Source organism: Micrasema longulum, unplaced genomic scaffold, assembly GCF_059751315.1.
Source record: "Micrasema longulum isolate JH-2025_06_02 unplaced genomic scaffold, ASM5975131v1 h1tg000281l, whole genome shotgun sequence".
NCBI classification, from domain to species: Eukaryota; Metazoa; Arthropoda; class Insecta; order Trichoptera; family Brachycentridae; genus Micrasema; species Micrasema longulum.
Window position 1 is genome coordinate 732,652 of NW_028277485.1, and position 917,933 is coordinate 1,650,584.

The 917,933-nt window shown below is 32.7% G+C and overlaps 4 protein-coding genes, 1 long non-coding RNA gene and 1 pseudogene across 20 annotated transcripts; 4 read left to right on the forward strand and 2 right to left on the reverse strand.

The window, feature by feature from the left end:
- Positions 1-4,305: 4,305 nt before the first annotated feature.
- On the reverse strand, positions 4,306-89,672 carry whd (carnitine O-palmitoyltransferase whd). Of its 2 annotated transcripts, none has more exons than XM_088224387.1 (16): positions 89,396-89,672; positions 74,276-74,428; positions 57,123-57,259; positions 30,377-30,653; positions 25,453-25,574; positions 23,864-24,065; positions 21,805-22,004; positions 21,213-21,391; positions 18,070-18,203; positions 15,475-15,500; positions 13,820-13,882; positions 12,213-12,394; positions 11,405-11,610; positions 9,918-10,116; positions 8,750-8,910; positions 4,306-7,004 (listed from the first exon to the last, which is right to left on the reverse strand). In XM_088224387.1, the coding sequence occupies exons 2-16, from the start codon at positions 74,414-74,416 to the stop codon at positions 6,900-6,902; spliced, it is 2,334 nt and encodes a 777-aa protein (XP_088080513.1). In that variant the 5' UTR covers positions 74,417-74,428; positions 89,396-89,672; the 3' UTR covers positions 4,306-6,899. The 2 variants fall into 2 exon arrangements, with proteins under 2 accessions (XP_088080513.1, XP_088080512.1); XM_088224386.1 differs by lacking the exon at positions 13,820-13,882 and adding an exon at positions 14,534-14,599 and having other exon boundaries at positions 6,300-7,004.
- Positions 89,673-156,930: 67,258 nt separating this feature from the next.
- MEP-1 (zinc finger protein MEP-1) lies at positions 156,931-236,841 on the forward strand. Of its 7 annotated transcripts, none has more exons than XM_088224391.1 (9): positions 156,931-157,062; positions 201,371-202,503; positions 202,933-203,953; positions 204,153-204,910; positions 227,750-227,989; positions 231,345-231,652; positions 233,271-233,391; positions 234,710-235,025; positions 235,691-236,841. In XM_088224391.1, exons 2-8 carry the CDS (start codon positions 201,409-201,411, stop codon positions 235,022-235,024), a joined length of 3,858 nt encoding a protein of 1,285 aa, XP_088080517.1. In that variant the 5' UTR covers positions 156,931-157,062; positions 201,371-201,408; the 3' UTR covers position 235,025; positions 235,691-236,841. The 7 variants fall into 7 exon arrangements, with proteins under 7 accessions (XP_088080517.1, XP_088080521.1, XP_088080518.1 ...); XM_088224395.1 differs by lacking the exon at positions 156,931-157,062 and adding an exon at positions 199,811-200,150 and having other exon boundaries at positions 201,371-201,600; XM_088224392.1 differs by lacking the exon at positions 156,931-157,062 and adding an exon at positions 200,001-200,150.
- A 76,535-nt stretch (positions 236,842-313,376) lies between these two features.
- Positions 313,377-403,375, forward strand: LOC148282875 (proton-coupled amino acid transporter-like protein acs). The gene is made up of 8 exons (XM_088224396.1): positions 313,377-313,571; positions 387,769-387,833; positions 389,773-389,910; positions 393,265-393,537; positions 394,905-395,265; positions 396,528-396,709; positions 398,127-398,302; positions 402,075-403,375. Exons 1-8 carry the CDS (start codon positions 313,524-313,526, stop codon positions 402,320-402,322), a joined length of 1,491 nt encoding a protein of 496 aa, XP_088080522.1. The 5' UTR covers positions 313,377-313,523; the 3' UTR covers positions 402,323-403,375.
- Positions 403,376-409,666: 6,291 nt separating this feature from the next.
- trio (trio Rho guanine nucleotide exchange factor) lies at positions 409,667-902,339 on the reverse strand. 9 transcript variants are annotated; one of them, XM_088224398.1, is made up of 43 exons: positions 902,132-902,339; positions 899,382-899,495; positions 897,915-898,095; positions 895,449-895,669; positions 894,350-894,605; positions 891,656-891,849; positions 889,294-889,467; positions 887,855-887,935; positions 885,425-885,613; positions 885,111-885,233; positions 846,650-846,841; positions 846,138-846,328; positions 770,741-770,903; positions 766,990-767,121; positions 765,546-765,732; positions 764,488-764,716; positions 761,857-762,082; positions 760,222-760,425; positions 758,157-758,503; positions 756,864-757,106; positions 755,044-755,401; positions 754,841-754,954; positions 752,945-753,211; positions 751,751-751,998; positions 751,563-751,662; positions 631,215-631,461; positions 457,926-458,001; positions 432,930-433,032; positions 432,045-432,224; positions 430,489-430,563; positions 429,532-429,618; positions 427,019-427,347; positions 424,162-424,354; positions 423,215-423,412; positions 422,508-422,705; positions 421,909-422,126; positions 419,469-419,652; positions 414,940-415,478; positions 414,344-414,580; positions 414,096-414,234; positions 412,968-413,195; positions 412,062-412,253; positions 409,667-410,043 (listed from the first exon to the last, which is right to left on the reverse strand). In XM_088224398.1, exons 1-43 carry the CDS (start codon positions 902,300-902,302, stop codon positions 409,963-409,965), a joined length of 8,409 nt encoding a protein of 2,802 aa, XP_088080524.1. In that variant the 5' UTR covers positions 902,303-902,339; the 3' UTR covers positions 409,667-409,962. The 9 variants fall into 9 exon arrangements, with proteins under 9 accessions (XP_088080524.1, XP_088080523.1, XP_088080528.1 ...); XM_088224397.1 differs by having other exon boundaries at positions 419,469-419,655; XM_088224402.1 differs by lacking the exon at positions 889,294-889,467 and having other exon boundaries at positions 419,469-419,655.
- LOC148282877 (uncharacterized) lies at positions 632,137-688,902 on the forward strand (annotated as a pseudogene).
- LOC148282878 (uncharacterized) lies at positions 725,372-728,171 on the forward strand. The gene is made up of 2 exons (XR_015822003.1): positions 725,372-726,168; positions 726,320-728,171. It is a non-coding gene; the product is annotated as an uncharacterized LOC148282878 (long non-coding RNA).
- Positions 902,340-917,933: the final 15,594 nt, after the last annotated feature.

Sequence of the window (917,933 nt, forward strand, 5' to 3'; positions counted from 1 at the left end):
TAATGCTAGTCAAAGCATAAAATTATTTATTAATTTGTTTATTAAATTACATATTCTATCATATAGATGTGTTACAATTATTATTTCATTGAATTATTTTTACTATCAAAATTAATTACCGAATTAATTTATAAAATTACTATTAATTATTAATTACATAATATTGCAATGTATTATTAAATAACTTATCCGCATTGTATTTCTTGACATATATAAATTTTTACTACGGATATTTTTGTTATTATTTTGTATACTGTTTTGGTTATTTTGTATATTTATAAAAATTATAATTGTGCTTTGATAAAATTGTGTATTGGGTAAAAAAAAACAAAAAATGTAGATCTTAATTACTCTACGAGGAGGAAATCCAGCATGTCTACAAACATTTAGGCATACTCAAAACACTATTAAAGTGTAAATTATTCATGAGACTGAAAAGAGAGTTAAAAATAAATTATGTTGCTTGTTTTTGTTACATATAGTTAATAATATGTTAAAACAAATACTGCTATGAAAATTGTTGGTATTAATTGAAAATTACTGCCCGCCTCTTTTATCAGCCCCTGGGCCACAGGCGTTCCGGAAAGCCATTGGAAACTATTCACCATAGAGGTGGTAAAAAAAAGTTATTTACCTGAAACATCTGAAACAGTTTCTCAAAAAATTGAACTTTGAAAAACAGTAAAGAAAACCTAGTCATGATATTATTAATTCACAAATTAAACTTACCCCAGATAAGACATTGTTCCAATTCATTAGCGGGCTACTTCAACGGAATGTATATTTCGATCCAATTAAAATATTATTTGCATTCAAAAAACATTTTTTATTTTAATATCTGTACTTTATTGGACTTTTCTTTAAAAACATTATCGAAAAATAATAAAACATAAAAAGGCATTAAAAACACAGTGATCGGACACTTGTATTCATTTATGGGCCAGTTAAAATTACAGTGATTGGCCACTGGCTGAGCATTGTTTTTATTTGACCAAATAGCTAAATAACAGTATTTAAAAATCAAAAACAACAACAAACATGATTTTATCACTATAACGATATTAAAGTTTATATTTGTTTATTAATAGATACACAAATAATTGGAAAACTACAAAAATAACGATACTTGTGAACGTTCTATGGATTCTGTTGCACGTTATTAAAAATTTAATCTACCTCCTTGTCAAACGAATAATCTATTTCCTCGTTATCAATGCATTCAAATGAATCATTACTTGGGTCGTTTTCATGGCAAGTTTTTAGATCATCTTCTGAGATGAAGCACTTGTGACAAAGGAAAAGATAAATTATTTTACCTGGAATACGTTTTTTCATGACTGCTGGAATACAATTTGCGTGTGAATATGTATTTCATTGAGAACATTGTAATTTTGGAATTTTTGTAGATAAAACACAAACAGTTGTCTTTACTTTTTCCATCTTCGCCTTATCTTTCGATTCTAATTTGACATCTTCAGTCTTTCTTTTTAAATTATTTTTTCTTCACATATTGCCCTGTATTTTGCACAGCGCATGTGGTAGCAAACAGTGTGTTCAATAATAAAATCTCATGTAGATTGCTCGATGGCCCATGAGTATTTTCAACAACTGTCTGACAGACCTGGTTCATTCAATTGGTCAGTTGTGGATATTTCTACATTATTTGATATAAGGTTGTCAGTCACATGATTTTCTTCATCGTTAGTAAACTTTCCTCAGAATTTATAGAAAACCAAAAGATTTCTAGATTTTTAAATTGCTTTTCTCTAATAACCCCACTCGAACCCCACTCTACCGCAACTTAATTCCCATTTTCTAAAAGTGAGTTATTTACAACTCATTAAAAATGGCCCCAAAATCGAAATATTTGGGTAAATAATAAGAACTTTTTATTTTTAATGAAAAAAACATTTTTATTTACAACAAAAAACTAGCGATGATTTTTGAAAACTCTTTTTGTTACAGTCCGTTCTTTTGATAAAACAGTTTCATGAAACTCCATTACATTGGTGTTATGAATGTTTTTACCTAGACATTTCAAGTAGTATTTGCGTCAAATGAATCCATACCACAGCATTTATAAAGAAATACACACAATAATCACATTGAATAGTTTGATTACATCATTGACTGGTTGTATTTGAAAAATTGATACAGGGAAATAGAAAAAAAAAAGTTTTTATATTCCAAACAAAGTGAATTCCTTAACAAAAACACGGTTATTTTACTAACACAAGAGCATGTGTTAATACTTGTTTGGCCAATTTAAATATAATTTTTAGTGGTGCCAAGTATGTCATATGTTGATGTTTTAAATCATTTATACTTTTATCACTAGACATTTCTTGAGTAAATATGTAAATATGAGTTCATAATTCCTTATTTTTCTCATTAAACTTAAAAGTATCCGATCACTGGAGGGGGCCCTTCACTATATCCTTTACCCTAACAGTAATTAATTTTTGTGAACCTATTTCAGCATTTATTAGGATATCTTTCTTTATCTTGAAAACCATAGTGTTCAAACAGTGCTTTATTTATTAATTTTTTTATTGTTTACTTTTTAGCATGAACACTTGACCAATTTACTATTCTGCTCAATGTTTATTTTTAGTAAATTTTTAACTAAACATTTTTTTTTGCAAATGGGGTCTAGAATTACCACCGACCATGCGCTCAATAGCTGCACGACTTGTAATCTAACTCCTATTTTTATAAATGTTTTTTTTGCTGTCAAATTTAAAAAAAGTAAATAAGTCAATTTCTTACCGTCCATGCACTCTATGGCTGCAAGACGTGTTGGGATATTTACTTATTATACAGCACTCTTGAAGTGATTTTCACAAAAATTGCGCTGTATAAATTATCCAACTATAACAATAATACAAATTTTATATTTGAAGCACTAACTTTGTGGTTATTCGTTATAATAAAATAAATAAAACAACTTTGTTCTTAACCACTAATTTTTATTTAGTGAACATGATAAAAATAAAAAAGGAATAAATTCATTAGTTACGTAAACCTTGATGAAGAAGCTTGTTTGCTTTGAAACCGGTGGGTGGAAAATAAAAATTATTGGTTAAAAACAAAGTTGTTTTGTTTATTTTATTATAATAATAATAGTTGCACAGTTAGGTTTTTTTGGTTATCGTTTACTCTTTTCTGACATTTCGGATCGCACTACAGCGTCCATCATCAGAGTTGATGTGATTTGTGTGGGTATTTATGTTACCTTATGTATCGTATTGCAGCCATCGCTATATACGCTTGTTTGTTTGAAATCTGTGTCATTTCAGCCTATGTTCGTTTATTTACATTGTAGGGACGTATGCAAATCTTGATCGCTTCTTCTCGTTCAACCAAAGCCAGGTAACCAAGCCTAAATTGCACTCACACGCTCCTTTACTATCGTATTTTTTCTGGTGTCTGTCCAATGTACACCTTAGAAGTCTAAATGAGGATTTACACCTCAGAAGTCTAAATGAGGATTTACACGATGTGCATGTAGTGATTAGTCACAGGGACTTGTCAAGAGAGGTATCATTATACATGACAGATTTAGTGAAGGCAATAAAAGGTATCAATGATAGCAGGACACCAAATGCCGAACACTGTTCAGGTGGATCGGAAGATCTGTTGACGAATAACAACGGTCCGCCTTCTTCTGACGAGTTTTCTGTCCTTACCTCTTGAAACAGGTCACAGCCGAAACATCTTACTGATCCTTTCATAAAATAACGAAATAAAGTTTTTCATTAAAGTAAATATTTTTAAGTAAACAAATTAATAACTATCGCTTTGAAGTATATATTAACCTTGTACATTACAAGCAAGGTATTGAATAATGCAACTACATATAAAAAAAAAAATTAAAAAATGTACACCTTAGGACAGTTTTTACAATTCGACTTGTAAATACCGTCTGTTTTGAGTCCCGGGTCCCGGTACTTAGCTGTTTTAGTATTATCGCTAGTACTGTCTTCTATTATATTCCTATTCAATATAGAAACTATTATATTAAATATATCTTTAATTTTAAGGCCGTGTCTAGAGGTGCTGTTTATTTTTAAAATTCCTTTTCTAAATTACTTCCGTCACAAATACGAACGGCCCTTCTGGCAGGAAGAATTTTTATGAGAACCAGTTTTTGAGATGAATAGTGGTGTGAAGCAACATGATGATGAATATTGTCTTTGTTATCATTTCCTTAATGTGTTGTGTACTGTTTTTAAGGACATTTCCACGTCGAAATTACCTCAAATATTTAGTGAAGCTACAGAAATTAGAATAAAACATAACACACTATTTAAATAAGATATATTTGGAAATCAGAGTATATAACAACATTGAACTAAGAAGTTACGTCCACGGCATATTATTTCTAAAGACATAGTATATTTTCAAATACACATTTTTAAGCTAAGGTTTAAATTAAAGAAAAACAGTTCTTAAAGATTTATATAGCTGCTAAATAATGATATGAAAATTTGAGCATGTTAGAATTAACATTAGTATAAAGTTCTATTACATGTATGCATATTGCAAAGTTCTCAAATAAAATTCTGAAATATTGTTTGTCTTAAAATACTCAATTTTGAGAAACAACACCAGATTTATGAATATGTTTTTTTGTAACGTTATTTTAACATTTTTAATCTGAGGTTATTTAGTGTTAAGACAGAATGAAAATTCTTATAAAAAAATATATTCAATTACATATTATTTAAAATCAATAATTTTTTGTCCAGATTTTTATAGTGCATTTATTTACATAAAAGAATAATAGATACGTAATTTTTTTTTTAAAACATAAAAAATATTACTGAAGAGCTTGACTTGAATTATTTAACAAAGTATAACTCAAGTCGTTTTAAATTTCATTCATAAACAAATAGGATCAGAACATATTCATAAAACAAAAATTTACTTTTAATAATAATAAAATCAATTGTATTCAATAGCAAAATAAACCACTGTCAAAGATAAAAATTCAAAATAGTCTAACATACTTCAAACAATAATTATTCATCAAGAACACTTTAATTCCACTCATTTTTATATTGTTTTCAACACAAAGTCATTTACAAATAGGAAATGTTTTTTAAAAATATTATTTTTATTATGTATGTATGTAAACACATAGTTTTATTTTGAAAACTTAATTACAAAAACGAAAAAATCTCCATTACCAATCAACATGAAGTAATTTATTTTATGGCCCACAGCGTATTCCAACAACCTGTGAGTCCATAAAAAAGAATAAATGAGCATAGTATCTTCACAGAAGTACCACATTTACGTATTAAAGTAAAGTCAAGTATATTATTGGTTTCCTATTCATAAACTAGCTTTGGTGAAGCACTGTTTGTGAGTAATACATATTATTGTTGCGCATTGAAGTATTGCCTTCTAACCAAAAAAATACCTAACTTATATTCTAATAACATTAACTTTTTACATTAAAAAAATAATAAAAATACTCTCAGCTTCGACTGTTAATTGATTACTTTTATAATATTCAATAAACTCTAAACAATATGATGTACGTTGCATACATATACCTTTAACCATTACCGTTTAGTGAGACATTAGTAGTCAATCATGATTAAAATTTATCAGTATAAAAGCGATCACTCGTAAAATTTAAAAAGCAGGTCATACATAATAAATAATACATATAATGCAAGCTAACATTTGAGCAAAACGCATTAAACGCCATATTGAGTCAAATAATAAAAAACAATTAAATAGTTATTATTTTTATTAAATTATACAAACCCATTTTGAGGTTGAATGTTGAAAACATACAACAAAAATTATTTTAAAAATAATTCACTGTAAATCTGGAGTATGTAAAAAAAGGTTCGGAATGAGGTATTGCTATAATTGGTAACTACTAAAATGTGTTCTTAAAGTATCAACCAAAAATTAATGGTTTTCATATTTTTTATCTAGACGCGTAAGACACTCAATTGATATAACTCGGAGAAATATTTATATTACAAGAAAAATATAAGTTAACTACTTTATGTGATAATTAAATTATTGCATTTCTGTTGAATAATGTAATTACGTGGGTACTAAAATACTCATAAAAATAAACATAATATGTTATGTACCTATTTTAAAAATGAATGTTTTCTATTGTGGCATGGCAAAGACCTTCTTCAAGGGGAAGTTTTGTTAGTTATTAACGTAATTCATCAAAACATCAAACATAAACAAATATCTAAATGAATATGTAAATGTAATTTGAATGGATAAATGAGAAAATTATTACATGTAGGCGATGCTTATAAATTTTTCTTATTCATAACTTAAACTCTGGCGCAACATTTCTTAGAATATAATTTCTTACTTCAAAATCAAAAATATATTCGCATTCTGAAAAATCTTCAATTATTCTATGTCCATTCAAGAAATACATGATGTAGAAAATAGAAATGTTTGACAGAAGCGACTGTCGACCATGTTAAAATACGGTAATGACGGTACTTTCATAACTAGATAGGTACTTAGTTTCTTCACATAAACTTGTAGGTATTTCGACGGATATTATTATATTTTGGTAATTGACCTGAATAAAAATAAAATAATTCTTAACTCCAACTAGGCTTAAATTTATGAGTAATTTATTAAAGTTGTAAATGTTATGCCAGGTTATAAGTACAACCAATAATTGTGATAGTCTATTACTTAGACACAGAAAACATCATTCATAATTGTAATTTTATATTGTTTCACAGAGTTATATTTTTAATAAAATTACGTAATTTTATTGAACAGACTTAAATTTCAGGTAATGTATATTTATCAATAGCAAGACATCAATGGAGCTACCATATCCGTATAATATTATCACCAAACAGTATTTTAGTTCTTAATCACAATTATGACTAATGTTTAGCGCCATTAGTTTCATTCGCCTTCTTGTATTGGTCAAACATTGATTTAATATCTCCCAGAGCTTCCTCGATCTGCTTGGCAAACTTGGAGGAGTTCTGAAAAGAAAATATACAAATTTAATTTACAATGTCAGATCATCAAATTGGAAAAATAACCACGCTGGTTTAATTTAAATAAAAAATTTACTGTACTTGGTACATTTATCATAGAAAAATATTATTATAAAGATCAAAATTTACTTTAATTTCATTGGACTTTTGTCTATACAAACGTATTCCCATAATTCCTCCCTGGATTATGGCACTAGAGCGAATTCTTTTTTACATACCAAATACAGATATCCGTCATTGACGCAACATTATGTTTTATATGATTTTTTTTCTTATTGGAGCAAGATCCCTCCAAAAGGCCTTAAAAATGTCTAGTTGGTAATTTAGTAGCATAACATTATTTATTGTTTCAGCATTTACTCTGTGAAAAAACATTTTGAATTTATTTCAAATGAAACACTTAGTAATATTTACCACATAAGAGTTTAATATATTATAACAAAACTAGTTTCAGGTATTCTGAATTACCCATCATCAGGTGTAAATATAAACTAAACTAAAATATATACACAGATTAGTACTTGGGTACTGATAGGGTCGGGTGGAAGGGGCAAGGCAATGTGCGGTGGAGGGGGTGGGGTTTTCCTAATTATGGGAAATATTGATAGCAGGGGTGATCAATTTTGGAAATATAATATTATTGATTAAAGTTTTATCTGATTTTTTTTTTGTATTTCAATATTTACTATGTTATTCATTATAATGCTTTATTTGTGACAGAATGTAACAAAATAATTTTATGGGAATGAAAAGAATGGTTTGTATCCATAATATGGTTTGCAAATTCAGAAAAACTAGTGCTAGAAAGTCTTTTGATTTTTCGGTGTTCGTTAACTATAATTTTTTTATTTCGCACAGTTTGGCCGATATATTTACTCTCACAATCCCCACACGTAATTTCATACACACCGCTTTTTTCTAAAAGTTCTATTTTCAATTTGGTTCGATTAGTTATCAAGTATTTTCCCTAAATTGTTGTTTGTATAGAACAGTACAAAATTACAAAGTGTTTCATTTTAAATAAACTAGTGGCATAATGTTCTGCTGGCGTATGTCAAGATAGACACATGCGGCATTTCGATAGTAGTAGCATTAGATAGTAGACCATGTCAGATGTCATCAGGTGATTTCCGACATCCCTTTTATTCAACTGGTAGGATAACTAACAATTTGACAAATCCAGAATGCTAAAGCGAATGAGACGCCTAACATCTCCACTTATGTCTAGTGAGCAGCTGGCTAGGTTGTGGTTACCGAGCCTTTGCTGGAACACCACACTGAATTTTCTTATCTCGTCTTTTACTAGAGACACACGTACACTTTGGTGTTTCTGGCAACCCATTGAAATATTTAAATATTGGAGTGACTCGCTGTGCCCCATGATTTTATTCCGTATTTCCACACTGGTTTACTTTGTACACTAGATTTTTTTTTCCTAGTGAAAGATTGGAGTGTCTTCATGAGCTATGCATTTGACTGAATCGAAAATTCATATCATTTCTCTTTGGAAAATCCAAAAATGGCGTAACAAGGCAAGCGCTAGAAAAACAAATCATATTACCTTCACTCTCAGAAGAGATGACTTCCCGGAAGGACACTTAAATAATGAGGTTCTTCCACAAAAGAACACCATTAAATACCTGGGAATGTATTTCGACAGAAGACTTACGTGGTAGAACCACATCAAAGCCAAGAAAGCAGTAGTAATATGAGTATTAAAATTTTCTTACAGTTATTGGGCAGCTCTTCTTTGAAGAGATATGGAAGAACACCAGGTTTTCTCCTGCGATGATGTAAGATACTCCATACCCGTCGTCAGCTACTGGTCCAAATCCACCACCAGCACTGATACATTTTGGGTATTTTTTCAAGTCCAACTTATTTGTTTGTCCTGCAAAATTTTTAATATTTTTGATTTGTTTGTGAATAAATAGATTAATCATGTTATAGTTACTGCGGATCAGTGTATGGTTATATTGACTCGGGATTGAAGAGATAAATTCAGATTATGTTTTAAAGCATTTATTATAAAGAAGATACACTAATCACATCACCACAAATTATCAGAAGTACTTTACAAATTTAACACTGAGACGAAAGTGTTTGAATAAGTGGGTCAAGTCGTGGAAAAAGCAGCGAGCTGTCAGAGCGCACGCCTTACGTATCTGAAGTTTAGTTCAGACTTTCAGGTTGGTAGTACTGACCTCCGAGTGCTTCCAGTGTCGCCAACGTATTAGAGAGCACTGGGTCACGTTCGGGAACCTCTACAACGTATTGTAAATATTATTTTGTATCCCAGCCTATTTTGCATAGAATGTACAAGAATTTTTCTACAAAATAAAACTGTAGTTTACATGTTATGTTTTAATTTAGTTTTTATTTTATTTTATTCAATTTAAAATGGCTGAACAGAATAATACTACGGAGCAAATTAAAAACTTACTAGAACTTGATTCGGATTTCGAAATAGAAAGTGACAATGACAGGTGTTGAATCGGATTCAGATAAAATCAACATAATTTAAGGAACTTCTCTCAGGAGGATATTGAAGAAGTTATTCCAGAAACTTCTTTGTCGGAAGAAATGACAATGGTTTCCAGATCATAGACAACTGACAACACATCATACTTTCACCGTTAAATATGGATATGCATACCGTGTCGAATTCATGATCTATGTCTCCAATGGTTACAAAGATACGACATCTATCAATTGTGCAAATTTGCTATTTAAGTGGATCTTACACATAGTAAATTTACAAGAGAGATTTTTCAAAACTGATTACACAAAATAAAAATACGTTTTTTTAACTTTTATGTAAAGTTGACTTTTAACAGATTCGCAACATTCACATAGACTGAACAATTATAACATAGATGGATTTTTTTTAATATTTACCATGAGGTGTTTGACTGGTAGAGAGTCTCCATGGTTCACTTAGGACTTCCTGCAAGAAGGGGGAGTCCAACTCCAAGTATTTAGATACAATATAGAGGCAGAACAGGTGACGATCTATTCCCTTCCCACACATGGCATCCTGGTAGCCAAGTTGATGGCGAGCTGATGCATCTATGAAAAGTTTCATTTTCTCGTCCAGCTTAAAAAAAAGAAAAAAGCATTAGATGATAAATGAAAAAAAAATACAACAGTAAATTTATATATATTTGAAAGCAAAACAAGCTATTTAGTCTTTTTGGAACCACGATAGGTCAGGAGATTCGATTACAATGGTGAAATACAGCACAGGCTTGAGTAAAATAATATTCAACAATGTTTGAGTATGTCCAAATGCTTGCAGACTGGCTGGATTTTCTCCCTAAGGAGTAATTCATATTAAAATTTATTGCAACAGAGAGGGAAAACATTATTGACATTATTATTGTTGAATTAACTACCTGGTAAAATAAGAAGTATAAAAATTGGAAAATTGTTTTCAGGCGTTGCCGAGTAGGTGATTTGGTTCAGCCAGATGAATCTCACCCACATAATAAAAGTTTCAGCTCCTTTACTTCACAAAAGTCAACAGATGGAAGAGTTGAGGAAATGTGGATGTTTAAACATGGGCAGAATGGTGAATGTTACACAATGTGTAAAGTGGCCACTTAAACCAGCCAATGACAGGTCATAAGCCCTGTAAATGCCTAGACTTTCATATACCCTTCTCAATAATGTTTTTCCTCTCTGTTGCAATAAATTTAAAAATAATATTGTTTTTTTTGTGATCTCACTGGGAATCGTACCATGAGGCATCTGAAAATTTTTCAATACACTGAAAGTCTTTATCAAAAATCTTGTTGGTTTCATATTTTTTTATGAAAAAGCCATAAAAACAATGCTTTTCTAAAAAGTGCTTTCTATAAAAAAAATTATTGAATTATCGTCTGGTATGAGTAAAAATGCTAGCACTATGAATTTCAGGCTACCATGTGGATGTTTACGAGTTTATTACAATTATTTTAAGAATAATATAAATTTAAAAGAATAAAACAATTGCTTGTAAACATCCACATAGCAGTTCAAGGGCGTTTGACTTTTTGCTGTAATTTCAAGGCTCACATGCTGTTAGTCAAATGTGATACCTAGTTTTTTTAATTTCGATATTTATTAACCAACTATTCCAATTTTTTACACGCCATTTTTCAAGAATTTGTTGAATTTTATTATTATCATCTTTTGTGTCTATCAACATTTGTATAGTTATTTTAGCTATTATTTTGATGTATGCTCACTCTCCGAACCATTGCTTTACCTTTACTATTGAGGAGCACGGCCTAGTGAGCTCGATGTCACTGCAACCTGTGAAGGTCTATTGTAATTGCAGTACCCTTTTCATAATTTTTACAATAATTCTCAAATAATACTTTAAATAAAAACTAAATATTTACCGTAGAGTTTTTACTCTCCATAGCCTTTACCCAAGCAGCACTCTCTATAGTGCATGGCCTGACAGTTTCAGTACGTCCTTCTCGGAATAGACGTGTCATAGATGCCTCGTACGTCAAACTGAAGCGACCTGCGTTTCTGTAGTACGCTAGCTGCAGAGCCATTTGGATAAACGCATCAGGAGACGTTCTGCACTTCTTCATAAATCCTATAAACATCATAACTATAAGATTTACATCTTAGACAAATAAAATTGAGATTGCATAACTCCATTAAGATTTACCCAAATTGTTTCATGAAGGTAAGATTGTCAGTCTTACGCTACAGGTGCCAGTCCAGGGACTACATTACTAAAATATGATAGTGTAAAAATACCTTTTTAAATAAATATTTCACGTCAACCACGTTGGGAATCCAACCCGAGATATCTTGCATGGTAGGCTAACGCGACACAACAAAATGATAACTCTTATGTAAAAATTCTAAAAAAGGAAATAGAGTAAAGATAAGTCCACCTCGTAGTGTATTGGTTGGCAAGTTCGCTACCGTGCTTAAAGTCTGGTTTGATTCTTGGCAGGGTGGATGAGAAATATTGGTAAAGGTGGTATTACTGATCACCTTACTTTTCATGTAACAAAAATGATCTAGATACTCTGCAATTCGAGTACCAATGCATAACCCTATGCACTACTGGGTTGTGATGAAAAATTGTATTATATTTACATTTAAGCGTAAGACGGATCAATAAGTGAAATATGAGGAAGTTCAGTGGTTTTTAAATTTTTTAATTCACAAATTATTTTATTCAACCTTTGCCATATCCAGAGTACATGAAGATTCTCAAGTCTAGATCGTTGACGAGCTTTTCGGCAATCTGGTAGGCCTGGGTTATGGCACCCTTATACTCCTGGCAGGTCAGGTCCCACTGTAGTCTGGTGGGCGGAGGAGGCTTCACTATCACTTCACCCTTAGAATTTCCATTCTCATCATATCTAATGGTAACAGGCATTTATTAATACAAAACAAACAAAATATGAGAAGCCAAAATCAATGCAAAACTTTTTTTGAAAGGCAAGTCAGCCAGCAGAAGTTATTTTTTATGGCGAATACTATTTTGTGAAAAAATTCTTATATGTCAACTTAAGTCAATTTAAATGGAACCATAACTTATTTTGGTATCAGTACAGAGTCTTTAGTTGTGTCCATAGCTTATGGAATGAATTACAGATTGTTGAAAAAGATTTTTTTAAAACTGATTAAATCTGAAATATATACAAATTAGAGAGGGGGGTTTGTAAAAAACAATTTAATTTAAATTTGATTTGAATCACTTATTTTCCAATTTTTTATATGCAATTTACTTTGACAAATTTCTAACTAAAAATTACACGTTTAATTAATGTTGAAACAATATTTGGATAACTTTTTTGTAAATTAATGTAAAATTCTCAGTTTCAATAAATATTAACGAATACTTATACATGCATTTGCACAAATTTTAAGCTTTATTCATGACCATTCAATAGCTGTGTAAGCAATTACTATTCTAATAACATAATAGTCATTTTCAAGAGCTTTGTGCAATTCAGCTGTATTTTATATGACAAATTAACAAAGCAGGACAAGTAGCACGACAAAATATGTAAAATTATTAAAAGATGAGATGTATCTAAAAATGAAAAAAATCTGAAAAACTAAATTACTGAAAATTTTGAATATTTATTGAGATTTAATATAAATTATTCTCAATATTGGTTTTCATTCCCAACTTTTAACACAGATCTGTTAGTTAATATGCTCGGTTAGTTAAATATGAAATAAATTAAATAATCGGTTAGTAAATACTAAAACATTAAAAAAATTATGACTTAACTTTTTTACTAATATGTAATAATTTGTAAGAAAAAAATGGTAAAAACAAGTGTTCAAGTAAACACTTCATATTTATATAATTATTTAATGTCATTTTAAGGACAAATGTTGATTATGTTTCCTAAGTTATTGCGTGCTTTTGCAGTACATACTTTTACAAGCACTGATGTGATGGATAGCAATGTAAGATATGAAAGCAGAATACAATAATAGCTTGGGTGTATTATATTTATAGGATAAAAAAAAAAACCTTTAAAAAGCCTTTGGTAAATTCAAGGTTTTGTGATTTTTTCTACTCTAAATATTATACAGTAAATATTATGTGCATAATGTTAGGTAAAGGATGTTATCTAGTTAGGTATAATTACTGATACCGTTTTGTGCACTTAATTGAAAAAAGGCTTGAACTGACATATTACTTAATTATTATTTAACAAAATAAATTATAAAAAATATTAATAAATAATATTTTTATTTTAAATAAAGAGCACAAATTGACATCAGTTATGCTAAAATAAGGAGAAAGTAATATGTTTTCAGATTACCCGATATCCATTTCGGACCATATGACGTATTCCCAAAGGTGCCCCATCACAGGAGCATCAGCCCTATAACAATTAGTGGCCATTTCAAATGAATAATTGTTATCCAATATAGAATGTTAAGGTTGGAAGTTTTACCTCTTCTAGACCAGAGTCAGTGGATTATAAAAGGAGACAGGTCAAGAATATGGGTTTACTGAACATTACATACATAGGTTACAATGTTCGATTAAACACAAACCGATAACTGATACTTTAGCCTTTTGAGTATTTTGGAGTTTATAAGCGATGTTTTATGTACATGTTTAGCCTATGGACCGTATGAAAGTCTTTTTCGAGGCTAGAACAAAGCAATCAAACCAAAAAGGCTAGAAGCTAAATAAAGTTGTTTTTCACAGTATGTATTTTATTATGTGATTTATATTTAATAGAACGATTGAACCAGGAGTCAGGCACATATAAAGCAACATATACAATATAAGCTCCTTTACAATTACACAGATAGATCACAGTACAGTAGATAAATAATGTTATCAAGCTTAAAAATACATAAATACATAAGAATACTAAATTCCAAATCCCGCATTCCATAAGACACTGAAATATAAAATATGGAAAGTGTTGTGCTATCATCCAAGACCCGTAAGAATGTATCGTGATAATATGTAAATAAATAGGTAACAAAGCAATGTTTTTTCTTGTTGCATTAATACCCACAGGTCGGATGAGGCTTCCTCCATGATCACTATTTCCCAAAGGTGAGACATCACTCCGGCATCACCCCTAAGATTAAATATAACAAAACTTAAATGATTATATGCATTAAGTGTATCCTCTATTCATGGTCTTCTTCGCACTGTTGTAGAGAATGTGAGAACATACCTACAGTGCTATCTCTTCTGTTGAATCGGCATGATCGAGTCCATTTACATAATAATTATTATTAGTTACTTTAACACTCAACTTTTGACTTTTACACAGAAGAACAAACCATGATTAAAAATGATCAAATGGAGATGATAATAATCCATGTAATAAATACCTAGTCCATATGTACATCTGTAGTTATAAACACTCAAAACACAAAGAAGAAGAAGAAAAATAAGAAAACAACATAAAATGTCCCAAGTTAGGTACAAAATTTCTTTGACGATTAGAGAAATGTGTTAAATATACTATGTATGAATATTATTTATTTCATTTATTTGCAAAATCATTGGCTCCAAAAAGGTAACAAATTATTTATATTTTTATAGATAGATATATTTTATGATGTATTTTCAAAGTTTTTTAGACAATAATTTGACATTTAAGCACTAAGAATTGAAGTAGTAACCCAGACTTTCATCATTCTCAAGAGCTTCGAGTCAGGTTTTAAGATCAGGGTTCAATTCACCTTGGAGATCTGACAAATTAACATGTGCTTAAATAATGTTAAAAATTATATACTAAATTTATGTAAGTATATAAAGCAACATTATTTATAAATTAAACATATTTTTTTACTGAAATACCACAGAATTGTAAATAAGTAAAATATGTACATATGTTTAAATACAAAAAACGGAAAATGTAACCTATATTAAAGTAAAGATAAAATAAAAATAATGTATTTTTTAAATTAATTAATTTAAAATATTGATAAATGAATAAGTTACCATGTGTGTTCTGCATTGAATCCAACCTGCAAAAAACAATTACATTTTTTATCCAATTAATACATTTAAGACATTAGCAATACATGCGCTATAAAATCTTTTTTTTTTGCATACAAGTACATAAGTCCAAATACAATTACACAATTTTGCGTTTGTCAAAATCTTTTACTGATTTGGAATATTTCATATTAAATAGTAATATGTACATAAGTCATCAATTTTCTATAACCGCAATATCCACTAACTAAAAATCAACTTATTTTAATGTCTTAGTCAGAGTATTCTCAATGTGAGAAATTATGCCGTACATATATTATGCAATACAATCGGAAGTCCAAAATTGTAGAAAATTTATTTCAGCATTCAATTATTTTTATTTAAAAATCGTAATTCTTAAAATTGTTGCAAATAATATGGAGGTGGCGGGTATTTATATCAGCGGCGGCTTTCCCTCATGTCCATTGGATCAATGAGCCCCCAAAATTTGCTATGACTTAAAAAAAATATGTACTTAATCTACATTATAAAAAAATTATATATTTATTTAATATAATGTAATTAGGTTTTATAATATTTTTTTAAAAAATCATTCATTCAAATATATAATTACCTATTAATCTTTATATCTTTATATACGTTATCTAGAATATTATTAAGAAAATTCACCGCACTTGCGCTGTCAAATTCGCCTTATCAATTTTACGTCGAATGCACGGGTCATTTCTGTAACTGTCCCAAAGCTAATGTCGTATCTCTAGATTTTCACATGAGAAAGAAAGAGATGAAACGTATCGTACATACATGAATACCGAAACATTTCGCCCAAAATTAGTTGGAACGCGGGGCGGGCATTGTCCCGGTAGAGATAACAGTATGAAACAAGAAAGATATAATAAGTTCGATAATAATAATATTATAATATTGGCATTGGTCTGGACTGGAAGAGATTTGATGATAAATGAATTCCTATATATATTTTACATACCTACGCTAAAGAAGGACGAATTCTTAATGGAAAGGATTAAAGTAGGACAGCTTATATTTCCCATCCCTTTTTACAAGATTTAAATGAGCTTTGTGAATCAACATTATTGTATTACATATCGGTAATCAGATGGCAGAAGGGACCATCTGTATTTTTGTCTATGTTTAAGTTTTCAAAAGTTTTAATTAATATTTCAGTAAATACACGCAGAAAAAAAAAAGAAATCAGAGTCATTTAGAATGGTAATTTTTTATTGAAAAGCAACACTAAAATATTTTAGTTTGTGGATTAAAGTCTTGAAATTGAGACGTATTTCAGCTTTCCTGAACATTTTTGAAAATTACAGATGGTCCCTTCTGCCATCTGACTACCGATATATTGTTGCTTGCAAGTGTACTAGTCTTTGTTAGCTCCCTGTTTCATATGCACTTAAATTATATTAACTCATAAAATTCAAATCCTGTACATTTTTAGTAGTTTCTTTGTGTTTTAAAAGTGAAATGTACTAGTAATTTTTATTTGTGGAATTAAGATGACGACAGCAGTTCAAGAGTGAAAAATGTTTTTCGATGCTAAAGCAAATTAAGACCTATTTAAGAAATTCTCTGAACCTAGATAGACTAAGTGCACTCACTATGTTAGGTAAGGAAAAAAAAAACTAATTTTCTCTCTCGTGTTTCAATGAAAATAAAAATATGTCTGATGTACAATTTTTTTTTTTTTAATTTTGTTTTATATTCAATAAGTATCTAATATAAATAGATAGTTATTGAGTATTAAGACCAAAAAATATTTAAATCATTAAATGGTATTTTGTGAATCTGTGTATCATATTGGAAACATGTATGTAGACGTAGGTAAGTATATTCATGTATTGTACAAAAAAAATTAGTGTGAAAATTATAGTACAATGCATATGTACCTATTTAGTAAAAAAAATGACCCCCCCGTTTTAACCCTTTCAGCCGCCACTGATATATATAGTCATATATTTTAAATATTACTCAATCCTTTGAGATCGTATGTTTGTTGAAACGAACACTAACTTTGGGATTTTATTTTTCCCATAATAAATAAAATATTAATGTCAGGTTTTGTTGTTTTCTAATTACTGTCTAATCTCCTCTATTGGGTCTATTTTTGCCCGCTAGATTACAATCTGTAATCCCGGCTAAAATTGCATTCACATTTTGACAATTCGCCTCTTGTTAGATCATCTGATTCCTTCCATTATTATTTGCATGATTATTTAAGGTCAAATTCCAACTGTCATGTGACCTTATACATTTACATTGATGTATTTCAAGAAACGTTTTCATTTTAATTGTTATTTTTTATGTAATAAAACACCCTTTGAAACCTAACGTATGTTCAAACTAACATATATAAGACCTCTAAATTGTAAGGAAAAAAATACACAACCAAAATTTTCAAATAATTCTCTTATATCAAATATTTTTACAACTGCCAGAGTTAATTGAGTTTTCAAAGGGTTAATAACAACATTATCTGCAATAACAAAAAAAAGTTTTAAGACAGATTTTCACACTGTAGAATTTAGATTTATTTTTATTGCAATTTTTTTGGTATACATAAAATTTGATCCATACCCTGCCATTCGATCCAAAGCACAGTGTGAAAGATTTATCAAACCATCTGTCATAACCCTTTCCGTGCAGAAGGATACGACCATATCTGTCCAACTTGCTAGGATCACTCTCATCAAACTCATAAGGAATATCATCTGTAAGAAAACAAAGAGTTATTTTCAGTTTAACTAAAAAAGTAAGTGAAAAATTGCAAGTAAATTTATTTTAAACAATGAAACAAAAATAAAACAAGGAAATAGGTTATAAAATAAACAATAAATCAAATATAACAATCTTGCTTAAAAAAAAATCAGGTTCTTGAGTTTGGTAAGTGGTTTCACATAAACATAAATGTTCTAGAGATACCAATAGCAGTGAGTATGAAAGAGCAATGAGGTGAAAGAACGCAAAAGGCGACTGATTGAAAAGGAAGGTATAAGAATGTCTGCCCATTTTCATGAAAATATAAAACTTTTTTGGAAAGAGGTGAAAAAAACAAAGAATCCTATGAAAGTGGAAGCATAAAAGTGATTAAATCAAGAAATAGTCAAATGATAACGAACAATGAAGAGCCGAGTTTCTCCAGGGTGTGCTCGGCTACAACAGTTAGTTTAAACTAGAAGGAATGTATATTTTTTTTATTTAAATCTTAAAATAGGGCACACATATCATACATTATGTTATGTGTGTTCTAATAATAACATTGCAAATATATTTAATTTATAAATTGTTTATCACATATGTCTTGACCATTATTTTAAATTTTGATATGTTTTTTTCTTCATAAATATTTTTTTCCATTTCGTAATACTTTTTAATTGCTTTAAATAAAATTGAATTTTGTGACTTTGCCTTTTTCCTAAATGGAAGTCTAATTTTGTTCTTTTCTCTAGTATTGTGATTGTGTTCATGCTGGTTCGGATCAATTTTTTTCCAAAATTCTGTTTTTTTATTAGAGTACACATTTTTAGATTGTCGCACGGTATGGTCGATAATCCTGAGATTATGCTGAGCATTGGTTTGTATGTTCGTAAGACATATTCCATATAAGACAACGTCAGCATAGATGGTTTCATATTCCAATATACAGGAACAACTTGCCGATGGCTATGCTGTTGAAAGGGCTACCGCTATGCTGAACAACATCACTCTATGGAATGAAATGCTCTCTCACCAGAAGGACAAAACTGTGGGAGTGAAGTGATGTTTCGGAAAAAAACTTAAAAGCCGCCTGCTCTCTAAATCGTTTGAATAAATCCGTAGCACGTGATGACAAAATATTTTTTTTAACTTTTAAATTTGAAGTCATGTTGAAATCAGTATTTATATAATCACTTTGTAAACCGCTCGAGGTATTATACAAAAAAAAATGGCTATGTATAAGTTATCCATAATAATAATAGCAATTTGCTGTGAATTACTTGTTTTATAAGTGTAAAAATAAGTTTTAAAACAATAATAATTATTTAATGGACAATCTGCATAAAACAAAATGGTGAAGACATAAAATATTTATTACTTAATCATAAAGCAATAAGGAAATAATATTAAGATTGTCATAAAATATTTTAACTATTCATATAAAATGTGATTAATTTAACAGAAATCTATTCTCAAAAATCAATCTTTGTTCCAAGTGCATATTCTATTTCATATAAGTAATCATTTGAACTGATAATAATAGATAGTGTGTACCAAATAAATTGTCTGGTATGGAGTAATAAATTACAAAGTAGATAATTAATAACTCTTATGTACTTTAACCTCTGCTCATAAATTGAATATATGATTATATTGTTTTGATTTAGCTTACAAATATGTAATGACATTTGGACTATTCAGATTGATAAAATGGAGCTTATCAAAATGAGGTAAAATAATAAATATTTTTTCCCACCTAAATATACACTAGGACAAACCCAAATAAACAGCTTTTAAAAATGAAAGTTTGTAAACATTTCAATAACTATTATCGGATTAGGTATATCAAAGTCTTAATAGAACAACCGATGGCTTAAAACATGATCAATAAAAATATTGACTTTCTTAAAAAAAAATACATTCATCGAGTATGCTGGCACGATAGATCTTTTCAACGAAACAAAATATTGTTTTAAAAAACATATCAAAATTGCGATGGAGACGTCACAAGAGCAAAGTTTTTAGTTGCTATTATTCATTTTATTTATTAGTTTTCTTTCTTTTATAATTAATTATTTATATGTGCGCGTATGTATGAGTATTTGTGTATGCATATATGTATGTTTATGTGTGCATATGTAATTTAAATTATAGTATTTTTATAAACCTCACTTTTAATTTAGGAAACTGTTTTTTTTTTTACATATCACATTTTAGGATATAATAGGGTATATCCCCACAATTAACTGTTAACATTTGACCTGATCTGAGTACTTGATTGATCTAGCAAAATAGTTATTTTACTATTTTTAGTATGAGTACTTGATTGATCTAGCAAAATAGTTATTTTACTATTTTTAGTAACAATCAAGTAATCGGCAAATGCAGTGAATAAAATGTTAACAGATCTCAGCACGCTCCAATTAAAACATGTAAGTGCTCAAGATAAACGGATAGTAATTACATAAAATAATATTATTTAAGTATTTTGATATCGCAACAGTATGGGAATTTTATCAGCATTAACAAAACTTTGACACAATAGCAATATTTTTAATGTGGACAGTCACAAGGAAGAAATTACAAAAATCATGTTTTGAAAAAGCAAAGATCTGGCATCCGATAAATCAATTTATTAGTTGCACAAAGCTGAAACTCATACAATATCTGACTTACAGTATAACTCATTACTGTTGAGAATCTCTCATCATTTTTATGTTTTAAAAGAATATATTTCTCTGGTATCAGTTTAATACCAAATTCAAAACCATGATTTATGTAACTTTGCCTTTATAACCGTTCCTGATTTCAAAAGTATAATTGCATTTTACATAATAATAATTGTCAATTTTTAAAGCGCCAGTTTTACGCAATACATGTTATAATTTTAAACATAAAATGTCATACAAGAATGATTAAAATAAATAAATAATCAGAGCATCACGTTTAATAATGTTTATCAAATTTTGATTTCACTGAACCAAATACAAAAGAGTTAGGATTTATTGATAGGTTATACTGACCCAGAGAAACTGTGAACACAGCAGTCTCGATCATATGTAGCGATGTGCGGTTGAAGCCCTTATTGAAAACAGTCTGGCGAATGTGCGCCCAGTGGGAACGCTCTCCGGCAGTAAGGCAAGCCAACTTTTCCTCTCCTTCCAATGGCTCAGAAGTATCATCTAGGATTGCTTGGATTTGGCTAAAGAAATAAACAAATTAGGGAGGACAGAGAGAAATTTGTTAAACGATGTCAGATACATTTAAGAAACAATTTTTAATTTTTAAGGTGCATTAAGTCACACATTTATTCATTGTTTTAATGTCGACATGAATAGTAAATTCTTTCCAGTCCCAAATTCCAAGCAATTTTTCAAAGGGACAATCTATAATAGTGTATAAATTTGGTGTTTCTCTGTGGTTAGGTTCCAAGTGCATTAGGTGCATATTTAGGTTTTGTAAATAAAATTTATATACATAAATATTATTACTTCCGAGTTTCCGAAATAAAGATGCTCGGTAAAGCTAATAAAGCCCCATAACTAGTGTTTTACGAGTATGAATGTTTCTAAAGTCTGTCAATGTGGATATGCACCTGGATCGATAGCAACTTACACTTGAATTTCAGCAGGTTTAAGCAGACGTCCTCGGTGGTAAATCAAAACTTTGAAGTAACGACCCTTGTGGTAGACCACAATATGGTTGCTATCTTGATAATGCACTATCTTGTCACTCTCCACTCCTGGAACGCGAACTGTGTTGAATATGCGTTCATATTGCCATGAACACAAAGGCACCATACCTTGCACCATGATCTGAAAACAATATTACAGAAATAATTATTTATTAGCTTTTGTAATAATATATAATATTCGCCATATCATTTATAAGAAATCTAATTAAATAACTAATAAATTATTCCTGTCAAAAATAAATAAGAACAGATATTGATAAATTAAATATCTAATGTAATTTTATCAGTGATCTTCGTAATGTTAATAAAGATAAAAATATTTATTTATTTGTGTGCCCTACTAAAACAAAGGCTGTAAATTATATAATATGGTGTAAAGTGTAAAAAAAATTACATGAGTCGAATTTTAAACAAAGAATACCTTCTTAACTAGTTTAAGACTAGCATATACAAAGAATCTCACTATTCCACAGCACAATTTAAGCCTAAATAATATTTTATATTTCCGTATATGTTATATTAGTAAAACTATAAATCACACAAATAAGTTATAATGTAAAATAACATGATTTAATTTTATATTCTTTAAAAAATGTGTGACATAGTAAAAGACATTAAGGTATACTCAATATAATCATCATTTGTACATATCACAGAAGGTCATTGCATACTCGTACATGTAAAACGATTAGGTTAAGTACGTAAATTAATAGATATTAACAAATAGGCTCATTAGAATAAAAATAATTTATGAATCAAGATCTATAGACGATTTTCTAATTACAATAATGAATCTTTCAAGTTTGTTAGTGAAAATTCTTGGTAGAAGTTCATTGTAATTTATTACAAAAATAAAAATATATAAACCCATTCCATATTCATATTGCTCCTAAAGGGGAAACATTAGATAAATTTGAAACCCTTTAAATCAGTGAATAAAAAAATAAACCCAGCGTAAAATGACTTAATAAACAGCTAACACATATTTGTTCTCTATTGCTGTGCCCATTATAATGAATTTACTAATGATTTTTTAATACATTACTTTTCAGGCATCCAAATTGACAATCATTAGGTTCACCGGGGTGGGATAGTAAAGAACTTGATAAAAGAGCCACAATAATATTGATTTATTTTGGATAATTTTCATAGCGCTATTTTTGTGGAAAATCACCTCAACGGCGCTGTACAATAAACATCCCAACACATCCTGCAGCTACAGAACGCATGCCTATGCGTTCTGTAGCTGGTTAGGGTTTTAGTTCCCCTTTTCCAGTAGATTATTTTTAATAAAAAAAATACATAGGAGCTACATAAAAACAGGTCTTGTAGCTACAGAGCGATATATGTTTTTAAACTCATTATATAAACTCATGTTTCAATTATAACAAAATGGTACTTCGGGCAAAAAAAAAATCAATGCATAATTTAGCTTTGTTTTGCTTAAATTACACATTTAAAAAATTAAAATTAAATTTATTTCTTTATATAATCACTTTGCAAAGCGTCCTTGAAGTATTATATTACGAAAATGGCGCTATATAAGTTATCTATAAAAATAATTAATTTTAGTATTTGCATGTCGGTGTAGTGAGTATCCTGACAAAGAGACGGTACGTCTCGAAACCGGTATATATAAAAAAGTCAGTGAGTGGTTATATACTAATATTTACTAACAAATTCAAAATAATTAAATTCAATTACCATTACATAATTTTGAATTTATTATTCTTGTTATTTTGCATAAATAGATACCATTTTATTATAAAGACACCAGTCTCGAAGGTGTCACAAAAGCGATGAAACCGGTCACTGGTTATTCCAAATTTCTGAATTTAAGTATCTCTCATCTGTTATTTATATAATAAATTATAGAAAAAACAGAATTAAAACAGTTGGATATATTCTGTAATATTTCAGAATATTCTCGTATGAAAGATTTACATTTCAGAAAAAATAAATTAACAAATGTGTCCTCACCGGCTCAAGTTCCTGTCTGTCAATATGCCTCCTGAATACGAGACACAAGTAGATGATGTTGGCTGCGCGAGCAGCCTGGACAGTGGTCAATTGCATGAGCAGGCCATCGATACCATAGAAATTCGAGTTAACCATTAAAGGAGACCTTCCCCTGAGGTAGACATACTCCTCCCACCAATCCGACACATAATTGCTCGACCACCTATTAATAAAATATTCAAAATTATTAACGGCATTTAGAATTACTTCGCAATATCAACAGTCCTTAAATAACTTACTCATACCCCGCTTGCTTATGATTTTCCAAAGCAGAAGTGTCATAAAAAAGAATGTATGATTCAAAGGACGGTGAAAAGATATTATATTACAGTCATAACAACAAAAAAATAGTTTGTAGGCCCCTTCCCTCAATAATTGCACAACAGATTGTAAATAAAGTTTGTATTTTAACAATGAATAAATAATCATAATTAATAATCTCTGTGAAATTGTGTTTATTGTTGTTATCATTATTAGATATGCGTAGCATTATATAAAAGCTCCACTTTTCTGTAAATGTAAAACTTAAGGATAAAAACATATTATCTTTAATTAACAAAAAAATTACATTTATTTATGCATCCTTTATGTAAATGTACATAATAAGTGTTTTCAGGCGTTGCCTAGTAGGTGGAATAATTCAGGATAATGAATCTCACCCACATCGATAAAGGTTTCAGCTCTTTTACTTCACAAAAGTCAGCATATGGAAGAATTGAGGAAATCTGAATTTTTAAACATAAGTAGAATGGAGAATGTTACAATGTATAAAGTGGCCACTTTGACCAGTCAATGACAGGTCTTAAACACTGTAAATGCCAAGACTTCCATATTCTTTAGATATAACTTGTTTTTAAAATTTTAACGATTTGTCCGGCTTAGTATGTACCCTTGTAAACAGGGCAAAGTTTCAAAATTGTAAAAATAATAAAATGTATTTAATTTTTTTTATACATTATTATAAAATCTTCCTTTATGTCAATATTATGGAATAATTAAACAGACGTCAGAACTATAAAATTTTCTTTAATGTGTACTAACTGACAAGGTCGAAACAAATATTTCAAATAAATCTAATGTATGCATATGTTTATATATGAATTTTGAGATTTGCGCAGAATTAAAAACTGAGAAAAGCATTATTGACAAAGTTATGAAAGGAGTGCTGCAATGGTTTGGACACGTGGAGCAAATGGAAAGCAAAATAATAGCTAAAAAAGATTAATGGTGTGAATGTATATTTATATTAAGAAAGACATGGCATGACCAAACTCAACTTGAACATGTCAAATGTTGTAATAATTGGCATGCATATATGATAATATGTATGAATAAAGAGAAAGCTAGGTCTGTAAGTGAAGATCAAGTGGTGTGGTGTTATATCCTCTCTGCATAACCCTACGGAGAAACAGTGTAACGGTTTGATTTTGTGTATGAATCTCTTAATGTTTTAAAAGAACAAGAAAGGGTCTGAAGAAATGCCAGTCGATAACTTCTGATCGCAGATATTTTTTGGTACAGTAATCAAATGAAAATGTTTAAAAACTTACCATGATTTAAGAACAAGATATTTCTGCAACTTCTTAGCAATGCCTTTCTGAAACTGGTCAGCGAGGTTGACCATACGATTGTAGTTTTCATCATCCAACAATGGCCGAACACTTCTTAGATACTGAAAATTGTTTTAAAAATATTTATTTAACAATTGTAGTCAGCATTACATAACCGGTTATTTAACACATTACATTATGTACACTGTGAATATCAGATAGAATAACATAACGAATGACAAGTTAATTAATAGAAAGCAGATAGCTGCTAAACTGATTATATGTACAGAAAAATATGTCCGTATTATGACACCGTTAATGGGTGAATTTTGACTTACATTTTTGGGGATTCTGAGTGCATAAAAAAATCATGAAATCACATTCTGATAAAGTTATTGGGGACATACAAACTGATCTTTTGCAATATTTATTATTTGAAATCAGATTATAAAAATGTTTCCTATATGCCGACAAGAGACGAGAGAAATAGTAAAATAGGAATGAATTTTTTAGATATCTATTTAAGAATTAGGTGAGGTTTAAAATGCATAGCACTTAAAGTTAATATGTATGTATATTGTCAATTAAATTGATTGGTGTTGTAGGGGGCAACATAAGCTTGTGAGTCCAATTATCTTATATATTGAATGGATCTGAACATGAATTCATTTACTGTGCAGCCAATGTAATGTAAAGTGGAATGCCTTGAGATTCAAATACATACTTTGTAATAATAAAGAAGAGTAAGAAACAAAACATATTAATATGCCCCTGTAAGATTGAGAAGTTTCCGTATAATATTTATTATTGGTAAGGTATCCAAAATAAAAATATATTAATGGATTTAATTCTGCTTTTATTTTTAAAATATACAAGAGTATACAATGTGATGAGTTTCGGCTTGTTAGGACATTATCAAACTAATCTAAATATTTAAAAAGTTTCCTAATATACTAACAATGAAACGTGAACAACATCAGAATACATGCATAAGGTACATTTTTAGTCTTAGGAAATATGACCACATTTCTGATTTTTGTAGGCAACTGAAATGGCTCAAAATTAGACAGCGGAGAGACTATCACTCCCTCTAACTTCTGTTTAATGTACTTCATAGTCCTATCGCTCCTATATACCTGCGTGAAAAATTTCAACGCTTATCAATTCATGGTTTACCTCTTCGTTCTAATTCTCAAGGCACTCTCTTAATACCCATCCACAATTTCTCTTACTTATCTAACTCATATACTGTCCATGCGGCTTGACTGTGGAATCATCTCCCATTCACCATCAAAGATGTTACTACATTATCTCTGTTTAAATCACGTCTGAAGAAACATCTCCTTTCTCTTCCTTAATCTCTCCTCCTTTCCTCTTTCCTCTTTTTTCCCATAGAGTAATAGTTTTGATTTAAGGTAATTTATAACCAAATACATTTAACATATTACAACAGAGATGAAGAACATTTAAGAGAAGGTAATATAGAAGTCCAGGCATCTACAGGGCTTACGACCTGTCAATGGCTGGTTTAAGTGGCCACTTTACACACTGTGTAACATTCACCATTCTGCCTATATTTGAACATCTATATTCCTTCAATTCTTTCCTCTGTTGATGTTTGTGAAGTTAAAGAGCTGAAACCTTTATTTATGCGGGTGAGATTCATCTAATTGAAATATTTCACCTACATACTAGGCAACGCCTGAAGATATTATTTTTTCAATTTCTATACTTCTTCATGGGCCAGGTAATTTATCAACAATATATTGAGTTTGTCCAAATTTTAGTTTTGTCCAAAAGAATATGTTCTTCATCTCTGTTGTAATATGTTAATATAAACAGCTCCCCAGGGAGTTAAATCCAGTCCTTGTCTACAAAAATTTGGACAAACTCAAAATATTGCAAATACATTTATTTATATTTTTATACATCTTTAGCTTTTTAATCTTTAATTTCTATTGAATATGTTATGTAACTTGAATTATAAAAATAAACAATAATTTTATTGGTTGGTTGGAAGAAATTGCCATTTGGCAATAAGCCAATGTACAAATAACATTATATACAAAAAGTTTAATAAATAAAACAACAATTACTGTCTAATAATAAAGGTGCATAATGGTAATCATAGTTTATGGGGGTATTTTAACAAGTAATGAGAATTTCTTTATAAACCTAGATTAGGACAGTAATTAAAAATCCACTGAGTAAATTCTATTAAGTACATTATAGGTATATTGGATAAACTTTCGTCGAAAAGCATCACATTATAAATATACTCTTGTGTATTTCAATTTTGTAGGTTTGTCAGGCTCATGGTGTAATGGTCAGCGCGTTTTCTTACCATGCAAGACGTGTAGGGGTTCGATTCCTGACAAGGTTGATATGAAATATTTATTTAAAAGGGTGTTTTCACACTAGAACATTTCATAGTCCCTGGACTGGAACTTGAAGCGTAAGACTGATCATCTTACCTTTATGTAACAAAAATGATCCAGATACGCTGCAATTGGTGTTCCGATGCAGTGCCGTATGTACCATTAGGTGCGAAAAGTGAATGATAGTAATGATGATGTATATTTTAAAAATAAATGTAGAATTGAATTGATACCTTACCAATAATTAAAAAGGAATTCTACCAACCGACTCCATTCACAATAAATTATATTCATTGTTTCTGTAGATCGACTAACTTTTTCCTAATTTTGTAATTTCATTAAAACTCTGTGATTTCAACAAGCATATTAAAAAAAATTTAAGACAATGGCGAAACCAATATTTTATCAAATAATAAACAAATACAATATAAGCTACTATTTTATTTAAGTTAGATATAAGCATTTTATAGAAGACAATATTTCTGAAAAGCTTAGACCGACCGACTTATGGGGTTTTTCAATTGACTGATTTAATTATGTGGTTTGACTATATTCTTCAGGCTTAAAAGGATAATAAACCATTTGTAATTCTCAGAACCAGAAGACTATGGTTGTAATTTCTACAATAGAAAAGTTTCATATTAAAACTTATTTATATTTTCCGTGATAGCAAATAACATGCAAAAATAACACTGATATATTGTTTAAAATCTGATAAGTTTATCAATCAATAACAAAGTTCAATGATAATATAAATAAAATCGTTTTGCAGACATTCAATAAGATATTAGATGAACTTGATTCGTAAAAATAATGAACTTTCTGTGGGCATAAATGATAATACCAAGTGGGTCAGGAACAGATTGTGATATCTTGATCAAATGATAAGAGTTTATAATGTTATAAAGCGGTAAATGTAATCTTAACAGTAGACAGGCATATATTTGGCTTCTGAGATAGTGCAAACTACGTCACAAAAAAGATAGTCAGAGAGAAAAAATATTTGTCTGTACTTTAAAGATGTCTAAAATAATATCTTCAATTGTTTTGATATAATCACAAGCAAGATTATACAACATCATCATAATCCACAGAGCATCTGATGGAGCATAGGGCACTACATTGAAACACCAAATGCAGCGTACTTCGATCATCTGTTTCACAAAAAAAAAAGGATGCGTAGGTTTTCTGAGTTATGTATGCGACCACCAATCACCTGGAAAAAGTGAACACCCAAATGAACGTCCCTCCTCCTCCATAATGACTGATAGCCTAGCATCCCCAGTAAAAAGTCGGTAGGGAAGAGCCAAGGATAATATCCACACTCTTTTAGGTACAGATAGCGCAGAAATTTTTTCTGCACTCTCTCCATCATTAAAGAGTATCGAGCCTCATGTGGCGACCAAATAATGTAACTAAACTCCAAACGACTTCTTACCAAGGAATTATACAATGTCCTCATAATCTGAGTGTTAGAAAAGATCTTGGCATTTCTAAGAACAAAACCAAACATTTTAAGGGAGTCATTACATAGATTAACTATATGAAGATTTAAAGATAACTGAGCATCAAACAACACCCTGAGATCTCTGGACGTTGAAGCCCTTTCAAGACTCACTCAAATATAGGCAGAATGGTGAAAGTTACACAGTGTCTAAAGTGGCCACTTAAACCAGCCAATGACAGATCATAAGCCCTGTGGATGCCTAGACTTATATATCCCTTCTCTAAAAAGTTCTTCATCTTTGTTGTAATATGTTTATAGGTAATTGAAGATAACTCTGTTTACTTCCCATTAAATAAAACCACCGAACTTCCTCATTGAATATCTGTAAAGGTAGAAGAAGCTAAGATTGTATGAAAGATTAACAACAAAATAGTATTACTTTATACTATAAACTGCGGACCCGACAGATGTTCTGCGTTCTACGTCCAGCCCGAATGTTAGCTTACCTGCTATTAGCTTGGAAAAAGACTTTTTATTGATAAGTAGGTACCTAGGTACTTATTTATGGTTGAATTACAAAACATAAAATAATTCATTTTCAAAAAAAGAATTCTTTTTGCAAAGGTCAAATTTGGCTCTTCTCACCAACAGGGGTGCACTTTATACATGAATGCGATTTTCAAAATGTATTCAACGTCAGTTAATATTATTTTAGTATTACCAAAAATCCAGTAAAAAGAAATAAATTATAAGGAATGTAAGGAAAGAATCTGATTGAGATCTATAAAAAGCGAATTTTGTTTGTAAACATTCAAAAACAACATTTTTAAAACACAAAAAAACAACATCCTTCCATTTTTTTGTACATGCATTTTCGTCGAATGCAACCCTGGTAGGTCGATGAAAAAAAAGATTTTTGCTTATAACTTTTTTTTTACAAATTCGATTGAAATTTTTAATATCTAGGAACATGCGCAGGACAAAGATCCACATTTCGCTGAAAACCGCACGTAAATCGGTTTAGCCGTTTAGGAGGAGTTCAGTGACAACACACGTACAGAAGAATTATGTATATATAAAGATTATAAAACTTTCTTACTCTGTTCATGGTGTCGTCAACAGATGGCAGCGGTAATCTAGGCAAAGAACCTTGGAAGCTGTACAGCCTCGGCGGGTTCCACCCTGACAGCAGCTTCACAGCTCCTATCCATAGCTTGGTTGCCAGAGAAACTTTCATCCCCGGCCCTCTAGATTCGTACATCCATCCTTTGTATATGAATAGCAGCTTCAGGGTGTAACGGATGGCAAATATCACGGCCAGCCACATAGCCAGGGCTGCTAACGCACATGCCACCACTTCATAAAATAACGACGACCTAATTGGAAGAAAAAACGCCAGTAAAATTTTGAGATTTGCTACTTTAAATATGATGGTTTTACTTTTATATCTAAAGCGCATGAGATTAAACAATCCATTAAAAAAAAGAACATGTATAGATTGAAGTAAATCGCACAAAAAAATACATACAACGCTTACAAGCATAAACAAAATATTGTAATAAAATATTGAACACTTCGCATGTGAGTGATAATAATGGCACATGTCCAAAATTGTTATTTTTGAGATGCAGAAATGTTCCTGAATACAATTCCTACCCGCACAGTTGACGGTATAATTCTTAAAAATATTAATGTATGAGTCCTTAAAACCCTTAAGCCTTTTTTTGAAAAATATGAAATAATAATGACAACATGATCATTATGCCGTGAATGTTAGTTAATGATGTTTTGAGTATGTCAATTTTTTTGTATACAGGCTGAATTTCACGCCTTAGGGTGATTAAGACTATCAAAATCTAAATTTATTGCAACAGAGAAGGAAAATATTTTTGAAAGGTGAATAAGGAAGTCTCGGCACTGAGTGGTATAAGAATCACACCCACATCAATAAAGGTTTCGGCTCATTTATTTCACATTAGTCAACGGATGGAAGAGCTGAGGAAATGTGGATGTTTAAACATGAGCGGAATGGTAAATGTTACACAGTGTGTAAAGCGGCACTTAAACCAGCCAATAACAGGTCATAAGCCCTGTTAATGCCTAGTCTTCCATATTCCCTTTTCAAAAATATCTTTCTTCTTTTTTGCGATAAATTTAGAATGTTAGTTTACAAGCGTAGTTCTCCTGTAAAAATGAGTTTTTTGAGTTGTGCCACTATTATTCCGGATGTATGACATAACCATCTCAGTTAAATAAAACATAACAGACGACTAAAAAATATTTCATGTATTAAAAGGCAATCAAATTAACATGCATCTTGAGAGTAAAAAAGACATTGAAAATTTTGAGAAAAACTTGTTTCTTTTTTCATAGGATTTTAGTATCCTATAAGCTGATAAAACCACAAAAAAGTGTATTCTGAGATAAGTGGTACTTTTCAACAATGACGGCATTAATAAAAACATTTATCAATTATAATCGGCTTGTGGTCCCGTGTGTAGTGTTGCGGACTCACGGATCAGAGGTCCGAGGTTCGAAGTCCACTCTACCCCGATTTGACTGCCATTTTTTTTCTAATTGTGAGTTATTTACAACTTGTGATAAATCCGAAGAATGCAATTATTTTTTTTTTTTAATAAACATTAAAAAAATTGATTCCGTCCGTTATGGATTTAAAGGATAAATTAATATCAGAACAAATGTGCACCAGAACCCCTTTTTACAATTTCAAATTAACATCCAATGTAAAAAAAATCTATTTACTACCTACCCTGGCAGAGTTTAAATTGGCTAGGATTTTTTTTTTAAATGAGTTGTAAATAACTCCTTTTTAGGACATGGGAATAATAATAGGGAGAAAAGTATTATTGACAAAATCAAGAAAAGAGCTCTGCATTGGTTTGGACATGTAGAGCGAATGGACAGCGAAAGAACGGCTAAAAATGTATATATATATATATATATATTTTTTTTATTTTATTAATGACAAATAAAAATACAATATTACAACCAAATACATTTTTTTACATTAATCAAATACATATATTTACATTAACGTTTCCCATTACGTAAAAGAAATAAACAATTCTTGTGTACATAATGGGGAGTGACGTCTTACAATAGTTTATTTTAATTTAATTAATAATGTTTTTAGGATAACATAAATAAATTACAAAAAAGATATAAACGATGTTTTCAATCAGTGTTACATAAAGAAGAATTATAGATGTAATTTTTCACTTCTTGCTTAAATATATTGTATTTACCATGCAAATGTTGATGGATGAAGAAATAGAGGAAGACCGAGAAAGACATGACCAAATCCAACAAATACTTGAAGATGGACATGTTAAAAGTCGGAATAATCGGCGCGCGTGCATGAGAAGATGTATGAATGTAGAAGAAGGGAGATCTGTATGCAAAGATAGAGTGATAGTTTGTTTGTTTGTGTTTAGGAAAAGGGAATAGGGTTGGGGTAGAGTGGGGTTCGCTTTTAAATCTCATTCCTGTATAATTTTCACTTTATCATTTCCTTCGATAGTGGTGGCTATATTTATTTGATTTTACGAACATGATTAAAACTGGAAAACGAAACTACGCTGTTGGTTCACTGTATAATTTAAATAACATATCGCGTGAGTAGTTAGTAATTGTAACACGCCACTGGCTAGTCGCCCATACGGAGAAAAACCATTTTATGATTATTAACTACGAAATCAGCTACATATTACAGCAATACAACGGGCCGTAGGTACTCGAGTCGAGAATTGCAAGCGAAAACCGAAACAGTCCGTTACACGATTGTTGTTAAACTAAATACCAAACCGAAAATTTGAAACGCTTTTGTTCTATGCGATAGGGCTTCTCTGGGGTGCTATTCTGAACCGCTCTCGCGACCGAGAAAACAGATTTTCTCGTGTATTTTGTATGTAAATACAAGAGATAATACGGTCGCGAGAGCGTTTGGAATACCACCCCTGGTGAATTATTACTCTTCACTACCCGTGCACTCGTAAATCGATAACATATCACGGTCTACAATGCGAATTCGTACGCTTTCAACTAGCGATATACATATAGGTATATCGTAATAATTTTACCCTACCTGTAAAAGCTACATTGGAATAGATCGACAGGTTAAATTTTCGAATATATCGTCTGTGGTTAAATTTCAAATAAAATTTTACCGACGAGGTTTACTAAATATTTTCGTACGAAAATCTAATTTCCTTCTGCAGTTACAATCGGTACGTTGGCTAAATGCAGATAAAACATTTTGTGAACCTTTTACGAATGAGTCAAATTTTAGATATCATATTTTTATTTAAATCTCAATAGAGACCGGAACGTCGACACATAAATCAAATTACAACAATAACAAACAATTAAAAAATAATCGTTTCCCCAACTGATGCTCAGATTGATAAATAGTGCGACGCGCGGCGTTATCATTATTTGAATAAAATATTTAAAAAATCACGACAAACAACGATAGGCGTAAAAATAATCAAGATAATACACGAAGGATTAAACTTTGGACCGCTGAAATTCCAGCTGAACAAATGCACAATATTTCAGGGTCATACCGCGAAACTTCGGAGGAACATTTTTTATGATTTGATTTTAAAAATATCCTATAATTTTTTGAAAATCATTCTTAATATAAAAAATAATATATAAAAAATGTATTTGACCAACGAAGCGATACGCACCGGACGCGAATTAGGGAGTGCTGCATAGGTTTGTGGAAGGGATGCTAATACGAGAAATAAAGGATTGTCTCAGTTTTCAAAATATAAATCATTTTTTTCCTTCTTTCTCAATACTCGTTTTTTTTGTTTCATTAAAACCAAATCCTTATGATTTTTGTAACTCACATGCTGTGGAAAGATCAAGCGACTAAGTTTGTATTGTATGTGTTTATCTCTTTGCGAGTGTTAGTATTGAGTGCTAAAAAGCATTGTAAAACGGAAAATATGGTCAAAAAATTAGGTTACGGAAATAGTTATACCAATCCCAAAGCGCCCAGTTTTTCAATAACTGTGTGTTGTGCAATTAGATCGTTAAAAACACAGTAAAAAAATTTTAAAAAATAATAATGGAAACCTTAAGACTTATTTACCAATCATAAGCGGAATTAATTATTAGGTATGGTAATTAATTATTAGGTATGGAAAGTAGACTAAATGCTGTTGAAATGCGATCCCTCAGGCGAATGTGCGGAAAAACAATGTATGATAGGTGCCCTAATGTCGAAATAAGAGCAGAATGCAAGGCTGAGTTAAGCATTATCGACAAAATTAAGAAAGGTCTTTTGCGATGGTTCGGTCATGTGGAGCGAATGAATGATGAAAGAACGGCTAAAAAGATTTATGATGCGAATGTGTCTGGTTGTAGAAGTCGAGGAAGGCCGAGAAAGACATGGCATGATCAAGTACAACAAATTCTTGAAAGTGGTCATGTGAAAAGTCGGAATAATCGACGTGCGTGCATGAGAAGATGTATGAATGTGAAGGAAGCAAAGGAAGTGTGCCAGGACAGAGTGGTGTGGCGTTCTATCCTCTCTGCCTACCCCTCTGGGGAAATGGCGTGATGGTTAGTTAGTTAGTTAGTATGGTATTACAAGTTGGGGCCTTTCTTGTATAAAACCAACATTTTAAAAATTCAATCATTACAAAACTCGGCTCTAAAATTAATTAACAGATCAGCTAGAATTGATAAGGAAGAGGTACCCGAACTTTTTAAAAAGCAAGTGTGCCTGTCCGTAAATGCTATTCTATGGCTCGAATTTGTTACTAGATATCGATTTGATAGTAAATACCAGAAAGATAGTAAATACCATAATACAAGGCTGGCGCAACATGAAGGCTCGTCAGTACCGAGGTTTGTAAACAAGTATGGCCAAAGAACACTTCACTATACAATTCCTAAAATTTTCAATAAGATTCCTAAGCAGATCTTAAAAGAAAATGTAGACAAAACTTTTAAGAAAAAAATAATTCAATGGCTAATATGATTATAATTTTATGTTAACATCTATTTAAATGTTTGTAAATAAATTTTGTGTAGAAAAATAAGTATGCTTTTAGTTCTTAATGATGTTTATATTATAAGTTAAAGTATGGAGTTCTACAAATCAATCAATACAATTTTTATATTACTTTTTAAATTTATATAATTTCTCTAACTTTTTTCTTTGTTAAGGAAAAATAAGAACAATGTTTGAGTATGTCCAAATGCTTGCAGACTGGCTGGATTTCCTCCCTAGGGAGTTATTCATATTTAAATTTATTTCAACAGAGAGGAAAAACATTATTGAGAAGGGATATGGAAGTCTAGGCATTAACAGGGCTTATGACCTGTCATTGGCTGGTTTAAGTGACCACTTTACACACTGTGTAACATTCACCATTCTGCCCATATTTGAACATCTATATTTCTTCAATTCTTTCATCTGTTGATGTTTGTGAAGTTAAAGTGCTGAATCCTTTGAAGTAACTTCACAAAAGTCAATATATGGAAGAGTTGAGGAAATGTGGATGTTCAAACATAGGCAGAATGGTGAATGTTACACAGTGTGTAAAGTGACCACTTAAACGAACCAATGACAGGTCATAAGCACTGTAAATGCCTAGACTTCCATATTCCCTTCTCAAAAATGTTTTTCCTCTCTGTTGAAATAAATTATAAAAAGAAAAATAAGAAACCTACTGACAAGCCGGTTTCGTGGTTTAGTGGGTTCCATTATTTTTTCTTTTATATTTTTCTGTTCATGTTAACCTTCTTAAATAAAAATAAATAGCTCTGATTTTATATAAATGGAATATAATGATTAAAAATCAGTTACTCGATTACTTGAGTTTGATTGAATTCAAAATTAACTAAGAAATTGTTGTACAACAACTATGATAAAAACCACTACCAGGGGTGATATTCTGAACCACTCTCGCGGCAGGAGAAAACCGTTTTTCTCGTGTATTTTGTATGTAAATACACGAGATAAGACGGCCGCGAGAGCGTTTAGACTACTACCCTAGAGTCGTCTAGTTCTGAGAAATACAAATTATTTATTCTGCCCTGCTAGGCCAAAAACTCGTAACGGAAAAAAATCGTTTTGAGTTTGATTTTTATTAATAGATATTCGATAGCCTGACATATTGACTTAGCCAACAAGTCATTTCTGCTTCTCAACTATGACATATTCTCTTGTACAAAAAAAACAGTTTGGCAAAGCATAAAACAGTAATGTCGTGTAAATTTTTTAATTTAGCAGATACGACTTTAAGCTTACAAGGGCAGTACGAGTATTGTCCTTTTATGCCTGAAGAATATAGTAAAAGTAGACGAGTTCTAGGAAGATTTGTAATTAGTAAAGGATTGACAGCCGCTAGTTTTGCTGAAACCCACTATATTAGTGAGTGGAATACATAGTCGGCTGGCATAGCGCCCGTCAGAACAAGTGGTAAACCAATCAAAATATATTATATCATTGACATAGAACTGGTGGCGAACAGAGAACTGCCGTCTATACTCCTCTCTGGACTTTGCACCGACCAGAAATAATAAAGTAAACAAAATATCTAACTAACAAACACGTAATACTTTCGAAAAAAATAAATATCCTTATCCAAGATTTGTATACAAACCGCAATCGCTTTTCATACAAACAAACCAACGGTGAAATATTTTTTACAGTTTCAAAACATTTAATTACACCGTCTACTTAAGTCAAGGTTTTTTTTCGTAATTATAATTTAACACCCATTACACATGCGAATACAAGAATGTAAATTAAAGATGCGGTACAATAAAAGTTTAGTAATTTAGATTACCGTCGATTAGTGAAGCGCGCAAATTTTGGTAGGGTCACGGTGGTGCATATTTTGACGGAAAATGTGTACAGATAAAATGCCGTGTAATGCCGCAGTTGCATTCCATCAAGAACACTACCAATAGTCCTACTCCCTGGAGTCCGCGAGTGGTCGCTTAGGCCCCGCGAGCCCTGGGCAATGTGGCCACTGGCATTAACATCGGTGCCTCAGTAGATAGGGAGAGGATGAATGGGAGTGTCTGGCGCCATAAAACGGGACCACACCAGCTAATGATAGGTAACCCTGAAATAAAATTCCACTGAAGAAGGCAACGGGAAACCACTTCCGTCAACAATCCCCCAGGATATCACCGGTGAGGTGGCCGTCAACGTCAGGGGGACCTAACATGACACGTGAAGTGAAGTTTTTCATAATTTCTTTTTGAATTCGTTTTAAAGTAGCGATTATTGTGAATCGTTCGATTTTTATGGTAACATATATATTTTTTTGAAATAATTGACAGTATTTTTTTTTACTTTCGTTAAAAAACATTGTATTAATCATCAATAATTCGAGATGACATCACACGACCGTAATTATCATACCCATATCAGTGTTAAGAAAAAAGTCGGACAACAAAGAAGCTTTGTGATTACAAATTACGTTTAGTCATGGTTATTGGTTTGTTTTTTTATCAGTTACCGATAACACGTTAAATACACTAAAATAACAATAAAAATAATCACAAAAACATATTACAACAGCGACAAAGAACATTTTAAAGAAAATAATATGAAAGAGAGCACGCCCCCCATCGACGGGTGATATAAAACTCTCGGAGGAGTGCTCTCCCGAAACTATAGTGGTGTTCTTGTAAAATAATAAAAATTGTGTAGCACTAATAACAAAGTTTTATTTTCATAATAATTTATAAGTTCTTACTGGTTTCCCAAATAATGTTCATTTTTCTATATCAATCCTCACTAATTTTCCGCTCGAAAATTCTGAATCCCGACTTGTTCAGTAAAAACAGTAAACAGTCAATCATACAATGTACTTTTTTATTTATGAAAATTTTCAGCATAATTAATTTCAAAATACGGCTATCTATGTGAGTTCTTTTTATCCATTATTAATGGCATTTTATTTTCTAAAATACAATATAAAATATTTTTACATTTTGATAAAACGAATTTGCAATCTTTCATTACTCGACAATAATTTTAAAAATAAAACACTTCTCATGATGACAATTTTTTGTGATTATCAACAATATTTTGATTGGTCCAAATATTTGTAGATAAGGACTGGATTCAACTCCTCGGGGAGCTGTTAATATTAACATATTACGACAGAGATAAAGAACCTTTAAGAGAAGATAATATGAAAGTCTAGGCATTCACAGGGCTTATGACCTGTCGTTGGCTGGTTTAAGCGGCCACTTTACACACTGTGTGACATTCACCATTCTGCCTATGTTTAAGCATCCTCATTTCCTCAACTCTTCCATCTGTTGATGTTTGTGAAGTTAAAGAGCTGACATGTGGGCAGTATAGTGAATGTTACAGTGTTTAAAGTGGCCACTTAAACCGGCCAATGACAGATCATAAGCCCCGTAGATGCCTAGACTTCCATATTATCTTCTCTTAAAGGTTCTTTATCTCTGTTGTAATATGTTAATATTAACAGCTCGCCGAGGAGTTGAATCCAGTCCTTATCTACAAATATTTGGACCAATCAAAATATTGTTGATAATCACAAAAAATTGTCATCATGAGAAGTGTTTTATTTTTTTAATTATTGTCGAGTAATGAAAGATTGCAAATTCGTTTTATCAAAATGTAAAAATATTTTATATTGTATTTTAGAAAATAAAATGCCATTAATAATGGATAAAAAGAACTCACATAGATAGCCGTATTTTGAAATTAATTATGCTGAAAATTTTCATAAATAAAAAAGTACATTGTATGATTAATTGTTTACTTACTAAACAAGTCGGGATTCAGAATTTTCGAGCGGAAGATTAGTGAGGATTGATATAGAAAAATGAACATTATTTAGGAAACCAGTAAGAACTTATAAATTATTATGAAAATAAAACTTTGTTATTAGTGCTACACAATTTTTATTATTTTACAAGAACACCACTATAGTTTCGGGAGAGCACTCCTCCGAGAGTTTTATATCACCCGTCGATGGGGGCGTGCTCTCCCAAAACTGTAGTAGTGTTCTTGTAAAAGAATAAAAATTGTGTAACACTAATAACAAAGTTTTATTTTCATAATAATTTATAATGAATTGTTACGAAGTGAATGCCGATTCAATTAAAAATACAGTAAGAACTTGTTTGGCAAATATCAAGAACACGATTTAGTCAAGTATTCATTTAGACGTTTGAAGATTTTGTATGATTTAATTTGAAAAACGCCATTTACGTGAAAATCACCACAAGGATGTGTTTCATCCCACAGCCTTTTTGGCGTAGAATGTGGGAAAAATCCAAAAAAAAATTCATTAGCTTGCATTTTATTTTTTATCTCAGTCAATAGGGGAAGGCGGGGCTAGTTGTTACGGGGGCAAGTTGTTACATTATAAATAACTCCCCGTACGTGTCGCACAGCATGTCTAGGTGTCGTGTCCGCAATGCTCGACGGAACGGCACTCTTGCCGATCGTGCGTTATTCAAATAAAATCGATTATAGTGTATTTCGTATCTAAAAGTAAATTTTGTTGATTGATTTCGAATATTAATTGTTCACTAACTATAAGAGGTAAGTTGATTCAAAGTAAATTGGTAAAACTCTACATGTCTCTGCTTACATTCAGCTAATATATCGAAATAATAACACCTTCCGTGTTAATGCTATAACAATTTATTTTTATTTTGGGTCAGAGGGGCTAGTTGTTACAACAATGGGGGGGCAAGTTGTTACTGTAACAACTAGCTCCACAACGTTTCCCTTTCACTTCAAATGGCATATTTATATAAACTTATTAAACCATTTAATATTATTGTTCGAGATTTTATATAACAATGATACGGCCATATAAAAAAACAATAGACGTGAAATTTCCGAGGAGACCTACAAAAGAGGAGCTAAAGAAGTAACAGAAAAAAAATATCTATTCAAAGAGCTGCCGAAGCATATAAAGTAAATTTTATGACATTACAAACGTCAAGAGAATGGTCCAACCACATCTAACATAGTAAGTTACAACAAACCTCGGCAAATATTTTCTGTTGATCAGGAAAAGGAGCTTACAGCATACATAAGCGTATGCTATTATATGATTACATGTTATTAGATATATTCTACGTACTAATGTTAACAATTACATGCATGTTTGATTTTTGTTTTAGTTCGTAACAACATGCCCCCACCTAGTAACAACTTGCCCCTGTGTGGGGCATATTGTTACTTGCCCCTGTGTGGGGCATATTGTTACTTGCCCCTGTGTGGGGCATATTGTTACAGTTTTAATATATTTTTTGAAATGCTGTAATTCATTTTGTGAACGTTGTATGAACACATGTAAATTGTTTTATTATATTTTAATATATGTACGTTAAGATATAATCAATATGATGTGTCTCAAAATAAACAGTTGTCAGATATTCAACTTTTCTTTTTTTTGTAACAACTAGCCCCTCTTCCCCTACCCGTTTATTTTCGGTGAATTGGGTTAGTTTAGCAAGTTTGCTGAACATCACTGAACATTGAACGTTGACTTGAAATTGTCCCGAAATTCTCAGTTGTCAAAACAACAATTCAACGTAAGAGGCTTGTATAAAACTTCCGAGGGTTATACTTGGCCCCGAGGATTTTATCGCATACACCGTTGGGTCCGAAGATCAGCCCCGTGGGATAAAGGGGATAAACATCCTAAAAATACGTCATGCAGCAAGAGCGCACGAGCGCGAGCAGTTGGAATTCTAACCCCTATTAACAGGTATAATTATTTGTTTATATTTCATTTAAATTGTTAATTTAATTAACAGATTAGCAAAAGTCGTTAAATAAAACGATAAATACACATTTTATGAACGAGTCTGAACAGAGTTCAATTTTTATTGGTATTGTTCAAGTCATATTATTTTTATTTCTTCAATGTCAATACGCTTAAAAATTCTTTAAATGATTTATTATTATAAACTGTTATTTGAACTCCGTGCAACAGTTTTTCAAAGCGTAAAAAATAGTAGCGATGAATAACAAAGAGCTAATTCTTACCTAGTATAGTCTCGTCTCGAAACGAAATTGCTCCTAACGGTTCTGTCGCTACCCACATATCTAAATTAGCGTGATTTTAAGCTGGCTTTATATTATGGAGGTTACGAGGTACGAGTAACGAAAGTAAAACGTTGTAACAAGGCCCCGATTACAATGGGAAGTTAACAGAGTTATCTTCGATTGTCTTCTATAAAGAAAAACCGATATTTCTGTACGAAAATTAGTATATTTGCATGAACATTTAAAGTATCTTCGTCGGTAACCTATAATTTAGCATGTTTAAAAGAAAAATAATGTATGCATATTCTGCTTTTCATACAGAAAACTTAATTTTACTTTGTAAATAAAATTGAAGATAAACGTTAACTTCCCATTTTGATCGGGGCCCAGGAGATCGCATAAAATTAAAAACGAATACATATTTGTGAATTGAAGAGTTTTTTACAAAAACTGCATAACTGAACTAAATTTGTTTTTTACAAAAACTGCATAACTGAACTAAATTTGTTGCAACAGAGAGGGAAAATATTTTTGAGAAGGAAATATGGAAGTCTAGGCATTCACAGGGCTTATGACCTGTCGTAGGCTGGTTTAAGCGGCCACTTTACACACAGTGTAACATTCACTATTCTGCCTATGTTTAAACATCCTCATTTTCTCAACTCCGAAGCGATTTGGCCTTGGTGTTGAAGGACCGGCTTCACCAGGTGACAACAACGATTTTCTCAGCTTCGATTTTTCAAAATAAATCCATTTTTCGGTACAGATATTATTTTCTTTCGTGGCGTTGAAGCAGCTTTTTACAAGTGACTGCGATTTTCCATTTGATGTTCATTCAAATCGTGTGGGACTCATTTACCGAGTTCATTGATCTTCCCCATTGCTCGTAAACGTCTGTTGATTGTGTCTTGTGACACATTTAATGCTTTTGCCAATTGCTGTTGAGTTTGAGTCGGGTCATCATCCAGTGACGCCTGCGATTGCTCGTCTTCGCACTTTTGTGGTCTACCAGAGCGCGAATTGTCATTCACATTAAAATCGTGCATATTGCCGGTGACGACATATGGACTAGAAACCATGTCTGTGACACAGAAAAGTAACCAGAAACTAAAATGCACGCAACGATCCATGGAAAGACAGATGTTCGGTGCATGTCTAAGAGACCGAACAAAAAATGAAGAAATAAAGCGCCGAACCGGAGTCGTGGATATCACAAGACGTGCAGCAAAATTAAAATGGCAGTGGGTAGGACACTCGACGAGGCAAAATGATAGCAGGTGGACACCCAGAATAACAAAGTGGAGACCATGGGCAAACCAAAATAAGTGCTGAAGGACCACAAAAAAGATGGGTCGATGATATTGCTTCGATGGCTGGTAAAACATGGATGATAAAAGCGGGTGATAAGACAGGATCAGAGACGTTTGGAGGAGGCCTTTATCTGGCAGTGGAGAGAACAAGCCTGAAGAAGAATAAGCAAGTAACGCTAACGCCTACAGATATATGTTAGGAAGTTTGGCCTCTCCGGCCGAAATCACACAGCCCTACGGGCCTCATCTGATGGACGACTTTTAGTTTTTTACACCTTTTTTTAATTTTTTTGTCATGTAAATAAATTTTGCACTTACTACTTGAGATAAACATTTTCAAAAGCAAGCATAAATTCTATGCATTTTCTATTATTTTATTGTATCAGTGATCCCAAAGACTTCAAAGATGAAGACACTGTTGGCGTGAAGACCGCCAGATTAAGAGAGATATGTGAGGCTGAGGGCGTCGTACGATGGAGTAGACAGCGGAGGGGCTGGCACGGTCATGTCCAAAGAATGGACACCACCAGACTACCTTATGTTGCACCGCATTATCAGTCTCACGGGACTCGTCCTCGGTGAATCCACCTCACAGGAGGAGCAACACTCTGGAGAACGGACCACGTAGGTCTATGGCAAGGAAGAAGAAGAAGTCATCTCGTTATTCGGTGAATAAAAACATTGTTTTGATAGCGCTACATTAAAACGATCAATGACCTCCGTATTAAAAAAAGTGTTTCGATAAATAATTACATTATCCATTAGTGGTACAACATCTCAAGCTCATCAAGTTTTTATAATAATATATAAAAATATTATTGTATTGCAAAACGGATTTAGTTACTTCTACTTGTTTAATCGACTTAATAGGGATGCTGATTTGTATACAGTATTTAATTAGGTTCAAATTCCATTTGGTGTACGTGCACTTCAATTCTAGAAAATACTCGTAAGTATGATTCTTAAACACACATTTTTTGCTTTGAGTAAATTATAATATAATCAGAAACTCTATAAATTCTAAAGTTTAAGAATCTAACAGGAAAAAAAACTTTTTTAGGAGAACAGTATATCAAAGTAGGTATACAGTGGGTGCCAAATAAAAGGGACACCAATGAAAATGTGTTTTTGTCACTTCTTGTCAATTCAACGATAATTTATGTGGTTTTATGAATACAAAAAACAAATTACCTGCATACACACGAAAATAATATGTTTTTTGCTAAGATTATAAATATGTAATTTATTATAAAATATATTAATTGTTGTTTTCATTACAAAATTTGTCCAAAAATTATTTTTTTTCTTTTTAAATTTTGTGTGCTTTTGTTTTGTTTACCTACCAGTTAGCGAATACAAAAAGAAAATGTATTTATTTATTTAAACACCCATTGGGCTATTCGCCTTTATAAAATATAAAAATTACATGAGTGTTAAAAAACACAAAAAAAACAACAATATTTTGAGTTTGTCCAAATTTTTGTAGACAAGGACTGAATTCAACTCCCTGGGGAGCTGTTTATATTAACATATTACAGCAGAGATGAAGAACATTTAAGAGAAGGTAATATAGAAGTCTAGGCATCTACAGGGCTTATGACCTGTCAATGGCTGATTTAAATGGCCACTTTACACACTGTGTAACATTCACCATTCTGCCCATAAATGAACATCTATTTTCCTTCAATTCTTTCATCTGTTGATGTTTGTGAAGTTAAAGAGCTGTAACCTTAATTTATGCGGGTGAGATTCATCTAATTGAAACCAGCCATTGACAGGTCATAAGCCCTGTAGATGCCTAGACTTCTATATTACCTTCTTTTAAATGTTCTTCATCTCTGTTGTAATATGTTAACAAAAAATAAAGTTGAAATTATTTTTAAAAAGTAAAGAAAAAATTGTGTGATTGACAAACAATTTTTTAAACGCAAAATAAACATGGGTGAAAAAGCATACCAAAAATAAAGTAAAGAAAAATTATTGTGCATAGGTTAAAACATGAATGATAAACAAAAAAACAGTCAATCAAAAGTAAAACATAAATATATAAAATAAATAAATCAACTGTCATTTAGCAAAACATGTATACAAATCTCGGTGAAGTAGAAAAAAGGGTCGTTATTTTAGTTTCTAAAATCTTAAAAATTCTGCATTTTTTAGTTGTGAAATGAGCCAACGCATGAATTTATATATTTTTACTTCGCACCCCATGAATAATAGTGGTACAATACAAAAAAAAACATTTTTAAGGGATAGCAGTTAGGTACACATCCGCGCTATCAGTAGCACATGTTCATTCGCAAAAACAAAACATCAACTTAAGGCTGTAGTCTGGTAAAACGCACGCAAAATAAGGAAATCATACGATTTTGCCATTTTAAAACTAATGTTTTTTTTAATCGCGCAACGATAAAAAAAAAAAAAACATAAATTAGATAAAAACAATTTTTTTTTAAAGTTTTATGTAACTAAAGTATAATTACTTTTAGACCGGCAGATAACGCCATTTCAAATTTAGACTAAACTTAGGTATCTGGGATCTCAATAAAGACTAAGTATTGAACTAAAATTTGTTACAATAATTTGAAAATAATAAATTGAACATGAAAGTGGCCGAAGCTAAATTTTATTTTTTTGTTTTTAAAAAGAAATACAAGCATTTTAAATCACATACATTTTTGTGACTTTTTCCTTTATTTCTACGTAAAATTATGCCTTCGGTAAAACTTTAAAAAAAAAAAAAAATGTAATATTTTAGTTGAAACTTTTTTTTATAGAATTGTATTCCTTTTTTTCTAAAGCAGATAATTCTGGTAGTAATATTTAATTTAAAACAACATCTTTTTTACATTTTTATGACCTTCATACCTGCCTTTACCGAAAACGATAGTTCGGTAAGGGCAGGTTAGAGTCTTTATTGAGATCCCTAAGTTTAGTCTAAATTTGAAATGGCGTAATCTGCCGGTCTAAAAGTAATTATATTTTAGTTACATAAAACTTTTAAGTACATTTTTTAACAAAAATACCTTAAAAAATATTGTTTTTATCTAATGTATGTTTTTTTATTTTTCTATTGTTGCGCGATTAAAAAAAAAACATTCTTTTTAAAATGGCAAAATCGTACTAATTTTGCGAGCGTTTTACCAGAATACAGCCTTAAGAGTTCACTCACCTGTGCCATCTAGTTTTAAATGTTTGTAATAATGGTAATTATGTCAATATTATTTATCGTTTGAGTATCGAGTTTGAGTGAAAAATTTCAGTTACATTGTCATTTTTGTTTATAAGGCCACATTAATGTTTTAAAAGAATTATAGGGGGTAATAATTGTGAGGACAAAAAAAATATTTTGGAACATTTTTACATACCGTATTTTTCGTACCATAAGACGCACTTTTAAATCTGAAAATTCAAACAAAAAATGGGTTGCGTCCTATCGTCAAAAAAAAATTCTTTCTGTATAGAATGATGAATAAATTTTGGGGCGAGTCTCATGGTCCGGTGCTATCGTCCGCACAATACGGTACTTAACTCAAAAACGTCAATTTTAGACTTGTGTTGTTATTATCGCTGTACCAATCTAGTGCCCTATGCACCATTAGGTGCGGAAAGGGAATGATGATGATGAAATTTAAATAACATTTAAATAATATACACTGGTATAATAAATATTATCATAATATGTGCGACTGTATTTATGTACATAATATTATTATGATGGAAAATTTAAATGATAGAATGCATAAAAGGTCAATAAATAACATTTCTGATTGAAGTAAATGATTTGTTTTATGTATTTAAATTGCATCAATTATAGATAAGACAACAATGCTTAATAAATTATTTTCAGATTCTCAGATACTTCAATGTTGAACTTAGTCTTTGAAATATTATTGCGTTTCTTATGCATGTACTCGTATATACATATTTTTTGTCTCTTAATTAATCGGATCGGAACGAGCGAGAAACATCAGTAACTTAATAATTTTGTTTTGACGTCAAAGTTTATAAGGAAAAAGCCTGCATAATAACTACTTACACTTTTTTACTGATTAATCCATCACTGTATTAAAATTTGAAAAAAAACAAAAACATGGAAATACATACACATCGATGGCTCAGTTCCATAGAACGGCAAGTCAAAAGTTTGAAGTTTTGCGTTATATTACCCATTAAATTAAAAAAGCACACCTTTTCAATTCTACAAAGATATAACTCATAAAAATATTTGTTTTGGTCTGTTAGACATACCTAATGATAAAAAATAAACGGGAATTTGGCAAAAAAACGCAATTTATTAATTTTCAATATTTTTTTTATTATTCCCTTAAAAATACTTGCCATTTGCGACGATACATTGATGCCAACACTTAATCCAATTGTCCATGCACTTTTCATATGCCGTCAAGGGTGCGAATTCTCTTTTATGGCATCAATCGTCTCAAAGCGAGTTCCTCTTAATAGCAATTATAGTCTTGGAAAAAAATAAATTAAGACGGGGCCGGGTCTGGAGAATACGGTACTTGGCTGATGGGATTAGTCGAATTTTTGGCCAAAAACTCCGAAACAATCACCGCTGTATGAGACGGCGTTTTATCGTGGTGAAAAATTTTGGGACCAAAGGGGACCGACGCGTCACTACACGTTTCATACCCAAAACATCTCAATGATGAGATGCTCAATAAGACAACAAGCTCTAGGATTGGTACACATCGATTTTTCCACACGATTTGCTTTGGCGATTTGATGTTTTCTTTGGTACTTGACGTTGCTGGACGTCCAGTATGTTTATCATCATCTAAGCATTCACGAACGTCTTTAAACCTCTTATACCATTCGTATGCCCGTGTTTTCGACATACACGATTCTCCAAAGGCTTTATTCAAAATTTTCAATAATTCGGCACACGAAATTTCATTAGCAACACAAAATTCGGGGCACGTTCGTTGTGCCATTTTTTTATCCATTGTAAAAATCACCACACAGCAATTTTTCTACTCACTGAAACAGACGCTGACAGAATACTGAGCACCCGATCGCCGTCAAACTTTCACAGATTGTCAAAAACAGTGCTGTCAACGTGGCTACAAAAATACGGATTGATGAGACGCAAGTGTTTTATACTAGAAATTCCCGTTTATTTTTAAACTTATAGTATATAGGGAAATAAAAGAACTTTGAACGATGATATTTGTATATATTATTAATTGAAAAAAAAACAAAGAAATTTGGAAAAAAAATATCTGAGCCAACACGAACATGATCACAATATCTGAGAAAAATCAGAATCCTATTTAGAAAAAAGGTGAGGTCACGAAATTCTATTTTATTTTATATCGACGGAAATAAGGCGAAATGACTGATGCTCCTTAATGTGAATTTTACAGGAGAGCCAATCAATTTTTTTAAAAGAAAAAGTAAGCGTAACTTTTTTCGTTTTAAATTTATTCAAAATAATAATTAGTATTTATATTATCAAAATAATTATTATTAATTAATAATTATTATTATTTTGATAATATGAATACGTTAAGTAAAAAAAAAAATGTTCAAAAACATATATTTTTTATATATTAAGCCAATTTTCTAAGTATACTGGCTGGATTTTGAGGCAATTATCCTTAAAAATATTGAATATACCATTTGGCTTAAACTAATTATATTCAAATTGTATAAATCACTGTTATTAATTGAACTTTTTTGCTTCACACATCGTAACAACAACCATGGTGCTTAAGAAATTTTCATCACATTGAGAAAAAAATGTTAGTGGCGTATCAGAAATTGATCCATATAATATTTTAAGGTCGATTTGCTGAATCACCGGTAGCTTTGAAACTTAAGTATTTACAAGTTATCTATATATTATTGAACAAATAGGAAAAAAAAAACTTTTATCCTACGTAGTATTAACTCCTACTCGTATGGGTATATTATCGAGATTGCTTTAAAATAAAATAAATAATATATACTTTACTAAAGGCGATATAAATCATTCATTGTTACAAATCAATTTACGTAGATGAGTCAAAACTTTGGTCAGCCATTTCTCAAAACTAGTGATTTCTAGTTGTAGCTTTATTGAACTGAGCCATCGACATAATAAAATTGAAGTATATTTCACAATACATGAAAAGCGCTAACCACTATACAATTTGTGTCCTTAATTGTAAACGAGCGTATTTTTCAGTATTTTATAGTTAACCTTCGTAAATAATATTATGTATCATACATATTTATACATAATTTCTATAAGATTGTTATGTACAAAAATCAATTTGACGTGATTAAACACTGTATACTAATCAATTCCCCACGAGTCGGTTTCATAAACAGGCTGGGACAAAATCTGTTTTTTTAATATTTTTAATTATTGCAAAAACGTTTCGAGTTGGGTGTGAAGAGGTATTATTATTAGTATCATACTTGATAGTGGCTATTTGTAAGTTCATGTTAAATATATGATTGAATGTATTTAATGGATTTAACCTCAAAAAAAAATAAAATAATTTAAGTTACTTACAATTTTTGGTTTATTACACACGAAAATACAAAGATAACACAAAGAATATTTTGGAGTGAATTTGAATACTGGTGAAGACAGAGAAAGGCAAGTGACGTGTTACGCGCCCTTATATAGGTCCATTGGGAACTGCGGCCATAGACAACAACACATCCTCGTCTCTCACTCTCTGGTCCCCACCACAGATGAAGATTTGTTACCGTGTAGTTAACCATTAGAATATATTATATTGGAGGTCACCGGTTTAAACGTAACCAAGAGCTTCTATTTACAAAATAACGAAATTAATAACACCTTAAAATAGTATTACATCGAATTTAAAAACGCTCGGAGAAAAACTGGTAAACAAAAAATTGGTGTCATAAGCAGTAAGTACAAAATTTACTAAAATGGCAAAAAAATAAAATAATCATTTTAATATGAAAAAACAAGTGATCCGTCAGATGAAGCCCGCAGGGCCATGCGATTTAGGCCAGAAGAGCTGATAAACTGAGACAGAATTTTCTAGCATACAACAGTCGACGATAGCCGAGTGTTACTGCTTGTCTTGGGTATTTTAAAATCTTTACATTTTAATATGTTAAAATTGTAGCTAGAAGACATCTTACAGATTAAAGAATCCAAAAAATATAATTATTAGTTTATTCGTAGTATTTTATACGGTTTATTATAGTTTACATTTACATTTTAAGGTCAATTTCAAGCGACATTTAAACAATAAAGAAATTAAAATTTATTTATGACAATATTACCATTGTATTCACTATTGCTACCAAATATTTCCCTGGGAACCAGGTTAATGAAATACAAACACAATATTTTGCTCACAGAAAAATTAGAGGTTCAAGAAAACGTGAATAGCATTTTGTACACTATTGTATAATTAAAGAGTACATTACCAAATAAATTAATAATTCAATCAACACCTGTCCTTGATCTAGAAAAGGCGCACATAAATATTCCATGGGAAATTAATAGTAACTGCATTGGGAATTGACGTATTTAGAAATAAAATAAATTTTGTTTTTAACCACTATTTTTTTTTCCACCGACCGGTTTCAAAGCTAAACAAGCTTCTTTCTCAAGGTTTACTTGACTAATAAATTATTTCCTATTCTATTTTATGTTATCAGTATGCTGCCAATGAAACAAATAAATCTGGTATAACTTTTTCTTTAAGACAACACTGATAAAAATAACGCCTCAAAGAAAAAGTCTCGATCTACTCAGTTTTCTGATCCACATAATACAAATTTTAGTCAAATACTCGTAGTATAAATTAAACACAACTTCCTGATCAGCGGCCTCCGTGGTGGAGTAGTTAAGACGCTTGCCTCAAACGCACGGGAGTTCCGGGTTCAATTCCCGGTGAATGAATATATTTAGAGTACAATGTGATTTTTCTCAAGCCTGGGTATCCCAGTGCTTTGATTCACCATTGTAATTAGTCGTCTTGGCGCTTTGTGATGCAAATATTTTTTTAAAAAAAGAAACGCAATTTCTCAAATTTGACTGCCTATGCGGTGCATATATTTGTAATTGGAATATTCACATTTCCAAATAAACTGTTAATATTATGCGGTACGTAAAATTTAGTAAAAAGTCAAATATGATGTTCGAAGTTGCAATAATCGGCGCGCGTGTATGATAAGATTCATGAATGTAGAAGAGCGAGATCTGTACGCAAAGACTTAGTCATATGGCGTTCTATCTTCTCTGCCTACTATTGCGGAAAACGGCTTAATGGTTTGTTATTTTTTTGTTTGTAAAAATATTTCATTGTGTAACAAAAAGCGTTTGTAAACAAGGCAACTTCTGGCAGATCAGGTAGATATTTTTTTGCAGTAGGTATATTATTTATCTGTTCATGCGCAACGAATTTTGCCTATAAGGTTACAATATACTCGCAAAACTAGTGTGTAAATGTTATAATTTGAATATTACTGTCTCGATTAAATTTACGTAAACAGTTTTAATTCAAACGGAATCAGGTCGAAACTAACAATCTCACAAATTCAACACAACAACCATTTAAAAAATAGATTATTAAGCAGTACACATATGTGTTTTTAAATTTAAATAAGTATTTCTAAATATCTCGTTTTCTACTCAATGTAACACGACGTTACAGTGCCGTTTGCAAAGGGATTTTTTAGCTCAGTCTTTTATGAGTTAAGATATTGTTAATGTTGTATAATTTCTCAAAAATATGGTTAAAGAGTGAATAATAATTTTATAATTATGATTTTTTGATATTTTTTTTAATAGCCGTCATTAATATCCGTAAAAATCATCTTAAAGACCACTTATGATGCTAGTTCCATATTATGCAAAACAAAAATTATCTATAGAGTACATATTTACGATTGGGTACATTTTATAACAAGACAAGCTAGATTATTTTGACGAGTTGTATATAACTCGCTCAACTCTCTATCAGAAAATGGAAATCGAGTTGGGGTAGAGTGGGGTTTGAACCTAGGACCTCTGATCCGTGAGGCCGCAACACTAGCCACGGGACAACCCGAATTAAAGATGCACTCGAACGACTATTCTTAGTTCTATGACTCGATTATCAACTACAATAACTGAAGCGTTGAAAAAACAAATTAAAAATAATAAATAAATTAAGATTCAAAAGTCAAACTCATTTTATCATATCTGTTTTATTTTTAAATTACTCATTTGATATAAAAATGAAAACCTGTTAAATCGCACGAAGAGTTCCCGGTTCGTTCCCGGAAATATCACATTAAAAAAATCTAAAGCTGCCTTTAATTATAAATGTAATGTGTTTAAAAGTATTTTATTACGATTACACGTGCCTTATTCTCCCAACGTTTTTTCTTATAACTCGTAAATTTAAAAAAAAAATAACACAGACAAATATGATTTAAATTTCAACATTCTTTATTTCTCTTTTTAAAAAATGTCCTTAAAAAATTACAAATAATGTTATAATTTTAATTTTTGTATTATTATTAAATATGCTTCTACTTTCGATTGTATTGTATCCCAACTCTACACGAGGCTTTGAGTCTCACGGAGTTGGGAATATGTTACTCTTACTGTGTAATGAACGCATAAATAAACTTTTTAAATGTACTTACGAAAACAAATATTATCCCATGAATCTAAAAATTTTAATTAAAAAATATCTACATGTCATGTAGATTCATATAAATTCTTGAATATTTTTTATGAAATATAAAAAAAATACGCTGGAATCCTTCAAACATTTTGTAATTATAAAGTATGTGAACACTGGCGTGTCAATTAACCAAACATGGGTGACACAACAATCCGTACTGCCGATGCTACGCGTACTTGGGAGTTACGACATTACAGCGAGTCCACAAGTGAAATTGCGAGACGTGTAATAACTACACCTACCTGTGTGATTAATAAATGTTTTCAAATTAATACACCTTCGATGTATTTCATTATAGATAGTTTCGATTTTAAAGGAACGTAGCAATAAGAAGACGGATGAAGTTCAGGTGACAAGGTGAATATTTAAGCCCGGTCATATCAAAATTAATTAACATGCTTATAAAGTTAGGAATCTACCCGAAAGAAGTCAAAACTGCAAGAATAACTCCTGTATATAAAGGTGGAGATCGAACAAAGCCTAATAACTAAGACCTATAGCAAATTTAACTGTATTTAATAAAATCTTCGAAAAATATATTCATATTCATAATGGGTCATATAAAAAATCTCAACATAATATGCTTAAACCAACATGGTTTTCAAGAAGAAAAAAAGAACCGGAACCGCCCAAGTAAATTTAATAAATTACATTCAAACAAACATGTCCGCTAGAATTCCAATCACAGGAGATAAGATTTTTATAAAGCCTTTGACACGGTACATGGTGAGACCATGATAAAAAATTTAAATGATATTGGAGTAAAATCTCAAGAATGTTAACTACTAAAATCATACTTAACAAATCGGAAGCAGTATACCTTTGTAAATGAAAAAAAAAGTTAAATTCAAACAGTAAATTTTGGAGTACCACAAGGATCTATTTTGGGTCCAATATTATATATTTTATATAATAACGACTTATCACTGTACAATTTTAAAAGAAAAAAATACAAGTATTATGCATGCCGACGACATTGGACTATTCTATAAAAATCAAACAGACGTATTAACAAACAATGACATAAACGAAGACCTAACTATGTTGACTAAATGGACAAACACAAACTTACTTACAAATGAAAAAAAAAGCAATATTATCCATTTATAATCTAGAAAAAAATGTCATAAAGTAGATGCTTACACAAATAATGAACGACTAACTGAAAAAGAACATGTTAAATACTTAGGACTAACAATAGACAGACAATTGACATGGACAATTCATATCAACAATTTAATAAGCAAAGTGGCGACATTATCGAGTCTTTTTTTTTAATCAAAAACTTTGTTCCAAAACCGGAAAACATTCTAACGTACGAAGCCTATGTAAAAAATAAATTATGTTATATGCAACTACTATGGGGAACAGGATATCAAAATGACATAAACAGACTACAAAGAGAGCAAAATAAAATATTACAGTTAATATATGACCTATCCTATCTTACGGCAACTAAAGAACTTTTTAAACAAACTAAGCAATTAAATGTAACTGATCTCTTTAAACTAGAACCCTTAAATTTATTCAATTTTTTTTTTAATGTAGTAAACATGGACACAATACGAGAATATCAGAAAAATATCATATTCAACCTTCTAAAACGAGACAAGGACAGTCGAGACTAATAAACCATGGACTGAAATTATACAATAAACTACCAGACAAAACAAAAGACTCAGACAACCTTTACAAAAGATGTTAAAAATATTATCATTAACAGTAGAGTATGAATGTTAAAAGTAAAAATATTTTGTTAAATGTATGTAACCCGTAAGGGGTTTATCAATGCAAATTTAAAATAAAAAAGTGTCATCAAGCGGAGGCGATTCGGTTGATTGGGCCACATAATGCGGATGACTCCCGAATCACCTACTTGACTGGACGCCCTTGCTGACAGTTCGTCGGCAGTTCGTGATTGAGGACATACAGCGGTTGACTGTCAGGGAGCGGGCATGGAATAAATGTATTTTTTAGATAAAAACATGCGAATCAACATCTAAATGTGATCTTCCGAAACAGCACCTAAGTACATTATAAATTAATGTACCTACTGTAAATTTGTTCGTACGATCGTCGCAAAATGTGCTGAAAAATACAGACAGGATCGCCGACTATGAATTACAACTCAGCGGTTTGAGAGAGGATTGCATAAATATAATAGTTAATAAATTGTTTGTATGACAGGTCCTGTCATCTGTTTTTCCGACATGGATATCTTAAAACGAAACATATTATTGATTCAGAAGATATTTTGTCGCTAAGGTGAGAATTGAGAGAATACTAATCGCAATTTTGCGGGACCACTTTTCCCCGTCCAAACTGTCCACTGTCCCCGACGCACTGTGAGGACGCGCGACGCGACGCGACGGTCAACCGACTGAGATGCGTTAGGAAATATTCCTCCACTGCTTTCCACCTTTCCTTCTGAGATTTTGCAGCAAAAAGTGATTTAATAGTTTAAAAAAATATCGCAAAAATCTAGATTATTAATATACTGCAGTAATAGACTGCATACTCATTATTCTCATACTCATATAATCATTTTGTTAGTTTTCTTTTTTGCTTCTAACTGACATAAAATATAGTCAGTAATTTCCTATATTTTATTGAGAGCCCAATTGGATATTTTTTGCACGACTGTATTATAATTGATTTTTATGCATTTTAATAGGTTCACATACTGTGTTACGGTGATTGGCTCGCGTGGCATAAATTATGGTTTCATAAACACGTGACACATGAGAAATTTATGGTAGAAGGCCTCGACACATCCGTTTGATTAAACAGATTTTTGTTGTAATTTTTTATTTATTTTTTATATTTGAAGAAATAACTTAGTGGTTAATCGTTAAAATAAAAATATATAAAAAAACAACTTTGTTTTTAGCCACTTATTTTTAAAATATCAAATAAGTGGTTAAAAAAAAAGTTTTTTTTATTTAGAGTTTTGTTGGTTTACTTTTAAAATTTGGGTATTTTTGCTTGATGGCAATTTGAAGACGAATTTTACAATCTTATAAGTGGGACGGTTAATTATTTTTGATAAATGAGCCAAGAGTCCCATTAATATGCTACTGATCTTGTGCAATTTAACGACCACTGAACCGAAACTGGATAAAATGTTGCACGCTGCATTCCATATATGTATTTCAAAAACAGTATAAGGGCAAGACAGCTAGATGCATAATGTACCTTAACATTTGACCTTATACGAGTAATACTGCACATCGTGCATTCCTAGATTGATAATAAACTAACGATTAAGGATTTTTTTATAATCCTAAGTGCATATGAAAAAATATTAACTGTATACGCCTAAAGTGGATTACAAATAAAATCCGTTGATATGATATATTAATAAAAATGAAGATAATAAATGAATTTATGCTAGGTTAAACCAATCTGTTTTGAGTTTTTTTGGGAAAAGGGGAAAACTGAGTGCCAAGAAGGTCGACATTTACAAAAATAATAAATTACGTGAAATGCCTTCTTCTCTAATTAGACATTCACAAATAATGGCGAGATAATTATTCCAAAACTTTGTTATTGCTGAATTTTAATTTTATGCGAAGGGACACAAACCATGAGTGTCACGGTGCCCGGACACGCAGATTCTGGCAATGGGGAAATATCACGTTCTACGAATACCGATAAAAATATATGAAATGGATTTAGAATAATATTTAGAGTATTTTCAAAACCAATATGGATATTGTGGAGAAATGTTTTCATACGTAAATGTAAAAAAGAAATTTAATAAAAATCCGTTGCTAGAAAAACGCGACGTGTTTGGCCTTGAATGTTGTGACGTCAAGATTCGTGGTAATGTTCTAAAAAAAATTAAATGGCCAGGAACGAAAAACATGAATCGTGACGTATTAGGGGCGTGGCCAATGGAATGACCGTTTTTGCGGGATTCAAAATTACTAATTTAAAAATGTTTAAAAAAAGTTATATTACCCTATTCGAGGCATATAAAATTTTGCATATATATTTGTACAACCTGATTTAAAATAAGTAATACGTTTTTCCAACTATGTATGTACTTGTCTCTATAAAAATAATTATTTCGTGTTGTGATTCAAACAGTATTCATTTAAATAATAAATATTATCTCAATTATTTAAAATGTTGAAAAAAGTCTATAACCAAAGGAAAAAAACACGTAAATATTTTTCCAAGTAAACATTTTACACGATTGTTTTTTACGATATATTAAATGCACCGAATACGTTTTTTAGTTTTAATCTTAAGTTTTGCTTTTAGTTTCGGTTTTTAGTATTGTTTTTATAGGTAGGTATGTAATAAAATCAACTATTTAACAAATAATATCCGCAGTTTTCAAATGGTATTAAAAAATACATCATTTACATATCTCCCAACAATTAAAAATAAATAAATGGCGCATTAAATAAAGGACTTCGTATCAAACAACACTATTAAAAAATTATCTAATCTTTCACGTGTTATTTATGAATAAACACATTTTTTTTATATCATCATGAGAAGCAAAATTATGCACAATGTGCAATCTATTATTTTTTAAATATGCATTGCTGAGGTTTAAGTAAATAATATGCGGATTTTTTGGCTCACTTGTAAAATTATATTTTTATAGAACCTGGAGGCAATTTTTGTACGCTCTATACTCCATATTCGGAGCGGACATTGGATGAGAAAGGAGATAATGTGTGTTTGAAACTAAGCCTTTGAGAAAATTATTAAAATCACAACGCTGGGTTAGTGCTTATTAAATCAATTAGATCGCAACAGCAGGCGTACGAATGGAAAGGATAATGCAGAGGTAGTCACCTGTCCATGTAATCCAATATGCGGTTCACGAGGTTGAATGGCGGGGAGAAGCCCCCGAAGTGCACCGCGGCCAGCACTCCGCACACGGCCCACAGCGAGTGCAGGTGAGCCGGATACACCCCGTTGTGGACGCTATTCTGGAAAACGAAAAAGCCAAACGGTCAACAAGAGATCACCAAGTTTCGCTCGATGTCCGGCGCTTCGTCCCTCTTCACTGTGGACCGACATAAACCATCGCAAAAGGGAAACACCAAAAACGGCTATTTATTTATTTATTTTATTTAGTATGTACTTCACATAAATATATAACAAAATTGAATTTACAATGTATTCCTCACTGAGAAACCCCGTGCCGAGAAAGAAATTTTACAATTTTGTTTTAGTGTGATATCCATATTTTTTACTAAATGAATCGTTTTAGATTTTTTACATAGATAAACAGAAAATAATTTGATTCAAATACAAACACATTGTTACAAGTATCAACTAAGCTTAGCTTGGATTATCAGAATTATAGGGTGATTATAGTTTCCAGGTTGATACCATTTCTGTCCATTAACATAATTTTTATTTTTCTCTTTGCATTTCGAATATGTTGATGTGTCGCGAACAGTTTTTGGCAGACTGTTGAAGGATTCGGGTCCAAGATATAAGTGGGAACATTGACCATAAGATATTCTCATTCTTGGCACCGGCTGCAGTTCTTCAATGGCTTCCCGGGTTCCTATGTTTTTGGCTTTGGTATTGGTCTTGTGATTGAACCAATAACAAAGTAAAACCCTATTGAAAATTTTCATAACATTGCATTGGCCACGCCCCATACGTCACGATTCATGTTCATTTTTAGCTGTGTTCCAAATCATTAAAGTTTTTTTTAAATATTGTCACGAATCTTGACTTCACAACTACCAATGCCAAACATGTCGCGTTTTTCTAGTGACACACATATATATGTATATATTTTTTTATTATTATATATACGGCCTAAGCCAATTACAACTATTAACAAAAAAACTAAAACTACTTAATTATAAATGCATACCTAACAAATGTAAAAATTTAAGAATCATTATATAAATATAAAGTACATAATATATGTCAGGCGCGTGCGGTGAATATTATCATTAGAGATGCTGACAAAAAATAATCATTTTCTTACTTTTAGAAGGTGTAATAGTAGATACAGGTAGATATCTACTTATATATTTTTTTAATACAGTGTTAATCAGTTATCTGTTTGTATATTTACAGCGGCGAAGCTGTAAACATTAGGCGAGACAAATTGCAATAATAAGTTATTTAAAATTTTATGCTTTTTGTTATAAAAGTAGTTTTTTCTTTGCATTACACAAGTTGAATGCTCTTATGTCTACGGGCCTCGTAGAACAATACGACAACGTTATGAACATTTACATGTGTCTGCGCGCAAATTCAAACATTTACTATCGTATTGGACTCAACATTTAAAGTACCTAGTATCCAGATTCCAGAGTATCCAACATGTACTAAGGTTTTTTTCAATATTTATTTTTATTTATTAAGGAAAAACAAAAGTTGTTATATAAGAATACAAAATATAAAAAATAGTACATACATCCAGTTAAAGTTTTTCACAAATGCTTAGAGTATATACTCTAAGGACAAATGTTTTAGTTTGCAGTGTTTCAAAAAGTTGTTTTTGTGAAGTCACAAAATTTTGTATTATTATTTTGTATTAGAAATATCTAAATGGGGACAAAGTTAATTAAATTTGGAGCAGCTACGATAAATAAACGAGTTTTGAACATATTTTTTTTTGGGCAATAAATTATTTAAAAAAATAACTTGTCGTGTTGACTTTACGGGACAATTGATTGAAATACACTCAAAGAGATATGTACTATCGATAAAATTGTTTAAAATTTTGAATAAGAAAGACAGATCAGCAATGCTTCAACGTTTAGCAAGGGAAGTTAAACTATGAAAGGAAGAAGAGTCTTCATACGAGTCAAAATATGTTAGAGATTTACGATCCAGAAGTTTAAGGAATCTATTCTGTATTTTATCTAGTTGTGATATATAAATTGTATACTGAGGATTCCAAACAACAGATGCAAACTCAAGATGGCTGCGAACGTATGCATTATATAAGATTTTGAGGGATGCGGTTGTTTTGAATGGTCGAGTGGTGCGTATAATAAAGCCCAGATTTCTGTAAGCCTTATTTATAGACGCCTGAATATGGGAATCAAATAAGAGTTTTTCATCCATAATCACACCTAAATCTCTCAGCTCGTTTTTCCGGACAAGACAATTACCGTTAATTTCATAATTGAAAATAATTTTATTTATGTTTCTAGTGAACGAAATAACGAAACATTTATCAGTGTGTAAGAATAGCTGGTTATGGTAACAGTAATCCGCTATTATACCAAGGTATTTTTATACTTGATATTCGGTACGTTGATATAGGCAATAGGCATACATAGGTAGGTAGGTAAACTGTCAATATTGTTTGAATTTGTAAATCGTATGCGTTCGAACATTTTCTGCGATAATTTTATGAATATTTGTAATTTTTTATCGTTTTTATAATTTTGAATAGTAAAATGAATATAATTTTTTAATTTTCAAGGGATGCGCGGCATCCACAGTATGTATGGGCGGAACGCGCCTGATATATGTATGTGCTAAGAATACATAATGTTACTTAAACACAAATAATATAGTAAAATATATAAGAAAAAACAAATATAAAGTAACACAATCGAGATCCTTAAGTAAAAGGCAACTCACAAAACATAATAAATATCATGGGGTAATTGCTACAATATGGTAAATTTAAAATCAGCATTTTTGAGTTGCCACTAAAAACACATTTTTGTATCCTCCTCCATAAATGCTACAAATAAACAAGTCGTGCATCCAAATCATCATATATTATTTAAATGCATCACGACTTGTCTATTTGAAGCATTTAAGAAAAATATATGAATATGTGTTTTCTGTTTTTGTCTCTATTATTACTCTAAGGTTTAAGTGGTAAACTCAATAATCTTGATTCTGAAGTAACCTAGCTGTAGTAAATACCCCACAGTATGATTGATATGATATGAATTGAGTACCAAGACGAAAAAATCTAACCTTTTACCATTGTCAATTAATAAAAATATTGTTTTTGAAGATTTTGATTTTAGTTACATTAAAACTTTCCTTAAATATAATTTATAAGGATGACAGGAATTCGCTTCAAAACAAATAAACAAACCAGCCAGAACGTGTCTAACTAAAAACGGTCAATTTTCCGTGTAATTCCGACTACCAACATAAGAACAAAAAAAAAATAGACGAACTTAGGGATATCGATTATTTCGGTTGGTACGGAAAAAAACTCAAAATTCGCGTATACATATTATATTTGAATGAACACCCGGCTGAAAAGGTTAAGATTAAAAGCATAATCGTCTATTCAATTATATACTATCCTAAACGCCCAATCATACAATGCACAGAAGAACAATTTTTCGACTTCACAAACGGTACGTTCAAGAGTATTGTAAACGCCATGTTATTGTAAAATTGTAAGAAGCGAGAAAATACTGAGGGATTCAAAGTATAATTGCCTTAAAGGTAAAATAAACATATGCACGTAGAAAGCAAAGTGTGAATCTATAAAACTTGTGTCCGGCCGATAGTGACATACGGAATTTATTAGAATTGATAGAAACTGCAAACATGAAGATATTGCGCACTATTCTGGGAAAGTCGGGATCAGAAATACTGCAAGGCTTGCAACATATAAGATATCGTGAGATGGGGCAAGAAAGGACGACGATTCTGGTGTAACCACGTGGAGAGAATGGATCCCACGCGTGGTAGCGAACAACGCGCCAAAGGGTAGCCGCCAACCTGGAAGACTTTCGAAGAGGTGGTGAGACAGTCGGAGTTCGGTGTCCCGGAGATTTCTTAGCAATAAGCGGATCCCCAGATCTACTACAAGACGAAGAAGAAAACTGCCTCTCAAGAATGTCCTAGGGGTTTAGAATAGTTTAAATCGGCGTTTCCCAAACAAAAAGATCAATCAATAAAGATACTAAAAACCAATCAGCAGTGTTAAAAAAACATAATATTTTACAGTATAATATCTATTTATATGGTCTTAGCGCAGTGTGAAAAATGCACTTACAGATTAATATGGGTATTTATTTATTTTAAAGAAACAAACAGTCGACAATGATGTAACAACTTTTTTTTTTTAAATACAGTAAAGACAGACCAGCAAAGTTTCTAAATAAAAATCATACATATTATTAAATTGTGTTATAAGTATCCTCATTATTCCCTTTCCGCGCCTAATGGTGCATAGGAAACTGCATTGATATACCAATCGCAGCGTATCTTGATCATTTTCGTCACATGAAGGTAAGATGGTCAGTCTTACGTTGCAGTTCAAAAAACCTTTGAAATCAATATTTCATGTCCAACCTGCCAGAATCGAACCAAAAACTTAGGAATAGTAGGCGAACACCACTACACAACTAGGCGGAATTATCTCCACTCGATTTCCTTGGACTGGATTTTTAGCAGCCATCGAGTCAAAGGCACTTGTCCAGGGTTCTGGTTCTACTTCGCACAGAGGACAAAGAGAAAATAATAGAAAGCAAATATTCATCTTTAAAAAGTTCACTAAAGTTGTACATGACACTGAGTGGGTAAGTTATTGTACATGACAATGAGTGGGTAAGTTATCTTACAAAATCACAATGTAATCTAAATATCAACTTTATTAATTTGTAACACGAGTACAATACAAAATACTCATTTTACTGTTAGTATTTATTTCCGGTAACTGATTACTGACAAATACTCAAGTAGGTTTGATCAAATCTAAACTTGTTTTACCGTAAGAAAAATCATAATGCCATAAACGAATATCTAGCACATGAAAAAAATATTGATCAACAGTCATCCATCATGAAGACAACTGGTTCTTACCCATTTGCACATTTATAGCCGGAATTAGTGTCACGAAATCCAAAAAGTTAATGCATCTAATATGTTTTGTTTTTGTCGGCCTCGTGGTATAGTGGTCAGCGCGTTTGCTTACCACGCAAGAGGTCTCGGTTTCGGTTCCCATATTTCTTAGTCCCCTGGACTAGAACCTGAAGCGTAAGACTGATCATCTTACATTCGTGTAACAAAAATTATCAAGAAACGCTGCGATTGGTGTACCAATGCAATGCAAATTTATTTATTTTATATATTTATTGCATAAAATAAGTACACATATTTAGTAACAGGGAATCTATATAAAACTAGTGAATAGAAAATGAAACGGAAAGTTCCAGCATCATAAGTTGCGAAAATACAATGGTTGAAATAATAATAATAATGGTTTATTAACAATAATTACAAATTCTTTATCTACTACATACATACTTATGTAATAGATTTCTCTGGATTATGTCTAGTCTGCCTAACCAGGTACAACCTGTTTTAAGGCAGACATTTTTATGCAAAAATAAACAATAACATGACTACCTACTAGTTAATTTATTAAAAAGTTATGATGAATATGTTTTGAAAATTTCGTTTATCTCTTACCGTAACTAAATTTAAATACCGGGAGTCTAAAAGCCGCCTGTCCTGGCAGAGCATCGCACCTTACACTTAATAATATATTATAATACACAACAAGCGTCTTTGCACAACGACTAACTTATTCAATGTGATATCGTATTGAAATTCTATTTATTTTATTGTTTTTTCATATTTCAATCACAATTTTACATATTGTACTTTGGACGTTGCCTAGCTCCCCCTGAAAAAAAAACCTCTCAACCTATTAAACGCTTACGGCAAAATACTGATTCACCGTACGGATATATTATGTATTATTTTACCATTTTCCAAATAAATTTACCTTTTATACTTGATGTATTCTCCGAAAACACACTGTCAATAATATTATGTTGGTTTTGAGATCATAATTAAAGGCGTAAGAAGGCACACAAAACTATACTCAAATGTAAATTTAACGTAGTTATGCAAAAAGCAGCCAGCCATAGAAAAGTGAAACTGAGATAAGAGCACATTTATGAAAAGAGCGAAATAATCAAACCTACACAAGAGTTGGAATGTTTTTACTTTAAAACATTTAAGTTCGTTTGTAAAAATTCTTGATGGAAGTTCATTGTAATTTATTATAGAAATAAAAGACGAGTGATGCTTGTTTTTACTTTGACAATTGATAAATAATGTATACATTCGTTTTTTTTAGTAAAAAAAAAAAAAATATGTATTTGACCAGTTTTAATGATGTTTGAAGTCTGGCTGACCACACAATCTAAGATGTGCATTTTGAAGAAAACAGTCTGCCTCCATCCCGTCTCTTCGAGTTCTAACCCACCCATTCAAATCTCCCGCAAGTATAACTCTCTCATTATCTTTTTTTCCATTCATCACTTATCCTTCTCAGATTCGCAGTCGGAATTCACAGGAGCATGTTTACAGCATTCAAATAATATACTTTTTCAAAAGAATTTTTAATCTAAAAACTAACAATGGAAAACGAAACATATCAAATTCTCCATACTCGTTTCCGAGCCGGTATTAGTCCGACGATTGGAGAATTTACAAAATAATTATGTTTACCTCATAGAATTAAGAATAGTCCAGAAGACCGTGGAATCATATTTGAATACATCAGACTGTGTCCTAAAATCGCCCCACTTTCGCCGCGCGCATTCGTGAAGTCGCCGCGTAATGTTGCCAGATGGGAAAAAATATAATCAAAAAGCAAATGTAATGTTAAAAAAAAGCTATTTCTCTAAAATTTTATTGGGCACGCGGAAACATTGAATTACACAACAGAGTACATAAGTAAAGGATCATTTAATAAGAGTAATTGAATTAATGAACTTTGAACTTAAAATAAAAAACAAATTTCATGTTTCATAAAACGGATATTTGTGTATCATGTTAAATAATATTTGATGTTTTAAAGTTAATGTCGGTCAAATGAATTTCCACCACGGCGTTGTTTAATCCGAGATCCAATTTTTATTAGTGCTCTCATTAGACGAGCAAAGTAGGGTAATAAAAATTCTACCCTGACAACACTAACGAAATGTTCATTTTGTTTTCTTTGACAATCTGACAGATGGAAAAAAAACATTTTTAAGTAATGCATTTGCTAGTGCATTTGCTAATTACACATGAAATGTGATCCCATCCTGTTTCTTAAAGATCCCAGCAGTATTTTTACACTTTAAAACGACACAACACGGCATAGTTGAATTCAAATCGGGAGTTGCGTACTGAGCAACGTCTATAAAGAAACTAATGGGTCAAAACGTAAAACTACTTACGTAATTACTGAAATGCCCATTAGATGGTGAAAGCGCTAATTGGTCAAAATAAATTAGTGGAAGTGTACCAAGTATTTTTTAATTAATAACTTATATGTAAATATAAGTTATTACATCATTAAAACTACTCTTTTAATTTCTGAATATTGGTAACAATTATGTAATAATTAAACAAACGTACAAAATTTCTAGTAGTAGAAAAAAAAGTAGTAAAATTTCTAGAGTAGTTTAGTCGCCTTCTGTTTGATGCACGTATGCGGTTTCTGGACTATTCTTAATTCTATGGTCTAACTATTATGTAATAATTAAACAAACGTACAAAATTTCTGAAGTTATTGTTAGACATTTCGGCTCAATAAACAAACGTCATATGCATGATGTCACCGTGACTAGAGTTTTAGCGGAAAAAAATTTGGAAATTTTCTTTTTTTTTTTAATTCTGTGGCTTGGATCTAGAAGGGCCAATGTCAGATTTCATGTTTTTCTTGCCACCATTTTCGATATCAAATAAAAAAAATAAAATTATTTAACTATTCCATATACATATAACATGTGTTGCAATGTGTTTTATTAGTATTTATTATCGAGGACATCAAACAGATCATTGTAAAGCCATAAAATGCCTAAATAATAAAGAAATTACACTTTTTTTACGTTTTATAGTCAAAAGAGTCTATAAAAAATATTTTCCAGTAAACAAAATACATTTTTGCTACTTATTAGCATAAAAAATATTTTTAATTTGTAATTTTTAATTCCGTGCAAAAACTGTCATTGCGTTGGCCACGCCCCTAATACGCCACGATTCGTGTTAATTTTTAGCTTTTATTCCAAACCATTCAAAATTTTTTAGAACACCATCTTGACGTCACAACTATGAATGCCAAACATGTCGCGTTTTTCTAAGGCTATTTTTTTTCAAAGTTATATATGAAAACATTTCTCCACAATATCCACATTGATTTTGAAAATACAATTAATTATTCTAAATCCATTTCATATATTTTTATCGGTATTCACAGTACGTGATATTACTCTCCAGTAAAATTACGATTTACGACATAAGGCCTTATAGATCCAACCGGAGAATTATTGACTGATTTAAAAACAATTTTACACTCTCATGATTTTTTGTTCATATTTATTAGTTAAAACGTGATAACACCCTATTAATATAATATATATTTATACGTTTTTTTTTATGCTAAGACAGATGAAAAAACAATGCACAAGATTAGTTTTTTTTTAAATGTGATATTAATCTAAATATGTATCCACACTAAAACAGTAGGTATATTCCAGGACAGTTGATGACAGTATACAGTAGAGGCTGTCTCAACTTCCTTTGACGATAATCCTGAGATTCCTAAGACCACAAACAAAGGAACCATCTCAAAACCTAACAGTTTATAAAATGTTTGCATGCATACTATAAACGTGTTTATTTAGTAATTTTAAACATATTTAGTTTAACTTTTTATATAAAGATTATTAATTAAAAAATCTGATGGATCAAATCACTTGATACGAATGTAAGGGCTATCTGTTAAGTATTTTTCAAACAAGGACTTTATACCTATAGATGCGTGCTGATTAGATGCAAAAGATATTTTATTCTAAGTATTTTTAAAATAAAAAATAATATAGAACCAAAATAAACGTGGGTAATTAGCTTATCAAAGAATTCTATTCATTGATGTGCTTTATTATTTGTTGTAAAATAAATACTGTATTAAAATTCCAGTACATTCGTTACGAGGGAATTATGCCATGCGCAGTTTTATGTACAAAACAAGTTTTTTTTCGAAATGCACTGGAGAAAGTTTTGCAGAAGACGCAGAAGCGGTTTGTCGAGGCTGACCTTTAACATGAATTAAGGAGGCTACACGGACTACGCACAACTTGACTGAAAAATTTCGAATAATATTTGTTTGAAAAAATATTTTAATAATATGGACAAGTAGGTACTGGTTCTGAGGAGGACAGTGTTCATTTTATATTTGTTCACAAGTCAGTACATCAAATGCGTATTTTTCAAATGTGAATTTAACATAGATAGTACCTACACAATTAGGAACAAATAATTAATTAATTTTAAACTACATATTCCAGCTACTGTATTTAATTATAATCAATTGTTATCTTCCGCAAATCTGTTAAAACTTTTCGACAGAAGAATTCTAACATACCTAATCTAATGACCTTTATAAAGTAATCAATTCATTCATTGACTGTCCAGATTTGCTGGAGTTGGTGTGTTTCCGTGTACCTGGTCGACATACCCGCCACAGGTCTCCTTTTTGTTCTGCAAGTTCTAGGACCGACTGTCACACGCAATCGCCTATCCCTAGGCTCCACAAATACGGTAATCAGTATGAGGATAAGGATGGTATATTTGGTTCTGAACTTGGCAGTTATAAGACGAGTCTGATTTCTTTTTTTCTCTCGCAATATAATGATTAAACTTTTCTCTATGTTTAAAAATGTTTTTATTATTTTACGTTTTATATTTATGCATGTATTAAGTTAATATTTTTGGTTGCTTATGTGTATTTACTAGTTACTATTGTTATAGTTGTGCCACTTTATCATTTTTATTTTGAAAAATAGTTATAGTTCACAAACAATAATGAATATATACGACATTGGTATAATAATCACAATTTGTTATGTATAAATATTGTTCATCAATTATGTGAATACAACATGCACAAATAAGCATATAAAAAAGGTTTATTTTTATTTTTTTGTTCAAATTGACAAGCTTCAGTATATTATTTTAATATTATGAAAGTGTTTTTACCTAAATAGAGTATTCGATTTTATAAATTGCTTTACAGTTTTCCTATAATTATTTAATGTATCGTTAAAGATATCAATATCAGCATTAATGTCTACATAATTATATAATCTTAACATACGTGATGATTCATCAAAGTCCGCCATATTATTATTGAAGGTTGGAAGATAAAATTTAGTGTACGATCACAATCGCCGACTGGGGACATTCAGGGATATATTCTCTAAACAAGATACATCAAGTCTTAAATCTCCTAAATTCCAACTTATCTAGAACAAAATGTTCTAGGCGCTGATCATAAGACTGAAGGGTTTTTCCCAGGTTACATTTGAATGTTAGGTTACGAGCTATGTAATGAGCTATGTAATGTGGTGACCAGACTACAGATCCAAATTCCAAACTACTTCAAACAAATGAATTCTATAAACAAATCATCTATGATACATATTAAAAAAGTTTACATATTCTGTATATGAATCCTAACATCTTTAGGACTTTTTCTTTGATATTATTCAAATGAGTGGAAAATGTGAATCGAGAGTCAAAAGTTATTCCTAGATCTCAAATCTCGTTTACTGAAATAATTCTCATATTACTAATACTGTAAATGATATATTTTGCTATTCTTTTCCTTGTAAATGTAATCTTGTTAATTTTTTGTACATTTAGGTGCATATCATTCAGATCACACCAAGTACTCAAACTATCGAGATCTATTTGGAGCATTTGTTGGTCAGTTGATGTTTCAATTCCACGGAATATCTTTAAATCGTCAGCATACAGGAGAAACTCACATTTTAAGAGAGGGCAAAGATAATTTTAAAAACTAAAAATAAAACCGGCCCAAGATTTGATCCTCGTGGCACACCAGATGTCACAGGTATCGGTGATGATTCAAATCCATTTATGCAAACAATCTGAATGCTATTTTATAAATACGATTTCACCCAACGCAAGAGATTTCCATGTAAGCCGAATGCTTCCATTTTAGAATATGATGGTTGACTTAAAGGCTTTTTGGAAGTCAGTATACACGGCATCCACCTGACTTCTTTCATTCATTGTCGAGCAAATATAATCACAAAATTCTAGTGGGTTGGATACAATAGACCTCTTCGGAACAAATCCATGTTGCTGAGGACAAATGGTAAACTAAAATTACTGCATAGACCATCGACTCAAAAACATTAGCAAAACATGATAGAATACAAATGGGCCTATAATTTTTAACGGATGATTAGTCTCCAGATTTATGTAGGTATTGGAATTACATTTGCAATCTTCCACAAGTCAGAAAATATACATTAATTTAGAGATTTGTTTAAAATAATGTGCAGTGGTATACATAACCCAGTACTATAATTTCGTATAAAAACACTTAGTATTTGATCGCGTCCTGCACCTTTTTTAATATCTAATTTTTCAAGGCAAGATTTTGTGGTTTCAACAGATATATTAATGTTAGAGATATTAAATTGATTAAATTTACTTTAATTTTGTCTTCGATAGGCGTACTTGAAACATATTGAGTAGTATTTTAGTTAAAGACAGTTGCAAAGTATTTAGAGAAAAATTTGGCTATTTTTTTTCCATTTCTTGCACATTCATCATCAGAATTCATTAACTTAGGTAAACTGTTTGTGGCGCGTAATGTTTTAGAGTATGACCAAAAGACTTTTATAATGTCTTCCGAGTTTTCTCAACATTTTTAATATACCAGGCCTTTTACAAAACTTTTGATATTTTTCTTAAAACAGAGAACGATTCATAATCTAACGGGTTATATAATATTTTTGCCTTCATTCTCATTTTATTTTTTTCTTTTAAAACCTTAATTAGAGGCATACTAAACCATTTTTGTTGCTGTAAATGGGAACATCAGTTATAACTTGCCATAGAGTATTATATATTTTTTTATTTTTTTTGTTTATATTTATATTCAATGTATATGTTAAATGCAATTTATTTATTTTGTTAATTAACACCCGAGGGGAATTTACAAAAAATAATTAAATACATGCTAACATACTTAAAAATAGAACACAAAATATACAGAAAAAATATGTGAAATCAGAAAGGTTAGAAATTTAAAAAAAAATTGAAAAGAGAAAATGCCGTTCATGTAAAAATAAATAAATATAAGTTGTCTCTCTCTTCCTTTTGCTTGCCTCGCTCCCGAGGAACGAAACGTATCTTTGGTAGTTCTAGAGCCATGAGTCTCTCAAAAAAAAGATCTACGAAGAATCTACGTTTTTAACTTAATACAGTCCTACGGCCAACGATCCCGAAGAATAAGGGAGTCTTTTCTTGCAGTGCCATATGCACCGTTAGTTGCGGATAGCGGAATAATGATATTACTAAATAAAAACAACTAAATCAAACAAAACTTATAAACGCAAACATGTTGATCGTATACATGTACATACTTAGGTCGTATTTATGCATTGTAGAAACAATATTAATATATAAACAATATTGCGTCACTTGTAGCCTCGTCGGTATGCATTTTGTATGCTTAAAAATAAGATATACATAAAAATAACCGGGTGGATTATTACGGGATGACCAACCAAATTTTGAAACAATATTTTATCCAACAATGTTTGTCAAAATGTTTGCAGACAGGCTGGATTTCCTCCTTTGGGAGTTTTTAAGTACTGAATTTGTTCCAACAGAGAGGGAAAACATTTCGAGAAGGGAATATGGAAGTCTAGGCATTTACAGGGCTTATGATCTGTCATTGGACAAAAGTCAACAGATGGGAGAATTAAGGAAATTTAGATGTTTAAACATAGGCAGAATGGTCAATGTTACACAATGTGTAAAGTGGCCACTTAAACCAACCAATGATAAGTCATAAGTCCTGTAAATGCTTCCATATTTCCTTCTCGAAATGTTTTGCTCCTCTGTTGCAACAAATTTAGTTCAAATATTTTATTAAGAAATGATATTAACAAAGATGACGACGGAAAAATAATAAGTAAGTGGCACAATGGCACAATTTGATATATTCGTTTATTGTAAAGACATCCTCCCAATTTAGAGAAAATAATTCTCAGCATGTGATGGCAAAACTTGTTATATCGTCATACAATCTGATTTTTAACAGTTTAATAAAGTTAATAATTTTGTATTTCCTATAAACTCAAGTGCCTGTGTAAACTGACATATCAGCTTGAGCCATAACGCCACGTAGATATTTAATAACAGAAAATTATAAATAAAAAGGGTATATCTTATAATGGATAATATCATCATTCCAGCCTCCAGGTCTCTGTCGGCTGCCAACGTGCCAACCCCTGAGCGTCAGGTCAGGACTAGAGAACCTGGGCCGCGATTATGAACGGCTATCTTAATCGTTATATAATAAGACGGTAAAAACTAATAGAGGCGTAAGACTGATCATTATACCAGATGATCGACACACTCCGCACTTGGTGTAGGAATGTAGTGTCCTATGCAACGCTGGGTGCGAAAAGGCAAATGACGATGATGATAATTATTGACTGTGCCCATATATCTGTTTTACCATGCTTTCATCATCATTTCATTCCACATGAAGGCCGCGATGCGAACGAGAGACGTGACAAGACGACACCAGTCTTGAAGATGCCTTCTTAGGCGAAAGCGCTTGTTGGTCAGAATAATAAAAAAGTAAAACTAAACCGAGAAGTTTCATTGATAATTTTATTTATAATTTTATCAAAATCATTAATAGTGTAATCCATCCCGTAAAAAAGTTAACAAAATTATTTATAATCAGTTGTATAAATAATTGGTGGCCTTTGTAGTGTAGTGGTTGAGATGTTTGACTCACACACGAAAGGTTCCGGGTCGATTCCCGGTGAGAACACAAAAAAAAACTAAATGTGATTTTTCTTAAGCCTGGAAGTTCTGTGATGTACCTAATTCAATTGGGCCTCTTGGCCTCTTTTGGTGCAAAAAAGAAAAAAAATACTTACGCTAGGACTACAAAAAAATGCCAAATAACTATATGCAGCTCTATGATCTCAAAACAAGTTTTTTTTTTGAGAACTTAAGATTCGTTCCGGTCCAAACTTTAATGATTATTATTATTGGCACCAGGAACAGCTTAAATTATTTATTGACTAGCCAGCTAACATTAGTCCAATTTCAGATTTGACAAAAAAGGTTGGTCATCTCTACTGCATACAATCGAATTACAGAGTCCAGTAGTGTTTGTCCCTAAATATTGTAATTCCAACCGAACAAAGAAAGGTTATTACGTTTAATATTTATTTAGATCGTTGGGAGTCGGTGACCTCCTAGATTTTCCTTGAAAACATGCATAATAGTTGGATAAAATTCAAAAATAATGTGTCATGCGGTAGTGGGATGGCAAAGGGGTATATTTGACATTTTCTCAACTGTACAGGACAAGCAAACATTTTATTCCTTCTATACATATATGTATATTATATATATATGATATATGAAAGAGCATAAAATTTTAGCATGTTTCTTTAAAATGTCTGTTTTGGAAAAAGTGACAAATATGTATACGCTCTTACCACCACATTACCGACTACCGATATGCTATACCACAATGTAAACAATGTTAAAAATCCGCGTTTGTATAGTCATGAAATAATCCAGAAAACTCAATGAATTTAGATTTATGAAATCTCTGTTTTCGTCTTTACTTGTGACGTCACTAATTCTTACGAATTATTCAACGAAATCTGTGGATTTTTTCTACTAAAGGCAAACGGGCAATTATGATTCGCGAATTAATTATGAATGACAACAAAATACGAGTTGGAAGGTAGCAGTTGAGAGCGGTGATTTTTTAAATAGGTAATCTGAAAAAATAATCATTCATTTGTAGCTACATATAGGTACATATAAGTAAATGGATATTTTTCAGTGGTTCTGTGAACATCATCTCTCTGCTTAAGCTGTTGACAACAGAAGATTATTACCAATAATCTATCAAATCAAACAGCATTATTAGTAACGTATATGAAGGTATGTCGCTATATTCTAAACTATTTTAATTAAAAATACCATAATGACATTCAGTGTGTATTTTATCAATTATGATTGATTAACAAATTACAACAGGGATGGAGAATACCTTAAATAAGGGAATACGGAAGTCTAGGCATTTACAGGGCTTATGACCTGTCATTGGCTGGTTTAAGTGGCCACTTTACACACCGTGTAACATTCACCATTTTGCCTATGTTTGAACATCAATATTTCTTCAATTCTTCCATTTGTTGATTTTAGTGAAGTTAAAGAGCTGAAACCTTTATTGTTGTGAAGAGATTCATCTGACTGAATTATTTCACATACTAGGCAACGCCTGAAAACAATTTTCCAATTTTTAAACTTCTTTACGGGCCAGTTGGTTTCATTACAATATTTAAGTTTGTCCATATTCCCTTATTTAAGGTATTCTCCATCCCTGATGTAATTTGTTAATCTTAATGACTCCCGAGGGGGTGAAATCCAGTCTTTTGTCTACGAACATTTGGACAAACTCAAATATTGTAATTATGATTGAAGTGTCAACACGAAGCACCGCACCGATTCCTTCTACATATTCTACTAAAGAATTATGCCAAGGCCCACATCGAGCGCCATATGTCCATTGTCAAATGTCAACGGTATAATATTAAAGAAAAATAGGCCTTAGGAAATCTTGTTCGAAATACTATTTTTTAAACATGCAATCTTCAAATAATATCTGTAATCTGCAAGCTTACTCGAGAAGGAAAAACACCAACTGGGTTTTAAGAATTTAAATACAGTAACATATTTGTATGCCGAAAAAGGCTGATGAAATCTGCAAGTTTCTTCGTTCTTTGGGAACGGGATAAGCGCAGGGCGGCGATATTTGTATCTATTTTTGGAAGAATATATAAACAGTGACGATAATTTATAATACATAACATTTAATTTCCCATAAATATAACAACTATAAAATATTATTATCGATAGTCAAATATAATGGTTAGCATGACATTTGACAATTCCTAAGACGGTATGCTTAGCTTTTCGTCTTTTTCTTTTTACGTTGGTATTACAAAGCCGGCTCTATTGATGTGTTGATACGTGCTTTCAAATAGATTTGGGAAAATATGATATAATAATTATATTTGTTTTTCATACTGGCAATATTGTTTCCAAATATCAAAGGTTACATGGTCTTACGCATGCGCTATAATTTCCCCGATTTATTAAAACTTTATCGCTAAATAGTGCTGTATTAACTATCGATATTTAATGACATGTTTTAATTGACTTATTTCTCTTTCGTATTATAGGCTTTCAAAAAAAAATGTCCATCTTCAAGTATTTTATGGACTTGATCGTGCCATGTCTTTCTCGGGCTTCCTCGTTTTCTGCATCTATCAACATTCGCATCGTAGATCTTTTTAGCGGTTCTTTCGCTGTCCATTCGCTCTACATGTCCAAACCAACGCAGCACCCCTTTCCTGATTCCGTCGATAATGCATATCTCAGCCTTACACAGTTCACGGATCTCAACATTTGTGCACCTATCATACATCGCATTTCGACAGCATTTAACCTAATTTTATCATTATTTTTCCAATTCTATACTTCACTCCCATGCATTAGAGTTGGCACTAGAACTCCATTGTGAACTGCTTGTTTAGCCTCCTCGGTCTTTCCATCCCTAGTAAACATACTTCCCAGATACACAAATTCTTCTACCTGATTCAGAATATCTCCGTTCACACTGATCTCACATTTAGTTATATTTTCACCCCTTTTAAAAACCATCAATTTCGATTTATCAACATTCATAAGCAAATCGCTTTTCTTGCATACATCGTAGACTTTTATTGCCAAGAATTTTCAGGTTTTCTTTGCTGCTAGCAAGAGGCACGGCATCATCCGCATACAGAAGACAGTTAACAGTTATACCACTCATTTTTGCGCTTAATCTGAATTTTTTTAGTTCTTTAATACAGTAATAAAATTTCATTAAATAAAAAAAGAGATCCACTTACCCAGAACCGGGCAACCCTCTTCTTCCAGGATCTGACTCCAGATTCCCACACCAACCACAGGACTTCCCGGTCGAAGTTCACATCCCATCCCTCGTGGGTGATGGCGAACGAGAAGGCGACGGCGGAGTGCGCTTCCGCCATTGTGCGCCCTTACTGCAAATAAACAACGAAAAACTTTACAAAAGGCACTGATATTTTGATTAATTTTTCTTTACACACTGCGTAACATTAACCAATCTGCCAATGTTTGAAAATCCATATTTCTTCAATTGTTCCAACTGTTGATTGTTTTAAATTAAAGAGCTGAAACATTTATTAATGCGGGTAAATACATACTGGGCAAAGCGTGATATTTTTATTTTTTTATACTTCTTGGAACAGTTGGTTGTATCCAACTTAATAACTCTCTAGAGCAGTGGTTCCCAATTAGTTTGTTCTGCGCACCACTTCAAGAAAAACCTCAAACATAACAATAAATTTAGATTGCCCTTAACTGCTTGAGAAAATTAAAATTCGTATTCTTCAACGTACAACTCGTCTGCAACAATTATTTCATGTTGGTATTTCAAGCTCGAATAATAACAAGAATGCATCTTTGCCCAGAATTTTAAATATTTATAACACGTTTTTTGCTGAAATAGATATATAGTTCCTCACTTTGAACAAATTTAAATAAAATGCTAGAACCCTAATTAAACATAATAGTTATAATTTAATCTGAATGTACCTACCTAATATTTTATTTTTTTGTACACTTTAATATTGTAATTATTTTCTCTTGTTTGAAAGAAGAAAGAATATAAGACTGATAGGTCCGTATGGATCCGCCGGCGAAAAAAATTTTAAGTCCTAGTAACCAAAAAACTTTTTATTTTATTATTTCATTATTACTGTAATATTTTACTTATTTTTTACGTGTGGAATGATGCGGAGTGGCTATTTCAATGTACGCTTTTTTTCTTATTTTTTTGACATTGTATTTAGTAATGTATAGAAAACTATAATTGGCCTATAATTTTGGTTTATTTGTAAATATTGTTTTTTTGTTGTTGTGATGGCTGTTGTTTTCTTTTAATAAATAAATAAATAATTGACAAAATGTTCAGACAGTTCTAAACACTTCGTATTTATGTATATAATTAATTTATGTACACCTACAGGATGTTCATTAAACCCTGTCACATCCAAAACCACGATGATCAGTATGAGCAAGAAGACATATTGGCACATTCAAATAATTTTTTAGAACGAATATTTAAAAAAAATATATATCAAAAGAAGCAAATGATTGCTAACGTCTGCAGGGGAGAAACAAGGAGGGAGAGGGGGGAACCTGATACCGCGCCGCGCTCCCCTCACTTCTCCCCTACAGAAGTTAGCAACCATTTGTTTTTTTTAATATTTAAAAAAAAACTTTGTTCTAAATATTCTTTTAAATATGCTTAGATGTCATCTTGCCTATACTCATCATTGTGGTTTCGGATGTGACACGGTTTAAAGAACACCCTGTATATTATTTATATTATAAAACGTACAATGCAAGAACATAAACATAAAATAAGCCATACCTTTGTGGAGCAGTTGATTCAATATTGGTTTGGGCGAATGAGACATCCATTTTACTTCTACCTAGCTCCCATTTTAATAGCCTTTTTGAACAGCCAGGTTCATAGTACGAATAAATATATTTATGCAGAAAAATTATTGATAGTGGATTTCTGATTCATGCGAGCCAAAGCCATAGTTTATTTAGGTACAAGCAACAGCACGTCATTATTTCTCAGAAATGTAAGACTTATAATATATAATGTAGGTACATAATAACTTTCAATTTGTGGTGCTAACGCTGCTAACTAGGCACTTGGGTATCCCGCGCAGCATACAACTCATCTTTCGTTGTCACAACATAGGTATTATGTACAGATACATATTACGTAATCATATAAAGATTTTATTAATTGAAGCAGCAGACTAGCAGACACGCTGTATGGAAAAATACAATATTGGCTAATTATTTAAAGTTTTTCCACAATTATTTTCAATAATAAATTGTATTAATAAAAACCCGCCTCGTGGTATAGTGGTTAGCGCTTTTAATTACCGTGGATGAGGTTCCGGATTTTCTTTTCAACAAGGTCGACATAAATATTTATCTAAAAAGTGTTATTTCACTTTAACGTTAAAGTATTTTGTCATGTACTGAGTAGCACTTCATGTTTTGATGCCCAAAATCCGCTGACTCTGAAAAACCAAGTCATCGAAAGGGTCAAGAGTTTCAAATACCTGGGAGTATATGTTACGGAAAATGTTAAAAAGAACTGGGAGTGCGGCTAGGAATAGCAGGCGCCACATTCAATAGTATGAAGGCTGTCTGGGGATCGGATATTTACTCAGTGAAAACCAAATGCCGCCTATATAACGCGTGTATATATAACGCATAACACCTATTCTCCTCTACGGATGCGAATCGTGGCACCTCACTAGGGCCCAAAGTAGCAAAATTCCGAGTTTTGAGAATAGGTGTCTCGGAAGAATCTTGGGTGTGCGGTGGTTTGACTTTGTGAGGAATGAAGTAATAAGAGAACGGACGCAGCGAACTCCGGTGAACACTATCATCAGGCGGAGGCGATACGGTTGGCATGGCCATGTGCTGCGGATGCCTCCTGAGAGCCTTAACAACGCTTGCCTACTTAAAAAGGCATCAGATTCTCGACGTCCACTGCTGACTGTTCGTCGGCAGTTCGTGTCAGAACTACAGGACGCTAACCTGGCTTGGGAGGATGCACAGGAGCTAGCAGCTGACAGATGCTTTGAGGATCTTTGTGGAAACCATATGCTCCAAATAGGGAGCGGACATGGCATAATAAAATGAATGAATTTGTCATATGTTTATTTATAGGTATTTAATATGTATATGTCCCAAGTCTCAACTCAACGTTAGACGATAATCCAATGGATTTGGAACGATTCAACTCTTGCGCGTGCTCGCAATCTATAAAGACGCAGACTCGCGAATCAGAGGCTCAAAGATCAAATCCTGCCCTTCCACAACTTGAGACCCAATTTAGTGCGCGACGACCTGAGAGTTACCGGAGAAAAACAATTCCATGATTATTAACCACCTAATTAGCTACAGTTACCAGAAATACTAGAACCGGCAAGGCACTAGAAGAAGAAGAACAGAAATACAACGGGCCGTAGGTACTCGGGTCGAGAATTGCAAGCGCAAACCGAAACCTTCCGTTACACGTTTGTTGTTAAACTAAAAACCAATTCGAAAATTTGGAACGCTTTTGTTCTATGCAATAGAGCTCCAGTGAATTAATATTCAGAGCGACAGTTTGAAAATCGTACCTAAATCGATTTTTTAGATAAATCTTATCAAGGCAAATACGAGTATTGTATAAAAAAAACATAAAAACAAAAACCAAAAGACTAAACCATGCTCAACGGTAGGCCTAACGTGTTTTTATTTTTTTTTATTTTGTTTATTAAGAAAAACAACAGCAATACAAAGAAATATACACAACATTATAAAAAAAACATAAAATAAAGCCAAATCAGTTTTCCACATAAATACAATTATAAAAATCCAGTTCAGTTAAATATAATTTACAGAAGTGCATGTGTGCGAGTTTTTTTTTGTGTGTGAGGATGCGTGTGTAAAAAAAGTGGAGTGTGGTTTTGGTAGGTATGTGAATATGTGTGTGATTGTATATGGGTGTGAGGGTAGGTTTAAGGACAGGGTAAGTGTGTATTTGATATGAGTATGTGTTATTGTATATTTTATTTTAATTAATATAATAAATAAATGTAATATTTCCAAGCGATTAACTGTTGCGTTTTAGTATGTGGGTGTTTATTTAATGACCGTAAGAAGCAATAAACAACATATGTATGACATGTGACTAAACACTAAACCTTGACAGTAAAAACACAAAATGTGACCTCCAAATTGTAAGGTATTCGGGTCGCTGACCTTAATACATCAAAAACAAACCTTAAATAGCGTTGACGTTTAAAACAAAACCTTCGCTTTAATAACATGTTTTTTTCTAATAAAAACATTATTTTTTATGTTTCATTAACGCCATAAATTACCCTTTACCCAGTCTCGGTTGCCCGGATATGGGATATATAATTGCATCAGTTGTTGGTCCAACGAAGGCTCCCGTCCTAGATCAAATCAATGACCAGAATTAAAGAATGTCTGGAAGTATGCCAAGCGAGATGCTTGCCTCGTTTGGGCCCTGCATGTCGCGTGGATATTTTCCAAGTTCGTGGAAAGAGGGCCTCCTTAGGATTATACCTAAAGGAAATGATAAAAATGCCTGTGTCCCAAAAATTTAAAGGCCAATTTACTCTCCTTCCGATTATTGAAAAGGAATTTTAAAAAAACATAAGAAATAAATTGTACATTTGCCTGTCGTCTCCGTAGAAAGACAATTTGGTTTTACAAGTCACGATGGACATTTGATGTTATTCGATTTGCCAACAATCGGAGTTATTCGACAATAGTGTATTTTCATGTTTTTTTGTTCTTAAATGAGCAAAAAATTACGATGATAACGATATTAATATTTTTTTCGTGCGACGTCGAATAAATTTTCTCTAAAAATCTAAAAGAACGGTTTGAATTATGCATATTTTGAATTACCCAAAAACGAGACGTTTCACGCCCTGTACGACAAACGGCACGTGTGACGTTTTGACGCCCAACTTGTACGATGCGTTTATTAGAAGCGCAGTCAGCAGTCATAACGCGTGACGTCAAAATGACGTGATGCCAACTGCGGGCCGTTTTAGATGTGCATATTTTTAAAACCGAAATTTTTTAATAAAAACTTGTTTTGGACACATTGATATATATCATTAGAATCGTAAAAATCCACTATAAATATGTATTATATTTTTAATGTTTTCTCTTCTTTAAGTATGTCCAAATGTTTACAGATAGGCTGGATTCATATCTAAATGTGTTGCAACAGAGGAGGAAAACACTATTGAGAAGGGAATATGGAAGTCTAGGCATTTAAAGAGCTTATGACTTGTTGTTGTATGGTGAGTGGCCACTTTACACACTGTGTAACATTTACCATTCTGCTTATGTTTAAACATCCACATTTCCCCATCTCTTCCATCGGTTGACTTTTGTGAAGTAAAAGAGCTGAAACCTTTACCATGTGGGTGAGATTCATCCGGATGAACCAGTCACTTATTAGGCAACGCCTGAAAACAATTTTCCAATTTCGATACTTCTTTTACCAGTTAGTTAATTCAACAATTATTTAAGTAGGACATACTCAGACTAGATGTGTAGACATGTATGTCTACATATCTAGTCTGAGTATGTGAAAGCGCACGGTGGCCTATGTTATTGGTAGGAAACACTTAAAACTAGAGGGTGCCCGAGAGTTGGTCAGGGTAATTTCTAGTTACATATTTTTAAATCAAAGAACAATCTCCGTGGTTTTTGAACCGTTCGACCATCTCACAGTAGCGTAGCCGTTCGCGTAAAACTCATAACTAGATTTTCCGAATTGATAAGTGATTAATGTAAATATTCAAAGTACTATTCCCAAAATAGTTTGGATTGATCTTTACACACTGATGAGTGACCGATATCGAAAGGTAGATAAAGCTAGGGTTTCCTAGGACAGCGGTGCCCGTATTTTAACGGCCGTAGTGAACGGTGATGCAGTGGACAGCCGTCGTAACGGTGACTAGAGTGTGGTTTTCTAGGAAAACGGTGTTATCAACACCATTTAACACTGTTTTCCTAGGAAACCACTCTCCAGTAGACGTTACGACGGCTGTCTACTGCATCACCGTTCACTACGGCCGTTAAAATACGGGCACCGCTGTCCTAGGAAGCCCTAGCTTAATTAAGAAAGTAAATTTGCAATGACAAATTACTCGTAGTTGTAATTTTACTACCGTTCGAAGATCACGCCTGTTTAGATTGTAATTATTTATTGTACAAGCTTAAATTGGCCAGCATTTTATCGAAAATTTTCGAAAGATGGGCAGCTGTCGGGAGGTCCAAGGAGCGCTTCTTGGCAAAAAACAAAAGTTGGTTAGACGCTGTGGACACACCGGTAACTTGAAATAAGCACTACTTAACTACAATCACACACACCGTCTAGAGTGGATATTGCTTCGAAAATACACCAAAAAACGTTCAAAGATTCCTCTTTTAAAACAAAAAAAATCGTCAAATTGATGAACTCATCTACATGCGTTGTCTGTGTGAATTAATGACCGCTGCAGAAGTAGTACGTTTGTCAAGTAAAAAAAATCGTACACTTTAAGAGACATTAGTGAAAGTTCATAAAATAGTCATTTGTGTTGCAGACACTTAAAAAAACCTAGCAACGAAGCGTATTATATACGGTCAGCACGTTTGTCTACCATGCAAGACGGTGATGCAGTGGACAGCCGTCGTAAAGGTGACTAGAGTGTGGTTTTCTAGGAAAACGGTGTTATCAACACCATTTAACACCGTTTTCCTAGGAAAACACTCTCTAATCACCTTTACGATGGCTATCCACTGCATCACCGTTCACTACGGCCGTTAAAATACGGGCACCGCTGTCCTAGGAAACCCTAGCTTAACCGTGTTAGATAAAGCTGTCGAGCGTTTAATACAGGTACCACGCGATGTTGAATAGTGTACTTCCCTAGTTCATCATTCATACTTATAAGTAAATGGTATGTTTAATTCTGGCAATAGTAAACAGAGTTTGAAAATACCAATGAGTTTCCGTTGGTATTATAATTGTTTCCAATTAAAGTACTTGACAAGTTCAACATTATTTGGCAAAGCCAATGGCCATCGTCTACGAAGTACTCTCAGCTGATCAAATCAGTTGTTTAAGAAACAAATAAATTTACAAAATCTACAGCTTTGATGATTCTAAAATTACTGTTGCACATGAATTTCTACTGACTATGACTGACTGAAAGGGGTGCAACGCCGTGATCGAATATCGCTCGACTTACACTGGTACGAGTATATATCACGAAGTGTTAGGTTATAAATTCACAAAAAAATATATACTTTAACGTATTTTCCAATACTGTGTACGTGTCTTTATTTTCTAATATTTTTTTTTAAATCAGTCAAACAAATTCCCCTCAAAAGTTAGAAAACACATGCGCGGGGATGTAACATTGTGTTACCTCAAGCGAAAGTAAGAATATTCTAAATTTCAGACATTTTAAAAAAGAACATATACATTATTTTTAATAATTCCTTTTTCATAATTTATAAAAATAATAATATAATTTAGCCCTGTCAAAATAAATTAAAAATCATAAATACACCGGTCATCTTATAATAAATAATAATAAATTAACTATTAGGTAGTATTGTTATTGTTTATTTTGCATAAACATGTCTGCCTTAAAACAGGTTGTACCTAGTTAGGCAGACTAGACATGATCCAGGGAAATCTATCACCTAATTGTGTATGCAGTAGATAAAGAAATTGTAATTTTTGTTAATAAACCATGATTATTATTATTATCTTAAATGGGTGTACCCACGCTCACTATCAATAATCGACTGAATCTTTTTCACACAAACACCGGACACAGAACAGCGTCTCTGTCTTCCTTGTTATGAGTTCTATCTTCGCGCTCTCTCTTATATGTGCAGATTTATTGCTGTATTGGCGTCACATTCATTCTCCACATTGCAAGAATACATAATTTTTTTATTAAAATCCTGCATATTTTTACAAACTTCACTTTCCAAATCCGGTGTGAAAATGTCAATTTGACGATTACAAAAATTACTTCATATTTTTTTTTAAAAAGATACATTAAATCTTGTATCGTATGTAGACTAGGGTGACATAACAGCCACACAAGAGTTAAGGACAAACCTATCAATCTTAAACACACGATATTAGGGACACCTCAAATTGGCATTACACAACATAGTTGAGGCCGTGATATCCTAAAATACCGAAAAATATTTTTGTCCACTTAGCTTGTTCCACTTAAAACACTGTGCGTCTGTGACGATTCAAAACACGATGGCTTGTCTCTGGGACACTTTAGGTGCTAATAAATGCATCACAAAAAGTTTCACCTTTATATAGGTATAGATAAAACATATTATTTACATAATATGTTCAAATGACATTTGATAATCGTAATATGTCAGCCCCTGTGGTGTTATGTGTAACAGACTACACTAACCTATAAAAAATAACTAAATATCGATGGTCTAGAGTCTAGACTAGAAGACAAACGTGCTAAGTACAAAAAATATATTTAGAAATTTCAAATTCAAATGTATTGAATGAGGATTTCGTACCACTCACTAGAACCCAAATTGAACGTATGCAGAAAGCAGCTAGTCCACAATTTTGAAAAAATGAGATACTGGTGTTTTCCGGGCGCAGTAAGGTCAATTCTATGTTCTGCTTAAAACAGCCAGGCCGCTTTCATCCAAAAAATCGTAATAATCACGTTCTGAAAATAGTGTCCATCACAATAACGGCATTTTTCAATTTGCAGAAGACCCCCACAACACTAGGAAAATCGTACGGTACTTTAAAAATTATTAAAACTTGGTTAAAATTGGTTAAATACATAATTAAATTCTTGTTTTCAATATAAAAAAAAAACTAATGTATTCATTGTTTACCATTTGTCAAAGTCAAGACATTTCAACTGTTGTGTAGATTTGATTAATTACTCGTTTCATAAAAGTGCTATTATTTCTGTTTCACTTCTCCCTGGCTGGCTGCTTCTGCATAACTACGTTCAATTGTTCATCTCATACTAAACCATAGTAGCATATTATTAATAATACTCGTAAGTCACATGGAAACGAAGACAAAAAAGCAACTTGTCAAACTTTAAACTACTCTCCTGAAAAAATTGAATTCTGTAATTGGCACTTTGTCTTCTAGACCAGACCATCGATATAATAATTATTAGAGAAAAATACAATAAAGATATTCGTGAATATTTGTTCTTTCATACTACAACAGGTCAGTCAATTACAGTGGTTAATTACAGCACAGAACACTCGGGCTTAAAGAAAACATGTTTATGTTTTTGTGATCTCACCGGAAATCGAACCCGGGGACAAGCATCTTACCCACTACACCACGAGGGCCTTTGTAAATAATATTAATTAAACTATCGACCTTTTCGGGAATCGTACATGAGATCTCATACATGGTAATTAAAGATCTTGTAAATAATTTCGTTTCATATCTAGATTACTGTAAAGGAATCACGCAAATCTTCCAAAATACCATATGGAGTAAGTACATAAAGGTTTTAATGTGTACTTTTAATTTTTATTTTTTCTGTAGATATGATTGAAATTTGCGATTTACTTAGTTTTATGTTTTATCTTGTTTCGATTACATTTGCACACACTATTTATGTGTGTTTATATTTTTTCCTATATTTAAAGTATATTCAGGTAAATTGCTATTCTTTAATTTTAATTGTATTATTTTACTCTATTTTCTTACTTTAAAAAAAAAAATTCTTTAAACTATTTTTATCTGGTTTTGTTGAGCTTTTTTCTTCTTAATAATATTTTCAAATCATTAAAAACAAAATTATATATGTTCATTATTTTTTATACGTATACAGTATTATGTCTGTACTCTTTTTATTTGATTATTATTTAAAACTAATGTCTGAGCACCCGATGACAAAGTATCATTGAAAGTTTATCGGGACAAAATATATTTTATTGCTTTGTTTTCTTTATAATGTATTAATATTGTAATAATGTGTATATTTTATTGAATAAAGACTATGAAAAAAAAATTTAGTCTTTCTTCAGCGTAGAATTAATATATTATAATTCTATGATCTTCAGCTAAGCTAGTTTAACGAGGCGAATCTGTTTATCAGTAATCAGTAGGTATGTTTATCAGGAGTTAAGACCCGTTTCAGAGGGTCGATAAAATCCACATGCCACGATAAAATTGCGTGATTTTCGCTGTATTAAATATATATTTTTTAATGATTTATTTAGTGGCAAGCAAACGCACTGACCAGCACACTATGAAGTCGACTAATCTAAAGTTGATTTCCTTTTGCGGGATTTTTACCTGAGAGTAGCCACTGAATAAATAATAAAATAAAAACCAATCCAACCTAATTTTACCGTGTTGTGTGTGTGAAATCGGCTAGCGATCAATAGTAGATCTACCCAGTATAAGTACGTTTTTATTGTCTTTGATTTTTGTTAAAATTATAATGTGTTGTCCAGAATGTAGAACATTAGTTATTTTTCATTTAAATAATAATATGTAAGTACTTGTAATTAATTACATAAATAAATCGTTAATCACTACGTTTTAAAAAATATATATTTGTTCTTGTCATGACGTGTTATCAATCAACAAATGTGAATTATTATCATAATTATTAGAGATATAACAGTGATAAATATTGGATCGATTTTATTTATTGAATACTGACGTAAAGGTATTTTTATTTTTTGGATAATTATCATATTATCGTAATTAGGTAACCATCAAATTCATTAATTTTTAAACCATGGTCAAACAGTTGATTAATTTACATCACTTAAAAAAATATAAAAATATATCGACCGACGTTATTGAAATCTTTGTATCGTTCATATATTTTGGAATAATGAATTTTCACACATAAATTCGAGTAAGTTATTAATGTGTGTCCTGAAAATGGGATAGTTAACACGAAACCCGCCATTAAAACTAATTAATTAAGTGGTGTAAACAAGTATTAACAATTAAACCATTATTTTTAAATGAATACTGAGTGAGTATGTATATGTTCTACTTCAATATTAATAATCTACAAAATATCAAATAAGCTGTTCAAAAATACCTAAATACGCAAGCATATTAAATTAAAAAATAAATAAATTAATAGGTTATAGCAAAAATATATAAGTATTTCAAATTTTAAAATGCGAATCGTTGAAATAAAGCTTTAAATTAAGGTTTAAAAAAATTACAAAAATAACAGAAGCCGAAATTCAGTATCGGTGAAAATCTTGTTTCGGTCGGTCGCTAATAATTATCAATATTGTTCAATGTGTTTTTTTCTCCGTTTGTACATAATGTTTCTCTATACACATTACTTTCGTGCATGCACACTGTAATAATTCATTGACTTAAACCGTAAATAAAGAAAATTGAAATCCTGTTATGTTTTTCTTTAAAATGAGATATAGAGCAAGTATGAATGTAACCAGCGAAGTTATAAATATACTCGGACATAATAAGCACTGCGGACGCCGGACAAAGTTCATTATGGGCCGGTTTCAAGTGTGCCAGAGCCAGCGTGCGCCTCCCACAAAAATCCATCACGTAAAAAACGGAAAACACTAAAATAGAAACACTGAGTAAAAATATCCAAGTTGTTGAATGATGCCCACTTCGTGAAGGCGAAATGAAACGCCGTTTTTAGCGTGGGGTGTGCGCAGTTAAGATAACGCCTGTAATATTATTATGTATGTAGGTTGATCGTAATGGTCCACAAACAACGATGGGACAGTTGGCAATCTCAGAATCGTCGCAAAAAGGTGAATGACATTAACTCAGTACCGCGAGACGGTGTTATATATAAAATACACATTTTTGTGTATCTGTTTTACTTCTTTGGCAGAAGGTTGACCTAGCAAAAAGTGGGATTTACAAAGAACATTTTAATATCCTGCTCTGTAGGAAGTAAATCAATAATTTATTCTAGACACTAATAAATAATTTATTAATTAAGGTTATATGTTATGTAAATTTCAAAGTAAATAAAACAAAAAAAAACAAAAAAAACATTTGATTTAATTGAATTTATAATTATTCCCATATCCGCACCTAATTAAGCATAGGGCACTGTATTGGTTCTTTAATCGCAGTGTTTAAGCCATAACTTATAAATTATAATATGATAATGCATTTAAGTAAAATGATCAGTCTCACGCTTTATCGATCAGACTAACATTACAGCGAAAAGCCACCTACTTATTAAATAAATATTTCACATTGATCGCTCAGGAAACCAAATCCAGAACCTCGGGCGAGTGTATTAACCAATACACCAAGAGGTGGTTCTTACTTTTATTATAATATTATTGAAAATAAATTATTTCTAGAAGATTTTTATTCATAATTATGTATAATTTGATTACAAACACGTAAGTACCTATTACGCACAATAAATTACATGATGCTATTCAAATGAAATAAAATATTCAGATTATTTGTTAATATGCAGATATAACTTTGTAAAGTAAGGCCCCTTGGAGCATTCATTTGCCTATTTGAGACCCAACTTTAATACCAAAGTAAAATATTTAAGCAGGTACTTAAATAAATAATGAGTAAATATGACAGCAAATCAATTTATTGCGATATTTTATGTATTGTTTTATAGGTAAAGATGAAACAACATATTGAGTAGGTTCAAATGATGTCACAATAGATTTTACACAGTTCGCAATGACGCCAGGGGCTTATAAAGCACTTCCCCTAATCCCCCTTAGAGTCCTTAATGCCCGAATGTTTGTAGACTAATACTGGATTTTAATGCCCTTAGGATTTCATCTAAAGAGCGTAATATCTCAATAGGGAAAATCCAACAGGTAAATATAGTAAGAACTCAGTTGTGGTCCCACAATAGTGTTGCAGACATATGGATTCAGAGTCCGAGGTTTGAAACTCGCTCAATTACAACTTGCTTTCCACGTTTTGACACTGTTATTTACTATCAAGTTTAAAATAGACAAGTTATTCAATATAATAATAGAAATTTTAATAATGATTATGATTTTGATGACTGCTTCAAGAGCTATATTATGTTGTTGTGTTGATCTAACATACATTGAGGTTCTGGGTGTTATTCTGTACAATATTTAAATTAAGTAAGTACTCAAGTTTGACAGATATTTAAACCGAGATGAAGAACATTTTTGAGAAATGAATATGGAAGTCTAGACATTAGCTTATCTGGCTTATGAGCTCTCATTGGCTGGTCTAAATGATAACTTTTGTATACTGTGTTTATTATTTCACAAGGACATTAAATTTAACTGCTCTCTAGAGTGACATCTGCAGCATAAAATGACTCGTAGCATGTAATCAACTATCAATAATTGCAGTATACATGCACTATAGAGTGATGAAAAAATAGAGAACTGGTATCGTAAGAATGTGGTATTAGAAATTAAAACTGACCAACAAAATATCAGTAGATAAGTATTTCAAGAGATGTGGAGAACTTTTTTTTACAGAAAGCTAGGCATTTCCAGGGCCTATGAAATTGATGTCAGCTTCGTTAAATATTGTGTGTTGTAAAAATGTAAATGTATAAAACTATACTTCCTAAACTTGATTTGTACTGTATGACATTAGAAAGGTCTATAATCAAACATTTAAAATGACTTTAATAGCGGGAGGAAAAATAGATATTTAAAAATATATAGTTCAAGTGATCACTTTACACAGTTATATATCTCTTTAGGTGAAGAATTCAGTAGAATCTCATGTACATCAGTAAATAAAGGTTTCCACTCTTACAATAAACAAAAATCAACAGAGGGAACAATAAATTTAAGATATGTATGGGGAATAAAAATTGAACTGTCTACATGTTCCCTGTAGATCAAATACAGCAGGAAAAAAAAAATCATCCCCTTCATTTTATAATAATTCCTAAATTATGTTGTGTTCACAAATAAGTGCACAATAGTGATAAATAGTGTAAAAATAAATATAAATGCAAATATTATCTAGACTATGATAAATCATAGAACTAAATGTAAAATCACTCGACTTAAGTATACGTATTTTTTACATATGACTACATAACTTAAACACTTATAAAGTAATTTATTGTCATAGACATTAACAGATTTAGAGCACTTTGCTGTATCATACATAATATTACACTGTTTATAAAACTCCATACCTATAAATGCAAATGAATTTTAGTATTTATTTATTTAAATGTACAATACAGCACTACTGCCAATTACAATGTACATAAATTATATTATTAGTCACAAAAACAAAGTAAAAAACATGACAAAAAAGCCAAAAAAGAGAAAAAAGCACAATAGATTATTAAGGTCCAACATAGTCCATAAAAACAATAGTAAACAAAGACGAATAAGTCACTAATACACATTTAAAAAGATCCACTTCTCTCGGCAGGCTATTCAACAGACCAATAATCCTCCCCACAGGCATCATTAACAGTAAATTTGCCCTGCATTCAGCAAGAACAAATGGTCTGTGTTGTCTAGCTCTTAAATAGTTGCTCGGTACATATAATTTTATGCACTCCAAAATGTCGGGGTTGTAAATGAACCCGTTTAAAGACCGTTGTAAGCAAGTTAATGCTCCTTCCGGCATACAAACTTGTGATACCAAGCATACCTAAAAGGAACAATGATAGGTACTGCAATTGGTAGTATCCATACTGTCTCATGTACAGGTAATGAAGAAACTTCTTTTGTGTTATCTCAACCATTAGTGAGTGAGTGGCTTCTTCAGGCCCCAACACCACCGAACCACTCTCCAGAGCGCTACACACTAAAGTTGCATACAAAAGTTTGATGGTATTCAATATCTCTTATTCCTTATAACTTTATAACACTAGCATTATATATTGTAATAAAAATAAGAATTTGTGGTCATTTATTTTTAATGCTATTGCAGTATTGCACTGGCTTATTAGTCGGAGTTTGATGTACAGGATATTCTCAATCTGACAATGATTTAAGATAGTATCGAAGATGAGAAGAATGGTCAAAATAAGTACATATGTGTTATAAATATTTCAATTATGCAGTAAGTACAACAAAAAGCATTCCTTAAAATGATTGTGACTATACTTTATATACTATATAAACAGCTTTATAAAAATGTCCAAATTAACAACGTTAGAACATTGACAAAATTAACAACTCAGTCAATAACTGGTTGAATGGTTGCTGGTATTTTAAACATTTTTTTTAAAATGCTTAATAGTTTTTAAAAGTTTTGATACAGATTTTTACATACCATTTCATATTTCATACACGTGTCAAATAAAGAACAAGGACAATACAAACAAGTTTATTTTAAAGAAAATAAGTATGCTTACCAGAACGGATAAAGTCGAAAACACCTGTATTGGATAATCGCGCTCGGAATTACGATTTCTAAATAAACCTTTACCGTAGAATTTACGGTGCAACTGAATTTTTGATCAACAATTTAAAATTACTATGAACTCGTGTACTCAGAGTTAAAAATAAAACTCAGCCACGCTTGAAACAACACAATTCAACCCAAGTATTAGAACCACAGTAAAACTTTTGACAGGAACACAATTACCTATTGCGAAGACAAGCACAGCGAGCGAAACATTCGACCTTACTGAAGTAGGCACAGAATTCAGAGACCAACTTCACAAAATATACGACTAGAGCGAGACATCATGGCTACCAACAAAAAACTAAGAAGTTGTATAACAGCACAGATTTTTTTTCAATTTTCCAGTAGGTACTGAATCGATAAGATTTTTTATAATTATTAAGAACTTTTTTTCCAAATTATTAGGGCCAAAACATGATAACATCGCTCGAAAACAAGATAAAAGGATTCACAAATCTGCAACTAATAATGGGCACTATCGAGTTTTTGAGGGGTTTATCTGATATTACCGATTTCAATTTGTGTTATAATTTTACTAGTTAAGTTAATTATTACATATATATATTTTTATGTTATTCTTGTACATTTATTTTTGTTGTCCATTTAGGCCTTCGACTAACATCCTTTCTAGAGGGGAAGTTGCTTCAACAAAGCCATTGTTATATCGGCTGAAACAATTTACATACTTATGAATTAAAATGAGTACATATAACATAATGCTCATTTCTTTTTTTTTTCATGAATTTATTTCAATGTAGAAAATACGAGAATACATTAATATGAAGAAAAGTCAGGCTGCTTTTCTTTTTATAGTTCTTAATGCTTCTAATCTATTGCTATTTGATTGCATGTGAAATTTAGTTTTTTTTTAAAGAAGTTTTTTAAGTAGTGCAAAAAAATATATTTTCATTGTATTCTGTGTTACTGTATGGTCTTGAGTCATTATTTCTGTACTTTTTTTGTGTTAATTGTTTGTATTTTTTTGTACATATTTTCTTTTTGAATAAAGAAAAAAGGGGACTTCGGGGGATCCTGAGAGGGGGGGCCTCTGTTCATACATACTCCTCCCCCCTCATTAATCTGCATAGAGTTTGTATTACTTGAGAATATTTTGGCTAACTTTCCTCTATGCGCAGCTGAAAGAGAGTCCCCCAGGGCTCTTTCGCGGGTGGATGATGAGCCTTAAGATCCTCTCAATGAGTCAAGTTGTAATTCCAAATTAATCTAACGATTTTATGCTAAATTGTCGTGTCATTGCGTCGATAATTTCTTTTTAGTAATATTAATATGTCAATCTTGTGATCTAATGCGTTTGCCTACCATGGAAGAGGTTTCAGATTCAATAACCGTCATTTCATTGTCATTCAATAACCGTCATTTCACCAATATTTCATTGTTTGGGGATTAGCAAGTTAAGCGCAAGACCGGTCACCTTATACCTTCATCTAACAAAAATGAATAACATACACTACGGTTGCAGTGGCATATACTTCATTAGGTGCCGAAAGGTATATAATTGAGATTACAAATTTAGATTATTTTCAACAAAATAATGAATGTAAACAATTCTTTGCAACATAATGTAATCGATTAGATTAATAAAATCGATTAGATTTATTGCAATTTATATATTGGTCAAACTACATGACGAAGTGCTTTTACGACATTGTTATTATAGGTACACACCAAAATTATAGCAATTTATATATTCTTAGCAACTGGGTGATTTATTATTTTTAAAGTGTTTTTTATTAAATATTTTGTGAACGTTACAGCAATGTATGCAAAAAAAAGCGATGCAAAAAAAAGCATAACATCACTCAAATTTTAGTAGTTTTTTCACAACCTTTAAAAAATTGATACTTTATGAATTTTTCCCAAATCACATTAAACCGAATTTAAACATTTCCCAATTTAAATATTTTATTGATAAGTTTTCCTGGCTTCATGAACATTATAATTTATTATCATAAGTTAAGTACAAAAGATGCATTGTCTATGTCTTCGGATTTCAGCACTCTATGGCTCTTTTCTGGTCTATGATCCGTTTATATTTTGTTTATGAATAATCCGTTAGCCGTCACTAGTTGTTAGTGACGCGCACAATATATGAATAAATATAATCGAATACCATGTGACCTGCTTTACAAAATTGTAAATAATAATTTGACTCCCCAAAACTAATTAATCTACTTGCTTACCCTCCAGACTAACTAGACTGTCTGATATTTTCTATCTTCCTAACTAATCATAGGAAACATTCTACCATCCCTCGTATATGTAAAACATTTAACAAGAATTTTAATAGTATTGGTATATTTAATACTATATAATTGATAGGTACAGAAGAAAACTAATAGGCTTGATTCCGAACAACGACATATTTTTTTCCAGTGTGTTATTTATTGTCATTGCGGTTGTGGCGACTACATTACTCTAGGCTCGGTCTAAATAGTATTATCAATTTAGGTATAACTTACATAAGTTATCATCGTGTTGGAAAAGAAAATCCGAATTTGCAATATTGTACTGCTGGTCAGTTTAAACAGCTATTTTTTTGGCTTAAATCATTGCTGGCATTATAAAATTGATAAAAAAAGTTAAAGAAGGAAATATCAACGTGGGTATAGAAAGCACGATATAATTTTATGCAAACCAGTTACTAAAGTTCTAATTCTCAAAACCACATAAAAGAAGTGACTAGTATGTGCCAGACGTTTTACATTGTAGGAGAAAAGTTTCGACTAAAATGAATACCTAGCTAGGAGGTTGTCAAAACAGAGAAGAAAACAAAAGATTTTAAACTTTAAATGACAATACTAAAAATATATGGTGGAATTGTAAAATTTTGTAACCTAAATTTTATTTCAAAAGGCTAATTTCTCTATCTAAAATCAAAGCTATCATGTGACATGAATTATCATTTCTTTATTACACACATCATTTGAAAATGGTATTTTTTTCAGGTAAAAAGAACATTTTGTTTTTTTTTTTATTCAAACAGCAAAATTTATTCAGATAACCAAAAACACAATATGACAACTAAATACATTTTTTTAAACTTTATATTAAATACATATATTTACATTAATGTTTCCCATTACGTTAAAGAAATAAACAATTATTGTATACATAATGGGGAGTGACGTCTTACAATTGTTCGTTTTATTTTAATTGTAAATATTTTGAGGATAACATATACAAATTACAAAAACAATTATAAACGTTATTTTTAATCAGCGTTAAATGAAGAAGAATTATAAATATAATTTTTCACTTCTTTCTTAAATATATTTTATTCTGGTCTGTACTTTTTATTATCTTTGTTCATTTCATTAAATAAAAATATTCCTCAGTAAGTATGTTTACGGCAGCTGGTGCTATGGATGTAAAATTACGTAATTTTACCAAAAGTCGCGGTAAAATACCGTAACATACGGTAGTTTACCGCAACGCGATCCAAACCTGGTTTTTGCAGTCATGTAAAGTGTCCTAAAACAAAGCTACTCGTATTTGTAATCTCTTCGAAAAATTAAAATTAGTACGTCAAATTCGTTTCTTACCGAAAAATACCGTATTTTACAAAAATCTGGTAAAATTCCCGTAAAATACCGCGGTAATTTTACCGCCTTGCATCTCTAGCTGGTGCAGGGTTCTTGCTTCAACGTTCTCGCCAATTTCGGGTGACATGCGAATGAGGAAAAGGACACAGTTTCTTCAAAATACTATTTACTATCCAAATTCCGCAATGACACACAAATCAATTCAAATAAAACCACAGGGCAATCACACCCTCACATCCATAACTCGTAACACTCAGATTCTTTAAATGATTACGTAGGTAAACACGTTTACCTAATACACGTAACACTCAAGAATGCATACACTTATCGCTTGCTACGGTCTGACTTTCCGCCAGCAACTCTACAAAAGCACTTACAGACTCCAAGAAGAAGACTAAAGGTTGTTACTCTCTCACAAGCTTTCCAAAACCTATTTCGATTGCATTCTATAAAAAATATTACTGACATTTAAGTGCCAAACAAAATATTTCTGAGACCCTTTCAAACAATTACAAGATTTCTCTTCCTCAATAAATTAAATAATACGTGACATCCTTGGACAAAAAACAATAAACTAAACTAGGATCTTAATACTTAAGTATAGGACAAATGCCCGGTTCTTTGAAATATGACATAAAAAATATGAGGATCCAAAGTATACACAGTAAAATAAATATCTCAACTTAAGTAGAAAACATTTAAAAGGGCATAAAACAATTATTAACGATATACGATACTTTTGAAAGAAATGAACATGTTGCAAAACAGAACAACAACATCCGAAATCGCTAGTCGGTATACAAAATTAACGAATAAAATGTTCTTTGTAAAGCATTATTTTAACCCGCCAAATCTTCGGAACCAAGTTGTTAGTGATTTAAATGCGTTCTTTACAAAATATATTATTTGATAAACTAAATATTTATCAATTTGGTTTTGGCCCTAACAAAGTATAATGATGTTCTGTAGTTGTTTTTGATTTTGGAATTAAGATTTTACCACCTGTTCTAGGTCGCGTACTTAAGTTTTGTGACCTAAAAATAGTACTATTTATTTTGTCTTCGTGTATTCGAAGCAAACGATTCTTTTTAAATAACAATTTTATATCTAAAACCTTATTTTTAAATAATCGAAGAGTGGGAAAAGTAGACGGTTTTCTCAAAATAACTTTTAAAATTAATTTTTGTATTTTTTCAACTAGTAAAATATTTGTTTTAAAAGCACCACCCCGTCCGATTATTTCGTACTGTAATATGGATTAGGGTAATGCAAAGTAATTGATTTTAATTTTTCGATGGTTAATATATTCCTTAATGTAATGAATACATTTATAAGTTTTCTCATTCTGTATATAACATTATTTATTTGCTCCTTCAATTTTATATTTTTATCAATTATAATGCCTAAATATTTTATGCTATTTTTTTCAGTGATTTGAAGGTAACTATCATTATGAAACTGATATCGTTCATTGCATTTAGTTGTGTGGATTGTATTGAATAATAGAAACAGTTATTATTAAGATTACTTTTTTAAAAATAAATTATTTCAAACACATTTAGAACTTATTTCTGCTCAGTATAATATGTATTTTATTTTTTTTAACCTTTGATTTTTTGTGTAGATATTTTTTGATGTAACTCCATAATTGATGATTTTGATAAAAATACCAATTAAATTATATGTTAAAGTTTAATTACGTATGTATTTTATTTTATTTAACCACCTTTGTTCATCACAATAATTGGGTTTATTTACTAACCTAATACTATTTATTTGTATTTTAGTAGGTTGGTGACCATATATCATCAGATGGGCTAACTTGAACAGAATCGAACTTTCAGCTTCCACCTCGTTTTCAAGTTCGTTTTCAATTATATAAAATGGTGCATTTATCCAATCTTGACGTTTCCTCTTTTTCTTCCTTCTACCAAAACATGATAACATCGGCCAAAAACTTGTAACATTAATTTACAATAAACATAAGAACAACACAAATAGAAAGAAATAATAATATAGATATAAACGATTGACTATAGAATAACATAAAATAATAATTGTAATAATAAAAGTGTAACTATACTAAAAAAATCAACATAAATTGAAATAGGCACTTACAGAAAAAACCACCAAAACCTATTTAACCGATTTTATTTAAGAGAACCTTAAATAAAATATTAGAATGAAGATAGAACTTACTAATAATAGGTAATAACCATAAAAATTACATCAAAATAATCAAAATATTGACAAACATAATCTTATACTTATCAATGATAAATTTAAACTATTAAAATAAAAATTAAAAAATAAACGCCAGGGAGTAATAACGAAGTAAAAATATTTTACATAAACCTAGAAATGTAAGATAAATTTGTTGTAAAAAAATAAAGAATTAACTTTAACATAATTATTTCAATGAAACTAATATTACAAATCATAATAGGAAACAGTTTGAATATAAAAAAAATATACACAGAATTGATCAATAAACAATTTGTAAAAAAATATTTGAGATAAATGAATTGAAAAGGTTATAAAAAACATAAGTCAAATATCAAATAATTTTTGCCTCCCAGTCATTAAAGGACATGTAAATCAAATGTGATTAAGATCTCCAATGCCTCCTCGTTCGCAGGCATTGGAGTTTAAAATTTTAATTTTAAACAGATGGGATGGAGTGCAACAGTGGCCAGACCTAATATCGGAGGGAATATCAGGCTGGATATTACAACAAAAATTCCCTTTGACAATTTAGAAGAATTTCACTCCACTTTTCGTGAATCAAAATTAACTACTCTAATCAAATTAGAAATATCTGAGAAACCCTCCCGGTCGTATTTAAAATACCAACTCTAGATCTCTACCTTGCAAAAGAATCCTTTTCAGGCATATTTTATTGCAGTATTTGATCGGGACTATCTTTTTTGACACCCTTAACATAGACATCCTCAAAAGCCGGATACTTTACTCAATTATTATTTTGTATAAGTCTCATATATGGGTAATTTCCCACCACTTTTGTTTTTTGTAGATCCACGCAAACTATGTAAAATATGAAAATACAATAAAATATGAATATAAAACCATTTAAAAAATTCAATTCAAATTGATAATTTGAGACATATGTGACATGTCTCTGGTTACACGGAAACACTAACTTTTCTGACTTTTAAAAAAATCCTGTATTGGCACTCCAAATTTAACAAAAATAAATTCACGTTCGATCCAGGGGGTAAACAAAGAGTTGGAAGACCTATACTGAGGTGGAAGGATGAAGTTAAATAAGATGCAGCACAGCTTCTACAAGTTGCAAATTGGAAAATGGCTGCTTAGAGTGGCGGAGTTGGAGGCAAAAGTTAAAGGAAGCCAAGGCTAGATTTGGGCTGTACTGTTGCCTGACTTGTTATATATATATATATATATATATATATGTATACATATAAATCTATGACGTTGTAATTTGCAATATATACACAATGTTATTAGAACACACATGAGAATATTTTTGTGTAAAAATTCAAAATAAAAATATTTAAATTTTAACAGTAAACGTCTCAAGTTAGACCCTTATCTCAAATTATCCCATCTGACGGTACCTATGTTCATTGTCAAAATGCTCATTTTTTACTAATTAAAATAATTAAGGTAATCGAATATCTGAATCAATCATGCACGTCACTACTAACTATTTGATTTTTGATGTATTATTTGACGACGCCATCTAGGTGCCACCACTTGCCACTTGTATCTATGCATTATAGTTCTACATTATCTCTGCAGTAAACCATAGTAAACTTCAACTACCAACCTACGAACCAACTCTTTAAGCAGCTGTCAATTATCAACGGTCATCGTTGCCAACTGCTAGTAGTGTCGGCCGGTGAACGTCAAACGTCAGTTTTAAAAGTAGCATAGTAATTTACGTATTTAGTTGACGGTGCCAATAATATATAACTCTATACCTTCCGATAATTACAACCAAAACATTAACAAAAACACGTGATCCAGTACTCGAAAACTTTTGCGGCTTACACTTATAAAATATATAAATAATTACAATTTGTCACTCACTCGTCGGAATGATTCGTGCACTTTGTAAGCGATAACACGTTTGTTTATAAAACCGACTTTTTAATACTATATCTACTGTTTATATTTTGTGCGTGATCAACTGTATTTTAGCGTGTTCAGTGCATTGTATTATCAACGTCATTTTTAAATTTAAACATTAAATGTGTGTCATTTGCCATGTCTAAAAGAAATATCGCCTATATTAAACCAGATGAACCAAATTTTATAAAAAGATTGAAGCAAGAAATTGGGTACAAAGAGGAGGTGTCAATAGAATCTAAGGTGAGTTTTTCAACTTTTTAAAGCATTTTTCTTAATTTCGGTTTTGACAGATTTATAGGTTATAATGTCATTTTGCTTTTCTATGTAGTTGACAGTATCTACATTTCACCGTCGATTGTTAATATAGCATCTTTTTTGTATACTGATAACTGCAGAATTCATTACCAGTGATTTTACATGAAACTTTTCAGTTTTGTTATGATAATATTACTCGTGAATATGTAATAGCTGAAGTTTGTAAATATTGTACCGTGCCGGTCTCTGGTGTAAACATTCGCAAGTAGTGCATCGTGCATCTCAATTTTTCGGTACTAAAAGAACAACGCCGCGATTAAAATTTTCAGTGAAATGACAAGTAAATATACATTTTAACAGCTGAAATAAATATTTTTTGTTTAAATTCAGTATTGTTTAGTTGTTCAGTGTTTTTGAAAGTCTCAATAATACCGGTATCTTAATGTGAGTGCATTGTAAACAGTATATCATCATAGTATTGGTAAGTACCTATAGTATTCCGTATCGATTAAATCCCCTCCGGTGTCATTTTCGTAAACTAACGTGAAAATTATTTTCGTTTTTGATGTTTTTCTTCCTTATTTTAAGACAGAACTTCGAAATGTGTGTTTTACTACATAGTTTGGCACTTGGTTTTCGTTTTCAAGTGACTTAAATTTTTAAAAAATACGGTAAAACGGTGATAAACGAACCCAGACATTTGAAAATTTAAATACCCCCACCTACCGCATGGCAGCGCAACAGTTGTTTTTAGCGGGAAGTCTGGATGCTAGTTTTTCTTTCGAAGGCAATATCGTGCAGTTGATCTTGCGATGAAAATTTTTTTGAAAATGTGTTTTTGAGGTGTAAAACTAAATTTCCGTACTAATTTTCGGTGTAATCGCTGCTGTAGCAAAACGCGGTAAGTTATGTGAAATATTTTCGACGTAATATTGTAGATTTAGTCTGTAATCATCGATAATCAAAAAACCATTCGCTCAAAAATTTTTTTCACTTTTCTTTTGGTTAAAAGTTCTTTTTTTCACCCGGGATCAGTCGTTAGCACCAACTTAGGGGCTAGTTGTAACTTAACCACTTTTTTTCTTAACATTTTAACAGATAAATGGTTATTTTGGGAAAAAAAAAATGCTCTAAGTACTCAACATCCTTTGTTCGTATACCAACCTAAATTTTTTCTCAGTACATTGTTATTTTTTCTTTTGATTGTCTCTTGATTTCTTTATCCCTTTTTAAAAAAATTGTTAGCATTTTTTGTTTTTTTCATTTCTCTTTCCGCAGTACAATCGATATTTTTTAAAGACAAAGGGAGCCTATGGAACTATGCAAAAATATATATCGGGATTTACTCTAAGTTGAATTAATCATTTCTACTGGCATTGTATTCTCAAATGATAGTTTAAAATCATCAATCATCAAAAATATAACACATGTCAATAAAAAATAACGATTTACACGAGATGACCATTTCCAACACGCATACTCTAAATTTAACCGGGAGGTAGGTACTCCGTTGCTGTCATATACAGGATGGCCAGAGACGTGACGTCCAAAGAAAATATGTAGGTGTCTCGTGTTTAGGGGTATTCGAATCACCCCCATGTATGTTCCGCGATATTGCGTAGTTTTCGAGTTATGATTTTTTAAATTGGCTTTTGAAAATTTTCTACCGGATCAGTTTTAATTATTTTTCTTGTGATTTGTGGAAGGTTTTTATGAAATATTTTTTTTGCATCTTATTTAATTTAAATTGTGCTTTTACTCATAAAATAATCAGCTTCATAACAATTATGAAACCTCAAAAAGTTTTGACCTAAAATTGAGAATTTATATTTAAGCGAGTCGGGCTTGAATTTTCAACTTTAAATTAAAAATCTAAAAAGGCAATTTCATTGTTTTCGGATAACTTTGAAAACTGCTCTAGATAAGATACTGGGGCGGAAAATTCCTAAGATAGACATTTGATTAAAAAAATAAATTATTGTATTTTTTATCATTCCCAAGGCTTATTATGAAAGAAAGTGTGTAAAGTAAAAAAATGTAAGAAAGCTAAGATCTGGATATTTTAAGTTTAATCATGAATGTTTTCGGACATTGGGTTGTCCGTTAATCCTTTTTACCTAGAATAACAATGGATCAGGTAATGAATATTACTGTCTCTCTCACTCTCTGTGGCTAGATCTGGGGTAAACGAGAGGGATAACAAGCAAACGGAGTCGACGCAAACAAGAATCATCTCACTTCAGTCGTTTTCACCTTGTGTTTACTGCTACTCGTGACGCCATTTTATCTCTACCACTACGCTTTGCTTTGCCCACGGACCCCGCCGCCTACTTACCTGACTACTTTGCTCGTTTATTGGACTCTGTTTTACATAATGATTTGGATTTTTTTTATTTGAAAGTGTTAGAGATGAGATGCACGTTAAGTGAATATGCAGAAATGCATTATTTATATGGAGTTGCTTGAGTTTATATGCGTAGTATCCTTCCTCGTGAAGTATGTCTTGAATGGATGATCTTGGGATGTTCAGAGTACGAGCTATATATTGATCTCGTACTCTCTCGTACTCATTGATGAATTCCTACGAACTTCTTCCAGCTCTATTTCTCTGCGATCCGGATTTACTTTAAAGGGCTCCTTTACGATGGCCTACTCGACCAGGAATGCGGCCTGCCATTAATGTGTTGTGCTTGTTTCTGAAAACATGATGATTGGGACATCGATCAGGTTGTGGTCCACGTCGGCGTCGAAGTTGATCCCGATACAGTCGTGCTGCTTCATGACCGTTGGCCTTGTGCAACTCCAAAAAAATAGTGCATTTCTGCATATTCACTTAACGCGCAGCTCATCTCTAAAGCTAGGGTTTCCTAAGACAGCGGTGCCCGTATCTTAACGGCCGTAGTGAACGGTGATGCGGTAGGCAGCCGTCGTAGCGGTGACTAGAGAGTGATTTTATTTTTTAACGGTGTTAAGCTAGGGTTTCCTAGGACAGCGGTGCCCGTATCTTAGCGGCCGTAGTGAACGGTGATACGGTGGACAGCCGTCGTAACAGTGACTAGAGAGTGTTTTTATTTTTTAACGATGTTATCAACATCGTTTTCCTAGGAAACTACTGTCTAGTCACCGTTACGACGGCTGTCCACCGCATCACCGTTCACTACGGCCGTTAAAATACGGGCGCCGCTGTCCTAGGAAACCCTAGCTTTATCAACACTATTTTTATAGGAAACCACTTTCTAGTCACCGTTACGACGGCTGTCAACCGCATCACTGTTCACTACGGCCGTTAAAATACGGGCACCGCTGTCCTAGGAAACCTTAACACTTTCAAGTAAAAAATCCAAATCGTTATGTAAAACAGAGTCCAATAAACGAGCAAAGTAGTCAGGTAAGTAGGCAACGGGGTCCGTGGGCAAAGCAAAGCGTAGTGGTAGAGATAAAATGGCGTCACGAGTAGCAGTAAACACAAGGTTAGAACGACTGAAGTGAGATGATTCTTGTTTGCGTCGACTCCGTTTGCTTGTTATCCCTCTCGTTTACCCCACATCTAGCCACAGAGAGTGAGTAATATTCATTACCTGATCCATTGTTATTCTAGGTAAAAAGGATTAACGGACAACCCAATGTCCGAAAACATTCCGCAGAAAACATTCATGATTAAACTTAAAATATCCAGATCTTAGCTTTCTTATATTTTTTTTTTACTTTACACACTTTCTATCATAATAAGCCTTGGGAATAATAAAAAATGCAATAATTTATTTTTTTAATCAAATGACTATCTTATGAATTTTCCGCCTCAGTATCTTTGAAGGCTAATTTAAGTGAATAATAGCCTTTTAGGTTATACTTTTTTTGTATTATTATGAAAGCTGAGAGTCTAGAGCAGTTTTTAAAGTTATCCGAAAACGATGAAATTGCCTTTTTAGATTTTTAATTTAAAGTTGAAAATTCAAGTCTGACTCGCTCAAACATAAATTCTCAATTTTAGGTCAAAACTTTTTGAGGTTTCATTAATGTTACGAAGCTGATTATTTTATGCGTAAAAGCGCAATTTAAATTAAATAAGATACTAAACAAATATTTCAGAAAAACCTTCGACAAATTACAAAAAAAACAATTAAAACCGATCCAGTGGAAAATTTTGAAAAACCTGTTTAAAAAATCGTAACTCGAAAACTATGCAATATCGCGGAACATAAATGGAGATGAATCGAATACTCCTCAACACGAGGCACCTACATTTTTCCTTTGGACGTCACTTCTCCGGCCTTCCTGTATTATGACGCCTCGTCAGTAGCGGATTTGCAGTCCCGGCCGCCCTAGGCTGTATAGTACCAACCGCCCTTTTCTCTGCTCTCATCATTTATGTACCAGGGACAACTATTACTAATATTATATATAGATTTAAAATAAGGAAACTATGTCTTATTTTATTCAGTTCAGGTTTATTTTTATACAAGGCAATAAACGTGTTATACATGTTACAAAACGCGTCTACATTTAAGTGTAGCAAAACATTATATATCATCATCTATATCTTCGCAATCCAATTTCCCTACACAATCCGCTTCTATGTTGAGTAAAGCTGGATCATTTAACCTTTTCCCTGTCATTGTTGTGCGTTAATAGTTTTTAACTCGTCGCAAATAAGAAAATGATCTTTCTCCAAAACAGACTGGCAGGAGTAACACACATACGGAGAGCAATATCCACGTTTGGACCAATAGTTTGAAGACCTTCAGCTCGTAGCCATTCCAACAAACTGACAGGACTCTGTTTATCCTCAGTTTTATACTTCAGTGAGCACGAAAATAGAGACATTCTTTTGGAAAATTCTCTTCTAAGGCATTAGAATAAATCGTTTGTAATGTTTTGGCCTTTTTCTCGACTTCTGACGTGCTTAGTTTCGTCAGGTTAGTAATAAAATAAAATTTATTATAAAGTTCTTTATAAGCGTCCCGTCGTTTTTAGAGTTCTTCTGTCAATGTATCAATTGAACGTAGTTATTCAGAAAGCAGCCAGCCATAGAAAATTGAAACGGAGATAATAACACTTTTGTGAAAAGACTGAATAATCAAGTCTACACAACAGTTAAAATGATTTTGACTTTTACAAATGATAAACAATGAAAACATTTTTTTTAAATATTACAAACAAGAATCCAATTATGTATTTGACCAGTTTCAATGATTTAAAAAAGAACTGCAAGATTTTTCTAGTAATTTAGGTCTGGGTGTTTTCTGCAAATTCAAAAATTCTGTTTTTGTAATCGACTCTATTTTCAGAAGGTGATTAATACAGTTTTTTGTATGAAAGCGGTCTGGATGTTTTTAGCAGTAATAACATTAATTATCCCAATATTTAATTTATTTCAAAATTGTAGACCGGCTGCTTTCTGCACAACTACGTTTAATTTTCACAAAAAAAGGGATTCTGAGGTTTTCCGACCATCCTTTTGATGCATGTCTTCACCTGTATTGCGCACGCCCGTATTATATATATATATATATATATATATATATATATATATATTGCCACGAAGATGTATGAATGTGAAGGAAGCAAAGGAAGTGTGCCAGGACAGAGTGGTGTGGCGTTCTATCCTCTCTGCCTACCCCTCTGGGGAAATGGCGTGATGGTTAGTTAGTTAGTTAGTTAGTTATTGCCACGATTGGCCGCCCTAGGCTTGGGCCTACTGGGCTTTAGGGCAAATCTTAATAATGTATCACTGTGGCTAAAAATTAATAAATTAAAATTAAATGTTAACAAAACTAAATATATGAATATAGGAAACAAAAGAATAGAAATTACACCATCAATTGTAATAGAAAATGAAAAACTTAATAAAGTCACTGAAATTAAATATTTAGGTGTAATGTTGGATTCAAAACTTACATTTCACCAAAACGCTAAGATGGTAATAAATAAGATTGCAAAAAAAATATCAATTTTGGGAAGGATCAGAAGATTTATTGATAAGGACTGCTGCAAAACTATTTACAAAGCAATTATTGAACCACACGTTAACTACTGTAGTAGCATTTTATTTTTATCAAACAAAGAAAACATAGATAAACCAACTGTATTACAAAATAAAGCCTTTAGAATCATTTTGAAAAAAAAACAGATACACGAGGGTAAAGTCGATGGTAAATGAAATGAAATTATTAACATATAAACAAAGAATATTTTACAATACAATGATATTTGTTCATAAAATTATAAACTATAATAAAAAAACAGAATTTTGGAAAAAATTGATCGGAACCAGCATGAACACGATCACAATACTAGAGAAAAGAACAAAATTAGACTTCCATTTAGGAAAAAGGCAAAGTCACACAATTCAATTTTATTTAAAGCAATTAAAAAGTATTACGAAATGGAAAAACATATTTATGAAGAAAAAAACATATCAAAATTTAAAATAATGGTCAAGACATATGTGATAAACAATTTATAAATTAAATATATTTGCAATGTTATTATTAGAACACACATAACAATATGTATGATATGTGTGCCCTACTTTAAGATTTAAATAAAATAAAATAAAATCCGCCACTGCGCCTCGTACTCGTACCTCGCGTTACTAGGCAACTGTGATTCTAGGAGGGGAATACTCCTCCTCACCTGTCTGACCACCCAAACCGTTACAGGTACATATGAGGTTCAATCTACTGCCATTGTTTGCAATTTCCATCCATCAAAAATAGTATTGTATTTCCATCATCATTATCACATCGGCGGCTTCCATGGCGTAGTGGCCAAGACGCTGGACTCACACACGGAAGATTCCGGGTTCGATTCCTGGTGAGAACACAAAAATTAAAAAGAGATTTTTCTCAAGCCTGATGTAATTCATCACTGTAATGAGGAAGTTCAATGGTTTTTTTAATTTTTTTATATTTTGTAATAGACTATTAAACTAAGATTTTTTTTAATTTTTGTGTATCGTATTATCAGCGCTACGATTTTTTTTTAGTTTTGTATTTCTAAAATAACTCCGCGTGTAACGTCAGAGGTTCATTCCCGCTTATTCTCATTCAGTTCTTCCCATTGGTCCAGAAGCGACAAGCAGACCGGAAATCTTCCATAGCTCTCAGATCATAGGTTGATTCACATGAACCAGTGACATCATTCAAAGTAGTTCGTTTTCATTAAAATATTTTTTGTTATTTCTTCCGTAAATTTTCAAGAAACTTTGCGTTGCAATTTAATGCTCTAATTTTTACCCCGCGCAAGAAAAACATTTTTGTATCTCATTTCCCGTAGGGCTGAAGTTCATCACTGTGGAAGTTATTAAGTTCCTGGCCTGTTGTGGTGCAAAAAAATAAACTATTTGCCGCTGATAATACAAAATTAAATTCATTATCATCTCTTCCGCAAATAATGGTGTATAGGATACGTAATGAATGCAGAATGCAGCATAATTATCTCAGCAATAGGACTCCTGGCTGTAATGTTATGGATGTAATGACTACGGAATTGAACTTCCAAAAGCACTTCAAGGCGCTCATACCTTATAGGGAACAACGGCTGCCCGATAGCCTTCTGCCCTGCGGGGAAGGAGACATCGTGTGGTACATCGATGGTTCCAAGAAAGATGGACAAGCAGGTGCTGGGATGCATGTGGTTAGACTTGCTAAAACGTTTTCCGTTAGCCTAGGGCTCTATCTCATCTTCGTCTTCCGAACGATGCGCAGGCACAGGTGGCGTAGAGTTCCGAAACACGTCCACAAAACAATGAGGAAGTTCAGTGTCTTTTTTTTTTATTTGTTAAAAGACTATTAAACTAAGCCAAAAAAATAATATTTTTTTTCGTATCGTATCAGCGCTATGATTTTTTAAAGTTTTGTATTTCTGAAATAACTCCGCGTGACGTGAGAGGTTGTTCTCTGTTAGTTCTTCCCATTGGTTTGTTTACGGTAAGCCAACTGGATATATCTCACAGCTCTCACATTATTGGTTGGTTCATATGAACCAGTGACGTCAATCAAAGTAGTGCGTTTTTATTAAAATATTTTTTATATTTATTATCATACATTTTCAATAAGCTTTGCCTTACAATTTAATGCTCTAATTTTTACCGCGCGCAAGAAATCACCTTTTGTATCCAATTTCCCGTAGGGCTGAAGTTCCTCATTTTCATTCTCTCAGACAGTCAGGCTGCTCATAGAGCACTGAGCTCGGTCGAGATCAATCCTAATTTAACCTTAGAATGCCTACAGCCGCTTATTGAGGATCTTCAGCCCTACGGGAAATTGGATACAAAAAAGGTTTTCTTGGGCGCGGTAAAAATTAGAACATTAAATTCTACTGCAAAGTTTCTTAAAAATTTACGAAAAAAATCAAAATATTCAAAGAAAAACGACCTATTTGGAGTGACGTCACCAGTTCATATGAATCAACCAATGATAAGAGAGCTGTGAAAGATATCCCGTTTACTTACCGTGAACGGACCAATAGGCAGAACAGACCGAGAATAAGCGGAAGAGAACCTCTGACGTCACACGCGGAGTAATTATAGAAATACAAAACTTTAAAAATCATAGCGCTGATAATACGATATAAAAAAATTTTGACTTAGTTTTAATAGTCTCAAATATTTTATTTTTATTGAAACACTGAACTTCCTCATTGTGTCGGTGAGTGGAACAGTATAACCCGGCCCCGATTACAATGGGAAGTTAAGACTTCAGAAGTTAAGATCTTAAATTTTATCTACAAAGTAAAATTCAGTTTTCTGTATGAAAAGCAGAATATGCATACATTTTTTTCTTCTAAACATGTTCAATTATAGGTTATTATACTCATTTTCGTATGCAATTACCGGTTTTTCTTTATAGGCAATCGAAGATAACTCTGTTAACTACCCATTGTAATCGGGGCCCTGGACGCCCAAACATGGATGCTCATGAATTGGCAAGCTGAGACAGCCTCGATAGGCCCTGAGCTCCACTGTGCGTTGCCCAAATGTCCTCCGCGCAACGAGCTTAGGTGATGAGCCAGGAAGCAGAGCATAATGCTTTGGCAAAAAGTACCTGGTTAGTACCATGCGAAGGAACTGATAAAAGGGTACCGCAAAGGTTCGCGTTTGACCTAATACAGCTCAGCCGAAATCAAGTGAGAGTTATCACTATAGCCTTTACTGGGCTCTGCAGATTGATTAAACACCTTGCTTGAATATGAACCTTTCTGAAACTTATAGATGTAGGTTCTGCAGGGCAGATGAGAAAACACCTATATATAAACTTTTTTTGGGATTTATGACCTGTTGAACCAACTGGTCCAAGAAGAAGATTTAAAAAAAAAAAGTATTTTCAGGCTTTGCTTAGTAGACAAATCTCGCCGACATCAATAAAGGTAGAGCTAAAACCTCAGCAGATTAATTGACTAAAGAAATAACAGAAGTGTAACAAGAGTTAAATTAGCCAATCACAGCTCATCAGCCCTGTAAATGACTAGACTTCCAGATTCCTTTCTAAAAAATGTACTCCATCTCTGTTTCAATTTATTTAATTTATTTATTTATTTACATACATAAGGTTATTGTACATTATTTGATACAATAAGTCCCAATTCCATGGGACTAAAAGTCCTGTGTTGAGATGGGACGAGCAATTATATGACACAGACACATGAGTATATAACCACAAATATAGGATTAGAAACATAAAAAATATATTGTCAATATTTGTCAAGTTATACTTTTGCTTACTTAAATTTACTTTAAGAATACAGTTCTGTGTGTAATATAACCAGAACCCTGGACGAGCGTTTTCGACTCGATGGCTGCTCTCGGGTAAAAATCCTAAATAATAAAATCAGGCGGAGAAAGTCGACCGTGTTGTATAGTGGTTTCCGCGTTCGCCTACCACTTTTGAAGTCCCGGGTTCGATTCTTGTCAGGGCGACCGTGTAGTCTTGATTCTAAAGGTCGTTCAAATTGAAATATTTCGTTGTTCCTGGACTGGCAGCTGAAGTGTAGGACTAATCACCTTACCTCCGTGTAATTGATGATCGAAATACGCTGCTTTTGGTTTAATGCAAGCCTTTTGCACCACTGGGGTGGAAAGTGAAACGATGGTGAAATTTACTTTTAAAGAAAAACTGTAGTTTTAATTATCAATGTTTGCGTATCGGATGGGATGTTTCGTCCTGTTTTTAGAACGTTTTCGCATTTTCATTAATGACGAAATCACAGAAAATTCACCGGAAGAAGGCGTACTCTCCCCTCAGCCTACTGTTTGCTAAAAATGGTGTGCAGGGTAGTTAGCTATCTGATAATAGTTCTCTGTTCCTAATGTCCATTGTTTTTACAATGTATTGTACTACGTAAGTTTTATAGTTTATTATTAATACATTGTAATGATAATTTTATGATTTTCTTTTTAAGTACCTACATTAAAATGTTCGAGGCATAAGCTAACTTGGGTATAATTTTATAGCTGTATTTCATTTAATAATTATTCATGTTTAACTGTTAATACAACCAATGTGTAAAAGTTAACGAACTCTGAAATTCAAAATAAAGCATTGCATCTGTTGTTTTAAATTAAAAACACAAAGTAAAATTGTCGGTTCATTTTGATGACGCTTCTTCGCTCGTTAGTTCGTTTGCCTACCGTGCATTAGCACTCGGGTTTTATTCCTGTCAAGGTTCTTATGAAATATAAAATGTGTTTTTACAGAGCAATATTTAATAGTCCCTTGACTTTCCTTCGTATAGATATATCGAGAATAATACCCTGCGATTGGAGAATGAATATAGTGCCCTATGCATCACCAAGTGCGATGATGGTGGCATAACGGAATTTACAGTTCAAGTCAAGATTATACTCGAAACTGAGTTCGCTTTGCAATGCCATATGCTCTACGATTGGCTGAAAATAATTAAAGTAGCTTTTAAGTAATTCACATGTCAGATAATTATGATATTAATAACAAACAAAATTAAATATTATAAATTTAAATGATATTTTTACGTACAAATAAACCACCATCTTTATTATTTCGCTCTGCGCATAAAAATGACTGCCTTAAAACGGGTTGTATCTATCATCATCATTTCCTTTCCGCACCTAATGGTGCACCAATCGCAGCGAATCTTGATAATGATAATGATAAACAAAAAGGTAAGATAATCAGTCTTACGCTTTAGGTGCCAGTCCAGGGACTATGAAATATTCTAGTGTGAAAACACCCTTTTAAATTAATATTTCATATCAACCATGTCGGGAATCGAACCCGAGACCTCTTGCATGGTAGGCAAACGCGCTGACCACGAGGCCGACATATATCATGTATCTATTCCACAGGCAATTTAAGAAGAGACTTTTGACGTTTACACGCTCATGAAGTTCTGTAAATATGGACAGTTGTAGGAATTAAATTTTTATTGTAGTCACCGCAATAGTGACGCACCGCCGGAGAACTTCACGACCGATCGAAAATATCGACTTCATATTAAATATCGAATTATATTGTGCTTGTTTATTTAAAAGAGTTCAAAATACATTTAATTAAATTTAATCGACGATAATTTTGACGTCGACCTTATTTATGCGCCAGTAAAAAATAAAAAATAATATTATGCGTGATTGTCCTTAAAACAAGGCGTGTTCACGAATTACCCATCCACACCACCACCCCCACCCCCAAAATACGGTCAATAATCACTATTTCACTCGCGATTATTATTATGTGATCCATATGTTATTCAGTTTGTTAAAAGATAACCCTCGCGAATTAATCTAAATAAAACAATTATAACTTTAAAAATAATTTAGTATATAGCTATTTCTGTCACTATCTTTGTCGTCCAATAATTATTGTGGGAGGCATATTATAACTTTTTCTCTTGTATTATTTTGTTTTTCCTTGATTTATGTATTCTGTTTTTTTTTTACTTTAAAGATTTTATACTTAGTTAGTATTAAGATATTTCGTCTTAAATATGACAACCCGTTTCGGTTCACTCCATCTGACGGAAAATTATTCAATATAAAAAAAATCGACTTCGAACATCGAAAGAAAAATGACGTGTCACAACACTATTGTAATCTGTCAAAAGTATCTTCTTATATTGCCTGAACTATAGTTGGTCAGATTACACAAGGAAGTTCAGTGTTTTCTTTTTCATTTGTTGATAGACTATTAAACTAAGCTAATTTTTTTTTCATATCTGAAATAAGTCTGCGTGTAACGTCAGAGGTTCTCTTCCGTTTATTCTTGATCAGTTCTGCCCATTGGTCCATTTACGGCAAGCAAATCGGAAATCTTCCATAACTCTCTCATCATTGTTTGATTCATATGAACCAGTGACGTCGTTCAAAGTATGTAGTTGGTTTTTTTAAAATGTTTTTTTTATTATTTTTTCGTTTTGATTTTTTTCGTACATTTTCATGAAACTTTGCCTTACATTTTAATGCTCCAATTTTTACCGCGCGAAAATATTTAAGAAAAAGTTATTGTATCCAATTTCCTGTAGGTCTGAAGTTCCTTATTGCATTGCATTGAAATCTATTACCAAAAATATGTAGCAGATAAAGGAATTGTCATGTTTGTTAATAAACCATTATCCTTTTGGCACCGTTTCAGGCACAAAGTACCTATTGAACGCCACACCATCCTGTGGTGGTATTCTGGATCTTCTTTACCCCCTAGAGAGTGATTAATTCGAAGATTTTAATTTTTTGATGTGACAACACTTTGCCTCTTATAATGGCCACACTGATGATTAAACGTCAAATGGTGTTTAAAACTGCTTCAAAAACAGAAATAAAACTACTACGGTTTGGTCAATTCAACCTAATTAAGTGTTTTAGGTAATGCTTAAGGTCGCAATAATGTTCTAAATGAAAATCATCATGTTTGATTTCAAGTGTTCATATTTTTTACGTTTAATCATTAGTGTGGCCATATATGAAGCAAAAATTAGTCGCATGGAAAAAATAAATATCCCCAAATTAACCACTCTCTAGGGGATAGAGAAGATTCATAATTGCACCCCTGGTTTTGCATACAAACCTTGATTTCTGTACCTTACATTATCTGCTCGTGCACGCACGCCGATTATTCCGACTTTTGACATGTCCGTCTTTGAGTATTCTGTGTCCGGGTGATAAAGAACACAGTTCTGAGCATTAAAAAGAATCAGAACTATTTTATTAAATTTCTTTTTTACATTTATGTATGAAAACATTTCTCCACAATATCCATCTTGATTTTTAAAATACAATTAATTATTCCGAATCCATTTCATGTATTTTTATCGGTATTCGTAGTATGTGATATTTCCCTATTGCAAGCGCAAACTGAAACCTTCCGTTATACGTTTGTTGTTAAACTCAAAACCAAATCAAAAATTTGGAACGCTTTGTTCTATACAAAAGAGCTAAAGGGTTTCTCTAGTGAATTATTTATTAGTCTGAGAATTTAATCATAATTTGACTGCTTAAAGCAAGAAATATTTAAATTGGATTCTCGTGTTCTCTTGTTATGTAATACACATGTTTGTATTTCTCTTGCGTATGGTTTATCATTCTACAAGTTTTAAATAAAATTAGAATTTATAACTGCCTGCTTTTGAATTGCGGTAGTCTTTCGTCGGTCTACATAATAACTGCTAATTCAATATGCCGAAGTACACTCACTGCAGTTTCACGTTCTTTAAAAAGAAAATAAATTTTATTCTACGTAAATGCAATATTAGTATCTACCATATCTTGTATAATTTTTACTTTCAATAACGTTTTTTAGAAAGGCATTACCGTTGGATTTTTACTATCGCTTTTTTGGTTCATTAAAATATATCATAAATATGTATACAATCATATTCCAAAGTTCTTTAAAATACTCGTTTTTTCAACCGAACAATTTAGAATTAACAGGTAAAAAGTATTTAGAAAATTAACCGATTATTCACTTCGTCTTCAAAAATCTCGAGGCCGACTAATCTTTTTGTGGGATTTTTACCTGAGAGTAGCCGCTGAATAAATTTAGAATAAATACAAAATAATATGATAAATGTCAATCCACCATTTTTTTACCGTGTCGTGTTATATTGGACGATACTGGTGAAATGGGCCAAGGAGGTCAAATATCAGCGGTGCATTGCATTATTTCGGTGCAGTTATGCTCGACAAAAATCACGTTTGATAATTTTATGTTCTTATCAAGAATCGAACTTGAATCACGTGCGAGAAGCATGTATCTTTATCATTGCACCACAGGTTCTGCCTCTTTTCATTCCGTTTTGTGTGCATATATTTATATTTGTATGTAGATAATTCTGTTTCTTAAATTAACAAATCACAACAGGGATAGAGAATACCTTGAAGAAGGGAACATGGAAGTCTAGGCATTTACAGGGCTTATGAATGACCTGGCTGGTTTAAGCGACCACTTTACACACTGTGTAACATTGACTATTTTGCCTGTGTTTGAACATCGATATTTCGTCAACTCTTTCATTTGTTAATTTTACTGAAATTAAAGAGCTGAAACCTTTATTGTTGTAAAGAGATTCATCTGACTGAATTATTTATCATACTAGGCAACGCCTGAAAACAATTTTCCAATTTTTGAATTTCTTATTGGTCAGTTGGTTTTTATTCCCTTCTTTAAGGTATTCTCTATACCCATTGTAATTTGTTAATCTTAATGACTACCGAGGGGGTGAAATCCAGTATTTTGTCTACAAACATTTGGACAAACTCAAATATTGTAGATGTTAATTGTGTTTTTTTTAATTTTTACAGCGTGAAACTCTCGCGAGAGGTCCGCAAGACGTTCCCGAACTTGAAGATAGTGAACTCCCTCAAGTGGTGGTCGTGTCTCCGGGTGACCTGACGCAGCAGGAAGCTGAGGACGAGAAGGCGCAAATCCTGAAAGGTCAGTATTACCACGTGACTCTCCTTCCGTCTGAAAAGGTCCTTAGCTGCTCCGTAGACATTTGGCACCCACCAATTAATTGGTCTGAACAGTCTTCGACCAAGCCCTCACATCTCATCATGTTTGAGGATTGTGATCATGCTTGACTTCAGGCATGGCTAGTCTGGCGATAGATGCTCTTGATTTAAAACAGTCCTGTGCTGCTCTATACTCTATAGTCATTCGGCAACAATCATCGATTGGCATTCATCTTTTTATATCTCAGAATAATGATCATCCCTGACTTCAGTAATAGCTCGCCTCACCAGGGGTGATATTCCAAACGCTCCCGCAGCCGTATAAAACACTTTTATCTTGCGTATTTTGTAAATAAATACACGAGCAAAAAGTGTTTTCTACGGCCGCGTGTGTTTGGAATATCACCCCTGGGGTGCAATTATAAATCTTCTCTATCCCCTAGAGAGTGGTTAATTTGCGGATATTTATTTTTTACATGTGTCTAATTTTTGCTTCATACGAGTATGGCCACACTGGTGATTACACGTCAACAAATATGAACTCGTGAATCAAACATGATGATTTTCATTTAAAACATTATTGCGACTTTAAGCATAACCCAAAACACTTAATTAGGTTGAATTGACCAAACCATATTAGTTTTATTTCCGTTTTTGAAGCAGTTTTAAACACCATTTGACGATTAATCATCAGTGTGGCCATTGTATGAGGCAAAGTGTCATCGCATTAAAAAAAATATCCTAGAATTAGGGGTAGAGAAGATCCAGAATATCACCACTAAAACTGTCCTGTGCTGCTCTGCGGGCATTTGGCTCCTATAGGTCAAAACTTTTTGTGACCAAATAACTTCTTATCATGAATGAGGATGACGATCACGTCAGTTCCAGGATTGGACATTACATATTATAAAATATTTTACCAACTACAAAATACAAACTAATTCATGTCTAGGTATATTCGAGCACATTTATATAGACTACAATATCGTGTCTTTTGTGAGATCTCAAGCAGTTTATGACCGAATTCCTTAGATTTACATATCTTTTACGATCCCAATAATTTCGTCAATTTTGAAACCTTGAAATTTAATTGCAGTGTCCATTGTGACGGTTCGGCACCCAACTTAATTAAAACACAAGTCAGTGTTAATATATTACGAATATAAAAAAAATAATCACTTGGTTTTTTAGACCACTCACGACCTTTTTCAACACAACTAGTTTTAGATATACACTACTGACTATATGCATCATTAGCCATCCATCGATGCATTCTCATATTAAATGTTAGTTTTACAGAGAGAATTCATTACTAAAACATCTGAAAATAAATTGTGCAAGAAGGCCACATATTTCATTACAATTTGGAACCGGTTTAGTACATTTTGAAAAGTTTTCTAAAACCCGTTAAACTTTAAAAAATCTCTATATCTGAAAATGAAGTTTTTACTAGTTCTTGATTTTACCAATGACCCATCGATGTACATAACATAAAAATAACTTATTATTTTCTTTACGAAAAAAAATATTTTATAAAATTATAAGTATTTAAGAATAAAAATAATTTAGTGTCTACCTATTATTGGAGGAATCATTAGGATTAGCATTGTAAATTTGTGATGCAATATGCATCAACAGGTGTTAATTTAAGTTATTAAATTTAATCAGATGCTAATTATTTTCTCTAACAAACTCGAATATTTTTTATTCTAATGAATTTAAATGCAGGTGTAACGGGAATTGTTTTAATACTACAATAACAGTTAGTGGATAGCATTCTCTTGGTAGTCTGTACCTCATGACTGAGGATCGTGATTCGTGATCATCACGTTGTATTCTCGAGGCTGTTGTCTTCTACTTGTGTCTGTTGGAATTTTGAAGGACTCGTCTAGGCATGTGGTCGAGAGTCGTTCCGTCAGCTACGGTTCCAGAATAATGGAGGCGTTGATGCGTCTGGCTATCGAGGGCATTCTTAGCATACGCCTTCAGCACCACATCTCAAAGGCATCTATAATCTTGCGTTCTTTTGGCCTTATGGTCCATGTTTCCTCCACATATAAAATAATGAATAGACTAAAGTTCTGACCGGTCTCATCTTTGTCGCTTTCCATATGCCTCTGTCCTTCCAAATCTTTTCCGAGCTTGCCATCGGGCTTTTTGCCATCCCACTCTTCTTTTGATTTCAGGCTCACAGCTGCAATTGTCCGTTATCCAAGAAGAGAATTAATCAGTAAGAAATGAGCACATAGCAGTTAGCATTTAGCAATTAGGAAGATCGTTGCATTTATACAGAAAATTTCTTCATGGGGTCGATTATTTGGGATAGTTGCTGAATGTGCATCTTGAGTGGTTTATGCTATGTATATGTGCCGCATGTAATGTATATGTTTGATATGTGCGTTCATGTGTGTGCGTGGATGGCTCGGAGTGTACATTCGCTATTTTTATTTATTTTAATTTATTACCTCCATGGAAAACGCAAATGTCAACAATTATTCTTTTCTCACTTAAAATTCTTATTTATTTTTTTGTCACATTTAATGTTTTTATCTTTTTAATTTATAAAAACTTAATTGGTCTTTTTATGTTAAAAAATTGTTGTTTTTAATACTTATTTTGTATGACTGTATGTTTTCTGAATAAAATAAAATAAATAAATCTGTAAGGACTAAGGAATCTCCAAATATTATCAACATTAGCGACTAACAATATTAAGGTAATTCCAAACGAAAATATAAAACGAATTATTCATAGATGGCGCTTTTATATTTTTTAATTGAAAAATGCCATTTATACGTTTATTTTCTATTGAAATTTTACAAAACTTTTTTTGCGGAAACTTTACACTTTATTGATTGTAACAAATACCATAGCAATATAATTTAGATCCTTTTCACAAAATGGTGTACAAAACAATAAATAACTTATCTTATTTTTTGTTTTGTACACTATTTTGTGATAAAACCTACACTATATTGTTATCGTATTTGTTACAATGAATTAAAGTTTCCGCAAACCAAGCTTTGTAAAATTTCCATTGAAAATAAAGGTAAAAATTGCATTTTTTGATAAAAAATAATATGTATCTGCGCCATATATGAATAAACAGATTCGTATTTTCGTTTTGCACCACCTTAACATACTGTATTAGCACAATGACGAAATGAAAAAAATCCATAGCTTTTGTAACATCACTCGATAAGTTTGTAGGATGACATATAGGCAGTTGGCACCGCTTTTAACAAATCCTTATGGAGCTTAAGAATAATCATCGTCTTTCTTTTCATGCAAAAATGATCCAGGTACACTTAATTAAATTTTCATTGATAAATATTTACTTTTTGTGATTGACCTAAATATTTCCATTTTGGTGCCATTTTAACTAGTCGTTAATAAAAATAATACAACGAATAGGAAAAATGGACTTCTAGGATCTAGAATGGTGAATGCTACACAGTTTGTAAAGCGACCACTTAAACTTACCAATAACATCTAAAAGCAAAGACACACACAGGACAGTCAAAAATACTACATAATGGACTTAAACACTACAACGACCTACCTTACTACTTGAAAACTTTTACTGGAGACAAATTTAAAATCAATCTGAAAAAGCACATGATGACTGAACTAACTAGACTAGAAGAGACATAAAATGACTAGACAATATTAAATTTCTAATGTAACCCTAACGGGTTTTTTAAAATTGTAAATAAATAAAAATAAAAATAAATTGTTGCTACGGAGAGGGAAAACATTTTAGAGAAGGCAATATGGAAGTCTAGGCACTGACAGGGCACCTTCTTCACAAAAATGACAGATAGGAGAGTTAAGGAAATGTGGACGTTTAAACGTAGGCAGAATGGTGAATGTTACAGTGTGTAAAGCGGCCATTTAAACCAGACAGTGTCAGGCCATAAGATCTGTAAATGCCTTGACTTCCACATTCCCTATTAAAAAAAATCCCTTTCTATTGCAACAAATTGTCAGGTGGATAACTCCCCAGAGAGGAAATCATGCCTGTCTTAAAAAAAATTGGGCATACTCAAAACATTGTTAACCAATGACTCTGCTTCAAGATTATGGCGTTGTAAACTGAAAAATGGGTACTGAAATAACAGATGTTCGATACTCTGTGAAGAAATATCATCGCATGGACAATAGTCATCATTCCTTAATTTAAACCTATATAGGTAACTTCTCATAGCTCCGTGTCCGGTAAAAATTTGGGTCATTTCGAAAGTACTTTGGTGATGACGACGAAATTTTGCTGCATCAGCCAGCGTTGGGAAAAAACATTTGAGTGATTTTACCTGTAGAAGAAGCGCGGTAATGATCCTACCTACGCTGTTGCGTATTTTGTTTTAAACAGCTTTAGCAAAGCTAAGGGACCCGTTCATCCGCTCTCTCATTTTCTACGATACCAGCATGTTCTCTTATCCAGCATATTTGAATAATCATCCCTCTGATTTTTAGATGCTTAATTTTACTCTGAATATCTACAATTAATGGATTTACCGACCGAGTATCAGTTATAACTTGAACGGCCGAACGACAATCTGATAATATTTTTGCAATAACCCACCTCTGGTGGTTTTTTCAATAACCATTCGAGAGCTTCTCGCATTGTGAGTAGTTCAGCTTGAAAAACTGAGCAGAAATTGTCGAATTTAAATGTTTTGTCTGGTGATTCTTTATTACTCTCAAAAGGAACGAATGCCGCACCCACTTTGCCGTCGAGCAGGCTACCATCCGTAAAGATTCTTATTTCATTGGGAGCATAAGGAGGTATACCTTTATCTAGTAAGAGAATACTTTCGCACGCCATGTAAATGCGTAGACCTCCGTATCTCTGTTGCAATATGTTAATCATAATAACTCTTTAGGGGACAAAATCCAGTCTTCATCTGACAAAATCAAAATATTGTTGATTCGTAAAGTAAATGACTCACTGTGCAATAGCAACTACAGTGCAGTGCTTTATACACCACTGGGTGTGAATAGGGAAATGCTGATGATGAATACCTAGTCAAACAAACAAACCATCACGCCGTTTCCCCGTAGGGGTAGGCAGAGAGGATAGAACGCCATAACACTCTATCTTGGCATACAGACCCCGCTTTTTCTACATTCATACATCTTCTCATGCACGCACGCCGATTATTCCTACTTTTGACATGTCCATCTTCAAGTATTTTATGGACTTGATCGTGCCATGTCTTTCTCGGTCTTCCTCGTTTTCTGCATCCATCAACATTTGCATCGTGGATCCTTTTAGCCGTTCTTTCACTGTCCATTCGCTCTACATGTCCAAACCAACGCAGCACCCCTTTCTTGATTCTGTCAATAATGCGTGTCTCAGCCTTACACACTTCACGGATCTCGACATTTGTGCACCTATCATACATCGTTTTACCACACATTCGCCTGAGGGATTGCATTTCGACAGCATTCAACCTACTTTCATCATCATTTTTCTGGTCAATACCTAGTCAATTAAATAAAATGCAGCACGCGCCGTTAGTGTCGGTTGCTTGATTAAAATTGACAATATTAATTAGAAAAAGGACGAGCGTGTCTGGTTTCTAGTCTAGCCTAGACAGACAAATCAATAAATGTCTGGTTGTATTGGACAGAAATGTTCCGCACCTCTGTCGGACAGGAATCGTAAAAGGTTCATTTCACACGTGTCGTCCCAATCCACCGGCGCGCTAAAATTAGGATGGGCGGATACTTGTTTAAATATTTTTTTTTGCGTTTTATTTATTTGATTTCTACTCGCATAAAAATATTTTGCAAAAAATAATCAAGTGGAGATTAGATGGCCTCATGGTGTATCGGTTAGGGCGGTTAGTGCGTTTACCTTTCATGAAATACATAAATAAATAATAAATTTAATACAACGGAGAGTGGCCACTTTACACACTATGTAACACTCATTATTCTGCCTATGTTTAACCATCCGCATTTCCTCAACTCTTCCATTTGTTGGCTTTTGTAGAGTAAAGGAGCTAAAACATTTATTTATGTGGGTGAGATTAATACAGTTGAATTATTTCACCTACTAGGCAACGCCTGAAAATAAATAATTATGCTTTATTTTGTACCAGGTTTATTAAAACTAGTAAATTTTATTGAAACTTTGCAAAATTCAATGATTAAATTGCTACTTCATAAAAATGTACTTGTTTACTGCTGGAGATACAATATTTCAATATCATTAATGTATAAATATGTAAATAAATTATCCGTTTGGGCTCTACTTTGGAACAACTTAATTTGTGAGCATGCGTCGCACTCCGAGTATAAAACACAGATTGGTACATGATGAAAACCTGGGACTCGATTTAAATGGGAAGTTAACATTTATCGTCAATTTTTTAGTATAATTCAGTTGTCTGTATGAAAAGCAGAATATGCATACATTCAAAACATGTTGAATTATAGGTTACCGACGAAGATACTGTAAATGTTCATGCAAATATACTCATTTTCGTATGAAAGTGTCGATTTTTCTTTATAGACGACTATAGTAATCGGGGCCCAGCGCTGCTATTCCGAATGCTTTCGCGACCATGAAAAACAAATTTATCTCGCGTATTCTGTGTGTAAACACGCGAGATAAAATATATTTCTACGGCCGAGAGCGTTTGGAATAGCAACCCAGGTTTTCTAGTATGGAAGGTTCAGCTGTTCCTAGATATTGCAATAAATATGGCAAAAGAACACTACAATACAGTATACCTAAAATATTTAAAATGTTACCAAACAAGATTAAGAATAGTGAGTTAAATACAGGAATGAGACGTATGCTCAAATCATGGTTAATGGATAAGAGTTTAAAAGTTTTTAAAAATGATAGTTTTAATATGTAATAATATAGTAAGATATAAAATATGGTATAATATGTAATGTTTTTTAAATAAAATTATTATGAATGTAGGTTAAGTATGAAACAATCGAAGCAATGTAAAAAGACCTGCTGACGAGTTGTATGCTGACAATCCAGCAGGACTTTAATTTTAAGATTATTGTGTAAATATAAAAAAAACAAGAAAACCGAATTTAAACAAAAATGTAATTAAATTAACAATAAAATCCAACCTGCCAACAAACACTTTGCCACACTCGAAACATTGTAAAAAATAAATGTAATGCTCGTGCGATAAAAGTCAACCCACCCTATGATATTTTGTCGTGCCGGGTAGATTTTTTACTGATGTGTAAAAACGGCCAATCTGGAACAGCAGTATGGAAACGTTTCCAAAAATATTAAATTTATCCGCGCTTGCGCGTCGGGTTGGTACCCGCCTTCCCAGAGTTTGGGAAGGCATTTTGGTGCGTATGTAAAGGTACACGTTATAACGAGTGTTTCTATGTAGTTATTATTATCGATTAGGGGAGGATGAAAATTCACCCTAAAACCAGACAGCAAAATAATTACTTAACCACGGTTTTAGCGCTAATGAACTATTAAAAATAATATAAACAATATTCAATGTTTTTAGAATATTCAAATGTTTGCAGACTGGCTGGATTTCCTCCCTGGGGAATTATTTTGATCTAAAGTTGTTGCAACAGAGAGAGAAAACATTTTTGAGAAGGGAATATAGAAGTCTAGGCATTTACAAGGCTTATGACTTGTCATTGGCTGGTTTGCCATATTCCCTTCTCAAAAATGTTTTCCCTCTCTTTTGCAACAAATTTAAATGTAAATGACTCCCTAGGGAGGAAATCCAGCCAGTCTGCAAACATTTGGACATACTCAAAACATTGTTGAATTAACTAACTGGTAAAAGAAGATGTATACAACTGGAAAATTGTTTCCAGGAGATGCCTAGTAGGTGAATAGGTTCAGCCGGATGAATCTCACCCACATGATAAATGTTTCAGCTCTTTTACTTCACAAAAGTCAACAGATGGAAGAGTTGAGGTTAAAACGGGCAGAATGGTGAAGGTTACACAGTGTGTTAAGTAGCTACTTAAACCAGCCAATGACAGGTCATACGCCCTGTAAATGCCTAAACGTTTATATTCCCTCTTTTAAAATGTTTATCCTCTCTGTTGCAACAAATTTAGATCTAAAAATTATTCATTTATTTATTTATTCATGAACGGTTCAAAGAACCTTTGTCAAAAAATAGTTTTCAGAAAAAATCACAGCAGCGAACAATTTATAATGAAATACATGATATGAAGTATAATATAATAGTTAAAACTAGAAAAACTAGTTAAAATAAAATATAAAAAAACGACAAAAAAGAAACATAACATCTGTAAAAATAAAAGTAAGCAATCAACTGGAAAAAATAAAAAATAAAAATGATAAAATGAATACCAGTGTATCTACATGGAGTTTTTGCTTATGGATCTCTAGATAAAGTGTGTTTTTATAAGTATTAAAAATTAACAGAAAGTTAGAGAACATGTTTTTACAGAACACTTTAAAAACGCAAAAAGATTTAAAGAATGTTACTTTCAAATATATGTAAATCTATAGTTTTTTTTTTAAATGTAAAATTATCAATAGAATATAAATTTTATTTTGAAATTTTGAGTAGATTTAAAAAAATAAATTATCGCTTAATGTTCTAAACCACACGTTAAAAATATCTCGGGATTTACCAAAAGAGCATTAAATTATTAAATTGTAAGTTTTTAGAAAATGAAAAAAATATTTTTTAAAAACCGAACTACTTTGAACGACGTCATTATATGAAACAAACAATAATAAGAAAATTGTTAAAGATTTCCGGTTGACGGTAAGTCAACGGACCAACCGGCAGAACTGACAGAGAAGAAGCGAAAGAGAACTTGAAATACAAATCTTAAAAAAATCATAGCGCTGATAATACGATTCATAAAAAATAAATATTGTCTTAGTTTAAGTCTATTAACAAATAAATAAAAAAATTAAACACCTCTAAACTCCATCATTCTGTCAAAGGAAGCGTCTTTTGCGGGGTTAAGACATATTTGCAATATTATTATCATGTTAGCCACATATTGATCTTAATTTGCAACAATACGTTAAGCACCTTTAAAGCAGTGTTGCATTGTCTTTAGACCAGTTGCATGTGTGTTTGTTTAATATATACAGGTATTACAGAGAATTTCTAAGTTTAAACTCATCAAACCATTTTTTCAAAGTAAGAATATCGCTTTTGGATCATGATTCTGACACTAACTCATTATTTAGATTCTGTCGCTTGACATATTTTTGCATAACACCATCCAAATAGTATCTTTCTGAAATTCCAATCCATACGTGGGAAGCAAGTGTTTCAGTCTGTCAAAAATGATCTGATTACCAAATTTAATTTTAGTCTTACTAATAGTTTATTAACAAATAAAAAATTGAAAAAAAAACCGCTGAACGTCATCATTGACGGATGCATTGAGAAAATAGGAAACTGGATGGCTGAAAATAGATTAACACTTAACCCATCTAAAACAGAACAACTATGGATTGCTTCAGCCAGACGACAGAATTCGATTCAGGATATGTCTTTACCCGATGCAAGGAGTACCGCTTTAGCCACCGTTAAACTACTGGAAGTCTTCCTTCATTCTGACCTCTCTCTTGATGCTCAAATTAGTAGGAGGGTATGTTCATGCTTCTACCAGCTGAGACAAATTAAGCGCATACGCAAAAAATTGACAGTTGATGCCGCCCGTCGATGAATAAATGCGTTTGTAGTGTCTAGAGTCGATTTAATGGGCAGGTCTACCAATGAATAAAATTACTCGCCTACAATCTACACAATATATAAAATGCCGCAGCGAGATATATTTTTGGAATCTCTAAGTTCAGTCATATCACTTCGATACTTCTGGAATTACACTGACTACGTTTTCCACAGACGATGGAATACAAACTCTGTTGGCTTATGTATAAGTCCTGCACAACTCTTCTCCGGAATATCTGAGAAAACTACGCTTTCCAGATGAACAAGTTGAGATACGCCTTACGCTTAGATCAGCTACGTCTACGGCGGGAGGAAAATATATTATACATCTACGCAACCAGCGCTCTAAATTCGGTAAACGCGCATTTGCGGTCGCAGGACTTATGGCATAGAATGCTCTCACAGCAGAAGTGCGAAACTGTGAGAGTTAAGTGATGTTTTGGAAGAAACTTAAAACCCACTTGTTCTCTAAATCATTCGAATAGATCCGTAGCATGTGATAACAAAGTAAATTATTTTACTTAAATAACAAATTTTAAGTTGATTATTAAACTTATTTATTTATCGAATTACTTTGTAAAGCAGCTTAAGGTATTCTATTACGAAATTGGCACTTAATAAGTTATCCATAGTAATAATAGGCATTTTCAGGACTAGACGTGACATTGCCTGGTTTGAATGACCACTTCATCCACTGTGTAATAATTGCCGTTTGACATTTATTGGGAACAATTTTTTTTCGTTTTCGCCCTCAGGGAGTGGAATACAGCCAGGATGTTTACAAACATTTGGCTGTACACAAAATATTATCAGTTGCCATTTGGCCTCTGTTTGAACATTGAAGAGATAATTATTGAGACCTCGGGACCCGTATTCTTAACGCTAGCGCGTGGAGAGAACGCTTTCTTAACGCGTATTTACGTACTAAATACACGCTAAAAAAGCGTTATCTACGCGCGATATAGCGTTCAGAATACCAGCCCTAGGGGATATTTCATCAGAGATGAAAAACTTTCAGAAGGGTACAATAATTTCTAGGCGGTTACAGGGCTTATGATCTATCGACTGGTTTGACTTATAACTTTACTCACTTTCTAACATTCATCATTCTGGCTATGTAGACCGAATTGGTAGAATAGTAAATGCGTAAAATGTTAAATGATGAACAATGTTTTGAGTGTGTCCTAATATTTGTAGACAGGCTGGATTCCCTTCCTAGGCGGTTATGAAGATCTGCATTTGTCGAAACGGTGAGGGAAAACATTTTGAGAAGGGAATATGAAAGTCCTAGGTATTTACAGGGCTTATGACCAGTAATTGGCTGGTTTAAGTGGCCACTTTACACACTGTGTTACATTCACCATTCTGCCTATGTTTGAACATCCACAATTTCTGAACTCTTTTCCATCTGTCGACTTTTATAAAGTAAAAGAGCTGAAACCTTTAACATGTGGGTGAGGTTCATCCGACTGAACCAATATTTACCTACTATGCAACGCCTGAAAACAATTTTCCACTTAAACCAGCCAATGACAGGTCATAAGTCCTGTAAATGCCTAGAACTCCATATTCCCCTTTTAAAAATTTTTCCCCCTCTGTTGCAATAAATTTAGATGTTAAATGACCACTTAAACCAGACAATGACAGGGCATAAGCTTTGTCAATACATACACGATCTTATTATTTTCTCTAAGATGTTTTTACCTTTCGATTAAAAAATTTATTGAGTAATTTAACCAAAACACGACTGTGTAACAAAGCTAATTATTTAAATATTATTTTTTTGTTATTTATTTCAAACCATTCATACAGTTTTAAAATAATACAGATTGGCATTATTTATATGAAAAGATAAAATGCGAATCAAGAAATAATACAATGAATCAATGATTCGAATATAAGGCGTGGAAATACTCTGAAACGACTCATGCCTGTGTACTTGCTCCGGCTCATTACAAAATCCGCGTTATAAATATATTTTTAGAAAAAAAACAATCAAATAGACATATTTTTTTGTTATTTTATTCATACAAAAACATATATCACATAAAAAAATAGCGTACCCCTACTAACTCTATGAGGCTAAGGGCCTCAAATAGCCCCGCCACACTATGCTCCTTGCGCTGCTCCTCACTTTGCTCCTCGCGCTGCCGCCCTCTCGCCCGGTGTTGCCCTCTTCGCCCACACACTGCTCTACTCGCGCAATCAATCGCACTTGTCATTTGTCTTGCTATAAACTGGACGGTGAAACTGTGACAGCGTGCGCGCTATGCATTTTTAGTATAGCTAATTATATCAATGTCATACAAAGAATTATACATAATTTAAAAATGACGCGTGCGTCTTGTGTGAGCGTTCGATGCGTACTGCGACCGCGTGATTATGAGGCCAGCTACTCGCGCTCATGTTGCCGGTCCTTTGACTCGTGCTCAAAAACCGACAAAATAGGGAGCGGTGCGCACGACGAAGAGCATGACGTGCAGCATGACGAGTAATGTTGCTTTCCTCGCTTCTTCCCATGCCACTCGTCGAGTGTGTGGCAGGCCCAATAGAGTTAGGGATACGCTATATACGGTATATTATCGAACAATAGCAAAAAAAATAAAAAAATACGTAAACACATGTTTTAATAAACATTTGGACAACACGCTTAATAGGATATAAATAAGGATATAAATCCATGCAATATCTCGCAGCAGTCTCCTGCAATGGTATCTTTCTTCCCTTAGACAAAATCCTAACATGTACACTTCTCCTGAAAATGGCTTTCGTTTTGGAGAACTTAATATGTTCATCCAGGACAACACTCTCGGGGCCACAAAAGATAAATTTCTTTGAGCAAAAGTCGTGCGTGTTTTTAGTATTATTTAATTAATATTACAAGGAAAACCTCGTACGAGCATTCTGCTAGGATCTCCTCTTGGAACCGCATGACCATGAACCATTGGTACTGCGACGTAGAAGGCAACTATTTTTAAGTATTCCTCGTTCACTAAACAAAACATAAATTGCCTTTTTAGAATCCTTTCATTGATTATTGTATCACTTTAATATTCACGAAACGATGTAAATTATACTTTATGTAATTCTTTACATATATTTACTCTTAACACTTTTTACTATATTAATTTACTAATAACGTTAAAATCATAACTCAAACATTATTTTTAATTATTGTGTTTGCAGATAATAAGTAGAATTTCATTATGAAATTTTGTAAGGTATCCAAAATAAAACACTTTTATTGGATTTAATTATACTTAACGACATTATCAAACTGTCTGAAATATTTACAAAGTATCCTTATATACTAACAATAATTGCTGTTTAATGAAATAGGTATATATTAGTGTTAATAGTTTATGGAACATAAAAAATTACTTTCGATGACAAAAAATATGGTAAGCTACAAATAATCGGTTATTAGGAAAATTCGCCCCTGATATGTATGTGTATGTGTGTATGTATGTGCATGCATGTTCATGAATGCATTGCAAGTGCCCCGACTCAACACGGATTTTCAAGCGAGTCGGGGCAAGTTCACAAGCATTGGTTGTTCCTGGTTGTGTCACTATCAACTGTGTCTCAGTAATCAACTTATGTATGTATAATGTTTTAAATAAATAAAAAAATAAATAGATAAACAATTTAAATAAAAATAAATAAACAAAACAATAAACAGATCATGTAACTATCGAAGTCCATTGAATATTTCATACAATTTTAGGATACATGTAACATTTGATTTGTCCATATCGACAAACATCGATAAAACATTTATCGCCCCTTTATAATCAATGACCAGATATCGCAATAGTTATTTATTACAGCATTAAATCAGGACTAATTGAGATCACAGTCAATGGTCGCGTGTTCAAAACAAACCATCAATTTATTTAATATAGACGTATATTTCAACAAAGACGTAGAAATTATTGATGTTCCGTCGAACTGTCATTTCGAACTATCTCCTCAACCATGCTTGAGGTCCTGGGTTCGATTCCCGAGAAGGTTGGCTTAAACTATTTGTTTTTAAATGTCGTTTTACACTGAAATGTTTTAGTATCCTTGGACTGGCACCTGAAGCGTAAGACCTATCACCTTGCATTAATGTAACAGATGATTAATATACGATCATTTGTTGTACCAATGCAGTACTCTATGTAGCACTGGGTGTGGAAAGGGATATGATGATATATTTAAAACCTTACGTCGCGTTGCTGATTGCGCCGTTTTAAGATATGTTTAAAAATCAATACTGCTATTATCTATTGATATGCGCGTGTTATTAAATTCTTCCTTCAACAGTTTTTTTTAGTTTGTCTAAATGTTAGTAGACAATGACTGGATTTCATCCCCTATGGAGTTATTAAGAATAACATCGTACAACAGAGATTGAGAATATTATATAGAATAAATATGGAAGTCTAGGAATTCACAGAGCTTATTACATGTCATCGGCTGGTTTTTGTGGCCACTTAAACCAGCCAATGACATGTCATAAGCCCTGTAAGTGCCTACTCCTTTCGATTTACATTTGCAGTATTTTTACCCGAAAGTAGCCGGTGAAAATTTTTTAATAAACGAATATAATAAATGTCAATCCACCCTAATTTTCCCGTATATGCAAATATGCGATCCGAAACGTCGGAAAAGAGTACGAACAAATCTTTGTTTTTAATTTTGTATAAAATCACAAGATTAAATATTTCCATGTACTTGTAATTTTCTCAAACGGTTTTTTGGGTAGGCAGGAAGAAATTGCCTTGAGGTAATATGTCCTCCCTTACATGTATGTACGAGGGGGGACCCAAAAAACGGGAATTTCGTCATAACTTCTTTATTTTTTAATATTTTTACACCAAATTTTGATCACCTTCAAAGTATTCTCCCTTACCTCAGAAACTTCCTCACAAAATTCCCGTTTTTGGGTCCCCCCTCGTATATTGTATATATATATGTATATATATAAATGTAAAGTGTTAAATAAATAAATAAAACGACACACGGCACAATAGCCCAGATAAAAAATCTAAATTTATTGCAACAGAAACGTAAAACATTTTTGAGAAGGTAATCTGGGGTATTTTTTTAGGTACAGGCTTATGAACTGCCGTTGGCTTGTTTAAGTAGCCAAATATGGACATACGAATACTCAAATCAAAAAAAAATATATCTTAAAATAATGACAATGTTCCCAAATACAAGACTTATTGCGTGTTTAATGTATAAAACACGTTTTATTTGATCTCATCCCCACGTCACGTTGTTTCCGTCTGAATTGATTCTTACCAAGCGACCCCTTTATTCGCCTAACCTAGCGCCCACCTGTTGTCTATATGCGAGAGTAGTTGTAGGTAGTTGCTGGTAGTGTTCTTGAACTAACTTTCAGAATAAATCACCCTTACATTGTCGTCTGGGGTCTTTTTATTTTGACGCCGTCTTACAATTCATGTAGATTTCATCTGAAAAACTTCAGCCCTACGGGAAATTGGATACAAAACATGTTTTCTTACGCGCGGTAAAAATGAGAGTATTAAATTATACGGCAAAGTTCCTTGAAAATGTTCGAAAAAAATATTCAAAAATATTTCAATAAAAACGAACTGCTAGGAACGACACGCGACGTCACTATTTCGTATGAATCAACCGATGATAAGAGAGTTGCGGAAGATTTCCGGTTTACTCTAAGTAAACAGACTAATCGGCAGAACTGACTGAGAAGAATCGGAAGAGAATTTGAGACGTCACACGCGGAGTAATTTCATTTTTGAAAAAAATTTTTTTAGACTAATCTTAAGAGTCTTTTAATTTTTTTTATTTTAAACCACTGAATTTCCTCATTTAATAAGGAACATATATATATTTTTAAAAAAAACTCTAATTAGTAAAACTACAGCTTGCCCACCGCATCCTGCACACTATCCGCATCTAGTCTCCTTGGCAGTGCCCACATACACGGAAAAGTTGCTCATTGCCGAACGAGAAAAGCTGCCCGAAGAAGCTTACTCTTTTTATTTATGTAATTATGACCTTTTGCCAAACTTTGTTGAGCGAAACTTAGACACATGAAGATTCCTTGAATAACGCGATTTGTAATTATGAATATTATGACCAAATGTGTGTTTTAAATTTGAATGAGCAGAAAAGTTGATGATATTTAAAATAGTATTGGTTATGTAATGCACTGGCATTACCTTGAAAGGAAGTATCTTTGTTTGTCGGTAGATATCCTTGACATGGGAATCCCGTTTAAGTCCAAGAATATTTCTTAGAGCTCTGTTCTGAAGAACTTGTATTTCCGAGATCTGGACATGATCAATTCGCTGAAATGATTACAAAACTTTTTAAAAGCCTTTAAATTTATTTTGGAAGGCATAAGATAAGATCTGTATATCCGACAGCACCTATAACAGGGCCACGGATAGTAGCGAGTATTAGTAAAACTACAGTAAAAAATCTAAACGTTTTTTAAATTATCTAAATAATCTCTTGGCATGTAGGTAATGACAATTTTTCAATTTTTAATTCAAATCAAATTCTCAAAACTAAATACATAAAATCACTTCTGCGAAGAGTAAAAATCGAATCTTAATAATAAGTTTAGTTTCGTTCAGTGTTTTTTAAGCCTGCAAGCCTTGGGAGTCGCGGTAAAATGCAAGTTTTCGGGTTTCATAAAGGTTTCAGCTTTTTAACTTTACTAAAATTAATAGATGGAAGAATTAAAGAAGTATGGATGTTTAAACATTGGCAAAATGGTGAATGTTACACCGTGTGTAAAGTGGCCACCTAAACAAGCCAGTGACAGGTCGTAAGCCATATAAATGCCTAGACCTCCACATTCCCTTCTCTAAAATGTTCTACATCCCTGATGTAATTTGTTAATCTTAATGACTCTCTAGGGGGTGAAATCATCCAGTCTTTTGTCTACAACATTTGGACAAACTCAAAATGCATATTGTAAATAAACAAATACATTCTGCGAATTCCGTAATATAAACCTCAAGAACTCTTTACAGAAGTTTTTTCACGAAGTCTTAAAATTTAAGGATGAAAGGGAAAGGGTGTGTTTTTAATTTTTTTCCCGCGCATCACTTCACGCTTGCAGTTTCGCACTTCTGCTGGGAAAGCATTCCATGCCATAGGACCTGCGACCGCAAGTCCGCGTTCACCGAATTTAGTGCGTGGTTGCGTATATGTATGACTTGTCCCACGCTGTAGTTATTGCATTATTTATATTAGGTATATGCTCGCTTATTTTACCACGACGTTCGAAATTCGGACCTCTGATCCGTCTACACGTCTACACTTTTGCGGGACCACAATCTGGTTTACGAGGCATCTCTATTTTTTTATCTTTCTTTTACGCCTTTCTCGTTATTCGGGGGTGGGCAGTGAGCATAGAACGCCTTAATATAACTCTCTTTAAACACGTTTAATTCACACCATTACCTCTTCTTATGCGTGCATGTAATAATCAAGGTGTCATTATTAAATTAATCTCCTCAGTGGTGTCAAGTTTTCGTAGCACGTTTTTTAAAACAGATTTTTTTTTCTACACTTTACACAAAATTCGTTTTGTTTCTTTACACAAAAATAATTAAAATGACAATATGAATTTAATTATGTAGATTTAATGATTTTCAAAGTCTGAATGACTACACAAACCTATGTTGTGCATTTTGCAGAAAACAAATACGTATTATATATTACAAAAAAAAACGCATCCTAAACTCTATGAGGCCAAGAGCCCTGTGTTGAGTTGGGGTACAGCATAATGGAAAGTGGAAGCATGCACATTATTAAATAATTGCGAAAATAAAAATATTACATAAACATATATTTCAATAAACATCTGAACATCATTCTTAATAGTATATAAATCTATGCAATATCTTGCACCAGTCTCCTGCAATGGTCTCTTCGCTTAGACAAAATCCAAACTTGTAAACTTTTTCTGATAATGGCTTTCGTTTTGGTGATCTTATTTGATTGTTTTTTTGTACATAATTTTAATTATACTTTGACGGGCTTAATGCCAAATGGCAATTTTTTTCCAACCAGCCAATAAAATAAAAGTTTTTTTTTTATAGTTCAAGTTGAAACATATTCAATAGAAAATAATGATTAAAAAATGCTAAACAAATAAATGTATTTGTATATAAATTACCTTAAATCAATACTATTACTCAATGGGAAAAAGAAAAAAAAGTGGAAAGAGGAAAGGAAGATAGATTAAAGAAGAGAAAGAAGATGTTTCTTCACATATGATTTAAACAGAGATTCTGTAGTAACATCTTTGATGGTGGATGGGAGGTGATTCCACAGTCGAGCGGCATGGACACTATATGAGTTAGAGAAGAAAGAGGAATTGTGCATGGGTATTAAGAGAGTGGCTTGAGAATTAGAACGAAGAGGTAAACCATGAACTGATAAGCGTCGAATTTTTTCACGCAGGTATATAGGAGCGTTATGTCTATTAAGTACATTAACAGAAGTGAGAGGGTGAGTGAATATGTTCATCCAGGACATAGAACACTCTTAGAGCCATAAAAGAGAAATTCCTCTGAGCAAAAGTCGTACGTCATTCATGCTTTTTTGTAAGCATTGGTCCATACCACGTCTATCACGGTCGTTTTCATTTTCTGAATCCGTCAACATTCGCAATGGAATTCTTTTTTAGTGATTTTAATGTTTTTGTTTTGTGGATGTGAAGAACGAGTTGATTCACGTTTTATGTACGCAGTGATACACAGTGAGTTGTGGTGTAAATACAATCAACGTAGCTTTAGGGATATGAAAGTGTGCTATAACAATGGATTTAGAGCCCTATACAAGCTTCCCCGACATTGCAGCGCGAGTGGATAGACTTCCTCGCTTGGATGGACTGCCAAAGCAGGCGTCAGAGAACGACTGGGGAAAAGCCCTAATATCGTAATCAGCCAATTGGTGGAACAATGATGGGAATCGAGGTTGTACCGGTATTGGTGCAGGATGCTTAACTGCCGTTTTTCTTAGGCTACCAGATTACAGAGAGCTCCTTCGACAGCTTTTCTCGTTTGACAACGAGCAACTTTTCCGTGTATGTGGACACCGCCAAGGAGACTTATGTCCTAGGTGCGGTGTGCGGTATGTGGTGGGCAAGCGGAGCTGCCGTTTTTCTTTATTTGGCTACCTATTGCTCTTCCATATTCTTATTCTTAGAGGGGGGGTTAGTGCTATGCAAGCTCTTGACGTCACTGCGAACTGTGAAGATCTATTGTGACGGGTTTCCGTAAATAATACACGCCCTCCAAGCCCAGGTCTATTAAGAGCCTGGCTACAGGGTGGAAGGCGAGAGTTCGTACCTATTGTAATCATTTTTTTTTTGTTTTTTTTTTGTTTCTCTCTCTTTTTATTTCTATTATCTTTAAATCCTTTTTGGTTTTCTCCTTAATATTTTATTTGTTTTATATTGTTTATATCTGTTCAACTATCATGTGAATTATGATATTCGTTATATTGTTTTTCTGATTATTTAAACTTTGTAATGGCTGGGTCGCGATTATGATGGGAAGCTATTGACGGAAGACTGGAGACTAGATCTCGAGTGCAGAAATGAACATATCCACTTGCGACACGTGTAGTCTCGGCGACCAGTAATGCCCTGTCTCCGAGAGTGCTCTCAGGCCCATATACACTTGTGAGTCTGGTCTCGAGACTGCTCTCGAGACTATTTTGCCTCAAGTGGACACTTACCCTAAGGAGGTCATACCTTCACCATGACGGTATAGTTGAAGATAAATTTTCTCGAGCGATTACGAAGATACATTACCGACCCCCACCTTCAGTACAGAAGTTAAGTGTACCGCCTCGATATGTACAGATGAAGATAGCGTTCGCGAGTAATCGCGACACTGGTAGGGTATTGCACTACCCGTCCAATCCAGCTGGAATAAAAAATATTATAACTATTTAGCCTTTCTTTGTCTTTTCGCTCTACATGTCCAAATCATTTAAGCACCCATTTCTTAATTTTGTCGATGATGCTTGACTCAGCCTTTTTTTTTTACGGCAGCACATTAGTTTAGGAGATTTGGTCGTTTTGACAGCATTTGGTCTACCGTACATTTACGGAGACTGGACCTCTCTGCAGGTTCAATCCACGACCCAACTGCGTGATATCGCATGATTGGCCCATTTCAATCCACGACCATTAAAATATAAAACGGTGGATCGACATTTATTGTTTTACAATTATTTATTTATTTAATGCCTGGTAAACGCAATAAACAGTATAAGACCGACAAACGCCATAAGACCGACTAATCTCCAGTCGATTTCCTTTTGCAGGATTTTTACCTAAGATTACTCAATTTAAATAAAGATTTTGATAAAATTATCATAAAAATCTCATTTGTTAAGTTTTATTATATTATTTAAATCGGGTTGTGGTCCCGTGGTTAGTGTTGCCGACTCACGGATCAGAGGTCCGAGGTTCGAACTCCGCTCTACCCTAACTTGATTTCTATTTTCTAATAGTGAGTTATTTACAACTCTTTGAAAATGGTCACCGAAATTGAAATATTTGGGCAAATTATAAGAACGCTAGTATTTAAAAAAATTATATGTATTAACCGAGGCGCTTTTATTGATATTTTATTAAAAGCATTAACTATGGGGTTTTATTAAAAAACGAACAATACTAATATTATCAAATTTAAATAGGTACTAACTAATCTAATAAATGTCAATCCAATATAATTTTACCGTGCCGATTATAATAAGATGATATGTGTGAAATAGGCTATCCTCCGTCGGGTATCACGCAGTTGGTTTGTTTATTTGGATATTCTTGTAATAATGAACAGACTTTACGTTGTTTTTCCAATTTCACATTATATTTTTATTTGAGTCGGTACCAGGACTCCACTATGTGTGATATTTTGTTGATAATAAGTGGGATGATTTATCAGGAACTCAATTTTACATGTGATTTTCCTGTACCCAGGCGGATAAAGAATACAGTCCAGTGTGTGAAATAGAACCATAACCAGAACCCAAGACAAATAAAAAACCTGAAAAACCCCGAAAAAGTTAAACGAGTAGAGAGATGTCCGCCTCGTAGACTAGTGTTTAACCCTCTTGTCTGCCATCTCGAGATCCGGGATTCGATTCCTGTGAGAGTCGACGTAAAATATTTGTTTTAAAGGTGGTGAAACACTACAATATTTCACTGTTCTTGGACTGGTGCCTGAAGCGTAAAACTGATCTCATCATCCATGCAACAAAATGATCCAGATTTAATGTGGTAGAGTGAGGATCAGTCGGTTCGGACAATAGCTTGTTAAGAAATGCCGCCAACCAGATACGCTGTAATTTGAATACCAACGCAGTGCCCTATGCACCATTGGGTACGGATAGAGAAATGTTGTTGTTGATTTTGCATGCAGACTCTTTGAATACGGTTTATCATAAAAGTTGTCTCATAGTTTTATGTTTTATGTCGACTTGACCATCATTTCACCGTTTTATCTATTAAAAAATCTAATCACTGTGGTTACGCGATAAATATTACTGTAAATATTTTTGTAAATAACACTTGTACACTTGCTTATTTTATGAACACCGGTGCCTACTTCTTAAAAATAAACTTAAAAATAAAAAAATAAAATAAAAATAAACATAATGTTAACGGCCCGGCCAATTACGACAGTGAGTAAGTACAGTGGTTTTTTTTAATATTTTTATTGTTAGCAGACTATCAAACTAAGTGAACAATAGTTGATTTATTATATTTTTATGCATCGTATCATTTGCGCGATGATTTTTTAAGTTTTGTAATTACTCCGCCCTTGACCTCACAAGTTCTTGTAAGTGAATTTTGCTGATTGGTGAGTTAGCCTCCTGAAAAACGGTAATCTGTAACTACATTATATCATTGGTTGATTTGGAAGAACTTACGATGAATTAATGAAATGATACTTAATGTGAAAAAAATAATACATACATTGTGAAAGAATAAATAAATAAATTGACAAAACCGTATTCGTTTCTTAAAGAGTTTTATAATGTCGAACTATGAAATGTCATTTTCAAAACTGTTTTTTTCCGTTCTTTTAAGTTTAATCATCAGTGTGACCATATATATAGCAAAGTGTAGTCGCATGAAAAAAAAAAAATCCCTAAGTAGAAATCTTCTCTACCCCCGCGGATAGATTCAGAATAGCGCCTTTGGATTCCAGACATAATCCAATCGCGGCTGCGTATCTAGATCATTTGTTGTATCCATGAATACAAAATAATCAGTCTTACGGTTCAGGTGTCCCCGGATAGGATGGGCAAACGCGCCAGCCACTCCACTACAAGTCGGACTTTACTCTAATTACTTTTCTAGGATTTATGCCTGAGAGTTGCCGTCTAGTCGAAACGTTCAGGGTTCTAGTTCTATTTCATCCACAGAACTGTATTCTGGATTCTGGTTCTATTTCGCATACACAGAAATGTATTCTTTATCCTGCCGGACATATACTAATTTAAAGTTCGAATGTTTAATTACCCTATGATTTTAATGTATCAGTGCCTGTCGGTGAACCAAGTGAACATAGCAATTTGCTTTGTTAGTAAGCACACTGCAATATATTATTCGAAAAAGTACTGTCATTAACACAAGCAATGTTTTATTAAATATTTTAATGCAATGTACATTTTTATCACAGTGGAATGCATTTTTGGAGTCCGTTTACAAATAGATATGAAGAAATGTGTTAAGCCACACCAAACTCGGACTGAGATAATTAATGTTTAACATTAGACGCGTTTTAAAATAATTTCGATTAATAATTTATCTCGGCTGTTAGTTTTTAATATATAAAATGTACTTAATAGAACAAAAAAGGTGATAAAATTTGTATTTTAATTATTTTTAAATGTAAAAATTTAACAAAAAACTGAGATGATGTATTTTTTCGAAACACCTTAGTGCAAAAATGTTTCAAACAATTTAACTTCTCAAAAAAAGTTATATTTGTACCTATATATATATATATATATACATCAATCTATAATTCTTTTTTTTGTAAAGAATTACCAATAAAATATATTTTAATTTGATGAAAAATTTTGTGCAAAAAAATAATTGAAATAGTTATAAGCTTAATGTTCTAAATCAGACGTTAAAAATATTTTGGATATTTATTTTATTTATTTATTTATTAAACGCCTTGTAGGGTTTTACATGTTTTACATACATATATACTATATACGTATTAAATGAGACATCTGTTTTACACAGAAGCAGCGAAAAATAATCTTTACATATTAGTACAAAATATATGTGTATGTACATATATTAAAGTGGAAAGAACAGAAGTGCATTTTTAAATATAAAGACATACATGTATTTTAGACAAAAGTAGCAAATAATTAAAATGAATTAAGAAGAGTAAGAAAAACAGAAAAATAATAATCTTTACATATTATTTAAAAAATATGTGGGTATACATAATAATACATACATATATTGCAGTAGCTACAGAAGTGCATTTTTTCGTTTAAGTTATATAAAAAGAATCTTAAAGTTAGAAGAAGTTAGAAATATAACAATTTAGAATACAGATATGTCAATAAACGGTACACAATTTAAATCAATATAGTATTATTTAAGTATTTCAATTAGAAGATAGTTAATTGATACACTGCTTTTTAAAATTCAATAGTATTAAATATATCTATATCATTTGCGTATACATTTGCATAATGATATACCATAAATATGAATCCCCAATTAAAAAAAAGTTAGCTGCCGTATGTAATAAAACAAAACTTGTCGGCAATGAGGACGTTCAGCCCTACGGGAAATTTGATATAAAAATGATTTTTACGCGCGGTAAAAAATAGAGCATTAAATTGTACTGCAAAGTTTCTTGAAAAATATAATAAAAAACATTTTAAATATAAACAAACTACTTTGAACGACGTCAGTAGTTAATATGAATCAAACAGCAATAAGATAATTGTTAAAGATTTCTGGTTTACGGTAAGTCAACGGACCAATCACCAGAATTGACCGAGAAGAATCGGAAGAGAACTTGAGACGTCACACGCGGAGTAATTTCATAAATACAAAACTTAAAAAAAAATTCTTAGTTTAATAGTCTATTAATAAATAAAAACCACTGAACTTCATCATTCTGGCAAAAAAAGTGTCAATTGTGGGTAAACACATTTTTGAAATATAATTATCATATTAGCCACTTATTGATATCAATTTGCAACAATACGTTAAGCATCTTAAAGCAGTGTTGCATTGCTTTTAGTCCATTTGCATGGTTTTTGGTTAACACATATAGGTATTGCAGAGAATTTGTAAGTTTTAACTCATCAAACATTTTTTTCAAATAAAGAATATTGCTTTTGGATCATGATTCTGAGACTTGCTGATTTTTTAGATTTTGTGGCTTGACACATTTTTGCGTAACACTATCCAAACAATAACTTGCTGAAATTCCTATGCATACGTGGGAAGCAAGTGATTCAGTCTGTCAACGATGATCCAATTACAATATTTAATTCCTTTTAAATAGAGCAAAATATTTTTGTTTTGTCATAGCCAACTCTTTGGGGGATATTACAAAGGCTATCTTCATTGGTACGTACCGAGACGGTATACTTGATTCTTACATTATCTCTACCTACCTCGGTATGTTTTGCCGATTTGTCATCTCAACGTCGTATGATCGAATCCAACTAATGAATGACGCCGTAAATTTACTCCACGTTCCTTCTTCTTCATTTCTTTCGTTCGGTTGCTGCTTGTAGCCAATTTTTGCCATCTTTTTTTAGGTCTTCCGACGCCTCTCTTATTCTCCTAAGATCTCCATCTTAACATTTGTGTTCACGTTTCTTACTTAATTTAAATTTAAATAGTTCATATTCATATTTTAAAGTCTTCAATAATAAGAAGTAGCCACTTCGAAGCGTTAAAAACTCAAATTAATTCCAATGGAAGCAAAAAAAAATTGCTTGAATACGATTTTTAGATGACTTTTGACAATACACTTCTACACCTACTCTTATACAAATACACAAAAACACACCCTTTCTTGTACCACAATTGAATACCTATGTATGATTTTTATTTAGGAACTTTGCTGGTCTGTCTTTCAACCGTATCATTATTATGTTATTATATCACTGTTGACTGTTTCTGTAAAAATAAATAAATAAATAACTGAGACGGTATCCTTACCTTTTGTCTGTACTTAAAAGCCGGCTCTTTTGACATCTTGATGCGTACTCAGGAAGAACAGGTAAAAAATGTGAAAAAATATAAAAACAAAATTTATAGTTTATGGTGGCAACATTTTTAATGGTCTTATTTTGTGTTAATAGGGTAGCATCTAGCCACTGCATCTAGCCGTTTGGATTAAAAACTGCCAGTTATGGCAGAATTCAATTTACTACAAAGTTTACTTATCGGGTTGCGGTCCCATGGCTAGTGTTGCGGACTCACGGATCAGAGGTCTGAGGTTCGAATCCTACTGTACCCCAACTCCTTTTGGGTGAATTATAAGAACGCTAATATTTTTTTATTATTTTTCTTTAAATAAAAAAAAAGTCTTTCTCGTATTTTAATTAGGCTTTTAAGAAAAAAACTACCCACCTTAGAACGATTAAAAATAAAATAAATTGTAATCAAAGCAAAAATTGCTCGCCAGAACAAAATTTTTGACATTTTCAATGTGTACCGTGGGGTATGAGACACGTCGGTACATACCGATGAACCTACCTCAAAACTTGAAGATAGACCGTCGGTAGTGTATCTTCGTAATCGCACGGGAGAATTTATCTTCAGCTATACCGTCATGGTAAAGGTATGACTTCCTAAACTTCCCATTGCAATGCGGTCTTCGGTCGATTTCTTCCTTATCGAAATACATAATATGTATAGTTAGTCGTGACATCTAAATCTGGCATTTTCTAAGATGTTCTACTAAGTCTTAAGTCTCGGCTTAGAATATTTTTATTTTACTTTTTTTTAAAAATAACGTATAAGAATAGAGATAGACAACATTTAAAAGAAGGAAATATGAAAGGTCTTGAGGATTGGACGGGGGCTGGAGAAATACCTTGTCCCGGAGGAGGAACATTTTGCTAGTGGACTGTATTGTTGAAGGAAAGGTTACGCAACCTGGTGTTGTGTTGAGGCGCCACACGGTGCCGGAACCTTCTGGTGAAGCTGGCGGTCGTGTAACGCTGGCATAGCTTGTGTATGGAGATGGCGGTCAAGGTAGACGCTGGCACAGCTCGGTTGTTGATATTGTGTTGGGAGCACTTCACCTATTTGATGTTCGTTTAGTACCGAAGACACTACACGTGCATTATTGTTGCCAGGAGCTGCGCTAGGAAATGGGAAGTGTGACGGATATGGACAGGTAGATGTTAATTTGTCGTTGAGAGTTGATTCGAAGGGAAGTCTAGGGACTTACAGGGATTATGTCTTGTCATTGGCTGGTTTAAGTGGCTACTTTACGCACTTGTGTAACATTAATTATGTTTCCCTGTACGGGTTTTTTTAATTCGATGGCTACTCTCTAAAAAGGAAACCTGCGCCTGCGGTGCTATTCTGAACCGGTCTCGCGGCCTTAGAGAACATTTTCATTTTGCGTACATACAAAATATGCGCGATAAAAGTGTTTTCTACGGCCGCGAGAGCGTTTGGAATATCACCCCTGGGCCGCGATTATGAACGACTATTTTCATCGGTATATACTTAGACGGTATAAACTAATATAGGCATTTGTGTAGGAAAGTGTGTATATTTGTATGAAAATTTAAAGTATCTTCGTCGGTAAGCGACAATTAAACATTTTTAGAAAAAAAAAATCTAAAAATATTATATTTGTCATACAGAAAACTTAATTTTACTTTGTAGATAAAATTGAAGATAAATTTTATCTTTCCATCAGAATACGTACCCTGGTTGAGATTAGTCCGCCTAATGGTGTACTGGTTTGTACATTTGCCTACCATTCCCGAGGTCTCGGGCTAGAATCCCAGAAATTTCTTGGTAAAATATTTATTTAGTTCACTCTTTTTTTAACCCCCTGGACTGGTGGCAATCCAGTATCATGTTTTAAATGTATAAATAGTACATAAAATAAATTATTCCTAATGCCCCTGAATGAGTTTAAGAGGATACGTGGTCTGTCTTTTCTTCGTACAAACGTATTCCCGTATTTTTTCTTTGGATTACGGCCCAAGAGCAGTAATTTTTTTAACACTATAGATATTTACCATTAGCGTGTCTATTGTTTTGCTTTTTCATAAATTGCTTCTTATGGGAGTTAGAACCATAAAATAAAAGCGTCTAGATTTATCTGCTATCTTCGGACGTACGGTGTGGTGTACAAATATGATACAAAATTTTGGAAAACGGAAAAGGTGCCGACAGAGAAAATTTCATTCTGATACTCCTTTAAAAAAAAGTCGGTTCAGTTATGGGTTGTGGAAAACGGCACCGCGAAACGTCGATTTTAGTTAGGCAAAATCAGTCCGACGTGCAGTGCTGTTGTCGGGGAGGCATCTGCGAGAGTGACGGAAAAACATGTCTTTTTTTACAATCATTCCTTATTGCAAGTGAATAAATAAATACCTTTTCATAAATTAATATCTTAAATGTCTTAGAAACATCGGTAAGTTCTGTAGTATTATAATAAGACAGACACCGCGCCATTGCGCAGTGGTTAGACGGCCAACTTTGAAACTGGCGTCGCGGGTTCGATTCCTGCCAGTTGCAAAAAAAAATTGAATAAAGATTTTTGTTCTCAATTATCTCAATACTCGAATTTCTGGGCGTTGTGGAGTATTTTTCATAACTTCCTTTTATATCCGATCTGCTGACAAGCCTCAAAAAATAGAAGCTCAATGGGTTTTTCCTTTTTAAAATAAACATTTTTTTTTCAAAAAGCACGCGTTTTAAAATAATGTGGATTTGTTTTTATTTATTATGGCAATTATTGTTTTTCTTAATGATTCTCATTTTTTATTAATTCGTATTATTATGCATTTATTTTATTTACGATCATCAACTCGTAACCATATAAAACATCTTACAAAATAAAATAATGCCGGTTTTATTTAGTGATTCAAAAATAACGTTCCGCAACACATGCAAAATATTAATTAAAAATAACAATGTATGTATATTTAAAAATAAAATAAAAATGTAATTATAATTCTACCGTGAGATATAAGAAGAGTAGATAAGCAGAACAATATTTGCCAAGAGAAATGAATTTATATATAGATAAATGAAAATAATTTAGAATTTGGTCAAGGCATTGATTTCGTTGGCAAAAAATGCGAAGTCGGGTTAGTAAATCAACTAACGATATTGTTTGATTCTATCTAGTCCGGTTGTCAGGATGTCAGGTATGGCGTATGGCAGCAACCCGCTGCTGGTGATGTGGTGATGTATCGGATCCGGTGGACAGCACGTGCAAGATGCGCTCCCAGTCGGCATGACATTTCCTCAAGCGGTGACGTAAGAGGTTTCCCGCCATTTTAGAGTTCGTGGGCCATTTTTTTTTCAGCTGGCCCCATTGCCAACGGCGCCGAACTTTGCCTATAGTATGTATGCATAGCGGTTCGTACGCCCCCCCGCCAGTACAAAATGGAACGGCCCAACATTCGCGGCAACCTTACACCGGAGTCGCTGCGACTCCCGCCCGCCTTATGCCCATGGCCGTAAAGACCGACTTTTTTCTCGCGGCGCTTACGCCCTCTTGCCGCGGCGCGGCCGGCCACATGGTCTTCGGAGGCGCTTGCGACCTTTCGCTTCCCGCGCGCTCTTATCAGTCTACTTACCTAATTCGCCGTTCACATATTTTTATACATTTATATCTCCGTTCTCGCTTCAATACACTTGTAGATAAACGTAAAAATCTCGCATTTAGGTATCTGTATCTATCTATCTATCTACGTTGCCAATTTTCTACAATTTCGTCATCAGCATGATGTCGAACTCGTGGAACCCCCCCCCCCCTCGCTTCCCCTCAACCTTCCCAGCGAGATGCACGCGGCACGCGGCGCGCTTGCACTAGATATGGCGATGATAATAATTTATTGTTATTGCTATTTTATTTTATTTTATTGGAATGTTAAATTTATTAACATAGCACCTGAAATACTGAAGCGCCATTATTCCACAGTATCGTGAATTTTTTTATATTTTTTATTACAAAAGTGTACCCACCTATTTTATCCGTGTGCAGATCTGTAAAACTTTGTTTAGTATTGAAATATTATTATCGCGTTTTTAGCGCATCCCAGCAGCTGTGAAATATTGCAGTTTTAACATCCTTTGAAATCGATATTTTATATCCGCCCTACCAGGAGTCGAACTCAGGACCTCGAGAATGGTAGGCGAATGCGCTAAACATTTCACAACGGGGCGGAATTATCTCCACTCGATTACCTTAATTAGGAAACTGCCATCGAGTCGAAAACACTCGTCCACGTTTCTGATTTAATTTCACACACAGAACTGCATCCTTCATCTGCCTAAACACAGAGAAAAAAAATATTTTTACGTGATTCCAGGAGACATCTTATTTATATTTGCGATTTTTTTAGATCTCAGATTTGTGCTATTTAAAATCGCTACTTACAATTATAGTTTATTGTCTTTTTAAAATTTATTTATTCATGCATAGGTTGTTTATTATACTTTATTTGAGACATAGTCCCAACTCCATGGGACTAGGAGTCCTGTGTTGAATTGGGTCGAGCAATTAGTTGACGTTGACACATACAATGCACAATACAGCACAGCTGCCAATTACACTGTAAATATATGATTAGTATTTTGATACATGTTTAAAATTAAGTTTACAATATATTAATTAGGTACAATAATTCATTAGTCCATAAAAAACTATGGCAAACAAAGATAACTGTAACATTTAACTGAATTAAAACAGTAACAAAGTGAAGAAATAAAATATCTACTAACATATTCGTTCGAGACTAGTGAAAAATTACTGATTTGCTTAACTTCCATTATTTTATTAGCTTATTTTATCTGGATATTTTAATGATTTATTTTTGTATTTATTTAATACGGTACTTATTTTTATTTACTCATTTTATTTATTACTGTAATTTATTACTCTATAAACCGTATTTTAATAATTTCAATTATGTTTTTCTATTGTTTACTATTGATTTCAATAATTATATTATTTTGTATATTTGATAATGTATGTAACTAAATTTGTATAATTTATATTTTAATATTTATATCTGATTAATTTTAATTGTAATCTTCTTTGAAATGTTATTATTTTTCTTGATTGTTATTCTATTGCACCACATGTTATTATACGTTAATTTATCTTCCTGCGTATTTTTTATTCTTGTTAATTATTATGGCTTAAAAAGCTCTAATAAGTTCACGAATATGTAAACGAGTGTAATTTTGAATTAACAAATAAATGAACAAATGAAATGAATATTTACAAAGAAATCAGTAATTTAAATTACCATGCCAACTTAGAAAGGAAGAGTCTAAAACTTGTAATCCCAGCATAGAAAAGATCTATTTAAATATGTACATGTACAGTGATCGAAATTTGTTGTAACAGAGGGAAAACATTTTTGAGAAGGAAATATGGAAGTCTAGGCATTTACAGGGCTTATGACCTGCTATTGGCTGGTTTAAGTGGCCACTTTACACACTGTGTGACATTCACCATTCTGCCTATGTTTAAACATCCGCATTTTCTCAACTCTTCCTTTAGTTGACTTTTGTGAAGTAAAAGAGCTGAAACCTTTATCATGTGCGTGAGATTCATCCGGCTGAACCTATTCACCCACTAGGCAACGCCTGAAAACCAATTTTCCAATTTTTATACTTCTTCCTTTACCAGTTGATTCAACAATGTTTTGAGTGTGTCCAAATGTTTGCCTAGACTTCCATATTCCCTTCTCAAAAATGTTTTCCCTCTGTTACAACAAATTTGAATCTGAATAACTCCCTAGGGAGGAAATGTCTGCAAACATTTGGACATACTGAAAACATTGTTGAATCAACCAACTGGTAAAAGAAGAATAATAAACAATAAAATTAAATTTGGTGAACGCGCATTTGCGGTCGCAGGCCCTATGGCATGGAATGCTCTCCCAGCAGACGTGCGAGGCTGTGAAAGTGAAGTGATGTTTCGGAAAAAACTTAAAACCCACTTGTTCTCTAAATCATTTGAATAAATCCGTAGCACGTGACAACAAAATAAATTATTTTAATATAATTACAAATTTAAAAGCTTCAATTAAATTAACTTAACAATAGAATCACCATGTAAAGCGCCCTTGAGGTATTTTATTACGAAAATGGCGCTATATAAGTTATCCATAATTAATTAATTAATTTAAAAAAGCAAATAGTGAATTCTGTTGGGTATTCACTATTCACTAATATTATTGTATTAATGTATTATCGTTTTTATTATTATCTAGTTGAATACTAACAACTTTATTCTTATGTAAAAATTTTCTCAACTTTACTTTGTCATGCATATGTATATTTAAAACATAAAATATTCTTATATTAATTGTTATATTTTATTTAGAGATGTTATGTTTCTTTTTTACTGAGTGTCGTTTTTTTCATATTTTATTTTCATTAAATTGTCGAGTTTTAGTTATTCTAGTATATTTTATATTATGTATTACATAATGAATTGTTCACTGCTGTGTTTCTTTAATTTTTTTTTGTAAAAGGTTCTTTGAACCGTTGGTGTATAAATAAATAAAAAATTCACAATGAAATAGGTACACCTTCCTTACATACATAGGTTAGGGACGCCAGATCTTGCTCTTACAGCCTTGCATCCATTGTTAGTACTTCCTATTATACACGCCGTACACACCCGGCAGCGGATACCGACCCCTCGATGATTTCACCCTCCCCGTACCTACCTACTCATGTTTTTATTCATTCAATTAATAATATAAATGTGAGGTTAACGCTGTACGGACTATCTTCCAATTTAAATTCACATCAAATAAATTATAAATTCCAAAGCATTTGATCAAATAATAGTAATTTACTGTTAATCCCTTATCAGATTCCCAAATAAAAATAGGTAAGTAATAATTGACATGATGTTAGCCATCCTCCACTGGGAAATGGTACCCGCAAAGATAACTAAATCTTAAAAAAAATAAAAAATATTTACCGTCGATTATTCTTGATGGAATTCCATTGTAATAACTTCAATAAAAGAATGGTCTTGGTAAATATGACCACATTTCTGATTATCGTAGGCAACTGAAATGGCTCGAAATTAGACAGCGGAGAGGCTATCACTCTGTTTACACTTCATAGTCCTAAAGCTCCTGCATACCTCAGTGAAAAATTTCAACGGTTATCAACGTTAACCTCTTCGTTCTAATTTTCAAAGCACCCTCTTAATACCAATCCAAAATTCCTCTTTCTACTCTAACTCATATAGTGTTTATGCGGCTCGACTGTGGAATCATCTCCCATCCACTATAAGAGATGTTGCCACAGAATCTCTGTTTGAATCACGTCTCAAGAAACATCTCCTTTCTCTTCCTTAATGTCTCCTTTCTTTTTTCCTTTTGATTTCTTTTTCCTATTGAGCCATTTCCAATTATTTATATTTTTGTACATCTTTAGCTTTTTTATTTTTATTTTATATTGAATATGTGTTGCGACTTGAATTACAGAAATGAAACTTTTATTTTATTGGTTGGTTGGATGAAATTGCCATTTGGCTATAAGCCCGCCAATGTACTTTTGACATCATGTACAAAAAGTTAAATGAAATAAAAAACGGTGATTGTTTTCCAGTTAACCAATTTCACTGTGTTTCTTATGATCCACTTTTTATTAATTTTTTTATTTTTTTATATGGGAGTTGCTTTATTATTTACCTTGCTTATAATATACAAGGTTTATATATAAAAAGGTGGATTTTTCTGCAATTAAATTTCTTTAAATTTATCTAAACTGTTAGGATCAGGAGGGATACACTTATGTGGACCAATCGGGAATTTCTCAGCATTTGCTCATGTGGAGAGGAAACCACTTAAAACTCTTCAGGAGAAGCCGGCCTGTTGGCAGTAGTCAACAGGCCTTCCGTTCCACTAGAGGAGTGTTCGGCATTTTCTTCCCTACTTTGGTTTATTTTACCAATTGCCTGCACTATATTGACCATGTATGATACTACCTCTCGTGTGAGTTCTTTTATGTTCTCTTATGATCCACTTATAAATACTATAAAAAATAATTAAAAATAGTATACTAAAGAGATGAAGAACATTTTACAGAAGGTAATGCAAAAGTCCAGGCATTAACAGGGCTTATAACCTGTTTTACGTGGCCACTCTACACACGGTGTAACATTCACCATTCTGCCTATGTTTAAACATCTACATTTCTTTAATTTTTCCATCTGATAATAAGATTTCAGCTCAACAGATGGAAGAATTGAAGGAATATATGTGTACAAATATAGGCAGAATGGTGAATGGTACACATTGTGTAAAAAAAAATGTGTTAAAAAATCTTCATCTCTGTTGTAATGATAACTCTCAAGAGGGTTGAATCTAATTCTTCTACATAATTTTGGAGAGACTCAAAATATTGTTAATATATTTATATTTAAAATTCAACTCCGTAGTTCATAATTTTACTTAAGAAAACCCTTAATCTTTTCTTATCAATCACCAATAGTAGTTAATCAATAAAATATCTCTTTCGTTATTTTAATAACCACAATGATTTTTTTATATAATACATATTTTCTACAAAAGCATGATTTTTTGCCTATGTATGTTTATTACAATGTAATTTATTTACATACGAAAATAAAAGTCAATTTCAAACTTGCAGTAATTCATCGATAAATGATTTTTTATCAAATTTAATATAATTATTAATTTATTTACGCATTTTCAAGCGTTACCTAATAGCTGAAATAATTCAGCCAGATGATCTCACCCACATCAATAAAAATTTCAGCTCTCTTCACAAAAGTGTATGTGTTATGTATATACATAGGAAGAATGGTAAATGTTACACGGTAGTAAAGTGGCCACTTAAACCAGCATATTCCCACCCCAAAAATCCGTTTCCTCTCTGTTGCAATAAAATGTATTATTTATAAGCCTCCGCACTTTCGGTGGTGTAATGCTAAGCGATTTGACTCATGCACGGAAGGTTCCGGGTTAGATTCCCGGTGAGAACACAAATATTAAATCTGATTTGTCTCATGCCTGGGTTTTTGTGCTGTAATTCACCACTGTTTATTGGGCTCCCGGTCTGTAGTGGTGTGAAAAAAATTAGGTTAACAAATCATTATACTTTATCCTAGCAGGTACAAAATGGTCAATATGTCAGAGGTTTTACAAAAATAATAAATTAGAACAAGGTTCTTTCCGGCGAAAGCTTTAAATAATATGTACTTTTGTTATTGACCCCTTATTTAAAGGAAATCCTCGAAGTATTAAATAATATTCATATTAAATACTCGTACATATGGGAGTAAGTATGTGTGACTAGATTTTTGAAGCTTTATTTTTAAACTGGTTTTTTTACATTTTTATTATTACTTTGTTTAAATTCGCACAAGACCGTTTGTTTTATACCTAGCACCTTCAATATACATTGCAACATTACCAACAAATTAAGAATTTATGATTTTTGTCATTTCTAATTTACCGCGTTATCTTTTTTTATTTTTTTATTTTTTTTATTTTTTTTATTTGGGAAATCAACAGTTCTACATACATATTTTTAGTAAACAAACAGATATAGTGTATAAACTCATAACTAATAACAGATTTCCACATAGTATACGAAGTTAGTAAAGAAAAAATATTACATATCAAATAAATACATACAATTTATGCAAATAAAAATGTTATTTTCATGTACTCAATAATCAAAGATTTTTTAAATATTTATTTTAAGAACATTAAGTTACTGTAAATTGGGCGGAATAAGGACAAAAATGCTTGAAGAGAGGATAAGGAGGGGAGGGGAGATGTACATATTTATTATTATAATGTCTACTAAGTTACATAATACATTTTTAGTGTAAATTTTAAATCTGACAGAGTGATGTTTGTGTAATCTATATTTTTAAATTTTGTATTGTACACTGAAAAAGTCCTACGAAATAAAGCATTTATTTTTATTTATTTATCTTAGTATGTTAAGTATTATAATATAGTACGAGATGTTAATATCATTTTAAAAACTGTGTAATATGTATAATTAAATTGTTTTTGTATTATTTTATAGTTTTGTTTAATGTATACGAGGTGATTATGTTTATTATTAAAGGTATTTGTGCCGTGTACACTAATAAAATAAATAAATAAAATATTTATGTATGATTCAATGATTTTTTTATTTTTTAAAATTTTTTAATGATAAGTTATTCTGACTTATATGGTTTACTATGGCGTGATTATTCAACCCACGATCAGTAATTTCATAAGACGCGCACTAACGAACCGTAAAAAAAGAGAAAAGAGTTAAGTTTATTGGGGTGAATATTGTTTGATATGTACATTTTTTCAATTTCTGTAAATAATCTTATATTCATATGTGTATTTTCTTAAAATAAAGACTCTTTTTAATAAATCAATCAAATATTTGTTATTCTTACAGATACGCTGACATAACAGATTAAAATACGGCTATCCCAAATTTTCGGATTTAAGGACACTTGTCTTTCTATTATAAATTTCAATGAACTTCCACAAATCACAAAATAACTTTTTATTTAAAATTTATTTATTAACCCTTGCGGGTTCATTTTTACGGATTTCATTCATTTTACAAAAATAAATATCTTTTTTATCCATACTCTGTTGTTTGATGCTAAAACACATTTTATATTAATTTATATAATATATTAAAAATGCTATTTTTTAATAAATATACCAACTGTTAGATATAACGTTATGTATGTACTGTATGTTTCCTAAATAAAAGAATATAAATAAATAAAAAAACAAATAAGTATATACATCTGGATATAACTGAAATTCGAAATATTTTTTTTCAAAATAGATATCTACTTCAATGATAATTTTTTTTTTATTAATAAAAAAGGAATATACTACGCAATAATTATAATATTCTATTTTTTCAAATTGCAGGATGTAACAATTTTTAAACATATTTGTGTATACTTTTATCAAATAATCATCATTCCCTTTTCGCACCTAACGGTGCATAGGTCACAGGATTGGTACACCAACCGCAATTTTTTTTTTACATGACGGTAAGATGATCAGTCTCACGCTTCAGGTACCAGTCCTGGGACCATCAAATATTCTAGTGTAAAAACACCTTTTTAAATAAATATTCCATGGCAACCATGTCGGGAACGTTACGTTAAATAATATTGTATGTAAACGTAGCAGGTAAAAGTTCAATTTGACTCAGGAAAAACATTCGACCATTTCGATTCTAAGGATTGTATAAGTCATTAAGCCTTAGAATAGGGAAATATATTTTTTTTGCACCCTCAAAGTAATTAAGGTCTACGAAATACTGTCCACTAAAAATTTTTTTTTTGTTAATTATTAGTAGCATAAAAAATACTGATAAATTTGTAATTTTTTAATTCCCACAAAACCGGTGATTCCATCGGCCACGTCCCTAAAATACGTCACGATTTATGTTTATTTAATTAATATCTCGACGTCACAACAACCAAGGCCAAACACGTCGCGTTTTTCAGGAACGTATTTTTATTGAATTTCTTTTTACATTTATGTGTGAAAACATTTCTCCGCAATATCCATATTGATTTTGAAAATACAATTAATTATTTTAAATCCATTTCACATATTTTTATCGGTATTTGTAGTATGTGATATTTCCCTATTGTGGTACTGGCTACACTATTTTTATAGCGCCCTTCTCGCTTCTAATGACGATGCTTCATTATCTTTTTTTTTTTATTTGACTTTTTTAATTGGCATACACGTGATCTATTTTTTTCTCATGAACTAAAACACGAATGGAATAGCATTTAGTTAAAACTGCTTTACCGTATTTTTAATTCCTAACTGCATTGTCACAATTAATATTAAACTTTGATTAAATAAAAAAAAACATTTTTGTTTGCGATTATAAAGCCTTTTCAAACATTAAATGTTTAAACACTAGTTTTTTCGTTCTCCCAAGATAAGGGTTAATTACTGTAATATTCTATTTAGGTTTTATGGCTTCCTTCACACCTTAGCAGTAGTATGACTTCATTTAGGCCCGACGAACTTTCATAAAGTACGAAAGTATAATTTATTCAAACATGAGCAATTAAATGAATGCATATTTCGTCATAATAATTTTGTTATTCGAACCTAAAAGTGCAAAAGGAACGGATTGCGGCTTATAATTTGTTAGATAAAAGCTGGCCTATAATCGGTCATTCATTCGATTCAGCTGCCGGACTCGAGGACTTCGAATTAGTGCAGTGAAACAAAAACACCTGTTCAATAAATATCTAAACCGTTGCAACCTCATTGGGAATCGAACCAGGGCCCCGATTACAATGGGAAGTTAACAGAGTTATCTTCGACTGCCTAAAAAGTAAAATCGAAATTTATGTACGAAAATGTGCATTTCGTATGAAAATTTTCAGTATCTTCATCGGTAACCTGTAATTAATCATGTTTAGAGAAAAAAAAATGTATTCGTATTCTATTTTTCATACGGAAAACTTAAATTTAAGAAAACTGTTGCAGGTAAATTAACTTTGATTGAGGCCACGCGTACATAGTCATTTGCCATATCTATATACATTCCGAAGGTTACTAGTGTGTGTTTACTGAACACGTAGGCCCAATTAACACGAATCGTCCAAATCCAAACGACACGGTTAAACTAGGGTGGATTGACATTTATTATATTATTTTGTATTTATTTATTTATCTATTCATATTTTTTGCTTACAAACTGTAATTAATAATAAAAATAATGTGACCTCACTGGGGTTTCCCGTGCCGAGGACACTTAACAATATATTTTTTTTAAATTACATTTGTGAATAAACAAAGAAGACTAACTTAAAATAACGAAGATAATTTACAAATATTCAGACAGTTTTAAAAACAAGGTATTTATGTACATCTATATTATTTATATTACAAAACACACAATGAACATAACTAAAACCTAACATAAGCTATACACTTGTGGGGCAGTTGATTCAATATTGGTGTGGGCGAATGAGACAATCCATTTTACTTCTACCTAGCTCCACTATCCATTTTTTTATAGCCTTTTTAAAAATTTTCTTGTTACTAATTGTTTTAATATATAGTGGAAGTAGGTTATAGATTTTAATTGAATAATACTCAAAATCCTTTTGTTCGAAAGTGGTTTTAGTTTGTATCTATAATGTATCCAGGAGCTACTCTTAGGTGAAAATCCTCCTAAAGGAAATAAAGTGGAGATTAGTCACCTTATTGCGCCTGCCTGGCATGAAATAAATAAATGTAATTAAAAATAATAATTGGAAAACTATAAATATCAACCCACCTTAGGTTATATTATTGTGCCGTGTAGGTTTTTACCGCTGTGTCAAATGGGCCTTATTTCTAGGTATGATTTATAACATTATTAGAGTGTCCCTTACGTAAGTATAGGATGATGTTTTAATTTATTATAAAATGTATTTTTTTCATGTTTTTATCGTTTCATTTACTGAGAGATACAATGACATTATATTTATTTTTTTAAAATAGCGAACAGTTATGCTCCAGAAGCAATTCCAGTGAATTCGAGTAAATCTAGTTTAATCCCGACTGTTTCTTTGTCAACAATATATTAAGTATTTCAATGTATGCATTGAAAATATGGTATCATAAATATAAAACTTTGATTAAAAAGACAAAATAATAATTACAGCTAAATGTTATTGCCATTATGATTTTTATGTACGTAGATATTTATTTATGCATCGGACGTCTCGCAATCGTCACGCGTTTATCGGAAAGTTTAAGTGCTTTCGTTCACCATTTTAAGACAAGATATAATAAAAATACCGTTTTAAGTTTTATTCCTATTTTATATATAAATGCGTTATTTTTTTATAAATGTGTCTTTAAATATTCTTCTTCTTCTCTGTCGTTCCTCAGTTCTGAGGGTCGTGATCATTGGTACTCTCTCCAGCCATTCCATTGACAAAGCGTCTGCACTCTTTACGGCTCCGTGCCCTCTCCACAGCTCCATATAGGGTCGCCCGTGTCGTCGTTTTCACCTGGTCGATCCACCGAGCTGCAGCTCTGCCTCTGCTTCTTCGTCCTGGCACACTGCCCGTGATTATTTTCTCCAGATTTTCTGGGTCGCGTCTAGCTATGTGTCCGAAGAACTACAGAATACGTTGGCAGCAATATGGCCGATAAACGAACTTTTACGTTGAGTTTCTCCAGTATAGAGACAGTTTTTTCTTCTGGCTGTCCATGGTATTCTCAGCATTCGACGCTAACATCACATCTCGAAGGCATCTATTCTCTCCTGCTCACGTGTTTTAATTGTCCACGTTTCTGCGCCATATAAGAATATTGGGAACACAAGCGTACGCACTATGATCATTTTAGTTTCCTTCGAGATGCCCTTATCTTGCCAAATTTTGGTCAGTCGAGTCATGGCATTTTTGCGATTAGAATGCGTCTTTTAATTTCTGATGTGAATGCACCGCCCGCAGAGATGGATGAGCCTAAATAAACAGAATCTTGCAATTTTTCAAGGTCTTGGAGTCTACGTGATGGTTGTAGCCTATTTGCTTTGTCAACGATAATGAGCTTCGTTTTTGTTATGTTTATTTCCAACCCGAATTTGCTACTTTCTGCTGCTACCCAAGCCAATATATCTGCCATTTCCAGCTCGTCTTTAGCAAGAAATGTGGTATCATCTTCAAATCTGAGGTTGATTAGGCAACCACCAACTTTTAATCCTCCTTTCCAGCCTTCCAGTGCTCTTGTTATGTGCTCCCCATACAAGTTGAATAAATATGGAGGTAGAATGCATCCTTGGCGGGACTACATTTTCTGTGCTAAAACTTGTCGACAAGGAGTTGTTCACTTTCACTTTAGCTGTTTTGTTCACATATAAACTATCAATCAGCGATATTAAGTGAATTGGTACCCATATCTCTGAGGGTTTCCCATAAGCACTTCCACCACACACAGTCAAAGGCCTTTTTTTTTAGATATTCTGTAAATAATAAAATATTATTCTTCTATTAAATATAATTTCTGTTTAATTTTATTTTTACTCGTTTACCCGGTTTACCACAAAAAAATATAAGGCCACCGAGCAAATAGTAAAATCAATAAGTAATCGAATGCACTAAAAAATTTCAACCGAAAATATTATTATATTTCAAATTTACAAAACTTGCATTTAGACCCGGGCTGGTATTCCAAACGCTCTCGCGGCCGTATTATCTCGTGTATTTCGTATGTAAATACTCGAGAAAAACTGTTTTCTCGTGCCGCGAGAGTTGTTCAGAATAGCACCCCTGACAGGAAAAGGAATGAAAAACAACAACAACAAACCATCACGCCGTTTCCCCGTAGGGGTAGGCAGAGAGGATAGAACGCCATAACACTCTATCTTGGCATACAGACCTCGCTTCCTCTACATTCATACATCTTCTTATGCACGCACGCCGATTATTCCTACTTTTGACATGTCCATCTTCAAGTATTTGATGGACTTGATCGTGCCATGTCTTTCTCGGTCTTCCTCGTTTTCTGCATCCATCAACATTTGCATCGTAGATCCTTTTAGTCGTTCTTTCGCTGTCCATTCGCTCTATATGTCCAAACCAACGCAGCACCCCTTTCTTAATTCTGTCAATAATGCATGTCTCAGCCTTACACACTTCACGGATCTCGACATTTGTGCACCTATCATACATCGTTTTACCACACGGAATGAAAAACAATTGATTAAATGACTTATTTGTTAAAAAACAATTAAGTTGGCTTGTAGTATTTTATGTATACATTTCTGCGAACATACAACTATTTTAAATAATAAAATATTTTAGAAAGTACCTTCATATTAACCCTGTAATTTCCACTTGCTAGGAATTGCTTTGTAAATGTTCTGACCAAATTCTAAGAAAATACTTTTGTCAAATAAATATTTTCTGCCATCGAAATAAGTTACAGATAATTTTATAGTTGCAATTAGTATTTATTGTATTAATGTATTTAATGAGCACGAAAACGATGAAACGTTTAAAGCATGAAAAATAGTAACTAGCATTTTTGTATTATATTTACTATGACGCGGCACTAGAAAAATCCGCATTACTATGAACCGTCCAGGTCTTAGGAATATCTGAATTTTATAATATTTTTCACATAAAAAAAAACAAGTTATTTAAAATACAGTATATTGTTCATAGGATAAAATATCCTATATACACGAAACATTACTGTGAAAAATCACTTTGAATAAATATTCCACGTTAACCTCATGCACGGCAATCAAACGCACTTACCAATATATCACAAGTTAGACATAAAATACGTTAAAAACAAAAAAAATGAATCTATTAAAATATAATGTATACAGAAAAGTAACATTCTGTATACAAGCTTTATATCTGTGCGAGTTCTGTGATGACCTAAACATAGGCTGCGTTACCTATTTACCGCGTTACGTTACCTATAACTTCCCATTGTAATACGGGGCCTGAAACCTCGAACGTGTTAGTAGCTCCATAAACTCGAGCGTGTTAGTAGCTACATAATCTTTAACCAAATCGTTAAAAAAATTACCTCATTATGTAAAATAATTGTCAGAGAAATAAGAGAATAAACCGTAAACCCGATGTTTTTGTTTAGTCAGCACTCATTTTTAAAAGAATTTTATGAAGTTTGTTAAAATAAACATAATTCCTATCCAATACATCATGTTAAATGTTTTTTATGCATGTATTTATTTATGGCTATACAACTATTTTCATAAGCTTTTTTTTAAACTATTTAAATTTATAATTGCTCAGTACCAACTACAATAAAAAATTGATTCTGATTGTTAATCGAAACATATTTAAAGGTGGATTTAGGGGGTTTCTATTTATAGTAAAATACTTTTATTTCTTGCGTTGATAAAGGTAAAAGTAATTAATCACGATGTCAATTTTAATGAATCCCCTCCTATAAAATACAATTACATACAAGCTTGAAAAATTGTTGTTATTACTTTTCGCTTTTCTTAATAATTACACTGGTCTGCTTGGAAATCGGCCCTGACCCCATTCCTGCTAATTCTTATGTAAAATGATATCTGGAATCCGAATATGATCCCCGTTTTCCCCCATCACCCACCGTTTTCGGTTGCGGTTCCCCCCCATCCCCTACAGTGAGCCACCACAGCCTGGACCGTAAAATGATACGTCCACCGACGATGAAGAGTGTTCAGCTGATTCAGCTCATGGACTACTTCCCCTCAATTATTATTTACAGCTAAAATAAACATTTTTACACCACCAAATCAAATTCATTACATTAAATTATCATCGAAAAGTGATAAAAATAGAATGAGCTCCCCCGAAAATGGCGGGTGATGGGGAAAACGGGGGTTATATTCGGATTCAGGAAAATATTTTACATAAGAATCGGCAGGAATGGTGTCAGGGCTCGAAAAAATATATATTTTTTATGCAGATCAGTGTTATTGATTAGATTATGAATTCTATGGATGATAAATCATCCTGCGTAATTTACAAATATAGCTGGTAGAAATTTAGCTCTTGATATTTCATTTGAATCCCAAATGCCTGATTGTGCGTGAAAGCGTGTAAAAACTGTTTGGATAAAAGGAAAAAAGATGGTGTAGTTTTTTGTTGATAAGTAGGAACATAGGTGATTGAACATCATGATTGAATCCCAATTCTAAAAATAATAAATATTGAATTTAAGAAGGTACCTAAGTACTTGCTTATGTCTGAATTCCAAAACATAAAATAATTCATTTTTAAATATAGAATTCTTTTTGCAAATGTCAAACTCTGCTCTTCTATCAACAGGGGTGTACTTTATGTAGGAATGCGATTTTAGAAAATATATTAAATGTCCGTTAATAATATTTATAATAACGGACTTTTAATACATTTTTGAAACATCTGTTCATATCGAGACGGTATACATAACTTCTGCACTATCGGTATCTACCTCAGTATGTTCTATCTATTTGTCATCTCGACATCTTTCTCTCTCTCAGGTGGCGCTACAGCCCATATCGAGCTTTGTCCTCCTGCAACTGTCTCCTCCAACTCTGTCTGCCCTCAGCCGCCGTCTTCCGATTTGCCACCTGGAGAAACCGCATCCTTTCTCACTTCATACCCATCTCAGCCGGGTCTTCCCTCTAATCTTTATTCCACCCGGGGTCATTGACTTGTCTTATATGTCTATATTACACTCGTTTAAGTTATGTAATAGCCAGAGTAATAACAAACATCCTTTATAAATATTGAAGGATGTATATTAGATATTATGTAACTGTACCGGCTGGTAGCGTGAGTCCAAATTATTCGGAAAAGCCAATATAATGAATTAAGAGCGATGGCAATAATACGGTTCATGTTAACAATTTTGATCAAATATGTCAATCAATCTTCCTGGTTTAGTTCAAATTGTTTCTATCAATACGTAAATAAGAAAAACCAATATAAACAAGTCCTTGATATTTAATATGTAATTATGATACAAAGTATAACCAAGAAATTTGATTGATATTTTACATAAAAATTATCGTAGTTTGTTTTATTTAAGTTTATTTTCCAAAATACCACAGGTCAATCATTTTTCAGCAAAAGTAAACACCAAGTATAAAAACATTTCTTAATATTTTTCTTTATTTACTATTTTTTTTTCTCATGTATCTCTATAATAATGTATAAACTTATATGTGTGTATATGTATGCGTGTATGTTTTCATTTGTAAATTTTTTAAATATTTTTCTATTCTCTATATACCTATGTTGGTACATTTCCTGATTTTTACTTATTATTGTATCTTTTAGCTTTTCTTATGTTATCTTTAATTTTAACTAAATTTACATACTCATGTTTCACTGCTGCACTTAAATGTAACTTATAAAATATGTAAAAGCCCATAGGGCGTGTAAATTAATAAATATAATAAATAAATAATAAATAACTCGTAATTTTGGGAAAATGACCAAAAAGACACCTGATCGCCTGTGCAGCGGGCATTTCATTTTATATTTAAATGAAAATACATAACCTAATATAGGACAGTAAAAATACACAAGCAACAATAGTATTATAAAAAACTAACAAAATGTACACATTTGGTTTATTGCTAAAAAAGAAACACCTGCATAAATATATTCCAGTAGTCTAGCAAATCTAGAGAGAATAAATTATCAATAAATATCAAAAAAAAATATTAATATGGTATTTTGCAATCGGTTTATTCAATTTTTTTGCGTATACGTAGATTCATCTATATTTTCGTATCTGCACTTAGTGGTGCATAGGACACTGCATTGGTACTACAGTTGTGATCCTGTTGGAAAACGAACACGCGACCCAGGCATGGTAGGCAAAAGCCCCTTTCAAAATAAAAATGTAGCTCAAAAACAAAACAAAAAAGTAATAAAATTATATAAATAATAATAACAATGAAAAAAAAAACTTAAAATACCTAGAATATGTACGTCATAAAAAGTCCACGTGCTTAAATTGTGGTTTACAGTTTACGAAGATTTGCTCAAAATGTTATTGTAATAGTATTTTTTTTTCCTTTAAATGATTTAATATTGAATTCTAATTTTCATTTGTTTATTCTTTATTTACAGAAGAAGCAGAGAAACCCGCGGACCTCACCCGTCGCGTGATCTTTAAGGCTCGCGCGAAAGCCTCGTCGGGCGCCGACAGTAAGGACGGAAGCGGAGACGTTCGTGTAAAGACAAATAAAAAAGTTGCGAAGGCGAAACCGGTCGTGTCGTTCAATAGTGATAGTGAGTGTGAGGATTGCTGATTTCATCAAAGTGTAAGTATAAATATTTTTTGATTATCAATTAGAAACACGTTTACTATGAATCGTAAAGAATTAAAATCGACTTTGATTCATCAATAATTAAATTTTTTTTTATTTGCCCCACAACAGCCAAAGAGTCTCAACATGTTTGAGAAAAGTAGTTTTTTAAAATTATTATTATTTCCAAATACAAATATGTAGAAGTTAAAGATTTATAGTTATCTATAATTAAACCAAAAATGGACAAATCTCGGAGACTTTTGTTAGCTTACAAAAGTCAAGGGTTATCGAGAAATAGTTTTTAGAAATTATTTTTTAATTTATATGATTATTATTTGTAGACTTAAAAGAAATTTATTTAAAGTTAATAGGCATATTGAGTAGAAGCAATGTAAAGGAGTGACTAAATCCGAATTTAGACGAGTGTACAGGGGGTAAATGGATACAGTTACGAGATCGTGTACGATGGTTATGTACATCTCTGTTGAATTTAAGTGTTCAATTAGAGTTTAATTTATTTTGCAATATTTGTAAACAAAGTGTTTGTTATTTCATATATAAGTAAAATACTGACTGGGATTATATTTGTAGTAGAATGTGTTTCTTTTACATTGGAATTTATCTATTGGAAAACGAAATACATTTCTTATTGCTCTATTTTGTATAGCCTGTATTTCCGCAATCCTCTTTTTCGTCGCAAATCCCCAGACACAAGTAAGGTAGAATGAGAGAATGAGATGTTCTGAAGCCTATACAGAATTACAGCATTCGGTGCAATTTTAGATTTGACTCGATCAAACTGATAATTCCAGATTAGTTTAGAGTCTATGGTTAGGCCTAAATATTTTGTAAAATATTTGTTTTTCTGTCAATCTAAACCGATAGCAAAATTTAAGATTATATTAAGTTTATTTCTAAATAATTAATAGTAAGGTTTTTTGCATTTAAAGTTAGTTTATTGATTCTTAACCATGTCGTAAGTTAGAAAACATTCTGTTCCATTTGATTTTGTAAATCCACAAGGTTTGGACTGTTAAAATAAATAATCGTGTCATCAGCATAGAGTTGTATTGTTCTTGTGAATTTTAAGCTCGGTAGGTTATTTATATGGATCAGAAAGAGTAGTGGGCCAAGAATAGAACCTTGTGGGACACCACATGTAATATCCCCCACATTTTTATGACAGTCAACTTTGTAGATTGGTTCCTATTATTTTCGCAATCTTTCATTTATCTTGGAAAATACCCCATGACAATGATTGATTACTAATTACCACAAGATGGTCAATAAATCCGTCTTTACATATTTAAATAAAGATGCTGTAAGAGTATCTGGTCCAGGAGCTGCTTTAGATTTGAGGAGAGAAATTAGTTTTGCGATATCGTTTTTTTTTAGTGGCATATAAAGTGATTGATTGGCTTTCTGTTGTACGTAAATGGTATTTTGGTTGACCGATGTAGAATTGATTGTTTTCCAAGTTTTACGTTTATTGTAAATGTTTTCCTGAAATTTTAGCGTACAAAAATTAACTTTGCTAATCCTTCGGTAGTTAGTGACATAATTTCTAGCTCTGTTTTTAAAATGCAAAGGATTAGTATTACAAGGATCAAGTTTCCATTGTCGGTGTAGAATATTCCTTTGTTTTATTAACAGGCTCAGTTTTTGGTCAAACCATGGAGTGTTGCCTAGATATCTATCTCCATTTCTAGATCGAGTTGAGCTTTTGCTGTGGAAATAGCTTACTTTATATGTTTGTCAAAATTATAATAGTTTTCGTTGATATTATTTATATGATCAAAACTATGGCTTTGAAAATAGGTTTTAAGTTTTTGGTAGTGGAACTTTGTATCTTCATGAAGTTTATATATTCTATTATTTGGGCGGATTTTAATGTTGTTTTTATAATCATATATGAGCAAGTTTTGTTCGCTGAGAAGATCATCAATATTTGAGATAACGCCGGATATGTTTTTTGTTTTTGATATAATTTAATCAATCAAAGAGAAGCAGTCTTGTGGAAAATGTCATGTTGCAAATACGAAAATCGTACAATTGCAATATGTTAATATATCGACTCGTATGTTCGTTGTTTTTAAGAATATCCGAGTTAAATCCCCAATAATAAATGTGTCTTGTTTGCTTTTTGTAAGATATATTCAAAGCAGGTAAAGAAGTCTGTTATGTTGCCAGACGGCTTACGATAGAAAGCATAAAGTTTAAAGGGTATGAAATTTCTACCAGTTACATTGATTCCTAGGAAGGTATTATTAGAGTTACCCTTTTCTATTAAACTATGGTTTTATGTTGTATAAACATATATAGCGACCGCTCCTCCGCGTTCATCATTCCTCGATGAATGGATGCCCGTGTATTCAGTAAAGTTGAAGAAAACTTTATCTCCTTCTGCCAGCCAGGTTTCGGTTTACACTAAGATATGTATGAAACTATTGTCAGCTTTCACAGTTTCTTCGATTTCATTCATTTTGTTACGTATGCTTCTTGCGTTCATATACATTATACGTAGAGAGGTCTCAACAGTAACATACTCCTGAATTAAGGAATATTTTTTGTTTTAATTTTGTTAAGCTAATTTCATCATTTCCTGTTACTTGTTCTTGAACCATTATCTGGTCTACGTCAGAGACATTCATTTGGTTGTTCTATATCAGTTACATAAGTTGATCTTTGTGAATTATGTTTTTTTCTGTTTTAATTCTTTGCGATTGATACCGAGCGAATTTTGATATTGTGAGCATGCTTATAATTGTATTATGTGTTAACATAAGTTGTGTCAAAGTTGTGTTTACAAATGAGCTCTAAAAGTTAAACAATACGATAAAGGTTATACGTCATTCGAAATATTTTTTTTGATTTACAAGCTATTGTATTTGCCTTTACGTTACATATATTATCTTATTTGATTACAAGTCTTCAAAATGGAATATCACGTAGACAAAGTGAGCATTTTCGCAACCTTCTTCTGTTAGCGTTCAATCGGGGGAATAAAGGAGAGAACATAAAAGGAGAATACATTGACTAATTTGTAGTAATTAGTCCTTTTGCTCTCTTAATTTGAAAAAAAACGGACACAACTTACGTTAACACTCAATAGTAGAAAATATAATTTACTATTAAATACCTACTTATTTTACATCACTGGTTTATTACGGGACCACAAGTCGGTTTAAAATAATTCACACTCATACATATTATAAATATGTGTATGTATAAAACATACTGTTTATTTAAATACATATATATGCATAAAATAAATAATTAAATAATAAAAATATATTTGTGGCATAAACTATATTCTGGCTGACTACCCCTCTTTACTAATTTTATTCCTGCCTGGAATTTGATAAAAAAATAATAGGTCATTTGAAAAACCCCAAAAGTCAGGTTTTGGAAGATCTGACTTTAACTTGAAACGCACTTCATCTCGTTAATAAACCAATGTTGTCTAAAAAAATGAAGGTTAATAATAGCAAAACACGATTTTAAATAAATCATTTTTCTGAAAAGTTTACACTGACAGACTAAAAGGGTTTTTCAAATGACCGATTCGATTATGTAGTTTGACTATGTTCTCAGGCTTAAAAGGACAATAAATCATTTGCGATTATCAGAACCAGACGACTCTGGTCGTGAATCCTACTATTCGTAATTTAAATGGAAATGATACTTGCGTTGTTGTTTCTTTTTTAAATATCTAAAATGCGATGCAAAATCATATTTCATATTTCTTTATGGCATTTTGACAACATTTTAAATAGCTTGCAACCCATAAAATTATTTTATTGTATTATGTTCTTTGTGTGGCGGTTCTTTTGTTTTTGCACCACAACAGACCTTTAGGCCCAATTTCAGTGGTGAACAACAACACAGTATACCCAGGCTTGAGGTGGTGGTTAAGACACTTGATTCGATTCCCGGTAAGAATTAAAAAAAATAAATGTATTTTTTCTCAAGCCTTGTTTTTTTTGTGTTGTAATTCACCACTGGAATTGGGTCTCCTGCGCTGCTGTGGTGCAAAGAAAAACATTTTAAATTTTTGTGTTCTCACTAGGATTCGAACCCCGAACCTTCCGTGTGTGAGTCAAGTGTCTTAACCACTACACCACGGAGGCCGCATCATATGTATTAGACATCATCATAATCATTTTCCTATCCGCGTCTAATGGTGTATTGGTATTGGAACACCAACCGCGGTGTTTCAGAAAATTAGTTGTTTTCCTGAGATGATGAGGTCCGACTGTTTCTCCGTCTCTTGGGCGGTCTTCCAAGTGGACGTTGTCCAGATGGAATTTCATTGGCTGCGGTGTACACAAGTCTGTCGCTGCTCATTCTGTCCACACGGCCCCTCCAGTATCTTCGTCAGGATCTGCTAAATCGCACGATTTCCTCCATTTCACACGCACCTCTTATTGTGTATTACGGATTCGGTCTCAGAGCGTTTTTCTAGTAATAGACCTAAATACCTTAATTTCTGTAGTTCATCTAATTAATATGATGTTTAATCAAATAAATAAAACAACTTTGTTTTTAACCACTTTTTTAATATTTTTTTCCACCGACCGGTTTTAAAGCTCAACAAGCTTCTTTCTCAAGATATACTTAACTTAGGTTGTTTTATTTAAATTATTATAATGAATAACCACAAAGAAAGTGCTTCAAATATAAAATTTTTAATATGATTTTTATTTGATACATGAAATACCTACTTAAATGCTACTTTCATTATTGCCTCTTATTTGCATCAACGCGCAATGGTGTGATGGTTTGTTTTTTTGTATGTCACCATCATCGGTTCCATGTCTGTCGGCTGCCAGCTCCTGTGCATCATCCTAAGTCAGGTTCGCGTCTAGTAGTTCTGACATGAACTGCTGACGAACAGTCAGCAGTGGACGTCCAGGACGTCGAGAACCTGATGCTTAAAGTAGGCAAGCGTGGTTAAGGCTCACAGGAGGCATCCGCAGTACATAGTCAAGCCAACCGTATAGCCTCCGCTCGATGGCAGTTGTCATCGGAGTTTGCTGCGTCCGTTCTCTTATTACTTCATTCCGCACAAAGTCAAACCAGCGCACACCCAAGATTCTTCTGAGACATCTATTCTCAAAACTCAGATTTTTGCTATTTTGGGCCCTATTGAGGTGCCACGATTCGCATCCGTAGAGGAGAATAGGTGTTATGCAGGCGTTATATAGGCGGCATTCGCTTTTCAATGAGTAAATATCCGCCCTGAAGACAGACTTTATACTGTTAAATGTGGCGCCTGCTATTTCTAACTGCACTCCCAGTTATTTTTGAAAGCTGCAATTTTCCGTAACATAAATATACACAGTACATTGGTTTTTGCAATTTTGATTTTTGTTTGTTATTTTATTATTTCTATATACTCTTCGTACTCAGTGCAGTTCTTAATAGCCCAGGAATATTAGACCAAAAATAGCCATAAACACAAAATGTTTCATAACCAGCTGATTTTTTGCACATGTGTTCTAGATGTGGTACTTAATTATTACTCAAAACTCCTCACCCCTCCCCCGCTTGAGTCTTGAGATATTTCTTTATAAAGGATTCCAGTAATATATTATATACTTAAAACCGTTATAACTTTTAAACGCAAGCAGCTAGAATAATTTGGAGTATGGCGTTTTATTCACAAAATTACGCTTCTGTTTACTATGTAATGAAAGATTGGTTGAAAGAGCGACGTTGTTTCGCTATTGAGGCGTAAAGGCGGTGCCCGTATCTTAACGGCCGTAGTGAACGGTGATGCAGTGGACAGCCGTCGTAACGGTGACTAGAGAGTGGTTTCATAGGAAATCGGTGTTAATAAATGCTATCAAAACAGTTTTCCTAGGAAACCACTCTCTAGTCACTGTTACAACGGCTGTCTACCGCATCACCGTTCACTACGGCCGTTAAGATACGGGCACCGCTGTCCTAGGAAACCCTAGCTTAACCAAAACTCTATTTTTGCTTACTGCGACGGCGGCGCTACGCAAATTTTGTTATAGTTACAATGTTTGCGGAATAAGTTACGTGCCTTGAATAAAATAAATGCGAAATCGAGGTGACAGATAAAAGGCTTTAGAAGCAGCAGTAAACAGTCATCGCCAAAGTCAAGCTTCGTCTGTATCGTCTGCGAAAGCCAAATACCATTTTTTTGTCTTTTTTAAATAATTTTCTCTGCAAATATTATGATTTATTTATAAGCAAACGCCACGTTTATAATAATACAAATCATGTAAAAAAAATCAGATGATGTTTATTTTTTTAACTTTATATATTTATTTAACTTTTTGTACATAATGTTATTTGTACATTGGCGGGCTTATTGCAAAATGGCAATTTCTTTCAACCAGAAATTAAATAAAAAAATCAACTCAAATACAAAAGAAAATAAAAGGAGAATTCATAAAATAATTTTGAAAAATTGCATTATAAACTATTTTTCAATAGTATCTATGTCACAATAATAATTTATTTCATATTTTTAATTTCAATTTTTTATCTACTGAAGTTCTTTTTTATCCTTCTCCTCTTTTCCCTACCCCTCCACATCCGTCCACGACCCTCTTTCCATCCTCTTTTGTGCAACAACCTACGCGCAGTTCGTCAGGTCACAAGACACAGAACAGTAGGTCCACGAGATCTATCCAATCTCCGATCTATCTGTGGCGGTTATCTTACACCTGTCCCTTCATTTTGGTTTTATAAACATTTCGTATTTTGGAAAGTTTCACTTTTTTGTGCCATAACCTCGAATGCTTACTTCGATGAAATTCATCAATATGTCTTCTTAAAAAAAGATACGAGACTCGTTACAAAATTCCTCTTTTTAAATTGAAGTTCAGAAGAAATTAAGAGTTGATCTTTACTAACTAATGAAGATGTCTTCAGACACTACTAATGGGTGAGACATCAAATGTAAAATTCTTCGTTGCAAGAGCCACCGGCGTCAGAAATTTATTTAAGAGTTACCATAAAAATAATTAAAATATATAAAAAAGTCTCAATTTCCGTGGTTTCAAGTGTGAGAATCAAACTTTTTTTTAAATTTTTTAATTTACCAAAATTTATTTTTAAATTATAATACATTGAATTAAAGCTTTAGGTATTTATAAAACAAAGTACAGCGTTTTCCTTTTAAAAAATCAAAAGCTCTTTGATTTTGCGCCGTGTAAATGCACATTTTTTTCTGTTTATACATGCAAGTAAGATAGGCAGATGCAGTAGTACTAGTAGAACGGTTTTTTTCCCGAAGACTAAAGGACTTCTCGAAAAATTATAATTGGTGGTATTAATAAACTCATCACAACTCTTATCCGCAAGAGAAGTGAGAGGAAAAAAAACAAAATCAAATAATTGATTAAACTCTTTAGTTTATTTGCATCTTTCTGATAGTTCTACAGATAACAGGGGGAAAGTATAAATAATAAATGAAGATTACATTTCGTCAACTTGCACTCCTGTATATGGTAAAAATTAAACCCGAAATCAAAACCTAATTAATTTCGATAGACTTTCTCAGATTAGTTATAGTTACACAGTTTCGTAGAGAGTAGCAGCTGCGTTTGCAACCGCTACCCTACAACCTGTAAACTCTGTTTTAAGAACTAAAATTTCTTTTATATTAGACTATAACAAGCTGAGAAGAGAAAGAATAAGAGCCAGAGACATAAAAAAAAACCTAATTATCTCAACATTAAAAGATTGATTTTCAACGGACGGAAAGATATCTTTGCTTTGTTTTAAAAAAAAGTAAAAATATTATTGACGAAGAAAGGTTGAAGAGGAGCACATAACTCTCATGCAGGGACCTGGATCAGTTTATCTTGGCCATGTTTCTCCTTCAGAAGGCACAACTAGAATCTTCGAGAGGGTATATTTTCATTTTTTAAATATGTATAAAAATCATGAACTCGATGAATTAGTTGCGATTAGTTGCTGTTGCAATTTTGTCCATCCTGAGAATCTTTTACTATAAATGATAACAGATAACGACTGTACAATAAAAGAACTTTGCTAAAAAAGAATCATGCGATCTCATCCTCTTTATTTCTTCGGGATGAATAAGAGCATTTTTCACTCCCAACTTAAATTTTAAAAGCGTAAATAAAGATTTTAAATGAAGTTAGCTTGTTAATTTTTTTTGCATCTTCTACCCTTTTACACGTATAAAATCTTTATTTTTTATTCTATTTCCCATTAATAAGCTTTAAAAAGTCTAATAACTGCCCTAAAAACGCATGTAAAATTTCGTATTTTTGTGTCCAATATGCTATATTTGGTATTTTTTATGGTCGTTTAATCTGCAATAATTTATTTTTTGAGTTTTTATTTAGTAAACCAATCCATAACATTATATATTTTGAAAAGAAAAATATGGAAACTTCGTTTTTTTCATATTTGTTTTTTCTTTCAGAGCAATTATTTTCTTATTATTCGAATTTCCAATCCATTTTAAGGAGCCAAAGATTTTTTTTGCTTTTCTTATTGCCATAAGCCTAAAAAAACTTTTGAGACCTATTAAACCAACAACAAAAATAGATCATTTTTTGTATGGAGCAGTGACACACCCTAGTGTACATGTGTACTTATTCAAATTATTTTAATATTTTAATTTTCGCTAAAACACGCCCATTTAGGTATTTTTGCTTAATAGTTCAAGGTTTTTACGATCAGCGCTTTTATAAAAATGATAATTGTAAGTCAAGATTAAAGATTATAAATGAGTTTTTGAATAATATAATAGTAAAGGTCAACAATGTTTTGAGTATGTCCAAATGTTTGCAGACCGGCTAGTCCTTTGAGAGTTATTTATATCTAAACTTGTTGCAACGGAGAGGAAAAACATTTTTGAGAAGGGAATATTTTATTTTATTTTATTTTATGGAAGTCTAGGCATTTACGGGGTTCATGAATTGTCATTGGCTGATTTAAGTCGCCACTTTACACATTGTGTAACATTCACCGTTCTGCCTATGTTTAAACATCCACATTTCCTCAACTCTTTATTTTTTTGACTTTCGTTAAGTAAGAGAGCTGAAACCTTTATCATGCGGGTGAGATTCATCCGGCTGAATCAATGATAAAGGTTTCAGCTCTTGCACTCACAAAAGTCAACAGATGGAAGAGTGGAGAAAATGTGGATGTTTAAACATAGGCAGAATGGTGAATCTTACACAGTGTGTAAAGTGGCCACTTAAACCAGCCAATGACAGGTTATAAGCCCTGTTAATGCCTATACTTCCATATTCCCTTCTCAAGACTGTTTTCCCTCTCGGTTGCAACAAGTTTAAATAGTAAAGGTTTTTTTGTCGTGCTAGAACTTTCGATTGGTAATACTGTTTCTAGTTAAACTAATAACAGTTTTTTACGCTTGTGTTCCGTAACAATACACAAATAAAATTAAATAGAACCCTTTAATTTCGAACAACGTTTACGAATTGGTGGAAAATTACTTTAAAAATCAGTGTTTAGTTCGCTGAACGTCTGGGGCTCTTCGTGAAAATATGAAAAACTGGGTGTGCAAGTTTTGCGACAAAATTGTTTTCAGAACTTGTCCAGGTCATTGGCCTCCACGATGCTGTGATTTGACGCCATTAGATTATTACCCATGGGGCTGCGTTGAAACCATGGTATTTTGAAATAAATCAACGACTCTTGATTAAGCCAATATAACACGGATCATTTCGGAAATAACGTCGGATTTGATGGAAAAAGTGGCTGAAAATTGGACCGACAGAATGCGCTACGTAACTGCTTGTCGCGAAGACATTTTGTCGTCCATCTTTCAAAAAGGCGTATTTCGATTTTGTTATCTTTTGAGACGACTTTTTAAGAATTTGTTTGAAAAATTTTCGCCTTTAAAAATAATCTTACTGTATTTTGCCGAGTTTAAAAAAAATTCATTTTATACTTGTATGATGCCCATTTATTCCGTAAATACAATTTAATTTTGATTAAAATATTCATTACTCAATTTCGATGAAAAACGAGGTACGTCTTTTTGAAAGATGGACGACGATTTGCCGGATATCACATTTTAAACACAATAAAAACAATCTCATTCCGGCAAAATTTTGTTTTTTTAATTTCAATTTAAAGTTGTGCACCACTCTTAAAAACGCCCGAAATCAATAAAAAAATACAGTTCAATGCGACTTTTTTAAGAATCGTTTATTCTTAGAATGATTCATGCAAATGTAAATAAGAGAAAATAATTTCTCAGAGTTCAGATAAACTTAATTTCAATTCATGCACTATCGAAGTGCATTCTTGAATGATAAGGACGCGATTGGGTGCAGTAAGGATTGTATGTGTGGCGTTCATTCAATCGTCTGGCTATCCGTACGGGAAATGGTGTGGTACGAGTATTAATATGTATTTTTTATTTTTTGAATCATTATATTTTTAATATTTGTCACTCTCCTGACATCAAACTAAATCATGCTTGCGTAATGGAAAAAAAACGAACATGTGTAAAGTAGTACAAAAAAATGTATGTTTCTTGTCCGTGTACGTTTTCATAATATCTTATACAGATTATATTACAATACAACCAGAATCCTGGACGAGTGTTTTCGACTCGATGACTGTTTTCCAGTAAATATATGATTTCGAATGGGGATAAGTCCACCTCGTCGTGTAGTGATTAGCGCGTTCGACTACCATTCTCGAGGTCCTGTGTTTGTTAAATATTTATTTTAACATTTGTTTAAACTGCAATATTTTACTGTTCCTGGACTGGCACCTGAAGCTTAGGACTGATCACCTTACCTTCATGTAACAGTTAATCGAAATACGCTGCATTTGGCTTACAAATTCTGCGCCTTATGTATCACTGAGTGCGAAAAAAAGGATGATGATGAAATTTATTATATGCTTTATTTTTTATTTATTTATTTAGTGACCACTCGAGGGTAAAAATCCTGCAAAAGTTAATCTAGTGGAGATTTTCCAGCCTTATGGTATGCTGGTTTGCGCGTGTGCGCTCATTAAAAATGTTTTTTCCAGAAGTACTTTGAATAAATAATATTAGTTTATCTTGAACATATAACTTTTAATATTTTACCGTTTTTGCTTGTATATGTAATTTTTAATACTATTGAAATGTTATTTGTGTTTTTTTATACTTTTTTTTAGCTTGTATACGTAATTTTAATACGTCTTTGATAAAAAAAATTAACCTGTATTGGGTGTGCGCATATTTTGTTAATTAAAAAAAATAATTTTATTTTGTACTAGTTCAGTTTGTATATATACGTACATGTAATTTTTTAAACTTTTTATATTTTTTACATTTTCTTTCCCAGATTGCGTAATGTAAACATCATTTTGAATTTATTTCCATGCCTTGTATTATGTTTATTTTGTTATTTTTAAGTATTTTTATTCATACCCTTTTTAATTTGTAGTATATCATAATTTAAATTTTTCTGCTTTTGTAAATAATATTATAGTTTAAAATATTAAAACGTCTTTAAATAAATTTGTTATCTGTATGTCCCTAAATGAGTTTTTTTTAAAAAACTCCTTGGGAATATTGTAAATAATTATGTATAGTATGTTTTCAATTTAATAAAAAAATATGTGCATCGTTCAATAAATAGTATCAATATATGTTATTTTATCGTGGCGTGTGGATTTTTATAATTAATTGTATGAAATGTACCATAGGAACACACTCAAGTAAATCTATAGACTTATTTCCCTTTATTAAAAAAAACCGTTAAAATATTATTTATGCTTTATTTAGTTAGTTCATAACATCTTAAGAACTAATGTAAACTTTTGAAAACATAAATTTTTTTATCAAAATTTCTCAATAGCATATTTTTTCAAATTAATTTGAAATATTTCGATATTTTCTAACTCCTTTATTTCTTCGGGTAAATCATTGTACAGCTTCAATCCCTTGTACAATGAATTTTGAGATTTTGTTTGATTATGTATCCATACACAAAAATATGTCTTCAAGCCTATGAAGAAAATTATTTGTTGATCGGCTTTGAATATCGATTTTTCTCATAAAAGATTTACCGTGAGTCTAATATAAAATGAGGAATATTTTATTAAGGGTTGAATAAACTACGAAAAAAGTTCTGGACATTATGACCATCGAAATTTACGATACTATTTAAAATTAAATTTTCGTGTCACTACGCCGCCGCCGCCCCGTTTTTATTTCTGTCAGGTAATTTTAAGTGGACGTGAAATATTGATGTTAAAGGTTTATTGGACTGCAGTACTTTATTGTTCCTGGACTGGCACCTGAACCGTAAGACTGATCAGCGTAGCTTTATAAAACAAATGATCGAACTATGATGCATTTGGTTTACCAATGCAGTGCCCTATGCACCGCTGGGTGGGGAAAGGGGATGATGGGAATATTAAAATAATAAAAATACTGTATTTATTTTTATTTGACTGTTTATTTACGATTTGTTTAGTCACCCAACAGTCTTACTTACTTCACTACGAAACCGGGTCACTGGTAAAAATTATTAATAAAAGTAAATTTAAAGTAAATATTGTATTATTATTATTATTAAAATGGAGTTCCATTTAGAAATGTTTATAGATAAACACAGTATATCAATTTCCGGGAGGGTTAATGGGTGTTTTTAAACTAGAATATTTTATAGTCCCCGATATAATACCTGGGTCCCGATTACAATGGGAAGTTAATATTTATCTTCAATTTTATCTACAAAGTAAAATTAAGTTTTCTGTATAAAGAGCAGAATACGTATACAATTTTTTCGTCTATTAACACAATGTGATGTAATAATGAACAAATAACGCGTGTCGCGATATGATCTACTCGCAAATTAAACAAATACGTCCGCCCCGTCACCCTCGCACGCACCGCAATAAGACAAGTCGTAACCTGTCTCACGCGAAATGCACACATCTTTTGCCCAACATTCGACCGCCGAATCTTCGGCGCTCCGGCCGAGAGCGTTGGCGAATATTCGGTATTCGGCCAAATCACTATTCGTGGCATCCCTAGTATCGGTGCAGTTAATGCACCACTGGGTGCGGACGGGAAATGATGATTTTACTTTCAGCACAATTTTGTTTGTGCATTGCGAACTTACTGCCGAGTGGCCATTTTTTCCAACCAATCAGTAAAATAAATAGTGTTTAACAATATATTTCAATACTTTTGTAACAACTGAATATCCCACTGAATGCGGAACCTGCAGGGCCCCGATTACAATGGGAAGTTAACATTTATCTTCAATTTTATCTACAAAGTAAAATATTTTTTTTTGTATGAAAAGCCTAATATGCTTTTTTTTTCTTCTAAACATGTCAATTATAGGTAACCGACGAAGATACTTTAAATGTTTATGCAAATATACTCATTTTCGTATACAAATATCGGTTTTCTTTATAGAAAGTCGAAAATAACTCTGTTAACTTTCTATTGTAATCGGGGCCCTGCAAATAGAAGGACATTTTATACATTTTTAAAAACATTTTTAGGGATTACCATATTCACAGACATGGGTCGTTCTGGTTGGCACTTTAAACCTTTTTCTGCATTAATTTAAATAATGCGTGCACTATACTGTTATTAAATAAAATAAAATTTTAGGGCCTTTGTCCGTGTTAAGCCTTAATTCGTTACTAATGAAATTATGTTAACTGGTAACAAATAAACGAAATATTTTACTATTTATTTATAGTTTTTTGCTGTGCATACGGTGCTATGTTGGTTTAATATATAAAAGTGATTATAAAAAATAAAACATAAACCTAACACCGCACCAATGAGGAAGATCAGTGCTATGGGAAATTGGATATGATTTTTTTTTCTTACACGCCTTAAAAATAAGAGTATGGCGAAGTTTATCGATAATGTATGAAAAAATAATAAAAACGATTTTGGACGTGTCAGACTAATCCACCAAAGAGAAACCCCTCTGAAAAATCTAGAGAGCAAAAAATCTGCTCAGAACGGCAGAGATGAAAGTACTAGTTGCAATAGCAGGAAAAACCTCAAGAAAGAGAATCCGGAATCAAGAAATTTGACGGACTCGCGACATCCGAGACACAGTACGGTGGAGCAGAACAAACGAAAGATTCTGTTAAGATGACGTCGCGCGTCGGTAGAATGTACAGCTCCAGAATCCTTTATACCGTGGCCTATGAAATCCCAGCTGGTCGCCGTCTGCCTGGAAGACCACCGGAGAGATGGACAGCGGGATTCCAGCGTCTCAGGAATCACCCTCTAGCCGATAACAGATCAACCGATCTAAACAGAGAAAAAGAAGATTTCGATAAAAATGAACTGCTTTCAACTACGTCATATGTTCACTCCAGTGATAGATTTCCGGTTTCTGGGAAGCCAACTCACCAATCAGCAAGACTCCGACTAGAACTTGCGACGTTACGTGCGGAGTAATTTCAAAATTACGAAATCATAGAGCTGATAATACGATACATTAAAAAAATAAATATTTTTAAATTGGCCTTGTTTGATAATCTATCAACAAATAATAAAAACTAAATAATCCACTTTATTTTATACCATCATTACGTACACAACACAATAAACATTACAAATTTCAAACAATGACAAGATTTAATAAGAATAGGTACAGATGGATTATTATTTGTGATATCCCGCGTTTGTAGTACTAATGCAGTACCCTACGCATCACCAGGTGCGGATATGGGAATTATGAATGTGATATTAAGTTAGATTATTTTACGAACGATTTCATAAGATCTATAAACATGTCCTGAGTTATTAAATTTTTACTAATTTACTCCCAAGGACGATTACAATGGACAGTGAAAGGAAGTACAACTTTTTGTGTTATTTTTTTGTATGTATTCATAATAGTTATGATGGATGATTTTTATGACGTATTTTTTTTACAAATCACCTCAAGGGCGCTTCGCATAATAACATTAACCCTCTAAAAAATAAAAACAAATGAAAAAATAACACAGTTCCTTTTTCGGAATATAAAATTACAGTAAAACTTCAATTATCCGGATTAATGACTGCCAGATTTTATTACTTTTGAAATAATACAGCGAATTGGAATAGCATTAAAAACTTACTTAAGCATATCTAGCAAAGTTAATTGCGCAATTAAATTAAATTTAAAAACTTCTCCTTTATTTTTTTATTTCCTAATAACGATCTGTATATTTGACAATTGGGATCACTGGAGTTCGGATAAACGGAGTTCTACCATATAAAAATTTAATGTTAGAGCAAATAATTTTCCTTAAATGTCCAGTTCATTCTTACAAAAAAAAATCAACCTAATACAGGCTGGATTCATGTTCTCGCGAAACCATTAGGCTCGTCGTGCGATGCAACATCTACATAATTTGCTGAACCCGGCGATGCTTACTAATTGCTAGATTAAAATACATACTCGCAAATATATATATTTATTTATTATAAATACGGTTTAAGCCAATTACAACAGTTACACGAAGAATCATAAATACAAGAAAATGAACAAAAATAACATAAAACCATGTAGCAAAGACAAACAAGAGCAATACAATAATTATATAAAATATATTCATAAAACGAAAGACATAAGACTTCGAGCTAAACCATGCCAATCCAACTTCATCCCACTTTGTTTTAGTCGCGAAGAGATCTACGAAAAGCCGGAAGATCTATCCCAAAGAATTCCAAGTCGTGTGACTAATATTCACATTCTGGACATTGGGGCATAAAAATAAAAGTTGCTCTTAGAAGATTTAATAATCGAAAGTTTGATATCAATTATTGTATTTAGTTCAAATTAGATATGCACATGATTATTTTTGTGTTTCGGATTACATAAATTGTGAGGATATGCGGTGACAGGGAATTTCGATAAATAAGTATTTGAAAATTGTTTTCCTGTCACTCTTGAAGTTGCCTGCCCGATGCTATGCGAAAAAGACAACTGCATTTCGGACCTGTGATGCCTAACTAAAATTGACAAAATCGACGTTTCGCTGTCCCATTTTCCGGACCGTATTAGAATGAGATTTTCTGTACTGGTGCGTTTTGTGTATTTCTAAAATAGTTATTATATTTGTAAACCGTGCGCTCGAAGACCGCAAATAAAACTGGACGTTTTTATGGGATTTTGGATGGTTCTATTTCCCATAATTAACTATTTATTAATAGAGCAAAACTATTGAAACACGCCGGTGTTAAATATTAATAGTGCTAAAATCCAGGGTAAAAATATGGGAACACGTTTGTATGAAGAAAAGTCAGACCGCGTTTCCTCTCAAGATAAAACATTATTAAGTATACCTTTAAAGTTTGTTTCATAATGTTTTTACGTAACCAAAGAAACGAGTTCGGTTTTCTTAAATAAAACTATTGGCCTATTAGTACACATAGACGCACCCTGAGCCCTCTAAAATTATGACATTTCACTCATGCCCGAACGCTCTTTTTTTAACCGCCAGCCGGTTTTGACGTGAGCTTGATATTTTATTTGTAACCCAAATGCCTGATTGTGCGTGAAAGCGTGTAAAAACTGTTCGGATAAAAGGAAAAAAAGATGGTCGAACATTTTTTTTGATAACTAGGAACCTAGGTACTTGTTTATGATTGAATTCCAAATCTAAAACTAATGAATATTCAAATATTGAATTTAAGTAGGTATCTCAGTACTTGTTTATGTTTGAATTCCAAAACAAAAAATAATTCGTTTCCAAATATAGAATTATTTTTACAAATGTCAAACTGTCTTCTACCTGCAGGGGTGTACTTTATGAAGGAATGCGATTTTTAATATTGAACATCCATTCAAAAGAAATTAATGGGTAGAAATTATAAGGAAGGAATCTGATTGGGATCCATAAAAGCGAATGTAGTTTGTAAACATTCAAAAACAGACTTTTTTTATATACTAAAAAACATCATCCTTCCATTTTTTTGTACATGCATTCTCCTCGAATTCCGCTCTGGTTAACGATAAATAAAAAAAATACGCTCCTTATTTTTTTCTTAACAGATTAAAGATTTTAAAAGCTATAAATATACCAATGGCAAAGCTCATCATTTTGCTAGAAACCGCTCGTAAATCGGTCTAGTAGTTATTAAGTTTATCGAGGACTTACATACGAACATTTCCTTTTACACGTATAGATAATTTTAGACATATTTTTCAGCATTGTGAAGTACCATCAAAACATTTCTATAATTTTAATGTTAGCTTATCAAAACCGATTATAAATTGATTAGGTATCAAAAAAAAAATTTTGCTTAGCGTAGTGTGATGATGTTCATGTTCGGAATCGAAAATTAATTGTGATTTTTCTTAATCCTTAGCCCCCGGCCTGTTACGTCAAATTGTGTTGTCATGTTTTAAATGCAAAACTAAACTGTAAAATGCGCCACTCCTTTATAAAAATAAAGCAGCATTAACTCTTACCCATGATTCATATATTACAACAGAGATGAAGAACATTTTAGAAAAGGGAGATCAAATTCTAGGCATTTACAGAGCTTATGACCTATCATTGGCCGTTTTGTGTGCCCATTTTCCATACTGCGTAACATTTACTATTCTGTCTATGTTTAAACATCCATATTTCTTAGTTGAAATGGACCATACTCAACTAATAAATGTTTACGAACTGCAGTTTCAAATAATGAAATCAGTTTTCTGGAGCCAGTCCAGAGACTATGAAATAATATAGTCTAAAAACATCCATATTTCTTCTTTGAAATGGACCATACTCACGTAATATTTTTTTCACGAACCACGGTTTTAAATAATGAAATCAGTTTTCTGGTGCCAGTCCAGAGACTATGAAATAATCTAGTCTAAAAACACTTTTTGAAATAAATATTTCTTGTCGACCATGTCGGGAACTGAACCCGAGGCATCTTCTTGCATGGTAGGCAAACGCGCTGACCACTTTCGCACGAGTCAGACAGATTTGTATTATTATAATCATCATCATTTCCCTATCCACACCCTGTGGAGATTAGCATTTGAGAAACCAAATCCAGCGTTTCTCGATCATTTGTTACGTGAGGGTAAGGTGATTAGTCTAACAGTTCAGGCACCAGTCAACTTTGATACTGCGCACCTTCCACCGCGCAGCCGCATCGGGCGATGTTGTAATAAAATGTATGTATTTGACCTTGATACTTCTGAAGCAACAACCCGTAGTTTCGTCTGTCTATCTGCTTTTGTTTGCTTTCAAGGGTTGGTTGTAGAGGACAGTATCGAGTAGTTGTGCCACGATCATAGGTGACATCAAAATCGAGCAGCGAATTAACCTGCTGGAATTCCTCGTAAGTTAAGAGTAAAATCGCCAACGAAATACTTACAAATGTGGAAGAAGGTGTTTGGTGATAATGTTATGTCACGTGTGCGAATTTTTTTTTATTAAATCATACAAAATTTTATTTTCTGTACTTCCCAGAGTTACAAAAAACTCATTTTGGGACAGAAAAATATTTACATTAAGTTATGGTAATAATAAAGTAATAAGTAATAATATGTACATAAACCTGAAATAACATAGCAAGTTAAGTATATAATACAAATAAATTAAAACAAAACGTAATAAACATTTACATATAGTAAGAAATACCTGAGGTAAAACAAAAACTTAAAACTAAATTTCACCTACCCACGTACCTTCTCAAGTAGTAATTTTTAAAATTCGTAATGTAATTTTTTGATATTCTGTAGGACTCCGGTAGCCTGTTGTACTCACTACAAGCAAGGTAGATCAGAGACCTTAGATCATACCTTATCGTGCATGATCCAGGTACGTGAATATTATACTGGCTGACGTCACGATTGAAGGTATAGCCAATATTAGCGAGAGAGTTTTTATTTACGATTTAAAGCACCGTTTTTGCGCACTCAATACGGTATGGCCAAAAATGGGAGAGTATAAGTAAGTTTTTAAATGTCTTTGACATGCGTTTCCATTGGTATACCGTAAATATTTCTTATATAACTTTTTTGTATAACTTGTATTTCTGATACAGTTTTTTGAGGCAAATCCCTAGATGCACGATAAGTATACCAAATGAGAGTGTATCATTGAATAGTACACTGCACGGCGTAGTGAGATCGGAAAAGCTCCCCTAAACCTATGCATTATACCGGTGATCGAAGAGATTTTATATTTAACATAATCAAACTGGTGCATCCATGAGAGCTGTGAATCTATGTAGTTTTTCCAAATATTTTGTCCCGTCAGTCTTTACAAGATAATTATTTTCAAGAGCTATATTGAGATTAATATTTAGGTTTTTTACCAAATATAATGTATTTAGATTTTTTGATGTTGAGACTGAGCTTGTTGATACGGAGCCAAATCGCAAGATTGTAACATCTTGTTGCATTTCATTTTCAAGATCTTTAACATTTCGATTGTGATTGTAAATAATTGTGTCATCTGCATTCAGTTGAAGTGTACGTTTTATGCCTCAGTGTGTAATATAATTTATATAAATTAAGAGAGTAGTGGCCCGACAACGGAACCTTGTGGTACACCATACGCGATCTACCTGAAGTCACTTGATTGTTCTCCAATCTGAACTAAGCAACTTCGATAATTAGGTAAGTTTGAAACAGCTGAAGGGAAGTCCCAATAATGCCTAAATGTCCTTATTTTTCTAATAGTATATTCTAGTTGACCGTGTCGAACGCTTTCTTGAGATCTATAAATATACCAGCTGTATATTCATCCTGGTCTATATGCTGATGAAGTGTTGTATCAATATCAAAAACTGCACTTTTCGTATTAGATAATATCCGTATAGATCCGTATTGTTGTGATGACAGAAGAATATTGGATGAAATATGTATTATAAATCTGTCTTTTATGACTTGTTCAAAAATCTTATAAAATACAGAAATGACTGAAATCGGTCGATAATTAGAGATGTTTTTATGGCAGTCACTTTTATATACGGGGACAATTTTAGTTCGTTTTAATTTATCAGTATCACTCGCCAGTGCATCGTTAATAAGGGAAACAATATGCCCTGCTAGTTCTACAGTAGATGTGTATTTTAGCTGTTACTCCATCCAGACCGGGAGCTGCTTTTAATTTTATTTTGAGATAAAACTAAGAATTTATTTTGTATTCGTTTTTGCCATATACATGGATTTTGGTGCATTGTGATGTCTATACATTGTATTACAATCATTCGAATGGATTTTTGAATGGCACAAACGGTTTTCTGAAGGTCCGGAAGAGGTCAAAGAAGCGCGAATGAGCATTGAGCAAGTCGAAATTGAAGGCAATGCTGATCGTTTTACCAATATCAAGGGTATTATCATGACTGACTGGGTGCCTGAGAGTCAAATAATTAATCAGAAATACTACAAAATGGTCCTAATCAAGCCAAGGAAAAGAGTAAGAAAGAAAATATCAGATTTGTGGTAGAATGAGTCATGGATTCTGCACCAGGACAACGCGCCAGCTCAATGCACTATATGTGAAGCCATTTAGAGTTTTTAGCGGATAAGCTAAATTCTGCGCTTATTGATCCTTAGTATTCGTATGATGTCGCACTGTGTGACTTCTATTTGTTCCCTTGTTTTGTTGAACATTTAAAAGCAAAAACGGTAGAGTTGTTGAAGAGGCTGTCAACTGATGAACAATGGAAGACACATATGCAGCGATGTGTAGATAGGCGAGGAGAGTATTTTGAAGTGGATAAAAATTAAATATAAGTTCATTTGCTATAAACCACATATCTCATACCAGTCTATTTAATAGGGAAATAACATGTTTTTTTTAAAACAATATTTAATTAATGAGGGTCTATGAAATATTGTCGAATAAAATAAAGTTTTTTGTACTTATTAGTAGCATAAAAAAATATTTAATTTATAGTTTTAAAATTTCCACGAAAACGGTTCATTGCATTAGCCACGCCCCTTTTTTTTATTAAGGCAATCCATCCTAAGAAGGATGATTTCCAATACGTCACGATTCGGTCAAAGTTCGAACTTTGTGACCGTTTAAATTTAAATAGAACATCGTCCCGAATGTTGACGTCACAATTGTGAAGGCCAAACATGTCACGTTTTTGTAAAGACATATTTATTAACATTTTTATTTTTTAAATTATGCACAAAATGACTCACCACAAAATCCATATTGACTTTGAAAATGCAGTTGATTTTTGAAAATCCGTTTCACATGTTTTTATCGGTATTCGTAGTATGTGAAATTTCCCTATTGCAACCCTGCGCACATCACATGTATGATATGGTACCTATGTACCATTAACAACATTTAAGTTTATGATCCAAATTGATACGAATAGATAGAATACAGAGGTAAATAAAAAAATCTCACTTTTAAGTAAGTCCAAATCATCGTTGAGAAGCATTGGTATAAACCCACTTGGAAGTCAATAAACATAGACTTTTATTTACTCTATACCACCAGATGAAAAAAATATGAAGGGATAAATAATATGAATACTTAAAATTGTTACACGTGATCCCCTATATTAGCCAATGATAGGTCATGAACCCTATGAATACCCCGACTTTTATATTCCCCCACTCTGTTAAAAAACTATAAAAAAACACTCAACTCCAGACTGGTAAAAAGCACAAAAAGTCTTTAAAAGAACTTGCTTTAATTAATTTATGTAATTTGTAATTACTAGGTAGAACAATTATTTTCTTATACTACAAGGCAGAAGTTCAGACTTCGGATCTTTGTCAGTTTTAAATACTGAGGAAAATTAAGTTATGCAACTTTTGTAAAATATTGTATTTATTTGTTTATTTATTTATTCATATTTTTTGCTCACAAACTATAATTAATAATAAAAATAATGTGACCTCACTGGGGTTTCCCGTACCGAGGACACTTAACAATATACTTATTTTAATTACATTTGAGAATACACAAAGAAGACTAACTATACTGACTATAATCTGTATGTTTTACTACCAGAGTTATCTAAGAGGATACGCGGTCTGTCTTTTCTTCGTACAAACGTATTCGCGTATTTTCTCCCTGGATTATGGCACTAGAGCGATGACTTTTTTTATATACACAATAGATATATCCACCATTGGCGTGTTGCTATCGTTTTTTTGTTGCTGATACATTGTCTTTTATAGGAGTTAGGATTATCCAAAGGCAACTAGTTTCATCTGCCGTCTATCGACGTACGGTATACAAATATGATATAATAACAATTAAAAAAAAAAGGAAAACGGGCCGACATTAAATTTCTTTCTTGTACTCTTTCTTTAAAAAATATCAAAATCGGTTCAGTTTTAGGGTCCGGAAGACGTGATTACGAGGTCTCGACTTTGTCAACTTTAGTTAGGCATAATCAGTCCGACGTAGAGTTGTCTTTTTCACACAGTATTCTGGGAGGCTTTCGCGAGAGAGCGACAAAAAACCTATATTCAAATACATGTTCATCAAACCGCTCGACCGGCGCATATCGTCTTGAGGGTTATTTTAAAAAACTTAATTAAATAAACAAACCATCATTAATATCAATTTCAGATAGTGCTCTTAAATTATATCCGATGTTTTTTTAAGCGTGATACAACATTTAATTGAAATTAAAGAAGCAAATAATATATGTTTTTTTATTTAGGAAACATACACTACAATTTCATAGTATTAGAGTATACTAAATTAGGCTTTATTCTAATGGACCAGTGAAGTTGTTGGAATAAGTTTGTTTTTTTTATGCTTTATGAAATGAAAATACGCATTTATTATTTGAATATGATGTCCGTTAAGTGTCTTCAGTGACTAGCAGTTTTTTTTAATTTATTGTAATCTGCAGTCATATACACAATATTACAGTTATAACGTAATAGATACTTAATATTAGACTAAAAGTGATGGAGATAGTTTGAAACAGGTCGAAGAATTTGTATATCTGGGTAGTATGTTTACTAGAGATGGAAATATGGACAAGGATATTGAAAGGAGGGTTAGTGCCGGTAACAGAGTTAATGGTGCCTTAAAGTCTGTCGTAGCAAATAAGTGTCTATCGCATGAGGCTAAATTAGCAGTTCATAATGGAGTTCTGGTACGAAGCATGGAGTTGGAAAAAAAGGGACGAAAGTAGACTGAATGCTGTTGAAATGCGATCCCTCAGGCGAATGTGCGGAAAAACAATGTATGATAGGTGCCCTAATGTCGAAATTCGAGCAGAATGCAAGGCTGAGTTAAGCATTATCGACAAAATTAAGAAAGGTCTTTTGCGATGGTTCGGTCATGTGGAGCGAATGAATGATGAAAGAACGGCTAAAAAGATTTATGATGCGAATGTGTCTGGTTGTAGAAGTCGAGGAAGGCCGAGAAAGACATGGCATGATCAAGTACAACAAATTCTTGAAAGTGGTCATGTGAAAAGTCGGAATAATCGACGTGCGTGCATGAAAAGATGTATGAATGTGAAGGAAGCAAAGGAAGTGTGCCAGGACAGAGTGGTGTGGCGTTCTATCCTCTCTGCCTACCCCTCCGGGGAAATGGCGTGATGATTAGTTAGTTAGTTAGTTAGTTAGTTAGTCATAAGTTATATTATACAAGAATCGAATTTGAAAATATCTTATGTAGCCCATTCTGTCGGTCTATGTAAACTACCACTACTAGCATTCAAATCCCCAAGAGAAGAAAAAAGAGGTCGATGCAACCATCGAATAATACGCCATCGACTAATAATCCTACCAATCATCCTCAAAAACTATCTCTGAAATCAGATACGACGTTTTAAGACATAATTTACCCCCGGAAAATTTAAGGCAAGCATCCATTTCGGTGCCATGATCTTCTTGCGGTGCCTTATCAGGTTCTCCCAACGCTGGCGATCACTACAGCGAAAGCATCTCGCTCCTGCGGTACTCTCATATTCCGCAGCCAGGACAACTGATTACTGTATGCACTCGCCGTAGTGGTTCCTGGAAAAAGATGACCAGAGTTGTTTCCCGTTGCCTTCTCTGGTGGATATTTCTGTTGGGGTTACCTTCCCGTAGCTGGTTGATTCTGGTTTGGAGGCGCCAGAAACTCGCGTTTCATCCTCTCGTTATCTGCCGTAATCACACCGTTCTGAGTGTGATCCCATTGCCCAGGGTTTGCGACGTGGACGCTAACGAATTGGACTAGTCAGTAGTGCTGTCGGTGGAATGCAACTGGGCGTTCGAGGATTTTATAGAATCACACCCTCCAGCAAGGTGTGACTCAGTGCGACCCTACTGACAGTTCGAACCCTACGCGTAATAAGGTAATCAGATACGTCTGCAAAAAATTCAATGGGCGTATAAAAGTAACCGATTAGTTAGCAAGTTTTTAAATTGAGGTTAAGATGACATTTTCTGAAAATAATAATGTAGTCGCCAAATTTGACAACCGGTAAATTCATGGTTTTACGAAGAGCCCTACCCTACGATTGGCAAACTGAACACTGATTTTCAATGTAAATTTCCACAACTTGCAAGCGTCGTTCGAGTGTAAGGCCCATTTTAAACGTATCGTATAAATCCACATAGCACCATACAACTATGGTGGATCGACGTCAATTTTTATATTTAAAAAAATATATACACAGGGTGTTCTTTAAACCCTGTCACATCCGAAACCACGATGATCAGTATGGGCAAGAAGACATATTAGCATATTTAAAATGAAGAAAATTTAAAAAAAACAAATGGTTGCCGACTTCTGCAGGGGAGAAGCGAGGGGGGCGTGACCGCACAGTTGACAGTGTATCAGCCTCCCCCTTCCCCCCCCCCTCGTTTATCCCCTGCAGAAGTAAGCAACGAGTTGTTTTTTGATATTTTATTTTTGTAAATTTTATTCGTTCTAAAAAAATATTTTAATGTGCCAATATGTCTTCTTGGTCATACTGATCATCGTGGTTTCGGATGTGACAGGGTTTAATGAACACCCTGTATATTATTGGAAATGTTTTATAAACAGATACAATTTAAAAATATAAATAATACATATCGATGCTGAAAGGAAAAAGTTACCAAGCGACATGTAGCAACTTAAAGAAGAGAAGAGCCAATTAAAGTTTTTTTTAAATAAAATAATAAGGAATCTCGTATTTTAAATTTCTATTTAAATTTAGTAGGAATCACGCCAAAATAATACGTTTACGTGATATTTTTTCACCACTTAAAAAAAACATATAAACTTTAATTGGCTCTTCTGTATAGTCGCTACTTGTCGCTTGGCAACTTTTTGCTTTCCAGCATCGATATTAGGTGAAAAGTAAAAATGAAAAAAAAACGAAACGAAATACCTCACCAAAAAAGAGATAATTTATTATGTTTTTTATTTATATACTCAGCGTCTACTCTAAGGTAAAAATCCTGCAAAATAAAATCGAGTGGAGATTAATCAGTCTCATGGTGTACTGGTAAGTGCGTTTGCCTGCCATCAAATAAATTAAAATATATTACAATACAATAAAAATTAATCCACCCTATGTTACTTAACATTGTTCAAAGCTCACCACGACAGAAAAAACGCTCGTTGTCATGAACAAATTCGATGCTTAAAAAATGTAATCAATTGATTGAATGATAAAAAGATGAATACAAAAGAACTAATTTCGCACGACCTAGGTGACCGTTTAAAAAGTAAATATTTCATCTTGCCGGGTATCGAACCCGCGACCGATGCATCTCGCTAACCATTATATCAATAGGCGGACAAGGTTGTATGCATTACGAGTGTTATACAATAGTTTCACTTGTTACCACGCTCATACAAACAACAGTTAATATGAGTTCAATGTAAGTCAACCAAGTGAGTTCCTTCAACTCCTTTCAGTTCTCGATCGTCTTCCACGATTGAAGATGAAAATTGGCAGTATTTGAATACTTTTTACTTTTTTTTATTTTTTTTTAAATCATTAAAAAAATCTCTATTTTAATTTTAAACGTAAATTTAATTAAATGTCATGAATTTTTCAATTTATTTTTATACCACATAAGGACTCCAGTGGTGAATTACAGCATAGAACACCAGGCTTGAGATTTTTAAAAACATTTTTGTGTTCTTACCGGGAATCGAACCCGGAAACTTCCGTATAAGAGTTTTACACCACAGAGGCCGCAATGGTGATTAATAATTTATAAAAAATAAATGAAAATTTTATTTATTGACAGACTAATACTCTAAAATTATTTGTGGAAGTTCATTCTTATTCACGCTATATACTCGTACGACTCTCTTGACCTTCTAAATTTTATTAATTTTAGAGTACCCTCAAAGAACACCAGATACACATATTTTTTTCATATCCCTACCGCGACATTCAATTATCACAAATATTCCACTATACCAAGAATACACAATCTAAGAAACACGCGAGACAGCAGATATTTTGTCGAATTCTTTGAACTCGTATAAGTTGGCCCTATGTAATCAATTTCTGGCATCATGGTTGGATGATATTTTCTACTCCACTTGGATACTACTCTGTATTCATAGTTATTTTTTTTGTATTCATTTTATGTGCTTTATTGAAATGTTTTACAATACTTAGGTATATTATGTAATCTTTTACAAAAGTCTGTAATACGCATTCTTATTTATATACATTTTATTTATACACGTTTTATCTTTTTCTATTGTTTGCTATGTGTTTCAAGTTAAAATTTATTTTGCTAATTTCTTATAAATACATAAATCTTTATGTATAAGTTTTTGTTAGTTCTTTTTTACAGTAAGTTTAGTTTTATTTATAATTTTCTTTTCTACTCGCTTACAACTGTGTACTTATAGCAACACAAAAAAAGTTTTTCTTACTGGGTATATTGATTTTTTAAAAATGTTTTATAAGATTGATTTATTTAAATGTTTTACTATATTTATGTGTATCATGACATGTCATCTTTTTATATATATACATATGTATGTGTTTTTAAATTATGTTTTCTTAATAGTTATATGTAGGAATATGTATTTAAATGTACTAATCGCTATATTTTATTTCTTACTTTATTATATTATATTTTATACATGTTCCATACTTGTAAAAGCCCTACGGGCGTTTATGTGAATTAAATAAATAAAAGAATGATGACATTTAAATTAGAGATGAAACGGATATCCGGCAACAATCCGGTATCCGGCCTATGCAGCCTAATTTTACTTTCCGGACGGATACCGGATAGTATATCAATATCCGGCCTGATATTGCATAGTAGCTTAATATCCGTCGGATACATTAAACTTCGAGAGTTTTATAAAATCAACGCCTTAATATTAGTTAAAAAAAATCATCTTTGGTTTCACGTGTTTATATTTGTTTGACGTTTAATCATCAGCAAAAAATAAAAATTCACAAATAAACCACCTAAAGGATAGAGAAGATTCAGAATAGTACCCCTACGAGTATAACTGTATGCGAGAGGTAAGCGACAGTATCTCCAAAAACCCTAGTTTTTAGGAGAGACAAATTAGTGATTTTTCATCCTTTAAACATATTGCATTTTTCAATGAGAGGCCTTGAAGTAAATTTTTTTTTTTTAAATATAGTGATACACTTTAAACTTCTGTAGATCGGATAATTACTTGGTGAAAACCAAATGCCGCCTATAAAACGCCTGCCTAACTCTACTTCATCAAGCGGAGGCGATACGTTTGGCTGGGCCATACACTGCGGATGCCTCTTGAGAGCCTTAACCACGCTTGCCTGCTTTACAAGGCATTAGGTTCTCGTCGCCCTGGACGTTCGCTGCTGACTGTTCATCGGCAGTTTGTCAAAAATACGGGACGCGAACCTGAGTTAGAACGCACAGGAACTGGCAACCGATAGAGATGGATGGAGGCTCTTTGTGGACACCATATGCTCCAACTAGGGAGCGAACATAAAATGATGATGATGATTACAAAAATACACATTTAAAAAATCTTTAGGAGTACTGTATGCTTTTTTACTGTCCTTTATCTCTAATTTGGTGTTCAGTTACAATACAAAATAAATCAATTACCTTTGTTATTTAAAAAAAATAGGAGTTCATGCTATTTATCATGTAATTCAGTGGTGGCCAGCATTTTGTATACCATGCGCCAATTTTTTCACATACAAGGTCAGATGCGCCATGCAACTCGAACATTTTTTACCTTCTTACATTCACGTTTGGGGTTGTATAGAGATAGGAATATGAACTGCTTCGCTTATGAGAGGAAAATGAATACCTCAATCACGGAAATAAATTGATTAATTTACGTCATGGCGCCTATTTTAAAATAATGGCGACAAGAATGCAATGCGCCACCTGTGATCGTTCAATGCGCCACGTTTGGCGCATGCGCCACGGTTTGGCCACCACTGATGTAATTAGTTAAGGCAACCCATCCCAACAAGGATGATTTGTGAATGAATTAATTATCATGTAATAATGGACAAAAATTTGATTTCGGGATAGTATTAACTCAGTTTCGTCATATTTGGAGTTACCGTAGTTTACCTCTCGCATACAGTTTGAGTATAGCGCGTCAAATGACTTCTACTTAATGTAATTTCTTATACTAAGCACTTCTTATGGTCAATTATGCAAGGATTAAGTGCTTAGCGTTTATAGTAAAAATATTAAATTAAAAACGATATAAAAATCACCATCGCTTCTTGCAATTTTTTTTTATTTATTTATTTAAATATATTTTTTAAACGCCCTCGGCGGTTTTTATGTAAAAAAATATACGTATATACAGTTGGTTTAAATATTTGTAAACTGCGAAGTGACCATACGAAAATGCAAAAAAATACAAATATATAACATTATCATTCGTTTTCACCTAATGGTGCATAGGGCACTGCATTGGTAAACCAATCACAGCGTTACTTAATATATTTTTGTTACATGAAGGTAAGATGATCAGTAAGATAATCCAGGGACGATGAATTATTCTAGTGTAAAAACATTTTTTCATATTTTTTCAAATGTTATTTATTTTATGTCAACCAGGTCGCGAATCGAACCCTACACCTCTTGCATGGCAAATGCGCTGACCACTACACCACAAAGCCGTGTTATGTATTTTATATAGATAAATCAAACCATTGAAACAATAATCGGACTCGAACACAAAATGGCTGAATGACCCAATAAATTATTCTACCGTTAATAAAAGCCTTTCTTTAAATTGTAATATTTTACAACAAAAGATATCAATAAAGCTAAATTCATTGCCAAGTTTTTGTAGTTTCTGAATAGACGATTGAATATAATAATTAGTACTAATAGATCTGTTAATATAAAATTGCTTTGCCTATGTTTGTTACGTACGAGTTTTAAGTAGCGTTCACGCGATCAAAACACAATATTGTCCTGTCTGTCCCTACATTGGACCTATTGTCTTCGTAGGAACAAATATTTGGAGGACAGGACAATGGACCTAGACATTTTTTAATTTTTTATTTATTTTTATTTAAGAAGGTAAAAATGAACAGAAAAATATAAAAGGAAAAATGTTAAAGAAATTATATAAATTTAAAAAGTAATATAAACATTTTTAAGAACTAAAAGCTTACGTATTTTTTACGCAAAATATATTTACAAAGATTTAAATAGTTCACTGTTAACATCATATAAAAATCAATATAAAGCCTTGTTACATAATAGCCATTGATTTTTTTTTTTCTTAAAAGTTTTGTTAACATTTTCTTTTAAGATCTGCTTAGGAATCTTATTGAAAATTTTAAGAATTGTATAATGAAGTGTTCTTTGGCCTTACCCGCTTAAAAACCTCGTTACTTAGTCCCAGATATAGACGGGCAGGCTATCTCCGCGGGACAATGGATTACTCCCACAACCACAATGCACGCGGTAGCATTGTCCTCGCGTGAACACGCACGGACATGACAGTTGGACAATTGGCACTTCCCCAGTGCGTACGTGTCACCCCCGCGCCTTTTTTCTTCCGAAAATGTCTACAAAAAAATATTCCTTTTATTATTAAGTTCGTCCTCCGACAATTCCAATACATTTTGGTAAAATAAATAATCTTTTCATATAATAAACACATATTTCTATACAATCAAACCGCGGAAATAACAAAACAAAGGAAATTTAAAAACATTCATTGTACCTCTCACTGCAGTATTGTCAATTTGTGATCAATCAAATACACATGGTCAGCACAATCACCATCACCTTTTTCTTATTCCCCATGTGTAATGTGTAGAACAAACAATTGTCCCGAAACATCGCTACCGAGATCGACGGACAGGCTATCTCCGCGAAACGATAATTACCCCCCCCCCCACCGCGGCCGCCTGCGGACATATTGGCCTCGTGTGAACACACACGGGGCCTTACTCATAAACTTGGCATAAAGTTACGCCTAGGTACAGCGGTAGAATACGGATGGGAATACCATCTTAATTCGACCACTATGCCCAGTTGTAACTTTATGCCAGGTTTATAAGTAAGGCCAGCAAACTTGTGACAATAGCAATTTGCTTGATGTGAACGTATCGTTCCCAAAAAAAATTCCTGCCGAAAATGGCGGCAAGAAAAAACCCTTTTTATTATTGAGTTTGTCCTTTAACAATTCCAATACATCTTGGTATACAATGAATATAATTTTTCGTGAATTCGCTTATAACAAACCTGCGCGGTCGAGGCTGTCGAGGTCGTAGATGGAACAAGACAGTATTGTCATATCTATTGTATTGTCCTTTAGGAACGTTAAAAGTTACGTGATTCGTTAACTCCATAACGGCTAACCAGTTGTTATTTTTTTAAATATAAAATCTTCAAATGTCTGATTTTCCTACCAGAGAATGTTTTAAAATTAACATATTACAACAGAGATCACGAACTTTTTAGAGAAGGGAATATAGAAGTCTAGGCATCCATAGGGCTTATTTCAATTTCAATTTATTTATTTTAAAAACGTTTATGTACATAACAAAAAAATTCAATGCATACATAAAACGAAAAAATGAACACTAAAATTTAAATATACAAAAATGGTAAAATAAAAAATACCCAGCAATTATAGAGAAAGAATGCAATCCTCTCTGAACTTTTTTTCACTAATATGAAAGATGTCAATATCCGAAGAAATACGGTTGAGTAAAGACATTGCTCTTCCTACTGGCATACTGGCTGGTTTAAGTGGCCACTTTACACACTGTGTAACATTCACCATTCTAACACTATATTCCTTCGATTATTCCATCTGCTGACGTTTGTGAAGTTAAAGAGCCTGTATTGTTGTAATATGTTAATATTAACAGCTCCCTAGGGGATTCAATACAGTCCTTTGAAAAATTCGGACTAACTCAAAACATTGTTGTTTTAAAATTAAGTTTGAATTGATTTATGCAATGGTAATCGACAGTTTAACTTGATTGATGGTGTAAGAAGTCATAAGCATGACAGATATTCATTAATTACTTGGTTAATTTTTGGCTAGAGATTTCATTATTTGATAGACCAAGGAATCGGGGGCTGTTGTATTTTTTGTAAATTAATTTTATTTCTTTATTTAATTACTTTTTTAAAACCATTCACACTCACATTTATTTCGTGAATCGTTAAATTTATGGATCATTGAAGCTCTATGAGTATGGTATAATATATTTTCTTTTTAAACATTTTTTTGATGAAGTTATTGTGTATTATCGTTTGCCTTGTGTTTTTTTTATCACACTCGTATTTGTTTTTATTTCGGGGAATCCCTCTTTGGATTCAAAACCCAGAATAAAGATACAAATGTTAATTTTAGGCCTCGCCGAGAGACTACATTACCTAGTCCCCGAAGTATTATAATGTAGTACCTAGTGGAATAATTACCATGGACATCTTCAAATCATAACTAATTTACGATAGCATAAGCGATTATTAATTTAACGTACGCTATTTTGATTAGCATGCCGATGAAAAAATAGTATGAATTAATGAAGATTTTATTTTAAATAACAATGATTTTCATGACATGTTACCAGTTGAGGTTTGCGGTTTGAAGCGGCCGGGCTGACTAACGATCCCTTACAAATTTGAAATAAAATAAATGTACCATTGTTATGATACCTTTGAAGTTATTATTGCACAATACGAGAAAACTGTCTTCTAATACAATGCATACATAATTTAAAGTTATCCGTTCTTGGAAAAACAATTGTTTTGCACTACTTTAGACCATGTGACCCAATTGAAGTGGCGGTTTAAAGCACAGAACATCCATAGTTTACAAACATGATGTCTTGGTTATTTTACGTTGAAGTTAGTCTGATAAAAGTAAGGAAATCATACGATTTTGCGATTCTGAAATGCCGTGCTTTTAAAATCGCGCTTTAAAAAAAGTAAATAATGATATAAGAACTACAATATTCTAAGATATTTAAAAAAAAAAAAAAAAATTCAAAGTTTTATATGACTAAGATATAATTACTTTTCGACCGGCAGATTACGCCTCTTGAAATTTAGACTACGCTTAGGTACATTGGTACCCATATCGTAATATAAAAAACTATTATATTTACATTTGTTCTGATGATTTGGATATAAATAATTGACGTGGAAAGTAATCAATGATAAAAAAAAAATATATTAAAATTAAACGGAAGCCTTTTAAATCACACTAATTTTGTAGTAATTTTCTTAAATTGTATGTTTAATAAAGTTATGCCTTCAATAATCATTTAAAAAAATGAAAACAGTTTAGTTCAAACCATTTTTTAGGGATTTAGATTTTTTTTGGATTGAATATATTGATAGTAAATAATGAATTTGTAAATTGTATTTTAAGCAAAATTGTAATATTATTATCTGCCGTTCGACGGCATTCGTTAGTAATAAATGATTGAACATGTTAAACATACAAATTTTCAACATGTTAAACATAAAAAAATAGATTTAAAAAAAATAAACAATTAAAGATGACTGTTTACTTCCCGTTTTAATCGTGACCATGGTCATAATTCGTCAGTAGCTAGGAAAGACATTTTTAAAAAGTAACTAGTTTATTTGCAAAAAACGTTTTTTGGTATAAGCGAAACCGATAAGAAGACCCTCGGTCTTTAAAAAACGCCTTTCGGGTATGTGGAGAAGTGTTTTCACTGTTTTCTTTTGTGAAGTAAAAGAGCTGATACCTTTATTGATTTGGTTGAGATTAATTTGGTTGAATTATTTCACCTATTAGCTTAACGCCTGAAAATATTTACTGTTCATTTCCATACTATCTTTTTATCGTATATACCAACAGATGAGATTATTCCTAATTATTCTGTCGCCTCTATTAGTGCCACAATAGTAGTTTACAATAGAGGATAATTTATAAAACGCTATTTTTATGGAAAATCATCACGGGAGCCTTTAATTTTATTAAGGATTACTACTACTACTACTACCATCACGCCATTTCCCCGTAGGGAGAGAAAATGGACCGCCACACACGTCTATCCTGGCATACAATCCTAGCCTCTTCCACATTTATACATCTTGTCATACATGCCCTTCGGTTCTGTCCGCTTTTGACATGACCAGACTTAAGATTTTGGTTTATCTGATCATGCCACGTCTTCCTTGGTCGTCCTCGTCTAACGTTGCCGTTCATTTTTGCCATATATACTTGTTTTACCATTCTCTCGTCGTCCATTCGTTCTACGTGATCAAACCATCTCAGAGACCCTTTCTTAATCTTATCAATTATACTTGTCTCAGATTTACACTCTCGCCTGATTTCATCATTCGTAACCCTGTCATACATTGATTATAGGGATAAAACTCATTTGGCTGAGTGGTCAAGACTTAAGAAATGCGAATCGGTAGGTACGGGTGCATTTTTTTTCTGTCTTAAAACAGTGTTATTTCATATGTATATATATCTGTGCCTCCTGTGATAAGTGATACAAGTAAAAAATCAACACTTTACAGAACAAAAACGAGATTTTAAAAATTCTAGCTCGTGAACTAAGTGGGCTAAGCTACCCATAAGTTCCTTCTTTTGTAGATAAAAACATTCACTTTCACTGTGCATTTTAATTTTTATGGTAAATATTTTAGTTTGAAAGTAATTCATGAAAAACCTTTAATTGTGCCTTTTTTATTTCCAATATGTGTTAAAATTACGTGATTAATGATACAAGTACAGTTTTATTATCTTGCACCTATAAGTTGTCTTTGTGTAAACTGATATACAAAAAGTTTTAAAAATCTAATAACTTATTAGAATATATTCCTAACACAATGTTGCTCAAACAAATGATAAAAATACCACACCAAAGAATAGATTGTTTTACTTATAATAGGGGTATTTTCATAATTTACCTAAAATTCTAATCTTTTGAAATATATGTTAAATGATACAAGTCAAGTAATACCCCTCATTAAAATACATATTTATTGTGTAAATAAACACAAGTTCAGAAAAATAATTAACGTTTATTAAACTTCTTCAAAATCATTATTTCACTTACAAAAAAGGCACAGTTTTATCAAAATTCGTAAGAAAGGTAAATTGAGATCTTTTTAAAGGCAAGTAGTTTTAAACTTATATACTGAAAAATGGCACAGATCAACCTTACGCGGGTATCGAAATAAGATATACCTCCTTATGCTCCCAATGAAATAAGAATCTTTACGGATGGTACACTGCTCGACGGCAAAGTGGGAGCGGCATTCGTGCCTTTTGAGAGTGATAAAGAATTACGAGTACCAGACAGAACATTTAAATTAGACAATTTCTGCTCAGTTTTTCAGGCTGACTACTCTCTACTGACTAATACGAGAAGCTCTCGAATGGTTATAAAAAACCACCAGAGAGAGAGAGATGGGTTATTGCAAAAATATTATTGTCGTTCGGGCGTTCAAGCTATAACTGATACTCGGTCGGTAAATCCATTAATTGTAGATATTCAGAGTAAAATTAAGCATCTAAAAATAAGAGGGATGATCATTCAAATATGCTGGATAAGAGAACATGCTATCGTAGGAAATGAGAGAGCGGATGAACGAGTAAGAGCGATTTTTCTCAGAATTTCCCCTTAGCTTTGCTAAACCCCGTATAAAACAAAATACGCAGCAGCGTTGGCAGGATCATTACCGCGCTTCTTCTACAGGTAAAATCACTAAAATGCTTTTCCCAACGCTGGCTGATGCAGCAAACTTCTGTCGTCATCACCAAAGTACATCGAAACGACCCAATTTTTTACCGGACCCGGAGCTATGAGAAGTTATCTATATAGGTTTAAATTAAGGAATGATGACTATTGTCCATGCGATGATATTTCTTCACAGAGTATCGAACATCTGTTATTTCAGTGCCCATTTTTCAGTTTACAACGCCATAATCTTGAAGAAGAATGCAGGAAAGATGGAATATCCTTAACAGATATCCACACTGTAGTTAAAAGTAGTTATCACGCGCCATTGTTCTTGAACTTTGCAACAATGGTGATTGGACTCATAAAGGTAATAAACCAAAATCAGTGATCGAACATCCCATTTCCAAGACAAACAAAAACGATTTTTGCCGAGTACCTTATACCCGTATGCCTCGACAAACCTTAAGGTGAGGAAAGTACATTCTATTGTCTTCACCTTCGGGTTATTCTCTGCATTTGAAATTAGAATGTACTTCCCTCACCTTAAGTTTTGTCTCTTCATACGGGTATTAGCCTTGTACATGACACGTAAGGCTAATACAGGGGTCCAAATATATATTGAAAAAAAATAATCATAATAAGCAATGTGAACCTACTCAGTACAAAACATAAAATCACAACCATTGTCTGATTCTTAACAAAATTGCTAACACGTTAAAACTTACACGGCACAGTTAACAGCTGAACAGCTGTCAACCTATACTATAGGCAGTAACTCCACTCTATGAGATGGGCAGTTCGTCCTAAATGAATAAAGATAACAAAAAAGTACGTAGGTATTTAAATATAAATAAAACCTTTAAAAAATATACCGACCAGTTAGGTAGGCGAACGTTATGTGTTATAATATAGTTAAAACAAAGAAATAAAAATCCTTACAAGTCTTAGGAGTTAGATGAACCTAGAAATGACTCATCATCAGAATCATCATCATTATCTGGAGTGTCTTTAACATCATTCTTGCCGCTCAGACTTTTGTAAAAGTCATGAGCGCTCTCATGAATAAAGCACAGCAAATTTAATAGATCCTTCTTCTTTTCGGTTGAAATAGTAATCTTGTACCGTATTTATTGTCATCATATCGTAAGCTTTACCCCGTTTAGAACAATCCATGGCCATGTACTCAACATTCTTGAATTCTTTTTTGTAAGAATAACGGAATATGTTTTCTTTGGTATACAAAACAGATCGAACGTCGCACCACAGAAATTTTTCATTTTCTATATTGGTATTTCTAATAGTAAGAAATTGATTTGAAAAAATGTTGAAATCATAAAACATATCAAGAGTCATCTCGATAACAGTAACATTTGCTGTTTTGTTTGAAGCACTAGCTGGTACCGATCGCTTGGCAAGTGAATATCCATACTCGTGTGCTTCTTCTTACGCTCAATCAACGCGCGGTCGGTATCAGCCTCCGTGTGTGAGTATGACTGGGTACAAGAAATTTATGTTCAATATATTGTAATTGTGGGAATAGTTTAGCAACCAGCATCAACATTGTTGTAATCATTTGAATAAATTATTAGCATATGATGACAAAGTATATTGCTTTTCTTAAATTACAAATTAAAAAAGTTAAAATTATATTTATTTCTTGATATAATCACTTTGTAAAGAGCCCTTGAGGTATTATGTTACGAAAATGGCGCTATATAAGTTATTCATAATAATAATATCAGTCTTCAATTTATACAAATTATAAAGAACTTGTAAGTTGAGCTCAGAATTCAAAAACTTCTTAATCGTTTTGTTGCGGCCGTAGTGGCTTTCTGTGCAAGGGAAACAGGCAATATAAGCTGTAACTTCCTCTAGTTTATGATCAGGAATCGACTTACCAACTCGACGTTTACGTGGCGGAAGGTGACCACCATTATTCCATCGTTTTTCGCAAACCGTTTGAAGATATTTGTGACTTTCGTCGAAAGTCTTCAAAAAACATCCTTTGCGAATTAGATGTTTTGTATGATCAGAACTATGAACGAAGTATCTAAATATGACGTTGCGTTTTTTCTTTGGTTTTCTTTCTGCAAACTTTAATACATTTCGCCATATATCCGGTACCCCCGCTACCCTCATCATGTGCACACTTGTATCATTTAGCACATCTTGTTCTTCATACATTTTTTTTATTTGGTTTGAGTTTTAGATACGATTCAATTTACATTCGTTTACACATAAAAATCGATTTGTGTAGAATGATGGTAAGTTGATAAGTATTAGTTATCACAAATTAGGCATAAATTTAGATTCGGATTTGTAGGTAAATGTTGAATTGTACCCTAATCATTATTGTGAATAATTGGTTCAATGTGATATAACTCTAAATATATCAATATTCACGTTAAATATACAGAAAAATACAATGTGAAAATTTATGTAACCGCTCTTATACCACGAAGCACAAAAAACAATGTGTAGAGCAATTAATTACAACTCGACATTTACGAGTATCTAAATTCACGATTTTTTGGCCAAAATTCTGGCAGTTATATCACTTTGCACCAAACTATATCTGAAACTATTGCAGATAAAAGAACGTTAGTCAGACCAAAAAATCGTGTTTTTTTTCTGATAATATCTATGACAAAAAGGGTTCAACTCGACTTAAATCACTTATCACAGGAGGCACAGAGAGAGATATATATATATAAATATAAAAATAAAGGTATTATATTCCGTTATCAAAACTGATTTTTTAAATTAAATATTAGACATTTATGTTACTGTAAGATTTTAATTTAGAAATTCCTGCAAAAAAATTGCGTTCGAATTAATTGTATGTCTCCCTCTCTTCAATCTGTGCCTCATGTCTGAGGATGGTGATCACGCCTGACTCTAGGCATGGCTCATCTGTAGACAGTCTCCCTCCACCTGGAACGGTCTTGTGCTCTTCTGTAGGCATTCGTCAGTGATAATTCTGATAATTCAGTGACTAAGCCGACACCCATGCGATCTTGTCCTCTCGATACTTCCCAGGAGCTTAGTTTTCTCCAAACTATCAGAGTTCCCCTTGGAAATATGTCCAATGAACTGCAGGATTCTTTTCTCGAACATGGATGTAAGTCTTTCTTCTATGTCCAGTTCCTGGAGTATAGATACATTCGTACGTCTGGTCGTTCACGGAATCCGCAGCATTCGCCGCCAACACCACATTTTGAAATCTTCGATTTCGTTCTTTCCGGATTCTCCCACTGTCCGAAACTCCACAGCGTACATGAACACTTAGAAAACCGAGACCTTCACCAGTCTCTTTTTGGTGTTAATTGTTATACTGCGATTCTTCCAAATCTTCACTAAATCTTAAAATGCATGTAAGTGCATAAAATTGAGAATGTGAAAAAATTTCAATATAAAAAAATTCTAACTGAGGAGTTATTAGGTGTAGTGGTTAGCGCGTTAGTATCTAGAGGGGCTTTTTCACTGCAATTTAACATTCCAGGGTACGTATTCTGATGGGAAGTTAAAATTTATCTTCAATTGTATCTACAAAGCAAAATTAAGTTTTCTGTATGAAAAATATAATACGTTTACATTTTTTTTAAACATGTTAAATTACCGGTTATCGACGATGATACTTTAAATTTTCATACAAATATACACACTTTCGTACATAAATATCGATATTAGTTTATACCGTCTCAGTATATACCGATGAAGATAGCCGTTAATAATCGCGGCCTTGATGTGGAATGAAATGATAATGAAAGCACGGTAAAATAGATATATGGGCAGAGTTAATAAATATCATCATCATCATTTGCCTTTCCGCACCCAGTGTTGCATGGGACACTACATTCGTACACCACGTGCGGAGTGTGTCGATCATCAGGTATGGTGATCAGTCTTACGCCTCAAGAGCCAGTCCAGGGACAGTGAAATTGTGCAGTGAATCCCCTGCAAAATAAATATTTCACCTTCACCTCAAGCATTGTCAGCGAATGCACCAATCACTACACAACGAGGTGGACTTATCTCCACTCGATTTCCTTTTAAGGTTTAGATTAGATTAAACTTATTTTTCATTTTTCAATAGCGAGTTATGCTCGTTGAAAATGCCTCTAAATTTAAAATATTCGGGTAAATCATAAGAACGTGAACCGTTAGATTTTTTAAGTATTAACTTTTGCCTTGCTCGTGACTGCGAACCCCCCCCCCTCTCCCCTTCTTACGCAATGCAAAAGAGTTAGTCCTGGGGTTTACCAGACATTTTTGGTATCTTTAATCGATATCGCTATCCCGAATCTTATTGCTTTAGTTTTTCGTTAACAGGTTTAATTGTTTCAGCTGTTTCGGAAGAATAACATTTTTTTAAATAGCTGTTTTGGATATTTGTAGCCCTAACTTTGCGGTTCATTGTTATATTTTAGAGGTATATATAAAAAAAACCTTGTTTTATTAACCATTTTTTTATTCACTCAACCGACTAGTTATATCACCCTGAAGAGGGCTACGTTTTGTTGCCGAAACTAGTCGGTTGTTTGAATAAAAAGTGGTTCATAAAACAGCTTGCCCACCACATACCGCCCACCGCGTCTTAGGACATAAGTCTCCTTGGCGGTGCCCACATACATGGAAAAGTTGCTCGTTGCCAAACGAGAAAAGCTGCCCGAAGAATAATCTGGTAGCCTTAGCATCTTTGTGCAGAAAGAAGGTAATCCAGAAGTGCATAATATGCACTTCATCGGATTGAGAAAAGAGGGAAGGGAATTCTTCACAGACTGGGATTAAATTGATTACACATGATCAATTCGCTGAAATGATTACAAAACTTTTTAAAAGCCTTGAAATTCCTTTTGGAAGCCACCAGATCTGTGTAACAGGGCTATAAAAACAAAGTTTTTTTTATTTATTCATTTAAAACCAATAATTTAAAGTAGCTGTTTCATTCCTTGGACGTCCGCTGCTGACTATTCATCCGCAGTTCATGTCAGAACGACGCGACGCGAATCTGAGTTGGGAGAATGTACAGGTGCTGGCAGCCGACAGAGATGTCACGAGGATCTTTGTGGACACCATATGATCCAACTAGGCATCTGACATGGAATGATGATGATGATGCAGCTTTTACAGGGCTTATGACCTATTATCGGCGGTGTAACATTTACCATGAAAATATTTTCTAGATTGTTTTATTAAATTATTTTTTTTAGTTTATAATTTCTCCACCCTTCAGTTTCGTGTTCGGGCGAATGAAGAATTGAGTGCATGAAATATAACTTGAAAACTGACGAATGTTGATGGCTACTCTCAGGTTGATATCCTGAATAAGGAAATCAAGTGGAAATAAATCCGCCTCGTAGTGTAGCGGTTGACAAGTTCGCTTACCATGCTCGAAGTCCCGGTTTCGATTCCTGACAGGGTTGACACTGAATATGTTTTTTTTAATAGATATATTTGCGTTCGTATGATTTACCCAAATATTCCAATTTCGGGGGCGTTTTATTTTAGTCATGTACAACCGTGTTCAAGAATGGATCTAGAACCCGCGACCTGCCCACGGAACCACAACCCGTCTTGAAACCTCATCTTCGTGTAACAGGTGATCGAGATACGCTTTTTTGGTTTGACCCTGCTGTGCCCTGTGCACCATCGGGTTCTGATATACGATTAAGGTTTGTTGATAACGTCGCTAATCACGTAACTGATCGAAGACCTAACCTTTCCGAATAACTTCGTTTGAATCATAATGCGTAGGTACTTCGTTTTATCGAGTTTTTTTTAATGCAGACGATGAAGACAAGTACATCTTTCTTTTTATCTATGTAGGTAGTTTTATTTTAGGCTGCGTGGTTAAGACGCTTTTACATGTGCGGTTGTTAAACTTACCAGGCATATACAGTCATATCATACGTGTATATATGCACATGTACAACAATATTTTGGGTTTTTACAAATGTTTGTAGACGAGGGCTGGATTTTGCCCGCCAGAGAGTTATTGAGATTACACAAGTGAGATGGAGAACATTTTAGAAAATGGAATACGGAAGTCCAGGAGCTTACAGGGCTTACGACTTGTCTTTTTCTGATTTATCTCACTCGCATCAATAAAGGTTAACAGACGGAAGAATAAAGGAATACGGATGTTCAATTATAGACGGAATGGTTTATGTTACATTTTGTGTGAAGTGGCCACATAAATCAGCCAATGACAGGTCATAAGCCGTGCAAATGCCTAGACTTCCATATTTCCTTCTCCAAAATGTTTTCCATCTCTGTTGTAATATGTTATTACATGTACGAAGTTTCAAAATAATACTTTGTGCATGTATACACAATTAATTTTTTTGCTCAGTGTCTTTCTGTACCTAAATTCAAAAAATAAAATGTGTTGTAAAGTGTTCTCTCGACACGGTTTACCGCAGTGTGTAGATGGCCACGTCATCATCCCCTTTCCGCACCAAGTGGTGCATAGGGCACTGCATTGGTTAACCAAAAGCAGCGTATTTTGATCATGTGTTATATGAAGGCAAGGTGATCAGTCTTACGCTTGGTGCCTACACATATTTTTCAACTACTACTACAATCAGTCATTTCCCCTTAGGGGTAGGCAGAGAGGATGGACACACGTCTATCCTTATATACATTCCTAGCTTCTTCCGCATTCATACATCTTGTCATACATGCCCTTCGGTCTTGTCTGCTTTTGACATGACCAGACTTAAGATTTTGGTTTATCTAATCATGGCACGTCTTTCTTGATCGTCCTCGTCCTATGTTACTATTCGTTCTCGCCGTATACATCTGCTTTACCATTTGTTCGTCATCCGTTCGTTCTAGGCGACCAAACCGTCTCAGTGATCCTTTCTTAATCTTATCAATCATACCTTTCTCAGATTTGCACTCTCGCCTTATTTCATCATTCGCGACCCTGTCACACATTGATCTCTCGCACACTCGCCTAAGAGATCGTATTTCGACCGCGTTCACCCCGCTTTCATCCTTCCTCTGCCGGCTCCATGTTTCACTTCCATACATATATGTACGTAAGTGTTGGGATTTAATCTCCGCTTTGTTTATTGTTTAAAAAATACATTTAATATCGACAAGCAAGCCTTCGTTCGACGTGGGATGGATACTTTGACGAAAATGATTTACGCTTTAATTTTTTCATTGCTTTAGATTTTTTTCATTCGTTGTTAAAAAGATATTATACTAAAAAAAACTTTAGTGAAATATTTTAGTCTATTAGCATTTAGTGTATACTATTCTTTAGTAAGTTATTTAAAGTTTTAGTAGTTATTTAAAAATAAGAAATGGTCGCAATTTTAAAAACGCAGTATAATTCGAAATGTAAATATTCTCTTCAAGTGGGTGTCAGATTCGACTCTTGTCTCATATATTTTTAAATAATTTTTTTTACGCGAAGCCGGAACGGAATGGGGTCAAAAATAACTTATTTGATTTATCATAAATTCTCAATTAAATATTGTTTAATTATGTATTTTTGTTTTACATGCATACGTTATCATAATTTAGCACATAATGGGCCACATTATATGGAGGCCGCGGGAAAATGTATTATCCCGACAAATATTTTTTTTTTAGATAACACGCTATTATTATTATTAATGAAGGTAGGTTCAAAATAAACGAAGTATCTTCCGGTCTGCGTATGTGGAGATTTTCGTCTTCGGGTTATCGGACCGTTCTGTCCTGGAAGGTGTGGAGTGGAAAGCGGAGCCGAGGCTGGGCAGGCCGGAGCCCTCCAGGCCAGGGCTCCGGCAGCCCGCGGAGCCGGCCCGCCACCAGCACTCGCTCTGCCGGTGCGCCGTTCAAACGTTGCGGAGAACGGCGACGCCGAGCGAACGTTGGGTAAAATCCAGCCGCTGCGAGTGAGACTACGTCGGGCAACGAGGCTTGGGCGAGTCCATTACGGCGAGAGGGGTGTGTGCTACCAGGACCCCTCTCGGAGCCACGGTGGACTCTTGATAGAGGCCATCTGCCTCGTGGCACTCACTCCGTCTTACTTACTGTTTGATTGACTACCTAGGTAATTATTACGCGCGCCTATTGACTGCTGACATAAGCCACAATCTATGACGTCCACGATTGTTTGTTTTCTAATACAATACAAGAAAATGAATCGATCAAGGCGGTAAAATAACAGATATTTTTTTGCTTTAAAAATATTTTTTTTCGGTTATTTTCCGATTTTTTAATTTTTATAAATTAATTTATTTTGTAGATAAAATAAATATTTTAAAACGTCTGTGAATATTGTAATATATAAAGCGTGTGCACCTATACGTTTTTTTCTTAAAAATTAATTTGTAAAAAGTTTGTATGTTGGCGCGCATAAATTCACGAATCGGTTGTAACCGGAGCCGCAGGCCGCGGGCCCCCTTGCGCGCGGTACAAGCAGCGCCGCCAGCCGCCACTCGCCGCTCGCCAGTCCGCCACTTCCCCCCGAGTCGGGTGGCCGCGTGCATTTCTGTTCTGCCCGGCTATTATGCCGTACCACGTACGTATTCTGTGCAGGTGATTCTCGGCATCTCATTCAGCTGCCAGCATTATTTACGTCTCCCAGTTGGGAAATTTACAGTTATCAGTGCGCGAGTTCAGACAGAAGCAGCTGTTTTATGCTAGTGTCGGAGGAGAAATCCAATACCGGCTACCGAAGCCTGAACTTCCCGAATACCGTTACCACCGGACTATGAAAGCCTTCGACGTTTTAGCAGCCGACGGAGTTGTCGCCATGTCCCTAAGCGGGCGTCTGTCTCGTCACAAATCCTTTAAAGTTTGTTTGTAGATGCGCTTGAATTTCACCCCGGATGATAATATTAAAACAGTTGTTGATTTTTATGTTTTAGCAGCGTGCAACCTAAAACCTAACCTAATCGCTAAACGCCATTTTGAATTATGAAATATGTATAAGCCCTTAATATTTAATGCCCGGATTTAACTTTTTTTTAAAAAATTGAGTTTTAAATGGTCATTTGCTGTCCCCGCCGCTAGACGTCAGATTTCGCTTTTCATTGTATTCTCTAAATTCAGTCCAGAGTTTCGTTCTCTTATAGCCTTTTGATTAATTGTCAAGAGTTAAACAATAAATTTTCTGTACATTTAAATGAAGTCCCAGTTAGAACTCGCGTGAGTTTAGTTATTATCGATTTAAAACATAGTTTCTTAATAAACTAGTTCTGTCACCAATTTGCATGTGTTGTGTTTAGTGTACCTGCATTTCTCACAGCGAGTTTTGTTTGTTTTCAGGTTACTAATTACCCTGTGAATACAAGATACTTGGAACGATGAACGGAGATATGAACAGTTCTTTAGAAGAGAGTATGGATGCTTCGTCACAAGAGTCGTACGCCAATTCTGAAAATGCTCCAGCAGAAGGAATGATGTCACTCAATCATCACTCGGACAGTAGTAACCAGGGTGAAGACAGCAACCAAGCTAATAGCAGCAACCACGGTGATGACAGTAACCATGGAGAGGTGAGCAATCCTGACAGCAACAGCCAGGGAGACAGTAAAATCCTGGCTATCGACACTGTGGCTGTGACTTGTGGTCAAGTTGAGAATGCCAGTGCCAGAAGGTCCACCCCTCAGAATTCGGAAATCCCAGAATCTGGGCGATCCGACACCCTTTCCGACAGGAATTCTCAAGGCGGTAGTTTGAGCGATAGTGTAGGCATCGATATTAACATTGTAATAACTGTTAAACCGGGCGAATCGAGGCGTAATCGTAGTGCCAGTTGTAACGGGAAGGAAATTCCTGATCAACCCCATTGCAGTACTTCTGCAGAGGCGGCTAGAAAAGATTCAGGATCAGATTCATCTGGAGCCATCATGTTTCGAACCTTACAGAGGGAAATAGGTATTCTCGTTAATTCAAAACCTGAATGCAGCAAAGCCAACTCCTCAGGAGGAAGTGGATCGAAGCGATGCATCGCTGATGGAATCAACAGTGGCATTCCTTCTAAAAAGGCTAATGTTTCTGGAAATAAATCCAGCAAGGTATTACAAAGTAATCCTACCGATAGCCGACGAGTTGCCAAGATGGCAGTGGACGATACAACGGTGGATGTGGCAGATGAAAGTAGTGACAGTAATCACAGTAGTACTAGTAGCAGCAGCAGCAGTAGCAGCAGCAGTAGCAGCAAAAATAGTCACGAAACTAATAATACTAATAACAGTAACCAGAGTGACGCTGGAGTTCACCAACCTGACACCAACAATTATAACGGCAATGGCTCCCCGGCCAGCCCTGACATAGAGCAGAATGGAGTTGCTTGCAGCGAGGAAGAGTCTGAAAGAGAGGAGCCACAAGACAATGTACACGAAATACAGTCAGATTCAGAAGATGACATTGTAGTGCGCGTGCCTGCTAAGAATGGGGTATATTATATTATCTCAAAAATCGATTATTCTTTATTTTATTTTTGGGTTTTATTGTGATTTCTGATTTATTTGCTTATTTTTTAGTATTCCTTTACAATTTTATTCCCAGCTAAACCTGTTTTGATTATAAAGTTTGGTTTGCATTCCCCTTCATTATTTTTTTCATGTTTCGTTATACAAATTTGTGTTATTCTTTACAAAGATATTGTGAATTATGAAATTATCGCTATTATAATTTATGGTATTCGCAAAACAAATCTTTACAAGTTTTCTCTATCCAGAGAAAGTAAGCAATGAAATGTGGATATTAATTTTAAACATTTGTTTTGCTGTACTTAATATTTTCGTTATAATATAATGCAACCTGAATTGTTAAGTGTTTTTAAATTTTTTTGTATTTTGTCACTAATTAAATACATTTTACAGGACTCTGATGATATGGACTCCGAAGAAGATACATCTGAAGAAGAAGAAGAAGAGGAGGATTCCGAAGGATCAGATGGAGAGATTCCTAATGATGAACATGTCAGTATTAACTCTGACTCTGAGCCGGAGGCAATAGACGATGATTCTTCGAAGGATAGCCAAACAAATGGCCTTGGGCAAAATTCCGGGGAAGTATTGCTGGTCGATGATGCTTCAAATCAAGGTCCAAATCCGAAACTAAATGCAGTAGTAGATCCAGATGTGCAAGAAATTGGTAGTGATACCGATGATGGTATAACGGCATCAGACTCTAGTATTCCACCCGAAACCAGAGCGAACAATGACATGTACCCTGGGATAAGAGACAAATTAATGGATGAGACAAAGCAGATAGTAACAAGTGTAACAAAATCACAGAAAAGTGCTCAGGAGAAAAGTGCTATTATAGTGAATGACACAAAAGAGTTAGTTGATTTGGCAAACAAGTCTGGAGAAAAAGATTCAGGAGAAAAAGAGCCTACTGTGGTAATCATAGATACAGAATCAAACAATAAGAGTTCATCTTCAAAGCACTCATTTGGGATGTTACAAATTGATAGCTCTGCCCAGTCCTTGTATCAGAGCATTGCTGCTAGAGGAACCACTGTTACTCCGGTGCCTGTAAAGCCCAATTCCAATGCAAGCACGAGTGGAAGCCAAGTCACAGCCCCTCCCATACTACCATCTCTTACGGATGATATGTTTGTTGTGGAGGCTCCCTCTTTCATTGTGCCGTATGTTTATGAAAAACCTTCAATCAAACCATTCAAGGAATTTGTTGAAGTTCTGGCGAGAGAACTTGAAGAGAAACGCCAGAAATATGAAAAAGAGAGGGCAGAAAAGGATAAGCAAAAATCTGAGGTTCAGAAAGAGCCCGAATCTGTTAATTCTGTTAGTACACAATGTGATAATAAACCAGAAAATAATGTCCCAAAGCCTGATGCTGACGAATCGCCAAAAAAGAGAAGATCAGACAAGAAAAGTAAGTTCTAAAAAATTTTTTGTATCATTTTCTTTTTTTTAAAATTGATTTTTTATTTATTATTTTATCTGGAGGAAGTGCTTTATTTTAAAAGGAAATAATAGTGCTCTCATCTGTCTACACCTGCTGGGAATGGTTAGTTAGTTAGTTTGTTAGTTTTCTTAAGAAACAACCGTCAACCGTATGCTTTTTTTTACAGCTAAACGTAATATTGATGATGATGATGCATCATGGGATGGAAGTTCATCTTCTGATTCAGATGATGATGTAATCAGTGACGATGACACCCCCAAAACTATAATAATAAAGGAAAAAGAAGATGATTCCCTGGAAAGCTTGAAGGATCCAACAACCAGTACTGACCTAACAAGTGAAATTAAAAACAGCATAAAATCTGACAACTATTTCGATAACTCGCTGGGAAAGTTTTTTATTAACATTGGTGTTAATTTAGTTCAAGAATATGTACAGGCTGATCTCCTCAAGCAGCAAAAGCGAAAATTGTACAAAGAGAATCGCTCTGGAAGTGGAAATGTCAAAGCTACAGAGATTGCCATTGCTTCACTAACCAAAAATCTGGAATTTAGTAGAGACACTAATGCATCATACAAGTTTCGACCCAAGAAATGTGAATTTTGTAGTTTTAAAACGGAATCATCCCTTGCCATGGCTCATCATATGGAAACTCCACACATGAAAAATAATGTTTACAAATGTAACTTCTGCGTATTCGAAATCCGCAGTCCACATGACATTTTACATCATATGGAAATGGTTCACAATACTCGCGGGCGCCTCGAACGAGCTCCTTCTTATCACCAGTGTGCCAACTGTCCTTTCGAGGACAATGGAAAGGGCAAGCTGGCTCGCCATCTCGTCGCCTGTGCCAAGAAGTTCAAGCCTGACCACAACCTCGGCCCTCCCGTGGAATGGGAGCCCCCTGCCAAGATACCCAAGGTAAGTCTTATATTGCCACCAAGGTTACATTGATGTGCCCTACTAAAAATAAATATGATTGCTTTGACTTTGGTTAGATTTAAGTACATACATACTCATACTTTACCATACTTTAAATGAACAGTTGTTGAATTTAGTCCAAATTAGATATGTACGTATACATTATTAATTTTGTGTCTCGGTTTACATAAATTGTAAGGACATAGAATTTTGATAAATAGGTATTTTAAATAAATAGGTTTTCCTGTTGCTATCTTGCAAATGCCTCCCCGATATTGTGCGAAAAAGACTGCATGTCAGACCTTTTGTTAGAGTAGACAAAGAAGTTTTTTGTAGAATCATATTTGAATACATAGGAATGTGTCCTATAATTCCCCCCACTATGCCTCACTTTTGCCGCGCACATTCGTGATGTCGCCGCGTAATGTTGCATGATGGGGAAAAAATATAATTATAACACAAATGTAAGGTTAAAAAAAGCAATCTGTTAATTTCTCAAAATTTTATTGTGCACGCAGAAATATTGATCATAAATATTTTATATTGATAATATTAAAAGGACACAACACGGCATAGTTGAATTCAAATCAGGCCTACTGAGCGACGTTTACAAATAAACTAATGGGTCAAAACGTAAACCTACTAATTTATGAGTAGTTTAGTCACCTTCTGTTTGATGTTCGTATGCGGTTTCTGGACTATTCTTAATTCTATGATGTCAGTATTACCAAATATACAGTAAAAACAAGGAAATGGGTAGAAATTATAAGGAGTTAAAAAAATTATTTGATTGGGATCCATAAAAAACGAATGTTGTTTGTAAACATTCAAAAACAATTTTTTTTAATACACAACCAAATAGCATCTATTAGTATATGCATTATTGGCAAATGCAGTCCTGGCGAACGATCAGAAAAACATTTACGCTCCAAGCTTTTTTACATAATAAATAGAAGATTTAAGATCTATAAATATGCTCACGGCAAAGATCTACACTTTGCTGAAAACCGCATGTAAATCAGTCCAGTAGTTAATTAGTCCATCCAGGACACGCGTACCAATATTGCCTTTTATAAGTATAGAAAAAAATATTTCTCTTAATTTTAATATTATTTAAATAAACAACACTCAGTGCCTTTTACATGAAATGTGAAAAATACACTATTAATATACATATAAGAAAGTTAAGTTGTAAGTCAAATATAGCATTTAAATATAAATCAATCAACAACTATAGACAAATATTTAGAAAGTGTGAAAAGGTAAATAGTTTAAAAATAAATGAATAAATTTAACACATTTAAAAATAAAAAAAATACCATGGAAAATATTTTGTAGGTGTGTAAGAAAATATAATAAATTTAAAAATAATAAAAATAAAAAGACCTTTTTATCTAGAAAGTACTTGTCTTCTCTCACCCATGAAATATAAGAGAACGGCCGCCTTGTTCATTTGATATGAATCACCAATGTCTTTGTTTTTTATTGCCCAGAGTATGAAGTCTGGCGGCTGCATTTTTACTGTATGAAGTCCAAGTTGTTGCCACAGGGTTCGTGGGTTTGGCGAGTTATTCTATTCGGTATATTAAAATTAATTAATTAAAATTTAATCAATCGGTTATAAATCTTCTATTCAAAATATTCAGCAACAAATTCTAAAAAATCTGTTCTAACTTATTTAAAATTATAAATCTCCAAAACTTATTTTAGACTTTCTCATTACAATGTTGGTGCCCCGAATAATGAGGAGGTGTACTCTAAAATGTTTCTAACAATTGATAACTACTACTACTACCACTACCATCACGCCATTTCACTTAGGGGTAGGCAGAGAGAAGGGACCTCCACACACGTCTATCCTGGCATACATTCTTAGGCCTCTTCCACATTCATACATCTTGTCATACATGCCCTTCGGTTCTGTCTGCTTTTGACATGACCAGACTTAACATTTTGGTTTATCTGATCATGCCACGTCTTCCTTGGTCGTCCTCGTCTAACGTTGCCGTTCATTTTTGCCATATATACTTGTTTTACCATTCTCTCGTCGTCCATTCGTTCTACGTGACCAAACCATCTCAGAGACCCTTTTTTAATCTTATCAATTATACTTGACTCAGATTTACACTCTCATCTGATTTCATCATTCGTAATACTGTCATACATTGATTTCCCACACATTCGTCTAAGAGATCGCATTTCAACTGCGTTCACTCGGCTTTCATCCTTCCTCTGCCAGTTCCATGTTTCACTTCCATACATAAGTGTTCGAACTAAAACTCAGAACAATAACAGAACTGCACCATCAGCATACAACAAGCAGCTTACTGAAAAATGATCCATTTTGCTCCAATACCCATACATTCTATCTCTTTCATACAGTTGTCCATGTATAGATTAAACAACCATGGTGACATTACACATCCCTGTTTTACGTGTTTTGAGATCGCAAAGCAAGACGTAAATCCCCCATTAATTCTTACACACGCTGAACTCTCCTCATAGAGAGACGATACTGCACAGCACAGCAGTTTATTGTTTACTCCGTACTTTTCCAACACGCCCCACAATTTCATTCTATCTACCTTATCATACGCTTTTTGGAAATCAACAAATGCGCAGAATAGTTTCTGACTTTTTGCCAAAAACTTCTCCGTTAGCATTCGCAGCGCAAAAAAATTATCCGTACATCCACGTCCACTCATAAAGGCTCCTTACACGTCCCACACTTTATCTTTCGTTGCCTTTCTTACTTTCTCGATTATAATTTTCCCATACAGTTTACCGACGAAGACTGATTGCCCTATAATTTACACGTTCCGCACGAGATCTCTTTCCCTTATATAAAGGCATGACAACTGCCCTCCTCCAATCCTGGTTTATTAACAAATATAACAATTTTTCTATCTACTACGTACACACTTGGGTAATAGATTCTCTGGATCATGTCTAGTTTGCCTAGCTAGGTACAACCGGTTTTAAGGCAGACATTACCCTCTAGTTAATTATTTTGAGTAAGTTTTCCGATTTTTCTCGACCTAAACCCAGTTACCAATATTTTTAAAATTTATTTAATTTAATCCGGGTTATGGTTTTGCAATGTTCGGGTAACATATTGAATATTTTGGGGCCCAGAAACCTGAAATTTCTTTGCCCGAATTCAGAGTTTGTGGTAGACCCATCATCTAGTTTGAATTCTGGTAGTGTGGGAGTGTTCCTTTTGGGATTTGGTAGAATAATTTGCTTTCACAAACATTATTATTCTAAAAATATATAATTGCCTTATATCTTAGATCTCAAATTCTTTGAATAAGTTGACGCTGGGGTACCTGAAGGGCTTTTTAAAAATTATTTTAATTATTGATTTTTGAACACATTCAAGAGGTTTTAATATTGATTTATTAGTGCCTCCCCATCCTATTATGCCATAGGTTATAATTGAGTTACATAAAATATAATATAGTTGTTGAGTTTAATTAGGGATAAGATGTTACTTATCGACTTGAAGATATGCGAAAGTTTTCTGATTTTTTGTGTTCTGTCCATTTAAAATAGTCCATTTAAATAGTCAATAACTATTCGGCTATCGCCGACTGTACATGCTAGGAGATTTGACCCTTCAAGCCTCACTTTATCGGACCTCTGGACCTCAGTTGATTAATTAGAATCTCGGGCACTGAAATTTTACCCTTTTGAGTCTTACAATTTTTTTTTTCTGTTAGGAGCAATCTAAATATAATAATGAACTGGGGTTGCTAGTGTCGCGGACCCAGGGATCAGAGGTCCAAACCTCGCACCCCACACCACAAATTGATTCTCATTTTCTAATAAATAGTTTGGGTTAATCACAAGAGCACAAATATTTATTAAAATAAATAAATAAAAAAAAGAATAATCTGTCACTCAAAATAATGCTTTCGAAACTACAGTTATAATATATTAAATATCCCGGCGGCCTCCGTAGTGTAGTGGTGAAGATGCTTGACTCACTGGTGAAGATGCTTGACTGGTGAAAACACAAAAATTAAATGTGATTTTTCTTAAAAAAACGAATAATCGGTGGGTGCCAACCTGATTCTCCCAAAATCTGCCGATTTTTGGTGAAATCTACCGATCATAAATGAATAAACCAAATACTCCCGTTTTTGTTTTTTCAGCAAGCTATTGTTTCTGCCTGTCTGTTTTTTATATTTTTTAATTACACCACAACAGGCCAGAAGGCCCAATTACAGTGGAGAATTGTAGCGCAGAATAGTCAGGTTTGAGAAAAAACACATTTTGAATTTTTGTATTCTCACTAGGAATCGAATCCGGAACCTTCCGGTCGTGAGTCAAGCGTCTTAACAACTAAACCACCGGCCGCCTATTGTGTTATATTTATTACGCCTTTATATAGTACCTTAAAGCTGAAACGCTAGAAAACATTTTTTGCAAAATTGAGTTATGAATGTCATTTTGATCATATATTCAGATTCTATTAATGCTTAAAACATTGGAATCCTCCGATATACCACTACTAAAATAGCTAGTTCTAAAACACCGGCAGTCCAGTAATACTTTCGAGCTGAATACCCTGAACCCCATTTACATGCTTTCTAGACTGTGAATTTGTAATGTTTTTTTTTGCTGTCAATTGAGTTTTAAAAGTTCAACATTGAGAAAAATTGGCCGTTTGTGTTTTTACTTCGAGATATACATTTGAAACTATTTTATAACTTCAAACCACTCCTGATTAAAATTTAACATGTTTAACATGACGGCGAGAGAGAGACAGTGCCTTACAAAACAATTAAGGATGGACGTGTATTCCTTTCCAAATGAAGTATGTCTTCTGCTACTGCTGACATGCTGAATATTGTCCAGCACAACGAAAGAGCTTTGGGTGGATTCATTAAACATTATTTTTTAATTATTTCATTTATCAATAGGCAGGTAAAAAACTTGAATCAGTACACCATGATGTCAACTAATCTCCACTCGATTTCTTGTAGCAAAATTTTCACCCGCGAGTAGAAACTAATTAAATGAAACCAAAAAGGAAAATAATAAATATGTGTCACCCACCCTAATTTTACTGGATCAAGTGAATTTGCGCGATACGTGTAAACGGGCCCGTACATTACAGACTCAATCAATCATTTTAAGACTATTAATATCAATAATTATTCCCAAATATTTTATATGGTGTACTGGTTCAAGTATTTCAGAGCATACTTTTAATTTAAGGTTTGGTTTAGGCTGTCCCACTGTGGTTTTATTAAAAGTTATATATTTTGTTTTGTCAATATTTAAAGTGTGCAAGGAGAGTGATTTGCTAATGAATGTGCAAAAGTCAAACGTCATGGTCTTTGAAAGAAATGTAACTATGACTGAATGTAAGATTGTAGTAAATGGAGATAGTTTGAAACAGGTCGAAGAATTTGTATATCTGGGTAGTATGTTTACTAGAGATGGAAATATGGACAAGGATATTGAAAGGAGGGTTAGTGCCGGTAACAGAGTTAATGGTGCCTTAAAGTCTGTCGTAGCAAATAAGTGTCTATCGCAAGAGGCTAAATTAGCAGTTCATAATGGAGTTCTGGTACCAACCCTAATGTATGGAAGCGAAGCATGGAGTTGGAAAAAAAGGGACGAAAGTAGACTGAATGCTGTTGAAATGCGATCCCTCAGGTGAATGTGCGGAAAAACAATGTATGATAGGTGCCCTAATGTCGAAATTAGAGCAGAATGCAAGGCTGAGTTAAGCATTATCGTCAAAATTAAGAAAGGTCTTTTGCGATGGTTCGGTCATGTGGATCGAATGAATGATGAAAGAACGGTTAAAAAGATTTATGATGCGAATGTGTGTCTGGTTGTAGAAGTCGAGGAAGGCCGAGAAAGACATGGCATGATCAAGTACAACAAATTCTTGAAAGTGGTCATGTGAAAAGTCGGAATAATCGATGTGCGTGCATGAGAAGATGTATGAATGTGAAGGAAGCAAAGGAAGTGTGCCAGGACAGAGTGGTGTGGCGTTCTATCCTCTGCCTACCCCTCCGGGAAATGGCGTGATGGTTAGTTAGTTAATATTTAAAGTTAAGGGATTGTTATCCAGTCTCATTTTTATTTTATTGACACCGTTTTGAGCCCCAGAATAAGTTTCATCCCATCTGTCACTAGTAAAAATTAGAGCTGCATCATCTGCAAATGCAATTATGTCACAATTTTTTATGTGTGTCAGACATAAATCATATACAAAATGAAGAAAATCAGTCTCAAAATACCTTGTGGTACACCAAAATCAATAGGTTTATCTTCGCTAGTAATAATATCTATTTTTACTTGTTGTGTTCTACCACATAAATAGCTTTTAAACCAGTCTAGTAAATTACCTTGTAAACCTATATTTGACAGATGTTTTATCATGATTTTATGTGATATTGTGTCGAAAGCTTTTGCTTAGCCTAGAAAAATTGAAAGACATTTCTTGCCGGAGTCTACATATTTAGAAATAAGATCTGTTATACCAGAGATTGGCTTATCTGTACCTATTTGCTTTTTTAAATCGCTTTTTGAAATCCATACTGATAGAATATTATTAATGTCTATGTATTCTAAAATTCTTTTTTAATTTTTTTTTTTACTATTTTTCTGTAATTTTAGAGATAGTGTTAAGTAATGATATTGGTCGATAGTTGGCAATAACTACTCTGTCTCCTTTTTATGAATAAGAATTACAATAGCTTTTTTAAGGATTATGGGAATGTGCCAAAACTAAAGCTTAGGTTAAGAGAGAGGCTGTGCAATAGTTGATTTTAAATGCTTAATCAGAACAGAACCAATACTATCAGGACCTGATGAATTCGATGCTTTTAGTAGACTAATAGTTTCAATGATTTCATTTGGGCAAATAGTTATGTTAGATGAGCTAAATGTATTGTTTTATGTTTTCTGCCAACAATAATTCAGTTTCTTTTCTGTTTTGGAGAATATGTGTAGCCAATTTAGCGCCTATCATTGAGAAATAGTAATTACCGTGCTTTGCAATTTTTTACAATCCGTAAACATTAAAGAATCCCTATCTTTCAATTGCCTTATGGGTGAGTCTTTTTTCACAAAAATATTGTATGTTTTTTTTTATAACTTCAAAGACTTAGAGGTGCAATCTAGTGAGTCGATTATTATTTATATCACTACAGAGATGGGTAGAATTTTTGTTTCAAGATTATGGATATTCGAGCGTTTACAGGGCTTATGACCTGTCATAGGTTGGGTTCAAGTGGCCACTTTTATGTAGAATTCTACAACATTCCCCATTCCGCTTATTAGCGAATATTCTGGGTTTTTTGTAAACGCTCAAATATCCATAATCTTGAAACAAAAATTCTACCCATCTCTGTAGTGATATAAATAATAATATACCTACTCCCCCTTGGGATAAAAAAACCCAGAATTGTGTGTGTATAAATATGTAAATATATATACATACCAAAATAATATAGTGAGTCGATGTTTTTAAAGTAATTTACTTTTGCACAGTTTATGATGCATACATTATTTTAATTGTATTAATATCTTTGAAATCTTAAATTAATCCCGTATTTCAGATACGAAGACAATAGAACGATAAAACATTTTTGGATTCTGAAGTTCTGCGAAATCTCATGATTTGACATTTAATTACATTTAGTTGATGTTTATTTGTTAAACCCCACTGAAATAGTTTATTTAGGTTATGTTGAATAGAAATACTGTCATCAATAGCATGAATAACTCAGAAAATCTTCATGTCAGCAAATAACAAAATTTTGACACTGTTAAATGTCAACAATGTATTTATGCAGTAAAACATTGACATAGATAATATAACAATAATAATACTAATAGGAAAACTTGTAAAATGTTTATTTATCTAACACAAATTATAATACTACAAGGTTAACTTATAAAGTGCCGGTTCATCATTAACATAAATAATAAAAGGATAATTTATAAATCACATTTTTACTATAACCATGAATAATATTATTTTATTTTTATTTATTACAAAAGTATTAGGCGTACAACCGAGTAATACGCCGAGCTGGTCCCCCTAAATACAGAGCATAACCTTAGAGCCGTGAATATTCGCTTTGGCGGTCAACACAGACGTGCGGCTGAGAAATTCTGATGATTATCTGCGCTTGGGGTTATCGGATGGAACTATTTTACATTCCTAGTCACAATGCAATGCGGAAATCCCTCTCGTCTGTTCCTTTCTAGCAACTGTTCACAAGCAAACTAACGGCATTCAATATCTCTCGATTCCAACGCGTATGGCACCCAATTTGCTTTCTTCTGAATCAATCCCGTGGTTTTGAGACATTTTTAGATTTCTTGTAGAGTCAATCCCAATGGCTACCAATTCTTCTTGACTTTGACACGAGTCCTTCAATTCTGCATCCTTGAAAATCCTCTATCTTGCACCGCTATGGCTGTATTTGAAGTGATAATCACCATTCTTGAAGCTTTGAAACCACTCGCAGATTTTTCCCACTAATAGCGGCCTCACCCATTTTTGATTTGAGATCATTTGATGAGCCTCAGCCGCAGATTTCTTCATTCAGATTCAATTTAGCTCATAAAATAACATTTAATCAAGAATAATTTTATGATGCAGACATAAATTGACTAATGTTTCTATGAGGTTATGTTGACAGATGCCCAAGTTTATTGCATGACTCGTCTATTTATTTCGACCACTATTTACGGCTAAAGCCATCTACGGGAAAACGCTGGAAGCAAAGTTGTACATGTAATACATATTTTCAAATTATGGTTGTAATAAATAATAAAATAATAAATAAATAAAAGCGCCCTTTGATCTGTGTTGAAAAGGACACAACAGACAGATCACATGTCAGCGTATGTGCCAGCACGTATGCTAGCTCTGCCAGCAACAAATAGTCCCCTCAAGATGTCAGCAAATGCGTTGGCTAATACACATTGACCAATAAGTATTAGTCAGCGTGTAGAGGCGATTTTACCATATGCAGGGTATGGATCATGTTAGTAAAAGCTTTTAATTTTTAAAAAATAAAAATTTTAAAACACGAAACATTGTTTAAGCAAATTTATTGATTTAAATTATGAAGTTTATCAATTTTCACATTGATTTGTTGAGCCGCGAAGATTTGAATCTGCCGATGGTTATATTTTCTGTCATCTTTAAAACATTGATTGACTTATTTATTTCTGTGACGTGAAAGATCGGCCACGTTTATTGATGTTCGTGTGATTCATATGAATCAATTCACTTGCTAGGCAATGCATCAAAATACTTTTTAATTTTTATATTTCTTGGACCGGTTTGTTTATTCAGCAATATTTTTAATATGTTCAAATGCTTGTAGACAAGTATTGGATTTTGCATCTGAAGAGTTTATAAAAATTGATAAATATATTTCAATACCCTAATTCAACAGGGAACTAATTCAAAGTACCGCATTTCGGGAAAACTGCATTTGAAAATATCACAAATACCTCGCTCCAATGTAAAGGTATTTTAAAACCCTATCACTTAATATTATTTATTTATATATCAACGGTTCAAAGAACCTTTTACAATAAAAAGCTTAACAGAAATAATTACAGCAGTTAACAATTCATTATGTAATAAATAATAAGAAATATAACTATATATTTAAACTGAATAATTAAAACTAAACAAATTTGTTAAAATATATATATTTTTTTTTAAACTGCAATAAAGTTAAAAAGAAACATAACGTGTCTAAGATGACAAATTAAAGATTAATATAAATATAACAAAGTTAAACTGAGAATAATTTAACATAAACATAAAGTGGCTAGTATTTAGCTAGGTAATAATGAAAAAGAAAAATAATGCTACAACAATACTTAATAAATAATACGTTTTTTGTATCAATATGAAAGCTTAAATAACATTAATAACACCTTTATTTTATCAGTTAGTTGGAATTTGGCCATAAATCCACAAATGAATAATTTAAATATAAAGAAATAAACACAAATACGTATTCAAGAAAACAAAGTTAAATTTAATAATATGTTTTTAAATAAATTTATTCCCTTTCTTCACGAGTGAGATTACATTTTAATGCATTAACAGAGTTTCTATTGAAAATATCAAATATTTTTTTAAACTTATTTCCATACCTATGTATTCTGGATATAGGTGAATGCATTTCGAAGTTGGTACGAAAATTGTTACAATAAAATAATTCTCCACTTCTAGTACACCTACCAGGTATTCGAATTTGAATTAGTTCAAGTAAAGCAGGGCTGTCAACTATTGATTTCATTATTTTAAATAAGAATAACAAATCAGCTATAACTCTTCGGTCTGACAATTCAAGTCATCTCATTTCACTTCTAAGAAAATCATAATTTAAGGCTTCAACAGGTATTTTTAATTTATAGTTTATAAAGCGCAAGAATTTATTTTGTACCCTTTCAATAGCATGAGAATGAATTTCACAATAGGGGGACCAAACTGAAGAATTGTATTCAAGTCTACTCCTTACTAAAGTGCATTACAATTGTTTAACAGTAAATACATTTTTGAAATTTGACACTACTTTCAAAACAAATCCAAGCATCTTCATTCCATCATTAGGGATCTGATTAATATGAAAGGTAAACTGTAGTTTCTTATCAAGCAAAATACCTAGATCTTTTATTTGAGACACTCTTATCAAATCTATACTCTTTAACAAATAAGCAAATTTAATAGGGTTTTTACATGTACAGAAGGCTATATTTTAACATTTACATATATTTAACTAAAGTTTGATTAACTACACCAATGGTACAATCTATTTACACTCTCCCGAAGAGTATAACAATCAATTTCATTTTTTATAATCCTATATATTTTTAAGTCATCAGCAAACAGTAGAATATTAACATCTACGAAAAATTTAACTACGTCATTTACAAAAATACTAAACAAAATGGGTCCTAAGTGGGATCCTTGAGGAACCTCACTTGTCGCCAAAAACGGCTGTGACATAAAATTATTAACTTTTACTATCATATTTCTACCAGTTAAATAACTTTGAAACCAATTCAGCATATTCCCTCTAACTCCTAAAAAATCTAACTTCTTTACCAAAATTTTATGACAAACCTTGTCAAATTCTTTACTAAAATCGGTGTAAATCGAATCTACTTGACATTTTTGATTTAAAGCATTAATTATATAAATTCGTCAGAGTTGATTAGCCGAGAGTAAAACCACGTTGAACTGGTGATATTGCATGTCTTATTTGTGAAATTATTTTATCAAGTATAAGGCTTTCGAATAGTTTTGGAATAGTTGATTGAATGCAAATAGGTCTATAATTTTTTATGTTGTTTTTGTTACCCTTTTTAAATATTGGCGACAATTAACTCATTTTCCAAAGATTCGGACAATGACAAATTAAACATAAAGGAAAACTCGATTCATGTACACAATTATATAAAAAAGTAGGAGGAATCTTATCCAGACCAGCTGTTTTACGAATATCTAATGATTTTATTTTACTAATTATATTTGAAAAAGAAATATTACAGTCCGTTATGTCTAGACATTCTTCCAGAAAAAAGTATGGTAAATTATTGTCTTGAGCTTCAACATTAACTTCACCAAAAAAACGTGCAAACAAATTAACAGTGTCTCGCATATTGTTCGTATATTGTGAATTATATGACATGAACATCCGTACATTTGAATCATGATTCTTTAAGGATTTAACATAATTCCAAAAAAATTGTTATTTGACTGTATTGAACCAATAATACGAGTATGAACAAATATATTTGTTATAACATTCAACTGATAGTTTAGTACACTTTTTTCTAATATTTTGAAATTTAGTATATTCAGCAGTATGATGCATTTGTTTATATTTTTTTATTATAATTCAAATCATGAGAATTAAAAAACAACCAATCGGTACTTTTAAGCTTGTCACGAATTTGAGCATAGTCAGCTTTAGAAAAACCAAGTTCTGAAGATTTAATTTCGGAACCAAGCCATGTTTCAGTGAGAATGTAGATATCATGCTGTAGTATAGAAGCAGACGGTGTAAGTTCTTGAAGCTAGACCCAAGGTGTAATTAATTTATTAGCCTATCATACCTACACAATCGTTCATAACACTTGGGAATCTTATTTCTATGTCTTGTTTTTGATCAATTCCTTTTACCGGTCGCATCTATAGAAACCGATCTACCGAATGCTTTTGAAATTGGACCGATTTTTAAACATATCTTTGTAGAATATGATATAGGAATGGTTTTGTATATGAAATTTTGAACATTAGAGGTTGGCAATGCTAAAAGAAAAAATAACCCAAGAATATTTTTGAAGCATGGTGATATTATTCGATGCCGTGAGTTTGTATTGAGGCAAATCTCTCAAAGAATACCAAAATTTCATTACCCTAAAGAAAATAGTAATCATTCATTGAATATAACATAAACTTTTAAAATTGCAAAAATGACATTATTAAATTTTGTAAAAAGGTTTCTTCCTCAACTTAAGATGTTTTAACAACCTCAAAAAAGGTCTCTTCAGGGGTGCTATTCTAAATCATTCTCGTGGCACGAGAAAACAGCTTTTCTCGTGTATTTTGTATGTAAATACACGAGATAATACGGCCATGAGAGCGTTTGGAATACCAGCCCAGAAAATATTCTAGAAGAAGACAAGGAAAAGACATTTTAAAGAATCAGATTTCTCAAGCAATCAAAGATAATGTTAAAAAACATATCAATTCGTTTTCTCAACGAACTACTAATACAATCAATCCTGAAGTTTGATATGTTTCTATAGAATTCCTTAAGGTTTAAGTGTAGAGTAAGAGATTGAAGTGTTCAATAGAGAAACATGTTAAATGTTTTCCCATTGAACTAACAATGTGGTGATTTAGATTTTAGACCAATAATAAGGCAAACTTTACTTGCTTCTTTACCATCCACTAGCATCATTAACCCGAAACCTGAACATTGAGTTATTTCTCTATAGAATTAGGGAATCCCAGCCATAAGGGACATTATTTTTTTGAAAATCTAAGATGCATACCCTCCATTGTTTTTTTATTTGGCCTCAATAACATAAATAAAAAGTATTATTGCAATAAGGTAACGATAACCCGTGCCGACTTGAGATCAAAGTTGAATCTGAGAAATTGTACTGGGAATAGTTTGGAATGATTTTTAAATGTAAGTTTCTTTTGTAAATAAGTCACCAATTTATTCAATGTAGATATAAGATGTTATTATTAATGGAAAAGCGCAAAGTTTTGATAATGTTGCTACAGTTTATAAAGGCGCGTGGTGAAATAATTTTTGTATGGCTGCACAAGCTTTTTAACCAATATTTATAGGAAGAACACACTCCTCCAGATTGGAGAAGGGCTGTTGTTATGCCTGTATACAAGGGAATAGGTTCAAGGGTGGAATGCGGAAATTATAGAGCAATCAGCCTTTTGCGCGCTGTTGGCAAAATGTGTGGAAGAATACTGATTGATAATACTAAGGATAGAGTGTGGGATATACAGAGCAGTTTTATGAATGAAAGAGGATGTATGGATCAAATATTTGATTTACGAAATATGACATAAAAATTTCTTGCTAAAAACCAAAAGCTTTTCTGCACATTTGTCGATCTGCAAAATTTTGGAAGGTATTATCGGAGTATGGAGTGAGCGGAAATCTTACACGGGCTATCGCTTCCCTGTATAAATTTATATAGCACAGCATTTGTTAGGGTAAATATATCATACACATCGTGGTTTCATCATGGAAAATATCAGCCCCATGCTTTGTAAAATAATAAATCTATACCTAGAAAAGGGGATTTATCCTGATTGTCCAAAAATATCTATAATAAGGCCTATTTACTTTGCAAACAATATAAACCAAGCGTTAAATAACAAGAAAACACCTGATTGTTATATTTGTCGATTATGCTAAAGCCTTCGACACCTTAGATCGCTCTAGCCTTGTAGAATATTTGGACGATGCTGGGATCAGAGGAAAGTATAAAGAACTACTCGCTAATTATCTCAACAATCTAAATATAATTGTGAAAATAAAAGACATATTCAGCAATAAAGTACAAATAAAAACGGGAGTGGCCCAGAAGTCAGTAAATTGGTCCCCTAGAATACCTGATTACTGTAACTCTATGGCAAATGTCCTACGACACTCACTGTGCTATCAGTTTGCAGATGATACTGCAATTGTTGCTAATGGAGACACACAAATACGCGCAGCAAATACTGCAATCGGATTTTAATCAAGACTATAAATGCACAAAATAGATCCTGTATCAAAATATAAGTATTTAGGTATTATCATAGATTCCACTTTTAATTGTACAGGTAAAAACAGTTTGCAATAAGCTAAGAGTATGCCTGCTTAACATGTACCACTTAAAACCATACCTACCATACCCAGTGCTGAGACTAGTTTACTTGGGGCTAGTTGACCCAATAATTCAATATGGATTAAGAATATGGGGCCTAAGTTTCAAATCAAATAAAAACTATCGTACCTGTAAAAATAAAGATTGAGGCGTAAGACAATAAATAAAATATTATTTGAACGTTTTGCCTATTAACAAACAGTGTCAGTATAAGATAATGACAGATCGTTTCCTCGATTGCACTTTTAAATCCAAAGTAACCCACCAGATTGTAACCCGACAAGTATCGGCACAGCAGCTGACGGTGCCACGACAAAAGAACTACTATAGAGATAGAACAATGGGGAGTGTAGTACTAAAACTATTTAATTTAATACCTGTTGAAAATCGTGTAGAAAAAAACCTAAATACATTTAAAAAATAGTTGAAAATCAATTAAAAACAGCAAGACAAACTTAAGTGTGCACATACACATATTATATTCTTCATATATTATTAAACTATGTACTTACCTTTATAAATTTTAAAAAAAAAATAGGCTTTGCGGGAACACAAATACAATTATGTATGTTATTTTATTTGTTAAAATAAATAATACTGTATGTTTACTAGGGATGGGATTATTGAGAAAGATATTGAAAGGAGGGTGAGTGCCGGAAACAAAGTGAATTGTGCACTTAAATCAACCTTGGCAAATAAATGTTTGTCGCAAGAGGCAAAATTAGCAGTTCACAATGGAGTCCTGGTCCCGACTCTGATGATGAAACGTTGCTTCGGTCCAAGGTAGCTTTACCATATGCCACAGTCAACATTCGGAATGCGTCCGCGGACCTAATTTTGTTTTTCACACAAAATTTGATACAGATTCTTTGATCCTTTTTTTGGAATAAGCAAAAATCGAAGACGAGCCAAAACAGCTAATGTCAAAAATTAACTGAACATTTAAAATGGCCGAACTTGTCGGCATAAGTTAGAGACATGAGTGCCAACATAATGCCACAAAAAAACGAAAATCGAATTTATGTAACACGCGGAAATTCAAAATTTGCGATACTTTTTGAGATTCAAAAAATTTGAAGGTAATTTTTTTTTAAAGGATTAGAGCGATGGAAAACGGCATAAAAATGACTTTTAATGTTACCTTACATTTTAGTTTTTCCGGGTTTATGGGTCCCCATCTCCAGTGGGTATTAGTTTATCAGCGTTCAACATATCGACACTGGAAAGGCTATTTACTTTAAGTGACATTTTTTCTGAAAATTAGTTTTTATAAGAGTTTGACCAAATTTATTTTTATGCGTCGATTGCACCGGGTTTGAAGATGATCGGAGCACTTTTGATGTCGGTTCAGCAGTGGCGAGCGGTGAGTTTTTAAATTGGTAAGCTACGAAAATTCTGATATAATGTCCATAGCGGTAGTATTAGTATGGCATATAAAAAACAATTCTATTTTATATTTGATAAATAATAATTATATATTTGATAAATGATGAAAGAAAATAGTTTCAGTAAAAATATTTTCTTGATTTATTTATTGATTTGGTGTTTATTTTGTAGAACTCCATATTTAAACTTAAAATATTAGAAATCAAACACTGATTTGAGTCTACTGAACACAGTGTTCAGTAGACTCAAATCAGTGTTTGATTTATAATATTATAAGTTAAAAAATATTTTCTAATGGAACATAAACATTTGATTTAAAGAATACAATTTAAAAAAACATAATTGCAAAAAAAATTTGAACCCCGTAAGGATTCGAACCCCCGCCTTCGTCATTAGAAAGTAACGACCCATCTGCGCAGCTATCACGTGTTTTGGGTCGGGTGCCGAAAAAGTCATTAATAAAACTGGATGATTTATTAGCGTACCGGTGCATCTTTGATTAAGTCTGACTATTATAACTTGTCTCGAAATAAAACACTATTACCGAGTACGATAGTTCACCAAACAAAACATAAATTACGTTTTAAGAATCATTGTTTCATCGACTTTTATTATCACATTATTATTCACAAAACGACATAAGTTATGCATTTTATAATTCTTCATATATATTTATTTTTAACACTATACACTAGTAACGTTTTTATCATAACTCTAACTGAATTTTTAAAGTTTAAATGGATACTGAAGAATAACCTACAATATTGACTAACTAACTGTCATCATATGGACAAAAACGAATTACAATTCAAAAACAATTAGCAAATCTTTGGTTTTTAAAACCCACTAAAGGATTTATACTATATTATGGATTAAAATATCAATTCGTTTCGATTAAAATATCAAAATATTAATTTATTTTAAAGCAAATTTACTTTCAAACCACCGAAACATAAGTAGATTAATTACTTACTTATTATTGTAACTTCCGTGTTAAGACATACAAAATATATTCGCTATCTCTTTCTCACACATAACGAGTGCGTATATTGTCACCTCCCTTAGACTGTCGTAAGTCAAATTGATGTATTTCAAAGAATACTAGCCCTTATGACAAAGTATTGAAAGACTAAATTGCATTAATGAAAGCTGCAAGATTTTACTGTAATCGCAAGTGTAATTTTTCGAACAAGATTGTAAAATTTTAGGTTTAAAGACATATTTGAATTAGTGTAATTAAGTCAGCCGAGTAATCTCGTGTAATCCAGTAGTAATAATTTTGGCCAATAGAGCCGCAACTGGTCACTGTATGAAATAAAGGAATATGGTATAAATTTACTTACCCAAGTAATATATTTTTTTGGTGATGTGTTTTTTCTTAATAATACTGTAACATAGAACATTACTTTCGATGTCAAAAATATAGTAAGCTGCATGTAATCTATTATAAGGAGCATTCGCCCCGGCGGTTCAGTAATTTGAAACTAAAACCAAAACTGAATCTGAAACCAATTCAGCGGCCTCTGAGTCCTAACAAATTCAATTTCTTTATTAAAATTTGATGACAAAGCTTTACAATTACACTTTCAAAGGAATCAACTTGACATTTTATTTATGCAATGCATTAATTGTATCATTTTGATAACTAATAAAATTTGCAAAGAGTTGATTTCATTGAACTAGTGATATTTAATTTAATTTATTTATTCATTCAAAATTACAACTTATTAAGGCTTTTTAGGCTGTGCCCGTGTCAAGCCATAATAATTAACAATAAAATATACATAGTTAAATTGATCAAATTAAATTATAATGACATGTGATGCAATAGAATAACAATCCAGAAAAACAAAGTATAAATAATTAAATTCCAAAGAAGACAATGAAAAAAAAGAGGTATAAACATTAAAAAACAGATTTAGATTTATACATAATCAATTATACAAAATAATAGTATCATTGAAATCAAAAGAAAAAAAAAAAAAATGTAATTGAGATATGGTTTCCAGAAACTCACTTTATACTGTAGTAAGAAATGAGAGCAATAAATAATATGCAACATAACAGTGAGAACTAAATTCAATAATACAAAAATACATAATGAAAAAACATAAAAAATATCAAGAAATAAAGAAAACAAATAAAAGTACGGAAGATATTGCCTGTCTTTGAGAAATTATTTTGCCAAGTATAAGGCTTTTAAATAGTTTTGGAGTGGTAGATTGAATGCAAATGGGTTTATAATTATTTTAGTTACCCCTTATGAATCTTCTTTCTTTCTTTTTCTTCTACAGCCTTATTCTCTCCACTGCTGGATAAAGGCCTCTTCCAAACGTCTCCATTCCTTCCTATCATCCGCTTTCATCATCCACGTTTTACCGGCAATAGAGGCAATGTCGTCGACCCATCTTTTCTATGGCCTTCCAACACTTCTTTTGTTTGCCCACGGTCTCCACTTTATTATTCTGGGAGTCCACCTGCCATCATTTTGCCTCGCCAAGTGTCCTGCCCACTGCCATTTCAATTTCGCAGCACGATCCATGATATCCACGACTCCGGTTCGGTGCCTTATTTCTTCATTTCTTATTTTGTCTTTTAGACATGCACCGAGCATCTGTCTTTCCATGGATCGTTGCGTGCATTTTAATTTCTGGCTACTTTTTTGTGTTATAGACATGGTTTCTAGTCCGTATGTTGTCACCGGCAATATGCACGATTCATATACTTGTCTTTTCAAGCATATAGGGACTTGTTTATTTTCAAAAATATAATTAAGTTTGCCGAAAGCAGCCCAACTTATCCCTATTCTTCTTGGTAACTCCGCTATCTGGTTATCTTTACCAAGTTTGACTTTGTGTCCTAGATAAATATATTCATCAACCACTTCGATTTTATTATCGTTAATGAAAATGTCTCGTCCTGTTGAACTCATAATCTTTGTTTTATGAATGTTCATTTCCAAACCAATCTTATGAATATTGGAGTCAAATAACCAATTTTCCATAGGTCGGGATATATACCTGTATAGACAAATTAAACAAATATTTTAATGGAAAACTCGATTCATGTATACAGTTAGGTAAAAAGAAACAGAAGGCATCTTATCCAGACCAGTTTTACAAATATCAAGTGATTTTATTTGGCTAATTATATTTAAAAGAGAGATATGAATAATCATCTGCATCGTTCTATCCCCCCTCTACTACCATTCCCGCATAAAATATGTTAGTAAATATTTCAACAGAGACAAGAAACATTTAAAAAAAAGGGAGTATGGAAGTCTGGGGATTTGGAATCTGGTTGGTTAAAGTAATGCAATAGTAAAGTGATAACTAATGTTACACAATATGTAATCCCTTCTTTTAGTATCAATCTTGATATTATCTTTAGGGGGTTTACACAATCTCAGAAAAAGATTAAATAGAATAAAGTTAACAAAAGAGTCTACAAAAAAATATTTTTTTAGCTAAAAAACTAAAAAAAAAAGAGACTTTAAAAAGATTGTTGATTTTGTAACTTCAGTTTGCCCCTATGTGGCCCCAAACATGTACGACAATAAAAAAGTCTAATAATATAAAGTACCTTGGTATTTATCCTAGATAGTAATATGAAATGGAAATAAATGCTATGGTAAAAACTTATTTACATATTAAGGAGGAGTGAGCATTATTTTTATTATTAATAGTTTATATTATCATTTAGAAGGGAAAAAAAAATAATTAATAAATTTTGGTTATACTAAGAAACATTCTCTCCCAAAAATATAAAAACTTTTAACATTCTATTCTGCAGTATGGAATCATAGTCTGGAGAATTTTTGAGGGATAGCGCCCTTGAGGTATTAAGCGCCCTTGAGGTATTTTATTACGAAAATGGCGCTATATAAGTTATCCATAATTATTATTATTATAGAATCAAAGTCATAGTCATTAATTCATTAATTATGGATAACTTATATAGCGCCATTTTCGTAATAAAATACCTCAAGGGCGCTTTACATGGTGATTCTATTATTAAGTTAATTTAATTGAAGCTTTTAAATTTGTAATTTAATTAAAATAATTTATTTTGTTGTCACGTGCTACGGATTTATTCAAATGATTTAGAGAACAAGTGGGTTTTAAGTTTTTTCCGAAACATCACTTCACTTTCGTACCTTACAAGACAAATTTACACCCACTTTTGATTGCTTAAAAAAAAAAAAAAAACTAAAAATATACTAAAAATGCCTAGAACTTACCCTTCAAATTTATTTTTTAAAGAACTACCAATTGACAATTTATGATATCTTTAAAAAAGCATATACTAATTTTCAAAGAAAAAAAACCCACTGATTTACAAAATTTTCAAAACCCTAGATTTCCAAATAATTTAACTTTACACATATGCTGTGGTAGCTTTCCCTTATGTCCATTGGGTCAATGACCCCCCAAAATTTGCCACCAATTAAACTAATTTACTTAAAATACATTATAAAGAAAGTATATAATATAATGCAATTAGGTTTTACAATATTTAAAAAAAAAAAAAAAACATTCACTAAAATATATAAGGACCTATTTATCTTTATGTTTTTATAGATGTTATCGAGAATACTATTAACATAAAAAAATACACTTTGAAGACAGACCAGCAAAGTTTCTAAATAAGAATCATACATATTATCAAATTGTGTTACAGCAAAATGGTGTGTTTATGTGTATTTGTATGAAAGTAAGTGTAGATGTGTGTTTATGTGTATTAGTGTAGGAGTAAGTGTTCAGGTCTGTGTAAGTGTGAGCATCATTAAATAGTAAGTGGGATCATATCGCGAATGCGCGGGTCATTCCTGTAACTGTGCCAAAGCTAATGTCTTATCTCTAGATTTTCTTATGAGAAAGAAATAGATGAAAGGTCCCGTGCGTACATGAACATCGGAACATTTCGCCCAAAAATAATTCGAACGCTTGCATTGTCCCGGAGAGATAACAATATGAAACGAGGAAGATAAGAATAAGATTGATAGTAATAATATCATACTGGCATTGGTCTAGACTGGAATAGATACGATGATTAATGAATTCCCATGTATTTTACATGCCCATTCTTAAAAAGGACGAATTCTTAATGGAAAGGATTAACATAAGTTTGTATTGAACAATGTTTGAGTATGTCCAAATGCTTGCAGACTGGTTGGATTTCCTCCCTCGGGAGTTGTTCATATTTAAATTTATTGTAACAGAGAGGGAAAACATTTCTGAGAAGGGAATATGGGGGTCTAGGCATTTACAGGGCTTATGACCTGTCATTAACTGGTTTAAGTTGTGTGAATGTTACGCAGTGTGTAAAGTGGCCACTTAAACCAGTCAATGACAGGTCATAAGCGCTGTAAATGCCTAGACTCCCATATTCCCTTCTCAAAAATGTTTTCCCTTTCTGTTGCAACAAATTCAAACAAGTTTATATTTTCTCGTCCCTTTTTACAAGATTGAAATGAGCTTTGTGAATAATTTATTATTATAATCTATTGCTTCTTGCATGTGTCCAATTACCTAGTGTTTCGTATGCGCTAAATTCATATTGACTCATAAAATTGAAATCCTATACGTTTTTAGTAATTTGATATGTGGTTTAAAAGTTAAATGTAGGTACTAGTAATTTTTATCTGTGAAATTACGATGGTGATAGTTGAGAATGAAATATATTTTTGACACCAAAGAGAATTAAGATTTTTTAAGAAATTCTCTGAGCAAAGATAAAGTGCACTCGCTCTGTTAGGTATTTTGTAAATTTGTGTAAGATATTCCAAAAATCTATGTAGACATAGATATATTTATGTTTTGTTAAAAAAAAAAAATTGCATTAAAATTCACATGTATTTTATTTGACACTTTATATACATATACAATAAATATACATATAAGGGCGGGTATATTGCCTTAAGGAAATTTCTTCCTACCTACCCAAACCGTTCAGTTTGAGAAAATTATAAATACACGGACATATTGAATCTTACAATTTTATACAAAAATTAAAAGCAAAGATTAACATAAATAAATATATGTATAAAAAAAATAACACTTTACTATGAAGAGAGGAGAGGGGATGGGAAGGAAAGAAGAAGGATAAAGGAACAATTAAAATATTTAGATAGTGACATTTTAATCTTGACTTAAATGTAAATAAAGAAGGGGCGTCTCTAACATTAGTGGGTAGATTATTCCACAATCGAGCGGCTACTACTGTGAAAGAGGAGGCAAAAAAATCAGAGCGATGACAGGGTATTAAAAGGGTTCTCTCGTTACTAGAACGAAGAGATAGTCCGTGTTGTGAAAGAGGTTGGATGAGCTCTCTCAGATAAACAGGCGAAGTGGGATTATTTAAAATATTGTGAAGAAGTGATAGAATGTGAATGTTTCTTCTATGCCTGATACTGAGCCAGTGTAGTTGCGTGCGATACTCGGTTATATGGTCAAATTTGGGAAGATTATGTATATATATTACATGTACCTATTTAGTAAAAAAATGACCCCCTTATTTTTAACCCCTTCAGCCACCATTGCACATATGTAATACAACTGCAGCTTTAAATCATTATTCATGTGTTAGGGAAAAAAACTTTAATAATCTTCCAGAAATCTTGAAAGAATCTGTTTAATAATCTGTAAAAATTAAATGCAAATAGAATAATACTAATTATATATATATGCAAATAAAAATGAATGTAGAACAAACTTCCTCTCTTAACGAAAGTTTTCCCTCTATTAGAGGTAGAAACGTTATTATTAATTATGTGTGTACAAAACATTTATAACATTATACTAATTTTGTCAACAATTAAAAAAAAAGTTTATCTGCACACGCAATAGTTTTAATAATCACCTTTATTACCACGTATATTTGATGTCAGATACTTGAGTTTCATACCCTTTTAAAGGTTTGAAAATCGGATTTTACTAAAATAATATACAAAAATTATTTACTGGAGTTCTACTAACAAAAGAGTAGAACCTATCTCTCTGTATTGTAATATATTATGTTGGATAATTTCCCCAGATGACAAGGGCCCGCCACAGTATGATGAGCACGTACCAGGCTGCCCTGGCCAAGAGCACTCCCTCGCAGTCCGCTGGACTGGCAGCATTGTACCGGGGTCGGGGGCGCCCTGCCGCTCCCAGCCCCGCCCCCGTTCCTCTAGGCCCGCGCCCCATCGCTGGGGCACCACTAGTCAGAGGGGGTTTGGTGTACCGCCCCAACCAGCAGCTAGTGCTGCCCACCAACTTCCAACTCCTGCCGGTATGTACTTGACTTGACTTCTTACCGCTTTACCAACTTTTTTATACTATCTTAAATTATTAAATTTCAATCGAGTTTGCATAGAATGTGCAAAAAATCTCAAGCAATTTCTTAACTAAAAAAACTTTTTAAAACTATATCCTTAGCAGCTATATAACTTTCTTATGTTAAAAACATAAACTCTTCAGGATAGTCGATCAAAGCTACTTTTGTAAATCATTGATTGCACCTACATTTTGATTTTCCATGTTCAAACTGAAACAAGATGCTCGACTTCTGGGCCACAGTCTCGGGCTGGAGAAAACTAGATTCAACCTAAAATCACGGAAGCATTACCTAAGCAATAGGGTTATAGATGGTTGGAATAAGTTGCCACAAGAGCTAGTCTTAACATGACGTCTCAATAACCATAAATGGGCTCGATTTGATTTGGAAAAGTTTAAGTACTCTAGCAACTTTAGTTAAAATATATTTAATCAGCTTTAAGCTGCTCGCAAATAATGATAAATAAAAATGTACTGATTTATTCAATATGGAAAATCAAAAAGTTAGCCCTTTAAAGATTAATTTAACGTTTTTTAATTGAGGGGGATTGCCTCTGGACTGGCACCACGCATTAGACACCTTTCATGTAATATAATTGATCCAGATATGCTGCAATTGTAGTAGAAAATCAGTGCCCTGTGCACCACCGGGAGTGGATAGAAAAATTATTATGAAATTGTGTTCATCAATCTGCCACCCCAAAAACTAGACAAATGTCCAGTTTGTAAAAAGGGAGTGAGTTTCTGTGCACAAAACTATCTGGGGAGCATGTTTTTTCTATATTATTTTTTTACTTTTAACAATTTTTTTTACTTTTAACAATTTTTTTTATATGATTTTAGTCAATGCAACATATTTTCTTGAATAATTATTTACACCAGTTAACGTGTTTTCTATCAAAATTACCAATGTTTTGTCAAAACTATTCACTCAAACTTACACAAAATAATTTATATTATAAAAAAAGATGCACTTAATTTTTTTTAAATATTCATTTAAATGCAAAAACATACAAATATGTTAGAAAAACTGGATGAAATTGTAAAGAGGCAATGCGCTAGCGGTAAAAATGTTTACAACTAACTTTTTTGACAGCGTCATTACGATGATGTCACACAAACTTTGTAGTAAAATGTCGTGGGTAGAACGGAAAATTAATCTGAAGTATGGTTTTGCGGGTTCAAACACAACCATAGATGGCACTGTAAGTGCTATTTTATAAATAAATGTCACCCGGCTTAAGTTATAAGCGCAGACGTACATGTACACCCATACTCCTATGAGGAAAGTTTTGTTTGGGCCTTTATGTACGGCCATACTTCCGGACAGGTTAAGTGGGCAAATACAGTAACGAGCTTAGAACCCCACTCCGCTGTAACTTTATTACCATTTTCTTGCATTTCAAATTAGTTAAAAATATGAAGTCCCTCTGCCTTTAAAACTGTTTTTGTGTGTGGAGGGAGTGCTTTCATTAGTAAAATATTATGTTAACTTGCATTTTGCTAGCCCATAGCAACAGTGAGATATCCCTGAAAAACATATTCCGATATGACTAGAATTTGAGGTTTGTAAAGGGTCTGACTGTATTATATTATTCAAAGTAGATTATAAATGCTGTATTTTTCAATTGTTTAATCTTTAATACATTATTATTTATTTAATTTATTATGCTATCTGCATATTTATCTCAAAATTGGAAATTTCAGGTTTATCTCACTGTTGTTTTGTGCTAGCGATATATATTTTAAAGTATGACTGCGATTGAGATACACCTGCATGATTATACTGCATTTCTTGATGGACGTAGCAAATAAATAAAATTAGCTTCAATCTACTTTATTTAATTTAAATCCTCGCCCTCCGCTGATGCAATTGTAAGTAATACCACTGCAAGTCTAATTTGTGTTAAATCTTGAGATTTAAACCCAGATTTATCACATGAAATTATTTCTATTGAAACTAATTTTAACTTTGACATGTAGCTTACACTTTCAAGAACTTTGCGGATTGAAAATTTGATTGAATATTTGTGAGTGATTACAATTCCTGAGATAGTTAATTTCAGAATACGCTTTGCTTTTCTATGATACAGACAGTCCTTGATTTTATTTGTAAAAATTATTTAATTGGCTCTTGAAAATGCGTATGTATGTGCAGAAGTAGAGATGTAAACCAAAAATATCAATTAGTTCTCTTATAAATATCTATCAATTTATTAATGTGTAAAACTAGGCGTACAGCAATTAAGTTTTTTAAAATATTTTTATAAATTTGTCAAGAAATGTTAATTACAACAATGTTTTCCCCTTTTATTCATAATACAAACAAGCAAATCATCACGCTGTTTCTCTGTAGGCAGAAAGGATAGAATGCCATATCACTCTGTCTTTGCATACAGACCTTACTTTTTCTACCTACATCCATACATTTTCTCAAGCACGTATGCCAATTATTTTGACTTTTGAAAAGCCTATCTTTAAGTATTTTTGTCGCATTTTGTCATGTCATGTCTTTCTTGGTTTTCCACCAACAAAACAACACCACCAATGTTGTAAATCTTTTAAGCTATTTATTTTTTCATAATGATGTGATTAACAATTATGAAAAGTCTAATTTTTTTTTTAAAGTTGTAGAAAATACAAATGTTTGAATAAATATGGTGAAAAAGATTTTTTTTTTCGTACATTTTCAAGAAATTTTGCCATATAATTTAATGCTCTAATTTTTACCGCGCGCAAGAAAACATTTTTTGTATCCAACTTCCCGTAGGGCTGAACTAAAAATATGGTGAAAAAGATTTTTTTTTTCGTACATTTTCAAGAAATTTTGCCATATAATTTAATGCTCTAATTTTTACCGCGCGCAAGAAAACATTTTTTGTATCCAACTTCCCGTAGGGCTGAACTAAAAATATGGTGAAAAAGATTTTTTTTTTCGTACATTTTCAAGAAATTTTGCCATATAATTTAATGCTCTAATTTTTACCGCGCGCAAGAAAACATTTTTTGTATCCAACTTCCCGTAGGGCTGAACTAAAAATATGGTGAAAAAGATTTTTTTTTTCGTACATTTTCAAGAAATTTTGCCATATAATTTAATGCTCTAATTTTTACCGCGCGCAAGAAAACATTTTTTGTATCCAACTTCCCGTAGGGCTGAACTAAAAATATGGTGAAAAAGATTTTTTTTTTCGTACATTTTCAAGAAATTTTGCCATATAATTTAATGCTCTAATTTTTACCGCGCGCAAGAAAACATTTTTTGTATCCAACTTCCCGTAGGGCTGAAGTTCCTCATTGTATTTTTCTAGGGAGGGCAGACAACAATCAAAGCCAATCCGTTAGGTCAGGTGACAAAATCGTTGCAACACCAACCGTCCATTTCCATAACCCCCCTGCCCCGCGCACCTCCCGCCGCGCCTCCGCCGCTGGCGCCGCTGCCTGCCGGCGCTGGGGGGCCCACCACCAAGGCCACCTTTGTCATCTGTGAGATCTGCGACGGCTACATCAAGGACCTCGACCAACTCCGGAACCACATGCAGTGGATACACAAGGTTAAAATACACCCCAAGATGATATACAACCGACCTCCTCTAAACTGTCAAAAGTGCCAGTTCAGGTAAGACTTGTTCACACTCCTCTTTTTAATTTCCTATTTTTAATTACCTAAATAGTTTGACAAAATTATTGTTTATTTATTATTAAGTTCTCAGGACTGGATTTTCTTGATGATTTTTCAATTATTTGAGTTGGTCGTTACATATTGTAAATAAAATATTTGATTTTGTTTGATGTGCTATTTGTTATTTTTGATTGATGTTCTTGTTAAACTGTACTTTAGTATATCGTCATCTTAATTTGAATACAATATAAGTAATTTTTTTTCTGTATCTGAGATTGTATTGAATATTTTTCACCTTACAAAATACCATCTATCTCTGTCATTTGAATGAAGAAATTGTTGACAGAAAGGAGATAAAACACACTTTTTGAATAACGCGTATTTCAAAGATGTATATTCCTTGCAGTTAGCAGGTGGTTGGTAGTACACTGTCCGTCATAAGCAGAAAGGTGGGTTTTTGAAAAAAATCACAAAATTTGTTGAATATAGGGTAATGTTCTACAAGAAATTTTAAACCATTTGATAATATATAGCAATGAGCAGTAAAAAAAAACTCCGTACTAAAAATGATAATATTTTTTAAGCAATAACACAATATCTAGAGAGAAAAATATAAAGAATAAGCAAAAACTCAGTGTAGATATGATACACATAGGATTTATGCTTTAGAAAAAATTCTATGGGCGGGGGGAACAACCACATAAGTCAAAATGCCTTATTTTCAGGAGACAGCTTTTTGTGTCTCAAACATTGCAGGAATCAAATGTAACATTGAAAAAATATCCCTTTTTCTCCATACTATTATTTATTATTATTATTATTATTGCTAATAATCAGGAATACGTAGTCATGTGATAACTCTTAAATGTAACGTCGTTTAAGGCGTAAAGTTAGAAAAGGTTCTTCTCCGAGAAAACTTTTAGCTGATAACTAATAAATTTATTTTGTGTGATAAATTACATTGATAATACTATCCTTAATAACGTTATTTGACTTCTGTGTTTTGGAACACGTGCATACTATATGCATACTACAAAAAATAATAAGTTGACTTATGTGATTGTTCCCCCCCGCCCATAGAATTGACATACTGTGTTTTTTACTTTTGATAATTTACAGTTTTAATTTGCATCAAGTTGATAAATACTAAAAAGTGTCATTTCTCAAAATACGGCTTCCGTAAATAACTGCCATTTTGCATATGACGGCAGTACAATACTTTACTTTTGTTTGGATGTATACTTTAAAAACAAAATATTTATTTTTAAAAACCACTTAAGTTTTATACAAAATGACTGATTCACAATGTTTTTATTGTCTCCTGTAAAAGTTATCATTTTGTGATTTGACTCATTCAAATTAAGGTGAAAATATTCTATACAATTTAACACAGGACTTATGTCTTAATAAATGTATGTATGCAAAATAGTAATTAAGGTACAATGAATATACAAAATGATTTTTATGCAAGGAATAATTTTAAAAAAATTTAGTCCACCTTTGTTCTTATTTTAGTTTTATTTATCTTTTTTTATATGGTACTGTGTGGAACGTATCCCCCTTGCAAAAAGAGGTTTCAGTGTAAATATTTTAAAACTAATTTTCTATTTTATAGGTTCTTTACTGATCAGGGGTTAGAACGCCATTTGCTGGGTTCACATGGTTTAGTGACAAGCTCTATGCAGGAAGCTGCCAACAGGGGTAAAGATGCTGGTCGCTGTCCTGCTTGTGGCAGAGTAAGTTTAAGCAAAATTTTGACATTCCTATATCAATATTAATAATTATTAGGTATTTAAAAAATATTATTTTTATTTTGATATGAGTTGTTCAATAAAATACTTATCTGCACTTCCACTTATTTATGTGCCCAATTAATTTTCACACTCGGTCTTTTATTTTCTGACTCTAAAGATACCCGCTTGCGGTGATAGTGCTAATTATTAAAACATGGTGTGTCCGGAAAGTAATATCAGTGGTTTTTTTTGGAGCGCGCACAGACCAGTTGAGAATGGTAGTGGGGAAGTCAGCTAACGAACGCTGGGTCGCTGTCTTCTCCGGCCATCCGGAGAGTAAGGACAAGCGTTTCCAGCGAAGTTGTTTTGGGACGGTACAAATGAAAAATGCAGCGCTCGGTACAGGAAAGGATGGCGATCAAGTTTTGCATTGAACTTAGCAAGATTGTGGTGGGAACTGTTCAAATGATCAAGATGCTCTATCGGATCGGCAAAAGGTCAAAGTTCAATCGCCCCAAGAAGGCCAGGATAAGCAGATCCAAAATCAAGACGATGCTCATTGCATTTTTCGATACCAAAGGAGTGGTCCATCACGAGTTTGTACCACCTGGTACAACTGTGAATGCGAAATTTGTAGAAGTGCTAAAAAGACTGGAACACAGGATTCAATGCGTCCAGCTGGACATCTACGTTCTAATGATTTCCCAGCCCCCCTACAGTCCGGACTTGGCTACTCCTGACCTGTTTTTGTTTCCACGCCTGAAAGGACACACGAAAAGAAAGCATTTCGAGATCAGGGGGGGGATCCAAGCAGCTTGTACCGCAGCCTTAAGGAGCATTCTGGAGGAAGCCTACCGTGGCGCATTCGATGCCTGGAAAAATCGCTGGAGCCAATGCATCAGTGCACGAGGAGCCTGTTTTGAAGAATTTTGATGTGTTGTAACAAAAAGTTCAATTAATTCTTTGTAATCAACATATTGACTAATTTCCGGACACACCATGTATATTTATTTATTCAAAACATACACGCATTAGTTGATTAGTCAAATAAGTAAGTGAAAGTTTACCATGGATTAAACTTATGAAAATATAAGTTACTATATAATTACAGTGGAATTCAAACAAAAATTGCCAATAAACAACATAAATCTAACTATAACTTTAATTTATCCATTAATTTTTTTTTCTTAACTCATTATTTTTCTTATTATATTACAAATTGATTATTCAAAAAATATATATGCTGAGAGCTTAGAGTTAAGAATTTATGATAGATATGAAAGAAAATAATATTCTACAATGTGTAATGCGTGTCTTTCAGGTATATCAGTGGAAGCTCCTAAACCACGTGGCCCGCGACCACAACATGACCCTGAAGCCAGCGCACCTGTCCTACAAGTGTACGGTGTGCACGGCTACCTTCGGTATGTACAAGCAGTTTGAGAACCACGTGTACTCGGCACACAGCGTGGTGGCCAAGCGTGTCACGGAGAAGAGCAAGTCCCTGACCAACAACCACTCCGCTGGAACTTCCAAGAACAACGTGTCGGATTCCCTGCTGAAGCCGCTGAAAATTAATGATGAAATCACTATTATACCTCAACCAGCTAAGCTGAATAAGAATTCTGATAAATAAGGTAACATTCTACACTGATTATCTGTTACAAGTGAAATTGATGCGATTGAATCATCATCATCTTCATATGTTTTTTTTAATATTTTGCGATTTTATTTGCGTTATATGTAATTTGTGATGGAAAATATGAATTTGATAAAAACAAATGTTTGATAGCTAAATTTTTCTATGTACACCTAATTTTTAGCATATGTAATTTTGACCTTAAAAACAGTTTTCTTTTTGCTTCTGTAATGAATTTGTAACATTTTAAATCCCAGCACCAATTGTATTTGGTTTATTGTTGGGCATTATTTTCTTAGTAATTTTGTTTTTTTTTTAAAATATTTGCAGTTCTTCTGATTGAGAATATACTAATAATCATTTAACATAGATATTTTGTGTCTAAGTATCCTACTCCTTTTAATAGTTTTAAGTCATTTAGTGTTAGATGTTAAATGTATTAATGGATACTCGTTCGGATCGACTTCGATACAGCTAGGGCGATTTTATCAAATATCTGTTGTCAATCTAAGTAATACAATGCGTGACTCAATGATAGTAAAGACTTTGTATGCATACATTGAATATTGCGAAACAAATATTGCGTCATGCGATACTGTTATATGATTTGCGAATTTGCTGCACATTTCCCACTGGAAAATAAGTATTTTCTTTCCTTTACAGCTACGGGGATGCTTGTATATTCCATTTGAATGCAGAGTTAAGAAGACATTGTAAATAGTCACCGATCATTTAGTTTCTCGCAAATAAATATATTTACCTAATTGTTTTGCACCAAAGACCTTCCACATTAACTGGTTGTTTGTTATTTTGTTTTTAGTTACAACCAGTTACCCATTGTACCTGTTAATCAATTTAATGATTTTTCTGTATACAAATTCCAATATTTCACATCCTTAATACATGTTTTTGTGCAGTGCACTTTTTTGATATTGCTCCTCTGAAAATTGTCAACTCAAGTTGGTGTTTTAATATCGACGATAAGTGCCGGTAAATGTAGACACAATGGTGTCATGATAATTGATTTCATTCGAGTAAATTTACTAATTTGCAATATTTTTTTTAAAAAACAATAATTTCGCTTGCATTATTAGTAATTTATTGGCATAATCATATTGAGTTTATCAGATTTTGACAAATTAAATATTGATATTTAGATAGTCATTATTTTGAATTCAAAAGAAAATGTATAAATCCTATTTACTATCATAATTTATTTTCGTGTATTTTGGAATCGACTTTTTGGTGATTTCTTTGGCATTAAAAAATTTTTATATATACTTTTTGGCTATCGATATTTTGTTGGTCCAGTTTTATATACAAACAGAAATTAAACAGCCATTGTAGGTTTTGTATTGTAAATATTTATGGTATTTCTATAGTCATCTCTTGTGACTGCCTAACTTACGAATTATATGGGATGAAGTTATTCAATTTTTGCATCCTTGAGTTCTTTTGTAAACTTACATTTATTTAGGCTTGAAGATAAATTATTATTCTTTTTTTTTTTTTATAAGTTTGGTTAAGATTAGTTAAGGTTTACAATTATTTGAAAGAAAATTTAATTGTAAGTACTTTTTTATTATTATTATTTAAATGTCAATTAACTTGATGAATTAGAGATTTAAAATATGAAGTTAATGGACATAAGTTCTGGACACTTTAAATTTTTTATTGGGCAATTGACTTTTTTTATACTGCAATATTTTGAAGCGTGAATTTAGGATTTTATTTTACCTAATTGTTCTCAAAAGTTGATATACAATAAATCAAAACCATATTTGTAACTTCTGTGAAAAAATAAAAAGAATAAATGGTCTAGTACTTTTATCAGAATTATAAATAAGTATACCATCGAAGTTCTCAGGAAGATTAAAAATTAATTGCGTAACAATGCTTATCCTCAAAGAAATTGATTTGAGTTATTATTAGCAGAGTCAAATCATGAACCCATTTCTACTTTTGTCTACGATTCATAATACATAACTGCGATGTTTGCATTCCATGATTTTGTGAAAAGGATTGTCAAATATGTGATATTCTATAAATACGATTTTGAATAAATATGTTTTATTGTAATACGGAATTAAATAGTTTAAGACTTCTTCGATCAGTTGTGTTTCTTATATTAATCAATCAAACAAGTTGCATAATATATTATGTAGTGATGTTGAACCTCTGCACCTTAAAATCATCGTGATTCAATTTTTTATTAAAATGTGCAAAGAGTCGCTGTGGAGCAAAACGTTATTGTTTCCATCAGAGGGAATGAATAGTCTCATTTTCACTACAGCATGACATATATTTAGCCCCTACATATGTAATGTTAATGCATTAATTAATTTTATTATTAGCTTTGATGTTCAACAAACTACATACATAATGTACTATGATTTTCAAGCTCGATTATTTATTAAGTAATATGAATGATCAATATCAACTTTTAGACCGCAATGTGATCATGTAACATTCTTGTAGAAGTTGGCTGAGAATTGCAGAAAACACAGTTGGGTGCCAGATTTTTATTTGAAAGATTCATCCCTTTAACAGCAAAGTTATATATATAACAGAGATGTTTCTTTGTTTTAGAACTTCGACTTCTTCATTTTTTATTTTGAACAAATGTTTCAAGGGTGTTAATCAGTGTGCTGTAAATGTATGCAATATGGATTTTACATTTGTCAGATCACCTGAACTTGAATATGTACGAGACTCGGGATTAATTTCAATGAATAGAACACATTACATCCAAATTGGAGTTAGTAAGGTATCCGAAGTATTGAATCATGATTGAAATAAAATGAAAGTATTTTATAATGAATTCTAAACTGTTCATATGTTATTATGTAGCTTGAAAGCGATGAATCTGAAATAATTCCATTTTGTTTTCGGCATTTCTCATCCTGCATCAATGAAAAAGTCATGGCGGTTTAAAAATTGGATTTGGTTTGAAACAGCATCTATTAATGGAAATCATATTGTAACATGTAAGGCATAAATAATCCACTCCTGATATAGTAACTTTTTTAGTATTCGATGTCTATTAAAGATAATGGTCCTAATTTAAATAATTTTTGTTTTTCCTCCGGATGTTCATGTTATAGTTTATGATTCTGTATGCAATATTTATCAATTAATGATATAGTAATAGGCGAGCTGCCAGTGCAACAACGACCCTATCCAAAGAACAATATTGCTAGGTAACATGCTTTTTGATGACTACATTTGATGTTTACTCCTTCAAAGCATTAAGGCAAATAAAATATCTATATATGATCTTAAAATTGTTTTAATGAATTTATATAATAAATTTGACCAAAAGATTGCCTGGGTCGTTGCTGTAAACCAGTTCAGTTTACAAACTGCTAATGTAAATAAAATTAAAACAAGTGTTACATTTATTATAAACTACCATACCAATAATATCTTTGTTTTTTTATTTGAAATATCCCTACCTTTTCCTTTACTCCATGTAAACTGCCGTGTAAAATATGTATGGATTATAAAAGAATAAAAGAAAAAAGAATCCAAGCAATATAAGTGAACTAAAGTTTGTCATAACGTTAACTTTAATTTTTCATAAGAAAATTGGAATGTTTATAATGTGTATATTATATTTCAATTTTCTTTGCGACAAGTTTGACGTCCGCCTCCCGGTCTAGTGGCTAACAAGTTTCCCTACCATTCACGAGGTCTCAGATTGAAATACCGGCGAGTTTAACATGTCATTTTTTTAAAATAAAAAAATAAATATTTGTGTTCTTATGATTTACCCAAATGTTTAATTTTGAGGGCCATTTTCAACGAGTTGTAAATAAATCACCATTAGAAAATGGGAATCAAGTTGGAATTTGGAGTTGGAAACCACGGACCTTTGAGCTGCGAGTAACTACGCCACGGGACCACAACCTGATTCAACATTGACCTAAGGTGTTCTGATACTGAAATATTTCACATTTCAGTATCCACCATTTTTCCTTTTAGGTATGCTTGGTATCAAAAGTTTGCAGGCCAGATGGAGCATTGCCTTGCGTATTATGATGGCCTTAAAACTTCTGAACAGGTTAATTTATAATCCCATCATTTTTGAGTGTGTAAAATTACATACACCGGGCAACTACTTAAATCATTTGACACTGTCGGGGCACGTTGACAGTTACATGCCCGGGACACGCCTGGTGTGTTGTGCACCTCATGCTATTTGAATTTAGCTACAATTGATGCTTTCTGTGGTTTTGAGTTGGTTTCTAGACTCAGCGTACGATCTTTAGTTTGAATAGATCTGTCGTTTATAAGTTCTGTGTATTTTTGTTGTTTCTTTGCATACAGCAGTGTTCACACTAAACCAGTCTTTACTAATGTGGTGTATATTCACCGCCAGGGTGTCTATGGCAGTGAAAAATAAAATTTGGGGTCCATGAGATGTAAATGGGGGTTTATGGTAGTGGATCCCATTTAGGCAGGTTGTCACCAAAATTTTACCATAAATGTAATGTTAGTATCATTGAAGGTACTTATGTAATACTTTCTCATAAAAGTTATTTGTATAATCCTAATTATATGTATATTTAATATAATTGTTTAGTAGGCTATTCGCTTTGTGGCCGCAGAATGTGTAACTTGTAAAATCTTGCACATTTGATACCAGCAGCAACGAGTTGGATATAATAAAAGCTGCTACAGCAGTGGTGATTTTACAATTGAAAGTGAGACTTCGCCTCACTAAAAAAATCAAACTCCACACGTACACAATGCAGCACGTTGAATAAAAAGCTTTAATATAAAAGTACGTTAACCTAAAAACAACTCTATTATTCCCTTGTCAAAAATACAGTTTTTTGCAACGCACGGGCAATGCTCATGACATCTTAAGTCGTTAGATGCATCGAATAGATACATTTTAATAAAAGTAAAAAGAAATCTTTAAACAGCAAAATCGGCTCGTCAACTTGTTTGAGACTGTTTTAAAGTTTTTGCTTAATAAAAGTGTAATTTTAAAAGAAAAATAAATCAAATGGTATCAATACATAGCTTATTCAACAGATTTGTTTACTAAATTTGATATAAACAAAGTCCATCATTGCAACTTTACTTGCATGAATAAAACTTATGAAGCCAAATATCGGTCGGCATGAATTTTTCCAGTTTCCGAATTCGGCACAGACAAACTGCCAGGATGATGATATTTTAGCCTACGTTCAATGTGAATGTCCTTTACCCAGACTTTGAAACTCGGTTTGATGATGTATCGACTATGGAAATATCAGTCACATTTCTCCTGACTGATGGCAAAACGATGCAACTCGAAAAAGCTCAAATTGAGATAATCGCGTTTAAAAGTTTTTATGGAATTCAAGTCATATCTTCTTTGCAAAAAGACTTAGAAAGATAAACCTTTGACAAAAATATCTCTTGATGCTAGTTTTTTTCTTATTGTCAACAAAAAAAATATGTTTATCTGCAGGATGACTTTAAAAATGCGGAAATCTATTTTGGCGGAACAAAAGACAACATTATGATACATTTGAACATGGCAATCCACTGCGAGTTTAATTGCATCAATTTGCCGTCATTAGCTGTCAACCGTATTTGCATTGTTTTACCTTGACAATCGGCTTTAAATCAATATAACTTAATCGCTTCATCCTAATAGTTTGAATAAAACAACTTTTTCGTGTATTATTTAGTTACCATGTTTATTAACACAAAAAGTAAATTTATAAACTCTACTAATTTTACAACATCCCACAAAATCGTCCCATATACCTACTATAATACTACATAACATGCCATTTTGTACGAATGATTTTTTAAATTATAATAAAATAAAATTTTGGTTTTGCCAAATATGTGAATAATGAACTAAATAATAGGAAACATACTTTTGCTTTTTAAAGTTTAGCTAAGTATGTTCATAATGAACTAAATAATAGAAAACTAATTGATTTTTCTATGGCTTTTGATACTATATATCATTGTAAATTATTAAAATGTTTAAATATAATCGGAATAAGAGGACCAATTACTTGACCTCTTCAAAAACTACCTAACTAACAGAACAGTATGTAAGTATCGATAGTGCACAAAGCAGTAATAAAAATATATATTTCGCTGCACGATCCATGATATGATATCGACGACTCCGGTTAGGCGGCTTATTTCTTCATTTCTTACTCTGTCTCTTAGTGAAATTGAAATGGCAGTGGGCAGGACACTTGGCGAGACAAAATGATGGCAGGTGGACACCCAGAATATTAAAGTGGAGACCATGGGCAAAAAAAAGAAGTGTTGGAAGGCCACAGAAAAGATGGGTCGACGACATTGCCTCTATTGCCGGTAAAACGTGGATGATGAAAGCGGGTGATAGGAAGGAATGGAGATGTTTGGAAGAGGCCGCCATCCAGCAGTGGAGAGAACAAGGCTGAAGAAGAAGAAGAAGAAGATTGTATATAATATATGTTTCATTGATTAAAAATATCTTTTTACATGTTAAACACTTTGTATATGCAGACAATACTGCTCTAGTTGTTTCGCATAGTGATATTACAAATGTACTAAAATGTTGCAGCATGACTTTAATATCTTTCAAATTTGGTGCCATGATGCGGGCCTTTTAGCAAATGCTAAAAAAGACAATGCATGTTAGATCGCTACATGCCAAAATAAATAAACAAGTTACCTATTGTAAAAACTCATAATTTTAAATGCCTTCATAACTCTACCTTTGATAGAGTTTGCTTGTGCGATAAATTAGACAATGTGGACGAATATGTTTATTTAGGTATAACTATTAATTGCTTTTTTACGTGGAATATTCATGTTATGAAAACATGCAAACGGTTAAGATCCGTAGTTAGTCAACTGCACAAATTAAAGTTTTTAGTTCCTCTCTCCACACTTAGATTAGTATATTTGCCTCTGGGAGAATCCATAATAAGATACGGGATCACCGCTTTATTTATTTACTATGGATAACTTATATAGCGTCATTTTCGTAATAAAATACCTCAAGGGCGCTTTACATGGTGATTTTATTGTTAAGTTAATTTAATTGAAGCTTTTAAATTTGTAATTTAATTAAAATAATTTATTTTGTTGTCACGTGCTACGGATTTATTCAAATGATTTAGAGAACAAGTGGGTTTTAAGTTTTTTCCGAAACATCATTTCACTTTCACAGCCTCGCACCTCTGCTGGGAGGGCATTCCATGCCATAGGGCTTGGGGACATTCTTGTGCAACAAACATTAAATGTGTACAAAATGTTCAAAATGCACTTGTCAAATTGATTGCACCCAATTATGTATACGATTAGAGACATAATACTCCATTCATGTATAATAAATTAAATGTTTTACCAGTTAAGGGTATTTTATGGAGCAAAATTATTATCCAACAGATGTTCAGCTCGATATATAAAAATAAATTAGAATACAGCTATCTAACAAGATTTACATCTGTTGATGGCCTAGTTGTACCAAAATTTAAAAATAAATATGGACAACGTACTTTGGATTACATTGTTCCAAAAATATTTAGTCGTTTTGCGATCTAACGTATTTTATTTTTATTTATTAAGGAAAAATAACAGTTGCTATATAAGAATACAAAATATAAAAAATAGTACATACATCCAGTTAAAGTTTTTCACAAATATAATGAGAGAACATGTTACACAGTAAAGAGAAAAATAATATATTATATAAGACATGAGAAAAAAAAAAGAGCTCTTAGGAAGGTTAAGGGACGAGGAAATAGAGTGGAGGAGAGGGATTTTCATAATATAGTTGACCAATTCAAAATTATAATAAAATAAACATAATTAAAGGAACATAAACTTATTACAAACATTCTGCAATCGTTCTAACTTATCAAGTAATTCAGAGTTAGCATTTGGATAACATACATCCGCATAGTCAAGGAGTGGAAAAAGTAAGCTCTGGACTAATGTTGCTTAACATTAATTGGCATAAAAATTCTATAATCTTTTAAGTGAGTGCAAACTGCTATAAAGTTTACGACTAACTTCGTTAACCTATAGGCAATCACTTATAAATGAATAAACCAAATAATAACTTTTTTCTCTTTGCTCGGAAAGTTACTTTTTCTGCCATCTGTTTATTATTATCAATACTACTTATCCTTCGGTCGTATATAATACATACGTTGGTTATTTTAGTATTGGTAAATAGTGATTCCCGGTTATTTTCAAGGTTGGTAAATTGAAATTATGCCATTTCTCTTCATGATTTTATAGTTTCTATTTTATTAAATGGATCGTCAGCAGATCACTTAATAATAATGAAACGTTTTCGTCACCTGTAACTATTTTCTGCTCAAATTTAGTAACCTATTTCAGCGATTAATAGTTATCATTTTCATTAAGTTTGAAATTAAGATAACCGTAAAATAATGCGTAAATTATTGTGATCTCAGACCTCACTGAAAATCGAATCCGGAAGTCTCCATGTGTAAGGCAAGCATCAGCCGCTAGTCCAAGGGGGGCGCCATTTGGTTTGATTTAAAAAGTCCACATTAACTACGGAAAATTTTAATACACCCCTCCAGCTTCCCCACACCAAAATCGGTATTAAAGGCGACCTCTTGAAGTGGTTTTCATCTTATATAGACAACAGGTCACAAGCAATGGTGGTTAATAATTTGATTTCTATTTGGGTACGGGTTCCTAGCGGGGTTCCTCGAGGGTCTCTCTCTTCTGGGACCTTTGCTTTTCATATTTTTTGTTAATGAAATTGATGCATATTTTTGCTTTTCGTGGTTGTTTTGTTTTGCCAACGACGTGAATTTTTTTTTCAATAATCAAGACCCCAGAAGATGTTTCTGATCTGCAGCCAGATCTCGACCGTCTGGAGGATTACTGCAACTCCAACTGCTTAGGCCTTTATCCTTCTAAGTGTTCAGTTGTTACATTAAGTCGCAAACTAATTTTTTTACCGACTATACGCTTAAGGGTCAAAACCTCTAACGCTCATTATTTGTAAGGGTTCTAGGTGTCTACCATGATAGTAAATTATTACTTTTCTACACCCATGTTGAACAGCATCTTAAAAAAGGCCTCACGTGCGCTTGGCTTTGTGATGCGTAGATCTACGTCGTTCATCGTGGCAAAGATACTCAAAATCCTTTACTGTACATTGGTGTGAAGCAACTTGGAATATGCATCACAAATATGGAATCCTATTTACATTGTGTAGATATCACGCATTGAAAATATACAAAATAAATTTTTCAAGTACATGTGTTTCCGGTTGAAACGTGACTTTAAATACGATCAATATATTCAAATACGTAAAAAACATCACTTATACATCTCAAAAACGTCGCGAAATAGATGAAATAATTTATTTATTGAACTACTTGAATCCACTGGTTCAATGAGGAACTTCAGCCCTACTGGAAATCAGGTACAAAAAAATGTTTTCTTGCGGGCGGTAAAAAGTAGAGCATTAAATTATACCGCAAAGTTTCTTGAAAATGTACGAAAAAATAATAAAAAATATTTCAATAAAAACGCACTACTTTGATTGACGTCACTGGTTCATATGAACCAACCGATGATGTGAGAGCTGTGGAGGATATCCGGTTGGCTTACCGTAAACGAACCAATGGGAAGAACTAACAGAGAACAACCTCTGACGTCACACGCGGAGTTATTTCAGAAATACAAAACTAAAAAAATCATAGCGCTGATAATACAACATGTATTTTTTTTTTTTTTACTTAGTTTAATAGTCTATTAACAATCAAAAAAAGACGCTGAACTTCCTCATTGACTGCTCTGAATTATTATCCAAACTCTTTATTAATGTTTCTCCAAAAGTTCTTAGGAATAACCTTATTCTTTATATTCCTCTTGTTTCATCTAATTATGGGCAAAATTCATATTTATGGCGAACGTTCAATAATTTTAATGTAGTGACAAAATCATTAAACATAGATTTATTTGCGAATAATCATAATGACGTGCGGCGTTTGGTATTTTTTCTTTTGGATTTAGTTTTCTGTTTATTTTATGTTTGAGAAAATATTTTAACTTACTGTAGTGCTACTTGTGAAAACCTAAAATTGGCTTACATGTCCTTTTTTTTCTTCATAAATGTAGCTTTTGGTTATCCAAATAAATAATTAAAAAAGGAAAAAAAAAACACGGATAATCACAAAGTCAGTGTTTCAAATATTATTTTTTTTTATTTTCAATTCGTTCCGAATCAATGGTATTAAATATTTTATGAGTAAATTGATTTACTTGGTCTGCCTCTGCAAGAAGTTTTCATGAACCAAGTTGATATGTACGTATTTATCTGAATAAACATATTTCCACTTTTCCATAATAAGATCATTTATTTATTTATTTAACTTTTTGTACATAATGTTATTTGTACCTTGGCGGGCTTATTGTCAAATGACAATTTCTTAATTTCCCCATCAGCACTAGGATGGGTCTAAGCAGTGAGTTTTCGATTATCGAATTCCAACGGCTCAAAACTTGTATTTTGGTTTTCTTATGAAAGTAGCCATTTAATAAATAAGAATAATAAGATAAATTCAATCCACTCTTACCGTGTCGTGTGCACGACTTGTGTAAAATCGGCCATAGCCTATTCAAATTCTACTCTGTGTTTTACTTTTAAACTTATAGATTCTCGATGCGAGCGGTTGTCGCGTCGGTCGGTGAAAAAAGGTCATCAATAGTTAAGAAACACAATTTTTTACACACCGCTAGGTTAAAGAAAATTTGTATTGTTTCCTTCGGAGTCAGAGATATTGAATATTTTATGAGTAAATTTATTCACCACGCCCTTGCAAAAACTTTTCTATGTACAAAGTTGACACATTTAGTTTTCCGAACAATATTAATAATTAAATAAATTAATAATATATCATTTCGTTGAACGCTGGTATTTAGTATGTGCAGTCTTTAAAACATAAATAAAAATATTAAATACTTATTTTCTGTTTCAAATACGAGTACAATATTTTCGTCTCGGTTTTCTAAACTTTTCTTTTTATCCCCTTTCTTAAATGGGAAAAGTCAGAGCGTCATACTGGCAAACAAGGCATTTTAATTTAATAACTTTAGCACGAAGGTTCCTCAAGGTAGTGTACTGTCTCCACTTCTATTCTCTATCTTCATAAATTCAATATCTTCACTTTTAGACAGTTCGTTTCATCTCTATGCCTATGATCTTCAGATGTAATTGCATACTGAAATAGAAAACATTAGTAATGATATTAAAACGCTTTACTCTGATCTAAATTCGATTTCCTGTTGGTCCAAAGATGACTGACGGCTTACTGATCAATCTGAAAAAATCCCAGGCGGTTATAATTGGTAGCCATTGACAAATATCCTTTCTAAATTTCTCAACCTTTTCTACCTTAGTAATCGACCAAAATATGATTCCTTTCACAAAAACAGTAGAAAAATTTGGCATTATGGCAACACTTTACGTGGCAAGAACAGATTACTGAGGTTGGGAATAAGTTTTATCGCATCCTCCATTCACTGAAAAGACTTTAGATTTTTTATCTAACCACAACCAAAAAAAATCTGTCCCATTCTATTCTATTGTCGTCTCTGTGCTATGCTAATATTTGCTATCTTGACGCCAATACGAAACTCATAGATCATCTGGAGCGTTTGCAGAATTAAAACATCCGCTTTATTTTCAATCTCATAAAGTATGACCATGTATCACCCTTTCGCTCCGAACGCCAGTGACTTTGTTTTTATCAGCGCATAAATCTCTCTCACTTTTTTATAATATTCTTAACAACCCTTGCGCTCCAAAATATCTTGCTGAGAATTTAATTTACCTTTCTGATCATGGTCTTTTGCTTCTCTCTTCTCAGGAGAGAACACTTTCTATTCCTTGACATCATTTTTCAGCTATTCCTTTTCTGTTCAAGGTGCTAGACTTTGGAATGAGCTACCCCTTCTTATAAAAAATGCACCTTCTCTAGTCAAACTTTTTAATAATTAAAAAAGGAATGGCCTACGCTCAGACGTTGAAGTCTTTGTGGGCATTTTTCCCAAATTATGTTATAGCTTAATTTTAGAATGTATTTTTTTAAAGTGTGTTTTTGGAATTATATTTCTATGTAAATAATATATGTATTGAAAAATAAACAAATTAAAAAAAATAAAAAAAGAATTTACTTCAAAATTCATTATATCTAGTGTAAACTAATTTTCTAAGAGGGGTGTGTGTCCAAGCGTTCCAGTCAGCGGTCTTTATCTAACCACGTCAATCCTACGTTCCTAAGTTCCATCAAATACAGCCGAAAAACTGCCATCGATGGCCTTCAGAACAGCGGGAAACCGGAAGAAGAGGCAAGTTGGGTTAAGCCTCTCCTGAGGCATTTACTTTTTTAACACTCTATATACACATACAGTTTAAATACATACAAGGGCGGGCATATTGCCTTAAGGCAATTTCTTCCTTCCTACCCAAACCGTTCAGTTTGAGAAAATTACAAGTACATGGACATATTGAATCTTACAACTTTATACAAAAATTAAAAACAAAGATTAAGAAAATAAAAATACATAAAAATTAACACTATACTATGAAGAGAGGAGAGGGGATAGGAAGGAAAGAAGAAGGATTAAGGAACAACTTAAATATTTAGACAGTGACACTCTTGACTTAAATGTAAATGAAGAAGGGGCTCTAACATTAGTGGGTAGATTATTTCACAATCGAGCAGCTACTACTGTGAAAGAGGAGGCAAGAAAATCAGAGCGATGAAAGGGTATTAAAAGGGTTCTCTCGTTACTAGAACGAAGAGATAGTCCGTGTTGTGATAAAGGTTGGAAGAACTCTCTCAGATAAACTGGCAATGTGGGATTATTTAAAATATTGTGAAGAAGTGATATAATGTGAATGTTTCTTCTATGCCTGATACTGAGCCAGCGTAGTTGCGTGCGATATTTTGTTATGTGCTCGAATTTGCGAAGATCAAAAATATAACGTATACAAACATTCTGCAATCATTCTAACTTATCAAGTAATTCAGAGTTAGTATCTGGATAACATACATCCATGGCATCTGCGGCACGTGACCACGCTAGGTCCACCGCCGCACTCTCAAGACGCTCGTTATCATCATTATCACACCGTGATCGGCACCTAGTAGTGCACAGGGCACTGCATTTGCAGCGTATCTCGGTCATGAATTACAGAAAGGTAAGGGATCAGTCTTACACGTCAGGTGTACGCCAATCCAGGGACGGTGAAATATTGCAGTGTAAATCAACTTTATAAACGAATTCTTCATATTGACCCTCTAAGGAATCGAACCCAGGATCTTAAGAGTGGTAAGCGAATCCGTTAACCACAGCACTACAAGACGGACTTTTCCACTTGATTTCCTTTTCCAGGTTTTTTCCCTGAGAATCGCCGTCGAGTCGAAAATAGTCGTCCAGGGTCCTGGTCCCTTTCACACATAGAACTGTATTATGCATACGAACGTATACAGACCAAATCGGCTTATTAATTGTTATAATAATTAAAATTTATTAATAAATATATCAGGCGCTTTGTGTTATAATTATGGAAGGTTAGTAGAAGTCAGTACGCCACCCAAAAGTTGAGTATGTAAGTATTGTAGGTATTAACATATTACAACAGAGATGAAGAACATTTAAGAGAAGGTAATATAGAAGTCCAGGCATCTACAGGGCTTATGACCTGTCAATGGCTGGTTTAAGTGGCCACTTTACACACTGTGTAACATTCACCATTCTGCCTATATTTGAACCTCTATATTCCTTCAATGCTTTCGTTTATTAGATGAATCTCACCCGCATAAATAAAGGTTTCAGCTCTTTAACTTCACAAACATCAACAGATGAAAGAATTGAAGGAATATAGATGTTCAAATATAGACAGAATGGTGAATGTTACACAGTGTGTAAAGTGGCCACTTAAACCAGCCATTGATAGGTCATAAGCCCTGTAGATGCCTGGACTTCTATATTACCTTCTCTTAAATGTTCTTCATCTCTGTTGTAATATGTTAATATAAACAGCTCCCCAGGGAGTTGAATCCAGTCCTTGTTTACAAAAATTTGGACAAACTCAAAATATTATTGTAGGTATATTTATTTTTCTGAAATAACAATATTTGAATATTTTTATAAGACATAGGTCATAAGTACAAACATATTATAAGACATAAGTATAAGCAGATTAAAGGACATAAGTATAAGAAATAAGTTTATAGTACAGTAGGTACGTCAGCACAGGCGGGATCGTGCGCGCCGCGCCGGTTGTACTGCGCAAAGCTCCCGCTAATTTAGTGTAAATAATGAATAAACTAAGTATGTCATTTTACGTGTAAACTTACAAAAATATATTGTGTGGTAAATTGTGATAAAATTTAATGAAAAAAGTGGATCGATGAGAAAACAATACTAGTCGTGATTAAGAGTTTAGTGAATTGGCAGCGCATCTCATCGTAGGAGCCTCGTAGGGACAGTACTGTGCGTAGTGCAGTAGACAGAGTGCAAATGTAGAACCAGACAATTGGTTTATGTAAGATAAGATGTTTTATCTTAAAATGGAAAGATCCGGAAGATAGAACTGAGCTAGAACCGAGAAGGGTTCCAAATATCGGCGTGCCGCATCAGCAGCGACCGTAGTTCACAGAAGCCGGACACGCCGCGCCACATGCAAACGGGTGCCGGGCGACAATCCAATGTCGATGTCACAACATCTGGAGTACACGCGGTAACGACCAGATCATCACCCATCGAGGAAAGAGAGCCGGTGGGGAGGTAGAGCGGAAGGATACCACCGACGAACTTCGAAGAGGCTCGCGACTCGCGACCCATCAAGTCGCTCCTCCTGAGGGGGCGCACAGAGGAGGAAAACGCAAGTATGTAGGATTGGGACACGGAATGTAAGGGACGCACGGATGGAAAAAATCAATGAATTTTGTGGTGTGATGAAGAGTAAATTTTCAGATATAATGTGGGTTATTGAAAGTTAGAGAAAAGGAAGCGGTTCGTGGAGCTCGGTGACGCCCTGGTTCTCTGGTCTGGGGTCTCAGATACGGACAGAGCCTGCCAGAGGGTTGCCGCGTCTTTGTCGACCAAAATGATAAAATGTTTGAAAGAATATGTTTTTATAAGTCCGAGACAAATGTTTGTCAGATTTAAGGTCGGATAGACAAGAATGATATTAATAATAGGATGTGCTCCTGATACTTCGGACTGCGAATCTGAAAAGGATATGATTAATGATTGTGGTCCCGTTGTTAGTAAGTGTCTCGGACTCGCGGATCAGAGTTCGGACCCCACTACATCACAACTTGATTCCCATTTTCTAATAGTAAGTTATTTACTGAAAGTAATAATGTACGATCCGTTTATAGACATGCCATTTTTCTCCTAGAATGGTTTTTGTCCCTATGGACTGCTCTGTAAGCGGTAGAGCGTTATTACTCCGAGGTTATTTAGAACTCAATGAAAATAGTCCCGAAATTTGAAATATTAGGGTTAATCATAAGAAATAAAATATTTCTAAAAAAATGTAAAAAAGGTGTGATGACGACGGTATGGTGTCAGCCCTAGTTATATTTGGTTGCTTAAAATATGCCTGAAATGGAATCCTATATTCTTTAGTTATAAGAAAATTCACCAGTATACGTGGGAGAAAGGCAATGAAAGGTCCATTATTGACTATGTAGTCGTTGACTCTAGACTGAAACCTGTGACAGCTGATACGCGTGTGTTCAGAGGAGTCGAGACGGAAGCCGACCACTTCTTGATGGGATCAAAAGTAATCTCGTTCCAAGGATGGCGGTCCAAAACTCGCGTACAGGCGCCTTCGGGAGTCAAAGATGAAAAACCTTAAAAATGATGGCATAAAAGATCATTTTGAAAGGGCAGTAAATCGTAGACTGGAAGAAGAATGAGTAGAAAGTTAGAACATTGATAATATGTTGGAATGTTTGAAAAATAGTATGTGTATCAGCAACGGAAGTATACGGTGTGGCAAAACAAGGAAGAAGGGAGATGCATGGTGGGACGATGAAATAAAAAAAACTCGAGCAAGGAAAGAAGGAAGCATGGGTAAACTTGCTGGAGGTGAGTAAAATAGATGCCAGTAAGTGTGCTGCAATAAAAAGTATTCATATAAATGTAAGAAGAGAGTGAAACAGGGTGCGTGTGAATGAAAAAATGCTGAAGGAATGGAGGGAATAAAAATGACAAAAAGCTTCCAAGAAAACATTAAAATGCTCTGGAAATTGGTGCCTGGCGGTGAAAGAGCGAGATATGGAATGAAAAAACAAGGATTAAAGTAGGCTGAATGCTGTTGAAATGCGATCTCTCAGGCGAATGCGTGGTAAAACTATGTTTAGTGTATGTACAAATGTCAAGATTCGTGCATTATGAGTTAAGTCACTAATTGCTGAGTCAAGCATTATAGGCAAAATGATATGGCGTTCTATAACGGGGGAACGGCGTGATGATTCGTTTGTTAATAAATGTGTAAATTCTCGAATTTCCTATTTTTATCCATCAGGTGGCTTCATCCATGAACTGTTTTATAATGGCAAAGTATGATCCCGATGTTCTTAAAACCTAAAAACATAAAATAGTATTTATTCATAGAATATGTTGATTGCATTGTACTTCCACTTATTTTATTTGATATTCCAAAGATGGAATGAGCACATTATACAAATTCGTATGCGAGAGGTAAACTACGGCAACGCAAAATATGACGAAATTGATTTATTTATTCATTCATGAATTTTTTTTCACATTATAAACAATAAAATAACAAAAATTGAGTATTCTTCTTCTTTTCCACATCCACTCCTAAGTGGAGCATGTGGACATCATTAGTTGCCTCCATCACCATTCAGCATTTTTGCCCCTCCACGTCAATCCAGCGCTCCTTAGTTCCGCCGAATAAAATCGAAAGATCGTCATCGATGGCCTTTCAGGACGGTGTGAGCCTGCAGAAGAGGTAACTTGGGTTTAGGTTCTCCTGAGGCATGCGCAGCACGTGTCCAAGCCAGGTCTACCGCTGCATCCTCAAGACGTTCGTTATATGAGGCTGCTGCGTCCGTTCTCGGACTTGAATGTTAATTATAAAATCGAATCACCGTATATCTAATATTTTTCTCAAGCACTTACTCTCAAAACTCAGAAGTTTGGTGTTCTGAGCTTTGGTAAGGTGCCAAGATTCGCACCCATATAGAAGTACTGGCTATTGATTGTTACTTGATTGTTAATAATTGAGTATTACAATATTTGAGTTTGTTCAAATGTTCGTAGACAACTGGTTCAAGAAGAAGTTTAAAAATAAAAAAAATGTTTTCATGCGTTGTCTAGTATGTGAAATAATTCAGTCAGATGAATCTCTTCACAACAATAAAGGTTTCAGCTCTTTAACTTCACTAAAATCAACAAATGGAAGAATTGAAGAAATATGGATGTTCAAACATAGGCAGAATGGTGAATGTTACACAGTGTGTAAAGTGGCAGCTTAAACTAGCCAATGATAGTTCATAAGCCCTGTAAATGACCTCCATATTCCCTTATTTAAGGTATTCTCCATCCCTGTTGTAATTTGTTAATTGAGTATTACTTTGTCGAAATCAAATTTTAACAAAGTCCTTTATCACATGGTAAATAGCATTAACTTTGAATTTCTTTGATAACGAAGATATTTTATTATTATAAACTTATCATTAATTCCACGCCAAATTAGAGGTCAAGGGCAGTAAGAAAACATACAGTACCTACTCCCAAAAAAAAAATGAAATGTGTATTTTTGTAATGTGTACCGATCGATTAAAAAAATGCTTGAAAAATACAAGACGTATAAAGCATGAACAATCACTATCTCGTCTCTCCTGAAAAGTTGGGTTTTTGGAGATAATGTAGTTTGCCTCTCGCATACATAAATTAATGAATATACTAGAATGTGTAATATCATGTATTTAGATTATTAATCGGCATCATAAATCCAGCAATAGTCAAAATACCATCGTTCGCATTGGATTTCATTTCACTCACGGACATGTTTACTATTTCTACTAATGTTGTATTCTTCCGTATCAACATATTTGAATGTCTTATTTCTCCAATGCCAAGACACTACCGATTGCGTAGTAAGTTAACAGGTGGGATAGAGGGGATTCGGGAGGAGGTAATGACCAATTAAGAAAAAAAAGTTTTTTTTTTTGCAACTGGCGGGAATCGAACCCGCGACGCCAGTTTCGCAACTGCGCCACGGCGCCTGTCTTGTTAAGTGGTTATTTTTAACTATGGTAGAATAACGGAGTTTTTTTTTAAATCTTTAGTTGTATTTTATTTTAATTTTACCTAATGGCCACTTTCCATTAAAGGAGCTCGAACTTTAAATTGAAAAAATAAAACAAGTTGTGTATGAGATATGTATTTAAAAAAAAAATTGATCAAGAGTATTTGATCACATTATAAATATAATATGATATCGGCCAAATGGCCTTCGCAACTTCGCCGGACGGCGCTCGTCTTAAGCTAGGGTTTCCTAGGACAGCGGTGCCCGTATCTTAACGGCCGTAGTGAACGGTGATGCGGTGGACAGCCGTCGGAAAGGTGACTAGAGAGTGGTTTCCTAGGAAATTGGTGTTAATAAATGCTATAAAAACCGTTTTCCTAGGTTTTCTGGATAAGGCCGGAACTCTCCATGGTTATGACATAAGAAATGATATTGGTGATTGAAGGAAAAGTCCAAGTACTAAGCAACTCACTTTTGAAAAGCTTTCCACCCCTAAGCTGAAGAATTTGTATCCTGTAAGTTGCAGTGGCTCCTGGGAACGTTGGACTATCATGACTATATACATATGGAACTTTCTGTTCATTTCCACCCAGTTTAAATTGTATGCAGCATTTCCTACAAGATCGCTCTGAAAAAAAAGAAGAGTTTTACCACTCGAAATAACAAGAAACTTATGACAAATTCAATGCTATAACCGCAGTTCGATTAAAATAGAATCATAACTTTAAAAAACTGATTTTCTGTTAAATATACAGAATAATTGATAAAAAAATTCTCACATGCAAATTACGATTTAACTACTTAATATCTTCACTTACAGTAAAACTTATTTGAACGCGGCCATTCTCAAATAGTGTCATATTTCAACAATTTCCTCTATGAAAACCGAGATTTCCCTAATAAAGGAAATCTTTTATAAAATGTAATAGCATTTCGTTAGAAAAATCTTAATATGTCTGAGGGTATTAGAAGCAAACTTGGAAATCTCCATCAAAAACCGAAAATTAGTTATTGATGCCAAAATAAACCATATATAAAAACCTACCTACCTAAATAATAGCGTAATTCAAACCGTCTCTAAACCTTGCAAAAACAGATTTCAACTAAACTGCTTGACACCGCAAACTTAGCATTCTCCATTGAGTTGGTAAAGCATAATTATTATAAATCTCACAATTCTTTTTTCAAAGTTTTTCGTAAATATCTCAGCAACTCCTTCAATGGAGATTTCTAAGTTCGCTTCTAATATCCCCCATATAACTTGTCGGCATTGCTTTCAACATAAAAAAGTGAAAAGAAAAGAAAAAACTAAATAGAGAAATCATGGTTTTAAGTCAACATGTTATTTCAAATCGAATAGAATTTAGTTTTTAGGCTCTTCTGGTACTTCTGCTTTTTTTGTCGGATGTGCAAAACGAATGAATAAGGAATTTTCACATTTTTTTCATTACTATTTTTAAATAAACAACAAGTTACGATGGGAGCAGTATAATGATTTTTTTCCGTCAAAAGACCGTCATCATTATCATTCCTTTATCCAAACAAGAAGGTGTTTAGAGCCCTGCATTGGTACTCTTGTCGTTGTATTTCAGCAATCATTTGTAACATACATGAAGGCAATATGATCAGTCACATGCTCCAAGGAGCATGGGTTTAAGGATCTTTGAAATATTGTAGTAAAAACCACCTATCAAATTGATATTTCGTTTCGTATAAATTATGTATTTAAAAAAAAAATATCTAATAAAAATATTAATTTCCGAAGATACTCACGTGATTTATAAGCTCTTGGCCGGCACAACACATTACAAAAAGTTGTCCAAATGAAGTAAAAAAAAAGAGAGAATCTTTAAAGAGCTCCATGGGTCCTTGGTATACCTTTAGGTAAAAATTGAAAACAAAATACATAGTTTAATTTTTTAAAAACCTTTATAATTGTTTTATTTAGGAATAACAACCGTTATACATTCATAGACATAGAAAACAAAACATTAATGCACCAGTAAAACTCGAGTTTCCTAAGAAAGTGGTGCCGTTTTCTAGCGGCTGTGATCACCTAATTTTATTAACTTATTCTTATAAAACTGATGAGTAGAGAAACGTGGGAAGGAATGCGCTAAGAGGAAGATAGAATTATTGACCATATATCATATAACCGTGAAATACGATTCGAAATTTGTCGAATACTTTTGCTTGACTAGTATAGTACATTCAGTTGTCTCCAGGATGCGCTGACAGTGTCATCCACGCTTAATGATGCTTAAGTAAAAAATACGTAAAGTGTTTGACTCTTTGCTGATTAGTTCTTCTTTTTCTCTTCAGAAAATGCAAGAACTACCCAAAATACTGTGAAAAATGCATGGAGTTGAATAAAGACAAGAAAAAATCGGCAAAAATATACAGTTACATATCTGTCGTTACGGGCAGAAGGTACATACTTGATTCTGGATAGCATATTTATTCTATCCACTACCTGGTTCAATCCTACCTGTACACGGGTAGGAGTGAGCCAGAAGGTATCCTGGTATAATTACTAAAATAACTTTGTACAAAATTAAATACCTTTTAATATTTTCACAAATGCAATATACTTAGCTAACATAAGCAATTTACCATAGTGATTTTCGTTCTCTTTCCCAGGAAAACTATTTAAAAAAGTGGTTCACGCCTTAAATAGGTTCCCGGGTCAATAACTAAAATGATATCACCTAAAAATTTGGAAATTGGAAAGAAGATATTTACAGCAAACCGGAGTTACATTCGTATTCATTTAATGGATTTTAAAAGTATACTACACGTCACATCGCTCAAATACGTATTTTGACATTAACGAACTGTAAAATAATTTTAAAATCATGTTTCTAGTGAAACTTAATTTGATAAGAGATTGAAAATAAGTACAGTTATTTTGTTGCACATTATTTTTTGATTCACCAACATCATAACATTTATTAGTGATGTCGATTTTAAATTAAAATACAAAAAAAAATTATCATCATTCAAACATGAAAAGCGAGCGTTTTACAAAAATAAAGTTTGACAGCGGACGATGTCGCATTCGATTGTCGATGTCGAGTGCTTCGGGCACTTAGGATAAAGTCGACTGGTTTTCAATCGACTTCATTCGTATGAGTCGTTCAAGATTTCTGTCACTCGTCAAATTACGGTTACGATTCTGAAGACGAATGAGATCAGCATAAGGCCCCTGGACGAACGCGGGTATGCGACATATTTCGAATCGGATTTGAGTCATATGGTCAAAGATTCCCTCCTCCCCATGGCTCACTCCTACCTATGTACCCGTATTTTTTATTTGCTTACTAAGAGAACGCTTAGATTATTTATTCCATATTGTTTCCTGTATTACTGCTATGCTTACAATAAATCGCCGAACATTTACATTGCTACTTCAAAAATGATTAAACTTATTTATGAACTAATTTGGTGTTTTCAATTGTGTATGTGACAAGGTATTAATGACCCACATCCTATATAAATAATGAAATGACCACAGAAAATTCACCATAAACCAACTGAAGCTAGATGACACTACACTTACAGGTAATAATATTATACATATACATACAGATAATCTTTTGTAATATTTTATCAGATGTACCGTTACAACTTACAACATCAGGTGAGCCTACCCACAATTTATTAAATTCCATTTTTAAAATTAATAGCAATCATGTAGGTCATAATTGGCTTTATTTTCAAAGGATTGTAACTGTTTGCCGTATCAGGTCTGGCCACTGTTGCACTCCATGACTCCATCCCATATATTATAAATTAAAATTTTAGACTCCAATGCCTGCGAATGTGGAGGTATTGGAAATCTTAATCACATTTTTTTTAATGACTGGGAGGCAAAAATTATTTAATATTTTACTTATGTTTTTTATAACCTTTCCAATTCATTTATCTCAAATTCTTTCTAGTACAAATTGTTTATTGATCAATTCCGTTAATATTTTTTTATGTTCAAACTGTTCCTTATTATGATTGGTAATATTTGTTTCATTGAAATAAATATGTTTAAATTAACTGTTCATTTTTTTACAATAAATTTATCTTACATTTCTAAGTTTATGTAAAATATTTTAACTTCATTATTACTCCCTGGCGTTTATTTTTAAATTTTAAAAGTTAAAATTTATCATTATTATAAGACTATGTTTGTAAATATTTTGATTATTTTGTTGTAATTTTTCTAGTTATTAAGTTCTATCTTCCTTCTAATATTTTACTGTTAGTTTATCTTTTTTGTTTAATAGGCGCTATAAGGTTTTAGTGGGTTTTTTCTGTTAGTGCCTATTTAAAATTATGTTGAAATTTTATTAGTTTAGTTATATGTTTATTTTTACAATTATTATTTTATGTTATTATTGTACATATATTTTTGTTGTCAATATTTTTGTATGTATATTGTTGTTTCTTTCTGTTTGTGTTGTTCTTATACTTATTGTAAATTAATGTAACCTGTTTTTAGCCGATGTTATCATGTTTTAATAGAAGGTCCAAATAAAGGAAAATATTCATAGTCTTAATAACTATTTGATTTCCAAATAAAAATAATAAAATAGTAAAATAATAATAAATAAAATAGTATACGCACAAACATTAATTTGATTCCAGTGATGCAGATAAGAAGTGAAGTCACCATAAACTGTAGAAATATATTTGGACTAAATAAGTCCTCAACTTCGTCTACAAACCTTAAAAAGTAAAACGTAAATTATAATAGTTACATTCCCGACAGAGATATTACTAGTGTCCTTTTAAAATGACATAAAAAAGAAATGTTTGTCACAAGACGCAAAATTAGCAGTTCACAATGGAGTCATGGTCTTGACCCTGATGTATGGGAGCGAAGTATGGACTTGGAAAAACAGGGATGAAAGTAGGCTGAATGCTGTCGAAATGCGATGTCTGGTAAAACTATGTACGATAGATGCACAAATGTAGAGATCCGTACATTATGTAAGGCTGAGATGAGAATTAACGACAAAATCAAGTAAGGAGCTCTGCTCTGCTCTGCGACATGTACAGCGAATGGACAGCGAAAGAACGGCTAAGAATATTTACAATGTGAATGTTGATGAATGCATAAATAGATGAAGACCGAAAAAGACATGACATGACCAAATCCAACAAATATTTGAAAATGGACATGTTTTTTTTCATAGTGATAGAGGACCGGCAATCGATACAAGCTCTATCCCAAAAAAAAATATTATTTCATCGGGAAAATTCTTATTGATAATGTACAAAACAAACTAATTTCTCTCTAATATTATGCGAGCAAAGCTTCGGATAAATGCTAGTAAATATATAAAACAAATAAACATACCGGATAATATGGGTATGTTCCTCAACAGCTTCGGATAAACATTTTGCGATCTTCGTATCTTCAGTTTCTTCCCCAGTAACCAAATTTTCAATGTCAGTAATAGTATCATGAAGTTTTGTCAGTCTGACAGTGATATTCAACAAAACGTAAATAAGAAAAGCGTCATGGGAAGTCACAAGACTCACGGTGTAAAATCCAGCTTGGTAAAGAATGAAATACATGATAGGGTAAGTAAAGGGAGTTTTGTAAGGGAAAGAAAAGTAAACAGGAAAAGGAAATGTCTTGTCTTCCCATGGCACGCCTTTCGAAGTAGGAATTGTAAGCAAATAGCAACAAATGCACGTCCCGTAAAGCGTAATAGTTACCCAATTACTTTTTAACATGGCTTCTTCTGTTTTGTTGAACCAATCTGCGTCTTCTTCTTCCGATATCCATACGGTATTGAAAAATTTCTTGATGAATTCGGCCAACACTTTGCGTCTCCATATAAAATGGTAGAACAAAAATATTCCTCTGATCGCTGTTATGAACAGGCTCAAGACTACGCACATTGTACCGATATCTCCCCACACTTCTATGAAGAACTGAAATTCGCCTATACTGGCGATGACTATATTTGAAGAACTATATAAAGCATAAATGACTTTCAATGGAGAAGGTTCTAATGGCCATATTCCCGTTGTGAACAATCCTAAAAGGGACAGCGGAAATGTAACTGTACGCAACCCCCCATGTTCGGGAAGAATTAGTCTCCTGGTTGGATTTTTTAACCATCGTCTGACAAGATCGTACGTTTTCCACATATTTTTGGCTTTTGCATGAGTACTGTGAGGAAAAGTGTTTGTTTAATTCTACTGTCTCCTTTTATACGACATATTTAACAGAATTAATAATTCATTATTCAAAGCTTGCAGTGGGAATACGTGTTCAGTTTGTTCAGAGTTCAGTGGTATGACAGAATTTTTCAAAAAAATATGAAATAAAAGTATAAATGAGAACAAATGACAAGAAAGGTTAATAACATTATAAAAATAACAAGAGGCTATTGCGCTGTATGCAAATATGTGTAATATAACAGCACACTACTGTATTTTAACAAACACATCCTTCACGCACACACGCCGACATCTTGACATTTGACATGCCCGTTTCCAAATTAAATGTGATCCTGCCTCGTCTTTCTCGGTCTCCCTCATTTTTTGAATCCATAAAAATTCGCATTGCAAAAGTATTTAGTCGTCTTTCTGTATTTATTTTGTAAATAATACTTGTCTCTGCTTCAATACTGAAGTTTGTAAACCTAACGCACTTAATTTTATTATATACGAGCTGAACCCAGCAATGCTTTGCTATGGCTAGATTTGAGAACTTGCTAAATAGATTAAATAAACACAATTGAAAGTTTGATATCAATTATTGTATTTAGTCCAAATTAGATGTGTACGTGAACGTATACATTATTATTTTTGTGTTTCGGTTTACATAAATAGTGAGGACAGAGAATTTTAATAAATAAGAGTTCGAACATTGTTTTCCTGTCACTCTTGCAGATGCCTCCCTGATAATGTGCAAAAAAGAGAACTGATGGTCAGACCTTTTTGTTAGAATAGACAAAATCGACGTTTCGCTGTACCGGTTTCCGCGCTTTAAAACTACACCGATTTTGTTATTTTTTTAGACAGAGCATCAGAAAAAAAATTACTGTATTCGTATGTTTTGCGTATTTCAAAAATAGTTATATTTGTATACCGTGCGCCGTGCGCCCGAAGACAGCAGATATAACTGTGCTTTTTACGGGATTAGATGGTTCTAGTTCTTATAATAAACAATTTTTTGAAACGAAACAATATGGGAACACGCCAATAGTAAATATTTATAATGTGTAAAAAAGAGCTCTGCGCTGGTTTGGACATGTAGAGCGAATGGACAACGAAAGAACGGCTAAACATATTTACAATGCGAATGTTCATAGATGTAGATATAGAGGAAGACCGAGAAAGACATGACATGACCAAATCCAACAAAAACTTGAAGATGGACATGGTAAAAGTCGGAATAATCGGCGCGCGTGCATGAGAAGATCTATGAATGCAGAGGAAGCGAATTCTGAATGCAAATATAGAGTGATGAGGCGTTCTATCCTCTCTGCCTACCCTTATGGGGAAACGGCGTGATAGTTTGTTGTTGTTGTTATTGTAAAAAAACATTTTTCTAGTGCCATTCAGAGAGAAAATACGTGAATACGTTTGTATGAAGAAAAGTCGGACCGCGTTTGCTCTTAAGATTAAACATAATTAAGTATACTTACAAAATGTTTAATAAAAACCGTTCGGATAAACGTGAAAAAGATGTTGTAACTTTTCATTGGTAAGTAGGTACCCGGGTACTTGTTTATGATTGAATTCCAGACCTTTAATAATTAATTTTCAAATACTGAATTTAAGTAGGTACCCAAGTACTTGTTTATGTTTGAATTCCAAAACATAAAATAATTAATTATTTTCAAATAAAGAATTCTTTTGGCAAATGTCGAACTCTGCTCAGGGATGCACTTTAGTCAGGAATGAGATTTGCAAAAATGTATCGAATGTCAGTTGATATTATTTTAGTACTACCAAAAATCCAGTAAAAATAAATAAATGCATATAAATTATAAGGAATTTAAGGAAATGAACTGATTCTGATCAATAAAAAATCAATATTGTTTGTAAACATAAAAAAAACAGATTTTTTTTATACACAAAAAATAACTTCCATCCATTTTTTTTGTATCCGCATTCTCGGAGAATGCAACCCTGGTGATGGATAAAAAAAAATTACGCTCCTAATTTTTTTCTACCTAAGAAATTTTATAAGCTATTAACCTTCTCGTGGCAAAGATGTACATTTATCTGAAAACCGCTCGTAAATCGGTCCGGTAGTTATCGAGCCCATCGAGGAAAACCATTTGAACATTGCCTTTTATATATATAGATTTTCTCAAAAGTATTGAGGTTATTTTCATTCCTATTTTACTCTCCTCACTTGAATACTTTGGCTCAGAACAAGAAGTCTATCTTGAACAATTAATTGCCTTTTGTGACAAACTAACACTAGTATATCACATACATTTTTTCTTTTGAAAATCCCATGGCATTCGATAGCATATCTCATAAAAAAACTAATTGAAAAATTAGCAAAATAGCAACATTATCGAGTCTTTATTCGAAAATCAAAAATTTTATTCCGAAAACGGATTTTTTTAATGTGTGAAGCATAGAATTAAGAATAGTCCAGAAGGAGCGTTGAATCATATTTGAATACATCGGACTGTGTCCAATAACTCCCCCACTCCGCCTTACTTTCGCCGCTTGCATTCGTGAAGTCGCCGGGTAATGTTGCTTGATGGGGAAAAAAAATAATCATAACACAAATGTACGGTAAAAAAAAAACAATTTGTTAATTTCTCTAAAATTTTATTGTACACGCGGAAACATTGATTGACACAACAGATTAGATAAATAAAGGGTCATTTAATAAGAGTAATTGAATTAATGAACTTTGAACTTAAAATATAAAACAAATTTTATTTGACACAAAACGTATGTTTTTATATCATGCTAAATAATATTTGATGTTTTAAAGATAATGTCGTTCAAATTTCCCCCACGGCGTTGTTTAATCCGAGGTCTAATTTTCATTAGTTTTTTTATTAAATGAGCAAAGTAGGGTAAAAATTTCTACCCTGGCAACACTAACGAAATTTCCATTTTGTTTCTTCGAAAATCTGTAATTCATTTGCTACTCAAACATTCGTTTGTTAATTACACATGAAATGTGATGCCATCCTGTCTCTTTAAGATCCTAGCAGTATTTCTACACTTTCAATTTATTTTATTTCTACGAATTCAAATCAGGAGTTGCGTAGTGAGCGACGTCTACAAAGAAACTAATGAGGCAAAACGTAAACCTACCCATTTATGAGTAGTTGAGTCGCCTTCTGTTTGATGTGCGTATGCGGTTACTGGACTATTCTTAATTCTATGGTATGAAGCCTATGTCAAATCTAAAATATGTTATATGCAACAACTATGTGGAACGGGAAACCAAAATGATATAAATAGACTACAACAACAGTAAAATAAAATGTTGAAGCTAGTATATGACCTCCCTTATCTAACACCAACTAAAGAACATTAAACAAAACTGAACAATTAAATGTGAATAAACTTTTTCAACTAAAATCATTAAAATTTGTTCAGAAGTTAGCAACTTATATTATTGTAGACAAAGAATTAAAACTGGAAAAAATTGTAATAAACATGGGCTTAATACAATAATATCAGAACAATACCACATACAACATTCCAAAACAAGACAACGACAATCGAGACTAATAAATCACTGACTGAAATTATACAATAAACTACCAGACAAAACTAAACAAAAGACTCAAACAAACTTGTCAGAAGGCGTTAAAAATATAATTATCAACGACAGAATATAAATAAAAAATTTAATATTATTTTTGTAAAATGAATGTAATAATCCGTAAGGGTTAATAAATAAATTTCAAATAAAAAAAATATGTTTAGGTTTAGAAGGCAGTATTATTGTGGAGTATTATTATTATTATATATTATTAATATCGTGTTAAATAATATTTGCACTTATCAATTGTTTATCTCGATTTTTTGGTTTTATTTTGTCGTTTTATTTTATGTTAAAATAAATCAATTTAAAAAAAAAACGAGCCGCCTTACCTTAAGGAAAAACTTTAGAAAGCGCACAATCTTTTGATCACAGTTTAGCTCTAGAAGGTCAATAGATAAATGGTGTCATGTTTTTCTACATTACAGTTATTGAATATTTAAACTGACACAACACCTTTGCAAAAAACTTCGAGGCGAAATTTCCATAAACAAATAGTTTTGAATGCAAAATATTTATTTATAAAGGCTTCATATAGTTTTAGCAAATAACCTCCAGGTTTCTCTGTCGACTGCCAGCTCCTGTTCGTCTTCCCGCGTCAAGTTTGCGTCCCGTAGAAAACTACCAACAAAAAACATGAATAAAGAACTGTCGGCAGTGGACGTCCTGTACCTTGAAAGCACGAATTAGCATCCTGGGGGGCCTTCAACATCCCATGATACGGTGGCACTTATTTTATTTATTATGGTTCACAAACAATAAACAATATTGGTATAAAAATCACAATTTGTTACGTTTACTAATCTCGCGTCGTCGGCGTCGCCGCGTTTCCGCGTCGCCGTCGCGCCGCCGCGCCGCCATTACCGGCGCGTCAAGGGTCTTATTCTATAACCAATTAGTTTCGTAAATTCATTTGTATCGTATGAGCGGGAACGAGAGCGAAATACGATTTTGATTGTGTTGGAGTGAAATGAATAAATGAGAAACGAACGAACTTGCAAAACGAAATTGTGACAGAATACGGGCTCAAGTAAAAGTTTAACTACGATACACGCGCTGGTTAACGATAAGCCTAAATAATGTTAAACCTAAAATGACTACTCGTTCGGTGGGAAAATTAAAGTCTACAACTACATTGTTTGCGGAAGGAAGGATAGCAGCGTGCCGGAGCAAGCTAAGAAGATAGTAACCGTGGTCACCCTAATCCCCTAATCGTCAGCTGTTCCTTTACACTGCCTACCAACATCCCTGCCGCTGCCACTGTTCCTGCTAATGCCTTAGTAATACCACCATCGGCATCAACCTCATCTTCAGCCCCCAATGCCGCCGAGTGGACAACAGTGTAAAACAAAAAACGCGTCTTAATTTTTTCTCAAGGACACTACGATTGACATGTTACCTACTGTACTATAATTTTTTTGTAAGTACCGCTTCATTTAATATTGGAAAAATTGAAACACGGAGTGTAAATTACTCGTAAAATCAATATTCCAAAAATAATATCAAACATTTAAAACCGGAAAACTGGCCTCGCAATTTTTTTGTCTAAGTGTGGAAAGACAGCAAGATACTCCGTGAATTCAAAATATGAAATGACTCTTTCATGAAGCATTAAATGAAAATATGCATTTTCACATTCAGAATAGTCGCGATGACGATGAAGAGTGGCGAGTTCCACCACAATATCACAGCTGTCGACTACGTCATCGCATTCACCGAAACATAGTTGCCATTTGTATTTTTTTATTTATTTACATAAGATGATTTCAATATCTTGTCAACGTCAATGGCTTAAAACTGCCTAATACAATTTAACAATCAGTAATTAACACTTTGTATACCGGAGCAGTGTAAACACGTGATTATATAACCACGCGTTGTGTCCCGGTCCTGTGTTTTCACGTTATTTACCAGTTGTTAAAAAAAGTGCATTTTAATGACATCTAGTGACTTTTATTAGTACTTTTTCGCTGCTGGTAAACTACGTGAAAACACGGACCAAGAGACAACGCGTAGACTTATAATCACGTGTTTACACGGCTCTGGGATACAAAGCGCATAAAAAAGAAGTGAGACGCTGTAGGTATATGTGCGAACATTGCAATGCGCAATGTGGCTCTCCATAAAGGCCAATGTTGGCAAAACTATCATACAAAAATGACTTCTTAAATTGTTTCGAATAAATATGAGATATAAGAATTGATTAAACCTTGTGTTTTCATAATTATGACACGTTTGAGAAATACTTCACAAAGCATGTATTCGGCCGGTGCTCAAAGTGTTAATACATTTTGAAATGAAATATACAACACAAATCATTAAATTAAACAAAATACGAAACCACGAATCTACTACCAATCTATCCAAATAAATAGTTGGTTAAATGGTACCGTCTTCATTTATTTTTTATTTGGGAAAAAAACAACAGTTTTTACACATATTGTATAAAAAAAATAAGAAAACATATGAATGAAAATTGTGAAACAGTCAATAAAAAATTTCCACAGTTGTGTAAGATATCGATTGAGTACATTATCAGTATCAAAATAAAAGTAATCAACAATTGTTAGGCACTTAGAAACCTGCAAATAAAATAAAAAATACATATACTTATTTACAGTTATAAAAATAAAGTTAATAGAAACAAGATAAATTTAAATTTAAAGAATAAGAAAAGAAAAGAGTTATGTAAAAATAATGTAAAAGGTACAAAAATATAATAATGACTCTGTCAGATTTAAAATTTACACTAAAAATGTATTATGTAACTTAGTAGACATTATAATAATAAATATGTACATCTCCCCCCCCCTCCTTATCCTCTCTTCAAGCATTTTTGTCCTTATCCCGCCCAATTTACAGTAACTTAATGTTCTTAAAATTAATATTTTAAAAATCTTTGATTATTGAGTACTTGAAAATAACATTTTTATATGTATAAATTGTATGTATTTATTTGATATGTAATATATGTATATATTCTTTACTAACTTTGTATACTATGTGGAAATCTGTTATTAGTTCTGAGTTTATACACTATATCTTATAAAACTTAAAATTAGAAGAAGTTAGAAGTACAATAATTAATGTGTTGAGTTTTTCTACTGACATTTCTTGGTGGAACTTTGTTTAGTCTCCCACCAGTCTGACGATGTCTGGTATAAATTTATGAACAAAAGTGCAATAAAACTGAATACGTATTTTTATTATTATAAATTGAAAAAACGTAATAATAAACACCAGCGTTGATCTACCTGTCAGGGGAAATCTCGTCGCATCAGGTGGGCGGGTAGAGGAGTTATTCAATGACTTCCTTGTTAGTGTAATAACCGCAAGATGTAGGTAATGGTCCGCAATGCGAATTGGTAATATAAGGACGCACCGGTGCCGTGGCTCAAAATCACAACGGAAAAACTGCAAACATTTATTCATTTTATTTAGGAGACTTGGTATTTCTGTGAAGTATGTGTTCAAGCGATGGAAAAATAGTTAAAAATTGTCTAAGGGAAGATACCATTGCAGGAGACTACTGCGAGACATTTTATAGAATTATACAGGGTGTTCTTTAAACCCTGTCACATCCGAAACCACGATGATCAGTATGGGCAAGAAGACATATTGGCATATTTAAAAAATATTTAGAACAAAGAAAATTTGTAAAAATAAAATATTCAAAAGAACAAATGGTTGCTTACTTCTGCAGGGGAGAAGCGAGGGAGGCGCGGTTAACGGTGTTTCAGACTCCCCCCTCCACCCTCCTCGTTTCTCTCCTGCAGAAGTTAGCAACCATTTGTTTTTTTAAATATTTTATTTTTAAAATTTTATTCGTTCTAAAAATTTATTTAATTGTGCCAATATGTCTTCTTGCTCATACTGATCATCGTGGTTTCGGATGTGACAGGGTTTAATGAATACCCTGTATACAAATATTAAAAAAACATTTAGTGAAGTGATACTAATAAAAATATGTCAACGAAGTTTTAGTCCTTAAACTTATGTATGTGTGTGAAGGAAGTGAGAAATGGAATTGGTAGAGAAAGGATAAAAACAGGATAACTTCGGTTGAAATGCGAAAGTGTGGGAAATCGACGCATGGCAGGATTACGAACGATGTATTCTGACGAGAGTGCGAATCTGGGACTTGCATAACAATTGATAAGATTAAGAAAGTGTAAGTAAGATTTTTGGTCATCAGAGTACGTATTCTGATAGGAAGTTAAAATTTATCTTCAATTTTATCTACAAAGTAAAATTAATTCTCTGTATGATATGTTTACGATTTTTTTTCTTAACATATTTAATGTTCAATTACCGGTTACCGATGAAAATACTTGGAATTTTCAAACAAATAAACTCACATTCGTACATAAATATCGATATTAGTTTATAACGTCTCAGTATATACTGATGAAGATAGCCGTTCATAATCGCGGCCCTGGGCCTCAATTATGATGGGAGGATAAAGACGCCATACCTTCACCTTGACGGTATAGTTAAATATACATTCTCTCTAGCGATTACAAAGATATACTACCGACCCCCCATTTTCAAGTTTAGAGTAGGTACATCGATATGAAATAAGGGGAAGCGTACGTCACGGTACACATATCTACGCTCTAAAATGAGAAATATTCAGTATGACGTCAAAGTTAAATATAAAATTCTCCCGACCGACTACAAAGATATACTACCCACCCCCCAACATCAAGTTTTTAGTAATTTTTTTATCATTACGTATATTTTATTGTTGTTTAGCGAATCTTTGTTTTTAAAAACACACTTAAGTATTCGTACTGATACTAAGGATTACTACTACTACTACTACTACCATCACGCCATTTCCCCGTAGGGGTAGGCAGAGAGAATGGACCGCCACACACGTCTATCCTGGCATACACTCCTAGCCTCTTCCACATTCATACATCTTGTCATACATGCCCTTCGGTTCTGTCTGCTTTTGACATGACCAGACTTAAGATTTTGGTTTATCTGATCATGCCACGTCTTCCTTGGTCGTCCTCGTCTAACGTTGCCGTTCATTTTTGCCATATATACTTGTTTTACCATTCTCTCGTCGTCCATTCGTTCTACGTGACCAAACCATCTCAGAGACCCTCTCTTAATCTTATCAATTATACTTGTCTCAGATTTACACTCTCGCCTGATTTCATCATTCGTAACCCTGTCATACATTGATTTCCCACACATTCGTCTAAGAGATCGCATTTCAACCGCGTTCACTCGGCTTTCATCCTTCCTCTGCCAGTTCCATGTTTCACTTCCATACATAAGTGTTGGGACTAAAACTCCGTTGTGCTGTTCCGTAAAGTAAATAATATTTCAATGTTAATTTGAAATATTATTTACTTTACGGAAGATATATGGGCAGAGTCAATGGTATCAGTTCAGAATTTATATGTTTTAAAATTCGTATTATTAAGTTTCTCCGTTGTGATCCCAAGCCGTGGACATTTCAACCTTGGTAATGATAAGCCACAGACTCTGATAAATTATGTCGACGCTGTATTATCACGCAACAAAAATTATTTTTCTCTTGTCACTTATTATTAGTCGTACATAGAACGGGTAAAATGCATGATATGCACGAGTACGTACGCAATAATGTCAAAAATGTCTTACTTTTTGATAATAATATATACTGCCGAAACAGCAAATTATCATTTTTCATGAAACTCTTTCAACGTTTGCGAATAATCTCTTAGGAATAAATCTTAGTTAACACGTTCGACATATTTTTCATTGCATTTTATTATTTTTATTTAAATCTTAAAGTAGGGCACGCATATCATACATATTGTTATGTGTGTTCTAATAATAACATTGCAAACATATTTAATTTATAAATTGTTTATCACATATGTCTTGACCATTATTTTGAATTTTGATATGTTTTTTTCTTCATAAATATTTTTTTCCATTTCGTAATACTTTTTAATTGCTTTAAATAAAATTGAATTTTGTGACTTTGCCTTTTTCCTAAATGGAAGTCTAATTTTGTTCTTTTCTCTAGTATTGTGATCGTGTTCATGCTGGTTCCGATCAATTTTTTTCCAAAATTCTGTTTTTTTCTTAGAGTTTATAATTTTATGAACAAATATCATTGTATTGTAAAATATTCTTTGTTTATATGTTAATAATTTCATTTCATTTACCATCGACTTTACCCTCGTATATCTGTTTTTTTTCAAAATGATTCTAAAGGCTTTATTTTGTAATACAGTTAGTTTATCTATGTTTTCTTTGTTTGATAAAAATAAAATGCTACTACAGTAGTTAACGCGTGGTTCAATAATTGCTTGGTAAATAGTTTTGCAAGAGTCCTTATTAATAAATCTTCTGATCCTTCCCAAAATTGATATTTTTTTTGCAATCTTATTTATTACCATTTTAGCGTTTTGGTGAAATGTAAGTTTTGAATCCAACATTACACCTAAATATTAAATTTCAGTGACTTCATTAAGTTTTTCATTTTCTATTACAATTGATAGTGTAATTTCTATTCTTTTGTTTCCTATATTCATATATTTAGTTTTGTTAACATTTAATTTTAATTTATTAATTTTTAGCCACAGTGATACACTATTAAGATCATGATTTAGTCTGTCCATAATTGTTTTATAATTTTCTCCCGATATATATATTAAGGCATCGTCTGCAAAGAGTCTTATTTTTGAATATTTTAATGTTTCGACAATATCATTTATGTATATAATAAACAAAACCGGTCCGAGAACCGATCCTTGTGGTACTTCCAATGAAATTTTGAGGGGCTCGGAAATTTCATCATTCACCTTCGTTATTTGGTATCTATCGCCAAGGTACTCTTCAAACCATTTTATAGTTTTTCCTTTTATTCCTATTTTTTTCAATTTTTTAATATTTTTTTCTCGGTCTATTGTTTCGAAGGCTCTTTTAAAATCCAAAAAAACTGCAATTACGAACATGTTCTTATCGGTTTCCTCTTTCCAATCTTCTAAAACCAAGTTAATAGCCATTTCACAAGATTGATTGGTTCGAAATCCACATTGTTCTTTGCATAATACTTACCATTGTTCCAAAAAATTAACTAACTCATTATTTACAATATATTCTAATAATTGTTCATATTTTGGAAGGGTGTTTATGGGCCTGTATTCTTCACACTTCACTTCATTTTATACAACTAATACTACTACTACTACTACCATCACGCCATTTCCCCGTAGGGGTAGGCATAGAGAATGGACCGCCACACACGTCTATCCTGGCATATATTCCTAGCTTCTTCCAGATTCATACATCTTGTCATACATGACCTTCAGTTCTGTATGCTTTTGACATGACCAGACTTAAGATTTTGGTTTTTTTACATGACCAAACTATCTCAGAGACCCTTTCTTAATCTTATTAGTTATACTCTACACTCTCGCCTGATTTCATCATTCGTAACCCTGTCATACATTGATTTCCCACACATTCGTTGAAGAGATCGCATTTTAACCTCGTTCACTCGGTTTTCATCCTTCCTCTGCCAGTTCCTTGTTTTAATTCCATACATAAGTGTTGGGACTAAAACTCGTTGTGCACTGCCAGTTAAGCTTTGATTGACATATTTTTATTAGCAATTGCTATGCATGCAAGAGGTTGGTTAAGAGTGAAAGAAACGAAGAGGAAGGAAAAAAATGTCCACTCATTTTCATTGTATAAGAAATTAAAAAAAATACTTAAAAATAACAACAAATGTAACTCCGTCTATTTTGTGTAATTAAATAATTGAAGATATATACGCATGTGAAATTGTATATGCGAATAACTTTAATTTGTATCAACAATATTTTGAGTTTGTCCAAATTTTTGTAGACAAGGACTAGATTCAACTCACTGGGGAGCTGTTTATATTAACTTCACAAACATCAACAGATGAAAGAATTGAAGGAATATAGATGTTCAAATATAGGCAGAATGGTGAATGTTACACAGTGTGTAAAGTGGCCACTTAAACCAGCCATTGACAGGTCATAAGCCCTGTAGATGCCTAGACTTCCATATTACCTTCTCGATTTGTATGTTATGTTATTCATATATTTTCTAGTATGCATCTTTGTTGAATTACCTTATAAAATAAAATGTAGTTTTAAATATTTGAAACGGCAGAATTAAAAGCTGTCATTATATTATTAACGAACTAGGGAGTTTTCCATTATTGTTAAATCTAAGAATCTAGAGAAATAAGAAATGTATTGGTGGAAAAATCATCAAAAAACAAAAGGCATCAAATAAATCAGTAATTTAAATATTAGACAATGTCTCCCTAGTCCTTAAAATAACATACATAGGCGCAGACCACAACAGTTCCAGATTGATATTATTGAAGCCGCGGTAAGAGGACGTACTCGTAAATCTTCATTACCACAGTATACCTATCCATACGTCATCTACAGTTAAGTTGGTGCAGAGAAAATTGGACAAACGGTAATTGAAGACATGAATTTTTCTTGACGGTTTCTTTTTAATCGCAGATTTTTTCAAGTTAACTTAAAAGAAAACACTTCGTCTTACTTTTATTCATACAAATGTAGTCCCATATTTTCTCTTTGGACTATAGCACTAGAGCGATGATTTTTTTATACACTATGGACATTTACCATTGGCGTGTCTGTATCGTTTTGCTTTTTTGATAAATGGTTTCCAATGGGAGCTAGGACCATCCAAAATCTCATAAAAGCACTAGTTTTATATGCCGTGTTCGGATGTCATCAGCATTCCTTGTCCACAAAGATCCTACATGCATCTCTGTCAGCTGCCAGCTTCTGTGCACCCTCCCAAGTCAGATTCGCGTCCCGTAGTTCTGACGCGAACTGCCGACGGAGTCAGCAGTGGACGTCCAAGACGTCGAGAACTTACTGCCTTGTAAAGTAGGCAAGCGTGGTTAAGGCTCTCGGGAGGCATCCGCAGCATATGGCTAAGCCAAGCGTATCGCCTCCGCTTGATGACAGTTGTCGCCGGAGTTTGCTTTGTTCGTTTTCTTATTTCTTCATTCTTTACAAAGTCAAACCACCGCACACCCGAGATTCTTCTGAGACACCTATTCTCAAAACTCAGTATTTTGCTTTTTTGGGCCCTATTGAGGTGGCACGATTCGAGGATAGGTGTCATTTGGTTTTCACTAGGTAAATATCCGATCTTCAGACAGCCTTCATACTGTTGAATGTGGGCGCCCGTTATTCCTAGCCGCACTCGCAGTTCTTTTTGAAAGCAGTCTTTTTTCGTAACATATACTCCCAGGTATTTGAAACACTAGGCCCTGAGAGTCAGGGGATTTCGGGCATCAAGGCATGAAGTGTTTAACAGAACATGGGTTTTTGCAATATTGATTTTTTAACCCGTGCATCCGGAGTACCTATTTCGGCTATCTGAAGTGGCCTTAAGACCCCTGACTGAAGCGTCAATTATAACCGCACCATCGGCACACTTTAGGTCGCAGAGTTTTCGGAAGGAGGAGATGGATATTCCTCGGTCTAGTGAAATTAACTTCCTTAAGATGAAGTGCACGAGGATTATAAAAAGGAGCGGTGCAAGGACGCAACCTTGACGAACTCCGGTGGTGACCTCAAACCAATCTATGACAACATCATCGTCTTCGGATGTGCGCTACACAAATATGATAAATAATTTTGAAAGCGGAAAAGGTACCGACACAAAATTTTGTTTTTGTACTGTTCCTTAAAAAAAACATCAAAATCGATTTAGTTTTAAGGTGCGGAAAATTGGACAGTGTCAGTCAGTAAAATTCGCCAATATTCAGTCAAAGACGACCCGATTTCAATTTTATTTCTTTTGAAAGAAGCAAAATATATTTTTTCGTCATAAACAACTCTTGGGATCGGCTTGATGATTCAGATTTCTTCCTTTTATAAGTATGTATTATGTAGGTGTTACGGCAAAATTTCGCATTTTCTAAAATGTTCACTCAAGTCTCTACTTAGAATATTTTTATTCATCATCATCATAATAATTATCTATCCGCACCTAATGGTGCATAGGGTACTGCATTAGTACACGAATAGCAGCGTATCTTGATCAGCTAACGCTTCAGGTACCAGTCCAGGGATTATGAAATATTTTAGTGTGAAAACACCCTATTAAATGAATATTTCAAATTAACCCCGTCGGGAATCGAACCCGAGATCTCTTGCATGGCTGGCAGATGCGCTGACCATATTATTATTAAATACTTTAAAAATGTATTACAACAGAGATGGAGAACATTTAAGAAATAAATAGAGGTTCAGGCATTTACAGGGCTTATGACCTGTTATTGTTTGGTTTATGTGGCCATTTTACACACTGTATTATTCCCCGTTCCTCCTTTACTAAAAGGTGCACACTTCCTCAACTCTTCGATTTGTTGACTCTTGTAAAATAAAAGAGCTGAACCCTTTTTGATGAGGGTGAGATTCATCTGGCTGTAAGATTTAAATTTCAACCTTAATAACTCTCCGGAGTTAAAGCTTTGCCTGCAAACATTCCGACATACTCAAAATATTGTTGACTAACTCGAAATTTCAAAAAAGTGATAAAAGGGCATGGATGACAAAATATATGGAAGTGGATGAAGCTAGGATCGTGTGCCAAGATGTCGTCTTATCTGCCGACGAAAAGTAAAGTGTTAACATCTGAGTAAAGTGTTTTTGACGAAAGCAATTACATCTGATCCCTATACGGTTGTAGCTCAATGCAATTTCTGTTAATGAAACTAATCGCGTCAATTGAATCAATTCAGTATCCCGGGACACCTTCTGCATACAACATTAGGTAGGATGCGAGTATAATCTCGCGCCGGTCATGTAACAAATCCGATCCAATTGAGGACTGCCGACGCTGGTACGATTGCCAAACTTAATTCCACTCTATCAGCGTTTTGTACACTGATACGGGTTTGTAACGCCAATAGACGCGCTGCCTCGAGTTTTCCATATCACAATCATTTCACACATTTCCACGCAGTATCGTGTTAATAAATATATTACAAAAATCAATGGTTGATCGGTTTCCTCGCACGAAAACCGGTATTTATTGTACCTTAATTTTATTAAAAATATAACATGATTACAAAATACTTTTAAAAAATCCTAACAATGATTATTCACTATCATCTTATAATAATATTATATTAATGCCCAGTTAGTAAAAAAGCGATGTAGAAATTTCCCAAAATTAATAAACATATTAAACTTTTTTTTATTAATTAATATAGTTACATAAAATGATACACGTTTATTTCACGATTAAAATGTAATTTGATATATTAAAGTAACTGTAAAAAAAAACAGCTCTTGTGCTTAAAGAGTGACTTACACTGTTATAGTTATTTAGTAATTTGAAGCAATATAATTTCGAATATACTAAAAAAAAAAAAAATCTTCGAAATAAAGATAAAAAATATTAAAAAATCAGTACGAGTAATACCAATTAAAATAGAATGCTATTTTACATGATTTAAATAAATTATTTACATTTAATTTGAATTTATTTAGTTATACATTTGTAAACTTAAATAGTTTTTAGTTAATTGGGGAAACTATTATAATTTTTTAATCTTTTGAGAACAAAACTATTTTGACCATGGCTTATGTGAAATTTAGGAATTTTGATATTGTTTTGATACCTGATTGACTTATTCATATCAAATTCGTTTATTTTTTCTTCTTTGTAAATTTGTATACAATATTTTTTTGTAAATAGTGTTTACTGTGTGAACTTTAAATAATTTGTATGGATTTTTCGTATTGCATGTTGAGGATTTCTTCAGAACTACTTCGATAATTAATATTTGAACTATTTTAAGATGTTTTAATATATTGTCATATGCACCAGTCCATTCAACAATACCATATTGTAAATAAAGATTGCACAATTGAGTAATAAGCTATTTTTAAATAATTGATTCTTAAAATATTCCTGTTATTGTTATGAATGTGTGCTTTTTATAAAAAAAAAGTAAATATTATTTAAGTCCTGAATTTAGTTATGGTGACTCCTGAGAATGTAATTCATATGAATTTAATATATATTACTTTGTATTATAATATAAATTACTTTATATCATATGGTTTAAAAAATTAATAAAAAAATGTGTTATTTCAATTATATTACATAACGCATTGGTAAAATAAAGATACCAAAAAAAAAAATACCGTAAAATACTTTTATCATATGATTTAAAAATTTTTTTTAAAAAAAATGTAATTTTAATTATATTACCATAACGCATTGGTAAATTAATGTTAAAAGAAATAATTAAATTTAATGTTTGTAAAATACTTTTATCATATGATTTTAAAAAATAAAAAAATAGTTTAATTTCAATTATATTACCATAACGCATTGGTAAATTAATGTTAAAAGAAACAATTAAATTTAATGTTTGTACTGTGTCATTTCGTGTAAAAAGAGGTTATGCGCTGGTATTCCGAACGCAATTATAGCGCGAGATTGCGCGTTTTTACGTACTAAATACACGTTATAGCGCCCTGTAAATGCGTTCGGAATACCAGCCCTGAGCTGGCTTGTTCCTTATTTTGTTATTATTATAATTCATTTTATTCATTTACACATTACAAATAAATTTACATTAATGTTATGAAATTATTATGAATTTTTAGGCTGTATCCGTGTTAAGCTATAATAATAGTCAACAGGAAAAAAAATAGTTAATTTATTTATTTGTTTATTCATACGACAAAAAAAGAATGTAGCAAACAATATGACATTAGGGATTGTATAAAATAATATAAATTATTACGTTTTGCTGATGATGCTAAATTATTTTAAAAAACAACGTCTCCGCAAGATGATTTAGATTTACAAAAAAATCAAGAATCTTTCAGTAGATACTGTGATGAGAATCAACTGTTTCTCGTAGATTCGTTCTTGTTCATTTTTATTTATTAATTGTTGTTTGAATTTACTGATTGTTAAATTTGATTACATACTTTTAAGTCATTGACGTTTACAAGAGATTGAAGGAATCCTATATAAATAAATAAAAATAATTACAAAAATTATAAATTACGTAACATCTATTCTTTTCTACGGACGCTGATCGTGGCAACTCACAGCCCAAAACACCGAACTATCAAGTTTTCAGAATAGGTGCTTTAGAAGAATACTGGGTGGTTAAGTAACAAAGGTTTGACTTCGGAAGGAATGTCGAAACAATATTACGAATGCCAGATCCTTAACCGCGTTTGCCTTCTTTACGAGGCATCAGGTTCTCGCGGTCCTGATGTGGTCTTCTGGATCTTTTCTACCCCCTAGAGAGTGATTAATTTGAAAATTTGTTTTTTTTTTAATGCGACTAATTTTTGCTTCATATATGGCAACACTGATGATTAAACGTCAAAAAATATTAGCACGTGAAATCAAACATGATGATTTACATTTAGAGCATTATTACGACCTTAAGAATTATGCAAAACACTTAATTAGGTTGAATTGACCAAACCGTATTAGTTTTATTTCCGATTTTGAAGCAGTTTTATACAATATTTGACGTTCAATTTTTCGATGAGTAGAGTAGAGAAGATCCAGAATACCACCCCTGAGTTGATATTCCAAACCCTCTCGCGGTCATAGAAAACACTTATTTTTCATACAAAATACGCGAGATAAAAGTGTTTTCTACGGCCGCGAGAGCAGTTTAGAATAGCACCGCTGGACGTCGCGTCGGCGCGTCGGCTGACAGTCCGGCGGCGGCGGCATGGCAGTCCGCGTCTGAGCTACAGGACGCGGACTTGACTTCGGAAGACTCGGGAGTTGGCCGACATAGAGGCCGGGAGAGACTTCGTGGATACCTGCCACACGCTCCGCTCCACCTAGGGAGTGGACGTGAAAAATGTCTGAAGCTATCACTATAAATTGAACAATTTATATTACAATCCCAAAAATATTTTTGATTAAACGAACTGGTCCAAGAAGAAAAATATTTTCAGGATTTGCCTGTAAATGCCTGGATATCCACGATCCTTCTTTAAGGGATTTTTTGTATTTATTTTCCTAAACAATATCTTAGAACTAGCACAGATAAAGTATTTTTGTTCCCGCCAAGCCAAGGCAAGGCATGCCTTAAATGAAACACAGCATACACTAGAGCACCAACTGTCTTTTAAGATATTAATATTGTAAAAATGTATATATATTTTCCATTTTTATTGTAATAATTCGGCAGTAAATAAGTTTTTTGTAACTATTGTTCATCTATTTTACGATTGACTTCATTTTGGTAATATATGCTCCAGTTCACAAACCTGTAGCTGTCGCTGCCTATTCACAATATATCGCAGCCCCAGAAGTACACTATCATAAGTCTAAATTTAACTGTTTTGAGTTGTGAGTGCAGTTTTTATTTTAGTTTCAATTTTATTTATCTTTCTTAGGAGAGCACTTAAGAGTCTCTATGATTTTTTTGAGCGACATTTACCACAAATTTCAGTATTACGTAAAATGAATTAAGTAAAATATCATGTTGAATACTAGAGTAATTCTGATGCTACAGTGTTCTTATCATATTTTAACAGTCAAATGTTTATCTCAGAAGTGTGTACTTTGCTGTTTCAATCCACTGCAATCTATGGAGTACCTGGCTGGGAGGGTTGTGCGACATCCATCTTAAAGCCTCACATAATTTCACAGAAATTATTATTGAGAAAAATATTCCAGCGCCCTCCAATATACCCGTCAGAACAGTTGTTCCAATACACGAAGGTGCTGGATATGAGACAACTGTACCTAAAAGAAGCATTTACACACTTTTGGTCGAACAATAAGAAGATGTCTCAGCAAAATATCCGTACGAGGTTTTCCCAGAGCACGAATTATGTCATCCCCAAAGCTCGCACGACTTTGCTCAGAGACATCTCTCATTAATCGCTCCGAGAGTGTTCAATATTTTTAAGCTCTCAAGGACAAAAACTATTTTCAAGAAAGGAGTTAAGGACTGGATTTTCCTTAGTGGGAGGGATTTGAGTAGGAAACTCCTTGGTGATTTTCCGAATTTTTGAGTTTACTGTTTGCCATATTGGTGTGCCATATACTCGTTTATTTTAAAAAAAAAAATTTTATGTTTCTGATCCTATAATTGTGGAGATATACTCATGTGTCTGTGTCAACTAATTGCTCGTCCCATCTCAACACAGGACTTTTATTCCCATGGAGTTGGGACTTATTTCTCAAATAATTAGTACGGTAAATTTATGTACCTATGTAAATAAATAAATACATTAATAGTAGGTATATGCGGTGCCTGACAATTTTGATGAATAGGTATTTGAACATTGTTTTTCTGTCACTCTCTCGCAAATGCCTCTCCGATACTTTGCAAAAAAGACAACTGCACGTCAGACTGAATATGCCTAACTAAAATCGACATCTTGTTTTCCCGTTTTCCGCAACCCAAAACTTAACTGATTTGGTTGTTTTTATAGGAGTACCAGAATGAAATTTTCTGTGCTGGTATTGTTTCCATTTTTCAAAATTATTTATCATTTATTTATTATACGGCACAAGTGCCTTTAACAATATAAACTAAAACAATATAATAAGTTCAGTTATACAAAATAAAAAACAATATTAAAACATGGATATTTAAAATGAAACAAGAAAATATATATACCTGACATATAACAACAGAGATGAAGAACATTTAAGAGAAGGTGATATTATATATCTAGGCATCTACAGGGCTTATGACCTGTCATTGGCTGGTTTAAGTGGCCACTTTACACACTGTAACATTCACCATTCTGCCCGTATTTGAACATCTATATTCCTTCAATTCTTTCATCTGTTGATGTTTGTACATACTAGGCAACGCCTGAAAATGCATTTTTTTTCAATTTCTGTACTTTTCCATGGACCAAGTGGATTTATCAACAATATTTTGAGTTTGTCCAAATTAACCATTGACTAAACCAGCCAATGACAGGTCATAAGCCCTGTAGAGGCCTAGACTTCTATATCACCTTCCCTTAAATGTTCTTCATCTCTGTTGTTAGATGTTAATGTTAACAGCTCCCCAGGGAGTTGAATCCAGTCCTTGTCTGCAAAAATTGGGACGAATTCAAAATATTGTTGATATATACCTAATGTATGTTAGCGTACAAAAGATATAAAAAAGTCGGTATAATATGAACATAATCATTATCATAAGTAGCTTTTGCAAATTAATCGTTAATTGTTACTATAGAACATCATAAAATATTTATAAAGATATGATTTGATCATATTTGTATACCGTACGCCCGAAGACGGCAGATAAAACCAGGCGTTTTTATAGGATTTTGGATGGTCTTAGCTCAAATAAGAAACAATTTTTCGAAACAACAAAAAGATAGAGACACGCCAATCGTAAATATCTGTAGTGTGTAAAAAAATCATTGCTCTAGTGCCATAACCCAGGGAGGAGTTACGGGGAGACGTTTGTGTGAAGAAAGTCCGACCGCGTTTCCTCTCACGTTACGAGCATTAGTAAATTATATATTTTTTTGCTCTCCCGAAAAGTGGCCGAGTCAGACACACGCCAGTGTACTTCTGGGGGTGCGATACTACATACGCATTTACGTAGGTACTGCGGTTGAATATACCTCGTGCCCAGTCATGTCAAATGGTCATCATTGAATAATGGGACCACCGAATTGATTGTCTGGGATTCGGTCGTGGTTTATCAGGGCGACCACGCGACTGGTAGCCTACTGGGCATGTGCCCTATGATTTGCTCTAAATTGAGTTACTAAGAGCTACCTAATAAAGAGGACAAGGTCGTTTGGATTTCAAGCCAGGCTTAGAAAAATGTCTTAGCTCGCAATCTTAACTGAACTATACAAAACAATAAAGTTATTCTGCATATTTTAACAGTAATTAATATTAATTATAAAATATTTGTGACATAATTTAAATTTATAGAAATGTTTGTAGACAAATGACTAAATTTTACCTCCTCGGGAGTCATTAAAATTAACAAACTACAAGGATGAAACAAACAAATAAACAAATAAATCATCACGCCGTTTCCCCGTAGGGGTAGGCAGATAGGATAGAACGCCATAACACTCTATCTTGGCATACAGACCTCGCTTCCTCTACATTCATACATCTTCTCATGCACGCACGTCGATTATTGCTACTTTTGACATGTCCATCTTCAAGTACTTGATGGACTTGATCGTGCCATGTCTTTCTCGGTCTTCCTCGTTTTCTGCATCCATCAACATTTGCATCGTAGATCCTTTTAGCCGTGCTTTCGCTGTCCATTCGCTCTACATGTCCAAACCAACGCAGCACCCCTTTCTTGATTCTGTCAATAATGCATGTCTCAGCTTAACACACTTTACGGATGTCGACATTTGTTCACCTATCATACATCGTTTTACCACACATACGCCTGAAGGATCGCATTTCGACAGCATTCAACCTACTTTCATCATCTTTTTTCCAATTCCATACTTCGCTCCCATACATTAGAGTTGGAACTAGAACTCCGTTGTGAACTGCTAGTTTAGCCTCCTGCGATAAACATTTGTTTGCCAAAGTAGATTTTAGTGCACCGTTCACCGTGTTCCCGGCACTCACCCTCCTTTCAATATCTTTCTCAGCCTTTCCGTCCCTAGTAAACATACTTCCCATGTACACAAATTCTTCTACCTGATTCAGAATATCTCCCTTCACGCTGATATCACATTTAGTTATATTTTCATCCCTTTAAAAACCATCACTTTCGATTTATCAACATTCATAAGCAAATCGCTTTTCTTGCATACATCGTCGACTTTTGTTACCAAGAATTGAAGGTCTTCTTTGCTGCTAGCAAGAAGCACGGCATCATCCGCATACAGAAGACAGTTAACAGTTGTGCCACTCATTTTTGCTCCCATTCTTAAATCTTTCAGTTCTTTCGTACAGTTATCGATGTTTTTGTTGAACAACCATGGTGACATTACACATCCCTGTTTGACTCCTTTCGGAATATTAAACCACGATGTGAATGACCCATTCACCTTCACACATGCTGTGCTGTCCTTATACAGTGACGCAATAGCCCTTGTCAGGTTACCATTTACTCCATGCTCCGATAAAACCTTCCACAATTTCTCTCTGTCAACTCTATCAAATGCCTTTTGCAGATCGACAAATGCGTAGAAAAGTTTCTGGTGTTTAGCTAGAAACTTTTCTGTCATATTTCGCAGAGCAAATATTTGATCCATACACCCTCTTCCATTCATAAATCCACTTTGTATATCCCAAACTCTATCTTTAGTCACTTTTCTTACTCTCTCAATCAGTATTCTGCCATAAATCTTTCCAACAGCGCTCAAATGGCTGATAGCTCTATAGTTTACGCAGTCCACCCTAGAGCGTTTCCCCTTGTATATAGGCATAACAACAGCTCTCCTCTAATCAGGGGGAGTGTATTTCTCCTCTAAACATAGGTTAAAGAGCTTATGTAGCCATACAAAAATTATTTCTCCACCCGCCTTTATAAACTCTGTGGCAATGTTATCATAACCTTGCGCTTTCCCATCCTGCATATACTTAGCAGCATTTTTAATTTCTTCCATACTTATCTCTTTCGCATCGTCATCTGCGTTTATGTTTACTTGAGAAGGTGGTGCGCTGGCTATATTTCCTGTGTGCGTTTCGTACACCTCCTCAAAATATTCCTTCCATCTCGTTTTAATTCCACTATCATTCGTCACGATTTTTCCATCGTTTCCTATTACTGCTGTCATACATCCACTATCCTTACTTTTTTGGGAATTTTTAACTGCTTTCCAGAATATTTTTATATTTTCTTGGAAATTTTTTGTCATTTTTATTCCCTCACTTTCTTTCAGTAATTTTTTTCTTTCACACATACCTTGTTTTACTCTTTTCTTACATTCAATATATACACTTTTTAATGCGGCATACTTACTGGTATCTGTTTGACTGACTGTTAACAAGTTTAACCATGCTTTCTTCTTTTCTTGAACGAGCTTTTTATTTCATCATCCCACCATGCATCACCTTTCTTTCTTCCTTGTTTTGCCACACCGAATACTTCCGTTGCTGATTCACACATACTTTTTATCAAACAATCCCACATATCATCAATGTTCATACTTTCTCCACACTCCCCTATCAATCTACGATTAACCGCGCTTTCAAATTTATCTTTCATGTCATCATTTTGAAGTTTTTCAACTTTTACTTTAGAAGGCGCCTGTATTTTACGGGTTTTGGATCGCCATCCTTGGAACAGTATTACTCTTGATACTACCAAGAAGTGATCGGTTTCCATTTCGGCTCCTCTGTATACACGCGTATCAACTGTTACAGGTTTCAATCTAGAGTCGATGACTACATAATCGATAATAGACCTTTCGTTGTCTCTTTCCCACGTATACTGATGGATTTCCTTATGATCAAAGAACGTATTTGATACAAAAAGTTCCATTCCAGACATACTTCTAGCAGCCTTCTTCCATTATCATTTTGCCTTCCATCCCCGAACATACCACCCACCCATTTAAATCTCCCGCAAGTATCATTCCCTCACGATCTTTTTTTCCATTCATTACATTCATCACACTTGTCCAAAACTTATCTTTCTCAGATTCGCAGTCAGAATTCACAGGCACATACCCTATTATTAAAATAATTCCTGTCAATCCAATCTTGAATCTGACAAACACAAGTCTAGAACTTATAAAGACATACTCTTTCATACACTCTATCATTCTGGGAGACAGAAACGCGGCAACACCCTGGCAGGCTCTGTCTGTATCTGGGACCCCAGACAAGAGAACCAACGCGTCACCGTGTTCCATCGAACCGCTTCCCTTTTTCCAACTTTCCGTAACACATAATATATCTAAACATTTATTCCTCGTCACATCACACAATTAGTTCATTTTTTCACCCATGCGTCCCCTTAAATTCCATGTCACAACTCTGCATTCTTGCGTTTTCCTCCTCTGTGCGCCCCCACGGAAGAAGCGACTTGACGGGTTGCGAGCCTCGTCGAAGTTCGTCAAAGGCATCCTCCCGTTCTTCCAGTCCCACTTAATATTAATTATTATACCCCCTCATACTATGCTACCTAAATGCTTAACTATAATAAACGAAAACAATGACTTAAATAGATTATTCCTAAGACTTACAGTATAAGTATTCACAGAAGTATCTAACACTAAAATCCACAAAATACCGTCATTTACACAACAATAGCAGTCATTTAAAACTAATGGTGTCTCTATAGTGTACCGATCGTGTACATTTCTGCTGGAAGCTCAAGCCGCGCGCCGGTGCCACGTGAGTCCCAGATGTTCCAGCTGTTGATTGTCGCTCGCTCAGTACTGCACCCGTCCGCATAGGCTTTCAAGGAAGGTAAAACTTCCCGCGCCTTACCTCGCCTCGGTCCGCGGTTTGGGAATCGCACTTTTTCAGGTGTCAAACAATACCCCAACTAAGTAGCCCCCTTTTCACTTATTGTTTATTTGCTAATCCACATATTATTGCCTCAAAAATATAAATATAAACTCATTCAAATTACACTGGCAACGTTTAATGCCAGTGTATGGCAACGTTTTATCTCCGAGGGTGGAATACAAACTCTGTTGGCTAAAGAACTCACACGAGAGGTAGTATCATACATGATAAATATAGCGCAGGAAATTGGTAAAATAAACCAAAGTAGGGAACAAAATGCCGAACACTCCTCTAGTGGAACGGAAGGCCTGTTGACTACTGCCAACAGGCCGGCTTCTCCTGAAGAGTTTTAAGTGGTTTCCTCTCCACGTGAGCAAATGCTGAGAAGTTCCTGATTAGCCCACACTAATATATCCCTCCTGATCCCAATAGTTTAGATAAATTTTAAGATATTTAATTGCAGAAAAATCCACTTTTTTAAATATAAACCTTGTATATTATAAGCAAGGTAAATAATAAAGCAACTCCCATATGAAAACATATAAAAAAACTGTGTTGGCTTATGTATAAATCACTGCACAACTCTGCTCCGGAATATCTAAGGGTATATATGCATTCCAGATGAACTAGCTGACAAGCGTCAAATCAGCTACGTCTAAGGCGAGAAAAACAGTTATTAAACCTCTATGCAAACAGCGCACTAAATTCAGTGAACGCGCATTTGCGGTCGCAGACCCTATGACATGAAATGCTCTCCCAGTAGAGGTGCGAGGCTGCGAGAGCGAAGTGATGTTCCGGGAAGAACTTAAAAACTCACTTGTTTTTTAGATCATTTGAATAAATCCGTAGCATGTGATAACAAAATAAATTGTTTTAATTAAATTACAAATTTAAAAGATTCAATTGAATTTAAGCACTTTGTAAAGCGTCCTCGAGGTATATTCCGAAAATGGCGCTGTATAAGTTATCCATAATAATAATAGTAACTCAATGTCTTTAACTTCAATGCGTTATATTTGTGCATTCCGAAAGCATTAGCGATGCTGTAATCGTAACACGTGGCAACTTCTTCAAGCAGTTCCAGGAATTTCACACACACAGAAAAAAAACAGTCTTAACGCTGTGCAACACTTTGAATATTGTAATGTAATAATGTAATGTTACTGTAACTGTTTTTTTTTTACACATATTTAGTATCCAACTTAAGTTAACCTCAATATTTGATAAAATCTCATACTTTATCAAAAATTGAAGGGTAAATTTTTAAAATGTCCAGAGGAAACAATTTAATTTCCGGAGTAACTTCACAAACGCACCCGGTCGCCACCAAGCGCCGAGGCTTTAAGGTACTCTTCATCCACAAGGATGAAGAGTACCTTAAAGAAGGGAATACGAAAGTCTAGGCGTTTGTAAGGCTTATGACCTGTCATTGGCTGGTTTAAGTGGCCACTTTACACATTGTGTAACATAAATTTGACCATTTCCCTCTGTTCTTCTGCTGAGGACCCCCCAGTTGCGGCAGCCTACCCCCCTATTCTAAAAGTCCATCCGACATAATAGGGTCTTGGGCTCTATGGGAGCTTTCTTAATCCATGTAATCCTTATGATTTGTTTAGGGAGATTACCCTCAACAAATACGAGAGAAGCATTTTCCCAGGGCCTGAGACCCGGAACTCATTCAGCCAACTACGATTTTGACCAGTCATCTCCACAGGATAGTATTATGTGACCCACCATGTGGAAACAACTAAGAAATATAGGGCCGCGCCGTCTCCCTTCCTGCCGTGCTTCAGCATCCAGAATTTTCTTGATGGATGCTTCCACATGTGAGGCGTCGTCCACCATCAGCGGGCGCTACGTATCACGAATCCAACCTTGACGGAGCCAGCCATCTTACTGTAGTTCGGGATACCGACGCCTTTCCCAGTTCTTTGGAGTTTTTGAGGATGCTCCTGGGGAGATGCCTTCTCCGAGCTGACCCACCTCTCCAGTCTCGGAGGAGCTTCTCGGCTTTGACCGGAGACATTGCTCTTCTGCATGGAGTGCGACCGGTGTCCTGCATAAAACAGAAGCTCGCTCAGCACCAATGCCCCTCTCAATACCCTCACTGGGCTCTTGATTGTTCCGACTCTATATCCCTAGTGATCATTAAGTTAGGAGGGCTGTTTGAAGCTTCTTCTAACGTGGTCGTTACATCTTCTACAGTGACATAAGGAGGACAATTACTGTCACTTCCTATCAACTCATCGGTAATTTTGTTTAGGTTTATATCCACAAAATTCCCACGAGTATGTCAGTGACACCAACCTAAAATAATGGAAAATATACGTACATATTTCGAGAAGTTGTTAATTGGTGGGTTATTGGTAATAATTATTTGAATTCAAAATAAGTAGGTATTCCGTCTTCTGTTGTCAGCAGGTGAAGTGGAGAGGTGATGATTTATTCACGTAAAACCATAGAAAAATAAATTATGCCTTTATTACGGATATGTATGTATGTACATTAAGGGGGTTTGATTTCTTATTTTTTGGAAATTCAAAACGGCCCTATGCGGAAAAAATAAGGGAAAAATAAACAAAAATGCATTTTTAAGATAATATTTGCCGCGAGGCTGTTGATGTTTAGGTTTTTTAACATTTTCATGGTAGTATTAAAAAATATTTTTGTAGAGTAATTTTTTAAAATACATTTTTTTAGTATAATTATAAATGTAAAACATGAGGAAAGCGGATCCATTAAAAAAATAAAATGTGTATTTATTGAGCAGTTTCAGAATATTATATTTTTTATGCCATAAAACACATCAAAATTACAATTGATGGTTATTACTGGTGACGGGCATTAATTTTCTTGATTTTTAGCGTTTTTTCATAAACCTGTTTCCCTTTTTGGTTTCTGCAGACAGAAACTAACGCTTTCTTAACTATTTTTTCTAATTTGTGTGGCTTGACTGTGACAGGAAAACCCTTTGATGGAAGATAGTATTGCTTCCTGAATAATTAATATGTCTCCAATTGCTTCTGAAATCATCTTACTCGTATATGTAAATTGTTCAGTCATTCGAGGCTCTGCCAGATTATCTCAGTTAATCAAATCCACATAATCTGTTGCACAAATATCACATTCTGATAATTATAATGTTGGGATACTTGTTGCGATTGCAGTCCGTTTTATTTTGCAGGCTCTCGGAATTCTCCTGAAAAACATTTTCTCTTACGTGTCTTCTCTCGTCAGCTAGCACTGATAAAAGAACATTCTTAGGAAACGAAGTCAGTTTTTTTTAAATAACTGGGTCATAATAATTACTCACTTCATTTTACTGGACGAACAACGAGATAAAGCGATTACTTATACAAATGCTGCACACCAAACGATTCATGACTTTGTTGGACCACATAGGTGCATGATCTTTAATAATGTAAGTCATCAATGTAACTAAAGTCTCGGATGGATTATTTTGAGATACATCCAATTTATGTACTCTGTTTGCGGTTGAAGGCCACCTCTAGTGCAAAATTTTTCTAGGGGTTCTCATTGACCGACTTTAATTGGAATGTCCAAAGTTGATGGCTTCACACTGTCCATTAAGTATAGCTGATCAGTGTTTAAGTCTTTTTTACTAACGAATTCAGGTAGCTTACATAATATTGAGGTTAATAAAATAATAGGCAGCTTCAACAGTTTTACTATTTCTCTCGTGAAGCTTCTGAGCCCAATTGTAGTTCCATCTAAATTTGCAAACATATGACGATGTGGAACCTTATTGGCATGTAACTGGCACACAAACCACCGTTCCGTCGAATCCAATTGCAACCAGCCTTATAAGATCAATATCAGACCTTATTATGTGTTTAGAAATTTTCCTAACTCTTCCGACATTAACACATACATTACCGATATGCTCTGGCTCAAGTTCTTTTGACAGACTTATATTTTTCGTTTTGATTTTTCTACCGCTTTTTTTTAAATGTTATGGTCTTGTCTTTACATCGTCAAAATATAAATTAATCTAATCAGAATACTAGTTCAAGTTCATACTCATAAAATTTACACAATATAATAGTAATTTATTTAGCGGGAACAGCGGTCGCCCATGCTATTCTGACGGCCGCTCGCTCAGTTTGATGCAGTTTTACGAACTGATTCGAGAAGATGCGGGAAGGGGTCAGTTAACAAAGCCATCGTAATCTATGATTTAATTTATAAGCAAAATAAAAAAAATATTTAAAAAAAAACTTTTGGCTCATCTGTAAAATTGCAACATGTCGCTTGGTAACTTTTTCTTAGCGTCGATATATTTCTGTAAGAACATTCTCAAATTATTGTTTTTAAAATTGAATCGGGTTGTGATCCCGTGGCTAGTGTTGCGGACTCACGGATCAAAGGTCCGAGGTTCGAACTCCATTCTACCCCAAGTTGATTTCCACTTTCTAATAGTCAGTTATTTTCAACTGGTTGAAATGGCCACCAAAAATTGAAATATTTGAGTAAATTAGAAGATCACTAAAATGTATTTTTTATCAAAAAATAATACATATATGTTTGTATTTATTATAAGGATAAAACTTGTGATTAAATGAGATGTAAATGAATATAGGTATGCGTTGCGCGAATTAAATGGCCTTTTAATTTGTGGGTTATTGTGCCTTTATTCTATAAAGGACCTTCACCGCGATCAGACGTGACGCTACAGTCATAATTCCTACGCGTTGGCGTCGTGTCAGTTTTCGCTTCTGACCTACGCGCAGAAATGATTGTATAATTTGAGAGGTTTCCTTAATCCTTCTCCAGATTGCTGGCAAAACAAAATATTTATGGTAGTAATTTGTTCAGACGTACACACAAACGCTGACACTCCCAGACGTACATCTATTGTCAAAACTCAATAGTATGTGTGTGCTTTGACGACTAAAATAAAAAAAACCTTAATTATTCACAAATAAAGAACTATCTACGCATTTATCAAACAGATGGAAAAATAATTCATTACCAAAAAAATGATCATTTTTAAAATGGCGTAATAACAACACCAACAACACCAACAACACCAACAACACCAACAACAACAACAACAACAACAACAACAACAACAACAACAAATCAACACGCCGTGATGATAGAACGCCATTTCTCTCTGTCTTTACGAACATGCTTTTTTTTTTGCTCCACAACAGGCCAGGAGACCCAATTACAGTGGTGAATTACATCACAGAACACTCAGGCATGAGGAAAATCACATTTAATTTTTGTGTTCTCACCGGGAATCGAACCCAGAACCTTCCGAGTGTGAGTCAAGCATCTTGACCACTACACCACGGAGGCCGCCTCGCTTCCTCTACATTCGTACATCTTCTCATGCACGCACGCCGATTATCATGTAATCATGGGTCTTCTTTCCGCCCTTTGATTATGTCCCTTTTTAACATAAAAATCGTACGATTTTGCCATTATAAACGACGTTGTTTCAAAATTGCGCCGTCAAAAAAATAAAGTTAAAAAACATTATATGGAAACAATTAATATTTCTAGGGTACGTCTGATAAAAAAAATACTTAAAACTTTTATAATATAATTACAATTCGACCGGCAGATTACGCCTCTTAAATTTTAGGTACACTGGTACTCAAATAAAGACAATGTATTTAAGTAAATTCGATCTTAAGTTTAAAAACAATAAATTGAACAAGAAAGTTATTAAATAAAAACTCAAATTTTGTAGATTTTTTCCACAAATTCTTGATTAAAGGAATAATCGAACTTGAATAATCGTAAAAAACTAAAATTGTTAAAATATTTTAGTTCTGACCATTTTTTATGGAATTTACTAATATTTTGTATTTTCTTTTGGTTGAATCTTTTTGTTCTCTTCGTTTGGAAAAAAAACGGTCAAAACTTGAGTAAACACCAACAAATGAGTGAATGATGTATTCTCCTTCATTATTTTACAACAAACTAGTCGATAATTCATAGCATCTTCACAGTAAACTGCGCAAATACAGCGAGCAGATTTGACAGTGTTTTTTATTTTATTTATTTAACTTTTTGTACATAATGTTATTTGTACATTGGCGGGCTTACTGCTAAATGGCAATTTCTTCCAACCAACCAATAAACTAAAAGTTTTAATTTTATAATTCAAGTTACATAACATATTCAATAGAAAATAAAGATTAAAAAGCTAAAGATATATAAAAATAGAAATAAACGTATTTGTTTATAATTATCTTAAATTAGACTAGATTAAGGAAGAGAAAGGAGATGTTTCTTCAGACGTGATTTAAACAGAGATAATGTAGTAACATCTTTGATGGTGGATGGGAGATGATTCCACAGTCGAGCCGCTTGGACACTGTATGAGTTAGAGAAGAAAGAGGAATTGTGGATGGGTATTAAGAGAGTACCTTGAGAAATAGAACGAAGAGGTGAACCATGAACTGATAAGCGTTGAAATTTTTCACGCAGGTATATAGGAGCGTAAGGACTATGAAGTACATTGAACAGAAGTGAGAGGAGATAGTCTCTCCGCTGTCTAATTTTGAGCCATTTCAGTTGCTTACGATAATCAGAAATGTGGTCATATTTCCCAAGACCAAAAATGTACCTTATGCATGTATTCTAAAGTCGTTCAAATTTATCGAGTTGCTCACAGCTTAAATCAGTCATGGAAACATCAGCGTAATCTAGAATGGGTAGTAGTAATGCTTGTACAAGGGTTTTTCCCTCGGTTGAACAGAAGGTGTAGAAAATGCTTTCTTTAGTCTACTTAACATTCCATTTTAAAGTCCTGTAATCACATAAAATAACGTATGTAACGTAAAAGCAAACACAACGTCTGGGAGAGCAGATTTTTTTTGATTGACGTATAAACAGAAACATAAATAAAATGAGGCTGCCTTTTCGCAAGAAGACGAGGACGCAGAACTTGTTGAGCTGTGCGAGTCAATTTATATTTTAAGAAAATACCATTAAAAATGAGAACAAAACGTAAATATGAGTTTCAAAAATATGCGTGTAGCAAGTATATTGGGTATTAAAACTTTCAGAGCTAGCTTAACTTTACTCTTGTGTATCTGTTTTCCTTTTCTCAGGATTATTTTTATAGCTTTGTTTTGTAATATAGTTAATTTGTTTAAATATTCTTGGTATGATAAGATAATATACTGCTGCGGTGGTTGGTGTAGAGTTCAGTGTTGTTTTGCATGAATCAACAAATCTTCTAGTTCTTTCCAAAATTGAAATCAATATTTTTCGTTACCATATTAGTGTTTTGATGAAGTGTAAATTTGAAATGTGTATAGTTTATAAATATTGATAATTACAATATTTTGATAATAATAAACATAATCAAATTGATATGAGGACTTAATGTTATTAAATATTCGTTTACAACCACTTACCGACTTTTCTATGTCTACCGGTTTTGAGACATACCCTTCTCTTCGTCGGGACAGCAATGAAACCGACATGCAAAACCCACTAAACACCTTCACCATAGTTGCCGCACAAATATATAAAACCAACACGACATGCATTTTAATAAGTAACCTTTCATGTACTGATTACATTAAGAAAATGTTTTTTTGTTGTGGGAGAAATAGTTGAAAAAAGAGGGAAGGGATCGAGGGAGGGGCGTGAGTTTAATGGGTAAAGGGTGACTATTACAATGAAACATTGTATAATGGGCTTTTTGAAAGGTTGTTTTATTATTGATCAAAGGAAAATTATTTTTTTAAACTTTCCCAATAAGACATGTTTACATATTTATTAAAAAAAAAAAAAAATTTAAAGCACTAACTTTGTGGTTATTCATTATAATACAATAAATAAACAACTTTGTTTTTAACTACTAATTTAAGGTGCTTAAATAACAATAATTTTTTGGAATTCGCAAACCATCTGATAGAAAATAATCATAACTTCAGTAAAGACACTTGATTAAAAGTACTTCATGCTGAAAATAAAATATTAAAATTGGGCATAATAAGAAAAAAATAATTAAAAACCAAATTTACAATATTTCTTTTAGTCCTCTTCTATCTAGCTTCGAAAATATTGATATCTAATTACGACCCTTGTAAGAAAAAAATACTTGATTTATTGGGTCCACGTGTAGTATTTAGTTAACATGATAAAAATAAAAAATAAATCAATTCATTAGTTACGTAAACCTTGACGAAGAAGCTTGTTTGCTCTGAGACCGGTCGGTGGAATAAAAAATGGTGGTTAAAAACAAAGTTGTTTTATTTATTTTATTGACATATTATTTACTTTTAACCCTTTATTATTTGTATGTAAGATCTTACTCCTGTATCGATTTTAAAGTGAATATTTAAATTGATTAAGTGATTTGCGTATTTGAAGAAATTGTTATCGTGAAGACACCTCATATGTTTTTTAACACGAATATCATAATTGCTTGAAGTTCTTCCAACGTAAACTAAAGGACAAAATGAAATGTTTTTACTTTTTTAAGATTAAGTAATTTAATAACATTTACCGTTTTGGAGCTCATTTTGGAATTTGGTAAAAACAAACACAAGTTTGGTTAACACCAATATATTATTAATTAATTGATATCACTCGAGGGGAGGTGATTACTTCAGATTCCCAAAACAAAGAATAAGGGTAACTCAGGATAACCTGTACCATAAAGACTAACAAGTTTTAATAAGTTTAAGGTATGAGGGATTTGGGTCTATCTCATCGTTTCGTGGTGTGGCGACAGAAAGTAAACCCCCATATAGGTAGCTAAAGTGTCATCAGAAAGAGTGAATTAGTAACTTTTTTTTTGCAATAATTAATTATTAATATTTTTTTCTCATCCGTAACCTTCTTACAATGCTCTTCTTATTTAAAATTTTACGTTTTCTTCTTTATTTTGTAATATTTTCTATCGCTATATTTGTGAAAAATTTTAAGCGGATGTTTGTACTATTTTTAACATTTTATTATTTTTTATACATCTGTTGTTTTTCCTAGTAAAATAATAGTGTAGTCAAATTAAGGCGAATTTTTTTTTCATATTGACTCTCCGAGGAATCGAACCCGGGACCTCAAGCATGGTAGGCGAACGTGCGGAATTGTCTCCACTCGAATACATTATTCAGGATTTTTACCCGAGAGCAGCCATCGCGCTGAAAGTACTTGTCTAGGATTCTGGTTCTATTTCACACACAGAACTGTATTCTTGATCTGCCCGGACATATGTACAAGTATTAGTTAAGCAGTTATGACTAGTTGTTCTTTTTTTTTCAGCTATCTGAATAAATACTCTCCCGAAACAATAGTTCTGTTCTTTTAAGAATAAACACGTGTAACACTAATAATAACGTTTTTTTTTATAGAGATTCATCAGGAAGTGTTACGAAGTGAATGTCGATTCAATAAATAACATAATATTATACAAATTTTATTTATATTATGTTTTCCTTGAGTTTTTTACGTTGATCTATATATTTATATTTTGTTGACTGGCCAATATACATCTTTTTATCATTTCAACCCGTTAATTGACCAAATAAATAAGCACCATAAATGAATAACTCGTAGTTAAAATTAAACATTAAAGATTCGTGTCTGGGAACTAAGATAAGCTGTGAACATCCTTATCACAGCCTATTACAACCACATTTTCCTATTAAAGTTTCATGGTCAGTTTTTCAGGCAAAAATGTTAACTCATCTCTATTACATACACGGTTATTCTGATCTCAATAATTCTTCGCTCGCGTGATCTATTTCACGAATGGAAAATTATTACATATTCATAAATTAGTCTTGAAAATGGCTTTAAAGCCTGTTCTTTGCTCGAATTACAAAAAAAAAAAAATTATTCCACGGTTTTGAGCAACAGGTCAAAAGGACTGATTACAGAAGGGATCACCCAGGATTAAGAAAAACAAATTGAATTATTAAGATAGCAATAGGAACCGAACCCGAATTCTGTTCTTTTGACAAGCATCAAAGCCATTTATTTACTATTTATAAATTCATTCATTTATTACAAAAGTTAATGTTGACGAAAAGCGGACTGTATAATGTAAACATGAAATATCATTCAATTTTATAATCAGAATCGGGTTGTAGTGTCGTAGCTAGTGTCTCGGAATCATGGCTCAAAGGTCCGTGGTTCAAATCCCACTCTACCCCAACAGAAATATTAGCGTTCTTAAAATCTACACAAATATTTCAATTTAGGTGGCCATTTTAAACGAGTTGTAAATAACTCACTATTAGGAAATGGAAATCAAGTTGGGGTAGAGTGGGGTTCGAACCTCGGACCTCTGATCCGTGAGTCCGCAACACTAGCCACGGTACCACAACCTGATTCAACTTGATTCCCATTTTCTAATAGTGAGTTATTTACAAGTCGTTGAAAATGGCCCTCAAAATAAAATATTTGGGTAAATCATAAGAATGCGAATATTTCTTTAAAAAAAAAAAAATAATTGTACAAAGTTGGAGTATTTAAATAAAGTTTGAATAATATTTTGATAAGGGAAATTTATGATTCGATTTCTGCACCGTCTTAAGACAAAAGTGAGTCAGATGACAGTGGGCGCTCGTTTCTATCCAGCATTGCTCTTTTTTAGTTAACATTTTTAAAACGGTACAATGTGGAACGTGTCCTTCAAAAAAGGTTCCAGTGTATGTTTTTATTTATTTATACTTTTACATTGTTTGTATTCTTTTTTGTCTACAGGATAATGTGTGGGTGTCCCGTGCAGAGGGAAACATTTTACAAAATGTGAAACATGCCTTAAATTAGCTATTTAACAAAGTTAACATAATAATAATAATAAAAAACGTAATTAATCTAATTCACCTAATTATCATTAACACAATAAACAATATAGACTAAATATATAATTTACTGAATCTATATAAGTAACAATATAATAAATTTAATTTTTATAAAATAGATTTAAACGATACAAAAGGACAAAAGGACCGGACGACAAGAAATCGCTCCAAAGTAAGAAAAACAGCCAGAAGTTGGTTACCAAATTAAAAAACGAACTTTTCTCTGTATTGCCGACTATCAACATGAGCAGAAAAAAATAGAGACATACAAAGATATACCAGTAATCATAAAACAAATTCGTCTCTTTTTAACTTCGGTAGGTTCGTGAGTAAAAAAATCCGGTCTGAGAGAGTTCAGTAAGTGGGTTTTTCACATCACATAAATATCCAAGATTTTAAACAGTCGATTTTAAATAAATCAACGCTACTTATCTACGTAATCTTTTAATTACGTATTTTAAATTGACATTTTGTATTCCATAGATCAGATTGTGTTAGATTTTCCTCTTACAACCGGTTTAAGGCGCGATTGCTTTTCAGGGTCTGACAATTTATTATATTAACAGGAAAATACCTTGATTTCCCAACACTCGTTGAATTTCCACCTTCCTTGATTATTTAATAAGGTCGGTAATAAATACAAGCAAAGCTGAGCCTGCTAGCAGCTTGCAGTGCGATCACCGCCGTTTTCAATTGTAAAATACTACTTCAATTGTATATGGAGGTTCAGCCCCCACATAAAAAAATATTCTTAACCTGCATTAAAAATATAGGATTTTTTTCAATTGAATGTTTATTTATATATTTTATTTACGTAACTTTGCCCAGCTGTATGAAACAGTACTTATGATTTTCTTGTTGTATTACAGTAGAATGTTTTATTATTTAAACGTTCTACTGTATAATTTTTAGGTTATTTTTTTTAATATACATTTTTCATAATTTTTAGGTTTATTTTTTTTTATAAATCATGGGTACAAGGAAATTTATGTTTAAAAAAAAATTCAAGCCAAATTATTATAAATGTTTGTAAAAAGCAGATTTGCCGTTTGTTAATAAAATAAAATAAATATACATATAAGGGCGGGCATATTGCCTTAAGGAAATTTTTTCCTACCTACCCAAACCGTTCAGTTTGAGAAAATTACAAATACATGGACATGTTGAATCTTACAATTTTATGCAAAAATTAAAAACAAAGATTAACAAAATAAAAATATCTAAAAAAAATAATTTTACACTATGAAGAGAGGAGAGGGGATGGGAAGGAAAGAAGAAGGATAAAGGAACAATTTAAATATTAAGATAGTGTCATTTTGATCTTGACTTAAATGTAAATAAAGTAGGGCGTCTCTAACATTAGTGGGTAGATTATTCCACAATCGAGCGGCTACTACTGTGAAAGAGGAGGCAAGAAAATTAGAGCGGTGACAGGGTATCAAAAGGGTTCTCTCGTTACTAGAACGAAGAGATAGTCCGTGTTGTGAAAGAGGTTGGAAGATTTCTTTTAGATAAACAGGCGAAGTGGGATTATTTAAGATATTGTGAAGAAGTGATAGAATGTGAATGTTTCTTCTATGCCTGATATTGAGCCAGTGTAGTTGCGTGCGATAGTGTTACATGTCCTCGATGAATATATACAGTTCTCCAAAACGAAAGCCATTTTCAAGTATACGAGACCATTGCAGGAGACTGCTGCTAGACATTGCATATATTTATATACTATTAGTCGTGTTGTTGTGACGTTGATTAGAATTGATGTTTATGTGATAATAGATTTATTATTTTTTTGTATTCTTCATTTTTTCGTCTTCTTATATTTTTGTATTCTTCAATAATATGCATGCTTCCACTTTCCATTATGTTTTTTTTTTTTTTGCACCACAACAGGCCAGGAGGCCTAATTACAGTGGTGAATTACATCACAGAGCACCCAGGCTTGAGAAAAATCACATTTTTAATTTTTGTGTTCTCACCGGGAATCGAACCCGGAACCTTCCGTGCGTGAGTCAAGCGTCTTGACCACTACACCACGGAGGCGGCCGCTGTTGTCTCCCAACTCAACACAGGGCTCTTGGCTTCACGAAATTAGGGATACGTTACTACTTGTTTGTAATATGTTCCTTTTTATAAATAAATAATATCATTATGAACACAATCTATCTTTCGCTTCTTCTGTTTTCAGTAAATATCTATTTCCAACGATTGATGAAAGAATTGAAGGAATATAGGTGTTCAAATATGGGCAGAATGGTGAATGTTACACAGTGTGTAAAGTGGCCACTTAAACCAGCCAATGACAGGCCATAGTAGATGCCTATATTTCCATATTACCTTCTCTAAAATGTTCTTCATCTTTGTTGTAATGTGTAAATATTTAATGTCTGCTATGCTGGGAATCAAATATCTGCAACGCAATATTTGATTGAATAAGCAAAAGTAGTATTACCACAAGACACAATAATAGATTATACGCCCTGTGAATGTCTAGCATTCCATTTTAAATCACATTTATTTATTTATTAAAATTATCCAGGCAAAATGGATTGCTCTGCATTGTTAAGTTTCGTAAATCTTCGTATCCCACATAGACCAAGAAGACTTTTTTTGTTTGTCAGTGATTTATGTTAATAGGTTCAGTGGTTTTGTTGTACTTTTTATTTCTAAGTAGACTATCAAACTAAGCCAAAATTTTTAATGTTTTATAATTTTGAAATTACTCCGCCTTTGACGTCACAAGTTACAGTCGGACAGTACTGCTGATTGGTGAGTTAGCTTCCCGGAAATCGAAAATCTATCACAATACTCTGTCATTGATTGATTTTTAAGAACTTGTGACTTAGTTTCAAGTACTTAGTTCATTTTTAATAGAATCATTTTTACTCATTTTTTGTATGTTTTCGAGAATATTCGCCTTACAATAGGGAAAAATCACATGCTACTAATACCAATAAAAAGTACAAAGTACCACAAATACCAAGAAAAAATCATTGTATTTTCCAAATCATTATGGATTTTGTGGAGAAATGTTTTCATATATAACTTTTAAAATCAAATTGTTAAGAAATATGTTTTTTATCAAAACGCAACATGTTTGGCCTTGACAATTGTGACTTTAAGATTCGTGACGATGTTCTATTTAAATTTAAACAATCGCAAAATTCAATTTTTAATTTTTATTTTTGTAAAGTCTTGTGTGTAAACTTCTTGCTCAAACGAAAGACATAACCCCAACAATACAAAAAATACAAATAATATCTGTACCTAAGAGGCAGACGGATGCAAATCCAAACGTCAAATGTTCAAAAAGAGTCTAAATAATCTACTTTCATATATAGCATTAATTTGTATTTTCAATATCTTAATACATTGTTTCTTTCATTATAAGACTTATATTTCTTTAAAATCAATGGACGTAAACTGGATATGAAAATCGAAATGTCATTTCATCAAATTCTGGATTTGCATCCGTCTGCCTCTGAGGTAAAGATATAATCAATGTGACAGGCGCCGTGGCGCAGTTGCTTAGACTGCCAACTGCGTAACTGGCGTCTCGGTTTTGATCTTGCTAACTAGCAGAAAGGGTTGACGAGACGAGTTGAAGAGAGAACTGCTAGAAGACAATTCAAGAAACATTTTATCTCAATTGGCCTGGGTGTTGTGGTGCATTTTTCATTACTTCCTGCTGACAAGCCTCAAAATAGAGGCTTAGCGGGTTAATCCCTTTAAAAAATATATATATAAAAAACTAGGTCCTCAACACAAAAACGACTTAAACAAATACAAACCCTTACCACTTTCGGACAAAGGGATTAGTTGTGAGTATTATTCAATTCAAATCTGTAACCTACTTCCACTGTCCATTAAAACAATTAGTAATGAGAAAATGTTTAAAAAGGCTATAAATGAATGGGTAATGGAGCTAGGTAGAAGTAAAATGGATTGTCTCTTTCGCCCAAACCAATATTGAATCACCTGTTCCATAAATGTATAGTTTATGTTTTATTATTGTTCATTGTTGTGCGTTTTATAATATAGATAATATAGGTATGCAGAAATTGAATATTACCATAAATACGTAGTGTTAAAAACATTTTGTTATTTCTCCCGGTATAAGTATTCTTCTTCTTTGTATATTCTTATATGTAAAAATATAAAAGTATCTTGTAAAGTGTCCCCCAAGGGAGGTCACATTATTTTTATTATTAAATGTTGTTTATAAAGTAAAAAAAAAACCGTGATCTGAAAGCCGTAAGGAGGTTCATTAATTAATAAACCAAATATTAACAAAGTTATAATTTTGGATTTAGCCCACGAACAGTAGAGTTTAGAGCGTTATTTATTTTACGAGTGTATTTAAGTTTACTCTCACACCAATTACAATGTAATTTTAGTTTGACAATATAATTTTAAAAATAAATAGGGACAAATACATTTAATTAAAAACAAAGGTACATTATACATTATACATACACATAAACTATTTTTAAACTAATGTATTTTTACTAAAAATAATATGTACATGTGATGCGATTCTCAATGATAACCTTTTTGATATTTACAAGTCGTTTATTGCGGTTACCGTTGTATGTAAAAAACTTATCAGTTTCTTGCTTATTTGAAAGCTTTCATCGCAAACGTTTCTCTATTTGCTCTTGGCAAAGTTTACATTTCAAAATACTATTCAAGCGAATCGAAACGCATGCTAACTATAAAAATAACACATTGTATTCACAACCCAAGATTTTTAACCCCAATAGGTTCCAAATAAATGCATAAGTAACTTTTTAGTACGTCTAAATCTTTTAAGATATTTTTTGTTTTCTGGGAAAATATTGATGATAAAAATAAAGATTTTTAACAACATTATAGAATTGTCATTAATTCTTAAAAGGTTGAGCTAAAAAAAATATTTTTGTGCTGTAGACTCTCAGTAATAATTAAAAAAAAAAATTGCTTGTATAATATTTCAATCTGATTCATTTCAATGCATTCACTCATTTATAAAATGTTTGTAAAATATAAAATGCGAGAAATGGAAAAAACAAAGATAAAAAAATCAGATATTATTTGCAAAAAATATGTTCAAACCTGATTATCTCAAAACCATTAAAATATCACATGGTGAGCACCTTCAAACCAACCGCCGAAGACAGCTGCATTGGGAAAAATCCATCTTGAAATGAAAGGTTAAGGGAGTCAACCCTGGCCGAAAATCCGGAAGGAAGTACCGAAAGGCAGTTTGAGAAACAAATGATGCTCTTTTTCTGGCAGCTTTTGAAACTTAACTCACTGCGGACGTAACAGCTCCCGCTGTTCCTTCGGAAACCAGTAAAGGAGGTCGAGAGGGTGGCTTAGATGCTGGACAAGTCTAAATCTCTATAAACCCGCCCAGGCGATGTATGCACCCACGGAGAAGGAAAACTTCATCAATGCCTTTCCCACAAAGAAAATATGGAGAGTGACAGCTACGAGTGATAAATCTGGCTAAATAGGCGTGCTCCAGACGACGGAAGGGATCATCGAATTCCATTTATCAGTTACTGATCTGATACTGATTCGCCTCAGCCTGTTTCTCCATAGAATGCGAGAGGTAAAACGTAGTGCTTTAAATTGAAGTACTCGAGAGCAAAAAACAAATACCAAAATTTCGTAGGGATTCTTGGAATGTAATAAATATGTGTCTACGTCTTAGTCCAAATACTAACTTATTTGTATATAAAACAGCTATTAAAGATGGTGAACTACAAAAACTACATCGTTTCATTACAAGAGACTAAGCTAGCGGACAGCGGCTCGATTAAAGGATTTTGTTTTACATTATTTTGGCATGAAAAACGGAAAGGCGGAAAATAAAGAGGCGTGAATACGGGGTTGGCATTGTTGTTAAAAACTCATTTTTGGCATGTTTAGATTTACCAGTGGGTATTTCTGAACGATTAATGAAAATGAGAATCAAAACACGCACGTTTCTAATAAGTGCGTATGCTCCAACGTTAAACGCTGACCCCGGTGTAAAAGATGCATTTTACGACTCATTATTAAATGTCACGAAAGAAGAAAATAAAAAAGGTAAAATAAACATACTGGGTGACTTTCACACAAGAGTTGCTGCTGACTATAGAGGTAGTATGGCCTTCAGTTCTTGGTCAGCACGGAGTAGGAAAAATTACGGAAATGGACAACGGCTTCTTGAATGACATGAACAATTTTGCGTCACAAACAGATGATTTGCTACTGTTCAGAGTCAAATGTACGCCCGCAATAACAAAAAAATCATTGCAATCGACTGCGGGCGCAAAAAGAATCAAAACAATTGGTGCAAAAGAAGAGATGCGATCTAGTTTTCTAACAGAAATGAGTCAATTAAGTGATTCTGACATTTTGAATAATTTACCTGAGTCAATTCATAAGGCATATTTTGGTACTGCAAAGAACCCAAATGAATATTGGTACGCAGATTGTGCCTTAGAATTGAACCCAGTGATTGAAGCAAAAAGAGATGCCACATATAATTTTAAAGCTTTTTCTTCTGATCAAAAATGAAAAATGCAAAGGCAAAGAGAGAAAAGGCGGTGTACAAATAAATATTGGAATACGCTGTGTAGCAATATCCAAAATGCAGAAATTCTTTTGCCATGTATGAAGGCATTAAAAGAGCAATTGGACAAGTCAAAAAAACTGCGCCTTTGGAGGCGATACAAACGATACAGGGAGATATTCTATTGGACCAAAGTAAACAATTGGATCGTTGGATGGAACATTATTCTTCCCTCTATTCTTTGCCAATTGCAATATTGTCATCTGATTTGTATTATGTTGATGCGTTAGAAATTATAGATAAGCTGGATGTGAATCCTTCACTTGCAGAACTCAAACAGGCTATTTAATTATGAGTATTAAACAGCGGAAAGCTCTTGGCGGGGATGGTATACCTGCTGAGAAACCAATCTCTGTTACTCCTACTTCACACCGTCTTCTCGAAGCTTGTTAGAACGAAGGTTGTGGTCCACAAGACACGAGAGAAGCAAAAATTGTTACATTATACACAAACAAGGAGACAGAGGTGACTGTAGTAATTATAAAGGTGTCTCGTTGCTGATTAGAAACGACATACCCCGAATGTCAGTGTGGTTTCAGACGGGGTAGGTCAGCTACGCTTATGATATTTGCTGTTTGGCAATTTCAGAAAAAGTGCCGTGAACAGCACAAATCGGTGTTTATCTCCCCTGCTGACCCGACCAAAGCCTTTGATACCGTGAGCAAGAAGGGTCTTTTTAAGGCCTTGGAACACGTGGGATGTCCTTTAAAACTTCTTAAAATATTACTTTCATTCCACGGAAATACAAATTGTAGTGTCAATAAAATATTTGTGTGTAACGTTAGACTGTCAACGTAAATGGACTAATTATATATATATTTTTTTTTTAACAAATTGAGATATTCGGCCTATGTTTTCAAACGTTTAACTAGTTATGTTCATCTGAAATTCAACTTTTTCCTCCAACCAATGATTTCAGTAAGCTGAATTTTTGAAGTTAAGATAAATATATGGCTAGCCGTGTCTAAAATATGTTTTAATGCGCCAACATTTATTTCTTATAAACATTAACAGATCTAGTCAAAGATTGAAAAGTTTACTTGAAATCCCTTTCTGCAAATCCAGACACGCACAAAAACATACATTTTTCATAGCTCCGTTTTTTTGTTTAATAAGCACAACACGAGAGAGATTAATTATTTGAATTTATTTCGAAAAAATTGTTTGTTAAAATTATGGATAAATAAAAAACAGATTGACATAACTTTAAAAAAAAATGAATAGCGTAAACTTTATTATTATTTTCTCATTGTTATTGGCAAAAAAAAGTGTTCTTATAATAGGGCTTATTTTATATTTTTTAATATCTATCGTATTCTTTCAGTAGCCTTTATTAAAATAAAAAATAAAATGAATGCCCCCACCTATATGGCCTATGCCATATCTTTATGGTTTTTTTTTACGTTTATGTAGTAGTGTATATTATATTTGTGACTTATGCATACATATTGTAAAATGCAACGAAAAAATACAGTAAATATTTAAAAAAAGTTGTAAAAGTTCTGTGATTTGTTGAACGGTGAACAACTCCCACAGTACCATTCACATTATTAAATGAATATATCTGTGAGGTCTGTTCAAAAAGTATCGCAAATTTTGTATGTACGCGGGTTATCTATATTCGATTTTTGATTTTTTATGGCGTTATGTTGGCACTTATGTTTTTAACTTATGGACTTATTATACTGTCGGACGCCCGAGCACGTAAACAACAGACGAAAAAATTGATGAAGTGAAGAAAATAGTATTGGCCAATCGTTAAATCACCATTAGTAAAGTTGTTGAGGATCTAAACACATCATTCGATTTTTAACAATGATTTGGGCATGAGACGGGTCGCCGCAAAATTCGTACCAAAATTGCTCAATTTGGACCAAAACAGCATTGTAAAAACTTTGCTCAGGAGCTGTTGGACTCTGTCAGTGACGACTCGAATTTGCTCCAGAGGGTCATTACTGGTAACGAATTATGAGTTTATGGTTACCACGTGGAAACCAAAGCTCAATCATCCCAATGGAAGCTGCCGCACGAGCTAAGACCGAAAAAAGCACGCCAAGTTTGGTCGAATGTGAAGGTATTGCTTATAGTTTTCTTCGATTGCGGGGGCGTGGTGCATCATGAGTTCTTTTCGCAGGGTAGAACGGCCAATAAAGAATGTTACCTGCAAGTTATGCGCAATTCATGCAAAGCAATCCGCCAGAAACTCCCGGATTTGTGGAAGAACAAAAATTGGCTTTTGCACTATGATAACGTCCCTATTCACACATTGTTGCTTGTGGGCAAATTTTTGGCCAAAAACAACACAGTAATCATGCCGCAGCCACCGTATTCCCTAGATCTGGCTCCCTGTGATTTTTTCTTGTTCCCGAAACTGAGGAGGCCCATGAAAGGACGACGCTACGCTACGATTGAGGAGATAAAGACGGCGTCGAAGGAGGAGCTGAACAAGATAACAAAAAATGTTTTTTTGGAGTGCTTCGAGAATTGAAAAAAACGTTGGCACAAGTGTATACTATCTGGTGGGGATTGTTTTGAAGGAGATGTAATAGATATTCATGAATAAATAAATAATTTTGAAAAAACTATTGATTTGCGATACTTTTTGAACAGACTACGTATGTACTTTCATTACAATTTTGAATAGTTTCATTTCGAAACCGTGTAAAAGGAGGATCCATTGTATAATTTAAACCAGTGTTACGAGTAATATGATACACAAAATAGTGTTTCACTAGCAAATTTTAACAATGTAAAATTGCAAGGAAGTTTTCCTAGCTACTTAGGTACACAACTACCTATTTTGAAGCTATTAATATAATATTATATTATCTCATACAATAGTGGGCATGCCGGGCGGGCGGCTGCCAGGGGTGAAACCCCCAGGGGGGGCACTTTGCAGATCCGAAGCCTTCTTTTCTCTTCCTCTTCCTAGAAAATAAGTCTTGGAGGGCGCAAAATTCAAATCTTGCCGGGGGCGCTCGTGACCCGAGCTTCGACGCTGGCAATAATAATTCTGTGTCGGCGGATGAAGATACACTTCTGCGAGAGAAACAGAACCAGATAAACTCGGGTAAAAATCCTGAATAAGGAAATCGAGTTGAGATAAGTCCGCTGCGTTGTGTAGTGGCGCACTCTCCTACCATTCTTGAGGTCATGGGTTTGATTCCTGGCAAGGTTGGTTACGTTGCAATATTTCATTTTTCTTGGTCTGCGCCAGAAGCGTAATTCTGATCATCTTATTTTCATGTAATGGATGATTAAAATAGCCTGTGCCCCGGTGGGTGTAGATTGGGGAAATATTAAGAGAGTGATATTAACAACGATATTTAGGTCCTGGATTCCAGTCCTGGCAGGGTGAACGTGAAATATTGATTCAAAAGGTTGAATAGAGCGCAATATTTCAGTTTTCTTGCACTGGCACCTGAAGCGTAGGACTTTCAGTATCACTCTCAGTATCACATTAGCTCCATGTAACAGACGATCGAAATACGCTGCATCAGGTTTACCAATGCAGTGTCCTATGTACCACTGGGTTCGGAAAGAGGAATTAGATGATGATGATAATAATTAATAAAATTAAAATCAAGCTTGTATAGATAAGCATCTAAACAAATTACTATCTAAATTCATAAAATGTTTTTAATACGGAAAACCGGAGAATTTTTTGTTTACTTTTCTGTGATACACAGCTGACAAAACACCTGAATCAGAGAGTTCAGAGAATGGCTAAGAACGCATTATGAATCGTCAGACCATATGACTTGACTCGCTAATAGAACGTTAATTAGACTACTTTATTTACTACGACGACAATAATATTATTGAGAAGACAAATAATAAAGATACACAATTCTCCAAACCCCATTGATACTTATTATTCACGTTTTCTAATGTAATTTAGCACTTCATTATAATGTTTTTAGAAAATTTATTGCTCATAATATTATCAGTATGACCATTTATGTAATCGTAGACAAAGAACTTAAAATGGAAAAAAATAGTAAAAGACGCGCACACAATACGATAATATCGGAACAATCTCAAACACAACATTTTAAAACAAGACGGACAGTCGAGACTTGGATTATATAAACCATGGATTGAAATTATACAATAAACTACCAGACCAAATAAACGAAATACTCTAAGTGAAAAATATTATCATTAACAATAGAGTATAAATTCAAAATATAAAATATTTTGTTAAATGAATGTAATAATCTTCTTCATCCTGAGCCGTCCACGCCTGAACGTAGGCCTTCTCCTGCCAAACGTTATTGGATTATTTGTATCCAAGACGTTTTCGAATGCTTTACATCATCTCTTCAGCGGAGCTGGGTCTCCCGTGGTTTCTGGAAGTAGTCCGAGGGCGCCAGCAGAGGAGGCGTTTCGTCCATCCATCGTCAGCGCTGCACTCTTTTAATAATGTCCAGCTCTCCTATTTTGGTTCTAGCGATTTAACTTCTTATTGTACCTCTGTGACTGATCCCCAGCATCGCTCGCTCCATCTCCATGGCTCTCTGTGTGACCCTTAGTTTATATGAACTTTTATTGGATAGTGTGATGGTCTCAAATTCATATGCGAGTACTGGCATAAAAAGGAATCTTGTGATATTATTATATTATAAATATTGAGGAATGGAAGGTAAGATCGAGAAAATCAGTGACAACTATTTAATTTCATCAAATATATACTTAAATGCATATTTGAGGGTATTAGAAGCAAATTTAGAAATATCCACCAAAAACGGAACTAGTTATTGATGCCAAAATAAGCTATACGTAAAAACCTACCTACCTAAATAATAGCGCAATTCAAAACCGTCTCTAAATGTCGCAAAAACAGATTAAAATTATACTACTTGACACCAAAGCGTAGCATTTTCCACTGAGTTAGTGAAGCATAATTATTAGAAATCTCACAGTTCTTTTTTCAAAGTTTTTCGCAAATATCTCAGTAACTCCTTCAATGGAGATTTCTTAGTTTACTTTCCCTTACTCATTTTCCCTGTATGTGAAATAGTGCTAGTACCCCGAACAAGTATTTTTCGCTACCCTCAGTAGCCGAAAGCACTTGTTTAAAAATCCTGAAAAAGGAAATTGAGTGGTTTGTTTGCCTGTTATTCCCGAGGTCATGGGTTCAATTCTCATCAGGTTTACCAGGAAATATTTTCATTTTCATGCAGTATTTCATATTCCCTAGACTGAATCTGAAACGCAACTGATCATCTCTATTTCACGATTCGAATGATCAAAATTCACTGCAATTCGAACACGAAAATGAAAATGGTGACATGTATTTCTTTTTTACTACACCAAGAGGTAGTTCAATCACTCCTCGATTTCTTTTTTTAGGATTTTTATCAGAAAGTAGCCATTGAGTCGAAAACTACAGTTGAGTCCTGGTGCTACTACACAGTTTACTAACCTACCGAAGGGAAAGCGAATGACACATATCTCCATAGTCCTCAGTCGTCATGGTGACCACAGTCCACCGAAATGCTCTTGAAGAAACTCAACTCAGAGCCGGGCTTGGCGAAGTGTACTGCACTTGAGATTAAGTTTAACATTACGCTTGAAACATTTGCCTCGTGAACTTCACAAGAATCCTCGGTATTTATTCATTAACTAATTTTTTTCACATTATAAACAATAATAAATAATAATAATAATTTATTCTTAATGGGTATACCCGGATTGGTTCATGTTAGCTCGTAAAAGAACGTACATAAATATACAGGTTTTTTATAAAGTTTATATTTGAAGCACTAACTTTGTGGTTATTCATTATAATAAAATAAATAGAAGAACTTTGTTTTTAACCACTTATTTTTATTTTTCACCGACCACCCTTTTTAGTTACGTAAACCTTGACAAAGAAGCTTGTTTGCTTTGAAACCGGTCGGTGAAAAATAAAAATGAGTGGTTTACTATACAGGTTTTTATTTATTTTTTTAGTTTATTTCTTTTTTATTACTATGAAAAAAAATAAACATGGAAAATATGTGCAAGCTACAAAATTAAAAACAAAAATGGTCCAAATAATAAAATAAAACAAAATACAAAAAACGCAATTTATAAAATCACGCTCCAAACAGATCCTGAGAAAACGTCTCTCTCTTGAGATGATGATAAATTTGATGTGTGGTGTAGTCTAATGTTGTTTTTTCGAGTTAATTAAAGAATTTTGGGGAAACTAGCCCAATACACTATTTTATTCTACACATAAAAAAAAAAAAAACTTTGATAAAAAAAAAAAACAGTTCCATTCTAGCACATTTTCCAATTTTATGCTTATACGTATACCTATATGTGTACTTTACATCTATGAAACACTAATTTTGACATTAGCAAAAAAAATTTTGAGAGTTTTTCTATTTGAGACAAAAAACATTTAAAAAATGAATAAAAAACTTTTTTAATAGTTATGCTTTAAACACTTGAGGAAGATTTTATCGGAGTCTGAAGTGAATGGTAATCTGACAAGGGCTATTGCGTCACTGTACAAGAACAGCACAGCATGTGTAAGGGTAAACGGGTCATTTACATAGTGGTTTAACAGTCCTTAAGGAGTCAAACAGGAATGGGTAGTGTCACCATGGTTGTTCAACATGTACATCGATAACTGTGTGAAAAAACTGAAGGATTTAAGAATGGGAGCAAAAATGAGTGATATAACACTTTCTGTCTTCTGTATGCTGATGATGCTATGCTTCTTGCTAGCAGCAAAGAAGACCTGCAATTCTTGGTAACAAAAGTCTGCGATGTATGCAAGAAAAGCAATTTGCTAACAATTGTATCGGAAGTAATGGTTTTTGAAAGTGATGAAAATATAACTAAATGTGAGATCAGTGTGAACGTAGATATTCTGAATCCAGATAGAAGAATATGTACCTTGGAAATATGTTTACTATGGATGGAAAGACTGAGAAAGATATTGAAAGGAGGGTGAGTGCACTGAAATCTACTTTGGCAAACAAATGTTTATCGAAGGAGGCTAAACTAAGAGTTCACAACGGAGTTCTAGTGCCAACTCTAATGTATGGGAGCGAAGTATTGAATTGAAAAAATGATGAAGAAAGTAGGTTGAATGCTGTTGAAATACGATCTCTCAGGCGAATGTGTGGTGAAACGATGTATGATAGGTCCATAAGTATCGAGATCCGTAAACTATGTAAGGTTGAGACAGGCATTATCGACAGAATAAAAAAAGGCGTGCTGCGTTGGTTTGGACATGTAGGTCAAATGGATAGACACTGAAAGAACGGCTAAAAGGTTAATGGATGCCGAAAACGAGGAAGACCGAGAAAAACACGGCACGATCAAGTCCATCAAATACTTGAAGATGGACATGTCAAAAGAAGGAATAATCAGCGTGCGTGCATAAGAAAATGTATGAATGGAGAGGAGGTGAGGTCTTTATGCGAAGACAGAGCGATGTGGCGTTCTATCCTCTCTGCCTACATCTACTGAGAAACGGCGTGATGGTTTGCTTGTTTTTTTTTTTTTTAATTACTTCCATTTGATTATTGATTAAACGTAAACATAATCAGTGTGCGAAAATTGATATTTTGATTGACATCATATTATGTCTATGAGACAATTTTTATCAATATAATTTAAAACTGGAATATTTAAAATATCTCTAACGTTGTACTCAGGTTCATATTTTTTTCAAAGGTTTTTCTCTTTTAAAACATTCATGATTTATAACTCCGAGTGCATATCTCAATGGGTAGGTAGGTACCCCGCTGAAATTAAATCATATTTTTATTGTCGGATAGACTGCTGTTTCACTGAATACATTTTCCATTTGAATTCTTGCGCTTTCTGATCGCGATGAAATCCCAATATATATTAAATATCGTCGGGGTTCTGGCACAAGTTGGTAACTACAAATTTTAAAAAATGTGATGTCTTCATAAATGGCATCAAGTAATCTTTGTTTAAAAAAAGTTTTTTTTTTAGATCATTTAATGTGCTTTAAACTTTTAATGTCTAGTATCTAACATCTTGTTAAATGTAGTTATCAACTTGTTCTAAAAACCAGAAAATATAATAAAATCCAAATAAATATTAAATAATCTAACTCTACCTATTTCACATATTTAATTTTTTCTATACTTTCATATTATATTTAGTTTCTCGTGTTTGAATGAAAAAAGTAAGGAAGGCTGATCTGGAGTTATTCCGTGTAAATCCGCTAGCGAAAATATTTTTTATGACTGAGTAAACAAAAAACATTTTCTTTTCATTATTTATCATTATTATAGTTCCCTTTCCGCACTTAATGGTGCATAGGGCACTGCATTGGTACACCAATCGCAGCGTATCTTGAGTATTTTTGTCGTCGGTCATTTTGATGACATGACATTTTGGTCTGTCGGTCTAAACAATATCACACCAGGATGTTGCCACTACATAAAATATGTTGAAAAATATTAGTAGGATTCAAACTACACCTTATGACAGTAAAATACAAAAGCTATTTAAAACAATATCAGCCCGAAGTAGAGATAGCTAAAAAGGTCAGACTCTTTCTATTTAATAATCTGAACACGACTTTAGGTGTTACGGCAAAATTTCGCACTTTCTGAAATGTTCCCACATTTTTTTACATCATTTATGCATCATCATCATTATTACCTATCCGCACCTAATGGTGCATAGGGCACTGCATTGGCACACCAATCGCAGCATTTTGATCATTTTTGTTAGATTAAGGTAAGATGATCAGTCTTACGCTTTATCTACCAGTCCAGGAACTATGAAATATTCTGGTATGAAAACACCCTTTTAAATAAATATATCATATCAACCATGTCGGGAATCGAACCCGAGGCCTCTTGCATGATAGGCAAATGCGCTGATGATTATACCGCGAGACCGACTTTCAATATTAGTGTTATACATTTTTTTTACAAGTGGAATGATACGGAGTGGCTTTACACAGGTACGCATTTTTTCTTATTTTTTGGCATTTTATTAAGTTATGCATAGATAACTATAATTACTGGCCTATAATTTTGGATTATATGCAAACATTGTAGTATTTTTCTTTTGATATAATGCTTGTTGTTTTCTCGTATCAAATAAATAAATATAAAATTATTGTTGGACGTACATCCACGTACGTTGGAAAAGATAATTTAATATTGAATTGTAGGTTTACTCTTTTATTTATTTTTGTATTTTACAAATATTCTTCCTTGAAAGAGTGCTGGCAAACAGCTCACAGGACATGATAAAGCTAAGCTCAATTTCCTTTTTCTGTATTTTTTCTAGAAAGTAGCCATTGAAACGGAAATAATCGTCCCGGGTTCTGGTTCAATTTTACACACAAACCTGTGTGTTTCGTCCGTCCAGAGACGTACTAAATTATCGCATCCGCTTCCACACTTGAGGTCCTGGGTTCGATTGCCGGCAGGGGGATGTGAAATATTGATTTAAAGGTAGTTTTAAATTACATAATGCCATAGAGATTAATAATGTATTTGAATTTGTTTCGATATAAATTTTTGTTGAAATTATGGATAAAAAAGCAGAATTAATAATCTTCTTTTTATAATAAATAGAATATGCTTAAATTTTCTCTTTTTTAGCGACAAAAAAAAATGTGTTCTAATATGTGCACAAATTTTTTTAACGTATTCTTTCAGTACCATTTATTTCAATTAAAAATAAAATGTATACTCACACACAGGCCATACATTCGTGGGATTTTTTGGTGTTAATGTAATAGTTTTTTTGTCGGCCTTGTAGTGTAATGGTCAGCGCATTAGCCTACCATGCAAGAGGTCTCGGTTTCGATTCCTGACTGGGTTAATATAGATTATTTATTTAATCTCCCCAATAAACTAAACTCGCCTGTCATCCTCTCGTTATCTGCTGTGATCACGTCGTTGTGAGGTGACCCCATGTGATCGTTTCTGGCGTCTCCAAACCAGAGCCAACCAGCTAAGGAAATGTAACCCCGACAGAAAAGTCCACCATAGAAGACAACGGGAAACCACTTTGGTCATATTTTCTCAGGAATCACTACAGCGAGTGCATCAGCAAGCAATCGTCCTGGCTGCGGAATTTAAAAGTAGCGTGGTACTAAAATACTTTCACTGCAGTGACCCGACAAAGCACCGGAGGAGGAATGAACTAAAAACGATTAAAACTAATATTTCAATAAATAAATTCAAAGTAAATTTAATTTTTTTTTTGAACCTGTGTAAAAACTGCATTCTATTTTAATTAGTATTAATGTATGAATATTATTATTTTCTGTTTTTTTTTTTGAATCCTATGTTTTTTTTCTCATGTGATCTTATGTTCAAAATGATATAAATTCAAGAACTTAAATAAAAATGACTAAAACAGTGTAAGTCACACTCCAAGCACCAGAGTTGGTCTCTTTTTTTGGAGAGTTACAGTTATAACATTTACTAGATGTATAAAAGTAGATTTGTATTAGAATAAACAAACATATACCATTTATGAAAATATATTGATCAATAAAAGAGAAAAGAAAAAAAATTGGGCGTTTTTACACTCAAATATTTCATAGTCCCTGGACTGGTACTTGAAGCGTAAGACTGATTATCTTAAATTCATGTCACACAAAAAATATCAAGATACGCTGCGATCGGTGTGCCAATGCAGTGCCCTGTGCACCATTAGATGTGGATGGGGAATAATGATGATGAATAATGAAAGTATCCACCCCTTTCTTGAAACTGTTCACTAAGACTTGAGTCTTTCTTCAGTTTCGCATATCAATATATATATATTTTAAACTAATTAAGTGAAAATTTAATATTTCTTTACAATCAAACCGCAGAAATAACAAAACAAAGAAACTTTAAAAGCATTTATTGTACCCCTCACTGCAGTATTGTCAATTTGTGATCAATCAAATACACGTGGTCAGCACAATCACCTTTTTCTAATTTCCCAGTATTACAGTGAAGGAATACATTGTTAGTTCCAAATTGAGACCGCGGCCACACGCTCCAGATCCCGCCTCGGAAAGGAAGAAGAACGTAGTAATACAAACAAATCAAACAACGACGCAAAACCCAAATACATATAGAAAGCATTAGGATAATTTGCCCAATACAACATGCACTCAAGCAACAGAAGAAAAACAATACGTATCCATACTAAATCACAGAGGAATATCAAATTATCAAGACACTACCGGCAAACTCCTAACACAGATCCTAACATGATCCCCATCGAACTCAGACGAAATTACTTCTCGTCATAATACTGAATTCCTAAAAAAAAAACCATAATCCTAATACCAAAAGTAGAAACAATCCTACGCAAAGACCATAATCGTCCTAAGAATCTCTTCGACCTTAGAGCAGACGAAACGGGTCCTAAGAGCATAGTCGGCGCCGATGATGAATAGTTTTTTTTGTATTTGTAATTTATATACCTTTTGTAAAATACGAAAAAAAATACATAATAAATAAATTGAAAAATTGCCCACTGGCCTCGATTACAATGGAGGGCAAACCATTAACTACTCTCTAAAAAATAAAATTAAATAAAGTTTTCTGAACGAAGACATGAAAAAAAAATGTATGTATGTTTATAAATATAAACAAATAAACTATATGAATAAAATATATTATTTTGAAGTATCTTTGTCAGTTGCTTGTAGTGTAAGATTTTAGAACAAAAAAAATAAAAGATGTTTTGATCAAACAACTATATTGTATATTTAAATTTTCATACAGAAAATTTACCCCTGGTAGGGAGGGGGGGGGGGATCGCCAGTTATTTTTCTACCCTAAAGGGGGTGGCGTATTAAAAACACACCGTTTCAGACTATTGAAGAAAACTTTGCTGACTTCCCATTGTAATCGGGACCCTGGACTGGCACCTTGTGATCACCTTACCTACCATCCAACAAAATTGATCCAGATATAGATCAATTTTGTTGGATGGTAGAATATAAATTCAGTGCCCTATGCATCACTGTGAATGGATAAAGAAGTGGTGATGATGATGATTTATTTTTCTCAATGTCAAGTTGGAATCACAATACATAATTTTAATTCAATTCACTTAAATCAGCAAATGACATGTCATTAGTCCCGTGAACGCATTAACTTTAAAATTTCCTTCTGAAAAAGGTTTTCCGTGTTTGTGGTAATTTATAAAAGGAGTTGTTGAAAAATAATTGTAAGTTAATTAAAAAAATTTGATTGATGTTCCATAAATCAACATATATATACATGTATATTATTTATACTGTTAATAAATTATTATTGTAAGTACCTACTCCTTAACATAAATTCCGATCTAGTAAATTAGCATCGCAATAGCATTCCGTGTAATACGTGAGTAAATTTCGCACGCTAATGAAATAAAATTAATTGCCTTTAGTACAACTACAAACAACTGTCAGTCTTTCAAAGATCCCCGATTGGAGAGGTCGCGAACAGCCGGCAACGGAAAATCGCTTTTCCAATACTGAACTTTTGCGTTTGTAGTGATTTGTTAATTGGAAAGATATTTAAAAAAAGTTTAAAGTGACTGAAGAAGAAAGAAAAATGGAGAAATCCCATTTGACAAAATCCACCGATAAAGGAATCGAAGAGGTATTTTAAAATCTTTATTTTTTATAGTGGAGCGATTTATCAATTTCTGCGTTTTGATATTATTATTTATGCATTTGTGTTATTTGTTTTTTCCATAATTTTAGATTTATAATAATGTCAAATGGTTATTTACAGGTTTTCTAATTTTCACGTGTTTCAATTTGAAGATTTAAAAAAAATTGGCGATAAGAAACGATTAATTTATGTATTTCTCTAGTAGGAGCATAATATGGTGTCTACAAAAAAAATCCAGGTTTTTCAGCTTGCTCCTATCTCCTTTGCGTCCTGGCTAATTCGAACTGCGACATTGAGGGAACATCCCCCCACCCGCGGCTGTTTTAGAGTCCTGGGAGACTCTCTGTTAGCTACGCCATTTAAACAATTTTACTTTATTATTATTTTAAAAAATAGTTTTTTAATCAGGGTTAAGGGCAAGAAGAGGGTGTAATCAACGGAAAAACATACTATCCCAACCACAGTCACCATCAACGCCTTTCTGCCTCACTGCTGGTTTTTTTAAAATTATAATTATTTATTTGTTGGAAACAAAAAATTTTTTTTTTTTTTTACATTATGCAGTGCACATTATAAAATGCGAAAATAAATAACAAATTAACATACAATAAAGGTATAGAACTGCGGCAAATGCCTAGTAAACTAGGCAATAATGTTAACAAATTACAACAGGGATGGAGAATACCTGAAATAAGAGAATATGGAAGTCTAGGCATTTACATAAAGTCAACAAATGGAAGAATTGAAGCAATGTGGATGTTTAAACATAGGCAAAATTGTGAATGTTACACAGTGTGTAAAGTGGCCACTTAAACCAGCCAACGACAGGTTATAAGCCCTGTAAATGCCTAGACTTCTATATTATTTTATTTAAGGTATTCTCCATCCCTGTTGTAATTTGTCAATCTTAATGACTCCCGAAGGGGTAAAATCCAGTCTTTTGTCTACGAACATTTGGACAAACACAAATATTGTAGGCAATAATGGTTTGAGTTCTCGGGAGACATACGCAGTTTGCGGCCCAGCCAACCGAATTTCCTCCGTGCGGCGACGGCATCCATCGAAGGTTTCCGCGTTTGTTGTCTTATTTCTGCGCGAGTCACAAAGTCGCACCTCCGCAAACCCTGAATTATTTTGAATTTTATTACAAAACGCGATAGTTTGCTTATTTGGACCCTGGCGAGGGGCACGCTTCGCACCTGTAGCGGGGTATAGTCTACAGTGCGCAATACACACAAGAAGTAGACAAAGTACGGGGAAGTATTGTGCAGGCGTGACGTGATTTGGTATAGTCCACAAATAGGTTTGATCTCTGGAGAGCGTTCATAATTTTGAAAACGGTATTTTGATATATTTGTGTTGTATTTTAATTTTTAATATGATTTGCTCCATGGATGCGTTTTATAAGATTTATGTGATTTTGCGATATTATTATATTTGTAACACCAGTTGATATGTACAAACAAACATTTTAGTTTTTTTTGAGAAAGCCAATATATTTATTCGTTCATTTCAACGTCAAATACAAAATACATGCACTTTGACGGGCTTATTGCTAAAAGCAATATTTTCCAGCCAACCAAAAATCCAATAATTTCTTTTGAATCTAAATTTCCACATTCCTTTCTCAAAGAGCTTCACCATTTCTGTCGAATTATCTATCATATTTCGTTAAAACGTCTCTAGTGAGTTGAATCCAGTACTTGTCTACAAATAAAGTGACGTACTCAAAATATTGTTGGTTAAATTAAAGGGTTAAACTTGTGAAAAATGTATTAATTTTGAGCCGTTTACCATTAGGCGTAAAAATTCGTTAGAATTTCACCCACATCAATTAAGGTATCAGCTTTATTTCTGCACAAAACAACATATAGGAAAAACGGTAAAAGTCAAACGGTATTTTTTTAGTCTGTTCAAATATTAAGATGAATACATTACAACAAAGATGAAGAAGATTTTAGAGAAGGAATATGGAAGTTTAGACATTTACGGGGCTTATTATTGATTTTAGGGTTGTGATAATCTTAATGTCGTACAGTGCCTAATATGATCAACTCAATCAGCCAATAATATCGGCTTCTTGGTCTTGGTTAGCGCGTTTGCCTACCATGCAAGAGGTCTCGGGTTCGATTCTCGAGATGCTTGATGTGAAATATTTAAAAAAAAGGGTGTTTTCACACTAGAATATTTCATATTCCCCGGACTGGTACCTGAAGCGTAAGACTGATTACTTTACTTGCGATTGGTGTACCAGTACAGTGCCCTATGCTCCCTTAGGTGCGGAAAAGGAATGACGATGATGATGAATCAGCCAATGATAGTTCGTAAGTTCCGTAAATGTCTAGATTTCCACATTTCTTTCCCAAAAAATTGTATATTTCCGTTCAAAATAAATTTATTATATGAAACGCTTTTTATGAAACAACTTGGCTTTATAATTTTTTTTTTATAATACAGCTTATTTTCATCTCCTGCTAATATTAAACACTTTTTTGCGCGTCTTTGACTAGTTGAATAAAATTTAATCATGTTTTTCGACAATGATGCACATTCAGTTCATAAAACAACCAGTTGTAATACACTACTTTTAGACCTGCTTCCACCCCCCATCGAGACAGTATTTATTTGATGTTATGAATTGATTTCATAAATAAGTATACATATTCAATACCAGTGAATCCATATGGAACTAGTGAGTCAGAAAATGAATACGGAGCATGTAAGGGAACATTTTTCGAAAACACAAAAAAAAACGTAGGAGAGAACAACTTTGATTTATCTACTACATTATTTAAATTTATTTTTGACATTGTTTTAACAAACATCACTCTGATTCGTAGGCCGAGAGGATAGAACGCCATATCACTCTGTATTTGCGTACAGTCCTCGCCTCCTGTATAGGAACAATCATATATCTTCTGATTTTGGACATGTATGTCCATTGTTCATTATTGGATTTGGCATTATTGCCATGTGTTTTTTGGTCTTCCTCGTTTCCTGTATCCATCAACATTTGCACCGAAGCCGTTCTTTAGCCTTCCATTCGTTCAACGTGTCCAAACTAAGGCAACACTCTTTTATTCAATGTTTATAGTATTATATACAGCATTTAATTAAGGACATTAATTAATTTTCTTTGTACCAATATGAATATTGCTTGAAAAAAAATATTTTTGTCCGGGATTGTTTTTTTAATGAATGTAAAATTCTATATATTATATGCTCTCTCTCTAAAATATATGAAAAATGTAAAATGTGTCCTCTGCATAGGAAATCTTACGTTTTTTTACGAAAATTTATAAATAAATGTTTGCAAATCATATATCGTAGAAAATCCGACTTGCAAAAAATATTGAATAAAGGCTTTATATTCCAGGTTTAAAAAAAATGTATACAATTTACCAGAGTTTCAAAGAATATATATATATTTATATTTAAATAAAAATATTAACGTTCTTATAATTTATCAAAATACTTCAGTTTTGGTGGCCATTTTTAACGAGTTGTAAATAGCTCACTATTAGAAAATTAAAATCAAATTGTGGTATAGTGGAGTTCGAACCTTGGACCTCTGATCCGTGAGTCCGTGATTTGTGACTTAAAGCGTCTAAAATAATATGAAAAATATTTAAAGCATTAACTTTGTGGTTAAACATTATACTAAATGTCATTAAATATTTGTATTTAACCTCTTACCCACATTTCTATGTCTACCGGTTTCGAGAGGTACCCGTCTCTTCGTCAGGACGCCAATTAAACCAATCAATTTTAATCTCGGTTTTAATAAAGATACAGGAGTTAAAATCATACACACAAATAATAAGCTGTTAAAAGTAAATATTTCTCCCACAAAATAAAATGTTTTCATGGCCAAATCAGTGCGTGTAAGGGTTACTTATTAAAATGCAATGTTAATTTATAGCGTTGTAGTAGAGATTTGAGTGGGAAACCCTTAATGATTTTCCAAATGTTTGAGTTTACTGTTTACCATATTGATGTACCATATACTTGTTTTTTTAATGTTATTATTAATGTTGTGTTTCTGATTCTATAAAATATTTGTGATGATATACTCATGTGTCTGTGTCAGTTAATTTCTAGTCCCAACTCAACACAGGACTTTTAGTCCCACAGAGTAGGGACTTATGTCTACAATAATATGTTGTAAACTGTCTTTGAGTAAATAAATAATAATAAAAAAAAAATGTTTGTGCAACAGCTATGATGAAGTGTTTGAGTTTGTCTTAATGTTTGTAGACAAAAGACTGGATTTCACTCCATCGGGAGTCATTAAGATTAACAAATTTTAACAGGGATGGAGAATACCTTACAGAAGGGAATGTGGAAGTCCAGGCATTCACAGGGCTTATGAGCTGTCATTGGCTGGTTTAAGTATATTCTCCATTCCTGTTGTAATTTATTAATCTTAATGACTGAAATCCAGTCTTTTATCTACAATTGTTTGGACAAACTCAAATATTCCAATAAAACCAACTGGTCCAAGAAGAAGTTTGAAAATTAAAAAAATGTTTTCAGGCGTTGCCTAGTATGTGAAAAAGTTCAGTCAGATGAATCTCTTCGCAACAGTAAAGATTTCACTTTGACTTCACTAAAATCAACAAATAGAAGAATTAAAGAAATATGGATGTACAAACATAGGCAAATGATAAATGTTACACAGTGTGATAAGTGGCCACTTTAACCAGCCAATGACTGGTCATAAGCCCTGTAAATTCCTGAACTTCTATATTCCCTTCTTTAAGGTATTCTCCATCCTTGTTGTAATTTGTTATTATGATGAAGTGGTTTTTGCATATTGGATTAATTATTGTCCTGACGAAGAGACGGGCACGTCTCGAATCTGGTAGACGTAGAAATTTGATAAGTGGTTACATACAAATATTTCATAACATTTAGTTGTCAAAACTAAATTTAAAATGCTCTCATGTAAAGTTGAAGAAAATCGCATGCGTCGTTGTTGCACGATCGTGACAATGTGTTTTAGTGGGTTAAGATTTAAACAGGAGCGCACTCTTGCAAATGCAACGGTTAAGAAATGTATCTAATTACTATGGACACACTTTGGATGCCGTGATACGCCTATGGGCATAGCAATTATCTGATTCTTTAAATTTCGGTGCCTCCGAGGGGTAGTTAGCCCGCAAAAAGTGGTTTAGTAGCTGAAATTAAAAGCTCGCAGGTATGTGAAGAAACGATGCAGATAAACGACTTCGTGGGGACGAAAGGGTGGCGACAAACATAAATGATCATCATCTCTCCTTTATCCTCACGTAATGGTGCATAGGGTACTGCATTTTTATACCAAAAGCAGTATATCTGGATCGAAATTTGTTGCAACAGAGAGGGAAAACATTTTAAGAAAGGAATATGGAAGTCTATGCATTTACAGGGCTGTAACTCCCTAGGGAGAAAATCCAGCCTGTCTACAAATATTTGGACATACTCAAAACATTATTGATTAAATTAACCGGTATAAGAAGTAAAAAATTGGAAAATAGTTTTTAAGCGTTGCCTATTAGGTGAACTGGTTCAGCCGGATGAATCTCACCCACTTGATAAAGGTTTCAGCTCTTTTTTGAAAAAAAAAAAACTTTTTGTACAAAGTGTTAATTGTGCATTGGCGGGCTTATAACTAAATAGCAATTTCTTCCAACCAACCAATAAAATAAATAATTTTTTTTATAATTCAAGTTACAAAACATATTCGATAGAAAATAATAAAAAAGCTTAAGATATGTAAAAATAGAAATAACAGTATTTGTTTATAAATTACCTCTAATTAATAATATTACTCAATGGGAAAAAGATAAAAAACAGGAAAAAAGAAAGTCAATAGGATAGAAGAGTTGAAGAAATGAGGATGTTTAAACATAGGCAGATTGGTGAATGTTCTTCTTCTCTGTCGTTCCTCAGTTCTAAGAGTCGTGATCATTGGAACTCTCACCAGCCATTCCATTGACAAAGCGTCTCCACTCTTCACGGCTCTGCGCCCTCTCCACGGCTCCATATAGGGTCGCCCGTGAGGTTGTTTTCTCCTGGTCGATCCATCGAGCTGCAGCTCTGCCTCTGCTTCTTCGTTCTGGCACACTGCCCGTTATTATTATTTTCTCCTGATTTTCTGGGTCACGTCTAGCTATGTGACCGAAGAACTGCAGCATACGTTGGCAGCATATGGCCGATAGGCGAACTTTTATGTTCAGTTTTTCCAGTATAGAGACATTTGTTCTTCTGGCTGTCCATGGTATTCTCAGCATTCGACGCCACATCTCAAAAGGCATCTATTCTCTCCTGCTCACGTGCTTTAATTGTCCACGTTTCTGCGCCATGCAAGAATATTGGAAACACAAGCGCACGCACTATTAATATTTTAGTTTTTTTCGAGATGCCCCGATCAATGTCATACAGTTTGTAAAGTGGCAACTTAAACCAGCCAATGACTGGTCATAAGCCCTGTAAATGCCTAGACTTCCACAAACCTTCTCAAAATGTTTTCTCTTTCTGTTGCAACAAATTCAGATCTGAGTGACTCCCTGGGGAGAAAATCCAGCATTTCTACAAACATTTGGACAAACTCAAAACAATTTTGTTTTTCTAGATCTTTGGGAAACAATATTTGTTTCGAGTGAACACTTTTATGGGCGCACGCACCGGGTAAAAACTTTTTGCTGGGCAGTGCATGAGTCTGAGCCGTCACTCTTAGAGGTAAACGTTAATTCGGGCAGCCGAGTTTAGCCGAGCGAGTGAGAAACATATCAGTGTGCGTCGCAGCTGAACTCTGATGTCTTTAGTTTAGTCAATTAATGTTTTTAGCATTTCTATTTGTGTATGTGAGCAGCAAGAGCAATTTTACAGCTCCAGTGGTGCATTAGTTAAGCCGCGTACCTCGCTTACTTCACGTTCGAGCTTGTTTCCCAGCATGATCACAACAATTCAAATGTGTATTTCTCAAGCCAGGGTGTTCTGTGCAAGAATCAGAATTTACCAGTAGGCTTCGGATCCAAGAAATTATGATAATTCATGTAGAGTTATTATTATTATTATTCATTTATTCAGTCCATTCAACAATCGTAGACACATTTCCTTATAAAACATAGAAATAAAATACAACAAAAAAATATTTAAAGTAGGACAAAAAATTTTATAATAATTACTACCTCAAGATAAGATCTGGACTATCTTAGTGATTTTTTAAATCTAGAAAGACTTGCACAAAAAAGTCTAGATTTTGTCTCGAGTTCACAATGCGACACAATCGGGGCATCAGTGCATGGGAGCCATGGTTTGTGCTGTGATCTAGGAACAGCACATTATTATTTCACAATCGGCGGATCGGAACATTGAATGCCACTTGTTCCAGTAACGACGGTACATCAATTAAGCCATTCAGTAAATTATACCTAAATATGGATTCAATGTTATTTCTTCGTTTTTGCATACTTGCGATTTTTAACATTGAGTCCATTTCTCTGTAAGTGTAGAGCAGTAGAGTAGTTGTTTTTTTTTGTAAAAATCGAGCTTTAAATAATCAAATACTGACTTACCGGTAACCACTACAACGCTTAACATGTTAATTTTTTTAAAGTGTAATTATTATTAAGGTATGTATCGCCATATCAATTCGCCACCATCAAATCTAACTGTCGGTAAAAAATAATTAAATTCTCCATGACCTTAGTTTCTTGGCCTTCAAAGTGTATTTAAGTACGTTGGTTCATGTAGCTAAGAGGTTAGCTAGTTGAATGACCAGTATGAAGTCCGGAAATCGATGTTCGACTGCTCGGGTCGACTTAAGAGTTTTTTTCTCATTATGTATTGCGCGTAGTTTAGAGGTTAAAAGATATACAAGAGAATTATATCGAGGCTATACTGACAGCAAAATTAAGTCAACAGTCTTTATTATTTTAAACTTTTGAACATTAAATTTTTAGTATAGGTGCAAGATATTGATTTCAAATTTTATTATATTTCTAGAATAAACATAACTCTTTCAAATGTTTTTTAAAAAAAAGAAAATTGTGGGAGAAATAATACGCCGAAAGAATAAAAAAGCTTTAAATGCGATTATCTCGGAACTGGCTTTAATGACTTAATGTATTCTGTCAGTAAAGCCTCGATACGTTGTACATTGTGTTTCAAAGGCCGTTTACTCGCGGAAAACACAATACCGTTCTGTCCCAGGACTCGACCACTGTCCACGTGTAAACAGCAATTTGTAGGACAGGACATCGATCCGAGGCATTGTCACGGCAGTAGACTGGCAGGCTATCTCCGCTGAACAATGATCACCCCCACTTTTGGCTGCGGCCGCGTTGTCCTCGTGTGAACGCGCACCGACAGGACCTTATGGTAATAGCGATCGACGCGTGTGCGTCGCTCCCGCGTAATTTATCTACTGAAAACGGAGAGAGAAAAAAATCGTACGTTTTATTCAGTTCGTTCTTTAAAACTTCCATTATATGTATTGTATGGGTATAAAATAAATAATATTCTTCGTGAATTCGCTCGTAATAAACGCCATGGTGTACATGACCTGCTGCCGAATTTTCGTATTGTCCCAGCGTTCTATCCTGCGTGGTCAAGGCTGTTCACGGAGCTGGGACAAGACAATATTGTCCTATCTATTGTATTGACACCTTGTTCAAATAGTATTATTTAATCATTTTTATCATTTTCCTTGTCCGCATAGGGCTCTACATAAGACAGGTTATAAGTTATGTCAATCTGTTTCGATCAAATCCTAACTCGTCTTTTTTCCTTTAATAAATAAAAAAAAAAATCCTAAGGGGGTTGAATTCAAGTCCCAGTCTAAAAAAAAGATGGACGTAATGTATATAAAGTTCCCTGACGATGAAATTATGAAAAATTAGATCGGCGTCATTTGCATCATTTTTCTAAAACTGAAAAAAAATCCCAATTGAGTTGAACAATTATTCCAGTATTACAGTAATTATTAGTTTTAAAAAAATAAGAAGTTCAGTAGTTTTATTTATTAATATTATATTTATTTATTTGTCAATAGGCTATCGTATTATCAGCGCTATGATTCTTTGAAATTGTCTAATTTTGAAATTACTTCGTGTGCGACGTCGCAATTTCTCTTGGGTGAGTTCTGCTGATAGGTAAAAAATTGGCTTCCAGTAAACCAGAAATCGATCACATTTGTCATTGGTTGATTCTAAAGAACTAGTGACGTCGTTCAAAGTAGTTCATTTTTATTAAAATATTTTTTTTTCATACATTTTCAAGAAACTTCGCACTACAATTTAGTCCTCCAATTTTTACCGCACGCAAGAAAACACTTTTGTATCCGATTTCCCGTAGCACTGAACTTCCTTATTGGACATGCACAATACATTTAACATTAAACCGGTTATTTTCAACGACGAAATCAGATTGGCGATTGCATCATTATTTTTTAAACGATTTTTCGTATTACTGTTCTTAAAAAATGCAAAAAGTGGCATCTTGTGTACAAATATTTTACTTTACGTCCAAACTTCGTTCAAACCATCAAAACAATGTCAAATTAAAACCTGTTTTCTTTAATTACTTGTTGAAAATATCTTCAGCAAAGCGGAGGGCATGCTCGACCGACATAGTGGGTGCTACCTTCTACACGAATAACATATTTTTTGACGATGGTGTTTTTATATTTGTTCATAAGTAAAATTAAATTATTTATTGAAAAGGTAAATTATCATTGTTATTAATTTGATTAAATTAAACACTTTAAGAATGGTAGGCGAGCGCGCCAACTACTACACAACGAGGCGGACTTATCTCCACTCGAGCAGTCATCTAGTCAAAAGCACTCGCCAAGGGTCCTGTTCTATTTCACACGTTGAACTGTATTCTTTCACCCTGGCACAGAATAATATATTTTTTTTTAAAACGTACCCAGTGCTCACTATAATAACATTGACACGACTCACTTACGTCTTCCAAATATTATTAAATAGTAGATACAATAACATGTTTTTATTTTAAAAAATGCTCTTTTAATAATTTTACTTTATTTTATTTTATTTCATTTTATTTTATTTTATTTCACTATATAACATTTTATTTTATTTAGATTTATTTATTTTATTAGCATATGCGGCAAAACTGCCTTTTCATCATCATCATTCCCTTTCCGCACCTATTGGTGTATAGGGCACTACGTCGGTACACCAATCGCAGCCTATCTTAATCATTTTTGTTACATGAAGGTAAGATGATCAGTCTTACGCTTCAGGTACCAGTCCAGGGACTATGAAATATCTTGTGTGAAAACACCCTCTTGCGTAGCAGGCTAACGCGCTGACCATTACACCACGAGGCCGACAAATTGCCTTTTACAAAACTTATAATACAAATATATTTGGTTTAATTTTATTTATTTTTACACAAGATTCAGAAACAACAATTTTTTTTTAAAATTATATGACTCATTCAGTAGAAGATTAAAAGAGTTTTAAAATAAATTTAAAAATTAAAATTAAATTATAAAATATTTTAAATTATAAGTAATATAACAAGAAAATCTAAAAGTCACTGTTTCATATAATAATTATACTAATGGTATAATTATTATGATATAAATTATTTATAATTATTGTTTTGGTAGATTATTACAGTATGCCTATACTTTTACTTTAATTATATTTGATTTTGTGACTATTATTATTTTCTGATTTGGTAAACTATCTGAAATTTGTCAATGATTCAAAAGTATGTTTATTATTTAGCTGCTTACGTACAAAAAACCCTTCTTTTAAGTATTTAAATCCAATGTGTTTGAACTGTTAATATAAATATTGATAAATGATTATGTATTAAAATCTTGACGACAGCGCGTTTGTCTACCATGCTTCCGGTCCCTGGTTCAATTTTTGCCAAGGTCGAAATGAAACGTTAATTCATAAGATGCAGCAATATTCCAATATAGTAAAAAAATAGTACAATAACTTATATTTAAAGTTCTTTTATTTCTAAATGTACGATTCCTGATTTAACACGATAATTTGCTGGTTAGTAAAGCTTATACTTGAAATGTCGATGTTTTAATTTAGCACTACTAATACTATCACGCATTTCATTAAAGGTAGGTAGGTAGGTGCTATCATTTATATTTAATTGCGTTCCTTTATATTTATGTTAACATCAGTTTTATTTTTTCCAAAGGAAGAGAACAAAAAATTACAGCGATTAGTCAATAATGAATTCTCTTTCATTATTTTACAACAAAATAGCATCAACAATGTTTTAGTACGTCCAAATGCTTGCAGAGTCAAGTCAACTAATGGAAGAGTTTAGGAAATGTGGATGTTCAAATATAGGCAGAATGGTGAATGTTACACAGTGTGTAAAATGGCCACTTAAACCAGCCAGTGACAGGTCATAAGCCCTGTAAATGCCATGCCAATGAACAGAAAGAGGTGTCAAAAATGCTCACTTTCCTCTACTCTACATTCCATTTTAAAGGCTTGTAATAAAAATAAATAAATATTTATGTTACTTAAAAGCATTATCTTTCAAATGACGACCTTAAACATTTTGTGGTTATTTTTAAATTTGGAAAAAAAGCGAACAAAACTTATTTTAACACCCAATATATATTTTCCTACGTGCCCTTTGACTTCTAGGTACTTTTTAAATAACCAGATTTAAGGTTTTGTTTTAATTGATCGTGCTAAGTCTTTTTTAACCCTTTAAAGTAAGACTTTGGGGAACTTTAAAATGCTTTTTAAAATAGTTATTTGCGTTCACATATCATTATATTTAACGGCATAGATTTAAAAACATATAACCAAAGACTATTAAAGGGTTATCACTCGTCGTTACCATTTATTATTACTCTTATTTTGAAGAATGGGGGTCAGTGCCATTTAAGCTGCTGAGGTCAATGCGACCTGTGCAGATTTTTTGCGACGGGTCCCCGCAAATTAGTTCTCGCCCTCCAAGCCCAGCATATGATTTATTTTAATATTTGTTTGTAGTTGAATGAAATAAAAAATACAATTGGTGTTTTATTTGAACACGGATTTGCAAAATATAAATCACTCTGTGTTTGCAATAGTATTCTATACTTGACCTCGGCGGCAGATTTAACCAAATGGAACCAAACTTGTTTGAAAAGGTGTTTGTTTCTATTTTTAAACACCCTATGTCAGGGTGCTGGCTTAAATGAAATATTTATATAGTTTGTATCATGTTTGTTATGACGAAAGACATTACTTTACTATGGGTTTGATCTAGCGAATTCGTACAGCGGTTGGTCGTTGTTGTATCTTTGTAGTACCTAACCTATTAGAGATTATGGAATCATGCATTTAGCCATGATGTGCATATTCTTATCTAGATACATATTATGATTTTAAATGGAGCCCTGGGCCTACCCTTATGTTTAGAATTTAAAGAATAATAATGAAAGTAGGCTATATGTCGAAATCTCTCGGGTGAATGCGTGGTAGTATAATAATAATAATAATGATGGATAACTTATATAGCGCCATTTTCGTAATATAATACGCTTTACAAAGTGATTATATAAAGACATAAATTCAATTTTAACTTGAACTTTTTAATTTAAGAAAAATAATGTACTTTTTCATACTACTTTTCCACCACATGCTAAGAATTTATTCAAATGATTTAGAGAACAAGTGGGTTTTAAGTTTCTTCCGAAACATCACTTCACTCTCACAGTTTCAGATTTCTGATGGGAGAGCATTCCATGCCGTAGGGCCTGCGACCGCAAATGCACGTTCGCCGAATTTAGTGCGCTGTTTGCGTAGAGGTATAATAACTTTTCCTTTCGACGTAGATGTAGGTGATCTAAGCGTAAGACGTCTGTCAGCTAGTTCATCTGGAATGCAGAGTTCCCTTAGATATTCTGGAGCAGAGTTGTGCAGTGACTTATACATAAGCCAACAGAGTTTGTATTCCACCTTCCGTGGAAAACGTAGCCAGTGCAATTCCCAAAGTAGTGGAGTGATATGACTGAATTTAGAGATTCCAAAAATAAGTCTCGCTGCGGCATTTAATACAGCCTGTAGGTGAGTCATTTTATTCATCGGTAGACCTGCGTAGATACCATTACAATAATCGACTCTAGACACTACAAGCGCATTTATTAATTGACGGGCGGCATCAACTGGCAAATTTTTGCGTATGCATTTAATCTGTCTCAGCTGGTAAAAGCATAAACTAATCGTTCTACTAATTTGAGCGTCAAGAGAAAGGTCAGAATTAAGGATGACTCCCAGTAGTTTAACAATGTACAAAAGGTGCACAAACGTCTAGATCCGTGCATTATGTAAGGCTGAGATAAGCGATATCGACAAAATCAAGAAAGTTCAAGGAGTTTTGCGTTGGTTTGGGCATGAAGAGCGAATGGAGTGGTTGATGGATGCAGAAAACGAGAATAGCCGAGAAAGGTATGGCAACACATCCAACAAATGCTCGAAGATGGACATGTCAAATGTTTGAATAATATGTATGAGGAATCGAGGTATGCATGTACATGACAGAGCGATATGGCGGTCTATCCTCTGCTTACCCCTACAGAAAACAGCGAGAAGGTTGTTTTGTTTGTTAATTTCTGTCTGTCACAAAAAACTAATTTTACAAAAATAACGAATTTGCAATATTCGCATGGATCTGACAATGTTAATAACATCACGTTGCTAAATATTCAAACCTATTTCAGAAAAGTGTAAAAATCCACACGGCTATAAAACATTTTCATTGTATTACAATTATTTCATTTTTATTTATTTGATGTCAGGCAATCGCACCAACCAGTACATCACGAGACCGTCTAATTTCCAGTCGATTTCCTTTCGCAGGTTTTTTTTACCTAAGAGTAGCTGCTAAATAAATAAATATATTGATTAAGTAGCCACTAAATAAAAAAATTAAAAAACACACGAGACCCACCTTATCCCGAACTTTTTACAGTAGATAATTGTGTATCTTTTAGAATAAAATATTAAATTTTAAGGAATCTATTTTGGATACTAAAAATTTAATGTTAACAAAATGTACATATAAATGAAAAAAAAATCAACCCATAAAAAAATGCAATAAATATCAATCCACCCTAATCTCACTGTGTCTTGTGGATTTGTAAGATCCGTATGAAATGGGTCCGAGGCCTCGCGAGTATAATAGTGTCTCTTAATTCTTTACCAATACATAATCAAAATACCATAACACCACATTACTACGTTGTGAACTTGACCGGTAATTCGATTATAAGTTAAATCTAAAAGTCTAAGATATCAATTATTTGTAACTTCATAGTTATTCAAACTATTCAGGAAACAAAATAATGTGATCAAGTGTATTTATAATTATAGTTTAATCGACCTTAATAGGGTTTTAAAAGATTTCTGAAGCAGCGCTGGCGGAGCGAGCAAGACATCAAGCCAAATATGTTATAATACAATTTCATAAGTGCAAGATTGTCAGTATTCGAAGTTGTAATAAGAACTATGCATTGGCAAAAGAGGGCTAGCAAGTTTTTGACAAGCGGTACAAAAAACAGATTCGCGTTGGATAAGTAAGTCACGGAATCCCTCGAAGTTATTTTATTTTAAGTAATATTTAACATAACATTTTTTGCCTAAATTTTCAATCTAAGATGTATAATTAACACTGTTTAAAAAAAATATGACTATTATGGAGACAAAACGAATGATGACGATAATTTGGCAGTGGTGAACTGTGTTTTTTTTTAAATATGTAAACTAGAAAAAAACGTTCATAAATTTCTACATATAGATGGAATCTACATACGTTTAAGACGCACGGAAAGAATGCAGAAATGCAATTTGACGCTGCCCAGTTTAGTTTCTAAAAATTGGCGAAACATCATCTCTCTGCTTCAGCTGATTATTAACAATATCTTTCAAATATGTATGTTGAACTGTTGGTTTCCCAAATAAAATAAAATTAAATCTACTCAAACAATAATTATAATTATAATAATTAACGATTTTTTATTATGTACTCGTATCATCATTTTTCTACTGCTGTTAACAACAGAAGATTATTATCAATAATCTAACAAATCAACTTAAACAACATATGATTTATTTCGCAATATAGGTATGTTGCTTTATATGATTATACTTCAATAAGACAAACATTCATAAAAAATACCACAATGAGATTCAGTAGGTATATTTCTATTATTATTAAAATGTCAACACCGAAAATTGCTCGATTCCTAGAAATGAATAATGCCAAAAATGTCCACGTCGAGTGCCACGTGTTCTATGTCATATCGTCAGCCTAACTGTAATACTCTTAAAGTCCCAAACTTACTTTTGTTCAGGGACAAACAGTGCTTACTTCAATAGCGAATGGTAGCGAAGACTTTTTAAAAGTTATGAAGCACTGTACGAATATACAAGTTTTACACACACACATATAGATAATAGAATGAATTTTAAAATACAAGTATCTAAATAGAGGATCTACAAATAATATTTGAAATTTACAAGATTGTTTTAGTACAAAAATACTGAAACTGGGTTTAAGATGAAAATATTAGCGTCTCAGAGTAATAATTATGTAGACGCCCTATTGCTTTCTATTGCAGAGAACAAAAGCGTTGTAATATGTAGCTAACTTCGTGGTCAATAATAATATGATGTTTTTCTCCGTATAGGCGACTCTATTAGGTTATTACTCTAATTATAGCGTACTTTTTTGTACATAGAAACAAGCTGGAATAATCGGCTAGTTTCTTCGTTCACTGGGAACGGGCTGGTTTAATCATTTTTTTTTTTTTAGAGGAGCGGTGATTAATAGTAAATAACAATTATTTCATGTAAAGTTTATATTTGAAGCACTAACTTTGTGGTTATTTATTATAATATAATAAATAAAACAACTTTGTTTTTAAACACTAATTTTTATTGTTCACCGACCGGTTTCAAAGCAAACAAGCTTCTTTGTCAAGGTTTATGTAACTAATGAATTGATTCCTTTTTATTTTATTTCTATCATGTTCACTAAATACTACACGTGGATCCAATAAATCATGTGTTTTTTTTCTTACACGGGTGGTAATCTGATATCATTATTTTCGAAGTAAGCCAGGAGAGGACTTAAAGAAATATTATTTATTTGGTTATTAATTATTGTTTTCTTATTATGAATCGTTTTTTTAATTTCTAAGATTTCTAAGTTGTCTAATTTTAAAATTTTATTTTCAACATGAAGTACTTTTAATCCAGTGTCTTTATTGAAGTTATGATTATTTTCTATCAGATGATTTGCGAATTCAGAAAAATTATTATTACTTAAGCATCTAAAGTGTTCTTTTACTCTAATATTAAAGTTTCTTTTAGTTTTTCCAATGTAGATAGAATCGCAATAATTACAATTTAATTGGTATATTCCAGATTTATTATATTTATGGACTTTGTGATTTTTTAACAATGTTCCTATATTGTTAGTTGTGTAGAAAGCCGGTTTAATGTTTGATGGTAGGGAATTTTATAATTGTTTTGAAAAAATGTCATTTATAAAAAGAATAACAATTATTTCACTTATTTTTCCATAAATATAGTTACTATAAAACAGTATTATCAGTAGTCAAAATTAATGGTTAGCTACGCATAATTGCTTATATAGAGGATTCGCTTCTGGTCATATGTATGTATGTCACCTGTATCATATCAAAGGAAAATTGAGATCATGGAAATTACGTACAAACTAATTATTATGTACCATAATTTAATATGTATGATATTTATTTAGAAACATCGCTGGTCTATCTTTAAACCTTATCTTTATTATTTAATTTACTCATTGTTGACTGTATGATTTTGTAAAATAAATAAACAAATAAATAATGTTCGAAAAACAATTTTCCAAATAAAGAATCTGCAAATAATATATGTAATCTGCGAGCATACTTAAGGAGGAAATAAAAGCATTTGAGTATTAAGATGTTCAATACACTATATTATTACATTTTTGTGTGGAAAAATAAGCTTGAATAAACTACTAGTTTCATCTTTCACTGAGAACAGGCTGGCGCTGGCGCTGGGTGCGCTTTGTCAACTTTTATATTTATTTCTGGGGTTTCGTATCTTATATATCGTGGTTATACAAGTAAATGTGACCAGTTGCAAAAATAACGAAATTGAGATTATTGACTTTTTGACATAATGCTTGACTGATAAAAATGCCAAGTCGATCCGACACTCCCAAAAAAATTTAGTTTTTAAAATATGTGACCATTTGATAGAAGCTCACAGATTTTTGACAAGTAAAACTGACCAGCACACATAGTCACTTTTATTAGTAAATTTAAGATCCAAAGAATCGACCAAGTAACAGTTAGTCAATTTTATTTGTAGGTAGATGTCACCAGTAAAGAGTTAGTCAGAGTAACTATTCAGTAGTTAGTAAGTTAGTATACGTTTCGTATTTGACAGATACGATTTTTTTTCATAAAAAGTAAATTAATAAAATTTATTCTTTAGATTATTATGTATCACTTCTTAATTATTTGTTCTCTTTATTTTTTTGTATTTCTGTGTTCATTTAACCTTTATATTTATTGAAAAATGGATGATTGAAACGAAAAATTCCAAACACATAATTTATAGTTTAAGAAAAAAAAATACCACCTCCCTCAATGAACGAAACAAACTGATTATTTGCAAAATTTCATGAAAAATTTTACAGGTAAAATTGACGAAGTTTTTTTTTTATAAAAGTGGTATTTTTTTTACTACGTTTATACTTTACAACAAAGCTAAAAATACTGTAAATATAATGTAAAATTACCAACCCCCTACTTGAAAAATCTGATCTTTAAGAAGCAATTGAACTCTAGAAAAACACTAAAATGGCTCCCCTGAACATTATTGATTTTTTTACTTTTTTCAATTTTTCTTGTATGACCACGATATATTATATAAACGGTGGCGGTTATAAATGATAAATAATAATTTATAATTATTTTATTGATTCTCCATTAATATATTTACTAAAAAGCCTCCGGGCGGAATAATAAATACAATTATCTTTATGAAATAGAAACTGAACCCTGAATAATGGTTTCTTTATAACTCCGCCTCGTGGTGTAACGAGAAGCGCATTTGTAAACTGAGGCTTAGGTTTGATTTCCAACAACATCTACATTAAATTATTTAAAAAATGTTATTTTTATCATTATTTAGATATGAGGTCTACTCATCTCGTTTTCGTGTATCAATTTACCTAGATACGGTGCAGTTTAAGTACTAATGCGGTGCTCTATGCACCACTGGGAGCGGACAGGGAAATTCCAGTGCGAGCATTTCCACCTCATATCTGAAAATCGTTTTGAAGACCAAGGGTCATTTAATCGGTTTCGCTAATACTAAAAAACATTTTTTTGTCAATAAACGAGTTATTCCTTAAAATTTCTTTAAAAATATTTTTTTCAATACGTTTCCGAGATACTTCCCCGTAGATAAAACCATCCAATTTCCCGTAGCGCTGAACTTCCTCATTACACGAATGGTAGCGCGAACGGTGTTAACTTGTATTAAATTCTGTTCATTTTCACCATGAGCAAGGAAATTGCAATAATGATCATGATACCGACAAGATCTGCGCATCAGACCAATCAGATACCTGATCGTGTTTCGCCGATCGTCCTTAGCATCATGCAGCTGAAAATACGCAAATATGAAGTTATAATATCTAGAAACTTTTAATTTGATATACTTGCCGTCAAGTATCAAAAGGCTGCTCTCGGAATGGGAAATTATAAATCCGTATTATTTATTCAGAATAATATGATATATTATGTACACAGAGTCGGCCTTGTGGTGTAGTGGTCAGCGTATTTGCCTGCCATAAAAGAGGTCTCGGGTTCGATTCCCGACATGGTTGATGAAAAATATTTATTTAAAACGGTGTTTTAACACTAGAATATTTTATAGTCCCTGGAGCGTAAGACTGACCATCTTTCCTTCATCTAACAAAAATGATCGAGATTCACGGCGATTAATGTACCAATGCAGTGTCCTATGCACCATTAGGTGCGAATAGGGAATAAAGGTGAAGATGTACACAAAACAAATTTTGATATAAGCAATGTACACATACTTATGTATATACACATACATATATTCACATACATATATTAACATACATATATATAAACCCATATTAAAGACAAATTAATTGAACTCCAAAATTTGAAAAAAAACATTATCATTTCCTTTCCACACCTAATGGTGCATAGGGCACAACATTGGAATCACAGCGTATCTTGATCATCTCTGTTACATGAAGGTAAGATAATTAGTCTTATGCTTCTGGTACCAGTCCAGGGACCTTGAAATATTTTAGTGTAAAAACACCCCTTTAAATGATATTTCTTATCGACCATGTCAGGAATCGAACCCGAAACCACTTGCACGGTAGGCAAACACGCTAACCATTACACCACGAGGCCAACAAATTAAAATAAATAAAGAAGTTGCCAGCGGAACCTTTTTTTAGGTTATATTATCAATGCGAAAATTTGATTACACAGCGTAACTTCTTTTAAATGTACGAAAAAATAATTAAATACAGCTTTTTAAAAAATTACATGCATCCACATCAATTATCATTAAACCGGAATCCGCACAGGGCGCTGCATTGGAAAAGTACTGGTCGATTATATATAGCTGGCACGTTTGCAAAACTTGCACAAACGCATTGTGTAGTATTTGTGAATAAGCGTATGGTATGACATCGCACGGCTTACGCATTTCTCAAATAATCTCTGTCTCTCGCGCTCAGGCGCACTTATGAGCGTGACATAGACTAATATTGCTTTGTTAGTTGCTAATTATATGGTAATAAAATATACACAGGATGCTTCTGCGTTCATCGGAATTTTGCTGCGATTCTTAATGGTAAAAATATATATTCAATGTAGGTTAAAAACACTGGTTTACAAATTATTATTTTATTTTCATTTAATTTAATCGTGTATGGGTCGATTATCTAGTGCTAGTGCGTTCGGAAAACTTACACAAACACTTTGAATGTACAGAATATTAATTTAAATAAACTTAATATTCAATTTTAGTCAAATGTGCTATGTGTTTTGAAATCCCTTTTGTATTACAGCAAAAACAAAAACAATCAGTTTAAAAAAATCACATATTTATTTATTTATTTATTTAAATCTTAAAGTAGGGCACACATATCATAAAAAAAAATTCTGCCTAAAATGGTAGCAGAAAACCAGCCGTTTTATTATTTAGTTCATAAAAAATGATGAAGACAAAATATTATTATCAATAAAAAATATACTTGTGTAAAAATAAGTTAATAAATTAAATTTTCTTAACTCATTGTATTTTTTTCATATACACAATCCTCTTATCCAACACGGGTTAGGATAAAAAGCTAGCACATTTGTTTTAAATTAAATACAATCTTTTTTTAAATTAACATACCGTAGATTTAAAATGCGTTTTTGTAGGTTTTGCGAACGCACTAGTTCTAATTAATCGACCAGTACATGCTGTGTTACAGGATGGTAATGTTATCCGTCTAACGCTTCAGGTGTCAAACCAACGAAAGCGAAATATTGCATTCAGGGAATGTGTGTAAAACCTCCCCCCAATAAGCAAACACTTTCTGTTGAACCTATCTAACCTACTACCCGAGGCAGAATTTTTACCTAATAGTAGTCATATTGTCAAAAACACTCGTTCAGGATTTCGGTTCTATTTCACACACAAAACTGTATTTTTTATTTCCTCGGGCACAGAAAAAAAAACACTAAAAATATGTCGTCATTATTCTTAATTTTAGTTCGCCACTTGAAAAAAAAGACTACGAGTGACGTCAAGCAATAATTTAAAAATCATAGTGGGGGCAAATCAACTTTTTAGTAATAAGCATATTTAATGTTTTTTTTTCTATTAATTGCGTCACAAAACTTGTTGGCGGTTTATCCATTACATATAGACAAGATCGTAGTGTTACGCTTCAGTGCTTTTCAATGGCATATACTTTTTTTGATGATATATTTGCGTTTTTACGATTTACTTAAACATTTCAATTTTGGGCCCATTTTCAATACGAATTGTAAATAACTTACAATTCGGAAATGCGAATCAAGTTTCGGACAGATGATCCACAGGTTTGATGAGATTTGTCGATTACATAATAAATACGAGTACATAAATACAAATCTAAAATCATGTCACATATGTACATATTCTTTGGTTGAGGTAGGTTGCTGTTAATCATTAAATAGTGCATATTTGGGATCCTTTGTTAAATAACTCTGTACCTTAGTGGATAAAACACGCGAGTCCACTTTTTGTCGGTTTTAAATTAAATATGCTGAAATTATCGCAATAAGCTTTTTCATACCTTAATAAAACACCAAAGTCCCCTTTGGCTTTTTAAGTTGAATTAAAATCTTAAGTTCACTTTATTTTAATGCAAAAAACATCAATAGTCCAGATACGCTATTTCAGTAGGCAGTAATATTATCAACATTATAATGATTGTTTATTGAAAGATTTTTATAGATTGAATCATTTGGTTAAAAAGTTATAATGATTTGAAAATCGCAAAGTCAATAACAAAGTTTTGTTCCCTGAATATTGAGTTCAATGTGACTACCGTGGTTTATCCTATAAGGTACATAAATCGTTATCAATTTATTAAAACAAAATATAAACATGTACAGTTCACAAATTTATTTAATAAACATTTGTTTATGTGTGCGTGGCGGGATGTTTACAAATATAATATTCTAGTAAGCCTAATAACATAAACGAGGTATGCGTTTACTTGGTTGGCCGACAGACACAAATATAAGCTTAAAATATTTAAATTGTAGGCTTAAAACATTCGAACGCACTGTGCCTATATTGAATATTATATTTTATTAACCGTTGCCGGTAGTCTCTTCATTACGAATAACTTCCCTGAATGCGTTTTTCCAATACAGATATTATAAGCCCCTATTTAATAACGGTAAAAATCACTCAGCATGATAAAATTATAAAATTACAAAACCGTTTTTAATCTACCCAGATTGGTATTTATTGCATTGTAATTATTTTGTAGCGGAGGTTTTTCGAGTTAAAATATGTTTCGGATATGATGAGTGTTCAATCAATATTTACAAGGAATTTTTGTAATAAGGGTTGCGTATTAATTTTAATGAAAATATTCACTAACATATAAAATTTTAATTCATTACAAACTAAAATCTTGTATTAAAATAAAAGTTTGATGTATATCGTCGTCCCACTTCTATCTTGTCGTAAGGACGAAACTCCTGTTTTGAGATAAACGCATTCAAAGTTTAAAATTGATTTTATAATTTTCATGAACTATATAATTGTTGTCCAGGTATTTTTAATAAACGTAGGTTTTATATTGTTTTTATCCAAGAATATTTTTTGCCTGTTTATTATTGTTATTTGGGACTATTTTTATTTTAATATTAGTTCTCGAAAATACCCGCGTACTTTACAACTCCTCGGTGCGAAGTAGACTCAAGAGTGGCTCGATGATTTGGGGGCCACAAAAAATTAAGTACTCTCTTATGATAAAGATAATCCAAAAGAAGTTTCTGAGACATGTCTACATGAGAGAGTGCGAGTATTATCCTTGTGTTTAGAGACTAGAAGGAATGTGTATTTGACCACACATTTTTATCGGTTGTTGCGAGGTATGGTCGATAATTCTGAGATTAATGATGAACAATGGTTTGTATGTTCCTGATAATTACCTAAGACAGCGTCAGTATAGAGTGTTTCATATTCCGATATACAGGAACAACCTGCCGATGGTTTTGCCAGTTGGAAGGGCTACCGCTATGCTGAACAACATCGTTCTAGATGTTGATCTGTTTCACGTATCAGAGGGGGTTTTCCGGAGCAGAATTCTCCTACTATTTTGACACTAGTCTCTTTATGTTATTTTTGTCTTTTTATAATATGTTGGTCTGGAATTTTAGTTTGAAATATGTATGTTATTTAAAAAAATGAATTGAATTGAATTGAAATACATACAAAAATATTTTTTTTAAAAACATTAAAACAATCTGAATTTCACAGAACCCGTGAAACATTTTATTAATGAAGTATTAGAATTATAATATTTAAAAAAAATATCCGCTGGCGCTGGTGAAACTTTAAATAAAATAAAACAAAAATAAATAATCAAAATTGGAATAAAATGAATCGGGTTGTAGTCCTGTGGCTAGTTTCGCGGGCTTATGGATCAGAGGTTCGAGGTTCAAACTCCGCTTTACCATAACTTGATTCCAATTTTTAAATAGTGACTTATATAAAACTCGTCAATGGCCATGTAATTTTTAATATTTGGTTAAGTCATTAGAACGCAAAACATTTTTTTTTGTCAAAAAAGGAATATCATTTGTTAGAGTGGGCAGCCTGGAGTTGTTCAACTCCGTTGTTTGCGGTCAGATAGCCCATAATTATATTATTATTTTTATTAATTAAATGGAAGGTAAACGCACTGACCTGTACACCATAAGGTCGAGTAATATCCACTCGATTTTCTTTGGCAAGGTTTTTATAATAATCATGTATAAATTCAATAAATAAATAAACACTATTTTAAAAAAATCAATCCAACTTAATGCTATCATGTAGTGTGGATTTGGCCGATACGTGTTGAATAGGCTAATGAATAAAACATCTTAATAACTTTCCACTCACCTACTTTTAGCTATTTTTAAAAAAACCGCGGCAGCTGCCAATAATACATTATTTGAAAGTGGCACTATTTATTTTGCAAATTATCAATTAATTATATTTTTTTTAAATTTTAGTTTTTGAATTTTCGATGCACAATTTAGAACAACTTGCTTATGCAATACTTGCATATGGGGAAAGAAAGTACATTTGGCTATTTTCAGTTTTTATTTATTAATTTGAAACATATAAACATTTTTTGAGTGCTGTTTTGTAACTTTATTTATGGAAAGATGAATAAAACTGTATTGTTCATCCGCCTGGACATGGCGAAAAATATATTTGTGTCGGTTTACTTAACTAATATATTAAAATTTTATGGTCGTTTGCTTTGAGTCGTCAATAATCGAGTTAGAAGACGGAAGACAAATAGTGATACAGTTGGATTTGTAAGTCGGACCTGATCTAGAGTCCTCGCGCTACCACGGAACTACAACCCGTCTCAGTCTTGTTTGTTAGGATAAACCTAGGTTAATTTACAATAGGGAAATATCAGTTTTTTTAAATACATTTTTAAGTAATAAAGGTCTATAAAGGTCAGCGCGTTTGCCTACCATGATATGAAATATATATTTAAAAGGGTGCTTTCACACTAGAATATTTTATAGTTCCTGGACCTGAAGCGTAAGACTGATCAACTTAACTTAATGTAACAAAAATGATCAAGATACGCTGCGATTGGTGTACCAGTGCAGTGCCCTATGGACCATTAGGTGCGGAAAGAGAATGATGATGACGATGAAATAGTGTCTAGTAAAAAAAAAAAGCTAATTATTATTGTCGATATGGCAAGTAGGTAGAACATACTGAGGTACGATATAGACCGTCCAGAATTTAAGTATACCGTCTCGATATATACAGATGATATGAAATATTGATTTGGAGGGTTTTTTCAACTGAAATATTTGATTGTTCGTGGACTGGCATCAGAAGCATAAGTTGATCATATCAGTTGATCGAACTGCTTTGCATTTGTTTTACTAATGCATTGCCCTATGCAGCACTGGGTGCGTAAAGTAGCCCAATTTCAAATAATAATTTATTTCTGCAAACAAACTTGTATAATTTTTCTCCTACGCTTCCCTAAACTGTAATGCAGAAACCGTTTAATAAAACAATTAAATTTGTGAAACATCAACTGTTTCTGCTACTCCTATTATTCCTACAATACCCAATGTAGACGATCTGCTGTATACCGATAATCGGTCTATAAAAGTGATTTAAAATATATTTATCACTCTGCAATTAGTTTATTATATTGTATACATACTATCCATTATAATTTATATTTAAAAATCTCCACCAGGGTAAAGTTAATAGATAAAATTTGAAACAAAAAAACAGTTGCACGTATTCTGTCAAAAACGTAATTTTTTCTGTGATTTCTTTGTTTTTTTTTTTTAAAGATTCGAAGTTATAATTTTTTCCGCAACTTTAATTACTATGCGTTTTTACGTTTATGATTCATATCACTAATTGTAGTGCGCTTTTACACTTAAAGATTACGCAGACAGGGCATTATATAAAAAGATGTTCATAAGAATCGTTATTTCTTGTGTTCCTTACATTCTTGTATTTTTTAACATTTTATTGCTCAATGTAGCATATTATTAAAACAAACTATAATATAAAAATTAAAACTGAAAAAAAACTTTTTTGTTCATTATTTTCCCAGTATTTGTATAAAAAAACATACATAAATTGGGCATTGAAGGGTTAAATAACCGAACAAAACGTCCATCTTCAGTGTAGACCCAATTTGCTCCAACTAGAGAGCGGATGTAGAATGTGTACAGATAATGTTTTTACTTGTTTTATTTTTCCCGCGAATTTTCCTTTAATTAAATTAATAACATATTAAGGTGACTTCTTTATAATCAGTATTATGTTTCTTTGCATACATTATTATGCGTTGAAAAGAATCAACATAAATTAAATAATACATAGGACGTTGACGGTATATGCTTGTGGTTGTTTACCTCGCACTTAAATACTTACAAAACACATAATATGCTAATTTGGTTTTATTTTCCAAAACATAAAACGAAGTAGTATAGTTTTTTGCTATTTTTTTCCTGTTCCGTTTATCTTGTCTATTTTCAACACGTACGATCAAGACACTGGTCCGATATGAACTTCAATTGTATCGTGTAAAACATAATATTGGATGATAAATATAATAATTAGCCATACAAATATACTACTTGTAAACTGAGATGCACTCAATTGCAGTGACGATGAAAGAAAGAGATAAATGTAAAAAAAGTAATTTTCCGTACATAATATTTGTTTTTGCAATATTGTACACATCTAAAAACAGGACAAGATATCTTTAACGGATCCGGGTGTGCGGAGAAGATTTTCAATAGTAAAACAGTGTTTTGAATTTATTTCAACAGAGAGGGAAAAAATTTCTGAGAAGGGAATATGGAAGTCTAGGCATTTACAGGGCTTATGACCTGTCATTGGCTGGTTTAAGTGGCCACTTTACACACTGTGTAACATTCACCATTCTGCCCATGTTTGAACATCCACATTTCCTAAACTCTTCCATCTGTTGACTTTTGTGAAGTAAAAGAGCTGAAACCTTTATCACGTGGGTGAGATTCAGCATCATCATTCATTCCCTCCTCAGAAGATTTTTCCCTCTCTGTTGAAATAAATTCAAATATGAACAACTCCCTAGGGAGGAAATCCAGCCAGTCTGCAAGCATTTGGACATGATCAAACATTGTTAAACAGTGTTTTGTTGACAAGTGAATTTCATGACAGTATTAAATAGACTAAAAACACATTTTTTTTCAATTTTTAATTAATAACGGTCTACGAAGTACTGTCGAGTATTTCATAGAATTAAAAAAGTTTTTTTAGATATATATTGTTGAATTCCTCCGAAAACGGTCCATTGCATTGGCCGCGGCCCTAATACGTCACGGCTCGGGTAAAATTTGAACTTTGTTTGTGACCGTTTAAATTTAAATAGAACGTCGAGATGAATCTTGACGTCACAATTATCAAGGTCGAACATGTCGCGTTTTTGAGGTAACATATTTTTTAACAATTTAATTTTTAAAGTTATGCATGAAAACATTTCTGCAAAATATCCATGTTGATTTTGGAAAAAACTATTATTTTTTTCTAAATCTGTTTCACATGTTTTTATCTATTGTTGAGTTTTCAAACGATTACAAAAGGTAATATTTAAATGAAGAGAATGCTCATTTCAATATTCACAGTTTGTGATAATATCGTATAGCGGTATAGTAACATTTTAAAACTCTATACACAAGTATGTACGCGAAAGTAGGTGCCTATATAAAATCGAAATCGCAAATAAAGTTTCTCATAATGTTAGTCTAAATGTTGATTTTTCCAAAACCTGTTGGCTATTATTAAATATAACATATTCGTTATTTGACCCATTTTAGACGATCGTAAAAAGCCATACGGCTCGATAAAATTACATAGGGTGGATTGATTTTCATTGTTGTTTTATTTGTTTAAAAATATTTTTATTCATGTGATGGCATGCAAACGTACTAACCAGTAAACCATGAAGTCGACTAACCTTCGCTCGGTTTCGAGAGAACTTTTACTCAAGAGTAGCCAGCAAATAAAAAAAAAATATATACAAAAAAATCAATCCACCCTAATGTTATCGCGTAGTGTGGATTCAGAATGATAAATTTTAAAACTTTCTACTCACGTACTTACCATATAATTAAGTTTCTTTTATACCATGTACGGCTGCTAATATAATAGTGATTGAAATTGCGCTATTTATTTTTCAAATCATTTTTATTTTATTTTATTTGGTAAAAAATATACGGTGTATACCTATATAGTAAAATAAGAATGAATTTTAAAAGAAAGGTTAAATCCTTACGGTACGATTTTTCTAAGAACGGTAAAAAATTATTGATAAAAAAACAGTGTTATTGAAATAAATCCACCCTAATTTTACCGTATCTTGTGGATTTATATGACCGGTGTGAAATCAGCCTCTATGTTAAATCTTAAGAGATATCGGCTGTTAATAAAAACAATAACAAAAAAAGGGAAAACCCGCTTGATATTTGAATGACAGGTAAATTACTAGAGGCCATTATGAACGCTATAGACAGGGTCATCAAAAACGTTTATTTAATTACAGACAATTTTTTTCTCAAATAAAAAAGATATTGAAATATGTTACAACAGACATGAAGGACATTTTTGAAATGGGAATAAGTAAGTCTATAGATTTACAGGGTTTTTTTTACGAAAGGGTTGTTATTATTTTTCTTTTTTACATCTATACATTTTATAATTATACAACTGAAATTTATTACAACTGAAAGGAAAAATATTTTGGAGACGGGAATGTGGATGTATTGGATGTGTTATAATTGTGGAGGCTTGTCGTTGGCTGGTTTAAGTGCCACTTAACAGACTGTGTATTTTTTCCATGTTTAAATATCGACAATTCATCAACTTTTTTATCTATTTATTTTTTTGATGTAAAAGAACATAACCTTTATTGATACGGGTGAGATTCATCTAGCTGAATTATATTGGCCTCATAGAGTAAGGGATAAGTTATTAATTGTTTGTAATGTATATCTCTGTACTAAGTACTAGGCAACGCCTGAACATACAAATAAATTTACTATTGATTGAATTGGCATTCACTTCATAAGAAATCTTTTATAATTTATAGAAAAATTGTTTTCAGGCGTTGCCTAGTACATATTTATTTATTTATTTATTTATTTACGGACAAAGTCCATTATAAACATTACAATTAAAAGAAATTTTTACAAAGGAATAAAAAAATATAAGGAACAGAAATAAGCAGCAAAGACAGATGATAGATTTTTTAGATTAAGTAAAAAGCATAGGCTAACTATACAGATTCTTTAGCTGATTTGTAAAGAAAGACATCCTTACACCATAATAATCAAGATCTTGATGATCGTTCACCCGCCTGATCATTCTGGGCAAAGGCGACTGTGCACCATAATTGGTCCTGTAGTGACCGAGGAAAAGCATTTCATTATTTCTTAGTATTTCTTAGTTAGGTGGGAACGTTAAAAAGAATCTTTTGCAAAATTTCAGGGGCATCAATGAGACAGTTCATAATTTTATACATGCAGATTATATCTGCAATGCATCTGCGTTTTTCAAGACTTGATATGCTTAAAAACCTCTCCATATCAGAATATGAATAGTCTCCTCTTTCCAATCCCATCTTCCATGCAATTTTTCTTATAAAACGAAGTTGAACTGATTCAAGGCGCTTGATATGAACAGCATAATGAGGGGACCAGATTACAATATGTCAATTGATTCACCTGGATATGGAAGAATCTCGCCCAAATGAATTTTATTTCTTAAAAGTCGACAGATGGAAGAGTTGAGGAAATGTGGATGTTTAAACATAGGCAGAATGGTGAACGTTTTTCAGAAGTGGCCACATAAATAGACAATTGACTTCACTCTCTAGGCAATAGGTACCAGGACATTGGTGACTCATTTTACATGAAATTTAGTACATATAGAACGGCTCTTCTTCTTTATTTCATTGGTAATAGTTCTAGGTAACTATTTGTTACTATTGTTAAAAATTTGTTTTAAACTTCTTTATTAGTGTTTTTTTTTCTTTTTTCGTTTCTTTTCTTGAATTAATTTATAAGTAAAAAATATTTCTCTTTATAATTTTTTTACATCATTATATATTTTTATCCATAAACATATACTATTTACCTAAATATTAGTTTTCAATAATAATACAAATATATATATACATTTTAAATGTTATTCAAAATAGTTTTCTTAGTTTTTTTTTCACTGGTTCAAAGTATTTCAAATACCAAATTATCTTTTTTTATCGATAATTCTATAACTGGTAATATTTTATTCTTTTATATAGTTTATATTTCTTAGACTTTCTTGATTAATAATATTGTTTTAAATGCTCTGTATTACTTATGCTTACATGTATGTTTATTTAATTGTATTTGTAACTAATATGTAAAAGGCACTAAGTGCCGTTTATTTCAATAAAATAAAATAAAATAAACCATTCAAAAGGTCATAAGCCCTGTAAATGCTTAGACTTCCGTACTCCCTTCTCAAAATATTTTCCATTTCTGTTGCAACAAATTTAGATCTTTTGTGAAGGTTTTTTTGAGTCTTTTTAAAAAATTTATCTGGTAGTTAATTGTATACTTTCCGTCCCTGGTTTATTGGTCTCAACTGTCCTTGCCTCGTTTTAGAATGTTGTATGTGATATTGTTCCAATATTCTCGTACTGCGTTCGTCTTCATTATATTTTTATCAAGTTTTTGTTCTTTGTCTACAATGAAATCAGTGGCAAATTTATTTATAAATTAGAATTATTCGGAATAAACGGATTCTAGTTGAAAAGAACAAGTTCAGTTACATCAAATAATTTGGTTTGTTGAAAAAGTTCTTTAGTTGCTGTTGGCAGCAACTAAAAAACTCTTTCAATCTAAATAAGGATAATTTTTTAACTAAATAAGGGAGGTCATATACTAACTTTAATATTTTATTTGAAGTCTGTTTTTGTCATTTTAGTTTCCTGTTCCCCGTTTTTTAATGTTTTTTTTTGTTGTTATATTCATATATTGAATAGCCTCACATATTTACTAAGCCCATAGGTCATTTTTTCTGCTCAAATATGTCATTTAAAAAAGGCATCAGATCAGCAAAGGATAAAAAAGTCATCTCCTGTATAAATAAAATATTTTTAATTTAAATATTTAAGAACGAATACGTAGATTTGTTAGTTCAATTATAAGTAGGTACTTATAAATTATTTGAAAAAACAAAACCGTGAATAAAAATCAATAAGTTCATTTTGCCAAAAAAAAAAATCTATATAATTAATTCTTAATGAATATAAACATATTTAAATATCAATAATAATTTAAAGGAAATAATAATAATTATTAAAAATAAATATCTGTAATTATTCCAAACAAAATAAAACTATACAATAATAGTTATTTTATTTTAATATTTCTTTATTTAACTTTTTATACATAATGTTATTTGTACATTGGCGGACTTATTGCCAAATGTCAATTTCTTCCAACCAACCAATAAAATAATATTTTAAATACATATTTTAGAGGATAGACAGTGTCTATGATGGTGTTTATTTGAACATTGTTATACTGTCACACTGTCACTGCACGTCGGACCAATTTTGCATGGCTGAAATCGACAAAATCGACTTTTCGCGTTCTCGTTTTCCACACGCCAAAACTGAACAGAATTGGTTGTTTTTTTAAAGAAAGTGTGTCAGAATGAAATTTTCTGTGTCGGTATTTTTTTAGTTTTTCCAAATTATTTATCATAATTAATTACCGTACGTCCGAAGACGGCAGATAAAACTAGGCGATTTTTCGTGGTTTTTGGATGGTTCTAGTTCAAATAAAAAACAATAAAACAACAAAGCAAAACCATGGAAACACGCCTATGGTAGATATCTATTTTAAAATGACTGTAGTGCCTTGATCCAGGGAGAAAATGCGGGAATATGTTTGTATGAGAAAAGTCAGATTGCCCTACCTCGTAACGCAGATTACAATATTCCATTGTAAATTTCCATATAGGTAATTTCGGGAGTAATTTTGTAACTTTTGGAAAATTTTGATAACTCAATTCAAAGGTTTTTTGTAATAGCATGCATTTTTAATGTACCAATTAAACAAGTATCAAAAGCCTTTAGGTACGGACTTTTTGTCAAAATGAAACTCTATACATCAAGTTGCAGCATACTGTACTGGATAATTAGTAAAAATAAAAACTCCACTTTTTATTTATCGACTTACCTACCGATTCCGATACGAAACTTCACCTTATCGAGGTATAATTAAGGTTTTTTTTGTTATAAATATTATAATAAGTAGAAGATTGCGTAGCTTCGTAACTAATCGGTAATTAAATAAATAATAATTGGTTAACAACAAAATGCTTTAATTATAATAATAAAAATACGTATATAGTTTTATTCCACTTTTATTTATAATTTTTTACCAGTGACCGGGTTTTGTCGTGACCGACATCGTAATACTGGTGGGGAGACTAAACAAAATTCTATGTTATATACAAATCCAAGCAGGGGTTGTAAATCATGACCACCGCCAACCAATCATGACCCACCAGTCTGACGATGTCAGTCCCGACGAAACCTAGTCACTGGTAAAAATTTATAAATAAAAGGGGAAAAAAACTATATACGTATTTTTATTATTATAATTAACATGCAGTTCCACCAAGAAATGTCAGTAGAAAAATTTAATATATTAAAATGTTTTAATTTTAATTTTGATTACAAAATGAATAACCACAAAGTTAGTACTTCAAATATTTGAACCTTAAAGGATAAACCCAGGAGATGAATTTTTTTATATTTATTTTTTTAATCATACAAATACATATATATATATATATATATAACAAAATAATAATAATAGCGTATTCCTAACCTAACTCTATGAGACCTGTGTTGAGTTGGGATACAACACAATTGGCGATGCGTGAGCTGGTTCTCGGCAGTAGGTATATACATGCAAATGTCACAGCGCAAATGGATGCAAGGAAATGGAGTGAATGGACTGACCTTTTTAGTTGATTTTCTTGTTTTCTCCAAACTTAGCTGAGGCGGCGATAAGGCGGAGCGAGCGGCAAAACTTCAAACCGAACATGCACTTCGATCGCGGTCAAATCGGACACTGACCCCAGGTGGCAAAATCATCAACTCAATAGTTATTAGAACTATAAAGGTGCAAAAGGGACAGGATTCAAGTGGGCGAGAGAAAAGGAGACAGGCATAGGAATTTATTTACGCTGTGACACATTTTCAATCGGCCTAACCAACAATAGAAAGTGGAAGCATGCATATTATCAAAAAATACTACAAATGAAAATAATGACATAAACATACATATATTTCAATAAACATCTAGACAACACACTTAGTAGTATATAAATATGAAATATCTCGCAGCAGTCTCCTGCAATGGTCTCTTCCCTTCAAACTTGTACACCTCTCCCGAAAGTGGTCTTTGTTTTGGATAACTATAAAATAACTTAATGAGTTCATCCAGGACATTAAACACTCTTGGAACAACAAAAGAGAAATTTCTCTTAGCAAAAGTCGTAAGTATTTGTGGTATTATATCATTCAAATCACAGGAAAACCTCGTAACCTCTTGTAACCGCATGACCAGAAATGTGTCGATGACTCTTTAAAAAAATCATACGTCTGGAACTTTTATGAGTTGAAACAATGTCTGAAATGAGAAAGTAAAAGAACATCGACGCATCACTCTGAGTTTCCATTTTTGATAATCTATTAGGGGATTCATGATAGACGCAGTGCAACCTCCCCAGCTTACTATAGCGTAGGTTGCCACTGATTGAAAAATAGCAAAATACACAGCTCTGAGAGTGCCAATGTCCAAGGGCTACGGAAAAATGGATATAAAAATATTGCTCGGTAAAAATTAGCCCTTTAAATTGTACCACGATTTTTTAAAAAATTAATAAGAAAAATGGTTGGAATAAAAACGTGCGACTTTGAACGACGTGACTAGTTCTTCCGATTTAACCACGATATAGTGTTGTGATAGATTTCTAGTTTGCGGAAAGCCAATTCACCAATCAGCAGAACTCACTGACGAGAACTTGTGACGTCACACACATAGTAATTTCAAAATTACAAAACTATAAAAAATAATAGCGCTGATGATACGATACATAAAAAAATTGCTTATAGTAGGGCCAATTTAATAGGTCACATATGACATTTGTCGGTTTTAGCTTCATAGTGAGGTAACCTGCTTAAAAACATCGATTAAAGTGAATGAATCGATTCGGACTTCAAACATAATATATGAGAATTGAATTCAGGTGCTATGAAAAAGTACTTATAGGTACTGTAATTTTATTTTTAAAATCATAAGTCGAATCCCTGTCCCATTATTATTTTCTATCGTAAATTTAAGGAACAAAATAAGATAAGTACATAATTTAACAAAACTATCAACATTCGATTTTTCTGGGTAACATCCCTAGTGTTTAAAAAGAAAAAGGGTTCACTGATGCAACATTGTAACGACGTTTAGAACAGAAAAAGTTTATTATGTTTAGAATGGTTTATTAGTGAAAGTAAATCTTTTGTCATTATTACATTAAATATGTAATCGTTATTGAAAAAAGTTAAGCAATTGAGCAGTTCTAAATTCGAAAAAATAAATAATATTATATTACCGCCCTTACAAGGTTATGTTGCTTAATTTTGAAGTGTCAAATGTGACTTATTAAATTGGCCCTACTATAGTTAAATAGTATTTTTACAAATAAAAAAATGCACTGAAAATCCTCATTTCTTTTTGGGTTTTCTGGTCCATGTAATACAGAAATAAAAAATCTAAATACGAGAACAGTTTCTGAAATTGCACCGAGCGATAGTTTATCTGTACTATTTCAACTTTCAATAGAATCAGGACACAATATTTTTTTATTTTTTTTGCACCACAAGAAGCCAAGAGGCCTAATTACAGTGGTGAATTACATTACAGAACAGCCAGGCCTGAGAAAAATCACATTTTAATTTTTGTGTTCTTCCGTGCGTGAGTCAAGCGTCTTGACCACTACACCATGGAGGCCGTCAATCTTATATTACTCATATATTATATTGCAAGAGGGTATAATAAAGTTAGAAAATAGGTGTGATGGAATGGTTACGGCTGAGTAAAATGTATCACTCTTACAAGTCATTGATCACTTGTTCATCCTCTTCTATAAGGAACTTCCGTGGTCTGGTCTCACTTCTAAGTAGGCCAGATAAATTATATCGAATCGGTGCGACATCGTCTGCTAAGAAAAGAAGCATTAATAATTGAAATTATATATTACAACCGAGATGAAGAACATTTAAGAGAAGGTAATCTAGAAGTCCAGGCATCTACAGGGCTTATGCCCTGTCAATGGCTGGTTGAAGTTGCCACTTTACACACTGTGTAACATTCACCATTCTGCCCATATTTGAACATCTTTATTCCTTCAATTCTTTCATCTGTTGATGTTTGTGAAGTTAAAGAGCTAAACCTTTATTTATGCGGGTGAGATTCGTGTAATTGAATTATTTCATCTACCTACTAGGCAACGCCTGAAAATGTTATTTTTTCAATTTCTATACTTCTTCATGGACCAGGTGGATTTATCAACAATATTTTGAGTTTGTCCAAATTTTTGTAGACAAGGACTGGATTCAACTCCCTGGGGAGCTGTTTATATTAACATATCACAACAGAGATGAAAAACATTTAATAGAAGGTAATATAGAAGTCCAGGTGTCTACAAGGCCTAAGTGGCCACTTGAACCAGCCATTGACATGTCATAAGCCCTGTAGATGCCTGGACTTCTATATTACCTTCTCTTAAATGTTTTTCATCTCTGTTGTGAAATGTTAATATAAACAGCTCCCCAGGGAGTTGAATCTAGTCCTTGTCTACAAAAAATTGGACAAACTCAAAATATTGTCATTAATAATTGGCCTTGAGAGGGGAGACTATAGGGGAAATGTAAAAATCTTAAGTCTCCGAAAACGTAGAAATGCAATTGACTCCATATTCATGTTTAATTGGATTTATTTAGGATATCATGAACGTTACATAGCCTTTAATGGACAGATTGATACTATGGTTAATAATTTCTCAAAACTCTCAGGTTTTGTTAGCAGAACATCCAGTGACTTTACAAATACTCGTATGTTCACACTTAAAGCACTATATTGTTCACCTCTTCGTCCTCTTATAGAATCCGCCTCCGTGATCTGGTCTCCCATCCATGTAGGCCGGATAAATCATATCGAATCGGTGCAACATTGTCTGCTAAGAAAAGTAGCATGGATGATTGGCCTCGAGAGCGGAGACTACACTTACGGAGAAATAGAGTCATGTGAAAAATCTCAAGTCTACAAAAACGTAGAAATAACATTGACTCCATATTTACGGTTAATTGACTAAATGGATTAATTGATGTACCATCGTTACTGGATCAAGTGGCATTCAATGTTCCGATCCGCCGGTTGCAAAATAATAATGTGTTGTTTCTTGATCAGGACAGCAAAAAATATGGCTTGCATGCACTGATATCCCGATAGTGTCGCATTGTAAACTCGAGACAAGATTTGGAATTTCTTGGTCTTTCTAGATTTAAACAATCTCTAAGATAGATCAGATCTTGTCTCGAGGTAGAAATTTTATTTATTTTTTCTTCCAGCTTTAATTTTCTTAAATGATATTTTATTTTAATCGTACCTTTATGTATTATAAAGAAATGTATTTAACATTGTTGAATGGATTAAAAAAGTTCGTAAATAAATAAATAATACATCAAATATTAATAGTGCCCACAAAGAAAAAAACATAAAATAAAAGATATATCACAGACAGTCTAAAGGATAAAGGTATTTGAGGATTTGGTTGGAGTTCCTACCCCAGTTAGAGATTGACAGAGAAGACACGAAGTTGGTGTTTAATGCGTATTTATTACATGGTGTATAAGATACAGCACTTGGTTATGTAGCACGAGCGTAGCGGAGATGATGGGTTGAAGTAACTGCACATGAACTTAATGCTGGAACTGTGTGATGTAGTCGAGCTGGTCTGACGTGAACTAAACTGACTGACTGATGTTGGCTGCGTCCTGTGGTCTCTTTATAGACCATATTTCTTTGTAGTTCATTTCTTTATGGTAGGGATGATGTGAATGTACTGCAGGGCGACGATCCCGTCTTTATGTGCAATATTTGTTTATTTATTTATATATCGACGGTTCAAAGAACCTTTTACAATAAAAAGTTTTACAGAAATAATCACAGCAGTGTTCATTATATAATATACAATATGAAATATAAGTATTTAATTCAACAAAATAATTCAACTAAATAATTCAAACTAAACAAATAAGTAAACTTTTTAAATTTTTTTAAACCGCAAAAAAGTAAAAAAGAAACATACAAATATAAGATGACAAATAAAATATAACAAATTGAAGTGAGAAAACCTTATGTTCTAAATATAAATATGGCAAATTAAAATTAAGAATAATTTAACATTAACATAAAGTGACTAGTATTTAGCTAGGTTATAATGAAAAAGAAAAATAATGCTACGAAAAATAGAAAATGATGACATTGCATCGTCGGTCATTAGTCTACTCTAGTGAACTAATTTAATACGTGTGTGTTATCGACTATGGACTATGGACCCTACAAGTTTGTCAAAAAACATAAAATACACAAATATTTATCCCAATCTTTCTGAGCTACTAGTGGTGTTCCTCGGGGTTCCCATCTGGGCCCAATACTGTTCATCATCTTTGTTAATAATATAATGGATGTATTTGATGATGTGGAAATATTGCTGTTTGCCGATGACATGAACATTTTTTAAGTTATTAATTCCGTAAATGATTGTGTGACTCTGCAACGTAATTTGAATAAAATGTTCCAGTAGTGCTCCACCAATAAACTTCAATTAAATATTAAAAAATGCCAAATAATGAGATTTTTTAGAATAAAAAACCCAAATTAATTTGATTATTTGATGGGTAATATGCATTAGGCTCAACTTCTGAGGTGCGCGACCTGGGTATCGTTTTGATAAAAAATTATCCTTTATTAGGCACAAAAATAATATTACGAGTAAATCTCTAAAAATGTTAGGCTTCATGTTACGTGTGACTAAGGAATTCAAAAACATAGGCACTTTGAAGTTGATGTATACTTCATTAGTGAGAAGCCAGTTAGAGTATAACTCCACAATATGGACTCCTTACTACAACTGTCACCAAAATTCTCTTGAAAGAGTCCAAAAAAAATTCTTACGGTATATACATTTTAAACTTAGAATCAGTCATGAATTTTTATATTACGATTTTTTACTAAAAACATTAAATTTTTAAAAAATTAACGATAGAAGAAAAATTATAGACCTTTTAAATTTATTCAAAATTGTAAATTCAATATGGGATTGCCCTGAACTGTTATCTCTCATTAACTTCAGGGTGCCTGGAAGAATGACTAGATAGGTGCCACCGCTTTGTAGCAACAATTCACGGACAGTGTATACTTGTAATGCAGTATTAAATAGACTTCATGAACTCGGCAATAGTTATTCCCACGTATCTGCTATATTTAGCGTAGGGTATTGTTCCTATAGAACAAACCTTTTGAACGTTTTCAAAGATGGTGAATGGTAATTATATTTATTTATTCATGCATTTCATATACAATTTTTAGTTCACTTTGCCTAGCTGCGTGAAACAGTACTTATGATTTTCTTGTTGTTTTACTGTAGAATGTTTTATTATTTAAACTTTCTACTGAATATGCTGTATAATTTTTAGGTTATTTTAAAAAATATAAATCTTGTATAACTTTTGGAGTGTTTTTTAAATATTTTTTATAAATCTTGTTTTTAATATTCACGTTTTTGAAAAAAAAAAATATGAAGCCAAATATGTTAATATTATAAATATTTGTAAAAGGCAGATTTGCCGTTTATGTTAATAAAATAAAATAAATATTGTCAAAAAACCGCAAATGTTGCACCATTTTATTTAATATTTAAATACATTTACAAAATTTGTAAATTTTTCACTTTCTATGCAGTGCAATAAAAACCACAAAGGTTCAAATATTGTCTAAAACAGCAAATGTCACTTAAGTTTTTTATTTAATTTTTAAATATACATACACAATTTATATTATTTCAATTTCTTTACAGAGCAGTTAAAGTATACAAATGATTTTATTGGTATACTTGAACTTTTTATAGAAAAATTAAAAACGTGGTATTTAGTTTAAAAACTCCTATTTTTTTTTATATTTAGGACATTTAAGGTTTTAAAACAAGGTCTTCAGTTGTCTTCGTGTTGGCGACAAATATTATATTTGATTTAAAAAATATTTGATCACGTGTTAAATTCTGATATGAGTTGAAAATATAACAAACTACGGACGTAATAACTACTACAACTACCATCAGCCATTTGCAGGGTAGTGAGAGAGGATGGACCGCTACCCACGCCTCTCTCTTTCCGATGGCGCTACAGCCCATATCGAGCTTTGGCCTCCTGCAACTTTCGCCTCCAACTCTGTCTGTTCTGAGCCGCCGTCTTCCAATTTGCCACCCGGAGAAACTGCACTGCATCCTTTCTTACTTCGTCCTCCCATCTCAGCCTGGGTCTTCCCACTGATCTCCTTCCACCCGGGTGTCCGCTCGTTAATATTTTATGGACGCGTGAATCAGGCATTCGCTGTATATTTCCGGTCCATCTTCATCTAAGCAACTTCATATAAGCCGAGATGCTCGGGGCCTGGTATATACTGTACAGTTTTTCGTTACTACTGATTATTCTCTCCCAGTGTTAGCGCCTCACATTCTATATATATACAGTCCGTATAATTGTTTTGTATATGGTAATTTTGGTTTTTCTGTGGACGTTACGTGATTTGAACACTAGCAGCAAAGCAAAGTATGTTTTGTTGGTTATATATATATATATTTATTTGGATAATTTAAATAGCGCCATTTTTGTGAAAATCACCTCAAGGGCGCGGTTGCTGTGATTCTTTTTCTAATTTCTGCTGGATCCTCATTGTTCTCTGTTAAACTGGAGCCCAGGTAGGTGAATTTCTCGACCGCTTCGAAGGAGTAATATTCTTTGTATTGGACACAGCCTCTTACTCTGTGCGATGGGTTTCTGCACTGTGTCATCATTTTTGTTTGCTACCCCCGCCTATCCGGACTTAAATTTTCACCTTCTTCCACATCCATACAACTCCTTCAGTTATGCCTGCTTTGGACATGACCAGACTTAAGATTTTGGTTTACCTATCTGATCATACCACGTCTTTCTCGGTCGTCCTCGCAATACTTTACAATTCATTCTCGCCATATACACATACCTGTTGTCATTCATTCGTTCTACAGGACCAAACCATCTCATAGACCCTTTATTAAACTTATCAATAATACATATTTCAGAGTAAAGTTGCTCTCGCCTGATTTCACCATTCGTAACCCTGTCATACATTGATTTCCCAGACATTCGTCCGAGAGATCGGATTTCGACTGCGTTCACTGTGCTAAGTAATACATATGTTTATAAATACAAATATTTGCGTTCTACGATTGACCAAGGTATTCTCAGCTATTTTAAATTAGTCGTGAATGAGTGAGCTAGAAATCAGGAATCAAGTTGTATTAGGGTGAGGTTTGAACCACAAAGCGTTTAAATTATAAACGGACCACGATAATCCATATATTTATACGTATATAATTATCAACAATGTCGTCATCCTTGTCGTATACAGTTTTTAAAAAAGCACTCCAACAATAACAAATCTTATACATTAACGTGCTTTAGCCATAATGACATAATATTAATATTATGTAATGTTTTTTTTACTATGTTTTCATTACATTTTTTACTATGTTTTCACTACATTTATTACTTTGTTTTGGCTTATTTTTTTACTTTGTTTTTACTTCATTTTTAATGTGTTTTTACTACATTTTTAGCCATGTTTTTTTACTACATTTTTTACTCGGTTTTTCACTTTCTCCACAATCTTTATAAATGTTTTTATATATTTTTTTACTGTCTTAAAACGGGGTAAATGAGTATGACTGCCTAACTGGGACAGTTAGGCAGTCAAAGCAACTTTGGATAAATTAAAATTTTTTGTATGTAACATAATATGATAATAAATAAAAATAAATAATAAATAAATCCTAATTTCTCATTTTAATTTATTTAATTTTTCTATTTTACTTATTTAATTCACACAGTACACAATTTTACTTCAGAACAATTATTAGTTAGAAAATTCCGTGTTAAGTCTGGACTCTTCTCTATTAAAATCAATACATTTATTGATACATTAAAATACAAAATACATAAAAAATTATACGATTTTTTTGTTTTAATATTATTTCCATTTGTATTTATGGTAACAAAATAAGCATAAAACTCATTTTTTTAATAAATACATAATTAATAATAACGTTTCTACCTCTCTTATAGAGCGTACGCCAGCAAGCTTCGGACCGTTGCAACTCGTCAACGCGTTGACGAGCTCGAGGCAAACGTTCGTGCCAAAATCATCGCCATACCGCCCGAGATGCTCGAAAACGGGATGAAAAACGCAGTAAAAATGCACATTTTGCTTTGGCCAAAAAGGCCGGCACTTGATTGACGAAGTATTAAAAAACTAGTTCAAATAAATTGATAAGAGCTAAATAAAATAGAAATACCTCATATTTAGAAATCGGTTGTTTTTTTAAAGTTTTTTAATATTCACACACCGACATAAAATATGGCGCATCTGTATAAAAGTTATAATTACTATATCTAATAAAATTTCATATTTACTTTCTAAATCAGATTTCTGAAAGTTAAATGAGAAAAGTTTTTTTTTCTCAACACATGAATAATGATTTAAAGCTACAGTTGTATTGCATTGTGTAAAGTCAAATTATATGGAAATCGATTAAGAAATATAATACATATAAACAATATTTTGAGTTTGTCCCAATTTTTGTAGACAAGGACTGGATTAAACTCCCCGGGGAGCTGTTTGAACACGTAAGAGAAGATAATATTGAAGTCTAGGCATCTATAGGGCTTATGACATGTCATTGGCTGATTTAAGTGGCTACTCTACACACTGTGTAACATTCACCATTTCGCCCATATTTTAACATGTATATTCCTTTAATTCTTTCGTCTGTTGATGTTTGTGAAGTTAAAGAGCTTAAATCTTTATTTATGCAGGTGAGATTCATTTCATTGAATTATTTCACCCACATACTAGGCAACGCCTGTAAATGTTATTTTTTTCAATTTCTATACATCTTCAGGGACCAGGTGAATTCATTAACAATATTTTCAAAATTATTAATTACAGACGAAAGAATTGAAGGAATATAGATATTCAAATATGGGCAGAATGGTGAATGTAACGCAGTGTGTAAAGTGGCCACTTAAACCAGCCAATGACATGTCACTAGCCCTGTAGATGCCTAGACCTTTATATTACCTTCTCTAAAATGTTCTTCACCTCAGTTGTAATATGTTAATACATATAAGTTACATGGTGTAGCAAAGTAAAGATGACTTATTTAAAAAAAATATTGAATTCTTTAATAATTTCAAAATTCAATTAAGTAATAAATTTTGATGGTAAAAATAAAAATAAAAATCAAAGTCCAATTATATGATAAAATTCATAATTGAGTAAACAGATAAATAAATATTTTGAATAAGAACGCGTTAGTAAAAGAAAAAGAAAAGGACCCGCTAAACCAAGAAACCGGCTTGTCAGCATGTGTCTAATAAACGTACTTAAAGAACTTGTTACACAAAAAAAATTCCTAAGTAAATTTCTGGAGCGGAATATTAAATTAGTTTAATGTAGAAAAAAATATATAAACAAAATTAGCGCGATTGATTTTTTTTGCCCGTCAAGCGTCTTACATTACACCACGGAGGCCACCAAATTGCAAAACAAAGTTTTGAAAAAAAAGATTCATTAATTTCATCCCCATCTTAAATGAATAACAAATACTAACATGTAAACAAAGAATATTTTATAACGTCCCTTGACGTTTGTGTACAAAATTTTAAATTTTGGTAACAAAATAATGAAAATCAACATAAACGTTGTAATAATATAAAAGAACTGTAAATCAGATGCTCGTATTAAAATCAGACTCAGAAAATACTATCTTATTCATGGTAAAAAATTACGAAAAAAAAAAGTATAATATATACTTTATATTTGTACGAGGTTTTCCCATGAAATGAATTATGTTAAACCTAAACCCCGGACGACTTTTGCTCGAAGACACCTCTCCTTTATCGCACTGAGAGTGTTCAATATTTTGGAAGAGCGTATTCAGCTCTTAAAGACAAAATTTATTTTAAAAAAGAGTTTCAGGACTGTATCTTTCTCAGGAGGACGGATTAGAGCGAGAAACTCCTTGATGGTTTTTCAAATATTTGAGTTAGTTTATTTCAATTAGTTAACATACTACAACAGAGATGAAGAACATTTAAGAGAAGGCAATATGGAAGTCTAGGCATCTACAGGGCTTATGACCTGTCAATGGCTGGTTTAAGTGGCCACTTTACACACTGTGTAACATTCACCATTCTGCCTATATTTGAACATCTATATTCTTTCAATTCTTTCATCTGTTGATGTTTGTGAAGTTAAAAAGCTGAAACCTTTATTTATGCGGGTGAGATTCATCTAATCGAATTATTTCACCTACATAAAATTTATTTCAACAGAGAGGGAAAAATTTTCTGAGAAGGGAATATGGAAGTATAGGCATTTACAGGGCTTATGACCTGTCATTGGCTGGTTTAAGTGGCCACTTTACACACTGTGTAACATTCACCATTCTGCCCATTTTTGAACGGACATAATCAAACATTGTTGAATTACTACCTGATAAAAGAAGAAGTATAAAAATTGGAAAATTGTTTTCAGGCGTTGCCTAGTAGGTGATTAGGTTCAGCCGGATGAATCTCACCCACGTGATAAAGGTTTCAGCTCTTTTACTTCACAAAAGTCAACAGATGGAAGAGTTTAGGAAATGTGGATGTTAAAAAATGGGCAGAATGTTACACAGTGTTACACAGTGTGTAAAGTGGCCACTTAAACGAGCCAATGATAGGTCATAAGCCCTGTAAATGCCTAGACTTCCACATTCCCTTCTCAGAAATTTTTTCCCTCTCTGTTGAAATAAATTTAAATTGTTTATTTCAATTAGATTTTTTCATGTACTCGTACTTCCAAATGTATTTTCATTGTGTTATTTTATATGTTGATATGCCATGTATTTCTTAAGGATGTTTTTGTTCTGTATAGTATATGTATAATGAATTTGGGATTTGTGTCTCAATAAATGTTAAATAAATATAGAAAATATAAAAAAAATACGAAAAAAAATTAACAGAAGGTTTAAGCATATATGTATGTGTTAAGGCTAAGCTATGAGTATGTCTTTTATTTGAACACATACATACATATACCGGTGTTTCAGAGTCAAACCGCAAAACTTCGGAGGAACACTCCTCAAGGTGAACTTTATCAAAAATCCCATATTTAAAAAAAATAAAATATTCACAGACAATCCTTATTTTCTCGAACTAGTATTCCTTCCACAAATTAATGGTATTTTAATAATATGAATGATGGATTGTACATTATATTACAAACTGATTTAGATGAATTGAATGTGAGTGTGTGTGAGTGAAATTTGGTGAATGTACGTATAAAGTGGTGAGGGTGAGTATGTTAGAGGGTAAGAATACGAGTGTGTAAGTGTGTGAAAGAGTGTAATGTAAATGTGTGACTGTGTATACGAATGAACGTTTCTGACTGGGTGTGTATGAATGTAAATATGTGAGTTATGATAAAAGAAACAATACATTTGAACGCAGTTATGCAGAAAGCAGCCAGCTATAGAAAAGTGAAACTGAGATAATTGCACTTAAAAAAAAAAGAATAATCAAATCTACCCAGCAGTTGGAATGTATTTGATTTTGACCAATGATAACCAATGAATACATTAGTTTTTTTTATTACAAACAAGAATCTCAGTATATATTTGACCTCTTTTATTGATTTTTAAAGTAAAGTAAGATTTTCCTAGTGTTGTGGGGTTATCTGCAAATTGAGAAATGCCGTTTTTGTGATCGACACTATTTTCAAAAGGTTTTCATTACCGTTTTTTGTATAAAAGCAGTCTGGCTGTTTTTAGCAAAACATAGTATAGACCTTACTGCACCCGATAACACCAATATCTTATTTTTTAAATTGTGGACTGGCTGCTTTCTGCATAACTATGTTTATTTATAATTGGCGGCCTCCGTGGTGTATTGGTCAAGACGCTTGACTCACGCTCGGAAGGTTCCGGGTTCGATTCCCGGTGAGAACACAAAAATTAAAAATGTGATTTTTCTCAAGCCTGGGTGTTCTGTGATGTAATTCACCACTGTAATTGGGCCTCCTGGCCTGTTGTGGTGCAAAAATAAAAATAAAAAATAAAATAAAATAATTTATTTTTATTAAAAAAAATTGTTTGCTCCAGTATTTTTTGTCCAAACCGACGAAGAGCTCCTTTCTTGATTTTGTCAGTAATGCTTATCTCAACCTTACATAATGAACATAAATCAAAATTTGTGCATCTATTGTACACAGCTTTACCTGAAATTCGCCTGGAAATTATGACGAAAGAAGACTGATAGAGGTACGCCTGGAATGGAACCTTTTTGTGTCAAATAAGTTCTTTGACTATAAGGAAATCCACCTGTATACGTGGGAGAGAGGCAATGAAAAATCTATTATCGACTATATATATATATATATTTGGAAAATTTATACAGCGCCATTTTTGTGAAAATCACCTCAAGGGCGCTGTACAATAAATAAATATCCCACCACGTCTTGCAGCTACAGAGCGCATGGACGGTTGGGATTCTTGTTCCTCGTCTCCAATTATGATATACAGGAGATATATTACAGCACATCTTGTAGCTACAGAGCGCATAGACAATAAGAAATCTAGCCCTTATTTACATTTTTTATTTCACAATAAAGTTTAGAGATTTAGTGATATTTAAAAAAAATATATAAAAAACAAATTTATAAAAATAAAAGTTAGATAACAACAAGTCTTGCAGCTACTGAGCGCATGGACGGTTGGAATTCTAGACCTCATTTACTAAGTTTGGATATTTGATAACATTTACCTATTGAAGCTAGATTACTAATCGTCTTGCAGCTACAATGTAGTCATTGACTCTAAATTGAAGCTTGTGGCAGTTGATACGCGGGTGTGCAGAGGAGCCGAAATGGAAACAGTGGCCTTATGCTGTAACTAATTCGTTTCGTTAATCTATTCGTATCGTATAGAGAGGGAACGAGAGCGAAATATGGTTTTGATTGCGATAGAATGAAATCGATATATGACGAACGAACGAATTTACGAAACGAAATTGTGACAGAATTTATTTATTCATTCAAACTTACACACGATTAAATATTAATATGCTTATAATTAGAAATCAAACACTGATTTGAGTCTACTGAACACTTTATTTTATTTTTACAAATATAAACATATAAAAATAAAAACTTCGTGACAATTGTTTCGCCTTATTGGGGAATTTTCAAACGAATGTCTTAATAAGGCGAAACAATTGTCACGAAGTTTTTATTTTTATATGTTTATATTTGTAAAAATAAAACAAAGTGTTCAGTAGACTCAAATCAGTGTTTGATTTCTAATTATAAGTTTAAATATGGAGTTCTACAAAATAAACACCTAATCAATCAATTAATGAACTTATTAAGTCTTTTTAGGCTGTGCTCGTGGCAAGCCATAATAATTAACAATAAAAATTCATGGTAAAATGAATTAAATTTAATTATAATGACATGTGATGCTTTGTAATAACAATTCAGAAAAAACAAAGTATAACTAGAAAAATTCCAAATAAGACAATGTAAAAAAAATAAAAAATATGTAAATTATAGAAATTTAGATTCATACATAATCAAATATACAAAAAAATAGTATCATTGAAATCAAGAGAGAAAAAAAACATAATTGAGATATGGTTTCTAGAAACTCACGATAAGAGTAATGAAATAATATGCCAAATAACAGTGTGTACCAAATTAAATAAAAATATAATGATATTTAAAAAGCTAATAAGAGTACGGAAGGAAAGTAGATTAGTCAATTTCCGCTAATCTCGAACTTAATAAAAAATAATGAAGAGAATAAGCCTTATGATCATTTGTTGGTAGTATAAAGAGTAAAATTGTTTCAAGGATGGCGATCCAAGACCCGCAAAGCTCAGGCGCCTTCTAGAGTCAAAGTTGAAAAACTCCAAAATGTATCATAAGAAATAATTTTGAAAGAGACTTAAATATTTTTTTCGAGAATTTTTGAAAAACGGTATGCGTGAATCAGCAATGAAAGTATGTTGAAGTTGATTTTATTATCCAAATAAATCGCTAGGAAATGTAAATGTATATTTTTTGTCAATTAACATGTCGAAGTTAACAGGTATTTAAATAAGTGTACACATAATATTTCAGTTACGTGTAGTATTTAACCTTGATAAGCTATTTCAAATCATTATAAGAGTATTTCTAGCGACTAGGCGCATTGAGAAACCTATGTAATATTAGATAATTTCGGTATAAAGTCATTGTCAACGAACGTATTTATTATCATTGGCAACAAGTAGATTTTCTTTGAATTTTTTTTTTTTATTTTTATGTCAGCACATTTTTTTCACTTGGTTGCTTAAATATCTCGCAGAGAGAATTTGATTAATTGGTATAATTATTTTTTCGGGTAATAACAAAATAATAAAGATACGTACGTATTTGGTAGAGACGAAGGAAGATCGCCTAAAAAGAATTACTATGCGAATTTTGATGGATGCAGAAAACGAGAAAATTGGAGAAAAAACCAGCATGTCCAAATTCAATGTCGAAAGCGGGAAAGCGAGGTCTGTATGCAAACACAGTGATGTGGCGTTCTATCTTCTCTGATTATCCCACAGGTAAATTGTACGATGGTTTGTTGTATGATAATTAATTTGAAAACGTTATATTTAGTAGTTTTTATTTTAATATAGTATATTGGTCTCTGGATAAGCCCGACCTCCAGCCGATCTTTCTCAAAAGTCGATGTTGAACTGATTCAATATTCTTGATGCAAACATCATAATATGGAGACCAGATAACAGAGGAATACTCAAGGTGCGGGCGAACTAGGGAACAGAAGAGAATTTTAAGAGTATTGATAATTTTGAAGTCAGTTGTGCTTCTGTTAATAAAACCAAGGAGTTTTAAGGATTTATTGATAACATATCCCCTCTATCCCACCTGCTGACAAGCGTCTTAATAGAGGCTTGGCGAGTTATTCCTTTATGATTTTTTAAAAATTTAAATTGTATATTTACGCTCAACCACTTGCAATAATTGAAGTCTTAAATTCATCATAATATATTATATTATGGGCACTTGTTTTAACATTAAGTTTGTATTTAAAATATAAATCGATGTACAACTAAACTTATAACAATCGTTGTTTAATAATCAACTTATAAACGTCTTGTAATAAAATTAATCTTTAAACTATTATTTAAACAATGAATCAATATTGCGTCTTCGTAAAGTTTTATTTTTAAATTTCGCGACAAGAAACATTTTGTCTCTGAATACAATTTATACAATACTACTTCTACTACTCTCATCAAGCCATTTCTCTGTAGGGGTCGACAGAGAGAATGGACAGCTACACACGTCTATCCTGGCATTCAATCCTAGCTTTTTCCACATTTATACATCTTGTCATACGTGCCCTTCGGTTAAGCCGGCTTTTGACGTAACTTGACTTGGTTGATCTGATATTTTGGTTTGGCTGATCATGCCACGTCTTCCTTGGTCGTCTTCATCCCACGTTACCCTTTATTCTGGCTATATATACCTGTTTTATCATTCTTTTGTCATCCATTCGTTCTTTTTGACCAAACCATCTCAAAAAACCCATTCTTACTCTTAAAAATTATACCTGAATAACTACTATTATCAATTATTCGTAACCCTGTCATACGTTTACACAGAATAAGAATAATTAAATAAAAAAATAAAAATACGCAGGTACTCGTATATTAGGCAAAATATAAAAATAGTGAGCCTTATTATTACAACAATGTATGAGTATGTCCAAACGCTTGCAGACTGGCTGAATTTATTTATTTAATATTTAAATTTATTGTAACAGAGAGGGAAAACATTATTGAGAAGGGAGTATAGAAGTCAAGGCATTTACAGGGCTTATGACCTGTCATAAGCCCTGTATTCCCTTCTAAAAGAAGAAAAATTGTTTTCAGGCGTTGCCTAGTAAGTGATCTGGTTCAGCCGGATGAATCTCACCCGCATGATAAAGGTTTCAGCTCCTTTACTTCACAAAAGTCAACAGATGGAAGAGTTGAGGAAATGTGGATGTTTAAACATGGGCGAAATGGAAAATTTTACACAGTGTGTAAAGTGGCCACTTAAACCAGCAAATGACAGGTCATAAGCCCTGTAAATGCTTAGCCTTTTTTTCCTTTCTCAATAACTTTTTCCCTCTCTGTTGCAATAAATTTAAACAAAATAGCATTTTCAACGAATACTGAGCAAATTGAATGCGAACAGAAAGAGGTGTCAAAAATTCTCAATTTCCTCTACTCCACATTCTATTTTGAAGGCTTATAATAAAAATAAATAAATATTTATGTTACTTAAAAGCATTATCTTTCAAATGACGACCTTAAACATTTTGTGGTTACTTTTAAATTTGGAAAAAAAGCGAACAATACTTATTTTAACACCTAATACCGTCGAATGGGGTGATTAGAAACTCAGTGGTGAATAGAAACAAATTAAAGATATAACTTTACATGCATCCAATTTATTTTCTATCTCTAAAAATATGTTTTTTTATATTTTTAATAACTTGGTGAAATAATATTTTTTAATGTGTTTCTAATGACCTGTTTTTTGTTTCTATTCACCCCACTGTGATTGTGAATGGAAACATCACAGTTTTATTGAAGTTTTTCAAAGAGAATGCATATTTTACAACGTAGGTGAGTAGGAACAGAAATATTAACCAGAGAAACATATTTTGAAAGCATTTCAATATTATTTAAGACTTAAGTTTTTGAACTATTAGATCGAAAATATGCTAAACTGTTTCTAACCACCCCATTCTACGGTATATCTTTTCCTACATGCCCTTTGATTTTGTCTAGGTACTTTTTAAATTACCAGATTTAAGGTTTTATTTCAATTGATAGTACAAAGTCTTTTTTCACCCTTTAAAGGAACAACTTTTAAACTTTGGGGAACCTTAAAATGCTTTTTTGAAATAGTTATATGCGTTCACATATCATTATGTTCAACGGCATAGATTTAAAAACATATAAGCCTTATTATTATATTCTTTGTTGATGTTATTTTGATTTCAAAATTCTATGTCCGTTTCTGAGTTTGTGTGCATGGCGCCGACTAATAGTTTCTTCAGCAGGCCTTTCTGCGGCTGCCAGCTCCTGTGCGTCCTACCAACTCACTTGAGCATTTTGTAGTTCTGACATGAACTGCCGACGATCTATCGGCAGTAAACGTCCAGGACTAGAGAACCGGATGCCATGTTAAGTAGCGTAACGTGGTTAAGATTCTCAAGACATCGGTAGTATGTACGAGTAAACGATCGCTTCTGTTCAAACAAAGTGGTCGCCTAAGGTCACTGCGTCCACTGTCTTATTTCAGCATTCCTTAAAAGTCATTTACACGTGGACATTGAGGGGAGATCCTTAAGCCCACCATCCACCCGCAGCTGTTATAGAGTCCTGGGGGACTCTCTGTCAGCTGCGCATAGAGGAAAGTTAATATAAATATTCCTAAGGAATACAAACTCTTTGCAGATTAAGGAGGGGGGGCAATACAATATTGTTTTGTCCCAGGACTTGACCATTGTCCATGTGTAAACAGTAATTTGTAGGACATAAAATTGTCCCGGACGGGCAGGTTGTTTCCGCAAAACAATCACTACACCCACTGGTGGCCGCATTCTCCTCGTATAAACGCGCACGGACAGGAGAAGGGAAAAAAATATTTGTATTATTTTGTTCGTTCTTAGCAATTCCAATACGTATAAGTATAAAATAAAATTTGTTTTTCGTGAACTCGCTCGTAATAAACGCCGTCGTGTATTCATTTTTACAGCGTTCACGTGTGAACCGCCGCCAAATTTTCGTATTGTCCCAGCGTTCTGCCCCGCGCAGTCAAAGCTCGAGAGTCGAGACAAGACAATATTTTAGTATCATTTTTTTTTCTTTTTCTTTTTATTCCAGTAAAATGGCTGCATAGTGCAGAGCCAATTCTACCATATAAACATAAACATAAAACAAAATTTTATAAATGAAGCACTTATGGTGGTCGTACCATATCCCGCCATCGCTCGAACAAGGGCGAATGGACCACCCTGCAGTGGCTTGGAGAAGCGCGTTATTAGAGCTTTTCAGGCGTTCCCATAGGCTCCAGGCTATTTGGCGAAGTAGGGCAGCGAAGATGTTTACCCGCCCAGCTGTAAACATTTCAGAGGCACTGCAGTGCCTAGGCAGTCCGAATAATTACCTATATGAATTATTATACGTGATCCTTAATTTATTCCATGCTGCTGGCGTACAATTGTTCCATAGCTCCGCTGTTTACATGGACGTCAAATACGACGTAAACATGATTTTCTTCACTTCGTCACTGCACTGAAAGAAGCGTCTTGCTAGCATAGAGGCCCTGACATTATTGCCTGTATTGTCTACATGTAAATTAATGGCCTATACTAAGACAAACCATGGAACGCCTAAAATTCTTCCTTTAGAGCTCTTAGAACTCAATATGATGTCGGGAATCGGATGCATATGTATCGGAAACTGAAATTTCAAAGAGTGGTGAGAGTGCGGCTAGAAATGGTGGGCACCGCATTCAACAGTATGACGGCTATCTGAAAACTAAATCCATACTTAGTAAAAACCAATTGCCGCCTTTCCAACGCCTGCATAGTAATTTACGGATGCGAATCGAGGCACTTCACTACAGACAATTTTAACATATTGCACCAAAAATGGAGAACATTTTAGAGAAGGTAATATAGAAGTCGAGGTTTTTATGTCCTCTCTATGGCTGGTTCAAGTGGGCACTTTGCATATAGTAACATTCACTATGTTGCCTGTGTTGGAACAATTTTACAAATTCCTCGACCTGATCATTTTTGTGAAGTTAAATATCTGAAACCTTTAATGAATGCCACGCGGTGTGTAAAATAGTCACCAAAACCAGCCAATGACAAGTCGTAAGCCCTGTAAATGCCATGGCATTCATATTCCCTTCTCTAAAATGTTGGATTTATTTATTTAATTAATTAATATAGTTACATAAACGATACATGTTTTTTTTCTATTACAATCCACATTTAAAAACATTTTCTATTTACATATCCATTATAAGTTGAATTTTTCTACTGACATTTTTCGTGGAACTGCATTTTAATTATAATAATAAAAATAAGTATGTAGTTTTATTCCACTTTTATTTATAACTTTTTCGTCGTGACCGACATCCTCAGACTAGTGGGAGACCATACAAAGTTGTCATATACAATTAGAACTCTTTTATTCCCATAAATATATAAAATCATGATTTACAACCCCTGCTTGCACTTGTATATAACATAGACATTTGTTTAGTCTCCCACCAGTCTTACGATGTCAGTCACGACGAAACCGGGTCACTGGTAAAAATTATAAATAAAAGTGGCGTAAAACCATAAAGTATTTTTATTATTATTACATAGCATTATATTTATTAAAACCAAAAAAAATACTCAGTCATGGCCTGTACGTGGGTTTACTAAATCTAGAATATATTATGAAATCAAGCGTGTAGATGTATAATCTTAATAATTTCAACATAATAACAACAAAATAGATTTCTATTAACAACCACTAAGGATGTAATGGATACAATCTCTTCTCTAAAAGATATTAGTTGCTCGGGAAAAGGTAGAATTACCACCAAAATTATTAAACTCTCGAAATCATTTGTAAGTAAACCACTATAAACAGTTATAAAACTGGGTGCCTCCCTTCTTGTTTGGAGAAGCTGCAATAGTTCTTCATTACGAATCCGGGAGAAAGACATCAATTTCCAACTATTGTCCTATATCCCTATTAAGTGTCGTCGTCGGCGTCAGCGTCATTTTGAAAATTATAGAAAAAAAGGTTAGGTCCAGACTTCTGCATTTTATTGAGAGTGAAGATCATCCATCGGAGAACCAATATTGTTTCAGAGGTGGCAGAAGCACTGCGGATGCTATAGCTGCCGTTACTGAAAATATCACTCAAAGCCTTGACAGTGGTAATAAGCTTATTGCTGTCTTTTTGGACCTAGCCAAGGCATTTTGTATGGTATCTTATGCAATACTTTAAAAAAAACTCACACATGTCGATATCACAGATACTGCTTTTGGGCGCCTAGAGGATTTCCTTACATTAAGAACACAAACAACAGTACTACGTACATCACAAGGAGAAGTACACAGTGGAGATTCTTGCACTCACTTGCGAGGTTCCGCAGGGAAACGTTCTGGGACCAGTTCTTTTCCATGTCAATATCAACTTGTTTCATCTAAGTAACAATGAATAAACTATATCGTTTGCCGATGACATGGTTTTATTGTTTGAAAATAGGCATTAGAACTATGAATTCCAAAAAGCAAATTGTGGCATAAGCGCGGTTAAAAGCTGGCTAGACAATAATCTACTTAACCTAAATGTGAATATAATCAAATATATGACGGTTCAGCATAGGTAAGAAGTCTTCACCTGGATTCCATCTTAATCTGGAAATAAAATCTGATTGCTTGAGCCAGCTGTTAAAACCAGTTGTATACATTAAATATCTGGGAATAATTATTGACAGAAATTTACGATGGGAGGTATAGGTCCAATCGTTAGTCCAATCATATCTCGTATATTCTGCTCACTTAGACATTGGAACTCTCAAAACTGTGTATATCGCTATTTTTCAGTCAGAGGCTACATATAGTAAAGTGGGCTGGGGAGGTTGCACGGCGCTATCGTAAACCCCCTAATCAATGTACAAAAATGAATACTTAGAGCGATGCTTTAATGTCCCTTAGCGTTCCCATCTGAGAGATTATTTAAATTTATACTGGCTTTGGACATAAGACATCATTTTTATTCTGGTCATGCGGTTACAAAAGGAGATCCTAGCAGAATACTCTTACAAGGTTTTCCTATCATTTGAAAAAATGTAATATGTATATTTGTATGAATAAATAAATAAAATATTTTAAAAAAAAACTTCTAGGGGGTGTCCTTGTCGACAAAAATTTGAACTAACTCAAAACATTGTTGATAGAGACAATTTTACTTTGGATCAACCCGAGGTCTTTAAATTAGTTTCGAAAATTGTGTTGTTAATTTTTAAAACTGAAAAAAAGCTACACAAATGTACATATGTATTATACCTATACCTAAAAGAACAAAAAAAAGAAGCAAAAGTTAAGTTACAAAGAAAGCATCCACCCCTTTCCCGAAACTGTTCATAAAAACTGGAGTCTTTCTTCAGTTTCGCATATCAATATTAATTTTTTTTAAAACTAATTAAGCGAAAATTTAATATTTCTTTACAATCAAACTGCGAAAATAACAAAACAAATAAACTTTAAAAACTTTCATTGTACCCCTCACTGCAGTATTGTCAAGTTAAGTTAGGCAAAAGTTAAGTTAGTTCGGTCCCCCTAATACATACTGTGGAATGTATTAGGGGGACCGAAAAGAAATATTTTTATTTAATTTATTTTCACATTTAACGGCGTCTCAACACAAATTGACTGTAAAATTGTTTAGTTACTATTTACTTTTACAGTCAGTAAATTAAGACTGTTGTAAAATTATGTGTTTTATTTATCTATATTTTTAAAAATAAGCAATATCGAGACCAACATTGATCAAGAATTTTCGCGTCATTGTATGGTATTTTTGTAAGATCAATAAATGAAGGCCATTCAGAGACCCTTTTTAACGAAAAATCTGAGGAATTCTACAAATCCGGTATTGAAAAATGACACGAGAGGATATTCAACTATGAGCTTTATTTTGTAAATTCGTTTTAGGGATTTAAAAAAATAAACTAAATGAGGAAGTTTGATGGTTTTAAAAAAAAACATAATATGCTAATGCCAACTTTTATATATTTTTTATGTATTCTTAAGTTTCCTAGTTTTGAAATTACTCCACTCGTGACGACACTAATTTTCGTCGGCGAGTTCTCCTGACATTTAAAAAGTGAACCCCGTACGTATGAAAAAACGTTTAACACGGCTTCCTAGAAACTGGAAATATATCAAAACACATTATTTATCTATTCTAAACAGCTGTTCACTAAAACTTCTGAATACTTGGAATTTCTTTAATATTTTCAAAAATTTTCGAGAAACTTCGCAATTATTAAACGCTCTAATTTTTACTGCGTGTAAGAAAATATTTTATACATCAAATTTCCTCTAGCACTGAAATCTCTCATTCTTGTAATTTAATTATATTGAAATTTCTATTCAGTTCTCCTATTTTAAAAATAAAATACGGATTTTATAATAGCTGAATGATTAATCACACAATTCGACAAGATGGTACTTCAGTTTATAGTTAAGAGTCCATAATGTCTAATAGTTAGAGGTTAATTCATATATAATGGACTGACTGCCCTCAAATTATTCAATAAATTGTTCGTTCTTCATAGACTAGATCTATCTCAAGGTAAGATATTGTAAATACATTGTTTCATTTGAAATATTTACATTTATAAGGTAAGCGTTAGGTACCTACATCCTACCTCATTTTTTGTTGATTATCAATGAACAATATTTTGAATGTGTCCACATTTTTAAAGGAGTGGTTCTGACCCACAGGGGAGTTATTGAGATTAACATATTTCAGCAGAGATGGAGAACATTTTAGAAAAAGGATATGAAAGTCTAGTCATAAATGCAAAGGTGTTTTTGTTTGTTTGTGTGTATTTCCTTCACGTCTTAACGGAGCGACCGATTGACCTAATTGTTTGCATAGGAATAGCCGAAGAGCTGAGAAGTAAAACAGGATACTTATTTATCATCTAGAATTGAAAAAAAATGCAATGAAAAAAAGATTTTATACTTTAACAACGAGCAACATTATTTGAAAATGAGTAGGCGGTAAGGTGGGATGTCAAAAAGAATCAGTTTGAAATTAATTCTTGAAATTTCTATAATTGAATTGCTTGATCTATGGTTTTTTATTTTAGTTTTGCAGTAGGATTTTGGGTTTGTGAACAGAATAACGATGCTACGTCACTAAAGACTAATGCACCATCGTATTTCTTTCATAGCGATAGTTAGAAGACCAAGCTACAATCTCGATAAAAACTCACTATTAGAAAATGGAATCAAGTTAGGGTTGAGTGGGATTTGAACCACAGACTTTCGGTCCGTGAGTCCGAGACACTAGCCACAGGACCACAACCCGATTTTATTACAGATGAACAATAACTTTTATTGAAAAACGATAGAACTAATTAATGCTAACTGATTAATTAGGCCATGCCTTTGTGGGATTTTTTGTTTACTATTTTTACTTTTAATATGTATTTCATTAATATGTATTACATTGCTATGTAATTATCCTTTATTTTTTTGAATACTTTCTTTTACTTCTTGTGTGTATTGTAAAAAAAAAAAAAAATACAAAAAAAAAATAATATCTAAATACTTTCTTCTTAATACCACGTGAGCGAAGCCGTGGGTAAAAACTAGTATATAATAGGTATAACTACAGTCCATGCTAAGTTTGCGGTAATGCTAAGATTCGGAGACGGTTTTGAATTACGCTATTGTTAGGGCAGGTAGGTTTTTATGTATAGTTTGTTTTGGGATCAAAAACTAATCTTCAACTTTTCGATTTCTAAGTTTATTTCTAACACCCTCATATATAGGCTATAAACACTTTCAGTCCAGGAATTCATTCCGATATAGACATTATTTTAAGATTCGTTTATTCTCGTAGGTACGGTAGAACCGAAATTAAAAAGCGGCGAGTTTATTTTTCACTTACTGGAACCGATAAGTACGTCTGTAATAAACACCAAATAAACACCAAATCAATCAATCAATAATCATAGGTCATTTGCCCTGTAAATGCAGCCTGTCTACAAACATTTGACCATGCTCAAAACATTGTTGAGTATCCAAATATTGTTAATTGGATTATAATAATATAACCTGTGTATGTGGACAGTCAACACAAATTGTACTTGATGATATTCGCATATTGAATATCATTACATACAATTTGTATAGTCCTTACCATACATGGGTATTCACTACAAATTGCTCGTACATTTATTTTAATAAACCAACGACACTGTCAACAAAAAACACACTCCAAGGTAACCGAACATCGCTAAATCGCCGATGCATGTCCAAGGATTTGAAAACGTGTCATAATTTATTATGTAGCATCCAAGTATTGTGAAATTATTTATTTCATGAGATAATAAGCGCCTCTTAGTTAGTAATTTTATTTCATTAGTGTACACCGCACAAATGTTATTTTAACATAAATACATTAAACATTACAACAACGTATTTTGCAACAAAAAACCGAAACCAATTGATGCAGGAACCGAATAATACAAAAACAAAATATGCTTTATTAAAATTGATTGAACGGGGTTGTGGTCCCGTGGTGTTATTGTGGACTCACGGGCCAAAGGTCCGAGGTTCAAATCCCACTTTACCTCAACTCGATTTCCATTTTTCCAGCACAAGTTATTTACGACTTTTAGAAAACGGTATGAAAATTTAAACGTTCGAGTAAATTCATGTAATTCTTTTTCTTCTAAAAAAAAAACTGTCAATTTTAAACCGTCGATAAAGAAGTTATCTTTTTTTGTTTGAATTCTTAAGATTATTTAAAAAATTAACGTTTTGTTCAATAATATTTGAACATTGACGGGATTATTGCGAAAATAAAATTGATGCTAAAATAGAACCATCAATATATGTAGGTACATATATAACAAAATTGATATCGGTACATATATATCTGAATTGATAGATAACTAAATTGATATCTTCAATGGGAAAAAAGGAATAAAAAGAAAAAATACTGGATTATGAAACGGGTTGTGGTCCCGTGACTAGTGTCCCGTGTCACGGAATCATGGAATCACGGATCAGAGGTCCAAGGTTCAAACCCTACCCTACCACAACTTGATTCCCATTTTTTTAATAGTCAGTTATTTACAACTTATTGAAAATGGCCCCCACAATAGAAATATTTGGGTAAATCATCAGAATTATTTATTGTGTATATTAGTTGGTAGAATTCCATATAAAATTTGGTAATGTATCCAAAATAAAACACGCTTATTGGATTTTAATTCTATCTTATTTTTAAAAATAAAAACTTAAAATTTTTGAAAATGTCCCAACAAGACGAAACGCGTCACAATATACGCTGTTGTATATTTTGAAAAATAAAGTAGAATTATAATTCAATAAACGTGTTTTATTTTGGATACACTAACAAATTTAAATCATAAAAACGCAAATATTTCATTTTCTTCTTCAAAAGAAATGCTTCTATCGAAACATATTTTATAGTGGATGAGATATGATTGATAAGCCTAAGCCCATCAATTTTCACGATAATGGCGTTATAAAAATCAATGATAATGATAATTTAATTAACTGGTAAAAGAAGAAGTATAAAAATTGAAAAATGGTTTTCAGGCATTGCCTATTAGGTGAACTGGTTCAGCCGGATGAATATCACCCACATGATACAGGTTTCAGCTCTTTTACTTCACGAAAGTCAACAGATGGAAGAGTTGAGGAAATGTGGATGTTTAAACACAGGCCGAATGGTGAATGTTACACATTGTGTAAAATGGCCGATTAAACCGGCCAATGACAGGTCATAAGCCCTGTAAATTCCTAGACTTCCATATTCTATTTTCAAAAATGTTTCCCTCTCCGTTGCAGCAAATTTAGATAGTAATTCAATTTAATCTCAGGACAAAGAAATTACCACTTTAGTCGTGAATTATTTAGTTTTACCAGAACGTCAATGTTCCGATAAATGCATTATTGAGTATTATAAGCTTATTACAGCTAAAGAAAGAGAAAATAGACTTAAGACACTTGAGGGATAATTAAATAGAGATGACGCTTCACATAAAGCGAATTTGAAATAGTGTTCTAAAAATTGAACAACGTTGCCGTGCAAAGCGCGTAGAGCTCGTAAAAAGGACTAAAGTTCATGCCGCTTACTCAAGCTGTACGTCGCGCCCTTTCGCACTGCTTCACGTTTGCTTAGCGTACTCAAGAAAAACCACTGTTTCCCACCAAATACAAGATGAACTTCGGAACCTGTTGTACCGAACACAAGTCGGGAGCTAAGTGCCACGTCTAGTGTATACAAATAATATATCAATGATTTTACAGCAGATTTATAATACAAGTATCATATTTTTGCGGAAATCACTGATAATAAAAAATAAGTTACAGAGATAATAAGTACCATATTCATATTTATTTAGGTGTTTGTTGCGTTCTATGTACATAAATATATTCTTCAGAATATTTAAAGAAATAATGAATTTTTTGCTTTTGTTTAATATTACTGTGTAAATATTGATATAAGGTACACAACAGTGTTCTAAGCTAAAGGTTTAATACGCACTATGGTAAAAATCCACACGTCACTGTAAAACATATTTTTAGAGTATCTTAATTTATTTAATAGCAGGCAAATGCACTAACCAGTACGCCAAGAGGCCGACTAATCTCGACTCAATTTTCTATGTGGATTTTTTAAACAGATAGTACCTACTAAATAAATTCAAAAAATAAAATAACTTAGTTCTGTAGCTTGGATCTAAGAAAGGGCAATGTCAGATTTTATATTTTTCTTGCCACGATTTTGTAGACGGTCGATGTCAAGAAAAAAACTTGTAATTTTAACTTTTTCATGCACCCATACATATGTGGTAATGTTGTTTATTAATATTTGTTATCAATGAAATCGCAGAGTTTAACGCCACAAAACGGCTGAATAATTACTCTCCTGTAATGTAACGATTTACATATTAGTCCTCATAGTTTCAATCCATATAATGAATGTCGATTCCCCCTGATTTTACCGTGCCGCGCCGTGTGTATTCAGACGACAGGTTTGAAATGGTCATTTGGCATATTTTAAAGGATCGTAGTATGCTGCCTATTGTTTTTGAATCAAAATACAAAAAGTTTATTTTTAACCGCTTTTTTTTCACCTACCGGTTTCGAAGCTACGCAAGCATTCTTTTCAAGGTGTACTTTACTAACAAATATTATCCTATTTTATTTTTAACAGTGTTATTACTACGGCATATGAAACCTAACCATATGGAGGTAATAAGTCAAGTCTTTTTATCATGTAGTGTTTTGTTTTTGTAAAGGTAGGAGATGCGGGGTGAGGAGGATACAATCTTTATTAGTAATACAAGACAGAAGTGGACTTGTTAAAATATTGATTATTCGATTATTTCTTTGTTATTATTTATCGCTTTTTTAAATTCAAAGTTCTTAAATTGTCTTATTTAAACGGTTTATTTTCAACATGTAGAACCTTTAACCCAGTGTCCTTATAAAAATTGAAAAAACTGATGGTTTTGCGAATAAAGAGAAATGATTTTTATTTGGAAATCTTTTGTGTTGTTTTGTTTTAATATTAAAGTTATTTTTTATGTTTCCAATGTAGATTGAATAGCATTCTGATGATTGTAATTAATGACATTCAATTTATTATGTAAATAATAATAATAATAATAATCAAAGTTTATTAACAAAAATAACAATAACTTTATCTACTACATAAACACTTAGGTAATAGATTTCTCTGGATCATGTCTAGTCTGCCTAACTAGGTACAACCTGTTTTAAGACAGACATTTTTATGAAAAAATAAACAATAACATTACTGCCTACTTGTTAATATACTAAACAGTTATACAATATTAATTAATTAGGAATTTATTTTTAGTCAATTTTCCGATTTTTTTCCACCTAAAACCAGTAACTATTTTATTACAAATTTGTTAAATTGAATCCGGGTCATGGTTTTGCAATCTTTGGGTAGCATATTGAATATTTTGGGGGCCAGAAACCTGAAATTTCTTTGCCCGAATAGATCATCTTTGTGATTTTTATGTATGAGTACCAACATATTTAATAGTTGTGTAGAATGTAGGTTTAATGTTTGATGATTAAGTATTTTTTGGGTAGATTTTGTTACATGATTTTTTGAAAAATTTATCTGATCAAAAAAGTTTATCTCTCTTTTTTTAAAAACATTTTCATCTTTTAATGCATACTACATATAGTATTACATACAATTTTATATTAAACATTTCTACCTCTCTAATGGACCAAGATGCTCGTGTTTAGAGAGGGAGTTTGTTTTACAATTACATACTCTTTTGTAATATTTATGTAAAAACATTTTCAAAAATATTTTACACAATCTTTCAGATTTTGTGCTGCGCTAGTGCACGTGCACACAATTAAACCGATTGTAATTTTATGTTTTACCCCAAATTATCATGTCACGCCTCTTATTATACTTTTTTTTACTCGTTTTAAAAAAATATTGATTCAACTATGCATTTTTATTTACCCAATATAGTATGAATCTTGATAAATCTGATTTCGGGCAATAATTTGCAGGGCTTGAGCGTGCTTCAAAATGACGGGTATCAGGTTATTTTTTTCACTGTCGGTAAAGTGATTATCTTCTTCTTCTTCTTTGTGTTCTTGTTGATCTGACGATCTGATGATATGTTCTACTTAGACTACCGTGATGAGGCCCAACTACCCTTCCATCGCTTAAAGGGTCTTCCAGGTGGGCGCCGTCCGCAAGGCAATTCTTCTGCTGCTATGGACACCGGTCTATCGCTGCTCATTCCGTTTATGTGGTCTCTCCAGAATCTTATACAGGGTCTGCTCCAGTGCTTAAATTTATTTATCTTCGATTTCGCACGTTTCCTGTATAAAGTCATTTCTGACCCGGTCCGGCAGAGTTTCCGGTAATCGGATTCCAGATTCTTCATTCTTGTGGTATCCGCTCGTGTTTCTACGGAATATGTCAATATGGGCCTCACACGTCTCTTATATATTCTAACTTTGCTGTCAATGATATGCTTTGCTGTTAATTTAATTCAAGGTGACTATCTATTATCTGTTATTGCTAGTATTACAATTTAACTAACCGAATTTTCAAACCACTCAAATTACGTACAATACATTGTTTAACGTTACAATGCCACGCTACCGCATGGAATAGTCCTGACCACGTATGCGCCGAACTGTATTGGAATTGCAGATCAGGATAAGGTTTGGCCACACGTATCTGCTGTTACCATGTGTTGAGAGATTTCACCAAGATATCAGCCATAATGAATCGCCCTACAAGGGAAAATGGAATGAAAACATGCTTGCGAACTACTTATTATTACATTAAAAGAGACAAGCCAGTAATAGTTATTGCAAAATTGAATAAAAATATGCTTCGTAAATAATTCGTGTTATATCTACATTAATCAATCCTTAAAAAATCGTATTCTAGAACAAATTGGAAAGCAGATTAGGAATTAGCAGGAAAGATTCTATAAAAATCACCTTGTTTAGTTCTTGAAAAAGTTTAATTTTGTCAATCAGTGCTATCGTCAAACGCCGTTTCTTTTGTAATTAATAATTCTAGCTTAGATTATAAATTAATTAAAAAGTTTTAAGTAACTTTTGACAGTCTGAATTTTTTTAATAAAATAACTAATTATTTTATTAAATAAAGCGAAAAAAAATATGTTTTTCAGAATAGAAATAGCCTTGCTTGTGGTGGAAAAAATAGCGAAATTGATTTTGATCTTCTGAAGTTTAAGAGCTGAAACCTGATGCGGGTGAGATAAATCTGACGGAATTATTACAGATATTGGGTAACGCCTGAAAATATTTTTGAACTTCTTTTTGAACCAGTTACGGGTTAAATCGTTGTCTACAAATATTTGAATAAACTTAAATTATTGTTAATTAGTCAAACTAGTTCCAAAAGTAGTAATAAATATTATTATTTTTAGGCGTTGTCGAGCACGTGCAATAATTCATCAAGATGAATCCCATCCACAGTATCAGCTGTGCAACTTTACGACAAATTGACAGATCGAAGAATTTAAAAAAAAAATGGATGTTTAAACATATGTAGAACGGTGCATGTTACACAGGGTGTAATGTGGCCATTAAAACCAGCGAATAACAGGTCAAAATCACTGTAAATGCATAGACTTCTGTATTACCAATCTCTGTTGTAATAGGTCGATAAAACAGGTACCTAAATACGATTTAGCTTCTTGTGAAATAATTATTTAAATAAACTCAAGGTTAACAAATCGTTTAAATTTGACACTATTTTAAAAATGTCAAGAGAGTTAATTACCATAATTGTACAAAACATAATGTTGCATTTTGAATGCATAGAATAATTATGGAGAAGATTGGACATACATAAAATTATACAATTTATTTAAACAGAGAGGGAAAACATTTTTGAGAGAGGAACATGGAAATTTGGGCGCTTACAGACCTTTTGACCTGTTATTGGCTGCTTCGAGGGGCCATTTTCCATGGCCAATGTTTGAATTATTTTTTATATAAATAACTCTAATAAAGAGAGTGAAATCCATCGTGTCTACAAACATTTGGTCATACTCAAAACGTTTTTGTTGTTGTTGTCATGATCGAATAAAGCCGGTTTTTACACGTTGAGTAAATTGATTAATTAAACCATACAATGTGTTGATTAGGTTTACATGTTACCGATTCTTAGTGTTTCTTTGTCTCTGTTAAGATATCTTTTTCGATCAAATTAAAATAAAAACTCATTTTGGGGAGTACCCAGGGTAGCATAGGACACTGCATTGGTACTGTTTCATTAATTTATTTTCAATCTTAATTTTTATTACGTACGCCGATCAGTCTTACGCTTCAGGTGCTATAAAAAAATTGCAGTATAGAACCACCTTTAATATCAATATATTATACTTACAGGAATTAAACTTACGGACTTAAAAATAGTACATCAACTCACCCAACACTAAACTACGAGATGGACTTATCTCAACTCGATTCCCATTTCTAGGATTTTAACCGAGAGTAGCCATCGAGTCGAAAGAACTCGTCCTGGGTTCGGTTTCTATTTTACCACTCGAAACTGTATTATTACTGTCATTTTGAATACACATATATATTTTATTTTATTTAATCTTTTATATTTTATTTTTATTTTATTTTATTTTATTCGGGAAACCAACAGCTCTACATACATATTCAAAGTTAACAAACAGATATAGTGTAAACTCAGAACCAATAACAGATTTCCACTAACTATACAAAGTTAGTAAAGAAAATAAAATACATATTATATAAATACATATAAGTTTTTATTTTTTAATAATCAAAGAAAATACTTTGAAAAAAGAACAGTTAACATATATATGTATATATTTAAATACATTTTTCCATAAATACAAATACAATAAAAATAAATATTTATAAAATGGTTTCCTTCGTGATGTAGTGGTTAAGACACTTAATATACGCATGGAAGGTTCCGGGTTCGATTCCCGTTGAGAGAACAGAAATACCTACATGCTCCAGCCTTGATGTTCTGTAGAGTAATGAAGAACTTCAACCCTATGGGATATTGGATAAAAAAATGTTTTCTTGCGCGCGGTAAAAATTAAAGCATTAAATGATGCTGCAAAGTTCCTTGAAACAGCACGAAAATATAAAAAATATTTTAATGAAAACGAACTACTTTGAACGACGTCACTGGTTCCTATGAATCAACCAACGATAAGAGAGATGTGAAAGATATCGTTTACCGTAAACGGACAAATCGGCAGAACCGACAGGGAATAAGCGGAAGAGAACCTCTGACGTCACACGCGGAGTTATTTCAGAAATAAAAAACTGTAAAAAATCCTTGCGATAATTCAACAGTCTATTAACAAATAAAATTTGTAAAAGAACCTCTAAACTTCCTCATTCACCAATGGATTGACCTCCTGGCCTGTAGAAAAAAAAACATTTAGCAGCTTTTTGCTTCGTATTTATTTACTTGTTGATATTTACTGTCTGAATTGCGTTATGGATTAAACAACGCGTCAAATAATGGTGACGACAAATCGTTCATGAAATTAATATGTACATTTGTACCTTAAAGCATGGGTAGGCAACCTTTTGTCGTAAAAGGGCAAAATATTTTATTTTACGCGGGGGTTGGCGCAGTAAATCCAGTAACCATTTTATTACAAATTTGTTCAATAGAATTCGGGACATGGTTTTGTAATGTTCGGGTAGCATATTGAATATTTTTTTAGAATTTATACATTTTTTGCGACATTTATAGTAGCTGATAAAATCAATTAGCAATATTGTTGATAGGAAAAATTTATTTTAAAGGGTGCTAGAATATTTTATAGTCCCTTGATTGGTACCTGATGCGTAAGACTGATCATCTTACCTTAATGTAACAAAATTTATCAAGATATATTCTCTTATTTTATTATTTTTTTCTTTGATGTATTTTGTTGCCCTTTAAGGAATAGGAATATTTTAATGTTTTTCTTTTATTTTTTATTGCTTTTTTTAATTACTATAAAATATTAAAAAAATACCTTTTAATCTTTTAAAAAATATTTTCTTTTCTCATTCTCATACAGAACAAAAATATTATACCTGTCTATTTATTATGTTCTAAAAGAAAACCATCCAGTTTGGTTTCACAGATTCGTATTTGTCGCCCTCGTCGTGTAGTGGTCAGCGCGTTTGCTTACCATGCAAGCGGTCTTTGATTGAATTTTCGACATAATTAATTAATATGTAATGTTTATTTGAAAAAAATGGTTTATAGTTTATAGTCCCTGGACTGGTGCCTGAAGCGTAAGACTGGTAATCTAACCTTCATGAAAAAAAAGATCAAAATACGCTGCGATTGGTGTACCAATGCAGTGCCCTGTGCATCATTGGATGCGAAAAGAGAATGATGATTTTGATGATAAAATTAATGGGATTTTTTGGCTCCATTAATTTGCAGCTTTTTTAAATATTCACTTGATAGCCGAAAACACTTAAAGCAAGCGTTTTAATCACTTCACCGCGGAGACAGCTGTTTGAGCATTTTGAACTCGTTTGTGCAAGACTTTTCTTGTAGTTTTTGAAAACCAAACACTAATATAAATCCACCAAGTTTAAATTATTGATATTTAATACGAAGGGTTTTCATCCAACCGGTTTTCTAACTCAATTTGATGCTTCATGAATGCACTTTTCATTTAAATATTTTGCCCAAGAAAATTCACCCCAGCTTCCACTACTTTTTTCCAATTCAGAAAGTGATCTAGTTTTTTTTGTCATCGTTAGGTATCCAACTCCGTTGTGTATGATATCGTCCGTTACGTGCGACGAAAATTTTGCGGGCCGCACGGAGATGTCTCGCGGGCCGCATGCGGCCCGCGGGCTACTGGTTACCGACCGCTGCCTTAAACGATTAACCACGGCAGTAACATGAAACACAATGTTCGAGAAACGAGATTTCGTTATTGTGCGTTTTCCAAAACATTATAACTTTTAAACAAAATTAGATCATTTCAGTATACAGGGTGTTCATTAAACCCACGGTGATCAGTATGAGCAAGAAGACATATTGGCACTTTAAAATATTTTTTTAGAACGAATAAAATTTTAAAAAAATAAATGGCAAAAAAGCAAATGGTTGCTTACCACTGCCGCGCTCCCCCACTTCTCCCCTGCAGAAGTGAGAAACCATTTGTTTTTTTAAATATTTTATTTTTGAAAATTTTCTTTGTTCTAAATATATTTTTAAATATGTATGTCTTCTTGCCCATACTGATCATTGTAGTTTCGGATGTGACAGGGTTTAAATAACACCCCGTATAAAGAACAATGTAAAATCATGCTTATTTGGATAACAAAAAAGTACATATTAAAATAGCGTATCTGGGACTTCTGATGTTTAAGCACTAAAATAAAGTTCACATTTTTATTTCAATTAAAAAAACATTTTTATGACGAATGTGGACTTGTGTGGTATTTTATTCATGTATTGCGATAATTTTAAAAATTTTAACTTCATAACGGAAAAAAGTCCACTCCTGTGTTTTGTGAAATGTTTGTTTCTTATGAAAAAATTACAATTTACAATTGAATATAACTTTGTTAACTTCCCATTTAATAAGCGGCCATCTTTAAATGCTTTGCTTAGACTTAAAAAACGTAAGTTATTTTTGATATTAACATGTCAAAGAGATTGGAAGTAAGTATGACAGATAATATTTTTATAAGGAAATAAAACACATTGCATAATAGCGGCATTTGGAGTTCGGAATACTAATTTACAATGACCCCCATAGTACCGATAGCAATGATTTGCCCCTGAAATGAGCTGCATACAAACGCTGCCAATTACACAATCCGGTCTGTTGAATATACATGCATTTTGTGTACAGTCCGCATCCGCGTAATTGATCCTAAGTCAAAATCATTCGCTACGTTATGCATAAGGCACTGTATTCGTACACCAATGAAGAAGTTCAGTGGTTTATTTATTTATTTTTTATTATTTGTTAATAGACTGTCAAACTAAGAAAAATATAAAAAAAATCTTGTGTATTGTATAATCAACGCTTTGACATTTTAAATATTTTTCATTTTTAATGCACCGTATTTTTTGGACAATAAGACGCACTTTACAACAGGAATGGAGAACATTTTAAAGAAGGGATATGGAAGTCTAGGCATTTACAGGGCTTATGACCCGTTATTGGCTGGTTTAAGTGGCCACTTTAAACACTGTGTAACATCCACCATTTCGCCTACGTTTGAACATCAATTTTCTTCGATTCTTCCATCTGTTGATTTTAGTGAAGTAAAAGAGGTGAAACCTTTATTGTTGTGAAGAGATTCATTTGATTGAATTATTTCACAGTAATCGTTCACATTTCCGCTTTCCACGGAGGTAATAAATAAAAATACCGAATGCACACTCTGAGACATCCATGCACACATATATATAAACGCATATATAAAACATACACAAACATATGTGTTTTTTATTTTACTTTACAAACAGCTCATAATTTAGCAACTATCCCAAATAATAATAATAATTATAAATCTTTATTAACCATAATATACAATGTCATACATACAAACATAATAACAAGGGTACACACAGTTAAATGGCGAACTTATTTCTACTTGCAATTTCTTACAGTCTAACCAAAACTAAATGAAAAATAAAATAAAAAAATATTTTCAAAAATAAAAAAAAAAGTAACTAAAACAAAAATCACATAAATGAAAAAGTTTAGAAAACACAAACAGTAAAAACATTATACAATATTATAGTGTATATTGCATACATTAATTATATTTCATACATTTTAATTTATTCTTGAACATTTCTCAAATATTCATTTACAGTATAAAAACATTTATTGATTAGAAATATGTTTAACACACCTGCAATTTTTTAACACAATTTATTTCCTTAATTTTATTGGGGAGCTTATTTTATATATTTTTACTGCCACGCGAACGGGCCCTCTTTGTATAGATGATTGTTTCGTTAATGGAATTTTTCATTTGCTTTTACTCCTGGTGTTGTAAAAGTGTTTTCTTTCCTGTGTACCAAAATATTAGGTCTTGATTTGACAAAACGACAAAGTTCCATTTTATAAATATATAATGTAATATCCGTCACTGTTAATAAATTTAATCTAATAAAATTTGGCCTACACGTATCCAGGTAATCAGCATTTACTATTTTCCAAACACATCTTTTTGAATTTTAAAAACATACTGTACTTAGTAGAGTTTCCCCAAAAAATACCACATATTTCAAAATTGAATAAACATGTGCATAACAAGTGGACATAAAACATTCATTTGTTTTTTTATTTTTTATTTAATTTAACTTATTCAAATACATTTTACATTACATTTACATTTACATTTTTTTTTTTGCACCACAACAGGCCAGGAGGCCTAATTACAGTGGTGAATTACATCACAGAGCACCCAGGCTTGAGAAAAATCACATTTTAATTTTTGTGTTCTCACCGGGAATCGAACCCGGAACCTTCCGTGCGTGAGTCAAGCGTCTTGACCACTACACCACGGAGGCCGCCATACATAACTGCTTGTCACAGACTTCACGTGTTCTTTCCAGTTTAAGTGAGTGAGAAATTTTCTGTATAAATGCAACGTGCAGTTTAAAATAAGTGCAGTACGCTTAAACATATAATTTACAATGCGTTTGTTGTAAGTTTCAATCTAACCTCGAAGCTGTCGATTGCTTATGTAATTATTCACTTAACAAAGATTTACGCTTGGTTTTTTTCTAAATTATAATTAATAAAACAACTCTATAGAGTTGTTTTATTAATAAAGCAGCATGGACAACATAAAATGTTTTGCAATTTCAAATGCACTCACTTAAAAAAATAGTCTTGAATCATAATAACTAAATTTAATGGAAATATTAATTTAATATAGTGTAACTAAGAAATTAATAAATGATTAGTGAGAGAAAAAATAATTATTTGCAAACGTAAATGAAGGCGTAATTTAAATCTTTAATTTAATTTATAGAAAAAAACAACAAATTAACACTCGAGAAAACAAACTAAAGAATTTGAAAAAAACGTAATTATTATTTATCAGATTTTTTATTTATTTATTCCTTTTCTTTCCTGGTTCCTCTTCATATCTCCTCCCAAACCCATTACCCGACTCCACATTCCTCTTCCTTTAATACGTATGACAAAATGTACTTTTACTTAAGTTTATATGTGCAAGCCTTATCTCCCCATTGAAATAACAGATGTTATTTATAATTAAATAGCTTTTTATGCGTGTATCTGTGTATTTATGAATATTTTTTTTTTTTGTACAAATTTTTGACCAACTCCTCTTTTGACCAGTCCGTTTTTTTTGTTGGCTGGAAGATTTAAGCAATAAGTTCACCAAAGCACTTGTTATTTGTACTTAAAGATTTTTATAAATAAAGTATGTATACGTACCACATAAAAAATTAAGAACGGTAAACCGTTAAATTAACCGATGTAAACATCGCCGTACAAAATTTTGCATTCTTTATCAAATCTTAAATTTATAAGTTTACTTGACCGATGTCTAAAGTGGAGCATAGGAAACTGCATTGTTGTACTAGGCGAAGCTTATTTTGATCATCAGTTACATGACGGTAAGGTAATCAATCTTACGCTTAGGTACTAGTCCTGAGATAGTGAAAAATTGCGGTGAATCTTTAAAATAAGTATTTCACTTTAACCCTTCCAGGAATCTAACTTGGGACCTCGTGCATACACTGCAAAGCGGACGTATACCTACATCTCCACTCCATTTCCTTTTCAGCATTTTTATCTAAGGGTTGCTGTCAAAATAAAAACACTCGTCCAGGGGTGGTATTTTGAATTTTCTCTATCACCTAGAAAGTGATTATTTAAGGGTTGTTTATTACATGCACCTAAACTTTTCTTCATTTGTGGCCACACAGATGATTAAACGTCAAATAAATACAGACACGTGAAACCATATTAGAAGATTTTTATTTAGAACATTATTGCGATCTAAAACATTACCCAAAATTAGGTTGAATTGACCAAACCGTCTTTGTTTTTTTCCGTTTTTTAAACGTTTTTATCTATCATTTGACATATGTAAAGGTAAGTGTCATCGCATTAAAAAAATAAAAATACCCAAATTAACCACTCTAGAGGAGATTCAGAAGACCACTCATGGATTCTGGTTCTATTTCATACACTTAGGTCTATTCTGTTTCCGCCGGAACCAGGACATTCTCAACAGAAGAGGGCCTACGTTTTCGAGCGTTTTTATTATTTTAAATGCCGTTTTGCGGAATATTTCATAAAGGGGAATCCGTTTTAATAAAGCTTAGACAATAATTTAAACAGTACACAATGATACAGTATTTTAACGATAGGCAATCAATTGCTGATACCGCACCTATTAGTTTGATGCCAAATCGTTATGTCATGACGAACTCTATACTCGTACTATGGGCACTTACCCAAGCGGGAAGCGGAAAAGATGACACAATTTGGTACTGACGTCATATTTATAAAAAAATACGCAATCATTGATACGTACTGAATTGTAATTTTTTTATATTTGAATTTTATAGATCCTACCTATATCCTTCCTTATTCAAATTGTTGCTGTCCTACCGTTCAGTGAGCAAATCACACTGAGAACAGTGTTACTTTGATCCTTATCATTTATACCTGGTTGTGGCCTCTTAGTGTAATGGTCAGAGCATTTGCCCACCATGCAAGAGGTCTCGGGTTCGATTCCCGACATGGTTGATACGAAAAATTTATTTAAAAGGGTGCTAGAATATTTCATAGTCCCTGGACTGGTACCTGATGCGTAAGACTGATCATCTTACCTTCATGTAACAAAATTGATCAAGATATATGCTCTAATATTAACTCTTTTTTTCTTTGATGTATTTTGTTGCCCTTTAATAAAAAGGAATATTTTAATGTTTATCTTATATTTTTTATTTCCTTTTTTTATTTACTATAAAATAAAAAAAATATCTTCTAATCTTTTACAGAATATTTTCTTTTCTCATTCTCACACTATACAAAAATATTATACCTGTCGATTTATTATAGAAGCAAAAAATTCCTAAACATTTCTGGTATACCCACGAACAGGCCATGTCTTTGTGAGATTATTTTGTATACTATTCTTACTGTTAATATGTATTTCATTGGTATGTAATTGACTTTTTTTTCAGTACTCTGTTTTACCATTTATGTATATTCTAAAAAAACTAAAAATTATAATAATTAATAAATTTAAAAAAATCTGCAATGAGTGTACCAATGCAGTGACCTATGCACCATTGGATGCGGAAAGGGAATGATGATGATGATGATTTATATCTGAATGTTGCAGTGTGTAAAGTGGCCACTCAAACCAGCCAATGACGGGTCATAAACCCTGTAAATGTCTAGACTTCCATACTCCCTTTTTAAAAGTGTTTTCTCTCTCTGTAGCAACAGTTTGGAATCTAATACATGTACCATGCTCTGGCAAATTCTGTATTGACATATAGTCTCATTGGTTGGGGAGCTTGCACAAAAACCACTCTTGAACCGGTAATAATTGCACAGAAATCACTAATCAGAATCATTTAAAAAACCGTTTCGCCATCCAGGTGACTTGTTTTTCAAAGAATTCAGGGTACTTGATATTATTCAATAGTACATATTGAACGAAAGTGGTCACACACTTAAATAGAAACAGATACCAAGCTGTCAACCACAACCATAATACAAGATACGCCAATAGGGATATGATACTAAGAGAAAAGAATCAAGCCAACGCTACGCTGATGAAAAGGTTCATAACCTTTAACCGGAACGATGGAAAAGCGGGAGTGTCGTCGGGTTGAGGAATATGTTGACTTGGCTCTTTCATGACATTGGCCGTAGGGAGTCAGCAGTGGCGAACCGTGTATAGAAGCGATTATGCGCAGCTTACCATTATATTATTTGACTAACCATAATAATGTTTTACTGTAATTTAATATACTGAAAAACAAATGAAAAATTACTATTTATTTTTTCCACCGTTTGTATCTTTATCCTAATATATATTAATATTAATAAAGCGCGCCCAGCGCCTGCGGTGAGCCAAGAAACCAGCCGATTATTCCAGCTTATTTTTTCATACAAATAAGTATACTATATTTTGAATGTCTTAACCCCCAGTTTTTCTCCTAGATTAAACTTGCAGATTACACAAATTATTTGAAGATTCTTGATTTAGAAATCAGTATTTCTTAAGGGCTATTTTTCTTTAAGATAGTACTTTTGACATAAAACCATTAACTTTCATGCGTCATATTGCAGGACATATGGCGCTCGACGCGGCGATTTTTAGCACTATTAATTTCTAGAACAATTCGGCCAGTTGACATTTCAATTTAATATTTAATATCGACTGAATTCGTAGTGCTATTTTTAAATTATTTTTTAATGAGTTATGCATTAAAGTATTGGATAATATATCTAAGTAATGTAATATATCACGAAGTGACGTCTTTTGAGTTGATTTCATGGATAAGAGTTGCTGTATCACACAGAACCACAAAAAAATATCAATTTATAGTATATACGTACATTATATTATGTACCTTCTACGTAGAAACAAATATATGATATTTTTTTATCGATTATCTGTAAATAAAACCACCATTCGCCACTGGGTGTCAGAGAGGTTGATGCATGCCGTGGATTGGAAATTCTTACAGGATAGTGAAAATAAAACATAGAGAAACCAAAAAAACAAATAATAATCAAAAAATTTCGCCCACATTGGGTAAAAAAAATGTGTATTCTTTATGTTAGTATGTGTATGTATTGTAGCAACTTTGTTTTGTATATATTTCTTCTTTCTTTAAAATTTATTAACTTTTAAACGATAATATACCAAAATGTAGAAAAAAATGCCTAGCTATTTATATTTTATCGGTATTTGTAGTATGTGATATTTCACTTTAATCAATTTTTCTAAGTCTATCGGTTTCGAGACAAAAAGCCGGTTAGTGGTTTTACAAATATTTACTAACGTTTATTAAAACGTTTCACCACGAATGTAATACTTTAGATATAAATAATAAATAGCATTTTACAGTTTATCAAATGCGTCTTATAAAAAGTGTTTATTTCTGTGTTTTACCTTGTGCTATTGTACATTTTATCGATAAATATGTTCTATGAGACATACGATCAAAGGAATGAAACTGCTAGTGAGTATAATATTGCTAGATGTATAATTTCGCATTAGCGTAAAATACGGGTGACAGCGGAGCGAGCGAAGATGCAAGAATTTGCATCTAAACTTTCAATTAAATGGATTTTTTTGTGTATGCAACTTGATCGCACCACTTGCCCGTTAGCAGATGCACGCTTGAAAATTGCTGATTCGCGGGATGCGTTATTTTTTGTTCACTTTGCTACAGAACCCTAAATACAATGATTGCAATTCCTACCATATTCCTGGTTCTGGCACCTTTTTTGTCTGGTACTTCTTTCGCGGCAGTCTGGATCAGATCTGATCTTGATGTCAGGAAGGAGGGGCACTTGACGAATTACACACACAGTGGATATAATACTTATTGATCGCTAAATATATTTTTGCGATCGCGGTGAGAATATGAGAAATCACATGTACACACGATCGGTTCAGTTGTTGTTCTGGCGCCGGAACAATATAGGTACCCACGGTAGGAAATATGCAACATCTTAACCAGGGTACCGTAGGTAGTAAACGAATCCGAACGCCCCATCCTAGCAAATGTGCTAGATATATAATATATATCAATGTGTGCACATGTGGCGTAACCACAACTCGTTTTGTAATATTACATTTTACTATGCGAAACTTACTCTAACTTAAAAATCTAAATTGTGTAAGAAAATATGTGTTTATTTTAATTTTAGGGTAACGCAGTTGGGAACGAAACGATCAATCGAGGTTTTGAAGGAGACAGTATCTCCACAATTGAGTGAGTATCTTAAGATTATTATTTTATTTATTTATTTATTTACATCTAGTTACTTTTTTTTCATAAATATTAACATATTATATTTGGTGTTAACATAAGTTGTGTCCGTTTTGTTCGAATTTGAGAATGAGCATCAAATGTAAAACAAAATGGCGAAGGTTAATAAAATCATGCTTTTACGTTACATGTACAAGCTATCGAAATGGAATATGAAGTAGATGAAATTGAGTATTTTAGACACCTCCTTCTGTTCGCGTTCAATCGAGGAAAGAAAGGAGTAAACAAATCAGGACCATATATTGACTAATTTGTTGTAAAATAATGAAGCAGAATTACCGAGGTCGGTAGAACGCCTTTCTCAAAAACAGCTATGAAAGATTCCTTATAAATAATTCATTTTAAGTATGGGTGTTAACATAAGTTGTGTTCGGTTTTTCTGAATTAAGAGAACAAGAAGACAAATTAAATCAAATAAGTCAATAATGTATTCTCCTTTATTTCCTCGATTGAACGCGAACAGGTGTCGAGAAAGTTCAATTTCGTCTACTTGACATTCCATTTTGAAGGCATTGTCGGCCTCGTAGCGTAGTGGTCAGCGCGTTTGCCTGCCATGCAAGAGGTCTCGGGTTCGATTCCCAACATGGTTGATATGAAATATTTATTTAATAAGGGTTTTTGTACGTTTGAATATTTCATAATCCCTGGACTGGCTCCTGAAGCGTACGACTGATTGTCTTACCTTCACGTTATTAAGGTAATTAGTAGAATGAGCAATAAAAATTAACATTTACACAAAAGGCAAGTAAAAAAAATATTTTTAAAAAAACCATCTACGTAATATCGTCGCCGTTCAGACAAAAGTCACTAACCATAAAAAATACAGTTTTAAGTAGAATATGCTGTTTAAAGCGTAAAATTATGTTCTTTAAGAGACAAAAGATATCGAGGTTACTTGGTTAGAAAAAAGTTGCGTAAATCGAAATAATTATTTTGTTCTTAGTAAAAAAAAAGTGGTGTGACTTTCGATAAAATTTGAAAAAAAAAAGTATAAATTTCCAAAGGCAGATAAAATTTGACAGTTTAGGCAGATTTTTTTTAGTTTTTAATTGTAATTATCTTTTTCATAAAAACTTCATTTGTATAATAAAAAATAAAACAATAAACATACTAAAAAATATTTCGTTAAATAAAATATATTTTCAAATGACAATTTGGGAAAAAAATAATGTGTAAAATAATCACAAAATTAAAAAAATATGTGTACCATTTCTTTCCGGTAACTAACTCTTTTGGTTACATTATCCACAAGGAAAACGTGAGTAGTGATAAAAAAAAAATGCCATCTTGTCACATTAAAAAACCTTCCAGATATATGAAAATAAATCGTTAAAAAAACACCAACAGACTTTATTAAAAAGACATGAAAAAATAATTTTAAATACATAAAACATCCAAAACACATAAATCTGATTTTTCCTAGTTCTTCAAATATTCAAATTGCGATTTCTCAAATCGGTATGTTTTAAGTAAATGACTTTTGCCTGAACGCCGAAAATATCAAAAGAATAAGGTAATTTTATAAATGTTTAGGAATGGGTATTTTTAATATTTATTTCGATAGTATAATTTGTACTCGTATGCAGAGACAAAACTTAAGGTGAGGAAAGTACATTCTAATCTCAAATGCGGAGAATAACCCGAAGGTGAAGACAATAGAATGTACTTTCCTCACCTAAAGTTTTGTCTCTGCATACGGCTATAAGATAACGAACAGTCGATAAGAACTACTACATTACACATTTATTTAAATTTATCTGCAAATTTATATAAAAGTTACTACGTTACTGGTTTGATTTTTTCATGGAATTATATCCAATATATTAAAATAGGTAAACTGATAAATTTAAAAACTGATGTACATGTTGTGAATTTATTTTAGTTTTTCGCCAATTTCGGACACCAAAAATGGCGGAGAAAATGGATCCCCGATTCATATGATCGAAATGCAAGAGAATGGTGCGATTTCTTCTGACGATTTTGATCCGTACGCGCACCGTGAAGTAAAACACCCTACAACGTAAGTAATGTATTTTTTTAATGACATGTCAAAAGAAAGATTTCACATTTGTTAATTGCAATCTTAAAGGCCGATCGTAGTTTACAATTTTAAAAAATGTGAAACGAAGGCGAGTATGTCATTCCTAAAACAGGAATTTCTAATTCTGATCCAAAATATATATTTAAAGGTACTATTTGCTGAAAACCTGGCGATATCCGCCTTTCTTTATTTTGAGCTAATCATAAAAAAACTGATACAATAATTCAATTTTTTTTTCAAAAAGTTATTATTTTATTTTATGTTGGTGATGAAATAATCGTGATTTTGTCAAGAAACAATAGTGAGATAATTCATTCAATTTTGGAGATTGTCTACTTTGTAATACTCAAGTAGAGGTAGCTATGTTTGCATCAATCTCAATAATTTTAAAGTCAGATTCTCATCAATGAAGGCATTTTTTAAACTAACAATCTAAAAATATTTGTGAAAAATTGTATTGTGAATAAGTTTTAATTCATACCTCATTTTTGATTGTGGGTTTTGCCGGGTTTGCAAGTAATCTGAAAAAAAAAACAGAATAATGGACTGTGTTGTACAAAATGGTTATAAAATAAAAACGGTTATTTATAAATGGGAAAAAAGTTCTTCTTTGCGTCCTCTCAACTCAGGTTCTCATCCCGAAGTTCTGACATAAACTGCCGAAGAACAGTCAGCAGTGGACGTCCAGGACGTTGAAAACTTGATGCCTTCTAAAGTAGGCAAACGTGGTTAAGGCTCTCAGGAGGCATCCGCAGTATATGGCCTAGCCAACTGTATCGCCTCCGCTGACGACAGTTGTCACCAAAGTTTGCTGTGTCTGTTTTCTTATTACTTCATTCCTTACAAAATCAAACCACCGCGCACACCTAAGATTCTTCCGAGACACCAATTCTCAAAACTCAGAATTTTGCTGTTTTTGGCCTTAGTGAGGTTTCACGATTCGCATCCGTAGAGGAGAATAAGTGTTATGCAGGCGTTATATAGGTGGCATTTGTTTTTCGCGAGTAAATATCCAATCTCCAGGCAGCTTTCATACTGTTGAATGTGGCTCCTGCTACTTCAAGCCGCACTCTTAGTTCTTTTTGAATGGTGCCATTTTCTGTAACATATACTCCCAGGTATTTGAAACTCTCGACCCTTTCGATTAATTGGTTGGACAGAGTCAGGGGATTTTGAGCATCAAGGCACGAAGTATTACACAGTACATGGGTTTTAGCAATATTGATTTTTAAACCCATGCATGCGAAGTACCTATTTAGCTTATCTACAGTGACCTGAAGACCTTCGACTGAATCGTCAATTATAACCGCATCATCGGCATACTCTAGGTCACAGAGTTTTTAGGAAAGGGAGATAAACACTCCTCGATCTGGTAGAGTTGACTTTTTAAGAATGAAGTCCATAAGGATAATAAAAAGGAACGGGGTAAGGACGCAAATTTGGCGAACTCCGGTGGTGACCTCAAACCAATCTGTGACAACATCGTTACTTCTGATTCGGCATTTGCTACTTGTCAACCATGTCGGGAATCGAAACTAAGACCTCTTGCATGGTAGGCAAACACGCTGACCATTACACCACGAGGCCGACTGTTTTATTGGCATCCCCCATATGCTGCCAGTATTTTCCAGATTGTAGGTCTATGCGGACTATCAAACGCTTTTCCGTAATCAGATAAAATACTGTAATCAACAATATTTTTAAACCTACTGTCCAACCCGTAGAAAGGTTATCAACATTGGCAGTTGACACATACTTTAAAAGTTAAGGAATTCTGAGGAAGGAACCAAACAGCTTTGTGAATACACTGGCTTCCATTATTCATTATTTATTTCTGTTGGAATATTTATAAATGATAACAGTAGTTTAGTATCAATTGCATATGTGTATATTATACACTGTGGTGTGGAAATTCTGGGGGGCGAAGCACCCACCTGAATCCCATACACCGACCAGATGAGCCGAGCAAAGCATGAGACCATTAAAACCTTCTATCAAAGCAAATCTCATCCATCCCATACATACATACATATAGTAACATGCTTGGATTTGGTCTATTAGAAGTATCAAAATTGAAAAGCGTTCTACATGTAATAGAGAAATATCACCTTTATTAAAAAACATTTTTAAAGTAAGGTCTATGAAATAATGAAGAGTAAAAAAATTTTTTTGCTGCTCATAAATAAATAGCATAAATATTTTTTAATTTGTAATTTTGAATTCTCACAAAAATGGTAATTGCATTGGCCACTACGCCACGATTCATGTAAATGTTTAACTTAGTTCCTAACCGTTTAAATTTTTATAGAAAATTGTCACGAATCTTGACGTCACAATTATCAATGCCAAACATGTCGCGTTTTTCTAGTGACAATTTTTTTATAGGTTTAAAAAAAACATTTTAATACATTTCTCTACAATATCTATATTGATTTGGAAAATACATCAAAATCGGTATTCGTAGTACGTGATATTTTCCTTTGCTGAAAATAATTTGGTAGAATCTTACGCAAATCGATAAAGGTTTTTTTTACAAAAATTAACATATGTAAGAATTGAAGAAATATTGGTATTTAAACGTAGGAAGAATGACGAATGTTACACATTGTGTGTTTGATTAATCACAAATTGAGTATGCTACAGTGAGGGGTGCAATTAAAGTTTTGAAAGTTTCTGAATTTAGTTATTTTCGAGGTTTTGAGATTTTCGCTACATAAAAAAATGAACATGAATGTGCGACGCCGAAAAAAGATACCCAGTTTAAAAAAAGGCGGGCGCTTTAATTGCTGATTTTTAGTGAAGTAAAAAAATTGAAACTTAGGGTTTCATTGATGGGGGTGAGATTCATTCAAACTAATTCATCTACAAGGACACGCCCTAAAACATTTTCAAAATTTTGTACTCAACCTTGATAAGCTCCTTACCAGGTAAAATCCAGTAGGGTAGGGTGCTCTACGAGTGCGCATTTTTTGGGTTTCGTCTTGCGTAAAATGTGCGTAACTTGATCATTTTTGTTACATGAAGGAAAGATGATTAATCTTACGCTTCAGGTGCAGTTCTGAATGCAGCACGTGCACTCGCTAGGACTGTCAAAACAGTACCAAAACGTTCCGCTAAGACTATTAGTTTCTCCAGAAAGATCGATGCGTTCTCTTGTGAAGCGCGTACTCTTGGAGCACCTAACGCTACTCGTTCATGACATTTGGACATACTCAAAATATTGTTAGCTAAAAATATTTTTGAAAGGAATATTGTTGACCAAATACTGTTGGCTTAGTATGTCGTTGACTGAATGTATTGTTGAAGTAATGTTTTTTAAATTTTATTTTACAGAAATACAGAAACGCTTCTGCATCTTCTTAAAGGCAGCCTGGGAACTGGCATTTTGGCGATGCCAAATGCGTTTTCGCACTCTGGATACATCGTCGGATCCGTTGGCACCATCATCATAGGAATACTATGCACTTACTGCATTCATATCTTGATTAAGTCGGAGTACGAACTTTGCAAGAGGCGCCGAGTGGGGAGTATGTCTTATACTCAAGTGGCCGAAGAAGCGCTCAAGGAAGGACCCAACTGGATGTGTTGTGTCTCCAAATATGCAGGGTAAGAAACGTATCACTAGTAATTTATCCTAAAATTTTAGCGTCAATACAAATACACTTTCAAATCATTAATTATCAAACCTAAAATTACTATATTTAACTATAAAATTTATATATAAAAAACCATTTGAAGCGGTTTTAATATTATTTTAGCTGCATTGAATATAAATAAGTTCACCATAATTTTGAGGTGTTTTTTAGGTTATGTATTTTCTAAACTGGCCCCGATTGCAATGGGAGTTATCTTTAATTTATTTTTTCACAAATGTACAAATAAAATTACTTTCTTTTTACTGTCACAACCAACTAGTTTCGGCAACTACACGTTGCCCTCGTCAGGGTTATATAATAACTAAATATTCGTATGTAAAAGAAAAAATGAACAGTGCGTGTCGATAAGAATGGAGGAGGGGGTAGTTGTGCTTTTGGTGGAACGGGAGTAGGGGAGAGGGTAATTGTGTTAGACTTTAAAGTAAAGGGTTTTGATTAGTTTAATTGATTATTTATAATATTTAAATTTTGATTGACGTCTTTTTTTATTTCGAAACAATTGAGTTGTGATACTTAAAAAAGTGGTTCACAAAAAAAACTAATTTTATTTATACTTTTAAAATATAACGATGAACCATAAAGTTAGTGCTACAAACATCCTAAATATTATCTTTAATTGTTTATAAGCACACAGGACTTCAAAAATATTAATACCATCAAAACTCTTTATTGCTCACTAGTTCGACCCCATCTAGAATATGCTTCTCCAATTTGGTCTCTATTCTATAGGACTCATATTGACCATATCGAGTCTATCCAACACCATTTTCTAAGAAAAGTGGCTTGGTTACTCGGATTGCAAAGGGGTAATTATTCCTATTTTGAAATAGAGCAATCTCTTAATCTGTCTTCATTGGTGAGACGTAGAACTGAGATGGACCTTATATGCATTTTCAAAATACTGAATGCTATAAGTGATGTCCCATCTCTGTTGCAATCAAATTCTTTTCGTGTTCCCAACCATGTCACCAGAAGTCAAAATCTGCTATTTATTGAATCTTCTAAGAGCAACTTTTGTTTCTATGCCCCAATGTCCAGAATGTGTAGATTAGTTAATTCGTCGTACAACTTGGTTTTATTTTCTTTTTGTTTAGTTTTTTTCTACATGTTTCTTCATGTAACTGTTGTAATTGGCTTAGGCCGTATACATAATAAATAAATAAAGTAAAATCTAATTTTCTGTACAAGAATGTGTATATTTTAATGAAATTTAAACGAATCTTCGTAATCTATAAGTGAAAATGTTTTTTACAAAGTTTGTTAGTTTTTTTTTAGCTATGTCGTATTTTATTTTCTCGTGTTTTATTTTAATTGCAGATTGGTGGTGAATTCCTTTTTGCTGGTTTACCAAATTGGAACATGCTGCGTCTACGTCGTTTTTGTCTCCGAAAACTTAAAATCGGTTGTGAACCACTACATGGGGTCGGAGACCGACGTTAAAGTGTACATGTGTATGATCGTTGTTCCACTAATCCTGGTGAACTGGGTGCGCAACCTCAAGTACCTCGCTCCTTTGTCCACACTGGCCAACTGCATCACCGTGGTCTCCTTCGCGATCATCATGTACTACATCTTCAGAGATCCAATCTCCCTGGAAGGGAGACACTCCGTGGGAAATGTGCTGAATTTTCCGCTATTCTTTGGAACGGTTCTTTTTGCTCTGGAAGCTATCGGTGTGGTAAGTGATTAAGTCTACATTTCTCCAAAAATGTTCATTTCATTGCAGTCAAAATTAGAAGCAGTAACACGGTGATTTCAAATGGAAAATCACGGAAATTACAACTACCCCTTTTCCATACTTCTTTTCCCGATTATCACGATTTTTGTATTTTTTTAATGCGTAAACAAACCATAATATGCCATATCCATTATTTGTGTCAATATTACCACTGACTGTTTATCCTGACCTGTTTATGTTTATTGTTATTTTGGTTGTTCAGCTATGCTTGTCGTTATTTTGGCTGGTCTGAAAAGTCGGTAAATGGTTATATACAAATATCTAATAACATTAAGTAAAATGTTTAAATTTATTTCAACAGAGAACATTCAACACATTCTTGAGAAAGGAATAAGGAAGTCTAGGCATTTACAGGGCTTATGACCTGACATTGGCTGGTTTAAGTGGCCACTTTACACACTGAGTAACATTCACCATTCTGCCCATGTTTAAACATCCACATTTCCTCAACTCTTCCATCTGTTGACTTTTGTGAAGTAAAAGAGCTGAAACCTTTATCACGTGGGTGAGATTCATCCGGCTGAACAAAATCACCTACTAGGCAACGCCTGAAAACAATTTTCCATTTTTTATACTTCTTCTTTTACCAGGTAGTAATTCAACAATGTTTGATTATGTCCAATTGCTTGCAGACTGGCTGGATTTCCTCCCTAGGGAGTTGTTCATATTTAAATTTATTTCAACAGAGAGGGAGAACATTTTTGAGAAGGAAACCAGCCAATGATAGGTTCCCTTCTCAAAAATGTTTTCCCTCTCTGTTGAAATAAATTTAAATATGAACAACTCCCTAGGGAGGAAATCCAGCCAGTCTGCAAGCATTTGGACATAATCAAACATTGTTACAAAATTAGTGCTTTAAATATAAATAATTTGAAAATATCGCATTTGGTTTAAAAGTTATCATGTTTTGGAAATCGCACAATTTCAAAATCTCGTTTCCTGAACGTGACTCCCGTGGATTATCATTTACAGAAAAGTTCAGGTACATAGTTAGTTATGTACGCAAACGAAAGAAAAGAAAAACAATACGAGTTTATTGAAAAAACATTAATGCATCTAGTTTTAAACAAAAAAAATGCAGGTTTGAATTGCCCATTAAAAGTCAGGCTTTTGTGTCTGGCAAATAAAAAAAGGAATTTGTAAATGTGATCAATAATTTACCCCCTGTAACTCCCTTATTTAAAAATCCGTATTTTTTATAGATCTTGCCTTTGGAAAATGAAATGAAAACTCCCAAATCATTCGGTGGAACATTCGGAGTATTGAACAAAGGAATGGTGACAATTGTCATCTTGTACGTGGCCATGGGACTATTTGGCTACCTTCGCTATGGAGAGGAATCTGCAGGAAGCATAACTTTGAACTTACCTAGCAACACTGAAATGTAAGTCTGAATAAAATTCAAAAGTGGTATTACCTAATAGGGAAATTTCTCTTTTGTTTTACATTTTCAAAGTACCTAATAAAGGTCTATGAAATATTGTGCATTACAAAAAAAAAAAAATTTGTAATATCAAATTCCCGCAAAAACGGTGATTCCATTGGCCACACCCTTAATACGTCACGATTCATGTTTATTTATTCGTGGCCATTGAAATTTGTCTAGAAGAATATCACGAATCTTGACGTCACAACAGCCAAGGCCAAACACGTCGCGTTTTTCTACGAACGTATTTTTAATCTTAATCAAAATGCATTTCATATGTTTTTATCGGCATTCGTAGTATATGATATTTCCCTATGGCGCATAGGGGACTGATTTCGTACAGCAATTGCAGCGTGTCTCGTTCGAATGTTTCAAGAAGACAAGATGATGGGGAGAACGCTAAAAAAGCTACGATACTGCCATAGTTTTTACGTTACCACCACCTGATTGTGTTGTTGGCCTCGTGTAGCGGTCAGCGCGTTTGCTTGCGTTTGATTCTCGATATGGTTGATATGAAATATTCATTTAAAAGGGTGTTTTTACACTTAACTATTTCATGGTCCCCGGACTGCTACCTGAAGCGTAAGACTGATCATGTCACCTTCATGAAACAAAACTGATCAAGATACGCTGCGATTGGTGTACCAATACAGAGCCCTATGCACCATTAGGTGCGGAAAGGGAATGCTGACGCTGACAATGATGAATTTTGTATCGGGTGAACTAAATTGCATCGTATCTATTAACAAATGACTGAGAACTTTTTTGAAGTCTAAGCATTTAGTTATTGCCAGATCACTGAGCATTCACCACTTTGCGTATGTTTTAAAATTCACATTTTTTCAATCTCTCTTTTTTCTCTTCGGTTCCATCCCAAGGTGGGATTTGGTCTTCTTCACACTTTTTTTTATTGGCTCCTGTTCTCCAGTTTTGGACTTGGTCTGCATCTGAGCCGCTTCTATTCGGTTACTCGGAACTTAACCCTCTCGCTACATAGTCAAAACTTTTCGTGCCCTATCGGTCATTACTTTTACGCCCACATCAGTCTTTGCGAAAAAGAAGAGAAAATCGCTTCGCCATGTGCTGTTTCAATAATAAAAAAAATAAAAAAATAATAAATCAAAATAAAAAGATACACATTTTTATGTAATTAAAAAATACATCTTTTGCATATATTTTTTTTGTGGCTCTACCCACCAGCCAGCCCACAGGGACGTTTCAGTTTTTACATAAGCGTACTCTGGAACCAATTACAATTTTATTTTATTATATTATATAATATTCAAAAGCAATTTAAAAAATGAACAGACTTTCAATGCATATGATTATATTCGGACGTATGAGACATTTTGATGCGATTATTTTAATATTTCAGTTTGGCGCAAGTGGTTCAATTGACTCTGGCTGTAGCGATCTTCATCACCCACGCTTTGGCTTGTTATGTGGCTATCGATATCGTCTGGAATGAGTACTTGGTCCCCAAGGTGGCGTCTGTACCTGGACTCATTTACTGGGAGTACCTGTGCCGTACCTGCATCGTTACTGTGACATGTAAGATAACAATTAATGTATTGAGACAAAATAAAAATGGTTCAGTCTTAAGGCGAATGTTCTTAGGTCAAGTTTTGTCCAAATATAGAACAGTACTTAAGATATAATGAATAACTGTCAGTTTTGTATATTTTATTTGAGTGAAGCGATTTAAGCGAACGATGAGTGAGAAAATAATTCAAATTTCATTTCATCATTATAAAACGTAAAATAACTTGTCTTTTTTATATTTTTTTATATTTATATGGGCGGCTATATTAACTTAAGGCAATTTCTTTTTACTGGTGAATTTTTTAATGCTGGCGCGTTCGCAAAACTTACACAAACGCATTGTGTAGTATCTGTGAATAAGCTTATGGTATGGAATCGCACGGTATACACATTATGAAAATAATATCTGTCTCTCTCATGCTCAAACGCGCTTATTATGTGCGTGACATAAACAACAATTGCTTAGTTAGTTGCTAATGATGTAGTAATAAAATATACACAGGATGCTTCTGCATTTGTCCGAATTTCATTGCGATTCTTAATAGTAAAAATATAATAATATATATTCGATGTATGTGTATGGATCAAAAACACTGGTTTATAAATACAAATTTCCATTTAATCAAATCATGTAAAGGTCAAATTTTTAATGCTGGCGCTTTTGCAAAACTTATACAAAAACATTTTTAATGTACAGAATATTGATTTTAAAAATCTTGATATTACATTAAATGTTTTTAAAAATCTCTTTTGGATTAGAGCGAAAAAAACAATCACTTGATAAACGGTCATATATTTTTAACGAAAATGCCCAGTATATATTATTTTGAAAAAACAAGTACACACAAAAAATATGATAAACAATAAAGATAGCACATTTGGTTGAAATTTAATTTAGCTTTTTTTAAAATCAACATCCTGTAGATTTTAAATGCGTTTGTGTGAGTTTTGCAAACGCGCTAGCTTTAGTTAAACAACCAGTACCTACCAAAATCGTTTGATTTGAGGAATCATAAAAAATGATCAAAAACAAAATATGGTTTAAAAAATATTTTGGAAGAAACGTAAATTAATTTAATATAAAATCTACACAATACAATGGGAAAAATAGAGCATTAAAGCATTGATACTCAAACCTATTACAGCGTTTCAAGAAGAAAGCAATATGATTAGCTTACCCTTCAAGTGTCAGTCCAGGGACTGTGAAATTAATATTGCAGTGTAAAAACAGCATTTACATAAATATTTTTTAGGAATCCAAATCCATGTCTCGGAAGACATGGTAGATAAACGCTCTAACCAGATGAATACGAAGCAGACTCATTGCTGTCAAGATGTTTACATGAGAGTAGCCACTAAAACGAAAAAAATCGAATAAGATTTTAGTTCTAATTCACACACGTAACTTACATAAATCGTTTCGTAGTTTTTGTGATAATTATTATTAAAATGTTTTGGGTTTCCTCCTTGCCCTTTCATAGTGTTTTTGCTTCGGCTGAAATACCTGAAAAATACAAATACTCCCTCTATTGGCAGAACGTATTTTTTAATTAAAAACAACGCCTCATTCAGACTCGCAAACCTTAAAAAAACCTTACAGAATACATGAAATATTATACAAATTGAAATGAGAGTCTTCACTGGGGTATTCTTGTCGGATTGTTTTATTTATTTGTTTTGTTTACCCCTGCCTAAAGACCATTTTTACCATGTCTTATAATTAAAATGAATTAAGCTTTAGTTACATGTAACACAATATTCATTTCCATGTCCTAATTGCTGGAAAAATGCGTGTAATACGGGGACATACAAATATTACGAAATTTAATAATGTTTTGAATATGTCCAAATGCTTGCAGACTGAATGGATTTCCTCTCTAGAGAGTTATTCATATTTGAATTTGTTGCGACAGAGACAGAAAACACTTTTGAGAAGAGAATAAGCTTATGACCTGTCATTACATACTCTAAACATCGTGGAATTAACTACCCGCAAAATACAAAGTATTAAAATTGGAAAATTGTTTTCAGGCGTTGCCTAGAAGGCGAATTGGTTGAGCCAGATGAATCTCACCCACATGATAAATGTTTCAGCTCTTTTAATTCACAAAAGTCAACAGATGGAAGGGTTGAGGCTATGTGGATGTTCAAACATAGGCAGAATGAATAATGTTACACAGTGTGTAAAGTGGCCACTTAAACCAGCCAATGACAGATCATAAGCCCTGTAAATGCCTAGACTTCCTAATTCCCTTCTCAAATGTGTTTTTTCTTTCTGTTTCAACAAATTTTAATACGAATTTTATATCACTCATTGGTTTGAGAAATGTCTCAGAATATTTACTGTTTGTATTCTTTTGTATTTATGTATTTACTCAGTGAAAACCAAACGCCGCGTATATAACGCCTGCATAACACCTATTCTCTTCTACGGATGCACCTAACTAGGGCTTAAAACCACAAAATTCTGAGTTTTGAGAACAAGTGTCTCAAAAGAATCTCGGGTGTGCGGCGGTTTGACTTTGTGGCAACGAAGTAATAAAAGAACGGACGCAGCAAACTCCGGTGACAACTGTCACCAAGCGGAGGTGATACGGTTGACTGGGCTGTATACTGTGTATGCCTCCTGAGAGCCTTAACTAAGCTTGCCTACTTTACCTGGCATCGGGTTCTCAACGTCCTGGACGCCCACTGCTGACTGTTCGTCGGCAGTTCATTTCAGAACTACGGGACGCGAACCTGACTTGGAAGGATGCACAGGAGCTGGCAGCTGACAGAGATGCCTGGAAGGTCTTAGTGAATATCATATGCTCCAACTAGGGAGCGGACATGGAATGTTGAATGAGTTAAAATAAATTCGAATTAGAATGCTATCAAAATCAGATATCTGATACAATATATGCAGTAATTCATTTAAATAGTTCTTCTTGCGGTGCTTTGTCAGGTCCCCCCGACGTGACGTTGGCGATCACTACAGCGAAAGCATCTCGGTCCTGCGCCACCCTTATATTCCGCAGCCAGGATAACTGCTTATTGGATGTACTCGCCATAGTGATTCCTGGGAAAAGATGACCAGAGTGGTTTCCCGTTGCCTTCTCTGGTGGATTTTTCTGTCGGGGTTACCTTCCCTTAGCTGGTTGGTTTTGGTTTTGAGGCGCCAGAAACTCGCCTTTCATCATCTCGTTATCTGCTGTGATCACACCGTTATGAGTGTGATCCCATTGCCCGGAAATCGCGACGTGGACGCTAACGAGTTGGACTAGTCAGTAGTGTTGCCGGTGGAATGCAACTGGGCGTTCGCAGTATTTTATAGAATCAAGATGTGACTCACTGCAACCCCACTGACAGTTCGAACCCTTTTAAATAGTTAGGAAAAATAATAAAGAACGTAATTAAACTTTGAAGAAATAATTAATCGTATTTCTTTTATTTTTTAACGGAATAATAAAATGATAAAATAACATATTCAAAGAAATACATGATCAATAAATTACTTAATAATGTTGATTATAATAATAAAAATACGTATATAGTTTTATTCCACTTTTATTTATAATTTTTTACCAGTGACCGGGTTTCGTCGTGACCGACAAAATTATAAATAAAGGTGCAATAAAATTATATATATTTTATATAACGTATTTTAATTATTATAATTAAAATGCAGTTTCACCAAGAAATATCAGTAGAATAGCTCAATATATGAATAATGTTGAGCTTAAAGATATGGCCATTTTGAAACTCTTTTAAAGTATAAAATATAGTTAATTGTTGTTTTTAGTCCTCCTTGCCGTGGCAGTACCCGCCCTGGACCTGTTCATCTCGCTCTTCGGTGCCCTGTGCCTCTCCGCCCTAGGCCTGGCCTTCCCCGCCATCATCGAGTCCTGCGTGTGGTGGAAGCGCATCTCCAAGAAGCAGCGCATAATCATGACCACTAAGAACTTCTTCTTGGTCGTGTTCGGATTCTTCGGCTTGATCGTCGGCACCTACACCAGTCTCGCGGCCATCGTCAAAGAGTTCTCCCACTAAGCACGTTATCCGCAACTGATGGATGGATCAGAAAACTAGTCAGAAAATGCATCAGATTTTTACCCTGGAAAATATTGCGTCTAGTAATGCACAAATTGGTTGATATTTCAAGCGCAAAACTGAATTTTTTTAGAATTTAAAACATATCCTAATTTTTACCGAGTTTCTGCGCGCGCATTCACATCTGTATAAAATGCGAAAATATGGCGTTATTATATTTTTATCGATCGATTTTCTAACTCAAGAATTAATTCATGTTTTGTTTAGAGTAGCCCGTCCGCCCGTATTGTGCGCATAACGCGCAATTAACGCACAGGCCAGCAGACTAATTATTTAAAATCATAAAATGCACCATCCTCCTCCGGTTTTTAGAAGATCAGTTTCCTGATTTGTGTAATATTGATAAGATTAAGGATTTTTGGGTAAATATTAAAAATATACTTATTATATAAAAAAGGCACCTAAATAATTTAGGAATAGTAACAAACTGAGATTTTGACAATCTCTCTGTCTTTCTCAACCTTTCTCAACCTTTCTGTCTCAATGAGGTATTGACCGCATAAAGTACTCAAATTGCAGCGTTATTTCAACCATTTGCCACATTAAAACAGGTGCAATCTTACGGATAATACGTCATGTTATTGTAGAATATTTTTTTAATCAATATTTCATGTTGAACTTCTTGGGAATCGCGCGCGGGACTTGACGCATGTTATCCAGATGCGCTAACCCCTCGCCACAAGGCGGATAACGTTGTGAAATAGTTAACATCGAATCTATAACATGTATTTGAATGGGTGGCCGAGAAAGTTATTTTACATCATTTTTTGTATCGGTTACATATTTTATTATTTTTAATGAGAATATTTGTAACACGTTGACGACGGTCATTGAGTGTATAGGTAACAATCTATATTTTATCTAAAAATATCTTTAGTAGATATGCCCAAATGTTGTAGACATCGACTGGGTTACAACGCCTGCTAGGTTGACTGGTATTAAAACAGAGAACGAATTATTGTTTCAACCAACTGGTCAAGAAAAACATAAAAATTGAAAACTATTTCAGACATTGCTTAGTAGGTGAAATATTCCAGTCAGATGAATCTCACTCGCATCGATTTTACATCGGAAAATAATAAAAGTAAATGTTTGACAGGTTATCAGCACTGCAAATGCTGAGCCTGCCATTTTCCATTTCCACATAATTCTGTATCTTTGCCACCGCCACCCATTGAAATACAATGCATTCTAATTGAAATTTCCCTTACGCTTTAAAGAGGAAAATGTATGTATATTAATGAGCTCAACCTATTTACTTTACTTTAATTTCTGTTTTAATTTTAATTTTTGGAATGCACAAGGCCACATAAAAACTCAGCGATTTGTGGGTAGTTGGTATTTTTAATATTAATCGTTACCAAAGTATTATATTATATTTTATAGTCGATTGCATAAAAAGCGGTTAGGTTTTTGAAATGTCGTAACGAACAAGTTACCATACTATTTATTATCTTCTAGTCCATGATTATGCTAGATAGACGAAAATTGAAAAACACAGTAATCCGTATTATTTTACCAGCATAAGTATTGAAGATAACTTCGAGTGAGATCTCTAATCAAAATATATAATTTGGTGCTAACATTCCACTTGCGTAACATATGATGTTAAAGTACCTATTATTAAGAATAATTTAAATAGGTAACTATGATTATAAATTATATTACCTATTATTAAGTATAATTTAAAAATGTACTATTGAGTAGTTATTCTAATGATTTTTTAATACTCTTTTTTTTTTTTAATTTTCCAAGGCAAGGCTAAAAAAATGTTATTTTATAGTAATGTAGGTTTAAAAAATATGCTGTTTAATTTATTATTACTGCGATAAAAGACATAAAATTTTGTTTTGAAATCACAATATAATACATTTGATTAAAACAAATATTGCATATCAGATGAAATACGTTATAACTACAAAATCAGCTTGCCGCCGCATACCGCACATCGCATCTGAGGACTTAAGTCTCAAATTACCAAAAAAAAAACTTAGAAAAGTGGCAAATATTATATGATGATATAAGATTTTGTGAAAATAGAAAAAAAACACTTTTAAATATTTATATTCTTATTGCTATAGTTACCTACTCGTAATATTTCGCTGCCATATTGAATATAGTTATAAAATGAGATTGAATGAATATAAAAAAAAACACAGTTTCTACGTTAAATAAATATAAGATTTTTCATCCAAGTTTATCCATATACCTAGTTCTTTTTACAAAGTTGCATAATTATTCTTCATACGTTATTTACTTATTTATTTACTAATTTTATTTACTTTTAATTGATTTGTTTTTATAATGAACATATAATTCATTTTTATGATAAATATATGATGTTCTCTAAAAAAATCAAATCATTAGAATTGAAAATAGGATTTAAACACTTTTATTTACACTTTATTTTATGAATCCAGATGAGAAAGATTTATGCCGCTTATGTGTTGTAAATTTAATTCTACAATTATTGTTATATTTTCTGAAGAAAAAGACAGAAATTGACAAACTACTAATAAAGTTAACTGAAGTCAAAGTTATTATTATAATAAAATAAACCTACAAATGGACTGCTTCAGAAAACAAAATTTTATTAAATTATCCCTATGAGGTCATCGATTTATATTTAAATTAAAGTTGTTTTTTTATAGTACAACGAATTTTCGTGTTGTGTTTAATTTATCAAATAAAGATTTAAGAGTATTTGGATTTTAGGAATAATGACATATTTCAGATAAAAAATAAAACCGCAATTTTCCTAAAGTGTCTCCACCTTCGGGTTGATCTGCAACAGTTTTATTGCTTTCATTTTTGTTTATTTGCCGTTTTTTTGCAGTGGTTCCTTTGTGATCGTTTAAAAGTGAAATTTCTGCATCACATTTTGAAATATATGGTAGAATTCATTCTTGAACTATCCTTCTCCAAGAGTTAAAGCAACTCCTGGACGATTAAATGAAGTTAACTTTTTGATTAACTAACCTGGATTATTTTTTAGACAATGTTCTGAAATTTGTGAAACAAATCGTAAAAATATCAAAATAATCGTAGATATGATTGAATTGAGTGTATATATCTCGCTCGTATGTGAGAAATGGAATTGTGTTAACATGTTTAGATTTTTAAGTCAAAATATTATAATATTTCAATTTAGTATTCAATACATTTTATGAAGATGAGTCGGTTAATTTGAAACCAGTAGACATTAATAATGAATTAAGTATTGTTAATCATGTAGGTAATTTATAAATTAGTAGTTTTACTCTCATCATTCCAGAATGCATTCCTTCAAAATACACAATTTTATACTGATATGTGACGTAAATAAATCAATTTTATCAGAACAAACTTTTTTTGTATTCTTTGAAACAGAATATTTCAATTAAAAAAATAAATAAACATAATTTATAGCGTGAAGTGACTTCATAAACACCTGATATTAAATAATAGGGAAATTTAAAGCAAATTTTCTGAATAAAACTATATACGCCAATGAGTCATTCAGTCATAAGAAAAATTTCCTCGAACAAATATTTATTATTGTATATTTTATTTATTATTTATTTTAAGTTTAAGATATTTTTTGTCAAATGATAATATATGGCTAAAAAAGTATTTGGATATACATGTCACCGTTGAATAGTCCAATCAACCACTCAATTGGGCGGCTAGGCTGTTCATTAAATGCCAGCATTAAGTTGAATGGCTAGGCCGTTCGTTGAATGGATTAAGATAGCTCACGGTTCAACTTGTCTTCATTTCATTTCATTTATTTATTTTTATTTACATTGAGAACGTTACAGAGAATCCAATTCATTCTCAAAATATAGCAAAATATACATAAAAGATCGATTAAATAGGAAAGAAAAAAAAACATACATATTACATCGCAAATTGCCATCCTAAGATAAATCCTACTGTTACGGAATATATAGACATTCTTGGCAATCGCAATCTAACTAAATTGAATAACACGATTGCTCTACCTGCCAATAACAATAATTATCAGGGTTCAAATATACCAAATTCGTTCAGAATATCGGAATTATGTATGCGCCCACCAATCCCTTCTCCTCAACAATGATTGGTAGCCCAGCGTTCCTAGTAAGAAGTCAGTCGGGAGAAGCCAGGGGTAATATCCGCACTCCCTGAGATACAGATATCGCAAAAAAACTGCACCCTCTCTGGTTCTTCGTTGGTTAAAAGCTAACCCTTTGGAATTTCGGAAACGACCGAACCAAAAGCCGACGGGTCAGTTTAGGATAGGTCGGGTTTAGTTTGATAATAATGAAAAAGTTTTCTTACTTAACTCATTTCTTTTATTATTAATCTTAACCCAACCTGTCCTAACCTAACCTAACTTCACATAAAAAAATAAATTGAAAAATTAAACAATTATTATTGTTGTGTTAAAATTAAAGAGGCTAAGCGGCGTTCAGCCCTTTCGTTAAACGTTACTTTCAACATTTTGGCTAAGCGTCCGTTTGCCATTCAATTGAATGATGGCAATCAATGTACAGCTTAGCCGCCTATATATATATACTTGTTTGGACGCACTATTTTACACGTGTTGGCCGGAATTATATATATTCTTGAGAACATGCTCCTATAGGAAGCGATAGCACCTTATACGTAGGGGAGAGCTGTGTAACTTTGGACAATCATTGTATCTAAATTGTGGATAAAAAATTTCCAAAAATTAGTGAGTCTTAACTTTTGTCAGCAGTGGTCTATCATGTCATTGTTAAATACTTAAAATGGATAAAAAAGGAAACAATCTACTTTTGCTGAAAACATTCTTAATTTCCACAGGCACAAGTTTCTGACCAGAGGCACAATCTATTATGTCGAAACAAATACGAAAAAAAAATCATCCAAAAGTTACCATTAATCTGCCATACTAATCAGATTCGATTCTATTTGCCATAAACATAACGCCATGCTTATAGAATTTTGCCCGTTTACATTGAACTTTCATATCATAATATATGTATAATATATAAAAGTGTAAACATTATATTATAATAACAGTAAATATAAATAAGCTCATGGCTAAACGAGCTGTCTCTTTACCGCTATTCCTTGACAGATCCTGCTAGGTCTATTCGGTAATTTTAATTTACATATTTGTAATAAATGAATAAACAGACAAAAATTATAAATATTTGCCATACGTATTACGATAATCAGTTTAAATTTAAAAGATTTTGCAAAATAATATACCATATTTATAATGATAAGAAGATACTTTAATCCCCATATTTCACTGCAGTTACATGCATATTTTCATGTCTTCGTCTTCTCACTCGTATCTTTACCTATTGGTGCATAAGGCAATGGCAGGACAATTGCAGCGTGCCTATTACCTATATCCACTTGTCACATAATTGCCAAAAGATCTACTCTTAAGTAAAAAAATCAAAGCTGATTGGATTAAGATTTTAAAGCTACATGTTAATATATTATAGGTATAATCTTAAAGTATATTCTTATATAGATTATAATACAATTTTTTTTGGTAAAACTTGAGAAACCTATCCACTTATTAGGAAATCTAATTGTCATTTTATGAACATTATAAATTAGAATCTATTAAATACATGTCAATATTTCATAAAAATATGTAACCGTAAAAAAAATGTAATCTAATAAGAATATGAAAATAAATAATAAAATACATAATTTGTTTTTTATTTCAATTTTGATCTTATACTCACAGGTAAAAACAACATTGCTTTATTTATAAACTAAATTTCGAGGCTTTACTGATAGAATGCATTTTGTCATTTAAACAAGTTCCAAGATAATCGCATCTAAAGCTTTTTTGTTCTTTCAATGCAATGCATTATTTCTCCCACAATTTTCTTTTACTTGATTTTTTTAAAGTCTTAAGATTGATCTTTCAAAGGAGTAATCTTTATTCTAGGCATAGCACAAAATTCGAAATCAACATCTTGTATGTATATTGAAAAATATTTGAAATAAATAAAGACCGTTGACTTAATGCATTTTGACAGTATAGTCTCGATTTAATCATGAGCATAATTCCTTTGTATAACAAGCATACACTCCTTTTTCATACCGTCTACAATTTTTTTTAAACATTAAACTCTGTTTTGGCCCATTCTTCAAATATGTATTTTTTTTCCAGTGTTGATGTTGTAATTTTTAGACTGAAACTTTTTTTAAATATTGATTATAAATGATCAATTAGATTTAGGTCAGATGACTGTGGAGGCCAATTAATGAGGTTCATTAATTTTAAGACTTGATATCATATAATTTAATGATTGAGGGTTCTAAAACATCACCCTGTACGGTAGTATAGGTGACGGAATTCATTTATTCCTTGCTCGCAAATAGTTCAAAGTAGATGCTATGCACCCCCAAATCAAACATCACCCTGTACGATAGTATAGGTGACGTTCTAAAACATCACCCTGTACGATAGTATAGGTGACGGAATTAATTTATTCCTTGCTCGCAAATAGTAAAAAGTAGATGCTATGCACCCCCAAATCATAATGCTTCTTTCACCATATTTTACTGAAGGCATCACTTCATCTAGGTTGTATTCTTTACCTTCTCGGTAGCATTTATTGTTGGCGATCGTGACCTCATTGGCCCCCCGATTGCGAACAATAAATGAGGCCCACAGTATCAAAGATGACTAAACGATTCCATACATATCTTTGAGAAAATTTCGAAAATCTGTGATAGCACTTTTTAATTGAAATATTTAGAAAAAATTTATTTATTTGATAAAATTTGGTGCCATGAACACTCTTAACAATTGAACTAAAGGTTAACATAACAAGAAACGCTATTTTTATAAAGTATCAAATATGCAATGAGTAGTGTCATAGTGTTTGGCTATCTTTGATACTGAGGGCCTCAAATGCTTCCAAGGCTCCAACAGTCATATACAGAACCAGGAGTCCTAAAAGTCTATAAATAAAGAAAAAAAAAAAACATCGCTCCCCTCATTTTATTTTTTAATAACTATATATGATATATTTTTATGTTGATGCTTTTGTTCCAATATATAAACTATGATATTCTTTTCATCGCACTAAATAATTTTGGCCCAGTCATCGGCATAGGAGACTGCTGCATTTGTTTTCGGATTTATAATCACTGAGATATTATTTTTCATTGTTAAAAAAATGAAAACATACACAGGTACTTTGAATAAAATAACTGAATTATGAATTAAATTTGACCAGTTTCTGAGCAATAAAAATAAGGTATTACAACAGTATGAACAGTGTGCAGAATAAAAAACAATTTATTTAATAGATGTTTATTATAAAAAGAACAGCTCTTCTTATTGTGAAGGATGTTTAACATTAAATTGATTTTATATAAACAAAAAAATCTTACGAATATTTGATCACAATAGTTTAGTATAAAAGAATCATTTACAAAATCCATGGTGCCTATGTAGAGGCATATTATTTGCGGTTCATAATAATAATATTTATGTTACCTTGACTCATTTTAGAATGATAATAATTAACATTGTAATATTTTTAACTTGACGCTTTATTTGGAATAACTACATACGTATCATAGTAATATTATCACGGCGGTGGAGAAGGAGGGAGTCTGCGCTGTTGGAAGCTTTGTAAGGCAGTTGTAGAGCGAACTGGTAATGAAGGGGCCTGTAAATATAAAAATAAGATAAAACAGTGTCTCGACTTAGTATACATTGAACATTTTATAAGGGAAAGGAAGTACGAACTAGTCCTAATCATTGTTTGAGGAAAAGTTGATGAAAATCGCAATGAAAGAAGGAAAAAATAATCATCCAATGAAATTTTTAAGCAAATGTTTATGATTATGATAAAATTATAAATAAACTTATCAATGAAACTTCTTGGTTTAGTTTTACTTTTTATTATTTTGACCAATGTGCGCTTTCTCCTAAGTAGGCATCTTCAAGACTGGTGAATTGTTTACGTTTACAGTTTTTATACTATTCTTAACATATTTTGGAGGTAAGATCAAATAAGTATTTTAACAAGGAACAGAAACATAAATATTTACAACTAGCTTGCTAAATAGTTCAGTTTTGGGAGTTTTTGGACCGAAATTGGGATTGGGGTTGGGGTTCCTTTCCCACCCTTTAAATAATAAAAGCTTAATCCCAATTTCGGTCCAAAAACTCCCAAAAATGAACTGTTTAGCAAACTAGTTATAAATATTTATGTTTCTGTTCCCCGTTTAAAATACTTATTTGATCTTATCTCCAAAATATGTTAAGAACGGTATAAAAACTGTAAATGTTGTAAACAGTTCACCAGTCTTGAAGATGCCTACTTAGGCAAAAGCGCTCGTTGGTCAAAATAATAAAAAGTAAAACTAAACCAAGAAGTTTCATTGATAAGTTTATTTATAATTTTATCATAATCATTAACTATGGAGTTTTATCAAGAAATATCAACAAAAAACATCAATATATGCAAATAATTTATTATTAAAAAATACATTTTAGAGCAGCATGCAAAATTAAACGTAGAAATCTATGAAATAAATACTGGAATTAACAGACAACGTATTTAAACAAGATGAATTCTTATCTGGATTTTTTTTTCAGACAAGCACTTTTTAATATGCTTTATCACGCAATTGACGCAAAACCATAATTAGGTGGGGTTCACATTGTTCCGACTGCCCCCTCCAAACAAGTGATATAAGTAGAAATGGCATATTTATGGTTTACCATGTCAGGTGTTAGTTCTTCAACCTTCTGAAATGCTCTTATTTTCTTTCAGTGCATTCTCAACAATTTAATAATCTAAAATTTATATTTGAAGCACTTAACACTTTGTTATTACTCATTATAATAAAATAAATAAAAAACAACATTGTTATTAGCCACTTATTTTTCTATTGACTGGTTAATTAATGATTACCTCATTAACCTGTCCGGGAGTGAGTTTCTGCCGACAAAACTGTATCTGGGGAGTGAGTTTTTTTTCATGTTTTTTTTTTACTTTTTATAATTTTATATCATTGTCAATGCTATAAGCAACATATTTTCTTGAATAAAAATAATAAATTATACCAGTAAATATGATTTATATCAAAATTATCGATGTTTTATTTCATGGGTTGTCAACCATCGGTTTTACAAGCCCAAATAATATTTCTGAAAATAATCGGACGTACATGTACGCCCATACTCCATTGATGAAAATTTTGTTTGGACGACCATGTACGGCCATACTCCCGGACAGGTTAAAGAAGCTTGGGTAGCTTTGAAACCGGTTAGTAGAAAAAAAAGTGGTAAAATTATATTTATTTCATTAATTTAATAACCAGTCATTATCTCAGAACTTTTCTCCATGCCGTTTCTGGTGACCCATGCTTGAACTTCATTGTTTATATCGTTAAATATATTCAGTGTTCGGAAATGAAGCAGCATCCAAAGCTTTTGAAAGCAGCTTTAGTTTTCTCATTCTCTCTCTCTCGAGTTCGGGTTACAGATACTATACTGCAAACGGTAAATAACTGAAAACATTATCTTCACATTTCTAAAATACTAAAATAGCAAATGGAAAAGAATCAGTAATTTAGATTCCAAAAATTCCTATTATCCTAAAATAGGGTAAAAAGCATTTTAATTAAATTATTTTTAAAACCGTATTAAAAAAGGTAAAAACTTATATCATCTTACATTGGAGAACCAGGAATGATGTAATACAGTTTTCATTGTTGGACGATTTTCAGGTTTAGCAGAGAGCAGTTCACTTATCAGATCTTGTATCAGTTGACCGACTCCTTGAAAGTGTTGTGTCGGGAAGCAGAAATCACACTTCACAATATTAGTTGTAGTTTCCTCAACAGAATCATCAAGGAATGGAGACACCTGAAATAAAATCAGTTGTTTAAAATCATTGAAAGCGAAAAATATTAATGTACACTAAGTCCATGGTGACATACAAAGTTCTGTATTATTTTAATAAAAAATAACGTATTAGAGATTCTATTATGCCTATGCAACATAACAACATAATTTTTTTATTTTATGATTAATATAGGTAGTCTAATATAATTTTTACAACACAATATATTTGAGCTTATCATTTACAGAAATCTCTACACACGGTTATTTTGATATGCAACATGATAAATGTGAAAAAACTGAATTTGTGTGTATTTAAAAAAATTTACTGATTTTCAGCTGTTGTCACTCTTTAGAAAGGGGTAGAAATTATCAACTCGCATTTATAAATATTTGTATACGGCAAAAGAAACAAAGCATTACATCATAAACTATTAAATATAATATATTGAAAACACTACAAGCAAAATACAATCCATCATGCTGTTTCTCCGTAGTCGTAGGCTGAGAGGATCGAACGCCATATCACTCTTGCATACATACCTAGTTTTCTCTACATTCATACATGCACGCCCGCTGATTATTTGAAGTGACATGTCCATCTTCAAGTACTTGTTAAATTTGGTCATACCATGTATTTTTCAGTCTTCCTAGATTTCTGCATCCATCAACATTTGTATTTGAAATCTTTTTAGCCATTTTTTGATAAATTAAAACTTAAGTTTTATTGATTCTTACCCCACTGAGAAAAACATAAATCAGGACACCGAGTCCCCAAGCATCGGTGTATGGTCCTCTTGGTCGTCCTAATACAGCCTCAGGAGCTGAGAACTCCAGTTGGGCAGGTGCTGGTGGAAGAACTTCCCCTTCACCGGTAATCAAACCGGCTAAAGCGGCACAACCAAAGTCTATCAACTTCAACTGGACAGACCCTGAAGGTGCAATGTCTACCATAATGTTTTCAGGCTGAAATAAGTCACGAAAATTTATATTACTCACCAAAAATAATATTTTGGGCCATTTACATTTTTTTTTAATACTGGAAAAAGATCTGTCAATTCCATTTTTAACTTTGAGGTACTAAATTAATACAAATATTGTAGTTTTTCATCACCATTTAATAATGTTAATGCAATTACGTGATTAAAAATAAGAAGAAAAGAAAAACAGAAAAGATCTTATTAAATATATGACTTATATTGGTAAAATTAACCTCCATAAATATAAGATAATTTGGTTTAAGTCATATTGAGGAAATTTTCTAATATTTTATTTTATGTTTCATCTGTATTAAGATTTCATTGTAAAATCCCTTGGGTTTAATAAAATGATACTTATCACATTTATCAATTAAAAAGAACAACTGTGTTCCTCAGCAAAGCATAGGATCTTTTAAACTTTATAGTGTTTGATTGACTTTGTTTGAAAAACTGACCATTGAAGATTTTCCCTCAGTAAGAGCAGTGACCCTTATTTGTAAATGAAAAAGTTGCAAAAGAGCTTGAGAAAATAGATAGTAAGTAGCATGAAATTTTACCTTAGATTTATAAAAAATGCATATTGAAAACAAATATTAACATGCTTTCTGATTCTTATAATATAAAGTCTTTGATGTAATAAATTACAATAAAATATAACTGATAAAATGTTAATAGACAGATGACATTACGCTGGTAATATCTATTATTTAACAGTTTTTTACGCAAACATATCTTTTTAACATACTACAATAGAGATGGAGAAAGTTTTAGAGAAGGGAACATGGATATCTAGGTATTTACGGAGCTTATAACTTGTGGGCCACTTTACACACTGTGTAACATTTACTGTTCTGCCTATATTTGACAAATGAAATAAATGACTTACTTTGATATCAAGATGGGATATTTTGTTTTCGTGGAGCCACTCAAGCGCCGAAACTAGCTGTTTGGCGTAACTTGCTACCATTGCTTCAGTATACTCTTCCTTTTCAATCACATGGTTGAAAAGATGTGGGCCTCGAATTCTGTAATAAAAAAAAAGGTTCCATCAAATATTTCAAGGAAAGAAACAATGAATTGTTTGAATTTACCCACGACGGTGAAACCAATTTCGATGGATTCTTGTGTACTTACAGGTCCATAACGATAGTATCAGTCAAAGGGGCAGGAGCATTTCTGAAGATCGCCAATGCTCTGGGAAGTGCAGCATGCTGTGTTGATGCGAGCAGTCTGTATTCTCTCAACGCAGCCTCACTAGTACTTTGTTTCAGCAATACTTGTTTTAGGGCTACTCTTTGACCTGTGCCGCGGTCTTTAGCCAAGCGTACAACACATGATCTGCCCCTCCCTAACTCCTCCAATTCTTCATATCTGTAAAAAATGGTCGATTAATTGAATAGGAAAATTATTAAAATTAAATACCCAATAAAAAAATATGGGTCAGATTGCTATTTTGTCCTCTGACCGGAAGAATATTAATTATTACTTAAGAAATACAAAAAAGGTCTGCACCAAAACCAATTGTATTTTGGCATATGTACAAGCTGCTACATACATCATCCTAAGAAAGTGGTGGAGTATCCGTGTGCTAATATTTTGTGACATTTATATTTTTATACTTAATTGACTACTCGGCCACAATTTAACTGATATCATCTCTTTTCATTCAATAGTCTGGCAAGTTTAAAATACAAAATGAAAATATTATTCTATAGGCTAATTATTTTTACCTTCTTAGAAATTGTTGTCGCTCCCACAGGCGGGTGTCTTCAGGTACTAAGCCAGGTGGTCCAGACAGATCCGGTTTCGCATTGGTTTCAGGTATTTTTGCGATTCCATTTTCGGCAGATTCTATTCGAAGCTCACAAGAACTCTGCACTGAACCCAGATCATTAGAAATGGAGCATGTATACACCCCAGTATCTGATGTGTTACAATCACCGATGACAAGTCTCGCTACACCATCTTTTGATAAAGTGATGGAGTGTTTACCAGCATGTCTCAGTACTCTCGTTTCAGGGTAAGTTTTTCTCCAGAGGGCACTTGTGTGGCGCATCCCTCTTCGAAGGGAACATTGCAATACTGCGGTACCTCCAACGGGAATAGAGCAGTCAGTGAGTCTTTCATTTAGTTCCGGTGCACAAACTTCATTGATTCCACCATCTCCAGGGGAAACATCATTTGCTTTTTTGACAGCGAAACTCGATTTTCTGAAACGAAATCCCCATGGACGACGCGATCCTGCAGCACCATGTTCTTGGTCACTATGCTAAATAAAAAAACCTAAGTTTTATAAACCGCCCTTTAATTTATGCACTTTATTGAAATATTAGCATCTCCTTTTTTGAAAGGTTTGGAATGGTTTGCCATCACCTATCTACAAAACATGCATATGAAAATGTTCAATATAACTTCCGCTGGAAGGATTCAATGACTTTAATAAATAATTTGTCATGAGATAAAATGTTTTTTATTTATAATAATAATAAATAATCTTTGTAGCATTGTATTTTTATTGACAATTAAAAACATAACTTAACTAAGAGGTAAACTAAATTTAAGATTACGAAGCATGCATTTTAGATATATGTAGTGTTTTATTTTAAGTAAAATAATAAAGATAGTATTATAAATTCTATATACCAATAGCAATGATTAAAGGTTGAAATAATAAATACGCCGGTCATCTTACATGCGTTTACCCCCGCACACTGCCTATAATCAACGGAATCTCTTTCACACAAGCACCGGCTACAGAACAGCGTCTCTGTCTTCCTTGTTATGAGTTCTATCTTCGTGCTCTCTCTTATACAGATATATTGCTGTATTGGCGCCACATTCATTCTTCGCATTGCAAGGATAAATATTTTGTGTATTTAAAATCCTGTATATTTATACAAATTTTACTTTTTAAATCCAGTGTGAAAATGTCTATTTCAAGATTACAAAAAATACAACTTCTTCATTTAAAAAAAAAGATATATCAAGTCTCGTATCGTATGTAGACTAGTGTGACATCATACCCACACAGGGGTTAAGAAAGTTACTGCATTTTTTACATGAAAATTTGATCAGGCAGGAGGCTCCCACCAAAGTAGTTCTAAGGGATAAAAGGCATCACGTTTCAAACTTCCTGAACAAACCACTCATGGCAGTAGTATATTACAATGTCCCCTATACTCCCATAACCACACATCACAGTATATCTCTATAGTTTGTTATATGAAGGCAAGGAGTTGCACTTCCTAGTAAGACAAATTTCAGTGTTGAAACATCCGTTTTAAGTCAACCTTGTCAGGATAGAACCTGAAAACTCTAGCACGGTAGGCAGATGTGCTAACACCAGACTACGAGGCAGAAAATTAAAAATATTTCAACATTCAAATATGCTTACTATAAGAAAGTAGTGAGTTTAGGTTTGTTTTTAGATCCTGAGAAGAGGTTTTTTTTTTCACTTTTTGTAATGATAAAATTAGCAAGGCCACAGTCGACTATCCTGCCAGATCCTCACACAACAGTTAGAGCAGTCAGAAAGAATATACCTATTTCAGTAAACATTATCCTTATCCACAGTAAAAAGGCAAAAAATTAGCAACTGGCATTTAAAAAAAAAAACATAAATATATTTCTTTAAGGTTTCACAACTAGAAAAACAGTTTTTTTTTTAAATATTTTGTTTTTAAACCATAACAGCCAAGCGGGTCCAATTATAGTGGTGAATTACAGCACAGAACACCCAGGTTTGTGAAAAAATCACAATTCGTTTTTTGTGATCTAACCGGGAACCGAATCCAGAACCCTCCGTGCGTGAGGCAAGCGTCTTATCAATTACACGATGAAGGCCGTAAGAGTAGACCTACACTGCAATATTTCATTGTTATTGGACTAGTACCTAAAGCGTAAGACTGATCATCTTACTTTTATGTATTAAATTATTAAGACACGCTGCATTGTAGTACCAGTGCAGTGCCGAATGACAATGACAAATCTAATGTTTTTTACATTAAACATCAGTTTTATGATTATGAGTAAAATAGTTGATGTGTAAAGTGACCACGTAAGCCGAACCTCATAAGCCCTGTAAATGAATAGACCTCTATATTTATTTCTTGAAAAAGTTCTCCATGTCAAGCAGGAGCAATATTCAAGGTAGACTATGATTTTTATCCTGAGATGGCTCTTGCAACGGCAGCCAAAATGTCGGAATGAACTGACTTCACACAGTATTACCCAAAAAAGACGATACATTGCTGTCCATGACCACTGTACTTTCAATAAAATAGTTGTTTGAGATTAACTACACTATTTATATTTTGTTAGCAACTGTACAAATTCAGTAACAAATAACCATCTGCCCTTCTTTGTCAGCAGAAATCATATTAATATTCATGGAATTCAGAGAGCAAATAAAAATGATATCCAGGTCTTTATGTTAATAACTACAAATATATACCAATTATTTTAAACATATTTATATGGAGCTTTAGACTGATCACCTTACCTTCTTGTAATAGACGATCGAGATACAATGCATTTTGTTTAACAATGCAAACCCCTATGCATCACCGTGTGAAGCTAAGGGTTTGATGATAATGATGTATGTATAAAATTATATGAAAAGATGAAATAATTATTGAACTGTTTTTGATATATTATATTATTATTTTAGTTGGATAATTTTTAAAGCGGCATTTTTGTGAAAATCACCTCTAGGGCGCTATACAATAAATAAATATCCCAGCACGTTTAGCAGCTACAGAGCGCATAGACGATTGGGATTCTAGTTCCCGGTTTCCAATTAAGATCTATCTCAATTATAACATGTTGGAACTTGATTACAGCAAATCTTTCAGCCACAGAGCACACAGATGGTACGAAATCTAGCCCCCATTTACAATTTTTTTAATTGACAATGAAGTTTAGTGTAAAAGTGAAATTTCAAAAAGTAAATTTCAAAACAATAAATAATAATATCAGTGTTCGGGAATCTAGTAAAATTATCAAGTATAAAATACAAGTATATGTTACCGACTCCATAATCATATATAATATTTGACTACGAACTATGTAAAAGACAGGGGGAGATATAAAGTTTTTCTTTATGTTCTGTCAAAATTAAGAATGTAAATCTATAGGTTAAATATAACTGGAAATGTGGATTAGTGAGCCTCGAGGTCTACCGATTGGCATACTATGCCAGAAGCTCTCCGGTTTGATTCCCGGCAAAGTCATGATTATGCGTTCATGTATATTAAATATGACTGCTGATTTGCTGCGATTGAGGTTTTAATGCACCACTATATGTTCCTATACATCACTGTATGCGGATAGGGGAAAAATAATGAAGAAGATATAAAAAGTATTTTAGCCGTGAAAAGAAAAAAATCATACGAAGAAAGAACTATGGTGGAAAACCAGATGCAATAAATGTACCTGCATATTAATTAGCTGTTTTTATGTAAAAATTGATGAATTCCAAATGACAGTTTGAGCCAAAACCATTTCCACATGCATTTTCCATTAGAATGTCTGAATTGTTTTTAATTTGCTAAATACGTTAGCAACTCAAAAAAAGTTAGGGTTCATGTCATTTAGCATTGATTTTCACAGTACATTATAAATAAGACTTAATGAGGAAGTTTAGTGCTAAGGGAATTTCGATACAAAAAAGGTTTTCTTAAGCATTATAAAAATTAGAGCATTAAATTGTGCTGTGAAGTTTCTTGAAAATGTATGTAAAACAATGTTTTCAAATTAAAACTATTTTGAACGACGTCACTAGTTCTTCTGAATCAACCAATATTGTGATAGATTTTCGGTTTACGGGAAGCCAATTCACCAATGAGCAGAACTCACCGAGGAGAACTTATAACATCACACGCGGGGTAATTTCAAAATTACAAAACTTTAAAAGATCATAGCGCTGATAATACGATAAATACTTTCTTTATTTTTGGGCTTAGTTTGACAGTCTACTGACAAATAAAAAGAAACCACTGAACTTCCTCATTATGTATCGGGATGGTACCTAGTATTTTGCTAAAGTTTATTTTCACCAAACAATGCAATTTTGTTATTCAATAAACATTTTAAAATGATGTAATATGGATAACCATTTCTTAAAAACATGTGTTAATTATAAGGAAAAGTTAACGGTTGATTAGTCCGTTCCTCATGCAGTGTTAGATAGATCCAGGCCAGAGTGAGAAGAGAAGAACGCGTCACCAAATGACACCCACTTGTGCGTGTATTCACTTACCAAAACCTCACTATTTGTTTCAGACCATCGACGCTGCGAAGAGCTTTCAATATCTTGGTTCTTAGCGAGAGTCGGAGACGTTGGAGAAGGAATGTTAATAGTATTGGCCTTCGTATGGGGCCGGGTCACTCGAGGGACAGCGGACTCACCGTCCACTTTACTATCTCGAGCCTCCTCTTTCCATCTGCTTAATCAGGTCATAACAAAATAAATAAATAATTAAAAACCAAATAACACAGGATGGGGTTAAACTGAAAAAGCATTTCCATTGTTCACTTTATTTCAATGTAAGTAACATCATATTTATAACACATTCCCAATTACTTGCATACTCTTCCATCATTAATAATATACATGTATGTGTTAATACATTGGTACATTGATACAATCCTCAATAAATAAACTTAAAAAAGAAACATTAATAGTAAAACCATGGCTGTTTGTATATAACAGCTCTGTTAAAATATAAAAACTAAGAGTATTATCCAACACAAATTTTAACATTGAAAAATAATCCATCATTCCAAAACCGACACAGGTATTCCACACAAATGGAAAATCTGTCGCACATTTGGAAGCTAATTCTTATTAAATTAAATATCTATTTAGCATTTAATACACGGGACATGGATCGGATTACATTTTAAGTTTATCGAAAGCTAAAAAAACAAAGTGAAATTAATTTACAATTGATGGAAGTATTTCCTATTCCGTTTATCCAAAACCGCTGTGCAATTTCACTAGGAATTTATTAAAAGACATCGCATAAAGCAATGAGTGCTCTTATTTACAGAATTGAATAATCCTAGCACGCAAATGTTGGTAGAATTTCATTTAATTTTCTGTAAAATCAATTTACAAAGTTAAATATCAAATAAGAAGGGTTAATTATTTTATAAAACAAGGAAATTACTTTGGTATAATCTTATAATACTTCAAATGGAATAAATACCTTGTCATTGGTCCATAATGTACAATTTATATTTAAAACATGATTTGGTATAATATTAAGAAACATAATGAAAAGAGGCTCGAAAGTTAATAAATACGAATCATTAAAAAATGTACTCATCTCCCTTTATTGAAATTCAAGGACTAATCAACACATAATATTACAGAGATATCAATCAATAATATTATTACATTCTGACATATAATTATCAAAGTAAATATTCAATAGGAAGAGAGTTAAACAAAAGAAAACCAACACCATTCTCCACAAAAATTATTATTAAATATATCATACAAATATTATGAGAAATAAATAAATTAAAAACTGTTAATAATAATTGTGCATGACAAAAGTATTAGTAATAATGATTCAAGATAATTTATTAAACAACAGAAAAACGTATTAAATGTAAACATTAAGCTTCCAAATATTATGATCCTGTTGGAAACCTTTGTCTATTTCATATAAATATGCTGCCGTCCGATAAAATTAACATACGGCAAGTATAAACTAATGTGTTTAAAGTTAAATTGTGAAAATGCAAAGTATATGAAGTAGGTATACAATAAAAAGAACTTTAATTATAAAACTAATATTTATAAGTAGTAAAATATCAAATCTTTTAGCTCAGTCAAGTCAAATCATCATCGCATAGCGCCTTTTTATTACACACAATATATGTTTTAATTCTAACAGTTACAATCTACTCACTAAGATTAATGTTACCGTAAAATGGAGTATATAATATACATTGAGTGGTAAACTGTTAATGGACAAACACTAATCTTTATTTAATTAACAGTGAACAGTTAACACAAAAAGCAAAGTGCGATCCCATGTCGGGAAACCCCTCAAGGATCAAGAAATCTAGATATTATTAGATTTTTCATCTACGTTAAATATATATGCTATGAAATTCTGTTCTGAATGGATAATCTTTAGCTGAGACCGAAGCATGTGTTAAGGAGAAGAGTCGATAGGGTACATTTATAATCTACGTTTACATCAATATAGTATGTATAGTATACACAGAGTTAATACATGCAGTCAAAGAAGTTAATGAACTAAATTTACACACATTACGATTATTAGCAATTATAGAGATATTCAAGGATAGTAAGTAGCAAGAGTGGTAAATAATAGTGATGCTCAAATTTAACTAGACCACAAACGCACTGGATAGACAATGGAGCAAACTGCGAAAATATTAAAGGTTTTTACAGATCGAGAAAATCTCCGTGGTCCACATTTACTGTTCCAAATAGAATATTGATAGATGTCATCGGCTTTCGTCCAAAATGCCAATGTTAGAGTTAAGTGAAAAAATAATTTATTTTTTTATTTTAGGGATTACTTTTAATGTACAATCAGTTCATGCAGTCCTGTTGGGTCTGTGACTTCCCTGAAGAAAACCTTGCCATAATAGTGGGAGAAAAGAGAGGGTTATGCGATGATACAGATTAGTAAAGGTTATGTCTGCAGACTCACGCGGAGGCGTCGCGGGTCAGCTCCTTCTGGTAGGCAATCGGACTCTGGATTGCCTTCAGAAACTCCCTTTGGCTCTTGAGAATGGATTTCAGAGTAATCAGCCACTCCTTGAGCGTGTCCATGGAAGCGATGATGTGGATTCCCAGAGGCGGGGCACAAGCATCCACGGAGCGAAGCACGATCCCGAAATCATCTTCCACCAGGCTCATATTGTTAACCTATCATCAAAACAATATATTGACTTTGCTTTCGGTCATTAAAGAAAATATTAAAATCATTTACACTAATACAATACAACTCATACATATTAGCCAATAAATAAAAATAGTTTCTTTTTGGAATACCTGATCTACAAAAATGTAATAAATCGCGTATCAGAAAAATACAAACATATTTTCCCAATTATTCTTCCAATAACATTATGCGCTTGTTACACTACTGTTATATTTTAAAAAATCACAGTAATAAAAATGTAAAAAACATAATCGCCAAAAGCATACTAACAAGGAAACAATGCGCATATAATTTTAAATCGCAACATGTGTAGTTTTTATTCAAACGCTTTTTCACTAAAACATGAAAGTAAAACAGATATTTACCGGCAGATGAATCTTGTAGTTGTAAGACGGGCTTGTAAATTGGGTTTTCTTCCCAAAAGCTTCAGAGAAGATGACACTGTGTTCAAACAAAAACACATGCAGCTCACGCGGCTTACTCGGGGGAACCTCAGGAAGCGAAACGTCAGTGCAGATCAGCGGGCCGTGCAGAAGCAGCTTGCCCTGAGCGGTTATTTTACCCTGGAAAAAAAATGCACAGTGAAACTTAAAAATTGTATAAAATTAATATCAACTTAAAAATCAGTCCACATCAAGTGTAGAAGAAAGTATGATCTAAACAAGACAAGATATCTTTAGTTAAATTATTACTTAGAAAAATATAAATATTTAAAAACAACATTTAATTAATGTGATCTCAACAGGAATTGAGCCCAGAATTTTAAGAGGTAATCACCATTAATGTCAAATTATTAATATATTTGGAGTAAATCATGAGCAGGTAATTTTAGAATTATGGGAAGTTAATATAGTCGGTTGACAGGTAAAACTCACTAAGATTTATCACCAAGTTCTATATTCTTCGACAATCTCTTGCATGAAAAAATCACAAAGTCAATTATGCGATCCAAAACAGCTGTTTATCATTGTAGAATTTCACTCACTACAGTTTTGCAAGAGATATTACCATAAATCTGTACTTAATGAGTTTTACCTGTCAATTGATGATATTATTAATAAATTGAACTAACATCAAAACCCTGCAGACGACCAACATCCATCATGTCGTTAGCTTCCTTAGGCACGCGAGACATGATAGCCACAGCTTGGCGGAGAGCGTGCAGATCAGCGGCGTTGCATCCGGCCCTCTCCGAGTGGCGCAGGACATCTCGCACCAGAAGATGGTACTTCTGGATGCGTTGAACCGGTTTTATTAACAGGTCGCTCAGCTAAAATTGTGTAAAATAACTGTTAAGATAGTTAGATAAAACAAACAAACCATTACACCGTTTCCACATAGGGGTAGGCAGAGAGGATAGAGTGCCAGATCACTGTCTTTGCGAACAGACCTCGCTTTTTTAACATTCATAAATCTTCACATACACGCGCACCGATAATTCCGACATTTGATACATGCATCTTCAAATATTCATTTCTTTGAATTCAAACAGTCTCATTGTTCTAAATTGCAATTCTTCTTTATTGTTTTCTTCCTTATATTTATATATCTTTAACTTTTTTTTAAAAAGTTTAATAATTTTTTTATATTTTAATTTATATGTTGAGAAAAAACCTTATAGGCAAATATAAAATGGATGTCATGTGTACAGATGCGATATCCAAACAAAGTTCAGACTGCCATGTGCATGCTCATTCTAATATTTTATTACATTTCTTATAATTTTACTTTATTGAAATTTTAATTACTAAATATAATAGATTTCGTTGCATTCATAGATCCTACAATAATAGATGCTACTAATTTCTCAAATAAAAAAAAAAGATAAATAATATCACAATACTGATATATACGTTTTCATTTTAATATATTTTATAAATAGGATATGATGTTTGGAGGCTGATCGTAGTGGATTTGACAGGTAAATTTGGCCAATGATTCCTCTCTGCTGGAAAGGTATTGAGTTGACATTCGGGACATTAAAGCATGCTTGGTCAAAAATGAGTTTTCAATAATTACCAGAAGCTTGTGATCAATCACTTGACGAAGAAATTCGAAGTAACCTCCGATGTATTCAGACACAATGCAGTCTGATACGGGCTTGTTTTGGCAGTACACAATGTACATGTGCAACTTGCGTTCGCTCCGACGGAACAGAGGTCCCAGAGCTTCTGGCTGCGACAGGCAGTGACGCAGTTCTCCCAACAGGACACTTGAATAAAGGAAATAAAATCACGTTAATCAACCTACTTCTCGACTGTGTTTTGAAAAAGGAAGGAAGCGTTGAGGATCATCGATCGTCCCAACATATTTTAGAAGAACATATATGCGGTAAGTTAACCAATTAAGACCTAAAAATCAAGGAAATATCACACATTAAATACGCAGAATACATTAGGTTAACAAATTTGCAATATTCTTTCAACAAAACACAGTCGATTACTAAAATTTTATGATTCAATGTACTTAGAATTACAGAAGCCTCCTAATAAAACATGAATAGTGAAAAGATTCCGGAGAGATTTACTTAGTAGTTTTATTTTTTTAAATACCCAGATAGTAATTTTAAGAACTCCTTCATATATGTCAAAATTATTTATATCCTGAAAATATTCATTTGCCATCACTGTCGGGAATGCTTTTAATTTCATGTTCTAAACAGAATTCAAAAATAAAATACACATAGATATTGAAACCTTATTCCATTGGTGACAATTTAAAAAAAAAAAAAATATATGTGTAGTCTCATATTTGAAATCATTTCAGGGAATACTTGCTGAAAAATAGAAAAAAATATATATTACCTCAAATCATTGCTTGAAAATTAAGTTTTTTGTTTAATACCATATTTTATTAAGTTATTGAATCACAATTACATATTAAACATCGCATTACATAATTCGCAAATATGAATTTCAGAAATCAGTCAACATTTTACATAAATTTCGTATTTATTTGATTTCAAGCAGATAGATAGCAAAATATGCCAATTTGGCCATTCATAAAAAGGAGGAAGTGAATAAAATATCTGTTTATATAATGCTTATGGGTTATAAAAGTAAGGCTGAAAGAAATGTATCGCACAAAGTAAAACATCAATGCAACATTGGTAAAATAAAGGGTAAGACAATAAGAGGCGCATGATATTTTTCAATAAAGCTCAAATAGTTTGGATATTTCCAAGTTTATAGGCATCAATATAAAGTATAGACATAGGAATAATGTGTGGAACACAATATCGCTCAAATGCTCTACTCGGCTTCTCTGGCATGACACCATCCTTTTTTTCAAATTTTCTTAGAAAATTTGACATAATTGAGGTTCATTCTCACCAATATGCCAGATTATCTCGTTTTTTGACCTGGAATTGTTACAGGCTTATTGGTATAGACATTTGATTCCAAAAAGGCTCAAAGAAAAAAGTTCAGCGGTGTCAGATCGCAGATCTTGGCGGCCAATTGATGTCTCCATTTCAAGAGATAACCTGACCTCCGTACTTAGATTGCAGTAGCGCCGTTGTTTCATTCACCATGTGGCAGGAGGCACTGTCTTGTTAAAACCAAATGGTTGGCATCTAAATGCAATTTAGGCATTAATCGCTTAATCGCTAAGCCAGCCCCATTTTTAAAAAAAGATCTGTTGAATGCGTGACTATTTGTGAATGTAAAGGTTAATCGATAATCTCTGTTGGATTTTCAGCTGCTTAAGTGCGACAGTTCTCCTTATTAAGTAATCAATTGAGGTGGAAATGTGCCTCATCGCTGAAGATTATTTTCTTTGAAAAATCAGCATTAACTTTTGAGATCCTCCAGCAACCAATTGGTGAGTGCACAGTGCTGTTTATCTCTCATTTTTTAATTTTTTTTATGTATCTAGATATAATTTGTCAAACACAATGTTTCATAATTTGACAGACAAAAAATGGAGCACAATTAAAATCGTACACCTCTTATGAGACACCCTATATATTCACATTATTTATAAATATCTAAAAAAACACGTTTCTCATTCGAAAATACTAACTTGGGACACTGTAGTGCTTAATAAATACAAAAAGATAAGACGCTTTCTGAAATACAAGTATGATTTTTTTTTGATAAGATAGTCAGACAAGAATGTTTGTGAAAGAGTGACCATACCAGGAAATGAGTTCATAATTACAGGATTTGGTAAAGGACATTGAACTAAAGACTCAAAACCACCTTATTGATCTGTAGGTAGTTTGTATTCCAAAGGAATATTTTAGTTTTAAAATTTCTAGCGCAACAGACAGAGAATCCACAAGGACTTGTAAACATAATGTTCACACAACATTTGCAGATGGTTGGCTTTTGATCACCCTCAATGCTCATCTTTTAAATTCTAATTAATAATTTAAATAAAGTGATGAAATCCCCGATTCAACCCTGATGGCGGATGCTGAAAAGTGATTTAAAATGACAGACAAGAGTGTAAACGAAACACAGCACCCTGAAAAACTTATTGTGCATATGAATGGCCTTAAAAATCTAAGAAATTCATAGGGCACTGCGTTAGTAAACCAAATGCAGGGTATTTTGATAATCTGTAACATGAAGGTAAAGTAATCAGTCTTACACTTCATGTCAGTCCAGAAACATTGAAATATTGCAGTTTAAACTACCTTTAAAATCACTATTCCACCTCCCCCTGCCAGGAATAGAACCCAGGACCTCACAAATGGTAGGTGAACGCGCCAACTACTATTCAACGAGGCGGACTTATCTCTACCTACCTTACCTGAGAGCAGCCACCGAGTCGAAAATACTCGTCCAGGATTCTGGTTCTATTTCATAGACACAGAGATATACAAAATATAAGTTAAGTAATTATAAATATTTATTTAATGAATACTAACTTCTTATGCCACTCGTATATGGCCTCGATGTTAGAGAACACCATCTTGTCCTTTCCAGAACGCAGCGCTTCGGGCATCGCAATGGGGCAATTCGGGTCCCTCATCAAGCGAAGATATCCCTCGCAGACCAGCCTCAGATCAGCCACGTACTTTTCCTCTGTATCCACCAGCTCACGCATCACATAGTCTCTCTTGCGACGAGCGCTCTCGGCAGAGTCCACTCCATCGTCCATTAAAACAGTTCCCTCTTCGGGCATAGTAGAGGAGCAACCGACTTCAGCAAGGGCCATCCTGGCAGACTCCGAGCCACTGTTGTTATTGTGAAGCTCCTGTAACATTATCAACAGCAACTTTAAAAAAAAAAGTATAACAGTAAGTCGAGCATGAAATCAGTAATGCGTAATGCGACCTAAGATTAAAAAAACCAGCGCAATCAATAAATAACACATTTTTAACAATTTACATAAATGAATTATTAATTAAATCCTTTATTGTTGCTTATCAAACATGACATGTACCTGGAAATAAAATTAAAATATCTCTGATACAATTTGAATGTTAAAAAGTGATGTAATAATGATGATACTTTTTATTTTAATAAAAGTTAATTTAATGATTGATAATTTATTATGTTAGCCCAAAACAACTCAATAATAAATAAAAAAGGGGATGGAAAAGAAAGAAAGCTGATAAATAGAAGAATAATTGTAAATTAAAAAAATCATTACTAACTGGAATCACGTAAATCAATAGCAACAGTGGGTAGGTTCCCCTTTATTACAAAATTTAGGAGTATTTTTTTTCATTCTAAAAATTATAACCTGTAACCATGCAAGATTTTGTATATATAAAATACTAATTACTGAATTACGATGTAATATCATTAAAATATATACATATATAACTAGCTTTAAAAAAAATAAATATTCAACGCTACAAAAACAAAAATAATCTAAAAGGGTTAAACATGCAATAAATTTATTAAAAGAAAAAACAGACTAGTAAGGAAAGTAAATAAATGAACAGTTTTATAGAAAAATATAATGAGTGAGAAAATTTCACTCGTAAAATTTTTGCAAATGTACACCACTTGGTCCTAAAAAATATTGTGTAAGTTATGCCTATTGGTGATAATTATTGTGTAATTACCAAAATATTACTTCTACCGTAAGTAATCATTTGTCAAAGTATAATAAATAATATTAAGATACTTACATACTCGTATTTAAGCAGTTAATAAAAGTCAAATATTATAATGATTATCAAAATCTATCACCAGCACCTGAGTGTAATCATGCATAAAAAATACCAGTGTTATGAAGCTGTAGAAGCTTACATAGCCTTGTATATATACGTGAAATATGCACACCTTGTAATTCTAAGAAAAAAAAGAAATATATTTTTTTCAACTATAAAAAAATATTACACCATTAAATGAAGTAATAAACATCTTGATTGTTTAGTTCATTATTCATCTACAAATTTCAAGTTTACAGAAAGTGATGTATTCAAATGTCACCAAAAACCGAATATTGTTGAGTTGTGACTGAAATTGATCCATTTTATCAACACCTAGATGCCCAGTGGTTAAAGTGTCTGCTTTAGTAGTACCACATTTAGACAAGATAACCCACTCAATATAATTTTTTTTTGGCATTCAAATTTTTTGGTAGCATTTAAGAATTTATATAACTGCATTTTCGGACTTGTCAGGCTAATTAACTAGAGCAAGCGTGTCAAACTCACGGCCCTTGACGATTAATTGTACGGGACGCCACGGTGGACCCAGCCAATATACAGTCAAAAATCACAACTGAGCCTTATTTCCTTTCAAGCCGCGTGGCATGAAAGAAAATAAGTCTCCCGTCGGATCCAGAATTACTGACATTCCCGCTGGGTCAATTTCAAAAGTAATCACTGCAAACTAAATTTCTCCAAAGCAGGAAAGATAGAAGCAGAGAAAAGATATCAAGTGTAAAGCTAGGGTTTCCTAGGACAGCGGTGCCCGTATTTTAACGGCCGTAGTGAACAGTGATGCGGTTGACAGCCGTCGTAACGGTGACTAGAAAGTGGTTTCCTATAAAAATAGTGTTGATAACACCGTTAAAAAATAAAACCACTCTCTAGTCACCACTACGACGGCTGCCTACCGCATCACCGTTCATTACGGCTGTTAAGATACGGGCACCGCTGTCCTAGGAAACCCTAGCTTAAGTAAAAATATAATAATACTTTTCATGTTCTGGTTTATTATACTACCTACATATCTATAGTTTTCAAAATAAACCGATGTATCTATAAAATTGTAGAAGTTTTGCTCATCATTTTTGCAGCTCGCATAAACTAAAACCTTCAACATTTGGCCCATATCAGCCTTCGAATTTGACACACCTTAACTAGAGGATCGATATCTCAAGCCTTACCGAATGACAAGGAATACATATTTCATACGTTTTGTCGATTAGTAAGTTAGGCTAATGTACACAAAGCAAGCTATAAACTATGAGTCGAACCATTTTCTCTTTGACAAATTGTTCAATCTCAGCCAAGTAAGCTGAAGAATTTCCGCTGTCCACAGATTTGAGGGAGAGTGCTGAAGTCTGAAAGGCCCGCGTATAACAACATCAGAAGAATTCCTTAAACACTAGTTTACTATAGTTACCAAAGTCAGAAATGTTAATATTGAAAAAAAAAAATGAAGATTAGTGAGTATGTTAATCACCGATCCGACCCATTAGAACTTAACGACCACTGTACTTTGAGTCATTCTCTGTAACTCATGATGCTGTAATGAGGAAGTCTAGTTTTTTTTTAATATTTAAAAATATGTACCATTTAACCAAGCAAAACATGGTTTTCTTTTTGTTGTGATAATTTGAAAGAGTTTCAGGTTTTTCAAATATTTTTATTTTTAAAATCCCCGGTGAAAGTTGGTGATGTCATACAATACAGAATACTGGTAAATTTAATGTAATCTACGGATGTGCTGCTAATTAAATGAGAATCAGTAAACGGAACTGACAAAAACAGATCACAACATACATATACGTTCAACTATCACTTCATTGGGTAATAAAATTTGATTGACGAAGTTAAGAATGTCGAATACTATTACATTGCATTCTGTGGCTATTACAGTCCATTATGATTGGCCAAATAATAGGAGGAAAGTTATGACAATATGAAATGTGCATTTGAACGTTTTTTGTATTATCATGTCCGAGAAAACATGTTTAAAATGGTATATGGGTAGAATAAAACTTCCTCATTATAATGAATCAACTAGTGTCACAGATAACAGAAAATGCTTCAGAATATACAAGTTCCCCATTGAAAATGTAATCAAGATAATGCATATTTTAATTTTCGATAAAGATGAAGGAAAGATTTAAATGTTTAAGTGAGATTTGAAAACCAGGAATTTAGTAAAAATGTAAAATTATAAAAACATATTGAAGGAAATAGTGTACCCTGTTGGCTTGCGAAGTCATGACTGGCATGTTCAACGTAGATGTTACCGGCACAGGCTGGAGTAGTGGAGGGTCCTTGGAATCCAAAGTAAACACAACATTGATGATGATGACGAATGATGATAAGTTATCATTGATAACATAAAACATTTACAAATTACAATCCTTTCCATAAACACTACATAATCAGAACTTCCAAAGTGGTTTTATGTATCGGGAACTATTACACTACCAATATAATCTCATGATCCACCACTATCCTGGCCATATTGAAGTCAGAATCTGTGTTGACATACTAGAACCACAATCAATATTGATGGTGTAATAATCCCTCGATAGATTTATCAACTGTTTTTTGTTAGAATTGCTTTAAAATGACTTTGAACTTTTGAGTTTTTGAATTAATTTAAAAAAAAGGAATATTTGCCTTCTTATGATTAACCCAAATATTTCAATTTTGGGGGCCATTTTCAACGAGTTGTAAATAAGTCACTATTAGAAAAAGCGAGCCAAGTTGTGGTAGAGCGGGGTGTGAACCTCGGACCTCCGATCCGAGAGTCCGCGACACTAGCCACGGGACCGCAATCCAGTTTAGATATTTTAATTTTATTTTGACAAGCGACCGAGTTTCATTTAATCCTAACCGACATCATCAGACTGCCACAGCGTACTTTCATAAATTTCAGTAGCCATTTTCTCTCTCAATCCAAACATAAATTACCATGAAAATTCTGATGACAAATATCAAATACATGAACATTCATATTAAATGAAACATAAATTTCTTTATAGTGAGACATGAAGGATGTTTTTATGATAATAATAATAATAACTACAATATATTATTAACATGTCATTAATAAACTGTGTTTAATAAGTCGCTCCTCTACAAAAAATATTTTACAATACACAAAAGATGTGTATTTTATTCAATACAATGCATTGTTAAACTGGTTTTCAATGAAACATATATTTAAACAGCTGAGCTGTGCGATAATGAGTTCTTACTCATGGTTTATAAATGAATTTGACATTAAAAATACATTTGAAAACAAAGCAAATTTGTAAACAGGTCAAAATTAAGACATAAATACATCATCTTGTGTGCATCAAATTTTGGCCAAGTGAAGCAATGACTTAGACATTGGTTTCTCGCATGGGGGGTTTCAGGTTTGATTTGCAGTTTTTTTTATTTTTAAAAACATGGATTATTGTTATGAAGCCTGGGTGTTGTTTGCCGGGGCTGTAATCCTGTCAAACCTTTAGTTTTTCCGTTAGATGGTCAAAGACAAGTTTTTTTTTTAGTTATCTGACCACACTGTTTAGTTGAAATATAAATGAATTAGTTAATACAATCAGAGGTTATTTTGTGGCTAACAAGATCCAACTAGATCAAAACTGCTCTTGAAAAAATTAAACCAGTTTCATTAGAATAAATATTGGAAGCTTTGAATTTGGATTAAATATCAAATATAGACATTGTAAAATAATTTTTGATTTCAATATGAGAGCGACTTTTCATACACTTCACTCTGAAGTAAAGAATTCTGTTTTACCTGGATGGGCTTCATCGGTGGTGGGATTTCTACTGGAGCCTCGTCTTCCTGCTCCTCAGGACCGGCTCCGGGAGTGGCAAGGCCACGTCGTGCAGACCCTGCGGCCAGGATCTCCTCCAGGTCGGAAACGTGCTCCTCGGCTTCGGTCACACTAGAGCGTCCAGCTTCAGTAAGCGGCAACTAGGAAGTGTATTCATCATTAGGAAGTGCAAGTGATTATCTGCCTCTAAAGAAAAATGAAGCCTATGATTTCATGTACGCGCGGCGATTATCCGACTTTTGACATGTCCATCTTGAAGTGTTTGTTGGATTTGGTCATGCCACGTCATTCTCGGTCTACCTTTTTGCGATTTCTGCGTCCATCATCATTTGCCATGACAACATAAATCATTTACAAAAGACAATCCTTTCCATAAGCACTGCATAATCAGAAGTTTCAAAGTGTTTTTACTCGTATGTGTTAAGAACTTTTATACTATAAATATAATCACATAATCGTGCAAAGGGTGCTGCATTTGTACACCGATCGCAGCGTATCTTGATTAATACATGAAGATAAGGTGATCAGTCTTACGCTTCAGGTAGCAGTCCGGGGACAGTGACATACTGCAGTGTAAAACCACCTTATAAATAAATGTTTCATTGACCCGGAATCGAATTCAGGACTTCAAGCGTGGTAGGCGAGTGCGCCAAGCACTACACAACGTAGCGGATTTATCCACTCGCTCTATTTTATCGGCAGTTTTACCTGAGAGCAGCCATCGCATCGGGTCGAAAGCACTCGTCTAAGATTCCGGTTCCATTTCACAGACATAACCGTATTTTTCATCTGCTCAGACAGACAAAATAAAATAAACAAATAAATAAAATATGACTTGGACATACCTTGAATCGCTTATCAGACGCGGTCTTCTTCAGCGGCGGCGGAGTCACCTTATCCACCTTCCCCTGAGACAGCTTCCTTAGGGGTGGGGGCAGCCACTTGCGGCTAGAACAAAGAAGTATAATAATTAACGAGAAAGTTCAGTGCTATGGGAAATTGGACATAAAAACTGTTTTCTTACACGCGGTAAGAATTGGAGCATTTAGGTGTGCGGCAAAGTTTCTATAAAACTAATGAAAAAAAAATGAACTACTTTAAATGACGTCAGAAGTTCTTCATCAACCAACGATAGAGTTTTGTGATAGATTTTCGGTTTCCGGGAAGCCAATTCACCATTCAGGACAATTTAACGAAGAGAACCGGTGACGTTACGCGCGGAGGTAATTAAACAATTACAAAACTTTCAAAAAATCGTAGCGATGATAATACGGTATATAAAAATAAAAAATAATGCTTTTGGGCCAGTTTAATAGTCTATTAACAAATAAAAACTCCAGAACTTCCTTAATTGCATGATAAAGAATGTTTGTTTCTTGTATCAAGGGCGTCAAAGTAATTTATTAAATTGATATAGGTTACAATACTGGAAATTATCGCCCTCGTGGCGTACTGGTCAGCGCGTTTGCCTACCATGCAAGAGGTCTTGTGTTTGATTTCCAACATGGTTTACATGAAATAGGTGTTTTCACACTCGAGTAGGGGAGATCGAAGAGGGTTGTAACAGAGGAGAGTTGTAACAATGGCGATTTCAAGAAATCTATGATCGATAGAGAATTGGCAACATCGCGCACTTATTGCTTTTTTGATGCGCCACATGATGGAGCTGGCAATAGCAGTCTACAGGGAGTGGTTGGGTGTATACGACATCTGGACGAAAAAAAAACAAAAATAACCTTTTGGCTAGTACTTTGAAGGCCTGTTATTCTTTATGTGTTACGTAAACGCTGAAGTGATATTATTTCCAATATGCACTCACTATTCAAGTTTCAAAGCGAGATATTTTTTTTTTATAGCTCGCCTCTAGTTTTGATGTTAATAGTCATTATGCTAAGCCTGGCGTGATTTTTTGGGCCTAGGAGAGTTGAAACAGTTTGTTTCAACTCACCTCTTTAATCTATTTTCTCAACTATAATGTTTTGTGGTGTGAATTTGAACACTAAATTGTTTATTGTTCTTGTTCCAGAATGCCCAGTCAATATGTAAAAAAGACAGATAGAGGCATAGCTAGCATAGAAATCGATAAACTAGCCTATGAAGAGATGATTTCAAAAAGTTTTTTGTTTACTCGATCTTAAAAATCTTTTCGCCAGCGGATCCATACGGAGTAACCCAAGATCGGCCTTCTCTTCTTTTAAAAAAGAGAAAATAATAACAATACGAAAGTATTATTGCTATAACATATTTATATTTTTAATGATAAACATAATATATCAACGGTTGATTACAGCAGTTAAATTTATGTTAGGTGAATTATTCTAAATAAACTTTGTTTTATTCAACAATAATATAGTTTTTATTTTTAAAAAAATATAATCCTCAAACACCAGACTGTTACAACTTATCTTGACCTCTGTTTCAACTTACCTAGGTGCTAGGAGAGATGTAACGCAGGGAGTTGTTTCAGTTTTAGACGATTTTTTCATTGACCCTGATAATTGCTACCTATTTTTTATTAATATTACATAGTGTATAAAATTGTCTACGTCAACGTGTCAAGTTCATAAAGGTACGGCTATTTTTGGCCGAGATATACTAGGTAATGAAAAAACTGTTTCAAACTTCCCCGGTCTCCCCTATTTCATAGTCCCTGGAATTGGAACCTGAAGCGTAAGACTGATCATCTTACATTCATGTTACAAAATGATTACGTTACACTGCGATTGATGTACCAACTCAGTGCTATATGCACCATTAGGTGCAGAATGGGAATGGTGGGGATCGGTTTTGCGTATAGCTGTCACATATTTGGTTGTGTAAAATTATAACTCGTTTACAAGCTTTAATATTATAATTGTGATTGCAGGTAAGTTGTTTTTTTTTTTGCAATACTTTTGTTTGCTTTGTTGGTTTTTCATTAATTTATGAGAATATATCGTATTGAAAAAAAAACTAATTTTTATATTGGAATTCCCTGATGGTATAAATTTGTACCACGAATTTTATTTATTGACTGGACTGGCACCTGAAGCGTAATAATGATCACCTACCTTCATGTAACAAAAATGATCAATATACGCTACGGTTGATGTACTAATTCAGTACCCTATGCACCATTAGGTGCGGTAAGGGGAATGACGATGATTTTTTTAATATATGGAGTTTTAAAAAAAAGATAATACGTATTTGTTTTCAGGCTATAAATACCATAATTCAAAATGAAAAAAATCCTAAGTTTATGTTCAGGTATCAAAGAGTTAACCCATATAATTGCAGCGTCGTGATATTACTTATACTCAATCCTTAAAAAGAACAATGATGTCTGCGTAAGTTAGATTCCTAAAATAAGTTTATTTTAATTGAATCGCATCAAATCGTAGTGGCTAGATACGTGTGATTATTTTAATATACCAATATTTGTGAAAACTAAAAAAAATAATTATATCGCCGAATACAAAGTTATGTAAAAATACATAATTGTACTCGTATTAATTTTAATAAAAAGTATTTTTATGGCACAATAATTGTGTTCAGAAAGTTAATGTTATTTATTTTCGGTACCGAACTATTTAACTCTTAGATCTTTGAGTCTTGCTGAGGCGCTGGACTAAACCAGATTAAAGATAATAGCAATAATGAAAATGAAACTAGGGGCATCTTTATTCAACCCCCTGAAGGTATTTTTAGACAATAGAAAGAATTTCACTGATAATAAATTTCTCCAATGTCCAGAATGTGTAGATTAGTCGATTCATCGCACAAATTGAAATTCTTTGGGTTGGATCTTCACGCTTTTCGTAGATCTCTTAGCATCGTTAGCATCGTACGCCCGTCTGTGATGGCAAAACCATTTTTATATCAGTGGCGAGCAGTGTTTTTTTTTAGATGGGTAATCTGCATTTTTTTTTTATTAATTTGTACCTACATATAGGTACATATAAATAATACGTAAATGGTTATTTTTCTGTGGTTCTGTGAACATCATCTCTCTGCTTAAGCTGCAGACAACAGGAGATTATAACCAATAATCTATCAAATCAACTCAAACAGCATTATTAGTAACTTCGCGATATATATATGTAGCTACATTCTACACTACTTTATTGTAACATATGTACAAAAGTTCATTAAAATACCACAATGGCATCCAGTAGGTATTATTTTCTTTATGATTGAAATGTCAACACGAAGCACCGCACCGATTCCTTCTACTTATTCTACTCATAAATAGTGCCAAAAAGGACCGAGTCAAGCGCCACATGCTCTGTCATGTGTGAATTGTATTATATTAAAGAAAAATAGGCCTTAGGAAATCATGTCCGAAATACTATTTTTCAAATACACAATATTCAAATAATATCCGCAATCTGCAAGTTTACTCAAGAAGGAAAAACACTAACTATGTGAAATTTATAAACATCATCATTTATCATTCCCTTTCCGCACCTGATGGTGCATAGGGCACTGCATTGGTAAACGAATCGCAGCGTATCTTGATCTTTTTTTTTACACGCAGGTAAGATGATTAGTCTTACGCTTCAGGTGCCAGTCCAGGGACTATGAAATATTCTAGCGTAAAAACGCCTTTCTAAACAAATATTTCATGTCAACCATGTCGGGAATCGAACCCGAGACAACTTGCATGGTAAGCAAATGCGCTGACCACTACACCACGAGGCCGACTTTATAAACGGTAGCGGTAATTTTAAATGAATGACTTATTTGATTTATTTTTCCATTCAAAAACATAGGCACTTTGAAGTTGATGTATACTTCATTAGTGAGAAGCCAGTTAGAGTATAACTCTACAATATGGTCTCCTTACTACAACTGTCACCAAAATTCTCTTGAAAGAGTCCAAATAAAATTCTTATGGTATTTAAATTTTAAACTTAGAATCAGTCATGAATTTTTCAATTACGATTTTTTACTAAAAACATTGAATTTATTGAAACTTAACGATAGAAGGAAAATTATAGACCTTTTAAATTTATTTAAAACTGTAAATTCAATATGGGATTGCCCTGAACTGTTATCTCTCATCAACTTCAGGGTGCCTGGAAGAATGACTAGACAGGTGCCACCGTTTTTTAGCAACAATTCACGGACAGTGTATACTTGTAATGCAGTATTAAATAGACTTCATGAACTCGGCAATAGTTATTCCCACATATCTGATATATTTAGTGTAGGGTATTGTTCCTATAGAACAAACCTTTTGAATTTTTTCAAAGATGGTGAATGGTAATTATATTTATTTATTCATGCATTTCATATACAGTTTTTTGTTCACTTTGCCTAGCTGTGTGAAACAGTACTTATGATTTTCTTGTTGTTTTACTGTAGAATGTTTTATTATTTAAACTTTCTACTGAATATGCTGTATAATTTTTAGGTTATTTTTTTAAATATAAATCTTGTATAATTTTTGGTTTGATTTTTTTTTTTTTAAATCTTGTTTTTAAAATTCATGTTTTTAAAAAAAGGAAAAAAATATTAAGCCATATATGTTAATATTATAAATGTTTGTAAAAGGCAGATTTGCCGTTTATGATAATAAAATAAAATAAAATAAAAATATAACCACTATAAAATATTATTATCGATGTGTAAATATAATGGGAGGCTGCGCGTAATCGCATACACTGACGATTCGCCCCTGGCATCTATAGATGGAATATGGCTCAAAATATTCTCCTCTCTGAGATCTGTCACATGGTATTTAAGGTTATGTTTTATTAGGCTTCCTAGCCAATGAGGAAATTAAGTGGTTTATTTATTAAAAATTTTATGTATCGTATTATCAGGGCCACGATTTTCTTAAATTTTCCTTTTTTGAAATTACTCCGCGTGTGACTTCTCAAGTTCTCTTCCGCTTTTTCTCGGTCAGTTCTGCCGATTGGTCCGTTGACGGTAAGTAAACCGGAAATCTTCTGCAACTATAATTGGTTGATTCATATAAACGAGAGACGTCGTTCAAAGTAGTTCGTTCGTTTTCATGAAAATATTTTTAAATATAGTTTTCGTACCCTTTCAAGAAACTTTGCCGTATAATTCAATGCTCTAATTTTTACCACGCGTAAGAAAATATTTCTTGTATTCAATTTACCGTAGGGCTGTAGTTCCTCATTGGCAACTTGGTGTCACTACAGAAATGTTCTGATTTAAGTTCCATTAAACATTTCAAAGACGATTATCTCAGTTCGAGCTTTTTGATACAAGTACATCGTCTTGCCATCAGACGGGCGAGTATGGAATGAGAAAAAATTAGCATAGCTTAGCTCGAAGTCTTGTGTGTTGATCGTGTTCTTAAATGTATTGCTTTATACCATTATTTATAGTAAAATAAGCATTTCTAAATTCAGAAGAACATGTGTTAGTAAAAACATTTTAGTATGGGTAAATATGCTATGAAAATCATGACTAACAAAAAAAAAATGTAGACAAGAAGACACACACATTATATTGTATTACTTTTTTACTAAGAGCTCAAACCGTGGAGTGATAAGACTTTCTCGCATACCTAATCGTACAACACAAGTAAAAATACATATTGACTAAAACCATGAGTCAACTTCCCTCATTCACAAAAGATTTTCCTCCAAATCACAGTATTTAAAACAATAATTATAATTATATTTTTAGAATTTAAAGCATTAACTTTGTGGTCACAGATTTCATTAAAAATTAGCAATTTTATTTATTTTAACTTTATTTTGATTTATTAAGGAAAAACAACAGGTGTTATAAAAGAATACAAAATATAAAAAATAGTACATACATCCATCCAGTTAAAGTTTTTCACAAATATAATGAGAGAACATGTTACAGAGAAAGAGAAAATGAATATATATTATATAAGACATGAGAAAAAAAAAGAGCTCGTAAGAAGGTTAAGGGATGAGGAAATAGAGTGGAGGAGTGCAGGAGAGGAAATTCATAATATAGTTGACCAATTCAAAATTTTGATATCATAATAAAATAAACATATTTAAATGAGCATAAACTTATTACACACTGAAAAATGTTTCAATTTACTGTGTTTCAAAAAGTTTTTGAAGTCACAAAATTTTGTATTAAAAATATCTAAATGGGGACAAAGTAAATTAAATTTGGAGCAACTACGATAAATAAACGAGTTTTGAACATGATATTTTTTGGGCAATGAATTATAAAAAGAATGAACTTGTGTTGACTTTACGGGACAATTGATTAAAATACGCTCCAAGACATATGGACTTTCGATAAAATTGTTTAAAATTTTAAAGAGGAAAGACAGATCAGAAATGTTTCTACGGTTAGTAAGGGAAGTTAAATTATGAAAAGAAGAAGAGTCTTCATACGATATATATCCAGTTACCGACTTTTTGGGATTAGGATTTGCGCGTTAGTGTAATTAGTGTCCTGGCGAAGAGACGGATTTGTCACGAAAATATACATATACGACATAGAAAAGTCGGTAAGTGATCATATACAAATATTTACTAACATTTATTGAAGGATTATATTTCTTACTAGCGGACCCGACAAACGATGTCCTGCCCAAATGTTGGTTTGCCTGCTATTATCTTGGAATTAGACTTTTCATTGATATGTATGTGCCTAGGTACTTGTTAATGATTGAATTCCAAAACATAAAATAATTCATTTTCAAATATAGAAGTCTTTTTGCAAAAGTCAAACTCAGCTCTTCTCACCAACAGGGGTGCACTTTATTCATGAATGCGACTTTCAAAAATGTATTGGATGTCACTTAGTAATATTTTAGTATTATCAAAAATCCAGTAAAAATAAATGAATGGGAAGAAATTATAAGAAATGTAAGGAAAGAATCTGATTGGGATCCATTAAAAGCGAATTTTGTTTGTAAACATTCAAAAACAAACTTTTTTGAACACATAAAACAGCATCCTTCCATTTTTTTGTATTTGTATTGTCGTTGAATGCAACCCTGGTAGGCCGATGAAAGAAGATTTATGCTTCTAACTTTTTTTTTACAGATTTAATTGAAAATTTTAATATCCACGAGCACGCACAGCACAAAAATCTACATTTCGCTAAAAACTGGACGTAAATCGGCAAAGCCGTGTAGGAGAAGTTCAGTGACATCACACGTACATAAGAATTATATATATATATAAAGATAACCATAACACAACAGATAAATAAAATTAAAAAAAATATATCTTTAAAGTAAGGTTACCAATCGTCTTGCAGCTACAAAGCGCATGGGCGAGTGAAATTCAAACAATTTAAAATTATTTTAAAAATAAATATTGAGCAGAGTACATAATTTGTCAAGTGTTCGTGCTAAGAAGTAAACAATACAGAAATAAATAAATAAAGCACTGTTCCAACATTACGGGTAACTAAATAAAGAAGTAACAAAATATTATCAAACATCAGTCAATAATCTTTAATTACAAAATTTGAGTTTGTCTGTCTGAAATTTTTGTATACAAAATACTAGATTTCACCCGCTCGGGAGTCATTAAGATTAACAAATACAACAGGGATGGAGAATATAATATAATACTTCCACATTCCTTTCTTTAAGGTATTCTCCATCCCTGTGGTAATTTGTTAATCTTAATGACTTCCGAGGGGGTAAAATGTAGACTGTTGTCTCCAAACATTTGGACAAACTCAAATATTTTAATAAAACCAACTGGTCCAAGAAGAAGTTTAAAAATTGGAAAATTGTTTTCGTATGTGGAATAATTCAGTCAGATGAATCTCTTCACAACAATAATTGTTTCAGCTCTTTTACTTCACTAAAATCATCAAATGGAAGAATTCACGAAATACGGATGTTCAAACAAAGGCAAAATAGTGAATGTTACACAGTCTGTAAAGTGGCCGAGTAAAACAGCCAATGACAGGTCATGAGCCCTGCAAATGCCTAGACTTTCATATTCCCTTCTTTAAGGTATTCTCCATCCTGGTTGTAATTCAATAACCTTTAATTACCCTCTCATTGTAATACGAAGTACGGATTCTAATATTGAAAAATAAATGATATTCAGTTTGTAACACCTTTAAAATGGCCTACATACCTGATATCTACGGAGACACTTTGTTATCCGCCAGCTTTTATTTAGCGATATTTTCTATTGAATACAGCGATAAACACTGAATGAAACACAAATTTTAGTTAAATTACGGTTAATTAAAGTTATACTGGATTCACAAGGAATAAATTATTAGAATTTAATGATCCTAAAAATAAAACTAAACCTCCGTTCCTCAACGTTATCGAGACTTGACTAATTTGAATTAAAACTCAAATTTCTAGAATACTGTGTCAAAGATAAGATAAGTTTTCCACAGAAAGGACAAATGACACATGGTTGTTATTACGAGTAAAATACAGACGATATTTCCCCTGCAATCAAATGAAATTACCAATTAATTGGTAATATTAATCACCAAAGAACATGTAATATAAGATAAGATACTGTCTTGCCATTCTTGAAATATAAAACAAAACTGATAATGCGTTTGAATAAAACTATGTACTTCCCCACTGACTTTGCTGTACTTCGAAATTCAATAATAGTAATTGAATTAACTAAAAACAATATTAATGAAATAACTTCAGAGTAATAATGCGTGAACCTATAGAGAAGCCGTATTACTATGTTTCATAGAACGCAAGCGATGTTGGTTTTTAGGTTAGCACCCAATTGGTGGCCATTTTGTTTTATTTGACAACATAAACATAACGGTTCGATCGGATGCTTTTGTAGCTGTGCTTGGCTTTGTTTGTAAATAACTTGGATATTTACGTTATAATAAATAAAAATCGACTGTGGTCAAATGCAGTATGTTTGGTTACATCAGTAGGAGCGAAATAACAATATTTGAGTTTGTTCAAATGTTTGCAGACAAAAGACTGGATTTCACCTCCTCGGGAGTCAGCTCTTTAACTTCACTAAAATTATCAAGAATGGAAGAAATATGGATACTCAAACATAAGCAAAATGGTAAATGCTACACAGTATGTAAAGTGGCCGCTTAAATCAGCCATTGACAGATCACAAGCCCTGTAAATGCCTAGACTTTCATATTCCCTTCTTTAAGGTATTGTCCATCCCTGTTGTAATTTGTTACTTAAATGAGTTAAGTCACTTTGAAACGCCAAAAATTAGGCGCTTTTATGGTTAAACTTTACGAGTTCATTTAAATAAGAGTTAAATTTATTTATGTATTTAAACAGTTTATATTATGCATATACAGTTTACATCGGCGGGCATATTGCCTTAAGGCAATTTCTTCCTACATACCTAAACCGTTCAATTTGAGAAAATCAGTGGTATATAAACATATTGTTGGTATATTAATTTCATTATGGAACAAAATATTGATAAACAGATGTATATTTTTAAGAAATAAAAATTTACTAAATATCTACACTATGCTATGAAAGAAATATGAAAGTAAAAAGGGTAGGAAAGAGAGAGGAGAAAGGAAAAATTAAAATATTCAGGAAGTGACATTTCATACGTGATTTGAATGTAAATAAAGAAGGTCTGTGACATTAGTGGTTTGATTATTCCATAATCGAGCAGCTACTACTGTGAAAGAGGAGAAAAAAAATCGAGCGGATAATAGGTATTGAAAGGGTTCTTTCGTCACTAGAACGAAGAGTTTTATTTTTTATAAAATGTGTATTTTATTTATTTTAATAAACAACGAAAGAAAAGGCATACATTTAAAGTGACAACCGACAACACCCACCGTTCACGCGCAACGAGCCATAAGATGCACCCGACTACAGCCGAACGTAATCCGACTCATCCCGACAAAAGGTTCGGCCAATTTTTGGCCGAAACAAGTTTCATTGGTTGAAACTAGCCGAAACCGAAACATCGGTCGGTGACTATTTATTTTGCATTTATATTACTCAAGGGAAATAAACGTTAAAAATACAGCTTTATTAGGTAGGTAGTTAATATACAACACGTAAAATGAAAATAACAAAGGATAAAACCAAAATCAATCTCTAAACTATTGGAATATCATCATACGTCGAGGATTTTTCATAAGTATTTATGACTAATACTTCCTAAACTCAATTCAAATTAGTATGTCTGGCTTTAGGGTGCTGGTTAAAAAAATTAAAGAGGAATACCAGTTTCGCGACATGTTCATTGCCCAGCCTATCTCTAAGTTTGGACTGTACGAAATCAAAGGATGAAAATCTCTCTGTCGTAAATATTTAAATCATCTCTAAACATTACTAAGACTAAAACACTGTATTTTATAAAAATAAATAAATGTTGCCTACCTCAAAACAGGTATTAACTATACCCAGTGAGGATAGACATTATCTAATATGTTTGCTTATAATTTAATGTACTGTATTACACCTAATTTTTCTTAATGAGGAAGTTCAGTGGTTTTTTAAATTTTTACATATCGTATTATCGGCGCTACGATTTTTTAAAGTTTTGTATTTCTGAAATAACTCCGCGTGTGACGTCAGAGGTTCATTTCCGCTTATTCTCATTCAGTTCTTCCTATTGGTCCAGAAGCGACAAGCAGACCGGAAATCTTCCATAGCTCTCAGATCATAGGTTGATTCACATGAACCAGTGACGTCATTTAAAGTAGTGCGTTTTTATCAAAATATTTTTTATTATTTTTTCTGTACATTTTCAAGAAACTTTGCAGTACAATTTAATGCACTAATTTTTACCCCGCGTAAGAAAACATTTTTTGTATCCAATTTCCCGTAGGGCTGAAGTTCCTCATTGTAGTCCTTTTTACTGTTTGGCAAACAGAACACATTGTATTATTTACTATAAAGAACGCCGGTTTTTTCGCACTGAACTGAACTGAAATTGAACTAAACTGCATATTATTTTCCTTGCTCCGGGTAAATCCCCGTTCCTATGCAAACGCGACTTTATGGTGCCCGTGGAATCTCAATAAAGCTAAACACGGAGAAATGCGAGAATGCCTCGTAAAAACAAAGACATCTAGTAAATTAAAAGTATTAGAAATATCACGATATATGTCGTGATATATACTCGTATAATAGTATATCAATGATATACTAATATATCCTTTGGAAACACGAAAAAAAATACATTCGAAAATTGTTGAATACGCCTTTCCACTTAAAATTAATTTCGTTCATCATCATCATTCCCTTTCCGCACCTGATGGTGCATAGGGCACTGCGTTGGTACACAAATCTGAGTGTATCTTGATCATTTTTGTTACATGAAGGGAAGATGACCAGTCTTACATTATCATATAAAATATATATAATTCCATTACCCCAACTGAATGTATTACTTTTACCTTTCTAAAATAATACGAACCTTCAGCCACGCGTCGCAAGAGCGATGAAACCGGTCAACAAACAACAAAACTAAAGCATTTATTATAAAAATTGCAACGAAGTTTCATTCACCAAGAAATTTCACTAATTTGAACCTTAAAACGCAATTTTTGGATACAAACAGTTACGAAATTATCATGAAACAGTTACTGATAAAAACGAGTGTCAAAGAGTAGCTAAATATATATATATATATATTGACACGTAAATCCAATCAACATCAAGGTGGCATTATTTAAAATGGTTGAATGTATGATAAAAACCTTGATTCAATAGATACTGGCTTTAATTATAATTATAGACCGCAAAGCAACAGTGTACCACTGAACTTCATTTGCCGGGACAAGTGTTACTAGAACGAATGCCAAAAATTCAATACCACTCGTATCAAGCATTCATTTAGAACAGGGATGCCCAACTGAAACCACTCGAGAGCGAAATAAAATAATTCATGTTTTCGGTGGGTCACACATAAAGTTTTCATTTCGAAATGAAGGCGTGCCGGTTCGGTGTGCCTAGAATGCTTGTCTAAGGTAAAATGCAGTAAAAAAATAACAAATATTTTCACTTATAATATAAGAAATCAAACACTGGTTTGAGTCTACTGAACACTTGATTTTATTTTTACAAATAAAAAAAATTAATTTCGTGACAATTCTTTCGCCTTGTTGGGACATTTTCAAACGAAGGCATAAAACTATAAAACTTCATTAATTATCTCACAATACATACATGTATGTCAATAAATACTTACTTTGTTATAATTTTTTCCGAAATTCAAATATATAAATACCTAAATTCCCCATTATTAAACACTTGGCCTTGCGTTTTCCCACAATTATGATAAATGTACATGCTATAGTTTGTAAGATTATTATTTTCTTGAATTATATAACTATATACGGACATTCAATCCATTTAATCTTCACATTCGTTTGAAAATGCCCTAATAAGGCGAAACAATTGTCACGAAATTTTTGTTTTTATATTTTAAAAAATAAAATAAAGTGTTCAGTAGACTCAAATCAGTGATTGATTTCTTTTATTATAAGTTTAAATATGGAGTTCTACAAAAAAAAAACAATTATTAACACAAATAAACAAATATTTTCATTAAAATTTTATTTCAGTACTATTTATTTTAAAACTTCAAGAAGAATATCTTCCAGCCAACCAAAAAACAGACTGGTCAAAAGAAAAGCTTAAAAATTTGTACTAAAAAACGAACATATAAACATAAAAAAACGTAATTAATTAAAAATGACAGCGGTTTTCTTGATTGGGAGATAAGGCTTGCACATATTAACTTTTAAAAAGTACATTATGTTATACATGTTGAAGGATGATGAATGCGGAATCAGATACTGTATGGAAGAAGAGAGAAGGAGGAACCAAGGAAAGAAAAGAGACAAAAAAACATATTTAAAAAAACATTAAAATACAGGGAGTTCAGGATTGTGAGGATATAAAGAAATGTTTCAGGCGTTTCTTGAAGGTGGATAGAGAAGGTGCATTTATTATTTGAAGAGGTAGCTCATTCCAAAGTCTAGCAGCTTGAACGGAAAAGGAATAGCTGAAAAATTATGTACTACGTCTAGGAATACAATGTGTTCTCTTCCCAGAAGAGCGAAGCGAAAAACCACGGTCAGAAAGGTAAATGAAATTCCCAGCAAGATATTTTTATAAGAAGTGCGAGAGATTGAACGTTTATGCGCTGATAAACACGAAGCCACTCGAGTTGGGAGCGAAAGGGTGATACATGGTCACACTTTTTGAGATTGAAAATAAAGTGGATGCTTTGATTCGCTCGAGACGATCTATGAGTTCCGTATTGGCGTCAAGATAGAAAATATAAGCATAACACAAAAAGACAATATAATACATCGGGAAAGATTTTTTTTTGGTTGTGGTTGAAGAACATTCTGAAGTCTTTTCAGTAAACGAAGGGTGCGGTAAAATTTCTTCCCAACCTCAGTTCTTGCCAAGTGAAGTGTTGGTCCATAATAATGCTAAGATTTAAAACTGTTTTTGTGAAAGGAATCCCATTTTGGTCAATTACTAAGGTAAGAAAGATAGAGAAATTTAGAAAGGAGATTTGTCTATGGCTACCAATTGTAATTGCATGGGATTTATATATATTTGGGATTTATATGTATACAGCGCGTATAAACAAAAGTATGCGATTACTGCGCGTAAACTGACATATTTTTCAGATGATAGTTTTTTTTCATGTCAGCGTCGTGGTGTAGCAGTCAGCGAGTTTGCCTACCATGCAAGAGGTTTCAGGTTCGATTTCCGACATGCTAAACAGGAAATATTTATATAAAGAAGTGTTTTTACACTAGAATATTTCATAGTCCCTAGACACCTGACACCTATCACCTTACCTTTATGTGACAAAAATGATAAAGATACACTGCGATTTGTGTACTAATGCGGTGCCATATGCACCATTAGGTGCAAAAAAGGAAAGACGATGAGATTGTTTTCAACAAAGCTTTTTTTTTCAGTAAAAGTAAAAATATTTACAGGAAATTTCAAAATATTCTTTTGTTACAAATATCGCCTAAATGAAAAAAATCCTGTTACAGAGAAATGCAAATAAACCTTAAAATGCCTGTCAAACGCAGCCAACGCCTGTCATATGGTCCCTAGTAATACATATTACAACAGGTCCAAGACACAAATTAGCAGACAGTCGATGCAAGGTATTTTAATAACTTACACATTCGACTTTAATTTTTAAACATTTTACAATTCGTATCGACGGGCGTCTAGCTCAAAGTTTGTTTCCAAACTCACAAATAAAAAGTGTATTGCTAAAATTATTTTTAAGCGCCACAGCGGGCTGTGAGTCAAAAACTGGCAATATCAATTTTTATGGAGACTGGCGGCTCGAAATATTCCCGAAGGCAGATTGAATTACAGAGAAAATTTAATGACTTGAAAGTGATTTTAATGCATTTAGAGTATTTTAAAACTTATTTTATCTGAAAGGGATTATGAAAGATTTTTTTTAATGTCTGTAATAGGCGCACGGAGTATGACAGAAAATGTATTTTCGCGTGTTTTTACGGAAGTTCCTGCATTTATTCCTCATGGGATTTTGAAAATATAAATTTGGAATTTCAATCATATATTGTAGATAATTATCTAACTATTAGTTTATTATTCGAATTGATAGTTCAGTCTTTAGTAAGATTGCTTTTGTTGGAATGATGCAAAATGGTATACTAAAAAAAAAACGGAATACCAAAATTGCATTAAATATTAAGGTTTTAAAATTTATGACGAGATGACTGAATGTATGAAGAATGAAAAGAATTTGAATGAATTTAAAAAGACATGTTAAGTTTAGTGTAAATGATGATGATGTTAATAGATATGTAATTAAAGTAAGTCCAAATATTATTTTATGTACTAATAATTGTAATAGAAGCTAACTTGAGAAATATATATTTTTTTAATAAAATAAAAAAATATCCAACCCCCAACATTAATACGATTTTTTTTATATTAAAAATTAACTAACATCTCAAAATTGATATAAGTATTTTAGTATTTAAAAAAACAAAAACATTTTTGTTTTGTTTGATAATTTTTAAAATGTCAACCGGTAATTTGGGCGTCGGGCATCGGAGTAGATTTATTAAAATTTTATCAACCAACTTGCTTAAACCCTTCAATTTTAGGATATTTCAATTTCAGAAAATTGATTTGCCGTTGCCTTAATTTTGGAAATTCATCTTCAAGGATATATTTTTGATAAAATTCTTGTATTTCTTGTACCTTTGAACGCGGTTTTCATAACAATATTTTGATTGAATGTTTATAAATATAAAGATTTACAAATAGTGCATAAATATGCACTATTTGTAAATCTGAAAGTGCCGTATTAACCTTTACATCAAAAAGGGCGTCGACACGTGGCGAATTCAGAATGTCGATATAGATGTAGTAGGGATTTCCGAATTCCACATTGATCGATGCATATTTAAAAAAAAAATATTTACACTTTTAAAAAACCCGTTAGGGTTACATTAGAAATTTAATATTGTCTAGTCATTTTATTTCTCGTCTAGTCTAGTTAGTTCAGTCATCATGTGCTTTTTCAGATTGATTTTAAATTTGTCTCCAGTAAAAGTTTTCAAGTAGTAAGGTAGGTCGTTGTAGTGTTTAAGTCCATTATGTAGTATTTTTGACTGTGCTGTGTGTGTCTTTGCTTTTTCAATATGATAGTGTTGTTGTTGTCTGGTGTTATATTTGTGTATGTCAGCATTTTTGACTAATATTATGTCGTCGTCTTGTATGTTTCCCAGTGTTATTTTGTGCACAATTTTAAAGGTCTCAATTTTAGTCAAGTAGTTTATGTCAAGCTGGTGTGTTTTTTTGTACAGTTCAGTCGTAGAGGTCAGGTAGGGTAGGTTGTATGTTAGTTTAAGAATTTTATTTTGTTGTCTTTGTATTCTTGTTATGTCTGTCTTGTTACCAGTTCCCTAGAAGGCGATCATGTAACTCAATTTACTTTTGACATAGGCTTCGTACATTATAATTTTTTCCTTTCTCGGTATAAAATCTTTAATTTTGTAGAAGAGGCTATGTAGTGATGCCATTACTTTAGTGAGTCCGTCTATGTGTTTTGTCCTTTTAATTGTCTGTTAAAAATTGTTAATTAAATTGGTTAATTTCACCAATAACAAAATGCAAAACGTAGAGAAAGTTGAAAACCTCCAAAGGGTCCAACGAAATCTTATCGATTGGCTACATGCGGCCCGCGAGCCAAGGTTTGAGCACGCCTGATTAGAACTGTTCTGTGGATGCGCAGAACCTAAATTTAGTGAATAGTGGATGGTAATAACAAGCATGCGGATAAGATAATATATATTATGTTTAGTAAGATTAATGTTTACGTACAAAGATAACGTTACTATTTGTAGGGAAAATGTTTCACTGTGACATGACGTAAATATATTTCGATTGAAATTTATTGCAACAGAGAGGGAAAACATTTTTCAGAAATGAATATGGAAGTCACACTGAAAAAAATTTTCACTGGCTGCTTTAATAAATCACTTTATTTATTGTGCAACATTCACCTATATATCAATTTTAAAACGTTCTTAAATGCACTGTTTGAAACAAATTATAAATGTCGTAATAAAACTGTATTTTTCATACAATTCTTGCTCTGTTTTTGATGTGTATTTTTATTATCTTATCTCTTTCTGATATTAATTTATCAAATATTTTTGTGTACCGTATATTATAGTATTTTCACATATATACTTACTGTTAACTAATTTTCATTATTTGTTTTTAACAATAATTTGTTGATACCATTTTTTTATACTTATAAGTATATGAAAATGTATTTATTTTTTTGTTTGAATTCTTTACAAGTTATTTACAATTTGCTTTTTAATTCAATTACTTTTCTTATATCCATTTATTTTTTTTTCTTTTTTACTATGTAAAGTTTCACTTTTTATTTTGCATGGCAGTATGCTTCTTGTTGTTTCTAAATGTATACAAAAAAGCATTGTTTATCTTTTAAATTTTTACGCACTATGTTTGTACTTACCTGTATATTTTTTGTAAATGCCCCTTGGGCGTATTGTAAAATTAAATAAATAAATAAATATCTATAGAAGATTTCCCTCACCTCAGTTTAACTCACGTGGTATTAGGGAGAATTTCATCATCCCATCTTGATCATTTTTGTTACATTAAGGTAAGATGATTAGTCTTACGATTTAGGTACCAGTCCAGGAACACCCCTTTAAATAAATGCTCAATTTCAACCATGTCGGGAATCGAACCCGAGAACTTCTTGCATGGCAGGCAAACGCTCTGACCATTACACTAAGAGGCCGACAAAAATTTATTAAGATAATTAATAAGTTGAGTCGTTTGTCAATAAGAGTTCTCGTTAATCAATAAAAAAAAATCCCGATAGAATGATATATTTTATCGAGATCGAAAATAGCTTGGTTTTCCAACTATCGCTATGAAAGAAATACGATGATACGTTAGTCCATGGTGACGTAGCATCGTTATTTTGTTCACAAATAAAAAATGCTACTGCAAAACTAAAACGCAAAGCAAACAAAACAAACCATAGATAAAGCAAGTCAATTATAAAATTTTAAGAATTAATTTATTATTTTTGACATCCTTACCGCCCACTTATTTTCAAACGATGTTGCTCTTTGTTGATATACTACATATTTTTATAATTTTACTTTTTAAAATGTATTTATTTGCTTAAAGGCAGTTTATTACAGATTATTTGAAACGTAAGTCCCAACTCTATGGAACATAAATTCCTGTGTTGAGGTGGGACGAGCAATTAGTTGACACAGACACATGAGTTGAGAATATCATCAGAAATATCACATGGGATCAGAAACACAACAATAATAATAACAATCATGGTAGAGGAATTTGTGTATCCGGGAAGTATGTTCACTAGGGATGGAATGACTGAGAAAGATATTGAAAGGAGGGTGAGTGCCGGGAACAGAGTAAACGGTGCACTTAAATCGACCTTGGCAAATAAATGTTTGTCACAAGAGGCAAAATTGGCAGTTCACAACGGAGTCCTGGTCCCGTCCCCGATGTATGGGAGCGAAGTATGGACTTGGAAAAACAGGGATGAAAGTAGGCTGAATGCTGTCGAAATGCGATCTCTCAGGCGAGTGAGTGGTAAAACTATGTACGATAGATGCACAAATGTTGCATTATCGACAAAATCAAGAAAGGAGCTCTGCGCTGGTTTGGACATGTAGAACGAATGGGCAGCGAAAGAACGGCTAAGAATATTTACAATGCGAATGTTGATGGATGCAGAAATAGAGGAAGATCGAGAAAGACATGGCATGACCAAATCCAACAAATACTTAAAGATGGACATGTCAAAAGTCGGAATGATCGGCGCGCGTGCATGAGAAGATGTATGAATGTAGAGGAAGCGAGATCTGTATGTCAAGATAGAGTGTTGTGGCGTTCTATCCTCTCTGCCTACCCTTACGGTGAAACGGCGTAATGGTTTGTTTGTTTTGTAATAATAATAATAATAATAATAATAAAAAACAAATATATGGCACATCAATTTGGTAAACAGTTTCCTGTGGGATTTTACACGAGAACCTGATGTATTGGTAAGATATTCTTTATTTCAATTCTTAATTTTTAATTACAAACTTTCTTCATCTTTAATATTATTTCCATTTGTAAATACTCACTACAAACTACAAACTTTAAAATATCTTTTTTTCACTTAAATTTTAATTTTTAAACAACTTTCATTTATGTTTTTCTTTTTCCTTCTATTTTTTATACTTTCATAATTAACCTTACATATAATTGCTTTATAATATGGAAACTTCACTGGTCCATTAGAATTAAGTCTAATTGTGTAAAATATTAAACCTTGTAACCGAACAACTGTATGTTTCCTGAATAAAAGAAAATGAAAAATAAAAATAATAAAAAAAAAAAGTAAAGGAGGTACAAAATTACCTTTTTTTAATTTGAAAAAAAATTATATAAATTAAACATTAAAACATACATAAAGAAATAAAAAAATAATTTGAAAAATGTTATACATGTATTTTACGGCTTTAACGCAATATTAAAAAATAAAAAACGAGAGAAAATTATGACTTTAATAACTTATTACACAATAAACCTGAAAATATCGGTAGCAAAATACCACCCAAACACATCATGATATTTAAGTAGTTATAAATTAATATAAACTGATCAGAATCAATGAGCAGTGCACTTTGAAATGCATCTTCGTCCAATTAAAACGATAATTATATTGGTGATTATATCGGCAGTAAACAACAATATTTTAATAGCGCCATATTTTATTAATTCTATATTTTAACCACTCTATATTTTAATTAAACTTTACATACAAGGGAAGTATGATGAATGGAGGGCATTCTGCATACATAGACAGGACCATTAACATACGCAAAATCATCAAATCAACATGAAATTTATTTTATCTGTCACTTAATTTAATTTAAATGTCAATGTTGAAAAAATCGGCGTTTATTTCAGCTGAAATTGTTTTTATTATAATTCATTATAAAAAAAATACAAAACGCATAGACAAACTGTCTTATGAAAGGTTACCTGAGATAGACAATTCTCTCAACAGAGACGAAGAAATTATAAAGCAATAATATGTAAGTCTAGATAGGCTTGTGAGATGTCATTGGACGGTATAAGTGCTCACTTTACAGACTGTATAAAAAAAACTTGCTGATTCTGAAATTATTGTAGATTCAAAAATACTTTGAAATTCGCAAAGAAGGTATGAAAAAAAATGTAGAAAAAGCAAATAATTATAATGCAAATTGATCAACCGCGTTTTAATATAATATAATACATAAAAACGGCATATTTCTGCTTATAACGGTGATACATAAAAAATATATTGTGCTACAAATTACTGAACATTTTATTAGTTAAAAATAAAGAATTACGTACCTACAAATATAGTATAAAAATGTTAATAATAATACTAGTATTTGGTGACTTACAAAGCGCTGTTTTTGTGAATCACGTCAAGAGCGCTTTATAATTGTATGCTTAAACTTAAATTCAAGCTAATAATTAAACTTTCTGATTCTAAATTTGAGCGAATGACAAACGAAAGAAGTGGAATTTCAGTTGACACCTGGGCCCCGATTACAATGGGAAGTTAAAATTTATCTTCAATTTTATCTACCAAGTAAAATTAAGTTTTCTGTATGAAAAGAAGAATATGCATAGATTTTTTCTTCTAAACATGTTCATGTTCAATTATAGGTTACCAATCAAGATACTTTAAATGTTCATGCAAATATACTCATTTTCGTACACAAATGTCGATTTTTCTTAATAGACAGTCAAAGATAACTGTTTAAGTTTCTAAGCAAAAATTGTTGATGGAAGTTTATTGTAATTTATTTTAGAATGTATGTATAAATACATTACTACTACTACTACTATTATCACGCCATTTCCCCGTAGGAGTAGGCAGAGAGAATGGACCGCCACACACGTCTATCCTGGCATACATTCCTAGCTTCTTCCACATTCATACATCTTGTCATAGATGCCCTTCGGTTCATTCTGCTTTTGACATGACCAGATTTAAGATTTTGGTTTATCTGATCATGCCCCGTCTTCCTTGGTCGTCCTCGTCTCACGTTGCCGTTCATTATCGCCATATATACTTATTTTACCATTCTTTCGTCGTCCATTCGTTCAGCATGACCAAACCATCTCAGAGACCCTTTCTTAATCTTATCAATTATACTTGACTCAGATTTACACTCTCGCCTGATTTTATCATTCGTAACCCTGTCATACATTGATTTCCCACACATTCGTCTAAGAGATCGCATTTCAACTGCGTTTTATTTATTTATTTATTGTGGATAACTTATATAGCGCCATTTTCGTAATAAAATACCTCAAGGGCGCTTTACATGGTGATTCTATTGTTAAGTTAATTTAATTGAAGCTTTTAAATTTGTAATTTAATTAAAATAATTTATTTTGTTGTCACGTGCTACGGATTTATTCAAATGATTTAGAGAACAAGTGGGTTTTAAGTTTTTTCCGAAACATCACTTCACTTTCACAGCCTCGCACCTCTGCTGGGAGAGCATTCCATGCCATAGGGCCTGCGACAGCAAATGCGCGCTCACCAAATTTAGTGCGCTGTTTGCGTAGAGGTATAATAACTTTTCCTCTCGCCGTAGACGTAGCTGATCTAAGCGTGAGACGCCTGTCAGCTAGTTCATCTGGAATGCATAGTTCCCTTAGATATTCCGGAGCCGAGTTGTGCAGTGACTTATACATAAGCCAACAGAGTTTGTATTCGACCCTCTGTGGAAAACGTAGCCAGTGTAGTTCCCGAAGTAGTGGAGTGATATGACTGAACTTAGAGATTCCGAAAATAAGTCTCGCTGCGGCATTCAATACAGATTGTAGGCGAGTCATTTTGTTCATTGGTAGACCTGCATAGATACCATTACAATAATCGACTCTAGATACTACAAACGCATTTATTAATTGACGGGCGGCATCAACCGGCAAATGTTTGCGTATGCATTTAATTTGTCTCAGCTGGTAGAAGCACGAACTTATCGTTCTACTAATTTGAGCGTCAAGAGATAGGTCAGAATTGAGTAAAACTCCCAGTAGTTTAACGGTGGGTAAAACGGCACTCCCTACATTGGGTAGAGCCGTATCCTGGATCAAATTCTGTCGTCTGGCTGAAGCCACCCACAGTTGTTCAGTTTTTGATGGGTTTAGTCTGTTTTCAGCCATCCAGTTTCCTATTTTCTTGATGCATCCATCAATTAAATTGACAAGCACACTTCTCTCGCCTGGTTTGCAATAAAAATAAATCTGCGTATCATCTGCATAGCAGTGCGACCACAATCCACATTCTTTGATAATGTTCTCTATATCTTTAGTGTAAAGGAGATAGAGAAGTGGTCCGAGTACTGACCCTTGAGGCACTCCTGTAGACACCCGAAAGTTGGTTGAGCTTTTACCCTGGAACACGACCGCATATTCTCTTTTATTAAGATATGAACTGAACCACATATGTGCCTGATCACGGATACCATAAGTTTTCTCCAGACATTCAAGCAAAATATTATGGTCTACAGTATCAAATGCAGCACTCATGTCCAGAAGAGCCATCAACACCAGATTACCAGAGTCCACCGACGTTATAATGTCAGACAGTACTCTTATCACTCCCGTCTCCGTGGAATGAAAACGTCGGTATGCCGATTGCCTTACCGAAAATAAAGAATTCCGCTCGATATAGTTAACGAGCCTGTGAGAAACTATTTTTTCTAGTATTTTTGATACGATGGGAAGATTTGAAATAGGGCGAAAACTGGAAAGATCTTCCACATCTAGTTGTGAATTTTTTAAAAGTGGAGTTACATTTGCTTTTTTTATGGCTCTCGGAACAATGCTGCGCTCCATGGATGTATTAAATAAATCTGTTAAAAATGGAGCTAATACGTTAATGCATTTTTTCAAAAGCCATGTTGGCATCGGATCTAATATACATTGTTTGTTGGGTAATGCCGCAACAATTTTTTTAACCTCATTTATAGACGTTGGTTCAAATTTACTGAATTTTTGAAGGGCATTATCTAAAATTACAGGTTTTTTCGCTGAACTACACGCCAGTCTGATTTTTTCGACTTTATTTGTAAAAAAGTCGGCAAAATCAGTGGCAGTAGCGCTTGTGTTAGATGTCTCTGCTATACAGTCACCACGAACAGATTGAAGGCTTCGCCAGAGTTGTTTTGGAGACTTTTTCTGTTCAGTGATTTTTGTACACCAGAAACTAGATTTTATTTCTTTTATAAATGTCCTATAAGAGGCTTGCATATCTAACCATATTGATCGTTCACTGCGTTCACTTGGCTTTCATCCTTCCTCTGCCAGTTCCATGTTTCACTTCCATACATAAGTGTTGGGACTAAATCTCCGTTGCGCACTGCCAGTTTAGCTTCGATTGACATATTTTTATTAGAAATTACTGTGCTTAGTGCTCCGTTTATTTTGTTGCCCGCATTCACTCTTCTTTCAACATCTTTTTCTACTCTTCCATCTCTTGAAAACATGCTTCCCAGATACACAAATTCTTCTACTTGCTCGAGACATTTGTTGTTTACATTTATTATGCAGTCAGTAACCTCACTATCCCTTTCAAATACCAAAACTTTTGACTTACTTTCGTTCATCGCCAATTCGCTCTCCAGGCATACATCATACACTCTAGAGACTATTTATATATATATATATAAATACATTGAACTCCTTAATAAAGATACCAGTCTCGAAGATGTCGCGAAAGCGATGAAACCGGTCACTGGATATTCCAAATTTGTGGATTAAAGTATCACTCGTCTTTTATTTCTATAATAAAAAAAGAAGATAACTGTGTTAAATTCCCACTGTAATCGGGGCCCTGAACTAACCGGGAATGTCGATAATTCGTAAGTGTGATGGCAATTGGTTCCAGATGAGGGGCCAGCTACGGCAAAAGTACTATCTCCGAACCGTATTTTACCTAATACAGAGGTCCTGTTTCCTGAAGCATGTTGGAATGAATATTGGTCACGCGTGGATTTTTCGGCAATTTATTTATTTATTAGTAGTCGGCTTTGCTGTAACAAGTAGGGACCCGAGCAACTAAGACAACATCACAACAACATTTCATAAGTTATTAAACATTTTCGAAATTCGCGATCGAGTGATCTCTACTCGACAATAATGTTGAAGTGCAAATTATTCATGCGAATTCTCTATTCGGTTTGACCCTCATTTACAAAGATTTCCCCAATTCAAAGAAAGTACGCTAATGCCCGTATTCAGATAAGAACAAAATGTGAGGTGACTACATTCTGATATCATATTATGCAGAGAATAACTTAAAAGAGAGGACACAAAAATATATTTTTTCCCCATGTCTCTAAATACGAGTATACGTTTATTTGACAGAATAAGGGGATCAATTTGAACAGGTGAGTCGATATCCATATTATATTGAAGTGACAGTAAACGTCCTTAATAGCGTGTGCGTTGGGTGACCTTATTGGATCATCTCGGAGGTTCTGCGCTTTCGGCTATCGGAAATCGTACTTAGCGCATCTTTCGCGATATTAAGTATAGGATATTATGTTAGGTAGTTATTGTAGTATATAAAATACTATCTCACCCAACAGACGTTGTCCTGCCCAAACGTCGGCTTTTCTTGGAAAAAGACTTTTCATTGATAAGTAGGTACCTAGGTACTTGTTTGTGATTAAATTCCAAAACTAAAAATTGTTAATATTCAAATATTGAATTTAAGTGGGTACTTGTTTATGGTTAAATTTCAAAACATGAGAAATAAATATTTTTTCAAATATGGCATTATTTTTGCAAACGTCAAACTCCGATCTTCTCACCAATAGAGGGGTGTACTTATGTAGGAATACGATTTTTAAAAATGTATTGAATTTAATATTATTTTAGTATTACCAAAAATCCAGTAAAAATAAATAAATGTGTAAAAATTATAAGGAATTTAAGGAAATAATCTGATTGAGATCCACAGAAAACAAATGCTGTATGTAAACATTAAAAAACAAACTTTTTTATAAACAAAAAACAACATCTTTTCATTTTTTTGTAAATGCATTCTTCTCGAATGCAACCCTGGTAGATCGACAAATAAAACATTTATGCTCCTTACTTCTTTTTTACATATTAAATTGAAAATATTAATGTCTACGAACACGCACAGCGCAAAGATCTATATTTTTCTGAAAACCGTACGTAAATCGGTTAAGCCGTTTAGGAGTTCAGTGACATCACACGTACATAGAAATTATATTTATAAAGATAAGTCTATGAAGTATCAATGAAGTAATTCATTATATATATTTATGATATAAATGCTTACCTGCTGAATCCACGCCTCTTGTTGACTGGGCTCGAGGTTGAAGTAGATGCACCTTCACCACTCCCAGAAGTGACATCTGCAAAATTATAAATATATTAGTAAACTATAAAAAAATATTTTTTACATTGGGATTGTTAGATTTGTAGTAGAACGCAGAGCAAATCTATGCGAGTGTTGCGTATCTATTACTTTCTCACAATGGGTCCGTTATGAAAAACAATGCAACATAGTAAAGAACTTATGCATATGTAATAATATGTATAATACATGTTACAAAGATTAATGACATGTATATGTACATGTATTGTGCGAATCTCTAACAAGGCGGATTTGTACTTGAATTTTGATCACACTTCTGTGCAGTCCGTAATATTGATAATGCGTAGATGTGCAACCTTCGAATGGTCCTTAAAACATTTTTGTAATTTTAAATAATAATTATTAACATCGGTCACACTCTGGATAATTTCAGTTTCAGGGCGAGAAAATGAAATCGATAAAATATAATCTAGATACATAGAATTTAGAATGGTCCAGAAGCCGACTAAACTACTCTTACGTGTTGGCCCATTAGTTTTTTTGTAGACGTCATTCAGTACGCAACTCCCGATTTGAATTTAACTATGCCGTGTTATGTCGTTTAAAAGTGTAGAAATGCTGCTGGGATTAAAAAGAAACAGGATGGGATCACATTTTATGTGTAAGTATCAAATGCATGTATACGTAGCCAATGCATTACTCAAAAAATTTACTATTTTACACCTGTCAGATTGTAATACAAATCAAAATGGACATTTTGTAAGAGTTGTCAGGGTAGTAAATTTTTTTACGCTACTTTTTATTAATAAGAACAATGGTTTCAATTGATTTAGTAGAATTTTAGCTTATTTTTTGCTCATCTAATAAAAAAACGAACAAAAATTGAACCTCTCGGATTAAACAACGCCGTGGTGGACATTTGACCGACATTATTACTAAAGCATTAAATATTATTTAACATGATATAAAAATATTTGTTTTATGTAAAATAGAGAGTCATCTAAATGTAAATCTCCAACTCAAAGGTAGCAATATTGAGAGTGTGAAACAGTTTAAGTACTTAGGCAGTATCATCACAGAAAATCTAGACAATTTTTAAAATCGGGACATTGAGATAAAATGCAGAATAGAAGCAGCCCGAACAGGATTTAACAAAATGAAAAATCTTCTTTGTGACGATAATATAAACCTTAAGCTGAGACAACGAATGGTCAAATGTTATATATGGCCTGTCTTACTGTACGGCGTAGAGGCGTGGACTTTAAACGTTAATATTATAAACCGCCTTAAAGCATTTGAAATGTGGATCCACCGTAGAATGTTAAGAATATCTTGAAACGATATGATAACCAACAATGAAGAATTACGTAGAGCCAATACTAATAGAGAACTATTCACCACTGTTAAGCTACGTAAGATTTCATATTTTGGGCATGTGTTAAGAGGTGATAAATATGCCATACTTCAGCTTGTCACGAAGGGGAAGATCGAGGAACGTAGAGGGGTCGGAAGAAAACAGCTTTCCTGGCTTCGAAACATCCGAGCATGGACCAGGATTAGAACTGTGGAGGAGCTGTTTTGCACTGCTCAGGATAGGGAAGCTTTCTCCCAAGTGATCGCCAACGTCGGGGGGACCCGACATGACACGTGAAGAAGAAGAATGTAAAATAAAATTTGTTTAATTTTTTAAGTTTAAAGTTCATTAATTCAATAACTCTTATTAAATGACCCATTACTTATCTACTCTGTTTTCTCAATCAATGTTTTCGCGTGTACAATACAATTTTAGAGAATTAGTTTTTTTTTTAAATTTGCAATATGGTTATATTTTTCGCGATCTGGCAACATTACGCGACGACTTCACGCATGTGCGCGGCGAAAATGAGGCAAAGTGGGGCTATTTTTTGACACAGTCCGATGTATTCAAATATGAGTCTACGCTCCTTCTGGATTTATTAATTTCTTAATTCTATGCCTAGATAGTAGGTATCATAAGAACAATAAATTAGAAGTAACCGCTGCTCCGATAGTTTGAACGTTTCCATTTCATTTTGAGATAACTTTTTCCTTTTTAATTTTTATGAAGAAGCAGAGTTGTAAAACATAATTAGAAACTGGTGATTATATGAACTGAATATGGGTCCGACGATTTAAATCCGTTAGAAAGTTCAATAATTATAAACAAAGCTTATATTTTTTAATTAATAAGTACTTCTTGAATGGATAACCGATAATTAATATTAATTGGTGAACGAACTTATGACCACATGATTTGTAGCTAGGGTATTTAATTCCGATTTCGCAACTACCAGAATATCTGTAATGATTAGTATATTTATAGGGTTAAAAATTATCAAGTACTAAAAATCAACGTATTTGCAGTTCATTAGTGTGTAACAATAACATAAATATGTACATGTGTGAATAAATTAGTATTGTTTTAAAAGCAATAACTTCTTGTTATTATTCCGGTATACTATAAAATAGGCTATTTCATTTTTTTTTTTTTCATTTCATTTTTTTTTTTTTTCATTTCATTTTTTTTGCACCACAACAGGCCAGGAGGCCCAATTACAGTGGTGAATTACATTACAGAAAAACCAGGCTTGAGAAAAATCATATTTTTAATTTTTGTGTTCTCACCGGGAATCGAACCCGGAACCTTCCGTGCGTGAGTCAAGCCTCTTGACCACTACACCACGGAGGCCGCCGTACTACTAAACTACGTAACTACTAAATAACACCAGTTTCAACCACTAATCGGTCAAATCAATGAAGAACTTAATATTATCTTAGTATATATTGTCTACATATTTGTCATATCGCGTCTTCACATAAGCAAGATATATTGTTTTTCTAGGTTTATTGATGATTTTAGATGATCAAAAAAATCCGCAAGCATATCGAAGACACAGTAAGGATACGAAATTTCTTTAAATATGGGTAGTAAAGCAATGAATGAATATACGATTGAATAATTTATACATTAAGTAATGTTTAAATAAATTATGGATTTTCAACTTTAAAAAAATGAAATCATTTTCAGCGTTTTAGTAAGTATTCTAAATACTATGATAAATTCGAGCTTAAAAGATTTTAAAAGTATGTGCATTATTAGAAAATCTAACAAGTTTTCAATTTTCCCTCAACTCCTGCGTGGCTATGTCATACGAGTCTAAATATAAAGCAAGACTTGATATATCCCTTATTTTTTAAAATAATGAAGTCGTATTTTGCTACAATAGGCCCAAATTTTTATGTTTTTATAAAATGTGGAAAACATATTATTGAACGGTACAAATATACGATTTTAATTTTATTTTTAAATACCTGTATATCAGAATATCTCGTGTTTTTATTGATATAACACGACGTTACTCACCGTTTGCAGAATATTTTGTAGCATAGGCTTTTGAGAGCTAAACGTGACCATAATATCGGAAAACATTTTCTAGGGAACACGTCATTAGAAATTTCACTAATTAATTTAACATTCTAAAATGAATTCTAAAAATATAATTTGTTAAATTCCTAGAAACTTAACATATTACAAAAGAGATGAAGAACATTTTAGAGAAGGTAATATAGAAGTCTAGGCATCTACAGGGCTTATGACCTGTCAGTGGCTGGTTTAAGTAGCCATTTTACACACTGTGTAACATTCACCATTCGGCCCATATTTGAACATCTATATTCCTTCAATTCTTTCGTCTGTTGATGTTTGCAAAGTTAGAGAGCTGAAACCTGGAAACTTCATTCAAAACAGGATGACGAAAACAGATTAATATGTATTTGAAGATAATCCGTGTACAGAGAATTATTTAGATTTAGGTCAAAACCATAGCATATCAATTATGGCATAGTACCAACCCAAATAAAATAAAAAACACGTAGGTGGTGCATTGTTCATATAAAATAGAGCATGTAAGATTAATAATAAAGAAGGCGGTAAATGATTTTTTATTTCGACGTGAAATACAAAATATATGAACTATTGTTTCAAAAGAAAATGAAAAAATTCAGTGTGTTTTTTTTAACATATAATACAAAAGGAAATAAAAATTTTCAAGGAAAGACTAGGCGTTTACTTTGTAATAGTTATTTTTTATAAATCAAATAAATAATAGAATGCTTACTTGGATATTCTGTATTTTGTCTTCAATAATACATATCCAAAATGTATAACTCGATAAAATTACGTATTCTCGAAACTAGACATGTTAGTGAGGGAATTAAAAAATATATTTACACAAAGAATGTATTTCATGAAGCTTTCAAAAAATGTTCTTAAATAATAATTGGCATAAATGAGAGGAAGCAAGGAACGAGTAAGTTCAATGGAATAAATTATACACACAGTATTTATATTCTCCATATTATCGATCTTGAAAACAAATTGTTATAAACGGTCTTATGTGCGTTAAAATATAAACAGAATCGCGTATTAAAAAAAAAACATATTAGAAATAAAGAAGGGTTTCATATAATTTATCTCAGATTTATTTTGCAGTGTATTGAATTAAAATAAAAATTTAAAGTAATAGCTTGTTGGCTATAGCAATAAACGATTTGCAAATAATCTCGCAAATACGAGTAGATAAAAAATATTTTATATTTATACTTGAATATTTTATTTGCCCATAATCGAATTTAATTCATTGAATTATAGATGCAAACGAATATTAGTTATATATATTATTATTTAGAAGAGTTTTAAAAAATCTTTGAAATTTCCTAAGAAAAATGTTTAATACAAGGATGAAAACGTATATTTACTATCATTTCAGCTCGTGTTGTTCGAGGTACGTCTCGGATAGAAAACCATCTTCAGTGACGAGACCCATTTATGGATGAATGGCTATCAGTTGCGAATGTATCCATAAAAAGTCACTGTTCGGTGTGGATTTTCGTCCGGCGGGGTCTTCGGTCATTGGTCAGATTGAAATGTCACTATTTAAAAAGTTAAGTTCTTCCTTTCTCCTTCTCACCTTCCCATCTCCTCTCCTATTTTCATAGTATGGTGTAAATATTTTGTTAATTTTTGTTTTAAATTTTGTATAAGATTCTGTATAATTACCTAGAATATGTCCATGTACTTGTAATTTTCTCAAGCTGAAAGGTTTGAGTAGGTAGGAAGAAATTGCCTTAAGGCAATATGCCGGCTCATATGTATATAAATTGTATATGTATATAAAGTGTTAAAAAAAATAAAAATTGGCCAGTACTTCTTCCCAAATGAGCGAGCACCGCCATAACTGTCAACAGCGAGAGGTACAGGTCAATGATTACCAATTTTTGGTAGTCTGAATTAGAAGATATGGATCTCAACGATACGTGGCTCCAACAAGACGGCGCAACGTGCCATACAGCACATGTAACAACACGACAAATTCGAGGTTAGGTTATCTCGCGTTTCGGCGACATCAACTGGCCACCGAGATCGTGTGTTTTAAGGCCATTAAACTTTTTCTTGTGAGGCTACGTTAAATCACTGGTCTATGCGAATAAGCCGCAGACGTTTGATGCCTTAAAAGTCAATAAAACAATGCCAGGAATGATATCGAGCCCGATTCAAGGGGTCGAGTCATCGGGAATCGGACTTCTAGGATACGCACCGTCCAGCTAAGCGGCGGCGGCCATTTTGGCGATATCATGTTTCATTCATAAAAAAATAATGATGTTTCATACAAAACTTTATTTGAGTTTAAAGTTCGAGCGCCCTTTACGGAAAACCCTATAGATATCGAAATAATTCTAGATTTTTTGTACTCGATGAAAACCAGTCGACGAATTTGATATTGCACCGCAATTTATATTGTATTTTTGACAGTAAAACCAACACACAACACAAATACAAGTGGAATCCAATATTATACTGAAACCCCAATGACGAACATAAATATAATTAAACAATAGATTTGCTTGGCAACGTGAAAAATCTACCCTGGTTTTCACAAATTAATATTTGTTGAAAATAATACTGCATGACTTTATTGTGCGTCAAATATATTGTAACAATCATGCACTTGGCAGTCGAATATTATCATAGAGAAAAAAATACTTCCATCGATTCATTAAAAAAGCGAACCTCTGTAAAACGCAATAAAAAGCGTAATAGACACGAGTAGAAATACGACTGAATGCACTCGTAGCTTTCAGCTATTTTGCAGCTTATAATCATTACGAGGAGAGTTTTATAATTAAAGATAAATATTGTAATACTACTGTATATTTCGTTATGCCAAAATATATTTTTTGGAAACATAAGTTTTAATAGAATGTGTATGAAGAGAGTAAGCGTTTTATTTTAGGAAAAGGTGCTACAACTATTTATCAATACCAATTTTTCGATATGAAAAAATATGAATGTCGTTTTTTGTGTGATAATTTAAAAAAATAAATTCAGAAAAATACACATTTAAAAAGTTAAGTTAAAAAGAAAAAAGCACATTAAGTTTTTTTAAAACAAAAATTATTAGAAAGGCTTCATTGCACTTAATTAAAATGTTGAAAGCTGATAAGTATGCTTAATTTTGTTCATTGAAATTATTCAGTTACATTTAAAATGAATTAATCATGGCAGACAAAAGGTGATTGCCGCTTCAGTTCGACCGAAAGAAATAATTAAATTCGTTTTGCTACGTCCCTACCGACGGAAGAAATTATTATTTCAAAACACAAGGCAAGCGGATATACCTATTTCCTGTCCACTTTCAATTGAAAGGTCTCCCCAATAATATTTATTTCAACGTGCTTTATTAGACGAAAATCAATATTTTCCAGTAAGTATAGGTGATTTTATGTTCGAGTATGCCGAGCAAAACACGAATAGGAAATATGCATACATAATCATATGATACCGGGCAAAAACTGGTCGAAACATTGTTTTTAACCAGTGAAGAAGATAAAATAAAATAGAAAGAACAATTCTGACGTTGGAATCAGCCAATAATCAATTTACTTTTTTTATTTGTATTTATTAATAACATTGTACACACATGTATTAGCGACAGAGACAACGTTTATAGAGGCACAATCAGGAACGACCCATGCCTGTAAACTTGCCCCAACTCGCTAGAAAATCCGTGTGGAGTCAGGGCACTTGTAATGCATTCATAAACATACATACACACATATATATCCGCATAAACATATTCATATTATGTTTTATACAAACATATTAAGTTTATTAATACCATGAATACTTTATACATCATACCACTTATTACATTTTACATTTATACATACGAATTGGTCGTACAGCAGTTATTCCACATTCTGTCGCAGTGATCCATTCCTGTTCGAGAAAACCAATTAATTAAATCAGATTTAAATTTTGAAAACGATTCAAACTCCTTTGTCACCTGAGCCAGTAAATTAAAGATCCTTGGACCTACCACAGAGAAATGCCTCTTAGCCGAATTTGTTTGACTTTTCAGTAGGTAGTATAATATCTTGTTATTATTTTTGGTTGAGTTCTTTTTTTTACTAGTGGTCCAAAAGTTGATCAGACATGACTTAAAGTAAATTTGTCTAATTAAAATGACTTTGGCCTCTCTAAACAATAAATCAGATGAAAAGGTAGAAGGATATTTACATATTATTTTTGGTATTATTTTTCGAGTTATCATGATTGCCTGAAGACAATTATCCCATCCGATAATACCATATAATAGTGTTGAAAAAATGAGAAAACAATTGAACTGGATAGGAATAAAGAAAAGACTATTGTATAATGTATTTGTATTTATATATAAAGTGTTTAATAATCTCATGCCAAAGTATTTTATAAGTGAAATTATATTAAATAGAAATGTACATAAATATAGGACAAGAAATAGAAATAGGATAAGACTACCACTTAAGAAAAAAACAAAATCACAAAATAGCTTTATGTATAAAGGGTTAAAACTGTATGATGAGTTGCCTGAAAGTATGAAGAATGAAAGAAAACTTACGGATTTAAAAAAAAATGTTATGTTTATTGTAATAATGTAGTTATGTAAGAAATATTTAATAAGTATTTGTTATAATTGTAAATATATTAGTTAATATACAATGTAATATTAACTAACTTAAGTAAATAAATAAATAAAATAAAAATATGTTGCTAGTGATTGGAAGAGTGCAATACACCGAACGAAGAGTTCTGTGGTCTAACACATTTCTTAAATTGTAGAATACATTTATTAGTTTTCTTAATCTACCAGTTGTTGTGTCTATATGAGATTTCTAGCGAAGATGTTAGTCAATGACTTTATTCGATTGTGTTCATTTAATATATATGCGAGTATGTACTCAAATCTAGCAAATGCAAAGCATTGCCGGGTTCAGCACGTAATACATAAAGTACACCAAGTAATTAAAATAGCGATGTAGGGCATTCCAATAACGAATAGCATAATTATATTACTACGCATTTTTAAGTTAATATTCGATTTAAAAAATAAATAAATTTTTAGACGGTGTATTCGTATAAAACGAGGTTCCAGTATATTTATTAAATAATGAAAATTGAATAAAATAAATAAGTTTGAAATACTCGTATTCATTACGATTTAATGACGCCTTATAGTGTCATACCGTTAGTAGGGTGAACTAGAGTTGTCTCCTGCACTAATTTGGCAAAAAAATATTTATAGAGATTGTAAAATAGATTAAAATATATCATTTTTACTTATTTACCAAGTCTAGCCCTTTATGATAAGGTTCAAATAACAATTTCGTTTGATCTTACGAGGAACAAGTCAGTAAAAAGTGTCCATAATAAAAAAAAACCTACCAGATTTGTATTTGTACAATCCTTTAATACACCACGTAAAGAGAAACATTATATTCTTCCAAATCTTGTTGAATGAAGAATCCATTAAATTTAATAAAAAGCCTTTGAGTTTTTGGAAACAATCCTCGTCGACCAAAGTATTTTTAAAAACATATCGAGAGCGTATTTTCGTAAAAATAAAACGATTCAACCTAATGCACTCAAAATGCCTATGAAATGATTGATTTATAAGGATATAACACAAGTAAACGACATGTATTGACCCAAGCTCGAGAAATTGAGAATACAGAATTGAAATGATTAAACATCGGAGGCGATGATGACGATGGTGACTGTTCCACAGCCGCCTGTTGACTGTGGTTTGGTCGACTCTCGGGTAAAGGTTAACCGAGGCTCTAGGCGAGGGTTGCTCAGGCGGAAAATCCTTTCGCGAGGCACTGTTTTGTTTACTTCGAACCCCTTATTTAGACTACGAAAATACACGCAAACAGCCCTTAATTACTAGGCTACTGAAGTACTGCTTAATATTCGGACAAATGAACATCTTTGGAACCAGTCTACCTAAATGAGTGTTTGCTGTTATTTTTAACATTGCCTTCATCGTAAAATATCAATTTGAACGATACCTTTACATACATAAAAAAAAATAAAAAAATACCATATCATATCGTCAGTCCCAAGCAAAAAAAACTCACTATCTGACAAAACTGCACATTTGTACACTGTTTTTCAATTATTAAACCGGGTTGTGGTCCCGTGGTTAGTTTCGCGGGCTCACGGATCAGAGGTTCGAGGTTCGAACTCCACTTTACCCACAGTACAAATCCATTTTCTAATAGAGTTATTTACAACTCATTGAAAATGCTCCCTGAAATTGAAATACCCATATTTGAATAAATTAAAAGAACGCAACTATTTATTTGACCTAATAACTCAAAATTGAATATTAATGATGACACTAATTTTTGTAAGAAAGATTCTAATTCGTTGATGGAATTTTCTCGGTGAAGGTAAATTGTAATTAATAAAACACAAATAGTAAAAATTAACAGGTTGACACTTTAATCCATTTAGTTTGATGGACCAATAACCAGTTTTATCGCTTTTGCGACATCGTCAGTCTGGTATAGTTTTTAAGAGGTATACACTATATATAGGCTGTGGAATTATTTGGTAAAAGTAGTTAAAGGTGTTTTTATAGGTGTATTATAAAGAAATAAATATATTAATATTAAACGACGGACAAATAACAGGTACCCATTGCTCTTGCGACATCGTCAGACCGGTATGATTGGATACATTTGGTATAAAAACATCAAACTGGTTATGATTCGAAACGATTTTTTTTCTCTTATTGCAATTTTTCCACTACCCATTTGTTGCTTAGTTGAGTTTTACTCTCATTATGTCGATTATGTAAATATACCCATAAATACTCAGGTTGTTAAGTTCTCGGGACGGATATTTATTTCCACAATTACTTCGACACATTTTTCTCAGCTTCATTGTTTATGGTTTAAAGTATTATAAATACCGACAGGTTAAAATAGAAGCCGGTAGCGCGTATGTTTTTGCGAAAAACGGAAATATACTAATGATAAACGATACATGGAAGCGTGGGGAGATTAAGTAATACGCCAGCAGAGATAAACAATAAGATGCCCAAGGCAGTGCCAAAGCTATTTCCTCTCACCGCAGAATTCACGTGCTATTTTTATTCGTCTTAGATTAGGTCGCTAAAAATATCAGTTAACGGAACTATTCTTAGTAAACGCATCGCACGCAGTTTACATCTCCTATTAAATGTTTGTAAAACATTTCACTAAAACAGACAGGGAATCTACCTACTAAATCATAAAAATCTGCAATAACAACAGTTCTTTGATACTGTCTACAAACTGACTTCATTCAAAGCTAACGACTATAACATTTAACGCAACAACATATTAAGATATTGATACATTTGTATTAATAATAATATTTTATTAAAAGATATGTTAGCCGGATGGATGTCCTTTTCACAAGACCTTTTCGAGAAGGAAATATGAATATCTCTAGATAGGCATTATTACATGGAAGAGTGGATGTTATTTTCACACCGCAATATTTGACTGACCGGGACGGCCTGGACTGGAATCTGAAGTCAAAAGATTAACCATCTTTCCGTTCATATGACAAAAATGATGCAGATACGCTGCAAAGCACAGGTTATTAGGTAGGGGGCGAGCGTTCCAACATCCACAGGATTAACCGGTGGTTCCCCGAGGATGCGGCTTCTTTTGTGATATAAAGCATCACATTCACATAGAATGCGTACAGGGGTTCAATCATCTGCACTGCAGAACCTACATATAGACGTTTTAGAAAGGTTCATTCATTTAATCTGCAGTGCTCTATAAGGGTTCTAGTGATAACCCTCATTTGGTTTGAAGTTTCGTTAGGTCAAAAGCAAACCTTTGCGAGTATCCCTTTATTAGTTCCTTTTGTCAGAGCATTATGCTCAACTTCCGGACCCATTACGAGTTCATTACGAGGAGAACATTTAGGCAACCCACATTAAGGCCTCGGCATATTGCGGCTGTTTCGGCTCCCAGCCTCGCCAATTCATCAGCTGCCGCATAACCGTCAATATTTTAGTGTGCAGGTACCCAAATTAACATCCCGCTGCATGTACGAGGTGTGTTTAGAAAATAACGAGAATTTTCAAATTTCGCAGGTTTAGAGAGTCCGATTGTCATTTAAAAAAAAAAATATGTTGGTATACGAGTACATGTCTCGAAAGTATGCTAACATGTTTAGCTGTATTCATTGAGTTATTAGTCTGTGGCAACCGCTAAGATAAGACGTGTTTTTATGAGCTCGGCGATTTTCGTTTGTTAAAAAAATGGATCAAAGAATTTGTACCAAATTTTACGTAAAAAATGAAATAAAGTGTAACAAAGTAAGTGAAATGTTAACAAAGGTCTAGGGTGAGTCTGCTATGAGTAGAACAATAGTTTGCAAGTGATATAAGGGTTTTAAAGATGGCCGTGATGACGCTGAAGATGACGAACGGCCCGGACGCCCCAGCACATCAACAACCGATAAAAACGTGGAAAAAGTTAATAAAACGGTTATAAACGATCGCCGAATCACAATCAGATAAGTCGCTGATGATGTTGGCATATTGATTGGCTCATGCCATGAAATTTTTTCGAATGTTTGGGTATGAAACGCGTGGCAGTAAAATTTGTTCCAATTTTTTTTAATTTCGAAAAAAAACAGCGATAAATGGAAGTTGCTCAGGTGTTACTAAATGAGTCAACGACGATGCAGAATTACTGAAACGCATTATAACAGGTGACGAAACATGGATTTACGGATATGACGTCGAAACAAAAGCTTTATCGTCCCAGTGGAGGCATTCAGGATCGCTAAGACGAAAATCGCCGAGCGCGGCGAACACGTCTAACCGTAGCGGCTGCCACAGACAAAGCAAACAATAAATACAGCTGAAAATTTTAGCGTACTTAAGAGGCATGTATACCAACATAATAAAAAAAGACAATCGGTCTCTCCAAACTTATATAAAATTATACAATGTCTCATCCCCTTGACAAAATTAAATTTTGAATATTCCTCTTAAAGATGGCTTTTGCTTTGGAGAACTTAATAAATATAGCACTGGATACATAAAAAAAATATTGATATACAACAGTGTATTTTCATAAATCGGGAACAACGTTGAAAATACGTTTAACATTAAGAACGGCTTTTTACGATTTAATGATATAAATATAAACGCGTAAAAACTAGTTTTCTTTTATAATTTTCGGGTTTGAAAACGAGCACAAATAATAGGGCTCGCAGTTAACGCCGCGTTATTTTGACGTTAGACGTCATGCCGGCCGAGTGCGCTTTTAACAAACATTGTGTACAAGTTTGACGCGGTAACGTAATACGTGTTGCTTGTCCCATAGGGCCCAAAACCCGAAACATTTTAATTAAGTTTGATTGATTTATATTTTCATCATCATCATCATCATTCCCTTTCCGCACCTAATGGTGCATAGGGCACTCTATTGGTACACCAATTGTAGCGTATCATGATATTTTTTTTGTTTTGTGAAGGTAAGATCTACGCTAAAGTCCTACGCTTTAGGTACCAGTCCAGGGACAATGAAATATTTTAGTGTAAAAACACCCTAATAATAAAATTTTTCATTTCAACCATGTCGGAAATCGAACATGATACCTCTCGCATGGTAGGCAAACGTGCTGACCATTCACTACGATGCCGACATATTTATTTATTACGTAGAGAATAGTTTTCGAATATACTTTTTACATAAATATACCACAAATAATATATTTTAAATAAATATATTACAAATTACAACATAGTGTAAGTAGCTTATACTATTTCATTTATTGGGGAACAGTAACAGATAACTGGACATGCAAACTTAGATAACATACAAGATATATATATTTTTTCACTTTTATTTTTAAAAAAAATATATTATTGCTAGACCCGTTACCATTCATAATTGTTCACAGTATGCAATGTGTTACAAAAAAATAAAATTATAAAAGTAATAGTAAAGTATAAAAGCTAAAGAAACGTGTATTTAAGAAAATAAACATTAAAAAAAAACATTTTAAAAGATAAAAATTCAAGTTACAGTAAAAATCTTAATTAAAAACTAGGAAAATGAATAAAAATACATAAAAGTAAGAGTAGAAAAAATTACATTATGGTTACTTGTTAAAAAAACATAATAGATAATAATTACACGGTGACCATAGTTTATAGGTTGATTGCATTTTCGTCTATAAATATATTTTTTTATTTTCCTGCTTGTATTTCGAGTATCTTTACATGTCCATCCTATTTTTACTCGGCGAAAATAATAATACCGCTACTAGAGTAACTTTTTGTTTATTTAAAAAATATATCATGAACCATGAAAAGACCCTATAATATATGCGCAATTTCATAAGTATGTAATAACCGTGCAGTAGAGACAATTTGGTGGCATGTAAGAAAATGCAATTAAATATTTGCTTTGACTGATTGAAATAATCTTATTCAGAGGAATGTTCAAAGGGTAACATAATTTGTATCATAGTTAAGCTGGTATATTGCTATGTATCAAACTGATACATGTTAAGTAATTAAGGGTACATGTTAATGAAGTGAAATCATATATTATAAGCATTTGATGATTAATTAACATAGGCAGATAAGAACAGAGACGATTAAATTACTTCAATCGATATCTCAAAAGAGATTAATGAATTATTAGTTAATATAAAAGTCAAGGCATTAAAGGCTTGTTTATTTATGATTTATTACGTCCATTCCCTTTCGGCACCTAATTCAAATTCAAATTAGAATTATTTATTCACAAAGTAATATAAAAAAATAACAAAGGATTTAAGACGTTGAATTGGAAGTTTATATCAAACCAAGAACCCTTGAGCAATGGTTCGACATTATTGAGGGATAATACTCTCTAATAGCAAGAGTATTTGCCTCTTAAACATAGTTTCACTAATGTGAAAGATGTCGATCTCCAAAGTGATAATGTTCAGCTGCTTGACTGCTCTTCCAATGGTGCATAGGACACTGCATTGGTATACCAATCGCAGCGTAGCTGGATCATTTTTTTGTTTCATGAAGGTAAGATGTTAGTCTTACGTCTCAAGTGCCAGTCCAGGGACTATGAAATAAAAATAGCTTTTTAAATAAATGTTTCATCAACCCATGTCGAAAATCGAACTTGAGACCTCTTGCGTGGTAGGCAAACGCGTTGACCACTACACCACGGCGCCGACAAATAATTTATTACGTTAGTTCACAAGATCTTAAGAATTAATATAAATATTTGTTTTCATTACATTTAACAACAAAATTTATCAAGAACGTATTATTTATATAAATATCCCTCGTAAATTTGAAATATTTTGATAATTATTTTATTCTTGTAATGATTACCATTCTGTCGTTGGAACTTTTAACATCTTTACAATTTTCAAAAGTGGTATCTTTAAGACGATAAATTTGGGTGATATTAGTGCGATGTTTAAATTAAGTTAAAATGTACAAATACTTAGGGGTACTCAAAATATTGTAAATGATCACAGATAAGCAGACCAGTGTAAATCATCGTGAAATAATATTTATTCTTACAGGAAAAATAAATACTTATGGAATAAAAAGAAATAAGTAGAAGATACTTATATTTTCCCAAATATTTCAATTAAATTAACCATTTTCAACGACTTGTAAACAACCCATTAATAATTAGCGGGTACTTATATGAACGTTAAATTAAAACTATTTAAATGTTTTTTTTACAGTAAAATGGTATTTACGAAATCAAAACAGAGTTGATTCAATATAAAAATAAATTAATTTACGATGCTGAATTAAAACATCACACACTATCACAAAAAACATGTTTCCTCCATTGTTAAAATAACAAATTTTCATTTTTGTCAATACATTGAAAGTAAAATCACTATTATATTAGCGAATAAATAATTACGCGATAATGACCAAAGTAAGTAAACTTACTAAATAAGAGTAATGATTTTATGCTAATTTATTTTTAATAGGAAAATAATGTAACGAAATGTTTCTAACCTTCGCAACAAGACCCAAGGTAATAAATTATGCAGTCTAATATTTCCAATGCGCTTGTAAAGTACCTGGGCGGTATAGAATTAGAGTGAGCAGTCTCGGGTATGTCTTGTAAAGCAAATATGATATTGTAAGGGAAACAAGAGATACTGATAAATATCCCACAACTGTGGTTATCCAGGGACAAAAATAAGTAAAATAATACTTCTCAGAGACCTAGAATTCCACGCTACAGAGATTATCATACAATATTTAATTTGATGCAACAGAGCAAGAAAACATCTTTAAGGAGGGAATACGGAAGTCCATGCATCTATCGACAGGGCTCATGATCTGTCATTGGCTGGTTTAAGTGGCCAGGTTACACACTGCGTAACATTCACGATTCTGCCTATGTTTAGACATCAACATGTCCTCAACTCTTCCATCTGTTGACTTTTGTAGAGTAAAAGAGCTGAAAAATTTATTGATGTGGGTCAGATTCACCTGGCTGAATTATTTCATCCACTAAGCAACGCCTGAAAAGACTTTTCAATTTTCATACAAGTTTTACATCAGTTAGTTGAATATTACACAATGTGTAAAACAAGCCCTGTAAATGCCTAGGCTTCCATATACTAGTGGCAAACAGTGATTTTAATTGCAGGTAAGCGATAAAAAAAATTACATTTATTTGTACCTACATAGTAGGTACAAAATATAATGTAAGTGATAAATACAGTAAATAGCTATTTTTTCTGTGGTTCTGTGTGGTACAACAACTCTCATCTATGAAATCAACTCAAACGACGTAAATTCGTGATATATTTTATTGTGTGACTATATTATCCATTAATTTAACACATAACTTATACAAAAGTATAAAAAAAATAGCGCAATGAATTCAGCCAGCATTAGGTATTCTCATTACGATTGAAATGTCAACTGGCCGATTTGTTCTAGAAATGAAAAATGCCAAAAACGGCCTTGTCACGCGCCACATGTCTTGCGAGTTATATGTCAAAGAAAAATAGTCCTTAAGAAATAATGTTTGAAATACTGTTTTCCAAATCAAGAATTTTCTAAGAATTTGTGTAATATGCGAGTTTACTTTAGGAGAAAAATCCCACCACTGGGTTTAAGATGTTCAAAATATAGTATAACATAATGGTAAGTTGCGCATAACTATTTATATACACGGTTTGTCGCTGCCATATACCCTTCCCAAATATGTTTTCCCTCTCCATTGCAATAAATTTCTATCTTGATAACTCACTATGGAGTGAAATCCTGCCCTGTCTGATAAAATTTGGACATGCTCAAAATATTAAAATTTAATTTGTTGCACTTAATTTCGCACAACAATTTGCCAAGAGGGATTTATAAACAAATTTAAATTAATGCATGCCCCAAATAATTCACCAGAGTGAGATCTCACATAGTCATATACTGTTCTAGCCCGGGGGCTGCACGGATGCAAGTAAGGTAATTCATTCATTAACAGTGCGGAGATAATTACAACAGCTCGGTGTACGTTGTGCCAATGTGTCAATATTTCATTTAATTCAAATAATCATTCGAAAATTAGCGTGGCATGCCTTTGTTTCGCAAGCATCAATCGTATATTAAACAACCATCGATTCATCAGATCTAATTATTTGTTTTCGGGCGTAGCCTAGTATGTGAAGTAATTCGATCAGACGATCTCTTCACAACAATAAAGGTTTCAGCTCTTTAAATTCACTGTAATAAACTGATGGAAGGATTAAAGAAATATGGATGTTAAAACGTAGGCATGATGAATGTTACACAGTGTGCAAGGTGGCCATTTAAACAAGCCAGTGACAGGTCATAAGCCCTGTAAATGCCAAAACTTCTGAATTTTCTTCTCTTAAATGTTCTCCATCCCTGTTGTAATTTGTTAACCTTAATGACTCCCAAGGGGGTGAAATCCAGTTTTTTTTCTACAAACATTTGTACAAACTAAAAAGATTGTACCTATTATTAGATTATGTTATTGAATTATTGGATAAAATCAGTTTTCTCAACTTTTTAAGAGACACCTCTATCCGTGGTGTTTCCCTGTTTCATCTTTTGCGTCATAACGTCTTCCATCTTTAAAAAGGCGAATCTCGTTTTCTGACGAAATTAAGCTATACTTGATTAACATACAGTTATATTTATGGAATAAATGGACATAATGTATTATACTGTCCTAAAATTATTTTTATAAAAACCCAGAAAAATACAGTAAGATTATTTTTTCATTATTTTTAAAGGCGAAAATTTTCCAAACAAATTTGAGATACGCCTTTTTGAAAGATGGACGACGATAATTGGATCTCGCCCCATACCAAAACTTGCCTCGGGCCGGCACTATAGTATACGCGCATTATCTTTCTTTTGATGAGAGCAATTCGCTTGTTCTATGCGTCTTTTAATCAAAATTTAGAAATATTTTTCTATACATATGTATGTATCATGTACGTATATAAAATAAAGCGGCTGTTTCATTTCTTCTGTCTCGGGAGATTGTGATAATGGAATACCTTATCATTAGCTGCACCGGTTTTACACTATCCCATCTAATCGAATGTTACAAAAAACCTCGGACCTCTAAGCAGAAATCTAAAATTTCTGACGAATATAGGTAATAATATTGTAAAACAGTTTTGATTAAGCCGCGGGAGTAAAGTAGTTATAGATTTCAAATTGTAATTAAGTCTAACCACGGCTCCGAAATTGCAAATCATATTATGCAGGGCCGACCGACATGTCATGTAACCTTATTAATAAGCCGCTGGATATGATTTAAAATTTGATTTGAAATCAGTCATCTAAAATTGCTAATTTGTTTGACATTTTAAATCTAATTTAGCGCCATAGTAAAATAGCTGTTCAATAACAGCATTAAATAACATCCAACGTCATCATCATTTTTAATGCGTACCTAACGGTGCATATGGCACTACATTGGTTAACTAAATGCAGCGTATCTCAGTCAGTTGTCAATAGAAGGTTAGCTGGTCTGCTTAACTATAATTTGTTTAAAATTAGATGTAAATAGATTATTTGAATTTATTGATTGAATTGAATACTAACGATTTTTTTATTTGGTAATAACCTGCCACCCTACCTCGCTAAGTGAACCTGTATGGAGGTAGGTATTTATTATCAGCTTGTTAGCGTTTATTGTATCACTTGATAGGTCGTGTCTTCTGCTAATTGGATCGATAGGCTAGCAATTAATTTCGTTATGCCATTTTTTTTTCTTCTCAAGTTTTTGACGCAGGAAGCTAATTATGAAAATGAGGCTGCATTGTAAACTGTTAAAAAATAAGTTAATAATTTGATGACTTTGTATTTGTTTCTAAGTTAATTTAATATTTTCTTTTAGTTTCTCGAATGAGTGACCATAATCAGCAAGTATTAGTTCATTCACAAACTAAACTCTGGGGCAATAATTAACTCATAAGTCATTCGCTTATTAAAAAAATAAAACAATCGAAATAATTCAATATTTTTTATAGTTAAATACGCTACACTACACCCTAACTAGTACCAAATTCTGCTTATATAACGATGAAATCAAAATGGAATTGACAATATTACGAATTTTAACTCTTTATGGATATACACAGTCTGAAAATAAATACATAAACCAGCCAATTAAAGGACAAGATGACAATAATTATCTTTATATATATATATATATAATTTCTTTGTATGTGTGATGTCACTGAACTTCTCCTAAACGACTTAACCGATTTACGTGCGGTTTTTAGCGAAATGAAGATCTTTGCGCTGCGCGTGTTCGTAGATATATTTTTTTTAATGGAATCTGTAAAAAAAAGTTAGAAGCATAAATCTTTTTTTCGTCGGCCTAACAGGATTGCATTCGACGAGAATGCATATGATACAAAAAATGCAAGGATGTTTTTTTTGTGTTTAAAAAATGTTTGTTTTCGAATGTTTACAAACAACTTTCTCTTTTTATAAATCACGATCAGATTATTTCCTTACTTTCCTTATAAATTCTTTTTACTGGATTTTTCGGAAAAACTAAAATAATACTAACTGATATTAAATAAGTTTTTGAAAACCATATTCATGAATAAAATGCACCCCTGTTGGTGAAAAAAACCGAGTTCGACATTTGCGAAAAGAATTCTATACTTGAAAATGAATTATTTTATGTTTTGGAATTCAACCATAAACAAGTACCTAGGTACCTACTTGTCAATGAAAAGTATTTTTTCAAGGTAATAGCGCGCAAGCCAACGTTCGGACAGGATAACGTCTGTCGAGTCCGCTAGTATATTATATAATTAAGAGCAAAGGTACTCTAGTTAATAATAATAATAATGTTTGGATAATTTATATAGCGCCATTTTTGTGAAAATCACCTCAAGGGCGCTGTACAATTAATAAATATCCCAGTACGTCTTGCAGCTACAGAGCGGAGCATGGACAGTTGGGATTGATAACATATTAGAAAATAGGATTCTTGATATTAATAACATTGTCATGTTGAATACTGATTTTTTGATTTGAACAAATAGTGATTTTTCCTAGTATTTTATGGTTCTAGAATAGCTCTGTGTCAACGCCATGGAAAATTATTACTGTGTTGCAAATCACGCGATGTTTTGGTATTTGCGTGTGTGTAAAGAGTGTGCATAATTTAGTAAAAAATACACGTTATTACGCTTTACGTTACGCTTGTGTCCCAAGCTAACCCTACCACTAGGCATCAAATATGTTATTCAATAGTCAGTAGTAATTAGTCAATATAAGGGAATAATAAAGCAAACAAGGGCAGTTTCTCCGAGTAATAATACTCTAGAGAAGCCTTTTAAGCTCTATTGCATAGAACATTTTTATTATTTCAACTACATTTTACATTTTTTACATTTTTTTTTTTTGCACCACAACAGGCCAGGAGGCCTAATTACAGTGGTGAATTACATCACAGAGCACCCAGGCTTGAGAAAAACCACATTTTAATTTTTGTGTTCTCACCGGGAATCGAACCCGGAACCTTCCGTGCGTGAGTCAAGCGTCTTGACCACTACACCACGGAGGCCGCACAACAAAAGCGTTGTAAATTTTTGGTTCGGTTTTTAGTTTACCAACAACATTTAACGGACGGTTTCGGTTTGCGCTTGCAATTCTCCACTCGAGTACCTACCTAGCCTGTCGTATTGTTGTAATCTGTAGCTAACTTCGTGATCAATAATTATAGAATGGTTTTTCTCCGTGTGAGCGACTTTATTAGATTATTGATCTAAGGGTAGTTTCCGTAACTAATTTATTCATTTTATTTTATTAAGTAATCCAACAAAAATACAACTTAAAATAACATACAATTTGTAGTAGTCGTTGATAAAATTCCACATGAATAAGTACACATATTTAATTACAGAATTACACCAAATAGATAGGTACGAAGGTTTTCACAGTCACTGTTATCAATTTGTTTCTTTTTTGGGTGATACCGTGTGTGTTGGATTTGTTCCGACGTTTCGGCTGCTTTTTAGGGTAAACTGAATGTTTTGAAGAACAAAAGTATGTGTTTAAGTACTAGTAATTTGTACCGTGTCGCAGTCGGCAGTAGGCACATTTCTATTCATTTTTGTAGTATGTAGTGCTGGGAACCACGTTGAGTTTAATTTCACGGTACAAATTACTAGTACTTAAACACATACTTTTTTTCTACAAAATACTCAGTTCACCCTGAAGATGGTTCCTGCAATGGTAGCCGAAAAGTCGGAACAAATCCAACACACACGGTATCACCCAAAAAAGAAACAAATTATTTACACTTAATATATTTGTTTATTATGCACGATAATTTATATATTTCCAGTACAAAATAAGTTGTATCTAAACGTATTCATTTTTATTTATTTTATATGTTCTTTTACAATTTATGTACGAATTTTTTTAGATAAAAGATTTTGTTTTCTCACTGAAGTATCCCGAGCCAAGGGAGACATTTTATGTAATTTTGAAACATGCCTTATACTTATTTATTCCAAAAAGATTATTTGCAAAAGTTGAGAAAGGAATATAAGATGTGTCGATTTAGCCATGTCACAATAAATGTTGTTTTCAACCGAGAAATATTACATGTTACGTCTCAAATATTACGTCTTAATACCACTGACGAACTAAAAAGTCATAACATTAAGTTAATTGCATTTCGAAATCATATTTATTGATGAATTAAGTTGTGGTAAATATTCTACCGAAATTATTGTCCATAATGTTCGGGAATATTGTACGACTCATATTATTTTATTTAGATCACAGTAGCCAACTAACTCTTAATGTCCGTTTACATGTAGACAATACAATAGATATGGCAATCATATATTATTTTCTTGTCCCAGCTCTGTGAACAGCCTCGACCGCAGGACAAAACGCTCGGACAATACGAAAATTCGGCCGCAGGCGCAGTTCACACGTGAGCAATGCGAAAATGAATACACGATGGCATTGTTCACGAAAAATACTGTATATTAAGATGTATTGGATTTATTAAGGACGAACTAAAAAATAAAATGTGCGGGAGCGACACGTTCACGTCGAGCAAATCGCTGTTGTCACAAGGTCTCGTCCATGCGCGTCCGCACGACGACAATGCGGACGCTGGCTGCCGCGCGCGGTGTGGGGATAATCGTTGTTCCGCGGAAGTAGTCTGTCTGTCTATCTCGGTGGCAATGTATCGGAACAATTGTTTGTGCTACAAATTGCTGTTAACATATGGACAATGCTCGAGTCCAGGAGCAAAATAATATTGTATTGTCCAAGTGTAAACGATATTTTAAAATTAATAATAATGCTGTTTTGCAAATTGCAAACAAGAATCTATTGTTATCTAACTGTAAATCACGAATAATGATTTATTCACTGTGGGCCTGTGTGCGTGTGCGTGTGCATGTCCATACGCTGAAATCAATTATTTATTTGCAAAAAGGTAACATAAGTGAGTAGTAAATAAATCGCAGGTTTCGACTGAGAGAGTAAATTGACATCGCGTCAACTTTTAGTTCATTGTTTAGAGTAGTAATGACAAAAAAATATAGTTTTATATTTTTTTCACTAAACCAATTGAATTAAACGTAAAATAAAATATTTTTTAAAACTAAGCTGCAACAAATAAAAAGTAAACATAGCAGGTATGTATACCTTAATAAGACTTCATTTAGTTAGTTAAGTAGAGTATAAACAGCGCACGAAACAGGCGTTTACGAAACACATTAAGTGTGTCGACCAATTCTACGCCTAAATGAAAGTAACGACAGGGTTGAAGTGGAAAACGGAAGCGGGAGCGTACAGAAGGGATTCACAGAAGGCAGTGTTATTGTCCGTCACTAGATCCGGTAACTAGGTTCGTGACAGGTCCGGTAGTGAGAAAGGTCACGCCAATGTTCATAGTCACGGATGATCGGACTCTCTCCGGACCGATATTTCCGTAAATATTTACGCGTATTATTTTCAGCCGAGAGCCTCTATACACGGTTTTTCAGGGCCAGACCGCGAAACTTCAGAGGAACATTCCTCATGGTAAGCATTTTAAAAAATCCAATCGTTTTTTTTCCAAAAACTCTTTTTTGTTTAAAATCTCAAAATGGAGTAAATCTTTAATTTCTTGGACAAGCAGTCCTTCCGCAAACCCCTATCCCTTCACTATATTTATTTTTAGGTAAAATCGTATTCGACTTACGAAGCAATACGCACCTGACGCGGACAAAGAAAGCGACTGCTAGTTCGAGAAATTAAGGATTTCCTCCATTTTGAGAATATGAAAATAAAAAAAATATATTATCTAAAAATTTATTTTTGGAAAAAAATAATTAGGATTTTTTTAAAAGCTTACCACGAGGAATGTCCCTCCGAAGTTTCGCGGTCTGGCCCTGAAAAACCGTGTATAAATGACGCAGGTCAGAATTCTGACGCGTCCTCGCGAACAGGCCGAATCTGCTTAATTTCGCAATGGGGTATTATTTTCGGAATGGAATGTGCTCCTATTAGCCCAGCATGACGGTGAACATGGAAGGGCTTGATAAAATTGATGTTTGACAAATAAGACACATCTTTCTCAAAATATCAAATTAATCAACACGACTCTCAAGTACTGCATTAAATACGCACATCCCTGGAGTGGTTAATACTGATAATTGAATTCTGCCTCGACGCAGGTGCTAGGTGCTTCTAGTGAGGTACGTAAATATATCTGCTAAGAAAAGTGTTCATAAGATGTATCGCTAGTTCGCGGGATCGATACTATACTTCAAGTTATTTAAATTGAATATATGTATAAAAAATATTACGGGAACATTTTTTACTGGTGTGTGTGTAATTAATTTGTCAAACGCACTTTACATGCACTAATTTTATTATCTTTTGTGCATAGTACCGCTGCTGTTTGCTGCCAAATATTTTAGTACCGCAAAGCGGTAGTAAAATCCGTCAAATTGATTAAAAATTCGATGAACATTTTAGTAAATTCATCGGAAATTGGTCAAAGAACCTCGTGCCAGCAGCGAGTGATTGGACTATTGGAACTCGGGGGCGCCATGTCGTTTAGTTAAGTATGTTATGTTGCTTGCTTTAAGCGCCTCTAGGCAAATTGGAATATTCTTGGAGACAGTTAAAAATGCTTGTGCTTAAAAAAATACATTTCGCTCTCAGCTGTGGTAACACCTGAGTAATTAAACACTAATGCGAATATTTTCAACCTAACACCTACGTACACGATTTTTTCCATTGAATACATATAATTAGTAAGCCGTTTATCACAATTTAGATGATATCTATGTAAAACAGTTACAATTTCGTAGTGACCGAACAAACAAGGTTTTCCGCCGAAACTAAAACTGAAACCGAATTCCGACTTCTGTTACTTCATGTCATTTCAAATGTCACTTATATTCCCAAAATTGGGCGTTTTAACTGTTAAACCTTATAGGTTCATAAAAATAAGTTTTGAATAAAATACGCATTGAAATATATCGTGGGTATACTGGCAAAAAAAAAAACTCGAAAATATGCGGATTTGACTTAATGATGCAGTTTTGTGAAGTTTTTAACGCCCTACAAACTGGCAAAATCCACTAAGTCATATTAAATTTCATAAATCTGTAATTTTAAAAATAAATTTAAGGTTAAGTCTTGGTATTTTATTCAGGCTAAAAATTTAAATACCTTAATATTTACTTAATACAAAATTAAGAAACCGAAAAAATTAAAAACATGGTCTTAAATGAGCACTTAACATCATACAATATTTAAATAAGACATGAAAAAGTAAAATTGGAACAAAACTTAAATGCTTGATTTCTCGAAACAGGGATTTGAGAGTTAAAGCTTTTTGCCAGTATACCCCCGATATTTAATGAGTGAATGAGTTTATTTTAATGGCTTTTTGGTTCGTTGTTATGTTATGGATATATCTTATATGTTACAGTTCTCCGATGTACGCTACAGGAACATAAACTTATTGACTAAAGGAATTAGAAAAATATATAAATGAAAATGTTGAAATGCGATCCCTCAGGCGAATGTGTGGTAAAACTATGGACTGTAGATGCACAAATGTTGAAATCCGTACATTATGTAAGGCTGAGATAAGCACTATCGACAAAATTGAGAAAGGAGCTCAGCGTTGGTTTGGACATGAAGAGCGATGAAAATATTTAAAATGCGAATGCTGATAGATGCAGAAATAAAGGAAGACCGAAAAAGACATTAAATTTTGGCTGAATTTGTATATAAAAAAGGATAGTAGATAAGCGAAACTTGAGAAATACTATACTGTTTAAACAGTTTAGTAAAAAAGGGCGCTCTTGAGTTAGTTTTGAGGTGGCATTTTGAAATTTTCTGAGCTGTGAATCTGAAAGAGAAGATTTTTTTTAAATCTCGTTTATTTTTACTTGTCTTACTAATAAACTAGACGATCGATGTATGCAATTTTGAGGTAGTCTGTCTAGTCTCACGCCACACATAACTCGAACAACTTGAATCATACGCCCATACATTCCAGAGACATGTCTCGGGAATTGCAATAAAATAATATTCGTATACATAAATTCTATGCCTACACAGCTTAACTCTTTTTAAAAAAAATATTTTTTTAAATTTGATAAACGACTTAGATTTTTTTACAGTCTTCGTAGCTGAAAAGACGTTAAAGATAAAACATCCACATCAAACAACCAGCGGTCAAAACACAGGTTACGATAAACAAAAATTGTATCGTACAGTTAATCCAAGAAATGAGAGAATTCTAGCTTATATGCACCTAATGGCATCACAGATTGTATGAATATTTTTCTTGAAGAGACGTTACAATATTCAGGAACACGAAAAGCTTTTAAAGGCTTCATTAGAGACTCAGAAGGTGATATAGAAAGGATTTATAAGTTTAAAAAAGCTCGAGATCAACATCCATGTTTCTATACCTTTTTATTTAATTATCGTAAACCATAAAAACTTTTTTTAAATACAGCAATATTATCTTCTCCTACAAAGAAAAATACTCAAAATCCTGAAATTTTACGAGAAACATTGTAAGATAATTGTATATGAACAATTCGATGTTGTAATATCTTCAAACAAATAAGATACGTATATGTCGCAATATAATTATTGCTGAAAGGCGGGAAGCCAGTTAATATCTTCTTTTTTTTCCCTTTTAAAAGACAGTCTTGCTTTTAATACAACATTACATATAATATTAATAATAATTTTAATTAAAATTATCAATCAAACTCCTTAGTTTAGTTTAATTTATATTTATTGACTGTATAACGCTTTCGGCTAACCTCATTGTATGGATTAATTATTCATCATTCTGCTTTTAATACGTCCGTCTGCTGATTTTTTTATAAATTGAAAGTGCTGAAACCGTCATTGATAAGAAGGAGCATGCCTATTTTGAAAAAGGCATTCGAGGACTATAATTAAAATTAAAACACAAATAAGTAGTTTTTTTGATACTTCGAATCAAAATGATTATCTTCGAATCAAAATGATTATTTACTAATCATGAAGAAATATCAACGCGGAAACGTGATTTATCCAAACGTCAAATTTTGTTACAATATGTTGCGTTGTCCGAATGTTCGTAGACAAAATACTGGATTTCACCCCCCAGGAAGTCATTACGATTAACAAATAGTAATAGAGAAGGAGAACATTAAAAAAAATACATGGAAGTCTAGGCATTTACAAGGCTTATGACATGTCATTAACTGTTTTATCGGGATCGGAATATTGGATGGTGATCCAAAACTTAAAAATAATGAAAAAATGTTTTCAGGCGTTGTCTAGTATGCGAAATAATAAATAGATAAATCTCTTCACAAAAATAAAGGTTCCAGCTCTTTAACTGTACAAAAATCAACAGATGGAAGAATTTAAGAAGTATGGATGTCCAAACTTAGGCAAAATGGTGAATGTAATACAGTGTGTAAAGTGGATGCAGACAAAGATTAATGAAATATATACATACGCAGCGCTAAAGCTATTGTAAAATTTTGTAAATTTCTCTCACATCTATATTTATTTATTTGTTAACGGACATTGTCCATGTATACAATTTATAAGGTTGAAATATTACAAAAAAAGAATAGTTTAATTTATTGATAAATTCTATTATTTGCTAAATTCTATTAGTTAATAAATTCACCTGGTCCATGAAGAAGTATAGAATTAATAAAAAAAAACATTTTGAGACGTTGCCTAGTATGTAGGTAAAATAATTTAATTAAACGAATCTCACCCGCATAAATAAATGTTTCAGCTCTTTAACTTCACAAGCATTAACAAATGAAAGAATTGAAGGAATATAGATGTTCAAATATGAGCAGAATGGTGAATGTTACACAGTGTGTAAAGTGGCCACTTAAAACAGCCATTGACAGGTCATAAGCCTTGTAGATGCCTGGACTTCTATATTACCTTCTCTTAAATGTTCTTTATCTCTGTTGTAATACGTTAATGTTATCAGCTCCCCGGGGAGTTGAATCCAGTCCTTGTCTACAAAAATTTGGACAAACTCAAAATATTGTTGATAAAATAATGTTGTTATTAAAACAAATGTAATTTTTTAATAAAGACTCCTAAAAACAAAAAAAAACTATTGAACAATAATTAAAAGTTTTAGTTTAAAAGTTCATATCATTGTTATTTAGTTGCATAATGTTATTCATTGAGTAATATTATAATATGTTAATATAAACAGCTCCCCAGGGAGTTGAATCCAGTCCTTGTAAACAAAAATTTGGACTAACTAAAAAAAATGTTGAAAGAATGGTTAGTTAATGTTAGTGGAAGTAAAAATATATCCATATAACCTGGAGGAGAAAGATATCGGTGCACCCTATCGCACATGGACCTGATATTAGTCACACTCATCCTCCTGGACGGGGAAGGACTGGGGGGCGCGGGCGGCGTGGCCGACTGCATTATCCTTGTCTTCTAATCAGTTCTCGTCACAAACTCACAGCATTTGGATAATGTTATATAACTTCGATCACTGACCCAAATTCATTTATCGGCGCACTCATACACTACGCGGAGATATCTGATTTAATGTATCTGGAAATGATTACACATACGATTGTACTTAATTAAAAAAATTGTACTTAGTTCAAACGGTTGTTGACGATGGCTGGATTTTACCCCCGGGAGTTATTAATATTATTATCGCGGATGTATAGCGCCGATTTAGTGAAAATCACCTTAAGGGCGCTGTACAATAAATGTCCCAACACATCTTGCTTTAATGTTTACGTAATATATTTAAACTCAAATTTTGGATTTTATTTAATAATGTACATGCCTTCACATTCCATTATGTTGTATTCCAACTCAACACGGGGTTCTTGGCCTCATAGAGTTAGGGATAGATTTTTTTTTGTAATATAAATGTATTTGTATGGATAAAAAATCAGTGAAAAAATATATGTACATATATTGATTCGCATGTTTGAACACATAAAAAACACTAGGAATTAATACACATGTATGTACGTAATATGGATTTAGATTTTCATATATAAATGTATTTTTTAATTAATTTTATTAGAGGGGAAAAACAGCATTGAAAAAAAACGTCATTTTGTTTAAACTTACATGTTTTTAAATTGCTCAAATATTGCAAACAATATTATTAATGAATTTTGCAGATACTCATTTTTTGATAAAGCTCCATAGTTTATTAGTCAAGACTGATAAATTTAATGGGTAAGTTCCAGTGCTATTATTCTTACTAGCGGTAAAAATATAAAGCATTTAATTGTACGGCCAAGTTTTTGCAAAATGTATTGAGAAATAATTTATTATATAAAGATCATAATATAATGAGAAAGTTCGGTGCTACGGGAAATAAAATAAACACAATATTTTCTAAGCAAATAGAGCATTTAATTGTAGAGCGAAGTTTCTCTAAACGGAATGAAAATTTTAATAAAAATGAACGAAATTAAATAACGTCATCTCTTTAATCCGTGCCTTATATCTGAGGACGGTGATTATGCCTGGCTCCAGGCATGGCTCGTCTATGGACAGTCTCCCTCCATCTGGAACGGTCTTGTGCTCTTCTATAGGCATTCATTCGTCAGTGATGATTATAATAATTCAGCGACTGTGCCGCTCCATGTTGTCGGTTGACGTCCACGCGACCTTGTCCCTTCGCCACTTCCCAGAAGAATAGTTTTCTCCAAACTATCAGAGTTCCCTCTGGAAATATGTCCAAAGAACTGCAGGATTCTTTTCTCGCACATAGATATTAGTCTTTCTCCTGTGTCCAGTTCCTGGAGTATAGATGCATTCGTACACGGAATCCGCAGCATTCGCCGCCAACACCACATTTCGAAAGCTTCGATTTTTTTCTTTTTAGATTCCCTCAGTGTCCAACACTCCACACCGTACATGAACACTGAGAAAACCGAGGCCTTCACCAGTCTCGTTTTGGTGTTAATGGTTATACTGCGATTCTTCCAAATCTTCACCAGCCGACTCATAGCACTTTTGGTAATAATAATATAACGTTATAAGTTCTTCTAAATCAATCAGTGATATAGTATTTTGATAGACTTCCGATTTCCGGGAAGCTAACTCATCAATCAGAACAACAGAGCATTTTTAAAAATTAAAAACCACAACACTTCCTCGTTATTGATCAACGAGCGCTTTCGTCCATGTAGGCATCTTCAAGACCGGTACGTGAACGATTTTTATACGTTGGTCAATAAATAAAATAACAAAACAAAAATGAGAAATTTCATTGGTATTTTCAATCCAGATAATTGTTTCGAATAAATTTATTACGTGTTTATTCTCAATTCAATACGTTTGATTTAAACGGGTTATTTATCAAAACGTCGCAACTCGCGACTGACGATACTCTGAAAAACAACATTTTCAAACTTATGAATATTTTCATTATTCTTACAGAAACGAAGTATTTACACGATTCAATAATATTTTTGTTCGCACTTTGGAAAAGAAATGTTCGCTGTATCTGGGGAATTTGATAAGCAAGACGAGAGAATATAAATATAACAATCCCGTTTATCCGAGTTCACCGGAGTATAAGCGGGACTCGGGAATATAAATAGCGAACCGGTAATGCGATGAATCCATCTTGTTGATAGATATTAGTGATAAAACAAGCAGTGATTTGAGAATCTAAATAAAATCTTTGTTCTTAAAATTAGTAGCTAAAGTAGAGACGAATTCATGATTTTAGTACGGACAAAATGAGTAATTTATGTATTTTTTAAACTAGAAATATCAGTTCCAGTGCAAAAATACGCCGTGCATTGGGAAAAATAAATGATACATATAATTTACTTGCAATAAAAAAACCTTTAAAAAATAAGTACATGTAGTGTAAAGAAGGTAGTTAACAAAAACAATTTGATGTAAAAAATACAAGGAAATATTTATAGCAGCTTGATTAGGCACAAAAAATATCTGTTTCTAAGCTACAAATGTATAATAATAAGAACATAATAGTAAAAAATAAAAAAATATCATCATCATCATTCCTTTTCCGCACATAATGATGCATAGAGCACTGCATTGGTACACCAATCGCAGTGTATCTGGATCATTTTTGTTACATGATGGTAAGATGACCAGTTTTATGCTTCAGGTACCAGTCCAGGGACTATTAAATATTCTAGTGAAAAACACCTTTTTAAATAGAGACCTCTTGCATGGTGGGCAAACGCGCTGACCAATACACCATGGGGCCGAAATTATAAACATTACAAACAAAAATATCGTAAATAAGTGTGGGTTCTTGGCACATAATAGGGAAATATCACATACTTCAAATACCGATACAAATATATGAAATGGATTTAGAAAAATTAATAGTATTTAAATAATATGGATATTGTGGAGAAATGTTTTCATATACATTTTTTTTTTTTTTTTAATACGTGACTAGAAAAACGCGAAATGTTTGGCCTTAAAGTTGTGACGACAAGATTCGTGACAATGTTCTAAACAAATTCGAATGGTCAGGTGTCAGTAACAAATAAACATGAATCGTGACGTATAAGGGGCGCGGCCAATAAAATGACCGTTTTAGCGGGAATTCAAAATCACAATTTAATTATTTTTTTATTAAAAAAAAGAAGAAAAAAATACTGGACAGTATTTTATGGACCTTTATTACTTTTAAAAGTTATATTTCCCATTATTGTAGTTCTATCTCATTGTGAAAAATTACCTGTTTTTAGATCAAAATTACCCCTTTATTGTTGTGATTTTTATACATTTTTAATGTAAGGAACAAACTAATTGAATAAATTATAATATGCTATCATTTTACTGAGCTTGTCTTTACTTCATAATTCAAATTTTCGAGAAAACATGAACTTAAACCGTTAAAATAAATATTGATCTAAGCAAAAACCAGCGATCGGCTAAATGACTGATTTATAAAAAAAAAGTGTGAGAGAAAATCTTTGTCTACAGAAGAAAAGAACATTTATCTTTAAGCTATCGTTTCATGATATTAATTAAGCGTGTCTGTGACTCAATATTAGGAACATTTAGGAGTACACGAATTTAGTGATTTAGATAAATATTAATAAAATTCCTTAGTCAAGTTTTACTTTTAACTATTATGAAAATAAAACTTTGTTATTCGTGTTACACAATTTTTAATCTTTTACAAGAACACTACTACAGTTTCGGGAGAGCACTCCTATCGACGGGTGATTTAAATTCTAAAATCTTTTTTATATCACCCGTCGATGGGAGGAGTAGTAGTGTTCTCGTAAAATAATAAAAATTGTGTAACACTAATAACAAAGTTTCATTTTCATAATAATTTATTATGAAGTGTTTCGAAGTGAATGCCGATTCAATTAACAAGTTTTACTTTCTTTATTTTGATCAGCGAGCGATTTCGTCTGAGTAGGCATCTTCAGGATTGGTGCGAAAAAGTAAAACTGAACTAAGGAATTTTATTTCTTAAGGACTAACAATTTATTTTATTTAATTGTTTACTTATTTACGTACATTAATTTATTGCATATTATTTAAGACATAAGTCCATGGGACCAAAAGTCCTGTGTTGAGATGGGACGAGCAATTAGTTGACACAGACATATGAGTATACTACCGCAAATATAGGATCAAAAACACAAAAAAATATAGTAAAGAGTAAACTCAAACATTCGGAAAATCATCAACGAGTTTCCTACACAAATCCCTCCCACTAAAGAAAATCCAGTCCTTAACTCCTTTCTTGAGAATAGTTTTTGTCTTTGAGAGCTTAATACGCTCTTCCAAAATATTGAACACTCTTGGTGCGAAAAATGAGAGATGTCTGAGCAAAAGTCGTGCCGGTTTTAGGTATGAGATAATTCGTGCTCTGGGAAAACTATTGTTCGACCAGACAATGAACATGGACAATTCATTTCAACAATTTAATTAGCAAAGTGGCGACATTATCGAGTCTTTTGTTAAATCAAAAACTTTGTTCCAAATACGGCAAAAATCTATTGTATGAAGCCTAGGTAAAAACTAAACTAATATGAAAAAAATGACTACAAAGACAGTAAAATAAAATATTAAAGCTATTATATGACCTAAACCTTAACTAAACAATTAAATATAACGGAACTATTTCAACTAGAATCCTTTAAAATTTATTCGTAAATTAGCCACTGATGTAATTGCAGACGAAGAATTAAAACTTGAAAAAAAGTGTAGTAAACATGGACTCGATACGATAATATCAGAACAATATCATATACAGCTTTCTAAACAAGACAAAAGGAGAGTCGAGACTAATACCCGTATGCAGAGACAAAACTCAAGGTGAGGAAAGTACATTCTATTGTCTTCACCTTCGGGTTATTCTCCGCATTTGAGATTAGAATGTACTTTCCTTACCCTAAGTTTTGTCTCTGCATACGGGTATAAGGAACCTGTATGACCGAACGAAACCGATTGGTTGCTTACTTCTACAGAAGCATGTTTTTTATTATGCCATTATGTCATCTCGCTCATACCGATTATTGTGGTTTCGGAAGTGACAGGGTTTACCATACACGCTGTATATCCAGAAGTCGCCCATACACACTAATAACATGACGTTTTAAAGCGATTATAATCAAATAATGTAATGATGCGTGCAAACCATTTGCCATATAAACGACCATTCTGAATAAAATCGAAAGCAAGACTTTACTAACTTCGATACTTATTATATGTCATAGGGACCGTATTTGTTTAAGACGCATTGGACCATAAGGCGCATCCCAATTTTCGTTTGAATTTTCAGAGTAAAAAAGTGCGTCTTATGGTCCGAAAAATACAGTAAGTAGAAGTAGTTGGCGAGTAGAATATTAGGACGTGTTCAATTCGCATATAGAGATACTTGTTTAAAGTGCTTAGTACGTTACACGTAATACACGGGTTTTTAGAGCCATACTGCGAAATTTTAGAGAAACATTTTTTATGATGTATTTTTAAAAACTCCCAATGAATTTTTTGGAAAAATCGCATTTTTTATAATAAAACAAATAAGATAAAAACGCATTTGACTAAAGAGGCGAGATGCACCAGACGCGGACCATGGAAGCGATTGGGTGGGGGTTTGTGAAAGGAATGTCAGTCTAAGACATTAAGTATTGTCTCCATTTTGAAATTTTGAGAAAAATTGTAACGAATTATCATTCGTTAAATTTTTTTTACGTTTCCCATTAGGAATGTTCCTCTAAAGTTTCGCGATCTGGCCTGGAAATACATGTATATAAGTATTTTTTTCATTATTAATTGCAGCCCCGTGGAACATGCATGCCGCATGCACGGATACTTCGCTTACGATGTCTAATATATATATATATATAACAATATTTTGAGTTTGTCCAAATTTTTGTAGACAAGGACTGGATTCAACTCCCTGCGGAGCTGTTTATATTAACATATTACAACAGAGATGAAGAACTTAAACCAGCCATTGACAGGTCATAAGCCCTGTAGATGCCTGGACTTCTATATTACCTTCTCTTAAATGTTCTTCATCTCTGTTGTAATATGTGTATATATATATTTTAAATCTTAGTATAATCATCGTAATTTCACACTTTAGTTAGTTTTGCTAAAAAACATATTTCATTTATCAGCTGATAGTGGTTTGTATGTCACGGCATTATTACAGCGTATCTAGATAATCAATTGGATGAAAACAAGACGACCATCAGTATTACGCTCCGGATTATTAGTTTACAAAAAACTATAATAGCAAAAAACTATAATAGCAAAAAATGTTTTTTAAATAAATATTTTGTGTGAATCTTATTAAAAAGACAACCCGGGAAATTATTATTTATCATAATAGGTATCACGTATTAAATTAAGTACAATAATATTTATTATTTGGTTCCATTAAAATGAATGCATGTATGAGGAAGTTCAGTGGTTTTTTTCAATTTTTTTTATTTGTTAATAGACTGTTAAACTAAGTCAAAATTTTTTTTTTTTAATTTTTCCATATCGTATTATCGTCGCTACGATTTTTTAAAGTTTTGTATTTCTGAAATAACTCCGCGTGTGACGTCAGAGGTTCATTTCCGCTTATTTTCATTCAGTTCTTCCTATTGGTCCAGAAGCGACAAGCAGACCGGAAATCTTCCATAGCTCTCAGATCATAGGTTGATTCACATGAACCAGTGACGTCATTTAAAGTAGTGCGTTTTTATCAAAATATTTTTTATTATTTTTTCTGTACATATTCAAGAAACTTTGCAGTACAATTTAATGCTTTAATTTTTACCCCGCGTAAGAAAACATTTTTTGTATCCAATTTCCCGTAGGTCTGAAGTTCCCCATTGAAACGATTGACACAGCGGTACAAGTTTTGATTTTTTTTTTCGAATGTTTTTTTATTTTGGAATAAATTATCCCAAATAGGCAAATGAGTGCCCATATAGGGACCTCGCTCTAATAATATAAATGCGTATATTACTAACGAACGCCAGAGTGTTGAATAATAAATGTTAAATGTACGAGTGTAATCACTAATTACTATCATGAAACCTCTTAAGCGTATAATGGCTGAACGCGCAATCTAGGTTGCAAAAAAATGTAATGATGTTTAAAAATGAGTATTTGCGATTTGCAACAAATAAAATCACGTTTGTAACAAAAAGACGCGCGACGGTGCGATCCGATAGCAAAGACCATGGATTAATATTGGAAGAGGGCGGATGTCAGAACCGGATATGTGTCATTCAAGAATAACTTGGCAAGGGAGATATTACCACGTATTGGACAGTGTCCATACTGAAGTGTAGCATTGCACTGAGTAATGCGATCTTCACACGTGTGCAATAATAAATTGTCAATTCTGATAACAGCTAAACATTTAAAATTAGGTTACCTTAATCTGAAAATAGAGATCACGTGGTCAGGTTAATGAGAATGTTCAAATCTACCGTTTTTAACGAGTTATTTTGTTGAGCGGATATGCGCGGGGAGAGCGGTTTGATAAATAGATAATGTAAAATAGTTTTATCTGTCTATCGCTCCGGATGCCTCCAGATGACCAGATGCCTTCTTCCTCGAACTGTAAGTCGGACTGATTTGCCTGACTAAATTCGAAAAAAAATCAAAGTTTCGTATTTCCTATTTCGTCACCCCCAAACCGAACCGATTTTTTTAGAAGACAGAAAGAAATTTTACGTGTCGGTACGTTTTAAAAAAAAAAAATATATATATATATATGTATCGTATTTGTAAACACAAAATACACCTTTTAGGGTTTTTGGATGGTCCTAGCTCCTATAAGACAATTAATTAATAAAGAAAAAACGATAGGATCACGCCAATAGTCGATGGATAACGACAGTGTATAAAAAAAATCATCGCTTTAGTCGGAGAGAAAATATGGGAATATGTTTGTATGAAGAAGTCTAATGATTCAACCATTTAATGTGTTCTGGTGAAATATTGAATAAGTCAAACAATAGATGCTATATTTCAGTAACAATTACAAGGGAAAACAAATCTTAATTATATAGGAATATACATTGAGAATAAAATTTTGTATTGAATATTTATTTATGTTATTGATATCAATAAAATAAATATTTGAAACGCAATTCGGTTCTCAAAGTACATTCCTTTAAAATTAAGAAAAAAAGTCTTCGGTAAAACAATTTTTGTACGTACAATAATGTCTTTCTTAAAATACAGTCATGCATATCTGTTAAAGCATTCAAAATTTAACTGGCCCTACATAATTATCACGAAAACATACCGAAGAAGCAAGACGGTGACATTATCAGCTTAAAACATCCCCACTTTTTAGTAATGACGATTAACTAATGTTCAAAATGACACATGATGATAAAAGTAACATGTAAGTACTTTAACAAATCATAAATTTTATAGTTTTTTTCAATGACTGAATATTAACATGATACAACAGAGATGAAGAACACCTAAGAGAAGGAAATAAGGAAGTCCGGGCATTTACAGGGCTTATGACTTATCATTGGCTGGTTTAAGTTGCTGTGGTTAATACGGTTTAGTTTTTTAAAATAATAATTGAGTTTCTAGTACCTAAATTTGTTTTATATAAACGTATATATTTTTTTTTTCAAATTGTATTTTTACATATGTAAATGGTTTATAACCTTTGTATATGTAAAAGCCCTTTGGGCGTTAATAAATAAACATCCTTATTCCTTTAATTGTTCCATTTGTTCAGCTCTCTCTTGTGTGTGATCATCATTATTTCATGTCTACCCCGGAGCATATGGTGTCCACAAAGAGCCTCCGCGCATCTCTATCGGCTGCCATCTCCTGTGCGTCCTCCCAAGTCAAGTTCGCATCCCGTAGTTTTGATATAAACTACCGACAAACAGTCAGCAGCGGACGTCCAGGACGTCGAGAACCCGATGCTTTGTAAAGTAGGCAAGCGTGGCTAAGGCTCTCAGGAGGCATCCGCAGTATATGGTTTAGTCAACCGTATCACCTCCGCTTGATGACAGTTGTCACCGGAGTTTGATGCGAGACACCTATTCTCAAAACTCAGTATTTTCCTAGTGAGGTGCCATGATTCACATCCGTAGAGGAGAATAGGGGTTATGCAGGCGTTATATAGGCATTTTTTGGTATTAACTCAGTGAAAGCCAAATGCCGCCTCGTGTGAAAAGTGGCAATTTGAACTAACCAACGACAGGTCATAAAGTCATGTGCATGCGTGGACTTCCATATTTCCTCCTTTAAAGCGTTATTCTCTGAGGTAACATATATGCTAATCTTAATTACTACTATTACGAGCGTTTTCCTGTGAACGCTTATACTACGGATCACGTGGTACTAACTATCGCGGCGGCAGTCCCCCTAGCAGCGGAAAGGAAAACAACTGGTCACGTGGTAGACGGACTAGCCGACCGCTTGGTGATTATAAGGATTGCACAAGATTACAATTACCCCGTTAAAGCGCTGATGGTTTCTAATATAATTAAATACTCAAATATTACTCTAACACTACATAGGGGATGAAATCCGCTAATTGTCTGCAAAAATGTGGACAATCTATAAATATTGACTCGCTGCAAGATTTCGGAGATCACTAAATAACAAATTAAATATTTTGCACTATCTTAGCACGTGACAACAAAATAAATTATTTTAATCAAATTACAAATTTAAAGCTTCAATTAAATTAACTTAACAGTAGAATCACCATGTAAAGCGCCCTTGAGGTATTTTATTACGAAAATGGCGCTATATAAGTTATCCACAATAAATAAATAAATAAATAAATATCTCACTGTACTTTTTATCGATTTTTCAAAAACTTTTGACTTTTTATGGAATCCAAAATTAAAATGTTTATTAGAGTCAATTCACTTATTATAATACACTCGTAAGGTATAAAAATAAAAACGCCCCATTTTAGGTATTTTGAAGTGACTTTAAACTTATTTAAATATGTATCGGTTTCGGTTGGGAAATTAAAAATTAGAGCATTTATTTGTACAAGAAAGTTTATCAAAAATGAATGAAAAACATACATTCATACATAAAAAGTATTAAAAACAACGATTTTCTATCATAAAAAGATCACCAATCCTAAGCGAAAGAAGTCGATCGTGCGCCGCTTGTTGTTATTGTTTGATAGCAATTCGAGATGTGCTCAGGTTCTGGGATAAGATTAAATCCTTATGTGGTTCAAAATACAATTTCTGATGTGGTCGACTTTTGGTTTGACAGCTGGTCTCTGGCTAGTTTGGTAATTTTGGATAGAATTTCCGCCATTCATTAATTAAGGGGAAATTTATTAACTTTTTTTAAAATTATTTAAGGGGGAGGAAAATGAGCATAAAAATGAAAAATACGTCCAGCGTGGGAATGTTTATCGGAGTTCCTCAAGGATCCGTTCTGGGTCCGAAACTGTGTATAAATTATGAGTCAATGATTTGTAATGTTTTCAATGAAGTAAGGAGATCCATATTCGCAGATGACACCGCGCTAGTCATTTCTACTAAAAACCCTTTAGAATCTCAAGATATACTGCAAAATGTTTTAGAAAATAAACTAAATGCATGTACATAAAATCTCCACATGCAAAAAAACAGGTTTTGCCTAACATTATTGTCCATTGCCTAAATTGCTTACATGATGGTATCTCTAGCCCGTGTAATTGCGAACTTATAGCCTTTGTAGAGGAGTACAAGTATTTAGGTATTTTTATAGATCATCGTTTTAAACGGGATTGTCAAACATTTAAACTTTGTGATCGATTGCGGACTCTTGTGAGTACTTTTTATAAATTATCTTTTTTTTGCCTAAAATCAATCGCTCTAATCAATTGCTCTAAAAAATATTTATTTTTCTTCGGTAGAATCAATAATAAGATATGGTATAAAGTCGTGGGGACAATCGACTAAAACTAATATTAAAATGATCCAGGGTCTACAGTACTCTATAGTTAAGAGAATTGTGCCAGCAGAGATTGACAGACAAAGAAATGAAAAGCTCTCCTGTACAAAACACTTACAGCTCTGCCAGTTCCAGGATTACTGTGGCTTTGCATAATTTTAGAACAATTTAATAATAATTATTTCAAAATTGCTCTCAAACATAACCACAATACACGCTTCACGTATAATAATGGTTCAGTACTACCAAAAATATGTAATTAGTATTGTAATAGAATTCTTAATCATTTATTACCAAGCATTTTTTATTTATTGCCGAAAAAACTCTAACTTAACAGAAAATAATACTCGTATAAGAGCAAAATAATAGAGTGGCTACTCGATCAAAATTTTATATAATATGAATAGTTCTTAAACTAGCTTATGTGTAAATATTTTGTTTTTAATTTTTTATACATTTTATTTCTAGTATATGAAAAAAAAACAGTTTATTTGTTACTATCTAACTGATCTTCTGTAATCTGTACATTCATTGTTTTTATAAATTTAGATAATATGAGTTAGTATTAGTTTAAATCTCAACCAACAAGCCACAGGCAGTGCCTTGGTGGGATTTTAGTTACAGTAAAAATATTTTATTTTTCAATTATTGAAATGTGAAAAGTGTAAAAATGTATATTAATGTAAACAAATGCTGACTATACTATATGTACTTTAAAGGATAAAACATACTCGTAGAAGTCAATTTTTTTCCATTTTGAAGACAATGCAGAAATTATCGCAATCTGCTATTTTATAAAAAAATCATTAATATCATCATTCCCTTTCCGCACCTAATGGTGCATAGGGTTTCGGATTGGTACACCAATCGCAGCATATCTCGACCAATTTTGTAACATGAAGGTAAGGTTATCAGTCTTACGTTTCAGGTACTAGTCCAGGGACTATACAATATTCTAGTGATAAAACATCCTTTTAAATAAATATTTCATATCAACCATGTCGGGAATCGAACCCGAGACCTCTTGCATGGAAGGCAAACGCGCAGACCATTACACCACGAGGCCGACATAAAAATCAGTAGAATAAAAAGGTCCACTTTAATACGTAGGATTATTATAAAAATGATTTATGATCGTAATTTATAAAAAAATTCTTTATGGATGTAAATTATATTAATTGGTTCAAAAGTTACGATGTTTTGAAAATAGCGGCCTCCGTGGTGCAGTGGTCAAGACGCTTGACTCACACACGAAAGGTTCCGGGTTCGATTCCCGGAGAGAACTCAAAATTAAATGTGATTTTTCTCAAGCCTGGGTGTTCTGTGATGTAATTCACCACTGTAATTGGGCCTCCTGGCCTGTTGTGGTGCAAAAAAAAAATAAGAAAAAAAAAACGCATTAGAATACAAGACGCACCCCAATTTTTTGTTGAATTTTCAGGGTAAATAAGTGCGTCTTATCGTTCGAAAAATACGGTTATCATAAAATCTTGTTTGATGAACATCTCGTTCAATGTGTCTCCCGTGATTTATCCTTTAAGGTGCAGATATTAGATGAACCTAGATGAAACCAACTCAGAGATTAATATATTAATTGTCTACAACGATTTATACCTGCAAGAAATTGCAAATCTATTAGTCAATTAAAAAAGTGACATATGTACATGTATTTTATGTATGTATAACGGTTACACTTTCCAGCTTTAGGTTAATGGATACGTAATTGTCTATTCCATTTCACAAGTCAATAAATGGATTTATTAAAGGACCCACTTCATGCACTTCTGTGTAATTATGAGTTATCGGTGTGTAAAAATAGATGTGGTGTAGCGGTTACTAGTTGTTTAATCAAATGAGTAATTCAGTCGAGATTGTATAACAACATTCAAGGCACGATCATTATCATTCCCCATAGAATTAAGAATAGTCCAGAAGAAGCGTAGAATCATATTTGAATACATCGGACTGTGTCCGAAAATTCCCTTCACTATGCCCCACTTTCACCGCGCGCATTCTCAAAGTCGTCGCGTAATGTTGCACGATGGGAAAAATATAATCATAACACAAATGTAAGGTAAAAAAAGCAATCTGTTAATTTCTCTAAAATTTTACTGTGCGCGCGGAAACATTGATTGACACAACATATTAGATAAGTAAAGAGTCATTTAATAAGAGTAATTTAATTAATGAATTTAGAACTTAAAATATAAATTAAATTTTATTTTGCATAAAACGGATATTATTATATCATGTTAAATAATATTTGATGTTTTAAAGATAATGCCGGTCAAACGACTGAAACGGCATTGTTTAATCCGAGGTCCAATTTTCATTAGTTCTCTCATTAGATGAGGGTAAAAAAATTTACTACCCTATCAACACTAACGAAGTGTCCATTTTGTTTTCTTCGACAATCTGACAGATGGAAAAATAATTAAATTTTCAAGTAATGCATTTGCTACTTACACATACATTTGCTAATTACACATAGAATGTGATCCCAACCTGTTTCTTTAAGATCCCAGCAGTATTTATACACTTTAAAACGACACAACACGGTATAGTTGAATTCAAATCAGTTGCGTACTGAGCGACGTCTACAAATAAACTATTGGGTCGAAACGTAAAACTACTCTTTGAAGAGTGGTTTAGTCACTTTCTGTTTGATGCGCGTATGCGGTTTCTGGACTATTCTTAATTCGATGTCATTCCCCTTTCCGCAATAATTTAATATTGCAATTCAAAAATCTTTAAAATCAATATTACACTTCCACCCTGCTAGCAATCGAACCCTGCACTTCAATAATGTTAGACGAACGAGCCAACTAATTTAATTTAAATCTAGAGGTGATTTTCATAAAAAACGGCGTTATATAAATAATCCAACTATAATAATAATAGATGAAAAATAAGTAGGGTCTTTTTTTATTTGAATAATGAATAATATTAAATATTATTTTTCATTGTTTGTAAACCAAATAAAAAATATTTTATAAATAATTAAGCTAATGAATAAATCAAGCCATAATTAAGTCAATAATAGATCGTGTTACTCTTACTCTGGTTTATATTCATGATACCTATTTAAAACACATTAAAGACAATCGTAAAAAACACGGGAGTACGTGGAAGATGTTTATTTTAAAATCTCTTTATAAAAACAATTTTATAAAGCTTTTAGTAACGGTACTGGAGTGAAATGATTCACTTGTAATATTCTACGAACACTTACTGTATATAATGCTTTACGTACTCGATTCCCTGATCCAATATACTCGCACCATGCACAGACCTTTATATTATTTAATTGATTACTAAGAAAATATTATTCAATGCAAAGGAGAGGAAAAATATTTTTGAGTGGGGAATCTGGAAGTCAAGGCATTAACAGGGGTTATGACCTGTCATTGGCTGGTCCAAGTGACCACCGTACACAATGTGTAACATTCACCATTCTGCCTATTTATTTATTTTACAGAAACAAATAGTCAACCATTTTGAAATTACATAAAAAAGATAAGGTTGAAAGATAGACCGGGGATGTTTCTAAATAATGGTAAATTTTTATGTGTACGTGCATATATATATATATTCTCACACGAATACACACAATATATATATATATATTGTGTGTATTTGTGTGAGAATAAGTTTAAATGTCCACATTTGCTCAAATCTGCCATCTTTTATGAAGTAAAAGAGCTGGAACCTTTATAGACGTGGGTGGATGAGATTCATCTAGCTGAATTATTTCACCTACTTGGATCGGCGGAAAAATGACAGTCTATAAGCCCTGTAAATGTCGAGACTTTCAAGTTCCAGTCTCAAAAATGTTTTTCCTCTCTGTTACAATTAATTTAGATCTTAACAACTCCGTAGAGAGTGAAATCCCGCCTGTCTACGGACATTTCCACATCATTGTGACTAGGAAAATATATTTATGATAGTTTCATTGCTCTATGCATCATCAGGTGTGGACAGGGGTATGATGATGATGATGATGATGCTTTGATATTAGATACGTAGATACTACAAACTGCGATAAAATAATATGAAACATACATTTGTTTCATCTGGAGTAAAAAAGAGAGTAAAAATAATCCAGAAACCCCAAAAAAAAGTTTTTTAATATTTTCATAAACGTTAAAAAATAAGTATTTCTACTACTAAGGAATATTTTAGGACATTTAAAAAAAAAATTGTGTTCAAAAAAATATAAAAAATTTAGAGGCAATTTCCAATGAGATTTATTTACTCTTTGTAAAAAAAATGGGAACCAAGTTGTGGTAGGGTGGGTTTATTCAATCTTAACAATGAGTTATCTGTGATTGATCCTTTTTTCAGTTGGTTTTGTTCGAATCTCTGTTCGAGTCTGCAAAACTAGCCGCAGGACTACAACCCAGTTCTCTCAGATAAATAGAATATATGTTTTTTAATAAATTCATTTTTTATTTTTAAGAAGAGAAAAATACATAATATAAATTTGGATCAAAGTTTTCAATTTATTTTCTGATTAAATCCACTTGGTTTTTTGAAAAAACAAGCTTGTTTTAGATTAAGCTTGTTTTAGAACAGTAAAGAATACGCGCAGATGAAAGGTTCCACAGAAAACATTAATAATAATTAAAAGTGAATCGTGCTGGGATCGCATGGCTCGATATAGCTGATAAGAAACAAAGAGGTTAAGGTGCTGGGATCGCGTAGCAGCTGTAGCTGATAAGCCGAGGTATCGACAAGGGAAATAGTGCTCGATACAACTCTAAAAAATACCTTTGCGGTGTGTCAGCCACTTCCGAAAACGTTGTTTGTTTAGAGCGATTTTCTAACAAAAACCATTGCGTCAGTAAAACCCGATAAACGTTTTGTAATTTCTTGTTAGCTGTACAAATTTATCGAGAATTCCGATAATACTTCCGGCATGTTTGACATTGGGCGTGAAAAATAATCGCATCTTTTTTAAATACATTACATTAGATATTGAAATAAAAATATAAACACCTTGTTTTTGACCACTTTTTTTTCTAGCGACCGGTTTCAAAGCTACACGAGCTTCTTTATCGAGGTAAACTTAACTAAGGAATTCTATCCTATTTTATTTTTACATAATAGAGAATATTACATCAATATATAAAGCTAATAAGTTAGACAATTATATTCGTCATTTTGCTCTTGTAAAGTGAGATGGATACGATCTTTAAAACTAAACAGGAGTAGAGTAAATGAAATATTGTTTATTTGTTTTTTTTCTTCTTATTATTGCATTTTATTTTATTTGATTTTATTGTGAATCGCTTTTTCAATTTCTAAGATTTCCAAGTTGTCTTATGTTAATATATTATTTTTAAGATGAAGAATGTTTAATCCAGTGCCTTTATTCAAATTATGATTGTTTTTTTATTAGACGGTTTGCGAATTCAGAAAATTGATAATTATTTAGGCACCTTAATTGTTCCTTTACTTTCATTTTAAGTTTCTCTAATAAATAAAAAACGTAGTTAACACAAAGTTGTTTTATATTCATTTTATTAAAATGAACAACCACAAAGTTAGCACTTTAAATATAAATTAACATGATATATTATTTAGCTATTTATGAAACACACGGTCCTCGTTTTTCATTTAGCGCAAACGTAATGGCGCATATACATAATATATATTTTTCTTCGTTTGTTTCCTTTTCAAAGAATATTGCTTACAAGAACAGCCCCTACCCTGTCGGCCTTTTTCCTGACAGTTATCTCGTGGCTCGCCCGAGCAATAAAATTCCATTAATAAATTACATTGAGACAACCAACAAGTGTGAGACATTTATTTTATCAAATGATAAATACCTCGACTAAGGCATTCTTGATTGTGGGATTATCTTAGATACGATGGAACAGACGATTGGTGATTTTCTGCTTCTAGCCGAATTTCGAATCATCGACTTTTGAACATGATGCATCTAATACAATCACGAAATATTAGAGCTGTTTGAATTTGATAGTTAGCATTTGATTTAAATTTAAATAAATACGAATGTAGATGGATTTTTAATGCCAAAAGATTTTGAACATACGTAGCATAAAAAACTAATTTTATTTAAAATGTTTTTATTTTCAAAACCAAAATCTTTTTACTATGCATGTATTAAAACATAGGATTCATAAAAAATACGAAAGAATAAAAAATATGGCAAATAAAAATAAATTCAATCATCAACGAATTCGGTACGGAGTATTAGAGCAGATACCGTTTTTTTTCAAATGAGCGATACAGTTGAAACGTACATTAATTTGTCATTGACAAGGAATTCAAGATATTAATATAAAAGCAAACTAAGTAAAATAAACAATTGTTTTTTTTAAAATACAAGCGGAGAGAAATGTATTTAAAAAATCACCAGTCACTGTCTTCAAAGTCCTAAATTGCACTGAGGAACATTTTCTCAAAATCATCGTGTCTTTATTAAAAATATGCTCTTCAATTGAAGCGACTAAAGACTTGGTAATTAATGAGATGTGTGTTCTCCGGCAGCACTTTTTTTCAAAACACTATTAGCGAAGAAAACGGGAGAAAACGAAGTGAAGCGAGGGAAGAAATAACAACAACAACAAAAAACTAAGAAAGAGCGGAGATTAAAAAAAGAACCGAACAGAATAAAACGAGAACGCGTAGAGAAAAACTACTGAGGCCAAAAATAAATGTAAATATAAGCGAGCGCGCGGACGCGGGTCGACTGAACACTGAAGACATTGTAAGATAGTTTGTCAGTATGAATGTGATTATCCCCACACAGTTCCAACACGTTGATAAATGTTTGACAGGTACATGAGACAGTGCAGTAGGAACTTAGCAAATGGATTTTAATTCAACAGAACAACCAATATAGACGAGCTGCTTACTTTTAATATTATTCGTTTGATCAGGTTTCAAAATTTGTAACATCGTAAAATTTGACCGAGCTTAAACACTTAAAGATTTTTATTTTCTTAGTTCATTTTTACTCTAACCATATAATAATGAATATTATTGACTAAATATTATTAAATCATCATCATCATAAGTTCGACAGCCCTGGGTGGGCCTTGGCTGAATCCAGGAGTCTCTTCCACTCTTGTCGGTCTGTTGCCCTTCCTCTGCAGTTTCTCACATCCAACATTGTCATATCTGCGCTGATGCAGTCCACTCATCGCATTTTGGGCCTTCCTGGTCTTCGTCGACCTTGGGGCACAGAGAGAGTTAGGCGTTTTATGAGGTTTTCGTCGTCCATTCTAATTAAATGGCCAGCCCCCCTCGAGCGTCCCACCTTGATGGAGCTGATTACATCGGGCGCTCGGTATATACGACGACGCCAATGGTTGTTGTCTCTCACAGGGCCATAAATAACTCAGAGGATTCTTCTTTTGAATGCTGCAATGGTTCTTTCAATATTCTTTGTCATAACCCAGGTTTCGGATGCAAATGTCAGGATTGGTTTGATCAAAGTATCGTTCCGTATTATTTTTATACTTTTTCGTATTAGTTTGGACCGTAATTATTTTTAAAGAGCGTAGTACCAACGGTTGGCAGCCATTTTGCAGCCAAATGTTATTAAATATTTGTATATAACCACTTACCGAATTTTCTATGTATACCGGTTTCGAGATTTGCCCGGCTCTTCGTCGGGACACCAATTAGATGAATAAATTTCGCATGTTGGTTTAATTGGTGTCCTGACGTAGAGGAGGGTACGTCTCGAAATTGGTAGAAGTAGAAAAGTGGTTATATACAAATATTTAATAACATTTAATCAAATGTTTGACCACAAAGTTAATGTTCTGAATATAAAGCATATTATTTACATTATAAATAATGCTCGAAGTACCTAATCACGTAGACGGAAGGATAGGTAATTAAAAAAAATATTTTTAATACTTGTACCTTTGATTAAATTTAAATAAAATATTGATTCTTCATTTGATAAATCTTATACGGTATTTATCACATGTTAGGTTCGAGTTTTATATTTTGGAACCAGATACTGAATTAATAAAATCAAAATTTAGAAATGAACAACTCGAATTTTATTTTATATAAAATATTCATAGATCTTACTGCCGACTCGACGGCATGCTAAAAATAAAATTTCATCATTCCCTTCACCCAATGGTGCATAAGGCACTGCATTGGTATACCGATTGCAGCGTAATTTGATCATTTTTGTTACATGAAAGTAAGATGATCAGTCTTGCGCTTCAGGTATCAGTCCGCGACTGCGAAATATTCTAGCATAAAAACAACATTTTAAATAAATATGTCATATCAGCCATGTCGGGAATCGAACGCGCGACCTTTTGCATGGTAAGTAAACGCGCTGACCATAACACCACGAGGCCGACCAAAAATAAATTTATTTCGCATTAAATTGACGTCTTACGGACGAAGTGAAAAGAAAAATACCCGTAGCTGGCAAGGGGAGCTTTTTGCTATATAACCATCTGCCATATCCTACCTATGTGAACTAGCGTCAATTTTAATGGTGGGGATAAAAAACTAAACAAAAAAACTGTAATAAGAAAATAATTTGGTTATTTGTTTCTTAAAAATAGACCCAAGATTCGAAAAATTGTTAAAATATTATTAAGCATAGCCTTCTCACTGAAATTATTGCAGTGTGACCTAAACCTCTGGCTTTTTATATTTACCTTGCTTGCGACCGCGACCCCCCGAGCAAGGCTTTGCGTCGCCCCGGGGTCGCGACCCACAGGTTAAAAAACACTGGTGTAAGGTATCATTTTTCACGCGCAAATATTATGAAAAATAATGATTACAGAAATTCATTTCTTCAAATTGCCTACTTTAAACGGAATAAAAATATAGGTACCCAAAAGATTATTATCATATTTATGGATTGTAAAATTACTGGTTAATTACAGCTTAAAAAATTAAATAACGCGTTCTGCGAAGAATTCATACCCCTTTTTATTTTAGATTTCATCATTATCATCATCATTCCCTTTCCGCACCTAATGGTGTATAGGGCACTGAATTGATGCACCAATCGCAGTGTAAATTGATCATTTTTGTTACATAAAGGTAAGATGATCAGTCTTATGCTTCAGGTACCAGTCCAGGCACTATGAAATATTCTAGTGTAAAAACACCATTTTAAATATATATTTCATGTCGGGAATCCAAGACGAGACCTCTTGCATGGTAGGCATACGCGCTGACCACTGCACCACGAGGCCGACGATTTTTTGATATACCTTTTTAGGTTGATTTATTTTTCATTAATATTTTACAAAAACAAACAAACCTGAAGTTCCTTATTACACCACAATACACCGAGGCTTGAGAGAAATCACATGACTTTTTTTGTGAATCGAACCCAGAACCTTCCGTGCGTGCAACCATTACACCACAGAACCCGCCAATAAATGTTCATACATATATCCCTATCTGTCTAGAATAGGTATACTTTAAGTTTATATTTTTTACAGTATAAATATAAAGGGGTGGCGGTGTTTACTGTCGTACTATAAAATCTTAGGATCGTGGAAAGCTTCCCGTGTGCATAAACAAACTGGATATTACAAGCAAAAGGTTTATGGAAAGCTTTCAGCTCCAAAGGATCGACTATAACATCAATTTAATTGGACGCAATAGAAGCAGAAATAAACATCATAATATTATCCAGATTAAATTAGTACAAGATAGGACGCAGCAGAAGTACAAATACTCTAGCGAACCGACATTAATATTTCCTAAAAGTCTTTAAAAAATTGTGCTGGAAAAATAGAAATCGAGTTGTGGAAGAGTGGGATTTGAACCGGGGACCTTTGGTCCGCGAGTTCACAATACTAGCCACGGGACCACAACATGGTTTACACAATATTGTTGCACATTGGCGTGCTTATTTTAAAATGACAATTTCTTCTAACCAACCAATATTATTACGTATGTGAAAAAAGATAAATAAATAGCTATTAAAAATAATACTAACGATAATACGTATGTTTAAATTAATATAGATACTAGTAATCACAGGGGAATAAAAAAGAGAGAAAAAAATATTTTTGATTGATTATTTTACATTTTTGCCGTATAAAAAATAAAATTTTCACATCAATCAATGAAATATTTGTTTAAAATAATAAAGTCCAATGTTATTGTTTTAAATTTATTACTGTAGGTAAAATTTAAATAAACTAAAATTAACTCAATTAAATTTTAATTTAATTAAGTTAACACAGGATTTTTTTTACATTAAAGGCGTGTTATTTTGGCGGCAATATGTTTTTATTCTAAAGATTTAGATTTTTAAACTCTCTCTTTATTTTTTCTTGTGATTCTTGCTTTTAGATAAATAGTTAACTTTTACTATGGTGGGACGGGCGTTTATGATTAGCGAATTAGATTGTGAATTATTGTAACGGCATAAGTAATCGGGTTGTGCTCCCGTGGCTAGTGTTGCGGACTCACGGATCAGAGGTCCGAGGTTCGAACCCCTCTCTACCCCAACTTGATTTCCATTTTCTAACAGTGAGTAATTTACAACTCGTTGGCCCCAAAATCCAAATATTTGGGTAAATAATAAGAGCGCAAATATTTCCTTTTTTTTTTAAAAAGTAGAAATAAAATTTTAAACATCTTTTGATTCCCACATTTAACTTATTAAAATTATAAATAACTTATTGTGCTAACTTTATATGTTAAAATGTGTATTTTCCACTCCGTTGTATTTCGCCATGTGTTCTTTTCCCACATTTTAAATAATATATGCTTAATCCCAGTTTTGGTCCAAAAACTCCCAAAAATGAACTGTTTAGCAAACTATTTGTAAATATTTATGTTTTCTGTCCCCTGTATTTGAATACTTATTTGATCTTATCTCCAAAATATGTTAACAATTGTATAAAAGCTGTAAACGTTGTAAACAATTCACCAGTCTTGAAGATGCCTACTTAGGCGAAAGCGCCGTTGGTCAAAATGATAAAAAGTAAAACTTAACCAAGAAGTTTTATTGGTAAGTTTATAATTTTATCAAAATCATTAATTAATTTTCTGATTTTGATATTTTGAAAAGAAAAAAAAAAGTTTAAAACATCTCTCTGTTACGTAAGAGGAAATGATTTCTTCATGTTCTATTCGCGTGAATTATAAACGTGTTATATTTAAAAGCGAAAAAAATTAAATCATATTTATTGATTCTATCGGCAAACGGATTCGGAACCCACCTAGGTATAATACGGATTTTATTGAAATAATAATGCGAATTTTTCATCTCTCTTATTATTTTTACATGCTTAACTTAATACCATCAATAGACGTTAGCAATAGCTCTCGAAAATATTACGTAAGTCGTGAATAACCCATCTTGTAGTTTACCTTTGAGGATTAAGTTGTAAAATCCATATTATGTATTATTCTTTAGTCCAACTAGTATAACACAAAAATACCGTATTTTATACCCATGAATGGAATACCAAATACGAAACCATAATACGAGTATAATAACACAATTCCTAACCTTTTGATTTTCCCTCAAAAAATAGTATTCAAAATTTGTATAAAATCCTTCACAATAATGTCTGTTGTCGACCTGATTCGTTTCTTTGTTAAAGTGTAAAATAAAGTAAGCGAAATCACTCAATTAATTGAACGTGATAATACTGATAATGTTTTTCTGGGGTATTTTGTAGTGTGTTCTTTGTCCTCTTTGCCTACGATTCGGACAGCGTTGTAATGTTTTGCAATTCAAGAGTGATTTTTTTTTGAGTCCCAAGTCAAAATTTAAGGAATTTCAAAGTCAGAATATTATTGTAATTACTAATAAAGCTGCATAACCAACCAGAAAATTTGTTCGCTGTCACGAAATCTTATGCTTTATAGCATTTTGGCTTAAAAATTAAAAAAATTGACATAGTTCCTCAAAATGTCCCAAGCGAGGAATCGAACCCAGGGCCACGATTATGATGGGAAGCTAAGGAGGTCATACCTTCACCATGACGGTATAGTTGAAGATACATTCTCCCGAGCGATTATGAAGATACACTACCGACCCCCCTCAAGTTTTGGGTATGTACATCGATATGTAACAAGGGGAAGCGTATACCACGGTACACATATCTACGCACTAAAGTGACATAATGCAGATTATGACGTCAAAGTAAATTATCCAGAGCGATTACGAAGATACACTGCCGACCCCCCACCTTCAAGTTTTGAGGTAAGTACATCAATATGTACCGACGGGTCTAGTACCTACCTCCCGGTACACGTATCACTCATTAAAAGTGTCAAAAATTTTGTTCCGCCGAGCAGGTTTTGCTTTGATTACAATTTTAATCGTTCTGAAGTATGCACTTTTATCTTTAAAGCCCATTAAAAATATGATAGAGAAATAAGTCAATTTTGAAGTCGAATTGAATGACATTATTGTCAGTTTTAAAAACAAAAGACTAGATGCACGGATAATGTGGCTAGATTCTGACCTATTAATATAAAAGAGCATCCAGGCGTACAAATAATGCCACAATAAAAAAAAACTTTGGTTTTTATATTTTTTCCACCTGTTTTACAATATCATATAAACGATAACTATTCATTTTAATCAAGTGAGGAATTTTCGGTATCATTCTTTGGATTCAATCATATGATGTCAATATGACAAGTCGGTTTTTCAACAAATAGTCTCTAGAGTGTATGATGTATGCCTGGAGAGCGAATTGGTGATGAACAAAAGTAAGTCAAAACTGATGGTATTTGAAAGGGGACGTGAGGTTACCTACTGATTGCATGATTAATGTAAATAACAAATGTCTCGAACAAGCAGAAGAATTTGTATATCGGGGAAACATGTGTTCAAGACATGGAAGAGTAGAAAAAGATGTTAAAAGGAGAGTGATTGGGGACAGCAAAAAGAACGGCGCACTAAGCACAGTAATTTTCAATAAAAATACGTTAATCGAAGCTGAACTGGCAGTGCACAACGGATTTTTAGTCCCAACACTTATGTATGCATTTTTTATTTATATCCCTACAGAGATGAGGTAGAATTTTTTTTTTTTTTCTTTTTTTCAAATTCAGGATTATGGATATTTGAGCGTTTACAGGGCTTATGACCTGTCATTGGCTGGGTTAAGTACTTATGTATGCAATTAAAACATGGAACTGGCAGAGAAAGGATAAAAGCCGAGTGAACAGGGTCAAAACGCGATCTCTAAGACGAATATGTGGGAAATCAATGTATGACAGGGTTACGAATGATAAAATCAGGAGGGAGTGTAAACCTGAGTCAGGTATAATTGATACGATTAAGAAAGGGTCTCCGAGATGGTTTGGTCGTTTAGAAGAAATGGATGACGAAGAAATGGTAAAACAGGTATATTTGGCGAGAATGAACGGTAACGTGGGATGGGGAAGACCAAGGAAGGTGTGGCATGATCAGATAAACTAAAATCTTAAGTCTAGTCATTTCAAAAGCAGGCAGAACCGAAGGGCATGTATGACTAGATGTATAAATATGGAAGAAGCTAAAATGTATGCCCGGATAGACGTGTGTGGCGGTCCATTATCTCTGCCTACCCCTACGGGGAAATGGCATGATGGTAGTAGTAGTAGTTTGTATTCTCTATGTATTCTACTTTCATTATTTTACAGCAAATTAGTCAATTATTCATAGCATCTTCACCGTACACTGCGCAAATATCGCGAGCAGCTTATTTAGATAGTTGATTGCCTCGATTGAACGCGAACAGGAGGAGGTGTCAAAAATGCTTACTGTTGTCTACTTTGCATTCCATTTTAAAGGCTTGTAAACCAATAAAATCATATATTATATACAACGTAAAAGGAATATCTTGTCGAGCAGATAATTTTCATTCGAATAATGTATAACATTCACCATTTTGTTTTACTTTTGGTGCTCGTTTATAACTCAAGTTAACGCCTAATATAATATGTTCTAATAAAAAAATATATATTGTCATATAATAGCGCATTATTTTTATTTAAGAGAATTGTGCAAAGTACTAAGCGGGTTTATTGTTATATATGATGTAAATTTCATCCAATCTAATTTTACTAATTAAATAGTTTATAGAAAAAATGAGAACTCAGAATAGTGGAAAACGCGGAAACTTATAATTAGTTTTCTTTGAACAAGTTATAGGAAAATCGGAATTTACTACTCATAATTTCTAAAAGGCGCATTAACTTGTAAAAATCAAGGTATTAAAACAAAGGCAGAATGGTAAAAATTAATAGTGTAAACTGACCACTTGAACCAACACCACACTTATAACAATACACTTCCCATGTCCGCCTAGATTATGCCATAATTAAACCTGTGTAAATTTAAATAGACTTTAAGATTGTTTAGATTAGGTGTTATTATATAATATATAGTCAATAATGCCAATCTGTTAAAGTTTTCATACGCCTATTGATTGGTTTAAAAAAAATAATAAAAAAAACACTACTTGTTCGTAGCTTGCTTGAATTTAATTCTATAAAATGGTATCCTAATTATAATATTCTTATTATGCGGATTTAACATATTCAACGTCAATTTTTAACATCGTTAATATTTAGAAATGGATTAAATACCCTTATTAACTATTATGATCGTCTAGAATACTTTCACTTTTTTAGTTTATAGTTCAGAAGGGTTTTGGCTGGTTTAATATTCTTGCACAAAATAATATCTAACTATATAGATGCCCATGATATCCTTGCTTAGATTAATCTTAATGCACCTTACAGTAACTTGCGTACCAATATTGTCTTTGCTCTAAATAAAAAATAAAAATAAACTATTTTTTACTGTAATTTTAGAATTCATAAAAACATGCATTTAAAAATAAATTATTCATAAATATTCCCTTTTCCACATCCAATAAAGCGTAGGATACTGCATTTGCACACTAAATAGAGCGTATTTTGATCAACTGTTATTTGAGCACAAATCGGCGAGTTAGCGAATACTGGATATTTTAAATTAATTTATTCCACATCCGACTGGACACCGGACATTAATTCATTACTTTGTGAATGGTAGATATTGGAGTACCGTAATTTCACGCAATTATGGTTCTAAGGCACAACTATGGTCCAAACACCCGCGCGCTTGAAAAACCCGATAACTAAAATATGAGTGACTTCTAGTGAGAAGTTGAGCTACTTAATAAAAGAGCATAAATATAATATAATAAGATTGCAAAAAAAATATCAATTTTGGGAAAGATCAGAAGATTTATTGATAAGGACTCTAGCACAACTATTTACAAAGCAATTATTGAACCACACGTTAACTACTGTAGTAGCATTTTATTTTTATCAAACAAAGAAAACATAGATAAACTAACTGTATTACAAAATAAAGCCTTTAGAATAATTTTGAAAAAAAAACAGATACACGAGGGTAAAGTCGATGGTAAATGAAATGAAATTATTTACATATAAACAAAGAATATTTTACAATACAATAATATTTGTTCATAAAATTATAAACTCTAATAAAAAAACAGAATTTTGGAAAGAAATTGATCGGAACCAGCATGAACACGATCACAATACTAGAGAAAAGAACAAAATTAGACTTCCATTTAGGAAAAAGGCAAAGTCACAAAATTCAATTTTATTTAAAGCAATTAAAAAGTATTACGAAATGGAGAAAAATATTTATGAAGAAAAAAACATATCAAAATTTAAAATAATGGTCAAGACATATGTGATAAACAATTTATAAATTAAATATACTTGCAATGTTTTAATTAGAACACACATAACAATATGTATGATATGTGTGCCCTACTTTAAGATTTAAATAAAATAATATTACTTTTGTGACGTAGGAATACGTTTTTCGTGCCGTTTTCGTTGGTTATCAACTAACAGTGTAAGGTTAAGTGTTGCACCTAATTTCATAAGCTCCAAACTTTCTTGGCCACCTTTTATCGTGACAAGCCGTTCTGTTTTTCCACTGGTGTAGGTTACAGGTAATTAATTGTTTTCATACATTTATTAAATAAAACTAGATTTTAAAAATCAAACGTCAAGTTCAACTATGCTCCAAATATTTACTTCAAATTCTGGCGAAGGTGACAAGAATAGGGGACATTCCTTGTTAGTAAGGAATTCGTGGAGAATATTGGCTTGGGCAAGTTACGAAGGTGGCGGACAATGGGGCTTATATAAATGTATGGCGAGATCTGGCAAATTATGGAAGTGACCAAATAAAGAAGATTTCATTTTGTATTTTAAAAAGGTTATTTTACCAGCCATAAGTGAGTCAAAAGCACCAACAGAGAGCTTTTCCAATTGCCTAAGCTCGAGGGCATGTATATAGTAAACTAAGTAAAGCAAGATTTATCCGAGATAAATAATATAATATAATTAATAGTCTTTTATTTTGATTGAATTTTTAGGTAGAATTCATTGAATTTAAATAGTGTTAATTTCTTATAGTGTAATTGGAGTAAAAATGACAAAATAAATATTTTTTATGAGAGACTTCATCATATTTATAGTTTTATTTGGAAGATTATTGACTTCCTTATAATAATATATACAAGCATGGTTGCGAAACAGTTGTCCTTTAGAGATTTAGAAAAGAAAATATAATATGGACTATTATAGTTGTGTTTCATAATACAACTATGGTCCAAATTAAAAAAAATAAAAATACGTATATAAGTTACATAGAAATTAACAAAACTCTTTAATACCTTGTTTTCATGCATGTAAAATTAGCCAAAAAATTATTTTTAATAGCTTTATTTTGAACGCTGTAACAAAATTTCTAAAAGCAGAGTACTTTTGCACCATAGTTGTGTAAAATACCGGTATTTATAATAATATTTTTATTTTTGGCACTACTTAATTGAAATTATTTATGTGTCTGGGGGGATAAAGAATGCAGTTGTGTGTGAAATAGAACCAAATTAGAAAGAGATGATTCCGCATCGTAGTGAAGTAGTTGGCGCGTTTGCCTACCACGCTAAAGGTCCCGGGTTCGGTTCCTTGCGGGCTGGTCATTTATAAAAGACGCTTCATTTTACTACACAATGCTGATGTCCGCATTCGGGGACGAAGATTAAGGCGAGGAAAGTACATCCTATTAAAATAAAATTAATTTAAGTGAATTCATTCAGAGTTTTGTCTTTGAACACGGGCATCAGTACCGCTAGCAGAAAATTATATTAAAATTTAAATATCAAGTATGAAAATAAGAAACTTGCTGTAAAAGTAAAATGAATAATAGATTATTTATGTGACTTCACTGCTACTGCAAAACTAATATTGAACAAAGAAGATAATTAATATTCTTTCTAAGTTTGTGAAATAAGAATTACGAAGATATCCATCTCCCTATCGATATGTCAATTTCCCCTTTTAGGATTTTTACCCGATTGAGTTGTCATCCGCCCAATAACATAATTATTCCTTTGCACCACAACAGGCCAGGAGGCTCAATTACAGTGGTTAATTAGTAAAATTACATTTATTTTTTTGTGTTCTCACCGGGAGATTCAAGCGTCTTAACCTCTAAACCATTTATTACCACCGTTTGGTGTGCATGAAATTTTAATGTCAATTTTATTTTTTCAAACTCCCGTCGTATTTTCATGGAAACATCCTGTGTATAAAAATAAATCGAAATACGCTTCGATTTAGGTACGGAAAAAAAATGATGATGATTAATTATGAAAAACGAGTGCAAATGATCAAATTCCAACCCCCCTCACCCCTCACTCCATACCTCATAGAATGTAAACACTATTTGACATAAAGACTGCATTTATTACCTCCATATACATGTTAGATTTATGAAGACACTGTAAAAATTATAAAAAAGGAGTACATACTCGTATTATATTGATTTCTAAATTACACTCTAACTAGGGAGCGTGTAGAAGTTTGGAAACCGAGTGGTAATTTAATAAATAATTGGTTAAAACGCAAATAACTTTAAAAAAATATATTATGAAAATAAAATTTTGTTACCAGTGTTACACAATTTTATTCTTTTACAAGAAAACTACTTTAGTTTTGAGTGAGCACTCCTCCCATCGACGAGTGATATAAAACGCAATCGATGGGATGGAAGAAGTGCTCTCCCGAAACTGTAGTAGCGTTCTTGTAAAATAATAAAATTGTGTAACACTGATAAGAAAGTTTTATTTTTAATAATAATTTATAATGAAGTGTTGCGGAGTAAATGCCGATCAATCAATAATATTCTATTATTATTCTTGCGAATGTTTCGTTCTCAATATTTATGTTAATTTAATTTCCTTTTTGCTTCATTTAAAAAAATCATTATGATTTTGTAACTCGCACGCTGTGAATAGTCATAAAGTCTTGCTAACCCAGTTGCACTTTGCTTCGTACGTGTCACTAATAAATTAATTATTCAAATCTTCAAAAAAGAAAAAATACTTTGGCGGACTTATTGCTAAAAGCAATATCTTCCAGCTAACCAAAAAACAGACTGGTCAAAAGAAGAGTTGGTCAAAAATTGTACTAAAAATGAAAATATAGATACATGGGAAAAAACTAATTAATTAAAAATAACAGATGTTTTTAATGGGGAGATAGGGCTTGCACTTAAATAAAAGTACATTACGTTATGCATGTAAAAGGATATTTGCGCTCAAACCAACAGTGGTACGTGAAAACCAGCACAGACAGAACTTTCAAATGAGGGGGTCGCCTTTGTCCACGGCATCGGTCGTTTACGTAAATGTCCTATGGAAAAAAGAGCCAACTATATCTCAGGTTGCATTCCGCCTCTAGTTCATTTCAGCTCTGACTTTGTCGACGACAACCCGTGTTTAGGACCCCGGTCAGATTTCACAAAGTTTATATGATCCCCTTGGTCCATATGACTACATAAAAAACATTTGTCAGCAAAACAATGTTTAGTGGTGTTGTTACCACCTTTATGTAGGCACCTAGTTGGTGGCCTAATTTTGTGATGTACAAAGTTATGTGGGTGCACAGAATGAGAGCAAGTAAAACAGGGTACTTACGTTTTACACAAAGATTTATTCACGAAATTAAACTACTGAAGCTAACACCTTGAAAGAAGGATTCTAATAACTATATTAGGCAAAATAAAATGAAGTTGGTAAATCTAAATTGGCGGTAATTTTGTGCCTCGAAGACGCGTGCGGTGAGGTCGGAATCCGGTAGTTTTTTCCTAGCCGGTTTGGCCCGTTCGTACGCTCTACGTCGGCGTTCGGCAATGTTCGGCTCGTGCCGTCGTTGTCGACCCGCCACACAGCCCCCTTCCAAGTTTTGAAATCTGTTTTTCAAAACTGACGCTGTATCACCCTCCTGCCGCTACGCGTTGTGTATGCCGGTTGTTCTGTTGGTGTTTCCGTTTCTGCTGGACTGGCTCGTTCTTCCGCTGTCTGGAACGCCGGCTTGCACCTGTCCAGCGAAACCTTTTTATGTTCGCCATCCACGTCCAGTGTTACCGTCTTTTCCGCCCTGGTGATGACCTTGTAGGGCCCCTTGTAGTTCGGCATCAGGGGTTTGTACACTCTGTCGTCCCTCAGAAACAAGTGTGTGGCTCTCTTTAGTTCCGGGTGGATGAAAACGTTGCCTTTATTGTGGTGCTCGACTGGCCTTGGTTTGACGTTTTGCATGAAATTTACCAGTTGCCTAGTGTAGGAGTCCGGGTCAATGTAGTCGTTCGTCTGCTCCAGGATGTCTGCTGGTAACTTTAGTTTGCACCCATACAGCATCTCTGCTACTGAGTGCTCTGCATTCGTGCGCAGTGTGGCCCTCAGTCCGAGTAGTATGGTGCTGATCGATTTTGTCCACGGAACAGGGTGGTGAGCTTTAATGGCCGTCTTCAGCGTTCTATGAAATCGCTCGATCATGCCATTACTTTGTGGATGGTAAGGCGTCGTGTTGGAGTGTGCTATGCCTGATCTGGAACAAAACAAGTTAAAGTCCGTAGACATGAATTGCCTACCCTGATCAGTTATAATTTTCTCCGGTACGCCGTATCTCGCAATCCAGTTGTCCCAGATGGCTCTGATGATTGTGTGGGTCTGGATATCTGCGATAGGGATTACTTCCGCCCATCGAGTGTATCGGTCGATACATGTGAGGCAGTACCTCAGTCCCTCTGATGGTGGAAAAGGTCCGATGAGGTCGACATGGACCACGCAGAATTTCTGTCTCGGCATGTCGATCTTGATGATCGGTGTCCTCGTGTGTTTGTTGACTTTGCTCTTCTGACAGGGTATGCAGGCCTTCGTCCAAGCTGCGCAGTCTGCTTTCATATTTTTCCAGACGCCTCTTTGACTGATGGTCTTGGTCGTGGCGTCGGCTCCTGCATGGTTGAGGTTATGCACTTGGTTGAAGAAAGATCTCTGTAGCGTTTTTGGGATGTACGGTCGCATGTTGCCTTTGTTGAGATCGAAGACGATTTCTTGTCCCTGCATGTTGGTTTTGATCAGGTTCAGAGCAGTGTTCTTGTCGTCCAAGAGTGCGAGTAGTTCGTTGTCCTGCCTTTGTTCTTTATGGATCTTTTCGAACGATATGTTTGCCTCTTGTTCGATCATGTCGATTCTTGATAAGGTATCGGCGACGACGTTGTCTTCTCCTTTTATGTATTTGATGTCCGTGCTGAACTGTGAGATGTAGTCTAGATATCTGAGTTGTCTGGGGCTTTCTTTGTCGTGACTTTTCCTTCTAAACACGAATTGTAGTGGTTTATGGTCCGTGTATATACAGAATTCTCTGCCCTCCAGATAATGTTGAAAGTACCTTACAGTCTCAAAAATGGCTAGTAGTTCCCTGTCGTACGTACTATATGAACACTGAGCCTTGTTCAACTTTTTTGAGAAGAAACTTATAGGTTTGTAGTTGATGCCGTCTGTGGTTTGTTGTAGCACGCCCCCGATTGCGTAATCTGAGGCGTCTGTCCCCACTGACATCTTGCTGCTTTCCTCTGGGTAGCTAAGCTTAGTGGCGTTGATCAGCGAGTTCTTGACCTCTTCGAAATCGTGTGTAGTGACTTCGTTCCACTCTACTTTTCTGTTGTCATTCTTTTTTGCTCCCTTGAGGTAATCGTGTAGTCGTATCAATTTGTGTGCTGCTCGTGGTATGAATCTTCGGTAGAAGTTTCCCATGGCCAAGAATCTTCTCAACTGCTTAATGGTTTCTGGCTTGTTGAGGTTCGTGATGGCTTCCACTTTTGTTGGCGAGGGTCCGATGCCTTCAGCCGAAATTTCATAACCAAGAAATAACAGTGTTTTCTTGGCAAACTCGCATTTAGATGGGTTTACCACCATTCCATGATCTTGAAGTCGCTGGAACAAAGCTTTTAAGTGTTCCACATGTGTTTCTTCGTCTGGTGAAGCGATCAATATATCGTCGATATATGCGTGTACTCCTTCTAGACCTCTTGTGACTTCGTTGATGTGACGTTGGAATGTTTGTGCAGCGCATGATAGTCCGAATGGCATTCTTACAAATTCAAATAACCCGAATGGTGTGGTTATAGCTGTCTTTTTAATGTCAGTTTCATTAATTGGAATTTGGTGATATGCTCGTTGTAAGTCAATTTTGGAAAAAAATTTACAGTTAAATAAGTCATTGCATATATCGTGGATATGTGGCAAGGAATAACGATCAGGTACCGTCTGTGCGTTTAAGCTACGGTAATCGCCACAAGGGCGATAAGTACCATCGCTCTTCTTCACCATATGCAATGGAGAGGCCCACTCACTCTTGGAGGGTCTACAAATACCTTGAGCCACCATGTGATCGAACTCTTGCTTCGCCTGCCTCAGTAGTTCTGGGGACAGCCGACGAGTCTTACACATAACGGGTTTGCCACGGGTATCTATATGGTGGATTGTGTTGTGTTTATCCAGCCCTGCGTATGGTTTATTGATATCTACTAGTTGTGGATACTTCAATATGAGTGAGTGGTAAATGTTGGTTTTGTCTGTTAATGATATGGAACATGTTATGTTGTTGTTTGTGGAGATGTCAAATGCTCTGATTATCTTGCCGTTTGTTCCTAACATCTACTAACAGGTGGAAGTTGTGGAGAAAATCTGCTCCTATAATAGGGCGTGTCGTATCCGCTATTATAAACTTCCATGTAAACATTTGTTTACATCCCAGATTCAGTGTTACCGTGGTAACTCCGAAATTCTGGATCGTAGTCCCGTTCGCTGCATAGAGAATTAGCTTAGACTTTTCTCCATGGCGTTTGTGTAAAGATCTAGGAATTAATGATATTTCCGATCCGGAGTCAACGAGGTATGACACACCGGTATCACGATCTTTAACAAAGAGACGTGTTGTGTTGGTTGAATCAGCCGCCTCCGCTATGATTCGACCATCTAGTTTTTTGAAGCTAGATGCGGTTTAAATTCACATGGTGTGACGCATTTCTTAGCTTGATCGCCAAATTTTGTGTGGAAGTAACAAAGAATAGTTTTCTTGTTATTTCCGTTGGCCCTATAGCTTGTTTTGTTGAAATTGTTGTTGTATTTGTTGTTATTGAAATTGTTACTGCTGTTACTTGTTGTGTGTTTGAATCTATTGTTATTGTTGTTGTGACTATGCTGTTTGTTGATTGTGTGAAATAAACTCTCTACCTTATGGGTTAGAGCTTGTACGGACTGTTCTAAACTACAAATGTTATTTTTATTGTTGGTACCTACTACCGCTACATTATCCTGTGTGTACACCTGTATTAGGCGATCTGCTATCGTCGCTTGCCTATCCCAGTCATCTTCGCTTATGGCTAAATGCGCTTGGATCGTCTTGGGCAGTTGTTGTATCCACAAGTATTGCAACGTCGTTTCGTCTATTTGTAAACCTATTGCTAGCGTCCGCATCTCTCTAAGTAGGCTGGATGGGTTTCGATCCCCAAGCTGTAAGGAAGAAAACAGTTTTTCTCTCCTTCTGTCCTGTGGACAGCCCATGCGTTGGATTATAGCTTCCTTCAGCCTCGTATATTTTGCTCGGTTCGGTTCCATGAGTAAAATATCTGAAACTTGTTCTATGTGCGTTTGTTCAAGTTTTGACACTAAGTGACTATAACGTGCGTCTTCTGAAACTATGTTTGCCAACTCGAATTGTGCTTCTATCTGTTTAAACCAAAGTTCGATGTTGTTCACCCATAGCTGTGGTAGTTTAACGCTAATCCTATCCTAATCCTATCCGGATCACGTCGGGGTCACCACTTTAGTGGTGTTGTTACCACCTTTATGTAGGCACCTAGTTGGTGGCCTAATTTTGTGATGTACAAAGTTATGTGGGTGCACAGAATGAGAGCAAGTAAAACAGGGTACTGGAAGGGGGCTGTGTGGCGGGTCGACAACGACGGCACGAGCCGAACATTGCCGAACGCCGACGTAGAGCGTACGAACGGGCCAAACCGGCTAGGAAAAAACTACCGGATTCCGACCTCACCGCACGCGTCTTCGAGGCACAAAATTACCGCCAATTTAGATTTACCAACTTCATTTTATTTTGCCTAATATAGTTATTAGAATCCTTCTTTCAAGGTGTTAGCTTCAGTAGTTTAGTTTCGTGAATAAATCTTTGTGTAAAACGTAAGTACCCTGTTTTACTTGCTCTCATTCTGTGCACCCACATAACTTTGTACATCACAAAATTAGGCCACCAACTAGGTGCCTACATAAAGGTGGTAACAACACCACTAAAGCGGTATACCCCGACGTTTGAACACGAAAACACAACATTAAACAATCAATCACGGTGACCCCATTCAAATTCCATAAAAATTGCGCAAAATTTCAGACAGAAATATCTTCGCTTGACAAAATTGTACAACAATTACTTTTTTTCGGTCGGTACATGAAAAATTTAAAATTTCATTTTTAATTTGATTGCACTTTTAATTTATTTGTAATTAATCAAGGTTAATCTATTTCAAGGTTAACTTATTGTAAGGTTAATTAATTTAGTATAATAGAATTATATTATAATAATTATAATATATAATAGAATTAGATTTTTCAAAGACCGAGCGAATCGAGTGAATTTTTCTGTCGGTAACAATCTTCAATGTAAATGTAACTAATGTAAATGTAATTAATGTAACTAGTGAATTGATTAAACTGTGATTAATTTCTTAACAATATTACTCGGCCGGGATTAATTCAAACAGGTGATTCATAATTTAACTAAAATTATTATAAACAAACATAATATAATACGTTCGAGCGACTCGCTCACCAAAAATCGCACGCCGAGTAATACATTCCTACAACACATATAAATTTTATTTTTTTTATTTTTCTTGAGTCGAACACACAAACAATTCACACGAACATTTACATAGGGTGCCAGATTGAGTAGAGGTACTTACAGGGTACCGGAAAATAATTGTTATTTATAGTTCTTAAATTTTGTTTTTTTTTTTTTTTTTTTTCAAAAATCCGGTACATAATTATTTTTGACAAATATTATATGGCGAGACAAGCGTGACGTAGGCATCCGAAAGTTTTCTCCTTGTGAACGCACTGCGGGAGTAAGTTTTTTTTTACCAGCGAAATCTATCGGAAATATTTTTCAGCTGGCGCAGTCGTTCACAATACTTGCAATTTGTAAAATTTTATTTTTGTAAACAACTTGAAACTATCAAACAAACAGATATTCGGGCGGCTAAGCCGACGAATGTTTAACTTAGTACGTGGACATTAGTATCCATACTTTTTTTCTATATACATTATATTGTGTGACTGTACTATATATGTTTATATTTTTAACCTAGGCTATGCATGTTATTATGTGTTACAGATTTGAAGTTTTACCATAAACATTTTTAAACTTGATATATTGTACAACGGACAATCAAAAGGAATATTAATATTGAGGGGACCACTCAGGCTTGGAGAATACAAATACCTAATAGTTGGAAAATGTGTTCCGCCGTATGGTAAAATAATTATTTAAATTTTCTGTTTTTAATTTTCTTTTCTATAACTTGCACTGTACATACATAACAAATAGTGACTCTGACATTTAAAAAATAAATATTTTTGTTTGAAATTTAAATTTAAATTTAAATTTAAATCTAATAATTTAAACTTAACTTTTTAATACAACTACACTCATTATTGAATACTTTTATTTCAATATTTTAACTTATACTGTAATCATTATTACATACATTTTTCTGAATTTTTTTTTAAAAACGAATATTTTTAAACTGTAAACAATGGCTAACAAGGACAACACTGACTTGACAAATATCAACACAGCAAACAACATGTTCCACACGGATAGGATTAGCGTTAAACTACCACAGCTATGGGTGAACAACATCGAACTTTGGTTTAAACAGATAGAAGCACAATTCGAGTTGGCAAACATAGTTTCAGAAGACGCACGTTATAGTCACTTAGTGTCAAAACTTGAACAAACGCACATAGAACAAGTTTCAGATATTTTACTCATGGAACCGAACCGAGCAAAATATACGAGGCTGAAGGAAGCTATAATCCAACGCATGGGCTGTCCACAGGACAGAAGGAGAGAAAAACTGTTTTCTTCCTTACAGCTTGGGGATCGAAACCCATCCAGCCTACTTAGAGAGATGCGGACGCTAGCAATAGGTTTACAAATAGACGAAACGACGTTGCAATACTTGTGGATACAACAACTGCCCAAGACGATCCAAGCGCATTTAGCCATAAGCGAAGATGACTGGGATAGGCAAGCGACGATAGCAGATCGCCTAATACAGGTGTACACACAGGATAATGTAGCGGTAGTAGGTACCAACAATAAAAATAACATTTGTAGTTTAGAACAGTCCGTACAAGCTCTAACCCATAAGGTAGAGAGTTTATTTCACACAATCAACAAACAGCATAGTCACAACAACAATAACAATAGATTCAAACACACAACAAGTAACAGCAGTAACAATTTCAATAACAACAAATACAACAACAATTTCAACAAAACAAGCTATAGGGCCAACGGAAATAACAAGAAAACTATTCTTTGTTACTTCCACACAAAATTTGGCGATCAAGCTAAGAAATGCGTCACACCATGTGAATTTAAACCGCATCTAGCTTCAAAAAACTAGATGGTCGAATCATAGCGGAGGCGGCTGATTCAACCAACACAACACGTCTCTTTGTTAAAGATCGTGATACCGGTGTGTCATACCTCGTTGACTCCGGATCGGAAATATCATTAATTCCTAGATCTTTACACAAACGCCATGGAGAAAAGTCTAAGCTAATTCTCTATGCAGCGAACGGGACTACGATCCAGAATTTCGGAGTTACCACGGTAACACTGAATCTGGGATGTAAACAAATGTTTACATGGAAGTTTATAATAGCGGATACGACACGCCCTATTATAGGAGCAGATTTTCTCCACAACTTCCACCTGTTAGTAGATGTTAGGAACAAACGGTTAGTAGACAATACAAACGGCAAGATAATCAGAGCATTTGACATCTCCACAAACAACAACATAACATGTTCCATATCATTAACAGACAAAACCAACATTTACCACTCACTCATATTGAAGTATCCACAACTAGTAGATATCAATAAACCATACGCAGGGCTGGATAAACACAACACAATCCACCATATAGATACCCGTGGCAAACCCGTTATGTGTAAGACTCGTCGGCTGTCCCCAGAACTACTGAGGCAGGCGAAGCAAGAGTTCGATCACATGGTGGCTCAAGGTATTTGTAGACCCTCCAAGAGTGAGTGGGCCTCTACATTGCATATGGTGAAGAAGAGCGATGGTACTTATCGCCCTTGTGGCGATTACCGTAGCTTAAACGCACAGACGGTACCTGATCGTTATTCCTTGCCACATATCCACGATATATGCAATGACTTATTTAACTGTAAAATTTTTTCCAAAATTGACTTACAACGAGCATATCACCAAATTCCAATTAATGAAACTGACATTAAAAAGACAGCTATAACCACACCATTCGGGTTATTTGAATTTGTAAGAATGCCATTCGGACTATCATGCGCTGCACAAACATTCCAACGTCACATCAACGAAGTCACAAGAGGTCTAGAAGGAGTACACGCATATATCGACGATATATTGATCGCTTCACCAGACGAAGAAACACATGTGGAACACTTAAAAGCTTTGTTCCAGCGACTTCAAGATCATGGAATGGTGGTAAACCCATCTAAATGCGAGTTTGTGACTCCAGATCAGAAGGTTGCGTGTTCAGATCACGTCGGGGTCACCACTTTAGTGGTGTTGTTACCACCTTTATGTAGGCACCTAGTTGGTGGCCTAATTTTGTGATGTACAAAGTTATGTGGGTGCACAGAATGAGAGCAAGTAAAACAGGGTACTTACGTTTTACACAAAGATTTATTCACGAAATTAAACTACTGAAGCTAACACCTTGAAAGAAGGATTCTAATAACTATATTAGGCAAAATAAAATGAAGTTGGTAAATCTAAATTGGCGGTAATTTTGTGCCTCGAAGACGCGTGCGGTGAGGTCGGAATCCGGTAGTTTTTTCCTAGCCGGTTTGGCCCGTTCGTACGCTCTACGTCGGCGTTCGGCAATGTTCGGCTCGTGCCGTCGTTGTCGACCCGCCACAAATGTAACCTACTACAATATGTTTGATGAATTTATTTACTAGGTTTCTAAAAATCGACCTTACTGTTTTCGCGTTACGTAAAGCTAATTTTGTAACTTACAAGGGATGAGGAATGTGGAATCAGAAGAGTTTGAAGAAAACAGAAAGAAGGACCAAAGAAAGAAAAGGAATAAAAGGTATACTAAAAAAAAATCAATAAAATACAGGGAGGCCAGAACTCCAAGGATATACAGTAAGGTTTCGGGCGTTTCTTGAAGGTGGCTAGAGAAGGTGCATTTTTGTATAAGTAACTCATTCCAAAGTCTAGCACCTTGAAAAGAAAAGGAATAGCTGAAAAATGATGTGCTTTGTCGAGGAATGAAAACTGTTCTCTCCTGAGAAGAAGCTATAGAATAAATTGTTATTGTTAAAAATAAATCAATCAAATATCAAAAGTAACAAGTAAACATTGCAGAACAATTGAATAATAAAGAGTAAGTTACATGGCATGTATGTAAAAACGTTCTTCTTTGTCTTCGCTAATCATTTGCCGACAATACCAAAAAACGAAATCAATAATTAGAGAGTTTAATCAAACACATGTCATACCTATAAAGGGTGGAAATTAATTGTACTAATAACGTCATAACAATAAATTAATAAAATATCAGTTCATTTTATTAAAATGTCAACAATTCTTTACAATGTGCAGTGAAATACAACAATAAAAAACTATGTACATCAAAAGACACGGAAAACACATATTTTATAGACAACTTTAAAAATACAGGAACACGAAACATTAAGGACATTAAACACATTAGAACTCGAATGCTAAACAAGCAACCCCATTTAACACATGTCATGCAGGAAGGACCACAAAATATTCATTTTGATACGAAGATATTAATCAAACACCTTGCTTTAGTTTTACTCTTTTTGATCAACAAGCGCTTTGCATGCATCATCAAAAATGGCCAATAATATGTAGTTTGTAACCGATGTACTTAAAAACAAATTTTATGGGTTGAGGAAAGTTAGAAAATAAGGTAAATAATTAAAATGATGGGCTGACACTTAGATAAAATCGTTAATACCTAAGTCATTTCATTCTCGAAGATGCCTGCTTAGACAAAAGCGCTCGATGGTCATTAAAGAAAGCAAAATAAAACCAAAATACTTACTTTTCTAAAATTATATTTATGCAATATGTACAAACAATGACGTATAACAAATAGACACGTTATCCCCCTACAAACGCATTTTGTATTGAGAAAATATGGCATTGTTATCAACAGTTCAAAATAGATAGCAGATAATATAAATGTTATTGTTTATATGCTTAAAAATTATAAAAAATGTACTAAAATTCTCATCATACGCGACGGAATAATTTTGCATAGCGTCACGTCTAAACTAAAAAATTAGAATAAAAATATAAAATAATTAATAAAAAATAATATTATAATGATAAAAAAGGATAGGAAAGCAATTATCCACCAGTTGAAATGGCACCAATAACGCGCTTGTAAAGTGTGCATTTTATTAAACGTCATTGATCGCATATAAATAAGAATACGTAAAAACAAAAGTGTTTAGTGAAAAAACATATAGATTTAATTAAAAAACCTGGAGGGCTACGCTATCTCCATCGGTACATATCGAGGGGGTCAAGTCAAATCGATATTTACAGCCGAACCTGGATATAAGAGACCTGGACATGACAGAATTCTCTTTAAAAGAGAGCTGGCTAAAGGTATCGTCATTTTACCCCCGAAAATCTCTGTTAAAGAGAGCGGGCAAACTCTGTATAAGCTAGTCGTTCTATCTGAACTGACTTCTATATAAGAGAGCCGAAACCGTGACCTCTATAAAAGAGCGTTTAGTTTGCAGATGTAGCCACAGTGTCACTGCTCGTGTACGAGCTGACATGTTGTTATGTACATGCACCTGAGCACAGAACCTCAGTACACTTAGTATGATGTATGGATGTGTATTGCCTATTATTTGTCTAATATATGCATATGTCATATGCTTTTTTTTGTACCTCGTATAGATAAAAAAGTAGTACATGTACAATAGGAACAGCGCCCTTGATGTGATTTTCACAAAAACGGCGCTATAGAAATTATCCATATATATATATAAATATATATATTATAGGAAGCCTGGTTATGTTTGTAGAGCTGTGTAAAAGAAAGCATGGATAAAGGAGAGACCTCGTTATAAGAGTAAAATGTCCCAGTACTTGTATGAAAATTTAAAGTATCTTCGTCGGTGTTAATGATGTACGGTGTATTTTTTATATGGAAAACTTAATTTAACTTTGTAGATAAAATAATTACTTCTCATTGTGACACGTGCGCTGGATGGAACAGTATAAAAAGGTCACAGATCCCTGTCGATGGTTAGGTAAACTGTATTAACTAAGGCAACCCATCATAAGAAGGACGGCGCTAACTTCCTTACGGAAACAATTCAGGGCATATTGTCGTTAGAAATGTCAAAGGAGTAGCAAATATGCTTTGTTAAAGGAAATTTCAATTAAATGCATCAATATCAAAGTAAACTGCGACTTGCCTTCATTTTCTGCTGTGATACGAGTATTACAGAGTATTTAAGAATCTTTGTATATCACGTCAAAGGATAAACGGGAAATACCAATAGGGTACAATTATGAGGGAAAATCTAACGAGGATTATACTTCCTTTTATGAGGTACAAAATGTCACGGTCAAGGTTAAGAGGGCATGAGGCTGCAGACAGAGCGGTTTGATGCGTAGGAATTTGAATATAGGTTTCTTGTCACCCCCTTGCAGATGCCTCCGAAAATACTGTGCGAAAAAGACAACTACACGTCGAATGGATTATGCCCAACTAAAATAGACAAAATCTAGGTTTCGTTGTCCGGATTTCCATACCCCAAAACTGAATCGATTTATAATATATTTTTAGAAATAAATTTTTGGCAGATAAAACTAGCCGCATTTAATTAAGGCTTTTAGGATATTTCTAGCTTCTGTTAGATAAAATGTATCAACAACAACAGATCTATGGTGAGTTAAAAATCATCCCTCTAGTTCCATAATCCAGGGAGAAAATACGAGAATACTGTAATTTGTGGTATGATTATAATGTTGGTTTTTATTTATTTAGGTGAATATATCATATTGGAAAAATTACAATTTTTTTATATTGCCATTTCCTGATAGTACAAATTTGTAAAACATTTTTTTTATATACTCGTATATGTTATATGGAACTTTAAAAAAATGAGCAAAATAAGTAATTGTTTTTTACCTATAAATAACATACTTCAAAAAAAAAAGTTCATAAACTCTACTAAATCTGTGTTCAACGGGTATGTATAGAATATATATATTACACATTTTTTATTGGTGTTTCCACATTGAAATGTTTCATAGATTCTGGACTGGCAACTGTATTGTTCGATTGATTATCTTAAAATATCAAAGTACACGGGCTGAGCTCCTGTGGGTAGTGTCAAGGACTCCGGATCAGGAGGTCCGTAGTTTATCTACGACTAAAATAAATTGGCTCCGGTAAATCTTAAGAAAGCAAATATTTATTTTATCTAAATAAAAAAAACCTACATATTGATAGTGGATGGGTTATAAACTGTTTTTGTATGTAAAGACTCGGGCGTACTCAAAATATTGGCAATAAACGTTTTTTTTTCTCCATTAATGGTCTTATTTATCATTTTATTAAGGTTACTTGGTATCTTTTACATTGTAAAAACTACGTATATATTTTTTTCCTATGCAATTATTTTTTAATAAATGAAGACGTAAGTGGATAAAGGTGTTATGTCGCAAAAACAAAAAGCAGAAATATCTGGGGCTAAAGTTTTGAACACCAGTACAATTACTGATAATAAAACACTTTCATTCGCTCTCAAAATCGGTTTTCTGCTACTTTTTGATGATGAAGTTGGATTTATATGAAATATCTGGACATAAAATCGTCATTTACATAAAAAAAGCATATTTAAAAAAAATGCTACATAACGCCTTTATCCACTCATGTCTTCAAATATAGCAGGGAACATCAAAGTGATGACAGTAAATATTGATATTTAAAAAAGCGTAAACGTACTTATTTAAATAATTTTAATATCTTTGTATATGTATCAAAATGTGTATACAAGTAAGTTTATATTGTATTTGTCTGTGCTCTCTATTAATTTGTTAAATATGATCATATATAAGAATGTAATTGTCTAGCTTGGAACGGGGTATGTACCCTTGTTAGCTGGGCAAAGTGAACGTAAAATTGTATTTTTGATAAAAGGTGTAAATAAATATAAAAAGATAACAAAAAATGTAAATAACGAGAGGTGAAATAATTAAACTTTTAAATCATCACTATTCCCTTTCCACACCTAACGGTGCATAGGGCACTGCATCGGTACACGAATCGCAGCGTATCTTCATCATTTTTGCTACATGAAGGTAAGATGATTAGTCTTACGCTTCAGGTAACTATGAAGTATTCTTGAGTGAAAACACAATTTTAAATAAATATTTCATATCGACCATGTCGGGAATTGAACCCGAGACCTCTTGCGTGGTAGACAAACGGGCTGATCATTAATTACACCACGAGGCCGAAAATTTTCAATAAAATATGTCGCTGCTTAAATTCAAAAGGACAAGTTGAAATTTGACTTTTTTAGTAGCCAATCAAAGTTTTTAACATAAATATTTGCTTTTTTCAAATAAAATTACTATTCATATTTATGTTTTTACTATCATAAGTTGCGTTTTTCGAAAGCTGTATCTATATATAATTGTAGAGTTTGGTGCTAACTATCACCCTTAAGGCTGTAAAACTAGATAAAATGTGGTGAAACGCTCAAAAAATGAGGAAATCATACGATTTTGCTATTTTAAAACCAATAATTTTTAAACGTATTTCTGTTAAAAATTTACATTAAAGTTTTATGTAACTAAAATATAATTAGTTTAAGACCGGCAGATTACGCCATTTCAAATTTAGACTAAAATAAGGTATCTGAGATCTCAATAAAGATTAAGTTATGAACTAAAATTTATTAAATAATTAATTAATTTGAAGATAATAAGTTGATAATGAAAGTGGCTAAAGCTAAATTTAATTTTTTTGTTTTTAAAAAGAAATACAAGCATTTTAAATCACATACATTTTTGTGACATTTTTCTTTATTTCTACGTAAAATTATACCTTCGGTAATACTTAAAAAAATAAAATATTTACCGGTACCGATAAGAGCAGGTATGAAAGTCATAGAAACGTTAATACGGTATTGTTATAAATTGAATGCTACAACCAGAATTATCTAATTTTTTTTTAAAAAAAGGATACAATTCTATAAAAAAAGGTTTCAAAAAAATATAAACGATATAAAGCTCATTTTTACAAAAAATAAACTTTCCGGGTTTTCGATTTGTGGCGCTTTTGAATTTAAGCAGCGATGTGTATGTTGCAAATATTTTTTATTTAAGAAAATGTCAAATTTCATACACGTGAATAAATATTAAAAATCAAACACATTAATAAACAGTACAGTGTAATTTATTATCATTTCCCTACCCCCATCCAATGGTGTTTAGGTCACTCCATTAGTATACCAAAGGGAGCGTATCTCAATTAGCCGTTACATGAAGGTTAGGACAGTAATACTTATTTTGCTATGTAAAAACACCCTTTTAACTAATATTTTAAATCGATCTTCCAGTAATCGAACCTGAAACTTAATGCATGGTAGCTAGCTTAACGCACCAAATACTACACTACAAGACGGACTTATCCCTATTCGATTACCCTTTTAAAGATTTTTTCCTGAGAGTCACGAGCTAGCCACGAGTCAAATATAATCGCCGAGGGTTTTGGTTCTATTTCACAGATAGAATTGTATTCTTCGTCCGCATGGATACAGATAAAATTATCGTAAAGTGCAAACGAGAAACTGTCAGTTTACCATGTGGCTAGCAAACGTCTATAATGTGGGAAAACAAACGTGTTTCTATCAATTCATTCGAACTGAGTGAAGTTTGCAATAACCTAATAACGTGGACATGTTATTTCAAACCAGATGTTGCCGTCGGCGAATCGAAATGATGCATATTACGAAGCATAAATATTTTCTATTTAGGTACATGTTTTCCAATAAAAAAAAAATAGTGATTACTGATTATTAAATAGCAGTATTTTATGTAATAAGGTAATGAAGTTATACATATTTATCTAGAGTGATGAATTTATTACCAATATTTTGAGTGTGTACGAGTACTTGAAATACGTTTGCAGACAATTTTATACTGGATTTTACATTTGAGGCAGTTTATTTGAGTTAAGTTGATATTGTTACAGATACGAAGAATATTTTGAAGACGGAAGTATAAAAATCTATGCATTTACATTTTTTTGGTCAATAATACCCCTTTTTGCCAGGGATAAATGATCACTTGACACGCCGGCGCCGTGTAACATTCCCCGTTATACCAAAGATTTTTTATATTTTTTTTTCTATTCTTCTATCTTTTTGGACATTCCAAATTCTCGGCATAATTTAACGATGCAATTTTAATGAACCAATAACAGGTAATAAGCTCTGTATAAACACATAATTTTATATGGCCTTCGCTAAAAAAAATCCACTGTACAGTTGATATTGGTCATGTTTATTAGATCAAAATATTGATTAATTTTTTTATAATGTAAAGGTTAAAAGGTTTAATATTGCCTACAAACATTTGGACATTCATTTTTCTTTACATATGGTATAACAAATAATCAAGACATATCGAAATTGATGTACCAATGTTTTTTTTTTTTTTAATGGAGAAAAACTTAAGTAATACAAATCAAAATAAATAGGTCTTACAAGTTTCTTCTCTACAAATTTCGTCTCTGTTGTATTTTTGTCAATATTAAGTTAAGTAACACACTGAAAAAATGGCCGGCATATGTGAATATTAAATTGAATCTAAGCCCAATATTGTCAGAAGAAATTCTAACAGCTGAAAGAATTGTAGCCAAGTCTGAAATGTAAATAGAAGCTAAAATACTAAGGTCGACAAGCAAACTTAACTGCTTCGGTACAAACGTGTGAATTTATAAGAAAGTAGGAGTCTAAGATATGGGAGTCTAACTGCTGGTCGCTAGCAGTGCGCAACAGGTGGGCCAGTTTAGAGGAAAGAAAATGATCTTACGATGCGTAGGTCACTGATCTTATTACTGAAAGGCGAAGTATTAGGCATACGCTACAGGCTCCAGTATAGATTGGGAAAAGTTATATAAAAGTTTCCATACCAACAAAGCGTCTAATGTTTTTTTTATCCTTTATAAAAGTTACGGCTATTTAACTTAGCAAAAAAAACACAAAGTATTTATTTTATTTAATATGCAGGCAGAATGGTGATTTTTACAATGTGTGTTAAGTTAATTATATAAATCAAACCAGCAATGATAGGTCATAAGCGACATTCACATTTTCAAAAACGTCCTATCTTGTAAATATATTTTATTTTAAGGTAAAAAAGTGTTCAAAAAACAATTCATGTAACCCCGCCGGGAATCGAACCCATAATTTAACATATAGTACCTCTACGCAAACAGCGCACTAAATTTGGTGAACGCGCATTTGCGGTCGCAGGCCCTATGGCATGGAATGCTCTCCCAGCAGAGGTGCGAGGCTGTGAAAGTGAAGTGATGTTTCGGAAAAAACTTAAAACCCACTTGTTCTCTAAATCATTTGAATAAAACCGTAGCACATGACAACAAAATAAATTATTTTAATTAAATTACAAATTTAAAAGCTTCAATTAAATTAACTTAACAATAGAATCACCATGTAAAGCGCCCTTGAGGTATTTTATTATGAAAATGGCGCTATATAAGTTATCCATAATAAATAAATAAATAAATATAGTAGCTCAACGCACTAACTACTAAACGCGATGGGGAATGATTAAGGTCGATTGATTAATCCGTTTTTGTAAAATCAATAGTACGAAGATTGCCGAGTATCTGGAACATTGAACAGACACTCACATATTGTAGTAAAAAACCTGAAAATATATATTTCTAGTCTGCCTTGTCTGAAATCGAACCCGGAACCTGGTGCATGGTAACCCAACGCACCGACAAACTACATAACGCGGAAAACAAAATACTCAGTATGGTTTTGAACTTTTCCAATCCAGGAAAATAAAAAAAAAACATTTTAAGTGGAAAAACTTGAGAGTTAAATCCGGCACTTTATGCACTGAACAAAAAAGCGGGCAAATAAGACACGCATGGCATCTAGGTGTAAAAAGTTACGAAAGAAATGATCATCTAGGAAAACAGGTCAAATATTTGACATAGTTCTGAAATTTCTGAAATTTTCAGTAATTATAGGAATTTTGTTATTTTGTTTATGAAGGATGGAAAAATAAATAAGTAAACAAAAAAAAACTAAGAGAGCTTGAAATATCACGTTAGTTACTCCAAGAAATGAAAAAACAGTCATCAAAATAGCAAAAGAAGAACAAATTATGACAAAGGGCCCTTATGGGTCAACAGACGGTTCGGTGTAATATACGTTACAAGAGAAAAATACGAAAAAATACATAAACGGTAATTTACGAAACCACAAATAAGTCCCTTTGTCAATAGGAAAATAAGATATACCCGCAATGGCAAAATTAATACGTAACATTGATTTTTTTGGATCGTGACTACGCAAAAATTGTGAAATTACCTCAATTACGCAAGAAAATTTTCACGAATTCTAGAACGCATTTATTTACATGTAAAAATACTTAAAAAAACACAATTTTACAAAAAAAACACTCAACTCGCAGTAAATACGATAAAAGAAGACCCCAGGTAAAACATGTTAATTTAATATCCGTATAAATATAAATAACTAATAATTCGGTGCACAATACATACATTATAAAATAAAACAATACATTTACAACAACAAAATTTCCCAAAAGTACAAGCGACATCAATAGAAGGCAAATAAAATTATGCAATAAGAAAAACAACATGCAATTTGTATCATTTTCAATAGTTTTGACCAAAATAATATTTTTCATAATAAATCAGTATGTAATTATTAATAATACACTACATCAGATTTTTAAATTATTGTTAAAATCAAAATGAATAAGACAAAATAAATTAAAATTTAATTAAATTAATCGGAATTCAATTTAATAAAACAATTTTGGAACTAAGTAAAATTAATACTGGTAATAATTACCTGAGAGCGAAAACTATAAAATCTATTGAATGCTAATTTATATTAAAAATATATTTTGTAACAATATACCTTACTTCTTCTTTCCGGACTTGAAAAAAAAGGACCATTTTTGAATAGCAATATTTATTCTTGCAGGAGATGTTGAAAGTGTACAGCAAAATATTCTTTTGAACGCATTAGCAATGAAGTATTATTCAAGTACTCGGAATTCATATACGTTATTTGAATATACATGCTGTAGTATTTAAAATAAAGGAAATAAAAATTAATACAAATATGACGGTAAAACAGAAGACATTTAACACGTATTTAAATAAAAAGCTACAGAAAAAACAACAATAATTATTAAACATCAAACATTTATTTTGGTAAATTTGACGTGCTGGGAAAACGACATTTAAAATATCATCTTATCTTACCGCGCTTCTTGGTAAAAAGTTTAAAAAAGCAAAACATTTTAAAAAGATTTTCTGAAATTCGCGACGAAAAGTTAAAGAGAACTTGTATCAGCGGAGCGCTCAGGACTGGTAGGAAGAGAAGTGTTCTGCTGGTCAAATCACGGCGATGACTGATAGCTGCTGATACTCCGTCGGGATGAAATATTATTTCCACCCCTCTTTCCGCCATCGTACAGAGCGCAATACGCAAGTGCATCCGATATTACCCGAACGCATCCGAAGCGATCGGCCGTTCATTGCGTCCTACCTGCACTAGGAAATGGAATCCTCCCGCAGGAAATACGGCTGTGCGAGAAAACTTTGTCGGGGGTTAAGCTCGCAACCCACTTTCAAAGTGAAAAAAATTATCAACTAACTTATATGCCTGGTTTAAATAAATAATAAAGGTATCAAAAAGATGTTTTGTAACACCAAAAAAGTTTTCGCCGCTGGGCGCAAAAAATCTTACGATTTTAATGCTGATATTGGCTTCCATCCCTTAGTTAACTCTCCGGATTTCAAAATATATTTAGAGTTTAAAAAACACTATTTTTTTTCACTCAACTGAATTTGTCATATTGGTTTTTTGTGCCCGGCGACATTATGCAGAAACAATCGCTACATAATCCAGACAATTATTTTTTTTCAAATGATGAAATAAAATGTTAAATATTTTTTTTAATTTAACGGAAATCACCAACTTCCGTTAAATTTTATGGGCGATGTTATTTATATTGTATTTCAATAATAAACGAAAAAACGTTTTTTTCCAAAATCAACATGTATTCTAATTTACTTGATTTTCAGTTATAACTAGCATTTTTACCTCCCGAAGGACATAAGTATTTTTTCTAATAATTTACTTAAAATTAATACAAGAGAAACGAGTACATCAAATAGCTACTTTACTATAAAACTTGTCAGATCTTAGCAAGGGAATTTTTTATTTATAAATTATACAAAGTACGAGTGGGCATGATAATTTATGTTAACAATTTTATTTGGTTAAAAAGACAGTACGTATTTTTTTTTTAATTTCACAATTGTATATTTTTGACTCGTTTTGTAGAAATATTATCGAATAAAAATCTAATCAAATCTAATAAAAATCAGAATCTAAGTTAAGCGTGTTATTGCAAAAATCAATAAATATTACATTTAACTGAAACAGAACTGTAAAAACATTTATAATTGAAAATGCTCCAATGAAAAAATTTAATTCGTATTTAAATAAGTAGGTACTAAAAATAAAAATTCAATAATTTTTCATAATTTTATTTTCAAATTGAAATTGAATTTTTTTTTAGTAATTATTACTTTAAGTTACATACGTACTATAACTAAAATTATTACGTTAATTTAATTATTAAATTACTTTAATTAAAAGACATATTAATTTATATTTGTGAGCAATTTCGCGTTGTAATTGTCATTGACAAACTGCAGTCAAATGGAAACATAATGGCTTTACATGGAAACCGACTTGATAATTCAATTTTTCCTCAAATACAGCATCACAATTCAATTAATCCTCAATTTCTCATATGTAGACGGTATATTAAGTTACACACAGAGAAAGATTAATATCTTCGAAAACTATTTAAGCATTTAAGGGAGAATCTTTCACAATTATCGCCATAGATACTATTTTTTTTTTGCATAAATTGCCTTTTTTATGATCCTTGTAATAGCGGACAGTTATAAAAGATTACTGTCGTGGTTTATTGTGTATGTGAATATCAATGTATTACTGGTAATATGTTATTGGTCCTAAATGAATTTATCATTGTATGTATGCATATAATAAGGAGCATTTATAGATAAAAAATAAATAAAAAACAAATCATTTACCTACATGTATTTAAAAAAAAAACATTTATGGTGTTTGATATTGTACAAATACTTCGGTTAAAGTAAGAATACGTTATTCAATCAGAGAATTTGAATTCTAAATAACCATTAAAGCAGGTTATTCTAAGAACTGATTTTAATCAAAAACATGAACTCAGAATTACAAAATACAGAAAATACAACGTAAATTACTCGGCAATTATTTATACTGTTAGGTAGGTACTAAAATATCTTCGATCTTTAGAATGCAATACTGTCAAATTCTTTTTCTAGAATGCGCTTTTTGAGTTAAGTTTTTTTAGCATTCTTTAGTTAGATACGCAGTTTAAACTTAGGCATCAGGAATGGGCATTCATTTGCATATTTGGAACTCGACTGATATTCTAGAGTAAATAGAATTTCTCTAAATGAAAAATTAGTCCGAGTTACTGTCAGATCCACATAGTGTCCGGTGGCAGAATTAGGTTTTACATTTTCTATATCTCTCAAACAGCTAGGCGGAGGAGCGGGAAGGGAGCCGCGTTAGCTTCGTCATTCGTGCGGGTTATTTAGGCACCATGTCGCAGTGGACGGGAGAACAACGTGCGTTCGCAATCGTAGCGTATTCCAAATCTAATGATTCGTGTGTAACTAACTGCTCGTCGAAGATTCTGTTCGCATTACAATATTCGTCGTTTATGTGACGCTCCAAGTGAAGATTTAATTCAGTTATGGGTGCGAAGGTTTTGAGCAACAAGCTCAGCAACAAACAACCCACAGCCGGGGCCCAGCTGGAACAATTTAAAACATTAAACTCGTTGCGAACAGTTTGCACGATAATCCGCGTCAGTTCGTGCGCAAGAGAGCGGCTGCCCTAGGGTTTCCAAAAACTATTGTGCACGAAATATTGAAGAAGGATCTTGGATTTCATCCTTTTAAGATTCAAATTGTGCAAGCGCTTAAACGCAATGATTACAATTTGCGTAAAAATTTATGAGATACAATGCTAGAGCGGTTTCGTACGGTAAACACTATCTTTTGGAGTAATGAAGCCCATTTTAATTTAAATTGAAATGTAAATAAGCAAAATTGCCGCTATTGGTCACTTGAAGGACAGAACCCACGTTTAAAACATCAACAGCCACTTCACAGTCCCAAAGTGACGGTTTGGTGTGCATTGTCAAGCAGTGGAATAATCGGACCCTATTTTTTCGAAAATCATCGAAGACAAGGCATTACTGTGGACGGTGTTTCTTATCGGCGCATGCTTAATGATTATTTCCTGACAAAAATGAGAGAACATCCTGCTTTCAGTTCACACACATGGTTCCAGCAAGATGGCGTCACGCCTCACACTGCTAGAGAGACGATGGAGCTTCTTTGTGATTTCTTCCCTAGCAAATTGATGAGCCGTTTCGGTGACATCCCCTGGCCACCCTGGTCGTCAGATCTCACACTCATGGATTTTTTTCTGTGGAGGTACCTCAAAAGCAAAGTCTACGAAACAGACTCCGCGACCATCTTAGCACTAAAAGAAAATATCGTTCGCGAGGTTGATGGCATCTCGACCTCACTTCTTCAACGAGTGGCACGGAATACTGAGGCCAGATTCCAAGAATGTGTCCGACGTGACGGTCAACATTTGGACGAAATAATTTTTGAGAAATAAAACCCGCACTTCTCTTCTTGGTAATAGTTATTAAAATATTTTTTTATCTTTTGTAGTTTTTTTTCAAGTGTTTAAACCTAATTCTGCCACCGGACACCCTTTATAAGGCTACAGATTCCATTTCCGACATCTTAGCAATAAAGGTGTAATTAATAATTTATTCCACTACAGAGTTATTTCTCTGCTCTGCGTATTAAACACAACGTGGGTTGATTTTTCATGACCATTCGCGGTCCTTCAGAAACTAATGGGGTCTTTAATGTGTTTTTTTTGTTACTTTATTTCCGATACATAATTTTACTTAAAATTTGACATAAACTAAACTGACAAATCTAAATCTAAAAACATAGAATACGTCCAGATGACGGATTCCGCAACGCTGTCTCGATCGCCCGCAAAAAAGAGGCGCAGTAGCAAAAAAAACCGGTAAAATTTATTCGGATAATTGAGGGTATTAGAAGAAAAATCTCCACCAAAAACGGAAAATTAGTTATTGATGCCAACATAAACTATACATAAAAACCCACCTACCTAAGTAATAGAGTAATTTAAAAATGTCTGCAAATTTAGCATTCTTCATTGAGTTAGTGAAGCATAATTAGAAATGTCACAATTCTTTTTCAAAGAGTTTTGCTAATATCTCAGTAACTCCTTCATGGAAATGTCTAATTTCTTATAGTATAATATAATTCGGAATAACGCGCAGCGTTATTATATGATGTCGAATCATGAAAAATAATCGTTGGCCTTTGTCGACGGTTCTCACACACGGAAGGTTTCGGGTTCGATTCCCGGTAAGAATACAAAAATTAAATGTGATTTTTGTCAAGCTGGGTGTTCTGTGTTGTAATTCACCACTGTAATTCGGCCTTCTGGCCTATTGTGGTGCAAAAAAATCGTTATTGTCCTAAACAAAGACTTACGTAATTATAACACCTCAAACAATACCAACACTATATGCATATTGAAAAATTCATTTTGAGAATAATAACCTCAATCATAAGATTTGATCTGTTCTTCTTAATATCGCAATCACACGAAAGCAAATCAGTCACGAAAGTAAAATAAAAAAAATAAAAAGCGAGAAAAAAAAAAAAAATCAGACTCAATTTATAACTAGCGAGTCCAGAAACAAAAATATCTAGCCTTATCGCCGTGCAAAACAAAAGGAGATCTATGGCGGGTGTGTCGATCACGTACACGGAGGCTCACTAACTCCAACACTTCTGGTCAGTCAATCAATGAGTTAATTACTTAGAAATAACAGATCATTAATAATTCCTCTTTTAGAAAGTGTGAAAATATTTATCATGGATAATAAGTATTTTTTACTTCATAAAACTGTGGGAATATTAAGTTATTACATAAAATAACAAAAAAACATTATTCATGATACAATTTTTACATTTTACACGCATTTCAAATGGCAAAATGACTGGCTTCACCCAAAAATATTTTATTTTGGTTTATAAACATTGATTTTGTAGGCAATAAGAGAATATAAAAAAATACATATTATTCTGAAATTAAATTTCAACACAGGGTTTTCATTCACTGATCAATATTTTATTTTAATAATACAATGGATTCCATTTCAAATTTTAAAAATGACTTACTGTTGCTAAATAAATATTCTATCCATACAATAATTTAAGGGTTTTATTGAACAACTATGCATAGAGCAATTTTTAAATATTTAGTAAAACAAAATGTTTTATTAACTTAGTTCGAAATTCATTGAACAAAATATTCTTCTTGCATTGATTAATCCTTATTTGGAATGCTGTTTCATGGTTATATTATAATCTTGGTTTATTTATTGAGTGCCTCGAGTACATAATATTATTTTGTCTAACATTGGGCCATATATTATTATAGAAGTGATGAAAAATAATAATATAAACATTTTCGTTTAACGAATGTAGCAAACAAATAATTATTATACATAATAATAAAAGCAAACGAAACCTTTAAACGAGTTTTTTGATGAGAATTAATGAATTTCATTGGTTAGAAGTTCGAACCAATTTTATTCTCATTTTCTGATAGTGAGTTATCTACAACTCGTTAAACCTGTCCCTAAAAATTGACATATATCTACCGACAGACAAAAACACTTCCTTTCAATGTGATGCCACTGCATGACATAACCAATACTATTTTGTACATCATAAACTTTTCTGCTCACACAAATTTGAAATACACATTTGGTCATGATATTCTCAATTACAATACGCTTTACTCGGGGAATCTTCAAGTGTCTAAGTTTCGCTCAACGAAGTTCGGCAGAAGGTCTCTGGAAAATATTAGCCATTCCGAATATAATAAACTGCCCGATGAGCAAAAACATGAAAAGTCGAATAGATAATCCAAAAGTGTCGCAATTAAAAAATATTACTTAAATCTTTTTGATATAATGTAATTTATATAGATGGTGTAAAGTACTGTATTTTATGTTTCTTATATGATGTTTTCTTACTATTTCAGATGAATTAACTATGTACGATATTTTAATAACTCCTGGGAGTGTAATATGTTCTATGTGTTTTATATGTTTTATCAATAATAAAAAAACAAGAGAATGCAAATATTATTTTTTTTAAAAGGAAAATAAATCACGAAAAGATCTAATTAGAGATGCATTTCAAAAATTGTAATAAAGTCGTGATTTCATTTATTCATAAGTGTATTTTGTCTGAGTATACACTACAAACTAGAATGTACGTACATTAAAATCGAGCAAACAGAGTACTTTCTATCGTTGGCTTTAACCCTTCCCTAAGCATACTAAAAAAAATCGCGCGTTACGTTGGGGTGCAGTCATTACAAATGCAAACAATGAGAGATTTTAAATCGGAAAAATGTAACATTCATAGGGAATTGCTTTAATTATTTATAGATAAAGTCAATAGAGATAATACATTTAATCTAATCGGTTAAAAAAATAACATAATTATCAGCTCATGCTCGCAGCACAGGTAAAACAACCACCTACGACGAAAAAAGGCAAGCTACTATTGGGCGTCTGGGATAAGTACAAAAAAACTTTGCTGTCCGCGAGTGTGACGCGTCAAATTGTCTCTTTCGCTCTAGAATATACCTGAATCATCAAAAGTGAGACGCAAAGAGTGTGTGCGACAATTATATATTAGGATAATTCTTTTACTACGTACGCAATATGCGACACATTTGTAAATTTTCTATTGGATTGGTGATTTTTCTCCAATTTTCGATAAAATGCATTTTCAGTTCCCAGTAAGCATGAATTATTAATAAAAAAAATATTCAACCGATACGCAAACGTATAACGGAGGGTTACGAAAAAATTTGATCCAAAATTTGTTATATGTATGGATATATTGAAGTTATTAGATGCAATGTGCACTAGAGTTAAGACACAACATAACCCAAAAATCTCTTCTTAGCACAAGGCAAAATAATATCACTTAAAATCATCGTCATCATAAGAATACTCTCGCGTACTCAAATATATCTCAGAGCTAGAAGTCGTCGGTATAGTAACCAACAACATAATATGAATACAATAACCTGCCTTTTAGCGTGACCTGTAATATAATGTTAAATGTTCAAGACCGTAGCTTGTCCAACCAAAAAAATCGTACTGCCATATTTGGGCAGCAAAATGACCTTAACCAAGTTAATACTACACAGCCGATAGTTATTCATTCGAGTTGCGATATTTTAATCCCATTCAAACGTTTATATGTATGTGTATTTTACAGATGTATGCCTGATCTTATCATAATAAAATTAGTTTTAATAGCGACCTCGAAGGATTAAGGTAACGCCATTAAAAAAAATGTGTAACAAAAAATGTCGATGAAAATGAAATAAAAAACGCAGAGCAATAGTAAAAAATACATAGATACACTTAAATAGTAAGTCAGTTAAATACGTAAGAAAGAGAAAAAATAACATATTCGTAAACAGGAAGTATACTAACGAATATGAGATTTTTAAAATCAAATTCATCTAAAAAAGCTTGTTAAATTCATTGTATAATAATGCATTTTATCACTTAAACCTTCATATTGTTGCTAATAATATTTTCTCAAACAAGTTAAAACCTGTAAATACACATATTTAATTACGTGGAAAACATTATATGCGGTAATTATTTACGAGTACGTATATATTTATATTTAAAGACATTTGTGCCATGTGCTTCAATAAAATAAAATAAGGTAATTAAAACAAATGTTTAAAATATCTCTGGTTTAGTTTGATGATGAGTATATTATGCAAGTGTCTAAGAATCACACCATATTCAAACCTGATTTTTTACATTATTTGATATGATAATCACAGCTCAATTAAAATTGTAACGGTTTCGTGATGCGTGTAATACCGAATTCATTACAGGTTGATTTGTCAAGATAGTACAGAAGTACAGTCTTGTGATCGTGAACGCCTGTCGTGATAGAAGAGTACGTTGTAATAATGAACAATCTACGATACATGAGCTAAGATGTTTCTTCAATCCATTCAAGTGTAAATATAATGAATAGTGATTATAAGATAATTTAAATTGTATATTTGTATTACTAACTGTAACTTATTTCGCATCTCGGAAGCACATTAATGTCTATACATCACAGAAATAAACTGAGCTCTCATTAAACCGTCCATCTTGTTAAAATTAAAACGCATACATAATTATTATTATCTCGAATGACACTGTCGTATAGGTTTGTCCCTATACAAGAGGTTGGACACAGGATTCGATTTCTTTATTCAAAAAGGAGCAAACATGACCAAAACATTTTTTGAAACTGGACATATAGTTTCATTAATGTACGAAAAGCAACATGTAAATATTAATATCTCGTGATTTTGGCAAATGCTGCTACTTTTTTTCACATCAAAGCACATAAAGAATGAAAAATTGGGTCTAAGTGAATATTTGAAGATCGCATACTATGTTTTTTTAAATTTAATAAAAAACAAAAAGTACCTATGTTTTTAAAATGTTTTTATTTTATTTTTATTTATTAACAATTTTAAAAAACCCGTTAGGGTTACATTAGAATTTTTATATAGTCTAGTCATTTTATGTCTCGTCTAGTCTAGTTAGTTCAGTCATCATGTGCTTTTTCAGATTGATTTTAGATTTGTCTCCTGTAAAAGTTTTCAAGTAGTAAGGTAGGTCGTTGTAGTGTTTAAGTTCATTATGTAGTATTTTTGACTGTCCTGTGTTTGTCTTTGCTTTTTCAATATGATAGTGTTGTTGTTGTCTGGTGTTATATTTGTGTATGTCAGCATTTTTGGCTAATATTATGTCGTCGTCTTGTATGTTTCCCAGTGTTATTTTGTGCACAATTTTCAAGGTCTCAATTTTAGTCAAGTAGTTTATGTCAAACTGGTGTGTTTTTTTGTACAGTTCAGTCGTAGAGGTCAGGTAGGGTAGGTTGTATGTTAGTTTAAGCATTTTATTTTGTAGTCTTTGTATTCTTGTTATGTCTGTCTTGTTACCAGTTCCCCAGAAGGCGATCATGTAACTCAATTTACTTTTGACATAGGCTTAGTACATCATATTTTTTTCCTTTCTTGGTATTAAATAAAAACCTACGTGATCACTAAGCGGGTAATTGAATAGATGCACGCGTTTGATGCCTGCGTATATTGATTAAGATCACTTGCATTTTTTATTAATAATTCGCTAATCGTTAGGTGCTAAGATCCTTTAAAAAAAACCTTTCAAATATTTCGTACTAAGTACGTGGAAAAATATTAAATTGCGATAATTTTTCAAAGCATGTATATTCATGTTTGATGCAATAAGATCTAACTTAGATTCATATATGAGTATTAATTATATAGTGATTAAATTGATAAATACCAAAACGTAATCCAAGAAAAACAGACTACTTTATTATAAGCCGATGGTACAACAATGTTTGAGTATGTCTAAATGCTTGCAGACTGGCTGGATTTCCTCCTTAGGAGTTATTCAGATTAAAATTTATTTCAACAGAGAGGGAAAACATTTTTGAGAAGGGAAAATGAAAGTCTAGACATTTACAGGGCTTATGACCTGTCATTGGCTGGTTTAAGTGGCCACTTTACACACTGTGTAACATTCACCATTCCCTTCTCAGAAATGTTTTCCCTCTCTTTTGAAATAAATTTAAAGCCGATGGTAGCCGAGCAAAAAACTTAGGACTCGAGTCGTTAAAAGATCGTTGCAACAACATCTGTTTTAGAATGTTCCAGTTTGCGAGACCATTATTCAATTGAGGTGTCCATGCCCGTCCAAATGATATAATATATTATCAATTGGCCAATCGGCTGAGATTATACCCTTAAATGTAAAATACGTAAGCAGACGCTCACTCTGTCGCTATTGGTAACATTATTGTAATTGACTCTCATCATGACACCCCATAAGTGACATTATTATAATATAAGTAAATTATTCATACAATTAACGGAATGGACATCAGATCTAAGAATTATGTTTCTAATATACTTTGACCAGGTCATCAAGAGTGAATCAATAAAGGAATATTTTATGTGTTAACTAAAATACGTTTTTTTACGATAGCACAATAAATTTATTTAATTTTTGAGTCGGGCTATAGCCAAATCAAAACACCATTGTGAAATATATAAATATTACGACTTATGTAAATAATGTAAATTACAAATTTTTATTTTATTCAATTGTTTGGCAATTAGCGTGGTAATTAGTTTCACATTGAAAAATTAATTACGAAATTGAATACAGGTACTGATTTAATATTTGAACTTTTGTCGTGTAATTAATTTAAAATATTTTGCCATAAAAAAATTAACCCGTTGTTACACAAATAAATGTACTTAATAAAAATCGATTCATTTTGAAATATTAAACATACAATATTCAGGCAATATGAGCCATACAAATTGATATTTTAAAATACGAAAAAAAAAAATTAAAGAATACCGCACAAGGTGTTTTGATAAATAAAAAAATAGAAAGTTGAAAATCTTAACAAAGAAAATACGTAAGAAACAAAAGTTATCATTTTAGACTATTTTGGTATTACTCATATCATAAAAACAGATATACATGGGTTATAAATTAAATTGAAGGAAAAAACTAACTACACTTAACAAAATACTCTTCGAACAAGAAGAATGAATTCTTCAGCACATAAGATTGTTTCATTAATCTTTGAAATTCAAATAGATGATCCTGTGACCGGGTTCTCAAAAGAACACGTAACCATATCCCAATGAATAGATAATCAAAAGCAGATAGACGTTATGTAATTTCAAGAGCATAAGTCGATCAGTCCTCAACCAAACGTCGAATGCATAATGTACGGGAGGTTGAATCAAGCGTCAAGCAATACTATTCCCGTATGCATCTGCGATAATAACATGATACAAATATAACGGGGGACAACAATCACGTTCATTTATTATCAAAATATTTTCTGCTTTTTTGTGATTTGTCGTTTATTTTTGTGATCAAATTATGATTTTAATTTTAGTATATAATGCATATTCGCGTGACACAAAATAAATATGTGTTCCATCGGCCAGTCTGTAGCACTTACGATGCACAACACTCTTTTCTCTATCGTTCTTGTTCAAATTACATGTTTTTTTTTATTAAAAAAATATTTAAAAATAAATAACGACTTATTCCATCTGTCTGCGATACAGTAACACTCGCTTTCTAATGATGCACACGCTTACACACACCCGAACACTTACTCTTATACAAATACACACCAACACACCCACTTACATATACGAGTATTTATTGTTAATTATTATTTAGAAACTTTGCTGGTCTGTCTTTCTATCTTTAATATTTAATTTAATCATTGCTGACCGTGTATTTCTATAAAATAAATAAAAAATAAATAAATACGAGTATGCCAATGTAACAACTTATAACAGGACAAGTCTCGTGGAATCGGAAATAGATAATTTAATTAAAAATGAATAATAAATATTGATACTTATTTTTAAACCACACGGTTTGTTTTATTTTATTCTACTACTACTACTACTACCATCACGCCATTTCCCCGTAGGGATAGGCAGAGAGAATGGACCGCCACACACGTCTATCCTGGCATGCAATCCTAGCCTCTTCCACATTCATACATCTTGTCATACATGCTCTTCGGTTCTGTCTGCTTTTTACATGACCAGACTTAAGATTTTGGTTTATCTGATCATGCCACGTCTTCCTTGGTCATCCTCGTCTAACGTTGCCGTTCATTTTCGCCATATATACTTGTTTTACCATTCTTTCGTCGTCCATTCGTTCTACGTGACCAAACCATCTCAGAGACCCTTTCTTAATCTTATCGATTATACTTGTCTCAGATTTACACTCTCGCCTGATTTCATCATTCGTAACCCTGTCATACATTGATTTCCCACACATTCGTCTAAGAGATCGCATTTCAACCGCGTTCACTCGGCTTTCATCCTTCCTCTGCCAGTTCCATGTTTCACTTGCATACATAAGTGTTGGGACTAAAACTCCGTTGTGCACTGCCAGTTTAGCTTCGATTGGCATATTTTTATTAGAAATTACTGTGCTTAGTGCTCCATATTTTATTCAGGAAGTATATTATAATAAAACTTTAATAATTTAAAAATATACTAAATAAAACTTGATTATAATGGACTAGCTTTAGTTTGACTATTGTTTCATAACAATTTTCGCACAGCTATGCCAAAAAATGGAATAGACTTTTTTAATTTTTTCAATACAAAAAATGTGATATCAATCTATCGAGTTTTACAATATCACTCTAAATCATAAATAACAACAACATGATGTAACGGAGAAGATATAGGTCACAGTTCACTGTGATCTGACTTTCCTTTGGCGAGACTATGGTGGCCCTATCACACGGATCCTAAAAGCGGGTGTCTTATATAATACCATACTACCTTTGTGTATTATTGGGAGGTCAGGATTATATTTCATTCACGATAAAATTAAAAGAATAAAATATTCATTTGTCGAGATATCTATCGAAGACATGGACTTTTTTTGAGAAGAAAAAATGGAAAGGAATAGGACATACGAATTGTTATATTAGCTAATAATTGACAACCTACAAAGATTTGGACCAACTCAAAAACATGCTTATAATTGAAGATATGAATCGATGAATGGCGTTATGTCGCAAATTTGTAAAAATGTGTAATTTTTAATGACCGACCGAAGTTTCGGTTTCAACCAATTTCGGCCAATAAACCGAGTTATGGAAAAAAAATGGCCGAAGGCTTATCGGCTGTCAGGATATGTCGGATTACGCCTGGCTGTATTGGTTGGAAAATTAGCAAAATTAGAGATATTGGATAGTTGTCCATTCAAATAATTAGTTATTGTATTGCCATTGTCTAATTTTTAAATTAGTCACTCCTTTGCTACTAAATTATTATAGTGATGAAATAACTTTTCTATATTTGTTTGTATAAATATGTGTATATGCTTTTGATTGATTTTTTTTTCTATTTTTACTCTTTCAGATATATTAAATTACGCGTCGTAACAAGTAAATTACGAACTTTTGAATTACTTGTATTATAACTACTTAAACATGTTTTTATCAACTTATTTTTTTAACCTCTGTACTCGTATAACTGCTACCAATATTTTTTTTAAAGTTTATTATGTATTATGTTTTATATAAGCAAATTTGTATTGTCAAAACCCTAAGGGCGTTTGATGTATAAGAAAAAAAAACGAGACTGATTTTGTGATTTGTTGACTATTATTTTGTAATTTGAAAGTCTTACATTTTTGTATAACCTTTCAAGTTAATGAGTTAAAGTTTTTATGGCGTACATTGAAGAACACTTACATATTAGTTATATGTACAACAAAACGACGAACCAAAAAAACGCTAAAAATAAACGAATTTACTATTTATGTTATTTATGTATTTTATTTAATTGTGTATTTTATTTAACACTTATTTTAATAAACTCGTAAAATTTAACAATACAAATGCCTAATTTTGGCCATTTTGAAGTGACTTTTGACTTATTTAAGTATGTTTCGGTTTCGGTCGAAACTAGAATAGAAGCCAAAATTAGGTTTCGATTTTCGGTCGGTCACTTTTTTTTATACATAATTTTTATTATTTTTTATTTATTAATAACACACCGGTGTTCAAAACATTAACCCTAGCTATCCCGGTTTTAAAACTTATGTCTTCAATTATTCCACTACTGTAATGAATTCGTGCAAATTACATGTAACATTTTTTAAGGTATATTATTGATTTGAATTATTGATCTGTGAAGTCACGTAGAACAAAGCATCATGACTAATTTAATTCAACATTGGAAGTAATCACACTGTGGTGCATCAGTATAATTGAATAAACGTGGAACTATTTTGACAGGCGATTTTAATTAATAGAATTTCTCTACTGGTTTTGAAGCAACCATTCTGGTTTAGACTTTATTTAACCGTATACGCGAATGTCAAAGTTTCGGCCAATGTACGCACCGACATAAGCGGTATAAAATGATATCAATTTTAATATTACATAATAAAACCTGATATTCATTTTACTTTTTTATTGACTATCAAGCGCTTCCAAACATCAATGAACAAATGGAAAACCAAACTGAGGAGTTCGATTGATAATTACTGTTATAGTTGAATACCGGAGAAAATACTAAGTAGTCCTACGTATTGATTTAAAACAACGATTTTTTAAAAAAGACATGCAAAAAAAAAACAAGCATCTACGCATTTAATAATGAATGAGGAAGTTCAATGGTTTTTTTTTTTTTTTAATTTGTTAATATACTATTAAACTAAGCCAAAAAATTGTTTTTCCTGATTTTGTATATCGTATAATCAGCGCTACGATTTTTTAAAGTTTCGTATTTCTGAAATAACTCCGCGTGTGACGTCACAGGTTTATTTCCGCTTATTCTCATTCAGTTCTTCCCATTGGTCCAGAAACGACAAGCAGACCGGCAAATCTTCCATAGCTCTCAGATCATAGGTTGATTCATATGAACCAGTGACGTCATTCAAAGTAGTGCGTTTTTATTATTTTTTCCGAACATTTTCAAGAAACTTTGCACCGCAATTTAATGCTCTAATTTTTACCCCGCACAAGAAAACATTGTTGTATCCAATTTCCCGTAGGGCTGAAGTTCCATTATTGATCTTTATTTATTGTTCAATAGCGTAAAAGGATGGAAAACAGTATTTTTCATAAATTAAGACCTTTGCGTTAGGAAATCCCAAAATTAAAAAAAATATATTTATTATAATATACGTACATAAAATTATTACATTTTAATAAAGTTACTTTGACTGTCTAACTAGGGTTAGTAACCCCGTTCTAAGATAGTAAAAAAATATACAAATCATATTTTGAAATGTGGATTCAAACAAGAAAGTCAGTCATCTATCGGCTATCGTCAACCTCTTAGATTCTCAGCGACCAATTTTACGAAAGAAAGCAGTCGGAAACTATTAACCTAAGGCTCTTTCAGCATTTCAAGGGTTCTAACTATCTGTCGAGAAATCAGTACTAAGAATCTCACATTCTATTTACAAAATTTCAATAGACGGCGAACGGTTTGCACCTGTATTACAAGCCGTTTCACAGAAAGCTTAATATATCGACGGTGCAGTCGTACATTCACCCAGAAATGCATTTCCAAACACTCTGTCTCTGGTGACAATTTTCGCATTTTCAATTTAACGAGTTCGTTAACACGTTTTTATAAACTTAATACACGGGAATCTGTCAAACGCAATACATTGCTAGGGCAAAAAATTAACTGGACGGCAATACAATGGAGTTCTAAAAATTCCCCCAAGGCTTCAAACAACACGGAGAGAGTGTGAATTCGCAGATGTCTGGAAAATACACACGAGCCGGGGATTAATATAAGTCGCATTAGCATTGTGCATTTTTAAAGGACTTTCCAGATACGGAAACACCAACAAAAATATGTTGCAAAATAAGATAAGAACGATGAGATTAAAACTCACGTAGTTATTTCATATTTCATATCCAGAGAAACAATTTATTAAGCACTATTTCCAGAGATTATTTATTTATTTACCAACTTATTCAGCCCATATAAGACAATACAAAGTACCTACATTTGAAATTACGAGAATGGTTCGCAACGAGGAGAAAAAAAATAATAGTATTATTTTTTTTTATTTTTTTTTTATTAAAACAGAAATACTCGAGTTCTTATTATTTATTTAAATATTTAAAGTTTTGGACCATTTTCTAAAATTCGTAAATAACTTGTGCTGGAAAAATTAAAATCGAGTTGTGGTATAGTGGGATTTAAACCTCGGACCTTTGGCCCGTGAGTCCACAATACTACCACTTTATTTTCAATAATTCGCGTAAATTTTTATTTCGGTAAAATTTGCTTATGGGGGTACAATATTTGCAAGATAAATAGCGCAGGTGTACAAATTGTAAATATAACATGATTAATTGAATCGGCATTCATTTCGTAACACTTAATTATAAATTATCATGAAAATTAAACTTTGTTTTTAGTGTAACACAATTTTAATATTTTACAAAAAACACTAGTTTAGTTTCGAGAAGAGATTTATAAAACTGTTTTGCAAAATGAAATTATGCGAATAATAAAATTGTGTAATACTAAAATAAAAAAGTTTAATTTTCATAAAAAAATGTAAATATAACATTTAAAATGCATTTCCTGGTGTTTCCATTTCAATAAACGTTTTGGCTGTTTAAAAATTAACAGACAGAAAAAAAGAAGATATACGGATGTTCAATTATAGGCTGAATGGAAAATGTTACATAGTGTATACAACACTTAAACAACCCAATGACAAGCCGAAAGCACCATCAATGCCCAGACTTGCAAATTCTCATTATATTTTGAAAGGTTGTCGATCTCCGTTGACACACCTGCCATTGCAAAATAGGAGTTATAATTTACACTTTGATACGGGAGCTGAACTGTATAAAATTAAAACGATGCCTCCATAGAGGGTTGTAAACAATATTAAATAATCCCCCACATTCCACCCTCATTTCATCTATTGTACTAGCGAAATCACAAACACCAGTGTTCAATTTTCGTCCAAAATTGTAAAATACTAGACTCAAAATGCCCGGTAGAAATTTGCACCATCCAATGCACACTATTCAAACCAGACACGAGGAATTCGATCAAAAGGCCTTTAATTACAACATTAATAATATCAATCTAGGAAGAGTTACACAAATAAAGGATTTGGGGATAGTTTTTGACGAAAAATTGACATTTATTCCTCACATTGATACCATCACTAATAAGGCAATGAAATGTCTTGGATATTTGCAGCGAACTGTAAAGGATTTTAATTCCATCACTACCCTCAAAGTGCTATTTACTGCCTTGGTTTAAAGTAATTTAGAATTCAATTCAACAATTTGGTCACCTTATTACAATGTTCATATTTTAAAGTTAGAAAGAGTACAACGTAAATTCCTTAGATTCGTCAATTACAAACTTAATATACCCACTGAAAATATTGATTATGATAATGTATTATCTACACTAAATATGTCAACTCTATGTAAAAGAAGAATTATAAATGACTTATTAAATTTATATAAAATAGCAAATGGCGTATTGGACGTCCCGGAATTAACTAGTGTTATCAGCTTGAAAGTACCTCTTCGAAATACTCGGCAGCTAACGTTATTTTTTTAATCTCCTGGCAGTCACAATTATTATTACAATTCACCAATACCTAGACTACACCGGCTAGGTAACAAGTATGGTGAAGTTGATATATTTTGTCTGTCTTTATATAAATATAGGTTAAGTATTCAAAAGGTTATAAATTAATTAGTGTAAAATTTCTTAATATTTTTCTTTATTTACTTTTTTTTTTTCCTCATATATCTCTATAATAATGTATAAACTTATATGTATGCGTGTATGTTTTCATATGCAATTTTTTAAAATATTTTTCTATGTACCATATACCTATGTTGGTACATTTCCTGATTTTTACTTATTATTGTATCTTTTAGCTTTTCTTATGTTATCTTTAATTTTAACTAAATTTACATACTCATGTTTCACTGCTGCACTTAAATGTAATTTCTAAAATATGTAAAAGCCCATAGGGCGTGTAAATTAATAAATAAATAAATTAAGTTTTTAAAAAATCCAAAAGTTTGTTGCTTAGTAAAATATACGGAAGTACTTTTATTTCGTTTAGTAAGATTACTATTAGCTAATTTTTTTAGTGTAGAAAGTTTTAGGGGGCACTGTATTAGAGTTTTCAAATTTCGAAATGTTGGAAACTTCAAATATTATTGATTGATTTGGTGTTTATTTTGTAGAACTCCATATTTAAACTTATAACATTGGAAATCAAACAGTGATTTGAGTCTACTGAACACTTTATTTTATTTTTACAAATATAAAAAATGTAAAAACAATAATTTCGTGACAATTGTTTCGCCTTGTTAAAAAAAATTGTCAAACGAATGTGAAGATTAGATGGATTTAATGTTCTTTATAGTTATATAAAAGTAATCTTATGAACTATAGCATGTACGTTAATCATAATTGAGGGAAAAACCAATGGTTAAGGGCGAGGCTAAGGGTTTAATAGGCAATGGGGAATTTAGGTATTTATATTTGAACTTCAGAAAAAAATAACAAAGTAAGTATTGATTGACATACATGTATGTATTGTGAGATAATTAATTAAGCTTTACAGTTTTATAACTTTAGATAATTGTTGTCGAAAGTATATCAATAATTTTATAATAGGTTTATCGGTTTATTGTGTCGCATAAATTGAAGCATTTTGATTTTGGATTTGAGAATATCATTCTCGTGCTGCAGCTTTTGTAAATTGTTAAAGACTTTATTGACGGAATTGAGCATGTCCAGAGAGCAAGTGTCATTTATTCCCCACATAAAGCCGAGGGCGAGAGTAATGGCCGTCACTACCGTACCGAGGAGGACGACGTTGAGGAAATTGCTGACTTTGTTATTCCTCCCGTGAACGTAAGATTTGTTTTTGTCTTCCGTCAGGTAAAAATCTTCCGGTAATTCCTCTTCGCTTTCTCTTATAGTGGTTGTAGAGCTGGTTTCCGCATCCCAATGGTGGTTCCGCGGAGCAAACACGTCCGCAGCGTCCGTGTCGCTCAGCAGAGGAGGAGGTACTGTGGATGAAACTTCGTCATCCTCGCTGATTACCGCAACACCGTCTGTATCCATTTCTTCCAAGTCGCATGATCCGATATTCTGAGCATTCTGTTCACGGTTGCTGTTCTTTTTAATTTTAAAACATGATTGAAATATTATGAAGAAATTTATATAAACAAACAATTGTCCCGAAATTTTTGTTTTTATATGTTTTACATTTGTAAAAATAAAACAAAGTGTTCAGTAGACTCAAATCTCTGTTTGATTTCTGATATTATAAACTTCAAATATTATTGATGCACCCGCCTACCAATATGGCACGTTGATTTACGAGTAATTGATAGAAATACAATTTCCACAGCAAAATGTACAACCAACATTGATTTTTTTAGAGGAATATCGCGCATCGTCTAAAGAAGCCTTCGAGATGTGGTCCTGCAGAAAAATTGTAAGCCACAGACGGAGAGATCACATAGCAAATGATGTGCAAGTACTAAGTTACAAACAAAACTGGTAAAGATCGGAGATTGTGGAGGTAGATCTCTGGGAAAAAAACTTCGTATAACAATTTACATAAATGTACTAAATACGTAAGTAAGGTTGATTTTATGGGAAATAAATGCGAGATAAAGGATGAAACAAACGAGTTGAAAGCAGAAAGTTAAGGGTATAAAATCAGTTCTTGGCGAAGTTGAAATAAACAAACAAAATTAATTTATGTGCACTCACTTAAATATGTCGTAGAACCGATAAAAAGAGTCGTAACTCAAAAAAGCGGAATTTATCGGAGAGCCAAAAAACTAAAATGTTCTCTCAAAATCATTTATTCTTTATTCAGTTTTTTTTACCCTTTAAAGCAATCCCGATGAGTCACATATTTAGATTCGTCTTATAAAATACTTTTACATTTTTGAGAAAGATTTCGACCGCCATAAAGAAAATACTTAAAATACGACACTGTTTGAGAATAGCAGCGTTAAAAAAAGTGTTAATCTTATAGTAAAAACCTAACGGAGTCGCCTATACGGAGAAAAATTATTCTATGATTATTGACCACGAAGTTAGCTATATAATACAGCAATACAAAAAACCTAAACTAAAAACCGAACTAAAACTAAACCAAAAATTAGGAACGGTTTTGTTCTGTACAATAGAGAATTATTACTCTGATGTGTTAATTAAATGTGTCACATAGACATTAACTAGTTGAATCGTAAAGCTAATGTTATGCTAATTTTATAAGATACAAGATTTAAAAAAAATAACTATTATGTATATTTAGCAGAAAATCAGTTGAAAAAAATTATTACGACTATTTTACCGCGATGTAAAAGAATATGCTATGAATTCGTTATGGTAGAAATGTTATTTTGTTATTTGATTCAACGTGAGTTCGCTAGATGGCAGTCTGATAATTGAAAGAGCCGTTATGTGTAGAAAAAATTGAATGAATAAAAAACGATGCATAATAATTATATATTTTTAATATAAACCTTTTTTTATTAAATGTTGAACATGTTTTTTAGTCAAAAATACGATTTACTCAGAGTATTCGCAGTGCCTTTCTAATGAAAATAACACTCTCGTACTTGTAAGGGGACAATAAGATTCTAATTCTAGCATGTTGACGTCGCAGGTTTGATTGGTGGCAAAATAGACCCGAAATATTTATTCAAAAATTAGTTTTATGCAGCATTATTTTTTTTTGGTGCCTGAAGCGTGAGACACGTTGCATTTAATGAGCGAATGCAGTGTTATATGCACAACCGTGAGTGATAATTATGTTATTAAGGATCACGGAAAAGTTCGTTTTCGATGGCAAAATAAAAAGTAACAACGAGTTTATACAAACGTGTAGAAGTACTAACATCTAGTTTGAACTTTTGTGATGGCAAAGTTATTAACGAACGAACTTTTAAACAACCTCCGCATATGATGCATACAATAATATTGTATTACAAAAAGTTTGATTGATGGAATTTAAATCATGACAAAGTTTTGGCGATTAAAAAAACTACGAGCAAGCAAACCAACACGCCATTTCCCTGTATGGGTAGGTGAAAAGGATAGAACGCTGTATCATTTTGTTTTTATAATAATATTAATTTTGAAGATGTTTTTTAAATTGACCCAAATTTACTGTCTTATATTTCACTTAAAGATTCTTCTCATCGTTTCTTTGAATCCCTTAAAATAAATATGTGTATATTTATGTTTTTCCTTTTTTTTAAAAAATGTTATTACTATTTTATTTTATTTTTACATCTGAGCATGTTTTTCATTCTTTATTTCAATTCTTAATTTTTAATTACTCTTAGAAATTTTCTTAATTTTTAATATTATTTCCATTTGTAAATACTCACTACAAACTTTAAAATATCTTTTTTTCACTTAAATTTTAATTTTCAACAACTTTCATTTATCAATATAATGTATCTTTTTTGGGTGATACCGTGTATGTTAGATTTGATCCGACGTTTCGGCTACCATTGCAGGAACCATCTGCGACACAGTACAAATTACTAGTACATAAACATAATTATTCTTTCCTACAAAACTGGAAATGTGCCTACTGCTGACTGTGACACGGTACAAATTACTAGTACATAAACACATACATTTCTTTATATAACACACAGTTTTCCCTGAAGATGGTTCCTGCAATGGTAGCCGAAACGTCGGATCAAATCCAACATACACGGTATCACCCAAAAAAGATACATTATATTAATAACAGTGACCGTGAAAACCTTCGCACCTATTTAACTTTCATTTATGTTTTTCTTTTTCCTTCTCTTTTTTATACTTTCATAATTAACCTTACATATAATTGCTTTATAATATGGAAACTTCACTGGCCCATTAGAATTAAGTCTAATTGTGTAAAATATTAAACTTTGTAACTGTACTGTTTGTTTCCTGAATAAAAGAAAATAAAATAAATAAATAATATGTACAGACGTAGCATCTCACATCTTCTTCAAGCATGCCCGTCGATTACACTGATTGAAAAAAATAAACATTTTAAATGTTGCACGAACTAAAGAAGGCGATTCTAATAGAATTTATGGAAGAGTTGAGGAAATGTGGATGTTCAAACTTGGGCAGAATGGTGAATGTTACACAGTGTGTAAAGTGGCCACTTAAACCAGCCAATGACAGGTCATAAGCCCTGTAAATGCCTAGACTTCCATATTCCCTTTTAAAAATTTTTCCCTCTCTGTTGAAATAAATTTGAATTTATTCCTGCTTATTGCGAGCAGGTTTTTGAAAAAACTGCTTTTCAATTTTAGAAATTTTAAGGAATGACGTATGTACTCGTACATAACATAAAATGATTTATTTACGAAACATATTTTTATTTGATTTTGGCTGTATTTTGTTGCTGGCTTGCCTGTTTTAAATAAAGTCCCAACAGAAGTTCGCTGACATCTTTTCGTTCTATTATTTATTTATTTTTACATAAACGGCATAAATTGCCTTTAACATACAAATTGAACATAAATATTTTTAAAAAATACATATGTACGCAAACATATTATATAAATACATTACGAAAAATGATACAATTACATAACTATGACAATAATAACAAATAGGTCAATACACATAATTAACCAAAAATATTAACGAAATATACATTTGAAAAAGCCAAAAAAAATACATTTTTAAATATAAAAAAAAGTTTAATAAAACATAATTCTTAAACGTTAAATAAAGTTTGAGAATTATATTGCGAGAGAAAAAAAAGAAATCAGACTCGTGTTAAACTACCAAGTCCAGAACCAAATATATCAGCCTTATCCTCAAACTAATTACCATATCTGTGGAGCCTAAGTATAGGCGAGTGCGTGTAATAGTCGGTCATAGAACTTACAGAACAAAAATGAGATCTGTGGCGGGTATGTCGACCAGGTACACGGAAACACACCAACTCCAGCAAATCTGGACAGTCAATAAATGAATTGATCACTTTATAAAGTAATATTAGGTCTGTTAGGATTCTTCTATCGGAAAGTTTTAAAAGATTTTTTAAAGATAACAATTGATTATAATTAAATAAAGCAGCTGGAATACGTAGTTTAAAATTGATATATTTTAGAAATGCATTCTGGACGCGCTCAAGTGAATCAGAATGTACACTACAATGAGGCGACCAGACTGGAGAAATATATTCAAAACGACTTATCCCTTGTAAGGCGATTCAATCCGATATATTGGGGAAATTTCTCAATACATGGAAAATAGCTGATACGTGAGGCCCAAACCTTATCCTGACCTTCAACTATACATCAGAAGTACAGTTAATGTATATTTTTTTAATTGTGAGCTTATATGTCTTTTTTGAGGCTTGAAAGTCACTTCACTACACACGTCACTAATGTTGTAGGGACTAAATTTTTTGCAATAGATAAGGAAAACATTTTTAAGAAGGGAATATGGAAGTCTAGGCATTTACAGGGCTTATGACCTGTTGTTGGCTAGTTTAGGTGGCCACTTTACACACTGTGTAACATTTACCATTCCGCCCATGTTTAAACATCCACAGTTCCTCAAAGTTACAGTGTGTAAAGTGGCCACTTAAATCAGCCAACAACAGGTCATAAGCTTTGCAAATGTCTAGATTTCCATAATTCCTTCTCGAAAATGTTTTCCCCCTCTGATGCAATAAATAAACATCGGATTAACTCCCTAGGGAGGATCCAGCCTGTCTGCCAATATTTGGACATACTCAAAACATTGTTGTAGGGACTACTTAAACGGTTGCGTGGTACTGTGACGTTAAATTTGGTTAGTTAAAGAGTGATACTTATTCTTGTTTTTAGAGATGACGGTCAGTTCTATGCTTTAAGCTATGCTACGTCACAGCGACAGGTGAAGATCTATTGCAACGGGTCCCCGTGAATAGTTCTCGCCCTCCAAGCCCGGGTCTATAAAGAGCCTAGCTAATGTATGAAAGAGTAGTTCTCCCATTTTTCTAAATATCCCCCTCCAAGTTCAGATCTGTAAAGTATCAGGCTATTGGGTAGGGGGCGAGCTCTTTAATATACTCAGGTTTAACCAGTGGTCCCCGAGGATGAGGTTTCTCATATGATGTAAAGCATCACATTCACATAGAATGTATATAGGTGTTTCCTCATCTGCACTGCTGAACCTACATCTAAAAGTTTCGGAACGGTTCATTCTAGCAAGGTGTTTGTTCAATCTGCAGTGCCCTGGGCGGGCTCTTGTGATAACCCTCACTTGATGAGGCCGAGCTTTATTAGGTCGAAGGCAAACCTTTGCGAGTACCCTTTAAAGAGTGATACAAGTAATGTTTTAATAAGTGAGTATAGATATTCACTTTACTAACATTAAAAAGTATAACATAATACGCGTCATTCCCAAGCATACTTAAACCTTGCAATAACTCATGTCGAACTTCAGTCATCTAATTACTGCCCAAAATCAAATTTATCCAGACTAATACACTTTTGGATAAATAAAAATGCATGTTTAGAGGAATATTTTTTAAAGCGGCTAAAAAAAATTAAAATTCTAAAAATTAAATACCAGAGGCGAGATTTGTTTTTTTGGGAGTAAAACATATAATTACAAAAAAACAAATGGAGATACATAATTTCTATAAAAAAATTACTATGATAAGAAATGTCGAATCAAGAAATGAATTTGCAAGGTATTTTAATGAGACAATCATTTTTTATAAGACTTGTCTTGAGGGATATTGCGTGAGGGTATTTGTAAAAATACACAAAGTAAAACATGTGTTTGACCAACTGATGGGTTTCGTCGTAACCGATATCTTCAGACTGGGCAAAGTTAAAAACACGTTAAGTCATTTAATACAAAATTCGTATTACATTCCTAGAAGTTACACATGTCTTACGTAACAGTATGTAATAATACACTTGGGTGACTAAAATGCAATTCAACCAAGCAATGTCAGTAGATAGCCTCAATGTCCTCAATCTATTGATTGTGTCATCATTTCGAACCTTCATATAGTTAATCAAAATTCACCTGAACTATATCACATAGGGTCCAATCGAGGGAAACGAAATATGTCATGAACAGGGCAGTACTTTGGAATAACATTTTGCATTTGACCTAAGATAAATAGCTTTTGCTATTGAAACGGAAACTTCTTTGATCGATTACCATACACAATTATCGCAATATCGGAATTTTCGTATAATGGTGGAAATATCTGAAGGAAACAAAAATACAGAAAAAACTTCACTAAAATTTACTATATACGTTATAATTCATAAAATAATTTTTTTGTAAATTCAAACTCATAACTTATACAGACAGAATACTTTTTTAAAATCATTTTTTTAAATCATTTTTCGTTACCACTAGATCAAAAGGCCAGTTTTAAGAAGTGAATTACAGCGCCGAGCACCAAGCCTTCGAAATAGGTTATCACCTTTGATCTCTGAACATAGATTTAGTAAAGAATTTGAATAATGTTAAGTACCGTCAGGAAATTACAATATAAAATATCAGTTATTTTTTCAATACGATGTATTTATAAAAATAAATGAAAAACCATTATTATCAAACAACAACAATATTGCAAAAAAATTACCCGCTATCATAATTATAATATTGAATTTTGTAAGGGCGTAGAAATTTTGCACAGCCAAACGGGTGACAGCTCTGAAACTGGTCCCCTGTAGTAATTTTTTGGAACTAATTATTTCAAAATGGCCGAAACTAGTAAAAAGCGTCAAAATATGTACCGAGAGTGATTAGCTACATCAAATCGAAAACAAACGGCAGCCTCCGTGGTGTAATGGTTAAGGCACTCACGCACGGAACGTTCCGGGTTCGATTCCCGGTGAAAACACAAACATTAAATGTGTTTTTTTTTCAAGACTAGGTGTTATGTGTTGTGATTCACTACTGCAATTGGGCCTCTTGGCCTGTTGTGGCGCAAAATGAAAAAAAAATGCATAAACGAGTTATTTTACACCGTGACGAATTTGTACCGGTAAAGGGTTGATATAATCATTGTGATCTCACGGGGATCAAATTCAATTTATTTTTTCATATGAATACGTATGTAAAGTATATAAACATACAATCAATCGATAAAATTTAAATTAAGTAAATACATACAATTTTGTCCGAGACCGAATTACAAAGAGATGACCAGAGATTCGGATGTTCACTACAAAATTGTTTAATATTTTTATTCAATTTTGTCGGTAAAATGATTGATTCAATGTAACCCACGAAGATAATTGAAAAATTTACAAAAACAATATTCTAATTTCAGGAAGGAAAATTGGTGTTGAATTTAGACAATATTTTATCAAAACCCATTTCCTTATAATGGTAACGAAGAGCCAGGAGTCGGGGTATTTAAATATTGATATTTATGTCTAGTCTGTAATAATAATTAACACTAAATTCGGCGAACGTGCATTTGCGGTCGCAGGCCCTACGGCATGGAATGCTCTCCCAGCAGAAATCCGAAACTGTGAGAGTGAAGTGATGTTTCGGAAGAAACTTAAAACCCACTTGTTCTCTAAATCATTTAAATAAATTCTTAGCATGTGATGGAAAAGTAGTAGGTAAAAGTACATTATTTTTCTTAAATTAAACAGTTAAAATTAAATTCATATCTTTATATAATCACTTTGTAAAGCGCCCTTGAGGTATTATATTACGAAAATGGCGCTACATAAATTATCCATAATTATTATTATTATAATAATCTTATTAGCATATGGTTGCTTATATTTTAACATGGCGAATCTAAAAAAAATAATTATTATTCCCTTTCTGCACCTAATGGTGCATAGGACACTGCGTTAGTAGACCAACCGCAGCGTATCTTGATCATTATTTGTTACATGAAGGTAAGATGATCATTTTAACATTAAGGTGCTAGTCAAGGGACTATGAAATATAACAGAGTAAAAACAATGTCGGCCTTGTGGTGCAATAGTCAGCGCGTTTGCCTACCGTGCAAGAGGTCTCGGGTTCAATTATTGGCATGGTTGATTTGAAATAATTATTTGATAGGGTATTTTAACACTCTAAATATTTCATAGTCCCTGAACTGGTACCTGAAAGGTGAGACTGATCATCTTACGTTCGGGTAACAAAAAAATGATCAAGATACGCTGGAATTGGTGTGCCCTATGTACGGATTGATGATGATGATTAAAAAAATATGTTGACTATGTCCGGAATCAGTCCCACGACCACTTGCATTGTAGGCAAACGACAACGAGGCAGGCAAAATCTAAAAAATATTTTGGTTAAAACAACGCGTGCGCTATCGCATGATTGAAATAATATTTTAGCTTCGCAACATTAAAAAAAATCATTTTAAATTATTAAACTATAATACTTTTTATTTTTCGTTGTGTGGTGGTTGGCGGGTTTGCCTATTGCCCTTGAGGTCATGGGTTCGATTCCTGACGAGGTGAACGCGAAATATTGATTTTAAAGCTTGTTTAAACTGCAATATTTCATTGTTCCTGTAAGGCACCTGAGGTGTAGGACTGATCACCTTAACTGCATGTATCATTTAATCAAAATACACTGCATTTTGTTTACAGATCCATTCCCCTTTGCACCGTTGAGTGCGAAGATGGGAATGATAATAATGATTTTATTTCATTATTCCTAAAAAACCTTTCTAAATTGAGATACGCGACACAATAATCTAAGCGATGATATTTGCAGTCTAGACGAGTGTAACGTTAAGTAAGAAAGTGTAAGAAAGTAAGAAGTGGTAAAAAGGCAAAATGACTGGCGCTTTATAATAATTCGCTCCCGCTTATAAAGATGACGTTTCACTCTATTGCATAGAACCACGGCGTTCCAAATTTTTGTTTAGGTTTTTGGTTTAACAACAAACGTGTAACAGACGGTACCGGTTTGCGCTTCCGATTCTCGACTTGAGTGCCAATGGCCCGTTGCATTGCTGTGAACTGTAGCTAACGTCGTGATTGATAATCGTAAAACGATTTTTGTCTGTATGGCGTATTATTGCTCTGAAGATGCACCAATATACAGTCATTATATACTATATTACAGTTTCGGCGTTTGCATAAAAAAGTCTTGGACGACGCCGACGTTTATAAAATCGTCGGATTTCTATCTCACAAAATTGGACTTTATAAGTCGTCGTTTAATTTTATATTAAAATCAGTTTTTGTTATTGATCATTAATAACCCTAATAGTATTTTATAAATTATTTTGGAATTTCATCGAAATAAAAAGGTTATACTCGTTTAAAAAAAAGTTAATTAACTCTCTTATAAAATTAACTTTACAGACTGACAGCCAGACTTTTAAACTGTTTTACCGCGGTGTAATAGCTAAGACGCTCGACTCACACATGAAAGGTTTCGCGTTCGATTCTCGGTGAAAACGCAAAGAAAATAAATGTGATTCACCACTTTAATTTAACATTCTGGCCTCTTGTGTAGTAAAAAGATATGTTGTAGGTATTTTTTCCGCATTTCCTCAACTCTTCCATCTGATGACTTTTGTAAAGTCAAAGCGCTAGAACCTTTATCATGTGAGGGAGATTCGTCCGGCTGAACCAATTCACCTACTAAGTAATGCCTGAAAACTTTTCGAATTGTATATTTTTTCTTATACCAATTATTAGTTTAATTGACAATGTTTTGAGTGTATGCAAATGTTCGTTGAAAAGCTGGATTTCCTCCCTAGGCAGTTATTTATATTTAAATTTATTATGACAGAAAGGTAAAACATTTTTGAAAAGGAAATATGGAAGTCTAGGCATTTACAGGCCTAATGACCTGTCATTGGCAGGTTTAAGTGCCCTTGGTTCGATTGGTAGTAAAAGAAGAAGTAATAAAAAATTTACTAAAAATAAATTTCTAATAAATTAATATTGTTTAACTGGTTAGTATATTAACAAGTAGGTAGTGATTGTTTATTTTTGCATAAAAATGTCTGCCTTAAAACAGGTTGTACCTAGTTAGGCAGACTAGACATGATCCAGAGAAATCTATTACCTAAGTGTTTATGTAATAGATAAAGTTATTGTTATTTTTGTTAATAAACTTTGATTATTATTATTTTTATTATTAATAAAATTGAAAAAATGTTTTCAGGCGTTGCCTAGTAAGTCAATTGGTTCAGCCGGATGAATCTCACCCACATAATAAACTTTTCAGCTCTTTTCTTCACAAGAGTAAACAAACGGAATAGTTAAGAAAATATTAATGTTTAAACATAAGCAGAAAGTGACTACTTAAACCAGTCAATGACAGGTCGTAGGCCCTGTAAATGCCTAGACTTCCATATTCCCTTCTCAATAATGTTTTCTCTCTCTGTTGCAATAAATTTAAACGAGTAGATACTTTAAATGCATATACAAGCTACAAGCATGGAAAAACAGAAAGTAAGTGCTTTAAATATCTATTTATACTTTAAAACTCACCAACTGCAACAGAAATCCCAAAACGAAAATGGCTTGTGAACTCACCTGAAACAAAAATAAAACAATATTAGATTATAATTAATAGTATTAGATGTTAACATAAGTTGTGTCCGTTTTATCCAAATTGAAAAATGAGCATTAAAAGTAAAACAAAATGGTTAAGACATATATCGTTCGAAAGAAAATTTTCTACTTTAAAAAATACTGTATTTTTTCTAGATAATATTAATTTTTATTGTTTTTGAACACTATTCTCCTATTACAATTAGTAATACGAAAATGAAAATGATATAACGGAAAGCATTATATTGCATGTCATGCCCAAATATTTGCAGGTACCTACTGGAATTTATCTCCTGGAAGATATACATAAAACGCTGACTGATTTTTAAAATTAATTTTATCGATCATTGCCGTCAGTCATAATATACCTAATATATAACGATAGTGTTTAGCACGGGCAGGGTACCATAGGACGTCAGTGATTCGATTTAAAAAATCAATATAAAATAGATCAACAATATTTTATGATAGATAGAGTATGTCCAAATGTTTGAAGACACGGCCGGTTTTCGCGGAGTAGGGAGTTATTAAGATTGAGATTTATTACGGCAGGGAAGGAAAATATTTTTTAAAAGGGAACATGAAAGTCTAAGAATTTACTAGGAATTTGATCGATTTATTCTTTATGAAATTAGTACATAACATCTAAAGAACAATATTAAAATTTCTCAAGAATATATTTTTTCAAATTAATTTGAAATATTTTAAAGCTATCCATTTCTTTTATTTCTTCAGATAACTCATTGTACAATGAGTTCTGATACTGTTTTTTTCCTAATTAAAAATCTTATCATTTTTTTATTACTAGTTTCGTATGTATGACATTGTTGGATAAATTTGATTATATTTTTATAATATTTGTTCCCTTAATTATTTAATGTATAAAAATTACCAGATTATGTCCTATTATTATAAAAACTTATTATCTATAACTTGTCAAAGGAGAAGTGCCGAATTCTTCTCTAAAATTAGGTAAGCATCAGTTCAAGAGTAATCTACTGATTTTATTGTCAAAAACTTACGTAAAAAGTTACCAAGAAGCCTCAGTGAGACTGTGATAGTACATAGTAAAGCCGTTTTGTAAAGCCGTATTCCTGTAAAAACGTATTATGAATATTTTCGGGATAAATCTTTGTACTGATGACAACATATATACCAAAAGCTATTAAAAAAACCTAAATTATAGAAATTTATTAGTGTATTAATTAAAGACGAGAAAAATATTAAGAACGTATTATTTAATCTAAAAAAAAAAAAAATAATAATGAAAAAATCCACTCGGACAGCTAAAAGATGTAGTCGTATATAAACGAAGAAAAAACTAACTACGTAATTTAAATTTTTATTTTGGAATTAATAAATAGTCTGTAATGAAAAAAGTACAAATATACTAGGTATAAAATAAAAATTTCAATTCGAAAAGATGACGGGACACACATTATAAAAATAAGGCACTTCGAGACAAAATAATGATTTAAATATGCAAACTTTTTATGCAAACTTACAACCACACTCAAAATCAAAATGACCTATACAAGTTATAAAGAAAGTATCATTACTACGATTAATGAATTAACTATCATATTTATAAATCAGGTATTAAAATCTTTTATTAAAATATAAGAAGCATTTAATATAAGCACTTAATATTTTATAATGCGTCATCAAATAAATTTTAATTTTGATGTATTCGTTTTCGACGATCTAAACGCAGAATAAAAAGGAAACCTAAACAAAATATATAAGCAACTAAAACGTACTAAGTTTCATACAACAAATAATCACCATCAAAATTATGAGAGTGGTCATTTATATGAAAATAAAGAAAAGGGAGATTGTTTTTGAAGTAAACCGACATAAAAAAAGATTGGAAAAGATATTGAAATTTTTGGAATATACAGATCTCCATCAACAAGAGATATCTCTCAGTTGTTACTCACTTTAGACGCTTAACTTCCCCAACCCCAATCTGAAATGTCAGGAATGTGTACCTTATAGGTGACATCAATATTTTAAGTAGCAGCAATATCCATAGGCGGATGACTACTAACTTCTTCTTTCAAATGGTTTACAAAATGTTATCAATCAGCCTACTTGAGTTGAACGAAGACCGAACTTCACAAACCAAATGGCTACCTGCATAGATCACATAATAATAAAGACAAATGAACAATTCCATTCCATTATCCATCAATCTATCATAATAGAACTACGCTTATACTTAACATTTATCTAAACAATAACTAAACTGTAGTCCTATACTCATAAAAAAATAAATCATATGAATCTAAAAACTTTTGTAAAATCTGAACACTTGAATAATTTGTATAATATTAACAATATTGTAGATTGTTGGAAATATTTTGTATGTTTCATGCAATCACAAGTATCCAACTTAATATAATCAATTACAGTAAAAATACAACACAAAGTTAGTAAAAAAACTTTGGATTGCTCAAGGTATTTAAAAGTATCAAAGGGACAAATTACATTTTCAATTAAGGAATAATTATGACTTGAATCAAATTAAACTTCATAAACGTTACAGAAACTTATGCTATAAAATAATTAAACTGTCTAAAGAAAAGTACATTAAAAAATAAATTGAAGAAGCCAATAATGATCCCTAACGGTTCTGGTAATTAATAAGAGAAATAACTTATGCTAGAAATAAAAATTCATTACAAATAGCACACCAAACAAAACAATTAACATTGATGACAATTCTAAGGAATTTCTTAATTACATTAAAAATATTTTTTTTAATGTTTGTGTAAAACTAGCGTATAAAAATAATCAAACGCCGTTATATCCTCAGCACGACCCTAATGTAATATTGAAATTAATATTTTAAAAAATAGAAACAATATTAAACTCCATAAAATCAACAAGTTCATCTGGTCCCGATGGACTCTATTTGTTTTAAAACATGTTTTACAGAAATAAAGTTTCGAGATAATTAAAAAATAGGATAAGTAAAATCAGTATTCAAGGCGGGTAATAAAACAGAAATAAAGAATTATAGGCCAATAACCGCATTAACAATAAATATTATAGAAAAGCACTAATTACATAAATATCATGAAAAAAAAATCAATGTTGTGTTCTAAACAATTTGGTTTTAGAGAAAATGGAGGAACAACTTATGCAATAACCGAAATAACTAAATTGGTATATGATAATCTTGACTTAAGTATTTTGACTCGCAAAGCTTTCGATAACATTAAATACGACATACTAATCAAACATTTATTCATTGTTTGTGAATTATAAAAATGTCAATCAGTTTTGGAATATGGTATAATTGGATGGGGATGTGGACACATTACTCAAACAACTAACCATTGCACAAAGAGCTTTAATAGTTAAAATTCTCTAAGTCCCCGTTAGAACTAGCTCCGTCGACATATACGAAAAACTCAATGTTATGACTATAAAACAAATTTATGCAATAGTTTTACTTATGCATGCATACAACAATTATTCAATACCTCCCATGACACCAAACACAATTACTAAAGTTACCAGACATTCCACCCTGATGCTACAAAAGCAATCGAAAATAAACACAACGTTCGGTCAAAGAGGATGAGTCTACGTGTACAACCTACTTTAAATTAGTCAATACTATCATCATAAAATCGCTATTAAGACATGGATAATGAAGGTGAGATGCGCACGGATTGACTAGTGATCAGTTGATCAGGCCGAATAGGAAGAAAAATGAGTGTGTTTTATTATGTTTTATATGTGTTTAAAATTATAATTATATTATGTTTACATAAGGCATGTTTCAAAATTATGTAAAAAAATATTTCCCTCGGCACGGGACACCCCCAGAGATTACATATAATGTAAAAAAAGTCGTACATAAATTGTAAAAGAACAAATAAAAATAAAATTATTGCTTTACTGTGGGCAAGCCAAATTTTTACCATATCATAATATACAACTCATTTATGCTGCAATTGTGGCATAACACTGCTGTATATTTTATTTCAAAGCACTTATTTTGAATTGTTGTGTTAGAGTAGTAAGCATAAATTTGATGAAAACTTCACCGCACTTCCCGATACATCTGTAAATGCCTAGACTTCCGTATTCCCTTCTAAAAATGCTTTCCTTTTGCTTCTCCGTTAAAAAAAATGCACTATTTTACCACTACAATATTTCTTAGTCCTTCTTGTATATTGATCACTTTTCCTTTATGTGGCAAAAATTGTTGAAACGCATAGCAATAAGAGTAAAAATAAAATACCGTGCCAATTCGCCAAATTCGCTATACTACATAAAGGGCATTTATTTATTTAAATTTTAAAAAATAATTTAAAAAATGTTATAATATAATACAATACTCGTTAAAGCGTATTTTTATGTAAATTGATTAAATTTTAATTAAGAAAGGCGAAAATATTATTTCAGATACCAAAATGGAAACTCAAACACTTATCTTAGAGAACGTCGCCGTTCAGACAAAAGTCACTAACCCTAAAAAAGTTAGATTTGAGTTGAATATGGCATTTAAAACGTAAAATTAGGTTCTTTAAGAGGAAAAAGTCACCAAGAGTAATAAGGAAAAAGTTGCGTCTATCGAAATTCTTTGTTGTTAGAGAAAAACAGCGGTGTGACTTTCAATAAAATTTCATCAAGCATAAATCACTAAAGGCAGATATAATTTATTGATAGTTTACGCAGATTCTTATAATTTTTTATTTAAACAGTTTTCTTCCTAAAAACAAAATTTTCTTTGCCTTTAGGTTTTTGTATAATAAAACGTAAAACAATAAACATGTTTAAAATTACTTTTGTATATGAAACATATTTTTAACCACGAAATTAAATAATTACTTGTAATATTTACATCTTGTCATTAACTCTTTTGGGTTGCATTTTCAGATTATAAACAAGCATAAGTCATTAAATCAATCAATTTTAGCCCCCTTGCTACACCATAAACCTTCCAGACATATGAAAATGAAATCTGGAAATATAATGTATCACTTAGGTTTAGTTAGAATGTAAGTTTAGATATACAATTGTAAAGCGCCCTTGAGGTGATTTTTTACAAAAATGGCGCTATATAAATCAGCCAAATATTATTATTATTAAAAGAAAAAGATACAAATGGAATTTATAAAATGAATTGTGCTGTATACATAAAACTTCTAAAACACAAAAATCTGATTTTTCCTAGTTCTCCAACTTTTTGGGTTAGTGACTTTTGCCTGAACGGCCGCGAGGGATAATGGAAAAATATTGAGCTGTCTTCTTATTAACAAATTAATCTTGATCCATTCATGCCGATTAAAAGCTTTTGACATTTTATCCGATTACCGGAGCTTTCACGGCTTGTCTCTTTCGGTTCTAGCATCAATTAATTGATCCAGCATTAAAAAAAATAGTGGTAGGCAATATTTCATTATTAATAAAATCAGCTGGTCTTCGGCTTAGTATGTAGGTGAAATAATCCGGTTAGAATCTTACCCACATCGATAAAAGTTTCAGCTCTTTAACTTCACAAAGATCAACATATACACCGCAAGACAAATAAATTTACGAGTTCTCAAAAAAAACTAAAATTGACATATAATGAATTATTCTTGATATTTAATTAGTTTTTTTTATATTGTTTGACATATGTGATGACTACTCGTTATTTCAAGGTTAAAATAAAAAATCTTACTCATGAATTGTACTTAGAAATTGCCATTATATATCAGGTATCAGATTACCCGAACCTTAGAGACCCATAACGGTTCATTTATGGTCGAGTGTTTGTGATGGAATAATAAAAGACATGTTATTTTTTAATTCATATTTAAGAAGTAGGTTCTTATCGCTTTATTTTAAATTAAAGTATTTTACATTTAAACATATTTATAACATTTAAAAATATTTAGTACTTAGTGAATTCACCTTTATTTTTTATAACATGTAAAATTCTATTATTTAGAGAAGCGTAAAGCGAATCTAAAATTTCTGATGTTATTTCTTCTTCCCAAACTTGAATTAAGTTTTTTTTTAATTCCTCAATGTTTTTTGATTTTTTTTTCCCGACTTTTTTTTTCATAATCGCCCATAAATTTTCTATCGGGTTCAAATCAGGGCTATTCCCGGGCCACGTCAACGATTTTAAGCCAATTTTCTCCTTGAATTCATTGATCTATAAAAAAACAATAAATTATTTATCATGTGGTCACAAAATGCATTTAAAAATATATATATTTGTACTCACAGTGCGGGCTCTATGGCACGGCGCAGAATCGTCCTGAAAAATTGGGTCCGCGGTATACTGCGTAATGTCCTCGATTGTTGGAATAATATGTTTTTTTAACACTTTTTTGTACTGAATGGCATTCATCGTACCCTGTACAAAATTTAGAGGTCCTAAACCGTATGCTGTCATGCACCCCCAAATCATCACGTAGGGTGAATGTTTAACGGTTCGAGTGACGCACGACGGATGATATCTTTCCCCACGTTTTCGTCGAACTATCTTTCTGCCGTCTGGACCAAAAAGGTTGAATTTTGATTCATCAGAGAAAACAACATTTTGCCAATCCTCCAAGGTCCAATTCTGGTGCTCTTTCGCCCAATCCAGTCTAGCCTTCTTCATTTTGTCCGTGATTAATGGTTTCTTTGCGGGACTCCGTGCTTGGAAACCATGCTCCAACAGCCGCCTGGACATTGTTTTTACTGAAAATGTTGATGTGCTGGTAGACTGCACCTCTGCGTGTATTTCAGGTGCCGTTAAAAATCGATCGCGCATAACATTTTTTTTTATTAAGCGATCATCTCGGGCAGATGTCACGCGCCCCCGTCCGCTTCCTTTTTTCCGTTCTATGGATCCAGTTTCTTGGATTTTTTTTAATAAAAACCTCACTGCACCTTCTGAATACCCAACTCGACGAGATATTTCACAATTAGATATGTTTTCTTGCGACAATGTGATTATTTTGGATTTTATCGCAATCGACATTTGCTTTGCACTTTCCATGATTGTTGTGTTATGTTCACTCAAACGCGGGTAAAACAAGACTGTTGAGACATTTTAAAATGTAAATATTGTAGAAAGGTGACACATAGTGTCCTTAATTTATTAAACAAAAGAAAGAGGTATCGATAAAGGATTTCTTAGAAAAAGGGTTCAGTAAAGTCAAGGGGCGCGGTAGCAGGTAAACTCGTAATTTTTTTTGTCTTGCGGTGTAGAAGGATTGAAGGAATGTATGTGTTCAAACATAGGCAGAATGGTAAGTGAAGAAATGCCTAGTCTTCTATATTCCTTTTGTACAAAGAGAGTTATGCAAAATATAAATAATTAGCTCACTTTTCGAAAAATGAAATTTACCAACAGGGTAATGGTTTGACTCTCTGAGATAATAATTATTTATTTGTATATTTTGTAGTTTGCAATATTAAAAAAAAAATCTGCACTGATATATACATATACATATATACATTCATTTACACTAGTAAAATATTTGAAAAAAAAAATTGAAATGTTCCTACGGTACAGGTAACAGAGTAAACATAAATATGTACATTTTGTACTTACTACTTATTATAACCGTTATTAAAAAAGAAAATTATCATAATTTTCCTATCCGCACAAAGTGGTGCATAAGGCACTCCTTGGTATCACTATCAGCGTATGATGGTCATTTTATTTTATTACGCTTCAGATACAGTCCAGGGACGATAAAGTATTACAGTGAAAAAAATAATTAAAAATTTATTTCAGATCGAACACGCTGCTAATCGAACTTGGGGTTTTAGGCATGGCAGCCAAATGATATTAAAATTCCTACTTTAAACCCGAATATTTAAAAAGCATTGATAGCAATGGGTCATGAGTTCTGGTGCTTCAGATGCAAATCCAAGGACAACGCAATATTAAAGTGCAAAAACACATTTGTAAATATTATACATACGTCTGCCTTGCCAGAAATCGAATCCGGGATGGCATGGCAGGTAGACAAACATGGTGAGCACTACACAAAGAGGCAGACAGTTTTAATTTGTTTTAAATGTTAATTCAGAGAAAACTAATGTGAGTCGCGGACAGGATAAAACCGTGCTTTTATATAATTCGATTCCCATTTTCTTGCATCGTATAGGCTGAGAATGGCCACAGAGTGAAATATTTGTGTAAATCATAGTAATGTAATAAAACATCGATTGCTAAAAATGAGTAAAGTAAAAAAATAGCAAAAAATATAACAAAGAAAGGCGCAAGTAATATGGTAAACCTACGTATACTTGAAATAGAAGTTAAAATGATAGTTCGGTAATTTTTCTAGTCTCAAATATTCCTCCGAGATGTGAACTGTTTCTGTCGTACAAGGGAAGGCGCGCGCTGACTGGAGTGTCAAATTACTAGGTGAGGGGTATGACGTAAGATGGTCCAGAAAATGTTGTGTTCAACGTACGAAATGTGTTTCTACATGGTCTTCATGTATGCGGTTTTGATATAACACCACTCAATATAATTATGCAAATTAAGTAATTAAAATAATTTACATAATTTTCACAATAATACAAGATTTATTTCCCAGCTTCCCTAAACTGGATCCAAATACATTATTATTTATTTTATTAATATTTCGAGTTTATCCAAATGCTCATGGTTGCTTTAAATTAGCTGAATGTGTCCAAGGACTAAATCTCACCCCCCAGCGAGTTATTAAGATTAACATATTACAACAGACATGTAGAACATTTTAGAGAAGGGAATAGTCTCAGCATTTACAGGGTTTATGAACTGTCTACATTGACTGGTTTGATAATAATTACATAGTAATATTCACCTTTCTGCCTATGTTTGAACATTCCATTATTTTATCTGTGGGTCTATCATTTCTTTAAATTCACAAAAAATAACAGATGAAAGAATTGAATAACAGATGGTAAAATTGTGAATGTTACACAATCAGCCAATGAAGACAGGTCATAAACCTAGATTACGCCTAGATTTTATGTAAAATGTTCTCTGACCGTTGTATCGTGCTAATATTTTTTTTTAATGATTGTGTACTTATTTTTAGTAGGTATGTTCTAATTTAAATATTATGGTCCGGAAAGGTTAAATATGAATGCATTTAAGATTCATAAAAAAATATCTACAGAAATCTTTAACGTTACCTGAAATTATAGTTTCCATAAAATGGCCTATCCAAAATTGCCAATCCCATGGATCACACAGGAAAAATATAATCGCTCACCCAACCGCCAACTTGGAAATATTTTTCTCTTAAACGATCACAACGTTGAATAGGTCTCAAGTTAAAATGAGATTTAACGACACATATTTTTAACTCTGTCAAACAAAATCTCAGCGATCTTAACGAGCGTTTGTATATTTTGTGAATTTAGTACTAAAATTTAAAGGTGAAATATTCAGATGTTTTTATATAAAACTGACGATGGAGGTAAATAAATTAAAACTTAAGTTGTGTTTCTATAAACATAATAATAAAGATGTGTTTAATTTATTTGATATCTGGAAGTGGTTTTATACAATGGTACATGAATACACAACTTAAATAATTTTATGAATGTATTGACTATTTTAACAAAGTATTTTGTGGTATGTATTCGCCATATAAAGATTTTCGAGTTGAGTGTACAAAAAATAATGGACATAAATTATACAATCTAAGTAAAACTAATAAGGATAAAACAGTTTATTATAATACCCACAGTTTGAAGTTTACTAGGCATTGTTAAAGAAGATTAAACGGTAAAAACAAGGCGGTAAAGTTTTGATAAGGGGTTCTAGGTTCACCGTTATAGCGAGCAAAAAGAGGGACAGATTTCATACAAAGAATAGGGCATTTTAAAGTAGTCCCTAAAATTTATGAGCAAAAACCCAGAGATTTGAGTGAGAAGATCGATGTAACCACGTTGTACGACTCGCAGTGGAGCACGCTAGTTAGGCGAGCTTGCGCTTGAGTCTTCAATACCATTCCGGAATGAAAGATACTAAATTTCGTTTTCAATTGGATTCATTTTATTTTTTTATTATATTGAAATAAACGACTCTAAGAGTATTTTACATATTACTTGCAAATACAATAATAAACATACATGTTAGTAGAATTACAGGTAAAAGATTGCATTTAAAACAAATCAATACGCAACAGTTAATTACAAATTAAGAGGTCTGAAAAGATAAACAGTATCAAAATTAAATAACAGTTATTATAAAAAAATGATAAAAAGGGTATTGGTAAGGGTAAAATTGGTACAACAATTATTTAGAACTTGTAAAAAAAAAACATAAAAAAAAACATAAAAAAATACATACAAAAAATATACACATATTATTATTTAAAACAACAGCTTAGGTAAATAGAATATATATTATAAAATATACATGTGCGCATGATGAAAAAAAATTAACAAGAGAAATAATTTGTACCAACAAATAAAATCAAAAGAGAAAAAAAAATGTTTCCTATCTAGACCTATAAGGTACTAGCTTCTCCTGCCCATGAAATAAAGGAGAAAAGCCGATCTGTATGTACTAACTTCACATGGAATCAATCATACTTATTGCCTAGAGTATGAAGTCTATTGATGACTGCGATTTGACCGTTTGAAGTCCAAATACCGTTGCCACAGTATTTGAAAGTTTGCAGAGTTGTCCTTTGTGGTACATTAAAAATAATTGCAGGGGTGTCAAATACGGAATGAATTATTTTACATAAATTTGGTTTATTTGTTATCATTCTCCTATCACTTAATCTTGATATATTCAAAATAAACGGTAACAAATTATGATCTGAAAATTTGATTGCAACGACTAATTTAAAATTGATAAATTGCAAAAAGTTATTCTAGACCTTTTCAATACAATATTGGTGCCTAGAATAAAGAAAAGCTCAGATTGTAGAGTCGTACTCGAAAATGCTTCTAACAAGTGTGGTAAACATTATTTTAAGTGTATTAATATCTTTGAAATTTTTTGTGGTTCTGATTATAAAATCTTACATTTTCAAAGATCTAATACTATTGATATGACTAATAAAGGATATTTTGGTATCGAAAATAACACCAAAGTCATGTATTTCGGAAACGGAGACAAGTTCAGAATTGCAAATAAAATAATTAAGCATTATTGGATATTGAGTCCTGTGAAATCATATGATTTGGCGTTTCTTTACATTGAATTGGAGTTTATTTGTTGAGCACCACGAACATAGTTTAAAGTTATGTTGAATAGTAATAAGATCATCAACAGTATGAATAACTCAGAAAATCTTCATGTTGTCAGCAAACAACAAAACTTTGACTCAATTAAATTGTCAACAATATCGTTGATAAATATATTTAAAAGTATCGGACTCAAATGGGATCTTTGCGGTCTCCACTAGTCGCCCCAAAGGTAAGGTACTAAATGTGGTGTCACATTTTTTTACTGCCAATGATCTATGTTAAGTAGCTCTGGAAACATATCGACAAAAACCCGATATGGATAACATATCGATCATGATTCAATTCCGAATACCTGTTAGGACTACTAGACATGATGTCCCATTTCATACAGATATTGTTGCTACTAATTATGCTATGAATTCACCTTTTCCAAGATTGCACAGTCTAGGGAACCAGATCAGTTGTGTTGACATTTTTCACATCAGCCAAATGTAGTTTAAACTTGATATTAAAGAAATAGTTTAGGATTCTGACTGCTGTTTAAGTATTTATGTTAATTTGTAAAAAGAGAAAAATAAATGTAAATAAATACACGTCAAATATATTTAGAAAACGAATGACGAGATATTTTTTTTTTTTTAAGTTTTTAATTTTTTTTTTTTTTTTAATGTTTAATTTTTTAAAAGGGTTTATTATTTTGTTGCTTTTTATATTTTATTTTTAAAACGGTTGAGAACCCCTGATCTAGGAGACGGTTAGTATTATACCCAGGGCATTCAATATACATTGTAACAATACCAACAAATCAATGATTTATGATTTTTGCTATTTCGTATATACCGCGTTACCTATCTTTATTTTTTTATTTTTTTTATTATTTTTCTACCTAAGTATGTTAAGTATTAAACTCCCAAAGTTATTATACAGAACATTGAATAAAACAACTGTGTAATATGTATAGATATATTGTTATTATATTATTTCATAATTTTGTAATAGAACAATGTTATGTTAAATGTATTTATGTGCCGTGTACTCATAAATAAATGATTATTTGGTTCACTTTACCAGATTTAGAGAAACTTGTATACACTGAATCTACTTGTTTACGCAAATTAAAATAGTTCAAATGAACACTTTAATATATAATAAGATTGGTCAGTGTAAAAATACTTTATATTTATTATGTGTTTTTATTACAAGGACTGACATACTACAGGTAATCCTTCTATAACACGGTTTCGCTCTAACACCATGAAAATTTTACGGTAACCCTCCCACAACTCGGCCTTTTTCAACACGGTTGAGTACATTATGTATTCGGCAATCGAAATCTATCGGAGGCGACGGTTTTGACGATATGAGCATAATCATTATACAATACTAATGTTGCCGTTGGCGTCATTTGGTACAGAACAAACAAATCTGCATGTTAGTGTAGGGCGGAGTTTTTCAACCCGAGGGTCAGTACCTCAGGGGGACCGGGAAGCGTTTCTAGGGGGGTCGCGGGCACAAGCAAGGTAAAAGCAAAAAGTAAGTTGGAGGGTTTCGCTTTGCATTGCAGCGACCTCCCGAACTAAACAAGAAAAAAGTTGGTCCTGGGCGGGAGGTCGTTATAACCAGCTGTTTTTCTACTCGTAAGGGGTCACGTTTTTAAAAGTTTGAAAGACACTGCTGTGGCGTATCCCAATCATTTGCATCAAAATTAATCATAAGATCTAGCCCAATAAGTATTTATGTTGACAAAGTAGCAAAACAGCTCGGATTTAATTGTATGACTTTGTAGTAATTTGAATAATTTGATAATAAATGATTTAAAGTGGATAATCAGTTTGCGATATAAATATTGAATGCGATATTTTCGATTCATATCGCTTCTTTTAACGGTATAAATACAATTTTGAACAAATTAAGTTGAGTGTTTACGTGTAAGATAAGGAAAACCCCGGGTGGGGTGGCCATTGGCCATTATCGTGTTCCGTTATCAGATCCCCGTAACCTGATTGGCCAAGGCGGCCGGTGGTGGGGGCTGAGGTTTGGCGGTTATTCAGTAACACGAAACGGCGAGATTAAACACCCGAGTGGCCGCAGGTCTCGAGTCACCGAGTCGAGAGTGCTACAAGAAGATCACTAGACCCTTCGCGAACAAGCGTGAAGGATGCCGCTTTTTATCAAGTGGATACTTGTTACTTGTTTAATTAAGCGTCAAAGTGCGTCGTAAAATTGTAGCAGCAACAAGATGTTTAAAAAATGTAAATGTAAACATGAAGATTTTAAATATTTTTTGGGTGCTAATTTACTGTTTTTCCGTGCTTCATAAAATAAATAAAAACAACGTTATTGAACGCAGTTACGTTTACCGAAAAACATAAGTTTAATATAAGTATAAATTTGGATGTCAGCGTCGTGGCGTAATGGTCAGCGCATTTGCCTACCATGCAAGAGGTCTCGGGTTCGATTCCCGACATGGCTGATGTGAAATATTAATTTAAAATGGTGTTTTTGTAATAGAATATTTTATAGTCTGGACTGGTGCTTGAAGCTAAAGACTGATCATCTTATCTAAATGTAATTAACTTATCAAGATACTAGATAAAACGTTTAAGTATTTCTACGGTATTTTTAGCGACCTACAACGAACTACAAACTTCAGTATTCTTTGAAATCAATCGAGTAAAATATCAAGAGTACACTGCAGTAAAGTTAAGGGTTTTTTTATATGTTAAAAGACTATTGAACTTAGCCAATTAAAAAAATGTGTATCGTATTATCAGCGCTATGATTTTGTAAGGTTTTGTATTTCTGAAATTACTCCGCTTCGTTCTCTTCCGCTTCTTCTCAGCCAGTTTTGCCGAGGTCCGTTGACTTACCGTAAAACGGGAATCGTTCATAACTCTCTTATCATAGGTTGATTTATATGAACTAGTGACGTCATTTAAGACAATTTGTTTCCGAATGGTGGGACATCAATTGTCTTCAACTTAACATTGACGAATGTAAAATAATATGTTTCTAGCGACGAAAAAATCCTATCCAATTCAACTACAAACTAAAAAATATTTCCATTTCAATGGTTTCATCAATAAAGGATCTTTGCATTAAGTAAACTAAAGTAAAAGTATCCTATCGTGAATATTGTAAACAAATCTCTCAAGCTTCTCGGTTTTATCAATAGAATGACGACGGACTTCAAAAATATTAATACCATCAAAACTCCTTATTGCTCACTAGTTCGACCCCATCTAGAATACGCTTCTCCTATTTGGTCTCCATTCTACAGGACTCATATTGACCATATCGAGTCTGTCCAACACCGTTTTCTAAGAAAAGTGGCATGGTTGCTCGGATTACAAAGGGGTAATTATTCCTATTTTGAAAAAGAGCAATCTCTTAATATGTCTTCAATGGAGAAACGAAGAACTGAGATGGACCTTGTGTGTATTTTCAAAATACTTAATGCTATAAGTGATGTCCCATTACTGTTGCAATCAATTTCTTTTCATGTTCCCAACCATGTCGCCAAAACTCACAATCTGCTATTTATTAAATCTTCTAAGAGCAACCTTTATTTATATGCCCTAATGTCTAGATTGTGTAGATTAGTCAATTTGTCACACGACTTGGAATTCTTTGGGATAGATCTTCCGGCTTTTCGTAGATCTCTTCGCGACTAAAACAGTGTGGGATAAAGTTTGATTGACATGGTTTAACTCGAAGTCTTATGCCTTTCATTTTTATGAATATATTGTATACCATTATTGTATTGTCCTTGTTTGTCTTTTCTACATAGTTTTATGTTCTTTTTGTTCAGTTTCTTGTATTTATGTTTCTTCATGTAACTGCTGTAATTGGCTTAAGCCGAATGTATAATAAATAAAAAAACATTTTTTTTCATACATTGTCAAGAAACTTTGCAGTACAATTTAATGCTCTTATTTTTACTGCGCGTAAGAAGACATTTTATATATTTTATTTTCCTAAGGGTTGAACTTCCTCAATACGATGCTACAGTGTTCTGCTCATATTTTGGCAGTCAGATGGGCAAATACCTAAACAAAACAGAACACAATAACGTCAATATACATTAAGCTACGAGCATCAATAAATTTAAAAAAGTTTGTATTTGCTCTCCCCCAAAATAGCATATTCAGACATATTACAGAGTACTTCTGAGTAGTGCGATATAATTATACGAATAATAAAAATATTTAATGCGAACTTTCACAACACTGGAAAAACATAGAAGTTAATATTTTTTTCTAACTGCTTTGTAAATGACAAATCTTCGACAATACACGTCTCTTGTGTTCACAAGGCAGAATTCTCAGCTGGAAAGCCGTACCGTACCCACTTCCAAACATATAAATAATTAAGTTAGCAAAAGACGAAGAAAATACTTTCCTTTTGATACTGAAAAGTTTTGCAAGTTACGTCCACATTCTACTTTGAATTCTCTAAGGTTATCAATGTATTACATCCACATTTTTACACCGGGAAACTTACTGGCAGAAACATTCGACACGTCGTTTACGGATACTTCACCTCCAGACTCACGTGCTATAATACTTATGTAAATAATATACTTTTCCATGTAAACATACGAAGAAAACAACATTCAAATTTTATGTGAGTATGTGAGGGGGAGGACATTATGTAATTTTTAAATTTCACAGCCTATATCTAGAGTTACAACTTCTTAACGTTGGTCTGACGCGATGCAAAGTAAGGAAATCATAAGCTTTTACCATTTTATAAGGCCGTTCTTTTATAATCGCGCATTCGAAAAAATAAAGTAACTAAATATCAGATAAAAACATTTTTTTTGATAAAAAATATATTAAAAAGTCTTACATAACTAAAATATAATTTCTTTTCGACAGGCGGATAATGCCGCTTGAAATTTAGACTGGAGTAAAATACATTGGTACTCATAATAAAAAAAAGAATTTAAGGAAAAATTGTTTTATCGTGGTTCTAACCATTTTCAGAAAATATAAAAAATAAAAATCAATGTTCAAAATTAAATCACAAAAGTCAACGGATGGAAGAGTTGAGGAAATGTGGGTGTTCAAACATGGGCAGAATGGTGAATGTTACACAGTGTGTAAAGTGGCCACTTAAACCAGCCAATGGAGGTCATAAGCCCTGTAAATGCCTAGAATTCCATATTCCCTTCTCAAATATGTTTTCCCTCTCTGTTGAAATAAATTTAAATATGCATAACTCCCTAGGGAGGAAATCCAGCCAGTGTGAAAGCATTTGGACATACTCAAACATTGTTAAAATCAATGTCCTTAATGTTTGTTTTTCAAAATATTTTTTTATTTTAAATCACACAAATTTTGGGGTAGTTTTCTTGAATTCAACGCAACAACACACCATCAGGTCGCGGCCTTACTCAAAATTAAATTTTGCACCAATGCAGTCCCCTATGCATCATAAGTGCGAAAAGGGAATGAAAATTATGAAATATTAGCAGCTTGCAAAAGTTAGAAATGAAGTAGAAAGCGAAACAGGAACATGCAAAATATCAGCATTTACATTTATTTTTTTTAACATTATTTATTTATTACTGCAAATACTTGCATATAAATATAACAACAAAAAAAACGTATCCCTAGCTCTATGAGGCCATGAGCCCTGTGTAGAGTTGGGTTACAACAACATAATGGAAAGTGGAACCATGTGTACATTATTAAACAATAGCAAAAATTAGAAATGATTACATATGCATGTACATTTCAATACATTCTGGACAACACGCTTAGTAGTATATAAATCTATGCAAAATCTCGCAGCAGTCTCCCGTAATTAGCATTAGCACAGGCATATTACATGCTAATCAATATTGCCTCGTATGCTAGCACATTTTATAAAATGTACGGCATATATAATAATGAATGATTCACTATTAATATCAGAATAAGAAAACCACAAGAGATGATAAGGTAATATAAAACCTTAATTGCTACCGAAGGCGATCACAGGTATGCAATACGAGCAAGTGATTAACAGAAATTAGTTAAGTTTAAGTTACGTGTATTCTTGGTACATAAATATAATTTATATTTGCATAATAACGATTTTGAATTTCCTTCATTTGATCAGCTAGGTATTTATAATTAAGAATTTTAGTTTTTCTTTTTTATGTTATTGTTTTGTTAGTATAGGACTACTTATGCTCTAAAGATATACAATCTCCATCTTAAAACAGGCTGTGCCATGTTAGATGGAGACTATAATAAACAGAGAACACTCCGTTTTCATTTTACATTAATTGGTTTATATAGATTCCCTGTTATTAAGAATGTTTTTTTGTTATTCTGCAATAAATTTATTTAAAAAAAAATTATATACACCGCAAGACAAAAAAAATTACGAGTTTACCTGCTACCGCGCCCCTTGACTTTACTGAACCCTTTTTCTAAGAAATCCTTTATTGATACCTCTTTCTTTTGTTTAATAAATTAAGGACACTATGTGTCACCTTTCTACAATATTTACATTTTAAAATGTCTCAACAGTCTTGTTTTACCCGCGTTTGAGTGAACATAACACAACAATCATGGAAAGTGCAAAGCAAATGTCGATTGCGATAAAATCCAAAATAATCACATTGTCGCAAGAAAACATATCTAATTGTGAAATATCTCGTCGAGTTGGGTATTCAGAAGGTGCAGTGAGGTTTTTATTTAAAAAAATCCAAGAAACTGGATCCATAGAACGGAAAAAAGGAAGCGGACGGGGGCGCGTGACATCTGCCCGAGATGATCGCTTAATAAAAAAAATTGTTATGCGCGATCGATTTTTAACGGCACCTGAAATACACGCAGAGGTGCAGTCTACCAGCACATCAACATTTTCAGTAAAAACAGTGTCCAGGCGGCTGTTGGAGCATGGTTTCCAAGCACGGAGTCCCGCAAAGAAACCATTACTCACGGACAAAATGAAGAAGGCTAGACTGGATTGGGCGAAAGAGCACCAGAATTGGACCTTGGAGGATTGGCAAAATGTTGTTTTCTCTGATGAATCAAAATTCAACCTTTTTGGTCCAGACGGCAGAAAGATAGTTCGACGAAAACGTGGGGAAAGATATCATCCGTCGTGCGTCACTCGAACCGTTAAACATTCACCCTACGTGATGATTTGGGGGTGCATGACAGCATACGGTTTAGGACCTCTAAATTTTGTACAGGGTACGATGAATGCCATTCAGTACAAAAAAGTGTTAAAAAAACATATTATTCCAACAATCGAGGACATTACGCAGTATACCGCGGACCCAATTTTTCAGGACGATTCTGCGCCGTGCCATAGAGCCCGCACTGTGAGTACAAATATATATATTTTTAAATGCATTTTGTGACCACATGATAAATAATTTATTGTTTTTTTATAGATCAATGAATTCAAGGAGAAAATTGGCTTAAAATCGTTGACGTGGCCCGGGAATAGCCCTGATTTGAACCCGATAGAAAATTTATGGGCGATTATGAAAAAAAAAGTCGGGAAAAAAAAATCAAAAAACATTGAGGAATTAAAAAAAAACTTAATTCAAGTTTGGGAAGAAGAAATAACATCAGAAATTTTAGATTCGCTTTACGCTTCTCTAAATAATAGAATTTTACATGTTATAAAAAATAAAGGTGAATTCACTAAGTACTAAATATTTTTAAATGTTATAAATATGTTTAAATGTAAAATACTTTAATTTAAAATAAAGCGATAAGAACCTACTTCTTAAATATGAATTAAAAAATAACATGTCTTTTATTATTCCATCACAAACACTCGACCATAAATGAACCGTTATGGGTCTCTAAGGTTCGGGTAATCTGATACCTGATATATAATGGCAATTTCTAAGTACAATTCATGAGTAAGATTTTTTATTTTAACCTTGAAATAACGAGTAGTCATCACATATGTCAAACAATATAAAAAAAACTAATTAAATATCAAGAATAATTCATTATATGTCAATTTTAGTTTTTTTTGAGAACTCGTAAATTTATTTGTCTTGCGGTGTATATTTATTTATTTATGCTTTATTAAGAAAGCTCATAGCACCTTAGGAACTAAAACGATTTTTTATAAAACTATAATTTTATATCAACATTTCACAAGAACATACTTTTTCAAATTAATTTGAATATATTTCAAGGCTTTCAATTTCTTAAGAAACTCATTGTTCAGTTTTAATCTCTTGTACAATGAGTTTTGGGGCTCAGTTTTTTTTCTTATTGGTACCTATCTTTTTTTAATTCCAGTTTCGTCTGTACGACATTGTTGGTAAAATTTGAATATGTTTTTTATTTTATTTATCCCCTCAATCATTTTATGTATGAAAATTGCTAAATTATATTTTATTTGTTGCTTTACTGTGAGCAAGTCAATTTCCTTGTGCATTATTTCAACATTAGAATACATATTTTTTAAGTATAATCCTCATCGCCTTATATCGAAGAATTTGTTTATTTTTAATTGCCTTTTCATTACAAAAAAATAATCGAAGAACAATAGTAAATGTGTTGTTATATAAATAGATAAGAACACTACTCTTTTTATGATTCGGTACGTTCATTTTTACGAAAAAGATTTAAAAAAAATTAAAGTTTCTGTCGCACTTATAATATTAGTATGAATTCAAGGTACAAACGAGTCCGGAATACGATTTCTCGCGCGGAATGAAGATGTGATTAGAACCACAACTTTGGACGAGCGTTCGAAAACGCTCGTCCAAAGCTCGTCAATGGCTACTCTTAGGAAAAATCCTGGAGATAGGAATCGAGTGGAGATTGATCCGCCTCGTGGTCTACTGTACTAGTAATTACGTTTGCCTACTAGACACAAGGTCCCAGGTTCGATTTCCAGCAAGGCGGCGCCTGGATTAGGGGCCTGAAGCTTACGACTTTTATTTCCAACCATGGCCTTTCCTCCACGTCTGACCACACTTGATGGGTCCGAGGATTCTGCGGAGGATTTCCCTTTCGAAGCAGTCAAATTTCATATTGTCATGTTTGGTAAGTGACAAGTTCTTCGAGGCATACGTTATAACTAGTCTGATCGGTGCTTTGTATAACATGGCCTTTTTTTATAGATAGTAGACGCGACTTTTATTGTTAAAGTATTTAAACTGGCTTTGTTTTCAAGTAATACGTTTATGATTCATATCATTAATTGAAGTGCTTTCATACATAAAAATTACGCAGACAGAGTATAGTTTAAGTTTATGACTTATTTATAAGCTTGTAATGCTACATACCACACACCTACGACCCACATGTGTCGGGAATATAATATATGCTGCCGAAATAACAAAATTGTAATTTTTCATGATACTCTCACAACTTTTGAGAATAATCTCTTTGAAATTAATCTTAGTTAAGTACACACGAACAATTTATTTTTTATTGTAAAGAGTACAAGAAATTTTAAAAAAATATTTAAAAAATGTAATTCTATCTATTTTGTATAATTGTATTGACGAATACCTTCAAATTGTATGTTTTTCAATATGTATTATTGTTGAATTAATATGTTCATTTTTTGGGTGATACTATGTGTGTTGGATTCGTTCCGACGTTTCGGCTGCCATTGCAGGAGTCATCTTCAGGGTAAACTCGGAACAAATCTAACACACACGGTATCACCCAAAAAAGAAACATATTGATAACTGTAACCGTGAAAACCTTCGCACCTATTTGTTCAATTACTATATAAAATAAAATAAAAGGTACCTACTACCTACATCTTTTTATATGCAACACTATTTTAATTTCTATCATCTGGTTTGTAACCTCTTTTTTTGTATGTATACACTAAATAAAAATTCACAAAATTAGGTAATTAGAAAATCTGCAGCTGTACAGTCGGTAGTCTACTTCTTTAAACTGTTTTATTTGATATTAAACCATAATGATATTTGAGCACCTCATTCATTGTTTTTAATAAATATTTTATTAGTACCACAGCAGATCAGGAGGCCAATTTACAAGAATAAATTACAGCACAGAATACAAACTGAATTGAAAAAACACAATTAACTTAACTCGTAATAAACTGATTACATAGCATTTTATCCTGCTCTTTTTTATATCTTAAAACAACACTAATGTTGTTTTCTATATTTTCATCGAATGTTTTTTTTTCAATACTGCATCAAAGAAATTAAACTCAAGAAGACATTTTTTTTTTTTTTGTCGGTTTTTTAATACTGTTTTTTTAAAGCATCTAAAACAAAATAATATGAGTTCATTATTTTATACGTGTACAAAATTACGTCTGCACTCTTTTACTTTTATTTTAATCTTAATTAAAACTAATGTCTGAGCACCCGGTCACAAACTATAATTTAATAATGATTAAGATAAAATTATAGTTATAGTAATTATCTTAGTTTAGTTTCAATTTTATTTTATTCGTTGGTCGAAAACAAAATAAAAGTGAAACTATACCAAGAAGTTTAATTGATAATTTTATTTTTAATTTTAACTAAATCAATAAGTTTGGAGTTTTATCAATAAATATCTACAAAAAACATCAATATTATTAAATAGTTTATCGGAACAAAATTTATGTTTCAATACTTTATGTTTTTATTTTTATAATTTATTAAAATTGTAATAATATGTGTATTTTATTAAATTAAGACTATATTATTTATTATTGTTTTAGTTCCTGCTGGTTCATTCGAATTGGTTGTAAAATTACCCATTAAAAATAAGGCGGTGATTCCGTTCGGTGTAATTTGCGTGTAATTTCCCAATCCTTGCAGGGCTCAAGGTCTACAGGAATCGGGCCATTTTCCATAGTAATTTGAGGGTCAACGTCGAGGAAAGTGTTTGCTTAAGCCCTTAACATGAGATGGTTACTTGCGGAATATTCATAGACACGGACGGGACTCGTTTGCTTAGTTGAAACGTTTGTAATTCTATCTACGAAAAATCTTATCTATCCTAAATCTGGGATATCGAATTTACATTCTTACATATCTAGGGCGTGATTATGTAAGGGTTGATTTAATTCCGTGTTTTTATTCGTTCACCTCGTTGTATTGTGGTTGGCGTATTCGCCTACCATTTTGAAAGTCTGTGGTTCGACTCCTGGCAGGGTAGACAGAAATATTGTAGTAGTAAATGTTATTTGAACAGCAATATTTCGTTTCTAAAATACCTATAATAATTTCAATAACGAAAATAATCGGCGTGCGTGCATAAGAAGATGTATGAATGTAGAGGAAGCGAGGTCTGTATGCCAAGATAGAGTGTTATGGCGTTCTATCCTCTCTGCCTACCCCTACGGGGAAACGGCGTGATGGTTTGTTGTTGTTGTTGTTGTAATGTTTGCACAAGAGATCAATTGATTTAAGATGTATTGTAATTATTATGCCGACATACATAATATTATAATATATTTAAAATTAAAAAACTAGACGAAATACTTTAAAAAGTAAACTCATCGTTTATATTATGAACAATTATAAAGCTGAATTAAAAATACTTCAGTGTTTGTGAAAATCACGAATTTTCCAGGTGTAAATTTTGAGTTTTGTGTAAAATACTAGGTATAACACGTCTGGTTATATTTCAAAGATATTTATTGATTCAGTTAATACTTTACATACAGTACAAGCACTAGGAAATTAACTTAATACAATATCGTTGGTTACACGGGTTGACAAGCACTGATTTTACAGATTGAGAGGCAGCGGAATTGTTGTTCACAACAGGGAGTGATCTCGGGTTCCGGGTGGCCAAAACACGTGTGTGCCTCGGACAACCGAACTAGCTCTTCCTAGTAATATGATGTCTCGCACCGTATTCAGAAGTTAGCGAAAGGGCCGAACAGCCAGCATTCGTACTTCACTGAGTAGGTACTCGGAATCAATTACTAGAATCTCGATTAATCAAATTATATGTCTGACCAAAGAACCCGGAGGTGCCAAACAAGGCAAGCAACTAGATTAGCAAGGGTTGACAGTATAATATGACTGTACGGGATGAGAGCCAGGGTGTATCCTAGTACCAAAGAGTTCCAGAAAAGGAAAGCAAGCTGGTTCGCTAGGAGAGCCCTGAGTGGGTGTCCTTACCAAAAAGTACCAAGAAGTTAGGTAAGCAGAAAGGTTAGAGGACGACCCGGAATACTCTGACTTCTGAGGCTAGAAATCCGCCTTATAAAGGCCAAAATCTAGGGGGGATGAGAAATTTAGGGGTCTCGTGGGGCCTGAGGTAAGCGCGGGTTGCTGGAGGGCATCGCATTGGAATGCGGCCGAATATGCAAACCTATACCATATGATAGAGGAGTTGTTACGTAACTATCTCATAAAAAACGGATAACAATATGCGAAAAAATGTATAGGGAAAAAGCGGGTGCTATATTGGTTAATTTTATCATTTTGATAAAATTATAAATAAAATTATCAAAATCATTTACTATGGAGTTTTATCAAGAAATACTCGTATCAACAAAAAACATCAATCTTGTTAATTTTATCGTTTAAATAATACTTTTAAGTCTTAAAGACAGCATTTAATTAAAATACTATAGTTACCGCATGAGAAATTAGAGTTGATAATGTCGATATATAGGAGACGGAAAGAAAATTTACGTTCAATGAACGTTACATTGCGGTTCGAGGTTCTGATTTAAACATATTTAATTAATGCCTGTCTTTGGAAAGGTAAAACGCCCGTTTTTAACATTATGGAGTAATTGATTTATCTATGGGGGGAGGGGTACCTTTAAAGTCCTTCAAAGGGAGTCCAAAATAATTATCACGAACATATTAATCGCACGGTTGTAGTTATTCTAGATGAATTAATTAGATAATTAGCCTAGAGGTTTCGTCTTCGGAGAAATATGGAAGACAGACATTAATACAAAATAAGACGAAATTATACACCCGCATATATTACGCATACATGGACCCCTGTATACGTCGCGCGTCGACGCCGGTTTAGCAGAAATTTCATCACTGTGAGATAAGTGAAAATTGCTTTACAGTCAATTTAATATATTTCAATGCTAATCTTTGAAACTGACTTGATTAATGAAATATTATGTAATGATAGAATAAGTGTGAATTAATATATATACTAATAAATACATAAGTCATGAAGATTTAATGATAAATACCAGGCGTAACTTAGAGTCTAAATTTGTTGCAACAAAAGGGGAAAACACTTTCGAGAAGGGATTTAAAAAAATAAAATATTTATTTATTTTAGATTGTTTACAATATATTTGTTTCAACATTTATTGAAATACAAGTCCCAACTCCATGGAACCAAAGTCCTGTGTTGAGTTAGGACGAATATATATATAAAACTTTTACAGTCAATATTTCCATATTTACTGCATACTCGTATAACAAAAACACATGACAAATCAAATATAAAAAGAAACATGCTAAAAAAAAAACATTAAAAATATACGAAAGAATAAAAAAATATAATTAAAATAAAAACAAACTCAAATATTTGAAAAACCATCAAGGAGTTTCTCACTAAAATCCCTCCCCTAAGTCACTAAAATCCAGTCCTGAAACCCCTTTTTTGAAAATACGTTTTGTCCTTGAGAGCTTTACACGCTCTTCCAAAACACTAAACACTCTCGGTGCGATAAAGGAGAGGTGTCTCTGAGCTAAAGTCGTATGAGTTTTGGGTTCAACATAATTCATTCCTTGGGAAAACTTCGTACAAACGTTTTTCTGAGACTTCTCCTTATCATTCGACCAGAAATGTGTCAGTGCCTCTTTTAGGTAAAGTTGCCTAACATCCAGTACCCTCATGCACTAGAACAACTGCTTTGATGGATATGCTGGAGGACGCCGGAATATGATTCTGAGCAATAATTTCTGCGAAATGATTAGAGACTTTGAAATGGATGCCGCACAACCTCCCCAGCCAGCTATTCCATAAGTCACAGTGGATTGAAACAAAGCAAAGTACACACTTTTGAGAGTGGCAATATCCAGAATGTCTCTAAGAGAGCAGAAAATTTGGCACAGCTTTCTTAACCTAGAAGTCAGTGACTGGACCTGAGCCTCTCATCGTAGATTCATATCAATGATAATACCAAGATATTTTATAGAATCTACCCTTTTCAAAAGTTGGAATGCGAGTAAATTTTCAGTTTAGGCGCACTTCTTGGTTTAATACTTTTATTATGAACTATTAAAAAACACTTTTGAATATGGAAGTCTAGGCATTAACATAGCTTATGACCTGTCATCGGCTGGTTTAAGTGGTGTAAAATTTAAAAACCAGCCAATGACAGGTCATAAGCTATGTTAATGCCTAGACTTCCATATTCAAAAGTGTTTTTCAATAGTTCATAATAAAAGTATTAAACCAAGAAGTGCGCCTAAACTGAAAATTTACTCGCATTCCAACTTTTGACCACTTAAACCAGCCGATGACAGGTCATATGCCCTGTAAATGCCTAGACATCAATATTCCCTTACAAAAATGTTTTCCCGATATGTTGCAATATATTTAGGTTTAACTAGTTGTTCAAATTTATATTTTTTGTAATCTAAAATAAATACTATATTACTAAATACATTTTAAAAATTAAAACCATAAGCTTTTTGTGCAAAAAAAGCACTTGCATTAAAGCGATTTGAACATTTTTCACATATTTTTCTTTCACTCAATACAATATTATGTAATATATTAAAATGAAAAAAGTTCATTTTTTTATATCTGCCGCTTCATTTTTTATAATTTAATAACCAACTAGTTTAAGCAAAATACTATGCCTTTTTCAGGGTTAATTACAAACTTACATGAAATAAAATGTACACAATGACGGTAGAGTGGGTGTGGCTATGGGGGAAGAAAGGGGATATCAACTGGGCGTTTATGTGTGGATTTGGGGAGAGGGAACATATTCAAATCAATTAGAATATGTTTTCCTTTTTTTCTTTCCCCTTTTCCCCCTTTCCCCTCTCTACTCCCTTAGCCACACCTACTCTTCACTCACTGTGTAAAGTTCATAATGTTAGTTTGGTTTCATGAGTATGTATCATGTCCAAAATACTTAGATTTTTTTTGTTAAATCAAACATTCAAAATGATTTTTCTCAGTTAAGTCAATATTGTAATTCGAAGGTATTACTGTTTTACCGATGATATAATATTAGGTATATTTATTGTAACCCTTAGCGTTAGGTACTATTTATTTAACCCTGAATTATTATTAAATCAACAATAATTATTTTCGAATCACGGAAGGTTCACGTTTCAGTCAATAGGAACTTCCAGGCAAACTTCGGACTTCAAACGTCTCATTTATTATTTCAGGCTCCGAAAACTTAGAATAAATACACGGGAAATATTATCGATACACTTTGACGAGTTACTGAAAAATTCACGGCATAAACAATATCCCTGACATTATTTATCAAAGTTAAGATTTAGAGCGACACGAAAAGAGTCGAATTAAAAACAACACTTTCATTAAGAAAATATTAATATTTTCGCCGGCGCACATACGAGTGTTTCTATAGAAAAACTGGTCACAAATATTTCATGCATTTTTTGGCAATCAAATTATATGAAATACAATATTTGATCGTAATTCGATGTAAGTTGAAAAAAAAGTATAAATTTCCAAAGCAAACTTCTTTTTTTCATTCCCAATGAACTAAAAACTATTAAAAATAATATATCAATAAATAAATTTAAAGTTAATCTAAAGAAATTTTTTGAACTCGTGTAACTCTTTTAGTTACTGGTAACAAGACAGACATAACACGAATACAAAGACAACAAAATAAAATTCTTAAACTAACATACAACCTACCCTACCTGACCTCTACGACTGAACTGTACAAAAAACACACCAGTTTGACATAAACTACTTGACTAAAATTGAGACCTTAAAAATTGTGCACAAAATAACACTGGGAAACATACAAGACGACGACATAATATTAGTCAAAAATGCTGACATACATAAATATAACACCAGACAACAAAAACACTATCATATTGAAAAAGCAAAGACAAACACAGGACAGTCAAAAATACTACATAATGGACTTAAACACTACAACGACCTACCTTACTACTTGAAAACTTTTAATGGAGACAAATTTAAAATCAATCTGAAAAAGCACATGATGACTGAACTAACTAGACTAGACGAGACATAAAATGACTAGACAATATTAAATTTGCACAATAAGTTTTTCTGGGTTATTATGCCGTGTGTCGTTCGTACTCTCTACCGACGTTTCGGATCGCGTTACAGCGTCCGGGAGCGTTAGGGAGGCCAAAGAACCACCAAACACGACTAGTAAAAGAAGCAATTGAGATTTACAAACATCCCGACAACATAAACAGAGATGATGGGATGCGATTAAAAACATCCTGGTACCCAGTCATAAAGAAATCGCATAAAGATTGCAATGTAACACAGATTTGTGATACGGTATAGATCCTAAGTACATAATGGTACAAATTAATCTAAACGACTACGACACGGTACAAGTCCCAAATACATAACATCACACAAAAACGACTACGACACGGTAAAAATTCTAAGTACCTAACGTAACACATATTCATACACAAATAACATCAACCCTGATGATGGACGCTGTAACGCGATCCGAAACGTCGGTAGAGAGTACGAACGACACACGGCATAATAACCCAGAAAAACTTATTGTGCATCTTAACGGCCGTGAAAATCTAAGAAGTTTAATATTAAATTTCTAATGTAACCCTAACGGGTTTTTTAAAATTGTAAATAAATAAAAATAAAAAAAACCACATTGAATTTTAATTAGTATAAATGTATTATTGTTTTAAGTTTTTTCTTTATATATCCTATGTTTTTATTTTTCTTTTCATGTACTCGTATTTAAAATTATACAAACTCTCATAAACAAACAACTACAACTGTGTAAGTCATTCTCCAAGCACAAGAGTTAGTCTCTTTTTTCGGAGAGTTACAGTGATAACATTTACTAGATGTGTAAAAGTAGTTATGTTTAGAATTTTACAAAAACTTGTAGCCAGTCCGTCTACCACGTGACCAGTTCTTCTCCTTTCCGACGCTAGGGGAAAGGAGAAGAACTGGGCTATCGCTAGCACTACGTGGTCCATAGTATTTGCGTTCACAGCGCTTCAAAACGCCCGTAATAATAATATATAGTAAACGATAATTGGCCAGTAATTTTGGTTTATTTGTAAATATTGTATTTTTTTTGTTAAAATGGCTGTTGTCTTCTTTTAATAAATAAAATAAGTAATAAACTTTTCACATATTTAATCATGATATTGACAACTAAAATACACAGAACTCAAAAAATCTTCTTGTATTCATCTAAATTTCGCTCAGCGAAGTTCGGCAACAAGTCTCTGGAAAATATTGGCCATTCTCAATTTAATAAACTGCCCGATGAATTAAAAAACAAGAAGACGAATAGTAAATTAAAAATCGCTGCAATCAAAAAAGATTACTTGAATCTTTTTGAGAGTGATAAGAAAGTTATTGTTATAATTTATATAAATAGTGTATAGTACAGGGTTTTATGCTTGGAATATTATTTTTTCTTACTATTTTGTATTGTTATACTTTTCTTGGACCAGGTGGATTTATCAACAATGTTTTGAGTTTGTTCAAATTTTTCATCATCTCTGTTGAAATATGTTCATATTAACAGCTTTTTGGGGGTTGAATCTAGTCTATGTCTACAAAAATATGGACAAAATAAAAAAAAAATTGACAAATGTAAAACCATTTCCGGCATTTATCAGAATCCCAGTTGCGAAATTAAACTTGAACAATTTTTGTTAAAAATTAAATTTTTACTTCAACATGCAGGGACATATTATATTATTGTGTATGAAAATGGAGGCATGTAAAACGATTTATGTACGAAGGACCAGGGACCATATCACGAACATAATACGTATATATTAAATCTCCCAGTGGAAGAAGGGTTTTTGGAAGCCACATTTAAAGTGGAATAAATGTTGGACAATAAATCAGAAAGCTAAAAAATGGAGAATCGATACACGTAGACATAAAAGTATTTCACAAAATTAATGGGGAGATCTTTTATATCTCAGGATTGACTGAAAAGGCTCAGAAGGGATTAACATAGTAAGATAAATGTATTATTTGATGTCTGCAAGTAAATTATACGGCATAATCATTATTTTCCTATCTGCACACCTAACGCAGCTTATCATAGATTGTAACATAAAGGTGAGATTAATCTTACGCTTGAGGTTTTAGTCCAGGGACTAAGAAAGATTGCGATGTAAAACCACCTTTTAAAACAATAGTTCATATTGACCTTGCCAGGAAAAGAACCCGGAGCCCCAAGCATGGTAGGAGAACGCGCAAACTACTACACTACGAGACGGACTACTCTTCACATGGTTTCCTTTTGAAGAATTTTTACCCGAGAGTAGCTCACGAGTTGGACACTCGTCCAGGATTCTGGTTTTATTTCACTAGCTAAAAAAAAAGTATTTTTTAAAATAAAAACGGGTTTTGTAAATGGAAAAAAAAAGAGCTGTAATGAAGTAATAATAACATTTGAAGTCATTATTAATATGCCTTTTAGCATACGAGTAGAGATCTCAGATTCTTAGGAAAAATTGAACACGTAGCGCAAGAAAAGACGTACCTATTTCTTGAATTACAAGACTGGCTCCAATGCACCTCTAAATCTTTAATTGTCATTTGAATCGGATGCGTAATATGATTATTTATTTATACTTAATTAAATGAGTACATCTTTTGTGTTGATTTAGGTCTTGTTAATCTAATAAAACATGTTATTTTTTAAATAATTCATTTATTGGATTTAAAAAAGCTGAGTGAAATACTGATTTACCAGTGTATGGTATAACGATACTATTGTGACATAAAACTATACATTAATATAAAATATTAGTAAATAAATACCTTAATTCTGGTGGTATATTTATGAACCACTTTGTTCTAGATGCTTAACAAAGGGTTAGATTTTTTTTATAAAGTACATATTTGTGAAAATCGATTTGAAATATATTAAGAGTTTATATTTCTTTGATATTTAGGTAACTCATTATGCACTTGTTAACCCTTGTACAATGAGTTTTTAATAATGGTAGCCATACACCACGGTGCTAGCTTGACACCATGAGAATAAGTATAAATCAATAAATACTGAGAACCTAAATAAAATGTATTCAGGTATTTTTCTTTTCTATCCATCCACACTTAATGTTATGACCCCTTTATATTATATAAGCACTTTGTGGTTTATTAATCTTAAAAACTACTACTTTGTAATAAAATATATATAAATATGTCGCTTTGCTTAGCACGTAAAAGAGTGGTTTATTTTATTAGAATAAAAATCTTTTTAAAACACAGTAAATTAGATACAAAGAAAAAAGATACAGCAATTATTAAGAAAATAATAGTACAGATCAATAAGAAAAGAAATAGTAAAATAAAAAAGTAAAAATTAAGGACAAGAATACTTGACAAAATAAACAATCAGCATCATTGCATACCAACTATATGTGTTGATTACATTTATTTGTTAGCAAGAACACAATAAACCGGGGGCGAACCGTGCATACAAGCGATTATGCGCAGCTTACCAATATATTTGACTATCCATAATAATGTTTTACGGTAAATTTATTTACAGAAAAACAAACAAATAATTACTATTTCTTATAAATCGTTGCCACCATTTGTATTTTCCTCCAAATAGAAATAAAATTATAAAAAAAACGCGCCCAGAGCCAGCGATGAGCCGAAGAAGTAGCCGATTACTCCAGTTTATTTATTTATACTAATAAGTGTACTATATTTTGAACATGTTAAACCCAGCGGAGGGGTTTTTCTCCTAGAGAAAACAAGATTACACAAATTCTTTGAGATGATACTTTTGACATATGACTAGAAACACATGTGGCACTCGACGTGGCCGTTTTTGGCACGATTCATTTCTAGAACAAATTAACCAGTTGAGATTTCAATCGTAATAAGAATACCTAATACTGACTAAATTCACTGTGCTATTTTTCTATAAACTTTTATATAAGTTATGTGTTAAACTGATGGATAATATAGCTACACAATATAATATATCACGAAGTTACGTCGTTTGAGTTGATTTTATAGATGAAAGTTGTTGTATCACACAGAACCACAGAAAAATTAGCAATTTATAGTATATATCACTTACATTATATTATGTACCTGCTATGTAGGTACAAATAAATGATATTTTTTTATAGCTTACCTATAAATAAAATAATCGTTTGCCACTGCTATGTACATAGTAATAAAAAGGATCTCTAATCTTTATAAAAAGTAAAAACGATGTGGCTGCATGCATATGAAAAATTATCTGAATTATTAATTTCACCATCGCATAAAAATAATTTCGTTGATAGTTTTTGGATGGAGGAGATGGATTTTCCTCGATCTAGTAGAATTGACTTTCTTAGGATGAAGTTCATAAGGATTTTAAAAAGGGACGGCGCAAGGACGCAACCTTGACGAACTCCGGTGGTGACCTCAAACCAATCTGTGACAACATCGTTAATTCTGATTCGGCATTCGTTACTTGAGCGAAGAGCTTTAATAAGTTCGATTAGTTTAATAGTCATCCCATATGCCTCTAGTATTTTCCAGAGTGTAGGTCTATGCGGACTATCAAACACATTTTCGTAATCTCCGAACCACATAGCCAAGAAACTATTAAGTTCATTGTTCTCCTGTAGAATACAGCGTATGTTGCTGATACGATCCGCACATGAGCAATCAGGTAGGAAACCCGCCTGGTTCTCTATAGCATAATGGGTCCTCGAACTTTTTGCAGTATTATGTATGCAAGTACTTTTCCCGGTACACTAAATAGCGTGATGCCACGATAGTTATCACAGTTTAACGGATCACCCTTTTTACGCGATGCCAATACGATGATTTCCCCGTTCACCCAGTCTCTCGGGCACCTCTTTTGTTCCCACACTTTGGTCATTAGTTAATGTAAACAATGCCAGAGATGCTGCTTTTGAGAAATTCCGAATGTATATCGTCAACTCCTAGTGGCGTTACATTTTTCAAGAATGCCACAGCCATTTTTATTTTAGTCAGTGTCCGAAAACCGTCAGGAATGTTGACTGCACGCAGAATGCTTGATGCTGCCTCTATAGAGATGCCGAGGGGGGCGATTAAATACTCTCTGGAAATGACCACGCTATATTTACTATTTACTAAGGTGTTTTTTATACAAGAAGTAAACATAATGAAGGGCATGTATGGGTAGAAGTGTGAAATTGGAAGGAGCCAGGACTGTATTCCAAAAAAACGATTCATTGAATCTGGAATCTGCTCAAAAATCAATTACTAAAACAATTCTAAAAAAGCCCTTAAGGTACCCCAGCGTCAAGTTATTTGAGGAGTTTGAGATCTTACTAATAAGACAATTATATATTTTTAGAATAATAATGTTTGTGAAAGTAAATTATTCTATCGAATCCCAAAAGGAACACTCCCACACTACCAGAAGTCAAACTAGAGGATGGGTCATGGGGTCTATCACAAACTCTGAATTCGGGCAAAGAAATTTCTGGGCCCCAAAATATTTAATATGTTACCCAAAGATTGCAAAACCAAGACCCGGAATCAATTTAACAAATTTGTAAAAAATTGGTTACTGGGTTTAGGTCGAGAAAAATCGGAAAATTAACTTAAAATACATTCATAATAAATTAATATTGTATAACTGTATAGTAAATTTACTAGTAGGTAGTAATGTTATTGTTTATTTTTGCATAAAAATGTCTGCCTTAAAACAGGTTGTACCTAGTTAGGCAGACTAGACATGATCCAGAGAAATCTATAACCTAAGTGTGTATGTAGTAGATAAAGTAATTGTTATTTTTGTTAATAAACTATTATTATTATTATTATTATTATCGTCTACTCTTAGAAATGTTATTGGCAGTAGGAAGTTATGTTGTAATAAACAATACAATATTAGTATTATAATGAAACGATATGAAATCTTAATACTAATGGATATAAAAACATAATTATGTTTCCAACTCATTTCGCTTATATCGTTTTCGGTAAACCAACAGAAAATAAATAATTTAAGAAGCAAAACATTTCTTTTCAGACTTTCGTACTTAATATTGTAAATGCAAAAGTAAGTTTGTCTGCTTATTTGTGTTTCCGTAAGGTCGCAACGAAGTGATCAATTGAAGTGATTTTTTGCATGTGAAAAAGGCTACTTTTTATTCCTAAAAAAAATATCACTCCCTCAGAAAAACTGTTAGTACAAAAATGAATTCAACTTTCACGTCGCAACAGTGTCCGATTGACATGTTTTTTTTTGCATAGGGAAAGTCAAAGAGCTAACACGTGTCAAAAGCGAATATTCATCCTGAAAAAATACCACTCCCGTGGAAAAATTTTACGTAAAAAATATTAATTAAGATTAAAACAGAATACCGATGTCACGTCGTAATAGACTAACGGATCGTCTTTTTTTTGCAACGGGATATTTAGAGGACCGGCAATCGATCAGGCTACTTTCTAAACCGAAAAACATAATTCCATCGGGAAAATTCTTAGTTAAAAAACAAAACTGATTTCTCCCTAATATCACTCGAGCAAAACCCCGGGTAAAAGCTAGTCATAATATATTTTGAAGAAAAAAAAAACATTTTAAACAAAACAATTTTGAAGAAAATTTTGAAACATTCAATTTTTGTATTTTACTTTATCATCATCATTCCCTTTCCACACACAATGGTGCATATGGCACTGCATTGGTAACCAATCGCAGCGTATCTTAATCATTTTTGTTGCATGAAGTTAAGATGATCAGTCTTACGTTTCAGGTACCAGTCCAGGGACTATGAAATATTGTAGTGTGAAAACACTTTTTAAAATAAATATTTCATATCAACCATGTCGAATTGAATTGAACCCGAGACCTCTTGCATGGTAGGCAAACGCACTGACCATTACACCACGAGGCCGACATATTTTACTTACCTACACTAAAATCATATTTGTTGTTTACTTCATTTTGCCTAAAACTGTTATAGTTACTCGTATTTTAAATATTTAATTACGTACCAAACTACTTTTATGTAATATTTTATATTTATTAATGTATTAACAAATTACAACATGGATGGAAAATACCTTAAAGAAAGGAAGTCTAGGTATTTACAGGGCTTATGACCTGTCATCGGCTTGTTTAAGTGGCCACTTAAATACTGAGTTTTTTATGTACAATTAAGCTCAATGTAATTCGTTACTAAATAAAAAACCATTTATAAAATACATATTTACTAGACCTGTATATTCATGTTTGCAATAAAATGCTTGAATTGTAATATTGTACTTGTCGAGTAAAAGCTCTCTGGGCGTATAAAATAAATAAATCAAATTGCCTAAAATGCTGTAATAAGTATCGCTAAGAAATAACTGTTTTTCATTTATTAAATTGTGTATCGATTATATATTATAAAAAAAAACTGCGTTCTAAGAAAAAATTAACTTTGAACACTTGAAAATTCTTTTATAAAGGTAAGAATGAAAAATATCCAAAAATCAACGTTCTGAGAAGGCTATTAATATTTACACCAGATTCTTGGTACGTGTACAACAGTTGAGTGTAGTTCTTTCATTATAATTAGGTATGCTCATTAAATAATAAATCTCTCAGATTATTGACAATACTAAAAGCGTATGTAAAATATACAAAAAAAACTAGGGCTGAAATAATTAGAAAATCTTTATTTCTAAAACACTTAACAAGTCTTTAAAGATATTAATATTTCGCGCTGTGTCTTGGAGTAATTTGTTATACTACCTACGCCTATAATATCCTGTGTTAAAGGAAAAGTATTATTATTATAGATAACTTAAATAGCGCCATTTTCGTAACATAATACTTCAAGGGCGCTTTACAGAGTGATATTATAAAGATATAAATATGATTTAAGCTTTTTTCATTTTAGAAAAACAATGTTCTTTGTCACCACATGCTAAAGATTTATTCAAATGATTCAGAGAACAAGTGGGTTTTGAATTTCCTCCGAAACATCACTTCACTCTCATAGTTTCGCACCTCTGCTGGGAGAACCCTAAATACATTAATTATTATAATAAATTGCATACGTTCTTTCCGTAGACTTACGTATATCCTTTATAAATGAAAAATACTCTTTTATCCCATTGTAATATTGTGTCTAGCATATGCAACACTAAGATATGTATAAAAAAAAAATCCAAGTAAAGTTAATATCTTATTACTAGTGTCTGGGAGGAGAAAGAATATGGTCCTGAGAGTGAAATAGAACCAGTGTTTTCGATTTGATATTACCCTTAGGTAAAAATCCAAAGAAAGGTTATCGAGTGGAGGTTATTTGCCTCGTGCTACAAGCTGCTGTGTTTGATTACCATGCTTGATGTTCTAGGCCCGTGTTTATTTTTTTTAAATTTTTTTTTTTAGAAAAAAATAAATATTTGCGTTTTTTTGATTTACCCAAACATTTAATTTTGAGGGCCATTTTCAACGAGTTGTAAATAACTCAATATTAGAAAATGGAATCAAGTTGGGGTAGAGTAGGATTCGAACCACAGACCTTTGCTCCGTGAGTCCGAGACACTAGTCACAGGACCACGACCCGATTCTAATGGGAAGTTAAAATTTATCGTCAATTTTATTTAAAATTTAAAAAATTAAAGGTTTTTTTTCTTTTCTAACCATGTTCAATTACAGGTCACCAATTTTCATACAAAATATACACGGTTTCGTACATTCATATCGATGTTAGTTACTGTCTCGATATGTGTCGATGAAGATAGCGTCTATAATCTCGTCCCTGGTTTGATTCCCGGAAAATTTGACCACATAACCGAATACCGCACGCAACTACACTGACTCAGTATCAGGCATAGAAGGAACATTCACATTCTATCACTTTTCACAATATTTTGAATAATTCCACTTTGCCTGTTTATCTGAGAGAGCATTTCTAACCTCAATCACAAAATGCACAATCTCGTCGCTCTAGTAATGAGAGAACCCTGTTAATACCCCTTCACCGCACTAATTTTCTTGCCTCCTCTTTCACAGTAGTAGCTGCTCGATTGTAGAATAATTTACATACTTATGTTAGAGAAGCCCCCTTCTTTATTTACATTTAAATCAAGATTGAAATGTCACTATCTAAATTTTGAGTAGTTCCTTTTTCCTTCTTCTTTCTTTCCCATCACCTTTTCTCTCCACTCCTTATAGTAAGGTGTAAATTTTTATATAAAATTATAAGATTCTGCTTGCAGTACTTTATGCACCATTAGTTGCGGACTAGAAGCTAATGGTGATATCATACACATATTAGTTAAAGCAATTGAAGACTTTTAACTTTTTTTTATGTGCGTTGATTACCTAATTCTTTTTACCTGCCAATTCTCAAGTTTTGTAAACGTCTAGACATCAAAACGTTATTTTCAGCCGTATATCTGTGTATCTAAACACAACTTACTGTTTTCTCAAACAGGGGTACAATATTACATAATACTCATGTATTGTCATACCTACCCTATCCATTTTACAGTAACGACAAACATCGGTAAATCTCCCACTGTCTCTCTGTAATAAGTAACACCGGTCCTGAAGTCCTGCGGGGAGGGGTGGTTGGGGGAAAGGATAATATATAAGAAAGGGGTGGGGTCAAGGTCAGCGGGTATTGATCCATTCGGAGTGGTAGGGGCGGGTGAGCATTGCGCGGCGGGAAATGCGCGTGTTATGAGGAAAATAATGCGGGAAAATATTTATATTTCAAAGTATAACAGGAAACGCATTTTTTTATTGTTGAGATTTTACCTTTTTTTGATAAAATTGGACAGATTGTCAAATAAATATTATAATCAAATTAAAATTTACAATAATGAAAATGAGCAAACGATGGTAATATTTAAAAACATATCACTATATAGGCAATATTGTATGGGAGCGAAGTATGGACTTGGAAAAACGGGGATGAAAGTAGGCTAAATGTTGTTGAAATGCGATCTTTTGGGTGAATGTGTGGTAAAACTGTATACGATAGATGCAAAATGTCGAGATCCGTATATTACGTACGGCAGAGATAGGAATTATCGACAAAATCAAGAAAGGGGGCTCTGGAATAGACAGCGTAAGAACGGCTAAAAATATTTAAAATGCGAATGTTGACAGACGCAGAAAAAGAGGAAGACCGAGAAAGACATGGCATGACCAAATCCAACAAATGCTAATTAAATCGATCGAAAACAAATAAATTTTATTATGGGAGCAAAAATTAATAAACATTTCTTGTATACCCACGAACAAACAGGCTATGCCTTTGTGGGATTTTTGTTAACCATTTTAATTTTTTTAATACTCTGTTTTACCTCTTATACTGTAAAAAAACAAAAAAATAAATAAATAAAAAATCACTTAAACCAGCTTTTAACCAAGTATTCCGTATAAACTTTTCAAACAAGTTATATTTTATTGTTGACTTATGTGTCAAGTACAATTATATATATATATATATATATATGAAATGGCTTACTTGAAATATTTTTTTAATGTTACGTAAATTTAATTCATTTTGCGATGATTAATTTATCGCATTGATGCTTTTGTCAGTTTAATATTATTTGAACAAATAATATTATCTGCACACAAACACAAAACAAGCTTTCAAGGAGGAGAATGATCACAAACTCAGCTGTTCGTGACGTCACGAAGTGGATTTGTTTGTCGTCCAATGTTAGTTAGGTAATAGGAACTGAAAGTTCTCCCTCCTTGACCATCTCATCCGGATAGAAAGAGAAAACAATACGCCCTACTTTGAAAACTATCTCACTCGTTCAGCATTATTATAATTAACAAAACTGTTTTTTATTTATGCATTATTTTTTTTTTTAATGAACTAAAAATAACAATGAACATTAAAATATAACAATTTTTTTAATGCATTTTTGGTTAGGTACTGTTATACAGCGTAATTTTTGTAAAAATCACCTCAAGGGATATAAATAGTAAGAAAAATCCCAGAACGTCTTGCAGCTACAGAGCGCATGGACTGCTGGGATTCTAATTCCTCGTTCCCAATTAAGATCTATTTAAATTATAACAAAAGCATGGGTGCCTGTCCGTAAATGCTATTCTATGGCTCAAATTTGTGTTTAGGTATCGGTTTGACAGTACTGACAAGAAAAAAGTATATACTATACATAAACATAATACAAGGCTAGCAAAACGTAAGGGCTTGTCATTACCAAGGTTTTCAAAAAAATATGGCCAAAGAACACTTTATTATACAATTCCTAAAATGTTTAACTAGATTCCTAAAAAGATATTTTAAGAAAATGTTAACAAAACTTTCAAGAGAAAAAAAAATCAATGGCTTAGATGTAACAAGGCTTTATATTGATTACTATTTTACGTTAACAGTCGACTATTTAATTTTTTGTAAATATATTTTGTGTGAAAAATACGTATGCTTTTATTTCTTAATAATGTTTATATTACTTTTTATATGAATATTATTTCTTTTTACTTTTTAAGTAAAAAAGGAAAAAGAAGAAACCTGCTGACAAGCCGGTTTCGCGGTTTAGTGGGTTTCATTATTTTTCCTTTTGTATTTTCTGTTTTATTTTGTGTTTACTTTCTTAAATAAAAAAAGAAAAAAAATGAAAGCTTGAAAGCAGAACGCATGGATGGTACAAAATCTAGTCTCTAACTAATACATGACTAATAATAAAAACTAATAAATAAAAAAACGAACTATTCTCAACGACGTCACTAGTTCTTCCGAATCAACCAATGGTAGTATTGTGAAATATTTCCGGTTTACGGGAAGCCAATTCACCAATGAACAGAACTCACCGAAGAGAATTTGTAGCATAACACGCGGGGTAATTTCAACATTACAAAACTTTAAATATAATAGCGCTGGTAATACGATACATAAAAAAATTTATTTTTTTTGGCTAAGTTTGACAGTCTGCTGATAAAAAAAAAAACACTGAAGTTCCTCATTATGTATCAGGGGGGTACCCAGTATTTCGCTAAAGTTTAGTTCCACAAAAAATGCTATTTTGTGTACAATTCTGTCGTAGGATTCAAGTAAGTACAAGAACACTTAAAATGAAAAGAATTCACTAATCATCTGATAGAACATAATCATAACTTCAATAAAAACACTGGATTAAAAGTACTTCATGTTGAAAATAAAATATTTAAATTAGAGAACTTAGAAATTAAAACAGCGATTCATAATAAGAGAAAATAATTAATAACCAAATAAACAATATTTCTTTTAGTCCTCTCCTGTCTAGCTTCGAAAATATTGATATCAAATTACCACCCTTGAAAGGAAAAAAGGATTCGATTTATTGGGTCCACGTGTAGTATTTAGTAAACATGATAATAATGAAAAAGGAATCAATTCATTAGTTACGTAAACCTTGACGAAGAAGCTTGTCTGCTTATTTATTTTTTTATTTAAAAAAATGAATCATTAGTAACGTAAACCTTGATGAAGAAGCTTGTTTGCTTTGAAACCGGTCGGTGGGAAAAAAAATAGTGGTTTAAAACAAAGTTGTTTTATTATTATAATGAATAACCACAAAGTTAGTGCTTCAAATATAAAATTTGAAAATAAATATTTTGAATCTTACCAAATAACAAAAAGATGTACGTAAAATACATGTGCGTGTTCAATATTGAATGTTTTTCATCGTCTCAAAAAAGGAATGGGGATGGGTAGTAGAAATTTGTTTCTTGAGCACTTTCGGGACAATGACAAAAAAAAATGTATTTCTCTGTCCGGGGTTTGTTACATACATCAATTTCCCATACTGAGAGTTCACAACCGCATACGAACACTTTGATATTATCCTTTATTGGCCGGTTACATGTATGAGAACAATACATAAGTATCGGGACTTAGTCTGTTGTGAAAATCTCACTCGGTTCAAAGCAGAAAGATAACTAACCACCCCAGACAAAATAGTGCTATAGTGCTTAATCATTATTGATGACATCGGAGTCCCTATAGTGAATAGTAAATATTCCATGAATAATTCACGCGGATGAATAATATAAATGCCTACCAATTAGTTGAGTGATACCTGGCACTCTAGCATAATGGAAGTATTAGCTCCGTTTCAAGTTATCATTTATTGTGATCAAAAGTGCTAATTTTCTAAACACATCGCGGTGACGCCGAACAGTTTTCAACCTAATTTTTGTTAAGCAGAAACGTAAAAATGGACAATTTGTATCAATTTTGTTTCGTTTATTATTCGCCTTCTTCACATTACGCTGTGTAAATTATACAAAAGTATTTCTTTAAAAACGCGGGCGGTGTAATTCAAATAAATTAAAAAATTATCCCGCCAGATAAATATTTTCTAATACCGGAACGCGTGACTACTCCCTAAAAAGCATGCACTTTTTTGTGTCATTGGTTTACACCGATTTACTTAAGAAAATAAAATACAATCTAATATATATGTAAATCTGAAAAATATCTGTCTAACGTACGCTATTATTCTTTAATTTTTTATTGTCAGAGAAAATAATTTGAGAGGGAAATATATATTACCCTTCTATACTTATGATTTTCGTGCAGTTTCCGGTATACGATATTTAAATTCGATTAGCAAATATTTATATCTTCAACGCGGGAGAGCCAACATTCTAATGGACTTGAGAATATTTTCTACAAGTACTCTTCTCCACACCAACACACGTAGAAATTATATGTTTATATATAGATTTCATTATTTCCGTTCAGAAGTTAAAATTTTACTAGGGAAAGAGCTGGCCAACTATTAGAGGGTTTTTTGACGTGTTAAACACTAAGACCTGAACTTGCGGAAAATTAAATTACTGAAGTGAAAAATGCTTAACAAGTGTGTGGCTATGAAGCCACACACTAGTCAGAATCTGAAAAATTATATTGAGTCTAACAAATTGACTGTATACACTTTGCTCTGAAGGCGATAGGGGCATTGAAAGCAGTAAATGTGAATTTTTAAAAAAACGCAAACCTTCTGTTAACAAAGAGTATTGAAGAAAAAAAACGTTAATTGCAGCTAAAAAAAATGTTTTTGAAATGTGCGGATCCGAAAAAAGGCCACAAGACCGTTAAAACGGATCCGGGTAAATGGGTGGGGTCTTTCAAACCTGAATCATTTACATAATTATTTTCATAAATAATAAAAAATCGATCATCCCTATATATTAAATTTTTGTTGGTTCAATACCTAAATTTCAAAACATCTTGTCTATACGTTAAGCAATGTTAGCAGATTATTTTTTAAGAAAAGTCTTTTGAGAGTTAAAAAACTCATTTCGGGACACAAAGATAACAATATTTATTAACAGACGTTTTTATATTTTAACCTATAACATTATTTACTAAAGCAGAATAGAAATTGTGGTACACTAGAAATTAAAAGGGTGTGAAAAAGTTTTAAAAAACTACAAAATAAACATAATACAAGGTATGGGAAATTAATTCAAAATCGAATACATAATACAATCTATAAAATAAAAAAAAGTCTAAAAATAACATGCATAGATAATATACAATCTGAACGAGTATGAGAGTGCAAATGTTAAAAAATTACAAAAATGAAAAAGTTTTTAAAATAAACAAAATATATGTATGCAATACAGGTTTAAAAGTATAAAAAGCGTATTAGAATTACATATACATAATACATGCTAAAAAAAGTATGAACAGCATTAAAAATATTTCAAAAATATTGAAAATTACATATACAAGCAAAATCGGTAAAATATTAAAAATCATTCAAGATGCGCATTCTCTTGATCAACTAACATTATTTATTCAAAGTACTCCTCGAAAAAATAATTCTCCAATTCGCACGTCCTGTTTCTGTATTTTGACATTGGTTCTGTAAATTTTTGTGGCAATTTATGTTTTTTAAATTATTTAATTTTATGTATTGCAAATATCAAGTAGCAAACTTTGTAGACTTTACAGATACAATTTAAATATTATTTTTTTATCGAGTTTTATTGTATTATCAAAAAAAATATTTTTGACACATTAAAATAAATTAAATCATTCAAATTGTGATGTGCATATATATGAGAGAATATATTTAAATGTAAGTTTATGAATACATTATAGCGCTTCGATCAACACGGATTTTTAAGCAAGTCGGGGCAAGATCACAGGCCCGGGTCGTTCCTGGTAATAAGCTGTGTCAACTAATAAATTGATGTAAAACGTTGCTAATATAGAAAAAAAAATCACCTTACCTACAACGAAGATTTAAAATAAAATAATATAGTAGAACATAGTGATATTTTCGCGGAAAAAAAACACTTCGCTAAAGAATACTACGCATTATTTTTTTATGTACGTGTTTGTTTTATTATAACTATGATAATGGATACATTTTCAGCACCGTTAAAATAATTACGCCAGAGAATGTAAGAATCTTCAGAAAGGTAGACACAGGAGTTAAAACGCTTTTGTTTTAACTTATTTTTCGTGCTCTTTATATTTCTCATAAAATTATGCTAACAACGTAAAATATTCGTTAAGTTCATACGGAGATAGGTGGATGTGTTTTCAAAAAAAGTTTTAAAATATTTTTTTGTAGCTCGAACTTAGCCATATTGTCGGTTTCCATAATAACAGACCTTCTTTTATCTCACTGAAAGGTTTCAGTCATTAGCAGCTCATAGATTGTCTCTCACATTTAAAGAGGATAAACTTCTTACTATTCTGGAAAGAGCAACATCTGTTTATCTACGATCGTTAAACGTCCAACCTGCTAGGCTAGAGATCCAGTTGCTATCTGCTATAAGAACATTCTTCATTCGTGACCAGACATATTTATTTATTTATTTGTCATTATGTACAACTATATTTGCAAACTGGCAGATTTATTTATTCCAAACATTCAATAAAATAAAAGGTGTGTTATTTATTTTTGATTTGATACAAAAAACATAACATAGAATAAATACTGAAATAGAACAATTAATTATTTTTATTATTAATTATCAAGTTTTATTTGGTATACTTTTGTTACGTGTATTACTGTTGATATCCCCAATAAATAAATAAAAATAAATTTAAAAAATGTGTATATCGAGGCTTCACTGACAGAATGCATTAAGTCAGTAAAACAAGTTCCGAGACAATCGCATTTAAAAGTTTTTTATTCCTTCAACGCATTTTTTTTCCTACAATTTATTTTTTAAAATTTATTTTTAAAGCTTTGAAAGAGTAATTTGTATTCTAGGCACATCATCAAATTTCAAATCAACATCTTGCACATATATTTAAAAATATTTAAAATATATAAAGACTGTTGACTTAATGCATTCTGTCAGTACAGCCTCGATACAAACAAATTGATATTGATACTAGTCACTCTAGAACACAGGAGTGTTTAAGAAAGACATGGAAAATGTTTCAACAGACGTGATTATACATATGAATGTAGCTATGCAGAAAGCACCCAGCCATAGAAAAGTCAAACTGAGATAATAGCGCTTTTGTGAAAGAGTCAATAATCGAATGTACACAACAGATGGAATGTTTTTTACTTTGACAAACGATAAATAATGCTTGCATTCGGTTTTTAATAATAAAAAAAAGAATTTAATTACGTATATGACTAGATTTAATGATTTTAAAAGTCTAGCTGATCACACAACCAAAAATATGCATTTCGCATAAAACAGCCAGATCCAATATTGACTGGAACCTCATACAAACTTTGAATGTGTGGACTGGCTGCTTTTTGCATAACTACGTTCATATTATTCGTAACATCAACCTCAACCATTTGCCATGTATTATTTAGATTAGCTATCACAAAAATAGCTAAATCCCTTCGATAATACATAAAAGGTACATAATACATTATTTTCTCTCGTTAGCGCATTGTATTTTTTTAAACCATTTTTTAGACCTTCTTAAACGAGTTTTTCTTTTATTTTTTTTAAAAGATATAAAAATAATGCTTAAAGATGGATTTTACGAAAACCTGGGCGAGCAACAGTTATTACTTTTATGGAAAACTTACATAGCGTCGTTATTGCAATACATTATTGCCTCAGGGTGCTTTACAAAAGTGACTACGTAGCGAATATAATTTGAGTAAACATTTATGAAAAAAAAAAAAAAAAATTGTCACTAAAAAGAACAAATTAAATACATTTAAAAATGAGAGATTTAATTTTTTCAACAGCTACTTAATTAATATACGAATAAATATGAATATAATTTTCTCGCTTCTAACTAAAAATATAAATTATTTGACGTAGAATGGCAAATATAAACTATCTAGCCAATAATTGATGATATTACTAGTTTTGTTAACTCTAAACATGTGTTAGTTTCAAGCACTGGGGACATATTCATAATTATATCAAAATTTGCATTTAATGCACATACAAATGAGGTAAATTCATAATGATATCGAAATTTGCATTTGGCGCACATAAAAATAAGGCGAATCAGCAGCGTTTTATAAGTTTGATACTCGCAATAAATATATTTATAAAAGGATACTATATTTTTTTTCTCGGGGCAGTTGAGTAAATACTTACATTTTACATACATGTTTTATAATTACGAAGACCGGATGTTATATCGTGAAATTTTGTAAATACATACTATTTTTGGGCTGTGATGTTAATCAATTTTTTTTTATTGACTGCCTGTCATAACTATTAAATTAGTAACAATAAACATTGATTGAATTGTTTACCGTATTTTACTTAACCAACACGCTTTCTGGTAGAAATTAAACGTTTATTGGCTCTTATTAATCCAAATTTACTAATCCTAGACAATTTGATCAGTTTGGTGTACAAACATTATTGGCCCAATCGATTTAGAAGTCAAGTGTTGAGGAGAAATGTAATTGTAAAAAAAGGAATAAAAATTGCGTTTTATGTAATAATTTTTTTAATTTTTATTTATTTAACTTTTTGTACACAGTGTTAATTGCAAACTGGCAAGTTTATTGCAAAATGGTAATTACCTCCAATCAACCAATATAATTGAAGTTTAATTTTTATAATTCAAGTTACAAAACGTATTCTTTAGAAAATAAACATAAAAAAGCTAAATATATATAAAAATAGAAATAACTGGATTTGTATATAAATTACCTTAAACAAATACTTTTACTCAATGGGAAAAGGGAAAAAAGAGGAAAGAGGAAAGAAGGAGAGATAAAAGAATAGAAAGGTGATGTTTCTTCAGACGAGATACTGTAGTAACACATCTTTGGTGGTGGATGGGAGATGATTCCGCAGTCGAGCCGCATGGACACTATATAAGTTAGAGAAGAAAGAGGAATTGTGGAGGGGTATTAAGGGATTGTTTTGAGAATTAGAACGAACAAGTAAATAATATTGGTAATGTGTGAGTCTTCTTCTTCTTCTTCTTCTCCTTTTCCACATCCGCTCCTAAGTAGAGCATGTGGATACGTCTCCACTTGACCGTGTCGCCGGCCAGCCCTCTCGCCTCCCCCCACGTCGGTCCCGCGTCCCTCAGTTCCGCCGGATGAAGCCGCAAGATCGTCATCGGCGACCTTCCAGGGCGGCGGAAGCCCGAAGGTGTAAAGAAGAGGCGACTCGGGTTTAGGTTCTCCCGAGGCATGCGCAGCACGTGTCCAAGCCAGGCCCGCCGCCGCATCCTCAAGGCGCTCGTTATCAGAGGCTGCTGCGTTCTCGGACGTCAATGTTAGTTATAAAATCAAACCAGCTTATGCCTAGTATTCTCCTCAAACGCCTAATCTCAAAACTCAGAAGATTGGTGCTTTGAGCTCTGCGGCGCAATCACAAATGATTATCGACGTGCTTAAAAACATGCCAAGCATTTGAACGATCACAATGAACATGCTTAAGTTATCGCTGTCTTAAGTCAACGCTCGTGTCGGTTTGTTTTTTGTTTTCCTCGTAAGTAAATACAGTACATTGCCGATAAATCGGCGTTTAATATTAAAAAAATATACAATATATTGCATTTGCAAAATAATAAGGAGTATCTAATACAAAAAAAGTGAAAATTAAATTACAAGAAATTACTATGGCGACTGCTTTTCTTAACATTAGGCTTGCCGTCCGCAGCCGCCGGTTAAATGCAATAAATACGATGATAAATTGTGAACAAATAAATAAAACTTTATAAAATTAGATTATTTTACTTTAGTTACAGTTTTGGAATATTTTCCACATTTATACCGGTGAAATTCAAATATGTGATTGCGCAGCAGGATTATGCGTCGCGAAACGTATATATTTTGACATTTAATATTAAATGTTGCAAAGCATTAGGTTGAAGTGAGACAATATTAAAAAATAGAAAAATCTCGATCGATAACTCTCACATTGTGATGGCGAATACGATAAACAACCATGGTGAGAAATTGTTTTCACGTCGCTTATTAGCACGTCAATAGTCATTTTTGATTGAGCTACTAGTAAGTTGCTAAGATTCGCCATCCATATGGAGTACTGGTATATTTTACAAGAATTGAATAATCGGCATTTCTTTTTGACCGAGTACAGAGTAGAGTTGCAGACAGTACGCATTATGTTAAAAGTTGTGCAAGTCCAGAATACATATACATTTGATTCATTTTCGATCGCTATTAAACGTTTGCTTGATCCCCACTAGGAAAACATCAATAATCGCACGTTCATCTGTGTAATTTATGGTTTAATGCATTTAGTCCAAATGAGAAGACAAAGATCGAACCAAGGTTGAACTATAGAAAATAAGGATACAGGCGCATTAAAAATCAAACAATGTCGCTAAGCCGGTAAAAAGTTCTTTATACGTCTGGGTTTTGTGATGTTAATTTTATGACAACCCAACCCCGTATTTTATATCGCTGTAGAACTAATAATACAAGTGTAACAAAAGTTTGCCCGGGAATAGTTATCACGAAAATACAAAGAAAAATAAAACAAAATAAACCGTACAGTAAGATAATAATTCAGCACATCTACATTCTTTAAGGTAGGGTAGGGTCACACGAGGACGATAAATAGAGAAATATCACTTTTTAAAAGTAATAAGAGTCTATGAAATACTGTCCAGTATGAAAAAAATTGCTGCTTGTGTGGAATAAAAAAAGAAATAAATTAGTAATTTTGAATTCCCGCAAAAACGGTCATTGCATCGGCCACGCCCCTAATACGTTACGATTCAGGCTAGTTTTAAATTTTGTCCCTGACCATTAAATTTTTTTTAGAACATCGTCACGAATCTTGACGTCACAACTATCAATGCCAAACATGTCAGGTTTTTCAAGTGCATATTTAAAAATAACTTTTTAAAATTTATTTATGAAACCATTTCTCCACAATTGATTTTGAAAATACAATTAATTATTCTAAATCCATTTAATGTATTTTTATCGGTATTCGTAGTATGTTATACTTCCCTATTGATAGGACAATACTGTCTTGTCCCAGCTCTGTGCCTCGATCGCGCAGGACAGGACGCTTGGACAATACGAAGATTCCGCCGTAGTTCACACGTGAGCGCTGCGTTAGTGAATACACGACGACGCATTAAACAATAAATAAGCATTTTTTCGAGCAAATTCCTTCTGTTCGTGTGCACGAGGATAATGCGGCCGCGCGCGGCGGTGGGGGTAATCTAAAGTCTTGCGGTGATAGCCTGCCCGTCTATATCTGTGACAATGTCTCGGAGAAATGTCCTGCCCTACAAATTGCTGTTCACACGCGGACAATAAGTCGGATCCTGGGACAGAACAATGCTGTATTGTCCTCGTGTAAACGCTACTTTTTCCACCGTTTTAAACTTTCTACTTACGTCCACTAATATTACCGTTATATGATGTAGTTATTAAGATAGTCCCACTTATTTGAAAAAATATTTTTTCATACGAAACATTAAAATATTCAGGAGCATATTTACAAAAATTGCTACTTGAGGTGATTGAGCATTGTGAACTGACGTTAACAACTATGAATAATATGATATTTTCATGAGTCAGTAGAAATATAATTTAGATCTTAACTCCTTCCTAGGTAGTGAAATCCAGAAATCCTACAAACATTTGAACATGCTCAAGCATTGTTGTTACATATGTGTTTTAAATTGTGTTAGTCAACGGTGTTATGTTTTACATTTTGATATTTATAAATGGTAAATAAACTTCTCGTGTTACTAACTAAATAACAAGTCTGGTCGATTAGAGGGTTGGTTTTTCCCGGAAAATATCGGGACTGTATTAACTAAGGGATTAATCGAATATCCGAAGTGGTTTAATAGCTTTCCAAACCAATTATCACTCAATTGCAGGAAAGGGGGATTCAAGATCGGGAAATCGTTATGAAATGTTGTTATGAGATGTTGTTATAAAATGTTGTTATGGGATGTTATGGAATTAGGAACGGACACGGAAATCAGTGAAGTTGCACGAAAAATCGCAAAAGAAAATGCCTTCTGGCAGAAAACAAGATTAGCAAACAGAAGGAAAAAACGGCGTAAGCAGTGAAAATATGGGGGGAAATAATCAAAAGTGAATCCACTTTAATGTCTTAGAACCTCTAAATTGTAAATTACTAAGGCGATCATGGGAATAAATCAGGTCTGATAAAACGCAATATTACAAAAATGTGACTTTCAAGAAATTAAAATTCAAACGTTTTAAGTTGAATAACGATAAAATATAAGATGTCTAAGTTTGTTAGTGAAAATTCTTGATGGAAGTTCATTGTAATTTATTATGGAAAATAAAAGACGAGTGATACTTTAATCCACAAATTTGGAATATTTCTTAATGAATTCCTCAATAAAGATACCAGTCTTTAAACGTTTCAATTATGCGTGATTAAAAAAAAACAATAAATATTTTAAAAATATTATTTAAAGGTTTCAATTGTATATTGTACTGATCTAAAAAAAAACTTTCGAATTCAGTTTATATAAAAAAAAACTAGTTTAAATAAAAAAAATATTTTGATTTTAATAACGTGATAGTTTGTTAGAATTTCGTGAGTAGTTCGTGAGCGAGTTCAAAGAAAATTGAACATTCAATGTAAGATGAAATATGGAACTATGCAGGGAAGAGTATGTAGGAACGTTATACGATAATCGCTTCGCCTGGTGAACGTGTTGCATGTACACGGAAAAATCTCAACACCTTTGCGCCTTCGATTAAATTCTTGGGAACATCTATTCGTCCTATGTCGAACCTTGATTTTACTCATGAAAGAAATTCGTCTTATACTTCCTATTTTAGGAAGACCGCGAATTCAGGAGAGATGGCTTTCACAAAGTTACACGCATAGACAGAGGAACTTCAACGGTCTCTTAAATACAGGTATAGTGTGCTACGCAGCTGGGACTAAAATATTTAGATAGACGGATGAAATAAACCTCTTTTGGCTCTACCACATACTCGCGGAAGCACTCCTGGTTCCAACAGGCTTGTCCGTTTGGATCTGATGGTTCAGCGACGAGGCGCTCCTTACTTCTTTTACATTTGAAATAGTTCTCATTTATATTTTAAATAGGCTTCCGTGATAGAAAGAGCCCACTTCCAAGCGATTATAAACTCAAATAAATCCCGGTTCAAGGAAAAAATGCTGGCTTGAACATAATTTATTTACGACTTTTGATCATCTATATTTATCTACTGAGATAGTGCTGAGCGATTACAAGGCCGACTCTCGATACGTTCTCTCAGAAAGATAGTAAAACAGATGGAAAAAAAGAAAACGCTTTTTTTCATTTAATACATTCCGGTAAGATGGAAGAGTATAAGCAGCTCTTTTGAAATGCTCAAATTGTTTTATTAATAAATACTGATGTTTAGTTAACTTTGCTTATACAGTGAGAGATACTACTTCGTCATACACTACTACTACTACTACTACTACAACCATCACGCCATTTCTGCGTAGGGGTAGGCAGAGAGAATGGACCGCCACACACGTCTATCCTGGCATACAATCCTACCCTCTTCCACATTCATACATCTTGTCATACATGCCCTTCTGTTCTGTCTGCTTTTGACATGACCAGACTTAAGATTTTGGTTTATCTGATCATGCCACGTCTTCCTCGGTCGTCCTCGTCTAACGTTGCCGTTCATTTTTGCCATATATACTTGTTTTACCATTCTCTCGTCGTCCATTCGTTCTACGTGTCCAAACCATCTCAGAGACCCTTTCTTAATCTTATCAATTATACTTGTCTCAGATTTACACTCTCGCCTGATTTCATCATTCGTAACCCTGTCATACATTGATTTCCCACACATTCATCTAAGAGATCGCATTTCAACCGCGTTCACTCGGCTTTCATCCTTCCTCTGCCAGTTCCATGTTTCACTTCCATACATAAGTGTTGGGACTAAAACTCCGTTGTGCACTGCCAGTTTAGCTTCGATTGACATATTTTTATTAGAAATTACTGTGCTTAGTGCTCCGTTCATTTTGTTGCCCGCATTCACTCTTCTTTCAACATCTTTTTCTACTCTTCCATCTCTTGAAAACATGTTTCCCAGATACACAATTTTTTCTACTTGCTCGAGACATTCGTTGTTTACATTTATTATGCAGTCAGTAACCTCACTATCCCTTTCAAATACCATCACTTTTGACTTACTTTCGTTCATCGCCAATTCGCTCTCCAGGCATACATCATACATTCTAGAGACTATTTGCTGCAAATCAGCCTTGCTGCTTGCTAACAGAACTGCATCGTCAGTACACACTTGTAAAAATGATGTATTAGAGTGATCGGAGTACTTTAATAAAGTATTTACGGCAGAATCGTCTACTTTTGATAAAATTGCTAACCTTCTACATTTTGATCGTTTGCTACAGTCCGCGAAATTCTTCACGTGTCGATCATTTAAAAACAGCATCTCTTGTTGCTGCTCCTGGACTTCCTGTACGTTGCGTGGATCCTAAAAGGTCGCATTCTTCTGTTACATTCTACCAATCAGAATATTTACCGACCATTTTTGGCATCCATAATTGTTTTTTTTTTTGTATATGTAATCAATTGGATTTTTAAAGTTATTTGTGTCGATATTTTCGACATCGGATATTTGTTTGGCAAACACATGTAAAGTATGGCGTTTTTTCCCACATTACTACCATTTTTAGCTAGCCAAATGTCAAACAAATACATTTGCGCAAATAAACACTTGTAAAGAGATCCTTAAAAAAAATACAAAAAAGTCAGGCATGTAATTTTCCCTAAATTTTTTATTCGTGTGCAATGTACGGAGTGTACGGCTCATACTAAACCCCGGAGCAGAGTTGTGCAGACAAATATATATATATATATATATCATAAAAACAATTTTCTTGTGAACATTATGTAGTAAATAAGGTTGGGGGCAGAGCGGGGTAAAATAGTTAAAAGTTTATAGAAACAAAAATATATTTTTTAATTGAAACAAAATTTACGCATTATGTAGCAGGGGCACTATTCAAAAACTGCTGTTCATTTACGCTTCAAAGTATATAGAAATAATCAAACATACTTTCAACTTGAATTTCCTTTACAAAAAAACACACATCAATGACTAATTCTAAGAAATATAGAACAGTTAACACGGTGACTAATAAGCGCACTGATTACAGTAATTATCATTTCCTTGGATGAACTCACTTTCGATGCTAAAATACAGATGAACACTTTAGAAATCCTAAATTGTCTTTATACTATCAGTAAATTAGGCTTTTAGTCTCTAATTACCAGCAGTAACACATCTTAATTTGGACATGAATATTGGAAGGCTGTGACCTACGGCGGGACCACCGTGCACTGGTTCAACCCTCAGATGTCAGAGAGCTCACCCCCTCCAAATAATCCTACACTAATAGTCATATCGATGTTTTTTTTTTGTAAATGTTTCTTAATAAAACTCCATAGTTGATGATTTTAATAAAAACATAGCAATAAAATTATTTGTTTAAGTTTGACTTTCCTATTCACCAGTCCTGAAGATGCCTGGCGAAAGCGCTCGTCGGTTAAATGTAACAAAGTAAAACGTAACCATGGAATTTACTTAAGACGGATATATAGAAGTTGGAATAATCGGCGCGCGTGCATGAGAAGACGAATGAATGTGGAGGAAGCGAGATATGTATGCAAAGATAGAGTGACGTGGCGTTCTATTTTATCCGCATACCCTTATAAAGAAAGGGCATGATGGTTTGTTGTTGTTGTTGTTGAATTTACTTGATGTTGTTATCAAAATCATTCCAAATACTATAAGAACCTAGACTTTCGCAGGTCGCAGTGACGTCAGGACCATATATAGCATGACCCCAATCTTCGAAAATAAGAATGAGGAAAAAATCCCCTTATATTTTATTGGTTGATTGAAAGAAATTGGCTTCGGAAATAACCTCGTCAAATTGTAAATATAATTGTTCAAATCGACATATGTGAATAAGCAATAGTAACAAGTTTGATCATGTATAAAAAAAAACGTTTGATAATACGCTACTCCAGCTATGACTTCGTAGAAAGCTGAATACTCGATAACCGCTGACTGCGTATCGGATGTGGGAAGGATGACTTATATATACAGGGTGGCCAGACACTCGAGGTGAAAAATTGTGAGAATACATAGAACACTTTTAGAGCTTTAAAATTAAGGTAAATTATTTTCAGTGTAACGTTAACCGTTTACGAGGTATAAAATTTTTATGTTTTTTTCCTTTGATTTCGCCTTCTTCTTCTTCTTCTGCAGCCTTATTCTCTCCACTGCTGGATAAATGCTTCTTTCAAACGTCTCCATTCCTTCCTATCACCCGCTTTCATCATTCACGATTTACCGGCAATAGAGGCAATGTCGTCGACCCATCTTTTCTGTGGCCTTCCAACACTTCTTTTGTTTGCCCATGGTCTCCACTTTATTATTCTGGGTGTCCACCTGCCATCATTTTGTCTCGCCAAGTGCCCTGCCCACTGCCATTTCAATTTCGTAGCATGATTTCGCCTTAGTTACGAAAAATTATATTTTAGTAAACAAATAATTACCCTTAAATATTCTTATTTTTATCCGTTCTAATAAAAAATCAAATAGGTACTATCACATAAAAAAAAGAGATATATCGGATTATAGTAAGTTTTTTTTAATTCATTCTTTTTATAATAAAATCAATGTTCCTTAACATGCCTGTCGGTGATGCATATTTGAATTATTATTCTAAAATCCCGGTATCTTGGTATGAGAAAATTCGGTATTTTTTGATTTCATGCATGGGCAACATAGGTCAATTTTGTTCACTAAAATGTTTATCGAATTGCCCGCTTCTTAATTCCTTCGAAAGGGCGTCCTATTTATTTAATTTTAAAAAAATTAAAAAATTCAGTGGTAACTATTTTAGTATTAACCGAAAGTACATTTAACCACCAAGTTTTAGAAATACCAAGGAAAAAATACAGGATCTTAAAATATTGAATAAAATATACATTTTCGACGACCTTGTAAAAGAACACTATTTTCATACCAAAAATACTTAAGATAATGCGATAGATCTCATTATTTTTACTGTGATGAAGAATTTGACACTTTATTGTAATAGATAAAGAAAAATAAGAACAAAAAAATATGTCTCCACTAAAATACACCTATTTCGTGGATTTCAGAAGCAGCAAACTCCGGTGACAACTGTCATCAAGCTGAGGCGATACGGTTGGCTGGGCCATATACTGCGGATGCCTCCCGAGAGCCTTAACCACGCTTGCCTACTTTACAAGGCATCAGGTGCTCAAAGTCCTGGGCGTCTACTGCTGACTGTTTGCCGGCAGTTTATGTCAGAACTACGGGACGCGAACCTGACTAGGAAGGACGCACAGGAGCAAGCAGCCGATAGAGATGCACGGAGGCTTTTCAAATACACCATATGCTTTAACTAGGGAGCGGACATGGAATGATGATAAAAGTACTCTTATAATTTTAGGTAACTTTAGCGAAATCGATGAAAAAAAGTAAAAATGTAATAATTTTAAAACGGTTATCATTTTCTGAGATTCTGGCTTTCCTGTATATATTTTTGTATAAGTTAGTCCTTAATTATTTTTTAAAATAATATGTTAATAACCCTTTTAATCTATTGTTAATTTGTAAATGTTTGTAAGTATTATTTAATACGGATTGCAATTTTAAAGGAATTTAGTATTGAAAATAAAATATCTTTTCAAAACGCTGGATACTCGCGCTTGATCTTTTGATTCCTTGTGGGAATCATGTTAATTTATCAGATTCGTTCCTTCAGATGTTTTTTGCGATAAACGGCTGATGCCATACTCATTTGTCTGTAGAAATATAAATAGCAATTTTACAAAGATGGGAGATATACGCCGAAGAACACATTATTCAGAATGATTTTATCAAATACAGATATTCCACCGCGAGCCAAAGATTATAGATAAATTGTTTGCATCGGATAACGTAGCTAAAATATTTTTTCATGAGTAGATAGGGAGATTTACACAGTAAGAGAATTTTTCATAAAGAGTACGTTTATTTCTAAAAGCCGAACGAAAATCGGATAATTTATACGCAATGAAATTCTTCAATATCGGAAATACGTTAACGTGTCGATACTACGTAATGAATTAGGTAATGTTCAACTGTCTAAAAGTTTGAACTGACGAAACTCATTAGTCATGAGAAAGAAAACCGTTTATATAGTAATTGAAAATTCATTAGCAAAATGTTTCATACACAATAAAATTGGTTCAATACCAAATGCTGTGTGGAAATGTTTTAACCTTGCGACACTTAGAGAAATGCAAAAATGAACTTTATTGCATAAACAGGCAAAAGTTTTTAAAAGAAACTAGGTATTTAGAATAAAAATAAGGTTAAGACAGAAATAGCGAAAATCAATTAGTGTAACATGTCTCTACAAAACTATAATGTATACCACAGTAAAATTAACCTCATTTGATAGTGATATCCGGCATTGGCAGTATTCATAATGAATATCTATGCATGTTAGTAGCGATAAAATGTAGTTTTAATCCATAAATAAATATTATTCTAAGTAAAACGAGTTATACATTGATTTGACGTATATTAAAATCACTCGATAAAATAATTATGCCAACCGTTTCGAAAAACAACGAATATATACAAATTTATTTTTATTGTAAACCAGGCGAGAGGAGTGTGCTTGAAAACTTTGGTGATGGCTTCAGCCAGACGACAGAATTTGATTCAGGATACGACACTAGCCGATGTAAGGAGTATCGCTTTACCTACATTTAAACTACTGGGAGTCTTCCTTAATTCTGACCTCTATCTTGACGCTCAAATTAGCAGGACGATAAGTGCATGCGACTACCAGCTAGGACAAATTAAATGCATAGGTAAATAATGCCACCCGTCAATTAATAAAGGCGATTGTAGTGTCTAGAGTCGATTATTGTATTGTAACCCAGGTCTACCGATGAATAAAATGACTCGCTTACAGTCTATATTAAATGCCGCATGGAGACTTCTTTTTAGAATCAGTAATTTAATAGCAATATATATTTTAATCTTAAGTTCAGTCATATACTCCACTACTTCGCGAATTATACTGGCTACGTTTGCCACAGAGGGTGGAATACAAACTCTGTTGGTTTATGTACTCGTATAAATCACTGCAAAACGCAGCTCCGAAATATCTTTTTTTAAATTTTTTAATTTATTTACTTAAGTTAGTTAATATTACATTGTATATTAACTAATATATTTACAATTATAACAAATACTTATTAAATATTTCTTACATAACTACATTATTACAATAAACATAACATTTTTTTTTTAAATCCGTAAGTTTTCTTTCATTCTTCATACTTTCAGGCATCTCATCATACAGTTTTAACCCTTTATACATTAAGCTATTTTGTGATTTTGTTTTTTTCTTAAGTGGTAGTCTTATCCTATTTCTATTTCTTGTCCTATATTTATGTACATTTCTATTTAATATAATTTCACTTATAAAATACTTTGGCATGAGATTATTAAACACTTTATATATAAATACAAATACATTATACAATAGTCTTCTAAGGGAACCCGTGCATTCCATATGAACAAGCTAAGAGACGACTTACGTTTAGATAAGCTAAATCTACGGTTAGAGGAAAAGTTATTATACCTATACGCAACCAGCGCTCTAAATTCAGTGAACAAGCATTTGCGGTCCAAAGCCCTATATAATGAAATGTTCTCCCAGCAGAAGTACAAAATTGTGAAAGTGCAGTGATATTTTGGAAAAAAAACTTAAAACTCGCTTTTTCTCTAAATCATTTGAAAAAATCCGTAGCATGTGACAACAAAATAAATTGTTTTATTTAAAGTTGAAATTAAATTGGTATTCATAGACCCACTTTATAAACAGCCCTTGAGGTATTATATTACGAAAATGGCGCTATATAAGTAATCCATAATAATAAGCTTATTCGTAATTATTTCAAAAACGAAGTAGTTAGCAAAAGAGTCAAAGTGTTCGTTCGTATGTAGCGGAAACGAAAGCAAAACAGGTTTTTGACTGTCTTAAAGTGAGATATGAGATACGAATGAACTTGAAAAACAAAAGAATGACATGCTTAGGGGTCTGAACTGCATGCTGCATGCTGCATGCATTAATCAAATTTGCATTAGAAACGAAACGCTCAATAGCGAATAAACATTAAGAAATAATATGCACATATTTGACAACTCCTCAATATAAAAAGAAAAGAACAAACTATTAAGTCCAAAACACATTGTGCAATGATAAATAAATAAACAATATTTATTTGTACAATTGTAAATCACAAATAGATAAAAATTTACATTATTTAGCCAATTTCGATAGCGATTTAAGTCGAAAAATAGAAGGTTTTTTCATATGAAAAATTAGAATGAAAACACAAAAATACTAAGTACATTCATTAAACATAAATGCACCGATTTCATAATAATCTTTAGTAATATTTAAAAGTTCAAATTAATTGAAGGAGCAGATCAGAGCAAATACCGGATCTTAACTATAATGAATTGCTATGGTTATCAAAGCTTTTCACTGTCAAGTGTAATTAGCTAAAGGTTGAAGTTAAACACGCATATTCCCTAAGCCTCGGGATTTTCAAATGGTTTGTTTTCATTAGCAAACGTCAGTAAAAGATGAAAGAGAATTATTACAGAATTGAAGAAGTAAGCGCAGAAAATATTGTAATTCAGTTGCGGAGTCGAGAAATAAGTGAGGAGAGTTGTGAAAATAACGGAGGGTCGCAATGGAAATAAGGGAGAAAATGGCACAAATAGCGCGATTAATAAGAACGCCTCTCACAAAGAAGACAGCAAAGCAAATTACTGTAATACTAAGAAACACTGACAAATTAATAATATCAACACTAATAACACTGGAAGTGTAATTTCAACTGCATTATGAAAAAACAAGGCTACAGGAATATTACTGTAGCAAGGTCATTTCGCTATAATGAAAGAACAGGCAATAATGAAAAAATAAAATGAAATTATTACGAAGTGTACCCTAAAGGCACAAGAAATTTTCATTAAACAAACATCCTTGGGTCCGATTATTTTTTAAATATTTTCGATTGGAATACAAACAACATAAAGTGTCGGTACAGTACAAACTGATGTAGTTTTTGAGCCTTGGAGAAAAAATTCAAATAACAAAGATTATAGTAAAATAATTATACTAATAATAACGTAGTTTAAGATAACGATACACTTATTGTTTTTTACTAATAATAAAAAGAAATTGATTTAAAATATTCATTTTATGATAACGTTTTTAAAATCGTTTTTTGACGCTAAAATATTTGGTAATATATACTTAATTTTATTTGGACGTCAAAGCACTTAATTTTTTTCAAACCGACAATTTTACATAGAAATTGTTGGTTTAAAAAAAATCTTCTACCCTAATTTTCCCGTATATTAGGCATATCTCAGGCACATCGAAGACTTTAAAAATTTCTATAGATTTTGAGGATGTCTGTTGGTGCTGATATTAAATTGAAACTATTAAAAAATAACCAAAATTAATTTTATACAACGGTTTTCAAATCGATTCACATATATTTAAAATATAAATTAAACATAAAATAACGTATAATTCCAAATACATAGAAACGTTATTGTAAAGGATTTCATATTTTATAAACTCTGAAAACTGTTTTCAGTGAATTGCAAAAAATATTTTCTAATTTTATAGACACAGGTGTTTCTGTGGAGATCAAGGAAAACTTATTTTGTCGATTTTTATTCTGATATATTTCGGATACAAAACAATATCAGCAAAAAAATTCCTAGCATTCTAGAGATGATAGGAACAAGAATTAATTAACCAAAAGTAAGGCGGCGATAATGAAAAGTGAAGGTCAAACAAAGCAATGTCTAAGATCTAAGATCTCAAGTAACACGGAGACAACACAACATGACACTCTTATTTATAATTTTAAACTAGCAGGTTATATATTTCATTCAACGTGATTTCCGTGGTTTATCCTTTTAGGTGCAGATATAATCTATTTTCAATAGCGCCAGCAACTGCAAAATGACTTGTCAAAGATTGGGAAATTTCATACAAGCAAAAATTATCATTTCGATGGATCCATATTTTTTTTAAATATAAAAATATTTATATAAAATAAATATTAAGATAAAAAAACTTTAAAATGTTCTATCCTATCCCTGAATTATTGACTGAAAGCAAGACGCGCGGCGCCGACGAGGGAAAAAAGAGTCCGCTTTTTGGCGACCGTTAAGCTAGGGTTTCCTAGGACAGCGGTGCCCGTATTTTAACGGCCGTAGTGAACGGTGATGCAGTGGACAGCCGTCGTAAAGGTGACTAGAGTGTGGTTTTCTAGGAAAACGGTGTTATCAACAACATTTAACACCGTTTTCCATTTAACACCGTTTTACTGCATCACCGTTCACTACGGCCGTTAAAATACGGGCACCGCTGTCCTAGAAAACCCTAGCTTTAGTAACGTATGTCGCTAGCTAGCACAGACAATAATTTATGTATTAAAGTAAAAAATATAAAGTACTGACCATTTAACATAGGAGCAGGAAATATGACAGTAGGTACCTACGATAAAAAAATACTAAAATAGGTAGGCTTTAAATTTAAAAGAAATCCTTCCCTGAATAGATAAAATCAAGCTTATTTTATTTTATTTTATTTGGGAAATCAACAGTTCTACATACATATTTTTAGTAAACAAACAGATATAGTGTATAAACTCAGAACTAATAACCGATTTCCACATAATATACAAAGTTAGTACAGAAAATATATTACATACCAAATAAAAACATACAATTTATACATATAAAAATGTTATTTTCATGGACTCAATAATCAAAGATTTTTTAAATATTTACTTTAAGAACATTAAGTTACTGTAAATTGGGCGGGATAAAGACAAAAATGCTTGAAGAGAGGATAAGAAGGGGAGGGGAGATGTACATATTTATTATTATAATGTCTACTAAGTTACATAATACATTTTTAGTGTAAATTTTAAATCTGACAGAGTGATGTTTGTGTAATCTATATTTTTAAATTTTGTATTGTACATTGAAAAAGTCCTACGAAAAAAAGCATTTTTAACAAACGATGTTTTACTTATTGGTACATGAAACAGGTGGTACCGTCTACAAATCCTGGCTGGCACATGTATTGTTATTAAACCAAGCAGCTCTGTACAGTCAACCATTCCTGCCATAATTTTGTAAAGCAGTAGTTGGTCCGCACACTCTGCGGTATTGTAAAGAAATGATTATTAAAGCAGTTATGGGAAATTTTAACTGTTTTTTTGCCAGCCGTGACTTCATATGATTTTTTTAACAATTTATCAAACATCTGTTAGTTTTGAATATTCCATTCTATTGAACTCAGTCAGAGGAGAAAAAAATTACATGAATATCCTGAAATTCGAAAAAATGCAATTATTTAGTTTTTTCTCGTGTTCACTTCATATGATATACTATACATGCTTAGAATACGAATGAACTTACATCAAAATAGCAATGATTGCAATGGAATACAAGTGGGGCTCTATGACGCCTTTGAACCCAGCTACATAATTGTATGTATTTTGCTTTAGAAAGACAGACGCTCGTTAGCGTACTCCGTCACTGCACTATGAAAATACACGCATACAATGACGCGACCTTTAAAACGAACAATTTTGATATTTTGTTCTGTGAGCAACTTACAATCAAATCAAATATATAACCGTACTAACGAGAGGTCGTAAATTTGCAGATGGGATTGAACCCATCATCCGAGAGAGTATAATAAAGCACATCCTCGGTGCAAATAATAAGAATTATCGAGGGAAGAAAAATTCAATTATTTCATTTATGCGATTGAAATTTTCAATAAATTACATTGATTTCTAATGGAGTTTTTCCGAGTTGTTATGACGTGCCAGTGCGACAGCATTGAGGCAAATCATCTAGGCTGGTGTTTTTTTTGTGTATTCTGTGCAATGGTTTTGTTGAGAATAACCGTACGTACTTTACCCCAGTCTTCGTGACCAGAATTCAATTTCCACCCAAAAATTAAAAGCAGAACTAAAACTTCCTTCATTGAACGGCAGAAGAGAAATTAGTTTTTTTTTTATCTATTTGATTGTCCAGAAATTGTACAAATAATAAGGTATCATGAACCACAAAAAAGTACAAGGCAACCCCAACTCGATTCCATTTTCTAATAGTGAGTTATTTACAACTCGTTGAAAATGGCCCTCAAAATTAAATATTTGGGTAAATCATAAGAACGCAAATATTTATTTTTCATTAAAAAAAAAAAAAAAAACAAATGATACAGAAAGAAAACTGCCTACGTCAATTACAATAACATTATTAATGGGCTGGCAATTCTTGCTATTACTGATATTTTTAGCACTTCACAAATAAAAAAATGTCTAGAATCTCAATTTCGACGTTAAGAATTTTTAGTTTTCTCTTCATACATAAGCGTATTTTATACCTTATCTAAATTTTAATTTTACATTTTAATATAATTTGTTTATTTCATTTTTTATTATCACGTGCACCAATGTAGTAGGCATATTTGATTTTGTGTTATACTGTGTACAATAAAAGGCGGTAAGCCGTGTAAAATAATAAAAAAAAAACTACCCAGTATGTTTTCATACATCTAATAAGTTTAATACAATTTAAAACAGTACACGATTCCAAATGTTCGAAAGAAATTGAAAGGCAAAAGAAACGAACGTTATGTCATTTACTTGAACTCGATAAATAAATTAGATTATTTGGAATCTTGATGCGTCCATATAACGTTTGAAGAGCTGATCGCGCAATGTCATTTTTTTTGCATAAGCTATCATCAATATTGAGTTGTTTTGTACAGTTTTATGATTTTTTAAGCGTCCATCTGTATTAATTAGTATGCTAGATTTTCTTAATCAAACGCTATTATGTTTACACTGCAAGGTTTATAAGTTCATAAAAAGTTATTAAGGCCTATAGAGCACGTAAAATAATATACCGTCCGTGACATTATACAGGCGACGCGTTGCGATAAGCCGCCAGAAAATTTGACACGGGAATACAATTATATCCAGGCAGAGGAAGTTCGTGGGAAATTCGTAAATCGAAACACCTTCCTTCCGATTGTTAGGAACAACTTCCTACAATCTTAACATTGCGTGGGGTTTCATTTAAACATCTGACTTCAGGAAATATATATATCTGATTATACAGGGGTTTGAGGGAAAATATTCCACATAAATTGACAGTACAATTACCGGTAGAAAACGAGAAAAATGTCGGATAAATACTTCTTCTTCTTCTTTTCCACGTCCGCTCCTAAGTGGAGCATGTGGACATCACCAGTTGCCTCTAGGAGACCCTATCGCCAGCCGTATTTTTGCCTCTTCCCACGTCAATCCAGCGCTCCTTAATTCCGCCGAATAAAGTCTAAAGATCGTCATTGACGGCCTTCCAGGACGGCGTGAGCCCGCAGGTTTAAAGAAGAGACAACTTGGAATTAGGTTTTCCTGAGGCATGCGCAGCACGTGTCCAAGCCAGGTCCACCGCCGCATCTTCAATACGTTATGGCAGGCTGCTGCGTCCGTTCTCGGACTTCAATGTTAGTTATAAAATCGAACCACCTTTTACCTAATACTCTTCTCAAGCACTTACTCTCAAAACTCAGAAGTTTGGTGTTTTGAGCTTTGGTAAGGTGCCAAGATTCGCACCCATATAAGAGTTGAATAATTGGCTAATAAATACTAGTCACACATAAAATGATTAAAGAAATAGATTAAAATTTTAGATACATGATCTTAGCTTAAGTACACCATGTATTATTTTCTGTAATGTATTTCTTGACATGAACTCATTTTTATTATGTATTTTGTATGTTGATGTATCATAATATTTATAAATGTATTGATTTGAGTATAGAAGAGTCCTGACTTAAAACGGAATTATCTAAAAAATCAGGACATAAAAAAAATATAATTGTACCATAGTAAAATTAGTCGCGGTTAATTTTGTCGGCCTCGTAGTGTAGTCGTCAGCGCGTTTGCGTAGTATGCAAGAGGTCTCGGGTTCGATTCCCGACATGGTTGACATAAAATATTTATTTAAAAAGGTGTTTTTACACTAGAATATTTAATTGTTCCTGAAAGGGAATGATGACGATGAAAATTTATGAAATAAAAATAATACTAAAAGGCGTTGAAAAATTAAACATCAAAAGTGAAGAAAAACTAAAATGGTTAGTTCGTGTGTTATTTCAATATAAAAATAAAATATTGGACTAAGTGCATTTCAGACTATTGTATTAAAATAACGTAACTTTACTTTGGGAAAGCACTTCTTCCATCGTCGGGAAATACAAAACTCGTTGGAAGGAGTACTCTTCCGAAAGTAAAGTTGTTTTATTTAAATATAATACAATTATACGTGTAACAATAATAACAATGTTTCTTTTTTATAATAACTTATCGTAAAGTGTTACGAAGTGGATGACGTTTCAATCACTAAAACAATTATAAATATAATTATAACCTTATACCTCGTACACAATTAAAGTTAGCGGTCGAAATAAGAATTGCCTATACTTAATCCTATGGAATTTTACAATTACTTGTAGGAAAAAAACGTTACGGAATCAGCGAACGAGAAGATTTGATAAGATCGGAAGAAGAAGAAGATACAGAAAATATCGAGTTCATACGTTCAACATTTTGGAAATTCTAATTCCGCAAAATCTAGTTTACAACACTTGAGGATTTATCAATTTCAATTAATATTCTGAATAAAAAAACGATTAAATACTTTTAAAGAAACATGTTTGGCATTAATTGTATCTTTTCCAGGTGAAGTTTTTATAAGTTAAAAATAGGTACAGACAATAATGCACATTTCTAGTAGCAACGTAAAATATTTCGAATAGTCAAATTGAATTTTTTTTTTTTTAAATATATTTGGACCCCTGTATTTAGTAGCCTTACGTGTCATGTACAAGGCTAAGGTACTCGGAAAAAAAAAGTTTTTGTTTGTCTTGGAAATGGGATGTTCGATCACTGATTTTGGTTTATTACCTTTATGAGTCCAATCACCATTGTTGCAAAGTTCAAGAACAATGGCGCGTGATAACTACTTTTTACTACAGTGTGGATATCTGTTACGGATATTCCATCTTTCCTGCATTCTACTTCAAGATTATGGCGTTGCAAACTGAAAAATGGGCACTGAAATAACAGATGTTCTATACTCTGTGAAGAAATATCATCGCATGGACAATAGTCATCATTCCTTAATTTAAACCTATATAGATAACTTCTCATAGCTCCGTGTCCGGTAAAAATTTGGGTCGTTTCGAAAGTACTTTGGTGATGATGACGGAAGTTTGCTGCATCAGCCAGCGTTGGGAAAAACATTTTAGTGATTTTACCTGCAGAAGAAACGCGGTAATGATTCTCCCAACGCTGCTGCGTATTTTGTTTTATACAGCGTTTAGCAAAGCTAAGGGGAAAAAATGAGAAAAAAGTCTAATTGAATTAAAAAATGCAAAAATTTAGAGAAAAATTAATTAACGAAGTTAAAATTAATTTTAACGCTACAAAACATAAAAATATTAAAGATCTTTCGGAAGAAAACAAAAAAGGCGACGTGACAATTTAATAAACAATTATTGATTTGTGACATCAATATGCTGCAAGGCACAGTATATAATATTACACGAGAAATAATTTAAATAATTTTTATTCGTAAACACATGTTCTGATTGTATTTGGTTCTAAAGATGTATCGACAAAGCGCGAATATATTATGCAAAACATTTTATCCTATTGTCTCAATAGGTAGACAACCGGTAAAGGAAAACATTACCAATTTTTTAATTAAAATTATTTATTGACAATTCTTGATGGAATTCCATTGTAATGATGTAATATTTACATATAAGTTAATTATTTAAAAATACTTGGTACACTTCCACTTACTTATTTTGACCAATTAGCGCTTTCACCCTCTAATGGGCATCTTCAGACTGGTAAATATTATACAGTGTAAGGGTAATTTATATAAAACAAAATATTATCTTAACACTTAAGGTAATATTTTGTTTTACATAAATTACCCTTACACTGTATAATATTCACCAGACTGAAGATGCCCATTAGAGGGTGAAAGCGCTAATTGGTCAAAATAAATAAGTGGAAGTATACCAAGTATTTTTAAATTAATAACTTGTATGTAAATTTAAGTTATTAACATCATTACCAATTTTCACTTTAAAATATTCAAAGATTGATCCATTCTTATGCGAGAGATTTCCTTTCATGAGGAAACTTAATTTAACAATGACTTAGTAAATACTTTTAAATTTGTTGCAACAGTGAGGGAAAACATATTTAGGGAAATGTGGATGTTTAAACATAGGAAAAATAGTGAATGTTACACAGAGTGTAAAGTGGCAACCTAAACCAGCCAAGGATAATTCACAAGGCCTGTAAAATGCTTAGACTTCCATGTTCCTTTCTCAAAAATGTTTTTCCTCTTAGTTGCAACAAATTTAAATCTAAATAATGTCCAAGGGAGGAAATCCAGTATGTTTACAAACACAAGGACATAATCAAAATGTTGTAGTAAATACTTCGTTTTGTCTACGCAAATTGTCGGCCTCGTGGTGTAATGGTCAGCGCGTTTGCCTACCATGCAAGAGGTCTCGGGTTCGATTTCCGACATGGTTGATGTAAAATATTTATTAAAATGGGTGTTTTCACACCAGAATATTTCATAGTCCCTGGACTGGTACCTGGAGCGTAAGACTGATCATCTTACCTTCATGTAACAAAAACGATCGTGATACACTGCGATTGGTGTACCGATGCAGTGCCCTATGCACCATTAGGTGCAGAAAGGGAATGGTGATGGTAAAAAAAAAGTCAATAAAAAAATAAAATTATTGGTTCGTTTATCTATGAAAAATGAAAAGCAAAAAAACAAAGGTTTTCTTTGTAAAATTACACCCATTAGTTGACCTGGTACCCAACGAAGTAAGATACTGGGTTATAATGACCTATTTGTTTAAAACCAAAAATAATTAAGCACTGTGTGAGATAATACAAAATGATATAAGAAAATAAGTCACAAAATAACGTTAGGTTAATCAACAAGTCTAGTATGCGGTTAACTCTTTATAGCAGTGGTATTCAACCAGCGGCCCGCAAGGTTTTCACCGCAACGCATGCTTATGCATGCTTAGTTGCATACCTATTTATTGATTTATTCATATTTTTCGCTTACAAACTACAATTAATAATAAAAATAATGTGACCTCACTGGGGTTTCCCGTGCCGAGGACACTTAACAATTTAGTTTTTTGAAATTACATTTGAGAAAAAACAAAGAAGTTTAACTTTAAAAACAAACATAAATCACAAATATTAAAGACAGTTTTAAAAACAAGGTATTTATGTAAATCTATATGATTTATATTACAAAACACACAATGAAAATAACAAAAACCTAACATAAGCTATACAGTTGTGGAGCAGTTGATTCAGTATTGGTATGGGCGAATGAGACAATCCATTTTACTTCTACCTAGCTCCACTATCCATTTTTTAATAGCCTTTTTTAACATTTTCTCATTACTAATTGATTTAATAGATAGTGGAAGTAGGTTATAGATTTTAATTAAATAATACTCAAAATCCTTTTGTCCGATTATCGATTAAATTGCAAACAAGCAATATTAGAACCTGAACTGCTTTTTTTAAAATCAAAACTCTAAAATGAATAAATGCGCTATTACAAATTTAAACTGAATTAGAAAACGGTTTGGCGATTCCAAAAAGATCTCATGTAAAATTGAGATTTTCGGAAACCTCTTTGCAGTGGATACTGGTGATAAATACTTGATATTTTTGATGGGAGTTTGCCTTCTGAAAACTACGAGAAGTTAAAAAGGTTTTCAAATAAAATGCATTATTGTGTTTAGTAGTAAATACAGTATTGGGAAAACTTTTTCAATTCTGAATCACCCAAAAACAAGCACTGTTCTCGGTTATCAGATTCACGTAAGACGCAATCTATGTGTTTCTACTTTTAAAAAATCAAGTTTATGTAAAAAAAGACATGCGAGTGAAACACAGTTACAAAAATCTAATTGATTTTATAAACAACATTAAATGTCGAAAAAATATATAACGAGCGTTTTTTTTAATTCTAGGAATGTATATTGTTATAACATATGGCCCAAGTGCGACTTGCACTGATCCCCGATCTGAAATATTTGACCCTCTTGGATCTAAAGGTTGCCGGCCCATGCCTTATAGGACAGCGGCAAATATTTATTTCTAATCAAAAATAATTGATTTCTAACATCTCAATGACATGGGATAACCACTCAGAAACACGCGACGAGAATTATTTTGTAACTTTTATTTTTTAAGATTTGTCTTCAGAGGAATTAGCAAGATCTTCAACAAAAGGGATAATCGGCAAACATTGCGCTGAATCAGCATAGGACAATACCGTATCAAAATAAATGCCAAACTGTGGGACAGAAGTGATGAATCGGAAACATGTTTAAAATCCACTTGATTTTTAAACCATTCCAATAAATTAAGAGGTAATGTTGAACGGTCTGATAGAAGTTGCCAAGCTAGTTTGGAATCCAGACTTAGTTAGAAATAGTACGAATTTCAGATTATTGTTTCTCAGTTTGGCAGCTCTCGGGTTGAGAAATGGGAGACTCTCATGGGTGCCCCATAAAATGATAACCAATATTTGCGGAATTCTCGTATTTTACAGAATGGTTGGTAATTTACAAATATCGTTTGCCGTCCTTTTCTGTCAGAGATTTAGTGTTCCCGCTATTACCCTTCACGTTGTAATTGTCAAAAGTTGTATTAACAATTCATTCACTTTCACTTAATCAAATTGAAGTAGTTAATAAATTGCAGAAGAAAGTAAACAAAAATATTTTGCTTTACGAAATAATTTTGTAATTTCGTTGTTCATTTTAATTGTTGGATTTCTACCTCTGTCAAAATTAGACTTGTGCGGTGAAAAGGAAAGTTTATTTTTTACTCCACACTGTAAAATACTACCAAACGCACCATTTCCTCTCGACTCCTCTCTTCGGCTATTTTCAGAGAGCAGCAAAAGAGCGTCTTCCGCAAAAGCGACAATGGTGCACCCAAGTAACTAAAAGAAATGAAAATTTGAAGGGATCACTCACCGTTCTGCTGTACGTCGGCGTCAGCGCGCCGCGACGGGCTCGCGGGCGGCGCCGGCTGCGGCTTGAGCGCCGAGCACGGCACGAGGCCCTCGCGGGCGGGCGCGCCGTCGGCCGGCGCGGCGCGCACCAAGCTCCAGTCGGCGCGCGCCTCCAGCACCTCCACCTGCTGGCCCTTCTGCACGCTGAGCTCGGCGGGGCCGCCGGCCACGTGGTCCGCCACGACCCACGTCATCTCCGGACCGCCCGTCTGCGAAAATAAGAAAATTCACTTTTAGAATTAGGCTATCGAAGTAACTAATACGCGCTAAAATTATTCTGCTAGATAAAATAAATTCATTTAGAAAAATATCAAGCATGTCAAAAAATATCATAAAATAATGAAATTAATAAATTTAACGGTAACTCTTTCAAAACCCAATCATTTTTATTCAGTTAGATCACCTTATAATTGAATTGATTATAATTAACATGAACCTATAATCGCTAAGATTAGTACACCTAGTGGTCTATTGGTAGATTTCGAGGACTCGGTACCTTTCATGCTTTCTTTTAGGTTAAGTGAGAGTTGTAAATAAATTCCTTTTTATTTTGAAGATATTTAAACAGAGATAAAGAAACAATTATAAAAAATTCAGGCTTATACACAGTTACGACTTATTATGGACCATTTACCATCTTGCAAATGTTATGTATGTCAAATTCTTTCAATTGATTTTCGTTCTTTAAAAGAGCTGATATTCAATTAATTGACTTTAAATTACTTGCTACAAAATCGATATTATATTTATTGTGTGTACATAGTTATTATTACTCATTGTACGCACAATTATAAATTGTAGGCAAGTACAAGTTCTGTAGTTTAAACGTAAATATTTAAGGATATGTTTATGTAGAAACAAAGTCGGCATTCCAAAATGATGCCATGCCAAAAAGCCTGTGGCAGTTTGCTCGCGCGAGGTAAGCAAAGGTATTATCGTGTCATAAAACATGAACGTGAGAGATAATGTCATATATAATAAATTTTACAAGAATACTTATATATATTTTATTTTTTTTATTTTATTTTATCTATTTCGAATACAAACAGATGTACAGGTTAAATGAATAATTAAAAAAAAAAAATTATATAAAATGTATACATAGTAGGGCCTGCCATCCAATTATATGTATTCACTAAATACTACTGTAATAAAGCGACGACGGCTTGAAGTTTAAACTATATAAATAATAAATATACTATATATTAAAATAAGATAAATATGGACAAAACAAGGAGATAGTGGAAAGGAAAAGAAGGAAATTGATAAGGAGTGGTAAAGGATGATTGAAGGAAAGTGAGAGTGGAAAATTGCATTTGATTTAATGATTAAACGAATTATGAATGAAGAGCATGAATCTATATATGATCATTTCCTTATATAACCCACTGGTGCGTAGGAAACTCCATTAATATTGCGATGGTTGAGTATCGCGATTTTTTTTTGTTCCACGAAGGTCACAGTTAAAATACCAATCCAGAGACTATATAATATTTCAGTTTAAAAATGGATCGAGCAGCAAAATTAAAATAGCAGTGGACAAGACAGCGAGGCAAAATGATGGCAGATGAATATCCAGAATAATAAAGTGGAAACCATGTGCAAATAAAGAAATGTTGGAAGGCCACAATAAAGATGGGTCGATGACATTGCCTGGATAGCCGGCGGATGATGAAAGCGGGTGATAGGAAAGAATGGAGACGTTTAGAAGATCAATTTATGCAGCAGTGAAGAGAACAATGTTGAAGAAGAAATAGAATAAAGACTCTAAAATACATATTGTACTTGTTCATGCAACGCTTTTATGGTTTGTTAACAAATGAAAAATCGTGATATTCAAATAATATATGTTGAGAAGTTAATAGCAAATACAAGATCATTGTAAAATAAAGTCTACTATGGCCACTATTAACAGTTGCTTGGTGCCCATAAGAGAATATACATACATCAGGAGGTAATCATTTTCAATAACGGTAGAGTCCAAAAACGAGTTTTTTTTCAAGATTATTTTTGTACATTAATTTTTGAGCATGGCTTTTGCTTCAAACGTATCAATATCACTTCTGTTTGCACAAAAATTAAATGTTTTTAATTGCTAAATTTTAAATTTGGTTAATATAAGTTCCTTACTGTTCTGCTTGAATATAGAAACTACATAAACTAAAAGACACATTTACTCAAATTTAACAAAAAAGAATATGACCAGATTATCTTCTGACATATTAGAAGATGTGATAATATAGTTGAGGATATTCAACGCAAATGTTAAAACACCTTGATCATACTAAACTTTTAAAATTAGAAAATAGGCATAATATTAAATTACATTTCGCCCAAAAACCAGTAGCAATAGATGTGGGCATTATATAAAACCAAGAATGTCCATGAAAAATCGTATAGGCCCATTTCATACGTAGCATCTACATATATCCATATCGACGATGGAAAGGAAAAAAGTTACCAAGCGACATGTATAAAAAACTTTACAAAAGAGCCGAGTTCGATAGGGATCATGTTAGGATCTGTGTTAGGATTTTGCCGGTAGTGTCTTGATAATTTGATGTTCCACTGTGATTTGTTATAGATACGTATTGTTTTTCTTCTGTTGATTGAGTGCATGTTGTATAGGGCAAATTATTCTAATGTTTCCTATATGTATTTGGGTTTCGTGTCGTTTGATTGCAGTGAGTACTGCAGTGAGGGGTACAATGAAAGTTTTTAAAGTTTATTTGTTTTGTTATTTTCGCGGTTTGATTGTAAAGAAATATTAAATTTTCGCTTAATTAGTTCAAAAAAAAAAATATTGATATTGCTATGCGAAACTGAAGAAAGACTCAAGTCTTTATGAACAGTTTCGGGAAAGGGGTGGTTGCTTTCATTGTAAAAGAGCCGAGCCAATTAAAGTTTTTTGTTTTTTATTTCATTAGTAAAAAAATCTTTTTTACGAGTAAACGTATTGTTTTGGTGTGATTCCTACATAATTGAAATAAAATCTTGAAATGGCCTTTCAGTAAAACTGCTACATGCCACATGGTAACTTTTTCATTTCCAGCGTCGATATGATACAATAAAATTAGGGTGTTATAAAATTTATTATATTATTACGTATTTATTTTTAAAAAATTAGCTGCTACTCTCGGGTGAAAACCCTTCAAAAATCAATATTTCGAAGATTAGCCGGTCTTACGATGTACTAGTTTTTACGTTCGCCCGGCATTAATTTTTTAAAATATATAATTGGCACAGTAAATATCGATCCATCCTGGGTTATTTTATGGTGACGAGTGGATTTTTACCGTGGTGTGAAATGGGCCATACGGTCTTCGATAATATGTTGGACGGTCAAATACCTATGACCTAATACAATAAAATCGTTAGAACATTCTGTTCACAATTTAAACAAAAGGGGCCTGGGCCTCGATTATGATGGGAAGATAAGAACGTCATACCTTCACTATGATGGTATAGCTGAAAATAAATTCTCTCAAACTATTACGAAGATACACTACCGACCCCCCCCCCTCCCTCAAGTTTTAGGTAGGAACATCGATATGAAACAAGGGGAAGCGTACGTCACGGTACACATATCTACGCACTAAAATGACATAGCTTTAGTACGACACTACCGAATCCCCCCCCCCCCCCCCAACAAGTTTTAATTTGAAGTAAGTACACCGGTTTGTACCAACGGTTCTAGAACCCTTCGATACGTTTATCTACGCATTAAAAGTGACAAAAATTTTGTTCCACTGAGCAATTTTTCCTTTAATTATGATTGATTAAATTTTTTAATCGTCGTTCTGAGGTTGGCACTTTTTCTCTTAAAAGCCTATTGAAAACACGAGACAAAAATAAGTAAATTTTAAAGTCGAATTAAATTCCAACATAACTCTCTGTTTTGAAAACGAGCGGTAGATGCAGTGGCTAGACTGGCTAGATGCTGCTTATTAACATACAAGAGCATAAATATAGCCGTCAAATGTTACCACTGTAAATAATACATTTACCTATATTTTTTCCATCTGTTTTACTATCTTTCTGAATGAATGTAAGTATCAAGAGCCAGTCTTGTAATCGTTCAGTAGATAAATGCAGAGATCGTTAAGTAGACTGTCTTGGTAATTGTCAAAAGTAAAAAATAAATCATTTTCAAGCGAGCATTTTTTGATTGAATTGGAACTTATTGGAGTTTATAATCGCTTTGGAGTAGACATTTTTCATCACAGTGGCCTATTTAAAATACAAATGAGAACTATTTTTAATGTTTATGAAGTAAGAAACGCGGACTGAATCGTTGGGGTCATTCATTGGTTGATTTTGATCGTATGATGTCGAGATGACAAATAGGCAGAACAACCGAGGTAGATACAGATAGTACATAAGTTAAGTATACCGTTTCGATATGAACAGATTAAGAAAGCCTTCATAATTGAGGCCCCGAAGGTTATAAATAAAACCAATTTATTTATTTTAAAATAAAATATTTGTGTCGTAATAAATGGTTCGTATCTGGTCCCGACTAGCCAGTAGTTTCCTACGATAACGCAGGACATAAGTCACGTAAATCACAAGGACAAGCAGTGACATGCCAGGACTTTTTTACTGTTACATATTATATTAGATGTTAACAGAAGTGGTGTCCGTTTTTTCCAAATTTAAAAATGAGTACCAAAAATAAAACAAAACGGTAAAAATTATACGTCATTCGAAAACAAATTCTGCCCTGCAAGGTATTGTATTTGCTTTTACGTTACATATATTATTTTATTTAATTGCAACCCTTCGAAATGGAATGTCAAATAGACGAAAGTGAGCATTTTTGACACTTCGTTCTGTTCGCGTTCAATCGAGGAAACAAAGCTGCTCGTGATATTTGCGAAGTGTACGGTTAATATGCTATAAATAATTGACTAATTTGTTGCAAAATATTGAAAGAGAATACAATATTGACCAATTTGTTGCAATTTTTTTATGTTATTTCATTTTGTTCTCTTCATTTGTAAAAAAAACGGACACAACTTATGTTGACATCCAATACATAAATTTAAATGATCAAATAAAGTTATTGCGGTACTAAAATATTACATAGATGAGAAAAATATATAGAAGAACAAACATAAAAATAAATACACAAATAAAACCTATTTACGTTAAAAAAACTGAGCCCTTATTCTGTCACAATTTAATTTCGTAAGTTTGAGCATTTCTCATAAATCCATCTCACTCAAACTCAATTAAAATTGTATTTCGTTCTTGTTCCCGCTCATACAATACGAGTGAATTTACGAAACGAAGCAGTTACAGAATAAGGACTCTTCCCCTCCAATTAAAACACAGTAAAAACGTCCTCGTAAAAATATTATGTTCACGGTAACCTAATTCCGTTGCAAATCGAAAAGCGTAATGGATTCTGAGAATAAGGACGATTCCTCGAATCTGAAGGAGGAATTTCATGGAACGGAATTAAAGGCAAATAACTTATAAATTTACAAATAAACGATTTAAAAGTTAAGTAAAATCAATTATGTAGTGGTTTTAATTGTTTGAATTTATGTAGGTACATAGGTACCGCTCCAATTAAAAAAATATTATACAATACAAACCGATTTAAAAATTGTCTTCTCGGAAATCATTAGATATACATAATATGTATGCAGACAAGTTACAATACGCAATATTAAGGACTTGAATAATATCATATACCTACACTTGTATTTATATTCTATAATACAATATTTTAACTTTGTTGGCTTATGTATAAGTCACTGCACAACTCTGCTCCGGAATATCTAAGGGAACTCTGCATTCCAGATGAACTAGCTGACAGGCGTCTCACGCTTAGATCAGCTACGTCTACGGTGAGAGGAAAAGTTATTATACCTCTACACAAAGAGCGCACTAAATTTAGTGAACGCGCATTTGCGGTCGCAGGCCCTATGGCATGGAATGCTCTCCCAGCAGAGGTGCGAGGCTGTGAAAGTGAAGTGATGTTTCGGAAAAAACTTAAAACCCACTTGCTCTCTAAATCATTTTAATAAATCCGTAGCACGTGACAACAAAATAAATTGTTTTAATTAAATTACAAATTTAAAAGCTTCAATTAAATTAATTTAACAATAGAATCACTACGTAAAGCGCCCTTGAGGTATTTTATTACGAAAATGGCGCTATATAAGTTATCCATAATAATAATTATTTAAATGTGTTCAAATCTTCATAGACGGGTAGTACTGGATTTCACCTAGCTGGGTCGAGGTTGACGAACATTTCAAAAACGTCTCGCCATTTTGGGGCTTGTGACCTGTCTTAGTCCGATTTAAGTGGTCACATATAAAATGTGAAACATTTACCTTCCCTATGTTTAAACACCCATATTAATCCGAATAAGTTTTTGGTTGACTTTCGTGATATTGGCAATTTATTTCATTATGAATATGGATTTGATCACTACGAGAGATATGCAAGGGTTCAGATACTTGCGAATTCCGCGTAACGAATAGAACTAGATCTTCGGGCAGAATATTAATAACTAACCTCTAGCATATCGTGTGTTCGTTTCGTAAGTTCATTCGTATCCCATAGAACTATCTCATCCTAATGCTATCAACATTGTATTCAGATCTTGTTTCGGCTACATGCAAACAGACAATCTGAATTTCATGATTGGATTTTATCTAAGAGAAGAAATCATTAACCCTTATTTAAACATTCAACATGGAGCTGTTTTTTTCGAATATGCTTCCGCTTTTGATTATATTTCTCCCAACTTAATATTTAACTTTTTTTTTGTTGAAAAAAAAAGAATTAAAAAAAAAAGAACTGAATAGTGGTCCCGTGGTAGTATTGTGGACTCACGGGCCAAAGGTCCGAGGTTTAAATCCCACAGTACCATAACTCGATTTCCATTTATCCAGCACAAGTTATTCACGACTTATAAGAAATGAACTAAAAAAAATAATATGCGAGTAAATAATAAGAGCGCAAGTATTTGCATTTTTTTTAAATTAAAAAATGTAATTGATATACGCGGTAGTATTAAATTAGGTATTTCGTATGTATGTATTTAATGTATGTACTATGTAATGAATATGACTATGTAATGAGTATGAAAGATAAATCATAAATAGATGAAAAATGAATTCTGCACCGACGGTAAGTGTTGTCAAGTAGAGGGAAAAGTATGCCATGCACTTTTAATTTCTCTCAAGAGCCTTAACCGAGCTTGCCTCTTACAAAAGCGTTATATTTCTTCATCTCTATACTATAAAGGTACCAGGCATGGGCAACTTTTTTCTAGTCTGCGGCTGTATATTCTTTCTCAGAGTTGCGGGCCGGAATATCAGTTGTGGTCAATAAACAATAAAAGAAAAAAAAATGCTTTCTAAATTGAGTACAAAGATACTTACTTTCAAGGTAATGCCACTGCATGACATTACCAATACTATTTTAAATAACATAAACTTTTCTGCTCACTCAAATTAAAAATACACATTTGGTCATAATATTCATAATTACAATACGCGTTATTCAGGGAATCTTCATGTGTCTAAGTTTCGCTCAACAAAGTTTGGCAGTAGGTCCTTGGAAAATATTGGACATTTCGAATGAGCTAAGACACGAAAAATTGAATAAAAAATCCAGAAGTGTCGCAATTAAAAAATATTTCTTAAATCTTTTTGATAGTGATAATTATTAATGTAGTTTATATAAGATAGTGTTTTATATTTCTTATACAATATTTTTTTCTTTTTATTTCGGATGTATTAATTTGTATGATATTATGTATTACCAAAAAAATGTTTTTTCTTATGTATGGTCCCAAACCAGTTTCTTTAATAACTCCTGGGAGTATAATATGTACTTTTTGTATTATATATTTTTGTTAATACTAAAAAAAAAAAAAAAAACGTTTTCTAGTGTTATCGAAAATCTTGTAAAACCAAACACATGCTGACGCACTCTTGATTGAAATTAGTCCAAATGTTTCGAGTTTATTCTTTTTTTTTCTCAAAAATTAGTTTTGAAATTTCACAAGCTCTAGCATTCATTAAAAGCTAAGATACTCGATTCACGTACGGATAATCCTTAAAGTAAGCGTCCATTTCAGGGGTATCGGGATATTTCTATATTTCTGAATATTATACACCTGAAGAAAAGTGTTTGGCGCATGCGTACTGCGTTTGACCCATCACCATAAAAGAATCCTACACTAGCGTAAGGTGACACAAAGAGCGATGGAATTAAGGATGTTAAACATCTTGCTCATGGATCACAAAACTAATCAATGGATCAGGGAAAGAACAAAAATGACGGATGTGGGAAAAAGAATTGCGGAACTGAAGTAGAATTAGGCGGGTCATGTTTTTTGGATATCGGACGGTAGATGAATGAAAAAAGGAATAGACTGGGGGCCGAGAACAGGACGCAGAAGCAAAGGAAGTCCCCAGAGCAGATGGTTCGACATCAGAAGAATCGCCAAAGTCCAAAGTGGAAAAGGGTGGCAGCTGACAGGGAAATGTGGAGGTCTAAACGGGAGAGAAGGCTAAGTAAGAGTAAGTGAGCGTCCACATGTCCACATCGCACGCATCGGACGGATCGTATCAAACGCGTAGTGCGTGGAATACGTCCACTTGATTCGCAACATTCGAACTGCCGACGTGACGGCCATTTGCAATCGAACTTTTAGCATTAGCGTTTGGATTTATATAGAGAGCGGTCAAAACGGAAAGTGGTGAAAATAACTTGTGATTGCTTGCTTGTTGGCGAAAAGAAGAGGAAAGAAAAAAAGAAAAGAGAAACGTGGAAACATGACATATTTAAGAAGAGATCAGAATATGGAGAATATCATAAACGATTACCTGATTTGCTAAAATACGAAGTAATATTCTTTCAATTATTTCTTTCTGAGACCCGTCAGCATATTATATTAATTAAAGTGATTTTACACAAGGTAAATAAATTGTTACATTATTTAACATATGAAATCACAAAGTTAATTAATGCTTCAAATATTAATTTCATAGAGTTTTTATTTTATAATAACAAAGTGAATGAAGATTCAATCAGTAAAATGGGTAGTCAATGCCATGGGAATTTGAGTATTATCGAAATTCCACACATTAACCAAAATGTACCGCGGGCCGGCGGTTGCCCACGACGTCTCCTCCACACGTACGGTGTACGGTTCTATGGCCACTCGCTTTACTTTAACTTCGCGAATTGCAGACGGGAACAAATCTAAACAAGAATTTATAAAGCGGAAAACCGATGGCTGTGTAAAATCCGTCAAAAGGTTTTATTTGTAATCATATTTCATATGCAGATGCTTAAAATGAAAACCTTCATTAAAATTGAACAATAAAATTTAGAAGATCATTTTAATTTATTGAGGAAATAAAATAGTAAAATTTACACATTTGGAATCTGGTGACCGGTTTCTGGTGGAATGAAACAGAATTATGGGCAGAGGATCGAGAAGTGGAGGGAGATAGCATAACTGAGGATGGAAGCATTCACAGAGAGATCACAACTCGCCTGGGAATTGTTGTAAATATTATGCATAACTAACATTAAAGTCAGAGAACGGACGCAGCAGCCTCTTAAAGCGAGCGTCTTGAAGACTTGATGAGCGCGGCAGTGGACCTGACTTAGACATGTGCTGCGCATGCCTCAGGAAAACCTAAACCCAAGTTGCTATTTACACCGTCGTTCTGGAAGGATGTCGATGACTATATTTCGGCATTATTCAGGGGAATTAAGGAACGCGGGGTTTATGTGGGATAAGGCGAGAGTGCTGGCTGGCGAAAGGGTTTCCTGGAGGCGTCTGCTGATGTCCACATGCCTTGCTTAACGGGAAAGTTTAAAACATAGAAGAATTGTAATTGTTACTTAGTGTTTAAAATGAACACTTACAGTGACATGAATTGTTTACAAGTTTACGAATTGTATAATACATTTTTTATTTTACTGTTGTATTTTTATCTTTAAATGAACTTTTAACTGGAACATAAAAAACTTAAATTATTAACATCGTCATCGTCATCATCATCATCATCAGCATCATCAGCCGTCTATTGTCCAATGGTGAACATAGGCCTCCCCTTTTAGTCTGCATATCTCTCTATTCTGAGCCAACCGCATCCAACCACTTCCTGCAACTCGTCTGGCAGAAAGCAAATAACGACGTCGTGTAAAGAGGATGGTAGCGAAAGCAGGAACAGATCCGAAACACTAAATATGGCTAAAGAGCTCCACGAAAAACTTTACACTTCACAAATACCTGAGAGTGAAAACCAAATCCAAAAGATTGGAATTAAAAATATCGGATCAGAAGACATTCCTGATATAACATGGGAAGAAGTCGAGCATGCCACGAGACAGATGAAGAGCAAAAAAACCCGTGGCTCTGATGGTATAGCTATCGAAACTATAAAATGCGGGGGTGAAATTCTTCAACAAGCAGTTGGGACTCTATTAAATAAATGTCTGGAAGGAGAATGCATACCAAAGGAATGGAACAACGCAACGATCATTCTCTTTCACAAAAAAGCGACCATAGGAAGTTGGAAAGGTACGACCTATTAGTTTGTTATCCCACTTGTACAAGCTGTTTACCAAAATATTAAATATTATTTACATGTCTTATAAAAAAAATATTTTTGTTGTGTTGTGTTAGTGCTGTTAAGAATCAGACTATAATGACATGTTTAGCAATGTCGATGTACTAAATATAAAAATATATTTTTATATTAAGAAAAAGGTTGCAAAATGCAGTAGATTACGGTATGTAAAATATAATTTTTTGTTTTTTTTTTCCTAAATAATTGAGGGAAAAAACAATAAATAAATTATATATAAAAAAAACTAGACATGAATGATGGATTGGAAGCCTTGTAACTGCCTGGAAGTTTATATCTACAATTACCTTCAAGGGAACGGTCTCCAACTCTGTTGAAATATCCAATGAATTCCCTCAGGGTAAATCCAACGCTTGTCAACAAATATTTGTATTAACCATTTTAAAAATAATATTGATCAAACAAAATATGTTAAATTGACGTTAATATGATGGACTAGTTAGGTTAGGAAAAATATTAACACATTGCAACAGAGATGGAGAACATTTTAGAGAAGGTAATCAAGGCACTTAACAAGGCTTTATTCAAGGCTTGTGACCTGTCATTGGCAGGTTTGAGTAACCACTTTACACACTTTGTAACATTCAACATTTTTCCTATGTTCGAAAATCCATATTTCTAAAATTCTTATATCTGTTGATTTCACTGAAGTAAAAGAGCTGAAGCATTTATTGTTGTGAAGAGATTCAATTGATTGCATTATTTCACATACAAGGCAACGCCTGAAAACAGTTTTCTAACTTTTGTGAGTCAAGTGGCCACTGAAACCAGCCAATGACAGGTCTAAAGTCCTGTAAAGGCCTAGACTTCCATATTTCCTTCTCAAAAATGTTCTCCTAATCTGTTGTAATGTGCCAATTTAATGACCCCCTAAAGGGTGAAATCCAGAATTTTGTCTACAACTATTCGCACACATTCAAAATTTTCTTGATTAAAATATTAATTATTATTAAGACTCGTGTATTGTAAACAAAGCAAATTGAACATCTGGTTATAAGCCAGATTTGTGGTTTTGGAACCAGGACATTAAAATATCCTTTGAGGCGGTTATGTTGAGTTTTCCTACCTTTGAAGAAGGGAGACGTTCATTGGCTCGAATAAAATTAAGTTAAGCCTTCCATACTCTCGGTATACGTATTTAGGTGCACGGTGGAGGGGGATTCCCCATATGTACGAGTATACTCAGACGATTAAACAAATCTAAACAAACAAACCGACCACCACGCCGTGTCCCCGCTATCGTAGGCAGAGATGATATAAACCTACCCTCACACCCATATACAATCACACACATATTCACATACCTACCAAAACCACACTCCACTTTTTTACACACGCATCCTCACACACAAAAAAAACTCGCACACATGCACTTCTATAAATTATATTTAACTGAACTGGATTTTTATAATTGTATTTATGTGGAAAACTGATTTGGCTTTATTTTATGTTTTTTTTATTATGTTGTGTATATTTCTTTGTATTGCTGTTGTTTTTCTTAATAAACAAAATAAAAAATAAATAAATAAAATATACCGCCACATCGCATCACTCTTTCTTTGTATACAGACTAAAATGATAAAAATAAAAAAAAATCGTTATACTTCCAAAACAGCTAGAACAGTTACACACAACGCTAAACTGTTATATTTGTTTCGGATTCACGTGTATTTTGATTTAAGTGTCAAACCATCCTTCAACCGTCCATGCGCTCAGTAGCTACAAGACATGTTGTTATCTAACTTCTAATTTTATAAATTTGCTTTTTATTTCGTTTTTAAAATATCACTTGAACTCAAAACTTCATTGTCAAACAAAAAAATTAAAATTAAAAATTTAAATAGGGGCTAGATTTCTTACTGTCCATGCGCTCTGTAGCTGCAAGACGTTCTGTTATCTAGCTCGTATATATCATTATTGTAATATATCATAATCGGAGACGAGGAACTAGAATCCCAACCGTCCATGTGCTCTGTAGTTGCAAGACGTGTTGGGATATTTATTTATTGTACAGCGCCCTTGAGGTGATTTTCACAAAAATGGCGCTTTACAAATTATTCAAACATTATTATTATTATCCTTTGAAATTCGGTGCCTCTTGTTTTGTTTTTCAGAGTCCCTTACGTCACTTCCCGGCGGCAAATCAATAAAAAACAGTACTTTTTGTAACATCGTAACAAACAACACACGTAAAAACGCATCTAAAAATCGATCTAAGATAACGTGCCCGGATCAATAAAATAACGTGAAGTGCCAATAAAACGAGCGAGGGGCTATTCTGGAACAAGTACCAAAAGAAGAAAAACGTAAGTCATTATCTGGATTGATACATTGACTATAGCGTATATCAAAAACCAAACGAACATACCCAATTTTCTTCGAACTCGTTTCGGGAAAAGGTAGCTCTTGTTTATAGTTCCAAAGGCTTCGAAGGAATAACGAACAATATTTCAAGTGTTATTCTTCGGAAATAGCTGAAATATTTTTTAAACGTTACTGTAAATAAAAACGAGTTAGGATATTGAATGAAACTGTTTGTAAAAATAACAGTTTAAAGGAGCGTGGACTACGCCCCCGGATACGTGAATGTTCTAAATAACAGTTAAGAGCAGCGTAGCCCGTGAGAAGAAACAGTTTTTTTTTTGTTAAACCGTTTCAGCAGTTGCTTGTACTAGATTTATTGGTTATTTAGATACAGTAACACTTATTAGTTTGACTTGCGAGACAGTAACTGTTACTGCTACTCCTTTTGAATAATCGAAACGCCCCTCTCCGATTCAGACGTAGCTTCCTCAACATTCATATATCTCATGTACGCACGTCGATTATTCCGACTTATGATATGTCATTCTTCAAGTATTTGTTGGATTTGGTCATGCCATGTTCTCGGTCTTATAAAATACACATACAAATGTAAAGCAATTGAGCGACATTATAAAAAAAATGCACTAGATCAAAAAAGAAAACGCTCATTTTATTATTTTTCTGAAACGGTGATTTATTTATTTATATATTTAACAGAAACAAAAATTCGACAACGATATAATAACATAAAAAAGATACGGTTTAAGGACAGATCAGCGAAGTTTCTAAATAAAAATCATACATATAAAACTGTGGTACAACAAAAGGTTGTGTTTATGTGTTTATTTATGTTAACTTATGAAATTCAATACTGCTAAGAATCAGTTCTGTAAAGCACCCTTGAGTTATTTTATTATGAAAATAGGGCGACGTTATTTATCCATATTAATAATAATATTATTTGTAGGTTCTCTAATATACTAAGATGTAGGTTTAGTCGCCGCCATATAAGAATGCCTACGCTAACACATATTTTACACTGCGTTCAGCATGTAAGCGTAGTTATTCTTATTTGGCGACGACTTATACATGCTAAAAAAGAACCAAGTTTGATTTCTCGGAGAAATTAAAATTTATATTTTATTTTTTGCCAAAATTTTTACTTATTCTAGAACAATACGCATTGTTTGAAAAGCTGAAAGGGCGTGAAATATATGGATTTAAACTTTGAAAAGAAATAGGCAAGTTTATAAAATATTAAGTTTTCCATACCCTGAAATGGGGTGAAATAAAGTGAATTAAAACAAAAAAATATTGAAAATATCCCATTTTAATGTGGATATCTTGAAGATGATCAATTGAACTGACATAAAATATTTATTATTTATGAAGACAAAAAACCAGCAAAGGTTAGTTATCTTTCTATTAATAAATTTTGGAAAACACGAAGGTTATTTTTTATTACTGAAGGAAAATGCTGAGTGAAATAGGTTCTACGAGTGATGTTAGGTCAAATTGCTCTTTTGGAGATATTTTCTCTAAGGAAAATGTCAAAAGACAATCAAAATAATAATGACATAAAATGCTGTCATTACCCCTGGTCAGGTGTTTACCGTCATTCCTTCGTCACTCGTCCATAAAACTAATTAAAATGGTCAAAATGGTAATTGAAAATGGTCAAAATACGACTTTATCTATTCCCATTTGAATGTACGTAATAAATGCTATTTGCTCTGCGTCCGTGCGGATGGAGAATTCGGTTAAGTGTGTGAAATAACAGAACCAGAACTCTGGATTACTACTCTCGAGTTATTATCTTGAAAAGGGAAAACGAGTGGACATAAGTCCGGCTCTTAGTGTAGCGGTCGAGGCGTTCGCCTGCCATGCTTGAGGTCCTGGGTTCTAATCCTGACATGGTGGGCGTGAAGTATTGGTTTTTAAGTTTGACACTGCAATATTCCTTGTTCCTGAACTGGCATTAGAAGCGAGAGACGAGGTACGCTGATCGAGTTACGCTGCAATTTGAGTATTATCATCTGGAGCCCTATGCACCACTGGGTGTGCGGAAAGGGAAATGATAATTTTAAATGTGTTTGAATAAAAACATTGTTTTCTTGAATATTTTTATTTGAAATCAATTTATACACCCTTACGAAATTACACGGTTTAAACTAATTTCAAGGCAAATTTATGTTAAAATCATGATATGTTCTACATAAAATATATATCCGTACCGTAAATGATAAACCACGGGGAGTCACGTTGAACGAAACGTTCAGGGAACAAGATGTGACTGTGCTATTACCAAAACAACATAACTTGTGAACCGATTGAGATAATTTCAAATTTTTAATGTAAACTCATGATTTTTTTATACATAAGAAAATTAATGGCGTATCTGGGACTTTTGATATGTTTTGCATTAAAACAAAGCGGAGTATAGATTTTTATTTCAATTGACAAAAGCATTTTTACGACGAAAGTGGACTTCGGTTTTTTATTCACGTATTTTTATTTTATTTATTTATACTTTTACATTGTTTGTATTCTTTTTTTCATACAGATTAATGTTCCCTCACTGGGGTGTCCCGTGCCGAGGGAAAAATTTAAAATAAAATAGCTTATTGCGATATTTCTGCATTTTTAACTTTGAAACGCCAAAAAGGTAGACTCCTGTGTTTCAAACTATAAGGTACATATAAAAAATAATAGGAAAAGTCCTAACATAAAGTAATTATGAAGATTAAAAATACCACTTAAATAAATTATTATTTTATAAGTATTGCGTAAAAAATCACATGCTTTAGGAGCGACACGTTTTTTAAATATTTTTTATCAAGGCCTTTTTGTCACTAAGTAAACTAGTCTCAGGTGACTTATTGACATCGAAATTGGTTATGGAAATGCGGACCAAAGCCCAAGGTTTATCAATACTGTTTTTTGCAAAGTAAATAGCCAGTTTCGATTAAAACTATTAAAAACGGTTCGATTAAAAGCAAGACTACTAAGCGCATTGACACGAATTCAATATAAAAACAAGGTAATTAGAAATCTATCATAACAACATAACAATGCAACTTTATGGTTCGCGTATTGACATGAATTTGTGACGTTTCAAAGTATTATTAAAACCACTTTTATCAATATTTTTCTACATTTTTAAAAAACTTCGAATTGCAATTAAATGTTCTAAATTTTACCGAGTCACAGTGAGAATTTTTTTTTTATATCCAATTTCCAGTAGCACTGAAGTTCCTCATTAGCTTAGCCCGTAAATGTTATAATTAAAAAAACATGCACGCGACCGTCAAAAGGGTAGATTTTACTGTAACTAAAGGACCTCGTCGTGCACAAACTTTCGTTTTCAGCCGAATATTGCGCACTACTCGTCCGAATACCGAATACCAAACCATAAAAAAACGCACAAATTACTCAAAAATGAAATTATTTTAATCACAAATTATCAATTTAATACTTAAAATAAAAATCAGTGGTAAGCTGTGATGAATGAAAATGCACTTTTTCTCATAAATTCCTCGCGAGATCTTCGAGATCACACAGCTAGTTTATTATCTTCACTGCAAATCTCATAATATTCCCAAATAAACGAATTTTTATTAAATGGTGTCATGATGTACACTGAACAAATAATTTCTTATAACTATTACTAACAAGGACTTCAGTTACACAATGAGATGTGATAATAAATAAATAACGCGTGTCGCGACGTGATCTACTCGCAAATGAAACGAGTTCGCCCACCCCGTCACCCCCGCACGCACGCACCGCAATGAGACATAACGTAACCTGTCAAGCGCGGAATGCACACATATTTTGCTGGATATTCGGCCGCCGTATATTCGGCGCTTCGGCCGAGAGAGTGGCCGAATATTCGATATTCGGCCAAATGTTTATTCGTGGCATCTCTAATTATAAGTTTACGAAAACCGTTTTGCATCTCTGAATCGAATATACCGTATCACCTTTTAGGCGACGAGGTCACGTAATCAATCACTAACTAATCCAGAAAAATCAATAAAATAATGGCGCGTTTTCAATCGCCGCTTTTTATAAAATATAAAAAGGTTTCCATATAAGGGATCTTCTTTGATACTAACTTTAAGCATTTGTTATGCTTAGCAATCTTTTATTAAAACATGTAATCATTGAGGCGTATTTATTAATGCCAATAATGTATTATAAGATCACATTGTTTTATATTCGTAATACTATATGTATTTAATATTCATGACATAAAATGTTCCTTTTATATATTTACTTATTCATTATCATTACCATTTCCGCACCCAAAGGTGCATAGGGCACTACGTTGGTCAACAAAATGCAGCATATTTCAATCATATCGTCGTGATCGTAGAACAACGACGAATAAGCGAAAAATACGAAATCGACTATATTTTTATTTCTTAAAAAGGTTTTATAAAGGCATATTCGAGGTTTGAAAAAAAATATATAACAAACACAATTATTAAAGAATATGCTTTTTTCTTGGCTGTGACATAGTGTCAAAAAAATTTATTACTCTCATGTAAAGTGGAAGAAAATTACCGTTTCATATGCCAGTCCAAGAACAATGAAATACTACAGTTAAACCAACCTATAAAACCAATATTTCACGTCCGCGCTGACAGGAATTGAACTAAGGACGTCAAGAATGGTAAAGGAACGTGCCAACTACTTCTCAACGAGGAGAACTTATCCCTACTCGATTTCTTTATTCAGAATTTTTATCTGAAAGCAGCCATGGAGTCAAAAACACTCGTTCTATTTTACACAGAACTGTATTCTTTATTCTCCTGGACACAATAATATGTTTGTTTTGCTTCAATGTTTCCCCACAATCTTGCTCATGTAAATTTGTCTTAACTCAATGACGTAACAAAATTGAACAAAGAAACTTATTCGCGGCGAAATAAATCGAATCTAAAACCGATTTACATATTTAGCTTACAAGTATGATAAAGTTCCGTTTATATAATTTTTGATCATTAATTTAAAACAAATATTTTGAAAAGCGAAACCTTTATAGTTACGTATAATCTCTCGCAAAGCATACGCTTAAGGGGCATTTGATTCAAGAATTTGACCAACTTTGAGTTGTACTTTCCGAAGTTAAATTGTAAAATATTTTTTTGAAACAAGATAAAGTACCATTTTATTATATGTAGTGCTTTCAAGAAAAATCCAAAGAGTCAATATTATGATCAAAGTTGATAACAGAGTTGCACAGTTTAAACCCGCGCTATGCAATATCATGGGCAGATTTTCGTCTCACGAGTACGAATAGATGCACTTAATACAGTTATATTACCCTGGGCCCCGATTAAAATAGGAAGTTAACATTTATCATGAATTTCATCTAGAAAGTAAAATTAAGTTTTCTGTATGAAAAGCAGAATATGCCTACAATTTTTTCTTCTAAACATGTTTAATTATAGGTTACCAACGAAGATACTTCAAATATTTATGCAAATATACTCATTTTCGCACACAAATATCGGTTTTTCTTTGCAGACAGTCGAAGATAACTCTGTTAACTTCCCATTGTAATCGGGGCCCTGTTTTCAAATATGTATTCGGAATACCTCCATCACCCACAGAATTCCTTCATCACCACAAAACAATACTCCTGGTTTCATGAACCTCAACAGAAGTTTCTTAAAATTGGTGATGCAAAAATTAAAGAGGGAATATTTGTGGGTCGGGAGAGAAGTGTGCTTGTTAATTTAATTTTTGGATGCATTGAGAAAATAGGAAACTGGATGGCTGAAAATAGACTAACATTAAAGCCATCAAAAACGAAACAACTATGGGTGGCTTCAGCCGGACGACAAAATTTGATTTAGGATACGGCACTACCCGTGTAAGGAGTACCGCTGTACCCACCATTAAACTACTTCATTCTGACCTTTCTCTTGAGGCTCAAATTAGTAGAATCATAAGTTCGTGCTTCTACCAGCTGAGACAAATTAAATGCATACGCAAACATTTGCCTGTTGATGCTGTCCGTCAATTAATAAATGCGTTTGTATGTAGTGTCTAAAGTTGATTATTGTGATGGATCTATGCACGGCCACCAATGAACAAAATGACTCACCTACAGTCTGTATTAAAGGCTGCAGCGAGACTTATTTTCGGAATCTCTAAGTTCAGTCATATCACTCCACTACTTCGGCAATTGCACTGGCTACTATTATATCAACTCGTTGAAAATGGTCACCAAAATTGAAATATTTGGGTAAATTGTAAGAACGCTAATATTCTTTGAAATTAAAAAAAAAAGTAAATATGGGTGAAGTTATAGTAACCATAGACAAAAATCAATATTTATTATCTCGAAAAACACCTTTGGACAGATTTATAAAAAAATACGTTTATCTAAGTTTACTATTAAATTAGAGGTGATAAATGAATATCGAAAAACATCACTATTCCACTTTACCTGGAATGCTCTTTCTCTTTTATTTTAGTGATCATCAATATTATACTCCTCTTCGCATTCGATGTAAGGTGATCAGACTTATGCATCAGGCGCCAATCCGGGAACATAAAATATTTCAGTGTACAACCACCATTTTAATCAATATTTCGTGTCGACCTTCCCAGGAATCGAACACGGGACCTCAAAGATGGTAGAAAAACGCACCAACCACTGCTTACTCATCTCCACACATTTTCTCTTTTCGAGAGTTTTACCTGAGAGCAGTCATCGCAATAAAATATTCGTCCAGGATACTGGTTCTATTTCACACACAGAAATCTAATCTTAATCCACCCGGAAACAGAGAAGTTATTTTTGGTGACACACAAGGATTATTGGAAAGTGATATTGTTGTTTTTTTTTTTTATTGTCGCCTGTGTTTTAAAAACTTTTTTTAAATGCCCTTTAGACGTTAAAAAGCAAATACAATAAACCAATTGTATAAAAGTAGCATTTAATGTTTTAAAGACACGAAATATGAAGAGTCTGGTAAAAACCGATAAGGGTTGAAAGGCGATGAAACGTTGACAGACTCAGAGATTTGAACTAGGGTAGGAATTGAGGAAAAGGGATGTTCCCGTGTCCTTGACGGTATTTCCATTTATGGGTCATGTCGAGTGAGCCCCTGCAGAGCGATCATTTCAAGGGTTGTTTCGGTTCAGTGATTACCAACAGCTGATCGAGCGCCTGTTGAAAATTGCCGCAAAATAAACTCGATTCCTCATTGGAATAGGGAAATATCTCATACTATTAATGCGAATCATGACGTGTAAGGGGCGTGGCCAATGCAAAGAAGGGTTTTCGCGGGAAGTCAAATTCGTTTAAAAATGTGTTTTATGCACAAATAATAATAAACACAAAAATAGATAAAAGTATTTCAAAGGCCCTTATTAATTCATGATTTTTTTCATATCTCTTTTATGGCATACCTTTTACTAACCGGCATACAAATATTGGTTAAGCACTATAACGTAATTCATTTAAAAAATATATTTCTCGATAAAACTTAACGTCATCATCATCACCCCCTTTTCTGCACCCAGTGGTGCATAGGGCACTGCAATGATTAACAAAATGCAGCGTTGTTCGTTGTTCGTTGTTGGGGAACACAGAACAAACTAAAATTTAATGTTTCTAAATGTTATGTTCTGTCATATACGAGGGCATTAAAAACTATTTTTATACGGTATTATATGGGAGTGTGTTCACTTAAGCGAACTGCCACTATCAAAGATCTGGGAATTATGTTTGATGCTAGACTGAAATTTCATACTCACATAGGCACTGTCTGTGACAATGCGCGCAAAATGTTGGGATTTGTTCTCCGAACAGCTAAGGTGTTCTTGAATACTCGTGTTCTAAGGCTTCTTTATAACTCATTGGTGCGAAGCAGACTTGAGTGTGGATCTCTGATCTGGGCGCCCCACGAATTGAAGTACTCTCTTATGCTGGAGATGGTTCAGAAGAAATTTCTGAGGTATCTTTACTTAAGGGAGTGCGGATATTATCCGCGGTTGTACACGTCTGACTTCATACTGGGAATGCTTGGCTACAATGGTTTGGAGAAAAGAAGAAATGCTTACTTGCTTATGTATTTTTTCCGATTGATCCGTGGTATTACGATCAACATAGGTATAACGGAGAGTATTTTTCTTTATGTTCCTAATGACTACCTTAGACATAGACAGCTTAAGCTGTTTTATCTTCCTGCTTGCAGAACCAACCTGCCGATGGTAATGCCAGTAGGAAGCGCAATGTCTTTACTCAACCGTATCTCTTCGGATATTGACATCTTTCATATTAGTGAAAAAAAGTTCAGAGAGGATTGCATTCTTTCTCTATAATTGCTGGGTATTTTTTATTTTTACCATTTTTGTATATTTAAATTTTAGTGTTCATTTTTTCGTTTTGTGTGCATTGAATTTTTTTGTTATGTACATAAACGTTTTTAAAATAAATAAACTGAAAATAAAATAAATAAATCTGTTAAATGAAGTTAATGTGGACAGTTTATCGCTTTAGGTGCCTGTCATGGAACAATAAAATATTTCCTCTGCGACAGGAATAGAACCCAGAACTTCAAGAATGGTAGGTGGGCGCATTAACTACTACACAACGAGACAGTTTTTCTGAACTTGATTTCCTTCTTCGGGATTTTTACCTGAAGCAGCCATCGAGTTGAAAACATTCGTCCGGGGTTCCGGTTTAATTTCACATTTTAGATAAATGTATTCATTATCCTGCTGGGCACAAATAAAATTTTTTGAAAAAAAAATAACTTCTCATTAAGTTTTTTTTTATATTTTTTTTTATTTAAATCTTAAAATAGGGCACACATATCATACATATTGTTATGTGTGTTCTAATAATAACATTGCGAATATATTTAATTTATAAATTGTTTATCACATATGTCTTGACCATTATTTTAAATTTTGATATGTTTTTTTCTTCATAAATATTTTTTTCCATTTCGTAATACTTTTTAATTGCTTTAAATAAAATTGAATTTTGTGACTTTGCCTTTTTCCTAAATGGAAGTCTAATTTTGTTCTTTTCTCTAGTATTGTGATTGTGTTCATGCTGGTTCCGATCAATTTTTTTCCAAAATTCTGTTTTTTTATTAGAGTTTATAATTTTATGAACAAATATCATTGTATTGTAAAATATTCTTTGTTTATATGTTAATAATTTCATTTCATTTACCATCGACTTTACCCTCGTATATCTGTTTTTTTTTCAAAATGATTCTAAAGGCTTTATTTTGTAATACAGTTAGTTTATCTATGTTTTCTTTGTTTGATAAAAATAAAATGCTACTACAGTAGTTAACATGTGGTTCAATAATTGCTTTGTAAATAGTTTTGCAGGAGTCCTTATCAATAAATCTTCTGATCCTTCCCAAAATTGATATTTTTTTGCAATCTTATTTATTACCATCTTAGCGTTTTGGTGAAATGTAAGTTTTGAATCCAACATTACACCTAAATATTTCATTTCAGTGACTTCATAAAGTTTTTCATTTTCTATTACAATTGATGGTGTAATTTCTATTCTTTTGTTTCCTATATTCATATATTTAGTTTTATAAATCTTTTTCATATTTTTTGGCGGAATTGAAGATTTTCATAGTAATGTAAATTTATTAAACTTAATTAAATAAATGAAACACCAAAAACAAAACAATAACAAACACATTATCACGCCGTTTCTCTGTAAGGGTAGGCAGAGAGGATAGAATGCCATATCATTGTGTCTATGCATACAGATCTCACTTTCTCCATTCGCTCTAGCAATGTCCGAACCAACGCGAGCTCCTTTCTTGATTTTGTTGATAATGCTTAACTAAGCCTTACAGAACGTGCGGATCTCGACTTTGTGCATCTATCGTACATGGTTTTTCCAGACATTCGGCCTACTTTTATCCCTGTTTTTCCAAATCCACGATTTGGTCGCATATGTCAGGGTAAGCACCAAGCTTCCATTGTGAGCTGCTAATTTTGCCTTGAAATCAACACTTTTATTTATGCATTTCGTCATAAGTGAACTTAAGTAACAGTCGAAGTTATGTACATCATAGCAAATTTTATTTTGTGCTCAACAAAATATTGTGTTTGCTTTTACGTTACAATTATTATTTTATTTAATTACAAGCCAACGGACGGAGCAACTACCGGTGGGGTCACGATTGGCGGGTCACGTAATGAGGATGCATTGTTTCAGGTTTTCAACGTCCTGGACGTCCATTCCAGTCCTGTCTAAATTATGGTACGCGGACCTGTCGCGGTAGGACGAACAATAATTGACAGCCGGCAGAGAACCATTATTTGGATACTATTCGCCCTAACTAGAAATCTGAAATGTGTACGTATAATCAGTTATAAAAAAAGGTTAATTATCTGTACAGCACATTTTAATAAAGTCTTAGCATTTATAGGGCTTATGACTTGTCATTAACTTATTTGTGCCTAAGCTTACAAATTCACATTTTAAAAATGTTCTCCATCAGCAAACAAACATATTTGTATGCGAAGATATGCATGTATATTTAATGTAGGTATATGAAAACTTTTTAAAAATTTCAATTAATTTAAAAACCCGATTTTTACATTTATTTAACAAAATTATTTGTCTTTTTTGATTCATACTCCATTGTTAATAACTACCCTTTAAACGTATTTTGTATAGGTTGTATGAGTCTTTTATTTAGTATTGTCTGACAGTTTAAAGTATAATTTCAGTTTGTGATTTATTAGTCTTGATTGTCCCAAGTCTCGTTAAAGAATGTTATATGTGATATTATGTGATAACAATTCATTGATACCGAGACTGCATAGGTTAGGTAACACTTATGGAACGGCTGCAGACATTCTGTCCAATTCTTTACCATCTTATAAGTCCACAATATCAAGTTTATTTGTAGCTGCTCGTCAAACTATTATTGACAATTCAATTTCATAAATTAAAAAAAAATTCTTACTTGCTTATTTTTATTACCTTAAACTTGTTTTTTATTTTTTACTATTATATCAAATTGCATTGTTTATTAATTTAACTTAAAAATATCTTTCTTGCTTACCGTAACACTTTATTTATTGTTTGCTTTACATAATTTATTTCATAAGCTTATATCTTTGCATTTTTTGTTTATATGCTTACTGTTTTTTCTTGCATACCTTTGTTATTATTGTTTTTTTTTTTACTTTGTAAAACTTTTTATCATATCCTTTTTAACTAATTTCACAATTTTTTTCTGTATATTCTGTTTATTATTTAGTATGTTAGCATGTAATTCATTTTAATTTTTTGTAAATGCCTTTTGGGCGTTAATGAACAAAATAAATAAATATTGTTCTGATATTCTCGTATTGTGTTCGTGTTAATTACATTTTTTTTCAAATTTTAGTTCACTGTCTACAATTTTATTAGTGGCTAATTTACAAATAAATTTAAACGATTCTAATTTTAAAAAGTTCAGTTAAATTTATTTGTTTAGTTTTTTTAAAAGAGTTTGTTGGTTGGTGTTAGATAAGGGAGGTCATTTACTAAATTGTTTTTTTTTGTTGCTATTGTAGTCTGTTAACTTATCTTCGGCAAATAAAACATACAGGTTCTGTACGTTCGAATGTTTAATGGCCTATATTAATGTGTAAGTGCCTGTCGGCGACCCAAGTAAACATACAAATGTCTTTTGTGTTAGTAGGCACACAATGATATTTTATTTTTAAACTTTATATCACGCACACATAAACAAAGGCTAGTCAAACGAACCGTACGTAAACGTATTTTATAATTATAGTAAAATAAAGCGTTGAGTAAAATTTATCATGTTTAATATATTTCTTACCGGTAACATCAAAGGAGAGTCATATCAAAGGTGCGTAGTGAGTAAAAAGTAAGTCGAGATAAATTACGTACATTATATTAAAACCTGCAAATAGAAATTTGGGAGATATAAATAACGCTTTGAATGCCTGAATGTACGACGCTATTAAATATTTTATGCATTAATGTTCTCCTACTTTTGATAAATTAAGGAATACCAAAATTAAAATTAGTAACATTAAGTACACTAGATAAATGCAAGATTTTTAAGCCTGGGTTTTCTGTGCTGTGATTTACGACTGTAATTTGGCAAACTGGCCAGTTGAAGTGCAAAAAAACTATGAGAAGCTGTATATTTATATATTTGATACCTAAATGTAAGAGTCGAAAAAGGGTTGCTCTGTATGAACTGATACGGAATAGCCGGCAACGGGGAGACGATCACTCGGGTTTGCCCGTTCGGGCATGGCTCTCCCGTTCTACTAACAGTTAATGAACTAACACATCCCTATCATCGTCACAATTATGACACAATTAGATTTACAGGGATAGTAAAGAAAATGTAAATTCTAAAAACGCGATTAAGAATAAAAAAGTAATCATATGTCCATTAGCTTGAAAGTTGTTTGTCAAATTCTGAAAAGAGGCCACAATGTCTCTAGAACGGATTCGGGGGCTTTTAATTCCTAATGATAACGGAGATTCTTAAGAAAACACACAGAGATGATATATTATACGCCCAACGAAAAGAGCAACATTCAGGTAAAGTTTTTTTTAAATATAAGTCAATGTAGTTAAAATATAAATATATATTTACCTTGTTTAAAATCACGAAATACATTTTATTTGACATTTGATTATAACCTAGACAAATAATAAAAAAAACGCTAAACACATAATGTTAGCAAATAATACATTTAAGTTTAAATTTATTTCAACAGAGAGGGAAAAAGTTTTCGAGAAGGGAATATGGAAGTCTAGGCATTTACAGGGCTTATGACCTGTCATTGGCTGGTTTAAGTGGCCACTTTACACACTGTGTAACATTCACCATTCTGCCCATGTTTGAACATCCACATTTCCTCAACTGTTCCATCTGTTGACTTTTGTGAAGTTAAAGAGCTGAAACCTTTATCACGTGGGTGAGATTCATCCGGCTGAACCAAATCACCTACTAGGCAACGCCTGGAAACAATGTTCCAATTTTTATATACTTCTTCTTTTACCAGGTAGTAATTCAATACATTTAAGATTCACACCTGTTATTTTTTGTAAGAAGTAATTAACGTAATTTTAATTTTTAGTTTATGTCTTGACGAAGGAACTGTCATGTTTTGAAACCGGTCGGAAAATATAATAGATTTGATGATTTTTAACACCATTAATATTCATTTATACTAGCAGGCAACAGTCGGCTATCGCCGACTGTTGATTAATTAGGATCTCGGGCACTGTGAAATTTCACCCTTTTGAGACTCACAATTTATTTTTTGCTGTTAGGAGCAATCCAAATATAATAATGAACCGGCGCGTGGTCCCGTGGCTAGGACCCAGGGATCAAAGGTCTAAACTTCGCACCCCACTCTACCACAACTTAGTTCTCATTTTCTAATCTCCAGAGATTTAGAGGTCAACTAATCTCCACTCGATTTCTTTCAGCAAAATTTTCACCCGCGAGTAGAAACTAATTAAATGAAACAAAAAAGAAAAATAATAAATATGGGTCACCCACCCTAATTTTACCGGACCGAGTGAATTTGCGCGATACGTGCGAACGGGCTCGTACGTGACAGACTCAATCAATCATTTTAAGACTATCAATATCATAGATTTTCACATAGAAAATCACAAAGTTAGTGATTCAAATATTAATTTTAATAATAATATTTGTTTTAGATTAATCGCAACCTGGCACTTCATTGACGAATAATTTTTACTTTTATTCAGCTTTATACATGATAAAAATTGTAAGATTTCACGTAATTTGTATTTTTGGTATTTATTTATGATTAAATACTGTATAATTAAATAAAATAAATATATATATATATATATATATATATATATTTATTTTGCCCAACTACCACAACTTGACTCCTATATTCTAAAACAGTTGTTAACGGCTTTTAGAAAATGGCATTAGAATTGCAATATTTGAGAAAATAATAAGAAATCGAATATTTAAAGCAAAACATTTAACAAGAGTACCTACTTCCTACTACTGATTGTCAGTTAAAACTTGGATAGTATAAATTCCATTTTTTTTGTTTGCAAAATAGAGTCCTCACATTTGAATTTTTTTAATGAGCAATAAACGGATCATTTTATTTTTAAACAAATGCGTTCCGCCATCTCAGCCCTATATACGAGTGTTTTATAATCGAGACAACCTATTGTTACACTGAAATATTTGGCACCCTTCTCCAATAACTTCTTAATAGTCGAGGGGGAAATAAAAATAAATTCAAAACTTGAATACAAAATATGCCCTGTAATTCTTCTCTCACTTGAACATACGTCATCACGTAGGTGCGTACATACATCTACAAGAGCTGTATATTACAATTTAAATATTCATACGTAAACAATAACTGAACATTTACAAATATAAAATACAAAGTTGTAGAAGTAACGTTTATTAAAACAGACGGTTTACCCATCTTACCCTTATTTTGCATACTATTTCCTAGAATTGATATTTGAATTAGGTAAAATATAATAAAAGGTTAATACAGAAAATAGAAGAGGTAGTTCTTTAAATTATAATTACAGATTATATTTAAACATAGTACGTTTATTATAGAAATAAAACACCGGTGATACTTAAATACACAAATAATAAAAAAACGGTGACCGGTTTCATCGCATTCGCGACATCTTCGAAACTAGATGATGCGATGAAACCTTCAACCATCAAAATTTGTGGATTAAAGTATCACTCGTCTTTTATTTCTATGATAAATTAAAATGAACTTCATCAAGTATTTTCACTTACAAACTAGAATGTTTTATGGTATGTTTACACTGCAAAGTATGGTTAACACTACGTTGTATTTCCATTGATAATCAGAGTAAAAAAGTTTATTCATTATTTTCTGTAGGTGACAATACTAAATAAAATACGGTTCTTTGTTATCAAATTATAAAATTAAATGTATGTTTGATAAAATTACAATTACGTTTTTTCAACAAAAAAATTGATGTTCGTTGATTCACCAAAATAAACACATCGCAGTCTTCACATAGGGGTAGAATGTTTATTATATTCATGCACGCATGCTGATTATTCCGGCTTTAACACTTGTTTATCCTCAAGAATTAACTGAACTGATCGTGTTACTCGGGTTTCCTCAGCCTCTGCATCAATCAAGATTTGCACTGTCAATAGTGTTTCGTCGTTCGCTCGCTTCATAGTCTCAAACCGTCGCAGTACCCCGTTCATAACTAATACGAAGTAAACGAAAGCTCGCTTTTAAAAAAAAACCGATCTGTGAATCTCATCAAAGAAAAATATAATTCGGTTCACTTTAATCCTTTCAGGCTATTATGAAAGAACTCCTTCAAAGGGTGCCCAAAGAATGAGAATTCTTAATTAATCTTCGAAATCGTCTGTTCTTTTCAGTCCGCAGATATTTTCAAAGTAGGATCAGTAAAACAGCGCTACAAGTTTTTTAGACTGGTTCGTATTTCGAAACAATATGAATAATATTTTAGAAGGGAATATTAATCACTTAAAATTAATATCATTTCAAATTAATAGGACGGAAACATTTATTGGTGTATGAAGCATTTTAAATTATTTGGTACATTATTGATATTCTTAATTCTATTCTGTCGCGGTTGTTCACTGAGAAAACATTTTCATTAAATGATTTTTCCGTCTTTGAAAAGATAATCTTTTTGAAATTACTCGGTGATTTAATTTAAAGCTTGTTTGCAAGGATTGAGACATAATCTAAATAAAGATTTCCTCAATTTATGCGTAAGTTGGTTAAGTATGCTAGTTTCGGTAAGGTAGCGCAAGTTCTAATAGTTTACCATGTTTCATTTTGTATAATTTGTATTTATGTATTATATATATTACAAAAAAATTACAATAACGTATTCCTAACTCTATGAGGCCAAGAACTCTGTGTTGAGTTGGGATACAACATAATAGAAAGTGGAAGCACGCACATTATTAAACAATAGCAAAAATAATGAAATATTATTACATAAACACATATTCCTTTAAGAATATGGACAACAGTGTTGAGTTAGGATACAACATAATGGAAAGTAATGTTAGTCTAAGAAGACAAGTTGCGGTTGAGGACTTTAAATCAGAAGGTCTACGGATAGCGTAGATAGATAGATATATAGATAGATAGATAGGTTACAAAATTATTTTATAAAACAACACAAAAAACATTTGAAACTGAAATGTTCGTAAAGCGCCCTTGAAGTGATATTATACAGTGTAGCCAATTACTACTAAGAACATTGACGAAAATAGCTACAATACAAGCATAACTCAATTTATTATTGATATTGTTATTTGGCGCATTATTGAGGGGGTGACAGAGGAGAGTATTAGAAAGTGAGACCCGATGAATATACAATTAGGAGGTACTCACCCCGACCCCTTGTATATCCAAGGCGCCTCTAATTATAACAATATTGAATAAAATTGAATTGCTTGATTACGTAGGCACCACAAGAATCATAGCTCTATGTACAACAGTATTATTTATGGTATCTTTATCAAATTTTGTCACAGAAATATAATTAAAGGTTTGTCAATTTATTTTCTGAACTTTACTTACATTATTCAGAAACATACCTATGGACTAACGAACTAAAAAAACAAACAAATATTTTAAATGTTAATGGTTTTGAATTTGACGTTGCTCGTGTTTTTTTTTTATTTAAAGAAAAAAAAATACACCACAACAGATCAGAGGGCCCAATTACAAAGATGAATTATGGCACAGAACACATAGGCTTGAGAAAAAACGCAGTTTTTTTTTTATGTTCTCACCGGGAATCCAACACAGAGCCTTCCGCGGGTGAGTCAAGCGTTTCAGCCATTACACCACGGAAGCCGCCAACGTGTTGTACCAGTTATTTTTTACAACTTAGTGTATAATCGGTTAATACGTTAAGCTACCGTGCATTAGGCTCCGGGTCCGATTCCCCGCAAGGTTGAAATGAGTTTAAAAGATAAAATAAAAATCTGGAATATATTATAATATTTCTTATCCACTGATGATCGCAGTTTGATTTATTTTTAAATTTCTTGTTTAAAATATATGACCATTGACAGGCATATTACCATGAGCAATATTCTGTATTCAGTGATTCCAACCATCTGTAACGAATATTCTATCCACGATGAAGAATCTCAGCTACGAGGCACAAAACCTAACAATAGCAAACCTTTATATTTGTTTGAATGGTCCCTGTAAACCGTCTACCGCTACCGACATATTTGTTTGCTTGTTTGAGCTTGTCTACAATTCTTGTTTACAGTTAATTCTTACGCGAGGGCGCGTGCTTTTTCAATTGTCTGGGGAATTATATGGACATTACCAGCGCTACCCTAAAGGGGTGTTTACACGTGGACTATACACGAGATATGACAATATTGTCTTGTCGTAGCTCGAAAAATACGAGTATTACGTTAATATCTGTATCCAGACGGATGAAGAATACAGTTCTGTGTGTGAAATGGCACCAGGATCCCGGAGGAGTGTTTTCGATTCGAAGGCTGCATACAGGTAAAAATCCTGAAAAAGGAAATCGAGCGAAGATAAGTCCGCCTCGTGGTGTAGTGGTTGGCGCGTTCGCCTACCATTCTTGAGATCTCGGGTTTGATTCCTGAGAAGGACGACGTGGAATGTCGATTAAAAAGGTGGTTCAACAATGCAACAATGCAACATTTCATATTTCTGGACTGTGAGTGCAACAGAAAAATAAGGCTGATCATCTTACGTTCATAAACCAGATAATCGATATACACCGCATTTAGTGTATCAATTCAGTGCCCTATGCACCAGCGGGAGTGGACAGGAGTATCGCGTTGATTGTCGTATATGTACATAGGTATTTGTGCGGATGTTGGAGGACCGGCAGCTGGCCGGTGTAGAGGAGCCAAATAGCCTGCAACGGTAGCATGCTTCTCGGTTCAATATCCGCACAGTACCTATCAGTATTATATTACGACTATTATGATTTCTATGATATTATTATTATTGATTTTACTATTTATTTATATATGTATGTGTACATGTATACATACATTTATGTGTGTGTATGTATGCGTATATATAATTATAAATACCGACTACTTTAAGCAGATAATAAAATAAAATCTAAATGAATGCCTCGACACGGATTTTGCGGGCAGTGAGGTGTTCATATAGAAAAGAAAATAATAAATCTGAATGGTCTAAGCTAAAAAAACAAATAAAAATATATAGTACATGAATAGTATGGCATGACCCGGGTACACGCTGTATTTACGTTGGTGCAAAGTTGAATCGGGGTGAATGAAAGAAGAGAGAGGACCGCCTATTTCTGAACACCTACTTGGCTTTGCTGTAGGAAAACATACAAAACTACTTATCGCACGTTCTAAGCATCCTGGGTTGGTATTCTAAATCTTCTCTATCCCCTAGAGAGCGATTGATTTGGGGATTTTTATTTTTTGCATGCGTTTACACTTTCCTTCATATCTGGCCACACTGATAATTAAACGTTAAATAAATATGAACACGTGACATCAAACTAAATAACTAGGTTGAATTGACCAATCCGTATTAATTTGTTTCCATTTTTTCAAACAGTTGTATACATCATTTGATGTTAAGTCATCAGTGTGGCCATTAAACGAAGCAAAGTTTCGTCGCGTAAAAAAAAAAATCCCCAAAATTTACCGCTCTCTGCGGGGTAGAGAAGATACAGAATACCACCCCTGGATTCTGGATCTATTTCACACACATAACTGTATTCGTTATCCGCCTGGACATGGAATGCTTCTCTAGACAATACGGGTTATATAATGTTCGGTATTCTGTGTCCGAGCGGATTCAAGGACAATCAAGACTAATGAACCAGGGACTGAAATTATACAATAAACTACCAGACAAAACTAAACAAAAGACTCAGACAAACTTTACAAAAGATGTAAAAAATATTATTTTGAACAATAGAGTATAAATGAAAAATGTATATATTATTTTATGTAAAATGAATGTTATAATCCGTAAGGGTTTATAAATAAATTTTCAAATAAAAAAAAAAAAAAAAAAAAAAAAAAAAAAAAAAAAAAAAATTAAGAATACAGTTCTATGCGTAAAATAGAACCAGAATCCTGGACGAATGGTTTCGACTCGATGGTTACTCTAAGGTAAAAATTATAAATAAGAAAAAAGTTTACGCGTTCACCCACTATTGTATGGTTGAGATCCAGGGTTCGATTCGACGTAAAATATTGAAATGATGAAATTACGTCATTCATAAACAAAAATATTTTTATTTCTATTTTTGTCTATTTTAAGTTATATTTTTGGAAACGCTTTGAAACATAAATGATACATAACTTGAAAAACATAAATATCGCTTTATCCTAATATCAGTTCGATACCAAACTTTTCTAACATAAAAATAAACTGGTTTGAAAAATGGTTGTTATTTATGATGTTTGCTGTCCCTAAATTATACTTATAGGATGTTCTTACCTCCTAAAGGATAGGCAGAATGATAAAATGGCCACTTAAACTAGCCAATGGCAGTTCAGAAGCCCTATAAATGCCTAAATATTATGTTAAATCAATTATAGTATATAGATTTTTTTAATAATATAAAACTAATAATTATCTACAATTACCTAATCATGTCGGCCTTGCGGTTTAGTTGGCTGCGCATTTGCCTGCTATGCAAGAGGTCTCGGGTTCGGTTCCCGACATGGTTGACAATTAATATTTATTTAAAAAAGCGTTTTTATACTAGAATATCTCATAGACCCTGGACGGGCACCTGAAGCGTAAACTGATCAGCTTATCTTCATGTAACAAAAAACGAACAAGATACACAGTTTACCGATGCAGTGCCCTATGCACCAAAGTGTGCGGAAAAGGAATGATGATGAATGATAAAATAATTGCCGTGGCGCAGTCGGTAAGACGGCCAATAGTAAAACTGGCGTCGCGGGTTCTATTTCCGCAAGAAAAAATCCAAAAAAGATTTATTTCTTAATTGGTCTGGGTGTTGCGGTGAATTTTTCATTACCTCCTTTTATATCCCCCCTATCCCACCTGCTGACAAATCTCTAAATAGAGGCTTAGCGGGTTATTCCTTAAAAAAAAAAAAATATATTTAACACGTAATTTCGCTTTTAATCTCTACGTACTACAAGTCCAGGGAATGTAGATACATAATATAATAGAATAACTAAATAAGCCTTTGATAAAAGTAACGGTTTGTTAAACAAATTTCATTCGAATAAAAATTAAATTAAATAGCAGCTGAAGTCACTGAAATAAAATTTCCCTTTCCACAGTTATAAGAGATGTATTTTGAACGAAATCATTTCAGGCGAAGGATTATACGAACGTAATATTTTAATACTTCCGGATTTCTAAAATACGATTTCGATCAAAAAAATCAGCGAAGCCTGACAAACGTTTCGCAGCACTTACGACGTAAAAGTGCCTTTCCTACACTCCGTGGAAAACGAAAAAGATATAAAAATTAAATTTTAAATTTAAAAAAAAAAAAAATTTAATTAATTGTTTTACAAAAATAAACTGGAAAAAACCTACTTTGCACCTTAAAAGAAATGTTTATTATCAATATCTCTATCTGTGTAAAACAAGTCCCTAGACTTAATAACTTAAATTAAAACATGCTTTAAATACAATGAATAAACATTTAAGTTCGTAAGTAAAAATTCTTGATGGAAGTTCATTAAAATATATTATAGAAATAAAAGACGAGTGATATTTTAATACACAAATTTGGAATATCCAGTGACCGGTTTCATCGCTTTCGCGACATCTTCGAGACTGGTATTTTACTAAGAATTCTTTATCCTTACCTCAATTTGTATAAATACATTAAATTGCTTCATTAATATACCAGTCTCTAAGATGTCGCGAAAGCGATGAAACCGGTCACTGGATATTCCAAAATTGTGGATTAAAGTATCACTCGTCTTTTATTTTTATAATAATTAATAAACGCTGTTCTATAGCAGAGAAAGTAAGAATAAAAACAAAATCTTTGTATAGACAGATGATATACAAATTTATAAACACACATGAACAATCTATTGAAAAAGAGATGTCTAAGCATTCACAAAGCTATCTAGCTATCTGACATCGGTTGGTTTAAGTAAGGTTCTCCGTCTATGTTGAGATACCGTAAATCTTGATTAAATCCTTGAGAGTTAAGCCCAGTGATTACATTATAAAGCAGATTCATCAGATTGATTTATTTTACCTTATAAATACTAAAACATTTGAGTTTGTTTAGGAAAATCCATGGTAAAAGTTTATTGCCAGTTCATTGAAAGTTCATTATTCATAAGACAAAAATTACTTTGCAATGCTAGAAAACACTTGGACCAATTGGTTTTATCAAATATATTTTGAGCACGCGCAAATCTTAGTAGACGATGGCTGGATTCCACCACCTAGGAAATAATGAAGATCGACAGATATTACAACAATGATGGATAACATTTTTGAGATAATAATTGAAATCGCACCCACAGCAATAAAGCTCTTATGTATCACTTACACTAGCCAACGACGAATCAAATACCTTAAATGTCTCGACTGTTCTGTATTTTCATAAGGTTCTTTATTTTAGTTAAATAAAAATTCAGAAACCTAAGAAAAGGTGAGCAGAGAATAATACGAGAAACAATATTCTTTACATTTCGAATAGTACTTGTTCAATGTATTTTATAATTAATTTTTATATGTAATAAAATTCCTTCACACAACCTTTTAGAAGAACCTTTTTATATAATGTTAAACAAGTAGATAGGCATTTTTTATTTCTTTTATGAACGAGTTCTTTTTGGTGCAAGATTAATTCACTTTCGCCGTTTTACAGTAAAGAATTCTTTATTGTAAATTTCTATGACGTATTTTTAATTAAACTCAGAAATGAGTCCCAGTGAAAATTACTGAAGACAATCTTTAAAGTGAAAAAACTAATGCTTTTTTATTTGTGAATCACATTTTTACTTAAAAGTAATTAATTATTCTGCTAAGCTATTTATTTTACGGAGAACGGGAATACGAGATGATATTAAAAACATGCAAATAACGGCTCGCGTTTCGCTTGGCTTCGAAAAATAAATGTTTGCCTTTTTATTCATAATACCTATTTATGCTTACTTCAAATTGACGTGAGCCTAATAAATGTCACTCCGGCTTCAATCTGTCAAACAACGTACGAAAACCGACTCTCGATTTAAAAGATACGTTCCTAAACAAAACAATCGATTTCCTCCGAATGGTGTAGACATTTTGACGTATGGCTATTTTTATCGACGATTTTTTCGCCTTTAAAACTAAATTAAATTTACCTAAATCAGGACCCTGATTACAATGGAAAGTTAACATTTATCTTAAATTTTATCTACAAAGTAAAATTAAGTTTTCTGTATGAAAAGCAGAATAAGCATACATTTTTTTCTTCTCAACATGTTAAATTACATATTACCGACGAAATGACTTAAAATGTTCATGCAAATATATTCATTTTCGTACACAAATATCGTTTTTTTTTATAGACAGTCGAAGATAACTCTGTTAACTTCCCATTGCAATCGAGGCCTAGATAAAGTTTACTGATTATGGGTTAAAGTTTATGTCGCGTCTTCACACAAGCACTATTGTCCAGTTTTATAGCGGCATTTTTTATGTGTGATTTATTTATTAAGGGGTTTTACATATTTATTTATACCTTTGGGCTTTCACATTTACAAGCAATACATTCGAGTGCAGCAGTATAACATGAAGTTAAAAGTAAGAATAACATAAGAAAAAAACAATAACAAGTTAAAATAAGGAAATGTGCCCACATAGGTATGTATATGGGTATACAGTAAGATATTAAATACATTTGTATATATAAATATACACACATACATAGAGGTTATAAAATCTGTACAAATATGAAAAAGAAAAAACCAAAAAAAAATTGAATCCCAATTATTCTTTAAAAAAATTAGGAATAATTGGTTATTAAAATTTGAGAAAGTTATAACAAATACATCAAATTTTTAGTAATATGTATGTTTGAAACCGAGATTGTATTCTCGGAAACAGAGAATTAAAAGACAAATTTGACTTAGATAAATCAATATATCCAAAATTGGTATAATGCCTCATTGGCCTATAAGCCACATTTAAATACATTTCACCAAATCAGGTACATCAAAAAGATTATTTACAACTTTATACAAAAAACCAGATAAGATATTATTCTTCTATTACTGATGTTAAGTAAATTCAATGCATATAAGAGAAGATTATAGTTTATATTTTAGCGCAGTAAACGCAGTTTAAAATTTATTAACCGGAGAAATTAACATGAGATTTTTCAATTTTGTTACAATGGGTAGCACAGAGAGGTGACCAAAATTGGTTTGGCAACTCATCATCATCATTCCCTTTCCGCACCTAATGGTGCATAGGGCACTCCATTGGTAAACAAAGAATTGTGAATGTTACACAGTGTGTAAATTGGCCACTTAAACCAGCTAATGGTGGGTCATAAGCCCTGTAAATGCCTAGGCTTCCATATTACCTTCTCGATTTTTTTTCCTTCTTAGTTGCAACAAATTTAGATTAAAAGAGTGCGCTGAAAAGTATGAAAAACGGAAAATCCGTTGGGTGTGATAAGGTCGCTGTGGAATATCTGAAGAGTGGTGGCCAGATCGTGGGCACATGGCTGCACAGACTTTTCAATCTCTGCCTAAAGGAAGGACATACGCCTTTGGATTGGAGGAGGGCAGTTGTCACGCCTTTATATAAGGGAAAGGGATCTCGTGCGGAATGTGTAAATTATAGGGCCATCAGTCTTCTGAGTTCTGTCGGTACACTGTATGGGAAAATTATAATCGAGAAAGAAAGAAAAATGACGAAAGACAAAGTGTGGGACGTGCAAGGAGCCTTTATGAGTGGACGTGGATTCACGGATCAAATTTTAGCGCTGCGAATGCTAACGGAGAAGTTTTTGGCAAAAATCAAAAACTATTCTGCGCATTTGTCGATTTGCAAAAAGCATATGATAAAGTAGATATAATGAAATTGTGGGGCGTGTTGGAAAAGAATGGAGTAGACAATATACTTATACGTGCAGTATCGTCCTCTATGAGGAGAGTTCAGCGTGTATAAGAGTTAATGGGGGATTTACATCTTGGTTTGCATCTCAAAAGGCGTGAAACAGGGATGTGTAATGTCACCATGGTTGTTTAATCTATACATGGACAACTGTATGAAAGAGATAGAATGTATGGGTATTGGAGCAAAAATGGATAATTTTTCAGTAAGCTGCTTGTTGTATGCTGATGATGCAGTTCTGTTAGCAAGCAGCAAGGCTGATTTGCAGCAAATAGTCTCTAGAATGTATGATGTATGCCTTGAGAGTGAATTGGCGATGAACGAAAGTAAGTCAAAAGTGATGGTATTTGAAAGGGATAGTGAGGTTACTGATTGCATAACAAATGTAAACAACGAATGTCTGGAGCAAGTAGAAGAATTTGTGTATCTGGGAAGCATGTTTTCAAGGGATGGAAGAGTAGAAAAAGATGTTGAAAGAAGAGTGAATGCGGGCAACAAAATGAACGGAGCACTTAGCACAGAAATTTTTAATAAAAATATGTCAATCGAAGCTAAACTCGCAGTGCACAACGGAGTTTTAGTCCCAACACTTATGTATGGAAGTGAAACACGGAACTGGCAGAGGAAGGATGAAAGCCGAGTGAACGCGGTTGAAGTGCGATCTCTTAGACGAATGTGTGGAACATCAATGTATGACAGGGTTACGAATGATGAAATCAGGCGAGAGTGTAAATCTGAGTCAAGTATAATTGATAAGATTAAGAAAGGGTCTCTGAGATGGTTTGGTCACGTAGAACGAATGGACGACGAAAGAATGGTAAAACAAGTATATATGGCGAAGATGAACGGCAACGTGAGACGAGGACGACCAAGGAAGACGTGGCATGATCAGATAAACCAAAATTTTAAGTCTGGTCATGTCAAAAGCAGACAGAACCGAAGGGCATGTATGACAATATATATGAATGTGGAAGAGGCTAGGATTGTATGCCAGGATAGACGTGTGTGGCGGTCCATTCTCTCTGCCTACCCCTACGGGAAAATGGCGTGATGGTAGTAGTAGTAGTAGTAGTAGTAGATTAAAAATATATCTTCGAACAATATTTTCTTTTTGTTTCTTTGTTTTTTTTTATTTTTTATATTCCATTTAATGGTTTTTTTATTCCTTATGACTTTTTATTTTCTGTACAATATGCTAGCGTGTTCATTGAATGAAACCCAATAATATGTACATGTAAAGTTTTTATCCTTTTTTTTTCGATTATCTATTGTATATTCAATATGTATTTTTTATAAAGTAAAAGGCACTACATGTCGTGTATATTGATAAATAAATAAATACAATTTGTAAGTGATGGCAGAACTGATAAGATATTCGAATACATACATGTATTTACGGATTAGGGTGAAAGAGATCATTAGAAAATACACAAGGAAATAACGCTTCATGGGTTCAAAGAGTCAAGATCTTCAAGACCTGTCGTATTTAATGTAAATTAATGTCATTCATGCCTGAAAATGTAACAAAGCCCGTATAACCATTTTTGCACTGCAATACAATATATTTATTACGTGGTCCTTTTTGTCATAAAAATATCTCACACCTTTGACTGATCTCTGTCTCTGCTAATTATCATTCGATTACACAAAAGCGCGAGATATTTACCCACAAAGCTACGAAGTTGACTTATTGGCTACTAAGGTTATTTATTTACTGTTTGTGATTTGAATGTAAATAAAAAGGGGGCGTCTTTGACATAAGTGGGTAGATTATTTCATAATCGAGTTTCTACTACTGTGAAAGAGGAGGCAAAAAAAATTGAGCGGTGAATGGGTACTGAAAGGGTTCTCTCCTTCTCTTGTTAGTTTTTTTTTTTTTTTTTTTTTTTCTTGTTAGTTGTGTGGTCACGTGAAGCGAATATAAGATGGAATAATGGTAGAACAGATTAACACAGCGACAGTAATGGTAAAATAGGAAGAAGAAGGACAATAGAGAATTTGTATTTTTAAATTTTATCATGCTAAAAGTCGAAAGGCATGTACAAGATGACTAAAAGTAGAAGAAGCTAGTAATGAATGCCAAGATGCGTGCAGCGTTCATCAAACCTGACAACCCCTACAGAGAAATCGCGTGATGACAGTAATACGTAATATTTATTGAATGGTTTAAATAAAAAAAATGCGTTAGATTTTTTTAGGACGCAGAGGCAAAATTAGCAGTTGACAATGGAGTCCTGGTGTCGACCCGGACGTATGGGAGCAAAGTACGGATCGAGAAAGACCTAATACATGTATGAAAGTAGACTAAATCTTGTCGAAATGGGATCTCTCAGGCGAATGTGTTGTAAAACTACGTACAGTAGATGCACAAATGTCGAGATTATGTAAGACTGAAATTAACGTTATCAACAAAATAAAGAAAGGAGCTCTGGGTTGGTTTGCACATGCTGAGCGAATGGACAGCAAAAGATAAAAATCAGACTTCTATTAATAAATAAAGATATAATTTTATTTTATATCAGGCGGTAAAAAATATTATGATTTGGGAAAAAAGATTTATAAGGAAAAAAATATCGAAATTCGAACAGAAGTTTAAGACTATGTGTTAAATAACTTATGAATTCAATATATATACATTGTTATTATTAAAGCACATAAGAATGAGTTTATGTGTGCCCTATTTTAAGATTAAAAAATTTAAAAAAAAAATACTAACATAAAAATCCTTGTAAGCTACATTATGGGAAAAGCAAACGAGATCGCTTCATTGAATCACAAAGGATAAAACCAATAATAATATTGTAATTGGCAGTTTGAGACGGTTAAGCTTAATCAATGAGATTAAACCAAATACCACTTTTCGAATTACTCGTTTGTTAAGTTGGTGAAGGGTAAATAATTGGATGTGAAAATGCACGCTAAAGAACATTAAGAGGGAATAATACAATCAGAATAAAATCACTATTTACCGAAAGAAAAACTCGACTTTGAAAGACAACAATGGGTATAAAAGCTTTTCAAATACATAGACATTCGTACATGCATGTATTTTTAGCGTGTTGGAACACCTTAGCACCTGACCTGATTTTTTAACTAACAGTATCTTGTTGTTTTTATAATCAACAATATCTTGTAGATTCATCAACGTCAAATTATTTCAAAGGCATATTTAATTTCTCTACAAAAATTAAACATCAAAGTTTAAAACAGACTTTAAAAAAACTTATTCACGTAAGTTATAAAACGAACGATTGATTAAAATGAAAGGATCGTCATGTGTTGTGCCCACGTGCCTTACAAAAAAAGGTTTTTCGTGTTTGACCTCCATTTTTAAATTTTAAAGATAAGTTAATTAATAAAGACATCAAAGCGAAATCATCAATTTATTGTAAATAACAATGCAAAATTTATTTCATTTTTAATTACGGCGTTGAACAATAATTCATTACTCACCAAAGATTCCATATAAGCTCTACATTAAAATATTATTAAAAAGCGAATTGATAAGACGATAGGATAACAACGTAAGAGGAACTTTCAGGAGAATTTATCATCGTCGAAAGATGTATAAATTAATTAACTAGTTAGTTAAAGTAAAGGTTTGTTAAAACTTTACGAGCAAAGATCGTGCAGAAATATTTTGCAAGATAACTGGAGAAATATTCTCAAGAATTTATTATCTTTAGAAAAAAACTACAATATTCCAACTACAGGATTCTAAATAATCTGATACTTCACAATAGAGCACATATATTCTTTTTAAGGGTAAAATTACTCATACAGTTAACAAAACACGTGAAAATATTCGTTACTATAAGTAATTACTAGATCAAATAAATTTCTTTGCCACCTTGTTTCGTACGAATACGAATAGGTTAGGTGTGTATGTATGTATATGTGGGTCTATTTTTTATTTCAAGTGATTCTTTAATTAAAAAAATGTCTTATTGCATAATACTGTAATGACGTGATTATACCCCTAATTTATTTGTCTCAGTTTCGTGTGAACCAAGCCATCTTACAAACTAACGATAACTAATGTACACTTATTTGATTATAAAAAAATTATAATTAAAAATATGAGAATCCAAACATGACAAGCAAAGAAATAAGATGAAAAATAACGGAAAACAACTGCTGATCCAAGGTTTTTATTTAGTTTTGACTTCAGACTTCGGTAGCCTCCGTAGTGCAGTGATAGAGACCATCGACTGACGCATGGAGTCCTTTCACTGTGAATTTTTCAATCCTGGGTGTTCTGCGCTATAATTTACCACTGTAATTGGGCCTCCCGACCTTTTGTGGTGCAAAAAAATTAAGATAAAAATATTTAAGTACCTAATATTTTTAAATACCTCTTAAGAAAATTTCTTTATCATGTATTAGAAAAAGTAAAATAAATTACCGAGTGCGAATAATTGAGAGTTTGATTAATAAAAATATTCTATTTATTGACAATTCTTGGTGGAATTCCATTGTAATAAAATGATAACTTATATTTAAATTTAAGTTATAAATTAAAATTAATTGGTACGTTTTCGCTTATTTATTTGCCCACCAGTCTGAAGATGCCCATTAGAGGGTGAAAACGCTAATTGGTCAAATAAATAAGTAGAAAAGTACAAAGTATTTTTAAATTTGAACTAATATTTAAATAAAAATATGTATAAAACACGCAAATCCGGGATTAAATTTGTAAAAAATTACATTCATAATATCACTTTAATATACCCTTGCACCTAGCAGCTTGATTTCTTACATGAAATTAGCGTAAATATTTTGTTGACCTTAGAGAATGAATGCGATAGAGCTTTACCCCTGAAACCTGAATTAAATCTAGCGGCTATAAAAAAAAAACATTATTTGATATAAGATAATTAATTGAAAAATTACGTTATTTTGTTTTTCTTATAGTTTGGAAATTATTGCTGTTAGTTTAAACATACATTGGGTTTCAAAGGATGTTTTTTTTTTATCAGTAAGGGACATATATATCGATTGCAAAAATACATTTTATACAACAACAAAAAAACAATCATAAATTATTAGTTTTTTTTAATACATAAATTAAAATATATTAGGTTACTGGTCAGTTGTAATTTGACCTTAAATAATGCAAATAAGAACGGGAGGAATTAGATGCTCTAACGTGAGTCGAACTGTCAAATAGAATGATTTTTTTTATTTACTATAGAAATCTTGCGATTTAAAGGTAATCATTCTTACGCTTAAGGTGCGACTCAAAAAGAAGGAAATATTGAAGTTTAAACAACCCTTACAATAAATATATCACGTCCACTCTGCCGGGAATCGTACCCAGCACCTCAAGAATGGTAAGCGAATACGCCGATCACTACGATACGAAGCGGACTGATCTCCACTCGATTTTCTTATTCGGGATATTTGCCTGAGAGCAGCCATCGAATAAAAAGTACTCGTCAATGATTTTGGTTATACTTCACACACATATATGTATTCTTTATCTGATTAGACAGCAAAAATGAACATGGATATTGCTAATTAGTTTTGAAAAATCATTAAAATGTTTAAATTTGCTTAAAACAATGTTTGGAAATGTGTTTTTTTTTTTTTTTTTAATAATTTAAGGAGCTGTCTAGTGGGTGTAACGAATCTTTCCCCAATCAATTAAGGTTTAAGCTCTTAAACTTGGCAAAAATCGGGTTGTGGTCCCGTGGCTAGTGTCTCGGACTCACGGATCAAGGGTACGTGGCTTGAATCCCACTCTACCCCAACTTGAGTTCCATTTTGAGTTAGTTATTTAAAACTCGTTAAAAATGGCCCTAAAAATAAAATTTTGGGTAAATTAAAAAAAATAAAAGAACGCAAATATTTCTTTAAAAAAATGTATAAAAAAAGTCACCACCCCTATAAATGCATAGACTTCCATATTCTCTTTTCCCAAAATGTTCTACATCTCTGTTGTAATATGAATGTATGTTAAATTCCTTTGTTTTTATTAGCGGGTTTTGAAAATTGCGATTGATGCCTTAAAAAACATCTATGCCATGAAAAAAATGTATGTGGCGGCTGCGGTTAACCGAATTTTGAACAATTTTCACCTGCGTCCGGGCGCATAAAGAATACAGGTAAGTGTATGAAATAGAACCAAAATCCTGGGCAATCAACTCGATGTCTACTCTCAGGTAAAAATCTTCAAAAAGAAAATCGAGTAAAAATTACATTTCGCAGGGTAGTTTGCGTGTTCGCCTACCATGCTTGAGATCCCGGGTTCGATTCCTGGGAGGGTCAACATGAAATATTTGTTTATAAGGAGGTTTTACACTGCAGCGTTTCACTGCCTCTGGATTGGCACCCGAAGCGTAAGACTGGTCACCTTGCCGGGAGGCATAGGGTTGTACACAGGGATGTAACACACGATGGAGATACACTGCGTGTAGGTACTTTTGCAATGCAGTGTCCTGAGCACCATCAGGTACGGATAAGGGTTTGATGATGATAATTGTTGAATAAATCACGAGAATACATTTTCAAGGTATCGTTTGTACGTACCAACAAAGAATTAGTAAATAGATGTTTTCCAAAAAAATAAAGAAGAGATCGTTACTTAAGGAAAAACCGTAATTTTGCAAACGCAAATAAAAACGTTAAGTTTTCAGAAGTTATTTTCTAAATTCGTACAAGCTGCGTAGGCAATAATCAGAAGTAAATATGATTTTACAAATTCAAATGCTTTATACTCCAAACGTTATTTCACATGATGTGTTTTTTTTTCCTATAAAAATAAATACTTTAGAGGGTTCAATAATAGTATTTACTTTTTTATGTTAACTTTTTATAAACTAAAAAAATAATGTGTCCTCACTGGGATAACTCATGCGTAGGACACTTAAAAAAATATTGTTTTTACAAGTGTGAACGCAGATTAAATATCTAAAAGCATATGTTACAGAAAATGGCAGCTTTCAAAAAGAACTGGGAGAGCGGATGGGAGTAGCAGGCGCCACATTCAACAGTATGAAGACTATTTGGAGATCGGATATTTACTCAGTGAAAACCAAATACCGCCTACATAACGCCTGCATATAACACCTATTCTCATCTACGGATGCGAATCGTGGCCCCTCACTAGGGCCAAAAACAGCAAAATACTGAGTTTTGAGAGTAGGTGTCTCAAAAGAATCTTGGGTGAGCGGTGGTTTGACTTTGTGAGGAATGAAGTAATAAGAAAACGGACGCAGCAAACTCCAGTGACAACTGTCATCAAGCGGAGGCGATGCGGTTAGCTGGGCCATATACTGCGGATGCCTCCTAAGAGCCTTACCTACGCTTGCCCACTTTACAAGGGATCGGGTTCTCGACGTCCTGGACGTCCGCTACTGACTGTTTGTCGGCAGTTTATGTCAGAAAAACGAGACGCGAACCTGACAGAAGCTGGCAGCCGATAGATGCATGGGGGCTTTTTGTGGACGCCATGTGCTCTAACTAGGGAGCGGACATGGAATGATGATGAGCACAGATTGAAAACTTATATACAGACTGAAAAGTACTAAAATAATTTTCTACCAGATTTAGTAACCAAGGCGCTCATGGACCTATTTAGTTGGGATGTTTTGAACCACCCCCGTATTACCCTAAAGCTAGGGTTTCCTAGGACAGCGGTGCCCGCATCTTAACGGCCGTAGTGAACGATGATGCGGTGGACAGCCGTCGTAACGTCGACTAGAGAGTGGTTTCCTAGGGAAACGGTGTTAAATGGTGTTGATAACACCGTTTTCCTAGGAAACCACACTCTAGTCACCGTTACGACGGTTGTCCACCGCATCACCGTTCACTACGGCCGTTAAGATACGGGCACCGCTGTCCTAGGAAACCCTAGCTTTACTTAGCGCTTTCAGATTATTATCTTTTCACCTCCCTGAAGCACACATAGGTAAAATAAAATTTTCGATCGACGAGCGGGTGCAGAAAAGGGGTCTGAAGTGGGGGAAGAAGCTGGCGGTGCATTCTTCGAGGAGATCATAAAGCAGCTTGTGCTACGGCATGTGGGGACATGCATTGAACGGAATGGCGACTAGAAGAAGAAGCTGGCAGTGCGTTCTTCAAGGAGGGCATAAAGCAGCTTGTGCCACGGGTCCCCACATGCATTGAACGGGATGGCGACTATGTGGAAAAATGGTCAACAAGATCCTGTATTTTTTTCAAATACGTTTATTCTAAAAAAAAAAAAAAAACTATATCACTTCTGAAAATGCCTAGTACCTATGATAGAGTAGATGAAAAACAACAAGAGGGAAATAAGAAAATAATTAATAAGGTTGAAAATAATTAATAAACTGTGGAATAATGAGTAAAAATATAAATGATATTAATTTAAAACAGCAAGATAAATCGTTTTCAAATCTATGACTAAAACAATCGTGCTAACCACGTCATATACCGTGATGCGGAGGGTGTAATGAGATGACCGTCGTAACGGTGTCTAGGGATGTAAACTTACAGAAACCGGTGTCGTTATCTGGCAGGCGTGACAGCTCATTAGCCAAACATTTCCGTCGGAATAAGCGCCCGCGATCTGTCATATTTTTCAGCAGTCATAATGTAGAAATCAATTACGTAGAAATAATTTCACTAAAAGAAATGTTTTGAAATAGAAAAGCCATGCCTATTATGCATTTTTTTACATTTTTAATGTTGTATACCACAACAGGCCAGGATTACAGATGTGAATTACAGCACAGAACACCCAGGCTCGAGATAAATTACAATAACATTTTTGTTTTCTTACAGGGAATAGAGCCCAGAACCTTCTCCACGTGAGTTAAGCGTTTCAACCATACACCACGGAGGCCGCAATATAAACGATAAACTTTTTTCTTTCTAGCAAATAAACATTTTTTATTATTGATCTAATCTTTTTTGCCGACGTTTCGGATAGCGAAATACATCGAATAATTTGAATGGGTATCTCGGAAGAATCTCGGGTGTGCTGTGGTTTTACTTTGTGAAGAATGAAGTGATGAGAGAACGGACGCAGCAAACTTTGGTGACAACTGTGATCAAGCGGAGGCGATACCGTTTGCTGGGCCATATATTGCGGATGCCTCCTGAGAGCCTTACACACGCTCGCCTACTTCACAAGGCATCAGGTTCTCGACATCCCGGACGTCCACTGCTGACTGTTCATGACATGGAATGATGATGACGATGTTTTATTGGAGAACGGTAAGGTTATCGGCTACTGTTTTGGTTTTTGATGTAGTTTTATTGATATTTTCGTAAAGCTGTTTGTTCTCATCTCAAAGACATGGCGTGATAGTGTACAGTTTTACGTAATAACTTCGAACGTGATATAAATAATAACCGCAGGAAATACAAGACTTAGCTAAGTAATTACGGCGTATTAATTAATTAATTGATATATCTATGCCACGCTGAACACCGAATATCGTAATGCCACACTGAAGGATGATTGAGTGACCACTCAGTGTGTTGAATAAGGTAATGCGTAGATAGATAGCTACAGACGATCTACTGATGACTATAATATAAGACAACATTTAAAGAAAATTATACTTTAAGTAATTAAAATAAATAGCTGTGTAGTGAAATATCAAGATTCGTTAAGATATTCGAATTTACTCAAAAGAAATATTTTTTTCATTTAAGATTAACATTTTCGAAATAAATTAGGATCGAAAATTCACTAAGCATAAATACTGTGTTAGCGCCATTCCAATTTGCACCAGTTAAGCGTATCACTATAATTTGTTACGATTTTTTTTAATATGTTATTTTTCTACGTGTAATCGTTCTAATTGACTTATGCCGTTTATGTTGTGTCGTTTATATTATAAATAAATAAGAGTTACGCATATCACTTCTTTAAGCCGAAATGAGCAATTAGAGCAATATTGGAGCAAAAAACAGCTTATATGTATATTATATAACTCTAGTAATAATAATTACTACTCAAAGTTATATATTATGTCGGTTTTATTGGTTATTTTACAGTGCTCAATAGTCAGATAAAAAACAATCATTAGCTTTTATAGAAAGGGGTGGGTGATTTTTATTTAGTTTTTTAACTTTACTTATACAGTAGAAATCCAACTTTCCGAATCAATAGGGATTGGACCCTATCCGGATAGCAAAAAATTTGGGAAATTAGATTTTTTTCTAAAAAAAGGTATATTTAATTTAATTACTGTATATAGGTTGAAAATAGGAGAAATAACTATTTTTAAAGATTTTTTTTTTATTGAAAGAGCTTTTAATTGATTGAATGAAAAGGCCACACTTTTACATGTCAAGCGTAGTTACAAGTGATGTACATTAAGAACAGTATGTATGTACTGTACTGTAAATGAAAGTCATTGCTCGCTGAACATCTGGGTCAAAATAAGCTGTTTGACTGTCATTATTCGTTTTCAGGCAGCCAAGCGCGCGTAGACAGAATCATTATTTTGCGAATTGCAGTTCATTTCCGTCTTAATTTGTTTTTTCTGGAATTTTGAAAGCGATTCAAATAGTTGGAGTTTTACTGTATCAATATTATTATATTGAAAATACCAATAAATATGTTATGATCATGTGGCTAGTGTCGTGGGCTTGCGGATCAGAGGTTTAATGTTGGACCCACACTACCACAACTTGGTTCCCATTTTCTAATTGTGAGTTTCATACAACTCGTTGAAAACGGCCCCCAAAATAATATTTAGTTAAATTAAAAAGGATGCATTTTTTTTTTTTCTAAAAAAATAAGTTATGTTTTAGAATGAGATAACATACGAAAGAGGTCAATCCCAGACGAGTCAAGTAGATAACGAATATCACGATTTTAAAAAATAAGTCTAGGTATATACAGATATTGTCATTATTTATTTATATTCATTATATTACATACACAAAATTATAATTTATACAAAGTTGCTTTGACTGCCTAACTAGGGTTATTAACCCCGTTGTAAGACAGTCGAAAAAATATAAAAAACCGTAATCAATTTATAGAAAAAGTTTAAAGGTATGAGACAAAGTGAAAAACAAAGTAAAACATAGAGTTAGACATGGTAAAAAATGTAGTAAAAACATAGTAAAAAACATTAAAAATATATAAATATGTATGTAAAAATATTTTAAAACTCAGTAAAATGCGAAATAAAAACAGCATACATAGTAAGAAACATATTTAAAGTCATAGTAAATAAAAATAATGTATGTGTTTAGCAAAAAGCATATTTAAAAAAAACATAGCAAAATACCGAGTAGAAAAAGAAAAAAAAACACATAAAAAAATAAAGTAAAAGACATAATAAAAAAAATACATAGTTACAACAAATTAAAAAGTCATGAGGATCTTTAAAAAATATTAGGTAAGTACATGTCGTAAGCACTGTAATACCTGGCTTCCTGTATTAGCTTCTCAAAAACATTATTAGTATAAGCTGTGATATTTATTAAATTAATCAATTCCAATCAAAACGGTAAAATCTAGAAGTTGTGTGCAAAAATCAGAAAAACTGAAATAATATTAATTAAAATATATCACTTTTATTTATTTAATTGGAATTTATTATGTAGAACTCCACTAAAAAATAAGTAAATTCAAATCAGTGTTTGATTTTATATTAAGGTTTAAAATATATACATCGCACTACAGCGTATGATTGACTATGCATTTATGCAATCTTTAGTATTAACTAGAATGTACTGTGAACGCTAAAAATAATGTCGTGAGCATATAAAGAAAGCGAAAAGAAAGGAGATAAAATACAAAGAGAGCTATGTATGAGATACCTTTGTTTCGCGCTCAATACTTTGAACGTGCCGAAAGTTTAATTTTACAGGAAAGATTTTTTGTAAAGCAAACGAAGAGATGTTTGATGTAGTTTTAAAAAATATTATTTTTATCAAAGAGCACGTACGCCTGTATGAAAATGTACGAAAAACACTAATGAAACAAACGAATTTTACATATCAGCTTATTTATTTTATTTTAATTAAAGAGTAAATTATTCGTTTTGATTGAATTCTCGATTATTTATGTTTTGTAGTTTCAATTCTTTGAGTTCGTTTTTAAGGTTTGGAAAGTAAAATTTTATAAAATGTATCTAAAATATATACGGTATACCTACCAATACAACTTTATTTACACTACTCATTTTTTTTTTACATTTTTCATTTCAATTCTTTGAGTTTGTTTTTAAGGTTTGGAAAGTAAAATTTTATAAAATGTATCTAAAATATATACGGTATACCTACCAATACAACTTTATTTACACTACTCATTTTTTTTTTACATTAAGTTTTCCACTGATTATTTTGAGTGAACGTTTAGTTGCGTACTAAAATATACCCCTAAGTACGGTAGAAAAAATCATCCTATTTTTAACAGTTTCGGATCAGAACTAACGATGTCGTCAAAGACTGATTAGGAGTCACCACCGGAATCCAAAAAGATAGGGCCCATGCACCATTCCTATTCGTGATCCTTATGGATTTCATATTAAACCTTTGGCTATGATGTCACACAAGCCTGTCTACATATGTTGGAATATTTTTTTTTATAATGAAGTCAGATTTTGCTATAACAGACCAAAACTATATTATTATTATAAATTATGGAAAATTGATTATTACATAGTAGACACAAAAGTATTTTTTTCAATATCAGTATTGCAAAACATCTCGATTTTTAAAAATTATTTTATTTATAATTTACACACCTGCCAATTACACTGTATAATATTTAAATGAATATTTTTCAAATATTTGTTGCAACAGAGAAGGAAAACATTTTGAAGAGGAAATATGAAAGAAAGTCGGTAACATGCAGTTTAACATGTTTCGATAAAAACATTACACAGGTATGTAAATGTAAAATATTTCATACTGAATATTTAATTATATTTTATAGGCCATTAAAGATAACTGTGTTAACTTCCCGTTTTATTACGGGCCTAGATGCTTCTTTGCAAAATGAAAAATTCGTTGATTTTGTCAATCCAAGTCATTCAAAGGGTCGAGAGTTTTTAAAATCTAGAAGCGTATGAAACTAAGCTTTCAAAAGTAGCAAAAGCAGTAAGAATCCTGGAGTTACATTAGTTTTACGTTAGAATATTCATAGTCCCTGGAATGGCACCTAAAGCTGACGACTGGTTATCTTACCGTCATGTAAAATAATGATAAAAATACGCAGCGGTTGACGAACCAATACAGTGCCCAATGGACCATTAGTTGCGGGAAGGGAGAAACGAAATGCATACCTTCTCTTAAACATGACTTATTTTACGAATATCTTAGTTCAGTCATATTATTCCACTACTTACAGGAATTACTGGCAAGGTTTTCAATAGAGGGTGGAATACACATTCTTTTGACTCTAGTCACTACACAACATTGCATTATTTGCATAAGTCACTGCACAACTTTGCATTCTTTGTGACCTAGCTGAAAAACGTCTTACCCTTTGAGCAGCAACATCTACAGCGATAAAAAAAAGACATTATTTATGTATTGATTTTAAATTAATTTACATATTCACGAAATTTTTATGGCTTTTTAGGCTGTGCCCGTGTAAAAGCGTAATTATCAACTGGGAAATAAAACAATACATTTAAATAAATACTTACATGTTACACAATAACAAAATTGAGAACGAAAATTCGAAAAAAATAGTATGAAAGTTTTTTTTTATATTAAGAAATGCAAATATGTAAATATGAAAATATGGAAGTCTAGGCATTTATGAGACTTGTCATTGTGTTATTATTTTAATTGTTACTGTTATTAACATCCGATCAAAACGCTCTTTTGTGATTAATTATTCAGACGGAAATAAAATCAAAGTACTGAAGCTTATTCATACTAATTAAATAATATAACGCCACTCCGAGTTTCCTCGAGAGCACTCAGATGTTTTCAAATACATGCGCAGTTAAATAAAATTACATTTATTCAGCTACGCTTCGAGTAAACTGCCGAGTATAATATTGAAATCTGAATATTATCTGCGAGAAAAGCCATAGATACATTTTATTCGAAAGACTTTGAATCTTCGCTCTCTTGCAGAAATAAAACAAGACGCTTCGAAACAATTTTCCATTAAAAAAATCAGTCAAGTCACACGTATCGGAAATATGAGTTAACTGAAAAAATAAATTATATTTTTAAAATACCTGCATATTTTTTTTAAGGAATAAACATTAGAGGGTGGGTAAGAGAGAAAATAGAGAGGAAAAATGCATCACAAAACCCAAATCGATTGAGAAAAAATCTTAATTGCATTTTTGTCTTGCAACTTGCAAAAATCGAACGCTTGGGGCCTAATTCACAGTTCAACGTCTATCCAACTGCGCCACGGCACCATAATATATTGTATTAAAATATTTAATTTAATAGGGGTTTTAACAAGTTATTTTTATGTTTTTATAATTTTTTTTGTCCATGTTTATATTTCCATTGATTTAAGAAAATATATTTTTGCTGAGCAATGTGATTTTTAGCATTTTGGTAATATTACAGAATTTTCATGTCGCGTCACTTTCACGACTTGCATCGTCTCATTCAAAACCACCCATGAAAGGGATATATTGTCTGAATTTATTGCAACAGAGAGGGAAAACATTTTTGAGAAGGGAATTATATTATAAATATAACAGTTTGTATACATGCATATATATATATATATATATATATATATATATATATATATATATACCACACACGAGTTTAATATTAGTTAGAAATTAGAACACAACTAGTTTCAGGTATTCAGAATTACCCTTCATCAGGCGTAAATACGAGTATCAACGAAAGAAAAATAATTATACAGAATAGTACTTAGGCACTGATAGAATTGGATGGAAAGGGTAACGCTTGGTTGGGTTGGCAGTGGTAAGGAAGGGAGGGGTAGAGGGGGTAAGGCAGGGTATATAATCCTATTTATGGGGAATATTGAAATCTGGGGTGAAGAATTTAAAATACGATATTAGTACTTAAAGTTTTGTGAGAATTTTTTTTAGTTGGGAATTGTAAGTTATTCATTATTATTCCTTTATTTATGAGAGGGTGCAAAAGTTTAATTGTACGCGAATGTAAAGAATGATTTGTTACTATGATATGATTTGCGAATTCAGAGAAACTATTGCTAGAAAGTTGCCAGCGGTGCTCGTTCACTATAATGTTTTAATTTCTCGCGGATTGGCAGATATATTTACTATAACAATCTCCGCATGTAATTTCATACGCACCGCTTTTTTCGAAAATATTTATTTTTTCATTCGGAGTTGTCGAGAAGTTTTCCTAAATTGTTGTTTGTATAGAACGCGGGTTAAATATCAGGGGGGGTAAGAGTTTACAAACATTCAAAGATGTTGAATTTTCTTCTAGAACTTATTTTCAGATTTTATACAATATTTTGATTTGCGGTATACAAGTATTTTTCGATTTATTTGCGGAATTCAAGTTTTTCGGGGGTAAATGTAAGTCTAGGAATTTGCAGGGCGTATTTGGCTGGTTTAAGTGGCCACTCTACACACTGTGTAACATTCATTTAACACATTATAATACAATATTTACAACACAGTATGTACGATACATATTATAACACTATTTATTACTAACCTAGTATTTTTACATATTATATACTTATGATATTTAATTTTATATACTTTGACACTTCCCATCTTTTATGTTTTCCGGCATTTACTCAAAAGACTTTATTCCTTTGTACAAAAGGCAGTTCTAGGACATTGTTTTTGATTTATTGTCCAGTCTTATCTTTTTGCATGGTCACGAAAGAACTGAAAAATTTTCAGTATGTTTTAGAAATGTCTCGGCACTATTCCTTAAATATTTTTTTATTTTCTTCATTGCCAACATTTAATTTGACTCTGGCCAATTGTCATAATATCAAGAAATTGAATTATCTTCTTAATTTAAGGGCATCTAGTACATATTAATATTATTATCATTGCTTTGTTTTGTATTTTTTGGAGTCTCTATAGATCTCCCTCATTACTTAAATATAAAATACTGGAACAATCAGGTTTATACAAGTTTACATTTTTTTGTGTCTTCTTTCTATCGACTAGTAAATTATTATTATTATTATGTATTAAAATGAAATTGCCTAATTTGGAAGGGGTATGTACCCTTGTTAGCTGGGCAAAGTGTACAAAAAATGTATACACGATAAAATGTATAAATAAAATGTAAAAAAATCATCAACGCAGGGAACTATTTATAATTCTCCTTAATATCAGCCGAGAGGGTAAAAACAGTTTAAACCTCAAAAATTCTTCAAGTATTCCATTTGTTGACTTTTGTGAAGTAAAAGAGCTGAAACCTTTATAAATGTGGGTGAGATTAACCCGGGAGATTTATTTTACCTACTAGGCAACGTCTGAAATTGAATGAATTTTTGTACTTCTTGTTACATTAGTTTAATCAACAGTGAACAATATTTTGAGTTTGTCCAAATTTTTGTAGACTGGACTGGATTCAACTCCCTGGGGAGCTGTTTATATTAACATACTACAACAGAGATGAAGAACATTTAAGAGAAGGTAATATAGAAGTTAAGGCAGATGAAAGAATTGAAGGAATATAAATGTTTAAATATAGGCAGAATGGTGAGTGTTACACAGTGTGTAAAGTGGCCACTTAAACCAGCCATTGACAGGTCATAAGCCCTGTAGATGCCTAGACTTCTATATTACCTTCTCTTAAATGTTCTTCATCTCTGTTGTAGTATGTTAATAATCAACAGTGTTTTAAGTATGTCCAAATGTTGGTAGACAGGCTGAATTTCCTCCCTAGGAAACACTCGTATTTTTTCAAATCTTGAATTTCATAATGTCAACGATTTTTTGCACTTTTTAATATATATTATTTTTTATTTTTTAATTTATTTTTTTTGTTTTTTTACAACAAACATAATAATAAAACAGAGTATTAAAAAAAATAACGCCATAATTAGATATCAATGAAATACATTTGAATAGAAAAATAGTAAACAAAAAAATCCCACAAAGGCATGGCCTGTTCGTGGGTATAAAAGAAAATGTTAATGAATTTTTGCTCCTAAAATAAATAATGGACAGTTATAATATTTTTGTATAACATAAGAAAGAAAAAATAAAATATTCTGTAAAAGAGTATATTGTAATAAAGTCTTCTGTATATTTGTTTAAGTTGAATAAACAGGCATTTGATTACGAAGTTTTATTTAAAATAATATCTTCTACCAGTTGTTCAGAAATGGTTGCTAAAGAAAACTGTCCCTTTAAAGCACGTCTCCCTGCAGTATGTCAAGTGAGCACTTCGACCAGCCAGTGACAGGTCACAAGGGCTGTTAGTGGCAAGATTTAGACATTAAGAAATATGCGGCACAAGTATATGTCGGTTATGTTTGGTTAGAATTCTAAATACTTCCCTCTTTCTTTGGGATTATAAAACAGCGATACATTAATTAGTTTTTTTTATTTTGTTTACATAATAAAACATTTTTCGGCGCGTTAAGAACATATCGTCAGTTTACTGGTGAAACCGTCTAAATGCATTATAATAATATTTTATTGCAATATTAAACTTTTTGTTTGACTAAATGAGATAGATATGTTCAAATCATCATGAATTGCCACGGCTATTATGGTTGCATCGACTGCGTAGCATGCGGTGTTAAGAACATTATCTCACTTAGTTAGGACCTCTGTATTAGGAAAAATACATGTCAAAGAAAGTCCACTCTTAGGTCAGCATTTGATTCAGGCAGACGAAAACTTGTCGAAATCCGGCGCAGCCCAAGCACTGGGTCCCGAGATCGAACCCTCTGCCTGGAACCAATTGCCTTTACACTTGCGAATCATCGACAGATACGTCCCAGTCAGTTAAGATCTCAACTAAAATCTCACTTCTTTCGTTCAGCAAACCCTCAATTTCAAAATAAAAAACATATGTAACTTAAGCTTAGTTAGAATGTAAGTTCACGTTTGAAATTGGAAAGCGCCTTTGAGGAGATTTTTCGCAAAAAATCACAACATTATTATTATTCTAGATCCATCTTGGATCCATGCATCCTCCATTCTTGAAAGGGTATTATTTATTTATTTTGTTTGTGTGCGAAAAGGATTTCGGCTCATACATCGTTGTGTTATATTTAGTTATAAAGGTGTTAAACTTGCTTCGTATCTTTGCTGTTATTAATATGTGCTTTTTATAAAATAATTTATTTTTTTATTTAAGTCCCGGTTTGAGTTCTTGTACCTCCTTGGAATAAATTTACATGTATGTAAATGAAGTCTATGGCACTCAATTTAGTTTCATATCTATGGTAGTAAAATGATCTGTGGAAGAATGACAATGACAAAGAGGTTACAGGTTAGGTTGTCAGACGAGTGCACAAAGGAAAATGTTTCTATTTTATTAGTAAAGGAATTTGTGAAGTAATAGCTTTAAATGTTGTTTCTCTTTTTAGGTAATACTTGTAATTATCGTTAAACGTATTCGATGTTTTAGCGAAATAGGTTAAGCATTGTTTAATCAAAATATTCTCTTTTCAGAGCAACTCAATTTAGTGTTTGTTTCGCAAAACCACATTATAAAACATGTCTACAGCTGTTTCTCTCAACAATGGAAACGTTAATATTTCAATTTACAATGAAAGCAGATGAAAATACGAATTCAAATATAATCTGCATAACCTCAATTATGGATGCCGATAAACATACCCTTTTTATCCCGGAAAAGCTTCAACCGGCAAAACTGCATGAGGCAGTTATATAAACTCAAGCGTTTAAAAAAATAAAAAATACACTACAAAAGAGACATGACTTATTTTCGGAATCTCTAAGTTCAGTCATATCACTCCACTACTTCGGGAACTACACTGGCTACGTTTTCCACAGAGGGTCGAGTACAAACTCTGTTGGCTTATGTATAAGTCACTGCACAACTCGGCTCCGGAATATCTAAGGGAACTATGCATTCCAGATGAACTAGCTGACAGGCGTCTCACGCTTAGATCAGCTACGTCTACGGCGAGAGGAAAAGTTATTATACCTCTACGCAAACAGCGCACTAAATTTGGTGAACGCGCATTTGCGGTCGCAGGCCCTATGGCATGGAATGCTCTCCCAGCAGAGGTGCGAGGCTGTGAAAGTGAAGTGATGTTTCGGAAAAAACTTAAGACCCACTTGTTCTCTGAATCATTTGAATAAATCCGTAGCACGTGACAACAAAATAAATTATTTTAATTAAATTACAAATTTAAAAGCTTCAATTTAATTAACTTAACAATAGAATCACCATGTAAAGCGCCCTTGAGGTATTTTATTACGAAAATGGCGCTATATAAGTTATCCATAATTAATTAATTAATTAATTAATGAAAAAAGATAAGTATGGATCTCATTGATATCGGAGATGAGTGATATGTAGATAGAATTTTCACGGGAAACACATCAACAGGCTCCTTCCTACTGCGAGAATCTCGAAAGAGGTTTTAACAAAATTTTTGGAAAGTTTTGCCAAAGCGAAGAAGGATACGCCTAAACATAATAATATAAATAAACTGGCGGAGAAATTTGCTGTAGAGAAATTCAACATTAAAACGTCGAATGTGTCTCAATGGATGACTATTTTTTAAGCAGAATGAGTGCGTTTAGGAGTAGGTTATTAAGAAAATTGAATGTCTTAGAGTGTTTTGGGGGATTCATGTCTGGACTGGTACAGTTCCATCTTCATAAAACATACAGTAAACTCTGCATGATCAACGTGGATTTTTTTGTGAAACATATGCGGACAAAGGTGAAATTATATTAAATAGAAATGTACATAAATATAGGACAAGAAATAGAAATAGGATAAGACTACCACTTAAGAAAAAAACAAAATCACAAAATAGCTTAATGTATAAAGGGTTAAAACTGTATGATGAGATGCCTGAAAGTATGAAGAATGAAAGAAAACTTACGGATTTAAAAAAAAAAATGTTATGTTTATTGTAATAATGTAGTTATGTAAGAAATTTTTAATAAGTATTTGTTATAATTGTAAATATATTAGTTAATATACAATGTAATATTAACTAACTTAAGTAAATAAATAAAATATAAAAAAAGGTTGGTCGCCGGCCAGGTATACAATTTTGAATACGCTTTAAAAAAGGAAAGAGTATTATTGGAAATAAATAAATCAATAACTCCACCTTGATTGATTTAATCGCTCCGGGTCTACCAAACTTCATAGCGGATAAAATTGATAGAAATAATTTGAAAGAATCTAAGGACTTATTAAATAACATCAGAGGTTTAGAACATTTGTTGAAAAAAAAAATCGAAGAGAAGTTTTGACAGTAAAATTAAAGATAAAAATGTGAACAATACGGGCAGCCCGTGTAAAATGTGTAAAAGAGAAAACAAAGGAGCCCGCTATCATCATGAAGCCGTATGTTGGTTTAAAAACAAAAACAGTGATAGATCTAAAAGGGATCAGCTAAGAACCGTTAATAATTTTGAATTAGAAACGGAATCAAATGAAATTTATCAAAAAAACTAAAAATTCCGCCATCAAAATAAAATTATTAATAATTGCTAACTGTCCTTGAAAAAAACACAATTCATGACAATAAAAATAATGCATGTTTGAAAACGATTAATGGCGTAAAAAATCTGTAGGAAAGGTTACTTGAAAAACATTTTTGAGATTGAAGAAAATATTAATATTTTCGTGATAGATTAAAAAAATATATTTTATGATTTCTTAATTGGATTGCATAGAAAAATTTCAATTGATTCAAAATAAGAAATTACACAAAATATCCACAAGCCCAAAAAAGAGATAGTAAAAAAGTAATAACTCCTAAAAATACAACAAAATATTCCTGGCTTTATAGGTAGTAGTGTGGAGGAAAAATAAGTGTTAATAATAAAAAAAGGCTGTGGAAACAGTTTTGAAAAAAAATAAAATATTATGAATATAAAATTAATTTCAATGAAAACATACAAGTGGAAAAATTACTACTAAATACTTTGTATTATATGATTTATGAATTAATAAAAATATTCAAAAAACAAATAAATTGATACACGTATACTTATGTAACCATCTTAGTTTTATTAAATTGGTTCAATGGGTGAAATTTCGAAAAACAAATAAAAACATCAGAAAATATAATTGAATAAAATATATTTGGGATATACGTGATAACTTTGAAACTAAATTTCGAAGGATTAAGAGGATTATATCAGTTAATCAAGCTAGAAAAACGGCATATAACTGCAATCATAACATTTTTCTGGAATGTTGTCATTTAGAGGATTTTACCAATATGCTGTTATTGTTATTATAAAAAAAAAACTGTGTGCATCTAGGCGGATGAAAAATACAGTTCTATGCGTGAAATAGAACCAGAACCCTGGACAACTGTTTTCGACTAGATGGCTGCTCGCAGGTAAAACTTCTGAAAAACGAAATCGAGACGAGAAAGTCTGACTCGTTTTGTAGTGGTTTTTAAAATAAAAAGTTATTGAAAATTTTACATAAACTTCCTTTGAACGATTATTTGATACCCGCCAAACTGCAAAAGCAGTTTTTTGCAGGGATTTCTCTCTTTACATATTTTGGTAAAACAATATAATATCTTTTACATAAAAAAATTTAAAATCTTAAATATATCAATAAAATAAAAGTTTTTTTTGATACCGAAATATATGAAAAATTATTAACAAACACGTGTTTTAACACTGCTTTAAATTGTTTGGTTTCCCTTTTTTGAATTTTTAACTCACTAAACTTGTTGGCAACCGACATGAAATATTCGTTTTAATGGAGGTTTTACGCTGATGTATTTCATTGTTCCTGGACTGGCACCTAAAGAGTAAGACTGGTCGCCTTACCAATATGTATGTTTATTGGGAAATCCCGTGCAAGTTGGATTCATTCCAAGGTTTTGGCTACCGTTGCAGAAGCCATCTCCGGGGTAAACTGAGTGTTTTTTTTTTTACACAAACACTTAAGTAACATAAACATAGACGACGCGCTGAAATTAGTCTCACCATGGTTCCCGGCACTACAAACTACAAAAACAACACGCAATGTGCCGGCTGTCGACTGCGACACTGTGCAAATTTCAAATACATAAACACTTTTTTGTTTTCTACAAAACACCCAGTTAACCCTGAAGATGGCTTCTGCAACTAAGCCGAAACGTCGCCGTCGGAACGAATCCAACATACACGGGATCACAAAAAAATATACATATTGATAACGGTGACCGTGAACACCTACGCACCTATTGGTCACGTTACCTTCCTGTAACTGATAATTGAAATACGCTGCATTTGGTTTACCAATGCAGTGTCCTATGCCCTACAGGGTGCTGAAAGGGGAATGATGATAATGCAAGAAATGACAGTCAAAAAACGATATAAACATAAGCCCTGTAGATGCCTGGACTTCTATATTACCTTCTCTTAAATGTTCTTCATCTCTGTTGTAATATGTTAACAAAGTTACATGTAATATGAAATAGAATACGAAAAAAAATGGAGTTTCAGTAAAAAATATTTTATCTCAGATTAAGATATCTGAAATAACTTGCTGATTTCATCAGACTCAGTGATATCTTCCCTACGACCACTCCCTAGAAAGACAAGATCCACATTACACGGTGATGTCATAAACCTTTTTAGATTACCATCCAACGCGATAATTTAATCTGACTCCGACGACGATAAATATATAAAATACACTGCAATACTTTAACAAGTGTTGTTTTTATTTTTAAAAAATTATAAATTTATAACATTTAAATTTTTTATATATTTTTTTGGTCGCGTATTACGATAAAGACATGGCATGACCAAATTAAACAAAAAGTTAAGGAGGGACATGCCAAAAGTCGGAATAATCATCGTGCGTGCATGGGATGTGTGAATGTAGATGGAGCGAGGCATGTATGCAAATACAGTGTTATGGGAGTTCTATCACCTTAGTCAACCCCAACGGGGGGATGTAATTATTAATTAAACCAATTGGTCCCAGGAGAAATACAAAAAAAAATATATTTTTAGTCGTTTCCTAGTACGTGATTCGTAATTTCAGACAGATGAACCTCACCCACTAAATGTTATTGAATATAACCACTTACTGACTTTTCCATATCTACCGGTTTCGAGACGTACCCGTCTCTTTGTCAGGACACCAATTAAACATGCAAAACTAACTACACGCCTTTACCATAGTTGTTGCACAAAAATATAAAACCACGATATGCATTTTAATAAGCAAACCTTACATTGAGTTATGACGATATTTTATGCTGTGGGAGAAATAGTTGAAAAAAGAGGGAAGGGCTGAATGGAAGGGATGAAGGGAAGGGCGATAGGGTGACCATTACAATGGAACATCGTATAACGGGCTATATTGAAAGGTTGTTTGATCATTGATCAAAGGAACAATATTTTTCAAAGCTTTCAAAAACAACATAAAATATTTAAATTTGTTGCAACAGAGAAGGAAAACATTTTTGAGGAGGAAATATGGTAGTCTAAGTAGGTAGGTAGGTAGGTACTATGCTAAAGACTACCATATTACCTACTCAAAAATGTTTTCCCTCTCATTTGCAACAAATTTAAATATGAACAACTTCTTAGGAAGAAACATTGTTGAAAATAAAATATTTTCATAACCTAATCAGTGCATGCAACGGTTGCCTATTAAAATGCATGTCGTGGTGGTTTTATTGTTTTGTGCAACAACTACGGTGAAGGTGTACAGTTAGTTTTGCATGTTGGTTTAATTTGTGTCCTGACGAAGAGACGGGTACGAATCGAAACCGGTAGACACAGAAAAGTCGGTAAGTGGTTATATACAAAAATTAACAATATTAAGTAAAATGTTTGATGACAAAGTTAATGCTTTAAATATCAGTAACATAGAACCTCACCCCCATCAATAAATTTTAGCCCTTTAGCTTCACAAAAATCAACACATGGAAGAATTGAAGGAATATTTGAATGACAAGGAAAATATGTAAAAAAAAAAAACAATTTTAATAATGCACAGTGACTGATCCTAAGAACAGGTTTCCTTAATAATGAGGACTTTTAAATTACTTTTGTATATTTACTATCTTAGTTTAATATTGTTGCAAAAAAAAATATCTGACTATAAAGATGCTCATGATATCCTTGCTTAGATTAACCTCAATGTACATCACCGGAACTGCGTAAAAATGCTATAGAACTACTTATACTTTAAAACATAAAAAATCTCCACCTTAGAACAAGCTGAGTCATGTTAGATGGAGACTATTCTTAGCAAAAGAGGCTCCGTATTCATTTTCTAATCCACTAGTTTTATATAGATACCCTTGTATAGTTCTTTCATTGATGTAGGAAATTACCTCCGCCAAGGATCCTCAGAACAGTTCACAAAATCTCACTTAACAGTACTGTCAATATGTTCCTACAGCAAAGGCATGCATTTAAGAAGCAAGCGGGTGTTATCACTCCTGACTTGAGATGACACACTTTCCATGCTATTACTATACCCATTGTACATTTAAATAGACTCTAAGATTGTTTAGGTTAAGTTAATCCATGGTTATATATGAGGGTATTAGAAATCTCCACCATAAACCGAAAATTAGTTATTGATGCCAAAATAAACTATACATAAAAATCTACATGCTAAATATTAGCGTAATTCAAAACCATCTCTAAATCTTACAAACACAGATTTTAAATATACTACTTAATACCGCAAACTAAGCATTCTCCGTTGAGTTAGTGAAACATACTTGGAAACCTCACGATTCTTTTTTTTTTTTTTGAGTTTTTCGCAAATATCTCAGTAACTTCTTCAATGGAGATTTCTAAGTTAGTTTCTAATACTCTCATATCAATAATGCCAATCAATTAGGGCTCTCAAAAAAAACATTAAAATACAGGTGTCCAAACAGGCAGAATGGTGAATGTTACACAGGGTTAAAGTGGCTACTGAAACCACCCAATATCACGGTCTTAAGTAAAGATTATTTATTCGAATGAAAATCCGAATGAAGTGATTCATTCAAATGAATCAGTAATTGTACTAAATGAATGAGTTACCAATTGTACCAAATGAATGAATTAATAATCAATCGGGTTGTGGTCCTGTGGCTAGTGTCTCGGACTCACGGACCGAAGGTCCGTGGTTCGAATCCCACTTTACCCCAACTCGATTCCATTTTCTAATAGTGATTTATTTACAACTCGTTGAAAATGGCCCTCAAAATTAAATATTTGGGTAAATCATAAGAACGCAAATATTTCTTTTAAAAAAAAAAAAAAATCGGTAAATCTTTAACCCCCCCCCCCCCCAGAATGCCTCCTCAGCCCAAATCTCAAACGCCTATCTCTATTATTTACACATCTACAGTATACAGGAAACGAATGATTGATTAAATAAATTAATTCTATTATTTTTCTCTCTAGTTATAAGCACTGTAATGCCTAAATCAATATTCTCTTCTCAAAAATGTTATCTATCGCTGTTGTTATATTTTAATAAAATAAGCTTCCCTAAAGGCGTATTTTGAAAAACAAGATGAGCAAAAACAACAAAAGTATTACGTAAATAGTTTTTTTAAACTTTTATATAAATGCCGAAGTGATAAATTCAGAGTGAAATAAAAAATAGGCAGGAGTGTATCATTTGATTGTATTTTCGTAAACAAATAAAACAAATATCGCGTGGGTACAAGTAAACAAGATTCTGAAACAAGTAAACATGTTGATGGCTCAGTTCCATTGAGCTATATCTATATCGCTGTCTAGAAATTACTAGTTTTAAGAAATGGCTGACCAAAGTTTTGTCCTATCGAAATTAATAAGTAACAAATACTTTTTTATATCACCCCAAGTGAATTTTACTGTGAGAAAACAGACTAATTCAGCTGGATGCTATATTTTACAAAAAAAGACCATGTCCACTTATACGAGGCATATACAGAAAGTAACAGTACTGTTTGGCTCTCGTGCTGAGAGTTTTTTTTTCTCCAAAAGTTAGTAACACTGATTGGTAGTGGGGAGTCTCCTGAACACAACGAGCACCGGTGCCCCTTATTAGTACCGAAACTTGCCTCGTAGTGTTCGTTTATGTGAAAGATGTCAATGAGAAATCATAAGGTTCGTTATCGCGGAAGGAAAAACTCCGACTGAAATTTTTGCACGGATCATAACTGTTTATGGCGAAGGTGCTATGAACCGAACAAACGCATTTGAGTGCTGTCGAGAGTTTGATGAAGGAAGAACGAATATGCATGACGAGCAAAGGAGTGGAAGACCTTCAACTGTGACCGATAAGTTGGTGCAAAAAAATAATGAAACTATTCGAGAAGAAGCCGATTGACAGTAGATGAAATTTCTGTGATGTTTCCACAAATTTCCAAATCTCTTTGGGACCAAAAGGGGATAGTTAGGTCATCGTAGAATTGAAAAGGAGTGCTTTTTAAATATAATGGGTAATAATATAACACGAAACATTTTTTTTGACTTACCGCTCTATGGAACTGAGCTATCAATGTGCTGAAAAAATATTATAGGTCGAAATAAAATACAGGACGAATCATACGAGATTGAAAGGAAATGAAGGACGAAAGGGTTGATTGTTCGATGCTACGCTCGTAACGCTCGTTAGTCTTGTAATGCTTGATAATAAATATTCGATGCTATAAAACGAATTTCCTTTGATCTTTCTTAAAGACCAAAAACTGAAATTTATAACACACTTTCAATACTCCTACAACTTTTGTTTATCAATTGGTAAAAAAAGAAATGTGACCGAAACATTGTGTTCATATTTATAAAACAATAATCATATTTTACTATGTTTTATACTATGCTTTTTAAAACGTTTTTTGACAATGCTTTTAATATTTTTTTTTAACGATATATATACTTGATTTTTTAACTATGTTTTTACCATGTTTTTTTACTATGTTTTTAAATAAGTTTTTAACTATGCTTTTAACTATATCTTAAACTATATTTTTACCGTTTTTTTGCGTGATTTATGCATAGTATTTATAATATGTTTTTACTGTGTATTTTTACTGTTTTTAAATATGTACTATCCTTTTAACTAGGTCTTTTACTACGTTTTTAATTAGGCTTTTACTTCATTTTTTTAAACTATGTTTTTACTGCGTTTACTAAATTTATAAAAAAATATGGTTTTTAATTATTTTTTCATATTTTAACCGTCTCAAAACGGGGTTAACAACCCTAGTTAGACAGACAATCAAAGCAACTTTTTATAAATGTATAATTTTACGTATACATTATGGTAACAAATAATAAATTATGTATAAATATTTATGATGATATACTCTTGTCTGCGTCAAAGTGTCAACTAATTGCTCGTCTCAACTCAACACAGGACTTTTAGTCCTATGGAGTTAGGACTAATGTCTCAAATAAAGTGTAATAAACTGTCGTTAAGTAAATTAAAAAAAATGTATTAAGTAGTAATATTGTATACTTATATGTTTTATCTGAGTAAATTAAATAAAGATAAAAATATCCACGAATAAATCCCTTTCATTAGAACATTTTATGCGTTGAAGGGTAGATTAAAAACACTTAAAAAATATTTTGAGTTAGTCCATATTTTTGTGACATGGCGTATTATTACAACAGAGATGAAAAGTTTAAGGGGCAATTTAACAAACCGTGAAACGCTCATTCTGCCTATGTTTTAACACCTGAATTTTTTCAATTATTTCAACTGTTAATTTCTGTGAAGTCAAAAAACTAATACCATCAGCTAAATGGGAGCATGACTATGGCTTAGTAATAAATTCTAAAAAAACTAAAATTGTTCACGACATGTATCCTCACCATATATTACTAAATGTGAGTTTGAAATAGAATTACAAGCTCATATAAATTTTTGCCTTCATTCAAATTTAAATATAGAATCAGATAAATTTAATTGTCCTATTATAGATGTTGTAAATAATCATAAATATTTAGGATTAATTATTGATTCTAAATTTAGCTGGGGTGTTCATATTGATGGAATCTGCGACTGATTAAGGTACTGGCTTAAGGTGATTTATGAAATTAAAAGCATACGACCTTTCAAAATGTTAAGATACATATATACCTCGCTCATTGAATCCATTATATCTTACGGAGTGCGTGTCTGGGGTCTCACCTTCCAGTCTCATCTGGGTAAAATTTATGATAATCAGGGGGATTGTACCGGATAGCATAATCCGTGAGGCGAAACATATGGGCGAAGGTGTATATTTTTTAAATTCTGTAATGTCCTGCCGGTAAAACAACTTTGTGACTACAAATTGATTATAGATCACTTTGTTGATCCGGAATATAAAAAAAGAGTTTCCTACACTCACAACACTAGATTAAAAACTAAGGGCTCCCTGTCTGTTCCCCGAATTACAAATTACTTCGGAGAGCGAACATTAAATTGCGTTGTTCCAAGATTGTTCAATGATCTCCCACAAACCATCATTAACATGAAAAATCTTCAAATAAAAAAAAAAGAACTGAAAGAAATATCTTCTAGATACTTTATAGTGCCTGTTTATAAATAAATCTGTAAAATATAAATAAAATAAATGTAATATAAACCTGTCATATAAAAAATGTGTCCTACCGAAAAGTCTTAAGACTTAGTGGGTAACAAATTTTTAAATGTATTTTTTAATTATAAAATAAACGCTGCTCTGCAGCACTGGAACTGAAAAAACCAACAAAAATTTAACTAAATCCAGAGTTTGAAGAATCAAAGAAATACGGTTTTCAATATAATAACCCAGGCAGAATGGTGAATGACACACGGCAGCCATAAGCCCTGTAAATACCTAGACTTCTGTTTGGCCTTAAATTAATTTTTCAAAAGACTCTTCGTGAATATTTTATGAAACTATGTATATTATGTTCAAAAAGACAAAAAAAAATATTTATCGTTATATAATAGTGTATTATTTTGATTTAAGACAATTGTTGTTCAAAATACTTGACGGGTTTATTTATATACAGAAATTTATTTCGATCCAATTATACTTATTAAATAGTTTATAGAAAAAACGTGAACTTAAAATAGTGGAAGCCGGGGAAACTTATAATTAGTTTTCTTTGAAGAAGTCTTAGGAAACTCGGATTTCAGTACATGACTACTTATAATTTCCTAAAGGCTGATTTACTTCTCAAAAATCAACTAACGAAACGATTGAATACATGTGGATGTTACAACAAAGGCACAATGGTGAACATCAAGGGTGTAAAGTGACCACTTAGGCCCGGGTTCAGTAAAAGTTGAAAATCAAAATTAATAGTAACAATACAACTGGTGCCACAAAAATGAACTTTATTTAAATGTCGACAAGTGTTGTGTAATATCATTTACAAGAAGTAAAAGACCCATAATATTCGATTACAACATTAATAATATCAATCTGGGAAGAGTTACACAAATAAAGGATTTGGGGATAGTTTTTGACGAAAAGTTGACATTTATTCCTCACATTGATACCATCACTAATAAGGCAATGAAATGTCTTGGATATTTGCAGCGAACTGTAAAGGAGGACCCTCAAAGTGCTATTTACTGCCTTGGTTAAAAGTAATTTAGAATTCAATTCAACAATTTGGTCACCTTATTACAATGTTCATATTTTAAAGTTAGAAAGAGTACAACGTAAATTCCTTAGATTCATCAATTACAAACTTAATATACCCACTGAAAATATTGATTATGATAATTTATTATCTACACTAAATATGTCAACTCTATGTAAAAGAAGAATTATAAATGACTTATTAAATTTATATAAAATAGCAAATGGCGTATTGGACGTCCCGGAATTAACTAGTGTTATCAGCTTGAAAGTACCTCTTCGAAATACTCGGCAGCTAACGTTATTTTTTGAATCTCCTGGCAGTCACAATTATTATTACAATTCACCAATACCTAGACTACACGGGCTAGGTAACGAGTATGGTGAAGTTGATATATTTTGTCTGTCTTTATATAAATATAGGTTAAGTATTCAAAAGGTTATAAATTAATTTGTGTAAAATTTCTTAATATTTTTCTTTATTTACTATTTTTTTTCTGTATCTCTATAATAATGTATAAACTTATATGTATGTATATGTATGCGTGTATGTTTTCATATGTAAATTTTTTAAATATTTTTCTATGTACCATATACCTATGTTGGTACATTTCCTGATTTTTACTTATTATTGTATCTTTTAGCTTTTCTTATGTTATCTTTAATTTTAACTAAATTTACATACTTATGTTTCACTGCTGCACTTAAATGTAATTTCTTAAATATGTAAAAGCCCATGGGGCGTGTAAATTAATAAATAAATAAATAAAATAAATAAATAAATATTAAAAACAGTATCTTTTTTGCATGAAAAAATGAACGCCTTTTTAAAACTTTTACTATTACCTACTTTTCATTTTGTTCACACGCTGTAATTGCGGAATACTTCCTGGCATACGCTTAACTATCTTTAAACAAGTCAACCACGTTTTCTTCTTTTCTTGAACGAGTTTTTTTAACCTCAATTTGTAGCAACAGAGGGAAAACATTTTTGAGAAGGAGCTCATGATCTGTCATTGGCTGATTTAAGTGGCCACTTTACATACTGTGTAAAATTCACCACAATGGACTATTCATTGCCTTTTTCCCAAGCATACTGGTGGGTTTCCTTATGCTTGCTCGAAGAGGTTCGCAACCCATCAAGTCGCTTCTCCCGTGGGGGCGCACAGACGAGGAAAACGCGAGAATGCAGAATTTCGACGTGGAATGTGAGAGGACGCCTGAGTATAAAATGAACGAATTGCGCAATGTAAAATCAATGTTTGGATATAATATGTGCAACGGAATGTCGGAAAAGAGGAAGCGGTTCGATGGAACACAGTGACGCCCTGGTTCTCTGGTCCCAGATACAGGCGGAGCCCGCCACGGTGTTGCCGCGTTTCTATCGCCCAGAATGATATAATGCATGAAAGAGTATGTAAGCTTTCTTAAGTCCGAAACTAATATCTGTCAGATTTAAGGTAGGATTAACAAGAATTTTAATAATGATAGGATATGCTTCATTTTAAGGGATAGGATATGAATTTCTAAACCCTTTAAAAAACACTTCTGTACGCAGTAACTTGGAGTTTGCTTCCGTTGTGTGGAGCCCACAATAGATAACAAACATAGAAAGGATTGAAAATGTTCAACGAAAATTTTTAAAATACCTAGATTATAAAATCAATGAAACGCTTTGCACTTACAGTCAATCTGCTAAACAAAATGGATTTTTTACCCTCGAAAATACTAAATCTGAATTATGCTATTTATATAAATTATTAAATAATACAGTAGACTCTTTTAACCTACTCTCCAAACTTAATCTTAATGTCCCCTTTTGCGTGACAATAAATAAGTATTTATTCCATCTGCCAATCTGTAGAACTAACTATGCACAACTTTTTTTCCTATATCGTTCTTGCTCTAACTATAATACTTTTTTTCATCTATTGATATATTTAACACGCCCCTTAATTTATTTAAAAATAAATTAAGACTCATTTTTTCTGGCTGCGATACGATCCCACTTGCTATTTGATGATATTCACACTTACACACACCTGAACACTTAATCCCACACAAATACACACAAACACACCTCTACACTTGCCCTCATACAAATACGCATAAACACACCCTTTTGTTGTACCACAATTTAATATGTATAATTTTTATTTAGAAACTTCGCTGGTCTGTCTTTGAACCGTATCTTTTTTATGTTATTATATCATTTTCGACTGTTTGTTTCTGTAAAATACATAAATAAATATGCTTCTGACTCCGAATTTAAAAAAGGTAACTTTTGGGCAAGTGTGATGAATGGAAAAAAACGACAGTGAGAGTACTAACAGGAGATTCAAATAGATGGTTAAGAACTCGAAGAGACGGGATGGAGTCAGCCCTAAGTACTTTTTGAGATGGAAAGCAGAAAGATTATGGAAGAAGACTGCTAGAGGTATTTCTTTGTTTGTCAAATACATTCTTCAATCATGAAGAAATTAAAAGTTGGAATAATCGGAGTGCGTGGATGAGAAGATGTATGAATGTAGAGGAAGCGAGTAAAGATATAGTGATATTGAGTTCTATTCTATCTGCCTGCCCCTACGGGAATACGGCGTAATGGTTAGTTCATTTTGTTTATTTTTATCTTTGTTTAGTGTGGGGGATTGTTCGTAATAGGAATATTAATGAAAAACAGGCAAATAAAACAAAATCAATCCCCATCAAAATTCTATGAAACATGAACCAATGATTTATTTCCAACTTTCATTATTATATTCAAGTAAACCCATATTATCGTCATAAACAAATAAGCTCTAGGGGTTAGCAAAAAAAGTTTCCTGACCCTTGTCTACACAGTAAATCTCATAAAACTATATGTAATATTCCAAACTGCCAATTTTTTACTTACATGTTTTTGCCGGTATATGGAAGAAACGAAAGGAGTAAATTAAACTAGGTCAGGTCAAAGAGAGCTACCACAAATCATTTAATTACGTGCCTTGATTATCAATTTATGAATTTCCACGTGTATTTTATATCAACATAAATATTTTTTTATACAAATATATACCGTGAAATCTCAATTTCTAGGGCTTGGCGATTTTAATGAGAAAATACTATTTCAGAAATGAAGATCGACCCACGGATGGCACGGAAGTGAATCAAACCCGTGATCCTAAGACTGTGATTAGAAATGAAAATAAAAAAAATATTTTGAAAATTCGTGTTTGGATGAAAATAAATAACAGAGTAAGATTTAAACTTAATTTTTGTGAAATCCAAAAAGTTTTAAAATTAATTCCATAAGATTATCGTTTGTATCTGGGCCGCGATCGTCAGTACATCGCATCGGTACATACCGAGACGGCATACTTAACTTTCTTACTATCTCTATCTACCTCGGAACGCTCTACTGACTTGTCGATACATGTTTTTATTGCGCCATCTCAGACGTCATATTATCAAATTCAAAGTCGTCGAAACATTACTCCACGTTCAATGCTAAATTAAAATTAAAGTATTTTTCTTCGGTACTTTAAACTGGCTTTTAGGAAAGAAAAAGTGGCCACCTCAGAACGACTAAAAATTAAAATAAATCTTAATTAAAGGAAAAATCTATTTTTTGTCACTTTCAATGCGTGGATGTGTATACCGTGGTATACTTAAGCCTTCGGTACATAGTAAAAAGTCAAATGGTCCTTTAGAGTGATAATATGCCAGTGGCTGATATAGTCGCCCATATGGATAAAAACCATTCCATTATTATCAACCACGAAGTAGGCTAAAGTTTACAGCAATCCAACGGGCCGTAGGTACTCAGGTCGGGAAATTCAGGCGCAAATCGAAACCGTCCGTTACACGTTTGTTGTTAAACTAAAAACCAAACCGAATATTCGGAACGCTTTTGTTCTATGCAAAAGAGCTAAAGGGCTTCTTATTGGCGAATTATTACTCTGAGAGTGATCCTGTGGTAGTAGTTATTATATAGTGTAGCGATCTACAGATCTAGGTTTAAGATTTGCTGCACTAGAGATAGAACCATTTTAAACAGGATTCTTAACGAATAATTAAATATGGCCACATTAAATAAATATAAATAAATACAAATGTCAACGACAGTGATTCTTTTTAGTAACGTTTACATAGTAAAAAAGGTAAGTAATTGACATGTTATTTATTTATAGCCTAGCCTAGAGCCTTGTTGCACAGCAAATAAGCTGCGGTCGATCAGGTCTTAAAGTCAGATAGAAATACAAAATAGAAAGAGCTATTCTACTCTACTAACGTGTGTTATTAAAGCAAGGAGTTCGGTCATTTTTTGTGACGAAACAATATCAAATCTTTTAAAAACAAAACTGAAAAACAAAAAAAAACAAATTTTTCTTAAAACTTTTTACTTACGAAATAATTTTACAATAAATTGAAAAACCTCTCTAATATTCTCCCAATTGTTCTTTTTGAAAGTAGCGTGAATTATATACTCAGGTTATTATGTCTTCCAATGTCCGAGGCTATTATTTGTAATATCACAATAGAGAAATGATACTCGTTTTATGTTATGGCCATGAATAATGTATATTTCAATTAACGCGCACGAACAAGTAATAAAATTGGGAAATTAAGGGTACACGATAAAATGTAAAAATTTAAGCAACTGTTGCAGCTTTGGTCAAATAAAATATTAAACAACCCGATTTTGAAGGTAACAACCATATTGGAAGTATTTTTGGATGTAACACATTTATTAGCTAATATATAACTCTTCTCTTTTCTATTTCTCTTTTATCACCACCATTTCCCTGTCCGCACCCAGTGGTGTAAAAGGCACTGTATTGGTAAAATTGCAGCGCCTTGATCAGTTTTGTAACATGGAATGTAAGGTGTCAGTCAGTCTTACGCTTTACGTGTCGTTCCAGGGCCGCGGTCATGAACGCTATCTGCATCTGTACACTTAACTTCTACACTATCTCTAAGTACTTCGGTATGTTCTACCGACTTGTTATCTCGACGTAATATGATCGGATTCAACCAATGAATGACCCCGAAAAATTAGTCCCCGTTTCTAACTTAATTAAAATTTTAAATAGATCTCATTTATATTTTAAATAGGCTTCAGTGATAAAAAAGTGCCCACTTCAAAGCCATTATAAACTCCAAGCGAAAAATGCTCACATTAACATGTTTTTTAGGACTTTTGACAATTACCAAGACGGTATGCGCAACGATCGTCCGTATTTATCTACCAAGCGATTTAAAAGCCGGCTCCTTTAACGTTTCGATACGAACACTCAGGGAAATAGTAAAACAGATGAAAAAAATAATATAACTAAATTTATTTTTTACATTGGCAACATTTTACGCCTAGATGGTCTACTAAGTTAACCAAGGAGAATCTAGCCACATCATCTGTGCATCTAGGCGTTCGTTTTCAAAATTGACAGTTAAATCAGAATTCAATTCAACTTCAAAATTCACTTATTTCTCTCATATTTTTAATAGGCTTTCAAGAAAAAAAGTGCCAACCTCGGAACGATTAAAAAATTAAATAAATCGTGATTGAAGGAAAAATTGCAAGGTGGAACAAATTTTTTGTCACTTTTAATGCGTATCGAGAGGTACTAGACCCGTCGGTACAAACCTAAATACTTACATCAAAACTCGATGGTGGGGAGATCGGTGGTGTATCTTCGTAATTAGAGAATTTATCTTTGACTATGACGTCATAATGAAGCTATGTCACTTTGGTGGGTAAATATGTGTACCGTGACGTACGCTTACCCTTGTTACATATTGATGTACCAGGAATCGAATCTAGGATTTCAAGCATGGGCGGTGAACGCGTCCTACGAGTCGAATTTATCTCTACTTTATTTCGTTTTTTAGGATATTTAGCCTGAGTGTAACCATCGATACAATTTCAAAAGCTAAGTAAAAATAAATTAGGTACCTATGACATGAATTCGTTAGCTCCTATCTGTTAAAATTTAAATAGATCTTAATTGGAAACGAGGATTTAAAATCCCAACCGTCCATGCGCTCTGTAGCTGCAAGATAGCGCCCTAGAGGTGATTTTCACAAAAAAAGCGCTATATAAATTATCAAACTAAAAAAAATAAAAATATTAACAGGCTTGCGGCAAACGTTAAGTAAAAAAATATTTTGTTTTATTTTTCCCTTCAATTGAATACAATTTAACATATTTTCTACTATATTTTTATAAAACGATCCTAATAATAATACCGCGCACTTTAATGCATCATCACGTATGTTAAGATTGTAAAATTATGTAGAAAGTAATGCTGATATGGATATCTTTAACGATACATGAAATAATTGTAGGAAAACTGTAACGCAATTTATAAAATCAAATAGAACCTTATGTATATTTGTAATAACCGGTTAGTATAATTAATTGTTATTGTTATCAAAAACATTTTTCACTTTGTGGTATGACATTTTACACTTATTTGTTTATACATTTGTATAAACCACTTTTTTTTTGATATTTTTTTTTATTACACTTCGACCGGTTTCGAGGTTACTACCTCATCGTCAGGAATTAAGCTAACGTATAATTACACGCGTCGCTATTTATATAATAAAATATTGATTGAAATATTTCCAATAAAAATGAGAACTGGCGTAGAATTTTGTACATTAAGTCATTTTCTAATAATATAGCGCAAATTTTACCTAACAATATTAGGCCAGCTTTTTATACTAATAATAACATAGGTAAAATATTAACAAATTGTAAAGATAAGGATGATAAATTAAATCATTCGGGAATTTATAAATTAAATTGTTTAAATTGCCCAAATTTATATATTGGAAGAACTTCACGTAAATTTAAAGTTAGAATCAAAGAACATATATGATGTCTGAGTAATAATAATTTTTCAGAAGTCGCAAATCATCTTATATCCGAAAACCATGAATTTAATCAAAAAACGTGTGTAGAAATTTTGCATGTCAATAAAAATGGTTTTCGTTTAGATAATTTAGAACGATTAGAAATTAGTAAAGCCATTAATCAAAAACTTCAAATAATAAATAATCAATTAAATTTAACTTCGAGTCCTCTTTTAAAAATATTCCCGTTATGATTTATTTTATCTTCTTTCTCTCTCTTTCTTTCAATTTTCTGTCTCTTTCATACAATATTTTATTATATAAATAGCAACGCGTGTAATTATAAGTTAGTTAAATTCCTGACGATGAGGTAGTAACCTCGAAACCGGTCGAAGTGTAATAATTTTTTTTTTTTTTAAATAAGTGGTTTATACAAATTTATAAACAAATAAGTATGATTATTTGTATTTACTTTCATACAATTCATAGAATATTAAACTAGCCAATATAAATGCATAAAAAAACATTTTTTTCTTTATTTTGGCATTTTGTGTTCATGTATAATTGATCAACAATATCCGAACATACGAAATTGTGATTATTATACCAATGTCGGAAGTATTGTTTGTGAATCATAGTAAATAAAATGAATATGATTTTCCTTAGTTGTAAAAATTAAAAGTACTCCCCACGATATGCATAGCAAATATATTGATTTGATGTGATTTTAAGTTTGAAAAAAAATTGCTCTCGTAAACGGAAGATTTTCAATATTCGCTTGGACCTGACACAACCACAAGAAATTACTGAAAAAGAAAACACCCCGCACGAGAATACTGATGTGTTTCAGCTTATTGACATTTATTAGTAACCGTTCGGTCGGATGATATTTGACAGTAAAGTTGCAAGACCCATAGCATAGGTTTGTGATAGGCATGTATTATATTTCATAATAAGAATGGTATATTTTTTCTGAATCATTTACCGTGGCTGGGTTATTTACTTTAGGGCGGCGTGGCGTTTCTCAAACTTTTTAGTATGGCGCCCCCCCTAAGAAAAACCTATTGACCATACAATAATATTTTAACGTGTATCGAATTGTTACTATTACTATTTTAATTTCAAACTATTGGATGACGCCAGAGATGAGATGCTGAATGGTTTGGCATGCGGCTAGTGTGGAATATGGATCTGATTTTTATTATTAATATGGATAACTTATATAGCGCCATTTTCGTAACAAAATACCTCAAGAGCGCTTTACATATAAATTCTTTTAAATTTATAATTGAATTAAAATAATTTACTTCGTTGTCACATGCTACAGATTTATTCAAATGATTTAGAGAACAAGTGGGTTTTAAGTTTTTTCCGAAACATCACTTCAGTTTCACAGCCTCGCACCTCTGCTGGGAGAGCATTCCATGCATGGCTACGTTTTCCACAGAGGGTCAAATACAAACTCTGTTGGCTTCTGTATAAACCACAGCACAACTCTGCTCCGGAATATCTAAGGGAACTATGCATTCCAGATGAACTTGCTGACAGGCGTCTTATGCTTAGATCAGCTACATCTACGTCGAAAGGAAAAGTTATTATACCTCTACGCAAACAGCGCACTAAATTTAGTGAACGCGCATTTGCGGTCGCAGGCCCTATGGCATGGAATGCTCTCCCGGCAGAGGTGCGAGGCTGTGAAAGTGAAGTGATGTTTCGGAAAAAACTTAAAACCCACTTGTTCTCTAAATCATTTGAATAAATCCGTAGCATGTGACAACAAAATAAATTACTTTAATTAAATTACAAATTTAAAAGAATCACTATGTAAAGCGCCCTTGAGGTATTTTGTTACGAAAATGGCGCTACATAAGTTATGCATAATAATAATAATAGGAATATTAAAAATAATTTTCTTCTTTGCGCAGCTGACAGAGAGACCCAGGACTCTATAACAGCTGCGGGTGGATGGTGGGCTTGAAGATTTCCCTCAATAACTATTCAATGTGTTACACGTTTGCCACAAATACGGACAAACAGACAAGTTCAAACCACAGTCTTCGCATATGTGTATGGAGGCTTTTAAAAGTAAAACGGTATATTATCTTGAAAATATTGGCTTTTAAGTTTTTTCTTAAATTCATTTTACTTGAGACAATATTTTGTTTTTTATAAATGATTTCATCACTGCATAATATTTACTAGTCTGATGATGCCCGTTAGAGAGTGAAAACGCTAATTGGTTAAATTAAATCAGTGGAAGTGTACCAAGTATTTCAATTTAAAGCTTGTGTTAAATGAGGCCCTGGAAGGCCACCAAAGAGAAGGGCCGACGACATTGTCCAGATAGCTGGTAGTGCCTGGATGCGGGTGGGGTCAAAGAGACGAGTGGAAACAGTTGTGGAAGAGGGCTATAGGGCTCCAGCAGTGGAGAACTACGGAGAAAAAAAATAATTTTGAACACTGTGCAGTCCTCCTTAGAACAGGTTTTCGTTGTGAGGAGGACTCTTTAAGTACTTTTGTATAAAAATATTTCGTGTGGTGTATTATTAATTTAAAAAAAATTTAAAATGTCGATTCACATATAGAAAAACTTTTAAGTGAACAACAATGCCAACAGTCGCGTCGCATCGCAAAATTCATGATTAATTATTTAAAACAACTTCAGCGGTTACTTAATGGGACTAGGTTGTTTTCACAAGTAACATAAGTAACACTTGATTATTTCACAAAAATGATTTTTTTGTATATGGATCTTAATTTTTGAACAGATTGCGGCACCCAGGTTGACTAACGATGCTTTATGGGGACTTAATACAGTCCTAAGATATGATTTTATGGCGTAAGAGATAAATAAAAAGGAAAAGGACGAACCACGCTACGAGAAAGGTTAATCCCAGAAAAACTGATTTGAAGATTTGTTTTAACCAACGTAAATACGAATTCGGCCTCGTAGTGTAGTGGTCGGCGCATTTACCTGCCATGCGGATCCCGACATGGTTGATGTGAAATATTTACCAAAACGCTGTTTTAACACTAGGATATATTTCATAGTTCCTAGACTGGCACCTGAAGCGTAAGACTGATAATTTTTCCTTCATGTGAAGACTGTTGTTGCGAAATTAAACAGTTTTTTATTTGTATTAGATAAACTGAATAAAATAGAAAACAATGAATGTGTTATGTCCACTTATTATGCATATATATATTATGTACATATTCAATTTGGAACTTTGGTAGGTATTATTTTTTGGGAACTCTACTAATGTACAGGTGTTTTAAAAATAAAAAAAGATGTGTTAGGAAAATGGTAAATGCTGATTACCTGGCAACATGTAAGCACATTTCTATTAGATTAAATTTATTACCAGTGACGGGTATTTATACGATGGAATTTCATCTTATTGTTGAATCAAGACCTGAATATTTTAGTACACACTTTTTAAAAAAGCCACTTTCGTAACACCAGGAATAAAAGCAAATTAAAATCCACTGGAGAAACTATCATTTATACATAGCAGTAAAAATTTATACATTTTTTTTTTATGGAAAAAAAAATATTAGCGTTCTTTTAATTTACCCAATTATTTCAGTTATGGTGGCCATTTCCTACGAGTTGTAAATAACTCACTATTAGAAAATGGAAATCAAGTGGGGGTAGAGTGGGGTTTGAACTTTGGGCCTCTGGCCCGTGAGTCCGCAACACTAGCCACGGAACCACAACTCGATTCATAATAAGCCTCTTTAAAAAATTAAGGAAATTAATTGTATTAGAAAATTTGCAGGAGTTTTCTGAGGGTTTCTAATTAAGAAATGTTTTTGTACTATAAATTAATATTTGTAAAACACAATTGAATTATTTTTAATGTATAAAAAGTAATTAATGTAAGCAATACACAGCATAATCTTATATTATGCTTTAACAGTTTGTATTTTCTTATTATATTTTTTTATTTATTTATCTTTTAAATTTATTTTTTTTCTATTGTATTTTTGTTTGTTTCTAGCTGGGATGTAAGAAGTGCTAGTGGCAATAAGTCCACCATTAAACCATGTATAACTTTGTTTTATTTTGTATTTATCACATTATTATTAACAAAAATGATCAAGATACGCTGCGATTGGTGTACCAATGCAGTGTCCTATGCACCATTAGGTGCGAAAAGGGAATGGATACGAATATTAAGAAGGACAAGGTAACGGTGCTAAATGGAAATGGATAAACTTTTTGAGACGGGAATATGAAAATCAAGACGTTGTCCGGGTTTATGACCCGTCGTTTATGGCCGGTTTAAGTGATTACTTTGCACGCTGTGCTGTGTAACTATTACCATTCAGGCTATATTTTACCCCTTAAGGGTAAATCCCGTGCTAAAAAAATAAAAATTCTTGCATTGAAATGTTGGCAATTGAGTCAGTGTGGCGTAAAATGTGGGTTTTTTTTATAAACTACACATTCAAAAGTTCTACTGCTCTCAGCGCCTAATTTATTGCCCTCAATAGATTTTGCTTTCGTTTGATACATATTTTGATGTTAACAATGTTTGTTCTTCTTTATTTTAGTAGAAATATCTATTTAGCCTTTCCTGCTGGCTACGTTTTCTACAGAGGGTGGAATACAAACTCTGTTGTCTTATGTATAAATCACTGCACAACTCTGCTCTGGAATATCTAAGGGAACTATGCATTCCAGATGAACTAGCTGACAGGTGTCTTACGCTTAGATCAGCTACGTCTACGGCGAGAGAAAAAGTTATTATACATCTACGCAAACAGCGCACTAAATTCAGTGAACGCGCATTTACGGTCACAGGCCCCATGGCATGGAATGCTCTCCCAGCAGAGGTGCGAGGCTGTGAGAGTGAAGTTATGTTTCGAAAAAAACTTAAAACCCACTGGTTCTCTAAATCATTTGAATAAATCCGTAGCATGTAATAAAAAAATACATTGTTTTAATTAAATTACAAATTTAAAAGCTTCAATTAAATTTATTTACCTACACAATTACTATGTAAAGCGCCCTTGAGATATTATACTACGAAAATGGCGCTGTATAAGTTATACGTAATAAAACTATTAGCCAGGTGTTTTTATTCTTCATTGTAATTATATATATATTGTTTTATTTACTCATTATACATATTATACTCGTTCATATATATATATATTTGTGTGCTTAACCATTTCACCTTTTATTCCTTTCTTAAAATGAGGTAGTTCAGAGCTATAAGAAATCGGAAAAAAAAAATTACGCGCAGTAAAAATTAGAGCACAAAATTGTAAAGCGAAGTTTCTTGAAAATGTATGATTTTTTTTAAAAATAAAAACAAACTAGTACATTGATCGACCTCACTAGTTCTTCCGAATCAACCTATGACAGAGTGTTGAGATAGGTTTCCGGTTAACGGGAATCCAATTCACCAATCAGCTGAACTCACCGAATAGAACTTGTGACGTCACACGAAGAGTTATTTCAAAATGACAAAACTCATAAAAAAAGACTATGTGCTGATAATACGATATATGAAGATATTTTTGCTTAGTTTGATAGTATGTATATTAACTATAAAGAAATATTACAAATAAATAAAAAAAACACTGAGCTCCCTTATTGTTGTAACTCGCATGCTGTGAAAGGACTCATGTTTTGTTTAGAAAAAAAAATTGTAAACATATTCACAAATAACAACAGGGATGGAAAACATTTAAGAGAAGGGAATAAACTCAAAATATTGTAAGCATATTGCATTTTTCATACAGAAAACTTATTTTTACGTTGTAGATAAAATTAAAGATAAATTTTAAGTTTCTATTAGAAAACGGACCCTGGATCGCAATGACAATGAAAAGCTAAGGAATTCATACCTTCGCCGTGACAGTATAGTAGAAGATAAATTCTCCCGAACGATTACGAAGATGCACTACCGACCCCCAACCCTTAAGTTTTGAGATAAGTACATCGGTATATACCAACGGGTCTGGTACCTCACGATACACATATAATCATTATAAGAGACAATTTTTTTTCCAAATTATTATTTACATTTATCACAATTTATCTATTTTTTTGACAGTTTTTTCCTTAAAAAGCTATTTAAAATATGGGAGACAAATAAGTTAATTATAAACTCGAATTAAATTCTGACGTTACTGTCAGTGTTGAATCCAAACGGCCAGATGCAGACTGGCAAGATGCTGCCCTTTTAAAATTTAAGAGTATCCAGTCGTTAGAACTTTGCCACCATAAAAATAAATTTAGTTATTTTATTTTTCCATCTGTTACTCTCTTCATGAGTGTATGTATCGAGATGTCATTTGTCAATACCTCAGTAGATAAATACAGACGAAAATTAAGCACACTGTCTTGGTAATTGTCAAAAGTCATAAAAACATCATGTTCCAGCATTTTTTGCTTGGATTGTGATTTATTTGAGTTTATAATCGCTTTGAAGTGGCCACTTTATTTAACAAAATCCTATTTAAAACACGATTTTTTTATTTTTTTTTAATTTTTAAGGAATGCGGAGTAAATTTTCGGCATCATTCATTGATTGGATGCGATCATATGACGTCGAGATGACAAGAACATATCGAGGTAGACAGAGATAGTACAGAAGTAAAGTATACCGTCTCCCTTTATAATCGTAACTGTGGTTTTGTATGTAATGTTTCGTTTTGCATATGTCGCGAAAAATATTATCTACTGGTAGACTGTTCTAAATATTTCTCATCGAAGCTCACAATTTAATCACTACAATAAGGGAATAATTATTATAAATACACAAAAGTATTTGGTACTACTATTACTAATATCATCACGCCATTTCCACGTAAGGGGTATGCAGAGAGAACGGACCGCCACAGATGTCTATCCTGACATAAATTCCTAGCTTCTTCCACATCAATCATATTGAAAATATGTCATTTTTATAATAATTAAATAACTCTCAAAAATGTCATGAAAGTGATGATATTGCTCAAAGGTTATTTCAAATTTATGGATGTAAGACCACTCATCTATTATTTAAATAATGAAATGACTTATATAATTAAATGATTCTTCTATCACAAACATTTACAACTGTTTCCTATTTAAGACATAAAAATCAAACAATATTTTTGATTTTGCCATTTTTATTCATTCTGATACATTTGTATCGCCTTTGAGGGACTAAAACATAAACGTATTTTTTAAGCCAATAAACGGGCCCTAACAAGCCATTATAGATAGGCATTAATGATATATATTACATAGAATTAACTTAATCTAAACAATTCTAGAATCGATTTAAATGTACAATAGATATAGTCATAGCACGATTAAGGCAGTCATGGCAAGTGTGTCATCTCAAGTGTGGGCCCCGATTACAATGGGAAGTTAATAGAATTATATTCGACTGTCTACGGACACTGTATGTAGACTTCTCTATAGAGAAAAGCCGATATTTGTGTACGAAAATGAGTATATTTGCATGAACATTTAAAGTATCTTTGTCGGTAATCTAAAATAAACATGTTTGGAAAAAAAATTGTATGCATATTCTGCTTTTCATACAGAAAACTTAATTTTACCTTGTAGATAAAATTGAAGATAAATATCAACTTCCCATTGTAATCGGGGCCCAGGAGTGATTACACCGCTTGCTTCTTGAATGCTTGCCTTGGCTATATGAACAAATTGACAGTACTGTTTAGTATGAACTAACGTTTTATTCGTGTAGTTAACATTTTTATTTAAAGAATATACCTTAAAATATAAAATTTGGATGTATATTTTTTTAAGGATCATCTGTTACAGAAATAAATAATATCTAAGTATAAAAAGTGATCACCTGAAATTTTTATTCCATGGCACATTAATATACATTAATGTATTAATATATATTTAAATATATAAGATTCAATATTACGGCAACTCAGGCAATATAAATTATTTTATAAAGATTAATCCTGGTATTCATTTACTATCACTAATATTATTCTACTAAGTGAAATATTTCAATGCAATATTGTGTGGTTTTAAGGTTAAGTTGTGGTACAGTGATAAGGTGCAGTAATAATAATAATGTTGTAAGATTTTTTTAATAAATCCCGGTGACTTAAATTAATACGTGTGTGTGTGTCTGGGTTTAATCAAATGGAATTGCCATATAATCAAATATAAAGGTTTGACATGCTAGTGAACGATGATCATAATACAAAATACAAATTAATACCGACTTCACTACTATCCATAAAGATATCGGTCTATCTTTACCTATAAATTGCGGCAGAAAGATTCGAAGAAGTGAGATAAGATAAGTATTAACTTGTAAACAATCAAAGGTGCAGGAAACAGCTAGTCGTACGATATCGCGAATAACTAAGGATAATTTCGCAAATCAATATATGGACGATGCGAGAAGATGCCAATAAATTGGCGATGTCACGAAGAAGTGCATCGGTCGGAGCGTCTCAGTGGCATCTAAAGTTGCGCAAGTGCAGGTACTAAAAGCGGGTATATAAAGAAGGAAAGCAACCTGCTCGGGCTCAAAGTCTCTCCGTCTCCGGAAGAAAGAGGATGGAGTGTCGATGGTGTGTTGACGCGACAGCGCGGGCTTGGACGGGCCTGACGTCTGCCTGAACCACGGCAGTGATATCTTCCGCCGAGGGGGTTTCCGGCTCTCCGCGGCCTCGAACGAGTCGTCGGTCATCGTCGCCACGGCTGTCACGCGACGGCAGATTGACAGCTTCGACAGGTCGAACGTGGTGGCGAGTTTTGCGAACAGATAACTCGAAACGGACCAGTGTCACTGGCTACAGGCGAGGAAACGGACACGTCACATCCGACCGTTTTGACGAGAAGAAAGAGAAAAGATCGCCGCCAGAGGGGCTTTAAGTTAGAATCGCGAGGAGATTAATAACGGACGCGTCGATTTGACCTCGAAGTGACGGCGCGGCGCACGTGGGCCGCGGTCGGCTGATAAGGCCGTCAAGGGCAGGCGCTGTGCGGCGGGCGGGCGTGCTAGCTAGCGAGGAGTGAGTGCGGCGGCGTGGTGGCCGCGTTATATATTCTATATTCAGGCAGGGCCGCGCACGCGCCAAGGACACGCCAGGAACCATCCGCAACATTCAACGGCCTGCAATTATTACGATAATCGCGAGCGAGACGATCGCCGGCAACTCCCGGCTCACGTGCTGTACTACTCTTCTTATCAGCTGTTTCTACTATCGCCACTCGCTACATTCTACGCTGCTTTTATTTTTCCACGGCAAATATAAAAGCCTGTCGCCTTATTAACTACACGATAATTCAAAAAGCGTTAATATTACGAACTCACGGGCTCGATTTCCGCTAAGGTCGAGATATATTAATATTTACTTAAAACTGCAATATTTCATAATCCTTGGACTGAAGCAAAAGAAAGATCAACTTGTATTCACGTAAAAAAATACAAAATAATGAGGTACGCCGCGATTGGCGTGAAATGCCCTGTGCACCAATAGACGAGAAGCAGATAAGGAAATAATGATGATAAATTTATAATAAAATATGTTTCATTTGTCATTTCCTAACCTAACTGACATAAGAAAGAAAAAAATTGAGTACCAAAAAATATTTCAAACAGATTAACAAGAAGTATGGAATGTATAAATCCTCGCGAAAACGGCTTGATGCAGCACGCACACTTTTCCACTGCCGAACAAATTCTGTGATGTTACAAACTCACAAAAGGGCAACTTATGGTCTATTATGTACGTATTTATTTACCCGCATTTTTACACATCGAAGGTCAGGGTTACTATTAGATACAACAGATGGTACCAAAATAATGATTTGGAAATTCCTTATGCAATAATCGTACAAGTTCATCTGGGAAATAGGCAATTATTACGTACCTATAGCCTATATATATAAACGGCAAAAATAAGACAATTTCGATAATGTAACATTCGGCGACTCGTAATAAACTTGAATATTGTGAAGACAAATTATTTACTGGTAAAAAAAATTAAAATACGGTTACAATACTTTTCTCGGGGACCGTTCCGTTAAAATATTCCATTTTTTTTATACAAAATAATTTGTGTAAAATATATTCATTACGACGAAATAATAGGACGCCTCGGGGAGTGTTCCTAACTCTGTTCCAGATTCCTCCGTGTTTATACTGTACATGTACATTGTGCATACAATATATTTATTTATTTATTTGGTTTACAAACAACGAAAAATAATAAATAATACACAGAAATATTCAAACAATAAAAAAATACACTAGTTATTTTTCATCAATTACATGTAAACACTATTAAAATACATATTTGAAATGAACAAAATAAATCAACAATATTTTGAGTTTGTCCAAATTTTTGTAGACAAGGACTGGATTCAACTCCCTGGGGAGCTGTTTATATTATGTCGAGAAATTACCTGGTCCATGAAGAAGTATAGAAATTGAAAAAATAATATTTTCAGGCGTTGCCTAGTATGTAGGTGAAATAATTCAATTAGTTGATTCTCACCTGCATAAATAAAGGTTTCAGCTCTTTAACTTCACAAACATCAACAGATGAAAGAATTGAAGGAATATAGATGTTCAAATATAGGCAGAATGGTGAATGTTACAGTGTGTAAAGTGGCCACTTAAACCAGCCATTGACAGGTCATAAGCCCTGTAGATGCCTGGACTTCTATATTACCTTCTCTTAAATGTTCTTCATCTCTGTTGTAATATGTTAAAAAAATAAATGGCTAAAATTTAAAAAAATAAAGTATTGTATTTTTTTTTTAAATTAAAAAATTGTTAGAATAAATAATAAAATAAACATGAATAAAACACGTATTTTAATAAAATTACAGTGTAAAAGATTGAAATAAAATTATTTAAAGAAAAAATATTTATTAATATAAAACAAATACAAACAATCCATAAAATACTAATAAAAACAATAAACAAAAAATGCATCGAAACAAAACCAACAATGTAACCAATCAAAATTAAATGTAAAAAATAAATATATCAATATAAAAACGGATCTTGTATACATTTCGTACACCCAAACAATCCGGTGTCAAAAACGATGATCTCTACGTGTTCAATGCTGTTGTATAATCTGCACATTCTTGATATAGGATTGAAGAAGTACGACCACATTATTCCTTAACGAATCGACGTGGAATGTTTTTGGGTGCCTTAAGGTATGACCAATAGGAAAACTTATTTTTATGTTACTTAAACAGCTTGAACTTTCCAATTTACCATTAACAATCTTAAAAAAATACAAAAAGTCATTTTGTTAAGTATTGATACGTTGTGTCCATTTTTTTTTCAAAATGAAGAAAGCAAGATACTATATGTTTACAAGAGAATGATGCCCCTATTCTTAAGCTGCGTCTACAACAACCAGAGACAGCGAGATTTAAAAAATGAACGCATTACATTTATTTATTTTTGACCATTATAAATAGAATATCCAATTACTGTAGCATTTGCAATTACAATAGCACTTATCTAACGTCATTCGAAAGAAAATTGTGTTAGCTTTTACTTTGCATGTATTATTTAATTTCATTACAAACCTTCACAATGGAATGTCAAGAAGACGAAAGTGAGCATTTTCGACAGCTTCTGTTCGCGTTCGATTGAGGAAATAAAGCTGCCAACGCTGCTCGCTATATAATATAGATACTATGAATTATTGTTTAATTTGTTCTAAAATAATGAAGGACACATTTTTTTTTATAGGAATAACCCGCTAAGTTTCTATTTTGAGCAGAGGCAGTTCCTTGGTATGTGCATTAGTGCAGTGCACTGCCAAGTAAAAATGTGTGTAAATAAATGTATTGATAGTAAACATATGTTTTAAGTAGAAAGAAACAGGGATTCGTTGCAATAGTATACACGTAAACATCATAATATTCAACACTAGCGCCAAAAGATCTAGCGAAATCGACTCTAGCGGACGATTTTATCATCTTGTCTATGCATGCGCAATCGTCCCAGTGCATATTCTGTTTTGCACAATCTTTTACCTTGAATTTGTAAGAAATATATCATAACTCTTAAAATCGTCATTTGAGCGAGACAAACAATGCTTCATACCGATGAATTGTGCGTTAGAGGGAGAAGATAATATACATATTCCGGGCATTACCAACGCATGCGCAGATTTGAAGATTAAAGTTCGTTTGTAATATCACTTTAAACATGCGTAATGACATGATATTAGTACGAATTTAGTGAACTATAATGTGCGTATTATGTTGGGCGCATTTAGCGTTTCTGGTTCCGATGCGCGGGCTGTCATAATAAAGCTCGTTTATCACGTCAGACCTAACATATTATTATAATATTATTGAACCTCATAATATACAAGTTGACAAAATGTAAAGAAACGAACTGTTAATGTTTTCAGTCAGGAGCCGCCAGTGATTTTGAGGCATGTCAGCAGGTGGGATAGAGGGGATACGGAAGGAGGTAACGAAAAATACGCCACCTATGAACTGATTTAATGTCATTTGTTTTTGTTGTGTCCTCTTGTTCTCTTAATTTGGAAAAAACGGTTAAACTTTATGTTAACACCCAATAGTTTCATTTTGATTTAGTTTGTAAATATGAATATGAAAAACAGAACATTTAGGTAATGTTATTATTTTGAAAAAAGGGGAGTCCGGGAGAGGGCAGTAAATTTTCCAGTCATTTTATTAGAGTTGTCAAAGTGATTTTTCTCTCTCATTTGTTTGAGCATTCTTCTTGAAAAATACTTCAGTCCCTGCAAAATTAATAGTATGTAACAAAATATGGCACAGTCCTCGTGCGACACGTGATATTATTCTCCGAGAAAAGTCAAAGGGCAAAAGAAAATTCTACTCAGAATAAAAACGGAGTCGAAAAACCGGTCTGAAAAAATATTTTTACATACATGTGGAAATAACAAGCCACTGACTAATAGAGTCGCTCAGACGGACAAAAACCATTCAACAATTATCAACCACGAAGTTAGCTACAGTTTACAGCAATACAAAGGGCTGTAGTTACTCAGGTCGACAATTGCGAGCGCAAACCGAAACCGTCCGTTACACGTTTTTTCAAACTAAAAATCAAACCAAAAATTTGGAATGCTTTTGCTCTATGCAACAACAACAACAACAACAACAAACCATCACGCCGTTTCTCCGTAAGGGTAGGCAGAGGGGATAGAACGCCACATCACTTTATTTTTGAATACATCTCTCGCTTCCTTTACATTCATACATCTTCTCATACACGCGCGCCGATTATTTCGACTTTTGACATGTCCATCTTCAAGTATTTGTTGAATCTATCAACATTTGCATTGTAAATATTCTTAACCGTTTTTTCGCAGTCCATTCGCTCTAAAAGTCCAAACCAGCGCATAGCTCCTTTCTTGATTTTGTCGATACTGCTTATCTCAGCCTTACATAATGTACGGAGCTCAACATTTGTGCATCTATCGTACATAGTTTTACCACACATGATAGAGTTAAAGGGCTTATTTATTTACTTAACACTTTATATACATAAACAGTTTATATACATATAAGGGTGGGCATATTGCCTGAAGACAATTTCTTCCTACCTACCCAAAAAGTTCAGTTTGAGAAAATTACAAGGACATGGACATATTCTAAGGAATTATACTGAATCTTGAAGGGCTTCTCTAGCGAATGATTACTCCGAGTCTAATATACATAATTAAGCCACGCAAGTTTACAAGGAAGATGTAATAAATAAAAATATTAAAATTGAGGAAAAAAAAAGCATTAAAATATTAGAGACATCAAAAAAGCTCTTAACTTTATAAAAAATCAACAAATTATGGCGGTAGAAAATCGCACATGAAAGATTAATATCCATTTATTCAATATTTATTTGTTCATTAAATAATTGCAGCAAGCGTTATTTTATGGGTTATTTATGAAAATCAGGTAGAATAACATGGAGAGTGAAAATCTAAAAATCAATAGAAAAAGATAGGCTGCTAAACTGCCGATATGTACAGAAAAGAGAAACAAACAATTCATCACGCTGCTTTCCCGTGAGGGTAGGCAGAGAGAATAGAACCAGATAAGATTATTCAAACTTTTGAATTGTCCGTCTTCAAACATTTGTTGAATTTGGTCATGCCATGTCTTTTCGGTTTTCGTCGTTTTTTGCATTCATCAACATTCGCATTGTCAATCAAGAAAAATATTTCCATATTATGTGCAGAACCCGCGTTTAGCAAGCGAATAACTTTATAAATAGGTGACTTCAAAAGACTTTATTGAAGCTGAAAAACTATCATTTAATACGAATGTGTGAATATTTTTACAAAACAAAAGCCATAAATGGCTAATAAGTTTTCCACTAATGCGGTATTATAAATATCGCCCTGAGACTTCATTTTTTTATCATAAGAAACACTAAATCAAAAAACTTTATATAGTTGGTACACATATTAATTATATTCTTATGTTTTTCATTGTTTTTTACTATATATTTTACTATATTATTTATGTTTAAGTAACATTATGTATTCTTAGCACATACATATATTTTTCGTGCGCGGGAAAAAGCGCTTGAGTAAAAAAATCTATTTTTCAGGAAAGCCAATCGAAGCACGAATGATGAAATCAGGCGAGAGTGTAAATCTGCGTCTCTGAGATGGTTTGGTCATGTAGAACGAATGGACGACGAAAGAATGGTAAAACAAGTATATACGGAGAAAATGAACGGTAACGTGAGACGAAGACGACCAAGGAGGACGTGGCGCGATCAGAAAAACCAAAATCCAAACCAAAAAGTCATGTCAAAAGCAGGCAGGACCGAAGGGCATGTATGACAAGATGTATGAATGTGGAAGAAGCTAGAAATATTTGCCAGGGGAGACGTGTATGGCGGTCCATTCTCTCTGCGTACCCCTACGGGTAAATGGCGTGATGGTAGTAGTAGAAGCCAATCAAAGTTTCGAGTGTGTTTAAACATCGAGAAAGCTGCTGACAAATCATAAGAATTCCCAACTGTTTTTAGTAAAAAAAAAAATAACATACTTTTGCATGTAATTTCATTTTGACCATTTTATGAATTGAGCTTTTTTTCCCGCGCACGGAAGATATATTTACATAATAATGATTTTTAAGTTCTCATATTTTATTAGCTATGCATTTATAATTTAATAGTTTTAGTTTTTTTTGTAATTTTTTTTGTTCTTGTTATTATTAGTAAAGAACTACTTATACTTTAAAACATAAAAAATCTCCACCTTAGAACAAGCTGAGCCATGCTAGATGGAGACTATCCTAACCAGAGGACGCTCAGTATTCATTTTCTAATTCACTAGTTTTATATAGATTCCCTGGTATTTAATATGTTTACTTATTTATGCAAAAAATTAATAGAAATAAAAAAAAAACAGATGGTAGAAACTATTATGTTATGTTTATAAAGTGTATTTATAAAAATGCAGCACGACAGAATTACAAACAAAATGTCTTTAGAAAACAATAAAACCATTTTTTTTTTCTTTTTTAATGAATTATAGTACCAATAATATCGAGAATACTCGTATCACGGAACAATTAGTAAATAATTTTTTAACATAAATTAAATTCTTATACTCTAAAATGACGGGTGTAAAGTAAAGCAGACTACAATTGTCAAATAAATAAAAAAATATAAAACAATTAATTTTTTAAAAGAAAAAAAAAAAAAATTAAATGAATAAGTCACTCAGATACCAACATAATATTAAAATTCCTTAATTCCATACAAGTCATGGTCAAAATAGCTTTGTATTCAAAGGTGTACAAAATTATAATAATCTTCCTAATGAACTAAAAACTATTAAAAATAATATATCAATAAATAAATTTAATGTTAATCTGAAGAAATTTTTTGAACTCGTGTAAAAACAACATTAAATTTTAATTAGTATGAATGTATTATTGTTTTATGTTTTTTCTTTATATATCCTATCTTTTTATTTTTCTTTTCATGAACTCGTATTTAAAATTATATAAACTCTTATTAATAAACAACTAAAACAGTGTAAGTCACTCTCCAAGCACAAAAGTTAGTCTCTTTTTTTGGAGAGTTACAGTGATAACATTTACTAGATGCGTAAAAGTAGATATGTTTAGAATTTTACAAAAACATGTAATTTTTATGAAATTTTATGAATAAATTTTTTTTTAAATAACTTTGTTTTTATCGTAAAAAGTTTTTAAAATCTGATAAGTGAAACGACATTGAATGTATGAATTTCATAGATTTTTGATAAAACTCCTAAGTTACATAATAAATTTAAAAAAACTCCTTTGTGTATTTAAAAAAAATAAATATAACGAGCGCTTTTACGAACGCAAGCATACCATTATTGAAGATGTCTGCTTTAAATACGAAATTATTCAAGAGGTACGCTTTAAAGTTATTTTTTCAATTAAGAAAATATTTAATAAATGTAAAAGTCACGTACGTTTTCCCAAAGCAGCTGCGCTGTTTATGTTTATACAATTAGCGGAATCTACTGCTTCTTTCGAGCGAATCACTTAAATTGGTATTTGCGAACAAAGACTCCGAGTAAGCGCAACTCCTGATTATAATTTTGCAAAATAATATTTAATTGAAAAGAAAACTAAATAGTTATTTATTTAAACTTTTGCATCCAAAGCATGAAATAGGTGTAGTATACATATATGCTTTTAGTTTGCGAGACGAAATCCATTTGTATCGACAGAAAAAAAATAGCAGTAGATACTTTATCAAATGTTATTAAATATTATGGCTAGTCTCTTTTTTGGAAAGTTACAGTTATATGATTAACTAAATATATGAAAGTTGATTGTACTTAAAAAACATAATAATATTATGTAACAATATTAATTAATAATATTTAAAAATGTCTATAACCACTTACCGACTTTTCTAAATCTACCGGTTTTGAGACGAACCCGTCTCGCACTGATTAGGTTATAAAAAAAGGTTTGATGTTGTAGGAGAAATAGTTTTTAAAAAAGGGGGACTCTTTTTTGCGTGCAAGGGTTGCCAATACAAATCACGGCATGTTAGTTATACATTTTTGGGCAACAACTATAGTAAAGGTGTTAAGTGGGGTTTGCATGTTGGTTTAATGTGTGTTTTGACAAAGAGACGGGTACATATCGAAACCGTTAGACACAGAAACGTCTGTAAGTTTGACCAAAAAGTTAATGCTTTAAACAATAAATAATAGTGGATACTTTAATTATGTATTGGTTATGTCATTAAATTCCTACTACTACTATAACTACCATCACGCCATTTCCCCGTAGGGGTAGGCAGAGAGAATGGACCGCTACACACGTCTATTCTGGCATACATTCCTAGCTTCTTGCACATTCATACATCTTGTCATACATGCCCTTCGGTTCTGTCTGCTTTTGACATGACCAGACTTAAGATTTTGGTTTATCTGATCATGCCACGTCTTCCTTGGTCGTCCTCGTCTCACGTTACCGTTCATTTTCGCCATATATAGGTACTTGTTTTACCATTCTTTCGTCTTCCATTCATTCTACGTGACCAAACCATCTCAGAGACCCTTTCTTAATCTTATCAATTATACTTGACTCAGATTTACACTCTCGCCTGATTTCATCATTCGTATGTCATACATTGATTTCCCACACATTTGTCTAAGAGATCGCATTTCAATGTCATTTAGATAAATTAAAGCAGCAAAAATTGAATCCATAAATAGTAAGTAGGTACGAAAAATAATGCTGATCAAAGGACTTATCTAGCAGAGTCCAAAATGGTTAATCTAGGATGACCACGTCACACGGACAGTTACTTTTACACAGTCCAGTGTCCACTGTCCGCATCCACACCATATTAAAACTATATGGCACTATTACCGACAGTCATACGTCATAAATCTCGGAACTACATACATAGTCTGGACAAACGATATTTTAAAGTCCGTCGTATAACTAAGCTACCGTCTTGTGTCATAAGAAGCAAGGGCTTAACAACAAAACATACATACTAAGAAAGATATAACAAATATACAATATTTCTTTTAGTCCACTCCTGTCTAGTTTCGAACGTATCAATCTCACACTACCATCCTTGCAAGACAAAAAAACTTTATTTATTAGTCTAATTGGCAGCATACTGTTAAAATAAAATAGGAAAGAATTCATTAGAATCCTCTTTACCTTCAGAAAGAAGCTTGTTTAGCTTTTAAACCAGTCAGTGTAAAAAAATAATTGTGGTTAAAAACGAAGTTGTTTTATTTATCTAATTATATGTACATACTAACATTCATTTGTTTAAACATACTGCCGTCATAAGAATAATTTTAATGATTCTACATTGCCATTAAGGTATTATGATATAAAACTCTTACTATGTAGATGGTATTAAATAACAAATATTTCTTAAACGTGATTTATTTCAATGTGAAATTTTATTTCAATTAAGATAATTAAAAACCCTCGTGGCAAGAAAAAGTTTTATTTCAGCTTATTCCTATTAATTATTTAACAGGTAAACGAAATTTATTCATAACATACGCTGGTTGTAAATCGTGATATAAATATTCCCATTTCGCCGTGTAAAAGCGATCAAATTGTAATCGCAAAAAAATATTAAGCGTTACTTGAATATTTTTTTTTTAAACATTTAAAGCACAAACATTGTGCACAAACAAATCATAATAAAATAAATATAAAACAACTTTGGTTTTAACCACTTTTTCTTTCTACCGACCGGTTTCAAAGCGATACAAGTTTCTTAAGCAAGGTGGAATATAGTTAATTATACCTTGATAAAGAAGCTTGCGTATCTGGAAAGTGGAAAAAAATCATCTTTATTTTTATTAAAAAAATAATATTAGTGGTTAAGGCTGTAGTCTAAAGAAAAGAAAAGAGTTTGAAAAAAAAAGATAATTCTGGTTGTAATATTCAATTTTAAACAATATCTTATTGATTTTTTATGACCTTCAGACCTGCCATTATCGTTTTCGGTAAGGGCAGGTATGAAGGTCATAAAAACGCAAATGAGATGTTGTTTTAAATTAAATATTACAACCAGAATTATCATCTTTAAAAAAAAAGGGAATACAATTCTATTAAAAAAGGTTTCAACTAAAGTATTTCAATAATTTTTATTTTATTTAAGTATTACCGAAGGCATAATTTTAAGAAGAAATAAATAAAAACGTCACAAAATTTACAATATTAAAACGCTTTAAATTATTACAACAAATTTTAGTACAATACTTAGTCTTTATTGAGATCCCAGATACCTTAGTTTAGTCTAAATTTGAAACGGCGTAATCTGCCGGTCTAAAATTATTATATTTTAGTTACATAAAACTTTTAAGTATATTTTTCAACAGAAATACCTTCAAAAAATATTGTTTTTATCTAATTTATATTTTTTATTTTTTTATTATTGCGCGATTTAAAAAAACATTCCTTTAAAATGACTAAATCGTATGATTTCCTTATTTTGCGTTCGTTTTACCAGACTACAGCTTTTAACAAAAAGTTGTTGTATATTTTTTTTTTTACTTGAATCGTCCAAACCTCAAGATTTCATAAAGAATACCAAAGTGGATATTATTTAGTTAGCTAAATGAAGAGTTGAGTGATTTTGCGACGGTTTGACGGAAAGTTGGGATACCGTAATCAATAAATTGATAACCCGGAGACTTACGTAATTGGAAAGAAAAGTTGGTCCTGTTACTTAAATCGGACCCACAAAGTTAATTCCCAAACACTATCGGAATGCCAAACTGTAAACAAAATCCACCTTAGTACATTTGCGAAAGACAATATTCTGCCTGATAAATGGCTAGTTTATTGTGTATGAAAATAATTGGTAGAATTCCACAATGTTTTGAGTATGTCCAAATGCTTGCAGATTGGCTGGATTTTCTCCCTAGGGAGGTGTTTATATTTAAATATAAATATGAATTTAAATATGACCAGCTCTCTAGGGAGAATATCCAGCCAGTCTGCACGCATTTGGACGACCTCAAAACATTGTTGAATTAACTACCTGGTAAAAGAAGAAGTACACAAAATTGGAAAATTGTTTTCAGGCGTTGCCTAGTACGTGAATTGGTTCAGCCGGATGAATCTCACCCACATAATAAATGTTTCAGCTCTTTTACTTCACAAAAGTCAACAGATGGAAGAGTTAATGACAGGTCATAAGCCCTGTAAACGCCTAGACTCCCATATTCTCTTCTCAAAAATGTCTTCCCTCTCTGTTGCAACAAATTTAAAGGAAGAATTCCATTTTAAAATTTGGTTCGGTATACAAAATAAAATTCTTTTATTGGTTTTATTCTACTTTTTTTAAATATACAAGAATGTATAATGTGACGCGTTTCGTCTTGTTAGGACATTACCAAACTCTTCATCGATCATTATCAAATCAATCTATTATCAATCGATCATTATCAAAACAAGACGAAACGCATCACATTATACACTCTTGTATATTCAAAAAATAAAAGTAGAATTAAATCCAATAAAAGCATTTTATTTTGGATACGTTACCAAATTTAAAATGGCTAGCGTTTATTTTTTTATTTTGTAAGTGTACGAAAAGTGGATCGAAAAGAATATTTACGACAGTCCTTTGCCGTTTTGAAGTTTAAAATCAAGAAAAGAAAGAAATGTCTTTTTTTTCCATAATTTCAACAAAAAATTAAATCGAAATAAATTCAAATATTAAATCTCTATCATATTATCCGTATGAAATGCATTGAACAGATTTGGAGCCATGAAAAATAAGTGTCTTAGCCCGAGTCAGGATTTACAAAAAGGGATTTTCAATAAATCATTAAATAGATCCATAAAAAAATTTAGGGAATAAATGTATAAACATATTTGAGACATGGCTGGCAATAGATTTCTCGTAGCTTCAAACGTTCAGTTTCCTGAAATAATTGGTTGGAGTGAAAAGTTGAATTTTTATGAAGTATGATTTTAATAATTAGTTTTTAAACCGTTTCTAAAAGCCTTATATGTTTATTATAGGCTCTTCCTATAGTTTAATAGAAGAAGTAGTAAGTTATTAGTTATGTTCAGAGGGGAAAATCAATTTGCACGTCGGAAATATAATTTCATTCCCATTCTCGCTCCTATGGATTTTTCATTGTGAGTACATACGACTCTCCTAATGAATTGACTCTAGGCTTACTTGTAATGACGTAGGGCACTTCGTTTTCCGACTAGAAAAGCCACCCCTAATAAAAGCTTCTCTAACACCTCTCTTCATACATCGCGTAAAAATTCTTACGAAAGAATTTTACGCCTCGCAGATTTTGTTATCTAGAGCTTACGCTACCGAAAAAAAAATCAATAGTAGGTCGTGAAAAGTCGGAATAATCGACGTGCGTGCATGAGAAGATGTATGAATGTGAAGGAAGCAAAGGAAGTGTGCCAGGACAGAGTGGTGTGGCGTTCTATCCTCTCTGCCTACCCCTCTGGGGAAATGGCGTGATGGTTAGTTAGTTAGTTAGTTAGTTAGTCAAAATTTTAGAAAAATACAATTAGTGATAATTGTTATCAAGATTAAAATTTGTTGCAAAAGAGAGGGAAAACATTTTCGTATGGGAAATATGTAAGTCTAGGCATTTACAGGGCTTATGATCTGTCACTGGCTGAAGTAGTCACTTTAAACGCTGTTCAACAATCCCTAGAGAGCGGATTCCAGCCTTGACTATTATCATTTGGACCAACTCCAAATATTGTTGATTAACTGGTATAAGAAGCATACAAACAAACAAACCATCAAGCCGTTTCCCCGTAAGGTTAGACAGAGAGAAAAGAATGCCGTACCACTGTATTTTTGTATACAGATCATCTCGCTTCCTCTACATTTATACATCTTCTTTCGTTGTCCATTCGCTCAACATGTCCAAACCACCGTTAAGCTCAATTTTTGATTTTGTCGATAGTGCTTATTACATAATGTACGGATCTCGACGTTTGCGCACCAATCGCGCATTCGTCTAAGAGATCACATTTCAACAGCATTCTGCCTGTTTTAAGCTTCGTTTTTCCAGTACCGTACATCACTCTCATACCTGAGGATCGGGACCAGGACTCCATTGTGAACTGCTAATGTTGCTTCCCGCGACAAACATTTATTTGCCAAGGTTGATTTGTGTTGAAGTGAACCGTTCACTCTGTTCCCGGCACTCTGCCTCCTTTCAATATATGTGTATCTCAGTCATTCCATCCCTAGTAAACATACTTATAAGATAAACAAATTCATCTACCTGTTTCAGTATAACCCCTTAGAAGCATATAAATCTAAACATATTGTCCGGCGTTGCTTAGTATGTAGGTGTAATAATTAAGTCAAATTATATTACCGGCATCATATATTACCTGCATCCTGATTTCAGATTTATAAATCCACAAAAATCAACAGTTGGAAGAATCGAACACATACAGATAATCGAACAGGCAGAATGGTGAAAGTTAGGCAGCGTGTGAAGTGGCCGGGTAAATAAAACCAATGATAGAACATAAGCCCTGAAAATGCTTCTAAAAAATATATATATAAAATGTTCGCCATCTCTGTTGCAATATGTTAAGAAAATAAAATTAATTTAACCCAGAAACACCAATCTTTTAAACGCCGATATAAATCGTTACCTTTTCAATCTAGCCAAAGTGCTTTGGAAATAGAATTTAATATTATTAGTAAATCGCTGAATTGGCAGCGACGGGTTAATCGGTCCGTCAAAGTGTAGTGGTAAGGTCGTCGGCGATTCCTTATCCGCACCCAATAATGGTGCATAGTTCGCTGAATTAGAACAACAATTGCAGTGTCCCGATCATTTACCAAACGAAGAAGAAGCAATAAAAGACATTAAATATTTATTAAAACTAGAACGTTTTTTTATTTATTTAAAAATGAGCACCAAAGGTGAAACAAAATGGTAAATGTTATACCTACGTCATTCGAAAGAAATTTTTCTGCTCTATGAAAAATTGTGTTTACTTTTACGTCACATAATATATTTTACTTAATTACAAGCCTTCTAAATGGAATGTCAAGTAGACGAAAGTAAGCATTTTCGACACCTCCTTCTGTTCGCGTTCAACCGAAGGAATAAAAGAGAAAACAAATAAGGAGAATACACTATAGACCGTTATCCACCCCGTATTCTTTTACCGACAAAAAACATAAAACTTTGGACAAACGTTAGCAAATTATGGTTGCCCTCGTTGTGTAATGGTCAGCGCGTTTGCTTACCATGCAAGAGGTCTCATGTTCGATACCCGACATGGTTGATGTGAAATATTTATTTAAAAGGGTGTTTTTACGCTAGAATATTTCATAGTCCCTGAACTGGTACCTGAAGCGTAAGACTTATCATCTTACCTTCAAGTAACAAAAATGATTAAGATACGCTACGATTGGTGTACCAATGCAGTGCCATATGCACCATTATGCAGAAAAGAAATGATGATGATAGTTTTTGCAAGAACATATTTTTTATTTGGTGAAATTTTAAAATGTAGAGCGAATGGACAGTGAAAGAACGGCTAAGAATATTTACAATGCGAGTGTTGATGGATGCAGAAATAAAGGAAGACCGAGAAAGACACGGAATGACCAAATCCAACAAATACTTGAAGATGGACTTGTCAAAAGTCGGAATAATCGGCGCGCGCGTGCATTAGAAAATGTATGAATGTAGAGGAAGTGAGATCTGTATGCAAAGATAGAGAGATGTGGCGTTCTATCCTATCTGCCTACTCTAACGTGGAAACGGCGTGATGGTTTAGTTGTTTGTTTTATTATTTTTAAACCTTAACAAAGGAACAATCATGTTCTGAAACCGGACGGTAGATTAAGTTTATTTGGTAAAGAAAATATTTAGATATACATATTTTAAAATTTAGAAAACAATTTTTGTTCTAGTCCAGGAGAACGACGAATACAGTTATGCGTGAAAAATTTAACCAAAATCATGGACGAGTGCTTTCGAAATTAGAATCCTGAAATATAAAATTTAATGGGGGTCTCACTTGTATCAACCTCCATTGATAAAAAAATAATATTATGTAATTGCTCCAAGAATATTAATTGATTTAATGGCAAATATAAAGGACTCAAAATGTAAAACTAATTTAAAAATAAAAATAACTACACATATAATGTAAAATCTATAAAACAACTTTATGTAAAAGCTTTGTTACTATGCGCACGTAAACATTATTCTCTATCTTCCGTTACAAATACAAGAGTTGCTAGATATTCCACCCTGATGCTGCAAAAAATATTTTAAAAATACTACCTTCGGTCAAAGAGGATTGGTCTACTACTCGGTTAAAGTTTACAATCTACTTCCATTATCCATAAAGACAATTAGTAAGTTCTCACAATATAAAATTGCTATTAAGAAATGGATAGTGGAGGTGGGTTGCACACGCATCGATGGGTGGATCAAGCCAAATAGGTAAAATGTGTGTACTGTTAATGAAATTTGTTCTATTGGTCTATATAAATTGGTTATGTTTTTTATGATTATTTTAGTTTTGTATTGTTTATTATGTTAATGATAATTAGGTTAATTGGATTATTTAGTTTTTTTATTGTTATTTTTAAGTTAACTTTGTTAAATAGCTAATCTAAGGCATGTTTCACATTTTGTAAAATGTTTCCCTCGGCACGGGACACCCCAGTGAAGGAACATTATTCTGAATTAAAAAAAGAATACAAACAATGTTAAAGTATAGATAAATAAATAAATATAAATACTGTAGCCAGATATTTATTTGAAAAATATATGTAGATTAACAAACGCATTAGTTTATATGATTTGTTCACATATTATTCATATTCTTATATATTACATTACTTTATATATGTTTTTTATTTCATATATTTTATCATATTATTTATGTTAAATAAACATCACATATTCATAGCACATTTATACGTTATTTTGATAAAATAATGATTGTTATATTCCTACATTTGATTAGCTATGCATTAATAATTAAGCGGTTTTGTTTTTTTTTGTTATTGTTATATTATTATATAACTATTTATAATTTAAAACCTTAAAATCTCTATCTTAAAACAGGCTGAGCCATGTTAGATGGAAACTATCATAACCATAGAACACATTTTCTAATCCACTCGTTTTATATAAGGTAGATTCATTGGTAAAAAAATCAACTTAATCCTTCACGTCATAGATAATCAAAATACGCATTAAATGTCAAATTAGCATTAATATATGCACCAGCATTTCAAATGATGAGAATTAATGCTTCGCATGCTAATAAAATTAAATAAAAAATTCCATCACTGATACGAATTGCGTAGAGCGCAAAACAGTTTCATGAAATGAACCAATAAAGAAGATCCGAGTGAATATTTCACAAAGAACGGAAGCTTTGCTACGTACATACCACATGGAGCATAATATTACAAAGACTGATGTCACTTTGAGATAACTCAGACGTGAATAGTAAATCTAGCTTTAGGGAAACGTAAAGGTCGACTTTCTAGAAAAGAACCATTCGAATGGAAGAAAGTGCTATTCTTTCGAATGAAAATCCGAATACGGAAATTCATTCGATGAACTGGTAGCCGTACTGAACAATTGAACGTAATTATGCAGAAAGCAGCCAGCAATTTTGAAAACATGAGATATTAGTGTCATCAAGATCAGGAAGGTCAATTCTATATTCTGGCTAAAACAGCCAGGTCGCTTTCATACGAAAAACTGTAATAAACCTTCTGAAAATTCCACGATGTCAAAACGTCATGAAAATTAATTTCATCTCATATATTCAGAGTTTGTATGAAGTTTCATTCATTATTGGATCTGTCTGTTTTCTGCAGAATGCATATTTTTAGGCTGTGTTAGCCAGACTTTAAAAAAATACTAAAATTCCTTTAAAACACAATTAAATTATTTATAAAGCTATTATAAAGAGTGAATAAAGTGATTCTTTACAATTAAGTACCCTCATATAAACATACAATTATATGATCAATACAATAATATGAAAATCTTAGGTTGTGTGGGCGACTATACGTTAAAAATTATTAAATCTTGTCATACATACATAATTGAATACTTTTTTGTACTATAAAAAAAAACAATTTCATGCTTATTTAATCATTGTCGTGTAGATTTAATTATTCACCCTTTTCACAAAAGTGATATTATGCCAGTTTCACTTTTCTATGGCTGGCTGGTTTCTGCATAACTACGTTCAATTAACAGTCGCTCACCTCATGGTATAGTGGTTAGCATGATTTTGCCTACCATTCAAGAGGTCTCAGGTTCGATTCCCAACATGGCTGACATTAATAAATAATACTAGTCCTGAATGTCGGTATCTGTTCTAGTTTCTTCCGAAACCCAAACTTATTGAAATAAAGTAAAAGTCAGTCTTTGTTGAACCTTACGAGTTCATAAAAATATTATAAGTGTTAAATAAAATACACAGTTAAATAAAAGGCATACATTTAACAGGTAATTTTGTTTTTTTTAGCGCATTTTGGTTCGTTGTTTTGTTATACATATATAACTTATATTATGTTACGGTTCTTCAATGTACGCTAAAGAAACTTATCAATTACAAAGGAATTACAAAAATATAAGACGAAGATCCCAGAACTACTAACTATAGTCAACGAATCACAAAGTTAGTCAAGTTTTTTTTTGTTAGACAATGGAAATACAATACTAATTATTTGAATGTACTACAATCCAATATCTCTAATTGTGCAAATTTTTCACCCGAGTACAGTCGAATATAATCCGACACATCCCGACGGCAGGGCACATCATTGGTACACCAACCGCAGCGTATCCTGATTATTTTTGTTACATGAAGGTAAGATGATCAGTCTTACGCTTCAGATGCCAGTAGAGAAACTATAAAATATTCTAGCGTAAAAAGCATTTTAAAATAAATACTTCATGTCAACCATGTCGGGAATCGAACCCGAGACCTCTTGCATGGTGAGCAAGGGCGCTGACCACTACACCACGAGGCCAATTGTTTATACACGCATTCTAAAATAAGGGAAATGTTCTTTCCCCATTTCCGTTATCAATAAATAACTCTATAAAGAAATGTCAATAGAAAACGTTGGAAAAATTATATTTTTACAACTCAGATTTTTATTTACTTAATCATTTGAAATGCATATTACATTTTAAGTTTACTTAACTGAGTAAGTGAGGCAAGTACGCAACATTTGCTCTCACTCCCCCAGGAGCCCACATCAATAACAGCTAGCAATCTCCGTTTCCAGTATACAAACATGACTTACTTTCATCAGTTTACCGAGTTTTTTTTAAAAATTCGTTTTTCATCAATTTTAAATGACAGCGTTCTAAAATCACCAAAGGAACAACAAAGTTTGAAACAGTTAAATAATTACTATAAGAATTAGATAAAGTATAAATAAATAAAGCTCTTTTAATTTATAAATATAGTCCCATAATTTAAAAATAGACCTACCAAATTCAAACAAGCCACGAATGGCGAAAGTTACAGTGCAATTTGTCTACCGACTGATTACTCAAGGAGATTCTTAACGAAAATATGCAACTAATTATTTATAGATGGCGCTTTTATCATTTTTTATAATTTACGTCCTTTTCACAAAATGGTGTACAAACCAAAAATTACTTATCTTATTTTTTGTTTTGTACACCATTTTGTGAAAAGGACCTAAATAATATTGTTATGGTATTTGCTACAAACATTATAGTGAAAAGTTTCCGCAAACCAAGTTTTGTAAAATTTCCATTGAAAATAAACGTAAAAATGGCATTTTTCAATAAAAAATGATAAAAGCGCCGTCTATGAATAATTAGTTTCATATTTTCGTTTCGAATCACCTTAAACCAAATAATAACAGATCACAGTCAAATATCTAGAACGCTTTTGTTCATCTTTAAAAAAGATTTATAAGCGTTATTAAGACGTCGATTTCATTGTTCGATGTTCATTGTTATTTATTAAAGAAATGTAAGAAGTTAGAAGAGTGGTACTTAAATCCACAAATTTGGAATAACCAGTGAACGGTTTTATCACTTTTGCGACATCTTCGAGACTGGTATCTTTATCATAAAATAACATGTAACTATACGAAAACAGTATGGATATACCTTCGAGTAATAAAACGTCACTGGCTGATAAAGTCGCCCTTACGGACAAAAACCATTATATGATTATCAACCGCGAAGTTAAAAATAATGATAATATTTGGCTGATTTATATAGCGCCATTTTTGTAAAAAAATCACCTCAAGGGCGCTTTACAATTGTATATCTAAACTTACATTCTAACTAAACTAAAGTGATATATTATATTTCCAGGTTTAAAATTGAGGGTATGATAGTCTATAGAAGTAGGATTTTAGTTGGGATCTATAGCTACAGTTTACAGCAATAAAAATAGCCGTAGGTACTCAGGTTGAAAATTGCAAGTGCAAACCAAAATCATCCGTTACGCGTTAAACCGAACCAAAAGTTTTGAACGTTTTTTTATCCAATAGAGCAAAGCGAAAAATTATATTATGGTAATCAAATTAAATTATTTTGACCAAACGACTTTTTTACCAAGTGTTAGTGGGTAGATACTAAATACAAGAGTTTATATAAGGTTATTCTAATGACTTTAAAAATATATATTTGTCGCTAATATATATAGATGTCGCGAAAGCGATAAAACCGATAACTGGTTATTCCAAATTTGTGGATTTAAGTATCATTGGTCTATTTTTTAAGGCATCTTAAATTAAAGAAGTACGAATCCGCGGTTGTCCCCGTCAGACTTCGCACGGGGAATGCTCGGCTGCAGTAACTGCGTATTTTTCCGATTGATCCGTGGTATTACGATCAACTTAGGTGTAATGGAGGTTATTTTTCATTCATGTAACTACCTTAGACATTGGCAGCTTAAGCTGTTTTATCTTCCCGCTAGCAGAACCAGCCTGCCAATTGTAATGTCAGTAAGAGTACACCAATCGCAGCGTATCTTGATCATTTTTGCTACATGAAGGTAAGATGATCAGTCTTAAGCTTCGGGGACTGTGAAATATTCTAGTGTGAAAACACCCCTTTTCTTAAATAAACATTTTATTTTAACCATGCCGAGAATCAAACCCGTGACCTCTTGCATGGTAGGCTAACGCGCTGACTATTACACCACAATGCCGATTTAGTTATTGTAAATTAAAATATCAACCAAACATTAATTTCATAACATTTAATTATACGTACATAGGAATATTACAATTTGTTAGTCTGTATCTATTACGTTTTATTTTGTATCAACACTGTTTTTATATCAGTTTATTAGAATTAAAAATACTTTTTATAAAAAAATATTGTTAAGTTATTCTTCTGCCTAAAAATTGATTGTATTTTTAAAAAAAAGTTTATACAAACCTTTAGACGACATAGCTGTTGATAACCGCTTTACTGATGAAAAAACGAATTTGAACATACCTAAAACAAAAAAAAAACATAATTTAAGAAATATTCCAAAATGGGCAGATGAAACATGGCATGACCGCTATGCATTCTTTATTATCCCTACTCATAAAATAAATAGTTACTTTGGAAATTCAAAACCGCACAAGTAAAAGGATATTATATTGTAAGCTCACTCTAAATCTACAAGAGTGGTTGGAAGATAAATAGTTTAAAAATAAATATTACATTTCTTTACAAAACCCAAGGGAAAAATTACTATAATGTAAATTTATTTCATCACAGGAAAAAAATATCTGCACGCTTTCGTTTCATTGCTTTATTCTCAAACGAATATGTTAAAATGTAATTTCTTCTCTCCGACGCAAAAGGTGAAAGTAAATATTGCATCCTTTCAAGGCAAATGACTATTTAAATAGACATAATCTCGATATATACGTAAAAAAATGTGGAATTATAAAAATCCAGGCATTAGGAGTGCTAGCGAACAGTTGGTTAAAAGTTGAAGTGATCACTTTATACGGCATATTTAATAAAGTGATTACTTAAATCAGGCTTCCATATACTATGATTTAAGTATAATATGTATATATATATATTTGAATACTGTTTGTTATAAAATAAGGAAGTTCAGTGGGTGTTTTTATATTTGTTAATAAACTATTAAACAACTAAGCAAAAAAATATTTTTTCATTTTTTGTATATCGTATTATCAGCGCTACGATTTATCAATGTTTTGTATTTCTGAAATAAATATAACTCCGCGTGTGACGTCAGAAGTTCTCTTCCGCTTATTCTCTGTCAGTTCTGCTGATTGGTCCGTTTACGGTAAGAAAACTGGATATCTTTTAAAACTCTCTTATCATCGGTTGATTTACTTCATTTGTATAAAAATATTTCATAGTATTTTTTTCGTACATTTTCAAGAAATTTTGCGGTACAAATTAATGCTCTAATTTTTACTGCGCGCACGAAAACATTTTTTGAATCCAATTTCCCGTAGGGCTGAAGTTCATAATTACTCTTTTCGTCTCACCTTAGCAAAAGTCGTCAGTGCCGTGGAGTTAGGACTTGAGTCTACATAATGCAAATAAATAATTTGTTAATACATTAAATAAAATTATCAAAATCAAATCCTCATCTCTTCGTTTTATTCATATTTTTTTAACCTGTTACTCTCCTTAAAACCCAGTTTTGGTATTTTATATTCAAACTTTTCGGAGCTTAATTTTTTATTAAGTTTATTTTTTGTTTTTTTTCAAATTACGAATCATTGCGATTTCTTAATTATTATTTGACAGTCACACCTTTACAATTATTACCGATTTATATTAAGTTTTAGAACAGGTCTTTATGTATCCAATTAAACCGTTAGTAATATACTACATCCTTGCAATTTTACAAGTAAAGTATTTATTATTATTTTATGATTTTTTTTGGTACTGCAATAATTTATTTATTATTTACTAACGCCCAAAGAGATTTTACATAACATACACAGGTTATAAACAATTAAAAAATAAGATAAAGACAAGTAAAAATGTAAAAAGTATATATTTAAAACACAAATGAAAATACTAGAAAATCAATTATTGTTCAAAAAAATTAAGAATAAATGGTTCTTGAAGTTTCATAAAGTTATAACAAATACATATATTTATTTGGTTATAAGTGTGTTTATTCGAGAGAGTGTATTCTCGGGAACAGAGAATTAATGAACTAGTTTGACTAAGATATATTAACATATCTAAAATAAATATGATGCCTCATTGGACTATTAGGCACATAAACAGATACATTTAACGAAATAAGGAACATCAAAAAGATTATTTACAACTTTATAATTAAAAAAACAGATCAGATATTATTCTTTTATCACTAATTTTAAGTAAATAAAATGTATATAAGAGAAGATATATTGTGTAATTATGAACATTTTTTTTGCCAATAAGCCGTATTTCGGCACTGAAACTGAAATATTATTAATAATGGCCAATTTGATTAGAACTTTACGATGGAGTTTTGTTAAAATTAATATTAAACTATTGAAATAATTTTACAACATATTTTCTAAACCAAATTACCTTTATAATTAACTAAATACTTTTATGTATTTTTTATGATGTTAAGATTATTCTGAAACTGTACCTATTGTAATTTTATAAATTACTAATAAAAGAAAAAGAAAAATATCTGCAAAGTGTGTGAAAAATTCATCAATACATAAGAATTCAGCATTGCTCCAATTGATGTGAGTGATTTATAAAAATAAGCGTGAGTGTATAAACTCTAATCGAAGAGTTTATTGGATTCGGATAAATATAATCGATATTTTCGGCAAAATAAAAGTCTTAAAAATGAATTAATTCAAAAACCAATTTCTTTTTTCAATTTATTTTGAACCGGGTTGTGCTTCCATGATTATTGATTCACCTTAATACAACTTAATTCCTATTCCTAGTGGTTAGTTATTTCAAACTCCTTAAAAATGCTCTCCAAAATTGAAATATTTTAATAAATCATAAGAAAACAAATATTACTTTTGAAAAATTCAACATTAACGTATATATAGTGGGTAGGTAGTTAGGTATATTGCGGTAAATAATGTAAAGATTTGCTAATTAGTGAGAAACATCATTATTTGAAAATTAACCCTAAAAAAAGTAAATGAGTTACTAAAATTTTACCGAATTAACAAAGAAAAATATTGTTCTTGGTTAATAATGAAAACGGAAGCGTAATTCGACCATTAATTGATCACCAGTCCAGAAAATCTATGAAACATTGGTATATAAGACAATATTAAGCAATGACAAATAGAAATCAACCCTGTCGCGAGTCGAATCCAGTACATTCATCTGAACATGGTAAACAAAGGTAAAAAAACATATTTGTGGTGTTGTCGCAGACTCAGAGGGTCGTAGGGTCAGAGATTCGAGGTTTGATCCCAGTTCAACCACAACTAGATTTCCATTTTTAGCACGGTTTAGACTCGATTGTACTTATATAAATATGATAAATAAATCAAGTGAAAATAAGTCCCCCGGGTGTAGTGGTTTGCGCGTTTGCCTACAATGCCCGATGTTCCGGGTTTGATTCCTAGAAAGATCTCCATTAAATGAGAAGCAAATAAAATAAAAAACGCGTTTTGAAGTAATGGTGTGCTTTTTTCCAATAGATTTAGATTCGAGCTATAAAATTTGATATAAATCTATTTTTCTTCAAATAAAGAAAAGAAACCTTTTTCATGTTTGCTCATAAAATATTGATGAAAAGGGTGGATTCACATGTAATACATGATGTTCTTGGACTGGCACCTGATGTGTAAGGCTGATAACCTTACCCTCGTGAAACAGATGATCGATATGCGCTGCATTTACTGTATCCATGTAGTGCCCTATGCACTACCGGGAGCCGACAAAATTGCCGAAGTTTAATTGATTAAATGCCAAAAAAAGTTCAAGCTGTTATAAAAGCAAAAGAAGGACATACATCCTATTAAGTTATAATTAGAAATCAAACACTGATTTGAGTCTACTGAATACTTTATTTTATTTTTACAAATATAAACATATAAAAATAAAACTTCGTGACAATTGTTTCGCCTTATTAGGGCATTTTCAAACGAATGTTGAAACGACATTCGTTTGAAAATGCCCTAATAAGGCGAAACAATTGTCACGAAGTTTTATTTTTATATGTTTATATTTGTAAAAATAAAATAAAGTATTCAGTAGACTCAAATCAGTGTTTGATTTCTAATTATAAGTTTAAATATGGAGTTCTACAAAATAAACACCAAATCAATCAATATCCTATTAAGTAAAAAAAATAATGATTACAAGCAATTTTATTCCATTAATTCGCACAATACTATAGTCACAATAAAAGTCTTGCATCCGATGTAGCCACGTGACACAACAGCTACGCAAAAGTTAAATAAAATACAAGACATTGTTTATCTAAACGTTTCAACTTTTGATCGCAGTTTTAAACAAGTTGTAAATGACATTGTATAATAATTGAACCGGCATTATGACAATAAAGCTGTGTAATTAGTGTTACACAGTTTTCTCTTTTACAAGAACACTACTACAGTTTCAGGAGAGCACTCTTCCCATCGACTGGTGATATAATCCGTTATAACACTAAGAACAATGTTTTAATTTCAAATCAATTTAAGTTACGAACTCACCATTAAAAAAATGAAACCCGTAAAAATGAAAAAATTACAACAGGGATGGAGAATACCTTAAAGAAGAGAATATGGAAGTCAAGGCATTTACAGGGCTTATGACCTATGACCTGGCTGGTTTAAGTGAACACTTTACACACTGTAACACTCACCATTTTGCTTATGTTGGAACATATTTATTTCTTCAATTCTTTAATTAGTTGATTTTAGTAAAGTTAAAGAGTTGAAACCTTTATTGTTGGGAAGAGATTCATCCGACTGAATTATTTCACATACTAGGCAACCCTGAAAACAATTTTACATTTTTTAAACTTCTTCTTGCACTAGAAGAAGTCCCACGTCCCAAGTCTCTGCGTTACACAGTGTGTAAAGTGGCCACTTAAACCAGGTCATAAGCCCTGTTTATGCCTAGATTTCCATATTCCCTTCTTTAAGGTATTCTCCATCCCTGTTGTAATTTATCCTTTATACAAGACACTGCATGTTACAATTTAATCATTTTTTAATCTTCACCTGTAGCTCAATCACAAATAACAATCGACGTGCTAATAAGCGACATGATAACAATTTCTCACCATGGTTGTTTATCATATTCGCGATCACAACGGAATATCCGTGAACACCTTATTTTAAATGTCAAAATATTTACGTTTCGCGACGTATAATCCTGCTGCGCAATCACATATTTGAATTTCACCGGTGTAAATATGAAAATATTCCGAAACTGCTATTTTCATTTATTAATGTATTATTTATCACGCTATTTATTGCATTTAGCCGGTGGTTGGCAAGCCGACTGCCAAATGTCAAGAAAAGCAGTCGCCATAGTAATTGTAATTAAATTTTCACTTTTTTGTATTAGATACTGCTTTTTTTGCAAATGCAATATATTGTATTTTTTTATAGTAAACGCCGATTTTTCACCAATGAACTGTATTTATTTACGAGGAAAACAAAAAACAAACCGACACGAGTGTTGACTTAGAGATAAAGGACGTGTTGACTTAAAACTGCTATAACTTAAGCATGTTCATTATTGTTCGTTGTGATCGCTCAAATGCTTAGCATGTTTTTAAGCACGTCGATAGTTATTTGTGATTGAGCTACTGCATGCATTTAAAGTCTAAAATAATAATCCCAGAAGAAAATATACCATGAATAATATCACGTAACATAGAAATTTAATTCACAAGAAACTTTTAGTCAGGAACAGAAACGAACCCGATATTACATATTATTTAAACATCATTATATATTATAATAAAAATATAATACGCATAAATAAAATTATGTAGATGTGGAAATCACAAACATTACGCGGAATGATGAAAGCTATAGAGAGTATAACTCCTTCATCTCTGTTGTGATATCCATAAAACAAGGTTATTTCCTTCGTCTCTGACAAAATCGATACCTTGCAATCTAGAAGAACTATCACTGATACCGTTTTACTTTACGAAATAATCAAAAACAATTAAGACTGTCTACAATTGCCGGAAAAAAATAAAATTCGTATCCATCAACGGACAACTCGGCTGCAACAATTGTTTCATTTTGGTATATCAAGCACAAATAATAATAAGAATGCATCTTTTTCCAGAATTCTAAATAATGAAAACAATTATTTTTTCTGAAATCGATATACATTTCTCCACTCATAAAAACTAGAAAGAAAATGCTAGAACCTTAATTGCAAATAATCATTATAATTTAATCTGTACCTATTTCTTATTTTTTTACATCTTTAATTTTTTGTGTACTTTCGTGTTATAATTATTTTCTCTTGTTTGAAATAAGAAAGGAGGGAATGTTGATCTGAGGTTACTCCGTATGGATACTCCGGTGAAATGATTTTTTAGACCGAGAAAAACTTTTATATGTTCAATTATATTATTATTGTAATATTTTATTTTTTTACGAGTGGAATGATACGGAGTGACTATTCACGGGTACGCTTTTTTCTTAATTTTTGACATACTATTTAGTTATGTACAGAAAAATATAATTGGCCTATTATTTTGGTTTATTTGTAAATATTGTATTTTTTGTTATAAAAGCTGTTGTTTTCTTTCTTTTGACAAATAAATATATATTATATATTTATATACATATAGAACTTATTAGGTACTCATTATCATCATCATTCAATTTCCGCACCAAATAGTGCATAGGGCACTGCATTGGTACACCAATCGCACAGCGTATCTTGATAGTTTATGTTACATGAAGGTAAGAAGGTTAGTCTTACGTTTCAGTTGCCAGTCCAGGGACTATGATATATTCTAATGTGAAAACACATGTTTGAATAAATATTTTATGTCAACCATGTCGGGAATCGAACCCGACACCTCTTGTACGGTATGCAAACTTGATGACCATAACACCACGAGGCGGACATTATGTACTACTTATTTGTTATTTTCTCATCTTTCTCCCAAAATTTACGCTCTGTCCACAAAAAGTTACCAAGCGACTTGTAGCGACTTTACGGAAAAGTCATTTCAAGTTTTTTTTATGGATAATTTATTCATTTACTTATTTATTTATTAATTTACACGCCCTACGGGCTTTTACATATATTAGAAATTACATTCAAGTGCAGCAGTGAAACATAAGTATGTAAATTTAGTTAAAATTAAAGATAACATAAGAAGAACTAAAAGATACAATAATAAGTAAAAATAAGGAAATGTACCAACATAGGTATAGGGTACATAGAAAAATATATAATAAATTTACATATGAAAACATACACACATACATATACATACATATAAGTTTATACATTATTATAGAGATACATGAGAAAAAAAAATAGTAAATAAAGAAAAATATTAAGAAATTGTATACAAATTAATTTATAACCTTTTGAATACTTAACCTATATTTGTATAAAGACAGACGAAATATATCAACTTCACCATACTCGTTACCTAGCCGCTGGCCGGTGTAGTCTAGGTATCGGTGAATTGTAATAATAATTGTGACTGCCAGGAGATTAAAAAAATAACGTTAGCTGCCGAGTATTTCGAACAGGTACTTTTAAGCTGATAACACTAGTTAATTCCGGGACGTCCAAAACGCAATTTGCTATTTTATATAAATTTAATAAATCATTTATAATTCTTCTTTTACAAAGAGTTGACATATATAGTGTACATAATAAATTATCGTAATCAATATTTTCAGTGGGTATATTAAGTTTGTAATTGATGAATCTAAGGAATTTACGTTGTACTCTTTCTAACTTTAAAATATGAACATTGTAATAATTTAAATAAAAACCTAAAATACGGGATTTTTTATTAAAAATATAAATATATATTGTTACTTAAATTTGCTCTTTGAAAAGAGTTGTTACATGTCGCTTGGTAACTTTTTTCTTTCCAACGTCGATAGGGGAGGTACACCCAAGAGGACGCAGTTCATAGACAATATCTCATAATTCGATTTAATTTTAATATGATTATGGAAACACTTATAATCTCACTGCAAAGTAAAAACATGTATTATCATGGACTCATAGTTACCGCCGACTGGATTGACGCATATGGCCAGCAAACGAAATAATTTTAAAAATTGAATTTTCATCTAATATTTTTGACAGACGACTTAAGGTACTATGTCTTTATTGTTGTGCCGCTATAATTTTGTTATTCTATCAAATATATATATATAATATCTTTGTTAATCCAAATTGTTGACAAGTTTGTTAACTATCATTGTCATTTTATAAACTCAGTCAAAGGTATGTCGAGTGGAGTGTATCCACAAGAGTATGCAAATTCATTTCTTTAAGAGTCCCCATGCGTACTTTTAAGGACTCATTACAATATTTTAAACATATAAATTGATACATGTTGATTTATCAATATGATAAAGAACTATTTTTTTGATAACATATCGTTGTTCCATTATTTTGTTAATACAAAAAAAAATTTTTTTTAGATGCCACCAGAGGAAAAATAAAACAGTTTTTCACTTGAGAAATTCTAGAAAGTATTATGAAACAAATTAAAAATGGGGAGTCAAAAAGAATAGTTGCCAAGAGTTTGGGTCTAAATGAAGCAACACTACAAAAATGACTAAAACGCGATCATATTCCAACATCCTTAGAAAGGTATACCAAAACAATCACACGCTTTATGTATGATTTTTATTAAGCAACTTCGCTGGTCTGTCTTTAAACCTTATCTTTTTATGTCACTTATATATTGTTGACTGTATGCTTCTGTAAAATAAAGAAAAAAAGGAGCTGGCAGATTATGTGAAGCATCTGGAAATAATTTTTTTATGGCAAGACAAAGAAAAACTTTCGAAAACTTGCATTCGAATTTGCAAAAGCCAATAAGATAGAGCATCGCTTAACAAAACTAGAAAATGGTATTTGCGTACTTTTAAGGACTCGCTCGCGTACTCTTAGGGAAGTTTAACCTAAGAGTACGCATTTCCTATGTCGATTTCTTTTTCAATCGAATAGTCGGTATAAAACCGATTTCTCTATATTTCCTGATAGACTGTGTATAATAATGAGGCATTTATTTAACCTTTTTTTTTAAATATCTGATTGATGAAAAAATTATAGGGTAACGTCTGCTAGGTGCATACTCTTAGGCGTACTTCCCCTGTGCATAGAGGATGGACTCAAATTATTGGAATCATTACGCTTGTGCTTTGGACTTCCGCTAACTTGCAAGCGAATTATCGTTAAACCAAAGATAAACGAGTTTTTATGGTTCCTAAAAAACGGAACCTGAAAAATGCAAATTAGCACCAAATGTGAACGTTCGATCGCAAAACTTTGATCCAATTGAATTGCTGCAAATAAAGGCCTAGATTGATAGTACAAGTCGCCGGCGCGCTGCTTTCCGCTTGCCACGCCTTCACATGTTTACTTAGTGAATGGTACTGTGTAAATCCTACGATTTTCATGAACGGTCTGTTAGGTGGAGATTTACGGAGAAGCAGGGATTTGGTTGAATAAATAGATTGACTGCAGGATACCCCGATAAAATCCGGGTACTAGCACCCTTGAGGTGAAAGGGACGTCTCGAACGTGACGGATTATTTTGAACAAAACCAGACGTCTGCTATCCTGAAAGAGCTGTACCGGAAATAATAATAGTATATGGGAAGTACGTCTAGCCAATACAAAAATATTTGTATTCCCATGAGTAAAAAATGTGTTTGAGATAGTCCACATTTTTATTTGTAAGAAAATTTTACAAACATTCAAAGTGTATTTTAGAGTAATATTGAAATTATTTTGATTACACCGAAATCTCTCAAAATTAATTCATTCATTCCTTTTGAGTTTTCTCAAAAGTACGCATGTTCTCTGATCTGTTTATTATGAAGAGAATCAGAAGCAATGTCACTAGCAGAGCTGAAGCCGTGTCTACGGCAGTGAGTGTAATGATACCGGTCAACGGATGTTTAATGCCAGTCGTGGGCTTAACCTGCAAATTATCCAAAAATCAGATTTGGAAAGTTGATTTACTAGGCGGCCCCAACTTAGTCTTTTGGCTTTATCTATCGCAGTTTTGTATTGATTATCTGCCATTCTAAAATTTGCATGGAGTAAAGACAATGCTATAGGATTACAGCAAGTTAGTCGACGTCTTCCGAGAGTTCCTCGCGCACGATTTAAAAGAGTTTTTAATACCGAAAGATTGGAATTCCACCATTTGTGACGGGTCAAGGGAGAAAATGAAGTACGTCTTAGCGCATTATCTGCACAACCAATTATCGCGCGAGTTATATATGACGCTATTTCTTGAATTCCAATGTCCATTCTAGCTATCCGATCCATTTGATAAGTGAACTGAGCGACAAAGTTTGACTAGTTTTTAGTTTTTGATCGAAAACGCGATGGGATTGGTGTTGTAAAAATACGATAAACGTCACAATAATCAAAAGTGATAAGGTTGTGATTGGAGAACTTTGAATGTAAATTTGAACTTTCCATTAGAAGACAGGCCCGGGAAAGCAAAGGATTATTAAAACATTTTTCAAAAATGAAGGGAAGTTAGAATTCAGAGTTATAGGGATATACTCGTATTTGTATTTTTGTTCTTTTATTGTGCGTTTTATAATATAAATAATAAAGGTATACGTAAATTAAAAATAAATATAAATAATACGTAGGTAGTGTTTAAAGCTGTCGTAACATTTCATAATTTCTCTGTGTATATTAAGTATTCTTTGTATATTCTCACATGTAAAAAAAAGTATTTTGTTGTGTCCTCGGCACGGGTAACCCCAGTGATGTCACATTAATTTTAATATTTATTATTGTTTGTGAGAAAGAAAAAAAAATGTTTCTACTGGGGGTTATAAAAATTCATTCTTTACACTCACTAATGACGTTTACAAATAAAGAAAGCTTTGCAACATTATATATAATAAACGCCCATTTTGTCGGGTCTGAAATGAGAAATATTCGATTTGACGATTACGTTGGTTGTAAATGCACGGCAGGTTAGGTGTAATACAGGACATTATCCATATCCATCGTTATGCGTTATAATTGAATCAGAGCACTAAGTGGTCGGAGCTTAAAGGTGGTCAGGATTAAATGGACTCCTCATACAGCGTCAATTTGGTCAGGTCAAGGGCGCATTACAATGAGAACTTTAGTGCTTTCTGTAAAAACGTACTTATTTCGGCAAGAATACTTTAAAATGAACGACATAATTAATATATTCAGTTTTTCTACTGACATTTCTTGGTGGAACTGCATTTTAATTATAATAATAAAAATACTTTATAGTTTTATTCCACTTTTATTTATAATTATTTTATAAATTTTTTACCAGTCTGACGATGTCGGTCACGACGAAACCCGGTCACTGGTAAAAAATTTATAAAATAATTATAAATAAAAGTGGAATAAAACTATAAAGTATTTTTATTATTATAATTAAAACATAATTAATAGTTCGAAATCGACCCACTTCAAATATACAAACTACGTCGTCGTCTCTTGCAAATATGTTGCCAAACATAAAAACACGTTTGAAAAAAAAATAGATTTCGCAGATTGCAGGTAAGGAAGACGTCACAATTAAAAGAGGGAACGGAGATTTATTTAAATTTCAAGCCAAATTAAATTCAAAACCGCAAAGAATCTATAAATAAAAAATAAAGAAAACTATAGTCAAATATTTTTTTTTAATATGAGGGTATTATAAGCAAACTTAGAAATTAAATAAAATGCAGTTAAAATAACTAAATTAGTTTTAAAAAAAAGAGGCAACATTAGCAGTTCACAATGGAGTCATGGTGCCGACCTTGATGTGATGGAGCGGAGTATGGACTTGGAAAAATGGGGATGAAAGTAGGCTGACTGCTGTCGAAATGCGACCTCTCAAGCGAATGCGTGGTAAAACTATGTACGATAGGTGCACTAATGTCGAGATCCGTACATTATGCAAGGCTGAGATAAGCTTTATCGACAAAATCAAGAAAAGAGCTCCGCGTTGGTTTGGACATGTGGAGCCAATGGACGGCAAAAGAACGACTAAAAAGATTTACGAGCCGAAAAATGATGGATGCAGAAATAGAGGAAGACTGAGAAAGACTTGGTAAGACCAAATCCAACAAACACTTGAAGACAAACATGTCAAAGGTCGGAATAATCGGCGCGCGTGCATGAGAAGATGTATGAATGTAGACGAAGCGTGCAAAGACAGAGTGATGTGGCGTTCCATCCTCTCTGCCTACCACCCGTACGGGGCAGCGGTGAGAAGGTTTGTTTGTTTGCAGAAATCGGGACTCAGGTTGGGGTAAATTGGGATCCGAACCTCGGACCTCTGATTCGTGAGTCCGGAACACTAGCCGCGTGACCACAACCCGATTCAATAAACGGTTTGATAAAAACAAGAGTTTCGATTTATACCGGACGATTTGTAATTCTGAATATCCGATATTCGTTGTTTCGCGTGTGGCGTAAAATAATAATAAAATAAGTGTTTTATTGCTTATAATTATATTTAAAATGTTATTCCACAAAGTGAATACCTTAGAATTAAGATTAGTCCAGAAGGAGCGTAGAATCATATTTGAATACATCGGACTGTGTCAGAAAATGTCCCCACTTTGCCCCACATTCGCTGCGCGTATTCGTGAAGTCACCGAGTAACGTTGCCAAATGGGAAAAAATATAGTCACAACACAAATGTAGGGTAAAAAAAATCAATTTGTTAATTTCTCTAAAATTTTATTGTGCACGCGGAAACATTGATTGACCCAGCAGAGTAGAAAAGTAAAGCGTCATTTAATAAGAGTAATTTAATTAATTAACTTTTAACTTAAAATACAAAACAAATTTTATTTTCCATAAAACGGATATTTTTATATCCTGTTGAATAATATTTGATGTTTTAAAGCTAATGTCGGTCAAATGTTCACCACAGAGTTGTTTAATCCGAGATCCAATTTACATTAGTTCTGTCATTAGATGAACAAAGCATGGTAAAAAAAATACTACCCTGGCAACACTAACGAAATGTTCATTTTGTTTCTTCGACAATCCGACAGATGGAAAAATAATTCAATTTTTAAGTAATGCATTTGTTACATACACATTCATTTGCTAATTACACTTGAAATGTGATTGCATCCTGTTTCTTTAAGATCCTAGCAGTATTTCTACACTTTAAAAGGACACAACACGACAATGGAAAACGAAACATACCAACTTCTTGTGATTTTCAAAATTCCAGTTTTATCTGCCGTCTTCGGACGTACGGTGTACAGATACAATAAATAATTGTTACAAACGGAAAAGGAACAGATACAGAAAGTTCCGTTTTGGGGTGCGGAAAACGGGAGAGCGAAACGTCGATTTTAATTAAACATAATCAGTCCGACGTGCAGTCGTCATTTTCAGTATCGGGGAGGCATTTGCGAGAGAGTGACCGAAAAAAAAAGATAAAATCTATTCATCCAAATTGTCTGGGACCGCACATTCTCTTAATATTTTTTTTACAAAATGTGTACTTTTATAATACTAAATATATTTATTAAATTTTCGAAATAAAGCTTGGTGGCGATACGTCACGACATCTGTGTGGCAAAATTGTAAGCGACCTATGACGTCATACAACACTAGCGCCATCAAAACAGTGCGTCGGCGCACAATACTCGTTCAATGCTGCATTTAAAATGGAGCTGTATTTGCGCGAACATTCAAAAACCTTTGATAATAATTATTTTAGTGTCTGATTTTCATAAATCCGCAGTTCGCGATTGATTATTCATAATAATTTATTATTAGTTTGGTGTGCTATAGATTTTGCTAACGTTTGTAGGTATTAAAAAAAAGAACTTTATTATTTATAAAGATAATGTCATCAGGTTTCTGGAACAAGTTATTGAATACATTTCATTAGTTGTGAGATATTGCACTTTTGAAGTTAAAATCTCATCCTAAATCAATAATTCAAATCAAACTGCAAGCTGATGATAATAAAATATTCTTTTTTATATTTATAAAATACAAAATACTTTGATATACTAATAATACTTTTTAAATAATAATTATTTGATGCCATTTATGAAGATATCTCATTTCTCAAATATTTATAGCTACCAACTTGTGCCAGAAACCTGGCCATATTTTCTAATTGAGTATTATATTTAATTCATTTTGTAAAACTGTAAATTAAACTACTGATTGCAACAAATTTCAGATAACATTTTGGATAGTTGTGCCTATGTAAATAAATATACTCTTATGATAATAAAATCAAAAACATTAGTTTATACCAACATTGAATCAACTGCTCCACAAATGTAAAGCTTATGTTATGTTTTTGTTCTTTCATTGTGCATTTTGTAATATAAATAATACAGATGTACATAACTTAATTATAAACATAAATACATAGTGTTTAAAACTGTCTGAACATTTAAAAAATTATTTCTGATTAATCTTCTTTGTTTATTCTCAAATGTAAAAACATTAAAAAAAAAGTATATTGTTAAGTGTCCTCGGCACGGGTAACCCCAGTGAGGTCACATTATTTTTATTATTAATTATAGTTTAGAAAAAATATGAATAAACAAATAAATACCACCGAACTTGTTTAATAAGGCAAACTCATTTTGAACATTTAAAATATGACAACAACACTGACAGAAAGAGAAACAAGATAAAAATCTATTGTATTTAACCCTTCCCCTACTGTGCACAAAACATCCCTGGGTTACGGTGCTATGTAGTCATTACACTTGCCAAATTAAGAGATTTTAAATCGGAAAAACTTAATATTCATAGACAATCATTTTAATTGTGATAATATTTTTAATCTAATTGCTAAAAACATAAATATATCATTAGCTGACGATTTCAGCGTGAGCGAGAGGACCGCCCTTAACGGGGGCCTCTGTGGTGTAACGGTCAAGACGCTTGACTCACTCACGGAAGGTTCCGGGTTCGATTCCCGGTGAGAACACAAAAATTCAAAGTGATTTTTCTCAAGCCTGGGTTATTTTGTGATGTAATTCACCACTGTAATTGGGCCTCCTGGCCTGTTGTGGTGCGAAAAAAATCAAATAAAATAAAAATTCGGAGAGCTACTGACATCTGGCAGTGTAGTGTACTGGCTCTTCGTAATTGGCCTGCGTGACGCATAAAATTGTCTCCGTTGCTCACGAATATACCTGTAGCATTGAAAGTGAGATGTAAAGAGTGTGAGACAATCATTGTTCAGTACACTTTTACTCCATATGCCGCAAGTTGCGACACATTGGTTATATTAGATTTTTCTCAGATTTCTGATGTTTAATGCTTTTTCTGTGCCAATAAGTACTAATTATTTAATAATAAATTTGAACCGATATAATGGAGGAATACCGAAAATTTTATAGTTCAATATTTATTATATTTATAGATATTAAATTTTTTGGATGCAATTTGTACTAGCTACACATCATCAGGAAGGGGGGGTTTAAATAAGTTATGTTTATTAACAAATTTTCGTAAATGGCATTTCTATTTATGGGTAATTTTGCATTCATTCTCTAACAAACTTCATTGTGATAAGATGTCTGCAGCCCGGCATAACCAACGCACATGCATAAAATGAGATTTCGAGAAAAACGCGTTAAAATTTTCTTTAGTTTTTATGCTGTCTTGACAAAACGTGTTAAAATATTGTAAGTTCGTGTAGTAGTACCTTTGACTGTATATTTTGTGTGAATGATCTTTTTGATTAGACTGTCATTGTGAAAGTACTGCTTCCCTATCTTGCGATTGTAATCGCCCCCCTGAATATGAAAGGATGTGTCCTTTTAAAAACTATATATGTACCTAGTATTGTGCCAAAATAAATTCAAGTGGTCTCAAAACAGTGTTAAATTTAATAAATTTATTCAAAATATATTGTCAAACTCAACATACATAATTATCATTACATATATTATTATAAAACGGTATTAAGATACGCAGAGAAATGAAATATGGGTAAAATCGATAAACTGCTAACAGGCTAAAAAATTAAAAACTCTTAAAGTGAAAACTTTTGTGAAAAATTTTCAATGAATATTGACATGATATATTTAACGTTGTACAATAGAGCCTTTTTCAAAATCAAAAAAGTAGACTAAAACATAGGTTCTGGTATATGTTTTTCAGATTTAGACATCTCAAACAAAATAATTGTATTATTTTTAATTCACTCGTTTTTCTTTTATGATCATTAGTTTTCTTTGCTTCGTTGTAAATTTTACTTCAATTGTTTATGAAAATAATATGTACATGCATGGTGTGTCCGGAAAGTAAAAGTAATGTCAGTGAGTTGATTACAAATAAGTTGTTGAATTTTTTGTTTGCTCTACCGAGCGCTGCATTTTGACTTTTGTACAAGCTGCCAAAACAACTTCCGCGGAAACGCCTGTCTTCACTCTCCAAATGGCCGTAGAAGACTGAGAAACCCAGCGTTCGTTTGCTGACTACCATTCCCAACCGGTCCATGCGCGCTCCGATGTAGTCGCATAAACAAAAATCACTGACACTACTTTCTGGACTCACCGTGTGTATTGAAACTAGCATTATCGACCAAATCAAGAAATGAGTGCTGCATGGGTTTGGACATGTAGAGCGAATGGACAACAAACGAACAGCTAAAAGGATCTACAATGCGAATGTTAATGGATGCAAAAAATGAGGAAGACCGAGGAAGACATGGAACGTCTGAATTCAACAAATACTTGAAGATGGACATGTCAAAAGTCGGAATAATCGGTTTGCATACATGAAATGAATGAATGTAGAGGAAGAGAGGACTGTATGCAAAAACAGTGTTATATGCGTTCTATCTTCTCTGCCTACCCTCACGGGAAAAGGGGGTGATAGTTTGTTTGTTTGTGTTTATTTTTTAATATTATAATGTATATATAAGTATTGTGTATGTGTTAATAATTACTGCATAAATATTCATAAAAATGACATGGCAATGACATCTATGGATGATGGGGTATTATTTCAAATAAAAATTTAATTTCTTTCATTTTTATTGAAACATTAGCAACTACTTTTTCTCTCAAAAACTCACTCTTTCAGGTTAAACGAGAATGAGGAATTTCAGCCCTATGGGAAATTGGATACAAAAAATATTTTCTTACGCGGGTAAAAATTAGAGCAGTAAATTATAGGGCAAAGTTCCTTGAAAATGTTTGAAAAATTAAAAAAATATTTTGATAAAAACAAACTACTTTGAACGACGTCACTAGTTCATATGAATCAACCAATGGATAAGAGAGTTGTGGAAGATATCCGGTTTACTTATTTTCAACACACCAATCAGCAGAACTGACAGAAGAAGCGGAAGAGAACTTGAGACGTCACAAGCGGATTAATTTTAGAAATACAAAACTTTGAAAATCATAGCGCTGATAAAACGATACATAAAAATTTTGGCATAGTTTGATAGTCTATTAACAAATAAAAAAAACCACAGAACTTCGTCATTGCAACTTTGTTTATACGTGAGAAACTACGGCAATGAGGACCACCTTTTCCACGCACCTTATATGTACTTCTAATTAACACAGAAAAAAGCTCTTACCTTATCAGAATCTGTAGTGTTTCCGCTGCCAAATGATGCAAGGGAATTTCTATCTAAGTTTTCCACACTCTCATCGAGGGATGTACACTCTTCGAGATCCCTAAAATAAAATAAACATTTTATTTCACAGTTGAAAAATTGAGCATAAGTATAAAACAAATTCAAATGTGCGGAATATGAATAATTACCTGCTTGATCTCTGATTCTGAGTGGGTTTAACCTTAGCTGGGCTCTTAGGCATATGTAGGGGGAGGGCTGAGTTGAAGTATGTCTCTTGGATGACTTCGCGGAGTCTTTTTACCCATTGCTGCTTAACATCGAGGCAAGGCGCTCGGAAGACTAAGCGGTAATCACTCAGCACGGGAGCTCGACCAGTCCACACGGCAAATTTACACTCGTCTCCTTCTATATGCTCCGTTACACCCAACTCGGAAGTCTGAAAAAAAAAAAAAGCTTTTTTTTATTTGGTTATTTGAGATAAATGTTACACACATTGTCAGTTTCATATGAAATCATCATCATCATCATCATTCCATGTCCCCTCCATGGTTAGAGCATATGGTGTCCACAATAGTCTCTAGGCTTTTTTAATGGCTGCTAGTTCCCGTTCATCCCCCCCAAGGCATCCTCAGTATGAGTATTTTACAGCAGAACCAAAAAAATTACTTCATTTTTTCAAATAGTTTTTAATTGTCAATATGGATGGATATTGGTTAATTTAAAGTTTGTTAATTATGAATCTTAACTCAAAATATTATCAACAATATTTTGAGTTTGTCCAAATTTTTGTAGACAAGGACTAAATATTACATCATAATATTAAAGTTACTACCCAATGTAAAAACCGTACATTTAGTCGAGTCACAATTAATTGAGTCCACTTAAAAAGTAGATTTGCGCATCGAATAATATATCTTTATAACCATTTTTATATAGTGTTAGCTAATATTTTAATATTAGCGCCACGCGTACAACTTCCATGATCCACCGCTAGGGGCGACAATGGCGCTCCATGCAAACCAATAATAATGCCCCAACTGGCGCATGTGCGGAACTCAGAGGAGAACAAAGGATCGAGTTTGGCGTCACATCCGAAAATATATTACGATTTTGTATCGATTGATTGTGCATTTTTATAAATAAAGATTACTTAGTTAACAATAACGATTGAAGAATTTGTCCACTTTTTTTTCAAGAATTTAAAAACCATATTTTTTTAGGAAATGCCAGATTTACTACCTTCTCATAAATCGGATGATATAAATATTATATTTTTGCTTGAGTATCATATCCTGTTGATAAAAATATATTCATTGCTAAGACAAAAATTTGATACATTATTATAATAATTACTGTGAGAAATCAATGATAGTAGTAATTACCATGAGACGGTTCTTATAGATATATTTGGCTTTTCCATGGGAGTCTTTTACTTCTTTGGCTAGTAAAAGATACATTTCAAAAAGGAATGCTCTTCGTTCTCTGCCTTTCCTGACTAAACCCCTGGACTCCCAAGTCAGGAAGGCATCTTGCAGTAACACTTCTCCCAGCGCTCCTCCTGTGGCGTCCCCGGGCAATCCTTCCACCAAGGAAAGGTGCATCGCGTCATTGGCTTTCTTAGGCACAGCAACCATCACTTCGAGTCCGTCCTGAAAGGCAGAAGGAGTTTTAGACAAAGTTTAGTAAGCAAAATAAAATTTTCAGGTCTTCATTTCTTCCAAAGGAAATCTTATACCGCCACAAATTAGAATAGACATTGCTAATAAAGGAATGAATAGCTGCTATAACACACCACTGTATGACCTATTCTTAGTGCATACGAAGAGTATAAGTAAATTTACAAAATTAAGATTTTTGTAATGCATATGTGAATAATAACACCGATTTTTTACAATAAATTATTGAAATGTCTCCAGTATGCTGATGATGCCATGCTTTTTGCTAGCAACAAAGAGGACCTGCAATTCTTGGTAACATAAGCCTACGATATATGCAAGGGAAGCGATTTGCCGGTAAATGTCAATAAACAGAATGTGATAGTTTTGATTTTTGAAAGAAACGATAGTATGACGTAATGTGAGATCACTGTGAATGAGGTTATACTAAAACTGGTAGACTCTACCTGGTAGAGAAATTTGTGTGTCTGTGAAGTATGTTTAATAGGGATGGAATGACAGAAATATTTTGAAAGGAGGGTGAGTGACAGGAACAAAGTGAATGGTGCACTTAAATTAACCTTGGTAAACAAATGTTTATCCCACGATTATCCTGGTGTCGATGTATTGAAGCAAAGTATGGAATTGGAAAAACAAGGATGAATGCAGTCAAAATGCGATCTCTCAGGCGAATGTGTGGTAAAACTATGCATGATAGGTGTACAAATGTCAATATTCGTGCGTTATTATGTGAGGCTGAGACAAGCATTATCAACAAAATATGTGTACATCACGTGTACCAAATGTAGTAGGTATATTTAATTTCACATTGCTGTGTATAATAAAAGGCAGTAAGCCATGTAAAATATATATTTTTTTTTAAATCAAGACATGTAGAGCAAATGGATGGCGAAAGAACGGCTAAAAGGATTTACGATGCAAAATACATAGCACAACCAAATTCAACAATTATTTGAAGATGGACATGTCAAAGACAGAGTGATATGGCATTTTATCCTCTCTGCCTACCCTCACGAGGAAATGGTATGATGGTTTGTTTATATGTTTGAAATTGAGGCGTATGGTAATTTTCATATTGTGAGTAATACTGCAACACTGTACAATCTGTTTTTTTTTTTAAATGTTTTACTTAAATAAATTCATTTTAGGAACTAAGAGACGCTAGTTTTTAATTATTGCTATTTTTACACTAAATAATGAGTTTTTCTGATACTCCAGCGGTATTTTTGGTTAGTTAAAATAGTAAGTAATATATTTACAGAACACTCTTTAGGATCCCTTAACAATAAACTCAACTGACAGTTACACTATATTTGTGGAAAATATGGAAAAATTGAATAAAAATAGTAAGTGGATTTACAATACTTTAATCTTAATTTGATAACTTTAGGGGTCAGTGCTATTTAAGCTAGTGGCGTTACTGCGGCCTGTGTAGATCTCTAGTACTACATAGTATATCAAGAAAAACTTCTCAGAGTACTGGCGGAAAAACCAGCAGAATAATTTTAAATATAGAACTAGGTAAAATGTACTAATTTGTATTTTACAACCCGGTGATGAAGTATGGATATGAATTATATCATATTGCAATAAAATTTTCACCTTTATTTCTCCTTGACCCTCAACACAACATCCCTGCAAATCCTTTAAAAGCAGCTGATATTTGGTAATACGCTGGACAGGTTTAATAAGGTATGCAGCTATTGGGTGTTCCACCTAAAAATAAAATGAAAAATATACATCGACATATTTAAATATAGACATTTTTATAGGCAAGAAAATTAATATAAGATATAAATACTAACCTTATGTTTGTGCTGTAAGTCTTCAAAAAATGTTCCAGCGTGTTGGACTAGCAGGCTATTGGAGTCAGGTTTGTTTTTGCAGTAGAATACATACATGTCGAACTTCTGCGCCCATGTGACAAAACAATGACCGACATCTTCTGGCATTGTTTCGTATTTCTCCAATTCCTTGAGAAATATGTGATTATGAAATCTGTAAATTTCTTCCATGTTGCCAAATATAAGTTCTTCTTTGCCATTTATGGCTGGGGGGACGGTGGTAGGATTGGCTTTCATTTCATGCAAGAATGACTTGATACAAGTCTCCAAATCTTTCACGTAAGTTCTTTCAGTCTGTAACAGCTCTGCCATAATAAATCTGAAAAAAAAGTTTGATGAGACATTTTTTTACTGGCGTTTAAAGTTTACATTTATTATGATATCGGTTAAAATGTAGCATAAGTTATAAAATAATTATCTGTTATAAAAAGCTATCTGTAAATATGGTAACTAGAGACCAGATTGTTTGCAAGATAAAAAGCCTGAAATATACACGCAAATATGAATGAAAAATCTTTCTATTTATTAATGTTAACAATAATGTATTTTTATAAATTTTCCGTTTTGCAGTTATCTATCTGTCAAAATATATTTATAAATTGAGAACAAACGTTTCACGTCCACATGAGGTTACCGGGCAGTGTTTGAACTAAGGCGCTATAATAGTGCATTTTATCTAAGGAAAAATTTCCCCGTGCCATTAATCTGACATGAAGGCTCAAAGCCAGGGGGTTGTTTTGTAAAATATTTTCTATTTTTTCATTACGTTAATGCATGAATTTCAAATTATCACATAAACCTAGTGATAAAATATCAATTCAGGCTTATAGAAGCCGTGTGTTTCATTGTTTAGGTCGGCTACAACCTCAGAGTGATAACAACAGCAATGCAATTATTCGGTTTAACAACAAAAGTATAATGAACAGTTCCGTCCCGGCGCCTATGATTCTCGACCTGAGTACCAATGGACCGTTGATTTGCTGTAAACTATAGCTAACTTTGTGATTGATAATCCTAGTATGAATTTTATCCGCTCTACAGTGGTAACGCCTTATTACTCTAAGGCAACAACTATTATGACTTATAAACAGACAAACAAACCATCACGCTGTTTCTCCGTAGGGGTAGGCAGAGAGGATAGAACGCCATATCACGCTGTCTTTGCATACAGACCTCGCTTCCCCTACATTCATTCATACATCTTCTCATGCATGCACGCTGATTATTTCTACTCTTAACATGTTCATCTTCAAGTATTTGATGGACTTGGTCGTGCCATGTCTTCCTCGGTCTTCCTCGTTTTCTGCATCCATCAACATTCGCATCGTAGATCCTTCAGCCGTTCTTTCGCTGTCCACTCGCTCTACATGTCCAAACCAACGCGGCACCCCTTTCTTGATTCTGTCAATAACGCATATCTCAGCTTTACACATTTCACGGATCTCGACATTTGTGCACCTATCGTAGATCGTTTTATCACACGTTCGCCCGAGGGATTGCATTTCAACAAATTTTTTTATAATTAAATAACCGACTAGTTTTGGCAAATAACTCTGCCTTCTTCAGTAATTAACCATGACTTTCTCTTAATTAACCAAAGATATTTCATTTTAATGTTTACGATAATATTCACACAAATTCAATGTCCTAATTCTCTCAACGTTTTAATTTAGTTACAATAAACAATGCTGCCTTCTGTGAAAACTGTATCGCACAGCAGTCATATAAGGATGTGTTATATTAACTTGGTTAAAGGGTTAAAATCTTGGGTTAGAACTTACTCTTTACGTCGTGCACTACGCCTTTTTTCTTCATTGATTTCTTTGGACGGCAGCGAAGTAAGTTTGCCGTCAAGCGGAGGATCAGCTCCTCTCTCTCCAGGGCCACTGACTGTTGCACCCATATCGGATATTAGAGCGCTCGAGGACCCAGAGCCAATGGAAGATGTTATATTCTCACTAGGACCAGACGATGCTCCAAGCTGTACTCTGAATAGTTCCATACTATTACTAAACTCCTTGTACCTTAAATTATAGAGAATATAAATGTATTGATTTGGCATTATAATATAAAACCACATACAAATTGACGCACTTAATGAAATTTTATTCGACAAACATATTAGTACATTTTATTTAATAACTAATCAACCAATTGAGTTTTTCTACAGATAATTTTTTGTAAGACTGCATTTTCTTGTAAGAATAAAATACCACATTAAATTATTAAAACTTTGACGATGTCACTGGTGAAAATTATAAACAAAAGTGGAATAAACCTTAAAACAGTATTTAATCATTACATCACAATTAATTGACCGTTTGTACTCTAATGCCACTACTATGGTGGCATACTATTTCAATGTCATTTGTACTTTTGTTATTGCCTAATATATAAATTTCCAATATATTTCGACCTCCTTGGTGTAATGGTTATGATGCTTGACTCACACACGGAAGGTTCCGGGTTTCGATTCCCGATGAGAACACAAAAGTTAATATGTAATTTTTCTCAAGTTAGAGTGTTCTGTGTTGTAATTTACCAGTGTAATTGGACCTACTGGCCTATTGTGGTGCAAAAAAATTATACGTGTTAACACAGAGAATAGTACCTAGAGTTGGAATAAATATTATGTAAGTATGTATGTGTTTTTATCTCAGAGTAATAATTCTCTAGAGAAGCCCTTAAGCTCTCTATTACATGGAATAAAAGCGTTAACAAGAACGTGTAATGGACGGTTTTGGTTTGCGCTCGCAATTCCCAATGCAAGTACATACGACCCGTTGTATTACTGTGATATATAGCTAAGTTTGTGGTCAATAATCATAGAATGGTTTTTCTCTGAATGAGCGACTCTATTAGGTTATTACTGTAAGGTTTTTATATGTGTAGTAAAATATATCTTTTCCTCCAATTACATTAATGTTTCATAGAAACTCTTTAATAACATGTTATGTAAATGGCAGAAATGCCATACATAAATAAAGTTTCCGCTTTTCCTTCATTTTATCAATGAAGTTGGTCCCAGCGCTTTTGACTAACATCAAAAATTGAAAACAGAGCATTTGACAAACCTGGAGTCGACAGCAGCCACCCATTGTTTAATGTGCGCAGCATGCGCATGGCCTTTGTCTACAAGTCCGTCAGCCAACTGAGTAAGGAGTTTGACTCTCTCCTTGCTCTCTCTGGCTGTTCCTCGGAACTCTGCTTGCTCCCTGACCAAGCGATCACTGCTTGAAGCTGAACCCTCAGCTGACTGAGAATTGTTATTCTGAACTCCGGGAGCCGCCCTCCTGGCAGCGAGATACTTTTCCCCGGTATCCTGTATCCACTCTATTGCCTGGTAAGCGGATCTCTCAAAGAGTACAAACTGTTGGCATTGATCTAGCCGCTTTTTCCGAATCGTCCAATGCTCTAATACCTGGAATGACAAAGAAACATTTGGAATCACGGTTAATTTCTAAAGCCTAATGGTCAATGAAATGACATGTCATAAGTTTTACAATGGATCTTAATTGAAGATAAAGGAATTAATTGAAGATCCATGGTAAAAAAAATAATTTGATAAGATTTTATAGTTTTTTTCTTGTAAAATTGTATTTTTTGAGATACTACATTGTTTTTGCAAAGAAGCGATATGAACACTTTTAAAAATTTCAATTTTATAAATGGCAATTTTTATGTTTAACTTTGCTGCTTTTATTGTCCCTTAAAAGATTTGTGTCAGATATTAAAATTATTCAACAGAGAAAAGAATTAAAGAGATATGGATATTCAAACATGTGCAGAATGTTGAATGTTTCAGTGAGTAAAGTAATCACTTAAAAAAGCCAATGACAAATTATAAGCTCTGTACCTATATGCCTAAACTTCCATATTACCAAAGATTAAAACAATTATTATGCAATGAAAATAAAACTCGTAAATACTTAACTATAGGCAGGGTTTAACTTAAGTTAAATATAATTATACTTAAGTAAGTAATATGGATTTTTTCAAATCATTAATTTAAATCACATCATTATAATATTAAAAGTACAATATTCAATAAAATAATAATTTCAAATCAATAATAATAATTTTGAATAATGACCTTTTCTAATTAATAACTAACTATAACAATAAATGACACTATGCGCTAAAAATAGTCCCACAACGCACAAATGAAAAATGACTTGTGAAATTCACCCACAACAGTTTACTATTGAAATGATAGGAGTAGAAACAGTTGACAACAGCACAATGTAATGAAGACTACATTCGCATATCCAGATTTAGTGAAAAGAAATATGATAAAGCATTTTTTAGAATTTCCTTACATAGCATAATTATATCGGCTTACAGTATTTTTAATTGAATAGGCAAAAGATACGGTTAATGTTTAATCTGTTGAGAATAAACAGTGTATTCATAGAGACCTTTTTTTATAATGTGGTCACTATCATCCCTTTATCCACGCCCAAAAGTGTATTAGTTACGGTATCGATTCTGGTTTATTTGTTACATTTGTTATTGGTCAGATAATCAGCCACACACTGCATTTGCTGGACCAAACACGGGACTTTAAAATAGTGGGCAAACGCGGCAGCAATTACACCACTAGACAGGCAATTATTTGAAGTACTCAATATATTTTTATATAATTATTTAAAATCTCAATTAATTCTTTTTAAATCCAGAATACCAACTAAAATATTTACGATGCAAATATTGATAGATGCAAAGAACGACGAAGACCGAGAAGGTCATGGCATAACTAAATCCAACAAATGCTTCAAGATGTACTTGTCGAAAGTCGGAATAATCAGCATGCGTGCGTGCATGAGAAGATGCATGAATGTAGAGAATGTGAGGTCTGTACGAAAAGACAGAGTGATATGGCGTTCTATCCTCTCTGCCTACCCCTACGGAGAAACGACGTAATAGTTTGATATTGAAATTGAAACTGTATCAAAAATACTGTTTATCTGCGTCAAAAACATTGATTTATAATATTGAGTTTTTGTTTCTTTAGCACCACAACAGGCCAGGATGTCCAATTACAGCACAAAATACCCAGACTTAGGAAAAACCACATTTTGATTTTTTAGGTGATCTCACCATTAAATTCTCAACATCCAAAGAATTTGAACAACTTACGTCATTCTCTTGCGCTAGCACTCGGTCCAGTATGGAGCGAACCAAGGCATCGTATGACCCTGGGTTATTGGTTGAAGGTCTAGCGTATGATCTTGCACTTCTAGCTGCATACTTGAGAAAGGTTTCTGCTGTACGGCGAGCGAGGGTACAAGCCTTTAGAAAGGCTTCCTTCTGCTCCTGGTGCTTCCCAATCAATTGAGAAATCTAAAAAAGTAAAAATAGCAAATAACTTATATTTGCATATGGGTTTTGTTTTTTTTTAACCGGTGTAAGATTTTCTTTTTTTTTATACGGGACATGCATTATGTTTTAGCTTACATACAAGGAGATTAAAAGCAAAAACACCACTGTCCATGGTCACTGTTTTTAGGAAGACCAAAAAACCAGTAGTAAAGAGACAAGTTCTTTTAATTTCAATGTGTAACTCATGCGTGGTAACATGTAGCGAAAATACTATTTATTTTAATTAAAATAATGAAAATAAGCTTTTGGTTTCATTCCACTTTAATTTATAATTTTCACCAGCGACCGGATTTCGTCAAGACCCACACCAGTCTGAAGATGTCACGATGAAACCCGGTAAGAGATAAAAGTGGAATTGAACTAAACAGATATTTTTATTATTATAAATAAAATGCAGTTCCACCAAGAAAAGTCAGTAGAAAAACTCAATTTATAATTGTTTTAAGTGCACAGATTGAAATAAAAATAAATGGTCTTTTTCTACGGGTTTTGTTGGTCTTCTTGAAAACAGTGATCATGGTCAGTAGCATTTCTGAATTTAACCCCACTCATATAATGTACAGGGTTTATATTTACTTAAAAGGGACATTTATTTATTTATATTTCTCCAATAAATATTAAGAATCTAAATTTATGTAAATGAAACATTTTATTAAGTTATTATGTTTATAATAAATATTATAGGATCGAGTGGGATGTTTTAGCTGTGGCTTGTTTTTAAAGCTTCGCTGCATTTGATTTTAAAGCTTCGTTGCTAATGACGAGGAAACCACAGAAAAATCTGTTGTCGCTTGTTAACTGACCTTCGGATCCACTTGAAGAGTGTTTGGCATTAGGCGTACTGCTACCATTGATACCTTTTATTGCCTTAACTATATCTATCATGATACCCTTCTTGACAAGTCCTTATGACTCATCACATAAAATTGTTCTGATGTTTATGAATAAGTAACTAGCGCGACTTGTAGTTAAATCAAATGTGTTTAAAAATAATTTAACATTAGATAAACATAAAAAATGAATAACAATGTTTTGATAAAAAATGTTCCAGAATTATAGAAAAATTAGTATCTTTAACTTAAGACATACGTTTTTATTTTATTTATTTTTGCACCACAACAGGCCAAGAGGCCCAATTACAGTGGTGAATTACATCATAGAACACCCAGGCTTGAGAAAAATCTAATTTATTTTTTTGTGTTCTCACTGGGAATCGAACCAAGAACCTTCCATGCGTGAGTCAAGCGTCTTGACCACTACATAACGGAGGCCGCCATATATATAATAATTTACAAAAAATTTAACAAAACAGGCAATCTGATTTTGGTTCTACATAATTGTATCTAAAATAAACAATCCCAAACCGCGTATTAGAATTAAAGGTTTAAGTACCTGTGATGCTTTATCAGAGGCAGGTGGTTTGGTAATATCTCCATGAGCCGAGGCACCACCGCACCAGTCCTCGTCTCTTATGTACTCCCGATCTAACGAATCCAGCACAGAGATGACTTGCTCAGCTGTCTTATAGAAGTTGATACTCGCTGTCACAAGTTTATGACGTTCTTCTGCTTGAGTTACAAGCTGGTGCCAACGTTTTGACACCTCCTCAGATATCTCCCTACAAAATTACATATTTAAATTGTTAAACTGAAAAGATAATATACAAAATAGTACATTTTAGTAATAAATTGTTTAATGATAATTTTAATGCTGAATTCTTTGTATATGTCATGTTTTTATTTAAATAATAAAAGTACATCTTGTTATATTTGAAAACAAATGATGTCATGGTTTCCAAAACAAATAATGCCAAGTAATAATAAATTAGGTGAGAATTGACATATCTGATTATAGGGCTTTGAAATTTTTAATGTACCGATTGCGATGTGTACTAAAAAAAAGTTAATTTCATAATAAGTATATCCCACTTATATGACATTTATAATAGGATGTGCATTAATATTAAAAGATATATGTATTATAAAGAAATGTATTTACCATTGCTAAATGGACTTAAGAAGTCCGTAAATAAATAAAATGAGGCGTTGATTCAACCACTGTAAAATGGATTGAGTGAATGCTATCGAGCAGAACAGTCAGGACGGCACTTCTAGATGCCATCAAAGAGGTATCGCTTACGGAGGCTGTCCTCAAGGAGGTGTTCTATCACAACTTGAATGGTCGATTGCGGTTGACAATCTATTATGCGCAGTTTGTGACTTAAGGATATGCCGATGACCTGGTAGTCTCGATTATGGGTAAATGCTTAAGTACCGTATCGAGTCTCATGGCCTTGAAGAATATTGTAAGTTTGTGTAAAAGACCAAACTTTCTTTGCCAGAATGCCAGTCAATTCCAGAAAAAGAATTATAACCCCTGTAACAAAGAGGAGGAAGTGAGCTGCTCTTACGCTTCCAACTCTTTTTGATACGACTATAAAGTTTTCCAAGAATGTCAAGTATCTGGGAATATTCTTAAATCTCAAGAAAGTAGGCTGAATGCTGTCGAAATGCGATCTCTCAGGCGAATGTGTGGTAAAATCATCTATGTACGATAGATGCACAAATGTTGAGATCCGTACATTATGTAAGGCTGAGACAAGCATTATCAACAAAATCAAGAAAGGAGCTCTGCGCTGGTTTGGACATGTAGAACGAATGGACAGCGAGAGAACGGCTAAGAATATTTACAATGCGAATGTTGATGGATGCAGAAATAGAGGAAGACCGAGAAAGACATGGCATGACCAAATCCAACAAATACTTAAAGATGGACATGTCAAAAGTCGGAATAATCGGCGCGCGTGCATGAGAAGATGTATGAATGTAGAGGAAGCGAGATCTGTATGCAAAGATAGAGTGTTGTGGCGTTCTATCCTCTCTGCCTACCCCTACGGGGAAACGGCGTGATGGTTTGTTTGTTTTTGTTTGTTTGTAATGCAGTTTATATACAGCCATGGTAAGACCTTTGGTCACTTATAGATACATAGCTTGGCACAAAAAGCTGATGAATTGGCAAGGTTGGGAGCTGAGACAGCCCCAATAGGCCTTGAGCCCTACTGTGGATTGCCCAAATGTGCTACTTGTAACAAGCTTAGGTCATGCGCCAGGAAGCAGATACCTGGCAAGTATCTGATCAGCACCATGCAAGGGACTGATCAAAGGGTACCCGCAAAGGTTTGCTTTTGACCTAATAAATTTCGGCCGAAATCAAGTGAGGGTAATCACGAGAGCCCTTATGGGGCACTGCAGATTGAACAAACGCCTTGCTAGAATTAAGTTTTTCGAAACTTCTAGATGTAGGTTCTGCAGTGCAGATGAGGAAACACCTATTCACATTATATGTAAATGTGATGCTTTACATTATAAAAGAAGCCTCACCCTCGAGAGACCACTGGCAATGGCCGAGGATGTTAAGGAGCTCGCCCCCTAGCTAATGCCCCAAATTTTTTTACTTAAATTTGGGTTTGGAAGGGGGATTTAGCAAAATGAGAACACTCGCCTCTCATACAGTAGCCAGACTCTCTAAAGACCTGGGCTTGGAGGGCGAGAACTATTCGCAGTGACGTCAGGAGCTTGCATAGCACTGACCCCCACCTCTAAGAATCAGAATATATTTGGACCTAAGGGAAATCTATACCAGGCCTAGATAAATAAATGTATAATGGCCTAACTACTGTGATACTAAAAAATACTTCAAATGTAAGATGGTTACATATTATATGTAGTGTTAGATTAGTTAGAATGTAAGTTTTAATATGAGTGTAACAAAATTGTAAAGAGCCCTTAAGGTAACCTAACTCTTAAATAGCGCGATATATATTATTAAAAAAATATTAGTATTATTGTCATACACATTCAAAACATCATTCGAGTCACCGCAATGACAGACTTAACACTTCCTCCATCTTCACATCTTCTTATAACAATCAAGAAAAAGAGCCCAAAATGTTTATAAAGAACTATTAGTAAACAATTTTGGATCACCTGACAGTTTCGTTATTGTATGAAATATAGAATTCACCTGATTGCTTGGGGATCATAGTGGTTGGCGGTGATAAGCGATTCAGCTCTAAACTTCACTTGCACTGCACTGGCGTGAGTCCTCTCGACAGCAATTTGAAATTGGTCATGCTCATCTCGAAGTCTTTCAGCATCAATAAGAGCACTAGGAATGCAGAAGGAAGCAGCGAGCATCGACTCTCCATTCCTTATCCAACTCATTACTTGCTGAGCATCATTTTGGTATTGTCCTGAAAACATAAGGAAAAACTGATCAATATGCCGTACATGTATTTTTCAAGATATGAGAAAAATATTTTGTGAGTGATGGATTTTTTCCAATTGGAATCATGTAAATCTATGCATTTACTACCTGGTTTTAGACATGCAAGGTTTTCTACATTAAAAAAACAGACAATGTGGAATTACTTTCACTTAATATTGATTTTAGACTATTAATATATCGCATTTATAAACAATACACTTTACAGTATAGTCTTTTCAAAGGTAAACTTTAATATATGTATGTTGTATTATGGATTATTATATTATGAATTTCATTAGGATTATGGATTTCAACAGCAAAGACCGCAGAGTCCCCCAAGAACACCCAGGCTTGAAGAAATAAAATTTCATTATTGTGATATCACCGAGAATCAAATTCGGAGTCCCCATAATTAGGACAAGAGCCGCAACAGCCAGGGATCGTCATTCTGAATACATCTTTGGATAATTTTAGAAATAAATAAATGTTATTTATTATTATTATTGTAGATAGAGGTTAGTGCTCTAGAAGCTCTTAATGTTATTGCAACCTGTGTAGATCTTATTGTGATAGGTCTCTGTAAATTATTTCTCGCCCTAGACAAGTGTTCTCATATTGCTTAATCTGCCCCTCTAAGCCCAGATCCATGGATGTTAGATGGCAATTTAATGTTAGGGGGCAATTTATTTAACAAGTTTTCATATTTTGAATTAAAGATTTTTGTTTTCGTTTTGTTGTTAAACTGCTAAAAAGTAGTAAAGGTACCTTTGTTCTACTTGAATACAAAAATTACATTAAATTATCAAATAAAATACCTAATTGAACACATTGTTCTAGTTTTCCCCTCTTCATTTCTGCCATATCCTCAAGTTCCATTTCCCGTTCATGGAGGAAATCGAGGAGCACCTGAACCCTGTTCTGGGCATTGTACTGAGCGTCAGCCATTACACAAACTCCTGAAGAATCAAGGACGCCAGCCAATTCCTGTCCTTGTTGTAGCACCTTCAATAGAAAAACACATTATAAATAAATACTCTCAAGAATTATATTCAGTTGCAACGACGAAAGAATGTTAAAACATGTATATATGGTGAGAATAAACGGTAACGTGGGACGAGGACAACCAAGAAAGACGTGGCATGATCAGATAATAAACCAAAATCTTAAGACTGTTCATGTCAAAAGCAGGCAGAACCAAAGGGCATGTATGGCTAGATGTATGCATGTGGAAGAACCTAGAAATGTATGCCAGGATAAACGTGTGTGGCAGTCCATTCCCTCTGCCTACCCATATGGAGAAATAGTGTGGTTTTAGTAGTAGTTGTAGTGATCGTTTTAACCGACCTTAGAAAATCACCATAAAAAGTTATTAAAATATTTTTCGGAAAAGTTGTAAAAGTGTCAAACTTAAGAACCTGCTGACATCCTTCATAATATTAACTGCGGGGAGTCTGAGAGTTAATAGACTAAGATAATGGTAGACAGATTTTCTCATTTAATAATATGAACACTATTTTTACAGAATAATTTAAAAAATAAAATAACATTAACAAAATTTAATTTATCTAATGAAGATATTACCTAAAAAATGTTCTTTGTCTCTTAAAATTGGGTACACAAATTTATTGTTAATACAAAATAAATCATTAAAAACCTACTATTAGAATAACTGATTGATAAGTAAGTCCTTTCCATTGAATGCTCATCCCCTCAATTCTCCTCTTTTTGATTTCTATTCATCTTTACTTATTTCCTTTTCTTTTAATATAATTATTAACATATTAGTGAAATAATTATGATTCTAATGAACTGGTCAGACCAGTCTGAAGATGCCCATTAGAGGGTGAAAGCGCTAATTGGTCAAAATAAATAAGTGGAAGTGTACCAAGTATTTTTTAAATTAATAACTTATATGTAAATATAAGTTATTACATCATTACAATGGAATTCCATCAAGAATTGTCAATAAATAATTTAAATGAAGTAATAATGGTTCTATTTTATAAAATTTTATGTACTTCTCAATTAAATATTGTAAGAGCCCTCTGGGTGTTTATAAAATAAATAAATAAAAGCAAATAACGTATTTTACTTACTATGGCAAGGAAATCATTTGGTCATTTCACGAACTGGGTTTGAATAAATATCTTTAACAAGATCATACAACTACAATATAACGTGATGGTAAAAAAAGATTATTTTTATAGAAAATTGATATTTACATCCCTTGAAAACTACCCTTTCTAGTAGATAAGTTACCTGAAATGTAGTGTTTTGCATTTGAGTGACACTTTCGTTGTGCAATCTAAGCAGCTGTTCTGCTTGCTGCATGTCTCTAGTAAGTTCGCTGTGCTGCAACTCTTCAGCCCACATTTCCAGCTGTGATGACACCTGAAAAAATAATGTTTCTAAATTCCAATTCCTCACAATTCATGACTTCAAACCATCAACAAGAAACGAAAATATAGAAACAGAATAACAAATTCAATTTTAAAAAACCTATTTTAGACAGCTAAATTAATTAGATGCTGTGAATTGGTGTGAACTTTACCATTTATTCTTATTCTTAGAGGTGGGGGTCAGTGCTATGCTTTAAGCTCCTGACGTCACTGCAATCTGAGAAGATCTTTTGCGATGGATCCCCGTGAATAGTTCTCGCCCTCCAAGCCCAGGTCTATAAAGAGCCTGGCTTCTGTGTGGCAGGCGAGAGTTCTCATTTTGCTAAATCTTCCCCTCCAAGCCCAGATTCGTAACATTTCGGGCTATTAGATAGGAGGCAAGCTCTTTAACATCCTCAGGTTTAATCAGTAGTCTCCAGAGGATGAGGTTTCTTTTATGATGTAAAGCATCGGAACTTTATATTACTAATTATACAAATACATTATGCAAAATTTTTTAGAAGTACAGAGCATTCGAAAGTTTAATAACCCATGTTAATGTGTTTGTCTTGTCAGTGACTAAGTACAAAACATACAATTTTTGTTCGTATTAGTTCAAATTCAAATCATTCAAATGTTTTAAATGAAAACATTCTGTTACCCACACATAAGAAAAGGTTATAAAAGATTTGTATAGACTGTATATAAACTTGGAGATGAATCATCAAATATTTTTTTTAAACCAGCCACCAAGCCCAATAAATTCCAACACTTCATATAACCCTTTTAAAGAGGTTCTGCATATCTGTGGTAAAGCCCTTATAATTATTTTATTTTTTTTAAAGGAAAAGAAATATATGCGTTCTTATGATTTTACCAAATATTTCATTTTGAGGGCCATCTTCAATGAGTTGTAAATAACTCACTATTAGAAAATGGGAATCAAGTTGGGGTAGAGTAGGATTCGAACCACGGACCTTTGGTCCGTGAGTCCGAGACACTAGCCACAGGACCACAACCCGATTCAAATAATTTTATCGAGTACTTTCCTTGTTAATAAATAAATAGTAGCACAACATTTAATATTATGTTACAACATTTTTAGATTATTTACTTGCTTCAAAAAAAAATTGGGTAAGTATTTAATAGCCTTGAATACAGAGCATGTAATAGTGAGATATGATAATTTTGTGATAATATTGGTACATTTGACAGCAAGAAAAACAAAAGGAAAAGCTATTGGGCAACAAATGTGAGCAGTGAATAATAAGCGGTAGAATAATGATTTAATCTGAAACTAAGGTTAATTAATACTTACTAAAACTCTCTACCTTGTAATTCATTAAATGGAAACAATAATTTTTAAGCCCCAACGTGAAGAATGTATAAATTATAATATTTATATTTGAAAAACTAACTTTTAAAAAAATAATATTATTTCAAATTTATTTATTAACATTAATTTATAGATTTTTTTATTTTCATACTCTGTTGTTAATAATAATATTTTTTACGCCTTTTGAAAAGTTTGTCAGAGTCTTTTGTTTAGTTTTGTCTGGTAGTTTATTGTATAATTTCAGTCCCTGATTTATTGGTCTCGATTGTCTTTGTCTCGTTTTGGAATGTTGTGTGCGATATTGTTTAGATATTCATGTATTATGTCCATGTTTATTACATTTTTTATAATAAAATAAATATAAAACAATTTTGTTTTCAACTAGTTATTTTTAAAAAATATATACATAATTACAAGAAAAAACAATAAATAATCATTTAAACAATATTTCCTTTAGTCCACTCCTGTCTAGTTTTAAATATTGTAGCCATCTCACTTCACACTTTTTGTTATGACAAAAACACTAATGTAATATTTAGTTATCACTGTAAAAATAAAATTCATTAGTTAAGTATGCTTTGATAAAGAAGCTTGTGTAGCTTTGAAACCGGTCGGTGAAACAAAAAAAAAGTGGTGAAAACAAAGCTGTTTTATATTTATTTTTTATTTAATATATAAATTACTTGAAAGATTCAGAGTTATAAGGATAAATCTGCCTGAATTTCACGTAAAAATTAAGGAGAGTTTACATGTCGAAGCTTAAAATTATCTAGGCGCATCATTGACGTTTTCAAAACATCTTTAGGTAATTTTAGAATGAAATGTACTATTTATTATGGACATACGTTTTTTTTATTAATCAAACGGGTTTGTATTAATCAAAACAAAATAGTTGTATGGTTACAGACAGGGTTAGAGAAAACAAGAAAAGTGAAACCAGAACAAAAAATTTAAATGGGAATTACTATTTATCCGTATAATTAATAATTTTATCTCACAAAATATTTTAAAGTTTTCCAATCAAAATGCATGTTCTAACGTGCCTATATTGGAGCTTACTATAAACTTATGTTAATATAATATGATTATGTTTTAATATACACAATATACACATATATCAAAAAATGCACTGAGGTTACAAAATATGTATGTAGATTAGGAAAGTTGTTATTTTTTACCATTTATTATATTTACGATAAGAATGTTGATTGATGCAGAAAACAAGAAAGACTGAGAAAGACATGACATGATCAAATCCAACAAATACTTGAAGATGCACATGTCAAAAGTCGAAATAATCGACGCGCGTGTATGAGAAGATGTATGAATGTGGAGGAAGCGAGGTTTGTATACAAAGACGTGTTGTAGCGTTCTATCCTCTCTTAACTATGGCGTGATGGTTTGTTTGTTTGTCTGTTTGTTTGTTTGTTTGTTTGTTGTTCGGAATGAATTATGTATCTGCCTATATTTTTACAAAAAAACTTTAAGACATCTTTATTGATTATATTAAAGACACTTAGAATTTTCTTTTGGGCTTGGTTTGATCTGTTTTTGTTGATAGATGTCTGAATCAGGGTGTCTTTGAAACAGGCAAAAAAAACATGAAAAGGTTGCTCTGTACTAACTGTTACAGAATGGCCGGTGGAGAGGGTTTGACGCCGCTATTTCTCCCTACTAACAAGCTAATGAACGAACATACCCAACGCCACCGCTGTCGAAATTGTATAAATCAGATTGAGGGCGACAGACAAATTGGTTATAATATATACTGAGGTGCACTGACGGTTACAGGGACATTGAAAGCAGTAAATGTAAATTCTAAAAAAACGCGTTTGAAATGGTGCTACAGGAGGATATTAAAAACCTCCTGGATGGATAGAGTCCGAAACGATGATGTTCTCGAGGCGAAAAATATAACATTTTACAAGTCATTCTACAGGGAAGGATTGAAGGAAGACGCAGTGCAGATAGAAGACGCATCTCTTAGCTAAAGAACTTGCGTGACTGGTTCCACTGCAGCACTTAGTCCCTGTTCAGGGTAGCTGCCAACAAAGTGTGAATTGCTACGACGATATCCAACCTCCATCGGGGAGACAAACGATAGGAAGAAGAAAAAAACGCGAATCTTTTGTAAACACTTTAATGCGTAATTAACCACTCATTAAAGCAAAAAAAACGTTTTCTAATTCGTGGATCTGAAAAAGGGCCACAGGACCTCTAAAACGCTTTTCTTTCTTCTTTTTTTAAGGCGCTTTCAAAGTTTTTAACAAAAAAATAAAACTCTTTTATCGTGTACCTCAAGAGCGTCCCTTTCGAATATCCGGAGACGCAAGCACAAGTCAAGTCGTAGTTTCCTAGTTGCCCAAAGCTCGTCCAACTCGGCCCTTCTCTGTCGCAGGCGGTCTAGGGCACTCTCTACAGCCGCCACTGATCCGGTACTGTCCATGTCACTGACGGACCTGCAATAAAGAAAGAAGAAAATAATGTTTAGCGCTTTCTCAGAGAGTTATAAATTAAAACTTAATTCAAAATGAAATTTAAATTAAATCGCACAAATTTAAAATACACATTTAATAACGATATTCGTGAAGTCCCAAAGAATCTTTATGTATCTAAATTTCACTCAACGATGTTCGGCAAAAAGTCTCTGGAAAATATTGGCCATTCTCAACTTGATAAACTGCTCGATGAACTAAAAAACGAAAAGTCGAATAGCAAATCTAAAAGTGTTGCAATTAAAAAATATTGTTTAAATGTTTTTGGTAGTGATAGTTATCAATATAATTTATTTAGATTGTGTTTTATGTTTTTAATATTATGTTTTCTTACTATTTTGGATTTAATTAACTGTTATTATGTGCTGTCACAAAAATGTTTTCTTTTTATGTACCGCCCCAAATTAGTTTATTTTATGACTCCCGGGAGTATAATATCTTGTTCATGCATAATATGCTTTATAAATAAAACAAAAAATATTAAAAAATTATGAAATTATCTTTAAGTGGAAGAAAAGTATTGGATTTTTAAAAATCCAATTCCAGCCTTTCAGTTGGCCAATCAAAATCCCGAGAAATGAAGACATAATCGAACGAACCAATCTTCACGGTATAAATTAAATCGTCATACTTTTGGCGTCATAATTTTTCGTACAAAATTCCAGCGCGAATTTTTCAATAGCACTAAAAGTACTTATGACAGTAAAATAGTACATATTAAAAAGCGCAAAACTTTCTATTCGGGTCGGGGTATGGTTCCGTGGAATATTGCAGACTTTTACTTGGAGATCCGAGGTGCGATCTTCCTTCTGCAGTAACAAGACCGTTACAACGTTTTAAAATGCCTTTTGGAAATTACCAACTTGAAATTAAAAAAATTACAAATGCATTTCAATGCAGTAAAGGCAGTTCATAAAAACAGTTAAATCCGTCTAGTGATAATCATTTTGTTCAAGAAGAAAAAAATGGAAGCGCTTTAATAAATTTTGTCGTCTGACTTGAGCACAAACACTGAAGATGGACAAGTTTTTGCTCTCATCCAAAATAAAATGAAGCGTTGGCAACAAGCGATAGATCACAAAGCATCAGTCGGCATAAAAGTATTTATTTATTGCATTAAATATAACTTTATAATATTGACGAGTCTTCCTGATTTATCGTTTTCATAATTTCTTTAAAAAGTTCATTAGATTCTAAATATACTATAGTGATTTGTCGTTGAGAAGTAGCAAATTACGTATAATTACGCTATCATCAGGAGAGGTGAAAGTAACTAAACAGTGTAACAATAATATAAAGTAATGAATAGATGTTCAATGAACCAGTCTTCAGAATTAATATAAATTATAAAGCTAAGCAGCAATCGGTTGTAAGAACTAGTATAATCGCTTAGCAATAAATGAAGATGATTATTATAATATTAACGTGGGATTTATTATTACACATTTCAGCGTAATGCGAAATTCTAAGTATTTGAAATGAAGCAAATACTATAAAATTTATATTTGCAGTTTATTTATAATAATAAGATAAAACATCTTTGTTTTTGACCACTTTTTTTCTACCAACCGGTTTCAAAGTTACACAAGCTTATTTATCAAGGTATAATTATACAAGAGCGTCAAATAATTTAACTTGCGAACAACCTAGGACTAACAGAAAAAGAAACAGTTTTGTTTGTGTATACAGCAATAAATTTCTACAATTAACCTTTTAATGACCTAAAAAATATACAAAACATATACGTACTTAAAAAACGCCCAAATAAAACAGTTCTTACAGCCATTGTGACGTTATTTTATCGACTTTTTAATAAAACTATTGTGTCATAAAATAATATTATATTCCCTCATACCAGCACTTTTGCTGATTGGGAATATTTCTTACAAATAAAATATGTAATGTAATATGTTAAGTTAAAAACCATGTATTTTGTCATTAATTAATCTTAATTGTTTGGTATAAAACAGCGTTTATCGATATTATTCCTGGCCGATTACCTAACTTTCCCATACTTCCCTTGACGTATTATTATGGATTACTTATGCAGCGCCATTTTCGTAACAAAATACCTCAAGGGCGCTTTACATAGTGATTCTTTTAAATTTGTAATTTAATTACGTACCTACCGAACATCAAGATAGAAGATTTACAAAAATAGAACATATGCATTTAGAACATTATAAAAAACATTTTGACATTACATCACATTGCATAATAATTCTTGAAATCATCGTGTGTCGTTGTGAAAGTTATTAAAGTAAATCGTTAAGTATTTTATTCATTTATAACTTTTTCATCCAGTACCCCAAAATAGAAGAACATCCTCATCGCATCAAAGGTAGGTCCATTTCCGTGCTCCTTTTCTATACTCAAATATTCCAACTTTACTCAAAATTGGATGATATTCTTTTAAATTATACAGCCCGCTTACATAACAATAATTAAGTAATGAATCTTATCCTATTTATATAACATTAAATCGAAACATATGAAGCTATTAAGTCAAGTATGTTTGTCATGTTTCATGTACAGTGAGATGGATACGATATTTAAAACTAGACAGGAGTGTACAAAAGGAAATTGATAATCTGTTATTTTTTCTTATTATGAATCGCTTTTTTAATTTCTAAGATTTCCAAGTTGTCTAATTTTCATATTTTATTTTCAACACAAAATATTTTAAAATCCAGTGGCTTTATTAAAATTATGATTATTTTAAATCAGATAGTTTGCGAATTCAGAAAACCTTAAGTGTTCTTTTACTCGAATATTAAAGTTTATTTTAGTTGTTCCAATGTAGATTGAATCGTAATAAATACAATGAATTTAATTGGTATATGCGATATTTATTATATTTGGGGACATAATCTTTGTGATTTTTTGACAATGTTCCCATATTATTCTCTTCTTCTTTTCCACATCCGCTCCTAAGTGGAGCATGTGGACATCACCAGTTGCCTCCAGGAGACTTATGAGTTAATTCAGCACCTCTTAGTTCCGGCGAATAAAGTCAAAAGATCGTCATCGACGGCCTTGACCGAGTATAGACTAGAGTTTCAGACAACACACATCGTGTTAAAAGTTGGCTATAATATTGTGTAAAATGCAGGTTTAATGTTTGATGGTCGGGAATTGAAGCTTGTGTAGCTTTGAAACCGGTCGGTAGAAAAAAAAGTGGTTAAAAACAAAGTTGTTTTATATTTATTTTATTAAAACAGATACAATTTACTATCATGTCTTCGTCCCTGTGGTATTGGAATTCATATCATGATTTTACATTATTTCATAATAATTTTAATTTTAATTTTATTAAAGCTACAACTTCAACCAAGATTGATGAATAAGGAAGTTCAGTGCTATGGGAAATTGGACACATTTTTTTTTTTACACGCGGTAAAAATTAAAGCATTTAATCGTAAAGCGAAGTTTCCGTAAAACGTATGAAAAAGTAAATAAAAATGATTTTCATAAAATGGAAATGTTTTAAATTACGTCACGAGTTCTTTTAAATCGACCAATGAAAGAGCCATGCGATAGATTTTATATTTGCGAGAAGCTAACCCATCAATCAGGACAACTCACCGAAGAGAACTAGTGACGTTTCGCGCGAAGTAATTAAAACCTTACAAAACTTTTAAAAATCGTAGCGATTATAAAACGATACACAAAAACGAAAAAACAATCGGTAGTTCGATAGTTTATTGACAAATAAAAAAATAAAAAAAACACTGAACTTCCCCATTGAATATGAAAATCGTATTACGTTCTATTGGTTTAGAAAACCTCACAAGTAGGTTTCACGCCTTGAGAAAGGCAACATTTAATAAATTGTGTGAATCGATACGCAATCAACACATTTTATTATTCGATGTTTTCAAGGCGCTAAATTTTTGAAGGGAGACTACCTTTTACCGTCGGTGTCAACACAGTACTTACATTTTTCAGTACCCTGTAGATAGACACCGATGATCTATCAACTCATTGCTTGAAATTGATAAAGTGTCATCTAACTGTCTCATTGTCCCATAATACTCGTATCAAAAGCTTTAGTTGTGCATATGCAACTCGTTCAATCAGCGGTTATAGGATAATTTGTATGAAGAGGGAACTTGAAACGAAAGAGGTAGTTCCCAGGACCATAGACACTGAAGAGAGGCCGTCATCGCGTTGTATGTACAGTCTAGATATATCAAATGGACAATACCCAGGGACTGCATTATCTCCACTATAGATCGAGGGATATCATTCAATTAGCACGCGAGGACATGCCATTTGGTCCGGATAACTGATGGATTGAAACTGCGAACTACGATATGCAATAATTACGTACATATGACACGTAGCTAACGGTAAATAACAAACATATTGTTTACCTCCATTTCTTGCACTGCACCGTCGACTTGTTCTTGAACTTATACATTCTTCTGTGATTTTTAATCATAGTGGCAGGAAGTCAAACTCGGTCAATCGACGGAAAATTCGGTTTTCACAAGACTGGCGAATGATTTCAGAACTTGCATAATTCACTATACTTTCACTGATAATCTTCACTTTGTACATTTATTAACTGTTCCGAAGGCAAGATCACAAATATTAGACGCACCGATTTGTTCGATTTGCACTAATCACCATATTCATGAAAACAATGGGTATCGATCAAATCTGATTAATGTATGTAAATTGGTTCACAAAGTGTAGGAGTATGTGAGGCCGAGCGGTCTATCTGTCATTTACTACAATACGTCATGCGGTGGTCATTTGCATTCTCGTCGTTAATCTCACCTGCCCGCGCTTTAATATTTCGGGCCAGTGGAAGCGAGCAATTTCCTTAGCGTTTCCATCGGTTTTGTGAGCCAATCGAGGACAATAATCCTTTTACGGCACGCAACGAGAATACGTTACTATAATGCATGTCGACAGTAGAGCCGGGCAGCGCCAAACGACGCCGACGCCGTGAACGTACACGTGACAGATTTTCTCGGCTTCAAATTGAAATCATATTTATTCATTTAAAGATTGCAAAAATATATCCGAAACATCGGCTTAAAGAAGTAAGGAAGGACGTCATAATTATTATTGTTTCTAACTATTATTTGACTAACGTAAGTAAACTGACCGACCGAAACAAGATTTTCAACCGAAACTTATTTGAATAAGTTAAAAGTTACTTTAAAACGCTCAAAATTAGGCGTTTTTGTTGTTAAACCTCGCGAGTTCATTAAAATAAATGTTGAATAAAATATACAATGAAATAAAAGGCATTTTAACTGACAACGCTCACCGGCCGAAAGTCGAAAAAATTAAAGATCACAGGTCACGCGGCCAGTAACGAGCCCTGAGATGCACCCGAACGTAATTCTACACATCTTGCCGAAAGGTTTCGGCTGACCCGAAGTTTCGGCCAATTTTTGTCCGAAGCCGAAACTTCGGTCTGTCGCTACCAAGCATTGATAATTATTTGCACACGAAAATTATATTTTGTTAAAATAAACATAATTGGCTTAATGAATGTGACTGAAACGTTAACAGATCAATAGCTGAAGGGGAAAAAACTTGATATGATTTCGCAAAGCGCAATAAAGATGCGCGATGGCGAACTCGAGCCAGTTTCACTTTCAAGATTTATGTATGTGAAGTATGTTCGTACGGAATACGTACGTTTGGTGAATATTTGGAACTCATTTCAATACGCCAAAACAACATGGTTCAGCTATATCGTACTTCTGACAGACAACGCGTACGCATAATAGATCAACTTCATGGAACGCGTATTATTTTCATTTATATCAGGTAATAAATCCATAAAAAAGTATGTTGATAAATTATTTTTAATTATTTGTAGACTGGAATAAGAGCGCAGTTCACACGCTTTCCAGATGAAAAAAATTCAAGGCCAAATCCATTGGAAACACCTTTTAGAACACTACGTAGCCTGACAAATTATTGCGACGAATGGCTAGATACCAGATACTCGACACCGAAGTAGGCCCGATACAAAAGTTGGTCGGCCGGAGCGATGACGTTAATATTTATTATTATACTAACTTAGGAGCACTCTTCTGGACACGCAACTAACAGCGGACCGCGTAAGCTACACCATTGCGCCAAATCCGATTTCAGTAGTTTGCATTAATAACTCTAAATGCAAGCACGGCAATGCAATAATCGCGTACACGAGTGATGCACATCGTTTAATAACTTTCATAAATTCGGTACGTTCATTATTATAAGACCGTCGAAATGAATCCGACCTTTTGGTCCTATTTAAAATTCTCAACTCACTCTTTGATGCGCCTGAACTACTGCGCTAAATAAAATTAAATATCCTAACTAGAAACTTTAGACAAAACTTACTCTTTCATACCGATAACCATAGTAATAGAACTAACTATGGTTTTCATCCCCCTATGCCCAGAATTCTTAGGTCTGTCAACAAACATACCAGTCTTGATTTCTTTGATGACAAGTTGTCTTCTTTCAAACGATCACTGAATCAAATTCAATTATAAACACCTCTCTCCCGCTTCCACTCCCACCGAGTCTACTATATACCATTGTGTCTTTCTACTTTCCTTTATAATAATTTTCTACTGCTACTACTACTACTACTACCATCACGCCATTTCCCCGTAGGGGTAGGCAGAGAGAATGGACCGCCACACACGTCTATCCTGGCATACACTCCTAGCCTCTTCCACATTCATACATCTTGTCATACATGCCCTTCGGTTCTGTCTGCTTTTCTATGTATAATAAATATGTCCTTGAAAATGCCCATTGGGCGTATTTATAAATAAATACGATATAAAGTCTACGAAAATTTGGACAAACTCAAATATAGTAATGAATCCAACTGGTCCAAGAAGTTTAAAAAATGAAAAATTATTTTCGGGCGTTGCCTAGTATGTGAAATAATTCAGTCAGATAAATCTCTTCACAACAATAAAGGTTTCAGCTCTTTGACTTCACTAAAATCTACAAATGGAAGAATTGAAGAAATAAGGATGTGAAATAAAATGCTTTTTTTTTCTTCAGAATACGGTTTTGAAATTTAACATACTTAAAAAAAATTAAAAAAAACAATTTATATAATTTCGTCATTTGAATTTTAACAAAAAGGTTTTTAACTTTTTACTAAGCTCTTTATTGTACTATTTTTAATACAATTTACAAGTTTTAAGCAAATATATTATTTTCATACTTACGCACCCATACAAACGCACCCTCTCCCTCTTTCATTCCCACACGCACATGTATCCTCTCCCTCATTCATTCACGCATACACACATTCACATACACATGAATACAAACGTCACACAAATACAATTACTAAACTTCTTTTCTTATATATTATGTGTCATTATATTTACAGTGGATTTTTTAATTGGCTTTAGTATTGTTAAGATTTTTCTAATTATTTTGTTTATGTAATAGCTGTAAAAATCCCAAATAAAATGAAATAAAATAAAATGAAACACAGTATGTAAAGTGGCCACTTAAACCAGCCAATGACAGGTCATAAGCTCTGTAAATGCCTAGACTTCCATATATGGTATTCTCCATCCCTGTTGTAATTTGTTAATAAATAAATAAGCGTTGTAAGTTTATCGAAACACGGCTATCAAAATATTGTGATGAGTCGATAGCCATTGTAGACGAGAACATATTTTAAAATAAAACACAACGTGCCGCGAAATAAACAAAGGCGTTTATAAATATAATAATAAAATAACAGTTTTCAGTTTCGTCATGTTCGGGCAAACATAGAATTATAAATATGTCAACATTGTCGTAGTGTGATTCTAAGCGTCTTAAACCAAGGAGAAAACAGTTTTATTTTAGAAATTATGCTAATGTTTGACATACTTAGGCTAATTACTTATGGAGAGGCGGTAAATGTTCAACAAAACAATAAAAAGATTTGAAATTAAAAACTAACGAAAGCGAATATTTTTGTACAATGTTATTAATATCTGAATACGAAAACTGGTATAACGTGGGACGAAAATAAAAGATGGGAATCTAACAATTAATAAAAATAATTTTAATGGCAGTGGCATTAGAAGAATACGTAAACGCATAAGTATTCATAAAATAAATGTTTGAAGCACGAATTAAAAACTATAACTAACTACGTATTAAGTGGTGTTCAGAAACCGGTCGGCATATTAAATTTATATTAATTACTTATATTTAATAAATATTAAAGCACCGAAAATCACTACGCAAATTTAAATCATAAAATATTCAAGTTCGTCAAGCTATAGTCTTCTTATTTACTTTTATTTTATTTTATTTTACCTTCCAGCCACACCAAATTTGTATTTGATTTATTTTTTTCATACTCTTCGTTTCTGGAATTTCTTGAATACATATTTTTTATAGTCCGCTAGAAGACAACTTTTTAGTTGTCTGGGATCAATTTTAAATTGACAAGTTATGGTTGGAAGGGAAGATTTTCTAAGGTCGATGCTTGCCCAGCTAGCAATCCATACCACGTAGGTGATCTTATGAGCATCTATATGCGTAAGGAAGGCCAGCACTCTTTGTGTTAAAACATATTAAGTTATCCAAAACGAAAGCCATTTTCAGGAGAAATATACACGTCTTGATTTTGTCTATGAGAAGAGACCATTGCAGGAGACTGCTGCGAGACATTGCATAAATTTATATATAGTACTATTGAGCGTGTTGTCCGGATATTTATAAAAATTTATTAATAATTTTTATTTTGAGTAGCCTTTAATAATATGCATGCTTTCGCTTTCCTTTCTGTTGTATCCCAACTCAACACAGGGCTCTTGGCCTCATAGAGTTAGGGATACGTTTTCGTCGCAAAATGCATATTTATATGAATAAATAAATATTTTTTCCTGGATTTCTTTCTTGTAATTGGCGAGAATCGAACCCGCGACGCCAGTTTAACAGTTAGCCGTCTAAGCAACTGCGTCACGGCGCGCCTGTCTGTCTGTCTGAATGAACACGTCCGGTAAAGCGGGTACAAAATTTGAAATCCCATTATTTTTCGATTCGTTGAGAGTTCTATTTTTGCTGTTCGAACCCTATATATTATAGAAACTGTCACCAACTTACTACCCTCTTGCTCCAATGTAGAAGAACAAAGTGAATCAGTTTTGCCTACATCTAAGTACGTATTCGATGTTGATAGTATGTTATAAACGTAATAAAGTTGTCTTATTTAAACTGAGGTAGATACCCAAAGGAGCTGCAAGATCATGTCATTAGGACTCCGAGTATCGGAACGAACTGCTTAATGTAAATATATTCATTGAAATTGTGGTCGACTGGTCGAGGGATCAAATCGTATCGCAAATGCAAAGAGCCGACTAGAAATAATGATTCAAGCGCAAAAATAACGTCATTAAATTGGCTATATAATCCCCGTAAGCAAAGTCGCAGTATACTAGAAAAATAAAAATGGAAACAAAATAATGAAGATTTTCTGAAGAGCGCAGCGCAGCCAAGAGTATTAACTCTTATTGGCTGTATAAAAACAATTTTAACATAATTCGACGCCCGGCCAATTAGTGATTTTAAAACGGATTAATTTCATAAAATAATTATACTGTAAATTCTTTAGTCGCGTTAAAGCTTGTAAAACTAATGGGATAAAATTAGCTTGTCAACACGCAGAGTAGGTATATTTTTGGTATCAACCCACTCCCGTAAAATTATTATGTAGCTATTTACTACTAACGAGAGCTTCTTACATATATGGATCACGATAGAGATTTTTAATGAAACCGAAATGAAATTTAATCGTTTCCAACCTACATATAAATATCACGTGGATAGAGGAATCTCTTAAATAGTTCGCATACAAAGGGGGATAAGACGGTTCTTGATTGATTCTCATTTGAAAAAAGCTACTAAAAACAAGAACATAATACTAGTCTCGAAACTTAGGCATGCATAATTATTGCGACCCACACAATACAGGTATAAAAAAATAATTAAAAAACAATAATTTCGCCAAAAACATATGCAAAACATAGATGTGAATAAAATAATGATATGGCAAGACAACTCGGTTAGTATTCAAAATAATATATAAATGTTGTTATTTTTATCACTTAACGTAGATAATACTCAATATTAATATAATTAATAGATTATAAAATGTTAATACATTTTAACGATCAAATTTTGGTAAATTAGGATATGAATGCATTAATACACGTAAACCATAAATGTTTATTTTGAGTAGTATTTTATACCTAGATTTGATTATTTCTTTTTAAAGCTAAGTAGGTTATTTTCCAAGGCACTGCACAAATTAAAGGTGTAATACTTAAACTTATGCATGAGAAAATAAGTAACATTTACAATATACTGAATTTTCACAATAATTAATTTATATAATGGTGTTTTAACAATATCCTGGACAAATAAAATATTTTTTTTTTTTTAAATTTATTTTGGTTGCATTTATGAGCACCCATATTTTTTTTCATTTAAGTTTTAAATATATTGAAGTACATATTTATTCTTTAACTTGATTGTATTTTTTTTCTCTTTTTTTTACTTTTTAAAAAATATTTTAATCTGGTTTTGTTGAGTTATTTCTTTCTTCTAAACACTATTTTTTTAAGCATCAAAAACAAAATAAATAAATGCTCATTATTTTATACGTGTACAATATAACCTCTGTGTTTTTTTTAATAATCTTAATTAAAATTAATGCCCAAGCACCCGATCGTCGCTTTAGTTCGTTTTTGTCCAACGTATCATTTTTAACGAAATTGAGTTAAGTGTACAGAAGTTCTGAGAAAGTCTTTATTATAAAATATTGTTTTTTTTTTAATTTGTACAAAATTACAAGGTTTTTTCACGAATTTTGTCTTAAGTAGTGGTCATTATTTATGCCTATTTCATAAAAAAAAAACTTTGAAGCTTTATTGCTGCAGACTTGTGTTTTGGTCTGTTGGACAAAAACGAACTGAAGCGACGCCGACGCGATGACAAACTATTATTTAATGGTTTATCGGGGCAAATATATATTTATATATATTTTTTTTTCCACTATAAACAAAGAATATTAATAAAAATAATGTGACCTCACTGGGGTTACCCGTGCCGAGGATACTAAACAATATGTTTTTTTTAAAATATTTTTACATGTGAGAATAAACAAGGAAGACTTAATTATGCAGAGATAATTAACAAAATATTCAGAATGCTATTGTGCTTTGTTTTTCTTTTTATAATGTATTAATATTGTAATAACATGTGTATTATATTGAATAAAGACTCTATAGTAAAAAAAGGACAACAAAATCAATGTAAGAACAAAATCAATGTTCTTGCCATCATATACTAGCATCAGATACTAAACTATTTATATGTACTTATATGCGTATTGATAAGAATTCGTACAATTTAGTATTTAGTACAGATGTGAAGTAAAACATAAATAACAGTAAGCAGTGTGCATAAAAAGTGCACTCCACTAGAATCATAAAAACTCTAAAAATAATAAAGGTCTTCTAATGGTTTAGGTTGAATTATTTATCTGCGTTTTATCTTGACGAACCCTAGTATCTTTACTTATTTCATATCGAGTCGTTTAGTCACGGCTGAGCCCTGATAGTAATAGTTACGAATCTTCTCCACAGATCGTTTCACTTCAAAAGACAATACAAATATTAACCTGAAGATGAACTTTACTAATAAAGTATCCTTCTAACTAAACAATACTCTGTTTGTGTCTTTTCAGACCACATTTGCAATACAATTCAAGCCTGTTAGTAACCCTTTGACTGGTAAGCAATTTTTCTTAAATCTAATCAGAATTGCTATAATTTATTTTTAGAATTGTATGGAATGCGTTGTTTCCCAAACATATGACTGTTTTCAAAATTGATAACAATTTCAAGGAAAATGGTTATCGATAGTTCATGCGTAATGGAGTGAGCAAGATAGACGAATACCGATTTCACACGACAGTAAAATCCACCCGACCCAATAAAATCGCATACATAGGGGATTACGACGTCAAGAAAAATCTGGTTCAGTAAAAAACAAAAACAATATATTGCCGTTTAGCAGTCTAAGGGTTAAAATATTTAAGTGTTTTTCTCAAAGGGGTCAAAAAAGATGATTTAATTTTCATCCCCTAGTTTTTTAAATATTTTGTAAAATATATTATTTTGAAAGGAATAACCCGCTAAGCATCTTTTTTTAGGCTTGTCAGCAGGTGGGATAGAGCGGATATGGAAGAAGGTAATAAAAAATTCACCACAACACCCAGACCAATTGAGAACAAAATCTTTCTTTTTATCTTGCAACTGGCGGGAATCGAACCCGCGACGCCAGTTTCACAGATAGCCGTCTAACTAACTGCGCCACGGCGCTTGTCTTTTAGCGTTTTTTTTAAAACTCCCATTTAAGTGTTTCCATCAAAAATAAAATAAACGATAGTTTAATTTGACCGCAGTTTTTTTTTTTACAAGAGCAGTGTTCTTAAAAAAAATTACAGTTTCTTTGTTTACTCGTGGCAAGGCTTCTTGATTAAATTTCTTAAATTTTCACGGCCGCGCCGTTCAGATGCACAAAGACTTTTCTGAGTTATTTAGTTTGTTGTCCGCACTCTTTTCCGACGTTTCGGATTGCACTACACAGCGTCATCGTCAGGGTTGATGTAACATCATATGGCATTATAACACGCGGTAGAAAAATTCATCGTTCAAGACTTCACTAAAACGTAACTAGCGTAGTCAAATTAACAAATATCTTTTACTCTGATCACTCTTATACTTGAAATTTATTTCAACAGACAGGGAAAACATTTTTGAGAAGGGATTATAGAAGTCTAGGCGTTTACAGGGTTTATGATCGGTTATCGGGTGGTTTAAGTGGCCACTTTACATACTGTAACATTAACTATTCTGTCTACACTTAAACATCTACATTTCCTCAACTCTTACTTTCGTTGACTTTTGTAAGTTGAGTGGGAAAAGGGGATGATGCGGTTACTAGTTACTATTGCAGCTACGATCTGTTTTGGAACGAAATAATTGGTTTCTCATTTATTTTCTCGTTCTCAAAAGTATTGTTAAATACGAGGATTATTAATCTTACATCATTCATAATCTCATAATTATTGAATGGATAAAACAGAAGATATAGCAAAAAATATTTGAGTGGGTATTAAAATCGCTGTGGAAATTTGACTCAACGTTAACCATATATTGCACAGATCTGATGGCCCGTAATTATTCTGGATACCGCTAGTGTAGGAGAAGCTAGGGAATAAGTTTGATAATTCCAAAGACTTTTTATAATTTCATTAATTATTCCCTTTCCGCACCTAATGGTGCAAGATCTACGGCTTTGGTAGATCAACCGCAGCGTACATTAATCATTTTTGTTAGATGAGGGTAAGATGATCAGTATTACGCTTCAGGTGCCAGTCCGCACAGGTTTCTGGCACAAGTAGGCACCTTACATTTTACTAATAGTGACATACTATAGTTGGATGATTTATAAAGCGTCATTTTCAGAAAAATCACCTTAAGGGCGCTGCACTTTTAAAGTTAAAAGCTCATTCAAAATTAACATTTTTTTTGTATTTATAAAACACGACATATTTTTATGTATTTGATGTATGCGTGTATATATGTATATATGTATATGTATATTTATAACATCAAATTACGTTTGTAAAAACTTTATTATTTATTTGAAATTATATAACTTTAAATCCACTAAATGACTATAACAGTTCAAGCCAAAAGCCTCCAAGTAGTATCTTTTTTGTAAAGTTACAGTTTAAACCAAATATATAAAAAGAAGATTTTAATAGAAAAAAAACATGTATCATTTTATGTAACTATATTAATTAATAAAAAACAAAAAAATGCTTGATGCCAGTAATGAATCAATCCCATTTTTTGAAAATTTGTAGTCACTAACTTGTGCCAGAAACCCGACAAAATATTCGTGTGCAAACACATTTTGAAAGAAAATATTTTACGTTAACCATGTCGGGAATCGAACCCGAAATCTCTTGCATGGTAGGCGCGCTGTCTATTAGACCACGAGGCCGACAAATTTAATTGAAATTTGCTGGGATTCAACTCTTAATTCTATATTCCAGTTCCCACGCTTAACCACACGTCCACTATTCGTTATAATAATTCAATCTCTACTCCTCGTTTGAAATGTTATACTATTATAACATCATATATAACATCGAGTTAAGTTAAAAGTTATAACGTAATAACATTACTCACAAATAAATGAATACCTAATAAGCCACTACATAATTGCTTATTTCACGGGAGAGCGACCACGAATCCGTAATAAAATAAATAATTTAGCTTGTAATAATAATTGAATATGTACATGCTATTTAACGCTATTATTTTTGTGGGAAATCTCCTCAAGGGCGACAAGAAATATAATGTTGAATACTTTGTCGACTGGTTTTCTGACGACGCGCGACGTTTTGGGAGTTCCTAAACTGACTTTCCTGCCAGAGGAAATCTTTAAACAATATGTCTTAATTTTGCATATGGCAGGTAAGGACTTCGGATTGTTCTTTGAAACGAGGATGATTTTTTTAGTAGGCAGTAGGATTTGCGTTTTAATGTACTTTACTTCGAATTCATTAGTTTCAGTTTTGATAATTTGGTGTTGTATGTGAAATACAATTAGTAACGAGAAAATATCCAAAAAAGCGATGGATAGTTGAGGTAGGTAGAAGTAAAATGGATTGTCTCTTTCGCCCAAACCAATATTAAATCACCTGCTCCACAAACGTATGGTGTATGTTATGTTTTTGCTGTCTTAAAACAGTTTAAAATTTTTGTAATTTCTCTCTGTATATTAAGTCTTCTTTGTATTTTCTCACATGTAAAACAAATTTTGAAAGGTCTTAAAATATGCCAATCAAATTTCGAGATTCATCCAAGGCGTTAAAAATGTGCTGTATTAGATTTACTGCACTGCATCAGTCGTACTGCGCCCGTTGGCTAAACGAAGCTGTCGATGGCGAAGTAGTTTATTTAGATTGAAACGAGCGAGCAATTGACTAGAATCGAAACTGGTCTATAGTTTAATTTATTTATTTTATTTATTTATTAACATTATATTACATACGCAAAATTATAATTTATACAACGTTGCTTTTACTACTAGGGTTATTTACCCCGTTCTAAGACAGTTTAAAAAATATAAAAAAACAGTAATCAATACATAGAAACAGTTATAAAGAAAGAGGACAAAGTGAAAAACAAATTAAAAAATGGAGTAAAAACATGGTAAAAAATGTAGTAAAAACAGTAAAAATGTAGTAAAAAAACGAAGCAAAAACATAATAAAAACAAAGTAATAATGTAGTAAAAACATAGCAAAAAACATTAAAAATATATAAAAAATATATGTATGTATATAGTTTTATGTAAACTAACTTAAGAAATAAACAATTAGAAGAACGCTGACGTGAATATTTAACATAAAACCACTGACAGAAGAAGAAAAGAGTTTAACAAACTATCGGTGAACTCATTCCATCTTTGTTTCATCGAGTCTGGTCAGATCGCCATAACAAAGTTGGGTCGGTCTGTGTATAGTATTGGTATATCTGAACACATGTTCTTGGACGCGAATCTCCTCCCAAGCTTTCACTCCGACAATGCTTCGCCAACAGGTTTCACGAATGAGAAATTACCCTTACAAGCAGTATGATAAGTATTACTTAGCGCAATGACACGTTTCATTTCTAAAGAATATCATGAATTGTACAAGTAGCCACCTACTGAACAATCTGAACATGACACGTATCTACACCGTAGCCACTGTCAACATAACTGTCAGCATACAACGTTCGCGTTACTGAATGATTAACTATAATGTTGTCTATGGGTAAACGTATCATATGGAATAAAGAAGAGACATAAATTGATGTAGTACTTATATGGTGAAAAAAGAGAGTCGAAATGGGATATCAAGTTAAGAAAAAAAGAAAATTGCAAAGTATTTGCGACAATACAATAAAAAAAATAATTAAAATACACACATGTTTATACTTTACTGCCGTACTTGCCGTAGACAAGTTTAAACCTGTTATTGTAGAAAGGTGGGTCTACGTCTACATTATAAGCAAAATCTTAAAGACATAAACAATTCTACAAGTTGATTGATTCCATTAATAGTATTGTTCTTGTTTAAAAAAACATGATCAAAAAGCAACAAATATGAACTAATAGACTTTTCTTTTTTTTTTACAACTGAAGTTTTTTATAACAGAGAGTTACGATTTTGTTCTGATTGTTTGAGAAAAGCACCGGATTTAAAATAATAGTATTTAATACAAACAACCTTCGCGAGGCGTTGGATCACCATAGAAACGATAACCAGAAGTTTCGATATAAAATACTAGCTACAAAAATATTTTACGCTTTACGGTGGACAGGAACGCTAAGGATAGATTATAAAAATATGAACCCCACATAATTTTGCATCTTAAAAGACAGTACTTAAAATTCCCTCTAGGGATGGTTCTAAACGTCGAGTTACATTAAGCAAAGGACGACAGGCGCTGTGGCGCAGTTGGTTAGACGGCTAACTGTGAAACTGGCGTCGCGGGTTCGATTCCCGCTAGTTGCAAGAAAAAAATCCAAGAAAGATTTTTTCTCAATCGGTCTGGGTGTTGTAGTGTATTTTTCATTACCTCCTTCACATATCCCCTGCTGACAAGCCTCTAAATAAAGGCTTAGCGGGTTATTCCGTTTAAAAAAAAACGACATATTTTGAAATACTAGTAGGCATTTAAAAACAAAAAATCACCACATACATGTAATGTGTATACTGTTGAATAATTTAATTTCCTTATATTGTTAAAATAATAATGTAATTTACGACTAATTAAACAAAATACGGCTTCATTATTTAAAATAAAATAAAAGAGATATGTATTGTATTATATCTAGACTCATGTGGCACCATAGCCACACAAGGGTGAACTGTCATGAGTCACCATTACGCAGAAAATTCTAATTACAACCTCTGATCGGTGCTCTATCACCATTAACTAATAAGGGATAGCAGACTCACTCAATATAATATTGTTATCTTAGCGAGATGTTTGTTGCTTCTCCTGCGCGTTCATCTCCTTTTATGGTGAAAGGAAAAAATATTAATACATTACAACAGAGCTGAAGAACTGTTTATAGAAGAGAATAAATAATATTTTTAATTGAATCGGCATTCACTTCGTAACACTTCATTATAAATTAAGATCTTAATTATTGCAACTTCCACTTATGAGCTAAATTTTAAGAAATAAATTCGACTTAATGTCCTGTACCTCATTGATCATGTTTTCATATCTGTACTTTAGAGAACCATCCATTCATATGCTAACACCTTAGATAAGGGGGAATAAAACCCTCCTGCTCTAAGTTTCACTGATTAATTTGTTTATTTTTTGTTTAAATTCTATGACATTGTGAATAATATTCTGTGTTTACTATATTAGTATTACATCACCCGTCGATGGGAGGAGTGCTCTCCCGAAACTATAGTTGTGTTCTTGTAAAATAATAAAATTGTGTAACACAAATAACAAAGTTTTATTTTCATAATAATTGAGAATAAAGAAGTCTAGGCAGTTATGGGAGCTTACGGTCTGTGATTGGTTTGAGTGGCCACTATACACACTGTGTAATATACACCATTCTGCCAATATTTGAACACCTCTATTCCTTCAATTCTTCAGTTATGAAGTAATATATTGATATTAATAATTCTCAAGGGGGTTCTTTTCAGTTCTTGTGCACAAAAATTTAAAGATAATCAAAATATTGTAGAAAAAAAATTATTTGTTAATTAAAATCACGACTAACATTTTCTTGGGAGTTCATCTTCTTAAAATTGTTAAAGTAATAGAAAACAAAAAAAAGCTTTGATATCCCTGTCGTAATTACAATTTAACAAAACAACCATTCACTCAAGCGCGAAAGTTTCCAGATTCGATTAATGATTTATTTCTTAGGCCTGGGTGTTCTGTGCTGTGATTTGCCACTGTAATTGGGCCTCCTGGCCTGCTGCAGCGGAAAAAAACAACGTAACATGCAAGAAACAAGTATGGAGAAAAAAAATATTAATTAATTTATAAATAAAAAAAATAATCACACAATCACTTAAAACTAATATTGATAAGAACCAGTTTTAAAATAATGTTTAGAGAAATGAATGTACTTTTGGGTTAGGATTTTTTTCTGTTTTACTTTACATTGTTTTCTAAGTGTGTAATATACCTACTAATACTTAATACTTGTATCGGACAAAGGTCTGGGATACCCTTCATAGCCCTAGATATAGAAACTCCAAGTTTACTTTATCAAAGTAACTACAAACGAAGCAACAAATTTCTGTATTTGAAACGCCTACATCGAGAAACAGAACTTTCCGCAAGTTTTGGGAACAAAAGCCATTTATAAACAGACATGGTAATGTTCAACAAGTCCTATGTTAACTTTGAATAATAAATTGTTGAAATAACGCAAACGCCCCGTATTTTGCGATTTTTGCGATAATTTATCTTTAGCAAAATATTTAATATTTCATTAAAATTATTTATTGACAATTCTTGATGGAATTCCATTGTAATGATGTAATAACTTATATTTACATATAAGTTATTAATTCAAAAAATACTTGGTACACTTCCACTTATTTATTTTGACCAATTAGCGCCTCTAATGGGCATATTTGATAATTTGAAATCGTTTGATGCGTCATATTTCAATAATTTGAAAAATAATTTACAAAAAAATTAAGGCGTAACACGGAAAATGTAATACATTCAACTATATTTTAAAAAAATAACAATAAATACTTTTGGTTCAATACAAGGTTATAATTTTTTTTCGTCTGGAAAATCTAATCATATACGACTGCTCGCTGAACGATGAAATATTATCATCTGTGTCTAGTATACGAGATTAAGGTATTATACTTGACACTTAACTTTTAAAAAAAAATCATATTGAACATTTTATATATAAACCCTTAAAACTCATTGGATTTATTAATAGAAGCACAACTGACTTCAAAAATATCAATACCCTTAAAATTCTCTTCTGTTCCCTAGTTCGCCCGCACCTAGAGTATTCCTTTGATATCTGGTCTCCATATTATGATATGATGTTTACATCAAGAATATTGAATCAGTTCAACATTGATTTTTGAGAAAGCTAGGCTGGAGGTTGGACTTATCCAGAGACCAATAAACGTATAATGAGTTAGAAACTAGCTTAAATATTTTAAATAATCCCACTTCGCCTGTTTATCTGAGAGAGCTCATCCAACCTCTTTCACAAAACGGACTATCTCTTCGTCCTAGTAACGAGAGAACCCTTTTACTACCCTGTCATCGCTCTAATTTTTTTGCCTCCTCTTTCACAGTAGTAGCCGCTCGATTGTGGAATAATCTACCCACTAATGTTAGAGACGCCCTTTTTTATTTACAGTTAAGTCAAGATTAAAATGTCACTATCTAAATATATAAATTTTTCCTTTATCCTTCTTCTTTCTTTCCCATCCCCTCTCCTCTCTTCATAGTAAAGTGTTTTTTTATATATATATATATATATTTATTTTTCTTTTATATATATATTTATCTTTGCTTTTAATTTTTGTATAAAATTGTAAGATTCAATATGTCCATGTATTTATAATTTTCTCAAACTGAACGGTTTGGGTAGGTAGGAAGAAATTGTCTTAAGGCAATATGCCCGCCCTTATATGTATATTTATTGTATATGTATATAAAGTGTCAAATAAATAAATATATAAATAAATTTATATTCTCTTCAAGACCTTCGAAATAAATCTGACCTTCTAGTCCTATTTAAAATTCTCAACTTACTGTTTGATGCGCCTGAACTACTGGGCTCGATAAAATTAAATATCCCAACTAGACACCTCAGACAAAACTTACTCGTTCATACCGATAACCATAGAACCAACTATGAACGGGGTATGTACCCTTGTTAGCTGGGCAAAGTGAACATGGAATTGTATTTTGATAAAGAGTGTGAAAAAATATATTAAAAAAAATAAAAAAACTATGGTATTTATTTCCCTATGCCCAGAATTCTTAGGTCTGCCAACAAACCTACCAGTCTTGATTTCTTTGATAACAAGTTGTCTTCTTTCAAACGATCACTGAACCAAATTAAATTAAACAAACACCTCTCTTCCGCTTCCATTCCCATAAAGTCTACTATATACCATTGTGTCTTTCTACTTTTCTTTTTAATAATTTTCTATGCATGAATATGTCTTTAAAAATGCCCATTGAGCGTATATATAAATAAATTAGGTACGTAGTATTTAATTAGCAAAACAAATGGTTTTATTTATCCTTTAAATATTTTCTGGTGGGAATAATAATTAATACGTTGGTTTTTAAGTAAAATGCGCAGATTTGTAAAAAAAGTATTTTATAGTGAGAACATAGACCCAAAACACGAAAGCTTTCGATCATTTGAATATTACGCAGATTAATAATCTTTAATAATGAGGAACTTCACCCTTTTATGAAATTAGGTACAAAAAATGTTTTTTTACGCGCGGTAAAAATTATAGCATTAAATTTTACGGCAAACTTTCTTGAAAATGAATGAAAAAAAAAACATTTATATTTTAACAAAACCAAATTACTTAGAACGACGTCATTAGTTCATATGAATCAAACAATGATAAGATAGTTGTGAAAGATTTCCGGTTTACTTACCGTCAACGGACCAAGCGGAAGAACTGACCGAGAAGAAGCGAAAGAGAACTTGAGACGTCACGCGTGGAGCAATTTCAGAAACAAAAAAAAATCATAGCGCTGGTAATTTTTTTTGCTTATTTCATGGTCTATTATATATTTTTTTTTTAAATCACTAAACTTCCTCATAATCTAAGTCTACTTGAACTATTCAATATTTACACAAAACTTTGTCATTTCTTGCGCGCGGTTAAAATTGGAACACTAAATTGTACGGCAAAGTTTCCAGAAAATGTACAAAAACAAAACTTTGTACGACGTCACTCGACATTATTGTAAAATCTATCTAAAAAATTTATTGTATCCAATTTCCCATAGGGCTGAAGTTCCTCATTGAACCAAGGTTTTTCAACTATAAACGAATGATGATCTTTTACAATCGGACAGAAACATTAATAAAATATATAGAGATAATTGCATTCTTCATTACACGAACTATAGAAAGTTAGCTAAGCTCATTACGCGTCACATCGCAAATAAAATTATGATTTATAATGATGATAATCATTACTTCTCGACGGTGTGAATTGCTCCGCCAATGGCCAATTCTCATTTTATAGTCACGTGACCATTACCTGAGAGAAGACTATTTATACTGGTATTTATATAACATTGCCGCAACATTTTATCTAAAGGTAATCGAATTACATCGGGGATGTCGGGAATAAAGCCGTACATATTTATAAGGGACACTCCCCGAAGAAAACTCATCGACTATTAAAGATATTATGTATGTCATTCTATGAACGAATAAAACTAACAAACTATCACGCCGTTTCCCCGTCGGGGTAGGCAGAGAGAATAACGCCATATCACCTTACATACAGACGCCGTTTCCTTTACATTCATACATCTTTTCATGCAAGCGCGTCGATTATTCCCACGTTTGACATGTCCATCTTCCACGTTTTCTGCATCTATCAACATGCGCATCGTAAATCCTTTTAGCTGGCCATTCACTCTACATGTCCGAACCAACGCAATACTCATTTTTTTGGTTCTGTCGATAATGGTAACCTTATTCTTACCTAATTGCACGGATCTCGACATTTGTGCACCTATCATTTATCGTTTTACCACACATTCGTCTGAGAGATGGCATTTCGAAAGCATTCAGCTAACTTCCATAATTGTTTTCCCAATCCCATACTTCGCTCGCATACGTAAAGCTAGGGTTTCCTAGGACAGCGGTGCCCGTATCTTAACGGCCGTAGTGAACGGTGATGCGGTGGACAGCCATCGTAGTGGTGACTAGAGAGTGGTTTTATTTTTTAACGGTGTTATCAACACCATTTTTATAGGAAACAACTCTTTAGTCACCGTTACGACGGCTGTCAACCGCATCAATGTTCACTACGGCCGTTAAAATACGGGCGCCGCTGTCCTAGGAAACCCGAGCTAAAGGGTCAGCACCAGAACTTCATGGTGAATAGCTAGTTTTGCCTCCTGCGACAAACTTTTATTTGCTAAGATTTGGCGGCCTCCGTAGTAAAGCGGTGAAGACGCTTTACTCAAGCACGGAAGGTTTCGGATTCGATTCTCGGTAAGAGCGCAAAAAAATAATTTGATTTTACTTAAGCTAAGATGTTCTTTGTTGTAATTCACAACTGTAATTGAGGCTGCTGTCCTGTTATGGTGAAATTTATAAAAATAAATAAATGTAGATTTAAGTGCACCGTTCACCCTGTTTCCGGCACTAACCTTCCTTTCAATATCTGCCTGTCTTTTCATCCCTAGAAAACATACTTCCCAGATACAAAAATTTTTCTTCTTGATTCAGAATACTTTTAGAAGATGATGCATATGATTTTAATTTACAAATACAATTTGGATACAAAGTTAGTCACTAAATGATAAATCTGACCACCTACTGACTAACATCCAAGAAATTAGCATGTTATTGGAGATACGCGTCATTCGAAAAATGTATTTTATAATTTTCAGTCAACAATTGATTCGTTAAAATTACGGACATACATGCTATTTTGTATGGTAAAGAATATTTAATCAAAATAATACAGAAAAAAAAACAAACTTTGTATTCATACTAAGATGACGATATGCGTAATACAAGTCCAAGAAGTCAATTTTTCTAAAAGCAAAAAAGCTCACTCTCCCCCAGAAAATTTAAAATGATTGAAAAATAGATACATTATTCCTGTTATTCTTAGTGGTAGGGGTCAGTGCTATGCAAGCTCCTGACGTCAGTGCGACCTGTGAAGATCTATTGTGATGGGTTCCCATGAAGAGTTCTCGCCCTCCAAGCCTAGGTCTATAAAGAGCCTGTTCTACTGTGTGGAAGGCGAGAGTTTAAATTTTGCTAAATCTCCCCCTCCAAGACCGGATCCGTAAAGTATCGGGCTAATAGATAGGGAGCGAGCTCTTTAACATTTTCAGGTTTAACCAGTGGTCCCCTGAGGATGAGGCTCCTTTTATGTTATAAAGCACCACATTCACATATAATGTGTGTAGATGTTTCCTTATATGCACTGCAGAACCTACATCTAAAAGTTAGGGAAAGGTTCATTGTAGCAAAGTGTTTGTTCAATCTTTAGTTAAATATATACATATACTATATATGTTTAAAAGAAAACTAAAAAAGCGAATTACTTTAGATTTTAATTAATTTTCCTTTCTGATAGTATGAGCTAACGTATCGGTATACCTAAATTTGTTGCAACAGAGAGGGAAAACATTCTAAGAAGGGAATATGGAACATTTGGAACATGGAGCCGGATGAATCTCACCCATATAATAAAGGTTTCAGCTTTTTTACTTCACAAAAGTCAAAAGATGGAAGAGTTAAAGGAGTGTTGATGTCTAAACATAGGCAGAATGGTAAATGTTACACAGTCTGTAAAGTGGACACTTAAACCAGCCAATGACAGGTCATAAAACCTGTAAATGCCTAGAATTATATATTCCCTTCTAAAAATGTTTTCGCTCTCAGTCGCAACAAATTTAGATCTTAATAACTCCCTAGGAAGCAAATCCAACCAGCCTTCAAACATTTAAATACACTCAAAACATTGTTGATATAGGAATATATATTTTTGATTCATCGTCTGCGTTTAGTAGAAAAGACAAAAAAACATGTTTTAAGAAGCATTTTTAATTTTCCGATACTTTTTGAGCTACGCAATGCAAAAATATATGAAAAGTTTATTTTCACACGATAGTCTAGGCACGTTACTTGCCAATGAACATAAAAAAAATATCTATGTAGCGGTAGTAAATACAACAATAAAAAAATATAAAAATACTGATATAGATAGTATTAAATGATATACTGTCAGCGTCAGGTGGAACCTTATTAATCTGAGGGGTCGATATTACAAGAGAAATTAAGAAGATATTAGAAAAGGGAATATGAAAGTCTAGACATTTATTTATGTATTTGGTTTATGTACGAATTATGTACAGAAGAGAAATATAATTTTTTTTAAATATTTTTTTTTACACTATCAACTTTTTGACGCTTTTCAAATATTTGTAAATAAAAAAGTAATGTTTTTTTTCTGTTTGTGTTACTTTATTTTTAAATGCTAAATTTTACCTCAAGCTTAATTCTATTTAGCTTCATATTACACATATAGCTTGGGGACATTATTGTGCAACAAACATTAAATATGTACAAAATGTTCAAAATGCACTTGTCAAATTGATTGCACCTAATTATGTATACAATCAGAGACATAATACTCCATTCATGTATAATAAATTAAATGTTTTACCAGTTAAGGGTATTTTATGGAGCAAAATTATTATCCAACAAATGTTCAGCTCGATATATAAAAATATATTAGAACACAGCTATCTAACAAGATTTACATCTGTTGATGGCCTATTTGTACCAAAATTTAAAAATAAATATGGGCAACGAACGTTGGATTATATTTTTCCAAAAATATTTAATAGGTTGCCACTTGACATGAAAACATGTCATTTTAAAAATAAAATTATCTTTTTATTACGAAAGTGGATAGGATTTATTATTTATGTAAAACATTTTTTTTTTCTAATTGAATACATTTTTGTTATTTTTTCAGGTCAACCTTTTTTTTCTATTGTATTTTATTTACATTTTTTCAGTAGATATAAATTGAAAATTTATATCTACTTTTTTTTTTTTTCTTGTTTTGATTACATTTACGAGCACATACTATTTATATATGTGTTTTTATTTTTTTTCTATATTTAAAATATATCCAAGTAAATGCTTTTTCTTTAATTTTAATTGTATTATTTTACTATATATTCTTACTTTTCAGAAAAATATTTCTTTAAACCATTTTTATTTGGTTGTGTTGAGTTTTTTTCTTCTAAATAATATTTTTAAAGGTATCAAAATCAAAATAATATATGTTCATTATTTTATATGTATAAAGTATTATGTGTGTACTCTTTTATTTGATTATTCATTTTTATTGGGACAAACTAAATTTTAATACTTTATTGTAATAATGTGTATATTTTATTGAATAAAGACCATGAAAAAAATGAAAAAAAAGATTTTTTTCCCAACACGAAAAAAAGCACTAAGTGCCGTTTATTATTAAAAAATTAATAATAAAGAGCAATTATCAATAATAATTCATAATTAAGAGGATTTCCTCTTTATTATTATTTAATTATTAGTCATTTGACTAGAATGTATAATGTTATAGGGCACGCCCTGTGCGAATTAAATGATAATTATTCTAGTAGCCGGTTGTACGTACGTACTACGTACATAGTATTGAGAGCGCTTCGTACAGTCTGCTTCTCACGCGCTAAGCCGCTTTCTAACTTCATTCATGGGGATAAAAAAATATTTAAAAACCACACCTGAGTGGTTACAGCATACTATTTTTCTCCTGCCAAAGTATGATTATAAACAGGTATTTGTATATTACGCACTCTTAACTTGTACATTGTATAGATTTTTTTGTATCCTACTATTCTACTACTGAATATGCAGGCACAGTTGAATTTCAACTTGCACTTCTGCTGGGAGAGCTTTGCATGCCATTATGGCTTGCGATCGCAAATGCGCGTTTAGCGAATTTAGTGCCCTGGACTGGCATCTAAGCGTGAAACTGACCACCTTACCTTCCATGTAACAAAAATGATCTAGATGCAGCACAATTTTACATTAAATTATTTTTATAAAATAAATAAAACAACTTTGTTTTTAACCACTATTTTAAAGTGGTTTTATTTATTTTATTAAAATGAACTAGTGGACCCGACAGACGTTGTCCTGCCCGAACGTTGGTTTGCCCGCTATTACAAAACATAAAAAAAATATTTTCATATATAGAATTCTTTTTGCAAAGGTCAAACTCAGCTCTTCTCACCAACAGGGGTGCACTTTATTCATGAATGCTATTTTCAAAAATGTATTGAGTGTCAGTTAATAATATTTTAGTATTACCAAAGAAATTCAGTAAAAAATAATAAATGGGAATAAATTATAAGAAATGTAAGAAAATAATCTGATTGGGATCCATAAAAAGCGAATGTTGTTTGTAAACAATTAAAAAACATACTTTATTTAACACAACAAAAGAACATTCTTGCATTTTTTTGGTATTTGCATTCTCGTCGAATGCAACCCTGGTAGGTCGATGAAAAAAAGATTTATGCTTCTAAGTTGTTTTTTAGAGATTCGATTGAAAAATTTAATATCTACGAACACGCGCAGCGCAAAGATCTACATTTCGCTGAAAACCGCAAGTACATCGGCTAAGCCGTTTAGGAGGAGTTCAGTGACTTTACACGTACAGAAGAATTATATATTTAAAGATAACCACAAAGTTAGAGCTGTAAATATAAAATTAGTTTTTTTTTTGGGCCATAATTGTTTTTTTTTTTCGATTTCTTTAATATTATTTGTATTTATGGGAAACATATTCTATTAACACATTTGCCAAAACAAATCGGATTCTTAGAACAGGCATTTGCCCATGTAGAAACCGATTGCAAAATTAGGCAAACAAATATTTCTGGCTTGCCGAATCCTTCATATAATGAGCCTACTACTACAAGCAAAATTTGTGAGGGCTTTTTGTGCCATTTTGTCTAATATACAATATACGTATGAATAAATAAATAAATGCTAATGCAGTGCCCTATGCACCACTTGGTGCGGATAGGGAAATGATGACGATCATACTGACAAAAGTTCTCAAAAATAATTAATTAAATAGGTACAGACTTTTCGTAATGCATAAAACGTAATAACAGACAGGTACAGTCCATTCAAATCTTAAATAAACTATGTCAGTGTGCGTGAGGGAACGTTTTCAATTCAAATAAAATATTCCAGCGAATCTACAAACACAAACATTTTTATGTCTACTTGGGTCACCGACCGGCACCAACTCATTATACGCTTATTTAGCATTCGAACGTACTGTACGCCCTAACAAGATTAAAAGAACTATAAAGCAAGTATTATTCTAATTTTTAATCCCCGTCAATCGCAAAACGAGAGCTAGCAAAAAACAATTTATAAATTTACAATGAGAAACTGTAGCAACTTGAAGATATTTATTTAACACTTGTAGGTGTTTCAAGTGTTTACCAAAGTAAATGCTCGGATTTGATTACCTCACGGCCGTCAAGTCTCTATATTTTAAACTAATCAAGTTATTATGCTGTGTTAAATGATGAAATGGCATAGGTACTTTACTAGACTTAACCAGCTTAGGAAATTAATATATAAAATGCAGTGAATTGAATGTAGATTTCGAAATATTTAATTTACGGTAAATTCTTTTGTAAAAAGAAGTTCAATTAAGTGGAAAACTATTTATTAATTGAAAAACAAGTCGAATTAGTCATACATCAATGATGTAATCAAATAACTTTAAAATGATCTAAAAGAACAGTTCTCGGAATATCGCAGTGGACTAAAAACCTATAAAGAAATGTACGACTTTGAGAAAATTACATGTCTACAGCAAACACTTGGAGGCCCATGCGTGTGGGAAGTATAAGAAAATATGACTAGTGAATAAAAAGAAAAATAATTTACGACTAATGGTTATTTTTAATTTTGGTTTCTAGGCTCCTTCTATCTTATATCCAGAATGATCTATAAATTCCAATCAAGACCTAGATTATTTTGGAAGTAATTTAGCAGTTATTAATTCAAAAACATAAACATAATTCATCGTTTGGCCATAATTACGCCATTATTTTGTCAGGTATGTAATTTTAATGCGTTATTTTATTGTAATTTACATAGGTATCAATCTCAGGGTAATAATTCGCTGCTCTCGCAGAGAACAAAGGGGTAGCAAATTTTCTGTTTGGTTTTTGGTTTAACAACACACATGTAACGGACGGTTCGTTGCTACGCTTGCAATTCTCGACCTGAGTACATACGGCCCGTTGTTTTGCTGTAAGATGTAGCTATTTTCGTTATTGATAATCCTAGAATGTTTATTGTTCGCATGGGTGTCTATAAGCGGACCGCGAATTATTACTCAGAGGTACCTATACAATTATTTTGTAAAATGTCGTGATAACTCTCTTTAAATGAGATTGTCCGTCAATAAATTAATAAAAACAGTTAAATATCATATTAGTACGCTAAATAATTGTATATAACAACCAAATGCTACACACAATTATTTACCAACATTGGAAAAAATGTATGATCACAAAGCTAAACTACTTTTGTATTTATTTGTTATACGCTACGATCACTAATTTCGTAATTCATTTTATCTGAAAGCATTATTAGCTTCATCACGCTTGTCCGTTTAGTTTTTTTGTTGCATATATAATATTATATAAACGAAGCGTTATCAATATTTATTAATAAATTATAATTACAATATCAAAAGAAAATGAATATGCCGATGACACGAGAATATCACTGACGCCCTATAGATTGAACGTCTCACTATCGCAATAAGTACACATGTTTGATTGTAAACATAACATAAAATTATAGACAAAACCACTTTAATTGTATAGGAAATTTAGATACATAGTAAGAATTTAGTAACAACAATATTGAAAGACATATTTGTGTTTTGATAAGAAATTAACGTTTCGAATATGTAATTAGTAAATTAAATTATATATTACAGTTTATAATATAATCAAAATTCGGAATATTAAATAAGTTAGCGTAATTGTTCAACAACTCTATTAAAACTAAACGAAGTACAATAACAATACAACAGTTTAATTAAATTAAAGGTAATTGCATCGGGTTGTGGTCCCGCGGCTAGTGTTGCGAACTCACGGATCAGAGGTCCGAGGTTAGAACTAAACTACCCCAACTTGGTTTCCATTTTCTAATAGTGAGTTATTTACAACTTGTTGGGAATGGTCAACAAAATTTAAGTATTCGGGTATATTATAAGAGCGCTAATATTTCTTTTCTATTAAAAAAAAAAAAACAATCCATTTTACATAATATTCTTGTTGAAAGTGCTGTTACTAATAATTAATTTAATTTCAAGATTATAAAATACCATAAATAACAATTATTATTCAAATCAATAATGTCTGATCTACAATTCGAACTTTTGAATTAAACTTTAAATGTAGCAAATCAAAAATTAGATTAGTTTATATTTCCTGTGTCCAGGCGAAAACAGAATACAGTTCGGTGTGTGAAATATAATTAGAAACCAGACGGAGTGTTTTCGACTCGATGGACGCGGTAAGGTAAAAATCCTGAATTAGGAAATAGAGTAGAGATAAGTCGGTCTCATTGTGTAGTGTTTGACACGTTAATTCACTATTCTTGAGGTCCTGGGTTTGATTCGTGGCAGGGTGGACGTGAAATATTGATTTTAAATGTTTTTGAAACAGCAAAATTTCATCGTTTCTGGACTGGCACCTAAAGCGTGGGACTGATCAACTTTTCTTCATGTAACGATGATTAAACACAGCCACATTTGGTTTACCAATACAGCACCCTTTGCATCACTGGGTGCGTAAAGGGAGATAATGACGATGATGAATGTAGGTTATAATATTAAAAATCAAAATACGCAACATGAACCATATAATATATATTTTATCTTATTATTTATAAGACGCTGCAGTTAAAACACAAAATAAATAAAGGTAAACTCGTTCGATGTTAGGTCAATAATTACTTGGAAAATCATGGCAATATTTTTTTCGTACACGCGAATGCACATCTAACATTAATTGACCAAAATGAGGATCTTCAGCCCGACGGGAAATTGGATTCAAAAAATGTTTTCTTATGCAGGGTAAAAATTAGAGAATTCAATTGTCCGGCAAGTTTCTTGAAAATATACAAAAAAAAACAAAGATATTTAAATAAAAACGAACTACTTTAAACGACGTCACGAGTTCATGTGAATCAACCAATCATAAGAGAGATCTGAAAGATTTCCGGTCTACAGTAAGACAACTGATCAATCGGTAGAACCAATCGAGAAGAAGTGGAAGAGAGCTTAAGACGTCACACGAGGAATCATAGTACTGAATCATAGTACTGATAATACGATACCGAAAAATTACAAAAAAATGTCTTAGTTTAAAAGTTTATTCACAAAAAAAATACACTGAACTTAATGAAAACAAATATGGGTATCGGATATTTATATAGGTAATAAAAATACAATGTATTCAAAAAAACACTTTCTTTAAAAATATTGTTGAAAAATAATTTAATTGGGTATAATGAGATAACTCAATAATTATGCTTATGGATACTGATTATTTCTGTATACGAGGTGTGTTCAGAAAATGAAAAGAGTTTCTGAATTTCGCGAGTTTGGAGAATCCGATTGTCATTTTTTTATTGGTATACATGCCCCTGAAAATTCCTTAAATTTTCAGCTGTATTCATTGTCTACTTTGTGGCTTTATCGTTTCTTAAAAAAATGGATCAAAGACTTTGTATCAAATTTTGTGTAAAAAAATTAATAAAGTGTGAGAAAAGTTAACAAAGGCCTAGGGTGAGTCTGCTATGAGTGAACCAAGAGTTTACGAGTGGTTAAGCAAGATGGCCGTGAAGACGTTGAAGATGACGAACGGCCCGGACGCCTCGGCACATCAACAACCGATGAAAACGTGGAAAAAGTTAATGAAATGGTTATGAACGATCGCCGAGTCACAATCACAGAAGTCGCTGATGATGTTGGCATATCAACTGGCTCATGAAATTAAATTATATATAATGTTTTGGGTATGAAACGCGTGGCAGCAAAATTTGTTCCAAAACCTGTTGAATTTGGAATAAAAATAGCTCAGTCCTCGGGTGTCACTAAATGAAGTCAACGACGATGCAAAATTACTGAAACGCGTTATAACAGGTGACGAAACATGGGTTGACGAATATAAAGTCGAAACTTAAACTCAATCGCCCCGGGGAAGGCATTCTGGATCGCCAAGACCGAAAAAGGCTCAACAAGTGCGGTCGAACACAGGTGATGCTCACTGTGTTCTTCGATTTTAATGGCGTAGTCCAATAAATTCTTGCCACGAGGTCAAACGGTCAAAAAGGAGTACCTACAAGTTCAATGCCGTTTGCGTAAAGCGATCAGAAAAAAACGCCCGGATTTGTGGCAAAACAATTCATGGCTTTTGCACCACGAAAATGCAACTGCTCACAATTTTTGGTCAAAAACAATGCTGTGACGATGCCCCAGCCTCCATATTTGCCAGACATGGCGTTGTGTGACTTTTTCCTATTTCCAAAAATAAAGAGACCCTTAAAGGGCCGTCGTTTTACAAGCATGTACGACATTAAAAGCGCATGGCTGAAAGAGCTACAGGCTATCCCAAAGATCGAGTTTAAGAAGTGTTTGGAGGATTGGAAGAAGCGCTGGTACAAGTGCATAATATCTAATGGGGACTATTTTGAAGGCGACAACATTGATGTAGACGAATAAATAAATTTAAGAAACAAAAAACGAATATTCCCGTTATTTTCTGAACACACCTCGTACATAACCATCAATCACGTTTATTATTAGAATTACGACTTTTTAATCGGATGTGCGATATGTAACTCATGTATTATATAAATGAACTGGACGCAAATCTGAATAAGTCAATTTACAAAAAAAGTAAGACATACAAAAATTAAATCTTATGATTATTCATTTACGCTGTTAATGTTTAGCCAATTTATAGTGAAAACACCAAGCGAACATAATGTATCTGAAATATATTATAAATAATACACAATGTGGTATAAATTTAAACTGTTTTATTTATAATATATTCAATGAACGAATTCATTAACCTTGGAAAACAAATATTTGTCGCAGTAGGCGAAATTAGCCGTTCACAATAGTCCTGATACCGACCCTTATGAATGGAATTAGAAAAACAAGGATGAAAGTAGGGTTAATGCTGCCGAAATGCGATCTCTGTGTGGTGAAACTGTATACGATTGTGTCCAGATCCGTGCATTACTATATTATATAAAGCTGAAGGATTTAACCAAATCAAGAAAGGAGTTGAGCGTTGATTTGGAAATATAGAGCGAATGGACGGCTAAAATGATTTACGGTGCAAATGTTGATGGATGCAGAAAGAAGACCAAAAAAAACAATATGGCATGACCTAATCCAACAAATACTTAAAGACGGACTTGTCAAAAGTCTGAATATTCAGCGCACATGCATGAGAAGATGGATGAATGCAGATAAAGCGAGGTACGTAAGTCGCAACAGAAAATGTTACACAAGCACCACGCTTTTTTGGTAATGTTATTGATTCAGTTGGAATAGTTCAGGAGTGGAAATTTAAATATTTTTTATTTATTTATTATTTTGGACATTACTAAAAAAGGCAACAAAATGATTGTTTCTACGGACAAATAAGCTGATCAAGAAACTGTCATCTGATATCTTCTAAGAACCTACTGGCGTTGAGGTTATGGCTTTGACCTGGAGCATCAATTACTGGACCTGATGTCAATTCCAACCAGATGACTTCAAAGGGAAGACTAAATGTCATTTTTCAAGATTCAGTTTTCTACACGTGGTCATGTTTTTTTATCGACACCTGATTTTGGCCAAATCAGCAACTGTAAATCTTCGAACCAAAAATAGTTTTTTAACCATTTAAAATTAATTGAATTAATAACTTAGAATATTTGCAACCATGAACACTTAATTTATCATTTTAGAAAGATTTAAATAATGATTTTAGAATGTTTGTAAAAAAAAATAGTTTTTTCAGTACGTTTTAATGGATTCTGGGATCAGGAATAGACTTAATATAGATACAAATAGATGTATAAATCTCATTCTTATGTATTTTACACACTATATCTGAATTGTGCTATTCATATAAATTATAAAATAATAAGGTAGACTATTTTATAACCTACTCTCCAAAATAATCTTAATGTTCCCCTTTCGCGTGACAAGAAATAAATATTTATTCCATCTGCCTGCCTGTAGCACTAACTATGCACAAAACTCTTTCCTCTATAGGTCTTGCTCAAACTATAATGCTTTTTTTTCATCAATTGATATATTCAACGTGCCCCTTAAATCATTCAAAAATAAATTAAGACTCATTCTTTCTGGCTGCGATACTCTCCCACTTGCTATTTCATGATGCTCACGCTTACACACGCCTGAACACTTACTCCCACACAAATACACACAAACACACCTCTACACTTACTCTCATACAAATACACACAAACACACGCTTTTGTTGCACCACAATTTAATATGAATGATTTTTATTCAGAGACTTCGCTGGTCTGTCTTTAAACCGTATCTTTTTTTGTTATTGTATCATTGTTGACTGTTTGTTTCTGTAAAATAAATAAATACATACTGTGAAGAAGGCGTATCATTTAAAATATTTTTTCTCTAGTGTATTTCTGTAATTAATGTGGTAAACTTCGAGCTTAGTGACTTCTGTCATGCTCGAGCGTCGTAGCCTATCCGGTGGCGATTGGTTTTTGTAAATGGAGGATCACAGGTTTAAAAATACATTTTTCGGACAAACGCCTCTAATTTTTTAATCAAATTTATTTATCGATCCTCCACGAGATTACTGTTAAACTAGATACACCAGGTACGCGTTACTAAAAACCTCTTGTAGGGGCAATAATGCGTATAGCGGCTAATCGGTTGAACGAACTGGGCTAAATTCTACCCAGGGCGCCTGATAGAAATAATTATCTAATTCCATTGCCGTAGAAATCACAAGTGTTACAGAAACTATTTCGCCGAGGCAAATTAAAAATTTGCAACAAGCGGATATTGGCTATCTCATAAATGCAATTAACCAATACAGAGCATCGACACGCAAGCGAACTGACGTCGAATTTACTATATCATGATCATTCCATTTAGGTGCACAGGGCACTGCATTAATACACCAAACGCAGCGTATTTAATTCATTTTTTAAGACATGAAGATAAGGAAATCGATCTTACGCTTCAGGTGCCCGTCCAGGGCTATGAGGTATTCTAGAAACAGCGTTTTAAACATAAATACTTAAATATTTGAGTGTGTCCAAATGTTTGTAGACAAACTGAATTTCACCCCCTCGGGAGTCATTAAGATAAACAAATTACAACAGGGATGGAGAATACCTTAAAGAAGAGAATATGGAAGTCTAGGCATTTACAGGGCTAATTACCTGCTATTGGGTGGTTTAAGTGGCCACTTTACGCACTGTGTAACATCCATATGTCTTAAATTCTTCCATATGTTGATTTTAGTGAAGTAAAAGAGCTGAAACCTTTATTGCTGTGAAGAGATTCATCTGACTGAATTATTTCACATACTAGGCAACGCCTCAAAACAATTTTCCAATTTTTAAACTTCTTCTTGGACCTTGAATCTGAGCCGACCTGACGACTAAACTTCAAATTTAACTCTCCTTTAATGCATCATTAGGATGGGCTACAGTATGAACCGAAAGCCCATTGAAAAAATTGGTGAATTTCTACCGGACCAGCCAGCAGCGTCCAGATTATTTTGCATGTGACGCTGTGATGATAAATGTTCCTCGCGATTCGTAGCTTGCATCTAAAACAAAACGCATTTCACGAAATATGTGCGAATGATTTTACCGGCATCTTTCGGTAACGCGATTTAATTAGGTTAGAAATATACACAAACATGTTACACATTGTTATACATGCAATAACCACATTTCAATGCAAGCTCGGGCGGTGCTCCGTGCAACCTGGGCCCGTATTCCAATGGAAAATAAAAATGTATCTTCAATTTTATCTACAAAATAAAAATGTATGAAAAATAGAATACGCGTACACTTTTTTTCCAAACATGTACAATAAAAGGTTACCGACGAAGATACTGCTAATTTTCGTACAAATATACACATTATCGTACATAAATACCGGTGTTACTTTATACAGTCTCGACATGTACCGATAAAGATGGCGTTTGTAATCGCGGCCCTGATGTGCTTACTGGGAGTAAAAGTGTAGAATCATCGCATATCACCTAGCTGATTTTGAATCCATGCAGATACCACGTTGGCAATGAATGTTAAACTCAACATTTTATTTTTAAAGATGGTACCAAATATTTAGAATAGATTTTTAACTATTACATAGAGTTTTTTTTTATGCTTCACAAGAAAACATTATTTACATTGGATTAACCATATTTTTTTTGTAGTTAAAACCCGTGCCAAGAAAGATATTTTACAATATTTTAATTTAGTTTTATTTATTTATTCTGTGTTCAGGCGAATGAAGAATACAGTTATGTGTACGAAACAGAACAAGAACCCTGGATTATTGATTTCTGATACTGAGTGGAGATAAGTCCGCCTCGTCGTGTGGTGGTTTTCGCATTCGCTCACCATTCTTGAGGTCCTGCGTTCGATTTCTGGCAGGGTGGATATGAAGTATTGATTTTAAAGGTTGATTAATCTGAAATATTTTATTGCGTGTGGACTGGCACTTGTGGCGTAGGACTGATCATCTTACCTACATGTGACAGATTATCGAAATACGCATTTGGTTTACAAATACGTTGTTTTATGCACCATTTGGCGGGGAAAGGGGAATAACGATGATGAGAATCAAAGCTAAAGCTTTTCGGCTAAATAGAATGATTTATTAGTTTGACACCAACATATTTTTATATGTAAAATCTGGGCCGTGATTCCAAACGCTATCTTAATCGATATAAAGTAACAATGATATTTATGTACGAAAATTTAAAGTATCTTCTTAGGTAACCTGTAATTGAACATGATTAGAATAAAAATTGCATATATATATTTTTTTTTCATAAATAAAACTTAATTTTACTTTCATTCCCATTAAAATACGCGCTTCGAACCCCTTTAGTTAACAATTTATGTTAAATTTTATCTACAAAAATATTTGCGTTCTTATGATTTACCCAAATATTTAATTTAGAGGGCCATTTTCAACGAGTTGTAAATAACTCACTATTAGAAAATGGAATCAAGTTGGGGTAGAGTGGGATTCGAACCACAGACCTTTGGTCCGTGAGTCCGAGACACTAGCCACAGGACCACAACCCGATTTTGAATTAAGTTTTATATTAAAAAATACAATACATCAACATTTTTTCAAAACATAAATTTCTACACATGTTCAATTACGGGTTATCGACGAAAATAATTTAAATTTTCATACAATCAAACACATTTTCGGACATAAATATCGATTTTACTTTATACCGTCTAGATATGTACCGATAAAGATAGCCCCTAGAACGGACACATTCATCGCATAGTGTTATGTATATATGTATATCGTAGCTTACAGTATAACACCGCTTATCTCAATTTGGAGATGTTTTCAGGAGGAACGATCAACCTTCTTAAGTAAGGCCACAAAAAGTTAAAAGTAAAATAATTGTTGCGTATTTGTCAAAATAGGTTGTTATTTATAGACAAATAGTTACTTGAATTTAACTCCCTGTGCATTTTAATTTTAGGTATGCGTATTTTATTTTATAACATTGTGATTTGTTCTATTTCAGGCAAACGAAGAAAATCTGAGTTGGAAGAGTTAAATGTCATCATAAATAGTATACACTGATAACACCACTTAGTAAATTTCTCAAATTACTACATCAATCACCCCCAAACACTTGATAAGACCGGAGAATTTAAAGTTGGTTCAATTCAACGAAAAATGAATCGAATAAATTTTAATTATCTGTCCTCAAATGTTAGGATGGGTAGAAAAAGTCAAAGGTGCTTAAGTGTGAGAGGGTATAATAAAATCTGTCAACTAAAACTGTTAGTCCTATAGTTTGTAAACAAAAAAATACACAAAAATGTCTCAATTAAAATATATCACATTTATATAAATACCGACAGCATAATATCATAAATTTAAATTATATCTGAGAAACCCATCGGACAACAAAATCATGTTCCCTCTGTGGCTTATTTCAGACGAGCCGTACAAACCCACACCGAACAGTAAAATTAGGGTGGATTGGTTTCTACTGTATATTTTTATCATGATCATTAGACAGTGCAAGATCCAGTTTAGGCATTATGAAATACTGCAGTGAAAAGTTACCCAATACCCTGTGGATTCGCATGATACATCTGTAATTGTTGAAAGACAGGGAAAGTAATTTTTGAAAAAGCGTCAATAATATAAATTTTAAAGAGCATAAGATACAAAATATTTTAGAAAATTTCCGAAAAAAGATTCCCTTATAATTTAACGGTGTAAACGTGCATAGATGTAACACAAGTGCCGCAGAAAACCATTCATCTATTTCATTCGAACTTCCATATTGAACTTTTTAGTACATATATATATATATATAGTTTATACATATAAAATAATGAACGTATATTATTTTGTTTTTGATGATTTGAAAAATATTATTAAGAAGAAAAAAACTTTACAAAACCAGATAAAATAGAGTAAAATAATATAATTAAAATTAATGAAAAGCCATTTACTTGGATATATTACAATATGTATTAATTAATGAGTAAAATAATTTCTATTCATTTTGTGTAACCAAAACATCAATTCATGATTGTTTTGTAATAACACATTGTTTTTAATCGCGTGTTTGTTTTATAAACAAAATACATAATATTATGTTGATTAACGAAGAAAATACGTGACAAATAAAATATCATACATATTTGTTTATATAAAAAAACAATATTTATAATAATTATTTTTTTAAAAAACATATTGAACTGTATAAATACGAGTAACGTGCAGAACATAGGTTAGAATTTAATTTATTATACTTTTCCGCGCAATGTTCACAGGGATTTCCCATGCACAAATAAGTACGCCAATTGTATTCCGAACCCGGTCGGCATAAATAATACGCATGCTAAATGTGTTTTAAGCCGGGATGATTTAAAATGGGAAATTGTGTGAAAATTTTTATTTTTATTAATTTATTTTTGTTCAATCGCAGTCGGGCCAAAGTACAGGGAACAGAAGTATTCAGCCTTGTTAAACAAATAATACTAATGACAAAATAACTATTTAAAAGACATCTTAAATTGTATGTTATGTGTACATTTACCGGTGTATAAAGAATCGCAAAAAATATAAGAAAGACAGATTTCTCGTAGTTTTCTTGATTCGTACAAAATGAGATAAATTGCTTGTGTGAAATCAATCTTAACAGTGCGATTTTTCAATATACATAATAATATATCAATTCTTAGACGCAATAATAATTCACTCAAATTAAAAACAATTTTAACAAAAAGACAATTTTGATAAATCGGTATTCGGACATTGATATCACCCTCGTTCATATGCCTCTCCGATATTGTGCGAAAAAGACAACGGCACGTCGGACTTATTACGCCTGAATAAAATCAACAAAATCGCGGTTTCGTTGTCCGGTTTTCCGCACTACAAAATTGAAACGATATGGATTTTTTTAGAAAGCGCATCAGCATGAAACTTTCTGTGACGACACATTTTCCGATTTTCAAAATTATTTGACCATATGTGTACACGTACGTCCAAAGACGGCAGAAAAAACTGGGCGCTTTTATGGGCTTTCGGATGGTCCTAGCTCTCATAAGAAACATGTTATCAAAAAAGCAAAACACGCCAATAGTAAATATCTACAGGGTGCAAAAAATCGCTGTTCAAGTGCCACAAATCAGGGAGAAAATACGGAATACGTTCGTATGAAGAAAAAACAGACCGCGTTTCCTCTCGGGGTAGCAATAATAACTCCATTATATCAATTTTTAAAGCGTTTGATGTGCCCTGAGATACGCTGAAGTTATTCTGCTAGACATATTGGAGATGGACATCGTCATCCCCCTGCTCAGGGACATTAATATATAACAAGGGAAGAAAAAATTTATCACATTTGCTTAAAGGTGCAAAGATTATTTCTCTGCCATTTTTTTTTAATATGCATACCAAAAAAATTTAGTTGACAGAAAACAAAAAGACATTTAAAAAAAATCTGGCATTGGAAAGTTTATAAATTTTTCTACAGACCTCGTTTTAACAGTTCATCCTAGCGAGGAAGACTTAAATCAATATTTTAAACTTTTAATAGAAACAAAACCCTTAACGAGTGATTTCGGCTTGATGGCTGCTCTCAAGTAAAAATCCTGAATAAGGAAATCGAGTGGAGTTAAGTCCGCCTCGCGTGAAGTGGTTGGCGCGTTTGCCTACCAACCTCGAGGTCCAGATACGATTCCTGGCAGGGCGGATGCGAAATATTGATTTTAAAGAACGTTTGACACTGCAATATTTCACTGTTCCTAGATTGCCGTTTGAAGCGTAAAAATGAGCACCTTACCTTTATGTAACAGATGATTAAAATACGCGGCCTTTAGTTTATCAATGCTGTGCCCTATACACCACTGGATGCGGAAACGTGATAGATGAAGATATAATAAAAAATGTAAAATGTTTCCCAAAGAGGGAACATTGGTATATCTGTATTATATCTTGTATCTGTATTCTTAATTAGTATTTTTCTAACTTCTTCTAATTTTAAAATTATTTTAATGTAACCCATACGAAAAAATGTACTCTTGTTCTCCACTGCAATATATGTACGCATTATATTTTCCAATAATATGTAATGATTTTTTCTCAATTTTTATTTATTTTTCTTTCTCTTCTTAATTTATTTTTATTTTTTGCTCTTTTTTTGTGTAAAATGCATTTCTGTCTTAATATTTAAAAAATGCAATTCTGTTCTTTCCACTTTTATACTAATATGTAAAGATATTTTCAATATTATTCTTTTCCCTCTAAAAAATATTTGTATCTTTTTTTGCTACTTCTGCGTAAAACGCATGTCTGTCTTTATTTGTACATATGTATGTAAAACATGTAAAAGCCTAAAAGGCGTTTAAAAAAAATAAATAAGACCGCCAATATACAATTTATATTACGTACAAAAAGTTAAATAAATAAAGATAAAAAAACACACGTAACATTGTTTAAAAAATAACGAAATCACGTAGAATCCGAAATACCTAAATCATTACTAAATGAATGCTTATGACCACCGTCAAAATACATTTTTATCTATACATAAATATTTTCCATAAATGTTTTAATATATTATATCTCGTGGATATAATATGTAACCACTCACTGCTTTTAAAAATATTTTTTTAATTTAAATAAACACTTTAAAACTATGCAATTAACTGTCATTCTTGTATATACGTCTGATTTAAATATGCACAATTTATGCAGTAAAAGTTTAAATAACAAACACTAGACAATTCACAAGCACAGTAGATATTTCTACACAGTACACGTGTGATTAAACCTTTAAATGAAATACACGGACATGCAAAAAAAATCAATTGAAAACTTTGATTGTGACTGTTGATCTACGAGTTCACGCGGTTCAAGTGACGTGAATTTCGCGGTTGTGTTTGACCCGCGACAGGGCGCTCGCGTCAGTCGCGCGGGCGACTGTACCCAGTACCCACGTCGGGCGGTCATGTGTGCCGGCGGGCGACTGTTAAATAAAGGCCGCCGAGTAAACGAACACCGCAGCTGATAGCCCGCTCGTTGCTGGACTTGCGAACTGCTTCGAGAAAGGAGGGAGAGAAATGCTTCGACGCGAGGTAGAAAGGTCTCTTGAGTGAAGAGACTTATTACCTAACCCGCCTACAGAGATGTTATAGATACACCTGGGCCCCGATTACAATGGGAAGTAAACACATATCTTCAATTTTATCTACAAAGTAAAATTAGGTTTTCTGTATGAAAAGCAGAATATGCGTACATTTTTTTCTTTTCAACATGTTCAATTATAGGTTACCGATAAAAATACTTTAAATGTCCATGCTAATATACTAATTTTCGTACACAAATATCGATTTTTATTGATACATTCGAAGATAACTCTGTTAACTTCCCATTGTAATCGGGGCCCTGAACTATAAAAATAAAAAAGTAGGGTAAAATCGGTAATGATTGTCACTTTTTTACTAATTTTGATCGTTCTTTTTTCAATAACATCGATATAATTTACGGAAATATTTGCTTTTTTTTTCATAGAAAGATTTGCCCAAATATTTCAATTTTGGGGCCATTTTCAACGCTCGACACAGCTTACCTACCATAAAGCGCACACCGCATCTGAGGACATAAGTCTCCATGGCGGTGTTCACATACACGGAAAAGTTGCTCGTTGCCAAATAAAAAAAAGCTGCCCGAAGGGACTCTCTGTAATCTGGTGGCCTTAGCATCTTTGAGCTGAAAGAAGGAAGAAATAAGTACATGATATGCACTTCATTGAATTGAGAAAAGAGGGAAGTGAATTCTTCACTGACTGGGATTAAACTGATAGGACATGATCAATTCGTCGAAATGAATATAAAACTTTTCAAAAGCCTCGAAATTCTTTTTGGCAGTCACCAGATCTGTATATCCAACAGGACCTATAACATGACCACGGATAGTAGCTAGAAGCTCCATTCAGTAATTATAGAGAGGGGGGAAGGGACAAAACCACAGGATGTGTTTATAAGACTAAATGACTCACTAACAGAAAATGGAAATCAAGTTGCGGCAGAGTGGACCTCTGATTCGTGAGACCGCAACACTAGCCGCGGGACCACAACGTCCCACAACCCGATACAAAATGATTTTTTTAGGTAAAAAATGTTTTATTAATAGTTTTTTTGCGGAAATACAAATCTGGCAGTCACCAAGATTTAAGGAGTTTTCTTTCTTTATTTTAAAAAATGGACAATATATTAAATATGAATTAATTGAATACAAATGTATAACAAGAAAATATAGTAGATAGAGATTTTATATTAAACTATTTTATTTTTCAACAATGTTTTGCGTTTGTCCAAACTTCTGTAGACAACGACTGGACTAGGGAACTGTTAATATTAACAGAAATGAATAGCATTTTAAAGAAGGGCTTATAAAAGTCTAGGCATCTACAGGGCTTATGGCCTGTAAGCTGGTTTAAGTGGCCCCTTAACACACTGTAACATTTACCCTTCTGTCTATATTTGAACATCAATATTCCTTAAATTTTAATGAATTATTACTTTAAAGTGTAAAAATGTATGAACATTATTTCTCATTTTTTTATGAATTTGCAGTATTACGTTTTACATTTTTAGTACTTTTTTATTTTATTTGATTTATTTTTCTCATAAAAACAAATCAAATAAAAAAAATTATACAATGGTTTCAATGTGTCGGTAGAAATATATACATAAAATACTTATACTTTTATTTTACTGTTTATTTGGTTTCTTTTTTTAATGATAATATAATTTCCTGTTATTTTCATTTGCATTAGAAACGTGCCGATAAACTTTTAATTATTATTAGTTTGGCGAGATCTAGATATTGTTATTTTTTAAACAAATTTCAATAAATAAAACAAAAAAAAAATCACCTACATACTAGGCATTTGATTGAATCACACTCAGATCAATAAGGGTATCAGCTTTTTAACTTTACAAACATCAATAGATGGAAGAGTTGAAGGAATATAGATGTTTAAATATAGGCAGAATGGTGAATGTTACACAGTGTGTAAAGTGGCCACTCAAGCCAGCCAATGACGGTCATATGCCCTGTAGTTGCCTAGACTTCTACATGCCCTTCTCTAAAATGTTCTACATCTCTGTTGTAATATGTCAATATTTTATTGTTATCGGATGAGTAAAGGCAAACCATTAAAACAATTAACTCTTACAAATTAAAATTTCCGCAAGCAGGCAATCGCTACCCACTTTACCCTGATTTATTAATTTTTGTACGAGCACGTAGCGGAAACACGAGCGAAATACAAAATAATATTTTATTGCGTTAGCTTTGTTTGCATGCGTCCGGGCGGATGAATAATACGGTAATACAACTAGAACGTTAGACGAGTGTCGATAGCTACTCTTATGTAAAAATTCGTAAAGAAATGGAGTGAAGACGAGTGCGCCTCGCAGTGTAATGGTTGGCACGTTCGAATTGTTCTCTTTTTCCACAGCAATTTCATTGCAACTATGCTGGTATTCCTAACGCTCTCGCGGCTGCATTATCTCGTGTATTTACATACAAAATACACGAAAAAAACGGTTTTCTTGTGCCGCGAGAGTGGTTCAGAATAGCACCCCTGGACTAGCAAATGGAACGTGAACTGTTCACCATGTCTTTATGCGACATATGACAGTATTAAATACAAAATTAGAAATCTCCATTGAAGGAGTTACTGAGATATTTGCGATAAACTTTTAAAAAATAATTGTGGGATTTATAATTGAATCGATCCATGCTAAAGGGGCACAAGTCCGCAGACTCAAAGTTTGAGAAAATCGATACAAACTGTCTCTTTTTTTTTTTTAAGGAACTTGTCATATTTTTAATTAATACTTGGGTATAAATAAGTAATACTGATATGAAAGTTTATTAAAAATAATTTTTTGTTGGTCAGATTTTTTTTTAATCCACGAACTTGTTCCCTTTTAGCATTTCAATATTTTTATAATAAAACCAAAAAAATGAAATCATGTTTTATATTTTTTTTTAGTAAAAAAATATTAAAATTCGGTGGTAACAATATTAAGTCGACTTCTTACAGTTAAATAATTAATAAAAAACTTTTTTAAATATCTAAATTTAAAATCAATAAATTTAAAGGAATTCAATGTACAAATATTCCAGAATGATTTATAGTTCTCATTTATTGTCTACCATGCCGTCAACATTGTGATCACATTCGATGGTCTGTTTCAGCTTTCTCGTCGGATTCACCTCTTTATCCATGTTGAAATGACTAAATTATCCTGCAGCGTGATTTTACCTTCACCTCACAAAAAGCATAAAGATACACAGCGATTGATGTACGAATACAGTGCCCTATGCACCATTAGGAGCGAGCAGGGAAATTATGATTTTGCATGGTACGTGTCCACAGACCGAATTTTATTGAATATAATTTTATATTATATAATACAATACGCTTAAACTTTAAAAAGAAAATTTAACGGGAAATCATTGCAAAAATATTTTTAAAATAGAGTGTCAGACACCTTGCTTGTTCAAATGTTTAACAGTATCCTTAAAAGGAATGTAGAGAAAAGGCAAAAATGAAAGTGACTAAAACAAGGATGTTCAGTGTCAAAATAGACCGACTTAACTGGTTTACAAAAGAAAACGACATGAGGATGGTCCCAATACCGGTTAGTGTGAGGAGACTTAAATCAAGTAGCCGATCACTTGTCTCTTTTGACTCGGGGGCAGGTACAGATAAGCTTGCATTGCAAAGACGCGTGACGGATGCTGTGCTCTACTTTACTAATCGATACAATATATTTACCTACAATATAAAAACTACAGAACTACAGAAGTTAAGAGAGACAAACATTTTAAAAGACAAGGAGAAAATTCATTTAAAAAATTGGCTTTCAAGAATGTTATGACTATAAGAAAATAGAAAAAAAGTTAACATTGACATCATGATAGAGCAAATGATTATAAAAAAAATATTACTGTGTTTCTTAAAGCAAATGCCTAATCTTTATTTTTGTGGATGTAAATTGATTTTGAAAGAATGGTAAAACAAGCATATATTTTATTTTTATTTTATTTGGGAAATCAACAGTTCTACATTCATATTTTTAGTAAACAAACAGATATAGTGTATAAACTCAGAACTAATATGGCGACCTGTTTTAGAACACGACTGGTATATTGTCAAGGCTTAAATTAAACTAATGGCTAATATGTTTAATATGACCAAATCTAACACATTAATTGATGTTTTAAGACCTGTCAGCATATTAATTTTATTTCGGTGATTGTATACAGACACTAAACACGTAATGAAATTATTTAATATGGAAAATCCATACAAATTTATTAGCTTTTGAACGGATATTTTTGTATCTAATAAAGTTGCTAGGAATATTCTAATGAAATTTTGTACTGTTAAATTGCATTAGTTAACTACTTCGAAATAAAGCACTTATATTAATATTTGTATTCCAAATACTATTTTTTGCCAATAAATCCGTATTTTGGTACTGAAACTGAGCTGAAAACATTAATTTTAAGTACGCTGTTCACTAAAGTTTGGGTAAAATGTAGCACAGTTTTAAAAAAAAACGTCGCTAATAATCGTTACTGTAAAACTTTTTTTACTCTTACATGAAAAAATTAAAGTTTGGGATTTATTGATTTTCCAAGTTAGGCCGACGATATGTAAGTATATTCGAATTTGACATTCATTTCTTGATAACGCTTTACAATAATTATAACAGCCCGATTTCAGCATAACATAGACCTAGGGGTCAATAAATCAATAAATAAAAATTATTGCATGATTATTAAATAAACCTCCATTATTGACTTCTATACAAATATTTATGTCGGTTTACAATGCATAATTGAATTAAAATGTTTCACGAATGGTTGATAATCTCAAAGTTATTTGCAAAATTCATTGGTTTCAATCGGAAATACGAGTACATACGGAAATAATTCGTTGGGTGAAATTAAAATAACAATAAATGTATAATGAATGCAAATGAATAATAACACAGACAATTGACATGCAATATGTTGATTTTATGCATGGTTCTTGGCGTAACCGTAATAAAAAATTACATCTTTGTCGAATACAAAGGAAAACATTTTCCTATAAAATCAAAGAGCTTCAGAGCTTCAGACTTCAGACACGGAAAAACTGCAAAAGAAAACTAATTACCTGGTCGGGAAAATTTTTATAAAGGAGATACAAGTAAATGGAAATGAGATAGACGTATATTGTATACGCGCATCTTATTACGGGCTGTTCCGCAATTATGGGCGTTATAATCACAAGTTAATGAACTTGCGCATTGAAAACAGAACAGTGGAGTATATTACGAGGTGAACACTTTGTTTTAGGTTCGCACGAACTCGGAAGCGTTCACTCATCATAGTGACGACATACATCAACGGAGTAACTACAGCTGACGCTCGGCAGTGAATGGGAGAAAAGTGTATTTGGTTTGCGAAAAGAAGTGGCCAGATACAGAAGTTTTCACAAAGCAGCAATAACCAAAGACCGCGTTTTAAACAAAGTTATTAAAGAGGCAAATTTAATTCAATTCACTGTCGCGACGCTCGAATCAGCAATGCTTACGTAGGGTAGTTCGAAAAACTTTTTCGATTTTTTTTCTTTCGCTAGATACCTATATCGTACGTAAATTGAACGAAAACAAAACATTGATAGCAAGCGGGCATAAAACGATAACTAAGTGAACAAAAATAGTTATCATTTTATTTTATAAGTATAATATCTTATATGTTTTCCCCGCGTCCAAGTAGAAAAAATAATAGAGTTGTGCGCGTAAGATAGAACCTGAATCCTAAACGATAGTTTTTGACTGGATAGCTTTCAGATACTACAGCTACTCTGGAGATAAAAATCTTGGGAAACGAAATTAAGGGGAGATAAGTCAGCCTTCGTAGATGATTGGAGCTTATCCCAACAATGCCTAAGGTCCCGGGTTTAATTTCCGAAGAGTCGAGATGAAACATGTATTGAAAAGAGGAAATTTCATAGTCTCCGGACTGGATCTGGAGAGTAAGTCTGATCATTTTATCTCGTGTATCAAATGATCCAGCTGCGCTGCAAGTGGAGTACCAATGCAGTGTCCTATGCATTCTGGGAACGTTTAGGGAAACGACGATTATGAAATACGAGTATCATACATGAACACTGGTACAAACATTTTTGCCGTGTTTATAAACCTGTTCTGCCTAGACAAGATCAATGATAAAAAAATCATGTCAAAATACATTCGCCAAGCAAACGTATCTATAGAACATGCAAAGATACAATCAAAGAAAACCTAAGTAAGAAATGTTTATTAATGGTGTTGATGAATTGTATACATTAATTCGTTTTTGATAAAAACAATTTGATTACGGATTATTTAAGCGAAGCAAAAAATGTTAATAATTTAACCATATTATATTTATAGTGATGTAGGTAGTGATTAGAGTGTGTTCACTGTGCAAGATGTCCCAAGATCCGAGATCGATCCAGACACAGTCGTTGTGAAACATTAATTAAGTAGATTTTTTCAATACGTCATATTTCCTGAAACTGATATTTTACCTCCGTTGAACAAATAATCGAGATACGCTGTAATTGGTACATCAATCTAACGTTCTATGCAGAATTGAGTGCGGAGATTAAGATTAAACTACCGAAATAAGAAGAGTGAAATCAAAATTAAATAAAAAAGCAAAAAAGGATTCAAGTCAGATTTGTCAAACCTCAAAGGGCTGCCCTATACATCGCACGATGTGGATAAAACAAAAGAAGAATGAGCATAGAAAATCGATAGTTAAAAGATGATCAACAACTTTCCTCAGAGCGAAGATCTTCTGGGTGTGATTTATGATACTGTCATATTTCTACAATAATTCACCGAGACCAGCTGCGAGAATATAAATGACTTTTGACAGATTTATTGATATAATCAACTGACTTTTTTATACGAAATTGTAATTATTTCATACAATTTCAAGTTATCATCGTCGGTGTTATGTTATTAGCCGAATATTAAACCTAAATTCAAACAAATCAAACCATAAATCCGTTTCCTCTAAGGTGTAAGCAGATAAGATACAGCGCCCCACCACTCGAGACGCTTTCTCTACATGCATCATCACAAATATGCAGATCATTCCGACTTTTGACACGTCCACCTTTTAGTATTTGTTTAATTTGATCAGGACACATCTTTTTCGGTCTTTCTTGTTTGCTGCATCCACCAACATTTACATACTTAATATTTTTAGCCATTTCTTTCTGTGAGCCAAACATTTATTTGCCAAGACGTACGATTCACTATGCTTCCGACACTTACTCTCATTTCTGCAAATTTATGTATATGCCCGCCCTTAAATATATATAAAATGTATATACATATATATAAAGTGATAAATAAATAGTAACTTGTTTCTAGCTTAATAAGTTCATTTATGTATTCAGTGTTCTAAAAATGGGGTGGTTATTTAAAAACCGTAAAAATAAAATTACAAATCAATTAATCAATTGAGAACTATTTTCATGCTAATATTCGTTAGGATTTTTTTTTCACTAGCAGAGAAAAAGTTATGTAGTGACTACACAATACAAGTAGTATACTATCGACTAATATTAGTAAATATTTTTATTTAACCACTTTCCTACTTCTTATGTAACCGTCTCTTCGTCAGGACACTCACTACACAGACATGCAAATACTAAAATACCATCACTGTAGTATACAAAGTACTAACGAAAAAATGCATAAATTACACGCAGAGTTAAAGGGGATGCAAACACCACCATGTCCGAACATGCACTAAAATTAAGTTAACAATATTTTTGATTGAAAAATTAACCAATCGTATAACGTTCAATCCCTTAGCACGTCGCCTCCCTAACCCCCACCCCTACAAATAAATCGCTGAATATTATTGACCTAATTTTAGTAGACGTTCGGACATGGTGGTGTTTGCATCCCCTTTTAACTCTGCATGTAATTTATGCAGTTTCTTAAATAGTTTATATACTACGGTGATGGAAAAGGTGAAAGTGTATTTAAGTATTTGCATGCCGGTGTAGTGAGTGTCCTGACGAAGAAACGTGTGCGTCTCGAAACCGGTAGACATAAAAAGTCGATGAGTGTTGAAAAACAAATATTTACTAAGATTGATTGAAATGTTTGACCACAAAGATAATGCTTTGAACATAAATAATAATACATTAACTTATTGCCTCGTATGTTAATATGCATGGGCAAATAAACTATGCGACCATAACGCACGCGAACTGATAGTGAGAATAGCTAATTTATTAAAGAAAAAAATAGATTAATGATTCAGATCACTGCAAAACCCACATTAAAATTCTATCACAAATGGATCTTCTCAGCTAATTACTAAATCAACGATATTTTGCGAATGTCTAAATGATCGGTTGACAGGCTGGACTTCCTCCCTAGGGAGTCATTTAGATCTCAATTTTTACAACAGAGAGGGAAAACTTTGTTGAGAATGGGGTATGGAATTCTAGGCATTTACAGAGCTTATAAATTGTCGTTTGCTGGTTTAAGTGGCCATTTTACAGACTAAGTGACATTCACCCACATGATAAACCTTTCAGCTGTTTTCAGTTTAGTTCAGTACCGAATAAATCGGCGTTTATTGTAAAGCATAGTATTATTATAATATGTTTGTAAAACAGTAAAGAAGGTGAAAAAATACAAATAAGCTAAATTAAAATAAAATCAAGTAAAAATTAGGTAAAATTAAAGTAAAATTAAAGTATAAGAAAACATATTGGGCACTGTCTATTCTCACTAGGCATAGTCACCTCACCTGTTCTAAGGTAGACAGCTTTTTTTGAGATGTCTTAAGATTATTGATACAAAATTGAATATTACATAAAAATATGATAAACTTACAAAAAATTATGGAACCAAAAAATGAAAACTGTAAAAATGTATGTACCTAACTGAAAAAATATATGAAACTGAAAAAAAATATATGCAGAAAAAAAATACTCATTAAATGGTATAAACTGATAGAAAGTAATACATTTGTACACTGACATTTAAAAATAAAAAACAACACACTTACAACAAAATTATATCACACAAAAGCCAACAGATCGAAGAGTTGAGGAAATGTAGATGTTTAAACATGGGCTGAATGGTGAATGTTACACAGAGTGTCAAGTGGCCACTTAAACCATTCAATGACCGTCATAAGCCCTGTAAATGCCTAGACTTCCATATTCTCTTCTCAAAAATGTTTTCCCTCTCTATTGCAATAAGTTTAAATATGAATAGCTCCCTAGGGAGGAAATCCAGCCAGTCTGCAAGCATTTGGACATACTCAAACATTGTTGAATAAATAAAGATAAGTCATAAGTATTATTGTTATCAAAAACATTTTTCACTTTGTGGTATGACATTTTACACTTATTTGTTTATAAATTTGTATAAACCACTTAAAATTAAATTCCTGACGATGAGGTAGTAACCTCGAAACCGGTCGAAGTGTAATTTAAAAAAAAAAGTGGTTTATACAAATTTATAAACAAATAAGTGTATAAGTCATAAGCCCTGTAAATCCCTTTCTCGAAAATGATTTGCCCTTTGTTGCGAGAAATTTAAACCTTATTCGCATTTAAGTATTGGCCAACAGGCATCTATTTTTTATTTCTTCTTTTTTGAGATAATATGCTTGCTCGATTATTTAGTTCACTCGAAGATTTTTTTCTTGCTTATCGAAGCGGTTAATTTACGGAATTCATTTCACTTCTATCTTTGCAGCTTTTGTTTATATACTTACTGTTTTTTGTGTTTACTTTCGTTATTGTACAATATATAACTTTTTTATCAAAGCATTTAAAATTTCACATCTGTTTTCTGTACATTTACTATTTTTTTTTTTTTTTAATTTTAAGTACGTTAGCATGCATGTTTTTAGAATTCCCTTTGGGCGTTAATGAATAAAATAAATAATAATTAAATAAAAAATCAGTCGTGTTTTGAGTTTACAAGACGTAAATAATATAATCCTTATAGTGAGGGTGTTAGCTTTAAAAAAGTTGAGACTTCATGGGTGAAAGGACGAAAAAAATAAATTGTGAAAATGAACTGAAGAGTTCAAGTGAAATAAGAGAAGATTACATGACAACTGCAAACAGACGTCGGAAGTACAAAATCCTTAAAGCGAATTACAGATAAGTGATGAGAGAAAAATATTGCACAAAGGCTTTCCTCGACCAGTGTTAATTAAATTATTTTTTTTGCAACGTCTATTTTATTTGTGTATAGTATTTCCGGGCTCGCAAGTAATTAGCTAAATATATTACGTTGTGCGTTAGGTACTTTTATTTTAAACGTACCTGAAATAAAAAGTAACTTCTGAATAATTTAATGCGACTAGACATTTATATTCCCTGACGGGCAAACTTATTTCCTGCACTGTAGGGGTTTCAATTATTATTTATTGATGGAAACTTCTCTGGTCCATAAGGATTATGCTTAACAAATTACAACAGGGATGGAGAATACCTTTAAGAAGGGAATGTGGAAGTCTAGGCATTTACAGGGCTTCTCACCTGTCATTGGCTGGTTTCAGTGGCCACATTGCACACTGTGTAACATTCACCATTTTGCCTATGTTTGAACATCCATATTTCTTCAATCCTCAATAAGCTCACCTCTTTAACTTCACTAAAATCAACAAATTAGAGAATTTAAGAAATGTGGATGTTCGAACATAGGCAAAATGGTAAATGTTTAACAGTGTGTAAAGTGGCCACTTAAACCAGCCAACGACAGGTCAGAAGCCCTGTAAATGTCTAGACTTCAATATTCTCTTCTTTAAGGTATTCTCCATCACTGTTGTAATTTGTTAATCTTAATGACTCCCGAGGGGGTGAAATCCAGTATTTTGTCTACAAACATTTAGACAAACTCAAATATTTGTATAGTATTGTATCATATAATTGTATTGTATCAAATATTTGTATTACAATATTGTAAGAATTATGCTTCAAAAATTTGTTTTTATATTTTTGCATGTTGTCAATCAATGTTTTTAACAAGGCTACTTTTCTGTTTATCATTTTCAAATCATCTTGATTGCTTTTATTTTGACATCTTAATACTTTTAGTATTTTTTAATCTAATGTTTTATATACTTTCAAAAGTTGATTCCGGTATTTTACATAAGCATGTGTGATAAATTAGGTTTAAATAAATAAATATCCCTTGAGAAATAAACAATTGTTGCAGGAGGTGGTGAAATCAGCTGTTTATAATGTAGTCCTGAAGCCAAAGCGAAGAATGGATTAAAAAAAAACAAGAATAAAAGTAGGCTAAATGCTGTCGAAATGCGATAAATAAGGCTGAGAAAAGCATGATCGATAAACTCAAAAAATATATTTTGTGTTGGTTAACAAACTGCGAACGAACGCCTAAAAATATTTACGATGCGAATTTCGATGGATGCATAGAACGAGGAAGACCAAGAAAAACATGGCACGACCATATCGAACAAATACTTGAATGTCGTCGTCTCACAAGTCGGTGCAATCTACGCGAATGCGAGAAATGAGAAATGAAAATCTTTAAATAGACAGATTTATATGGTATTCTTTCCTCTATATCTACCCCTACGGGGAAACGGTGTGGCGGTTCGTTTTTGTTTATATTATGAGGTTTATAGGCTACTTTCATTATCATTGAAAATGAACTCGATACAAAAAATAAACGATTAACTTAACTGGTCAATAAGAGTAATGTTTCATAATATTTTTAGTAGGTACCTACTCTAATTTTCGCATCCATGTTTTTTTTCTCAATAAGAACATATACGAGTACTTATAAAATGATTGATATTATTTGCGTATTAAAAAAAAATATAATATAAATAATTGATACATATTTGTACCTTAAAGGATAAGCCACGGGAGTCACGGATAACGAAATGTTCAGGAAACAAGATTTTGTGATTGTGCGATTTTCTAAACATCATAACTTTTGAACCAAATGAGATAATTTCAACCAATAAAAAACATGAATGTCAAATAAGGATTTTATGATAAAAAAAGTATTTTTTAAAATAGTATATCTGAGATTACTGATATTTTTTGCATTAAAAAAACGTGAACCTAAGATTTTTATTTCAACCTAAAAAAGCATTATTGTGACGAAAGTAGGATTCGGTGTTTTATTCACGTATAAAATAGCTTACTGCGATAATTTCTGCATTTTCAACATCAAAACAACAAAAATTTGACTCCCGTATTTTACCCTCTAAGGAAAGATATGTTTTTATCCTATTTATGCCTATAATTTGTTAATTAAATAGATTTTAGGAATGTTTAGATTAAGTATTACTCATTAATGCCATTCTATTAGGGCTTACTTAAGCCTGTTGATTGGCTTTAAAAAAAAAAAAAAATAATGCAAATATTTATTATACATACCGAGATTTGAATTTGTGTTGTACACATTTTTTAAAAGGTTCTTTGAACCGTCAAATACATAAATAAAGCACTTAATAATCGCCAAATACGTAATTATCGGGATCGCCATACTGTGACTTCCAATGGAGAAAGTGAACCGTATATTTTTAAACAGGTAGACAAAAAGCGGTGAGTGAAGATTTAACGAGTACGTGATAAAAAATAAGCATGAGCAAGTAATAAGTATATTGGGGTCTAAGTACCTGCCTGGATGTAGGACAAAGCGGAGATTACCAGTTTACGAAAAATAAATAATAGTTATGCTAGAATGGACCGACAATATTCGAGCGTAGTTGTGCAGAAAGCAGCCAGCTATAGAAAAGTGTAGTATTTTTGTGAAAATAGTGAAATATCAAATCTACGCAACAGTCAAAATGTTTGTCATTCATTTATTTGTTTTATTTTATAAGGTTATTCAACAAAGATACATACTAGAAAACATACGATTTGAAGTTTTTTGTCGATACAATTTCACATGCATATATGTATATCTTCAATTCAAAAAGAGAAAGACGTCTGCTGAAAATGTGTTTTTTTTATATTGATTTTTTTGTGTTTTTTTTTTTTTTAGTCAATTTTTTTTTTTTATGTTTTCGATGGACATATTTTCTTTTTTTTTCCATAATAATAAGAGTATTATATGTTTTTAGAATTTAAGAGATAAGATTAAGTATATATATTAGAACTTAACTATAAGCACCTGCTGACGAACTGCATTTTATGCAGTTCAGTAGGACTTGATAATTTATATGTTAATTTATGTATGCTTTTGATAAATAAATAAATAAAATTATTATAGAATTACACAAAATATGTAGATATAATAACAATTATGTATTTCCTTTTTATGTACTTAAATTTTTTTATGCAGTAAGAATCACAATAAAAAATAAGTTGTACGTGTGAACTTATTAACTAAGATTTAATCCTAAGAGATTATTCGCAAAAGTTGGGAGAGTATCGTGAAATATGACAATTTTGTTATTTTGGCAGATTTCCGACACATGCGGGCCATATGTGTGTGGTATGCAGCATTACTTAAAAACAAAGGCAGCTTAAATATGTCACGATGCCTGAGTGTTCTCAATTCCGCATTTATTGGTATTATATTTTATTGAGGAGGTTAGTATCTACTTTATAGTTTAATATTTTATAGATAATTTTTTATCGAAAACAACGCGGCGTTTTGTCAGGGAATCAGAATAAAGAAGAGTGAAAAGTTGCTCGTTAGATGAATTTTTAACTTTGACAAAGGATAAAAAATGCATACATTTGATTATTTTTTTTATACAAAAAAATATTTGACCAGCTATAATGATTTTTAAAGTCTGGCTGACCAAACAAACTAAGATGCGCATTTTGCAAAACACATCCAGACCTAGTAAAACTCAGATGTACGCGTATGTAGCGTCATTATGTATTGATCATAGTATTTTATATTTATATAACGGTACTTAATTGTTATGAATCACATAATTCATTTGTTATAATAAATTCAGAAATAATTTAATTATGTTTTAAGGGAATTTTGTTGATTTTTTTAAGTCGGCTGACCACACAACCTGAAATATGCATTTCGTAGAAAACAGCCAGATCGAATATTGAATGATACCTCATCAAACCTTAAAATAATGTATCTAGTGATTCTGTATTAAAACATATTTTTTTATTACAGGAATTTTAAAATTAATGAATTTATAAAATTAAAATACTTATGTATTTACCCACTTTAATTTATGTAAGAGAACTAGATTTCTGGGGGAATTAATCTTTCTATTAGCATCTGTAGTTTTCTGCAAGTTGAGAAATGATATTTTTGTGATCAACACTATTTTCAGAAGGTGATTATTACAGTGCAGTGGTTTGTATGAAAGCGGCCTGGCTAGAACATAGAATTGACCGCACGGCACCCGATAGCGCAAGACGCTCGACTTACACACGGAAGGTTCCGGGTTCGATTCCCGGTGAGAACACATAAATTAAATGTGATTTTTCTCAAGCCTGGGTGTTCTGTGATGCAATTCATTGAAATTGTGCCTTCTGGCCTGTTGTGGTCTAAAAAAAATATGACACTAACATCTATTTTTTTTTAAATTGTGGACTAACTGCTTTCTGCATAACCGAGTTCATTTGTGCCCAAGTAGAACATGTGGGTGGGTACGTCAACCGAGTCATGAAATTAGTCAACAAAATAAGAAAGGTCGGTACATAACACACGACGAATCTAAATACACCGAAACCTAGTTTTTTTCCATTATTTGGTTGTAAATATTTATATGATGTGATGTGATTTATTTGTCCGCTTTGTGGAGTAATGATCAGTTCGTTTGCCGACAATGCAAGAGGTCTCCGGTGCGATTCCCGACATGGTTGACATGAAATATTTGATCAAAAAGGTGCCTTTACACTACAATATTTCATAGTTTAATTCAATCATCAATAACATATGGCATAAAGGGGTGGGGAGGAGTCTTGGACGCGCATAGTCGCTTAATAGAAATTGCACAGAAAAATATAATTAAAATAATTTACAAAGATCATACATTATTTCCTAGTGATAAATTATATGAGAGTGGACTCCTTAGTTTTAGAAAATGAAATTTATTTTAGTGTCTGAAATATGTTTACTTGAATAGGGTATTGTTAAGTAATAATTAAAATCGTATTAGTAATAGATCCGATAGTGTACTGTCAGTTCCAGGATGCAGAACTAAGTTCACAAAAAGACGCTCCTTACTCCTTACATGTCGGTCCAAGATCCTTCAATCTTCTTACTAAGGAACTACAAAACATTAAATCACTGATACAGTTTAAAGTAGGTATGAGGTCTTGGATTAGCATGGAAGGAACAGATAGACACATTCTTTTTTTTTTTTTAAATGCATACTGCAAATAAATCATGTTTTCGTAATATCAGCATATGTTAATTTGGTTTGAATTTATTTTTCTTTCTCTTCTTTTTTTTTCATGTCATACCATATTTATATGTTATAAACTTTTCAATAATTAAAAAAAGAATGGCCCACGCTCAGACGCTGAAGTCTTTGTAGGTATTTTTTCCAATTTATGTTAAAGCTTCATTTTAAGATGTATTTATTTATTTTTACTGGATTATGGGGAATGCAAAAATAAAATTAACTCATGCTAATTATATTTTCAAAATGTATTCTTATCAGTGCACTCCTGTAACTAAGAGGAGCTTCGCAATTGCGCCGCGAGGCGTAATTTGACGTATTTAAAATGTAATATTTATTATTTAATTATTATTGTTTTAAGCATTTATAATCAATCATGAACAAATATTTACTAAAGAAAAGAAAAAAAATATTTTCACAATGTTTATCCGAAAGGTTTTTACACGCTGACATGACACAAGCAGGCATTTTGGTTTTGATTCTGAACGGTACTCCTGGCTGGCGGTCGAAGAACGACTAAGTACGCGTTGGGCATAACTGAGTGTTTGGGCATGAGTTAAGTGTCATCGTTTTTGAGGGCTCAGTGCATGTCTATGTTTGTGTTTCCTTCACGTCTCAACGGAGCGATCGATTGACATAATTATTTGCATAGGGATAGCCGGAGAGGTAAGAAGTAAAATGGTATATTAATTTTTATCCCGAATCAAAAAAAGTACAATGAAAAAAAAAATGTCAACAATAGCAACATTTTTTTAAATTTGAGCAGTCAAAAATAATTCATTTGAAATAAATTCTTTAAATTTCTATTATTGACTTGTTTTATCTACGGTTAGTCTAATTTGCTTGTGGAGTAGTATTTTAGATTTGTTCACATAACAACGATGCTACGTCGCCATAGACTAACGGATCGGCGTATTTTTTTCATGGTGATAGTTGGAGGGCCGGCAATCGATACAAGCTACTTTCTGTCCCGAAAAAAATATTATTTTGTCACCAAAATTGTTGTTGCAAAACGACTAAACTAATTAATTACACAATTAATTTCTCCCTAAAACCACGTGAACGAAGCCGCGGGTAAAAGCTAGTTTGTTAAATATAATTATAAAACTTTTTTTATTACAGTTGATTACTTAGACAAAAAAAATGTATTCTGTATTGTAAAGCATTTGTTACGAAACATTTACAAAGAGGAAATAGACAGTTACTTACATACGTAGCTACTAGATACAGATCAACTTGACAGAAAATGTGACGCTGGATATGAGATTACAACGAACACAACAGAACAACGCATGTTATCTGAACAGAATTGTAAAAAATCAACGTCAACCTAACTACAACTGGTACAGCCTTCACAAAAGACTTTCTAAGATGGATAAGATCAAAAAAAAATGCATAACTTGTTTAGTAAATAAACTGACATTTACTTATTGAATTAATTTAAAAATTAAGAAGTATTTGATTTATCCGGATTGTAATGCAAAAACATTAAGTTTCAGCGCTATAAGAAACGGAAAACTAAAATGATGTGCTCTATCACTGCATATGTTGTAAATACACGCAGCAAAATTTTAGAAGAACATTCCTCGCGGTAAACATTGTTAAAAACTCACTTTTTATTGGAAAAAATAAATACATTTGAAAATGATTATGGCGTTCTATCCTCTCTACCTACCCCTACTGGAAAACGACATGATGGCTTGTTTGATTTTGAAAATGGAGTCAATCCTTAATGTCTCGGACTAGCATCCCTTCCATCAACCCCTACCCAGCCGCATCATAGTCCGCGTCCGGTGCGTACAGCCTTGTTGGTCAAATATGTTTTAAATCTCAATCTTATTTTTTTCGAATTATAAAATGCGGTTTTCCAAAAAAATTCATAAGGATATTTTAAAAAGTACGTCATGAAAAATGTTCCTCTTAAGTTTCGCGGTATGGCCCTGAAAAACCGTGTATATATGGGCTTCAACTATTTTTTAATTATGTTGCGTTTTACAATTTATTTAAGAATACCTTTCAATTTTCAAATATCTGTACCTGAAACTAAGTTGTGTTAAAACGCAACAGACGAAAAGAACAATAAAAAAAAATTCTTTAGCAAATATGAGATAACTTTATATATGAGATATCTTTATCACTCTTAAATCTTCTTCTTTCTCTCCCTTATCCCATTTCATTCGGGCTCTCTACAGTCCCCTGCTCCTGGTACCTTTTCGTCCAACTAGCCTACTTCATTTCTCTTTTTATAGCACGCCACCATGTGGCACTGGGTCGACCTCTACTTCATCGGCCTTAATGAAGTTTTATCAAATGGCCATATTATCTCAGTCTGCATTCCCTCGCTTTCCCTTTCGACTGGAGTCACCCCGAAACTGCCCTTGATATACGCATTCCTCTCTCCATCCAGCCTTGTAACACACCCTGACCACCTGAGCATCTTCGTCTCACTCGGACAAACCTCGACTTAGCGGAAAAAAGCTTGATATATGTTAGATTTTATAAATTATTTTGAAATTACATTTATCAAATGTCACTGTTTTTTTTAATGAGTGGTGAATCTCAAAATGTCTCTACTTGCGTTCGACGTACAAAATCTCGTTTAGAAAAAAGCGTTTTGCGAGAATTTCATATTATTAACGTACTCTAATTTTACCATTTCACAAAAGTGAAACATGCATTTTAAGAGGATCAAATCGTTTGCGCGATAATTCGGTAAGGATAGACAAAACAGGATAAGTGAAAAGTACCGTAATTAAATGCAGGGAAGGGCGGGGGTGAACGAACGGAAGAGCCGGTTGACAGAGGATGTTACGCGGGGCCCTGTCAAAGAAGCGTTTGAATGAAACTAGGGTTGAAAGGAGTAGAAGGGCTATTCACAGACCAGGCCATTCAAATACAACTTGAAGGTTTCTACAAGTAGCAGATGGGGCGGCCCGCGGCCCGCGGCTCACGAGTCTAGACATTTTGCAAAGTGGAATAATGGTTACAAGTATGGCACCGAAAAATATTAAAAATCCCCATTCATTGACAAGTTTGCAATGATCAATATGAAATATTTATCAAACAAACAAACAAACCGTCGCGCCGTAGGGGTAGGCAGAGAGGAAATTTATTTTATGTATGCTTTATTAAGTTAGTTCATAACATTAATATCAAACTATCAACATTTATCAAAAACATATTTTTTTAAAATTGATTTTAAATAATATTTCAAGGATTTTAATTTCTTTTGATTCTTTCATGTAACTTTCTGCACAGTTTCAAACCCTTGTAAAAATGAGTCTTGAGACTCTGTTTTTCTCCTCATTGGTAATTTTATTAGTTTCGAGTATTATCCTCATTGCCTTAATCGGTTTTGATTTTTTAAATGTTTTTTTTTTTATTTCTCTTTCATAACATAAAAAAGCATCGATAAACAGTAATTAATAAGTGAGAATATTATTTTTTTATAGATACGTGTTATATCTATCGCATTTCTTAATCTTTCGATAAATGTTATTTTTTGTAGTGGGAATGTGTATAAAAAACTGAAATTCTATCCAAGTAGACTCCGAGATAATTTATATCATCCATGGAATTTCGAGCATCATCAATTGAAATGTTGCACCTTTGGAGTTATGTTTTAATGAGTAATGAGTAGTTAATAAGTAATGAGTAGGTAGTATTTTTAAATATTCATAAATTTTGTTTTTGCGATGTTCAATTTAAATTTATTCCTTCTTAGGATGGATTGCCTTAATATAAAAATAAAAAAATAAAAAAATTTATCTACTTATTTCCTAAATCATAGATAGAACGCCACATCACTCTGTATTTGCATACATACCGCGCTGACTAAACATTCATACATCTTTTCATTCATACATTCATCATTCCGACTTATGAGATGTACGTCGTCAATTATTTGTTGGATTTGGTCATGTCATGTTTTTCTCGGTCTGCCTAGATTTCTGCATCCATAAACATTCGTATTGTGAATCTTTTCAGCCGTTATTTCGTTGTCCATTCGCTCTGCATGTCTAAACCAACGCGCCGCAGAACTCCTTTATTTTGTCGATAATGCTTATCTCAGCCTTACATAATGTACTCGTATGTATGTGTCTCGACATTTGTAAATCGTGCATAATTTTACCACACATGTGCCCAAAAGATCGCATTTTGACATTATTCAGCCTACTTTCTTATAAAGCAATAATTGAATGGCTAATATAAAACGGGGCTTTTTATTGATTATTAATTTATGTTAACAGTCATCTATTAAAATTTTTGTAAATAATTTTTGTGTAAAGTATACGTATGCTATTAGTTCTTAATAATAGTAAAATTACTTTTTAAATTAATATAATTTCTTTAACTTTTTCATTGTAAAGGAACAATAAGAAACCCGCTGACAAGCAGGTTTTGCGGTTTAGTAGGATTCATTATTTTTACTTTTATTTTTTTGTTCATGTTTTACCTTCTTAAATAAAAACAAAAAAGGTAAAACTACGCCTTTACGAAAACGCGCCCACTTGTGACGTCAAGATTCAGTTCCGTCTACAGTGTTCGTTGTTTTTTCTTACTATTTGTATAGGCCGTTATTGTCGCGTGGTTTTTACGAAGGATTTTGACTTGTGAATTATATAATCGTTGAGTATAAGGTATTTATACTATAAAGCATTTATAATATTTTCTTCCAGGCATACATAATATGCGTATGAAATAATATACAACGGTATCTTGATACTAAGTACGTACTGGAATGACAAACCGTAAAAAAAAAAATGCGAATCGGACGTATAAGGGGCGCGGCCAATGCAATGAAGCGTTTTCGCGGGAATTCAAAATTATAAATTTAAACAATTTTGGGTTCGAACTGTCAGTGGGGTCGCAGTGAGTCACATCCTGCTGGAGGGTGTGATTCTATAAAATGCTGCGAACGCCCAGTTGCATTCCACCGGCAACACTACCGACTAGTCCGACTCGTTAGCTTCCCAGCAGAGGTCCGAAACTGTGAGAGTGAATGTTTCAGAAAAAACTTAAAACCCACTTGTTCCCTAAATCATTTGAATAAATTCTTAGCATGTGAGATATTTTTCAATTCAATTTATTTATTTTAAATATAACATATACATTACAAAAATATATTCAATACGTACATATTATAAAAAAGGAAAAAAAATACACGAAAGAGACTCATGTCAAAGGAGTCGAAGAATCCTGCTCCGGAAAACCCCTTCGGATACATGGAACAGATCAATATCCAGAGCGATGTTGTTCAACATAGCGGTAGCTCTTCCAACAGGCATAACCATAGGCAGGTTGGTCCTGAATATCGGAATATGAAACAATCTATGCTGACGCTGTCTTAGGTAATTATCAGGAACATACAAACCAATGCTCATCATAATTTCAGAATTATCGATCATACCGCGCAACAATCGATAAAAATGTGTGGTCAAATACACATTCCTTCTAGTCTCTAAACTGTTGTAGCCAAGCATACCCTGGAGAAACTCGGTCGGGTAGAGCCAAGGATAATACCCGCACTCTCTCATGTAGAGATATCTCAGAAACTTCTTTTGGATTTTCTCTATCATAAGAGAGTACTTCAGTTCATGTGGCCCCCAAATCATCGAGCCACTCTCGAGTCTACTTCGCACCAAGGAGTTGTAAAGAGTTCTCAGTACGCGGGTATTTTCGAAAACCCTGGCAGTACGCAGAACAAATCCTAACATCTTCAATGCATCACCACTGATTGTCTCTATGTGTTCATGAAATGTCAGAGTGCTTACAAATCTAACGCCCAGATCCTTAACATTCGATGTTCGTATCAGATTCTGGTCATTCATTTTGTAGCGAAAAAAAAGAGTTTTTTGGGCCCTAGTAAAGGACGTGACCGAACACTTGGAAACATTAAACCCAAGTTTGTTTCGCCTTCCCCATTCAGATATATTAGATATATCCGCTTGGAGAAGACGAAAATCGTCAGAAGTTGTCACCTTTAAAAACAGTTTTAAGTCATCCGCAAACAACAGAAAACGCGGTGAAAATGTGGTGACAAAGTACATTATTTTTCTTAAATTAAAAAGTTAAAATTAATTTTATATCTTTATATAATTACTTTGTAAAGCGCCCTTGAGGTATTATATTACGAAAATGGCGCTATATAAGTTATCCATAATTATTATTATTATTAAGTTGCAAACCCTGGGCAATGGGAACACACTCATAACGGTGTGATCACAGCAGATAACAAGAGGATGAAAGGCGAGTTTCTGGCGCCTCCAAACCAGAACCAAACAGCTAATAGAAGGTAACCCCGACAGAAAAATCTACCAGAGAAGGCAAAGGTAAACCACTCTGGTCATATTTTCTCAGGAATCACTATGGCGAGTGCATACAATAATCAGCTGTCCTGGCTGCGGAATATGAAAGTAGCACGTCATGAGATCGCCAACGTCGGGAAGACCTGACAATGCACCACAAGAAGAAGAAATTAAATAATATTTTTTATGCTACTAATAGGTAGATACAACCTTTTATTATTTTACGCGAAGTTATTTCATGGACACTTATTCATTCACAATTGTTAAAATAAAAAAGAGTGATATTTTCTTATTTCGGTACAGATAATTTACCTAGTATGTAACTAACACGTACTATGTAACTTCTTCTCAAATCGAGGAAAGCAGGGTATTTGAAATACAAGATGTAAAACTCAACAGGATTCTAGGAAGCAATCTTATAAATTAATAATCGAATGTATAGTATACCCAAACGGGCGCCGTAAGCCAATACCCTCAGGATTGAATATCAAAAATATCACACTGTGGCGGCAGCGGCAGTGATATAATTATTTATTAATTACGAGAATGCGTATTCACGAGACATTCTAGGAAACTTGATTAAAAGTTCCACTTCCGAAGCGTAATTCCTTATGGGAATTGGAAGATACTGAGAAGCCTTTTTAATGAACGTTGTTACAGATATCGGTAAAGCCATAGAGGTCATGTCGACAGGCAATTAGATTGTAATGATTGGCGCAAAATTGAGTTTTAGAAAATAAATGAAAATCGTACAAGAGATGATGTACAATATTTTTATAACTTCATTATGAATATGTGGAGTTTAAACTAATTTAGTTCCTACGTACAATTTTACCTGCTATCCGCTATCTTTATCCATAAAAACCTATTGACGTGGGATTATAGACTAATAAATATATTGATAGCGTAAAATGTATTTTGGAAAGCTGAAAAGTTATTTATTTATTTATTTTACACTTTATATACATATACAATTTATATACATATAAGGGCGGGTATGTTGCCTTAAAGCGATTTCTTCCTGCCTCCCCAAACCGTTTAGGTTGAAAAAATTACAGCTACATGGACAAACAACAAACCATCACGCCGTTTTCCCATAGGAGTAGGCAGAGAAGTTAGAACGCCATATCACTCTATCTTGGCATACAGACCTCGCTTCCTCTACATTCATACATCTTCTCATGCACGCACGCCGATTATTCCTACTTTTGACATGTCCATCTTCAATTATTTGATGGACTTGATCGTGCCATGTCTTTCTCGGTCTTCCTCGTTTTCTGCATCCATCAACATTTGCACATCGTGAATCTTTCGCTGTCCATTCGCTCTACATGTCCAAACAAACGCAGCACCCCTTTCTTGATTCTGTCAATAATACATGTCTCAGCCTAACACACTTCACGGATCTCGACATTTGTGCACCTATCATACATCGTTTCACCACACATTCGCCTGAGGGATCGCATTTCGACAGGATTCAACCTACTTACATCATCATTTTTCCAATTCCATACTTCGCTCCCATACATTGGAGTTGGCACTAGAACTCCGTTGTGAACTGCTAGTTTAGCCTCCTGCGATAAAAATTTGTTTGCCAAAGTAGATTTCAGTGCACCGTTCAGCCTGTTCCCGGCACTCACCCTCCTTTCAATATCTTTCTCGGTCTTTCCATCCCTAGTAAGAGGAGGCAAGAAAAATAGAGGGATGAAAGGGTATGAAAAGGGTTCTCTCGTCACTAGAACAAAGAGATAGTCCGTGTTGTGATAGAGGTTGAAAGAGCTCTCTCAGATAAACAGGTGAAGTGGGATTATTTAAATATTGTGGAGAAGTGATAGAATGTGAATGTTTCCTCTATTCCTGATACTGAGCCAGTGTAGTTGCGTGCGATATTCGGTTATGCGGTCGAATTTGCGAAGATCAAAGACTTAACTTAAGTATCTTATCAAAAGGCAAATATACAAGAACATAATTAAACGGTAGTGTTACTTTAATTATATTTTGAACGCGGGAAAGGGTATATCAAAGAAAAAGAATTAAGCTATTTAGTTCCCGCAATCTCTATTTAGTGGGCTGAGTAGTAAACACAAGAGTCACAGAGTGTCAGTTCGTATTTTGGTTGCGTTTGAGTGAGATAATAACGAATTTACGAAACGAAGGCGTGACATGCTGATCATGCATGCACGATGATCAGAAGAAAAATAGAGTGTCTTCCTGCAATTTTCAAGTGTTCGAAAGGTTTCAGAAAAAAGTATTAACACAAAAATAATACAGTTTTTATTACATACTCCGATATGATAATAACAAAAGTTAAATGGTTTTATTATTTTTTGTTGTTGTTTTTATTGGGATCGATGAATGGTTAGTTTTAAAACATATTTTTATTAATCATCCAGTGATGTGACATTTTGAGTAACCTGACAACCTGTTTTGATACCTGCGGGATAAGCGAAATCCTACTGTAATTATGTGTCGGTGAAGAGGATGACTATAATTACAAGATACGGTACAAGTAGTCCGAGAACGGACATAGCAGCCTCCTATAACGAGCGTCTTGAGGATGCGGCGGTGGACTTGGCTTAGACACGTGCAGAGAATGCCTCAGGAGAACCTAAACCCAAGTTGCCTGTTCCTTAAACCTGCGGGCTCACGCCGTCCTGGACGGCCGTCGATGACGATCTTTCGACTTTATTCGGCGGAACTAAGGGGATTGACGTGGGAGGAGAGAGTGCTGGCTGGCGATAGGGTCTCTTGGAGGCAACTGTTGATGTACACATGCTCCACTTAGGAGCGGATATGGAAAAGAAGAAGAAGAAGATATGATTATCTGTCTCTCAAATAATGTATCAGACTAATTATTAATGCAACACGACTCCTAATTAAAGACGACTTCGCCCATTCGGGATTGCCCTAGAGGAAACACGAAGACGCAGACACTAGCTTAATTGATACAATATCAGGAAAGGATCTCTCGACGGATTCGGACACGTACCGGCTACTTTATGCTAGATATGTCACAGGAAACGTTCGCAATATGGAATAATGCTATGCAACCATCAGGTGTTTGAAGAAACGACACGAGTTCCAGGTACTCTACGATAATACACATTTATTACATTTCAGATTTAGTGGAACCCAATTTTGTACATCTACGGAGATAAACTGTTCCAGAAACAGATTTCAGTCTAGGATTTGATCAAAAACGTAAAAATGTACAGACAACAGCGGCGGAAAACCGCTTATGACCTGTCAGGATATTGCAATAATTATAATTCTGTAAAAAAAATTGGGGCGAATTTAACTCACAAATTCCAAACTTCCAAATTCTAAAAATTTAATACTGATAAAGTAATATACCTAATGCCAAAATGTCTAGCCAATTTCACGACAGATAAACAAATGCCTAGTTACATCAGTAACAAAGATATTATATCTGCTAGAGCTTTCAGTACTGACGTATCTCACTTTCCATAAATTAGCCACTAATGTAATTGTAGACGAAGAACTAAAACTAGTAAAAAATTGTAGTCAACGTGGACATAATACGAGAATATCAGACAAATACCATATACAACTTTCTAAAACAAGACAAGGACAATCAAGACTAATGAACCAGGGACTGAAATTATACAATAAACTACCAGACAAAACTAAACAAAAGACTCAGACAAACTTTACAAAAGATGTAAAAAATATTATTTTGAACAACAGAGTATAAATGAAAAATGTAAATATTATTTTATGTAAAATGAATGTTATAATCCGTAAGGGTTTATAAATAAATTTTCAAATAAAAAAAAAAATATAAAAAAAAGTTAACGTTAGAGGCACATGTCAACTTAATTGTGAAAAAATCATACCAAATGTTAGGTTTCGCTTTACTCTTCCGTATAGGGAGATAATTCAATCATGCGCGCACTCTTAGAATTCTTTACTTTACATATGTTCGAAGTCAATTAGAATTCTCATCTCCCGCTTGGAGCCCTCAATACAAAAAAATACACTAACCGAATTTTATTTATTTATTTATTATCATTATATTACATACACAAAATTATAATTTATGTAAAGTTGCTTTGACTGTCTAACTAGGGCTATTTACCCCGTTCTAAAACAGTCAAAAAAATATAAAAAACAGTAATCAATTTATAGAAACAGTTATAAAGATACAGGACAAAGTGAAAAACAAAGTAAAAAATGGAGTAAAAACATGATAAAAAATGTAGTAAAAACATAGTAAAATTGTAGTAAAAACATAGTAAAATTGTAGTAAAAACATAGTAAAATTGTAGTAAAAACATAGTAAAAATGTAGTAAAAACATAGTAAAAAATGTAGTAAACAAAACGTAGCAAAAAAAATAAATTATTAAAACAAAGTAATAAATGCAGTAAAAACATAAAAACAGAATACATAGTAAGAAACATATTTAAAGTCATAATAAAAAAATGAATGTATGTTGTATAGCAAAAAGCGTATTTAAAGAAAGAAAAGAAAAAAACAGCATATTAAAAAATAAAGTAAAAGATGTGATAAAAATTTTAAAAAATAAATACATAGTTAAAACAAGTTAAAAAGTCATGAGGATCTTAAAAATTAAATCAGCAAAAAAATTAAATCAGCAAAAAACTAAAAATATATATTAACAATTTAAATTAAAACATGTGTTGGCCATCTAACAGCCGCCATTAACCCCTCAGACTCCCTGCGACCAATTTCTCCAAGGAAAGTAGTCAGCAACCTCTTTAGCTTGTGGTTCTTGCAACATTTCCATGACTCTGGCATTATATTATAAAGCTTTTGTCCTATGTAGGAGTATTGTCTCTGTGCTAAGGAAGTTCTAACTATTTGTCGAGAAATCAGATCGTTACTGGAACTCCGAGTCTCATATTGATAGGCAACTGATGGATGTATATCTCTGTTAATGTGAGTGAATTGAATCTATACAATCAAAATTTATATCGTATTGCAATTTTAGACGGTTGACTCATAATACAGGTCCAGATGAATCTACAAACTTACCTAAGCTCCAACTCTCCAAACTTGCGGGAACATGACTGACGCCATTTTTATATTTAAAAGTTTGATTACCATGATAACATGATAGATTGCCCTAAGATTCTAACACTTATTAATTTAGAGTCCCAGTAACGCAGACCAGAAACCAATTCAGAATTCATTTGTAAATATAACCTGCAATATGTGTTATCAGAAATTAAATTGTATTGATATTAATAGCATAACTTTAACTTCCTTTAAAAGTTATGATGTTGCGCCTTGAACCCGCAGCCTATATTATGCAGGTATAATTAAAACGTGATTTTGCTCAAGCCCGGGCGTTCTGCAAACAAAATCTTATAACGCCAAGACAAACAAATGAATCATTAATTCGTGATACACGTATTGATTTGAATATATTGAATATTTGGTAATCTGCGTCAGTGTTATCGATTGACTCCTATTTCAGAAGACAAGATGTTATTACATATTAACTCTCTTCCAAACTAAACAATAGCAGACGTCTGTTCTGCGCTTACTGCTTATTTATGGTGAACATAATATTCTGCAGTATCATCAGCTACCCCGGTATTGTTTATTAAAAAGGAGTGATTGCAGAAACACAATGAGCGGGTATTAACGCAATTGCAAAATTCCAACCACCTCATTATTTAATGGCGCATCCAGCTGACTGACTGGATTGAAAAAGTGAGAAAGCTTTTATAACATACAAAACATTTCCGATGAATGTATATAACAGTGATAAAAAAATAAGGTGAAATTTTTTATAACTTTTAAAATCTTTATTTATTCTTCTTAATATATTTCACCGCCTTCATAGTAATCTCCTCTCGATACAATACACTTATGCCAACGTATTTTCCAACCCCCGAAACAATCGTTAAAGCAGATTTTCGGAATAGCTTTTAAAGCGCGCGGTGATTCAGTTTTTATCTCTCCAATCGTGTCAAAACGGTCCCCGAAGCGGTCTCTTAAGTTTAAGAAGTAGACAGAAGTCAGGCAAATACGATGGTTGTGGAACGATATGAGTAGAATTTTTGGCAAAATGGTCTCGAAGCACCAATGCAGTGTGAGATGGTGCATTATCGCGGTGCTAAAACCAAGAATTGTCTGCCCAAAGTTCTGGACTCTTTTTCCGAATACCTTCACGTAAACGTTGCATAACTCTCAAATAACATTCTTTGTCAAGAGTTTGGCCCGGAGGAAGGAATTCATAATGCACCACATCACAATAATCGAAGAAAACTGTTCACGTTCTTGATTATTGAGAGACTTTGGCGCGTTCTTTTCGGTCTTGACTCACCTATTGATGACACGACGATATTCGCTTGATTGGTCGGTTGTTTTCGGGTCGTATGAAAAAATCCAATTCTCATCTCCAGTTATCATGTATGTCATCTTATCCTGATAGTCGGAAAGCATTGTTTCAAAGACTTCAACGCGACTCTTTTTTTTCCACGATATTTGAGCACCAAATCTTTGATTTCCTTGATGTGTTGTTCATCAGTTGATGTTGATGGTCAGCCAGGGCGATTTTTGTCTTCATCGCTTTCTCTGCCTTCTTCGAATTGTTTATATCACTTGTAAATATTTTTTTGTGACATAATCTGCTCACTGAAGGCGTTCTGCAACATTCTCAACGTTTCTGCAGCAGAAATTTCACTCCGCAAACAAAATTCAATGCAATTTCTTTGCTCAACCAAATCAGACATTGTAAAAATCGCTTAATTAACTTTTTGTGGTTCACAAAACACGTGCGTAACTATTGGACAAATGCAGATATTGACATGAAATTTGTCACAGATGTCAGTGAAGGTACTACTAACCTAAAAAAAAATTCCAAAATCGAAGAGCACGCGTATTTCAAATGATAAATTTTAACTTATTTTGTTATCAATGCAGTACCACGAAAAGGATATTACAATAAATAATTATTGATGAAAATAATAACAAATACTTTCGACAATGTGTTTTAATTTGATTATTCTATATATTTTACATTTTTCTAAATTACTTGATAATAATAACGGGATCCATGCTTTTATGACCCAAGGCCCGTATTACAACGAGAAGTAAACATTTAAGCGTATCTTCAATTTTATCTACAAGGTAAAGTTAAGTTTGCTGTTTGAAAAATATAAGTATTAGTGACCGACCGACGTTCCGGTATCGGTTTCGGCTAGTTTCGGTGGAAAATTGGCTGAAGCTTCGGTACATTTCGGAAACCTGCGGTCAGGATGTGTCGGATTACGCCCGGCTGTATTCGGATACATCTTGTGGCTCGTGACTCCGATTTTATGATTTCTTAACCATAGTTAGTAGTTCTGAGATTTTTTATGTTTCAATTTTTGTAATTCTTTCAGTCAGTAAGTTAAAGTTCTTACAGCGTATAATGAAGAACTGTTACATATATTATATTTATAACATAACAACCTTAGAGTAACAATACGCCACTGGCTAATAGTCACCCATACGGACAAAAACCATCATATGATTATCAACCACGAAGTTAGCTACAGTTTACATCAATACAACGGGCCATAGGTAAGTGTACTCAGGTCGAGAATTGCTGCGAGAAGTCTGATACACGTGTGTTGTGAAACTAAAAATTAAACCAACATTTTGGTACGCTTTTGTTCTTTGTAATAATCTAAAGAGCTTCTCAGGCGAATTATTACTCTGAAATAACAACGAACCAAAAAGCGCTAAAATTAAACTAATTTGGTAATTAAATTCATGACTTTTATTTCATTCTGTATAAAAATTAATTAAAAAGAACACTTATTTATATGAACACGTAAGGTTTAACAATAAAAGACGCATACTTTTAAGCGTTTTAAAGTGAAGGTATCGGCCGAAACTAGAGCAGAAGCTGAAATTTAGTTTCGGTTTTGACTGAAAATCTTGTTTCGGTCGATTACTAATGAGTTTACAATTTTTTACAGGTTACCGACGAAGAAACTTTAAATTGTGTACATATAGATAGTACATACTTGATACCGTCTCGATATATACCGATGAAGATAGCATTTGTAATTGCGACCCAGCTATGAAGAGGTGTAACATTCATTTTAAATATGATTAAATTGAGCAAATTATTAATATTCCTTCCACACCATTGTACTGCAAAATAATCTTACATATATTAATACAACATTCTCACGGCGAATTAAAAGGAAAATAATTTTGTTGCACGCATTGTTTGAAAATAAACACCTACTTAATTATTGTTAATTTATAATAAAACTCCCATCAATTTATTATAAGCGTTACAAAATATTCCACTTCAATCATTGAAGATTTTCGCAAATAGAAGTCTGATATAAAATCTTCTTGCAATTTGATATAATTAACACTGTAAACTCTAACCATACAAAGTACACAATTTACATGTACATGATATGGATTTTTTTTTTTAATTCATTAAAAGTCAGAACAAATAGGCCATTGGCCTCATATAGTTAGGGATACGTTATTATATTTTTTGTAATATCAATCATCATTACATGTTTGCTCCCTAGTTGGGGTATATGGTATCTACAAAGAGCCTCCATGCATCTCTATCGGCTGCCAACTCCTTCACGTCCTCCCAAGTCAGGTTCTCGTGCCGAAGTTCCGACATAAACTGCCGACGAACAGTCAGCGGTGGACGTCCAGGACGTCGAGAACCTGATGCCTTGTAAAGTAGGCAAGCGTGGTTAAGTCTCTCCGGAGGCATCCGCAGTATATGGCCTAGCCGACCGTATCGCCTTCGCTTGAAGACAGTCGTCACCGGAGTTTGCTGCGTCCGTTCTCTTATTACTTCATTCCCACCGCACATTTGAGATTCTTCTGAGACACCTATTCTCAAAACTAAGAATGTTGGTGTTTTGGGCCCTAGGGAGGGGCCACAATTCGCATCCGTAGAGGAGAACAGGTGCTACGCAAGCGTTATATAGGCGGTATTTTTGTTATAAATAAATAACAAATACATATAAATAATATTTTAAGTTTGTCCGAATTTTTGTAGACAAGGACTGTATTCAACTCCCTGGGGAGCTGTTAATATTAACATATTACAACAGAGATAAAGAAAATTTTAGATAAGGTATTATGTATTACTACACTGGCTCAGTATCAGGCATAGAAGAAACATTCACATTCTATCACTTCTTTACAATATTTTAAATAATCCCACTTCGTCTGTTTATCTGAGAGAGCTCATCCAACCTCTTTCACAACACGGACTATCTCTTCGTTCTAGTAACGAGAGAACCCTTTTAATACCCTGTCATCGCTCTAATTTTTTTGCCTCCTCTTTCACAGTAGTAGCCGCTCGATTGTGGAATAATCTACCTAGTATCTAGTAAAGTGTTATTTTTTTTATACATATATTTATTTTTGTTAATCTTTGCTTTTAATTTTTGTATAAAATTGTAAGATTCAATATGTCCTTGTATTTATAATTTTCTCAAACTGAACGGTTTGGGTACGTAGGAAGAAATTGCCTTAAGGCAATATACCCGCCCTTATATGTATATTTATTGTTTATGTATATAAAGTGTCAAATAAATATGTAAGTCTAGGCATCTAAAACGCTTATGACCTGTCATTGGCTGGTTTAAGTGGCCACATTCACCATTCTGCAAATATTTGAACATCTACAAAATTCCTTTTATTCTTTCATATGTTGATGTTTGTGAAGTTAAAGAGCTGAAACCTTTATGTATGCGGGTGAGATTCAGCTAATTGAATTATTAAACCTATATACTAGGCAATGCCAGAATTTTTTTTTTCTTTTTCCATACTTTTTCATGTAAAAAAAAAGTTTTCGTTCTGCCAAGATAAAATAAGATCTGCCAAGTTAAAGGAGAGTCGTAATTTTTCTCAGGGGAATATGGTGTTTAGTGCGCCTAATAATACTAGGAATAGATAATCATGCCCAGAAAAAAAAACAGTTTCTCATTCAATAGTAACTAGTAAACCGGAACAAATTAGTAAATTGGAAAGGAAATTGAAGCTGTGCCGTGTTATAGAAATTTACTACGGAATTTGATCCGTTTTGGGGTTTTATTTGAGGAATTACGTATTTAAAGTGAAATTACTTATATTTATTGGTAAATACAAAATGGCCGATTTCATACGCATCGAAATTCGCACGTCACGGTAAAATTAGGGTGGATTAATATTTATAATATTATTATAATTTTTTTAGTGGCTTAGAAATCGAGTAGATGTCGGCCTCATGCTGTCTGTATTGGTTAGTGACAGTAGTTAACCTTCCATTAAATAATAAAAACAATTTATTATAATACAATAAAAATAAATCCACCCTATATAATTTCATCGAACTGAGTGAATTTAAACGATCGTGTAAAATGGGCCAAAGTCGTATCCCAGCGCCAAAGGCATATAATTCCAGAAAATATATGTAATACGCAAACAGACAATGTGAACTAGCTAAGTGTACGCTTCATTATTCCTTAATAATTTCTAAGTCTCTTTTGAGATACCTGTCTATCTATATACGTTTTTCAGGATAATAGGTGAAATAATTCGATATAATCTCACTAGTGAAGGTTTCATCTCTTCGCTACATAAAAATCGACGGATGGAAGAATTGAAGAAAGACCGATGTTTAAACATAAGCAGGATGGTGATTTTTAAATAGCGTGTCAAAGATCACTTAAACCATTTAGGCAATTATGACATGTCATGCCTAAACATCTCAATTATTATTTTTTTAAATATCTACATTTAATTTATTTTTTCAAATATAAAAAAAAATAAATAAAATACAAAGGTTTCAAACACTTTGGTTACATAAAGGCAAGATTACTATTCTTGCGATCTAATGTTGCAGTGAGTGAAAAACCTTTAAAAAATATATTCGTCAACTTTGTCCTGAATCGAATCCGAGACGCCAAGTAGAGAAGCAAATGGGCTAACAAATACACATATTTAATTGTGAAATTCAATGGTTTAATAACGCTTTTCTATTTCAACACATTCCAATTAAATAATTGAATGTTAAGATCGCTATGATCGTAGAAGAACGACGCATGTGATTTTTTTCCAATTTACTTTAGAGCGGTTTAAAAAAATTGACACTTGATGTAACAACTTGTATAATATATAATTTGATTTTATGTTAGTTGTATATATTTAAGTTTTTCAAACCTACAATATAAGGCTGTTATACAACCTTTTCAAGATCAAATATAAAAGAAAGTCAATGTCGCATTCATTGCACATCCGTCGTTCTACGATCACGATGAGATAAATGTTATTTAAATTATTGTGAAGGTAAATTTGACTCGTTTGATACAGCCACGCCAAGTGATTCAGACAATTTACTCTTTTAAATAACTAGACGATAAGGTGGACCTTTTTATTAAAGGATAGCAAATAGAAAAAGCTGAACCTCCTTACGCTTAACTAAGAAACAATCTGATGCCATCTATTTGCAAGACAACAAATTATATGGTACGTTACGCACGATTTCTAAAAACATCTTGATTGACAAATAATTGCCGGTTTTTTCACGGCAGCATTTATTTTTAAAAAATACTTTTTATCGGTCGATATGACAATGTCGGTCACGACGAAACCTTGATGCTGGTAAAAATTGTCAAGTGGTTAAACAATTCAATACTAAATACATTTAATAAGTTGGTGAAAGATGTAAGGGATGCTGCGTCTATCGCATGGTTTCGTAAAATGGCGATGCTTTTCATTAAAAACGAAAACAAAATATATAAAGCTAGTGCTATCAGAAAGCGTCAAAATAAATAAAATACTATTCATAATAAGAAAACAATAATTAATGACCAAATAAACAATATTTCTTTTAGTCCTCTCCTATCTTACTTCGAAAATAATGATATCAAATTACCACTCGTGTAAGGAAAAAACGACTTGATTTATTGGGTCCACGTGTAGTATTTAGTGAACATGATAGAAATAAAAAAAGGAATCAATTCATTAGTTACGTAAACCTTGACGAAGAAGCTTGTTTGCTTTGAAACTGGTCGGTGAAAAATAAAAATTAGTGGTTAAAAACACAGTTGTTTTATTTATTTTATTATAATTATTTTTGTTTGTAATATTTATTAGTTAGGGAATAACTAGTTGTTAAAAATATTTAAATAAAGACGTTGCATTACAAAGCTAAAAACACTATAACATTGAACATTAGTAGTGATGCGTATCCCGATGAATAATAATCAATAATCATTCATAATAAATTAAGCGGGAATATTGCGAACCCATCATAAAATGAAACAATACGGACCAAAATGGACACCAGGTCATTGGAACAATAGGCATCATTCCCCCTCTTGCTAATTACACGTGGGCATCTACTATCTTCCGGGAATTCGCAAGCAGTCTGTTAGCCACATGTGCGGCAGTAAGTACCTACAATCGACGAAAGCCGCTTTTTTGATATTTTTATTTATTTTGCTAACCATGGTGTTGAAATAGTGCTAATTATTTCAAACTAATTTTTTTCCGTGCCTGATTATTTCACAACGGAACAACTGATTAAGGATGTAATCATATTGTTCTGTTTTAATATAGTCTATTGTCGATTTATTAGATTACCATTACCCATTACGTAACACTAATCGTTACGGCGAGTTCCCTTTTAGCCTAGCATCAGTTTCTACGTCTTCAATTAAAATCGTAAAATGACTTACCTAAGGTCCTGAAGCAGAGCCTCTCCATGGGCAATTGCTGTAGCGCAAGCATCAAGACTGGAATCTCTGTGCTGGGCACACTGCTCCAAGAGACGCTCCACCCCGTCCAGGCCTTCACCCAAGCAACCACCTTCCTCGCCGTTCAAGTCGCTGCCTAACTCCGGACGAAGAGACTCTACCCACGTACTGAGCTGATAACAAATCAAATACACGTACTATAATTTCATAATAACAACATCATTTACAACAAAATGCCACAAAATGTCCACATATTTCTTATCCGCTCCCTAGTTGAATCGTATTGTGTAAGAAGAACGGTCTCCTAGCTTCCTATTAGTTGTCAACTTTTGTGCGAGTACAAACATGAACTATGTCCTCGGCAGGTATCCTCAACATAACGTTACCCAGCTGAGAACAACATAAGTCTGCAGGCTATTTATTGAAATTGAATCCTCCAACAAGGTAGCGGACATAGGTTATGTGTGTCATGCATGTTCATCGTTAGGACAAACCTCTTTTTCGTGGGTGTAGAAAAGCACGGCCAGGTCAAGGCGTTGCCTTCTCTGGTCCACTCGGGAAGCGAAGGCTGACACGTGAGCTTCCAACTCTCGCGCTACGGAGTAAACTCCTTCAGCGTCACATTCCCCAGTCTGGGCTAACTCCTCGGCTGCAGCCAACAACTTCTCTGCATTCGTGTAAGTGTTCTAGAACAATAAGAAATAAACTAAATCAATATTACAATATTTTGAGTTTGTACGAGTACAAAGGTTTCTAGACAAAAGACTGGTATCACCCGCTAGAGAGTCATTAAGATTAACAAATTACAATAGGGATAGAGAACACTTTAGAGAAGGGAACAAGGTTTCGCCTCATTAACTTCACTAAAATCAACAGACAGAACTATTTGAACCGGGTTGCAGTTTCGTGGCTAGTGTCGCGGACTCACGGATCAGAGGTCAGAGCGCACACCGCTCTACCACAACTTGGTTCCGATTTTCTAATAGTGAGTTATTTACAACTCGTTGAAAACGGCCCCCAAAATTGAAATGCTTGGGTAACATAAGAACGCAAACATCTCTTTTTTAAAAAAAAAGACGAATTGAAGAAATAGGATGTTCAAACATAGGTAAAATGGTGAATGTTACAAACAATTGTAACAAACCCAACTGGTCCAAGAAGTTTAAAAACTGGAAAATAAGCGTTGTCTAGTATGTAAAATAATTCGATTCGATCAGATGAGTCTCTTCACAACAATAAAGGTTTCGGCTCTTTAACTTCACTAAAACAAACAAATGGAAAAATTGAAGCAATATTTATGTTCAAACATAGGCAAAACGGTAAATGTTATTAATATCAAAAGGGAGAACAAATAAATAACGGCAAAAGCACAATTATGTCGTTGGCTCAACGGGAAATATTGTTGAGCAAGTCTGTTTCGCCAGAGGTTATGTACCTCAACATGGATAAAAGATTCACCCAGCTGAAATCCAACTGCATTTCAAATGCATGCAGAAAGTGATTTACTAAGTGCACGGATAGTATTGACTATGTTCATGGATACACACTGCAAATTATGTATATGAATATAGATTGGAAGACTTTGATAAGAGAATATGGAAGTCTGGGTATTTCACATAATCTAACTATATAAAATAAATTTAAAATGACGATAATTCATAATAATATAACAAACACGAAAATGTCATTGTCTGTTGATTTGCGTTTCTTTCACGTCACAACGGAGCAACAGATCAGATTTTGGATAAGGGTGGCCGGAGAGCTGTCATGTGTTACAAACAAGTTTTCATCCCGAAAAAATCAACCCGCTCGGGATAAATATTGATGGAAAAATTCATTATTCTTTCACGTCGCAATGAAGCGACCGATTGTCGTGATTTTTCGCATAGAGATAGCCGAAGAGCTGATAAGTAGCACAAAGTACTTTTCATCCAGGAAAATATCACTTCCTAGGAAAAAATTCTTAGTGGAAAAATTAATGCTATGAAAGTGGCCACTCAAACCGGCCAATGACAGGCCATAAGTCCTGTAAACGCCTAGACTTACATATCATCATCATTTCCTTTCCACACCAAATGGTGCATAGGGCACTGAATTAGTACGCCAATCGCAGCGTATCTTGATCATTTATGTTACACGAAAGATAAGATGATCAGTCTTACGCTTCAAGTACCAGTCCAGGAACTATTCTGAAACTGAAATATTCTAGTGTGTAAACACCCCTTTAAATAAATATTTCGCATCAACCATGTCGGGAATCGAATCTGAGACCTCTTGCAGGGCAGGCTAACGCGCTGACCATTACACCACGAGGCCGACAAAATATTCTATATCACCTTCTCAAAAATGTTTCCTCTCTCTGTTGCAAAAAAATTACAACAAAATAACTCCCAAGGGAGGAAAACCAACTTGTCTACAAACATTTGGACATATTGATTGAAAAGAAAGTTTTTTGATCAATGACTTGGGAAAATGGTGTATATATTTTTGTTATTAAAAATAAAATAAATCATTTGTCTTAATAAACCTGACACAGTATTCTGTTAAGACATGTGACTCAAACAATACACACATTTAAAATAGGTAATATAATAAAAGATATTCAATAGGTATCTAACCTAACCACAGATATTAGAATTCCCTATTCAGTGAACCTAGTGATAAGTACTTTTGTTGAAGAAAACAATAAAGTAAGTTATATAATGTTTGTACATTGGGCAAAATACTTCCCTACAACCCCAAGCGACACGGGGAACGTACACAATGACATTTAATTTCCGGGTATTTGAGAACACAGCTTATAATTTTTTGTCTGGACATGGCATCTAAACCTACTTCAACTGTGCAAAAGGGACGTTAATATTAATAAAGAATTAAAACTTATTGCAAGAGAGAGGGAAAACATTATTGAGAAGGGAATATTGAAATCCAGGCATTTACAGGGCTTATGACCTGTCATTGGCTGGTTTAAGTCGCCACTTTACACACTGTGTAACATTCAACATTCTGCCCATGTTTGAACATCAACATTTCCCCAACTCATCCATCTGTTGACTTTTGTGAAGTAAAGGAGCTGAAACCTTTATTATGCGGATGAGATTCATCCGGCTGAACCAAATCACCTACTAGGCAACGCCTGAAAACAATTTTTAAATGTTTATACTTCCTCTTTTACCAGGTAGTTAATTCAACAATGTTTGAGTATGTCCAAATGCTTGCAGACTGACAATATTTTCTTGTCAAAAATGATTTTCCCTCTCTGTTGCAATACTTTTAAATATGAATACCTCCATAGGTAGGAAATCCAGTCAGTCTGCAAGCATTTGGACATACTTAAACATTGTTGAATTAACTACCTGGTAAAAGAAGAAGTATAAAAATTGGAAAATTTTATTTACTTCACAAAAGTCAACAGATGGAAGAGTTGAGGAAATGTGGATGTTTAAACGCTTATCAGTTCATGGTTTACCTCTTCGTTCTAATTCTCAAGGCACTCTCTTAATACCCATCCACAATTCCTCTTTCTTCTCTAACTCATATAGTGTCCATGCGGCTCGACTGTGGAATCATCTCCCATCCACCATCAAAGATGTTACTACATTATCTCTGTTTAAATCACGTCTGAAGAAACATCTCCTTTCTCTTCCTTAATCTCTCCTCCTTTCATTTTTCCTCTTTCCTCTTTTTTCCTTTTTCCCATTGAGTAAGTTTCGATTTAAGGTAATTTATAAACAAATACGTTTATTTCTTTTTTTATATATTTTTAAATTTTTAATCTTTTTTTTCTATTAAATATGTTCTGTAACTTGAATTTTAAAAATAAAACTTTTATTTTATTGGTTGGTTGGAAGAAATTGCCATTTGGCAATAAGCCCGCCAATGTACAAATACCATTATGTACAAAAAGTTAAATAAATAAATAAACATGGGCAGAATGGTAAATGTTACACAGTGTGTAAAGTGGTCACTTAAACCAGCCAATGACAGGTCATCAGCCCTGTAAATACCTAGACTTCCATATTCCCTTCTCAAAAATGTTTTCCCTCTCTGTTGCAATAAGTTTGAATATGAATAGCTCCCTAGGGAGGAAATCCAGCCAGTCTGCAAGCATTTGGACATACTCAAACATTGTTGAATAAATAAAGAATTTTAAAATACGTTGAGTAAGTTAGAGTATTAGAAAAACTTGTGGCACGGAGACTTGTTGAATATATTCATAATAAATTGTTCCCGGAAATGGAATCCGCTAACCGGCGATTTCACTCAACAGAGACAGGCGTTGTTCGGATTCTGTCATATTTGATAATGGCAGTTGATACTGGAAATATAGCACGAATTGCTCTCGACTCTTGTCGGCCCCGTGGTGTAATGGTCAGCGCCTTCGCCTACCATACAAGAGGTCTCGGGTCCGATTCCCGACTTGGTTGATTTGAAATATTAATTTACTATAAAAAAAAGAAAACACCTTATAATCTTTTACAGAATATTTTCTTGTCGCTTTCCTATAATACACAAAAATATTATAACTGTCTATTTATTATAAAGGCAAAAATTCATAAACATTTCTTGTATACCCACAAACAGGCCATGCCTTTGTGGGTTTTTTTGTTTACTGTTTTTACTGTTAATATGAATTTCATTGCTATGTAATCATCCTTTATTTTTTTTAATACTCTGTTTTACCTCATGTACGAGTATATTGTAAAAAAAAAAAATTATAATAATAAAAACAAGGTTACTAGAATATTTCATAGTCCCTGGACTGGTATCTGAAGCGTAAGACTGATCATTTTACCTGCATGTAACAAATATGATGAAGATACACTGCGATCTGTGTACCAATGCAGTGCCCTATGCAGCTTAAGGTGCGGAAAGGGAATGATGATGATAACAGTAATATATACAAGCTAGTGAGTTAAAATTTAAACCTTTATTTTGAAAACTTTTTATCTTATATTACATATTCACAACTCAACACTATTTATTAAATAAATATTTATTAATAAAACTAACTTCTGCATAATACCATGCGAGGTCACGGGTAAAAGCTGGTATTATATAAAAATACTTTGTGAATGAAAGACACTACCATATCTTGAAATAATTGTTTTGAAAACAAACATTAAGCTACTGAAGTATTATTTTCCTACGCCCCCTTCATTTCTTATCAATACCCCCACTGAATCATATTATTTTTAAATATTCGCACATTACGCAATAAAATGGGTTACGCGTATCATTTATCTCTTATAAAATAAATTGAAGTGGCAAATACCAAATCAAATCTGGAATCCAATTATTTAAAAAAAAAAAACTTCTGAAATAATTGGAAAAGGCTAGAAAGTAATAAAACGAATTACGTTAAATCTCAATGAGTTCAAAATATGTAAAATCCTGATAAGAGATGAAAACGAAAGTATACTTAAAAATAAATAAATCATAGTTTATAAATGCATGATATAAAAATAAATACAAGGTTTAGGATTCTTCTGGGCTATGCTGTGGTTATATTTATGCCTATTTATTTTTTATGTTGGGAATTGTCAAACATTTGTCTTGCAACAAAATCGCATTTATGCTTTTAAGGCATACGAATAAAATTATTACATCGTTTATTTGATTTATTGCGTACTGTTCTATTCAACGTAATATCCGTCACCGTTTGTCTAAATGTTATATAGACAAGGGCGGGATTTTGCCCCCTAGGGAGTTATTAAGATTAACATATTACAATAAGGATGGAGAACATTTTAGAGAAGAGAATATAGAAGTCTAGGTATTTATAGCCTGTAATTGGTTGGTTTAAGTGGCTACTTCACGCATTGAGTAACTTTCACCATCCTATATGTGTTTGAGCATCCATATTTCTTTTTTTTAAGTTAAAGAGCTGAAACCTTTACTGATGCGGATGAGATTCATCTGACTGATTTATTTCACTTACATCTAGGCAACGCCTGATCATATAGCAACAACAAACCATCACGCAGTTTCCACGTAAGCATTCCGTCTTTGCATTCCATGTCATTTTTCAAGACTCCGATTTCCACGCGTCGCCATTTTTTTAATTCGTATTCATGCAAAATTTCGAACATTTCAGTAATTTAGTACATTTTCTACCAAAAATACTTTTATCAGGTTGAAATTAAGCTAAAAAAATAAATGCATTTAAGTTATGTAATTAAATTCTTATGCTGTAAAGACGGTGTTATCATTTCAAATATTGTCTCTTTTATTTTTAGATCCTTCACGAACAAATCGTTGCAAAATACCTAGAATTTGATAATACCTTCTCTAAAATGTTCTCCGTCTCTGTTGTAATGTGCCAATAGTTATATTTATCTGTGCACGCACACCACCGCTTTATTATGAATGCATTCCAGGTATTGTTATTCGATAGTAGTTTATCAAACGCAGTATTCTTAGAGATCGGAATAGCTCATCCATTTCGTGTTATAGCTGACAGAATTCAATTAGTGGTAAGGGAAAAGGCAGGCTCCCCACGGTAGAAATAGAAATTGCACCCCCGACCTTATAATACCATCCATTATAAATGCTTATTTTCCCTTGATAATTATACTTGTAGGTCGGCCATAGCGCCCATAGCCGCTAGAAGATGCGCGGAAAGTAAAGAAGGGAAAAGTCGCAGAGGTTACGAATAAAACCGCCATCGGACCGATAGTGATATATCTCTTTTTTTTCTTTAACAATTTTAAATTCACGTGGGTCTATGAAATACTGTCGAGTAAATATTTTTTTTTTGTACTTAGTAGCATAAAAAATAAAAATATTTTTTGATTTGAAAACGGTTATTTGCAATGGGCGCGCCCCTAATACGTAACGATTCGGTTAAATTTTGAACTTTGTTTGTTACCGTTAAAATTTACATAGAACATTGCCACAATTGTCAAGCCAAGCCTGTCGCGTTTTAATGGAGACATACTTTTAACCAATTTGATTTTTCAGAAATATGCATGTATTCTTTTTATTTTGTTTAAAAATACCTGTACTTTAAAATTTGTCATCTACTGCTTCATATAACACGACATTACAGGAGGATTTCTTAGCAAAGTCTTTTAAGGGATAACTTTAACTTCTAGCGTACTGGGTATACTCGTACAAATATATGTGGACTTCAGGTAAATGATTTTTTTAAATATCGTTCTCTCTAATATATTCTTTGACTGCAAAAGAAGCATTTTTGGACAGATTTAAATGGTTATTTTTTCTTTCGAAAATCTCCGAGTGTGAATGTCATGCAAGTTTTTAGGGTTGCATAATTAATTTTTTAAATAAATGATTTAAATGAGAAAATTATTGAGTAAATAAACCAATGAAAGATTATTCCATTATAAATTTCACTTTCACAATATATCTTTCAAATCTTTGTAAAGTTATAACTTATATAAAAATATAAGTTATAATCCTTTATATTATGGTTGCGTTAAAATAGATTCGCCGCGCGGCGGAATCGTTTTTACGAAACCGCAATCCTTGCGAGGATAATTATCTTAGTAGATTTATCCTGATCTGATTGAAACACAAATGTAATAATTTTACTAAACATTGTACTACCTGCGATGCTATTCTGAACCGCTCTCGAGGCCGTAGAAAACACTTTTATCTCGCGTATTTTATATGTACATACGTGAGATACAAGCTTTTTCTACGGCCGCGAGAGCGTTCGGAAGATCACCCCAGAAGTTATCGAGATATACTTGGATATGTTTTAAAAGGATATAGGCCCTATAGGCCCCTTCCTGAACCATAGGCACAAGCATGTACGATGAAAATATTTACAATTTATTTTTTGTACTTCTACTACTACCATCACGCCATTTCCCCTTAGGGGTAGGCAGAAAGGATAGATCGCCACACACGTCTATCCTGGCATTCATTCCTAGCTTCTGCAACATTCAGACATCTTGTCGTACATTTACCCTTATCTAAAATGTTCTCCACCGCTTCCTACGGGGCTCGCCTAGACCTTGTCTACAAAATTTGGACAAACTCGAAAGAATGCTGAATGAACTCCTAATGTGAAATAACGTTCGGAAGCGACCATAAAGGGCGTCTTACACGGCCGTATAATGGTTTGGCCGGTGACAAGTTGTCATCGAAAGGCGTCACGGTAATTGGCCGTTGATGTGCCTTGTCCCAGAGACTCTATATAGCCCGTGACACATTAACACTAGTTAGTACATACGTAACTGTCACAGCGCCATTTTAACAAGCAAACAAGGAAATTGAACACAAATAAAGATGTTCTGCCGTAAATTCTGCCATTTTGTGCTGGAACACAAAATTTCAAAATTCGTAACAAAAATATTGAATTAAGTTTGAGAATACTAAAAAACCAAAAAAAAATGACAAAAGCAACATATGCATTACAACAGAGATGGAAAACATTTTAGAGAATGAAATACGGAAATTATACTCCTTGTCAATCTTAATAATTCCCTAGAACAGAGGTCGGCAAACCACAGCTCGCAAGCCCCATGCGGCTCTACAGTAACTTGAGTTGGATTTATTTTCCCTACGGGTACTACCTTTTTACATCTTCTTGGATATTTTTTTAGAATTAGTTTCAATTTCAATTTCTTTATTTTATAAACGTTTATGTACATCACAAAATATTTCAATGCATACATAACACGAAAAAAATAATACTAAAATTTAAATATACAAAGATGGTGAAAAAAAAAATACCCAGCAATTAAAGAGAAAGAATGCTATCCTCTCTGAACTTTTTTTTACTAAAATGAAAGATGTCAATATTCGTAGAGATACGGTTGAGTAAAGACATTGCTCTTCCTACTGGCATTACCATCGGAAGGTTGGTTCTGCAGCAGGAAGATAAAACAGCTTAAGCTGTCTATGTCTATAGTTACCACTGAAAGGTCCGATACCTGAGGACAATATTGCAAATGCTGTCTTTAAACGAATGGAGAAATGTCATATTATTAAACTCGATAAAATTGTTTCAATTTCAACAGTTGGGGAACACGAGATACTTGTTTACCACTGCATCATTCAGGAAGAAGCGCTTTTGTGCGCAGAAATTTCAAAAGTGGTTTGCTTTGAGAGACCTGAAGAAGATACTCGTATACTTGTACATGATAATTTGCAACATGAAGAAAATTATTCCTGACGAATATAATCTGTTAATATAATACATTTTATCATATGTATTTTTTTTGTAAACTTTGCTAGGCTATTACATTTCAATACTAATTAATAATTTACAAGTTAAAAGAAAGAACAGACAAATGAAATATAAACTATTAATATATATGTATACTCGTATATATACACGCAAATAATTTAATATTCTTGCTTCTTTCACAATTTATTTATCGAAAAAGCACTCCTATTTTAAAAAAGAGTGAAAGAAATAATCAATAATTTGAATCAATTAACTGGGCCTCTTTGTATCACGTGATAGATCACGCGTTTTGTTTGTTTATTCGGAGCTTCTTGTAAAAATTCATTCGCTTTAAGCTCATCAAGATCAAATCATACACCCAACAACAAACCAAATTACTGGTCTCAAAGAGAAAGGTTGTTGATTTTGAACATGTCGGTATTGTGGAATTACCTGCATTATCATTAATTTTATATTATCAAAATGAATGTCAATAATACCCACGATTGTTTGTTTAAAATGACGAGGCGTGTCAGTGAACTGTTAGCAGATGAATAATGAAAACATATGAAATTAAAAACAAAGCATCCACAAGATCGTTGACCCACTGAGAAAGAGGTCGGGTCTCCTCTAAAAAGAAATCGCACTCAATTATTTCTAGGCTACTTACATACACTGGAACCTCTTTTTACACTGGGATACGTCCACACAATACCGTGTAAAAAACCGTGTTAAAAAAGTATACTACAAAAATAACAATGCTGGAAAGGATACCTTGTATTTTGGATTGTTAAACTGCAATTGTTTATGATTTATTTTACCGGAATTTTTTCTTAAATACAACAATATGACATCAAAATGCTTGAAATCGCGTACCACAAAAATTATTTACTATCTTAATACGGTCGAAAAATACAAAAATTAATCATAAAAGTTATATTTAAAAAACCGTCTATTTTTCCCACTGTCCAATTATTTGAAAATTTAAGGTTTTATTAAAATTATTATTAGAAACGAATTGTTTACTTCAAATCCACGAAGACAACATAAATAGTAGCGTTTCTACGTCACAAAACGTAAATACGTGACCTAGAATCAGTGGTAACATCTTAATTACAAAATCAAAAACAAAATAGGACATCAATATACTTTACTATGTTAAACAATATTATCAACTCAGGACAATTCATTAGCGCAGCCCCGCAAATACATGAACTTTTATTTGTATTTTTTATTTATTTCAACGCTGCAACGGCTTTAACAAGGTTTTTATACGAATTAACAATTGAAATAAAATGACACACACAAAAATATTGGAAATTAATCATGAAAGTAATAACGTGTTAGAAAAAAATAATATACAAATTTATTACTAGACGCAGATTCAGTTCAAGACACATTATGTACATCAGAATTGTTGGTTCGTTTACGTAATGGGAAAATTTAATATAAATATATGTATTAAATTTATTTTTAAAAAATATATATATATTAGGTAGTAATATTGAATACTAAAAAAAAGATCAACATATATATTATAAGCCAAATAGGTAAAAGAGCGATGTAGTGCATTCCAATAACGAATAATATTATTACATTACTATTAAGCGTTGTCACTCTTTGAGACCGTACGTATGTTCAAACGAACAAACTTTGAATAGGTGCGAAGGTTTTCACGGTCACTGTTATCAATATTATGTATCTTTTTTGGGTGATACCGTGTATGTTGGATTTGATCCGACGTTTCGGCTACCATTGCAGGAGCCATCTTCAGGGAAAAGGTTTATATATCTTACATTTAGGATTTGATATTTTTTTTCGCGATCTGGCAACATTACGCGGCGACTTCACGCATGCGCGCGGCAAAATTGGGGCAAAGTGGGGGGCGATCAACGGTTTTTTGGACATAGTCCGATAGATTTCAATATGATTCTACGCTCCTTCTGTATACAATGGGAACACTCAGTAAGTGTAACTAATAACATTTTTTTAAAATTTAAAGTAATTCGTAAAGTAACCAATCATTTTCATGCTTTAAGTATCAGTTCAGGAACAATGAAATATTGCAGCGTAAAAGAACTACACAGTATCCCTTTTCAGGATTTTTACCTGAAAGAAACCGTCGCGTTAAATAAATTAAACATTTATTCTGATGAAACCTGAATTGAATTAATTCCGTTTAGTTTTCACACTTGACAAAAAATGCGTTGATTAAATTCTAATTGCAAAAAGCAAGTTTGTTAAAGTGCACGCGCGTATAAATAAATCATCTTTATGCATCTACAGCAATGCCATCGCGTCTGATCGTTACGTCCTAATTGTTTAGGAATATTGTATAAATTTACAAATTAATAAAAACGATCTCCATGTTCCGGAAGATAAGACATACATAAATATGCCTGTAATGTAAAGTAAATCAATATTATGTATACTAGAACAAAAATAATATGCGACCTATAAATAAATCGATTAAATTTTGTTTTTATCGACAACATTAACAATATTATCAATTGTTAACATTAATAATATTAATAACTTTTAAGATATGTTAATTTAGAACTCGGAATCAGATGTGAATTTATTAACTATGTCTTCCTATTAAATGCTTTAAACTTGTTAAAACTGAGAGAAGAAAAAATATAGATTTATTGAATTTATTTAAGATTGTCGACATTATTTATATGGCACTGCTCAAATCTATTAGCGCTCATTAACTTCAAGTACCTGGACGAATGACTCGTCAAGTACGTCCCGTTCAGTTACAACAATTCGCGAACAGTATACTCGTATAATGCTATTCTGAATCGACTTAATGTACTCGGCAATAACTATTCTGACGTTGGTGATATATTTAACATAAAGTATAGTTTATATAAATCAACTCTTTTTATCGTCCTTAAAATATAACTTGATTAGAATGACAGCTGTCAAACTAGTGATGGGAAAGTACTGATCACTGATCAAATCGATTTAACAGTTATTTCATGCAATCATGAAACTCTGTTTCCGAAAATTGATATAAAAACGCAAAAACAAGCCTATTATAGTATGTTTAACACAATTATTCACCAAAAAAGGAGACATTTATACTTTTTTCATGAACAACATCAAATTAATTATTTTTTTATTCCATCAATATACATTGATCAATTTGTCCCATCTCTAACGTTTTTGCAAAATGATGTATAACCTTGTAAAGAACGCTGTTAATAATTAGGTTTATTTTAGTTTTCTTTTAGTTTTAAAGCTGATTTTATAAATTAATGTTGATTTATGTTTCAAACATTGTATTAAAAAAATTAATTAACACGCCAGATACAAATGATTTTTCGTGTGTCGATATAAATAACTCCTTTGACGTTACTACAAAGTTATGTCGTCACTTTTTCTGACAACTGTCATTCTAATCATGTTACATTTTAAGGACTATAATTATTTCAAAGATGATGAACGGTAACTTACATTTGTCGAGCTATAGTTGTGTACCTATATTATATTTTTAAAATATTATTTGCTTTTTCTTTTTTTTTTTCTAGTTTTTGTATAATTTAGTGAATATATATAATATATGCTTTTTGGATTCTTATTTTTGACTTTTAAAAAAGAAAAAATATGTTAAACTTAGTATAATTACATTTTGTAATTTTAGTTATTTTTTATTCAATGTTCTTATGATTTAGTTATACCTACCTGTCCTTTTTTTTAAAAAAATTAATTAAAAAACATTTTTCGTACTTATTAATTTTTATATTATTTTTTTGTGATTTAATTTTAACACGATATGTTAGCGTGTTCATTGAATAAAACAATTGAGTTATAATATGTACATATAACTTTTTATGCTTTTTATTTTCTCGTTTATATACTGTATATTATTTGAAGTGTTTATTTACTGTATATTATTTGAAGTGTTTATTTACTGTATATTATTTGAAGTGTTTATTTCTACACAATACGTATTTTTTGTTAAGTAAAAGGCACTACGTGCCGTGTATATTGATAATAAATATGGTCTGCAATGGTTTGAACGTGACGAAGAAACAATGCCTTAAAATTTAAGATGCAAATGTTGGTAGAAGCAAAACAAGGAAGACCGAGAATTTACAGATATAATATATTGTTTATGTATTTAAAATATTGCAAGGCTTTCTATTTAATTAATTTAATTTAATTTATAACACATTATTTCCCAGGGCAACTTATTGTACAATGAGGACGTTCAGTGCTACGGGAAAATTTAATTTAAAAAATTAGAACATTTCATAGACGGCGAAGTTTCTCGAAAATTTATGAAAAAAATAACAAAACGGTTTTCATCAGGTTCAGGTGAACAATAAACAACCTATCGATTGACAGGTTATAGCGTAAGTATAGCGCTCTTGCCTATAACTATAGCGTTGTTATGTGTTGTGATAGATTTACGGTTTTCAGATAGCAATGTTTTTTAAAGTTTAGCGTGTTTTGACAGGTACGGGTTTCATCTTTTAAATGTCAGGGAAAATTACCAACTTGAAATCGTTACGTCACGGGAAAGAAATTAGAAAATTAGGAAACTTAAAAAATCATATAGATGATAATCCGATACAAAAATAATAAAAATTTGTCTTAGCAAATTTTTTTTCAACCCTCAAACTTCATCACTATAAACCCTTACGATGAGTCAAAAATATTTTTTTAAATATTAAATAAAATAGTTTACTCTCAAAACAAGTTGAATAAAATACAATTATACAGAATAATTGCAAAACAAAAAGATAATTCTACGGGATATAGTATCAGTAAAGCACATCTCTTAATGTTTTTTTTTTAATATCACATTTTGATAAAAAAAAAAAAAAAACAAATTTATTCACAATTCTAGTACACCGAAAAAAATACTGGAATTGAAAATTTCTTACTTATGAGTAACAAATATATTATATTATGCAACGCTATATAGGATCAATATATTGTTGAAAAAAAATCCACCCAACAATCTGAATTTCATTAAAGAATGAATTAATTTCGTATTTTAATTATTCGATTTCTGTAATGCACTTTTGTAGTGCGACGTCCTCAGGTAAAAAATCTAAATTCCGTAAATGTCGCAATCAACGCTCCATTATTCCGCAAAACGTCTACGCGGTTCAGACAACTGGGAAAATGTTAAAAGCTGTTTAATAAAAAGCCAACGCGCGTAGTAAAATTTGAGATTATCGAAAATTATGCCGAAATCCTAACAAATGCAATTAAATGCAAATGCATTATTACAGATGCAATTAATTCGGTTGAATTTTTTCGTCTTGGATCAAAATAAGCGCAACATTTAAGTTACTAAACGTATAAGAGATTATATAAATATGTTCAAACATAGGGTCGAGGGCTTTGTAAGCCAAGCCTAGCGGTTCAATCTCTGAAACTACATTTTCAGGTGGTCTCTGGTCAAATAGGCGGATTACGTTGAGAGAGGGTTGCTCGGGTCATATGGTATGCATGTAAACAGCTCACTAGTTGAGGGGGTGTATGGTACCTGAGAATGTGTTCAGCAAACCTGTTTCATTGTTAAGTCGGCTAATTGCGTGAGTGTGCGAACATTTCGATGTCAAATATTAAATTGCTGAGCCTAAATTGCTGTCAAAGTTACATGATATGGAATCTGTGGAGCAACAATGAAATGTAATGTGAGTAAGAGTTTCAGCGAGTTTCTCACAGTTACCGTTTAAAAATATAATTAAAATGCGAAAATGATCCAAATTTAATCGAGTTTTGTTGTTCTCGGTGTGGTTAAAAATTACAAAAAGATTCATAAAACGGGCGTCATTGTCTAATCAACAAAAATGAAAACATATTACTCAAAACGAATCGTATTACCAGTGAAGACAGTATTCAGTTATGTGGTTAATTCTTCATTATGTAGTTCTAACTTGCATCGTCCTGGGTCGGTATCCGAGCAGGATAATTCGTGTAAGTCACGATCAATTCAAATATATAATATTGATGTTTTTTGTAGATATTTCTTGATTAATCTCCATAGTTAGATTTCGATAAAATTATAAATAAAGTTATCAATAAAACTTCTTGGTTTAGTTTTATTTTTTTATTATTTTGACCAACGGCGCTTTCGCCTAAGTAGGCATCTTCAAGACTGGTGAATTGTTTACAGCTTTTATACTATTCTTAACATATTTTGGAGATAAGAAGATCAAATAAGTATTTTAACGGAGGACAGAAAACTGTTTAGTTTTTTATTGTTTAATTTTTAGCATAACACTTAACAAATTTACTATGGTGTTTATTTTTGTAAATTTATTGTATAATTATTGGTATAAATTTAAGTTGCTAGAATTTTACTCGTCCATGCACTTGGTAGTTGCAAGACGGTTAGTAATCTAGCTTCAATAGGTAAATGTTATCAACTATCAAATTTCCAAATATAGTAGATGGGGTCTAGAATTCCAACCGTCCATGCGCTCAGTAGCTGCATGACTTGTTGTAATCTAACTTCTATTTTTATAAATTTGTTTTTTATTTAATTTTTTTAAATATCACTGAAACTCTAAACTTTATTATCAAAAAAAAATAAAAAAATAAATGTAAATAGGGGCTAGATTTCTTATTGTCCATGCGCTCTGTAACTGCAAGAAGTGCTGTAATCTAGTTCCTATATATCATAACTGGAGACGAGGAACTATAATCCCAACCGTCCATGCGTTCTGTAGCTGCAAGGAGTGCCGGGATATTTATTTATTGTACAGCGCCCTTGAGGTGATTTTCACATAAACGGCGCTATATAAATTATCCAAATATATATATATTTATATACATACATATATATATATATAAATATTTACAAATGGTTTGCTAAACAGTTCATTTTCGAGAGTTTTTGGACCGAAATTGGGATTAAACATTTATTATTTAAAAGGTGGGAAAATAACACATGGCGAAATACAACAGAGTGGGAGATACACATTTTAACAGTAGCACAATACTTGTTTGATAAAAGATAAAAGTTGTAAACGTTGAAAACAATTCACCAGTCTTGAAGATGCCGAAGCGAAAGCGCTCGTTGGTCAAAATAATAAAAAAGTAAAACTAAACCGAGAAGTTTCATTGATAACTTTATTTATAATTTTATCAAAATCATTCAAATATATATCATAAAAAAACACGTGGTATAATTAAATGAACACAAGCTGACGATAAAGAAATTATTGGGTTTACTTTTAAATAAAATACTATTAGGGAAAAAGAACGTACATGAACCCAAAATGTGTGTATTATTCGTGAGAACATTTAAGTCAATAGAGAAGAGCCAAAAATGTTTACACGTATTTTCACCAGCACAGAGAGAGTAATTAAGATAAGTTCATACAACTCAATTACTATGGCCAGCGAAGAAGCGCTCTTAAGAGCCAAATAACAATGTTATCTTAGAAAGATTTACAGGTCACACACAATCATAATATTCGCTATTAAATCATTGGACAATAGGAGTCGTAATTATTTTAGGCCTGTAATTTCGCTAAAGAATCAAATTCAAAGAATTTAACAGATCAAGGAAGGCAAGCGAGACCCGATTAATATCCAAACATTCGATATTGATTTACCATAGTAAATTATTGGTTTTAAGTGTACTGTGCGTAAGTTGATAAACAAAAAAAACTTTACATAAAGTTAATATTTGAAGCACTAACTTTATGTTTAAAAACAAAGTTGTTTTATTTATTTTATTTAAAAAAACTTTGTTTTTCACAATTCGACAACTGAACTTACTTGATAACAATATTAAAAAATATTTGAAGAGAAAAAAATAAACAAAACGTAAGCAAAAATATTCTTTCAAGAATACAATATAAATATTCTCAATTTCAAATCTCATTAAATTAGCACGGCTTTGGATACAAAGTTTATTTATGCACCGTTTTCGATACAAGCAAATCCCTTCAATGTGTTTAGCTCTAACTTAATTAGCGTAGAAGGATCGTGGCTTGATTGAGTTTATTTTCTAAGGGACCAATCAGGTATAAATATTTACTCGGCCACAAGTTCCGTGAATATCTAAGTAGAATATATATGTACCTCAGAGGCAGATGAATGCAAATCCAGAATTTGATGAAAGGACATTTCAATTTTCGTATCCAGTTTATAACCAAGTTTACTGATGTTGAAGATACATAAGTCTTATAATAAAAGAACCTATGCATTAAGATACCGAAAATACAAATTAATGTTCTAAATTATTATTTAGGCTATTGTTGAACATTTAATGTTTGGATTTGCATCCGTCTGCCTTTTGAGGTACATATATTATTGCATAATATATTATTAATCCACGGGTGCCTGTGTTTTTCTTGAAGGAAGGACTACTCTGAAATGTATATAATAGTTATATGCCTTGCAATGGTAAGACGTAATTTATAATTTAAAATGGTCAAAACCTAAATTTTTATTACATTCTTGTACGCCGCAGAAGCATGGACCTAGAGAGAAAGAAAGACGCGTTCCAAATGTGGTGCTGGCGTAGAATGTGACGGGTACCATGGACAGCTAACGTGACTTATTTTTCTATGATCCGAGAATTGGGTATTGAAAATCGTCTTTCTTCCACTGGAAAAATAGTATGGACTTCGGCCACGTTACGAGGCGAAGAAATAACGAGGTAATGCGAGCAGACGTAATTTCGCGAAAGTCTAACAAGATGGATGCACTTGGCTACAGAAGCGACTGGCGTCTCTCGTCAGGAGGCCTCCAGAAGCGACGAAAACAAAAACGGATGGAGGAAGATCCTGACGACGTGCTTCCCTTCTGCCAACGTCACCGCGACTGCTATGCCAAGATTGCCAAGAGCAAATGACTAAGAAGGGTAATGAAAATAATTCTGATTCTTCTTTATCCACCTTAAAGTCTATGGTTCGCTCGTGTTCCTTCCAAAGCGGTCACGGGTTCGATTTCTGACAAGGTTAACAAAGAACGCCTTTAATCAGTTGCTTGGAAATATTAAATACAATGCGCAAATTTCAACATAATCCTTCCTAACTTAATGGCGGTCATGTCTGACTGTCCCGCTCTATACAGCGAAAAACTTTAAGACTTCCATTGTCTGATTTCCCCTTGTACGTCTGTTGTAGTCTACCTGTCAAATAAATTTAGTAAAACGCGAGATCTATTATTCAAACTGACACGAGAGGCAGATAGATTCGGAAAGCGAGAAGATCGCCCCTAAAGCTGGTCTAGACGGGATGTACAAATTATATTCATAGCCAGGGGTGAAGGGGTTAATTCCACCACCGGTATTTCAATAAGGATTCATTTAGTTAATGTACAATGTATCTCTAAAAAGGTTTCAGAGTATCGGACTCTGGAAATGCGAAAACATCCGATCGATATTCATCTACGGATGAATAACAGATTCTAGTCCGTTGCTTCATGTCTGTTATAGGGACGAGGTAATAGAATTTTTCAAAGCTCCAGAATAATGGAATTTTTCGTGTTTTGAAGTTGGTATAATTTAAGTGTAGGTAAACAAAATAGAATGAGGGAGATTTTCACAGCATTCGTGTAATGTAAGTTATTCAGATAAATGTAATATTAGGAACGTAATATTACATTTACGTGTCCAGGCGGATGAAGAATACAGTTCTGCGCGTGAAATATAATAAGAACCCTGTACGAGTATTTTCAACTTGATGGCTACTCAGGTAAAAATCCTCAAAAAGGAAATCGAGGGGAGATAAGTCCGCCTTGCAGTGAGTGGTTGGAGGGTTCGCCCACCATTTTTGAGGTTCTGGATTCGATTCCTGGCAAGGCGGACGTAAATTTTATTTTAAAGGTGTGGCATCTGAAACGTAAGGCTGATCACAATACTTTCATATAACGGATGACCAGTGTACGCTGCACTAAGCGTACCAATGCAGTGCCCGATGCACCAACGGTTGCGAACAGGGACATGATAAAGATGAATGCTACGCGGAATTCATTTCACGCTTCGATGTCAGTCAATATGTATTAACTATAGTCGGGGTCTACGTTCAAAGCGCACGCACACGGAAGGAATGCGGTAACGTGTTTCGACGCTGCCCGGTTGAGTTTCAATAAAAATTGACGTCTCGATATTCAAGAATATTATATATTCGTGAATATTGGTTAGCTAATTTTTATCTTAACTCAACCGGACAACGTCACTGATCAGCGACTATGAAATATTCTAGTGAGAATACACAATTTTGAATAAATTTCAAAAAATTTCATATCAATCATGTCGGGACTTCTTGCATGATAGGCAAACGCGCCGACCACTACACCAAGAGGCCGACATATAAAAAACAGTTTTTTTAATATATTCAAATAATGCTGTAATAACTTATATTTACATATAAGTTATTAATTTAAAAAATACTTGGTAGACTTCCACTTATTTATTTTGACCAATTAGCGCTTTCACCCTCTAATGGGCATCTTCAGACTGGTGAATATTATACAGTGTAAAGATAATTTATATAAAACTAAATAGTATCTTAAGTGTAGGTAGATTAAAAAAAAAAATGTTTTATTACAATGTACAGGGTCTAACTAAGGGGGCTAATAAGGGTGAGTTTTTAAATTCTATCTGCTGATTTATTAAGATTCTATAGCTTTTATTTTTATCCTATTTATTTCTAAAATTTCCAATCTATCTAACTTTTGACCTTTCTGTCCTACATGTAAAATTTTTATGTCTTTTGATTTGTCAAAAGTATGTTTTAATTCATTTAAATGTGATGCATAGTTTGATATGTCGTTATTTAATCTATGTAAAGCTAAATGTTCTTAAATGAACATTCGGCTTCACATAGATTAAATATTTTTAAATTAATAACTTATATGTAAATATAAGTTATTACATTACAATGGAATTCCATCAAGAATTGTCAATAAATAATTTAAATAAAATATTCAAATAAATAAATATATTTTTTAAGTAATTTGTATTTAGGTATAACAAATTCCTAAATTAATATACAATTTTTTTTTAATGCGTCATCATAATGTAAAATGTATTACCATTATTCAATGTTTATACCATTGTATATAACGACTATTCAATTTTTAATCGGCCATTCACTCCACTGAAAATATGGTCTAAAATGACTATAATACCACTGAAGATGTAAAGGAACGCGCATATAATGCGTAGTAAGTCCCACAATCCTATTTGACGACGAAATATTTTTTGTGATAAGGGCACGCGCGGTCATTATTGAGAAGTTAATCCACTTAATTAAATCACTTTTAATGAAAAAAGTCGACGTCCGCGTTAAGTTAAAAAATGACCTACATCGAGTCCGAATTTTGTACAAATTGCCTAATTTGTTCTAGGGAATCCCATAGCTCCCCCGAGTCGCGTGTGAGGAATGCGAACGAATGCATATATTTTGGAGGAAAAAACACTCTTGTGGCACGAGGGTACTCCGGATTGCTTATTGCCGTGCAGCCGGACAAGGGAAATATGAAATATAATAATAGGAGGGAAGTGTTCGGGCACCCCTTGTAAAATACAAGGGAGAAACAGCGCAGATGTGCGCAACCAGTAGAAAGCACAAGAGTAAAGCTAATTATTAAGTGTACAAAGGATGCAATCACATTTTATATCAAACAAGTTTGTTTAGCAATCCAAAAATAAACTTAACGGAGTAATTTTTAAAACCACTTTCTTATTAATCATTCAAAAAACTAATTGTACAGTAAAAACGACAATTACCTCATTATTAAGACTGTTACAGCGCTGTTCACGTGATTAATCTTCTCAAGGGCCCTTTAAAAATTATTATTACCAATATTTTGAGTTCGTTCAAATGTTTTTAGACAATGACGAAATTTCGTCCCCTAGGGAGGTATCACGACAGAGATGGAGCAGAGCTATTGAATTAGTTTTTATTTTATTATGATTTATCATAAAGTGTAATGAATAATGCCGAACTTTAAAAATGATCGTAAAAGTATTTTTTACATTTTCCGAAATTAACAAATTACAACAGAGATGGAGAACGCTTTAGAAAAGGGAATAAGGAAGTCTAGGCATTTACTCTCTAAAGTGTTCTCCATCTTTGTAGTAATTTGTTAATTATAATAACTCCCTAGGGGCTGAAATCCAGTCTTTTGTCTGCAAACATTTGGACAAACTCAAAATATTCAAATTCCCCAAATTACATTTGACACAACATTTATCATTAGAGTTAACATACATAGGACCAAATCACATATTAAATTTCTAATAAAACTTCTTCAAGAAGTATTTTAAAACCCCAAAATAAATATATTTACTGAAAGATACAAGAAAAAATCATATGATAGATAATGAAAAACCAAATTTTATTAGTGAAATTATTACGGTTTTATTTATAGTAACTGACTTTAATGGCATTTAATATTATAAAATTTTAAAATGTTAAGAGAATGTTACAGATCACTGAGGGATCTCGAAGTTCCATGCAGAAGGACCGAGGATTGACCAGGAAAGCATGACGTGAGATTGATAAATAACAATCATAATTGAACGTAGTTATGCAGAAAACAGCCAGCCATAGAAAATTGAAACTGAGATAATAGCACCTTTGTGAAATGAGTGAATAAACAAATCTCCACAACAGTTAGAATGTTTTTGACTCTAACAAATGATAAATAAAACAAGAATTATATTAGTTTTTTTTACATTACAAACAAGAATGAAATTATGTATTTGACCAGTTATAATGTTTTTAAAGTTCGTTAAGATTTTCTAGTGCTGTGGGTGTTTTCTGCTAATTGAAAAATGTCGATCGAAGATCCACGTTTTCAATTGATATTTCGTGCCAATCGTCCCAGGAATCGAATCCGAATTATACAATATATAAATATTCCACTTGTTCATGTCATCTAAAGAACGTTCCAAATGGTGAACGTAAATAATTAAAACTTCGTAATTTATGATTTTCGCAATGTGCTAATTATATTTTATGTTAAAAAAAATATTCGAGAATGATTTTTAGTTAGATTAATGTTTTTCGGTTGGTGTGAGAGAAACATATTGATTTATTTTATTGTTTAACATTTGTTATTTTTTATAGTTTGAATTGATTTGTGAGAGTAATTCGTAGTTTATAAACCTTTTTAAATAAAAAGATAATTACGGAACCATGCATTTTATTTGAGAATGTTATTTATTGTGTGTATATTATATAATACTGTGTATTTATTTTGTAGTGGTGTTCTTACCTGACTATCGACTGGTGACAGTTAACAAATTTGTTTGGTAACTGAAAAACCGCTACAAATGTTCGAGGGTTGACATTTTTATTGTGGCGGTAGAAAGTTGAAAAACTCGAAACAAGAATTCAACTCACTGTGTTGAACAGACTTTACATTGTGTCACCTATATAATGGTAAATCACACAATGATATTCTGGTTTGAAGATTTGTACAAAGAGGAGTATAAAAATGAACCAAAATAAACACATTATGAAACGGGGGGCAAGAGACGGCATCCCAAGTGGATTTGCGAATATTTTGATCGCGGAAATAAAGGATGCGGTGCTTCGATATTTTGCTAATGGGAAGTCCTTAGAAAGGGGTTGTGGTCCAAAAATATATTCAAGCACTAGTCGCATAGGTAATCTAATCTAACATATTGAATAAAATTTACATTAACTTATCTGCCATTAATACACCTTAAGCACTGAACGTTAAATAAGGACGTTCAGTGCTAAGGCACATTGTACAGGATAATTTTATTTTTTTATTTTAATTTATTGACAATTCTTGATTTGCATTCTTGAAATATTTTTCAACTTATTTTTAAATGTACCTACACTTAAGATAATATTTAGTTTTATATAAATTATCCTTACACTGTATAATATTCACCAGTCTGAAGATGCCCAATAGAGGGTGAAAGCGCTAATTGGTCCAATAAATAAGTGGAAGTGTACCAAGTATTTTAAAATAAATAACTTATATGTAAATATAAGTTTTTACATCAGTACATGAAAATGTTTTTATTTACGTGGTAAAAATTAGAGCAATTAATTGCACAGCGAAGTTTCTCGAAAATGTATGAAAATTACTATACAAATTAACTACTTAGAACAACTTAACAGGTTTTTATGAATTAATCAATCAATTACGGCGTTGTTTTGTTTTGTGACAGATTTTCGGTTTGCGGGTAGTTATTTTTTTAACGTTCGGATAATTTTGACTTTACGGGGTTCTACTTTTTAATGTCAGCACAACTAACCGACAACTCGTGACGTCACGGGCGGAGTAATTTCAAAATTACAAACATTAAAAAAATCCCAGCGATGAGAATAAGATAGATATGAAGATTTAATTTTGGCTTCGTTTGACAGTCTATTGACAAATAAAACATACAAAAAAACACTGAACTTCGTCATTGGTAGGGCCTATTTCTGATCTTGAAGTTTTCTCACCTAATTATGCAAGCCTATAATTTATTGAGAAAATTTTCATTTTCATTAAAAAAACACAATCATTACAGGCTAGTTATGTTCTCATTGAACATTGCGTAGTATTCTGTAATACGAATTTAAGTTGATAATGGATACTGGCTACTGACTGAAGTTTGCTTGAACTGCAATGGGGTTTCAAGTGGTCGCCATGTGATATAAGTCACAATTCACAATGTTGGACGATAGTGAGAAAGGATAAAATGCTATCATAAAACTCAAGTGGAACACTCTCCACAATATTACGTCAATTCACGAGTTTTATGAATAAACAGAGTGTAAAAACGAAGTGCCCAACGGAAGTAAGAAAGAAACATACATTTGAAAGAATATCCCTCATTATTTGAGGCGAAATAATCGGTAGGTTTAAGTGTTATTTTAACTAGGCATGTTCAAATTTTGGTGTAGATAAAAATTGTAGAGATTTGGAAAGTTTAAACTTGGGCAGAACGGTAAAATTTACACTACATATGAAGTGGTAAATCAAGCAAGCCAACGACATCATAAGTCTTATATATATAGTTTGATAATTAATACAGCGCCATTTTCGTGACAATCGCCTCAAGGGCGCTGAATGCCTGGACTTCATATTTCACTCAAAAAACTTATATTATAAAAGTATTCTTGATTCGGGTTGTGATCCCGTGGATAGTGTCGCGGACTCACGGATCAAAAGTACAAATTTCGCACCCCACTCTACCCCAACTCGATTCCCATTTTCTAATAGTCAGATATTTAGCACTCATTATAAATAGCCGCCAAAATTAAGTCGATTTTTTGTAATGCATAGATTTCCGTAGTATCTAATAATTCCTCATCTCTGTTGAGATACATGCATTATAAAATATTAATAAATAAAACAAAAAAGGAATGATAAATCCATATTCAAATTATAAAACTAAATATTTTCTTTCTCCAAAATCACTAAATAAATTTAATCAGCCAACCGGGTTTAGAACACGACTTTTCCTTTGTCAAGGCTATAAACCAACATAATATATTTAAATTTTGTTTTATCTAGGCTACCATTTCACAGAAAAGAGATGAGAGTTGATAGAAGGCATTTGATTGAAATATAATTAGAATTATTTAACCCTTTAGGCAAACGACTGTTACTGAAGCCTTTAATTTGGTTATTAACCATGGGAACAGTCGATTTCTGAAAACTGTTGGCCGATCAAATTTGATTGAAGTGATTTTACACAAAGAAAATACATATTTATATAACTTAACATGGAAAACCACAAATCTAGTGCTAACAATATTCCATATTTATATAAGCTGTTTTAGTAGACAAAAAATACACACATTAATTGTAAAAGATTTTGATGTTTTGGTGTGACTTAGGTCTCTTTTTAGGCTACACTTGTTTTATACATTTATATTTGGCTGACTAAGATTTCGTCATTTTTGTGAAAACTCACCTCAAGGGCAATAATTAATTTAATTTAATTAATGGTCAGCGCGTTAGCCTGCCATGCAAGAGGTCTCGGGTTCGATTCCCGACATGGTTGATATGAAATATTTAGTGAAAAGGGTGTTTCACACTAGAATATTTCATAGTCCCTGGACTGGTACCTGAAACGTAAAACTGATCATCTTACCTTCATGTAACAAAAATGACCAAGATACACTGCGATTGGTGTACTAATGCAGTGCCCTATGCGCCATTAGGTGCGGAAAGGGAACGATGACGATGAAAATGTTATATAACATCTAATGTAAATTTCAATTATTTTTTTACAAAAACAAATAGATTTTTCAAATACATATTACATAATAAAATCTAATAACATCTCTTGTGTAGGAAATCCATGTATGACAAGGTTACAAATGATGAAATCAGGCAAAAGTTCAAATCTGAGACAGGTATAATTGATAAGATTAAGAAAGGGTCCCTGAGATGTTTTGGTCATGTAGAACGAATGGATGACGAAAGAATGGTAAAACAGATATACATGGCGAGAATGAACGGTAACGTAGAACGAGGACGACCAAGGAAGACGTGGCATGATCAGATAAACATTTTTTTCTGGTCATGTCAAAAGCAGACAAAACCAACGGGCATGTATGACGAGATGTACGAATGCGGAAAAAGCTAGGAATGTTTGTCAGGGGAAATGGGGTGATGGTTATAGTACGAATAATATAGGTGATATGTAAAAAAAAACATATTTAAACTAGGTAAGCACTGTCGTTGCGCCGACAATATCTGCCAAATAATTTTGATTTTTTAAAAGTATTTTTAATTTCTAATAAAGATTACACAATTTTGTTTCAACGGAATATTCTTTTTTTTTTTTCAAAATGAAATTACATATTTTTCCTTTTTGACATCAATAAAAAAACATGTACAAAAATCTGACATCATCTCCTTATTTTTAAAAAAAATGTTACTGCTGATGTCATGTTATGTTTTCTAATGTTAATGTTATGTTTTTAGATATTGCCGGCGCAACGAAGATACATAGATGTTCTTGTTCGAAGATAATTTAGCCAAATTTAGCGTCTTATCTCAATAAAAGGACTATTGATGATCACGTATCATCAATAATTTATTAATTATCATCGCTTGACAAACAATAATTGTGCGTATTTCAATAAAATGATAACGAATGTATTCAAGTAAATTACGTTCGATAATTTTTACCTAACTTTTTACATCTATTTAATTATGCAGTCTGAAACTAGTAAAAAAATACAATTGGACCACAACTACATAATGTCAGTTTATAATATTTGTTGTGCGTTTTAATTCTCTATTCTTCTTAATTCAACGCATGACTGTGATAGTCAAATGGAGTTGGGACTTATATCTCAAAAATTATAAAATACATACTGTGAATAAATTAATATACAACATTATAAAGACTTAAATAGACTTCTTCTTCATTATCTTTTCGCAACTAATGGTGCATAGTGCACTGAATTGGTACACCAATCGCAGCGTATTTTGATCATATTTTGTTGTTACATGAAGGAAAGATAACCAGTCTAACGCCACAGGTGCCAGTCCAGGGACTATAAAATATTCTTAAGATAAAACACCGTTTTAAATAGATATTTCACATCAACCGTGTCGGGAATTGAACCCTAGACCTCATGCATGGCAGGCAAACGCGGTGACCACTACACCTCCAGACTGACTTTATTTATTTTACAGATTTATAATGATATTATTGCTACAGTTACATTACAAAAATGAAAATAACTCACCATAAAATGTTATAATAGCATCCATCCGAAAAAAATAAACATTTTTCAAATAATCCCTATTATTTGAAGAAAAAAAAACATTGAGCACAAAAATAAGTTATAAAAAAAAAAACATTGAATTCAGTCAGTAGAATGAACAAAAAAAATCTAAGCACAACTAGTATTAATAATAACATAATGCAAAAACACAACCACAAAAAATGTAAAAAAACATTCTTTTTTAAAAAATTGATTAGGTATTATAAAAAAAAATACAATGAAAGGAATGATTTATTATTGGAATTTTAAACACGATTTGGAATTTTTTTTCTATTTCGCGCCGGCAAACTGTTGCCTCGAACCTACTCACGAAATAGTCTGGAAAATAGACGCTGGAACGCGTCGGGTGTACACGACGCTCGGCGAGCGGCGCCGTAGTGAGAAAAGTGGCTTGGAATCCTATGTACAATGATGCTAGTCAACTTGCTGTACGGAATACGTATATGTACAGTGTACGTATAAGGGAAGGTCCAATTTTCTGATTCGTTGCGTGGGCAGCATTCAGATAATCACATTGAACTGTGATCGATTAGAAATATAGAAATCGTTAGAAGATTTTTTCATAACTTGATATTTATTGCAAACAGTTTAAGGCCCAAAACACAAACTAGCCGGCCGCCGACGCTAGGTGTTTTATGTACTTACACAGTCCCACATCGTACCTGACGTTTTTTTGTAAAAATAGAATTGAAACCGATGTCCGTCTAGCCCGAAGTGTTTCTCCGAACTGACAAATAAATAAATGAAAAATGGTAAGATATCCAAAATAAAACAGTTTTATTGGATTTAATTCTACTTTTATTTTTTTCAAATACATGTGACGCGTTTCGTCTTGTTAGGACATTATCAAACAGACTTGAATATTTACAAAGTATCCATAAGGATTATATTAATAATAACAATAATTAATTAGTACAAAGTATCTTTATTAACTAACAATAAATCACATATATTTTTTTCAAAAGTAGAATTAAATCCAATAAGTGTTTTATTTTGGATACCTAACAATATTTCATAAATTTCTTTGGAGACAGGCGGGCGGCTCAAGCGTTCCGGAATATTCCCAAAGTTTGATTGAATAACAGTGAAAATTTAAATATTTTGAAGAGATTTTAATGAATTTTTAAACTTATTTAATATGGGACAATGAAATAATCGTGAGAAAATGCGCTTTCGTGAGTTTTTACGTAAGTTCCGGCATTTATTTCTTATGAGATTTTGAAAATATCAATTTGAAATTTAGATCAAATCGATACCTTAGATATTTACCTAACGATTCGTATGGAATAAACAGTTTAATCATTAGTAACATTGCTGCTGTTGGATCTATGCGAAGTGATTTTTATAGTATCTCACATTTAAATTAATAGATTACGTCCTAGATTTCCACAGCCGTCCAGATGCACATTATGTTTTTCTGTATTATCGTGGCGTACGTCGATCGCACTAGTTGTATTTTAAAATAGCTGATTATGGCGTCAAACAGCAACTGAACATCACATAGAAACGGGGCATAATTTATCCATCAAGTCATACCGAAGTCACCTAATCGATTAATAAAAGAACCGATCGAGATTAACTATCGAGTGGCCATGATGTCAGAGTACGTATGGTACAAGATAAATCTCATACTAAAACATAATAGAGACTTGAATAAGTTCTCGCTGCTTTCCGACTAATGATGTTATAGTACTACAGACAATTTCATCTTGAAGCTCCACCATTGGGCTTGAAATTACAGAATATGTTATTCCGCCGAAGCGATCATAACATATTTTTTCATAGCGTTAAACATATCGAATTTTGTAGCACAAAAATATTATTTCAGTGGAATTTTAGCGCAACACCTTCTTCTTTTTTTAAATCTGCAGCTGTAGCACATATACTTGCGGCGACCATGCTCTGTCGGACACAACGTGCAGATATTGGTTTCGACGCTTTGAAAATAATGATTTAATTTTTTTTTTTTTTTTGTAAAGAAATATTTGCTTTCTTATAATTTACCCAAATATTTAATTTTGAGGGCCATTTTCAACGACTTGTAAATAACTCACTATTAGAATATGTGAATCGAGTTGGGGTAGAGTGGGATTCGAACCACAGACCTTTGGTCCGTGAGTCTGAGACACTAGCCACAGGACCACAACCGAGTTAGATATAGAATGCGCTTGCGCACCGAAAGAGTTTGAAGACAAAGGATTGGAAGCATCACTCGATGAAGACACATGTCAGACGGAAAATGAACTTGCAGAATCATTAGTAATGATTACACTACATTTGTCTTATTATTCAAAATTAAGAAGAATTACTCAAAAGCAATGACATTGCGAAAACGAAAACAGCGAGAGTTTATTCAAGTCCCTATACATAAATTACGCGATTATTTTATGAGTTATGGAAAACAAATTATTAAACAAAACACATAATTTTTTTTTACCTGGATTTTAAAATATTAAGTCGGCCATGCGGTGTAGTGGTCAGCGCGTTTGCCTACAATGCAAGAGGTCTCGGGTTCAATTTCCGACATGGTTGACATAAAATATTTATTTAAAAATGTGTTTTTATATTAGATGTATTTCATAGTCCCTGGACTGACACCTGAAAGGCATACCGGGTGGCTTATTCTGTCACAATTTCGTTTCGTAAGTTCGTTCGTTTGTCATATATCCATCTTACTCTAACGCAATAAAAATCGTATCGTTCTCGTTCCCTGACATACGATACGAATGAATTTAAGTAATTGATAAGTTACAAAACAAAGCCACTGACCATTTGGTTTAACCTTTTGCGGCCTGACGGTACAAATTTGTGCTGTGGTGGTATTCTGAATCTTCTCTACCTTCTGGAGACTGGTTGATTTGAGAATTTTTATTTTTTTAATAAGACGACACTTGGCTTCATATAATGGCCACACATATGATTAAACGCCAAATGATCTTGAGTAGAAAGTAAGGTATGTTTTTTGTAAAAATAATTAAACCAAATATGTTTATACTGTAAGTTTTGTAAAAGGCAATTTTGCTTTTGTTAGTAAAATAAACTGTTAGAAAACGGAAAAAAAACTAATGTGGTTTGGTCAATTCAACCTAATGAAGTATTTTGGGTAATAATGGTCGCAATAATGTTTTAAATGAAAATCATCAAGTTTGATTTCACGTGTTCATATTTATTTGACGTTTAATCATCAGTATGGCCAGATATGAAGCAAAGTGTAGACGCGTGCAAAAAATAAAAATTCGTAAATTTTCACTCTCTAGGGGGTAGAGAAGATTCAGAATGCCACCCCTGGTGTAAAATAACTCATATATCTCTTATATGAGAATGCATTTGACGTAACTAATTCCTGACGGTGCAGTAGTTTCGGCCATTTTAATAATTTAATCAGTTCCAAAAAATTACTCTTGGCCCGTATTGCAAAACGAAGTTAACATTTAATTTCAATTTTATCTACAAAGTAAAATAAAGTTTTCTGAACGAAAAATAGAATATGTTCTAAATGTGTTGCAACAGAGAGGGGAAACATTTTTGAGAAGGGAATATGGAAGTCTAAGTATTTTATTATTGATGTAATAACTTATGTTTCCATATAAGTTATTAATTTAAAAAATACTTGGTACACTTCCACTTATTTATTTTGACCAATTAGCGCTTTCACCCTCTAATGAGCATCTTCAGATTGGTGAATATTATGCAGTGTAAGGGTAATTTATATAAAACTAAATATTATCTTAAGTGTAGGTACATTTAAAAATAAGTTGAAAAAGATACAATACGCAATATTGCAATGGAACAGAGTGAGACAAATTATTGAAACATGTGTTGGCGGCGGTGTACTTTAAGAAAATATTATAATATTTGAAATACATTTATTGTTTTATTACAATGTACAGGGTATAACTAAGGGGGCAAATAAGGGTGAGTTTTTAAATTCTATCGGCTGATTTATTAAAATTCTATCACTATTATTTTTTGTCCTATTTATTTCTAAAATTTCTAATCTATCTAACTTTTGACCTTTTAATTTAAATGAAACATTTTATTGTTATTATTATTAATATTGTGGCTAACTTTTATTGCGCCATTTCCGTAATATAAATTTAATTAAAACTTTTAAATTTGTAACAATTTATTTTGTTATCACAAGCTACGGATTTATTCGAATGATTAAGATAATAAGTGGGTTTAAAGTTTTTTCGAAACATCACTTCACTCTCACAGTTTCGCACCTCTGCCTCTGCTGGAAGAGCATTTCATGTCATATGTCCTGCGGCCGCAAATCTTATCTGACCTGTCATTGGCTGGTTTAAGTGGCCGCTTTACACATTGTGCAACATTCGTCATTCTGCCTATGTTTAAACATCGACATTTCCTCAACTCTTCCATCTGTTGACTTCTGTGAAGTGAAAGAGCTAAAACCTTTACCATGTGGGTAAGATTCATCCGGCTGAATCAATTCGCCTACTAGACAACGCCTGTAAACAATTTGGCAATTTTTATACTTCTTATATTAGTTTATTCAACATTGTGTTGAGTACGTCCAAATGTTTTTAGTCAGGCTTGATTCCCTATTTCCAGGAAGAAATGCAGTCTGTGTACAAACATTTGGACGTACTCAATAAATCGTCGAATAGAAAATGTTTTTTATTTTTTTTAATATGTTTAATTATAGGTTACCGATGAAGATTAAAAAAGTAGGGCACTGGATTGGTACACAAAATGCACCGTACACTGATCACCTGTTACATGAAATTAAGATGATTAGACTGACCACCCTTTAAATCAGTATTTTATGTGGACCTTCCAGGAATCGAACTCGGACCTCAAGTATGGCAGGCAAACGGGCTAACCACTACACAATGAGGCAGACTTATCGCCACTCGATTTCCTTTTTCAGGATTTTTACCTGAGGAAGCTATCGATTCAAAAATGTCGTTTTGTGAGGTCGTTCGTTTCTCATATATCCATCTCACTCTAACGCAATCAAAATCGTATTACGCTCTCGTTCCCTCTCTTACGATACAAACGAATTTACGAAAAGAAGTAGTTGCAGAATGAGGGCTCTGATTCTATTTTACACACGGAACTGTATTATGCATCCGCCCGGACACGAAGATTAGTAGGTACTTACTCAAAAAATTATGCATTAATTATTTATTATCGCATCCGGGACTGGAGAATAATATACCTACTTACTGAAAAATGAAACAGCGCAGGCGCAAAGCGTTGGCCAATTAGCGCCATGCGGAGTGGGGGGTTTCGAACCGCGTAAATAATTAGGTACATACCTATTTTAATTACTACTTTAAGCGATAATTAATTGTGATTTTCACATTGAAATATTTCAATATTTAACGATTTTAGTATGTCCAAATGTTAGTAGGCAGGCTGGATTTCACACCCTTGGTGTTATTAAGATCGAAATTCATTGCAACAGAGAGGGGAAACATTTTTGAGAAGGCAATATGGAAACACAAGCATTTACAGGGCGTATGACCTGTCATTGGCTGATTTAAGCGCCTAGAAAGAGCTCCTTCACTTCAGAAAAGTCAACAGATGGAAGAGTTAAGGAAATGTGGATGTTTAAACACAGGCAGAATGATGAATGTTACTCAGTGTGCACAGTGGCCACTCAAACCAACCAATAAAAGGTCATAAGCCTTATGCCCTTAGGTCATAAGTCATAAATCTGACTTCCATTTTGCCTTTTAAAAAATGTTTTCCATTTTGTATATATTTGATTAACCCATGTAATGGACTCTGCAGCGAATGACACACGGCACAGTAACCTAGAAAAACCACTGAAGTGTAATAAATACACACGTTATTCCTATACTAGCTATATCTAACGAAGACAACTGTCTTGAAGCGTAGGCGATAAGGTTGGCTGAACCATATACTGCGGATGCCTCCGGAGAGACTAAACCACGCTTGCCTACTTTAGAAGGCGTCAGGTTCTCGACGTCCTGAACCGCCACTGCTGACTGTTCGTCGGCAGTTCATGTCAGAACTACGGGATGCGAATACGAGTTGGGAGAATGCACAGGAGCTGGCAGATGCCTGGAAGCTCTTTGTGGATACCATATGCTCCAACTAGGGAGCGAACGTAAAATGATGAGCTACATCTAAAATATAGCAAACATTGCGTTGCCCTCGACGATTCGAAGAAAAAGAGATCCTACCCCAACTTGATTTCCGTTTTCCAACAGTAAGTTACTAAAGCTCGTTAAAATTGGCCACCAAAATTGAAATATTTGAGTGATTTATAAGAACGTTAATAATAATATTTTGAGGGGTCCAGCTGTTTGTAGAAAAATACTGGATTCTACCCCGTAGGGAGCTCTCTCAATTAACATATTATATTGATGTAAGAAGTATGAAAATTAAAAATTATTTTAGGTGTTGCCTAGTAGGTGAAATAATTCATACTAACAAATTACAACAGAGATGGAGAACATTTAAGAAAAGGAAATATGGAATCCAAGGCATATCCGGGGCTAATGACCTGCCACTGGCTATTTTATACACTGTGAAATCTAATATTTTGTCAAACTGAAAATATTGAAATAATTAATAACAACGCACTAGCGCAATCAATCCGTGCGCCTTGAATGTAGACACCGACTAAATTTATTTAATTGAATAAGGAATTTCGATGGTTTTTCTTTCTCACTTGTTAATAGACTATTCATTAGTTTATTAAGTATCGTATTATCAGCGCTATGATTTCTCAAAGTTTTCCATTTTTTAATTACTCCGCGTGTGACGTCTTCCTCTTCTTCTCGATGAGTTTTGTTGATCGGTGAATTGGCTTCCCGTAAGCCGGAAATCTATCACAACTCTCTTATCGTTGGTTAATTCGGAAGAACTAGTAACGTTGTTCAAAGCAGTTTATTATTATTGAAATCAATTTTATTATTTTTTCATATATTTTCAAGAAACTTCGCTTTACAATTTAATGCTACAATTTTTCGGCACGTAAGCAGTCATTTTTTTATTTCTAATTTCCCGTAGGGCTGAACTTCCTCATTAAAGAGGAATTTAACTTAGGCGACAGTTTGTATTTGAACATTTCATTTTAATAAATTTAAAGGCGTAATTGAGTTGAACTTAAAATTAAAATAAGCAATTTTTGTCGATTGTAAAAATAACAAAAATGACTGAAGCGGTATTGTCAGCAAAGAACGATATGGACTTTTGTAATAAACAAAATAAAAATAAATATAGGCGATATTTTATGACTATCAACTATGGAGTTAGCTACAGTTTACAGCAATACAATGGGCTTTACATACTCGGGTCTGAAATTGCAAACGCAAACCGAAACCGTCCGTTGCACGTTTGGTGTTAAACTAAAAATAAAACCAAAAATTTTGAACGCTTTTGTTCTACGCAATAGAGTTAATGGGCTTCTCTTTAAGCGGGAGCGAATTATTACTCTAAGGGCAAAATGGTCAATGTTACACACTGTGTAAAGTGATCACTTAAATCGGTCAATTAGAGGTAAATGAATGATAAAATAAATTAAAATTTGTTGATAAATCGTCCAAGAAGAAGTATAAAAATTGAAAAATATTTAGAGTATGTAGGTGAATTCATTCAATCAGATGAATTTCACCAGCAACAATAAAGGTTTCAGCTCTTGAACTTCACAAACGTCAACAGGTGGAAGAATCGAAGGAATATAGATGTTCAAATATAGGCAGAATGGTGAATGTTACACAATGTGTAAAGTGGCCACTTAAACCAGCCAATGACAGGTCATAAGGCCTGTGGATGCCGAGACTTCTACATCCCCTTCTCTAAAGTGTTTTCCCTCTCTGTTACAATATATGTCATCTTAAAGACTTGTTTGAATCGGGTCGTGGTCCCGTGACTAGTGTTGCGGACTCACAGATCAGAGGGCCGAGGTTCGAACCCACTCTACCCCAACTTGATTTACATTTTAAAATAGTGAGTCATTTACAACTCATTGAAAATGGTCACTAAAATTTAAATATTTGGTAAATTTTAAGAACGCTAATATTACTTTTTAAAAAAAAGGTGTTTAAAAATATTAAGGAAAAAAAATTATATGCAAATTAAGAATAAGCAAAAAGAATTGTGACTTTAATTATTCTTTAGCATAATTTGAATTCCAACAGTGTTGCAACAATCTTTTTAACAATAAGTCATTGAGTCTGACTGACAAATAGGGAAATGAGATAAAATATACCTGGGTTATTGTTTTGTATTCATCGGATACTAATTAAACCAGCAGAGAAGTTAATAATGAGTGTCTCATTACCAAAAACTAAAGAGTAGGTATTCAAAAGATTTTGTAGCTAAACATTGGCACACTGTAAATATGTAATAAGTTATTAAATAGTTATATTTCGGTAGATTAAAAATACTTTTTATAGACTTTCACCAACATTATTTTTGTGTCTGAAAATGATAACATCAAATAATTCATATAATAAATTAGAAAACATAGGTTTTGCTTTTCTGTAGTAGGCATTTTACTAAGCCAAAATAAGTCATTTTAAATACAAGTTTATTTAATAAAATAAATGAAACAACTTTGTTTTTAACCACTAATTTTTTTCAATATTTATATTTTTTCACAGACCGGTTTCAAGTTGTTGTCCATCTGTTGATTTGAAGAAGAAAAGGAGCTGAAACCTTTATTGATGCATGTGACATTCTGACCCAATTATTTCACCTACAGGTCATAACCCCTGTAAATGCATAGACTTCCATATTTCCTTTTATAAAATGTTCCTCATCTCTGTTGTAATACATTAATATTAATAACTCAAAGTAGATTCGAGAGTGGCTCGATGATTTGGGGGCCACATGAACTGAAGTACTCTCTTATGATAGAGAAAATCCAAAAGAAGTTTCCGAGATATCTCTACATAAGAGAGTGCGGGTATTATCCTCGGCTCTAACCGATCAAGTTTCTCCAGGGTATGCTTGGCTACAACAGTTTAGAGACTAAAAGGAATGTGTATTTGACTACACATTTGTATCGATTGTTGCGGGGATAATCGATAATTCTGAGATTATGATGAGCATTGGTTTGTATGTTCCTGATAATTACCTAAGATAGCATCAGCATAGATTGTTTCACTATCCGATATACAGGACCAACCTGCCTATAGTTGTGCCTGTTGGAAGGGCTACAACTGTGCTGAACAACATCGCTCTGGATATTGATCTGTTCCATTATTCAGGATTCTCCTACTACTTTGACATGAGTCTCTTTCATGTATTTTGTTCTTTTTTATAATATGTATGTATTTAATATGTATTTAATATATGTTTGTAATGTATATGTTAAATTAAAATAAATTAATTGAATTGAATTAAATTGAATTGAACTCCTAAGGAGGTTAAACCCAGTTCCTGCCTACAAAAATTTAGATAGACTCAAAATTTTGTTATTATTTAATAATCTTTTGTCACATATTAAAAATAATGTTTTGTAAACAACATTCGCAATAATTTAATACTGATCTTCAATATAGATCATCGTAGATTACAAAAATCTAAAAATGTTGTAATCTACTTACGTCATAATTTATTGCACCGATCGCATGCTAGCGTTAACCTGCATTCTGCACAGCGTAATTGCAACGAGTGCAAAGAATGTATTAGATTGCTCATGAACTCATCCCTGAATAAATTGAGTAGAGAAAAGTCCGCCTCGTTTGCTTACCATGCTTCAGGTCCTGGGTTTGATTTCTGGGAAGCTCGGCATAAAATATTGATTAAAAGGGTGGTTCTACACAGCAATATTTCATGTTCCTGAACTAGCACTTGAAGTGTAAGGCTGATCACCATAACTTCATGAAATAGATAATCGATATATGCTGCATTTAGTGAAGCAGAGCTGTGCCTTATGCACCACTAGGTGCAGAAAGGGAAATGACGAATGAACTTTAATCTTTTCCCTCACTTATATTAAGGATGATCTAATAAGAGATAAGATTAGAAGTCCAATATATTTAAAACACGTCATAAAAAACCATATATTATTTTGACACTCGGCTTGAGTATTTTTGAGTTTTTTGGATTCTCGAATTTTCTTTTTTTTTCCCGTATTTCCTTATTCTTTAGTCGCTCATATGCGTTTATGATACTTTTAAGCATGTTTAACATTCGTCTACAGAAACATTTTGTCAGAATACATGTTTTTTCAAACATTAAATGAGAATATTAACGATATTACAGATAGTACCTTTAAGAGACAATTTTAACAACCCCCTTTACTAAATTTATATTATAACGCTAACAGAAGGGCGTATAACAGTACTTATCCCCCCACCCCCCTCACCATGCGCTGGATGATGCAATATGATGACGTGTGTATTGTGCTATTTATTCTCCTTGTACCTTTATATTTTCAATTATAGAGTAATATTTAGTTGAGCCTTTTGTTCAGGTAATTTTTCTGTGCTTGTTTGGTAATTTTTGAGATTTTGCTGATTTGGATAGCGTGTTTAAATTTCAAATTAATTTTAATAAAATTAAATATTTAGGGGGTTAAATAGGCAGAACATATCGCACCTTTAGGACGAAAACGACTAAACTAAAAAAAAGCCTAAAATTAGTAAAGCTCATTAAACGACTTCAATGGACACTATCCATATTTTTGCATTTTAAAAACGCAACATTCGGGTGGGAATAGGACAAAACCGTTACATCGGTCTCTTATATACTCAGAGAATTTAGATTTTGGGTCAGTACGGAAGCGACCCTATTAGCGTGGTGTTTACATTGCTGTGTGAAGGACGCAACGCAGACAAACATATAGTGACCGAAAGCCGGTTCAGTCGATTTTATTCCGATACTAATAGCAAACTTTATTGTTTTAAATGTTAAAACAGCCAATTTAGGTTTGTGATTATTTCGTTCCAACTTATCGATAATCTAATGACTTATTTACATTTATGTCATTTTGTAAATAAATAAAAACATGTGTTTGGTGACCTGATCTGACCTAATAAAAATTATGTCATCTTATTAATCAAAGTGCTTTTGTTTGTTTTTTTTTTCAATCTAATAATGACTCATTAAATAAATGTCTTGTTAAAACATATAATTTTTTTTTATTTATTACGCTATTCTTTATAGATTCATAGCCTTCGGTATAAATTTTAACTCAAAATTTTGTGCTTAATTCGAAAAATACGAAACACTAGACGAAAGAATACGAAAGCGTCACAATTTACATTTTTTTTTTGCTATTTCCCAAAAAGGTTTTTTGAGTTGAGTCGTTTTCGTTCTAAATGTACGATATCTGGCAAAGAACCCATGAGCAATGGCTTGATATTATGAAGGCACAATACTCTCCAATAGCACGAGTATTTGCCAATTAATAATTTCTCCAATGTGATCATGTTCAGCTGCCTGACTGCTCTTCCTATCAGCATGACTAGAGGCTGGTTGGTTACGGAAAAAGTCATTGCTGACGCTGTCGGAGATATCCATCCGGAACATAAACATTGATACTCTCCAAATCGGCCAAGTTCCTAATATTATCTCTTAAATCAGACTGAAAGAATGAGTCGAGTGAACCCGTCCCTTCTAAGTTGAAAACTGTTGGTCTCCAACATGCCCAAGAGGAATGCCGTGGGATAGAGCCACGGATAACTTCCACCCTCCCTCATGTTGAGATACGTCAGAATTATTTCCTGAACGCTTTTCAACATGACGGAATATCTCGATTATCAAGATCATTGGTAAACTTAACTTACTTTTACTGTACCTCATAGATGCGTGAATCTTTTGTCATTTAGATAACATTAAAATTTAAAAAGTGACATAAAGATAAACTCAATTTTCTGGATTGCGGGCCGTAATCTAAGATATATTTTAGGTCAAAAAACATTTAACGGTATTATTAATATGCATGTTATTATCAATCATTTTATGTCTGTCGTATTAATTTATTTATTGGGAGTATTCATTAAATTTATAATTATTGAGACATAAGTAAAGTTATTAGGTGTGTTTTGCCTTTGTAAGATTCAGGTTCTGATTTACAATGTGATCCATTCAATGAATGACCAAGGTTTATATAATTTCAGATTAAAATATATTCTAAAGACTCACCTGAGCTACATTCTCAAAGTGTTCATGAGACTTTTGGTAGACTCTGGCTTTCTGAAGATTTCTCCCAATTCCAGTATTCTTCCTAATAAAGACTTCTCCATGATTTGCCAGCCAATCCAAAACCTAGCAGATAAAAATAGTTTTTAATATTTTAATTAGTTGAACAAAAATAAAATTACAAGTGATTACATATACTGGCAAATTTATGATATATCTCTCAAGGGTATTTTACACATAAATTTTACTTATGTTTTTGATCTATGCATGAAATTGGTTTCACTATTTCGGTGCGTTTAATTATATTTGAAAATTACCTGCTTGCAGTCCTCTTTGTAGAGCAAAAGAGCTAGTCTCTGATGGAGTTGAAGGCGCGTGGCGTGCCAGCGCGCCTCAAGGGCTCGGTGTTGGCCTAAAATCTGGTGAATCACACCCAAGACGTGACTCGCTCCTGAGGAATAATCAGCGGCGGGGTCACTGCGACTGCTACCAGAACTGCCATCAGTCTAAAGAAAAAAAAATATATATATTTAATTTTGGAATGTAGTTTGCTGCTGACGCTTAGACTTGAAGAGTCCAAGCATATACTAGCGAAAAAACCAGCCAAACTGCCAGTCTATTGCCTCTGTCCCCCAACCCCAGTTTGTAAATCGTGTGTCAACACATCGAGCTGCTAGTATGGGCAGGTTCTTTTCTTTCAGTGTTTTCTTTTTGCAAAAAGGGTACTTCCGTTGCAATTATAAGGTTGGTCCTAGCTACCCTACGCAAGTGTCACTGCTTCAGCGAAAGATCTATGGCACAGCCCCCCCTCTACTGACAGTGGTCTGTCAAAACAAAGTAAAACAACCTTTGGTAGATGTCTGCACAAAGATAATACAAAACCCAAATGTTATTTTCATGCTGGTGATCATTTTTTTTAGAGAATGTATTAAAAAATACAAAAGCTCACTTACAAAAAATTGAGTACTAGATATGAATTTTTCATATATTGATGAAGATATTGAAATCAATTACACAAGAACAGCTAAAATAGAAGACTGGATTATGAAACAAGAAAGAAAAAAAGATGACACAGTCACATACTTGACATGTGTCCAAATTAACATTTGATCTGCTACTAAATACTGGGACTCAATAATGATATATTTCAAAAACTGTTTTGATAAAATTGATAAAATAATTTTGTGCAAAATATGAATTCCGGGATATAACTTGTATGGTTTTTGTAGAAATAACAGATCTGGAGGAGGTATTTTGCTTTTTAGAGATGAAACAATAAATAAATATTCAATAAAGAATAATACTACTCCTAAAAACATTAGCGACTATTTAGTTAATTATTTCACAAAAAGTATAAATAGCACGCTACATCATTGTAATAAAAAAAAAAATTGGTGCATCAATTGAAAAACAACCGAAGAGCATGTTTTTGCCAAGAGCAAAAATAAAAGATGGTAATATAGTCCAAAATTTTAAAAATAGTAAATCTGCCAGGGTAAATAATATAAGAATGTATGATGTAAAAAAACATATCGATTTATTAGAACCCGTATTACCACATTTAATCAATTGCATTATACTCCAAGCGGAAATACCAGAAACCCTTAAATAATATAGTACAGTCAGACCCATATGTAAAAGTGGAAAACCTTGAGATATTAGTAACTGTCTACCAATTACCTGTTTTTGAAAAAATATTAGAAAAATACAAAGCTCAAAAAATAATACATTATTTATCAAAATTTTCTATAATTTATTAAAACCAATATGGTTTCCAAATGAAAAAGTGTAAGGAATTGTTAATGCAAAATTTTTCAAATGGAATTAATAATGAACTAAACAAAAAAAATCACATCCTTGTTCTATTTATCGATAACTCAAAGGGCATTGATACAATTAATTATTCAAAATTAATAGACACATTAAATGACATTAGAATCAGAGGAAATGTTTCAAAACTCATCAAAAATTATTTAACAAATCGAAAAATATGTGTCAAAATATGATGTAAAAAAAGTGAGATAGAACACGTTTCCTTCTTAGAAGCAAAGGCATAAATTAACTACCATTGATATGGCCTAACTGTAAAGATAATATGGGACAACATTTTGATTTCTTATTTATTGTTTCATCTCTAAAAAGCAAAATACCTCCTCCATAACTTTCATACAAAAAAACATGTAGTTTAGTTTTTATACAAAATCAAATATTTTCTTCATGCATATGAATATTTTGTTTTTATTTGTATTTTATGGGAATTACTCATCAAGCTTGTAAGATATATAGATATAAGTCTTCAAAATGGTTGGCATTACAATACATATTATTTATGTACAGTAGAACTCCAATTATCCGAATCAATTGGGACCGGACCCCATTCGGATAGTCGAAAATTCAGATAATTGTTTTTTTTCCAAAATAACCGTCTATTTTAATTAATTACTGTGTGTATGTTGAAAATGGGAGAAAAATTTTTTTCGCAGGTCAACAACACACCGACTAATCAAAACGAACAGTGGAGGAAGGGAGAACAATCTGCGGAGGGAAGGACAATAGCGCGCGCAGACAGTTTATTATTTTGCAAATCGCAGTATGTTTCCGTCTTTTTTTTATGAAATTCTGAGAGCGATTCGGATAATCAGCGATTCGGATAGTCGGAGTTCGGATAATTGGAGTTCTACTGTACTCTTTGGTCAATTTATAGTTTTTCGTGCTTACGTTTTTACATATTTTGAAGAGTTACTTACATGACTTCTATGGTCTGGTTGATTACACACCTGTACCAGGTGATCCAGCTGATACAGCAACTTCTTGCTTGTTGAATGCACCTATAAAATATAAAACCAATTAAAATTTGACAATTCAAATAAAAGAATACATAAATTACAAATAAATTTAAGTAAAATTTTCAAGGTCACATAAATAATATAAATGCGTATTATTTACATTTGAAAATTTGGACATATCAGAAAATAGAATTTAATTTATGCCATTTATTGATAATTCTTAATGTGAATCCATCAAATGTAGGTAATAATGTTTATTATTAATGTTCCTTCCAAAGTTCTAAGGAATAACCTTCTTTCTCATATACCTCTTGTTTCATCTAATTATAGGCAAAGTTCATATTTATGGCAAACTTTTAATAATTTTAATGTAATAACTAAATCATTAAACATAGAATAATTTGCAAATAATCATAACGACGTGCGGCGCTTGCTTTCGAAATAATTCGTAGTATTTTTTCTTTTCTTTTGGATTTACATTGGATTACTGTTCATTTTATGTTCGAGAATCTTTTTTAACTTACAGTGATGCTATTCGTGAAAACCTGTAATTGGCTTATTTGTAATTTGTTTCGTTTTATATTTAAGATATATATAGCTGTTGGTTATCCAAATAAAGAAAAATAAATAAAATAAATAACTATGAATGGATTGTGCCATATTTTAACAGTTTAAACAGATTTAATGTTTTATCCGGATGAATCAAACATTAATAAAAATAAAGGAATTCAACACGGTTAAGTTTTATTGGAATATATTTTTAATACTACGCTTGGTATTAACACAAATAATAAATATTACAAATTTTGGGTTAAGTTTGAATTTTTTTGGATTATAACTAGAAGAAAAGTATGTTAACTCGAAGATTTTTTTTTTCACTGAGATTTATCTTGTATACCCAATTAAACCTTTCAGCGTTAAATAACCACTTAAAATCATTTTATAAAAATGCAACATATAAGTAGGTAGGCATAATATTATATACATATTGGAACATAAGAAAACAAGGTTTATAAATCAGAGTTATGAAAAGTGAAAAATATATGTTATTTTTTAATGATGGAATGACATTACAAAAGACATGCATGGAGACCTTATTAGCTGAAATGAAGATGTTACCATCACTTATGTAGTATGTTTGTAGTTAGAAAGCGCAAAAAAATAATTTGATAAAAATGTTATGTTATTAGTTTCCGTAGATCATAACATAATCCGAAGTCCATATTGCTGAAAAACTTACCACCACGAAATTTAATTAACAAAAAAGGGCATTCAAAATAATGACATTTTAAATATATACACAAGATTAAAAGAAATCATCAAGTCCCCAAAAAGCCCACATTTCAAACCGGCACCATCTATTGTTCAAACAAGAACTAATGAAAATTTTCTGTATGAACCGTTCTTTGAAGGGCACTGGTATGGCTGTTTTCAGAAACTGCAATATTATGGTTCGGATCTTCGCTAAAAGCTTCAGCAGGAAAATGGGACGATTCTCTTTGTCGTGGAATGCCGTGACAAACTTGCAGCATTATGTCCAATCCATTTAACAGATTTTGGTATGCGTCATATACCTGATTCAGAAGGAATACAAACAAAACATTACACTTGATTTCGCCAAAGCCAAAGTAATAATAAACAAATCAAAATGCAACCAAAATATTCCATTATTATAACACAAAAGCCAACTAATTAATAATTAAATTGTTATTATGATATTAAAATATTTACGAACAAAACAAAATATGCATTACAGATAAATTAATACCACAAAAAGCATGTAAGATGAAAATGAATTTTAAAGTACAAAAATTAAATTTGCATTAACTGAGTTATTTTCAATCAATTAAATAATTATGAGCTATTGAAAAGAAGTATATTCAATGTTGATGAGATACAGTGAAATATAAAATTGAAGTGTCATTTGTAAGGTTTAAAATTAATGTTACTTAATATATTATATTTAATACAAGTTTTCGGGCAAAAACATTGGTAAAAAATGTTTCATACAAATATTTTTTCAACTGGGGATAATAATTTAGAGGCCTCTAATTAAATGAAATTCTATTACAATAAAGTCAAACTGTTTTAATCTCAGTATTTAATTTTAAAAAATCAGCAAGACAAGTACAAAAAATAAATTCAATACATGGGTTTGTCTGATTGAACATAAATACACAATTAAAAGCCGTTTAAAATACCGATATTTAATATTGTTTATACGTAGTTCTGCTATTGTATAAAAAAATCTAATTCAAGGTGTGTTGTGCTGTCTCTACTTAAAAAAAATACTACAGGATAATTATAAAATCAGGTTTTCTCTATTTTACTAAGAAAAATTATGTGAAACAGCATGTACAACATGAGTTTGTAAAACCACCTTTGAAGTTTAAAACAGGTTACAATTTTTGTATCCGGAACTCGCAACACTGGTGTTGCTAGAGGCCTTCTAATACATCCATCATAAAGTTAGAAATTCACGGATACTATTTGCATTGTTTACAGTAACTTGAAAATTTCACCTCCTTTAAAAAATGGAATTAACTCCTGCAAATTTTTGTGTTATGAATTATTCAAACATCCACAGATTATCTCAACAACAGCGTATTGATCAACTCACTTCGAATTTTGGGGATGGAACATTATCAAAAAACACTGTACATTGCTGTTTAAGTGAATTAAATTCTGGTCGTCGGCTCACGGACAAAAATCAGTTGTTGAGCCAGAAAACCATTATGGTGTGCGCAAAGCGATAATGCAAGATCATTTAGTAACATACTGTGAAATTGAGGCGCTCCTGGGCATTATGGGTGCTAAGAGTACAATTAAAGTAAAGTACAATTGTGGGACATTAAAACCCGTGTGTAACATCTGCACAGGTGACGAACCACGGATCTATGCGTATCAGCCCGAAAATAAACAGCAGGCGACTGTATGAATCTTCCAAGACAAGCCAAACATAACAAAAATTGTTGATGCAAGAAGCACTTCGATGCAAATGATTGTTATTTTTTGGGCCAATAGAGAATCGTAGAATGGTACACTTCCATTTGTTTGCCGAAGTATTTGGAAAAATAAGAAAATACAACCAGCATTGAGTAAGCAAGCAACCAGAAACTGGTGGATGCATTCTAAATGTATGTTTCGGATATACCTCAATGGAAAAGCCTATTTTTCAATTATAAATATTTGTTTTTGTTTATTATTTTGGATTCATAAATAGCAACCCACAATATTCTAATTAATTTTCAACCATCTTCGTATTATTGAACATAACATGAATTTAGTCCAAAATTTTCCTGTCATATATTTAACTGAATGATGAAATGCAGACTTGCAACTTAAGTATTTTCATGACAAAAAAAAATTATTTAAAAAGTTAAAATGAAACAACATTGTTTTTGACCGTTCAGATGAGAGTTATGAACCAAAATAAAAGTGACTGAAGACAAAGTTGTTTTATATTAATTTTGATTATAATGAGTAACCACAAAGTTAGTCCTTCAAACATAATTTTTTTTTTTTTTGTTGAAAATAATTTACCCAAATATTTAAATTTCTTGTCCTTTTTTACATTAGTCGTAAACAATTGAATCGGAAAATGTTAATAAAATTGAATTGGAGCAGTGAGCAAATCTCGGAATCCATATCTAAGGAGTTCACAGCATTATTGTCAAAACAATATAAAATATTAGTATAAAAAATAAAATGGTTTGGAACAAAATAGAAATATGTATTTTGATTTAATAAGCATCATGGTACCTCGGTGTAAGCTTGGCACATCTGTTCGTAGAGTTGCTGGTGCCTGAGGATGTGCTGTTCTAATGCAAGCACGTCCCTAACGTCGGGGGGAGGGGCGCATTGGGCACTCCAACCCGCCACGGCTCCTGCGTATACTTCAGCCTTGTGATGGAAAACCACACTGAGAGATAAGACGGCGCTTCTTTCCTCTAACCCTGAAATCAAAACAGAAAAGTCAATATCTAAGTTAGTTAACGCTTCAGAAGTACTACTTTTAAAGAAAAGGGGTGATTATCATTTCTACATAGAAATTTTGTTACAAAGTAAAAATAAGTCATTTTACATATTAAAGTATGAAAATTTGGATGGAATAAGGACAGAATGAATAAATTAAGAATTAGAATGGTGATTATTGATGCTTTTGTACATATTTCTAGGAAAAACTTCTAGTACCTTCTTAAAGATATATAATAGATTTTTATTTTATATTGTGAAAGAATCACTAAGCTGCTTTGGTTTTGGTCGTATGCTAAGTGAGTGAGAGTAAATGATAAAGTTAAATCAGAAAGGCCAAAAAAAACTAGGCATAATAATCAAAAACTTAAATGAGGTCATGTCAAAAGTCAACATTATTGCAGGACATTATTATTATTATGGATAACTTATATAGCGCCATTTTTGTAATAAAATACCTCAAGGGCGCTTTAAATAGTGATTCTATTGTTAAATTAATTTAATTGAAGCTTTTAAATTTGTAATTTAATTAAAACAATTTATTTTGTTGTCACATGCTACGGATTTATTCAAATGATTTAGAGAACAAGTGGGTTTTAAGTTTTTTCCGAAACATCACTTCACTTTCACAGCCTCGCACCTCTGCTGGGAGAGCATTCCATGCCATAGGGCTTGCGACCGCAAATGCGCGTTCACTAAATTTAGTGCGCTGTTTGCGTAGAGGTATAATGACTTTTCCTCTCGCCGTAGACGTAGCTGATCTAAGCGTGAGACGCCTGTCAGCTAATTCATCTGGAATGCATAGTTCCCTTAGATATTCCGGAGCAGAGTTGTGCAGTGACTTATACATAAGCCAACAGAGTTTCTATTCGACCCTCTGTGGAAATTGTAGCCAGTGTAGTTCCCGAAGTAGTGGAGTGATATGACTGAACTTAGAGATTCCGAAAATAAGTCTCGCTGCGGCATTCAATACAGATTGTAGGCGAGTCATTTTGTTCATTGGTAGACCTGCATAGATACCATTACAATAATTGACTCTAGACACTACAAACACATTTATTAATTGACGGGCGGCATCAAACGGCAAATTTTTACGTATGCATTTAATTTGCCTCAGCTGGTTTAAGCATGAACTTATCGTTCTACTAATTTGAGCGTCAAGAGAAAGGTCAGAATTGAGTAAAACTCCCAGTAGTTTAACGGTGGGTAAAGCGGTACTCCCTACATTGGGTAGAGCCGTATTCTGGATCAAATTCTGTCGTCTGGCTGAAGCCACCCACAGTTGTTCAGTTTTTGATGGGTTTAATGTTAGTCTGTTTTCAGCCATCCAGTTTCCTATTTTATTGATGCATCCATCAATTAAATTGACAAGCACACTTCTCTCGCCTGATGCTCGACACATGCTCGACAAGATGTAATAAACAGAGGATGCTGGGGTTTTATGCCAAGACAAATAAGTGGTATTTTATTTAATCTTTCTACGAAGTGCTAACTAAAGGCGGTAAATTCATTCATTGAAGATATTCAGAGTAAAATCTAGATTCTGAAAACCAGAGGAATGATCTAAATATGTTGGATAAAAGAACATGCTGATATTGTACAGCAGATGTTCATGTTCTCATAATATGCTGAGATTATACAGCAGATGAAGGAGCAAGAGCAGCAACTTGTAAAAGAACGGCAACTTTCTATGCAGAATTTCCTCTTAGCTATGCCAAGAACTGTAAAAAACAAACTACGCAGCAACATTATGAGGATCATTACTGTGTTTCTCCAAATATAATCTTGCCAAAATGCTTTTTCCAATGCCGGCAGATTCTGTTAACTTCCATCAAAATCATAACTGGACACGAGGCTATGAGAAGTTACCTATGTAGGTTTAAAATAAGTATTGATGACTTTTGTCCGTGCAATAATCTCCTCACAGTGTCCGAAATCAATTATTTCAATGTCCGTTTTTCAGCGTGCAACACCATAATCTTGAGCCGATAAGGAAATATGAAATAACCCTAACAGATGTTCGCATTGTCATTAAAAGTAGTTATCATGCACCATTGTTCTTGAACTTTGCAACAATGGTGATTGGACGCATTGAAGTAATAATTAACCAGAATCAATCTTCCCATTTCCTAGAGAATAAATTGAAGTTTTTCCTATAGAGAGTACTATAGCCTGTAAAGCTACTCACAACTGGCATCCAAAGTATTATTATTTTTATAGTCAAATTAGGAGCAGGCAGCTATTAGCTGAAATGCCCCCCATCTTGTTATTTCTTATAAGCGTATTTCATACACGCATCCATAGATCCGATATTGATCAAATGTTTGGCTCAATTGAAGTTGAACTTTGGCTTCTGTAATTTCATCAAATAAATGTCCTCTTAGTTTTATATTCCAGCTAAAAAGTTTCATAAATTTCACACTCATAATACCAATGCAGCATTTTATGTACAAAAAAACACTTAATACGAATGTAACTAACCGGCTGCAAGGTCTTTAAAGGCTCTCTCCATGGCATGTGCAAGAGAGGCAATATGAGAATGTGCGTAATGCCTCTGTTCCTGTAATCGCCGGGCAGCTGTCGACACTCTGTTGACAGATACGCGGGCACTCCCACCACAGGCGTCGGCAAACCTCGCGTGCTCCTCTTGTAATTGCTTGGCTAGCGCGCAGGATCTTCCGATCTCCACGTACGAGGACAGGAAAGAACTTCGGTTGTGACATATCCATTCCAGCATCTGAAATAAATAAAAAAATTTACTAATTTAGTTATTCTGAGAAATATCAATGAAAAAATTATCTTTGTTATTGAAGATGCGTGCTCACACCAAAGCGCTAACTGGTCAATAAAAACATAACCATTCCTCTTTCCACACTCAGTGGTGCATAGAGCACTGCATGGGTAAACCAAATGCAGCTTAATTTGAGCTGATCAGTCTTACGCTTTAGCTGCCAGTCCAAGAACAATGAAATATTGCAATCTTAACAACCCTTAAAATATTTTTTTTACGTCTACTCTGCAAGGAATCAAACCCAGGATTTCAAGAATGGTAATCGCGAATGCGCCAACCTTATCACTTTAAGCTTCCTTATCAAGATAAAATTAATAAGGAAGCTTTTGCAGCTCCAATAATAATAAAATCGAAAATAAGTGTAATAATAAATTTCATTCCACTTTCATTTATAATTTTTACCAGTGACTGAGTTTCGTATATGTATTTTTACTACACATATTTTTATAATTATAATTTAAATGCAGTTCCACCAAGAAATGTCAGTAGAAAAACTAAAACTTATAAAATCAGTAAAAACAAAGTTATTAGGTGTTAATTTTAAATTTGTTTTTTTAATTTATTTTTTTGCACCACAACAGGCCAGGAGGCCCAATTATACAGGTGAATTACAGCAAAGAATACCCAGACTTGAGAAAAATCACATTTAATAATCTTCCATGCACTCAAGCGTCTTAACCACTACACCACGAAAGCCGCCTATATAATGAAACTCACAAGTTAATATTTAATAAAATTACAAGGTTAGTGCTTCAAATATAAATTTTATAAAAGAAAAATATAGTTTACCTTTTCACAATCTTGCTCGAATAATCTCAATTGGAAGCACTGATCTAGCTGGAGTTTCTTGTGGTGCCAGAGCTGAAGGAGGTGGTTATGCGCCTGTCGGACAGAGTCCAGTTGCTGGCGTACTCCGGAAGGATCACCACAGTGGAAAGCGCCCACAGTATTAGCACCTCCATTGTTGGCCAAAGTGTCAGCCGCTTGTAAACGTTGTAATATTATATCACCTGAAAATTTTTATTCCATTTATTTTCACTACACACTTAATGTCTTTGTTATTAAAATCTCCCCCTCCATAGCCTATAACTTCTTGCAACCGGGCATGAGACACAAATACTTTTTTAAATCTATTAGTGAACAACCGAAACAAGATTTTTAGTCAAAACCGAATATAGCTTCTGTTATAATTTTGGCCAAAACCATAACTGCGGCCAAAATTAGTTCTTTGACCAAAACTGCAAAAAAAAGCAAATCCTTTCTCGGTCGGTAACTTATAGCTAGATTTCGGAGACATAAAACAGTTATTGACTGTACCAACCACTGACAAACAAAAGACAAAATTAAATTTATAAAACAAAAAAATTATAATCACATTAATGATTGTTTGATTAGATAAATATTCTTTCATAAATAAAAACCTTAGGCAGTTAAAATATTTTCTACAGTATTAAATGATTGAAAAATTTTATATGACTGAATTTTTATGCAGTTACTTCAGCATCAATTTAAGAAAGAAATACTACAGGTTTAAGGGATGAAAGCAAACTTAAAACCCTATGAATATTCATGGTATTGGAAGTGTTCATTGAATCGCAAACAGTAAATTAACTGGTTTAATTTAACAGTTTTATTGAAATGGATAGATCACATGTTGATTGGATTAGGCAAACAGTGAAAGTAAAGGAAACCCTTTTAAAAAAATAAGAACAGTAAAACATTAAAGAAGATCAAACTATCATACTTTTGAAATAACTGATACATAATTTATTATTAATAATTTTGATCAGAGGTACCAAACTTCTTGGTTTAGTTTTACTAAGATCTTTATTGACGTATTTATGAGTAGTGAATTGTTAGGAATAATTTAAACCTTAAAAAAAATAAAAAAAATAACATGGAATTTTATCAAGAAATTCATATAAAACACATCAATACATTACTGTCTAAGATTTTCTATTATTGTCTACATCAGAGGTTCCTAAACTTTTTTGTGTCGTTGACCCCTTGCCATGTTTTTCGGTTTTTGGTAGACCCCCTATTTACCTGATATTGATTTTTCATAAATTTCTAACTGTAGTAAATTTAGTGTTAAAAACTTAAAGTTATAACGAATGTTAAGTTTTATACATTTATTAATTGAATTTAAATTAAAACTACTGAAAATAAAATTTTGTATCTGTTATATAAAATAAACGGAACATAAAATAAACTAAGCAATAAGTAAATGTTTTTAGTGGGAAGGATGAACCTGATGCTTTAATAATAAATTATCAACATTTGGCGTCAATTTTGTCAGGTTTAATCTTAAATCTCCTCGGTCAATGATGTCCCGTCTGTTTCTTTTTTTCGTTAGAAGATTGGTAACAGCGCTGAACCCCCTTTCCACTAGGTATGACGATGGAAAGGAAATTAAAAATTTACTCGCTATATTCCATAATACAGGATAAGTAACGGGTATGTTTTTTTGCAGCCTGAAGTACAGAAGTACTATCAGTGTATGTTGAGATCCACTACCGTGGACCCCCATTTTCATTTCATGGGCCCCCAAATTTTTTTTCGTTGACGTAGACCCCTTGCAGGTTATCATAGACCCCTGGGGGTCGATATAGACCACTTTGGGAATCACTGGTCTACATAGATGGAGCCCCAGAAAGCATAAATAATCTTCACAGAGAACAAGACATCATAACTGGTTCTATAAAAAAAATAACCTACATCCATTTCCCTTCCATTTTTATTATAAAATATCTATAGAGAAATTGTTAAAGTATTGATGTAAATTGACGTATAATTGTATCCATTTTTTTAAAGCAATTAAATACTATATAAACTAATTTAAATTGATATGAATTTATGTCAATTATTATGATAACTTGTTAATTATTTTAACTATTAATGTTCATTATTTAACTGTTTAACTCATCTGTAAATCTCGATAGTACAAAGATTTTATTTCTAGTCGGGACATGAATATAAAAAAAAAATGCAGGTATTTATTGGAAATAACCATAAAAAAACGTTTAAAAGATTCATACAAATATAGCAAAAAGTAACCGATTATTTTTGATAATTTATTTTTTTTAAATCCAAAGAAAAATAATATGTGCCTTTTTGTTGATGAAAAAAAATCATCAAACTATCAAAAAAAGGTACAATATATCTAAAGAAATAAATAAATAATTTATTTTATTCGGATATCACCAATATCGTTCTGTAAAGTATAATTACATGAAACCAATTTTGATTCATTACCTTGGCCTTCTAATTCATCTACAGGAACTTTAACGATTTTCTTTTTCATATCGTTGTGAAGATCTATACCGTGCTTGGCACCAGAAACATCATCCGCGAAGTCCGATCTAGCCAAATCTTCTTGTAAATCATCTAACCTATCTAATATATCACCTGCCTGCCAAGTTAGGTCTTCCAAAGCCTGAAAACAAGGGAAAATAAATTAATTACAAATTCGGAATAGTTCTGAACTGTCAACTTTCATAAACGTTTATGACCCACACGGACCATCCATATATATTTCTTTATTTCAGTCGCTATTATAATACTAAATATTTATAAATTATCAATGACCCACATGCGGCAACTAGCAAATCAAGCGATAATCTAGATAATATGTTTTTTACGTTCCCTTTATTTAAGTTCTGTACTCTGAACATGAATAAATTAAGGACATAGAAAAAGGATAGCGGGTGTCTGAGAAATTTGAAGGATGTTTTTCTGAGACTCTTTCGCAAATGCCTACTCAATACTGTGCAAAACAGATAACTGCACATCGGACTGATTTTTCCTAAATAAAACCAACAAAATCAACAAATCGGTGCTCCGTTTTCCGCACCCAGAAACTGCACCGAATTGGTTAGGAAAGAGTATCAGAATGAAATTTTCTGTATCGGTACCTTGTCTGTTATTTAAATTTATTTATCAGATTTGTGTATTGTACGTCTGAAGACGGCATATAAAACTGGGCGCTTTTTATATAAGAAAAAAAATATCAACAAAGCAAAACGATAGTGACACATCAATGGTAAATATCTATAGTGTGGAAAAAATTACTCGTCTAGTGGCTTAATCCAAGGAGAAAATACAGGAATACGTTTCTATGATGAAAAGTCAGTCCGGCTTTCCTCTTGATAAATCATTTTGACTCATTATTATTTTTATATGTACAAAAAAAAATCTTTGTGAATACAAAATATTATGATATAATATTTGTATGTATCGGTGGTCAGATGGCAGAAGAGACCAACTGTAATTTTATCAGTTTTTTAGTTTTCAAAAACATTTCAGTAAAAAAAACAGCCTCATTTAGAATGTTGATTTATTATAGAAAACTAACACTAAAATATTTTAGTTTGTGGATCTAAATCATAGGCATATCCCTAGTTAATTTTACAGTTTTAACTAAATATTACATTATCGATACATATTACATAAGTCAAGTGTTTTTGTCATGTTGTTCTTTTAATGATGGACAGTGTGAAGTGAGATAGTGCTTCGAATATAAATTAAAAATAACAATACATTCTCTAGATGAGTATTTCTCCTCTAGAGAATTAATATTCCAATTGATACCAGCTTTAATCAAATTACTTACATTAACTTGGTCAGAGCCTTAACATAATTACATTATGACAACAATTAGTCAGAAGTCTGGTATTTCCACCACCATAATAATGTTACCCTTAACTTTAAGAGGTGACTCACCAGTCTTAGCTCAATCCATTTATCATGATCATATTGCAAGGTTCCATCCAAATCGGAGGTTAGTTGAGAGGTGTCTATTATCTTAGGAAGTGCTTCCAAACTTATCACAGTAGTCTGAAAAATAAATTCAAATAGTTAAATATATTTGTTTATTTTATTGGGTAAACAAACAGTATGTACAAAATTTATTGACAATTTCTCTGTATTTCTTTCTTTGTTGGTGTCTATCTACGATGCAAATGTTGATGGATGCAGAAAACGAGGAAGACCGAGAAAGACATGGCACGATCAAGTCCATCAAATACTTGAAGATGGACATGTCAAAAGTAGGAATAATCGGCGTGCGTGCATAAGAAGATGTATGAATGTAGAGGAAGCGAGGTCTGTATGCCAAGATAGAGTGTTATGGCGTTCTATCCTCTCTGCCTACCCCTACGGGGAAACGGCGTGATGGTTTGTTGTTGTTGTTGTTTGTTGTTGGTGTGTGCATGGGTGTGTCCTACACTAATGTAGGACACCCATGTACAAAAAAATCGTTTACACTGAAGACAAATTCAAATTATGTCAAATATAACAAATGTAAAAGATACGAAATAAAAATGTTCACAAAAAAAATAATAAAATATCTTCTTCTGGCTTAGATTTACGTTTATCATGAAAAATATCCGCCGCGGTAAATCCATAGTTATATTGCTCGCATATTCTAGGTATTGTAGAGTGTTTTAAACAGTTCGTTGAAGCGTTGTCTGTGGAAAACAGAAGATTTTGTCTTGTCGGCCTAGATGGCACATGGAATGGAAGTCTTTCAAGTAGAATAGGGGAATCAATTTTATTCCACGAACCTTGATCAATTTTATTGTTTATAAATTTGTACAAAAATAACTGGTCTAATATTATTCTTCGATTTTGAAGAGAGTTTGAATAGTTTTGTACTGCATACTTTCAGCAAAGTTAGAGAAGTTAAAATTTAACCGGTAGTCGACCTGTTTATAGAGTTTTTGATGGACCCTTTTAAGTCTATTAATACTAGCATTATACGAGTAGTAAAGTGACCAAATAGGAGCACAGTATTCTAGCAGGGGACGAACAAATGTTTTATAAAGTTTTTCATACGTCTCTGCATGTTTAAATGGTTTCCATACCCGCATGCTAAGTCCGACAATTTTATACGTTTTTTTCTAAACTGATTCAATATGAATATTAAACATTAGTTACCTAAGTGCCGAATTTGACTATCTGATATAGAAATAGGGGGATATTGCATTTACTCATATTTAATTCCAGTAAATTTTGTCGAGATCTTCTTGCATTTTCGCGCAGTCACCAGCAAAGGAGTTGTATTTACAATATTTAAAACATGTGTTAATGTCAAAAGTAAATGCATTAAAGAGTAAAGGGTTACATGACGGTAAGATGATCAGTCTTACGCTTCAGGTACCAGTCCAGAGACTATGAAATATTCTGATGCAAAAACATTATTTTAAATAAATATTTCATATCGACCATGTCGGGAATCGAACCCGAGACCTCTTGCATGGTATGCAAACGCCTAAACATACTGAAAACAGTTTGTCGTCATCAGAAATGCGTTTCTTTATTTTTTTGCCCATCAAAATATTAGGCACGTAAAAATATAAATGTTTAAAATGAGTTTTGAATTTACATAGAAAATATGAATAGGCTTTAACACCTATTTTAAATTTATTTCACTGGATTGTACTGTAATGAAAATATTTTTTTATTTTTTATTATTGTAATGAAATATTTTTGATTTGACTAATAAACATTTTATGTTTCGTTCTCGATGTCATGTAAGGTTTTGCCGCGACCAATATTTGTGAACTTTCGAGAACCTCGTGTGCAAAAACTATAAAGTTTACAGAGCATCTAAAACTATGACTGAATAGCCCATTTTGTCGACTACCGGAAAAAGTTTGATGCGAGCGAAGGAGGGGTTGCGGGGTGAAGTCACAGCGCTGCACGTGGGGGTCTAAATTTGACGTAAAATATGTAATTTCGCATTCCGAAGTAAAGATCCAACGGGAGTATCAAGAATACTCCATGTATTTTTTTACTTTTGTTTTTCTGTACGGCAAGATGCAGATAGGTAAACCTTGTTTTTAAGCTCTTTATGGGATTAGAATGTGTGTTTATATGTCCTGAAAATATAAAAGAATAGCTCTCACACAGATTTTCCGCAGTACAGTCTTTGTAACATCGTATTGTTATTTGTATAGATAATAATTAAGTCCTGAAAATGCCTGTTTCTCAATGATGTCTTCTCAAATTATCAATGGGGTTTTCCAAATCTATTGAAATGTATGTCGAAAATTCTAATATCTTTTGAACAATTATACATTATGCATTTTTTTTTTGCACCACAACAGGCCAGGAGACCTAATTACAGTGGTGAATTACATCACAGAGCACCCAGGCTTGAGAAAAATCACATTTTTAATTTTTGTGTTCTCACCGGGAATCGAACCCGGAAACTTCCGTGCGTGAGTCAAGCGTCTTGACCACTACACCACGGAGGCCGCAATACAAAATTGAATGTCCTATGAGCGTTAAAAATGGATAAATAAACAAAAAGTGCGTTGGTTTCTTCTTCTTCTTCCGGCAATCACTGGAGCGAAAGCATCCCTGTCCTGCGCTACTTGAAACAGTTCTTCGACTCTTTTCACTCCGGTTGAATCTCTCATGACCAGGGTGCAGGAAGAACACGGGACGCGGCATGTCGGTTTACTGACCTCGAACTTGTATTTGTGCGAGCCGAGGGAAGTGCGCTGCTTCTGCCAGAAGTTATCAGGCCTGATGATGATGGCCTGGTGGACGGCTCCGGAAGGAAGGTGCTCTTGCATGACCTTGAGGATGGGCTTCACGGCACTCCAGGAACCTGCCCCACCTCCTCCTCCCCGCATGTCCACCAGGACTGTAAACCCAAGATTCCGGATGGACTCACTGCGAAAAAAAGAAAAAAACAATAAATTTAAATTTCGGAAAAAACAAGAACTCTTCATTTAAGCGGGTAAAGATAGAGATACAACATAAGTACAACACAAAACCATTATTTTCCCATTAATTTAGTACAGTGTGTTTGTATATTGTTTAATAACCCTATATTAATGTGTTAGTGCTAGCAAGTAAACGAAGTAAACATACATTTTTTTGTGTATGATTTGTGTGAAAACTTATTGTTACGCACGCATAAAGCAGAGATTATTAAAGGTTTGAATGGACTGTTTAAATAATTTGACAAAACTCTAGAAATATGTATGAAGCATCCTAACTACAATACTGTATTACTGTACTGTGTTTTTGAATTGTATTAAAACATTAAGGAAAAACTATATCTTAATAGTTCAGGACTTTGAACTTGTTAGATGGTAACTAACCTAACCAGAAGACACTACATATTATTGTTATATAACAACAATAATTAAACGTAGTTATGCAAAAACCAAGAACTATTTTGAAAAATGAGATATTGGTGTTATCGGATGCAGTAAGGTCAATTCTATGTTCTGCTAAAAACAGCCAGGCCGCTTTCATTAAAAAAACTGTAATAATCACTTTCTAAAAATAGTGTCGATCATAAAAACGGCATTTCTTAATTCGCAGAAAACACCAACAGCGCTAGAAAAATCTTACGGTACTGTAAAAATCATAAAAATACGTATATATATTTATATTTTTTTACGATATACATAAAAGGTAAAACAGAGTATTAAAAAAATAAAGGATAATTAGATAGCAAAAAAAAATACATATTAACAGTTAAAATAGTAAACAAAAATCCCACAAAAGCATGGCCTGTTCGTGGGTATATAAGAAATGTTTATGAATTTTTGCTCCTATAATAAATAGACGGGTATAATATTTTTGTGTAATATAAAAAAGAGAAAAGAAAACATCTTGTTAAAGATAATAAGGTACTTTTTTATTTTAAAGTAATTAAAAAAAGAAATAAAAAATATATAAAAATACATAAAAAAATATTCCTATTATAAAAGGACAAAAAAATAAATTTAAAAAAAAAAGTTAATATCTTTAGTTTGAATCCAGGATAATGGGTGTTTTTTAAAAGAAGGAAATTCTATCCTTGTTTGTAATATTTAAAAAAAACTAATGTATTAATTGTTTATATTTGTCAAAGTCAAAAACATGCCAACTGTTGGGTAAATTAGATTATTAACTATTTTCACAAATGTGCTATTATCTCAGTTTCACTTTTCTATGGCTGGCTGCTTTATGCATAACTACGTTCAATTATATAGATTACTGTATATAGGTATATAGATTTCCTATAAATGTATTATGCGTGTGTATACTGTATGTGCGAATAACAATAATTTCAAAACTCTAGTCGATAAATGGATAGCTCAAAGGACTATAAAGGGTGTTGAGGAATGTATCTCATAGGTCATGTAAAATATTATGCATTGAAAAACCTTTTTTTCTAAAGACTTCTAGTGCATATTTTGATTATTTCTTAAATTATATTAAACTAAAATTGTAACTGATGTAAAATTACACTCCAACCGCGTCGGGAATCAAACCAGAGACCTCTTTTATGGTAGGCAAACGCGATGACCATACGACAAAGAGGCGGACTAAATGAAGATTAAAATCAGCTAAATTTGTTTGTCGGCCTCGTGGTGTAATGGTCAGTGTACTTGTCTACCATGTGAGAGGTCTCGGGTTCGATTCCCGACATGGTTGATATGAAATATTATTTGAAGGAGTGTTTTTACACTAGAATATTTCATAGTCCTTGGACTGGCACCTGAAGCGTAAGACTGATCATCTTACCTTCATGTAACAAAAATGATCAAGATACGCCGCGATTGGTGTACCAATGCAGTGCCCTATGCGCCATTAGGTGCGGAAAGGGAATGATGATGATGATGAAAATTGTAAAATATACATAACAAATGATGACGATGCAAACAAAAGTACAATCATGGTCACAATTTAATTATGGTGATGGTTTTCCACTGGCATCACCACGATCCTTCATTACAAAGGAACACCAACAACTCGGCGAGTTGGGTGTTCGTATACGAGTAAAACATATCTTTGCGTTGCACGTAGATTGCATTTTTTAATCTGCAGGAAAGTCGCGTATACAGGATCATTTGTACAGAGGGGGGCTCATTAAAACGTCCCCTAACGATGTCTGATTTCAACTACGAATGCAGAGGTCATATCATTATTTTATTTCGAGATAATTTCAAAATCTAACATGTGTCGAGAAATTCCTTTAATCATTTCAAGCTAGTTTCGTGGAAGATTTCAAATACATTAAATATTGAATCAACTGCTCCACAAGTGTATAGCTTATGTTAGGTTTTTGTTATTTTCATTGTGCGTTTTGTAATATAAACAATATAGATGTACATATATGCCTAGTTTTTAAAACTGTGAACATTTTGTTAATTATCTATGTTTATTCTCAAATGTAAAAACATTTCAAAAACGTATATTGTTAAGTGTCCTCGGCACGGGTAACGCCAGTGAAGTCACATTATTTTTATTATTAATTATATTAACATATGATGACATATGATAACATATGATAACACAGAGATGAAGAACATTTAAAAGAAGGTAATATAGAAGTCTAGGCATCTACAGGGCTTATGACCTGTCAATGGCTGGTTTAAGTGGCCGCTTTACACACTGTGTAACATTCACCATTCTGCCTATATTTGAACATCTATATTCCTTCAATTCTTTTATCTGTTGATGTTTGTGAAATAATTCAATTAGATGAATCTCACCCGCATAAATAAAGGTTTCAGCTCTTTAACTTCACAAACATCAACAGAGAAAGAATTGAAGGAATATAGATGTTCAAATATAGGCAGAATGGTGAATGTTACACAGTGTCAAATCATTTGAATAAATCCGTAGCACGTGACAACAAAATAAATTATTTTAATTAAATTACAAATTTAAAAGCTTCAATTAAATTAACTTAACAATAGAATCACCATGTAAAGCGCCCTTGAGGTATTTTATTACGAAAATAGCGCTATATAAGTTATCCACAATAAATAAATAAATAAATAAATAGTGTGTAAAGTGGCCACTTAAACCAGCCATTGACAGGTCATAAGCCCTGTAGATGCCTAGACTTTTATATTACCTTCTCTTAAATGTTCTTCATCTCTGTTGTAATATGTTAATATAAACATCTCCCCAGAGAGTTGAATCCAGTCCTTGTCTACAAAAATTTGGACAAATTCAAAATATTTTTGATTAATTATATTAGAATATTGGATATGTACGCATTATGCAAACATATAAATACACTAATTACATGAAACACCTAACAATTTGCGATCGTAATCGATGTGATCGTTTTACTTTTAGTAATTACAACAGCCTGCATCACGTCACGCACAAAACGTTGTACGTAAATCTCAGAGTAAACAATAAAATTGTGCCAGAATAAGAGCAACTACATTGTAGAATTGTTTACATTTCACTCGATTAAAATAAAAACCATTAGCGAAGATTATTAGAACAAATATTTTTCGATTTGAAATACGAAAATCACTGGATAATTGACAATCAGCAGGTCTTAAATCGATGCATATGTGACTTGGCGAAACAGGGGAAAGAAATCCAACCTTCTAGTACATTCAACTAATCCTGCTTGCGTAGGAATAATAAATAAGCAAGCAAAAGTTCAACACTTGACGTGAAGCCTTTTCTTGGTTATAATACGCTGTAAATTGGGGTGAAAGGTACGACGATAAACCACGGTAATTGAGGTCGAAACACAATACTCCGAAATTATTATCTATTTAATTAAAATAATAAACTAATGCAAGGGAATTCGTGGTTTACAAATTAATGTATCTCACTTTAAAAGGGAATTTAGCAAAGATTCATGCTTGGAAAACGTAAATTTTGTAGACATTCGTCGGTACAATTACACATGCATATATCTTCAACTTGAATTCACCAACTTTGAAAAAGTTCAAAAGGTTTGTTCTATAGGAACAATACCCTACAATAAATATATGCGAAACGTGGGAATAACTATTGCCGAGTTCATGATGATGATTTTACAATTTTCTAACATGGTTAATTTAGAAAAACTCGTGACGTCATTTAAAGTAGTTCATTTTTTTTTTTTTTATACATTTTCGAGAAACTTCGCCGTACGATTAAATGCTCTATTTTTTACCGCGGGAAAGAAAACATTTATTATATCCATTTCCCGTAGCACTAAACTTTCTCGTTCGTTCAACATTTAACCGTTATATTTCTTGTAAAAAATATATTGCACGCGTGTACTTTTATAATATTGTTAATTAAAATTGATTCCTAAGAGATAACTCGCAAAAGTTGGGAAAGGATTATGAAACGTGTCTCTCTTACTAATTCGGCAGTACATAACAAAATGTTATATTCCCTACACATATGAGGCTCGCATTGCTTGAAAATAAAGGCAGTTTGAATATCTGTACCTTCGAGGATAAAACGCGGAAGTCCACGTTTGGCCGTTGCGAAGTTTAAAATGCAGAAATTATGGCAAGAAGCTATTTTATACGTGAATAAAACACAGAAGTCCACTTTCATAAAATCAATGTTTTTTTAAAGTTGAAATAGAAATTTGAAGTCCACTTTGTTTTAATGCAAAAAACAGAAGTGGTGTCAGATACGCTATTTTAATATGTACTTTTTATTGAATTTTTTTATGTATTAAAATTAACTCTTGTTCGAAAAATTATGATGTTTTGGAAATCGCACAATCAGAAATCTTGTCTCCCGAACATGCATATTTTATAGGCCCAAAAATTTTAAATTCTGTTTTTATTGATAATATTTAACTGATACTAAACTTTCAAAATTTTTCTTCTTTTAAAAAGCACGCTCTATCCTGGATTCAAACTAAAGATATTAACTACTTTTTTCTATGCTATATTTTGTTACCCTTTAATAATAAGGATTTTTTTTTTTATATATTTTTTTTCGTTTTTTAATTACTATAAAATAAAAAAGTACGTTCAAATCTTTTACATAATATTTTCTTTTCTCTTTCTTATATTACACAAAAATATTATACCTATCTATTTATTATAAGAGCAAAAACATTTCTTGTATACCATTTCTTGTAAACATTTCTTGTATACCCACGAACAGGCCATGCCTTTGTGGGATTTTTTGTTTACTGTTTTTACTGTTAATATGTATTTCATTGGTACGTAATAATACTTTATTTTTTAAATACTATGTTTTACCTCTTCTGTATATTGTAAAAACATATAGTAAAAATAAAAATAAATATTGCTAGTAAAAATATGTCCATCGAAAATAGACTGGCAGTGCGCGACGGAGTTTTAATCTCAACATTTATGGATAGAAGTGAAACATGGAACTGGCAGAGAAATGATAAAAGCAGAGTGAAAACGGTAGATATCCGATCTCTTAGACAAACGTGTAGGAAACCAATGTATAACAGGGTTACGAATAATTAAGTTAGACAAGAGTGCAAATCTGAGACAGGTATAATCGCCAAGTTGGTTTTATCCTGTATAACGAATGGATGACGAAAAAATGGTAAAACAGATATATATGGTGAGAATTAATCGAAGAGAATTAAGACAACCAAGAAAGATGTGGCATGATCGGATAAACCTAAATTTTAGTTCGGTCACGTCAAAAGCAAACACAACACAACTACAAACTACAAACTTTAAAATATCTTTTTTTCACTTAAATTTTAATTTTTAAACAACTTTCATTTATGTTTTTCTTTTTCCTTCTCTTTTTTATACTTTCATAATTAACCTTACATATAATTGCCTTTTAATATGGAAACTTCACTGGTCCATTAGAATTAAGTCTAATTGTGTAAAATATTAAACTTTGTAACTGTACTGTATGTTTCCTGAATAAAAGAAAATAAAAATAAAAAATAAAAAAACAACAGAAGGGTATGTGTGAATCAAGAGGCTAGGAATGTACGTCAAGATAGACGTGTGCGGCAGTCCATCCAGTCTGCCTACCACGGGGTAATGGCGGGATGGTAGTAGGAAAGATTTACATATTTTAAAATTAGGATCTAAAGAATATATAATAATGGTTCAGGCATTTCTTAAAAGTGGCCAAGGAAGGTGCGATTTTCACATGACAAGGTAGCTCATTACAAAGTCTGGTAGGTTGAAATGAAAATGAACATTAAATATGTCGCAACAGAGAGGGAAAAGATTTCGAGAAGGAGAATATGGGAATCTAGGCATTTACAGGGCTTATGACCTGTCATTGGCCGGTTTAAGTGGCCACTCTACACGCTGTGTAACATTCACCATTCTGCCTATGTTTCAACATCCACATTTCCTCAACTCTTCCATCTGTTGACTTTTGTGAAGTAAAAGAGCTGAAACCTTTATCATGTGGGTGAGATTCATCCGGCTGAACCAATTGACCTACTAGGCAACGCCTGAAAACAATTTTTCGATTCTTATGCCAGTTAGTCAATTCAACCATGTTTTGAGTACATTCAAGTATTTGCAGACTGGCTGAATTTCCTCCCAAGGGAGTTACTCTTTTTTTTCATATGGGAGTTGCTTATTTTTTGCCTAGCTTATTATGTACAAGGCTTGTATAACTGCAAAAGGTATGTCCCTTCTTATTACTCTGACTATAGTGTGAGGATCTGGTGGGATAATCGGCTGTGGCCTTGTTAAGGAACTTTTTTGCATTTGCTTAAGAAGAGCAAACAACAGAAAACTCATTCAGGAGAAGCCGGACTATTGACAGGCATCAACAGACCTTCCGTTCCACTTTGAGAGCGTTCGGCATTTTGTGTCATATTTTTATTTATTTCAATAATAACCTTTACTATTTTTACCATGTATGATATTACCTCATGCGGGGGGAGTTACTCAAAACTAAATATGTTGCAACAGAGAGGGAAGAGGAAATGTGGATGTTTAAAGTGGCCACTTAAACTAGCCAATGGCGGGTCATAAGCCCTGTAAATGCTTAGACTTCCATATTCCCTTCTCAAAATGTTTTCACTTTCGTTTTGTTGAGAAAATGAACAGTTTGTGTTAAAAAGATTCAGAATTAAAGAATTTTGTGAAATTTCTCCAAATTTGACGGCCAAGCGCATTACTGTAGTCTACGAAGGCATTATTTGCCGAAAGTAAATTTTACATTTTTTCTTTTATGTTTCACAGCAGAATACGCAAGATGTTGATTATTCGTATAATCGGTAATAGCAACGACATAAAAAGAGAAACTACCGTGTATTTTGTTGCGTTTGGGGCAAGGCTCTTTTCTGTATTCGGTTGGGCGTGAGAGATAATATTTTTACTTCAGCCAAACCTTAATGTTTCGAGTACTTCAACACGTCATCATTTGTAACAATCAGTTTAGCAATTCAGTATCTCTTGCGACAGTAGCGGACTTAACTTATGCAATTTTATTATTATGAAGTCTGATTTGATCCATTCATTTTGTGAAATTTCTTACGAAAACGATTCCAACATAAGAGCCCATTATTTTGAAAGTGGTATTCGTCGATTTGGACCTTCGGGTTTCAGTGTTCGATACATTGAAAGCTCAACTGACCAAACTTAGATTATCTTCTATACTCGCCAACAATAATTTGACGACGACTATTTTCGTTTTCAAAGTGAATAGACTCTTTCGGTGACTAGAAAGCCAAAAGTAAGTAAATAATTATAATTAATGTAATTAGATGATCAGTCTTACGTTTCAGATGCCAGTCCAGGAAGAATAAAATCGGGAATCGAGCCAAGGACCTTAGCGTGGTAGGCGAACGAACCAAGCACTACACTACGAGGCGGACTTTTCTTCAGTCGATTTCCTTTTTAGGATTTTTACCTGAGAATAGCTATCGAGTCTAAAAGACTCGTCTAGGATTCTAGTTCTATTTCACACGCAGAACTGTATGTGTGATAAAGAGCAATTTAATGTATTTCAAACACTATTTTTTTACTTTCATTATCTTTAAAAAATGTTTTTTTATTTTAATAACTTAAGCATAAAATAATGTGTATAATAATAATAATTACTTGATTAGAATAATGGAATTAATTGGTAAAGTGCTAAAAAATCAGGGGCGAATCGTCCAAATAAGCGACTATGCTTAGCTTACCATTATATTTAACTTTCGATAATAAGTTTTATAGTAACTATATTTATGGGATATTAAAAAAAATATTTTCAATTTATCATAAATCACCACCTCTGTTTATAAAACTATGAAACTAGTCAATTACTCAATGTATACAAAAATACATTACAAATAATATAGTAATATATCATTTATACAAAAAAGTACACTATATTTTATAACTTTAACCCAGTTGTGGTTTTTTCGTACTAAAACAAGCTTGCAAATATTATTTCCGAAGGACTATTTTTCTTTGATATGATACCGTTGTCATTAGTATGCATCACATGGACATGTGGCGTTCGAAGTGACCGTTTTTGGCATTATTAATTTTAAAGGGAATCGGTCAGTACTCGGTGTTGACATTTCAATCATATTGAAAATCTCAACTGAAAGTCATGTGGTATTTTTTTTATATCTTTTGTACGAGTGTTAATAATAAAAAATAATGCCTATAAAAAAATCGCCGCTAAATAAATAGACACTAAATGCTAGATCATGTGCGCGAAGTGCGATGAACGAACATTCTTGAAACATGTTACAGAAGTATTAATCCCTTTCCGCATGCAAAGGAGGTTCCATTGTACACTTGTTCCCGAGAACCTGAATACCCGGGGGTGTTTTTACCTGCTTTGCTTCGCCGAAAATTTGTTTTGTACCGTGTATCGGAATCCTAACAATGGCCCGGACCTACTCGCATTTGGTCGACAAATATCCGGCCATGTAATCGGCATAATACCCGGTAGGAAACAAAAGCGAAGAATTGGAATGAATGACTGGACGTTCCCGGACTGATAAGTATTAAAGTATCAAATTGATGTACAAGATTGCAGTCTACCTTTGTTGTGGCGTCTGGCAGACATAATTATTTTGTAGATTCTCCAATCATCAGACTACACCGGCTCAGAAACGAGTACGGAAAAATAGATGATTCGTTTTCTATTGTTAGTTTTTAGTACAAAAATTCTTACGGGGATAAAATCAAAATAATTTATCGAATGCTGTAAATACAACACGGACATTTTTCTATTTTGCTAACCTACGCTTAAATAATATCTACTGTGAACTTAAATACAGTGATAATTTTTCAAACATATTTAATTATGTACCAACCTCCTTCTATGCAGTATTTTTTATTTATATCTATAAACCAAAATGCCATTTGTTGTTGTACCATAAAACTCTTTAATTTAAATTTAACACCTGCTAGGTGTTGTCTAGTAGCAGAAATAATCTAGTCAAATTAATCTCATCTACAGCTCTTTTATTTTTCATCGTCATCATTCCCTTTCCGCACCTAATGGTGTATAGGGCACTGAATTGGTACACCAACCACTCTTGATCATTTTTGTTAAATGAAGGTAAGATGATCAGTCTTAGGCTTCAGATGCCAGTCCAGAGAATTTGAAATATTCTAGTGTAAAATCACCTTTTTCAAATAAATATTTCATGCCAACCATTGCACGGTAGGCAAATGCGCTGACCACTACTCCGCGAGGCCGATCTTTTATTTTTCTTCTCAAAAGTCAACAGATAGATGAGTTGAGGAATCGTAAATGTTTAAACATAGGTAGAACGGTGAATGTTGCGGTGTGTAAAGTGGCGACTTAAACAGGCCAATAACAGGACATAAGCCCTGTAAATACCTATACTTTCATATTTCTTTCTCAAAAACGTTTTCCCTCTCTGCTCTCTGTTGCAATAAATTTTAAATCTTTACATCTCCCCAGGGAGTAAAATCCAGCCATGTCTACAAACATTAGGAAATACGTTAGTTCAGTTTATTTCTTATAACGATTTTCCTTAAACTGAAAATAAATAATGACAACATATATTTAGCATTATCAGTTTTGGCATACGTCTTGCGAATTGTATTTCACACTCTCAGAAGTACACGGTAATATGTCCAAATTGTAAATTTTTGAGGCAGAGAAAAAATAAACCTTTTTAAAAATGTACTAATGCTCGTACTTTAATGTGTACATATTGACATTATACGTAATGCCCAGTATTTTTTGCAGTATTTCCTCATTTTACTGTCAAAATACGAGAAAAATACTGTAGCATTTATTTACTGTAGGGTACTTCACGATATTTTACTCAATGAGAGAGTTCTGTTGTTTAAAAAAAAATTGTTAATAGATTAATAAACTAAGCCAACATTTTATTGAATATATTTTTATGTATCGTATTATCATAGTTATGATTTTTTCAAGCTTTTCTAATTTGAAATTACTCCGCCCGTGATGTTATTTTCGGCACTAGTTATCGTCAGTGAGTTGTCCTGATAGGTGACTTCGCATCCTGGAAACCAAAAATCTATCACAACACTATGTTTGGATGATTTGGAAGAACTTGAGATGTAGTTCGGGTGTCATGTATTCTGCTCACTTAGAAACATCTTAGACATTAGCACTAACAGACCTGTGTATTTTGCTCTTTTCCAGTCAGTGGCAACGTATGGTATAGTGGGCTGGGGAGGTTGCACTGCGTCTATCATGAACCCCCTAATAAACGTACAAAAATTAATACTAAGAGTGATGCTGCGATGTCCCTCCACTCTCCCATCTGAGACATTGTTCCAATTCACGAAGGTACAGGACATTAGACTTTTTTTTTAAAAGCGTCATTGACACATTTCTGGTCATGCGGCTTCAAGAGTAGATCCCAGCAGAATGCTCGTACGAGGTTTTCCTGTAATTTGAATTATTTAATTCCAAAAACACGTACGACGTTTACTCAAAGGAATTTCTCTTTTGTGGCCCCATGAGTGTTCAATGTCCTAGTTGAATATATTAAGATCTCCAAAACGAAAGCCTTATTCAGAAAGAGTGTACAAGTCTGGATGTTGTCTAAGGGAAGAGACCATTACAGGAGACTGCTGCGAGATATTGCATATATTTATATACTATTAAGCGTGTTGTCCAGATGCCCTTTGAAATATATGTATATTAACGTAGTAATATTTTATTTTTATAATTGCTATTCTTTAATTATGTACGTATTTTCACATTCCATTATGTTTTATCCGAACTCAACACAGGGCCCTTGGCCTCATAGAGTTCGGGATACGATATTATTATATTTTTTCGTTATATGTATGCATTTGAATGAATAAAATTTTAAAAAATGAATAAAAATAAAATACCGATACCACACTGATATTGAGAAAATTGGGGTTTTAAAATTTTCCCCTTGGTAAGAGAAAAAAATGGGAAAAACTGCATAAGTCATAACATACAAATTTAGACTTACGACAGTATACTTCTGGGGGTGCGATTTATCGTGAGTTTGCAGACCACGATTCAATGGCAAAACTGAATGGAATATTGTTTCACGGCGATAAAAAGCAAGTGGAATAAAAAGCAAAAGCGATACTTCCGCAGCTTCTTCTTACGGCCGGAAAACCCGCCAGGAAGTGTAGACTAGAGTATCCAGAAAACACAGATTTACACAAATACAATATAAAGGTAAAATGTTATTTTATTCGCACCAACGATATTTGCACTGAATGAATAATTTCATATTTACCCCAGTATCTCTTAATTTTGTCTTTTTACGCAGTCTTCATACAAACATATTTCCGTATTTATTCTCTGGATTATGGCACTAGAGGAGAGTTTGTTTTTTTATACACTATAGATATTTACCATTGGCTATTGGTAATGGTTTATTATAGAAACTAAGACCATCCAAAAATCCATAAAAGCGCTTAGTTTCATCTGCCTTCTTCGGACGTACGGTATACAAATGTAATAATTATTTTTGAAAAACGTTAAAGGCACCGATATAGAAAATTTGATTATCATACTATATCTTAAAAGAAAAAAAAAACAATCAAATTGGTTCAGTTTTCGGGTGCGAAAAATTAGATTTTAGTTAGGCATAATTAGTCCGAGGTCCAGTTGTCTTTTTCGTATTAGAACGCGTGTTTCGTATTTAAATTCTAGAATGCATGAATGACCTTACTATATTGACTAAATGGACAAACACAAACTTACTTACACTTAATGAAAAAAAATGCAATATTATCCATTTTGAATCTAGAAAAAAATGTCACAAAGTAGATGCTTACATAAATAATGAACGACTAACTGAAATTGAACATGTTAAATACTTAGGACTAACAATAGACAGACAATTGACATGGACAATTCATATCAACAATTTAATTAGCAAAGTGGCAACTTTATCGAGTCTATTTTTTAAAATCAAAAACTTTGTTCCAATAAAGGAAAAAAATTTAATGTATGAAGCATATGTTAAAACTAAAATATGTTATATGCAACTACTATGGGGAACAGGATATCAAAATGACATAAACAGACTACAAAGACAGCAAAATAAAATATTAAAGTTAGTATATGACCTTCCCTATCTAACAGCAACTAAAGAACTTTTTGAACAAACTAAACAATTAAACGTAACTGAACTCTTTAAACTAGAATCTTTAAAATTTATTCATAAATTAGCCACTGATGTAATTGTAGACGAAGAATTAAAACTTGAAAAAAATTGTAGTAAACATGAACACAATACGAGAATATCAGAAAAATATCATATACAATCTTTTAATACGAGAAAAGGACAATCGAGACTTATAAACCATGGACTGAAATTATACAATAAACTACCAGACAAAACTAAACAAAAGACTCAGGCAACCTTTACAAAAGATGTTAAAAATATTATTATTAACAGTAGAATTTGAATTTTCAAAGTGAAAACATTTTGTTAAATGTATGTAACCAGTAAGGGTTTATCAATAAAATTAAAGAAAAAAATAAAAAAATCTAGTATGCAGAAGGTGACACGCCCATTCGCATTCATGAAAGACTGCCACATGTGTAAGGTGATACAACAGTGAACGTCAGCACTGTTAGACGATGGGTTCGTTGCTGTAACGAAGTTGAAAAACAAACACCGTTGGCTGACGAAAAGCGGAGCGGCAGGCCGTTGACTGCAGTGACTCCACGCAACATTCAGTGAGTCGATGACATCATTGCGACAACGTACTAGGATGCAGAAGGTGTGATTATGGTTAAAGCAGGGATGCACAATAAATTTTGTTCAATACGTCACAATCCTTAAAAAGCTTAAAGCTAAAAGAAGCTTATCGTGGGATTGGATGGGACTTTGAAGATGAGGAGGCCGTGAAAACGTCCGTGCGTCAATTTCAGGATGCAGGACCATACTTTTTACCACGATAGAATACATTCCCTTATTAAAAGATAGGCCAAAACTTTGGAAACAGACAGAAATTATATGGAAAAGTTACAATTTAATCTTCAATAGTGGTTTTCAACCTATGTAATTGCATTTTAATTTCTTGACCAACTAAAAACAGAAAAACAATCGGAGGCATTAGTTTTTGACAGGCCCTCGTGTATATAAGTAAATGTAAATTGCTGTAATAAATATATAAATGTGTAACCATATATAATAATTCAACAAAAGTAATACTCATAACTGTTGGTTATGCAATTCAGAAGCAAGTATCTGGACACTAAGAAATCGACTTTGACGTCTTAGGATGATAAATATTTTACATAATATTGTATTAATATTTTTTTCGTTTGTATAATAATGATATATAACATTTTTATTGCTGTAAATTCAAATGTTTACTGAACATACTTTTCTTTGCAATAATCATCAAATATTTATTCTTACCTGTTTAGTAAAAAAAATAGTGGTGGTAGCAACCCCTAAAATTAAGTTTAAAAATTCCGAAAAATTCCAGTACTTGTTTTTCACGGAGTAGATCAAAATTACAGGGTGCCTCAAAGAAATTAGGAAAAAAAACTCATTTAGGGACCACCCTACTACCACATACAAAGAGCCAATACAAGAATAGGCCAATCCCGACTTATAAACAATGGACAAAAATTGTACAATGCTTTACCTCACAATATTAAAACAGCGACTATACAGAAATTGAAATACACGATAAAAAACAACTGTATAATATCAACAGAAAGGTTTCAAATATAATATATATATATACATAAACAGACGTGTTATTTTCCATTATTAAAAATATAACGAAAAGGTTTTTTCTCAGTTAAATGTTAACCGCGCTTCCTGTAGTTGTTTCCAGACCAAACACGCTTTATCCGGCCAGTCAAATTCACAAACGATTAAAATATGTTAAGAGTGTAGTGCCAGAAATGCCTAATTTTAATTCTTCAGTAAGTTAGTAAATTTTTAATGAAAACAACTCGATTCAGTGCATTAAGGCGACCAATTACCAATTTACGAAGAACTGGATGACATATTTATAAGTAGATTTTAGTTTAATACCCACGACCTTATTTTTAATTACTTTTTTCGAGCAATCTTTGTTATAACCATTTTATACCTTAGAGGATAAAAACGGGGAGTCTTGAAAAACGCACAATCCAGAAATCTTGTATCCTGAACATTTTGTTCCAGATGAATCTCACCAACATCAATAAAGGTTTTAGTTTATTTACTTCACAAAAGTCAACAGATGACGGACTTGAAAGCATGATGTTTAAAGATAGGCCGAGGGGCAACGCTACACAAACATTGTAATAGACGGACACAGAAGGTTCCTTGTGGAGAGCGTATGCTCTAACTAGGGACATGACATGGAATAATGATGAGTTAAGTTACAATGATGATGTTAAATTACATTATCTACGTATCCGGTGGATGAACGATACAGTTCTGTGTGAGAAAAGGAAACCAGAACCTTGGACAAGTGTTTTTCCTTTAAATTCATTTCAACAGAGAGGGAAACAAAATTGTGAAGGGAATATGGAACTCTAGGCATTTACAGGGCTTATGACCTGTCATTGGCTGGTTTAAGTGGCCACTTTACACACTGTGTAACATTCACCATTCTGCCCATGTTTGAACATCCACATTTCCTCAACTCTTCCATCTGTTGACTTTTGTGAAGTTAAAGAGCTGAAACCTTTATCACGTGGGTGAGATTCATCCGGCTGAACCAAATCACCTACTAGGCAACGCCTGAAAACAATTTTCCAATTTTTATACTTCTCCTTTTACCAGGTAGTAATTCAACAATGTTTGATTATGTCCAAATGCTTGCAGACTGGCTGGATTTCCTCCCTAGGGAGTTGTTCATATTTAAATTTATTTCAACAGAGAGGGAAACAAAATTGTGAAGGCAATATGGAAGTCTAGGTGATTTGGTTCAGCCGGATGAATCTCACCCACGTGATAAAGGTTTCAGCTCTTTAACTTCACAAAAGTCAACAGATGGAAGAGTTGAGGAAATGTGGATGTTCAAACATGGGCAGAATGGTGAATGTTACACAGTGTGTAAAGTGGCCACTTAAACCAGCCAATGACAGGTCATAAGCCCTGTAAATGCCTAGACTTCCATATTCCCTTCA

Excerpts from the sequence above, each read along its gene's own strand:
- whd (XM_088224386.1), bottom strand. The coding sequence starts at position 74,416 with ATGGCGGAAGCGCACTCCGCCGTCGCCTTCTCGTTCGCCATCACCCAC. Across the intron at positions 14,600-15,474 it reads TTCAATGCAGAACACACATG|GGGTGATGCCGGAGTGATGT; the intron begins GTAACTTATTCA and ends ATTTAATCTTAG. Across the intron at positions 8,911-9,917 it reads TACCAGTCAAACACCTCATG|GACAAACAAATAAGTTGGAC; the intron begins GTAAATATTAAA and ends AAAATTTTGCAG.
- MEP-1 (XM_088224391.1), top strand. The coding sequence starts at position 201,409 with ATGAACGGAGATATGAACAGTTCTTTAGAAGAGAGTATGGATGCTTCG. Across the intron at positions 202,504-202,932 it reads GCGTGCCTGCTAAGAATGGG|GACTCTGATGATATGGACTC; the intron begins GTATATTATATT and ends TACATTTTACAG. Across the intron at positions 233,392-234,709 it reads GCTGTCCTGCTTGTGGCAGA|GTATATCAGTGGAAGCTCCT; the intron begins GTAAGTTTAAGC and ends CGTGTCTTTCAG.
- LOC148282875 (XM_088224396.1), top strand. The coding sequence starts at position 313,524 with ATGGAGAAATCCCATTTGACAAAATCCACCGATAAAGGAATCGAAGAG. Across the intron at positions 395,266-396,527 it reads CTCTGGAAGCTATCGGTGTG|ATCTTGCCTTTGGAAAATGA; the intron begins GTAAGTGATTAA and ends TATTTTTTATAG. Across the intron at positions 396,710-398,126 it reads TTACCTAGCAACACTGAAAT|TTTGGCGCAAGTGGTTCAAT; the intron begins GTAAGTCTGAAT and ends TTAATATTTCAG.
- trio (XM_088224397.1), bottom strand. The coding sequence starts at position 902,302 with ATGCGGGGAGGAGGAGGTGGGGCAGGTTCCTGGAGTGCCGTGAAGCCC. Across the intron at positions 751,999-752,944 it reads TCTATAAGAACCGTCTCATG|ACTTCCGAGTTGGGTGTAAC; the intron begins GTAATTACTACT and ends TTTTTTTTTCAG. Across the intron at positions 414,581-414,939 it reads CGACAACAATTTCTAAGAAG|ATATGAAGAATTGGAGGAGT; the intron begins GTAAAAATAATT and ends CATTTTTTACAG.